Genomic DNA, 1,011,811 nt, shown 5'->3' on the forward strand with positions numbered 1-1,011,811 from the left:
ATAATAGCAAAGAAAAACAACCAAATTTTCTAGCTGCTTTAGTGTATCTGAACAGTTAAAATGCTAGAATCTATTTAAAAGCATTACTTTAGAAATATGCTAATATGGAAAATGTTTGTAATACGATATGTGATTGAGTGATTATAATGGATTACAAAACAGCACATACAGCATGTTAGTATTTTGTAAATATATCCATACCTATACTTAGGAAAAGTCTTCTAAACACATATGTACGATAACATCTGGAGGTTTATACTCCAAAATGCTATGCATTATTCTTGGTGGTAGAATTATAAATCTTTTTTTTTTTTGCTTCTTGGCCTCTTAATTTCAAAATGTTAATGAATAATGATACAAAAATGCAGTAATAATATTATTTTAAGTGAAATAGACTACTTCTAGTCTAACTACACTGAATAACAATAAATAGTATTAATATCAACTTTATTTGAAATAAAATAAACAACCTCCAATCTTTCCTAGAAACACAAGGAAGAAGGGAAGGATTCTTCCTTCCCACCCTTCTCCCATGATGCGTCTATTTAGATGGTAAATAGCTGTGGCCTAGTAGGCGTGCTTGATCAATCTGGTCAACACCTTTTACCGTAGTCTTTGGAGTACTTAGAATTATTTACACTGTTAAAAGGAAATCAGAAAGATTGAAAAATTTTCTCTTGGAGTTTATTCTGAGGGATCTAAAACTTTAGCTGCTGAGGTTATATAGACATCAACTCTCAGAACTTCACAGTGCCACATAGACACATGACAAAAACATAATATGCTATTTAGGCAGAAACCTACAGCTTCTTGTATAATGTGGAAACAGCTTTAAGTCATTGAAGGTTGAGTGACAAGACAAAGATCCTACATCAGACACATAGAATATTGTACCCTGCTGATTCTCAAATTAAAGCTGAACAAAGGAATTTAACAAGCTCAAAAAGACCTATCAAAAGAGTCCCTTCCGCGAGTTGAAAAATAAACTGTAATTGCTGTTTACTTTAAACTTGCATTGAAGGGTACATGGGAAGTCTTTCCAGGGAGGAGAAAGAATGTAAATTTTCTCTCTCATTCAATTTCTTTGGTTGCTACTGTATAATTTGAAAGTATTCTTCACAAATTTTATGCACCATTTAATAACATTTTGGTATTACAGCTTTTATTTAACCCCCAACTGTTTTGTTGCAAAGCTTATAAGTTATTGTAATTTAAAAACATAAGTGATAACATGCCTCATATAAGTGAGGGGAAAAGACATTTTTCTAATATTGGCCACTTGGCAAACTATTCCCACCAGCGTCTATACAGCAAAAAAAGACAATTCATTCATTTTATATATTGACTCTGATGTGACAATTTCTCCAAGCAATTGCTAAGATTTTATTGATAAGTTTAATATCTTCCAAAGCATTATTCTTTACCTTCTTCACCATGCTTCTACTTCCCTATAGACACTGCCACACTTAACGCACACAATACGTCATTCTCTACTAGCTTCATTATTCCTGTGGTAGATACTATTATTTGTCCACAATTCTTCCTTTCCTCCTGCCATGCTTTTCCTGGATGTCATATATATCCCTACCCCATTGACTGAGAAGAGCATTCCTCCAACAGCAGCTGCCCCTTGCTGGTATCCCAGAAAGAAAGGCAAGTACAGGAGAACTGAACCAACCAGTAGCTTGGAACCTAGAGTTAAGTCCGGGCAAGATAAAGGAGCCCCACGGACCCCTGAGCATGAAATAAACATTTGTGGCTATAACTACCAAGTTATGAAGTGATTTGCTATGCTGCAAATCTAATTTCTAACAATGATATAGCCTTAGAAATCTATAAGCAGGTTACTCCTAGCCGAAAGAATTCTGAGTAGATTAAGAAAATCACATTGCATCATCAGTTCCCAGAGTATTTTCCTAACATAAACAGTACTTTTTGTGTGGCTTCGTCATAGCTCTTATATGAAATAAGAATCTAGACTCTAACATCTAAAGAGTTATAACGATATACAAAAAAAAGAAAAAAAATAACAAGCAAGAAGGAATGGACATATGAAAGGAAGAGCAAAATTCAAACATTTTGACTGGGAAACCATTGGTTTTACGTAAACCATCTGGGTGCACTTTTATTTCTACATAAAGATCCAATACATTGATGGGTAATAAGACAACTGGCCAAGAAGAGTTTATTTTCATGGCCATTATAACACTGTTATTCCAAAATCTTGGTCCCTGGTCAGATGACCCAACTCTGTCTTCCACAGCAACCTGTGTTACCCTTGTCTCTGTCCTTTTATGCTGTGTTACAATTGCTTTTGTGTTTCTTGTCTCTCTCACTAGACCGTGGACTCAGGGAAAGTCAGGTTTCTCTCTTTCGATGCTATAACTGTAACACAATTCCTGGCACATTGTACTTGCTACTACTTCTTTTTCAGTGAGCTTTTGAAGGTCATTTGAACTGTGATACTAAGTACATAGTATTGTAACTAAAGAAATTTCATCTTCCTTTATCCTCTGATGAAAGTTGTTCCCGCTTATATCAACCAGTCAGAGAAAGGTAGCATAGAAGAACAAAGGCAGGACTAACCTAAGAGGATATAAATTGTAAAGTAAAAAACAGTTACAGATTATAATGTTTTCTCTTCTTAATTCTTCCTAGTCTTCAATTCAGTGTTCTTTTCTTCCTTTATCCAACTCCAGATTACATTAAAGCATTGAGCAAAAGTTGTACACCTGGAAGAGGAAAAAATAGATAAAATATTGGAAATTGATGGAAAAAGTAGATAAAATATTGGAAATTGATGCTATGAGTGAAAAACTAAAAGTGCAGAACTTATTCGATTACAAGAGAAAAGAAGAATCATGACATCTTCTAATAATGACAGAATAAATGTGATGAGCTTGTTGCATAGGTTTGATGAGGCGGGTAAAATCAAATATGAGCTACTTTCAGAGGAAGTACGTGAAACCAATAATTGTGATTAGCAATCCTGAAAAGATGTCAGATGACATATTGTGCAATACTCAGAGGGAGAGATGAGTCAATGGAAGAGAGATTGTCTTTGTCACAATTTGCAGTCAATTCTTACATCAAGTTCGGATGAAAGGGAGGTAACAGACCTCAGATAGAACTCTTCCTTTTAGACTTCTTGTGTATAATGATATATATGATAGCATTGGTAACTATTTTAACTGTTTTCAATAAGTTCAGCATCGATTATAGCACCAATTGTGGGTTGAATATGCTGTCAAAGGAAAATAGATATGTTTATCCTTATTCATATATATGATAAAACCCCAAATTTATAACATTTTGTATACAAGTACGTGTTTGCATGTAAAAATCTTTCAATCTATTATCTAAAGGCTCACATATTTGGCAAAATAGTGAACATTTTAATAAGCCACAAGAGGTGTTTTATATGATTCCTTTAAGGATGAGAGTGGCTGTGATTTTCCGTTAGTAATAATTTTCCAGAAACCTTTAAGCAAAGGGGCAGTTTCAGCTCAATTTGAAGAAAAGACAACTGCTTAAGAGAAATCTTATGCTCATAAAGAGAACTTGCGTGGCAAGCAAGATCACAGCAGCAAATGGCTTTTTCTTCCGCCTCTCTGAAGGAATTGTTCTCCTTCCCTACTTTGGTGTCAGAGTCTGAAGGAAGTCCGTGACCCACAAAAGTTCGAGAACCACCGGCATATGACTTCAAAATATAGTAGATATAATTAGAAGCTAGCTAATTAAATATGCAATCTATGAGGAGAAAAGTAAGGAAATAAAAGGAGCAAAATGCTTCAGGATATGTAGAGGAAACTACCTAGGCTACAAACATTTGGTAGCCCAGGACTGGGGCTGCTCTCCTTCTCACTTGAGCAACTAGGGAACCCTAGCCAGGCTATAAATCCCAGTTATCTTTTAAGGTCTCCTGCCACTTCTCTCCTCTGTACATGCTGTCACTGTTTCCGCTAAGGTCAATGTGTCTAGTGTCCATAATTCTTCACAATAATCATCAATCAATGGTACCTAGCCTCATTACCTGCTCTAGATGAGCTTTAAACTGCAATGAGAGGATCTGAGGCAGTGACCTCACAAATAAGCGTAATGAACACCTTCTGAGGTGACTTCTGACAGCTACTCTGCAGACTTGGCATAGGGAGCGCTGAAGCCTCCCAAGGACCCACAGAGTCCCAGATGGCTACCAGCTTGCCGATTGTCCTAGAAACAGAAAATCACAGTACAGTCATAGAAGACAAGATGAATGTCCAGCTTCATCAGTGTGCTCATCTGCGGGACAAAGAAAATCTGAACATCAAAATTTTTCATTTGTAAACGATGATACGCCCATTGTTAGAGGTGGGGAGGAACTCCACCAATGACTTATCCTTGAGGCAGGATTCAAACATTGTTGGATTACTGTTATAAATGGGTTACTTATTTGTTATTCTCATGGATTTAAGATGTGTATCTGAAGAGATGGCTTGACAATGTTCCCAAAACCAAATTTAAGTGACAATTCTGAGGGTAAAGGTTTTTGGCAGTCTGCCCATGATTGAACACCTCTCCCCTCCCATCATTCTTTTCAGAAATGAGTGCTAGAGAGGGGACACCACAAAGACTGAGGGCATGAGGTCTGGACCAGCCAGGAGAAAGTCCTAGAGCTTCTTTCACTGAAGGGATACCATCGCACAAAATACCTGACTTTTGTTCGTCTCGTTTCCTCATTTGTAAAATGAGGCTAAATGTAATAAATACCTCATAAAGTTATTGTGAGAATTATATGAGATAATGTAAGTAAAGTGCTCAGCATAAGCAATAACTATTCACTATAATTGTTCACGTTCTTGGCATAGTATTTCTATTACTACCATTACTACTATTATTACCACTACTACTTTAACGCCCCCTGCTACCACTAATACTGAATCTGAGCTTGGACTGAGCCAACTCAGACAGGTGCCCTGCTCTGTGGAGCACATCATCTATTACAGACGGGCAGACAGGTAAATGAATGAGTGTCATAGAGCAGATGCTGTAATAACATATTTGCACAGGGTTCCGGAGTGTTCTTGCCCTCTGGCAGCGGTGTGGAGAATGGCTTGGAGGGTTGTATACTTATAAGAACAGCCAACTACAGTCAAATCATTTCCCCTCAAAGAAGGAAGAGAATTCCAGGAGTTTTCCTCCCCATCCCCCTCTTAGTTTGGGGATCATTTAGGGTTTTCTGAGCACACAGGCTCCTTCAGGTACTGTGGGTCTCAGTCCTGCCCACACAGTGGCTCCAATCACTCCTCCACTAAATCTCTTTTCTCTGTTCCACAAAGCTTGGCTCACCGAGATCTGAGCACAGCTGCATGCTCCTACCATTCTAGATAATGCTGGATTTCTGTGTGAAATTCTTTAAGGCAAACCAAAGGTTAAAAATTCCTGCCAGGGGGAAATCTCAAACAGCAAGTCCTTATGTTCATAGCTTGGACCAAAGGTCTCTATCCATCACCCATCGCCCATTTTATACCTGAGAAGAGAAGGGAAGCAAATCGCAGTTATGTGGGAGTTTGTCCACGGCACTGGCGTTCTGGGTAAAAAGCAAAATAGCCAGCCTTAGACCTTGCTTCCTTGCCACAGCGGGAAAGAGAGCTCACAGGAGAGTTTACCTGGGATTAGCAAGACATTGTTACAGCTGTTGATGAGATTTAGCTTACAAAATTGCAAGAGACTAATTTTTCTCACTGCACAAATCTACACTCTGCCACATTCTTCCTTCTCTCTCTCTCAATTGTCATGTAAATAAAGATTTCTTTTTTGTCAGTACAGGCTGTCCTCAATTTATAAACTAGCTGTGTTTCCAAGTTTATTTGTGAGACAATTGCTGGGAACTCAGAATACATTGTCTCAAACTAGCAATTAAGGTAAATGTTGTGTAGGTGCCAGGCCAGCCCGCAAGATTTAACCCAGAGTGTGAATAAATCTAGTACCTCCTAACGTTTCAGTCCCACAAAACCACCCTTTGTTCATATTCCCAGTTCCTTAAGGAAATGCATCCTTAGTTCCCTGGAACAGATTCCTCTTTCTGGCATTAGAAAGAAAGAATTAGAAAATCCTGAACAGTTGTCACTTGCTATTTTCCACTTTGGTGAAGAAATAAGTCTTTTTCTATGTCTGTTTCAGAAAAAGTGCCTCTCCATTTCTGTATACATTTACTTAGGAGAAAGTCCTGCTTTCTGTCAAATGCCTTTGGTACTGATTTTCAGAGGTTAATATTCATTCAAATTATTCCTGAAGATTCTAATTTAGTCTATCTGGAGTAGGGCCTAAGAATCTGCATTATAAACAAACTCTCCAATGAAATTTTCTATAATTGAGATATAATTTACATAGAAGAATAAAATGCACAGATCCTAAGTGTTCAGTTTGATGAGTTTTGGCAGTGAAGTGACCACCACTTCAAACAAGATATAGAACATTTCATCCTCTCAGAAAATTCTTGATACTCTTCTCCATTCAATTTTCCCCACATTATGTGTAATGGGAAACACTTTCTTTCCTTTTTTTTTTGTACAAAAACCTTTATTAAACTTTCTTTAAATTTTTTATTTATTTATTTTTTTATTGCAGTAACATTGGATTATAATGTTATATAGCTTTCAGATGTACATCGAAATATATTTCAAATTCTGTGTAGATTACATCATGTTCACTACCCGAAAGCTAATGATAGTCCATCCCCTCACATGTGAGCCTAATCACCCCTTTTCCCACCCACCTCCCCCCTTCCCCTCTGGTAACCACCAATCCACTCTCCGTTGCTATGTGTGTGTTTGTCGTTGTTTTTATCTTCTACTTACGAGTGAGATCATATAGTATTTGACTTTCTCCCTCTGACTTATTTCACTTAGCATGATACCCTCAAGTTCCATACATGTTGTCACAAATGACCGGATTTCATCATTTCTTATGGCTGAGTAGTATTCCATTGTGTATATACACCACATCTTCTTTATCCATTCATGCCTTGATGGGCATCTAGGTTGCTTCCAAGTCTTGCCTATTGTGAATAATGCTGCAGTGAACATAGGGGTGCATGAATCTTTATGCATTTGTGTTTTCAAGTTCTTTGGATAAATACCCAGCAGTGGGATAATTTTCTGAGGATATTCCATACTGCTTTCCATAGTGGCTGCACCAGTTCGCACTCCCATCAGCAGTGTACGAAGGTTCCCTTCTCTTCATATCCTCTCCAACACTTGTTGTTTCCTGTCTTGTTAATTATAGCAATTCTGACTGGAGTGAGGTGGTATCTCACTGTAGTTTTGATTTGCATTTCCCTGATAACTAGTGATGTTGAGCATCTTTTCATATGCCTGTTGGCCATCCATATATCTTCTTTGGAGAAATCTCTGTTCAGATCTTTTGCCCATTTTTTGATTGGGTTGTTGGTTTTCTTGTTGTTGAGATGTATGCATTCTTTGTATATTTTGGATATCAATCCCTTATCTGATATATGGTTTGCAAATATCTTCTCCCAGTTGTTAGGTTGTCTTTTCATTTTGTTGATGGTTTTCTTTGCTGTGCAGAAGATTTTTAGTTTGATGTAGTCCCAATTGTTCATTTTTTCTTTTGTTTCCCTTGCCTGATCACTTATGGTACTTGAAAATATGCTACTAAGACCAACGTCAAAGGGTGCACTGCCTATGTTTTCTTCTAGAATTTTCATGGTTTCAGGTCTTATATTCAAGTCTTTAATCCATTTTGAGTTGATTTTTGTGCATGGTGTAGGGTAATGGTCTAATTTCATTGTTTTGCACGTGGCTGTCCAGTTTCCCCATCACCATTTATTGAAGAGACTCTCCCTTCTCCATTGTATGCTCTTGTCTCCCTTGTTGAATATTAGCTGTCCATAAATGTGTGGGTTTATTTCTGGGCTCTTGATTCTGTTCCATTGATCTATGTGTCTGTTTTTGTGCCAGTACTATGCTGTTTTGGTTACTATGTCTTTGTAGTATATTTTGAAATCATCAGGGAGTGTGATACCTCCAGCTTTGTTCTTTTTTCTTGGGAATCCTTTGGCTATTCGGGGTCTTTTGTTGTTCCATATAAATCTTAGGATTCTTTGTTCTATTTCTGTGAAAAGTGTTGTTGCAACTTTGATAGGGATTGCGTTGAATCTATAGATTGCTTTAGGCAGTATGGACATTTTAACTATGTTAATTCTTCCAATCCAAGAGCATGGAATATCTTTCCATTTCTTTGTGCCTTCTTAAATTTCTTTCAACAATGTTTTATAGTTTTCAGTATACAGAACTTTCACCCCTTTGGTTAAGTTTAATCCTAGGTATTTTATTCTTTTTGTTGAAAGTGTGAATGGGATTGTATTCTTAATTTCTCTTTCTGCTACTTCATTGTTAGTGTATAGAAATGCAACCAATTTTTGTATGTTGATTTTGTATCCTGTGACTTGGTTGTATTCGTTTCTTATTTCTGAAAGTTCTTAGTGGATAGATAAAATCATGTTGTCTGCAAAGAGTGACAGGTTCACTTCTTCTTTTCCAATATGGATCCCTTTTATTTCTTTTTCTTGCCTGATTGCTCTGGCTAGCACTTTCTGATTTCCATCACCCTTCACATAAATGGAATCATACAATATAGTCATCCTTGTGTGTCTCACAATGTTTTTGGGTTACATTCATGTTGTAGCATCTATCATTGCTATGCTTCTTTTTATAGCTGAGTAGCATTTCATTGCATGAATATACTACCAAATAGTTTATCAGTCTTAAGTTCATGGACATGTCCAACTTGAAGCTATTATGAATACAGCTACTATGAACATTTGTGCATAAGTCTTTTTGTGGACAGATGTTTTCGTTTATCTTGGTTTAAACACCTAGGAGTGAATAGCCAAGTCATAAGTAGATGTATTATTTTTTTTACTTTATACTTTCAAAAAGTTCTCCCAGGTAATTGTACCATTTTACACTGAGACCAGTAATATATGAGATTGTTCTACATCTTCCCCAATTAGTAGTCTTTTTAATTTGCGTATTGTAATATGTGTAAAATAGTACTTTATTGTGGTTTAATTTGCATTGTCTGATAACTATGATTAGAGCACCTTTTTCATGTGCTTATTGGACATTCTATTGTCTTCTTTTGGAAAATGTCTGTTCAAGACTTTGCCCATCTTTTATTGGCTTTTTTGTCTTCTATGTGCAGGAGTTCTATATATGTTCTAGTTTTGGTTCTTATGTCATGTACACAGATTGTGATTATTTCTTCTCAATCTGAGACTTGACTATTGATTTTCTAAATGGAGCCCTTAAAAATGAGCAGAAACTTGATTTTGATGATATCTAGTTCACATTGTTTTCTTTTATGATTTGTGTTTTTTGTGTCCTCTGTAATAAATCTTTTCCTACTACAAGGTCTCAAAAACATACTTCCATGTTTCCTCAAGAATCTTTAGGTTATAATTTTTACATTTATGTCTGTGATCTAACTGGAATCACTTTTCATGTATTGAGTGAATTAGAATTTTAGATTCATTTTTTATGTGTACATCCTGTTGTTCTAGCGCCATTAATTAACAATATATTTCTTTCCTTATTGAGTTGACTTAATAGCTTGATTGACAATCAATTGACAATATAGGTACATGTCTACATCTGGACCCTCTATTCTGTTCCATTAATCTATTTGTCTATCTTTATACGAATTTCATACCATGTTGATTACTATAGCATATATTATGGGTAATTTTAATTCTTAAACCGTTTTTTCTTTTTCAAGATACGTTGGCTACTTAAGATTCTTTGCATTTCCTTATACTGTTTAGAATTAGCTTGTCAATTTTCTAAAAGGTTTTTGCTGAGAATTTGATTGAGATTGCATTGAATCTATATCTTAATAATATTGAGTATTACAACTCGGGAATATAATGTATCTTTCTATTTATTTAGGTCACCTTTTATTATTCTCAATAATATTTTGAAGTTTTATGTGTAAAGGCCTTGAATATATTATGTTAACCTTATTACTAGTTATTGGATTGTTTTTATATTACTGAAATTATTTTTATTTCATTTTGAAGTTATTTATTGCTATTATTTAGAAATGTAATTGATTTTGTATTTTGATCTTGTATCCCACAACCTTGCTCAATGGCATTACTTCTAGTAGGTGTTTCTATAGAATCCTGGTGTAGTAGGCTGAGTAATATCCCCAAAGATATCAAATCATAATCCTTGGAACCTGTAAATGTTACTTTATATAGCATAGGGGAGAAAAGGACATTATAGATGTGATTAAGCTTATTATAATGGATTATCCAGTTGGGGACTATACACAATCACCTCCATCCTTATAAGAGGGAGGTAGCAGAAAATTACACAGACACAGAGAAGGCAATACAAAGAGGGAGCAGAGAGAGATTTGAAAACATTGGCATTGAAGATTAGAGTGATGCAGGCTTTAGCCAAGGAATGCTGGCAGCCACCAGAAGCTGAAAGAAGCAAGGAATGCATTCTCCCCTACAGCTTATAAACAGAGCATGGCCCTGCTGACACTCTGATTTCAGCCCAGTTACACTGATTTCAGACTTCTGGCCTCCAGACCTGTGAGACAACAAATTTCTGTTGTTTTGAGCCACTAAATTATGGTAATTTTTTACCGCAGCCACAGGATAGATCTCAAATATATTTTGTTAGCCTTATTCCTAGGTATTGGGTTTTTTATGCTACTGTAAATGGCATTTTTAATTTCATTTTCAAATTTATTATTGCTAGTTCTTAGAAATATAATTGTTATTCTGACCTTGTATTCCATGACCTTGCTAAATACTCATTACTCCAGTAGTTTGTGTGTATGTGTGTGCATTTAAAGGTTCCATAGAGTTTTATAGGCACACACCATATAATCTGCAAATAAGAGTTTTATTTTTTCCTTTCAAAACTCTATGTTATTTATTTCCTTTTCTTGCCTACTGTCTGGGACTTCCAGAATAACATTTAATAGAAGTGGGTGACAGCAGATGTCTTTGTCTTGTTTCTGATATTAGGAGAAAAGAGTTTAATGTTTCATCATCCAGTATAAAGTTGGCTATTTTTTTGGTCAGTGTTCTTTATTAGACTGGAGGAGATCTTGCCAACATCTATTTTCCTAATAGGTCATTTTTTCTTTTATGAATGGACTTTGCCAAATGCTTCTTCTTGCATCTATTGAGAGAATCATGCATATTTTTCTCCTTTATTGTGTTAATATGGTGAGTTTCACTGTTTGACTTTTGAATGTTAAATCAATCTTGCACTGTGGGGATAAATCCCACTTGATCAAATGTATTATAAATTGCTAGTGTTGATTTACTAAGAATTTATTAAGGATTTTTGCATCTGTGTTCAAGAGGGATATTGGTCTATAATTTTCTTTTCTTTTAATGTCTTTTTCACATTTTAGCATCAGGGTCATAATGGGCTCATATAACCAGTTGAGAATTATTTCATCTTCCTCTATTTTCTGAAAGAGTTTATGAAATATTGGTAATATTTATTCATAAGCTCTTTGCTAGAATTCACCAGTGAAGCCATTTAGGCCAGAAGTTTGAGGAAAGCTTTTATTATGATTACAATGTCTTAAATGGATATATAGTACTATTTAATAGATTTTCTTTTGACTTATGCAGTTTCTTATGCTGTGTTTCTCAGTTTTTTCCTTATTTATTTTTTGTGTCTCTGCTCTGCTTTTTAGTTTAGTGGCTACCCTGAAGTTTGTATTCAGAATCTTGTGCATAACAGAGTCCATTTTCTGATGGCCTCTTATTTCCTTAGTCTAAACTGATTCAGTCCCTTTCCTCCTCCCCTCCTAAGTTATTGTTCTCATATCTTATTCCAACTTGTGTTGTGAGTTTGTGGTTAAAGTGAAAAGATTGTCTTTGTTTTTGGTGTTTTCCTTCCCTTTATCCTAATGCTATAGTTGAATGTTTGCTATCCTATTCTCATTCTATCTATTTGTCTCCTTACTCTGTGTTTTGTGACCTCTTTCTCCCTTTTTTTTCTTTTTTCAGGCGTGAGGGCCTTCTTGAAGATTTCTTGGGTGGGGGTGTCTTGTGGCTACCAAGTCCCTTAGCTCTTTTTTGTCTGGGAAAGATTTAATTTCTTCCTCATATCTGAAGGATATTTTTGCTGGATAGAGTATTCTTGGCTGGTGATTTTTATCTTTTAGTTTTGAATATGTCATTCCAATCTCTCCTAGCTTATAAGGTTTCTGCAGAGAAATCAGCTGAAAGTTTGATAGAGGTTCCTTTGTAGGTTATTTTCTTCTGCCTTGCTGCCCTGAGTATTCTTTCTTTGTCATTCATTTTTGCCATTTTTACTACTATATGCCTTGCAGTAGGTCTTTTTACATTGACAAATCTAGGAGATCTGAAAGCTTCCTCCACACGTTTCCCTCTCATTCCCTAGATTTGGGAAGTTCTCTACTATTATTTCTTTGAGAACGCTTTCTGCTCCATTCTACTTCTCTTCACCTTCCTGAATACCTATAATTCTTATGTTGCATTTCCTCATTGAGTTGGATATTTCTCAGAGACTTTCTTCATTTCTTTTTAGTCTCAGTTCTTTCTCCTCTTCTGTCTAGAGCAATTCACTGTGTCTATCTTCAATTATGCTGATTCACTCCTCTACGGTGTCCACATTAGCATTCAGGGAATCTGTATTTTGTTTATCTCTTCCATTGTGTCTTTCATCTCTAGTATTTCTGATTGATTCTTCTTTATAGTTTCAATTTCTTTTGTGAGGTAGCTGCCAAACTCATTGAATTGTTTCTCTATATTCTCTTTTACCTCATTGAGTTTTTTGATGATAGCTATTCTGAATTCATTGTCATTTAGTTTACTCATTTCTGAGTCCTCAGGACAGAATTCTGGGTATTTGGTTTCTCTCTGGTCTGGAGTTTTAATGAACTGATTGATGCTGGAAGTATGGGTTTTTCCCATTGTGATATTATTTGGTTGCAGTTATAGCCTATTGCCACTGGATGGGTGTCAAAAGCCATGTATTCTGAGCCCTCTGCCTTCAGCCAAGATGGTGTGACACAGCGCGGGTGGGGGGTTGCTTTCTCTTGCACGCAGTCCCTGGTTTCCCAATCAGCTCTCACTATCTGGTCTCCTGGGGTCTTGGCTTGATGAGGTCACCCCAAGCAAAAGTTTTCACCCTGTTAGAGGGCTTCCCTCTAGGCTACAAGGGTGCTAGGAGTTCTGGGTGATCTCGTGAATGCATGACCCCTCCCTCACTCCTTCCCTCATGGAACTTCCTGCAGCAGTGATCCCAGTCTTTAGGGGAGGGAGTGAAGTTCTGTCTTACCCCATTCCAGCTCCTCCAAGGGGGGCTCCAGCCTCTCCACCCTCCATCATTTGGCTGCTGTGAGTCTCTGAGGATTCCTGTGCTATTAGGATGTTTTCTGTTGGAATATGCTTGTTCCTTCTTGTTGTGTGTTAGAGGGGAGAGAGTCCCAGGTAAGCTCCCTCTGCCATGACGCTGATGTCCAGATATATTGTGTCTTTTGAGAGACTTGGTCAATTTCATCTACCTTGTTCAATTTATTGTATAAAATTATTCATAACATTCTCTTATCATCCTTTCAGTCTCCCTGGTGATAGCCCCAAAGGCTCTTGGGATATCTTATCTCAGTATTTCAGCCTGCTCCAGCATTTGGCATCCATGTCCACTCACTGAGGGACAGTGGAGAGAAAGAATGGGTGTGTGCAGGCTCATTTTGTGGCTCATTTTCTTCAGTATTGTAATTTATCTTATCAACTCAAACATAGTCATTAAAAATTTATTAAAATTTCCACAGCTTTCTCCTTGCTGCCATCTGTGTGGAATCCTCCCATTTCCACCACTCTGCCAGGCATGAAAGGAAGAATGTATCTCTTAGCTCCTATAAAGGACTTTTGACTTCCTATATCTTAGTTTATTTAGATCTATTTATGTCCTCAGTTCTGTGATGGATTTTTTAAAATTATGATTGCATAGCTTGTAACTTATCTGGCTTCTTATTATTAGGATAGAAGTAATAGTGCCTTGTGACTTTCTACATCCCAACCAAAAAGGAGGTGTCCCAAGCTGACTCTGATGCAACTGCTCTGTCAACCACACTTGGAAAAGCCTTCACCAGGTGTTCTGAACAGGTACACAAAGAATAGCTGGTTCCATTAGGGTGCAGGTTAAGACTCCAGTTGTAAAATTCTCTGTCCCCATGGATATTCATATATCTTGTCAGGGAGTGTTCGTTGCTTAGAAAATTGCCACAAATACATGTACTACTTTTATTATAAAGTAAAATGGAACGTTAGGAAGTTTACACTGAGGACTTTAACTATCAGACTTGAAAATAGCTGCTTTATCATGAAAATCTTAAACTTCATTTTTTCTTTTTTCTTAAGAATGGAACTCTAGAGTTAGCAATCTTCAATCTAACTCCTCAATAATAAAAAGTCTTCCTTTTATTCCACACCAGAACAAACTTTATTCCAGATGGTAATACCTAAGCTAAGGAAACAGGACTTTTAATGAATTTTAAAATTAAACCAGAGAGATGTGCTTTGACAGTTGGAACAGGAGAATATAATTCCAGATATGTACTTTTCCACTAGAAGTTTTTATTACTTATTTATAACTAGTATTTACAGTGTCAAACTTTTCTATTTTCCAAGGAGAAAGGAAACTTTTTCTCTGTCATTTTGTGCCTGCATTGTCTGAACTCTGACAATCTCTGAAAAGATTCATATGCTTACACACTTCTGAAAGATCTTTAATGAAACAGTCAATATTATCTATCATATCCACCATAGTTTAAGTTAAGGGTTCATCCTGTGAGGTCATAATTCATGCTTTCTGTTTGAAGCACACAAATATACATTTTTACTCTTCTCTCAAAAGCATACCTGACTTCTAAACAGAGTCACAAAAGGTAGAGTCAAGGTAGCACTTCAGGAGGGCAGACAGGTTATCATTGCCTGTACTTCTCCGGGGGTCCCATAGCTCAAGATCTGGTCCAGAACCTTTCAGTTCACACCAGATTTTCTTAATGTAGCTTCAGGCACTTGATAACTAAAAAGTGCTCATATGAACTAAATATACCCCAAAATGTTACATAAACAAAACCTCTAATTAATAGTGGAACTTACACTTTTTCAGGACCAGAATGTTTCAGTTCCTACTTAGCACTCTCTATCCTCACCTAACCAAGGCACCTAAAACCTGCATTGTTCACAATATCTGTGATCTTGTCATTCTAACAACAGAAGTAAAAAGGTTTCAAAGGTGTGTTTCACCTGAGCTCTGGGAAAGTACATCCAAATATTGATTCCACAAGAGGGAATATATGCTGCTTACTTTGCACAGATGTACTAGCTCTTAGAAAATATGTTCGCTTTTTCTTCCAACTCTAAACCATGGATATATTAATCACATTCCTTGTGACTATGATTTTTCTTTATTTTTTTAATGTGTTATTATCACTAGTGAAACTGCTGTTGAGGATCATTTTCTTGAGCCTAGGAAACATTTTATCTATATCATTTAGGACTCTTTATGGTTCAAATAAAAGAAAATCCAATTCCAATAGACTTAAACAGTAGTTTAAATAGAAAAACATTTCAGCGCTTAACCCAGAGCTTGAATCTGGCCAGGATCCAGTCTCCCACTGTCCATTTTTGGGGTCAATGTCATTGCTTTTGGATCTCATCTTATATGGAATCTCCCCTCATGGTCCCAAAGTGGCTGCCCATTATACTCAGGGCCAGCTCTACTCATTCCTATAGACTAGGAAAAGGGAAGTCTCTTTTCACCAATTCCACAGGCAAAAAAGAGGTGCCCCAGGAAATGTGTCTTCAAATCTCATTAGTTCTGACAGGGTGATGTGCCTATCCCTGAACCAGCCACTGTGGTCTAGGGGTTGGGATACTCCCAATTTGCTGAAGTCAATCAAGACCACACAGCCAAAATGGGAGTGAGTGAATTCCTCAGGAGAAAATCAGACAGATAATGGGGAAACAACAAACGATATCCGCTATAGTCTCCTTGAATAATGAGTTCATTAAATCAATAAAATCTCCCCATCTGTGGGAGCACCATTATAGTAAGCCACAGCAATAATCAAGAATTTCCCAAGGGAGGTCTAGGAAACATAATAGTGGACACAAAAGCAGCACCCCTGTTCAAAGATCTGTGCTAAGAAGAGGATGGGAAATCCTTACTTTCAAATCACCTAAACTTGTGCTTGATGATTGTTAAGATTTCTTCTAATATTTCATCAAAACAGGATGAAAGCATGGAATAAGAACTTACAAATTTTTGTACATTATACTCCTAAGTCACACATCAATCACTTTCCCAGTATCATGACTACGGTGACTAGACTGACTCAGGAGGATTCCAACATGAGGCCACACAGCAACAAGAGCCAGTGCTCACGTATGACAGCCTAGGCTCTGGGTCAAAGGCGTGCTACAAATACAGTTATCCCTTCCTCTCCCCCACCTCAATCTAAAGAGGAGTTTTTGTGCCAAAGTCTTTTTTGTCCTTTCCCCACAACCAGTTTTGGACAGAGCCATTTAACTTTATTCAACACGTTGCAATAACTTTTAAACTCAAACTGTCCAATACTACCATTCTTGGAAAAGCCCCAGGCTCCTCCTGCTATTTGCCCAGCCTTTTCCCAGCAACTGCCAGGTTCCACATGTCAATAGAAATGAGAATCGAAGTAACATGGTCCCATTCAGGCTCAGAGTTGATGCCAAGGCTCTGGGTCAATACAAATGTACAATGTGGGACCGAAAATAAGTAGTATTTGCCCCCAAATGAAATGTGTATGCTCAAAGATGATGTAGCAGTCCAGCTACTCAAAATTGAAATTGTCAGCACTTTTAACTGGAAATTATCATGGGAAGGAAGAAGACAAGAAAGGAGGAAAGAAAGAAGGGAGAAAAAAGTTCTACCTCATGAGATATCTCATTTTCACTTGTTCTGGTTATAGAAATGAAATAAAAATCATCAGCATTTATCTGGCTTACTATCCATATCTAAATACTATGTGGCATAGGAATCAACTCATTCATGAAAAATGGTCCAAATGCACATTGTTGTTATTTCCTTTGATTAGGATATTCAGTCATGGTCATTCCTGTCCAGTTATCCTAGCTGGTTTAGTGAGTAGTATATTTAGTCACTGAAAACTTGGACTAACTCAGCAGGCTCATTGTCCCCCATCATGCGCATGGCACTGCAGTTTGAGGGTGAGTTGAAGGGAAGTGCGAGGCACAAAAAAATAGACATGATCTTAATTTCAGGTTACCAAGAGGCTGAAATTTCAGATCTACATTAAAATACAAATAAAATAAAATTTGAGAAGTAAAAAATATTTGTACAACTATAACACTTACGTGTACATGTGTGAATGCACACACACACACACACATTTTGTGGACATGTTAAAACCAAGATAAAAGTCTTTGGTTTTATATACCTTAAGGAGATCTATAAACAAAGTAAATTAGACATAATACAAATTATCATTGTATACAGTCTCAACACCATGGATGTGTCAAGTCTTCACACTTTGAGATACTTTCATTTTCAGAATTCACTATATTTCATCTGCAAGAATTGTTTATGCCAGCCAGTTTAAAAAACTGACAGGTTGCAGTGGACTTCTAAGGAGTAAAACAAACGTCAAGAGTTTGATCGTGTGTCTTTGACTATTTGGATACAGGTGGGAATCCTCGAGTGAACAGATAAAGAGGGCGGGGATGATACACAGGGTATAATTAGGAAATGCCAAATAAGCAGAGAAGGATAATGTGAAAATGCAGTAATTGGGAATGTGTCTGTATTTGATATGTGGAAGTTTCCCTAATTTCTAATATGTGATAAAAGTATTCTAATTTTGAAGTTGTATAAATTTGTAGTTGAAGCTTACATTTTAAATTTGTATTCTCTTTGTTGCTCTGCCCTAGAAAATACACAAAGAGTGGCAGTGCTCCGGCAGTGACAGGAGAGCTGGAGGGAAAACAGCAAGAGTCAATGCAGCGATGTCTCGTCTTGTCCTTACCACTGATTCTTCAGCTCCACTTGGTTTATTCATGTCAATAGCTCCAATAATCAGCAACTCTGTAATTTCTCTATTTTTATTTATTTATTTATTTTTGGTGAGGAAGATTTGCCCAGAGCTAACACCTGTGCCAATCTTCCTCTATTTTGTATGTGGGATGCCTCCACAGCACAGCTGATGAGTGGCATAGGTCCACACCCAGGGGTCTGAACCCATGAACCCAGGCACTGTATTGGAGGATATGGAACTTTAACCACTTGGCCATGGGGCTAGCCCCAGTAACTTTGTAAATTAGAAAAAAATTTCTAAACTACTGAAAAGTGGAAAAGAATAGTACAAAAAACTCTCCTATATCCATCACCTAAATTCAACTATTTTTACCATTTACAGTAGTGACTCTCACTCACTTGCTCTCTCTATAGAGAACATACACTTTTTTAAAAATCAGCATATATTAATCTATTAATTCCTTTTTTATTTCACTGAATTAATAACAGTAAAAAAAAAAAAAAAAGGAACTCATACTTAATTTTTACTCTTCTCTTTTCTTACCATTCACCCATCTTTAGTAAGCTTGGCTCTTCCACTCCTGAATGGTTATAAATCCGTGTCTTCCTGTCTGTTTGCACACCACTACCCTGGTTCAAGCCCCCATTGTTTCAAACTGTGTCAGCGCAACAGTCTCCTGTATAATGGGTCTTCCTGCCTCTAATGTTTCCTTCCTCTGATCCATCTTCTGTTTGCATAGTTGTGCTTCTGAAATGAATAATTGCTTCACTGCCCCAACATCTATAGAATAAAGTCCAGAGTCTGTTAGGCATCTTGTAAATAGCCTTCCTTTCCATTTCCACTCTCTGCTTCTGGCCTCCAAGTCCCCCTTTCTTCAGCCACAGCAACCCTATTGCCATTTCGCAAGGAATTTTCTAAGTCCTCTGTCTCAAATGACCTTCCTCTTTGTTTTTATTGGGTAAAATCTCACTCAGCGTTCAAAATCCCACTCCTGCGTAGTCTTCTTTGATTCTGCCAAGCTGCTGGATTCCTTCCCTATGCTCCTGAAACATTTTAACACTGCATTGTAATCATTTATTTTCAAATCTGTTCCCTTCGATAGACTTTCCTCCACTCTGCCCTACACATGGGACACTGGACAGTTTCCTGTTGTTGTTTCTACCTACAAAATGCGACACTTAATATTTTCTAATCATCTGAATTTTAGCAATTTATCAGAAGTAGAGAGAAACATACCTTTAACACTTGAAAGAAAAGACATCAGACCTTGTTTTTCATTAGTTCTCCCAGTTTCTACATGTGCTTTTGTACTATTAGCTGTTGCTTCTGAGAATCTCAAAGCCATTTTCTCAAGTGTTTTGGCATCTATATGGATGGAATTTGACCAGCGATCAAAAACCAGTGACTGTGGTTTGTGTTGCTAACAAGGAAGATCCCAAAACAAGTAAGATCCCCAAATTAAGTAACATATAATGTCCAATAATTAAATTTCAGCCCGAAGTGAGAAAAGCGAAGTTCAAGGAACGGAAAGCATAAAGCTTACAAGAAGCAGATTTTTCATAAGCTGCTAATGTGGGAGCCAGCACCCAAGTTTATGTGTCTAAAATTATATTATCTCATCTTAATTAGCTCTCCATTAGATAATATGATTTTTCTTTTATCTGTGCTCCTGACCTTGGCTTCACATTCAGGCCTTCGATTTCCTCCCAGGAAAGGCTTAAAATCTAGGGCCACCCACAGAAACTGAATGCAGATGTATAGTAGAATACTGGTATTATTAGAAAACTGCTAAGAATAGCTTCTTTGTAAGGTTTTGTCGCCAATTTTTTTCTTCCTATTTTTTTCCTGCACATCTACAGGAAACATTCCTCCTCTCCTCATTCGCCAGTTCATGGCTTTACCTTCCATCCTTAACTATTATTTCCAACGGCTTCTGAACTGTGTGTGTAGAGGGCCACTCTAGCCCATGAAACATCCAGAAAATAACCATGTTGGTTTTGCCAAGCCGTAACAGTGTGACTCAGACAATTTCCTGTAAGTAAAAACTTTTGGGAGGAGTATTCTTTGGCCTAGATATAGCCTTCTCTCCCTCTCGCCATCCCTCTAGCAATAGCCAATTACTAAACTCTTATCACCTACCCCAAATACACACGCACCCTAATTCAATACAAGGTTCAAGGAAATCCTGGCACATTGCTCTTCACTACTCACTAAATCCACCTTACGATATCAACCTGGACTCTAGCCTTAAGGGGAGCCACTGTGAATTATAACTCTCAGCCACTCGGATTATGGAAAATTCTGTCTCCCACAGTCTAGAGCTGACATGTGAGCACCATTATAAACCTTCTACTTGCCTAGCCAGTGTCTGTCTCTCCCTGGTACATTGCAACCGAATTGTGTTACTTAGAGATTCTGCACTGTTTTGGGAGACATCACGATGGAAGGGTCTCTTGTCCCAGGGCCTGAGTTTGCAGGGTGTAGAGGCCCAGAGCACCTTTTAGAGAGGTGGATTGCCAGAGAGAAGCTACATGTCTCACTGCAGAAGAGCAGGGTCACCGGCCTAGTCTCCCAAACTCTGAGAGGGAAAGCAGCTGGGCCAGTGCCAGGACTCAAAGAAGACCAAAGGCTGAGAGAACCCTGTGTTTCTTGTAGTAAACAAGTTACCATGCCTTCCCCACTGAGTTCCAGTAAGAATCCAGAGTGGGCTTGCACCTTCTGCCCAACAATATCATAAAAATGCCCCCATAATTATACTAGAGAAAAAACCAACAACAACTGACTATCCCAGTGGCCCATCCCACCTCATCCCACACCCTGGAAATTGCTTGCTCAACAAATATCATCAGCACCAAGATCACATCGCAACTTGTACACTTTTGTGTTTGTTTGTGTTTGCTCTATATACGTATAAAAATGAAATTTGACATTTGCATGGAGAATAAGAGCTGTTAAAAACTGTCATGCCACTTGATTATCACGCCAAAAAGGAATAAATTCAGCTCAGAATCCCTGAGCTATTCCCTGTATATAGTTTACGCCTTTTTCAAAAACTCAAATTTATTGCCTTATTTCCCTTTTATCACTGCAAACCATTTGCATTCAAGATGCTGAATCAACGCATCAGCATTGGAAAACAGTATTTCAGTTTAACTCAATTAGATTATTTCACTGGAAGGAAACTGTATCTTGTCTATCCAGTTGAGAGAGGTTTGGGTTTAACGATTATTGCCTCTTTAAATTCTATTTTTTTATTGAAAATTCTTTGAAACAAATTATCAAGTAGCTTATTGACTATCTTCAACATTTAGAAAATCATGTCTAGGTGAGGAAAGTAGCTTCTTCTTTATCATAAACAACCCACCTTTTAATCATAACTGTCCAATAGTCACCAACAGTGATAATATATGGTGGCTGTCTAACATCTTGTCTTATTAGACAGTCGGTGAAATGTGGGCTTTTCCCTAATGTCTGCATCGCTTCATTCCTGACCTCTGCACTATCAAAATTTAGTGTACTGCACCCACAGAAAAGACATTCTCATTGATTTTGGCGTTAAAGGAAAATAAAATGAGTCCTATGAGGAAAGTAACTTAAAAGATAAAGTTTGGATTTTTGAGAATTACAGTGAGGAAAAGATAAAACCCCACCGGTAGCTAGCTAGCAGAGTGCTGGGAAATAGGAAAAGGGTTATGTAGCTCTCAAAACACAAAAGTTCGTAACCTCAGTCTAATCATGAGGGAAACATCAGACACATCCAGCTTTGAGGTACTCTTCAAGCTGTCAGGGTCAGGAGAGATAAAAGAAGATCGAGGAATTGTCACAGATTGGAGGAGGCTAAAGAGATACAATAACTAAGTGCAGTGTGGTGTCCTAAATTGGATTCTAGAACAGAAACAGGGCATAGGTGGGAAAAAAAGAGGGAGGGGAACACGAATAAAGTCTGAGGTTTATTTGATAACATTGTACCACTATTAATTTCTCAGTTTTGGTAGGTGTACCATGGTTATGTATGATGTTACATTAAAGGAAGCGGGGCAGAGGATATCTGAGAACACTCTGTCCTAACTTTGCAATTCTTCTGTAAATCTAACTTTATTTCAAAATACAGAGTTTAAGAAATAACATAAGTATTAGGACATGCCAACATTTCTCCCAGCAGCTGCATTGTTCATCTAAGGCCATTTAAGTTGAGACTAAAACACCTGATCTATATTTATGAAGTTCCACCGCCACCGCCATCCCCCACACCCTGCCAAGTTAATCTGTGCACCTACCATACCCAAGGCAGCGATTTTAATTGCATTATATGCTTTTCATATTCTTTGCAGATTCTGTAATTAAAATTGCTTGTCCCCTTCAGTTTATCTAATCCACTTAGCTAATAAGATACCAATTCCTAGCCAAATCTCTATGTCTATTTTGTTGGCAAAGAGCATTTCCTTCTCCCTAATGTCTCCTTTAAAAGTTGATGGTTATCCCAATGAGAGTTATTTGGACCTAAATCTTACCTAGATGTCTTGCAACTTCTGAGCATAAACAACACCCAGATGAACTTGTAAAAGGGACGTAGCCTGTGCAGCCTCTTCAGTAACCCATCATTGCTCAACTGTTCTAGCTCACTAGGAAAAAGCATTACTAAGAAGATATCCTTCAAAAGCCATCCCAAGTCTTTTTCTCTTCTCTATAAGGGTGCGCTGTGTACATGACACAAAAGAAAACAAAGTTCCGTATTCAATAAGTCTGGCCTGTTTTGTTTTTATTAGGCATATTTCAACTTCATCAAGAATCTGCACAAAGGGAAAGCAAATGCAAGAGTAGAAAGAAAGTAAAACATGGAGCTACTGCAACCCTGTCAATTATGTGAGCCTTCAATTAATTGACCAGATAGATTTAGCATAGGTTTGTTATACTTATTATATGATCTCAGGATCTTGAATTTCAACTAGGATCACAAACAGGAGAAATTGAGCAGAGCATCTTGTCATCGGTAATCTCTAAAATCTCACCTCCCACAATACCCTTTCAAATATAAAACAACCAACCCCCAGCCTTACGGGGTGGACCCTAGACTTTCCCACCATTGCCGACGCTGGATGTTCTCTTGGGTGGCACTGCCTGTTATCCTATTCTCCTCTTCAGTCCAACCATTTCCTTCATTAGTCTGCACAAATTACCCCAGCCAAAACTATTCTTATTGTGCTTCAAGTTGCTATGGCCTATCTCCTTCTAAATATGTTGTAAGAAAAGAAAGGTAAAATTGGTCAATTTTTACTCAAAAGTGTCACTTGATTGTGCTATGATTTCTTTCCTGAAAGTTCCATTTTGCCATCTACTTTTTATTCCCCCTATAAAATATCTGAATAATTTTGGTAATAATCCTTTAGCACTGTGGTTAAGTTTCTTAACCTTCAAGAGCCTCAACTCCTCATCTGGATCTAAACTGGGAATAATAAAACCTACCTAATAAGGTTTGTATGGTATGTGCTTAGCAGAGTACCCAGCACACAGCCAAAACTAAATACGGATTAGTGGTGGTCATTGTCATTGGTACTAATGTTTTAATTGAATTTCAGACTCTTGACTAAAAGAACTCAAACCTTACTTTCATCTTTCAATAAAATAGATGTCAACCTCCATTTGAGAGTATTTAGAATGCATGACCTACTTTCCTTCTCATCACAAATCTCATGAAATGATAGTAAATTTATTTTTTAAAAGAATAAATGACGGAAAACAAAAAATCCTTTCAGCAAAGAAAGAAATTTGGAGAAATTCTTACAACACGGAAAAGAGATGAAATCTGACTGATAAATATAATTGAAGAAACCACAGCCCAAAATTGACACAAGAGAACGTAACCCAGCAAGCACAATTCCAGAGACGCTTTAGTTCATATACGCAGTCACAGAAACCAAGGTGGGGCCTGAGACAACATAAGACCCATCACTTAGGGGCTGGCCCAGTGGCGCAGGGGTTAAGTGTGCACTTTCCGCTTCTTGGCGGCCCGGGGTTCACTGGTTCAGATCCCGGGTGTGGACATGGCACTGCTTGGCAAGCCATGCTGTGGTAGGCATCCCACATATAAAATAGAGGAAGATGGGCATGACTGTTAGCTCAGGGCCAGGCTTCCTCAGCAAAAAGAGGAGGACTTGCAGTAGTTAGCTCAGGGCTAATCTTCCTAGAAAGAAAAAAAAGACCCATCACTTAAAGAACTACATTTGGAGAAGGCAACCAGCCTCACTCTACCCTTCCATGTTCTGAAGGGCAGGCGGCAGTAGCATCGCCTCCCACCCTGAGATTAAACCCCCAGAGCCATTTGTGAAAAAGATTCAACCCACCTGGAGAAGCAAGTGGCCTCAGTGTTGGGACTAGAGAGAGAGAAGCAGGGACGGGCCTGCCTGAACCAACTAGGACTCTCTGAAGCAGTTGTCCTGTCGCAGGAGATTCACCTGGTATGTCCTGGGGCCACAGACGAGAGGGCTGGGGAGCGCCCAAATCTAGAGGTTAAGCCTCCTGGACCCCTGCCTCGGACTTCACATTCCAAGCCTCCCCCACAATTAATTACAAGAGGGAAACTCCTGTCGCCAGAACCTACATTCAGTGACAAGCAAACAAGGATTGCCGATAAGAAACAGGAACAATATGCCCAAATACTTGAGGAAAATCAACACCTGCAAGAGAGGCCCCAAAGCCAACAAAAAGGAGAACTAGAACTTAAAGAGTCAGAGTTCAGAAACAAAAGAATACAAAGATAAATTCATTTTGTATCCTCAGAGAGAGTCAACACAAATCTCATTCAAAATCAGAGGAAGCAGCTATAAAGAAAAATAATTAATATTTTTGAAAATTAAAAATATGGTTGAAATTTAAAAAAATGCAACAGACAAGCTGAAAAGCAGAGCTGAACTAGACAAAGCTTAAATAGTGAGCTGGAAGACTGAGCAGAAAGATTCTTCCAGAAGGCACGCAAAAGATGGAAAGTATGCTTGAGTAGTCATATAAATTGCTAAAGAGATCTCTGTCTTACGTATCTATAGAGAATAGAGATGCTGCAAGGGAAAAAAAAAGCAAAGGAAAATCACAGAATTTAGTTTTCACAGTCGAACAGGGGAAAACCTGGAGATTGTAAAATACATAACTTTTGGCCAAAGGAAAAATTGGATTTGTTTTCAGAAAATATGCTTTTAAGTAGCTTGAGGAAAGCAGGCTGTTAAATAGAATCTCATCCAGGTTACAAGCTGTCTTTATGTCGAATAGAGTAAAACATACACACATCCAATTCTAGCAGCCACTGAAGTAAAATACAAACAGAATTAAATAAGGAAAGGAGACATATGTGAGGTGCGTGTGCCTAGTTGGAGCTAAAGATCTGAGTTTCATTCCAAATCCGTATATTATATTGTAACAGAAGGTAAACAGATGTATCTTCAGAAATCAAAACCTTAAGATTTTTTTTCAGTGGATGCCAATTATGAGCCACTATGTGATGGATTCACTCCTCCAATGACAATATTTTTCCTTCTCCTGACACCTGTGAACAACCTTACCTGCATCTTCTTCCACTCCATGTCTCCTCCTCTCTCAAGACAAGGTGAATCCCTCTTGCCGAAAGCTAATCTTCCGCTTTGACATTCTTGACTACTCTCTCATCTCAGGCTTCCGAGATACCAGCTCCTGGTTTTCCTCCCACTGTGATGACCACGCTCAGTCTTTTCACAGGCTCCTCTTCTTCTACCTTTCCTCAGTATTAGGCATTGCCCAGAGTTCAATGCTCAGTTCTCATCTCTCCCATCTAAATACCCCAGAACATCAACTAACACTTGTAGACATGTGACTACTAAAGCTGTGGAAACACAAGTGTCCAGCCACCATAGACATCAGATAGAAAACATTGTCCTATGGGGAAAGAGAATTCTATGTTTTCCTTACTAATATTTATTTGCAGCCACAGATGTGACTTACAAAAGGGCAATGGAGTAGCCCTTTGGCATAATTAAGAGTTTGATAGTCTCTTATCATCACAGTCCAAATAATAGTTGGCAGAGAAGTTAACAAAAACCTTGCTATTGCTGCTTTACAAAATCTCAATTTAGTCTATTAACACATTGTTTTCTGATACCTTATTGAAGTATATGATTCTATTTTGTATTCTACTTGATAATCTGTATTTTATTCTTATTTTAGAAAGACATCAAAGGTAGATTTTGGATATCAATATAGACTAGAATTTTTATTAGGAAAAAATCAAATGATTGTAACTTTAACCATTTTGTTATATAGAATATGTCCATCATGGATTTTATAAACAAAAAATAATATTTAAAAATGAAATTAAATCGTAACTCAAAAACAAAGACTGAGTAATATGACTATTGAATGTTCTAACACTCAGTTCTTTAGAGCATCATTCCTAGGATCTGTGATTACCTCTGAGTATATACCTAACTGTTTTGAAGTTCTGTGTCATTTCCTAGTTTGTTGTTGTTGTTGTTGTTTTTAAAGATTTTATTTTTTTCCTTTTTCTCCCCAAAGGCCCCTGGTACATAGTTGTATATTCTATGTTTTGGGTCCTTCTAGTTGTGGCATGTGGGATGCTGCCTCAGCGTGGTTTGATGAGCAGTGCCATGTCCGCACCCAGGATTCGAACCAACGAAACACTGGGCCGCCTGCAGTGGAGCGCGCAAACTTAACCACTCGGCCATTGGACCAGCCCCTCATTTCTTAGTTTTTGACAGTAATGACTGTTTCTAATAAATCTTTATCCCCCAGCACCTAGCACTGACATACGGTAAATGACCCCTCACATGTCATAGAAACTTAAGTGTTTGTGGAACAACACTGAAATGGGAAGGTGCCCCGCACTTCAAAAAGCAAGGCAACACAGTCTATGAATTCAGATATATATGGATTCCATTCTGGTTTTGCCTCTTATGGGAATTAGGGCAACTCCCTGTTTTTCTCAACTAAAATAAAAATCACAATGGCAACGTGTATATTCTAAAGTAATTATGAAGATTAAATAACACGTGATTTGGTAGCAAAAGACCAAATGAAGTAGCATTATCATAAACCCAATATTATGTGATTTTTTGTTGTTGTTGAGGTTATGATAGTTTACAACATTGTGAAATTTCAGTTGTACATTATTATTTGTCAATCATCTTATAGGTGCACCCTTTCACCCTTTGTGCTCACCCCTTTGTGCCCCCCTGGTAACTACTAAATAGTTCTCTTTGTCCATGTGACGGTTTATCTTCCACATATAAGTGAAATCATACAGTGTTTTTCTTGTGCCCACCCCCCACTTTCCCCTGGTAGCCACTAATCTGTTCTCTTTGTCTGCATGTTTAACTTCTACATATGAGTGGAGTCCTAAGAGATTGTCTTTCTCTATCTGGCTTATTTCACTGAACATAATACCCTCAAGGTCCATCCATGTTGCTGTGAATGGGACTATTTTGTCATTTTTTATGGCTGAGTAGTATTCCATTGTATATATATACCATATCTTCTTTATCCAGTCATCAGTCGATGGGCATTTAGGTTGCTTCCACATCTTGGCTATTGTGAATAATTCTGCAATGAACATAGGGGTGCATAAGTCTCTGAATTGCTGACTTCAAGTTCTTCGGATAGATACAGTAGTGGGATGGCTGGATCATTTGGTATTCTATTTTTAGTTTTTTGAGAAATCTCCATACTGTTTTTCATAGTGGCTGAACCAATTTGCATTCCCTTCAGCAGAGTATGAGGGTTCCCTTTTCTCCACGACCTCTCCAACATTTGTTATTTTTTGTCTTGATTATTATAGACATTCTAAGGTATAAGGTGATATCTTAGTGTAGTTTTGATCTGCAATTCCTTGATTATAAATGATGTTGAGCACCTTTTCATGTGCCTATTGGCCATCTGTATATCTTCTTTGGAGAAATGTCTCTTCATATTCTCTGCCCATTTTTTGATCGGGTTGTTTGATTTTTTTGTTGTTGTTGAGTTGTGTGAGTTCTTTATGTATTATGGAGATTAACCCTTTGTGGGATATATGATTTACAAATATTTTTCACCAGTTGGGGGGTTGTCTTTTTGTTACAATCCTGGTTTCCCTTGCCATGTAGAAGCTCTTTAGTCTGATGAAGCCCCACTTGTTTGTTTTTTCTTTTGTTTTCCTTGTCCGAGAAAACATGGTGTCCGAAAAGATTCTTTTAAGACCAGTGTCAAAGAGTGTACTGCCTATATTTTCTTCAAGAAGTTTTATGGTTTCAGGTCTTACCTTCAAGTCTTTGATCCATTTTGAGTTTATTTTTCTGAATGGTGTAAGAGAATGGTCCACTTTCCTTCTTTTACATGTGGCTGTCCAGTTTTCCCAACACCATTTATTGAAGAGAATTTCCTTTCTCCATTGTATGTTGTCAGCTCCTTTGTTGATTACCTGTTCGTAGATGTGTGGTTTTATTTCTGGGCTTTCAATTCTATTCCATCAATATCTGTGCCTGTTTTTGTACCAGTACCATGCTGTTTTGATTACTATAGCTTTCCAGTCTATTTTGAAGTCAGGGATTGTGATGTCTCCAGCTATGTTCTTTTTTCTCACGATTGCTTTAGCAATTTAAGGCCTTTTTTGCCCCATATGAATTTTAGGATCCTTTGTTCTATTTTTTCATGAAGAATGTCATTGGGATTCTGATGAGGATTGCTTTGAATCTGTAGATTGCTTTAGGTAATATGGACATTTTAACTGTGTTTATTCTTGCAATCCATGAGCATGGAATATCTTTCCATTCCTTTATGTTGTCATCAGTATCTTTCAGAAAAGTCTTGTAGTTTTCATTGTATAGGTCTTTTCACTTCCTTGGTTAAATTTATTCCAAAATATTTTATTCTTTTGTTGCAATTGTGAATGGGATTGTGTTCTAGAGTTCTCTTTCTGGTGGTTCATTATTAGAGTATAGAAATACAGCAGATTTCTGCTTGTGTAAGTTGATTTTGTACCCTGCAACTTTGCTGTAATTGTTGATTATATCTAGTACCTTTCTGATGGATTTTTTTAGGGTTTTCTATATATAAAATCATGTCATCTGCAAACAGCAAGAATTTCACATCTTCATTGCCTATTTGGATTCCTTTTATTTCTTTTTCTTACATAATTGCTCTGGCCCAAACCTCCAGTACTATGGTAAATAAAAGTGGTGACAGTGGGTACCCTTGTCTTGTTCCTGTTCTCAGAGGGATGGCTTTCAGTTTTTCCCCATTGAGTATGATGTTGGCTGTGGGTTTGTCATACATGGCCTTTATTATGTTGAGGTACTTTCTTTGTATACCCATTTTATTCAGTGTTTTTATCATAAATGGATGTTGGATCTTGTTGGTGGCTTTCTCTGCATCTATTGAGATGATCATGTGGTTTTTGTTAATGTGGTGTATCACATTGATTGACTTGTGGGTGTTGAACCATCCCTGTGTCCCTGGTATAAATCCCACTTGATCATGGTGTATGATGTTTTTAATGTATTTCTGTATTCCGTTTGCCAGTATTTTGTTGAGGATTCTTGCATCTACATTCATCAGCAATATTGGCCTGTAATTTTCCTTCTTTGTATTGTCCTTGTCTGGCTTTGGTATCAGGGTGATGTTGGCCTCATAGAATGTGTTAGGAAGTGTTCCACCTTCCTCAATTTTCTGGAATAGTTTGAGAAGGATAGGTATTAAATCTCCTTTGAATGTTTGGTAGAATTCTCCAGAGAAGCTGTCTCTCCTGAGCTTTTATTTTTGGGGAGGGTTTTGATTACTATTTCAATCTCTTTACTTGTGGCTAGTCTATTCAGATTCTCTATTTCTTCTGGATTCAGTTTTGAGAGGTTGTAGGAGTCCAAGAATTTATCCATTTCTTCTAGGTTGTCCAATTTGTTGGCATATAGTTTTTCATAGTAATCTCTTACAATCTTTCATACTTCTGTGGTATCTGTTGTAATTACTCCTCTTTCATTTCTAATTTTATTTATTTGAGTCTTCTCTCTTTTTTTCTTAGTGAGCCTGTCTAAGGGTTTGTCAATTTTGTTTATTTTCTCAAAGAACCAGCTCTTTGTTTCATTGACCCTTTCTACTGTCTTTTTTGTTTCAATTTCACTTATTTCTGGTCTAGTTTTTATTATTTCCCTCCTTCTACTGACTTTTGGCTTTGTTTGTTGTTCTTTTTCTAATTTGGTTAGGTGTAGTTTGAGATTACTTATTCGACATTTTTCTTGTTTGTTGAGGTGAGCCTGTATTGCAATGAATTTCCCTCTTAGGACCACTTTTGCTGAGTCCCAAATAAGTTTGTATGGTGTGTTTTCATTTTATTTGTCTCCAGATAATATTTGATTTCTCCAATGACCCATTGGTCATTTAGTTGCATGTTGTTTAATCTCCACATCTTTGCCCCTTTCCCAGGTTTTTCTTGTAATTGATTTCTAGTTTCATAGCATTATGGTTGGAAAAGATGCTTGATATTATTTCAATCCTCTTAAATTTATTGAGGCTTCCTTTGTTTCCCAACATACAGTCTATCCTTGAGAATGTTCCATGCACACTTGAGAAGAATGTGTAATGTGCTGGTTTTGTATGGAGTGTTCTATATGTATCTAGTAAGTCCATCTGCTCTGGTTTTTCACTTAATTCTACAATTTCCATGTTGACTTTCTCTCTAGTTGATCTATCCATTGGCGTAAGTGGGGTGTTGAGGTCCCCTACTATTGTATTGTTGTTAATGTCTCCTTTTAGGTTTGTTAATAATTGCTTTATGTACTTTGGTGCTACCATGTTGGGTGCATATATAAGTGTTATGTCTTCTTGGTGGAGTGTCCCTTTTATCATTATATACTACCCCTCTTTGTCTCTCTTTACCTGTTTTGTTTCATCATACTACTTTTTCTGATATAAGTATGGTGACACTTGCTTCCTTTTGTTCACCATTAGCCTGGAGTATCTTCTTCCATCTCTTCACTCTGAGTCTGTGTTTGTCTTTGGGACTGAGTTGTGTTTCCTGGAGGCAGCATATTCTTGGGTCTTGTTTTTTAATCCATCCTGCCACTCTGTGTCTTTTGATTGGAGAATTCAATCCATTTACAGTTAGAGTGATTATCGATATGTGAGGACTAATGCAGCCATTTTATCACTCATTTTCTGGTTCTCCTGTATCTCTTTTGTTTTTCATCCTATGTATTTCAGGCTACCAATTCAGTTAGGTAGTTTTCTATCCTGGTTTTCTTAGTTTTCTCCTTATTTATAATTTGTGTCTCTGTTGTAATTATTTGTTTAGTGGTTACCAGGTGGTTTGCATAAAAAATCTCATAGATGAGATAATCCATTTTCTGATAGACTCTTATTTCCTTAGACTAAGCTGGTTCCACCCCCTTCCTCTTCTCCTTCTAAGTTGTTATTGTCACTTCTTATTTCATCTTGTGTTGTGAGTTTGTGGTTAAAATGACAAGATTATATTTATTCTTGGTGTTTTTCTTCCATTTATCTTTAATGTTATAATTAAGCTAAGCGCTTCTGATGGAGAGGTGCAATTTTATGATTTTGTCTATCAACTTATATCCTTGCTCAGGGTTTGCAACCCCTTTCCTTCCCCCCCACCCAGGTCTTCTTGAGGATTTCTTGTGGTGGGGGGGGGGGCGTCTTGTGGCAATGAACTCCCTTAACTTTTGTTTATCTGGGAAAGTTTTTATGTCTCCATCATATTTGAAGGATATTTTCGCTGGATGGAGTATTCTTGGCTGAAATTTTCTGTCTTTCAGAATCTTGAATATATCATTCCCCTCTCTCCTAGCACGTAAGGTTTCTGCTGAGAAATCTGCTTAAAGCCTGTTAGGGGTTCCTTTGTAAGTTATTCTCTTCTGCCTTGCTGACCTTAATATTTTTCCTTTGTCATTGACTTTTCCCGCTTTACTACTATATGCCTTGGAGTGGGTCTTTTTACATTGACAAAGTTTGAAGATCTATTGGCTTATGTCACATGGATTTCCACCTCCCTCCCCAGGTTTGGGAAGTTCTCAGCTATTATTTCTTTGAACAAGCTTTTTACTCCATTCTCCTTCTCTTTTCCCTCTGGGATACTTATAATCCTTATGTTGCATTTCCTAATTGAGTTGGATATTTCTTGGAGAGTTTCTTCATTTCTTTTTAGTCTTCATTCTCTCTCCTCCTCTATCTGAAGCATTTCTATATTCCTGTCCTCCAGACTGATAATTCTGTCCTCCGTATTATCAGCACTACTGTTTGGAGAGTCCAGATTTTTCTTTATCTCATCCATTGTTTTTCATCCCCAACATTTCTCATTGGTTCTTCTGTATAGTTTCAAGCTCTTTTTTGATGCAGTTCCTGAACTCGTTGAGTTGTCTATCTGTATTCTCTTTTAACTCATTGAGTTTTTTAATGATAGCTATTTTGAATTCTTTGTCATTTAGGTTATAGACTTCTGTGTCTTCAGGGTTGATTTTTGGGAACTTCTTATTTTCTTTCTGTTCTGGAGATTTAATATATTTTTTCATAATGCATGATGGTGTATATTTGTGCCTATGCATAGAGATAGAATTTGGTTACAGCTTCCACTTGCTGCCTCTTGGGGCAGGGATCAGAAGCTGAGTAATCTGCATCCACCAGGATCCCTGTCAACTGTTCCTGACTGAGCCTGGTCCACTCCTCGGGATTGCAGTGGCCCCGTGGGGTCTCCAGTCAACTGTGGGAACAATCACATGGGACTCCAGGTCACTGCTGTCTGTTCCCACAGACCCACCTAGACACACTACCCTCTTAGGAACTGCAACAGTGTTATGAGCTTTCAAGGCAGCCGGGAGCTTGTTCACCCAGACCTAGGAGCGATTGTGCTAGGGCTCAGGGTTATCCCCACCCGCTCCCACAGTCCCGCTGGATCTCACTTGCACCTTCAGGTCCACAGCAAAGCTAAGGGCATTTAAAGCAGCTGGAAGTTTGTTTGCCTGGACTCGCAGCGACACTTTGTCTGCTCCCAGGTCACACCAGTCTTTGTGCTTGGTGAGCAGGGCCTCCCCACTGGGTCTGAGCCCGAGTTACTCCCTGGGGTGGTGGTGGGACTGTGGGTTTTCCCACTGGACCAAAAAGCAATCACAGGGGGCTCAGGGCTGCAGTCACTTGTTTCCACAGTCATGTCGAGGTGCACACCCACCTTTGGGGCTGCAGCAGTGTTATGAGTGCTTCAGCCAGGAAAGCAGTTGCTCACAGGTACTGGGCTGAGTGAGGGCCAGAGAGTTCACACCTATCTCCACCTCCTCCCTGGGGGTAGTCTATCCACATTCCAATGTATAGCAGCACAGGTCTCTCAGGCATCCTGAGCTACTGTGTGAGTATCCTCCATTGACAATAAATATCCATTTAGTTGTGGTTCAAATGGGGAGAGACAAAGGGAACGACTCACTCCACCAAGTTGGTGATGTCACATCCTATGTGATTTTTCATCCTGCTTAAATGATGGTTAAAGCCATAAGCAATCATTTTCAATAATAAATGATGAGAAACAAAAGTACTCATAAGTACTTTTGGCAATGCAAAACTCTGAGTTAACCCTTTTTTTAGGAGAATAAGGATCTTCCATTTCTGGAATTATGTTAGAATAGATACCTTGATAATCCTTCCTGCTACAAAACATCTAGATGACAGATACACTTCAATAATTATCCTTTTAAGTGCATAGTTGAGCTTCCAAGAACATAAGTAGATAAAACTCAGGGGCCAAAAATGAAAAGGGAGCTGAAAAGAGAGTGGTGGATTAGCACTGAAACTGTAGCTGTCCTGGGACATTTGACATTACCTGAAGCCTAATGTTCAGGTTTTTACCAACACACAAACACTTAGAGAATAGAAGACAAAATCTTGGGCACACGAATGTTCAGAGTTGGAAATTAGATCTCCATATAAAGCTTGGGCTCTCAGCTACTACACCTACAATGAAACAGTGAATAAGGGGAAAAAATGTGTCCTATCTGCAAAATGACAAGAAACCGCTCTCAACATAAGCTCTGGATGGAAGAAAAATATCAAAAACCATCTCCACTGAGATTTTTAACAGCGTTGTTGATACCGACCCTGATATCAGTTTCCCCACATTAAAGCCAGCATACATGAGGTTAAAACCAAAACACTCTCATTCCCTGCTTACTCTCTGGCTTCCTGGCTCCAGAATCCACTATCCTCCATGGAGACAGACACCGTCAAGGACAAGCACCTGGACCATCTCCTCCCCACAAAGAGATACGGGCTGGTGGGAAAGCTCCGACCAGCAAGGCCATATGCTCCCCCTCCCCTACCTAAAGCCCCAAATAAAAACCCTTCCTTTTAGCTTTTCAGAGAGTTTGGGATTTCAGTGTTAGCTGCCCTTTCTCCTTGCTCAGCGCTGTGCACAAATAAAGTTCCTACTTTCTTCCACCACCCCCGGTGTCAGAGATTGGCTTGCTGTGCAACGGGTGAGCAAACTCACTTCAGATTCGGTAACAATTTGGCGACCCAGATGGGACAATGTCCCAGGTAGACGTCTCGCCTGTGGCACACCGGCCTCTGGCTGAAGGCCTCTCTTGGAAGCTGTCCTGCAGCTGCCTGAGCCCCTTGTCTTAGGGACAGCCCCAAGTGGCTGGCTGCTAGCCAGATGTCGTTGGCCCGCGGCGCTTTAGCTTTGGTGGTGGAAGAAACTAGGTTTAGGACATAGGAAGACGTCTTTTGTAAGTAGCTGGTAGTTTTTGTTTTTGTCTTTGTGTTAACCTTTTCCAACAGGCCCGGCCGGAAATAATGGGTACCCTGGCAGCCCTCTGGGCTCCGTTTGTTTTGAAGTCGCCGCGATGCCCCGGCCAGATTTTGGTAAGTCCCCCGGGTGTGCACAACCGAGGTCCCTTGTCCTTGCTCATTTGGGAAGATCTGCGTAGCAGATCTTCATTTGTTGGGCGCCCACCGAGTGTAGGACACGGACTAAGCAGGGACTGGAAGCACTTTGGTTTTTGGTTTTGGTCTTTGTTTTGGCTTCCGTTTGTGGCCGAGGGTTTTTGGGAATGCGCGCTTGTTTGGTATTTGTTGTTGTTGTCTGTTTGTCCTTTTAAAAGTGTTAACATGGGAGATTCTGCATTTATTCCGCCTGAGAGCCCCTTGGGAAAAACTTTAGCTGGTGGTCGACCTAGAGCTATAAGCCAATGTCTAAAGAGGGATGATTTTCTTTTGTAACACCACGTGGCCACAATACTCTTTAGACTCCAGAGAGAAAAAAAAAATGGCCAAACGATGGATTCTCAAGTTGGGAAACTTTTTAGAGAGCTCTTATGATCAACAGCTGTTTTATTGGTACCTATGAAAAGACCAAATTAAGAGGAAACTATAATGACTAGTCTTAAGAACTTAATCAAACTTGGGATCTCAGCTTCTTGTAGTCTTACAGATGCTAATAAAAATGTTAAGTTAACAAAGAGAAATTAGAAAGAGAAGAGTCATAGGACTCATCTCAATGGGATAAATGGAACAGATATGAATGAAGTTAAAACAAAGGTTTTAATAAAACACTGCCTAAGGTTGGATGGGCTAAAGGGACCCCCCTATTGGCTCCCCAACATTAAAGGACATCAGACAAACCTGTTCTATTTACCCTAGTTTGAAAAATGTAAAAGGTCAGGACGCAAAAATCAGAGTGAGAAACCTGACCAACAATTGTTTGGGGCAACATTTAGGCTACTAAGATTCATAAGACTATAAAGATTAAAGTGTTTAAGCTAATATTATATGAAAAGGTTATGTCAACTTTGCCTGGATGTTTTCTTTGGGAATAAATATTGTGTCTAACTGGGAATGCTTCCGCTGAACAATGTTGTAATACCAAAACTTGTTAAGAGAATTCTAATGTAAGTTATAATTAAAAGTATAAGCGTTAGTAAAACTAAGATAAAGTTTTGTAAAAATTGATATACTTAAACAGGCCAATTTCAGTTCACACAAACTGATGTATGCAATTGGAAAAGCCACCTGCAACAATGGGGAGCCTGTTTTAATCTTTTGAGGCTTCTAAATAAAATTAGAAATACTTTACTGCCTTCTTAAGAGAAAATAATTAAATAATTAAACATGCCAGCAGCCGAACCCAAATCTGCTGCTTTTGTCTACTCTCTTGCTGAGCTTCCCAGCAAGCTGAGCTTCGCTTCAACTCCCCCAAAATTTATGATCTAAAATTGAACAAGTAAAAATAAGTAAACTTTTGAGATAATTTGGAATTGCAACGACCATTATGAAAACCTGTTTCAGAAGAGGATTCAAAATCTCTCATAGTGGAATGCAGTCTTTAATGAATATGCAAAAACTTCTAAGAGACAAAGTTATTTAACATGATATAAAATGATCTTTGATGAATGAAAGCCTGTTTAAGTTTGCTGGTTTCATTTAAAAGGAACATGTCCTCAAAGTTATCAGCATTGGCTACAATGCAGACATACAGCCTGGGTTTACTGGTCAAATGAACTCATGTCATCTATGCTAGAAAATTTATCAGCAAAACTCATGACTCAGTATAATAGCTAATTTTGTTTAATGTCTCACGGAGTTTTTGTAGACGATCTAAATATAATTGTTAAGAACAGGTAAACTAAATAAATGTAAAAAAAAAAAGTTTTTGGAAAAACTTTTTAACAATAATTATATGTATAATTATATATAATAATTATATTATGATATACGTACTTAAAACAACTGAAGATAATACTTCACTGCTGTAATGTCACATGAAGTTTTGAAGAGTAGTTGTTAAAACTGGGTAAAAGTTTTAAGTACAATAATTATGTTTTATAGTCTGCATACTTAAAAACAGCTTCCAAAATCTTTTTGGAAACTTAAATTTTATAGTTTTACTAAGTTAAGTTAAATAATAACAGTTTATTAGGTATCTAGGTCATTTCCACATAAGATAAAATATTAAAGGTTAACTACTAAGCATGTATTTGTCTGCCTTTGGTTTCTTATATCAAAGAGACTGAAAAGTGCTTAGGTTATTGATCAACATGTTATATGTATGTTGAGAAACTTTCTATGAGAAAACATATATTTCTAAAAGGTCTGTATACAAAAAAAGTAAAATATACGTTTTCAGTAAAAAGATGTAAAGAATGGAAATATTTTTGTTTCTTGAGTTGAGAAAGATAAATTTGTCCTAAAATGCTGGGACAAATTCTGAATGTAAAAAAGTAACCAAAGGTTTGTAAAAGTAAAGCCCTAAAGAGTTTTATGTATGGTCAAGTTGTCCAGGATTAAAGTAAATCCAATTAAGTAAATAAACCTATATGTCAGAAGTAAACTGGTACAAAATTAAAACTTTATTTCCTCTTTCTTAAAAGGATAATTTTCCTAAATTTTTAATCTGCTCTTTATAAAAAGATTATAAAAAGGCTTTTTTTTTTTTTGACTATTTTAACTCTGTTTCCCCTTGACTGTTTCTGTTGTCACATTGAATAGATACCTGAGCATGGTTTCACAGTGAGCTTTGTTTCCTGTCTGAACAAATGTTTTAAAGCGTTTAATATTTTTGACAAGCTTCCCCCATGACACAAATATTCAAGTATTGAATAAAAGCTTTCTTTTGACCTGGAAGAGGAGAGAAGGTTTCTCTGGGGATTTTCAGAGGGCTCCTGGGACTTCTTGGAGAAATTTGCTCTCTTCCTATAAGAAAAGAATGCTAAACTAATAAGGCTTATTTTGTATGTTAAATTACATGAGAATCGTTGTCAAGTAAGTAATGATAAACTTTCTTAAATGGTATTATGTAAATGAATGTTATTGATACAAATATTTTAAAAATTATCTGATCTATTCTGATTGTCAGCTATAATCCTGGTTATTATCTCAAAATGTTGTATATCACAGAGATGGTTAAATGCCTTTGTCAATTACCATTTTTGAATGTTTTGTTGTTTATGAACAGTGGCTGTTTTACTTTGATGTTTTGAAAAATATGCTTCATCTTCAGAGAAATTCATGGAAAGGACTCTGACACTGTAGAATACAGGTTTCCAGTAAATGTTCAGATTATAAAACTAAACTGGGTAAAAATTACAGAACTCCAACAGAGAAACTGATGACCTCACAAACTGTTGACAGATTAAGATCAAGAACCAATTACAGAGGACAGAATAAACTGATAGGGATGATTATAATTTTTATGACTTTTTGATTGAGATATTGCTGATTTTTTGATGTTTTGCTTTTTTCAGAGTTAAGAAAACCTTTTTCTCTCTTCTCTTAAAGAACTATGACTTACAACAATTTATAAACAAAATTGAAGCATTTGTTTTTTCCTCCCTATCTGAGCCCCCCAAAACACAAAAACTTCTGATAAGTAAGTATTCTTATTCTTATGGCAATATAGTTGTTTGCATAAGTACAATAAGAATCTGTTCTTCTTTTAACAGGACACAATTGGAAACACTGGTTATATTACCAAGACTTTGACTGGAATATCATATTTTAAAAAAACATACAGGCTTGGATATAACACGACAGCTTTTGAGGAATGAAGGTTGACATTCTGGAATAAAGCCACTTGGAAATATTGGCCTGGTACTGTGCTTATGGGTTCTGTAACCTGGTAAGGTTGAGCAAAGAATGTCGCTCCCTCTGGCAGGTACCAGGAGCCTCAATGTTTTGGGGAACCTCATGAAGAGAGAGATTTACCCAAATCTGCAGGTACTGCAGTCAGAATGTGATACAGGTCCTTTGCTTGGCTTTCCTTGAGAGACCTTTAAAGATAAACCTGAGATTCCTTATAAGGTTCCAGCAAAGCAGATTTAAAAGAGACTATATGATCAATTACTATTCTTGCTGTATTTATGTAAATAATTATGCCAAATTTATTAAAACTAGACATTTTGCAAACCAGTTAGTCTTAATTTTGCTATGTCTAATAAAATTGAGGGTGACTTTAGGGAGGAAGATTATGTTTCAATAGAAACTATAATACATGTTTATAGATATTGAATTTTAATTTTTTTCAATTCTCTTTGAAATTTTTGTTTTACTTCTGTTAACTGGACTGAATCTTGAATTCTTCTAGTCTTCTGAAATATCTGGCTGAAAACCTCCAAACTGACATTTTCAGGGTTTTTTTTGGCCCCATTATTTTCATTTAGAGTCATTGAAAACTAAATCTGCCCTTTTTCCTAAAGCCTTACAAACTGAAGCTGGAAGACCCAATATAAACTTAAGAGAGATTCATGTCTACTGCTGTGTAAGCCACTCAAAAACCTACCTGAATGCCCAATGATACCATCAGAGACATTTCAAACTGCAAAAGATTCTTCGACCCTGACTTCTAGAAATCTTGAGTGGCTGCCCCCGGGCTCAGAAACTGGTTTATAATTTGCTCCAATCATTAACTGTGTTTTCCTCTTTTTGTTTCTCTAGAAAAACCTCTTATTAAATACCTGGTTACTTACTTACATGATACAGGCCTAACTTCAGGAGCCCATCAGCATCACTGCCTTATTAAAAGACTGGTTCAATGAGATGAAATGACCTATGCCCCATTTCAGCAGGAAGTAGCTAGATCGGTCGCTGCCCCAAATCCCTCAAGATTGAGGGATGGACATAAAATAGGGGGGAAGTTGATACCGACCCTGATATCAGTTTCCCCACATTAAACACAGCATATATGGGGTTAAAACCAAAACACTCATTCCCTGCTTACTCTCTGGCTTCCTGGCTCCAGAATCCACTATCCTCCATGGAGACAGACACCGTCAAGGACAAGCACCTGGACCATCTCCTCCCCACAAAGAGATACGGGCTGGTGGGAAAGCTGCTGACCAGCAAGGTCATGAGCTCCCTCCTCTCTGCAAGTGTCTCAAGGCCAAAGACAGGCTGGTGGGAAAGCTCCGACCAGCAAGGCCATATGCTCCCCCTCCCCTACCTAAAGCCCCAAATAAAAACCCTTCCTTTTAGCTTTTCAGAGAGTTTAGGATTTCAGCGTTAACTGCCCTCTCTCCTTGCTCAGCGCTGTGCAAAAATTAAGTTCCTACTTTCTTCCACCACCCCCGGTGTCAGAGACTGGCTTGCTGCGCAACTGGTGAGCGAACTCACTTCAAGTTCGGTCACATTTTAGGATATAAAACAAATCTTGACAAATTTCAAAGAATTAGTATCTAACAGTCTGTTTTATCTGGCCAAATAAAGTTAAATTCAAAATCAACAACATAAAGATAAAAACAGCAAAAGATCTTAAAAATCAAAAATATTCATCTAAATAATTTGAGTTGAAGAAGAAATTAGAATGGCAATCAAAATCCACCTTTTGTCAAAAAAAGTTGAATTTGCTTATCTACATCTTGAAAATTAACCTGCTAATTGTGGCCTCTTTGATCTTATTATAATATATTGTAATATAAGATCTTAGAATGACCTTATAATAATATATTGTAGTATATGAACTTGGTTATTTTTCTTTTTAAGTTAGAATATTATTTGTAAGTATGACATTTATGGAAGTAAAAATAAGTGAATCTAAGGGATTATCTTTAAAACAAGACAAATTTTATTTTTCTACATTTATAAAGTCCCTGGTACGTAGTAGGTATCCAATAATTGTTAGGTACTTTAATAAGAGGTGATGCAATATCATAGTAATAAGTTAACTTTACCTTCATTCGTCTTTAATCTTTTTATCAAGAATACTACCTTGAAACTAGCATTTTTGACAGTAACCTATAAACCACTTTTAATTTTCATTGGAAAAGTAGTAGAGTTCTTCAGAGTGGGGGAAAAAAAGAGAAAGTGTGATCATGCACTCCAGGCAAAACCAATGGGAACATCACCAGTGATACCAAGCAGTCATGGACCAATTCATGTCTCCGTCCAAGAATGAAGCAAGAAACTTATGTTAGCGTTCTTTTTGTGATGACCTATTTATTTAACTTATCTATATTTATTTAATTTCCACTCTGAAGTGTATTGTTACAAGTGCACTTCATTAAAGCACATAATATTTGTTTTGGACAACATCCCTGACCATTTCAAAACTGGAAGAGGACAAGTTGTACTGTATCCTTCCATGGGATGGGTAGCTTATGGTAGTTTTGGCATTAAAGGGTGAATAACTTGGTTGGTGTAAAAATGTTAATATTTAAATGATGTTTTAAAAGAAATCTATACCATTGTGTTTTCTCTGTGGATACTTAATTGGTTAATGGTATGTGTTACTTGTGTGACACAGTCCTCTTTGTGGAATCTAGAATCCTCTTTTTAACTTTGTATTTTATAAACCACCAGATTGTCCAACTTTTATCCGTATTTTCAAGGCTTGATGATGTGAGGGTAATTATCTATGTTAAATGGCCTAATTTGGGACCTCCTGTGCAGTTTTATAATTCCGCTGATTGATGATGGCATATCATGTTGCACCAACCACCAATAAAGGTAGTTTTAGATTTGGAAAAATATGTATATGAAAAGGAGAAACTTTTAGTGGTTCTTTAATTCTTTTTGAGCTTCTCTGAAGCCCCAAAATGGTTCTTCCTGCCACTTTGGAAAACTGTCCTTTAAAAAATTAAAAATAGAACTGCCATACGAGCCAGCAATTCCACATCAGGGTAGTCACAAGGACTTGAATAAATATGTGTACACCCAAATTCATAGCAGTATTATTCACACTGGCCAAGGGGTTGAAGCAACCCATGTGTCCATTGACAGATGAATCGATAAATAAAATGTGATATATACATACAATGGAATATCATTCAGCCTTAAAAAGGAAGGACATTCTGACACACGCTACAACGTGAGTGAACCTTGAGGACATTAAGCTAAGTGAAATAAACCAGTCACAAAAGGACAAATACTGTATGATTCCACAAATATGAGGTGCCTAGAGGAGTCAAATTCATAAACAGAAAGTAGAATGGTGGTTCGCAGAGACTGTAGGGGAGAAGGGAATGGGGAGTTGTTTAACAGGCACAGAGTTTCAGTTTTGCAAGATGAAGAGTTCTGGAGACGCGTGGTGGTGATGGCTGCACAACAATGTGAATGTACTTCGTGCCACTGAAATGTACACTTAAAATTGCTGAAGATGATAAATTTTACATTACGTATATTTTACTCTAATTTTTTAAAATGGCTCTTCCCACTTTAAACCCTACAGTCTGTGCAGCCTCTGCTGATGCCAACAAATTTTTGCTCCAAGCTGATGGGAAGACAAGGCTCCACTTAATTTTATGATAACTATTTCTCTGTCCCCCACATTGGGTTTCCCTCTATTATTTAAAGCAACTATATCTTTTATGAATGATAGAATTAATGAAATCTGGCAGGAATACTGACAAGAAACCCCATAAGAACAAAACACATGTATTCTTTTCTAAATACAGGCTACTCTCCAGCAGTAATAATAGTTAGCACTCAAATGTTAAGAGTGCCTACTTCTACTAAACCAGGTACTCATTATTCCACTGTTATTTGTTAGGCTTCATTATAACTGAAGTATTTCTAATGTATAGTACACGCTCACTGCATAGATTGCCATTTGCAATAGCAAAGTGTGATTGCTGAATTTTATAAGTGAGGTCATGATTTTTTATGAGAAGAGAAATTATTTTACCCAATATAAATACCTACAGGGCAATACCATTCTCCACGGGAAGGGAAGGAAATTTTTGTTATTGGTATGATTTCTTTTCTAATATTTATTCTTTTTTTTTTTTTTTAAGATTGGCACCTCGGCTAACAACTGTTGCCAATCATCCTTTTTTTTTTCTTTTTCTGCTTTATTTCCCAACCCCCTCGCCCCCCCCCCCCCCCCCGGTACACAGTTGTATATCTTAGCTGCAGGTCCTTCTAAGTGTGGGATGTGGGATGCCACCTCAAGGTGGCCTGACGAGCGGTGCCATGTTCGTGCCCAGGATCCGAACCCTGGGCCGCTGCAGCGGAGCACGTGAACTTAACCACTCAGCCACGGAGCTGGCCCCTCTAATATTTATTCTTATTTTTGAATTTAACAAGATGGAAATATGCAGGACCTATTTGAGCATCTCCAACTAATGTTTCTGGACTCTAATCTCATTTTCAGTGGTGCCACTTTAAGCAAGGATAGATGCCATTGGGCTGTAGAATGACAGAAGGAGAAAGCCAAGGACACATTAAAACTTCAGTGACTACATTCAAATCCTGAGCATACTTTTCAAAACGAATCCACCCTTCGATCGCTCCCACTCCCTAAAACTAAGAGCAATAAGTAAGCTTCATGGAGATAAGAACTATAGGTCACTGACCTCTTTTTCCCTCCATAGCACATAGCTCAGTGTTCACCAATGAATTCAAGTGCTCAGATATTTATTGAGCAATTAGTATATTCTAGGCACTGGGGATTCAAGTGTGAATAAAGCAAGTTCTGTTTTTCTGGCAATTGCAGCCTAATCTTAAACATGCCCTGTGTTCAATAAACTGGGAAAGATTTGTGAAAACGAGAAAACTTAATGGTTCTTTATATCTTTCAGCAAGCCAGGACTCAAATAAGTAGAGGAACTCCAATTGTGAGATATTTCCTTATCTAAACAGCACGTCCTTACATAAGCTACAGAACTCTGGTTTTTCACTCTAAGATCTCTTTAAAAAGAATGCTATGAAAAGAAATGCAGTCTCTGAGTTCCTGTAAACACACATGCTCCCTGACACCACACCCAGGAAGATGGCCCTTTAATGCGCTGCCCTAGGCTGCCCTTTAAAGAATCTATTTGCTTCCACGCAGGCCCTTTTTCACCTGGAAGAGAACTCAGTGCCCATTCTTTTGGTGTGGTGTTAAATATCTGTCTGTTGCCCAAATTTCCCCAATTTAGGGAATCTTTTCCTCATAAGCCCTAATCAGCTCTTTTTCACTGAATCCCCACTGACAGTATTATTTGTACTTAATATTTTGCACGCTAAGTTTCCTTCAAGGGTTTCTTGCGAGAAAGATAATTAAGAAAAAGAAAAATATTTTCTGTGACTTCTAAATTCATAAAATAAAGAAGAAATTATGAATTGTCAAAGTCATTTCCAGAATTATAGTGCATCATTTTACCATTAAAATGCCTCTGTGCTGGTTTCAGAAACAGAGTGTCGACGAAAATAACCCATAACCAACCTATAAATGAAAATTTGGGTGAGTTTATTCTGAGCTTAAATTTTAGGATTATAACCCGGGAAAGTCTTTCCACAAAGGAACAGAGCACTCCAAAGAAGTGGGGGTACACAGGGTGGTTATATACCCTCAAAGAGGGTGTTTCACATATGATTGAAATGTCCCTCCCACAATAGTCACAAGATTGCCCTGTCGACACAGCGCTTGATGGACACAGCAGGTAGTGGGTTTGGTATCTTGGTGGGCGTAGCAGGAGGCAAGTCTATTGTCTCAAGCTGGGCGGTCACAGGTGAGCACAGCAATCAGTTTCTAGCCTAAGGAAAGATACTTAATCCTTAAGGAGACGCCAACGTTGGGAGGGGGAGGGAAGTTGCACCTTTATCTCAAGGGCCTTTGCTCTTGTCATTGGGAATCTCTAAAGCAGATATACATTGCATGCTCAACGGCCTCGGTCAGGCCCTTTTGGAAAGACAAGTTCAGGCCGAATTAGGTTTACACCAAATGGCTTCCTCATATACTCCAATATATCCTATTACTTGCCATTTTTATTTGTCAAGAGTAAAATATCTCTATTTGTACAGGCTCTTTATTAAAAATGCATTTCTATGAAAGATGGCTTTCATTGCTCAAGGTACAAGATGACCTCTCTTCCCTGTAGATTGAAAAGACAATTTTTGAGATTAAAATTATGACGAGATCTTCAGGAATAAGTGTGCTTGGCAAATTCCATTTAGCATAATTTTCCCCGATGGTGAGATCGTTTTTCAGTTCACCTAACTTCACAGCTAGAGGCTGGCAGTTCTTTAGAGTAACGCACTTGGAGTAAAGCAAGTAGAACTGTGCCTCTCACAATCTTTAACATCTCAGCTGCCTTTTTACAACCAATGTCAAGCTCACTTCATCTCCTGCTCTTAACAAAGTTTCTTTATGCTTTTTTCTATGAGCTAGAGATTAAACCACGACCACAGATGTAACGAACCCCGTTGGACTGGTGAATGGATGGTAAGATGTTGAAAGGTGCTATTTACTCTAAGGATTCCATTTCCTTTCAATTTTAAGAATGAAATTTACGAATTTTGGAAGTGAGATCCACAGCATCCAGCTGAAATGGTCTCTTGGGTTTGAGGATCCACTCAGGAGTTTTTTCAGAAGAAATAAGAAACCAATGGAACAGTTTCCAGAAAGGATGGATTGTGGACTGACCTCATCCGAATTCCCTGAAACATTTTTAAAAATTTAAATTCTAGGACCTTACTTCCAAAGTAAGAATAAGAACACCCAAGGAACTGCCCAAGGCTTTGCATTTTTTATATGCACTTTGGGTGATTTTTATGCACACTAAATTTGAGAACCAAATATACTAGAGGTGAGAGGTAAGAAAGACAAGAGCTACACCCTGGAACATTTATTTTCTTCTTCCATATTCCACCCAATAGAAAGTGATTGCTTCTTCAATATGTTGATTCTTCTGATCTGTTAGGTGATTGCAGTAATTGTTACTAAGAACAGGAAGGATGGAAGAAAGAAATCCTCAAGAAAATGGTTCACACACACGCACATGCTAAGACAGACTTTAGATGCGCTATTCTTGTTTATTTGGAGTTTTTTTTTTAACATAATTAAGTCACATCAAATCACTGGAAAGGAAATGTTTACAATTTGACATTCAAATCAATAACATTGGACTCTCCAATTAATACATGTTTAACACCTGATTCTTTAAGATGCTACCACCCACATCTCAACCCACCAATGAGCCAATCAGTACATTTACTGACCACAGCAGAAGAACGTCTTAACATAAACACATAAACATTTTGAGTTAGTGAGAGTATTAAAAATTAGCAACGAAAGGAAGTTCTGATAGAAGCAGAACTGCCAGAGTCACTGTGGGCTGCTGGTAGCAACCTAAGGAAGACCTGAAACTTGACTAAGGCTTTTCAGCACAAGTGGGATTTTCACAGGTAGAAAAGAGTAGAGAGGGCATGCCTGAGTGAGGCGGTCAGTTGCTTAAATATTTCACAGATCTGTCTGTTGTTTATTGAAGGCAGAATGCAAAGGTGTCAGCTTAGTTCAAAAGTGCAAACACACCAAGTTTCTTACTTCACCCAAGATAACAATTCTGACAGATCTCTTGCCAGGAGGAAAATTATTTATTTTCTCCTTCTTTTACCTTCTTTCTACTGTTCTTAGTTACAGATTTTTTTTAAAGAAAGCACTTTTTAAAGAAATATCCAAATAGATTTTGCAATTTGAGATATTAAGGGGGAAAATGAGTCACTGCCTGACACAGAATGCTGCCTTCTCAACAGATTCATTCATCAGAAGGGTTTGGCCCTGTTCACACATCTAGACACACCTCTTTCTCCCCAAAGGATGTTTTAAACTTTTAATTCCCAGTTCAAACTTTACCTCCTCTGCAAACTATTTTGTCATCCACGATCAGAACAAGTTGCTCCACCCCTGTGCTTCCATAGCACTTTCTACCCTTTTTACAGCAATTATCACACAGCTTTGTGATTGTTTTCCTGTCCACTTTTCCATTAAAGTCTAAGTTATGAACTTCCATGGAGTTGGGGTCTTGACTTTTTAAAAAAAATGTATGCCTAAAATGGCATAAGACAGGTACTTAGTAAATGTTTGATGAATAAATGAATGAATGACATATGATATGATATGACACAATATGATATGATATGATATATGATATGATATAAAAGAGGCTGTCGCAGACCCAGCTGAGCAGGGAGAGCAGGGTTTCCGACGTCGTCCTCGGCGATCTCTTCCCACCCTACCCCCTTTAACGTCTCATCTCTCTAATTTCAGTTCTAGTTCTCTTCTGGTTCTCTGTCTTCTGCCTATAAATCCTTTCAAGTCTCTCTGAAGCTTCAAAACTTAGAAGTAACAAATGTTCCTACTGTCTACACTCCCTGTATCTACTTCCTGAGCTCCCATTCACTGTTCAGCTGGCAGCAATTTGGCTTCATCCGCATGCTGCCTTTCCATTGAAACCGCTTAGGCAAAGACCACCAGTGACATCCTACAGGGCAAATAGTCACATAAATCCTTACTGGTTTTTTTTTTTTTAATCCTCTGTTTTAAATGAATTAGTTGAAACTTCTCCTTAAAATTCTCTCCTCCCTGGACATCTATGACACTGCTCTTTACTTTGGGCCTGACTGAGGACATTCCTTAGTCTCCATGGCCTCCCCTTCATTCACTCATTATTTAAAACTCACATCACTTGGGACTTCCTATTTTAGCTCAATGCACTTCTTATTCTCGGCTTCCCTGAGTGATAGCATCCACTCTCATTGTGGGCACTGGTGACCCCCAAAATGATCATTTGACCCTCTTCAGTTTTAGATGCTTTATTTCTACGAATGTCCATCTGTGCCGTAAATTGGATTCCCTAGAAGTAGAAGTTGAGATGGAGATTCTTGTATGAGGTCTTTATTGAGGGTACAATTAAAATAAGCTTTCGGGGCTGTCTCCCAGGTGCCTAAGAACCCCAGGTTGAGAATAAGCAGTGGCATAACCTCAAGTCAATATTCAATTTGAAAATACTGAAATGTCCAAATCTAAAAGTTCTATAACCTCATTTTTAGTGTAGACTATTTTTTCAGTTGAGAGTCTGAACTTATCACAATAAAATGTCTTTGCTAATACCTCGGTGGTGATATAGCATTTTGGAAATACTATCAAAGATGTCTGTTCTTGGTATTTCCTTTCACCCCAGCTTTCTCCTAATGCGTCAGAGCAATGCATGCTCACCACCTCAGAGGAGGAATGACAAGACAGACAGGAAGCCATTCAATTTTCAAATGTCTAAACTCTGGTAAGGGATTCAGGGCATAAAAGGTAAATTTAAGAGAATATTTGATGAGTCAGGGCAAGGCTTGCATGTCCCAAAACTAGACAAAAAGTCCACAAGTTGGGGTAGAGTAAGGGAGAAGAAGGGTAGAGAGGAAGTAAGGAGAGCTTAGACTTTGGGCTTTGAGAAGGGGCCAGACACCTGCTTCCAGAATGTAAGGGCTGACAGGAACCCAGAAAGTTTTAAGGAAAATATGAGCTTATTCCCAAGTGAAATGCCCTAGAAGAGAAATGATAATGTGAAGAATATAGGCATCTGGTCTGAAGACAGTCACACCAAATTTCCTATGCCCAGGGTGGAGGGAAGAAGCCTGAGGACAGCCACGTGCCCTGAGAGGTGCCCTGAAGTAGCAAAGAGAGTCCTGACTGAAGAGGCCTTGTGGTCAGGAATGGTGGGTGACACGGCTGTGACCCAGGAGGATGGAGGACCTGAAAGAATGGTGCATGTCTCAGAGGATGCTTGGATAGATAAGGATAGAGAAACAGACGCCTCACAATGCCCAGGAATGAGAGGACACCAGGGGAAAGTCTTCCCCGAACTGACTGATTAATGTTCTACCATCCACTGACAGGGGAGATCAGAACAAAATTTAACTGATTTTTAAAAATCAAGAAATCTCTATTTCTTACATAGATGAGGTTGTAGAGAGAGACAGGCAACTAACAATTCATCTTATCTGAAAATATAGTTTGGGCCAAGAAGAAAGTATTTGGCTGCATTATATTTTTCTCAAGTATGAGCAAGAGCATCGCACTGAGAAAGAAGCACCAAAATTAGTTTGGCTGTGTGTGTGTGAGGGGTGTGTGTGAGTGTGCATGTCTGCGTGTGTGAGTGCGAGTATGTGGGCACTGTTTGGAGCATGTGCTTTTGGGGCAACTTATTCAGGGGGCAGAGGAGGTTCCAAGCCTTACCAAAAATTACCACTTTGTGACAAATCTTTTTTCTTTGTGCTCAAAACTTGAGTATTAGTATTCGTATTAAATATAAAACTTGCTCCAGCAACTATTATAATTCAGCAGTTTAAACTGAAACACAAATAGTGGTTGAAATATGAGAAGCATTTAGCAGGGTATTTAGAAATTGTGGGTTAATTCATTTTCCCAGGGAAGCCTGACCATGAATCAGGCCACGTTCAGAAAGACTCAAGATGGTTCTCAAACGAACCCATAAATAGAGCCCAATCACCTTCTCTCCAAGGACAAAATATGGTGTTAAGCCTGGCCCAACCTGGGCAGTTGCTGTCCCTTTGATGAAACTGAAAGGCCTGGGTTCCCTCAGGGCCCACAATCGCTTGGACACTTTCTGTGATATTGGAGTAGGCTGCACCCTGCCCAGGGTGGTGACGACTGTGGCATTTTATTCTCTTCGTGAGCTCAGAATCCTCCCCTTTCTTCCCGTACAGATTTGCAGAAGCACAGGAGGCAGTATTCCAGCTAGTTGGAGTCGACTCTGTAAGTTCTGAGTGTGCCTTTCTATGTAAAGATCCAGTCATTTAGAGGGAGAAGAACCTGCTCAGAAATACAAAGTTAGGCTTCATCGAAGTCACCCTCACATCACGTGGGCTGAGACATATCCGTGTAAATTTCAATGGCTTAGTTTCCACATCTGGAAAACACATAAGTGATATTAGATGACCCCTTAGGTCCCTCCTAGCTTCAATATTCTACAGTCAAGGTTAAGCAACAGCCTTGGTGTGAGGGAACTTGGGGTGAAGACCATATACATCTTCCCAGCCAATCTGCTGCCTGAACATTTCATTCTGTCGAGACAGCACTCTCCCAGTTTATTCAAATCCCATAGCTGTACCACACTGGAGAGGAATATTCACTTCCCAAGGCATCAGAGAGCTAGTCTTAAGATAGTCTTGCACTTCTTCCCACTTTTTGAGAACTTAGGAAAAAGCCAGATTCTTTTAAAATCGAAATATCGTGCTGAGGTCCCAGACTCATCTTGTGTGTCGTACACATTTGAAACAGAATGCTATCGATGGCATTCAACAATTTTGTATTATCATTTGGTTTCAAGCCTCTGAGAAAAAGAAATGAATCAAAGAATCCTCCATGTAGCTCTGTGCCTCTGCCTGTCCAGACAGATGGCTGTCTTTCTTTTTCTGACGAGTCTCTGAAGATTTTACAGTTTCTCTTCTTAATCCTTGTCATTCTGTTCAACATCCTTTATAAAAGAATGGAGTGCTGTCTATGCAGGCTTCAGTGACAACCAAAGCCTGTTACACTCTTCACTCTTGGCCTGCAGTCTACCAAATGGGGTCCCTGGGAATGCATTTCCTGTGTGTTCCTTGTCATGCCATATTCATAGATCTAAAGCCTGTCAGACGACGAATAACAATCTGATGCCTCCCCCTCATCGCCCTGCTCTTATAAGGCTCCTTCTTCCAATTCACAATCTGTATATACAGACATCCCATTTTTAATTCTAGACAATATTATACGGAAAACATTGTTGAACTTGGTACTATTTATCAGAAAACAGATGGCACCCTGACATTGGATAATTTGATGTTAGTTTTCTACAGGGACTATTCACAAAGGAGGAGTCAGATTTTAGGGAAAGCAGCAAGGTGTGTTACAGTACTATGGAGCTCAGAACAACGGGAGCCATCACCAGCCCTAGGCCTAAAGGGACAAAGAGTCAGGGGTGGTTACCCAACCCAAAGACGGAGCTGTTTAGAAAGACTCACCTGAGAGAGACAGTGATCTTCAGCAAGGTTCACAGCTAACCTGCTAAGACCTGGCAGGGAGAGAATCAGAGAAACAAACCGTTCCCTCTCCTCCCACCCAATAGGTCTTTTGCTGGTGTTTCCATTGCGTAAATGGAACTGGAAGGCAGAAGGCAATCTCTGCGGGGCAGCCCTCTGGTCATAAGGCAGGGTGCAGAAGTGTGGAGAGTAGACATGGAGAGTCAAATGGAAAGTGACAGATGTCTACGTTACAAACAGCAGAAAAGGCATAGGAAAACTGGCTTTTCTGGGAGGGCTCTGATTCTAAAATTTTCTGTATCCAAATTATATAGCTCTTCTGCCTTTTAAACCAGGAGCTGCGTGTATTTGTTACCTATTGCTCCATAACAAATTACCACTAATTAGCAGCTATTATATTACAGTCCTGGTGGGTCAGCAGTCCAGGAACAGCTTAGCTGGGTTCTCTGCAAGGCCGCCATCAGGGCGGGGCTCTCATCTGGTGGCTCAGCTGGGGAAGGAACCATCTACTCCTCACTCAAGTTGTTGGTGGATTTCATTTCCTTGAAGCTGTATGACCAAGGGCCATGGCTTATTGCTGGAGTACTGGAGGTCCTGGAAGCGGCCCACAGTTCCTCACCACCTGGGACCCCCAACATGGCCAATTGCTTCATCAAAGCTGGCAAGGCAGAGAGAGTCTGTAAAGTGATACTGCTTTTCTATAAAATAATGTAAAACAGAAGGATACCCCTTCACCTGTGCCATATTCCATTGGCTAGAAGGAAGCCCCACCCACATTCAAGGGGAGCGAATTATACAAGAGTGTGAACATCAGGAGGTGGGGATCACTGGGAGTCACCTGAGAGTCTGTCCATTACACTGTACACAATCAATTTATTTGACCATGATATTATTTTTTGCATATATAATCAATATAGTGCACCTGATTTGGTTTTTATACTGACGTTTTACAGATTTGCCTGTCTATATCTCTTGTAATGTAGACAGCCCACCATAACTCCAAAGACCCCATCATGTTTGTGCTGTGACTCAGCTCTTCTTTGGGCAGGGTTGGTTAATCAGGTACAGCACCTGACCCAAGCATAGCCAAATCACAGGATGGCCCATGAACCTACCAGCTGCGGGGCCAGTCTTTAAAAGGTGATTTTCACCCTTCATATTCCTCTGCCAGAAGAGATTAAGGTGGTTGGTAGTGGAATCAAGTGTAAAAGGATGCCAAAGGGCAAGTTGAACCCCGAGTAAGCCAAATACCTTCTCTAGTGGAAGTTATAAGGAAGTTGAAAAGATATGGATAGTAGCCAAGGTAATAATCAATTGGGAGATGAGAATGGAACAGGTACACAAAGGGAAACAGAAGGACCATGAGGGAGAAGCTGATTCCTAGAGCTGCCTTAGATCCTACGTTTTCCAGTTTCAGGCTACATGCATTTTTACCAGAAGCACTAATTCTCTCCAGTTAATTTGAGGGAGGCTCTGTTCTTTCACAAGAAAATTTCCAACATCTCTTCTCTCCCTGGGTTTGATTTTCTTTGTTCTCCCATTTATCAAAACAAACCTACCTACCTGTTTGATTTGCTTATATTTAACAACAGAGTTGCTATATTTTGCTTTGTACAAAGTTAGCTAAAAAGACCTGGTTCCACATTTAAAGTTGTTTTTAGCCAAAGCAGAAAATCACGTAACGTGAATTTGAACCAATGCATGGCTAAGCAATAGACAGGTAGATGCTAATCTCATCACTTAGTGAAATGCTTTACTGAAAATCTACATCCCTGAATGTTGATTCTGTCATGTTCTTGAACATGTCCTTCAATTTCCCAAAGTCAGATTAGATATTTAGAAATTCAGTGCATTGACAACAGTAGAATTAAACATACATAGGTTCATCAATTTCTTTTCTATCTCTCCCATCTATTTTTTAAGCATTTTATCATAAAATCAAATTCAGGAGATTATGAATGTTAATCCTGTTTACCTATGTCATATAGTATTAAACAGTTTATTATATATGATACAACCAACATGTCTTTGACATTAAAAGATAAGACATTGCAAAAGCCATTTAATATTGCTTCAGACACTGCTCAAAACCACTTTGTATGTCTTGGGCCTTTGGTTCTGTTCTGTTATGACCTCACTTTCTCTCTAATTTTCAAGGCACATAATTTTTTTATTGTTATTAATTGTTTTTGTTTACCCATATTATACACCAGAGACAATTTGTCACCCATATTTCTTCTGAGCTTAGCCTCTGCTTTTCAAGTTAACATTTTTCATCAAAGGGCTAATTATATAGAGATAGGATAGCAACTACAAGAAACTCCACTCAAAATTCACATGGAATAAACATGAGGAAAGGTTTCTGGTGTGATACTAAATAAAAAGTACAAAAGCTCAAATTATACATGTATGATCTTAACTATGTAAAAAAACTAGATTCAAATATAACAAAATATTAGCAGAGTTGTTTCTAAGAATACAACTAAAGAGATTCTTTCTCCTTCTCTCTCTCTTCATTTCCCAATTATTGTTTTTATTTCTCGTATGTGTGAGGCAGGAGAAAGAAATAAAGCACATCATGGCGATTTTGCAATAACATTACTACCTTCCTTTTGTGTAATATGTAAAATGATAAAGATTTGTATTGACCAGTAAAAATGTAAAAGAAAATTGATCAATCAAATAAAAATGCCTGCTATACCCTGGGCAATCAATCAATATTTGCCTAAAAGTGAAAGAAGAATGAATAAATTTTCAAGAAGAATATTTCTGTGAGCAAAACTATGTGGGTATTGCAGATATTATGTTCAAAGAAGTTCAAATTAAATCATAAAATTAAAAGTTTTAAAGTCCAAATACATTCTACCTCCACCAGTTCTTCTTGTGCCTCTCTTCCCACCATGCTTTGTTCCTTACCCCTCCTCCACATTCTTTCTTGTAATGATTGTATGTGCATTCATGTACAATATTTATGTATTTATTTATTGTCTGGTTCCTCAGTAAGCCATGGATATTGTATGTCTTTTTCATTGCTATATTCCCAGCACCTAGAACAGATCATAAGTACCCAATAAATACTTGTTCTGTCTTTTTCCCCCTTATAAATATACAAGTGACTGAGATTCCAAGATGCCTGAACCCACTTGGGTTATAATATTACGTGACTCACAGTTTCTCACTGAGGTTTGACTATTTTTTTTTTAATTTTTAATTTTTTTTTAAGATTGGCACCTAGGCTAACAAGTGTTGCCAATCTTTTTTTTTTTTTTTCTGCTTTATTTCCCAACCCCCCCAGTACATAGTTGTATATCTTAGTTGCAGGTCCTTCTAGTTGTGGGATGTGGGACGCCACCTCAACGTGGCCTGACGAGGGGTGCCATGTCTGCGCCCAGGATCCGAACCCTGGGCCGCCGCAGTGGAGCGCACGAACTTAACCACTCAGCCACAGAGCCGGCCCCTGACTATTTCTTAAAATGTACTTCATTCATGTGGCACAATGTACCTTGGAGAGTCTCTTTACTCTCTTTTTGCCCGGCAATAAGCCTCTTATCATCTATTTTGGACAAGTTGTAAGATATATGATTGTATAATTAGGTAGATACAAGGTAAATTATCTTATTTGAAGATTGTGTCTGGAAAAGGCTGAATAATCATTAAGTTTCAAGTTGAAGAAGGAACTCTAGAATGATGGATTCCAAACCTGCCTGCGCATCAGAATTAACTTAAGGAGGCTTACTTAAAACAAAAAACAGTGGGGATGAGGTAGGAAGAAGAATAAGTTATACAAGTAGCATGTTATGTGTTATATGATCTGATAAATAGACATAGAGCAACTAAAAAAAGGAGAGAGAAGTAGGAAAGAGGAAAGTTGAACAGCTCATTGCTTGTTGTATAGGCAAGGGGTGGGAATTAAAATATACTATTAAAGACTTACAAACCACAAAGCAGAAGGTTAGATTAAAAAACATGGGACTAGTGCCAGCCTGGTTGCATAGCGGTTAGGTTCACATGTTCTGCTTTGTCAGCCTGGGGTTCATGGGTTCAGATCCTGGGCACCGACATACATACTGCTCATCAAGCCATGCTGTGATGGCATCCTACATACAAAATAGAGGAAGAGTGACAGAGATGTTAGCTTGGCAACAATCTTCCTCAAGCAAAAAGAGGAAGATTAGCAGCAGATGTTAGCTCAGGGCCAATCTTCCTCACCAAAAAAAAAAAAAATGGGGGGGGAGGATCAAGGGCATTCAAAAGGAGATAGGCACAAAGATAACCATTAAAAAAATACAAATCCTTTTAAATACTCAAAGAAATTTTTTTACATAAAATGTCAAAGAAACATAGTAAATATACCATAATAGCTATAGCTTAAAATATATGACAGAACCGAGACAGGGTATCAGTCATATCAATAAATATCAATGGGCATAACTTAGTTGTTAACAGAAAAATATTTTCTCTTTGGCTCTCAAATAAGACTTAATTATATATGATGTAAAAGGAACACACCCAAAACGAAGCGATTCAGAAAAACTAAAACTAAAGGAAGAGTGCTAAAAAGAAGAATAGAAATATATCAAAAGGAAACAAATGTCAGCTTGAAGGAGCTCCCACTAACCAAATGTGGGACAATTTGAGCATCAAAATAAGTAATGGTGATAACACAGTATAACATATCAAATAAAGTAAGAATTCATGAATAAATAAATAAATGGAGAAGAAGAAAAAGCTCTTCCTTAGAGTAGAATGTCAACTAATAAACGTAGAAAGAATGGTGGAATAATAAAATCACTATTAGGCAACCAAAATAAATAATTATTTTAGGCAAAAATCATTTGTACTTGCTAAACTAATGTAAAAAAGTGATGATAAATAGGATATTTATACAGTCTCAAAGCATCTCTTCACAATATAAACAAAGAGAAAAAACAGTTAAGTTACAGTAGAGAAACCCAGCAGACTTAGCCCTTACCAGTGACTAAGTGAGCATCACCTGTGATGGGACAAACGCCACCACGTTCCTCAGGACACAATGCACAGGAAGGACACGACAGCGCTTGTACAGTTCTCTTGGCTTGTTTCTTTGAGAAAAATACATATCATAGATCAAATCATGAGAAAACAGAAGACAAACCCAAATTAAGGATTGTTCTATAAAATAAATGGCCCGTTCTCTTCTAAAATGTGAAGATCACTAAAGTAAGAAAAGACTGAGGAATTGTCCGAGGTTACAGGAGACCACAAGGAATGACAATGAAATGCAACCTGCGATCCACGATTGAACACTGCACCAGAATACAAATGTCCTTATTCTCAGGACACCAACACGGAAATATTTAGTGGTAAAGGGGCATTACATCAGCAATTTACTCTCATATGGACCAGGAAAAAAATGCTTAAATATGCATAAAGACATAAAGAAAGAGAAGAAAATAATAAAGCAAGTATGACAAATTCTTAATATTTGAGGAATTGGAGTGAAGGATATATGGGATTTCTTTGTACTATTTTTAATTTTTTCTGTAAATCTGAAATTATTTCAAAATAAAAGTCAACAAAAAGTTACCTTTAAAAAATACCTAAAAATTGAAAACAACACATAACAAATGAATCTAACCATATATCTAATTGTTAACATAACTAATAGAAAAAAATGTGTTGTACTTTATACATATTCACTGGGATGTTGTGTAGGATTGAAAAGAACTATAAAGACGTTTCACACTTCACTAGCTCTCTCACTACAGTAAACGTTGTAGAGTTATTGTTAATAATAATATCTTGTTATTTTGATACTATTCTTTCACTTTGCAGGAGAAAACAAAATAAGTAATTCTGTTAAAGTCAAAAATGAGATTTTCAGTTTAGGAAAAAAGATGTAATTGTGAAATCAAAGAAAAATTAAAATACTGTAATGTTAAAATGAAATGGAAAATTATAAATATGACCTCACGATTTCTAAAATCTCTCTTTTCTAACTCTGTCCCAAGAAATGGTAGAAAATGGTATCTAAGCAATGTCACCCCAGCAGCAATGACCTTCCCTCGCACAGATTTTGTCTCTAAAACACTCACACTAAATAGGACAAGCTTTCTTAAATAAATGGCTGATTTCACACCTAGAACACAGAAGGCAAAAGGTAGGCTTAAAATTATGAATGTATGTAATACCCCTGAACTATACAAATGGTTAAACTGATAAATTTTATGTTGTATATATTTATCTACAGTTAAAAAAATTTTTAAAAAAAGAACATCTTAATAGTTTAGATGACAAAGAAGTTTTTAATGCTGCTGTCAAAATGACGTAATGGCCAGCTCGAAGTGGCTCCCAGTGGCTGAAATAATGACAATTTGAACATGAAAAAGACAGTAGGAGAGTGTAACACATTGAATCTATAGACATGCGTGAGTCCATAATGACACTCACAAAAGTCAGAAAAATCTCATCTTTTCACCATTCAAGAGGCTATTAAACCAACTCCTCAATCAGAAAATTGGTAATTAAAGGGAAAGAAATAAGCAATTAATTATAAGAAATGAATTTCAGGATAACCAAGTGCCCCTGTAGACAAGGAAATCTCTTTAGAACAATTCTAGCTAATAAATGTATAAGAAATGATACCGCCTTTTCACATTCTAATGAAATTATTGATTAAGGCAAAAATTGATGTTAAAACCATTAGGTGAATGGTTGATGGAAAAGAAGCACAGAGTTGATTCTAAGAGGAGAAAAAGATTAAAAGAGAAAGTGACTTAAGTTACTAATTTGAAAAGTTAACCCTAATGATAAGCCAGTAAAGATAATTCCATTAACATTGCTTGAAATGAGAAACTGCTAGCTCTTCGATTTTCATAAGTAGTGTTTGCTGTACCTCCTTTTGTAAATTAAATTAGCATGATGTTTTCACCTCTGATCAAGATCCAAGTAAAATCCTCCACATACTGTCTTCTTTTGGGGCCACAATTTATCCTCTCCCTGTGAAAGCCCAAAAGTAAAACTTCGTTTTTAATCTTCTTCACCTTGACAATTGGTAGAAACTCAGCACCAGGGTACCTTAGAAAATCTCTACAATTTTTGCAGCCAACGTAAGTTGATGATGTTTATTGTTCCCCACGTGTAGCAAAGCCCTGTAACTAATTAACAACTACTATGTTTTGTTGTTGAATAGTGATTGCACAGCAACAACTTTGCAAGAATAAATTACATCCACTGTTGTGGTACAAAGTGTAGTGGGATAAAAAATTAACTCTGTGTGCAACTTTTTGGAGGACCCTCCTTCAGGCTTGGATGGTGAGATGCTGATGTAGCGATAAAGGAATTTGGAAAATTAGTTCTCTCTCAGGAGTGCTGACCCCTCAATCTTATTTTCTTGTTGCAGATCCTATTTATAAAGCCAGAAGATGAATGTCACTTCTTTAAAGGGTCTTGCACTACCAATATAGATGGGGGGAAAAAAGCAAATTCATGTATTTCAAAATATTACCACCACTACAAAAATGTTGCATTAGATGATTTCCAGAGAATTAGAAGCATTTCATGTTAGGAAATGCCTTAAAATACCTGTAAAATCACCATGTACAGAGTTATATCACTGTCATAATGAATATATTACCAATTTAACATTTACATTTCACTCTTTTTGCCTAACTACAATTAATTCCATGCTGTCACATTATCATTAGTGACATTATCTTATCATGTTGGAGTTTTCAGAAAATTTCCCCAATGGTAATATCAATGAATAGCTTAGCATTAAGATTTTCTTATCAATATTCTTTAGTTAAGCTAATTTGAATTAGTTGATTAGATTTATCCTCAGGATAAAGGTAGCGTTATTTTGTGTAATGCTATTTTAATGAATTGTATATTTTTCACAAATGCTGATTAGTGACTGTATTATTGAAAAAAATAAAGTCTCAAGTTTTAGTAGAAGACTTCACACGAATTCACTGCATTCTCCTGAGAAATCCACAGATTTGCGTGCCAGCCACTCTGAGTTATAAATAGGCAGATAATATTCTAGATCTAGCAACCAGTTGTGTTTCCCTAAAGAGGATACTAGGCACTCTTTGCTCATGATTGAAAGAGCAGCCAAGACCTTGGGCCCGGTTCAAAGAGCAAATAATGAACCATAAGCTAGCAGAAAGCCAACCTTCCAGTAACAGAAAGAGGGCCACACCCAGAAGGCAAATCACAGGATGCCTGGTCCAAGTAGAAGAATCTTCCAAATGGCAATTATTTTCTTTCTTTGTTTTTTGTTTTTACTTTTCTGTCTTTTTCCTCTATTTACCTCTCCTCAGTTTTGTCTAAGGAGAACAATCCTGTCCCCTCACTCCGTTCTAGGTCCTTATTCTCCTGATTTTTATCAAAGGTATATAATCACAGAGTTTTAAAAAAGCAGGGGCCAGCCCAGTGGCACAGTGGTTAAGTTTGCACATTCCGCTTCAGCAGCCCAGGGTTCGCCGGTTCAGATCCCAGGTGCAGACCTACACACCGTTTGGCAAACCATGCTGTGGCAGGAGTCCCACATATAAAGTAGAGGAATATGGGCATGGATGTTAGCTCAGGGCCAGTCTTCCTCAGCAAAAAGAGGAGGATTGGTGGCCGATGTTAGCTCAGGGCTAATCTTCCTCAAAAAGAAGAAAAGAAAAAAAAACCTAAAAAAGAACAGAAAAGTTTATAATGTAAAACTACTGTCCCCTGTCCACAGAGGCAACCTCTTCTAACCATTTTTGTCTTTAGACATGATAATCACTTTTCTAACTCTAAATCAGGGTTGTAAGCACCTATACCTACAGAGACATAGCAGGAAATATAAATTTTGGAGTGAGCTATGCATAAGGCACTACCTCCCATAAGTAGTGTAAATTATAACAAATGGAGAGTACATACTTTGTGTCATGTAAAATTTAAAAAATACTTTGTCCACTAAAAATCTCATTTGTCCACCAGATCTAGCCCATGGGCAGCCAGTTGATAACCCTTGACCTAAATAATATACTCATACCACTATTATAAAACTGTACTGTAAGACATTGACTCTCCACTATGAAAAATCAGGATTTTCTCATTCACACTAACACCCTGCTCTCCCCATCCTTCTTTCCAAATTTAGGTTATATATTAATTTTTTATACTATTTTATTAAGTTTCTATTTCTTGGTCCTTCAACTTTATACAGTACCCTGTTACTCCTCGTTAGGTTACAATTCCAACCACTTCTCCTTTACTTGTCCACCTTCCATTTTCTGTCACCTAGATTTTAGCTTTTATGTTGTTGAGGTTAACATTTACTCCTCATCTTGAATCATATCTAAATCTTTCATGTTTGTTCTATAGGTTTGTGGTAGTCTACTTTACGTGTCAATTCAGCAAGGCTGTAATGAGCAGATGTTTGGTCAAATGCCAAGTTGGATGTCACTATGAAGATATTTTTCAAATGAGACTAACATTTAAATTAGTAGTCTTTGAGTAAAGCAGATTACCCTTCATAACGTGGGTGGGCCTCATCCAATCGGATGAAGAGAAAAGACTGAGGTCCCCCAAAGAAAAGGAATTCTGCCTCCAGACTACCTTTGGACTCACTGCAATCTCGACTCTTGCCTGAGTCTTCAGTCTGCCACTTGCCACACAGATTTCAGACTTACCAGCCCTCACAATCATGTGAGCCAATTCCTTCAATTCTCTCCCTCTCTCTATATATATAAAACAATAAACAGCATTTCCATTGTAAGGATTATGAAAATAGCATTCGTTGCTAGACCAAGTAGTGCACTAGGATCACAACCCTTTCTCCACAAACCCAAAAAAATAATTCCCATATTACTTGAAGGAAATGAGGTCTAGCGTCCAGGACAAAAGGATTATATATTCTCACTGTTCATCTATGACTTAAAATAATGCCATATTTTAATTTACTTCATATTAGGACAATGATTTTTCCTATGTACATTTTTTTCCTAGAGGTTCTAATGGCATTGCCTTTTGCTTTTTAGCAGAAGAAACATAGGTTACCTCTCCATGTCATTGATGTCATTAAGCCCCTTGGTCACTTTGTCTAATGCTTAGAATGAACCCTTCTTAAGATATTCTCTTTGGAATCGAATGACCTCCTCTTGGATTTTAGGCCATTTTTCTTTCTAGGCCTGAAGTACATTTGTCATTCTGAATTTCTCTGAAATATACTCCTAGATTCATTTGCTTATTTTTAGTATTTCATGTCTGCCTCTCTCTCTCGGTTTTCACTTTTATCAGAGTATGTATTCAGGTGATTCCTTCAGAAAGGCATTGAAAGGTAAATTGTCTAATTCTTTGTAATTTTTATTTTTTGCTCACATGTGATTGATAATTTGTCTGCTATAAAATTCTAGGTTCCAAAGAATTTTGATGGCATTTCTTTATTGTCTTCTAACAGCTATTGTTGCTGAAGATAAACCTAACACAATTCTAATTCTCATTCCTTTCTCAGCAACCATCTTACTCAGGGGAGAATCTGAAAGGAACTATTTGTGCTTACTATTCTGAAATTTTATTTGTACTTTTAACATGAAGATTTTTATCTCTCCGTTCTGGGAAAATTTATTCTATTCTTTCTTTGATAATTATTCCCATTTCTCTGTGTTGATTTTCCAGAGTTATTGTCATATATTCAATCTCTAAATCTATCCTTTTGTCTTTTTTCTCTCAAGCACTCCTCCAATTTTTCTCTTGTTTTTATTTCAGCAATTGTATGTTAAATTTCCAAAAGATCTCTTCTTATTCTCTGATGTTTTATGTATATCTTTTTGAAATTTTTCTGAAGATAGTAATTATAATTTTTTAAAGAGCTATTTGTTTATTAAATTTCTGTTTCTGTTTGAGTTGATTAGTTCTTTGTATCTTGGTCTTTCTCTTTCATATTGGTGATTTTCTTCATACGTCCAGTATTCTTTAGTTGTCTGTACATAATCGAGAATTGGGAGCTGGGTGTATTTGTCCTGGCAATTGTGTGCCTAGTTGTCTTCTATTATCTTCTGTGGAAGTCTGCTTTCCTGCTGAGATCTCTCCCTGAACAAGAAGCTAGCTTGGAGTTCCGCATGCATGGGTAGAGAGCGTATCTTTATGCCGTGGACTCCAGGTGTCAGAATGGGGAGAGCTTTATTTGAGGCTTCTATACTGACTTCAGCAGCCCTAATTTTCCAAAAGCAAACCATGAAATTTAGTAAGATAATGGAGTTTTCCAGTTCTCTATTTGCAGAGCAACATGGTGGCCAAAGGAGTGCAACCACTCCCTGTCACTCTCACACTTGCCCTTTCTTTACCTCCACCCCGAGCCTGAGCCTTTCACAGTTCCACTGAGCAGCTTTCTCTTTTTCCTATTCTCCATCCTGCATGTGCTTGGCTGCTGTTTCTTTGCTTTGTTTTAGCCAACACCAAGCTTCCATCTCCCTCTGCTTTCCAGAAGTTTTTAATCTACCACTTATTCTTTTCGCTACATGGAGTTGATTCATTTTTAAAATCATTTTATGTGTTGTTTAAGAAGGAAAAAGAGACACAGTTGTTCTCAGCCTGCCATTTTTTTAATGTTAAAAGAAGTTTTTCAGCACTTTTAGGATTACAACAACATTAAGAGGAAGGTACAGAGATTTCTCGTGTACCCTCTACCCTGACACACAAGTAGCCTCCTCCATTATCAACATCACTCCCCAGAGCGGTACATTTTTTACCAAGGATGAACCTACATTGACATCATAATCACCCAAAGTCCATAGTTTACATTAGGGTTCATTCTTGGTGTTGTACAGTCTATGGGTTTGGACAAAAGTATAGTGACATATATTCATCATTGTAATATCATATTGAGCATTTTAACTGCCCTAAAATTCCTCCGTGCTCTGACTATTCATGTCTCCCCACCACACACCAACCTGGCCAACACTGATCTTTTTATTGTCTCTGTAATGCTATATAGTTGGAATCATACAATATGTACTATCCTTTCAGATTGGCTTCTTTCACTTAGTAATATGCGTTAAAGTTTCCTCCATGTCTTTTCATGGCTTGATAGCTCATGTCTTTTTAGCACTGAATAATATTCCATTATCTGGATGTACTACAGTTTATTTACCCATTCCTCTACTGAAGGACAACTTCCAAGATTTAACAACGATAAATAAAGCTGCTATAATCACCTATATGCAGGTTTTTGTGAGGTCATAAGTTTTCATCTGCTTTGGATAAATACTAAGCACAGTAATTGCTGCATCATATGGTAAGAGTATGTTTAGTTTTGTAAGAAACCACCAAACTGTATTCCACAGTGGCTGTATATTTTCCATTCACTCCAGCAATGAATGAGAGTTTCTGTTGCTCCACATTCTCACAGGCATATGGTGTTGTCAGTAATCTGAATTCCGGCCATTCTAATAGGTGTGTGGTAGTATTTCCTTGTTGTTTTAATTTGCCTTTCCCTGATGACATATGATGTGGATTACATGCTTATTTGCCATCTCTATATCTTCTCTGGTGAGTCATCTGTTAAGATCTTTTGACCATTTTTTAATCAGGTTGTTTGTTTTCTTGTTGAGCTTTAAGAGTTCTTTGCATATTTTGGATAGCAGTCCTATAACAGACGTGTCTTTTGCAAATATTTTTTTCCAGCCTATGACTTTTCTTCTAGTTCTCTTGATATCCTCTTTTGCAGAGCAGAAGTTTTTCATTTTAAAAGAAGTCCAGTTTATCAATTATTCTTTTCACAGATCATGTGTTTGATGTTGTATCTAAAAAGGCATCACCATACACAAGGTCATTTAGGTTTTCACCTATGGCATCTTCTAGGAGTTTTATAGTTTTGTGTTTTCCTTTAAGTTTATGATCCATTTTGAGTTAATTTTGGCTACGAGTGTCAAGTCTGTGTCTAGGTGCACGATTTTGCATGTGGATGTCCGGTTTTCCCAGCACCGTATGTTGCAGAGACAATCTTTTCTCCATTGTGCTACCTTTGCTTCTTTCTCAAAGATCAGTTGACTATATTTATGTGGTTTTATTTCTGGGTTCTCTATTCTGTTCCATTGATCTCTTTGTCTATTTTTCACCAATACCACACTGTCTTGATTACTGTAGCTTTATAATAAGTCTTGAAGTCCTCCATTTTGTTCTGTTCCTTCAATATTGTGTTGGCTATTCTGGGTCTTTTGCCTCTCCATATAAGCTTTAGAATCAGTTTATCAATATCCATAAAGTAATTTTCTAGGATTTTGATTGTGATTGCATTGAATCTACAGATTAAGTTGGAAAAAACTGACATGTTGACAGTATTGGGTCTTCTTATCCATGAACATGGAATATACTTCCATTTATTTTGTTCTGCTTTGATTTCTTGCATCAGAGGTTTTTAGTTTTCCTTATATAGATTTGGTCTATGTTTTGTTAGATTTATCCGCAGTATTTCATTTTTAGGGTTACTAATGTAAATGGTATTGTGTTTTTAATCTCAATTCCACTTGTTCATTGTTGGTATATAGGAAAACAATTGACTTTTGTATATTAATCCTATATCCTACAACCTTGCTATAATTGCTTATTAGATCCAGGAGTTTTCCAGCCTGCCATCTTGAATCAAAAGAACTTTGTCCTCTTTTTTTCTACCTTTGTAGTCTTTTTTTTCCTCTCCTAGTTTCAATCTTTTCTTCTCGGTTTCATCTGTTCCTGTAATTACCAGAATAAAACCAAAATATTTTATTTTTGCTTTACCTAAAACCCTTTCAGTATTTCTGCTTAACAATCTTCAAAAAAAAAGGGATCAAAATGAAGAAAACACAAATAAAATTAATCAAGCTTTAGAATAGGCTCAGTATATTTGTATTAACCAAATTACTTTTTAGCAAGAAATATGCTACTTGTGAAAATAAGTGACAGGCAGAGGGAATGGATGGAGAAAGGAAAAGAGAATATGATTTGATTTTTTTCAAAAATGCCTCCAAATTTATTTACTTTTGCTGCTGCAAAAAGATACATGTAGCATCCTATGCAGTTTTTTCCATAAGAAAGTAATGTTGACCTTGTGTATTCTATTTTATAGTGTCCTCTTAATAAACCCCTTCAGAGGAAGTTTATTGATTTGAAAGACATGATGATCAATTTCATAACCTTCTGGAGAAGGGAACAGCACTTGCAACATTCAAGAGAATTTTGTACGTATTAGTGCTAAGGGAATTAATGTGTTCCTAGACATTTAGCCACTGGGACTTTCTTATATCTTTTACATGGTAAAAGACCATGTTTTCACAGTCAAGCTATGCATCCAAGGAGTTTCAAACACATTCTAATGCTGGACACAGAGAACCACATCTTCATTATTATAATGTTAAGAGGGTTTCCATTCTCACCTGTAATCTATACTGTTACCTCAAGAACCATATAAATAGAGTCAAATTTCTCTCTTTCTCTCTCTCTCTCTCTCTTTCGCTTCCCTCTATCTCTGATATTTTACTCAAGTTTAATATAACTGTCCAGTAAACATGGCAACTCTTTTGATAGATGGTCTAAGGACGAAGCACATTAAATCTACCAGAACATCATTTATCTCTAATATCAGGCCCATTTAAGTCATAATTTTTGGTAAAATATAATCCAAACTAGCTATAAAGATAAAGCTTCTAAGAAAATCTTAGGAGTCTGTAAACCAGATCTCTACTGTCCAGGTAAAATATAACTGATATTCTTCATCACCTGTTATGATTCAAGGTTATCATAACTCCTTAAACTGTGACAATGAAATGGCTCACTTCACATCATCATCATAATATTCCTCTGTAATCTTGGTTTAATTCCCTCCCCCAACTAACGCTTTTAATAAGTACAATAACCGCTGTTTGGTCTTTCTTCAGTAGTTGCTACTATCTGCATCTCATGAAGAGAAAACCAGAAAATCTAATTAGGCCTCTTGTAGACCTCGTTCTCTTCCACTGTTCCTGCTGTTGCTAGTATGTGATCTAGTCAAAAACAGAGGATCTTTTATTTTTTAGTATAGTGCAATGCAGTTTAGAATATTTTTAAAACTTTACACACACTACCTTTCCTTCAAGATTGTTTGCTTTGTCATTGTTTATAATATTAAAATAAATAACATCTTTGAAAAGCAAAACCATCCCAATGTTAATCAAAAGAGAAAATGTGAAAAGAACTGGAGTATAATTATACTGTGGAATATTATGTTGCAGATTAAAAGAAATACATATACAGAGAGAAATAAACAGATACATTACCATGTACTTATACGAAATGTGTGCGTGTGTGTAAAGATTACCATGAAAGATTGGAAATGGAATCCAAAGTTTCTATTATTTGGATTGCAATAATCCAAAGAGGCAAAAAATGGATCCAAAGATGCCAATCTTTCCAAAGATTACCAAAACTATGTCTAAGTAATAGAAGAAATTTGTAGAATTAGACATGCAGAGTGTGACTATTTACGTCAAAATGAAAGGGGGGCAGAAAAACTATAAATCTTTTGGTGGGTGGAAGTAGCTTATGACAGCCCAGCCTCCCTCTGAGAATAATTAGAAAAGCCAGAGTTAAAATACAGAGTAAAAAGTACACACATGGGGCTGGCCCCATGGCCGAGTGGTTAGGTTGGCACACTCCACTTCAGTGGCCCAGGGTTTCTCTGGTTCAGATCCTGGGCACAGACATAGCACTGCTCATCAGGCCATGCTGAGGCAGTGTCCCACATACCACAACTAGAAGGACACAGAACTAAAATATACACCTATGTACTGGGGGAATTTGGGGAGAAAAAGCAGAAAGAAAATAAAGATTGGCAACAGTTGTTAGCAAAATGTGGAGCTTATGTGTTTGAAGGCCGCAGAACGCTGCTGGGACAACAGTAAGTAGAGAGAATTAACGGGAAACATGAATGCTGGGCAGAGTTGACTCTGCAGCTGCCTTCACCACAAAGCAATTGCCAATTTGGGGCACAGACATGAGGGTAGGAATCAGGGCTTCACTGCCTTAAAGGGCTACCATCAGGGAATGAGAAATCAGTAGAGGTTCTGGCAAAGACTCAAGTGCCCTCAAACTTCTCCAGGTCATTTGCCATATCTGTGCACTGAGTTGGGTGGCACACTAAAATCCTAAGCAAAAACACTCTGAAAAGCAGCATGGAGTTTTCAATGGTTGCATGAGACAAAATGCAATTTAGTGGCCCACAGTAGGGAGGGGCTCCAGAAAATTCCCCAGGCTTTCAGATGCAAATCCTGGAGGACCAGGGTCAATCAAGAGGTGAACAGAGCCTTATCAAAGCTGTGTTCCAGCCCCCAATTAGCACAGAGAGGTCACAGCAAGTCACTCCCAAACAGATCTTTGTTCTGCAGGTGATTACATGAATGGCAAGGCCAGCAGACACCTGTGATTCTGGGGCAGGGTGCAACAGGACATTTTTCTGGTTTGATTTAGTCAGTAGGTAGAACAGGTAGCTTCTCTTGCCTCATTAGGCAGCACTAGGAGGAAGTAACAGCCACCCCTACAGCCTGAAAGCAAATGACCAGATTATCCTCTTTCCCAAACATGCACAGTGCATCTCAGGATACCGACCTCACTCTAAAAATTCTGTGAATGTATCCTGCCTGTAGCTTGCTGCAAGGGATGGAATTTTAGGACAAGACGTAACAGAGCCCCTTTGATGCAGTGTATGAGTTTAGTGTCTGCTCACATTGACAGTCAGAGATAGCACTAATTGTGGATAAAGACATTGTTCACATGGAAAGAGGCTGTGCTTTCCAAAATAATGTGCCCAGTCCTTATAGCTTTAGATATTCTTATCCTTATTTCTTCAGATGACGAAATTAAGTTTTAGAGAGATTAAGAAACATGCACAAGGTAATAAAGCTACTGGCAGGTCTGGGAGTCAAACTCTGGTCTGCCTAATTTCAAAATCATGGTTTTTCTGTTACAAAACAGTGTCTCAAAAAGCCACCAACATCAAGTCACCATTGTTTAAAGTGTTGGAAATTACAGGAATTTTAGTCATGCCCACGTTCAAAACCTCGCACAAGACCTATATAAAGCAGCGTGAATAAACAAGCTTGTGCCTTGGATCTAAAGCATTAAGAAAGAAGTGAATCTTAACACTGCGGATGGGGAAGGGCGTCTGCATGGAGGAGGCTGGGAGGAAGGGTTTGACCTAACGTGTATCACTCAGAACAGGCTGAATTATGCTGAGTAACATATAATCCCCCAAAACTCAAAGGCTTAAAATCACAAAGATTGATTTCTTTCCCACATTTCAGCTCACCATGGGTCAGCTTGGGTCCAATTGTCTTTCTGGGAAGCAGAATAATTCAGCAGCCACTATCTTGAAATATTCTGTTCACCAAAACAAGGGTTAAAAGAGCTTGGGAAAGTACACATTGGTTCTCAAAGTCCCCTTGCAGGATGAACTCATGTATCTTTCAAGCACTTTGAATTGGCTAAAAACAATCGGGTCCTGCAGACCCCATAACTTTAGGTGTGGGTCAGGGAATGTAGTCCCACCATGTGCCTGCACAGAGAGAGAGCCTGATTCTCTAGATTATCTGTCAACAGCCCTAATGGCCGCCACATAATGAAAGCTCATTTGAGTGTTGCTTATATTATCACCAAAGTGACCAAAACCACCAACTATATCACATAAATAATAAGGAAAGATGTCATTTATTGAGCTCCTTATATGCAGAAAGCACACTTCTGAGGCCTTTTTAAAGTTCAATATGATTGTCCTCACATCTCAGAAAAGAATCTGGAGCTCTGAAAGCTTAAGTAAAGGCTTCAGGGTCAAGATTGTGTACTAAGAACATGCATTTAGCTTCTATCCCTTCTAAAGCCCTTGAAATGAAGGCAAAGAACAAAAGAGAATAAATTTGTAACAGGCAATGAAAAGGGAAGAGATACTGCAGAAGAGAGATTCATTGAATTTCTCAGAGAAAAGTACAGACAGATACAGGAGAGTAGAAGGGAGGGTCCTGCAGCATTAGCTTCTAATTCTGAATACTCTGGCTTGGAAGTAGGAAGGGAAAGAATGACAAGAAGCAGTGTGATGGATTGAAGATAAGTCTATTGAACAAATTTGCCAGTCAGAGCACCCAGAAATCTCATCCACTCCCACATGTGCAAACCACCTGGCAAAGGTGGCATTTGTCACAGGCAACTCCTGGGAATCTGCTTTCAGAAGCAATTAACTGATTTTCTAGGGGAGGGCTAGTGTCCCTGTTGTGGGTGTCAGTGCCCCTCTTCTGTCATGTGGCGGGGCTGGTGGGGCTGGTCCAGCTGCCTCCTCCTCACCCACACACTCTCAAGTGCAGTGTGCATGTGGCACAGAGCACAGAGTTCTCAATCAGCCCAGCAGTCCTTAGGAAGGGGGTGGTGGGCTGAAGGGCTGAAGGCCTTCCTCATCATCATCACTATCAAAAAATAATAGCTAAAATCTTTTGTGTGTGGAAGCTAAACAAGTGATACCCCTGTTTCTGCCTGGTTGTGGGACCATTTGGGAGACAGTGGGCTAAGTCTGACAGAAGACAAAATATCAACTTTATTAATTAAAAAAGCAACTGGAAAACCTGAATTAGGTCTGCAGCAGCAATGGGCTTATAGTACTGCACCCCAGAATTAGGAAGGTTTACCAACCCAGTTACAGCAGGACTACCTGAGTCCTCATCCCCAGGCTGGCCCCTTTTACCAGAGGGCAGAGCAAGATGCAAGCTCTCCGCAGGCTGGCCAGTCGCAAAGAACAAAGAGAAAGGAAGGAGATGAACTACATATAGCTTATAACCATTCATCCCACCAAACTCACCAAACAGATTAGTCAACACCCCCTCCTTGGGAGGAATGAATGATGGGGCTGAGAGGCTAGAAAGGCCACTCTAATGAAAGCCCCTTCAAACAGAAACAAAAAACCAGGGGAAAAAAAGTTTCTACCCTCAACACCTTATCAGTCAGCATCCAACCAGAGAAACAAAACCATTCTGAGTTTTATTAATACAGTTTTACTTAATACAGGGAATTGGTTTCACAGGAGATGGAAGAGGCGAAACAGCCAACCAAGAAATAATGAGGCAATGAACAAATGAGCAATCACAGGAAGCCACTACCACCTATAAAAAGATGAGGCAGGGTGGGGCTGCCATGTGGCGTAGCAGTTAAGTTCATGCGCTCCACTTCGGCAGCCCGTGGTCCACTGGCCCAGGTCTGGGGCAGACCTACACACTGCTCATCAAGCCATGCTGTGGCGGCATCCCACATACAAAATAGAGGAAGATTGGTGGCAGATGTTAGCACAGGGCTAATCTTCCTCAGAAAAAAAAGAGATGAGGCAGTGTTGTTGGATCCTAGAGTATCTCATTGCCTGGAAGAATCTGGAACCACATAACCTTTGGGGCTGAAGCTATGGAAAGAAAAAGGAAACTGTCAGAAATACCATCTGAGGCAGAAAGGGAGGAGGAGAAATACCCTGGCTTCTCACTTGCTTCTCTCTTCAGCCGGAAACCAGCAGACATGCAGCCTTAGGGGTTGGCAGAGCCACAAAGGAGAGAGCAAGAATGGATCTAAGGACAAACAGGCCCTGAGCTGGCATACACACTAGTGTTTACTTGCACATTCCCTCTGTACCAGACACTCTGCCAAATGTTATATACAGCTTATCTCACTTAATCCTACAACTGTACTGTAGATATTTACTGTTGTTGTTCCACTGGATAGTCAAGAAGGCAATTTAAAGTTGACCGGTAGAACTAAAATAATAAAATAACTAGCCACAATTAGGGGAGAGTAGTTAGTTTTGCAAGGGAGTCAAGGGGCAATATTTAAAATTGATAAATGGATACCTAAATGTATAATAACACTGTTCAGAGTTCTAGAGGAAACTAGGAGAACTAAATCAAGAAATAGTTGAGGATCATCTCTGTGCAATAAGACTAGATGGAGGCAGGAGTCTTTGCTTTTTTATTTTATAGTTTGCTATAATATTTGGATTTTTGGCCAAATTCCTAATCGCTTTTCTAATAAGAATGGGGTAAAAGAAAGTTAATTGGCAAAACCAATTTCATATAACCTAACGTTCTTGTGTTTACATTACACGCTCCTGTCTCCATACCAGGATTAACCCATAAACGATTTCTCTGCTGCAAAAACCAGCCCCACCTGTGGCCATGTAACACACTCGCTGGACAGTCAGAGCACAGGGCAGAAAACCCTGGGTTTAGGGAAAGTTGCCTGGGACCTCAAGGGCAAAATAGTGTGCTTCTTGGTGATTCAACATATGAGCAGGCATCAGGCCTTTAAGCACTTCTTAATCTACCGAAATAAGTATCTTAAGGATGCTGATTGCTACATAAGCAACAGCTACAGTGAGACACTATTAGCATAGATTTTGATAGTCAATTAGTTATTTTGAGACATTGCCAGCAAAATTTCTGTATGATGGGCTTACATAATCGAACTTTTCATGTGTGAAGTGTGTACAGGATAGATAATGTAATCAGGTGATGTGATTGGTGTTATGGAATATCTCTAATCAGTGATAAAGCAATTAACATAAATTATTTTGTAAACCTGAAAGGTACTCTTTCTTCACCTCAGTGAGTGTCTGCTGTGATCTAAATAAAATCTCATTGTAATAGCCAAACACTTCTTCATCAAAGTGAACTTGAGGGGTTGGCCCAGTGGTGCAGTGGTTAAGTGCGCACGTTCTGCTTCGGTAGCCCAGGGTTTGCCAGTTCAGATCCTGGGGGGCAGACATGGCACCACTTGACAAGCCATGCTGTGGTAGGTGTCTCACATATAAAGTAGAGGACGATGGGCATGGATGTTAGCTCAGGGCCAGTCTTCCTCAGCAAAAAGGGGAAGATTGGCAGCAAATGTTAGCTCAGGGCTAATCTTCCTCAAAAAAAAAGAAGTGAACTTGACTAACCCTCCAATAGCTCAGTAAATTACCCCTATTTTTTTCTATTAAAGGGAAGGAAAAGGAGAATGTGAATCCTGACTCCACCTGACTACTTCTTATCTTCCTCCCACACCCCTGGAGGGGAGGTGATCTTTTTGTATGGAGAGGTTGTTAGCATAATAATGCAAGCAAGTTATACTAGGAGAGGGGGCCCATATTAGGACGTGGAAGATTGGTCTCCTACCTGGGATGGTCTCAGAGACCTAAAGCTTCCCACTCAGATCCTACTGGTTCACCACAAGGATGGAGTAGGAAAATGGCTCAGAAACTGAAAGCAGGTCTGGCGTCATGGGCGTGCAACCTGTGTAGTCACACTGGGCCCCATACTCAGAAGGATCCTGCACTAGGTTTAACGCTCTGCTAAGGCCAACTTGAAATTCTTAATAATTTCTTAATTAGGGGCCCTGCATTTTTGTCTTCACTGGGCCCCACAAATTATGTAGTCAGTCTTCCATTGAGGACTAAGCCAAGACTCAGGGGGTAGAATTGAGGGGAATATGGGTAAAGATGAATAAAAGGAAGACCAGAAAAGGACAAGACCCCAGGGCACACAAGTCCAGGTGAACCTTTGGATTGAAGGTGACACAATGGAAAAAAAAAAGAAATGGTTCTGCATTATCTTCTGGGATGGTAAAATACTATATTCACAGGCTTGTTTGTCCTGATACTGGATCCCTAATAGAGGGGTATTGGTTTCCTTTAGCTCATATTCACTGTCTAATCAATTCTTCTTTCAAATGAAGAATTCACATTTAGACTTATTTACCTGACTTTATTGTTTTCATCTTACTTTATATTTATTATTTATTTTATTTTTTCCATTTTTGGTATTTTGTTACCTGAGCTTATTTGTCAATTTATTATTTGGCATATTTGCTAAAATGTTATTTGACATTTTGGGACAATAATCCACAGATAACTTGGAATTTCTATCATATTTTTTTATTCCATTAGTAATTACTTTCTCTAGCACTTAAAATCAGACATATTTCAGTCCTGTTCAAGATGGCAACACAGGAAGATCTGAACTCACCTTCTCCCATGGACACATTGAATCTGCAGTTACTTACCGAAATTTTCCCCTGCAAGAAACCCAAAAACTAGCTGAGCAGTTCCTACACATTGGGCAAATGAGAAAAAAGCCCACATTGAAATGGATAAGAGAGACTGAGACAATCTTGCCATAAACCCCACACCCAGCATGGTGTTTCACAATTGGAAGGGAACACACAACTCTGAGATTCTCCCTGAGCAGCAAAGGGTTTGAGCTCCACATCTGGAACCTCAACTTTTAAGAGTTGTATCTGAGAGATGAGCCCCAAAACATTCAGGTTTGAAAGCCAACAGGCTTGCAGCCATGAGACCCACAAGGTTATAGCGACCTGAGAAACAGTTCTTAAAGGGCTCACACAGACTTACCTACCCCAGGGCCCAGTGCAGAGCCAGTCAACTGAAATGCAGCCCCAGGCCTTTTTGACAGAAAGCTTATCTTCATAGCTGTGACCTGAGGGGCAGTTATCAACTTGAAAGTTAACATCTTAAAATAGACTGTTATATATGAAAGTTGTTTCATGTAAGCCTCATGGTAACCACAAAACAAAAACCTATAGTAGATAGACCAGAGATAAAGAGAAAGGAATCTAAGCATACCACCACAGAAAATCACCAAATCACAAAGAAAGAGAGCAAGAGAAGAAGAACAAAGGAATTATAAAACATCCAGAAAAAAATTAACAGAATAGCAGTAAGTATACAAAGTTATCAATAATTACTTTAAGTGTAAATGGACTAAATTCTCCAATCAAAGGACATACAGTGGCTAAATGGATTAAAAAGAACAAGACCCATCTATGTGTTGCCTGCAAGAGACTCACTTCAGTTGTAAGGACACACACAGACAGAAAGTGAAAGGATGGAAAAAGATATTCCATGCAAATGGAAACCAAAAGAAAGCTGAGGTACCTTATAATTATATCAGACAAAATATATTTAAGACAAGGAGTGTAATAAGAGAAGAAGATAGTCATTATATAATGATAAAGGGGTCAATCCAACAAAAAGATACCACATTTGTAAATATTTATGCACCCAACAGAAGAGCACCTAAATGTATAAAGCCAATATTAACAGACCTAAAGGGAGAAACAGGCAGCAATACAGTAATAGCAGAGGACTTTAATACCTCACTTTCATCAACAGATAGATCATCTAGACAGTAACTCGATAAGGAAACATTGGCTTTAAACAGCATGGTAGACCAGATGGACTTAACATACATATACAGAACATCCCAACCAAAAGCAGCAGAATACACATTCTTCTCAAGTGCACCTGAAACATTCTCCAGGATAGATCATATGTTAGGCCACAAAACAAGTCTTAATAAATTTAAGAAGATTGAAATCATATCAAGCATCTTTTCTGACCACCATGGTATAAAGCTAGAAATCAACTACAAGAAGAAAACTGGAAAATTCACAAATACATGGAGATTAAATAACATGCTACCAAAGAACCAATGGGTCAAAGAAGAAATCAAAAAGAGAAATAAAAAAAATACCTCAAGACAAATAAAAATGGAAATACAGCATACCAAAACATGAGATGCAGCAAAAGCAGTTCTAAGAGGGAAGTTCATAGTAATAAATGTCAAAAAGACAAGAAATAACAAGTGTTGATGAAGATGTGGAGAAAAGAGAAGATTTGTGCCTTGTTGGTAGGAATACAAATTGGTACAGCCACTAGGTAAAACAGTATGGAGCTTCCTCAAAAAATTAAAAATAGAACTACCATAAAATCCAGCAATTCTACTTCTGGGTATTCACCTGAAGGAAACAAAAACACTAACTTGAAAAGATACATGCACCCCCATGTTCACTACAGAATCATTTACAATAGCCAAGACATGGAAGAAACCAAGGTGTCCAATGATGGATAAATGGATAAATAAAATGTGGCATATATATAAAATGGACTGTTATTCAGCCATAAAAAAGAAGAAAATTTTGTCATTTGCAACAACATGGATAGACCTTGAGGACATTAAGCTACGTGAAATCATTCAGACAGAGGAGGACAAATACCATGTGATCTCACTTATATATGGATTCTAAAAAAAAAAAAAAATCAAACTTTTACACACAGAGAACAGATTGATGGGTGCCAGAGGTGGGGGTTGGGGGTGGGACAAATGAGTGAAGGCAGTCAAGAGATACAAATTTCCAGTTACAACATAGATAAGTCCTGGGGATGTAAGTACAGTATGATGACTATAGTGAATAATACCGGATTGTATATGTGAAAGTTGCTAAGAGAATAGATCTTAAAATTTCTTATCACAAGAAAAAAAATTTGTAACTATGTGTGGGGATGGCTACTAACTAGATTTATTGTGTTGATCCTTTTGCAATATATACAAACATGGAATCATTTTGTTGTACACCTGAAACTAACATAATGTTGTATGTCAATTATATCTCAATAAAAAATCAAACACATTTTTCTCCTATTATTTGACATTAACAAATTAATTTTTTCCACTAAGAAACACTATTTTTATCATCAAAGTGTACTATTTCTTACCCTTATTCACCTATACCACACACCTAATAAGATGAGACTTAAAATTTCAGGCCTTCTCCTCCTTTCTTCCCCAACTCTAGATGAAACAACCTTAGAAAGTTTTTCTTTCCCCTGCTCACATCCTGTGCCTAGATCATAGATTTTTTTAATATAAAAATTCCTCTTACAATATTTCTCTTCCTTTTTTTCCAAAATTTTTATTTTGAAAAATGTCAAACCTACAAGAAGGGTTGAAAGAATAGTATAATGAACATCCATACATCCTTCACTCAGATTCACTGCTCACTAGCATTTTGCCATATGTGCTTTCTATTTTTCTCTCTTTCTTGTTCTCTCTCTCTCCTTGAGATGCACATATACTACGTATTTATCTATACTGAATTATTTGAAAGTAACTGGCATATGTGATGTTAACCTCTAAATACTTGAGCTTGCCTCTTTTAAGAATAAAAACATTCTCTTATACAACCAGAAGACAACATCACTCTTAAGAAATTTAGCATTGATAAAATAATGGTGTTTAATATCCAGCCCTCTTAATATTTCCTTAATTGTCTCAAGGATGTCCTTATAGTTGTGGGATTTTTAATCCAGGAGCAATCAATTGACCACACATTGCATTTAGTTGTCACATCTCTTTAGAACAGTTTCCTTACCTTGTTTTTCAATCTCCCATGAGTTAGCGTTGTTTTGTTTGTAAAAATGTTCCACAATGTAGATTTGTCTGATCAGTTCCTCGTGAATAGATTCAGGTTAAACATTTTGACAAGAATATTGTATAGGTGATACCGTGTCATTCTTTGTACATCATATCAGGAGGCACATAATTTTGGTTTGTACCGTTATTGGTGAAACTAAGTTTGATTATTCAGTGAAAGTGACATTTGCTGTATTTCTCCATTGTAAAGGTAGCATTTGTCCTTTCTGTTGAGGATAACTTATGTAGCACTTACCTTCCCAGGTAGGTGGATAGATAGAAAGACAGGTAAATTCATCTACACATACTATTACCATTCCTAGTCATCTTTTCTTGTCTTGAGGTCTCCATTCTGGTTTATTTGAGGCTTAAAAGTTCTTCTCTACTATTTTTGTCATAGGGGTATGCAGATAAGTTTCTGATTGAGTGCTTACCTATCTATAAACATCTCTTTTTCCCCAGAGAAGTGAATATATTTTGACTGGATAAGGTTATTATGATATGATCCTTTCTTTCAGTGTTTTTTCCACTACTTACAGCTCTCAGGTTAAAGAAAGGCCTGATGGCACATACACTTGTCCTTTCTGTCTGTAAACCAGAACTTCTCTATATCCTTTGAGTTTCAAAACCTTACCAGAATATGTATCTCTGTCTTTTCTCACCAATCCGGCTTGGAAAATTGGATAAGCTCATTAAATCTCCAGAATCATGTTTTTCTTCAGCTCAAGAAAGTTTGTTTTTCTCATTATGTTCCTTTCTCTTCTTACAAAAGCCATGCTTTTCATTTTTTCCCCAAAAGATTAGATGGAGAATTTCTTGATCATTTTACTTCCACAAAGCATTCCAGCTTCATTCACACTATTTAAGCGAAACAATGCTACAGAAATCTGGATTAAGAGGCTAGGGAAAATCTTACAACAGGTCAGTATATCTTCAAAAAAATACAATCTTTTCCTATGGAGTGAAATTTAAAAAAAACTGTTCATGAGCCTATACCAATAGAATGCACAGGGCATGAAATTTTATGAGTAAAGTCAAAGAAATCGTGCTGTACCTCGCCCTCCACTTCCATATGACCCATATCTCTCAACTATTTCTAATATCAAGGGACCTTGAGGAGTATTTATGAAATTGTCTCCCAGCACGTCCTTTCTTCTTATGGGAGCTCTCCTCTATGTCAACTTTTATGTCCATCAGAGTTTCCAGGTTCTTGCCAATTCTGACCGCCTGGCTACATTCATTGGTTCAAGGGCAAACTCATGACCCAAATTGGGGCCCTCTAGCATCGCACTTTCTTAGGCATTGTTGATTGGTCTAGAGTTAGACACCTTGCCCAGGTGGACTAATGAAATCCCTCCCCTGGGACTTACAAAACTTAGGACCACCCTCTCTAGTGGTGAGAACTACGAGATGTGAACATCAGAAGTGATTATTGCCACATTCCTCACCATATGTAGGAAACTTGTTCAGTAGATGAGAGTTAAGCAAATATAGGTGACAGAATATTCTAGAGTTTAAACCTCTGATTTCAGACACTCTGAAAGTCCAGCTGAATCAGGACTTCTTGTGACTTCGTTGTTCAACTCCTCATTCAAATATATGAATTACTCACACACGCTTGCAGTAAATTCATCTCTTTTTCAAAGCTTATTTGAGTTGATATTTATCATTTGTAAGCAAAATGATCATAACTGTTCAAAGACTAAAATGTTAACACTGCACTGGCCTCAGAATACACAGTGATTTGTATGTTTGCGATAAACATTTAATTCACAGCAGACTTTTCCAACAGATCAGGTATATCGTAGCAAAATGTATGATGACCAAGAAAGAACTCCTTTATAGAAAAGTGACCTATGTAATCTTTCTCCCTATGTAAGTCCTGCACAATGTAAAAGTAATATTCTCACAAATGATAGTGATGTGTGCCCCTAAGAAAGCTGGAAATGGTGAACTGTTTGAAAACTAAATTTGCAAGTCATGCTTTATTTTTTGTACCCAAGGTTTTTCCTTATCCCCTAAATTGTCTATAAATATGCACTCAGATTGCTTGAGGAACCCCAAAATATATACACAAACACACAAAAGTTCTAGTCACTTCAAAATTATTTCAAGAAAGCAATAAAGTTTGGAACTTACTTAGCTGTGTCAAACTTAGCCAGGCCTTGTTTGATAGCTGACAAATCTTGTGGGAGGGCTTAATTTCAAAGGCGAAAAGGACACTGGTCCCTGTGAACCAGAGGTTACTTAATACTTTCCTCTGTGTGTGTCCATCAGGAAAGAGAAGGCAAGACGGTTGGGGCTTCCTGATAACAGCCGCTCATGTGACAGGCCCAGAGGGACTTTCACAGCTGCCAACACAGAGGCTTATGGATTCTGTCAAGGAATTAATGCTGTCATGAAAAAATATGCTTTACAATTTTTATAGCTTGGCATCCATGTCCTTTGACAGACCATCTGTCCTATCCCATTCTCTCCCCTCGTCTCCCCCACCACACTCTCCAGGAGACCAGCTGCCTTTAACAACAAACTGAAGAGGGAAACGTGGATAACCGGGTTCCTTTCTTTGTTTTGCATGGCAAAGTTACTGAGGTGAATAAGATCTCAGTGATTTTAATGCAGATGAAAGGAACTGGAATGATTTTGCCTGAATGGTGAAAGCGATTCTCAGCAGTATAAATCTCCCTCACCAAAAACTCTCACGAGACCACCAAAGGGAATGCCTGGTAAGCGAGGAGAACAGCCCAGCTCAGCCCTCACGTGCCCATCTCCCGCTTCAGGTGAGAACACCAGTTGGTCTGAACTGAAAGTGGCAGATATATCCCCTAGGAACTGACTCAAAGCCATTTTATTTGATACAGACCAATGCATTTTTCTAACCTGACAAAAGTTTTTTCACGGGAGAATAGCCAAGTTAAATTAGGCACTGATGTTAAGATGAATTTCCTCAAAAGCAACTTCTCCATGTAGGGTGACTACAGTCCTTAGCCTTCTGGCTGGTGACTGGTACAGCTTGCGGTGGAAGTGGAAGGTTAGGAACTTGAGTTTTATCTAATTTAGCTAATAAGGTTTACATAATGATTTTAAGCACAAATGAAAACGTATGCTTACATATCCCTCAGTAGTATGGACATATAGGGAACAGAAACAAAAGAATCCAATGCACATTTATACACACACATACAAACCCACACCCACAATAGAAACTTACTGACGGTTTACAGCTCTGAAAAAATATCGTATTGCTCAGGGCCTCCTTACCAATCTGCTCACACTGAACATTGATCACAAGTTCTTTATATGTCCTGACGCAGACAAGAGTTTGTAAATTGATACAGTTTATTTGGAATCCCCAGTGTAATGAATCAAGCATCTCTCATAACCAACTGGCTCAAATAGTGATTTGGGGAAAGAAAGCCATGTTTCAAAAAAATGTATGCAGTCTTCCTTCTGTGTATCACGCCTACTAGAGGCATAATCAGCATTTAAACAGAGTGTGGGGTTCTTTCAGAGTTTTGAATCCATTTCTCTCTTCTCCCTAAAAAATCTTGATCTTATTCTTAGCCCTCCTCCCTCCCCAACCCAGTAGCACCCTAAACTTTCCCTCTCCAGTAGCTTCTTTCATTTTCCCTTCTAGATGAGATCTTCAGCTTACAAAAACTTTCACCTATCTTCCATCCATTTCTCCTCGTCCCTTATTTTCAAATGTCTTACATTGTGCATTAACTCATGGGTTCCTTATCCTTTGATTTATCCTCTTCTCACCTTCTGTTTTCTGTCTACAATAATACTCTTTTCTCTCCTCCCGCACCAAACATACACACATTTTTTAAGGGTGTGAGAAAAAGATTCAGATAAATGGACTTCAAGGTTTAAAAACATAATACTACAAGGAGAAACTATATCTAATTTGACTCTCCAGCACCTAAAACCACCTCTTGATTAAAACAAGTGATTTTATATAGTGACTTTATCAAGTGTCTTGTTCAGAGAATGACCATATGAAGAATTTGGCTCAGGACAGGCCTGTTTACATCTGTTGTCCCAAAGTGAATGTGAATAATTTCCCCTCTAATTCTGAAAAATGAATAGTGCCCATTTCGCTACAGGTTTGAACAATAAGTTATGTGATCACCCTACCCTACTTACGAGTATATCAGATATAGTCCTAAATAGGACTTTGAATTTCTGTAGTAACTATTAAAAGTATAATAAAAGTGTGCATAATTATAAAGCAAATGAAGGGGAAAATGGAATGAATAATTAAAAACAATTTGATTAATCTACAAAAAGTCAATAAGGGGAAGAAAGGACAGATGGGACAAATATAAAAGAAATAGTAATATAATCAATATAAACACAAGTGCATCAGTATTATATTACATGTAAATGCTTCCAATTAAAAAGACTCTCGGACTGGATTTTTTTTTAAACCCACTATATGTTACCTACAAGAGAGACACAGAAAGTTTGAAAGTAAAAACAAACTAACAAAACAGAAAATATGTGATGTAAACACTAACCAAAAGAAAGCTGATGTGGATCTACTAACATTTGACAGGTGGGCTTTCAAGGGAAGAAGTCTTACTAGTTACAATAAGGACATTTCCTAAAGATAAAGGGTCAATTCTAAAGAAAGATGTAATAATCTGAAAATTTTATTCACCCAATAACATAGCCTAAAAATATATAAAATCAAACATAACAAAACTGCAAGGAGAAGTAAAAAAAAGCCATATTTATAGTTATTAGAGATTTTAACATATCTTTCTTGATAACTGATTGAAAAACAGACAATAAAGCCCAAAATATTCAGAAAAGCTGAACAACACAACTAACAAACTTGACATGACTGACACATATAGAACAGAACACCCAGTAGGTATAAAATACACGTTCTTTTAACCTGCATATGGAACATTTGCTGAAATTGGCCATAATCCAAGTCTGAAGCAAGTCTCAAAAAATTATAGAGTATTGAAATCTCATAGATTATATTTTCCAACCATGGTAGAATAAGCTAGAAATCAATAACAAAAAGATAGCTAGAAAATCTCCAAATGTTTAGAAATTAGTCATCTTAACCAATGGGTCAAAGGAAAAATCACAATAGCAATTGGAAAATATTTTAAACTAGATGTTAATGTAAATAAATCAGACCAAAACTGTGGGTTGCAGCTAAATCCATGCTGATGGAAAAGTTGGAACCTTGAATAAATATATTAGCAAGGAAGAAAGACTAAAAAACCCAGTGCACTAATAATCCAACTCAAAAAGCTACAAAATAAGTAGCAAATCAAAAGTAAAGAATGTAGAATTAAGAAAAAAAGATAAGTAGAAATAGAAGAAAAACATACAACAGAAAAAATCTAAAAGTAGTTTCCTTTAAATTAAAAGTAGTTCCTTTGAAAATATTTACGAAATGTATAGACCCAAACAAGACTAATCAAGAAAAAGAAAAAGCACAAATAATTAATATCAGGAATAAAAAGGAGAACATTACTAACACCCCAGAGGCATTGAAAAAGTAAGAAGAAAAGGGGATAACTCTTCCTTATAGAAGGATTTCATGTAATGTATGCAGCTACTGCTCCATAAAAAGTGGAGCTTAGGGGCTGGCCCTGTGGCCGAGTGGTTAAGTTCGTGCGCTCCACTGCAGGCGGCCCAGTGTTTCATCACTTCAAATCCCGGGCGCGGACATGGCACCGCTCATCACACGCTGAGGCAGCGTCCCACATGCCACAACTAGAAGGACCCACAACAAAGAATATACAACTATGTACTGGGGGGCTTTGGGGGAAAAGGAAAAAATAAAATCTTAAAAAAAAAAAAGGAGGAGCTTAACTCCCCTCCTCTTGAGTGTGAGCAGGACTTAGTGACTCAATTCCAAAAGAATAGAGTATGGAAAGGGAAAAAGTAATCCTACAGTGGAAAAGCCTGGCAGACACCAGGAAATTAGTCCGAAATTACAGAAATAGCTAACAGATTAACACAAATCTGTTACCTAGCAAAGTGGAGCTTACAAAGCCATGCCTGTCTCTCTATGGGAAACATATCTTTTCAGATTATTAATTTGTCTCCTACAAAAAGATTCTTTTCTTGGCCTTCATATCTCCACTTCTTTGCTCTTCTTTCTCTGTCATTCCCTATAAACCTGTAGAACTGAAACATAAACAAAATCTAGAAAATTATTGTGGTAGATTGTAAACAGTAGTTCCATATGTTTCCCATTCCCATATGGTTGTGTCTTTGCAATGTAATTTTTGCAGTTTCTCCCATTAAGAGTTAGAATCCATTTCTCTTCCCCTTGAGCCTGGTTGTAGCCAATATCTTGTCTTGGCCAATGGGACAATAGCAAATGCAAGCAGAGACTTGGAACTTTGAGATTACCATGTGAAAAGTCCAAGTTAGTTTGCTGAAAGGTGAGAGACCACATGGAACAGAGATAAGCTGTCTCAGCTGACACTCAATCTCCCAGATCAGCCAGTCAGCCAAAGGTCACATCTGTGGGTGAGGCCATTGTAGACCATCCAGCTCCAGCTGTGCCAGCTTAGACCAGAAGAACCACTGAGCAAATCTACAGAATCACCGAAAAATAATAAGTGTTTGTTCTTTTAAGCCACTAAGTTTGGAGATGGGTGCACCAAAAGTTAACTGATAGAATCATTTTTTCTGCTTTTTATTCCCTCTGAGACAGTCACTCCAAAAAACAAAAATCATTATAATTAATGGTCATACACCCACTGCCATTGCTTTTCAAACTCCACAGTAAGAGGTTCTTCAGGAGTATGGAAGGTGGCAGCACAGGAGGATCCTGACCTTTCCCCTTCCTACAGACACAAGAAACCCACAGCTACCTGTGGAACAATTTCCTCTGAGAGAGATCTGGCAACTGGATGAAAACAACCTCCACAACAAGGGACATCACAGAGGAGTGGAAGAGGCAGAGATACAGCCATGCTGAGGAGAAAACCACACCCCATCCACAGCACTTCACAGCTGGAGTGTTCTCAAAAGTACAGGACTTTTTCCAGAGGGGCCGGGGATTGGAGCTCCACATTAGGCACCCAGACCTTAGATCCAGCATGTAAGAGAAGAGATCCCAAAACACCTGGCTTTGAAAACCAACAGGGAATGTGCCCAGGAAAACTATAGAACATCAGGGAAAGGAAAACAAGCGCTTAAAGAGCTCATGCACAGACTCACTCAACCTGAAAACCAGCACAAAAACACCAATAGAAAAGTACAGTCCACTGGAAAAAGAGACTCACTTACTAAGCTTGGAGCACACCCCAGAGAGGCAAGAGGGGGCTAGGCCTACACCCCAGGGACTGAGACACTGACAGCATGCCATTATTGTGACCTAGTTTAGCTATGCTGACAGCGACATTGGCAGGTGCCATTGCAATCCTTCCTCTAGCCTGTTTGCTGTTTGTGCAGGGGCCTGCCCTGCCCTCTAGAGCACCTGCGGCAGTCAAGCACAGCCAGGCCACTCAAGTAGCCTGCCCCAGGAACCAATCCCACCCACCAGCAAGCTAGTAGCAGACCTGCACCTCTAAGCCTCACAAACAGCCACACAGGGGATTTGTCCTACCTACCAAACTTTGCACTGCCATGCTGAAGAGGTGCCCTGCCTATAAGTGCTCCTTAGGCAGGTGTGCACTGCCAGGCCACATAGCCAGTCCACACTGGAGGCCTGCCCCACCCAAGAGAAAGCTAGCTACAGCTGCTGCACAACATGCAGCTAACAGCTAGCCTCACCGGAAGCCAGCTCTACCCAGCAGTGCTGCCAGGCCACAAACCAGCCATACTGGGGGCCTCCAGCAGTTGTGCCCATGAGGCCTAGCAACCAGCCACACTGGAGGCCTGACTTGCTCAAAAGGAAACTGCAGTAGTTGTGTGCTACCAGACCTTGCAGCCAGCCATGCCAGAGATGTGCCCACACAATAATGTACCCATAGCACCCACATGCAGCTGGGCTTTGCAACCAGCTAGTCCAGGGGCCAACACAGCCTGAAGCAATAGCAGAACTTCCACAACAGAAAGGCACACACAACTCACACAGGGGACATCCCTGGAGCATTTGGCACTGTTGATGAGAAGGAAGCATGCTGTTGGGCCCCATAAGACATCACCTACATAAGCCCACATTTCCAAGATCAGGAAACATAGTTGATCTACCTAATACACAGAAATAAACACAGAGAAGTAGGAAAAATGAGGAGACAAAGGAATATGTTCCAAATAAAAGAACAGGACAAATTCTCAGGAAAAGAACTAAATAAAAACAGAGATAATCAATCTATCTGATAAAGAGTATAAACTAATGGTCATATTGATGTTCATTGAACTGGGGAGAAGAATAGATGAAAACAGTGAGAACTTCAACAAAGAATTAGAAAACATAAGAAAGAACTAATCACAGCTGAGGAATACAATAATGGAAATGAAAATTTCACTACAGGGAATCAATAGCAGAGTGGATGACACAGAAGAAGGGATCAGTGATTCAGATGAAAGAATGGAGAAAATCACATAAGCTGAACAGAAAAAAGAAAAAAGAATTTAAAAGAATGAGGACAGTCTAAGGAACCTCTGGGACAACATCAAGCATACAAATACTCACATTATAGGTGTCCTAGAAGGAGAAGAGAGAGATAAATGGGCAGAGAACTTATTTGAAGAAATGATAGCTGAAAACTTACTTCATCTGGAGAAGGAAATAGATATCCAGGTATAGCAAGCACAGAGAGCACCAAACAAGATGAAGCCAAAGAGGCCTACACCAAGACACATTATAATTAAAATGTCAAGAATTAAAGATAAAGAGAGAATCCTAAAAGCTGCAAGAGAAAAAGCAATGTAAAAAGGAAACTTTATAAGGTTATGAGCTGACTTCTCAACAGAAACCTCACAGGCCTGAAGGGAGTGGCACGATACATTCAAAGAGCTGAAGGAAAAAGACCTACAACCAAGAATATGCTACCCAGCAAGATTATCATTCAGAATGGAAGGAGAGAGAAAGAGTTTTCCAGGCAAGCAAAAACTAAAGGAGTTCCTCACCACTAAACCAGCCTTACAACAAATGTTAAAGGGACTTATTTAAGTGGAAAAGAAAAGGCCACAAATAGGAAGAAGAAAATTATCAAAGAAAAAACATGACTGGCAATGGTAAATATATAGTAAAGGTAACGGATCAACCACCTCTAAATCTAATATGAAGGTCAAAAGACAACAGCACTGGAAGATCTCATCAAGATGGCAGCGTAAGCAGACTCTGCACTCATCTCCTCCCATGAACACAACCAGGTTACAACTAGTTTTGGAAAAATTACCCTGGATGGAAAACTGAAAACTGGATAAAAAGAACACCCACAACAAGGGACAGTCCTGACTAAGGTAGAAGAGGCAGAAATTCCTTCTGGAGAGAAAAAAAGTGACCTTCAGGAGCAGCAGAGTTTCTCAGCTAGCCAGGCAGGAGCCACCCTAAGGTACACAGCCCTCCCTGGAGGAGTGAGTTCTGGATAGGGGACCAATACTGCTATAAGCATCCTTCAGACTCAGCATAACTGAGACGAGGGTCTTACTATCTGGCTTCGCTGGCTATTAACTGCAGTGGTGATACCCCCAGAAAAGCTATCGGACGAAAGCTGAAAAGACCCAGGTTTTAAAGGGCCCAAGCACAAACTCACCTATCTCAGCAACCTAAAATCACCAAAGAGAAGGCTGACAGTCTTTTGGTGAAAAGAGACTCACCTAGTGGGCTCTGGGTGCATCTCAGTGAGAGGAGAGACCTCTCCAGAGACTGAGACATTGATGTTGGCCATTGTTGTGACCTAGTCCAGGCATGCTGACACAGATCCTGGCAGAAGCCATTGAAATCCTTCCCCTGACCTCTTAGCCAAGGGGTCTGCAACACCCACTAGAGTGCAAATATAATCTGGTTCAGAAAGGGCAGGAGGCTGGCCCTAGGGACTGGCCCCACCTAACAGCAAGCCCTCAGTTTACTTGTCAGCCTGCATTGACTGGATGCCTTGATCCTGTACAGCCAGGTGAGTCTGCCTGCCTCTGTGGGGCAGGGCCTATGTGAGGACCAGGTGACCTGTGGGGGGCATTGGTGGAGAGATGGGGGCCTCTGCAGTGGGGCATCGGAGTACCCTCTGGGGGTTGGGAAGTGTGCCCACAACAGGACTGTGTTGATTGTGTGTGTGGTCCTGTGGGGAGTGAGGCTTATCAGCGGCAGAAGACCTGTGCTTCACAAATAGCCATAAAAAGGATCAGCCCCATCTTCCAAAACCTGAAACAATTGAGTGTTCCCATGCCTAGGGCCAGCCACACTCAGCTGCACTCCTAGGAGAACTGACAAAAGGCTTATAGGGCTGAGGCCTATAGCAACTGTAAGCCCCTGAGCCTAGCAACCAGATACACTGGGAACCTACCCAATTACCAGGAAAACTGCAACAGAAGTGTACTGTTAGACCTTGTAGTCAACAGTGTTGAGGCTCCCCAAATCAGATTTACAAACAGCTGGCCAGGGAAGGAAAGACTAGACTCCCTGAGTAACTGCAGTGGGAGCAACCCTGCCACAGCAGAAGGACACAAGTAGCCCATAAAGGGGTCATTCCTGGATCATTTGAACTAGTGATGAGAGGGAAGCACACTGCTGGGCCTCAAAAAGCATCTCTAACATAAGCCCACTTCTCCAAGATCAGGAGACATAGCCAATTCACCTAATACACAAATATAAGCACAGAGAAAGAGGCATAATGAGGAGACAAAGGAATACATTCCAAGCAAGGGAACAGAACAAAACCCCAGAAAAAGGGCTAAATGAAACAGAAATAAGCAACCTACCCAACAAAGTTCAAACAAAAACTCACAAGGATGCTCACAGATATTTTGAGAAGACTGGATGAACACAGTAAGCTCATCAACAAAGAACTAGAAAATGTAAAAAAGAACCTAGCAAAAATGAAGAATACAATACTGGAAATGCAAAATTAACTAGAGGGACTCAATAGCAGAGTAGATGATACAGAAGAATGGATCAGTGAGCTAGATGAAAGACTAGAGGAAATCACCCAAGCTGAACAGAAAAAAGAAAAAAGAATTACACAGAATGAGAACAGTCTAAGGGAACTCTGGGGCAATAAGCACACTAACATTCATATTATAGATGTCCCAGAAGGAGAAGAGAGAGTCAAAGGCGCAGAAAATTTATTTGAAGAAATAATAGCTGAAAATTTTCCTAACCTAAGGAAGGAAACAGACATCAAAGTACAGGAAGGACAGAGAACTCCAAACAAGATAAGTCCAAATAGGCCCACACCAAGATGCATTATAATTAAAATGTCCAAAATTAAAGATAAAGAGAGAATCCTAAAAGCAGCAAGAGAAACGCAACAAGTGACATACAAAGGAAAGCCCATGAGGCTATCAGCGGACTTCTCAGCTGAAACTCTACAAGCAAGAAGAGAATGGCATAACATATTTAAAGTACTAAAAGGAAAAAACCTAAAGCCAAGAATACTATATCCATCAAGGTTGTCATTCAGAATGGAAGGAGAGAGAAAGAGCTTCCCAGACAAGCAAAAATTAAAGGAGTTTATCACCAAGAAACTAGTTCTACAAGAAATTCTAAAGGGACTTATTTAAGTGGGAAAAGAATCACCACAAATAGGAATAAAGAAAATTATAAATAAAAAAAAAATACCCCCCCCCCAAAAATGAGGCAATATAATCATGTAAAGGTAAAAATATAGTAAAGGTAGCAGATTGACCACCTGTGATGATAAGATGAAGATTAAAAGACAAAAGTACTAAAATTACCTATTTCAATGATAAGAGGGTAATGGATAGACACACACAAAAGAAGAGCTTACACATGATTTCAAAAACATAAAATGTGGGAGGATGGGAGTCAAAAAGTAGAGCTTTTAGAAAGAGGTCAAGCTAAAGAGTCTATCAACTCCATATAGACTGTCATATACATAGAATATTATACAGGATCCTCATGGTAATCACAAATCAGAAACCTATAATAAGTAAGCAAATAAGTAAAACAAAAGAAATCAAACATATTACTAAAGAAAGCCACCAAACCACAAGGGAAGAGAGCAAGAGAAAAAGAAAGGAACAGAGAACAACTACTAAAACACCCAGAAAAAAAAGTAATAAAATGGCAATAAGTACATATTTATCAATAGCTACTTTAAATGTCAATGGACTAAATGCTCCAATCAAAAGGCATAGGGTGGCCAATTGGATTAAAAAAAACAAACAAGACCCATATATCTGCTGCATACAACAGACACACTTCAGACCTAAAGACACTCACAAACTGAAAGTGAAACAATAGAAAAAGATATTCCATGCAAATGGCAAAGAAAAGGAAGCAGGGGTAGCAATACTTATATCAGACAAAATAGACTTTGAAACAAAAACTGTAACAAGAAACAAAGAAGGGCACTACATAATGATAAATTGAACAATCCAACAAGAAGATATAACACTTGTAAATATCTATACACCCAACATAGGATCACCTAAATATATAAAGCAAATATTAACAGACATAAAAGGAGAAATAGATAGTAACACAATATTAGTAGGGGATTTTAACACTCCACTTACACCAATGGATAGATCATCCAAACAGAAGATCAATAAGGAAACACTGGTCTTAAAGGACACATTAGACCAGATGGACTTAGTAGATATATACAGAACATTCCATCCAAAAACCACAGAATACACGTTCTTTTCAAATGCCCATGGAACATTCTCCAGGTTTGATCACATATTAGGCCACAAAACAAGTCTCAATAAATTTAATAAGATCGAAATAATACCATGCATCTTTTCTGACTACAAAGGTATGAAATTAGAAATCAACTACAGAAAGAAAACCAGAAAAGCCACAAAAATGTGGAGATTGAACAAAATGCTGCTGAACAATTATTGGGTCAATGAAGAAATCAAAGGAGAAATCAAAAAATTCCTGGAGACAAATGAAAATGAAAATACAGCATGCCAAAATCTATGGGATACAGCAAAAGCGGATCTAAGATGGAAGTTTATAGCAATTCAGGGCTGCCTCAACAAAGAAGAAAAATAACAAATAAACACTCTAACAGCACATCTAAAGGTACTAGAAAAAGAAGAACAAACAAATCCCAAAATCAGCAGAAGGAAGAAAATAATAAAAATCAGAGCAGAAATAAATGAAATAGAGACTAAAAAAACAAAGAAAAACGTAAGAAACCAAGAGCTGGTTCTTGGAAAAGATAAACAAAATTGACAAACCCTTTGCTAGACTCACCAAGAAAAAAAGAGGGAAGGCTCAAATAAATAAAATCAGAAATGAAAGAGGAGAAATTACAATGGACACCACAGAAGTACAAAAGAGAATAAGAGAATACTATGCGAAGCTATATGCCAACAAATTGGATAATCTAGAAAAAAATGCATAAATTCTTAGAAATATACAACCTTCCAAAACTAGACCAAGAAGTAGAGAATTTGAATAGACTGATCACCAATAAAGAGATCAAAAGAGTAACCAAAAAAACCCCAAAAAATAAAAGTCCAGGACCAGATGGCTTCCCTGGTGAATTCTACCAAACATTCAAAGAAGACTTAATACCTATCCTTCTCAAACTCTTCCAAAAAATTGAATAGTAGGGGAGGCTTCCTAACTCATTCTACAAAGTTAACATTATCCTGATACTAAGCCAGAGAAGGACAACACAAAGAAAGAAAATTACAGGTCAATATCACTGATGAACATTGATGCAAAAATCCTCAACAAAATATTAGCAAATCATATACAACAATACGTTAAAAAGTTCATACATCATGATCAAGTGGGTTTCATTCCAGGGATGCAAGGATGGTTCAACATCTGCAAATCTAACAACGTGATACACCACATTAACAAAATGAAGAGTAAAAATCACATGATCATCTCAATAGATGCAGAGAAAGCATTTGACAAGATACAGCACCCATTTATGATAATAACTCAAAATAAAATGGGTATAGAAGGAAAATACCTCAACATAATAAAGGCTATCTATTACAAACCCACAGCAAACATTATTCTCAATGGAGAAAAACTGAAAACTATCCCTCTAAGAACAGGAACCAGACAAGGATGCCCACTGTCACCATTCTTATTTAACATAGTATTAGAAGTCCCGGCCAGAGCAATTAGGCAAGAAAAAGAAATAAAAGGGATCGGGATCCATATTGGAAAAGAAGTGAAACTGTCACTCTTTGCAGACAACATGATTTTATATATAGGAAACCCTAAAGAATCCACTAAAAAACTTCTAGAAATAATAAATGAATACAGTCAAGTCACAGGATACAAAATCAACATACAAAAATTGGTTGCATTTCGGGGCTGGCCCCGTGGCCGAGTGGTTAAGTTCGCGCACTCCACTGCAGGCGGCCCAGTGTTTCATTAGTTCGAATCCTGGGCGTGGACATGGCACTGCTCATCAGACCACGCTGAGGCAGCGTCCCAGATGCCACAACTAGAAGAACCCACAACGAAGAATACACAACTATGTACCGGGGGGCTTTGGGGAGAAAAAGGAAAAAATAAAAAAATCTAAAAAAAAAAAAGAAAAAAATTGGTTGCATTTCTATACACTAACAATGAAGTAGCAGAAAGAGAAATTAAGAATACAATCCCATTCACAATTGCAACAAAAAGAATAAAATACCTAGGAAGAAACTTAACCAAAGAGGTGAAAGATCTGTACACCAAAAACTATAAAACGTTGTTGAAAGAAATCGAAGAAGACACAAAGAAATGGAAAGATATTCCGTGCTCTTGGATTGGAAGAATTTACATAGTTAAAATGTCCATACTTCCTAAAGCAATCTATACATTCAATGCAATCCCTATCAAAGTTCCAACAACATTTTTCACAGAAATAGAACAAAGAATCCAAAAATTTATTTGGAACAACAAAAGACCCCAAATAGCCAAAGGATTCCTCAGAAAAAAACAATGCTGAAAGTATCACACTCACTGATTTCAAAATATACTACAAAGCCATAGTAACCAAAATAGCATGGTACTGGCAGAAAAACAGACACACAGATCAATGGAACAGAATCAAGAGCCCAGAAATAAACCCACACATCTATGGACAGCTAATATTCAACAAGGGAGCCAAGAGTATACAATGGAGAAAGGGGAGTCTCTTCAATAAATGGTGTTGGGAAAACTGGACAGCCACATGCGAAAGAATGGAAGTAGACATTACCTTACACCATGTACAAAAATCAACTCAAAATGGATTAAAGACTTGGATGTAAGACCCGAAACCATGAAACTTCTAGAAGAAAACATAGGCAGTACACTCTTTGACATAGGTCTTAGCAGCATATTTTCAAGTACTATGTCTGACCAGGCAAGGGAAACAAAAGAAAAAGTGAACAAATAGGACTACATCAAACTAAAAATCTTCTGCACAGCAAAGGAAACTGTCAACAAAACGAAAAGACAATCTAACAATTGGGAGAAGATATTTACAAACCCTATATCAGATAATGGGTTAACATCCATAATATACAAAGAACTCATACATCTCAACAACAAAAAATGGACAACCCAATTAAAACATGAGCACAAGATCGGAACAGAGATTTCTCCAAAGAAGATATATTGATGGCCAACAGGCACATGAAAAGATGTTCAACATCATTAGCTATCAGGGAAATGCAAATCAAAGCTACAAGGAGATATCACCTCACTCTGGTCAGAATGACTATAATTAACAAGACAGGAAACAACAAGTGTTGGAGAAGATGTGGAGAGAAGGGAACCTTTGTACACTGCTGGTGAGAAAATAAACTGATGCAACCACTATGGAAAGCAGCATGGAGTATCCTCATAAAATTAAGAATAGATCTACTATATGATCCAGCTATTCCACAGCTGGGTATCTATCCAAAGAAATTGAAAGCATAAATGCATAAAGATACATGCACCCTTATGTTCATTGCAGCATTATTCACAATAGCCAAGACTTGGAAGCAACCTAGGTGCTCATCAAGGGATGAATGGATAAAGAAGATGTGGTATATATACACAAAATTGAATACTACTCAGCCATAAGAAATTATGAAATCTGGCCATTTGTGACAACATGGATGGACCTTGAGGGTATTATGCTAAATGAAATAAGTCAGAGGGAGAAAGTCAAATACTGTATGATCTCATTCATAAGTGGAAGATAAAAGCAACAACAAACAAACACATAGCAATGGAGATTGGATTGGTGGTTACCATGAGGGAAAGGGGTTGGGGGGAGGCAAAAGCGGTGATTAGGCTCACATGTAAGGGGATGGACTATAATTAGTTTTTGGGTGGTGAACATGATATAATCTAGACAGAATTTGAAATATATTATGATCTACATCTGAAAGCTATATAATGTTATAATCCAATGTTACTGCAATATAAAATAAATAAATAAATAAAATTTAAAAAATAAAACATTGAGAAGCAGAGATTAAAAGTGTAGGACTTTTAGTATGAGGTCAAACTTGAGACCTGCAACTTAATGTAGATTGCTATTTATGTAGATTATTATACATGAACCTCATGGTAACCATAAACCAAAAACCTATAATAAGTACACAAAAAATCAAGAGAAAGGAACCCAAACATAACACCAAAGGAAGCCATCAAATCACACGGGAAAAGAGCAAGAGAAAAAAGGAACAGAGAACTACAAAAACATCCAGAAAAAAGGTAACAAAATGACAATAAGTACATAATTATCCATAGTTACTTTAAATGTCAGTGGATCAAATTCTCCAAAGAAAAGTCATAGAGTGGCTGAAAGGATTAAAAAAACTAGACCCATATATATGCTGCATACAAGAGAAACACTTCAGACCTAAAGACCCTTACAAACTGAAAGTGAAAAAATAGAAAAAGATATCCCATGCAAATGGAAACGAAAAGAAAGCTGGGGTAGCAATACTTACATCAGACAAAATAGACTTTAAAACAAAAGCTGTAACAAGAGACAAAGAAGGGTACTACATAATGATAAAGTGAACAATCCAATAAGAAGACATAACACCTATAAATATCTATGTGTCCAAAATAGGAGCACATAAAGCATTTATTAACAGACATAAAATTAGAAATAGACAGTAATACAGTAGCAGTAGGGGACTTTAACACTCCACTTACATCAATGGATAGATCATCCAGACAGATGATCAATGAGGAAACATTGGCCTTAAATGACATTAGACCAGATGGACTTAGAAAATACGTACAGAACATTCTATCCAAAAACTGCAGAATATACATTCTTTTCGAGTGCACATGGAACATTTTCCAGGATAGGTCACATATTAGGCCACAAAACAAGTCTCAATTAGTTTAAGAACATTGAAATAATACCAAGTATCTTTTCTGACAACAATGATATGAAACTAGAAATCAACTACAAGAAGAAAATTGGAAAAGTCACAAATATGTGGAGATTAAACAAAATACTACTGAAAAACTATTGGGTCAGTGAAGAAAAAAAAAAATACCTGGAGAAAAATGAAAATACAGCATAGTAAAATCTGTGGAATACAGGAAAAGCAGTACTAAGAGGTAAGTTTATAGCAATACAAGCCTACCTCAAGAAACAAGAAAAATCTCAAAATAAATAATCTAACAGCACACCTAAAGGAACTAGAAAAAGAAGAACAAATGAAGCCCCAAATCAGTAGAAGGAAGGAAATAAAAATCAGAGCAGAAATAAATGAAATAGAAACTAAAAAGACAATAGGAAAGATCAACAAACCTAAGAGCTGGCTCTTTGAGAAAATAAAAAAGATTGACACACCTTTAGTTAGACTCACTGAGGAAAAAAGAGAGAAGCATCAAATAAATAAAATCAGAAAGAAAAGAGAAGAAATTACAACAGATACCACAGAAATACAAAGGATCATAAAAGAATATTATGAAAAGCTATATGCCAACAAATTGGATAATCTAGAAGAAATGGATACATTCTGGGGCCAGCCCGGTGGTGTAGTGGTTAAGTCCGTGCTCTCCACTTCAGGGTTCTCAGGTTTGGGTCACAGGCACTGACCTACACACTGCTCATCAAGCCATGCTGTGGTGGCATCCCACATACAAAATAGAGGAAGACTAGCACAGACGTTACCTCAGGGACAATCTTCCTTACCAAAAAAAAAAAAAAAAAAAGAAATGGATAAATTCTAAGAATTATACAACCTTCCAAAACTGAATCAGGAATTCACCAGGTAACAGGGGGTTAGAGTAAAAGGGGTAAAAGGACACATGTGTAGAGATGGCAACTAGACTTTTGGTGGTGAACATGATATAGTCTATACAAAAGATAAAATATAAGGATGTACACCTGAAATTTATAATTGAGAAGGTGCAGTGTGCAGGGGAGACGATAAACCAAGAGGCAAAACTGAGAAAGTGTTGCCTAGAAGAAGGCTGTATCTAACTGGTACCTCAGTCCTTCACGAACATGCACTTGCCTGGTTGCCTGAGGCTGCCTGGCATCTCAGTAAACCAGGCTGTTGTTTCCGCGAAACAGCAGTTGTGCTTTCTCAAGCTGCTGATCTGTCTGCCTGAGCATCCACCAGTTGCTTGCTCTTCGAATCTTTAGAGTCACAATCCTCCCTCCGTCCCTGCCTGGATAGAAGCCTGAGGTCTGAGTTTGGTTTGGTCCCTTGGCGAAGGTAATTAGCCCTGCCACTCCCCTCCTCAAGATGTGATCCGTTTATCTCAGATCTACCCCTTGATTCACCTCCCAGTCAACCCATCCCGTGATACTGTCCCTGTCCCTGCTGTGTTATGACCCCAACTAATGTTCACCTAGCGCCCTATGTCTGCCTGGATATCTGATTCCATCTTTCACTCACAACTCTGTTCCTGTCCCATCAGGTCTCCTCTTGGTGCTACTTGTAAACATAGGTACTGGACTTTCCACCACCACCCTGCTCGGGGCTCTCACTAATTATTCCTCTTCTTATTATTTTCAGTGCTGCATTCCACTGCTTTCCTCTGTTCTAAATATCACTACCTATCTCATAACTCATTTGATTATTGTGAATGTCCAAAGTAGAAAATACAAACCCAACATGAATCAGGACAGAATAACTGAATCAGTCTATATTGATCAAACTCATTCCTTAGAATGTATTTATAAGAGAATAAATAATTTTAATTACCAGGAGAACGTTTTTAAGTTTTCTAAATAACAAGGTGCGGGAGAGTCATCAACATCTCAATGACAAGTTCCTTTGGGAAAATTTGAAGGATAACTAGCAGGCGGGGAAGACCTGGACTCTGGTCCCATGTTACTGCTGGCTTTTGCCTTAGGAGTAGAACTCCAGAGCAAGAGTTGTTAGCTCCCTGCCTCGGAAGCTCCTGTCTTATCCTTTCCCTCATCTGGGCAGCCTCATTAAAACAAAGGCAGGAAACAGAGCTGGACAACAAGCAGAATCACTCCTACCAGAGCAAGCAAACAGCAATAAAAAGATCCAACAACTGATGAAAACCAGAGTCGCTATTTAGTCTACAAACAACCTTGAGGGGACATGGAAGCCCTGTGCCAAACTCTGATTATTCTGCTGGGGCTCCTGTGCCCTAGAAACTCCGTCATCAATCACCCCTCTTCTGCACAACCTCATTCTTCTCACTGTAACCTGTGTAAATAAAACAAAACCTTCCCAGAAGGCAAAACTAACGGCTATTAAAATGAGACTGTCCCAAACAGTGCACGGAATATCTATAATGCTGCATGAAATGATAACGTATTTTTAAAACAGCTGGGGTGCTACTAAGATCATTATTGGGCTGTATTTAATAACTCTAAACGCTAAATGTAGTTGACACTCCCCTGAAACCAATTTAAATTGTAAGGAAAAAAACGTCAGGGTTAGAAATGAATGATTTGTGCATATTATCTCAAACTTCTCATGGTAGTTGAATAAAAAATTTGCCAGGGCTGATTAGTCATTGTCTAGATATTAGGCAAGAGAAGGAAAAAAATGAAATATTGTAATGCGACTGGCAGCCTAAGAGCCAGTATTGGTAGGAAGATGGCGAGTTCGGTTTGTGGTGTAGGCCAGGTTTTAGCTGCCCTTAAGAAAACTGCTGAGAGTTGACCTGAATTCAATTCCAAGGCCAGTGACTACTCACAGACCCTCACCATTTCCACCAGGTCCTCTGGCTTAGTTGCACATGCTTCTCTCTGTCTCGTCCCTCTTGTGCCACACACTTTTGGTGTTTGTACTCACCTTCACCAGCTCCTCAAGAAATATTTCGGATGTTCTGATGATGTGGGATACACAGGAAGGAACGAAAGCAACCTTCTTTCTGGCTCCATACCCACCAACTTTCCCTTTCTCTCTCATCACCTATCCTTTTTCCTGAAGCATTTGAAGAGCTGCCTCCCATCACCATGTGCTGATTAACTCTACACACGTTCAGTTGTCCCCTCTTGTACCCCAAGTAGTCATCAGGGAGATTTTACAAACATATATAGTTCCTTCCCTAAAATGAATACTCGTGAGAATTTTTTCCTTAAGCCATTGAATTATATATACTTTCATCTTTAGAGAATGTTGAAATTCCCTTTCTATTCTAGATTTTCCTCTCTTTACTAGTACTACTGCTGCTGTTAGTGGTGGTACTATTACTTCTTCTACTCAAGTAACATTTTCAGCAGCTCTATTGAGGTACGAGTGATATATAAAGAACTGCAAGTATTTAATGTATACAATTTGATGAGTTTGGACATATGCAATCAAGGTAATAGATCCATCACTTTCCAAAGTTTCCTTGTATCCTTTTGTTTTTGTTTGTTTGTATGATCTCAATATGAGATCTACCCTCAACAAAATTTTAAGTGCAAAATACTGTATTGTTAACTATAGATACCATATTGCACAGCAGATCTCTGGAAGTCATTGTAGGGGAGGAAGACATTTCCTCTACCCACTCTGGGTCCTTCTGGCCAGACCAGAAATTAAATTGACATGAGACAGAATAACAGGAGAAAATCAAACAAAGCTTTATAACACATATACATGGGAGAGACTCAGGCGAACTGAGTAATTCGCCAAAATGGCGGAGGTTCTCATCTTAAATACCCTCCTCAGCTATATACAAAGGAGGATGTTGGGGGTGGGGGAAGTCAGTTGTGGGAGGTTACCAGAAATGCACAGTAACAAGAGTAAGGTTATTATGCAGATTTAAGTCCTTGCCTTCTGCATTGATAAGAGTTTCTAGAGATAAGGTCATCCCCCCTTCTTCCTGGTACAGTGAGGTAGACACCTTTAAAGATGGAGATTTCCTTTACAAATGTAAATATCTCTTAACAAAGGGTAGCTTCTACTTTTCAGAGTTTCTCTCATGTCTGCAGTTTTTAAAAGTAACCAGCCCAAATAACCCTCATGCAAAAGAGATATATCTTGGGATGGCCAATTCCAACCCCCACTTTACACTGATTGAATAACAACTCCCCTTTCCTCAACTTCCAAGCTCCTGGCAACCACTATTGTATTCTCTGCTTCTAATAGTTTGGCTATTTCATATACCTCACATAAGTGGAATCATACAGGGTTTGTTCTTCTGTGGCTGGCTTATTTCACTTAGAATAACATCCTCCAGTTTCATCCTTGTCACAAATGGCAGGATTACCAGGGAAATGGAAATCAGAGCTACAATGAGATATAAGCTCACACCTGTTAGCACAACCATTATCACAAAAAGATCAGTATTGGGGGGATGAGGAGAAAATAAAACTCTTGTACACTATTGGTGGGAATGTAAATTGGTGAAACCACTATGGAAAACAGTATGAAGGTTCCTCAAAAAATTAAAAATAGACCCACCATATGATCTAGAAATCCTACTTATGGGTATGTATCCAAAAGAATTGAAATTAGGATCTCAAAGAATTATATGTACTCCCATATTTATTGCAGTATTATTCACAACAGCCATGATATTGAAACAACCTAAGTGTCATCATGGAAGAACAGATAAAGAAATGCGATATATACATACAATGGAATGTTATTCAGCCTTAAACGAGAAGGAAATCCATTAGCATTTGAGTAAACTTTTTGGTTTTCAAAGTACTTTATAGGTTACAAAACACTTTCCACAAACATCTTGTTTGCTTCTCACAAGATCCTGTGAAGGGAGTTGTAATTATTGTCTCCAAGTTATGGAGGAGGAGCCCGAGGTTCGGGCAGGCTAAGTGACCTGCCCAAGGTTCCAGGGCTGGTTCATGTCGGACCTGGGCAGGATGGAATGCAGGACTTTTGATTCTTAAGTCCAGAGTCTTTCCTCTGGATGAAATTATGCTGTATCAGTAAGAACATTCTATAATGGGTTTATCAATTTATTAACAGATGTGAGTTGTAAGATCTGGCACTTCCAGATGAAGCAAGGGCAATGAGCTTTAATTTGCAAAGAGAAAGTGTCAGCAAGTGAAGAGAGCATAGGAACGAGGACAGTAGATAATAGAGAAGGTAGTTGTAATTCATTAGGGGGATAGGTGAGCTGGTGGGAGAAACCAAAAACGAGACATTTCTCAGTGGTTTCCACAAACATTCAGCAGTGATCATTTGGGGACCATCAGTTCATTGACTTGGGTGCTAAACTGATAGCACCTGAACATGCCAGTAAAGAAAACGCCAAGAGCTCTAGATCAGAGCAGAGATAGAGATGGTGAAATATCACACACACACACACACATGTTTATATATATATCATATATATTTAATTTGGAGAACGTTAATTGAAGTATTAGGGACTGTTTTTTGATTATTCTGTTATATAAATTAAAAATGTTCCAGTGCAATAAGTTTGAAAGTCATCATTTCTGTCACCAAACTTTTGCATACTTATTTCATGTATCTTCTTCTAACAGCACATGTAGCTTGAGTCTAGTGGACCACATCTACCCTAGATCTTTTTTTTTTTTCATTTTGTGAGGAAGATTGGCCCTGAGCTAACATCTGTTGCCAGCATCTTCCTCTTTATGCTTGAGGAAGATTGTTGCTAAGCTAACATCTGTGCCAACATTCCTCTGTTTTATGTGGGATGCCACCACAATGTGGCTTGATGAGCAATGCTAGGTCTGTGCCCGGGATCTGAACCCACGAACCCCAGGCCACTGAAGCGGAGCACACGAATTTAACCGCTACACCACCGGACCAGCCCCTACCCTAGATCATTTTTAATGTTCCACCCCAGGTATTAGTAAACTATAGCCAAAATTCTATACCTGGTCCATTTTATTAAATGCAAGGGGCATGTTTTGAATAGGTATGTTCAAGACACTCTGCTAGGTGCCATAAAGGAATTTAAAAGAATAGGCAGAACACCATCCCTGCCCACAGAAATCTTATAGTCTTGTAGAAAAAATAAGACAATTTCGCAAACAATAGTAAAACAGAGGGGAGAAGGTTATAAAAGTTACGTGCAAAATATTAGCCACTAAGATGACTCTGCTCCCAGAGTCCTGGGTCTTTCTGTCAAGTTCTAGTACCTCATTCAAAGAATCTGATTGGCTCCATTTGTGATCAGTATTCACCTCAGAGCACTCAGCCATGGTCAAAGAGAAGAGTCTCATAGCACGAAGATAGCCAGTGATCTTCATCCCCTTCTAGAAAAGAGAAAAGTGTATTAAATCTAGAGTCATCCCAATTGTTTCTATTACAACATAGCATATGAGTTAGATCTTAAAGAACTGACAAAATATTGGCACTAGATGATACGAGCTGATAAAACATGAGGAGAGGCACAGAACCAGAAAAATCTCGCATCATTTTTTCTGGAGTGCTCCCATTTGGATGGAGCAGAGGGAATATAAAGATCAGTGGAATGTGCTCAAGCTGGAAAGGTAGTTTGAAAGTATATTGTGATGGCTTCTGGTGATAAATAGAGAAGGACAATTTTTATTCAATTGGTTAAAAAGAGCCACATGCCTTACTGCCTTAGGTATTTGTGTTTGAATACTACATATATTTATAAAAATCTTTTAACCTCATAGGAGCACTTTAAGTTGGAGTTACTATGAATCACTCAGCCTCCACATGGGGCCAAAATTACTTAGAATAAAATTACTTTCTCTAGCCAGACACTTCAAATCTTACTACATAGGTATTGGATCTTTTTTGCTAAACAGGGAAGATGGATAGTGACCAGAATAGCTTTTGTTCAAACAGCAGCAGCAGCAATAACAGGAGGAGAGATATATCATGTTCACTGGCAATGTCAACTGTTTGAGTTTAGTATAAATGCCCTCCCTTCAAATTGGCCACTTCGGGAAAATCTTAGAATTTTAAATTGCCCTCTCTTGCCAAGTATAGAAGTTCTGTCCTTTTCTCAACAAAAACGATGTGTTTTCCTAGATTACAAAGCATTCTATTATCTGAGGGGGGAAAAAGTCTTAGAGAGGAGCGTAGTAGACACTCGATTGAGCACTGGTGAGAAAAGAATTCCCATAACCGAGATTTGAGACTTCGTCCCAAAGGATGGCCATTGAAGAAAGAGAAACAGTATATTCTAGTGGAGAAAAGGACTACACTAGAAATTAGGAACTGGTGAACATTATTTTTCTAGAGTTCAAAAATGGCTACAAATTTTGGGACAACTAATTTTCTCCCTCACTGCCTCCTTAGAAAAAGCTGATGGTATATTATAGCCATATTATGGTTCAACATGCATCGATTGCTTTGAAATCAGATGCTACCTGTTTATAAACAGAATATTTCAGAAAAATAATGTTGATTGCTGTGTTCTATTTCAGAAAGTTTCAATAAAATTAGTAAAGCTGTTTTCAACATTCACAATTTTTCTGAGAGCGTCTGAACTCAAGAATCTAGAGGACTTTTTCTTTCTTTTTAATTATTTTGAGGTACCAGATGTTTTTACTTTACCACAATTAAAAAATCAAATCATCTCTGTTAATTTCCACTGGATTGCTTTTTATCCTATTTATTTTTTCATTTTTTTGAGGAAGATTAGCCCTAAGCTAACATCTGCCATCCTCCTCTTTTTTTGCTGAGGAAGACTGGCCCTGAGCTAACATCTGTGCCCATCTTCCTCTACTTTATATGTGGGATGCCTACCATAGCATGGCTTGCCAAGTGGTGCTGTGTCTGCACCCAGGATCTGAACCAGAGAACCCCGGGCTGCCAAGGTGGAACATGCGCACTTAACTGCTGCGCCAAAGGGCCGGCCCCTCCACTGCAAATTAAACTTCATGTTCTCTGGGGAAACTCTTGAGGGTTTTTATAATTTTCTCAGTTCAAATGCAAATAATGTGAATTGAGATTATTAACATTTGAAAATAGAAAAATGTTACTCATGAGTCTTTTTTAAGAAGAAAATATATATATAGTGGCAACTGAAGTCTGAAAATAATGTACTCTATTTTCCCTGGAACATATACAATTTCTTTGAAGTGAAACACCTAAAAAAACTAACATAGACTAAAGGGAGACCCTAAGGTCTAAATTATTATTCTTCCTTTTGTATCTAAATGCTTATCAGGAAGCGATTTGAACAAAAGGCATTTATTTTTAAACAGAAAGAATTTTTGACAACCAAAGTCACTAATGGTTACTATTTTCATATTTCTCGCTATAGGTTTGCATTTTAGGATATTAAGTAGTCTTTAAGATGAAATGATGCAAACTCCACTTAGCCGTTATTTAGATCCATAACTGATTAAGCTAAAGAAATAATTTGACTTTTTTAGTGATTAGCTGATTGTTTCAGTCACTGCTAAGATTACTTGGCATGACACAGCCATCTTCTCGCCTCAAGCCTTCTAATCTGGTCACTGTGGACTTGTCAATGCCTTTTCTCATTCCACATGATAGGACTGAGATACAATTTGAAAGTCCCTGTTCCTTTTGTTTTAAATCCTAGCTCTAAAAATGTACTAAGGAGCTTTCAAAAGGGAAAGGGCTTAGTTAGCAGATCCAACTCTGGGAACTTAGGGAAGTGTCACACCCTAACTAGCTAGGTGTGTTAGTTATTTGTAAATACGTCCCCAAGCTATAATTCCTCTGAGACCAGATACCATAACTTATTCACTTCTTTTTAGCCCTAACGCATGTAAGTATTCAAAGATTGTTCACAGAAATGAAAGAACAAATGAAGGGATAAACAGATGAACAAATGAATTAATCAGTTCTTTTCCTTTGACATTGATGAATTGCCCTAAGCCTGCAAAGGGGAAGGGATAAGAAAGAATGGCAAGGCTGGGAAGCTATTGTATATTGGACACTAACTATAAGCTCATTCACGTATATTATTTCATAAGGTTCAGAGATGTTCCATGACATTGAACAAGGTCACACAGCTAGAACATGGTGAGGCTGGGTGTTAAAACTAATTATCTGGCATTAAAGCCCATGATCTTTGCACCAGCCCAATTCCTCTTACTCTACACCCTGCTTTACAATATGTAGGGATGAGGAGAGAATAGGAATTGAAAGTTTCACTTTCCTCCACTTAACAAAGGCTTTTCTCTCATCCTAAACCTGGGAGATTGCATTTTGGAGGATATGAAATTAAAACATCTTTAAGATGACATAGGGAAATCAGTAATCATGGAGCAAGACAAGCCTGGCTCTGCTGTGTATTAAGGGACAGGGTGAAGAAAGGCTACACTATCCTGTAAGTATTCAGTTCTGTAGGGGAGGAAGAAACTTTCCTCTACCCTCCCAGATTCTTCTGGCCAGTCTCAGAATTAAATTGACATGAGACAGAATAACAGAAGAAAACAAACAAAGTTTAATAACTTGTATACATGGGAGAACCCCAGAAAAACTGAGTAACTCACCAAAATGGCTGAAGCCACCACCATAAATACCATCCTTAGCTAGAGACAAAAGAAGATGTTGGGAGTGGTGGCTTGGGACTTCAAAGGGGTAGAAGGCAAGTCATATTGAGATGAAAAAGCAAATTTTTGGTAAACAAATGTTTGTGATGCCTTGCAGAGACAAAGGGACAGGAGGACACTGATCTCTAGGCCCTGAGGGTCTCCTTCATCACAGCTAGCCCATATTCTTTGCAGATATCTCTGGTAACAGCTCTGTTCCTGTTACAGGCCACTTAGTTAAATTCTTTTATGCAGGTAAGGGGGAGGTAAAAGGAAAACTTCCTGAGTCTTCTGCTTTTTAAAAATAATCAGCCCCAAATAATCAAGCCAAAGACACACATTTTGGAATGGCAAATTCTTCTCCCTACACTTCTTTATAGCCATTCATCACCCCTATTGTGGTTCACTGGTGAAGCACCACTGCTTCAATTCAGCAAACAAATCACCAGGGCCAACAGTTAAGATAATTGCACCAAATTCAGGATATAACATGTATTCACCTTGGATCTGGGTCTGAGTCACTGCCTAAGATCTTTAGCTGGCAAGTTCAGTCCTTTTTAGCACCAGTAACCTCAAGTCCTAAGGAATGTTCCTGTAGGACATATATTCTCCGTGACAAGTTCCCTCCTTATCTCAACTAATATCCTGCAACTAAAGCAAGTCTTAGGCAAGGGTCTTAAAGTGACTCCAGTGCACCTCTGTTGGTCCATGCATGGACTTCAGAGAATCCAAAAAGACCTGAAATTGTAGGCAACAATTGCTGTGTATGTGCTTTTTTGGGGGGTCTGGGGACAAGAACTTCTCTAGCTATTAAAAGACTCTAAAGTGGTTCAAAACTGAAAAGGTTAGAGATTCCTAGGAGAGAAAGTACTCCTCATGGTTTTAAATTCCTACTTTATCTTATATTTCTCTGATAATATAATTTATATTCTCATTTATGTTTTATGATTGGATAAAGTGTATTTTTGCTATAATTTCCCAAAAGTGAGAATTTAAACAAATAAATCCATATGTGTTTAAGCCAAAGCAGTAAGGACACTGTGAGTAACTGAAGTGGAGCCTGCCAGTGGGCGCCGGCCAGAGGACCAGACTCCGAGCTCAGACTTCCTCTCCAGAGAAGGGCCTCACACAGAGGACAAGGAGAAATGCCAACAGCTTCTTAAAGGACGTTCAAGTCTATGGAAGGCATGCTACCAGACACTGCCATAAAGACGCCAAGGTCATTGCTATTGAGGAAGCAGTTGCCATCTTAGGACAAACACAAGAGCAATGACATGCAATAGCATTACATGGAGTTGCGCGGCACTGCAGGAACACAGGGCTGAGGGACGCAGCCACCCCTGTTTTCATAAGGCAGCTGAGGAAAAGGTGTATTCGTTTCAGTTCCACACACTGCCACTTTCTGAAAGGGCGTCCTATTCAAGCATTGGCTACTTGCACTCGGCAAAGTCCCTGGGAATCATTAGTTCTTGTTATTACTCTGCCCACCTGGACCAGTAGGTTGCGTGATTCCTATATACAAATTGGCACAATAAACCCTAACGACACCCATGGAACCAACATGGTGCGTTACATCAAGAGTGTAGTGTAAAAGATTTCCTGGATAGATACTGTTAAGTCACAGTCTAATAGTTTCAACAGAGGCTTTAACTTGTATCGTATCAAACAGCTGTGTGTTAAAGACTCCCTAAATAGATAGTGACATGACAAGAATATATTAGCAGCTGCTTGCCATGCCAGTCATCTGAAGCTAATGTTATACGATATTGCATACAAAAACTGGAGGGAAAATAGGTTGGGTTTGCCAAAATTCAACTAAGCCTAGTTTGTGGATTATAATAACCTCGTCAAACCCCTTGCTATTTTGAACTGAGTGATCCACTGCACAACCTTCCCAGATTCTAACATGAAAGGAAGCAAGAATGAAGACCAGTGATCTGTGCTGCTTTGTACACAGAGCTGTGACTACTAACTCAGAAATCACAAGTGAGCTATTAAACCCATTGTACTACAAGATGCTACTGAAGCAAGAGTCAAGACTTGACCCCACATGTGCCACTTAGTTTTACCTAAGTCTGTGACTAAAGACAAAATGCCCAGGCCCAGACAGCCTTTCTACTGGTGAGCACCAGGGGCCTGCATAGGAAAGGGCCAATCTCTCACCACCCTAAGTGAGGCTGGGGATGGGCTGAGGCCTGTATTTTACACAATTCACAACCAGTCACATTTAGAAGCAGGACCACAACTTACTTCTTCTTTTCCCTGTGCCGTGCTGCGTTTTCTGTGGAAGGCAGAGCAGTAGCACCATCTAGACAACTTAGGCCTCTCTAGTATTCCCTACAGAACGTCACACGGCACTAAGAGCTTTAGACTAGCTTGTGGAGTTAAAGTAATATGTAAATATCTGTATTTTCAATAATAATAGTTTTTCTTATTAAAAATAAGGCAATAATAAAATCTATATCCCACCAACCTCAAATATATGCATATATATATACACATATATTTACACATACACATATACATAAAAAGCAAATATTTTTACGTGCATATATGTTTATTTTCCACAAAACAGGATCACACTACATATTCTATTTTGTTACATGATTTTTTCCTTTAGTGATATGTTATAAAAATCAAGTAATTTAAGAAATATAATTTTCAAATATGCTTAAGAATATGTTGCATGAAATGATCTGAAACAGATATCTTCAGTGGAAATTCTTCTTGACCTTTGAAAAACTAAAATCTGTAGCACTGCCAAAGGTTTAAGACTTTGGACCAAGCAAACTTGTTCACCCCCTCTCTGCCCTGTCCAAACCGCTAGCTTTAACGGTGGGAAGCTATGATACTCCTTTGCTGCCAAATAGTTTCAATTTTTGACCTAGGTTTCTCCTGTCTAAGTACAATGACCACATATCCTTCAAAAACCATTAAGCCTAGACAGGACCCTAAGGGTTTGTCTAGAGCAACATCTTCAGGTTGCACGCCACAACCCTTTAGTATATTGTGAAATCAATTTTGTTTTTTAAGTCAACCTATTAGAAGAAAAAGGCATAGAAAAATATCAAGTCCATCACACGAAGTCAATGCAGATGTTGGATTATGAAACTCTTTTAGTTGTGTGTGTATGCGATTGCTTGGGTTGCAAGGTAAAATAGACACAAATTTTAAAAATTGAAAGTTCCCCTAGAATCCTCTGTACTTTAAAAAAAAAAAAAAGGAAAGAAAGTTTAATGCATAAATCCATTAAGTCTGGAATTCCTCTAACAGCTTCAGGGCTCGAAGTAACTGGCCTCTGTATTTGTTAAAAGAAGCTAATCTTTCACAGATTCTTTACTGCCTGCTGCTGGGTTCTTACAGGAAAAACGAAATGTGTGCAGCCCGACTTATTTCAATCATAAAACCAGGCATGTTTCTGGAATAATGAATCTTCTGATTAAAGACTGCGAAGTTCAAAGAGTCGTTTTGCCTGCTGGAAGTAAAATGATTTGGAATTAAAGGAGGAATTGAAGCAGGTGAAATGTGAAATGGTTTAAATTGCTGCTTGAGTAGGAGCAGGAATCTCAGCCAGAGGAGACAATCAGAGGAGACAATCTGTATCAGACCCATTACTCAGCCCTTCCACAGCATCCATAAATTTAGGACAATAAAACATCTCTGTTTTGACTTTTGATGGTTAACAACTTTATTAAACAAGATTCAATGATACCCAGAGCCTGTTGTAAGATATATATTAATTCCAATAACTCATTAACATAACCCACAACTCAGAAATGGGGCCAGCAATTGGTAGGGTTTGAATTGATAGGCTTAAGAGTTCCCGTTGGGGATTATTTTGAGAGTTCTAGGTCTATGTCCTTTAAAATGGTCTATTTCTTGTGAATATCATGAATAATTATGTATCTGTTGAATTCAAGATCTATATCCCTCACAAAGCCTTCCCTGACTTTCCTTTTCTTTCCCATTTAACAGTAATCACACATATTCTGAACCATAATAAGACATATAAATATATGTATTACACTGGACTATTCACTGTTTAAGCTGTAATTTTTTTTTTTTAAAGATTTTATTTTTTCCTTTTTCTCCCCAAAGCCCCCCGGTACATAGGTGTACATTCTTCGTTGTGGGTCCTTCTAGTTGTGGCATGTGGGACGCTGCCCCAGCGTGGTCTGATGAGCAGTGTCATGTCTGCGCCCAGGATTCGAACCAACGAAACACCGGGCCGCCTGCAGCGGAGCGCGCGAACTTAACCGCTCAGCCACGGGGCCAGCCCTGTAATATTTTTTTTAACCTGGCTCCCTACAATAAGAACTGTGTTATGTACATCATAATCCCCAGATTACACAGGACAATACTGAGCACAAAATAGTCCCTCAGCAAATATTGATCAAATAGTAAAACAGAAAATGAGAAGAAAATCAGCATTTATTGAATGATAACTACGTGCCAGGCCCCTGACATGCACTGTATCTTTTGAGGCCCACAGGTATTCTGAAGAGCATGGACAACTATTCCTACTTGACAAATGAAGAAACTGAGTTCAGTAACGTCCAACAGTTCACAAAGCATCCCCCTATGTCTCCAGAACCTGGAGATCTTTTTACTACATCAGGGATGGCAACTATGTGCCACATCCCTGGCAGACAATCATAGTGCTCTTTCCTACTGTGCCAAGACATAACCTCAGAATCCTACTCAACACAGTGATCTGGGCAGCTTCAACCAACTGATCACAGTTGGTTCAGGAGTGGAAAACAAATTGCAATCCTTGCAATTCAGCATATATTCTCCAAGAAACTTTCCAACTCAGATATTCTATACTTCCCACCTATATCCTTTAAAGAGTTTTATTATAATTATAAATTTTTAGAATAAAAATTTGAAATAAAGAGTTTTTATTATAATTTAATTCTAATAAGTTAGAAAAGGTGGAGTCCCAGTGAGAGAATGAAGCTTCAAGCTGTCACTTCATCAAGAGTCCCACTGCAGTCAAGGGTGTCTGGGCCTCCAGTGTCCAGGCTCCCTCTCTGATCTCCTTTCCCCAACCATCTCTGCTTCACTGCCTCTTTCCTGGCATCATCTTAGAGCCACCCTGTCTGACATGGTATCACTATCCACATGTGGCTATTGTACACATACAATGTGCCGTAAGTATAACATACTCTCTAGATTTTGAAGATGTGGTATGAAAAAGAGAAGGTAAAGTATCTCAACAATTTTTTATGTTGATCACGTTAACATTATAGCATTTTTTAATATAATCAAGGTAAATAAAATACATCATTAAAATTAGTTTTATCTGTTTCTTTTTACTTTTTTGTAATGTGGCTACTAGAAAATTTAAACACAGCTGGGGCTCATATATGTGGCTTGCTTTATATCTCTATTGGATAGCACTGTCTTAAAGACTTCCATCTACCATCTTTGATTCTTCTGTTTTCCTTGCCTCTGAAAGGCTTTCTATTCCATTTTCAAGGCTGGATGGTCCGCCATCTTCCTTAGTTGCCGTGTTCTGGCTGCAGCCCTAGGTCTGGCCTCCACATGATGGGGCAGCTATTCCATCTTCTCTCGGAGCACCATAACCTCCCTCCGAAACCACGCTCTGCTGCGCATTCTCGTTGCCAGGAAACCTCTGAAGCTCTCAGCCAGATTTCAGTTCCTCTAGCCACACGCCATCACATTCCAGCAACCTTAATTTCTTATGAGTTCTTTTAGAGAGAAAAAGCAAGAGAGCAAATTTCGAACGGGGAAATAGGAAGATAATCAAAGGTCTTCCTCCTTTGATTTGGTGTACACCTTCTTTTGCAGAGCATTCAGTCAACTCAAAGAATTCCACCAGCGGCTGATTGATAAAGCGTCAGAAGTAGGTGACCCATGCTGTTGATAGCTTACCAACTGTCACAGCCGGGGCTCCGGGAGCAGAAGAGGAACAGTTGAGACCACAAGAGGAAAGAGCGAGAGCAAGTCACATGGTTATGAGGGGTCCAAAGATGAGATTCAGAGCAGGAACAGATTCTCTGGGGGACAGAGGGGCATCACAGGAAGATTCAAACCAAGAAATTCACCGATAGAGTGTAGAAAAAGAGCAAGCCAGTTACAAATCCCAGTAATCAAAGATTCAACCACCAGGGGGCAGTAGGAAAAAAATTGTCAAAAGATCTGGGCTCATGTCTCAGTTCTACCACCTTATTATCCTTTCAGTTGGGTCTTTCAACTTTTGAATCTGAAAACTGCAGACAATAATATTCATCTTACCCTGGCCTTGAGTCAGTGACATGACGCATATGGGGGAGGGGAGGAGATTGCAGGAGGGGAGGGTAATAGGAGGCGCAGCAATCCCTCCCCCAGTTTCCCAGATTGGGGAAAATGTGTAGTTATAGGGAATATGATATTGACTGCAAAAACACATAAAAGTACCTATGTATATTGCGAAACATAAATCAGAGTTTAGTTGCTTCAAAACAACATAAAAATACAATGTTTTAATCATGAATGAAAATTTTAAAAAAGGAAAGAAAAAGTGACTCCCAGTGAAACTTTGATAACACTGCCTTTGGAAGGCACCCTCATGACCATACCTACTTCTACAAGAGTTTAGTCATGAATAAAATCATGGATATCAAAATTCTCTGGAATTTTTGCCTGGGTTAGACCAGCCTTCTGGCTTTTCTGCAATAACGTTAAACTTGTTCCTGCTTCAAGGCCTTGGTACTTGCTGTTCCCCCTGCCTGAAATGCTTTTCCCCTGGCTCACTCCCTCATTTCTTTGCTGCTCATCAGGACCGTTCCTTCTGCTGCATCCACCAGGAGACCTTCTGAGGTTAAACTAAATCTGCAGTCTCAGAAGACAACCACGGGCCACGCATGGCACCAGATTCCTGAGCAGGCTATCCTAGAGGAACAAACTTGAGCCTGCCAAACCATAGCCTCAGGTGTTCCCCTTCTGCAGGGCGTGACCATGCAGTAACTCAGGTACCTCAGTCTACACCAGGGCAAGGAAAAGAGATCCATGTCAAGTGGTGCGGGAGCTGCCCAGGCTTCAGAGTTTCATACCCCACTAGAGCTAATAATTCTTGCAATAAATTCATGGGCATATCTTACAGAGTCCCCAAAACCAACATGCCAGTTGTAAGACTCACAGACTCAGAGAAGCCCAAAGCATGGCCCCTCCATCAGACGCTAAGAGTTTATTTGTAGTACTTCCTAGTTCAAATGCAACTTACCAGTATGGCGTCATTTTTATCATAAGCAAGTTTGCTTAGTAACATAGTTGGCATTTTTACCTATATGAGATCACCAGATAAACAGACCTAGACAGCTGGACTGAAGCTCAGATTCCCATGAAGCAGAAGATTTGGTTAACCCACACCATCTGAAATAGCCACGTGTTCTGTCACTCTAGATTTTCAACCCTCTTGTTTTTTGTTGGGTTTTTTTTATAGGTTTTTTTTCTCTTAAGTATGCTTTTTGGTGAGGAAGATCGGCCCTGAGCTAACGTCTGTTGCCAATCTTCCTCTTTTTTTTTTTTCTTTTCTCCCCAAAGCCCCCATACATAGTTGTGTATCCTAGTTGTAGGTAATTCTAGTTCTTCTACGTGGGATGCCGCCACAGCATGGCTTGATAAGTGGTGTATAGATCCACACCCAGGATCTGAATCAGTGAACCCCAGGCCTCTGAAATGGAGCGTATGAACTTAATGACTGGGCCATGGGGCTGGCCCCTCGACCCTGTTTTATTTCTATGCACAGTATGCATCATTGTTTACTTATTTATATGTTTATTTGTTGCCTGGTGCCCCCAATATCAGCTCCATTAAAGCAAGAAGTTATCTGATATGTTCCCTGCCATACCCAGAATCTAGAAGAATGTCTACCATAGAGTAGGCACTTAATAAACGTTTGTCAAATGAGTAAATAACATCCAATATCCAGGATTTTGTGCAAAGAGGAGGAAGCCAGGCTATTATTGGTGGTCTAGTTGGCAAGCAATGAGCAGAAATGCAAGTGGGCAGGCAATCTGTTAGCATGCCCAGCAGCGCACCTTAGAGACTTGATCCCAAGGGCATGAGGGTTCAGAGAAAAGAATCATATTCCTAAGAGGAACAGGATTGCAGTCACGCCTTTTGTTACAGAGCAGGAATAGTGACCTTGTTTCCGGGACTTAAAATACTGGGAGACAACAACAAACAGAAAATAACCTAAGGCAGGAATCTAGCTGCTGGGATATTAGAATACTAAGGTCAGAACAGGCTCATCACCAAGACAGCTTCTCCACACGTTTGTCTACAAGAGCCCTCAGCACAACAGAGCCAATTACTGCATTTTCCACCATTAATTCCCTAAGAATTCTATGAGATGTTAATAGATACTATCCAGAAAAGGGTTCTAGCGTGGGAAGTCCCAGGTTAAATGCCTATGTCTATTAAAAGACTTGTCTGAGAATCCGCCTTGTAAATCCCAAAGAGAGAATACAAAAGACAGCATTTTCCAAGCTTTAGCTCTAGAACCATTCCTCTGTGCAGCACCGCGCTCTGCTTCGGAACGATGTCCATAAGCTTATTTTATACTCTTTGGCAGAAAATCATACACTGCATATGCTTCATAGCAAAACCGAACTCCCCAAATGAGGAAACAGGAACTAAGAGCTGAGAGCAGAATTAATATATTCAATATGATTTTGAGTGCATAATTTAACTACAAAAATACACGATTTTTAACTTGTTATTTTTTTAGATAGATATATAGAAAATTCAGAATTTTAAAAATCTGTCCCTGAATACCTAATGGTTCCTCTAGTTCCCCCATCTCAGTTCTGTTCCAGGCTCCACAGAAGGAACTTTTTTATGTCTTCTATTTCTAAGACCCGTGAATATTCACAAAACTATACTGCTTATACAAGTTGAATAATTTCAAACATTTAACAGCTAGCTTAATACCTACCTTTGATAATAGGCAATCTAAGAAAATAGCAATTTTATGTTTAAACAGCTACTGAATGGAACATTCGTTTCCCCAAATGTACCAAAAACAAAGAGAGAAGAAAAACAAATTTGCAAAGCAGTCTGCCAGCTCCCTTTATGGCTTAGACTTGCGCTAGCTGTTTGCAGTGAGCATGTGGGTCTCTAAAGGCCTTTCTCTCCTACATGTCCCCAGTCTGTGAGGCGGCTGTCCCTCCCCATGCCCTGTCTCCTGGTCTCAGTCAGACACGCCAGGGGAGAAAATGAGGTATTTGCTTTGACCTTTCTGCCACATGGGAAATTTGCAAAATCTTTCTAAGGCAGAATAATGTGCTCCCACACAGAAAGGGAGCAGCCTGCAAAGAAGTCTAAATCAACCGAAAATAATGCTCTTTAATCATTGTGGCTCTTGGATGCCTCCATCCAACAGGCAAATAGAGCCAAAGATCATTTTTTTAAATAAAGAGAAATAACCATTCATCACTTCCCACATAAGTGAAGCTAATAGCAAGTCAAGAATCTCACATTTTGACTAAACGTGTGAACAAAGGTTGTGTCCAGCATTAATATTCGTCACTGTGAAATACTGACAGGTTTACACTTCCTGTAGTTCTTTACATTTCACAACGAGCAATTTATTATACACGGAAGGATTTTAAACATGTACTTCTGGCAGAATAATCACCAATTTTTTATAATGAATGACCAAGGAAACATCTTAATCCTATTCTCCTTTCAATATACTTCACTGCGGACTCCTGGCTACAGAACTTCACGTACCCAGCACAACGTTTGAGCAATCTCCTCCGTTGTCCCTTGCCCCTAGGGGAGTAAAATGAGGAGGGGCCACTGAAAGCCTTGACTTGCCCTGCAGCGTTGTGACAGCCAGCTTACGTTTGAAGTACAGCATGAATCATAAAACATTTTAAATCCTATCTGTCTCAAAGGTTGTTTTTCTTAAAGTCATTATTGGTTTATAGAAAGCTGAGAACAAAGTTGAAGTCATTCTAAAAACAGAAACGGTTTGCTTCCCTGTTCATATGCCGATTATCTCATTGCCAAATTTGCAAAAGTAAAGCCTTCCATATCCAGAAGTATCATTTTCAATGCATATGAGAACACAGCCTTACAGACGGTAATAGGAGAAACAGAAAAGTCTGGGATTCGATCGCTGCTAAATCGGTGAGCACCAGAAGGCGGCGCTGCACTCCCCTGGGAATCCTCCATAGTTCCGTTGTCGCCTGGTTACCCTGCTCCTGGGGAGTGTGCTCTCCCCTTTCCAATTTGGTCATTTGTCACAAGAAAATTATCAGGTCATTATATCAAAACTTACCCACACTTAGCAGTCGGTCACATCAGAGTAGATGAAGCCCTGAGAAATACTTTCACTGGTTCTGTGCTCTTCCTGAGGCCTCGGCAGAAAGCTGACATGACATGGGAGGAGGACGTGTGCACCCTGTGACCTGGCCTTGTGACCTGGAAACAAATACCACAGGCTGCTTCAGACTTCAGGTTGCAGCTGGGGTGCTTTGTGACTCCGTGCCAGGTGCTTAGACTGCTGTACTCCAAAAGAACGCTAATAGTATGTGTGTTCTTTGTAAAGAACATTTGGTGGTAAATTAAGTGAAACTAATTCGAGCTCGCTTAAGCAGTAAAAGTTTTATTACCAGAAAAGAGGGATATTTCATGAAACCAGAGAAAAGCTGCTGAGCCTCAGGAAGGTGCTGGAACCACAACCAGCAAAGCTCTCAGAGGTTTGTATCCACATTCTCTGTCTTTTTGCTTCTGTGTCCACTCCTGGAACGTGGGGCGTTTTCCCCTTTGCTCCAGTCCCTAGGGTGGACTCTGGCCACCCCAGATCTTTAAAGAAACTGACTTGATGGCTTTCAGTCCCATTCCAAATTCCTTAGAAAGAATTTAAGTGACCCAGCCTAGGTTGAGTGTCCACCCCAGGCTTGAACTGTGTTAGAGAAGTTGGGTCAGGAGATGCAGAAACAGATGCCAATAGCCTGCCCTGTGGGGATCAGTGGTGAAGGGAGGCATTCGCCCCCCAAAAAGGCGGTCAGCAACTCATGGACAAGCCAGGCACCCGAAAGTTCCCTGCTCCAATGGGCAATTATGAAATGCAGCAGGTGGGGTTACTGCTTCAGAAAAGTTCTCCCCTTAAGTATAATTTTTGTTTTAACTTTATTAATGCAATGAATATTCAATTATCTTGATAAAAGTGTCCACTGTAAAATATCATCATTTAATTTACACTGACTATATACAATGAAACTCATACAAAGACTTTACTATTTGTGATACATTTTAAAAGAATTTGGTAGCAGCAGTTTGGTGTGAAAAATTTGTTTCGTTTTATAACTATGTTTTTGTATGTACACACATGCATACACAAGCATACACAAGCATATCATATTTCCCACTTTGTTATGAAGTCCACATGGATTTTTTTAAGCCCCTCAGATTAGTTCTTGTGATGGAAAGTCACAGACTGATCTCAGAGAGGCCTTGCTCTGAATCTTTCCTCTGTACTTAATAGCTCTGTAATCATAGTCTGCATTAAGCTTCAGCTTTTCTTTGTAAAATGGAGTTAATAGCTCCCTCAACAGGCTTTTCTGACATTTTTTAAAAGATAAAATATGTAAAATCTGTAGCACAGTTTGGCACATAGTAATTGCTCAGTTAATGTCAATTCCCTTCCTCTAGAATAAGCAGAATGTAAAATGAATAAAATTTTTACACTGGGAAAGTCTCCAAACACTTAAGACTAGAACAAGCTTTACCTTACTAATAAAAATAGATTGACTACACAAGCTATCTGAGAGAAAGAGCATCCAGGTATACGCTCTGCAACTCTGGGCAGTTGGAGGGAACCAGTTTGAATCCTTGCTTCATCCTTACACGAGTTCCTGTATCCCAATTAGTGAAACTTGTGTCAGGGATCATTTGGCAGAGGAAAAGGTTTGAGCTTTGTCATCTAAGGTATCGGTGATTGAATTAACTAGAAACAGGGGAGAGCACACAGTACAGAATATCAACCCGGATCACCACCAAAAATGAAAGGGAGAGATGGGATCAGGGTCAAGCTGCCAGGCAGGAAAAGCCCTGAGATCAGATTTTGGAGGTGAGAAGACACCACCGAAAAGGAAACAGTAACATAAGAGAGGCAAAATGAGTCTTCACTTCAGAGGGAGTCTATTGCTCTTTGTGAAGCTGATTTTCAGTGGAGGTCCAATTTGGGAGGGATAGAGAAAGCAACACAGGCTGGGACAGAAGGGCTTAGAGTCAAAGTTACATGCTGAAAGGAGACCCCTATAGGCTAAAAATGCCTGGCTGCGCCTGGCAGGATCTTTGCTCCCTCCCCAACCCCCAACTTTGATTCATCTCATTTGATTACCCCCAGGATTCTAACACTATTTGGGGCAGTATTGCAGGATGAATTCACCCAGAATGAAAAGTACAGAACTGCCCAAAAAGTCAGTACAGACCAAAACTTGACTTCACTGCAAACTCTAATGTGTTGGGTTTTTGTTTTTTTTTTTTAACATTCCTGCAATAACCGCCAATCCTATAGTATGAGTCCATGAGTACAAGTAAAGGGGACCACCCAGTAAAAGACCACCCCACCTGTGCTGCTCCACTCATTTTCTAAGTTCTTGCTGCCTCGGTTATCCTTGTCTCCAGCATCTCCAGTATGAACTTTTCCACCGGTTCCTCTCTCTCCATCTGTTGGGGGAAAAGTCAGCACCCATCTCCATCACCCCAGTTCCAATCTTCCAGACCACCCCTCTTCTTTCTACAGCCAAATCTCTCACACTGCTGACTTGTCCTCATTGCTCCTTTCTATACCACCCACTCCTTTGTAACTTCCTGAAACTGAGGAATTTCCTGAAATTTCTGAAGCAGCTCTAATGAACTGTAGACTCATAAATCCCAATGATTTTCATATTACCAAGTTTTGCTCAGTCTTTGTCATTTCTTGACATTCTACTTGCCTTGATTTCTGCAGCACCATTTTCTCATGACCCTTTTCGTACACACACCGGAGGGTCAGGCTTCTTTGGTTTATCTCTTGGCTGGACTACTTACTAGCTTTGTGAGCTCAGACAAGTAGCTTATCCTCCCTGTGCCTCACTTTCCTCCTCTGCAGAGAGGAGATAATAATTGTGGTGGGTGCTGTCATGAGAAACCCAGATCCCTTCTCAGGAAAGGAGGACTTTTTTCTCTCAGCTGTTGGGAGGGCTGCGGGAAGGTGGCCCTCAGCTGTCAGCCCCCTTGGGGATTGCCTGGCTGAAGAAAACATGGTTATGCCTCCTCCAGGGGTAGCCCACATCCAGGGACTAATTAACATGGAAGAATAAAGAAGTTAGCATATCTGTAAGTGGTGGTAAGACATGTGCATCAGAGGGGATAAATAAAAACTCCGATGATTCTGAAGCCCGACATAGCAATAAAATTTTTAGGTGTCCAGTGGCCTGGGGCATGCCAGGATCTCTTCTTCCAGAGTAGAAGACAAATTATTGCAAATTATCTTTTGTGCAAAAAGGAGTAAGCATAATGCCTGGAAAGATGTTTGGGCTTCTAGCTGAAGCATATTCCACATCTGGGAATATTGCCCCAGCCCATATACCAAGTAGCATGAAAGGCTGCCCCATTTGAGTGGAGCCCAGAGCAGGAAAGGACTCTGAAGTCAGTCAGACTGCAGTGCAAGCAGCCCGGCCACTTGAGCCATAGGATGCAGAAGACCCTATGGCCTTAAAGGTGTTGATGGTGGGGAAAGCTTCTGCATGGAGTTGATTGAAAGGCACATGAAAAAATTATAACACAAACATCTAGGGCAAGGCCATGCCATGTACAGCAAAGAAGTAAACATCATTCACAACAGGCTCTGCTCTGGTAGAGATGGGGTGCCTGGCAATGGCAAAATATGGGATAACAAGCAACCGTGTAGCCAGAACTGCCCCATCATGATCTGGGTCTATCAGACCCACCAAGTCATAAAGTTGGGACAACTCAACAACAATCTGTCATAAGATGGAAGTGTAATATATGGGATCAAGCACTAATAGGATCGGAGGGCATGAACAAGCTATATAAGCAGGCAGGCCATACCCCCCTGTCATCCACCCTGCTGAATGCAGTGCACATGGGAGAGTTGGTGCTCCTTAGGACAAGCTGAGAGAGGAAGACAATGTTGGATTTTGGTTCACAGATGGGTTAACTTAGCTTGTGGGTGCATGATGAAAATGGAGAGCAGCTGCAATAGAGCTCTGCTCAGGGATGGCTTTGAAAGACCATTGTAAGGGAAGATAGATCTTCCCAATAGGCATTTGGTGATCCACTTTGTGTGAAAAAAGAAATGGTTTGAAATTAGAATATATATATGGACTCATGGGCAGTGGTGAATACCTTGACCAACTAGATAGCAGCTTACAAGGAGAAATATTGGGCAAACTAGGACAAGGAGCTCTGGGATAGAGCCATGGGAATGGGCATATGGAAGAGAACCAAAAACATAAAGAGCTTTCCATTGCATATTAACACCTACCAGAGAGTATTCACCGCGGATGTGTCAGTGAACCACCAAGTACAAAATTACTTGGCCAGTTAATCTCAACAAGTCTTTTTTCTTGGTCACTTCAGTGCAGGAACAATGGACACATGAGTGAAGCAGACAGTGGCAGGAATAGAGGCAATGCAGGTGCCCAATAGCATGGGATCCCACTTAGAGGCTGATGTAGCTTCTGCCATTGCTGGATATCCAACCTTCCAGTAATAGACACAAATGCCACTTCCTCAATATGGCACCATGCCTGGAAGAGACAAGCTGACCACTTGGTGACAAGTTGACTACATTGGACCCCTTTCCCTTTGGAAAGTGCCACAATTCTTTGATAGATACCTGTTCTAGATTTGGATTTGCCTTTCCTACCTGCAGGATCTCACTGCTAGCTAAGTGTTGGCAGAGTGTTTTATCCATCAGCATACAAGCCTATGTAACATTGCGTCAGTCCAAGGAAACCACTATACACCAAAGGAAGTTCAGGAGTGAACGCATGACCATGGGATCCACTGGTCCTCTGTCTAGAAACTGCTGGCCTGACAGAGTGTGAGATAAGCCTATTGATGGTACAGCTGAAGAACCAACTGTGTGGCTATATTTACCAGGATGGGGTGCCATCCTCCTGAATGGAGTATATACCCCAATAGGTAGAATACATGGGTCCAGGAACAAGGGGAAGAAGTGTCCCTGCTTATTCATAACATTGTTCCCAGTGACCTTCCTGGGAAATTTGCACCTCCTATCCCTGCAACTCTGGGCTCTGCAGATTTAGAAATCCTGCTTCCCAAAGGGGAACACTTCTACCAAGGGACCTAGTAAGTTTTCCAGTAAACTATAATCTATGGCTGTCGCCTAAGTACTTCAGGCCCCTTGTGCCAAGGGAGAGAACAGCAGGCAATGAGATGAGTCAACACCTTGGCAGGTGTAAGGTACGACTGCTGTTACACAATGAGGCAGAGAAGAGTAGGTTGATACCCAGGTTATACACCTGTGCTCCTCTTGAAATGCCCTTGCCCTATTTGGGGGGTAAATAGGCAAGTTTAACAAACCCAGCCTGAGAAAAGAATAGTGACCAGGGGCACAGACACCTCAAGAATGAGTGTCTGAATCATACCACCAGGTGTGTAAATCCACTGAGACCAGTAGGGAAGCTAACTTAGGGTGAGGGAAATCTAGAATGTACGGTGGGGAAGTAAGATGATGAGTGTCAATTGCAGCCCCAAGACCAACCACAGCAGAGGGCTGAGGTATGTCCCACTCACTTTCTTCTTCTGGATTTTCCCCTGGAAGTGAGGCCCACCAGAGGACTGGAAGAGCTGCTTCCAGAATTTATAGAAAGACATCATTCTGAGCAGCATAAGAAATGGACTGTGGTGGATGCCGGGATGTAATTCTATCCTTCCCATTGCTCAGGCCAAACTTTTGGCTTTATCCTTTGCTATTTTTATTCTATCACATCACATATCGCATCTGTCAGCAATTTCTGGCAGCATCACTTCGCAATATTTCTAAAATCTAGTCACTTATAACCTCTTCTGCTAAGACCCTGTTTCTCGCCTCCATTTTTGCAATAGCTTCCTAATTGTTCCTCCTCTTTAAGCCCTTGCCTCCTGTGATGGATGCTCAGATGCCCTGCCCAGATCTCTCTTCAGGAACAAGGATCTTATTCCCCAGCTGCCGGGCATGTTTCTGGAAAACGACCCTCAACTACTGTCTCCCATTGAGGATCACCTCAGCTGAAGAAAACTGCCTCCAAGGTCACGTGTCCTCCTAAGGCAGCTCTCATCCAATGACTGAGGGTGTAAAGACCCAGCCCCTCACCCCAGCTCAGAACAGCTGAGAGGCCATTGTATTTCTGGTGTGCCCTGTAGGGTTGGCCGAGGCCTTTGTTTGGACTGTAGGTCAACTTAGCTTCTCCTTCTACCTAATTGTCCCTCTCTCCCCTTCCTTCCAGTGGTGTTGACCCCAAGAACTCTCCCAAACAAATGCTCTACCCACTAATATCTCTCAGAGTCTGCTTTCCCAGGAACACCAGCCTACAATAAGTGTACCTGCCTCTGTGGCTAGAAGAGAGGATTAATCATCTATTATTTGTGCTTAGGAAAGTGCTTAGCATATCCTAGGTGCTACATAACTCTGTGTCAAGATGTCAGGGGTTCAGATGCATCTAGAAATCTAATATACGAGAAGAACACAAAAATTTTGGACAGCCTGTCCAAAATGAAACAGTAAAAGCCCCCCCTTTTGTCTCTCATGATAATGCCACCTCTGTTATCATAACGTGAGAGTTACCGTATCAGAGGAAGTGTCTGGATGGAGAGGAGATGAAAAGAATACCATGATGTGGGAAAGGGGCCTCATACATCCAACGTGAGGAAAATTAACTCCTCACTTGAGCATAAGTACTTACAAGTGCCCACTCTCAGGATACAGATGAGCGGCGTAAGATTAATAAGGCTTTTTAAGAAGATGTGAGCACAGTGGTCTTCTCTCCAATGCCCTGAAATCTCAAGCACTTCAATGTAAGAAAAAAGAGGATGTGATTGTTAATAACCTGCCCCTCCTCAAACTAACACTAATGATTAATTTTTGCATCTACCACTTCTTTTCCTTCTGTTACCTACCATTTTCTTAGTTGGGGTTGTTTGGTTTCTTAAAACAGAAAACCCCAACTAAGAGTGGCCTAAACAAGATAATAGTTTATTCCTCGCTCCCATAAGAAAAGTCCTGAATTAGTCATCCAGGATGGTGTGGCAGCCCCATGAGATGATTGGGGACTGTGTACCTATCTTCCTTTCTGCTCCATCATCCTCGCCCATGTCTGCCATCTTCAGGAGCACCTTGTGGTCCAGGATGGTAGGTGGCGTTCCTGCCATCATGAGGCTCTTCTAAGCCAACAGGAGGGAGGTAATAAAAAGAGTGAGCCCTTCCCCTCTTGGAAGTCCACGACTACTTCTGCTTACACCTCACGGGACAGAACTCAGACATATGCCACATCTAACTGCGAGGAGCCTGACAAATAGAATGCCTCAGCTGGCTGGACCTATGCCCAGTGGAAAGCCAGTTTCTTATCCCATGCAGGAAGGGGATAATGGATGTTGGGGTACACAATTAGCAATCACCACCACACCAACCTTGTCCAGAACATTTTCTCTTCTCATCTGGACTCTAGCCACAGACTCACAATTGGCTCTCTCTGCCGCTACTTCTAATCTATCATGCAAAAACGTTAATACTCAAACAGCTCTCCTACTTACAGAGAACAAGCTTAGACCAGGCAATTCAGATCCACATTTCCTAATGACCTAAATTTACTTCACTGCTGAGAAGTTATATGCAAAACTGCCCTCTGCAAAACCTCTCAAAGGTGAGTTCTTCGAGGCCCTTGATCACCCAGTCACAGACATTCCTCCAGGGTCACACCTGGGGTCAAGTCAACTCCGGGCTAAGCCCTTCACTCTACGCCCTCTGGATGCAACTGGCGTTTTCCTACCTCTGAAAGCTTTCTTTCATTCTTTGCCACCTCCCTAGAATTCATTCATTCTCATTCTCATTTTCATTCCTTCCTTCTCTCTCTCTGCTTTTCTAATCAAAATGTTTACTTCCTTAAAAAGCCAAATAAGCTTCATCTTCTCAGTGATACACAGCTTGAAATTCATCTCCCCAACTAGATGTAATTTATCTGAATTTTGTGCCTTTCTCGTCGCTCATATATTTAATGCTTATTATTAATCTATTCAGTTCTTCTCTCTCCTCTAAAGCTGTCACGTTGTGTTTGTTACTTAGCCTTTCTGTTCCTTAGCCTACCACAGTACCTTCCACCTTCCTACATTCCTTCAGAATGTTTCCCCGTTCCCTTCCAGGGCGGGGGCCCTGTCTTATTTGTGCTCACCACAGCTCCCAGACTACACATAGTAAACATGCAATGGAACTTTCTGGCTGGGTTGCCTCTACCTGAGTCTAATCATATGACCTTAAACTTTATTTAAGATGTTATTCTCCAAAAAAAAATGCTGTGAGGCATGAAAAGCTGCTGTCATCCTTTTCTGGGTTACCTTTAGTATTTTAACTTCCATCCCCACACTATTTTAGTATTTCTTATAGCAAAGCAAAAAATGAAATTTCCCATGAAGCACGCAATTTTTTTAGTTAGAAACATCATCAGAGTGCTTTCCTGAAACTTCTGTTCCATATATATCTCCAATGCAATGCTTTATCCAGAAACGACTCTTTGGGCAAGGAAAGCAGATATTACATTCTACGCCAACAGCTGTACAAGCTACTTCTATGGAAGAGAGATTTTAAACCAATGATTTTGGAAACACCACACAGATGAACCAAAGAAAGGAGAACTACAGAGGTTTCCTTTGGATCCACCTATGGTTAAACGTTCATTTGGGGGATAATGATGCTTTCCTAGGTTGTTGCATTTCCAGCTTAGAGGCTTCAAGATTAGACTAGGCAATTCAGATCCACACTTCCTAATCTCCTAAACTCACTTCATTCAGCTCCTAAGAAGTAATATGCAAAATGGATCTTTCTGGCACTTTTTGCAGGAGTACAGATTATTTGTTTTGACCACAATTCCTTTGGAGGAATCACATTCCCTTAGCTTAAATTACCTGCCTAGAAACAACTGAGCTTGGCACATTCCTTCCTGAGCGAGTGTAGAAAAATTTATCAAGTGTTTCAGAGGTATGGTCTTGGTTTTCAAAAAGCCCAATATTGAGTGTCTTTTTTCTCTTATACTGGGGAACTCTGAAAATATCAGACTCTGTGCTCCTAACCATGCTGCTCTGTAATGACATACGGAAGTGTCTCCAGATGTCAACAGAAAACACAGTCTGCCATCAGGTGTCAAGTATCAACTTAAGATACAGTAGGACTCTCAGGTACACACCTGGCCTGGCATCTTGTTTCATCTCAGGAAAATAAAAGAAAGGAATTTGGAAGACAAGTAATTATGCTTTCCTAGTTTTCACAAATACAAGCAAAGAGTGTAACAGTTATGTTATATAACACTTTATAAATTGGAAATCTCTAGAAACCAATACTTTCGGTCTCACCAGGATAATATTAGGTCTAGGAACTGGTACTGACATACATAAAAGTTAATCAGGCTGTAGGGTTTTCAGAAAGTTGTTACCCGTATTTCACTGGGTATTCATTAACAACGCTGATGATTTGGCAATAAAACACCTTTTATTTCTTTATTCATCTTATAAAGGACAACAATAGATGCCACAAAGAAGTGGTCTTCTGAGGCAATATTAATTATTTCTTTGCAAACCTAAAGAGAAAAAACTTAAAATGCTCATAATATTACTTAAAACCATGGGTCTAAGTCAATGCGAAAGCACATGGAATTATAAATATATAGTGACAAAGTATGGATTTGGGTAATGGGATATGAAGAATAAATTTAATTTTGAAAGTAATCACTGAATTTTCATATTTAAAGAATACCAGTTGATAACACTGCAACTCTGTTTACTTCTTTAAGAAAACTCTCTTTGCTTTTTTAAAGAACAAAGATTTAGCAAGATACAAAGGTAAGCTAGCTGCTTTTATTAATATTAAAATCACTTAGCAAGCATTGATCTTAACCGGAGGCTAGACATCAACGGTATCATCTTCCAAAGGGCGGAAATACCACATGGACTCCCCCAAAATTGTACAAGTCTCACTTTGATGGCTGATAAAAGAAGCTGTTCTAACAGCTTGAATTCTCTAGATGATTTGGAAAATGTCACAGAAAATAACATGGAACTTTGGAATGATGTAACAAACTGATGATCCCTGTCAGATGAGAGCACATATTTTTATCAATTTCAAAGGATTTGCTGAGAGTACTCCCAGGGCTCTAATCATTCTAAATAATAGATCTAATCGATTCATATCTTATTAGACAAAATTAAAGCTTCTTGAAAAGTTCAAAGTATTTTCTGTTTGGAAAATCTTATTTTAGAGTTTCTAATTTATAAGGAAAAATTGAAGAGGCTTTCTCAGGAAAACATCATTCTGTTATTGAACCATCCCATGTGAACATCTGAATAACTGATGTGAACACCCACACTTTCAGGGTCAGGGCTCTGAAGTAAGACTTGCTTAAAATTTTGAATTTTCCAATTAATGACTATGAGACTTAGTGCATTACTTGTCTTCTCTAAATTTAATTTTGTCATGTGTTCCATGGGCTTAATACTGCCTACTTCTCAAGGTTGTCCTACATTTGAAATTAGATGTTCAAAAAGTTTTTAGGATAACATGTGACACACGATCAAGATCTCAATTATGCTGGACTTTATTTTTTTTATATATAGGTACCTCTTACTGGCTCTCTCTCCTAATAGAATGAAGGTGGCTCGGTGAGTACAGGAACATCAGTTCATTCATGCTGTGCCTAAAGCAGTGTCTGGTACATTGTGAGTGCTCAATAAATATTTATTGATTGGAGGACTGATACTTTATAGTTATCTTTTCTTCTATAAAATAGGAAAAGAGCCATCACTACTGATCCCATGGACATTAAAAGGTCAATAAAGGAACATTATGAATAACTCTATGCCCATAAGTTTGATAACTAAGATGAAATGGAGTGATTCCTTGAAAGATACAATCTACCAAAACTCAAAACTCACACAAGGAGAAATAGATGATGTCAATTCACCTTCAGCTTTCAAAGAAATTGAATCAATGATTAACAGTCTTCCAAAACAGAAAGCACCAGGCCCAGATGGCTTCTCTGATGAATGCTACCAAATATTTTAGGAAGAAATAATAACATTTCTCTACAATCTCTTCCAAAAGACAGAAGCAGAAGAAACACTTCTTTATTCACTCTATGATGACAACATTACCCTAATACCAAAATAAGATAAAGATATTACAAGAAAGGAAAACCACAGACCAATATCTCTCATGAACATGGATGCAAAACTCCCCAACAAAATATTAGCAAATTGAATTCAACAATGTATGAAAAGAATTATATGCTGTGACCAAATGGTATTTATTCCTGGTATGCAAGACTGGCTCAACATTTGAAAATCAATTAACCCATCACATCAACAGGCTAAAGGAGAAAATTTACATTTTCATATTAATAGAAGCAGAAAAAAACATTTAACAAATTCAACGCTAATCTGTGATAAAAACTGCCAGAAAACTAGGAATAGAGGTGAACTTCCTCAACTTGATAAAGCATATCTACAAAAAACATACAGCCAACATTATACTTCAGGGAAAGAAGCTAGATGTTTTTCCTCTAAGATCAGGAATAAGGGAAGGATTTTCCTTCTCACTACTCCTATTCAACATTGCATTGGAAGTCCTAGCTGATGCAATAAGAAAAGAAATAAGAGGTACACAGACTGGGAAGAAAGAAATAAAACTGTCTTTGATCTCAGATGATATGATTATCTATGTAGAAAGACCCAAAGAGTCAACAATAAAAACAACAAAAAACTCCTGGAACTAATAAATGATTAAATCAAGGTTGCAGGATACAACAGTAATATACAAAAGTCAATCACTTTTTTATATACCAGCAATGAACAATAGGAATTTGAAATTATAAATTAAAATGCCATTAACATTAGCACCAAAGAAATGAAATACTTAGGGAATAATTCTAGAAAAATATGTATAAGATCTATATGAACATAAGGTAACTCAAATAGGGGAGGGACCTTTGAAGAACTTTACTGAACTTACCAGGGGTGTTACATTTACTTGTTTTCCTCACAATCCACTTTTTAGAGTCTATTCCTACAGAAGTCAGTATTTTTAAGGACATCACTATCACATAATAATGACACTATGAATGTGTGTTTAAGGATAGATCCATGAACGCTGATAAGACAGTCTTACATTTCTTATGGAAAACCCTAGATTTTCCAAGTGTGGAAGACTCTTCTTAGGTGATGTCATTGTTCTCTCTGAAAAAAAAACCCTCATCCATCAATTTGTCCATTCATGAAGCCACAATCTCCAAGCCATCTGACTTGAGACAAACTGGTCGACCTCTCTGAACTCAGTTTATTTTTTATTAAATGGGGATATTAATCATACCTACTTCATTGATTTATATTGAGACTTAAATAAGGTTATCTATCTAAAGCTCTTAGCTTAGTGCCTTGCACATAGTGAACATTAGCTTTTCTTTATTTGTTTTTTTTGTTTGTTTGTTTTTTCGTTTTTTTTGCCTAATCTTCAAAGTGGAAAGGAAGAAGAGGAAAGAAACCAAATTGCCATTCCATTTGTCCCAGTCTTGTGCTGCATGGAAATCTCTGGCAGAGCTACTCTTCTGCAGCTAGACTAATACATATCTTTGTCACCTGAAGGGCCATCAGCCAAGATAAAGTCTAGAAAAACAAAACATTGAAGACAAAAGTAAACAGATGTTACCAGAGATGAAGTACATGGATCTTGTCAAAATTAGATTTAATTGATTTGCCAGGGCAATTAGACAAAACAAGAAAGAAAGAAAGGACATTCAGTTTGGAAAGGAAGAAGTAAATGACAGATGACATGATCTTGAATGCAGATAATTCAAAGCCATCCATTAAAAAAAATTATTGGAACTAATAAACAAGCTCAGCAAGATTGCAGAATATCGGATCACTATACAAAAATCAATCCTATTTATATATAACAGCATTAGAAGATCCAAAAATATGAAATTAAGGAAGCAATTCCAGTTATAATAGCACTCAAAAAAATAAAATATTTAGGAATAAATTTAAGAAAAGACATTCAAGACTTGTATACTGAAAACTATAAAAAAAATCACTGATAGAATTTAAATAAGTGGAAAGACCTCTTATATTCATAGATTGGAACATTTGATATTGTAAAGATGGCAATACTCTCCAAGTTGTTCTATGGACTCAGTATAATCCCTGTCAAAATTTCAGCTTGTTTTGCATAAACTGACAAGCTGATCCTAAAACTCATATGGAAATGCAAGGGTCTCAAGTAGCCAAAACAATCTTGAAAAAGAACAAAGTGTGGTACCGGCAAAAGGGTAGATACGTAGATTTATGGAACAGAGTAGAGAAACCAGAAAAAAAACCCTCACATTTATGGTCAATTGACTTTTGACAAGGGTACCAAGACAAGCCAATGGGGAAAAAAATTAGTCTTTTCAACAAATACTCAGTTGCTGAGACAACTGAATATTCACATGTAAAAGAATGATGTTGGACTACCACCTCATGTCACATACAAAAATTAACTCAAAATGTGTAGACATAAATGTAAGAGCTAGAAGTAAAAACCCCTCAGAAAAAAGCACGGGCATAAATCTTCCTGACTGTGGATGAGGCAATGATTTCCTAGATGTGACACCAAAAGCACAAGCGACAAAAAACAAAAAACAGGTAAACTGGACATCATCAAAATTAAAACTTTTTTGCTTCAAATGACAACAACATCAAGAAAGTGAAAAGACAACCCACAGAATGGGAGAAAATATTTTCAAATCATATAAGGGCCGTATATCCACAATATATTAAAAAAATAAAAGAAAAAGAAATTTTACAACTCAACCACAAAAAGGCACATGACCCAATTTTAAAATGAGCAAAGGACTTGAATAGATATTTCCCCAGAGAAGATGTACAAATGACTAAGAAGCACATGAAAAGATTCTCAACATCATTGGCCATTAGGGAAATGCAAATCAAAACCACAATGAGACAGCACTTCACTACCACAAGGATAGCTATAATCAAAAAGACAGACAATAACTAATGTTGGTGAGGATGTGGAGAAATTGGAATCCTCATACATTGCTGGTAGGTTTGTAAAATGGTGCAGATAGTTTAGGAAACAATTAGGTAATTACAGTCGTGCATTGCTTAACAATGGGGTTATGTTCTGAGAAATGTGTGGTTGGGAGTTTTGTGGTTGCACAGATATCATAGAGTGTACTTATACAAACCTAGATGGTATAGCCTACTGCATACCAAGGCTACATGGTACCAATCTTATGGGACCACCATCGTATATGGGATCCATTGACAACCAAAACATTGTTTATGGCATATGATTGTACCAGAAACATAGAATTATTATATGACCCAGCAATTCCACCCTGCAGTGGCTGCTTTGAAGCAAATGATTCGAGATCTCATCTTTGACGATATACCTCATATTAAAAGAATGAATATGAATTCTGTCATTAAAATATCACAGGCCACTTTTTTTTTTGAGGAAGATTAGCCCTGAGCTAACTACTGCCAGTCCTCCTCTTTTTGCTGAGGAAGCCTGGCCCTGAGCTAACATCCATGCCCATCTTCCTCTACTTTTTTATATGTGGGACGCCTACCACAGCATGGCATGCCAAGTGATGCCATGTCCGCACCCGGGATCCGAACCAGCGAACCCCAGGCCACCAAGAAGCGGAACGTGCGAACTTAACCACTGCGCCACCAGGCCGGCCCCAGGCCACTTTTATACACATGCACATCATACCTGACAAAGTCCTAAATTCTACAGAGGCAAACTCTCATGAAATCTTTATCAATATTAGCACTAGCATTAGTTCTATTTGTTGTTGTTTTGCCTTTTGAGTACATCATAATATTTTATGTCCTCTTACGTAGCCAGTGTACATTTGTACCCATGTTACAAGACTTGATATGGTATTTTGGCACTTTAAGTAATCATAGGTCTATAGTTAGGTTATCTCTCCTTTGTCCAGCACAAAGCTCTCCTTTATTGAAGGTGAACGCTTGGACAGAAAGCAACCTTACTGTGTACATTGAAGGAGGCCTTTGTACTCCGACCCAAACTACCCTGCTGCCCATCTCCTCTCCATCCCAGCTTCCAACATATTTTCTGTTCCCTCAGTAGGCAGGACACCTCCATCCTGGGCAGTTCCTGCTGCCTGTGATCCCTTCTCATCCTCTCCTCTTTTCTCTCTCTCTTGCTCTCACTCTCTCTCTAACCATCTCTCTTTTGGTCCCTCTTCCTCCACTAATGGAAATCCTCCCACATCCAACTTAAACAACACAACAAAATCTAAAGAGCCTTCCTTAGTCTCTCCATCATAATGTATTGCTATTTTCCCTGTGCTCCAACCGAATAAAAGTGGTAAATCTAACATGTTGAGGGTTTGCTATGTGGCAGACCCCAATGCTAAACCCTACAGAGATAACCGCCTTTAATCTATCCAATATCCCACCTAATAAAGGTTTTATGATCCCAATTTTACAGAGGAAAATAAGATACGGAAATGCCAGGAAGATGCATGTCATAAGAGATAGAGCTGGGCTTCAAACCCAGGCCAACTGACTCCAGAACCAGCCTCAGGCTCTTGCACCCACTCACCAGAATCCTACTTGCATTAATTTTACCAGTTTGTGGGCCTGCTCTTCTCATTTGACTGTGAATCTGGGAACCGTAGGTGTGGGGATGGGGGTGGAAAAGCACCATCTTATTCTTCCCTGTACCTTACCATCCCCTGGCACAATGCTTGGGACAGAATGGTGCTCGATTCACATTTGTGGTATTAAATTATAATGCTGTTCCCATGGGAAATTACAAGCAGCTTTAGGATAATGCTTCATGATCTTCCTCCAGAAATGTCTCGTGGCAAGAAAACTAGATTGCAATGATGTGCTATTCACCCACTTCACATTATCTGGAATGCCCTGCCATATTAATATTACCCACTCTTGTTCCTTAGTACTCACATGGAAAGAGGCTATAGCTCTGTCCATTCATCAGATGAAAAGATAAAATAATCATTATAATAATTAGTATCATCATCATTATAAATATTTGTATTCTAAGTGTTTTCTACATACATCGTTTCATTGGTACAACAAACCTATTAAGTATGTACTATTATTATTTTAAAGATGAGGAACCTGGGACTCAGAAAGGTTAAGTAAGCTGTCCGAAGTCACAGAGTTCCTAAGAGGATCCCATCCCAGCTGTCTCGCTGCAGAACTCAAGCACATGAACAGCTCACCACATCGCTCACCAATCCTGCTATTGGAATGGGATTCACTGCCTGTATCAGGATAGAGGTTGTGCGAGCAGCTCCCAGCAAATGCCCTCTCTCTGCTCCCTGAAATGTCCTCCAGGCCTGAGAAGAAGTCCCACAACACTCCTTAGACCCAGCCAACAACTTCTTATGTAAACAACCATTACTTATTGGTAAACACAAAACAATATTTTATTTGTGTGGGGTTTTTTTCCTTTTCTGTTGCTAGCCCCGATATCGCCAGAAAATTGCTAGTAGCATAATGGTCAGATCAATTCTATTTCAAAGAACTGACTCACAAGTGCTTTTCTGGATATGGTTAACCCAGCATGCAGTCCCCCGCCCTCTCAAGTGGGCTAACGGATTCAGCAGTCTGCATCGTAGGCTGAAGTATGCTCTCTACAAGTGAAGAAGTAGTACAAGCTCATTGTGTACTGTTGTGTCGTGCTGTGTTGTCTTGTCTCATCTCGTCTTGCGTTACTGGCATGGTAAAAAATCTAATGGTGGTGAAAACTTCTCCTGGGTCATTTCAAAGTTATTGGAAATTCCTCTTCCAACAGTGAGAGAATTGTAAGATGTTGATGTCAATAAAAACATAACACCTTAGTGCCATTTCTGGGCATGCAAAGTACCTCACTTCTTTTTTCTCTCTTTCTTTCTCCTTTTAATCCAACTTTTCTTCCTTGTCTGCCTGTTCAGAATGGCTTGGACTCGTCCCACGTTAACAAGATCACTTGCCAACATTCCCCAACTCAAGCTGGAAAGTAAGAAGCTGGGCAGTTTCTCAGTAAGTCTTGCTTTCTGGGACCTGCCCACCAGACATGAAACAACAGGTTCCACTGATATGAAAGGAAAGCATTTTTGCAAAGGAAAACATCATATGGATGTTTGTGCAAAATAAATCCCAAGAATGAGTTCTTAGAAGGGAGATATTCAAATGTATTAAATTTGCAACATAAATCCCCTGACCTTTCCATTAATTTGTTGAATAATTAGTCTGGCATTTTTGCTGCTTAATTAAATGGAAAAATAAATCCTCATCCATTCCAAAGCTTGCCTAATCAATTTTAACTAATGTTTATATAAATTTGAAAACCTTATTTAAGCAATTAACATTGCAGCAAGGATGATTCTTAAATTAATCCATGTTTACCTGGGAAAAAGGAGCCCATGAGAGTGGCTTGTCCATTGTTGCCAGTTTCTCTGTTTCCTTTAGGATTCTGCAAAGGGGCATCGTTTATATTTTTGGCCCAGTTTCCATTTTCTTAGTAACAAGGATCCTGCAAATTGAGGATTCTGACTTCATTAAGGTTCAAGGACCACAAGGCGCGCTTGCTCAGGTCTCTGAGAGTCCACATCACTGGTAAGGAAACAAGCAGTAAGTGGCCAAGAAAATTGTGTTTGCTATGTATATCCTGTCCCTTCGAATTTTCAATGTTCCACTTTACTTTCTATTCCAAATATTTTAGAGTCATCTCTAACTAAAAGCCAATGAAATTAAATAAACAGGCAAGTGTGGAATGAAACAGAAGCATGGTAACCAGAAAGAGTTGCTACTCCATTTGTTTTTAAACTGTGAATTCAGGTAAGGGTTGGCCTGCTTCCAGGGCCGAGCTAAGGCAAGGTGGGGAAGCAGGTGCTTGTGTCCGACTCTCTTAGAGTCCACAGCTAGGTGCTCAGTGCCCTCTGGCTCCCTACTCTCAAGATCCAGAACCACTTTCCTCCACCCCTCCTTCGAATACCCATTGGGCCTGGTGCCCTCTGAGAGAACACTGAGAGGCTAACTCTCAGCAAATGTATTTCGCCAAGGCTTTAACAGGTTAACATTTGGAAGTTAGTCTTTAACCCTGGAACCCAAAGGAATCAATAATGTGGGACGTCAAAGACGGAATTTCCCTTAGTGAATTAGTAAAAACAACTAACATCTATTTTTTCAAAACCACTTATATAGATATCATCTCATTTGCTCTGCAAAATGAAATAACCCTTGAGGTATTTAGTAGTGATAGTAATAGTAGTAGCTGCATTCCCTTTTTAACAGGGAAGGATACTGAGGCTTTCTTGGGAATGGTGCAATGTCTTTCTCAAAGCCATGGGACTAATACATCAGCAATTCAGGTCCAATTCAAAGACATCAAATCAGTGCTGTCTCCCCTCCCCCACCAATGAGGCCACCCCCTGTGCTCAGTGCCTCTTGGATCTCACTGTATTTGTGGTGGCCCCTGCTGTACACTTTACCCACAACTTTCAGTCTTGGCAGCTCTGTAGAGCCAACTCATGATGCGATTGGCTCCTCTGATCTAAAAAGCTGAGCCTTCCTCCTCCTCCTCATTCTCCCCTCTCCTACACTGTGTTCAGACCCTTTCCAGAGTCCAACCCAGCAGGAAGAGCAATTTCTCTGCTGTTTAATTGACAGTCCTCAAATCGCCTACTATCTGCATTTTCACTGAATTTCCTAAGGAGATAGATGCTTAAGGTTTTAAAATGTTTCATTCTAAACTTCTCATTTTAACTCATATTATTCTTTAACATCACAGTGTGAAGAGTAGTATAGAAAATAAGGCAATTACTTACAATCTCTCCCAAACAGTGCAGAAAACTGCAGGGCAAGGAGCTAAGATCTCGAGGAAACCATCCCCAATTTAAGCCCTTGTGATACCCACAAACAAGGATCAACTAAATAAGAACTCTTACTCAAGATCACCAAACCCGCAGGGAAACAAATCTGATGGTGAGAAACAACTGGTAATAAATGCAGAGCTCCTAAAACCACAGTGAACAGAATTGTTGGATACAGAAGAGAAAATGACAATGTATAAAATATTAAAAAGCAAAGAAATTAAAATAAAAATGGAAAAATGAGCAAGAAAGAAGAGGCTATCAAAAATGAATAGGCAGAGGTAAAAAAGAACTAAATCAAATTATTAGAAATGAAAAATAGAGTCTTTGAAATGAAAGACTCAGTGGATGGGCTAAAAATTATGTTAGCCACAGCCAGAGAAAGAATGGGAAGATACGTCTGAAATAATTACTTAAATTGAAGATTAGAGAGGCAGAAAATGAAAAATATGAAAGAGGAATTAGAAGATACAAAATGACATAACTATTACGTAATACAGAATTTGGTTGGCATTTCTTCCCAGTTCCAGGGAGGAAGTCTCTAAAGCTTTGGATTTCCAGAGTGATAGGAGTGTCTTTTTTTTTTTTTTTTTGAGTGGGCCCTGATACCTTATGCTATCATGGTGACTTATGGTGGGTTCCTAGATAGTTTGTGCTAATTTGATGACTCTGAAGGGGCTAGCCACACTAGAAAGGCCAACTGTATAATTAGAGGATTGGGGCTTTGAGATGTGTGATATCAGCCCAATATCCAGAGAAGGGAAGGCGACTGGAGATTGAGTTCAATCCCACGGCCAGCAATTCAATCAATCATGCTTATGGGATGAAAGCCCAACAACAACTCTGGAAACTAAGCTCAGGTGAGTTTCCTTCATTCACAATATTCTGTACATATTCTTATACAATGACATGCTGGGAAAGTGATGCAACCTGACTTCACAAGGAAAGGACACAGAAGTTTCACATTTGGGACCCTCCCAGACCTTGTCCTATGTAGCTCTTCTTTTGGCTGGTGCTGATTTGTAGCCTTTTTGCTAGAACAAAACTGTAATAGTAAGTATATCTCTTTTCTGAGTTCTACGAGTCATTCTAGTGAATTATTGAACTCGAGGGGGTAGTGGGAATCCCCAAAGATCTAGCCAGTTGGTTAGAAGCGTGGGTGGCCTGGAGACCCCTGAACTTGTGGTTCGTGCCTGAAGCTAGGGCAGTCTTATGGAGGACTGTGACCTTCACCTATACATTTGGCTTAACTCTGGGTAGTTGGTGCCAGAAGTCATTGCAATAACATACTATTAAGCAGAGTCCCAGCAGGAAAAAATTGGAGATTGGAATGATCCATTTGTGTTTCAGACACAATGCTCTGGAAGGATCCAGTATGTTTGTGAGTGAGCCTATCACAAGCATTAGGTAACCACAGATCACAAGGCACAAAATCAAGATCAAGCTCTGTTACCCCAGGTCAAAAGTTTGACTGTACAGATATTCGATAAATTAATGAAATGCACTAATCCAGCTCCAAGGTCAGTAAGGCCTCTGGAAGGCCTGCAATGTCAGATAGGGATTCACAAAGTATGTTTTTCCTAAAAGTAACCTCAGATTGATCTATTCCAGGGCCTCAGTCTCTGTATGGGCTTCAGCTTCCTCTGTTGTGGCTCCACCTGCACTGTGGCTTGTCCTGTCTCATCCTCCTCTCCAGCTCAAGGATTTTGCTTAGATGTAGCTTCTCCAGACTCATGTATGCCTTCTCTGTTTGAATGCCTCTCTCTGAAGTGTCTGCATTCAAATTCCTAATAAGAGAAGATGTGATAGGCTGTCACTCCACATGAAGGCCATGTCTGTCAAGAAGTCCTTACAGTAGGACCTCTCAGAGGCTGCCAGTCTCCCTGAAGCCCAGCTTATAAAATGCTGACTTCCTCCCTGTCCACAACTACTCCTCAATCCATTCAGTTACGCCAATGACTGCCAATTTACATGGCATCAAGAGGTGTGCCAGGAACCTCTTCTGCCTACTCTGCACAGAACGGAGCTGGGGATTAGGATAAGCAGCTCAAATATTTCAGATTCTTCTCTATGGCTTGTACGTGTGTGACTCTTAAAGTGTTCTTGTGTTTCTTTATTTCTTTGCTTCAATAAAATACCGCTATCCCAAAGACTTCCATCATAGTCTACACAGAGGACCCAGCCCTCTCATTTCATTCAACCCACTCATCCCTTTGATACTTTCATCAAACATTATTAATAACCTATTTTCCCCCATTGTTATATGTATCCTGTGATTTCAGACCATGCTGGTAAAAACATTATAGATCTAATCTATCTTCTTCTGTTTCCACTACTCTCGTGTCAGAAAGGCTAAGTAACAGTAACGATAGCAATGATGTTATAGCTGACCTTTATTGCACTTACTACATGCTAGACAATATTTTATATATTTACATATATGAACTCACATATCTCTTACAAAAACTTCTATGCAACAAGTTTCTGCAGATGAGGGAACTGAGTTTAAGTGGCTCAGGTCACAGAGTTGCTGTAGAGGCAGAATTAGGATTCAACCCCAGATGGCCTGACCCAAGGTCTGTTCTCTTTGCCACTAGGCTATATAACCTCATATATTTAGTGGCTATGCATTCATGAGCAGAATCAGACAAACTGGGATTCAAATCCAAGCTATTCCACTTTTAGTTGTATGGCCTCTCTAAGCCTTGTTATCATCTGTAAACTGAAGATAATTCCCTCATAGAACTGTCAGAATAATTAAATGAGATCATATATAAATAGCACTTAGCCCAGTGTCTAAAAAGCAGTGACTACAAATGGTAGCTCGTTATTACTATTCTGAGCCCTATTCAGAATGTTAGCATCATATCAATCATAAATATCAGCTATTACTTGTATATCTCATAAAGCATACTGAACCCCAGGCAAACAAAAAAGCGCAGGCAGAGTGATCACACTCAGGAGTCCTGGAGTCTGAAACTACTAATACTGCTCTAAAGTTCAAAAAACAAAGCACAGACAACTAACCACTGATGAAATGTTTGAATTAAACAAAGGCTTGGACAAATCAATCAATCCGAAAAAGAAATGTGGTCATTGAGGAGGGACAGTAAAGGTGATGTGTTGGGCTTGGGTGGAGCGCGTATATGGAGCTGGCAACTCATCCAACCAGCCAAGGAAGACTTCATGAAAAGGTAAGAACTAAGAAAAACTCTAAAGGTGAGGAAGAGGACTGGGCAACTTTGGGTGAGAGAGAAACAGAAGGAACTCTCCATATCTCCTTGTGAAGGGACAAAGGACTGAATTTCCTGAGTTCCTCTCGCTAGATGACTTGCTTAACCCTTTCTTGAACTAACATCATTTTCGCTTTGTGACTTCTCAAGTGATCAGGATTTGATGAGCTGTCTGTTCCTATGAGCCATCTGTTGGTTATTCTAGCTTTTTAAGGGCAAAATATGTGTTCATATTTTGTCTCCCTAGGTCCCAGTACAGTGCCCAGACTTTAGCATGCCTTCAATAAATACTTGATGAATCTTAGTGACAATATGCAGCTAAAACTCCTACACTCTGACAGGGTCCTGCGTGCTTTAAATATATAACACAGTGTTACTCATCTTCAGCATCTTGCTACCACCATCGTCCTATTTGGTGTGGTTCAAACTGCAAAGCTGTATACTTGTTCCTCCTTAGTAAAAAGAGCCTCTCATGGCATAATTAACACAAGTTCACATCCACATGTGACTGACAGCCCCTAATGAAAGCCTCTAAAATAGGATGGCTGAAGGCTGCAGAAAAGAACTGGTTCACAGATCTCAGCCAACTAGCTAAGAAGTCTTTATGAAATTATTTTATTGGCCAAAAAGTAATTCCGTATTGACATGAGTTTGGACAAGTTTAACAAAAGATTTCCCAGTCCCTAATTTAACCTTAGGGCATTTGCATTAAGATAAATGAGCAACAGTAGCTTTCAAGTTTTAATATATATATATATATTCTGCATGAACAGCAAATTGTTAAATGAGGAGGAAAAAACCATTCTGATATAATTCCTGCTTCTTTTAATTCAGAGTGCAAGAAAAACTAAACTGTCTGAGATAACTTATCCTCACTCAATGGAACAGCTCAACTTTTATTTTTCCCTCAAACATTGGTATTTATCATTACTTTTCCTTGCACTTTTAAAAGAAAGACATAGTTTTAAGAAAAAACTTTAAAGGGTTCTATTTTGTTAACATTGATCATTCATATTCTTAACATCACATACGCCATTGTAAATTAATTCCAATCCAGTGGCTTCGGAAAAGAGGTTTTGTTGTTCATAATAACTGCTAATCATCTTTAAGCATAAAAATTAAACATGTGCAGGCATTTCTTAGACCGTGATAACATTGCATAATGGAAATAACTTTCCAAATCTAATTTTTGAGCTTTGTGATCATAAAATTAATTACACTTGAGGAGAATTCTAGATTTTTCTGCACTAGACAGATATATTGCTTACAGCAATAGATTATTACAGGCTAAAAAATGCTGGGAACAATAAAATACTAATAGTATCCACGTCAGAAAGTTTTTCAAAAGAAACATTTTACGCTGCCTCTGTTCTCATCACCCAATCATCTAACAGAAGAACTCTAGTTCAGTGTGAGTTCCGGTTTACCTTTCTGATTGGATACACATGGTAAAAGCCTAGTGGAATTCACTTAGGCACCAGCATGGCCCAATCAATTCACTTAGGAACCAGTACTACCCAATTTCCTCCACTCTCAGTAGATGAACGGTCTCACCTCCTACTTCACAAGAACAGACTCCAGCAGGAGATCTCCACTTTCTAACGTCAAACCTACACACTTTTTGGAGGTGAAATGTGTCTGTTTCTTTCTGTCACTCCAGAGGAAATATCCCTTCTCATAGCTAAGGTCAGTACCCCAATTTATGTTGTGGCTCATTTTCTCCTGATTTTGCAGGACTCTTAGACTATCAATGATCCCTTCTTTTCCTGTGTTTTTTCTTCTCTCTCTAGTTAATGATTTCACTCCATCAGTCTGAAGTCTTGCTCATCCTAAAGTAAATTTTCTTCTACCCTCACCACTTACTTCTCTAGGTCCTGCCCTAGCTCCCCTCCTTGAGACAAAATTGTCAAAATAATTGTCGTGTTGTTTCATTTCTCTATCCTCACTTCCTCACTTCTCCAAAGTCAACTCTTCCATCTGACTTTCATCCCTTTCTCCATCAAAACAACTCTATAGCGGTTGTCACTGACTGCTATGACAATCAATCCAATGGGAATTTTTCAGTCTTCATCTCACTTAAGCTTTCAAGAGACTCTGTTGACCTTCCTTCATAAAATGTTCTTTTGTTGGTTCTGATGCCACTACACACCATTGGTTTCCTCCGGCCACTCTCCACTCTCCTTGGTTAATTCATCCCTCTCTACATACCCTTTTAAATATGGGGGCTCCTCAGGAACTAGCCGTAGGTCCCCGCTTCTGTTTTCACCCTATACTCTTTGGTTAGGCAATCTCATGGCTTCAAACACCATCTGGGTGTCAATAAGTTCCAATTTAAATACGTAAACATGTAATCCAGACCCTTTCTTCAAGTTTCAGTACCAATACATCCAATTGCCTACTCAACATCACCACGTGAAACTCTGAAGGCACATTAAATTCAGCACGGCCGAAACCAAGCTTAAGATCTCTTCCAACCCCAAACCTGGTCTTCTTCTAGCCTTCCATATCTCAGTGAATGGCACAAACAGCACCAGGCTCTGCACACCAGAAACCAAAGAACCAATTCTTTTTTTTTCTTCTTCTTCTTCAAAGATTGGCACCTGGGCTAACAACTGTTGCCAATCTTTTTTTTTCTGCTGTATCTCCCCAAACCCTCCCTGTACACAGTTGTGTATCTTAGTTGCACATCCTTCTAGTTGTGGGATGCAGGACGCCACCTCAACCTGGCCTGACGAGCGGTGCCATGTCCGCGTCCAGGATCCGAACCCTGGGCCGCCACAGCAGAGCACGTGAACTTAACCACTCGGCCACGGAGCCGGCCCGAGAACCAATTCTCATACCACCACCACTCCCTCCTTCACCAGCTCATGTAACATATCACACCAAGCTCTGCCATTTACTTTTTTACCTAATTTCCATATCCTTCACTTCTCTCTGTCTCTACCACTACCACCCTAGACCAAATTACCTTCTTATCTTACCTGGACTATTGGTAAAGCTTTCTAACTGACCCTGCTCATATCCAATATTGGCCTTAAATCTGTTTGTCACACCACAGCCAAGGTAAGCTTTTCAAAATGTAAATCCGTTTATTTCATTCTCTAACTTAAAACCTTGTAACGGTCTTCCATTGCTGTCATGATAAGCAGCAAAATACTTTATGTGTTCTACAAGATTTCATGTGATCTGGCCCGGACCTGTCTCTTCCCTCTCTCCACTCCAGCCACACTATCCTTCTTTTAGTTATTGTCAACCAGTCTCATAGCACTTTCTGTTTTTCCTTCATTGCATTTTTCACGATTTTTATATAGCTATTTTTTTAGTATTTGATTATCTGTCTCTCTCAAAAGACTGTTTTCAAAATCACGTATATTTTGTTCAATATTTTATCCCCAAGCATTTTGCTCCCACACAGTAGAATGAATCTAGTGGATGAATGTCTAAACTGAAGATATTACATTTGTGATTAATCAGTTAAAACTATGGGAGAAGATGAGTTCAGCTAGAATGAGAAGAGAAGTAGGTCAAAGAAAGAACCCTGGAGAGTTGACATTCACAGGCACCCAAGGAGGAATGTGTAGGGTAGATAAGGTTGTAGGAAATTAAACCAATATGGAGTATTTTAAGTAGCTCTGGAAAGACATTTTCCTTAGCATTCATTATTTTTTCCCCAGTGTTACTTGTTTCTCCTGATATATTAACAGAACTGAACACAAAATTTCTCATAGAAATACTGTTATCCTTTCCTTATAGAGACTTGCTTCATAGCCTAAAGTTAAAAAAGTACCAACTTTACTTGTTTTCATTGACGAGCGATTGTCATTGAACTCTTTCTTTGGGTCCCCAAGGCATGGTTCCCTTGGGGATTGGCAGCACAGATATGTCATCCACATATCTACCAGGTGCAAAGTCTTCACTCTCTGAAAGGCTGGTAGGAGGGGAGGCAAAGGACCCACTTGGGTGAAGAGGCTATGAAAAACCTCCACTACTTTCTGAAAGTCAGTCATCCTCCTCTCTTCTCCTGAGAAGGACAGCTTAAATATCCCAATAACAAGAAAGGAGGAAAGACAGTAGATAAAACATAGGACACCCACTTAAATTCAAATTTCAGATAAACACATAGTTTTAATATAAGTATGAGCATGCAATGTTTAGACATTTTTATACTAAAAAATTATTCACTGTTTATTAAAAATTCAAACTTACTGGGCATATTTGTTTGCTAAATCTGATAATCCTAACCAAAGTCCACTCACTGATTCATTCATTCATTCATGTATTCATCAAACATATTTCAAGTGGGCCAACTGTGGGCCAGTCTCTGTTCTAGCTGCCAGGGATCAGCTGTGAACAAAATAAAATCCCTCACTGAGATTTTGGTCCACAATGAAAACCAAACCTAGGTGCCTGTGGAATCTGACAGACTGCGGCACCTGAGAAGTGGCCCCCCCACCACTCCATACAAGATGTCACCCGTCAAACCGCATACAGTCAGCTGCCTCTCAAACACTAGCCGTCTCCTTGTTAAACTATTGTTTTTTTAGGAGAATAGTCACACCAAAATGTTAACGGTGATTGTCATTTGGTTTGGCAGTTTGAATGATTATGTCTTTTCTCTGCATGTTCTACATTTTCTAAATGAGTACATATTATTTATAAAAACAGTAAGAATTGTTCCATAAATCCAAGTTGCCATACAGTCACTTTTTTAAGTTAATTTTCAATTAATGATCCAAGCCCTGATCTGTACCATTAGCAGGAAGTCCATTATCTACTTCTGAGATACCCCTTATCTCCAGAATTGTCTGGGCATGTTACCTGTCCCAAGGTGAGGGGGTGGGGAAGGGCCAAGATCTCATCACAAAAGCAGGGCAAGTGCCAGAGTCAGCTCACAGCCTCACGAAGCCTCCATCCCTGTGGCAGATGCATCCTACACCCACTCCAACTAGGCGAATCTGAGCCTCTACTGAATGGCCAACTGGCCAGACTGGGGGCTCTACAGTCCACCCACTCCTTTAATGTTAAAATAATCCAACATGCCCCCAAGTCTGCAGAATTTAGGGGTTGGATCTTTCCATTGCCACACCCAACCACATCTCAGGGGACCAGCTGGCTTTCTCATGTGGAGTCAAGGCTAGCTCTGATGTGCCACCCACCTTGCCCCTCACTGGTCTAGAACCACCGTGGTCTCCTCCCCATCTTCTGCCATTCCCCTCCACTACCCCTACTTCATCCCCAAAATCCATGCTTCAGAGGTCCCTAGACTTTTCTTTTAAATACAGAAAACACAAAGAATCTGCATATGCTCAATTTTTCTACAGGAGCAGGGTTATTGCTCAGCCCCACTCATCTAAAAGAAACTTCTTCAATGATCCCAAGTGTTTTCATCCTTCCTTGGGGAGCCAGGTAATGGATTCCAGAGAGACCAACACCCATGCTTGAGGAATTGGCAGTTCCCTTCCCAGGTTCCAAAGCACTTTTCTGGCTCTTCTGTCAATGGAGAAAAAAGTATAAATGCAATCTCTAGAAGGGCATCACTGCATCTGTAGAGGATTCCTAAAAAATATGAAATAAATCATACTGAGACCGCATCTCACAGTTCACCAAGAGACTTGATATGGATTTCTTAAGCCCTTAAGGCAGCCCAAGCTTTTCTTTCCTTACTTTATCGTATTAGGTAACTAATAATGACAAAATCACCCATTTGGGCTAATTCTTAAAATTAGAAATAAAGCTGAATGGACCAAGGCAATGTGTCCTGATTCATACATTTAACTGAAAACTGTTCATTTTTTAAATAATATTTTCTTTCATTGGTATTGATATGGTCTTTTATGCCTAAACAATTCTAACTATCTCTATATGATGTTCTTTAAAAAGACAAAGGTTGCCTGAATCAGAATTTTCATCATGAGCAAAATCAGTAGGAAGACTTTTCAACTCAAACATCACAGCTAACATTTTTATCAGAGTGAGTCAAAATGATAATTAAATAAAAAGCTCAAATCTCACAAGGGCTAAGACATGAGATTTCAGTGCAGTAAAGATGATCAACAAGGATGCTTTTATTTTCCAGTGGGGGAAACTGAGACCCAGAGAGGCAAGTGTACAAAGTCCTACAACTAGCTTGTCATCCATTCAGCAACACGTTAGTATGTGCCAGCCCTGGGGGGGAAGTGCAAGGATGAACGCACTGTACGTGGAATAGTCTACTGGAGCTAGGATCTAGGTCTCCTCACTCCTAGGCCAAAGGTCTGTCCTTCCCTGGAAGACAGACTGTGGGAATGGCCTCTGCTACCTTTGGGACGTTGAAGTGGAATGCCATTTAATGCCTGATTGCATTAGCAAACACCCACGCAACGTCCCACACCCCGAGAGTTTCATTTAACACCAAGGGGTCACTTACACACCAGTAGACTAATAACCTCTGTTTGCAAATACAGAAGATTTGAGAAATTATTTCTGAATTCACACAAGTAACTTTGAATCCAATGGCATTATCAAGTCCCCACACCACTTGGAATGTTTTCTCCTTCATTGCAAGCCACAGCTAAATTTTCTATTCCCCGGAGCATGAAAATGCAATGCATAAATCAAAAACAAGTGAGTTTTTTTTCCTGTGCTTTTGCAGCAATGTCAATTTGCCACATCATTTAGCAGCAGAGAAGAAAGCTGTAGATGGGACAGGGGAAGCATGAGCTATGAGCCTGATCACTTGGGAAAAACTTGAACTTTCTGACCAAAGGGAATTCCCCCTGGTTTCAGAGAAAGGTATTAGCATGGAGGTAAAATGTGAGGCCTGAAGAACTGCCTCCCCCTCCCAGAGAGTCTCAGGTTTTTTTGAAGATTAGCACTTGAGCTAATATCTGTTGTCAATCTTCTTTTTTTTTCTTCTTCTTCTCCCCAAAGGCCCCCAGTACATAGTTGTATATTCTAGTTGTAGGTCCTTCTGGTTGTGCTACATGGGACGCCACCTCAGCGTGGCCTGATGAGCAGTGCCACGTCCAAGTCGGGGATCTGAACCAGCAAAACCCTGGGCCCCCAAAGCAGAACAAGTGAACTTAACCACTCGGCCACAGGGACGGCCCTGGTCTCAGTTTTTATTTCAATTGTATTTACTTCTAATTCTCTACCCACCACTGACCCCTTTGGGCTATCCAGAACATCATCATCACTGTCATTTTGGTGTTTCCTTTTTAAATTATTTTTCTTTAAACGGGATTGATGGTTTCCCATGCTGAGACAAAACTCCAGATTCCTTATCTATTTTGACAAGCATGAATCTGTTTTTAAACAACACAGAAGAAAATCCATATGCACACACCACCAGAGGAAACAGCTGCAAAAGCTATTTGTTGCTGTGGAAGAGTCCTTAGGCAAGGATTTAGGAGAGCTGCGTTTGGTTCCGGGTCTCACATTTGAATGTAAACGTCTCCAGATCTAAATCACTCACCCTTGTGCTTCTGCTCCCAGTGCCTGGCAAGCTACATCACCTCTCAAATTCTTCTCCCTACAGAGACCCCCTTCTCCACTAGGCATGATATTTACTGTCTCCCACGTATATCCTATTGATTCCTTAGTCGAAGTGTTTATTCATGTCCTTAGTCATTTTATTTTCATTAGTCGTTCATTCATCAACTCTAGACTAGCCTGCTTCCTTACCATCTGTTATCCCATCAACCGTGCTTAACTGAAACTCAAATCCCACCTCTGGATACCTTCAATTCCAATGTCATTGGCCTCGCCTGCTCTGAAGTCCTAGCCCTTTCTACTTATATAATGTCCCATGTTATTGTTTTGGAATTTTTTGCATTGTTTATTAATTGCTTCACTGTGTTTACCTTGGCTCCCTTCTAAGTCTCCAACCCCTTCTCTAATTAATCAAAAGTACTAGTTTCTTGTCCCAATTCTCAATCACTCCCCACTACTCTGAGCAAAACCAATGATCTTCCATTTTCTTCTATAAAAAATGAAAGATCCTTAAAATTGCTTCCAGCTCTAATAGTCTATAAGTCTATTTTGTTTACTGTTTAAAAATTCAGATTTATTCATTTGAGTTTTATTATTATTATTACTCTGTTCAATTCTTAGCAAAATTATAGCACATGATAGAGGCTTAATCAAGGAGGAAGTTACCAGGCCAGTGAGATCATCTCCGTGGCTGCTCTGCGGAAGTGACCAGAATTCCAAGGATTAAAGTGAAGTGCCTTTGGAAGTGTCCCTCAGCAACTAAGGTCTTTGCTATTAAGCTATGAGCAACATAAGTCTTTGTTTCCCCTTCAAAGCGTGGGAGAGGGTGATATAAACACAGCTCAGTATTTATTGGAAGCAAAAGGCTTCCTAAAAATCCATCCTCAAAGCTTATAATTTTCAACCAATGAGAAACAATTCCTTTACCTCTGAAGGGCAGGAGTCTCCTGTCTTTTTAAATAAAAGGAAAAGCGCAACCTTCACACAACAAGCCGACAACCTGACACAATTTAAGAAGAAAGAAATGAAATGATCAACAGTTTCAGTTTGCAATTTGGAAAGAGAGGGTTGAGATCTGATAATCCTGGCATGTTCCTCATTTTCTGCTTGAGGAAAAAATAAAGGGTATTTATGAGAACTGTCCTCTGTTATTAAAGTGAGATGATTGCTTCAGCCCTTCTAAAACGTTTTGTAATATTAATTTTTTACTAATGACATTTTTAATATACTCTGTGATAAATCCCTGCCAAAGTCTCACTCTCGCTGCTATCAGAATGTGGGGCTGTAATAAGCATGACCCTAGTCTCTTACACAGATTGCAGTCATTCATTACCCAATGCCGTGGCCAATTTGCATCTCCCATCCACAAGCAATCTTTCTCCAGCTGTTACCTCAATTTGTCCTTGCAACCATTTCCATCAGTTCTGGAGAATTTTGTGTAATAGTCTAACTTTGCAAGTATCACTGGGAGTGGAGGTAAGGGAGTGTGGAGAGATTACGTGCTCTCCATCCGAGACAATCCAGTGAGGCCATGGTCAGCTTCCAGGGGAGATCTTGGGGCAGCCCCACTTGGCCATTTGAACCTGTGGCTCCCCAGTCACAGACACCAGCCTGAAAGCTGGTTGTTAGCAGGCTCCTGCTGAATTTGGAGGAATCCTACTCCAAATTTAGTCAACATCAAGTAATTCAGGTGGCTCTCTGTGAAGTAGGACTTTGGAGTTTGGGGAAAAAAAGGGAAACCCCGAATAGGTTCTCCACCTCTGATTTTGCCCTGTCACTTATCTACCACACTAAGGAAGAAAGGGAAAGGAGGAGAGTGAAAAGTGAATGCAGAAGGAGAATATCAGAGGGATTCTCTGGAATACAGCACCCACTCAGAAATGACAGCCCCAAATCACATGCACTAATAAAACATGAGCTGCAAGTTGTCCTTAAGTGAAATGTATAGAAACATTTGAAATAGCTTATTCATGATTTTATAATTTCATTCATGAACAAGCATCTATTGCCAGATATTGGGCTAAGCATAGGGAATACATGTGTGATTAATTATTGCTCAGAGAATATCTTATCTGTAAGCTCTATGAGACCAAGCACCTCTCCATTTATTGCTAGAGCCTAGCGTAATATGTGGCAGAGAGTGTGTCCAATGAAACAGAGATTGGTATGGAGAGGGAGAACCAGGAAATGAGGGCAGGAGAGAGCTGAGTTCTATCCCCAGCATCTAGGAAAATATCTGATCCAGAGCAGAGGCCCAGTGAATGTTAGTTGTTGTTTATACATATAGTGGAATTAACATGACATTCCCAAAGCATCAACCACACTGGATGTCTTGAGTTATTTGTGTTCAGGCTAGATGAAAAGATCTTAACACAAAAATTTTATGCTTCCATTAATATTTGCTTAGAGGGAAGTGAAGGCAGTCAGCAGCTACTCTTCTTCATGATATGTTTTTGAATACTCACAAATGCGCTTTGGCAAGATTAGTTAGCTCGTCCCACTTCCAGGGAAGTTTGTAAAGAAGGCAAAGAAAACTCTGAATGCAAAGGACAGCTAGTCATGAGTGTGGAATCCAGGGCAGAAAGAGGCAAGGGGGAAGACGGGCTTTCAATAGCATTTTTAAATTTTGTTTAAACTGAATTCCCAGAACATCATCCACCCATTCCATAAATGTTTATCGAGGCCTTGCTATGTTGAAGGCCTTAAGCTAGAAGGGACAGACCCTGTACTCAAAGATCCTGTGGCTGAAAAGGACCCAGAAAGAAGAAGTAACTGATGCACTGAGAGGAGCTGTGAGAACAAAAGGCACTAAAATGCTCAAGACACACAGCCCCTAGCCCAGCCCGGGAGCCAGTGGCCAGAGAAGGATTTCCAGAGGAGGTGATGCCTTGGCCAGATTTTGTAAAGAATAAGATGCAAAGAAATAAGTAAAAAGAAGCCAAGCAGGAGCAAACAAGCAGACAAAGCAGAAGAGGGTGTTCCAGAAGAGAAAAGAGCACAGACCACAGCACAGGGCGGGGGGAGGTCAGAACGGGTTTGAGAAACCTCAGAAGACTTCCATAGGACCGGCCACTGGGAGGAAAGAGGCCAGGCTGGACACACGGGCGGGGACACTTGGGGAGGACTTGAGGGCCCATGCTAAGGAGACTGGCCCTTATCCTGAAGATAACAGGAGGTTTTGCTCACATGCTGAGGTAAGCACAAAAACACAGGCTGGTAACAAATACAAAGTAGGCCCTGCAAAACCAGCTCCCCTCGGAAGCACGGATGCAGACCATTAAAATAATCAGAGTTCACTCATCTCAAAAATACTGTCAGAGCATATGGGTGAGCAATGTGGAGAATACAAAGGCGAATAGGACACGCCTGCAAGGACCTTACAATCCAGGAGGGGAAAGTGGAGTACTGCATCATAACCATCCAAGAGGAATACAGACAGAGAGCCCTGGAAAGCCAAATTAAGAAAGAACTACCTCCAGCTGGAGGATAAGGAAATGCTTCCTGGAGAAGAGGCCCTGGAAAGTTCCACTCTAAGGCAGTGGTTCTCAACCTGAGTGTGTGTCAAAATCATCTGGAAGACTGCTAACCGTAGACTACTGGTCTCCATACCAGAGTTTCTGATTCAGTAGCTTGGGAATGAGGCCTCAAAATTTACACTTCTAATAAGTCCCCAGGCGATGCTGATGATGCTCGTCCAGGGAGGAGAATTTGGAGAAGATCTGCCCTAAGTGAAAGTTAAGAACTGGTGTATTCAGGAGGGGATCGGCCAACGACTGGACCACAGGGCTCGGGGAGTTGAAAAAAGACGCGCAGCAACGATGGCAGTGTAGACCTGCTTTATTCTCTTTGGCAGACAGAGGGAGGGAGCCCTGGTGGCTTCCCCTGCAGCCACACTTATACGACTTCCACACAAAAGTGGCACACAGCCAGTATGCACATTACATAAGATACGTTTATATACACGGTTTGGCGCATGCGCTGCCTGCAGAGGACATGCTGAGTCATGTCTGCCCGGAAACTGCTCTGGTCTAATTGTCCGTAGTGCCTCCATTTTCACGTCAACTGGTCAAATAGAGAAGAGGCTGTAGGCATCCTGTGAAGAGGAAAGCATGTACGTAAAGGCTCGTGGTCAGAAAAGCAAGATTATCTCCTGATTATAATTGAGTCGGGGTAGAATGTAAGACACGTGAGTAGATAAGATAGCATCAGGCACAACCTTGGTAAAATAATTACCCGTCAACTCCCGGTGGCTGAGGGCAGTTGTGCTAGAACCCTCATCAAGTGCAAGGCAATGGCTTCCACGTGCCTGTACCTTGCCTCTAAATTTTCTAGCCTTCAAATGTCCCAGTTCCTCAGATCTGCCCTGCTCTCTAAATGGAAACAGCCATTAGTACCAACCAACTCAGCCACTGCGTGCGTTACTGATCCCTTCCCTCTAAACAAAAGTCCCTTTAGTTTAGCTAAAGCAAGGTTGGGAATTTTTAAAAAAGGAATTTTAACAAGAAAATAAAAATGATAACAGTAAAGAAACAGAAACATTTGCACGCACACAGTTCTCATCATCTAAAAAAAAAAAATAAGACCCAAAGATGAGCTTGGTTGCTGCCATTTAACAATGGCTTGCAAGGTGTTTTCAGATGAATGGTGCCGAACAAAGACATGTTGAAGTCCTTGACTCCACTCCCTCAGAATGTGAACTTAAGTGAACTTACTTGGAAATAGGTTCTTTATAGAGGTACTAACATTAAAATGAGGTCATTAGGGTGGGTCCTAATCCAAAATGACTGGTGTCCTCTGCTTAAGCAGATGAGCATAATTAAGGAGGGGGGCAGGCATTCCAATAGATACCCCGTATGGGCCAGAACACTGACCTCAACTTTATCTCTAAATCCCCACCCCAAAGACCTTAATTTTAGCTTTTTCTTTTTCTTCTTTAACAACTTACCCTTGTAGGGGAGGAAGACATTTCCTCTTCCCAAATGCGGGTTTGTCTGGCTGGAGAACGAATTAAATTCACACAAGACAGAATAGCAAGAGAAAATTAAACAAAGCTTTATGAGGAACCATGGCCAGGGGCCTTTCTTCCCGAAGGAAGAAAGGGCACCAAAGAAGTGGGGTGCACACAGTTGTTATATACCCCCACACGGGGTGTTTCACATGTGATTGAAATGTCCCTTTTACAATAGTCACGAGGCTGCTCTGTCAGCACAGCGCTTGATGGAAACGGCAGATAGGTCTGCTGTCTCAGTGAGCGCCACAGGGTGGCAGGTGTGTTGTCTCGGGCTGGGGGGGGGGGGGAGGGCGGGTCACAGATGAGCGCCGCAATCGGTTCCCAGCCTAAAGAAAGATGCTTAATCTTTAAGGAGATGCCAACGTTGGGAGGGGGAGGGAAGTCAGTTACAGGAGGTTACCAGACTAGCACAATGAAATGCAGATTTTAAGTCCTTGCCTTTGGTATTGATTAAGAGTTTTTGGAGAATAGGTCATCGCCTTTCTTCTTCCTGGTACAGAGAGGGAGGAACCTTTTACAGATAGAGATTTACCTTACAAATGTAAACATGTCCTAACAAAGGGCAAGTTCCATTCCTCAGAGCCTCCTTGCCTGTCCCAGTTTATCAAAAGCAATGAGCCTCAAATAATCCTGATGCCAAAGAGACATATCTTGGGGTGGCCAATTTCAGGTCCCCACACCCTCCTACCTCTTTCTGAATCTCTGCTTCCACTTCGAGGAACATAGTATACTGACATTCCTGTCAAAGTCCAGAAAGCTGTTCTGCTGCCTCTCCTCCTGACTATGGAAACAGAAGGACAATTCCTCCTCCTGGTGGTGGTCTTGGTGACAAAGGAAGGGGCGGAGCAGGAGAGACAAGACAAAATCAGAGCAGAGTGCTGGGCAGACAGGGCTGTGGGCCATGGGGAGGCATTTGCATGGGCACATGATGGAGAGAGGAAGTTGAAAGAAGAGACCTAGTGATGGGACTTGTCACCTCACAACTGACTTGGGCTCATGTTTCATTCTTGTTTGTTGAAAAGGAAAACGATGTAAGCACTTACAGTAAATTGTCTGACATCTTCCTTCAGAAGAGAAGCGTCCTACTTTCCACCACATGCCGAGGACAGCTGGGTGTGCCCTCACTACTCCCTAATTACTGATTAGCACACACAGTGGGCTAACGGGTCCTCCTTGTTTGGAGGGTAATTTTGATTATTGTCTTTTCAGTTTTGAAGAGGGTTCCTTGGGGCTTTGTTTACATGCCACCTCACCCTTCTGTCTGGAGGACCCACTCCAGGCACAGCAAGGGAACCACTACAAGTGTCTGATCCCAAGGAACATGTGGCCAACAGCCAGGAAGCACTATGACAACTCTGGTACTCTCAAAACCAACTGATCTCTAGAGAAATCACTGAGTGTACCCAAATTCCAATAAAGGGCACACTAGTAAGCTTGGCATAGCTATACCCTTGTTCTCTAGTTTAAATAGAAACATTCAAATGTGACTCAAGAAGAATATGCCCAGATGGAAAAAGGTTTTTGGAAATCATAGTTTGCTTTTCACCAGTGGCACAGGCTACTCTTGTCCTGCCCTCTCATAGGGACAGTCAGTGGCCATCAGTGAATGAGGAACGGGCAATGTGTTAGGGTTCTCCAGAGAAACAGAACCAGACAGACATATTTATTATGAGGAATTGGCTCACTCATTGTTGGAGGCAGAGATGTCTTGAGACCGAGGGAGCCAGTGGTGTAAATCCTAGTCCAAGAGCGGAAGATGGATGTCCCAGCTCAAGCAGGCAGGCAGGAATGACAAACGGGTGAATTCCTCCTTCCTGGTCTCTTGTTCTACTTAGGCCCTCAACTATTTGGATAATGCCCACCCACACTGGGCATGGCAATCTACTTTACTGAATCCACTGATTCAAATGCTGATGTCATCCAGAAACACCCAGAAATAATGTTTAATCCAGGCACTCCTTGTCACAGTCAAGTTGACACAGCAAATTAACCATCACAGGCAGTTTAGCCTTCTGTGTGGGATGCCCCAGCACTTTGGTAGGTGGATTCTTAAGACTATAAAATGTGGATCAAATGAACACTACAGTGATTACAGGGTTTTTGGTAAGTCATGATGATTTGTATTCTGTCTGTAATCCCACTAAAATTATTTTAAATGATTGAGCGATTCTAACATAAGAGAATACTAAGAACAGCATTTGCCCTGCCAAATTCAAAGGGCAGAGCACTGCTTTTGAGAGATTGGTGGGGGAGGGGGCGAGGCCAGTGGTGGATGTTTTATCAGCTAAACCTGGGGCTCCTCGAGGTGGATCACACGTTATCAGTACATTTTCTCTCCCCAAATTGAGTAGTACAGTTGAATGAAGATGTCCTCGGAGCATCTGGCACAGGAGTGAGCCTGAAATCATCTAATCCCAGCCCTGCTGGTGTTATCTTGGGATTCATCCTTGACCCTCCTTGGCATCAGGGTGACTGGTGTGAGCCTGGGTGGACTTCCAGATATCTCCACACAGTTCCAGACTTTTATGTTTGTTTCTTAACAGTGTAAACACATACCCTGACTAGGGAATACAATCCCACAAGTACAAGCTGTTCCTCAGACTCCCCACCGATCAAAGGAGTCCACTGCTTGGTACCTGCCTCCAGCCTCACCTTTATCTCCCAAGCATGTAGACTGGTCTTGTTGACATCAGTAACAACTTAACAAGTAACGATTATGCAACAAGCTTTGTAATAAGCACTGTACATACATTATCGTATTTCATCTAACAACCGCCTCTTAGTAATAATAACACCTCCCATGTGAGGAACGTGTTGTTATTCCCACTTTACAGATGTAAAAATTGTAACTCATTGACAGAGGTCACAGAGCTAAGAAGTAATGACTGAGAATTTGTACCCAGATTCACTCATTGCCAAAATTCATATAACCACTACACTATGCTGCCTCCAAGCATTAGCAAAATGAGTAACTCTTCTGGATTTTTCACTACTTTAGAGAGCAGCATTAGTAAGTCGAGTGGAGAGACTGGCCTTTTAACTCCTGAGGCATCTCACACAGTCTAATCCTCATCTTCTTTCTTATACTTGCAATCACACGTATTGTTATTCCAAGGGAAAATACCCAAGGGTTCTGAGTTTGAGCTCATCATAAAGGAAATGAATCTGTACCAAGGAGGTTTGGAAACCACATTTTCAAGGGGATTAGCCTTAGGACATGGCCACTAGATTCATTCTTTACTCAGTGAACCTGGAGTACACACTATCTAAGGCATTCAGGTCCAATGAAAAATAAAACACAGTCCCTGCTCCCAAGCGCTTCTAGTAGGGAGACTGAATCCATAGATGGCCATTAAAATCCAATGCGGTAAGTCCTGTGAGCAAGTAAATGAGATATGATGGGCCAGTGGCCAAATCCAATCCAGACAGAGGATGACAGGAAGCGACGTCACATCTGGAAGGGCAGAGTCCAGCATTCCCTCAATGTTTGTCACCACATGGTTAAATGTGTAACCCAATTTCCCCAGGAAGATGCATGCTTATTTTTATTCTCTTTTATTGGTTGAAGAGCATTAGAGATACCTGGTTATACATTCTCAGTGCTTTGGCTAAGATTTTTAGTCAACTTAGGAAATTTTGTCATATGATAAATATAATCAGAAGACCATGTGGGGACACTGGTGGAAGACCACGAAAGCTTGTTTCCATGCTCTCACCTCACCAGTGAGGAGTGTATCCATTCATCCCTAAATCTCTGAAGATGCCTCTGTAGCCTGGTCTGACACTGTGACCTAAACTTAACAGTGGCCAGAACGTGGACATTGTGGCTCATAAGAAAGAGAACGAAAATGTGGAAAGCAAGCACATAAGAAACCCCAAAGTATTTGTGAAAATATGACTGAAACACAGGTAATTGGTAAGAGATGTTAAGATATCTATAAGAGGCAGAATTAGGTTGGGGAATTCATGTCATAATCCACATTTTCACCCAGATCCTGTAAGGGAGCCCAATAGGACAACTATGGCAAACGAAAGCTTTGGAATTTGTCAAGAAAAGACCCCTGTGGTGAAATTCTCTCTTACAACCAGGGAAAGGTTCTAAGTCAGCTTTTCTCAAAAATCAAATTTAAATTTTTCTGGGATTTCAAGTGTAGGGGAGGAAGACATTTCCTCTATCCAAAGTGGGTTCGTCTGGCTGGAGAACGACTTAAACTCACATGAGACAGAATAGCAAGAGAAAATTAAACAAAGCTTTATGAGGACCATGGCTTGGGGCCTTTCTTCCCGAAGGAAGAAAGGGCACCGAAGAAGTGGGGTATACAGAGTGGTTATATACCCCCAAACAGGATGTTTCACATACGATTGAAATGTCCCTCCCACAATAGTCACAAGATTGCCCTGTCGGCACAGTGCTTGATGGACACAGCAGATAGAGGTCTGCTATCTTGGAGGGCATAGCAGGAGGCAAGTCTATTGTCTTGAACCGGGTGGTCACAGGTGAGTGCAGCAATCAGTTCCTAGCCTAAGGAAAGATACTTAATCCTGAAGGAAATGCCCGTTGGGAGGCGGAGGGAAGTCAGTTACAGGAGGTTACCAGACAAGCACAATAAACAAATGCAGATTTAAGTCCTTGCCTTCCCCACTGATTAAGAGTTTCTAGAGATATCTTTACAGATGGAGAGTTCCTTTACAATGTAAATGTCTCTTACAAAGGGTAAGTTAATTCTACTTTTCAGTTGCTTTCCTGTCTGCAAAGAAACCAGCCTCAAATAATCCTCATGCCAAAGAGACATATCTTGGGGTGGCCATTTCCAGGTCCCCACACAAGCCAGGCTGCAATTGTGCAGTGACTTCTTCTGAAAGTTTAGAACCAGTGGAGAAAATGACAAGGCTCCTTGAAGTCCCCGACAATGTTGACAGAGCACTCTCTGTTTGGCAAAGCACTGTGCCAGAGAGTTGACGTAGAACATCTCACTGAATCCCCCAGAACACTCCTGCCAGGAGATAATATGCCCAACTTACAGATGAGAAAACAGATTCTGCGATCACTTACCCAGATCACATAACTCATAAGTGGCAGAGCTGAGATTCACACCCAATTATGCAAGATTCTGGAGGAAGCTCTTCTGAGGTCACAAAGCTAGTAAAATAAGTGCTACCCTGAGCAATCTTGAGGAAGCCTCTTTTAGCTGAAAGGCACCACATTTTTCCTGGACTCTGAAGGCCACCTGGATTGCAACGTTTAAAGAGACGCAGCTGCAGACTGTGGCCTAAAGTGAATGAAGCTGGAGGAATCGCCCTTTCCAAAGGAGTCCCACCTGCGTGTTACACAGATGTGCACCTGACACCAGCTTTCCTTCCATATATAAGGAAACCTCCTGGAGCACAGGGAGTGCTGGCTCTTGAGAAGGGAAGCGTAGGACTCTGCCAGCAGAGGCTTCTACTGGCACCATGTGGCTACTGCAGTCCGTCTTGCTCTGTTTTTCCTTATCTCTTGCTCTGGGCGGTCAGCGTGAACTGGAGGCACCAGCTTATCCCGGTGTACTCCACTGTGGGCTACGGAGCTTTCAGTTCACTGTGAACCTCAGCCAGGAGACAGCGACTCCTCCCGCACTAATCGCTTGGGGTAAGTTTGACGACTCACCTGGTTTAGCCAGGCAGTGGTATGTTTCCTCCACTGCCTAAAGCTGCCCTCTGGCTGCTGGTCCTGACATTTTCCCCCTTTGGTAAACTCCGCAGCTTCTCTCTCCAGAGGAATCATCTAAAATATAACTTCATTTCTGCAGCTGCTTCCCCTCTTACTCCTCTCTCTTCGCAGCCGTCCCTTGGGTCTAATGGCAAAGTGAGCTGTCCTTTCCCAGCCCTGCTGACCTTGGTGACTGACCACTTGTGCTTTTGCCTCTCCCCACTCCCGCCCAGACAACCGTGGGATGCCCCGCAGGCTGCAGAATGACTCGGACTGTGGCACCTGGGTGAGGGAGGACCCAGGCAGCTCCGTGGTGTTAGAAGCATCCTACAGTAGCTGCTATGTCACCCAGTGGGTGAGTATAACGCAATCACGAGGAACACTGAGACACCTCAGGCTACATCCAGGTTGACTCCTCAGGGCCTGTCTCTCCAGGACTCCCACTACATCATGCCGGTAGGAGTTGAAAGAACAGATGCAGCTGGACACAGGACAGTTACAAAGATGAAGCTGCTCGAGTGTCCTATGGATTTTCTAGGTAAGGGCTGAAAACGTTCAGGTTCTGAATGGTGTAGAGTTGCCTGGAAAGTGCCCTTGGGCCTCCCCTACCGGCTCTGTGTAGTGACAGCTGATACTCATGAAGGATTATCTTCCAACTCTCACCTCCACAGGCCAACCTTAAAGATTACTCTTACGCCTGAGAGATTACTCAGTGCAAAGGCACAGTGGGGAGTGCTTCCTCTCTAGTGTTAACCCAGTGCTGTAAGAATTATTGCTGCTCCCCAGCAGTGAGCTTGACCAAGGACCCCTCACTGGTGGGTGGCAGAGCTGGGATTCAAACAAGAATTAGCCGGGGACCAGGAATTCCTCGGTCTTGAGAAGGGTAGAGAAGGAAGCTGAAGCTATCAAGGAGACTTGGCAAATGCCTCCAAGAAGCAGACCATGCACTTAGAGCTCAGCCCTTTCAGTTGGGGGCTACTTGATCACCTAACTGGGGAATTAGTAGGAAGTAGGAGGCCTACTCAACCTTAGCAAATCTTGTCTTGTGAGCGAGAGCCCTGCCTCAAAGTCATAGCAGACTCAAACTTGTAAATCACTCTTCTCATCTGCCTTGCTGCTCAAAAGATAACCCAGAGGGATACCACTGACAAATACAGAATCACAGGCCCCACCCCAGACCTACTGAACCAGAATCTCCATTTCAAAAAGATCTCCAGGGAACTTGTAGCTCAGAAGACTGAGGAGCGCCTCTAGAGAACAGAAGGAAGGACTCTACTGGAAGGAAAGAGGAAAGGGCCCCACTGCTTCCGCTGATCTTGCTGATAGTCTCTTCTTTCAAAAAGTACTGACTTCAGGGGACTCTTCAGAGTGATTTAATGGTTACTTCCTGAGACTTAATCTCTAGTATACAATATGGATATATCTAATCTCTAGATCTATATGGGAATTTTGATGCTTTCTAACAAAACGGTCCTTTTTAAGGCCAAAGATTTTTACCTAGCTTGATTACTCTCCTCTAAAATCTAGCCCTGAATGCTCCAAGTGCTGACCTGTGTGACTCTGTCCCAGTGTGGGACAGACTGACATGTGCTCCTTCACCTGTCACTCAAGGAGACTGCAAGGAGCGAGGCTGCTGCTACAACTCGGAGGTGAATTCCTGTTACTATGGAAACACGGGTGAGTTAAGGCATCTTTGAAACCAGAAAAGTTCCAATTACTTGCCACTAAACCTGGAGGGAGGGGGATCTCCCCACCCGCCCCACCTCAGGCAAATACTAAAGATGACCAAAGGAGCTTTCTAGAGACTTCTATTGCCTATTGTCCTAGAAACCAAACACAAAGCAAATAACATTCAATGAATTCAAGAAGCTAAATCTACGTGCAAGATACTAGCTAACTGACAGAAAATTAACCTATTCCCAAGGAAAAGCCACATTGGTGACTGATAGTCTGATCAAGTATCTAGAGAGCCTTATTTCACAAACGTTACTTTCTATATGTCCTAAATCATGCTCTAAGTTTTCTAATGCAAAAGACACTCACTGAGTTTGTATATGCCATATCCTATGCTAAGCTCTGAACTCTAACTGATAAGTTAAAACAAAGCAGGTACTGCCATCCCCATTTTACAGACGGTAAAGCTGAAGCAAGGAGATTAAGCTTTGCTTGAGGTCTCACAATAAGTGGCGGAGGTAAGATTCAAGCCCAGGTGCTCATCCCGAGCCTTGATGAAGCTCTGGACAGCTGAACTTGCACTGAGGTCATTAGCTGGGGATGCCAACTTATCAGAGGGAGGGATCGAAAGTAGCCAAATCATTAGACTTTTGTCTAGCTGGCTCAATAACAGAGGAGATGACCTGCCTTCAGCACAACCACTCTGGTGTTTCAGTGACCTCGCGTTGTACCCAAGATGGCCACTTCTCCATCGCCGTGTCTCGGAATGTGACCTCACCCCCGTTGCTCTTGAGTTCTGTACACTTGGCCTTCAGGAATGACAGTGAATGTAACCCTGTGATGGCCACACATGCCTTTGCCCTCTTCCGGTTTCCATTTACTTCCTGTGGTACCACAAGACGGGTGAGAACAATCGACTGTAGGCTCTGTTCCTGACTTTAGAAGTTGGGCAGGAATGTCCTAGCGACCAGTGGGAGAGCTGGAATATCTTAAGCCGTGCAGGATACACTGCTTGGCGTGTAGGATAGTCTCTAGGACTAAAAAGTGCTTCATCACTGAGAAAGCTGAAAGCTCCCCTGGGCGTTTGGCTAAGACTCTCACAGCTGTGCTCCAGCAAGGGGCTAGCACTTGCACCAAGCCTGGAAGAGAAGAACAAGCAACAGGTTCCTCCTACCACACTGCCCTGGGAAACAAGCAGGGAGGCCAGCTAAGATTGGTGCTCCTGGCTGTGTCAGATGAGTACTCAAAGCCCTTTCCTGTTCCTTTGTCCCAAAGTAAGGTGAAGTGATAACTTCCCGGGTTAGTCAATGTAGTGTCTTTGCCTCTGCTCATAGAGCAGAAAATGCAAGCTGTGATAGGGTAGCATTGCTGAGTTCTAGGTCAAAGCCAGTTGTGAGTGAAGCAGCATCTGGCTAGCAGGATTGACCAGACTTTTTTTACCCACTCATAGGTCACTGGAGACCAAGCAGTGTATGAAAATGAGCTGGTTGCCACTAGGGATGTGAGAACTTGGAGCCATGGTTCCATCACCCGGGACAGTATCTTCAGGTAAAGTTCTTAGTTAACCTGATCCTGCTTAACCAGAATGACTTCCCTTCCTCCATAAAGCAAGAGCTCTAGGGTAAGCCCTGAGTCCATAAAAGAACATTTCCTCATGATGAAAGAACCTGTCTACCACCTTGGTTGTCCAACTTGCTGACCAGTATTTGGCCAAGTCTCTCTGAATTGCTGCCACCAACTTGACCTAAGCCTCAAACTTACCTAGACTTCTATTTGATTTAACTGAGTTTCCTCTTTCTCATTTTGGCCTTCTTCCGTCCACCTCCATAGTCCATCCTGTAGCAAAAAGAATCCCTTTAAAGCCTTGATCAGATAGCATTTTTAAAGCTTTCTCACTGTCTTTCCATCACTTAACATCATGAGCGTAACCTACAGGACCCTGAGTGAAACAGCTCCTACTTGCTTTTCAGTCTGATCTCACCTGACATTGTCAAGTCCTCACTCGCTATTTCCCCAACCCTAGATTGTCCTTCTGTAGGCTCTTCAAAGAACCTCAAATTCTGCATGCCTCTCTTTGTTCTTTGTCAACTGTTCCTCTTCCTCCTCTACTTCTCAGTTACTGCTTTTCATCTTCCTTCACGTCAATCCCTGCAATGTCTTCCCTGACGACCCTCTCTACAGAAGGCACTTGTTTTTCACGGTGCCATGTCTATTTTGTGTATGATTCTTATATCTCCACCTCACAAACATCTATCTTGTTTACATATTGGTCGCTCCAACTAAAATATAGCTCCCACAAGACCAGGAATCATGCCCATCATGTTTACAGACTTGCCAACACCTAGCACTCAATGGTTCCTCAACCTTTAAAAATTGAAAGGTGACATGGCTCACTCACCCAAGTTCGCCAGCTAAAATCTTATTTTTCTGCAGGTTCCAAGTCAGCTGCAGCTACTCTGTAAGTAGCAATGCCTTCCCGGTTAATGTCCAGGTTTTTACTCTCCCACCACCCCTTCCTGAGACCCAGCCTGGACCCCTCACTCTGGAACTTCAGATTGCCAAAGGTAGGACACTCTTGGCTGGAGCATCTGGCCTCCCATCTAAGTCCTGTCCCTCTTCTGGGTGTGAAGACCCTACCTTGGTAACAAGACACTTGTTAGAGGTGTTTGTGGGTGATAGTCTTTCTCAAGCAACCTAGAGCTTCCCAGCTCTGTCTTTACTGCTTCAACTCATTTTGGCCTCTTACAGATAAACACTACATCTCCTACTACAACGTTAGTGACTACCCAGTGGTGAAGTTACTTCAGGATCCCATTTACGTGGAGGTCTCCATCCTTCACAGAACAGACCCCTACCTGGGGCTGATGCTACATCAGTGTTGGGCCACACCCAGCACAAACCCCCTGCATCAGCCTCAGTGGCCCTTGCTGGTAAAGGGGTAAGTGGCTTTTTCATGCAGCTGTGCTAGAGTCCCTCAAAGAGGCCCATCTTGACTGCTGGATACCTTTGCTTAGATGCCCCTACACTGGAGACAGTTATCAGACCCAACTGATCCCTGTTCAGAAAGCCTTGGATCTGCCATTTCCTTCTCACTACCAGCGCTTCAGCATCTTCACCTTCAGCTTTGTGGATTCGGTGGCAAAGCGAGCATTCAAGGGACTGGTATGATGCCTCCTTCCATGCTCTTCAGAAGGGCTCTGAACACTCCACCCCCAATTCAGAATTGCTTTCACATTGTACCACTCCTCATCCAAGGTTGCCCTTTAATTTTGGCTGTTGGTACTACCTTAGAGCAATCCTTGATACCAATGGCGTGAGTGACATGTGTCAACTAAACTGAGTTCTTTAGTGCTGTTGTGATACCAGCTTGGTTTATCAAGACTTTCTGATAACTTTCACCCTCTTCCTGGGGAGGTAAAGTGGGTTTGAAGACTTCCCATATGATGTGGGGCTACACCATGATCCCAATTCTATTGGCTTCCAGGTGTATCTGCACTGCAGTGCATCCATCTGCCAGCCTGCTGGGACACCACCCTGTATGATAACCTGTCCTGTGACTAGGCGTGAGTATCCAAGTAGTCTGTACTGGAAGACGGATTTGAATGGACCTTGAGTCCAGTGCTAACCTTTTGTAGCCTGTGGGCCAATGACTCAAACTGAAGATTCATCTTATTAATGAGGCTTCTTAAAGTAGTTTTATGATGGAGTGAACAGAAATACAGCTAGCTTCTTAGAATCCCAGGGCTTCTAAATATAAGCTATAAATCCTCAAGTAACTCTCAACCTTAGCTTTTTACATATAAATTTTGATTAAGCGAGGCATCAAACTGGGTCATGGCCTACATATGGCTCGATATAACTTTATATCTGGATAGTTCACAAATGTAGACTTCTGTACCTGCTTGAAGGCAGGTCTGGCAACACAGCCTGAAGATCCGCAGGTGGAATATGATTGCGGACTTTGAGTATATGCTCTAGTTGGTCAGGCTCAATGTTCCTAAAGTGTGTGTGTGTGCACACATGTGCATGTGCTTCCCCCTGGTCCACTAACGTTTACCTGTCTACCTCTGAATTAAGTGGAATTCATGACCCCTGAAGCTTTAAGTCCTTTCTGGCAAAGAAACTCATAGTATTTCTCATAACTGTATTAAACATAACACCTAACTCAAGTGGTATATAATTTCAAAGAACAATAACTTTTAGACTTTCCAAGGTCCCATAACTGGCAATAGAAATAGGGTTCAAACAGAGCTCTGTCGTTACTGTCTTACCAGTTACCTTTGTATCGTAGGAAAGGGTCTTGGTATTGTATAAGCTATCATTCACGTACCTCTATTTAGGGAAGGATGGCTGTTTGGAGATAGTCTAACATCATCTTCATTCCCAAATTCTGGTAAAACTGAGGTAAGTGTTAGATACAAAGTCTCGGGCTTGCTCATTTGTATTAACACAATGAGGTTTTCTTAAGGCAGCCAGCAGAGTTGCACATACCATGGGGCCTGGCCTTCGTATTAGACTCTTTTCCTAACTACCCCTACAACATGTGCAAACACGTTCTAACAAATCTCTGGTTCTCATCTCTCCAACAGGAAGACGAAGCTCTGACATCCGCTTTCAGAACAGCACTGCCAGCATTTCTAGCAAGGGTCCCATGATTCTACTCCAGGCCACAAAGGACTCTTCAGAAAAGCTCCATAAATACTCAAGTGAGTTGGAGGAGGCCTAACCAGCTACCCAAAGCCCTGCACCTGAACCACTAGTCAAACCAAAGCTACTTCCTTACCCCTACTTTTTAAGCCCTTAGTGATGTAATCAATGTGAACCTCAAAAGAAACCGACTAGCTTGTTTTTTTTCCCTATAGTTAGCGATTGCCAGTCTTTATCAGGACATAGAATCACTTGGTTTCAGCGTGCACTAACCTACTTCTCCATCCTACAGCTTCTCCTGTAGACTCCCAATCTCTCTGGGTGGCAGGCCTTTCTGGGACCTTTATTGTCGGAGCCTCATTAGTGTCCTACTTGGCTATCAGGAAACAGATGAGTTCCTCAGACTAAATGCATTAATAAAACCAGATTGCACTACCAGCCTGTGCCCAGTTTCTCATTTAAAGGGTTCGTCTGCTGTTGGCATCTCATCTTTCCAGTTCAGGATGGTATCAAAACATAACCCTCTTTCTACTCCAGCCTTTCTGTCTTCTGAACAACATTTCAGTAGAATTTCGTAGTTGGCTGACAATTTGAGCAGTGTATACAAGAACTAAATAGCTTAGACTTAGCAGATTTTTACAAGCTTGAGGAATATAGAACAAAACTTTTCCCCAAGATCAATCAAACTAAAGTAGAACTAGTCTAGAGCTAGTCATGAGTCCCCTAGATGACTGATTCTCAAACTGTAGTGTACGTTGGGATCAAAGGAGGGCTGATAAAAACAGATTCCTGGCCCCACCGCCAGAGTTCGATTAAGTAGGTCTGGGCTGAGGCTTAAGAACCTGCATTTCTAACCACTTCTCAGGTGACACTGGTCTTCCCATTCCAAGCATCACACTTTGAACAATGTGTCTAGAACAATGACTGAGAGGAGGTGTCTGATCACAGATTGGTCAACTGGAAATGCCTTGCTCCCAAGAGGCTTACTTTTGAACCAGAACCGACAAGTAATTTCCTAGTTTAGTAGTTCTTAAGACTAGTAGAAGAACAGGGGAAGAATGAATCATGGTGACTTCACAAGGTAAACGTCCTGTGCGAAGAACCCTCTAGTAACTAACACTGTTGGTTATACTCCGGGAGTAGTCTCTACCATGTTGGGGCTTTGAAAGTAATTCTGGTTAAGTAAGGTTTCCTCACTCATCTTCAGGGAGTAATTTCTAGGTCCTTTGACACTTTAGCAAGGTAAATAGTGTTAATCTTGGTTCTTAAACAGGTGCTTTGTAGTGAGGCCAACCCTGCTTCAAACTGCTTTTAAATAGGAAACATATTTTCTTACTCAATTGACAGATATTACATGCTTTTCATGTGACAAACCATCCTAGATGCTTGATTAACACTCTTGAGCCTGAAAACCTGATAAGGTGGCCATTCATCCCCAATATCCCCAAGAATTTGGGAGAGAGGTCAAATAACTTATCCAGTGTCACTTGGTCAAGTAATAGGAGAGCTTGAACAAGAACTCAAGTCTGATTCCAGAACTTGTGTTCTTAGCTCCATGTTGTGCTGAGTTCTTCAGTGGGACCAATTTCCAGTGGTATGCAGATTTAGCTTGACAAAAGTTTATCTGAGGCTTGTCTGATGATGGGGAGATGTGGCTAAGCTAGATGCCTGAAGCAAAGCTCGGACACTACTGACTACCTTCTGATGTGCTAAAGACCAACCCTTTTAAAGGGAAAAGCAATAGCCTTGGATTGCAGTGGTGATAGTGGTTAACCTGGTCATTAAACAACTTAAATGTAACTGTACTTCACCGGAGCAATTGTAAATGAAATTCATTTTAATTGTATTTAACAATGCATCTAAAATCTCACTTATAACAAAGATTTGAGATTTATTTTTTCACACAGTGTATATTTATAGCAAATCTCAATTTTCAGGTTGAACATTAGCTAGAAATACTAAATTTTTAGGTCTTATGAGATTTATATTGTAAAACTAGATTTACATACCCAAATTGTTCCGAACATACTTGTTTTCCAGCAGCTGAACAGAGTAGCTGTTCTTAACTAAACTAGAATTCTTATACTAAACACATTTCAACTGTCTATAGCCACATCTGGCTAGGAGCTTCTCAAGCTGGGAGCTACAGCATGACTAAAGTCCCCTAAATTCAAACATGTATTGGACCTGCTACACGATGGGTATGCATTGAGAGTAAAGCAACAAAAACCAGGAAAGCTGCTCCAGAAACTAGGCAAGATGAAGGTCAGATGATAAATAAGGAAAAAGTCAGTAAAGAACAATTTAGAAAAGGGAGTTGCCAAGTCATATCTCACCCTTCCTGTGAGAAAACTAGATGAATATGGTAATGAGTTCTTGGCCTACCTTTCCAAAATGAAGCAAGTGTGTGAGTCCTCTAAACAAAACTAACTTGATAAGCCAGGTGTCCGGGGTTAGAGCAGAGAAAGGAAGCCTCGTCTCCTGGAGTGCCTGCATGTAGGTGATTGACTCACTGTCAGCTTGCCTTTTTTGGGATGGGGAGTGGTAATACCTATACTAATACTGGATCCAACCGAAGAAAAACCCTGGTGCTTAAGCCTTGACCTAGAACCTCCCAGGTTCTCTCTAGCCGGGCTTCTCAGGCTGATTATAACCACATTCTGTGAACCTCCAAAGGGAGCTAAAAACCTATTTCCCACACTTATTTGACCATGAGGCCTCTTTTCAGAGAATCATACAGTAGTGCTCTACCTAACATCTGTAGATCTAGAGTGTTTCTGCTTTCCTAACCATGCAGTCCTTAATGGAACCTGGCCTGCTCAACAAGGAGAGAGGAATATTGCAGGGAGAAAATATTACAATGTACCTCTGAACTGAAAAGCCCCTGGCCAAAATTACCTAGTTTGAAGTTGAATCACTGCTCTAAAGTGAAATATCGGTTGGGACCATTAACTTGAATGGCTTATTAATATATATAGTCTCTTAGCTAAATTAGAAACTTTATTATCCCCAGAGGCCCATTCTTAAAGTTATACAATTTCTTGGCATTTGTCTAATTTTAAGTAATCTTTTTCTAGTACTTTCTTATAAAAGACTTACATCACCACCCAAAACTCTTCCCTACCTTCACCATGTCCTCCAAATTTAGCAAAACTGACTTCTAGTTACCTCTTTATCCTTTGACTAAAGGATTGTTCAAATACAACCAGAATGATATTCATTCTTGTATATTTTTGATTTTTCCTAGATAAAATCACTGTGATTTTATTTCTTTGTGTGCTGTCACTGATTTGTAGAGTATCCATGTGATAACATAGCTTCCTATTCTAATATGGAGTGGGAGTGCTCTAGGCCTGCTGCACTGCTGATAGCCTAAGATTTCCCTTCAATGTCTTCCCTCTCTCATGGAAGGGATCCCCGGTCATGTCTCTTCATTCATTACCTGGCTCTAGTGGCACATACCATTTTGTATCAATTTGAGAAAGAAGGATGCACCAGGCAAACTTTGAGGACTTGTATATCTGAGATGATCTTTCTCCCCTGCCGCCCCACTGGCTCTTGACAGTTTAGCTAGGCACCAAATTACAGGTGTGGAGTTGCCTAGTCTCTAATTTGAAGATATTGCTCTATTGACTTCCAGCTTTCAGTGTTGCAGCCTGTCATTCTGATTTCTGATCCTGCATATAGTGTCCTGTCCTTGGATGTTTCATCTGCTTTGGAACTTAGAATATTCTCTATCATTGTTCTAAGCGTTCTTGGGTCTTTTATTTGTGCTTTACTGATGGAAAAGAATTTCAGTCCAGGAGGTACCTGGCTTTCAACTTGGGGAAAAGTTCTTATTTCTGATTTATTCCCTTCTGCCTTGTTTTCCTGGAATTCTTATTTGGCTATTAAACTACCTAGTTAATATTGTTTTTTACCATTTGCATATCTTTGGGTTTATAGTTCTTCAAAGTCTTATTTTTTAAAAATATATTTTCCATAGTACTTTCTTATTCTGTCCTCCTTGCAGTTTCCTATCACTTAGATGCACTCTCAGGAGGATAAGAATAACTAAAGTTTTTACTCCCCTATGGGGTTTATTTATGAATGTCAAGATGATATATGTAAGAAAAAACACAAGGAAAGGAACATATGGGCCTACCCCCAAGCTAAGCATGAGTGCATCACCAAAATAAGCTCTCAGGAAGCTTTCTGATGATTCCATTCCCCTGACTCATTTCCAGATGAAATGCTCTTAAATTCTCTTCTCACTTCCTTGATTTTTCTTTAGTTTTAACTTACGACTTCTTGAGATTTACAGAAATATTGTATATTATGACTCTTCATTCAAATACAAATCTTGCTTCCCCTGCTTTGTCTTCTCAGAACTTTTTTCTTTATTATTATGTCTTCAAATATCAATCTTGTCCATTCACATGAGAAGGTACCAAAGCCAATTGGAAGCTCTGTATGGTTGTGAAGACTCAAAAGCTCCAACATTGGACCAAAAATTACCGGTTCTCATATTTCATCCCCATTTTGATGGATCTACTTGTTCAAAGTAACACTGGAAGAGAGTTTAACACTAAACTGTCTTTCAGAGTGCCTAACATCCCTAAATTCCAGGAATCACTGGTCCCAGGTCAACCCATCCACTGCCAGGATGGAAGAGGGTAAATCGGCTGGTCATATGACAAAGGGATCAGATGTTCAACAGCTTCAGATAATTCTTTCACTTTCTCATTGAGTCATTATACACATACAATGAAGTGTATAAGTTTTACTAATGTTATATGTACTTGCTGAACTTTTATATATGTATATACCTGTCTAACCACCACCCTGGTCAAGGATAGAATATATGAAGCATCCCCAGAATGTTTCTTCACTCTTATTCCCAGTCAACACCTCCTAGAGGTGATAACTGTTCTGAGTTCTATCATCACAGATTAGTTGTACTTGTTCTTGCACTTCGGATAAATGGAACTATATATACAGATTAGTTGTTCTTGCACTTCGGATAAATGGAATCATATATACTCTTCTGTGTTTGGCCTTTTTGATCTAGTGTCTGCGATCTGTCTATATTGCATGTGTCAAAAGTTTGTTCTTTTATGTACAATATTAAATTAATGTCTCATCAGTTCTCATAGTAATGGACATCTGAGTTTCCAGTTTGGGGTTATTGGTAACAAAGTTGCTATGAACACTGGTAGCCAGCCTCCTTCCTAGTATATAACAACCTACGTAATCTTCTCCTACTTTGAAGTGAACTGGCCCTGGGACAATAGAACACAGGAAAAGTGATGATGTGACTGGGCCTACGTTGTATAAGATTGCACAGCTTCTGCTTTGGCCCTTGGATCACTTGCTCTGGAGAAACCAGCTGTTATGTCAGGGTGAGAATGCTGAAGCAGTCCTGGAGAGAGCGACTGAGGCCCCTGAGCCAGCAGCTGAGTGAGCGAGCCTCCTTGGAAGGGGATCTGCCAATCCATATTTGACTGCAACCATATAAAAGACTCTACACTAGAACCACCCAGCTGAGCCCCTTCTGAATACCTGCCCTACCACTGCCATGAGAAAAATTGTTGTTGTTGTAAGACACTACAGAACTTCCAGACTAAGGTCATTAGGAGTCAGTCGACTTGATGGCACTAATAGTAACAAAGCCACTGCATTTGGGGGTGATTTTTTTAAAGCCACGATAGATAAGTAATACCAGCATTAAGTATTTTTGTGGAGGTGCCATATCTTGGCTATCAAGGGGTAGAATTATTCAGTTAAAGGGCAAGCGTATGTTTAACTTCATAAGCAACTGCCAAGCTATTTTCCAAAGTATTTCCACCATTTTTACATTCATTCCGGCTACGTAAAAGAGGTCTAGTTGTTCGAAATCCCTTAAGGATAGGCGCCTATCGCCAGAGGTAAGACCTGCTGTAATCCAGTGTCAACTCCTCCTCCTTAGGTTAGACCTGGTCCAAACTACAGCGGCCCATGGCTGTCTTCTGTCCCCTTTGTGTCATTGCGCTCGTTTCTGATGCTCTGTGAGTTTGTGACTGTAGGTCCTGTTAGACTGCTTCCTCCTCAGTGTTAGCAAGCTGGGGGGTGGGGGACGGTTGCTGCCCATGTCTAATCAACCCACAAGCAAGGGAATTTTAAAATAAGACAAATATCTTAGAATTCATAAAAACTATAAGACTGAGAGATAAAATTCACACTTTCAGAGCCAATAAGGATGATGATCTGCTGGTCACTGACCACTTAGGGATCTAAGAAGCGCTAAGATTCCTTCATTCTGTCACTTTCCAGGGCAACAGAATTTCATCTTGGGGCAAATCTAAGGAAAACCCAAAGCAGCTGGAAGACGACCGGAAACAGCATCTTGACTTCAGCCTCATGTATTGAAACATTATCTTATTGAATCTTCAAGTTCAGCAAAATGAACTCCCTTTCATGTTAGGAATTGAAATTAGAGTACTCTATTTCACCAACCAGCAGGAAACTTATTTACATGGTCTGGGAACAGGAGAAACAATAGGAAACCAGAAGTTGAACCTGAGAATCACAGTGGCAGTTCAGGAGGAAGCCTGCACTTTCTAAGAGAACGTTAGTGTCTTCCACCCTCTCCTTCACTCAGAATATTCAGACCAGGATATTAGCTGTTGGCAAAACATTTAATCTCTAGGGAACTCAACTTTCTCACTTCTGAAGCAAGGACTAAATTATTTCTACCTTTCTGGCTTTAAATTTTGGCTCTTGGAATATTCTCAATCTCCTTCAGTCATTTTCCATCGGTCCTGATTCCTGGTTCTCCCTTGGAAATTCTACTTGCTCAGAGTTTTGTGCTGTGAGCAGGCAGTGTGCTTTTGTGTCTTACACCACACCACGCTTCTACCTCCTGAGAGCTGAAGGCTAGCTTTTATTTAATAAAAGTCTGAGCAAACCTTAGCGCGACAGCCACAGGCCGGGGGAGCAGAAATTAGGTAGTTTTGACACTTACCAACCTCTTCTCTTCCCACTTTTTCCAATAAGTATTGCTTTTCCACCCTTGCTGATGTGAAAGGGACGGAAGACATTGCACAGAGACATAAGCCACCTTCCCCAACACTCCCGAGTAGCCCAGTCAGGTTGACAAGAAATGGCCAAGTCAAGTGAAGTCTCTCATTTCAAGCAAAGTGGTTGGAAAGGGATGGAGCAGAGAGCTGATGCAAAGGGCTGATTGTAAAGAGACTTATGGTGGTAGCATAAAGAATGGGCTTCAGTGATATTTGATAAAACGAACTGGACCTGTGAAATCTTGTCTTTTAATCTCAATATTGGAATAAGGGTTTGGATTATAATAGCCACTGCTTCCTGTTTACCAAGTGTTCTTAGTAAGTGCCCAGTCAGTTAATTTATCCCCTCAGCAGCACATAAGCACAGCCCTCTCAGAACATGGAGCTTATTTCACATGGGCCAAAAACACCTGTGAGGTTAGTTTTCTAAAGCATCTGCTCTCTTACCCTCATAATTACTTGGTCATATTGTCCTCTGTGGGGTAAACATTAGGGACGTGGATGTGAGTGTGTGTATGGAGGGTAGGGGGAGGGGAGGAGACCGACCCAGTGTCCACCAGCCACTATTTCCTCACAATGGCAAAGGGCACACCCAGGAAGTGGCCCTGAGGTGACAGGGTGATTATTGGGAGAGCTGTTTCCTGTTACCAGTCACCTTAATGGGTGGTTGTCCTACCTAGACCTTATCAAAGTCAGACTTTTATCCAAAAAATTCCCTTGTCCTTGTCCAGGACAAAGGGCCTGGCACAGATCAGGAGCTCAGGGAACATTTGCTGTGTGAGTCACACCAGACTATGACATAATTTAACCAGATTTAAAGGAGCCTAGAAAATTCCCAGAGAATGGCTGGATTTTAACCAGAACACATTCGTCCCCTAGTGTAGGAATTCCTGACCAAGCAGGCCTTTGAGGGCGAGCAGACTCGGCCTCTGTCAGCAACTCTTTCTTTCCTCCCTGACTCCTCATGGTTCACAGGGATGAGAAAAGCTTCACAATAACTAAGGATAGTCGCTTTGCATTGACTTTACCTTTCGATCATTAGGAAACCCACAGACTTCAGATTTCCTGTTAAAACACCCATACCTCATTTCTCCTCTTGAGGAAAGGTACTTGACCAAGGAATAAAAATGCCACAAAGAAAAATCACAAATCCAGTGGCAGCTATAACACTACTTTATTCAGAAACGTAGCTTTTGGTTGTCATAATTTAACAGCTTTATTGAGATATGACTCACATTTCACACAATCACCCATTCAAAGTGTACAATTCAGTGGTTTTCAGTATATTCAGAGTTGTGCAACCATCACTATACTCAATTTTAAAACATTTTCATCAGCACAAAACAAACTCCATTAGAAGTGACACCCCATTTCCTCCTATCCCCAGCCCCTGACATCCATTAATCTACTGTCTGTCTCTATAGATTTGCCTGTTCTGGTATATCTCATATGAATGAAATCATACAATATGTGACCTTTTGTGACTGAGTTCTTTTGTTAGCATGTTTTCACGGTTCATTCATGTTGTTGTAGCATGTATGAGCACTTCATTCTTTTTTTTTTTTTTTTTGGTGAGGAAGATTCGCCCTGAGCTAACATCCATTGCCAATCTTCCTCTTTTTTCGCTTGAGGAAGATTGTCCCTGAGCTAACATCTGTGCCAATCTTCCTCAACTTTGTATGTGGGATGCCTGCCACAGCATGGTTGATCAGTGGAGTAGGTCTGTGCCCGGGATCTGAACCCGTGAACCCAGGGCACTGAAGCAGAGGGCATGGAACTTTAACTACTCAGCCACGGGGTGGCCCCCTATTTCATTCCTTTTTATGACCTGATAATATTCCAGGTTCCATTTTGTGTATCCATTTATCAGTTGATGAGTACTTGCATTGTTTCCCCCTTTAGCTACTGGGAGAAATGTTGCTATGAACATTCAGGAATCATTTCTTGTGTGGACATGTGTTTTTATTTCCCTTGGGCATATCCTGGGAGTAGAATTTTGGATTCATATGGTAACTCTATATTTAACATTTTAGAAATTTTTAAACTGTCTTCCAAAGTGTCTCCATCATTTTACATTCCCATCAGCATTGTATGAGGGTCCTAATTTCTCCACATCCTCATCAATATTTATTATCTTTTTGTCTCATATTGCAAAATAACATTTTTAACTATTTTTAAATATAAAAAGTATGAAGACAATAAAAGACCCCATAATCCCACCAATAAAAATACTCAAGGGTACGACCAAATTAGAAAAAAAATATTCCAACCATATAGGAAAGTGCAAATAAAAAGAAAAGAACTCCCATCCCCTATCCCCAGTCACTTTTCTTGAAAGTAACTGTCCTCAACAGCGTCTTTCATGTCATTCCAGAAACAAGTCTTGTGTGTGTCCTTTAGTTTACACAAAAGTGACAACCCTCCTCAAGTTCGCCTGTACGTGCTGTCACTGTGGTTTTTCTCTGTGTGTGTGTCATTCATCTCTTGTTCAGAAGGCCTATAGCCGCCAAAGAATAAGGACAAGTTGGCTCAGGAGGACCGGATTGCCCATCTGGAGTCCCGGGGGCAGAGCAGTATCTGTTCCCTTTGCGTCTTCCCATGGGCCCAGTAAAGTGCTCTGTATACAGGAAAAACCATCATTACAAGATGACTTTTATTTGACCACAGTGGGAAGAAGTAGTTTGTGGGTTGGCATTTTTGCTGAGCTCCCTAAAGTAATCCTGGGGAGGCAGAGAAGGCTGAGCCGGGCTCAGCAGTGCTTTTATGTACCTGCATCTAATTCTGCATTAGGCCGCTGGATCAGGCTCCATGCTCTTGGGAATGCTCTGCACACTATCTTCCTTGTCTCCTTCAAATGGTTCGTCCCTGCAAGCATGCTGTTCTGCATTCGCTGTTGCCCAGGAAGCTACAGCCAGGTGATGGGAAAACGCTCATAAATAAGTCCGTTCGTAATGAAGGCCAGGGAAGAAGCCCTCTGTCAAAGTCACATTTAAATTCGATGAGTCAACCCTTCTTGCAATTACCACGCAGACAAGCTTAATACAATCTACCAGAGTGGCCTCGGCAAAATGACAGCAAAGCCCTGAGACACCTCCGGGATGACTCGGTGCCCTTGATTTGGGGCCAATCGACTCAATGTTCTGTGTTTCCTATGAATGAGTCCTTCCCCTCATTTCACCCTACTGTCTACATTATAAGATTGTCATTTTAGCCTTCTTTTATTTTTTTAAATCTCTGGTACCTCAGAAACCATCTTCTTTGGGGCACAAAAGAAAAATAAAATACGGAACCTCTGATAATTGAAATATGGTAGCACAGTGAATGTACTTCTCCAGCTGAGGTCTGATGAAAAAGTATACCAGAATAGATTCATGGAAAAGTGGACAGAGCACAAAAGCAGTGCTATTTAAATATTTTGATTGTAATAAATATTTATTTCATGTTAACAATGCGCTGGGTAAAATCAAAACAAAATGAGATGCAGAATTAATCATGAGTGTACCCTGGTGAACTTATCTAAGTGGAAGGTTATTCTACGAAACAGATGGCTGTGAAAGGAAAAGATTAATTTCTGCATTTAACCCCTGAAAAAGTGTTTAGAAAGCGTAAAATAATAATTACCATTTTTTAGCACACACAACAGGCAAGACACTGTGTAAGCAATTTCCATGGATTTATTTAATGCTCACAATAACCTATGAAGTGGGTAATATTATTATCAGCGCCTTAAAAAAAGATTTCTGAGTTTTATAAAGTTGATGCTACAAAGAAAACCATGGTTTATCTAGGAGAACTTCAATAAATATTTTGTGAATGAATGGTGAATAAACGGACATTGTCCACGGCCCACATCACACCACCAGGCAGGCTGACCTCTGCACCTCTCTTCCAGTGCTAAGAGTCTGGGATGTAGGGGAGAAGCAGTTCAAATCCCTACTTTTCCAGGACGTGCCCATATATCCCACTCCAGATCTCAACCGCTCTTTGAATCTTTCTTTATGACTTTCCAGACTGTATGGAGCCCAGGAAACTGAGAATCAGAGCATTTGTGGATTTACTTGGTAATCCAAATTTAAATTTGAATTTTTCTCCTTCCAAAAACCATGCTCCTCCCACTGTAGCACTCCCCTCCATTCTTCCCCATTCTGGAATTTCTCTTTATTTTCTCCACTTTAATTTGGAAATGCCAGAATACTATGTTCCTTCCATTCCACAACTGCTTTGGCTTCACGTCTCTTTGCAGGTGCTTGCACAGGATGTGTAAAGGGGAAGAAGCTGGGGGCCACTCTATGTGAGCATCCCTCGAAGCTGGGTGGGAGAGCTTCTCCCCTCAGGCCCCTGTCGGTCAGCATGTGGATAACTGCCTCTGCGTTCTCATCTGTGTAAATGGGAATGTCCAAACAACCTGTGGCTTAAGTCACTAATATGAGATAATATTTTGACTTCTAATCTATCAGAGATCAGCTCCTACGAAGACTTTGGGGATCTGAGCAATTTGGCTCAAAAATAGTTCTTCTATCACGTATCAGTCCCCAGCAGGACCTACAAGACCCTCCACCAGCTACCCCATAACCCACTTCACCTAACCATGCTCCTTGTCCTTCCTGGCCCCTTGGCCTTCAGCTGCTCCCTTAGGTCACTTGCTGGGAACTTCACCCAAGACCCCTGCTTCAACTGGAGCATACGCTTCCTTTCTGCCTTTAAACCCCTTTTCAAATTCACTGTCCCCATAGAGCTTCAGAGTATATTTTGAGAAGATGGAAGAAGCAAATGACATTCATATGTAGGAAAGAGTTGTAAGAATTAAATATGATATATGTAATAAGCTTAGCACAGTGTACATAAAATGCACACAAAAAATGGTAGAGATTCTCAATCTTCACATCATTACTGTTATTACCACTGTTATCACCACTTATTAAGTACATACTTATTTACAGTGCAGAACTTAAAGCTGTACCCCCTAAAAATGAGCAAAATTAATGAGCTATCCAGGACCCATTGCTATCCCTCCTTCCAGACAGAACTGCCATTTTAATCAGTATCTACCCCACCCCCACACATCTGGGTTCTTGAGGGAAGCTCACCCCACCCCAGCTTTAGGAGGAGCCTCTGTGGTCTAAGAGGAATCCCACGCCCCTGACTAGGAGCTGGTTCTGGAGTGAACTTGTGAACGCGCCATGGCTCTGAGACTGGAGAATTCCTGCCGAGGGAATTCAGAAAAATCTTCTCACTTCTAAGAGAGAGCGCTGAAAGAATCTCTCTTCTTCCTCCAGGTATTTTTGTGTGCAGCTGAGGCATCTAGCAAATCTAGCACTGCTCACATGTGCCTTTGTGCCTACACATAAAAGCAGTACCAAAGATGGCAGAGTGACATCTTTGAGCCACCCAATCGACCTGTCTCTGGACTTCCAGTTATATGTGGTAATAAAAGTCCTTATTATTTAAGCCAAGTATCTCTAAAAGATACCACAGTTGCTAAATTTATAAACACAGACACAAAAATAGCAAAACCTACTGGATATTTATAGTATACTGCATCCTCCTACTGTGAGTGAGCATTCCTTATTTTATAGAGAAGATAATTGTAGAAAAGCAAACTCTTACTTATCTACCCAATGTCTCTTTTGAGTTTATCATGGGAGGTTAACTAAGACTGTTTGGGTTTCCCACCCATCTGGTACTTTCCTTGGCAAGAATGAAGGACACACTCTCATGGAAGCAAAAGTGAAACTCGTTGTTCAAAGATGTTTTCTTAACACTTTCTCTATATAAGGCACTGTGAGAGGGAGGTACTAATGATCAAAACTCACAGCCTGGAGAATCAAAACTTATTGAGGTAATTGTAATACAAAGATAGAGACAAGGAAGGGTATTGATTAGGGGCACTCGTAGGGACCCAAAGCGTGAGGTAAAGGCTTAGGAATTTGGGAGTTAGACTGGTGAACGGTTTGGGGTGGGAAGGGCAGAGGTAGAGTGAGGGGCTTGGAAGGAGAGAAAGGAGGACATTCCAAACACAAAAAGAGCATAAACAAGATCAGAGAGAGGTGACAAGCAGCCTCATGTGTCCACCAGATGCCAAAGGATATCCTAAAACTACTAATCTGTCAAAACTGTGAAAATGGTTCTGGAATGGACAAGCATATGAATAGGACAAAGCAGAGAGCTGAAAGAAAACCATTTACATCAGTGAATTTCGTATATCAAAAAGGCAGCATTTCTAATCACTGTAGACATGATGAGGGGTTTCACGTTTCACTCTCTATACCACTACATTGTTTGAATTTTCACAACACATTCATGTATTATTTATACTGTTTAATGAAAATAGAAATCATTTACTGCCTTTCACGACTATAAACGTAGACACATTCATTACGGATTTTAGAAAATACATAACATAAAAAGACAAACATTATCCTTGGGTGCATACTCTTCCAAACTTCTTATATATGTATTTTTCTTTTTACCAAAATGGGATTATACTTTATGACCTTGTGTTTCTGTGTCTCTTTTAATTTTTTTTGTCAACTGTGGTGATTTTAAAATATTTCTGCAAATTGTTTGACACTCTTCCCTCTAAGAAGTAGACCCCTGTTCCCTCCCCTGAATATAAGCCAGGCTTAGTGACTGGTTTCTAACCAACAGAAACCAGTTGGAAGCGACAAGGTGTGAGTTCCGAGGCTAGGTCATAAAAGGATACTGCTTCTGTCTGAACTCCGTCCCCCCAACCCAGGACATCTGCCCTTGGACCCCAGCACGTGTTGTGTGGTTGCTTCTGCCATGGGGAGAGGCCACCAAGGGTTATGTGGCCAGCAGTCTCAGTTAGTCCCCCAGCGGGCAGCTGACATTACCCACCAGAATGTGAGAGACTGTGCCTCAGATGACTCCAGCCTCCAGCCTTCAAGTCTGCTAGGGGAGACCCTAGACAACTGCGGAGCAGACGTCAGCCGTCTCTGCTGTGCTCTGTCTGAACTCTCGAGTGATGGAAACTGTGACAGATAATACATAAAAATTGCTGTTTTAATCCACTAAGTTTTGGGGTAGTTTGTTGTACAGTAATAGATAAGAAATACACTGGTATCATGGACATCTTAACATACACAAATCTGCGTTATCGTTAAATGTTGTGGCAAACGGACCTTAGCCAATCTGGCCACATATAAATCTGAAGTTGTTTTTGGTAAATAACGGTAGCCACAGAAAAGTTTGAGATAACTGAGAGTTAGCTACTCCCCCGGACAGATGAAAGCAAGGCTCAAACCAAATTCACACACACAGACACACACACAAGAAGCAAGCACAAAAACAGTAATGCCAACTGTTCTGCAAGCTAGACGAAAGCCCAGCTCTGTGTCCTTTACCATCTTGCATAAAAGCTTCAGTCAGACAATGCAGAATATCCTAGAATTCACTCACCATGGGCAACCAGGCAACCAGAATCCAAGGTTAATGGGAGCACTGTCTAAAGACCAGCCTGAATCAAAGCCGGCCACTGGATGTCAAGCCTCACGTGTCATGCCTAAGAGTGTGGGCCACGGGCCTTGCTAAATTCTTACACTCTTTTTAGGCAAAGGTAGAGAGTATTTCAAATAATTAATTCAATCCACGGTCTTAAATACCACTGATTTCACCAATGGGGCCCATCTCTAACAATCACTACAATAATTAGCAGTCTTACGGGCCCGGTGGCACAGCAGTTAAGTGCACACGTTCCGCTTCGGCGGCCCGGGGTTAGCCAGTTCGGATCCGGGGTGTGGACATGGCACCGCTTGTCAAGCCATGCCGTGGTAGGCATCCCACATATAAAGTAGAGGAAGATGGGCATGGATGCTAGCTCAGGGCCAGTCTTCCTCAGCAAAAAGAGGAGGATTGGCAGCAGATGTTAGCTCAGGACTAATCTTCCTCAAAATAAATAAATAAATAAATAGCAGTCTCTGGGGTTGAGGAGAGATGCATGAGGGGCCCACTGGCAGTGGCCATACTGAATGGGGGTTTCCTGATTAGAATGTTAGCTGACCACCCCTGCAGGGTTTAAATTCCTGAGGGAGTAAATAGCTACATCCAGGGTCTAACTTAAATTAACACACCATCTATGGTGAAATACTTTAAGGCAAATAACAGACATCATTGCAAACAGCTGTAAGGTATTCCAATTTAAGACTAAATCAGACTTTTTTGAACCATATCCATTTAATAAACATTTATGTCATAGCCAGTTTTTACAGTATTATAAACAATGTAGAGACGAATACCTTCATACATGCACTTTTGCGTCCTTTTCTAATTTATCTCTTGGGACAAATTCCTACAAGTGGAATTGCTGGGTCAAATGACATGCATATTGCCCATTTCACCAACCTGATGAAAGAAAGTTGAGTGAAGATTTCAAAAGAAAATACATTCTTTTTTAGTTCAAACTTGAATTAAAAAATAAAATAAAATCAGTAGCTTGTGAGTTGAGGCGACCCAGCACTTCCCATGTAAGGGCCACATCTCTCCAGCGGCAATTCTCACACACACAAAAAAGACACTGTACTTTAAAATTAAAGGCAAGTAAAAACAAAACAAAGCCCCACACAGGAAAAGCGAAAGGAATGAAAGTGTTTTCAGACCACCAGTTCTAAAACAAAAGTTTGGGCCCAGATTGCTTCCTCCCCAGTCTCACTAGAGCCCAGGCTTCCCTCCTGGGAGTCCCTCGCTCACCTGGAGGGAGCAAGCGCACAGCCCCAGGGCTCATTGGTGGAATTGCTCAGACTTGTGGTTTTCCCTTTCAGGTTGCTCTCCTATTATTTCTTTCTCTTTTGCCCTCAAGGGGAGGAATAGGACTGAAATCTTAGTCCTTTCCCCATTATCAAGTAAAGAGGCCAACACAATTCCCCGAGGATGGGCAAACACAGCAGGAGACGCAGACACAGGCTCCCTGGAGTTTTAGGAAAAAAGAGATTAGCCTCCTGTCGCTCAGGACTCCTGGGAAGAGACAGGGTAGGTCCAGAAAAGAACAATCCAGTCCCAATTTTTGAATTGAGGGAAAAGATGACACTCCTAAGTGACCATTAAATCTTTACATGACTGAGGCCAACTTACATAACTATTTCCCCACTTTAAAACAAAGGAATGACAAGCAAACTTCAAGCTACTGTAGAACCACAGGATTTGAAAAGCAGGTGATCTCAGGTTCTCTCAGGCGGGATCTGGTCCTAGGAGATAAGAGGTCAATCCTTCAGCCCCAACTGAGCTCCCACAGGGTAAGTGGTTGTTTATTCATTGTCATCTTTTCAACTGCTAGTAAGCTTCTCCGCGGGGTGATTTCGTTTCCAGTCTCTACAGCCTCAGTTTCTGGCATCAGTCTGACCAGTACTAGGTAATCAACAGACATTGAATGACTGACTGGATAAATGCATGATAAGCCTCCATCACGTCCCTTATCGCACAGCAGGTATTTGTCCCAAGTCTTTCTCCCTGCTGGACTATGAGCTACCTGATAGAAATGGGTACTGTCATTCTGTTTGTGTCTCCTGGAACAGCTAAGACAGCAGCTTCATTCATACAGGTGCTCATTGATGAATGAGTGGACGCCCCAAGGAGAATGCTCATCCTTAGTGGTCCAGTTCCCAATGGATCCTAGGCAGCCTTTAATTAAAATTATACATAAATCATGTGTTTCAGTGTTCATACAAACTGTAAGCATCCTCTCTCCCCTCAGCAAACAGGAAGGAAAGCAGCCTCTTTCAGCCCACGTTGGCCTCAAAACCAGGAGTGGCCTCAAGAAGCCGGCTGACTTATTTGACAAATCAAGGCATAACTAGGTAGGTAGGTAGGAGGGTAGGTGGCGAGATAGATAGACAGATGATGGATGGATAAGTTTTATATCAATCATGGGGCGGGGAGTAATTTTACCCTAAAGGATATTTAATGTTTGTTTGGGAACTCCCTTTGGGGCTGACTCATGAAGGTAATCCATTCCAATTCAGTCCTGTTTAAAATTAGACTTGATACTGGTTGATACAGGTGGGAAATGGTTAACTCCAAATTGTAAAATCTTTTAGGCCAAGGTCATAAATTTTATAGTTGGTTTCATAAAATGCTGGTGCTTTAATAAAGCAAAGCGCTTGTCTTCCCCTGGTGACCTGCAATTGTCTGCAAGCTAATGCCTATCAGAGGTCAAATAATTTATTTATGTATTCATGTCTTAGAAAAGAGAAGTAGGAAATAAATACTTTTATTAAACATTTACTAAATGTTGACAAGAGATTGTCACATATTGAGGTATATGAGGTAACTATTTGGGTTCAAAACTGATTCAGCTTGAAACAACAAGCCTGACTTATGGCCTATCATACATTGTACATCTGCTTAACCACTAAAGGGAAGAATGCACTCTCTTAAGACTAGAATGCACACTTCCCCTCCTATGCCCTATTGGTAACACCCAGATTAGGCCCTTTCCTCACTTCAGGGTCATGTTGACCTGCTAATCTGCAACTGAATACCTCTTTGAAATTTTGAGGGAAATGTATCCTGGCGGTGTTTAATGTATGCCCTTTGTTCTGAAAAGATATAAGACTGTACTGAATCCTATGCTTCCCCGGAACACCTTCTAAGGCCTTCGTGGGTTATAATCCTCTCTCTGGCCCAGAATAAACTCACCCCAATTTTGATTTATAGGTTAATTATGGATTATTTGCATTGACAATGTCAAGCTTTGCATTTGGCGCCTCATGTATAATATTTATTTAATGCTCAAAACAACCTTTGAAATAGGAATTATTTCTGCCTATTTTATAGAGCCGAAAACAGAGACTCAGAGACTGAGGAACTTGGTTACCAGCAGCAAGGCTAGATTTAGAACCATTTATTTCTGATTTCAAATGCTTTTTCCTTTATGTCTTTTGTAGCAGCAAAAAGTGGCAGGAACTGAAACGCTGAACTATCTAAACATAGGGAAATGGTTAAACTAGAATATGTTTGCTTAATGGAATATCTTACAGCCGTTATCATGTATGTTTATGAAGAGTATGCTACACCATGAAAATATCCTCATGTTATAGACTGAAGTGGCAAACTCTGGGGAGAAAATGAAAAAATGATCATAACTGAGTTTAAATCAAAAGGCCATCAAACAAAGACACATCAGCCTGCACAGAGAGGAAAGAAGACTGGAAGGGAAGCTTATATAACACAACGGGGTGACATCATGGGTGTGGGTTTTCCTCCTTTGATTGAAAAATGTTTTATCGGTGTATAGATTTTTACATCTGGAAGTCCCAACACTCTGTGTGACAAAACACAAATGATCAGTGATGAGGATTATTTTAGGCTGGTTACTTTGAAAACTGCAGATGAGAAGGGGGCTGGTTACCTTTAATAAAAGCAACTCTGAGGAGCGGAGTTGCTTGCCCTTTGTTGGGAAACATTTACATTTGTAAGGGAAACCTCCATCTGTGGGGGATGTTTCCCTCTCTGCACCAGGAGGAAGGTGGGATGGGCTTATCTCTGGAAACTCTTAATGGCAAAAGCAAGGACTTAAGTTGTTTACTGTCTGGCAACTTCATGTAACTGAACCCCCGCCCCCAACATCCTCCTTTGTCTTTAGCTGAAGATAATATTTATGCGGTGGCTTCTGCCATTTACTCAATCTGGTTTGATTCTTATCTAAAAGTTATAGGACCACCCAATAACCAGAACCTACCTGCACTGATACCATTTTAACAATTTTTTTTACATATTCTTTCCTTTGTCTTGTAAAGAGATAACTCACATACCTATGCCTTAAATTTAGGCTTGCTCTCCACCCATGTTTGCAGCAGCAGCAGCTCTGACTGCCCATGGGTCCTGTCCCCATGCTATTCCACACTATTCTCCAGATAAAAGAGCACTACTGCCAGATCTTGAGAGTCCAAGAAATCTTTCTTTCGACTCCTCGGCTCACCCATCCCGCATGAATGAGTACATGTTATTCTATCATTACAACAATCTTTATTGGGAAAAAAAGACACTGTGGTATAAAATCACAAGCTTAGACAAACAAGTGTCCATTAATACAAATAAAAACAAGAAAATGCAAATGCCACAAGCATTTAGACCAAGGTTGCCATGTTGTGACCTCTTCTCTGGCAGTTTCCAGTCTTGCCTGGTGGCACCAATGTGCATCCTTCCCAGGCCAGGACCCCAGGACTCTGAGAATTCCCCCTCCACATCCCATTAGTCTTCCTGTCCCAGTGATGTGGATTAAGGCTGCCCCAGCTAGAGAAGCCCAAGGTGACCTGGACTACATGCCAAACTATATGACCCAGTGGACTTTTTTTATGGTATGAATTAGGACTGCCCCAGGGAGAGAAGCCTGGAGCATCCTCACCTGCATGCCGATCTATATGGCCAGATTCGTATCTAAAGTTATATGACCGCACAATAACCAGACCCCATCTGCACTGAAATCATTTAATGACTTTTTACATCATCTTTTTCTTTTTTTCCAGTAAAAATAAGTCACGTACCCATGCCTTATAAAATTAGCCCTAACCCTCAACTCAGGGCAGCAGCAGGAGCTCTGCCTGCCCATGGGTCCTGTCCCCATGCCAGCGGGGGCAGCAGCAGGAGCTCTGACTGCCCATGGGTCCTGTCCCCATGCTATTCCACACTATTCTCCAAATAAAAGAGCACTACTGCCAGATCTTGAGAGTCTAAGAAATCTTTCTTTCGACTCCTCGGCTCACCGACCCCGCATCACCAGTGCTCCTTCCCCAGTTCACAGTCCCTCCTACCTGCCTGAGTAACCATCCTCTGAGGCCAGAGTGGCATTTCTGAAACACGGATTTGACCCTTTCACTCTCCTCTTCAAAACCTTCATTGTTTCCTCACTACCTGTAGAATGGCTCCACTAAAGACGCAACATATGCTCCTATCTTCATGAACACACACACCTTTGCATACACGTGCCCACCCTCCATGCAAACCCACTCTCACACACACATACTCCCGCCCTCATACACACACACATCCACCCTCACACACACACACACACTCCCACCCTCACACACACATGCTCCCCTGGTCTGGTCCCTGCCTCGCTCTCTCCTGCCTTACTTCTTCCTGTCCCTCACTTCCCTCCTGCTCCCTACACACCAGCCCTCTGAAGATTCTGAAAGGTTTTCTCAGCATTCTCTGAACACGGTGCATAGTAGGTGACTTCCAGCTTAAGGAGGCTCAGTAAATAACCCCTCTCACACCCTTTCCTGTTTGGAACCAAATGGGAGATTAGATGCAGGACTCAGACATGTGGAGATCAAAATATCACTATATCACATACTAGCTGATGCAAGACAATAGCATTAGGCGACCTTATTAGTCCTTCATCCCAAAATTACACATACCCACCCTATCCTAGGTAGAGATGGAAAACTGTAGGCTTCCCCCACATAGGCCTACCCAGCTCAGTGAAAACATGCTGGAGGGCTGGACAGAGAGGGGAAGCAGTGAGGCCAGGCACGTTCTGTTCCTTCTCTCAGACTCACCAATCTCTCAACCCTCTCCCTGCCCCAGCATGGGGTGGGAAGAGAGGCCAAGAGTATGACCCCCAAATAAGTACTTCATATGGAAACAGGAGGCCAGGGAACTGATGCCCCATCCCCCACAACAACAGTCTAAATGAATGAATGAATGAATGGAGTGAATGAACAAATGACACTTTTCACCTGAAGTAGCACTTGCTAACAAACAAAAACAGCTGTCTTGTGTCTAACCGATGTACTGGAGAACACAGAGAGATTGGGAGGAAGGGAAGCAGTGTGAACTCAGTCAGGGATTCAGACGTGCTGGGCCGGGCTTGTGTGTTGGCAGGCAGCCCTCTCCAGGAGCTGTCTGTGTGACACATTTATTTCCCACGCAGGCCCTGGGTTCATGGTTCATGTCTGAACTTTGTGGATCAGGGGCTGGAGGCAGAAGCCAAAGGAACTGCTTTCACAAGGAATTCCATGAAGGCATTGCCCAGCCCTGCCCTGTCTCTGGGATGCCCTGATGACACGTTCATCTCCCAGGAGGCTTTGGTTAATCCGGAACTACCGAAGGCCAGCACTGCTTTGGGAACAGGAGAGAAATAATGGCCCTGGCTCAGAGGTGAACATCCTCTTGGCACATATGCAGACAGGGCAGTGAAGAGGCAGCGCCCCCAAGTGGCTGGGAAGAAGAAGACAGCATTTAGGGGAAGACCGTGGGAACATTCTTCTGTAGACACTCCACAGCCCCCCATAAATACCTGGGTGGGAGGATGCTATTTTACAGAAAACAGAGGCCCCGCATTATTTGTGTAAGGTCAAATGCCAACAAAATATGGGTTATAACTATTGTCGTACCCCATTAAGCTAGCCAGGCCTGGAAAAATTTAGATTAGACTTAAAACTGATTTCTCCATTTACTATTTTATTTTTGCTCTCACTAAAAGTCAACAATGATAGAGGTTTGGTTTGGTTTGGTTGTCTTTTGTAAACTTCTAGAAAGAAAATTAACTCATGAAATTTTCTCTGAAACCAGCTGTGTGACCTCAGACAGTAGCATTCCGTGGCTTTGTTTTCCTCATCTTTAAAATGACAAGATTGAACTTCATGATTCCTAAATTTTCCTCCAGCTCAGGAATACCATATTGCCTTCTAGGGTGCATACGATGTCGATCTCGATGTTTTATAATTTGTATTAGAATTGTCATGCTTCTGTTAAAAGTGGCTTAGATAAAGGGAACGGTCACACTCATACTGCCTCACATTAAGGAGGTTTATTGTCAGGAAAGAAGGAGTGAGGAAGAGAATCTTATGAGGAGCCAGGAACACAAGCTGAAATACAGCCAGGCCTCAAGGAAAGAAACAGGACCAGGAAGCTGTCGGGAGCTAACCCAGACTAACTAGAGTCAGAGACGCTCCCATCTCTCTCTCTCTCTCATGGGCCATGATGCTCCTCATGGTGTCTGCTCTTCTGAGCATGCTCTTCTGACCCATTTTCCCCTCTTTCCAGCAGCCTGCTTTCCCAGCTAACCCACGCCAGGATTCCGGTTCCCCCACAGCTTCCGTTTGCACGTGGCTCATAGTGGCCACCTGAACCCTGAGTTGGCTTCATGGATTTTATGCTCAGTTCCCATAAATTTCCCCTTTATATTTCTCAGTTCCAAACTCCAGGGAGTGAAATATGTTTGGAACAGTTCATCTTTGGAGTCAGGCTTCATAAATTATTGGTCACTAGCAGCTCGTGATTGGCTGTCCTTGGGACACGAACCACCCGGGTCCAATCAGCTGTGGGTGAATGGGTAAGGTCATGGGACACAAACCATGCCCACTTAACTGTGGGTGGGGTACATTCCCTTAGCATGGGTTACAGTTAGGTTGTGTAAAGCTGTGCTGTCTAATATGGTAGCCACCAGAGACACGTAGAATTTAAATTCAAAGTAACTGAGATGAAATAAAATAAAAATCCAGCTTGTCATTTGCACGAGCCACATTTCCGGTGCTCAGTAGCCACATGAGACCAGTGGCTCCTACGTTGGATTGCACAGATACAGGCTATTTCCATCATTGCAGGAAGTTCTATTGGACAACACTGGCTTCTAGACTATAGATATCCCTAAAAGAGTAATTTAATGTAAAAGATGATGGGAACAGAGAATTCTTTTACCGTCTTGTTGTCTATTTTGACGTTATAACTTAGATTCTTAGAGAGAGGATTTGGAGAGATATAATAAGCAAAGGACATCCAATTTTCCTCACGTACTTTCTGAGGATAATAAGGCAGCCAAAGGGACACACCATCAGCTGGCACTTTCTCAAAGAGGCAGAAGATATTTCCTGGATTGTGGCCTGGCCAGTGATTTAGGATCAGCGAGAATATCTACAGATACGCAAGGGGAAAAATTAGAAGATGGGTTTTCTGGATTAGTTTGTCCCCATCATAAAAGCCATAGAGTTCAAGCTGTGAGATTTGGTACCAGTGCAAATAGAGGTTCCATTATCTGCTCTATCAAGGTGACCTTCAAACAGTGGTCCTGAAGCATGATACGCTCATCTGAAGAACAGTATTCAGTCCTACCAAAATCGAAAAACAGTGAAATAGGTCAGGGCTCTATTACCTCTCCTGTCTTTATTCTTATTTTCTGTCCAAAAAGTAACCAAAGGTGCCGTTTACTAAGCTCCTGGCAGGTGATATTCCTCACAAGGCAACAGTGGCCTGGGAATAAACTAGTGGGTTCTGGCAGTGTGACCTTTGGTCTGTTACCTGCTTCTTCATCCTTGGGTCTTCCTTGGCTCCTGCCTATTTACCAGCTCTATTCTCCAGCCTTCTGTCTCCCCCAGGAACCCCCGAGATCCTGCTAATAAATTGAGTTGCTTAAGATGGACGCACTGATATAATCTCTGTGGTTTGCTAATCAGAGCCACGGCTAAAAGACGCCTCCATTTCCATTCTTCAAGCTGTTTTGGTTTGGGTTTGGTTTGGTTTAGTTTGGGCCTGTTAGCCACCCTTCCCCCTTCTTCTGCCAGAGGAAACTTTCAATTGCTTCTCCTTTTCCTTTCAATTACTTCCACTGCCACCCAAAGCCGTAACCCACACCCCACCACTGGGTCGGGCATGTAACCTAAGGTAAAAGAAATGATCCGATTCCTCTCGGCACAGATTGATTTGGGGTCACCATTTGACTCCAGAAGCGCTAGTGTCCCTTTTCTGTGACTGGTACAGCTATACACAGAGAAGATATTTTGCCTTCAGAGAGCGGAAGCATCAAGAGTCATATTAGCCTAGACCAGCTAGAGGCCGTCACTACAGCCAAGTAGAGGGAAACTGACAGAGAATTGCATCAACTCAGAGGACAGCAGGGAGACAGAGAGAGGGAGGGAGAGGGAGATAAAGAGGGAAAGGGGAGGGAGAGAGAGGGCGAAAAGGAGACAGCAAGAAAGAGGAAGAGGAGGAGAGAAGGAAGAGGTGAGAGGAGAAGCAGTAAAGTGACTTCATCTGTACTTCTGGGCTCACCTGTGCCGGAAGCGCCACCCCTGTAAATGGCCAATACATTTCCTTTTGCTTGAAGGAGTCTAATTTAGGTTTATTTCACTTGCGGCCAAAGGAATCGCCATTTTCTCCGCATCCTAAAGCCAATTAATGACAGGGAAGAAAATAAGCTGATAATTTAATTCATATTAAGTTGTAAGTTACTCGTGGCTTAATGTTTCATCTGTTCACTGCAGGGTTAATTCAGGTGTTTGAAAGGACACTGAAGATTTGATGCCCGCTCCTGTAATACTTTGTATTATTTCCTTTGTTTCCTTTTCCTCACTCTCTGTCATTTTTGTTAACAGAGTTTGTTTTTTAGAGCCATTTTAGGCTTATAGAAAAATTGAGCAGAAAGTAAAGAGAGTTCCTCTATCTTCTCCTCCCTCTCTCCAACGATTTCCCCTGTTATTAACATCTTGCATTAGTGTGGTACATTTATTATAATTGATGAACCAATATCAATATATTATTATTAACCAAAGTCCACAGTGTACATTATAGCTTGCACTTTATGTTGTACCTTCTATAGGTTTTGTCTTCTGCATAATATTGTGTATCCACCATCACACAGAATTCTGTTCTGTCTCACACAGGATAATTTCACTGCCCTAAAAATCCCCTATCCTCCGTGTATTCATCCCTCTCTTCCTCCAAACCCCTGGCAACCACTGATCTTTTTACTGTCTTCATAGTTTTGCCTTTTCCAGAATGTCATACAGTTGAAATCATACACTGTACAACCTTTTCAGATTGGCTTCTTTCACTTAGTAATATGCATTAATATTACTGTTATTTTTAATAATTTAAATAATTTAGTAATTCAATAATTACTAATAATTAATAATAGCTTCCTCCATGTCTTCTCATGGCTTGATAGCTCATTTCTTTTTATCTCTGAATAATATTCCATTGTCTGGATGAATCACAGTTTATTGATCCATTCACCTACTGAAGGACATCGTGGTGGCTTCCAATTATGAATAAAACTGCTATAGATCGTATGACCTGTCTTTGTTATGGCCTGCCTGTCCTATTTTGGAAGCTGCTTTTTGTTTTCCAAGAGCCACTCAGATGTCACCTGCCTGATGAAGGCTTCCCAGCTCCCCCCAACGGTACGAATCACACCGTGCTCTCTTCCTACCACACGCCTTACATGCTCCTGTAATAGCATTGTAACATCATTGGGTAGTTTTCGTCTTTTCACAACAGTGAGCTCTTTCAGGATGATTGACTCTCTACAAAGTTATTTAACCTCGTTTTGCTTTCTTTTCCTTGTCTTTAAAGTGAAAATGATAAAGTTATTGTGAGAATTAAATGTATATATATACCTGGCACACAGTATACACTATATACATTTTAGCTATTCTCCTTTATGGTTAACACTAGTCTCTATATCCATAGCAACCAGCATGTAGATGCCACTGAATAAATAATTTTTGAATCAATAATTTCCTCATGGTGTTGGTTGATATGGACTGAATGTGACATAATTTAAAATAAGAATAATTATGTCAGAGTCTTAACATCTGTTATCATAGGGGTTTTCCCACATTATTGCTCAGCTATTTTAGTGAAACTTGGGGACTCTAGATTAAGCTACTTCTGAGATGAGGGCGTGCTGGGGGGTAGCCAGCTGACCGGGCCTGGACGAGCTGAAAGATCTGGGGGCATTCGCCCCTTTCGGGTCCAGAAACTATAGAGCCAGAAACTTCATTTCCAGCTCTCCTGTCTTGATTCATCTCTCAGGAATTGACACAAACTCAAATAAAACAAACTCAGAGGGCTCCGGCGAGTAAACTAGAACGGTAACTCTTTAATTTTCCATGAAATCTATAATTGCCAGTGGGTGGAAGATGGTTGAATAACCCTGACCAGTGCATTTATTTTCTCCCTGTAGGAAAACTCAATACCATAATCATACCTTGGTCTGCGAGTTTAAAGACATTTCACCAAATTTATATACAACCTGTGCCATCTGTATAAGGAATATAGAAAACATGGACTCTTATTTTATAACCTCCTTCCCTTTCAGCAAAGAATAATTAAAGGTGAGCTGTTGTCCATTGTCCTGGGCACCATTGGAAGCCCAAGTCCCAGAGTGAAACGTGTCTGAATTCAAATAATTCGGCTGCCCTCGATCTTTTGTTTGTGCAATGAGGAGAGGACTACCTCCTTCTAAGGTTATTGCGGGGTAAAATGAGAAGGCATTTAAAGCACTCAACAGAGAGCCTGCAAGTTCATTTATCTTCCTTGTCCACCTAATTTACCAGGCAGGAAGGGCCTGAGGATGCAGACACAGCTCTTGCTGCTAAGTGGCCACTCCAAGCCCAGCGGGATGTCCAAATGCACCAGGTGTCACCCACCGCTAACTTGCCTTAAGGCTTAGACACAATCAGCTTTTCAAAAGTTGAGTCAAAGATTAAAATTTTTTAAAAAGTTAAATTCCTTTAGGCCACAACAGCATTTGAGACTTAATTAGTTTATAAATGCGCTTCTATCTCTCAGCTGTGACTGTCTTTCCACCCCCTCACCCCCACCCGTGGTTCAGTAGCTTATGCCTAATTATCTTATCTTGTTAAGTCATTAAATAAGCATTTGCTAAAGTCATTTCCCTTCAGCCCCACCCACCTTGGAGATTTTATCCTAATTGCTGAATTGCTTTCCTTCCTTGGAATATGATTAGTTTGTGAATCTTTTGTTTTGCTAACATGTCTCTGTAGCTGGGTGGCCCTGTGAATTCCTCTGTGTCTAGATACCAGCTGTGTCCTTCTTCCTTTTTCCCTCTACAGGAGAGAATTTGTAATAACAGAGGTCCAAGCTACACAGTTGGTCTAAATGAGCAATTTTTGAACTGATTGAACAACTGGTGTCTTAGGCTGGGTTCTCCTGAAAGCAAAGACTGAGACAAAGTCTTCTGGGCAGGTAGTTTGCATGTTGGTAGGGTGTGTAAAACCAGGGACGGGACGAGGGACCAAGAGGAGAGAGACAGGGAAGGAAAGGGGCGATGCCAGGGTGAGTTGCCAAGTTAGCCACTATTCCAATAGACTGGTGCTCCAGCCTGTGGCATTTTCTGAAAAGCTTTCTGACTCTGTCTGTGACTCTGACCTGTCTTCCCTGGGGGACCTCCTAGGAATGAATGCCTCAGTTGCTCTTTTGGGTAGCAGAGATATGAGTAACCTCAAAGGAGATGGGAAACCTCAGGCATCTCATGCTGTAGCCCCAGAGAAGCCCTTGCTTCCTGGCAGGAAGCAAGGAGTACTGGTATAGACCAGGCAAGACGCTGCTGGGGGCAGCAGCCGGGAGCTGGCAGAAGACAGCGTGAAAGTACAAGGATCAGAGTAGTACACTAGATAGAAAATTGGCATATATAGCATTAGTCCTTTTAATTTTCTACTTCCAATCTAATTTCACAAATGGCACAACCCTTTCTCAAGTCCTGTATCTGATGCTACTCATTTCCAAGCACAGCTTAGAAGGAAAATGAAAAGTGATTCCCAGTACTATTTAATGACACTCTGGGTGCTGTCAATTATTTCAAAGAACACTGTAGAACTCTCCAAAATAACTCGAACCTGCATTTAAAAATACCTAGGACACATTTAAGAGGAGTACTGAGTGGGAGAGGGGTGCACGTTGTTAAGTCAGGCAGCCAAGAGATGTCCCCACATTAGGAGAGTGTGGGTAATGTGCAATACCCATCACATGTCCCATGGAAGAGAGTGACTGCCTGGAAAGCTTCTGCCACTGACTCTGAATACCCTGTAGAGTAGGCAGCTGGATGACTTCAAACCCTCAGTGATGGAGGTGGCGGAGGGAGTGTGTGTTGCCTTACAAAACAGAATGTATTTGGGAAAATAATTTCCCTCTGGCCACGTGGGAAACCGGTGTCTGCTTCTGAGATGGCTTGAATGTGATTCAAATGGAGCATTTTTATGTCTTTTCAGTGTAACAAAAGCAATTTAATGTCTAAATTTAAATGTGCAAAGTCCTAGACGGCAGGGAGTTGATTTATATACTTATCACATTGTGGCTAATCGTGTATTTGAAGAGCAGGAGGAAATTACACTAAGTAAGACAGGCGAGTATGTAAAGGCCAGAGTGTCTTCAGAAATCAATTACTTGACTCTTGTTAAAAATCACATCCATGGTAACTGACAGGAGGAGGTTTATGTTGAGATCTGTAGAGCAAACAGGACCCTCAGCATCTAGGTTAATGACAGAACACTGAGCATTGCCCTGAGGAGATCCTTCAAACAACCCTTTAGCCCACAGAAATGTGTGCTTCTGACTGTACACACTATAGGCACGTGCTTGTAGTTTTCATCAATGGTGATTTCTTATTCCAAGGATGTTTTCAGGAAGACAGCATGGCATTGGGACAATATGGCAGGATATTTTCCCAAAAAGAGTCAATCTGAAGGCTTGAAAAAACCCTTCCAAGAGTGTTATCATTTCTAGAGGAGAAGAGGCCTTATGGTATTTGTCTACACTGTTTCTAATCCAAGATGATGGTGTGGGGACCTGGAATTGGCCACCCCAAGATATGTCTCTTTGGCATCAGGATTATTTGAGGCTGATTGCTTTTGATAAACTGGGACAGGGAAGGAGGCTCTGAGGAATGGAACTTGCCCTTTGTTAGGACATGTTTACATTTGTAAGGTAAATCTCTATCTGTAAAAGGTGCCTCCCTCTCTGTACCAGGAAGAAGAAAGGCGATGATCTTCTCTCTAGAAACTCTTAGTCAATACCAAAGGCAAGGACTTAAATCTGCATTTTATTGTGCTTGTCTGGTAACCTCCAGTAACTGACTTCCCTCCCCCTCCCAACGCTGGCATTTCTTTAAGGATTAAGCATCTTTCCTTAGGCTAGGAACTGATTGCTGTGCTTACCTGTGACCGCCCAGCTCCAGACATAGACTTGCCTCCTGCTATGCCCACTGAGTTAGCCCACCCAGACTTACCACTACCTGCTGTGTCCATCAAGCCCTGTGCTGACGGGGCAATCTTGTGACTATTGTGGGAGGGACATTTCAATCACATGTGAAACACCCTGTTTGGGGGTATATAACCACTGTGTGCACCCCACTTCTTCAGTGCCCTTTCTTCCTTTGGGAAGAGAGGCCCCGGGCCATGGTTCCTCATAAATCTCTGTTTAATTTTCTCTTGCTAATCTGTCTCATGTGAATTTAATTCGTTCTCCAGCCAGACGAACCCACATTTGGGAAGAGGAAATGTCTTCCTCCCCTAGAATGGAAATTGGGGCAAAGTTGATATCCTAGATGACAAGGTAGCGTATCAATCAGGACCTGAGAAAGAGAAAGGCAGAGGCGTTCTCTACAGAGTGAGTATTTCAGTGAAGCTGGTGGATGTAGGTGGAAGACACAATATTGGAGGTAGGACAGAAACTAGAAAGGAACATTTGTCAGACTAGACATCTTGGGACAATATGGGAAGCAAAGACAGAGATAAAGTACTGAGGGAGGGATAGACAGGGTCAAGGCGTTAAGAGACAAAGGCAATTTAGGAAGTTTATTTTAGAGGCTGCAAGCAATACATGGACAAGAAGGTTATGCTAAAGGCACATTTATGTGAATGAGGGATTTAGCTGCAAGCTATGGATATATTTGGCTGCAACTCAATAAAAATGATTAAGGATAAGAAAAGGAGGCCATGATTTACTCTCCTTCTCCAAGGATGACTGAGAATTTTAACCTTCGCAGTTCTGAAATTGAAGCCACAGCAGAACGTTCAGGCTGAGCTTGACAATAAAAAGAAAAGACCAGAGAGAGAGAGATGCTCTGGAAGGCAATCACCTAAAACCTGCCTGCCGACATGTTTCTAAATGTGATCAACCTCCTTCTTTAAAGCCTCATCAAGGGTATTTTAAAAATATATTCAATAATATAAAATGCTTTATCATTGACTCGGGAACCTTACGTGGAAGGCAAATGCAAATCACGCGCCAAGACAAATTCCAGTTAAGGAACACAAGAGAAAATTGAGAGGTTACCAGCTTCCAGTAAGCCAATAAAATGATAAATGAATGGGAAAGACCGTAAACTTTCTCTTAAGTGCCGAAGGAAAGTGTCATCTCGAGGCATACTCAATTTATTACAGTCCCATTGTGAAGATTGCTTTAATGTAATCAGAAACCCTAATCACAACTGGATTTTGCAGTATTTTAAACTGCTGAAACAATTTAACTAAAAACACCAAGGGGGATTCAATGCATTTGATTTACTGCATGCTTGAAGCATGGATACAGACTATTAATAAATATGATAAAGATTAACAGTTACTGAGCATTGTTCAGACACATAGTAACATTGGATGCTTTATCTCATTTAATTCTCATGACAGTGTAACAAGGTGAGACATTGTTTTCCTCATTCTACAAAGGAGACAACTGAGACTTCAAAGGGTGAGGAAATGTGCCATATTCGGTTTTGTTCACCCCTGTGTTCCTCATATCATGGACTACTTACCCCAAAGAACTCAAGGATGGGTTTGAATATTTTAAACTGTTTTTCCAAATTGCTCTTTTTCCTTTTGTTACATTAAGGAGATGCAATCACCAACCTCCCTGAACCAGACCAAGCCTCACCAAAGAGCTCCGCCTCTGACCTTTGCCTTATTTTCAATGCTAAGATCTCTCCAGGAGGAGCTTAGGCCTTATTACCGTAACCTGCAGTGTAAGTCGAAGCGTGTTTTCCTCCTGAGCCTGCGCAAGTGAATACTCACCTCTACCTTTTGAATATTCATTTCCCATCTGAAATAAAGGTCCCTGCTTCCCTTTGTTTGGGGATGCCATGACTCTGGAAATGATTCCTCATGGACTCATACTTACGGCAAATGCATTTGTGAGACAACTACTTCTGGTGGAGAGTGTCTGATTTAACTTGCCGGAAGGGAACCCACTTTGCTTCGGTAACAGAAGTACCTAGCCAGGCGTCTGGCAAATAAAGGTGTTTAGTAATAATTGGCTGAATGAATGATGGATGAATCAATGAACAAATGAAGGAACACAGTGGTGATGCCTAGGCTCACATCTGGGACTGCCTATTAAGGGCTCTGCTCTATTGCTTGTTACTAATAGGATTGTGAAATACAGTTTGAAATGAGAGTTTCACAGTATTAACAACCTTCAGCAGCCATCAAGAGAAGTAAGCCACATCCTATCTTTGGTACTTTGATGGCTAATGTGATAAATAACTACCGAAACAATCCAAACACTGGAGAGAATAGATAGAACTTGCAATTTAGCCCTTCTCTCATTTTCCAAAACAAAAATTAGTCCCTAAATTCAAGATAGGCTAAAAAAAAAATGATTAGAGGAAAATGTACATTTATGAAGTAGCTGCAAAAACCCATATTTACAAATAAATGAAACTCTAAAGTATTCAGCAATCAGGCAGTCATCACAGTGTTTTTTTAATGGCAAAAAAAAAAAAAAAAAAAAAAAATCCAAAAACAAAAAGAAGAAGAAGGAAAAGAGAAAGAAACTGCTTATAGGAGATAAAAGTGAAGCCACATTAGAAAAGTTTCAAAATATGAGCTGAAAAAGAAAGTATTGGAATTGTGCAACATAGGTGATGTGTGCCATATTCACAGCAAGGAAAAACCCTGTCCCACATTCATTTATGTGTCTCCCTCAGTTAAGTAGTCAAGTTATCTCAACTTGGTGCAACACGGCCGGAGGATAATTACATTAGGAGCAGAACATGCTGTGCTGATACAAACTAGAGGCGCATCGAACCCGCCTCGCGCGAGTGCTTCACCTCGCTTGTCTCTGTTAGTGATCCCCAGGGAGACATCCGGCCTGAAACTCGGTGCTAATAGAAGCTGCATATCTCTAGCTCAGTTCAGTTGCCTTTTCCTGCCTCTGATTATGCCTTGCCTTCTCCAGTGGTGTTAATTAGGTTGCAAAGTTTCGCTACCACGGCTGAAACAATTTCAGTATGAAGGAGGGCTCCACCAGAGTCTTGACGCAGTTGTGTCTTACAATGAGAAGCCCCCAGATCCACAGCCTAAGTCAGATTAAACTGAGGCCCCTCCGACTGAGTGCCGTTCAAGAAAGCCAGAAGACCAAAGTCAACCAAAAAGCATTTTTGTAAGGAGGAGCCTGAAATTCCATTCACAGCACGAACTCAAACAGCAAAAGTCGTTTGTTCTTTCATTTAACAAACATTTGTAAACAACTATAACAATGAAAATTGTTTTAGCCACTGCTGAATAAAAGCAGAATAAGGCAGCAAGGCTGCCCTTCAGGAAATCATCATCTAATAAAAAAGAAACAAATAGCTTTATTTTTTTAAAAATGTTTCAGTGAAGTGATTATTTAAAAATCCATACAAAATACAATGAGGAGGGACTTCATCTCTGGTGGCATGGTAGGCTAGCTATCCTGATCATCTTTCCTAGGGAAAACAAATAAATATACCAAATAAAACATAAAAACCAACTGTGGCTTAAATCAACACTTTTATAAATGTGCAATGTGCATAGAGAAAAATGTGCCACTACTTGTACAGTTGAATTTGCACAAAGCGAACGCATATGTATAACAACCACCGAGATCAACAAACATAACCCTACTTGCATTTCAAAAGCCAGCTTGTGCCCTTTCTCAGCCACAAGCCCCTTCCTCTTCCCTCAACTTGTCTTTAAAACCATAGGTTAATTTTGCCTTTGAAATCACACAATATTTATTGTTTTGGGATCTCACTTTTTTCATTCTACTGTGAGATTCATCCATATTGTTGCACATGCATATTGATACACCAATCATTTTCATTGGTGCATAGTATTCCATTGTATGAATATGGCACATAAATATAGAATTTGTTTGTTTACTGAATTGTTGAAGGACATTTTCCTGCAGGGTTTAGCTATTATGGATAATGCTTCTATGAAAACTATTGTATGTATAATTTTGGTGCACATTTGTACAGTTGAGTATATAGCTTGTAGCGGAATTTCTGATTCACAGGGTATGCATATGATCACCTTTAGTAGATAGCTCACACAGAAAAATCAGCTAATTAAACATCCTTGATGAATTGGCCAGAAAATAATGAATAGTTGGTGGACAAAGAGTCCTTCTTTCATGCCTGCCTGCCTTCCTTCTTTCCTTCCTTCCTACTTCTTTCCATCCATCCTTCCTTAATAATAATTCAGCCTGAAAACCATTAGACGGGGCATCTAAGTGAGGAGGAAGCAATAGTAACAGCCCAGTGCGGGATGTAGGAATCCCAGAGGACTGAAGAGGGCAACTTCATGGGAGAGTGAGGGTGAACATGGTGGGGCAGCCCAGAGAGGGCTGCTGAGGGAATAGGAAGGTGTCCAGCTTGGAGGAAAGTGACCAGGCTGGTGGAAACAGTGACCGGACATGAGGTGGCTGCATAGGCAAGGGCAGCCTGGTGGGGATATCAGAGCCTGAGTGAGGGGAGGAGAATGACCAAGTGGAGGATGATGTGGCCACGAGAGACAGATTATACAGAGGGAGTGTTGATCCAATAAGTAAATCTATTCAGGATAAAGAGATCCAGGTTTCTAACTGTTGGAGAAAGGGGATACAAACAGGGAAGGGAAGAAACTAGAATGAATTCTGTGATGTTAGATTGGAGTTGGAGATATCAGTGCAAATTCATGGTTTTTAATATATAGAGATAGATATATAAATAAATATAATATAGATGTAAGTGTGTGTGTGTATGAAAATATATACATATGTTCCCTAGATTTATCCACTGTGAATAGAGATAGTTTTACTACTTCCTTCAATCTAGTTGCCTTTTATTTCTTTTTCTTGCCCCGTTTCCCTGGCTAGGACCTCTAGAACAGAGTTGAGTAGAAATGGAGAGAACAGAGATTTTGTTTTGTTCCTGATGTAGGGGGAACGCAGCCTGCCTTTCATCATTAATTGTGATGCTAGTTGTGTGGGGGGTGGTTTGTAGATGTTGTTATCAGGTTGAGGAAATTCCTCTCTATTTCCGTCTATTGAGTTTTTTAAACGTGAAAGGGTATTGGATTTTGTTTAATGCTTTTTCTGCAACTATTGAGATGATCATGTATTTTTGGTGCTTTATTCATTTTTTTAAATTAAGTCCCTGTTTTCAGTCATTTTTCTCTCTGTGTTTGATTTTGAGTGGTTTTTGTTGCTATTTCTTCAAGTTCACTCATCTTTTCTTATGCAGTCTAAACTTCTGTTAATTCCGTGTCATGGACTTGTCATCTCAGACACTGTGTTGTTATATTAGTGTGTCTCTACTGGTATTGGCTTTCTATTGCTATCCTAGCAAATTACCACAAATTTGGCATCTTAAAACAAAACTTCCATATCTTGCAGTTCTGGAGGTCAGAGGTCTGGGCCCTGTGTGACTCAGCTGACTATGCTTTGTGTTTTCCAAGGTTGGGCTCAAGGTGTTGGCAGGGCTGCATTCCTCCTGGAGGCTCTGGGCATGAATACACTTCCAAGCTCATTCATGTCCTTGGCAGAATGTAGTACTGTGCACTTGTAAGTCAGAAGTTCCTGATTCCTTGCTGGCTACTGGCCAGGGTCATTCTCAGCTTCTAGAGGCTACCAGTGTTCCCTTTTCTCCATCTTTAAAGCCAGCAACAGTGGTATGAGTTCTTGTCACACTGTCAATCTCTCTAACATCCTCTTCTGATTCATCTCTTTTCTGCCTTCAGCCTGAGAAAATTCTTTCAGGCGTTTCTTTTTGTGGCCTCAGGTAGTTTCCTCACATGTTTTTGTTGATCATTACTCAGCTGAAGACTGGAAGGGAACTCACGCACCTCTGCAGAGCCCCCACCCCACTCCCTGCAGCTTTCTTCTCTCCGGTTCGGTTCTCTTTTTACAGAACACTAACCACTTTTGACCTCCCCAGACTCCTAGCGACATCTCATTAACTTAGGGTAGCATTGTTGTTTCAGGAGAAATTAGCCAGCATTATCTTAAACAATTGATTTTGAAATGAATTCTTAAAAATTTAAATTTTTATAGAGAATTCACTGACACCAAAGATTATATCCTTGAACATCACTTTGAGAAATATTGATCTATATGAAGAAATCAAAAATCATTACTTTAGGACTGGTATGGGTTGAATTGTGTTCCTCCAACAAAAGATAGGTTGGTGTCCTACCCGCCCCCGTGACCTAGAATGTGGCCTTATTTGGAGATAAGGTCTTTACAGAGGTAATCAAGTTAAAATGAGGTAATTAGGGTGGGCCCTAATCCAATGTGACTGGTGTCCTAACAAAAAGGGGAAATATGGATGGAGACACAAACACAGGGAGAATGCCATGTGAAGGTAAGAGTTGCACTTGGCACAGCAAAGGAATGCCAAAGGTCACAGGCAAACCACTAGGAGCTGGGAAAGAGGTGTGGGACAGATTCTCCCTCGTCGCTTCAAGGAGAGCTGTGATTTCAGACTTCTAATCTCTAGAACTGAGACAATAAATTTCTGTTGAAGCTACTCAGTTTGTGGTACTTTGTCACAGAAAATAATGTGAATAGACTGGGAATTCAACATGTTTCTAAATCCTCAAACTATAAAACTGTCAATTTCCTACAAATTAATTGATAGTTAAAAAAATTATAACCAAAACCCAATGGAATTTACTTAAACTTGAGAAAATGATTTAAAGTGTTATCTGAAAAGAATTAAAGCATTGGGAAATTGAGAGTTTGGGGAAGAATAATAAATGATGATGGACGCTTGCTCTATAATATATTAAAACACATTTTAAAGTTTTAGTGACTAAAATACGGTCCTAATGTAGGACTTTTTCAAACACTTCCTATTGCAAGTAACAGAAAACTAGTTCAAACTAACAAACAGTAATGAAAATGCTATTGTTTTAATTTATATAAATGAAAAGATGTGTGGCAGGCTTCCAGGGATGGTTTAATTGAGAAGTTCATGATGACATCAGGATTGCAGCTCTTTCTCTGTGGTTCTCTCTTCTGCCCTACTCCTTCTGTCAGCGTCATCCTCAAACTGTGTTCTCTCATGGTAGCAAAATGACTGTCTGCACTGCCAAAGGTTAATGCTTGTCACTCAGATCCAACAGGATAGATGGATTCATCTCCATGGGGATATATCACATCATGTCCCATGCCATCAAAGGGAAGTCCCAAGCTGACTTCTCATGGACCGTCTTAAGTCAACTACCCACCTCTATAACAATGACAAGGTCAAGGATATGGTACGTCATTGCTGATCCTCTTTGAACTATACAAAAGTCTCTTTTCACACAAGGATAATTGGAACCAGAACAAAAGGACACTTGAAATAGTAGGGAGGAAACAAAGTTTGATAGAATTCACCAATAAAACCACCTTTGAAGGAGTTTTTGATAACAAATTCAATTACTTCAATAGATATTTAATTCATCTTGTCAGTGTGGTATAGTGTTTTTAGGAATCTGTCCATTTCACTTTAGAAAAACTCTGTCGAATTTATTGCCATATAATTGTTCATAATACTTATTATCCTTTTAAGACCTATAGCATCTGTAATGCTCTCCTCCCTTCTATTCCTGATAATAGTTAAGTTGTGCTTTCAATTTCTTTTTTCCATGTTCAAACAGTATTGCCATGGATTTATCAACCTTTTTATTCCTTTCAAAGAACCAATTTTGGCTTTGTTAATCTTCCCTATTTTGTATTTGTTTGTTTTTATTTTATTGATTTCAACTCATATCTTTCCTATTTCCTTATACTTACTTTGGGTTTAATTTCCTTTTTTTTTAAATTCTAACTTCCAAATATAGAAACCTATACAGGGGCTGGCCTGGTGGTGCAGCAGTTAAGTGTGCATGTTCTGCTTCGGCAGCCTGGGGTTCGCTGGTTCGGATCCCAGGTGCGGACATGGCACTGCTTGGCGAGTCATGCTGTAGAAGGTGTCCCACATATAAAGAAGAGGAAGATGGGCACTGATGTTAGCTCAGGGCCAGTCTTCCTCAGCAAAACGAGGAGGATTGGCAGATGTTAGCTCAGGGCTAGTCTTCCTCAAAAAAAAAGAAAAAAGCATAAAAAAATAAAAGAAAGAAACCTATACCATTGATTTAAAATTTTTCCTTTTTACTAATATAAGCATTTTAAGCTATACATTTGCCTCTACATACTGCCTTAGCTACATCTCATAAATTTTATGTTCAATTTTAATTATCATTCTTTCTGAAATATTTTCTAATGTATTTTTCCCTTTTAAGAGTTATTATTTCAACTGGCCAAAAAAGGGGGCAGGGCTAACAATAATAAAAAATATGAGAAAGTGGCAAAGCCCTTATAATCGTGGTCCCTGGTCTCTAGTTCCTAACTGGTTTTGGCCTTTGATTTTTATATTAGGGTTGAGAAGAAAGGGGGTCATCAATCCTGTCTCCTCACCTCCCTTCCAAATTTGACCTTTAACCAAGGGCTTGCTGATTCCTTTTTCCATAATGGTCCCTTTATCCAGTATTATAGCCAAAGATGAAATTCAAAGTGAGTGGTCAATTGATTTCTTTTTGAACCTGGAACCCTGACGGACTCAGTTGCCCTGAGAAGCTGAAACCCTTTACCCATTTTGGTACTCTCTCAGAGGAGTAATAGAAACCCTATAATAACCAAGCATGAAACACATGGAAAAATAAACACAAAATCTAAATATTCTCTTTTACAACCACAGAGGATAAACTAGAAGCAAATTAAATTATCAGAATTACAGAGAAAATGCACCATTTTAGATTTGCTTAATGAAGAAATTATTCAGAATTAAGGCATTGAATTTTACAATTATGAATATACTAAACTGATAAAAATTTTCTCCTTAGTCTTAGAAAATCTTTAGCTTTAGGCAAGCTGATTATCTCCAGTAGAAGCTCATTTTGTAATTTGGGAAAGTTAATAATATAAAGTCCCTTGCTTTGAATTGTTTTTTCAATTCTTAACATTTGCATAAACTTGGATTGTCAGAATTCTGCCATTAAATATCAAATAAAGTAACACAATCTTAGCCAGGTTAAATGAATTCATCACTGCAGGTTAAATATATTTTTATCAAGCATATGTCAATACTAAGTATTAGAGCTGGGGCTGGATCTGAGTCCCCTGACTCCCAGGCTAGTGCTCTTGAAGGCTAATGCATCCTGTCATCACCACATACTCACAGAATCTTAGGGGCCTCAAGATCTTTAATGTGTCCTTAAACTGTAGTCTGTGAACGAATTGTATCAAAATATTGTGCATTGGTGGAGAATGGGCACCATTCTGAATTAAAATGCAGGTTTCCTGGCCTTGTCAGACCTTCCAAATCAGAATATTTTGGGGTATGGCTGAGAAATCTGGATTACCTATAAATTCCCAGATGATTATTATGCTCCTATGCTGAGAATATCTTTTCTAGGAATACTGAAAAATTACCATACAGTCTCTACTTAACTAGTTCTCACAGGGAGCACGTTACCTCCTAGACTTGCCTAGCCCACTGTTCAGCAGAAGTATTAAAAGGTTGTTAGAAAGTTGAGCAAAATCTTTCATTACTTCTAAAAAAGAGTTCTAACTTCTTGGAGCTAAACGGAACACGTTTGTTTCTTTTTTTTCCCCCAATGACATCTTCAGGAATTTGCATTTTTCAAATTCGATGAGCAGACCATTTATGCTTTCATTGAAGTAATCGATTGTACTGTTATCCCTCCTGGAGAAACTGGAAGTAAAGTAAATGTTAAGAAAATTTTGTTCTCTTTCTGTGACCTGTTAGCATTCGGCCACGCTTCCCCAAGATTTGAAGCTAGATTTTCCTTATCATTCATCTTTGATTAGTTAATATTTCAAACGTTTACAAAGCAAACAAAAAATCATAGGATGGACGATCGTATCAGATCCAGACCTCACTCGCTTCCTCAGATTTCCTCCAAGCCACCTGCTTCCTGGGCCTCTAGCGACACTGGCTCTACCTCAGCCTTCTGCACCAGACAACTTTTTCCAGGCCCTCATGGTTCTGCTGCCTGGGCGTGGCCAGTCTCTTGCCCTTGGCATCCTGGGCCCTCCCATTGGCTCCCCGTTGTGCACGCAGGCTGGGGGTTTGGCTCCTTTTCCTACTTGCAGACAGACCTGCCCACTACAGGGTATAGATCTTACATCAGGAGTGGACTCCCCAAGGCAAGATGATTCAATCCAGCAAGTTGAGGGGGACTTGATATGCCTTGGGGTGAACTTTGACCAAAGGGAAATAGGAGACGGGAGAGAAGTGACAGAATCATTCCCTGTCCTCCCTCTCTCCCATGGACTGTTCCAAGGCACAATTTCTCTTTACAGAATGTCTCGTGAAGTCCCAGCATGCCACCTGGACACACTGCCAAGCAGCTCCTTCCCTTCCTGACTCCTGGCGCAGTGGCCCCAGTGCATGCTTGCACGCGTTTGCATTACTGCACAGCCTTCCTTGACTCACTTTTGCCGCTTGGCTGCCCCAATAAAGCTGCACCACTTCAATCCTGCCCAGGGCATCTTCTAGAGCACCCAGGCTCAGACAATACCATGTAGGCACCGCCCAGGATAAACAAGAGCTAGTTCCTTTCTTGCTATTATGCCAAGTGTGGAATATAAATTATTTTCATGTGGGCAGCATTTTGCCTCAGCTCATTCTAAGCTTAGCCCTCATGACATTTTTATATGCAGGCAGTCATTTCATGATTTATACTCTTTAAACAAAATGACGTTTCTACCAGTTTACCTCACTGCTGAAAAAACTGCTTAGTTATTCTTCTTCTGTACATATATAAATAAAAGACGAATAAACTGGCAATCATTATCTGGCTATGAAATTTTATTAATTTATAATATAATATCTTGCCAAGGCTTCTGCTCCATTCATCTTTATTTTATGTAGGAGGGAGGTCCTTAGCTTGGTCATAATATTAAAACCTTAAATAGCTATCTCCAATTTCTCATTCTGCCAGTAAAGAGTGTAATCATCTTAAGCCCATGTATTGCTTTTACTCTTGACATTACATCTCCATATACCTCTATTTCTGAAGTCACATATAAAATATTAGCCTACCTAATTCTAATACATTTTTGAACATTAGGTTCAAAACTGCAGGTAATTCAAGTTACAATGTGCAATAACTTTCAGGTTTGGTGGCCTTTTAAAAAATTATTAACTCTAGAGTTTCTGCTTATATGTTTGTATAGTATTGTTCATGTTAGGGGTATTACACTTCATAATACTTAGTGGCATTAACCAGGTCTACAAAAAGTAAATTCTTTTCTCTACAAAAAAAATTTAAAGGCCCATGTAGCAATGCTTAATGCTAATGGAGTGCACATATATCCAGTTCCCAGATTTCTTGGAAGAAAATAAATATACTTTTATGATGTGTGGAAGGAATTGGAACACGTTCTGGGTGTGTGGGAGTTGGTGGGCAAGAAAGGCAAATTAGATGCTCCTTTGCCATTAAAACACCATTGACGATGTGCTAACATGTAGGGTTCTTTGATCCCTAAAACCTCTCTTCGACTGATGATATCCAAAATGTTCAAGAAGAAAATATGAACCCAAATTATTTTAATCATGATGGATGTTACAACTGGAACTGGCTATTTTAGCCAAAATAAAGTAACTTACGAACAATTATGAAAACCAATGAACCATTCTACACAACTCCATAAAGAAATAAAGCAGATACTGAAACAAAATATCAGGATGAAACTTTCTCTACTGTCTCGGACTAAAATTGATGCTTGATTTCTTTACTTGAAAATAGCTGAGTTCAATGGTGCATTTTGAAGCCAGTCATTCCGCACTCACTGCCAGAATTCCCCTTATCACAGAAACAGAGTATTGGTGAACTATGACGATATTTCATCAAAGCTTTTGTAACTAGTTGCTTTCCTGTTTCGTTTTTGCTAGGTCATTAAAAAACCTGTTATTTTTCAAGCTATTCTGGCCATAATAAGAAAAAGATTAAAAAGAAACCTGACTTCTTAGGAAAAGCTCCAGCTCTCCCACTAACCAGCCTGAGGCTTCAGCCAAGACATTTAAACTGCCTAGATTGTCCCATCCAAAACACGATTGCTTAAATCTCTTCCAACTCTAACGTTCTAGAAGTCCTTGAATGTTATCTATGTGAGGAAATTAGTGTTACTGCTGCTTACTGTTTTTGTATTGAGTTGTGACATTATAAATACTATGCAATTTTGGGACCATGGACCTTCGAGGATGTATTTAGCTACTTGTTTAATACTCACATTAGCCACAAAATTAAATATTAATTAGTTGTAGATGTATGATAGGTTCAGACTTTGTCGCATCAAGAAATGTGTGCTATTAATATTTATGGCTATTAAAAAACCCAGCTGCTGGGGCTGGCCCTGTGGCCAAGTGGTTAAGTTCGCGCGCTCCACTGCAGGCGGCCCAGCGTTTCGTCAGTTCAAGTCCTGGGTGCTGACATGGCACTGCTTGTCAAACCACGCTGAGGCGGCGTCCCACATGCCGCAACTGGAAGGACCCACAACTAAGAATATACAACTATGTACAGGGGGGCTTTGGGGAGAAAAAGGAAAAAAATAAAATCTTTAAAAAAAACCAACAAAAACCCAGCTGCCATCCACGCACTTGTATCAAGATGGAGATGCTCCTTTTCCAGCTTCTGTCACAGATATTTCAGAGTGTTGGCAGAAATGTCATCAGTAGCTCATCCTCTTCACAATCCAATAGATATTTATGAAATAATTTGGGGAATGTCTAACTGTCCAAACTTTTTTCAAGTCAAGTTTACATGAATCCCATGCATGCTTGGGTAAATGTAACAAATGCATTTTTTAAAAGTTCTCTTTTACTGTGTCCATAGTAAATAAGGCACTCACCACAGTGATGGCCACCCAAAGACCTTTCCAGCAATGGGGGCACACATTGGTATATTCACCCAGAAAATTGGAGCTTAAGAAATAGGAACACTTCCCTAGCAAAGCAAGATAGTGAAAAAATGTACAATTTTCATATCTACGCTTTTACAACCAGGCAGAAAGTATTCTCATTACAATATGACTTCTAAATGAGTTTTTGTGGAGCTAAGAACAAACTGCCTCCCGACCAAGAAAAATAATGGCCATCAGTCCAAGGAGTGAGTATCATTTAATGCATTTGGAAAACTTCAACTTTAGCTATGATCCTAAGTTTATTTTACAGAGTGAGATCAAGAGATGTTTCCAAGGGAATGAAAAAAAATGATGAAATAAGAATGGCAGAGGGGCTGGCCCTGTGGCTGAGTGGTTGGGTTTGCGTGCTCCATTTTGGAGGCCCAGGCTTTTGCTGGTTCAGATCCTGGGTGCGGACATGGCACTGCTCCTCAGGCCATCTTGAGGCGGCGTCCCACATGCCACAACTAGAAGGACCCACAACTAAAATATGTAATATGTATGTAGTGAGGGGGTTTGGGGAGAAAAAGCAGGAAAAAAAAAAAGAGTGGCAGAAAAATATCTGTAAGTGTTGAAGTGGAGATATTAAGACATTATATTACAACACTCTTTGTGAATGTTTGAATATTTGTACAATACAAAATGTCTAAAGGATTACATTTCTGGAGTTTGAGTCAGGCAGCCCTGAGTTTCATCAGAGAAGCGGAGAGCCGCATTGTGTTTGAGATTCATTTCCTGGGAGAATTAATAATACTGATAAAGAAAAGCCTCCTCTTCCTTTGCAGCCTTGAGAAGGGAACAAAGAGGTGTCCCCCTCCAACGGTCCTCCAGTGACGAGGTCAGGCAGTGGGTGGCTTTGCAAAGCGACCAGCTCAGCTTCTTTACTTTTCTTCCAACACTGGTGCTCCAAGCCCACGGGTGGAGGGAAGCTTCCTTCCTTCAATTCAGCCTCTTTCTCTCTCTCTCTCCCTGAGCACTCTGTCTGCCACCTCCCAGGGCTCTAAAGCCAGGAGCAAACAAGAGACCAGAGGAATCTGCAAACTCCAGTCTACAACTGGGAATTTGTTCGCTCACCTCTCACCTGGACTATCGTTACACATCAACTCTGACTTTGGCACTAAAAATAGAAAACTTGAATCTATCTGTAGATTTTATCCTGGAAAATATTTATTCCTCTCCACTGTACATTTCCTCTGCAGTGTTTCATGGCAAAGAGGAATGTGCTCTTTGATATTTAATGGAGCTGACCTGATTTATTTTATTCAAACTCCTCAGAACATAAGATTACCTCCCTGAGCAGGCTTGGAAATGCCCAGGGTGCAGCCAAATTGGTTCCTTCTCCCAAATAAAAATGATAACAAAAGACAAATGGAAAATCTAGGTACCATAGCTCTGATGTTGTGCCAATAAGCTGAAAATTGACAGATGATACCCAGCACGGTGGTGGCAGACAGCAGATGATCAATTAGCGCTTGAGGGTTTAATACACCACTTAGTAGCGCACCAATTGTCTTTCACATTAAGACAGAAAATGGATCCCTATTATCATGGGGAAATGAATTTGCCCTGAGCAGGGAAAAGCTTCCTAAAATGAGAGCTGTACAAAAATTAAACGACTTGGGAGATGGTGATTTTTCTGTCTTTGGTGGTTTTCAAGAAACCTGGATGGCGAAATTCAAGATGGCGAAATGACAGGGGTGGGGCGAGGTGATTCAAATGCCTGCTAACTCTGAGGTTCCGTAATCATAAATGCAGCCAACTTGCTTAGCAACAAGGAAGTCTGACAGTGTGAAAGGCCAGAGGGCCCTGTTTGGATGGCCCTCAACTCCTCGAGTTAAAAGCTCAAGGTTTTATAACAGGTCCTGGTTATAAGTGAAATGGAGAAAGAAGAGGGTGAGAAAGTTAGTTAAATAGTTTAATCAGAGCAGTTTTACAATTCTAAAATTAACAAGCAGACTGTAATAAAAGAGCTCCAATGTTTGCAAAATGACCTTGCTTCCATTCTGAATCTGCCTTTTTATTTGTAAAGATTAGCATTACATTTAAAAGGACTCAAAATGGAGTGATTGATATTATCATCCGTGTTTTTTGATGCAACTGATGAAATCCCTGAATGGATATTGCTTCAGCTTTGAGATTAAAAAATGGCCTGACAAGAAGTCCTTAATCAACAACTGATGACAGGTGGCCTAAAGAAAGAGAAAAACCCAAAACTACTGTCAAGTTCATAACGTATCACATTGTTGGTGGATGACACTGGCTCCAAAGATACAATTAAGCCCACGACACTTTATTACTATGAGTATAATTACCGTGAAAATTCTCTCACGTTGATCAACTTGCTTCTGAAGGTTTTCTTTGTTTGTTTAAACTTGCATAATAAACATGCAATGAACTATTTCTTTTGAAAGTGTATTTTTTGCAGTCTTTTTGTTTTCATACAAAGATTTCATAAAGTTGCAATGTTGCATCAGAGCATTACCAAAATAACAGCAGGAGCGCAGGGGGAGGGCGGATGTGAACTTAACTGAATGAGAAGAGCCTCATCGACTGAGACAGGCCACCCGTCTTTTTTAAAAGGTGCACACAAACTGCTTTTCTTACCCTCCCCTACCAAAGAAAAGAGGAAAGGAAAAAAAAATCTCACAAAATCAATCTAACTAAGAAAAACAAAAGGTCGACAAAAAGAAAATAAAGATGTTTTTTCATGCACATATCTTCTGCATAGCTCAACCCACATAGAGTAAGGCACTATTTCCCTTCGTAACTGGTGTCCACGGCAATCTGTTAAGTGCTACAGTGCTCTGTGACCATCAGAGAGTTCCTTTCAGGATGGTGAACTAAAGAGGCCGGATGAGTGTGGCTGCCACGCTTGTCTGTGAATGTCCCGTAGCTCAGGGAGACTTCCAGGAGTCTCCAAAGGAAATCTGTCTGTCTGTGTTATGACTGAGAGTGTCCAGAATGGTTTTCTTTCCAGAGTTCCTATTTTGTCTGTGTATGACTTTAGATTATTCCTCAGTTTTTATTCTCAAAGAAAATACACAAGGTGGGGGGGAAGCACAGCCAGGTCTTCAGAAAGAGCTTCACTGCTCCCAGAAAGCATACGATGCTGGCAATTCACAAACTCAGCAGGATGTTTCCAAGAGAGCAGAGACAAAGAGACAAAGAGAGTCAGAGAGTCAGAGACAGAGAGAGAGAGAAAGTGTGTATGTTTGGTTTTCAGAGGTGATCTGGGTTGCAGTTTAATTCAGCTGGTCTTCATATTGTTTCCGGAAGCAATCTCCTGCTGGGAAAAATTCCCAGCACCTTTCTTGGTACATCTTCCAGACATAAGATTCCTGTAAATGTAAAGGAAATGTTTAAACCTCATGTCTATCCCCCACATCTCTGTGTTTCCACAAAATATAAGAAAGAAACTCAAATTTGTTGTTATATACATCACATACACAGAATTATGTAATTGGAGAAGCCCAAGTCATTTAGATAGTTCCTAACTCTACCAGACCTTATTTACTTCTAGTAATAAACAAATAATCAATCTTCATCCTAACCGTAATAAAATAATGATAAAAAACCGATTTGTGGTATATGTTTCTGGAAGTTCTTTTAAAATATTATTAATTGCATCCTTCAAATTCAAACTATTAACAACTGGAGGTGAATATTTGTGGAGGGAGAATTTCAAATAGCTTAAGGAGAACCTCAGACATTTAATATGCAATTCTTTTTAACTGACCATAATACCATGGCTTGAAGTTCATTTGAAATCATCTGCTATCTGGTTAAGCAATCAAGAACTTTCTAATTATCAAAACCCAAACTCAGCATTTTCAGCTAACAAAAGCTCATTTTCTTAAGTGAAATTAAAATTTGACTTTTTCTACAAAGACAATCTTTGCACACTCATCCAGGATAACAGGAACTTTGCATTAAGATGCCATGACTAATATCTGAAAGTAATTCTACCTCTTCATGTTTAATGCACACATTTTGTTTGAACGTGTAGGCATCCTCTTTCCATCATTTCTCTCAGAAGATGGTGTACAGTCGCTGTTTACCTACCTGTCCTGTGTGTTCTGTTTCATCTTTGTTTATGAGATACATCAGAAAAAACCTACAGATACAGAGAGACGAATCAGAAATGGATTACATGGAAATAGCAGCATAAACAGATATTTTGGATCCCCCTATGGCCTAACTATTCACACTGCTGGCAGAGCAATGAACTGGGTTAAAACTATAAGGCAAAAAATACCATGGGGATCAAAAGCTTAACCTTCTTTTAAAATATTTTTTCAGAGGAGCTAAAGTGTGTGCACAGATCAAGTTATACCTCCTGGGAACTCCTATATGTCAGCCTTAGTGCCAGACCCCACCTCCAGCAACTCTATCCACATTTATTCACTCATGGGCAGGAAGTGCAATCCCCATTTGGAAAACCGAGGATTAAAAAGGTGAAATAACTTGTCTAATGTCACACAGCTGTGAATTCCAAAGCCCACATTTTTTTTTTTTTTTTTTTGCTACAATGCTACTCTGCATCTCTTCTGTTTGATATTAAAATTGGGTTAGAAACTGACCAAGAATGATATTTTACCAAACTGCCATTTTGGCTAGTCCCAAGTAATAGTCAGATTTCTATGTATTGAAAAAAAATACAACATTGTGTTTCCAATAGTGCCTAAGGGGATCTGTAGGCCCCCAGAAAAGAAAAATGGAGATTCGCATATCTCTAGGAAGCAGCAGAGGATTCTTAATCGAAGTGGGAAATGAAATGCTGCCGAGGCGCTCTGAGAGGCTCCACATGTATTCCGCTCTTCCTTTTCCATCTTTTCACTTCACGTTCTAGAAAAATCATTCATGTGAAGGGCTGCAACTTCACATCTTAAGTCAACCTACTTCTGACAAAAAGAGAACCACTAACTGTGGGTCTTTCTCTCAAGGATGTGTATGAAGCCTGAGCTCAGTCGTAAAGAAAAAGAAGCGGATCCCTCTCCTGTTTCTCAAGCTTGTGGAGGTGGGGGCCTGGTGGGTCTTGAGAGACACTGGAGTCTGAGACACTCACAGGTAATTGGCCAAGTTGTGCTCCTGTAAAGTGTGCGTTTCAAAGCCATGTGGCACTGTGTCGAAGTAATCATTGCCTATCCCACAGATGAAGCATTTGGTCTAGAAGACAAAGGGAAATATTAAAATGTCAGAGTTCAGAAAGGAAAACATAACTTATCACTTAGGGGCAGCTATTTCTATTTCATTAACTCAATATATGTAAAAGATCATCATAGAAGCCTGTGCCACTCCCATGAATATCAATTTAACTGTTGCTATAACTCTATCTTGCTGTAGGTTTAAATAACCTAGGTACCAGTAGCAAGAAGTAATGGATGCAGAAAGAAGACGACAGGATAAGAATGGCTGAAAAGCAATGTCTTCCTTATTTTCTCCAGCTTAAGTGAGAATGCCCAGGCTTAGTGATCACTCTTGTTCATGACACTGACTAAAGTTATCAAGGCAGGACTGACTGTGTCCTCAACTGAAACCTCAAACTTGGTACCTACCTGGACAAAGTCTGATGACCAAAGGGGGAAGGCACAGGTTATTTCCATCTGGGGAGGGCCAAACCAAATACCAAGCTGTGAGGCATTCAATCAACGATTCAGAGACGGTCCTGCCATGAGCCAGGCACTGTGCTGGGTACACAATTGACCAAGGGACACATACTGGAATAACCTCTACTCTAGGAATCGGGTGCTTCCTCTTTCTGCCTCCCCCTCATCTCCACCGTCTCTCTCTTCACACAGCCTGTGGAGCAGCACTGCCTAGGTCTGCCACCTGCAGGCTTAGCACACCGAACCCAAGGGGAAGCAGGCCTTCCATTTTATTATTGGAATTTCATATGCATCAACTCAAATGAATTCAATAATCGTTGTCCTCGTGTGGCTCCAGATGCTCATCTTCCCTTTGAATTAGTAGCTGTTTAATATCATTGGAGGCATGTTTATAATGCCCTTGATTTGAGGGCCTTAAATGATTAAGATAATTGGTAAAATTCTCCCTGCCTTATTGATCACAGATGCTGACAGCAGATAGGCAACATGCACCTATCACATCTTTACACTACTCAGTGCCTCTTAACTAAACAGGTTCACACTTAGCTTTACCCAGGAACCTGCTCTTCCTCTGTGTCACCTCTCTCAGTTACTCTGAGTGTAACTGAACCACCATCCTTCTGGTGGCTCATGCTGGAAACCTGGGTGTCATCTCTGGTTGCTCCAAACTCTTCATTCTCTGCATTTGGCCAATCACCAACTTCTTTTCATGCCAACTCCAAAGGACTGCTTGAGTCCATTTGGCTCCCGCATCCTGAGTGGCACTTCTTTAGCAAAATCCTCTTAATCTCCTACCTAGAAAATGCTGACAGCCTGCTTCCTCGCCCCTGGTCTTGCCAGTCTCTAGTTCATTCCCCATATTTTAAATCATAGCTATCTTTTTAAAATGTAAATCTGATCACCTCATTGCTCTGCTTAAAACCCTTTTATTTCCCTCAGCCTGTAAGTTACACTATAAATCTCACCAATGAATGATTAGGCTCTTAATTAGCAGGGCTTCCTCTCCAGCCCCATCACTAGAATGTAATGCTTCATCTTGAACCATTTGAGCTTCCAAGAAAAAAAGTGCATACCAAATTCCCTAAAATCAGAATCTTGGTATCTATAACCTTGGTTGGTGACATTTTCACAGAATGGTACCCTGGAGACGTGTATGGTGGCAGAGTGGGGTGGGGGGAGGTTGCCTAAACTGTCCTGCTCTCTCTCAAATCCATATCTCTGCAATCTTTAGGACTCAGGTTCCTTCTTTTAGGAACTTCCCTAATCAACCAAGAGGAAATGAGACACCAGCCCTGGAGACCTGACTATTCAGGGTTTCCTCCTATAAAGGACTCAACCTACAGCTCTGCAATCTCCTGTTTACTTCTTTGTCAGTGAATTCACCGTTTTGAATGGATTGTCTCCCGCTCCTTGACGGGTGGACGGTACCATATTACTGTCTGTCTGCTCCCAGAGCCCACCACACTTCCAGCCTAGCACACTGCTCAATTATATGTATTGCCTGAATCGAAAACAGGCCAAGGAAGCCATGTGTTGCTGAAGTCCTTTACTCCCTTCTCTCACATTCGTGATTCCTTGATAAAGGGAGAGAGGAAAGTGAGTGCCCACCACAACGAAAGAGCTGAGTCAGAAATGGAGAAACTTACTTCCATGTCTTCTTTGACTTGTTCCTGTTGGTCTCTTAGTTCTCCAAAAGCATCAATAATTAAACCTAGTGTTAGATAAAGACACAATTTAACCTGTATCAACCAAAGAAGAATAATTAAATCTATAGCCCCTTGGCTAATCCTTCCAAGAAAGAGAAAACGTACAACCATGTTGGGAAGTGCTCAGAACATGGTAAAAAGTGTGAGTACACACACAACTCCTACGAGGGCAGCAGCGTTTCCCCTTTGGGGGCAGAAATACATTCAGTTACTGGGGCATACACTCCCTGAAAAGGGGTTTAAAAATAAAATGATAGAACAGGAAAAACCTTTAGTTAACTTGGCACGTAGAGATGGTCTGCTCCTACCTGCTTCATGCCGAGAAAGAACTTTGAGATTCATAGTGGTAAAGTACAGAAAACTCCACTCATAAGATTTTCAAGAACTCACTTGGAAATCAAATATGACCATATTAACTGTGAGCAATTTGCCTCGAATCATTTTTTTCACATGTTCCTCATAAATAAACTTTCCGTAACATTGTTAATTGTGACAGTCAGACACTAACTGCATCGTGCTGTTTTGTTTCAGCTCCTTTTGTCTCCTGGGACTTGCTGGAAGCACATTTTCTTTCAACTGTTCTATGACTTTGCCCTCTTATAAAAAACATTATTGTTACACTCAGTAAAGACATAAACGATGGATTATGAATTCTTTAAATTTGCTCAAGTACTTTACTGAAAAAAAGGGTACCATTTTATGCCTGTCGAAGTTAGAGGATAATATGACATTTATAGACACTTAATTCAGTCTAGGATAAATGTGTAAGCAGAAAAAAGATAGCATGAGTGATTTCCTCCTGAGGGAGAAAAACACCACACTCCAAGTTACCTTGGAGTAAAAGGAAGAACTCGTGGGTCAATATGGCACTGTGGTTGTAAGCGAGGGGCTACGGGTCTAGACTCTGTGGGTTTGGATTCCAGGCATAGCACTTTTTAGCTTTTTCGCCAAGTTACTTAGACTTATTATGGCTCAGTTTTTTTAAATGTGAATAACAACACCATTCTCACAGAACTCATTGAATGTACATCATTTTTTAAAACAACTTTTCAACAACCCATGGCTTAGAGATTTATATAATTTCCGTTTGATAGACCCAAAGAGGCTAAATGACTCACGCACCCCAAGTTTTAAAGCTAGTAAGCAGCAGAGATGGGAATCAAATCCAGGTCAGCGCTCTATCTATTACGTTATTTGAAAGGAGGCCAAAGAAACCTGTAGCCATCATCCCCTACGCCAGGGTCTCATGTTTCTTTGTTTTTCCCTCTACATATTTCAAATGAAGAAATACTGAAAGAATAAATTCTATTTGGCTTTTCCAAAAAACACTTGCCATTCTTACCAACTTTCAGGTTAGCTTCAACAATATGTACTTGAGCTTCACTGAGGATGATGCTTACCTTGTATTATGGCCAAGAGAATGACAATTACGAAGAAAAAGAAGGTGATGTCAAAGATGATTCGATAGATCTCATATTCGTCGCCTGCTGGGTCTTCGATTTCATCACCGATACCCCCGCCAGCACGCACCCCGACATACATGTGGAACATGTAACACTGGAAAAGAGAAAAAGGCTGTCACTTCCTGGAGAACACTACCCGTTTTTATACTCAACACACCGAAGGTTCTCCCTCTAGTTCTTAATCCTCACCCCGAAAATGATGAGAATCTTTGCATTCTCCACTTTTTGTTTCGACATTTGTAATGTGATGCAAACACTTGCCTCTTACACTCTGCTGTCTTTCCAGCATAACTCTATACTGCACACTCTGCGTAGCACCTTCTGTCACGCTTTGCAGAAAATGAAAAATACCTCACTAGCATCTGGCACAAGGTAATCCCATTAAGATAACATTAACGTCCACAAAACAATATTTAATTGCATTGTTCCATTTTTTTTTAAGCATAACAGACATAAGAAAGGGGAAGTAAAAGCTCAATGCATAACAAGATGGAATCTTAGAAATTAAGCTAGGAAAAAAAGCAACTTAATAATGCTCACCCTACCCTCATCTATCATATATGTAATATGATGCTGACACTTTTTTCTACTTTACTCTCTAGAATAAAGCAGGAAGACAGTGGGAAGAGGCAGGGAGGAAATAGCAGTTCATTGTTTAAACCTTGAAACATTAAAGCACCAGCAATAAGTACAGCTCAAGTGCCCACTGCAGAAAAACGAGAGGCTCACTCAGAGCTTTGGGTCAGCGTTTCTCAGCCTCAGCATCACTGACATTTGGGGCTGAATAGTTCTCTATTGCAAGGTCTACCCTGTGCATTGTAGAATATTTTAGAAGGCTCCCTGGCCTCTACCCTCTAGATGCCAATAGCATCCCACCCCGCAGACAATCAAAAATGTCTGCAGACATTGCCAAGTGGCCCCTGGGGGACAAAATCATGACAGTGGTTGAGAGTCACTGGCTTAAAGCATCCAGTGTTTTCTCTTCATTCAGGAGAAGTCTACACTCAGGGCCTCACATTTAGTCTCACTTCACCTCTCTAAGTTGATCTTTCACTGCTCCCAGGCACCTCTCGCTTTTCCCACACTTCCTCCAAATTCACCATTCTTGATTCTAGGTCTCTGCTTGCACATTCTCCTTGTCTTGCAATATCCTTTCCCATTCTTATCCTATTCCTTCTCATCCTTTAGACCCTAAGTTAATAATCCTTCCTCCATGAGGCCTCCTTAGACTGTTCCAGACACTCTGATTTCCCCAAACGATGTCACTCATTGATGCAAAACAAAAAACTTGCTGTCTGCCGTCACGAAGGGGGCAAAGGTTTTGAAACAGTATCTTCACGTGGTGAGACACCACACTCCCCTGGTTTTCTTCTCCATTTCTGGCCATTTCTTCTCAGCCTCCTTGGCCAGTTTTTCCTCATCTCCCTATCTTTTCATGAACTAATGCTCCAGCATTGGGTTTTTGACCTTTCTTCTTTTAAGATACTCCCTTGGGGAATGTCCTCAGTTTCATATCTAAATATCATCTTTGTGTCAATTACTTCAAAAAATTTCTACTTATACCTTGGATCTCTGTCCTGAATTCCAGACTTGTATCTCCATCTTACTTATTTTTTATTTGATGTTTTAGGATCTATCTCACTCCACCAGAATTGGCTCCATTACAAGAAGAATTACTTTGGTTACTGTTCTATCATCAGTGCCCAAAATAATGTCCAGAGCACGATAGGTACTTAAAAATCCCTTGTGAGACGAATGAGGAGTGAAAAGTTATGACTGGCCAGCTGTTCTCATGGAGACTTCACTGCCTCAACCCACAGACCTCAAATTCTCAGATCACTTTAAAAAGCACAAAGGGCGGGCAGAGAACAGACATCAAGGTGACACCAAAATGCTCATAGTTCAACAGCTAATGTATTGATAGATGCAGAATACAAAAGTTTCCTGGGTTGGTTGCCTGAAATTTAATGAACAGATTTAAGAAAAGATTGTGTTACTCGGGCAAGAGATTTGTCAGACTGGCACACAATGATCAAAAGCATCATAAGGCAGCTCTGCCACTACCCATCTGAGAACCGTCTAGAGCCCAGGTAAGGGGTCTGTCTTGCAGAGGGGCCAGGAAAGTCCTTCTTCAGAGGCAACTTGATGAGCCTGATGGTGCCTAAATCTAACTATGCATCTGGATCTCCTGGAGGCTTCAAAACTCCAGATTCCTGGTACCACATACTGAACCAATCTCTGGAAGTAAAAGTTTGAAGACAATCACTTTAAAAATCCCTCAGACTGGGCACACACGTGTGGTGATGGATGGTAATTAGTCTTTGGGTGGTGAATCTGATGTAATCTAAACAGAAATCGAAATATAATGAAATATAATGAAGTACACCTGAAATGTATATATACAAATGTATATATATATATATATATATATACAATATAATGTTATGAACCAATGTTATACCTCAATTAAAAAAAAACCCTCAGGATATTGCATTAATTTCTTACAACTGTGTGTCTAAAACACTGCTTGAAGTTGTTAGCAGTGGATCTGTGAGAAGAGGAAATTTTCTTTTCCCTGTATATTCTTGCATACTGTTGGGATTACTTTTATCATATTCATTTCTTGTTTTTATTAAGAAAAAACAGGGATTGTATGTTTTTCTCCAAATCTGTCTCCATATGTGCTTATTTGTGGCCACTGGGAATGGACAGAGGTCTTATTGCAGCTGCCCACTCTTTGCCTAACACACTAACGGTGGCCATCTTCCTGGATTTACCATAGTTAGCTTTGTTTGCAATGCCCCTCTTTGGGCTGGGGAGTCAATCTGGAGTCAACCTGGCAGTGGTGTGGCACTTCTCCATGTCAAACTCTGGCCCTTTGGCTCTGCACACCAATTCCCATAGTGGGCCAACCGTGTACCACTCCAGTTCCCAGTGCAGGTCCTGGAATGTCCCAGCTCTCCAAGCCCTCCTTGTTTGGCATGTATATGACTAAGATCATCCAGCTAATTCCTCTTTCTAATTCCTGCTGACCAAGACTGTTGGATTACAATTTGGCTTCCCACATAGAGTTTTTCCATAGGGAAGAGAATGTGTCGACTTCTTGCATGAACTCTTAATAAATAGGATGTTGGTATTCTGACATTCCTCTGACTCTTATGAGCCTGGTTAATGTGAGTCTGTCCTCAAGAAATGATTCACTTTTAGTTTCCAGACATGTAAAGTTGAAGACAAGACCATGGAATGAGGCTAAATTATCAGAGTAAGTGTCTCCTTCTTTTCAGATCTAGTCAGCCATTTAGCCTCTCCAGGCAATATCCCTGTCTCACTGCTCACCTTCATCTATGGCAGCCCTAAGAATTCTCAGGAAGGGATTCCACCACATTTCAATAACAGACTTAAGGAAAGATTGGTGGAGTCTTGTGTATTTGACTATTTAGGCTTAAATAACATACCAAATTTAAAAAGAATAAAATGCAGAGTTCGTCAGTGGGGTTTTGACACTGATTTTCCCAACGTTATCCTTCGCTAGCTGGTTTTCCCCAGAAACAGCAGATAGATGGCCGCTGTGGTGGAATATGAGGCGGTGTGCTGAACACCCCCCACACGGGGCTGTCAGGCTTTTAGCTATCAAATTATCATTCTGTTCCTGAAAATGGAAATCCTTTCACCCACCTTCCTTTTCATAGAATCAGCTTAAACCTGATAATAAGAGCCAGAGAAGTAACTGTGAGGGACAAAAAGATACGGTTTGTCCAGAGAATCTGAGTAATGGGGAAGGAAGGTGCCTGGCACTATAGAAGTTGGGACTAGGCAGTTGTTAATTGTCAAGATTTACCATTCTATGGCTTTCCCTGATCCATCTCCTAAATGACACACTCTGAGGAGGACTAGTTCCTAGTGGATTAGTGAAGATTCTTACATGATCTTTATTTAGGCAAAAAAGAGGAGAGACAGAGACAAAGAAAGAGAAAACAAACTAGAGAAAAACAGCTTATTTGTTGGGAATGGAAGGTGGGATAAAACAGTGATTTAGAGCAATTACCTAAGGAGGTTACTTCCCTGGGCGTGTACTTTTTATCTCAATCACCTGGGAAGCTTTTTCCAAAATGCACAGGTCTGCATACCTTCCCTGCAGCTTCTGCTTCAGGGATTCTGAGCTGTGGATTTATAAAGAGCTGTCCTGGTGATTCCTCTGTGCCTCTGAGGCTGAGAAGCACTCCTTTTCCCATGCATGTCCTTGTCTACGCCAAGCCAGTCTCCGTGGCTACCTAGCTACAATCGTCTTTTTGCCCAGGACTTTACAACTTTAGATCAGTTTTCCCTTTCTCCTCCTACATTCTTGGAGCCGAGGTTCTATCAGGACACTGCTAGTTTAACTAGATTCTCAGGCTCAAAACACCATGATCCTAAATAAATAAATAAGTAATAAGTAAGGAAGGAACGAAAGAAAGAAATCCAAGCGTGGCTCATCATCGAGTCAGCAAAGCTGCAGCTACAGCGCCACCTGCTGTAAGTTATGAAACACTGGCGGGTGAATTACGTCCCTGTGAAAACCTAAAACATTCCTTTAGACCAGAAGAGACAAGAAAGGCAATGGAAACTCAGGAGGATGCCGATAAAATATGAAATGAGTGAGGAAAACCTATCTCAAATGAGAATACTGAATTTCACCCTGTGGAGAGGAAATGCGAAAGAGACTGGCATCGAGAACTCAATTAAAGAAATTAAATCTGACCACTTTCTACTTCACACTTCTCTGTATTGCTGGCTGCTTGCTTTTACTAAGCCTCTACCCTAATGAGCACCAGTGTAGGTGATCAGTTACATTTCAACTGTCCTTGGCTTTTTCAAAACCTCACTGCACAAGCATTAGTAAGGTCAATCTACATAATGTGGCCTCTGATAGCTTTTAAAGACAATCAGCTGGATATGGGCATGTGCAAAGCTACACAGACTCCTGTCTGGTTCGCCTAATTGGCAGCAGTACATAGTTTGCAAGAGCTTGGAGCTGAGATGTAGTTTGTGTCTTGGAAGTGAGTTTTCTCCTGCAAGACACATGTAAGATGCAGAGTTAAGATGCCTTCAAGTGACCCCAGCCAAACTAAGACAGTACGTTTATTATTATGAGCAGACGTATAAACACCTACAACAGAGCTGGTGAGAAGTAGTCTTGATGAGGATCAAGGCTGCCCCAGGGAGAGAAGCCCAAGGCATCCGGCCTACGTACCGATCTATAGCATCCTCCGGGAAGTATAGGACATCCTGACCTGATTCAACCTGATTCGTATCCAAAGTTATACGACCACCCGATAACCAGACACCACCTGCACTGATACCATTTTAACGACTTTTTTACATGATCTTTCCTTTGTCTAGTAAAAAGCAACTCACATACCTATGCCTTATAAATTTAGCTCTACCCTCAACCCATTGCAGCTCTTCACTGCCCATGGGTCCTGTCCCCATGCTATTCTCTGAACGAAGGAGCACTACGACCAGACCTTGAGAGTCCGAGAAATCTTTCTTTTGACTCCTTGGCTCGCTGAGCCCACATCAGTCTCACTCATAAGGACAGAAATCTCTCAAACTGAACAAAATCCAAGCTCTCGCTCTATCCTGAGCCCATAGTTGAAAACATCAACAGGCCTTATTTCCTTAACCTAAAGTGAGGCCAACTTCTCTACCTCTCTTTACATATTCTGTGTAATTGGGTAATGTCAACCAGATGACAGCAGTTGTCTTCTCAACCCACCTCTTGTTCAAATAACGTATGGATTTTTCTCACAATAAGGACATCGGCAAAATTAACAAAGCAGTGGAAACTCATACTGACAGTGAGGTTCAAAATGTAGTCATCTAAGGATACTATTAGGACCACTTGAATGGGCTCAAATATGACTCATGGTGTTAGAAGGGGAGACCAGGATATTGCAGAGGTCTTGTTGTGGGAGGAGAGGGCGATCTAAGGTCTCATATCATTCTAACGACCTAACATAGGCCACTGATCGCTCTAACGACCTAACACAGGCCACTGATCACTCTAACGACCTAACACAGGCCACTGATCGCTCTAACGACCTAACACAGGCCACTGATCGCTCTAACGACCTAACACAGGCCACTGATCGCTCTAACGACCTAACATAGGCCACTGATCGCTCTAACGACCTAACACAGGCCACTGATCGCTCTAACGACCTAACACAGGCCACTGATCGCTCTAACGACCTAACATAGGCCACTGATCGTTCTAACGACCTAACATAGGCCACTGAATATCATTGGCTGAACTCATCCCTACTCTCCACCAGTCTTGAACAATTCACTGAGCATCATGTCCTCTGGGAGTCAATGCCCTCAGTAAAACTTTCTGACAAGAGGCTGGTGGATTTGGGGATTTTGAGATTTAGAACCACTGGGCTATTTCTTCTGGAATATAAATGAACTTCCCCAGAGTGAGTGTAGGCACAACTGCCTGCTATTAGTACTTATTGACCCTCTTTTGTACCTTGTTGACTCCTCCAGCCCTCTGCTCCCCTCCCTGCCTCTGGCCAGCGCTACCCCAAGTCTTCAGGGTCATGGGGTAGAGAAACAAAGTGGATACTAAAGGCAGCGCACAGAAGAGGAGCTGAAGGATCCCTAAAGTACCTTCCTCCCTGGGCCTGGAATGGGGAGGGTGGGGGATGCAGGGAAGCAGGGAGGGGTGGCAAAGTGTCCTGTGTTAGTGACTCTGGTGGGGGTGACTGTTAGTGACCAGTCAGTTCTTACTGCCTAAGTTTTCTGTCTCCCTGATCTGTGGTCCTGCTCCCTGTAGGAAGCCTTGTTAGCAGTTTCTTATGTATCCTTCCAGAAAAATGGTATGCATATCCTAGCATATCTAATCTATACATTCAATCGTGTATGTATGTGTGTGCCATCTTACAAAATCAGTATCCTATCATAACACTGTTTAGGATCTTGCTTCTTTTATTCCCCACTTACATGTAATTTGTATGTCTTTTCATATCAGCATATACAGATTTGTCTGGTGTTTAAATAGCTACACACTTTTCCATTACATGGATTTACCATAATCAATTTAAGGAAAATTTTGTTGATGATAATTTTGATTATTTCCAATTTGCAGGACCAGCTAATATCCTTGACCCTACAGAGGCATATTTGTCAATAAACATGTAGGCCAATTACTAGTAGTGGAACTAACAAGTAAAAGGGTAAGTAGACTTAAAAATTTGATAGATATTGCAAAATTTCTCTAAAATTGTGTTAATTTAAATACCTCAACAAGTATTCATGAAAGTGCCAGTTTTTACATCAATTTAACAACTCTGGGTATTAACTTTAATATTTTGCAAATCTGATAGGTAAAAAGTGGCAATTGATTGTTTTGATTTGCACTTCTATAATTATAATAGAGGCTGAGCATCTTTCCATGTTTATAAGCGGATTGAATTTATTTTACTGTGAATTGTCTAGTCATATAACTTGCTCATTTTTCTACTGGCATATTCATTTCTTCTTATGATGCAATAAGGACTTTTAAATTAAGTAAATTAAGGAAACTGGCCCTTTGTTACAGTGTTGAATCTATTTTTCCTAGTTCATCATTTGTCTTTAAGACTTGCCTTATTGTTGTTCCTTTTTAATGTAATTTTTAGGCTTTCATGGATCCTGCATTTTATGTCATACTCAGAAACTTTTTTTTTTTTGGTGAGGAAGACTGGCCTTGAGCCAACATCTGTTGCCAATCTTCCTCTTTTTGCTTGAGGAAGATTGTCACTGAGCTGGCATCTGTGCCAATCTTCCTCTATTTTATATGGGATGCTGCCAGTGTGGCTTGATAAGCAGTGCTAGGTCCATGCCCAGGATCTGAACCGATAAACCCTGGGCTGCCAAAGTGGAGCATGTGAACTAGACCACCATGCCACTGGGCTGGCCCCTTGAAACATTTAAAAATTGTTATTATTAGGGGCTGGCCCCGTGGCTGAGCGGTTAAGTTCGCGCACTCCGCTGCAGGCGGCCCAGTGTTTCGTTGGTTCGAATCCTGGGCGCGGACATGACACTGCTCATCAAACCACGCTGAGGCAGCGTCCCACATGCCACAACTAGAAGGACCCACAACAAAGAATATACAACTATGTACCGGGGGGCTTTGGGGAGAAAAAGGAAAAAATAAAATCTTTAAAAAAAAAAAAAAAAAAAAAAATTTATTATTATTTCAAAAGTCAAAATCTGTTCTAACTTTTATTGTTTCTTTCTTTTTTCACATTTAAATATTTGTTCCATTCAGAATTTATTTTGATTTAAAGAACTAGGTTGGTATCCATTTTTATCAATTTCCCCCAAACAGCGTGTCCATGGTACTAATACCGTTTATTGGATTATGTTTCATTTTATGAGTTCAAAAGCCACTTTTATCATATTTTTAATTTCCATGTGTATCTGAATCTATTTCTAGACTTCCTATTCTGTTCCATTGATTTGTCATTCTCTAGTACAAAAATTATCTTAATTATTTAGCCTTTTTAACAGTAGTAGCTCTCTCTCATTACTCTTTTGGAATGTCTGTTTTTTCTAGAGCAATTTTAATATCACTGCGTCAGTCTCTTTTACGTACACCACCAACCCCAATTACATAAGTATCTTGATTTGAACTCACTGAAGGATGCACCTCTTTCCAGCTAGAGGTACATTTTTTGTCTAATTTTCCCCTTCCCAATCTAAGATTGCATGGATGGTAATTTCTGATTTGCCAATATCACAGAGGCAGGTTATAGAACAGGGATAAAGAAATATGAAAGCTTTAACATCTGTTGATTTTAAAATGAAGGCTAAAAAGGTAATTTAAGCCAGGCTGCTCAATGTAAAAGCAAAAACTAACAGTTCTATTAAGAGATATATTTTTGGACTTTAGTAACTTCAGTTAAAGTCATTAAAGGGAACAAATAACTAAGGCTTCAAATGTTCTCCAAGGAAAGAATTTTACCTGCTGTCCCGGAATATATGAATAGAATAAAGTGTTTAGATTAATCCTTCCAGTTCAATCACTTTTCTCAGGAATTCTACTAATTATCAGGTTGGCGCAGTAGTTTTTGCAAAATTGGCAGAGATGGTCCTTTATGTTTCACAAAAAACAAAAACTGTTGATTCTTTAAAGAACGATGCAGCTTTTTACTGTGTACACCATTTTCTATTCTGCACTGTTAAAGAGTAACTACACAATTACTTAGATTGAAGAAGCAGGAGAATTTTTTTCATTCATATGAAATCAAAGTGTATGAACTTACCGTTAGCATGTCATCACATTTCATATCTGGTGTATCACCATCTTCACTTTTATTGTAGAATTTTCGGAAAAAGTTGAATGCCACAACAGTATATAGGTATACGACAACAGCTAATAAGCCAACAGTTAATACAAGCTGGAAAGCAATGTGACATTGAACATGTATTAAAAATACAAGACATATATGACTGGCATATTGACTTCTGTGTGGGAAGGGAGCATTCAATGAGTACATAGCTGGATTTACTGACTGGAAGCTAATGGGATCCACACGTCATAACATACTTTCTTATCCCCTAGTGGGGAAATTTATTTTCATATTCTCTTTCTTTATCAAGTTGTCAGACTATTTTACGCAAAACTTGACTACTTAATTGGCTAATAATATTATAGCTACAATAGGTATAAACTCTGATTTAGTTTCACATCCAAAACAATTATTAATCAGCAACTTAAATTGTTCATTTCTCTATTATCTAAATATTTGGTAGCAGATACTACATTAAGTACTTTCTCTCATTTTATAAGGTCTATTCTCTTTCAGTAATTTACATTCCTAATAAAAACTATCTTATCTTGGTTATGATAGTAAGAGGGGTTGTAAACCATTTTTCCTTCTAGGACATCCTAAAACTAAACAGGAATTTATATTTCTTCTGACATCTAGAAATGCACAACTATTAATAAGGTGTAATATAAACATTCAAAAGAATAAAACTGAGAAGTCTTGCTTTATTAACATAAAGCAATCATCAAAGTGAAAGACACTTTAATAGCTAATAACCAATGCTATTTTGAAGGCTAATTTTCTCAATGTACAATTAAATGTCATAGTTTCAGCTCTATGTAATCTTTCTTTAATTCCAAACTATACTTTATATATATATATGTATATATTTTGTAGAATACGTATACGTTAAAAATGTGACTTTGACCAAGTTGGTGAAAATATATTTCTGGTTATATCGCAGAAATTCTAAATACACTAAAATGTATTAATTTTTATGTCTGCTTCCTCTGATTATAACACATCCCTATGTTCTTGACTGTGGTGGCATATATTAAGTCTTTCAAAAGTCATTTTAGAACTATCTGGAGAAAACATTTTATCTTAATAGAGGGTTTAATTCACTACTATAACTTAAGTACAATGCCACTGTAAATTTATGCACATTTTACCTATAAAAACTACAAGTTCTATGTATTTCGGCAAATGAAAAATTGATGCCTCAAATAGAAAAGGAATAATCACAATAAAAGTTTAGGAATTGACTGAAAGTAGTGCTAGAACTTTTGTGTGAAAATACACAATAGATTCAGCATCTCCACTCCCTTAAGTATATTGGGAACTCAAAACCTATTTACTAGGTGACTGATAAGTAAGCAGAGCACACATTTTGTCACTGGACCCATGATGTGCCTGCATGTCATACTCATATTCAGAAACGAAGGTGACATCTATAAGAACAGTGTGCTGAAATTTAGAAAACTGAAGATCATGATAATGTGAATTGAACTGTGGACACAGCTCTAGTTTTTTGGAGGGGCACTAATTCAGAAATATGCTGGAATTTAAGATTCTGGAAAAGAAGGACTCTGTTAATCTAAATAACTAACATAGAATGTGTTACCTCCCTGTGGACACTTGATAGAGAATGAATTAATAAATGCATGCTTCTTTAATAAGTTTATTAATAATGAACATTTAACATTACAATTGGGTTCCCTTAGAACCTAAGTTGATTATCTGGAACTAAGCCAGTTTTCCTCCAAGTAAGTAGGACCTTGTCAAGTATGAAACATTATTATTCCTTTTGTCCAATTTAAAAGTGGAGAACAGAGCACATGAATATCCAGTTTTAAGATATTACATTAAATTAAGAATGCAGCATCTCATGTTTTCTTACTAACGCAACTAGTGCATCAGGAGGCTACAACACATTTTGGTTTCCCAGATTATCAAATGGAGTGAATATGATATTAGGAACAAAATAATAACTATTTTCTCGAGTGCTTAATATGTGCCAGGGCCTGAGCTAAGGCCTCCACATTCATGTTTTTATTTAATTTTCACAAAAATCTTATAAGGTAGGTGCTTTTATTTTATTCATTTTACAAAATAAGGGAGTTGAGATTTTAAAATGTTAAATAGTTTATCCAAGGTCACAGCTAAATCAGTCAAGACAAGACATGAATATGGGTGTAGGGGACTCTCAAATTACTCTTCCTCGTGGTTTATAAGAGAAAAAGTACAGATCCTCCATTCACAAAAATCTTTAAAACTATACATTGTCATTTGAAGTTTGGTTTTATTTTTATTGGTATATTTGATGCATTTTTAGTTCTTATGGGGGAAAAAAGAAACTTTTACCTGTTTGCCATTGTGAGTTACTGATGACAAGATGGTTCTTAACGTCTTGAATCCCATAGCAATATCAAGAAGATGAGCAGCAAAAAAAAAGTTGTTATAGTGTCCAAGAACAGACATAGTCATATACCAGGCAAGGTAGAGGAAGGACTGTCAAGACGAAATGGGGAAAAGGCGTATCAGAAGATGCAATGCATGACTACTGTCAAAAGCTACGCTGATTTCATCCTATTATAATCACTGATTTACTTTATCTTCTTAGACTATAAATTTATATAATTCAAATTAGCTATATCAGTTTGTTTTTACATTTTATTTGTTTGCTCTGAAAAGCTCAATGTCATTCTCTCCCTTCTCCATATCAGAGTGTCTGTTCTTACTTATCCCCCACAGAGAAAAATGTCTTGACTTACTACTTGACAGTGAGGGTTCTCAACCTCAGCACTACTGACACTCCTTGGTTGTGGGGCTGTCTTGTGCACTGCAGGATGGTCAGCAGCATCCCTGGTCTCTAGTAACTAGATGCCAGTAACACTCCCTCCCCAAGTCATGACAACCAAAAATGTCTCCAGGCATTGCCAAATGTCACCTGGGGGACAAAACTGCCCCAGTTGGGACGCACTGCTTTACAGTCAACCAAAGAACCAACCAACTCTCTCTCCCTCCCTTCTTTCCCTCTTTCATTTATTCACTCGCTAACTCAGTGTTTGTTGCAACCTACTAGTCACAAGAGATTATATGAGGTCTTTTATTATCTAGGCATCTCAATTTACATGAGCCAAGATAAGTCTAGGAGAAAACTCTAATAGTATCTGATGTCACTGAAGGTTGTAACAAACCTAATAATAAAATTGGTACTCTGTAGAAATCTTCTTGAGTATAATCAGTGTAAGGGATTAACTTTACATAGGCTAAAAAAGGTATATTTTTTTTGGAGGGGACAATAAATAAAATAGAATAAAATATTCTGTGATTGCTCTTACTTTGTGGATTAGAGTCTCTTCTGCATAAAGTATGTTTTGCCAGTGGAGATACGAGCTACCTATTTGGGGAGGGGGTGGAAACCTTCTTTTTGACTTTAATATATCTAACCTTTAACAGAGACCAATAAGAAGATACAGGGGGCTGAGGTGGCACAAGAGATTTCATGGACAATGTGGGACTGAAGTTAGAGATCAAGTAGAAGAAAACAGCATTAAAAGACAGCCACTGAGTTAAGACTACACAGAGTGCTTGAGGATGATGGTTTGGTTTGGTGGTGAGTTTCTGTTTCAGAAGATGAGGCTGCAAAGTACAGTGGGGTTGGAAGGCCTTGAGGCCAAGTTAAGGGATATGGGCATGTCCCATAGGAAGATGGGAGCCACTGGAACATTTTGAACAGAATAATGGCATACGAAAGGTGGCATTTTATGAAAATTTCTTGAGTACCTGCTAAATGCTGTTCAGTGTCCCATATATTTGCACATACAGTCTCTCATTTTATTCTAACAAGACCCCTGATAAATAGGCAATTTTAGCTTTAATTTAGAAATGAGGAAAGTGAGCTCCCTAAGGTTAAGCTACTTTCTGAAAAATGTTGTAAGTGGCAGAGCCATTAAATTGAATGTCTACTGGACAAGCCCAGTGGCGAGGTTATGAGAACCACAACTAGCCTCAAAATCAGTAAGGGCAGACGGGAGAATTACAAAGGACAGAAACAGGATCAAGATTAGGCAAATAACTAAATGTATACATTGGAAGAAGGAAAAGGAGTCCAAACTGATCTTTGGAGCTTGGGGAGCAAAAAGAGCAAAAACACTAAGAGAAAGAGAAAGTTGTAGACAGGAGACTGAATTTGGTGGGGAGGTGTGGAGGAGAGAGAAGATGATAAATTTGTCAAGGGACATTCAGATGGAAAGCTCTAGCAGGCTAGGAAGAAATGCAAAGGCTGAGGAAAAAGGACAAGTTTGTGGGCCTAAGATGAGTAAGGAGATGTACATAAGTGACAAGCAGAGTCAGGGATACATGTGTGGACTGTACATTGGTGCTGTGCTTGGATAGCCAGACTCAGCAAAGAAAAATACAGACTGCCCAGTTAAAGTGAAACATCACATAAAGAATAAATACATTTTTAGATAAGTATGTCCCATGCAATATTTGGGATATACTTATGCTACAAATTATATATATGTTTAGTTGTCTGAAATTTAAATTTAATTGAGAATCCTTTATTTCGTCTGGTAATTCTAGCTTTGTTTCAGAGAGAAACTGCAATTTGAAGAATGAAGACACATTGAGAGGTGATTGGCCAAACAGAAGCCAGGAAACGGCAGGTGGATGAATGTCTCATAACATATCAGAAAGATGTCTGAAGAAGGTTCTTCAGACTTCCTCCAGGATCTGTCTGTGCCCAAATTCTTGACAAGGAAACTACATAGCAAAGTGAATATTACAGACAGGCTGCATCTGGCAAAAGTGGGCTATGCAATCCTGTGGCACTGAGGATTGACATTGGCAGACAGAAGCCACGATGGCCTGGCTACTTGAATGGAAAACACCAACACTGGAGTTGAGGTGGCCTCCTTTTTATTCAGGGAGTTGCTTCCAGTATTAGATGAGAAAGTAGCTGCAAGACACCTTATTAACAGTTGACAATTCTACAGAATATTTGCAAGATTTGATTTTGAGCTCTTAGAAGGGTTCTCTAAGAGACCAAGAGTTCTGGGCCCATGGCTGGGTGAGGCAGGGGTGGGGACAGAGGTAGGAGAATTTTGGGGGTGTCATAGGTCTTTAGGAGAATGGAACTAACATTCACTATAAAAGTCAGTACTAAAATCAGAGTGAGATTTTGAGACCAAACGAGACGTCTGAGAGAAAGCACAGGAGCAAGAGCAGCAGCAGGTTTAGGGCTAAGCCTTCAGGTCTGTTCATGTGACCCTATCTGCAGGGCGCGTGAGGACGGTGAGAGGATTATGAAGCAGCAATGAGGAGATGGGCTGAGATCCTACAGAAAAAATGTGTAGTTGACCTTTTCAACGAGTTTCATGATTCTCCCAGCACCTTCCCACAGCCTCGATGGGAGCATCAAAATAAGTGATAGTAACAATTATTCAAACTGAAAATTCCAAGAATCACAAATGTTAAGCTATTGAGTAAGTCAGGGTAGTAAAATGTGATTATCTGCTCTGAGAGCTGTAGCTTTTAGTAATGGGTGATTTTTTTCACTAAATTGGAGCATATACTTGGGCCTCATTTTTAGTTCATAAGCTCTTAGGCTCTTTGAAAAAAGAAGAATCAATCAAGAAAAAGAACACAACAATTTAACGTACTTAATTTGGGGGAAACTTAAATTGAACACAATTAATGTTTAAAAAAATTTTTTTAAACATATTTAAAACTTTCTTTTTAACATCTATAATACTTTGAAGTATGCCATTGCTCATCTAAAATCTGAGTGATAATACACATGAATTCGCGTCTCAGTTTCTTTTTCTGGTGTAAATTTATTTTCATTTTAGTCTTTCAGCAATTGAAAGAAATGGAATGAGAGATGAGCTGATTAATCATATATTTCCATGGATCTTTCCCAGACATAGTCTGTATTAACTGAATTGATATTTGAATAACTTTCTTCAATAACCATCTTTCCATCTGCAGAAGCCCAACAGACTCCTGTAATCAGAGTGCATTTTACTTTGTGGTAATGAAGCGGGCTTACGTTGTCAGTGAAAACGACTCCTAGTTTCCACATCTGATACTTCACATCAATAGAGTTCAGTCTGGAAAGACAAAAGGAAAAGTTTATAGATATGAATATTAAGCATAAACTCATAGGCTTGCAAGAGCCTGCTGGCATTCACTTTCGTTTTTTCCCCCAGTTTTTTAAAGATATAACTAGCATACTGCACTGTATAAGTTGAAAGGTTACAGCATAACAGCTTGACTTGCATATATATATTGCATTACATATATTGGGAAATGATTACCATAATGAGTTTAGTTAACATCCATCATACAGTTTCAAAAACTTTTTTTCCCTTGTGATGCGAACATTTAGGGTTTACATGGGACGAGACTGGTAGCATCTCTGGAGATTAGTTCTAGCCCAGGTGCCAAGGGAAGTGCTGAGAGCCCCCTTGGACAATGTATTCCAGAGTTTTATCACGCTTTTTGAGAGGGATCTTGGAAAACAAAATAAAACAGAACTTCACCACCTTCCTTTTCTATTATTTAAGAATCGTCCTTTCTTTTTCACCTTTTCTTTTCCTACATTAAATATAAACTCACTTTTTTGTGACAATTATTCCTGGAAACTGTATGAAATCAACCAACAGGTCTGTACCATAAGTTTCCTCACTAACTTTCATTATACGTTTGTAATTGCATTCCAACAGAACAATTTTTAGTTCAACTAATGAAAACCTGCCTAATGTCTACAGCTATTTTACAACTTACTGATTTTGCCAATGAAAGGGGCTTTTCATTTTGTTTTTGTTTCCTTTTATTTTCAGAAACCTCCCCTTCTCAATGCAAGACAGAATTTAACCCTCCCCCTCAGTTCCTATAGCACTCCGTAGACACCTTCCTTTATGACGGCTTCCGCATTGTTTTGTGCTTGTAGGTGTGTGTGTTTATGCCTTGCTCACTCTTCTGTGAACTCCCCAGCACCAAGCACATTATCTCACACAGTGAATATCTTTCAATAAATATAGGTCCAATAAATGAATCTTAGCATGAATATTCATGATCTTTGCAGATTAAAATACCCACAGTAAAATATACTTTTTAATTTTCATTTTTTCGGAACATGCCACTGATTTATGGGTTAGAAATTATGATGACTTTCTTAGCCTTTCCAATATTCCAATTAATTGATATGACAGGATATGATACAATACAATATAATATAAAATTATTATTATTTTCAAAAGGGCTTCTCTAGACTTACTGTTTTAGTCTTTAATTACTTCTTTAATCATTTCTTTTAATCAGGCCAATCTTAAATTATAAGTGCTAGGATAGGTAGTTGCTGATCCAAGCTTACTTCTCAGAAGACTTTCCCCCCAGGAGTTAAGGTTTAATTCACCCTAGCCTAGGATTTTTTTATTTTAAGGAAACAACATTGTCTTTGAGCTATAATTAATTTTATTATTAAAGAGCATTTTTTTAAAGTTCCATGAATATTGGGGCTGGCCCCGTGGCCGAGTGGTTGAGTTCGCGCGCTCCGCTGCAGGCGGCCCAGTGTTTCGTTGGTTCGAATCCTGGGCGCGGACATGACACTGCTCATCAAACCACGCTGAGGCAGCGTCCCACATACCACAACTAGAAGGACCCACAACGAAGAATATACAACTATGTACCGGGGGGGCTTTGGGGAAAAAAAAGGAAAAAATAAAATCTTTAAAAAAAATAAATAAATAAATAAAGTTCCATGAATATTTACAATGGGTTTCAATAGAAAAAGAATTTTTTTTTTTTTTAAAGATTGGCACCTGAGCTAACAACTGTTGTCAATCTTTTTTTGTGTGTGTGCTTTTTTTCCCTGAATCTCCCAGTACATAGTTGTATATTTTAGTTGTGGGTCCTTCTAGTTGTGGCATGTGGGATGCCACCCCAAAGTGGCCTGATGAAGAGTGCCATGTCCGTGCCCAGGATGCAAACTGGTGAAACCCTGGGCCACCGAAGCAGAGTGCGCGAACTTAACCACTCTGTCACGGGGCCGGCCCCCAAATTTTTCTTAAATAAAAAAGGAAGGGAGGGAAAAAAAAAACACAAGGGGGTAATTTAAATGAGAGCATGATTATTTTCCATGAAAGCAATCTAAAATAAAATAAAGGTTTATATCAGGATGTCTGAATTTCCCATGGTAATTTCTTACTTGATTTAGAAAATTATTCTTATGATTATTTTCCATCCCTACCATACATCACTGATACCAACATCACTAAGCAGCATAGCCTTTCTGTAGTGTACAATATTTTTTCTCACCAACAGTGGCAGCGATGCTGTTTGGATGGGGCTGACCCCACCTCCAGGGATGGGCCACAGCTGATCTAGGCCAATCAGGGCACAGCACTCCCCTGGCCACAGGGCTTGGTTCACTGGTAGACTAAAAGCCAGAAGCTGAGGAGCTTTGCTAGATGGTTTTGAGATATGAGCTCCCCTTCTTACTCCATGAAGACACAAATGAAGATGCATGTGGGCTTTCTGGATGCTGGCAGCCATTCTATCCCCAAGAGACAAGCTGGCCATCTATTTAAATGTGCACATACCAAATCCTATATGTTTGATTGATAGATAAATGCATGCACACATAGACACATATATTTTCCTTATATTCAAGTGTTCACATTAAGATGATAGTCATATAGAAACCAGATATCTTTTAAAATTTGATCTTTCTAAACACTTTAATAAAGGAACACTACATGTAAATATTTATACAAGTACTGTATGTCATCTACTGGATCTTTACGCTTCTAATTTTATTATCTATATTTAAAGGTATTAATAAATGCCACATTGATTTCTTGGTGCTTTCTTGGGGGGTCAAACTTGCAAACATTTACTATGTAAAACAGTGGAATATTCCACTAATTTAAAACTATTTGTTCATAGTAAGAAAACAGTCTAAACTTTTCTTTGATTTTTTCAAAATTACTTTTTAGACTCACAAATATGACCATTGAAAATGTATAATTCAGTAAAATTATTTAATTCTACATTGCTTATCAGGAACTTGAAAATGTTACTAGGAAACTCAGTACCGTTCACAGCACAGTCCTTGTTTTATATGATATTCTAACATAAGGGCCTTCGTTCCTAAGGACTGTCAATGGTACTTCATCTTATATACAGTGACATAGGCTTTATGTACCACACTTGTTTTCTCAAAATATCCAACAAATATTTTGGATCTAAATTCACAATTTCTGTCATATATTTGCTTATCTAACTACTTTTCAACTGGGTTCGCATTATTTTTATAGACCCTAGTAACTCTAGCAAGTTTTCAGACAGATAAAAAATATATGACCAATGAGATGGGTAAGCCAAAATATCTTTTTTTTTCTTGCTGAGGAAGATTTGCCCTGAGTTAACATATGTCGCCAATCTTCCTCTTTTTGCTTGAGGAAGATTCTCCCTGAGCTAACATCTGTGCCAATCTTCCTCTACATTCCATGTGGGTCACTGCCACAGCATGGTGGCCAATGGGAGGTCTGTGCTCTGAACCCATGAACCCGGGCAGCCGAAGTGGAGCATGATGAACTTAACCACTACGACACAGGGCTGGCCCCTCAAAAGACTTTTTGTAATGCTAAGTAAAATATTTATCTAAGGTAAAATAACGCTGCTCTACAGAATCTTAAATATTTATGTTTTCAAAGTAATCATCACATCCCTAATGGACTGAGACCATAAATACACAGATAAGAAAGGCTGACATGTTTTTAATGGAAGGTAACTATTATGTTTCTGCTAAAATTTTTTAAGTGGTTATGACAAGAAATTATATTTTTAAAGCATGTATGCTTTACATTTATTCCAGAATTACAGTTAATTAAATTTTCAAAATAGATACATATGTATGTACACATACTCACACTATACATATACGGGTGTGTGTAAAATTCAGTCTCAGGTGAATTCAGTTCAACTGGTTTACACCCTCCTAGTTATATCATAATGCATTCTCCCATGCAAGCACTATATTAAAAAGTACCCCATTTTAAAGTAAACTTTCCATGTAATAGTATGCCTGCATAGTATTTCTGACATATGAAGTCTTTGCTATTTAAAGAAAATACAATAATTGTAATAAAAGGATATGACCTTTGAATATTTTTAATAAAAGGGATACATACTTCCTTTTTCCAAAACATACGAAAATAAACTTCTTTTCAACAGGAAGCATCAGAAAACATAGTCATGTACTGCACTTTTGCATATGTTTTATTTTGACTTAAATGGCATTTAAGGATAGGAAAGGCAAATTAAATTGAGAACATAAGTCTTCTTTATTTTTTATTGCTTAATGCAAATAAGGAAAAAGCCACCTTCAAAAATTAATAGAAAAAAACCTAATCATGCCAGAGCACAAAATACTGAGAAATTTAAAAGTAGACTTTATATGCATCCTCTGTTTCTCTCATCTCTCTCTTCCTCTGACACTGAAGCAAAGGAAACCAATGCACGAGCAAGTTCAGGAATGTATTAATTTTCTCTTCTTTCAACCTGGACCTATAGGAGAGAGCAAAAGGAACACTCACACGGCCGACAGGGAGCTGTCTTTCTTTGGTTTCTTCTTTTCCCTGGCGTCGCTAAAGTCCAGAGCAGCTTTGTCCATGCCAAGTAACTCACTGATTCTATCTCGGCCATAGAACTCTCCATATTTATCCATAACCTGGAGGCAGGAAACAAAAACATTTTGCTGACCTCAACCACTAAGTAGCCTTATCTATACACGTGCACACAAACCTCTAACTATTACTATTATTTTTTTTTTTTTGGTGAGGAAGATTGGCCCTGAGCTAACATCATTGCCAATCTTCCTCCTTTTGCTTGAGGAAGATTGTCCATGAGCTAACATCTGTGCCAGTCTTCCTCTATTTTGTATGTGGGATGCCACGACAGCATGGCTTGACGGGGGCGTGCAGGTCTGCACTGGGGATCTGAACCCGTGAACCCTGGGCCGCTGATGTGGAGAACGCGAACTTAACTACCATGCCACCGAGCTGGCCTCAAATATCTAATTATTTTCGTACTTAGCATGTGTTTGTCTTATTTTCGAGTTCACTTAAAATTCTAGTTCATGGCTCATTTTCTGTGATTTATACCACTTAAGGTCTAAGCAAACTTACAGCATTTCAAGTAATGCCTATCTGAGGAACAAGATTTCTTATTGAAGAGAGGGAGGCACGTGATAGAAGGAGGATGGGCTGAACTCAACGGGTAAAGAAGTGGGAGAAAATGGAATGAAAGTAACTTCCACCAAATTCATACTTTGTGCCAAGAATTACGCTAAGAACCCTGACTTGTTTTCCCTCATGTGACTATTACAACATGTAAGGTTTGTGTTATTAGCGTCCTATTCTGCAGATAAAGAAACTGTGTCTTAGCAAATGTAACATGCCAAGGTTGCCAAGCTAGGCAAGTGAGATTGGGTGAGGAAGCATGTAGGCAGCTCCTGACTCCCAGCAAAGATCTTCTGCACAGACCATTGCAGGCCACTGGGCTGGCCACCACCGTGACGGCATCCCCTTGTCGTCTCCACTCAACCATTCAACTCTCCCCGTAGTATCCTGACTCCAGCAATTCTTCAATAACACCTGGACCTGGAATCCTCTCACCATCCTCAGGTCCTCAGCGTAATTCTTATCAGTGTAGCTTCCTTGTCCACCACTGGAGTCACTTCTTAGCAACCCCCTTTGGCTTCCTTGCCCCTCTCCTTCTGCCACATTGGCCTGGCTTTGCCCGTGTGTCATGTTTTTACATCAGTGCTTAGACGGAGGCTCCCAGCTCACCCTTGAGCTCAGTACGTTGGACTCTGATAGGGCGACCCTCAGCCCACAGTCTATATACCATGAGAGTCCACAGAACGATGGAAATGGAGTGAACAGGAAAAGTAATGAAGCAAAAGCACAAGGAGAAAGGTGAAAAGAGGGGAGGTAAGCAAAGAACAGGAATACAGAAGAAACAAAGGAAATGAGAGTGAGAGAAAAGGAGAAGTGGGATGTTAAAGTAAAAGATTAGAATGGATGAAGGAAAGACACATAAATAGAAAGAAAGAAAGGATTGGCAGAAATAAAAATTGGCCTTTTCTGAATATATAATCTGAATCAGGTAAATGAAAAGAAAACATAAAAGAGCAACGGTACTTAAAAAGCCTGTAAATATACATTATTTTGGTTAAGTAAGACAATTTGTTTTGCCTTACTCCTCACTGCGCTACAAATGGGCTGGGCTGATCTGAGCGGGAGTTCCCTATGGATTGTATCCTCACCCCCATTCCCTGGGGAACAAATTGGGCACGAGAGTAGGAATGCTGTCAAGAGTCTTGGCTGCAATTACAATTTATCTATTTCTTTGACTCTAAATACAGAGTTTCCTTCATAGAAATTCTCGCTTTGATAATTTAGAAGCTTCTTTATTGTGTTAAATAGTAAGAATAAAATAGTCACATTAGCTATTTAAAAACTGTTCTTTCAAAGCTTTTGCCTAATTTGGATGCCCTCACATGCAGCAGTACAATGCGACTCAGAAGGCCAAGTCAGGAGACAAAACACTTACACAAAACAAAAATCAACAAACACACTGCTCCCTTCAACTAGAAAGTCTTGTTACTTCAAAAAAAAGGCCATGCGCTTCATGATGTACTTGATTTAAATTCTCGGTGCAAGCTCCATGTGTCCCCTCAGATTGGGAACAAACAGTGTATGGCTGCTAGTCGCCAAGCACTCAGAGTAGTGCTGAGCTGGCGGAAGCAAAGGGAAAAGAGCACCTTGTTGGGCAGGAATGTCAGCCATTTGCTCCGCACTGTCTGCACACGGAACAGGGGTGAGTTGAGTCAGTTTGGCACTTAGGGGGCTCAAGGAATAAGTAGCAGCTAGAAAATAAGGATTATAGCATTTTACAGTTTACAAGTACTGTTCCATACATTATTTCTGAAGAGATTTTTACATATTGAGGTATTTGGGTTCAAAACTGGTTGGCTTGAACTAAAGAGGCCTGATTTATGGCCAAACACACACTGTCCATCGCCTTTAACCATTAAAGTAAAGAATGCTCTCTCTTAAGATAAGAATGTGTACTTCTGCTCCTACGCCCTATGGGTAACAGCCTATTAGTCCCTTTCCCGACATCTGGGTCACACTGACCTGCTAACGTGCAACTAAATACCTCTTTGAAACTTTGAAGAAAATGTATCCTGAGTGTATGTTCTCTGAATGTATGTTCTTTGTTCCAAAAAGATATAAGACTGTACTGAAAACCATGCTTCTCCAAACGCTTTCTTCCTTTCTAGAAAAGGCCTTCCCAGGTCATAATCCTGACTCTGGCTCAAGTAAAACTCATCTTATTTCTCCTATCTATAGAGTGGTTATTGGTTATTTGTGTTGAGATTTCATTTAAAAAAAACCTGATCTACATGGAAATCCTGTGTGGAAGGCAGGGCAGAGATGACCCTCAGCTCTCACACGCCGAGCTTTCGTAAGCCTCACGGCCCATAGCTGAATCCATTTCAGTGTTCTTTCTACCACCCTCTGATGCAGTCTGCATCAGGACGAGACTTTATGAAAAGATCTTTCAAGTTATAGAAAGTAAACAAAATTCAGTCCTTTGTTGTCGTGCAACAACTTTACTTCTTAAGTGTAAAGGAGGATGCCCCTGGTGACTTATCAGCTGTCTTACCAGAAAATGGCCGCTCGCTAATTTAGGTTACCCAAACGACCTCAGAGAAAATTCTTACCAATTCTTGTTAATGTACAGACTGAGCGCTGTTTATTCACCTGAGTCAGAGAAAGGGTGGATGAAGGAATGCCTGTTTATTTCGTGGTTGCAGAATATGGATTTCTTACGAGCAATTTTTGAAATTCATATTCAATTCTATTCCATTTTGAAATGGCAGATAGAGCATATATCAGTATCTCATTCTACATATGAGCCACATCAAATTCAAAACCGAATTGTACTTTAGGAAAAAAATAGAGACTTTATTCCTTCTAAGAAGTATTACCTTTCTTTTAACAAATTTGTCCCAGTAGTTGTTGGGGAATGACCTAAAAGATATGAAAGCACAGAAGTAAAACAGTATCATTTTTAAAAATGAAAAATAACAATATATTGTTTGGAATATACAAAATACTTAAAATAGTAAGTAAACATGTATTCTTCCATTCACAAAAATTACAATGAATTTGTTTCCCATCATATCTCATAATTTTTCTACATCATGAGTATATTAAATATTATTTTAAATCTCAATATATAAATATATAAATCACAAAAAGACTATGAACTAATATTTTTATGGAGAAGAAAATGAGAATATTTATTAATAAGTAGTCCTTATATTTTTTGTTTACTTAAAATGTGTCAATACATACATTTCTTTGTCAATTATCTTTAAAAATTAAAGTATCTAAAAAAAATCTGTCATTGTTTTCCCTATGAAGTAAAAAAATCTCATTCCCACTAGTTATCCTCAGGGACACTTTGAGCACAGTACCAAAAACAGGACTCTGCCACTCTGACTAATGGAGGATTCACTGAAAGGGAAAGACTTGATTAGATTTAGTACCAATAGCTAGAGTTGCTAAACAAAACATCGAGCATTTAGAGGAAAGATTTACAATTCACAAATAAAACATTCCCAGTTGAAAACTCAGAACCTACCAGAAATAATAACTTTTTAAGAAGAAGCAGAACTAATCACAATTAAGAAGATATTACACTCTTGAGAAGCACAAACTACTCAAAAAATATTGTATCACCAATACTTTCTATGGTAGAAATTATACTTTTGTGATGGATTTATACCTGAAACAGCAGCTAGAGGTTTGGATCTTGATGCCACAAGGCAAAATGATTAGTGTCTAGAAAAAGTATTTGTTTTCCTGTGTCATATTTCACATGCCATAATGCGTAGCTAGTTGTATGCTAGGCTGCTTGATGATATCAACTAAAAGTTAACAACTTAGAAATATTAAAAGCGTGAAATTCAATATTTTTGCCTTTAATGCTACAACTCTTTCCTTAATGAATAATCTTCGCTTCGTCTGCGCTTTCGGATGAGATAACCCTGCCCTGTAGGTTATGTAGCTCCAGCTACACACTTCCCTGAGCACTGAGTAATGGATGTGAAGTTCCATCAGTGCTGTGGAAATGGACTCAAAGCCATTTTTGATGAAGGAATTCGAAACACAGAGCGCAAAAATTGATGGCATCCATTAAGAAGCTGATGGTGCTTAGTCTTTTGATTTTCTTGGCGGAATATATAACTATTATTCACCTCTCTTAAACTTTTGACAAATCTGCAGAAACTCCAGTAAAGTATTTTATGTCTTTAAGTTTTTGAGCACAGAAACGTCCCATATAATTCTTTACTCACTGTGTGTTGATTACCAGTCTATCCCACTGGCCTTTAATATCATCTTCAGAAGGCTGTTCTGTAATATAAAGCCCATCGAATTCCAATTTTCGAGCCACTTCCTTTTCTCGCTTAAAAATAACCAATGGGACCTACATGGGAAAAATAAACATGTTAAAATTAGTTTAGATTTACTGGCATCTCCTGTGGTCGCTATCTTTACAAAACAGCTTTTGGAAAGAAATATTTCCCATGTTACTTCCAGGAAGGTAAAAATTGAGTGAAAATAAATCGGCTATATTTAGGCAGAAAGAAGATCTAGAGGTTTTGGAAAAACAGAAGCCAGAATAGATATTATATATATATATACGCATACGTTTTTAAACACATAGAAGTTCATAGATAATTGTACTAATAAAATCACTTTTAAGTATTAAAAAGATTATGCAAAATTTTTTCTTTTGCATATTTTATACATATATACATATATATAGCAACACTAATGTAGGCAATAAAATATAGCAATGTTACTAATGTTCCAAAATGCATGCTTCTAAAAAAGATGCAGTTTTATTTGAGAAATCTCTTTAATAATTCCATGCTCAGCATGCCCACATGCTATTTTGAAATAAATTTTAATTTCAACATCAGCAAAAATCTTTGTTAGTTTGCCAGAATATCTCCAGAACGTATTAATTCTCTTTTCATATGAACAAAGTTTATACAAGGCACAGATACAAGAAAGAAGCAGATATTCTGGAAGCACCCGAGAATATCCCCCCTCATAAAACAAGGGAAGAAAAGGTTGGGAGAGGAGTTTCTGAAGAAAACTTTACAATCTAGTCTGGTACCCTGGGCCCTGGTTTTTCAAAAGTCTTCTGGAAGTTTCACAATCAGAGGCAGGGGACAGTGAAATAGGGCATTACAGTGAACAGTGTCTTTCTAGGTAAAGATAAAGACATTTGCAAAGGTAACGGGGAGCTCTGAGCACTCAGAGAGACTATCTTACGTTCTATGCACCAGATTATATTAATCCCTTGGTAGGGCTCTAAGGATAGAGCTGTACTACTTTCTGGGTGAAGTGTGACAAACTGTGAAGCATTTCTGCCAAGGATGGCAACATATGTACCTAATAACAGAACAATCAAAATGATTCATAGGTTTGATACGATGTATTTCTATAATTCCTAATCCATTGGAGCATTGCTAGGAGACATAGGGGTTGGTCACCTTTGTGGGGTCAAGTTATAGAGGAAATTGGCCATTATGTGTATAACTACCAATATGTGAAAGAAAGCCACCTAAGACAGCCCAAGGCCACATTCCCTTCCCAGGGCAGCCTGCAGCCAATGGCTGGTCAACACGGAGCTCTAAGGTCAGGTTCCAATGCCCCAGCCCAGGACCACCCTGAGGGGGCAGCCCCACTTCAGAGACTGAGGCCTGTGACTGTGCCGTATTGCATCTGCACTGTAGCCCCACTCTTCCCTCTGTTCCACCTCCTTCTTCCCGTTGCCCTACTGGTGTTGATTCATAGAACATTCCCTAATAAACTTTGTGCCTGTAATTTTCATCTCAGAATCTGCTTCCCCAGAAGTGCAACCTGCAGCAGACATGCACACGCACAGACACACACAGGTACCTTGGTGCCTTACTATCTTACTTTCAAGCAGTAGTATCCTATGATGCAGAAGAAAGAAATGACCGTGTGGAGAATGGCTAAGATACGCAGCGTGGGCTCCATGTAGCCACTGCTCTCCTCCAGAACATAGTGAACTGCAATGATTCGAGGCGAGCTGCTCTCCAGGCTGCTAACTTTGGCATTTTCACTTGAACTGCGAATGGGGAGCTCCTTTCCTTCAACCACAGAAGAAGTGGAGACCTGATTCAAACCATTGAAAGTATGGTCAGTTCATTTCCTCTAAGATATCAGTGTAAACAAGAAACAACAGAAGGAAACTCAGCCTTATCAGCAAATAGCTTGATGTGAAACCACTGTACAATGAAAGGACTAAAAGCAAAGGCTAAAAAGATAGCTTTTCAAAGCCAACGGCAAATAATGAACCCATTTTTTAAATTCCTTCTAATCTAACCAAGAGTTATGAGGGTTCCAATGCATGCAGGAAAAAATGAGATGGCTAAGCTGCCTTCTCAATTATCAAAAGAATTTAATGTCATACAGGGATGCCATGCCCACATATAGTAACAGGTGAGACATTCAGCCAAATTAGGGGAGGAATACTGTGGGTGACTCTTCTGCAGAATCAAACACTCTTCAGCTGAGGCACTTCTGCTTGGTTCAGAGGAACAGATCTATGCCTGCCCCACTCGACGCTCAGTGATGCGCCCAAGCCTGAGGTTTTCTCTTTCATCAAAATAGACTTTAGAAGAAATTTACATGTGCTCACTAGTGGATCTGTGAAGCCTCTTCATTCAATTCAGTCTATTTGTGGCTTCACAATGGTTATTAAAAGACTAAGACGTACGTACCTTATAAAACAGCAAGATGAAATTGATTGCAAATGCGACAAATAAGGCCAACATTCTCATGTTGTAGAAGTTGCGAGCAAAATAGTTCTGAAGACGAAAAAGATTATTAGAAGGTCACTGAATCGAGACTTGAAATTTGCAGGCAATTTAAATAAAGCATTCCTTTATTTACCCAAAACTATTTCTTGGTGAGGAAGATTGGTCCTGAGCTAACATCTGTTGCCAATCTTCCTCCATTTTTATTGTTTCCTCCCCAGAGTCCCAGTACATAGTGGCACAAACTAGCTGTAAGTCATTCTGGTTCTTCCATGTGGGATGCCACCACAGCATGGCTTGATGAGCAGTGTGTAGGTCCGCATTCAGGATCTGAACCAGAGAACCCTGGGCTGCCAAAGTGGAAAGCACAAACTTAACCAGTGGGCCATGGGGCCGGCCCCTACCCAAATCTATTTCTTGAGAGCCTACCACATATCAAGTACCATTCTTGGTGCTGTAGACGTTATAGTGAATGAGAAAATTTGGGCCACCATGGAGGAGACAGATAATAAAGAAGCACACTCACAGATCAAAAACATAATTTCAGGGAAAGCTAAATGCTGTGAAGAAAAAGCCATGAGGTTAAGGGCTTAGGCAATGGGGGTGTTATTTTAGACAGGTGGTCAGGGAAGGCCTATTCTAGGAGATGACATTTGAGCAGAGGCCTGAATGCCATAGAGGAGCAAGTCCAGCAAACGACTGTGGGAGGGTATGTGAGAGAGAGAGAGCATGGCAGGCGAAGATCCTGAGTTCAGAGTGATGTTGGTGTGTTTGAGGAGTAGTGAGAAGGAAGCACAGTGAGAAGAGGGGAAAGAGGAGGGAATGAGGTCAGAGAGGTGATCTGGGGACAGAGTTTTGTAGGCCTCTGATAAGTCTGCATTGTCCCTTAGGATGCAGAGGTTCAGTTTATGATCTCTGGGGCTACTTCCTCGCCGACGGATGTGGACAAGCAACTCAATCACTCTTGTAGCATCATTTTTCTCATGTGTAAAATGGGGATATGACAGAACCTAAGTTTGCTGTGAAGATTGGATAAGTTAATACAGGGAAAGTTAGTTATTAATCTTGTTATTATAATTTGAATTATTATTTTATTCTGGGTAGGATGGCAAGCTATTGGAGGATCTGAAGAGGGCTTGACGCAATCAGATGATTTGGAAAGATTATTCCAGCTATCGTGTGGAAATAGACAGGAGGCAAGAGAGGAAGCCAAGGGACCAGTTAGAAAGTTATTCCAGGAGGGCGGGAAGAGATAGTATTGATGGTGGTGGCTTGGACCACGGGGTAGCTGTGGAGATGGTAAGAAATGGGCAGACTGTGGATATATTTGGAAGACAGAGCTGTGGAGAATTATTGTTGGATTGTATTTGAGGTGGGAAAGAAAGAGAGGATTCAGAGAGGATCCATTCTGGATTTGTGGGTGTGAGCAACTAAGTAAATGGTTGGTGCCATTTATTGAACTGAGAAAAAACCCCACAAAACCTAGAGGAGAGGTGGGTTTAAGGAAAACGGCTCCAGGAGATACCAAGTGTTTGTTTTCATATTAAGTGGGAGACGTCTATAAGGTATCCAACTTGATATGCCAGGGGCTTTAGCATCATAAGGCCATCTCAAAATAACAACACATCTCATTCTCTCTCTCTGTATACACATCCCATTTCATTTCCCCACACGTGACCCTGCCTTCACTGCCACAGCTTACTGGACCAAGGCTGGCCACCATACCAAACTGGGTCAATCACATTGGTTCTTCTTGGAAGGTGGAACTAAGTCATAGAGGCTGAGTTAGTTACCCTGGTTATCTGAGCTGGGAGGTCACAAAGACTTGGGGGACAAAGGGCCTGTGGTGGTCTGATGTGGCCATGATTAGTCTTGTGCATGCAAACTGGTGAGCAGAGTAAGTCATACTGCAAAGAGAAGCAGAAAAATAGGAACTGTACAGACATAAGAGAACACTGACCCTTGAGACAGGGAGATGGAAGAAAACCTCAATTACTTGCTTTTACAACTGTACTTAAACCTATTCTACATAAACTGTAGTTAAATGTAATTCACTGGGGCTACTGCAAGTTACTGTGGAGCACATTCAACCTCACGCCCTATACCATCTATACTACATCTGCAGCCATGGCAACTATGACAACACATCAAATGAGTGATTATCCAGAGCTCTCTAGAAAACGTTTATGCTCAGTGTACTTCGTATTAAACAATATAGGGAAAATACAAGATGGGTTAAGAAAACAGTTAAAACTATTAATTAAAATATATATGTGCATAAATTACATAAAAATATGTAATATATATATTTATGCATAAGCAGTTAGAATATATAATTACTGAGATCAATCCACTTCCCTTATAGGTGAAATCCTACAGTACACTGGGTTTCTTAATGGGCTATTTTTGATTTCACAAAGGCTGTAAAACACTAAATATGCCTCTGCCTTTCAAATGGCTTTATTATGAGGAGTGTTGTTCTTAATTTCTAGGTCTGATGCTATTGGTCAGTATCTCTTGTAGGTTTATTCTACACATTTATCTCCCAATCTTTTCCTGCTTTAAAAATTATTATAATATTTAGACACATATATAAAAGGTTTTTCAAACAAAATTTTTAAGAATTCTGTCCTGTATGAATATGAATAGAGATAGAGAACTACACCTTCTTTCTCTGTTTTCCAAATATTAATATGTATTCTACTAATCCGGGGAGCATTTCTGGAAAATGTATAGGACACTACATAAAGAACTACCTTCTCTCTCTTCATTCTCTCTCTTTTTTTTTTAACTTGTTTCTACTTAAAGAACAATTTTGAACAGACCTTCTTATTATCAATGGAAAATTGGCTCATTGCATTAATATTTTTATGGCTGGATTTTTACTAAAAGGGTAATGTTCTACAAATACTGACTGACTCAATTTTGGAACATCTATTTGAATTACTTACACCCTAGAAAGCACGTTTTGGTTTAACCTATTGCAGAGCCTCACACAGGGTCCTGCAAAGAGTGGAGTGTCAGAATATATTTTTGACTTGCTCTAAAGTCTTTGTGGGAAGACACTGGTTGCAGTGCGCCATTGGTCACTAAATCAAACAGTTTCTGGTAATGTGAACGTATGCAGATATTATGGGTTTAAGGATAGGGAGCGGTGGACCAAAGGCATTTATAGGAAACATAAACACACTAAGACAGGCAAATAAAACATACTTGCAGGACTAACTTCGTTCCCTGACTGCCACCCGAGGGAAGGTCAATGAATATTTACTGAGCCTGAATTCTTATGGTCTCACAATACATCAGTAACAATATTCATTGTAAGTCATCTTACTAGAAGTTTCTGTTGATACGCTATGATTTTCTTCCAGAATGCTGACTCAGGAACTTCCGGCTCTCCATATCGATGTGTGTGGAGCTGCCTCAGCTTTTGTTTACCCTTGTCTTCTTTGGCTTTTTCTTCTTTTTCTCCATCTTCTCCCCTATGAACACGAATGAAATATAAGCCATCCAGAAACTAAAGAACTGAACAGGCTTTGTGCCAAAATATACAAATGAACAAATATTTAAATCATAGTATCATTTTTGAAAACCAGTTTCTCTCCCAATAAAGTATAATATTTAGAATTTTAGAATTAGGGGTAGGATTTCTTGCTTATCAGAGCACCTGTAGATGGTAATTCTGTGAAATTCAAATCTAAAGGGCATTTTACAGGCTTGAAGTGTCTATATATCTATACATAGCACATTCCCTTCCAATTGCACAATCAAACATTTAACTAAAAAGAGAAAAAAATGAAGACAGTTTATTCTTTTATGTTTTGCTGAGAAAGATTTGCCCTGAGCTAACACCTGTTGCCAATCTTCCTCTCTTTTTCTCCCCTCCCCAAAGCCCCAGTACATAGTTGTAGATTTTAGTTGTGAGTCCTTCTAGTTCTTCTTTGTGAGCCGTTGCCACGGCATGGCAACTGACAGATGAGTGGTGTGGTTCCATACCCGGGAACCGACCCCAGGCCACCGAAGCGGCGTGTGTCAAACTGAACTGCTAGGCCAGCAGGGCTGGCTCTGAAGATATTTTTTTGCTGTGACTTTCCAACATACTTTATTTCAAATTATGATTTTAATGTTCAATCTTTAACACTGACTAGCCATTAGGACTCAAAATCAGAGGCATATGCATTGGTTGTTCACACGTTTAAAGGCTGTCAATATATTAATTTTGCAGACAATAATTGAATCACAAGCACTGAAATTTAACACCAAAAACCCCTTTAGGTGCAAAATGCCAATCCTTCATGAAAGTGTATTTATTTCTATGTGTAGTTGAATATATATAACCCACATATACAAAACCAATACTTAACCTTAACCTATATGAAGTATATCTACTCATATTTTTAACAATAAAGAATTGCCAATGAAATGACTACCGTGTCCTGTTGCACATGTCTACATTTCACCATAATAGTTATTTACGTGGCCATTTTTACAACTAATCCAACACTGTAAGATCTGTGACAATAAATAGTGCTGACTGTAAAGAACAGACAATGAAAACAGGCCAAAGAAAACAATAGAACAGAGGAGGAAAATATAATGCTATGTGAGAATAGTGGCACTACAGACACTTAAAAATTTGATTTCCTGAATTTTTTTTTTTTTTAAAGATTTTATTTTTTCCTTTTTCTCCCCAAAGCCCCCCGGTACATAGTTGTGTATTCTTCGTTGTGGGTTCTTCTAGTTATGGCATGTGGGACGCTGCCTCAGCGTGGTCTGATGAGCAGTGCCATGCCCGCGCCCAGGATTCGAACTAACGAAACACTGGGCTGCCTGCTGCGGAGCGCGCGAACTTAACCACTCGGCCACGGGGCCAGCCCCTGATTTCCTGAATTTTTAAAAATATGTATATAAAACTATTTAAACTTGGGGAAAGGTGTAGGTTTCGATTAATAACAGAAAGCCAGGGTTATGGAGGAAATTATAGGTTTTCATTGCTTCATATCCAGCTTTTTATTTCTTATTCTGCATTTATAACTGTGCTCCATAACACCAGGAGTGTTAGTAAGAATGAAGATTCCTGGGCCCCACACCAGACCTGCTGAAGCAGAATCTTGGGGTGGGGGATAGGGGGCAAGGAATCTGTGTTTTTAACAAACTCTCCAGGCAGTTTTTATGAATGTGGCCCTGGGACTACACTTTGAGGAACACCAGGCCTCAAGGATTCTATGCAATGGCGTTCAAAATGGCATTTGTCTTTCCCTTCTCTGCAAGGACAAAAATACATGCATGATTTTAAACACAGGACTGCAGCTGCAGTCACCCCATGGAGAGCATCATCTGGAATCACTGGAGTCTGTTCTGCTGAGAGAAACACACACACACAGAATCCTCAGGGAACAAGGAGAAAGAGACTGGAAGGGCAGCCCCCGGAGGCATCTACACTTCTCCCCGCCCGGGGACTGAGGTCCTTGCACCTGAGTCTCTCCACTGAGATGACAGATGTCATCACATAGCACGCGACTCTCCATTCTATCTCCTGAAGAGGGAGTACAAGTCAAAGAGACTTACAGAAACAAAGGAAAGTACACAGAAATGACACATACTCAGCTTTTTCAGGTTCGGATTTGTTTTCCTCTTTTTCTTCCTTTTCTTCTTCTTTTGCCTTCTGTTCCTTGAATGAGTCAATGGGGAAAAGAAAAGCAGGGTTACACATCACCTCTGAATGAGTGTAGAGACCATGTGCCAAATTGTAACCTATAAATGATAGTCTCTTGCCCATATCGAGATAAAAGTGCCACGTGTACCTTTCATTCTGCTGGTCCAGACATTTTCCCCTTCTTCTCCACACTTACCCACCAACGCTAGCGTAGGTACGAACTTTCTGAGCTCTTCCCACTTTCTTTTCTTATTTCAGAATCAGCCTTCCTTACCTCACCCTCCTACTCAAATCTCACTTATCCTTCAAGGCCAACTTAAATCCCAATTCTTAAGTCTCATCTAATTACTCCAAACCATACTGATGTTTCCATTTTTTCAACATACGTAACTTCTACTGTCTACTGCCTATTCTATTTAACACTGAATAATTTTCTAGTATTTTCATGAGTGCTGTTTGTCTTTCTAATCAACTCTTTAAGGCAACTTGAAAGTAGTGACCACATCTTATATTTCTTTTAATTCCCTATGATACTGAGTAGTGTCAGACACACGGTAAATACTCATAAAATATGGTCATGTGGATGGAATGATTGTTCAGTTGACTAATGTCATTAGGGTGGTACTTGAGCTTACCCTATAATAGTTTAAGATAATTCAGTAATGTGCAAAGAATCTTCAAAAGGCTAGCTTTGCCTACCAAAAAGCCATTTCTCTTTGGAAATCTGAGTCACATATTGAACACCATTCTGGCACTAGAATGAAAGCTGACGTCAAGTTCACTCACTGTGCCCACTTGAAAGCCAGAGAGCTGCTGCGACTTAGGGATAAATTACCTGAAATTTGTCCTGCACTTCAGGGATGGGGACTGGGTTGCTCATGAGGTCACTGAGGCCTGCGTTTGGATTATGAGGAATGAGTTTGTACTGTCCTCCTTCTCTCTTCAGATCCAAGCCAAATATGTCCGAAAGAAGGTCACTTTCTTCTGTCAGCTCCTTTAAATCTGTTAGATCTTCCGAGGCCAGGGCAGTTTCCACGGGTTTCCTCTCCCCCTCCTCTCCCTCTCCTCTCACCTCATCCTGAGTGGGGTCTGGCATGTTAGCTAAGAGCTCTGCCACTTTGATCTTTTTCGCCCCTTCTACCAGGCTTCCTCCCAGCAGCAGGCTACAGATGATGCGGGAAAAGCCCCTGAAAACACTGGCCACAAAGTGCAAGAGGCTCATAAGAACACTCCAATAGGATGAAAAGAAGGCTGTGACCATGTCCTTCACCGTCATCTTCTTCACTTTCTTCATCTGTTTCTTCAGGCTCTTTAGGCTGAGCATTCGCATCAGGGTCAAGATGTTATACCTGAGAGCAAACAGGGCCGACTTGACTGTCAGAATGGAAAAGAAACCCATTTTTGGACCCTGCTCTTCGGGCTTCTCCTTCTCACTTTCTTCTTTATTCGCTGATCTCTCGTTCAAATCCGACTCTGAGATTTGAGCGGCCAGCTGCATTTCAAATATGGTGTCCTCACAGAAGTTGACAAAGAGTTCCATCTTCTCTTTTTCCCCCCCTTCGTTCACCACATCAAATATGAATTGCCTTTTGGACTCCTTGACCTGGGGCTTCTCCCACTGGGTTCGGCTGGACTCACTGATTTCAAAATAAACCCTCTCAATGCGTTTGGCACTGCCCATGATCTCAATGCGGCCCAGAAAGGGCTGGAAGTAATTCAGCACACTCTCTGCTAATTCCAGGAAAGTCTGCAGTCTAGTATCATTGGGCATGTGTTCGGAAAGATTTGTCAGAAGAACAGCAACATTGAAACCGATGTCCTTTGCAGGTTCATGGAACCGTTTGACAAATTCTTCATAGTCAAGGGTTTCATTTTCATCTGTCTCTGCACAGGACAGAAGAAATTCAGTCTCTGATTGCGTGTAGTGCTTATGGCTCTCCATTGCTTTATGGAAGTCCCTCTTGGAAATGACTCCCTTGCCATCAGGGTCATATTCTTTAAATGTATCAGAAGATGTTAAATCCTTTAGTTTTAAGAACATGTCAAAAAATTTCAGAATCATCTCCACGTTGTTGGAGGACTCCACAAGCATATCAACCATCTGCTTGCCGATGGTTCCATTAACAACATTACCTGGTGGTAAAGAATTGCACTTGTTCAAAATGAACGTTCCTGATAAAACCAGTGTCTATAGAGAAAATAACAATACAAATCTTATAGAACATCTGAATCAAGGATATCTCCTTGTTTATCTTCCAATATATGAAGTCTCAGGAAAAGATGGATAATTATTTCTAAACTCTAGTTTTAAAGAGTGATTATATGAACACACGCAAAACCATACTTACAAAGTAATTGATCTAAGAAGCAACGTGTTTTAGGATAAAGAAACCTGGGCAAACATTTATATCCTAAAGCTAGAAACTGAAATCCGGTTTCATATTATTAATAAAATAATTATTATTATTAATAAAATGAGCATTTGCACAGCCCTTTAGGGTTGAAAAATCGCTATTCATAGACAATACCTGATTTAATGTTCCTATGCCTGTAAGGCAGGTACTTTTTATTAATTCTGCATTTATTATTGAAGAAACTGAGGTTTAGCAAGGCTAAATGAATAGGCCCATTGTGACATGATTATTGAGGGTTAGTGCCAGGACGTTAGTGCCAGATCCTCTGAGAGCAAATTATATGCTCTTTCTGATGTAAAATGCAAAGCATCTCCCTCCATATCTTCATGGTACCAGAATGTTTATAGTTAGAAAATGGCAGATTACCGATAAGCTTGAGAAAATTAGATATTATCCTAAATGACAGAGTCAGAGAATGCTTTTATTCCTTGAACAGAGCATGCTATGTAACACAAGGACAGACAACAGAAGAAAGATGCATGGCGAGAGGTCTGCTGAGTCCATTTGTGAGGCAGTAAGCATCGTGGTTAAGAGCGTGGGTTTGGGGGCCAGTTTTCAGGTTTGAATGCAGACTCCACCATCTATTAGCTAAGTACCTGGGCAGATTTCTTAGCCTCTCTGCCCTCAGTTTCCTCATTTGCAAAATAGTCATAATGATACTATGAAAGTCATAACTGGCATCAGTATTAAACAAATACGGAAACCAGCAGCTGGCACATTGTAAGAGGCAAATTTTAAGTTGTCTTGGCTGTGGCTGCCCCCAATGCTGCAGTGACTATAGTTGTTCTTGTTATTATTATTTTGACTAAAATTTGAATTGAGGTCATAGGAAAAGGATCCTGTGCTCAGAGAGTATAAAGTGGCTGCCAACTAAGGGTTTTAAGCAAATGTTGCATCTCTGAAGCCCTAGCACGAGGCCTGACCACCACCTTAGTTAACCAAAGTGCAGTTACGCAATGCATGGCAGACATAGAAACAGAGGGAAAAAAATTCGGAAGGATTTAGAAAGAAGGGTAGGTAACATAATTGCAAATATTTTTTAGTTGATTTGGTCCTGCTCACGTGATTTCATGGAATTCTCACATCAGTCTATCATTATCTCCATTTCATAGAGGAGGATACTGAAAAATGGAGATGAAACTTGTCCAAAGGTCCCACTGCTTGGAAGTGGGAAAGCAGGGCCTCGAAGGCTGGTGGCAGATCTTGGAACCCAAGCTCTTAACCACTATGTTTACTGCCTGATACAGAAAAGAAATGCAATAGCAAAGAAAGGCATGTTGGACAGAGAAAAGAGGTTGAATAAAACTCGAGAGAGGCACATGGTGGGAAGCACTACACAGCCACCAGCAGCGGCCTCAGCAGGCTGAGGTGCTCTGGGCAGTGACCTGCAGGACTTTGAGGACCCACCCATAGGAGCTACAATGCAGTCAGCTGAAAGCAGCAATTTACACAGTTGGAGTCCATCCAAATGTCTGTAATCCCCACTGGTTATAAACAAGCTAACAAACAAATAAAATCTCCTTTATATACTATCTGTCCAGAGAGCATACTCTTTAAGGTGTTAGTACAAAGTACACTGGTTTCACTCTGTAGATATGTAAACTGACATACGCAGGACTTCTCCTTTTTGAGAACTAACTTGAGAAAAGAGTGCTAGAGCCAGCCATAAGTCCAAGGTATCTGTCACATCTCAGTGCTGATATTTTATTCTTTGTAGCAATGCTGACTCCATAAGCAAGCACCTATTGATCCTTAAATAAAAGAATAAGGGGAATTAAAAAATATAAATCAAAACTACCTTCCAACATGGACAGCAACATGACCACCATATCCTTCTGAAGATCCATTAATTCTTTTAACAGCTCAATTTGACTGGAATCCTGAAAATATTAACACATTGCATTTGAGATAATATGAGAAAACCATGCAGTAAGAGCATCATACTTATTCTCACAAAAGGAGAACTGCTCTACCAACAGTCAACACTTACCAGCATTGCAGAACTGAAGGAAGGCCAAATAGAAGTATACAGCTTATTAGAAATATACCCTTCAGAAATAAAGAGCATTTACTATTGACTCCAACTTACGTTTATTAAAGTCCAGTCTGGCGTCGCTTATCGACAGTGATACATTCTGAGAAATGTGTCGTTAGGCAGGCCGTCACTGTGTGAACAGCATAGAGTATACCAACACAAACCTAGATAATACAGCCTACTATGCCCCTGGACTATAGGTACTAATCTTATGGAACCGCCATCACATACATGGTCTGTCATAGACCAAAATGTCGTTATGCAGCACATGACTGTATTTGTAAGGACAAAGAACAAGTCCAACAAGAGTATGAAAGAACTAAGGCAGTGGTGGATTCTCAGGGCCAGGCAGGCAAGACTCAGTGGCTTTTGCACTTTGGGCATCTTTCTTTCACTTGGAAAGACTGTACTTGTTTTTTCTTCTTTATAATGTGTTACACAAAGATGTTATATATTTTGTAAAAATTACTTATTCTGGAAAAAACAGGCATAACAGTGAGAAGAAATAAACTTTTCTTACATAAAGCTAACCAAAAATGTACACAGGTGTTACCTACACTAATAGTGCACAGTGTATCTTATTTATCGATTTTATTATTGGTATCAGAAATCAAATATCAGAGATCAAACAGCTCTGATATTTCTCTGATTAAAATTTTCTGTCTTTGTTTTTGCTTTTGATTTTTCACCACGAAAAAATTTCTTTTACATAGATATGTTGTGTCCAAACATCACTGTGCTTAGATTCAGTGCCTGGAAATATGGAATGTCTGACATCTACATTACAACGTTATAAATCATCAGGTTTTCTTTTTATTTTAAACTATTCCTTTTAAATAAATTATACAAGGTATCATTTTACTCATTTGGATTTTGCTACATATAAAGCTAAAGTTCTACAAGCTGGAAGGGTGAGACTTTTTCTTTCTAAATAAGTTGTTACCTTGACTAGGTCTACAAACTGAACAACTGCCAGGTAACACCAGATGTTAATAAAATGATGGAAATATATCAGAATGAGAATTCTCTCATATATAAGTGAGTGTATAAATTTATTTCACATTGATTTCCTTTATTTACTAAAATGTCATTAGTGATTAGATGAAAGAATCATGATATTTCCTTATTTGGTTGAAGTCACCCTAACTAGATATTGACAAAGATTCTCTCCTTGACCAAACTCAAGCCAGGCTCCTCTGAGCCCTCTTCTCAACTAGGCTTCAATCTTGGCCTATAAAGACCTGAACAAACACTACCACAGTTTCTAACAGGTCAAGGCTGCATCCCTAGGATGAACCTAGCCCCCCTTACAGAGTGCCTGCCTGAGAAAACTCAAGGCTGCCAAAAAATTTACCATTTCTTCCAGCCAATACCTAAGGATAGGGCCTGTCTCCCAGTCTCTAAGGGAGCACGGAATCCTGGCTTCAATAAGTAACAGCTAATGGACAGAGCTGGCTAATCAGCATTTACACTGACCAATCCTTGGTAATTTTTCACTTCCCTGACTCTACTGAGCCCCTTCTAGGTACTCTACTGAACCCCCTTTTTATTCCCTCCTTTTCCCTTTAAAACACCCAATCACCTCTGTACAAATCAAAGTGGAGCTCAGTTCATGCTGGATTCTTTTCGATACTGTAATAGTTATTACTGATTACAATCTGTCCTTACCATTTTAATTAGCTTTGTTTATCTTTGACTATATTGTCCTGCCTGTAGGCCAGGGGACAGGTGTGAATATCCTCACTATCCTGGAGGAAAGGAGACTTAGGGAAGAGAGGCAGCTGGCCCATACTCATGGGATACGTGAAGGAAAATGGAGAGGCTGGACCGGTGGTCTTCCTGTCACCGACTAATTGGTCCAAGGAACACAAGGGTGGGTTTGGAAGCATTGAGCTATTTATTCCAAATTTTTTTTCCCTTTTGTTGTGTTAAGGAGATGCAATTACCAACCACCCTGAACCAGACTAAGCCTCACCAAAGAGCTCCACCTCTGACCTTTGCCTTATTGCTTAATGCTAAGATCTCTCCAGGAGATGCTTAGGCCTTACTACTGTAACCTGCAGTGTATGTGGAAGTATGTTTTCCAACTGAGCCTGCGCAAGCGAATACCCTCCTTTGCCTTTTGAATATTCATCCCCCATCTGAAATGAAAGGTCCCTGCTTCAGGGACACCATGACTCTGGAAATGATTCCTCATGGTTTCCTATTTGCTGCAAATATACCTTACCTTGTGAGACAACTACTTCTGGTGGAGAGTCTGATTTAACTCACCAGGAGGGAACCCACTTTGGTATCAGTAACATTCTGAATTTAAATCTAGCATTCTTTCCTCTACCTGATACCTGACAGAAATCCAAGCCCTGAAAGATACATCAGATCTCAGCACATACCATCAAAACTCACTGCTTCAAAGGGATAACTTTACTCAAGATTTATATTAAGAATTTTTCTACTTGTGCATTTCTTAGCTTCAAAAGGAAAAAGATACAGTAGTGAGAAAATAACATGCTGATGTTTTCAATATGTGCTCCCAAATGAACATTAAAACATGGAAATCTGTTTATTCTTTATTTGCTTATCCTTATAGCTATCTTCTTCTCTTCGACTTTCACAAAGTTAAATTTTCCTGTTAATGGGTGAATTGTCATCTATTGAGAACAACTGCTCATTTATGACCCTCTAAGAAAATTGTCTCCCTTTAATAAGGGATTTGTAATAGATTACAAATCCTTCTTCAATTATTTCTATGGAGCAGGAAAATTCCAGTGAGTAATCATTGAGAAGAGTGTCTATGAAGGACTGTAAAATGCACAACGTTTGGGGACCACAAGGTTTTATTTTTCCATTATATTCAATTCCTTAATATCTTTTGTTCTCAAATTTGAATAATGGCTCCTATCTATTCTCAGCTTGCATAAAACTCTTTTATTTAAAAAAATGTTTTTTAATGTAGAGTAAAAGATGTATAAAGAACTAATCTAAGAAAGATAATATTCCAACAAAGGAAAGCAGGAAAGCATGTGTAATTGGCCAATGATTGCAGACTCTGGTTTGTCATTCAGGATAGTGGAAGAGAGTTAATTTACCTGAGACAGCTTCATCTGCATGTGGGCAAATACATGAAGAAAACCCACCACCGCATCCCATAGCCTGCTGTGGGCCAAACTCTGCTGATTTCCAGTGCAAGGACCCTGGGGCAGAAACAGACAAACAGCAATCATTCCTGATATGCCAAAATAAACTGGACAATAGTAGGGACAAAGTTAACTTAGTGTTGACATATCTTATCACCAACATGTTGTCTGAAAAGGCAGGAACCCAAAAGGAAAGATATACAGTGATGATACTGGTACAGTGCCCTGAGGAGAGAAGGATACTCTTCTGTGAAATGTTTAATATAATACAGCCCAAAAACCATTTCTCGAGGATTTTCATATTCTGTTTCTGTATGAATAATAAAACACTGCCAAAGAGAATGGTGAGTTATTTCATTTTTGTCTGGCTTTGGTTTTGTCCATTTAGAAGAAAAGGGTCAAGTCCAGTTGTTTTTGTTTTTAAGTCAATCAGTAGTTACCACCTTGTGTGAAAAGAATCTGAGATTACACTTAAGATGAGAGGCAATTACTTCTTATTGCTAAATAGTAACCTGGACAAAGCCTTCATATGAGGAAAAAAATCCTCTTCGAAGCTTTCTTAATTATGCACCTGCTTTGCCAGTCATACAACCATTGCCACTTTGAAAGATTAATGTTAGTCATTCATTTGATAAACTCAGAATCCAAGGTAATTGGAACCTAATGTGCTGTCTTAGCTTACACATCAGAAGGGATCTTTCTGTGATACTGGAGACTACGTTGTAATGGGCAGAGCATTTGGATGGAGACAACGTCTGTTTTACTTCCCAAGGAAAAATTCTACAATCACTAAGTTTTGCAAACACATTCAAATCAACCAGAAAAATAAATAATAGGGATTTCACTTCAAAAGAAAAAATATATACAACACAGTTCTTAACTTTCAATTCATTCATTCTTTTAGACAAACGACTCATAAAAAAATTTAAAGTGGAGAGAGCATTAAAACATTTCAGATTTTACTCTAGAAACAAGTGACTGGAAGACATGACCGCACTGAAGACAATGACAATGTTGAAACGGAACTTTGTCCTGTCTCAACTTCTCTTGAGGCCCTACAACTGAGAATAAAAGACAGTAAACGCCAAGTACCTCCATATTCCAAAAGCAAAGTGCTAGACTCAGTACCTGCGAAAGGGGAGACTAAAGAGATCTTCCCAGCCTAAGACTATAAGCAGGTTGAAGTTGAAAAGAGAGCGTTTAGAGAGAGCTCGCCACATGCTGGGCATCTCTGCCTTCCACCCCTGCTGCAATGGGAAAAGAGAGGGGCTGCTTTTGCACCCCTACACCAAGTGAGAGAAGAGGCTTTAAGAGACCCATCCGGACTGCTTGGCTTCTGTCTCCTGAAATTGGGTAGCATAAGGTTTGGTTTTAGAAAGTGTGACAGACAGAGGGTGATAAAATAAGATATGTGTTTCTTATATGGGCTACCCAGGCAGGAGCTACCTTGCCCAACAAGACTCTGAAATCTTGCCTGACAAGACTGTCTGAAAGGGTAAGGTGATTCCAAGGTGGAGGGGGCCACCAGATGCACAGAGTCTGTGGAATAATTTGAAACTGGGTGGAATAAGAGGCATTTCCACGCACTGGAGGCAGTAAGAGAGCCACGCCCCCTTATTGAAGAAAGAATACAATAGGCCACCCCAGAGGGCCAGCTCCACAGGGCAGTCCTGAATTACATGTGCCGTGGAGGAAGACCTTTCCTCCCTCCCACAGTTCCACCCTTGAGGAAGCCTGAGGCTGACAAGGAAAGGAAGGAAGAAGAGAAGAACCCTGTGGTGAGACAGCAGAGAAGCCCAGGTCAAACTCCTGGCCCTCCACTCTCACCCTGAGGCCTTTCCAGCATAAAATCAGGCCCAAGGGTGAGGGGAGATTTTAAATGGCGTGAGAGTTAAGTGACTGTGCCACCATACTATTATTATTCTTGTGACAAAGTGGCTGAAGGAGTTTTATTTATCTGAGAGTGGCCTGAGCACAAGAGCCATTCAAAGAGTGGTAAAGAAATGGTCCACAGAGCAAGTCTGAAAGGACAGTGGCAAGAAGGATCAGGTTATTTTAATTTACAGGTTAATAAATTCAGCCCATTCAATATACCAGGCTATAGTAATTTTACAGTGTACTTTAGTCCTGTCTGGCTGGTACAATAACTCTGGTTTCAAAGCAATGGATCCTCAGGATTTCACTGTGGGTCAAGTCCAGCGTCGGCATTGTGCCCCGCCCGTGGTGCAAACACCAGGGAGGGTGAAAGCACAAGAGGCCATTAGGTGAACACTACATGGACATTTTTTTTTTAAAAGATTTTATTTTTTTCCTTTTTCTCCCCAAAGCCCCCCAATACATAGTTATGTATTCTTCGTTGTGGGTCCTTTAGGTTGTGGCATGTGGGACGCTGCCTCAGTGTGGTTTGACGAGCAGTGCCATGTCCGCGCCCAGGATTCGAACCAACGAAACACTGGGCCGCCTGCAGCGGAGCGCGCGAACTTAACCACTTGGCCACAGAGCCAGCCCCTCTACATGGACATTTTGAAGAAAATAAACTTGATTTTTCTTCCTCAGGAAAAATTTTCTTCATGTGATAATTAAGATTTGAATTAAAAGTTAATACATTATATCATAAAAGACAAAGATCCTCTGCAGCCCCTAGGTGACCGAGAGTTGTTTTGTAACCCTTATGTGACAGTGTTGCAAACCCAAAGCCAAAGTACAGTAGCCCCCCACCTTATCTGTGGTGTCATTTCCCATGGTTCCTGTTATCCACAGTCAACTGCAAATATCCTCTGCCCCCCACAGGCAGCCATCGACACCACCTTGGCTCCAGGATCCTCCTTCTGACGTACGGTGAGGAGGTCAATAGCAACCTAACGCTACGTGACAGTGCCTACGTCATTCACCTCACGTCATCTCAGCACGGAGGCACTGTACCATCTCACCTCATCACAAGAACGGCAAGTACAGTACCGTAAGACACTTTGAGAGAGACAGAGAGACTACATTCACATAATTTTTGGTAAAGTATAGTGTTATAATTGTCTATTTTATTATTACTGTTGTTAATCTCTTACTGTGAGTAATTTATAAATTAAACTTTATCATAGGTATATATGAAAAGGGAAAACAGTAAATATAATGTTTGGTACTATCGTCATTTCAGGCATCCACTGGGGGTCTTGGAATGTATCCCCAGTGGACAAGGGGGCATTACTGTACCCATTTTTCCTTCTAAACCTCAAACACACAGAATGTCCTTTCCAAGACTTGCTCAACCTTAGGCCATGCACTTCTGAGAACCGGTACCCAATCTGAATGGAACATCTGCCTTGCCTCCCGCCTCACACTCCTATTTCTCATGATCTAGTCAGTGCCTGCAAGACACAAAAGCTTTGCTAACTGCCAGAAGGCAAGACGGTCTTACTTCCCGTTTGACCTTCTTGTGGCAACAACAAACAAAACTTTCTCTTTTCTTACCAATTACCTTGTGGTCTTACTCTGGGAACTTTGACAATACAGTGACTTCTTACTCAAGCAATTCTTCTTCTCTCATTATTAAAACTGGAATTAGAATCTTATAGATGACTACCTTTATTTTGATGGTTTTAGATTGCCCCCTTATATAACTCTCTATAGTTAGCAAGAATTTGAATCAAAAAGCAAGATGCAACGCTGTAATCTAAACGGTAGTCCAAAACCAGCATGGCTAACGACGAGCTGCTATTCATAGTATCACTAATCATCAGCAAATATGATGCTAAGGCAAGCTTCTTCAAAATATATTTCACTAATGCAATGTGGTAACCTGAATTGGCTCCTGGAACAGAAAAAGGACATTAATGAAAAAACTGGAAAAACCAGGATCAAGTCTGTAATTTAGTTTATAGGTTATGCTGATGTTAATTTCTTAGTTTTGACAAATGTATCGTGGTTATATAAAATGTCAATGTTAGGGAAAGCAGGGTGAATCATACATGGAAATTCTTTATACTATCTTTGCAACTTTTCTGTGTATCTAAAATTATTCCAAAATAAATTTTTACTAAAATAAGTATTGCAGAAACGATTAATTTATATAAAAATATGTCATAGAAACAAGGGTTAAGGAGAAGTTAAAAAAATGAACAAGCCATAATAAGCCGTGCTACTTTACCTGTTGTCCCTTGAATGTTCATCTAGAATGCTCTGTCTTATATAAATAGGTTAAAATAAAGAATTTTGCACATAGTGAGAGGTTAATGGATGCTTCTAGTTTTATGTAAATTCAGGAATCTCACTTATTTTAGGAGCCAAGAAATGCCCACTCTTGGCTGAAAAAGGCATTTAAGTTTCATTTGTTATATAGGAACCATTTTACTAACAGTTCGTATAAAATCCACTGGCTTGCTAATGTCATAGTTAATCTTATTTAATCAGGACAATTCACATTGAATGTGAATAATATGTTTCTAGACATGGATGAGAATATTAAGGCAATAATGGAAGCCAGGGAAGATAAGAAAATAGGAACATGAGTGGACTAAAACTGATTTAAAATTTGCTTTTATTTGATTTAAAGCAAAGTTATTAAATTATCAAGTGTGGCTTTTCCATTTTGAAATGCTAAGTACGGATCCTCTTCCCTGCCCAGGCAGAGAACAGAAAAAATGAGATCCTTCCAAAGTATGAACAGAGAGGAAAGAATGAGCCTGGAAGAGGTGAGGAACAAGCCATTATATGTCTACAACACTTACGTTTGGTCGGCTTTGCTTGGCCATGAATCCTTCATTCACTCAAACAGTCATTCTACAAACACCTGCAGCTACACTAGGCTCCGGGATACAATCTATTATTTTTATGTAACTTCTTCCCCCGCCACAGGATTATGTTTAATCTAATGAAGTAAACTATAAATTTCTTCTTCCTGATTTATCCTTAGCATATGGCACTTCAAACACAGTGACTCATTCAGAGTAATACTGGCCACGCAGACAGAAGAAAGAAAGGAAAGAGGATGGACTGGTTTCTAGGATGTAGCAAAGTTTAGTTGGTTGAAAAAAACCAGAATTTCATAAAATCTTTTAAAAATCTGCAGTTAAGACTAGAAGCTTAGCCTAAGGGGAATATAAAACAAACCAATGTAAAAGAAAAAGGCATATTCTTCGAGGTATTTGGAATCTTACCTATAACATATTGTACATTAGATAATTATATATATAAATATATATATATATATATATATATATAAATATATATATAGCAGACACACACACACATACTAAAATGAGGTTTGTAAACACCATTCTCTTTTTTATGAAGTTTCTCTGAAGCCTCTTCCTCACTTGTACTGGAATACTATAAAGAGTGGTTTAATGCTCTGCCTTCTCTCCCTCCTCCCTCTCTCTCGTGCTTCCTTCCTTAATACTTATTGAGTACTCAATATATATACCAGGCCCTGGAGATACCAGAGAATCACCATCATGATATGTGCCTCGAAGGTGTTAGTAACCCCATCTGCCAAATGGTAAAGCAGGTTCATTCCACATAAATTCACACTTAACCTAATATTTTCATTGTAGTTGTTGGCTAAGAATCTATGGAGGGGGTCACCAGAAATGTGAATGATGTCAGGAAAATACTTTAGGCATGTTGTATTTTTCCACAGAATTCAATGCTAACTAGTTGACTTTTTTCTTTCTTTCTTCAAACGGCAGAAACTCTTAAATGTTTACCTGAATATACTCTGTGAGAGTGTTGAAGACTTGTTTTGCTACTTGAATTGCCTTGGAGAAATTCCGTTGTCCTTGCTCATCAATAACATCTTTCCCAGAGTAATACCAATAAAAATCACTAATCGATTCCTGGAAAACAGAGACAATAGGATTAAAGCACATTCTGAAGCTATTATTGACCTGTCCAGTTTTGGACTCTATAAAAGGAAATCATTTTAAATAACAGATTTGGAAGCAAATATAAATATCTGTGAATTAAATACTGTTCTCAATGATTTTCCTATATATACAATATAGCAACGTGCTCCTTAGATATAAATAACAACTGGAGAGAAGATAAGAAGCAGAAAACTTAGCTTTAAAACTGACTTTCTGTCTCTGATGACCCTGAACTTCAAAAACATAAGGGTCTATAAGATTAATGCGTATTTATTCATCGAACCAAGTTAGATGTTTACTACGTGAGCACAGAAGTTAGAGAAATTATGGAACAATATTGTTTTGATTATGGACATCCAGCCTCTTGTGTCTCCAGCAAAGCCAATAACACGTCCTCGGTGAGAAATCCAGGATGGTCCCTGCTTTGGTAACTGACTCTGAAGAAACTGACTGGACTACTTACAAATACTGATGACAACTGTAAACAAACATCTAACTAAGATGAATCTTTCCAACAGCATGTTTTCAACAATAACTTACATTGTGAAGGAATTTTAGTTAGCTAAATGAATAATACAAATTAGCACAGCATGTAAAGTACACTTGAGTTCTGAGACGTGAAAGGACTACTACTCAGCCATAAGAAATGACGAAATCCAGCCATTTGTGACAACATGGATGGACCTTGAGGGTATTACGCTGAGTGAAACAAGTCAGAGGGAGAAAGTCAAATACCATATGATCCCACTCATGAGTAGAAGATAAAAACAACGAAAAAAAACAAAAAACACATAGCATTGGAGATTGGACTGGTGGTTACCATTGGGGAAGGGGGGAGGGGGGAGGGCAAAAGGGGTGATTAGGGTCACATGTGAGGGGATGCACTATAATTAGTGTTCGGGTGGTGAACATGATGTAATGTATCCAGAATTTGAAATATGATGTACATCCGAAAAAAATAAAAATTAAAAAAAAAACAAAAGTCACAAATACGGTTTCAGCAACACTTCTTGATGTACTTACTTCAAAAATGGACTTTTCTCCCATTAAGCTTTAAGTAAAATAGTGGTGTGCTTTTAAGTTCTTGAAGATTAAGGGAAAAAGTGAAAGTCTGAATGTGCAGCTTTTACAAGTACTATACTCATAAATAAAACAAGGGACATAAAGGTCATTGAGGGTTCTCATTATTTAGGTGGCCTACACCCTCAGATTCAGTTTTATTAAAATGTAAAAGATTAGTACAATATCAGGGAGATTTTAAGCAATGGAGTATTAAGCTGAATTTTAAAATTAATTCAAATATTAGGACAGCTGAAAAGAACTAACCTTAGGCTATTAAATTTAAGTATATGGTAGGTAGTTTGAAAGCGCTTTCTCATGCCTAAGAATGTTTCAAATATCCTTCCCCTGCTTATCTATCAACTGTAGAAGAAGGATCAGAGCATGTAAGTGCTTTACAACACGAAAATGAATTTAAAATGCCATCAAGCTAAAAATGGTAGGAAAAAAAATCCCCACTTACAGGAAGAAAATAATGAGCAAAGTAGGAGCCAGGATCAGAGGCAAAGACAACAGTGGCAGTTTCACCCTAAGACTTGGTGATAGCTTGTGATCAAAGACAAAATATCTAAAAAATTCTGTCTAGTCATAAATCAAAACACATTAAAACATGGCAGATCAACAACTCTGCCATATTATCTCAACTAACCGACCCCTTCAATTTGTTACTAACACATAAGGCAACGTACCTGCACCCTCAGTAGGTAGTCTACAGTCGAGATGATTATGTTGACAGTTGTATTATTGCCAGTCTGAGTTCTCAGATAATTTTGAAAATCTATATAAGATCAAAAGACATTATTAAAGCTCATTCAAAAGTTTAAAATTGAGTTTGAATTATTCGAGGAAATCCAAAAGCAAATGATGTCTCCAGTAAAATAATTGTGGTTTAGAGTAGTGTTTTAATCTGAAATAATTTATATTTTCCATAAAAAGTGAGAGAGGACCCACAGATATATCTAGGTGCTTCACAGACTATCAATTTTGTCAAAGATGTTGCTAATACCCATTTCCTGATTCGTAGCTCTAGAGCTCTGGGCTTGTGAATGACTGAAAGGATGCCCATCCTTTAGAATACAGTAATTAAATTATCTATTCAGTAATCATTTGTTCCTCAGTACTGTGCTCAGTGCTGGGGAAACTGAAATAAAATTAAGATGTAGTTCCTGCCTTCATGGATGCACAGTCTGGTAGAGAAGTAGATATTCAGACAACGAATAGAAATTCATCATGCTAAGTAAGACAATGAAGTAGATGCCCCAGTTAAAGAGAAAGGGTAGAAAAGAAATAAAGCTATATATTCCTCTATAGGTATCTATCTAATCTAGATCTTTCTTTACCTATCACCTGTCTTCTGTAACATAAGAACAACTGATAAGAATTAAGTGAAACAGATAGCACAGGACTTTGACAACAGCACAGCAATATATAAAATGTCACAGTGCCAATGCCTACAGCGTAATGCTCATGAACTGCTTGTTGACTCAAGGGATGGAGCCTAATTGGAACTATCAGGCTCCTGTTATTGCAGGCTTCAAGCTACTTCTTCCACAAGATGGTCTGGGGCCTCACAAACCTGAGTTGTGTCCCTCACAAAGCAGCTGCAGGAAGCGGAAGAGGTCACAGGTGAACTCGTCATCCTGCAGAACCTTTTCTCCTGCAGAAAGTTCAGAGAGATCAGACATTATCAACCACCCGCGTCTGTCCCTCCCTTTCTATCCCCACCTCCATGAAACTTGCATGTTGATCTAGCATCGTTCTGAACCAAAAACAGTCACAAGTCATAGCCACTTTTCTATCTGAAGCTCAGAAGATCATGCGCTTGGCAGATAGATGCATTTTTCTTTGTCAGAAAAGAACATTTGAATCTTAAAACTCAGATTTCTCTCTGTTAAAAGTAGCAGCATGGGTTTGGCAACATTTTAGAAGCAACCTAAGATTTAAACTTTTCTTTTCTTTCTTCTTTTTTTTTTTTTTTTCAGTAAGGTGTATATAGAAATGATCTCTGCACCTCTTATGAATGTTAAGGTTAAATCTGCTTTGTTCCCAGAGCATGACCACATGATTCAATGCAAAGGATCCACTGCATATATAAAATGGGGCCAAGACTTTCCTTTATTAAAGACTAATTAAAGGATTTTTGTGAAAATTGTAAATGACAAGAAAAATGTTTATTTCAGTTAACTCTCTCATAAGCTTGTCTATGGATCTAAAAAAAGAAAAGACTTCTGAAATCTAAAATAGTGATGTCATTGGTTAGAGCATTACTTCCAGAGGAGAGAGAACTGGCAAAGAGACCTAATTCAAAATATTAAACCAAAAGAAAGACTTTGGTGGCTCATGCCATGAGAACTAAACCTAATAAAGAAAGGTGAAAAGAAGGACATCTCATAGGCATCGAAGCTACTCTGCATCATTAAAAACTAAATATATTGTGGGGCAAGGATGAAGCCTCAAAAAAGGGCTTAGATAATTTACCTATATTTCAATTTAAATGTATCTTGATCACAAGTTACTTTGAAAGCAAAAACACAAAGAAGGAAACAAACAGAAAAACAGCACCACACACATGAAAGTCGATTTTTAAAGCACAGAGTGTTGGTGAAAAAAATTTTCAACATTATGAGTGTATGCTCTGGGATCTAAATTTGTTTAGAAAGCAAAATGACAAAAAAATGTTGTTTGGAAAGTGAATGGATGTACTTATGTATTGGAAAAAATAATAATAACTTTTCAGACTAGAAATACTTTGGGCTAATAAAGGAAACTATGCAATGATCATGTGTTTACTTCAACTAAAATTATGAATGATCATAATGACAGAGAGCTGATGGACTTACCAGTCTGCAGTCTGTGACTTTCAAAGTGAGAGGCTTCATATAATGGGAGGGTTAGGAAGCAAAACCATTTTGAAAACTAATATAAACATTAAAAAAAGTACATAAAATCACTGTACTGGTTTCCCTGTTAGCCTGAAAGATATGATATTCGGTGACCAAACTAAAATCACCACGTATACAAAGTATACAAATCAGTCGTGTGAAGTTTAAGTGTTAATTGCACACTGTTTTGAATCTCAATACACGGCTGATAAGCCCATTCCTCAGTGTTTACGTTCATGACAGGATAGGAAAGAAAGGGAGTACATTCTAGGCCAATAAACTAAATTCACTGATGACACTTAGTATCATTTCATGAGCTATTTTAATTGGAAGAGTCTTTAAAATGATATTTAAACCAAAATATTATGAGTTAGTTACATAGACTTATTGGTTCTTTCCCTGTAGGCCCATCTAAAATTTAGTTTGTTTTCAGAAAGTCGAATCAATAAACCATGTACATCCTTTTAATGTTCATATATTCAATGTGGAATAAGTAACCCTTGATAGAAAGTATTCAGAAAAGTTAACACTGAAATAAATATCATATAGTCTACCTGTGTACCTAAAAATGTCCTGCACAATGTACACTGATTTATAACACAAGGTTTTATTTATTGTTGGCATGCATAGTATTTTCTTGACTGTATACCGAAACACATACAAGTAATTTCGCTTACATAAGGACACACTGCACACAGCAGAACAAGAGGGAGAGAAGAGAGGGAGGGGGCAAGCCTTCATTTACCATCACGTGATACCAGGGTGCTATTGCTTAACGAACACATTACTATCCGATTAAAATGCTGCCATTGCCCATGCTGCATGTAGGTGGTGCAGTAACAGAGCTGGATGATGGCTTTATGTCTGCAGAAGGTACAGGATCAACAGTCTATTTGGTGATGTATGCAAAAGAAATTCCACTGTAGGATGGAAACTAAGATTAATAACAAATAACAAAATGGAGTAAATGTAGTTGAAAGTGCTCTTACTTTCTTAAGATACTATTTGTAATAGCTGCTCGATGGCCAAATGTAGATATTGTGAAGGGTATTCCTTTAGTTTCATTTTTAATTATAAGGGGCTTATGATTTCTAATACTGTAATAAAGGGAGAGTTATTTCAATATTGTTGCTGACGATGAGTTCATTCTTTGCGCCTTAGGTTACTTATCTGTAAAACGAGAATAACGTGCACTCTCTACCTCACTGGCGCTTCATAATCTATGTGACCATTTTTATCAGTTGTGGAAAGGTTAATATTATTACTAGCAGTGGCAATAACACTAAATAAAGATGGGAACAACATGCCCAGATGATGAATATGGTTATTAGAACATATTCATTAAACGTGTTTATATTTTCAAAAAGCCATATTAATTTTAATGGACAAAAATATTTTCAAAAACATAAATTTTCAGTTGGAAGTAAAAATTGTTCTAGTCACAACTGGTTTGTCCAATTAATAGAAAAGTACACAAATGTCTGCTCAAGTTCAATACAAACAATTTTGTTCTTATTGGTTACTTAGAATATCTGTGAACATAGCCCAAAGTTCTCAGCCTTATCTCTAGACAAAGCTTAGTTTAATTGTTAATAATTATCAATAATTTTTAATAAAATTAATGAACTAAGTAAAAATACTATCTTTTTTATATATATACACACATAAGTGTGTGTGTATATATGTATATAAACAATTGAATTAGAATAAATAGACTGCAGGAGACTAAGATTCCTTTTGTTGTAGGGTCTTGTCATGTCAATATCTCTAATAATGCAAAGATAAAGGGGTGAGCAGCACGAGGCATAAGAGCGGCCACATCAAATAATTCTCTATAATCTACTGTCAAATGGAACCCAAGAGCCTCCCACTGCCATGGAGGAAATAATTCTGATTACTGATCTTTAGAGGACTTAAATATCTCTTTTGTATATGGCAAAACTGAAGGATTAAGGCTACAAATATTTTTTTAAATAGTGAAAAATCAGGTATTTGATTTCACGTCGGTAGTTTTAATGTTGTTGCTTAAATGACAGAAATATGGCTGCTTAAATTTAATTCAATTCAACTAACAAAGAATAAAAATTTTTAAATGGATTTACAATTAACATTTAGTTTGTGACTACAGCGTGCTGGGTATTGTGCTAGATGTATTTCTCATCATTTCATTTCAAGTTTATAATAATCTCATAAATTAGGTGATATGAATCCCATTTTGTGGTTCAGGAAACAACTGACAAATTCAGTAACTTGACTAATGTCCTATAGCTATTAACTGGTAAAAAATTTGAATCCAGTAAACTTCAATAAACATTCATTAAGTGTCTCCTATAAGCTAGGCACCTTGTGAGGCGCTGGGGAGAAAAAGACTAATGGGTATAATCCCTAACCTCTAGAAGCTCATAGTCTAATGGGAGAGACAGATGATTTCAATATTATGTGGTCTTTCTGAATCCAGTATGCCACAGTTCCTAAACTTCATAAGGTTCATATCAGTAATCAATAAGATCTTTGACCGACAATCATTACATGCACTATACGTAATTTAAGTTGTGAACTCCAACTTTTTTCACCAATTTTAGAACCTGAGGAAAATCATTTTCTAGATATTTGGCTTTGGGAAAGTCAATTCACCTCTCGAGACTTTGTTCCATCATTTTGATATGCGGATTAACAATCTCCCGACCTCCTTACTTCCTAGGGCTGTTGGGATAATCAAATTGGTTCAAACAAGTATAATTGCTTTTAAATATGCAAAGCACAGTAGGAATAAATGTGAAGTTTCAATGATCTGAAGTCGTAAGTTCAAAAGACCTAGATGTCTAAAATAAAGAATTTCAGTGGGTTGCGGCTATGATAAATAATCCATAAATTCCACTAAGTGCATGTATTTAAATTAAGGTAACAACTTGGCACCAGTGCATAAAATGCATTCCTATTTCAGATGCCAAGACAATAAAAATGACCACTGTGTGAAATAAATTAGGTATGTGCCATGGATAACAGGACTCAAGTACACGTTGTCTGTGGAGGAAAAAATCTCTCTGCTTTCAAATGTGATTTGTAGATTGTTTCTCTTATACCCCTCTCTTCATGCCTTTCAGCTCTCGCTACTCTAATTGAAATCCTTACTGTCTTTCATCCATCCCATCCACCAACATCGTGACCGCTCTCCCTGCCTTCAGACTGTGATGCCCATGTTACACACTGTTGCCTAAAACAACAATGGTAAGCAATCCAGTTATAACACCCTACTGATAAACAGATTGATTTCTTTAACAGTAATTATGAAAAATAAACTCTCAAAAACTTCCTACAATCTATCGTTAAACATAACCTCAGAGCTGCCCAGCTGCCATGAGGGAAATGATGCTGGTCTGTCTCTGGAGGACTCAATGTCTATTTAGGACACTAGCATTCCTGAGAAATGAGAACTCTGTACACTTTAATGTCAGTGGATTCTAACATTTTTTGAACATTTTGAACATTCCTGTGGGTAAACTTCCTCTTCAAGGAAAGCCTGTGATGTTGGCTCATGGCTGTAAATAGGTTTTCTCAACATCCTTGCACAGTTTTTCAACTCGGAAGCACTCATTTAAATTCTTGAAGCATTTTTTTTTGAACAATGGATGATAGGAATTTAATTCCAAGTGGATCATCACATAATATATAATATCACATAAGTGTTTCCTATTGAATGGCTCTCCACGGCCTCAGAAAGAAAGTACAAATTCCTTGGCGGGGCACAGAAGGCCTTTTACGGCCTCTCATATACTATCTTTCCATCCTCTAGTCATTCTTTTCTCTTTAACCACACGAAGTTAGTAACTGTTCTCTGACATGTTTTGTATCTTAAACTTTGCATATGCTGTTCCCTTCCATTGGAATGTCTTTATTTGCCTTCCATATCTATCAGATAAACTTCCACTTCAGGCCATATGTGACTTCTTTTGTTATCCTTCCCCATGCCCCTGGCAGCTATGTACTTCAACTCAGTTTGCTCATACACATTGAGCATTGTTTTGAAGTTATTTGTCTACAAGTCTGTGTACATAATACTGACGCTTAGGACAGTGGCTAGCACAAAGAGCTGCTCAGATTTAAATGAGTACTTCAAAGTTTAAAAACTGTGCAATGTTGTTAAGAGAACCTATTTATGGTCATGAACCAACATCACAGGTTTTCTCTGAAGAGAAAGTTTACCCACAGGAATGGCAGTGTAGTTAGAACTCAGGCTTAGCACCAGCCCACTTGTGAAAGGACTTTGAAAATCTGGGGTGAGAGACAGCCAATAAATAATCAAGCCCTAAAAATACCAACAAAAAATTAGGGTAACCAGTATCTAAAAATTGCTTTCATGATCTTTTTGATTAATTAATTAAAAATTAATACTTTTTGCTTCAATTTCACATAAACTTGAGGAGGTCACTATAAACACATTAATAAGAACCTCAGTTAAACACATTATCAGATACAGATAGAAATTTAGGAAGGTTAATGGGTAGTTAATGGTTTATATAAAATTTTAAAAAATCAATTTCTGAGGAATCGGGTAAGCTTCAAAACTTTATCTCGCTTATGAAGTCTAGGACCACTGCAAAACAGCCAAAAAGTAAAATGGAATATCTCCAACTACATTCCAAGAAGTTTGAAAGAAGGAAAATTGCACTTTCAAGCTCAAAATGATTTAGTAATGAGGCTAAATGGTTCTGAGGAAAACAAAAATTAAAAATCCAAGAATGGAATGAAGTTTTAAATACTCATGTAGGTTTTTGGTTTTGAACTTCATTATGTGTTAAAAGAAAACACATATGACTAAAAAATATACAGAGGACAACACTGAGCACATCACAAATCTACCAAACACACTTGCTGAAGAACCTTTTCTTTTTAAACAAGTGGGAGGTCCGGGCTTTGATAAAATGGAGGAAATCTGGTAAAGGAGGAATGGGGACACAACAAACTCACGTGACAATAATAGCAGTAGAAAAAGGAATATAAATGATTAGTCTGAAATCTGTATATACAAACCTTAAAGAAACACATATTTCCTAATGGCATCTCAGTAACAGATTAGGAATATCATTTGTAACTATAAAAAGTTCAAAAGTGATTTTAAAACTTCAACAATAAATGCAAAAATTGGCAATAGATCAGTGTCTTCGAAGGGAGTGAAGTGAAGGGGCAAAAATAACACCTGTGTGAAAATGTCGGACAAAAAATAAGCCCCAAAGAACACTAATAGATGGGGGGAAAGGGACTTGGTTCATGGCACTGGTACATTAAACGGTGGGAGGCCGAATGCCTGCGATTCAGTCTTGTCCCAGCCATTTTGCTATGTGACCCTGGACAAGTCATGTAACCTTTCTGTTCCTCAGTCTCCTTATCTTTAAAATGGAGACAATACCTCATTGGAGGGCTGTGGGTATCTAAAGTTCAGGCATTTAAGTTATACATTTTCCATACCTATACAACTTATGGCTATTTTACCTTCATTAGGAAAGATTTAGCCTAATCAAGACCGTTGGTTAGGATGCAGAAGACTTCGATCTATCAGATTATTTTCTCCGTGTGGAGCCTATACTGTCCAAGCCTCAAGCTCTGAAACACTGATATCACTAACAGATTTAGATTTTTCAGCCTTTTCTAGATATTCCAAGAGGGATGACAGATTTTCCTTCTCCTATGAGGGTACAAACTTTTCTTAACTTTTGTAGAATCTGGAACAAAAGAATGGCCATGTAACAGAAATGTTTAAAACATGCCAAAAGATCGAGTCAGAATAGGGATCCTTAATCTAGGAAATAGTGTAATATTAATAGAGCTAATGAGTTGCCCTTGCATGTTCTCCTAATAGGTCTCTTGAGTAAGGCAACAGTGTGTATTCAGAAAGCACAATTTAATCTCTAAAGCCTTGTTGACATACTATGTACTATTCAAAAATCTCATCTCTTCTTTATTACTGTTGTATATAATGTCTTTCAGAAACTACTTTGAAATAAAAAAGCCATCTTTGTAGTTCTATTAGTTTGAGGAGTAAATATTTGCTACTGGTTTTTTTTTAGTTCAGTTTCAAGAATGAAAATTAGTTTTTATGTTAAGAAGGTTTTTAATGGGGGATATTTTCAAAGGAGTAGAGAAAAACTCTGTAGATCTCTCAATACTTGGAAGGGAATTGGCAGAGCCCAGTGGCCAAGAGGAGACTCAGCTGGTCACAGCCCCCGTGGGTCACCACAGATTTCCCATGCACCAGTTGGTGCAGCCATAAAGCCACAGGATGTCCAAGACAGAAACGCCACAGGGAAACTACCGCACACATTCTACGATTCATTCATTTACACAATTGCAAACACTGAATCCACCAGAAATTTTTTTAAATGAAAGAAACAGAACAAAACAAATCCAAAAACAATTTAAATGCTCGTTGCCCCTTCATTTCTAATATTTTAATAACTGCACATTCTCATAGGAAGAAGAAAAAAAAGGAAAGCTTGATATATAAATTTTTAAAATAATAGGATGCATAATGATGGTAATTAAATAATCTACTTGTTAAAATGGTCTATAAAAGGAAAAAATGCACAAAAAACTATCACTACCAAGACTGTACACAAAGCTAACAAGAAATAAAAGAGCAAATAAATAAAAGACGGTTCATTTTTAATAATTACCACGCTCATGAGTGATGACTGAGGAAGAGAGGATAGTACATTTAGAGTAGTCGAAAGAAAAGGAAATGGGGAAAAAGAAAGAAGTTGAGATTTTGTTTTTGTTTTGCTGTTTGTAAGGAAATAAAAAAAAACGTGTTAATCGGTTTGGGCAATTATATTTATGTGTGTGTTGAAAAAGAATAAACAAACCAATCTCATATTGAGAGATGAAATAAATTCTCATGTCAGAATGGTCACTCCAGGAAGCTATTTCTGATTTGGGACTCACAAATATTACTCCAATCCATATCCGGCTGACAGAAGAGGAGACCCAGTCAAATAAACCTGTGTGGCCACTATCCTTTGTGGGAACTGCTATGAAGGGTGACTAAGAACGATCAACAGAATTGTGTTCAGAGCCTCTGGAACTTTAGGTAATAACTGTGGGGAAAAATGAAATTGATTTCTAATTCCAAGACAAGGAAGTCAGACTGTGGATGAGAATTCATTCGCTTTCAGGTCCTTTACATTTGGAAAATGCCCAGGACTTCCGTGAGATGCTAGGGACAGGCAAATACTGGGCCCTGAAATTTGTAGTGGCTCTGAGTTTCCCATATGGGGCCTTCAGGTCGGCTGCTGCAATTGCTGACACAAACATTAGTAACAAAGAGATTTGGCTTCATATTTATTTTCAGAAAACCTAAGTAAGCTTACAGTGCTGCTGGTGATTTTTCTGGAAGGTAGCTAACACAATTAAGTAACTGGATGACTAATATTTAATCCTTGAACCTATACCTTCAAGTACCAAGCTGAAAATAAAATCACACAGAAGCCATATAGGACTAGCCCTGTTAGAATAGGCATAAATGACATCTTTAAAATACAGTAAGAGAAATGCAGCTAATTTTTTTCCCTATTGTGAGAGCAAAAATATCCAGAGGTAATTAGCAAGAATAGTTAATCCTAAAATATTTCAGAAAGGCCAGCAGACTACAAATGTCAGACGGGAGAAACTCTAGTTTTTGCAACATGATTAGGTTTATAGAAGAGTCAATGTTCCAAAACTAATACACTGATAAGATGACAACTGCAAACCAGACCAAACAAACAAAAACAGATAAACACAGAGGGCCTTGCTAAAACTAAATTAACTTTAAAATCAAACACAAAAGAATAAAAATAAATCAAAACAAAAATATTGCAGATAATTATTTTCTTAACAAATACTAAAAGGAATGCGCAGCAATAGTTGTTTCTTCCTTAAATACACTGTGTGCTAAGTTTTCTAGTTTATACACACATCTATTTACAGAGAGAAAAATTCTAAGATTATGTGAGTCATTATTTTTGTGCACATGTAAATTAAGTGATCAGAGTTATTTAAACACAAAAATGACTTTAATTTCTTTCATCAAACAACTTGGACTTGCAAAGACATACGGATATGTGAGAGAGAAGGATGACTGTGCTAAAAGGGAGGAGATGGTAGGAACAGTGATAGAGTGGAGCATCTGAAAGGATTACTATCCTAAGGAGAGAGAAGAATCAGACAGCCTGACAGTTTGCTAAAGTGGCCAAAGAAAGTCACACATTCTCTAATTAGATTCATCCATGTGCTTTATAATTTTATAGATAACTCTCTAATAAGGGATCTTTTTCTACTACCCAACTAGGGGAAAGGCCACCGAGGGCAGGTCTGGGACAGAGGGGGGGTTAACGACTGACGTGGGAGGGCTGGATTTATGGTGTGATCTGTGTGCGTGTGCAATTATGAACTTTAAATGAGTCACGTAAGCATTATGTCCATCTAAAAATAACTTTGCATCTCTCTGTATTGAAAAGGTCATCGATAACTGACTCATTTCAGGGAAGAAAGGGAAACAGGTGATCTTTTTAATTTAAGTGATTAATACCTGATCCTTCCTCTGTCACCATTCCAAGTCCCTCAGCCTTGTTTTGTCGCTCAAATGCATTTAGGTCAAGGACACTAAAATAACAGGGAGAAAACATTTAGAGGGCTAACAGAAAATTTTGTTTCTTCAAGAGAGCAAATGTCTAAAAACCATATATCTTGAAATGTGAACCAAATGTTACCACATACTGAAAACATGGCCCAATTCAATGTCTACCAACCATAATTTTCCAAGCAGCAGACTAGTCTCTCCCCAGGGCCTACACTGAAATGATCCACGTGAAGCTCAGACAGCAGGCAGTAATGGGTTTCAACTTTGGGAGTGCATTACAAAATTAGCAGACACACTGAAATATAATTATAATAATCATGTTTTTCCAGTTGGAATAGCTTATTACATTAAGTGTGTGTCAGTTTCCGTGATCAAATGCTGTCTGAATGATTTTAAATATTGTAAAAAATAGAAAATGATTATCACAGTTAGTTGGTTAAGGATCATTTATTTGGGGAAAATGAGAAATGCTCTATAAGCTCCCAAATAAAACAAAATAATTTCTTTTTTCTCTTTTAAAAATCAGACTCTACTCATTTTCAAGTATGCCGAACCCACATTAATTCTCAAAGGTCCCCATTTAAGCACAGGGAAGACTATTTTAAGACATTCTTAACGTTGAGTAATTTAGTAATTAAGATATTACTAACACCTAACAAGGTAGAAAATAAGACACTACCTATTGTCCCACTTTAAAGTGTGTTTAATCATTAAAAATTCTTCTATGCATAATTATTGTCAGTAATGTAAAACAAACACTTTGAAAGGCACATTGAGTAGACCCAAAACAGGTAGAGTGTGTGCTTACCTACATGACTGCATCAGGCCAGCAAGGCTCTGGAAGAAGCCCACATCCTTTTTCTCCTTGAGGTAGTCAAGCATTTTCTATAGTAAATACATAAACCATATGGCCACTGAACACAAATTTTGCCTTTCGTTAAATAAACAAAGAAACAACAAAAACATGCTTTCTATTCTGAAATAAAGATAAAAAATATTCAGTGCATACAAATATTACTATTGTCATCTTTACCATGAAACAATGACAACTGTGTCAAAGCAAGACAGTTGTACGTTTTCAATTGCAGCAGTACATAAACACGGCTTGGCACAGGGGAGTGGCTCTACATAACCACCATAAGCATTATAAATACACTCAATTCTCTTCTAGTCACTCTTTAAGCATTTGGAGATTTAGATACTTAGTTCAAATTTACTGGGAAGAAGATCCATCTGGAGGTTATTCACAGATTTCCATACAAAAGTGAGTTCCTTAAACAGCATTATAATCCCAGAGTTTTGACTACCGTATGCTAATGACAGAGACAGAAATTCAGTTTCCATTACCACACAAGGAATGATAGGAATCATTTGACTATTAAATTTTTCTCCTCTGTCCTCAGAATGACATCCAGACTCTGGTCAAAATTTTGGTTAAACGTAAATATAAAAAGTGCTAAAGCCACGCATGGCTCTGTCTTGTTAGCTGATTGGCACACACCATAAAGAAACAGTTATTTTGAATGTGGATAAAATGTGTTGGAGGTTTCAAACAAGAAGTACATACAAGATGATAAGATGATAGAAGGCATACCAAAGGTTATAAGAAAATAAAGATACTGCTCTTTACAAATATTGAATAGATGAGAATAATTCCTACCATCAATGCTGTCTAAACAGGGCTCAGCTTAGCAGTCAAAATTTTGGTAGTAATCTTTTTTTAGTAATCAGAATCAAAGGTAATATAAAACTAAATATGTAAATGTTGCATACACACACAGATAGTATATGTATATATATATGCACATATGCATACAACTTCACATGCATATATACACACATACACGCACATATGTACACACAGATACACAAAAACATATAACCATTTTGGGGGCATGATAACATTGGTCTAATAAAACATGAAACATTTATTAATCATTGGTCTTTTAAAACAAAAAGCAGCTTACAGGGTCAAAGAGAGGCGGTGGAATATATATCTGAAGGTTTAGAGAGAAAAGAAAAATTTCTGTATAAACAAGTACATATATTACATGACCTCTCAAGGTTCCTTTCAGCTCCAAGGATTTCTGAATATATATATACTATACAATTAAGGTCTTGAAGTAAAACATAAGGCAAGGGAAATTATTTTCTGATAAATATTGTAGAGAGATTAGGTAGGTTCTTTAGGTATTCTTTCTTTTCCTTTCTCTTTTTTTTTTAATGCCATGTAGTCATTTACTATGGAAATCCAAAAGGACATTTCTAAATTGGATGGGAAAAGACATCTTTATTTCCACTAACTTCTAACTCAAACTTAGCATTCTTTTCAACTATTAATCTAGGCAACAAACACAAGTAAGATTAGCAGTGACTATGACTTTGTCACCAATAGAAATTCCAGATATTTTCATATCACATTACAGTTGTTACAGCTATTTTAAAATATTTAGACTAATCATTCTTTCTCAATAATTATTAGAACAAGCACTAGATTTCTTATTTAATGAGTTCACAAAGAAACACATATTACTTTACCAGAAACCTGTTTTATAATATTTTGGTAACCACATTTCAATATACTTGGTTTCTTTTGTAAACCTGTGCAATTTTACTTTGTGTGTTTATAAACATTACACCAAGAGGAGTCCAGAGGCTTCAGCGAACTATAAGAGGCACTAAAAAGAAACCCTGGCTTAGATTATGTCTATGTTCTCTTCCAGTCCTAAAATGTAATGATGATATTTACAGACAAAAATATACAATTTAAGAAAAATGTAAAGATGAACTTTTCAGCCATTCTGGGTTGCTACATAATCTAGTCTAAAACTTTACCAATCTAAAAGCCACCTTCCAATTTTCTCTGCTTTTCTTTTCTCAGACTCAAAGGTTTTTAGCAGCGCATTTGTGGCTCTGACCCACTGTCGTGATTCTGAGGTTCGTAGCGGCTTGCAGTCAGACATTCTTAGGTTTTCCTTAGCCTCTCTTTCCTTCTGTCAGGGGAGCCCTTTACCTGCCTCACTAACACTTACGCAAGAAAGAATGGTTATTAGTTCCATGTTCACGCACCATGCTTTCTCATTCAGAAGCCAGGATATAAAAATAAGAGATAGATTTTAGTCCTGGAAAAACATAATCTGCTGCTTAAATTATGTTTTGTTTTGCTGCTTTTCAATTAGCATAAGATATTCTTCTGAGCTCAGGGCCACACTGAAGGCCATGCAAATGGTGTCCCCGAGGTGTGCAACGCACAACCTGTGCCAGTCTGTTTCTGCAGTTTTTTTCAGTTACTCAGATACTCTTATTCTAATAAACCCACAAACCGTGGCCTTCATTTGGATATAGAGATGGCATCCTTTGTCAGAACTGGTTGAAGTTACTAAAATCCCAGCCCAGATCATGTCTAAATTTTAAACAGAGCATAGCTACAAATCTTGATTGGGAAGTGATTTTCTTGTCTTAAGAGACTAGAAAGAACTACAGCTAAGAGAATTAGCAGTGCATTTTTCTGACATGTTAACCTAGGAGCAGGCTTCATACTATATATACAACAAAATCCTGAGAATCAATTTATAGAAGGTATAACACCATAAAACATGTTACCAAACTAGGCTCTGTAGGTAAGAATATTTATTTTTCACTATTAAAACAAACCAGCTGGTTGCATTGCAAATGACATGACCATACAACATGACTTCAGACTTCTAAAGAGAGCTAGTGCCCCACATGGGGTGTTCAGCATACTCCTTAGAAGATATTTGGATACTGGGACAAGATGACCATAAAATAAAGACAGATTTTAGATAGAAAATGAAAAATTTTACAACTAATAACTCTTTTAGGATGACTAAAATAGTTCAATAGGATGACCATATATTTGATGTCCATTTATTTGAAAGTACACTATGTGAATGGCGTAACGACATTACCTGCTGTACTGTAGAGTTCCCACCATTTAAGATAGCAATTCCAAGTTTCAAAGTAGCAGCTACCATTGGTCCAGTTTCACCTTAAAAATACAAAAAGTAGTGTTCCTTAAGTTATTTTACCTGCTGCATTAATCTATTCTTTCTCAAAATGTACACTTTTAAAAATATTATTACACCCCTACAAATCGGTAAAATGGTAGAGTGGGACAGACTGACTTATATACCCCCCAAAATTAGAAGAGTACTAACGCATATTTTGCCATCAACAGTTTTACTAAATTCTCTATGTTATATTCAAGAATTGACTATATGAGGACATAGAAAAAAAGAATAGGAAGAAACAATTGATTTTGAAATACTGAGACCTAAAATTATTGAGATTCAAAACTAATCATGTGTGTTAAAATAATATTGAAATGAATATAAGCCACTTAAAATTGCCTTTAAGGAAAATTTCTCTCCATCCTCACTTAACAATATTATGTTTGAACAATTTTCATTTCATCACTTTTCTCTTAATATGTTTATAGTCTTGCTTTATTAGGATGAGGGCCTGAGGGCCAAGTCCAGCTTGTCACCTGTTTTTGTAAATAAAGTTTTATTGGAAAACAGCCACACTGTTTCTGTATTGTCTCTAGCTGCTTTCATGCTAGTTGTGACACACTGCACGGCCTGCAAAGCTGAGAATATTTACTATCTGGCCTTTCACAGCGAACATTTGCCCACCTCTGATTTATACGATCGGTTTGCTAGAATTGAGTCACAATTTAATTTCTAAAACTTAATGAACAGAAATCAACCTTTTAGTAAGACTCTGAAAAGAAAAAGCAATATTGGACTTGGTAAATAGGAGCTCACATTTTGTGAAGTCACTTGACCTAGTCATGAACAAGAAATTCAGGGATTAAATAAATCAGCAGAATTTAAATAAGGGAGGTCCTAGAGAGTAAAGTGGAAATCTGAAATATAAAGCCTTCCAGGGAGAGTAATGAATCTCACCTTTGCTGGCACTGATGGTCTGCAGCACCATCTCGGCAGCCCCGCGGTCGTGGAGCCTGGCTTGTTGGTATAGAAGCTTTTGCTTTTCCATTTCTTTTTCCTGAACACAAATCCCAACCATTTATGTTGTGGCTATCAGTAAGCACAGCAGCTTTCTATAAACCATATTTTTAGTCATCTCTTCATGTTTGGGCTCTATGACAACATTATGGACCATTTCAACACCAACAATGTTATTATACAGATAGTAACATATTCAACTCTTGATTTTCCCCTTTATATTTTTCTTGATAGACTTTTGGTACTGGTTTATCAGGATAGATTTTCTCAATTTTAATTATTTGATTAGTCCAAAGCCTGTACCATAGTTTTGAAGTACTGTACTTCAGCAGTGAAACTTGCACTTTCTGAATTATACATTTGTGCATCAGTTTGTCACGTTTTTAATAATCTCCCATGTCATGGCCATAACTTGATACTGCTCAGCAAATGGCTTGAGTTGCAAGGTATCACTGAATGACAGAAAAACGTTAACTGAGACGTGTTGGAGTTTAAGCAAAATTGAAAGCTGACATGGATCAAAAGGTAGGCTTCAACTAAGTGGTGGACTTAGGATAGAGATCTCCCCAGTCACCCCCCAAGAATAAAAGAAGCAATGTGCCTTTATATTTTGTATTCTCTGGTGGTAACAAACAATACTGCATGGTGCTGCTAGAGCAATGGCTTGAGTTCTTTTCCACTTAAGCTACCACTGAAAACATAAAGAAGAAAATAAAAATAAAATATAAAGGCACAGCAAGTTCAAGACTGGTAGGATCATTCACTTGAGCTATCCAGTTCGCTGGAGAATTGAGACGGAACTAAGCAGTATAAGTTGCAGAATGAAAGTTGCATAGAGCCCTATGACAGCGAGTCCATCAAATGGCGTGGTAGAGAAGCTTAGTCAATGGGACATGAAACGGTCAATTAGTATCATGTCCATAAACACAACGGCCAAAACATATATGACCTAAGAGCAGGAAGAGCTGCAGCAGAAGTAGCCAGAGTGACAGCTTTGCTGCCATAAACTTTCCATCCAAAGTACGGAAAATAGACACTGGAAGATGGAAGAGGTTTAAAAAATGAAGGCTTGCTAGTTACAGAGTATGAAAAATAAAGTAAACTAAAAGGAGGGGAAAAAGAAATGGGCTCAAACAAATGAAAAAAGAAACCTTTAAATCAAAAGCAACCAACACAGACATTTATGCTGTTACCAGAGAGTTCTCGCCGAGGCTGGCAAATTTGTTTCTTAAATCTTTGATAATATCGTGCTGCGAAAACAAAATTGATCAGGGTTTTTTTTCACACTATAGTTAGAGCTCCTGTGGTTAAATTTTTATTTTTTCTTAAATTATGTGATAGGCCTAAATGGAAGCAGAGAAAAGAAAAAAAAGGCAGCTTTGCTTTATATGTAGCCATGCTAACATCTAAAAGGTTTGCCTTCATGTTTAAACCTCTTCCTGTGAAGTCAAAAACAAAACGAAAACAAAACCACACAGACACACAAAACCATATTGTCATTACAACACAGTTTCAGAAAAACCGAAAGAAGATCCTTTCGTCTGCTCTTTAGGTGTTGTTTAAAATTGGTGAGCAACATTTGATTCTTCCTTTTAGACCCAACAATCTTTCACTTTCCTCCCATTGCCGGAACTATAGATGGAACTTTCGCTTCCCAGCTTAACCAACTCCTTTTGTAAGAGTTTTCCAGTGAGACAATGATACGAAATTATTGGCTTAACCAACTGCCCTATTGTTCTCAACAACTAAGAAGCCAAGGAAGTTACAAAGAGCAATTCTTTTATTGACCCAATAGAACATATAAAGATAGTCAACAGGAAATCCAAAGAAGACAGAAGATGGGAAAATGCCATACATTCTTGAGGAAAACAAAATGAAACTCTCTGCCATTTGTGCTCCAAAAGTAGGTAGACCAGCTCAAAGATTTGCCAGAACAACTTGAATAAAAGATTTTCAGTTCCCAGTATCCTCTTCAGTAACTGAAATTATGTATGACGGATGGGCATCAGGAGGATAAAGAAATAGGAGATCAAACTGCCTTCTTTAAAAAATAAACTGCTTGGCAAAGATCACTCTCATTGCTCTTATATAGCATCTAAATTTCAATAATAACGAATATTTCAGGGGAGATGATGAGACTCACTTGGAAAAAATATTGAGCTGAAAAAGATATACTGATCTAAAGCAGAACTTATACGTCACAAAGAGTGGTCAGGTCAACCTCTCTCTTGAATTTCCTCTTTGTTAGATTGAGTTGGAAGCTTGCTCTTCAGATGCCCTTTTATATTATTTCTTTTGGGGACTTTGTCCATTGAGAACTACCTCTGGGTATGTAATTTAATCTCATCATTGGAAATTTTATTACAACATAAGAAAACAAAACCTTGAAAGTTAAACCAGAAAGTTTTCAGACAATAAAATGATGGATTATGTGGAAAGAAAAGAACTTATTTTATTTTAAATTTACGGCACATTAGCTTTTCTAAGCAAATTGAAGACAGATCTTTTAAAAGTACCTTACTCAGGGAACCAGCACTTTGAAAGTACCTTTTTAAAGCACCTTTTTAAAAGGAGGGTTTCCTGCCCCACCCCAGATTCTGCTTAAACTGCAAAAGGGTCTTAAACATTATGCCTTCAACCTGCAACAAAGAATTATCAGCTGTTATCCTAATGAGAAATTTATGACTATTTTCAAGGTCAAAGATGATCATAAATCAGAACCATGATCAAATCACAGGCGTTGAAGGGAAGTATTCAACATCATGATTTGCTTTTAGTATAACTGAAGTTTATAATAAAATTGTTAATATTCTTCCATTTTTTCCAAGAGTATCTCAAGTTTTTAGCACTTGATCAGGGGGAAAGTAGAAAGGCCTAAAGAAAAAAAATCCATTTCAACAATTTGCCTTATATGAGAAAAAATATTGGAATAAGAAGAATAAGAATACACTGTCCCTTGCTTCTTGATGGAGAAAGTAGTTTATTCCCACAACAAAGTTGAAAAATGTATTTTAAACCAGGGCAACCTGATGACAGCAAAGAAATTCACATTGTTCCTGAAGGACCTTCCTCAGTTACATGGACATGGAGGCAGCATTGTGCATCACAGGCTGAGGCTACTAATTCTACAGTCTGTGCGTTATGCCAAATGAGCCCCGTTGGCTTGATTTTTTTTCTTTGCTCTTCCAAGTTTTCAGCAAGTGCTGAAAAGGTTTTCACAATGTTTTCCTTTTAAGCTGCATGTGGCGATAGTTATAAGTGAATAGAAATTTCCAGAAGCTGAAATCTTTCTAAAAATATTTCCCACAATTTAGTAATGTTATAAGTCAATATTAAATATTCTTATTTGGCATCTTAAATGTAGTCATAATCTACAAGGTGATGTTGAATCTCAATATTATAAGAAAAAAGATTGAAATATGGAAGATTCAGTTGGATAACTATGAGACAAAGATGAAAGGCAGTGAAATGCTACTAATAATTTCGTTTATAACACAAACAGGCCAACTCAGACTAAGGAAAAACAAAAGTATAGATAACAGTCTTATTCTCCACTTCAATTAATTCTGTTCTATATTCCAACTTCCGAAACTATAGATTAGCCACATTCATATAGAGATGACTCACAGTGCTAGGAAAACACTTATAAGATTATAACTTTAGTTAATAATGGATGCTTCCTCAAACTTTCGGATTTTAAATTTAATTTTTTTAAAAATAAAGAAATGTATATGGAGTTCCCTAGAAGTAAAGCTCCATGACAAAAGGGGCCATAGCTGGTTTATTTGTCTGATCCACCCTCACCAGTACGCATATACTGTATATCCAATACAGTTCCTTGCACATAAAAGATGTTGAAGAAAATGTGACTGAATAACAGAACTAAATAATGTGATATCACTCAGTGTGTATGATCAACCTGAAATTTTATAAATGTTTTCATTTGAAGAGCTACAAAGCTAGTCCAATGTGAAACTTTATTCAGTTCACTTTCAGTACATGGTCTAAGAAGTCTAGGAGTATACATCCACGAACCAAGAATAATTCTCCAATTGTAGTTTTCAGCTCATTTAATTTTTTGTCTGTACCCCTCATTATTACCCATTCTCTATGCTGCTGAACTATCAAATCTTTTAATAATCTTCCAGAGTTCTGCTTCTCAATAGGATGAACATAGTTTCTAATGTTCTCTCTTTATCAAAAAAGAGAAAAATGTTTTCACCCAAAGCAAACTTTATTTAAATGCTGATCGAAGTTTTACTGATAAATGATCGAAGACGACAAGAACACTAAACCAGAGCAACGTAGTTCAATTAATGTTTGGGAGGCTCTGAAGTTTCGATGTGCTGTGTAGTGTGACTTTATGGCTTACTTCTTCCTGTACCATATATACTTGCATTTCGGTTGGAAGGTTGTTTCCCCTGGATTCAGCATGTTTAGAACTAATTAATACTATGCTAAAGCAATAAAACCCAGGTGAGCTGAAATAATTCTATATTATAGGGTCCTGATGACAAAATTTATACTACTCTACAAAAAGCTCCACTAACAAAGTACAAAATGAGAGGAAAGAATGGCTTACTCTAAAAATCAAAGGTTATCAAATTAGCAAAGGTAGGTTGACATCATTAGGAATGTGGTTTATCCTGAGCACAAAATGGATTTAACAAGCCTTCCTTTGCCTACTTGTTTGTTTGTTTAAGCCTTAAAAGCACTGGATACTGCCTTGAATACAGGAAATAAACGCTGTGCAGTTCTAATAGTAGCCCTCACAAAAGGGAGGAAAGAACAATAAGGTGACTGATGACATCTAATCAAATAAAGGTGTGGTGAGATCACGAAGGTGCCAGAATATTGGGCTAATTAGTGAGAAAAAGAAGTTTAAGATAAATTTTATCCTAGAACGGATCATAACAACTCATTATTGGGATTTTGAGATCTCCCAATTCTAGTAGTTCCAGTGTTTGTAATTCTAAGTTTTCACAAATTCGAAGTTTTCACAAATTACTAATCCAACCCCAGATCCACTCTTGAGGAACAGCTATACTCTAAGTACTTGATACAGTCTCGAAATTCCCTGCCAAGAGTTGCCTGTTTAGCTGAGAGAAGGATTTTTCTGGAGAGTGTCTAAAGGATACATAGGCCTTCCATTCTTGCAGACACTTGATACTCATCCTACAATAAGCCATCCTCAAACAGCCCCTGTACACCTGAACTTTATTGGATAAATTCTCAAATAATCACTTTTACTGAATTACTGAGGACCTTTTTCATTATATCACACACTGTCGTCTTCACAAAGACCCTCAGGGAAAAAAAAAATGCTTCAGGAATTTTTGTTTCCCCTAAACAAGAAGACTGGCTTTATTTTGCTGATATAGTAAACCGTCACATTTATGTGATTTTTATGCTGGCTCCTAGAAAGCTTGGAATCAGCAGTGCTAACAACCTGCAGCAAATGAGCAAGACTCTGTGGCTGGGTTTCTGGATTAATCTCATCCTTAGAAGGCTGTACTTTGTGTCTCTAAGTGCTTTTCATCCTTCAACACTTTTTTTCTTTCTCTAACTGTATTATGTATAATTGTGTGATATTTTAAATACCAAAATAGGAAAAGGTAGAGATATATGTACAGAAGCTAGACATTATTTTCTGTAAAACATTTTTATTGCAACATTCCTATTCTAAAAAACATGGGGTGCTTTTTCGCTCCCCCCACAAAAGATCAGAAGAAAAGTAAGGAAAACGTATATGTTTCTATCAATATTTACATGTGTAGAATAATTATGAAATATCCCTGAAAATTAAAAGAATTCACTTATGAACAGCAAATCAGACAATTTTAAAAGTGGATATGACGCCTGAGAACATCTAGTTCAAAGCCTTAAGTTCAAGTAAGAAAAAGCTGAGGCACAGAAGAATGAATTGTGACCTGCTGAAGACCATCCAGTCAGCATCTGCATGAGAATCCAGGTCTCCTGTCTGATGCACTTCTGTGCTCACCAGATGGTAAAAGTTTCTCTATGGGCTTCCCTGACTTGATTTTAGCAAGGAAGTGAAATTGATTAAATGTAATAATAATAACAAATATTTATAGAGCTTGTTATGTGATAGCCAATGTTCGGAGTGCCTTTTTGTATTAACTAATTTAATCCTCATCAGTATCCTGTGAAATAGATACTATAATTAACCCCATTTTATAGAAAGGAAAATTGAGGGTTAAGATCACACAGCTAGGTGGTGGAGCTGGGATTCAAAGACAGGTGATTCAGTCAAGTATCTGTGCTCTTAATGATTCTGCTGTATCCCATTTGCTGTAGATGATGAAGTCAAGCATAAAGTTCAACTTGGATTATTTAAAAAATGACAGCATATGAAGTCAAATTACTGTGCATGTCAAAAATGCACCATTAGAGCCAACCCTGATGGCCTAGTGGTTAAAAGTTCAGCACATTCCACTTTGGTGGCCAGGGTTCAGTTCCTGGTTGCAGAACCACACAACTTGTCTCTCCATAGCCATGCTGTGGCAGTGGCTCCCTGAGAACTAGAAGGACCTACAACTAGAATATACAGCTATGTACTGGGGCTTTGGGGAAAAAAAAGAGAGGAAGATGGGCAACAGATGTTAGCTCAGGGCAAATCTTTCCCAGGGAAAAAAAAAAAGCACAATTATATGTTTAAACATATGTTCTATACAGTTTGCTCTTTAGGTCCACACACTCATATGCATGAATTACCATATATAAAATATAGAGGATACAGAAGACTATGCTTTCTGGGAATTTTTCTCATACCAAGACCTCTCATACTCTACCCCATCCTAGGCCCTTTCTCTCCAAGCCTTGCTAAGTAGCCTTGCTTCTGAGCCAGGGTGGCCCTAGAAATGGCTCACACCATTACTGTGGTTATGAAAGCTGGCGTTGCTACCTCCACTACCAGTCACTAAGGAGATCCATGCCGATGGGACAGAGAAGCTGCAGTGCCTGGGCACTTGGCAGGCTGGACCCAAGCTGGCTGTGGCTTCCCCAGGGGCTGTGTGGAAGAGCTGGTTAAGAAATTATGAAGAAATCAACTCCCTACGACAAATAAGAGAAAAGAGGTGGGACCGAACCAGCAGATAAAGTGTTCATCCTTCCCCAGCAGGCACTGTTCCATGATGTATATGGCCTCTCAAGGGGCATCTGAGATGACTGAGCAGGTAGCTGTGCTACTGAATAGCCGTGGTCAGCTCAAGAATGTACAACCTTGTATTTGCTCTCCCTCCTTCCCTGTATCAGTTCTCTTCTTCCCTCACTTTTACTTCCCAGGGATTGTAACACCTCCAACCCTCAAAAATTGTTAGCACATAATCTCTTTGCTCTGTTTTTAAGGAACCTGGTCTAAGACATGAGGGCATTCCTTGAGATCAACAAGTTAGTAAATAAAAGTGCAGTTGGCAGATTGCACAGTAGGCATGAGTATTGGAGAATGCTGGCCATCAAAATTTCTTCCCCTCTCCGCTCTATGATTCACTGGTACATCAAGCAACTCAACACTTTCGTCCATATTTTGGACACGAAATAGAGATTCTACAGTAGGAACTAAAGAATGCTACATTTTCTTGATAAAAGCAATAATTATTTCAATGTTTTATATCCATAGCTAGATCTTCAATTTTTTATTTATTTTAATTTTTTTCCTAAGGAAGATTCACCCTGAGCTAACATCTATTGCCAATCTTCCTCTTTTTTTGCTTGAGGAAGGTTACCACTGAGCCAACATCTGGGCCAATCTTCCTCCATTTTGTATGTGGGTTGCCACCATAGCATGGCTGATGAGTGGTGTAGGTCTGTGCCTGGGATCTGAACCCACAAACCCAGGCCACTGAAGTGCAGTACGCCCAACCCAACCACTATGCCATGGGGCCAGCCCCTCAATGTTTTGTTTTTAAGGGTTCTCTTCGTTAAAATTCAGGAAGCCCTTCTAATTTAAATTGTGTGTTCCTATGGATAGAATTGTATAAACCCATTCAAAGATCAAATCAAATTATCCAGCTATTTGAGAGGGTACATCTTATAGCTAATTCATTCTTGCAGAACTACCAAAAAACGCCCCCTGGAATTCTATTCAAAATTAGACCATTGGAGGGGCCAGGCAAAAGTGCTTTTATCACTGTGTAGACAATTTGGACCTAAATTTATTCTTCCATACTGAATGGTGCATACTTCGGAACATGAGCTGGGTATTGGTCTGAGTACTTTAGCAGGTATGATGTCATTTTAGTTATGTCTGAGGCCCATTTGGGAGAGAAAATAAGTTATTCTGCTAAGTTTTTTATTACAGAATGTCAACTCTGCCACTGGCATATTTCATATTTAAGACATAAGAAATCCTCTTTAATCAATAGTACAGAATAATGAGACCTCAGAGACTCATCAGAGAATTCATCTGTGAATTAGAAATTGGGCATTTGCCAGAGGATGATGCAACTTGCCTAATATTTGAGAAAGGTGGCCTAGAAGGTAAGTTAACGCTCCATTCCTCTAGCTCACTTAAGCTCCATTTCATTAATTTAGATTTTTCAGTAGGTAGTAAATCTGCATTATAGTACCTTAGTATTCCACATTGAATTATCATTTAATGCCATACCCTCAGATTTCAGAGAATGGTAACAGAGAAGAAACCATTTGAAGATGTTTCTGTTTATTTTGCAAAATCACAGTTTTAAAGTATGGTCTATTCTGGTACCAAAGCTGTTTGTTGATCAACGTGAGAAAAATCCCTCATGCTCAGAAAAATGAAGTTATTTGAATTGAAATGCTATTATTTATTTGTTCCTATTATTATTTGCTTTGGCTTAGGAAAACTTCAAAGCTAAATAAAGCACTCAACTGCAGTAATTAACATTTCAGGTAATTGCTAAAACATTTCTTCCTTTTCAGTTAACATTGACCTCTTTATAAGACTCAACTGTCCTTTTTCATAGTTTTAATATTGAAGTAGCCTCAAATCTAAAAAAGGTTATATGTAATAATTAACTAAATATGCAATAAAATTATTAAATAGTAGTTGTAGAAAAAGCATATTTACATTTATCATAGACGAAGCAGGGAATTAAATTATCAAGTTAAATCAGGTAAGTTTTAACAGGATTGTATCAGTAAAACATACAGGTGATGGAAAAAGAAAAGAGCTGGCAAATACTTGGCATTTTAGTCCCCACTCCTTGTTTTCCATGTTTCTTGAGTGTTATTTTATTCCTCACGGAAATCTTCCTTAAAATGCCACTTTTTTATATCTATTTTTTCTTCTCAATATCTTTGCTCAATACCTTACAGATAGAGAATTTAAGTAGAAAGTATGGCAAATATCAATAATCAGCCAGTTATACGGATAAAATTAAATTATAACACACTTCACATTATTCCCAAATGTACTTATAATTCGTTTTAAGAATTATTGAAACTGCATTCAGATTCCTTATAAGTTAAATGAAAAATTCCACTATTAGACTTTATCTAAATGATATTAAACAACTAGACATCTCAATGGAAAAAGTCTGGCACACTATTAAATTTATAAAGAGAAAGTAATAATCCAGTGGTCTGGTCAAATTTTTCTGTGTTTTTTTTGGTATCAGAGAGTCGACCTCAGAGAAAGTATTTTCCTAGGTGATCGACTGAACACCACTCTGCTTTTCAACTTGGAAAGAGTTCATGTTGCTTACTCACAGAATTTATATTTTGCAAATAGTAGATTGTTACACAAATTAGACATAGATAATAAATTATAGTCCCAAGTCACATGGAGATTCAGTAAAACATCTGGTTAAGAAGTGAAAATTCCCAAATCTTGTCTATTGTGTTATGCTTATGAATATGTGGCAATCACCGGCAATTTTAAAATCCTGTCTCATGCTGGGACTGTCATACATGCTGATTTATATCCTCTTTCTTGGGATTAATTGCCAGGTTTCACCATTATATGAACTTCTTGCCCATCATTGTAAATCCAAGGCATGTAGCCCATTCTCTCAGGTCAGGCTTCACACCTCACCTGATTTCTTGTCTTCAGTCCAACCTGAATCCTAGACTCAAAAAGCTAAGATTCCACTTCTAGCCATTCCCAGACTTCTTTTCTGAATAGGGAACATTTCTAATGTCATCAAATTTGACCTTATTTACCAAATTGGATTTGCTTTTGTATCTCCCTGAAACTCCATTCCTCTTTCAAAGTAAAATGATTTTCTTAACCAGCAACACCTTCTCATCCTGGCCTGCCTTCCCTACCCACACCCACAGATATCAACACGCTCTTGGGGCATGAACTTCTGTGCTATCTAGAAAATCAAATCTTTGGTTGATGTTAGGAGGTCCTTTCATGTTTTTGACCCTCAACAATTCACAAGAATTCTACCTGAGATAATTAGTGATAAAAGTATAAAAATCTACCAAATTAGTATCACGCTCATTATTACTTATTATTTAAGCCCATAATATATTATTAAGTGTTATGTCCATTATTGTCATTAACCACTACATCCACCCAATTGGAGCTATATCTGATAGCATCTGCATGAACTCAAATTTTTAAATTTACAAGGATCATGATGTAAGAACAATATATTCCTCCAAATATAAAACTGAGTTAAAATATTATAATTTGTTTCTTCTAAATAGATTGTTTATTATGACATTCTAAATTCATCTTAACAACAAATCTTTCACTGTTTTTTTACAGAAGGCTAGAAGAATACATTTAAAATGAAAAGCTTTGTTTTTTAACTGAAGTTACGATGAAGATTTTCTTCCTAGGATGTTTATGACTGATTTTCCTACTAAACAGTCTCATGAAAATAAAATGTAAGCTTAACAGAGTTCATATCAGAGAGAAATTTTTGTAATTCTAGATCAAATTGTTTTCTCTTAGCAAATTTTCCAAGAACTTCGCTATTCAAAATATTGACACACAAACAATCGTCAAGTTCTTCCCTATAGTGAAATGCTGAAATCAACACTGAAATAGTGGAACATAATCTCTAATTACTAAATGAAGGTACTACTAACACAATGGAAAGCAGATTTCTTTCCAATCTCGCCAGCAATGACATTTATCACATCTCCTTTCAACTACTGAGACTGGTCTTAAAAAACAAACATCAAGAGGGATGAGGCCAGAATGCCATGCTGAAAGGTCTCTAGCTAAAAGTTAATCACCTAAAGGGATGGACTCTTTTATCCCAGCACAGTATGCAGCTCAAAATTAACATGTAGGGTAAAATTTCAAATTACAAGTCATTTAAATTGCAAGAAGAATAAACCTGTGTCAAGGAAAGGATACTGAAGAGACCAATTGCATTGGAGCTACAAACTTGTAGAAAGATCGCAAGACCTTTTATTACAAAAGAATCCAAGATGTTGGGTCTAATAAAGGTAAATGTCACAAGAAACCGAAACTGAGACCCAGACAAATACACACATATATATAGTTTTACCTTGCTGCGTTGGGATCCTGTGACCTTAGGAAGGATGAGGACAAGAAGCAAAATAGCAATAAACAACTGCTCTGAAGACAACTGATAGACCACAAACGGCGTGCACTTCAGAAAAACAATAGTATTTGCTGCTCACAGCTCATTCTAATTTACCTCAGTTTCTAATCAATAAAGAGGGATTTGAGAATAGAATACACATACATCAGAACAGCTTATAGTGACACGTAGGAAATTAATCTTACGGCATTTTTCTCAGCGAGCAATAGTCCTGGCTTATTCTCCTGTTTTTGTATTTTTACACATTGACTTCAATGCTGGGATGCTCAGATCAAACTGTTTCTGGGAGGGGCACTACTGACATCCACTCCTCACCTATGCCTTTTTTGGGTCCACTGTAATCAGAGACTTACTGCTGGTTACTAATATATTTCCAGACTCTTCGACCTCAAAGTCTAGTCACGTAAATTAATAGAAAAAAAAAAAAAGAACCTAATCTGTTTCCTTCCACTTAATTTCTTTTTGAAAATTCTAAAAAAAAAAAAAAAAAAGAACCCATAAATAAGGAGAGTGGTAGTTAGCAAAAAGCTAGTTTTTCTCATAAAAAGCAAAAATGCGTCTAAGCAAAGGAGGAAAATAACATATATTTACTTTCCTTCTGGCTAATGAATATTGAGCAGTATTTCAAATTATACGGATATTTAAAAGCTGAGAACGTTTGAGAAAATAATTATAAAAAATAGAACATAGTCCTAGGAATATACGCACCCCTACCTCATGCAAGCAAACTGCATCATGTGCCACCATTTACATATGTACAGGGAATGAGTGACCTTAACGGACAAAAGTCGAAAGAGGCCAAATCTTTAAGACTTCTTCAATTCAGAAAAAAATAGCAAACCGAAGGTTTAATTAAAAATCCGATGCTGTGTCGCTCTTCAATAAATATTTTCCTCACATGTCTGTTGGAAATTTCAGATCACAACATTCAATGAGATGAGAACAATTTGAAGCAATCTCATCTCTGAGAGTTCTCAGGAACACTCATTCTGAACATATGGGTTTTGTTTGGTTATTTAACTATTCTATGTTCCTTGGTCTTAACTTCAGCAAATGTTAGGACTCAGATATGTCCATCCAGCTTCTGACATGCAGTTCCTTGACACAATAAGCTGCAATAAGCCATGAAGCAAGAAACATAAATGTCAGTTATAAGCTATGAAACAATGTTTCAAAGTAGGAAAAAAGAGAAATCTAGAAAGATTCATCTTACTTCAAAACTCTTCACTTCCTCTTCACCATCATCATCTTCCTCGTCATGACAACTCTGATACATGTAAAAAATTAAAAAGATCAACAGGATTAGAATATGTTGAGACACAAATTACAAAAGAATTTAGCATAGAATATCAAATCATTTGTATTAGTTTAACATCAACAATGTTTAAATATATTAGATATAATATAAATATGTTAGATATGATAAGCTTAGACGATATAATCAATAAATTCATGACCTAAAAGAAAATTATATTGTGTACTTACAAAATTAAAATATGAAATTACCAATTTTATACATATCATGGAGATATTTACAAGGTCCACATCATACTATACATAATACTTATTCATGCATTTGCCTTGTTCAAACCAAACTGCAAGCCTTAAAGACAAGCATCATTGTTTGCTCTTATTGTACGCTGCCATTACAACACACTAATACAGATACATGCAATAACTAGGAATTAAAATTAATAGAGAGCAATGTGCATTAATTAAAGTCATTCTTGTAATCTCTTTTTAAAAGTTCATTTTTTATTGTATTTGGTCCAAAGGAGGAAAGTGAAATTCTAACTGCTACTACTATTATCCTTTTATAGAAAAATGATAAAACTGATTCCATGATTTTGAGTTAGACTCCCAGAAATGATAAAGGAGTTGTGCTAATCCATGAATATAGTTCTATCCAATTCCCACAGCTGAAATTTTTGCTTGATAAGGAGGCAGAGCAGTGTGATGGTTAGGTACATGGCCTGAGAACACAGAATGCCTGGTTCAAATCCTGATGCTGCCAATTGTTATCTGTTTAGCCTATGGCAAGTTCCTTTACCTCTCTGGGTCTCCATTTCCTTATATTTATGTGGGAATAAGAAAAATAGTACCCAGGTTCCTGAGGGATCACATGAATTAATATATGTAAATTGGCTGCCACTTAGGAACAAGTGCTTGAAAAATAATAAGCTCTTAATAAATCTCAACTGCTATTATTATTATGGTTTGGAATTAGGAGTATCATGTCGACCAAAGGAAGCTGGTCATTAACCAAGACCTGTGGTAGGAAGAGACCTATAGCTCTTCAGAGTTAGACGGTTCCCAATCTTCTAAGGACTTTTTATGGTTGGTAAGCACTCAGTGTATCATTGAAGTGCATGGAAGCACGTGGTTAAATATAAGTTACAAGTCAGAAGAATACTTCTAATTCAATGATTCACAGCACTCTGAGTATGGAGAGGAAGTGGGGATGGGAGGGAGGGTACAAACTGTGATCCTTCCATCCACTCAATGATAAATGATAGAAGGCTTATCACATTCTTTCGTTCATTCAACAAATGTATACTGAGTATCATGCTTTCCATTTAGAATAATAAGAATGTGAACATGGTTTGCAAAAGAGAAAATAAGGGACCACAGACCTGTGACAATTTCACTACATGGAAAAGGTGTTAAAACAGCATGTTTCACCACAAAAACAAAGAGGTTACTTATTCATTCAGAGTGCAGGAAATTTTCCACTCTGTGCTAATTTTCTACTATGTGCTAATGTCACCTTGATGCCCATGTTATCAGTTAACCAGGAATGTGGAAAGTAAGAACCCATGAGAACTTTAGCAAAACATATCTGGAAGGCAAATCTGTAGTCCTCCATAAATACTGTACATCTAACGAGGAATACAGAGGAATTTTGGCTTATCTGCTCCTTAGGATGACTGATGTCACGTTTCCCTCCATCTGCATTAGCAATTAGGAGTGAAGCATGGGAATTTTATCAGGTGACAAGCATGCTTCCTATTTAAGCAAATTAGAATACTAGTATCAAATGTCTCTTAAAGATATGATGTTTTAAATTTCCTCAAACACATTATCTCCTTTATAAATTTCATTATCTTCAGAAAAAGTTTGAGATGAAGAATGTATTCAGAAAAATTGTCACTTTGAATTATAATAATATGCTTTGAAGCTATAAAATTCACATAATATGTTTGCTTTTGTGTAAAGGAATTTAGAGCTCTAGCTGACAAATATTTTTTACAAAGAATTATTTTGAAATGAAATATTTTAAACTTTTAAAAAACTCTTCCTAAGACAATTTAGTGAGATTTGTTTCTAATAAGGTTTAAATTTGTGATTTTTTTATACCTATTAAGCCTGAATCTATTTGGAGTATATATCTGACAAAATTCATCAAACCCATAAACTACTTTAAACTTGCACTGATTGGCATGAGGTATGCTGGGACCACAAGAAAACTCTAGCAGATCTCTAGCACTTTGTAATGTACTGGACAGAAAGAAAAAGATTTACAGGCACAGGAGATACGGTTTTCAATAGCAAACTGCATCCATGCAATACATATGATAATGCCCAAGTAAACAGCAACTTCCATTAGATGGTCTTGAAGCACAGGATTTAGGTTTCTGGATCAAAATGATAAATTCTAGGCAAGGAATCGTGATACTATATGCCAGGGAAGAAAAGTGAATAAAATCTGTACTTAAAGAGGCAGAAGCATGGAATAGAGAATTTAAAAGAAAAAATTAGAGAAAACTAAAATAGAGGAGACTTCAGACCATTCAGGCATCTGCACCAAAATTCAAGACTGGCACTGAGAATAAGTAAAGCAGTAAGCAGGGCACTTCATCTGGCCAGTAACTGCTGGAAATTTCATTCTGCAAAGCAAGCATATTTCATACAGTCTTAAGTTGCCTTTTTGATTGTGTAACTCCTCAGAAGATGGAGAAAGCAAAAATAGAAACTTCTGGTATGGATTTAAATCTAACAGCTAATGGGTGAGAGAGAAGAGAGAAATCTCGTAAGAAAGTCACTCTGGTATTTTGTCATTTTAACCAATGAAGAATGAACTACTGGGCATAAATTAATGTATATCTTAAATATTTCAATAAGTTAGTAAGAGAAGGAGGAGGAAAAGGCTTCCTTAGCTAGAAACTCAAAAGAGTGGAAACATTATTGAGTGTTTAATTTATGATGGTGCCATTCTAGATACTTCCAATACTCGTTTAAATGGGTAAAACCATTCCATTACGATGAAACAGCTTCAGACAGCTCAGGAGGGATGATGGAAAGTAAAGAGAGAGTTTGAGAATCAAGCATGACTGGTCATGTTGAGGACAAAGGGGGTGATGAGCAAACTAAAGTGGATGCACTGGAAATTCTCTGATAAGATTTTTAAAAGAAGAAGTATTCATGATGGAAGTAGGGTGGTGGAAAGATAGGCAAGAAAAGAAAATATTAACCTAAGGTTTAGAACAAAGTGTGGCTTGATGAATACAAAGATTTAAAATGACTTTTCAAGATATAGCCAAGGCAAGGAGAACAGGAACAGTAAGTACATGATTTAGAGCAGATGCTGTAATAATAATAGCAGAGAGGAAGTACAGAACAATGCATCAGCTGTTTGCTTCAGACTTAGCCACCAAAGAGAAGTGATTTTTTTGGGGGGTGGGGGCAGGATTCGCTCTGAGCCAACATTTATTGCCAATCTTCCTCTTTTTCTGCTTGAGGAAGATCATCCCAGAACTAACACCTGTGCCAGTCTTTCTTCATTTTGTATGTGGGTCGCCGCCACAGCATGGCTTGATGAGTGGTGCGGGTCTGTATTTGGGATCCGAACCCATGAAGCTGGGCCACCAAAGCGGAGCCCCTGGACTTAACCACTACGCCACAGGGCTGGCCCGAAAGAGAATTGATTTTAATTAGAAAAATTACTGAGCCAAGGGAAATGAAAATTGAGACCCCAAGGAAATACCACTTTACACTCATATATTGACAAAAATTAATAAATCATATAATATCAAATATTGGAGAAGATATGGATCATCAGAATCTCTCTTAAACATTGTGGGTAGGAATGCAATTTGATGCAATAACTTTGGAAAACAGTTGGGCGTTTTCTCCTCAAGTTGAGTGTTCACACATCCCATGGCCCCTGAGTCATTTACAATAGAAAAGATAAATAAGAACGGGCATTTCAAGCCCGTTCCACACCAGCAAAAACATGGATGCAACTCGAAAGGCTATCAACAAAAAAGCAAATGGAGACGCTGCAGTGTAATTGCACAATGGAATATAATATGAGTCAAATCAAATAAACTCCAGCAACACACAAATGTATGGATGAATCTTAGAAAACAATAAGAAGTGAAATAAGTAAGTACCAAAAGATTGCATACAGCATATTTCCCTTATAAAAGTTAAAAACAACTAATTAAAATATACATAATTAAATGTGTAATGTATATGTATTAATAAATACATATAATAAGTGAAAATTATATAAAAGGAAAGCAAGGCTGTCTTGAACATAAGATTCAGGATGATGGCTTCCTTGTGTGGGGAGGCAGGGTATGGGTTAATGGGGATGATCGTGTGACTACACATAAGATATTATCAAGGTTTTAGCTTTTCTTGTGAGTAGCAGTTTTACGGCTAGTTACCACATTACTAGAAATGACTAAGTAACTAACTTAATAAAAGTAGGCCACTAATGGACCAATGATGAGAGTGTGTCATGAATCCAGTGCTATGATTAACCTAATTCTGTGCTCCTATTGTTAAAAAAAAATCAAAACTGAAAGTAAAAACCTAATTAAGACATAAATGATGGCTTCAAAAGGCCCTGCAAGGAAGGAAGGGCCTGGTGAAAGAAGACATGAAGACATGAATGTCTTGCACTGAGTTCAAGTTTCAAGACTCAAGGCAAAAATAATCATAGGTGAATGCAAAACGACTGTTGGTAAACTCCAAGAAACCATGAAGGGCAAGAGGAAATTTCAGACTATCAAGATGCTGATTTTCAAAATTAGAAACTACTTATTAAGAAGTTTGACATCAATCATCAAAATTAGCAACTTAGATAAACACAGGGAAGCACACTTACCAAGTTTGTGGTTAACATGAACGGAAAGAGATATTTAACACTGAATGATAGAAATGAACTTTAAAAATATTTTGGACTTGGACAATCGTCTGACTCTAATTAGAGAAATGATGACATTTACTTAATTAAAAAGTATATCAATTGTCAAAACAGAGGTATGTGAGATAAAACTCAACATAAATTCATAAATGACCTGGAATTTAGATTGACAGGCAAGCTCAAAAGGAGACAAAAATGCAAGCTGGCTGCCAAAAAAATTAATGAATTCTTATACTTTATCATAAACGTATAGGATCCGAAGTCTGAATAAGCAAGTAAACAGTCCCAATGTGTCCTACCCAGGAGAACTCGTTCCTAGCATACTGTGTTCAATTCATTTCTAGGTAGCACACATTGATAAAAGAGAGCACACACAGAGTAGAATGAACTGAGTGATGAAAGTTTGGCATTCCTGGGCTATGTTTAACAATAAAAGGAATAAGATTACTTAATTATGAAGGGGAAAATCCTGAGAGAAAGTGAGCATCATCAAATATTTGACCATCTATCAGAAGATTAGATTTAACCTTAGGATACAACTAGAACAAATGTGGAGGCAGGATCTGGTCCAGTCACAAGGAAGAACTTTAACCATCAAGAATATCCTACTCTCAAACCAGGAACTTCTACTTTTTCAGCCCACCCGCTCATTGCTTCTTCAAACTCAGAGGATGACAGTCCACGGACTCCTTTACAATCTCCTTATTTATCAGCTCCCTCTTTCCTCACTTCCTTATTTATCCTAGTTAGAATCCAAGATCCAATGACTCAGCCACTCTCATAGCAATATACAAAGCCCCTTTAATCCACTGTCCTTCAACAATGATCTGGCAAAAATATTTATCCTTAATGAATCTAACTTCTAATGCCTTCTCTGAATTTGCATTTAGTTCTGGGAACTGCTACAGAAAAGTCACACAAGCAGGAAGACGGGTACCACTATAAATTCACAGAAAACAACATAAATCAGGTTTGCTACACTGCTTGAGAATTCTATTTTAGTTTCTAGTCAATATTCCATGCCAATTTCTACAGAAGGAATATCCTTCCTCTTTTATCTTTTAACCCAGCGTTTTTTAAACTATGAGTTTCAACCAATTAATTGGACATGATATCTATTTAGTGAGTCATGCTCTAAAACAATTTTTTAAAATTTAAATAGAACAGAAAATATCAGACTATCCTGCTCATAGGAAGGGTATAATTTCATAATTTTCTTTCAAGGTATCTATTTTTATGTTTTTGTAAACATTCTGGGTAGATGTATTTCTTACTGTGGGTTATGGTTTGAAATAAAGTTGGAAAGCCATGACTTTTCCCTCGTGCTCTGTAACCTGTCTCTCCCTTGGCTCCCATTGACTTAAGGCCTCACTCCACAAATTATTCCCTTGCCCATTCTATTGAGTCCTTCCCATCAGGAGAAAGGCACGTTCAAATCTCTCTCTTCAAAAAAAATAAACAAATGGCAAACAGACAAAAACAATCCCCCTTCAACCTTGCAATTCCCTGTAGAGATTTAGGACCATATATCTTTCTCCTCCCTCTCAGTCTTCTCAGTAAAGAAATGTTTATGTCACATCGCCTTATTTGTGAATCTCTACTTACTTCCCCACAACACAGCATTTGCACCACCAATGGCCCCTCTCCACAATCCTCTAGAACTATTCTCACCACGGTCACGTGATATACATGTAATACATCCTGGAGAACTTTTAATCCTTATCTTGTTCACCCCCTCACCAGAATACCAAACACTTATTCCTATACCTACTATATATGTTCACACTTAAGCTTCTCTCCTATTTTCTTTTTAAGGGTTCCTTTTCTTCTAACCATCTTTTAAACTTCCTTGTCCTTAGAAGCTCAGTCCTAGGCCTTCTTCTCTTCTCATGCTGCCTTCTCTGCTTGGGCAAGACCATCCACTCCTACGGCTTCAATTAGTTGCTGATGCTGATGAATCTCAAATCTGTATTAATAAGCCTTACCTGTGTTATTGAATGTCAGACATGAATGTCTGGACAGTCAATGGTCAAGTACTTCCTTAAACCACAGACTAAGTGGCCCTCACTACTATGCTCTGTTACCTGTTCCCAAAAGTCCTAATAGTTTCTCTACCATTAAACTTATCAGAGTTTTTTCTAATCATTTGTTTAAATTTCGTTTTCTCCATCAGTCGAGAAATTCCAAGAAGGCAAGCTGTGTTTGTTTCTTTCTTATTCACCATGTTATCTCCAATACCCTGATGCCCAGTGAGTATTTGTTGAATGAATGAACATCTGGAAAATCAGTGAGCTCCTCACAAATAAAATGTTAAAGGAGGCAACAATGATTACCTGTCAAGGAAGTTAGAACAGAGATTCACACAACAAGTGGAAAATTGAGATTAATGCCTCTTAGGTTTCTAAGATTTAACAATATTTTATTTTAATCCAGAAATACATAGATTCTTATCCTTTATCACATGAAAATGATTTCCCTTTATTAAAATAAACATTAAAATCAAGACTTTTTTTTACCTTTGCCATAATATCTGCATAAGCCATATATAAAAAATCTTCCTCCAGTTTGCTATGAAAAACAAGACAAAAACAGCAGTTGTTAAGTAGAAGGCTAGTCATACGTAGAATTACCATCACTGTATAAAGTAACCTTTATTTTTCACCAAGTATGCCTTTTTAAAATGAAATAAACATAAAACTTAGGCAAAGTAATAATTCAAAAACATAGAATCAGAAAGCAAAGATCTCAGAGCTCCTAAATAGCTGTGCCACCTTACCTTTCAGAACAGGCCTGCAAGTCTCACAAAATAAATGCTCTATTGATTTACACATAAATATAATAACTTTAATTTTCTTGAAACTACAAAAGTTGAAATAAGCAAATTTAAATGAGGTAGGGGCTTTTGACAGCGGAACTGATATTTGACATTTGATGGAAAGATTCCCCAAATTATTATGCTACTATATAATTAAAAAATACGATGAGCATAATAATGACCATTATGAAATTAAGAAAGTTTAAATAGGTTTATTGTCCTCTTTCAAGAAGTACGGAAACCATTAATTCAGGAAGAAAGGTTTCTATCAAAAAATACCTAATATTTGCAAAGTTATTTTAGCAGTTTTAAACTTCAGCCATCAGAAAAATTCACTTATGAGAAATACCTCATTACCTGACAATGCCAGACAGAGAGTTGCTCTATGCTTAGGGATGAGATGATTTGGTTAGTTAGGAAATAATAAGAGAGAGAGAAATAGTGAGAGAAGGATGGATCACAGTGGCTAAGAGAGAGAAATGTACATTATTATGGCATGCATAGAGGTCAAATGAACTCTTCAAGACTCTGAGAAGACTCATGCGGATATGGATTGATAATTAAATTTATCTTCCAGCTTCTGCACAGAATGAGAGTGAGGCCTGGGGCAAGGTAGGCTTTCTTTCACATGGCAGGGAAGCAGATAATGGTTTTATAACCTGTGAAATGTCTCATCTACAGAGCCAATCTATGCAGTGCCCACTGTAATGAGCAGGTAGATGCTGGGCACATTTTGATTTTCAGGCCTATGAGTGCATTTCTTATTTAACTCCATAGAGGTTTGCCCTTTGTAGCTTTGGTGAATTCATCTGAACAAGACTGTAGAAGCCAACAAAAATGGGGAATGCCCTTAAAATAGATCTTAAAAAAACATTTCATTGAGACAATGGCTTACCCATCTTCTAAAGGTTTCCTAAGACCCACTGCACAATGGAGACACAATCTAGCCGGAAAATTTTGGGTCACCATTGGTCTCCCAACACTTTTGGTACTGAAATTTGCTTTGGGCTCTTTTGCTTTATTAATAAAGGCTTCTTGTGATAAAGAGAAAAATCATTTTATAAAAAGATTCAGAACCAACTAAATCAGCTAATTATAAAATTGTTAAGAAAAACTAGAGCCCATACATAGATGTTAAAGCCTGAAATTGAATGAATGTTGGTCCATAGGTGTACGCCAGACTGGTCATATCTTTGAATAACTCTCTCTCCTAACCAGAACAAGATGAAATTGAACATCAATACATGACACATAGAATACTCAGACATGGGTTTCTTTATTCTTCCTATGACTCGTATGAACCCTCCCAACCATACCATTTCTCTGTTAAAGCTGTTCGACTAAACAGAAGGATCAGCTGATGCAGAGGATCAACTCTCTTAGTGCCTTCATCTTCTTCTGGAGGTTCTGCTCCAGGTTTCTATAAAAAAGTCAAATTTATAAAATTTCACTTCTAAATGAAACATTCACTCAAATCCAGGAGCAATATGAGGGCTAGGAACAACAAATAAAAGGAAAGCCTTTCTCTTCCTGCTGTGGGGGAGTGTGTGTGTGTGTGTGTATTGTATAAGCATTATATATGCACATATGTGTGTATGTGAGTGTGTTACATTGTCAATGCAAAACTATGTAGCTTTAAAAAAAAGATATTTAATAGTTGTATCAAAAAACACTATGGGAAAGAATGACTTACATCCTTTAAAAATTCTGAATGCCATTCTTATAAGCAGATTCATAACTACCCAAAAGTGTATTTGCTACATAGATTTCAACTTTAAGATGGGCTCAATTTATAAAGAATTGCAATAAAATGCTAAGTCATTCCAAGTATAAAAATTTAGTTCATATAGCAATGCAAACTGATTATCAAATGAAACATTTTATTTGCCTACACAAACAATGAGAGGTAAAAAATGCTAAATGAGTTAATGCTTGAATCACTTACATGTTACTTTTTTTCATTTTCAGTTACTTTTAAAACTTAAAAAAATAATTTCATACTATTGGATAGAACTTTTACAATGAAGAAAACTATTAAGCATGTTTATTGACTGTTAATTAATTAATCCTGACTTCTTGTTGAATGGTTTAATGAATTTTATATCTCTCTTGACTTACTCATCCATTCAGACTGATTTCTTCTCTATATAAACGAGGTTGTTCTCTGGATTCAAGGTTTAATGTTGTGGGTACTAGGTAAATTTCTATAAGATAGCCAATATTCTATGGGTTGTTTTGATGCTAAAGGCAAATTGAATTCATTTAAAATATATGGGGGTAATCAGTTAAGCTTTTGTAAATTAGAGTAGTTTTTCCATTATATTCCCTGATAATTTGAGTTAAAAAAATAGATTTTAGATAAGAGGTCTTTAACTTGGGAATCATGAAGCCTCTAACTAGCCTGCAAAATTCTGCAGGACTGTATGCTTGTAAATTTTCCCGAAGAGATGGCTTCTGTCAGATTTTTAAACAGATCACAACTTATAAAAGATTATGACAATGGCTCCCCAGAGCACCGCACTCTCAGGAAGACAAGCCTTCTTATCAGCACGGCTCAGCGGAAATTCTGCGTGCCACCTACTCTGTTTGCCATGACTTCCCGCTCTTGTGTCCAGTCTTTCATTCTCTGCTCTGAGTATCCTTAAAACCCAGTTACTTTTCACCGGCTTTTGTTAACCTTCAACTTATTTTTGGTGAATAATTTCTTTACAGTTCAGCTTTTATAGTTCTGTCCTGGATCTGAGGGGTTTAAAGGTGCTTTGAGGCAGAATTTACAGAATAACGGAGTCAAAATTTAGTTAATAATAAACTTGTACTATTCATCTTAAATTCTGAATTGCTTGATGTTGATGAGATCTCTTTGAAATAAAAAGAGCGAATTTCCTCCTACACATTGAATGCAGTATAAAAAGAGAATAGAATGCAGAATAAAAAGTTGCCCAAGACCAATAAACTGCAATGACATTTTCTCTTCAATGTTATATGGTAACTAGTCACACCAATGTTATTCCAGCCAAACCCAAATCCTCTTTCAGCATATATCCCCATTAAAAACATACTGCTAAATCTTCTATCAGTTTGTCTTCAAAGTAATGTTCTTCTGTTTCAATCCAAGACTTTTCATATCCTTGAAGAAAGAGATTGACAGCTCGATGCCTAAAAGATAAGCACAATTTCAAACAAAGACTTTTTTTTTCTTTCATAAATTGAAAAGGTACTCAGTAGTGCTTTATCACTGGATTATCTGTGCACCAGAAGAATAAACTAAAAATAAACTTCCTACTCTTGATTGAAGAGGCAATACATTGTAGGAGATAGAACAAGGTTTCTCAGATCATACACTGACTTGGACTGAAATCCTGGCTCAGCCATTTCTAAGCTTTGTAACATTGGTCAAGTTATCCAACTTTGCCAATGCTCATTTTTCTCATTATAGAACTATCATAACCCCCATCTACACTTGAGTTTTGTGAGACTTAAAATGAGATAAAAAATGTAAAGCACATTGGATGGATGTTCATTAAATGCTATCTATTATGTGACATCAAGTGGGTCTGGATAAACAACAAAAGAAGTGTCAATAGAGGGATCATTCAGTGTTGGAGTTAACATTAGATATAGGGTCTGAGGATTATAAAACAAAATCTATTAAGTGAACTTGATGGGAGTATATATATTTAGACTAAATCCTGGAATACTGATGATAAGTGGAAATAGAAGAAGACCAGTGAAGACTAGAAGAATCAGTAAATGCATTCATGAAGTTGATGAGAGATGTGGATAAGATTCAAACATAAGAAAGGATAAAAAAGAAAAGTCATGACTTTATTTTAATAATAAGGGAATATCATAAGAAAATATCAGAAGTACTAAAATGAGATGGTGCCATTGCAGGATGGGAAGCTGAGCTTAACAATACCAAAGGCAGGCTGAGGAGTCATGAGACATATAGTTAGACAGGTTTATGAAGGACCTTGAAAACTGAGGAGAGGAAACAACAACGCAGCTGGAACTGCTAGAAATCACCATAAATTCTTGTACATGAGAGAGGCATGACAAAGCATGGGCTCGACCTTACTGGTATATCAGAATCACCTGTGTAGCTTTTAAACAATGCACATGCTAAGCCCTCACAGAAATTCTGATTCAGTAGGTTGAAACTTGGATATTTCTTAAATTAATTTGAGTGTATTTTCTAAAAAACCAGGTTTGAGAAGCACTGGAATAAGGGACACAATTTTGAAAATGTTATATCAGAGAGAGTGGAACAGTAGACTCTATGACATCATAGAAACTAACTCAGCATCTGCTGCTGTCAACCTAATATGAAGCAATAGACAGGTTAGTTGAAGAGGTGGCCATGAAGGGAAGGCTGGCAATGAAAATACTTCAAAGAAAAATTTGATGGAACTTGGAGAACGACTGTATAGGAATAACCAGTAAAGGAATAAGAATATAAATTCAGAATTAATGTTTTATTTGACTAAATGGTAACAACACAATTGAGTTGGAGAAATTAGAAGTAGCACATGGTTTGAGGAGGAAATTAATATATTTTAGACTCAGTAAGTGTGATGAGATGGCAAGGAATCCAACTATCTTAGAGAAAGGGAAACGTGTGAGGTTTTGTTTGTTTTGTTTTATTTGGGGGTGGATTTGTTTTGTTCTTTCACTCCTGCCTTATATTATTTATTCATTCAAACACTTAATGAAAGTCAGTGTTCTAGGTTCTCAGGATATAAAATTGGACAGACCTCTAAAGGATCTCAAAGTTTGAATCAGAGAGACAGTAGCCCCAGTACTCTAGTAAAGTGCTACAACTAGAGGTATGTAAATGTGTCCTAGAGACAAGCGAGAGGAAGCATTCCACTAGCAAGTAGTAGATGGGCAGGGCTTGGTCAGAGACGTTCCAAAGAAGAGATGTAGCTGAGCTGAGTCCTGTTTACCAGACATGGGAGTGATGCCACTTGCATAAAGCTCAGAGTGGGAAAGAGCACAGTTTCTTAGGGAAACCAAAAGAAGGCTGAAATGGTAACCTAGGCCACCAGGCCAGACTTGAATGTACCAGGTTACTTCTCTATTAACAAGTATTCCTGCTATATCTCTAAGAGAAGGTTGATGGGTCTGTCAAGCGTATTTACGTTATTTCCATAAGTTAGTCCAATATTAGTTTTATGTTATCCCCATAAGTTAGTTCCATATTAGTTCTCTTCCCTAAAGGCTAATAATCACAAAAATCAAAAACAAAGAACATTTATTTTGTCAGCTTCAGTTCTAAGCACTCTGTATACCTCAGCTCATTAAAGAGTCTGAACAACTCTATGAGGCAAACCTTACCATGATGCAAATGAGAAAACTATAGCAAAGTCAGGTAAGAAACTTCACCAATGTCAGACAGCCAAAAGCTGAGATGTCAGGATTCCAATCAAAGCAGTCTGACTCCAAAGAATGAGTTCTTAATCGCTCTATCCTATCTCACATTGGTGAGCAGATCTTTCTCGGTGTTTAAAAGTAATTTAACAATTACATTACAGAGCACAGTTCTCTGAGAATATCCAAAAAGAAAAAGTCAAGTACTACACAGAAGAGCCAATAAATCTCTTCTAACTTTTTCTGGACTATCGTACTCATGTTAAGGTAAATGCTAGACTCCTACTACTTATTAGGGAAAAAATAACTTTAATCTATTATGAACATTAAAAGAATTCTGACCTTGGCAGATTATATAAAGGAGCCATTCGGAAGCAGGCTACCACTGCCCTTTTCCTCTGCTTAGAGAGCAGCTTGTGCCATACAGCCTTTTTAGATCTCTGAGGATGTTCCACCTGAGTAAAATGACACAAAGAAATAAATATTTAAACCCAAACTACTCTCAAAAATACACTATTAAACAGTTGTACCTTTTCAGTACCTTTTTGGAATTCAGGAATTCCAAAAGTTTTAAAAATTATTATGGAAAAGCCCACATCCTAAAAGTTACCCAATGCTAAATTTGAAATAATTTCAAATGTTACACATTTTCCTTAGTAAAAATATGACACTTTCCCAGTAGTGTGAACTTTAGAAGCTATGTCATCTCTAAAATCAAAGAAATATAAAATCATTCTATATAACATCGTTTTGCATCCTTCTCAGAATTTGGTTCTTTATGGTTCCAAAACATATCTTCCACCTACACAAAAAATGACTGTATTCTTTCTGTATCCACTTTAAGTAATTTTATCATAAGAGTTATAGCAGTAAACATGAAGAAGCAGTTAATGAAAATTCTACTGTTCCTTAACATAACAGGTTGGAGAGAAGATGACAAGGCTTCATGACCACATTACTAGGATTGAGTAAAAGAGTTTAATTTTGCAAAAATGTTAAAATATATAACTATTTTGTTAGACAGGGACGGATGAGAATTCAAAAGTTGCAGTAAATGATGCAAGCAAGCTCTTTATTTAGCTAATGGTGTTTGGAACTCCAAGAGGAAAAAGAGATTAATTATAAGTATCAGAGAGAAAAAAATCCCAAGATGTAACTCTAAATTAATTAGTAATCTCTAGGCAATTGAACACTGTACTTCCCGGATTGTAATATCTCCGGCGCATACATGTAGATTTCTGAAAGAAATAAAAATGTTATGTTAGCTAAAAAAGTAAAACTAAGTTTATTATCCTTTGCAGTAAATGGTCAAAATATGAATGTATTAATGCCTGAAGAAAACATTAAAAATGTTTGGACTGCAGTGGTTTAGAAATTTTCACAAAATAACTTAGCTAATTGGAAAGCACTTCTCTCTGTGACCGTTTTCCCTGTGACCGTCTTCCCTCGATAAGGATCAATAAACACTTAATTGTCCACTTCAGTTTTCTTCTTGGTGATTGTGTTAAGTGAAATAAAACATTGTTGAGACTTAACATTGTACGTGAAAACAGAATCAAGGGTACTCTTATTTAACTAAACCAAACACATTTCAATCTAAAGTTCCATTTTGAGATCCAACACTGTAAATGGTAGCTTTTATGGGACTATGGCATTCTGATCAGCATGGGTGACAGTCTACAAACACGATAATGTACCAAAGCACTGGAGATACAGTAGTGAACATGGTAGAAAAAGTCTCTGCCATCGTGAAGCTTACCATTTGGCAGAGCATTTTATTAGAAAAGGAAAGATCTTAAATAGTGGGTTCTCCTATAAATCAAATAAATAGATATCGGTAAGATCTGTGATCCAAAGGTGAACACCAAGATGTATCTGTAACTGAATGCCTGGATGTGCTGATGTGTTAGCTTGGCTAGTGTTTGAGTGTAAGGAAATTCAAAAGAGACAGGTCATTCTCATGAGAAAATTACCAGATGTACAACACAAAACATAAATTTCCAAAGGTCGCTGATACTTGAGATAAATCAAATCAAGCATTTCTTGTGCACCCACTGTTTTTGCACAGAGTTTAGCAAGCAAAAATATTCTCTGCAAACTAGTCCAACACTCAACCTAAAGGTACATTAGAATAGACGTATTAAAGGCAGGAGTTGTACACACAGATATCTTCCGCTTTTTTCTATTCTTTGATAATTGATGATTTCTTTTTGCTCAAAAATCCTCATTTCATAATAAACCAGCCCTGTTATATCCTTAACATTCTGAAGAATATTTGGCCTGAACTAAAATCTAACCCCCTTACCCATTCCTAGATAATTCCTACTTCTCCTTTAAGATTTACACAGGGATAACCTACTTCACAACTAGATTAACTTTGGGCTCCTTTTATATTCTCTTCAGCACATTTTATCTTAGCACATCTACGCCACTACATATTAATCTATATATATATCCACATCCTCTGCTAGACCATGAGGTACTTGAGTAGAGGGACAGTATTCAATCCCCAGCATCTGCAGAGTATAATGCCACCATATGGTAGTTCGTCCAAGAAACGTTCATGGAATGAACAGCTGCTTAGTAAAATGAATCTCACTACTTTACAAATGACATCATCATGATGGTATATTTATGAATATATAATATATGTATATAATAAAACATAATCAGATTTCAATAAGCTCCATTTAATGTAGCTAAAATTCATTCACACCAATCCAGATATGTGTATGAAAATCAGGAAGAATAAAACTTATGGTAGAGTAATGGGGCCAGAAATGGTCCTTCAGCAACCATTTAATGAGCATTTAATAATCTTCTTAAATATGTATATAATTGTGAAAACACAACTTTACAACTTTACATAAATCACTTAAAATTTCATTACCTCAAATCTTGTCATTTGCTAATTGACGATAATTTGTATTTATTTAATATTTCATGAAAATATTTAGGGAAAATATTAAGTTCCCTAAATTGTATTATATTATATTATATTATTATATTATTGATATGTTACATAATATAAATATATGTTGATAGTCATATGGTTTAAGAGTATCTTAGTTTAATCTCATCAGGTGTAGTGATAAATTGCATGTCACTGGAGAAGTTATTAGAATTTGGGGGGCATTTGAGTCAGCAAGAAGGAGATTTAAAAAATACTACATTAGATGATATCTTTATGTTATTTACCGACCAGGGCAGGGATGGGAGATCATCAGAAAACATGAAACAGGAGTCAAAGAAAAATGTTTATTATTGCTATGCTAATATGTTCTGCAAAACATTTAGGTGACAAAGTTCCTGAGAAGACATAAGGCATTTTATTATTTTCTGTTCAGTATAAAATGACCAATATGCCATGTCAGGCAAGGACTGTCATAAAGACCCACTGACAGATCACACTGTTGGGTTCACACTGCTCTCTCTCTCTCTGGTGTTTTGTTGAATGGCCCTCCTGAGAAGTAGAGACTATTCTCTGTGTTACATATACTTTACCTAAGCCAGAAGATTCCTTATACAGAACTATAACCCAACGACTGATAATGTTTCAAACATTATTGGTTTTGGAATTCTTGAGCAAAGGTAATGAATAAAAAAGTCAAACATGCAGTGAGCTTTGTAGTTTAAAATAGGATACAACTGAAAAATTATATAAAAACACTATTCTCGGGCTGGTCTGGTGGGGCAGCAGTTAAGTTAGCACATTCTGCTTTGGCGGCCCGGGGTTGACCGGTTTGGATCCTGGGCGCTGACCTACGCACCGCTTATCAAGCCATGCTGTGACAGGTGTCCCACATATAAAATAGAGGAAGATGGGCATGGATGTTGGCTCAGGGCCAGTCTTTCTAAGCAAAAAGAGGAGGATTGGTGGCAGATGTTAGCTCAGGGCTAATCTTCCTCAAAAAAACCAAAACAACCTAAAAAACCCCACTATTCTCACATGGTTTTAATATCAATCAATTGCTCTTCTCTAAATGTAATTTATTGCTGATGTTGGAGAAAATTAGCTAAAAAAATCTCTAATAAAAGGAAAGATTAAGTGACAAAAAATTCAAATATGAAGACAGTGAAAGACAGTATCTCAAACATCTTGTTATGAACAGTAACAAAAACTGATACAAGCATAAAACATTTGAAATCAGGCATAACTCCCAAAATTTTTGTTAGAACGATTTAAAATTAAGAATATAACTCTAATTATCTGTATGCTTTTAGAAAAGTTTTGAAAAAGACAATAAAACAAAGGCCTTTTTCTCCCCAAATACATTATCTATATATTGTGGTAAAAATTTGAAGTTTGGAAATTGTGTTTATCAGATACTAATATCTCCTGAGTCATATATTCTTTATAACGAAAGTGCTGAACACAGATACTTTTGGGCCCATAGTTAACAAATTAACACACATCCTCTTTTTAAAATGTTTTTAGATGGTCAAGGCAAATCTAACTGAATCAACACAAAATCTAACCTGTTCAAGATGAAAAAGCACATTTGCTATATCCAATACTCTTTCTACTGTCTTCTCAGGATCTGAAGTATCTTCAGTCCTGTTTGGTAAGTCTTTGTAAAGGGCCATTTGCCATCTAATAGCAGGATCCTCCAACTGCAGAAAAAGAAAAAGTTCAAAAAATACAAGGTCACAATGTGAACAGGGGAAGACCTACCTTTGAAGAGTTAATGCACAATTATTGAGCATAGCACGGGTCAAAATAATACGCAGAGATCAAGACAGAGAAGGGCCTTATACTCAAGAAATTTATCATCTAGCGGGGAAGATGGACATTAAACAAATATTTACAGTTATGATGAGGGCTACTAAAAAGAAATATAAGCTACCATGAGATTTAACCTAATCTGTTGGTGGTTGTGAAGATTTCCCTAAACAAGTGAAGTTTCAACTAGGATTTAAGGATGAGTGGGAGACAGGGAAAGGAAACAGGCAATCTTTCTCTTTCTCTTCTCCTTTCACAAACTCTGAAAGACATACGTATTTACTCTTATAGGCAATTATATAGGACCACATTTATCTACAAATATAGGGAGTACGACAGAGCTTAATCTCACTGAAACAAAAAAATCAATTAATATAAATCGACGGAGGGCTAAAAAATCATATTCTTATAATAAAAGAATCTACAAATTCTTTTTAATACTGTCAAATTTCCTGAAAGACAGAACTGAATTCTCTATGTTTTTAAAAAGCATTTTTATAATTCATAGAAACTGACAAATACGAGCATCTTTACAGAGATAGCACACTACTTCAAACAAATAATATAAAATGGCTATTCATTAAAAAACAGGGAAAGCAATCCCCTTATCTTTCTCCTCCCCTTTAAAATCTCCATTAAAAATGAGAGACGGGCTGTAATGAAGCAGAAGTAAATGGAGACCATCCACATCTTCACAACTCCTAGCCTGAGAAAGCACAGTTTGAAATGTCAAAAATAACTTTCTTCTAGAGGCAAACAGAAACAGAGCTTCATACACTGAATGACCTATAAACACCATTTGTCCTTTGATGAAACAAAGTGCTTCTTCTCTGTATACTTTTTTCATCTGAGGACTGTTTCTGGTACTTCTAGATTTTGATATGCAGTCTTACTTATATTTGGCAAAATAAGTACCATCTTTATTCTCTCTAATGTAAAACTACTTTCCATGTCCCCAGGATTACCATTTTTACAATTTCAAGACAATGCATTCAAGGAGGAGCTAGGAACAAAACACTTCACTTTTTACAAGTTTTATATCTCCATAATACGTGTTCCCAACTCCTAGCATAAAAAAGTATAAAATGTGGGCCAGCCCCGTGGTCTAGTGGTTAAGTCAGCCACGCTCCACTTTGGTGGCCCAGGTTTTGTTCCTGGGTGCGGACCTACACCATTCGTTGGTGGCCATGCTGTGGCAGTGACCCATATACAAAATGGAGGAAGACTGGCACAGATGTTAGCTCAGGGCAAATCTTCCTCAAGCAAAAAGAAGATTGGCAATAGATGTTAGCTCAGGGAGAATCTTTCTCAGCAAAAAAAAAAAAAAAAAAAAAGGATAGAATGAAATGTCGAAAAGAATATGTATTCATTATCTCTTTATTTTCAGGTCTCATTCAATTGGAAGTGAAATATTGATTATAAAGGTATTTCCTTTTCTGCTCTCCTCTTTCTTCCCAACGCCCTAACATACAGTATAAATTGTCCAAAATATTCCTACAAGAAACCTCTAAAATATAATGGAAGAATTTCTTTTTGCTTATCCAAGACATAATCTTTTTTATTTGACCATTTCCTGAGAGTGGCATAAACACCTTCTTAGGAGGTACTGAACGTTTCCTGTCTTTACTCAGTAGTGGTTGTCCTAGACATGGTTCCCAAAGTGGGGTTTGGAATACCCTGGGGATCCGAGACGCTTTCAGGGGACACAGGTCTCCTCAAACACTCACGTATGTAGCATCAACTTTCATTTGAGGTTCAGCTGGAGGCTTTATGAATATTTTTTAAAAATGATCAAAACCTTTTTGCTATCTGAAAGAGATCATGCACTAATAGGAATTAATCTTCTACTCCAGAAAAGTTATTACTAAATGTATGATCGAGCACATATCAAAGTGCACAGGAAATTTGCTCTAAATAAATATTAGTGCCTTGCGAATACTGCAAAGGTATGTCTTGCCTTTAACATATTATATCCCAGAGTGTTAAAAGAAAAAGAATATGGTTTGGAAAGAAACATTTTAATACCCAGAAAGGCATACATTATACTGTAGTCATTACTTTTTGACATGTGGACATTTTCATATTAAAAAAATTCCTCAGAAGGGACACCAAAATAGAAGCGAATATGCTGAGTCAAAATAATAAATTGTTAGACTTCTCACATTATGTGACACATTCTGTAAACAAATGAATAATTATCCACTAGTATGTAAAAATTTCCAAGTAATAGCAAATGCTTACTGAACTACAAAAATTACTTCTAGCAATTCTTTCACCTACCATTAAAAAGTAGATGTTATCTTGGTTTCCATTCACGTTTTTCTTCTAAATGTACAATTGCCTTCCTAGGTAAATTCATTTATTCCCATTGCAGCAATTCTCAATATTTCCTATGTATTAATGACTCTTAAATACACAAATTTAATTACTTAGCACTAGAAGCAAAATTTCAAATTCTTATAGACACCTGTCTCTATGTCCCAAAGGTCCTCAAACTCAGCTATATGAAGGTAATTTCCAACCTCTGTTTCAAGCGGTGACATGTTTTTTTCAAAGTTTGACAATCTCTGATGATCTTTAAAAATACATCATTTATTATCTTGAGAGTATTTACTAAAAAAGATTTGCAAGTAAAATAGTGGCTGATTAAAATAACATATTTTCACTATCTTAATTGCTAAAGTAACATTATGTGTAGTACTATTCCAAAGAGAAATTAACTAATTTATACATACTAAATGTGCTTTAGAATAAAGTTTGGCTTACCTTGCCTTGTAAATGAATATTATTGCGGATTATATCTCGTACTTCATCCTCAGTGTCTTTCTGTCAAGAAATAAATGTTACCTGAAAGAAGTCCTATAATGCATCAACTGTCACAAGTCAATGGAAATAACTCCAGCTTCTTTGGAAATGGCATATCTGAACAAATATCTTTATAGGATTTAAATACAAGCCACAAATTTTGGGAGTTCCCTTTCAGATAATTTCAGATAATTTCTTGATACTGCTGTGATTTGAAACACGACAATAACCTACTTTAGCTCCACAGTAAGTACAATAAGACTCAATGGAACTGAATTTCCAGTTCTCAAGAAGTGGGGCAGAAGCCTGTTCCTTTGGGTTCAAACAGAAATATGTTTCCAGCATTCTCCAAAATCTCCACAAAGTAATTTTAGCATTTAATAACATCACCAATGATCCAGTAGCAACGAGGACAATCAATTAGACAACCACTGAAAGAACTGCATCTACGCAGCCCACTCTGCCACAAGCCCCCTCCGTGTGCTCATTAGAGTATCAAACTGGGGATATACAGAGGGGTGCTGCAGTGTGGGAGCAGATGGAGGAAGAAGACGTCCTCCAATTTACATAAATCTGAATTAATAACTCAAATGTCTATTTTTGAAAAACTGCATCCTCATCTGTGTAGCCATGAAGAGGAAAAACAGAGGCCACAAAGCAATCTGGAGAACTAAAATCTTGATGCTTGCAAAGGTGAAGAGCTGCTGATTTAAAAGTCAACACCTTAGCTAAGCACAATCAGCACAATACGTCATGCTTCTAACATTGAGCAATCGCCCTTCATAAACTTGAATATATTTCTTATCACAAATTTTATACGGGAGTTCATATGAAATCCATGTTTTTTCCCACTACGAGCAACTTGTTTGTATCTTTTCCATTAGGTTCCTGAATATGCCCTGGAGGTGATTAACATAATTTAGAAATCAAAAACAGCCTCCCAAAAAAATAGTCTTTGTATCTGAGTCTTAGAGTCTTGCCAAAAAAACTGTTTAATAAAACATTTAATGCAAATGAAATCTTGACATAGAGCAGTGAGACAAAAGAGTCCAAACACTTGACAGTCTGGAGGTCAAATGGTCGTTACCACTGGTATGAAAAGGAAACTTACCATACTAAATCGATTTTTGGCCAGAGCAATGAGTTCCTGGTCTCCAGGGGCACAAATGTTCAACCCAATGGGCAGTAATCGCTTCAGAGCTGCCACAATAAGAGAGGTCTGCATGGAATATCGATCTCCTTTGCGCTTCATCTTCTTCCTTTCCTGATCGGAAACAGCTGCCTGTGCAACAAAGATAAGTGTTGGAATCTGTCACTGCTTTTCTCACATTCAGAACTACAAACTTTTTCTAACTTGTGGCTGTGTCTTTCTTACTTTCTGTTGGACCTTATTTTTGAAAATTCTACTGAGAGTAAGTCTTCTCTTTCCTTCTTAGCATCGCTTGCTAATTTTAAGTCCTACTCTCAGATTCCCAAGTCATTACACTGGTACATATTTCCATATGATTTTAGAAGGAAAAAGCACACTGAAATTTTACAGAAGTAGAAGGATATATGAAAAATTCATGATAATTTAAGATATTGTATGTTTCATAATTTTCAATGCTTAAGAGGAAAAGGAATTGAGAACAAATGGTTTATTTTTCTTTTAGCAAATGCTTGCTTTGCAATACACATACACAAACATATATGGTATATATAAAACTATTATAAAACACATTTTTCTTTTATATGGTCTGCAGACTTGTCCCCCAAGGGCCTTAATCCCTATCTGGTGGAAACAGGTGTAATACACTAATTGGCGTTATGTAAATATTTAGGATTATCTCTGGATGACCTATTTACAACTAAGTACAGCCATGCTACTTAGGGTTTCTCTTGTGACTTTGCTGAACATTATGCTCTTGCCACAGAGTCACCTCAAGTGACAGAGGCTAATGTTCACTGGGTAGTGAGTGTTCTTTCTATTAAGAGGGCATGTTCTGATGCCAAAATTAAAATAATTGTCCCATATCCACTTCTTTGTGCATATTAAATTTCTTTGTAGCAATAAATTAAAAATTGAAGATATTTTCACGATAATGACATATTGTAAGAGTTTTGGGCTACTGAGAAAAAACAGAAGAGAATTTCAAATACAAATGATTTGCTTTCTCTAAAAGAAGGCAAAATATATCACAAGATGATGTTGACAGAAGTTTCTGCATCGTGAAAGTAGTGAAACAATTGAGTCATCAAATAGTAATGGTAGCTTATATATTATATTATATTATATTAATAATATAATACATATTATACAATGTATTATAATATTCCATTACATATAGTATATATTGATATAGTATATCAAAACTATAATATCTGAACCACAGCAATAAGAATCATATTCACTTTCCAAAGAAATGTACTTATTGCATGGATCCCACTTTTATCTGTACCAATTTGTAAGAGATTATGCTCCATAAGTTTAGTAGAAAAAGTACAGTGAATAATTATTTTACTATTAAATATAAACCCATATATTCAACAACCCATAAAAATAATGGATCAGTGGTTTTAAATGACCTCTTTGCTAAAAGGAAACATAACCACAGTGATAAAATAATTACCCAAATGAGGAAGTACTATTCTAAAAATTAAACAAATTGATACAAATTATGCAAACATATTTCTATCCAATACTGGTAATTTAGTTTCAGCAAAACAATATTACCCAATATATTAAAGTCTAAATTTTTATTGATGTTAGAGTTTTCTTTGATTTTAACTCATAAATTTCCTTTGGTTTTATGGTTGTTTAAGCAGAAAGAGCTTATACCTGGTTTGATATTTATAAATATTTAAGCAACTTCATAATGAAAATAATTTAAATCAACATTAAAGCCAACTATAAATTGCTCAATTTTGAGAAACAAAAATTTAATTGAGGACCAGGAAAAAGGGAAGAATTTTTGAATAATCCTATACTGAAATAGCCTAGCAAAAACATAGATATTTAGGAATTAAAAAAAATTAGATATATTAATTATAAAAGTGAGCCTAATCATTAAAAAGACAAGAGATGAGTTTTGGCAAGGATGTGGAGGAAAGGGAACCCTTGTGTACACTTGGTGGGAATGTAAACTGTCTCAGCTATTATGGAAAACAGTGTGGAGATTCCTCAAAAAATTAAAAATAGAACTACCATATGATCCAGTAATCCCACTTCTGGGTATTTATCCAAAGGCAATGAAATCAAATTCTTGAAGAGATATTTGCACTCCCATGTTCATTGCAGCATTATTCACAATAGCCAAGATACAGAAGCAACTTATATGTCCACCAAAGGATGAATGGATAAGGAAGATGTGGTGTGCATACACACACACACACACATATATAAATATATACACACACACCACAGAGTATTATGCATCCATTAGAAAGATGGAAATCCTGCCATTTGCAACAACATGGATGAATCATGAGGGCATTATGCTAAGTGAATAAGTCAGACAGAAAAAGACTAATAATGTATGATCTCACTTATATGTGAGATCTAAAAGAGCCAAACTCGCAGAAACAGAGAGTAGGCTGGTGGTTACCAGAGGCTGAGGGGTGGAGGAAATGGAGAGATGTTGGTCAAAGCGTACAAAGGTGAGTAAGCTCTGGGGATCTAATGTACAATATAGCGATTATAGCTAATAATACTGTATTATATACTTGAAAGTTGCTAAGAGCACAGATCTTAACTGTTTTCACCAAAACAACTAATGCTAATTAATGGTAAGATTATGGTGACATAATGCAGGGGTTAGCTAAGGCTATGGCATTAACCATGTTGCAGCATATAAGGGCATCAAATCAACACGTTGTAGACCTTAAACTTACACAATGTTAAATGTCCATTATATCTTAATAAAGCTGGAAAAAAATAGTGAGTGTAGCTTTAGATAACTAATACCAGCTGCTACATTTCAGTAGGAACTGAAATCTTAAGAAAAAATAGAATACCATTCTATAATGCAACAGGCAAAACCTACAATTTTTTTCTCACATCAACAAACTAACATAGAGAATCTATAACAGATACTGTCTGTATATGTTTTTAAAATAAGTTATGAAATTAAAAACTTCAGCAATGCTAGCCATCTAATGATGCAATATTATATATTTTGTACCACTCTAACAGCAAGTCAGGAAAAACAGTAAAATATAACATATAAAAATGCCTAGATTAACAATCAAATTTTAAACTCTTTAAAGTCAAATTTTAATTTAATTTATCCATATTAATTAAGTAACTACTATGTGCCAAGTACTGCACTGAGCTTTAGAGTTACCAAGTGACTAAAATAACGTTCCCCGACTCAAAGAATGTACAGTCTAAAAGAAGTCACAGAAGACTGCAGAGCGAAGGGCCCAGGCCCTGCTGAGAGTAACAAGCCCTAAGTGAACGCACAGGAGGGAGCAGGAGGAGGCAGGCTTCACGGAGGGAGAGCACACACCAGGCTTCATATTAATGATTGGTACACTCATAGCCACCTGCTGTAGTCACTATCACCATGTGGCATGTCCCAGGCAAGGGCATAGCAGCCATTCCATACCACACACGTGGTCACACTCCTTCTAAGAGCATTATGACCAATATGCACTGGCTTCTCTCTGCCTCATGGGCTACACACATTTTGCTTTAAATCAAAATGAGGTTCCCTACCCCAGATTACCTCTTTCCAAATGGGTCTGCTGTTCTATATTCTCTTCTAATTTGGGAAATGGCACTCTATGAACAGTGATGATCTCTGCTTGGGTGACTGACTGAAGACTGATACATGACAATTTGTCCTTTGGTTTGTGTTTCTATTGCCTAATCCCTGTTCAAAAGGTCCTTTTCCCCTCAGGATTCTGGGGGTGGGGTAGATTTAACTGCTGCTGTGATGCCTCAGGCAGACGGTTTGAGGTCGTCTCACAGGAAGCCCTGAAGCTCTCAGCATCTCTGTTCTCAGCATTGCATGGGGAACATCTCCGTCCATTTCAGCTTCAGCTGTAAGTTCAATGGTCACCTCCTCTTATCCATTCTTGGCACTAGACCTAAACAGTACAGCTCTTTGGGAGAGATGTTACTCATCCCCTGACTACATCCCACTTTTGGGTCCTTCATGCCATCCGTGGTGAGCAGAGCACCTCAATGATACTGATAAAACTGTGTGACAATGCTGCTACGGCCAACACAGTGATGCTCAAACCCGTCCAAATGCTGAAACACAGGGACATCACGATTCCTTTAGTAGAACAATATACCATGTTAGTGTTTTTGACTCCATTGTTTGAACTAGAAACACTATTTCTAGGAAAAAAGTTCATTATATTTATGTGATATAAAATTTCAAGCACATATGGCAGGCAAAAACAAAAAAAAATGTAAAAACAAGAAAACACAGCATAATCAGTAATTTCTCAATTTTTCATCAATATTACTATTTTTTGTTACCTATCTTGTCTCAGAGTATTAGCAGTCATGTGGTAAAAAGACTAAAAGTTTTGCAAAAATTTGGCGGGGGGGAGAAACACTAAAATTGCGATGTTCCCACTCATTACTTTCCATTTCTTTCCTGCAAATAGGAGTAAATGTCACTATCTGTTTGTAGTTGTCTCAGTCTGGTTTACAGGATGTGCAGCGCTGCTTTGAGAATCACTGGACTAGAATGATGGAAAAGAAGGAAGAGAATGTCTGTATAGGGACACGCAGACCTCTGTTCTAAAGACCTTTAATTTATCTTGAGTTCGATTATACATTGGAATCACTGTCATCCTCCAAATGAAACAGTGACCTCTTTTGTCTTCTCTCTATGCCTTTAACAACACTGACCTAAATTGACAACATACTGCCTAAGCAGAGAAATTCACTAACAGATTTTGGTTCAAAACACTGGTGAAATGTGTAATCTTAGTATAGCATCTTCTGAAGGAGCATCTCCTCACTCTTCAGGCTTACTGTCAGCCCGGAGGAGAGAAAAATCATCATCTTATGCGTGTGTCTCAAGACCATGGTCACATGAAGTAACAGCCTACTCAAGTTGGACAAATGTTCTATGTATACAAAGCTTCAGATGGCATGAGCTTCTAGTTCATGTGCAATTGTGTCAAAAACATGGCATTTAAACTCTAAATAAGACTAGGTGCATTGAGTGATACTATATTCCTGTCCTGGTGCTCACCAACAAAGCAGGTCAGATGGACTAGTCACTCTTGGGGTTCAGTGGAGTAGGTGTACCTCCTACAGCTACTCTTGTCCCATAATTTATTGCGTTGGTAGAGACTGATTTCCATGGCAAGACAACCACACTATTTTGCATTTTTGGCCATTTGGCAGCACACTTTGTGTGTGTTATTCCACGTAGTATGTTCATTTTCTTATTTCATGGTAATTCAAAAGATAAAGGCATGAATTTGTGTGTGTGTGTGAGGAAGATTGGCCCTGAGCTAACATCTCTGCCAATCTTCCTCTATTTTGTATGTGGGACGCTGCCACAGCATGGCTTGATGAGCAGTGTATACGTCCACACCCGGGATCCAAACCTGTGAACCCTGGGCCACTAAAATGGAGTGCGCGAACTTAACCACTATGCCACCGGGCTGGCCCCAAGGCATGAATTTTAATGTTTTGAAAGGAACACAAGTGATTAAAAAAACCCAGAAAATCTGGAGGTGCACTTCCTACATCATATGTGGAACCTGGAATTCATCGATGTGGTTCTTAAACAATGCAGCTAATTATTTTGAAGTCTATATATTTGGCACACATAGTATGTATATACTTATTCTTGATGGATATATAATATTGACTACTTGTATGTATATTATACTGACTGATAATTTTGTGACTGTGTGTGTGTGTGTTAAGCATGTCTTTTTATTCTGATGCTTTGACATTCTGGGGCCCTGCTGATCCTTGGCTGCTCCTCCCAGGGCTTCTCAGTTCCTAGAGATGGGAAATTACTAGCCTGTAAGCATGCCTTTCATATACAAACTAGCCAATCCAGAGTCCATATTCCCCAATCTCCTCCTTTATCTAAGCTCAATCCACCTGCCCTAATCACCCCAGGTCCAGGTACCAGACAACTAGGAGCAGCCCCTACACCCCAGGGCCCACTGCAACTATTCAAACTAGCCAGTCCTTGTAAGGTAAGTCTGCTGACCCGGCCTTGCCTGTTCCTTCCCACAGAAACCACAATAAAGGTTCCTGCCCACGTTTTTCCTTCACTCTCTCTGCCTCCTGAGTGACCTGGCGCTTCTCCTCATGTCCTCACTATATGCTGTGCCTTCTGTTTCTGGGAAACGGTTAGTAAAAACTTCTTCCTTCACCATTTGTGTCTGTGTGTGTTACCATACCTGATTAAAACAAATTCTGGTACCCTTAAAACTCTGTGTGTGTGTGCTTAATCAGTAAACAACATTACCAAATCTATCAAATTCCAGTTATAAACTTTCAAAAAATCTAAAACCAAATCAACCAATGAAAGCTACATTCAGAAATTTTCTAGAACAGTGAAATAGATTATTGGAATACCTTTGACATCTTTGACTTGGTGTCAGTAATAAGGAAAGACATATTGTTGATTTCATTCTGTACCACGAAGTTCTGTTCTTCTCTTTTGAAATTCTGAGAAATTGCAAAGGAAATCTCAGTTAAAATCACATAGATAAGAAGCCCATGAAATTGGAGGTTACACAGGACCCAAAAGTTTCTACAAAGATAAGAAGTAATTTGATATATATGACTTATCAAGAAAAGGAACAAATATTTCTTGAATATCCAGTGACAGCTCTTGACTAAGGGCAACAATTCTGGGAACTAGATAAAAATATGTATGTTTCAAAAATGGGAAAACTAAGGTTCAGAAAATTTAAGTAACAAAGTCACACACCTACCAAGGGGTAGGATGAATACTCAAACTCCAATTTAGCTGGTGAAAAGCATATACTACTTCTTGGGATAAACACAGACTTTCCAAGAGCATGTGCAAATATGATGTACATTTCCACTTTGTCAGACATTTTATGATATTTTTTCCAAATACCATAACATTATTTTATTCACTTTTATTTAGGAACATAAAAACACTGGCAAAGTCAAGCGTTTGAGTGATGGTAGTAGAGAAAGCAAACACAAAATGAAAGCAGAAATAATTACAGAGTTTTAAAAGAGAACTTCTGATTGCATGCCTTCCTTTTTTAGATGAGCAAACCCTAAATAAAACAATTTCTAGTAAGTGTGTAAATATGTAATAATCGATGACTAATAAAAGATTTTGTGTGGACAGCAAAAAGACTAAGCCTCCACTTTCATTCAGCTCACGTTAACATTCTAATTTTACTATTAATAATAATATGGTTGCTCATATAGTTTCATCTTTAAATATTTGAGGAAGAATATATATGACACATATAACAGATTTGTGTTTTAAATGCACCCATGAGCTTCAAAAGCACATATCCAGACTTTTTCTTATTCTTTAAACTAGCATCAGACATTCATCTAAAAACCTACTGATTCTGGTAGATACTCTTGTTCCAAAATTTCGTCTTGTATATAAATTTAAAGAAGCTTCTTTGGTAATTTAGTGATTGATGAATTGAAGACTCCCAGTTCTTCCGGGAAAAATATGCAGTTTTTAGTTTTCTTAAGTGATTCACTCCTGGGCTTTGGATTTCAAAATTTCCTTCACAGTACCCTGAATGATCTAACGCCCCCCCCTTATAACATGAGTTACACAGGACAAGAAATCATTTGCTTTTATCTAGAGGAACATAAAGAATCTAAAAGAATTTCCTATGACATCACAGAAAACGAATGTCAATGTGAAGATACAAATTCACATGTCAAAAAACATTATTTCATAGATTATTTCTGTGTGATTCTAACTTTTTAATGTATGTTTTTATATACATTTGGTATTATGTTTGACAGACTCCTCAGAGGTAGGCAACAAATAATATTTATTATCTTAAACATTAAATAGGAAAATTTTCTTTTTAAAAAATAGTACATTACAAAGTAATAGGATTTGTATAACAATCTGATGAAATAAACAGGAAAGATTCCTCAAATAATGAAACTGAGATTGAGGTTTTTATTTTTACTTTCTCAGTCTCCGATTTACAAAGCACCAGAGAATTATAATTGATCCAAAAATTCTAAGCTTTCGAAATAATTTGGGGCAATTATAAGTGCTCACTTACCCATATTATGCTAGTTAATTGGAAATAATTATAGAATACTATAAAATTCTTATGATTAAAATCTTTTCCAGATTTGAAAATAGATAGTTCTGCTTGTAACATACAAAATAATGAAAATTCACTAAAGATGTACTTTATAAATTCTATCAACAGGACTCCTCAGAGGAGCTTTATTTTATTCTAACATGTGACCGAAACTAAATTCCTATGGAAACAAATGTGTGAGGTGATAGAACAAATCTAAAGTATACAAGTAAAACAGGTGTGTCCTATGATTGAAAAACACGTCTATCTCAGCACTTCTCAAACTGAGGCATGAGTACTCCCGGGGGTTAGATAGCAAAACACTAAGAGAAGGATAAAAATGCCATGTCTCTATATTATTTTAGCCTAAGATTTAGGGGCAGACATAAGAAATGTTTATGCAGTGCAATTAAAAACTCCTGTAATTTTCTGAAGATAAATTACAAAACTCTACATAAGATTTATATTGCCTCCAACTCTCCAGGGGAACCTGTTCTCTCTCCTCACCAGTTAAGTGACACTTAGGAGACAAGCTAGAGAAACACCATGACAGGTATTCACTAAGGGGATTGGAAAATTGGTTAAAATTATGAAAGCCCTTAACATAAACCAAACAGCAAACACTGCCAAGATTTTCTTCCTTACGTGGGATTTTGACCAGTAGATAAACACTTCGGCCACCATGCGAAAAAGATCCTCTGCTTCTGGGTTAGGCTCTTTTAGCCACTTCGCCCTGGATCACATAATGAATAATACAGTTTCTCAGTCACTCACAGTTAATTCAAAAAAATTACCCTCCCAAATTTAAATTTGAAACCAAGTAAACTAAGGAGGAGCATGCTGCCCAACGAGTTCATAAAGGGCTTCAAGGAACAGTTGAAACAATTAAAACATCGTAATTGTCAAAACTCCTAACTTTTACATGCAAAAGGTGGACTGCTCCAGAATGCGATTTCTGACTATAATTCTAAGATGCTCAGTGAAAATTAACTTATCTATAAACTTTTGGTTATGTCATAATCAGAACAAGCTCATCACCAAGTAGGGGATACATGAACCCAGTAAGGTTATGATGGAATTAGAGAATTAATCACTTTTGAACATTATACCTGTTATAGTCCACAAATCTAATCAAGAGTGGGTAGAAGGCATAGAGATCTCTGGCCAGAGTGGTGAACTCATCTAGAATGAGTAGTTCAGCCTCGGACATATCCCCCCTGGCCTCCGCTTTCAGATGGTCTTCCTCAGACACCACCATTGCTGCCTTTTTCTTGAGTTTCTCCATTAATGGCAAGAAATGAGTTTTCAAGAGCTGAGGTTTCACTTTATTTATAATAGGCTGGGAAAATACTGTTTGAAGACAGAGATTAATATTCTGCTCTGCGAAAACATTCATTAAAATGAGGATAGATTGTAATTACAATTGTAGCACAATTCAAGCGTCCCTCTCTGCCAGCACAGGCCTGCCTTTAGGATTCAGCCCACGCCTCAGTCATCTCTCTAGTCCAAAACCTAATCGCATAGTTGCAGTTCAAAAATGATTACATATTGAATTGAATTTGATGTGCTTCCTTGTTTTGAAAAAAGGATTGATGGCCAGTTTAGAATAGAAAAAAAAAAAGACATTCATTAAGTTTGGAAATCAATTATTTTACACAAAGAAAAAAGTCCCCAAATGGAAAAGGTCCCCCGGCCCTTTCCTTAGAAGAGATGTGAATCGCTGAATAACATACAGCCATCTCTTTTGACTGTCCCCATCCTTGTCCCAGTGAAGAGTTAGATTACATACAACACTGCTTCTTTTATTTAATAATAGCTGTAGTTGTTAGCAATAGTTCCAAATTTGATTAGGCCATTCTTAAAAGGAAATTTTTCCCGAAAAGTAACATATATACATTGGAGAAATGTATAAAAGAAAAATGTTAAAATCAATCATAATCATCCTTCCAAATTAGTAAGACTTTGCTGTATTTCCTTAGGGTTTTATCAGTAAGTAATTTCATATACTTATATACATATTTCTGAATTAAACTTTTTTAAAACTCTCCTTTCATTCTCCACGATACTATGAGCATTTTCTAAGTCAAAAAACATTGTTGAAACCTTAATGTTTAAAAATGGCACAGTATTCTGGCATATGGTGTACACAACCTATTTATCCATACTCCAGTGGTTGGGCGTTTAAATTGCTTCAGGTTACTTAATGTAAATACTGCAATGATTGATAAACTTAAATGTAAATATCTGACTGCATCTTCTGATTATTCTCCCCCCACTCCTATCAAGACAGATTGCTAAAAGTGGGTTGTTTCAAAATCCAGTTTTATTTATGTTCATCAGTTTTTACCACTGTGTTTACTAATTAGTCTTATAGAGATTGTCAAATCACGAAAACGGTTTACTTACTTAAAAGTAGTAACTATACGAAAAGTTACCTGATGTCTGATTATAGCTGCATTTTTTAAAGAACAACACGACAGAAATAATTAATAATATTTTTTGAGCACAGAAGAAAATATTAATAAAGACTAAGACAGGAAAATTCTAGTCTTCTATATCGCAAATCTTTTTGTTTTAAGTAATTTTATTGGGATTATAATGGTTTATAACATTGTGTAATTTCGGGTTTACATTATTGTTTATCAATTCCTGAATACACTTCATTGTGCTCACCCCTAGTAGTCTAATTTTTATCCATCACCATACATCTGTGCCCTTTTGTCTCTTTCACCCACCCCCTAACCCCCTTCCCCTCTGGTAACCACTAATCTGTTCGCTTTATCCACGTATTTGTTATCTTCCACATATGAGTGAAATCATGCAGTATTTGTCTTTCTGTCTCTGGCTTATTTCACTTAACATCACACCCTCCAGCTCCATCCATTTTGTTGCAAAGGGGACAATCTTGGAAATAAAACAAATTTAAGTGGTACATTCTTTTCCAATTCTTACCTGCTAATCTCTTCATCCAGGCTCCCTCATCAATTCCCAAGTTATTATATATGATTTTCAATATATTCCCCAGAAGTGTGTTCATGTGTTCTGAGTTCAGAGCCGTACAGCACATTTCAGTCCTTTCCGGATTGTTCTCAGGTCCGTGCTCCCACCAACGAGACATGTAGCTACAAAGCATAGGCAGTATGACTTCCATTACATGTGGCATTTGTGTGTAGCGAATACCAGACTCAGCTAATTCCACGATTTCTTCCATGAGTTTCTCCAAAGATGGTATATTTGGACAAACATCTTCCACATTAGTTGGCAAATTGAGAGCTAGAGAAGCACACATAGAAAGGAATTGTGTTCAATGAAAAAACTGACATGACAGCCAGATTGCCACTGTTTATAACAGACACAAGCAACCATTTCTTATTGGGCTTCAAAACACAGCAACACCTGGCATGCCTTCGCCTCACTCCTTCTCCCTTTTCCCATGGCAGCTATTTCGAACTTTGTCTCTTTTTCCCAAGTTCCTACCCTACTACCACTCCCTGGATCTTTCCTTCTACCGAACCTTTCCTTTCTTTCTTTCCTTCTATCTACAACTGACCTTTCCTTCTACTTCAGAGCAAGTAAGAACATTGAATGTCACTGCCTACCATCCTTCTTCTGGTTCCACATTAAGGTCTGCTCCCCACTTTCAGAGGAAGGAGTTTTGAGGTTCCTAGTCGTGGTTGCACCCGTGTTGCTGTGGCCCAGCCTAGCCCACAGCAGGGGCCTTGATCAGGCATGTATTCAGTACCCCTCCCTCTCAAATACCTCCTCCCCCTACCCCGCAGCCTATACACACACTCAGATCTTTCCTAGATTGTTAGCTTTCCAGGCATTTTTCTGTCCACAGAAATGAAAACCTCAGCTTTCCACCACTTACCGAATTTACTCGTTTACAATCCTTATCTTACTGACTGTTACAGTGGAATTTCACATCATTGACGAAATTCCCTTTTCCTAAAATTCCCCTCTTTCTTAACTTCAATGCATTCAGTCTTTCCCGGCTCTCTTCTGAATTCTGTCAGTCTCCTTTACTGACCCTTTTCTCCTTCTGAACTTTTAAATGTTGGTTTTCTTTAGGGATCTACCTAACTCTCTTCTCTTTTTTGGCTTATATATTCACGTAGGCAATTTTTGCCATTCCTACGGGTTTCTGCTATAGGCTAATAACTCTCAAAGCCATATTTCTTAAAATTTTTTGTGTCTAATACGGAATGTCTCAAAAGCAACTAAAACACAATGGGTCTAAAGTTAAATCTGACCTTTCCTCTCCAACCTACCTCTTGAGCATGTACTACCTTGGTGGGGACAACGTTCTCCAGTCAGTCACCCAGGCTAGAAACCTGGGGAAATTCCAGGCTGCGATGCTCCCTCATCTGCCACACAATGATTCTACCTCTAGGATCTCTCATAACCACTTTACTATATGCGTCATCCAAGGGGCCCTGCTCAATCATATCGCTTCTGAATTCCCACAATCATTTTCTATTTAGTGTCTCACACCCAGTCATCTTCCTTATTTCTGTCATGATGGATTTCTAAAGTGCAAATGTGCTCATGTCTCTCCCCTTTTTAAAGCCAATAAAAGGATCTTCTTTGCCACTGGTACAGTCCCTACTCCTTACCTGACATAGAAAGCCTACCTTGCTTCTTCTGGCTTTCCATTTGTGTCTCATCTTTTACTCTTTTCTCTCCTGACTTCTATCTCCACCTCAAAGTGCTTCAAGTTTCCCCTAGTATACCAGACTTTCAGTGTTCCTAATTTCAAGATTCATCTTGTACCAACTCTGTGAAGTCTTTCCAGGTGTTCTCAGCTAAAACTGCTCTTTTGTGTCTCCAGTGTTCTTTATTCTCAATTGTGTCACATATATTTATCAGTCTCTCTGCCTCCACTGCAACTGAAAACTCCCTGAGGAAAAGAATCAAATCTCATCCCCTTTATATCCTATGTGCTCCATCTACTGCAGTGTACACCACAAATAATTATTTGCTGAATAACTGACTGGAAAATGAACGAAACAGAACCATTCAATTCAATTCTTTTACTTTGTGATGCAAATGTCGTATCATAGGAGCATAAGTAGGTAAATTACTGCTCTGTGTATTTCCTCATCAGTGATGAAATAACAAATCTGCTTCATTTTTGATTCACAGCAAAAACGTTAACTGATCAAAAATCCTTAATGAGACAACTTAATAAGACATGTTTACATGATAATTACTTCAAACTCAACCATGTTTTATTATTTACAAATATATTGTGGCACTTACGTAGAAAAATATTGCTAAGTCACATTCAACATATTTTTCTTTAACTCTGTTATATAAAATTAAAATAATAAAATAAACAAATTAAATGATGATTATTCAACTTTTTAAAAGATTCTTTCCTTGATAAAATTCATTATAAAATCAATGTAACCAGCAGCTCCCATAAAAACATGAGTTATACAGAGAAATGATCCTGTTAACAGAAAAGCATGCATTTGTGAATTATTTGGGCAAATAATTCTTGCCGAAGTTTGCAGAACTGTTTAGGGCTACTGGAAAACAACTAAAGTACAATATACGTTATCAGATGTAGAGGAAATCAAACAGAAAAAAAACAATAAGAGAGGGCCCTTGTGTGACGTTCAGGCTTTCAGAACTCTGCTTTGATTGCTTTAAATGGCTGAATCGAGGAATAACTAGTTTCTGCTTTATTAACTATTTGTTATTCAAGTCAATTAAATTCCTAGTAAATAATTTTAATAGGTTCTAAAGTCCAGTCAGTGGAATCATCAGCAATGGTCTAAAAGTTTTTCAACTGGGACAGCGAAAAAAATGGATCTATCGATCCAGAAAATAATCAGATTTTCCCACAAGGAAATGTACATATAGCCATAAAAATCTTAAAATATGCATGCTAGGATCAGGTACAAATTAAAGTTTTTGATTAACTCTCTCTTAGAACTATGTTTTTAAGTTTTTTAAATAATAAAAATTGGATCTAACTATTAGAAAAAAGTCACAGTGAATAAAATTGTCCCAATAAGGTAGACATATGAGGTGAACAAAGAAAAATGACAAGTATAAATCCACAGACATAATGAACAAGAATGCCATAGACTTGCCGACTCTAAGAGGGAACTGAATCCGAAATCAGACTGACCTGTTTTTTCCATATCCTCTGATCTATCTTACTCTTAAGAGTGTTAATTTGTCTGTGGCTCATTATCTTAGATGAAATTAATTTTCTTTCAGAAACACTATGAGAATAGTATACAGCATTCCAAAAAAATCCCAGTATAACACTTAGAAACAAATAGCATTGGAGATAGCAAAATGAAATGGCCCATTAACAAATCACAGTAGGAAAATACAATAAATGTCATTAAGCTTTAGCTTCATATCTCAAATACTGCACGTGTTTCCACGTTACCTGCTCTCTCTCGTGAAGACTTAGTGTTGTAGATAGAGTAAATATTATGTTTGTCGAGATGAGTTTCCAAAAATGCTACAGGAAAGGCACCAGCAAAGGCGGCCAGACATTCTCCTAACGCAGAACGTTGCCTGTAAGTGGAAAATGCCTATATTTTTTAAGTCTTCCAAGCAAGTAACTGAAGAAGTTATACTAAAATTGGCAAGTTTAACCTAAAAGAGGGACAGTCATAGTGCTACTAATAAAATTAACCCCCAAATCCAATTTCCATATTGCAAAATATCATATACTTTCAAAGGCCTCCGCCCTTTAAAAGAAGATAAATTGTCAGCTAAAAGAAGCTAACAATAGTACAGACCAAAATAACAAGAAAAATCTTGTCAACTCTCCCATAAGTTTAGAAATTTCTTTTGCTTTTCTTTTCTTAATTCTTTTTTTCTTTTTCTTTTCTTTTAACATAATGATCTATTGAGGAAAAATTGTTGCTGTGTGACTAAATGGTTTAATAAAAATTAAAAAATAAAGTACTACTAGTAATACACAAACAATTTTCTCAAAATTTACCATATGTAAGTAATTTCAGGGTAGCTATGAAATACTAAGACATACTACATGCTAAAAAGTACTGATAACACTTAAAATTGATTTATCATTTTCAAGAGAAGGAAGGTGTTTAAGGAATCAGATTGTGATCAACTGATTCAGGTGGGTTATGACCCAGGGCTCCCCCTGCCATGGATACAAATTCTTTCCCTTAGTAATCTATAGACAAGGCTTTACTGGAACATTAAGTGTTTATTAACTACTATAGAATAATATGAGAGTTATTTCAGCAAGTTATAAATTCCTTAAATGATTTTATATTCAAATTTTATTTAAAAGTCAATAAAATGGATCTAATTAAGAAAAGATTACATAATTCTCTTAGGCCGTTTTACATTTCTCACTGGAAAAATATAATACTTAAAATTAACAATTTCTGAGTATCTATTTTACTTAAAAATGACTACATATCCAGTCAGCAAGGAGAAAATATCCCTTTGTAGAATGACATTGAATAAGATGAAGTTCAATTCAAACATTCAATAATAGTTCATTACTGAAAATAATGTGGGACACCAAGGAATTACAGAGTACAGACTTTGATTCAGACAGACTCGAATCCCAAACTTACACCCAACACTTGCGGCACTGTAGGAAAATTATTCACTCTTTCCAAGTTTCTCTTTCCTTACCTAAAAATGGGAATGAAGAACTGCAAAATTTCTAGCACATAGTATAAGTTCAACCAATGTTTTAAAATAATAAGAAATAATTTATTTAAGAATTTAATAGCCTAAAATGCTTTGTGTATGACCCCAAAGTAGGTAATTTATTCCCTTATATCTGATTGGACTACTTCTTTTATTTCATTAGTAATTTACTTTAAAATTTGGATGCAATTAGTAAGTATCAGACCAACTCTGATCATTTGTGTGTTGGTATTCTGAAAATAGCAATTTTTCTTTTACTTGACTTGTATTAAAATATCTACATTTTTTAGTACAGTGTCACTTTTCCATCTTTTTTTCAAAATACCTCTGACTCATTTTCAAATTTTTACTTTTATATTCCCCTCAACTCACTTTATAATTGCAAAGTTAATTGCAAAAAAAATGTATATATTTAGAATCTAACAAAATGATCCCAAATTTTAGCAAGAAAAATATCTAGGTGAGAAGAGCAACAACAACAGCCACTGCTGAGGTGTGAGAGTGTGGATTACCAGATATTCAAATATACTACAAAACGCCACCAATTCAGGCTAGAGGGCACTGACCTAATCCCGAAAAAGTCAAATAGAACAGAATAGAAATTCTAGAAATATAACCTAGGAAATATATTACTTTAGTATAGTATATTACAAAGGTTTTATTTTAAATCAGTAGGTGAAAGAAATATTTAATAAATCATTAATTTACAGGTGGTTGAAAATTGAAAACCTCGAATTTGAATTCTACATAACACCAAAGAGAAACATGAAATTCAGACGTATTTCTAGTAAATCCCCTTCTTACCCTAGAGATGACCATTTCAGACATTCTCTACTGTCCTCAAGCTTCTCAGGCTTTTTTCAACCAGCATCTGGCTGAGTACTCAAGTCATGCTTCACTGAGAAAACGGAAGCTATTAGACAAACCTATTTACATTGATGCATCTTCCACCTGTTTTCTGTTGAATGGAGGAGAGTTCTGAGCTTCAAAGATCACGTTCTAGCAGATACAGTCCTGATGACCCTGTGTGGCTCTCTACATTGTGTTCTGATTCACACATAGTAACTCGCCACTGTTTTCTTCCTCACTTTGCTTGTTTGGCTTCCTCCACTTGATATGAGCTCTATGGGAGCTGAGATCTACTTTGTTCCCTTTTGTATCCCAGAACCCGGCATGTAATGAATATCTACTAAATGAACAAAAGGATTAAAAACTAAGTCTAAACAAGTGAAAGCATGAAAAAGCTAGGAGAATAAATATTTGAATTTCTAGCTGTTAAGAGTGTAGTATAAACTTTTTTAAATCAAGAAACCAAGGGGAAGAAACATATATGAAATAATTGGTAGGTCTGATTATACAAAAATTCAAAATTCTTTGGTCATAAAACACTATAAGTAGTGTTTTGTATATAAGCACTATAAAGGTATAAAAATGTTAAAAGTCATAAAAATGGGAGAAATAACAGGCAAGAGGTTAATAGTTTTAATAAATATAATGGTTATTACAAATCAATAGGACAACATATTAATAGAAAAATGTACAAAAGATGAAAAAAAGGCAATTTATAAAATAAAGAAATACAAATGGCAAAGTAAACACCAAAAAATAGCCAATAACTGGTAATAAGGGAAATGCATTTGAAAACAAAAATGAGTTTCCATTTTTAACTATTACATGTAAAATAGTAAAAAAGAATAACAATCAGAGATGAGAAAAATGTGAGAAAATGAGGATTCCCTTGTAAAACCTGAGAGTGAAAATTACATCAATTTTCTGAAAAGATAGTGAAATGTATACCATAATTCTTTAACATATGCATACTCTTTAACTTAGATTTCCAAATTCTGAGAATATAGCTAAGGGAAATAAAAATAAATATACACAGAAAACTATAAACATAGATTTAGCATTAAGTTAGCGAAAAAGAGAAAACAGCCTACGTGACAAAAATAAAGTAACCTTTCAATAAACTGTAATATTTTGCAGGTAAAACTTTAAAAATATTCAGAGTGAATTCAATTATCCTTTTCCATTGATCTACTTTCCTATCTCTATTGAAATGTCACCCTATTTTAATTACTATTGCTTTATAAATTTTAGTATTTGGTAGGCCAAATGAGAACCCTTTCATTATTCTTTTTTTCTCTCTCAAAACATTATTGGCCTGTTTCATGGGTTTATTTTTTTCAAATGAACCTTTGAATTATTTTGTCAAGTTCAATAAAAAGTAAATATCTATTTGAAATTGTTTTGTAATTAATTATAGATCAACTCTGGGAGAATTTACATCTATTCAATATTTTTCCATCAGAATATTCTTTCATTTATTTATTTCATTTATCAGTCTTCTATCAGAATGTCTTTTTATTTAGTCAAGCCTTTTTAAAACTTCCCACTTTTTCTTTTCTCTTACATGGAAATTTTTTACTGAAGTAGCCAGTGATCTCTTATTTTAAGTTCAATGGGGACACCTTATCTTACTTGACCCATCTACATTGTCTGACCCTGCTACTTTCTCTCTCTTGAACTTGAGAACATGTTTTAAAAACTGCTGATACTTGCGCTTGCTTTGTATTTCTGATATATAATGAGAAATTGTACTAGCGGATTCCTTCAATAAAGACTCACGAACTAAGTTTCAAGTTTTTATTAAATACGATCTTTACCATTATTGCTTTACCTTTCGTTTCATAATTTGATTATCTTTTGTTGTATCAATTCCAATTCAGTTTAAAGAGTGTCTAATTATTCCCAAGGAATTCAGTATATCAATCTGGTTGTTTAGTTTATAACTAAGAAAAAGTTATCAGGTGGAGACTCTTGAAACAAATTGTCATAACACTTGAAAAAGCTATTAACACAAAGTTAAACTTTTAAAACCTTACCTTTCCACATAAATACTCTTGCTGGTTCCCAAAGCATACAAGCTAGTCAGAATTCTATAACATGACACCTGCACATCTTCCACTAAGGAAAAAGAGAATCTCACTTGAAAAAAAACACTTGTTATTTATTCATTGCCTTGAGAAAGTCTATGCTAAAAACAAAATTCCACATTAAAGGCACACTAATATTTTAACATTTGAAAAAAGCAATATAAGAACAAACAGATATATAAAATGAAATATAAAAATTTTTCTCAAACAAAATTCTTCTCTTTAAGGAGTTGAAAGTGTTCTAAGGAATCACGCTGTAATTATTTAGAACATTATCAAGAACCAGTTTTTAATAATTTTTCTCTAGGTACAAGAATAAAAGATTTCTTCAAGAATAAAATTAAGAACACGACTATCTTGGAGGAAAGATAGATTTTGACTCCTTTTCCAAAGGTATATAAAGACTGTATCTTTTATTTTAACTCTTAAATGAATGAGAATGAGCATATTGGAGGATGTAGTGTGTTAGTTATTTCTGAAATGACCTGACATTCAAGGCATAAGTAAGTCACTCTGATAGTTTTTCAAGCTAGAAAATTAAATAAAGCCTTATAGATGATCTATTCTCCAATAAGTCATGTTTAAGAGGCAAGAAAATCTAAGAACCTGGACTTCTAATTCCAACTCTGCTACTATTTCCTGGAGGATACACCATGACGTGAATGGAGAAATCATCCTTGTTCTCCAGACCTGTTTCCACGTAGCATCCACTGAGCAACACAGTGGCTTTTACACAGAGCTGCACTTCACCTGTTGACAGCCCGAGTGGGTGGGTCTGCAGTCAAGACCCACCTGACTGCTTGACAAGGACTCACATCTCTCATGTTCATATCAGCAGGAGAGCAGGAAATTAAGACAAGTTGTGTGTTCTTTCTTCCCACATAACCGTGGGCATTCTGTGGATATTTTTAATAACTACAGAATTTCAGGTTCAAACAGCTAATTAAATCCTCCATGAAAACAGACTGAAACCTATAAATGGAAGATACTTGAGCCATTCTAGTAGACCAATTATTTAGACACACACTTCGTCTCAGTGGTCTCCATATTTGTTGGTAACAAGCCTTGTGGAAACAATGTGCATTGACTCAGAAATAATCTGAAAACATTTGATGTTGCATGTCTTATGGTCAAACTGCATTAGAAAATTTCCATGGAAAGAGACAACTTAGAAAAATGCAAAATTTGGAACTTGTACTTCAACAATGTGCAAGTGATTGTCCACGTCACCCTATGATGTTCTTCAAAAAAGGCATTTTAATGTATAAGCAGCATGTGAGTAACCCAGATGTGGCTTTTACAATTTCTGATTGTACTGTTTAGATAATGGAACTCTAAGTAATAGATTTACATACATATTAGATCTTCTCCGAACTGATGCTGGCCAATATGCTCAAATAATGATGACAGCATTGGTAACAGTGCCACCGTGGTATAATTGATAATCTGAGTAACACCTTTGGGTTGGTTTCGGGTGTGGGTAAACTGGCCCTGCTTAAGATTCTCCATCGTCTTCTCCAGATCTTCTGCAGCATTGTCCAGAAAAGCTCTGAGGGCACTTTTAACACTCTCCAGGCCAGTCTTCATCACAGTTCTAGGAAGTAAATAAGGGAGAACTCATACCTTGTGAGAGGAGCAAGTGAAATACAAATAAAATAAGCTTCTACTTTATGTTCATTTGTCCATTACAACATTCACTCAGCCCTCTAAATTTTTTAAATCCACTCTCAAAAACATTTTTTCAATATACCAGAGGTTAGAGCAATATTGCTTTGCAAATGCATAACCTTTCCTAAACGCCTTCATAGTCAACCTAATTAGAACCTCAGGGCAAAAGGCAGTGCTAATCTTTGTGTTTTCCACTAGCGTCCTCAAATTTTGAGAATATTTATTTTATGACTAACAAATCACCGCTTCTGAGCCAGTTTAGTTAATCCCAAATCCAACACAACTAGAATGTTTCCTGAGGCAATGGGGTAAAAGAAACATTTAATGACAGCTAAACCAAGTCACTGAATGATACAGATATTTTGTGCGTAGGGTTAACAATCAAGTCTTTTCTAAATAAGCCTCTGAAGGCTCAACTTTGTACAGAAGAGACTATCTAATGCCACTGTTACTGCTAGGAAATGGAAGTGGATGATGGCATCTCCTTTCTTCATTTACTACACAAAACATCTCCATTAACATTTTAAACAAAAAATGGATAATCGAAGAGTATCATAGAATATTTTTGGTGGGAGACATTTAAGAATTTTTATTTAGACTTATCCTGGAGAACAAATAAATTAAATAAATGTATGGCTTAAAGGCTGAATCAATCGTGTTAAATAAACTGATTTTATTTAGTCAACATGTTGGATTTCTGGTCATGTTGATAGTAGGGCAGAGCAGAAAGTGCACAGGCTTGGGAACTGGTCTACTTCCACACTTACTATGCAATCTTAAGCTTTACTTTAGTCATCTGTAAAATGAGAATAAAATCCTCATGTCTCCTATAAAGCTAAACGTTATTATAAATGTGGAGCACAAGTACCATGCCTAGAAGCTAATAAGACCTCTAGAGTTGTAGCTTACCATTTTTGTTTCACAGGATACATTCTCAATTCAGTTCTCAATTATACACCTAACTGCTACAGAAAGTACTTGAAATTTAAATAACAATCTATGTAGGATCATAAAAATAATACAATGCTATTGTGTTAGTAATTTACAAGAGTTTCTTTTCATCTACATTGAAGTCTTTATTACAATTCCAAAGAATAAAATCAAAACACTAGGTCCATCTTAATACTTTTATATATCATTATTATACTCATCGATTTCAATAAAGATGTATCCATTTACCTTGCATCCAAAGTCTGACCCAAAATATGAAGACAGTTGACAATTGATGTCGCATCATTTCCTAAAGAGGAAACAAAATGCTGTATAAACTGCCCTGAGAATTTCTCAGTGTTGTTCTTTTCTAGCAATGTTTGTGTTCCAAAAATTAGTCAATGGCACAACTCAATAATAACTCAATTAAAAAGATGTTTTGATAATCAAGTTCAAAATCATGCAGTTTTTCTGCTGAAAAGTGGTTATGCGAATGTAAGTAGAAAAGCAACAAAGCATGTCTCAGCAAATAGCTGACATACTCAGAAGCATTCAAAGCACTGCACCAGGCTGGAGTTTTAACTGAATTCTTCAGATATAGTCCCTTCCCACACTAGTTCATCTTATTTTTAAATCATATTGTCCGCCAACTGTTTAAGTCAGCTCATATCCTTTATGAAATGAGGTGGGCTAAAAGTCTAATACATCTAATTCCATTTTAATCACCCCAAATGTCTGCTTTCTGATTGCACTCAACTGCATTAAGATGAATTAATTTTCCTGATTTCAATGGCCTTAAGATGAATTACTTTGCCTGAATGTTATTGGTCTTTGGTGAAAAAGAAGCACCTAACTATCATGTAAAAAAACATCAGAGGTTGAAGAAGTTAAATCTTACTCTTATGAGATATTTGAAGTGGGAGTTACTCTTTTTCAAAGTAAGATGATGAAATTCACTTATTTTGATTGGCATATTTTATCAGAAAGTACAGAAATATGAGTTATACAATTTCTACATATATTTTACTTTGTGATAAGGATACAGAAAAGCAAATAAATAAAACAGTGAATCCAAAGTCACAAGGAAATTTACCACTCACAATATAGTTTGACATTATCACATTCTCATTTTATACTCTCCAATATATAATATTTATAGTCATTTCCTAGGTCCCGAGGTTAACAACTCTTATTTGAATGTAAGTTTTTATAACATTTGAGTATGTTATATTCTTTATACAAAACAGTATTCTAAAATTAATGAATTAAATATACATGGAAATTAATAATTGCCTTAGAATGTGGGCAAGCCAATTAAGTGATATGATACAAATAAGAAATAAAAATAAAGTATTCATTGCTGAGCCTGTGAATTCTTTAAGAAAATGTTCCATTTATCTAGTACTTCAAATCTCATAATTTCTGGTGATCATGAAGACAAAATCAGCAGAAAGCAAAGTTTATGTCCCTGTCTATTGACTGTAGCAGTCCAAGGGCTTCTACTGTAGCCCCTAGAAGTGTTACTCATTTAATTATTCATTCACTCAATAAATGCACGGTAAATACCAAGCACTCTTAAACTTCCATTAACAAGTAAAATAGAGAGCTTGTGGTACTTGCATTTTAATAGGGACTATAGATAATGAACTATTAAGCAAAAAAAATCAATATGGAACATAATATCAGGCCACAGTAAAAAATATATATATATAGCAGGGAATAGGGATTAGAGTAAACGGACACAGTAATAGGGTGAGTGGTCATGAGGTCCTCCCCAAGAATGTGACAGTTGAGCAGATTTAAATGAAATGAAGGAACAAACCATGCAAATATCTGCGGGAAAGGCCCAGGCACAGGAAACAACATGTGCAAAGGCTCTGAGGTGGAAAATGAACCTGGTGTTCCAGGTAAGGCAGTGAAGGTGGCTGATGTGTGCAGATTCAGGGAAAAGGAGGAGGATATGAGGTGGAGGGGAGGGGAGCCAGGTTCCAGAGCCTTGCAAGCAAAGCAAACCCTTGGGGTTTTTTTAAAGTGCAATAGAAAGACATTCTTAGGTTTTGAACAGAATGAAATCTGATTCATGTATTCAAAGGATTAATTCACAATGTGCAAAACTCTGGAAGGTCAAGAGTGGAAGCTGATTAGGAAGCTACTGCAGTAGTCTAGAATCAGAGGACTGATGATGGTGAATTTGGATTAGTATATTAGCAAGGAAGAAATTAAGAATCTATTTTAAGGATTTGCTTATGGATTGAATGTGAGGTGAGAGGAAAAGGAGTCAAGGATAAATCCAAGACTGTGTGGGTCAACAATTTTATGAGCAATTGGGTGAAGGGTGGGATGAATTAATGATGTGGAGAGTGTACAAGGGAAGAGCAGAATGTGAGAGGAGGGGAAGGGTGGGAGTCGTGTCCTCTGCTTTCAACAGGTTAAATGTGATGGGCCTATTAATCTCAGGCAGTGATGTGGAATAGGCCATTGATACAAAAATATGGAGCACAGAGAAGAGATCTGAGCTGGAGCTATAAATTTGGGCGTCATAGGCATATAGATAATTTTTTAAATCATAGACTTGAACGAAATTAGCCAGTGTGGGCATAAATGCAGAAGTAAAAATGTCCCAGGGCCTCTAATGTTTGGATTTTATGCTTGGAGGTATACAAGATAAAGGAGGATGCAGCACAGAAAATGAGAAAGAGAAGGCCCAGGAGGAAGAAGGGACACAGGCAATCCGTATGAGTGTCATGCAACTGTTATCTAGCACCAAATCAGAGAGGCTGGTCCCTCACGCTCTTCCTGAAACTCACAGTTCTCTTTCTCTTTCACTTCCGATGGACAGTCTCTCCGTATAGATTATCAGCCTTTGTACTGAGCCTACACCTTGCCCTATTTCAAAAGGATGGCCAGGGGTATTTTAAACCTCTATTTGTATAAGCTTGTGGGTGAGATTTTTGTTTGCTCTGTCCCTCAATGTAACCCAGCACCTAGAACAGCGTTCGACACACAGCAGGCACTCTGTTACATCTTTGTGGGATGACTGTGGGATGTGAAGGGCAGGAAATAGCACCAGTGGCCAGACAAGTTCTGTGGACCAAACGAAAATGTGCGTGGTGAATATGAGATTTCTGTGACTGTTAAAATAACTGTAAGCTCCACGGATCTACACATCTCAGGACATTCCAGATCATACACACTACAACTTTCAATGGAAACATTTCTATGTAAAAAGTGGTGGGAAAAGGACGCTAAGGAACGCGGAAAGGTATTAGTTGAAACTTTGTGTAGAGACCAAGCACAAGCATCAAGTCCATTAGCTTGTGTAAAAGACTAAACTAATGGTTAGTCTTGAAGAGATAAAGCATGTAGTGAGTAAGGCTTTTAAGTAAAATAAAAATCTGAGTATTGTCCTTCTTAAGACTATCCAGATCACCGTAATCAGAAATGTCAATCATGCTATTAGCAAGCACAGGAAGGGCTAGTGAAAGTGTAGTTAAGATGGTAAAATTTTAAAGTGATGATTATATTCCTATGTACTTAACTATATATAATTGCTTTACTGCTCTGAGTAGTATAAACATCAAAAGTTTGATACTTTTCAACTCATGCTTTTTCCATGTCTAAGCTAATTTCCTTCTCTTCAAACATACCTCTCATCACCTCTAAACACTTAGGGAAACGCTTATGGGTTCCTATTTTGTCTTTAAGATTGTGTGTTTGCATGAGAGTGTGTGTGGACGTGTGTACGTGTGTGTGTGTGAGCATAAAAGGTACACAATTAAAATCAAAGCTCATACTTGAATCTGATAACCACAGACGGCCAGCATTGGGTTTTTAAAAAAAATAATACAACTCTCTAAATAATAAAAATAACAAAGTTAAAGCTGATAGAGTCAAAATATTCTTTTGTAGTTTAATCCCAAATTGTTTCATGGTTTTTAATATAAGGATTCTATAACTCAGGAGTTTTCAATGTTATACAAAATTTGACATATCATGTACCCCTTCTTTCTCGTAATCTGATTGTTGAGGATTCTCAGAATGTTGACTTTTTCTCCTCTGGGAATAGCAGTAACATTCTAATTTTTTTTTCTTCTCCACTTTTCTAACATGACTCTTGACACAATATCTTATTTAATTCTCTTCTTTGAAGAGATGATGAATTTTGGCAGAATCCTTATGAATAATGTGAAATAAAATTACACTGGAAGATAAAAATTTCTCTCAAAATTATGAGGAGTTAGAGAGAAAGTGAAGAGTGCCAATGACTTTCTTACTTCTGAAGTCTGTGATACCAAAAGAATAAAATTATTGATTCCCTAACTTGGGAAGAAGTGTCAGTTAAACTGAGAACACATTTTAGATAACTACACATTCTATTCATTTGTCCCAAAGTCAGCAAATTCTCTCATAGTGAAATGTGCAAATGAAAGAAATAGCTCTATCACTCTAATACTATCTTCTGATATCATTTTCATGACAGGTGTCTGATTCTGATATTTCTGACCTCACCAATCTCTCTATAAGAAGTAGGTTATTTTTAATAAAGCATACATAACAAGTTAAATGCAGGAAATTCTTGTGTTTGCCATGTATACTGTCACAAAACTACAGAATCGTTAAGTTAGAGAAAGACCTTAGATCCTCTAGTGATCATAACAATGATCAGCAAAAGTAGCAGACTGTGCGTGACCGAACCATACAATTCTCAGCATAATGACACATTCAACTCTCAGATATGCACTATCCTCAGAGATTCTTAGTATTTTAAAGGCTTTCCCTCACATTATATGTATACTATTAAACAAACACAAGCACAATCCAAACCTTTTTAGGGATAATACAAACATATACAAATTTTTAATCAGGAGTGATACATGATAGTAGTCCTCATATAAATACAAGAATGGGTTTTTTTGTGGGGATAACAGAAATAACATCAACTTAATTCACTAATTTTTTAATCAGGGAGAGATACCAATTGATATAATTCGGCATATTACTTCATACTCTTCCAAACATAACATTAAGATTTATGTACTGGTTTAAATCAGCCATACTCACCTGGGGAAAAAAACGAATATTTTAATAAGAACTACTGCTTCATTTAAACACATCACAATACTTATCTTGTTCAAGATTCCTGAGCTAATATTGGAATTGTATTGATAACGTTACATGTTGAGTTCTAGGGTCATCTGAGGTCAAACCAGAAGACACTTTGGAGTACTGTGTTCATTAGGTAACAAAATGTTTGCTTTATTTTAGGGATTTCTAGTCTCTCTGTCATCACAGCTGGAAATTCTCCAGTAACTCTGGGGAGTCTCTGGACAATTTACCATCTTGCTAATATGTTAAAAATTCACCAGAAAATGGGAGAGTAGGAAAGGTCTATGATAACTATCTTGTGCCAGCCTTCTCAAAAAGTTCCTCAAATGCAAGGATCACTGTTGGTAGAATTTAATGATCTTGTTGTTTGAAGAGTCATTAATTATGCATTACTTTTCAGGGTAAGTACCCGAAGTGTTTTCACGGACCACTTAAAGAATAAAAAAAGTGATTCTCGTAAATTGTAGAATAATTGCATACTACATTTTTCTCACTAATGTCTTAGCAAACAAAAAGTAAAGTTTGGGTCATTCGTGAATCTAAGAAAATTCCAAATTGATAGCACTTTTCTCATTGTTCTAAGGGTCTCCTTACTTATCTTCTTTATTAGACTGTAGACTTCCTGAAGGCAGGACCTTGTTGATTCATTCATTGATTCAGTCATCAGATATCTATAAAATACCTACTATGTGCCAGACTTCCTGGTAGGCACTGAGGATACAATAAGAAGCCCTCAGTGAGCTGAGAGTTTTGTCCCAGAGAGAGATGTTCATCTAGTAACATCACCAGTGAGACTAAGGAAAGGTACACGGAGCTGTGAGAATGTTACAACAGCAGGAGGAGGGAGCAAAATCTAAGAGGTGAGGGAAGGTTTTCCTGAGAGGGTAATATTTGTGTTGAAATCTGAAAGATGAGCAGTTTACTTCATTATGGGTGTGAGGGATTGGAGAGGTGAATGTTAAGTATGGGGATCCCATTCCGGTCAGCAATTATACCATGTGCAAGGACCCTGGACAGAAAGGAATATGACACTTTCATAAAGCAGAGAAGGCCATGTAAGCTGAAGCACAGTGAGCAAGCAAGAACTTGCTGCGACATGAGGATGGAGTGGTAAGTGGGGGATAAACCATGAAACAAATGTGGCCAGATTAAGAATTTGATCTTTATTTTAAAGAAATAGGACGCCACTGAATATGCAGGAGAATATGAATACGCAGGAATATGTGGAAATAGGAAAGACTAGTTTTTTTTGGAAGATGTGATTGTTATGGAGTACAGTTTAGAAGCGCAAGAAGGTATTCGGAGAGAATGGTTAGTATGTTCCTGGAGGAGTCCAGGTGAAAGTCAACTGCAGATTGCCTTTGGTGGTAGTAATGGAGAGGTAAGGAAATTTTCATTTTTCTATCCTCACAGCCTGAGAGAATGCCCACACATAGCAGGACACAATAAATGGTTATTGACTGAATGTATGAAATGAATGTCATTAAGCCGTTAGACTTATTTTCACATGTTAAAATGAAGTCCTGCTGTGCATACACCTACTATTTCTGTTGGAAGGTTAATTACTAGAATCTGCTTCCTCTGAAAATGACTGAAAGGCTTAAAGAGGCTGTAATAGGAGGGCTTATGTATTCTCTAACTGCCTTAACATTAGTAATCAGAATTTCCACTTAGCAAATGTGGTGGAAAATGATGGGATTAAAAGCAATATTTCATTAGTTGACAATGGGTCCTTAAAAATGGCAATTGGGATCCTTATCACTTGTCAACCTGCCTGGGTCCTATCCATGTCCTAACTCATTTTCCAAAATACAAGAGTGCACCAACTTACAACCATTAGCAAGCATTTCAGAATTCAAGCAAGAAGCCTAAATACAAACAAGATGCTATTTTCTTTATTATTTTTTTCCATAAAATATTTTAATAGAGACACCAGAACTACTGTTCTGTGAGGAAGATGGCTAGTCCTCCTTTTTAAAAACCTTACATTTTTCTAAGATAAAGTGAAATAGTTTAAATGTCTCAAAAAGAATATATGAGGCATGAAAACACTATTAATCTCTTTAACTCTTAGACAGTGTGCTTCAATGTATAGGAAATATTTTAAAGTAGATAAAAGATATACACAAATATAGAAGTCCAAGTTTTGGGGATCCTCACTTTATATATCAGAAATATCTTTCAACTATAGATGAAGTTTTGAGATATAACTATAATTTGGCAGCCAACTTGGAATAAACAGTCCATTACTCACCAAACCCAGCTCACTACAATTACCACCGCCAGGACGAGTATTTCGTCTCTTGGTTTATTTAAGTGCTCCCCTCTTGTCTTCAGTCCCACCTTCCTGACCTGGTCAAGGTTAATGTGTATCTTTCTACCTTTACCTTTGCTCATTGACAAAAAGCCCAAGTATTTCTTTGTTAACTTCAACTTTCAATTCTGTCTTAGTTTATTCTTGGTTTAGGTTATAAACAATTTTTGCAACTAAATCAGTACAGGAAAAACATTTTGATCATGAGTTTATTGTCTGCCAGAATACAGAAAAATGATATCACGTAAAGGGTGAATGGAAAAAACAAGAGATTAATATGATTATGTACAAAGGACCACTGAGTATATGCTATTAGGTCTCTCTCTTTAGGAAAACCCATAATGGCGTAAGTGATACATCAAAATGTACATCTTTGGATTATAACACTTCTACTTTGTCTGGAAATGAGTAGATTGTAAAGGCTTCGTTGTGCATGTACTTTAAATAGCCAAGTCCCCTAGTTTAGTTTGTAGGTAATTTGATTTATCTAAATAAAAGCTATACAAATAAGACTAGGAATACCTTTGATTTAAAAGCTGTAAGGTTACAGTTTACATAGGACTTTAACAATCATTACCTCACATTAGATTTCACGCATGCAATAGATTAGTAGTTATTTTAACCTAGTTCAAAAATGAAAAAACAGAAGTTCAAATCATTTAGCTAGTTTAGTTACAAATATAGGACTTACACCTAGGTTTTCCAATTCATAAGCCTACTACTCTCTCCAGGACACCATATTAGTGTCAAAAGCCAGGTTATAACTGTAGCATGTAAGGTTGACACGTCTAAGACTTAAAGATTCTAACAACTTGACAAGTCTGTATTAGACTATGTTTGATTAATAAAGGACTCTTGAAATTTGTATTATTTACAGGCAAATGTCAAAGAAAGTTTGAAACAATAATAACAATAGACACTAGAATAAAATAAAGAAGGCACACAAATATACTTTGGAGGTAAAGACACAGAGTAGCTCTCCAATAAATTCCTGTTAAAAAAAAAAACAGTCTTTAAAGGCTTAGGGATTTAAAATGCCTAAATGGAATATTAGAATCACATAGAGACGGAATGAATATTAAAGTCCAGTTCTTCTCCCCTGATAGGTATGATGAGTTATATTATGCATTCATCTTCAGTTACAACCCTTAATGTAGTCAAAAGAAAAAAAGGTTAAAGAAGAGACACAATTAATCCATGGTAATGGAAGTCTACATATAGCTGCTTACAGAGGCTTATAAATTGGGAAATGGCACCAAGAGGCTTCTGGTATCCTGGAAATGTTCTATGTCTTGACCTGAGCAAATAGGTATATACATATAAAATTTCAACAGGCTATCGCATCAAGCTCTTCTTCAGATCTGTGTGCTTTGCTGTATGTATGGAATACCTCAAAATTTTTTATTTTTTATACTTTGGTTGAGCTAACATCTTGCCAATCTTCCTCTATTTTGTATGTGGGTCACTGCCTCAGCATGGCTGATGAGTGGTATAAGTCTGTGCCCTGGAACTGAACCTGCTAATTTGGGCTACCAAAGTGCAGTGTGCAGAACTTAACCACTATGCCACAGAGCCAGCCCACCTCAAAATCTTTTTTAAAAGGAAATTAAAATCATAGTGAGACATAACATAGGAAACCAAGAATTTATGATATGTAATAAGTTAGAAATAGCACCATAGAAAGTATTATTACGCTCATTATTAAGAATGCAAAAACTGCAAGAGAAATGGGGTTCACATCAGAGCTCTATATAATTAGATAGTATTCTCTGAAGACAGAGGGAGAATATTTGAAGCCACTGTTATGAGAAGGTTAAGGAGTCCATGAAAATTCTGTCTGAACAACTTTCACAGAAATTTTTCTATTTTAAAGGAAGTCAAACAAAAGTCAGTCAACTGGAAATTATTCTGAAGATAATTTCCCCACTAATTTTGGATAACTGAAGCATTAATGCAAAAACATAGGCAATTTATATTAAATACAACTTTTAATAACTACATTTAAGAGCAGCAACTATTGGGTATAAACAATATTGGAAGCCAAATATAGCATTAAGTAATTATACCCATAAACTATCATTTCTCAAAAAAATTTAATGCTTTAAAGAACTTAAAAGTTACTTGTGTGTGTGTATACACACATACACACATATCTATTCCTCAGTGTATTCACTGTAGCTTTTATAGAAATGACTTAAGCCTTAGTTTTTCCTGGAAATTGAATTGAACTTATAATATCTCTATCAACATACTAAATGTTTTATTAAGGAAATTACCCCAACAGTATCTCAAAATCTATAGAGCATGGGGCTAAAATTTGCCTTGGCAGTTTACAAAAGCAGATATGGGAAATGTACAACACAAATTCTGCCAGCTGCTATAGAGTCCTAAAACCCCACAGCCAGGACAATCTGTGGAAAGTGAGTGACTGCCCTGCATGGCCGTCTGAAAGCCAGTGAATTCAGCTACGTGAATTCTCAGAAACCAAAGAAAACTAACTATGGGCTGAGAGGTGCTAGAAAAGTCACTTTTGCCAAGTCAAGTCCTTGGCATCACTGTCTCTACAGTGAAGCTCCAACGTCTGCAATGTATTCGACATGCAAATCTGTAGTCAAGAGCATTAAAAATATAAGTACAGTTAAAAATTTTTGATTTATAGCAGCTCATTATTTAATCTATAAGAGATAACCAAACACAAATTCAAGGGCACAGTTTTGCTTTACCTCTCTGAAATAAAATATGGCAGAATGGCCATTTCCATTCAGTTGCTGTTTAATAATATAACCTTTTGATTTTAAAATGTGCTTTGGGCGAGTATGAAAAAGTTACAGCCTTCAATTTCACCATAGATAATGCTACTTACAAATAACCTTGAAGACCTTACCTTGGGCTACGACGACCATGCATGCAGCCATGCAAACATGCATTCATGCAACATAGCAGCACACAACACGGTGCAAAAATGGCAAAGAAAACCAAGTGATGGCCATGCTAGTATTTTTTCAAGGGTCTCCTTACCAAATAGTGAAATCCTATGCCTGACAAGAACTCCAAGTTTGCAGAATAGGCTGAAGACAAAAGAAAAACAAAAGAGAAAAGGGAGAGGGGGAGGGAAGGTAGAAAAGACAGGGGGAAAATAAAACAAAACAAAAAAAGAAGAAGAAAAAAGAAAAATAAACAGCTGATATATGAGCCGGAAAAAGCAACATGATGTCACGCAGAAAGAATCAATTCTCTGAGCAGAATGTGGAGTAAAGGTATTAAAGAAAGAGTCTTTGAGTGCATATCTTTAACAAACATGGTTAAAAAAGCACATATTATAAGTAAAGAAACTAAAAAAAAAAAATTTGAAAGCAAAGCTAATTAATATAAAAGCAATCTATATGAACCCCACAAGAATATAGCTACTGAAAAACCACAAGGAAAAAATTTAATTTTATCTGCCCAAAAGTACCACAGAAATTCCAGAATTTTTTTGTTATGGACATTATTTAATGGAAGTATGGTACTTTGGGCATAAAATTTAATTTTATATTTTAGTATGTTTTATCATTTAAACTTTCCTTCTTCCCAACCTTGACCACACCCTTTACACATATACCAAAGCATCCAGTGAATTCGAAAACAGTGAAGTAGACACAGAATTTGAACTGATAATCACTCAGTGAAAAACGTTACAGATGTGATACTTAAAGGGCTCTGAACGCTAATGCATGGACTGAGCATATTATCTCCTCTGGAGCAAGTGCCAGGGTTTTTGTGCCCTTCCTATAGCTCAGCAATGGGAGATTCCAACTAAGTGGTCTGCATTCAGCATTCAGCATGACAGCATTGGTATGCACTAACTCTTGATCAGACTCCAGAACCTGGGCAATACCTGCTATTGTCCTGTCTTGTTGCCAGGCCTCAGTTCGCTGGATTCCTTGTAGGTCCCTCTTTTCAGGAGTATTCTCCACTCACTTGCATGCTATACTCTCTTTTACCCATCCCTCAGGCTCAGGACATGAAGCCATTTCTAACACCCACCTTTCACCCCTCCCAACCCAAGCTGTAAGTAGTCCCCTCCAAGGGGCCATTTGCAAATCTCTACCATGACACTTAACTTCCCATATTACAACTGACAGTATTTTCACATCTACTGACACTGTTCTGAGCTCTCAAAGAGCAGAGGCTCTGCTTAGCCAGAACTTACCAAAGCTCTAAACTTGAAGATCCATTTGCATAGCACCATCCACACTAAGCTTGATTTTCCCATTACGGTCATGCACTGCATAACGATGTTTTGGTCAATGACGAACCACATATACAATGGTGGTCCTGTAAGGTTAGTACCAGACAGCCTAGGTGGTAGTAGGCTATACTATCTAGGTTTCTATAAGTATACTCTATGATGTTTGCACAATGATGAAATCGCCTAATGACGTATTTCTCAGAACATATCCCGGCCATTAAGCAAAGCACGACTGTAATGATAACAGCTACATCTAGATTGCCCCATCCTCTCTTACAAAGCTCTCCCACTTGCAGCAGTGTACAGACGTACACTCACCAGGATTGGGGACACAGACTATGCCATGGAATAAAACGAAGGCAAAAGCTCATGGCAGAATGAGAGAAAGGAGACAGAGAGAATCAAACTTGTGATGTTGATCTCTTTTATAGTAAGTTTCACCCATCATATCTCACTTCAGTAACAACAGGGAATAATTTATTGATGAAAATTCATTATGTTGGGCATTGCGTAGCTTTTCCAAGAAACCATTCATCCACAAATGTCTAAGTGAATCTGAGGTCTTGGGAAATCTCTTATTAGTGCTAAAAGTTTTTAAAACAACGATCTATTTAAGTAGATATTAGACATAAGACTAGACATTAGCCCCCTGAGCTGCATTATTTATATCTGTGCTATAATTTAAACAAAAAAAGACAAAACAAGAGCAACTTTCTCCAGGTACCCTCATCCACCAAGCTTTATGTATGTCAACTCAACCAGGATCTGTCTCCATCTAAAGAGAGTGGTACATTGGACACATTTTAGATCCCCGTATTCCAATCAATTTTTAGTGATATCTTCGCCTCTTACCAACTGATACTCTCTAGGAACCAGGGTGAAACATTATGAGCTGTTGCTCAATTTATAATGCCAAGATTATGTTTTAACCCAATTAATCCAGATCTAGGATGTTTTGCTACAATCGATAACAATTACTCTGTGTCCCATTACATTGGATTACATTTAATGTCTGAGAATCTGTCAGAGAAAAATGGCTTCTTACAATATTAGCTGCTTCCTAACCTTAGCTGTTCCTAATTAGTAACAGACGTGTCACCAGAGAGAAATATAGATATATAGAATGGTAGATCCTCCAAAAACACATATTATATCTCTTTCTCCTCCTGTGCCATTCTCTTTCAGTGTATAGTTTCTGTATAGCCTATGAGGTTTGACTAATACAGGCTTCGTAGTCTCTCTAAAAGTAGTTTCCACGATAATGTTATCCCCTTTCTCTATAGCCCTTCATTACTAACACTCTTAAGAATATATAATGTATCTACACTGCCTGGGCATTCACTCAGTGCCCTGTACTTTTGCTTTCCATCTACTGCTCGACGGAAACACTCCCTTGAAGTTCTCAATACCTGTTCATCCTGGAGAGCTCTCCATGGTACCTGGCATCACTGACTACTTAAATCTGTGACACTCTGGATTCTGTTTTACAGCGATATTTCCCCTCTTCCTCTTTAATTAATCATTCTCTATGTTCTTCAAAAACCCACTTCTGAAAACCCTCCAAACATAATAATTCTCCAAATTTTGGTATTCAGACCTTTTTGCTTCTCTCTCCACTCTCCTTAGTTTCATCTACTTTCAGAGCTTCAAGAATTACACGGATAGAGATAATCCCCAAATATGTCGTTTCTTGCCCTATCTCTCCACGACACCAAACACTTATTTCCAACTTTCTCCTGGACATCTCCAGCTGGATGGCCTGCTAGTACTTATACTTCAATAAATACCTAACTAAATTTAACCTCTTCTTCTCAAAACTAGTCCTTCTGAAATTTCTTGCTTTTGCTAGTGACACAATGTTGTTCCAACCACTCAGTACTGAGTCTTCAGTACTGTGTTGGCCTCCTTCTTTCCACTTGCCATACTACTCATTGCCAAGGCATGGTGATTTTCTCTCTTCCATGTTTCTGCCTTCCAGCCCCTCTCCACATTTACATCTCCTCAATCTTCCCACCTAGCACTTTACACGTCTCCATTTACACTCACCACAGCTTATCATATGGTTAACTCTCTACGTATGTGTCTACTCAGATGTACTTCTAAGTTCGTTAAGTTAGGAACTGTGTTTTGAACGTCTGTGTTTAGCCTCAGATCTAGGACAGCATCTTGTACACGGCAGGCATTCAGAAATATCTGCTGAACAAACTCCTGGGTAGCACCAGCTATTTGAGGCAGCACTTGTGTCAGGACAGCCTGCATTGCTGCCATAGCCTCCTAATGCCTCCCATAGTCTATAACAATCCTACTCTTATCACGCCCAGTTTTGCTGCCAGAGTGTCCTTAAAGGACAGTCTGATCATTCTCCTATTTAAAAGTTTCAACGGGTTCTTACAGCTAATTAAGTAAAAAATAATAATAATTAATAAAATTAAAAAGTAGAAAGAAAGAAGATACCTTATTCTGGAAGTTAATATAAACTACAATATTCCATAACAAATCTACATAACCTACATTTCCCCTAAATTACCAGCTTCTATACTTTCTGCTATCTACATCTAGAAAATATTCGCCTTTGTTAGTCTCTCAACTACATATTCTTTAAGACCAATTTGGAATGTCATGACTTCCATAAATCTCTAGCTCATCCATACCCATCCAATGTGGTCTTACTTTACTTTGAATCCCACAGCACTGCTTGCTTTTCTTCTGTCAGAACTATATTTATACTCTCATACTTAGCTACTGCCAGGTACACTTGGAGTGCAGAGATCACGTCTTACTCTTCTTTGTAGACATGATAGTACTGACTTTAGACACAGTAAATGCTCAATGCATAATTTCTAGTGCCAGGAAGTATCTAAAGAGCTAATGGAAACAACCTGTTTTTAATTGTGGAGAAGTTAACTTCCACCCACACAACTACTGCTACACACAACTGTTAAAAACAAATTAACACTAGCATTGCAGTGTCCATCATGTGTATGAAGGTATGCTTGTTTATTCATAGTAGCAGGGCCAGTTTTTATTTATTTTATTCACTGAAGTTATATTTAACTGAAATGGTAAGAAATCAGACATTTATAAATTTCAGTGATTCCATCTCAACATGTCAAACAAATTATTTAGTTGGTTTTTGATAGTGTAATGATTATGTTGGTTGTTTTAAAGCACATTTTTATGATTATAAAATATGATTTTTTTCATTTTAAAAACTTGGAAAATACATAAAAATAATAAGAAAAAATCCGCAATTCACTACTCAAAGGAAACAACCATTAAAATTAAGTTTATTCCCTCTCAGCATTTTTCTATACAAACAAATTTAGGTTTTCTAAAAACCTGGATCAATACTATTAGGCCATATATTTTATTTTTTTAAAGGATCATTTTCCTAAGTTATATATTTGTATCCATGATAATTTTAATGACTGACAAGCATTTTGTATGTACATAATTTATTTATCATTATATGATTCATTTTTTGATCCCTGAATTTTTCTCTTTGAGGTTAAATTCTACCTATGTTTGGCACTAAAGTATTGTGATGAAATAAATTACTTCTACTATAATGCGTCTCATTCCTATGTGTTGGAATTTTAAGTGACAGATTTTTTTATTTTTTGCAATGCTAATGGGAGAAGTAAAATTTACCAACCCTCTTTCCAGGTGAAGAAAAATTGAAGACGAAATCATTAAAAATATGCTTGTGCAGTGTTTGTAGAGGGAGTAAGTCTAAGCCCCCAAAACTCCATCAACTGAGGCTAGCACAGGTCAGTGATGTTCTTCTCATTTAGTCTATGAGGGACACAGTCAGTGAAGGAAAATGAGTCACTTTTGTGGTCAGTGAATAGTTCTTAGAGTAAGACTCAAAATTGAATGGAGATAACAAAGTACAATACAGGAGAGGGGGAAAAGAAGAATTTCCATGAATTTCTTCATATTTTTTCCTACATTCTCTGAGTGCATTTTCTCTTGGTTTATGTAATTAGTAACATCAAAATTAACACCACCCTCTGGGAACAAAGTGTCTGTCACAAAAGGCTCATTGGACCCAGGCAGGACTAGGAGACTCTGCAGTAGCCTTGGTTCCACGATGTTTAATGATAACTTGGTGGCTTGATGTTTTCTAGCTGTGTGTACTCAGTTCACAGGGGCCCGCTGGGCCACTGAAGCAGAGGAGTGCCCTTGTGAAATGAGGAGGGATGGGCTGCTCTCTCTCCCAGAGAAGGCGGAGGAAGGCCATGCCAAAGGAAGAGACTCCTATCTTGGAAGGCGGTCCTTCATTATCTTCTTCAGGTAAAACACTTTGCAGAAACAAAGCATGTCACTGGGCCGGAATCTCTGTTATTTTAACTACATCCGTTTTATCAACTTCCCAGGAAGATTATTATTTGAAGAAGTTTGGGGACATTTTAAAGCTATTGCAATCCTACATTGCATGACTGGCTGACTAGCTGGTAAAACAGACAATAAATCTGAGTAAAGAGATGAGCTTAAAATTCCATGCAAGTCCCCATTCTCAATGAAGGAATCTTATTTCTTCTTTACCCTCTGGAAACAGTCTGTATTCAATCTCATCTCACTCTATCCAACAGGTTGATACTGCATTGACATTCAGCATATCATTAAAGTCAAGGAAAGCCTGTATCCTATTTTATACATGTTATTCACTTTTATGGAAATTTTTTTCAGATACAATTTAAAAGCTTGGTGTGAACTCTTGAACAATGTAATAATACAGAAGTAAGACTGCTCAGTAATCGATTCTCATTTATACTAAGTTCTGGCAGAATTTTAAGGAAGGAGACTTGAGATTGCCAGAATAATCACAGATAAATCTATGAAGAATACTTGGGTTCAAACAGACATGAGAAAGCATCGTTAAGATGCCGGCTCGAGGGGTGTAAGGGGAAATCTTCAGAAACTATATATTTTTATTTTATTTTCTCTCAAGATTGGTCATTATTATTTTTTTAATTTAAGTTATAATTTCTGTAAGTGGGATTTTACCCTCCTGAAAATAAAGGCTGGCAAAAAATTAGACTTGAAATTTTAAAGAAACTACTGTTAAAAGCACCATTTATCAAAAACCTTAATGCAATGATGCATCTCCAGCCTCTCCTTGTGGGTTCTGTATTGGATATTGTATTCCTTCCACTCAGCATTATATTTAGCAGCAAAATATAAGAAAACTCAACATCTAGTACACGTGTATTAACTTGCAGAATCCATCCTCCTCATGGTGTTTGATTCCCAGAGGACGGGGCCAGGGAAGATGGGGGGGCCCTCTGTGCATGCTCCCCCTTCTGGGTCCTGAGATGCTCTTTCTCAAATGCAAATATACTTCAATCACAGTCGTTATTTGTTTATAGCTGTTTACCTAGTCACCATCTCTTTCTCTTTGTTTGATGCGTGTCCTCCAGAACAGAGAGGTCTGCTTGCTGCAGATAAGAAGTATAAACGATGGTTTTTGAAATATTGATCAATTAAAGGAAGAACGACCTGAAAGAAAGGAAAAGAAAACAGATCTACACAGTGGAATCTTTTAGGGGATGAATGAGTCCTGAGGCTTCGGAGCAGCCAGAGTTCTGTCTACATGCAACAGGTCCCCCGACATCCACAGCCACGTCAGTCAGCATTTCCGAGTATGCCTCTCTGAAATCTCACTCTGCCATCTCCAGTCCCTCTGTGCGTGTGTGTGTGTGGATGTAATTACGGGGAAACACCAAATTTTCAACAGTGTGAAATTACTTTCAACATTTTACCAAAAAAATATTCTTAATATTTTCATATAATGTAGTTCAGTGCCCAATAGGTTCAAAAATAATCAATGACTACCTCTGATGGACTCTCTACTGTGTGTGAGGATCGCAACTGACATCCCATCATCTCACTCATCCTGGTAACTACTCTGTATGGTAGGTGCCATCACCCCTGCTTTATAGGTATGCAATTGAGATGTAGAAAGTGAGTGACTTACTCACTTTGCCACTTAGCTACCTCCACAATGTTCTTATCTGGCCCCTCTTAAAGGCCACCTTCCATTTCTGTATGCTAATCCTGCTGGCCTTCAGCCAATTCCTCCTCCTCACCCTGTCCACTCACTCCACAAGGCTTTGCACATGCCATTCCTTCTGTCTGAAATGTTCTTCCTACACCCCATAACCTATTCACTCCACTTCTCCTGTAGACCTCAGCTCAGTGGCACTTCATCAGATAAGCCTTTGCTGACCTCCTCAACTCAAAAAAAACCCCATATTCTCTGCTCTTAGAACATCATTTGCAATTTTACATTTTATATGTGTAATTTTTGATTAGTCTCTCTCCCTAAGAGCCTATGAGGTACACAAAAGTGAGAAACATTTCTGGTTTTGTTTCCTGTTAGAGCCCTCTCCTGGCCTCTATGAAAACTACTTGCTCTATTCTGTCTACCATGGACTCACAGGTGCTTAGGACTTTGTCGGGTCTATAGCAAGCACTAGATAAATACTTGTTGAATAAATCAATGAAAAAAGTAATAATAATTGGCATTACCAATATTTAGTCTCAAGTCAGCCTAACTACATCTTTTTCCTACAATGTGGTCTTACATATTTATATATAATAGGAATATGCAAGTTCTTAGTGATTTTCCTAGAAAGTTGTAACATTGCCTGAACTTAGCGATTGACACACAATAGGTAGTCAATAAATAAGTAAATGAATGAATCACAGACTTAGTAGCTAAGTTAAGCCTCATTAAGCATCTGCAAACAAGATCACTAGGAGTGTTGAGTACGTAGGCAATGTAATGCAAGAATGTATTTTAAATGAATGATTAGAGGCCATAATTACAGCATTTTTGATAATTGGCTATCAAGGGGGATTATATCCTAGCAGAACAGATAACTAGCAACGTGAAGCCCAAGACAAACTTCAGATAATTGATACAGATTTTGAATGCTATATTGAATAGAAAGACAAGAGAAATCTCCCCTTGTAGTAATAGGCACAATTCCGAAAACTTGTAATACAAGCCAAATATTAATCAATCAAAGTAACATGCCATTTTGCAAATGATCTATAGTAACCACCAAATGCAAGTATTTGAAAGTAAATTGACAGAAATCATTAGGCCTTCAGGTCAACTGCAACATACTGTAAACAGGAAAGTTTCCCAAGGGCATACTGCCTTTGTGCCAGGGAACCCCCATGCCTGACACAGACAAGGCACAGAGTCCAAACCGAGTGAGTGAATGAGCCCACGATGGCGACTTTGCAACTCCTCGTCTCCTTCCCTTATTGGCTGAAAGGAAGTCATGAATGTTCCAGGCATATATAAAGTTCTTGATAAATTCTTATTAAATGAAATGAATAATAATAATGGGATATACTCTATAGATGAAGTATTTATCCTCTCTCAGCCTCAGCTTCCTCATCTGTAAAACAAGTAGGACTGAGGTCCCACAATAAAGATTCTATAGTAAAGTTTCTTATAATGCGCCCATTTATAAAGTAACTGATATTTTCCTCTTCAAAAAAGAAATGTCCATTTAAAAATTTTAAGTCATAACAACACTCAAATGTTAAGAAATAGATATTTTTCTCCTACATCATATGATAAAGCCAAAAAAAAGAGAACTTTGACTCAGACTTCAAATAGAATGAAGTCACTTGAGAAATATGGTAGGGAGAGCAGAGCGAGTTAAAACACGACCACATATGCTGGGAGCAAGTTTACCCCATATGATTCATGCATTTATTTTCACGCCACAGAATATTTACTTGTAGTAGAACTCACATTTGTAGACAAGTGCATTCTGAAAAGAGGCAAAGATCTAAAGAATATATTTCGTAAACAGACATATTGAAGCAAAAACAAGATGGATTGTATACTGTACTTTAGCAAAGAACTTGATTTCTTGTTCATAAGGGAAATGTTCTCCTTTGCTTCTGCTGCCACCATCTGTAGACAGGAAGAGTTTTTAGGTACATGTTGCATTTCAAACATTACAAGATATTCACCCAAAACGGAAAGTTTAGAACATATTGCTAAACGTGTCATACCACTAAATTGAACATAAAAAGCCAACCAAAAACATAAAGGCTAACTTTGGCAGTATAGTAAAAAAAAAAAAAAAAAAGGATTTTAAAAAATACCCAAGTCCAAATAAAAAGCTATTGAGGAGAGTCCATACACGTGGTAATGAGCACAAACACACTAGGGTAGCTTTGAGATCTTATTGGCATGTGGGAGGAAAACTGGGCATAGAAGAAAGTAAAAATCCCACATCTCCTTTCACTGAGAAAGAAGCTCACTGGGGTGAGGAAAGTGAGTGAAAGCTGAGTACACATAATTGGTTACGTTTTAACCCGGGCTCCTAATAAAGATAGTCATTTCTTGGAGTGACTAAAAATTAAAGATTCCAATATCAACAAACCAATGAAAAAAATTGCAGGAAGCCAGCGCCTATGATGAGGCGGAAGATCACAACTGTAACATTAGTTGGAAAATTGACATTCTGCTGAAGAATAAAGAAGTTCACTGTTGTCAAAAGTTAATTTCCACAGCAAAGCAAAAAGGCCCAAGTTTTCCCCACGGTTTAGAAAATGATTTCAAGGTTAAGAACTGATTGACCTAATGCATTTACCTTAGAAGGTGGCGTTTCTTGCCTCCTTCATGAATATGGGAGGAGGTTTCTGGCATGTAAAAGAGGTAATAATGAACTATAATAACCAAGAAGATGTGTAGAACACACTGGATAGCCAAAAATTTCAGAATTGATATAAAGTTTTAGTAAAATTTGTAAGCAAGAGTTTCCATATTTTATAAGAATCAAACTCACTTTTGCTTGAAAAAGTTCTTTTGCAAATAGAAATGAAAACAATTTGAGATATATATTATCAACTCTTAGATATAATTTCAGAGAAATTTTTAGAGAATTTAGGGTAATATTTTGTAATATCAGAAGAATGCTCTTCCCATGAATAAGTAAAAGAAAATGATGGTTTTTTAACACTTTCAAATTTCATTTTTTGTATCACTTTTGCACTAAATCTCTCTCAAGCATATTATACAAAATGGCAGAATCCATATAAAGGGCTTTCTCATATAAATTAAGTCAAGACAGAATTTTGTACATAGCTAAATCTGCTAATATTTTGGGGAATTAAAATAGGAAATATCTTTCCTTTCATTATACATTTTGATAAAAACGCTTAAGTGCAAAATATGAAAAAGATTTGGAGAGAATATGATCTATGATATAATACAAAACTTAGAAAAAAGGCAAACGCATCTTCTTACTATCACCATTAGCCTATGTCTAAGAATGAACATATTAGAGACATATCGTGAAAGCAATACAGTGAAGGATAAAAGGAGAAGGCATTATAGAAGTTCTATTTGTAGTAACAATGAAAGATGAAAACCAAAATAAATGATGTGCGCAAGCTCAGCTCTACCTGCTGCTTTAACAGAGTTCTTGCACAAAATTTGCCACAGCCATCTGAAAAAGCTACTTGTAACACCAGCAGCTGTAAAAAACCTCATTTTGTTGGGCTGTGCATTAATCTAGCCTTACTTTCTCCCCGGCATTCTGTCTATAAGACCCTCTACCCTATAAATTTGCCCTGCAGCAAGATTCCCACCATGCCCCGTACACAAACACTGCCATAGGTGGTTTATTCAGAAACTTGAATATAATGTGAATAAAGCCTAAACACATTTGACCCTCCAAAATGCTTTTTCTGCTATCCATGCAAAGGCAAAAACAAGCAAAACACAATTTTCTTGTTCCCTTCTCCAAATGATTACTCTTTCCTTCCCTCTTCTCCTCTCACTTGCCGAAAAGAAGACTGGTCCCACAGTTGTGACTCATATCGGATACTTTCCAATGTGGATCAGAAATTCTAATATTTAACTTTGTGCATAAAAGCTTCAAAAATACTCCATGGCCTCATTTTTGTTCTTTGGTCAAATTTCACTAATTCAGACTAATTTGGATGACTCATAAATCATATTTCTAAAAAATTTTGTTGTATGAGTTACAAAGAGATTACATATTATAAATTAGCTTGCATAATTGGCCTTTGAAAAACATGGTTAGGAAGAGAGCAAAAATAGAGCATTTGAACTGTAGATAAAGAGGCAGGTTGAAAGAGAGGGAGTTTCTTAAGAGAACCGACGCTCAGCTGGTTGGGACACAGGAAGCTAGGAACAAGAAAATATAAGAACTTGAATGTCTATGAATTTTAATCTGATACTGTACCCCAAACTGAGTATAAGTCCTAAAAAAACAGCAGCAAAAGGAGCCATTGGCTGATGAGGAGGGGTCTGTGGATGATGTATTGCTAAGGGATCTAGGACTGTGGGCCCTGAGGACGGGTGTTGAAAATAGAGAGAATGAGGATTAAAAAACAAAAACACAACGAGAAACAAAATCTGAAGAGTGGAAAAGAAAATAAAAGTGATAATCACCAGAAAAGCACACTGTTTTTCAAAAGGAACCAAACTCTACTTCCGTCTATCTTAATACCAACCAATGGCTGAAGGTGATCTGACATAAAGGTGACTATTAACAATTTCAGTTTTAATTCACCAGTGCTGAGGATGATCACAAAATAATAGAAGTGAGAGGACGCCGTCTTGATGATCTGTTCTGAATCTACGATTTAAAATAAGTTCTTTTTGTACTTAGGTGGCACTGGGCTAGATAGGGAGGAAGTCTTTGATTTTACTCGAAGAAGATAATAAAGTATTCTGCATTGCAGATACTCTAGTATAAACATGTGTCCCTACAAAGGCTAAACTCAAGGCCTTTACATTGTCTAGAAATTCTGAGAATCCACTGAGTTTTAGCTTTTTTAATATCAGAGCAATTAATTTCATAAGGAAAGATTTAACTGTACCTTAAATTTTGATGTCCATCCAATGTATCTCTCAAAATGAAAAATCAATGCCAATAAACATTATAAGGAGAAAAGAATTATATGTTAGATGTTTTTTTACGATCTCAAAATTTACCCATCCCTGAGAACTATGTTTGCCTATTGACTGTCACACTCTAGCTAGTACTAGGATGGATAGCAAGTGTTTATACCATCAGGTACAAACCATAAAGAGCCCAGTAGTCTATGCTGTTCTATACCTTGATGTTGTAAATGTTAAGAATAACAAAAACTGGGCTGTAGTATTAGGACGATGCTACCTACCAAACTCCAGGATATACTGATGGGCTTCATCCACATAACGAATGAGTTGCTGAAGGAAACTATAGGCAAATCGTTTCTCAATAGAAGGGGTGTCCAATTCCAGGTCCTTGAATCCTCTAGAACAGCAAAAATAAACTATGGAAACCAATATCTAGAAAGATTATTAGAAGGTAAAATTTTGTTAACAAAACTTTATATATATTATGTATATATAAATTTGGAAGGTTATCTAATATTCTTGTAGCTAAAGGCAAAATTGAGATTTAATTGATAAGGAATACTTTGCATCTGATATAAAACTATAGTAAATAACTCCATTACTATGCAACAAAATGTTGCCCTTAAAAGAAAAGATGTCAGTTTTGCTTAGAGATTTTGCCTAAATGACGGATGGGGATTTAATGTAAGTAGCAAAAGGAACTCAGTTATGTGCAAATAGCTAAGGGCATTAATACTTCTGATGTGTGTATTCTGAACATGCTAAATAGCAGCTCTCAGGTTGAAACAGATCGTTGAATTCATTTTCAGCATTAAGTCTGATAGGGATATTTAAAGATTCAATCTTGTAATAAGAATGTGTAATTGAAGTAGATATTTTTACCTGGATACAACATATCCATTGATCTGCAAGAACTTGAGGATGTCCTGTGCTTTTTCCCTATCCTTGGCTTTCTCTTTGGCTGTCAGTGTATCATAGGGTACCAGCAGGGGATGGTTTCCACCTCCTAAGAGAATGTCAAGACGAGAACACAGCACAGTAATTAGAAAATAATCTAAAATGAGATACAGTGGCATGTACAAGAGGACCACACTACAGAACTTCTGGTATCCTCTAATTATAGATAGAGTATTTAGGACTCATATAAGACTCTTCCTTATCTAGTGCCTTTAATGTTCCAGTTAATTTAGGAAAGCTGTTCAAAGAAAGACTGTGCATATGCCTTCTAAGAGGCAATTAACACATGAACATACAGGCATTTGTAATATGAAGTGTCGATAACACGTGCTAGTGATGACACAAGGAGGGAGAAGAAGCTGTGTTCTCCTCTGCAAATTCACAGGAACTCAGAATGTAGAGAGTGTAAATATGCACTAAAACGTGCACAGTTGGATCTAGTAAAATTATAAAGTATATTTCAAGAGCTATACTTCATTTTCTACTCCACAGAGAGAAGAAAAAAAATGCCTTAAATCTGGAATTTTTATTATGCCTCTTAGATCAGAAAGTACTTTATAGTTACATATTTCTAAATACACAAAACCCATGCTTAGATTGCTAACTTATAAGTTGATGTCTCCTAAATATCTAATAAGAGTAAATACATACTTGATATGATTAATAATTTTCACGAGTCTAGGTTTCTAGTATACCTATTCTGGTAAGAAATACTAAAAGCATTCCTTTAGATTTAAAAATTCTAGGAACTATTCAAATTAAAAAAATAATAATGAGAAAAACATTCATAAAATTATAAATTTTGTAAAAATTTTTGTAAAACATAAAAATTTCAAAAAATGCACTGGTAATTCCAGATGTAAAAGATTGGGCACAAAATATGCTATTAAAGCAGCAGGCAAAATGAACAGCATGGTCTGCCCCAAATCTAAAGTTTATAAAACACATATGGGAATGGGAATATAGTTTGTGAAACATAACTGTTAAGGGAATTCCAGAATAAAATAATTGAAAATAAACATTTTCTTTGAATTATGGTGACAACATAGAGCCTATTAAATCAGTGTCCAGTGTAGTTTAGCCAGGAGCTACTAAAACAAGCATAACTGTCGAATTTGCCCTACATAGAAACAAAGGAAAGGAGAAAATGCCGTGCGTGCTTTCCGTAAGCTGGCTTTACTGAGAGTGCCATCGACAGAAATGCAGTTACACACGGAATCTCATGACCATTAGGTGACACTCTACATTCATAAATGCAAAGGGAGAGTCAAGAGCTACCAAGCTAATAAATACTAAACCTATTAAGGTGCCATCAGTTATTTTATAGTATGATGCTAATAGTACCAAGGATAACACAATTGTCAGAAGACAATTTTGTGAAAAGCAAGGACACTGAATACGTTACTAAGTGCACTGGGAATAAATTTGACTTCTTGCATAATCAAAGATGTAACTTAGGATATTTTATGAAAAAAATTGTAAATCAAACACCTAATTTAATCGTCCTGCGATCATTACATATTTTGAACTCCACTATTGCATTAGTCCTTTATTCCTAGATAGTTATACTAATTTGGCAACTTAATTTGAAATCCACAATGATTTTGGAGTCAGATACTAATAGGTTACTCATTTCTCTGGGGAAAGTGGGTAGAGAGAGAGAATAACGTTTATACTTTAAAAATCCTAAGAACATAAACTACTCTCTTACTCTAAAACTGTTCTGAACTAGATAAGGCAGGTATTTCAAAGTCAGCCAGCAGACTAGAAGTTATGTCCTTGCTGCGCCGCTTAACAGCAGTGTGGCTACCTTGTTCTTCCAACCTGCATCCTGCCCATTTATAATATGAACGTGTGGAAGGGAGGGAAAGAAAGTGTGGAAGGATGTGAGAAGCAAAAGAAAATGCAGTAATTCCTAGGACACTGCTTCAAACATTGAGCACTGGCTCATGAGCTCATTCACGCTGAAGTGTCAAAACTGCTTGACACCAGAGCTGTCCTTGGCTTGGTGATGGATCATCACAGCCTCAAATACTTGAAGTGGTAGTGGGGAAAGGAAACTAAAACAGAATGCTAGTTCTTTATGTTTTTCACTAATTTGGGAGCACTAATAATATTTTTTGGACTTTCACTCTTTTATTTCTATTAATGATATACTCCTTACGCTGCCTGATTTCCCCCCAAACTCTCCTAGATTCTTAAAGCAGATTGAGAGGGCACTGAGGAACAGACAACCTGGGCGAGCAAAAGAGGAAATTTTCCTCAGATTTTTCTAAAGCAGATTAATCTTCCGCACACAGAAGCAGCAATGATAAAAGATGGGGTGGTAACTAAAGTGTGCAGCTTCCGCACTGGCTCTTTTTAGGTGTCTAGGTGTCTGATTGACTAAACAGCTATTTCAAGTTCTCTTCTTATTCCTGACTTCCTATGCTTCTCTCCAGCTTTTTCTCTCTCATTCGCTCTCTCTCTCTCTTACACACACACACGCACGCACATGCACACCCGACAGGCACCAAGACATAGGGTGGGTGAAAGGCACCTCCCGCATTCCCACCCAGATCTTCTCAGCAGTGGAAACAGAGTTGTCAGGACACAAGTTGGCTGTTGAAGTCTCCGGGAGAGAGAACAAATTTAAGAAAACACACATGTATTTTCCTTCCTAAAATTGTTCACAGTCTCTAGTCTATCTTCTCTCCAAAACTCATTCCTGCTTCATTAGTCTCAATAACATAAAAGCTAAGATCTAGTGCTGTATATTTCAATACCTTTCCTATTGGTTTGCTGTTTTGGTCCTTAATAACGACTTTCTCCTTTAAAAAGAGAAGCCTGTGTGGAATGAGAAGAACGATTGAAGAGTTGGTGGGCTAATTTTTCTATCTCGTCATTTAGACCACTGCATCTATGCTTGTCTTCCAACCACACAACATGAATTTGGACCAATACAAGCTGGATGCAGAGGTATGGATGTCTCATTTATGAGCAGCGTGCTTTAAAGAAAGCACGCTCTATAGAGATGTGTAATGGCTGGCCCAGAAATTAAAGAACAATGATGATTTTGTAGCATACTTATTTAGAAGAGCAGTAATAAGATAGCAACTTATTACTATTAATTTTAACCAAACCGTAGTGAGTGAAACATACTTTGAAAAAGAGGAACAGGTTTTTTTCATGTAATCTGCTTGTGTAACAAATAGTGATTTTATTTACTGGTCATATGGACAACGTCCCTTTAAGAATTTCACTAAGCAAAACTCGGGGTTCTGTGACTCAGCCAGCCAGCCATCCATTCCTAAGTCAGCCAAGCAACTAATCATTCCTTTAACGAAGATTTATGGAATGTTTCTAGAAAAACAGGCCTAGCTCTGAGCCAAATTTTGGAATAAGCAATTTTGGCATATGGACTCCTCTCCGCTCGTTTCTACGACCATTTCTAATTTGTGTTACTGTGTTTCTTAGTGTTTGGTACCTGGTGCCATCCTTCAATATCACAACTATTCTTATCACCATGAAATAGCCCCACCCTTCAAAATTATCTCTCTCTATATTCTTGCCTATAACAACAAACAAAAAGTAGTTTCTTGGTGCCCAAAACTGGATTAGAAAAGTAACAGAACCTGTGGCCCTAAACTTGAAACAATTATATTCTCATTGGGGGAAAGAAACTCACATAGGAAGTAATTAAAACGAGCATACACACACATTATAAACAATATGCGTATAGTGTAATGCTGAATAAATAACAGTGAAAGAGATCATCAGTGTGCGATGCATTCAAGTGTTCAGAAAATATTTATGCAAATAAGTTAAGAAAAGATTTGAGAAATGACTAAGAATATTAGGTCATTTTAGTATTTTAAAAAGACAGCAAAGAGCAAGCAAAAGCAAGTAAGAGACATTAACATAACTGGACTAAACAAAACAGAGAGCCTGGGAAGGGAAACAGAATGGGATGAGACAGACATATTTAAGTTGGGGATGGAAGTCAGTGAGGGAGGGCCAAGTAATTAACAGAACACCTCAGGTATTAGGATGAGGAGTATAGATATCTACATGATTAAATGGGCGAAAGAGAGCCACAGAAACTTTGAGACACGAAGACATATACACTCGTGGTGGGGAAATTACAGAATTTCCACTTAAAACATTACAGGCATATTTGAACCATTCCAATAAAATAAATATATAATGAGGTCTTGTGCTAAAAGATCACATATTCATGCAATCAACCGCCGATTTCTTTTTTCATGAGGAATTTTAGAAAATGTTACCTTTGGACTCCAGTTCCAGTTTCTTTTTCTTTGCCCATATATTATGGTAGTTTTCAGCCATCATTTCTGCCATAGCCTTAAATGAAAGAAATATTTAGTAACTGAGTTATAACATGAGTAGAAAAGGATGACTTTGCTTTCTAATATGTAATATCAAAACATACTTTCAATTAATAAATCATAGCGTGTTGGTGCTAAAATACATCTAAAAGATAAGCAAACGTAACTATCTCATTCGGAATCTGAATCCCAGAGAATTCCAATGATCTGCGAAATGATGCAGTAGGAAACAGCAGTGGTGATTTGATGGGAATGGCCACTGTTACTTATAATGTTTAAAGACATGTTTCATTAATGCAATAATGAAACTTCAAATTAGTTACGAACTTTAACCAAAAAAAAAAGATGTATTTACAAGTTCTTATTTTAATTTCCAAAGCTTTAAAAGGAGATCTAAACTTTATTGAACACTGAAAGAACATTAGATGGACAGCCTAGATCAACGTCTGCCCATACCAGGTGAGAGGCCTTGGACGGGAGGCCTTGGACGAGCCAAATCAACCTTTCTGTGGCCTTTTGGATTTTGGCATGATTGTCTCTAAGATTCTTCTCACTTTTGATTTTCAAGTTTACTATGTCATTTTAATACATTCATACAGGAGCAAGGACAAAGGGCAAGCCAAACAATTTAACAATACATAGATTTTATCTTTATATACTTATTTCTGTTGGACTAGTACTAACAATGCCAATATCATTGTTTGATCATTATATCGACCTGTTAACTTATGTTCCATGGCAACAAATTTTATCTTTCACTCAAATCAGCCATTTCAAAGTACATTCCTTACTGACAAAGGAGAATAGAAAAAGCTGTGGATGGAGCAAGCAAACTGTCATCAGTTTCCCTGGAGAAACAACTTAAAATACATATTCTTTAATAAGTAATTAAGGTGATCCTTGAGCAGAGCATTACTAATTACAGATTTACTCTCTTCTCACACATAGCTATTTAATTATTATATTAGGATTTTTTTAATGGATATTATCTTTAAAGAAAATGTGTTATCTGGAGGAAACAGTCTAGAAAAAGTTATATCAAGTTTCATAGCATTAAAAAGTTGGGGTATAGTATCTATAAATTTCCACGGACCCTTTATATGATCACCAAATTCAAGAAATTCATGCTGCAAATACATGCAGGAAAGGGTTACAGTATGCTTTTTAAAAATGAAATTTGCAGAATATTTTAAAAAGTTAATAGTACTTACATGCAGATCTCTGGATAGTGTGACATTGCTCATGTCAATGGCTCGGGGGCTATAACCATGGGCAGCATCTACAGAAACCTAGATAATTTATGAGAAAAAATAGTGTCTCATTAAAAACCCCTAATGCAGAGAGACTTATGAGATACTTTAGAAATATAAGGCTAACAAACTTCCAAACGTAACGTTTCCTCAGGTAAAACCGGCAAGTATCTAAAGAAACTGATTTTGCAAATGTGTCTAGCAAGTAAAATTATATTGGAAGTCTGACAATTATTCATGATTGAATAATACATCCCAGTATCTTAGGAATTGCCAAGGGCTATCAGAATGCAACAAATTGTGCAATGAATCCAAGATTCTGAAATATTACCTTAGTCAAAGGATCATTGTATCCTTGAGCTTCTTACAAATTCTAATTGGCTGAAATGAAATTTACTCTTCCTCATGCAAACAGTAATCAAAAAGGGCAATGCTTACAAATGTCTTTTTTTTTTTTTGAGGAAGATTAGCCCTGAGCTAACTGCTGCCAATCATCCTCTTTTCGCTGAGGAACACTGGCCCTGCACTAACATCTGTGCCCACCTTCCTCTACTTTATACGTGGGATGCCTACCACAGCATGGCACACCAAGCAGTGCCATGTCTGCACCCGGGATCTGAACTGGTGAACCCCGGGTCACCGAGAAGCGGAACGTGGGTACTTAACCGCTGCGCCACCGTGCCGGCCCCTACAAATGTCTTTATGGGCCAAATGTTAAGATAAAATAAAACAAATTTTTTAATTTTGAAAGTCCATCACATTCGATGATTTACAAAGATATCCTCAATAACCAGAAGACTTTCTTAATTTTTAAATGATGGCATTTTTAAAATGAAACATATTTTCTCATCAACTGTAAGAAGGTTTCACTTACTGTCCTGAGCTCTTACCTCCTTCCACCCAATGATGTATTATGTGAACGTGTATCATAGAAATGAGCTCTGGTTCATGATTATAAATCTAAAATTACATCTAAACATATTTCATAATTGCATATATTCTCTTGTTAGGCATGAATAAACAAAAGACTAAAATACAACATACAATATAGCTTATATCCATGCTTGTAAAACAAAAGGGAGGCGATCATATGCTCTCATTAGTAACAGGTCATGGGCTACACTGAATTGACTGGTCAGTTTTTACTGAACCCTGGCTTCTGTACCTTCTCCACTGCCCAGTACCATTTAATAGTGGAATGGGTAATAAAATCACATTTTTTTTTCTCCTTTAACTATTCCTGAAAGGAAATTGAGACTTAAAGAGCTTAAGTGACTCACTCAAGGTCACAGAGCTAAAAATCTGAGCAGGCAGGATTCCAACTCAGGCTGTCTGACTATAGACTTACTTCTCTCTCACTGTCACTTCTTAGGTCCTCAACATATTACAATATATTTCTTTCCTCACTAATCTACTATAATTGTCTTCTCAAACGTTATCAGTTTCCAAGTTGCTAAATTCAGTCCTGTTTCCAGCCACCACTGGCCCTTCTAGATTTGATGCTGCTAACCACCAGTCACCATTCCGCTCATTTTATGAATGCCATGAAACCACTCTCCACCCCGGCTCTCTGCTCAAACACTCTGACCTCTTTTCCTCAGATTCTTTCTTTGGCTCCTCTTCCATAAATTACCTTTAAATATTTGTGGTTTTCTGGGTCCACTCTTCAGTAGTTTCTTTCTTTATTCTAAATGCTTTCTCTAGGTGTCCATATCTATTTTAAATATCTAACTTATTGACCATTTTTTAATAAACCACAAATCAATCTGTCTAGCCTAACGTTGCTCCTGTGCTCTAGGCTTACGTTTTCAACTATTCATTACCATCTCCCTTTGGGATTCCACATCTGTATTAATTTTCTATTGCTATAAGAGGTCACCACAAATTTAGTGGCTTAAAATATCACAAGGCTGTGAGAAGTCTGACACAGGTCTCAGTGGGCTAAAATCAAGGTCAGGAGGGCTGTGTTCCTTTCTAGAAGTTTTATGGAAGGGTCTTTTCCCTGTCTTTCCCAGCTTGTAAAGGTCACCCACATTTCTGGGCTCATGGCTCCTTTCTTCCGTCTTCAAAGCCGGCAACATTGCAGCCCTCTAACCATTCTTCTGTAGTCACGTCTCCCTTGTCTGCAGCCAGAAAAGTTATTCCACTTTGAAAGATCCCTGTGATTACATTGGGCACACCAATAATTCAGTGTAATCTCCCTCATCTCAAGGTCTTTACCCTTGATCACACTGGCAAACTTAATCACACTGGCAAAGCCCAAGTAAAGCAACATTCTCACAGATTTCAGTGATTGAGGAATCATTTTTGGGAGCCATAAATCTACCTAACATCACAACTAAAATCAAATTCATTATTCTCTTCTTGCCTTACCCCAGAACTGCTGTGTTTGCTACCTCATCCAACATAACCACCCCCCTGGTAGCCCAGTCCAGACGCAGGGCAATCATCTTTGATTACTCCTCTTCATGCACTATCACATACCGGTTAATCACAGAATTCTTTCCCTTCTACTTCAAAAATATCTATGGGATACATTCACTTCCTTCCAGTTCCATTCTTTTCTCTAATTCAGATATTTAATGTTTAAGTTTTGCTTTGTGGGATGTCTACCATACCCTTCTAAGGAATTTGTCCTTCCCCCTTCAAACTCCCCACTCTCTGATGCATTCTCTATTGTGTTGTCAGAATTATATTTCTAAGATATTTCTTTTACTATTTCCTGAGTGATAAGCCTTTCCACTGTATAGTAAAAATCTGCAGGCATAGGCTGAGCCTATTCATCTTAGTATTCCCAGGGTGTGGCACAAGCCATCTTTCATCAACTTTAGGATTATGAAATCATTCATCTCACAGATACTGAAATATGGCAAACATGCATCTTAAAACTGATAAAAAAAAAGTATTTGACTTTCCGTTTTTGTTGAGTAAATGAAAAAAATACAGCTGATATCAATAACTTTATTTGTTTCTAAAATAAAATTCCCAATATTTAATATCCTCTTAGACCATGTTCCTTATAAAACTGTAATTTACATCCTTTTAGCTTTAGATTAAATTATTGAGGCTGATTTAAAGAAGTATAAGTAGATATTTATTTATTCACAGTGTCTTTTTACATTTTTCATGACTTATTTTTCTCCTTTACACACACAGAAGTCAGAAGACTTGCCAGGTCTTCTATAATCTCAAGTTACCTGGAATATATACCATCTCTGAACTAGGAGCTTTAATGTTAACTTAATTAATTCTAGTCATATTAGCAATAATAATAACAATAACAACCACCATGTGAATAGTTATGAGCAAGGCACAAAGATTATCTCATTTAATCTTTAGAACAACTCTGAAAAGTAGATATTACATTTTACCAATTTAAAATGAGAAAAAAAGAAGTTGAAGAGAATTAAATAACTTTAAAAGTCCTTATATCATGTAAATAGTAAACAGCAGAATCAAGTTTTCAAAGTAATTTTGTCTGACTCCAAAGCACTTATCAAATTTCTTAAAATGGCCCCCAGTGTCCTCATGACTTGGCTCCTGAGTCCCCCCCCCGCCCCCCCAACCCCCGGTCTCCTTGTTACTCACTCAGCTGCAACCTCACTGGCTTCCTGGATCCTCACATATATCAAGCCACACTCCCCACTTATCACATGTGTGCTGCTTGGAACATTCTTCCCCCAATCTGTATAATTTCTTCACCTCTTTCAAGTCCCTATTTAATTTATCTTCTCTGAAGGTCAAATCCACTCTGACAACCCTATATAAAACTGCAACTCGTCCCCGACGACTATCCAACCCCCTCCCCTCTGCATTCCCAATCTGTCTTTGCATATTGATTTTCTTTTTTCTATAATATTTATCATATTTTGACACAGTGTACAATTTACTTCTATCTATTGTTTACTCTCCCCATTAGAATCTACACCCCATGAGAGCAGAGATGTTTGTCTATTTTGTTCACTGATCTATATCCATTGGAACAGTTTAGAATAGTGCATGGAACATGGTAGCTGCTCAATATATATCTGTTGAAGGAATGAATGAATCATTCTTCTCTCTTAGCCTGAGTTTTAGTTCTAGATGGGCAACACGTTCCAAAGTTTATTCCCATCTCCCTCTCCCTCCCAGGTTACAAGCTTGTTTAGTTATTTCTTTTTCTTTGAGATACTCTGAAACTTTGTCTCAAAAAAAATTTTGATCTCTTTAAAAACTTTAAACCATACTCCAAATACAGAAGTAACTTGATTAGTAATTCTCTTATGCTTAATAATTGCATCATTCAGCACAGATATTGAGGTTACAATCTTATTTTAAATTTTTTAAAATAGTTTATACTCTACAGTTGTAATATTGAAAACCAGATACAGGTTAAGAAATTGGAATTCAGGGGTAAATAAGTGATTTTGGATAACCTATGGAGCATGCCTAAGATTGTCAGAAATGTCTCCTTTTGTGCTGACTTTGAATGACCGAGACCAATAAGTCAAAATCTACCCATTTAGCTCCTCTCTAATTGGCCAGTGTCTCCCCGCTTCTAATTCTATCAGCATTTATATACTCTAACCTATACCCTATCAAGTTGTTATTGGCTTTTGTCCATGCCCTTATGTTGCCTTAATAAGCAAATTACAAGCCTCTAACTGAGTAGTAAATTTCCTTCAATCATGATTCATGTCTTCCTGTGGTGTTCATGGTAAACAAAAGACATTAATAACTTTATCGATCCACATAAAAATAATGATAATTATTAGGTCTAACATTTATTGAAATATAGCCACTCTTTTAAGTGATTTATAAGCATTATAACATTTAATCCTCACAATAATCTTTTAAAGTAGATGCCCTTATCTGCTTCATTTTAAAGATGAGAACACTGTAGCACAGAGAGGCTAACCAGTGTCCTTGAGCAAACATAGCCAGCTACTCAGTGATGAGGCCAAGATTTCAACCCAGGCAGGTTGTGCCAGATCCTGCTGAGTTAAACACAGACCACTTCTGCCTTTCAGAGGGAGTACTGAGCCCCAGTGGTAGGAAGCTGAGAATACCAGGCTCCAGAATCATGTCAACAAGTGATCTCAATTCATCCATTTATATTTCTTACTATAAACTGATGCCATAAAAGTGTTCCTTAATTTATTCAAAAGAGTTTATCTATTACATAATTGAAAATACCTTTACAATCCCATGGGAAATCAGTAATGGAGAGAAGTAATGGAGAAAAGGAAAGAAGCTTGGTAAGATGATAGTTGAAAAAGAGGCTAATACTGTCAGGTTGGTAATTAAGAAATGACCATCTATTACAACATTTCAAATAATGTTGGTTTATGCTTAAAGGACATTTGAGTGAAAATCATGACAAGGATTATAAATACATTTGTGGCATTGGTTGGATTTTGCTCTCCATTTCTGATACGGACAGAAATATTCTTTCTTTACTACTAATAGGTCAAAGTACTACAAATGCAAACATGCTATTTTACTTAGCATTAATGAAATGCTCTCTGGAATTAAGAATATTTAAATAATAATAGTAATAATAATAGATATCATTTACTGAGGCAAATAGATTAAGGAACATGCCTGGTGGCACATTTCTAGAAAGTGGGGGTCCCAGGATTGTGGTCTACCCCCAGAGCCTTCCTTCTTAATCTACACACAACAGCTTTGGCACACTGAAATCACATAGGAGATTTAACAATATATACCATACATCACACATGTCCCTCTGAAAGTCAGTGAGACTTAAGAGATGGTTATATAAATATCAGTTGATAGAATCTATTGAGGGCTTAAGGTGCACTGAAAACTATACTAGGAGCTAGGGCGGGAGAAAGGAAAAGAGGAAATAAATACGACATTTACAATTTTAAATTAGAGCTCATAATTTTTGCTATTGAGGCCAGAGGGGGAATATACCATATTTTTTCCAGAAAAGCTTAAAGTCACCTGCATTCTTTAGTAATTTCCTTTTTTCCTATCAAACTTACAGGGAAAATAAAGAGACCATTCCATTCTCTGCACTCTGTAGCACCTGTACACACCACCAGTCTAATCCTTACTCTACTATACTGCAGTAGGTTTAACTTGACAATCTAAAGCCAAAGTGTGAGTCTTAAGATGAGAACTGGATCTTCTTATCTTTGCATTTCTTTTGCCTAGTACACAGTTTGTGCTCAGTATTTGTTGAAACAGATTAAAACAAAATGTAATCTAGGTAGAAACGTGTGCATACATGATAAAAAGGTAAAATACGCCTTTACAGCCTCCACCCACATAATACTTATTTAAGAGAATTTAATGTAAAATATGCACAAATCAGAACTTAATCTATTTAAAAGTATATTTCAAATATGAAGTATGTGAAGTATATACTTCGAGTACCCTCATTTTCTTTCTTCAAAAGCGTAATCTGTATAAATGGCAATAATAAACACAATATTTTGTATAAACCAAACATAGTGGCCTGAGCAGTCCGGAAAAGGAAAATGACAGGTTTAGCTCCCAGGAGAAATGAAAGGGCCAGAGGCAAGCAGCTCAGTGACCTTGTGACTAGATTTTAATAGTTGATATTTGGTCCCCACCTTGAACCACAGGTTCTCCAGGTCAAGGCTGTGCCTTAGTCTGCCATCTTGAGGACTGGAGCCCCACAGCTAGCGCCTTGCTAAGTTGACCAGCCTTCCTTGACACGGCCCACTAGCAACACACTCTCTGAATTCTTGCTCTGCCTGTCTGGTTGCATATCTCCCCTGTGCAAATGGACAGGTGCTCAAGTTCACTTACGTGGAACATCCACGGAGGTTCTAGATCTGGAGCACTACTGTCTGACCACCCCACTGCTCCCTAAGAACCAACCTCCAGTTCTTACTGGAAAGGAGACAAAAGCTCTAAAGATCACGTAATTGTAGGCAATGAACACTTTCTACAGCCTTCACTAGCAAAACTTCAACACACTACCATTGGGTACTCCTTTACATACCAGCCAGGAAAAGTATGACCTGATATATAAACTCCAGCACTTTAACCAAGACTTAGCCTCTTAAAACGAAAGAAAAAGGAACATGGTTTTTCCCCTTCTAAACTTTACATTAGTCTTCAGAATTTTCAAATTATTTGTTGTGGAAAACCCAATAATTAAATAAAGGATTAAAATTATTTTAAAATAACATAAACAGTGGATTCATCACTGCGATTCTTACCTGGCTTGTCTGAGAAATACGACGAGTCCGGTTATAAAGGGCCATGCTGTCTCCCTCCCGTGTTCTCTCAATTCTCCAACCCCAAGCCAGCATAGTTTTCAAAGATTCTTTGATTGGCCAGCGATAAATTTCTTTTTCCTAGAGACAAAAAGAAAGAGGAAGAAAACAAACAAATGGGATATTACGAACCTAAATGAAAATAAAAATATTTAACGCGTTGTTCTGAAATAGACTGTCTCCATTTAAAAAAAATTTGATTGGCATGGTTACTTTAAAAATTAAAAAAATTAAAATTCTGAAAAGCAGAGTGTGAACTGAGATCTAGTTTCACTAATGCTGCTAAAAGAGATTCTAGCTTATTATGGCATGGAGGTTCATTGCCTTTAGCTTCTCAGCTCCTGAGACTTTAGATAGAACCTAGAAAGGAGAAACACAATTAGGAAAAAGTGCCAGATTACATGATACATGCGTGAAGGCTTTTCTACCATCTGAATAAATAGAGAAGTAACTCTTCCTCCATCAACACCAAGCTAGAAAATCTTTCTCATTTCATTTGTCAAGATATTGACTTCCTCCCAAAGAAGTAAAACATATGAAAACTTGTAAATAATAAGCATATTGAAATATTATTTCATCATCCCTCATCAAGAAACTCTTAAGAATGGTAAGAATATTTTCTAAAGTCCTTAGAAATATAGGAGATGAATAAAAATCAAAAAGGAATAGAACAATATTAAGTGGAGAAGAGAACAATCAATTAAATCCTGACAGGAAATGGGAATAGAGAGAAAAAGATAAAAGGTAAAAAAAAAAAATGAGACCTTTGAATAAAGGTAAAAATAGTATATATAAAATACACATTTTAATAAGAAATTACATAACAAAGAAAAAATTTTGAAAAGATATTAGAACTTATATAACCTAAAAAATCCCTCACCTTTTCAGATAATAGTTTATATGGCTTCATTAATGGTTGAACTTTAGATGAGTCTGAATATATTTCTCCATAAATCCATCCATTTGCCAACTAAAATAAACAAACATCAAACTGTTTTACGTGGTTTTTTTTTAAGATTTTATTATTTTTTCCTTTTTCTCCCCAAAGCCCCCCAGTACATAGTTGTATATTCTTCGGTGTACATCCTTCTAGTTGTGGCATATGGGACGCTGCCTCAGTGTGGTTTGATGAGCAGTGCCATGTCCGCGCCCAGGACTAGAACAAACGAAACACTGGGCCGCCTGCAGCAGAGCACACGAACTTAACCACTCGGCCAAGGGGCCAGCCCCTTATGTGTGTTTTTAACTTTAGAGAGTATACATGTGCATGTGTCTAAGTGTGTATTTGGTAAAATAAATCTAAAATGAACCAAAATAATGATTAAGGTTTGAATTTTATCCAGCATAAGTCAATATAAAGATTTCTAACCTAATCAATACTATTTTGAGTAACCACCTGGGACAAATCTGTTCATCCAGAGATTAAAAACACCCAGTGGTCCTTGAACAGACCCAGGTCTGTGCTTGTGTCAATCAGCTCTCCCCCCGGAAGGAGGCTGCAGGTCACAGGGCCCCTGTGATATTTATTCTAGTACCTCTTGGGACCCTCACCTGTTACACGTGTATTTGAAACACTCCTTTTAAACAGGAAAACTAGAGTATGCCATTTTATTTGGAAGCTTCCCTAAATAATGCTGCTTGTTTTGCCCACTCCTATATCCAATTATCTTTCAACACATTTGTTCCAATTATTTTGCCTGTATAATTTCATACATATCACCGTTTCCCATATCACATCTGCCTAGGGAATCTGGGTAACTAGACAGGAACAGATCAGTACTGCTGTCTTCTCCATCACCATGCCCACCAGCTCAGTACTTAACAGTCTTCACATAAAACCAACACTTAACTCTTACTGATTCACCTAGTAAGTCAATTAAATTACTGAAGAAAGAGCCACACGTTTATCAAAACAAAAAGATGGTTTCTCAGAGGGAGCAGGGACTGGGTTGGTCAGGACACGGATTGAAGCCTCATGTGAAGTCTAGCAGAATGATACTGAGTTGGTGCATAACAGAAGTGTCTGTTGGAACCTTTGCTGTTGGATTTTTGCTTCACCAAATCACTCTCTGCTTATTTTGGATCCCTGCATCATCTCAAGTCAGTGTCTCCGACAAACTTATTTTAACCACCCCTTTCTCAAGTTTAAATGAGACAGCATAAATGTGACTACTCAGGCATAACGTTTCCTCTAGAAAATCTCATAATATGTAGGACTCCTGTCACAGGTTGCCACTGGTTTACTCATCTCATTCGGGTTGGGTTTTTTTGTCAATACAAATAAAACATGTCATCTGTCCAGGTAATCTACGTTTATTGAACTGCAGACCCACTTAGCAACAAGAAACACAACAGACGATTAGAAAGTGTGACTGATCACTAAATGCTCATTAATAATTTTAAAGATTTTATCTAATCTATACATAAAGCTAAAGTTTCCTTAAAGGATTTCTGAACCCTGAGTCACCATTTCTTCCTCAAGCCCCTGATGATTATTACTTTTTACTCCCACAAACAAGGTGTGTTTAGAAACTATACTTATGGCTTAATTAATTGATTCTTTGAATTCTTAAACTGTATTTTTTACCAACACAAATACTCTTATTCATATGTGTATCAGTGGCAGAACCAGCTAAATATTATATTAGCAAATCGTAATTAAGTGCTCTTTGTGAATCTAGAGAAAGCTCTCCCTTTAAAGTAATCAGTCGTCATAGTCAGGAATCTCTGAGTGACTAGTCATTAGGTACATTCAGTACTGAATTAGAATGTGACACCCTGACTTTTACCTTGTCCATTGACCATTTGTCATGGGAGTGTTCTGCATATTTGTTAATGAAGTATTCCAACTTCTCAGGAATTGTAATACTATGAGAAAAATAAAGAAAAAAAGCTTCATTTTCACAGGATTTACAGGGAATCATATTAATCATTTACTCACAACTTATGACTGCTTAAATCTCATTTGATGCACAACTGTTACAAAATCATTTTAACAAGGTATTGCTTTCCCATATTGTAGAACAATATAAGAAAAGTCAAGCAGATAATGTTCTTTCTGCTCATCTTACACTGATTCATACTTTACTGTATCTTAATATAAGTTATAGATAAAAATTACACATAGTATAAACAAAAATAATTAAAATACATTCAAAGATGAGGTCAAAAGATTATACCAGAAAAAAGTTTAAAAACCTGACTCAAGATCTGGTTAGAGTGAGCAAGCTTAAAGACATGTTTCTCTCCCATGTTTGTTCTTTGAAGTTAGTCTCCCTTTGACTTAACTCTTCTGCAACAAGTATAAATTGGTAAAAGACTGCTGAAATCTGACGTGTTAAATTTTAAAAATGAACGAAAATTTTAAATTAATTTCATACAGCTAGTGCTGTGTTAATGATTTGAAATATTAATGGTCCATATATAATATTCTAAATGTTACTAATACGGACTATAGGGAAAAGTTATTAACAAACTCATGCTTTATGATTTTGATAACATTTAGTTTTGATTCCTTTCATGTTTAAATAAATATTTAATCTCTTGAGCAGATGTTGAGTGCATGCAGTTGATGACCAACTCTGATGGTAAATGTAAGACTTGGGAATATCAAATTTATCTATGAATGGAAAATTTATATATATATAATTCCATTCATTAATGAATATAACTTAACACAATTAACTTTGAGAATAGAATTCTATTTAAACCGAGTATAATGAGATACATCACTGTTGTTTTCCAGCAATGTTATCAGTCAGTAATTGAACCATATGAAATACACATACTTAAGTACCAAAATATAAAAATCACAAAGACAGAAATTTTTGATATCACTATGCAAACCTAATCTGTTAAGAAGTCCCCAAAGGGGCAAGCTTAGGTAAATGAATACACATGCCCAACATTGTTAATTAATTAGATTTAATTAATCAACACCAAAACCATGACCTTGTTCTGATGTTATTTTAAAATTCTGGATTATATTGTACGTTAGCAAGCCACAAACTTACCCACGTAGGAATGTGAACATGTGATATTTTGGTTTACTTACTTTGGAAGAGATACAAAGGATCAATCACATAAGCCAAATACTGGGGGTAGAGTCTTTTCTCACAGGACTGTCATCAAATACCAAACATGCAAATTTAAGGCATTATCAAACTAATGGCATACCACTGGGGTTGTAATTGTGATGTGGTTACGGAAGCTAAATCAGCTGGGGGACCGCCCAGAAGCCTGAAAGTTACTCCCAAGCAAACTGAGATGCCACGGATAGGAGCCATCAGTGACTACCTTGCTAACATTGATCTTGCCCAGTCACCATGAAACTGACAATATAATGTGGCATAAACAGGCAGCTTTCCCAGCCAATGGGAAACCATGGTGCTACTTAAAGACAGCAACAACAACAACAATGTTGAGACTCCAGACACCTGAACTACCCAAGATCTTATTTGTAGAACAATTTATGCAACTAAGTACATGTAAGAAGTTTTATGTTAAGTAATGTTTTGTCTGTAGTTAAGGTTGTCACAGTGTATTCTAACTGCATGCTAAAGTTTCCACAAATATTCTCATTTGATATTCCCTTTAATCTCATGCTGTGCTTTATGATGCTGAACATCAGCTGGTAACCCTCCGCCTTGCTGAGATGTAGTGATGGTGAAATGATTCCCCTCAGCTCACAGAAACAGTTTGCACTGCATGCTGGGATCATCCTGAGTCAAAGATGCTACACAGAGGTTGGTTGCAATTATTAATAAACATTGAGGGTAAGTTTTCTACTAAAAATGTAACTGATATACTTTCTTGATTCTCACTATTATAGAATTACCATGTGGTTACCTAGAGAGAATCCTGATTGTGTTAAGAGTATCCTAGAAAGTACATCTTATCTACTTCTGATATTTGTATAATCATTATTATCACTACTATCATTTTGTCAAGTAAAGGGACCCCTATTAAAAGGATACCAATTCAAAGGGGGCATGGATTAGAGAAAGTTCACTTTAGTACCTTATTCAATTTCAGACTTCACACATCATTTACAATAAAAATCTGCTGCAATAGAAAGAGTCCATACTTTGAGGTATCAACAGGTTGTGGGTTAAAGTTCCCTTCAGAATCCATTGATGACTGTTTTTCCATCATACTGACATAATTTGACTCCATGTAGTCTGGAGGCAAAGCTCCCGCAACTGCACTCAGGCATGGCAGTGCCAGTTTGAAAAGTTCTTGTTCGTATTTCTGGGAAGAAATGGAGGACCAAGAAAAAAAACGGATATCATTTTACTATTTGGCAAAAGCTGTCAACATAATCACAGTGGCTGATATGACACTGTAGGAGAAACTCTCAATTACCCTGGGCTAACTTAACTCCCTAGCATGTTCTTGCTCTAAAAAATGGAATACACAGCCTTAAATACCATCAGACACAAGAGAAGCTGAAGCTAGATTTGCTGTAGTTGCAGCATAAGAAGGGTAAAATCTTTTCTTCTCTAAAAGTTTATTCTCCAATATTTGAAATGAAGCAAACTTGAATCTTCCAAATGTATAATGTCTTTACACTATAAACATAATTTTAATCAATGATTATATTCCTTACAGTTAGTTATAGATTATTGTTGCACCACATTATAAAGACTATACATGAAAAATACATAAAGAAACATTCCAGGGGGCTGGCCCCACGGCCGAGTGGTTAAGTTCACGTGCTCTGCTTCAGCGGCACAGGGTTTGCCAGTTCATATCCTGGGTGCAGACCTACACACCACTCATCAAGCCATGCTGTGGCAGCATCCCACATAAAAGAACTTGAATGACTTACAACTAGGATATACAACTACGTACTCAGGCTTCAGGGAGAGGAAAAAAAAAAAGAGGAAGACTGGCAACAGATGTTAGCTCAGGGCCAATCTTCCCGACCAAGAAGCATGAAAAAAGAAACATTCCAGAGAGTAAAACATTTTAACCTTATGTAGTTATACATATAGATTATACAAAATCAAAATTTCTGGGAAAGAGTATTTGTATATTAATTACATAATTAGTTAAATTTATATTCATAGATTTTTTTTAAAAAATCAAAAAAAATAATTATTTGGAAGTTATCTCACTTTAAATATTCAATTTTAAATTAATGTCGTAAATTCTTCTAAAAATACATTCTAGATATTATTTTAAAAGGACTCTCAGTTTACCAAAGGCAATTCAGCAAGAAAAAGCATCCAGCCAGAGCGATCAAATGTACTCACAAACCAATTTTCCCCTATTATGGAGCACACTTCTGGTTATATGACTCCAGTCATCTAATAATGTCTAGCTGGGAATTCAAACTGGTTTTGATTAGTAATTTAAGCATAAGCATACAAAGTATGTTGTTCTGACTTTCCATGAAATACTACCGTCCAGTCTTCTGAAAGGATATGAACCATTCATTATAAACATGGCAACTATAAGGGAATGTCACGTATATAAAGCAACTCTGAGTGGAGGTACTTAAATCCCATAGCAGCAAAGTGGGAAAAGTCAGTGAGGGCCACTGGAATATTATAATTTTACCAGCTTCAATATTTTTATTTTTTGATAAGATTTCTTCAGGCTTTAGAAGATTGGGGGGGAGGTGACTGGGGAGGGTTTAACTTCAAATAAGTCAAAATGCACAGAAAGTGATCAAACCATGGGCATAATTTCCTGAAATGCTCAGCCATTTTTAACCCAGAATGTGTTATTATCACAAGGAACATGCTACCTTAACGATTATGAAAAGTCGACATAAATTGCACTCTCAACATTTGTTGTAAGTTGAGAAAAGAGAAAAAATAAAACACTTGGCTTTTTATTATTTTATCACACAGACAAAATATTTCACCACACAAATAAACCCACAAAATAGTAAATTACCTTTTGAGACAGGGCGTCAAAAATGCCCCAGAACAACTTTCTTGATAAATGAAGTTCTTCTTCCGAGGCAGCTCCGAAGTTCCCCCACCCTCCAGGCAGGCAGTAATATTTCCAGCATCTTTCATAATGATTTGTCAGCAGCTACATGGGAAAACAATGATAAAAACAATGAGCTAAAGACAAATTTTATATTTTCTCCATTTCCTCCCATATGGAATTCTAGTGCCATATAACTGAAAGGAAACTGCTCAGTCCACATCAATTCTTTCAGAGAATATTATTACCTTCAATACTATGTCTCTTTCAAATTTATCACATGTTGATCAAAGTATGAGGACCAAACACCCAATTTTACAAATCACTCTATCTTGAACAGCATTCTTTATGAGATTCTTTGCTTATCATTTACTCACAATTTTATGCATTATTATCCCCTGGAATCCGTGCATATAACAAAGGAATTGATTTCAGGCGACCCAGAGGCACAAGTAAGTACCTAAAATGTGCATTCTAAGGGAACTATACTGCTGAATATTTTTGCTTCCTGTCTGCCTATCCGTAATGATCACACCTTATGTTTTGCTTCAGAACTTCCATCTCTAAGTAAATTTCAAAACTGCCCTACTTCAATAATTTCTTTATCTATATTTCTTTGGTGGCTATGGATGCAATTTATTATCTTACTGAATGTCTATGTTGGTTCTTAGGTTTCACCTATGTATATTTTGTTTGCTCAGGACTAAATCAGAAGTTCAAAGACAAGAGCAGAATTTTTCATTTATTTGGCAGCTCTTACGATAATTCATTCTTGATCTATAAAGTAACAAGTATTCACTATTTGCCAAATTAATAAAATGAACTTTGCGAGTCAACAGTAAAATTTTGGACTCTCTCTTCTACATCTAAGGAGGGAAATAAATTGATAGGGATTATTGTTATTAAAACTAACTACATCTCTCACTGTAGAAATATTTCTAGCTTAGTCTCCCTTTCAGTTACAAAACATACACACACACACAATTTAGGAATCTTAAATGATGAAATATTGAGATCTAATTTGCTTGGATTAACATGGAAATATCTATAATGCAAAAGAGTGTTATCACATAAAGTGATACTGTGGGGCCAGCCCGGTGGTGCAGCAGTTAAGTTCACACGTTTCGCTTCTCCACAGCCCGGGGTTTGCTGGTTCGGATCCCAGGTGCGGACATGGCACCACTTGGCACGCCACGCTGTGGTAGGTGTCCCACATAGAAAGTAGAGGAAGATGGGCATGGATGTTAAGGCCAGTCTTCCTCAGCAAAAAGAGGAGGATTGGGAGCAGTTAGCTCAGGGCTAATCTTCCCCAAATAAATAAATAAATAAATAAATAAATAAAAAATAAATAAACTGATACTCTTTTTCGGATATCTTTCAGCTTACTTGTATCAAGAAAATTTGCATGACAAGGGCTATCACTGATGATAAAACCCGGAAAAATGAGACTATCAGCAAGGATATAACTTACTTTATATAATTCATTAATTTCTCTAAATTTCTTAAACCAAAATCAATTTTCATAGAGAAAGACTGGTTTTGCTAAACACCTAGGGATGCTTAGTGCAACAGCAGCTCAAAAGCAGCAGCTCGTTCATATCTCAAACGTCTCTTTTACAGCACGATTATTCTTTGGCCATGAGGAAAAATGACGCTTCCTCGATGGCAGTGCAGAGTGGTCACCTGTAACAGTCCATCGCATGGCCATGACCCCCATGCACAGACCATGCTAGTAGATGTATTAGGATACGTCTAACATCATAATCCTGAGTCTGGATTGCAATATTAGATGACAGGAAAATATTCTCAGGTCAAAAAACAGTTGAAACTTGATCATTCGTGAACAGAATAATAGAGTTGGACAGAGAAAATGTCAATGACTTTTCTACATTCTGTGACAAACTAACTACATATACAGAAAGGTTATCCTTGAAACCTATGAAATGCTATTTGGAAACTGTCATTTGATTACTAACTTAGAAATTGTTGTTTTTAAAGTCTGCTCTTTATCCTTTCAGGTTGTTAATATTTTAGGCCAAACCCATTACCATGTTTTTCAGCCTAAGAATATCTTGGCTCATCTTCTCCTTGTAGCCCATTTTTTCCCATTGATTTGCATGTCCATCGACTTACAGGATACATCTTAGGATTTCCATGGTCTTTTATTACTTGTTTATTTTAGGCTAATATACACATATCTATAACTTGTATGCCCATTTCAATAAGTGGGAGAAATTTTCCAATGTTAAAGGTCAAACATGATGTATCTAAGAGATGTACATGTTGTAATGGGAAACAAAGTCAGAGGACCCAGTAATCAAATAACCACAAATACTTCCTATACTTACCTTAAGAGGCATCTTTGCATGTTCATTTAATAATGGGACATCAAATACTAATCTTCTGAGTAAGTGCTGCATCATAGAAGGTCTCAATTGGCTGGTGGAACAAAGCTAATTTTAATAATGACGGGAAATGTGTCTAAACTAAGTCATTAGATTAAATGATGTACCCAAGAACCTGGACCTATACCTCTCTTCAGATGATGTTAATTTCATGTGTTTCCAATACAAAGACAAACCAATAGTTACATAATTTTATAAAAGGTTACATTTCCAACTCATCTCCATCCCTCAGATCTGAAGACCAATCCCTATTTGTTATGGGAGATGCGCCTCTTCTGCTCCTTCCCTTCCCAATCTCACGCAACTGCAGACCCCACTGTTCCCATTAATTTAGTAAATGCTTCTCCCCTCATTCTAGTGGGTGGGAAGGATCTTCAGTGACCAGATTAGACGCAGAAAGAAGAGGGAGTGTAGGAGCAGGAGGGAGAAAAAAGGCTGAGGCAAATTTTGCCAGAGGAGGAAAGGAAAGACAAGTAATGCACAGTGAACATCTACCGTGTCGGGCAATCCTGACTGCTTCACCTCATTTAATATTTAGAAAATTGATTCCATTTTATGGAATTTGAGGGTCAGGGAGGAGCTAGTCTAATTTTCACTTCCCTCAGCCCATCTGTCTTCTACCCCACATACCACAGAATGAGTGAAAACCTTTCCTTCACCAATGTACAGTCAGGCTTCAAGCCTTCACCTCCAAAAGCTCCCGTCCAATTAGAAAGAAGCCATCACTCCAGCTAGAGGCCTGAGAAATGGCCACTTTCACCGATAGAACTTCAAAAGGAGGGGATATGTTTCTGGGTTTCATGGTAAGACATTTGAACACTTCCGGTTTTCCAGACTGAAGGAAATAGCCTTCATCACTGCCACACGTAAGTAATGCTTTAATATTATACTGTATCACTTTTTATATTTAATGTCTCTTTTTTCTTTTCTCTTCTGGAAGAGGAGTTAAAACCATCACACACAGTGAAAAAAGAATCTACTAATCTTACACTAAAGTGGCCATGGATTCCTCACGCAATCATCCTGCCCACCAACATCCAGAATAGCATAATCGGTCTAACACTTTACCCAACAGCTAGATATCCTAAAGGGGCTTGGAGGAATACTCCTGAACTTGACCAGGAGCAAGGGTGCTCTGCTAAGACTCATACATCAGTACATGGGACTATCTCAAATGAATTAATTTTTTGGCACAGAAATTGTTTCCAAAATTCATAATTTTTCAAGGGCCACACAGTAAATTCTCTTTCTTGAAGAAGAAGAAATTTGGTATTTTTGAGTTACTTGCCCACTTACCCACAAATAGAGAGTAAACAAACTTCTATGGAATCACGTTGAGCTTTGGTAAGTGAGCAGCCTTTAGAAAGTCTATACACAGTATGAAGTAAGGAGTCAATGAGGGAAGCATGGTGCTCTGTGCCAGCAAAAAGAGGAGCACATCTTGTTAACAAAGGCAACACGGCTGTGCAAAGGTACCGATTGAGGGCCAAGGCCATGTCTGTAGCACTCAAAGCAGCCTAAAAAGGAATTGGAGAATAGAAAATCATTTATGTTTGGCAGCAGACAATCTTCAAAGGAATCAACATGTTGACGTACAATTTCACTATCTAGAAAATGGCAAAAAAGATGAAAAATGTAATTGTATTCCTCAGTTATATCTTTAATGTGGTTCATATGATTTTTTTACCACAAAAAACAATCAACTTTCGGGGCTGGCCCCGTGGCCGAGCGGTTAAGTTCGCGCACTCCGCTGCACGCGGCCCAGTGTTTCGTTGGTTCGAATCCTGGGCGCGGACATGACACTGCTCATCAAACCCCGCTGAGGCAGCGTCCCACATGCCACAACTAGAAGGACCCACAACAAGGAATATACAACTATGTACTGGGGGGCTTTGGGGAGAAAAAGGAAAAAATAAAATCTTTAAAAAAAAAAAAAATCAACTTTCAATTGCTCATAAATAAATAAAAATGAGATGATACCTATTTCTTCAAAAAGCCCAAGAGGTTCATGGTCTATAATAAAATGTCAATAGTAGGAAGATGAAGACACTAATGATATCAATGAATATCAGCACTTTACGAGAGGAGGAAAGAGAAAGGAACTTATTCGTCTAACAGATCTCATATTCATAAATTCTTTCTGAATTCTATTTATTAATTTTATTTATATTTCTGCTTATGTCCACTGGCATCAACAATCAAAGGTAGATTGCCTTACTATGTTATCAACTACATTCTTTAGGTTCAGAATTTCATGTGAACACACTCAAGAAAGAAAAAACAAATTTCAGTTTCATTTTTATGATTCTCCTCTCATGGCTTTCAAGAAAGAGCTACTGTCAACTCAAGATCTGATTTCCTCTGAAATAAAGAGGACTTATTTAATTGAGAATAAAAGGAGGTATTATTAACTCCTAGAATAACATTTAGAACTTCAGCTTATTCTACAACATTTCAAACAGCAGAACAGTTGCACCGACAATGGCAGATTCTCCATGTGGACCGCTGGATATACAGGACAGGACCACTGGATATGCGTACAGAGATATCTGTACATTAAAGAATGAAGGCACCAGGATGATATTGTAATTGGCATGACTCAACAATGTCCATTAAGCTTTCTTAAGACTTTAATTGCTTTAATTGAGAAGCATAATTGTTTAGGCCAACTTAGAGGTTAACAGAAGCCACTGTGACCTCTAAAATTAGTGTTATATGAACTTCTTATTGTCTTCCATTGCACCTGATCAGAATTCTTATCTTACTCTTGAGATTGTCAGTTTTCTCCACTATTCAGTGAAATCCTTGAGTACACAGTCTATTTTATTTTCTGCTTGCCCACTGCTTGCCTAAAAATATAATAGATACTCAATAAATATTTGGTGACAATAAATGAATCTATCTATTAAAGAATATCATAAGCCAAAGAACGAAGAGTCAAAAGTCGAGGGAATCAATTGTTTAAATCATTACCGTGTCTAAAGAAGCAGCAGCCCGGAGATCTGGCAGAAAGCCAACCTCTAGAAGATGGAGGAGGAAGTCTTGAACTTCAATTCCATAGACCCTGTCAAGGAACAAAACCATGGCTGCCTTGTGATCTGGGCAAAACCCCGCAGACATGTCAGGCTCCACCACATTCCCATCTAAAAGAGAGAAGGTGACACGTTGTTGTTAATGGCCATGCCATTCATGAGAGAGACTACAAATGGCTACTTTTGTAAAACATGGCATTCTCATGTTTTAAATAAAGTTATCTGTTGACTGGTTTTCTGTTCTTCTACTACCCACAAGCAAGTGCAGGGAACTGACTGAGGAAATATGACAGTACAATTTGAATCCAAGGTCATTTAAATATTACTTTCACATCCATTTGTTAACTGTGTCTATGACAAGAACATAGCATTAAGCTAGATACTAACAAGGAAACAACAAAACATCCAAAATTCACATTGTAAAACTAGGAGTAAATGCCATGAAAAGTTAAAATGTAAAAGTAAGGTTTTCACTCTTTTCAAGAGTAAGAGCTGCTTTTAAACATTAATGAAATCATGTACCCCTATGTGATAATCACGGTACACTTATTTATAGCTTAGGCAATTACAAAATGATGAAACAACTCTATGAGCCAGTTTGACTTTCAAATGAAACATGCTTCATTAATCATAATAGCATTTAACAACATTTAAAACATACTTGAGAGTCATTCTATTTTCTCTATAAACAGTCAGTGCTTGATGCCTATATAGATGAATGAGTCTGATTATAATTCCATAGAGTCATAGGTTGGGGATCATTGATATGAGGAATTAGGGGATTACACGCAAATTTAAAATATCAGAGAACCGGTGCATTCTTGCTTGACCACGTGACAATTATAGCAAACTGTTGCTGATAACACACCATAAGAGTCTACAAATAATATCACAGAATGTTTAAGAATGATGCAATGTTGAAGAAAGAAGGACCCAGGAAAAAATGATTCATGACCATAATGATCCTGAAAGAATAAAGTCAAAACTTTTTTTGTTTTGATTCAACGTCAATGAATGAACTTGATATTTAAATCATGAAATGAACAAATAACAATGTTTTAAGGCAAATTAGATTAAAGGCTAATACCAAATAGCTTCCATAGCTTCTAATAACACCTAATATAACTAATGCTTTCCTTCCTATAATTACAATAATAAGAATAATAGCTCTTGTAGTTTGTGCTGATGTCAGGCACTCTGCTAGGAATGTTACAGACATGATCTCATACAGTTTTCACAAGAACACCATGAAGTTAGTATTATTATCTTCATTTAACAGAAGATGAAAACCGATCTTTAGGGAAGTTAAATAATTTGTCCAAGTTCAAGGCTGTACACCTAGTAATTGGAAAAGTTAGATTTAAGCTAAGAAAAATTGGATTTAAAATCCAACCAAAGTTAATTTAGTTGTGAGGTTAAATCAGCATGCTATAATTTTCAATTAAAAATCTATATGAAATTCCAGTTCAATTTTCCTAAAAATCACATTATAGGTAATTTATATATATAAGATTCTATTATTTTAACATATAGCTGTGCCTAAGGAAATGATTGATCAACTCGTTGATCCTAAAATTAGGATTTGTTATTTATTTATTTATTTATTTATTTATTTATTTTTAGGTGAGGAAGAGTAGCCATGAGCTAACATCTGTTGCCAATCCTCCTCTTTTTGCTGAGGAAGATTGGCTCTGTCCTAACAACTGTGCCCATCTTCCTCTATTTTATATGTGGGACACCTGCCACAGCATGGCTTGACAAGTGGTGCAAAGGTCTACACCTGGGATCTGAACCTGTGAACCTTGGGCCACCCAAGCGGAGTGCATGAACTTAACCACTACACCACCAGGCCAGTCCCTAGGGTTTGTTTTTCAAACACTTATTCAAGTAGACATTCATTTTAAGGAATTCTACAACTATATCAGCCTGGGAATCAAGATTCATCCATTTGCTACAGTTACTGTTTTATTTGTCATCATCTCCTCAAACAAGCTGAAGACAATAAAGCTGACGAACCGCCTCCTCCCAGACTTCTAGCCTTTGAACTGGAATGAGGAGGGCCTCTTGCACAGCTGTACCCTGTGGTACCTGCATTATCCATTTGCCTGAAATTATCGCTCAGACAGTCTGTTCACACCTGCCTGGGCCAAGGGCTGCAGGGACAGAACATCTACTTTCAGGATTATCTGCTTGTCCCTCAAGTTTTCTGAACCCCTCCTTCTTTATTAGTCTGGGCCACACTCAAGTTCTAGAATAAGTATGATAAAAACGTTTGAGAAAGGCTTTAGCTAATACTGAGGTGGGGGGACGACTAACATTTAGAGGTAAACTTCTCATTCTAAATATAGAACATATAGTAATTATTACTGATAATTTGTGATGCTTAAACAACAACAACCATGACAATGACTTGTCATTGAAACATATGAAGAAATATTGATGGCTTAAGTTTTAAAGTTGATTTAAATGCATAACACGGCGAAATAAAAACACATAGGTTTCTGTCTATATTCTCTGTAAAAGGAAAGAGGTGAAAGAAAAATGTAGAAATTTAACAATGACCAATGGATTACATTTTAAAAACTAACTTTCAGTGCGATTGTGATAGTTCACAAAGAAATCCTTTAAATCCCAAAGTAGACAATATACTGCATATTTATAAAGAAAAACATCACAAAAATAATATTACTGTAGCATAACTAAGTAGAACAGGAAAGAATCAACTTGAAAAATCTTGAAGGCTGGTGAAGACACATCAACTGGAGGAAAACGGGGTATACTGGAGGAAATTGGGGAAATTCTGGAAGGGACATTCGGACGCTCTTAGAGTTCCTGTTCTTGGTTCTTTGTTATCACAAATTCTAACCTTAAAAATTTAGCCCTTCTCTGTTTCCTAATCTGTGTGTCACTGGTATTTTCTGATCTTTTTCCTAAAAGTGTCCCTTTTGTGGCTCAAAATGTAGGGGAATGAAAAGATGTCTTACTCAAGTAAACGAACACGAGTTAAAGGAGAGGTAAAAAGAAGGTAAACGAGAAAATCTGTATAGACACAAGAAAAAGAAACTGCCTGAAGTGGGGAAGACAAAAAGGTATGGGACAATTTGTAAGTTTAACCTTCCCTAAAATTATGAGTGTCCAATTATTATGGCTGTTTGTGTCACTGGGAGGTTTGGGTCTGTAAGGTTAGCACACACGAAACCTGACTTTCTCATAATCACATGGCTGGCAAGTAGGGTGAGCCTCCTTCAGTTACAGAGAGATCCCTTCATTCTAGGCTTGAGGTATTAATAGCCAATCTTCTCTGGGGCACAATTAATGAAAGAAAAGGATAACAACATGCACTTTCTATCTGATTCTGTTGTTGTTCTAAAATTAGAAGTTTATACAAAAATGAAATATGTAACAATATCCAACAAAGTATTGAAAACTGAACAAAATTGAAACTGGAAAAAGGAAAACTAAAGTATAATTTGGGATCTAAGACATCTTTTAGGTGCCTTCAATAATGGCTTAAATCTTTTTTATGGGAGGCAGACAGTGAACTGCCAACAGGGAACCGGGCCTCGGCCTCCACCATTTGCCGTTTCTGTCGTAGACTAGGCAGTGCAATGTATTAGTGTTGGGGTGAACTCAGGCCCTACCGCCACCCCCACAGTAAAGCATCTGCATTCACCCAATGCTGTCTGGGCCCTCCCTTCTCCCTACGCAACCTGGGCAGGAGGGCGAGGGGGCATAGGTACTGGGCACTTATAGAGAGAGTGGATTGATTTTATTTTACACGCTTTTGAGTTAATATTGGAAAACTAATCACAAGCAGTTTCGAAACCCAAAATGACATGTTGTATAAGGACAATAAACACTCAGGCAAAATGGAAAGAAAAATCTTTTTAAAACTTTCTCCTTAGTCTGGAAAAGAACACTTCTTTCGATGCATTGGCAATTTTTAAATCTCTAAGTCAAAAGCTATGATCATTGTTTGGAAAAAAGCATTATAAGAAAGTGACAACGAAAAGTGATGTGGATCAAGGCTGCTCCAGGGGGACAAGCCCAAGGCGTCCTGGCCTACATGCCGATCTATACGACCCGAATCACGTCTAACGTTATATGACTACACAATAACCAGACCCCACCTGCACTGATACCATTTTAATGACTTTTTACATGATCTTTCCTTTGTCTAGTAAAAATAAGTCACATACCCATGCCTTATAAACTTAGCCCTAACCCTCAACACATTGCAGCTCTTCACTGCCCGTGGGTCCTGTCCCCATGCTATTCTGAGAATAAAAGAACACTACCACCAGACCTTTAGAGTCCAAGAAATCTTTCTTTCGACTCCTCAGCTTGGCAAGCCCACATCAAACAGTATTACAAAGAGTGAATTAAAGGATGTTGATCAAGAAAGACAGAGAAGAACAGGGACCAAAGAACACTAGGAGATGTGTATTTCCTCTCTGGAAATTCTGAGATGTCACATAAAAATGAATTAAAATCTCATTGGAAACATAGCTGTTTAAAAACAATAAGAATAGAAAATGTTTTCCAAAATAATGTACTTTCTAATTCTTTCTTTTAAAGAAATTTAAGTATCCTAACTATGTTGCAGGGAGAGAAACGTTGACTACTGACAACAATATTAAAACATCCAACGACCTACTGAATGACAAGGAATGGAAGGTGGCCTTACCTTTGGCTATTGTTGGCATCTGAAAACCAATGCTGATTACTCCCACCAAATCCCCGAGTGGAATTAGGGATCTCAAAATAGACCTGATTCTGATAGCTTCTCCTTTACCAGCGTGAATCAACTACAGGAAGAAAAATAAGGAACATGAGAAAAACTTTGTGAACTCAATGTTAAAATTCTATCCAGAAAATCTGAAGTATGCAAATCCAAATCTAAATTAATTTTCTGTTAAGTATACATATAAAGTTAGACCTCTCTCAAAAATTATTTCAGGCTTACATACAGGTATTTACCTGCCCACATAGTTTTCACTGACTTCAGTATACACTGAATTATATATACAACCTAGGCCAGCTGGTTTACCCATTAGAACAATAGTTTTTATCCTCTTTAGGGTATTAAAATATATTAAGAATCTGATGTCTATAATTGCTTACCCCCAAAATTACATATAAATGCCTATCCATTACATGAGCAATAATACAAGGAAAAATTATCTTTAGGCCCTGGATATATACTAATATTTACGACTGATTTAGCCTCTTTCTTGCCTTGTGATGAAAATGTAACTGTACGTCCCTCTATGGTCCACCCTGATTTCTCCAGTGATGCGTTTATAATGTAGGGAAAATGGTGAACATGGATTTTACCAAGTCTGTTAGACCGTCACTGGCTAAGTAAGTTCCCATGAAGCCCGTGGATCTGACACAGTGAGGACCCTCAGCCGGTCTCTGGAACAGGCGGCAGGCTTCCAGAGCCAGGCCAGGTGTCTGCTTCCTCCACCACTGGGTGTGAAACACAAGCCCAATTTCTGACACATAGGATATTCTCAACTAACGGTTGCTGAAAATGAATAAATTTCGGAAGTGCCAAGGGTAGTCCCTTATTAAGTCACTTCGTCTTGTTTTCCCCTAATGTAATAGAACGAAAAACTATTTATTAGCGTAACATCGCTCCTGGTTCCTTTAATCATTCACTTTAATAGGAAAAAGAACAAATATTGAGAGCAGAAAGCTTTTTGTTTGTAATCACCTCCAGCATACAAATTTTTTATAATCTATTCCCATTTACTATGCTGAAAATCTCATTAGCTACAAGTTAAGCTGTTAGGAAAATCAGACTCTTGGTTTTCTAACATTCCAACATTTCTCCATCCTGGGATTCCCTCTCTGTTCACAACAAAAGGTTATATCAAGAAAGATTTAACCTGTGGGTGTAAGAGAAAGAGACAAAACAAAAACAAACAGAACCCCAAAAACCATAGCTTCTAAGGGTAGGGAGAAAGAGGTGATCTGTTAGCAACAGTCCCTCTGGCTTCCTGCTCACACCAGTTTAGAAGTGTATTTGCCTCCCACCCCAGCACTGATCAGTGTGTTTCAGACTCTGTCGTATCCCACTAACAGGTCATGAAGCTAATCTTATGGGACCTGGCTAGCATCTGTCAAATGAATAGAATAGAATGGAATAGAACGGAAGAGAAGAGAAGAGTAGAATAGAATAGGAGTAGAAAACATCAGAATGTATTACAATGTAAAAGTAAGTATTGTTAACTAATCAATAGGGACTGAATAGCTCTCTTCTTCCCCCTAACCTGCCTCCCACTTTCCCCTCAACCAGAGCCCAGCCTGTAGCAGCTCCCTCACAAAGACGAAATATTGTACAAGAAGAAAAGAACGCTTCATAGGAACGGTTGCTTTCTGCATGCACTAAAGTAGAAGAGAAAACTGTATAGAGAAAATGCGTTCTTTTCTTCTTAATGTATGGGGATGCTTATATGAGTTTTAGAGATATATGAGCAACTGACTACTCTATTCATGACTTGTTCTGAAATCTCATTACTAATTTTTACAACCAATAAGACATTTCAAACTGAACAAACACTTGTTCAGCAATTAGGCTGCAGATATTATTTTTAATGGAGCATGAAGTTTATTGGTTTTGTATGCTGCTGTGATCTTTGCCAGCTAAGAATGACTCAGAGAGAAGTAAGCCAGGATTGTTGCTCTTGGGCCCCAGAGCACTTACATGCATTTCAGGAGCACAGCGTCCTAATAGGTCAATTAAAGCTGCATAAAAGGTCATGATGGCATTCCCCATGTGGATAGTGTCATCTTCCTCCTCCTCCGTATCACTTTTGTGGATTTTTCAAAAAGAACAGAAAGCAAAGCAAAAAGGATAATAAAGTGACATTTCAGGTTTATTACATACTTTGCAGAGGAAATGGACCACTAGGTAATTAATTCTGTCTCTTCTGATACTTTTCATAAATGTGTTTAATTTATAGCTTGACATTTTTAAAAGAAAATAACAATGGGTTAAAGACCAGATGTGAGACTCTATCATCAAGAATACATTTGTGGGAACTTTAATGTTAAGATCCCTTTGAAAAGGAAAAAGAGGAATTGCTAATTTGGTGGATTCTGCTCATTTCTACTAGCAGACAGGATATTAACAAAGAAAATAATTGATGGAAGGACTTGGTAAGTTTAGACTACTTTTGCAAATAGCATACATTTCAAGCACAGGTAACAAAGATCTGTCCTATAAGACAACATATGTAAGGCTCCCAGTACAGTGCTTTGCCCAGAGTAAGTACTTCACAGAGTTGATGACATGTACTCACCTGTCTCTTTACCATCTACTCCACCCCACCCACCCACTCCCAAGTAATCGAACATGTCTCTCTCCCCATCTCTGTGAGAAAAATAGAAATATTTCATTATCTCATTAATGAGAGACACCTCTGGAAGGCCCTGGAAGATCACATCATTCCTCCTTTAGGAGCTCGGTAAATAGCTGCCTCAGCTGGACTCAGCAGTGTGCAGAGTGGCATCAAGGCCTGTTGACAACATTGTTCCTGGCAGGCAAGACTGTCCCCAGCACCCTCAGGTGTACACCTGCTCATGTGGTCTGAGACCACAGATCTCTTGATATACTTTCTACTGCTGAAAGAAACTAAGGAATCCCTGGTCCCTCTATAGCTAACTGATAAATACATAACATACACTTGGAGAGGTCCCAGTCTGGAACCCTTGCCTTGGTGAGGACAGAACATTTATGCCCAGTCTATATGTGGAAGAACAAGGGTTTGCAGGACTACTTCTTTGCTTGGAAATTTGCCTCCAATTAGCCCTATGTTACATCTTTACCAGTGGTGACAGTAGTGTGGGTGCATGATCCCCTAGCAGGGAATTCACCTCCAAGATTAAAAAAATAGGAAGCAACACACCTGGATTAATTTATGCCCATTTCTGGAATCAAGTATTAATAACATAAACTGTGGAGAAATGTAACGTAGTTATTGCCTCCCTTAGCTGTCACAATATCAGCCCTGATATCAGTTCTCCTACATTAAACCTAGCACATATGGGGTTAAAACCAGAGCACTCATTCCCTGCTTACTCCCTGGCTTCCTGGCTCCAGAATCCACTATCTGCCATGGAGACAAATGGCCAAGGACACCCACTCTCAAATTCTCTTATCATCCTCCTCCCTGTAAGCAGCTTCCCAAGGCCTAATGCAGGCTGGTGGGAAAGCTCTAACCAGCAAAGCCACTGGCTTCCCCCCCAAAATGCCCCCAACTCCTACAAGCAGACGCATTCCTTGCAACTTTAAAAAACCCCTGGCCTCTCCTCTTTTGGGGAGACGAAATGAAACGAATTTGAGGACTCACTCTTGTCTCTCTCAGCTGATGTCACCCGAAATAAACACCCTTTCCTTGCCATAATCCTGGCATTCCAGTTTTTATTTGGCCCCTCTTCTGTGATGGGTAAGGCATAGATGTTTTTAGCCAGTAACAACAATACCTTGGTCAAGAATTTCACTCCTCAGAATGAGAACATCTCCTTTTTTGAACTTTACCACCATACCAGTTTAGTTAAGTCCCCCATCCTCTTCTTAAAGATCTCTTTCTCTCTCCCTATTACCATGAAAACTCGTTCTAGCTAGCTTCCCACTAAACTCTACTCTAATTTCAAAGGCTCACCTGCCATCATTTGTCATAACTCACTTTACCATAGCCCCCTGGGAAAATTCACAAAATGCATCTCCTCCTACAACCTAAATTTCTCTCTACTAAATCCACATAATCTTCCTCAGGTCTCTTTGTTCATTCGACCTATTCCAGCAGAAAATTCCATCCATTCTTCCAAGGCTAACACACTTGATTTTTCAAGGGGAGAAATCATGAGTACCAGAGAGTTATATTGCAATTAACAGAACACATATCATATTTTGTAAAATTTCAAGTCAGGTAGCATAATTTTCTCTTACGAGTGTGTATATTAGACCTACGGGGTTTTACTGGATCCACTAGTTGGTGAGGGACCATCTCGGGAAGGATCCTCAGCTATTTTTATGGCTTCTTCCATGACTGCAAGAAGACCATTCCCACCTTCCCCTCTCAAAGCAGGACCAAAACACTCAGGCCTCCGGATGAGCAATCTCACCACAACATTTGCATTTTCTTCCACACTCTCCCCTAAAATCAAATGGGGAACAGAAGTAAACAAACATTGATTATATGGGCGTTCTAAGCAAATAAATACTATACTAATTCATTTATATTCAAAGACAAATAACTAAAACCAAAGAACATAGTAGTAAAGCCAAAACTGAATCCAAATTACTAGTTTTACATATACAAAACACAGTAAATTTCTTTTCTTCAATTTACTTGAAATTTTCAAAGTAAAGAAAAGGATTATGGAGGCATAAACTCTTCATTTTGGTTAATTCATTACAGGAAATAAAGTCATAATCCTGGCTATTATTATAGCTTATAAAAACTGTAACTATATTATAGTTTGCATTATAGATTTATATTATAGCTTATAAAAACTATATATTGTAAAAACTGTAAGTGCCTAAAAATTTTAATTTAATAATGAAAGCATAGCATCACTATCAAAATATATATTATAAAATAAATTACTACTATGTAAAAAACTACTGAATATAAAATATTAAATTTATTTACTAATAGTTAATTCCTTCATGAAAATGTTGGGATACATTGTTGTTTTATACATCTATTTTTATGTGTTTTAATAATGACCAAAAAAGACCCCAAGCATTCAATCCTACCATTACAGAAGACGGCAAATCTGAGAAAGTCAAGATATCTCTCTCCTTCAACTGGATTCCACCCAATGTCTGGATAACCTTTAGACACCAGCATCTGGCAACTCTGCAGTCCACAACCAGCCAAATATCGAACTACCTACAAACAAGACAATAAACAAAAGCGTTACTCCTCGGGCGAGAAGTCATTCGATGCTTACATTACCCGTGCTAAATGATATCCTCAAAGGATGGTTTAAAACAAATACATTTCTGCAAATTCTTCTTAATTTCATGACAATCCTCATGAACTCTCTGTAGCAAAACCTTAAAATTAAGAAATATTTATAAATCATAAGGAAATGCTAACATAATAAAAATACGTATAAACTAACTCTATGAAAAAAATTCCTAAATTGCATATCATTTGAGACTTTTATCTACCAAAGTCATAACACTTGACAAACTTCAAAAATGTCTAATGACCTTTGGCTCAATGTCAAACCTGAATCCATCAGAGATACTGAAAGATCCATCTGACACACAACCTTATTTTAAAGAAGTAAATTACTTCCAAAATGATTTCAATTAAAAGGGAAGGGAGGGTGTGAGAAGACAGAGAAGTAGAGACAACTAAGCTTAGAGTCAAATATCCTTGGGTTGAAATCTGACCTGTGTCAAGACTTACTGGATCATTTTGAGCCATGGTTTCACCGTCTATAAAATTTGGGATAACGCCACCTACCTTTCAGAATTGTTGAATTTAACACATTAAAATTTTTGCATAGCTTTGCCTTTAAAATATTCTATTGTATATGAATGTTGGTCCTCTACAATATTTCCTAACTGATCCAGTTTTAAAAGAAATCCCTAAACAAGTCATTATCAATGGTGGTAGATTGTTAGAGGAGCAACTTATCAAACAAATTAAGTTACACCCAGCTCAATCACAAGCTAAATCAAGATTAAAAAGAAATAAGTAATACAGCTAAAAAGATTTCATATCAAATTTATTGAGGTATAATTTGTGTGCAATAAAATCATCTATTTAAAGTATAAATTCAATGAGCTTTGAGAAATTTATACATCTGTAAAAACACCCACAATCAAGATGCAGAACATTTCCACCACCCCTCAGGTCCCATGCCTTTTGCACTCCATCCCTCCCTACACGCTTAGCCTTGACAATCTGCTGTCACTACAAATTAGCTTGCATATTCTAGAACATTTGCACATGTAATCATCCAGTATGTGTCTTCTGTGCCTGGCTTCTTTCACTCAGATTAATGATTCTGAGATTCATTAACATTGTAGCACATGTCAGTGCTTCAATCCTTTTTATAGTCTAATAATGGCATTCCACTGTATAAGGAAATATCCCAGTTTTGTTTATCCATTCATTAGTTGATGGACATTTGAGTTGTCTCTAGTTTTTGGCTAAATGAATAAAGCCATTGTCAACATTCATGGCCATGTCTTTGTGTGGACATATATGTTACTTCTATTGAGAAAATACCTAGGAGTGGAAAGGCTAGGGGTATGTTTAGGAAAGATGTATTTTAACTTGTTAAAAAAATGACCAAACTGCTTTCCATCTAACTTCACCATTTTTCATCTCAACAACAGTAGATGAGTGTTCTTGCTGCTCCATATCCTCCTCAAAATCTGACATTACCAACCTTTTTAATAGTAACCATTTTAATCATAGATAAAAATATTTTAAACTATGTATATGAGGTTAGTCAGAGATGTAAAACTTCACGATCCTTGACTAGCGTGCCAGACGGATGTGGGCAAGAGTTCACTGTTTCATGCCTTCAACAGCTATGCGTCAAGGTTCCACCCAATGCCAATGCTGTTCTCTACGACTGACACAAAACAGTGAACAGCAGAGAAAAAAATGCCCTGAACTCACGGGTCTTACATTCTGGTATGGAATAGATTTTTTAAAATATGTATAGATTTTAGTAAAATATACTTATTTTAAAATATAAATATTTTTAAACTATAAATATTTAAACTATACTTATATAAATATAAATATAATCAAAGTGTATATTTACATATATAATATACAAATATGTATTTTCATGACTAAAAAAGAGCCATGAGGACGTTGGCAAAAGAATATTGCAGATGGCCAGCACAGCAAGTGCAGAGGCCCTGAGGCAGGAGCACACCCGGCAAGTTCCAGCGACAGCAAGGGGTCCAGTGTGGCTGGTGTGAAAAAAGAGATCAGAAGAGTTGTAGGAAGTGAAGCAAAACTAATAAGTGAAGTCAGATGCAGTAAGAGCCATTGCAATGCCTTTAGTTTTTGCTTGAAGTGACACAGGAAGTCTTTGGAGAGTTCTGGGCAGAGGATCAATATGATGCTTTTAAAAGGCTCACTTTGGCTGCTAAGTAGGGGAGCAAAGGAAGGATCAGAAAGAATACTTAGAATGTATTTGCAATTAAAATATGGGGGAAATTTATCTATATCCTGGCAAACATATGTGTCACTTAATATGCTTAAGGGTGCACGGACCTAGTGTACCACTGATGCCTTGCACTGTAAGATATAAACTTCTGTGTGATATAAAATCTGTGCAGGAGATGTTAAAATCTTTTAAGAAACTGTGATTAAAGGAAAAGGGAAAACAGAAAGGACAAGAACATGCAAGAATACAGATAGAGTAAGCTGATGCCCTTTTCAGAGAAAAATGCATGTGGTCAGAGGAAACACCTTATCTCAAATTTGTTGTTCTTTATAATGATAATATTATATATAATATATGTAACATTTATAGTACAGAATATATATTTTAATTATAGTGATATAACTATATTATAGTTATATTTAAATAATCTTGAGAAACAGCTATGAACAAACATAACTCACCCAAAAACATGAGGCAGGAATGTTACTTACCTTTTCCAGATCTGGCTCACGCAAAGCTAAGGCTAGTTCATTATTATCCATCACCGAGGCTGCCGCCACATCCAATGGTGTGGAACCTCTCATAGCTGGTGAGGCTGTTCATTCAAATGAAGATGAAACAAAATTTGAATTGTGCTGCAACTATGAATTCCATATAAAAACCAACTTTCACTTAAAAGTTAATTTCTAAGTGCAATACATACTGCACTAATCTAAGTTAATTTACTTTGAAGTTTAATTTTTAAATGTACTATGTATATTCTATCTTAAAGATGAAATTAAAGCCAGACATTTACTTACCGAGACCAACGCTGCTGTTTTCCAATAAATAACTGAGATGATCAAACATAGCTTTTTGATTCTGCCTACTTATACGACAGAAGTAACAGAGAAAACGGCAACAGTTGGCCACCATCTTGGGAAAAGTGATTTCCTACAAAAAGAGCATTTAGTTAGCTGTGAAAGCAAATGATCTTTACAATATTAAATTTAGAAGTTGAGGTCTCAATCACATTGTCAACGCACTTGTGCCCATGTCTGCTGAGCCTCAGATACTAAAGACCTTCAAACATGCAGACTTTGACTCACCTAGTCCTTGAGCCAGTGAAAATCAAGCTGGCACTAATTTAGAGAACCCATTACCATCACTGGGTTGACCTGGAATTAACCTACAGCCCTAAACCTAAAGGTGGCATGAGTCTGGTTTAGGAATCAGGTGGACTCAGTTATGATTCCTGACCCCACTAACAGCAGTGCTTCCTTGGGAAATTATTCAGTTTCAGATTCTGTTCTATAAAATTGGAATAAGATGGATAATAATAGTTTAGGTAAAGGAAAGGGAGTTCAATGAGACAGTTTGTGAAAAGTACCCAGTTTAATACTTGGAATCGTATGACAGGGTGTTCTTATCATCAGTGTTGTTGTTATAATTATTATTATTAAGATTTCAGGAACTCACAGCATCCCCACCTTGCACATGACTTGTCTGCTCTGATGAGCATCCTGACCAGAAGGCCTGCCTGCTAGGCCCCATCAAACACATCTCCCTTGAGAGCCAAATTTAGTTCTAGTATACCCAAGATGATCCCGGAGTCCTTCTTTAACAGAATACTTTATAAATATCTGTCTAACTGGTACACTGAACATGAGAAAGATGGACTCATTTCCATATTTTGAAAAATACACCTTAAAATTTTAAAAAACATTGAAACATATTTTGCCCATCAGAGGTCATAATATTATACTGATTTATATGAAGTTATTTGTTATATTACTCTAGACATTTGGTTTTAAAGAATTTTATTTTAAATTTTAGTCACTTAAGAATTCACTTTAGAGTCTTAAATAAATACAGTACACTCCAGAGCATCATCCTCATGTGTTGTTCTGGATCAGGAATTTAGTGGAACCAACTGTCATCTGAATCAAGGGTCTGAAGAGTGTGGTTGTGTTATGGACTTCTAAAGTGATGGAAGCTGATTAATTCAAAGTTTTTAAAATTAGTATAATATTAATTTTTAAAGTTTCCAAATATCCCCTAAAAGAGAGTAATATAGGAGACAGCAAATTATACAGCATAAGATAGAAATTGTTATCAATATCCAAAAAAGAAAACTAGTAGCATATTCAACGCTCAGTCTGCAAGGTTTCGTTTGTTTTTTTCAAAAGTGTTCTTTAAAAAACAGTCATCCTAAGAGGATTTAAGAAATTCTCATTAAGGATATGCAATGCATCTACTCCAGGAGGTTGTAATAGATGGCATCCCAAGAATCAATTTTCTTTTACCTTGGACTCCCCGCCTCCAAGGACATTCACCATGACCTCCATCACGGTCTCATGCATCCCGAGTGCCCTCATGAGATTAGGGTGCTGGTAGAACACTTTATTATTCATGATATCCCTAGAAAGGACGACACAGACGTGGGAGGAAGCACAGAGGTCAGAGCAAAAGTTAAATAAAAACTGATCTGAGATCACGATAAATCTTTTGGAAATAATTACTGGCATGCATGAAAAAGTAAGGGCAATCATAGATAAGCTACAAAAGTTAACGAGCACAATTAATTGAGTTTTCCCCCCAAAATACTAATAGCCTACCAAAAATAGTATACAAGTTGTCCGTCATTTTCAATTACAAGATGTGTACTAAATATGTAAACAGTTTACATGAAATATAGTTTTGGACACTTATCATTCCTAAATTTATGGATATCCAAATGTGTTCAGCCTTCTATTAGAAAGAAATATGAATTAGTGTTGTACTATGTTAATATGAGAATTCCTATATAAATTCTTGACATATAAGTATCTCTGCCTTTCATATGTATGCTATTTTTAGTACTATATTCAATATTTATATGTGTAATTACAGCAGTGCTGTTTCCTGTTACATTTACATTATCATTTTGGTGAAATGCTTTAAAGGATACATATTCTCCAAGAGAAACTGAATACATGTGAAGTGCAGGTACAAGTGGTCCAACTCATTAAAATGGACACTCAATTTAAAGAAACAGCAACAGGTGATACCTAAAATGTTTCAGATTGTTGATATTGCATTACACACTATTACAATATGTATGAAAGGATCTTAATATTTAGTAGTCATTGTAAATAAAGAGTTCTCTTGATTTTTACTTTAACATAAGTCAGATCAATTGCAAGTCTTTTCTACAAAACACTTTCCTGTCAGAGCTATAGCAAGAAAATATAGCCTCCATGAAAACAGACTTTCCCTTTGAATCTAATTTCCTTGAGTCATTCACCTGATCATTTAGTCATATGCTAACTTTTAGTTTTCTGGCTATCTCAAGAAAGAGGAATAATGTGATTCTTGTATGATTCTTTTCCTTGTTTTAGTTTTTCACTTTTAATTTAGTTTTGTTTTAATAAAGAGAGCTTGCAGATAGCACAACTCAGAAAAATGACTTTGGGGCCCAGGACTGATAGAGGTCTGATCTATTTCACACAAGAACAACTCCAGTAAAGAAAGACATCCTTTTCCTTCACATTAGACAGCAGCCTGTTTGTCAAGAGAAACGTCAACTCTCAAACCACAGTTGCAATTACAGGAATTCTCTCTCGTTAATTCAAATCCTTTTGCATGGCCTAACTTTGGAAAGTATTTAATTGAAAAATCTTGTTTGCCTTTAGTTTTAGGTACATTAAATGGATTTCTAATTCTACTACCCAGTAGGTGAGTTGTCACTTATTAAATGTGTCCTTTTGTGGAATATTTCTAGGACCACAAAAAAGTAACCTTTTATTTTGTTTAGTAGTCATTTTGAGTTTTATCACTACTGAGTGATTTATGTTAACAGCAAATAATACTGTTACATGTTCATTTGAGAAAGACAGTGCCCTCCATTTCCTGGAAGGCTTCCTTTTTCATTTGGTTAATGAAGATCACTTCTTATGAGAGGCCTCTCCAGGTTAAATTTAAGTATTAGTATTCCAAAAAGGACTCATTAATGCTCAGACAATTATAAAGACCATAAAATTTGCTTTTGTTGTTTAGGATTTTTTTGTTCTCCCTCTTTCTCCCATTAGTATACTTATTTTTGGTGTGCACCCATGATAACAATTTTGGAATATAACCTTCCAGTTTATTTTTATGATTTCAAATAGGCCCACAGCCAATATATAGTGCTGTGTTCTGAACTTAAAATGTATATAAATGATATCCATTCTTTGTTTTTTTCCCTCAGGATTATTTTTTAGGTCATTCAAAGAAAACACTGGTTATTTTATTTGATTAGTTTTTTTCAAAGAACCAACTCCAGGTTTCTTTAATCCTGTTTATTGTTTCTTTGCATTCTATTTTATCCATGTTAGCAGTTATCTTCATTACTTCCTCTTTTAGCTGATATTTATATAACTAGATTAGCTTTTTCTATCTTTTTTTGGCTAAATATTTCTTCTACATCACATTTCAACATTCTATATTCCAGATTTCTATATTTTTATGTTTAGGTATTTTTCTTGCAAACATTATCTAGCTTAATGTAAGTTTTAATTTTTCTCTGATGCATTAATTTCCTTATTCTCATATCCTCAAATTATGCAAACTTATTAATGATTGCTTAGATTTATGCATATATGCATCAGTAATATACTTACTAAAATGTATTGCTTCCAGTTCTTTTTCTCTGAATTCCGTTTTCTTTTCTCTAACGCATACCTTTAGAGGGTCTTTCAGTGAGGGCCTATAAGTAAATATTCCAAAATATGTTTGTTTTGCCCTCACTTTTGAATACTCAATATAAACTCTAATCTCCAAATCCACATGAAGCATGAGCTCATTGTGTCGAATTCTCAGTTGGGTAACACATTCTAATTGGTTATTTTGATGGTTATTTCCTGTCAGAACTTTCAGTGTAGTATTCCACTGAGTTATGATCTCTAGTTTTGCTACTGAGAATTCTAAATATTATTGCTTTGCAAGTATTCTGGCTTTTCTCTTCACTTGCTTTTAAAATAGTCTGTATTTTTTTTTCATGCGGTTTCACCACAGGATATCCAGCTGTGGATGTGCAACTATTTGTGCTTTATGAATCTGTGAATTAATGTTATTCATCAATTCCGAAAACTCAAGCCAACAGCTCTTCAAATATCCCCTTTCTGTAGTTCATCTACAGTCATGCGTCTCTTAACAATGGGGATACATTCTGAGGAATGTGTCATTAAGAGATTTCATCATTGCGCAGACATCACAGAGTGTACTGAAGGGGAACAAAATTTGCCACCCCAAAATGTGTCTTTAACGTGAAGGTTATTTTAGGCTAATTATTTTTAAGAAACAAAAGACTCAGAAAGTTTTTCTTGTTACCTCCCTCTTAACTGCCTAAAAGAACTCAGATAAAAAAACCTGTCTCAGGAAGTGACCTCTCACCTTAGCGTAACATGAACTAGATGATAGACAGGGAGAAACTGAGAAAAACATGTTTGTTGTCCTCCCCTGTTCTTCTGTTTCTGTGGCCAAATATTTGTTTTCCAAATGTTTGCTCCTTTTCACCTGCCTGTGAATTGCCTTCCTTCCCTTTGAACCCTGACTCTCCCCTTTCCCAGCATCTTCTTTTGTCTTTAGCTGAGGATGGTATTTAAGGTGAGGGCTTCAGTTATTTTGGCAAGTTACTCCTTTTTCCTCTGTTTCTTCCATGTTATTAAACTTTTGTTTCTTTTTCTCCTGTTAATGTCTCATGACAATTTAATTCTTAGACCAACCAGAAAAACCTAGAAGGGAAGATGAAATTCCCTCCTCCTCTACAGTACTTACACAAACCTAGATAGTACAGCTTTACTATACACCTAGGCTATATGGTACTAATTTTACGAGACTACCATCATATATGCGGTCTGTCGTTGACCAAAACATCACTATGCGGCACATGACTGTATTGTGTCTTTTCTAGAAATTCTATTCAGCATATGTTGGACCTTCTTATACTATCACCTAGGTCTCTGAACTTCTCTTTTATATTTCATTATCTTTATCTCTCAGAACTGCATTACTGAGTGACCTCCTCAGATCTATGATCCAATTTACTTTCTCTTCAGCTATATCTTATCTGTAATTTCATTAACTCACTGTTTTTAATGTCAATTATTATATTTTTTCATTTATAGAAGTTCTATTTGGATATTTTTCAAATCATCAGACTTTTTACATGTCTTATTTTGGGAGATTTTACTTATCCCCTTATATTTTTAACCATTTTAAATACAGTAATTTTATGTTCTCTTTCTCATATTATCTAAAGTTCTTGGAGGAGGTGTTCTAACTTCCACTATTTATTGTATCTGCAGATGCTATGTATGGTGGATTGTTTCCTTATATGCTTTGCACTTTTTGATTGTAGGCTAATCTTTGATAGTATTTGGGTTTTTCCTGCGAGATTTCAGTGACTTAAGTTGAAAAAGCATACCTCCAGGCCAATTTTTATGTTAATTTCTCAGGTTGGGGATCCTGAGACTATGCATGAGGTATAAACATAAACCCCCAAATCCACATGAAGCACAACATATGATGCTGAACTCTCAGAAGAGTTGCTTTTTTTCCCCTGTTCTTTTTTCAAGGCCCAGCATAGACAGACTTCCTTATTATTTCCTGCTGGTGAGTGTTTGTGCCCCCATGGATTTTAACGTGTTTTTATTAACTCATATTTTTATATATGATTATACATTACTGAGAAACTAATTAAAAAAAAACAAACACTAAGATATTTTCTGTTTATCACAGCCACCTTCATATCTAGCTGTAAAATTGGTCACATTTTGTCATTGAGCAACTTTCTATTTAGCTTTAAAACATAATCTCTAGAAAAACAGCAATTTAATTTAATGATCATATAATCTAGACAGTATATTTGTGTTAATGCACCTACTAATTGGAATAAACAATTAGAAAAAATAAATTTATAAAATAAAAGTTTGTAATAGTTAAATAATTTACCCTAATCCACGAATCATAAGCTTCTCTTCTTCTTTGCCCATTCTCACACTCAGCAGAGAACGGATCTGACCGAGAGACGCCAGCAGGTTGATGGTATCCTCCACAGAAACACCATTTATAGTATAGGTCTTTGGCAGAGCCCGAACCAGACCTCCAATGCCATCATATTGTCGATGGAGCAACACAAACATGGCCCTCACCAACTCAGGGTCTTCAATGACAGACTCTTGAGCCCATCGGACCATGGTCTCAGAAATCAACTGCTGAAGAGTGGCTGCAAAGTCATTATGGATATTTTTAAAAAAGGAAGAGAAGAGAAGACAAATTAAATTGGGCATTTCAACTGCATATCTCGTAGCCCCAAACTGGTATCTATATTTATACAAAAACTGAAAAAGACTAGGAATATTCTTAATATTTATATTATATATAATATATATAAAATCATAAAATGTTTAAATGAAGTTTAAATATAATATATATTAAATGAATGTTCAATGACAAATGAAGTTTAATGATAATGAATGTTTAATAAGAAATGAAATTTAAATATAACATACATAACATTATATATATGTCAATAAAGATGAATTATAGACATGCAAGGATAAAAACATACAAACTTTCCTTTAAAAAACATTCTTATAATTAAAGAATTTAAGCTGTTTCAAAATTGCAACCACTTTGCAAAACTACTGTTGGCAATCCACAGGGCAATCAATACATGTTGTCCTGTTACTTTTACTTTTATTTTCTTTGCTCCAATATTTTCCTCCCAGAAGATATGATATCATACATCCCTATAAAGGTCAGTCATGGGCCTTCAAGGAGCTATCTATCAAATTGTCTCCTCATTTGAGTCATTTGCAATAGTGACCTCATGTAATTGTATTTTTACTTAAATTTGGATCCCCAATTGTCACTTAAGATGTCCTCAAAAGGATTTGATTGTGAAGCTGTATTAAAGGAAAAAGTTATACCATACATAAAAGATTACTTGCAATGTAATGTGTAATGTAGTACACTTAACAGTAATAGAACGTCCAAAGCTCTTACAATAAATACTAAAATCATCAAAGCTAAGTAGGGTTGATGTGACCAGTTCATCCAAAGTGAGGTACTTAATTCCTATCATCAATACACCAGCTGATTTTCAAAAGAAGCTGTTTAACCTGTTTTAACCTATACGTTATTTAAGGAAAAACAAAAACTACCAATTTTAACCAAATACAAAATGCAGAGAAAATACCAATACACTTCCACATATCTCAAAACCATGCTGTCACTTTTTTCCTTTTGCTGAGGAAGATTCCCCCTGAGCTAGCATACATGCCAATCTTCCTCTATTTTTCAGTATGTGGGCTGCCAGCACAGCATGGCTGCTAACAAAGCAGTGTAGGTTCGTGCCTGGCAACCAAACGTGGGCCACCGTAGCAAAGCATGCTGAACTTAACCACTAGGACACCAGGGCTGGCCCCTATGCTGTCATTTTTAAACGGTCAAAATCATAAACTTGATAATTACAAAAAGTAATTCATAAGAAATTTTGAATTCTGATTTTTAAGATCTGCCTCAAATTTGACTGTGATACTGAAGAATAAAGTTAGAAGTAATTGTATGGATTAAGGGTTTCCCTTGTAAGTTAGCAAAGAAAGAAAAAAATCTGGTGTGTTTATTTTTCTTCTTTCAGTAAAAGCTGTTAATAAACCAGTGCTGCATCTTAAAATGAATGGAGCCTTAGAAGTGAGACAGTAAGCAGGCTGGATCTCACAGACCTACTTCTTGAACCCCTTAAGGATGAGTGTGCTGTGTCTGAGAGACTCATTGCCCCAGGGTGCTTATAGTCATGCATCGCTTAACAATGGGGATACCTTCTGAGAAATGTGTCATTAGGCGATTTTGGCATTGTACAAACACCATAGAGTGTACTTAGACAAATCTACATGGTATAGCCTTCTATACATCTAGGCTGTATGGTACTAAACTTACAGGACCACCAATGCATATGCAGTCCATCGTTGAGTGAAATGCCATTATGTGGTGCATGACTGTATTTGGTTTCACAGAGTATTAGCGATTACCATCTAGTTAAATAGGGTATGGACAAACTGGAAATGCATAACACTTAAGAAAATATTTCAGAACCAAAATATAGTTACGGACTATGTATTTAAACTTTAAGAAAAGTTTTAACTTGATGCAAGAATATTTGAAAATCAATAGCATAATATTTAGATAGGAAGGCTAAATTACTCATTTATACTTTCTCTTGATAGTCTCTGATCAAATACCTAAATTTTTAGTTCTTTAGGGAACCCACCCACCGTTACAATGCTGCTCTCTCAGTCTCTTCCTACAAATATAGTTTGACATGCTGTCTACTTCTGATGGCTGCAGGCATTTACTTAAGAATCTGACTCTTAGAAGTTGCAAACTCAGTTCTCTCCCTGGCTCATCGAGTATGATATTGGTACAAAGGATGAATAAATGTCAGCACTTGAGTCATTTTGCCAGCACCCTTTCACACCACTTACAGGACTTCTTGGAGTCACTCTCAACTGGTTTTTCAGCTTGTTTCTTCTTCAGGTATGTCACCTTTTCTACCAGGGACAGCAGACGTCCTCTAATTGTTAAATCACTGTTTCCATCCAGAGACCCATCTTCATCCAGCTCAATTCCTAGTAGGAAAAAAGCAAAGAGAAAGAAGAAAAGAAAAAATCTATTAAAAACAATATATTTAGGGGGCCAGCCCCGTGGCCGAGCAGTCAAGTTGCAGCGCTCCGCTTCGGCGGCCCAGGGTATCGCCAGTTCAGATCCTGGGCGTGTACATGGCGCCGCTCATCAAGCCATGCTGAGGCGGCATCCCGCATAGCACAACCAGAAGGACCCACAACTAGAATATACAACCATGTACTAGGGGGCTTTGGGAAGAAGAAGAAGAAAAAAATAATACATTTAGGAGAAATCATTATCAGGCTTTGCAACTTTTTCCATCCATAGCTTAAAGTAATGCTGCCATGTCTCAAACATTTGACAACACTGACTTAAGCACTCCTGCCCACTAGCACTGAGAGATGAGATTCGCTCGTTGGCCCTTTTTCCTCCTTTCTCTTTTTCCTCTGTTCCTTTGGGCTCAGAGCTGTCAGCAGCCAGCAGTAAACATAAAACTGAGCAGAGAGCAGAAAGACTCTTTTTGGAGTCAACATCAATTCTGCTACTTGGGCTGACCCATACGCATCTCAGACTTTGGGCACTGTCTTCCTAGACCTAGTTCTGCCCTGTCTAAAAACTTCCCTGGGCTTTTATCCTTCTCACTTGCCTCCAAAAATGTCAGTGGTATTTTAATAAATTGAGAGACAAAGAGAACAGGCATAATTAGGTATCCTATACCAAGGAATGCTTCCCAACTGAAGCAACAATGCTACCATTTTACACATCCCTTTATTCATAGTGTAACTTTCATAGTATAACTTTCTGGCAGTCATTTAGTAGTTCTTCATTATAAGCTGAATTCGTATGCAAGGAAATTCTTTTATTCTTTTCATTAAAATAAAATAAAAATAATACACCTGGTGCTTATGTATCACTTAAGAAATGACTAATTCATTTTCCTTCACTGGAACACATATCTTATCCACATCACTGCATAAAGAGAGAAAGAACCATACATCCAATCAATTCCATTTTAAAAGTTCCAAGAATGAAAGAAGGAGAGAATTCCCTTAATAGATCTTGGCTACTGACATATAACTTAATGCAAGATTTCCTTAGACGTTAGTTTCAAAGATGTATGCTGGATTTCTTAGGCCAGTCCTAAAAAGTGGTCCCTCAACCAGTTTAAATACAACTGTTTAGGATCAAATTTCTTTAGAATAAATCAACTTAACACTCACTGCTCTGCCAAAAGCACCTGGTTACATAGTCCCATTCCCCTTCCATTCCCTGCCAGTGAGGGAAAGAGGGAAAAAAGAGAAAAAATTTCCGTCGTCTTCTGCTCAGTCTTACTGCCTTTCTGATCTCTCTACCCCTCATGACTTCCCACATGGGGTCAGTTAAACAATTCGCCATAATGAATATTCTTCTATGAACTCTTCATAGGCATCTTGTATATTTGTGAATCTATTTACACACATACTTACTTTTGTACCAGTATATGTATATGAAAAATACACATTTAATAAGCATTGGAAGTCAAGAGGACCTTACCACAGTGTGTCATCAAATCTTCATGAAAATCCAAGAGTTGGTCTCGGATTTCTTCAGGACATGGACATTCACTTTTGTCATCCTTAAAATTGAGAAGCATATTGATCTAAAAGTACAGAAAATCAAGAAAGAGGAAGAATATGAATAATAGAACAGTGAATTTGGGAATGACACACACAGCAAAGGAGAACATAAAAACCAAAGATGTTCAAAATCTGTTTTCGAGTTGCCCAACAGACGAAAAATCATTATCTATCACTCAGTCCAACAAATACCACAAAATAAATCAAACAATTCAAAGCTGAGAATGCTGAAAAATACTCATCTAATTTGCTTCCTCTTTCTCAATTCCACAATATATTAGACCCTTGTATACTTAGAGTTCTTAAATCAACTAAGATCTAAACGCTATTTTTAAAAAATATTTTTTTATGCTTCTCCTGGATTACCATTTTTTTCTATCTAATTTCTACACTTCATTGAATATTTTGTAGAATTCTTTTTGAGAAGGACACAGCAGCAAAGAAGGAGGAAAATCTAAATATAATTGAAAAGTAATATAATTGATAACTATGCTTTTGCTAACATTAATGATCCAACTAAATGAACTGCAAGAAACTTTCTTCCATTTGTTTTAGTTTTAGACACAATAGCATTCAATTTAATGAATGATGAAAAGAAAGGTCTGTTGCTGTTCTATAACTTTCCTTTAGGAAACAATTGTAAGTTTTCTTTTTAGAGTTTTTTATGTGAGTTTCTTGTTAAACTATTATTTTGAGATAACTGTATATTCATACACTATTGTAAGAAATAATACAGAGATCCTATGTACGCTTTACCCACTTTCCCCCACTGGTAACATCTCACAAAACAACAGTACAGTATCACAACCAGGATATTCACACTGATATAGTCATAATAGAAAACAATTCCATCACCTCAAGAATCCTTCCTGCTACCCTTTTATAACCATACCCACTTCCCTCCTACCTGCTCCTCATCCCTAATTCCTGTCAACCACTAATCTGTTCTGCATTTCTCTATTACTGTCATTTCAAGAATGTCATATAAATGGAATCATACAGCAGGCATGTATGTATTCCCATATGATCCTTTTGACATCTGCAGGGTCTGTAGTGATATCTCATTTCATTCCTGATATTGGTAATTTGTGTCTTCTCTCTGTTTTCCTTTGTCATTCTTTTTAGAGGTTTGTCAATTTTATTAATATTTTTAAATAACAAGTTTTGGGATTCATTGAGATTTTTCAATTGTTGTTCTGTTTTCAGTTTCATTGTCTCGGCTCTTTTATTATTAACGTCCTTCTGCTTGCTTTAGGTTTATTTTGCTCTTTTTCCAAATTCTTGTGATGGCAGCTTGGCAGCTTAGATTATTGATTTGTGTGCATTTCTCTTTTTAAATGTAAGTATTCAGTGTCATAAATTTCCCTCCCAGCACTGTGTTAGTTGTTTCCACAAATTTTGATATGTGATATTTTTATTTTCTTTCACTTCCCTGTATTTCTAAATTTCCCTTGAGACTTCCTTCTCATGGATTATTTAGAAGTGTGTTATTTAGTTTACTAGTGCTTGGAGATTTTCCTGTTATCTTTCTGTTATTTATTTCTAATTTGACTCCATTATGGTCAGAAAAAACATTCTGTATGAAAAAAATTCAATTCTTTTAAATTTGTTAAGGCTGTTTTATGGCCCAGAATATAGTCCATCTTTGCAAGTGTCCCATGGGTATTTTTAAAAAATGTGTATTCTTTTTTTGGGCGGAGTGTCCTACAAACATCCAAACATCCTGTTAGTTGGTGATAGTGCTGCATTCTCCGATATTTTTGCTGATTTTCTGTCTAGCTTTTCTATCAATTATTGAGAGAGGTGTGTTGAAGTCTCCGACTATAATTGTTTGTCTATTTCTCCTTTCAGTTCTGTCTATGTTGACTTCACATATTTTGTAGCTCTTTTGTTTACTGCATACACATTTGTCTTCTTGACGGACTGATCTTTTATCATAATGTAATGTTCCTGTCTCTGGTAATTTTCTTTGCTCTAATATAGTTACTCAATTTCATTTAATTAACTTTTTGTGATGTGTATCATTAATGTTCTTGTCTCTGGTAATTTTCCTTTCTCTGATATGTTACTCAATTTCTTTTAATTAACTTTTTGTGATGTATATTTTTTCATCCTTTTACTTTCAACCAATCTACATCATTATATTTGAAGAGAGTTTCTCATAGATAGCATATAATTAGGCCAAGTTTTTAAAATCCACTCTGCCAATCTGTCTTATAATTGGTATATTTAAATTATTTATATTCATTAATTTATTGATATTGTTATGACATCTGTCATTTTCCTTGTTTTCTGTTTGTTCTTTCTGACTTATTTTTTCCAACTTCTTGTGGGTTCCCTGAACTATTTTTAAGATCCCATTTTGAATTACTCACGGTATTTTTTAGTGTATCTTTTTGGATAGCTTTTATAGTATTTGCTCTGGATATTACATTATATATACATAATTTATCACAATCTACTGGTATCAGCATTTTATCAGTTTGAGTGAAGTGTCAAAACTTTGTTTCCTTTTATGTCCCTTATTCTCTTCCCTTTAATATACATTGCCTTAAATATTTCCTATACTTACATTGAAAACACATCAGATGGTTTTATCATGTTTGCTTTGACCATCGGACATAATTTAGAACTCTCAAGAGGAGAAGGAAAATGCATTGTATTTACCCATATTTTAACATTTTGTCATTCTTTCTTCCTTCCTTAATTTCCGAATTTTCTTCTTTTGTCATTTTCTTTCTGTTTAAAGAACTTCCTTTAGGCATTCTTTCAGGGTAGGTCTGCTGCAGTCAAATTCTCATAGTTTTCCTTCATCTGAGAACATCTTGATTTCTCCGTCATTCCTGAAGGATACTTTCACTGCATATAGAATTCTCGGTTGACAGTTCTTTTCTTTGAGCACTTGAAAAATGTGTGCCAGTTCCTCATGGCCTCCATGTTTTCTTATGCAAAATCCACTGTCACTCAACTTGTTTTTCTCCTACAGGTGTCATTTCTTTCTCACTGCTTTCGAGACTTTTTTCTTTGCCTTTAGTTTTCAGAAGTTTGAATATGATAATGACTTGATTCAGATTTCTTTGGGTATCCTCTTTGGGTTATTACTCAGCTTCCTGAATTTCTTTCTTTATATCTTTTGCCAAATTTGAAAAGTTTTCAACCATTATTTTTTCAAGTATTTTTTCAGTTCACCCTCTTTCTTTTATCCATCTGGAAGTATGATGTCACAAATGTTAGATCTTTTTTTGTATTTGCACTGGTCTCTGAGGCTCTTTTTTTCTCCTAGTCTATTTTCTCTCTGTTTTTCATGCTGGGTAATTTCTATTATTCTCTCTTCAGTTCAATGGTTCTTTTCTCTGTCCCCTGAATTCTGCTGTTAAGTCCATCCATTGAGGGTTTTTCAACTTCGATTACTGTATTTTTCAGTTCTAAAATTTCCATTTGGTTCTTCTTTATATCTTCTATTTCTTTCTGAGACTTCCTTTTTCTTTTTTTTTCCATTTTGAAGCAGTTTTATGATGGCTGCTTTAAAGGCTCTGTCAGATAATTTAACATCTTTGTCATCTCAGAGTTGGTATCTATTGATTGTCTTTTTTCATTCAAGTTTTTCATGATTCTTGGTATGACCAGTGATTTTTAATTGAAACCTGGACATTTTGGGTATTATGTTATGAGACTTAGGATCTTATTTAAACTTCTGACTTCTTCTGACACTATCTAGCAGGAGAAAGGCTTGGGGTACTTCGTTACTGCCAGGTGGGAGTAGAAGTCCACTTCCCTACCTGGCCTCCATGGACACTTGGAGGAGGAAGGAACCTTGTTCCTGCTGGACAGGGCTGGAAGATCCAGCTCCCTACTCGAGCTGGACTGAACAACCCTGGATGGAAAGGGTAAGAGCGCTTTGGTACTTCCCCTTCTTTGGCCTCTACTGACACTTTGGAAGGAGTAGGCCTTGCTTCTCTTCAGTGGGGATAAAGTCCCAACTCCCTCAGTCCCAGCTGAGGCACTTCAGTATAACCTGGTGAGAGTGGAAGACTAGGCTCCCCACTCAGCATTCACTGGTTGGGTTGGGGCACAGTTTTGACTGTGGTGTTTGGCTGGAGTAGGGCAGTTATTACCTAAAAGTTTTCTGTCTTGCTAGAGAGACAGACAGTTTTCCTGGTCCTTTGGCTAGATATAGAAGGCTTTTGTTGGGGCTTTTCTTGTCTATGCCCATTGGTGTTTCTGGGTTGCCGGCTTCTTTAGCTCCAAGTCTGGGATAGATGAGGCAAAAAGAAAACCCAGGGAACTCACCACTACATCGTTCCTGAGGTCCCAAGTTCTGTGGCCAGTCTCCTTTCTTCTCTCTATCTTTCAGTCTTCTTATGTTGTCTTTTATGTACTGTCCAGGGTTATAGTTGTACTTAGAAGGAAGAATAGGGAAAGGCACATGTACTCCATCTTTCCAGAAGCAGAAGTCTCCCAATAGTAGTTTAACAAATGGAGTTAATCTAGGAGAGCTTGGACTTGTTCTCTGCTCAATAAATGCTGTTTACGGCAATATACATAAATCCCTGTCCTTTCTCTCAAAGAAATTAAAATCTGATGATAAAAAATAAATTCTGAAATTAGTTCCTAAACACTTTCACTCAGAGGTATCTTGGATACAGAGGGAAAGGATAAGATATTGAAGATGAGATCTGTCAGCTATACCTTTTGACAACCATAGCTACATCTTGGTAATTTCCCACATCATGAGTCCCATCCTGAAGTAGATTCCAGAAAACTCACATCCCAAGACAAGCTCATTCTTTGGTTCAGGCATGTGCCTTTGGTTCTGCTCCACCCTAAAGAGACCTGAGTTTTGAGGTGAGCAACAAAGAGGAAAAATCAAAAACAGGTGATCAATCTTCCAGCAAGACTGGTGGCAGTGACATTTGGTTCTTCTAGGGAGGGACCAAATAGACAGTGTCTAGCATTGAGTCCTAGGAGTCAAGGGTTCCCATTAGCTGGGGTGGTGCCGTGTCAGCTAAAGAACACCCACCAGTGGTTGGATGTTGTTCCTATTTGCAGACCTCAGAATCCGGCACACTGGTCTCCGCAAAGAGTCTATGATACACCTGATACCTTTTAATAAGTCTCTTGTTTGTTCAAACTAAGCAAACAGATTCTTTTGGTGAAACTAAGCATTCTGACTAAATCAACTTGGCTAGTTTAAAGAGAACAGGAAAAAAATACACTTGTAACTTGTGATATAATCTTGTAATGCATGGATTTGAATGAACTCACACCCAAAGCAAAAAGGAAGAATTTTCATTTCGTTCTTGTACCTGTTCTTGAGGTGGTGATCTAAACTCCTTTGTTTTCCTGGCTGTGAGTGCTGCCGACATGTTTAAGGCTTGCATAACTTCATTATATCGGAAGCGTTGATTGTCTTGGAGCTTAGCTACAAAGTCATCTGAAAAGGCCACAATGGCTTCTATCCGGTGTCGGACCTGGCAGTCACAAAGGTACTGAAGCAGCAGGCACATCTAATAAGACAATAAAAAGGTATCAAATTTAATTTCCTAGTCTTTAAATAGTTAATGTATAGCACATCAAAATCTGTGACAGACAGGCTTGGTTGCCAACTCCTCTCCCGTATGAACAGAATCCTGATTTTGTGTAGGCAGCAATGTGCTTGGCCGCAGGGGACGAAACCTAATTAGTCTAAGCCAAAATGGCAAATACATGTCCCTTAGCTGGTCACACTGTCCAGCCTCCTTTGCAGCTACAGGTGCCATGGCCAATGGGATATATACGGAGAAGTTTGCCAGGGGTCTTGTGGGAAAGATTTTCCATCACTAGCAACAGACTAGAACACCCTCTTTACAACATGAGCGTAACTGGTAATGACACGATCATTGGCGGAAGAGTGAGGTAACACACCTTAGGATGAAAATCAAAGACTGAAGATCACAGAAGAATATTAAGATCTGAGTTCCTGATGACCTCATTGAGCTACCATATCAATTCTAGATCTGTCTACCTCCAGATATTGCATGTAAGTTCATTATAAGTGGTTTTACTCCTTATTCATTTAGTGGTTAGCAGGGTATTCTCTTACTGGAAGTCAAAAGGATTTTTAACTGATACAATATGTCGATAGAAACATGCCTACAAGAGAACGCTCTGCCCAAGTTTAGGAAAACATTTCAATACACATAATACCAATTGTGATATAAATGGGCAGCAATGTTAAAGAGAACTTTAAAACCCTGTATGCCACCATCTACAAGATAGCCATTTCTGTCAATGCCAGCTCTGAAGGAGCCCAGGATCCATCGGCCCTCTTCATCTCCTCCACCCTACCCCGATATAAGCACAGTCCCCTTGGGTCTGGACCAGCGTGACAGTCTCCTGACTAAGTGGGTTCTGGACCCCTCTCCCTTTCCTCCCTTATCTGTTGTCCTCTCAGGAGGAAAAAGATCTACATTAAGATTTTTAGAATAAAATTCTCCTGCTAAAATTCTTCAATGGTTTTAACTGAACTTAGAATAAAATTAAAAGTCCATCATATAGCTGGTTCTAGAAAACAGCTAGGTTCTGTATGAACTGCCTTCTGTCTATCTTGCCCTCTCTCTCTAGCCCATTAAGCTACAGCCACAGTGGTCTTTTCCTGCCTCAAAGTCTCTGCCGTGCTACATGCTCTGTGTGAAAAGCTCCTAGAACACTCTTCCTACTCCTTCTTCGTGCTTACTGAACTCCAGCTCATCAGTCTGGCCGCAGCTTGAAAGTCACCCTCTCAGAGAGGCCTTCCCTCACATTTCTCACAGTAATCCAGTGAAATTTCTTTCTTCTAGTAATCCATCCTTTTCCTTTAGATCATTTAATGCAATTAGCAACAAAATATTTTAAAATAAATGCATAAATAAGTGGATATTTCTCCCAGAGACTACAAGCTTCTGGAAGGCAGGGCCCACACCTGTTTCTTTCACCTGGTACCAAGTGCCTGGCTCAGAGGAAGACCTCAGTCAATACTGACTGAGGAATGAAGGGCAAAAAAGCATGTCAATGATGCAAACATCAAATTGATTCTAATGAACCAAAGAAGTGTTAAGAAAGGATCCTTGAGACACCTTCATGAGCACAAAGACAGGCAATATCTTTGATTCCTTAGAAACATACAATCAGGAAGTAAACTCAGACCTACTGGTGAACAGGTGTTCTAAGGCTGGCAAGAATGGAGGTAGGAATAGAAAAGGCATACGGAATGTCATGTATTTCAGGCATTCCAACAAAATGTCAGTGAAATACATCTGCAGAAACAAGAGGAGAGATCCAAGGAAATGGCTAATAAATAGGAGGGAGAAGACGAGTTGGCAGGACAAAAGCCCATCTCCTCTGCTCCTTTCAGATAGACACACACACATACACACACACAAACAGCGACATGCCACACTTACAGATGTGTGTGACAGACAGATGTGTTTGACCAAGGAAACCACCTTGACAAAGATACTAAATTTATCTTTTATTAATTCTTTTCGATTAACTCAATTGGAAAATTCATTAATTCCATTTCAAATGCAAGAAAATTAGACTGGCACATCCCAAAACACAACAGGAAATTAGTTAGTTTTAGGAAGAATACCATTATACAGGAACACTAACAAATACACACACAAACATACACGCACACAGAAAAAGAGACAAAGGCAAATTTCAATACCTTAATACTTAGCGACTCTGAAATTCACTACAATCTTTTTTCTGATTACCTGCAACTTAACTGGCTCGGGCAGCTTCATTTGGAGGAGACCTTCCTTAGGCCTCTCACCCCCTTTGGCTTCTTCATCACCAGCTCCTTCCAGCTTTGAGTCTTCTGCACAGGGCTCTTTCTCGAGCGCCTCACTCTCCTCCTCTGGAGAGGCAGCTTCCTTGAACACACTGGGCTCAATCAACTGTAAAATGTGTTTCAAGTCCTCATTGTGGAAGATCCCCATGATGAGCAGGGTATAGAAAAGCTTGATGAGAGGTACGAAGAGGAATTCAGTGGTCCCCCCAACTGGGTCCCGGGCATGAAGACTGCCCTGTTTAACAGCTTCTGTCAGCATCTGTATGGTTTTGGCCTTTAGGATGTCCAGCGGGAACTCTGGACTGTACTGGTAACAGTCATTATTAATGCTTACAAAACTTGGGGAGGAAAATTGCATCCGTGGCCTGAGGGAGGTGCTGAGGCCAATCCCGGGGAGGCCATGCTTTTTGTTCTCATCAGGGAAAAGGGTGATGCTCTTAGTCTCCTCTGTCATGGGCACGATGAACTCACTGTTCATCATGAGCCTGGCAGTGGCATAGGAGCTAAGGTGGATGTCAATCAGCAGGTCATAGTAGCCGGCACGCAGCAAACCGGGCATGTACTTGTTCTCGATGGCGTAGAGGAGCTGAGGTTCATCCACGTGGCTGCACAGGGCGTGGGCCACCCGGTGGTTCCCAAGAGCACAGACAGCAGAGTAGAGCCGGAGGGTGTGATAGTGGAATTTCAGCAGCTCTTCCTGCTCCGTCAATTCTAATATGTCAACAGATCTGTGGGAGAGAGCAGGACAGCGGTAGCAAGGTTAAGCACGGAACTGTTAAAACAATTCAGAATTAGAGAAGAAATCCATGTAACTCATAGATTTCAAAAAGTTATAGAAACAGACAGTGTCTTTTTTTTTAAGTTTTCTATGACATGTTTAATGGTAGCATAGGTTTTGTTTTTTTTTTTAACCAGTTCTAGATGTTTTACAAGTTTTCTTCCACATAGAATTTTGTGTTGAGAATTTCCAACCACTAGCGCTTGGACTTCCTTCATCTTCCATCATTCGGAGATTCTGGGCACCTCTTTTAGATATTTGAGTCTCAACCTGAACATGGGGGCTCCCCTCCTTTCAACATTTGAGTACCCTGGAGAATCGTGAATCTCCTTTCCCAACTCAGCTAACTAGGTTCAAGAAGCCAGAAAACTTTGCCTTAGGCTATACTGCCCTTGTCTCTGACCTGGGATTAGCTATTAGCTTAACCCATCAGAGGTGGGTGACCAGAACTAATTCCTCTGACATAATTTACCTTCTGATACATCCCTCACAGACCAAATACATGCCAGTGCCGCTCTGGTTTCCACCAGGTACGTGCAGCTCATAAAACAAACACTATCAGAGACAATTTCACTTAAGAAAGTTTCTACTGAGAATCTGAATTTACACCGGGCTCTTAATTCAGGTCATTTTGCTTCTACCACATATCATGCCCTTTCAAAGAATAAAACCTTAAAAATGTGGCCTACTATGCCTAACGTATAGTCATTCCTTGTAGAAGAGTCAATTTTAAGAACACATAATTCCTGTAGATGTGCTAATTTTTCTAAAACTATTTAAATTATATGGATTGTTCATGGGTGATAGTGTAGCATTAAAAGTAGAAATGTGATATATCCATAATCAAGGGAATCACTCACTCATCTAGAAAGTTGTCCTTGGTGAGACTATAATATAAGCTCATCAGAACGGAGGTTATTATGTTTTGTTTATTGATATTCATCTAGCACCTAGCATAATACACAACAGGTGCTAAATAATTGTTTGTGATCATTTGTGGCTCAGCTTTGTCAGTATCCTTAGGTAGAGCATCCTCCTGTCCATGTCTATCCACTATATCTAAGCTTTCTAACGCACAGGCATTCTATCAAAAGCTACTGTAGCTTGACGGTGCAGAATTATTCCAGATTCTACCTCCCGACACAAAATCAGAAGCTTCATACATTACAAACTAAAAGCAAATGATTATCCACCCCATGTACCACCTAGACTTCCGGGAAACTGCAAAACTGCTGGGCCCAGTTGCTAGCACCAATTCACGGAAAGGTAGAATTAAGAAATGCCCCTCTCTCCAAGTGTAGTGGACAATGATTCCTGGTCCCAGCTGGGCTCTTCAATCTCCCAAGAAGACTATTACCTCACCCCTCTGCCCGGCTGATGGTCAAAATATGCAAACCTGTTCATTTTAGCAACACAGACTATCTGTACTCTAGGTTCTTACTGAAGAACACAACTTAGCCTACAGTCTAATCATTCTCAAACTGTCAGTTTCTAGAAACAACATATAAAGACTCTACAGTCTGCATTGTTGCTGCCACTGCTGTAGATTATATTGTTGTCAGTAAATATTCTCCTTCCTTCTTCCCTGCAGCTGGAGTAATCTTATCTGCTCTCCTTACTTTGGGCTTGACTATATAACTTGCTTTGGCCAATAAGATGCAGGTGGACACAACGTCTGCCACAAGCAAAAAGAAACTCTTAGAGGCCTGAAAGTGTGTGTTAGCCCTCCTGTACATCCATTGTTGGCCATGGAAATTATATGTCCCAGATCAGGGCTGCCCCATTAGGCTGGGTCTGAGGGTAAGAAGGCACATGGGCCACACCCACAGTCCCTCCCCAGACTGGAGCAGAGCTGCAGTGGACCCACTACCTCATGTAACATGAGCAAGAAATACATGTTTGTCTGTAAGCCACTGAGATTTTTGGGTTGTTATTGCAATAATAGCTAAAACAACTCCTTAGACTCTAACAGTCGTCGGTGGAGAAATTTCTTTCATAATTCCATATAATTCTTTTATTCATCAAACATTATGAAGTATCTATTATGTATTAAGCACTGCGCACTGGTGTTATGATGGTGAACAATACAGACACGATTCCAGCCCTATGGGAGCTTACTGTCTAGTTGAGGCAGGAAATCCTCCTCCAAAATAAGTAAATTAAATTAGGAACTGTGATATGTGTCATGAAGAAAACAGGGGATTGACGTATATCTACTACCACCCCTAATTTTAAAGTATTAATTATTTGACATGTTATTGGGGCACGAGAAAAAGATTCTACTCAACCACTAGTTGGTACTTCCCTTTTGAAATCTGAATTTTGAAACTCTTCAGATTTTTGGCTTCTAGGAGGCATGAAACCAATGTAGAACTTGTCTTTACCAACCACACAGAATGGTGTGGTATGAATGACTGTGTACCAGTCTTACATGTAAATTTATCACAGGTAATTAATATAAATTACAAATTACTAGGCAGGAAAGTATGGTGAATTTCTGATTTATGGCATGCCAACATAATAAATTACAATCTTAAAATTCTTTGCTTAGTAGAGAGACAATATTTTCTCTCACAAAAATTCCTTACCAAATGTTATGCTTCTTCTGGTTGTTGAGCAATTTTTTTCTTCTTCTTTTTTGGTGAGGAAGATTAGCCCTGAGCTAACATCTGTTGCCAATCTTCCTCTTTTTGCTTGAGGAAGATTGTTGCTGAGCTAACATTGTGGCAATCCTCCTCTATTTTGAAAATGGGATGCTGCCACAGCCTGGCTTGACGAGTGGTGCACAGGTCCATGCGTAAGATCCGAACCTGGGAACCCTGGGCCACTGAAGCAGAGCATGCAGATTCAACAACTACGCCACTGGGCTGGCCCATGAACAATTTTTTTTTTAAACATCATCAGATGTAAAATTCAAAATAAACCTTTTCTCATGTAAAATAAGAAGTATAAAATTAAAACAAAATCTAATTACCTAAGAGTACATTATGAATATCTTTCAAATGATTTCACTTAAAAATATGTAAATAAATATTTAATGCATGAAAAAGTTCACCTGGCCAGATTAATTTTTCTTTGGATTTCTTTTGTTTTAAAATCTCTTTCTTGAGACATAATTTACATACTAAACAATTTACCTATTTAAAACATATAATTCATTGGTTTTAGTATATTAATGGAGTTGTGCAACCAGAACTAAAACCTAAGATTAGAACATTTTCATCACTCTAAAAGTTTAGGACATTTTCATCACCCCCTCAACCGAAAGTAACCACTAATCTACACTTTTTCTTTTAACGATGTGGCTATTACGGACTTTTCATGTAAATGGAATCCTACAATATTAACTACTTAAAAACTTAGTATAATGTTTTTAGGTTCATCCACTTTGTAAGATGTATCAGTACTTCATTCCTTTTTATTGCCAAATAATACACTATGGATACACCACATTTTATTTGTCCATGAATCAGTTGGTGGGCATCTGGGTTGTTCCCACTTGTTGGCTACGATGAGTAATGCCGCTATGAACATTCGTGTACAAGTTTTTGTGTGGTCATGCTTTCATTTCTCTTGGGTACATTCCTAGGAGTGGAATTGATGAGCTGGATGGTAACTCTGTATTTAACTTTCTGAGGAACTGAAAAACTGTTTTACAAAGCACACAGTAAATCACAAAGGTATTAACATAAAAGAAAAATACCAAGCATGTCTAATATATAAAAAGGGACATAGCTCCTACAACCATTTTAGGATTAACGACTTAAAATACAAGAAGGACAACAAACGTGTTTGTCTTTGCATTGTTTCTGTGAAATGTCTTCACTCAGTTTGTCACTTAACTTTTTAATGATATTTGGAGAGAAAGTCTTGGTTACAAACCTAGAAACTTAGCTTCTTATTGATAATGAGCCTGCTAAAATGAATTCCCTGCAATTGACTATAATACGGAAAAACTGAAAATCATAAAATAAGGGACCTTTGAATATTTATTGCCCTTTATATTATTAGTAATACTGCCTAGAATGCATATAAATTTGTTTTCAAAGCCCTCAGCATATCTTCACTATAATTTTCTTTCATTAATGTCTCTTAGTCTTCAGTTTCTCACATCTGTCAGATGAAGGGTTGAACTAAGGGATTTCTATGATTCTGTCTCTATCTTACAATTCTTTGACACTGTATTACTCTGCTAAGTTGTAAGTCAGATTGCAGTTGTACTTGTTGGAATTTTTACTTGCTGTTGGCATCACAAGAAAAACAAGATCAAGAAAAGAAACTATACACCAACATATCTCCTCTTCAAATGCAGTATAATAAGTTTGTTTCAGTAACAAAGTAGTTGAGAAACAGATTTAAACTTGGACTATGCAAAATCATGTCTCCATGGCCACAAGAAATTAGATATTCTTTAAACCTCATTTGGTTTCCCCAGCACCACCCCTGAACCCCTGTGCAGCAGTCTAACTTGAAGAGCCCCAATGTGACAGTGAGGGACATGTAGGGCTGACCTGTTCTCCTCCGGGATATGAAGAGACATGAACTGCAGAGGATCCATGCACTGCACCAGCCAGCCTTGGCGTTCACTGATTCGAGAGACATCTACCTTCAGAAACTGGTTGGGCATTCTGCTCCACAGGACGTGTGACAGAAACTGCACATGGAGCCGCGGCGGGCACTGCGGCACGGGGTTCTTGTGTTCACTCTTGAATAGTCCCGCAGAGAGAGGCATCACATTCTAGGGGATGGGAAAGCAGAAAATGACTTCATTTATAACACTCCTTAGGGTTAATAATGACTAGAATTCTGCATAGGAAAGAGAAAATGGAAGTAAGATAGACTACAAGTCGAGCAAAGGCAATACAAGAAATAACCGAGATTAAGCTGAAGCGCTCCTGAAAGGAAGAGCAGAGAAAATATTCTGAGGGAAAACAACTAAAACTTCAGGGCAGGCAAACAGGTTTGGGGATGTTTCTTTCCCATACACTCTGTGGCACACTCAGAATGCAAGGGTAACTAAGCATAACCCTAGAGTCTTCCTATTTCTTTACCAAAGTGGCCCTCAGGGAAACCTGGCAAGTCTTCAGCTGCCTCCAGTGTCAAACTTCCTGAAGGAGAAGTCATACCCCTTGCCGCTCTCTCTCTCTCTCTCTCCCATGGTCCATCCTTTGTCACCCACCTCACCCCTAAACCACTCTCTCACTCATCATCAGGTTTATTAGGTTTTAGTAACCAGCAGTATACCAGAGACAGCTCAACAGATAAACTTGACTATCAAACAAGAAAATGGAATTAATCAGGCATTAACTAACACAATTCATTTCTCTTCCACCTTCCCCCACCTCCAATATGTACCTTCGGCCATCCTAATTCCTTCCTAATTCAATTCCAATAACAGGGAAAGAGAAGTTTCCACTTCGCCAAAGCTTATTCATCCCCTTATGGTCAGGATACCACCTTTGCCTGCCTCTTCTGGACCACATAAAAATGACTATCTCATCTTTCTCATTACCTTCAGTCTCTCCCCCTCCACTAGAACCTTCTCTACTGCATTCTTTAAACTGCCTCATCCTCAAGCTACTATCTGATTCTCTTCTGCTAAAGGAGGGGTGGGGGGAAGCCAGGCACTGAGACTATATCAGTGAACAAAACAGACAAAATACCTGCCCTCATACAGCTTCCATTTTTTTATTAGAGACATAAAATAAAATCAGTGAGTAAATTACATAGCATATTAGAAAACAGATCATAGGAAAAAAATAAACCAGGACGGGAGAACGGGAATGCAGGACAGCAATAATAAATAATAAGTAGGGTGGTCAGACTGGGTGTGGCTGAGAAGATGACAAGGAGAAGAACTGTGGATGTGCAGGAGAAGAAATTTCCATGCAGAGGGGATGTCAATGTAAAGAACGTGAGGAGGAAGTTTGCCTGGCAAGTTTGAGGAAGAGCTGGAGGCCAGTGTGGCTGGAGTAGAGGGAGAGAGGGAGGGGAGAGCAGCAGGAGATGAAATCAGAGAGGTAATGGGACATCAGATCATTTAGGACTTCAGAACCATTATGAGACCTCTGATTTTTACTCTCAGCAAAACAGAGTTTCGAGCAGCGGAAGGGCATGACCTGATTTATATTTTAAAGTAATGACAGTCTCTCAGATTGTTGTACAACAAACAGATGGGCAAGGATAAACGAAGGCAAACTGCATTAGGAGGGTCCTGGAGTAACCCAGAGGGGAAATGATGGCGATGGAGCCCAGTGCGGTGATCAGCAGGAGTGAGGGCGAGAGAAGGCAGAAGGTGGAGGACGTGCTGGGGGATGACACTGGGATGTGCGGCGTAAGGAAGGGAAGTCAAGGGTGACTCCAAGGTTTTGGGCCTGAGCAACTGGATTTCTTATTAAGTGACATGTGGCAAGCTGTAGATAAGGCAGGTTAGGAGAAGGGGTTAGTGATGGTCAGCAGTCCAGTTTTGGACATATTCAACTTGTGATATCTATAAAACATCCAAATGGAAACGTCAAATAGACCAATATATGAGTCAGGATTCTGAGAAACCACCACTTTTTTGTCAAGTTTTATTTTTTAAAAAATCATTTAAACTTGCTGTCTCCTTTCTCTCACTTTCAATCTTGAATTCACTGTAATATGGCTTTTTCCATCATTTTGCTGAAACTCTTCTGGCAAGGTCACTAAAGTCCTCCTAATTAACAAAAGACATGGATTCTTTTAGTCCATATTGTATTGGCCTTTCTGTGGCAGCTGAGAATATCATTTTATAAAGGCAGAAACTGAGCTCACATGGTTTAAGGAACTCATCCAAGATCACAGAATGAGTGCAATAAAACCGTCTACCATATTCACCCTGATGTTCGCCTGGCATCTCAATTTTTACAACTTCAAAATTCAATTCAATTCCTTTTCCTGAATTTCATAAGTTCATCTGCTTGTTGTTGTTAGCATTCCCCAGTTGTCCAAACTAAAAGATTTAAATTAATCCTTGATTCTCCATTCTCCTTGAGTACCTGAAGCCACTTCATCAACAAATCCTATTAATTCAAATCACTGTCAAATTCTATTGGTTTCTGTTCTAAAAGATCTTATCATTTACCACTCTCTCTCCATGACAACTTTCATAGCCCTCCTCCTCCTCTCCCATGAAGACAGTATAAAATCATTGATACCTAATTGTTACAGCCTACACTCATTCTTGTGAGAACAGACATTTCTCCACATTACCACCTCCACATTAATATCAATGTATTTTTCCAAAAAAGTTTTGGTTATGCTCAGTCCTCTGTTTCACATTTCCAATGGATTGTCACTGTCTCTGTAATAGGTGCCAACTTCTTAGCATGGCGTTCAAGGTCTTTTCAACTTGGACTTGAGCTACCTTCTATCCATATTAATCTCCAGCCACATGCTGGAAGGCATCCTTTGTTACAATCATACTGAATTCCCAAAGCTTCAGCACTTTTCCTCTTATGTATTTTTGCTTTCTCTCACCCTCTGTCTAGAATGCCCTCTCCTAGTAAATGTACTCTGAGATCTCCTATTCAACAGTTAAGAATCAACCTAAATGTCACCTCTTCTTTTAGCTTTACCTGATCCACCCCATCCAACTTAGTCCTTCTTCCATTTGTGTTTCCAGAGTACTCCACACATGCCACTTTTCTAGCACTTATCATAAAGTAGCATAATTTCAGATCCTTAATCTCATTCATTAGCTCTCCTGTGAGTTCAATGATTACTAAGCTGCATGAAATTTGGCATTTTTGTTCTGTGTGTGCCTAATTTTACTGAATAATATGTTTATGATAACCAAAGAGAAACTCTTTCTAATTAATTATGTCAACCTAGCAACCTGAAAGAGATACAGAACTTTCAAACATGGCTACCTTTATTTTAAAGAAGAAAGCTATGATTAATATCAGTACTAATAAAATACTGAATTCATTTAAGAATAAGTAAATAGTATTCCCTAACAGAAAATAACCCAAATATAATACCAGGAATGAATCTTTCTTACCTTTATTCTTCCCAACTCAAACTGAAAAACATTGGGACTTGTAGCTTGTGCAAAAACTGCAGGAAATAATTTTGTACTCGGCTCCACCTTAAACAAACAAATGAATTTAACAATATTAATAAAGGAAGGAACACAAAGGAAAACTATTTTCTTCATAACAACTAAGGAACACTTTCACGGGAGGAAAATGGAGACTTTTCCTTTGTCTCATACAGATATCCTCTTTCAATAATTATTTGGGGTATCTCATTTCATTACTACATGAACAATTTTGGACAAATGCACTGTTTACTCTGAAGGATGTATGGCACTGTTATTATTCAAACAGGAGTAAAAATATATAATTAACATTTCTGTTTTCAGTTTCTTCTAATTTCTCATTTATTTTTTGATCTTAGAAAATGTGTTTTCCTCTAAAGAAGGAAAAAAGGTTTTCCTCCCTAGAATCACGACACCATCACTGACCACGCACCTGATAGTATGTGCTCAGTTCCTTGCCATTGGCCGTGAATGTGAGCAGCCCGCTGGCGGCGTCCACCACGCAGCCGATCTCCAGTCCATTATTATTGCGTCCTTGCCCGGGGCTCATGCTCTCGCCCGCACACACCATGTAGCAGTTGCTGCGCTTGATGCTGAATGTCAAAACAACATTTTTATCTATGTACAACCACAGATCTAATAGAAAGCACGTAAATCTTGCAAACTAAACCTAAATTATGCTGCGCAAGCAACAAGCTCATGCTGTAATGGGAGAGGTGCACAATGGGCCCGATTCTGTGATTCTGAGCAAAAACTCCATTGACTTTGGTGGACATTCTGAATCAGGTCTTACATGTCTCTAAATTTCACACCTAATGGAGACAGGTCAGCAAATTGGAACTCAGTAAGAACTGACCTCACCTTCCCTCCAAAAACTCAAACCAAACTGGACCTTTCTCTGAGGTTCAAAAAAGTTTAACTATTTACTAATCATCTAAATTTGTAATTTTCATTCTCATAGGTTTTTTTTTAACCCCTTGTCCTGAGATAAGAACCATTTATTTCCAAACACTATCAAAGTCCTTAGGCAAATTCTACATGAACCATCAGTTATTCAATGTATTTTAAATTTGACTAAAATGATACCCCTTTACGGATAATTCCAGGTGATCTGTTATGAGAGACAGACGTAGTAGAATATGCACAAAATTAGCGATGCTAACAACAAACACCGCCTGAGTTTCACCCTTACCAAAACCTTTACCAGAGATGGTAATAAACTAAGAGATTTGAGCTTCACCTCCTTCCCCTTCTCTACCACTATATAGCCAACATGTTAATGAGACAAGGAAAAAAGGCCAAAGGCAGGCAAGTAGAAAGAAAAGAACAAGACGGCGGAGATGAAGTCAGTTTCTGAATAATTCAAAGTTGCTGTGTTTCTTTGCACGGCTTACATAAGATTCAACAATCTTTCCCTGGCTTCTATTTCCTATACCAAAATCATCTATCAGCTACCTCATCCTTATACTGAGTTATTTCCTTATATTGTTGCCATCTCTGAAAATCAAATTGTCCCCCAAGAACACTCTTGGGGACATGTAGTTTGGGGCCACCCTACTGATGTCAAGTGCTCTTCACTGGAGATTTCTACTAGCCCACTGTCTCAAGTGCTAAGTTCATTGCGTTTCAAGTGCTAAAACCTGAAGGCAGGAGAGTGAGCTTCCAGTCACCAAAAATGATGGTGCAGGTATAAAAGAAAAGCAACCTAATGGAAGACCCTTTCTATGAGACCTGTCACAGCAGATCAGAGAGGATGCATGGGCACAAAAGGTGGATGGAAATGGTCAGATCTTCTCTTGTCTTATTCTGCAAGGAAGATAGCCTTCTTCACTTTTTTGAAGGTTTGGTTTGAGTTTGGTTTGTTTTACAAATGGAAAAGAGGATGGCACAGAAAGTATAACTGACTTACCAAAAGCCACACAGCAAGTCAATGGCAAAGCTGAGGAAAGAACCCACTACTCCTCAGTCTGAGTTCAAATGTGTCCCCCTGGTCTAAACTACTAGCCCACGTTGTCTTCACATTGTTCTCCCCACCAGATAACCAGTTCCCAAGATACACATCACACCGTATGCTAAATGCCTCACATTCACCCATCTCCAAACCCTAAAACAACGGTTAAGGTTTGGTAACCCAAGTTGTTCATCAGATACAATGTCAACTGAAGGAATATGTGATTATCAGCCCAAAACGATGCACTACTCTTTATAACGTTTTTCATTTTTAATATATTCAGATTCTTTACTGGATTGTATGAGTAACCAAAAGGACACTGACATTAATGGTTTGATTATATTGTTCTTACAAGTAAAATATAATCATGTGCATGAAATCCAAGAAAAAAATGCCTAGGTTTACCAAAATTTTTATCAGATGTTTTTTACATAAAAAACTGAGGAAAACCCACCTCTCATGCACTTTTCCTTTTTCATCTCCTAGCGTAACGGTCACTGTCCGAACTCTGTCCAAGTCAAAGCCTGTATCATATTGATGGAAATCGGACGTAATCCAGCCCACCCAGACGTTAGCAGGTTCTTGTCCAGGAAAGATTCTCACTGAGTAATAGTACTGTCAAGATAGCAACACCAGGTATTGGCAAAGTAAAAAGAAACAAAACTTTGATTTGCAATGCCTTTGAATTGCCTAGGAATATATGTCCTTGCTTAAAACCATTTGGCCTAATTAAAATGTTGTAGGCTCAAAGAACTGACCCTGCAAAATAAGAAAAGTCTTAAAACAGAGATCCTGAATTAAATCAGAAATAATGGGAAAAAGAGAAAAGACTAGGTGAGAAAACATGCTAAGTGATTTGAGGCTTTTATACTCCCAAGTATGTATGTAGTATGTATACATGTAACATACATACGATATGCATGGGTCCATATACAGCATCAATCCATTAGGCAGGTAAGCTTCAAGCTTACACAAGTACAGTAATCCATGCTAGAGCTTTTCGCTTGTCACCGACCCTTCGACTATGCTTTGACTTTCCTATCGCTAACATCATATTTTGACACCTTAAAGTCACTTTGAAATAGTTTAGATCTAATACATGAAAATCAAGTTTAAACACGGGGGCACACTACAAGGGACACAACTATGCATTTTTTTCCATTTGGTGTTTTAGGAACAGTTGTTTTGAAAACTTTAAATGGCAGACAGCAAAACTTGACCTCTAACAAAGTATGATAAATGGTCTTTCTCTTAGACATATCACTAAGATGAAGAAAATTATACGTACTTGGAAAAATCAACTGGCAAAATAAAATTTTACCAAAAAACAGGATAATAAAATCAGGGTTAAGGGTGCTGTAAGGATGTTTTCCCTAAAATAGCTCTCTTATTGCATAATATACATCAGAATATACATATATTTTTCAACTGTTCGGTCTCCAAAATATAAGTGAGTAATTACTTTAAAAACAAGCTTGCTAAATCTGCTGAATCAATGTGAACTATTTGAAATGTAAAGTATAATAACTGACAAATAGAAATAAATGCCACAGCCATAACAGCATACCGTGGATGTTTGCATCAAGTAATCGTAATCATCCCGATCATCCGCGAGGACATCTTCAGTGAGTCTAGCAGAATGGCTTGTGCTGTAATCTGGCTTTGTTCTTCTAAGCAAAAATCTGAAATATATTAGATGAGTAGGAATAAGCAACATGAAAATGTTCTGCCTATCTCAAACAGGAGCATGTAGTCACTTTAGTAGAGTGGTTCTCAACCAGGGTGATTTTGCTCCCCAGAGGATATCCGGCAATATCTGCAGATATTTTTGGTTGTCACAACTGGAGTGGAGGGGAGTGCCACTGGCATCTCTAGTGGGTGGAGCCTAGCAATGTTGCTAATCATCCTGCAATGCACAAGGCAGAGTCTCATGACAAATAATTATCTGACCAAGAGTGTCAATAGAGCTGAGGTTGAGAAGTTCTGATTTAGTGCAAGAAAGGATGCTAAAAAGAACTTGCCTTCTTATCCATAAAAAATACTATTTAGAGAGAATACTCTAAGTTTCAACTAAGAATGTAAATATAGATTTCTAAAAAACTCAATCTTGGGAGAAAATACTTATCAAGCATATATTTAATAAGGGGTTAATATCCACAATATATAAAGAACTTCTAAAACTCAGCACCGAAAAAGCAAATAACTCAATTGAAAAATGGGCAAAGAGCATGAATAAACATTTATTTCTCCAAAGATGATACACAAATGACCAATGAGCTTATGAAAAGATACTCAACTTCATTAATCATCAGGGAAATGCAAATTAAAAGCACAATGAGATATAATTTCACACCCATTAGGATGACTGTTATCAAAAAAATAGAAAGTAACGGGTTGACCAGGATGTGGAAAAACTGGAACACTTGCACAGTGTTGGTGGGCTTGTAAAATGGTGCAACTGCTATGGAAAACAATATGAAGTTCCCTCAAAAATTTAAATATAGAACTATCAGCAATCCCACTTCTGGGTATATATCCAAAACAATTGAAAGTAGGGCCTTTAAAAAGATATTTGTACACGTATGTTCATAGCAGCACTACTCACAATAGCCAAGAGGTGAAATCAACCCAAATGTCCATCAATGGATAAATGGGTAAATAAAATGTAGTGTATATACACACAATGGAATATTATTCAGCCTTAAAAAGGAAGGGAATCTGACACATGCTACAACATGTATGAACCTTGAGTATATTATGCTAAGTGAAGTAAGTCAGTCACAAAAAGACAAATACTGTATGATTCCACTTATAGCAGGTATCTAAAGTAGTCAAATTCATAGAAACAAAAAGCAGAATAGTGATTACCAGGGGCTCTGCGGAGGTAGAAAAGGAGGGTTGTTTAATGGGTATAGAGTTTCAGTTTTGCAAGACGAAAAAGTTCTGGAGACCTGTTTCACAACCATGTAAATATACTTAGCACTACTGAACTGTACACCTAAAAATGGTTAAGATGGTAAATTTTACATTAGGTGTTTTTTACCACAATTAAAAAATGCATTAAAAAAAGTAACTCTCAGGATAGATTACACCGGTGCTAACAAATTAGGTGACAAATAGGTTGCTTTATGGTCTCTTGTAGAATCCTTTGTATATAAACGAGAAGGATGAAGAACAAATTGACACTGGGAAATCTGTTACCCTCTATCGCCCTCTAGTGAAACCCTCCCCAAACAATAACTACATATTTAAAATGATTTTGCATATGTCAATGACCTTTGTTTCAGACGAGAGGGCTTTTCCTGAGCATAATCTTTGTGGTTATTAAACTCTGGTTTTGTAGCTTCTTTGTCTTTGTCAACTCGATCAGGCACCAGGTGGCCATGAGCTGTCTTCATTAGAACCTCAAAGTCAGAATCTGCATCATAATCCTCCAAATCATTCTTGGGCCCGAAGAGGCCGGCACCTGGGATCCCGCTCCCCGCAGTCTTGGAGAAGACTTCTGCGCACTCGATCGGCATGCTCAGGCGATAAAACATGATATCAGTGCTGCTGTTCTGAGAACCAAAGGACTTCTGAGTGACCTTTAAACACGGGCAGCTGTCTATGGTGCCGTCTATCCTGGTCACCTAGCAAATGAAGAAGCAATAGTTCAAATTCTAATCATCATTTTTGATTTCTCAGTACTAAAGATCACTAATGTGCATCAAATCTTTAAAACCCCAAACACAGCCCACACTTGGCATAATTTTGTAAATGAGATGACTAAACATAGAGAGTACTGTGCTATACATATACTCATAGCTCTGCTTCTAACTTAAAAGATGGTTTGGGAAATTCATGTTACAATTATATATATTCAGATTGAGCCTGACATTGCCTACATAAAAAGAGAATTAATTATTGTTCATCAGTCCAAGCAGCTACTCATAAAGCACCTAAAATCAGAGGGTAATCCTATGCTTAGATTCCACTATTATGTAACACATCAGGGCCATCATTTTAAGTAAGTGACAATAATTGGCCAAGTAGGAACTCCCACGTGTAAACACATGCCACTCCTGGTTTGATGGATGAATCAGACCTGGCAATGCTCTGATTTTTAAAGAAAAAGCAAACCTCAATATGTTCATGGTTTGATGGAACTTGGAGAAATTGAGGAAGCCTCTTGCTTAGCCACATGGTAATATCCCTGTTTGTATTAACAGCAAATGGTTCATAGCCCTCTTGTAAGCCACAGATGGTGAAATATTTCAAGGTGCTGACATCCTTTCCAAAGTTCATCCTGCCCACTTGAGCCACTCCAAGGCTACATACAGGTATGAATCCTGCAAAGAAAAAATATCAAAATCTTCAGTATCATTAGCATAAGACCTTGTTAGTATGGAATTACCAAAAGTATTGCTCCAGAACTCTCATCTTTGTGACAGACTCCACCTCAAGGTGAACACAAGAGTAGAATAAAGAGATCACTGACATGAAGCATGAAATGGAAGGGTCGGAGGATGAGGATTTAACCATAGCATCATAATTTACTAAAAGCACCCCCTATTTCACCCTGGACATCTTCTGTAAAGTGAGATAACTGCTAAGCAGTCCCCTAGTCCTCCAGAGATTTTTGGGTGTCCAATCACAGAAAGTGATCCCCGTCCCACAGCCTCCTAGCTCAAGAGTGCACAGGACTCTCTTCTAGAGAGAAAGTGAGAAAGAAGCAGGTGCCAAAGTGCATTGCTCTTCCATCTCACGAAAGAGCTTGAAATGTACAAACACCAACACAGTCTGAACTATAGACGTCTTATCACGTTACTCAGAGTAAAAAGGAGGGCACATTTTTAAAGGTTTTCATTCACTGATAGCTGCTTTTGATCCCTGAAGAGAATTGTGCCTCTTTTTCCTGGGGTATGCTAGATGTGAGCATCAAAAAAATATACAAATAAATAAATATTTGGAAGTAGTTACCGAAATCCTACTGAAATTCCTCCATCTATCCCTTTCCCTTTGATGTCACTATTATTGTAGAATAAGCAGGGCAATGCAAATCTCACCTAAATAATTAAGATATAAAATCAAAGAATAAGTTAAAGTAAACAAGAAACTGCAACAAAAGCAATAGTAATGAGCAATAGAGGAAAAAACCAAAATACTGCATAAGCTGGTCTAATGTGTGGCAAGATTAGTCAATCCTTACGCTCTTGAATAAAAAGGGGAAACCAGATTAATTCCATTAATTTTTTTTTAATTTTAGTTCTCTGGAATCAATTGTCTGGCAAAAAGAAGACAGCATTTTGCGGCGGGAGAAGGGAATGTTTATGTGTTCTTCATTTTTTTTATATAATATTTTACACAAAAGTTCAAATAGTCAGCACAGTAAACAAGGTCAGTATTGGAATGCAGGCTACAAATCAGTGGATTTAACTTGTAAATCAAAAAAGCAATAGATCCTAAGAATAAGCTAACAATTTTCTACCATTATGACTTACACTTTTTCCTTCTGAAATGAGTGGCAGTAAAAGCAATATAAAACTCTCAAAACAGCACGAGGTGATAAAAATTACATCCAATAATTCACAGTGATTTCACCCAGTTTGTATTCATCAATATATATTCAAATAAATGGTTGCATAACAGCGTTACCAACAAGAAAGCAAGAACACATCCAGCTGTGTTCAAGGAAGTGTGAATGATGAGTTTCTAGTTAAAACTAAAAATCGCAGCTGTGCCTGCAGCTGTGCCAGCTCCTGAAGCAGGAGTCAAGGAAAGTGGTTTTAAATGTCTTCCCAAAGGAATCAAAGAAAGGGAGTGGATAAATACAATAGACTCGAGACAGCTTGAACGAATTGGCAAATCTAAGGGATTGGGACATAAACTAGAGGATACCAAGATAGAAATATCTTCTCAGATGGTAAACATTTATTCCTTTCTCGCCACTTTATATGAAAAAGGAGTTCCTACACTATAAATGAAGTTATTGGATACCTATAAATATCTGCATAGTAGATCGTTGGGTGTTTTGTTACATTAACATCTGAACTTTTCTGTATGTTGGAAACACTTTCATTTAAAAAATCAAGTAACTAGTGTTGTGCACAAAGATGAATGTCCTAAACTGTTCACTATGGCTATGTTTACACTCAAAGAATATTGTTTTGACAAGAAATGCACGTGGCTTTTTCATGAGATGGACTACTACTTAGCCTTTGAAATGTTATTTTCAAAGGTTCATTAATATATAGAAAAATATTCACAGTAAATATTATTTCAAGAAAGATATAACGTATGGTTTATTTTTAAAGATGGGAAAACATGAGAAGGTTTTTATCAAAAAAGTTTCAGAGTAGTGGGATTTTTAACCCTTTTTGTTCTCTCTTTTTGTATCTCTCAATTTAACAATTTTTTCCAGTGAATACGTATTTTATTATGAAAACAAGTGATAGCTTTTGTAAAAATGAAATATCCATTTAATAAGATGAGATATACCTACATTGTTCTCATATAGAATGCGTGAGTGATATGGATATAAAATGGTCCAAACAGCATGTTCTTCAAGTTGCTGAAGTTCAAGTTGTCAATGCCGGGGAGTGTCTGGTGAGTTCAACACCAGAAATCTTGCTAATTTGACTTTTGGCAAGTCACTTAAATTCTCTAAACTTTAATCTGTCTTTCTGTAACCTCTACCATAAAGGGTTATGATTTTAAAACTGAGATTCTATATGTAGTGTGCTTAACATGGACGCTCACTCAACTAAATTTAAAGTGGAAAAAAAAGGTAAAACAAACGAAATATCCATAATAAAAGAATGGTTAATTGTGATACTACACACAAGATTAAATATACGCAGTCACTAAAAAGCATGTTTAAGGCTCATCAAAATAAAACTGTAGAGAGGGAGAAAATGAATATGGCAAAATAAAAATAATTGGTGATTCCCGTAAAGGGTACAAAAGTGTTCACTGCGCCATTCTTGCACTAAAGGGCTGACATTTCTCAAAATATAAAGTAAGTAAAAAAGAAAAAATCAAAAGTTATGTTTAAAATGTTTTTATGCCTTGGGACAACATTTATAACATTAAGTTTAAAAAGTGGCAATAGAAAATTATTTTTACATCTCAGCTCTTTAAATGGGAGAAAAATATATTAGAAGTCAAATTTCCCTCTGGGTAGTAGGGACATATATAATTTTTAACCATTTTCACTATACTCCTTTGTATTTTCCAAATGTTCAACGAGATTTTATTACTTTAATGATAAATAAATAGATGTAATTTTTTTATTAGTTGTTATATACACTTTTAAATGGTATTCTTACTGCTTTATTGTTTTGGTCCCATTAAAGGATGGTGTAGTTGTTAAGATTCAGTGCTCTCACCACCCCAGCCCGGGTTCGTTTCCCAGTCAGGTGAACCACACTACCTGTCTGTCTGTTGTCATACTGTGGTGGCTGCAAGTTGCTGTGATGCTGAAAGCTATGCCACCAGTATTTCAAATACCAGCAGGGTCACCCATGGTGGACAGGTTTCAGTGGAGCTAAGAGTAAGACTAAGACTAAGACAAAGTAGGAAGACGGACCTTGCCACCCACTTCCAAAAATTGTCCATGAAACTCCTATGAAAAGCAGTGGAGCATCGTCTGATACAGTGCTGGGAGGTGAGAGGACGGCGCAAAAAGACCTGGCAGGGTTCTGGTCTGCTGTAAACAGGATCACTAGGAGGCGGAATTGACTCAACAGTGCTAACAACAACAGAGGAATGTATTTATGAAAGTACATCCATAAGTAGAAACTGGCCTATGTTTTTTTCTCTTCCCAATTTAAATTAAGTAGAATTTACTAAAATTAAATCATATTCTGACTTCTGAAGTTACAGTTTTAATAACTGCTATGCTAATAAAACAACCAATATTTCTAAAAGCTATATTTATTAAATTAGCATATACACAGCAGGCACAACTAGATGGCAATGGCATCAGAGAAGACAGAGTGGAGAAAAACTACAGGGACTATTCAGTCACCACATGGCAAAAGGGCCAGGCCTTGGTTCTTCCATTTTGCCAGTACTTGGCAAAGTGCCCTGCAAAGAAAGGCGCTGCGACAGATGAAATGCCCACCACAGAAAGCTCCCTTATAGTATGTTCCCTGAGTGTTTATCTGATGCTTCAGCCCCGTGAACATCACCCACCATTCAGTGAGACAGGAAGCATCATTATCATTTTCCAGAGGAGGCAACCGAAATCTTTGCTTAAATCACTTGTTCTCACAGCTAAATGACCAGAAAAGAAACCCGTCTGCCAGGTCCCAAGGCCCACACTTTAAATCAGAGCTGTAAACGACCAGATAGTAGAGATTCAACAAAAGAGACCACAGACAATATGTAGACAAATGAGCATGGCTGTGTTCCAATAAAACTTTATTTACAAAAACAGGTGGCAAGCTGGATTTGGCCCTCAGGCCTCAGTTTGCCAACTCCTGCTCTAAGTTACTATTCAGTGTCATCTCCATATGGTATCAGGTCCCTCCATGCAGCAAATTTTAATGAACACCTACCATGTGCCAAGCACTGTTCTAGGCGCTGAGGACATAGCTGTGAACAGAATCAAACAGAGTCCCTGACTTGCTGGAAGTCACCTTCGCGTAGGGAAGACAGATAATAAGTAAAAAAATAAATAGTTACCATATGCAAAATAAAATGTCAGAAAATGAGAAATGCTATCAAGACTGCCTGAATGTTTGCCATAAATTAAACAAGACGGGTTGATAGAATGACATCACTCTTAATAACTACTCTATAGCCAAACATGATCATTGAGGTCCAATGCTTTATTAGTATGAGGTAGGTTGAACACACAAATACTACAACACAAAACAGATTCCCAGGAATTCATGCATACACCCCTGCAGACATAAAATTTCAGTCCTACCTTCCTGTCCTTTATGGTCTCGATCTTCTATTCCAGTTACCTTAACTGACACCCTGCAAGTAACAAAGCCTCACGATATCTAAGGGAAGTTTTCTTCCTGGCAGTGGATCTTAAATTAGTACACATGAGTCCAATTGGTTATTTGGGCCTGAGCCAGACCCACCCTAACTCTTTGTAAATCTGTTAAAACAGTAGCTACAACTTATGGCTCAATTGCTTCCTCCAACAAAAGACAGATGGCTTCAGCAAATTTTAACTTTCTCCGTTGATGAGCATCCCTGCTCCAGAGCAGAGGGGTGTGTGATCAGCATGCGGGTCCAGCAAAGGAACTGGCAGTCACAAGGATGTGGGGGCGAGACGCAGATGTGAAATCTGCAGTGGGGGCTAAAATGAAAAGAAGATAAAGCAGATCACAAGCCTACTAGCTTTTCCTAAGAACATACGGTTTCAGACTTTGAAAGTTCTGAAACCCAGATGGGAATCCACATTTATGATCCAAAGCAATCAGCCAAAGGCAGATAAAAATGGCCAATATTATACTAAAATGTATATTCAAATTATTTGATCAGAAGAAAAGGAAGGATAACACATTAGAGGCCTACTACGTGCCAGATAATATATAAGCATTTTCCCACTTACTAGTAAATATTAACCCCATCTTTCCAGATAAAGAAATAACTATGATGTTAAATCATTTGTCTAGCATCCTATAGAGGTAGTTAAATGGGCTGTGAGAATTTGAATCCAGAATGCAGAGAGGGAGGGAAGAACAAAAACAAAAACATGCGCCTCAGGTTTCTGGGATCTTTGGAACTGGAAGAAGCATGAGGAGATAATCGCCAATTAGTGCTTTTATTTTAAGGAAATGAAAACAGAGAGGCTATTCGCCCAAGGTCATACAAGAAGAATTATTTTCAAAATTAGGTCTAGAACCCAGGGCTTCAGACGTGAAATTTGTTGCTTCCATTCCATTTGGCTTAGCAAATGAATTAACAAATACGCTAAGTGAGGTCTTAGGGAATTTCCTACGATGCAAGAGCTTCTTTAGTGCATGGACTTTGTAATACTAACTTTGGCACAATAGGGACATTCTCATACTTTCTTCCTGGTTCTTGGTTCATCTCAGATAATTGATATCGATAGGACTTTTATTTTTGACCCTGAATACCATTTTAAAGCCATCATATTCTTTCCATTAATTTAAATCCAAAAAAAAAAGTTTCATATACACAAAGTTCTTACATCCTTTATTCTAACTGATTCCTTGATCTTTTCAGTGTAATACAGATCATCCAACATTAAATCCTCCCAGGCAGTATCTTGCTGTTTAGCTCTACAGTATTCTTAGAGACAACGAGCTGGTGGGGTTTTATGTTCAAATCGTTCTTTTAGTACCTCAAACTTACATTCACTCTATGAACAACTCCAATTTGCAGATAAGCTAGTATATATACAAATTATCTCATTAATCACCTGCCAGCTTTACTCATTCTCAAAATGGTCTTAAGATAGTAATTTCCCCTGTTCACCAACATGTAAAATTTAACTGTCAATTAACTAGTCAGTTTAAGCTAAGCAGAGTTTGATTTTCACTGATTTCACAGTGAATTTCCCCAACTGATATGTTGGTTAGATAACCCACAGCCTACTTTGTAAAATGCAGATAACCTTCAGCAAAATGACTATTCTTTCACCATATGGCAAGGTTTTAAATGACTCTCTTACTCTCTTACATGAGTAAGAGATACTCTCTTATATGATTAGCTCGTCAAACTATTGGTAACATGAGGCTCTACCCATAAGAGTAAATTGAGAGTGGTATGAGATCAGTAGGAGATATAAGTTCAGAGCGGATAGTGCATTAGCCTGTTGGGCTGCTGTAACAAAGCACCATGGACTAGGTGGCTTAAACAACAAAAATTTCTTCTTATTCTCTGGAGACTGGTGGTCCAAGATCAAGGTATCAGCAGGTTCAGTTTCTCTTGAGGCCTCTTTCCTTGCCTTGTAGATGGCTGCCTTCCCCCTGTGTCCACCTGTGACCTTTCCTCTGCATATGGCATCCCTTGTCTCTTCCTCTTATAAGGACATGAGTCATATTAGACTAGGGTCCCACCCACATGACCTCATTTAACCTTAATTACCTCTTTAAAAACTCAAATACAGTCACATTATGGGGTTTGGGCTTCAACATCTAAACTTAGGGAGGACACAATTCAGTTCATAACACGGGGTATGAAGACATGGTTTGTATTCAGAATGCTGTATTCAGCAGCAGACACATCTCCTCTGAAGCCACGCCTGCCGAGCCCCAATGAACCTAAAGGAACCTCTGGATTAGAAGAATCCAAACTCTACTTTATAAGGAATTTCATCTAATACTCCTACAAGGAATTTCTTCTTACTTTTTTAAAATAAGAATAGTTGAGATTTCACACCCTTCAGGAGGTGTCAAGCCCCAGCAGAAGTAAGACACGCAGTCATCTTCACAACAGTAAGAACTGGCTCTAGTGCATAGGTTCTTCTTTCAGAGTAAGGGTGGAGTACAAGGTATGCATCAGAGAAAATTCTGGTCATCATTTTCCCTACAATGTTAATGTGTCAGGTAAATGTCATATCATCTCTATGTTTTCACCAGTGTTCCTTTGTCTTTACTGTTTTCTTTTTAGCTTTATTGTTGCTGTTTTGATTTGCTTTTCCTACATTGAAGATTGACTTACATAAATATTCAGCATAATATTTATGTTTTGTGGTAGAATCTGAAGGCTATACCATGTGACAGTTAAGAAAGAGACTGAGTGGAGCAGGTAAACAATCAAATTAACAGATAAAAAAGAAATGCCTTAAGTTAAGGTATAACTAAGTTAACTACTGACCTAATTTTAAGGGGATATGGTATTGTTTTAGTATAACTGAGGTTCAATTTGTGGGCTCAGGAATGCATACATATTTTCCTACTGACATTAGTGATAATTAGTTTTTGACCTATGGAAATCTGCCCTATGAGTGTGCTTTAAGGAATAAATTATTCTCAAAAGGCAGGGAAGAGGCTACAGGGCAAATAAAAACTATAATTTGTCATTAGCTGGTATTTGGGATTCAAATTCTGATTTTTTTTTTTTAATTGGTGAGCTGGGCTAGATCATGTATGAACCTAATGATTTCCTTCTGTTTCTCCAGAGACCTAGAGAAAAAGCTGCTGGTTGGGCTTCCTGGCTTCTGTTCTCTAGGCTGATATCCAAATTTCAGCCCTTGAGATTTTACCATTCTGATGATGCAAAAGAGAAAGGAGAAATAAACCCAACCCAAAAGCTCACCAAGGCAAAGGTCCTTTCTCCTGTGGCCTGGAGCAGGTTAAGCCATTTGATGAATGATTCTTCCCTTCCCTGAGGTGGTCTCGGACTGACCCTATGGAGGAAGGGCAGTGGGAGATGCTGTGGGAGAGAATATGCCCCCGACTCCTACCCCCTTATCAAAACTGCAGAAGGGGAGAAGAGATTTCAACTGAGATAAATCACCCTGAAAAGGGCTGTTGCATCAATGAGAATTCCTGTTGGGAAATCTTACGAAAAGAATTCCCTTGTGTAGTGTATGTTGGAACATGGAGGGGAGACCTCCCATCTGAGATAGGATTCCAGAGAAGGAGGCAGTGGGAGGCACCAAGGTAACACGCAGGATATAAGGCAACCAAATATTAGGGAGTTGATGAAGATGGAGAAATACAAAGAAAAGAAATTTAGGACTATGGGAAACAAAAAGCTATTCATTTTGCCTGGAGGGCTCTCCCATAACCACAAGGCACCTTGCTCATCCAACAAAGGTTATTACTCTTACTTGTATCCATGCCCATTTTTTCTCTGCTGTAAAATGAAAAAGTCTTCTGATTTCACCACTTTTGCTCGAGATCACACGCCCCTTTCACCCTATCAGGATCTCCACCCTAGTAACTGTGGTCTCTCAGACCTTTATCATCAATTTTTCCCTCCCTACTAGATTATTCCCAAAAGTGTCACAGATCTGCTCATGAATCTTTTATTTCTTCTTTAAGACTCTCAAGCCCATAGAAGTGGGTGGCGGATTAATTATAACCTTTCGTTCATGACACACTCTCATCATGACCTGCTTTTACTTAGTTAGCTGGTCCTTTTTTAATACTGTAATAAGCATCTGTTAACCCACCACCCAAAGGAAAAACTAGACCTTTAACAATAGCCTACATCTAACCATATTATGCTGACCTTCCCATCCCCCCCCCTCCACCTGAGGAAATCATCCCTCTAAATCCTAAACTCAGCATTCTCTTACCTTCCTTTAAACATATTTTTAAAATATATGTTTAAATTTTTGGTTGTTTATAACTTTTATAAAAATGGTAAAATAATATATCATTCTTATATTCATTTTCTATTGCTGTTGTCACAAATTTGGTGGCTTAAAACAAATTTATTCTCTTACACTTCTGAAGGCCAGAAGTCCGAAATGGATTTTACTGGGCTACAATCAAAATATCCACAGGGCTGTGTTTCTTCTGGATGCTCTGGACTCTGGGGAGAGAATCTGTTTCCTGCCGTTTCCAGCTTCTAGAATTTTCCTACCTTCCCTGACTCCTGGCCCTTTATTCTATTTTCAGAGCCAGCATCTTCAAATCTCACTCTCAATCCCTCTCTCTCTCTGCTCCCCCAACCCAACTCTTGCCTCCCTCTTGAAAGGACCCTTGTGATTACATTGGGCTCACCCAGACAATCCAGGATAATCTTCCCATCTCAAGATCTTTATCTTAGTCACACCTGCAAAATCCATTTTGCCATGTAAGGTAATCTATTCACAGGTTTTGGAGAGTAAGACATGGACATCTTTTGGGGGCAATATTTTTTGCCCAGCATAGCTATCTTTTGGCACTTTCTTCTTTCCTTTAAATATCCATATTGTCAGCTACCACTGTAGTTCCTAGTTTATTCAGCCACTCTCCTGGGAGTGTGCATTTGATGGTTGCCTGGCTTTGGCTACTGTGAGCAGTGCTCCTATGAACATTGTTGTACATGTCTCCTGCTTAGAGGTACACAAATGTCATTGAGAAACTGGAATCGAATTTCTGGGCCATGGGTATGTGAATATTCAGCTTTCAGAGATACTGTCAAATTGTTGTTTAAAGTGAGGGCACCGATTTGCACTCCTAAGAGCAATGTAAAAGAGGTCTATTGGAGAACCAAGACTTAGTACTGTCAGACCTTTTTAGAATTTTGCCAATAGAAAGGATGTAAAATAGCATCCAATTATGGATTTGCATTTCCCTGATCATTAATAATAAAAAATATTTCCTCAAATGTTTATTGTCTATCTGAATTTCTTCTGAGATGACTATTCGCGCTTTTCATCTGTTTTCTTATTGATTTAAGAAGTTCTGTATATTTTCCTAACAGTGACATTTAAGACATTTGAGACCGCATTAGACATTGAAGACCTCAGTCCATTTGGGTTTGGCTATCGTAGATGGTGTGAGGAAGTGATCCAATCTCAACTTTTCCATACAGATCACCATTTTTTACAGTCCTCGCTTCCCTAGCACTCTGACATGCCACCTCATCATATTCTAAAGTGCCATACATGTGCTGGTGTTTTTCTGGCATCTCTACTTTATCCTATTAGTCAATTTGTCTATCCTTACACTAATACTACTCTGTCTTAATGTTTACAGCTTCAAAATAAATCCTGATTTATTTATCCTTCAAAATAAATCTAGTAGAACATATACCCCATCCTTGCCCTTCTTCAGCAGAAGTAACCTAGATATTTTAGCCTTTTACTCTTCCTTATACATTTTAGAATCATCATTTCAAGCCCCATGAAAAACTTGTTGGGACTTTGATGGGCAAAGCATGATCTGTAGAATGAATCTATAGATTAATTTTGGAAGAATTAATATCTTAAGGCTGCTGTCTTCTCCACGAACATAATACGCCTCTCATTTATTTAGTAATAAATCTCTTTCTTAAAACCACTTTATTAAGATATGATGGACATAGAAAAGGCTCTACATACTTAATGTATACAACTTGATGAGTTTAGAGATAAGTATACACCCATGAAATCACTGCCACATCTATGCCATAAACGTTACCAACTATCTCCAAAAGTTTCTTCTTGCCCTCTTATTCTTTATTATTATTTTTATTTTTTTTGGTGATAAGAACCCAACATAAGATCTACCCTCTTAGAAAATGTTTAGGCATATAATACAGGCCTATAGTTAACTAAAGGCAGAAAATCTCTGACTTACTCATCCTGCATAACTGAAAGTTTGTACCATGTGACTAATACCTCCCTATTTCTCCCTCTCCCTAGGCCCTAGTAGCCAACATTCCAATCTCTGCTTCTATGGGTTTGACTATTTTAGATCCACTATATAAGTGATATAATGTAGTATTTGTCCTTCTGTGTCTGCCTTATTTCACCTAGCATGATGTCCAAGCTCATACTTGTCGTATATGGCAGAATTTGTTTTTCTGAAGGCTGAGTAATATTCCATTGAATGTATGTTTCACATTTTCTTTACATCATTCATCTGTTCCCATACACTTGGGTTGTTTCCATATCTTGGCTATTGTAAATAATGCCTCAATGAACATGAAAATGCAGAGATCTCTTTGAGATCCTAATTTCAATTCCTTTGGATATATACTCAGAAGTGGAATTGCTAGATCATATGGTAGTTCTTTTTTTAACTTTGGGGGGAACCCTCATACTGTTTTTCATAGTGGCTATATCAATTTATGTTGTCACTGACAGTGTACAAGGGTCTCTTTTTCTCCACACCCTAGTCAACATTTGTCATCTTTAATTTTTTTGATCATAGCCACCCTAACAGGTATGAGGTGATATCTCATTGTGGTTTTGATTTGCATTTCCCTGGTGATAAGTGGTGTTAAGCACCTTTTCATATAATTATTGACCATTTGTATGCCTTCTTTAGAGAAATGTCTATTCAATTCTTTTGACTATTTTTTAAATGGATTATTTGGGGTTTTTTGCTATTGAGCTGCAGGAGTTCCTTATATATTTTGAATTTTATCCTTATTAGATATATGGTTTGCAAATATTTTCTTCCATTCTGTAGGTTACCTTTTTGTTGTGTTGATTATCTCCTTTGCTGTGCAGAAGCTTTTTAATTTGATGTAGTCCCACTTGTCCATTTTTGCTTTTGCTGACTACGTTTTTGCTGTCATGTCCAAAAAAATCATTGCCAAGGCCAACGTCAAGAAGCTTTTCTCATTTTCTTCTTAAAGCTTTATGGTTTCAGGTCTTACAGTTAAGTCTTTAATCCATTTTGAGTTGATTTTTGTGTATGGCATAAAATCATTTTGTGTTTGATCATTAAAACATTTTGTTTATGGTCCAAATTTGGATAAGTGTGTTTCATTCTTTGCATGTGAATATCCAGTTTTCCCAGCACCAGTTATTGAAGAGACTATCCTTTCCCTATTATATATTCTTAGTATCTTTGTCAAAGATCAGTTGACGATATTTGATAAATCTCTTAATAAAGTTAATAATCTCTCAGTAAAGTTTAATGATTTTCTCTGTAAAGGTATTGTATACCTTCTGTTAGAGTGATAACTAATTACTGAAAGTACCTGATGTTTCTGTATACGATATCTTCTCTTTAGTTCAGTTTTGTAGGTTTACTGCTAGTATACAAATGCTACCTTCATAACTACTGCAATTATTCCTAGATTCCTGTAGATTCTTTAGGGTTTTCTCTGCAAATAATTATATTATCTGCAAATAATAATAGATTTGTTTCCTTTATTTCAATTCTTATCATTTCCAATTTCTTTTTCTTGTCATATTACAACTTTGAATAATAATTTAGGACAACAGAATTTTTAGTACAAGAATGGTTGCTAAAGTACTAAAAGATTTTATAAATGCTCTATATTTAAATTCTTCTTACATCTGGCCTGTCTTTATATCTGTGCCATGGTTGATTTGGAGTGTTTTACCATCTTCATAATTTCTTTTTATTGCTATAGAAACAGTCAACTCAGACATATATACATTAGCTATTAAAGCAGTTAAAAGAACCATGTGGTAACGTGGGTGGAAAAAATATATATATAAAACCTTAGTCCCAAACTTGACATAGAATAACCTCTGGCTTTGGTAAGATGGACTAGACTATGGGCAAGTCAGGAGAGCTCTTTTCAGGTTCTTGTTATAGGGCAGGTATCACAGATTGATTGGCTATCAGACCTCTGCAGGTAAAAGTTAGAATGTCAACTATGTAATAGGCAACATGGCTTGTGATAAAAATGATTCCTAACTAATTAACTGCATATGGACTGGGAGAATTATATATACATCTAAAAAGATTCCTAATGAAGAAGAATGCCTGAGGCTGCCCTGCTGGCAAGCCCAAGTTCCTGTTCTCTAGTCCTAGGAGTGGACTGGCACCAAGGATAGCCTTTGACAGTCTTGAGTTTGAAGGTTCAGTTGAACCTAAAAAGCCCCCTTGGTCAGAGTATTTGTTTTCTGTTGCTGTGGAACAAATAATGAAAACCCTAGCAGTTTAAAATAATACCTATTTATTGTCTTACAGTTCTACAGGTCAGAAGTCTGGGTACGGCATGACTGGGTTCTCTGCTGACAGTGTCATGAGGATGAAATCAAGATATTGCCAGCTATCAACCAGGGGCAGTTCTCAGGTCCTAGAAATGGCCTGCAGATCCCTGACACGTGGCTCTCTCCACACCACAGCAGTTTTCTCCTTCAAGCCCAGTAGAAGAGTTTGTCTCACACTTTGGATCTCTCTGACTTCAGGATGGGCCCAATCCCTTTTAAAGCCTCAACTGATTAAGTCAGGCCCATGTGGATAATATCCATTTGATTAACTCAGAGTCACCTGGTTAGTAACCTAATCATGAGGTGTAACCTAATCATGAACCACCATATTTCCAGGTTCTGCCCACACTCTAGAGGAGAGGGTTATACGAGGCATGTACAACAGGGCATGGGACTCCTAGAGGCCATCTTAGAATTGTGCCTACAAGAGTGGGCATTACAACCTCATTTCCTGGGCTCTCCCCAATCCTGATTCTGAATGTTTATCAGTCTAATGGTGAGAAGAAATAAGGAAGAATTCACAGAAAAGCTTACCAGGGACTGCTTTTGTGCTTGCCCAGCATAATTCCTTTGTTTACATTACAACCAGAGGGATCTTATAAAGATGAAGATTCAATTAATCTGTTTGTTTTACCTAGAGATACCCTGAGGAGATAAAAAGCCAAATAGAAGGGAGAACCCTAAAAGAGGATCTGCCACATAGACAAAATAACTTCTAAATTCTGAACACTCCACATCTGTACTATGGATCAATAATGCTCTTGATCTTGACCATGTAAGTCCTGGTTCTTCGGTGAGAGTTGCGTGGATAAAGGAGTCATCCTCTTCTACCAGAGGACAGTGTATCTCAGCAATTTATTCTTTGTCCAGTTAACATCCAGGCTTAAAGGTCAGGCCTGTGGTCAACGGGCATACTGCAGTCCCTATTTGGGGAAGAGATCTGTAGCTTTTTAGAAAAGTGATGCCTGCATCTCTATGGAATAACCCTGTCCTCACCTGGAAGTAACCGGATGGCCATATTGCCAATGGATTTAACTGGATGACCTCATCAGTCTTTCAAAGACTTTTATGATTTTCTTTTTTGATATTATTTGGAAACAACTTATATTGGTCAAGATATTGTTTCATTTGTGTAAACTGTACAAAAGGCAAAGACATCAAAATATGCCTAGCCATGTTGTCTACCAAGTTAACCAAATAGGGAACTACGTTGTGTGTGTATGTGTGCATATATATGTATATCTTTCATATATAGAAATTTTTCCATCCAACTTACCACACAGTTCTTTTGATTGCTTTAATAGCCAGTATACGTATGAGTGAGCTGACTATCAGTCTGTAGTAATATGGCTGTCTCTGTAGCAATACGAAGGAATTATGAAGATGGTAAAAAATACCAAATCAAACGTGGTACAGACATAAAGACAAGTTAGGTGTAAGAATAATTTGAAAATAGAACAATTATGAAACCTTTTTAGTACTTTAGCAACCACAGTATATTCCAGTGCCAAAGGAATATTGGTTCCCAAATAATGGTTTTTCAAACTTGCTCCTTTGAGCCCCAGATATCTCAAGGGCTCTCTCTCCATGGTGATGGGTAAGTTAAGGAGCTCATCCCCGGCCTCCCATTACAATTATACGCAGAGCAGTTCCATTGAGTTTCCTATTTTTTAGGAAGCTACATAAAGTTAACTTGGAGCAAAAGGGAAATTTCATTCCCAAAAAGAACTTAAAAGTCACAGATACGATTACACTCTGAAGCCTTTCTATGTCAGCCTAATTATGACTGACCCCTACAAAGCTCATAGTTAACAATCACGGCTACATAAAGCTTATACCCTGTCTTAGAGACGAAAAGGATACTTTCCCAACACCTCCAACAAAAACCCACTATGGACCACAAAATTTTCGGACAATTCATCAGACTACAGTATTATCTCTACAAGAGAGACATCACTATAAGCATAAAGTCATTTTCTAACTTTAAAAATTAGGTGAACTATAAAGTCTAAAAACAAAGATGTTTCTATGACTGTGCCACTCAGACTCACCTCGGAACCTCTCACCGCAGTGGCGACTGCTCTGCGCGGCAGCACTATATCATTAGCATTGTTATGTGCTTAAACAGCACGAGGACATTCCAAACTGTTTATCATCTAACATCATTTTGTGAGTCCATGTGGTATAAATTGAACAAACATAACTCATATATTTCAAGATTTTTAACTTCCAAAGAAGGAAAGCATAGTATGCAAGCACTTTTAAAGAACAACCAATGAAAAAAATAAATCTCAGGTCGTATCCATAGTATTGGCCAGCAGAGACAGATAACACAGAAAAAGTCCCTCTCCCACCTTCCCCCTGATAAGCTGAGGCTTCTAAAGACAATATCAGAGAAAGAAAGAGAGGTGATGGAGGGTTAGACTGCCAGTTTCACCACCCAGAGATACAGGTGTGCAAAATAGATATTAAGTTATTAAAATGCAAAATTCCTACTATTTCTGCAAATCTGTATTTGGGAAATGATGGTAACACATTCAAAAGCTTGTTGAATGAATGAATATAGAACTTAATGTAAATAATGAGCTGACTAACTGTTTGAAGATCGGTGACAAGTTTATAGAATATTAAAAGTATTGACTGAGGTGTATCTTAGAATCCAAGACTATATATTTTCAAATAGTAGGATGTATTCAAAAGCCTTTCTGAAAAAAATGTGTTAGCTCATTTTGAAATCAGATATTTCTATAATATTTTATTAAACACTGCCTTGTTTACATGCTCTAGAGAAACACTATCCAACAGAACTTTCTGTGCTGATGTGAACATTCTATCCTGGGCTGTCCAACAGGGGCACCGCCAGCCATAGATGGGTATGGAGCACTTGAAATGTAGCAAATGCCACTAAGAAACAGAATTTTTAACTTCACTTAATTTAAACTACCGTAAATTCAAATAAACTCATGTGACCTGTGGCCACCTTACTGGGAGTACAGCTCTGAGGAATAAATGCCTTCTTATTTGCTTCAAAAAGGGCTTTCCTCTTTCTTTTACAACCCTGCTCAAGGTCATCTCAAAGCCCCACAGGCAGAGGTATTTGCTCTTTGCATGTGCTTCCATAGAACTTTCTGAATTTCTTTATTTTAGAATTATTCACTGAACAGAAATTATGCAAGTGTTGACTTCCCTGGTATATGTAATCTAGTAAAGATGGGACAATGTTTCATGCATCTTTGTTGTCTTAGCATCCAGCAGAGGGCCTGATACATGGTAGGTTCTTATTACATTGCTATGAAACAAATGAACAGAAAGAAGCTATAAGCAGCTGATGAAACAAGGAAGTTCTAAATGAAAATTTAACATTTGTGGAAAACTATCCTTCTGCCTGCCATTTATTCTCTTATTCACACTGATAAAAGCCATTCCTTGCCTTATCAAAATCCTAGTTAAGTAGTATAGATAGAGTTTCTGCTAAAGTAATTTCAAGGGTGTCTGATCAAATAAGCCATATGGCACTCTTGCGATTTACAGCTGCCACTCACCGGCTCCCTTTCAGACAAAGATGGCTGGTTATGAAGCAGTGGAGCAAATAGCGTCATCGTGCCGCAAATCTGAAAACAACACAAAATGCAGTACACTTACCATCACCAACATCGAAGTCCTTGAAAGCAAGCTCTGAACCCGAATCATCAAGAAGAATTTCGCCATTCAGTGTGAACATCATGGTATGTTCCGTCATGTCAACCATACACCCCACAACATCGCCTGCTTGCCAAGAGCGCCCATAGTGCTCATTGCCCTGGTGCCACCGTTGAGCCTAGGAACAGAAGAATCGTTTGTCACAGAGAAAGCCAAGACAACAGCACCCACCCTCCACTACTGGCATGGCTCACAGCAGCCCCTTCCATTAACGCAGCAGGAGGAAGAACTCTGGCCAGCACATCAGTCTACTGCAATACCCTAAGCAAGACAGAGGTGTCTGGGAATTCTCAATCCCTAATATTAACACTGTATGCTACTGAATCTTGAGAAAAACCCAAATGCTATGTAATGATTTGGAATCTGTTATTTTAAAAATCTAAGCCCACATACTTTCTATTAAAAGAAAAACTATATGTCTTTAGAAATTTATTTTTCTCACTATAATGAATGCTCCCCAGGATATGGCTTGTTTTCCTCTCCTCCTCAAAATATAAAGAATTTGGAGCAGAGAATCAAGCTGGGAATTTATCTTTGAAAATGACATTCTAATTTTCATTTATTTCAAAATATAATTCCATACCTTGGAACCAATGGCACTGATACCTTAACAAAGTAGAAACCTAGAAACACTTCACTATATCCTAAAACCTAAAAAGCTTCAAATCAAACTTAAAAATATTCTTAAGATATTTGCTGAAATAATAAGCCAAAAATTAAATATAGATGCCAAAACTGTTTGATATACATAGGTGAAATCTCATATTATAAATACATTTCAAACATAGTTTTTGTATATGTGATTTCAAATCCATAAGTATATTCCACTTATTTATAGGTACAAAATTAATTACATTAATTATTGTGTCAGATAAATCTTTTAACTTTCTCTTCATTGTGGACAAATATAACAGAATATAGTCAGAATGCAAAACAATTGATATGAAATAATAAGACTTTTCTCAAGTATAAAACATTGTACTTTTTAAAAAGTTCTTTAACTACATTAGGTATGAAAAAGCGTTAAATTTTTTCATCTGAAGTAAAAAACAGGATTCAGGAAATAGGATATTTCAAAATAAAGTACATCAGTTGTCCTAGTAGACACAATACTAATTTCTAGCCTAGAAATGCTTTCCCATACATGCATACTTGAGTACCCAAATGTCAAATCTGCTCATGATTGCTTAATTATTCTAATTTTCTTTTTTTTAATTAAAAACTAACTTTTCCCAGGGCTGGCCTGGTGGCATAGTGGTTAAGTTTGTGTGCTCCACTTCAGCAGCCCAGGTTTTGTAGGTTCAGATCCCGGGTGTGGACCTGTGCACCACTCCTCAAGCCACACTGTGGTGGCATCCCACACAGAAAATAGAGGAAGATTGGTGCAGATGTTAGCTCAGAGCCAATCTTCCTTACCAAAACAAAAACAGAAACCTTTTTCCCTTATATGAAAAGGAACACAAATTCACTGAAGAAAATCAGAGAATAAAAGTAAGATAAAAGAATAAAATATCTATAATTTTATCAGCTCCAAATAACTATTATTGTTCTATTGTGGCTATTGCATATACACGTATTTTTTTATTTTTAATTTTCAAACATTTTATACAGATAAAATAATCTTTAAAGATTTATATTGCGCATAAATAAATAATAAAATAAGCACCTGACCAGCTTCCACCCAGCTTAAGAAATAAAAATTATTAATGATGTTGAAAATGAAAACTTTTTTGTGATTATAAACAACAATGCCTTAAGCATTCTTGTGGCTATTAATTATTACTTTTTGTGTACCTGTCAATAATTATTGTATACCTATCATTAATTATTGCTTGAGGATAAATTCCTTCTACAAAATTGTGGTGTCCAACTGTATGCATTTTTAATTAGTGTTATGTATTTTTAACACTTTCGATAGACAAGGATGATGTATTTTTTTGATAACGATCGAGAAGCAATGTTTTATATCTCGAATCTCACTGTATTCAAGGGGTAGGAGAAAATATTTTGAAACTACAAGGATGAAAATTTTCCTAAGAAACTATTTTCCCAAGTCTGTGCTCTAGAAAGTACCAATATTACTGTACTACCAAAAGGAAGACCTGGGAGATCCAGCCATGGCTGTGTGGGAGCAGACAGCATGTAGATGCCCGGTACACAGCAGCCTACAAAACCAGAAGCCTACAGACTTCAGTGTCTGGTGCACAGCAAAGTCCACTCACCTTGAAGCCATCAAAAGCAAAGGCACACTCATCTGAGCCAAGCTCCTGATCGGGCTGACAGCCTGGCCTGCTCCAGCCAACTCTCATGTCTCCAGCAGTGACAGCCTCGAACTCGAAATACCACCTTCCCGCCTTCACAGCATAGGTTTTCTCAGCGCGGAAGATGCGGAACCTTTCTCCTGTGCCGCTACACACTTCAGCTCTGGCAGCTGTGGATTTAAAGAGATTCTGGTGACCATTGGAGGGGAAATTGAAAGAAGAGGGAGGAGAGCACATCATTTTAATAATTAAACCTACAGTGATAATGATAATGAAACATTCTATTCTTATCTTGGATCGCACTTCACAAACTGTTTTCATATATGTATGTGATCAGCCACTGTCAGATGAAACCAGCATGGTGAAGTGGAAAGCACAAGGGCTTTCAGGGGAGAGGCTGGTTGTAACCCTCATTAACTCTTAAGGGTAGAGGATGCTTCCTCCACTAGTCCCTTTTCAGGAGGAACTCTCTTTCTATAGAAAAAACCTACCAGCCAGTGGAAGTGGAAGTGAGATGAACTTGAGGGCATGATTGGAAAAAACACAATAGAAGAGAGTTAAACTGCTCTGTATAAGAAATGAATAGACATTTATGGGTGAGAGAGAAGGAAGAAGCAGCCAGGAAGAAGGGGGGTGAGAGAGAGAGAGAGAGCTCGCGAGGGAGAGAGAGAGAGAGCAAGAGCGCAACAAGAGAAAGCTATAAATAGCAGAGAACAGCAACCATTGACAAATTTCCCAGACCAGATGGCCAAGGGCAAAACTCTTCCACTATCCCACATCTTCATTGTTAACATGCCACACACACAAATGTTGCGTTTAAGAGGTCTGGGGAAAAAATAAAAGGATAAGTCTAACATCAGGATCAGTGTGGTGCAAAGAGAAAAAATAATCTGTAAGAAATGAGATGCACATGAGATTATGAGTGCCAGGAATTCAAAACCTCAGACAAGGGAACCTGGAGTGGAGGACCATGAGAATGTAGGCCCCTAAGAAACCACAGGCCACAAGGACAGGGTCAACTGAATTGACATCTTAAAGGATACGGTCAGTTCAGCTAAGATCTAAGTTAGCTACAGAGGAGGAAATTTAAGTGACTTGACCACAGTCACAGAACTAACAAATGGCAGAATTTGGGATCTGCCTAATTCTACAGCCTGTGTTCTTTCCTCTCTGCCTCTAGTAGCCGGCACAGAGTTAGCAGGTACCGGTTAAATGCTTAGTTCTCATCTGTTCTCCTTTTAAGAGTTGGGAAAGATCTTGTAAACAATAAAAGTTTAATAACAGTTTAACCACGGATTTGATAGGACCAAATAAGAACTATAAAAATAATCTAGATAAGCTCTAACGGTGCCAATAAACACATAGCTGGGTCATCTATATCAATTTAAGATTAGATTGAAGTAAGAAAAATGGACTAAGACGTTTCTGGTGATCACAGGGCATACAGCTGAACCGCATCTGCTGATGAATCTCTCAAAAGCTGGGGTAAGTTTCTGGATAAGCAACACTCTGTTTTTCCACCTTTTCCTCACATCCGCACACACGTGCACACCTAACAGTCTAGTCTGCTCGGAGCAACTCTCACATTTCTAGCAGTGACAGCTGCAAATTCAAAATGCCACTTCCGTGTGTGCTCACGTGTGCACACACACATGCACACTCACATCATCAATACATTCAAACATCTTACTGCAAAATAAATGCATAATACGGTTTAAAGTAAGACTTTTATTATACTGTGTGGAGCACAGAGCATGGACAGAATTTCCTGAGAGAAGTTTGCTTTTGATACATCCAAGCTAGGGGTGAAAAGGGGCCTGAACGAGAGAGGAAAACATCTCTAGGGAGAAGGGTAAAAAAGCCTCATGTCTTTAGTTAGGACTGAATGATTTTTGAAAGACAGGATAATAAAACACTTTTTGAGAAGAAAAATCAGATTTTATGACACAGGCATTACCGCTATTAAGAAAATAGTTCTAAATGCTGCAATACTGAAAAAATAAGAAAAGTCAAATTTTCAGAGTTAGCATTTCCTCAAGAAACAGCATAAGTGATCCATTCCTTGCTTAAATCATGGTTGTAATCTTCCCCAAACTAATCTAAAAGATACAGAATAGGAGCTACAACAACACAAATATTTGGAGATTACTTTCCAGGAAAGGAAAAAGCTCTCATGTAGTTATCCTTATTTTTATTTACATCAACCTTTACAAATAAAATCCTGCATTATATTCTAGTCTGCACTAATACATTCAACTCCCAATTTTCTAAGTATTGAACAGGTTTTTAGAATACTAAACTACTGAAAACCTCACAGGTTCATTTTCCCTTTTTATGTTTCCAGGACATCAGACACCACTTATATGCACAGTGCGCTCAGGGATTGCAAACAAATTTTAATATTAGCTTAAATCAAATATGCTGGGAGGCAAATTTGGTACAAAAATATAACAGATAATTTCCTTAAAAGTCCGTTACAAATTTCTCTTGGCATTAAGATTTACCACTAATCCTCTCCAATCATATAGGTGATAAAAATAGGGAGGGACTATATAAAACACGTGTGGCAATAAAAGGTAATGATGCAGGGGCCGGCCTAGTAGCGCAGCGGTTAAGTGCGCAGGGCCCACTTTGGCGGCCTGGGGTTCGCTGGTTCAGAACCCAGGTGCAGACCTACACACCACTGGTCAAGCCGCACTGTGGCAGGAATCCCACATATAAAGTAGAGGAAGATGGACACAGATATTAGCTCAGGGCCACTCTTCCTCAGCAAAAAAGAGGAGGACTGGTGGCAGATGTTAGCTCAGGGCTAATCTTCCCAAGAAAAGAAAAGAAAGGGAAGAAATGGAAGGAAGCAGGGAGGGAGGGAAGGAAGGGTAGGCAGGAGGGAGGGAGGGAGGGAAGGAAGGGTAGGCGGGAGGGAGGGAGGGAAGGAAGGAAGGAAAGAAGGGAAAAGAAAGGTAATGATGCAGAATGTCTTAGTCCTGTTTTTTTTTCCTGACCTTAAGTTGCTGCATTATTCTTAGACTTATTGATAAGACTCCATCTGAACTTGAAATGAACATTCTATTCACAGTCACCATCGTGCAAGGGATTTGTAATCTCTGTGGATCTTCCTCCAAATGTCTGTGCAGTTCACAGCTCACCTTCTTTATATCTTATATTAGTTTTGGGAGTTTGCAGCCATGGTTTAAAGAAGCAACAGTTCAGTATTCTGTTCCTTGATAAAATACCAACAGTAAATGAAAATCTGGATCCATAAAGTTTAAAAAAAGACGCAGGCAGTCTGTAACCAATTTCTGTTGAATACCCGGTGGCATCTGGCAGCTGAACACTAAGTAGGCACTCTATAAATACTGGCTGGACTGAATCCAGGAACAAAGACTCCCGAGTCCAGGAGCAGGAGGCCAGGCAGACAGCTCATGGGCAGCACCACTGTCAACAGCACAGAGCTCTCCCCAAACACGCAATTCTTATGCTTTCTTGATTTTAAACACTCGGCATTCATATATATTTGGTAGGCAATTCTAGCTCATGTACTATGCTATATAAGTGATTTGTACATTGTTATAATGGCTATATTAATAATTGATGTTAAAAAGTGAACAGAAGACATACTCCTAAGAAACTTTATCAAGGCTGCTGGTATTCAAAGTACAAATTCAGGAATTATGACTTTAACAAACAACCTCAACATTAAGGGCAATGTCTGATAAAATACTGTGTTCCCACTACCTCGTAGATCCTGGCACAGAGAGGGCACACACCAGTGACCACTCAGATAGGGCCTAAAATATCTATACACGCTTGCGCTCCAAACCGTGCATTGAAAAGACGCTTACCACTAGAGGGCGGTCAAGATCTAATTATGTATCAAAGCTATGTTCTACAGAAGCAGCTATAAAGGAAGATAAGCTAGTCTCTAAAATTTTACACATATCTAGAATCTCTCAGGTGTAGTTATGTAACAACTTTTAAAAATTATTGCCATTAACCAGTTATCCTTTTAATCTCCTGGTATTATTTCTAATTAAGCAATTCAAACTTTGATCAAACCTTATAATGAATAAATTACTTGTTCAAATGTTTTAAATATTATTTAGAACAATACTCCAAAGATAGTACAATTCAAACACTGAGTTCGTATTCAATCTGGAATATGTAAGCATTCCGCTAATAGAAAATAAATTGTAACCCTCATTAATTACAATGGGTTAGATTCAATTTTATCAAATTTTATGCCCTTACCTTTTTTTTAACGTCAGCAAGAGCAGTATGGACTATTATAAATTAACGTTTTTAATCTTATGTTAGTGATCACCAGATGTACTTTCCTTTATTCCATAAAATCTCTCACAATTATCTTTTAATTTCTGTTTTCATCATCCTTGTTTTGAAAAATCACAATTTTTTCCAGAGCCTCCCAATCGGTCTTTCCATCTCCAGGCACTCTCACCTCCAATCTGTTCCTTCCGAATGTCGCTACAGCTATATCACTGCTGTAAACTGTGGTCACACAGAGAGCTCTGGATTTAAAAATTCCTGGTGCTGGAACTCTTGGCACAAATTAATCCACATTTCTTAGGTGGGTTTGCAAGATATTCTATAGTTTGTCCTAATTCTTCTATTTTCATCCATTACTGTTCTCTCCCCACTTGTAGCCTGTAATTTAGCCTAACTAGACTATCAATCTTCCCTCAGCTCTTTCTATACTTAACTATATCAGATACACCTTCCTTTTGGCAGGAATGTCTTTTCTCACACTAATTTCTCCTTGCTGACATTTTGATCCCTTCGACGTCTACCTCAGATGCCTTTTTCTCCCCTTAGTGATTCCTCCAATTGGAAAATTAATCTTCCAATTTATGGAAAATTGATTTTCCATAAAAATCAATTGAATCCCCACCAGAGGTAGGCAGGCTGTTGCATTTTAGGATACACTGGTGAACAAGAACAGGATCTTAGCCTCCCTTGTGGAATACACTGCACTAGCCTCACTGTTTACCGCTCACATAACTTCAGTAAGATCCAACCTTGTCAACCAACTATCAATGATTCTATTGCTAAATTCTTAAAATTCAGAAACCATGACATCCTCTGATCACCACTTTTTCCTCCCAATTTTCTCATTTCCTTATACAAACACAGTCACTCTTCAAACACACTAACTTCCTCCCTGGCTTCCCTTCCTTATATACACAGCTTTTCATCCCTTCTTGCCTATTACTCTTCTCCTTACTTGCTCTGTTAACCTCAATCTTCGCCTAATTTCACCATCTTCATTCTCAACAACTACACTTGCTGTGCTGAGCTTGCTGGAAAACACACGCACACAACAGACTGACACCACAACTAGCTCAGTCTCCAACCCCAATAGGACCATTAATGTTTCTCTGCAATCTTTTCATCTGTTTGCAGCCCACTCTCTGTTCCATCCCACAAAACAGCTATTTCTAATCTTTATTGCTGAGTGACATCAGCAGGAATGGCAGAGTAAGGACGTCCAAAACTCCTCCTCTCCATCAAAGCAATGAGAACACTGAAAAAAATTGTCAAAGTCAACTTTTTCAAGCTCTGTAAATTAACCAAATGCTGGCAATAATATGGAGAGTGTTTATTTAATAAAAACAGCTGAATGTCTGTAAAGACGGCAAGATCATTGCTGTTTTAACTCGCCTTAGTCCCATCCCCTTCTCCCTAGCTACATGGTACACTAAAAGCCAAGAGCCCCTCAATTATAGCGAAAATCAGCAACCCAGAAGCCTCCGGGAGCGGAAAGAACAGAGCTGGAGCTCCCCCAAAGCCCAATTCAGATAACTGTCATTATTTTACCTTTCTGGTAGTTCCTTGGAAAATCCCATTTGCAAGGCTTATCTTTACTTGACCTGACTTAAAGCTTGCCTAATGCAAACAATCTTTGCCTTAGGGGTGTGGCAGATCAGAACTGGCCACCTGAAAATGTGTCTCTTTGGCTTGATTATTTTTAAGAACGAAAGACTCTGACAGCAACTTTGACCTTCCTCCAAGTGCCTAAAAGAATTTAAGATAGAAGGCCTATTCCAGGAAGGAGCTAATACCAGAAGATAACTATAATAAAATGTAAAATAGGTGTGATAGACCAGAAGGCATCAGCAAGCCCATTTTTATCGAAGTTCTGTCTCTCAGGTCACATTGTCTATAGGGGGCCCAGCAAACACTTGTTTAACAAACACTAGCATTTCCATCTCCATGTAAATTGCCTTCCTCCCCTCTGGAATCCCAAACCACTATTCCCAACATTCTTCTTTGTCTTTAGCTGAAAGTGGTATTTAAGGTGGCAGCTTCAGCCATTCTGGTGAGTTACTCAGTTTTTCTGGGTTTCTCCCATGTATACGTGTTATTAAACTTTGCTGGGTTTTCTCCCATTATTCTGTCTCATGTCAATTTAATTGTTAGACCAACCAGAAGGACCTCGAGGGTAGAGGAATTGTCTTCCTCCTCTATGGGGCATTTGTTAAAAATAATCAGAGGAAATTTTTTAACATTGCAGCTGCTTGAGGTAGCAATAACAGTTGAGGCAAACAACAAGCTGACCAAAAGATTTAAAAAGAAAAGCTGGGAATGAGATGTCCATAGCACACTGTGAAAAGTTCCAGTGTAATTGTGACAATCTAGAAAGCCATGCTTATGCCCAGGGCTGTGCATGTGTTCTAGAAACACCTAAGAAGGCTCTAAGGTCTCACCCCTGCACAAGAGGCTCTGCACAGCAGTAAAGGAAGGCTAAGGTGAAGACTCCTGGCTGTGTGTCAAAGGCAAGTCCCAACATGTATACACAGTCCCTCCCTTGACAAAGACCAGGGATTTACAAGTCCCAGACATTTAAGGAAGTCTCTGTCCATTGCTAGCTGACCACTAAGTGGCTAAAACAGACACTTCAGTGGCCTCACTTGACAGACAAAAAAAACTCTAAAAAAACTAGCTAAACAAAAAGTCATTAGACAAACAACAATTACAACAAGTGCAATAACAAACCCTGGGTGAGGGAAGAATCCAGAGTTGCCATTTTATAGTATTTTAAATGTCCAGTTTTCAACAAAAATAGTGAAACATGCAAAGAGACAAGAAATTATGTCTCAACGGGGGGAAAAAGCAGTCAATAGAAATTCTTCCTGATATTGGACGTACACAAAAATTTCAAATTAGCTATTTTAAATACATTCAAAGAACTAAAAGGAACTAGGCGTAAAGAATTAAGGGAAAGTATGAGAATGATGCCTCATCAAATACAGAATATCAGTAAAGAGATTGAAATTATTAAAAAAAGAACCAAACAGAAATTCTGGAGTTGAAAAGTAAAATAACTGAAATTAAAAATTCACCAGAGGGGCTCAACAGCAGGTTTGAGCTGGCAGAAGAAGGAATCAATGAATTTTAAGATAGATGTATTGAGATTATCAAGCATGAAAAACAAAGAACAAAGGGAATGAAGAAAAATAAACAGAACCTCAGAGGCCCGTGGGATACAATCAAGTGTGCAAACATACACATAAATGGATGTCTCTGAAGGAGAGGAGAGAAAACGGCAGACAGAATATTTAAAGAAATAATGACCACTTTCCAAATTTGATGAAAAGCATTAATGTACATATCCAAGAAGCTCAACAAAATCCAAGTAGGACAAACTCAAAGAAATTCACGAGACACATCATAATCAAACCATTCAAGGAGAAAGACAGAATCTTGCAAGAACCAGGACAGAAGCAACACATCACATATGGGGATTCTGAATAAGAGTAACAGCCAACGTCTCAGCAGAAAACATTGAGGGCAGAAGGCAGTGGGATGACAGGTACAAAGTGCTGAAGGAAAAAAGGTCAATCTACAATTCTACATTCAGCAAATCTTTATTGCTCTCTCCAAGGCTTCTAACACAGTCTAGCCCTCTCCCAGTCTTCCTCCTTAGCAAAAGGCTCATTTTAAATATCAACAGAAAGTAGTAACTGCAGAACAAGAATTCCCTCAGTTTCCTCCTGATTCTCCATGAAGAGAGGTTTCTACATTCTCTTCAATCCTTATTTCTTTCCCACCAAACTTAGGGGAGCAGGTGTTCTTCTTATATAAGGCTAATCCCTTTACCCACACTCTCAATTCCTTCCCCCCATCACCTCCTCAGAGACCACACTTCATCAAGCTCCTCTCCTTTATTTTCAACCTCTCTCTTTCTACCGGTTCTTTCCCTTAGCATAGAAAAATGTCCAAATTTCTCCCACTATTAAAGAAATCTACTTCATAATCAAATACCTTTCTTAAAGTATAAAACTCTAGGCCCAGATGGTTTTAATGATAAATTCTATGAAACACTGGAGGAAGAAATAAAACTAATACAAATTCAGAAAATAGAGGAGGAGGGAACATTTCCTAATTTATAGTATGAGGCCAGTATTGGCTTGATATCAAAATATGATAAAGATTGCAAGAAAAGAAAATTGTATCACAGTATTCCTTATAAACACAGATGCAAAATAAACACCAAAAAACTTTTTCTTTTAAAATTGGGAATAAGGTAGGATAACCTCTCTAACCACTTCTATTCAACACTGTAATTCTTTTTTTTTCTTTTTCGAGGAAGATTAGCCCTGAGCTAAGATCCACCACCAATTCTGCCCTTTTTTGCTGAGAAAGATTGGCCCTGAGCTGACATTCATGGCCATCTTCCTCTACTTTATATGTGGGATGCCTGTCACATCATGGCTTGACAAGCGGTGCGTAGGTCCACGCTCGGGATCCGAACTGCCAGACCCCAGGCTGCCAGAGCAGTGCATGCAAACTCAACCGCTACACCACCAGGCTGGCCCCCAACATTGTAATTCTTCATTATTAAAAAGAAACTGATAGATAAATTTAGTCAGATCACAGGATATAAGGTCAATATATAAATATAAATTATGTTTCCCATATTCACAATGAACTACTGGAAGATGAAATGAAATTAAAACTAATTTCATTTACAATACTATCAAAAATATCAGATAAACCTAATAATGGACAAGACCTCTACTCTGAAAACTACGAAACAATGCTGTGATAAACTAATGAGGACCAAAACAAATGGAAGGATGTGCCATGTGCATGAATTGGCAAACTAAATATTGTTAAAATATCAATTCTCCCCAAACTGATCTATAAATTCAACTGCAATCCCATCAAAATCAAATTGACATGTTGAATCTAAAATGTACACAGAAATCCAAAGGAAAAAAGAGAGCGAAAAAACTCTTAAAAAAGAAGAAAGAAGTTGGAAGACCTGATTCTACAATTTGTTATAAGGTGATAATAATAAAGATAGTGTGATAGTTGCTTAAGATAGACACATAGATCAATGGAACAGAATGGTCAATACACATTTGATGAAAGTGCCAAGGTAATTTAATGGGCAAGGGTAATAATTCCAACAAATGGAGCTACGATGGCGGGATACATAGCTGGACAAAAAACGAACCTTGACTTAACCTTACATCACACACACAAATTAACTCAAACTAGACTGCAGACGTAAAGAAAAAAGCTAAAATGATAAAAGTTCTGGAAGAAACCATAAGAGAGAAACTTTGGTTTCACAAGGGCAAAGATTTCTTAGGACACAAAACATACAACCATAAAGGGCAAAAATCATAAACGGACCTCATTAAAATTAAGAATGTCTGTTCTTTGAAAGATTTCATTAAGAAAATGAAAAAGCAACACACAAACTGGGAGAAAATATTCCCAATATCTAACATAGTCCTTATATCCAGAATACTTACAGAAAACTTACAATTCAATAAAAAGAAGACAAAACAATCCAATTTTTTAAACGGATAAAAGATTGAACAGACACTTCAGAAAAGAAGATATACCAAAGGTTAACGAGTATAAGGTGTCAGGATTACTGTTCATGAGGAAAATGCAAATTAAAACTACAATAAGATACCATTTCGCATCTACCAGAATGGCTAAAATCAGGAAGATGCACTCCCAATTCTTGGCCAGGATGTGGGAGCAACTGGCACCCTCATACACTGGTCGTGGGGATAAATCTGCAGAACCATTTGGAAGTTTCCTGTCAAGTGAAGCACGTATCTGTCCTCTGATCCAGCAGTTTTACCCCTAGGCATTTACCCTAAGAGAAATGAAAGTATAAATCTACACCAAGACTTGTCTATAAATATTCATAGCAGCCTTACTCATAATAGACAGAAACTGGAGTCAACCCACATCTTCATCAACAGGAGAATCGATAAGTAAATTGTGGTTTATTAGTACATGGAATACTCAGCAAATAATTCTGTGATACATACACAAAAAAGTATGATCACAAAAACATGTTGAACAAAAGAAGCCAGATAGAAAAATAAAATATATTGTAGTGATTACATTAATGAAAACTACAAGAGGCAAAATTAATCTGTGCTGACAGAATTTAGAAAGGTGTTACTTTGTTGGGGGCAGGGGGAAATTCTCCGTGATGAAGAAAATGTTCCACGTGTTGTTTTGGGTGGTGGTTCCTTTTGTGCATACAATTATCAAAATTCACCAAACTGAACACTGAGGATGTGTGCATGTTATTATATGTAAATTATACCTCAATTTAAAAATATAATTAAAAAGAACCAGTTAGCTTTGAGGGCTTATCCTATACCAGACAGTTGTAGAACTTTTTCTAATTGCTATGTCTTGGTTAGAAACCTTTTATTGTTTACTTCTATCCCCGTGGTCGTGTGGACGACATACTGTTTAAGACAGAGCTCGGTTCAGTATTTTGCATACCTAGTAGCATCTGCATCATAATGAGTCTGCCAAATATTTGTTGCTACAAAGTTGACCTCAAGATAAACAAGAAGTTGTATTATGATTATGAATATTACTGTTAGCAAGTAGATACCGCATTTTATTTGTAGCAAATATAAGGATTCAGTACTAAGAGCTGTCGAGATGCTAACTACACACTGACTCAACTTCAAGGACTGAAATCTGGAGTCAGAATGTCTGTGCTTGGGATCCTGCATCTACCACTTAGGAAACAGAAGACAGAAGGTTCTGAATCTCAGTTTCCTCGTCTGTAAAAAGAGCACAATACACGGACCCTCCTCATAGAGTTACTGTGAGGATTAAATGATAATTGTAAAGGTCTGATACACACTGGCTGCACATGGTAAGCTCCAGATAAACATTAGCTATTATTACTATTTAAGGTCCAGATTCCTATGCACAGTTACTACACTGAAAATATTGGCCATTAGAGGAAATTTGGGATAGATTTTTAAAAACTTCCTGTCAAAAGAATAGGTACGATAATGAAACACACAGACCTCATTTCATTTTTGCAAACTTTAAAATATGGATATTAATATCAACTGAAAATGCAGGAGCAAAGGATTAAGGAGTTAATCATTTTAAATCATATTCTTAAAAGGTATTATTTAAGGGAAATGTGTTCTTTACAGTACTTTTAAAAATCCATTTAATCAATACATATTTATCAGATACCTATTTTAATGTGTTTTCCTTAAAGCAAGATATTGCATTTATTAATATTGCCTATATGTATGAGGATAAATAATGAAGGCTTAGAAAACACTAGCCCCCACTCTAGGTTTACTCCCATAAACAACTCAAACCAACTCTTCTGAAAGAGAGTTCCAGACAGTATCAGAATCAGAGTTAAATGTTCACTTCAGACTCTTCAGGAAGGTAAACCCATTTCCTCTCCCTGCAGAATCACTGCAGAGCTGAGCCACTCTACTCAGAGATGGGTGTAATCCTTTAAGTGTCCTTCAGGAAAAAAAACCTCTACTGGCCTAAATTACAAACTTAGACTAAAGCACTGTCTTGTACTTCCCCTTTACTCGCTTATTTGGCTTTAAAGAACTACTACAGGATTTTGCGACCAGAGGAGAACAAAGAAAAACCAAAATACCATGATCTTGGTCTGGCGCCTCCAGGTTGTAGCCATACCCCAGCAGCGTGCGCACGGCCTCACGGAGGCTGTCCTTATTTGATTTCTTGGTTCGGTCATCTAGAAGGGCGTAGGGAACAAGGCGGGGGTTTCTTCTGTTCTTTACATCCTACAGGAAGAAAAAAGGTGCTTGGTCATCAAAGCAAGATAAACAGCTTTTGGAAATGAGACAGCTACCAAATACATCAAAACATAGAGCCTATGACGGTAAACACTGCCCCTTCCACACTCCTCTTGTCTTCTCAGACCATATTAGTTACTGAACCATTATTAACATAAAAGATTTAATCAAATGAGTAACTGCATCAATTTAAAGCAGGCTGTCTCCAGGAGAAGAAAAAGTGAAAATAACACCAGCAATAATGAAAGCCAAGTTGAAGGATCTCTAACCATCTTCCATCTGCCATGGTCACAAGGCAATGGGCTAGCTCAGAGAACATATCATTTCCTTGCACAGTTGACTGATAAGTCTGTTACAAAAGGAGTCAAATTAATACTGGTCACCTCTCAGGGATTTTGTGTCAATGGCCAACATAAGGCTGCTGTACCTTCTTAAGAAAAAAACCAGTATGTTACAGAAGGCCATTCTATGACCTCAGATAGCTTGAAAAATATGCATTAAGTTGACTTCATCAACTAGTGAAACCAGGGAATAGCAGGAGGACTGACATAACTAGAAAACTCACAATGTGTCTCTTGTAAAAGACACTCCAAGTTTAAAGTGTGGTTAAAATGGTGTTGACAAAGCAAGAAAACAGGCTATCTCACTAATTTTAGAGTAGAGTATAAAACTTACTCTCATGGGAGGTGGGGATGCACCAAAGACAGCAACTCTTTAGGGCACTCCTACTTAAGACATTACTTCTTTTCATTCACTCACTGAGACTCTGCTGAGTTTTTGTCAAACTTTTCATATTTCAGGCCCATACTCAATTCTCAATTTATCTTAGCATGAAGCAGAATTAGGAGGCTGTGGCTATTCTTAAAGCTTCTCAAAGAAATAAGCTATGTGGTAGATAGGGTTTGTTCTGGTTGGATAGGAGCAAGGAAAAAATGGTTTCCTCCTTTCTTCTTCCCTCTCTCTAACAAATTTGTACTAAATAGCTAATTCTGAATACGTGAACACCTACTGACACAAAGTCAAAGTCATCTGGCTTGCTTTCAGGCAACACCACTCCAAAGACACCCCAAAATAAACACACGGTGTCAAGAGAGTGCTTGCAACGCCAGGGCAGCTTCAAGTCACATCACCCTGCAACTGTCCCTTTCAACATGGTCGTTGTCCCCAGACTTTTCCCACACAGAAATGCAGAAGCCTCTAATGAATCGTACTCTCTGGAAATAGTGTCCTGGGAATCTGACTGTTCAAGGAGCTCCCAGGGGTTTCCATGCACACTAATGTTTGAAATCAAGTGCGCCAGAGGGACAGACAAGACGTAACTCAAGGAAACCCCTGCTCTCACGCAGTTTACAATCTAGTTCTAAGCTAGATTATGTTAACAAGAGGGTGATGAAAAATTAAAGACAACACTCACTCACACAATGGAGCAAACATGTGCTATGTCAGTGGGGAACATGGGGAAGGGGTGGGTGGGAGCTGGGACAAAGAATGGAGAAACGGTTCAAATGGGAGCTTCGGTCGGTTCATACAGAGCCATGTGTTTTCACAAGGAGAAGGCAGGAGCACCCTCCAGGAAAACCTGGTTTGTCCAACAGAACCACATGGTCTTCAAGGCAAGAAAGCCCTCCTTTGGCAGAGAGCCAGTGTGGATCCTATTCCCTCTGTGGTACAAGGTTCAGATTGACACACACACACAAATGTTTAAGTAGATTTAGTGCTGACATTCTCATCAGTTACAACCAGTTTAATTCAATATAAAAATATCATCTTATGAGGCAATCAAGGCTATTCAAGTTTTCCTTAGCCTTCCAAGTGACAAAAGTCATTGGTTTAGAAGGATTTTGGAAATACATTTTTCAAACCAAAGTTTTGGCTTTATACTGAACCATAGTCTTAAGTCTATAAGTAACAATTCCATTTTATTACTGAAACTCTTTAAGAAAAGGCAACCCCCCACGAGCTGGCAAGAGGCACTGAATTGTAACAAGAAAGTGAAGAATCTTGGCTCTGGAGTAAGAAGGTTTGATCTCAGCCTGGTTCAGCCACCTGTGTTGCACTGGGCAAATTGCTCTCTCTAAGGCTCCCTGTTCGCCATACATGCCTTAGGAATAAAAATTGTTCATCCTTTACGGAATTGTTATGAGAGTTAAAGAAGAAAATACATGTAAAACTCTAAGCATAGTGACTGGCATTTAATAATAATAACAAACTGTTGTATGGTATTTGTTAGATGCCATGCACTGTCGTAAGCCTTTCTCATACATAAATTATATAATAAAGTTAAATAATTTACTGATGAGGGAAACAGTGGCACACAGAATTTAAGTAGCCTGCCCAAGGCCACACGGTCACTAAGAGACAAGGCTAAAATTTGCTCTTAATACCTCTGCTGTGCTGCCTCAGTAGGCACTCAATGACTGTTAGCTCTTCCCATGAGGGTGCCATTAATAGAGATCCATGATTTTGAAATCTAGAAAACTCATTTTTTACTAAGTTTAACAAAATCTCAGTTGGTGGCAAAACATGATCTGAACTGACGCAAGGCTGTTTATAGTCTTTATTTATCCCTCTTGGTATTATCATGCCCACCTTGTGCTGAACAAATAGTAATCCATGGTCTGCGGCCCTGCTGAGGGTGCTATGGCACATGTAATATATCATCACATCAGTATTCTGAAAACCAGAAAATATCTGGGTTCTGAAATTCATCTGGCCCCAGGGGTTTTAAATAAGAGATTGTGGGCTTCTTTTATTGTTATTTTATCTCAATCTTCTCATATTTCAAAATTTCTCCTAAAATACAATCTCAGAGAGAGAAACGCTACAAAATCACATTACAAATCACCGTTCTGGTAATATTCACTGTGTACCTCCTGATAACATCCAGAGTTGGGGTCATCTGACTTCTTGGGTCCAGGACGAAAAAGGTGTTTTAGTGCATATATACATTAAGATAACTATGTGGGTTTTAAAACAGTCATTATTTAATCTCTCCTGTTACAAACCATACTAATCCTCCCTTAAGTACATCTCAGCCTTCACACTGAAGACCCAAGTTCCCACGTACCTGCTGGATGCCGTAGGTCCAGCCCTGCCGGACTCGATCCCGGGCCCACACGTTATGAGCATTTTCCGCCAACTTGTCCACCATCGCTTCCTGAGACGGGGTGAGTTTGATAAAGCTCAGGTCCATTGGGGCAGGCTTGTATCCACTCGTCAGCTGGTAACTACAAAGCAAAGTAAAAGAAATACATAAGCGACCTTTTCATAAAAGTCATGGTTTAAAAATCCCCATAATAGTCTTTTTGTGGCTCCACCTAATTTCAACTGTTCCATAAAGCACAGTGGTAACCACTGGTAATGCACCAGTCAGCAAGCCTAGGCCCCTTTCACTTAAGCTAATAACTCGGTGGGTGGAAAGGCCACATGATCTTTATGTTTTCATTCTTACACCAATAAAACACAAATGAGACAACTTACCTATCTCTCAAATTTGAGGACTTATCATTGATTGTGTTCCTAATAATGGAGGCTTTGTATAGTATAAATCAAAATATCGGTAATTTGATTAAAACATTTGATGAATTTCTGTGCCTAAGCGCACATTTTTCTTCAACTTTTAAATGTTATATTAATATATCTCATAAATCTGTGTATCCTTTCAGATACTAGCTGTTCATTATTCTATAGGGAAATTTTAATGCATTTATCAATTATTTCCCTATTGCCATTCCTAGTTACATAATTTAGGAAGCCTCTAGATAAGAAAGAGACTAGGAAATCTCAGGTATATAATCATCTAAAATATTAAGGCATGGATTTTAGGGAACTCTTACCAGGGACTATTTCCACACTCTGAGCTAGAGCGAGAAGATACCAAAACAAGTATAAGTTTTAATCTTTTGGAAGAAATATAAAACTGAAAATACAAAATTTTCAACACACACATATTAGGGGAATGATATCACCCTGCTAAAGACACACACACACACACACACACACACACACACACTGTTGTCTCATTCTCTTAACTACAGAGACTGGCACAAAGCCTATTTTCCAGCTGTTTCTCTCATTCTTCAGTGATTGGTGTACTCCCTATAATCAACTATGCCTTGGGGTCAGGATCTGTTTCTGATCCATTTTTCTAACTGCAATTATATTTAAAACAGTGCCTGGCAGACAGTAGCCTTTCACTCTACACTTGTTGAAATAATTAACTTTATTTACCAAATTATATAAAGAAACATGCATCTTCATCTCAAAGATTCTCCTTTTGTACAAATGAAGGAAAGAAAATTCAGCAGATAATTGTGCTGTTAAAAAAATAAATTTATGAGAACGTGAGAAACTGGTCTTTACGATAAAACTATAAGTAATCTTTCTTCTTCGAATCGTTCTGGGCTATGGCTAACACGATTACAGGTGAGCTCCTTGACAGCAGGGGGTGTGCCTGCTTTGTTCCTGGCTGTCCCTAGGACATAGACTACTGCCGGAAATGTGGTAGGCATTCAATAAACATTTGCTAAATGAATCGATGTATAACAGCAACAAATAATTACTTAAGGTTGAACACCGTTGACTTTACCTTAATTACTCCTATTTCATTATAAGACATCTTGCATTTTATAAATGATTTATCTACAGACAGAATTTTCAGAAATGTTTTGTTTACGTAGATTAGGCTGGTCTGGTAATTTCAATAATTATAGCTAATTGCTGCCTTCTGTCATTCAATTTACATTCACAAGCTAAACTTACAGACATGAAATTTTGTTCTGTTTTAAATCAGAACTCTGCAAGTTTGGGTAATTAAAAATATATTTTTCTTTTTTTTTAAATAAAGAAGCCACATAGGATTTTTCAGCCGCTCATACAAATCACTGTATTTTATAGAATTCTGATGTTTAAACAAGCGAATCTGTAAACTGTAAGCACAGCTCATACGCAAGTTCTCATTTGGAAAATATTTTCCTACAGAAAACGCTCCCAATACATGCAAACGCACCAATAGGTGATCAAGCTAGCACAGTCTAATTCCCAAGTTTAACATTATTTGCTGGAAGCAGAGTTAGGAGCAACGATAAAGAACTGTCTTTTGTACTTTCCCACCTTCTCATCTCTATGTCTCACTCGCCTCCTGACTTTCCCACAATCATCCAGCAAACGGTAGCACAAGAGCACACAACTCTCCTTCTCTCATTTTCCGGGGGCCCTGATCCATCCCGGTTGTCATAGATGAGACACATATGACAAAGTTTTGAAATTAATCGATGAATAACTGATTAGAGCCTATGCTAACTTAATGAGGGATGTGTGCATTATAAAAGAAGAAAGGGCCTTCCTCTGGCAACCAATTCTAATGGTAGACTTTCCAGAAATACTTCATATGGAATGAGGGGGTATTTTTGAAAGGTGGAGCGTGGGAAGGAGGTCCTTCCACATAAAAAATTTTAGATAAGTTCTACCAATGTGTAAAACAGGTAATATTGGCATAAGCATTTCTTGTTATTTTCTAAATTTTCCTCTTCCTATACAGAACATCTACTAGAGTTGCTTTAATTTGTGTTTGGAATGAAAACCCACACACAGAGATGCATTTGCATCTGCTTATTTGAAAGAGCACAATAATTAGTTCGTGCTCATTTTCAGGTATAAACTACAATTTATTTTACTTGCTTTTCTTCATAATCCTGTACAAGAAAGGATTTGAAGCTTAAAGTGGTTTTTTAAATGGCTACTAATCCCATCCAAATTAAAGTTACCAACTCCCATTTCACCTGAACCTTATTTCCACACTGTTATACTTCAAATTATCTTCTACAGTAAAAATAAATATAAATATCTTTGAAATTCATAGACTTCAACATACTGTATTTGATAAAAATGCAAACATTATGAATGCTTTAACCAATATGAATTAGTGGTATCAACAATGATTTATAAAATCATTTTTCTGTTTGTAGGACATGTTGACCAAGTAAAAAATCAAATCATTACATCAAAATAAGATTTTTTAAAAAATATAAATGTACTTTGGCAAATGATATCCATTTCATCTTTTTGATGCAATTTAATTAGGTACATACAAATCAATCAATTGCTAATATGAACTATTATCTTTTTGTATTTGAAAAAAACAAAGAACAAAGCTTTAAAATACAATGTGATTGATATGAATCTTGCAAGCTAAATGGTTTCAAGTAAAGTTTCAGATTGATATGCAGAAATTTAGAAGAAATAAAGGAAAGATTGCTATAACAATTTTCGGGAAGTAGAATTTCATAACACAAATAAGAGAAAAAAGTCATATTGTAACCATGGGTCCTCTAGGACCAGTTCAAGTGACCCCATCTCATCAACAGAGTAATTAAGAGTGATTTTTCAGGAACTGAGACCCTTTGTCCAGTTCTGCCCAGCTGAGCCCACCAACCCTTCAATTGGGCCTGTGCAAATATCTGATAAGTGAACTTTTTGATGCCAAAAGGTTGAAAACTCCACCCTCAGATCATGCTAACACCACCATTTTGTGAACATGCGTCCTATGAAGAGCCGTGAAGCCTGACCACACTTGGGCGATCATCAATTACCTCACTTCTCCTTACCTCCAATCATCTATCTCCACACTTGAGACCACCCTGCCCTTCATCCTATAAAGTTTCCCCCAAGCTCTAGATCAGGGAGACAGATCTGAGAGCATATGCCTCCTGTCTCCTTGAAGAGGGATCTTGAAAATAAAGCTACTTTTCCCTTCCCAAAGGCTGTTGCCATAATAATTGGCTCTTTATACATAATGGGGGGCAAGCCCTTGCTTGGCAACAGTCATTAGTAATTATATTAATAAAAACTATGCATAGCTTGTATTAGAGACATCTATGTATGACATTCTACCTTCTCATGCTTTCTGGGAAAATCCTGCCGGAATCAGTCAATATATCCCTTTCTCTCCCAATCTATTTTTTTAGTAGGTATAGTTTTTACCTCTCTTACTTTAATAAGCAAAGTCTGTGTGCCATCAATCATCTTGGAAATTTAGCTTATGAGGAATATATATGGAATTAAACAAATACATTCAATACGTTCACTTTCCAAAGTATCAAAATTCTTTTGTAGTTATTAGGCCTTAGTTTTATTTTCACGTAATATACAATCCAATAAATTGTTTCTAAATAGCGAGATTAATACATTACATAAACTGTCTGGGCTTCAGTTTCCTTACAGTAAAATTTCTTTTCTAAATACCTCTTTGCCTGGGGAAAACAAAACTGGCAAACTGCCAATCTCATTTGCATCAAATTACCAAAGACGTAAACAAAAAATTGATAGTACTTGTTCCCATTGATGAATTGTCACATTAAGGAGCAATTCAGTTTTGTACTTCGTTCCCCCCTACCCACATTCTTCCTAAGCAGGTATTCTAAATGAGCCTTTGAGAAAAGTGCTCAGTATAATACGACTAAAGGGCCTATTAAAGTGGTGCAACAAAAATATGGCAGGATACCAAAAACACTAAGCAGCAAGTCTTTTCATTTTTTCCAGCCTCTCTCACCTCTCAAGCTTACTTGTTTAATATGAACCAGGTTAAATGAAGCTTGGAAGGCATTCTGATGTGAAAGATGTGCAGTAAACATGAAAAGATTATGTCCAAGTTCAGTGGATGTTAGTTGTAAATTTCAAAACCAAATCAGTCCTTCAGTACCTTGGAACAAACAGGAAAATCTCAGATGACTGCACACCAGAGATATTAAGACCAAGTTTGACTGGAAGCACATCTACTAAAAATCACTACTAGCCTGACATTTTCACAGAAAGGATATAGAGAATATTCAAAACCCTTCTCCAGAAAACAAATACGGAAGAATTAACTTCCGTGTAGAAATTAGAAAAGAAAACAACAGCGACACATTTCGTCTACTACTTCACATCTTTGTTTTGTTTTTAAATAAAAGCGTAATATGATGATGTGCTGTGCCACCCCTGCCCCCAATTCCTTGTTACTTCAAGGCCTTCCTCCAGCCCACAGTCCCTTTGAAACAAAACCTGGAGGTATCCACTGCCCCAAGAAAGGGTCATTTCAAGAGAGAGAGACCCAAAAAAAGCCATTCTTGGCTTCTGGATTTCTAAAATTGGCTTTGAAAGTTCATTGCAGAGACAAGAATCTTTAGAAACAGGCCTCCTGATATTAAAAGCTTTACTTTTGAATACCAAAAAAGCAAGGTCCTCATGCCTTGGGACTTAAAGGAAGATCAAGTAGAGAGCCCCATCTCTCCAGCCCCAGTCAGGCTGAAAGTTCCAGAGCCTAAAGAAGAGGAGAGGTAGAAGGAAGCCAGCACGCTCCACCCCTCGCCCAGGTGGAGAGCAGATAGATCCCAGAGCAGAGCTGAACTTCTGTCTTGCTTCCCAGATTGTACCAGGAAAGAGCCAGGTCCCAGAATCTCCCACACCCAACCCTGTGCATCACAGCTTCAGGAGAACAGATATGGCAACAAACCAAGTCTAGACTGACAGGCAAGCCGCCCTCCCCCCTCCAACAGACTTCATTCCCCAAGTTGTCAAAGAGAGCATCTTAGGTTTCCAGAACTTCCTAAAGAGTCCTGAATGAAGCAAAAAGAGCAGTGATCTGGAAGACTCACAGAGATGAGGAGGAGAGACCCACTGTGTGGACCCATAACCAAAGATCAGTCAGGAAAACATGCAGCCCATAACACGCCAGCAGAGAAGAATAAAGACAAGTGACAGAGACTCTCTTTGACCAAACTTGGGTCAGGCTCCTCTGTGTCCCCTTTCTGACTGGGCCTCTGATCTTGGGCTCCATCCTTTTTCCCTTTAGCCCAGTTTTAGCAAGAATCTTGATGGATCAGTTTAGTGAAAATGCCCCACCCATGAAATCAGATCATGTTCTTCATCCCATACCCTTGATATCCTATCACCCTGGTCCGCCTTCAGCAAAAATCCAATCAAGTCAGTTTTCTCAGAATCCCCCTTATTCTTGATGTTTCCTCTTAGTAATTTCCATCCACAGACCCCCATCCTGCCCCTTGGCTATAAACCCCGCTTGTCCTTGTATTCAGAATGGAGCCCAGTTCAATAGTGAGGTCTCTCTTCCCCTATTACACCAGTTCCTGAGTAAAATTTGCCTTTACAACTTTAACTTCTGTCCAGCTCTGGTTTTCTTTGGCATATAATTCAGTCCATGACAGCAAACTCAAATGAGAATGACCAAGGATCCAATGCCCCCTCTCCATCAGGTGAGTGTCCCAAATGTATGTAGCCCTGGGAGTAAGAGGGGGTAAACCCTGAATTCAAACTCAACAGCAAATATTCATTCGGTGGTAGCATGTTTCAGGCCCTGTTCTAGGAACCAATGATACATCATTGAGTAACATGGACAAACAATCCTTATTTTTACGGAAATTATGTTCTGATGGGGACTCAGGCAGCAAACAAAATAAATGTAAAGTAACAGTATATTAGAAGATGCAAGTACTGTCGGGAAAATAAAGTAGAAAAGGGGGCATGGGAGGAAGCATAATTTTAAATTCTAAAGAAGTTGAGGAAGACGACTGAGAAGATGACATTTGAATCGAAACTTAAAGGTGAGAAGAAACACAGAAACCATTGATTTTAATTGAGTTTGCACTGAACACATTAGTATTAGGTTTCTGCTACCAAGCTGCATTCTGGCTGCAAGGCCCATTGGGTTTAAATACGAAATTAAGCCCAATCAGAGAAAATGAAGAACATTACATATTAGCACGTTTTTAAATTTGCAGTCTTTGAAATTTATTCACGATACATAAAAAGAGTGGATAAATTTTTTTTTCTTTCACAATCACAGTGCCCAGCCATTACAGAAAAAATCCAACTGTATGTGTAACACCATTTTCCAGGTAGGTAAATATTTACATAAACTGAATTGTGTACATGTGCTCGCATCTATATACACAGTATACACACGGGCCTGCACATTCAGCATCCATCTAAGCATTCATTTCAGAAAGGCATTTTAAATTTATATATACATACATGTATTCAGAATATCATTCTTAACCTTTTATCTGCCCCTGTATGCCCCAAGATGCCCAGCTGCCACTTACCTCTCCACTTCCCATCACTACCAGTGGCTTCACGGCATTAGGGGTAAGAAGGTGGTGGAAGGAGGAGGGAATTTAGCAGTAATTTGAAAAGCCTCTCAGACGATTCTAATATGCTTTTTCAAAACTCAACGCTACCTCTTACTTCCCAGGAATATATACAGGCAACCAGTTTCTGACCAACTAGGTTTAGTGTTGATTTAATAACAGATAAGTGATAAAGAAAAGTTTAAATAAACGGCATTGATATTCACACAAGGATTTTATTTTCATTTAAATCTATAGATTTCTTTTAAAACCTCAATTACTCAGGCACATTAGATATTGGGGATCACGAGCTCTGGGAATGGATTCCTCTTCTGTTGCATTTTTCTTTATTCCTATAGCAACTGGACTCTATGCTCATCAACTCATGCACTGGATCAAGAGTCTAATTTTACAATAAATGTAGGAAGATTTCTGAATTTAAGAATAGACGATACTGTGTTGTACCTTTCAGTTTCATGCTTGTTTTGAGAGAAGGAAGAGGAGGTGGAACAGGCAGAAAAGGAGAACAGAACTACGACAAATCACACATTCTACTAACGTCCTCAAGGATTTTGTGGGTTTTGTTACAGATACTCTCCATTGCATTCTTCATCTCATTTATTGAATTCTTCAGCTCCAGTATTTCTGTTTGGTTCTTTTATATAATTTCAATCTCTGGTAAAGAAATCCTTCTGTTCATTAATTTCATTCCTGATTTCATTGAATTGTCTTTCCGAGTTTTCTGGTAGCTCATTGAGTTTCTTACTAAGAGCTATTTTGAATTCTTTATCAGTTAGATAGTAATATTCTGTGCCTTTGAGCTCAGCTGCTGGTTTGATATTACTTGTATGTTTCATATTACTTGTAACTATGCATTTCTGCTGCCACATTTGAAGTAGCAGACATCTCCTTAGCTAAGCTTCTCTGTCTTCACTGCTTCTTATAATTCACCAGCCTGCCTATTAGAAACCTCTCTTTTGTTTTCCAGAAGATGACACTATATCTCCCTTGTGGTTTCTTCCTAGCCAACTGACCTTGGTCTGTTTTCTGAGCCTGCTACTCCCTGTTTACCAAAGCTTGCTCTCTCAGATGCACTCCAAATCATGAATAAGGAGCTGGCAGAGAGTGGCGGGGGAGATGTGGGTTTAGCACTTGGTGAGTTGGGGGTGCCCATGGACCAGCAGGGAGATCCCTGGGGGTGGCTCTCACAGAGGCTCATTCATGCACTTTCTGCTGAATGCAATCACTTCAAGGCCTTTGAAATTCTTATCTGCCTCTTTCCCAATATTCTCCCTCCCTCCAGTTGCAGAGCTCCCACCTTAGAAGTGCTGGTGGAGAGTAATGGGTTTCTCCAGCTGCATCCCACCCAGCTGGAGTAGCTGGGCCCTCTATCACTGTCCTCCAAGTTCCCTGCGGGAGAGGCAGCCTCCGCCAGATCCTTCAGCACGATTAGCATCTTCTTGGGGGTGGGATGGCGCTCAGAAAGTTTCTCTCACAGCCTCCGCTGCAACCAAACTCATATTTTTCGTTTCCCTTTTTTTTTTTTCCTTTGGGAGGGCTGGACTTTGCAAGTTCTCTCTCGTGGGTGAATGCCTGCCCAATTCAGCACTCCCCAGATTCTTTCCCAACAGCCACAAGAGGGGTTCAGGACATCTTGCTGGCTCTGCTGGGTCCACAGCCCTTATGGGGTGTGTCTACCTCCTACCCACTGCACTGGTGGGCGAGATCCCTCTTGGGTCCCTTGGAGGAAAGTGAAAAGTCTGGAAAACCCCGCAAAGGTGCTCTTGTTCATATATGGGCATCTAATTTGTTGACTGAAAGGGTGATACAAAAGAGAAATGTATGCAGCCACATCGCTGATGTCACTCCTGAACCAGGTTTGTTAGAAACTGGGGGCATTGCTGTAAACAAAGCCCTGGCCCCTTGTTGAGTACATATTTCAGTTTAGGAGACAGAGAGCTGAACATCAGGTATAGAAGTGCAACTTTAAAAAAAAGCAGGGTAAAGAAATGACCAGTGCATTATAGATAGGATGCTTAGGGAAGACCTCTAGAGGAGTTTATATTTTGGCAAAGACTTAAATGAAATGAGGGTTCTTTTGTGGTTTGTGTTTTTTCTGATTAAAAAAAACAATCCTTCCCCACGTCATGGTCATGAAGATATTCCAGTCGCTTGTCTTCAGAAAGTTTTTTGTTTTGTGTAATTAGCTCTTGAATTAACCTGCAAATCTTCATATATAGTGCAAGGTAAAGACCTAACTTTTTTTTTCTATTTTGCTAATCAGTTATTTAAATACCATTGATTGAAGATTTCATCTTCCCACTTATGGAATAACCTTTCACATATGTCAAATTTCGGTATACTTGGAGGCTTTCTCTGTCTCAATTTGTCTATCCCAATACCATTATAACACTGCCTTAATTACCACAGCTTTATTCTAAGTCTTGATATCTGAAAAACCTTGTTGATCTTCATTTGCAAAAAACTTCTGGCTATTCTTGGGCCTTTGCAATTCCATATACATTTTAGAATAAGTTTATCAAACTGCTGAAAACCTCTGCTGGTGGAATGACTAGAATAATGTTGATTTTAAGATTGAGGAGGGGCCAGCCCCTTGGCCAAGTGGTTAAGTTTGTACGCTCAGCTTCAGTGGCCTGGGGTTCACTGGTTTGGATCCTGGGCAGGGACATACACACGGCTCATCAAGCCATGCTGTGGCAGCATCCTACATAGAACTAGAGTGACCTACAACTAGGATATACAACTACTTACTGGGGCTTTGGGGAGAAAGAAAAAAACAAAAGAAGAGAAAGATTGGCAACAGATGTTAGCTCAGGGCCAATCTTCCTCCCCAAAAAGCATACTTAAAAAAAAAAGATTGGGGAGAAATGATATATTTGTCTTATCATCCATGAACATGATCTATCTCTATTTATTTAGATATTCTTTGAATCAAAGTTAAACATTTTGTCCACAGAAGTCTCTTGCCTCTTTTGTTAGATTTATTCCTAAGTTTCTTAACTGTCTTAGGAATTAGGGATTTCTTTTTTCTTTTCCTTTTTTTTAATTTGCATTTATAAATGCTACCTAAATGGTATTTTCAGAGATGCTGACCTAGCAATATTGCTGAACTTATTGTTAATAAATAACTCTGTAAATTCTACTGAGTTTTCTATATAACAATATTACCTGTTCTTGATGACTTTCTTCCTTTCCAATACTCATACTTTTTTTCATGTCTCATTGCATTGGCTATGTTGAATACATCAGGTAATAGTGGCTTACATTGCCTCATTCCTGAATCTTAACAGGAAAACTTTTGTGTTTTAGTTATAGATTATTGGCTGCTGTTGGCATTTTGACAGGTTAAAAAGGTTCTATCAGATTATTGCTTGCTGAGAGTTCATGTGCTTATCAGTAAAACATTTTCTGAAATATTTTATTTTGAAATGCATTAGGATGATCATATGAATTTTCTCCTTTACTTTATTAGGGGGTAACGTAACAAATACTTTTTCTAATGTTAACCCATCCCTTCATTACTGGAATAAACTCAGCTTGGTCATAATATACTTTCTTTATAAACTGCTAAGTTTGCTAATATTTTGCTTAGCATTTTCACATCTGTGCCCAGAAGTGAAACTGGATTATAATTTCCCTTTCTCATACTGCCCTGATCTGGGCTTTGGTTTCAAGGTTATTTTATTATCAGAAAATAAGCTGTAAAGTACTGCTTCTTTTTCATTTGAGACAATCTGTTCTTAAATATTTGGTAGAAATCAATGGAAAAGTTGTTTGGGATGTGTGTGGGGGGGGGTGTGTGTGTTAAATTATTAATTTAATTCCTTTAGAAGTTATAGTTCTACTAACATTTTCTTTCCTCTTGGGTCAGTTTTGATATTATTCTACACAATTGTCCATATTATTTAACTATTGAAAATTTTGGCAGAAATTTATTAGATTTTGCTATCTCTTCTGAAAATATCTAAAATTGCTAAAAGAAATATTTCTTTTTTCCTTTATCAATCTTTTCAGGGTTTTCTTTCCTGCTTATTTAGCTTTTAAAACATGCTTTCTCCAAGTATTTCTTTATACATGCAAACCATATGTTTTGATATGAAGTCTTTTCCTTTTCCATTCTTGTGTTTTTAAATTTCCACGTTGATATGTTTGATCCATAAGCTATTTAGAACCATGTTTTAAAATTTCTAAATATGTCATGGCTTTACAGGATTTTTTTGCTACTACTATTACTCCTGGTGATTCAGTGAATATGATCTTTATGATATCAATGTCTTCAGGTAGTAAAGGATGTTACATTTTATAAATGTTCCACGTGTGCAGGTTCTATATATATCAACGTTTCAATTTGCATGTAATTAAATTTTTATTAATCTTTGTTAACATTTGTCTGTTATACATAGTTTCTGAGAGTTGTATTATTACTATGATTGTACATTTGTCTACTTATTTTTGAAAATCTATTAATATTTTGCTGTTGGAAGCTGTTTTATTTGGTGCATAAATGAGTATTTACAGCAAAATGCTTGTTTTCTTGATCCTTCTACAGTGACTTTCTTTTCTTAATTTTGTTCTCTGAGTTATTTTGTCTTACACAGGACAACTGATAAAAAGGAAACTGCATCAGTTTCCTTTTTTTTTTTTTTTTTAAAGATTTTATTTTTTCCTTTTTCTCCCCAAAGCCCCCCGGTACATAGTTGTGTATTCTTTGTTGTGGGTTCTTCTAGTTGTGGCATGTGGGATGCTGTTTCAGCATGGTCTGATGAGCAGTGCCATGTCCGCGCCCAGGATTCGAACCAACGAAACACTGGGCCGCCTGCAGCGGAGCGCGCGAACTTAACCACTCGGCCACGGGGCCAGCCCCTGCATCAGTTTCCTTTTGAGTAATATTTCTTATTGCATTGTGTTCTAATTTTTTTCAACGTTTCTGTTCTGGATTTCTTGATGTGTCTTCAATAGCTGGGTTTTATTTTTCTGAGGTGTGTACAACATGAGCTATCTTTTTTAATCCAATCTGACAATCTCTGTACCTTACCTGGAGAATTTAATCCATTTACTTTTACTGTGATTAATGATATATTTGGATTCACATCTATCATGATATTTTTTATTTTAAAAAATAACTATTTTTGATTCAAAGGAATATCCTTTAAAGCATTATAATAAAATGAACTCCATTAATCCACCACCACATTAAGAATTAGAACATTACCAGCACCATTATATCTATTTGGATGCTCCTCCCCATCCCACACCCTTTCCTATACTCCATCCCAAAGACAGTTACTATCTAGAATTATTATTCTACTGCTTAAAAAATAGGCTTATCAAATAAGCATACAGTCCTAAAGATATGTGCGCGTGTGTGTATATTATTTTTTTTAGTTTTAATTGTCTTTGATCCTCAAAAAAGAGTGCTATACTTTATATAACTTGTGGGATATGTTTTTATCCATCCTTGACATTATTTTCTAGGTTCATCTATGTTGTCATTTATAACTATACTTCATTAATTTTAGTATGTGACTATATCCAACTTAATCCATCTTCATACTGAATAATATTCCTCCCACTCTTTCTGATCTCTCCCTTATTTTACATAATTACAAATAATATTGCTATGAACTCTAGCTTTCATGTTTGTTGGTGTGAACTTTCTACGGCATATCTCTAGAAGTGAAACTGCTGGGTAACAAGGTGTGCAAATGTTTAATTTTACACAATGATGCCAAATTGCTTTAAAAATGGTTGTAAAAACATTCCAACCATTTAGACTTGGGCTGATCTGCAACCACATCAATACTTGTTATTATCAAATTCCCTAATTTTTGCCAATAGAGTAAGAATAAAATAGTATCTCATGGCAAATTTAGATATAATATAGACTGTCAGCAGTCTATACTGTTTTCATTTAATGAGTACAGTTTTCATTTAATGACCTCACCTTTTTCATTTCTCCACTTATTCTCCAATAATGCATAGTAACTGAGAGCAACACAAACAAAAAGCATCAGTAAAAAGACTAAGGAAGGCAGAAGACCTTAATTCCTCCATGAGAATAACTTATTGTAAACCCTGTGTCCTATCTATCTATCTATCTATCTATCTATCTATCTTAGATTTACAGAACAGAATTGAGATAGTTATCATAAAAACATATATTAACCCATTTGTTTCAACAGAAATAAGAAGCCAGATTTTTTCTGACAAGAGATAATGCTGTTTAAACTGATTCTTTTGACAAGTGAAAACTCGCTTTACCAAGAAGGTTTCATAGCAGATGAATTCCACAGATTGAATAAGCTAAATTCTGACTAAAGTTGTTTTTTTTTAAGACTTTAATTTTTTAGAGCAAAATCAAGAAGAAGGTACAGGGAAATTTCACATACCCTGTGGCCCGCCCCCCTAGACTCCCCCATTATCAACATTCCCCACCACAGTAGCTCCTTTGTTACAATTGATGAACCTATATCGACACATCATTATCATCCAAAGCCCATAGTTTACATTAGGGGTCACTCTTGGTGTTATACATTCTATGGGTTTGGAAAAACGTGTAACGACATGTATCCACCATTATAGTGTCATACAGAGTATTTTCACTGCTCTAAAAATCCTCTGTTCTCCACGCATTCATCCCTCTCTTTGCCCCCCAAACCCTGGCAACCACTGGCCTTTCTACTGTCTCCATAGTGTTGCCTTTTCCAGAATGTCATATACGTGGAATCATCCAGGATGTAGCCTTTTCAGATTGACTACTTTGCTCTAAGGTTTTGATGAGATACACACTTACATAGCACACGACAAAAATAATTTACTAAATATATTATGCTGGCAAAGGTAACTTGCAATTACATTTCCACCTCCTTATCCCTGTGTACACCAGGTTAAATAAGGTATCTCTAAGTGAAAGAGTAACAGATGTAACTAGTTTTGTTGTTGTTGTTTTTAGTCTTAATAATGCCTTTATGATAGACTTTCCAAAAAACTGAGTGACTTAAATGAGAGGATAATAAATTCTTTGACAAACAAGGTAGTTTCCAATCTTTTGCCTTTAAGAAACTGAACAAGGACATGATTGAATTGTCACACGATAGATCATTAAACATGTTTTTTAATGATGAATGACTATGAAGTTTGGTTCACTGAACTGAGTGATTTTTTTAATAATAAAATTATTTACTTATGTGAACAAAATATGTAACGGACCCTGCAACTTGTCTCTACGACAATAAATAATATTTATACATGGCTATACCATATGATCCTAAAAAGAATAGCTGAATCTATTTCATTATGAGCTATTTTCAGTAAAATCTTACATTTTATATTGAACTTTATCAAAAATTAATTTATGTTGTTTTGAACACGTGTAAACTAAAAATAATTATAACTCAGAAGACAAATTTTAATACTTAGTGATTATGATCGCAGAAAATGCAAAAAATTAAAAATTCAATTTAGATACATATTTGTTTATAAAGAAGTATGATTGAACAATAAAAATATATTTTAATTGGGTAATAGTGCATATGGGAAATGGATTAGAAACACAATTCAAAAGGAAAAACAAAATGATTTGAAATTCCCTATTATCAACATCCTTTACATGCAGCTTTTAAATAGATGATGGTACATATATAATCATTGTGAATCTTTTATTAGATACACAAAAAATTGGCATAAAAGTGTCATTTCAAAATGTAAATATGGGAAATATGACATAAATGGCATTCTTTGGAACTATTTAGACTTAAAAAGAAATTTAGAACCTAAAAATGTGTAAGGTAGCTTTTTATAAATTTTTTAATTTAAATTAATGGGGCAACTGAGTAAAACTGTGTTGAACTGGAGGACTTGCTTGAACCCGCATTTGCACAGCAAGCGTACGATTTCTATTTTGATTTTACGTTTCTCTGGGGAACCCGAGGCCTGGGGTGACTGATGAAGATGACGAGGTGGCTACTTTGTTTTTATTTCCATGACATTACTTAACATATTTCCAGGCCTACTATTTATCATGCATGGGCCTCAGCAAAGTGGCTTGAATACTTAAATTAAAAAATGAAGAAAAAATAACAACATGAAACAGTTATCATTTGTTGAGCGCTTACTCATTTAATACCTAAAACTTCCTTATGAAGGGACTATCAATACCTGTGAACACATGAGAAGGCGGAGGTTTTAAGAAATTAAACAGGACCACAGACAGAGGTGGCAGCACAGCATGCAAACTCGCCAACATTGCATTAAGTGCCTCAGTTTTCTCCCCTTAAAATGGGGATAATAATACCAACTTCATAACCATTCCTAAAATATTTTCTTTTAAAAGCAAATAAAATTATATTTTTTTGGTGGAAAGCCATACATATCAGTTAGGAATATGAGCACACGTGTTCACATACACACGCACACACACACACACACAGAGGGAAAATAACACACTTTTTATAGCATACTCCCAAAGATTTTCTGAGCTTTGTTTCCTCTCTGGACAAAGTGATAGAGACTCTTGTTGCACCACAGACTTGATGTAGCCCCTCGTGTAACACAGAAAGTTTCCATTTGGAGTCTGCATTTTATAGCGTAAGTGTAAGCCAGGCATCTAGGTCTCCATCAAGAGTAATTTGGGTGCACTAACCAGTGCATAGATTATTTAATATTGCTAAGACGTTCAACTTACTTCTTGGGTAGCTTCATTTTCTTCACCTTTTCTTCAGCATGTTCATCTGATATACCCACATGACATCCTAATGCCAACAATGTCCTGGAAAACAAAACCAGAGATCAGCGGGAACCATTCCTTCCCTGTGTCCAGAATAACCCAACAGAATAGCAGTTGGGAATAAGGTCTAACAGGCCAGCTTGAAAGCAGAGTAGAAGCCTTTTGTTTTTAAAGCAAAAGGAAAGCATTTATTTATAAGTTACTTACTTTTGAGTAATGAGCAAGACATTGAAAATTGAAATGGCACAAAAAAGGAATACATTGAAAAGGAAGTCTCCTTCTAGCCCTTTCTTCCCCTAAAGGCACTGATTGCTACCAATTCTTGAATGTCCTGCTGGAGTCTATACATGTTCTAAAGCAGCTATGTGTGTGCGTGTGTGTGTGCGTGGTTTTGTTTCCCTTCTATGCAATGGGTATATACAAGAGACAGTTCTCTGCAATTTGCTATCTTGACTTGACAATATAACCTTGATATACTGCCCTTCATATAAAACTGGGTTATTTTCAACAACTCTGAAGTGTTCATTAGTTGGATGTGTCACAGTGTTTTACCCAATTTTCTGTTTCTAGTCTTTTGTTATTACAAACAATGCCACAATGAATAACCTCATAAATTTAACACATGTACTATATCCTTCATCTGTAGGATAAATTCCTACAGGTGATATTACTGGGTCACAGGGTCTGTACATTTTAGAGTTTGAGAAATATTGTCAAATGTCTCTAGAGCTGATAATAATTCACATTCCCACCAGCAACGCATGACACTGCCTGTTTCCCGTACCTTTTCCAGCACAGTTATCAAACTGCTTGACCTTTGTTGATTAATAGTTTAAAAGGTATCTCATTATAATTTTAATTTGAATTTTTCTTAATACAAGAGCATTTAAGTGCCTTTTCACATGCTGAAGAGATATGTGTACTTCCTTTATTCTGTGAAAATACTGTGTTCACTTTTCTATTAGATTCGGTTTTTGTTGATGTATTTAGAAGCTCTTCAAATGTCTGAGATATGAGCTGCAAATATTTTTCTCTAGTTTTGTCTCTTCTCTAGTTGTTTGTCTTTTTACTTTCTTTGTGGTGTTCTGTCTATGCAGAGTTTTAAATTTGTTTTATAACGCTGAACTTTTCCATCTTTTTTTACGGCTTATGGGCTTTACGTGGTACTTAGAAAGAGATTCCTTGCTCGTAAAGTCACTTGAAGGACAATGTCCCTGCTTTTGTAGGGGGCGGGGGAGACTGTATGATTTAAGTAGGGATTTCAATTTGTGTTTCAAGATGTATACCCAGTTCTCCACAAAATCTTTACTGAATAATCCATCTTTTACCACTGATTTGAAATGCTCCCTTTATCATATATTAAATTTCCTAAATGTTTTTTTGAAATCCTCTTCTGGACTTTCTTGTCTAGAAAAGTCTCATTTTCACATGACATATCGGGGTCCCAATTTGCCAGGAACTGTTTACCCATTTCTTAGATATCCTGGATTTCTTCCTCCACTGAATGACCTTTTGTTGATTTTCCCGAGAAAGATCCTTACCATTCACATTTAGAATTTAACCTTGAAAGTCCTCCAGGCTTATATAGAACTGGCCTTTAGTACCCATGACAATGAGTGCTTTCTCCTATCTTGATAGAATAAGATATAATAGCATATCTTTTTTGGACTGCAGAATTTCTAAAGTCTGGTCAGTTCCAGGTGGGATGTAGCAAGGATTTAAAATCAATCTATGCTTATCCTCCACAACATTTTAAAAATGAAAATCTGGAGAGATATATAGATATATCATAGATATACACACACACAAGTATGTATATACATACAATAAGTATGTACATACACACACACACACACACACACACTGATGAAAAGTGAAATTTTAGATTATATACAGCAAAATTAAGATGACTCCATAAAATTACCCTTTGAGTGTTAAACTGCAAAACTGGATAGAGCAAGAACTGACTGAAATTATAAAATTATCTAAACAAAGAATGTGCCAATTAAAATGAGATTGGTCAGCAATCGAAGAATAGAAAATTGACAGAACAAATACAGGTTATACTTATTCAAACACTGGCCAGGGGACAGGAAGCTTTTTGCCATCCTTCTCCATCCATTCATTTCTCCATTCAGTAAATATCTGTTGAATGCCACTGTGTGCCAGGCCTGCGCTAAGTTCTGGGAATAAGCCCACAGACTAGTGAGGACCACAGACAATAGTTAATTATGATATAGTGTCTTGCGTGCAATGAGATATGTATAGGGTTATGCAAGTATCAAGGAGGCTACCAAACCCAGCTCTGACAGTACTCAAAGGGTGACAATAATATTAGGATTTGTCTTAACTTCAGGCAATTAAATTTTTGAGTACCTGCCCACCAAGAAATCCCCTGATTATCATGCATAGAGAACCCTGAATAATACACTGAGTGATGACCTTGCAGGTCGTACTGAGGGAGTCACACTTATGTGGATGGATTAGGAGTCACTGAAGGTTGTGCTCAGAATGGCATAAGGTAAGAAGTCATCAGGTGGGAAATGTACTTTTTAAAGGTTTATTTCTTATTATTTTAGTAAATTGATAGAATTGTATGACCATCACTACAATCCAGTTTTAGAATATTTCTGTCAACCCACCAGGTCCCTCATGCCTATTTGCAGTCATTCCTCACTCCTACCCCCAAGCAACCACTGATCTGCTTTCTGTCTCTATAGACTTGCCTTTTCTGGACATTTCATATAAAGAGAATCAAACAATATGGAGTCTTTTGTGTCAGGCTTCTTTGACTTAGCATAATGTGTTTTAGGTTTATCCATGTTGTAGTGGGTATCAGCAGTTTATTTCCTTTTATTGATGTATAGTATCCTGTTGTATGGCTATATCACATTTTGTTTATCCAGTCATTAGTTGATGAACATTTTCGCAGTTTCCAGTTTTTGGCCTTTATGTATCATGCTTCTATGAGCATGCTTCTGTGAACATTCATGTACAAGTATTTGCATGGACATCTGCTTTCATTTCTTTAGGTAGATATGTAGGAGCAGAATTGCTAGGTTGTATGGTAAATTTATGCCTAACCTTTTAAGAAACTGCCAAACTGTTTTCTAACATGGCAGGACCATTTTACATTCCCACCAGTAATACATGTAGGTTTCAGTTTTTCTACAGCTGCACCAATACTGAGTATGTCATCTTTTAGATTACAGCCATTCTAGTGTGTGTAGTGGTATCTCTGTGTGGTTTAATTCGCATTTTCCTAACGATTATGATGTTGAGCATCTTTTAATGCATTTATTAGCCATTCATATATCTACTTTGGCAAAATATATGCTCAAGTGTTTTGTCCATTTTTTAATTGGGCTATATCTATTCTTATTATTGGGTTGTAAGAGTTTTTCATACATTCCAATTTACTACAAATCCTACTAACACAAGCTTAGATCACTCATAAATATCTTCTCCCAGTCTGTGACTTGTCTCTTCAGTTTCTTCACAGGGTTTTCTTGTAGTGCAAAAGGCCTAATTTTTGATGAGGTCCAATTTATTGATTTTGTTTTCTTTTACGGCTAATGATTTTGGTATTATATCTAAGAACTCTATGCCTAACCCAAGGAGGTTTTAAATGAGAGCAACAGATCATTTTAAAAATCTGTTTAGTAATGCTGTCAACAACACCAGGTTTTTGGAATAAAACCTCTTTCGTCTCTATATTATCTTTATTAAAACCATTTTATTTGATTTACCACTGTTTAACTCACTTGTTTAAAGTTTTAAAAAGTCTGCTGAAGGATGGGGAAAGAGGAGCGCACTACAAAATCTGAACTGAGACGCCTGTGCAGAGGCTAGATGTTCTGAGCTGTGGTAGAAAAGAACAGAATAGGGAAGTACAAAAGGATCAGCTGAGGGTGGGTTCTCTGTCCTTTTATTCTTGTTTTTTCCACACTAACTGGCACATGCATTCGGTAAAGATTTACTCCTAGATTAAGCAGCAGGAATTGCTTAAGGTGGCATTTTAGTACTTAAAGTTTATAGCCACAGAAAAGAAGAGTAAACAGACTGGGACAAAGCCCAAGAGACAACATGAGGCACCCTGTAGATGACAAGCATTGGTGTGTGAACACCCGGTTAGAGACTGAGCTTTATCATTTATTCATTCATTCATTTGACGCATGTGTACTGAGCTCTATGTAAAGTTTGAAAAGTGGCGAATAAGATCAAGTGAGAGGCCTGCCCTCAAGAAACCTAGGGTCTGGTGGAGTAGACTGGGCATCATGTGATTACACGGAAGTTTCTATGCTGAGAGATACAGAAGGGATGAGTGCCTACAGAAGGAGGCCTTCTTGAGTGAAGGAGCTCAGCAAGCGCTTCCCTAAGAAGAAGTGACCTGAGATGTAAACGATGAGAACAGGGCACCGACGGGAGCATTCCAGGAAGAGGACATATAGAAGGCTCTGTGGTGGAAAGGAACGTGCAAACAGGAGGGCAAAACAAAGACTAGAGTGACAGCAGGCAAGAAAACAAGAGCAGCCTCCATACAATGAGGCTGGTCAGAGTGGAAGCTGGATCTTGTCAGACCTTTAGGCAAATAAAGACACTGTCTTTATCTTAAGAGCACTGAAAAGCCATTAAAAGAATTTAAGTAGGAAGAATGGCATGGTCACCTAATTGTTTGAAAAAGATCAGCTGGCTATGAAGTATGGAATGGCTAAGGGAGGAGCTAGGGTGTATTTCACTGGATCTGTTGGAGATATTACAGCCAGGTGGGAATAAAGGTAGTTTAGCTAGGGTGGTAAAGGGTGCTGGTAGTGTTGGAGGTGATGGTGTGGTAATAACATCTCTGCAATGGAAGAAAGGAAAGGAGTAGATGGGTTAAAAGATGATTAGAAAGGCTTGGGTGAGGGAAAAAGAAGTGTCAAGGATGACTGAGCTATCTGGTTTGTGTTTTAGGGGGCACTTGACAATCTAAGAGAAAGAACACTGAAAAATGCCTGAGATCGGAGGGGATAAAAAAATCACAAGGTTTTGAGGCACATTGCAACATCCATGAAACTTGGAATCCGAGTAAATATGTGCTGGATACCATGCTAGAACTCAGTATATGATGGTGAATTAAAAAAAAAAATCATAGCGCCTGCCTTCATGGAGCTGAACGTCTAACAAGAAAGGCAAATATTAACCTCAGAAAGTAACATTAAAAATTGTAGTGAGAGCTATAAAAATATTATAAGGTGCTATGAGAGGAAGTGATGGGGAAGGTCTCTTCAAGAAAGTAACATTTAAGCAGAAAACTAAGGGTGAGTAGGGAGGAGCCTGTCTAAGAGTAAGGCAAAGAACTCTCCAGGCAAAGGGAACAGCATATGTGAGGCAGTAAACAGTTTAACTCATGGAAGGGAAGAGCCCATGGGGCTGGAACACTGTGAACAAGGGCAGGAGTGATGCAAAATATTCTGAGAAATGGGAGGTGTCAGATCATCTTGGACTTGCACAGACTCTTGAGGATATCAGATTTTTTTAGGTGCAATGGGAAGCCACAGCAGTTTTAAGCAACATGTGTATGAATGCATATGTGTATGTGCATAAACTCTGGCTGCTGTGTACAGAATGAATCAGAAGAAGGCAAGTGGGGAGGACCAGTTACGAGAATACTGTGGTAGTCAAGGTGACACAAGATGGTGGCTTGGATCAGGATGACTACTGTGGAAATGGGGGAAGGGGACAGATCAGAGATATACTTGGGAGGACTTGGTGATGGGCTGGATGTAGGGATAAAACAAAAGGAAGAGTCAAGGATAATTCCTAGATTTCTGGCCTGAGCAGAAAGATGAATGAGGGTACCATTCACAGGGGATGTAAGGCTGCAGGTCAAGGAGCCTCAGATGCATCCAGGGGAAATATCAGCTGAGGAATGGGACACACACTTCTGTTGCTCAGAGCATATGTCTGGGGGAGAGATGATGTACATTTGGGGAGCTCTCAGCACCTGTGTGCTATTTAAGTTATGAGTGTGATAAGAATACCTCCCAAGAGTTTGCATGGCGAAAAGAAAGGGCCCAGGATCAAACATAAAGCATCACAACATTTAGAGATTGGGAAAATCGTTGCCAGCAAGAGACCGAAAAAAAGAAGGTACAGAGACAGGAGGAGAACCTGCTCTTTTAGACAAAAATCATGCCTCTCCCCTGAACAGTCATTTTTCTCCCTTCTGTATTGCCCTCTTCACTGTCCCTGTGTCCTTATCCCTCACCCTACTCCCCCACATATGTATATAAACACATCACATTTCCTAAAAATAATTTTAAGGTAAAAAAACTACTTGACCAGAAGAAAAATATTGTTGTGGTCTCACTACATTTTGTTAACTTTCAAAGAAAAATTGTATGAAAGTACATTATACGTTGATTAAAAATCACTGTAACATTCATTTCCTAAACTTGAGCCATTTATTCAGAAATTAAGATCTGGAACTGGGAAAATATTGTATGGACTGAAAACTAACTCAGAAACTAAAACTTTCGTAACACCGTTTAAAGTGGGAGGACAGCTGACAGGCATGCTGTCACAAGCTGTGCTGTTCTGAAAGGCGGCGTCAGAATTTCGCAGTCTGTAAATACACAGATGACCGTTCAAATCTGAAGTTGTCTTTGCAAACAATTTACATAATGGAAGAAAATCATAGAGAAAGTATTGAAAATTCACATTCACATTCATCACTCCTCTACCCAAAATAAGGGATATTCTGAAACAATCTTGTGCTTATTTGTTATTTGGCACTCCTCAGGACTTACATGACTAAAGCTGTTAATCCCTTCCATGAGATATGTATATCCAAATTCCAAAATATATATATATTTAACTTAACTTTTCTACAGTGATTCCTCTATCAGACATGTAGTGCTAATGGCTTCCTCAGTATTATATCATTTAGTCCCCACAACAATTCCATGAAGTAGATACATCATGATCCCCATTTTACTGATGGAAGAAAATCTACGATTCCTTTTGGAGGAGGAAACAAGTCCTTGAATCAGACCATCCATCTCCGGACCCTGTGTGCGCACCTACCCTGCTCTGGAGCCTGCCAACTAAATAAGAGAATAAAAGAAACACAGAAAGAAAGGACTGTGATTTCTCTAAACTACTGGAAATGAGTATAGTGCAAATTTTGGAGAAGCAGGGGCTCTTTTTGCCCTAATTTAAATTTTAAAAAATAGGTGAAATCAGTTCATTGCAAAACCATAAAAAAAATAAATAAATAAGAATTAGCACATGAAAAGGGTTGTTAGCATTTACCATCCACAACAGCACCATGGGACAGCCAGCCTGATGATGACCCAAACCAGCCACCAGCCGCTGTTAGAATGAGATGCCGGGAATGAGCCGAGATGACACGCAGCAGTCAAAGGCCCAGGACACTGAATGCAAATACGGAGATTTGTACACTTCAGTGCTTCCCAAGATTTGCTCTTTGCAATAGCTGGCTTAGCTGTCAGTGCCTAAAATTATGGGGAATGTACTGCAAATTTAACTAAGTTATCTTAGACCATGACCTTTCAATAAACATTTTGTTGTAAAAGACGGGCAAATGATGAGCTGCTCTGAATTGCTAAGCTAAATGTGCAAGCCTCACATCAGGACCACAAAGGAAGAGGAGATTCTGGATCCAAGGTACACAGGTCACGGCAACACAGTATGCATTCCCTACTCCAGGCAAGCTTTGGCATTTTTTATCTTTAGGAGTTTCTCAATTGACTTGATTCATAAACACTCTTTTTCTTTTTAAGTTACTAGCAGAACCTAAACTCATTCTATGCCCAATTTGTTTATTTCCATAGTGAAAATTACTACCACATCGTTCAAGAAATAGACCTGAACTCAAATCCTAGAATTTGAAACAGTGTTTAAGTTTATATTCTGGGTCCTGGGTAAAATAGCTTCAGTGGAAATAATTCCCTATTCTTAACAAAACTGAAACAAACAAAAAGGGCAAAAGTATTGTTTCATACTTAATATATGTATTAGGATAAGTGACCTATTTGAACAAATCCAGTTCTATACGCCATCAAGGATGGAAAAAGACCAAAAGAAAAGTTATAATCTTGGGCTGGCTCGGTGGTGCAGCAATTAAGTTCACAAGCTCTGCTTCCATGTCCCGGGGTTCACCAGTTCGGATCCTGGGTGTGGACCTATGCACCGCTCATCAAGCCATGCTGTGGTAGGCGTCCCACATATAAAGAAGAGGAAGATGGGCATGGATATTAGCTCAGGGCCAGGCTTCCTCAGCAAAAAGAGGAGGATTGGCAGCAGATGCTAGCTCAGGACTAATCTTCCTCAAAAAAAAAAGAAAAAGACCAAACAAAAAGTTATAGTCTTTTCAAAAATATTTTCTGAACTTTTTTATATTAAAACTTGAAATTATTTCCCTTCCTTTATTTTATACCACCTCATTCTTTCATCTGCAATGGTTAGTGGCAAATTTCAGGAGAATAGTTGGCAGAGCCACTGAAAAGCAAATCTGCCTTTACAAGATGACATACAAATACTCTACAGTGGCTTTTCTCAAAGTGTGGTCCTCAGACAAACTGTCCCGAGGTACTCTCTGAAACAAGGATGCCATGGTTAAATCAGTTTGGAAACTCTCATAAATGGATTTCCCATCCCACTTCAGAGATTCACAGTACTAAAAATTTCATCAACAACAACAAAAACTTAATTATTTTAACTCAGCATCTCTTAAATATATTATATCAATGCTTCTCAAACTCTGTGGTAAAGGACCAGTTTTCTTTACTTTCCAGTCCATCATGGTTTGATTCTCTGATAAAATACAATAAAAATTATTAGAGGAAATTAAATTTTCAAAATAAAAGACATATAACATACAAGCCTACATTTTATAAATTTAGATTCAACAGACATGAAATTGCTCCCTTAAAGTGGCATAAAAGTTTCTAAACACTTGTTCCTAATATCATTACTTATCTTGTCACAAATCAGTAGCAATTTGTGCCTGACCCGGTCCACGGCCCACGGTCCAAACTCTGAGCAGCACTGAATGGGATCACAGAACCCTTGTATTCCATATTACCCATGAACATCCGGGAACACTCTTTGGAAAACAGTTATATAGACACAAAGACAGAAAATAACACCGTCAAAGTCTAATTCCCCAGAAGTACTGATTCAATCTGCCTGTGCATCCTGAAAAATTCTAACTGGAATTAAAATCAGAGCTGAATTCGAGTACATCAGAACTTTGTTTCTTTCAGGTAAGGAAGATTGGAAAATAAGAAAAGTCAGGAAACTCACTTCAGGGTCTCAAGCGACATCTGTAAATTGTAGTTGCGTTCCTGCTCAGGCAGCTTGGAAAACTCCACCAGACACGGGTGTTGTCTCTTATTGTCATCTCTAACCTGAAACAGGACAGGAAATCGGCATATGATAGTCTCCAGTGTCCGACACCAGCAATGGGAATCCAGTTTTTTGGTGCAAAGGGAAAGGGAAAAGCAAGAAGGAAAACTCAGCTCCCCACCCCAGCAAAGCTGCCTCTGTGATCCCTAGGCATGGTTCATGTTGAAGTCAGGAGGAAAAGCTGGCTTATCCGGGCTCCCTGTTCCCATCTATTTGGCACATTCCTGGCCCCAGCCTCCACGCCTGCTCTACCCTATAGTCACATGCTCACTCCCTTCGTAACTTGCAGCATTGGCTTAAATCTTACTTTCTCAATAACGTTTATCCTGCCCACCTTCCCAATACGGCAATCTGCCCATCCATTCTTTTCTTTCCCTTTTTTTCCTGTGACAATTACCACCTGCCAACAGATTAGATCTTTATTTATTTGGTCATTATCTGTCTCTCTGAACTAGAACATAAAACCACGGAAACAGAGACTTAGTCTCTCTTGTTCTTTGATGTCTTCCCAGCACCTAGAACGTGCCCAGCATGTGGCAGGAACTCCGCACATGTTTTGTAAACTGAAATGAATTCTATGTAAGAAGGGTGTAGTGACGACTTAGTTTCAATGTGCAGTAATTTTTACTGCTGAGCCAAATGGATTAGAGACATCAATTAACAACATGACTGACTGACGGAAACTCTGTGAGGTGGTTCCAGCTGTTCATTTCACCCCCTGTAAGTTACTTCCTGCTCTCACAAAGCACTCCAATATCTTAACAAAATCAGTTAGCATAATATAAGCGTTTTTCATATTAATCCTTGAAAGTGTGTATTAGCAATCAGACGAAACTAAGTTCAAGATTTTAGGGATGAATTAACGAGAAAGATGTTCTATATCCTTGCATAAGTAATTAGGTTTTTTATCTTCTTAGAGACCTAAATTACATAGGCATTACTGCCGAGGTGGCACCCAGACGACAGCCATATGCTGTCAGGGAACAAATTACTCCATGGGAATAATTACCATGTTCTACAAATGCCACATAAAAAGTATGCAAACACGGGCAAGAATTTTCTTTAAGACTTCAGAAGTCAAGTTAAAAGTAAGACATTTATTCTTTTCTTTCTGGTGATCATTACAAATGGATGGGGCTTATACAAAAGTATATATTATATATGCTTAATGCAATGTATAACCCTGGAAATGAAATCTAGCGTTACAAAATTTAACTCTGAATTCTAAACATAAAAGTAAAAGTGAATGTCTAAGTCCTAAATTAATCTATTCTCCATTTATGTAATTTCCTTCTCTTCCCTAAGCCAGAGAATAACTGACACCCCCACCCTCTTGGGTATCCAAGCTAAAGCCAGAAATCTGCCCAGATTTCCTTCCCTCTCTTACCCAGATGTCATACTTGAATTCCAAAACATCTCCTGCAGTCATGCCTCTCCATCCCACTGCCAGGTCTCCAGTGTGAAACTCACCCGGCTCACCTGGCTCACCTGCGCCCTCTCCTTGACCTCCTTCCTGCCTCCAGGCTCACTGCTCTTCCACACTAACAGCAGAGCTTCTTTCCAAGGCACAGACTTAAGCACGCCATCTCCCTCCTAAACATTCTTCGATGCTCTTTACCCCCCTACAGAATAAAATCGTATTCTGCCAAAAGCCCTTTGTGAAGGCTTCCTGTCTACCTGCCCAGACTTCCCACCTCTACTCCTCTGCATCACTAGCTCCTTGCTCTTTATCCTCTGACAACGCTGAGCGACTGAAAGGTCATTGCCAATGTCCCGCTCCTTCCACCTCCATGCATTTACACACACCATGTCCCCAGCCTAGAATACCCTCCTGTTCCCTGGTTGCTAGTCAACTTGTAACTTGTCCTTCAGACTTCAGATTGAATATTTTCCTCCTCCTGGAAGCATTCCCTGATTTCCCAGGAGAGACCTAATTATTCCTCCTCCTTCACTCTGTTAGCACCTCTGTTATAGTACTTAGCTTGAAATTGTTTGCATGTCTATCAGTCACCTAAACTGGAAGCTCCTGAAAGACAAAGTGACTAAAAGCCAAGGTCCTTTCAACTTTGGAACCCGAGTACGAAGCAAAGGCCAGGTAAATACTAGCTACCTAATAAATGTTAAAGGACAGATGAATGCCTGAATGGATCTGCCTGATGTTATTCCATAAAACAGAGCTCTTACATGATGCTTCTGTGAAATATATCCCAAAGACATTTAAAGAAACTCTTATACGTTCTTTGCAAAAACCAAAAATAAACAATAACAAAAAACCAACTTATTCAACATACTGGTCAGTTTACTCCAAAGTAAAACACGTTTGAATACTTCATTGAAAAAGTTAAAGAATTTATGGAATTCGTCTAACAACAGAGACGTACTTAAGTCTACAACAATAGAGATCGCATGGTTGCGATCATCACTATACTTATGTGAAAGGAGTTTTAGGGAAGCCCTCATCAAAGAGGCAGGGCGCAAAGTCGATTGTTAGATGAAAGAGCAACGTGAAATCTCTTTACGTGTCAATCTGAGACTCTCCCAAATTGCTGGCCTTCTGATATGATACTCGGAGCTGTGCTTGCCCAGAACGGATCCTGAGAACACAACTGTATCTTTCCATCAGCAAATATTTGTATGTTTCCTGCACCAGGAAAGGGGCCAGGAGCTAGAGCTACAGCCGCAGACCAAGTGCTTAATCTCTGCCCTTGAGGTGCATAAGGCCCAATGGCGCCTTCATCAGCCTCAGACTAGGTAAAGGATAACTGGCTACAACCGTGAGAAAGATGGCACTGAGGAGCTGTATTCCCTTTTGGTATCTGGAAACCAAAACGGTGCTTTGAACAGAGCAGTAAGATGAGGTATGGTATTGAACCAAACTGAATTTAACTGGAAGAACAGATAATAATGAGACCTTATAGTTTCCTCACTTTTTAAAGTAGAAATATAACTAAGAGTTCACTGGAGAACATCATCATTTAGGCGATCTTAGGAGTTGCAATAGAGCTCATCTTCCTTGAACATAAGCCCACCACACAGTTCCTGTTACCATATGCATTTTTTGAGGAGGTGTTTTGGTTTGTTTGTATGAAAATCTTCTTTAATCTTCCTAGCTTGCAATCATCTTTTCCCTCATCTTGAAGCATACAGTGAATTTCGTCTATAATTCCTCCGGCAATTGACTGTGTACTCATTTATAATCTCTCTCCTCCTACTGACTTTAGTTGATGGTTAAATCTTTACTGAGCATTTGTACATTTCCTCAAGTTTTAAAAGTCAATGAATGTAGCACAAAACTAGGTACTTACTAAGTGTTTGAAGATTTGAAATTGTTTAACCATGATTGAGTTAATGAAAGGATCCCCTTTTCTGATCATGCTTCTAGATCTGATGCTAGAGACCCTGGACCCTAATCCCAGCACAGCTACTTCTACTCTGAGACTTCTCAGCTGTGTCGTCACCGGAAAACTGAAATTCTAACACATAGCCCAGTGCGCTGTTATGAAAATTTAACCTAATAACCTGTGAGAAGGTAGTATGAAAAGGTAAAGCTCTAAATAAAAATATAAACATTACAAAGTAGGATGGAGTATCATATGGTATTACTACTGACAGTAGTCATAGATGTTCTTTATTCAAAGCTCAGTGCAAGAAACTATGACCGGAGTGATTACATTCATGTCTATAGTTAGTCAAATATAAGAAAGTGTTACAATCTTTGGGATATTTAGACTAACAATATTATAAAAATGAAAGTATTGCCACAGTCCCCCTAAAAACAGGTACACACTGGGATTACATAATTGTTTTGTTTTGTTTTTAATCTAAATGTTATTGACAAACTGTAAACTAAGATCTTTTAAAAATAATCCTTTGGAAACATAGCCAATTGCTATTCTTCAGCCTGTCTTCCACTTGTGAGGTCAACTGTGAACCTCTGCCCACAGGACTTATGCTGCTACATACAGCTGGGGCTCAGAGAAGTGAAACCCAGTGGCGGAAGAAGGAAACTGACTTCTTTTCTTTTCCACTTTCAGTTTTCACTTTCAATTTCAATGAGATTTTTTTCTAGGTGGCTTAGAAATCAATGCCTATTGTCTGTACATGTTAACATTGATTTAAAAATATAACCTTCAGCCTAAAGATTGATAACTTTTCAATTGTCCAGGCATCTGAGCCATCCTTCAATGAACCCACCAATATTGTCATTCCCTCTAGCAAAGAAATACTGCACGAACACTAATGTGTAGGGGAAAAAAATCAATCCAGTTGATTCATGTCATCACATAACAGGATGAGTGAGAAAAAGTTATGTTTTCAGAAACATCTATTAACAGAATCTGAAAATAAATTTCAAAGTTATGTACCGGACCATACTGCCAGCCAAGTTCAATTTTATTCATAACCCAGAGTTCATGGATATTCTCTGCCAGTTTTTCTCTTATCCGCTCTAGATGAGGAGGCAACACAATCTAAAATTAAAAAAAAGAAAAAGCACACATTACAAACAAATGCAATAAAACGCAGTGCTAATTTTCTTCACTGTGAACTAAACTAAATAAAATTCTCTCAGAAGTCATTAAAATGTATAATATAACCAGATTCTAAACCTCCTAGTACGACTTAGTTATAAAAACATGACTAGGTATCTAAATATTCTTTAGGTAAGTTTGAGGGACTTCTTTTCTTTTTGTATAGCTTAGGTTTCTAATTGAATTTATGAACAAAAGTATAGGAAGAAAGAAAAGAGTGTTGGTGGGAAGGACCACCATTAAGAAAGATGTCGTAATGGATGTGGGATAGCCACCAGAGTAGGGATTATTTAAAAAGAGAAATCACCCCAAAGTTCTTAAACCAACCTGGCCAGCATCTGCAGGCCAGGATGAAGGCAATCGGTGCCCAAAGGATAGTCCATTGGCTCTTTGAGCCTATAAATACCTGACTGCAGTGACTTATGTTTTCCCTTAACTCTGCCCTGTTACTTCTAGCGGTTTCCAAATGTAAGCCTCAAGGGAAAAGATCTTTACACGTTCCCACTAAAAAAGGGAAGTTTAGTGACCTCTTCATAAAGAACAGAAAATAGTTTTCAAGCTGAGGGTTTGGCCGTTCACGCCTGGTGATGCGTTTATGTGTCACCCCACATCTAGTCCCTCCACAGACAGAGCAGGCAACCGCCTCCGAGGGGATAAGGCAGAGCTTCCACATGGAAAAGCTATCACTGCTTCCTTCCAGAAACAGCAGAGGTTATCGAGGTCTCAGGAAATCCTAAACGTGATATCATTGCATAATCCCATTGCCCATTTCAGTCCATTTCTATCCTTCCAACCCCGTTTACTACTAAACTTTGGTAGCACTATGTTATATAGATATATCCTGTCACATTCCAGAAATGGACAACATAAAACTGAATTTTAGCCATGAACAAAGCTTGTTTGTTCATTTTACTACAGAATATAAAAAGTCAGCAAGGAAAGACAAGAAATGTGATTCAAAGAGCTAAACAAGTGGTTACTGAACGACCAAAGCTTCCGAGGCCTGGTATTAATTCGACTTCACACTTTAGAAGCAATGCCTTTGATCTTCAAAAACTAATAAACTTTGAATATCTAACCAACTTTACTGAAGCTACTGCACCATCAAAATAAGCAATATTTAATTCATTGTCAATGTTGGGACACTTTCACATCTATAAACAGAAAAGTAAGAACAATGGCTGACACTACTTGGGGGCCTATCTGCAAACTATTGTGCTACCGTGTTATATATCACCTACATCAAAAGGACTCTTAGCATCCCAAGTGACAGGATGAGTAACTTCCTCCAGGTCCCAGAGTAATGCATTTGATGTCAGGCATTTTGACTCTAGAGCCCACATCTCAATTTCTACCAAAGATAAAGGTCAGTTAAATGGCTTCAAAATAATGTGTATCTAGATGGGAGAAGAAATTAAAAATTCTACCTCTACCCTACGTAAAAAGTACACACTAAAATTAGTATGCATTACCTCAGGTTGTGACCTATTAGTGCATTACAAAATCAATTTAGAGGCTTGGGACCATCCTTAAAAACATAGGTGAATGGGCATGCGTAAAGGTGGGCATTATTTTATAAAACTTGTTTGAATTATACATATACACATTGTATTACTGTAAGACATTCCTGTGGGTTGTAATCAAAAGAGTTTGAAAGCCACTGCATATCAGCTTGACTCCAACACAAAGGGCTGCCCCCAGAGCTGATCTGGGTACCTGGCTGGTATCCACAGGGATCGGCGTGAAGGCGGCTTGCGTCAGGGAAACTGTGGGGCCCAGGAGGTCCCGTGTATAAGTTCTTTCTTGCTTGTACTCTCGGCTGTGTTCCACCTTTAACTTTTCTTTTGGCAGAACAGCTTCATAACAAGGAGCATAGCCCGGTGGAGGGAGAAATTTAAATTCTCCGTGTCTCCCCCCGAGCAGAAAGCGTACCCTGAAAAGGACGCACGTCAAGGTCAGTTATGTCTCTGGACGTACATAAAAGTTTCCTAATCGACAAAACACAAGGAACGAATTATTAGTAAACAATTTACTTTAGCAGAAGCCATATTGTTTTCCCTAAGTACCATCATAATGTTGGCACCTTAGAGTCTAAGAGCTCCCAATCATAAAAGGTAAAACCTGATTCAATTATGTGAATGGATCAGCAAAGACTTATCATTCACGGGAGAAATAACAACAGCACAGGCGCTACGTTCCTGTGTGAGCGAAATATCTCTCCGTAGTAACTGGTCATTTAATGTTTCAAGAGGCCCCGATAATGGGCAGAGAAAGAGCAGACGTGGTCTAAATACCTCTATACTTAAAATGACAGGGCTGGACAAGGCACGATAAAAAGAAAAACCAGTCACTTTCCAGTGTCCAATTTCCCAGTGAAACTCCCTAAAGGAGAATCAAATGCTATGTCCATTTGTTGAAGAGAAAAGGTAACCTTATTTCTTATTCTTATTCAACAAAAACAAAAAAACTTACTAAACTCTTTTATACATCATACTCATTTAATTAAAAATAATTTAATCTGAGTTCCATTGAACAACCCTCTTAGAAACATAGCTAAATGATACCAATTTCTTGGGGCTCTCAGCTTACAAAAATAAATTCAAATTTTCATTTTTGTTGTAATTCTTTTTCCAATTTGTGTTTTCATTCCAGTCCAAAAAATATAAATGAAATAAAAAGCAAAGAACAAAAAGTGAGGAAAAGCAAAAAGTTTAACACATTCCAGAAGCTTACAGACAGAAATATAATTTGTATAAATATACCAGAAAAGGTCCCTAGTACTAATATCTCATGATTCCTCTGTCCCTTCTTCAATATGGTGCTTTTGTAACTATGAATTATTCATGTGAGTAGCATTATAATGAAAAGAACAACCACAATAAATGGATGGTCAATGGTAATCAGGGAGCCACTCTTGCTAAGTAGGTACATACGTATATTAATAGATGACAGCATGGCCCCTTATCACAAGACTATTGTTTATTAAAGTTCTCTTTGTAGAACTCCAAAGAACTAGCATTTTAATTTCTTTTTCCATCTGGTAGTAGCAAAAAAGCAAAGGGTTAGAGGAAACCATCTTGACCCAGCTGACCACGGCAGATAATTTACAGGTCTAAGAGTAGAGGGTAACATGGAGAGGAGCCATCTTGACCTGACAAACAAAAAAAAAATTTAGTTTCTGTAGAAATGAGAGGGTTTGGAGTGGGGTGGGAGAATATGATGAAAAGAAAAGGAAAAGGAATACAAATAAGATAAGAAAATAAGTGGTATTTTTTACATAATGTTCATTTCCCTTATTAAAATAAAAAAAGTGAACTTAAATGGACTTGAAATATTTCCGGACACTGATTTGAGGATCAGTTAGTAGACTGTGCACATCTAAATAGAAGAAGATGTGACAAAGCATCCAGCCTCCCAAGAGTCCCTTCTTGATAAACCTTACCTCTTCCTACAAGGGACAAGAAAATGTCCTGTGGACAGATGCCCATGAGTGAGAGAAAACGTTAGTGAAGCAGGAGTGACGGCAGTGCAGAGTCTTCTGTGAACGTATGAGAAGTGAGAAGGGAAATAAACCAAAAAAACCCACAGAAATACTAACTTTATTCCTGCAGAGAAACTAACAACTGGAAAGAAGAGGCCATCAATGTTGAAATTCTCAAACATTCCTTGCACGGGTTGTCCATTAATTCGGAATGAGATGCTTGGGGCACTCAGATCTAAACAGCAACTGATGACATCATCAGTTCTCAACAGATGTTGGTTTGGTGAGCTCACAGTACGAGCAATACAACCTATGGGAGAAAAACATTAAGGAAGGTAATTCTATCTCAGAGAATCATCTTCAGATCCAAAGGCAAAGATTTGAATAGGTAGTGACAAATTAATGCAAATGCTAGAATAAAATAAATCTTGTATGCATATTAATGTTGTATGTTAAATCCTTTGCCAAAAATACGTTGCTTTTTTCAGGAGCCATGCTGCTATCTTTGATGTAAAATGGACCTTCTGACATACAGAAATTTCTGCATGTAGATGGCTGGCATTTGATGCAGGAATCATCTGAGAGCTGATAATATACCGATGTCAGAGGAAAATCTCCAGGGAACATTTGAGTTCAAATAGCTACTTTACCACCTACGACTTGTATGACCATCAGCAAATTACTTAACTTCTCTAAACCTTGATTTCTTGTAAACCAAATGCCATCACCTTGTAGAGTTGTTGTGATGATTAAATTAATGGTTTATAAAAACAGAGTCTCAGACACAGCAGGTGTTTCATGTCAGTCCTTTTTTCAAATATTAAGGCTCCTTTGTTTCATAATATAAAAATGCATAAGGATAATGAAAACAGAAAGTGTGATCATTCATTCATGCACTGTTTATTGACAGACAAATACATGCCAATTGGTTTGTTGTTGTTTTACAATGTATTTCATACAAGATCTTGGTTGGTTAGCTTCTTAAGTACAGCAGGATACAATTTGAGGCATGAAAATGATATTTGATAAACGTCATTTCTTGTCCTGGTCAAACTATGGCCTAAGCCCATTCTTTTTTTCTTTTATTTCTTTTTTTTTCTTTTTGCTGAGGAATATTCACCCTAAGCTAACATCTGTGCCAATCCTCTTCTATTTTGTATGTGGGTTGCCACCACAGCATGGCTGCCAACAAGTGATGTGGGTCCACACCTGGGAATCAAAACCAGGTCACCAAAGCAAAGCGTGCTGAACTTAACCACTAGGCCATGAGGCTGGCCCTGGCCTAAGCCCATTCTTGACTATATCAGAATCCCCACGGCATACTGGAAGACAAGAAAGTAAGATTCTCCCAAACACACATGCTCACAAGCACAAACACACAAAATTCCTCAATTTAAGCAAAGACAAAAATAGATTTCATGATACAAGCTTTGCTTTTTTCATAACACCTTTTTTTCCTAACATGCCACGATTTTTACCAACAGCATATTTGAAATGCCAGTAGTAGAATATATCTACTGTTTTTTAAATGCATACATTTTTTATTTTATCAATATTCAAACCTGCAAAACATTTACTATCAAGTGGTTCTTCTAGAGTTCCCTGAGTATAATAAAGGCAGTTTTAAAAAAATCATATAAAAACAATGGGGCTTACAGAAATAGGTCTATATCCTTGTTTGTATCAAGATCTGTAGCTAATAATAATGTTATTACATAAATATTTACTATAATCCAAATGTATTGCTCAGTCTGAAGGATATTATTATGCTGATGCTAATGACTATCTAAAAGTCACCATGGAACACTGTTTTGCAGTGCCTGAAACAAACAGGTAAGATACAAAAGATCACTAGTGAACAACCTAAGGCCTACCGTTTCAATGGCACTCACGTTGTTGAATCCACTTAGAAGCATTTTCAGGTTGCATTTATATGAACTCACAGCAAATCCATAGGAGAACTACATTCCTGTTCTCTGCATTAGCCAGAAAAGAAGACAGCAGCAGTCCGACTTAAGGCCCTGGATTACAAGCCTGTACCTATCATTCCGGCACTGTTCTACAACATTCCTCCATACTTCTATAGCTAAATTCTCCAAAGCCCCAAGGCTTTTCACACTTTTGGCGCTTACAACTTGGATTACAAACATACTTGGATATTTGAATGCCCCAAATCCAATTCTGCATTCACAGAGGCGGAATGTAGCAAGCACACTGTGCAAAGTTTAAATTGGAAAGAATAAATGAAGACATAGCTCAAAACTTTTGCCAATGGCCAAATTCTGATTCTAAAGAACATCTCTACTCTCCAATCACAAAAAGTTAAGTGGTAAAGAATGTGCTGTGGCCCAGAAATCACAGATATTCGATACTTTAAATTCTACCTCAACTATTCAAAAGAAAAAGAATAGGAGAGTGACTCCAAGAAGATGATCTGAATTACCATGCATTTAACTTTGTAAGTCAGTCAGAAGCCAATTAACTTAGATTTGTCTTTGTTGACTGTGAATCTAAGATTAGTAAAGCATTTAATAAATTCTAGTGGCTTAAGAGAACACAGTTTTCAATTACAGGCTGATATGCTGCATATTTTCTTACCATTTAAAAAAACAGCTGAATATTTTCTCGACATAAAGTTTCAAGAGGACTTTCTCCTGAAATTCCACAACCTACTGTCCTGCACTATAATATGTTCACAGATTCACTCAATTTTTTGTTGTTGTTCTTAGTGTTCTATTTTGCAATGAAAGGCAAACTGCACACAGTTCAATTCCATAAGCACTGGGTTCTTTCTATGTATTGAGGAAAAAGCTTCAAATTAAATGCAAAATTAAAAATGGTGAAGGGGTGTTATATGACTAAAATAATTAGAAGCAATTCAGCATCGTCTTATCAGAGTAATGCTTTTCCTCCCTAATCGCGGTGTAATGGGAAAACAAGTTAACACATTTCATTCATTTACCAGAATACCCATTTTGTGTGGAGTGATACTAGCGGGTAAGGAGAGAGGATGACATCTGGAGGGTAAGAGTTAAAATGTATTCTATAATAGACACTACCACTATTTTATGTTTGTTAGGTCTTCTGAAGTTAATGCTCTTTGCCTCTGTTTGGTCAGTAGGAAAATTTAATTACGGGAACAGACATTGTTATTGTAGCCTGAACCAGCACAGTACTCCTGTGCATAAGACATGCCAACGCCATACTACAACCTGGGTCCCAAGGACATGCCCCAGTGGTTAGATGAAATATCCAAAATACAGCTTTATCTCTTCCAGACTACTGACCTATTGGCACTGAATAAAAGAAAGTTCAGTAAGTATTACTGTTAGATACAACTACATGGAGTGCTTTCATTTATAAACTCATTACCATAAACTCTTGGGTTTAATTCAATTTAAATTTAAAATTTCGTTTCATAAGCTATAAGGCCTATCAAACGAATATCACTTGAACCCCATAAAAGGCAACACTTAGCTTTTAACAACGTAAGGTACTTTTTTGTATTTTCTATATGCTAAATGCATTAAAAAATATGTCAAGGTCATATGAGAACTATATTCTACATGGAGGTTTATGAACACAAGCATATGTCTGCAGATTCCAGATGAATTCCAACATCTACATACTCAAAAGCTCAACTTTTAAGTAGAGCCAACCAAACATTCCCTTTCATAAATCAGAAAAAAGAATATTATTTATTTATTTATTTATTTATTTATTTTTTTTTGGTGAGGAAAGTTGGCCCTGAGCTAACATCTGTTGCCAATCTTCCTCTTTTTTTGCTTGAGGAAGACTGTCCCTGAGCTGACATCCGTGCCAATCTTCCTCTATTTTGTATGTAAGAAGATGCCACAGCATGGCTTGATGAGCAGTGTGTAGGTCCAGACCCAGAATATGAACCTGCAAACCACAGGCTGCAGAAAAGGAGTGCACGAACATAACCACTATGCCACCAGGCTAGCCTCAAGGGTATTATTTTTTAATATTATTCATTTTTAATATATACTCAACCATCAAAGCTGAGAGTTTGTAGCTTGTGAAATGAACTATTCATATATTTCTAAACAGTTCCATATTTCCGAAACAAAGTGTCATTTGATTATGAACAGATACCTCACGATACACTTTACAAATTCCAGATCCCTGACATTACGTTATTACCAGGAGGTGGAACTTAGTTTATTTGTTTCAATTATTTTCTAGGGGTTGTTTCAGTTCTTTTTTGTATTGGAGGTAAAAGCTTTGCACATACCAACTAAAATTAAGTAGGAATAAACAAGTTTTTTGCCATTGATTCATGCATCGGAATGCTACTTTTAAAATGTATTGTTAATAAACAATACAGTCCTTTAGAAATGTATATAATTGTAAAAGTTTTCTTTTTGCCCTAGTGCAATTTTGGTTCTTACTTAATACTCTCACTCATCATTTCAACACTAAATTTCTGAACAATATATCTATCCAATATAAACAGCATCAATAGCTTTTAGGAAATGTACAGGAAGGGCAAAAGATTTCCCTGAAGAATGTTGTGAAAGAAAACGGATAGTACTTACCTGACCAGAGATGAAGGCCATCAAATCCATAGGAAAACAGGTCATCTCCAACACCATTTCCACCCCACTCTTCGCCCCCTCCAGGGTAAGGAGAATACCCTTCCGTGGAAGCCCAGCCCACTCGCAGGTGAGTCGCTTCAGCTGTCACAAAAGGCTCCGTGTGGTCCACCATCAATTCATAGTACCATTTCTTATACTGAGCAGACCCTTCACTGACGCCCAGGAAAATATTGGGTCTCATGCTTTAAAGAGATAGGAATAGCACATAAAAAAATCTGAACAAACGTTTCATTGTTCAATTTTCAGCTCACATTTTTGAACGTTAGTCCTGCCTCTCTAAGATGCAACATATTAAATGTATGTTTCCTTAAGTTCTACGAAATTATTGAAACCACCACTGAGGTAGTACGCAGTGACGGTCAGTCTTACAGTTAACATTCAGTAAATGGGGTTTGTGTTTTGGATTACTTGGCAATGTCACTCAAGGGTCTAATATTCATTCTTACTTGCTCTTCAGCATATTTTATATCATTAATCATGTTTAAGGTGAGTCATTCAATATAGTAGACCCTTAGAATTAATAGAGTTATTATTAATCCAGCAGATGCAGACATTTTCCTAAGCTAAGCTTTGTGTCACATAGGGTATGAAGCTGAAGCAGGTCGTTAGTGAAGGAACCCAGGTGAACAGTCAGTTTTGTTGTTCTCTATGCCGTGCTGTGAATAGAATTTCTAGTTAGTCGTATTTAATTGCATTTTACAAGGAGACTTATCCTCTATGTTAATACTAGAGATTAGAGAAGGCCTCAGGAAACACCACTCATTAACAGCAGGTCTATTACACAGGATAAAGAACCATGAAGGAAGTCTTCAATCAATCCTGTTTGAAAAACACGATATAGAAATACACACTAAACCCTACATTTTTATTTAAAACAGGGTGAGGTAGCAAGTATTTTCTGGATAGCTGCCAGATACAGTGTATCAAAGTTATTACAAGCACAGATAATATTTACTTAATTGTAAGCTGTATTTATTATTATTATTACTATTATTTTGTATAAGGAAGGAAACATGTCATGATGGTTAAGAGTGCAGTCCCTGGAGTCAGACCTGAGTTCCATTTCCAGTCCCAATATTTTACTCTGTCAAACGTGAATGACAGTAGCACCTCATACAAACACAGTGCAGAAAAAACATAAAGCACTTAGCACAGTGGCTGGCTCACAGCACTCAATAAATGTTGGAGATCTTGGAAGGTAGGTCTAACTGAAAATGTATTTTTATTGGTTGTTTGTGGAATTTTTTTATATTTTTGACATTTTAATTCAATTTTTTTATTATACATAGTGGGCACTTCAAAGTTGGTATTGAAGGGTAGGGTTTTTCCTTATGTTCTAAAAAGGTATAAAACATAATTATATACAACTGTACTCCTGTATAATTGTCAGCCTGCTCCTGAAGATGTCAATGACGATCCAGCTACACAGGAATGTGAATGAAAGCTCTTAGACATTTGTTTGATAAATGAGTATTTTGCTTGGTTCATCTATTGTTATTATCGCATCTAATTGGTAGAAAAATTCTTATACGCTTCAGTGAGGAAATACATGAAAGATCCTAATAAAACAAACAGACCGTGTCTTAGCTGCAGAGCTAGAACATGAATTCCTTTGGTTCGCTATCTATTGGGTGACATTGTCTATCCGAATCTACCTGCTGACATGGTTCACAAGACGTGTCTGCAATAACAGATCTCTTCCGGGTAGGAGATTGTCACAGATGAGATGCTGGTTAGAACGGACTGCTACTCCATGGCAAACACAGAGAGAGCATAAGACGTCCAGAACCTGAAAGGAGAAATCACTTTCAGCTGACTCTAATTCCCTTTTCATAGTCAAGTATCGGCAGCATGTTCCACAGACACAAGCACGTTCCCTCCAGTCACCTCTGACCCAGTCATTTAAACATGACAGCAATGTGTCCACTTATTTTACAACTTTCCTTCATATGCAAATTGAGAACTGTTCCTTCTCCCATTGATGCTACAAATAAACACTAAACAATATTACCTGGTTGTAATTAAGACGTGAAAAACATTCACAAAATATTTGACACACATCTTTTAAAAGTTATCTTATTTTAAAAGCATATTAAAATGATTCCAGAATTCACTCATGGCAATAAAGTGGTTCACTAACCTTGTGATTTCTTCCATGCTTGTCTAAAAGTGAGATAATGGATTTAATATGTCCTTCTTTAATAATATTTAGAGCTTCTGGACTTTCTACTAACACACAGTGTAAAACTTCAAGAATACCTAAAGATAAACAAAGAAAGGGGGAAAATATGATTAACCAGTCTACAATGACAGAGTCTTCCCTTTTCTCTATGGATTCATTCAGTTCAACATATAATTACAGTCATGCATCACTGAACAACGGGGCTATGTTCTGAGAAATGAGTCCTTAGGCAATTTCGTCGTGTGAACCGCATAGCATATACTTACACAAACTTAGATAGTATAGCCTACTACACACCTAGGCTATATGGTACTAATCTCATGGGACCACTGTCATATATGTGGTCTGTCATTGACCAAAACATTGGTATGCAGTGTGTGACTGTACTATGTGCTCCATGTATTTGTCACAGGGCACTGTGAAAGAGGACAGGTGGTGTTTGGGAGAGAGGACGGGAAGTGTTAAAGAAAGCAACATTTAAGTGGGACCTCAGAAAACACATTCATGACCATTCTCCAGATGGGAAAGTTAGGGCAGTACAGGCCTGAGTCCAGCCCCAAATGGAGGGCATACCTGGTGTGCCTGGAGTACAGAGAGAGTGGGGGACGAATGGGACAGGTAGTTCCGGGCCTCCTTGTGAAGATTCTTGGCACTAAAACTATAACCCTGCAACAAGGCATCCTAACCCACGGAGATCATTACATTCTTCTGGAGGTTTATAGTTGAAAATGTTTCTTAGTTTGCAAAACAAGAGAAATATATAAAATAAAATAATACAAAATACATAGAAATATACCAAGCCTGATTAGGAATAGTGATACTTTTAGGTATTAACCATCAGAGAAGATAAAAATGGAATATATCCTTTCTTATCTTAAAGTTTAAAAAAGAGAATAGAAAGTAAAAAAATTCATGCAGAATTTTTAGCGTGAATTTGAAAAGCTAAAGTGTACGTGTGTATTCATGTTTTCAGAGCAAGCTTGCCATGTCAATCATGAGAATGCAGGTGCTTTACAGCAACTAGATACCACATTCAGAAAACGTGACCTCTCTCTGAGAGCTACACAGCATTGGGTGAGACCCCAGAGAGACCCTGCAGAAAGGATTTTACATTTCAAATAGAGCCACTTTCTTGGAGAAGGAATGTAAAGTGCCCAGGTTTACACATGGTAAAATATGGAAGTAATTCACTATGGCTATCACAATCTATACTTGATCCAAATCCCAATCCATTCCAAGACAAGGGCTGTCGATGCTAATTTCTTCACTAATAACTTAATGCATTGAAATATGAATGTGTATTCAGTTTAAAAAAATACTCAAAAAGATGAGTTAATTTTTGGTGTGGTCCAAAACCAGTTGCTGCCTTCTAACAATGCGTGCCAGTTAAAAATCAAAGATAGCAGAAAATAATAATACAACAGGCTGATGGCTAAGTTAAAGAAGATGTTTATATAAGGGTACTGAAATTGTATGCTTCTGCTATTATTAAAAATGTAGCAATAAAATGAACATTCATTCTGAGATAAAGTAAATTAAAATAATAGGAAAAAGCATTTTTAATAGATTAGTCATATGTTATCCTGGTGGTGTTTTTTTTCATCCCCCATTACTTATTACTATAGAACACGTGGCTGCCTATATTTGTAAATAAAGTTGTACTGTGCATCCACACCCATTCATTCACATACAGCCTATATGAATAATTTTGAATTAAAAAGGTAGAGCTGAGTTGTTGCTACAATAGAGCTCTGTGGTCCACAGAGCCTAAAATATTCACTATCTGGCCTTTCACAGAAAAAGTTTGCCAATCTCTGCTATTGAGTGCAACCATTAAGAAAAAAGACCAAGAAGTAGAAGACTAAGAAAAGTAAATTCTCTTTGTAAATAAATACTCATGAAAGCCCACAGCATTCATAAACCTGAATACATATCAGAAAAGATTTAAGACTAGATTTTGGAAATGAACAGCTCATATCCTAAAACACAATATGAAAATAAATTTTTGATTTTTCTCATATTCATTCAGAGGTTTAGGTTTCACTTCAAAACATTTTTTTTCAGTGCTGCCAGGTCAAATCCAGCAAATAAACCAACAGTTGAAAAGGACTGACTGCCTCTAATCTGACAACTAAAAGTCAGAGAAAACTATTTTTATTTTCAACTATTGGAATAAACCACAAATAAAGTGCTTTATTTTTTGCAGTAAGAAATTCTTAAAGGAAAACAAATTGGAAACACCAAAAGACTCATTTGCAAAAAAATAAAGACTAGCTAGACTGACTGTATCGTGTATAGATAAAGATTATGCTGATAGATGCCTCAAATCCTTGGGTAAAATATGAGACAGAAAAACAGCACTTATTATAATGGCAATACTCTGCTAAAGATGATTTGACAATTAAATTCTAAATACACTGAATAAGACCCAGAAATGGCAATAGTGTCTAACGCTTATTGCGAGATTCTCAAGGAAAAAATTTTAAAGCTTGCAAGATCATAACTGTATTACCGAATAAAATAATTCTGAATGTGCTACAAATTGTCAAAAAAAAAAAAAAAACCCACACAAACTAGTAAGCCAAAGCAATTTGATTTCACAAGTTTTAATAAATTTATAGAAATGATTTCAGTGAATTTTTTAAGAAAATGCATAATGTATAATGTCAACTTTCAAGAATAGATATAAAATTGGATCTGCATTATGATTGTAACTGTGTAAAATATATTTATTTGTATAAAATATAAATTTCAAAAAACACCAGAAATTAATTCATCAGAATGTTAACGCTGGTTATTGCTGGTTTAGTACACTTCAAATATTTCATAAATTCTATGAAGTGAGCATGCATAACTTTTATAGCAAGAATCATTTTTAGAAAGGCCCATACTATAATAGAAGACAATGTCTATTTCCATTTTATTTCTACCACTAAATCTCAATACTTAATTCACAAAAACTAGTCAATCCTGTTTTCCTGACAGCAAATGGGCAAGAACATTCCCTGCCTGTCCTCTATATAGTACATAATCACAATTAAGTTTTAATCTATGCAACAATTCTATATAAGCCTAATCTTATGCTTTACCTAAATTACGTGAACTTATTTTCCTTCCATAAATTTAGAATAAGCATAAACAAACCTACCACTTCCCACGCACAGAGCACACAAATTATTAGTACTAAGAGTTTATATCAGGGCTGAGTAGTACATAGCAGTAAACCAGAGTTGTTCTTCAGGTACTGGCCTTTTTTTTTTTTCTTTGAGGAAGATTAGCCCTGAGCTAACTGCCACCAATCCTCCTCTTTTTGCTGAGGAAGACTGGCCCTGAACTAACATCCATGCCCATCTTCCTCTACTTTATATGTGGGATGCCTACCACAGCATGGCGTGCCACGTGGTGCCATGTCTGCACCCGGGATCTGAACCAGCAAGCGAACCCCAGGCTGCCGAGAAGCGGAACGTGAGCACTTAACAGCTGCGCCACCGGGCCGGCCCCAGGTACTGGCCTTTTAATATGACTGCTATGCCTTAGTAAGGAGGAGTAACAAGAACTTAGGCAGACTATTTCAGGTTGATTTTAAACACCATTTCCAAATTGCCTTCTGGACATTTCATCCAGAATGTCTCTAAGCGCCTCCAACTCAACTTTTCCAAAACTGAACATACTACCTTTTTTTGTACATATACACGTAAAATTGCTTCTCTGGTCCACTGTTCATCCATATCCTCAAGCTAAAAGCCTCAGGTCACTTTTGAATTCCCTTTTCACTTTCCCATTTTCCCAAATCTAGTCATTAAACTTCATTAATTCTGTCCTGATTTATCTGTTAAACTCATCCTCTCCTTTCCCTGAATAGCCTCCTATTACTTCCTTGCCTCTAGTCTCTCCTCCCTCCCTAATCCATCCTCCACACTCTGAGCAGGTATTATTCTAAAATACACATTTAACTGATGTCAGCTCCCTGCTGAAAATCTTCAGTGGCTTCCCAGACCTTCCAAGGTACAAGTCCCTTTCCTGTAGAGTCGTATATCATCCCTTCACGGGATGGCTCAACCTTCCTTTACAGCCTCCGTTCCCAGCACTTCCTCCTACAAAGAATGATTAATATATACTTTTACCTAACTATTAATCATAAATACTTATTAGACACCTCCCAGACACTGTTCTGAGCAAGCAGGTGGACATGGCCTGCAAGGCAGAGTCTTTCTCATCTTTAGTCCTTTGTGCCTGTTAGTCTCAGACTTAAATACACTCCCCTCTTCTGAGACTGCAGAATCTCAATCATCTGTTGAGTTTTTACCAACATCCTGGGATGAATTATTCCTTCTCTGTAGTATTGATCATGCTTTATTCAAATTATTTACTTTCAATTCAATCTCCCATTAGGGAATGAGCCCTTGAGAGCAGGGTCTGGTTCCATTTTGCCTCCTTGTCTCCCAGCACACTCTGGCCTGAAGAAGCTCATCTCAAATTTGCCAAATGAGTACGTGAATGAATATAAGTGGACCACCAGTACCCACCTTCAGTTTAAAGAAAACAAACCTGCAATTATTCACTCATAACAAGATTCATTATTGTGAAGTGTATATAGAGTACCTACTCTGATATATTTTATATCTGGAGACATTAATATTAAAATTTTTGATCTTCCTTTTAAAGGTACATAAGATATATGATACAACAGAGATGAGAATTTATATTTCTTAGCTCTAGGATCTCCTTATCTATATTTTAATTTCATTGAGGAAAAATTTTACTTGGTGAATTAGGCAAACTTTTATGGGCTTTATTCCATTTCTGTTGGGGTTATGCACAGAATGCAAAGTTGAGAGTAAAAACATTAAATGTATAATACACGCAATATTTAACTATTTTTGTCTTAAAACTTTTATGCCTGTAACCTTCTGAATTATTTATATTTATTAATTATAAATTATAATTCATTTTATTATAATATATCTTATTATAATATAATTATTAATTATATTGTATTATTTATATTGAGAAAGAAAAATCTCTGAGGATGCAACAAAATGTCTAGAAATAACCTATTGGTATTGGGAGCATCCAAGTGCCACGACGGTAGAGAAGTTTCCTTGTCATGTTTTCTGTAATCAAAGTTCAGTGGCCCAGTTTGCTTCTTACTGATAACTTATACGTTTGCTACTTGGCTTCCAAAATTGTGGCAGCTTCATCTGGGGTCCAAGTTGACTGTGCTATTTTCTTTTCATGGATCATGCCCAGGGTGGTCCAAGGTTGAAAGAAATTTGCGGAGAGTCTGTACAGAGAAACTGGAAACAAGCCACAGAAGAGGTACTATATTTGGTCTGACTTTACCTGCTATGAAGAATCTAGCCTGAGGATTTCACCCCAAACCAAGTTGGCACAAGCTTATTGGTGAATCTTGCACATTTGAGAGAAGGAGTGACTAGAATCAGACTGGTAGCCACTCAGGCATAGGAGGCCAATGTGGAGACAGAGAAAGTCATGATACTTGTGCCCCCATCATCATCACAGGAGAACAACAAAAAGCAATTGACTTGGAAAGCATAATGCCAACCCCCCAGGATATTGTTTTCTCATCTATGGTTACAAGTGTTTTGCAAACATAAAAGAAAATTAAAATAACCTCAGACACTGAGGTGTGTGTGGGTTCAGATGGAACCTAGTGCTCAATGCATGAGGGATATGCGGGTGTGACTGAGCTTGGAGAGAAGGGAAGTCTCTCTTACATCTCCACTGTGAGTGGGAGTAACGATCCCAAACAACTCCAGAAGGAGCACACGGCCTCAGCTGAAAATTTCAACACGGAAACTATTTAGTGTAAGCTAGAGGTGAGCGAACAGGAAGGCTTCGACCTGTGTGTTGGGTAGCATGAATCAGACTGCCCCCTACTCAAGGAAACTCTGGGGACCCGGCACATGCAAGCACACGGACAGGTGGTGTCCACAGCAGGATCGTGGACAGTTAGAATTAGACAAAGCAGGAATTCCAAAGTATTCAAACCACAGATTGCTTCTCCCCCTCCCCCCACCAGGAGTTACAATTCTCTGTAACATTTTGGTCAGACCTTACTATGAATATCCGCATCATTCACTGAAGGCGAATGGAAATAAGGAAATTTTTATTTTAGCCATGGGTAATTAAATTTAAACGAAGTGATATAACAAGCAAAAAGAGTGGGGTAAATACATTGGGACATGACTGGGAAAGAAGATGAAAATATGAAATAGAAAGAACACAGAAAGCCAAGCCATCCACAGCAGGTACGGGAGATTGCTCCTGGATGCAGTAATGAGGTATGCGAAGAACAGTCATCCTTTGAAAAGAAGAACAGGTCAACTCAATATTTACAAGGCTTAATGAGAAATATAATAATAAAAGGTATTGTTATTATTCTATTGTATTATGTAGCGGTTACAAGCATGGACTCGAGTCAATGTGCCCAGATCTGAATCCTGGCAGATTTCAGGCAAGTTACTTAACCTCTCCGTGCTCAAGTGTCCCCACTTCCGAAACGGAGACAATAAGGGTAGCAACCGGGGGGATGATACATACACAGCATTTAGAACAGGGCCTGGATCTGAGCAGTGCTATATAAGCATCTGTTAGTATTTTATGCTTGTAACAAAATAATACAGAAGACAAGTGAAACGAAATAAAAAGGATCAACAGGAAAACATTATAAACATGTTTCTTTTTAAACAGAAATTAAAAATTAGAAAAAGGTAGGAAAATGCTGAATGGACAACAGTGATCAGAATAAAATCCAGGGAAAATATTTACTGATCAACACGAAGAAATGACATCGAGGTTAGTTATCAAAATAAAATTAGTTAAGGTAGTAAATCCAGGAGAAACTTAATGGGTCTGTTAGACCTTGGTGAGAGAGAGACAGAGACACCGACAAAACGAGAAGGAGAAGGAGACTGAACTGTAAAAATAACTTTGCATTCTTCAGACAAGATTGTTGAGCCAAAAAGACAGTGAAAGATTAAGCAAGTAGACTAAATAAATAATAAATGCTAAAATAAGGCATAAGGCACTCCTAGTTGACAGGAACTCCTTCTCATGGCATTAACACTATGAGAAAAGAAAACCTTGCAAATCAAGTGAGCAGCGGGGAAAGACAACAGAAGACAAGTCCAGCTAGCTCTGTGCTGAGGAGACACCTAAGAAGTTTGGGGGGGATTTTGCTACACGCCAAAGGTGAGGCCGTGAGAGATTCTGAGTTATGTGAGAATGCCTTAGTGTGTGCCTGGGCCTATGCATCTGGGAGGCTTCCATAAAGGCACATGATCTGTTGTTTTATTCCACTGATTTTAATTGAACTGCCAGTGATTGGTAAACCGTGCACTGCATCCAAGTTGTCCTTCTTCTATGGGTAGGCATGAATGTGGAACTAGAAATGGCAGGAACTTTTCTTTGTTTTTGTTTTTGTTTGTGGTGAGGAAGATTAGCCCTGAGCTACCATCTGTGTCAATCTTTCCCTATTTTACATGTGGGATGCTGCCACAGCATGGCTTGTTGAGCAATGTGTAGGTCCCTGCCCACAATCCAAACTCACAAAGCCCGGGCAGCCAAAGCATAGCATGTGAACTTAACCGCTACGTCACTGGGCCAGCCCAGAAACTTGTAGTTTGAGTTGATTGGGAGCTTTCTTTGCTCTCCCTAACCAAGGAGGGCGGGGCCCACCTGGAATAAACACCAGGAGTTGAATAGCGAATCAACATCTAGCATAATTACAACACAACTTTTTCAATGTTTACAGTGAGTTTTGCATGTCACAGATTGAAGCCCTGAGAGAGAAAGGAACAATTTTTTGTTTGTTCATTTAAAATGGGTATAAATTTGAAGTCAAGGAACAATGTGAGTTTCAGTTTGAGATAAACTGCTAGATTTACTTAACTTTTTTTTTTTAAGATTTTATTTTTCCTTTTTCTCCCCAAAGCCCCCCAGTACGTAGCTGTATGTTTTTTTTCAGTTGTGGGTCCTTCTAGTTGTGGCATATGGGATGCTGCCTCAGCATGGCTCAACGAGCGGTGCCATGTACACGCCCAGGGTCCGAACCAGCAAAACCCTGGGCCGCCAAAGCAGAGTACAGGAACTTAATTACTCAGCCATGGGGCTGGCCCCATAGTTAACATTTTTAAAGGAGTTGAGAGGGAGAAAAGAAAAAAGAAGCAATATACATTTTGCTTTCTTTCTGAAAGCAAAGGGCTACTTTGTGAAATAAATAAAAGTTACTCCAAATAGAGTTTCCATACCTCACTCAAATAGAGAAAGAAAATAGACTAAATTTACATCAATATTAAAATATATAAAGGCTTAAAAATAATAATCTCCAAAAGACATGGTATCAAGCCAAATTGGCAAAATATATAATTGCAGATATCCATAATTTTTTATGATGGTTTTAAAGTTAGAGAAGAAAATAATCTCATTAAATCTCAAGCTAATACAAAACTGAGGAGAGAAAAAGTGACAGACGTAAGGTTAAAATATAATACAATTTGAAAAAAATAGGAAAGTGAGAGAAAAATTAACAGAAATGGAAGTAAGTGAAGAAAAAGGTAAACTACATTGTTATACGTATCAGGAAGGTGGATATCACGGATGCATTAGCAAGATAAGCAAAAAAGATGGACCCAGGGTATTTTATTGGAAGGCAAGATGAATATGAGTCAAAAGTTTCCTGGGGTAAATTAGCTGAAGTAAAACACATAAAATGAGCAATGTAATTATCATGTACTATTCAGCCTCAATTAGGCCTCTGAAGGTTTGCTGCCTTCAATTTAGGGAGTGATTCTTTACAAAAGATAGACAAACTAGAGAAGTTAAAGGACAGCTAAAACAAGAAAAGTAAATGTCAATTAAAAGGAGTTCATGATACAACAGTTATACAGTAATGTCAGAAATTTTATGTTACACAAATATTTATTTGTATAAATTGCCGTGTCTCAAAGCGCACAGAGTGCTGAGTGCCAGACAAGAAATCGTAAATACTTTTAGACACTCTTATCTTGCTATTTACTCATGAGTGTTATTTTTTCCCCAGTTATTCGTTCATTTATCACAGAGTACATAAAATGGGCCATTCCTGTATTATGTCCCGGGTATGAGCAAAAGGAGGAACAAAATTTGATAGAATTCCTGCTCTGGTGGAGTTTACAGACCACACAATTTTAATCCTAGCTCCATTACTTTCATTTGACCTTGAAAAAGTTACCTCTGAGCTTCTTAGCTCCAGATTCTTCATTTGTAAAATGGAAATTATAATGGAACCTACCTTATTGATTATTGTGGGAATCCAGTGAAGTGATACATATGACATTCTCAGCACAGTGCCCTACATTCACTAAAGATTTCCTTGGCCAAACAATGCAATCATTAAAATGTTTTAAAAAAAATCCAAAAATGGTGTGTCTCTCTGTGAAATATTAGTATCTACAGAAATGCTGGCAGATGTAATTGCTCTAAAGCTCTTTAAATAAATTTTTCAAAAATATATACATTTGAGCATCTTTAAGATAGATCCTCTAGGGCCAGAGCAATACAGATTAATCACTTCTTCAAAAAGATACTTACTTCAAAGCAGCAAATATTTATTGAGAACTATTATTTGGGTCAGAAATGTAAAATGATTATAGCATCTGCCAGAGCTTTGTGTTAATTTCAAAAGTTCTCTTGGAAAAGACAGTCTCTTCAATAAACAGTGCTGGGGAAATTGGATATTCACAGGCAAAGGAATGAAACTAGATCCTTATATTACACCACTCACAAAAATTAACTTGCAATGTATTAAAGACTTAAAGGTAAGATCTGAAACCATGAAACTCCTAGAAGAAAACGGGAAAAAAGCTCCTTGACATGGTCCTGGCAACGATTTTTTGGATATAACACCTGAAGGACAAGCAACAAAATAAAAAAAAACCAAGTGGGACTACATTAAACTAAAAAGCTTCTGCACAGTGAAAGAAACAATCGATAAAGTGAAAACACCACCTATGGAACGAGAAAAAAATATTTGTAACCATTTGTCTGACAAGGGATTAATATCCAAAATATATAAAGAACTCATTCAACTCAATAGCAAAAAAAGCAAATAACCCAATCAAAAGATGGGCAAAAGACCTGAACAGACATTTCTCCAAAGAAGATATATATATGAAAGGCCAACAGGTACATGAAAAGATGCTCAACGTCACTGGTCATTAGGGAAATGAAAATCAAAACCACAATGAGATATCACCTCACACCTATTAGAAAGGCTATCATCAACAGACAGGAGATAACGAGTGTTGGTAAGGGTGTGGAGAAAGGGGAGCCCTTGTGATAGGAATACAAATTGGTGCAACGGCTATGGAAAGCAGTATGAAGGATCCTCAAAAAATTAAACATAGAACTAACATATGATCCAGCAATTCCATTTCTGGAAACACATCCAAAGGAAACAAAACACTAACTCGAAAAGATATCTGCATCTCCATGTTGACTGCAGCATTATGTGCAACAGTCAAGACATGGAAGCAACCTAAGTGTCCATCAACATATGAGTGGAGAAAGAAGTTGTTTTATACACACACACACACATATTTACACACACAATGGAATATTATTTGGCCATAAAAAATGAAGAAACCCTGCCATTTGAGACAACATGGATGGACCTTGAGAGCATTATGCTAAGTGAAATAACTCAGAGAGAGAAAGACAAATACTGTACCTCTCATTTATATGTAGAATCTTAAAAAAAAAAAAGCCTTATAGAATAAGTGATCAGATTTGTGGCTACCAGAAGCAGGGGTGAGGGGAGGGAGAATTGGAGAAAGGCAGTCAAAAGGTACAATCTTCCAGTTATTAGATGGATATGTGCTAAGGGATGAAATGTACAACATGATGACTATAGCCAACACTGCTATATGATATAGAGGAGAGTTAAAGGAGGAGATCCTAAGAGTTCTCATCACAAGGAAAATTTTTTTTCTTTCTTTTTATTGTATCTACATGAGATGATGGATGCTAACTAAACTTAGTGTAGTAATCATTTCACAAGATATGTAAGTCGAACCATTATGCTGTACACTTTAAACTTCTACAGTGATGCATGTCAATTACATTTCAAAAAAACTGAGGGGAAAAAAGTTCTTTTGTAGTATGAGGACAAGCCAGAGGCATCATTTACAATGACCACAAATGGAAAAAATAAAAGTGCACAGGATGATCTAATTCTGATACTTGGCAAGTGTGGACTAAGAGGAGGGAGAAAAGTTATGCAATAAATTGTTTACCAAAACCCAGAATTTTAGATAGGGTACTATGTGCAGAAAGGTATGTGGTCCTGAGAATTATCAATATGTGTAGAGCAAAGTATAACTTAAAAACACATTTAAAAGGGGATATATTTTTAGGAAACTTGCTTCAGATCTGAGAATATCAGAAAATACTACCAGAAGACATTAAAATACTTGGCCATGTGGTGAAGAGCAGTATTTTAAATCATTCACCTCTAAACCTGCATTGTGTAATGCGGTTCAAGATAGCAAATGAGAGAGAGGGGACACCGGGCAGTAATGCCCAAGAGAGGCTAGTTGGGTTAGAATACCTTAAAAAAATCACTTGCAACTCAGAAATTCTATGAATCTATGTCAGTCGAACTTGCCTATTTACATGGAAGTTATTGCTCTCCCTCATGACATTAGAAGAACACAACAGCACACAGTCAGTCCTTTGCGTCCCTGAATCTGAGCAGCATCTATCATGATGAGAAAAAGCATGAAATTTAGAGCCAGAATGCCAGGGTTCAAGTTCTGCCTTGGCTGCTTACATCCTGTGTGCCCTTGGAAAAGTAACTTCACCGTGCCCCACTTTCCCTTCTATGAAATGGGGATACTAATAGTTATTGTGAAGATTAAGCGAGTTAATGTATTTAAAGGGTTCAGAAGAGTGTCTGGCACATGGAAAGCTTGTGTAAGTGTTTGCTATTATTATTTTTTTCCATCTGAAATTCTCCATACTGAGTCATAGCAGTGTCAACATGGAAAAACCTTGCTTCCATAGGCCGCATTACCCAGTTCTACCAGTGAGCTTTGTTTTATTAGCTTTCTTCCAACCCCTCTTCTTATTCCGCATCTTTAGTTTAATATCTGTCTGGTCTAGGTTAGGCTGGGTGCACAAACACCAGTAGCCTCATGAGCAGATCATCTGCTGGAGTCATTTCAGCAGGCGTGGACACTCGGGCTCACACTGGCCCTGCCACACCTCAGCAGACACTGCCTTTAGTCCAAGCAGTCAGGCTTGGATTTTGCACAAGCTTCTTCCAGTTTTAGATCTTTGTTGATCCAAAGAATCCAGCATAGAATCCAGCACATCTTTTATAATTTTGTACCTGTAGATTTCATTGCGTTTTGCACAAGTTTTTATATTAAGTCCTTGGCCCAGGGTCTTTGTACGGTGTGTATAGTGCAAATTTGCACCTCCACATCCATGCGCAGATTTGGCATTCCAATTTTTAATTGCTTTTCCCAACATCCCCACCCTTGTGCCAAAGGCACACTTTTCATCTGAGTTCTTGGCAGTTTTCATTATTTTGACTTGAGTAGACAGAATACATGTCAAGTTTATTTCTATACTGCAAATGCTGTTTTAAGAAAATCAAGATAATCTTGTAGTTATCAACAACTGCTAATTACAAAAGAAAAAGGTGCTAGATTCTTTTTTTATTTTTGAGGAAGACTGGTCCTGAGCTAACATCCATGCCCATCTTCCTCTATTTTATATGTGGGAAGCCTGCCACAGCATGGCTTGGTAAGTGGTGAGTAGGTCTGGGCCCGGGATTCGAACTGGCAAATCCCAGGCTACCAAAGCCAAGCATGTGAACTTAACCACTGTGCAACCGGGTCCAGGTGCAAGGTTCTTACCGTGACATTTTTATTCATTTAATTTAATGAACACAACTTTAGTGTTTACTAACAACCCTCTGAGGTAGGTACTACTATAATCTCCATTTTATAGGCAATAATCAGAGTCACAAAAGGGTTAAGGCATGCAGATATAAAGGATGAGCTTGAAATTGGAATTCAGCCAGTCCATACCAACTCAGAATCCACACCTGTAACCTGTAAGCTATGCTTCTCCTTAACATAGTACAAAAATAAGTAGAAATAGGAAAACGATTAAAGAAAGAGCTGTCATTTCTGACGAGGCAGTCTTGGCAGAGGTGAACCCTATTTTTGATGATGAAACGGTAGGAAACCCTTTTAGGGGAGCAGGGATAAGGGAGAGGGGCAACTGTCAGTCATTGAGAGATCATTTCTTACTGCATTGACTACACCCTGAGACCTAATCCTATTTACTTTTCTCCAGAGCAGCCATATCTGGTGGGTACCAACGCAGCCAAGCTAATGTCCGTCAGATTACATTTACTGCATAGCATTGACCTTAAGGGAGGATGCCAGGACAGTGGGGCATCCTGCCTTGGTAATGAAGATGGAAGATTCAGATGGGTAGTGATTGATTTCCTTCTTTTGACTACTGCACCCAAGTAAATAGAACACACTTTAAAAGCCTTGGCACAGAAAAGGCTTAATTCAATCAAGAGGCAAGTTGACTTGAGAAGACTGGAATAAGTTACACTGCAAGGAAACTTATGAACTCAGTTCCAGATGGAGGCCTTAAGCCATGTACCTAAGGTAGATCACAGACACTTAACCCTAAGCCTGACTGAAAGCAAGGGACACAGTGTAATTATTTCACCAAAGATGATGCTAAAAATATTTCATAACCAGAATGTCACGAGCAAAACTCCATCAGTCAGACACTGGCATTACACAGCCCTCTCCCAGCAGCGCAGAATTGCTGAAACTTCATTTCTGCCCACAACAAGGAAACCAAGCTCAGTGTCCAGAGAAGACTAGAAATGGCCCAGGTCGAATGTAGAAATCACTGTCTGTAATTTTTTTTTAATAAGCTGTTTTTCTCAAGTGAGCCCTTCCTGGATAATGTAGTTTTTCTGAGACAAGACTTCCTTTTTCATTCTTATAGCTAACCAGGATTTTGTGGAATGCCAACCAAAAGGGCTGCGTGTGGCAAGGAATAAAGTCAGCAAAAGGAGTGAATCTAAGGAAGTAAGATGAAAAGCTGGATTTCAGAAACTGCCCAAGAAAACCCCTGAGAGATAAAGGCCCTCCTGAACTGGTGGGAGGTGGGAGGTGGGGGGCTGCAGCCTAGATGGAGAGCAGAGCAGGCACACACGACAGGCGGGGGCAAGGTGAAGTTGTAAATTTCTCTCCCCACTGCTTTAAGACAATTGCTTGTCCTTTGCTGCAAAACTGACAGCAACAGCCCGGCCACTGGGGCCAATGTGGAGTAATGTCAGGAGAGTAGCAGAGCCCCCCAAGGGAAGGGAAGTGACGAAAACAGGTGCCAACTGACCACCTCTTGGGCTCAATCTTTCATTCCCGCCTCATCCAAATCTTTAGGTGGCTGGTTAACGAGGGCCTAAGGAGCCTGCCTCTGTCAAATCGCACTCCTCTCTGAGGGTGAAAGCCCTGGCCAGCATCCCCTCCTATGCTGGCAGAAATGGAGTGGTCAGTGTTCTGGCACTTGTAGCTCTCAGACCTGGGGCTTGCCTTCTCCCTGCTCCTTAAACAGACTGGGGTGACAAAGACTGAGCCTGGCATGGGTCCTGCCCCAGCAGCACGTATCAGAGAAACGGATGCTCCAGGACAACACAAGCTCACTGACCAGTATGCACAGACACTTGTGAACACAACTACCTTAAAGGAATCACAACATATACCACTGAAGAAGAACTGTCAAACAGATAGACCAAGAATGTAAAATAAGCACAAGAAATGGACAGCGGAATTAGGAACCTATGTGTGAATTTGAATTCCTATTTAGTGACAAAGCACATTAAAAGAACCAAAGGCCTTGCCAATTCATCACACAATCAGAGAGCTACACCGGGGCCAAGGCCAGCCAGACCCCCTCTGTGTCTCTGAAAGCCAGGATGCTCTTGCCCAGCACTTCCGGTTTCCTTCAAACTTTAACACCTACTGCTAGAAACGAGTGATACGGTTAAATGAGTAACTACGGAAAATGATTATAAAATCAATCAACTATATTTCGTAAATACTATATTTTTTCCTCAAATATGAGACAGTTGAAGATTTTTTTCATTTCAAGAATCATTATCTAGAAATGTACTTTGCCACGTATCCCACACAAAGGCTTTTAGAAACGCATTCTGAAAAGGAGAAAGATTTCAGATAACCCAGTGACTTTAACCATTTTTTTAATTCAGAAATGAATGTTGTTTCATTTGGACTTTACTTTGGGGGACTTCTTTTTCTGCTTTTCACATTGCCAGTAAAATATATCAAAATACAGGAAGCTCTCCAAATCCAGATTCTCCATTTTCTCTCCTCTTTTTCTTTACAGTTACAACTTGATGCTTTGCTGAGAAAGGCAGGAGGAGGATGGATGAATGCTGACTTCTCTAGCATCATTCAAAAATGAGTAATCTTTGACAACGGTCTTAGCTACCCAAAGGTTACTACTAAACTAAAACCTTTAATTGTTAATACATTATTTCAAACATTTAAAGTGAATATCCTTGAAAAATGTATTCTATATTTCCCTGTCTTCTTAAGTGATCCATCAGCATTGCACATAATTTATACAACTTGATGACCCAGGATCATTACTAAAAACATCAATCACTGTAATGTGCTATATAGATGAAGCTCAGGAGGCAGATGGATAATTCTGGTATGGGGCAATAGGGTCAAACAGGTACTGATCCCGGCAGCTATCACAAAAGATTTTCTTTAAAAAGTGTTCAAATGTCATCATCATTCTGACTTAGTGTTTCTCCTAAGGTTCAGGTGCATAACCTCCCGGGCCTACGGTAGCTGACTTTCTGCAAACTCAAAAGCTTTGAACCAAAAGCTAAAGTTGCCTTCTCTAAGGCTATCCCCTGGAAAATTGTCCCTCTCTGTTATAACTAGTGTTGCTTGAATTGCTGGTACCACTCAGAAAGGTTAGCTATGGTTTCTGCATCACTAACAGTGGAGCTCATATAATATCCTGTGAGTTCATACTCTTTCTAACTCAACTGCTCACACCTTAAGTAGATATTAAGGAGGAAGAACTTCCTGCACACAAGATTCTGGGACAGATTACAAAATCTTCCCTTTGAAAAATGATGAGCTTATGCCTTGCAAGCAATAGTGTGACATCTTTGGAAGCTTTAAACCATCATTCCATCATGTGTGAACGCAAAAAGCTTTGGCAGTTCAAGACCACTCAAAGACTCCTTATTCTGCTTAAACCCAGAGGGAACTTCATTCATGGCACTTACCAGGAGTGGGTTGGAATTGGCAGGAATCCCGAAGAAGGGCACTTTACTCACTGCAAAACTCTCTGGGGAATAGACTGCACAAAAAATAAGACTCAGAAAAAGTATGCGGCCTCCTAACCAGCTGACTCTTTTTAGTTGGCTATCGCTTGAAATGCTGTTTGGGCACGTCCTAAGGAAAAACCCAGCCTTCATAAACACATCAACGCAATCAACTGTACTTGCCCAAACACATCTTTTGTATTCTCAGTTAAATTTGGTCCAGAGACAGTCACACATGAAGCCTAGGACAACGTCTAACTTATCTTTTTTCCCCTCAAGAAATTCACAGTGGCTGTTCTTATAAACTGATCAGATACTCTGCTAAAGCTTTATGCACTAGTGATCCTGGGCAACTTTAGATGATGCAGAATGTGGGGCAAAAAAAATCTGTCCAGCTGCCCTTTCTGAGCCTCTCTATCATATAATGAGAGAAACAGAAGTGGCTGAGGAACTGACCCCGCCAGGCCCGGCCGAAACCTCATCCTCTCCATACAGTGAACACTGCCTGACTTCCAACTGTCGGCTCCTGCATTTCTTTGCTTTGAGATTTGCTCTGACCACAGTGGCAGCTGGAGAAGCCCCAGAATTAATGCCTGCTGGGAGCAGTATGACCCAATGACGGAGAGAAGTTGCTTATAAACACCCCAACTCCTTCACCCCTCAGGTGGTATGACTCTAAGGAACATGTTCTGGTTTCCCAGAACTCCCCAGTGAAGAAAGCTCTAGGTACCCATGGTGGTAACTTGCTTGTCAACACACCCTCTCTGGCCCCTTCTCTGCGTTTTCTCATGTCCACTGATGTCCCAATTAAACTTGCCCTTCAATCCTTGTCTCAAAGTCTACTTCTGGTAGAACCCAAACTAAGGTAAGCAGTTTCGTTAACACATCCTTTTGCTGACACTTTTCAAGTCTCATTCAGATTTCTATTTAATTTTGCACAAATTTATTTTAACTTTTGTCCATTGCCCTTTACTCAAGGAAATTTAGAGCTCATGGCCCTGCTCTGCCGCTCACATACAGATACACAGAGACTAATGATGCAGCTGGGAGACGGATAAGCTGAGCGGAGTGTGTGTTCAGCAGTCTCAGAGAGAAAATAAGATGATGTATATGCAAACACTCAGTAAACAATAAAGCATGATTGAAATAAATTTATATATTTATACATATATATGCATATCATTATTGTCATCATATAACAACTAAGCAACATTCTACTTCCTCTAGGAAAAAAGGAGATCATTAAAAGCATAAATGTAACCAGAGTAGAGAAAACTGTTTAGTGAAAAATATCTTAGATATCTAAAAACTAGGAGGCTACAAGGTATAGTGAACATATTTCAAGTCTGACGTATGGCAGCTGGATTTTCATCTTAGCAATAACGATTAATTCTAGCATCTCGAATCAGTCATTTAAATATTCTATGCCTCAATTTTCTTCCCTCTCAAGTGAGAATGTTAGGTTAAGCATTCTCTAAGTGTCCTCTCGACTTGCACTATGGTTTCTCTGAGCACAGGGCTTCTACTTTAAGTAGCACAGCTTTAATCCAACAGCTGGATTGGGAAAAGATAATAGCAAATAGTAATTCATATCCAATGGAATCGTGCCTATAATTGACTAAACCGAAGACTCTGTAAACACTGGACTCTTCTTGGCTAAGCTTAAACGATGCTCAGCTCTATTCTTTCCTTTTCGCTCTCCTCTTTTCCTTTGAGCATTTTTGCTGTATTGTATTATAACATTGTTTTATAACATTATATAAGTTTCAGGGGTACATCATTATATTTCGATTTCTAGCTTTTTTTTAAGTTAAGCAGCTGATTGGTCCAGCGTTAACACTCTGTCCTGAGGTTGCTCTGCTCCTCTCCTTTCCAGACACTGTCTGGAAATGATACCAGCTCAACATAAGGTTGACATAAGGGAAGTCATACTGTAGAAAAGAAATCATATTGTAACTTTGAATGACCTCTGATTAACTAACCCAGACATGCTCTGCAGATTTTACGGCGCCTCCCAGCTGCTATAAGTTGGTAACTTTGTTCTTTTGAGGTCCTTAGGAATGTGCTGACCCCCAGGCAGAGAGCCTATGCTGACAGCCACCATCAATGACAATTGCAAGATCAGGGTATAGGGCGTTTCTCCAGTCTCTGATGCACATGCAGTAAAACAAAGGACTATCAGGAACTAAGACCAGATGACTGCCCCGACCTGGCGACCAGCTGCCTCCCCAACCTGGAGACCAGTCCCCTACATAACTGGCCTGTCATCTTTGTTCTGTAAGATGGTTCTTTCGGACATTAGTTGGCCATCTTCCCCCTTGCTAGCAAGCTGTAATAAAAAATCCTTTCTCTCCTACCATCTTGCCTCTTGCGGTGGGCAGACGAATGCCATTTGGATGGTAACAGAAACAGTATTATTTACTTTTTTGTTTCTACTGGAGCTTGCCAATAATTCTAGACACTTTGACCCAAGAGTCTACCCATTTTTGCAATGTCTGCCATCATCTTGTTACCGTGAATTTGATCACTTCCTCTCAGTAGTTATTCATTTTTCTCCTTATTCAATATATCCTGTATCAATTCAGTCATCTCATTCATGTTGTGAAACCCTGAAAGCCCGCATTCTATAATTCTTGTATCTTTTTTTATCTCAACCATATCTTTCTCTGCTCTATTTCTGCCACCCAACAATTCAGCAATATCTTAGAACTCATTGTGACTCAAATTTCTCCTGCTCCTAAATCTTTTTTTTTATGGCAGTAACATTGGTTTATAACATTATATAAATTTCAGGTGTACAGCATTATATTTTAATTCCTGTGTACATTACATCATGTTCACCACCCAAAGACTAATTGCAGTCCATCACTGCACATGCGCCTAGTCACCCTTTTTGCTCTCCTCCCTCCCCTCTTCCCCTTTGGTAACCACCAATCCAATCTCTTCTCTATGTGATTATTTGTTGTTGTTTTTATCTTCTACTTATGAGTGAGAGCATACGGTATTTGACTTTCTCCCTTCTAAATCTTAAACTCTGAAATTACACTCTGTGACTTAAAATTACCCTCTTTGACCACAACCATCTGTTCCTCTCTCTATGCATTCAGTTCCAACAAACCTGTCCCTGGATGGGTCCTTCTCATGCAAAAGTCATGGAATTATTGCTGTATAGGCAGGCATTTTTTAAAGTGAATTCAAATGTTCATTCATTCACTCATTTAACAAATACTACTAACCACCTACTAGGTGCCAGATGGTGTGGTAGATCCAGAGAATACAATAAAACGCCCCTGCCTTCAAGAAGGTCCTTACTAGTATACCAGATAAAGGAGAAACAAATACCACAAAAGGGGCATTAGTGCTGCAGAAGGGCAACTAATGAAACACTACACAAACAGATGGAGGAGCAATAGATTCAGTTTAGGGTGTTCCGCTGAGGCAATCCATGGTGCTGGAGAGTTCAGGCAGGCCTGGTAATCACTTGTAAGTCTCCACAACATAAATAAAAATGGCATACGTGTTAGAAATGGACACTTCAGGCTTATTGTGTATAACTATTTTACTGTGATACAGACTGTTTATTAGTTTTTACTAAATCCCTTTAAAATAAAATATTGTGCTACATGATTTGGAAAACTAATTTTTTTTCCCAAATCTTTCCAAATAATCATTTGACAGCAAGTGAAAACTGAGAATGTCAAACCTATCCTTTTGTTTGTATAGTGCATTAGGAGTAATTGAAAAAGAATGGGAATTCTGGCTCTCTAATGGCTTTTAGGACTTCTTTCTTTTTTAAATGTAAATGAAGATGATACTGTTAGATTGCTTTTCAGAAACAACTAATGAAAATACCAACGGTTTTATCAATATGCAAAATTTTTAACCTATTAAAAGGAAAACATTTATATTACACTGAACCTCAAGAGCCTCTTTTTATGTCTTAAAAGACGTAAAATAGAAGAAAAGAATAATATAACAAGGAGATAATTGGAAAACATACCAGAAGAAGCTTCCAGTCTTTCCAGTCGGCTGATCAACCAGTCAAGGGAGCCAGAAAACTGAGCACAGTTTTTACGATTTCCTCTAATTAGAGCCGCTGCAAAAGAAAAAGCAGATTTTACAGTGATGTGATTTTGCAGTGCAAAATGCAATGGAAACTCATAGTAGCCCAGAAATGTTGGATCAAGAACAAAATACCTTTACTTTATGTCTAAAACATATACAAATACATATATACATACACATATCCAAAATTCAGACATTAAAAAAAGAATTGATATTTATTAATGGGGACTGAAAAAAACAGTGCTCATTAGATAAAATATATTTTGAGAAAGTAACATTTCATACTAGGAGGTAATAACAAGGGAATAATAATGGGAAAATCAGTGTCCTGGGAGTTTCCTCACTTGAGTCCTAATACTCAGTGCTTTTAATTAGCCTTGAGACTAAATTACTTAACTTCTCTAGTGCCCAATTTTCTCACCAATATAATGCAGAAGTTAAGAGCACATCAGTTTTCCTGAAAATGTAGCACAAAATACAAGGAGATCTAACTAGTGACTATAACAGGCATGCAGAGCCAGAATTAAATGCTACCTGGAAAAAGAGTGGGAGGGCCATTGGCTACTAAGTTTCAAACCCTTTTTTCTCCCCCTGTATCCCTTCTTCCCATTTAGAGATTTCACAATGTATTAAAGACTCAGGACTCCTGAAGTAAAGTCACCTATTCTAACTTTGGATAACCTACTGTTTTCTACACTTCTTTGACCAAAGATGGAATTCTTATGAGAACTTTATGAACTCTTTCCATCTAACTTATATACTCAATTTAAAACTTTTTTTTTTAAGATTTTATCTTTTCCTTTTTCTCCCCAAAGCCCCCCAGTACATAGTTGTATATTCTTTGTTGTGGGTCCTTCTAGTTGTGGCATGTGGGACGCTGCCTCAGCGTGGTTTGATGAGCAGTGCCATGTCCGCACCCAGGATTCGAACCAACGAAACACTGGGCCACCTGCAGCGGAGTGCGCGAACTTAACCACTCGGCCACGGGGCCAGCCCCCTCAATTTAAAACTTTTAACGCTTCAGGGGCCGGCCCTGTGGCCCAGTGGTTAAGTCCGCGCACTCTGCTGCGGGGGCCCAGGGTTTCACTGGTTCGGATCCTGGGCGTGGACATGGCACTGCTCATCACGCCATGTTGAGGTGGTGTCCCACATGCCACAACTAGAAGGACGTGCAGCTAGGATACACAACAATGTACCAGGGGGATTTAGGAAGATATAACAGAAAAAAAAAAAAAAATTGGCAACAGTTGTTAGCTCAGGTGCTGATCTTTAAAAAAAATAAACTTTTAATACTTCAAAATTATACAATTCTTTCAAAGCAAATCTGGTAAATATTTTACATAAATTCCACTCTTATACCCATGGGATTGTTCAGAAACAGTGTAACTGTTTACAACGGGTTGGTGAAATTTTTACATAAAACAATATTTAATGGGAAAAGATACTGCCATAAGAAACACCACTATTTAGAATCTAGTGGTGCTAGGAAGCAGCATACAGAACTGAAGTTTGAGGAATACTGCCTGTTTATCTCCTTGTTAGGAGCAAGATGGAGAAGACCCTACAGTGACAGAGCACAATTAATCTTAAAGACTTTCTTCATATTTCCTCTTTCCACAAAATAAAAAAAAAAGTCATTACCTGACCTAAGAGTAAGAAAAGAAAAAATGACAGACACAACAGGAAGGCTTCTATTCTTACAACTGTCTGAGAAGAGCACTTTTGTGTACAGAGCCCCCATAACATTTTTACAAAGATTAAAAGATGATGCACTCAATTACTTAGACTCTTCTCTAGCTCTGGGAACAGCAGCTCCCAACAAGAGCCAGCAACCAGCTACACACACATGAGTGCCGAGTGTCAGGGACAAGTGTCAGGATGAGGTGTAGCAGAGGAATGAGGAGCCCTATATGCTCGGCAGGACTTCTAACTTTAATTGTACTAATATCTGTTCCTCACTTAGAACAACAGCCATTGGGGGAGAGGATATGGAGAAATTTTTTAATCTTTATAGTCTCATTTGTTTAAAATTTAACTCTTTTCATTTTACCTCTGGTTTTTAAAATTAAAGATATTAAACATTTTCTAGAGGTCAAATGTTAGAGAGAAAGTGATTTTTGAAGAAACTAATACTGCAAGAAGAATAAACAATGGGAGATTTAAGAAAATCATATGGTAGGGGCTGGCCCCGTGGCCGAGTGGTTAAGTTCGCGCACTCCGCTGCAGGCGGCCCAGTGTTTTCGTTGGTTTGAATCCTGGGTGCGGACATGGCACTGCTCATCAAACCACGCTGAGGCAGCGTCCCACATGCCGCAACTAGAAGGACCCACAACGAAGAATATACAGCTACGTACTGGGGGGCTTTGGGGAGAAAAAGGAAAAAAATAAAATCTTAAAAAAAAAAAAATCATATGGTAAGCCACAAAGAAAACTTCATTAAATTTACTGCAAACAGAAATGGTATGGACCATGTTCTCTGACAACAAGGTAATGAAACTAAAAACTAGTAAGAAAAGCAGAAATAAAAATAAAACCCAAGCACTTAAAAATTTAAATTCTCTCCTAAATAATCTTGGAGTCAACAGAGAATCAATACCACAATTACAGGATATCTACTAAATATCAAAATAGGATGCCTCCTAACACAGCCAACGGTAGATGGTCAAAACTGTACTCAGAAAAGTCTACTTTAATTGCAAAGCAACAGGGTGAAATATATTAACTAAACATTCTTTTCAAAATATAGAAAAGAATATCAAATATAAGTAAAATAGTAAAAAGAAATAAATAGCAATAAAGGAGAAAGTAATAAATTAGAAATAGTATAAGTAATCTAGGTAATAAATTAATATACTAGACTTGATTAATAGAATCAAGAACTTTTTTTTTAATATAAGATTAATACCAACGACTTTCATCAAGAAGAAAATCTAGGAAAAAGAATAGCCTCCAAATATATATATATATTCACCAAAACTAACCCAAAGAGAAAAATCCAAAAGAGAAAATCTAAATAGAATAATAAACCATGAATAACATTGAAAACTATGTCAAGACCAAAAGCTTTTTTCTATATTCAAGAAATAAGTAATTCTATACTAAACTATTCCAAAACAAAAAAACTAAGGAAACCTCTCTACTTATTTGACAAGGACAGTATAACTTTGATATCAACGCCTAACAGAGTATGTATACAAGAAAACCAGAGAGAACTCTGACCAATGAATATAACTCTATAAATCTTATACAAGGATGGTATTTACAAATCACATTCAGCAGTATATTAGCAATGTTAATCCAAGTGGGGGTTCATTCCTCCAATGAGACAGAAATGTACAGCAAACTGTTAATAAGTGAAAGATATGATGATCTCGACAGACGGAAAATGTATACGTTTCTAACAAAAAAATTTTAGACTCAGTAAAATAGAATGCCTCCTGAACATTACCAATGTATGTGTGTGCACACGTGTGCACCTGCACAGAATGTTTCACAGATAAATGAAGTGTGTGAAAGAATAGAATTCAGCAAGTTAGTTAAGAAGAAAGCAGTTAAGTTTCTGAAGGAATGGAAAACTATACAGAAAATTACAAGGAAGCTCATCACAGCACTGTTTATAACAGTAAAATATTGGAAACAGCATGAGTGTGGGCTAACTAAATGCTGACACATCCCTTCAGTAGGGTAGTATACGCCCACCACAACCTGACAAAGGTTTATAGTTACTGCCAAAAAAAGATGCCCACAACACAGAAGTCAGTGGAAACAAGTGCTATAAAAGAGTATTCATAGTACGACCCCATTTTTGTGAAGTGCACGCGTATACTCAATAAAAGTGTATGCCTACCATGGAGAAACTGGGTTTTTTAGAATATTTCTTAGAGAATGAGAGCAACTTTTTGAGAAATACATCCTGATAAGTGCCTGGGATGGGACACTGACAAGTGGGAGACTGCTCTCCCTGGGTCAAAAGGGGACATTTTCTTATTTCAAAACAGGAAGGAAGATGAATGGAGCAAGGAGGAAAAAGGGTCATGCTCTGCGATATGATCCTTCACAGGGACTCTGAAGCCACAATAAATTCTGTAAAAAAAAATCACAAATGCACAATAAGAATAGCAGTTTGTGTGAACCTGTGAGGAGGGGATGTTCCACAGCCAAGATATTTTGTAACCTTTGAGAAACAAAATAATGAAAAAGCATGAAAGTGGGAATAGTAACCAAATAACCCCCCAAATGTACAGACATCAAAGCGAAGCTTAAGTCTGTCTCAGTTCATGAAATTGGAGTCTGGACAAAATTAACTAAACCTTTGGGGGTGGAGGGCCACAGCTGATGTCTTAGTGGTCCAGGGATTTGCACATGCATGCACACACATGTGTGCATGTGGCTGGGTGAACGTGTTATATGTGTATAATGTTATGTAGAGAGTCAAAGACATGTTTTTTGTTTTTTTTTTTAAAGATCAGCACCTGAGCTAACAACTGTTGCCAATCTTTTTTTTTTTTCTGTTTTATCTCCCCAAATCCCCCCTGGTACATAGTTGTATATCTTAGTTGCAGGTCCTTCTAGTTGTGGCATGAGGGACGCTGCCTCAGCGTGGCCTGATGAGCGGTGCCATGTCCGCCCCCAGGATCCGAACCAGCAAAACCCTGGGCCACCACAGCGGAGCGCTGGAACTTAATTAACCACTCAGCCACGGAGCCGGCCCCCAAAGACATGTTTTTTAAAAGGTTACATACTAAAATGGGTTGTCAAGTTTAAAAGCAGTTTCCACCTTCTTTTTCTTTTATCTAAATTTTTTATAATGAAGTTGTATTAATGTCAAAATCAAACAGTACAATAACATTACTTTCCTTTCAAAAAGAAAAGGGAAAACAGCAACATCAGTATCTATAGTGACAACTGCTATCAGATGTCTCAGAATGCCACTCTCAAGTCCAAAAAACAGCAACCTTTAATCTATATGGTGCTTCAAGTACAGAAACAAACTCAAGACAAATGTCCTTTCCTCAATGCAGGACAAGTACATTAAACCTTAAAATTATCTTAATTGCTGGCTAATTGGCCTTAAAGACAGTTAAGACCTTGCATCCTCCATATATCACTATTTTTCCTCATTTATTTAAGAAATACTAATGTAAATGCATCAGGCATTATGGTTGGGAATGTGAATATGAGCTTGAATAAAAAGTCACTATAATACAAGGTTTGCAGTTCTTCTGCTAGCATATTTTAAGCTCTTGTAGATCTGACACTCTGTCTTATTCCATCTTTGCCCATTGCCTGAAACTTAGAAGATATTCTGTAACATAGTGAATGAATGAGTAGCATTCAGTCTCTTTGGATAAGAATGTCAGGGGTTAAGCGTAGTACCACTTACAATACTATAAAAACACTCTGAACTCAGCTCTTATGAAAGAAGTGCTAGTTCACTGAACCAATTTTTTTAATGTTGAATAACTAATTAAATCTCTAAACTTTATCCAATCAGAATATGAAATGCAAGCAATATTGGCAATGCAAAATTAATACTGTAAAAAATACTCTATTCTGCATTTCTCATTAGTATCATAACATCCCTTTGTCCTCATGCTTTAGTGTGTTAAAGACTCCAAATTTCTCAAAATATTCATAGAATCAGAAAATTACAGATGGACTGAGATGTAAAGAAATTCCAAGAAAACTCTCACTTCTAAAATTTATTCAGCAGATACGGATTACTTGCTTTGCATCAGGCACTGTTCCAGGTGCTGGAGATTCAGCAGGAAATCAAAGTTCCCTCTTGGGGCTACATTCAAAGTCGGGAAATACTAAATGAAAGGCCGTAAACAGCACAGACAAATGAGGGGCTGATAGAACCAGAATCCAGAAAAATTTTAAAATTTTCAGGTTAACAAGTGGATGCTCCTAAGTCTTAAAAACCCTAAAAAAACAAAAATGTAAACAAACGAAAAAACTGTCCAGAGTGGTGTTGAAGACTTGAAGTGCCTAGTGCCGTGGAAACTTCTTGGAGAGCTGGAGGAGCTGTCCCTGCAGTTGGGGGACCTTGTGAGCTCAGGTCTGATGACTCCTGCCCAGACAGGGTGAGAGGAAGAGTGACTGGTTTGGGTGGATTGGCTACATGACCACGTTGGGCGTGTTTCCCATGGATCCTGGGTAGACGGCGCCTCTGCGGCGTCATCCCAAGTCTATTCAATAGGGCCATCTGAGAAGTAGGAAGACTTCAGGAAAAAGAGGCTGGAGGTGGACTACTAGCTGCACATGAGCCAAGCAAGCAGCTGCAGGCAGCCACCCAGAACAGAAACGCAGGTGCCCTGTCACAGGAACAGGGACTCAGCTAAGCACTTCCAACATGCCCACCAGAGAAAGTCGGCTCTCAGCCACTGCTGGGCCTCCCACGGATGCCAGTTTTAACCTTGTGGCAGAGGAAGAGGGTGCACAACCACACAGCCAAGTAAGAACTGTGCTAGCTTCTCTCCTGCCTCTTTACCCTGATCAGGAGGCAAACAGCAGCTTCCTGTGGAGGAGAAGGTGAGTAGAGACAACAGCATGTTCACACTCACACAGCTCGCAGTGGAGCCAAGACTGAAAGCCAGGCAGTTTTGATCCACTCTGTGCTCCGGGCCTAGGCTATGCTGCCCCCCACCACAATCTCGTCCTGCATAAATCCTCTATCTGGAAGAGGTAAGAAGGGTGGGGTCCTGGTAGTGTATAAGCAGATTAAGAAAATAGGTATCTCACAAAATTGGTTACAAAAAGGAATTTCCATTAAAAATATATTAGTGACTGTCATTGTCAATTCATAGACATGAGATTATCACCAAGTCAAAAAATAATAATGTGTTGTGTTTATAAAGTATCTTTCCAGGATTTCCTGGAGAACAAGATAAGAAATATCTGTACGCACAAACGCCAGAATAACACCTGCCATGGGTGCATTTGAAGCCAATGCCCTCCTTTTTCATCTCTTGACTGCTTTTGCCAGTGTTTTAGGACATTTAGGAAGAACTGTCTTCCCTAGACCCTGAGAAAATGCTCTGGATGGGCAAAAATCCTTAACTGCTGTGTCCTGTCTTAGTCTTTAAGGATTCAGAAACTGGTAACTTCTGCCTTCCTAAAAGAGCAGCAGTCTAGCCTATTTGTTTTATACTTTGAATCTTCATAAAATGAGTATTCATAGAGAGAGACTGCCAAAGAGACATTTCTCAGACATCTTTAGACAATTATCCTGGCTTGCAAGCCTCCTATAGATTAATTGTGCGGATGTCAGAAAAGATGTATGAAAGCATGCCACAGCCATGCTTTGCAAACTAGGAATATCGGTGTCTCTAGGATCCTTAGGTCTTCCAAATGGCAGGCTCATAAATCTACTTTGATCATTCTCTGCCTAAAACACATATTACATATATCCATGTCAGATTGTAAAATTGTTATAGATTATCATTCCCATCTTCTCCCTTTTCTCTCCATGCTAAATAAACTGCTGAAGAAAAAGAAGAAGGAGGAGGTTTATTTCACACATAACCCCAAGAGAGAATCTACCATCTACGTATTTGGAACAAAGGAGAGGAAGCATAACAAATGTGGAGTTACTGATACTGAAACTAAACTTTCTGATAGCTGGGTAAAGATGGACAGTGAGATATAAATATCTTATTGAACTCCAATTATCGCTGTAGATCTGAGACTTTTCCAGCCAAACTGAAGTATACATTTCCATATACATGGCTACCTATTTTATGATTATACTGACTTCAGTAAAAACTATTGGCAGCAGATGGTTCTCACCTCAACATAAGATTTTATTCATTATTTTTTTCTGATCATGAAATCACTAAGACAATAAAAACAGAAAATCAAGAGTAGTCAGAGGAATATTTAAGCCACAAAATCTTTCATAATTCTATTCACCTGAAACAACCACCATTAAAACTACCATGTATGTATTGAGAGAGATTCTCTTTACATGTACCAATATATAAATATTCTATTTTATCTCTCAACTGGAGTTAATATATTAGCTTTTCCTTTCATCATCAATTAACTAGCATTAAACATTTAGGCTAACTACTTTTTTCAATTATAAAAGTAATATGTGCAAACAGATTAAGAATAAATATGTAAGAGAACACACAGAAAAGTAAAATATTTCTCTCCCAAGAAGCAGCCACCTAATAGTTTTCTGAGCATTCTTTCATAAACGTCCAATGTATACTCAAGAATGTATCTCTACATATTTTTAGTTTTATGTAATTGAAATCTTACTATGCATACAGTAAACATCTTGCTTCTTTTTTTCACTTAATACCATATCCTAGATTGCCATACTAAAAAGAAAAGGAATCTAGCCTGTTTCCTACAATTTTCCAAGTGACCTATTTATCTCAATTTTCACTGATAACATAGTATTACACCATCTAGGCAATCTATTACTTATGTAACCAATCTCCTGTTGAGAGAAAAATTCTTTTCAATTGTATGCTATTTATAAACAATTTTGCAGTGGACATCCCCTCCACAATTGTACAAACATATTTCTAGAATACATTTTCTGAGAGCAAAAAGATATATACATTTAAAGTTTTATGTATACTGTCAACTGAAATTTGTTTCATTTTTTAACTTTCATCAATTTATACTCCCACTAAGAAGATATGACCCAATATTTTCCCTACTGACGGGTATTATCACATTTTTTTATCTGTGCCAATCTAATAAGTGAAATATGATTCTTATTTATTATTTTAATTTGCTTTTCTTTATTTGTCATGTTGAGAATCTTTTATTTATTGTTCTGTGAACTACCTGTCTCTATCCACTGCCTGGTTTTCTATTAGATGATATTTCTTTTCCCATGGATTTACGAAAACTCTATGTATTATAGAAACTGGGCCTTTGTCTTTCACATAGATTGCATATTTTACAAAATTCCCTTCTGCTTTTTTTGTTTTGTAATGATATTATTATAAAAGTTTAAATTTTTATGTAGTCATACAATTTTTGTGTAGTCAAATTTATCAGTCTTTTATTAATTACCTATTAACATTATTTAACAATAACTTGTGTTGAGACGGTCATGTCAGTAAAGTCAGTAACTGCATAGCACTATGGCTAGCTTGGTGATTTACGTCTGTCTCTCTTACTCAAACATAAACTCCATGAAAGCAGGGACTATGTCCTGGTCACAATGTCCCTCATTGCCCAGATTAGGGCATCCCTCATAGCAGGCATTCAATTAATCTTTGATGAATAGATAAAGCTTCTATTCAAATCCAGATCCACTGGACTCCAACTCCATGTTCCCCTACCATGACAGAGTCTCTGTTACAAAGGACGCCCCCTCAGGAAACTGTACCAGGAATTAAGGGCAAGACACTTGGGAAAAACAGACAAAAAGGAAAAGGAAACTTTCCTGAAGAGAGGCATTAAAAAGAAAAAACTTAGGTGTGGGGGACTAACAAAAACGCTCTCAGGAGTAACAGTGTGAAAATACAGAAGTTAAAGTTAAGGATGTGTGTGTTTCTATGGAAGCTATGTTCAGAATTTATGTCTCTTGTTGCATGAAAAAATTAGTTTAAAAGCCACAAAATATGCATGTGCCTGAAGTCAATGTGTGTTATTTTAGTAGCATTTATAGTTACTGTTATCCTCCTTTAAGATGTGAGTTTTAGGGGATTCTAATTACTTCAATTCTAAGCAATGGCTCCCTTAAATCCTTTCTTAATCAAATGAGATGTAAATAATTAAGAAAATATAGACTTTATATATATATACACACACATATATTTTATATATACATATATATTTAAACATCAATATATATTTACTGTATATAAAATCTTTGATATAAAATCATTCCTGATATTCTGGAAGGATAGAACTGGATTGGAGGAAAGGCCTGGAAGAACACAATGCTGAGTGACTTGAGACAAAGCAAGTGAGGCCATAGGTGAGAAGGAACAGACCAAACATTGGCCTGAGTACTCCAAAGACTAGAACAAGAAGTGTAGACCAAGTAACGGAGGCAATGAAAGTTCATGAGGAAGTGTGTGAGGGCTCCCCGGAGTCTGAAACAAAGATTGATGGAGAGAAGGGATGGAGGGAGAGATATGCAGCAGAAATCTTACAGCATCCAACTATCAATGCAATCTCAAGAATTTATATCTCAGGTATTTACTGAACACCAGCTATGCACCAGATGTGGAGGATACAGATGTAGAAGAGGCGTGATATTTGTTCAGAGAATGGGTGGAATAATAGAATACAAAATTTTCAGCCGGGAGGGAACTATGAAGAAAACTATTTCGTCCATTTTCTGATAAGGAAACCAAGAGCTAGCTGTATGTGCAATAATCACGATGCTATGCCTTCTCTCAGCTCAGCCAGGACTTCCCTTGTTATAGCCAATAGTTTCAAGTGAAGTTTCTTTTCTGAGACACGTTTAAAAGGCAAACAACTACAAGAACAAAAACAGAAGTTGGAGAAGAAACTTTTACTATGTTAGTGAGCAAAAGGATGATAAGCATCCAAAAGAAATGGGAACAATGATAAGAAGAACATGCTATGCTAAGCATCTGACATACAGTACCACATTTAAGCTGCCCAACAAACTTATGAGGGGAATTATTATTGCATTTTACAGATAATATTTATAATAATAACAGGTGTCACTCTCTATGTCATGGCATCTTTTTAAGTGCCTTACTTTAACTCGGAATTGCACAATAACCCTAAGAGTAGACACTACTATTTCCTCCACTTTGCAGATGAGGAAACTCAGCTCAAATTTAGCAATTTGTCTAAAGTCACGTAAGTGCAGAGCTGGGATTCTGAGACCCTGACTGGCAAAGAGAAGGGTCATTTTCTCAGAGGCCAATGTCTATGGATTAAATATTAAGTTTTTGTTTCTCAAGAAAAGGACATAACGGTAGAGGAGTAACAGGTGCACTGGTGTGTAATAGAGTGACTCAATGTCCACATCCACCCTGCTAGAGAAAATCTAACCTCACTGGGAATCTGTAAGGTATTTATTACATAATCCAACCAAGAATTTACTGAGTGCCTACTCTGTTTAAACATGGTGCTCAGTAGTAGATAAACGCATTCTGACTACAATGCAGTCCATTACACCTTTTGGACATGTACATGAGTTAACATTTGTAGCGGACACTTGAGCTTCTTCTCCAACACTCTCTGTAACGTTCACCTCTGAACGGCACTAGGCAGTCCAGGGGCTTGGCCTCAGTTTCAGGAGTGGGCCTCTGATCAGTCAAAGCCAGTGTGGGTGAAAGTCCCAGCCCCCTTGCCAGAATGACTGGCACAGACACAGTTTGGGCTAATGAGATGCAAAGAGTAGTTTGTTAAGCTTGCTAGGGAGTTTTAGAAAATAGTATGTTCTTTTTTTTTTTTTTTTTTTGCTAAGGAAGAGTCACCCTGAGCCAACATCTGCACCAATCCTCCTCTTTTGTTTCTGCATGTGTGACACGTCCACAGCATGGCTGGTGAGTGGAGTAGGTCCGCACCTGGGATCCCAACCCACAAACCCAGGCTGCTGAAGCAGTGCACGTGGAGCTTTAACCACCTGGCCACAGGGCCAGGCCTAGAATACTCTTTCTTGAGAGATAGTTTTCATGAGCAGCTTTCTTTCAATTCTCCCATGCCAGAGCAAGATCTGCAGTACACTGGGAACTGATGGCAGCCAACTGAGGCCATCCAGGGAAGCCAGCATTGGAGGAAGCTGACCCCACAGAAGGCAGAACAGATATAAATAAACTGGTTCTGGATGCTCTGATTAAGTCACTGAGTCAAACCCACTGGCAGACTTCCAGTTATACAAGCCAGTAAGTGCCCTCTGTTTGAGCCAGTTTGTGCTGAGGTTGTCATTTGCAACTGAACACATCCTAACAGATACATCATTCCACCTACAATAACTGCTTCTTCCCTCGCTATCTGACTAGGAAAATCATTTTAAAATCACATCTCTAGCCATGTTCCCATTAAAAATCAAATCAGAAAACCAATTCTGACGAGGAGCTATGCTCACACTCACCAATGCTCCAGCGTTGTGTAAACTTTATTTTTGCTACTTCAGCAGCTTCTAAAATAGTCAGATTTAATCCCCAAAGAACTCTGGGAAGTTAAAGTGGGTACAGGCTTGAGGGAGAAGTAGCCCAGAAGGATAAAACTGAATAAATATTGACTTTGCTGGAGTAGACTTTTTCTATGATTACAGAAAAATCATTATAATTCTCTCTGTACATTATTATTACTTACGAATAGATAAGCACATGGACCTGTTGAAGGGAATGACTAACAGACTATGGGAAGAGTTGATATGAAAATGTACGTAAGATGCACATTATCTAGACTTATCTACAACAAGAATGTTCTGTCTAAATATAATCCTTTCTCTCCTCAACACACACCAATGATATACCTCTTTACTTAAAACATCTAGTTTGTCAAAAGACTGAAGCCAATCATACCAAGTGAAGATGTTAAACTGTGGTGTTAAAAGCACTACCGTATTCAGTCTCCACTCTATTCCAAAATTCAGTGTTATAACTTTGACACTGGCAAAGACACGCAATCTTTAGAATTTTGGCGTCATAAAATCCTTATCCTGATAATCGATGTGGGTTAAATAATGAATTGAGATTCCTGAAAAGCCTCAATGTCCTGGGACCTGCTCAGAGAAATGATGGCCAATAGTACCACTTAGTCTGAAAGCACCAAGCTGCATGTGTTTAATTTTAATGGTGCATCAAATAGCCCACCGAAAGGAAGCACATGGAAAATTCTAGCAGGCACAAGAGTCTTCTTTACTAAAGAGTATTATGGCTATAAATTTTAATGAAGTTCAATTAAATTATGGCAAATTTTCAAATATTTTAACTGCCTTTCATTCTTAACATAAAAATGCATCGAGATCTCTTTTCTCTACTTCCACATATACTTTCCTATTCTATCAGAACTCAGTCATTTAATCAGTAAACATTTATTTAATTAGCAAATATTTATTGAGTACCTACCATGTGCCAGACATTAAGTTCAATGACAGAGATACGAAAATCAGGAAGGTGCTATTCTTGCCCTGGAGATCATAGTCACACATATAACTAAAGAAGAAATGTGGTCAGTGCTGTATACAAGCAAACGCGAAGTGCCAAGAAAGCAGGCGGGGTAGGGGTGGGGGGGGGGAAGTGTTCGATCATGTCTAAGAGTTAGGAGAAATATCAAGAGTAACTTCAAAAGAAAGTGACATGTGAACTGGGCCTTAAAGGATAGATAGGAATTTTGGAAAAGGTGAAATAAGAAAATGACACAGAAGTGTGCACAGGTACAAGATACTCAGAAAATCAGTATGACCAGAGTACAGGGTAGGAGAAGGAGAGAGGAAAAGACTAGTCTGGAAGAGTTGGCTGGGGCCTCACATACCAGGTGAAGCAAGTTGAATTGTACCTTCTGGAAACGGGAAAAAATGAAAAATTCCTTAACAGGCAAGTGATGTGCAATTGCAGTGTACCAGATAAACCTGGGATTTTGGAGGGAAGGGTGAGAGAGAAGAAAGAGACCATTCTCCAGAAGCCTCGTGTTTTTGCAAGTCTTGCAAATGAGTCACTGAAAGCCTTTGTCTCAGACCTTCCTTTCAAGAATGTTTGCAGCAAGCAAAGCAAAGAGAGATGGTTTCTCCACCTGCAGCAAAGAGCAGGCAGGCCTATTTCCAGTGTAACTATCTGGGCTCCCTACGCTCAAGATTCCTTTCCTGTCACTCAGCCCACTGCAGGTGCAGCTGTCAATTGTCCCCTTCATATTGTCCTGTGAGAACTGAGGCTCAAGGAATTGGCACCAAAAATGCTGATATTCTGGCTAAAGCCATTGCTTTGAGAGATAAACTGTCCCTCATTCTCCTAATTTCTGGCCAACTCACTAGCTTGCAAGTAGGGTGAAACCTCAGATCCTCCACAGTTCTTGACAAGAGACAAGTAGAAGCTACTGGAATAGTTCAGGACAAAAATAATGAGGTCATACGCTTGCAAGAGCCAACAGGAATGCAGCATCAACCAGGAAGGTGTTGCTTGACGTGTGTCAAGTGTACCTAGAAAAAGCACAAATGCAGATCTCAAAAAGACTAGAGAAGGAGATTGAGGAGAATGAAGGAGATCCCTGACAAGACAAGACTGTGAGGGAGTAAGAGGGGCTCTTGTGGGACTAACTTCAGAATCAAAAAGGAAATACATAACACATATCCATACAGAGGCCCCTCAGCTACAAAACTGCACTCTAGATGACCCTGCTCTTTTCATTCAAGACAAATGCCCTGCTCTGGCCACAATCGGCACTAGAGACAGAGTTAAATACTAAACATCACTGGATTTAGTGCAGCTAAAGCAAACACAGCCTCAATTAGGAAACACGTTATGAAACTGCTGTAACTGTTAAGTGATCATTTCAAACAGACATAAACCATTCCTTGAGAACCCAGTCAGACTTCTTACCCAGCAACTCATACAGAGAATTCAGAATCGATTTCCACGACTCCCCAGCTTCTCTCCCAGCGACGTCTGCAAAGTGCGCCGCGCTGCTGTAGACGTGCAGCCTGTCGATGCACTCAAGCACGAGGTTGATCATCCCCTGGAAGATTAAAAACATCACCACTAGAATCTGTGCCTCCGCTCACAGACAAAACACGCTAAATTGATTAAAAAAAAAAAAGTCTGGTAATCAGAAAGACAATTGAGATCGTTTATTCAAAGGACAGGAAGAAACACACATGCGTGTGAAACAAAAGGCTCTTGAAATCATTCAAGTAGATTTTAAATCCTGAGTACTATTCTCAAACAGAGGCAGAAGAACAGTATCTAATTACAAACTTCATACTTCTATTTGTAAGGTTTAATACTAGATTAATGAATCAGTTATAACAGTATTCTATTGTAAGTAAGTGACGGGGTTCAGAGTGTGCCACCCCAAAATCTGCCACTTGGGCATAAGGATTATTTTGAGCTGAGAGCAAAAGAGTAAAATCAGACACAAGAGGAATTATCTGCCCACCCCCTCTCTATCAAAGGGCAGGAAGATTCCTACTCAAAGGAGGCAATGTTGACTCTTAGCAGCCCAGAGACTGCACCAGAGAAATCTATATAATAAACTTTACCAACTAGCCCTTCTCTTCTATTAGTTTCCCCCATAATCTTCCTTACCACAATTTGCTGACCCTAGAAGCTCAAATCCCTTCCCTTTATTTTGTCACTTCTCTACAAATTTATTGTTCTTTCATTAAAATGCTATAGGAGCCCAAGTTCTAACTACTCCTTTGAATTACTCATCACTGAGTACTCCTGTGTATACACTACGTACGCATTAGCAAATTTCTATTTATTTTTTTCTTGTAAATCTGTCTTCTGCTGGTCTAATTTGCAGAGCCCCAGCCAATGAACCTAAGATGAATAGAGAAAATACAATTTTTTTCCTCCACTAAAAAAATATAAGAGCAGATTCTTATCCTTAGAATAGGCATCACCACGACCGTCATCGTTATTATTTTTATTATCAAACTGAAGATCTAATAAATTAAATTTAAAAAGCTCATGAAAAGATGCCTTTAAAGTAAATCAAAAATTCACTACAGAACTTTGTAGGATGCTGTCTAAATTTGAAATTCTGCTTTTATGATTATTGCTAGATCAAGATTGTCAAAACGAGGCAAAGCACATGAAAGGAACAGATATAAAAAGTTGAACTAATCAAATTATCTTATTTCACACAGGGAATTTAAGAGGCACTATGGACCTAAGAACATTTCTAGGTCCCCATCCAGATTGTTTTACATAAGAAAGTGAAAAAAAATTAATCTAAATCAATATTTTCAATTTCCCCAGCCCAATATTTCACTTCACTCTTTCTTGATATTAGATAAATACAGCACAGTCTAATGATTTGGCATACACAAAAAGAAAAGGTCCCAACAAATACTCCATGTTGTTATTAGTGGTTTATGCTGACATTTCCGTGCTTTCACGCCATTAGGGTCTCCAGATAGGTCTTTCCTTTGTATACACAGTGAAAAAGTCCACAAAAATTAATGTCAGTTTCAAAGGCTTTGGGTGGAAAATTAGGAAACAGTTTGAAAACTAAAAGAACATAGATTTAGGGATTTTGGGGACTCAGCGATGTCCTCTAACCTTTTTTCTTAGACATTTTTACTCAGAAAAATTCATTATTCTACATACAGGGAGCATTGAGAAGAGTGGGATCACTTGCTGGGCTGACTTCACTTGCCAGTTCAACTCTGATATCCTCCCACTGAAACTCCTGAATACACGGTACTAGTTCTGACACGACCACAGGAACATCAGACATCTCACTTGGTCCTTCTGTTATTCTGTCTACAAAACATGGCACCTGAGCCATTCTTAGCAGTGGAATTTTCGCAAAATAAAGTCATACGTAGAAAATTAATATACACAAAGGGAAAAAGTGGGGCTGCTCTGTCCAAGGAGGGAGCCTAGAGCTCTGCCACCTCGAGGGGCCTTCTCCTGGCAGCTTCCATCTCCAACACAAGGCTCCCTGTGGAGCCTCAGGCACTTCCAAGGAGTCCTAAAGAACCCACTCAACAGTATGAATACCCCCCCTGCTTTCCAAAGCCTGTATTCATTTATTTAGACGCTTAACGATTCTGTTTTTGTGTAACTAAGATGAAGCAAACTATAGTCCAATGAAAGATTAGTATGGAGGCTGAGCAGACAGTAAAATAAATTGTCCTTTGCCAGGGGAGTGAAGAGTTTCATCTTTTAAAATTAGTACTCACTGATGGAGAAATAAAAGTAATTGCAGGCTTCCTCTGAGGCCTGGTTCCATGTACAGTAGTCTACCTGCTCAGCTATATCTCAAAATGCAAAGATGTCAAAGGGAAAATTTTCCCCACCAGGAAGTTCTCTTCCCAAGACAAGAGCAAAGAAGAAATGAGTGTGGGCAGAAACTCACCTCTTCCTGGAAGAGATTCTGCCGATTCTTCAGAGCTCGCAATCGGTTCTGCTTGTCTTCGTGCTCTAGATGTTCATCCGGCGGGTGGAAGTAGCCAATCAGGTCCTGGAGACTCAGACTTACAGACTCTATGGGTAAGTCCACCGTGGAAGCCTTCGCTTTTTTGCTGAGAGCATCAAGGCCCCTAAAACAAACAAGCAAACATTTCTCTACATCAATGATTTACAATTTTATTATTTTTTAGTTTCTAGATGATTTAAAGCTTTATTCTCTCTCCCTATATAGGAACATATAACAAAAGTCTTCATTTTCCTTAAACGGCAATAATTAATATATTTAAATGAGAAATTTTACATTTTGTCATGTATATACAAAGCTGTATTAGAAACACCAGTCTGGAAAGAAACTCATCTAGAGAAAAACCTGAAGGACAGAGAGGACCCATGTCTATAAAACCAAACCAATGGTCTAAATATTTAGAAACCAACTGAATTTCAATTTATTTATTTTTTATTTATTTATTTATTTTGTTTGAGGAAGATTAGCCCTGAGCTAACAACTGCTGCCAATCCTCCTCTTTTTCCTGAGGAAGACTGGCCCTGAGCTAAGATCCATGCCTATCTTCCTCTACTTTATATGTGGGATGCCTACCACAACATGGCTTGCTGAGTGCTGCCATGTCCACACCCAGGATCCAAACCCACGAACCCCGGGCCACCAAAGCAGAACGTGCGACCTTAACCGCTGCGCCACCAGGCCGGCCCCTGATTTCCATTTTAAAGCACTAAATACTTTAAAGTTAAAGATGTAACTTCCCAGAATCAAAATTCTAACACGTATGTGTTCTGTTTTGTTTAGTTTTTGGAGAAGGAACCGTTAACTGCTACACTACCATTGACACTCACTGCCATTTTGTTTAATTCCTGCCAGTTTAAAAATATATTCTAATGATATTAATTTAGAATATTTGCTTATTAATCAGGAAACAATATATTAAACTTTTTTCTATTTCCTGAAATAAGTGTATTTTAAAATTAGATTAAAAAACACTATCACGTTGCATTTTCTAGCCTTTGAAGAGAAACATTACTGGCATGTAAACGTGTTAATTTGTTAAACTTTCAGAGATTCTGAGTTTTGAAACTCATAGCTTTGAATGGATCTGGAAAGAACCTTAACACGTGGTGTTTATAAATCACAATTACTCTAAAACAAAAAGCTTATCAAAAAAATATACAACAGGGGCCCAGACTGGTGGCACAGCAGTTAAGTTCACGTGCTCCGCTTGGGCGGCCCCGGGTTTGCTGGTTCGAATCCGGGGTGCAGACCTGTGCATTGCTTACCAAGCCATGCTGTGGCAGGCGTCCCACATATAAAATAGAGGAAGATGGGAACAGATGATAGCTCAGGGCCAGTCTTCCTCAGCAAAAGAGGAGGAGTGGCAGCAGATGTTCGCTCAGGGCTAATCTTCATCAAAATAAAAAACACACACACACAACAGGCACCATAAAAGAACAGGAGAATGCCTATACTATAGTTGATATAGTAATATTCATATTATTCATAACAAAATTTAATGCATAGAAATATCATATTTCCTTTCCCGCTCTCTGCATCAGCACAATTGTACAGCAATATTTTATTCCAAGGAAATGTTTCCAAAAGCTAATCATCTGACTGTACTGGAATTTGTATTTTAAAAAACAATAAAAACCTTATAAGAGAGAATTAGCTTATCTTTGAACTTTACGATGCTCAAAAACATTACTCAAAATATATTATCATTTCCACAGATTATGAATAATTTTGGAATATTTGACTTCAGACTTATAAACAGTAGAAATAGTAAAACTGCATGACTATTCTAAAATTTTTGCCTGAAATTCCAAATCAATATATCGATGGAATTCATCTATTACCTAGTTTATCATCTCTATAAGTTTTTCTATGCCTAAGAGGCAACAGAAATGACATTGTAAAAGAAAATTATTTCTTCCCTTTTCGACTAAAAATTCATATGCAATGAAATATTTCTGTTCTAACATTTTATTCCCTTAACTCTATTTGAAACGTAAATATATTTAAAACAAAGTCAAACTCAACTCTCATCATACTAAAGGTGAAAGAAATTCAAAAGTCACTCAAGTATAATATCTACATTTTCAAACCTAAGGAGAAACAACAGTAAATGTCAGTTTTTAGGTTACTGAGTTGAACATATCTGCTATCAGAATCATAACCAGGTGGACGGAGAGGGAACTGGAGGAAGGTGGGCAAAAGGTACAAGCTTCCACTTACAAGATAAACAAGTCTAAGGACATAACGTACAACATGCTGACTGTAGTCAACTCTGCTGTATGGTATATAGGAAAGCTGTTAAGAGGGTAAATCCTAAGAGCTCTCAGCACAAGGAGAAAAAACATTTTTATTTTTCTCTTTTTATTGTATCTATACAAGATGATAGATGTTAACTAAACTTATTGTGGTAATCATTTCATAACATATGCAAATCAAACCATTATGCTGTATACCTTAAACTTATACAGTGATGTATGTCAATTATATCTAAATAAAACTGGGAAAAAATAGAAATGTAACCATTCAGTAACTTTCTAGGAAAAGCTTCTTGTCAAACAACTGCTAACCAAGACTCTAAAATTATTAATTATGCTAAGTTTTAGAAGTATCTAATATAGACATATTTACCACATTAATTTATCAAGGACAAAAATAAATGAAGAAAAAACTAATTGGGAAAAACCAAAAGTGGTAGAATCACACTATGTCAGAGCAAAACTTAAAGCCATGAATTCCATCTCTACATTTTGTAATTTGAAGATTAACCACATTACTACCTAACAAACACAGATTCCTCCCTTCTCTCATTTACTTCATGAATGCATTTATTAATATACTAGAGACAAAAAGGTTTTATATGTACATATTTACAGTCCATAAGAATAGAATCCCTTCCCCTATACACAACACAAACACAAACACAAACACACACACACACACACCACCACCACCACCACCACTACCCTGACCTGGGAGAGAGACCAGAAGGATCACAGAAAACAAACTATATCAGAAAATCACAAATGAACAAAAACTAAATGGTCTTGACTTTTACTCTAAGAAGTAAAAAGGGAGGTCTGAGTATACATTTTTAAAATATTTTATACACTTTAAATATATTTTTATTTTAAGTATATAAATATATTTCTTCTTTTAAATAGATAAAATAAATATTTTAAAACATTTTATACATTTATAAAATTTATACATTTTAAAAATTAATAGTAAATTATCTATATTAATAAAATGAACAATTAAAAAATAATTTACCTTGAAAAATACATGGATGCAAATATTGTAAAGTTATTGAGATTTTAAGGACTTTTGGTGTGTTCATGAATATGACAGAAGGATCAAAGCATTCTACTTAAAATAATATACCCTTTATAATGCTCTGTAATTACATAAAACTTTTCAAAGTTTCTGAGATATATTAAAGAATTGCATAAATTCAGGAATTCTAATAGCTCAGTAATACTAATGAGCATATAAGTAAAATCTGTATATATAGAAATATATATAAATGTAATGGATGGAATTCAATAATACAACTAACAGGTAAATACTCTAGAAAGAAAAAAAGAGAAAAAACTAAAGCCTAATTGAATTTAATTTTTGAAAAATTAAAGCACCATTAAGGTCAGTTAAGTGTGAGAGAAGGAAACAGACATTATATTCATCCATGGCACTTGTTACGTGGTCACAGGGGAGAGAGACACTGTTAAAAGGATATACTAGATAACTCAGGAAAAGATGGCATTAGGCGATGGGTTTGTAATAAGGAGGAAATCTAAAGGAGAAAAGAAAACATGTCAATACAGAATTAGCAAAAATATCCTAGACTACGTTTGCCAGGGGAAACATGGAATCTCATCTTGAAATAAGAACTGCATATGTCATTTGCAATTTGAGTTGTTTTTAGCCAAGATAAAGCAATAGGGACAAGATTTACTCTCTCTTCTGAAACAACCCCTTCTTCTCGCAAAAAACAGAAAAAACTATCTGGGGAAAAAACCATTTCAAGACATTGGCTATAAAGGAAAAAACAGAAATGCCTGAGAGTCAGGCAACAAACAAGGTGAGTCCTACAACTGCCCTAGTTTATGCTTTGTAGGAATTTCTAGGCTATAGAGTAGAAAGGGGACCAGGTGAGGCATGGAAAGACTCCCTGAGTTGAGGAGACATTGCTGGGGATACCTGGGGATACCGAGGTTGCCAGAGTTCACAGGACACAGTACCAGAGAGGAGACTGCTGTACAAGAGTGGACTATGGAGAACTACAGAGCATCCCCTCAAATACTCAGCAAAGCACTGATCGGCACATGCATGTGAGAAAACGACCCAAGGCAGAGAACAGAACCCCCTGAAATGAATGGAAGGAACAGTAGCCGACCCTCACATGGGATCTGAAATAGCGCCTCTTCCCATTAGCCAGATTAGAAAACCTCACAATTCATGGGGCATCAGGTAGAGTAGACAGATGGTCTTGCCTCAATCATGGGAAATAATTAGCCCTAGATCAAACACTACTCTGCTCCTGCCCAAAAAATCCTAAAAGCAGGGTCCAAAAGAATCAAACTGTTTCCAAGTAACTGCATCCCCCAAAAAAGCTCAAGAATATTTACAGAAAACAAAAATATCTAGCATGCAACAGATTCACATCGTCTGGCAACTAAACAAAAATGACTAGGCACAGAGCCAGAGCCATGGCATAGTGGTTAAGTTTGCATGTTCTGCTTCAGTGGCCTGGGGTTCGCAGGTTTGGATCCTGGGTGTGGAGCTATCATTGCTTATCAGACCATGCTGGGGTGGCATCCAACATAAAATAGAGGAAAACTGGCACAGATGTTAGTGCAGCAACAATCTTTCCCAAGCAAAAAAAAAAAAAAAAGATCAGGCATGTAAAGAAGTGTAAAATATAATCAGCAATAAGGAGAAAAATCAACTAACCAAAAGAAAAAAATATCAACCTAGAATGATATACCTGGCAAAAATATCACTTAAAATAAGGGAAAATAAAGACATTTTTAGATGTACAATAGACAAAAGAGTCCATCCCCAGCAGAGCTGCACTAAAAGAAATGTTAAAAGAAGTCCTTTAGGCAAAAGAATATGATACTCAAAGGAAATATAGATCCTCAAAAAGGAACAAAGAGCATGAGAAATGATAACTATATACACAGATATATAATGTACTTTTGCTATTATTTAAATCTCTTTAAAATCTAATTGACCTTAAATAAAAATGATAAAAATGTAGTGTGGGGTTTGTACTATCTGTAAAAGCAAAATGTATGACAAAAATAGCACAAGACTGAGAGAGAAGTATACTACTGAGATGTTCTTATAGTATTCATGGTGATAAAATGACCTGAAGGAAGACTGTGATAAGTTAAAGACGTATGTTATAAATCTTAAGAAAGCACTAAAATAACTTTAAGAATTATAGCTAATAAGTCAACAAAGGAGATAAGATGGAATAAAATACTCAACTAACCCCCAAAAAGGCAGAAAATGAAGGAAAAGGGACAAAGTCTAGATGGGAGATTTAAAATTACTATATCAAAAATCACATGAATGTAATGGACTAAACCTCACAATTAAAAGGCAGTGACTGTCAAATTGGAAAAAAAGCAAGACTCAACTACATACTGCCTAAAAAAAAGGGCACGTTAAATATAAAGACACAAATAGGTTAAAAGTAAAAGATTTTTAAAAGGTATACAATGCTAACACCAAGGAAAAAAGAGAGCTGGAGCACTATATTAACATCATACAAAACAGACGTCATAGCAAGTAATATCACCAGGAATTAAAAAAGAGTAACTTCCTAATGATGATAAAGGCATCAATTCACCAAAAAGACGTATCCTTAATTTGTATGCACTTAATAACAGAGCTTCAAAATACATAAAGAAAAAATGATAGAATTGCAAGGACCAAAAAGAAAAATCCAATTATAGTCAGGGATTTCAATACCCTTCTTTCAATAATTAATAGAACAATTAGACTGAAGATCAGTAAGGAAACAGAAGATCTAAGCAACACTATCAATCAACTAGATCAAATGGACATTTTTTAGCACTCCATCCAATAAGAGGAGAATGGATATTCTTTTCAAGTGCACACAGAACATTCACCAAGATATAATATATTCTGGGCCATAAAACAAGTCTCAATAATTTAAAAGCATTCAATCTTACAAAGAATGTTCTCTGACCACAATGGCATTAACTTAGAAATCAGTAACAAAAATCTCTAGAAAATCCCCAAATAATTGGAAACTAAATAATCTATTGGTCAAAAAAGCAATCAAAAGAGAAAATGAAAGACAGCACATCAAGTGTTCAGTGCCACTAAAGACAGAAATTTATAGCACTAAATGACTATAATACAAAAGAAAGGTCCCAAATCAATGATGTCAGCCTTCATCTTATGAAACTAGAAAAAGAAGAAAAAATTAAACCCAAGGGAAGAAATATTAAAGATTAGAGTGGGAATCAGATAACATTTTTATAGTTAAACCTGGGTTATACAGCCATCCTATTTTATCAGTATAGGTACAAGGAAGGAATTTCATTGAAATAACCCAGCTGAAAGTTGAATTTCAATATGAAGCTGCAAACACATAATTCAGTAAGTACTTTTGCTACAGAATCTAAATTTCTCATGTTTGGACCTCTAACTATCTAATCAATTAAGCAATTGTTAAATTCTAAAATTAATCTTCCAAATCACAGACACTACTCTTCAAAAATAAATGAGTGTAGTCTTGAGCAAAGAACAAATTTGCTAAAGCAAATCACATCCAAGATGAAGGATAGTATCTCAGTCAACATACACAATGTAACTTACGCCATACCATCACTGCATTAAGTCTAAACACTGATACGGTATATTTCCAACAAAATGCATTTCAAAACAAATAATCATTTTTTTCTCTGGCATTAAGTAAGTTATTGCTTACCAAACAGAATCTCAGTAGTGCCATTAAAAACACCACAGAAGTCACACTGTAATAAAAAAATGTCCGTTGTATTTGACGAAGTCAGTAATGATGGATATAACTGAATAAAAAATTGACTATTTTAAAGATTTATGATTATTTTCCTCAATCCTTATAGAACTAATTGGACTGCAGTAAAGAAGAACCAGTGGAAAGAACAAGATGGAAGAAAGCTATGCTGAATTGATTCTAAAGTAAGTTATAACTTGCAAGTAGTACTTCCTGATATCATTAATTTTATACTACACTAACATAAGAAATTTTATTTATTACAAGAAATACTATGAAAATGATTCAACAATAAATACAAATAATACTTAAAAGTAATACAAGTAATAAGTGCAATATAAAAACCTGATGTTTACCCCATCTCTATGCCTTACTCCATCCTATAAGGACTAGAGTTTAAATGAGATAAATACTAAGGATATGATGAAGCTGAATGCTGTACACATTCTTTGGTTACATAAAAGCATGCACACAAATGTACACACACAGTGGGGTGGTTTATAAAAGACGCAGAGAATAATTAGGCTAACATTTACGTAATTTGGGTGGTGAAAATTATAAAAACCAAAACATGATTTATTGAGTAAACTACTATGAAAAAAACACTTTAAAATTCTTTTCCAAACCACTAATTAGGAAAATATTTGAAATTTATGTATGATGACAGGAAATTAATGTCTCTAACATAACATAAACTCATAACAGCCTAATAGAAATATCAACAAATAGGGTAAACCAGAAAAAAATAAATAAATGAAGAAATCTGGTTAATAAACATGAAATATACCCATTCTCACAATTCTCAAATAAATACAAACCTAAAATTAATTATAGTTATAAATATACACTCACACACACACACACACACACAGACATATTATAATTTTTTTCCCATCAAATTGGTGAAGTTTAAAGAGATATATGATATCCATCACAAGTCAGAGAGTAGGTTGGTAAAATATTGCCAGAAAACACTTTGGCCACAAGCTTGATTTAGTTTGTAGATACACAACTATTTCCATTATTAGGTAGGAAAACTTAGTTACTGTAAGAATCATTTTATTTTCTTAATACACTTCCAAACCCACAAAGTATCTAGGCTTTCCTATCCTCAGTATAAATTAGAATTAAATAGGTCCAGCACAGGGTATGTTATAGAACAATCCTGACCCTACAGCTAGCAATTACAAGTCACACATACAATTTCTAAAAGCACAACCATTTTTTTAAAAAGGCCATTTAAAAGAAAGACAAAACCACCTAACTAGCACTTCCTAATGTGTTCTGCTGACCTACCAAATTGTATGAGATTATCACCATCATACATTTTCGAACTGTTTATATGTAAATCCAGTAAGAAAACGGAAATAAAATGTCAAACAACCGCAACAACAAAAGAAAATGTACCTTATAAATCTATTGAAGAGAAAGACGGTGCTGCGGATGACTCGTGCTGTCCGGGATTCTTCGTGCTGAGACCTAGATAAGTTTAAGCCATCGTCCATGTGTCCTTCATGATGCATAATAGCCTATAAGGAAGCAGAAATAATGCTGTGATTCCCAACATCTATTTTCCAAAACGGAGTTTCTGCTGATTAAAAATCCTTGGTGACAGATACATCTCATAATTCAGAGTTTTTGGATTTGTGTGTGTGTGTGTGTGTGTGTGTGTGTGTGTGGAGGAAGGTTGGCCCCGAGCTAATCTGTGCCAGTCTTCCTCTATTTTATGTGGGACACCACCACAGCACGGCTTGACAAGCGGTGCTAGGTCTGCACCTGGGATCCGAACCTGTGAACCCTGGGCCACCAATGCAGAGTGCATGAACTTAATCACTACACCACCAGGCAGGCCCCAGTGCTTGGATTTTTTTTTAAAAAAGGTAATATAGTGTACAAACTATATATTTGTAACACTTCAGTGTGGTCTGTGCATCACTCCACAATCATAAGTTTATATTTCTGAAGCAAAACATGAATATTCACACTAAGCGGCATATATAAAAGCCAGGAAGAGTGATTCAGACATTTTTTAACTAACCAAGTTCTTATTCATATGAAACAACAACAGAAAGACAGTTTCAAATATGTAAAGATTTGGCGAATATATCATTAACACGCTTTTCTTGAAATAAAAAATGATTTGAAGACACTAGTTAACTGGGAAGTATATAAAAATTGGGAGATCTAGATTGGGGAAGTCCTGGTATATCACGACCACACTGAAATCTCCCCATAAGAATTAATAGAGTAGGAGTGGCCTGGTGGCGCAGCAGTTAAGTTCGTGTGCTCCACTTCAGCAGGCCAGGGTTCACTGGTTCAGATCCTGGGCACGGACCTACACACGCACCGCTCATCTAGCCATGCTGTAGCAGGAAGTATGGGCACACATGTTAGCTCAGGGACAATCTTTCTCAGCAAAAAGAGGAGGATTGGCAGCACATGTTAGCTCAGGGCTAATCTTCCTCAAAAAAAAAAAAAGATTAATACATAATTCTAGAAGTAGTAATAAGTTTATAATGGAGGTTTTAATTAGATTATCTCTTCTATGGCCTATAAAGTCTGTTTCACATGTTACTTACTAACTTAAGAAGTTTAGCCTTTTAACACCCTTGTCAAACTATTCTAGAAAGGCAAGCATTATGTTAGCCCATGATGGAGAATATAAATCCTATTCTGACTTTAATCCATGGTTAGGGAAAGAGACAGTGGAGTAATGACTAAGAACCCTGTCATTACTGCAGTGGACTGAAGACAGGGAGTGGCCGGAGGTGAGATACCGGATAGGGTTTGTCATGGTAAGGAGGCTGGAATGACCACAGGAAGGTAGGCTCAGCCAGGAGCTGTCTAAACAGGGCAGTCGCAAAGTCAGGGCGGACTGGAAAGAGGTGAGACTGAAGGCAGAGACACTGGGTAAGAGGCCATGGGAAGAGTGCACAGGAGGCACGAAAAAGGCTGAACTAGATTTGTGGGGATGGAGCAGAGGAAACTGATATGAGGTAAAAAAAGATAAAATTGTCAGGGATTGGTGTTTTACTGAACTCAGCAGAATGAGGCAACAAAATTGTGGAAACTCTTGATATTTAGTTTCCATGTGAAATTTGAAAGACACATGTAGAGTTTGCTTTAAAATGTTCATATTTTTAGTAGACCATAAATCCTTTTACTTGCAACTGTTTAAATTTATAAAGAAAAGTATGTCATGAGGTATGTGGTTTTAAAAATTCTTTCAAGGGGTATATGTATGAAAAAAAGATTGAAGACAACTGGTTAAATTGGTTAATTGGAAAAATGAAAGACGTTTTTTTTTTTTTGCATTTACCACTTACGTATATTGAATGGTAAATCATACCTGAAGAGTTTCTGATGATTTTCTGGTAGAAATTTACTTCTATCTTTACAAAAATGCAGGTGTACATGTTACCATTTCTACCTATATTTCTCACATAACAATATATCATACTCAACTTTTAATAAAAGCTATATGGAAAATGTGACATTAGGCAGAGTTCTTAGAAAGTAATATGTGAGTTAAGAATTTTCCTTTGTTTATTCTTTCAGTTCTTTACTATTTGTGAAATCTATTTTGAACTTTTACCTTTCTGGTAAATTTTGAGGCTTAACAACATTGACTGCAGTATGGCGGATCCAACAAAATCATGATTAATAAAATGAAAAGCCCAACAAAACTCATGTCCAGTATCACAAGCAATGATAGTGTTTATCCTTGAGTGTGATAGTGACTAGAAGGGATCACGGAGGTGGGGGGCCGAAGGTGTTTCTAACATACGTAGCTTTGAATTTTCTAGAACCCATATTCAAAAAAGTTTTTTAAAAAAATTAAAATTAATTTTAGTAATATATTGGATTTAATGCAATATATCCAAAATATTATTATCGCAACATGTAATAAATATACAAACTTGTTAATGGGATATTTTACATTATTTTTTTCAATCCTTATCTTCAAAATCCAGTGCATATTTTATAATTACAGAGTATGTCGATTTGACAACAAATTATTATTTAAAGTACTTGACTTGTTTTAGAATTCATGACATTTATAGTTGGAAAAGTACATTCAGATACTTAAGTTGTTCCAAACATGGATAAAAGTTTTCTAATAACTTATTCAAGCATAACTTTTTAAATTTAAATTAATTAAAATTTAACAAAACTAAAAACCCACTTCCTATAGTACTAGCCACACGTGGCTAGCGGCTACTGATTTAGCCAGCACAGCCCTAAAGTTAATTTCAAGTTTATGGGAATTATAAGAAACATGAGCAACGGGAAAAAATGGTTAGACACATCCAGAACATGGGACATTCTATAACTGGCCTGGGTTCTTAAAAAAGTCAGTGGCATGGGACAAAAATAAGATAAGGAATTATTCTAGATTAAAAGAGACTAAAGAAGCATAAAAAAATAAACAAATGCATGAACCTTGATTGGATTCTGATTTAAAATGAGCTATAAAAGACATTCTTAGGACAATGGAGGAAATATGAATATGAACAGAATATTAGATAATATAATGAATCATTATCTATTAGGTATAAGAATGGTAGTGTGGATGTGTCCATACACATACACATATACAGAGAGAGAGAAATAAGGAAGAAGGAAGGGATGGAGAGAAGGAAAGTAAATATTGCAAACTATTAATGATTGTTGAATCTAATATGAGGGTATACGGATATTCATTAAATTAGTCTTCTAACATTTCGTATGTTTGAAATTTTTCAAAATAAAGTATTTAGAAAAAAAATCTGGTAAATATTATGGAAGAGCCATGGCCAAATATCTTTATCAAAATACAAATTTGTTTTGAAGCCCAATCAAACTCTTTTGCTCCAGTTTGCACGTTAGCTGGTGACCTTCCAAACGCTAAGATGGCACTCTGTACACTCAAAATTCTGCGATGCTAATGCAGTTGGAGACCAAGCGAATAAGTGTATGTGGGATCTCCTTTACTCAACTGTAACTTCACACCCTTGAAAATATATGTTTTCATTCAAGAACCATTGATTGAACATCTACTGTGCTAGATACTGAGAATACAGAAATAAAAGATGTGGTTCCAGTGCCCAGAGTCTAGTGATGGAGACAGATCATAAATCAGGATTATACACCTTTGTCGTGTCTTTTCCTTTCTGCCCCTCCTCCTTAGACTGTGAACTGAACATAGTCTAACCTCTAGGCTCTTTGGCTTCTGTAGACCTCAAAAGGCTGCTGCAATTCTTTGGATCCAAACATGCAACAACAAGGATAAAAGTTACATACATTTTGCTGAGTGAAAAAAGCTATATCCAAAAGCATGTGTGCTGCATGATTTCATTTATATAAAGTTCTACATCAGGTAAAACCAACCTCTGGGGGGTAAAGACCACAAGAGAAGTTGTTCCTGGGAAGAAGGGGCAGGGAGAATCTGGAAAAGAATTTTGGGCAATTTTCTGGGGAAACGGAAATGTTCCATATTGCAATGTGTTTGGGTCGTACAAATGTATCCAGTTGTCAAAACTCTACAGTTAATTTTTTGCATTCCAGTGAATATAAGTTTTACCTCCAAAAATTAAAAATAAGTAACAGTAATAATCCAGTGGAACATGGCATGGGGGTGGAGGTATAAATGAAACAAGAACAGGAGAGCACTGAAAATGCTGAAGGTTAACAATGGATATGTAAGGCTTCAATGCATATTTTGTTTTCTTTGTATATATTTGAATTTTCCAAAATAAAAAGTTTAAAACAGCCAGGCTCAGTAACAGGAAATAAGGAATGCTTTACAATACTGAATACAAATATATGAATTTAAATTTATGAACCTAGATCAAAGACTTCAAAGACAAGTGATCATCTCATTATAAAGATTACACAGGTCTGCAGAATTGTCTCAGGATCTCCATCCAAAGCTCAGAGTTAGGTAGTGTAAGGACGCATTTAAGCCCAACCTCATCTAAGCAAAATCAGCCTTCAAATTCACCAAAGTCAGCACTGGTCCCTCTAAACAGATCACAATAACGATGAACAATCTATACTGGAATGTATATATGTTACATTTAATAAATCTATTGAAAATAAAAATTTCTGCCCCCTACAGTCTTCTTTTCCAAGGTCTCCCATTTGGAGAAATAACCTGTGTCTGGTTATTTGGTTCTATGCACTGTATTACATGTTGGTGTAAAAATATGAAATACGAACAATCTAGTACTATGTACTTGCCCTAAAGGAGTTCATAAATTAGCGGAGAGAGAGAGACATGTAGCCTAGTAAATAAAACAGCACAGGGAGTGTATATAAAATTTAAAAACTTATATATGAATATTATGAGGACATAAGGAAGGTTGCAGGGGATAAGCTGAGATAGTCAGGAAGAACTTCTGAAGATCATCTTTAAACTTCACCTCTGGTGGATGGCTAGGAATTGGGCAGAGGAAAAAGAACTTGTAAAGCGTATTCCAAAGAGAGAAAATGGTATATACAAATGCACAGATGTGTACAAACCAGGGCTTTTTTTTTTTGAGGGGTTGCAAGGAATGTGCTGTAAGTAGCATGCTGGGGAAACTGAAGAGGATGCTTAGAGATTGACCAAAGAACAGGAGACTGGGGCACAGCTGAGGTGGAAGGCAGGTCAAGAAGGGGATCACATTACTATGGAAAACTGTAGTCATTGTCTTGCAAGCAATGGGGTGTCAGTGAAGGAGGCAGAGATGAGAGTACACTACATGAGCACTTCGGCATTTTAGAAAAATCATTACAGCAGCAGCATGCAGTGAATCAGGTAGACTAAGCTAGACTTCAGAAAAGAGTATATTTCTTCATTTAATATTTAAATCAGTGATGTAACATCCAGCAATGTTCATCTTACAAAAAACCAGAGTTTATTATGGTGGGATTTGATGTTTAGCATGTAAATAATGAACTTTAGCAGATGGCTGAAAGTGTTAGCTACCTCTTTTTGTCTTGCGTTTGTGTTTTTTGTCATGAAAAATGACTGCTATCAGGAGTGGTTTTTTTTTTTTTTTAAAGATTTTATTTTTTCCTTTTTCTCCCCAAAGCCCCCCAGCACATAGTTGTATATTCTTCGTTGTGGGTCCTTCTAGTTGTGGCATGTGAGACGCTGCCTCAGCGTGGTCTGATGAGCAGTGCCATGTCCGCGCCCAGGATTCGAACCAACGAAACACTGGGCCGCCTGCAGCGGAGCGCGCGAACTTAACCACTCGGCCACGGGGCCAGCCCCCTATCAGGAGTGTTTTTATATAATCTTACCTTGCGTTGTATGGATCCCATTCTCACAGATTTCACATCCACAGACTGGTAGGTCAGCCACAGGCCAGTATTTACATGTTGAATGTAACATACTGAGTCTCCATATTTTATTTCAGATGTTCCCATGCCATCGACTTCTTTTCTCACTCCTACATCCAATTTTTCCTAACGAGAGAGGAAAAAAATAGATAATGAAAAGTTTAAAAAATACCAGTTTATATTGAAAGAATTTTGCCTTGTTGATAATATGTCCCTTGAAAAATTCAGCCCTTTGAAATCCGCGGAAACAATAATGGTCAAAATATTTTACTCTAGCAGTTCAACCTCTACTGAAAATCAAAGAAGGAAATTGCAAAAATAACTAAAATATTCTTGAATTATTCACACTGGTAGAAAATTATTTTGGCCTTAACACAAAACTTTATATTGCTTAATGGCAAACTCCAAAACAGAGATCTTAAAACTAGTAGTTGAGGCTTCATATTCTTTCCAGATTATTCTTTTCATTATTGGTAGTTAAGACCACAGGTTTGGGAGACACAAAATCCAGTTTTGAGTCCAGTCTCTGCCACTCATTACCTCTGTGTCCTTAGGACAAGTTAATTAAAGCTTTTCAGCCTCAATTTTCTCATCTGTAAATCAAGGTAACAAAAGCATCTCCCCCAGAGTATCAAAAAAAATGAGTGAGATAATGCATGTAAAGTTTTCAGGACAGTGCCTGGGATAAAATAAACACTCGAGTACATTTTCGGGATGTTGACCATGAAAATGGTGTCGATAATGATGATGATGCTAACAAGGATGTTAATGATAACGATGACTTCTTTTGAGCTAATCAAAGCTACACTTCAGTTTCTGCTCCTGCAATTTCCAACTTACACTACAAACTTGTACACTCCTAAAGGGCTCCTCTGCTAAGCTCCCTAGGCTACGAAGAAGCAATCCATCCTCTGATACCAAGTAAACGTTTCCTTCAAATCCTTGTTTATTTTAATGCTTCCTCCTTCAACACGCCCCATGTCAATTTTCCCTCTCATGCTTAATTCTGATCTTCAAGAACTCACTGTCTTGGCTTTCCATAATCTTGGGTTCTGCATCTGTGGATCCAACCAACCATGTACCAAAAGGCCTGTGATGGTTGCATCTGTACTGAACACGTACAGACTTTTTTTGTTTGTCATTATTTCCTAAACAATCAGTATAACAACTATTTACATAGCATGTACATTGTATTAGGTATTGTAAGTAATCTAGAGATGATTTAAAGTATACAGGAGGATTGCGTAGGTTATATGCAAATACCATGCTTTTTTATATAAGGGAGTTGAGCATCTGCTCAATTTTGGGTATGCCTGGGGATTTTGGAATCCCTGGGGAGTCCTGGAACCAATTACCCACAGATACCAAGGGACAACTCTAGTCCTTAAAATAACAGTAAAAAACTAATGTTCTTTTAGTTGCAGTATTTCCTTTTGTGGTTTCTTATTCCCCTCCTTGGTCTAACTTTCCTTGTTAAGTTTACTTTAAGTTTCTTCTAGGTCTCTGGTTATTTGACTGTTGTTTGAAATTAGTAATAGTTACATAAATATTTTTGAAGATTAACTTGGAGTAAAAATTTATATCTTTTATACCAAAAGGAACAATTTAACAAAAACAAAATTTTGATAGATTTTTCATATCATTTTCACACTATACTAATGAAAAACTCTAAAATGTTTATGAACCTCTATCAACAATTGAAAATTAAAATGAGTTGAAATTCTTAATACAAAAAGGTCAAGATCATCTAAGAAAATGAATATAATTATAAATTAAGTTGACTTAACCATTATGCAAATAACTTGAAACACTATTCTACGAATCTGCAATAAAACAGATAATTAACCATTCCAATTCCATTCTATCAAACAAGATAAACTACTAATCTACTTATACCAACTCTATCAATGAGAAAATTAAGTTCTAAGGGAAAATATAACAATGCAATTATCCCCTCAGACTAAAACAATGAGCCTCTAACATTCTAACTTTTTGTTTTTCTTTTATCCAAGGACATTAGTTTGTAGTCTATTTATAGGCTCATGGATTGTGTTTTGAGAAGTCAAAACTGCCAATTGTAAAGACACGCTCTGTTTGCTTTTTATTTAAGCGGTTCACATTGCTCGCTGGGTTAGAAGTTTTAATTGTGCAAATTCATGATGAAATGTTTTAGTAATTACTCGGATCCTCGAGTCAGGTCAGAACTATTAAAGTGACATTAGGAAAAAAAAAAGCGTGATTATTTTCTGTATGAAAAAACAAAGGCCAGTCATATTCTTTCCTTCTTTTATTTCCTGTCATTTTCTGTAGCTCAGGCTTAGGAGAAATTCAGGTGAAAATAATCTAGATGTTTAGAAGAATCATAAGCACAAGCACAACATGAGTCAAGAAGGTGACAGTTGGTAAAAGCATCGAACAGAAAATTAGCCTGTATTCCTAGAAATAAAATGCCCAGATTAGGTAAGTAATAATCTCACTAAAACTCTGTATTAGCTACACTATACCTAAATTAGTGGCCTCTAGTTTCAGCATCACCTTTTTTATTTTATTTCTCTTTTGGGTTATTCTGGCTGTGAGAAATGATGGAGTACTTTAGTTGGACTAATCTTCCCATAAATAACAATAAAATTTAGAAAAAATACCTTTCAGAATCTATTTGAAGGAAGCTGAGAGGGACAAAGAGCAGAGAGAAATTGGAAAGTAGACTTTTCTTTAAAGACAAACAGCACCCAAGTGCTTTATAAAAAGCTGCTTTTTGCCTCGGGGCATAGCCTACCCAATCGGCCCACAGCCCAGTGCTGCCTTACTGGCTTGCGGTAACAGAGGACACATTTTAGGGCTCACAAGTAGCCAGAAAATTGCATGAGCTAAGTCCTGGATCAGAGCTATATCCACAAAATCTGCTTATAAAATTCACTCAAATTCTTGCTGACCACTAAACTCAGGAGAGGCTCAGCATAATGGCAGCTGAAACTGAGCAGACATATAAGCAAGCATCCACTGCAAAAGAAAGAGAGAGAAACTGGAGTTTTAGTCCAGCAAGGTTAACTGCCTGCCAAAATCAAAATCATCCCTTAGAAAAAAATTTAACAAAATTCAGAGTTTTCAGTCATTTCTAATATGCAATATACTGTTAAAAGTAAGTAGATGTTAAGAAACAAGAAAATGTGATCTATACTACATTGAAACAAAACAAAATATAACCTATACTAAAGAAAAAAAAATAGGCTATAAACACTGATGCAAAGATAGCCCTTACAATTAGCAGGCAAGAATTTTAAAGCAACTATTATAAATATAAAATATGTTAAAGGACATTAACGAAAATATACATATAATGAATAAACAGATGGGAATGTCAGTTAAGAAATATGAAATGTAATAACAAAATGAAAATAATAATTGAAATACAAAATTTATTGGAACAGATTAACATCAGTTTGGAATTGTAGACTAAGGAATCAATGAAGTTCAAAGCAGATCAATAGACATTTTCAATCTCAAGATCAGATTGCCAATAAACATACTCCAACATAAGTACTTTGTAATTAAATAAAAATTTCCCTCAAAAGACTATGTAAAATTTAATTCCTACATCTCCTGCATTTAATCAAAGAAATGTTGAGATCCTAACTATTATCTTAACATTCATTAACATCCACAGAATTTTAAATTTAATAGTCTAATTGTCCATTCTGTAATAATAATCTTGAGAACTATAAAAACACTCAAAGAGAAAAACTCCTTCTGACAGTCTAGAGGTATTGAAAGACCTATTTTTACTGTAAAAAGATTTGTTTAGGTCGTTATTTTCTCTTTTGATTCATGTAAACTCATCGCATGCCGTACTTCAACTACCAGAGAAATGATGGCTCTTCCTTGAAATTGCTCCTCAACTGCCTTCTTTCCCACTTGACTATCTATTGTTTTTTCAAGGACAGGAATCATATGTCTGGTTCCTTCAACCCAATGGCCCATATTCCCAGGATCAGAACTGTGCCTGCAGATATTAGATTCTCAAAAAAGATTTGTTAAATGAAAGAATGAATTTTTGGAGAGAAATCACATACTCCTTCAGATTTCTTATAGAAAATATACTTACAAGCTATTCCCAATCCTAACATTCAAATAATTCCACTCACCAATGCCTGGAAAATCTAATTTTTAAATGAACATCAAATTGGTTCTAGAACCAAAAAGGAACCACCTGAAAAATATTAAGTGATATTTTGGCATTGGGTGTTCCAAACTGGTGCATGATAAAGCAAAAACTATTTCTAAACGTTTGTGGTCTTATTAAGTGATATAAAGGCATTAGATATACCAAACTAAACGCATTAAGAAACTTGAACTAGTCCTGTAGGATTATGTTCTTATTATAAGAACTAGGTAGTTCAGAGAGATTCTTCTAGCATTAATTGAAATCATCCTTAAATCTATCCAAGTTATTCTTTCAAGTAGCTGATAGGAAGAAAAAAAGGCCTTTATCCTTAGATGATGGAGTGCTTGTTTTTGTAATGGACAGTTCTACTTAAGATACATAATGGTTAAAGTCCGGAAAGGTAAAAGGTCAAAAGAGTTTTATTTTTTTATTTGCTTCTTTATGGCACCACATTGCAGTACAAACTAGTTGGTCACCATGAAATACGAATCTAAAAATACTACAGGGTCAGAGAAATTACTGGGGCTGACAGGCCAGCCAACCTGAGACCATCCAGGGCAGGGCTGCAAAAAAATATACAGCTCTCTTTATCCCTGGTGTTCAGAAATCTCGTGAGGAAACACTGGTGAATGGGTTTGTGGAGAAAAGGGATTTAAAACATTTTTTTGTGCTGGGAGAGTCTTTGAGGGGATTTCATAGCAGCAGTGAAACAAGGTCACAGAGCCTTGTATAATCCCTTCCCCTGGAGTGTGTGCTGGGACAATGAACAAGATGGCATTTCACTCCTGTGATTAGGTTACACTTTTGCAAAGGTGAGGAGATCTTGTGGATGTAATGAAGATTTCTAATCAATTGCCTTTGAGAAAATCAAATGGGAGATTGTCCTGGGTGACTGACACTTAATCGGGTGAGCCCTTTAAAGAGAGTTTAGGCTTTCCCCGAGCCCAGAGACTACAAATAGCTAGGGCCCATGGGGTTCCATCCTCTTCATGATCTTCCTTTCCAGACCACCTGCACCACGGACTCTCAGCTTGCTCAATCAGCCCTCCCAATCTCATAAAGCAATCCACATAATAAATCCCTTAATATATACATCTCTCATACTGGTTCTGCTTCTCTGGCTGAACTCTGACTGATAAACTTCATCCACAGAAGGATTCAGTGAGCTCATTCTCATGCTTACTGTCATTAAAAAGGATCAGCATAAAAACTATAACTGAATTTCTATATTTTCTGTAAAATCATAGTTGGCATTCTTTTCTAGTATGCTATCAACATCTCTTGAGAAAGGGTTACTGCAAAAAAATTGTTTTGAATTTAATCCTGATTAAATGCAAAATTCATTTCCATTGATAACTTTGTATAACTATTTTGATAAGAAAAAACACTACAAATTCTCCATTTTGCTTTTATTTTTAGATATTTAATCAATTACTGAACAATTGTAATAGATGATCACAGGTGAACAACATATCTTTTCTATCTGCTATTATTATTAAATCTTTAATTTTCTTATTTAAAAAGGCTTTAGTCTTACTACTTAAGTCCAAGGTCTGGATCTGCCACACAACTTATCTAAGGTTCAGTTTCCTCATCTGCACAAGGAAGATTAAAAATAGTATCTGAGCTTCATATGGTTGAACTAGGATTAAATGAGGTAATGCATGTTAAGTTCTTAGCATACTATTTCACACATAACAAATTGTTAACCACTACTCTTATTTTCCTTCTATGAGAGCATGTGTTTTAAAACATCTTAAACATTTTTTGAACCAAGAGTAAAAATCCCAAATAAAAATAACATACTAAAAACAAAAACCATGTCCTAAAAATGTTTTGTTCTTTCTATTTTTGCCATGTGCTCCATAATCCTTGTAATCTCATTGGCGTTCTTATTTGAGGCTGGTCTTCCATCATTTCAATAGCAAAAGGTTTCTATTCCTGGTGCATGGGAGAGGGAAACCTGGAGGAAATCACCCACAGAGGAGTATTTTAGTGGCATCTTAACCTCAAATAATTACATCTTGGGGAAAGTATAATATATGTGTGATTGGCAAGACCTACCTTATGATTAAAACTGACATTTCAACACACTTGAAAGAGACGCTTAAAAGTTCTAGGAGTTGAGTAAGTGAAGAATAGCTCTAAGAAAACCTACACAAATCCAATTGAATTCTTCACTATGTAAAATTTTTTTTTTTTTTTTTTTTAAAGATTGGCACCTGGGCTAACAACTGTTGCCAATCTTTTTTTTTTTTTTCTGCTTCATCTCCCCAAATCCCCCCTGTACATAGTTGTATATCTTAGTTGCAAGTCCTTCTAGTTGTGGGATGTGGGACGCCACCTCAACGTGGCCTGACGAGCGGTGCCATGTCCGCACCCAGGGTCCGAACCCTGGGCCACTGCAGCGGAGCACGTGAACTTAACCACTCAGCCACGGAGCCGGCCCTGTCAAATATTTTCTTTAAGAGAGGACTGACATAATCATTTTCGCAATACATACGTGTATCAAACCATCATATTGTACACCTTAACTTACACAATGTTATATGTCAATTATATCTCAATAAAGCTGGGGAGAAAAAAGGACAAACATAGGTTATATTATAAACTATTATCTACTTTATTCTGTTTATTCTGAATATACATAGTTATCAACAATTGTTGATTCTTCTGTCAAATCCTGAATTTGAGATAAATTATTGACTGTTCACATTAGTGTCAAAGACATCACAATGACAATCAAGGGAAATATTCCTTATATCAACTAGTAAAATAGGTTGGGTTTTTTTGAGGAAGATGAGCCCTGAGCTAACATCTGCAATCAATCCTCCTCTTTTTGCTGAGGAAGACTGGTCCTGAGCTAACATTTGTGCCCATCTTCCTCTATTTTATATGTGGGACGCCTGCCACAGCATGGCTTGATAAGCAGTGCTTAGATCTGCACCCAGGATCTGGACCAGCGAACCCCAGGCCACCGAAGTGGAGCACATGTAAAGATATGGCAAGCATTTTCAACCTTACAGTGGCCAGGCCCTACAATCACTACTATTAATAACTCTTTAAGTTTTCACAACATATCTGTATATGTGAGCGTATTTCTGTGCCATTTATTTTTTCCTGGGATACCAGTTGCTATTCTGTAATTTATTTTCAATAAAACTATGTCATCAAATTGTGGTATGTTAATTCCAGTGCTTTTCCCAAGACCATGTAGTTAGATTTTAACTATTTTTCTAGTATTATAAGCAGCTTCTATTTTTAAAGATATCTTTTACCAAGACAAAATTAGTTAAAATATTATGCAAGAATCATGCACTATTGTGTAAGATATTACACACACACACACACACACACAGAGTTTTAATTTCAGTTACGGTTTTACTTCCCTTACAGAGTCAATGGTTATCCACATACTTCTGAAAATCAGGACTTAAAAACTGAAACACTCAAAATACAGTAGAGAGAGTATAATGCATTCTAAAGAGACTAAGTTAGCCAGAGGCATTAATTTGATTTGATAAAGATTACTATTATTATTACAGAAAAAAATTTTTTAAAGTCACTGTTCTACTTTTTACTAACAAAATGGGAATCTGAGTGACCAGTTGTAGACATTGGAAACCAGGCATTGTTGTGAACATGTCACTTTTAAAATTCTTAATTCATTATATCCAGCCCTAGGCCTAACTAGAAGATGCTAACATGATTAGAGAAAGCTCAAGAGATGACATAGGGGAGTTTCAAAGAACGTGGGAGAAGGCATAGAAAAAGCCCCTTCCTCCCCTTCTTCTGAGAGAAGAGCGAGGCAGGAGAATCAAGTCTCTCTACCCAACTTCAACGCACTGCAAAATAAGGAATTTCTTTCCATTCCCAACTGAATACACCCACACTCCATTTTATCATAAATTTTACTGGCAAATCCAAAACTCTACAATCTGAGACATGTTATTGCCGTTCTTCCTATTTGGGTCCATATTAGTTAGGATGAGGAGCTCATTTGAAATATATACATATTTCATGAGGAATATATATATAAGATACATATATATTTAAGATACTTCAAATACCTTAAATAATCTGAAATACATGCTAGACTAAACTGCAAATGTCACATACCAGAAGGGAAGTCTAAAGACATCGCTCTAGAGACAGAGTATAAAGTGTAGGAACGTTTTGTTCAGATTCATTTGCTTGTAAAAGCCACATGAGTTCAGGGGAATGAAAAGAAGCAATTTCTAAAACTGCTTACTGCAGGGAATATGTTTCATGCATCAGCATATTACAAACATTATAATATGGCTTTAAAATTATGTGTTTCACAGTAAGAGAGATTAACTTAAAATCCATAGAATATAAAATAAGATACAATTGATCTTTACCTATCAAAATTAGCAAAGATTTTTAAGAATTATCTGTGATGAGGCGGCACAGAAATCTAAACTTTCATAGATTGCTGCTTGGAATGGATACTGGCACAAATTTTGGAAGAACACTTTGCCTCCAAGCGTCCGTTCACTGGAGCGTTACCAGGACCCACGGAGTGGCCGGCGCCATAGCATGGCATCTAACATAGTCACAGTCCTCCAGCCTCTAAGAGCTTCCAAACCCAAAAACCTTATTTAAATTTTCATATAATTTAATCAAACAGTTCAACTTCCTAAAAGGAATATACAGAAATATTTAGAGACAAAAATGCTCAATTTATGAGAACAAAATTGAAAATTAAATATTCAAATATAAGGAAGTGGCTGAATAAATCATGATAAATCTATAATAGAATGTTGAGTTATTGTCAAAATTCTATTAAATAAGGAATATAGTAGTATATTAAATAAAAACTAAATACAACATAGTATATAATTAGCCCTATTAAGTATCAAAATATGTACCTATTTGCTAAAAACTGAACTGCAGGGGCCAGCTTGGTGATGTAGTAATTAAGTTTGCACATTCAGCTTCAGCGGCCCTGGGTTCGCTGGTTCTGTTCCCAGGTGCGGACCTACACACCACTTGTCAAGCCATGATGTGGCAGGCGTCCCACATATAAAGTAGAGGAAGATGGGCACGGATGTTAGCTCAGGGCCTGTCTTCCTCAGCAAAAAGAGGAAGATTGGTGGCAGACGTTAGCTCAGGACTAATCTTCTTCTTCAAAAAAAAACCTGAACTACACACACACACACACAGACACACACACACGAGTTGTTTCCGAGTGATGAATTGTACATGATTTAAGTTTCCCCCTTACCACATTTTCATACTCCCTTTTAAGATTTTCTACATGACTATGCACTAAATAAATAGTAAAAACATTAATTTTAGAAATAAATAATGGAAAGAATTACTGTCTCTATCTCATGGAACATAACTTTATTACCTAATCTGCCAATGATTTTAAAATTAAAATTCGACTGTGATTTTAAAAATAAAACGTTTTCTTCAATTGCACCTCCACCTTCACTACCCTCAACCTTGTTATCATGTGCAATTATCATTGTGAATTAAATGAGTGGAGTGTATGCCAGCAAGTTATTAACAACCTGAAGAAGTACCAGGCAGGAGACCAGCTTTAGAGAAACTGAACAGCATGTTAAAACGTACTATTGGGATCCTTGGTCTCTGTGCCTTCAGTGGAAGCTATGACATCACGCAACTGCTAAACCCCAGAGCAGAAGCCCTGAGCAAAGACCAGAGAAGGCTCTGGCCAGTAAAAATTCTCTAAATGCAAGTTATACTCTAACAGTGACAGAATATTAGCACAGATATTTGGAGAAAAATGTTTCAAGGGCTATTGCTTTGGGCAAGAATTTTTATCAAGAGCTTTTGAAAATATTCATAGCTTTTGAGTCAACATTTCCATTTCCAGGAATGCATCCTAAAAAAATAAATCAAAAATGTGCACAAAACACATAAAATGTACACATTCTTGTGTTCAAGGATGTCAGCACATTGGCCGTTTCATTCTTTAACTGATTTTTTTGTTACAAAAGAAACAGGCTTTTATAACAGCAAAAAATCCAAAGATTTGTTTTTCCAAAGTTAAACTAAAAATTCCCCCGCATTGATATTCTTATAAACACTCCATTTGATCTTTCTAAAGTATTCAAAGTTAAAAGATTAGTGTAGATCCTTCCATATTTATCATATAATCACATATAAACATACACACAAGGATTTCATTTTTAATTAAAAAAATAAGATTTTTAAAATTATGACTTGCTTTTTTTCACTCAACAATATTATCATTGCTATCTTTCCTGATCAATATATTCTGATAGCTAATAGCATTTAGCTATCAAATATATTTGGTGAATATTTGAGTCGTCTTCAGTTTTTTGCCACGACAAAGAATAATATTAACTCGCACAGGTTTTATTTTATTTCTGTAAGACAACGCCACTCATTGAAAAAAAAAATAGATTGCTAGATCAATGGCTATATGTATGCAAGAAAGTTTTGAGATATGTTAATATACTTTTCTCATTTGCATTTGCATTTCCATTTGAATAAACTAGCCCCTGTTTTGACAGAGGCATCCATTTACCTCCTGGAGAATTAAGATTGTTATAGAAAGAATGAAAAGAGAAAGACTGTCAGTATTCAGCCTTCTACAGCAACAGTAGGATTTCTGGAGACCATAGGAATAGGATTGTTATAGAAACAGTGAAAAGAGAAAGATGAACTCAGGATTCAGATTTCCACATGCAAGAGTAGGATTTTTGGAGACCACAGTTAGACAACAGAGTCAGGCTGCTGCCTGGGAGCTGACGGAGGGGTCGAGTGATGCTTCATCTGTGTGAGGCCCTGCGAGGTCAAGGGTGCACCTCCAGGCCTCTGCGCCAGCCGTGACAACCCGGGGGTGAATGAGTGAACCAGCCAGCCCAGGATTCCAGGCCTGGGGCTAACTCCTGGTTATTTAAACCCACACTAGTTAGGTGGTTTAGACAGAGATGACCTGGCTTGCACTGGCTCTTCTGCACTCCCAGCACAGTTACTCGGACCAGCAGGTTTTGTTTTATGAATATTAATACTACGTTACTTCAGTTGATACACAGATTTTGTAACTGTTATATCTTCAGTGAATTGCATTCTTTAATACTACAAATATCCTTCTTTGTCTCACTCAGTGCTTTCTTTTGTCTGAATTCCTCCTGAATTTGTTTCTTTTTGGACTGAAATGCTAACAGTGGATAAACTAGCAAATTTCCACTCCTCTGCTTAGTTAGGCTTTAGGAAGAAGCCCACTGGCACCGTGTTTGTTCACAATGAGATCAACTGTGCTTTCTAACTACAGAGATAAGGAGCACCTGCCCACCCGAGGTCTACCAAAGCAGCCCCTTCAGAGTCCCTGGATGGGTCCACACAAGAAGTATAATAGATGAAGACCCTGTCTAAGATTGTCCATTGGAGTTGACCAGCTTTGTCTATTTTCACCACAGGGAATAGCAACTACACTGGCTGTCTTTCTGGGAGACAGAGAACTCTGGGGTTCAATCTCGCGATGAATCAGAGCATCTTCCACCATTCTGTTTACTCCAAAGCAGGAGTCCTGAGAGAAGGGCATTAGGGACATAGACTCAGTCTACAGCGATACTCCTGGTCTCGCCCAAACTTACCTTTATCTATAACAGGGGCAAAGTTTTGCATTTCTGAGACAAAAGCTAATGGTAATTCAACCCCATTCCTATCATTATTCTCACATTTCACATTCTTTATTAAATGAAGGACAGGAATACAGACAATTATCATAAACATGAATACAACAGATGCTTGGCATTTGTCAGTTGAACATGTGCTACTTTCAACTATTCCTGAGACACTTCACTGCTCAGGACATTTGTTCTCTTGCTGAGGCATGGTCAGGAATCCGCTGCATCGCAGGGTTGGTGAGTTAGGAACCACTCATGAGGCACCAGCATTCCCACTTGACTTGGATGTGCATTTATTTTTTCCTATTCTACTCAACATCTGTTTCAGAGAGAGTCTCATTAAAGATCTTAAGTGTTCCCTTAGAGGTTTTATCCTTACAAATGATTCAACATAGTAAGAAGAAAAGTCTCTATATAAGTCTCTCTATATAAGTCTCTCTATATAAGTCTATACATATAAGAGTGGATGTGCAAATGTGCCTTTGAGAAAAACGTTCTGGCATGCTTTAACATCATATGGTCATACAACAGTAGCACAGGAGGAATGGAAGGAAGAGAAACTGGGAATTCAGAAATACACGTAAAACATGCTCACATCATTGCTTTTTGTATTTCTAACAGCAAAGGAAATTCGGTGGAATATATTTACAGGAAATCCAAAATTCTATTTCCTGTCTTACCTTGGAAGATCGGAAGGTAAATGCTGTCGATTTTACATCAGCTTTTTCTTTGTCCATGAGTAGCAGGTTTTTGTCTTCCATGAGACTCAAGTACTTTCCTGTCGTGACATGGCGCAGTCGGAAGGGCTGGCCCCATCTTATGTGGCTTCCACTCCACCTAACAAGAACAGTTAAGACTCGATCCAATGGTATCCACAATCACAGGAGAAATAACAGTTAAAATGTACATGTCAAACAACAAACAAAGGTGCTTTGCATATATTGTCTTATTGAATGTTCTCAAAAACCTTATGATGTTGGTAGTATTAATTTCATTTCACAAATAACAAAACGGTGATTTGGAACGATTAGATAATTTTTAATGTTACGCAGCTATTAGTAAGTAGAAGTGAAATTTAACTCAATGCCTTCCAAGTTTAAATGTGATCCATCCACACTGTGCACTATTCCAGGCAAAGATGACTAGGAACTGTGTTCAAAGGTAATCTCTAATCACTAGTAACAGATATAAAAATTATAAGTTTAATGATACTTTAAAATTTACTAGTTAAAAACTTTTGTTGGATTTGCACAGATTTGAAAAATAGCAGTCTTATACTCAATGCCTAATTATGACTAATTGGAACTCATATTTAAAAACTGAAGTATAAGGACTGGCCCAGTGGTGTAGCAGTTAAGTTCACACGTTCCACTTTCACAGCCCAGGGTTCGCCGGTTCAGATCCCAGGTGCAGACCTATGCCGACTCATCAAGCCATGCTGTCGAAGGCATCCCACACAGAAAGGAGAGGAAGATGGGCATGGATGTTAGTTCAGGGCCAGCCTTCCTCAGCAAAAAAATAAAAGAGGAGGATTGGCAGCAGATGTTAGCTCAGAGCTAATCTTCCTCCAAAAAAAAGTAAATAAATAAAAACTGAAGTACATATTTACCTAAAAAAAGTTTATTCCTATGCTTCAAATTTTAATAATGTGGAACAATGATATCATGAAAAACCGATGAGCAAAAAAGACAAACCAAGAAAATGAGAATTCTAAAAAGGTCAAGGGAAAGAAGGAAAGAAAAAGTGCAATTAACAGGAAATATACACCAAGGTTGCAGAAAACAAGATAAAAAGCAAAGTTATGATCATTAAAATCTGCTTTTAAAAATAATGACTTTCAGATTGGGTAGAAAAGGAGAAACAAGATACAGACTATCCTCACCTTGCACAGTACTGTGTTACCTGAAAGTCCTGCACATCGAAACCATCCACTTGCCACTTGCAGAGTGAAAACAAGGTTCCGAGTTGCATGAATTTCAGTTAACGTGGTAACGTACAAAGTGAGGACCACCTCTTATCGCTGATAAGAAACATGCTAAAAATCAAGTAATTCAAAAAAAGCTAGAAATAAATGATTGGAAAAGACTCACCATGCATATAAAATCAAAAGGAAATAGTGATGGTAAAGTTGATAACAGATAAATTAGAATCCAAGGCAAAAAGCATAAAGGGGATGCTGTCAGGTATTTTAGAAAGGGAAAAGATATACTCTACAAAGAACGCATGTCATGAAGCTTCACATGTCAATGACAAAGAGAAAATGAAACAAAAGAAACACAAGGATGGTTGTTTAAAAAGACAATTACAGTAGAAGCTTTTGTCACTATGTAATGAGTCAAATAGATACAAGTAAAGATATGGAAGATTTCAATATGATTTTGTTAATGAATAAACTTGTTTTAATATAGATTTATTAAAAACTTTTGTAGTCTACAAATTGAGAATACTTTTTTCAAATTCAGCAATCTTAGGAAACCATAAGTCTGTTTTCTGTAACTATACTGCTGTTTTCCTAACCCTGGTTTTTGACTTCAGATATTAGCATGGAGAATTAACAGTAGAATGATAAAATAATAAATTCATTTTACATGGATTTGTTTATAAAGACAACTAATTTGGACAAGTTCCCCAACTAAGTTAATAACCATGTACCAATAAACACTGATAATAACAAAGTATTATCTTAAAAATGAAATTAAAGTTTGTTTAGCAAAAACAGGATATTAAAGCATTTCTAGTCTGCTAATAAACAAGCTGTATTTATTTCCTCCTTATAAACTTAGGTTTATTCTTTGCAGATGTTATGAAAAACACAATTATTTTTAATATTCATTTCCATTATTTGAAGATTTTGAATATTTTTTCCAAATAATGACTCATCTTAATCATCATAGAAAACAACTTCATTTTCAAAATAGTCCAACATTTTGACCAAATACATACTTTTTACCAGAATTTCTAGAGGGTATTCTGGATACCATGTTCAAATCTATTTAACAGAGCTCATACATACAAGCGCTCATTTCAAATCACTAAGGAGATTCTGTTAGAAATGGAATGAATTTGGCCAGTTATTGGCAAAGCATCGTGAAGTCTAGACACTCTTTCTTTAACTTACAGGCACTCGAATTAGCTGGTCTCATATGCTTATAGCCCAGAGGAGGACAAGCCCAGGAGAATCAAGGGGCAAGATAATAATATTTAGTAAAAGCTGGAAGTAGTAATAGTAATGGAGTTACATAAAGCAATTTCCTACAGTAACATATCAGAAAACTGTTCCCTATTTATTATCTATATTTACTTCAAATTACCTTAAAGAGAACGGGGAGTATTTGCTCACTCTTCATGATATGTCAACCTTTGATTTTGTTTATTTGTAACATAAAAGAAAGTGGAATTTGAAATATTCATAATGCTTATTTTTAATTGCAATGATCATTCCCACTACAGAAACTGACATATATCCTACTCACAATGTTCTAACAACTTCGCATCGGGGTAAAACACAGGAATGTGTTTCCTACTATATTTCACTCCCTAAATTAAAACTTGCTTTATTAAAGTGGTCATGATACTGAAAAACTTTTGACAATGTTAATTTTATTTCTTTAAGTATGCAATATAAAATATATAATTATTTGGCTACATAAATTATAACAAATATATAGTTTGGGGCCTCATTGGTGGGAAAAAACAGAGTATCCAAAATATTATAATATAAATATTGACCTTTGGAAATAAAGTTCTGTTATAAACATAGCAGGATCTTGGACTATCATTTCCTAAGCATACAGAAAAATTAGTAAATATGTGGCCACTGCATATAGTAAAATATGTAAATTAAATGCAGTCTAATTTGTACAATTACAATGCAGCCAAAGTAGTTAAAAGATTCAGCAGAATCTGGAATAAAAAAAGAACTTTAAAATAATTGTATTCATTATACATGAACCTCCTGATTTCCTACTGTAGACAGGAAGGTAGAAATGGTATAAATCAAGGGCCACAGAGTAGACTAAAAACACCTCTCTTTACTCTTTTAAACGGTTGAAAAACCACCTGCCCTGTCTTTTGCTGTCAAGTTCCCTTTGGTGTCATCTGGATTCTGGGAGGCAAACATCATAACCACAAATCATAGTACTCTTAGTAACATGCCCCTTTCAACTCTGGTGACGGTGAGACCAGGCCCTTTCTATATACCAGTCATCCAAATTCAAAGTCAAAACAAACTCCACACTTTCTATTTCAAACTTCAAACATCAGGCAACAGTAGAGAAACAGAATCAAGATAACACAGTCTTAGGTGTGCACAGAAAGGTGTGGAGAACAATCCGGATTTATCAATTACAGTTCATCTACAATATTGCTGACAATAGAAACGAAGCCCTGTCAGGTTTTCTGAAGCTCTCATCCCTCCTCTTTTTTTTTTTTTTAATCTATAAATTGAGACAGATTTAGGGCCTCATTTGCTAAAAAAAAAAAAATCTATTTCTTTAAGCACACAATCCTGAAGGGTAGGCATGCCTATAAATCTGAAGACACATCTGGAATCTGTTTTATAAAGGTAACAATACTTCCCTAAATTTCACTTTTATTCACTACTTCTTTTCTCTAATTAAGCTGTCTTTTTATAACACACAAGGTAAAGGAAATATATGTACATATTTAAAGCCCTTTTCCCTAAATTCTCTGCCTAAATAACGAAGCACATAAAAGCTGTTTTCCTTCTTTTGCTTTAAAAGCTTGCCACTTCTTTCTCCATTTCATTAAGAGATGCATTTCTCATAAAATTTTACTTTCAAGTTCAATATTTATCAAGAGTTTTAGTATTTAGGTGAATTTAATCAACTATGTACTTATATGGAAGAAGTTTAATATTTTCAATTAACTAATGTTTAACAAGGTTAGCATAGAAGAACTTTATAAAATTACAGATTTACTATCATAGGAAATATAAAAAATCACTTTAATTTACATACTTTTTTTTTAAAAGATTGGCACCTGGGCTAACAACGGTTGCCAATCTTTTTTTTTTTTTTCTGCTTTATCTCCCCAAACCCCCCCTGTACACAGTTGTACATCTTAGCTGCAGGTCCTTCTAGCTGTGGGATGTGGGATGCCACCTCAACGTGGCCTGACGAGCAGTGCCATGTCCACGGCCAGGATTCGAACCCTGGGCCGCCGCAGTGGAGGGTGCGAACTTAACTACTCGGCCACAGAGCCAGCCCCTACATACATATTTTTGTTGCATAGGAGTATGATAGAGTGAGCAGTAAAAGTCCTTTGATCCTAAAAAATATGATTGGGATAAAATTCTGTCATGGGAGACTAACAGAATACGATTTAAACAAGAAAACGGAATATGCAACTTTTGCTGTTAAAGAAGACCACATTCAAGTACTTTTAAATAAACAAAGATGGTTAGTAAATCAGTGCCATACTTAGGGTCAATGGGATACTTTTAAAAGAGTGGCATAACCACTTTACTTTAAAATATCACTACTTATAATACGCTAAGTCACATTCTATGCATCTCTTTAAACTGATAATGAAAAAATTGCTATGTCAAACCTTAAAATGTTCAAGGATATACAAAGTTTTTCAAAATTATTATATAAGATACATAGGCAAAAACAACTGAAGATCGCTAAACTATTTTAATCATCATTAGATAAGCATTAATCTCAAAATATTAGATCTACAAAGATAACCATTTTATACTAAGATAGTTCCTTATTCCGATCCATGGAGTCTATAATCCTACATCAATAATTTCTTTAAAGCACAATATAATAGGGAACAAATACATGGAAAACTTATTGCTTCTTAGGTAAAGGATTAAACCTTCCAATAATTTCTTTTTAAAAATCTGATATTTTCATTCTATTTAAAATAGTTCAAAATGATAACTTTATCATCAATCCTGCATTTATTTAAAGAACTAAAAGTCAATCTCTAGACAGCTTTCTGAATCATCAAAACATATATACATATAAATATATATATATTCTTATTTCTATAATGAATACCCATGACTCTGTATTGCAATCCAGATTTCTTACTGGGTTTTTAAAGTTTTTGTAAGTACAGATAGTGACTGCCAATGACAACCCTTATACTCTCGTTCATGTTCAAGTTTCCTGTGTACAAGTGCCTTTAGAAGATTAAATCCAGAGTCTGTGTAGGGGCATTAGCCAGCGTGTCCCTTTAAAAACTATGTGTCCTTGAGGCTCCTTGTCTGGGCTAAGAGCCAGCACTCACCATGATAACAGTCCTGGGCTGGGCCAACCCAGCTGGTTTCTCATGGGAGAGTTAGCGCAAAGACCCTCATGTTCTAAGGGAACAAGGAGGCCCTCCCGGGGAAGGGAAGGGGGTTCTGCTCCTTGAAATGCAGGTCCTACAGGGACAGTCCCCCTTGGCAAGCACGCAGCCTTTGTTCCTTTGCCTACGTAAGCAAGCTTCTCTTGGGGTGGTAGCTGGTGCACATTGCCTGTCATCCAGTCGGCCACCACTGGCCCTTCCCTGTATGTAACTCCCAATAAACCCTTATGACTCATTCGCTGTCTCTGGGTCTTTTATTTGGTCTGTTGACAACCTAGCCCACACTGCTCACGTAGATGGGCCTGTGGCAGAACGGTCTGTTAGACCTGAAATGTGTGACAGGCTTGCAAACAATCTGTCCTGTGTCCAAACCTTACATCACTCTGTCCCAGTACACCTTCTGCCAGGAGATGCACAGACTGGGATGAGACGATGCCACAAAAACAAACGAGGTCAAAGACAAAAGCAGATTATATAAAATTATCGCTTACCACCTGGTGAATTTAGGCTAATGAAAGATAAATGAAACAAATAGAAAGGAAAAGATGAGAGAATCTCTCCACCACTTCCTCAGTGTTTCATTTGCTTGTTCACTGTAGTCGTTAGCAAGTCAAGAGCACTAGAAGCATTTTGTACACTTGGCGCATTAGTCTGTATTTAGAAATTCTACTTACGCAACTCTTAGCGTCTCTAGTCTCCACAGGGAACGTGCATGAACAGATACAGCACCACCTTCATAATGAACAGTTCTGTTAAAACAACAAAAAAAACCAATTTTAACGTGTTTCATTCTTGGACTCAATTTTTCAAGCCAATTAAAAGAGAAAAGCAATTGAAAGCCTCTGGATAAACTTGTTAAAGTCATACTTTTTGGAAGGAGACAATATAGCTGGAAATAAAAATAATCAAAATAACAATAATGGTGATCAACATAAGTTTGCCCTGAATAAACATCTGACTTTTAAACATATTCTCCCATTATTTTCTCCCTCTAATCCCATTCGTTCCTTCTCCTTCTCCCTCTCCCCCACCCATCTCTTAACTTAGGTCCATAAAAGTACTCAGCTAAGACTTTAGATGTAGTTTAATATATTATTATTTCAACATACGCATATAATTACTTGCAGTTCTAAATTCTATTCTAGATATTTAAAACATTTTAAAGAAATGTGAGAACACATTAATTTTAATGTTTTAATATAACAATCTGCAAAATGATAAAAGATAGAAAAGTATGAATATCACCAAGAATATAAATATCAACAAAAAAGTCACACACTCACACAAAAAGAAATTTCTTTGGGTGTACATCATACATACCCAAATTCAAAAGCTCTCATAACAATTTGTCAATATGCCCAGACATGAGGTGAAGGAATTTATATACATTGTCCAAATTCGTCTCTGCATCCACTCCTCGAGATTGCTTTAAGGAAACCAAAGCTTATGCACACACCATTTCTTTCCCAAGTACTCACCATCTCTCCACTCTGTGGGATCTCTTTCATCATTCAAACACATATAACCCTGTCCTGTCTTAAATATAATAACATGTCTGACCTGTTTTCCTCTCCTGCCCTCCACTTCTCTGCTTCATTATCACCTCCTCTCAGTTCTCAGTGACTCCAATCTTACTCAGACCCACTTCTCCACTGAAACAGATGTTACAAAGGCCGTGAAATGACCTTCATGTTCCCAAATCCAATGGAAATTTTTTTTTTTTAACACTGTGGAAACTCCTACTGTCTTGACAGTTTTTCTAACACTGTTCTCACCTGCTTTTCCTCTTCCCTTCTTAGATATTCCTTCTCAGTCTATTTTTATTGTGGAACTTTTCAAATACACATAAAAGTAGATATTATAATAAACCCCCATACACCCAGCACACAGCTTCAAAAATGACCAACACACGGCCAATCTTGTTTTACCTATAATCTCAAGTTACCCTTCCACATACAACCCTAAAACCCTAGAGTATATACGTATAATTAGTTTTTATGACATATCCAGTCAGTGTTCTAATTTTCCCAATTGTCCCCAAAATGTCTTTTTTTTGGATGTCTTTTCACATCAAGATCCAAGCAAGACACACAAACTGGTTAGGTGTCATGAATTTCTCTTATTCTAGAACAGATCCCCCTTCCTCTCTTCTTTGTCCTTGCCATTTACTTGTTGAAAAAAACCCGTATCATTTGTCCTGGAGTACATTCTACATTCTGGACTTTGCTGATGACATCCTCCCCGGGCTTTTTGAAACATGTACCTCTAAACTGGTAGTTAGATCTAGAAACCTACAAGCTTGTTTAGGCAGGTTCAAGTTTGATTCATGATCATTTCAGAATTTGTTGCTTTGTACTTCCTATTACATCACATCAGGAGGTAATGATGACTACTGTCTACCTTTTTATGTTTAAATCGATCAGTAGGTTCAAGATCATCCTGATCCATTCACTACAACCTAAGGGTTTTAGGTGCATCAACGACCACTGTCCACAGCAGTGATCTTCCATTGTGGCTGTGGATATAATCATGCCATAAGCTTTTAAAAATCTTGATGCTATGTCTTCACCAATGACCAATTAAACCAAATCTGGAGTCAGGATTTTTAAAAGCTCTTGAGCTGGTTGCAATGGGCAGCCAAGGTTTGTAAACCATGGTCCAGATCAGTTTCTACACAGCAGCAGTGCTGACATTTTGGGCTGGACAATTCTTTGCTGTGGGTGGCTGTGCTGTGCATTGCAGGATGTTCACTGCATCCCTGGCCTCTACCAAGTAAATGCCAGCAGTAGCTGTCCCCCTCCCCCTGCCCTAGTTGTGACAATCAAATATGTTTCTGGGTATTACCAAATGTCTTCTGGGGGGCAAAATCACCCCTAATGTTAAGCCGCCGATATAGATCAGTGGCTGTCAATCTTTAGTGAGTATTAGAGTCACCTTGCAGGCTTGTTAAAATACAGATTGCTGGGCCTCACCCCCAGAGTTTCCAATTTCGTAGATCTGGGGTGGGACCCAAGAATTTGTATTTCTAACAAGGTCTAGGGTGATGTTGACACAGCTGGTCCACATTCTGAGAACCACAGACTAGAACCATTATCTCATTAGGTCAGTAACTCTTGGCCTTGGTTTGTATATTAGAATCACCTGGAAAGCTTTAAAAACTTCAAGGCACAGACAATTCTCAGACCAGTTAAATCAGAATCTCTGGGTATATACTTGAAAAATAATGAATGACAAAATACAGATGTAATGTGTGTGTGTATGTATGTGCATGTGTATATACATACATATATATACACACATACATATATATATAGATACACACAAATACAGATTTTTTAAATCAATCAAACCTTTAACAAAGATCTTGTACTTGGCCATAAAGAAAATTTTATCAGATTTTTTGTAAAAGTAAAGCTATTTACTCATAACATTTTCTGATCATAACCAATAAAATGTGGAAATACTAAAAAGATGAAAAAAATTAACAACTTGGAAAATTTTAAAACTCTCCTAAATAATTCATCACAGGTCAAAAAGGAAACAGAAATTATATACTATTAGAATGTAACGAAGAGAACACTTCATAACAAATCTACAATTTACAGGTAAACTTCGAAAAGTTTTAGCCTGCAATTCCTTAATTATTAAAGAAGAAATAATGAAAACGAAGGAACTAAAGAGTTGTCTAAAGAAATTAAACAGAGAACACAATAAGCCAAGAGAAAATAAAAAGAGGAAGCGATTCCATGACGTGTTGTTAAGTCAGATAATAAGATGCAGGAATGTAAATAATATACATTTTCTGTACAACAATAAATCATTATAAATCTATTATATATGTAGGTACGTAGGGATGTATACACGCAGAAATATCTGTATGAGCATGAAGAAAGTGGCTGAATAATGAACTTCAAGCTATTAACATTAATCGTATAAGAAAAGGCATTTAGGAATTAATCTTGAAAATAAAATAAAATGGATTCTAAGATACAAATAGTATGTTTATGCAAAATTATATATACTATACATAATGAACGATATGAAGAATTACCATTCAAATATTTCACTCTCTTTCAGAACGTTTCCATTATTGATTGAATTCAACAATGAGCTTTTATTATTTATATAAGTAGAACTCTAATGATCTTTTTAATTTAGGGGGAAACTAATATTTAAAAACACAAATATAAACTCAAAAGGAAAGCTGGATCCTCCTTCCTACCTGAAATACTTTTAGCTTTATCTGGGTGACTTTCTTGAATATTTGTCTCCTGAAGGGACTTTGGCTTTTAATTATTTCTCTTTATTTTTTTTAAATGCTTCACTGGCAGCTGTAGAGAATCTGATGACTGCTTACAATGCTTTGTTGCCAACTGCGGAATCTTTGCTGTTATACGGAATTTCCCCATATAAGTACAAGGCCTGTGCAGAACATCAGTGGTTGTCTAATCAAGTCTTCACGGGCTATTTCAGTCTGAAAATTGGCATCACAATAACAAGATGCTAAATAGAATAAGGATCTCAGTCCGTTGCAAACGACACTACGGGCAATCAAACTTATTTAGAAGTTGGTCCACCTGGAGAAGCACACCTGTTCTAAGAAGGGATGGTCCCTTTTCCCTGCCTTGTTTCTCAAGTATCAAATCAGAGTCCAGGAAAACAATTGTTTTAAAGACCAACAATTTATCAAATGGTATTAGCGACCATATTGAAACTCTTACAACTAAATGATGATCTTCATAGCAAGCGCCCTTACCAACAGCAAGACCGAGAAGGTAGAAAGATTCTCTGAGAAGTTAAGCAGACCCATAGCAATAGCACCTTTTGAGCTAATCATCACAGGAGATTTCAGGGCGAATGGCAGCAGTGATGTCAAATTCAAATGGATATGAAAACACAAAAGCACTTGTGTAGCTCTCTGCGCAATGAAGACTGTTTTTGCAATGAACCAAAACAACGTCACAGCTAATGAGAAAAAGGAAAGGGGTTAAAATAACGGGACACTGATATTATTCGTAACAGATTTTTTTTAGACTCTTTCACCTCATAAAGCAGAAAAACTCAGTCCCTATAATTTCACTGAGCAGGAATTTGTTAAATATGTACATCTAAGAACCAACAGCATGTGCCTTATTCAACAGTACTGGGGAAAATCCCAGGCTTTACACTGTAAGCTATGTCTACACAACACATTATCCCCCAATATAACACACTTCATTAAGAACTCATATTTCAGGCTGATCACACAAAATTGCCTGAAGAGGCCCTTTAAGGTTATTCTTTTAATAAATACAAATTCTTCCTATTATGTCATCAATTCCACTTATATAAAGTATTATAATACTGTCCACTGAAATAAAAGTAGTGAGCTATTTTGTATTTTGGGTTATAAAATACCAAGTCTTATCTCAATTGTCAAACTACTTATTTCTCAGTAAAAAGTAGGCAGTTTGACAGACAGGATAGTTCATCTTCAGAATCTGAGACCCAGAGAAAACTGGTCTTCACATACTAATAAAAGCACAAGTCCTTACAAGCTCTTCACAGCCTGACAGTCTGGCATATATTTATAAGAAAATTTAACGGATACACAATTCCAATTAGAAGACTTATGCGCAGAATCATAAAACAAATTATTAATAAAAGATTCAACATTGTAAAGAGAATGCTCCCCCCTGTAATGAAACTACTTTCTTTCATCGTGAGCACTGCCATAGAGCTCCGTCACTCGATGGCACCACAGCTCACATTTTTGCCCCAGGAAGTTAATAAATAACTCCCACATTTGACTGTTATTAACTTTCTGAAGATGTCACTTCTGTGTATGAATTCGCGCAAAGTTGCTTAACTCCTTTGTGCCTCATTTCTTCCTATGTCAAATGAAGCTAATTGTCACTTGGTTACTGTGAAGAAGAAAAGGATGATAGAGCCCGTGCAAAAAACGTGGAAGAGTCCTTGCACAGCAAATAGTAGCTCTGGGGACATGGAGGAGGAGGCGCAGGAGGTGTTATGATCAATGTTTCCATAGAGGGAGTTAAGGACTCCATATTGTTTGTTGAATTGAACTGACAATAGTATCACATGCCTGTTTATATTCAAAGGTATATTAAGCCCTAATTATAAAATTGCTTGCACAACATAAGTAGGAAAGCCATACCTCAAACCACCTCCTTGCTAGCCTCTCCCTACAATACAATGGCCGGATTCTGGAATTCCTTTTCAGCCATGATCTACATACTTCTCTTGCTTCCAGCAGTTCTATGTATCAAATAACGTGATTCACATACAAACCCATATGACTTTTTTTGGCATCTGCTGTAATACATTTTGCAAGTAAAAGGACACTATAGAAAATGTGAGCTCTGAAAACAATGTATACATTATACGAATTAAAAAGATATTTCTTTTCCTAACCACCTGCTCCCTCTTGCAAAAAGTCTACTTCTGAAGTCACCTTTGTCACACTACCTTTGGCTCTCAGCACAGGATTGCTGCATGTCTCCAGGACAGTGGGGACTGACAGCCCATACAAGACTTTCAGTGCCACCACGAAAGGGGGTCTGCAGCAGAGCCTGGCAAGCTTTTCTGTAAAGGGCTGGAGAGTAAAAACTTTAGGTTGCATGGGCCTTACAGTTTCTGTTACACTATTCAATTCTTTTTAAAAAAAGTGCATGTCTATGTTCCAATAAAACTTTTTATATATATATATATATATATAATTATATAGAAAGAGTTTACTATAAGGAGCTGGCTCATGCAATTAAGGAGACTGACAAGTCCCAAGATCTGTAGTTGGCAAGCTGGAGACCCAGGAGATCTGATGGTGTAAGTTCCATGCAAGTCCAAAGGCCTGAGAACCAGGAGAGCCAATGGTGTAGTTCTAGTCCGAAACGTGACAGGTTCAAGACCCAAGAGGAGCTCATGTTTCAGTTTCAGTCCAAAAGCAAGAAATAACTGACATCTCAGCTCAAAACCAGTCAGGCAGGAGGAGTTCCCTCTGATTCATGGAGGAGTCAGCCTTTTTGTTCTATTCAGGCCTTTAACTGATTAGATGAGGCCCACCCTCATTAGGGAAAGCAATCTGCTTTACTCAGTCTATTGATTTAAAGGTTAAACTCATCCTAAAACGTCCTCACAGAAACACCAAGAATAATGTCTGATCAAATATCTGGGCACGCTGTGGCCCAGAGAAGTTGACACAGAAAATTAAATATCACAATAAATAACTGAGAGAAAATTTAACTTATTTATCTTGAATGATGTTTCTAAATCTGGAATCAATATCCACATTGTGAGTAATTCCTTGTTTTTCTTCCCAGGGTAATTACAGATAAATTCACAGTGTTTCAGAGCTCCTGGCTCAGCTCAAAACTCTTCAGTTTGATCAGTGAAGTATGAACAACAGAACTGTCATATATGTGAATTACAAAAAGAACAATTACAGCATTTTCAATCTACTTTTGTTTTTTCAACATAAGGAAACCCTAAAGAACTTAGCATATTATTTTAACACTAAATTGCTTATGGAGTCAATTATTACTGCAGTCCCACAGACACCATTTTTTTCCTCCAAATGAACTTACTTGCTTTTTCTATTTTTTTTTTGTTTTGACACTTACCAAACGACTTTAAAGGAATGAGGATAAAAGATGCTGCTCTTAGAGTTCTCTTTTTTGAACACATTCTGGTTTCATTTTTGTCCAGAGAGAGACTAGAGTGTGTGACAAGTGCTCAACAACAGAAGTGGGAACAACAATAATAAGAGGAAATTTAATCAGTCACGTCAAATTTTGATAATGAATCAATTATACAAGTTAAAAATAGAGAAGAGTGGTTTACCAGCCTCTGAAGATTGCCTTGCCAATTAAAATGCTTATGACATGTTTATGCAGAATTCAGTAGGGCCAAAAAAAAAAAAAAGGAAAAAGCCACAGCAATGAATTTTAGTTACTGCAAAGATACAAAAAATAGTATCAGAATTCTTCATTTTTCCAAATTTAATGTTCAATGAATAAATTATGGGCCACAGAATTAAATTCTCTTTTGAAAAATGTTTTTTTAATCTTAATGAAATAGATTATAAAAGTTATAATTGGTATCCATATGAACTACCACTATTTTTTTTATCAAAAGAAATGTACTGTTTGAGTATAAATATATAGCAGAAGTTATTACTTTTATCCTTTTGTATATATAAATTCATTAATTTAAAATATCATTCAACATTCATAAAATCCATCACAGCAACAGACTAAGGAAGAAAAACCACAGGATCATATCAATAAACACAAAATGCATTTGACAAAATCTGGCATCCATTCATGATAAAAACTCAGTAAACTAGGAATAGTGGGGAACTTCCTCAATTTGTTAAAGATTATCTACAGTTAACATCATATACCATGGCAAGAAATTAGACACCTTCCCCCTAAGATCAGGAAAAAGGCAAGGATGACCCCTTTCAACATTGTAATAGAAGTCCTAGCTAATGCAATAACACAAGAAAAGGAAATACAAGGTATGCAGGTTGAGAAGGAAGAAATAAAACTGTCTTTGTTCACAAATAACATGATTGACTATGTAGAAAGTCCCAAAGAATCAAACACCACCACAACAAAAACTCCTGAAATTAAGAAGCAATTATAAGAAGGTTACAAGGTACAAGACTAATACACAAAGTCAATTGCTTACTTATATACCAGTGACGAACAGGAATTTGAAATTAAAAACACATTTATAGTACCACCAAAAAGAAAGAAAAGAAATTCTCAGGCATATATCTAAGAAAATATGTACAAGATCTACATGAGGAAAAACCACAAAAGTCTGATGAAAGAAATCAAAGAATATCTAAATAAATGAAGAGATATTCCACAAACATGGACAGGAAGACAATACTGTCAATATGTCAGTTCTTCCCAACTTGATCCATATATTCAACTCAATCCCAATCAATATCCCAGGAAGTTAATCCGTTATTGACAAAGTGATTCTAAACTTTATACAGAAAGGCAAAAGGTCAAGAATAGCCAACACAATATTATAGGAGAACAAAGTTGGAGGACTGACACTACTCGACTACGGGACTTACTACAAAGCTACAGTAGTGAAGACATTGTGGTGCTGGTGAAAGAACAAATAGATCAATGGAAGAGAACAGAGAGCCCAGAAATAGACTCATACAAATACAGTCAATCGACCGTGGACAGAGGAGCAAAGGTAATTCACTGGAAAAAGGATAGTCTTGAATAGGTGGAGTACAGGGGATTTTTAGGGCAGCAAAACTACTCTTTATGATACTATGAGGGTGGATATACATCATTATACATTTATCAAAACCATATAATATACAACACTCAAAGTGAACCTAAAAAAAACTATGGTCTTCAATTAATACTAATGTGTCCATATTGGCTCATCAATTGTCACAGAAGTATCACACTATCATACTAACTCAAGGCGTTAATAATCGGGAAATTGTAGGGGAAGGAGGGTGAAGGCTATGTGGGAAGTATCTGCATTTTCTGCTCAATTTTTTCAAAGTAAACCTAAAACTTCTCCAAAAATGAAGTCTACTAACTTCTTTTTTCCTGAGGAAGATTCACCCTGAGCCAACCTCTGTTGCTAATCTTCCTCTATTTTGTACGTGAGCTGCTGCCACAGCATGGCCACTGACACACAAGTGGTGTAGGTCCACACCCAGGAATCAAACACAGGTCGCCGAACCAGAGCACACTGAACTTAACCATTAGGCCACTGGGCCTAGTCCTATTAATTTCTTTAAAAATCATTAAATAGCCCCAAGCTCAACAAATATTAATCTATTAGGCATAAATATATTAGGAAAATATTAGGAGGAAAAAGAAGAGAATGGTTGTAAAATTTAGCCCTTTTATGCTTTTCTTTCTCCAGAATGACAAAATAATACCAAGCTATCTCAAATAACTTTTGGGGCTTCTCTTTACAAAAGAAGGATGAAAGGATGAAAATTTGTATGTGTACATATTATAAAATTAAATAATATTAAGAACTATTATCTTTCTATTCTTTTATACAAATAAAAGCAAATTAGAAGCACAATTATATTTAGTGGAAAAAAAACACTAATTACTTATCCTTCATACTCAAGGCACTTGGTTATAGATTTTAGAAGAAAGAAGAGATCAAGTTTCTAGCATTCACGAATGTACAGTTTGATGTGGTAAGACACAAAGCGAAACCAAAAAATAGGCTATGTGGTAGTGTGGTAAAACTACTATAAAAGGGAAAGAAGGAAGGGAGGGAGGGAGGAAGGAAGGCAGAAAAGAAGGAAGGAAGGGAGGAAGGGAGGGAGGGAGGGGCAGAGTAAAGAGAATAATTATTGGGAAAAGCTCTGGAAAGGTTTCATGAGGGAGACGATACTTGGGCTCACTCTGGATGCCAAGTAGGAATTCAACAGGCAAGGAAAGGAGCAAGGGTATTTCAGATAACGTGGCAGAGAGAGTGAGAAAGCACGTACAATTTTGAAATCGTACTCCCTGTTTAAAGTGCAAGAATAGCCCTGAACGGCTGACAAAGGGGGTGAAGAGATCAAGGAAAAGAGAAAGTGAAGGAAGATTCCTCACCTGCTTTCCTGAACGAGAATCACACAAAGCCTTCAACCCCGTGGTAAGGCATCTGGATAGGAACCGAGAGCAACGAAGGCATCAAACCACAGTAAACAGGAAAACTGCACACTTAAAAGTGAAGGAAGTCCAACAGGAAAGAAGTCTCAGCTATAAAATCAATAGGACTTAAAGGCCAAGGCTTTAGTTTATTGATTAAAAAGGAAGGCAAAAGCAAAGTTTTAAGCACAGTAGACTGGTATGCACAACCAAGTTATGGACTCTAAGAGGGAAAACATCTCTGAAGAATTACACAAGGTTGAAACATTCGAATTGCAGCCCCAAACGAAATTCAGGCAGCGATATCCAGTAAGGACCTGAACATTTATGACAGAGGTTCAGGAGAATGAGTACGTGGCAAAAACATTGGACTTGACAGTAATTCTCATGAAGGTCACGGTCAAAGCCATAAGAGAGAGAGAAAAGAAAAGAATGAAGACACTGAGTTTTAAAGGCACGTGCATCTATGGATGAATTGAGGCGAGCACTGCATTTGACGCAGCTAATCACTCCCTCCCCTGAAAATCTTCTCTCGCTGAGATTCTAGACTACTCTTTCCACGTGCTCCTCTGACATCACTGGCTGTTGCTTCTCAGTACTCTTTGCTGATCTCTCCAACACAGGATCAGTCTTTTTCTTTCCCATATATCCTCATTCCTGAGGTGATATCATCCAGGATTTCTCAGTTTCCTGTTACTGTCCACCTCCCACCCATTTATTACCCCCACAGGCTGTAGGCTGGAAGTCTGGGCACAGCATAGCTGTGTTCTCTGCTCAGGGTCCCACAGGCTGAAACCAAAATGTTAGTTGGGCCTGTGTTCTTGCCTGGAGCTCAAGGTCTTCAGCTAAGCTCATTGGTGACCGGTAGAGTTCAGTTCCTTACAGTTGTATGACCAATGTCCCCATTTTCTTGCCAGCTGCCTGATGGGGACTGCTTTTAGCAACTAGAGGCTGCCCTCAGATTGCCACATGGCCCCCTCCACAGACCCTCTCACAACACAGCAGGTTACTTCTTCAAGGCTGGCAGGAGAATCTCTTTCACACTTTGAATCTCTGACCTCAGGAAGGGCTCAGTCTCTTTTATGAAAGGCTCACCTGATTAGGTCAGGCCCACCCAGGAAAATCTCCATTTTGATTAAATCAAAGTCAACTGATTGGGAACCTTAGTTACATTTTCAATCTTTTCAGCTTTGTCATATAATGTAACCTAATCATGGGAGTGAAGTCCACCCTATTCACAGTCCCACACCACAAAAAGGGAGGTGATTATACACAGCATGTACAGCAGGGGGCGGGGATCTTGTGGGCCACCTCAGAATTCATTCTTCTGCTATTTGTCCTACTCCTTCTAAACTTTCCTGCTTTCTTTTGGATTAAGTATTTTATTATTATCATTATTAGTAGTAGTATTCTGGTTTCTCCTTAAAGTTTACATGTTTTTACTACATTTTCAGTGATTACTCAAAAGATTACAACGTGTTCTTAACTTATGAAAATACAATCTAATTAGTCATTTTACCACTTCCAAGACAATACAAGAACCACCATTCAGTTCTATTTACTCTCCTCCAGACTCATGTGCTACTCTGCTCCCTCTCAGTCTCTGAGAATGCCTGAAAAAAATTTGAGGTGACTATAGACTCACACACATAGTAGGTAATAATACAGAAAGATCCCTTGAACATTCTGTCTAGTTTCCCTTGATACTATGAAAACTACAGTATAATAATTTTTCAATGAAGATACTGACTTTGACACAACTTCTTGATCTTAGATTTCTCTGGTTCTGCTTATTTTCGTGTGTGTGTGTGTGTGTGTGTGTATTAAATTCTGTACTATTTTACCATCTGTGTAACTTCCTGGATCTCTACCATTGGGAAGGTCCTGTACCACAAAGATCCCTCACGTTGCCCTTTTACAACCACACCTACCTCCCTCTCACACCCCTCTCCTGCTTCCCTAACCCTGGACAAGCACTAATCTGTCCCCTATCTCTAAAACTTTATCATTTCAAAAATGTTATAAAAATACAATCATACAGTATGTAACCTTCTAGGATTTACATTTTTCACACAACATAACTTCTTGGAGATTGATCCAAGTTGTTGTATGTATCAACAGGCCATTCCTTTTTAGTGCTGAGTAATATTCCATGCTATGGCTGTCCTACAGGTTGTTTAACATTCACTTGTTGAAGGACACCTGCACTGATTCCTGTCTTTGGCTATTACAAATAAAGCTGCTTTACACTAAATATCTGTGTATAGGTGTTTGTGTGAGCACAGTTTTCATTTCTTTGATTTCATTTATACACCAGGAGTGCAATGGATAGGTCATACAGTAGTGCATGTTTAGTCTTTAAGGCAACTGCCAAAATGTTTTCCAGAGTGGCTGTACCATTTTACAAGCAGTTTATGAGTGATCTAGCTTCTCTGCATCCTCACCAGCACTTGGTTATCCACATTGCTTTTGTTTTAGCCATTCTGATAAGAGTGTAGTGACAGTTCCCCACGGTCTTAATTTACATTTCCATAATGGCTAATGATGCTGAACATCCTTACATGTGCTCACCTGCAATCTGCAGGTCCTCCTGGTGAAACAGCTGCTCGTGCCTTTTGTCCATTTTCTAATTAGATTGTTTGTTTTTTACTGTTGAGCTTTGAGAGTTCTTGACATATTTTTAGATACTATTCCTTTGTTGGACATGTGGTTTGCAAATACTTTCTGCCAGTCTGTATCTTGTCTTTTCATCCTCTGTACATGGACTTTTACAGAACAAAAGCTTCTCATTTTAATGAGGTCCAGCTTATCAATGTTTTCTTTTTATGGACATGCTTTTGAAGTCAAGTTTTAAAACTTCATGATCTCAAAGATTTTTTTCAAAAGGTTTTCTAGCCTCGTGCTTTACATTTATGTCCATGATCAATTATTTGAATTAGTTTTTGTATAAAGTGTAAGGGTTAGGTGGAGGTTCATTTCTTTTTCCTATGGGTGTCCATTTGCTCCATGCGAAAGTCTTTTTTTTTTTTTTTAAAGATTTTATCTTTTTCCTTTTTCTCCCCAAAGTCCCCCGGTACATAGTCGTATATTCTTAGTTGTGGGTCCTTCTAGTTGTGGCATGTGGGACGCTGCCCCAGTGTGGCTCAATGAGTGGTGCCATATCCATGCCCAGGATTCGAACCAACAAAACACTGGGCTGCCTACAGCGGAGCACGCAAACTTAACCACTCGGCCGTGGGGCCAGCCCCATGAAAGTCTTTTAAGTCTGAAGAAAATTCCTTTTCTTCTTTTCTGTCAGAGGCACTCTCTCTCTCCCGTCTGTCCAAGACAAAAAGCATAACAACCTCCTTGGACCTAGTCTTTCAGGAATAAAAGTCAGGATGGGCAGTGCCTTGTAGAAACCCTGAGTTTTCTGCCAAGTCTCAGACCTCCCCTGAGGTGAGAAAGCACAGGGACTGATAACCGCTTGAAGGTGGAATAACACGGAAAATACTGGGCGAAAACATAAATTAAGGTCACAAAAATTACCCCACAGGCAGAATTTTGCATGTTGCCAAGCATGGGAATTGTCTAAGAAAAATCAATAACATACATCAGATTGTCAAAAATATCCACATCCCCACCCCCAATTTCAAAGAAAATCACTATGTTCAAGGTTCAGATTCCTGCTATGGGAATAGGAACGCTTCCCTGTCGAGTGACTTGAAGTCAGGCGCCTCCAACAGACAATGCTCTTAGCCAACTGTTTTGGGACTCATGGGCCTCAAAACAGTTTTCTGCTCCCTCAGGTTGGTATGCTGACTTAGTAAGACGGCTTTCTTCCTATCCTTGAATTGCAAGCAGATAACAATCATTCAGGAGTCACCAAACTAATACAAATGGGGGACCTCAAACCCTTCGGAGTTAGCCAGAGTGGTTCTCAATGCAGGCATCCCATTGTTCTCCTGAAACAACCTAGAACGAAATGTGTGACTTTTATTTTCTCCATTTATTTCCTTCACGAATACAAAATAACGAACATTTGTGTGCAGATTCCAATATACACATCACTATGTAAAAGATACACAAGAATAAATGACACAGCCCCGGCTGAAAACTGAACAGAAGACGTAAACACGCTCACCAATGAAGATAACACATGGTGGGATGTGGGAAGTGCCATTTGTGCGGGGCAGTTAAAGACAGTCCTTCCACCAACATGGCCTCAACCAGATTACATTCAGCTGTGTTAATGTAGCACCAGACTCCAGACGGCGAAGGGGGGAATGGTAAGATGTGTTTTCTACAATCCAATTCTTAAAAAGATTGTGACTGGCCTCTCCCAGATCAACATTCACTTCCTCCTGATCATAACGTTGCTGAGGTTTTAACAGAGTGTGAGTTCCTTCAAGACAGGGGCTGGCTCGCATTCATTTTTCAAACCCAGCACACACCAAAATGCCTAGAATACACAAGTTCCTCCATAAGCATTAAAGCAATTGAGTGGAAGCAACTGAAAAGCAGACCCACCAGGATTAAAAGGTTATTGCAGAGTGAAATTCAAAGTGTTTTAGTTTACACACTTTCACAGTAGAATTTCTGCTTCTCCAACAGTCTTCTCTGTAAGCGCCTATGGGAGTGTTGGGCTGAGCAGCTGGGCCGTCAGGTGGGTGCTAGAGCAAGCTGTCGGGAGCTCTTCACAGGAACAGAGAGGTCAAGCACACGCCTAAACAGCATTTAAAGAGGCATCACCTATTTACTGAGGGGTGGGTCTGCGACAAAATTACCATTCAAGTTGCTGCAAAAGGGGAAACAGGTATGTTTTGAGCTGACACATCTGTATAAAATGTAAATGAATCATCATGGATCAAAAACAATAATATCTTTACACTCCAAATCAATATTCAAAGAATCGTAAATAGGACGAGAGCAGAAAACAACAAAATACATGTTACTTTCACTTTTCTCTTCATGCAGAATATGATACAACCACAAAGGCATTTGGAAATTAAAAAGAAGAGGAAGCTTTTCTTTCTTTTTTTTCTGAAAGATATTGCAAGCATCCAGATTAATAAAGAAAACGTGGACAAGTAAGAATGGTCTTAAATTTTCACTGAGAAAATAACTAGAGGTCTCTTTTTTTGTTAACGTTGATTTTTAATCTATCATCTCTTTTTCAATTCACTCACTTTAAGTGACTCACACACCTCCATTGTTTTTTCATTTTTACTGAAATCCAATGGCTCCGATTCCTGTAAATATTTTTAATCCTCTCCCTTCAATGGCTGTATTTTTGAAAACAGTGCATCCTAGCCCAGTCATACCTTGAGAGTGTGGCCTAGGTCAAGGCAGGTTGCTAAATGACGCAGGCTGAAGCAAGGCCACTGTGTTCTCTGCAATCAGCAGCGAGTTTAAGTTTGGGCGAAAGAGTAAAGCCCTCTCAAGGGAGAAGAGGCAAAGCAGAGAAAATAGTTCTCCTGTATGTACTTGTTCCTCGATCCAAACTGTTTAGCAAATCCATCCTATTCCCGACTCATGCTGCAAAGGTATACAAAGGACATAGAGGGGAAGAGAAGGAAGAAAAGCCAGCATGGGACAACTTCATCCTTGACCATTTGGAGCACAACAGAGCAGCTTCATAGGCTTCCTCCTAGAGGGTGACTGAGGGCATACAAACCCTGCAAGGATATGAGTCACCCAATCGTGTACACAGACACAAACCATGCATCTCCTTCTAAGCCAGAATGAGGGACGTTTAATTCATTAGTTGAAACTCATGTCATGTCTGATCAGTTATTTACAACTAAAGCTCATTAAATCGTCATCATATTAAAAGGGGCATGGAGGCAAATATATTGTCCCGCATATATACGGCATGGCTTCTGCCTGCTGAGTCGCATTCTGGAAGGCAAATGTAACATTTATTTCCAGATATTGTCAGAAACAATGACTTAATTGTCCTGCCTTTCAAAGTAACAAGACAGAGCAGGTACACGCCAAGAGTAATGCCTGATAAGATGGAAGCAGAACAAGCCCTCTCTTCCGGTCTCTCTCTCTAACACACACAAACATGAACACTCTCCATTCCCTTCTTCGCTTTATTTTTCTCCATACTCCTGATCACCATCTAGTGTTATTTTATCTATGCGCGCATAGGTATGTGTGCACATTTATAAATAAGCACATTTATGTTTCTATTGTCAAATATCCCCACTAGAATGTAAACTCCTTAAGAAAAGAGACTTTCTATCTTTGTATAAACCACTATAAACCCCGCACCCAGAACATGATAGCCATTCCACAAATTTTTATTGAATGAATACAACTACTTATGAGCTATGTGGCAAAATCTGTTCTACTACAAAAGTAACGCTTTTCAAAAAATGTTCCCCTAATACTGGTTTCTAAATCAGCGATCCTAAAAAATAATTCCAAATAATAGTCCCCTAATTTATCCATTTTAAAATTTGTTAACTTAAACGTATGGCATACTTAATGCAGATAGTGCACATTTAATCCAGAAGTGTGTGTACATATAAAGGAAATGCCTTTGTTGATATTTTATTTACATTCACATAAAAATGGACAGAAATAAGAAGAAGCAACCCAGAGACAGAATTTAGAACAGAAAATACTCCCCACATAAAATATTTCATGCTTGAATTAAAAATTGGTAGTCAAATTTCCAGCCTCGAGATGAAAGCTTAATTTTTTAAAGCAATAATTAAAACACTGTGTTGCATCTGACAAATCCCTTGCCAAGTACCAGAACCTGTTTCTCCTTAATTTATTCTATCACACTATTCCGAGAGTTTGAGTCAGAACTAAGACAGAACAATTCTACAGTTAATGCTCAATAATGCATCTCTCCCTTTCACCCAAGTGCTTACAACTTCTATATATTATATTTTTACTACTTTTATTGTTGTTTAGACCAGCTGTATACCAGTAATTTTAGAGCCATATGTCTTCCTTAAAAAATCTCAAGAAATTTAGAATAAAACAATATTGATGCTGTCTTTCACGAGCATGTCAGAAATCAATCCATAAAAGCAACAGGAGCAGGAAGTATGGGGGGAAATAGATATTTAGTTTAATTTTGGTAGACCTCACTCTCCATTCTCCAATTCAATTCTACTTAAATGAAAGGGACACGATATGCTCTTCATTCTAAGAGTTTTATTAATACTCTCATGAGAATGTACAGATAACCACATACACCTACAAATCTAAATATGAAGAGGGAGTTAAAGATAACTCCATCGGTATCTAGAGTTATAGAATCTATCGTTGAACTGCAATTTCAATCACTAAAATTACAGTTATATATATATTCAATAACTTTCAGTGAAAGGCGGTACAGGCAGATGGACAAACCCATTTAGGAACACAGCGCTTATGACCAACATGTTCCTGAATTACTTAGAAGTAAATGTCACTTCCAGCCATCTCCTCAATCATTCCCACTTCTTCTTATAAGAAACCTGATTTGACTTTAAGTATTTAACTTCAGTGACAGGATACCATTGAGGAGTGTAGCCAGATCATAATTACAGCAAAGAGCTATGAGGTACAAGAAATTTTTACCTATTTCCCTGGAACTTCTCCAGCTTTCAAATCACTGTCCAAAGGTCAAATTATTTCTACTTGTTTTTTTAAATTAAATCAAAATCTATTTTTTAGGTTATCCTTATGTGTTCCTCCCCCAATACAGATTCATATCAATTAAAGAAACGCTGCCTGTGCCTTTCCCCAGTCGCCTAAGGCACTTACATGACTTAGGAGGAGAACAGAGGGAGATAAAGAAATTTCTCCACACTGATATTAGCAAGATTTGAAATAATAAAGTGCTCTATGTATGTGAAATGTAAGGAATTATTTTTATCATTATATGCAAATAATTGCTCAATCTCACTGTGTAATCAAGACAAATATAACTCTTCTTTCTCAAGCAACGTCCTTTAGGCTCCTGCTGCCTATTTCTGATTCATTTTTCTCCCTCAAGTCATGATCTGACATCCATTTTAATCTAATTTCACTCATGTAAACACGACGTACAAAGGGCACAAACGGCTGTTTTCTTACTGACATCACTACCTAGAAAGAGCTGATATGTTGATCTGAATACATATTGAAATTAATTTGACACAGAGGTTATCAACATTAAATCAAGAACAATATTGGAGGTGGGCGGACTTCAACATGCATGCAATGGGAGAGTGGGTCCAGAACAATATTAAAACATCTTTGAAATTTCCCCTAGTTTTCCCTGCAATAATAACCAGCTATCTAAAGAATTAGCAGGAAATCCTCTCCATAAGTGCCGCATTCAATAAACACCTCTTTACCTTACAGATTCTCTAACGCCCTGCAGAAATGGAAAACTACAGTCACTGACAGTGAGCTTACCTAGGAAATCTAGGATCGTCTGACACCAAATATTCTCATTTGAAAATGAAAATGTCCAACTATTAAAACAAAAACTCTGGTCATCCATTTCTGGCTTTTAAACCTTAGCAAAACTGGGGAGTCCTTCCTCACCACACACCACTCCATTCAACTCAAAAGAACAGAGGATTTTCTTTCATGGAGTTTAGCCTCTCCTCCTCCATAGTCTACTCTACCACACTTCATCCACACGCCTAGGGTCCCCAACTTTCCCCATAGCTGACTAAATGCTGCTCTTCTGCCTAAACAATAATGATTATAACAACAACAATAGCAATAGTAAAAAATTGGTTGATCTCTTGATATGCATCAAGTATGTTACACTCACTTTCTTATTGAATCTTCACAACAATCCCGTGAAGCAGCAGCTAATATTTAAGCTGCATTGTAAAGTGGAGAAAAACACCATTTAAAGAAATTGAGTCACCTACACAAGTCACACAACCAGTAAGCGGCAGAGCCGAGGCCCAGCCCCAGGTCTGCGTAGCTCTGGAGCCCATTCCCTTAACTACAAATCTCTACAGCATCTGTAGAAAAGAGTAGAAGGGCTCTAAGAATCACTTGGTCTAAGCGTTCCATTGGACAAGTCAGAGACTGAAGACCCAAAAGACTACGACATGGCCTCTATTTACTCCTAAGTCTATGTGAGTACATCACAGCACGGAACACATCTACACCCCAAACTTCCTTTGGCTTCCAGGACTAACTTCCCTGGTTCTCCACGTGCCTATCATTCTGACTCTCGAGCTAACTTCTTCACCTGTCCATATCCTAAATATCGGCGTTCTCTAGGATTCCATCCGCAGCATCCTCTCTGGTTAGTCCATCCCAAGGCTTTGCAGCCTTTTTAAAGCAATGCCCAAATTGATAAACACATCCGCCTAATCACAATGCCTCCCTCTCTATCTAGGATTCCCATTCCTTCAACTATCCCCTGGACACTTGTGATTCATATCCCACCCAAGCTTTGTCTAAGTTAGAGACTAAAAAACTCTAATTTCCTGCTTGACATCTCATAGACCCTCTGTACCCACCAGTGTCCAAAATTTAACTCAGTCCTTTGTACCAAATATAACCATCTCCTACAATCCTTAGCACCAACACTCTTTGCTCAAGTCAGAAACAAGAAATTAAACTTGATTTCACACATTCTCTCACAGTCCACATCTAGGTTATCCCTAAACTAGACAATCTGACCTAAAATGTCCCTGGTCCAGATGGTCCTCTCCATTCTGATGGCCACTCTCCAGGTTAGGTTGCTCATTTTCTCCCACATGAATGACTACAACAGCCTTCTCCTAGTTGGTTTCCCTGATTCAGACTCTCTCCACCTCCGATCTAAGCTCCTCTTGCCCAGCAGAGCTATTCTTTTAAAAGAGATCTGACCATTTCACCCCCACTCCTTCTAACTACCTCAGCGTGAAAGCCAGCCTACAGGAATGGCACTAAGGACCCTCTGAAAGCTGACCAAACTACCCTCTCTGGTCTAGTTTCCACCTTTTCTCCCCTCCTGCCCCTCATCATTCCAGAATAATTGCTTTTCCCAGAATGCACTGCCATCCTTTGCAGTCTTATGTTTATTCTTCTGTTTAAAGTTAATTCCTCAAATCAACGGCGTTTTGAATTCCCCCTCATCTTTAACACAAACTCTATCAACACCATCAACGTCTTCTTCCTAACCTACTAAAAGCAGTTTAGGAAATTTTTCCAGGCTCTGCATTTCACTCTTCCTCACAAGCCACATCTAGCCTGGTGAGAGAGGTAAGACTAGTACCAAGGTCTCAGAGCGACTTTTCCCAAGGTTAAACAGCTAGTTTAATGGTTATGAACTTTCTAAATGTTTCCTATATCTTTCTTTAAATAACAAAAATAAATATTTATTAAATAGTAGCTACCTAAGTGTATATGTTAGTATTAAGAGAAATGTCCACTAAAAGACTTAAAACATATAATAAATCATCCAGACAATGCCTTCTGTTTTTTCTTCTTCTTTTTTTTCTTTTGCTGAGAAAGATTAGCCCTGAGCTAACACCTGTGCCAATCTTCCTCCCCTTTATATGTGGGTTGCTGCCAAAGCATAGCTGATGAGTGGAGTAGGTCCAAGCCTGGGATCTGAACCTGCGAACCCGGGCCACTGAAGTGGAGCATACCAAACTCAACCACTGCACCAAGGGCTGGCCTCCTAGACAATGCCTTCTCTCACAGTAGTCTCTTATTTATGGATTCAATTTACTATATTCATACACTAATTCATGAGGCAAAGCAGAGCATTCAGATCCTAAATATTTTTATGCTTTTGTATTATTTGTGCATTTTCCTTAGTAATCCAGACTACTTCAATCTTGGCCCAATGCCAAGTGATATTAACATGAGAGAGGTATTATAATCACACAAACTATTAGGGAAAGTGGCCAATTTTATTATCTATGTCAGTAATTGAAAGGTAATAGAAAAAGGTGCTAAACTTTTGTGCAATTTCAGAACTCTGACTTTGAAACTAAATTTGAGAATAAACATTCCAGAAAGAGAATTATCAAAACTAACGAACATCTAATGAAGTTTTAAGTAGTTTAGTTTAATGTGTTCACTCCTTCCACTCAGTTTATTCAATGCTTCTTACCATGTTTTAATTACACAAATTTTTCAGCACTTCTATTGACAGGTAATAAAAACATGAGAAAAACTCCTACAGAAGCTAACGAATGGATCACGTCAGTGGACAGGTGACTATCAGGCGCCTGCTTTCTATATGCTAACGGTTTGAAAGACATATCCTTTTTTTCTTTTTTTTGTGAAAGCCAATAAATTCAGTTTATTGAAAGACATATCCTTCATTTAGAAAATTCTAACAAGGCAAGACAATGCAAGGCTCTGGGCCCTGGGCTCTAGTACCAACCTCCGCTGCTCTTCACCGTGTTCTCCGGAAGGGACAGTGAGGCATTCGTCCATGTGTCCATGCAGCAGCCTGAGGACGTCACCGCCAATCAGATACCCTGTAGGAATTGAAACCAGTCACATTTGAACTGCCACGGTCAGACCATCTGGTCCAATCTTCTATTTTCTTAGAGAAACAGAACTCTAGCAAGGCTTAAGGACCTGACCAAAATCACAGCGATGCACGGTGCCAGCTGCCTGTTACCTCTGAGCCCTGGGTTCCTGAGTCCCACAGTTAGCAGAATTCCCACTAGAAAACACAACCTCAACCCCATAAGATCCTCCATTAAACATACAAGCATGGATAGGCTCAGATTTGAAGCTACATAAGTGAGATTAATCAGAACAAATGCAGATATTTCTAGGGAAACCCTGATGCATGAACACTATTGTGATCCAGCTCTAAGTCATTCACCCAAGAAGATGAGGAATCTTGACATCAGCCTAATTGAGCAAGACCCTGAGGCCAAAACATTGGAGAAAATAACCCTAGAAAGCCAGCACATAAAACACGCAAATAAACTAAAACTGACCATAGCGTAAAAATAAGGAAAGGTAAATCTTAACACAAACTTCACTTTTACATAGCAATTTAACTGAGATTCTTAAATACCATATATCCGCATCATAGAATAGTTTGACACAAAAAACTCTAATTAACCATCAGCTTGTTATCACAATCCCAAAGATGACTGTCAACTCTGCATCAAGGATGGCCCCTCTAATCCAAGTGGAGTTTTTACCTTGGGCTGCTTCGCTTCCCGAGCTGATTGGGGCCACACTCCAGAGAGTCTGCTGGAAGGCGGCGTCCACGTGTAGGCTGCCGTTGCCATAGGACAAGTGCTGCATTGGAGGCAAAAGGAGGCTTCGCTTCAGGCTCTCGGTAAGTCTTAATACAGAAGCGCTTCTGGCAATGAAAACTTAACACTGCAGATTTGCAAATGTCCATAGAGAACATCTATTTTAATCCTGTCACTGAAAAATGAAGGGACTAGCAGAAACAAAATTAGAGTTTCTGTTTGACTTGAGGTATTTTTCAGCTTCATTCTAAGAGTTACTAACAAGCTACTAATCAGAAAACACACAAAGGAATATACTAAAATAAATTTATTTGTTAAAATAGACTATTTCGTTTTAAGCCTTATTGATGGGCAAAATTGTACAGACAGTGGGCACTTACCATTAAAATTATAATTAAGCTTTCTACATATCACACTGTGACAGTTTTTGGACAATGAAGTAGGTGAGATCTACTGGGTCCTTTAGGAACTTTTATCTGCAATTTGATATAATAGCCATTAGATGGCGGTATTTCCTAATAGCTATCTAAGACCAGGCCAATAAACTGTATTAAAATATTTCATATCTTTGAGAGCCATAATATAGAGCTCTCAAATGATAAGAAAAACAAAATGATGAGTACAGCCCAAATTCCTTGGTTATTTTACTAGTCACTACTTGGCTGCCTCCAGAATTTCAAACACAACCTAGAACGACCACCTGTTTTCTTGGAGTCATCGCAGTAAACATCACCAATGTTCCTGTAATGTTTCTGCAACACTTTTTCCAAAGCTGATGACAGTCCAAGCCTTTAAAGACTTTCATTGTACTAGAACTCTCCCAGAAATCCAACCTCCTGGTTAAACAAAGAACAATCACAGCACGAAGCAGTCACCCTGGTGTACTCCCTGGACAGGCCTTTAGACACCTTAAAAGTCTCTTTTACCTAAATATATGATTCTCAAGGCACCAGCAAAAGATAAGTATTTCACTATCTGTCTCTTAAAAACAAAACCAAACAAATTTTTGACCTTGACATATATGTAGTTATCTTATCAATAATTTTTCCAGTCAATAAGACTAAAAGTTTACCAGTTGCTGCATCAGATTTAGCAATAACTTGCTTGTACCCCTCTCCTCATCTCAACCAGCTGTCTGCCTTTTCATAACCACTGCTTCACCTCAGGCTGGCGGTCTCACAAACTCTCATCTGAGATTCCTTTATCGATTAATTTCTTCCCCAATATGTTAAAAGTATTTATTTACAAATAAATCATATGCTATCTGCTTCCACAAATGAAAAAATACATTTACTTCATAGCAATCCTCACACAACGTAATTGTTCAGCGTATTTTTCTTTCTCCCTCTTGTAAGCTATCTGACACAGGTTCACAACCGTGTCCCTCGCATCTAGCGGTGTTTTCAATAAATACATGCAGAAGCCAAGCGAACCTTGAAAATCGAAGTGGCATAAACCTAAAGAGAATTTGCATTATTTCATAAATATTCCTACTTCAATGACCTGAGCCAAAATAACAGCACACACACACAGAAAACTCCATAAAACCATACAGATTTTACCAAACCATGAGAAAATGATTCGAAATGCCAATGCTTATATTTTTACTTTTGAATTCAAGTGAAAGTTCATGCTATATTATAATAAATCGATTATCATCATTTGTTAACTCATTATGGTTCATTAAATATACTATGTATAAAGCAACTGTGTTAAATATTAACAGAGTATTAATTCCCTACCTCTTATAATCCATTAGAGAAGGTAAAATATATACACAAAATGCTACAAATCACTATTTAACAAATGTAGGTGAATTTCAATCAAACTGCAATAGGGATTGAAAAAGAGAACATATTAGCCAGCCTAACTGGAACCAAGTTCATTGTACTGGGCCCTAAGGACAGGGGGCATCTCCACAGGAGACACGGGATTTCACGTGGGATGAGGGCTTTGAGGAGCCAGTAGGGTCATCTGGCCTGGGCCTCACATTTATATACTTAGAGATGCTCTCGGCAAATAAGTTTGTATACACTTTGGATTGGGTATGCATATTAATAAAGTTAACAGGCTAAATGTAAATATTTAAAACATACAGACATTTGTGTAAACCAGTCTGGAGATTTTCATTTTTAGTACACCAGAAACCTTGTGGGAAGTGAGTGGGACCCATGGCCTTGAAGAGCCTCTGATAAGGGGAATGGTATGGAAAAGAGAAGAATGTACCCAAAGCGGCAGAGATACAGGAGCATAAAGACAGCAGAGAGGTCTGTCTTTGGGGCTTAGAGCACATACTTAGAAATAGAGTGAGAGGCCTACAGATGAGGCGAGCACCAGGTCAAGGACCTTAATACTCCAGACAACAGGGAACAAACGCAGCGAAAACATAATGGGGGGAGGAGGCTTCAAATGCAATTTTCAAATCATATCTAAGCCTAAAGATAAATAACAAATTTGAGAAAACCAAAACACATGAGAATCAGTGTGTTGGAGAAAGTCCCAAAAATGTCCTTAAGATCTTATCATACCATATAAAGTTATCTAAAAAATGTCCTCTCTTCTAAAGAAAATATTTTCTAGGCATAACTATTTTGGATGCCTCTATTTAATTTTGCTGCTTAAACAGCAAAGGGAAATCTGAGTAGGAACAACATCAAGTCAGGCCTGAGGTGTTAAATACTCAGAATGCAGTAACAGTTGCAATTACTCAAACTAAGAGGAATTATCTTTAAAGGAAAAACAGATGTTGTCAGAGGTTGAAAGCAAAATTGGCCTTAGGCACAAATCTGTAACACTAGAATTTTCACAAGCATGCGGTGGCACCAACCCACCAGCAGTGCAGCGGCTTTGGGCATCTAGCTGCTCCCTCGCATCACCGTCAGCCTTACATTAGGGACTCTCAACTTCTTTTACACGCACAAATCATCCGAGGATCTTGTCAAAAAAAGCAGATTTGAATTCAGGAGGTGGGGTGGAGGCAACCAAGGCTGCTGGCCCAAGAACCATGTTTTGAGTAACACGACATTATAGGATAGACGCACAACATCTCAGAAATAGAGAGGATATCATGCAATCCCTCCACTTTGAAACTTTTAGCTTCCCTTGTAATCTTGTGTGTGTATTTCCTTCATTTTAAAACATTATGATGACAAGAAGTCAATAAGCTTTATCAGACTGCCAAAAGGGTCCATGGCATAAAAATTTTGAAGAATGTCTGAATTCAACCCTTACCTGATGTATTTATTCACTCATTTGTTTCTCTCGTATTAAGTGTCAGGCACTTGGGCCCTAGTCATGCAACACTCTGGATAAATTATTATCCAGATAATTTGTGACAGGGAACACAAGTAAACAAGACCTATCACCCCTCAGGCTTCTTTCTTGTTCTTCAGGGAAAAAAAGAAGGGCACAGAATAGATGCTCGTTCCACATGTAATATTCTACGATTCCATCAGCTGAGCCACAGGGAGAAACAAAGGCTCAAGATAAATCAAAAATACATTGGTTGATACAGTAAATAGCTTGAAAATATTTATGATTGCTGCCTTTTTAGTCATCAATATTTTATGCAAATCGAGGTAGTTTGAGCAACTTAAGCAATTAAAACACCTTGCACTTCTTATCAGAAATTCACAGATGGGTAGGAGAGAGGTAGAGTCAATATTTATGAACCCTAGAACAGCTTTCTTTTAAACATTTTTCATCACTCTCTAGATTGTGGGGTTCTGCTTTTCCTAAACTACTTTCAGCAGGTTGTTTGGCAATGTTTTCACGAATCTTAAAAAACCAGCCATTTCTGTAGGTGAGCTAATTAAGAAAAAATGGTCAAAAATCAATGTTTCTGGTCCATGGATTGAAAACTTCTGTGCACGATGGGGTGATTTTATATCTTTTTAACACAAGTAAAAATTGTTTTGTATTCTTTATTTTGTTTAGTTTGAAATCGATTGATAGTAATACCTCTTTGACTATGTTTTCTCTATTTTAAGTTATATATTTCTCTTATATTTAAGCTGCTTTGCTAAAGCCTTCTTTAAAAGAAAAAAATAAGTAGTTCCAATAGGGGCAAAGGAATTTTTTCCTCTTCGATATTCCTGAAAAAAGGATTAAGACGTCATTTCATATTAGAACATGAAACAGCAAGATGAGAAAAGACATTATGAAGGAGTGGTTTACAACCATTTCGAGAACTAAGATCCTTTATTCCTATGAAATCAGGTGCAGAGGTTCAACAGACAAAACAGAGGAGGGCGGGGCAATCCTAGGTGGAGCTTGGGCTCCATCCAGGTATCTGGCACAGCGCCCTCTTCTGTCCATGAGGCACCTCTGCAGAGGACGGGGAAAATGTGTCCCTTAAATCAGCTTCAATCGATCTACCCCTCAATAGTTGTAAAGCTCATTAGAGTAGCAAATGCACAATTAGATAGTTTAACCTTAGCTTAACCATCACTGTTAGTGAAGGAAAAACAGGTCCAAGGTCAAAGACACTAATGACTGAAAAGATACAAAATCAATGACTGGAAATGTTTATTTTTAGTAGCTAGTTTTAACTAATGTGTTTCCAGCTAAATTTCTTAACTTATTTATTTTTAACCTCATCAACATCTTCTCAGAATATGAACCTTGTTTTCACATGATGGACCTTTATTTAAATCGGTTATAATATTCACTTTACTCCTCCCTTCCCAACTTTCTCTTCTTCTGGTTAACTATCTGCAGTTTCCTGAATCATTTTTAATAGGCACAAATCTCCTACCAAAATAATGATAGCAACTTACTAAGCAATTTTATATGTGCTATTCATACAGCTAAGAGTATTGTTTGGATTAAAGCATTTAATCCTCTTAACATCCCTGTGAGCCAGGCTCTTTATTATCCCATACTGCAGACGAAGAAACTACGGGTTTTAAGAGGTTATGTGACTGGCCCTGGCTCATACTTACCAGGCTCTATACTCATAAACAAATATATATACAGCCCATTTTTATTGATTCAGGGTTCAGTATGCAGATTATTCCAGGTCCCACTGTCTATTCCAAAGTGCTTTTACTACCTGACTTCCTGCCATTTCACTTTCTCTAGAGAAGATACTTCTCACTAAGCACCACATAGATCCTTGAATCCATCAACATAATACTCTTTATACTCACTACTCATCAAGTACAGTACAAATGTGAGATAATTAACCATCCTTGCACCCATAGGAACTTTCCTTATCATCTCTAACCTAAACTACCACACTTACTTACTTCTTTACTGTCTTATAATACTCTCATACAGTTCTATTTGTGTTTGGTTTGTTTTTTTCCCCTAATGCTTTGAGGGCAGAAGCAATGTGCAATGTGCCCTTGGTCTTTCTTGTTGTTTCTACTATAGCTGGGTCCAAAGACATGAACACTGAATGCACTGAGTTCATTGCTATATGAAAGTTAAATTTTACCAATCTGGTTGGCCACTGTTTGTAGCTCTATATAAAATGTTACCGGATAAGGAACATAAATAAATTAGCTAAAATGCAGCTTGAAAATTACTTGTGAATTTCATTAATTATGAGGTTTATTTATTTCCAAAGGCATTAGAAGGTGATCCTCATGCATTATGATTATTGCTATTATTCGTATGGTGCTTTTTAATTCAGAGCACATTCAAATTCATTATCTCATTGCTTCATCACCTTGGTGCTGAGTATAATTATCACCATTTTGCAAGTGAGGAAGCCAGAATTCAGGGAATTAAATGACAGAATTGATGCCAGAAGCACTGGCCTCTGTAAGATTCCGATTTTCTACTCCTTCAGTGCATAATGATGCCATCCTGTCAAATAAACTCTGCAATGCAGTGGAAAGTACAAGTTGTACAACAAAAACATGCATAGTTATGCCAAAATCAAAAACATGCATAGTTATGCCAAAATCAAAATAAGATATGTGTAGAATTTATATATTGAAAAGCATGCCTGAATTATTTTTACTGCTGCTGTTGGTTTCCAAGTAAAACTACAATTCAAAATGTTTATCTCCTGATCAAAAAACAGTTCTTTAACATATACAGCATATGCACACAGCAAGGGCTTAATAAATGCTTACAAGCTGACACTTGTCCTAGAAATGTACATGGTGCCTACTTTGGTTAAGAGACCAAAAAGGAGAGAAATGCTCCAGGCCTCCCTACAGCTATGCAACGTGAGATGCTCCATTTAATTTAATAGCTCCTGTCAGTTACATGAGGCACGGATTCACCATCTCTCTGTCTCCATCACTGCCTCTTTCCACAAAGCAAGTAAAACAAAACTGTTCTTCCTAGAAATGTTTCACAATTGGAACACGTTGCCAAGCAAAAACTGACTTGCAACATTCCCAAATCCATCCTATTTCCATGTTCATAGAGCAAATGGGTACCAACTACTTACTTAATCCTAAATCAATTACACACAAATAATATTTTATTTATGGCAGCGCAAACATACTTTCTATAAACCAGTGTGTGCTTAACTGCAACAGTGCCCTATTTCTGATTTTTGTTTCCATCATGATGTCTGGGATTTTTTTATGTGGATATTCATGTAAAGTTTATAATACCCCATTTTATATTTGTTTAATTACTTTTTCAACCTGAAAATAAAACTAATATTTTGCACTGGCATCCTTCACTTCCATTGATTCCAATCTTCTGTGACCTTGTGTATATGATTATTCTTTAGCACAAATACAATCTACTAAATAAGTTAAAAATATATTGGCCTCATCACAAAAATAAGAAATACCTTCAATGATTAAATCCAAACTTTCTTCATTCTTTCATTTCCAACCCCTACCCTTCAAAACAATGCAATGTCAACGAGAGACTTAAACCGGTTTTTATTTTGTCTATTTCTCCTTTCTTAACATGGCAAGTGTTTCTCATATAATAATTTGCTTTCATAAATATCAAAATGGGTCATCACAACCTCATTAATACAGCCTCCTCACTGGGTACAAATTAAGTCCATGGAATTTTGAATGCCTGATTACACTGCATTTACACGCTGTTAATAATCCAAGAACAGGCACTGTCAATATCATGAACGTACACATCAAGGGCACTAGGTGCCTGTCTAAATGAACCTGGTAAGCCACGCTTCCACACATGTCACATGATTCCCCTACTTACGGTTATTTATAACTCATCAAGTAGAGACATGGGCTTGTTTCTTAGCAATTTTCCCAGATAATTTGCAATCTACACTTTAAAGAGAGAGTTTTATTGACCTGTCATTTATCCTATCACCAAGTACACGATGCTCCTTTCCGAACTTACCAAGTACCTTTCAGAGGACACACTAACTAAGATGAGGTCATCTCCAACTCGCACTTTTTCTCCTTCTGATCGCTGCTTGGAGGCAGGATGTATAGTCCACCAACAAGCCTCACCTGCAGGATGATTGAAAAGGGAAACATCAGATGTGCCTCAGTTTAAAACTGATTTTCTTTGCCAGCCACTCCAAAATCAAAGAGAGAAGTGAAAAAAGTCTTCAAAATCAATCTCCTTAAAATGAAACCGTCCTACTGATACAACTTTCAGAAATTTGAAATTTAATGCAAATTGATCTCTTAGACCATGAAAATCAAAAGAATTCGGCCAACGAGTGGTTAAGTTCGCGCGCTCTGCTGCAGGCGGCCCAGTGTTTCGTTGGTTCGAATCCTGGGCGCGGACATGGCACTGCTCATCAAACCACGTTGAGGCAGCGTCCCACATGCCACAACTAGAAGGACCCACAACGAAGAATATACAACTATGTACCAGGGGGCTTTGGGGAGAAAAAGGAAAAAATAAAATCTTTAAAAAAAAAAAAAAAAGAATTCGGCCAAATATTAGCTTAGGAGAAGACATACTGAAATACAAAGATTCTTCTCATAGAAACTGGTTGTGACAATATGGGAAGGTTGGTGTCTTTCTTTCCCACTAAGAACTGCTTAAAAAGGATATTTATTTATGCTAACATAAGGCCAATTCACCAGTCTTGCTGATCTGACCTCATTCTCTACACAATCACAGGTTATTACACTGTTCACATTGCTCTCTGTAATAACATCTTGTCTTCTGCCACTTGATTTGCAAAAGGATTTGGAGTTTGGTGATGTGACAGTTGCATCAACTCTGTACCTTTTTTGGGATGCTCATTCAAAACAGATGCAAGTGTTGTCACTTAAAATTCTACGATCCTATGCCTTGTTTAGTTACTTTAAGATGTAATAGTTTCTGTTAATCTACTATAGGAGGATAAATTATAAAAATTTCTGAGTATACATTAAATCAAATAATTTCTTCTAGAATAATTCAAGGATAAACCTCATGAACCACATAGCCATTCTTCATTCTTGAGTCCCATTACCTAAGATATAAACGTAAGCATACAATTCTTCAATCTCCTCATAGTTCCTGTTAAAATCTAAATGTAAGTTCTATCCAAAAATGAGAATAGTTTTAGTGATATCTGTTATTTAATAATTATCATTCTCCTCTTTGCCCAGCTTTATTCTTTATCTATAACATTTATTTTTTTCTTCTTTACTAATTTCCCAATGCCAGAATGTAAGTTCCATAATGGCAGGGATTTTGTACATTTCGTTCACTGGAGTTTCCCCATCTCCTACTAGAACTTTGTAGGCACTCGATAAAAATTCATTTTCCATAAAGAGTAAATGAATCAGCAAAAAATATTTCCTAAGCATGTTGATAGCCAATATGTAATCTGTGCCCTAAAGCTGCTTTCTTACACAAACCACGGTTTTACTTGAATGTCACCTTGCAGAAGTCCTTATCTTTATTCACTCAATTCACATTTTTAGAGTTGTAGTGAGTTTTTCATTCATTTGCTCAAACATTTATAATGCACCCACTGTTTGTCTCTCATTGCTTTAGTAGCTGGGGATACGGCAATAAACAAAGAAGAAAAAATTATCTGCCTTGTGAGTTTAATTCTGATCAAAGCAGGCATACAACAAATGATAAATATAATAAAGAAGTCGGCAATTCAGAAGAAGTAGAAAGCTACCGGGAAAACAGGGCAGCATGCGGGCTCAGCGGGTAGGGAGGGGGGCTGTCCTGTTTGCTTGTTTTGACCGTTACATAATCACCTCAATGTAGGAAAACAAGTTAAAGATCATGCAAGTCTTTGATTTCTTTGAGAGAGAGAACTGAAGACTTTCTTTTTCATGTCATTGTATGCTGAAATAAGTTAATTACAATGAGAAAACTAAAAAAAACGAGCAAAAATACCGAGGAATGACTGAGCCTATATACAATGAAATAAAAATCAGAAGTCCTGGAATTTATTGTACAAGGTGATATCCTGGTCTATTAAAAAGTTAATTAGCTTGGTAAATACAGCTTTATTTTTATCCATTTATTGTCTGCGAATTTAGAACATGAGAAGGTATTTTAGAAAGGAGAGGGAGTGTGAGGGGATAGCTCGATCCCACCCCTGAAAGGATAACTTAACAAGAGCTGGTCTGTTTCCTTCCATTCTTTTTTTCTACTTGGTCTTTTATTTATTTTAATCTCCACAGTCATGCGTGCTCATTGTAAAAGATAAAACAACTAGTACAGAGGTATTTAAAGTGTGAAGTCCTCAGAGCCCTGAGAACAATACCACAAAGAAGCCTGTATTCTCCTATTTTGATTCTCCAAAACGATAAATGTGTTATATATATATTTTTTTTGTTTCAAAAATAGGTAAATACACGTCTATTTGGATGGATATGTAGCACAATGCCCTGTGGACAGAGAAATGAAGGAGACTTTCAGTTTCTACCTTTCTGTCTGAATGTTGACAGTGAGTATATTACACTTTTAGACTTAAAAAAAAAATTTTTTTGTTGAAGACTAGCCCTGAGCTAACATCTGCTGCCAATCCTCCTCTTTTTGCTGAGGAAGACTGGCTCTGAGCTAACATCCATGCCCATCTTTCTCTACTGTATATGTGGGAAACCTGCCACAGCATGGCTTGATAAGTGGTGTGTAGGTCTGAGCCCAGGATCTGAACCAGCGAACCCCGGGTTGCTGAAGCGGAATGTGTGAACTTAACTGCTGCACCACGAGGCTGGCCCCAGACTTGAAAATATTTTTAAGATGAAAGATAAAGGATAAAAGAGATACACAGTAATACTTCAGAAACTAATCAGTGTACATTAATATTGTTAACAGCCAGTAAAGCACATAGTAAGTATTGTTTTTCTATCCAAATCCCTCAGAAGAATAAGGTTTGAAGTTTAGTTTGAACATTCAGCTAATCATGTGGGAATGACCAAGCTATAGAAGCAATGTACACTTCCTCCTTCTACTAAAAACTTTCCTTAGAAAGCCATTTGTTTTTTCCTGACTGCATCTGTGAGAACATTCATCTAACGTATGTTGGAGTACGTCTCAGGTCTTCTCCCAATCCAGTCCCAGCCATGCTCTCTCTGAACACAGCTTCAGCGCACAGCAAGGAGCTCACCTGTTGTGTCCTCTTGCAAGCCAACATCGAAGGCCAGTTTATCAGTTGAAGACCGGGAAGTGGACAGGCAGCACAGATACTAAAAGACACAGAAGCAGGAGCTGTCACTAAACATTTACAGTCCTATCAGAGTCTAATGCGGACACACAGTTTGGTATCAGTCTATTTCTGCTATATCAGTCCTTTCCTTCAAATCTGGATGCTTCTGTGCAAAGCCCAGGTTTTCCACTGTGAGGGGGAACAGCACTCGCACAGCATTCATTAGGAGCAATGTTCTAAAAGAAATGCGGTCCTTTTTCCTTCATAAAAAACTAGGGAAATGTGTTCTGTCAGTAAAAGAAGATGAGGAACCAGGGATGTGTTTATACATCTCTCACTTCATGTGATATTCATGATCATAAGCAAAAGTACAACCTGATCTGACAGTTAGAAATCTTTCTCCCAAACAGAAATTTGAAAACTATTCAATTTTGTCTTTTTTTGTTTTCATTTAAAGAATTTTAACTCTTTCCAATTCACCCAGAATTGATTGTGGTGTCCAGCATGCCACCTCAGTGAAGTGAGGTTTTATCATGTGTATACACATAGGCATGTTTCCCCAAGAGTAATCAAACTCTTGCAACATCATCATCTCCTTACTTCTTTTCCCCGTTCTTAAGTTCTCCTAACCGTATATTCTTGGACATACAGTTTAGGATAATTTGGGGGGCCAATTCCCTTACCCCCACCCCATCCTCAAAAGTCTTGTTAAGTGTTATAAGAATGAGGACACAAAGATGAATGTGGATGAGCTCAGGATACACTACCATCTACACCAATCGTGTTGCAATCAAGGGGCACTCAGAGACAATTCTGGGGATCAGGCAAGCCCAGACCTCCCAGAATCACTGGACCACTAATGCAAAGCTTAGAAAGTTCCTACTATGGAATAAGGTCCATCCAGCTCAGTGGGTGTCTGCGAGTGTGAGGAGGCAGGAGACGAACCAACAGGGACAGATGTGCTGGCACATTCGGTGGAAGTCACTGCCATGGTCAGACTGACACAGAGACTGATTCTCTCTGGACTATAAAGCACTGGCTCCCTTAAGGTTATAAAAAAAGATGCTTCCAGTGTCCCCAAACGTATTCTTAGCCAGTACGAGAGTATGAGTCTGATCTTGAGACAGGCAGCCCACAGTGGTCCCTTAGGTTTATAGACTTTAGATCTAAACTATGTTAAATATTTCTATTTGAGAAAAAGTAACAATTTTACAATACTGACTTTCCAGACAAAAGCATAAAGTAATCCCTATTAAAGTTTTCTCTAATATTTCTCCAGAATATTACAGTTCTAGCACTGTAACTATTAACACACATTCTCTCTTCCTCTAATGTTCATAGCATCTATGAAGTAGATACTATAATTATTCCACTAAATGTCAATTAAGTTTCATGAAGGCAAGGACTTGGTCTTACTTACTACTATATCCAGCACTTAGAACTGTGCCTAGCACACAGTAAATGCTAAATAATATTTATTGAATGAATGGATGAAATGTTTAGATGCAATTACACGCTTAAAGAGGTTCAGCAAGGTATCCAAGACTGTACAGCATGCCAGAAAGTGAGCCTGAACCCATATCTACCAACCATGGTCAGGCTCTTAACCCATCTATTATGTACAGAGAGTTTTCTTAAAACAGAATCACGTTTATTATTCTATGCTGATTTGGGGGGTTTTCTTTGTTTGTTTGTTTGTTTGCTGAAGACGATTCACCCTGAGCTAACATCTGTGCCAGTCTTTGTCTATTTTGTATGTGGGTCACTGCCACAGCATGGCCACCGACAAGTGATGTATGTCCGTGCCTGGGAACTGAACCCAGGCTGCCAAAGCAGAGCGCACCAAACTTAACCACTAGGCCACAGGGCTGGCCCCCAGATTTTGTGTTTTGATTGCTACTGACAAAGGATTTCTTTCCATGAAGTTTTAATGTATGATTGCTATATACACTCAAGTTGTTTTTATATATTTGTCTTGTATCCACTTTATTAAAGTGTTTTCTTTTATGTTATTTCATATCTTGCTATGTCAGCCAAGATTTCCAGAATAATGCCAGACAGCATATTCTGGTTTCTGTTTAATTGTTTGAGCTAGTTTTGTCAAGAATGGCTTTGTGTTTGACAATTAAGTATGATGTTGGCTATTGATTTGACCTTGATATTTTCTTTATCATTGAGGAAATGATCGATGATAAGTTTCGATTAGGAGTGGGTGCTGAGTTTTATTAAAAACTTTTATCAGCACCTGTTAAGATGATCACAATTTTTTCTTATTTGACCCATTTATGTGAGGTAGCACACGAATAGTAACGATATTTTTAAGTCATCATTAAAATCATATCTATACTTTTCCTATACTTCTCTTCCTACACTTTTAAATTCCATTGACCAGACTTCTGAGCCAGATTTTCACATCAATATTCATGATGGAGACTGAAATTGTTTGTGTTTTGGGGGGCACTAGTTTTGAGGCTGTGGTTATGCTTAATTTCCTGCTCTGGAACAATTTACATATCCTGGGAATTATCTCCTTCTTAAAAAGAATAATCAAATACATTATACTTCCAGATATTGGACTATCACGTAGTCACTAAAATTAGGTTTATGAAGAAATTTGAATAACAGGGATAATGCTAATGCTGTGATGATACATTTAAAAAAATCAGGATATAAAGGTGGTTATGTAGTAAGAAGTCAATTATGTAAAAAAGAATTTTAAGACCAGAAAAGATTGAAATGTTTTATAAATTATAGTCATCAAAAGTTTTCTCTCATTAGTGTAATCATTAAGAATTTTTTCTTCTGTAATTTCCAAATCTTATAGAATGAATACATAGTTTTATAATTTAGTAAAGCCTTTAAAAGAATGAAATGAAACTTTTATAAATTTCACATATTTTATACATACAAGATATAAAAATATATATATATAAGCATATATAAAATACACATGGTAGAGAATGAGAAAACTGGCTGAGAGGAGCCCAATGGGTAATATGGATAATTGGGTGAAAAAAGCAGCACATATGGAAAAAGAAAGAGAACATCTAGTTAAGAAGGAAAGGAAGTCAGTGGAGAATTAACAGTAGAACTCAGAGGCAGTTTATTTTTACATTATCTTTCAGTTAAGATACTTTAATTCTCTAATAAATAAACTGTTTAAAACAAAATCACAAATGAGAAACATGTGACTCTTCACCACTCTCCTCCTAAGACGAGTCTCTGAAAAGTAAGATACTGAAAGTGGGAGTCATATAACGATAGAACTGAAGGGCCATAAAGGTTGTCTAAGCTAACCCTCATCTTATAAATGAGAAAACTAAACAGGGTACAAAGATATTAAAGAGCACATATATCCAAGTTCATTAATGCCATTGCTGAAATTCTGTTACCAACATTTCCTGACCATGTATGCCCAAATGGATCGCATGACCATATGAGGTTTGAAATCACAACATCTACTCACCATGCCACTGTAGGAATGGCGGAGCAATATGGCATGTCCATAGAGGAGTGTTCGATGACTACCACCCTGAGCAGTCTGCATAGAGAAGAGAAAGTGTCGACAAAAAAATGAATAAGAGAGTAAACTTAACTAAGGCAAGAAGATGCTCTCTTGTTCTCAAGGAAAAGTTTAACAGGAAAGAATAAAGAGCTATCGCAAACAAGCAAAGTGCGGTGGGAAGAATGCTTCATTTGGAACACAGCTATCAATAAAACCTCTCTGTGGGGCTAGCAGCTGATTTAGTTCTCGAAGAATGGACTTAATTTCAGTAAATCTTTACCATAATTTGTAATTATTTTTCATAGCTTTTTATTGTCTTTATTTCCCATTACATTGTGGTCTGCATTGGGCTGGAACTCTGATACTTTGGTCACCATTGTATTCCATGTGCCCAGCAAAATGCCTGGCACCCAGCAAGGACTAATAAATATTTGTTCAATGAATGAGTCTTCCTAAAACACAAAATTGACCAAATCATCTCCAGGCTTTATAGGAAAGAGTCCAAAGTCCTTCATATGAAATAGAGAGATGCTTCTCAAATTTTAGCATGCTTACGAGTTACCTGGAGAGCTTGTTAAAACACAGATTCCTGGGCCCTATCCCTGAGATCCTGATTCAGTAGGTTTGGGGTAGATACAGAGAAGTTTCGTTTCAAAAATTTCCCAGGTGATGCAAGGGCAGTTGTTGTGGGGACCACACTTTGAGTAGTTTAAGCATAGGGGACATTTAGTCTCCACCCTTTCTCGCTTCCTCCCCCAAACCCCCTATATTCCAAACACACACACTTTCCCTGCCCTGAATATACAATGCTGCTTTCATGCCACTCTTAGAACGCAATGTTCCCTCCCTCTGTGGTCTTTCTGCCTTATAAACGGTGCTTTTAAACTCAATTTAAAGGCTACCTCCTCTATGAAGCCTCATCTGGTTTCCTCAAAGTTAGTGCTCCCTCAGCATCTCTGCAGGCCTTGGTCTACATGGGTATAATGGCCTTATCACTCTCCACTGCAAGCACCTTCTCTCCTGGACCAGACTGTGAACTCCTCAAGGTCAGGGACTTAGCTACTAGCACAATGGCAAGACACAGTAAGCACTCAATAAACATTTGTTGAATGAAAAACTGGGATGTGGAGGAGCCCCATCCAGGCTGAGTGAGGATATGAGTAAAGGCGTCATGCATGGTGTACAACTGCAAGGTATTTATGAAAGAGGAAGGGCCACGGGAGAGTAGCGCTGGGTTGCAGAGAGAAATTCAACAGGAACTGTAACATTCAATGAGGGTAAGATCATGGAAGGTGCAAAATGTTATGCCAAGGACTCTGTACTTTTTTCTGTAGGAAAAGGAGGTCTTTAAGGATTTTAAGGATGAGAGTGATGACATTGATCTCTATAAACTTTAACAAGTACAGAAAGTACTTTAATACCCAATACTATTATACCTTTTTTACTAGAAATATATCGCCTCCCTATTCCACATAATTTCTTAAAATAACTTTATTTACATTAAGCTTGAAAGACCTCAGAACCATTCTTAAAATGGATATTAAAAGTTAAAATTATAAGAAAAAACTGCTTTTAAATAAAGGGAAAATCACTTTTTCACATACTGAGAGAAAAAGGGAAAAACCTACTTTGCAAAATTGTATTCCTCCTCAGAAGGAGGCTGTCGTTAGAGAATACTTTCATTTTCTATAATATATTTGATTGATTGCAGCCAAGAATAATTTTATTTACCTTGTCTGCTTTGGATTACCTTGGTAGGAGCTTACCTTTTCATACCAGATATAGGTTCCAAAGCTATAAAAGCCAGCTGAACTTTAATAAAACTTGACAGTCATACCAATAAAAATAAGATTTTTTTTAACGAAGGATAGGCCTTAACTGTAGCCAAAAAGTATTAAGTTCTCCTTTTACTGTAAAGCTTTGCCTACGCATTTCATATATCCATATGAACATATATATAAATATTCAATTTGGTTAACATAACGAGATATTTCAGTGTCTGAATTTTCTTTCAACTATAGATTTTACACAGTCAGTTATAAATTTCACACTATGGATTTCCTTATTACTGAAATGCTAATTTGTGCCACAGATTTAGTTTCAAGAGAACTCTTATAAAAGTATATAAATAACCCATACTAACTTAATTTTGTTACTTATAGAAACACTGTTAACACAAAGTGAATGCAATTTGTCTGTGACAGTACTTTTCCTAAACTTGTCATTTTAAATGACACTACTCTGGCTCTGATTCAGGAAAAATAAAATGACTCTTGGGCAGGTTGGATAACATGTTCTTTTAACATTTTTCAGAAGAATTGTGTGTGTGGGATGCACCAAAAAGGTACTTTGGTTCTTTCCTGGGTTTTTTTTTTTTTTTTTTGAGTTCATAATAGTTTACATCAATGTCAGATTTCGGCTGTACACTATTTCTTATCTGTCACCACATAGCTGCCCCCCTTCACCCCTGTGCCCAGCCCCTACCCCGTTCCCCTGGTAACCACTGAACTGTTTTCTTTCTCCATGGGCTTGTTTACATTTTACATGAGTGAAATCATCTGGGGTTTGTCTTTCTCAGTCTGGCTTATTCTGCTTAGCATAATTCCTTCCAGGTTCATCCATGTTGTTGCAAATGCAATGATTTTGTCTTTTTTTCTGGCTGAGTAGTAGTCCATTGTGTGTATATATATATATATATATATATATATATATATATATATACACACCACATCTTCTTTATCCAATCATTAGTTGATGGGCACTTGGATTGTTTCCATGTCTTGGCTATTGTGAATAGTGCTGCAATGAACATAGGAGTACATATGCTACTTTAGATTGTTGATTTCAAGTTGTTTTGGTAGATACCCGGTAGTGGGATAGCTGGGTCATATGGCAGTTCTGTTTTTAGTTTTTTGAGGAATATCCATACTGTTTTCCATACTGGCTGCACCAGTTTGCATTCCCACCTGCAGTGTATGAGGGTTCCCTTCTCTCCAACATTTGTTATTTTTAGTCAGTGGTTATAGCCATTTTAACAGGTGTAAGGTGGTATCTTAGCGTAGTTTTGATTTGCATTTCCCTGATGATTAGTGATGTTGAGCATGTTGTCATGCATTTATTGGCCATCTGTATATCTTCTTTGCAAAAGTGTCTGTTCATCTCCTCTGCCCATTTTTTGATGAGGCTCTTTGTTTTTTTGTTCTTCAGTTGGGTAAAATCCTAATATATTATGGAGATTAACCCCTTATCAGATATATGATTTGCAAAAATTTTCTCCCAGTTGGTGGGTTGTCTTTTGGTTTTGATACTTGTTTCTTTTGCCTTGCAAAGACTCTTTATCTGATGAACTCCCACTTGTGTATTTTCTCTTTTATTTCCCTTGTCTGAGAAGATATGGTATTCAAAAAGATCCTTTAAGTTTGATGTCAAAGAGTGTACTACCTATATTATCTTCCAGGAGTTTTATGGTTTCAGGATTTATTTTCAAGTCTTTGATCCATTTTGAGTTTATTTTTGTGTATGGCATGAGATAACGGTCTACTTTCATTTTTTTGCATGTGGCTGTCCAGTTTTCCCAACACCACCGACTGAAGAGACTATCTTTTCTCCATTGTATGTTCTTGACACCTTGCTCAAAGATTACCTGTCCATATATGTGTAGTTTTATTTATGGGTTTTCAGTTCTATTCCATTGATCTGTGTGCCTGTTTTTGTACCAGTACCATGCTGTTTTGATTACTGTAGCTTTGTAGTACATTTTGAAGTCAGGGATTGTGACGCCTCCAGCTTTGTTCTTTTTTCTCAGTATTGCTTTAGGAATTCAGGGTCTTTTTTTTTGCCCCATATGAATTTTAGGATTCTTTATTCTATTTCCATGAAGAATGTCATTGGGATTCTCATTGGGATTGCAATGAATCTGTAGATTGCTTTGGATAGTATGGACATTTTAACTATATTTATTCTTCCAGTCCATGTGCATGGAATCTCTTTCCATCTCTTTATGTCATTATCTATTTCTTTCAATAATGTCTTCTATTTTTCATTGTATAATTCCTTCACCTCCTTAGTCAAATTTATTCCTAGGTACTTTATTCTTTCTGTTGTGATTGTAAATGGAATGGTATTCTTGAGTTCTCTTTCTGTAAGTTTGTTATTAGAGTACACAAATGCAACTGATTTTTGTAAGTTGATTCTGTACCCTGTAGCATTACTGTACTTGTTAATTATTTCTAATAGTTTTCCAATGGATTCTTTAGGGTTTTCCATATATAAGATCATATCATCTGCGAAGAGTGAGAGTTTCACTTCTTCATTCCCTATTTGGATTCCTTGTATTCCTTTCTGTTGCCTAATTGCTCTGGCCAAAACCTCCAGTACTATGTTAAATAAGAGGGGTGATAGTGGGCATCCTTGTCTTGTTCCTGTTCCCAGAGGGATGGCATTTAGTTTTTCCCCATTGAATATGATGTTGGCTGTGAGTATGTCATATATGGCCTTTATTATGCTGAGCTAGTTTCTCTCTATCCCCATTTTGTTAAGAGTTTTTATCATAAATGGCTGCTGGATCTTGTCAAATGCTTTCCCTGCATCTATTGAGATGATCATGTGGTTATTATTCCTCATTTTATTAATGTGGTGTATGACATTGATTGATTCGCGGATGTTGAATCATCGCTGCTGTCCCTGGTATAAATCCCACTTGACCATGATGTATGATCTTTTTGATGTATTGCTGTATTCAGGTTGCCAATATTTTGTTGAGGATTTTTGCATCTATGTTCATCACTGATATCGGCCTGTAGTTTTCCTTTTTTGTGTTGTCCTTGTCAGGCTTTGGTATCAAAGTGATGTTGGCCTCGTAGAATGTGTTAGGAAGCATTCCATTTTCCCTAATTTTTTGGAATAGCTTGAGAAGGATAGGTATTAAATTCTCTCTGAAAGTTTGGTAGAATTCCCCAGGTAAGCCATCTGGTCCTGGGCTTTTATTCTTTGGGATGCTTTTGATTATTGTTTCAATCTCTTTCCTTGTGATTGGTCTATTCAAATTCTCTACTTCTTGACTCAGCTTTGGGAGGTTGTAAGAGTCTAAGAATTTATCCATTTCCTCTAGATTGTCCATTTTGTTGGCACATAGTTTTTTGTAGTATTGTCTTATAATCCGTTGTATTTCTGTGGTATCCATTATTTCCCCTCTTTCATTTCTAATTTTATTTATCTGAGTTTTCTCTCTTTTTTTCTTCGTTAAGTCTGGCTAGGGGTTTGTCAATTTTATTTGTCTTCTCAAAGAACCAGCTCTTTGTTTCATTGATGCTTTCTACTGCCTTTTTTGTTTCGATAGCATTTATTTCTGCTCTGATTTTTATTGTTTCTCTCCTTCTGCTGACTTTGGGCTTTGTCTGTTCTTTTTCTAATTCAATTAGGTGAAGTTTGAGCTTGCTTACTTGGGCTTTTTCTTCTTTGTTAAGGTGAACCTGTATTGAGATGAATTTCCCTCTTAATACATACAGCTTTTGCTGCATCCCATAAGAATTGGTATGGTATGTTTTCATTTTCATTTGTCTCCAGATATTTTTTTATTTCTCCTTTAATTTCTTCAATGATCCATTGCTTGTTCAATAGCATGTTGTTTAGCCTCCACATCTTTATCCTTTTCGCAGCTTTTTTCTTGTAATTAATTTCTAGCTTTATAGCATTGTGATCAGAAAAGATGCTTGTTATTATTTCAATCTACTTAAATTTATTCAGGCTTGCCTTGTTTCCCAAGATATGGTCTATTCTTCAGAATATTCCATGAGCTCTTGAGAAGAATGTGTATTCTGCTGTTTTGGGATGGAGTGTTCAATATATGTCTATAAAGTCCAACTGGTCCAGCTTTTCATTTAATTCCACTGTTTCCTTGTTGATTTTCTGTCTAGATGATCTGTCCATTGATGTGAGTGGAGTGCTGAGGTCCTCTACTACTGCTGTGTTATTATTAATGTCTTCTTTTAGGTTTGTTAATAGTTGCTTTATGAAGTTTGGTGTTCCTGTGTCGGGTGCATAGATTTTTATAAGTGTTATTTCTTCTTGATGGAGTGTCCCTTTGATCATTACATACTGCCCCTCTTTGTCTCTCTTTGCCTATCTTATCTTGAAGTCTACTTTGTCTGATATAAATATTGTGACACCTGCTTTCTTTTGTTTGCCATTAGCTTGGAACATCATCTTCCATCCCTTCACTTTGAGCCTGTGTTTGTCATTGGAGCTGAGATGTGTTTCCTGGAGGCAGCACATCGATGGGTCTTGTTCTTTAATCCATATCTCTACTCTGTGTCTTTTTATTGGAAAATTCAATCCATTTACATTTAGGGTGATTATCAACATATGAGAGCTTAATGCTGCCATTTTATCACTCATTTTCCCATTCTCCTACGTTTCCTTTGTTTCTTGTCCTGTGTATTTTGGTCTACCAATCGAGTTATGTAGTTTTTTATGGTGTGTTTCTTTGTTTTCTCCTCATTTATTATTTTTGTCTCTGTTGTGCTTTTTTGTTTAGTGGTTACCCTGAAGTTTGTATTCAAAATCTCATGGATAAGATAGTTTCCTCTCTGATGTCGTCTAATTTCCTTAGAGTAAATCGATTCACTCCTTTCCTCTTCCCCTCCTAAGTTGTTTTTCTCACATCTTATTCCATCTTGTGTTATGAGTTTGTGGTTAAAATGACAAGATTACCTTTGTTTTTAGTGTTTTCCTTCCCTTTGTCTTTAATGCTATACCTGAGTATTTGCTAACCTGCTCTCATTCTATCTACCTATTTATCTCCCTACTCCATGCTTTGTAACCCCTTTCTCCCTTTGTTTTTTCAAGTATGAGGGCCTTGTTGGGATTTCTTTTGGGGGGGGGGGGTGTCTCATGGCTACGAACTCCCTTAGATTATGTTTGACTGGAAAAGTTTTTATTTCTCCATCATATACAAAGGATATTTTTGCTGGATAGAGTATTCTTGGCTGAAAGTTTTTGTCCTTCAAAGATTTGAATATGTTATTCCAGTCTCTCCAAGCCTGTAATGTTTCTGCAGATAAATGCACTGAAAGCCTAATGGGGTTTCCTTTGTAGGTTATTTTCTTCTGCCTTGCTGCCCTTAGTATTCTTTCTTTGTCATTCAGTTGTGCCAGTTTCACTACTATATGCCTTGCAGTAGGTCTTTTTACATTGACATACTTAGGATATCTGGCAGCCTCTTCCATACGGATTTCCTTCCCTAGGTTTGGGAAGTTCTCTGCTATTATTTCTTTGAACAAGCGCTCTACTCCATTCACCTTCTCTCCTCCTTCTTGTATACCTATAAGTCTTATGTTGCATTGTATAATTGAGTCGGATATTTCTCAGACACTTTCTTCATTTCCTTTTAGTCTTAGTTCTCTCTCCTCCTCTATCTGGAGCACTTCAACTTGTTTATCTTTGATTATGATGATACACTCCTCTCTGTGATGTCCACTCGAGCATTCAGGGAATCCATAAGTTGTTTTATTTCTTCCATTGTGTCTTTCATCTCTAATATTTCTTATTGATTCTTCTTTATAATTTCAATCTCTTTTGTAAAGTAGCTCCTGAAGTCGTTGAATTGTTTCTCTATATTCTCTTTTACCTCATTGAGTTTTTTGATGATAGCTATTTTGAATTCTTTGTCATTTAGATTACATATTTCTGCATCCTCAGGACTGATTGCTGGGTACTTGTCATTTTCTGTCTGGTCTGGAGATCTAATATAATGTTAGATATTGCTGGAGGGAATGGCTCTGGTTTTTGGCATCCTGGTGTTATTTGGTCACCATTACCACCTATTGCCACTAGGTGGGTGTCAAGAGCCATGTATTCTGAGCCCTGTGCCTTCAGCTGAAATCCCAGGAGCTGCGGCGATCCCGAGCAGGTTGGGGGAGGGGTGCTTTCTCCTCTGTGCTCTCAGGGTTTTCTCACTCTGCTCTCACTATCTGTTCTCCTGGGGTATTGGCTTGATAAGGTCACCCCCAATGAATGCTGTCACCCTGGTAGAGGGCTTGCCCCTATGCTGCAAGGACCCTCAGGAGTCCTTGATGTTTCCATGAACGAATGTCCTCTCACCTGTTCCTCCGCTGTCAGAGGCCGCCCATGGTCCCAGATCACAGTCTTCAGGAGAGAGAGTGAAGTTTTCTCTTACCCCATTCCACCTCCTCCAAGTGGGGCTCCAGCCTCTCTGCCCTCTGTCGTATGGCTGTGTGGGTCTCTCCAATGTTTTTGTGTTGTGGTTGGATGTCCTCTGTTGGAGTATGAATGTCCTTTTCGTTGTATATTAGAGGGGAAAGATTGCTGGAAAAACTCACTCTGCCACGATGGTGACATCATTGCACTTTTCTGTTTTTTGATTTAGTCAATTTTCTTATTAAATTTGGCCTGGTCCTTGCTTTAAGTGAACAAATAATTATGGCCTTCCTCTGTAGGGAGCTACTGGTACTTTATGAAGATGGTTATTACAAATACTGGCTAGCCACTTCTAGGGTTAGTCCTTCAAGATTCTACAATCTCCTGTCTTAGATGGACTGTGGGACTCCTCCAGAGCAATTTCAATGAAAAAAGATCACTACCACTGAGTAGTATGTCACAAGCAGTAGTCATTCAGTACTCTAGAACAGGGTCCATTTTCTGTCTAGCCATCCAAACCTAAACCCATAGGCACACAGTGACATAACCTCTGTAAACTATGGGAATCTAGCCAGGACCAACTAGATAAGAGAATCAAGCTAACAGGGTCGCAAGCTCGGAGGTGACCTGCCTTTCAAGATCACACTTCAGAAAAAATCATCTTAGCATTTTTTGAAGTTAACATGTTAACTTGCTTGGAATCTAAAACACAAGCAATGTGGGCAGTGTTTTCAACTGCACCAATGAAAAGGAGAATCAGGAAACTAAATTTTAAGTAACAAACCTCCAGTTCACATTAACGCCATCTATATTTTAGTCTTGCTAATTCTCCAGCAAACGTTACACAAGAGAAACATTCTTTCCTATTCATTTCAAAAATCCTTATTGGGTGTCTACCATCTGAGAAGAACAGTACCTGATGCCAAGGCGATTATGCATAATCAGCTCACAGTCTGTTTCCCCCTGCCTTGAGAATGAGAGTTTTCTCTGAAAACTCTAATTATTCATTCATTCAACAATTATATACTGAATCCCATGTAATTTCCTTCAAAATATTTATACACTAATAGCAAAGAAAATGGAAGTTTAAGAACTAATTCTTTGAGTATTCTTAATACCCCCAACTAGATGACAGATTATCAGCTCCTTGTAGTAAAAGTACTGCTGGAACTTGCATGTCCTTAAAGTATATTTCCAACTGCGACTTAGGCCCTATCCGTCCCTGTGCACTGTCAGTCCACTGCAGCCCAGCCCCTCACTGGGACTGGCTGAGCCTGGGGTTTAGTTAGTGAGCTGTCACCAGCCCTTCATGGACTCTCTGCAGACCAGGATCCTGAAGTCAGCTTCTGCTGGACTAACACAGTTACATTAAGGGGCTGTTGCTCTGAGGGAGGAAAAAATAAATAAATAAATAAATAAATCTACCATTTTCAAACTACTCCCTCTAAATATTCCTGCTGTTGGAGAGCCAAGCATCACTTAATAAAGGGTAAACTTTGACTTTTTGAAAATATCAACTAAAAACATTTTTCAGTTCTGTGTGTGGGTTTGGTCCCATGACCCCTGAGACAACTGACAGGGCTAATGTTACACAATAGGGTAAAAACATGAACTCACGAACTGTAAGTGGATACAAAAGCCCAGGGTACATTCAAACAAAATCTAAACAAACTGCTGTATGATTTCTAAATCAACCTCACCTCACGCTTTCCACAAATTACTTTAATATCAATTTAGTATCATTAGGCATTCTTACGCTTTCAGCTTTCACGATCTTGCCCAAAAGGTCCAATTACGGGACTCATATTGTAAGCAAAAGCTTTGATGTAAATGCATCCACATTTACAATTATTCAGAATATTACAGAGTTCTGTTATCCTTCTCTGTGTGGAGGGGGACAAGTTGGATCATGGCAGCTACAGTTGAGGTATTACTGTCATAAACTTAAAGTAAAACAGCAGAAAAGCATAACACATAAAACCAGAACAGGAATGACTAAGATCAACTAAAGAGGTTTACAGACACATAAAAATTACTAACTCTGTGTTTCTATTCATTTGGGATTTTTCCTTTGTCTCTGTTTTTTTAAAATATATGTTTGTACTATATATTGGCTTATTAACATGTTTCTAGTATTATTGCTGTGTAAAACCATGCAATTTACTAACTATATATTATCTAAATATTTTAGGGTTTTCTGTTTTCTAGGGTTCTCTGTTTTCAAGGGTTTTCTAATCATTTTTTCTGAACAAAAATGCTATATTAATCAATGTAGGACATCTTTCAGAATTCCAGGCCCTTATTATCCAAGAGTTTTTTTTTTTTTTAAATAAATCGGACTCTACAGGAGAAATTTTCTGTATTCCCTTAACTGCTATAACATAACATGTCATTTTAGAAGTAAAACAATGAAATCATAAAAGGAGTTTATTACTGCAGGTAATAGTAAACTATACCGCCAAAACTAAAAACAATACACAACAAAAAGAAATGTGCACGAGAGAACTTCTTTCATAGTGTCAGACATTTAAGTAGAGAAGCTTTTAAGTTTACCTTCAAATACTAATAGCAATACTTGGGAAATGAGTAGTTTCAGGGACAAAATTAGAAAACCATCTCTCTGCGTAAGCCTTCACATCATCTGGAAATGACTTAAAAACACAAATGCGAACAGCACAAGATGGACAGGAGCAGCAGAGAGCTGCTAAGCCTGATGTTTTGGTCCTGTGGTTTGGACCTGTGGGCCCCGGGCAGCACGAGATATTCAAACAGTCCTGCCATCTTCAACAGTGAATCATATAAGAGGTTCACAGGATGATTATAATAATTAGTGAGAAATCTAGCTTCACTGCAACATACATGTGTTTGATAAAGCCAGTTGAACATTGTCAAGACAGCCCCTTGGCACTGGGTGGCTTACTTGTGATGGTGTCTTAACCAAAAGTCTCCTGAGGGAACAGATCAGGCCTGTGACAGTACTACTAAAGATTGTTTAGCGCCAACAAGCATAAATGGGCTCCTGGGACAAAGAAGCATCTGTCTGGTCCTGGGAGGTTAAACACTGCCTGTCCAGGTATGAAATCCAAAGCTAATCATGATTGAAAGGTGAAAGCTGAACAAAATTCGGCATCCTTTTCCTTTAAAGTAGCTTAAATTACGATAATTTCATGCATATGCCCTCTGTTTAGTCACACTCTAACCTTCCCAGATCATCTAATGCAGTGATGAAAATAAGCCATCGGGGTTCTGGCCTTGCAGTTAAAAGAAATCAGAGCCTACTCAAATTATTTTAGGTATACCACCTGGTTGAAAGTGATTCTACATCATCTTTCTACCTGTACTAATTTTAATATGAATTTGCTCATGAAAGAGCTTAAGATAAGTGTTTTAGGCATCAATTCCATTCACCCTTCTCCAGGGGGAAGTAGATATGACATTGGATAAGGGATTGGAATGGGGTGAGACAATAAAATGAGTAAGTAAATGCAGATTTAGCAAGAAACACTGAATTTTTTTCAAACTCAATTTTATTAGTTATTTTCAAGGAGAGGATACATTCCTGTTTTGCTGTTGTTTATAACATTTTCCCAACTAAAACTCTTGTTTCAGGATATGTCTAATTTAGCAGTTAATGTCCTCTCTTCCCAATGTAATAATAATATTTTCTACTTAAAGATAATAGCTGCAGTTATTTGAAATGTTGGAAAATGTTTTTGTTGATAGATGGCTTCAGAGACGTGTTCTTCTCTGTCATCCTATCCAAACTGTCAAATTCTTAATGTTAATGAGTAGATCCACGGTCAGTAACCGACAATGCTCCTGGTTCAGAGTTTTGTACAGTATGAATGATAGACTTAGCTAAGTAACTCAATTGAGATGAATACTTTGCTTTCTTTTCTTCTAAGCAAGCTTTTAAATCTACATCCAGAATTTTGATTTAACACTTTTCAGAGTTTACGTATTTTGAAATGATATTCTTTTCAAATTTTAAATTACATTAAGCCTTTATTAACTGAATACAACAAATTTCTCTATACATTGTTTATCGACTTTTATGATAAAAATTAAATTTCATGACATTAAAAAGATTATACACCATGATCAAGTGGGATTTATACCAGGGACACAGGGATGGTTCAACATCAGCAAGTCAATCAATATGATACGCTACATTAACAAAATGAGAAACAAAAACCACAGGATCATCTACAGATGCAGAGAAAGCATTCGACAAGATCCAACATCCATTTATGATAAAAACTCTCAATAAAATGGGTATAGAAGGAAAGTACCTCAACATAATAAAGGCCATATATGACAAACCCACAGCCAACATCATACTCAATGGGCAAAAACTGAAAGCCATCCCTCTGAGAACAGGAACAAGACAAGGGTGGCCACTCTCACCACTCTTATTCAACATAGTACTGGAGGTTTTGGCCAGAGAAAGTCGGCAGGAAAAATAAATAAAAGGAATCCAAATAGGCAATGAAGAAGTGAAACTCTCACTGTTCGCAGACGACATGATCTTATATATAGAAAACCCCAAAGAATCCATAGGAAAACTATTAGAAATAATCAACAACTACAGCAAAGTTGCAGGGTATAAAATCAACATACATAAATCAGTAGCATTTCTATACTCTAACAACGAACTAACAGAAAAAGATCTCAAGAACACAATCCCATTCACAATTGCAACAAAAAGAATAAAATACCTTGGGGTAAATTTAACCAAGAAAGTGAAAGACCTATACAACAAAAACTTCAAGACTTTCCTGAAAGAAATTGATGATGACATAAAGAGATGGAAAGACATTCCATGCACATGAATTGGAAGAATAAATGTAGTTAAAATATCCAGACTACCTAAAGCAACCTACAGATTCAACGCTATCCCAATGAGAATCCCAATGACATTCTTTACAGAAATAGAATAAAGAATCCTAAAATTCATATGGGGCAACAAAAGACCCCAAATTGCTAAAGCAATCCTGAGAAAAAAGAACAAAGCTGTAGGCAACACAATCCCTGACTTCAAAACATACTACAAAGCTACAGTAATCAAAACAGCATGGTACCTGTACAAAAACAGGTGCACAGACCAATGGAACAGAATTGAAAGCCCAGAAATAAAACCATACATCTATGGACAGCTAATCTTCGACAAAGGAGCTGAGGGCATACAATGGAGAAAAGAAAGCCTCTTCAGCAAATGGTGCTGGGAAAACTGGACAGCCACATGCAAAAGAATGAAAATTGACCATTCTTTTTCACCATTCACAAAAATAAACTCAAAATGGATCAAAGACCTGAAGATTAGACCTGAAACAATAAGTCTTATAGAAGAAAATATAAGCAGTACACTCTTTGACATGAGTATCAAAAGGATCTTTTTGGACACCACGTCTCCTCAGACAAGGGAAACAATAGAAAGAATAAACAAACGGGACTTCATCAGACTAAAGAGCTTCTTCAAGGCAAGGGAAAACAGGATTGAAACGAAACAACAACCCACTAGTTGGGAAAAAATATTTACAAGTTATATATCTGACAAAGGGTTAATCTCCATAATATATAAAGAACTCACACAGCTCAACAACAAAAAATCAAAGAACCCAATCAAAAAATGGGCAGGAGACATGAACAGACATTTCTCCAAAGAAGATATATGGATGGCCAATAGACACATGAAAAGATGTTCATCATCACTAATCATCAGGGAAATGCAAATCAAAACTACACTAAAATATCACCTTATACCTGTTAGAATGGCAAAAACAACCAAAACAAAAAGTGACAAATGTTGGAGAAGTTGTGGAGAAAAAGGAACTGTCATACACTGTTGGTGGGAATGCAAACTGGTGCAGCCACTATGGAAAACAGTATGGAGATTTCTCAAAAAATTAAAAATAGAAATACCATATGACTCAGCCATCCCACTACTGGGTATCTATCCAAAGAACTTGAAATCAGCAATTCCAAAAGTCCCATGCACCCCTATGTTCATTGCAGCATTATTCACAATAGCCAAGATGTGGAAGCAACCTAAATGCCCATTAACTAATGATTGGATAAAGATGTGGTATATATATACAATGGAATACTACTCAGCCATAAAAAAGGATAAAACCATCCCATTCACAACAACATGGATGAAACTTGAGGGTATGTTAAGTGAAATAAGCCAGATAGAGAAAGACGAACTCTGTATGATTCCACTCATAGGTGGAAGTTAAACATATAGACAAAGAGAACTGATTGGTGGTTACCAGAGGTAAGGGGGAGTGGGGGGAGGGCACAAAGGGTAAAGTGGTGCACCTACAACATGACTGACAATAATGTACAACTGAAATTCCACAAGGTAATCTTAATAAAAAGTTAAAAAAAATAAATGTACTATATTTAAAAATAAAAATTAAATTTCATGAATATGATATGAGCAATGTGGTAGGTATATAAAAAGGAAACAAAAACATTCTACTGTACGTCTCAAAATAATGACATTCTGTTCTTCCTCTCCTTCCCTTACATATTTCCTTCAATGATATGACCATATACTTTACTCATCTCTTTCAGTTTGCCTCCTTTTAAAACCTTTCCATTTTTCTGATTTGGTTGAGAAAGAAAAAGGGTCTGAATTATTTTCCCTTCTCCTGGACTAAGCAATTCAATAGTAGCTTCTTGGTGCCTCTTCTAATTTCCCAGTGTATGAATTTCCTATTGTATTCATGCAAGAGTGCTTAAACACAAACCAGCCAATATAATTCCCGCAGTGAAAATTCTAAGCGGAGAGCTATAAAAAATTCTGTTTTAATGAGAGAAATTCCTAACATCGGCTAAATAAAACTTAATATGTTACAATATGACCCAAAGATGTCAAACATTGTTAAGTTGTCAAATCTAAACATGTGATTTATTTACTTAAATTTAAAGTTCTACGATTTGACGTAATTTTTAAAAAATTTAAAATGTGAAGAAAAGTGCCCCGAATCCAAAAATTAAACAAATACATGTAACCAAACTTAAAATGTACATAGTATTACATATATAGCAGATGATCCAATGTCTTACCTTCATCATGAATTTCTGTCGGAGCATAAGGAAAAGAGAGAAAATATTAAATATATATTATTTCAATATCTTTTATTTATAAAGACTCTATTTTTCTAAATGGAGTTAAGTGAAAAATAAACATAAAACAACATTCACTGTGTTGTCACAAGAAAACTAAATATCAGCTACATGCTAGAGAAAAGCTGTAGCAAGCAAAACTTTTCTAAAATGTTTTTATATTAGTACTTTCTTTTTCCGTGAAAACATGCCACTCTATTTTAACGCGTGATTCAAGTTACAACACACCTAAGAAAAAACAAAGTTATAGGCTTAAAATTACACTCTGAAAATGGTTAAAAATTTTTTCATTTCATCTTTTCGATAAAAATGCAGTGATATAAACAGCAACACAACTAATTTTAGTAAAAATAGTGGATTAGAAACAGGTAAGATAGATCATAAGCTGCGATGAGCTGCTCAAATTTCATGCAAAATAACGGTAAGCAATTCTCTAAACACTACATATTGTGAGATGTGAATTTCAAAGAAAAATCACAAAAACTTTTTTCTCTTAAAATGACACAGCCTCTTCTCATGATTTATAATAGCTTCTTTTTTCTGCTAACAAAACATAATATGTGTGTATATTCCTTCATTTTTCTTTAGACCCATAAAGTTTCTTTGACTTCTTATTCCTAGGAGAGGTATACAGATGAAAAAGAGCTAAAAAGGAAAAATGATACTACATTTCTCAACTTAGGGCTAAATTTAGCTGTCGCAAGCAGTAACTCCTACATAGAAAAGATATACATAGCTACATTAGTTGTAAAGAAAATAGCAAGGGAAAGTGTTATAAAATAAATATTTGTAAATATCACAGAAATTTCCCTAAAACATACATCCAGAGTAATACATATATTACTAAATAGCAATTCTACTGTGACTGATTTGCTTCATTTTTAATATAATTTTAAGGAAAAGTTGCAAAGAACCATCTCATTCTTGGCCTAGAAAAATAAATGTTGTTTAGTTACATTTTTGTAACTGATAGCAATGGTAAACGATACCAAGAAATTTATTTCCCCTGTTGAAACTGATCAATCACAGGTCTACATGTGATCACTAGTGATGTAGATATCACTAAATTAAAAATTAGGAAAAATCACTTTAAGCCTTAATTCAAAGAAAAACAAAAATTCAAAATTTTGCTACACAACATGGTTTATAATAGATACCTTTTTGATTAGCTTTTTAAAACTTGATCTAGGTTTTGGAGAATTTTTCTTTCAGAAATGTTCTCAGCCTGATTTTTGTCAGCTATCTAGGTTAACTCCTTTAAAATTGTAGTAAATAGAAAAAAGAATGTTCAGTAGAGTTTCTGAAGTCTGCTATTGAAAATTTCTAAGTTGAATATGACTGCAGGAAGTCATAGAGGAGAGTAATCTGTATAAATGATAAAATCGAATGAATATTGCAAATTAGCAAAGCCTAAAATATCCATCGGTAGAATGAGAAATAATAGCAGATGTAACGGACACACATTATTTTCAAAAGATAATCAAGAACATAAAAGATTATTTGTGGCATTACTGACATTAACTTTTTATACAAATCATCTATTGGTCAATTTGGTTTAAGTGCTAGAAATTACCAAAGTTATAACATGCTGAGATATTCAAAAGGAATGATTCAAAGGCAAGGAAGAAAGCAAAATACATTAAAACAAAAAGAATAAATATATCATTTTAACCTCAATGTAAACACAGCTTAAGTATGATAAAAAGCAACAGAAAAAGAATACCAACAAAAACCCTTTAAAAGTTGATGACATGATAGAAGGGAGAAAAAAAAGAAACCCATGCATAAAGATAAATATTGAAGAAAATAGGCTCAATTTAGGTGTAGAGAATGTCACTTTTATCTTTGCAACACATTTAATAAAGGAATTAATTATTTGATTTACTTCCTTCATGAAAATTTCAGTAGAGAAAAGTGAAAATTTCATTAGACAAGATACAGAAATGGATGACTTCGAAGACAGAATCCAGCCACCAGCATGGATTCTAACACTGCTTTCTGTCTTAGAAGAAATTTTAGGATGATCATCAATTTCTACAGAAACGTAAAGGGGGAAATTTTTGTTCTTTAGGGTAAAACTGCCAATGACAGCAACTCAGTGTCCCAGGTTTAGTTCTATCATTTTAGAATTGACAGGTCGGATGAAGTTCAAATGTGAGCAAGAGTTGTGGATGTAACCCCCTGTTATGCTGCATTAACACGAAAACCAGGAAGAGAAATAGCAATCCTCATGTTTTAATTCAAATATAGACGGCCCTGGGAGTCTAACGGATGACAAACAGAAGCAGAACAGTCTCTGGTCTTTAAGCATATGTCATTTGATCTATTTGATCTAAAAGACCTAAGAGATTTTGCTTAGCATATGCAAATGAATATGAGCAGAAAAACAAGTCAAATAGCAATACTTTATTGTGAAAACTCTAATCAAACAGTGGACATCAAGAGAATGCATAATCATGTCCAATCTGTTACTGGCACAAAGAAACAGTAACGCAGGTGATGTAAAAAAGTTCCTCGACCATAACTGTGCCTTTCAGTTCAACCTTGAACTTTTTTTTAACTTATTTCAGTTTCTTGAAATGACAAGTGATTAAAAAAGTCAATAATTCTATATATGGACCTGTCTTAGAACTTTTAAAAGAACCTTTACCAAAACGTCTACTTAAAAATTATATAGATAAGGAATTAGCAATAAAGCAACAAAATAAACATTTGGGGGCTTGTCATTAAAAAGAATTATCAAACAGGACAATCTGAGAGGCTAAGGCAAAATTTTGGCTCAAGAGTCCTTCTAATATGAAGTTTCCATTAAGGAGGTGAAATGTCCTACTCTGCACACAAAACATCCATCAAATTTAAGCCTCTCTTGTCATCTTTTCTCACCACGTATCAAGATGCTAGGATTCTTCATCATCTTCCAACTGGTAACCTTTCCTTTGTGAATGAAGATATATCCGGTAAACTTCATTATATTGAGAAAAGGAAAAGTTATTTCACCACCAAAGAGCTGGATTTGATGGTGGCTATTTTAAATTAATGTTACTCCCAAAAACTTTTAGGGGACAAGAGAAATTCAAGATCAACAATTTCAACTTCCAAACATATATCAATGTATACTATCTAATAGCATATGTAGACACATATTTGTGAAAAACCACACTAATTCTCTTATGATGAAAATATCTTATGTAAATGCTTAACTTTCTGGGTTTCCCCACTGAAAATATCCAAGACTGCACTGATTGACAGACACGCTGATTGTAGGCCCAGAAAACATCTAAAAAGGGCTTGACTTTCAGCCTGTGAAAGAGCAATTATATATAGGATGACATAACCCATGGCAAAGCTCTTGCATGGCTCATATAAATGACCATCACTGGCATCTGGTTATGTGTGCATGCTGGTAGTTTTTAAAAGAATTCACTATATTTTGGGGAAAGTATATTTATAGCAACAGTTGTCTTCTCAACCTATCAAAAACTCTGAGCAGACAGTGTTTAAACAGATTCTTTTCTTTTGAGCGTAATGCACTTGACATATATATGTATATATACTTATCTAGTTCTTCTTTAGAAGGGTAAAGGAAAATAAATGATTCTGATAAACTACTATAAATCCTCACATTTTATCTCTGTGACACATGTTTATAAGTCACTGAGCTACATGAATGCCTAAAGGATGAAGCAGAAGAACTATTTGGGGCTTTCTTCTTTTCCCAGCTTATCTCAAGAGAGCATTTCTCTAAATCAAAACCAACAAATTGATCATTACAAAGGATATATGGATAATAGTGACCTAGGGGCATCTAAAGCCTGCCATATTCTCCGATCACCACCTACATATAAAAAGTCATCAATATCAGGATATAGAAGGTCCTATATATCATTCTCAAACCATTTCAAACATGAATGAACCTGAGTAACATGAAAGCATTTCACAGACCCTTATATAACAGCAGGAACACATGAAAATACATTGTTTTTTAAAACTACTATTGAATTAGGAACATTTGAAAGGATTTTATATTTTAACAATTACAGCAGCATCAACATGTTTTTTTAAAAAGTAAGTACAGGAACAAGACATGATTCGGTCTGTAGACAAAGCTTCATACACAACAATATCACAGTCTTTTCCCATCCCTTTATTGCCCCCAACTCCACCTGAGACCCCAAATCCCAAGTCTGCATATTAGAAATCAATGCTACAGGTGAGGAGTGCTAAAGGGCTGGGGGCAGATGGAAATAACAGCTAATCACTTTTTAGTCCCAGACTCACAAATGCTGTTCTCTCTTGAAGTATGAAGAGCAGCATTTGATTACTCAACAAGTGCACAACTAAACACTAATGCTCAAAGCTGCTAGAGGAGACGCTGGGAAGGAGGTGGAGGGTGGGAAGTAAGGATGGGGAGAGAGAGATTTATTGAGATTGATTGATGGACCTTTGATGAAGCTATCCAGAATTACACTACGAGAAAATTCATCAAGAAGCCATTTTAATTTCCATGTGTATTTAAGTTTTATACAGCTCCTAAAAGTCTTAATCTGGGGGCTTAGTGGTTAGGTTCATTGTGTTGCACTTTGGTGGCGCAGGTTCGCAGGTTGGGATTCCAGACACAGACCTACACACTTGTTAGCCGTGCTGTGGAGGCATCCCACATATAAAGCAGAGGAAGTTGGCACAGATGTTAGCTCAAGGTTAATCTTCCTCAAGCCAAAAAAAAAAAAAAAAACAGAGGAAGACTGACAACAGATCTTAGCTCAGGGCTAATCTTCCTCAGGAAAATTAAAAAAAAGCAAAAGTCTTCACCTGGAGCTGTTCAATGCACTCTGTAGACAAGCAAATACAACAGGGTGTTAAAACAGGACACCTATCTCACAACAAATTGATGGCAAATACTACCATATTCCAACCACATTGTAAAACCACTCAAACAGGGACACCCAAGGGGTTGGCTAATAATCCGCTTGCTGCCCTTAGCTGACCCCCAGCTCCAGCTGTTAGAAGAGGCTGGAGAGCAGAGATGGTGTCTTAGAGAGAGGCGTAGGTAGGCTTGGCATCCTGCTCCCCGCCCATCCCAAGCCTTCCCTCACCTCAAGCCTAGCAAGGGCAGCTTCAGGGATCCCTGAGACCCGGGGAGATGGGGCACAACAGTCTGGCATCTGACTGCACCTAGGATGGAGAGGCAAGAGACTGGCTCAAGTGGACAGTGACAGGAGAGTGCAAGACTGCAACTGGGCAGAGATTGCAATGCCAACAAGCACAGGGGGGCCACACTAGAGAGAGCCAGCCTGGGACTGTCTTCACTACCGCCAAGAGCCCAGGATGAGGGAGCAATCACCTCTGAGCAGCCAGAGGAGGTGCATTTGGATGCAGCAAGAGGACCTCAGGTCAGAGATTGCTGGTGACAGAAGCTCCCCCTGAATAAACCTCCCAAGTGCCCACGGAGAAAGTGGGCTTTAAACATCTGCCAAGCTCAATGATCGACACTATCATTGAAGAAGACTTTTCCTGCTAAGTTTCCTCTTCTCCCTCATTCGCCCTGCACCTCGCGAGGGGCGGAAGCTCCAGGAAATGTGCAGGGGGAAATGAGAAGCAGCTTCCCACACCCCTGCCCTTCCAGGCCTCCTGCCTGGAGATGCCTGAGCTGTCGGAGACAAGTTAACTTGAATTAACTTCACCATCCTCATTATTACACAGGATTGGCCATTTTAAGGAGACTTGTGTGACTTGAAATGACTGGCAGGAGTTTCACTGTCTGAATATGAGCAAATCATGGGCCTCATCCTAATTTAACCCAAGGGCAGAGGAGAACAAACCCACAGAGCAGACAGGTAAGCAGGGGGTTCAATTGTTTTCTGTTACCCTTCAAGGTTCCTGTTACAATAGAATTTCAAACTTCCTATGACAAATGCACAAGACTGGACCTACATGGGTCTTCAAAGAAACAGCTCAAATCTAAAATTTACTGAGACATATGCATATACAAATATCAGTTTTCTAAAACAAATCCAGCAGGATATTTTCATTTTAGAGTATCTAAATGAACATATATTTCAGCATCAATATGTCTTATCATTAATATAATAGCAATATTTTAGAGCAAGAAAGAACTAGTCTAGATTCTAATCCCATAGACAAGGAGATCAGTGCCTACAAACAGCCTACATAAGGTGATAAAGCTAGTCAACTGCAAAGCTAAACCGCATGACTTTCAGCTCAACGTTATTTCTATCACTCTCTCAGAACGAGAAGCAATCTCTACTGCAAAGATTTGCAAATAAACTTAACAAGAACAAATTTTGAGATGAGAAATTACTATGAAAATGAGAGAGAAAAACCACATCGTGAGGGAGATCAAAAGTAACCAAATGCACAGAAGCACAAATGGGAATACTCACAGGCAATGGTGAAAGGGAATTTATTCGTTTCCATATTCTCTCTATTTCTAAAAGAATTAAAGTGCCTTGAGCAGTTGATTCAAGAAATACTGATCTGGATACGGCACAGAAATACTGGAATGGAAGTGAAGGGATACAAAGATGAGAAAAGAGAGAGGGACTTATTTTAGGATGGCTGAGACGGGGGTGAGAAGGTGACACAAAAAGGTGACATACATGTTTTTAGAAAGAAATAGTCTTACATGTCCAAGATAACAGCAATTGAAGCCTGGATCAGATTGTTAATTACAGGCACAGAAGAAGATATAAAGTTTCAAAAGAAAACAGTTGAGCAAAATTAGTAATAGCTAGTTATGAAGAAACAGATGATGAATTGAAATTATTCCCAGAAATATAACATAGAAGTAGCAGTTCTCAAAAATCAGTATATGAGTGTCATCACCATGGAAATGGTAGATTTAAAAAATGAAACTTTCCTTGAATTTAAAGGGCTGAAAGAAGTGAAAAAGAGCCAAAAATCCAGGTTGACATGCAGCTGTTTGGGAAACACTACAGAAAGACTACTGAAAAGACAGCAAAATTCTCAAAATACGGCAGCAAGAGAATAGCATCCTAGAACCAGGAAAAATAATGAAGGTAAAATGAAGCCATCGGGTAAGCCAAACTTAAATGACTCATCATATTAACTCACAGAGCAAATAAAAACAAATCAAAACAACAGTGAAAACCCTCATTGTTTTGCACGCTTGGGAAAAAATGGATCGTGGACATCAGTGTTGATGAGAATCTAATTTCCACTCAGAATTACGGGGTTTTCATAATTAGAATAATCTTCTCTCTCTCTCTCTCTCTCTCTCTCTCTCTCTCTCTCTGTTTCTCTCTCTCAATCTCTTTCTTTCTTAACAAATGAGGAAACTGAGACCAACAGCAGTAACATAACTTAGCCACACTGCACAATTTGTCCCCAGACTTAGCCTCCAGAATCCTTCAACTATATCTTTCCTCATGATATTGTCATTTGTCTTCACTTTTTAGGATTGAATGAATACTTAAAACAGCCTTTTTCTATAGTACATGGACAAATATTAAGAGATGGCACTAGAATTTTAAGGTTAAACAGTCAAGATTTGGGGGTAAATGATATACGATATTAATAAATAAAAGCTTCCTGTTGACCAGAAGCATATCATAATTACAAAGCCAGTTATACAGAAGCTATATGATTCTAAGGATGGAGAGTATTTTAATATACCCCATTTCAGATGAAGCAAACCCAGAAACTTATAAGGTTCTAACTAGAAACTGATAAAATATTCATTCATTACAACATAGCAGTTATTTTGAACATTACTAACACTACAAGCCACACTAGGAAGCAAAACAAAAAGATTAGAGGCAACAGCAAACATGCACTCATTTAGATCACAATTTCTTTGTAAATACATAGAAACACATACCCATTTTTCCACATCAACTTGCTGTGGAAAGAAAAAGCCAAAATAAATAACAAGCAAACAAATGAACAGCCAGCAACGTTTCAATTACTGTCATTTAAACAAATTGAAATGTGGTCCCTGCACCAACATCTATTTCCAATTCTAAAGGATAAGAAACAGTATTCAAACTTTTAATTAATAACATTTTATCTCCTCAAACAAACAAAAAAATCTCAATTAATTTAGTAATCAGAACTTCAAAAGGCATTAGGCTGGAAAAGCACCAGGTACATAAAATAATAATAATCCAATATATTCAAAAGCAAATATGAACATTTACCCAATTCTCAAACCTAAAAGGCCTCCTGATTTGGGAACAACTATTCTCCTTGAACTATAAGAACCTGTTTAATGAAAACAGTCAATTTAGAAATACAGCCTCTAATTATAAATCTCTCATGAAACAAAAGTAAAATTTCTCTTATACTAATCCTTCCAGCATTACATAAAATTTCACAATATAACAAAAGGTATGCCTTGCCAAATAATTCCGAAATTGTATCAGAATCAAATTATTTTTAAAATTGTACTTATTAATCAATGTTAGCCTTATAATCATTATATAACTCTTTAAAAAATAACTGAATATAATTGTATCCAAAGTGTAAAATAGAACAATAAAAAAGCCATATGTCAACAAAGACTGCCTTCTACAACGCCCTAGGATTCCTAGCAAATCAATCAGAATGAAAAATGTCAACACGGAAGCTGTTTCCACAGCCCACCTTCCTTCTATAGCACATGTGATTGGTTTCCTGTGAGAACTGAGGTTTGCTTCAGAGTCCTGAAGCAGTTAAGTTTTCTTGGTAATTTTTTCCTTAGACAATTCACTAATCAGGTAAGAAGCTAATGCTTTTTAGGTGGAAATCTTGGGCAATAGCTAAGAATCTCCATCCCTTAGTAAGCAAGCCTCAAGGACGAAATGTGCCTAAGATGCAACATACAGAGCGATTACTTTTAAATGTTGTAAAGGGAGATAACAATACCAACCTAAATATACAGGTGGAATTGTTTTGAAGCCCTGGTGGAAATTCACTAGGTTCAAGAGGTTACTCATGACAGAGCATTTCGGCCCTTCAGTAATTTATTTAGTCCTCAGAAAAAGCTCTTCTAAGCCTACTCTCAACCTTTGAATTTAAAAACACAATTGTTATTGAAGGAAAAACACTTTACTGAATGGAAAAGCTTGGTTTTCACTATAAATTTTTAATATATTTGGCTGTTGTACAAAGTTCAAGTCATCAGTTTAAACATTAACCTATTTGAGTGATGAATGTATTTCTTTAGATCCTGGGGCAAAAGGAAGCAATTTAGTCAAGTCCAGGATAGGGTAGTTATCATTCACTTTGCTACCTCCAAAAAGACAAATTCTTATATTTATTCAAGAAAAACAATTCAAGGAAACATGAAATGATTTCCTTTTCATATTTATCAGGAAAACAGGATATACCATACGTTTAGTGATTTCAGTTATTAGCAAAGACATATTATCCCATCATTTTTACTTCTAAATGTTAAGCATTCACACACACACACGCATCAGCGCAAAGACAAAGGATTGTGGGACTTTCCTAGAAGAAAGTGAACTTGTAATCAAGAGTCATAGTTACTAGTATTAGCAATAGCAGCTCTTTAATGATCCATATTACAAAAGAGAGACAGTTTCTCAAATAGCAAGAATTAGTAGCAATAATATAACAGACTCAATATCCAAACACTCAAAGAAAGCTTAGCAACAGCATGTGCTGGGGGTGAATTATCAGCTAAACACACAAGACAAGACAAATGGTCCACAGAATTAAAAGACTGACTAAAGTGCAATAAAGTTGTAATTACGCATAAGCAATGCAGAGCGATTTCATGACACGTCTCTTATTCATGTTAAAAAGAATCATTTAATTAAATGCCTACGGTGAAGAGGAGAATGATTTATATGGAGCTAATCAAGAAAGGGAAATATAAAGATCACAATAACCTGACCAATTTTATAGTTTAAACAATTACCAAATCCATAAAGCATGTAAGACAAATGAATATTTATTCCAGTAATTTATTAGCCAAGTATGTGGTATTTTTTTAAAATATATTGATTCCATTAATTTAGAAAAAATAAATATTTTCACATCTGTAGGAAACTACATTAAATATTTTATCATATTAAGACCAAAAGAAGAGAAACCTCATTTTCCAAATAAAAACAAAATTCCCATTAAGGAAAACCAAATAGTCATTTAAATATCAACTTGATTTAGCAGAGAGGACATAAGAATACAATACAAAAGTAATTAATTCTAAATTATATCATATCATATGAGAGGTGAAACATTCATATAACATCTCTACTTTTGTATTCCTATGTTAATTAATAAATTTAGGGCACACATGAACTATTCCATAACCTTAAGAAAAAAAAGTTTAGCTGTTTCTTCCAAATTGCTTAACTTCATTTTACTGTTTAAGACGGTGAATTTTGTTATTATTAAATCTATAGGACACATACTAAGAAGTTACGATGTGCCAGGCTTTGAGTTAAACACTTTACATATAATCTTATTGTCTGCATTTTACATATGAGAAAACAAATGGCATATAAAAGTGTTAAGAACCTTTCACAAGAAAAATGTGTCCCATAAGCACTAAAAGATGGAGCTTGATCTTCAAACTGGGTCTTTGATTTCGAAGCCGCACTCTCCTAAGCCACCTCTATGTACGTCCAACATACATCATCCCCTTTTTCTTTTGTTTCAAATTTTTTTTTAAAGATTTTATTTTTCCTTTTTCTCCCCAAAGCCCGCCAGTACATAGTTGTATATTATTTTTAGTTGTGGGTCCTTCTAGTTGTGGCATGTGGGATGCCGCCGCAGCATGGCCTGACAAGCAGTACTATGTCCGCGCCCAGGATCTGAACCGGCGAAACCCTGGGCTGCCAAAGCGGAGGGCGCAAACTTAACCACTCAGCCACAGGGCCAGACCTGTTTCAAATTTTTAATGGAATTGTTCAACAGCCTATTTCCTATGGTAAGTGCCAACTAATACAATGTGTTAACATCAAGATTACAGAATATAAAATGCACCTAGAGATCCTTTAACATCAAAGATGTGATTTAGTTACCATTGTTCAAAGGGCAGCATGTCTCGGTTTCTGCATAGACAGATTTCTAGAGAATTACATCACAACAATAAAAAATCCATCATGAATATAAAGTTTTTAATATCGAGGAGGCATACACAAGAAAAGTAATTAAAATATGTAATAGATGCCTACAATCTATTATCCTGCTACTAATGTTTTTAAATAATAAATTAGAGAAAAATGAAAAACAAAAAACTACTCTACCCTGTAAATAATTCTCCACCACACATACTGTTTATTATTAAGATTAGGAGGAAAAAACTTGAAAAATTTGCATACTGTGTTCCAGAATTCAAAATACACTGAAGTCATTTAGATTTTTTTTAAATAAAATTATGACTTGGAGGGGCCGTGTTTTTAATGAATATAACAAATTCAGAAAAATATATAAATCATGAGTATATAGCTTGCTAAAATTTTACTAGGTAAACAAATCCACGTAATCAGCACCCAGATCTAAAAAGAGGACAGTGTCTACAACCCAGAGGCTATCTTCATGTCCTCCCCAAAGGCGCCCGTTATTCTATCACCATTAATTAGCTTTGCCCTTTTTTGATTTCGGAAATACAGACTACAGACTATGTTCTCTTTTTATCTAGCTTCTCTAGGTGACATTAGGTTTCTAAGATTCATCATGTAGTAGTAATTAATTCATTTTCCCTGCTTTTATTATTCCATTGTATGAATATATCACAATTTATTCATCTATTCAACAGTTGAACATTTGGGTTGTTTCCCGTTTGGGGTTATTCCAAATAAGTCTGTGGTGAACGTTCTTGTACATACCTTTTGGTGAATACATGAATATATTTCCATTGGATATTAACCAAGAGTGGAATTACTCAGTCATGGATTTATAAATATTCAGCTACAGTAGATACTGCCAAAGAGGTTTCCAGAATGGTGGTGTAAATGTATACTCTCATCAACAGGGTATGAGTTCCACTTGCTTCCCATCTTACCAGTACTGGGGATTACTAGCCTTTTTAATTTTAGCTCTCCGGGTGGGTGTGTAGTGGTACCTTGTAGCAGTTTTAATCTGCATTTCTCTGATACCTACTGAGATGAAGCACCTTTTCATATGCTTTTGGATATTTGAATATCCACTGCTGTGAACTATTTCTTCAAGTCTTTTACCCATTTTTTTCTATTAGGTCATCTATCTTTTTTCTTCCTGCTTAGTCAGAATTGTTTATATTTTTCCAAGGATTCTACTCCCCAGTCTGGGTCTTATCTTTTCAGTCTCTTAATGGTAACTCTGATGACCAGTCTTCTGACTTGTAGTACAATTTATCAATCTTTTCCTTCATGGCTGGTGTTTTTTGTCATGAAAAGGTGCCCCTACAATACTACAAAGCTACAGTGATCAAAACAGCATGGTACTGGTACAAAAACAGGTCCACAGATCAATGGAACAGAATTGAAAGCCCAGAGATAAAACCACACATCTATGGACAGCTAATCTTCGACAAAGGAGCAGAGGGCCTACAATGGAGAAAAGAAAGTCTCTTCAACAAATGGTGCTGGGAAAACTGGACAGCCACATGCAAAAGATTGAAAATTGACCATTCTTTTTCACCACACACCAAAATAAACTCAAAATGGATCAAAGACCTAAAGATTAGGCCTGAGACAATAAGTCTTTTGGAAGAGAATATAGGCAGTACACTCTTTGACATCAGTTTCAAAAGAATCTTTTCGGACACTGTAACTCCTCAGTTGAGGGAAACAATAGAAAGAATAAACAAATGGGACTTCATCAGACTAAAGAGCTTCTTCAAGGCAAGGGAAAACAGGATTGAAACAAAAAAACAGCTCACTAATTGGGAAAAAATATTTACAAGCCACTTATCCGACAAAGGGTTAATCTCCATAATATACAAAGAACTCACACTGCTTAACAACAAAAAAACAAACAACCCGATCAAAAAATGGGCAGAGGACATGAACAGACATTTCTCAAAAGAAGATATGAATATGGCCAATAGACACATGAAAAGATGTTCATCATCGCTAATCATCAGGGAAATGCAAATCAAAACTACACTAAGATATCACCTTACCCCCGTTAGATTGGCAAAAACATCCAAAACCAAGAACGACAAATGTTGGAGAGGTTGTGGAGAAAGAGGAACCCTCATACACTGTTGGTGGGAATGCAAACTGGTACAGCCACTATGGAAAACAGTATGGAGATTTCTCAAAAAGTTAAAAATAGAAATACCCTATGACCCAGCCATCCCATTACTGGGTATCTATCCTAAGAACCTGATATCAGATATCTCAAGAGACCGTTGCACCCCTATGTTCATTGCAGCATTATTTACAATAGCCAAGACGTGGAACCAGCCTACATGCCCAGAAACTAATGATTGGATAAAGAAGATGTGGTATATATACACAATGGAATACTACTCAGCCATAAAAAAAGACGAAATTGGCCCATTCACAACAATGTGGATGGACCTCGAGGGTATTATGTTAAGCGAAATAAGTCAGTCAGAGAAAGACGAACTCTATATGACTCCACTCATAGGTGGAAATTAGTATATTGAGAAGGAGATCTGATTGGTGGTTACCAGGGAAAAGGGGGGGTGGGGGGAGGGTACGGAGGGGGAAGTGGTGTACCCACAACATGACTAACAAAAATGTACAACTGAAATCTCACAAGGTTGTAATCTATCATAACATTAATAAAAAAAAAAAAAAAAAAAAAAAAAAGGTGCCCCTACATTATTTTCTAGAAAATTTGTATTTTACCTTTCACCTGAGAGCTACAACCTGTTTGGTACTGATTTTTTGGTGTATGATATTAGGGAGGGGAACAAGATTCATTTTCCCCCTCATACACCTGTCCAATTCACCTAGCACTATTTACTACGAGAAAACACGTTCCCCACCACAGCACATCGCCACCTGCGTCATAACTCAAGTTACTGCTAACGTGTGGATCTATCTATGAACTGTTCTCCATTCTAGCCTATTTTTCTATCTTTGTGCTAATACCATACTATCTTCTTAATCATATATAACATCAAAATAAGTTTTAATATCTGGAAGCCAAAGGCCCCGATTTGCGTTTTTTCTTCAATATTGTATTTGCTAATACTGACCCTCTTCATTTCCCATACCGTTTGGAATCACCTTATAAATTTTCATGCACACGAAAAGAAAACCTACTGGGATTTCTATTGAGATTGCCTTGATCTACAGATCACTGGAAAGAACGTCCATCTTCATAATATTCAGTCTCCCAATATGTGAACATTGTATATTCCTCCATTTTTCCTTTTAGGTCATCTTTAATTTCTTTCAAAATGGTTTTCAATTTTCTATGTAAAGACTTGCACATCCTTCATTAGAATTATTCCTAGCTATATGATGTATTATACTAACCTAAGTGGACTCATTAGAAATTTTTATTCTGTAATTGCTTTTTGCCAGTATATAAAATGTAACTAAAAATTTATATTAAGCAGCAACTTTACTAAATTTACTTTTTAATTCTAAAAGTGCCCATTTTCACCACTTTTATTGAACATTACACTGAAAGAATTCAAAATGTGACTGGTTTTCCATTTTGTAGATAGTTTCTACCACATTAAAGAAGTTTCCTTGCATTACAAAATTACTGTTTTATAATGAATGTTTTATTTTTAAAAGTTTTTAAAGTGTCTATTAAAATATATAATTTTTTTTGTTTTTCCCCTCTTAATATGATGAAAGACATTAGTTGGCTTTGTGAATACATTAACTGGTTTTGAATCCTAACTTGCTTGTAATATGTTATCGCTTTTATATATCCACAGATTTGATTTGCTAATATTTTGTTGAGGATTTCTACATCTACGTCCATGATGAACAGCAGTCCATAACTTCTTTTTCTTCCAAGGTCTTTGTCATGGTTTAGGATCAAGTTATGTTGGCCTCATAAAATTAGTTGAGAAGCGTTCTGAAAGACTTTAAGATTGGTATTATTGCTTCCTTAAATGTTTGGTAGAACTGGTGAGCGTGCCCTCTGGGCCAAGAAGTCTTTGTGGTAATGCTTTTACTTAGCAATTCGATGTCTTTAAGAGATGTGACAGTTCATGTTTCCCACTTGTTGTGTGAGGTTGGTAAACTGTATTTTTCTAAAACTGTATTTTTCTAGGAAATTTCAAGTTCATTGGAATAAAGTTATTCACAATAGTCTTAATTATCTTTTAATTATCTGGAGGTTCTGCAGTGATTTCCTCTTTTTCATTTCTAATACTGTTAATTTTATATTCTTTTTTGTCTTGTTCAGTTTTATTAAGGCTTCATCAATTTTTATTACTCTTTTCAAAGAACCAACTATTGGCTTTGATGATTTATGTTTCTATTTCATTAATTTCTGCTTTTTATTATTTCTTCTCCCTATATTTTTGAGGTTTAATATGTTCTTTTTGTTGTCTTATTGAGATACATAGGTGATTATTTGGTCCTTTTTCTTATGTAGAGCTAAAAATTTCCCTCTCACCAGTTTTAACTGTATCCACAATTTTAGAAATGTTTCTCTTTGCTCATTATTATCCTATTTCAAACATTTTATTTTCCATTGTGATTAACTCTTTCAGTCTTTCACAGACATTGATTTTCTATTTACCTTTTTGTACTGATTCTACCTCAATTCCATTATTGTCAAAGAATATACTCTTAAATGATTACAAACCTTTGAAATTTGGTTATATTTGCTCCACAACCAATTTTGATAAATGCTCCATCTGCTCTTGAAACAAATATGTACTTTGTCAGCACTGAGTACAGTATTCCATGTATGTCACCATGTACATTTATTAATCATGCTATTTAGGTTCTCTATATCATCACTGATTTATCTGCCTGTTTATTCTAATAGTTATACTGGGAGAGGTCTGGTCTCATGCATTGTTGATTGGTTAATTTCCCTTTATAATTTCATTAATTTTTGTTTTTATAAATTTGAAAACTATATCATTAAAGAAATTCAGAATTATCTTTTTCTTATAAACTTACCCTTTCATGATAAAAATTGTCTCTTTATTTTTAGCAATACTTCTTACCTTAATTCTTCTTTTTCTGCTATTAATACAGCTACATCAGCCTTTTTTGGATTCATGTTTGTGTGTACAACTTTGCCATTTTATTACTTTACTCTTTGTGTAATACTGCTTTAAAGTACATCTCTGGTAAACAGCATATAATTGTTGTCATTTAATCAAGTCTGACAGTCCATAAATTTTAATTGGAGTATTTAGTCCATTTACATTTAGCTTTATTATTAAAATATGAATTTATATTTACCATCTTATTATTTGTATTCTATTTGTCTCGTGCTCTTTCTAATAGTTTTATTAAAATATAATCTACAGATCATAAAGTTCACCTGTTTAAAGTTCATAATTCAGTGCTTTCTAGTACATCTACAGAGTTATGAACCATCACCATAATCTAATATTCGAACAGATTCAGTCCCACGTTATTTCTTTTTTCTCCTTCCTTCATTCCAGTTTTTACATTAATCAAATATTTTGATTATTCCATTTTCCCTCTAGAAAAATATTGGTTATACTTTATTCTTCTTTTAGTCAATGCCCTAAAGACTACATATGCATCCATGACACTTAATAATCTAATACAAATGAGTAACTCCACCACGTCCCAGGAAAACCTAGAAACTGGTAATATATTTAACAATCTTGTGCCCTCCCATCTTTTGCATTATTATTGTGATGCATTTTAATTGCATATATTTTTTAAACCCCATGGCATTAATTAATTAATGGCATTAATATGATTGTTTTGTTTAGTCGGTATTAATTTTACATTTGGCAACATATTGATCCTTGGTCTTCTTTTCTTCCTGCATTTACTTTTTTCCAAGTGGTAAAATTTCCTTTCTGCCTAAAGAATTCTTCCTCCTATCTCCAAATTATGTCAATTTCTGTTTGTCTGGAGTGCCTTTACCTCACCTTCACTTTTGAAGGATATTTCAGCTGGCAGAGAATTCTAAGTTAGTGATTATTTCTTTTCCCCACAATATACCTATCATGCCTTTGTCTTCTGGCTTACATTTTTCTGTCGTGTACTCAGTTAATACTCTTATTGTTGCCTTTTTGTTTTTTCCCCTCTTACAGCTGCTTTTAAGATTTTTTTCTTTTCCTGGTGTTCAGCAGTTTTACTATAATACACTAAAGTGTCGTTTTCTATGTATTAATCTTACTGAGGATTTGTAGTGCTTCTTGAATCTGTGAATTAATGTATTCTATTAATTTTGAAAAATTATGCACTATTAAATCTTCAAATATTGTGTCTGTTACAGTCTAGGAATCCAGTCACTTACATGTTAGATTTATTTTCATATCTAATATGTCTCATAATTTTTTTCTTTATTCCCCCTGTTCTTTTCTTTGTATATGTCAGTCTATACATTTTTGACTGACCTATTTTCTAGTTCATGAATTCTTTCTTCAACTATGTCCCAGCTGCTGTTGAACTCATCTGTTGAATTCTTATTTTACTTACTGTGTTTTTCAGTATTAGAATTTCCATTTGATTTCCCTTTGTAGATTCCACAATTGCTTTAAGATATATGATTGATAATTCCAATATCTGGATCATTCATGGGTCTATTTCTATTATCAGGTCTTTTTTCTCTTGGTCCTAACTCTTTGTATGTCTAACAATATTTTTCATTGTGTGTCAGATATTGTGTGTTAAATTTAAATATAAGCTTGATGATGCTTTTCCCTCCAAAGACGATTACCTCAGACTAGCAGCCAGACAATGAGGAGGTCACTTCAATCCAATCTGGAGTTGAGTAGACTGATGGCTGGGTTTCAGACTCAGTAAAACTCAGACTACTGCTGGTTCACCTCTACTCATAGTATAAAATTTCCAGGGGTCCCACATGAGGGCCTGGAGTGATTACCAGGGTCCCTACTCCTTAACAACTTCTGAAATACAATTTCTTGTCTTCCCAGCACAAGAATTAAACCCCATAAGACATTATTAGTAGTGATTTGCATAATTCGTATTTAGTCACATATTAATGTAATGTTGAACTTTTCAGCTCCTTTCTGCTAATCTTTTTAGCTTGTGTCCAACAGTGAGAAATAATAAAATGTCTTGAGGAGGAAAACCTTTGCAGAAAGTAAGCCTTATTTCTCTCTGTCTCCTTTTCCCTCAAGATCTTGTATCCTCAAGTCTGGACTACCTTGGCAGGCCCAGCTCTAACTTTTGTCTCTCCAGGACCCTGAGATTATATAAGCTTTGCAGGTTCCCTTTCTCTGTCTCTGCCCAGTTTAACATTCAGTAAGTGCCCAAAGGGAAAAGTGGCATACAGAACATCAGGCCCACCTCAATGCACTTCTCCTGTCTCTAGGAGTTGGGCCCTCTCATGTCCCGGCTACCTCAGAAGTTTCCAATACCTTCAAACAGATATCTTTTGTCATTTAATCTTTTTTTATTTAAATCCATATAATCAAATCCTTTAAAAACTTTCCTAGTTTGTTGTTATTGCTTTTCCTCAGTGAGAGTATTGGTCTACTGTAACTTGGAAGTGGAATTAATGAAATTTTTCTCTAATTTTTCCAAAGTGTGACCCAAACAATAAAATATTTAAAATAAATTAAAACTACTGTGTTTTGGCCTAGATTTTTCCGTCCCCTCCTCCTCCCAAAAAAGTATGATCTATAGACTCCTTGGTGCCTAGTTATTTGTTGAATAAGAGGCCAAAGTACCATTTAACAAAGATTTAAAAGAAATCCACATTAGACACTTTTATTAAAACGTTGGCATTTAGACAGGTCAATTACATTTTAACAAGCAATAACTTTATCCCTTGACAATGGAAGGAGAAAGAAACTAACATTTATTGAGAATCTGCTATCGTAGGTACTATCCTTGGTACCTCTATACTTGCTTTCTCTCCTATAACTATTAGTCTCATTCGTTACCAAGGATGTTTTTACTTTTTCCTTATCTCTATTTTCTTTTTCTTTTTTATATATATTCCTAAATAATAGAATTAAAGATTCACTGGACCTCAACTGAGGTACCTACCTAGATACTCCCAAAAACAAACCAAGTGATTTTAAAATGGAAAATACAAAGTATTAAATTAGGACAAATAGTTGTGGTGTCAATATTGGGGAAATTAGAAATAAGAAAAAAAGCATCTCTCCACACTGCAATATTGAATGGGATTTGTGTTTTAAATACATGACACCACAAGTCCTTCGTGCCATTAGTGTGAGAAAAAAACTCATTGTAAATTTAATTAAGCAAAAAAAGTCACAAAAAGTCAGTCCAGTAACTCACTGAATAACACTTTAGCCCAATTTTCTGGCTTTATTCTGATTTTTGTATTAATCAGGCAAAATGCTCACATTTTTTTGGATTTGTCAAATAATGAAACAGACTTACACAGCACAGTAAACTGGACAATCTCCCCCACTAACACATTCGACTTAATTCAAGGAAAGGGTTTAGAATTTTCATTTGGAAGTTAAAAATTTATATTTTAAAATTTAAACTAGGGAAGAAAAGACTAAGATCGACTGCTTTCCTAAATTATTCCTACTTTAGAATGGGAACAGTTCCTGTAATACTATTTAAATTGTTTTCTGAATTTGTCCAAATCCTCAGGAACATATACACACTTTCTAAATCAGAATTACCAATACCTCCTTTCTCTAAGCACAGAATATGTTAAAAAGGCTCTTGTATAAACTTTAATGTTATACAATGTAGTTTAAAGCTATAGTTATTAAGACAAATTCAAATGGATGGGTGCAAAGCAAGTAATACAGTAGATCTCTTCCAATGTGGACTCTTATCAGAATTACTACGTTCAGTTAAATGCCACAAGTAAATTCACTTGGGGAAATAAATAGTCAAGAAGATTATAAGCATTTTGTGAGGGGAAAAAACCAATAAAGTGGAACTAGCCCAATTAAATATTAAAACATTTCTAAAGTACAGTGATTAAATTAGTGCTGTTTAGGCACAATAATAAACAGACGTGTGACAGAATATTTAGCTTAGAGTAACACATCTGACTCTATAACATATGACTAAACGTATGACTATATAACGTATGACTAAAAAGGCATCTTAATAAATAAAGGGAATCATCAGTCATGAACAATGATGAAACCATCGGGAAAAAAATCAACTTAAATACTAATCTTAAACTGTAGATGGATCTACTGTGAAAAATAATAAACTCCATATAATAAACTCAATAAATTCCAGATCTATTTACTAGTGAAAAATGATACATGCAAAAAGGGATACAGTGATTTTAACAAAACAATTCAATTTAATCCCAATCAAAATCCCAGCAAGTGATTTTGTGGACATTGACAAACTGATTCTAAAGTTTATATGGGAAGGCAAAAGACCCAGAATAGCCAACATGACAATGAAGGAGAAGAATAAAGTTGGAGGAATGACACTACCCAAAAATCAAGACATATTATAAAGCTACAGTTATCAAGACAGTGTGGTATTGGCAAAAGAACAGAGAAATACATCAACGGAACAGAATAGAGAACCCAGAAATAGACCCACACAAATATGGTCAATCGACCTTTGACATAGGCACAGAGGTAATTCAATGGAAAAAGGATAGTCTTTTCACCAAATGGTGCTGGAATAACTGGACACCCGTGTGCAAAAAACTGAATCTAAACACAGATCTTAAACCCTTCACAAAAATTAAGTCAAAATGGACCACAGGCTTGAATGTAACACACAAAACTATAAAACTCCTAGAAGATGACACAGGAGAAAATCTGGGTGACCCTGAGTTTGGCAATGACTTTTTAGAAAAAAATGCCCAAAGCATGAGCCATGAAAGAAAAACTGGTAAGTTGGCCTTCATTAAAATTAAATCTTTTGCTCTGTGAAAGATACTGTTAGCTAAATGAAAAGACAAGCCACAACTGGGAGGAAATCTTTACAAAACACATATATGATAATGGACTGGTATCTAGAATATACAAAGAATTCTTAAAACTCAACAGTACAAAAATAAACAATCCAATTAAAAACTTGGCAAAAGATCTCAATAAACACCTCACCAGAGAAGATATCACATGGCAAATAAGCATATGAAAAGATGTTCAACATCATGTCATCAGGGAATTGCAAATTAAAATAACAATGAGATACCACTACACATCTATTTGAATGCCTAAAATCCAAAGATGGACAACACTGAATACTATGAGGATGTGGAACAACAGGAACTCTCATCCATTGTTAGTTGGAATGCAACATGGTATAGCCACTTTGGAAGACAGTTTGTCAGTCTCTTACAAAAATAAACACCCTCTTAACATATGATCCAGCAATCTCATTCCTTGGTATTTGCCCAAGAGTTGAAAGCTTGTGTCTACATGAAAACTTGCACATGAGTTTATAGCAGATTTATTCACAATTGCCCAAAGCTACAAGCAACCAAGATGTTCTTCAATAGGTGAATGGATAAACAAACTACTACTGTACATCCACACAATGGCACATTACTTAGCGATAAGAAATGAGCTACCAAGCTAGGAAAAGATACAGAGGAAGCTTAAATGCATATTGCTATATGAAAGAAGCCAGTATGAAAAGTCTACATATTGTAGAAGGGAAAACAATAGAGACAGTAAAAAGACCAGTGGTTGGATGTGAGGGAGGCATGAATATGTGAAGCATGGCGGACTTTTAGGGCAGTGAAACTATTCTGCATGACACAGCAATGGTGGACACATGACATTATACATTTGTCAAAGCTCAGATTGTACAGCACAGAGTGAACCCTAATGTAAACTATGGATTTTGAGTGATGATATGCAACAATGGCTCATCAATTATAACACATCTACCAACACAAATGCAAGATATTAATAATGGGGAAAGTGGTGGTGGGGTATGTGTGTGGAAACTTTCCAAACAATTTTCTGTAAACCTAAAACTGCTCTAAAAAGTGAAATAAAAACATTTTAAGACATTTTTAAAAGTGTTCTAATGTAAAGAAATGGTATACAATACATATGAAATAATTATTACATAATATAAAATCAGACAAATATAGGAAAACTTAAAAACTCAGTGATATGGGACTCCATAAATAGCAATACTACTTCTGGCTAGGAGGATTATGAAAGGACTCAAGGAAGGTACTTCCTTGGACAAGTGCATAGAAGGATGGGGTAAACTTTCAAAAGGTCCAGAATTCTAAGTTGAGGAAGTAGTGTGATAAGAATACGAGAATATGTATCTGAGGAAAATGAGAGCATATTCAAGGAGTGAGTCCAGTTCAGATAGAGAATGGACAGTAGAAAGAACTAACCAAAGCTAGACATAAAGAAAAACTAAAGCCTTAAATTCCTTCATAAAAACTTGAGGTCACATGGCAACAATTAAATTAGGAACAGTCTGCTCAGGGAACAGCTGTGCAGCAGTTACAGGCAAGGTAAAGGCCTAGAAAGAAGACATAATCAAAGCCAAAACACCACAAGAGTGATCTAATTATTGGCTGAACCCACCCAGGGCACAGATTTCTTCCTAAGACAGGCTGGAATTGCTTTGGTTTAGAGGAACCAAAAACTCCTGATGGGAAAACTAACTAGAAATCTACTAGATTTAAATATCTATGTAGCATCCACCTCAAGTCCACTCTAGAAGTATAGAGACTATTCCTCATGAACAAATAAATAATATAATTCATTTCCCTGCTCATAATTGTTATACACACTAATACTTCTATTCTGTAAACCACAGAAACAAAATGAAACAAAATCTCCAGGCCATGGGTGTGTAAAGAAAATCCCAGTTTTTATCTTTGACTCAGGAATCTTGTTTTCATTCCTTTACCCCAAGAAAACATTTATTGAGTCTTTGTATTCGCAGTGCATACGTTCCACTTAGGCCCTGTCCTGGAAGAAACATGCCTAGCTCCTCAGGCTGTCTCTCACCATTTACTCCACACACAGCCTGGAACACAGTCAATCATGATATATCTGGAGAGTGAACAAATGCAACGAATGTGAGCTTAAGAAGTATTCAGTTTTGCTGGTTTGCTGTTGCTTCTTCTATTGTCTCTGCTGTTATTTACCTATAATTTATCTTTCTCTTTGCAGTGTCTAACCTCATCAGGACACGTGTCTCTCACGTCAGATAAAGCAATGCTTTCAATATATTCCTCTTGTCTCATACCAGGCTCGCCTTCTCCAGAACTGTGGAAATCAGTGCACTGCCAGTATGAAGCCCATCCTGTGGGCCCTTGGTGTGCTGCTCTTTGCACTCCATCAATGGTCTAAGGACAGTTCTACGGCTTCCTGTTCCAGTAAAAACTGCATCACAGCTCCATGTGGTCTTAGAACTAACGGCCTCACCACTATCTCAGAAGCCACATGAACACAATCTGGTCGTACTGCCAGTACTGGCCACATGCTAGCTGTCAGAATGTTCCATTTGGTCTCTCGAATCCTCAAAATTATGTAAATCCCACTCGTTTTGTCCTTCTCTGATAGCTCTGAGATTAGCTACAAAAAAGTGTAGCTTCTAAGGACATGTGGCTGTGAGTCAAAGGAGCCGCTTGAACTCCTCTTAATTCTTCAAATCTGAAACTAAATGAAAGATTCTGTACGTGTGCATATTATCTGTATTTTCTTCCTGTGGAAAGGTTCTATAACTTTTATCTGATTCACAAAGGTACCCTGACTGGGGACGGCCATATAACTTCTCACCTAGACTGGTACATTTTGGACAGTGAAAGGGGGAACTAATAGGTTAAGCCATGACAACAGGTGTTAACCTGGACTGTGCCAGGCAAACAAAGATATATGGTTACCTAACCCCAAAAGGTTATTTTCTCATTTTCTCTTCTGAAAATATTCCTTTTCTCCCACCACAGAGAGGCAAGGTGAAAAACAGCTATACTTAGGCAAAAATTCTACTTTATGTTCAAAACTGTTACTATAGTAACAGAAACAGAATTTTTGGTCCTTTTCAGTCCCTCAATCTTTGGTTTAGAAATTCTATCTTGCAGTCTCTTAAGTCAGCAAATATTAACTGAATATCTGGTTCATAACATGCATTGTCCTAGGTCTCAGTGGTCTAGGAAGTGACCACAACAGACCAAAAGCCCTGCCCTCGTGGGGTTTACACTCTAATGGGGATAGCAGGCTATTAAAAAAATAAAAATAGAAATACATAGTATGTAAGTGCTTTGGAGAAATTCAAACAAGGTAAGAAAGAGTTAGTTAGGGGGTGGGGCAGTAATGGGCAGGGCCGTTTGCTAAAGAATGGTGACAGAAGGAAGTATTCTATCAAATTAGACCAGAATGCTTTAAGGAAATAAAGATAGAACTTTAAGAGAATAAAAATTAGAGGATGGTTGGCTCAATAGCTTATGAATTTCTTTAAATCACTGGTAAATTCAGGAATCGTTTTATCACATAAATTTACCATCCGATTCATTTACCATCCAATATTTACACATGAAAAATATTTTTTTTATTTTGAACACAAAAAAATATGAGGAAGATGTGCAAATTGAATGACACTAATCAAATCATCTATACATTCAAAATTCATAATTTAAAACAGTGCGTAACTGTGCCACAGTGATTAAATTACACGTTGATTAAATTGGCCTCCTTATTGAGTTTGATGCTGGAGTCTCTGGAAACCATGCCAGTCAAATATACAGAAATATGTGGTATTCTTAGCCTCAGAGTAGAAAGTAGTCTTTCTAGAGACAGAAAGACAGTAAAACAGAAAATGTCCACAAATAGAAGATGCCTATTTCAACCACAGACAAATGTCCACATTCACATAAGTGGTAGATAAATAGCTTTTGCTCAGGGAATATTTTTAGCTATAAGCCCTGTAGGAGATTACAATCACATTCACCTTTTAAATCACTGCACCAATTTCACAGACACATAGTTATGCACAGAGGCGTTAGACGAGATGCTGGCTAATGACCACATCAAGTTACTAAATGCATTCATTAACTTGCTAGCATTATAGCTCCATTCCCAAAGCAGTATTTATGCCTTACCAGGGATGTTCCTGAACAGCAAGGTAAATAGAACCCAGCCTCTTGAAATAAAATGTTAAGCCATAGTAGATATGTGGGAATTGCTGTTTCAGTATAAATAGCTAGTAACATCATAGTGTCTACGATATAGTCAGATTAACCCATGAAGCTTTTCAAAGTCTTTACCTGTTGAGGACATCAGCCCTATCCAGTGGGATGGATGCCTTTGTATACGGGGAGTAGTGTTGGCTAAGAAATTAGGACCTCCCTCCTCCGCTCTCTCACCGAACTATTTACCACCAAAGCTTGTTTCACTCACATTACAATGATTTATTGACCTTTTCTCTTCACTATTAGATTGCTAAGTTCTTCAAGCACAAGGATGCATTCTTATTTACCTCTGGATCTCCAGCCCAGAATTCCCAATGGCAAAACAATATACTTTTGTGGAATGAACGCTGCCTGAATCAGTTGGGTGGAGAAGGGACTATTCCATTTCTCAGTTATGGGGACAACTGAGCACAGACTTTGATTTCTTTTTCTAGATAAAGATTAAACTTGCTAGACCTAGTTTGGACCAAGAACCTGGAGGATCCTAAACATAAATAACTATTTCCAATTAAGGCAGAAGGATGCTAACTCTGTGCCTGCTATGTATTATAGAAAACAATGTTAGAAATTATCCAACATTCATTTACACATATAATTGTCTTCCTTCTTCCAAAAAAAAAAGGAACCTAGGGGCTGGCCCCATGGACTAGTGGTTAAGTTCAGCATACTCCATTTTGGCAGCCCAAGTTGGATTTCCAGGTGTGGACCTACAACATTCATGGGTGATCATGTTGTGGTGGCAACACACATACAAAATAGAGGAACACTGGCACAGATGTTAGCTCAGGACGAATCTTCCTCAAGCAAAAAGAGGAAGATTGGCAACAGATGTTAGCTAAGGGCCAATCTTCCCCAGCAAAAATAAAAATAAAAAATAAAAATCTAATTTTGTAGAGGTATCCTTTCCTGTCTCACTCACCATGCTCTAAGCCAGCTGTATTTGCCACATTTTCCCTTGCCAATAAACCATTTAGGCCTGAGTACGTGACAGTGGGCACAAGGGGAAGTCTAACAGGAGGTTGCTGAGAAAAGTTCCTTATTCTCATAAAGAAAAATAAAGTCAGCTCCTTTTTGTGCTTATGGATGATGTTGAATTTGGATATCATTCCTGAAATTGTTGTACTGTAACCATAAGGGAAATTAGCCTAAGAACCAAGCAAACAGAGAGGACAGAGTAAAGAGAACTATAGAAAATCTGAGTCAGACGCTTGATAAATTAAACCTAGATTCTCTTCCTTTGGACTTTTGTGTCTTTTCTTTTTCAAACCAATATATGATTAAGCTGTAAAAGGTGATACAACAGTCTATAATATGATCCTGTTTATGTACAAATATTTTTATACATGATGTTCTAGGTGGATACAAACTAATCTTTTAGCTGTGGTTATCTTCAGGGGAAAGGAGGATTATGAAGGAGGTACTTTCATTTTATACTCTTCTGTATTACTGTTATGAGAACAAAACATTGAAATGGTTCTGGAATTCAAATTTAAACGAAAATTTAAGTATATTTTTATATTGCATGCATCACAGGCGCTAATCACTTTTCCCAGTTTTATTGAGATATAATTGACATACAACACTGCAGAAGTTTAAGGGGTACAGCATAATGGTTTGACACAATATATTGTGAAATGATTACCACAATAAGTTTAGTTAACATGCATGATCTCATATAGATACAATAAAAAGAGAAGCCAAAAAAAGAAGAAAAAATTTTTTCCTTGTGATGAGAACTCAGGATTTACTCTCTTAACGACTTTCACATATGTCGTGGAGCAGCATTAACTATAGTAACTATACTGTACATTACATCCCTAGTAGTACTTATTTATCTTATAAATGGAAGTTTGTACCTTTTAACCAATTTCCTCCAATATCCCCTTCACCCACCTCTGGTAACCACAAATCTGATCTCTTTTTCTATTAATTTGGGTTGTTATGTTTTGTTTTGTTTTTTGATTCTACATATAAGTGAAATCATACGTAGTTTTCTTTCTCTGTCTGATTTATTACACTTAGCATAATGCCCTCAAGGTCCATCCATGTTGTCACAAATGACACAGTCTCCTCCTTTTTATGGCTGAATAATATTTTCATTGCGCATATTTATACCACAACTTCTTTATCCATTCACTCATCGATGGACACTTAAGTTGTTTCCCTATCTTGGCTAGTGTAAATAATGCTGCTATGTGCATGGGGATGCAGATATCTTTGCAAATTAGTGTTTTTGTTTCCTTTAGATACATTCCCAGAAATGGGATCCCTGGATCATATGGTATTTCTATTTTCAATTCTTTGAGAACTCTCCATACTGTTTTCCTAGTGTCTGTACCAGTTTACATTCAGACCAACAGTGCACACGGGTTCCCTATTCCCCACATCCTTGCCAGCATTTGTTCTCTCTTGTCTTTTTGATAAGAGCCATCTGACAGGCATGAGGTGGTATCTCATCGTGGTTCTGACTTGTATTTCTCTAATGACTGCTGATGTTGAACATTTGTTCATGTACCTGTTGGTCTTTGGTATATCTTCTTTAGAAAAATGTCTATTCAGGTCTTTTGCCCACTTTTTAGTTAAATTATTTGTTTTTTGCCATCGAGTTACATGGGTTCTTTACATATTTTGGATATTAATCCCTTATCAGATTATGGTTTGCAAATGTTTTTTCCCATTCCATAGTTTATCTTTTCACTTCGTTGATGGTTTCTTTTGCTGTGCAGAACCTTTTTAGTTTACTGTCCACTTATATTTTTTTATTTTCTTGCTCATGCTTTAGGTGTCACTAATTACTTTAAACAATACCACTAATCAAGCAAATAAACAAATGAAGATAGACAGATAGATAGACAGACGGGTAGACATATAATTTATTGATTCCCTACCATATTCCAGGCAGGCATCTTGCTGAAGCAAAAATAACAACTGTGAGTGTGGTATTATTTTTCTTTATTTAAAGGTAGCCTTGCCTTGTTCAGTCTTTGACTCTAGTCTCTTCAAAGATAGACTGCCCTGACAGTACTTAAAAGTGTAATCACAGCGTTACATCCTAATTGCTTGATTCTCTATTTTAATGCAGACTTAGGATGTACCGAGTAGTAACATACTTGAAAATGGATAAACAATATCAAGGTTTAAGTAAACTTCACTTTTTTCCAGTGAGTCATTAGCCCAGCCATCTGAGAAACTTATTTTTAATAATATAAAGAACACAAGCTATACTACATGAACCACATGCAAGGTTTGTCATCCCTTTCTCTTTCCTCTACACTACCCCAATTCACTTACACGAAGAGAAAGCAAAGGGAAAAAATCAATATGGAAATAAAGCTCAATCAGGGTGAACACAACATTAATCGTTTCGATTTTTGGTCCTTGGCCTGTCTGCCTAACAGCTTGAACAAAAGCCTTTTAGATGTAGTACCACTGAACATATACCAAAATACCAGAAGAAGAAGGATATAAAAGAAATATTAAGATCCACTTTGGGGGCGATCAATAAATACTGAAAACTCAGCAAACTCTTCAGAGAATAAGTCTCTTAAATGTAAAATGTGTGTGAATCTATGAATTGATATGTATATATAACATAGACTGAAATTAACATTGATTGGGTTTCAGGAAAACCAGACTCCTGTCAAACCAAAGAACGCTTTTCAGACCTTATTCAACTGGATTTCTCTGATTTTCACCTGATCTTGTCAACAACACGTTTCTGAAACTCTGTACGTCTGTGATGTAGTGGGTCAAATAATGGCACCCCAAAGATGTCCACAACCTAGTCCCAAGAACCTGTGAATACGTCACATGATAGTATGTTGCTGGCTTTGAAGACGGAGGATGGCCACAGCCAACGATGTAAGCTAGAAAAGGCAAGGAAATGGATTCTTCCTAGAGCCCTCAGGAGGAATGCAGTCCTGCCGACTCCTTGATTTTAGCCCACGGAGACTGATTTTAGACTTCTGATCTCAAGAAGTGTCAGATAATAAATTTACGGTGTTTCCAGGCATCAGGTATGTGACAGTTTGTTACAGCAGCCGTAGAAACTAACACACACAGCTTCTGTGGCTATTTTCTCCTCATTCTCTTCTTAACTCTGTTTCTTCCCAGAGGCTTCCATGGAGTCCTCCTCCTCTTCTTCCCAGTGCTTTAATAGGGCTTGAGCTCTTCCACTGCTCTTCTCTCCTTACACAGATACTCCATAATAAAGAGCTTAAAAGCATAGGCTTCAGAGCCCAATGGACGTGGAGTCATACCCCAGTTCTACCACTTGCTAGCTATGTGATCTCTTCAGCTACTGTAGTTTTCAGCCTAGAAATTCTATTTTTTCTTTGAATAATTTTTCTTTGTTGCATATTTCTATCTTTTTCTTCACTATAAAGATGTTTTTCTTCATCTCATTGGACATAGTTATAATAGCTGCTTTAAATCCTTGTCTGGTAAAATCAAACCTGCATTATCCTTGGTTGTCTTTTCTCTTGAGATTGGGTAACACTTGCATGTTTCTTTATATGTCAAGCAATTGTGGACTGTATCCTGTCCCTTTATACTGTCCAGATTCTGGATTCTGCTATATTCCTCTGAAGAACACTGATGTATTTGTTTTAACAGAAAATTAACTTGGTGGGACTCAAACTGCAAAGTACTTGGTGGTATTGCAAATCTCAGTTCAGTATTGTCCTTAGCCATGGCGAGTGAATTGACCTCTGGCCCCCGACACATGGTTTAAGCAGCAGCCAGAACTTGGGCAGATTTTAGGCACAGAATTTGGGGCGCCCCGTCTCTGTATTTCTCTTTTCCAGTATTATTTCTTGACTTTCCAAAGGCCCTGAATTCTGTCTTCAGAGAAACCATGTGTTTTCTTTGGGAGTTTTAGCTACCACTGAGCACTGACCTCAGTCCACCTTCAGGCTAAGCCTTAAAAATGGGAACCTCATCTACACCAAACCCATTTTCCAAGTCTGACTCCTCTCCAGAATCTGCCTGCTTTTGTTCAACTCTCTAGAGCCTTCAGGTAATTGGGGGGTTTGTTGTTGTTTGTTTGTTTTGTTTTTAATTTTTGCTCCAAAGTTTACAGTTGTATTCTCCAGAAGGCCAAGTCTGGTAGGAGCTTGTTCAGGCATACCCAAAGCAAAAATCATAATAATATTGATAATGGCATAGCTACAGTGCTTCCTATATGCCAGGACTGTTCTACACACTTTAGTTACATTAACTTAGTAGATTCTCACAACAACACTACGAAGGAGATACTATTATTTCCCCCACTTTGTAAATGAGAAACTGAGGCACAGAAAGCAGCTTTCCTGAGATTACCAGGATGTGAACTCAAGGAGTTTGCTCTAGAATCTGTGCGCTTAAAGATCACTATGCAATACAGCACAGATCTTCTCGAACTTCATCTTCTGCTCTTGCATTTATAGAAAATGATCTTGAATGCAATTACTTGCCTGAAACTGGTGCATCAATGTTTGATAAATGTATTTTTTAAAAACTCATTTATGGTGCTTCCATGTTTCAAAAATGTATTTTTAAAAAACTCATTTACCAGCAAATTTAGCTAGTTGCTTCTTGATGTCTTCTTAAATACTCTTTGAGCACATGCTTGAAAAAGGCAGAGGGTGTATTAGAAGAATGGTGCAACTGTATCACTAATACTCCACACTCTATAACTTCATTTTTCATATAAAACCTAGACATGTCTGATTCTTATCTCTGTTAATAATTAAGTCACTGGAGTATTTTTGTACGTTTAATTACAAGACAGTCTATAATTTAGTAATATGAAACATTCTTAGGACTTCATATAAAATAATAAACCATTTTAGTAAATTGACACATAAAAATCATTTTAAGAATATCTTTGGACATGTTATGCATTGTCCTCCTGGCAAGCACTACTTTCTATTAGAATTCTGAGGAATAGCCTAATGAGATCAAATTGCTCCTTGGAGAAAAATTGTAAATGATTTTTATATTAACAGTTTTAATATTATTTCTGCTTGTCTTAGAAATGATTACAGAAGGCCAAGGAAAATTCAAAGGAACGACACATTCCGCATACCCAATTCCTTCCTCCTGCTAACACTATAATTACATGTATTTCTATGATAATGCACATCAAATTGTATTATAATTGTTTTTCTATACCTGCACGAGACTGTGAACTCACTGATGACAAAAATCACTTATCATTCAACTTTCTATCCACAGAGCCTTGTAAAGTATATCTTATAAATGTTCAAAAAGTTTGCATTAAGTAAATGAAAGATTAGAACTGAATGATGTTATTCATAAGTAATATTTATAATATTACATTCTGAATGTTATAGATATTTAAAGCATCAACTGTAATTTAGATTATAGTAAACTACCAATAACCTATAATATTGAGGAAAATATATGACATAAATTGAATGAATGATCCCAATCACAATCACCTAAATTATAAATTTCAACCTACTTCCTCACCAAAGAGCAGAATATAAGGGGAAAATGTTGGTTTAATTTTTGTTTTTTTCTTGTGTCAATCTACAATACCCTAACAACAAGAGACCAATAGCCAAGTGGCCATAAGCCAAAGATAAAAAAGGCAGGGTCCCAAGTCCTCTCAGAAACAAGTGAACCAATAGACAGAAAGGACAGTCACTGTTATAATTTTAAAATATACTCTCCTAAATAGAATATACAAGTAAGCCACTTAACATACCCACAGCATTAAATAAAAGCAATGCCTTTTCAACAAATGCTAATTATTAAAAATATTATTTGGAAAAGTAACAATTTTCAATAAACTTCATGGACTCCAAAACCAAAGCTCTTTCCACTGTACCGTGTCACTCTCAGGTTGTATCCGGGCTCCTGTGAAATGGAGTCCTTAAATTAAACTAGACATTTAAATATAAAATTGTATGGAGAAAGTATTCATCAGAAATGTTTGTGAATTAAATAAGGTATAATAAAATAAATAGCCAAAAGCATAGGATCATCTAAATTATTAAACTTTACTAACTAGAACACACACGGAAATACAAAAATGCTGTCATTGACTGTATTTTGACATAATTGTGTCATAATTAAACTGGCAGAACTACATGCCAGAAACAGTTGGGATACTGGAGGAGAGGGGAAGCGGGGACTGGACCCGCCAAGACGGCAGAGAAGGAAGCTGCCAAGGCCGTCAAGGAAAGGGTGGCTAGGGACTAGTGACAATCCGACCAAGGGAGTATATAGGTATGAGATAAAGAATAAGTGAAACAATAATAACAGCCACCGTTACGTGTATGCTAAATAGTCTATACCCACCATCATTCATTTATTAATCACTAAGCCTGATGATAAAGACTCACCTCCGCTAAAGCCACAGGGCGAGCACATGTTAGAGCTGGTATGCTGGAGCAGCTCTCTAAGACCACCCAGCCCTGCTTCTAGCCCTACGCTGTCTCGCCCTCTGCTATCTCACCAACAGGCAGAATAAATCTGAAGAGTGAGAAGAGACAGACAGAGGTGGATTCACTAGCAGACAAGTTATCCAGAACCACACAAAACTCAGGGGCAAGCAGAAGGAAGAACAGAAGCAGGATGTGCAAACACTGGAGCCCAGACAAAATTCAGCCAGAGGATGGACACTGCAAACAGTCATTGTCTCCTCATTGTATGCCTATTGTCTCCACCCGCAGAATTCTAAAGGCTCCATAAGGAGCTACTCACACAAAGATAAACAGATCTTGGCCTATTCAATATTGATACACTTTGAAGAAGAAGAAAAGTTAAATGATATTCAATGGAACCAGAAACACCACATCTAGGTCTCTGTCTTAGCACATTTTTTTATTAAACAGACATTTTAGAAAATCTCTTCAGATGAAGCCCTTCAGAATGCTTTTTGTGCCACAAAAATATTTGTTATTTTACTAACAGTCACAATAAGCAATTCTATGGGATCAAAACTTCATAAATTAGGTAATATTTTTTCCTGTTTAATGTTACACATCTCCTTTTGTTATCAATAATTTTTATGATTTGTTTTGGCACAAACAATGTTGGGAATTTCCTGCTAGATTTCCTGCAGCTTTATGAAAACCATGCATTTAACCAGTGGGACCCAAGAATACAAACAAAATGGTATTTAGCGACCAAAAAAAAGGGCATGATTCTAGATGGAAATTTTTTCCTTATCATGTCAAGTATGTTGTATTGCCATGTGGATATCACAGCATTCTGGACACTAAATAGTATCAGTATTATTCAATTTATTGAATTACATAAAGAATTCAGGAAGAATTATTTTTAAAAAATCAAGGCTTCATAAAGAAAGTTAATTATGAAAGTGTGGGGGAATCAGGGAATCCACAACTTTCTTTTTGATAAACTGTTAATTTGTAAGGAAGGAAATGATTTCGTAAAAATGAGCATTACCCTGCTGACACACTTCATCCTACTAAAAGTAGATCTTCCTTTAAGCAAATTACTGCATGTAATTTATTAAGTTGGAGATGACAATTTGCTCGACAAAAGGATTTAAGAGTCCCATAATGAAACCAAGAAGACAGAAGGAGGCACTAGGAAAGAGGATATGGATCCCTGTGGAGTCCCAAAGACTTGATTACTACAAGTGCCGGCAGCATCCATTGATCGTGAATAATCAGACATGCTATTTAGCCAGTCTGCACTATTACGATTAAGACAGTTGTTAAATTGGAAAACTTCTATCCCTATTGGTAAACAGTCGTGGCCCCAAGTCCTGAGTGCTCTCTGACCGTGACTGCCTCAGGGCTCCTCCAGAACACCCCCAAATTGCTCAGACCATCCCAAATCTCTCTAGGACCTTGCCTCTAGCATTATCGCAGAGGTCCACACTGCTTAATTGATGCCTGTCCCAAACTAGTTGTTAAATATTTTGAATATCACCCCTGGTATAATCAAAACTTCTCTGCAGTCTAAGAGAGAATCTTTCTTTCCCCAAAATTTAATATCCCTTTGAGCTATGTGACAATGGTTTCTTCCTAAAAGTTACTTGTCTAAAACTGAGATTCAGCTCAATAAAACATGTTCTTTTCCTGTAGGAGATTTTTCTCAATTCATATTTTTTAATTAATGTCTTATAGCAGCTAAGCTGGGCTTTATAAAATGGTGTTCCACACATCACATAAATTATGACTTGATCTTTAATAGAAACTCTACATGAAGAACAACTCAAAATAAAACTCAGTGAAATAAAAATACTTGGAAGGTCAGAAATTCTAACTCTGAATAAATATCTTAAAAACATAAATCCTAAAATAGTATTACCAACAATTCTTATATACACAGAAAATTTAGAGCTTGCCTAGTCCAACCCCATGATTTTTGGGAGACAAAACATCTTTTTCAAAAGTGTTAAATTTAGAAAAAGCAGCTTAACATTATAAAAATTACATTTATGGCCATTTAGCCATAAGTTGGTATCTATAAAGATAAGCAAAATGACAATACACATTTTCCTAGATGCTAATGCAAAATAAAAGTGATTTTTCCTTGTAAAGAGAGACTTGAATTTCAAAGTCGATATGTCTCAGTGATGCTTAAAAATCAGGAGGGGTTATTCCAGGTAGAAAGGAAACTAGATGCATTGGAAAATGTTTTGCTCCTCTTACATTTAAGCCCACTCTAAAACTTTGCATTAAAGAACAAAAATTTTAAAAGAAACTTTATACAGTTTGATAAAGTAATTTCAAACTTTGTTGTAACCAAAAATGAACTTGAAAGATTAAAACACACATATTCAGATCTTTCGTAAAATGAGTTTTTAGTCTATATCAAATAAAAATCACTAAAGTTTCTCCTCCGTATTTAGTAGTAAACTACTAAAATTTTAAATGAATTTAGAAGTAATGCAGAAATCAGTTAAAGTCCTAAGCTGTGTGACACTAAAATTTTTAAAACTACAAGGCTAATGAAAATATGTTACATCATAATTGATCACTCGTTTTCTGTTGAACTGTGCATTATCATTTTTTCATCTCTTTGCTTATCCAGACCACAACAACAACTGACAACAGTAACAGCAACACATAGACCAATAACAGAAAAGAAGATTTTCAGCTTCCTTCCTGGAAATAGTATAGTTTATGAAACCATATACTGCGGTAATTATAGTACCAAAAAATAAAACCAGGAATCAAAAATTTGACGATTCATTCTCCTGCTTAATTCTAAACTTTAATGAATTGGCTAAGAATGAGTAGTAGCCCAATAATCAGTCATACCAAGGAACAGCCTGGAAAATAATTTAAATTACCAAATAAGCTTTCAAAGAAAAATGTCTGCATTAGGAGACAGATTAAGAATTTCAATTTTCAGAAGAAAATGATCAGCTGTTTGCAAAATTGCAATCGACTAAAGCTGTATCACCATAATTTTGTTACTTAAAATATATGAGTGCCATGAAATTTTACATGCCATAAAGAAGCTTAGAACATAGTCACATGGTTAGAGGTATTTGAAAATGAAATACAGATTAATGACAAATAGCCATGCATAAAGCAATTAATCAAACAAACAACAACAGCTCTGAAAATGGAAGAAAACACACAAATGCTCAAAGAAAGATTCTGTTTTAAACCATAGACATAAGCATAAGGTTCAATGACACAGATCACCTTAAGGTTGGATTTTGTTTTTTAAGTTCTCTAAGACATCACAGGTCTGGGAGATAAAGCAAAAAGTCAAACTTAAGGAAATCACAAGGAAAAGGCATTGACTTCTTTCAGCAAGAAGAAAGTCTCCAATACTTGTGAATTAAATCGTTCAGACAGTAGCTGAGATCATTAAAATACTGCAAGTCTAGATAAATTAAGTACTTGCCCCTTCTGACTTCTCCACCGTGTTAGCCAGCATCTCCTGCAGGGCCCGGACGGAGAGGGACTGTTCCAGCACAAAGGTGCAGATGGAGAGGTCTGGGGGGACATTCTGTGAGGAAAGAGGGAAAGCCATCATTGTCATCATCATCATCATCAAGTGTCCAGACCCAATTTACCTTATTACATTTCAGTTCCTTTCATAGAAAAAGTAAGCGTACTTGTGAATTATCTAATATGAGTTCCAAAATCATCAAAATACATTGTCTATACTGCTCACACTTAATCTATTTTTTAATTTACGGATAACAGTGGCTACCCATTTATTGAGTGCCTACTCTGATAGGCATCGCACTCAGAGCTTTATCATGAACTCCTGTGGTTGTCTATGGGAAGGATTATTACTATCACTGTGTGGACAAGAAAATAGAAAAGTTAGGTTACTTCTCCAAAGTCACTAAGTTACCAAAAATTTTAAGCCAGGATTAAAAAGCCAGATTTCTCCGACTCTCAAGCATTCATTTATAACCTACCAAGCAGTCAGTTGATTAAAAAAATAAAAAGGAGAGAAAAATACTTGCCTCAAAGTAATACCAAAGTTAATCAAATAAAAAATTGAATTGGTACAAAATATTCATTTACACGAGCTTCTCCTTAACCACAAAGATAACAATGCCTTTGTTTCACTCAAGTTAGCATCATATTTGGCCCCTAACTTGAGATATGGTCATTTTACTTCTGTTCTGTGTGTGTGTGTTGCTTTATTTTCCCAGTCATCCTTTTTCCCTTCTCTTTCCTTCCCTCAAACTTTCACTTCAATCAATAAAATCATAAATTCTGAAAATCCAAGAAGGTATCTACCAAGGAGGTGAAAGACGCAAGATAAGAAATGATTGGCGAGTCAGCAAGAACTCTCCTGATCAGGAACAAATATATTACCATTTCTATATGCTTTTGCTTTTGAAAAGCATGATCCAGCAGGCCATCCAGCTGGGTATGGGAAGACACTTAAAAGAGGATTTTCATAATAGAAGAACATTATAAATATATTAAGCACAAAATGCAAGCAAGAGCATGTCTTCTTCATAAAAAGAACATTAGGAAGATAAATTTGATCACCTGATGCAATGCATCAAAATTACAATTTATAATGTTTAAGTATTTATTAAGTTGAACCACTACCATTAGAATGATTCTTATCAGCAGAGAATAATGTTTTAAGGTTTCAAGGAAAGATTAAGTACCAGGGATCCAGAATTAAAGTTAAAATTCCTTTATGGACGAAAGAAGCACAGAATCAGGCAACTAAGCTGATTATACTCCCATGATCCTTTCTGGCACTCATGTTTTGTTTTGTTTTGCTTTGTTTTTTCATGAACTTTTCTTCTCTGGATTGCTCTATCCTATCACTGTCTTCTGTACCCCCAGCCCAATTTCTTTCCATTTCTCCTGATACCATCTCAGGCAGCAGTCAAAGGAAGCTCTCAAATCTGGGTACAGCTACTGTTTTTATACTCTGTAGTCAGCCAGACAAAGAACTTCTTTCCAAAATTCTCAGATAAAAGACTAGCAAAAGAGATTCACTTCTACTGTGAAATTTGGGAATAAATGCTTTTAAATTTAATTTTTCTCAGTTCTAACTATACTAACTACAATTGCTCAGATCAAGATAAATGCTACTAAAAGAAATCTGCTAATGGAAGTGTTTATTTCATTCATATCCATTTAAAACGTGAAGGTTTGGGAGATACACTCTGACACACAGTGCTGGCAGAGTAGTATGTTATTAAATGATGTGCAAGTGAACCAATTCTCAAAAAGAAAAGCCTTCATTTGTAGCGTTTACCCATTTCTGTGGTGTAAATATGCCCATGATTGCTAATTTCAAAGTATCAAAGTTTACAAATCAGCTCATGAAATTCCTACATATCTAACAATTGGCTCTCATTAGTCTATAAGAGCCATTTCCAGCACACCGCTGGACTGAATTCAGATCACTATTCATTAACTGCTTTAGAATCAGTATATTATAACAGTTAAGACCTTGGATTCTGTAAACAGATCACCTAAGCAAGAATCCTGGCCTCACTACCTAGTAGCTGTTAACTTTTCTAATCTTTCGTTTCCTTCCCTGAAAAACGGGATAAAAGTTGTACCATCCTCAAAGGTTTGGGGTGAAAAATAAAGGAGATAATATAAGTAAAGAGCTTATCGCAGTGTCAAGAACACAACAAGAATTCAGAATAAGTGAGCCGCTGTCATTAGTTAGTTTTGCATATTGTCATTTCTCTCCATTTGTGGCAATGATGAAGCACCGCTCACTTCGCAAAATTGGTTCTTAAATGGATTCTATTTTGGAGAAATAGTGTTTGAAAACAGAAATCAATAATTATCCACCTGTTTGTAACATCCAAAATATTACAGAATTTTCAAGAAAAAGCACTTTCTGGTAACATTTAAACATTTACATACTGGGTGTACGTAAATTTTTTCATGCTTCACTTTGATCAAAATTTTAGAGTACGGATTGCTAAAATACCTAACATTTATTTTCAAGATCCTTGAAAACCACATGGTTTTGAAATGAATTAATCCTGCCAAATAATTTCATTTTGCCACAGAGTAACATGCCTGGTACAGATCTTTCTCCAGATCTTTCTCCAGATAGCGGGAGTTAGCAGGAACAAATGAACAGCCAATCCACAAAGGCAATTCTCTGTCTCTTAACAAAACAAGCTGTCTCTCAACCCATTTTCTTTTGACCCATCTTTATCCTCTCTCTCTTTGCCCCCTTCCCACCTCAAAAAACACATAAATGTAATAGAAGAGCTGAGACCGTAAAAAAAATGGTGTTTACTGCTTTCAGGAAAACTTAACACAAATCAGAGCTTTGTAACAGCATCTGTTTATTTTGCTCTAAAAACAAGGGTCTGGCTATTTTAGGCAACATAATCATTACCACAACTTGTTACCTTTTAAAGTAAACTACTAAAAGTATTCTTTAATTTACAAAGATATTTCTTCAAATAACTTTAAAATGTTTATAGCTATACCCTACTATAGCAATAGTATTTATGTTAAGCCTTTGTTCCCACTTCCCAAAAATTCAGTTGAGTCAATGGAAAATAAAGGGTCTCATTCATTGATCAAAGCCCCAAAATGGAGACCAAAATGACCCCTAACACCAGGCACAAGAGAGAAAGTATAAGAGTCTACATAAACATCTGTAGTGGGAGCTCCGATCCGTAAACATTTGCAAGTTATCATCTTTTCCTTAGTCTTAATTTCTTTTTACGTCAAGTCTTAACTACTGAGAAACTTAATTTTTAGAACTTCAATTTGAAAGAAATTTGTTTGCCCTTAAAATGAGGGCGCTCTCAAATCATACAAGAAACTCTCGGGTAGTATAGTGCTTCAAAATGGAACTCAGCCAAACACAAAACTAACATCCACAGCACAGCGTGGACACCTATCTGCCTCTTAAACATTACACAGAACGTTTACTTTTTATGCAAAACAGAACCAGAGAAAGTGCTTCAGTCTGTCTAAATGTCCACGTAGGCTGCCCAGAAAAGTCCCTGAAGCAGGCAGGCAGGAGGTTAATAATTCTTTTTATAGGGAGACAACACCAGTTTTATCAGGATATGTGTACTTTGGCCAAGGTATCAAACCTTAAGCCAGCAGCATGGCTGTGTGCCTTTTCTTCTTTTTAAAATACAAGCTGGTCACCATTCTCTTCTGCCTGACGCACATTATCTAATCGTAGGAGAAAAAAATTCTCAAGAATAACCACGAGGCAGCATCTGGCTTTGTTGGCACTGGAGAGTCTATGTGAAATCAATTAGATTTCCAACTGAGGTATTCATCAAACCATTTGGCTTCCACAGATCTATCTGCCTAACTCACTCAAAAACCTACTGAAACATGTCATTACCTTAACTGAACTGCACTCAATAATTGGGGACTACATAAGCCACAGGGGATCATCTCTCTCCTTATCATTGTGTAAAAATTGCATACTAACAAACTCCTCCATTTCGACATCCTGATGCCTTTGCTCATATTTTTTTCTCCCTCAGCCTGAAAAATCCATATCCAGATCTCTAGCTATGGAAAATATTTCATATTTTTAAATCACATATAAATAAAATCACACATAAAAGCATGTTCCTTGTTGAAAATTCAAACAATACTGAAAAGTTGAAAATTCTCTCTTCCGAATGTAATTCTACTCACTCTCCCTCCCGGGTGTAACCACATGGAAGTTTCACGAGCTACTGGCTGTGCATCTTTCCAGGCCTTTTTCTATGCATTTACATGCATACGTATGCTCATACAGAAGTATCTAGATTGGCTTTCCCCATTAATGGGCTCACTTTGTACAAATTACATTTTTTAATTTACTAATATATCCTGGAGATCTTTGTCTCATAGCAGATAGATATCTACTTCATTCTTCACAACTGTTAGGGAAGCAAAACCTGCCATATTCCTCCTGAAGGCTGGGTCACATTTCCTGCCCTGCAGCATTGTTACTCAGCTTGGATCCTCACCCTCCCACCCCACTACAACCAGCCTAATACAGTCAACAAAAGAAAGTGCTCGATGTTTGAGGAATTGACCTCAGACTATGATTTCATCTATTTCTGGAAAATTAAACAAATGTGTTCATAGGGACATAGGTAGTTAGTCCTAATGATTACTTTTGTTTCTGTTTTGTAATCCTAGTTGTCTAACAGGAAGACAAGTTAATTTATGTTTTTACATCGCCTTTCAATTGTGCTCCAAATAACCTTGCCGGTAACACAGATATCTCTAAATGTATTGTGCAAATTAATGAGGTATTAAATCTTGATCATTTGAGAACATAAGGAAATGGGCAGGTCACTGTTCCAAAGAACAGAGGATTCAGGTTCAGTGCATAACTAGCCAAGGGATCCCAGGTAATCAGTCTGAGCTTCCCACCTATTAAGTGGCAAAATACTCATCGTACTTCAAAGACTTGTTCTGAGGTTCAAATAAGAAAATCAACGCATTATAAATTGGAAAATGCCAATAAAATGTCATTTTAACTGCCTAATTGAAGGAAAAACCTAAATCAGATTGAAAGCTCAGAATCACAGAGATATAAATTAAGAGAAGAGCTGCTCTTCTAGCAAGAACTGTGAAGACGGTGTACTTTAGAATGGAACAGATGGGCTGAAGTGGAGGCAGATTTGTTTTCACTCAGCCACCCATCTGCTGAGCGGCCTTTGGCAAGGCACTATCATCACTGAGGGTCAACTTCTCCACAACTATGGAGATAGCAAACTGTATCTTCTCCAAAAGAAAAGTTGTTGTTGTTTTGTAAGTTGCCAACTGGAGACATGAACCAGGCAAAATTTCACCTACCAGATGGGAAATAATAACCTTGAAAATGTTTATATATTCTCCTATTCGAAAAAAATTATGGTGCTTTATCTCATTGACTTATCTGAAATACTGTGGAAAAGCTATATCAAGCAGGATATAAGGAAAAGCTCAGTTCAGTTTTTCCTCTTTATATTTCTTCAAAACCCCAATCATAACATTTCGCCATATTCCAGCCTAGAAATATGGTTATTACTAGACCTTCACACTTCTCCAGGGGAGATCACAGTTCTGAGTAGTTTTTCTTGTCATATTCTTTTTCCCTTCATCCCACTTTGCACCAAAGGTTAACATGAGATTGTCTTAGAGAAGGAAATATTTATCCTGTGTCAATTAATTCTTTCAAACGAGCTTTTTGAAAGACAAGGCTGAATGTGATTGTCACAGATGAAACTGATATGTCTGATTTCCCCAGGTCTAAAACCTTTGAATCTCTTCAGAAAAACTCAAATCATTCTACTTGGCATTCTTGCCAACATTGGTCCAGGTAGGGGAGGACTTATTAGCAGGTTTAAATGAGATGTAATTAGCAGTATATCACCACTACAAAGAGCCACAGCTCTGCCAATTGAGCAGTTAATTATGAAAATCCCTAGTGAATAGGTAGGGTTTCATATGATTTGTCAGTGTTCATTTTGCTCCTTGGCATACATCTTTTGTAATACAGTGTCCTTTAAACATAATATTAAGTAGATATGTCAATCTATCTTATTTTTACAATTTTTTTAACATTCAGATGACTCAGATCTATCAATGCAAACCTAGAAGTACATACACTAGTTTGACATTGCATCCCACATTATCTCTCTCATTCTAAGATGACAACAGGAATACTGTCTTGGGTCAAATCTGTTCACACACATCTTGAGTGGAAGCCACTGTTGCTGAGAACACAAGTACATGATATTTTGAAAGCAAAACAAAGGGAAAGCAGAGGAGGGACTTCTACTATGAATTAAGCCTCAAGAGAATATGCAGGTATCCTTACAATCACATAAAACCATCCAGTGGTTCATTGGATGTAGCCTCCTTTGACTGTGAAGCCAAACCCCCCATCCGTCACAATCTTGATAAAAGAACAAACCAACTCTCCAGACTCTAGATAACGGCCCATTTACCTAGTTTGCACTTAAAACACAATTTCTAGTCAGAGAAGTATATCACAATGATACAAGTTGGGCTTCAAGTTGAGAAATGTACTATTTAAAAAAGCTATGGAGTCTCACCACTAAAGTCAAAGAGTTTAGAGCTATTTGAGTAAATATTCGAGTAAATGGATGAAAAATAAAACCACAAAACAAATAAATTGGTGGAAATAGTGGAATCACTGCTATAGTTCAAGTAGCCACAAATTACTCTGGAACAGAGTTTTACTCAAAAGGGAATTTTTTAAGAATTAGCAAAATACATACATGTTCATTACGGATGCAGTAAGCAACTGGCATTGTCATGACAGCAACTAAGCAATGATAACTAAGACAAAAATAATGTATGGCCCAAGTATCTGTTGAGAATCAGATCAGTGACATCTCAGCCTTGCTCCTGTAAGACCCCAGTGAGCCACAGATAGTGATCAAACTTGGTAGATCTTCCAGTGAAAATTCCTGCTGAGCAACAGTGTTCTCTCTAGGGAGTTTAGCGAAAACGAGATTTAAGAAGAATCTAATCATAGGTTCTTTCCCTAAAAGTATTTGGGGCAAAAAATAATTTTCACTATGACCAGGTCAACCTAATCATCTGCCAGCCAGATGACCTTTGCCACAATAGCCATAGTCCCTTGTCTCAAAATCTGCTTCAAAAAGGGGGATCACTTCACACAAACTTGTAGATGAGGGCAGCCAACCGACTCTGACTTACCTAGAGCTCCAGAGAAAGTCGAAAGGAGAAGAAAATAGCGAAAACAAGAAAGTATGGCTTCCAAATCAAGTTATGCAGGCAATAAGATGATGTCTTCAAATTTAATTAACTATGTAATACAGTGCAGATTTATTCAGGCATAACCATACAAAATACCATCCATCTCACTCTTTGCACATATCTCATTCTCTGAAAATGAGCTGGATAATTTCATCTAAATTAATTTAAAATGGCAAGAGCTAAATTAATTACTCAGTATCAGTCTGAACAAATCAAGCTGGAATCAACTCAGCGACATCACTTGGAAGCTCAAAACTGGAACTCCAAGTAGGCTCAGATGCAAACGGTCAACACCATGGAATTCTTACTAAAAGTTTTGCTAGCCTGGAATTTCTACACAGTTTTAAGCATGTAAAAAATAACCATGTAGACATAATTATGTAAATAACAAAGGCTATATCACCTTTTAATTGTCCTCTGTGTTCTAGGTCCTAATCCTCATCACAACCCTAAAAGAGAAGTATTATTATCCCTACTTTCAAAATGAGTAAATGGTGAGTGGAAAATTAAATGGCTTGATCGAAGCCAGAATTATTAAGAGGCATATCTGCTTAACCTAAAACCCACACTGCATTGTCTCCTTGAGGGTAATATCAGCCTGGTTCTCTCTCTTTTCTTTTTCTTTTGTTTTTCCTGTCCATTTGTGGTAGTAGTTATGATTGACAAATTAAACCTCAATGTGACAGTGTGCATGCTCTGAAAGAGCTCATACACAGAACCAGAGTCATGAACACCCCAACCTCTTGGCCTGTGACTTGAGGGACATTTTAGAAGCCCATGACCTGGTATAAGCCCCCCTGGGAATGTACTAGCAGGAGCAAATTGTAGTGAGGCATTAAAATAGTGACCCTGTCGGGATGGATGCCTTGTGGGTGTATTTGGACACAGGCATCTTTCCCTTGTTGCCTGACCACGAGAGTTACCACTTCAATGGAAGATTCGATATTTTCTGGTTGAAGAATCTTGATGAGAGAGGTATATAATGGAATTAGAAAACTAAGTCAGGGTAGATACTTCAGGAATGTTATAGAGAACTGAAACTGAAGCTGTATTTGTGAGACTTAACCCTGACATAAGGTTAGGTGACCTGGACATACTCTAGAGGCCTATTCACCCATATAAACTATAAAGATATAGCTGAAGATAACAGAATACAAATACCATTTGGGTAAACAAAAATTCCATCTCACCTAACATATAATTTGGCTCAAAAGGGGGCAATAGGTAACACAAAGAAATCAAAGGATAGTTTTAGGAAGATAACTCTAGCAACTGGGTACATGATGAATCAGAGACACAGTGCAACACTTTTTTACATTTAAGGATCAATTCAGGAAAGATAAAAAGGTCTATGAGCTACATTTTTTAAAGAAATTATGGGGACTCTCCCTTATGGCAAAGTGATAAGGTTGGCAAATTCTCTCCCAAAAAGCAAGCTGGATAAAATTGACAAAAATAGCCCTTCAGAGCAATGGAGCTTAACCAAACGCAAAAAAAAACTGACAAAATTTTATGCTTGAAAACTTCTGAACTTTAGGAAAGAACAGTAAGAGTCTGTAGTGTTAATTCCCAAGGCTGCACCTATCTCCCCTCAGCTCAGCGGACATGGAGGTTGTGCCAGAGTGTGGCGTGGGATAGGCTGTGAGGACCCAAAGCTGTGCCACCACATGAAAGAGGGTTCATTCAATTTGGAGCAGATGCCACGCACACCGCATTACCTGTGAAAGTGACACTTTCTAGGGAGACCCAACAGCTCTTCTGGGCTGACTCAGTATATTCCTGACTGAAGCTGCAAGCACACAGAGTAGTCCCAAGCTATTCACACACTTCTGGTTAAGCCTGAAGTAGCATGCGCACAAGAGAGACACAAAGGACCCAGTAGAAAGTAAATCTGGGGCAGGTTTCAAATGACCTGAACTTCTCATGCACTTCTCTACCCACACACAGGTTCATTTAGAGAGGACAGAGCCTTGTTGCTCAAACCATCTGAGTGCAACCGCTGTACCATCATTCCCTTAACTCTAAGCTACACAGAAACAGGGCGACTTCTAGGAAGCCAGGCCAAAATAAAAACAAGAATTAAAAAAAACTACAACACTGCTCTCAGTGGCAACACATCACAGGGGAAACATATTTCACAGATTTAGCTGAGGTAAGTTACTAAACGGAGACAACAAACAAAAACAGCAACAATAACCTTCAGGCGGAATACCAGAATTTAGAGTTACTGCAACACATTATCTGAAAAGTCTAGTTTTAGGAAAAACTACGACACAGGCAAAAAACAAAACCTAAAAACACCCAGGAAAATCTAACCAATTCTGAGGGGAAAAAAATAGTCAAGAGAAACTGTCCCTGAATGTCCCCAGATATAAGAGTTAGCAGACAAAGGTTTCAAAGCAACCTTTAAACATACAAATGTATTTAAAGAACTAAAGAAAATCATTTTTAAACAAATAAAGGAAAATATGATAATAATGAATCAATAAATAGAAATTCTCAGTAAGGATATAGGAATTACAAAAAAGAGAACCAAATGGAAATTCTAGATATGAGTATAATAACTGAAATGATAAATATACTAGACGGGCTCAACAGCAGATTTGAGATGAAAGGAGAAAGAATCAGTGAACTTAAAGATCAATCAATAGAAATTATTCAATCAGAAGTACACAGAGTAAAAAAACATAGAAAAAGATTAACTGAGCCTCAGAAACCTGTGGAATAATATCAAATGTATCAATATACATGTATGGGGAGTTCCAGAAGAATAGGAGAGAAAGAAAAGACCAAAAAATATATTTGTAGAAATAATGACCAAAAACTTCCAAAATTTGATGAAAAACATTAGTTTACACATCCAACAAGCAAAACAATTCCGAAGTAGAATAAATACAAAGAAATTCACACCTAGACACACCACAGACAAACTGTTGAGAGTTAAAGACAAAAAAGAAAATATTTAAAGCAGCAAGAGAAAAAAATTACTCATTACATACAATGGAGCATCAATATGATTGATTGCTGACTTCTAATTTGAAGCAAGGGAGGACAGAAGGCAGTTAGACGACATATTCAAAGAGCTTAAAGAAAAATTTGTGAACCAAGAATTCGATATACAACTGAACTATTTTTCAAACATGAAGTAAAAGTCAAGACATTCCAAGATCAACAAGGAAGGAGAATTTATTGCTACTACAGCTGCCTTCCAAGAAATGGTAAAGGAAGTCCTTCAGGAGCTTTCTTAAAATGAAAAGCACCAGAAATGGAAAATATGTGAATTAATATAAAAGATCCTAGAAATATGTTTTTATTTCATCTCAACTTCTTTAAAGATATAGGACTGCAGGAACTAGAAAAAGAAGAAAAAATGAAACCCAAAATTAGCAGAAAGAAGGAAATAACAACCAGCAGAGCATAAATAAATGAAATAGAGACTAAAAAGACATAGAAATGATCAACGAAACTAACGTATGAAAGAATAAATGAAATGGAAAAATCTTCAGCTAGACTAAGAAAAAAGAGAAAGGACTCAATTAAATAAAATCATAAATGAAAGAGGCGATATTACAACTGATACCACACAGATGCAAAGGGTAATAGGCTACTATTAAGAATTATACTGCAACAAATTGGACAACCAAGAAGAAATGGATAAATTCCTAGAAACATAAAACCTATCAAGACTGAATCATGAAGAAATTAAAAATCAGAACGCACCAACTACTAGTAAGGAGATTGAATCAGTAATCAAACACCTGCCAACAAAGAAAATTCCAGGACCAGATGACTTAACAGGTAAATTCTACCAAACATTTAAGGAAGAACTAATATCAATCCTCTCAAACTCTTCCATAGAAGGATCACTTCCGTACACATTTATTGAGGTCAGCATTACCCTGATACCAAAGCCAGACAAGGAGACCATAAAAAAATAAAATTACAGGCCAATATCCCTAATGAACATAGATGCAAAAATCCTCAACAAAATATTAGCAAACCAGATTCAATAATATATTAAAAGATCATACACCATGATCAAGTGGGATGTATTACAGAGATGTAAGGATGGGCTTAACATCCACAAATCAATCACGGTGATACACCATATTAACATAATGTAGGATAAAAACACATGATCATCTCAATAGATGCAGAAAGAGCATTTGACACAATTCAACATCCTTTCATGATAAAAAGTCTTAATAAGCTAGATGTCAAGGAAAGGTACCGCAACATAATAAAAGCCATGTATGACAAGCCCACAGCTAAAGTCCTGCTCAATGGTGAAACACTGAGAGCTCTTCCCATAAGATCAGAAACAAGACAAGGATGCTCAATCTCACGCCTTTTATTCAACATGGTCCTGGAATTCCCAGCCAGAGCAATTAGGAAAGAAAAACAAATAAATAAAAGGCATCCAAATTGGAAAACAAAAGAAGTAAAATTGTCTTCATTTGCAGATTACATGGTATTATATTTAGAAAACCCTAAAGACGTCACCAAAAATCTGTTCAAATTAATAAACAAATTTGGTAAAGTTGCAGGATACAATTTCAATACACATAAATCAGTTGTGCTTCTGTACACTAACAACAAACTATCAAAAAGAGAAATTAAGAAAATAATCCCATTGCAACTGCATCAAAAAGAACAAAATACTTAAGAATAAATTTAACCAGGAAGGTAAAAGATCTGTACATAGAAAACTATAAGACATTGATGAAAGAAATTGAAGAAAACATAAATAAATGGAAAGATATTCTGTGCTCATAGATTAGGAAAAATACATTGTTACAATGTCTACAGCACCTAAAGTGATCTACAGATTCAATGAAATCCCTGTGAAAATCCCAAGGTCATTTTTCATAGAAATAGAACAATTCTAAAATTTCCATGGAACCACAAAAGACCTCAACTACCCAAAGCAATCCTGAGAATGAACAAAGCTGGAGGAATCAAGCTTCCTGATTTCAAACTATATATACAAAGCTTAGTAATCAAGAGACCCAAAAAATAAACCCATGCATATATAGTCAATTAATTTATAGCAATGGAGCCAAGAATATACAATGGAGAGAGAACAGTCTCTTCAATAAATAGTGTTGGGAAAACTGGACGGCCACATGCAAAAGAATCAAACTGGACCACTATCTTACACCATGCACAAAAATCAACTCAAAATTGATTAAAGATTTGAAGGTAAGACCTGAAACTGTAAAACTCCAAGAAGAAAACATAGGGGGTAAGCTCCCTGACATAAGTCTTAGCAATGATTTTTTGGATTTGACACCAAAAGCAAAGGCAACAAAAGTAAAAATAAACAAGTGGGACTACATCAAACTAAAAAGCTTCTGCACAGCAGAAGAAACCATCAACAAAATGAAAAAGCAAATCATGTATCTGACAATGGATTAACATTCAAAATGTATAAAGAACACATAAAATTCAGCAACAAACAAACAATTAACAAATGGCAGAGGAACTGAATAGACATTTTTCCAAAGAAAATATACAAATGGCTAACAGGTATATGAAAAGGTGCTCTACATCACTAATCATCAAGAAAATGCAAATCAAAACCAAATGAGAGGACCGGCCCAGTGGTGTAGTGGTTAAGTTCACACTCTCCGCTTCAGCGGCCCAGGGTTTGCAGGTTTGGATCCCGGGTGTGGAAGCGTGCACTGCCCATCACGCCATGCTGTGGTGGCACCCCACATACAAAATAGAGGAAGACTGGCACAGATGTTAGCTCAGGGCCAATCCTCCTCACTAAAAAAAAAAGATGAGATATCACCTCACACTTGTTTATTATCAAAAAGACAAGAAGTAACAAACACTGGCAAGGATGTGGAGAAAAGAAAACCCTTTTACACCATCGGTGGGAATGTAAATTGGTACAGCTCCTATGGAAAACAATATGGAGGTTCCTCAAAAAATTAAAAACGGAACTGCCATATGATCCAGCAGTCCCACTGCTGGGTATATATCCAAAGGAAGTGAAAACAGGATCTCGAGAGATAATCTGCACTCTCATGTTCATTGCAGCATTTTTCAAAATAGCCAAGCAATGGGAACAACCTAAGTGTCTGTCAACGAACAAATGGATAAAGATATGGCACATATATGTGTGTGTGTGTGTATATATATATATATATATACACACACACAATGGAGTATTATTCAGCTCTAAGAAAGGGAAATCTTGCCATTTGTGACAACATAGATGGAACTTGAAGGCCTTGTGCTAGACGAGATAAGTCAGACAGAGAACGACAAAAACTGTATATCACTTGTATGTGGAACCTAAAGACCACCAAACTCAGAACAGAGACTAGAAAGGTGGTTACCATGAGCCGTGAGGTGAGGAAGAAGGGAGATGTTGGTCAAGGAGTACAAACTTCCAATTTGAGCTGAATAAATTCTGAGGAGCTAATATACAGCACAGTGATTATACTTAATAATACTGTATTATATACTTCACAGTTTGCTAAGAGAGTAGATCTTAAATGTTCTCCCCACAAAAAAGGAAAGGTGATTATGTGACGTGAGGCAGGTGTCAGGTAGTGCCACGGGGGGCATCTTTACGTATTATGTAAGTGCATCAAATCAACATGCTGTACACTTTACACTTATACAATGTTACATGTCAACTATATCTCAAGAAAGCTGGGGAAAAAAGATGTAAGATTGTATAAAGTAATAGTTATAACAATATTATTGGGTTTACAACATATACAGGTGTAATATATATACACAAATATACACATGATGTACATATATATACACACCATGTACATCATATCACATGTATTGAATAAAAAGAGGTACAAAGAGAATAAAGCTATGTGGAGTAAAGTTTCTGTATTTTACTGGAACTAAACTGGTATTAATCTGAAGTAGATTGTGCAGTTACAATGATGAGTTAAAATAAATTAAAATAATACATATTGCAATCCCTAGAATAACTATTAAGAACACACCTCAAAAAAAATATGGTAAAAAAACACCAACAGAGGTTTCAAAATGGCACCTGAACCATTTTACACAAAAGAAGGACATAACCAAGGAACAGAGGGACAGCAACCAAAAAGGCACATAAAAAACAATTAAAATGGCAAATGTAAATCCAACAATTTTCTGCTTATTTTAAAAAGAATATTTGATACATATGTATATATATGTGGTGTATATATACGTGTATATAAACATCTGTATATATATGTGTGTATATATATATGTGTGTGTGTGTGTGTGTTTATATAATGCAATATTATTCAGCCTTTAAAAAGAAGGAAATCCTGACATTTGCGACAACATTGATGAAAGCTGGCATTATGCTAAGTGAAGTAAGTTGGACTCAGAAAGACAAATACTGCATGAGCTCACTTATACGTGCAATCTAAAATAGTCAAACCCATAGAAGCAGAAAGTAGAATGGTTGTTGCTAGAGGCCGGGGGGAAGGAGAAATGGGGAGATGCCGGTCAAGTGATACAAATTTCACTTTTCAGTTATGCAAACTGAATTATTCTTCAGGTCTAATATACAGCATAGTAACTATAGTTAATAATACTGTATTTTATGCTTGCAATTTGCTAAGAATTTGATCTTAAATGTTCCCAACAAATAAAAAAGCAATCATAACTATGTGAGGTGATGCATATGTTCATTAGCTTGATTGCAGTAATCATTTCACAATGTATATGTATATTGAAACATAGCGTTTTACACCTTAAATGTATATAATTTTTATTTGCCAATTGTAACGTTAATAAAACTTGAGGGGAAATCCCATTGCCTAATAAATTAAGTCTAAGCTCCCCATGTGCTATCCATATTCTGGATCCAGCCTACTTTTCCAGTCTATACTTAATGCTTATTACAATTAGGCTAAATTAGATAACTCTCTACTTTTCACAAACATATTTCCTTTTCCCATCTTTGTTGTTTGTCCAATTTCTACTCAACCTCCAACTCCAAGTCAAATATATTTACCTCATCCATGAAGCATCTCCTGATGACTCAAACTGCCATGTATTATACATATTTGTATGCAACATTATCTTTCACACTCTTTATAAGCTAAGAGACACTGGTACTCTCCATAACTCCTTAACTGTTACGCAGTTTGCTGACTATTCTTAATAGTGCTGCCTATACTTCATGTTCAAAGTCCATTAAAGAAAAACAATTTTTGTGACATCTCATTGCAAATGGATAACTGAAAAAATATTTGTAAATAAGCCCTAGAAATGTTTTAAATTATTTTTAAAATATTAACTGATAATTTTTAAATAATGCAGATAGGATTTTTCAAAGGCAAACATGTTAAAATAATGTAACAACTAACTATAATATTTTGATGATGGTCTGAAAATTCTAACTGATGCTCATTTTGAAAAAAGTACTATCTCCATGGCTCAAACATTAAAAAAATCAAATTCATCTGCACAGAATTTAATTGCATTATTTCAGACCCTCTGTTGGAGGAAATTAAATAGATTCATACACATCTAATCCATTCACATGTGAGTCACTAATCTGAAAGAGTGACTGGATCTTTACAGGAGTAAATTCTTTGGCGATGAAATTACATACTTCTAAATCTTTTCTCTGGCAAATACTATAATGGAATTGAATGTTTGATGCCAGGTTTAATCCTAGTAAAGAGATTTAATGATAAAATCACCTATTAAAATAACCATCCATCTATTTCCTACAAGCTAATCCCAGTTTACATTAATTTCATCCACATTAACTGCAGTTTATGTCTAGACCCATAAGTGGTGAAAGAATGAATGATCTCGTTAAGTTTTTGGTGCCTGCTGAAATGCATCTTTGGTAGATTGATCTCATTTCCTGTAGAAACCAATTTCATTCCCCTTATGACAGAGTACCAGGCCACAAGGACAAGTGAAAAGCAAGCAACATAATGTATCAGGGACATCAGGAAAGCCTCCATCTCTGTTCAAAGGAACATTCTCATCATCAAGCATTAAACTGCTCACGATTTTTCAGTTCATGATACACCTGTAACTCTAACAACTGAAACAGCTCACATGGAATAGATATATGCTCAATAAAACTAACAATTTATTTGTTATAGTATACTCAAATACAGATTAGAAATCTGAGCACCGGGAAAGCTAGTACCACTTTTTACCTATATACCTTTAAGCCTTTAGCTATAAACACATTTTAAAGGATAGCATAAAAACTCAACCTCTTAGGTAAAGCTTTATGTTCAAGGATGCCTGATTGAGGTGTGTGAACGTATTTTTGCCTTTGAAAATTCATGTTGAAATATAGAATACTTTTTCGTGGCCTGAATTTGATTTCTAAATTTGATTTTTCTATTAAGTTATTCATGTAATCTTTCAAAATACCTTCAGAAAATTTAGTGTGGAATATAAGGATCTAGTCCAGAAACTCATGGAAATCAGCAATATGATGGTAGAGAGCTACTGAAAGAAGAAAAATGAAATAAAACATGATGCTATAAAACACCTAAGGTTAATTTCAGTAACCTCAAGCAGGAGCATTTCACTAAGTCGGAAACTGGAGTAGAGATTAATGGTCCCCAAACTTCTTTCACTTTACACCCTGTATTACTTTCCTAAGGCCACTGTAACAAATTACCATGAATGCAGTGGCAACACTAATTTATTCTCTTCTAGTTCTAGAGGTCAGAAGTCTGAAATCAGTTTCACTGGGCTCAAATCAAGATACGAAGAAGGCTGGTTCCTCCTTGAGGCTCTGAAGGGAGAATCTGGCTCCTTGCCTTTTCAAGGTGTAGGGGCCACCCGGATTTCTTCACTTGTGGCCCCTTCCTCCGTCTTCAAAGCTCACCGCTCTAATCTCCGCTTTTGTCATCACATACCCTTCTCCTCTTCTGGAGTCAAATCTCTCTGTGCCTCCCTCTTATAAGGAGACTTGTGATTACAGTTAGAATTTACCCAGATAACACAGGACCATCTCCTCATGCCAAGATCCTTAACTTAGGCACACCTGCAAAGTCCCTTTTGCCATGTAACACATTCACTGGTTACAGGGCTTAGGACGTGGACATCTGTGGCAGCCATTCAGCAGACCACATCCTCCATAAGCAAATATTTTGAGCACGCCTTTGCAAAAAAGAGCATATTCTAAAGTTATTTGAATCATATATCTCTACTCCAATACTAATATATATAGATTATAAAATATTAAAATGAAAATTAAAAGATAAAACAATATTTTCTATAAATTTTGTTGTATTATATTTTTAAAAGGAGAAATAATCTTTTACTCGGGTTATGAATGTAACGTGACTAAATATGCTTCATTATTTTTAAAATCTTAGACTGAAACTTTGTGATACAATATGAAAGGCTGGTTTCAAGTCCAGTTTATCTCAATAATTTGTTTTAATGGCTTTCAAATCTGAAAAAGAAATGTCACAAACATGCATAGCTCCAAATAAAAAAAATTCATATTTTTCATTCTAATTCATCAATTATAAAAGGATTTTGTTGAAATTCAGCTAGTAACTTTCCACTTTCACTAAATTTTAATCAGTTCTTACAAACTAATCACACATTTCATTTTTATATTTTGAATAAATGGATTCAAATTTCACTTTACCTCTTTATTTGGACAATTGTAAAATTTTGCATTCAAGTTTTAAAGTCTCCTTATGTCAGAGTTTTTACACATGACAGAGTTCTTATACATTTTTATAAATGATCATTTTCAGCAACATATTGATGTAACGAGAAAACATACCCAAACATTCATTTTCAAAATGTTCTCTCCATTGTAAGATTACCTGGAAAACAGATACTTTCTCATAGTAAAAATGTCATCTTCACCTCAGAAATATCTCTGAGGAGGATACTATGAAAAGCTCCCAATTATCACTGCAGGTCAGAACACTTATATTTTTGTAAAATTAAACACTTTAACTATTTTCTCACAAGATAACAAGAAGCCTGCCCATGGTATAGTCATTCCATATATCACTATAAAGTACTATTAAGATTTTATATTCTCGTTTCAACTTATTTGCTGCAATAAGCTTGCCTATGAAAAAAGGTATGAATTCCACGTGAGGAGCTAATTCTGTGAACTTCCCCAGGATTTGCATTTTATTTCCAGTCAAGCAGCCACTCCCTTAGTAGTTATTATTGTCTATTTCTCTTCATGAACACCATCTTCACCCCTAAAATATCCTTACTTTTACAAGAGAGTTGTTCAATAGTGAGAATATATCTTCTTCTTAATGTTTCAAAACGTTTTTTCAAAAGTAACTCTTCATGATTTTCATTGTTGAAACAGAATCAATGTAATTCTAGGGTTGACCCTCTATGCTGAGCAATGTTCCTAATACTGTCACTTATTCAGCAATGTTTCCCATTCTTTCGACAATATTTCCCAGCACAGGAGTGCATCTTAGTGTGTGAAAATATGGTTTCCTAGTATTGTTTCAGCTAGTTTTATGATGCTAAGAACAAGTGTTTTTCCCAAAGGAATGTGACTTTTTGTATTTCACTATTAAAGAAGATACACAAAGAAGCTTCTAAATATTTTTCAGGGAGGTTGCAAGTCATGTGATAAACTATATTCTAAATGTTTAGTTCTTAAATGTCATACTGACTGTGCTGAGCTCATACCCTCATTAGTTTATATCTCAAAAATCAACTGACCCATAGGATAAGATTTGTAATTAACAAGAAGGTAAAGCCATATATACCTTCCTGAGAAATCTGAATGCTTTTGGCCATTTTCTTATCAGCTCTAATTACTCTCATTGTTTTGAAATAAAAATATTAGCTCTTTTCTTTTCTTCTTTTTTTTTTCTGCTGAGGAAGATTTGCCCTGAGCTAACATCTGTTGTCAATCTTCCTCTTTTTGCTTGAGAAAGATTCACCCTGAGCTAACATCTGTGCAAATCTTCCTCTATTTTGTACGTGGGTCACTGGCACAGCATGGCCACTGACAAGCAGTGCAGGTCTGTGTCTGGAAACCACACCCACGCCGCCAAAGCAGAGCACACAGAACTTAACCACCAGGCCATGTTTCTGGCTCCCTATTTTCTTCTTTTTTTTATTATTTGTGCTTACATTATTACCATACTTTTCAATTTGTGTGTCTCTGCATAATTTCTTAATGCCAGTTGTCCACTTTAGAGCTAATTTAGATAAATCTAGAATATGTGATGATGATAATAATAATAATAATGAATAATCATATTGGGTAACTTTCAACTAGTGCCCACTCTGTGCCTGTTACTGCTCTAAGCATTTGGCATTTATTAACTCAATTCATCTAGAAACTTACATAAGATAAATCTCTACTAAATTAATATTTTGTTATGATATACTAAAATCAAACAAATCCTAACTGCAGAACCTCCACTCATCCACAGAACACCTTGCATATGTTAGCCAACAAATGATGGTGATGTATAACCAAACGTCATTCAGACCAAACGAGAGAGAGACAGTCAAACTGTGTCATAACTGTTCATGAAATTGTTTCTTTCTTACCTGTTTTTGAATAAAAATAACGTAAAGAGATAATATTATCTCCTCACACCCCAGTGAATTGCCTTGTACAACCCCTAGAGGCAACACTTTAGATTGGAGACTACTACTAGAGATATTAGAAGTCTATTATTCTACAGACTACTACAGAATAATAATATTGGGCAGACAGCACAGTTAACTGAAGGATCATACTTACAGGTAATGAGTAACAGCCCAAACATGACTTAGAAACATGTATATAACGTGGTAGCAAACTGTATCTAGCACCGGGAGTAACAGTTCTCAGGATCTATATAAATATCAGAAGGAGTGGAGTAGACTCTGGGGTTATGGCACGGAACGTTTCAGGGGCCATGAAGTATGACAGAATGCTGACAAACATGGAAAACAGGAACAAAGTTCACATGAGCTTAATAAAGAAGATAAATGACAAAGTTCAATAAGAAAAGAAATCAACAAATACGGAGGAAAAACTCACACTAAACATACTCCTAATAGCAATTTCAGAATTATTGTAGAAGTTCTACGTCTGTTCCATGTGACTTTCTCACCATCGTACTATGAAAATCTAGACCAACATTCCCAGCTGCTTTTCAGTTTCAGAACATCTATAAATTCACTACTGAGTCAAACGCTTAGTCCATGCGGAAGACAGTTTGTCATGTTGTAGTTAGAAAGAATTGGGTAGAACCCTGGCTCTGCCACTCAGCTGCTGTATGACCTAAACTCTCTGAACTTCAGATGCTTCCTCACGATGTAAAGAATAAGCGAGAGAATGCATGTGTAATACCGAGCAGAATATTAGAGACACCATGTGAATGTAAAAAGCGGTAATAAGGCTATTGTTCTAAAGCTTTTAAGGTGTAAAAAAAAAAAATACCAGCTGGATTAAAGTACAGTAGACAACTGGTATCTTAGATAGAGAACACATAATAGAGAAAATAAGCTGAGGATGACGCCCCGAAGTGTCACTATTTTCTAATGAGTCATCAGATTATGGCAGAATAGATACAGAAGAAATGATGTACTAGAACTCAGAAGGCCCAAATTTTAGTCTTGATTTTATCATTATAGGACCAACTTTGGGTAAGTTACTTAACCGAAACGCTCCAATTTCCTCAAGAGGAAACAAGCAGAAAGGGTAAAATAATTTCTAAAATGGCTTCAAGTTCATTTTCTAAACAGCATCCATAGTGACCACCTTGCTTGGTTTGGTCACATCCTTAACAGGCGTATTTCTGCAGTTTCTAACGAAACAAAGCCAATCTAAATCATGAAAACAAAAACCCACACAGAAAAGTCAAGGCATTAGGAGAAAGATGTTTATCACACAAAAGAAAAGGCCAAATAATTATTTTTAACATCATATAATCATATAAAGTGTAACCAAGAGAACAATGTTGAATAGTTAGTCTCCATTTTCACTAATTTCAAAAGAAATCTATTTAAATGTCTTCAAAATGCTTGGATGCACCTAAGTGAAATTTGGTATTATAAAAAGATTAAACAATGGAACAGTTCATAGACCCTTCATACACCAATATTTTAAAATAACACTAGATTCCTATCAATTGTTGAGTCACTGACCAATCTAAGGATTAAAAAAACATGAAATTATGTAACTGTATGTTTAACAGGCACATAGATTACCTTTAGTTCAAGAATAGTAAAATTTAAATTTTGTGGTAAGATACAAGACTTCACTGCATTAATTTTTAGCATGGTAAATAGATGATCAGATAATTATTAAAATGGCATTTAATCCTAACAGCTTTGTTGTTAGTGCCCTACAGTCGATTGCCACTCCTAGTGACCCTGCATATAGCAAAGCAGAACCCTGCCTGGTCTTTTTCTGCCATCCTCTCCCCTCTGGCACCATATCAGACAGTGCTCTGCTGCTATTCATAGGGTTTTCTTGGCCAGTTTTTTGTGGAAGTGGGTGGCCAGGTCCTTCTTCCTAGTCTGTCTTAGTCTGGAAGCTCTGCTGAAATCTGTCCACCATGGGTGACCCTGCTGGTATTTGAAACAGCAGTGGCATAGCTTTCAGCATCATAACAACACACAGCCACCACACTGTGACAAATGACAGACAAGTGGTGTGGTTCCCTAACCAGGAAAGGAACCCCAGACCGCGGAAGGGAGAGCGCCGAATCTTAACCACCAGACCACCAGGGCTCGCTAGCCTGTCAGCTACTGTATGATTATTCAATAGTCCAGTCTTGGTAAATATTTTACAGTTCTCATCTCGGTTTAATTGTGAGTCATTAGTTTCCTTATCCACATACTTGTTCTTCTGATTATTAGTGCAGTATTAGTAAAACAGTAGTTAAGAAAAAAGTTTTCATTTATTGTTAACATTTTCTCTAGTTTATGGCCAACGTTCCAGACTGGGTCCCCACCAACATCTTCTTGGCCCTCACAGTTTTATTGAAAAGGTATGACATACTCAAAAGAATGTACATAAACAAATGCATGTTTTAAATAAAATGAACACTCATGAATCCATCAAGCAGGTTAAGAAATATATTAATTCTGAAGGTCCCTGTGTGCCTCTACTCAACACTATTCTCTTGCTTTTCTTTATAATATTATCCCAAATTTATGTATACCTACACAATATATTGTTCAAATTTGCTGGGGTTTGCCCTTTATCTAATTAGAAACAGAAAGTATATATTCTTCTGTAACTTTTTAGGCAGTGTAATACTACATTTTTGAGATTCATCTATGTTGATGTGAATACCTGAGTTCACTCATTTTCACTGCTATAGAGTAATCCACTTATAACTATACTCAATTTATTTAGACAGTCTGATGCTATTTCCAATTTTTTTCTTATCAACAATACTTCAACAAATATTCTTATATATGATTCTTTGCGCATATGTGCAAAAATCTCAGTAGGATATGTAACTAAGAGTGAACATCCTAAATTATAGTACATGCATATCTTCAACTTTACTAAATAATTGCAGTTTTCCAGTATACATTCCTACCAGAAGCAGTTGAAATTCCTATTGCTCCACATTCTCATCAACAATAATATTGCCAATTTGTGAAATGATACTTCATTGTGCTTTTAATTTTCATTTCCGCAATTAACAATGAGACTGTTAAAGTTTCCATATTATAACGGTCCATTTGTATTTTCTCTTCTGTAATATGCCTATTCACGTGTACCTCTCATTTTTCTGCGTGGTTATTTGTCATTCTTGTATTGAGTGACAGGAATACTCTATGTATTATGAATACTTCCATATCTTAAATTTTATGTTTTTGAACGCAACAAATCAAATAATAAAATTGAGTTTTCCTCTGACAGTCTACACTTTTGGCTTTGTTGTTAAAATATATTTTCATAAAGTGTATGGCTCTTTAATGGTTGATATTCTTCCCCTTTTTTGTTATATCTATATATAACAATAATATGCATCCAAATAAATACCAAGAGAAAATCTTCATTGCATTTATTTTGAAAACTCGATCCCAAGTTCCCCATACCTGGAAATGGAAGATGGTATTATAACAGCCAAGTGATCACAAGGATGCATAAAAACATCTATTAATAAGTAGCCTTTGAAACAGACAGCCCACGTGACAGAGCACACGTGCATCTTTGGAGCACTGAGCTTATGCACCGAGATCCAGAATAATCACAGTGGAGATTTTTATCTTTCCTTAACAGTAACTCACATTTGTGTAGCGCGTTATGTATTTTCAGTACTTTGCATACTTTATATGATGCTCAAAACAATTATAATGGACGGGGGAAAGGAATTATTATTGCCCCTTCAGAACTAAGAAAGTAAAGAAGATGAAGGGACTTGCCCAAAATGGGAAGAGCTCGGAGGCAAGTCCAAGTCTCCTGACCTCTAGTCTGGTATGCCTTCCTCAACATCGCACTGCCTTCCAAGGTAAGGAACAAACGCTGCAAAGCAGGGGGTGGCACTTGTTTAAAGTCTGACTCATCCATGTAGGCAACTTGTACCTACTGCTTATAACAGGATTATATTGTACCCAGAAAGAATTCTATTGTAAAGCGAGTTCCAGCACAGGTGCTGAGACAGAATTACAGTATAATCATCTGTATCCCTCCCACACCACTCACACTCGACCAAGTCAAGATTTTCCCTCAACACAGTCTCGCACCCCTCACAGAAGATTTACACAAACAGTCAAACACGGCTATGGTGGTGGGAATTACTGAATTATCCAGTAACTAGGAATATCCAGTTGGATAAAAGATTCTTGGATTTGGCCTCATGAGCGTATTTCCTCAAGCAATGTGATAACCACACAAAGAAGAGCACGCTCCAAATGTATCTGAATCATCACCGAGGCAGTTTTAAAAACTGAAGAAGACCTCCATATTCGATATGACTGCAAAGACTATCATAATGTATATGATTGGCAGGAAAATGGAAGGAGTAGGTACATATGTACAGTTAATATCATAAATGCATAAAGTTTTTAGTTAATGTAAACACAGCTTTTTCTTAAAAATGAAATTTAAAAGGACAACCACAGAATCATTTCCATATGACTACATATAAGAAAATTTTAAATTATTAATGAATTAAACTCTTTGGAACTTTAATATAGTGATACAGTAATATTTCCATATGCTTCAAGGATAGGAGGGAGAGTCCCATTGTACCTTTTGAATTTTGCACCTATTCAAGAAAATGCAATGCACAACTCCTATATCTTATATCAAAATTAATTCCATAAAGATTAAGAACATAAGAAAACTATGAAAGTGTCAGAAGAAAACATCAATAGACATTTTTATAACAGGAAAAAATTTCTAAAGGCAGAAATATAACAAAATGGACAGATTTTACCAAATACATTTTTTAAACTTCTATATAACAAAAACACTAAAACCAAAGCAATATTTTAACAAGAAAACTAGAAAATTTTATATACACATGATAGAGTGTGTGTATGTGCATGTGTATGTAAGTGACAGCTATATACCGAAAAAGTCAAATACTCCACTAGAAAAACTGGCAAAGGATATGAACAGGGAATTCACATAAACACAGTAAAACATGAGAAATGGTCAGACTTATCAGTAATCAAAGAAGCACAATTTTTCTAAAACAGAGACCTTTTCCCTTTGAGATTATCAGGCTTCTTCTTATTTTAAATGAAAATACCTGGAATGGATGAAGGAATGGGAAATGGATGCTCAGAAACACAGCTCACAGGACTGTGAACTATTCCAGAGGGTAACATGGCAATAAATACCAAAACCCTAAAAAGTATATGCCTTTAACTTAGAAGTTCCATTTCTAGGAATTTATTCCAAGGAAATAATTAAACAATGCCAGACATATTTGTATGTGTATGTTCACAACACTGTTGTTTAGAATAGCAAAAAAAAAAAAAAATTAAAGACAAAAAATACAGAAATGATAGAGCTGGGATTTTAACTGAAGGCCTTCTGTCTTCAGTGTTTGTGCCCCTGATGAATTTAGATTCAATTCTCTTAGCCTAACAGTCTTCCTAACCCTATAGTAACCAACATACGGTGCAGAGAGATTCTGAAGGAGACATTTAGCTGACCCCTCTGGAATAAGGGGGACAACCTGCACAGCCAGGGACACTTGTTGACTAATATAATTAACCCACCCTGGGAACCCTCAACCTAGGAAGTGGGAGTGGATTCTAAGCCTCTCCTAACAGAATCTGTTAGCATAAGGAATGTGCGTTGGTCCGAATTCCTGAAGCTCTTAGTTAAAAGAGTATACTCTTTTTCTATTTCTTACAATAACTGTGAGTCATGCTGATACATTTTCTATCATAAAATAAGTATGTTAAGCTATTAAGTTGGTTGTAAAGAGAAGTCACATATATAAAATTTTCTGATTTTTAACTCGGTGTTTACTAATTTGAAAGCAGACAAATTTATGAATCAGCAAAATAACAGAAAAGCTTTTGAGCAGAAGCTTGAGGCTTGGTATTTTTAAAGATATATCATCAATTATCACTAAAGATTTCATGAATTAAGTAAAAACGTATTGTAATAATATATTCACCACATTCATATTTCAATTAAACTATGCCTTTGTTAGAAGGGTATGAGTCAGTTTGCTGTTCCAAGAGAACAATTTCAAAGGATTTGATGCCAATATGAGCAACAACTAGAAAAGGACACTCTAGCTAAGATACCTTTAGATGGATGGACCTTAATTGGTGAGGCTCCTGATTTTATCACAAGCATTTTATCTTTTGACAAACTGTCTGAAGTAACAATCAGATTCTTTTGTCTTTTCTCATTGGGAGGACACAAAAGTCATCAGACTGGCCTATGTTTTATCAACTTCATCACTATGAAATTGCTGGCTATTTAACTAGGGAAAAAATCCTCAATAAGAAAATTTCTAGTTGTAACAGCAAGCTCTGTTTTCAGTAAAGAAGGCTTAACTTTTCAAACTCACATAAACTACTTGGAAAGCTCTAGAATTATCAAGCTCACCAATTCTTTCATACAGTGAACAGTAAATCTCTTTCTACCACTCATATTAAATGGAGTTCTTGCAAGATGCTCATCACAACGTTTCTGTCTTCAATTCTTTAACAGTATGCTATAAACAATATTTATAACCCTCATGAAAACACAAGAAATCACACATTTAAATATTAAGAGTTAGAACTTTGAGTTTTACAGGGATGAGAGATGTGTATTCAACTGAGGAAGATCTCAAGTGAGTATAAATGTGGAATAGCATAGGCGTTTTTTTCACTCTCCAAGTAGAATTTCAATTATGAGACTATAATTTTTTAAATCTGTTAATTAACTACTCAATTCAATTTATCAGCATTTAAAGAGTATATGGAAGCTGGACACTACAAAGTTATCATATATTTAAATCAAAGCCATGTGTCACAAACAATATTGACATTTCCTGTAACATTTACGGCACACCCACTTCCTCCTCCTTGGGGGAAAAAAAAAAGTCCTTATCAATTCAATTCCAGAAACATTTAGTGAATCCTTATTGGGTGCCAGGAATTCCACTTTTCCATGAAATTCACTTCAATTATTATAAGACAATTACAAAGACTCAGTTACATTGGACTGATTGGCAGAAAACCCAACAGATTTCACTGATGCCATGAAGTCCTTCGCTTTGAGAGAGTAAAGCTGGGACTCCCCAGCAAGCTTGTAGTATTTATTTTATCAAAAATGTGGAAAGTTACCCCTGCTGGCACCAACTAATTCTCTACCATCATTAGAACTATCTCATGACAGACTGTAGGAGCATTATCAGGAAAATTACAAGTGTTTTGCCTAATTTAGCATTGAAGATCTTATTTTGTTTTGTGAATTGCCAGCAACTCATGACAGCCTGCAAACATACATGACCACTGAAAAGTTCACAGTGGAGCAGGGCTTGACCCAATACTGTAGCAACGAGGGTACTGTTTGGGCCTCTTTCATTTTTAGAACTAATAGAGTCAGGCAAATATCAAGATTAACACATACCTACATGTCAACTGGGATGCAAAAGGAGGTATAGTTTACCCCGCCACACACAGACAGCCACGCTTAATAGGCTGAGGAAATGCAGAAAATTAGATGACTCTAACAGTAATCAGAGGGGGAAAATATCAACAAAAGTAACCAGATTCCCAACCAGGCAGAGACCTCTTAACGGCTCTGTTAGTTATGACTTAAACCCCCTTACCCAAAACAGCAGGGAAGAGATCTCTGAAATTTTCACTGTCCATATATCACGTTACTGCACTCTCTCAATAATCCTCAGTGAGCCACCCTTATGTCATAGCTGTTGCCTACGTTACAGACAAGGTAAATGAAGTGCTTACTGTCAGGTGACTGTTCAAATCCAAACTAAGTGAAAACCCTGGCCTAAAATTCACGTCTCCCAAAGTCAAGAGCAACACTTCCTCTCCTCTACCATGCGGGTATGGATGCCACGAGTCAACCATATTCTCCAACTTGAGGAATAAAAATGACAGGTGGCATCTCAGGAAGGCAAATTATTTTCCACACATTATTCCAGGTTAAACCTTTGGTTTGGGCTTTCCATCCTAGCAATTTAAAACACATTACGAATGTGTCAGCAGCCCCAGGATCCCCAGCCCTTGGCATAATTAAAACCCATTAGTTCAGATCACAGTATAATGGCACCCCATGTGCCGTGAAAACATATTCTCCTAAAAGCCCCTAGGAGGACATTAAACATCCACAGCCCACAATAAAAACTTACCAGAACATGTCAAAGTATAAAACTTTTTATTAGCAGATGGTGTAACTTACCACTCGGGGATACTATACTTAGATCCAGCCAGTTCTGTTTTATGACCTTGAACTAATGGAGGTGGAAAAGATTCTCGGGTGCCTCAGAAAACCTCTCCCAGCCAAGAAGTCCACCACACCCAAAGTGTCATTACCATGCTGAGAAGTTTCTGCTGCAGAATTCTGAGAGAAGTTGGATGTTCAAAGACCTCAATCCAATAATCTTCTTTTGTATCATCCCTGCTCCTTATTATTAACCCTCTGTGACTCAAATCTTATACTTTTCTTCTTCTTCACTCAGTTAGGGCAAGTTTCAACCTTGGCTCCTGTCTCTAATAGAAGGTCACCTTCTGGGAGCCACTTTAGAATAAAGACACTCAGATCAAAGATAACTCTTAAACCCACCAGCAGAATAAAGAGGAGGAAACAGAAAAGTCCACAGCATTTTAAGAATTTAAGCTAAGACTAACTGAGTTTAGAGCAAAACCTGTGTAGATCTATACAATAAAAAGCAAAACTGTCAGAATTGTATTTTAAATGTTTAGAATTTTGACCAAGAAAAAGACCTCTGAGCACATTTATATAAATGTTGAACAGTTTAACAATCAGAGGCACACATATGACACAAAAACAAGGTAACAGTGAATCTTACAAAACTATTTTTTTCCTCTATATAGAAAAATTAGCGTCACCTACCCTGTTATGTTGCCTCAGTGGCATTAGTTACATGGGACTCATGGAAACCCGCAAAGAAAGCAGAATGAAGCTAACGAAACCAAGGTTAAGGATTTTGATTCCTTAAGAAGATTAGGAGAATCTGAAAACAAGAACAAAACCAATACTGTGTCCTCTGGTCAGACATTATACTTGCAGAACCTATACCAATGGCTCTCAGTCCCTTTTTTGTTTAGTCACAAACCTCATTCATGTATTCACAACCGTGGATACAACTTCAAAGGACTGTGAGTCCTCACAAGCCGTCCTTGGATGATCAGAGTCCCTGTAAGGCAACCATGTGCTCCTGAGGTCAGGAACCTCAGCACTAAGCACTAGCACTGTGCCTGCATCCAGATGGCGGCAGAGGTGACGAATGATCATGTGTGTCTGTGGTCAAATGATGAATGAATGATTAGCAGAAAGAATCATTTGATTGGTTAAGGGAATGGTGTGACTTGCTCCTGAAGGAACGAATGATTGAAATGCATCAGTAGCATCATCATAAGATATAAAGAAAGAGCTTAGCCTTTTAAAAGACGGCAATTGCTGAACTTATACTTGAATGCTCCCAATATATTACGAATACTCTTTCACAGTGAAATTCTCCATATGAGTTCCAGAATACTTTTCTAAACTAAGAAACTTCAAAATCGAACTTATTGTTGATATTTAAGGGTGGCTACGTTGCTTCAAACTTCTTCTGAATCAAGCCATCACTTTATGTTCACGACTGATGTGATTCTACTAAAAATGGTTTACACTGTTTGAAACAGTTATTCTTCCTGGGGTTAGAAGTGCACTGAAGTCTTTAAGTCTAACACCCACCTTTACCTTACTTTTTTGTAGGCGGGCTCTTACAAAAATGGCAGGCGGTGATTTTCACTTTTATGGAAGTCCTTACTCTGTGCTGAAACAGAGAGTAAGGGTATGCTCTTAGGGTAGAGCATAGAGACTGGCTCCAGCCTCTCTTTCTCTCATTATTTAAACCTATGGGTCAGCCTCATGGCTTTGTCTTTTTGTATTCTTTTCTCTCACTTTCTTTACATATCAATCTTCCCCCTCTCAACTATTTCCACTTCTGGGACAGAGTTTTCTATTAGTTTCATTTCTCTTTCAGAAGAAAGAGAATTTCCCACACAGGAAATATGACTGTAATTATATCTTGGCTTTTATCATTTGTATTTTTGACAACTGTTTTGTTCCTTTTACATTCCTTACTTTTTTCAAATACATTCATCTGTTAAATAATTTCCAAAGTGTGATTTCATTTTTGTGTTCATCATGCACTTTTCAACTTTTGCAGAAACAAAATACAGTCATCACTAAAATTCAACTATATACCATATTTACATTTTAGTCCCCTTTAGCTTTGTGCAACATTAAACTCATAGTCCATTCCTCTAGTTTATTTAGACAATAAGGGTTTCGAGAAAGATTTTTATATTCTTAGAGGACAAAAAAAACTGTATCCTTTGCTGAGTTACTCTCCTCTGATCTACTTCTAAATGTCTGAAGCACTTGACCTGAGCCCCCTTCTTTTCTGTAACTACAAATTAAGCCAGGTGCTTCTCACCCAAACCCATGGTTTTAAATACCATAATATAACCCAATGACTCTCAAATTTATGTCACTAGACCTGACCTCTCCTTAGTACTCCGAGCTAACTTTAGGCTGCTTATTTGACATCTCTCCTCAGATGTCACAAACCTAGCATAGTCAAAATAGAACTCTTAATATTAATGTCTTCCTTTCTCTATGCCTTCCACCAATTTTCCTCATCTCAACAATATACTCAAACCCAAAATCTCTGATTCTTCTTTTTCCCTTACCTCTCAAATCCAATCCAAGACAGATTCTGAATTCAACTACTTCTATTGCCTCTACCACCAGCCCATTTCAAGCTACTGTCATTTCTTGTCTTCCCCAATCCCTTCTTCGTGCAGCAGTACAATCATTTAGAAATATAAATCATATAACACCCTTGCTTATAACTATCCAATAGCTTTCCACTGAACTTAGAATAAGAACCAAATCTTTTACCCCAGCTTGCAAAGCCCTTAATTATTCGGCCCTGCCTATCTCTCTGACCTCATCTCATATCACCTACCCACCTCACCTGCTAGACCCCAAACACATTAGCCTCTTTCTGTCCTCAGAACAGTCCACACTCATTCTCCCCTTAGAGTCTTTGCATGGTCTCTGCTATTTGCCTACAATGCTCCTTCCTCTACACACCCAATGGCTGGTCCTTCTGGTTATTCAGCAATCAGAGAGACTTTCCATGAACAAACCAATCTAACAAAGCTATTCTGTCATTAACTACTACCCTACTTATTTTAATGTTCTCCCCATCACATATCTTTATCTAATTATTTATTTTCAGTCTTGTCAACTAGAATAATAGATCCATGAGATGATGAACTCTGTCTCAACCACTGCTCTCTTCTCATGACTTTGGACACTGCATAACACATAGTAGGCATTCAATAAAGTGTTCACTGAATGAATGAAATTGAAGAATTTATTTTAAACACAACCAAACTCTATAAATTTCATGGCATAGATATTTTTTCTTTTTATAGAAAGTTATCACATATGCTAAAAAATTTCAATTAAACTTATTCATTTTACACAATTTTCACGGAAATTTTAGCCAGTAAAGAATATTAAAATATATTACAATGTTTAATATATTTCAGAAGTTATGGTACCTCCAAATCCTCCATGATATTAATTATACATTCTAAATTATTGTATTTTTCAATAATTATTAGAAATACAGCTAGCCCACACCTCGATGTCTCTTTATCTAAAACATCATATTTTATGTTTTTCCAGGCTTAAGAAATTTAATCTCAACGTTATGTGAATTTTACTGGCAATGTGAAATATGTCACCAAGACCTGCTATGGCTTTCTCTCCAAAATTTCAGCACCCTTTTCTCTTCCACCAATACAGATCAAATTTTTCATTACATTATACTTAAGATGACTGCAAGAAGTAACCCTCCCTCCCTTCTTCTGGCTTTCCTCATTCCATTTTTGTTCCAACATTGTAAGTACAATTTTGGGAAAAAATCATTCTATTTGGGACACTCCTCTGTCCAAAAAAGGAAAAGAAGAGAAGAGAAAAAACCCACACTCATTAATACTATTTTGCTAACTTTCTCACAAAGACTGTGCTCTAGGTTAAAAAACTCTTCTTGAAATCTCCAACACATAATTCAGTGGTTGACAATCTGTGGACCAGGAATTAGGGGCTATAGGAAGGAAACAGCAGAACCACCATACATTCCAGAAGCATTGTCTGTAGGCTGATAATTTATTTTTCTTGAAAACGTATATATATGTATACATACGTGTGTATGTATGACACACACATATATTTGCAATTGTATATACTATTTTAAAATCTATTTGATTAGCAAATAAAACATTTTATTTAAATATACAGTAGCGTTTCTAAATTCATAGTAGTTTTAGTCACGTTCCATTTTCTCAACAAGTAGATGCCAAATATACAACTACTATGATGTTAAAGTCCTAAAAGACATTTTTTTTTCCTTTTTCTCCCCAAAGACCCCTGGTACATAGTTGTATATTCTTCGTTGTGGGTCCTTCTAGTTGTGGCATGTGGGACGTTGCCTCAGCATGGTTTGATGAGCAGTGCCATGTCCACACCCAGGATTCGAACAACGAAACACTGGACCGCCTGCAGCAGAGCGCGCGAACTTAACCACTTGGCCACGGGGCCAGCCCCTCCTAAAAGACTTTTTAACATTAAAAGGGGGCTCCATATTTTAAGAAGTTCTATTATGTTCTATTTCATTAATTGAACTCATAATACAAATACTATGATGTCAACCCAAGTGCCGGCCACTCTAAAGATATCAACCTAAGAAGTCTCCCTTAATAAGGTAAACTTTTCTGATCATCAGTCCATTACACACTTTAAACATTAATGGGCTGCTTTGATCCAATGAAGGTAAATAATTTTCATGCTTTAATTCAACTCACTTTTTACTTGTCAAATGTTAAGAAAGTAAAAAAATAGTATTAAAGATATTCCTAAAAGCCTCTATTACTTTACTGTGAAAGGTCTAGAAATTGCTAATACTACTCTCATTAGCACTGATGGAAAATTACTTGAGACTATCTCTAAACCAAAAATGAACACAGAAATTTTAAACATGAATTGAAAGACATTTTTTAGAACACAGGGCTCATGATTTTTTATGTTTATACATGTAAGGAGAGTCATCATCACACCATGGTAGTAAATTTATTAAATTATTGATTTTAAACCATTTAACTTATTGCTTATTAACTTATTACCAATTTCACATTATTCATCAGAAATAAAAATGGGAGATAGTCAATGCAAGCAGCCAACTCTTTGAGTAAATAATAATGAAATGTAATATATTCAATGGATATAAAAACTTAATGTTTTTAAAACATATCTTAAAAGTTAATTCCATTCAAAAATACTTGAAAACGTGTTCAATTATCCTTCAAAAATTGACTTACACCTTAACAGTCCATCTCACATAGTAGGTAGGCTCTGTAATTAAGAGATGTGAGACTGTTACCATATTTCTGTGTTTGTCCAAAGAGGATACCCAAAGATAACTCAAACATACGGAAGTTTTCTTCCTGTCTGAAGGACTGATCTACTCTCTGTGTAGCTATAAGAAATACGCTTTTGTATCACCATGGTCTTCTAACCTGCCAGTTCTTCCCCAAAATAACCTCACTTATTCTTCAGGGCTTGACCTAGGCACCAATTTACCCATAACCCCAAGATTGAGCAAGGTGACCTTCCTGTAGGTTCCATTAGCATCTTGTACTGGACCCTAGATAACACTCATGACATGTAAAGAAATATTTACTTCCTGCCTCCATATCAGGCAGAAAATTTCAACAACAGAGGGATCATGTGTCACTCACCGCTTGATTGAGAGAGTCTAAAACTTACTACATGCTTGATAAATATTTGTTGAATCAATTAATCAACAAGCTGCTCATAATTCACACAATACATATTTTAAAGAGAGGGAGAGAGAGAGAAAGGAGAAAGTCCCTCTTTCTAACTGAAAACCAATAAATCTCCAAACTATCCGAGACAAACTGTTACCTCTGAAGATATAAAATCTACAACATCCTTTGTAGGTTACTTTGACTCTTAATTAACTTTAAGAGAAAGGAATTCTTCTGCAAATCTATCCAAACTCATTTTTAGAATCTATTCACATTTAATTTTCTGTAAAACAACTGGAAAACAACTGATCAGCATCCTAATTAGTAATAATAGAAACAATAATAATAAATAGTTAAAACTACTGGTTACATTTACCGTGCACTTAACAAAGGACACTGTTCAAAACACTTTTTATTTATCTCGTATAATCATTATAATGATAGCATAAGGTAAGTTCAACTATATCACACATTCTACAGTTGAAGACGCTGAGAAGCAGGCATTATGCTAACAGTGGTTCCTGGCCACACACCTTGTAAGTGTCATATGGGTATAAACACCATTTTGGTATTTTTAATGCTATTAAATTGACTCTCTTTGCCAAACAAGGCAAATTCAAAACTTTAATCTATTTTAATAGGACTTATTAACAGAATATTTTCTATTCTTTTTGTTATTTTAACATCCTCTGCTATTTTCTGTGAGATATAAATGCTAGCAAATAGAGACTATATACAAAGGATTACATGGTTCTAAAATATTATATTCAGGTTGACATATCCTTAAACGTTGTTTCCCTTTTCAATATATTAGCCTCACATTGACATTACACATTCAATGATGAGGCTATTGTTCTCGACAAATCTCCAACATCTTTGCATATGCCCATGTATAACCAATTTTGTTTCCATTTCTATTATTATATATGTGTTTATCCAAAGAATACACTCTTTTATTCCATTCTTCCCTCATGTCTGTCAAACAAGACTGACACTTTCATCAGATCTCACACATTCTTTTTACATTTGCTTCCATATGTCTTACCATTTCTAGTGTTATTGTGAATAACTTTTTTATATTAAATTTTCTAGTTGTTTATTGCTAGAACATAGGAACATTATTGTATATTAATCCTATAACCAGCAACTTTGCTGAATGATCTTATTAGTTCTAATAATTAATCTACAGACTTTCTTGGATTTTCCCTGTAGACAATCATAGTGTCTATAGATATGTTGACAGTTTGGTTTCTTTTTCAGTCTAGACCCAACACTGCCACTAACTATCTGTATGACTTTGAGCAAGTCACTAGGATTCGCTTTATTCATTTATAAAACTAAATGATTGAGGCAGGTGATTTTTAAAAACCTTCACTATTCTAAATGCCCTAAATTATATTATATGTACAGAAAACACCATGTTATCTTCTGTCCTGCCCTTTACCCACTGCAGTTCCTTTGGATTGTGCCCTTCTAGTCTATAGTGTCAGTCCAAGTGGAGGAAGCACATACTATATACTGAACAGACACATGATCCCTAAAATTTCCCAGCTCCCTTGCGGTTAAATCAGACCATTAGCTCTGAGCAATTAGCTGGAAGCAGAGATGACATGTGTCTCCTTGGGACCAAAGCACCAGAAAAAGGGAGTTAGTTCTCCATCCTCTCTTCTTCCCGTCATGGTAATTGAAGGCTTTCTAGCCATGCAGTGCTAATTATCTGGGGCTCCTGAGCGACCTTCTGGAGCAGAGTCCCCAGCCAGTGTTGGACATGTAGGATGTACATGAGTTAAACCTTTACTGTATAAAAAGCTATTGAGATCTGGGGCTTCATTTTTTTGTTTTGGGTTTTCTTTTCTTATAAAAACATAACTTAGCCTATCCTGATTAACCCAGGATGGCAAGTCAGTTTCATTCCAGGGTCAATTGATTGGTAGTAGCTACCTGGAACAACATATTTTCAAAATATGGAGAGGCTATATCTGGAAAAATGAGAAAGGAATGCTACATACAGTCAATGTCTTCGTAAGCATGGGAGACTGGATGATGCCTGGAACCCTGACTCAAGTCATACGCTTTATGCAAATTAAGGCTTATGAGTTAAAAGACTGGTGGTAGACTTTGGTTACTAGTGGCCTGAACAATAAGTCCAAACCACAGCCCAGTAGCATTCATAGGTGCAGTGCGGATCTCTAGCGCAAGTATCGTTAGCTCTTCTATATTCATATATTCCTAGTCACCAAGCTGACTATCTTAGCCCAATACTTAAACCCTGAATTACCATAAATTTCCAGGAGAGCAATTTCTGCAGCAGGCTTTTAAGGCATAACCTTGAAAATGTAAATCTAACAAGGAAAAAAATTATTATTCACAACATCAAAATTTCCCAGATTAATTACTGGAACGTTTACTGCTTATTTAAAAAATGTTCTGGCTACCAATCGAGCATCTTATTTTCCAGAAGCTATTTTCTAGTGGAGAACTTCAGAAATACAAAATAGTACAAAAGTACTATAATAAACATCCATGTTTCAACAACTAGCTAAAAAATAAACTATTACTTACACAGTTGAAACCAACTAGGTACCAGTCGTGATTTCATTCTTCTTGTTCCCCTGAAGAAGTGGTAACCACTCTGCTGATTTAGTGTTTATCATTCACGGGCATTTTTTCAGAATTTTACTACATATGTCTATATTCTAATATTAATCACAGAATTGTTCATATTGTAACATGATATAAACGGTATCATACTGTATATGTCCATCTGCAATCTGATTTTTTATTTTTGCTCAACATTATGTTCTTAGGATTTATTCTTATTGATATGTATGATTATAGTTTCACTGTGTGCAGTATAAACGTTGTTTGAATATGCTTCAATTTAATTATCAATTTCCCTCAATAAAATGTAGAGATTTTTTGTGTTTGTATGTTTCCTAAATAGACTTTATTTTTTAGAGAAGTTTTAGGTTCAAAGCAAAATGGGGCAGAAAAGTACAGAGTTCCCTTATAGCCCTCCCATCCCCACCCCTGCCCCCCGACACACAGCCTCCCTACACCAGAGTAGTACATTTGTTACAACTGGTGAAGTTACACTGACACCTCACTATCACCCAAATGTTTACATTAGAGTTCACTTTTGGTGTTACACATTCTATGGGTTTTGACAAACGTATAATGACATGTATCCACCATTATAGTATCATACACAATAGTTTCACTGCCCTAAAAACCCTCTGTACTCTGGCTATTCATCCCTCTCTCTCCCTAACGGCTGGTAACCACTGATCTTTTCACTGTCTGTAGTTTCGCCTTTTCCAGAATGTCTAATAGTTGGAGTCGGACAGTACTAGCCTTTTCAGATTGGCTTCTTTCACTCAGTAATATGTATGTAAGGCAGTAACATCCACATCTTTTCATGGCTTGATGGCTCATTTCTTTTTAGCACTAAATGATATTCCATTGTCTGGATGTACCACAGTTTATTGACCCACTCACCTGCTGAAGGACATCTTGGTCACTTTCAAGCTTTGGTAATGATCAATAAAGCAGCTATAAACGTAAGTGCGCATATTTTTGTGTAGATATAAATTTTCAATTCATTTGGTTAAATACCACAGAGCAAAATTGCTGGATCACATGCTAAGAGAATGTTTAGTTTTGCAAGAAACTGCCAAACTGTTCTCCAAAGTGGCTGTACCATTTTGCATTCCCACAGCAATGAACGAGTGTTCCTGTTGCTCCATATCCTTGCCAACACTTGGTGTTGTCATGGTTTTGAATTTTGCTAGTCTAACAGGTGTATAGAGATCTTTTGTTTGTTTTGGCTTTTACAAAACACATTGAGGGGCTGGCCTGGTGGTGTAGTGGTTAAGTTCCCATGCTCCACTTTGGTGGCACAGGGTTCACAGGTTCAGATCCTGAGCATGGATCTATGCACCGCTCATTAAGCCATGCTGTGGCGGCAACCCACATACAAAATAGAGGAAGACTGGCACAGATGTTAGCTCAGGGACAATCTTCCTCAAGCAAAAAGAGGAAGATTGGTAACAGATGTTAGCTCAGGGCCAATCTTTCTCAGAAAAAACTAAAACAAACACAAATGTTGAAATGTACATGAATATACATATTTTCATGAGCCCACATACAAGAGTTGGTCTAGGCCAGGTATATTTCTTGGAGTGAATTTGCTAGGCCCCAGAGATTACCATTTAAACATTGTTAGGTATATCATATTGCTCTCCAAAGTGGTGTATGAATTTACACTCCTAACAGGAATGTATGAAAATTTCCACTGGTCCATATCTTTGCCACCATTTGACATTGCCAAACTTATCAACTTTTTCCAATTCCCTGCACAAGAATTAGAACATCTCTTTAATTTGCACATCCCTTATTACTAACAATCTTGAGCATCTTTTTAAATATTTGTAAGCCACTTGAGTTTTCTTTTCTATGGACTAACTCTTCAAAGCTTTTGAACATTTTTGTATTTTCTTTCTTCCTTATTAATTGGTAGGAGTTTTTTTAATATATTCTGGATAGTAACATTTTTTTCAGCTTATATGCACATCTTAAAAATATCTTCTCCCAACCAAAGTACTTGTTTTTTTATGGTATTTGTTGATATCCAGAAGTCTTTAATTTTAATGTAGTCAAATATTTATTACATAGCAAATTTTATTTTTCTCTGTGGTTTGTATTGTTTTAGATTTTTTAAAAATTAGATTTATATAGGGGCTGGCCCGGTGGCACAGCAGTTAAGTGCACACGTTCCGCTTCTCAGCGGCCCGGGGTTCGCCGGTTCAGATCCCGGGTGCTGACATGGCACTGCTTGGCACGCCATGCTGTGGTAGGCATCCCACATATAAAGTAGAGGAAGATGGGCACAGATGTTAGCTCAGGGCCAGGCTTCCTCAGAAAAAAGAGGAGGACTGGCAGTACTTAGCTCAGGTCTAATCTTCCTCAAGAAAAAGAAAAAAAACACAAAAACAAAAAAAATTAATTTATATATAATTTAGTGCAATAAAATTCACGATTTATATAAGTATACAACTTAATGCATTTTAATACTTGTCTGCAATCATATAACCATCACCACAATCACAAAATAGAAAACTTCCTTCTATTTTATGGAATAAAAATGTTTGCATGTCTCTTCAGTAAATTCCCACCTCCGTTCCCCAGCCCTTGCCAACTGCTGATCTGCCTTTTGTCACTGTGGCTTTGTCTTTCTACAATATCACATGAATGGAATCATTCAGTACATAGTCTTCAGTGTCTTGCCTCTATCACTTAATGTTTTTGAGTTGCACCTACATTGTTGCACAGATGAATAGTTCATTCTTTTCATTTTTAAATAGTATCTCTTTATTAATTGATGGAAATTTGGGTTGTTTTTAGTTTCAGTCTATTATGAATAAATCTGCTCCAAACATATGAGTACAAGACATTGGGCAGAAACATGGGTAAATAACTCTTGGATAAATAACTAAGGGTAGATTGGTGTATTGTATCATAAGTTCATGCTTAATTTTGCAAGAAATTGCCAAAATACTTTCCAAAGTGACTGTAACATTTTGCATTGCCATCAGCATTGCAGGAGTTGCTCCTGCTTTTGATATTGTCAACACTTAGTATTATGAATCTTCCAGCCATTTGAGTGGGTGTGCAGTGGTATTTCACTGTGGTTTTAATATGCATTGCCCTAATAACTAATGATGTTGGTCATCTTTTCATGTGCTTATCCACCTACTTGACTAACATATTTTTCAATCACAGCACAACACTGAAACAATTCTAAGTTCTCCAAAGCAATTCTGAACACAACCAATTGAGTTCCCACTCCTCACCCCCTCAGACTCCCAGCTGCAAGTGATACTGTTTATCACTTGATTCCCAACAAAAATGTTCTCCTCTCTTGGCCTTTTTGACTCTAACCTAGACTGTCTTCTTCTTGGTGCTCTGCTTGGGCTCATCTTTAGCCCCTTCTTGGCCATCTTTAAGTTCAGATCATAGCCCACTATTTTTCCCTTTTTGCACAGGACATGAACACATGGCTCACCAGTCCAACCTCCACAACTACTTTAGAACCCACCTCTAGTACATCTCAGCTCTGAAAGCCTTCTTGACTACCCAACTCATAGTGGCCTTTTCCTTCTTGATACACTACGGAATCTACCATGATTACCATGATTAGTGAATCAGTCGATCCACTGGTACATTTGATTAAATAAACGTCCCTTTTCTCTCCAGTGTGAGCTTGATTTTAAGTTTTTCAAGAAAGAGGATATTTTAATAGCAAAACGCATGTTAAACATTTTATAAATAATCCTGCCTGACCTATCATTTAATTTAAACAAAATAAATAGAAATATAATTTAAAGTTCTTTATTACTTACTGTAAAACAATGAGCAAAATTAAAATATTTCTATGCCAAGATAGAGTTATGCTGGCAAGAAAGTCTTAGCATCTCATTCTGTATCAAGCTTGTCAATAATTATATTTTTAAATTATTTTTCAGTAAAGCATATAAATCTTTAAATTATGTATGAGCGTGCTAACGAAGATTCATCCTTTACATGAAGTAGTAAATTATTACTGAAAATGCACTGTACCAAGTCCATTATCAATCTATATAGGATTAAGCATTATTATAGTCACAAACATGAATATTTATTCTGGTAACATTAAAGACATTAAATTAATTTCTTGAAGCAAGACGACAACGTATGTGCATTCTTTGGAAGTTACAGTCGGATAAAAAAAGTTTAATGAACTGGTGAACAGTCAAAATAGATATATCAATATTAATTTATTGGTTCAAAGAAGGAAAATCAGTTAAAATGAACCAACATTTATTGCTCATCTACTTCCTTCTAAACTGTATTATGTACCTGAGATACAAGATGAGTGAGACGCTGTCTCTGTCTGCAGGTGCTTTCATGATTATTATTTCATAATCATTTCAAAAGGTAAATGTAAAATAAAGGGACATGTGATTTAGGAGCAAGAGGTAATTGGAAGAAGGAATTCATTTTGCCTGACAGAGAGAGGGAGAGAAGGAGGGAGGGAGAAAGAATGAGTGTGAGCAAAAGAGAGAGAGAGTTACTTCTGCAGAAAGGAGGGGCACGCAGGAGGCCCTGACAAAGGCAAGCATATTTGACAGCTGCCTAAAGGATGAGCAGGCGTCGTCCAGGTGAAGAATTGTGCAAGGGTTTTCCAGGAGAGAGAACAGAGCACATTCAAAGGCATGTCGTCTTTCAGAAAACCCAATCAGGCTGGACTGTTTATAGCTCAGGGAGGTTTATTTGTGTCTAAATATACAAATCAGAAGGTAGTGACAAGGATTCACTCCTGACCAAACTCTAGCCAGGCGCCTCTGAACCCTCGTCTTGACTAGGTCTCAATCTTTGTCTATAAAAACTACAGATGCTCAACACAAATGATTTTGGCCATCCCCCTCCCCCCAACATCAAAAGACTTCAGCCCTAACATAGTTTTGGTTTTGCTTTTTTTTTGTTTTTTGAGGAAGATTAGCCATGAGCTAACATCTGCCGCCAATCCTCCTCTTTTTGCTGAGGAAGACTGGTCTTGAGCTAACATTGTGCCCATCTTCCTCTGCTTTATATGTGGGATGCCTACCACAGCATGGCTTGCCAAGTGGTGCCATGTGTGCACCCCAGATCCGAACCAGCGAACCCCAGGCCAGCGAAGCAGAACCTGTGAACTTCACTGCTGCGCCACTGGGCCAGCCCCCACTAACATAGTTTCGAACAGTTCAAGGCCACATCCCTAGGATGACTCCAGCCTTCCTTAAAGAGCCTGCCTGAGAAAGCTCAAGGCTGCCAGGAGAATTTACAGTTTGTTGTAGCCAACACCAGACAACAGGCCCCAACCACCTTTTCTTAGAGCATTTACTAAAAAAGCCTTAGAACTGTGAATCCTTCTTCTGTCCCTTTGAGAGATACACATATCTCCTACAATTTGAGTATCTTTCTTAAGCACCTGAAGCCATTGCTTTGGAATGTAATCATCAGGAAGGATACGGCCTCTGTCTCTGAGAATCCTGACTTGAATAACTGTCAGCTTGCAGACCCAGCTGGCCTCGTCAGCATTTATCTGATCAACCCTTGGTAAGTTTCACTTCCCTGACACTACTTAAGCCCCCGCTTGCCCCCCCCCCTTCCTATCCTCTTATTCTCCCTTTGAAACATCCAATCATCTCTGTACAAATTGGAGTTGAGTTCAGTTTAGGCTGGACTCTCTTCCCTAAGGCAGCAGTGTATTACTGATTAAAATCTGTCCTTACCACTTTAACTAGTGTCTGGCTTTGTTTATTTTTGATATTGGTAGAACATGAAATAATGCAATGTTCTAAAGCTTTTAGTAGCTCTCTTTATCTTTCAAATAAAGTTGTGCTGGTTACATGGCATTTGAAGCCCTGTCCCATCCCCAAGAGAATACTTGGAGATTCCCAGAGACAAATGCTTCTCCTCTATTCCTTTTGTTCTCCTTATTCCTTGTCCTCCTTATGAAATGCTTCCTTCCACATTATACTCCATTTATCTATATTCATATTTTACTCATTTGTTCTCTCATTCATTCAAATACTCAACACATTCATTAACTTATTGATAACCATCTGTCAAGGAGTCTTGCTCAGATGCCACGCCTCTACCTCCATGAGACTTCACCAAGGCCTCCAGCCAGCAGTATTCTCTTTCCCAACTTCAGGATGGGGGGAGCACATTTAACCCACAGGTAGAACACTTTCTTCTATCATATCTTTGATTATTGCTCCTATTGTATTTGTTCTAGCTTCTCCTTTAGGAATACAATATTTTCCATGTTATCACGGATAAACATACAACCCCCCATGAGCCAAATCCGGCCCACTGCCTGTCTCTATACACTCCGTGTGCTCAGAGTAGCTTTTACATGTTTTAATGGTTGACAAAAATCACCTGAAGAATAAATAATATATTATGACACATAAAAACCATATGAAATTCAAATTTTCAAGTTCACAAAAACAGTTTTTTTGGAATACAACTACACTGGTTCGTTTACATACTGCCTATGGCTGTTTTCACACTACGGTGTCAGAGGTGAGTACTTATAACAACAAAAGTATGACCTACAAAGCCTAAAGAATTTACTAGTCTCTGCAGAAAAAGTGTGCCCACTCCTGTGTTAGATCACCATTTGCTGCAGTGTGTGCACTCCAGGGATGGTTAAATCATACTCTCTGATCTAATGAAAGATGCAAGCCCCCACTGCAGTTTTCAGTTTTTTACCTGCATTCACGTAATTCAGCTCTGATCGTCTACATTGGCAGCTGCTCCTTCCCCTACTCTTGGTTCCGTTCTCTATTATTTCAGTAAAATCAAACTCACAATTCCTAGCCTATACTTCCCCCAATGCTGTTCCTATCACTGCATATGCCCTTAGTTCTTTATTTGTGAGGACTAAATCTTCCAGAATGCCGGGGGTCATCACCAGCTTCCTGCCTACCAATGCCCACGCCATTTGCTGAGAATCCAATTGATGTGATAGAATGGTGGGATGGGACAAAAGACTGCTGTTCACTTTGTTTGTTAGCACAGCCCTTTGGTCAGAGGCAGATGGCTTAGGCAGATTAAAGGGTCTGCCAATCTTTCTGCAGTGTTTGAGGTGAAACTGTGTGTGTCAGAGGTGAACCGGTAGGTTTTTCTCCAATTGGTTCCATTTGCCTTCTAATTAGTAGATATCTCTCCCAGATCTTATATTAGTTTTTGTCTTAGATTTCAGTGTTTTCTTAAGTTTTCATTTCATTTCAAGAAACTTAATGGGAAATCAGAAGCTCATATTTCATTACAAAGAGAATAATTTTAATTCTTTAAAATATTCCAAGAATGACGGGGCCGGCCCTGTGGCCAGGTGGTTAAGTTCACAAGCTCTGCTTCGGTGGCCCAGGGTTTCACCGCTTTGGATCCTGGGTGCGGACATGGCATCGCTCATCAAGCCATGCTGAGGCGGCATCCCACATGCCACAACTAGAAGGAACCACAACTAAAAATATACAATTATGTACCGGGGGGAGGAGGGGGCTTTGGGGAGAAAAAGGAAAAATAAAATCTTTAAAAAATATATACATATTCCAAGAATGAGTCTTTAGCTAGTAAGACAATGTATCAACACCATATTATTCAAGCAGTCCACAAAATGCTTTCTACTTTATGTATTTCAATGATGTCATCTTTGTCTCATTATCCTTTCCCAACTGGGTAGCAGCATCAATGTATGTTTAAAACACTAAGAAGAATTACTTCCACACAACTTAAATAAATTATAATTTAACAAACAGTTCCATTCTGGCCAATATAACAATCTGCCAAAGATTGGTGGACTTTTTTTTATAACTCTTCTGTTCTACCAGAACTTAAAGTACACAATCATTTATTCTTTATATACTGGATATTCATACATCATTAGGATATTTCCTTTCTGCCACACCTACTGTCTACTTTGTTTTCCTTTTAACCTATTGGCAGAGAAATAATTATGTAACCAAGACACAAGGATTTTGAGAAACAAATATGGCTACTGATAATTTATGTTCTTTTCCAGCCACCTTGGTCTTTCTTTTTCCTCCCTTTTGCACAAACAATATTCTGTGAAGGTCCAATGAAAAAAGTAAACAGGACAGCAAAACAATTATAATGTTAATATTTATTTTCCTATAACTGTTTTATTACTTCAATTAATTTTTAGAGGAAACATTTAAAAAAGGATCTCGTTTAAAATGTTTCATAAACTTTATTTTTAAAGCGAATCTTTCTTATATCATCCAGCATTTATCTTATACTGACATTTTTATTATTCAAAAATTCTCACTCAAATAAGAAGAGCGGTTCATCTGAAATATCACAACTATCATGCATCATTAATATCCTAATGCATTATTTATGGTGGTGAATAATATCCTGAAATGAGAAGCCACTGAAGATAAAGTATTGCTCTATCATGTTCCATTATGGGAAGAAATACGTTTTTTTCCTCTTTTTTTGTAAGGAAGATTGGCTGTGAGCTAACATCTGTTGCCAATCTTCCTCTTTTGGCTTGAGGAAGATTGTCGCTGAGCTAACATTTGTGCCAGTCTTCCTTTATTTTATGTGGGATGCTGCCACAGTGTGGCTTGACCAGCGGTGCTAGGTCCACACTTGGGATCCAAACCTGTGAACCCTGAGCCGCTGAAGCAGAGCATGTGAAGTTAACCACCATGCCACTAGGCTAGCCCCAGGGAGAAATACTTTTAATTAAAGTGATGCCATAGAAATTGGAAGAAACAGAAAGAGCTCTTGATATTCTTCTATCTACCAGGCCCAACTTCATTTTTGGAAGCGTGATAGAAATCAACAGTGTTGCTTCATACATACAGCGGGTGTAGATGAGGCTTAGAAATAGAGAATCACTGCAGTGCTGGGCTGAAACAGATCTTAAAGATCCTCTTACTATCTCTGTCCTGAGTCTACATAGAATAACACCAGAAAACTATGCTTGTAGCAATAAAATCATTAAACAGAATTCTTTTTTTTTTAATGAATTTTCTTTTTTTGAGAGACCATTTCACAACTATTGACAAATGAATACCCTAACACTGTCACTGGACCCCTTTCTAACTCAATGTAAACGTGAGTCTGTATTTATCTATGTACATGTGTGTTTGCGTATATGCCCTGTATCATTCCATATACGTGTATGTTTCCATATACCTTCTACCTGGTCTATCCATATGAAGGCTATTGATACACTGATTTTATAACCAGCTATTTCATGGATTCTCTCCTAAATCCATTTTTGGAAGTAGTTTTTCCATTGAGTCTTTTGGAATTCTTAGATATACAATCAAATCGTCTGCAATTAGAGATAGTACTACGCCTTCATTTCCAAACTTAAGACACTATGTCTAACACACTGGCTTGTACCTCCACACACGCACAGCAGAGAGACAGGGAATCCCCTTCCTTAACATGTACCTGATTCTGACCACTCGTGGGCCCCACAAACAAGGTGCTGATTTTGAACCAAAGTGTGTGAGTATGAATGTGTGTCTATCCGTAAAATAACGTTAAGGAGCTATCCATCAATTCCTATTTTATCATTTTTTTGAAACATAAATAGATTCTGAACTTCATCAAGTAACTTCTTCCTACTTTTAGAGATGTTCAAAGCATTTTCCCCTTTAGCTCTACTAATACGCAGAAATATATTAATGGATTTTTTTGGTGTTGAGACACTCTTGGATCTGTGGAATAAACCTGACTTGGTTATGATGTATGTTTTACTGCAACATTGGTCTCTTTTTAAAAAATATTTTATTTCAGACTTTGGTTTCAATATTCATAAGTGAAATTGATCTGTGCTTTCCAAAATAATTTTTTATGATTTTGGAAGCTATGTTATACTTACTTGAAGAAATAAATTTGGGAGTTTTCCTTCTTTTGCTATGCTTTGGAATAATTTAAGTACCATAATTAAGTAGAAGTTATCCAACTCTAATGTATTTCTTGTCAGGAAATTCTTTTACTACTTAATTTATTTTATGATAATTAATCTGTTTGGACTTTCTGTGGTATGCTTAATTTTTCTAGAAAATGATTCATTTCGTGAAGATTTGCAAATCCACTTGCATATAATTGAGCAAATGGTCCCTTATGATTTAATTTCCTGTTTTGATCATTATCCCCCTCCTACCCTTATGTAACTTCTAATATTAGACTATTTGTGCTTTCTCCCTTTTCCTTGATTAACTACTGGTCTGCCTGTTGATTTTTTTTTTCAAAGAACCAATTTTTAAATTAACTCATCAATTTCCTTTTCATCTTTATTAATTCCATCCTGTCACTTTCCCTGTGTTTACTTTGTTGTTCTTTTTATAGCTTTTTATCTGTTGTTTAATTCATTTATTTTCTTTTTTCATTTTTATTAATATATGCATTGAATGCTAAAAATTATACTATGGTAACTTCCTTTAGCTGTATCCCACATATTCTAAAACATCATGTATTCGTTATCACTGTGTTCAAGAAATTCTTCAATTTTTATTTATTTCTCCTTTGACCCAAGATTTATTTAATAGTGTGCTTTTAATATCCAAGTAGAAGGGACTTTTGTGGTTTTTCTGGCTTCCGTTTTTGAAAATTAGCTCCTAATTCCATTTCTTTATAGCCATGTTTGTATTAGTGCGATTCTTGGGAATTAACTGAGGTTTTCTTTACGGCCTAAAATATGGTCTATATTCTTTAACGTTGTATGTGACCTTTATAAAAATGCATACGCTCTATTTCTGAAGTTCAGATTTTGACACAGCTCTGCAAGGTCCACCTTCACTGATCTTTTCTCCTTAGCATTTTACTTATTTTCTTCCAGTTGAAGTGTTACGTCTCCCAGCATTAATGCTTTTCTCCTCGCACCTCCTACGGTTTCCAGTTTGTGAAAGTTCTTTTGTTATAGGGTACATTCAACTACTTTATCTTCATTGTCAAGTATACTCTTTAACATTATTAAATATCCTTCTTTGTCTCTCTTAAAGTTTTGTGGTCTGAGTGACCTTGTCAAATAATGAGACTGAGAGACTCGCATTCCTTTTATTTGTACTTCTTCGTATACCATTGTCCATCCTTTAATTTTTCCTTTCTGAATCTCTGTTTTTGGTATACACAGTTACTAAAACTATTGGCTTTGTTAGTCAACCTTAAAATTTTAAGTTCTTATTTTAATAGGTAAGTCAAGTCCACTTGTAATTATTTATATGATTAATGTATTTCGGCCTCAATTCTCTTATATTGTTAAAAATGTACTTTTGTTTAAAAGGAATATAAATTTCACTTTTTATAATGCATTTTTTCTTTTATTTAAAACATTATGTGTGTGTTATCACCCATGGATTATATATATCTATCTCTTCACCATGCAGTCTACTTTATTTGCATAATATTGTAATCTCATTTTCATATTTATATAATATCTACATAAAAGATAAAGATATAGATCTATTTTGTTTAGGAAGTATTGGCTACCCTTACACTAATAGCTTTAAATAATACCCTGAAGTCTCTTTTTTTTTTGGTTACAATCTATTTGTTCTATAAGCAGTATTAAAAATAGCTAATAACTTCTTTCACTCTTCTTTCCCAGCATCCAACTTGAAGTTATAAGCTTTTACTTTCAGACAATACCTATAAGGCTATCAGAAAGTTTAACATAATTTTTAAAAACTTTCCCCATTCTTAGAGGGGTTGTTGATTTTTTCAGTTTGTTCAACTTTTTACCTGCTAGGTTGGACAGGCAACTTCCAAGCTTGTTACAAGCTGGATTGAAATCTAGAAGTCTCTCATGTCCTTTCACCTCTTACATCGTCTCCTTTGGATTTCTTTCTTTCGTTTGTCTTTTGTACAGGTTTCGCTTCTCCATCTGCTATTATTCTGAAGGCACTACCTATGGGTTGATATGCTCTGGTGTTCTTTCTCGTTCAGTCTCCATTTCTAAAATTAGTCTTTCTTTTATTTACAATTCTCTCCTGTTATCTTTCTTCTCAAATCTTTCTCTTCTCTACTCATCTTATTTCTGAGTTTATAATTACGGCATTCTTTCATAGTACCTCTCATTTCCCGAACTTCTTTTAGTTCATTTTGAAACACTAGGTAACAGATATAAGTCTCGTAGACCTGTATTACCTATAAATATTATTCTGTTTCTTATTCTCTCCCTTTGACGTATAAAATTACATATATATAAATTATACATATAAAGGACAATTATAAATGATTATATGAATTAGATTATTTCACTTATATATTATATATAAATTATACATGTTTATATATAAATTATACCTGATTATATATAATTGTTATATAGTATATAGTAAAGAGAGAGAGAGAGAAATAAGGAGCAGAATTATGTCTACAGGCAATAAAGGCACACCAGATCAACAGATAAAAATGGAGATGAGGTTTCTTGCACCCTTGGGGAAGGAGGGTGGCTCAATGTAGCTTTTGTAGCTTCATGGCTCTAAAGCAACTCGTTCTGCTGTTTTCACCCAGTGTTCAACACACAGCCTTTTATTTTATGAGATCCATTGGCTCTGTTTCCCTCCTCCACTTTGCCTGGTTCTTCCCTGTCCTTGGCCCCTATCACCCCTGCTCATCTGAACTTCATTCCCAACAATTTCCCCTCAGAGCAAGGCTTTGTCTAGAAGGAAGCTTTACCTGGTTAGTTTCCAAAGTCCACAGGCCAAGGTAGCTCCAGAAATATCCATCCTGACCATGGTTCCTTTGCTCCCTCCTAGTTTTGGCTGCTGTTTTCACATTGGCCCACCATGCTTTCCAACGAGTATTTGCTACTGATTTTCAGAGAAAACAGAAATCATGTTGCCTTTCCTCCACTTCCTCCTGTACATTTACTGATACCACACGTGGGGATAACTTGTCATCTGGTTTGTTTTAGATATAATATTGTCTATGGGTTTGAGGTTTTTCATCTTCATAGCTCTATCTGTTTTTATGTGGAGATTCAAAGAGATCAAAGACTATGCCTCCCTGATAATTCTCATTTCTCCTTAAACTTTTAATCATAACAAGGTGGGTCTATCTGAAAGTGACTAGTTCCTAAGAGCAAAAACCCAACTTATCAATTCTAAAATATGGAAACAAAAGTGAAAAGTCACTCATATAAAGAGTGCAGAGTAAATATCCACAATTACAAATAACTAATTGAAACATATCATCAGATTTAATGTTTATATTTTCCGCCAGAAAATCTATGCTAAAATTGTGAACCATTCTCTTTAAGGTAGACATCAGCCTGAATTGATAGCCTAGGAGCGTGAAACAGACCTCTGAAAAAGTAAGTCCTGCCTTTGATTAAAAGACTTCTGGAGCTTAATATACTTCTGGGATCACTCCCAAGAACACATATATAATTTATAGAGTGACTACTCACTGCCAACAATAATTTTGTTCTCCCTACCTTTATAATAAATTCAGGAAACACCAATTTGAGGGGGAAAAAAGGCCATCTCCCATTTTCTGCCAGTGAAATTCAAATCCAGATATATCTGCATGAAACACATCTGTACCCAGGCTTACATAATTTAAACATGAACTGAGATTTAGAGTTCTGACTCTTTGTTATTATAGAAAATTAAAAGTCTATCTCATAAAAAATATAATTGGCCTAAGACTAGTAGTTCCCTTTCAAACTTAATAATCCACTAAATTTTATGAATCACTTACTATTTCAAGGCACTGTGCTTGGTAGGATGAAGTAAGAAAATAAATGAGAGCTGCTCTGGTCCTTAGGGAATTCAGAAGCTGGTGTATGTATCTGAGAGCACACATACATATGTATTTAGGAAGAGAAGGCGGCACAGATATTATGCAGAATTAAGCCCAACTGGCAATATAATAGAAGTATAAACAAAGCACTTGAGAAGCACAAAGAGGAGAATTCAGAACATTTGGAAAAAAGCAGCCCAGAAGAGGGACTATTTGTGACAGGCTCTGAAGGACAAGCAGCATTTCAGCAGGCAGAAAAGTACAGGTGGGATAAGCAGTCACATGTCACTTAACAATGGGGATAAGTTCTGAGAAATGTGTTGTTAGATGATTTTGTCCTTGTGTGAACGCCATAGAGTGCACTTACACAAACCTGGATAACACAGTCTTACTACACTCCTAGGCTAGGTGGTACTAAGCTTATGGGACCACCGTCATATGTGCAGCCCGTTGTCGACTGAAACATTGTTATGTGGTGCATGAGTGTACAAGTCAGGGAGGACAAAGGCAAATGGAGATCTGAAAAAAAAACTGACATAGTGCAGGGTCTTCAAGTAATCTAAGTGAGGGAAAGAAAAGACAGCATTTACATTGTAAGAACTTAAAAACATAAACAGTTCAGATTGATTTATTAGACTTCAATTGCTATTTTATTATGTTTGAAAAACAATCTCAATATCTCATCCTACAAGCAAATTTTCAGATAAACCAGAAAAGAATAAGATAGCATGACAGCAACAAAAATGGTTAAAATGCTCAGATCAGTAGGTCATCAGTAACAACCACATAGTCTAGTATATCTGCTAGGTATTAACCAGTTTAAATGGATGCCTAGCCCTATCTCAGTGCCTCCATGGCTACCTGACATACCTACTACAGAATTGGGAGAACTCGTTTGTAGTACTGGAAACCAGCTCTTACATGAAGAGATCAAGAGGACCACAGCTAGTACAGTGCTCAGTATAATGTGGAAAATCAAAACCCAGCTCACTAAATAGCCTGCCTGCTTCTAGCCACTACAGAATATCAGAAACCACCGGGAAAGTGCCAAATACTAAAATGATTAATATTTTCTTTTTAAGAAGAATATTTTTCACAACTGACCCCTATCACAGTAACTTGTACAAAGAGAATGCTTCATAAACACTTGTCAAATTAAAAATAAATTTAAACAGGGCTATAAAATGCATAATGTTTTGCCACGCACTATTACAATATTAATTATGTTACTTGGCATTATACTATAATAAATCAATCATATGCATACAGTGTTCAATATTATTTCACAGGATAAGCAAAGAGGTACTGTGGTATAAAGGAAAGAATCAGGGATTTGAAGCCAAAAGACCAAGGTCTAAGTGAAAAGCCACGGCTAACACGGTTGCTTCAAATCACATGACTCATTTCAGGTCTGGTACCTGACTTCTCCATTCTTCATCTGCATTTAGCTCTCCATGTCTTCATCTGCACGATGAATATGACAGCAATAACTATTCATAGTCTTACGGTGACAATTAAATGAGATCATGCATGTCAAGGGACTCTGTAAACTAAAAAGTGCTACACAAAAGATTATTACATTGACTGTTTTCTAGGTGATTTCCTAACCCCAAAGACATCTTCATTTCCTCTCTTTCCTTTATCCTACACAGTTTGATCTATCAGCACATCCTGCAAGTGCTCAAAGCGTATTCCCAATCCTACCACGTTTTCCCACCACCATTCCTTCTAGTCTGAAGAACCATCAGTTCCCACCCAGACTTCTGCAGGTACCTTCCAACCAGCCTCCCTGCTTCTCCTATGGCTCTCTCAACATCCTCTAATCCATACGAGAGCCAAAACAATCTTTCAAATATCTAAATCAAATCGCTAAAGTCACTTGCTCCAATGGCTTCCCTTCATGCTAAGAAGAAACCTCAATTCCCAAACATGGTCTGGAAGGTCCTCCATGACCTGGTCCCTTTGAAACCTCATCTCCCACCATTAGTCCCTTCATTCATGGTCCCACAGCTGGAGTGGCCTCCTGGCTGTTCCTTAAACACTCTGCAAGCACACTGCTAGCTAGCGGCCGTTACATTACCTGGTTCCTCTTTCTGGAATGTTAAAGAACTTAGTACTGCTCACTTTCTCAATTCATTCTAGTCTGCTCAAATGTCACCACCTCAAAAAAGGCCTTCCCTCTACACATTCTTTGTGAAAGGATGAGTCCTTGCCTCATCACTCTCTATCTTATTGCTGTGCTTTTCTTCATAGCCCTTATCAGCTCTGAAATTATCTCACTCATTTACTGTTGACTTTTCCACTAGAATACAAATACCACAGGGGCAAGGACTTTGTCTATTCTTGTCAACAATCGTATCTGAGTTATTTGCAGAGTAGGGGCTCAATTAAAAATCTGCTTAATGAATAGTGAAAACATTTTTCATATCCCCTTTAGTATACGTGTTCCACAGAAAACAGTAGGGTGCCCATAAATAACTCCCAGGCCTCTAGTAAACCCGAATATTCGAATAGCCTCAAAAGGCTTTATCCCACCTTGGAATTTGAAGTGGACTCCAAGAAACAAAGTCTGTTGCCAAACCCTTCTGCTGCCAAACATAGCTTCTGCTGCTCTTTGTGGACGGTGGCAGTACACTGCAGGACCACTTCATCATCCTGCAAAGGCAGAGGGAAAGAGGGGAAAGTGAGGTTTCACATGACTACACAGTCTAAATCAGACTTAGAAGAATATTGTTTTAGCGCATTTTAAAAATTAGAGAAAAATGTAAGAATGGCTGTCCAGGAAAAGCCACAGAATCAATTCCTAGAGCAGTTTTACTTGCAAAAAAGGTAACTGGGTGGGGGGACGAGGGGGCGGTTATCGCCATTCAAGGCAATCGACAGTCTTCTCACTATCAATACTGATCCCAGAGGCAAGCCGTATGGAGAACCGTAAAACATAGGCTTTCCATGTTAGCACTCTTACACACTGTTTGAAACATCAAAATTAACAAGAAATTTTCTGACATCTTCCTAGGACATCAAATATCGCCAAGAACAGAACAGATGCTAATAGCAGGTGTACATGTCCCAAACTAACACAGAAGAACAGGTCAATAACAGAACTTCTGGGTTCAAATCAACCAGAAAAATCATCTTAGTTCAACCTCACATTGTCCACTTGATCGCATTTGAAATGATCCTGGATTGCTTAAAAATGTACAGAGAGATCATTTGTTAGTTCAGTCATCTGAAATTCAATTTCAATCAATTAATTAAGCAGGATTACAGGAAAAAACATACAAGGGAAAAGATCATAAATGGGGTGACTCAATATAGGCAGCAGGAGTACTGCAAGAAGCTTGGACTCTAGAAGGAGCAATAGCTGAGATTCCCACCCCAGCTCTGCGACGCAGAGGGTCGGTGATCTTAGGCAAAGTGTTGAACCTCTAAAATGATGAGATAAGTGAGATAAAGAATCTTACTCAGTGACTGACATGCAAAAGGCACTACTAAATAGACAATAAACTGCAGATATTATCATTTTTTTTAACAAAGTATCTGACTTTTAAGAGGTTCTAAGTGGCAAATTCCCAAAGAATCTAACCATTTATATTTTGACATTTCAATCTCAAAAAACAGGACACTTAACAGAGTAGCAAAAGAACAAATATGTTCATTGACTCTGTTAATCAGGAACATACAAGTGTATCCTGGGAGACCTTCACCACAGCAGAACAGCAGAGTGGAGCTGAAGAGACGGAATAAATATTCAGAAGCCAAAAACAAGCCTTTTTGGTTAGCCTGAAGAATAAGCTATATAAATTGGAAAAGTGCAACGCTAATTTGCATTTAAAACTCTATAATGCTATGTATTTGCTTATTTCTTACATGGTAGCAGCAATACTTAATAGCTGGCTTATAGCATCAGTCACAGGCCAAGTCCAATCTCTTAATAATCACCTCCCAGCTATCCCCCCAGGTGCTCATTAATTTCCAGTGAACATTCAATTGTTACATTTAAAAAGTCATTTGCTAAAAAAATAGTATTATTTTCATATAATGAGTGTATCTGAATATTAATTTATGCTTAGCGTGGCTATAATAAAAAATAAGGGAGCATTTTTGTTGCTTATATAATCTGTAAGATCAAAGATGTATTCCGTTTTCCAAATGTGTAGTGTAATAACAAAGAACAGAATTGTGCTGATGTGCTCAGTACCTTACAATGCCCACAACCCTTTCCTGTCTTGTCTCACTTACCCTATGAAACTCGGTCTAGCACGTAAACTTCACTCCTGGGTAAGACAGGCTCCTTTGGATGCTGGAGGCTATCTAAATACCATTTAATAAATAATTGCTTTAATGTACTAATTAAAGACAGCTTGGGAAAGAGAGTAAGAGAATACAGCAGGGTATGGGCCAGGTGAGAATAACAGTGCTACCAATAAGCCCCAAAAGAAGAGAAGGCACACTATATTTACCAAAAGTATAGTGTGTGCCAGTCCTGGCCTTACTTATTTAATGCTCACACGATCTCTGTAATATCAAGATTACCCACACATATATAGATGACGAGGATGAGGCTCAAGATAACTTTTTACTCACAGAGGGCTGAACATACATATTTCCAAGAACAGACCATTTAACCTAATTTGCCTGAATGGAAAAGTCCCCGGCCCCATACTGCTTCTGGAGGTTTAACTGAGTTTCACCACGTTTATCCAGAGAAGTCCTTCTCGGTCTTCAACACACGTCCTAGAACCCGGAGGTCTTGCTAAAATGCAGATTCTGATTCTGCGGGTCTTGGATGGGATTGATTCTGCATCTTTAACAAGTGCTCAAGTATGAGGGCCACGCTCTCAGGAGCTAGGATCCTGAATAGGTCCCAAAAAGGATATGGATTCCAAGAAAGATGTGAGCAGTCTTTTATAAGAATTTGGAGCAATGAATAGCAGCAGAATATTACAAGAAGTCTGTGTACTCTGGACAGAGCCAGAAATGAGAGCACATATGGACCTGCTCATTAATATGTGGTACACACCAACCATATAACAGAAAGGAACAAACAAATAATATATTGAACTACTCTATTAAATTTATAAAACCAACTCATTTGTACAAAGTTTCCCTTCAGCATTGCGTGACAGAGTGCCTGGCCAAGAAGCAACATTAAGTTCAAGTAGAGCTCTGCTACACCTCCAAGGAGAGAGGCTACAGCTACAACTTTCAATCACGATTCAACTTTGAATGATAGAACCCAGCCTGACATACTTACAGGCTTTTTTCAGTTTATCTCGGAGCTGGTTTTATTTTACATTCCAGCAAGCAAAGGGTTCCTTTGTGACAGAAAATAAAATATACTGAGCATTGACAGACCAAACACCAGTTCACAAACACCTGTCAGTTCCCTTTAATTAACTCATTATTCATCTGAAAGTACAATTTGTCCCCAGAACCACTGTGGTTTGAGAGCCTACTGACTATGGATTTGATAAGTTTTGATAAATAGCTTTATTTTTTATTTATTATAACCCATGTGGAGTAAATCTGGTTATACTCTACATATGTGTGCATAAGGATACAGGTTCTCACACACACACACACACACACACACACGGAATCTATTTCCTATTCCAAGAAGAAAAACTAAACACTGCCTAGTACTGATGGCATCCAGAGAGTTAACACTGCTCAGGTTACAGAACAGTAAGGATTCGTTAAAGTATGTCTTCTTGGGCCAAAAAGCCTCTTCTGAGTTAGTCTTTGCTACCCTGGCCCTGAGGCCCACACTCCCACCTCTCATTTCTTGCCTTCACATTTTGGTCACATATGCCACTGGTGTACCTCTGCACTTGAGTGCACACAAGGACCACCATTCTTCCTGCCTTAGCCCATAAAAAATCACCCTTAAATATTCACCTTTTGGTATATTTTGCTTTTCGGTTCCTATGTCTTATATTCTAGTACCTAGCACCTAATACCTAGGGCAACAAATTTTGATTCACCTCACAAAAAATCATATTCCATAACCAAAATGCTACAAAGGTGAATTCTGCTTATGTTCTATTATTTTTTAAAATTTCAAAGTCTGTTAATTAACCATGAATGACTACTATGATCCTAAGATACTAGGATTTTGCTGTTCCAGGAAGCACTTGAATCTACACCATTCCCTGTTTTATTTTTTTAAAGATTCTATTTTTTCCTTTTTCTCCCCAAAGCCCCCCCGTACATGGTTGTATATTCTTCGTTGTGGGTCCTTCTAGTTGTGGCATGTGGGACGCTGCCTCAGCGTGGTTTGATGAGCAGTGCCATGTCTGCTCCCAGGATTAGAACCAATGAAACACTGGGCCGCCTGCAGCGAAGTGCGCAAACTTAACCACTCGGCCACGGGACCAGCCCCTACACCATTCCCTATTTTATAACACAAACTTGAAGAAACAAAATTACCTAATCTTTCTTTATACAAATCCTAAACAAAATAATAAATTATAAAGAAAGAATCTTTTAGAAGAAATCTCATGAACAATTAGACAAATGGCAGTGCTTAAGTAAGAGTGATACCTAGTTTACAGTCACCAAGTCCTACGGCTTCTACTCCAATACCTTTCAAATCCATCAGTTTCTCACCCCCCTGGCTATCATCGTCTCTCGTTCAGACATCTTCAAAGCCCACTGAATAGTTTTCCACACTGCAAAACCCCCTTCCATTGGTGCTTCACCTTGAGGTCACACCATCAATCTGACTATACCGTTTCCTGGTTTCAAATCGCTCAATGGCTTCCCTTTGTTCTGAGGAACAAGACCAAAAAAATGGTCTGGTGCCAGCCCAACATTTCCTCCAACCAAACTTCATTCCTATGTTCCTACAGGACTTCTGCACATGCTATTAAACTCTTTCTCCCTCCTCTAGTTAAGCCTTATTCAAGTCTCAACCAAAGCATCCTTTCCAATAACAAGCCTTCCCTGACCCACCAGGCTAGGTCAGTTCCTTCGTTTTATGCTCCTAAAGCACTATAATCCCCCCTTCTGTTTCCTCAGTTGTCATTACGCATTCATTTATGTAACTATTACAGTGTCTAACACTGTGCCTGGCAAATGTAACAGTCTCAATAAAATGATGACTTATCATAACCCACTTTATGATTGCTCATAAATATGTGCTGCCATGCTGACAAATGGAGTTGCTTTTTAGAACTGCCAAGGTAAGATCCTTTTTAACTTCCAATTAAAGCTAGTATTGCACGATCCCACTAAGTAATTTCATGGTTACATGAAGCCAGGAAATAGGACAATATTGGAGGAAATTATCGACCCTGTCTGTTATATCTATGACAAATTTTAATGTATCATAAGTATCTGTAGCATCAATATAAAATTCAATCAGATCACTGGAAAAAAAGCAACCCAGTCCCTAGTTTTCCCTCTATTTCCACATAAACATAATAAAACTTAGATTACAACTCTTTCCATATACAATCTAAGCAAATCAAACAAATTGTACTCTTGAAAAGTCAAGAAATGCTCCTAATAATCCCAGTCATTAAAAAATCCCTCACATCGCTCCAGGTACTTTCCTTAGATTCTTACTACCCTTGTCTTTCAAGATGTTTATCCAGGTTCAGACTTTCTGTAACTGGTCCTCCTCTCAGTTATGTCCTGACAATTTCTCCATGGTTAGCTCCAACTCAAAAAGTTCACCATAGGCATTACAGCCTCCGACTATCTGTCAAGCAGGTCAGATTAAACTCCACGGAAACCAGGTGTCCAGTGAAAATAAACACTTTAGTTAAAACCTGAGGCAATAATATCACCATCCAATTTAGTCCACTGCACATAGTAACTGCTCCATAAATACATGTTGGACTGAATTCCTTTTGTTAAACATTTTTTTTTTTTTTTTTTCAGTTGTACATTTTTGTTAGTCATGTTGTGGGTACACCACTTCCCCCTCCGTACCCTCCCCCCACCCCCCCTTTTCCCTGGTAACCACCGATCAGATCTCCTTATCAATATGCTAATTTCCACCTATGAGTGGAGTCACATAGAGTTCGTCTTTCTCTGACTGACTTATTTCGCTTAACATAATGCCCTCGAGGTCCATCCACATTGTTGTGAATGGGCCAATTTCGTCTTTTTTTATGGCTGAGTAGTATTCCATTGTGTATATATACCACATCTTCTTTATCCAATCATCAGTTTCTGGGCATGTAGGCTGGTTCCACGTCTTGGCTATTGTAAATAATGCTGCGATGAACATAGGGGTGCAACGGACTCTTGAGATATCTGATATCAGGTTCTTAGGATAGATACCCAGTAATGGGATGGCTGGGTCATAGGGTATTTCTATTTTTAACTTTTTGAGAAATCTCCATACTGTTTTCCATAGTGGCTGTACCAGTTTGCATTCCCACCAACAGTGTATGAGGGTTCCTCTTTCTCCACAACCTCTCCAACATTTGTCGCTCTTGGTTTTGGATGTTTTTGCCAATCTAACGGGGGTAAGGTGATATCTTAGTGTAGTTTTGATTTGCATTTCCCTGATGATTAGCGATGATGAACATCTTTTCATGTGTCTATTGGCCATATTCATATCTTCTTTTGAGAAATGTCTGTTCATGTCCTCTGCCCATTTTTTGATCGGGTTGTTTGTTTTTTTGTTGTTAAGCAGTGTGAGTTCTTTGTATATTATGGAGATTAACCCTTTGTCGGATAAGTGGCTTGTAAATATTTTTTCCCAATTAGTGAGCTGTTTTTTTGTTTCAATCCTGTTTTCCCTTGCCTTGAAGAAGCTCTTTAGTCTGATGAAGTCCCATTTGTTTATTCTTTCTATTGTTTCCCTCAACTGAGGAGTTACAGTGTCCGAAAAGATTCTTTTGAAACTGATGTCAAAGAGTGTACTGCCTATATTCTCTTCCAAAAGACTTATTGTCTCAGGCCTAATCTTTAGGTCTTTGATCCATTTTGAGTTTATTTTGGTGTGTGGTGAAAAAGAATGGTCAATTTTCAATCTTTTGCATGTGGCTGTCCAGTTTTCCCAGCACCATTTGTTGAAGAGACTTTCTTTTCTCCATTGTAGGCCCTCTGCTCCTTTGTCGAAGATTAGCTGTCCATAGATGTGTGGTTTTATCTCTGGGCTTTCAATTCTGTTCCATTGATCTGTGGACCTGTTTTTGTACCAGTACCATGCTGTTTTGATCACTGTAGCTTTGTAGTATGTTTTGAAATCGGGGATTGTGATTCCGCCGGCTTTGTTTTTCTTGCTCAGGATTGCTTTAGCAATTCGCGGTCTTTTGTTGCCCCATATGAATTTTAGGATTGTTTGTTCAATTTCTGTGAAGAATGTTCTTGGGATTCTGATTGGGATAGCATTGAATCTGTATATTGCTTTAGGTAGTATGGACATTTTAACTATGTTTATTCTTCCAATCCATGTGCAAGGGATGTCTTTCCATCTCTTTATGTCATCGCCTATTTCTTTCAAGAGAGTCTTGTAGTTTTCATTGTATAGATCCTTCACTTCCTTGGTTAAGTTTATCCCAAGGTATTTTATTCTTTTCGTTGCGATTGTGAATGGGATAGAGTGCTTGAGTTCTTTTTCTGTTAGTTTATTGTTAGTGTATAGAAATGCTACTGATTTATGCACGTTAATTTTATACCCTGCTACTTTGCTGTAGTTGTTGATTATTTCTAATAGTTTTTCTGTGGATTCTTTGGGGTTTTCTATGTATAAGATCATGTCGTCTGCAAACAACGAGAGTTCTACTTCTTCGTTACCTATTTGGATTCCTTTTATTTCTTTTTCCTGCCGAATTGCTCTGGCCAGCACCTCCAGAACTATGTTGAATAGGAGTGGTGAAAGTGGGCACCCTTGTCTTGTTCCTGTCCTCAGAGGGATGGCTTTCAGCTTTTGTCCATTGAGTATGATGTTGGCTGTGGGTCTATCATATATGGCCTTTATTATGTTGAGGTACTTTCCATCTATACCCATTTTACTGAGGGTTTTTATCATAAATGGGTGTTGGATCTTGTCGAATGCTTTCTCTGCATCTATTGAGATGATCATGTGGTTTTTGGTTTTCATTTTGTTAATGTAGTGTATCACGTTGATTGACTTGCGGATGTTGAACCATCCCTGTGTCCCTGGTATAAATCCCACTTGATCATGGTGTATAATCTTTTTGATGTATTGCTGTAATCGGTTTGCCAAAATTTTGTTGAGGATTTTTGCATCTATGTTCATCAGTGATATCGGCCTGTAGTTCTCCTTCTTTGTGTTGTCCTTGTCAGGTTTGGGGATCAGAGTGATGTTGGCTTCATAGAATGTGTTAGGGAGTTCTCCATCTTTCTCAATTTTCTGGAACAGTTTGAGGAGAATAGGTATTAAGTCTTCTTTGAATGTTTGGTAGAATTCTCCAGAGAAGCCGTCTGGTCCTGGACTCTTGTTTTTGGGGAGGTTTTTGATTACCGTTTCTATTTCCTTACTTGTGATTGGTCTATTCAGATTCTCCATTTCTTCCTGATTCAGTTTGGGGAGATTGTAGGAGTCTAGGAATTTGTCCATTTCTTCCAGGTTGTTCAATTTGTTGGCATATAGTTTTTCATAGTATTCTCTTATGATCTCTTGTATTTCATTGGTATCTGTTGTGATTTCTCCTCTGTCATTCCTGATTTTATTAATTTGCGATTTCTCTCTTCTTTTCTTGGTGAGTCTGGCTAGGGGTTTGTCAATTTTGTTAATTCTTTCGAAGAACCAACTCTTTGTTTCATTGATCCTTTCTATTGTCTTTTTTGTTTCAATATCGTTTATTTCTGCTCTTATTTTTATTATTTCCCTCCTTCTACTGACTCTGGGCCTTGTTTGTTCTTCTTTTTCTAGTTCTGTTAGGTGTCGTTTGAGGTTGCTTACGTGAGCTTTTTCTTGTTTAGTGAGGTGAGCCTGTATTGCGATGAATTTCCCTCTTAGGACTGCTTTTGCTGCATCCCAAATGATTTGGTATGTCGTGTTCTCATTTTCATTTGTCTCCAGATAATATTTGATTTCTTCTTTAATTTCTTCAATGATCCATTGTTTGTTGAGAAGCGTGTTGTTTAGTCTCCACATTTTTGCACCTTTCTCTGCTTTTTTCTTGTAGTTGATTTCTAGTTTAATAGCGTTATGATCAGAAAAGATGCTTGATATTATTTCAACTCTCTTGTATTTATTGATGTTTGCTTTGGTTCCCAAAATATGGTCAATCCTTGAGAATGTTCCATGTGCACTTGAGAAGAATGTGTAACCTGCTGTTTTTGGATGAAGTGTTCTATATATATCTATTAAGTCCATCTGGTCTAATTTTTCATTTAATTCTATTATTTCCTTGTTGATTTTCTGTCTGGATGTTCTGTCCATTGGTGTTAATGGTGTGTTGAGGTCCCCTACTATTATTGTATTGTTGTTGATGTCTTCTTTTAGTTCTATTAAGAGTTGCTTTACAAATTTTGGTGCTCCTGTGTTGGGTGCGTATATATTTATAAGTGTTATGTCTTCTTGGTGGAGAGTCCCTTTTATCATTATATACTGTCCCTCTTTGTCTTTCTTTATCTGTTTTGCTTTGAAATCTACCTTGTCTGATATTAGTATAGCGACACCTGCTTTCTTTTGTTCATTATTAGCTTGGAGTATTGTTCTCCATCCCTTCACTCTGAGTCTGTGTTTGTCTTTGGGGCTGAGGTGTGTTTCCTGGAGGCAGCGTATTGTTGGATCTTGTTCTTTGATCCATCCTGCCACTCTGTGTCTTTTGATTGGGGAGTTCAATCCATTTACATTTAGAGTGATTATTGAGACGTGGGGGCCTACCACTACCATTTTGTGTCTTGTTTTCCGGTTTTCTTCAGTTTCCTTTGTTTCTCGTCCCATGGTTTAATCTGTTCTGATGTAGAGCTGCTACTCTCTGTTGTTGTCCTTCTACTTATCTCCTCTGCTCTTGGTTTTGTAGCCCCTTTCCTTTTTTGGATTTTTCAGGAATGAGGGTTTTCCTGAGGATTTCCTGAAGAGGAGGTTTTGTGGCAATGAACTCCCTTAATTTTTGTTTATCTGGGAAAGTTTTTATTTCTCCATCGTATTTGAAGGATATTTTCGCTGGGTAGAGAATTCTCGGCTGTAGGTTTTTGTCCTTCAGATTTTTGAATATATCATTCCACTCTCTTCTAGCCTGTAAAGTTTCTGCTGAGAAATCTGCTGATAGCCTGATGGGGGTTCCTTTGTAGGTTAGTTTCTTTTGCCTGGCTGTCCTTAATATTTTCTCCTTGTCGTTGACTTTTGCTAGCTTCACTACTATATGCCGTGGAGTTGGTCTTCTTGCATTGATAAAGTTTGGAGATCTATTGGCTTCTGTCACCTGAAGATCCATCTCCCTCACCAGATTTGGGAAGTTCTCAGCCATTATTTCTTTGAATAGGTTTTCTGCCCCTTTCTCCTTCTCTTCTCCCTCTGGTATACCTATAATCCTTACGTTGCATCTCCTAATTGTGTCTGATAATTCTCGGAGAGTTTCTTCATTTCTTTTAAGTCTTGCTTCTCTCTCCTCCTCTGCCTGCAACAATTCTATATTGCCATCTTCCAAATTGCTAATTCTTTCCTCCATATTATCGGCCCTACTGTTCAGAGCATCTAGATTTTTCTTAATCTCCTCTATTGTGTTCTTCATTTCCAATATTTCTGTTTGGTTCTTCTTTATCGTATCAAACTCTTTTGTGACATAGCTCCTGAACTCGTTGAGTTGTCGGTCAGAATTCTCTCTTAACTCAGTGAGTATTTTAATGATGGCTGTTTTGAAGTCATCATCATTTAGGTTATATATCTCATTTTCTTTGGGATTGTTTTCTGTGTATTTGTTACTTTCTTTCTGTTCTGGAGATTTAATGTATATTTTCATATTGCTTGATGATGTTGATTTGTGCCTCCGCATGGAGATAGAGTTTAGTTGCTCCTTTCACTTGTTTCAGCTGCTGCGGTGGGGGGAGCAGCTGTTTATACTTCACCAACCAGGAACCCTGTCCGTAGTTGTTAACTGGGCCTGGGCCCCTCTTCGTAGCCACAGTGGCCCTTTGGATTCCCTCCTCTGCCGTGGGGGCCGTCACGGGGGGCTTCAGGCTGCAGGGGCCTACTGTTGTTGCCCACCTAGATGCGCTCTCTCCTTGGGGTCTGCAACGGTGTTATGGGCTTTTCCAGCGGCCAGGGGTGGGATCACTTATATTTGTCGCTCCGTTGCTGTCGGCACCCACCAAATCTCACTTGTCCTCTATGGGTCGCAGGAGAGCTATTGGCATCTTCTACAGTCTGTGGTTAGTACACCTAGCTATGCTGCTTTTGCCCTGGGGTCTTCCAGCCTTGTGGCTGGCGGCTGGGTGCCTTCTACTGGTGCTGTGCAGAGGCTTTCCCTAAGGCTTCTGTGAGCCTGTAGGGTTTCCCCCTAGGCTACTAAGCTGGGTCTCTGGAACTCTCTCCAGCCCCAGTCCTCTCCGAGATCTCCGGCAATCCCTAGCCTCACCGGGTGGGCAACGGCAGCTGGGGGTCGCCCCGTCCTCTGGGCTTCTCTCCGGGCCTCTGCCGGGAGCTCTGAATGCTCAGCGTGGCCCCTCTGCTACCGGCAGACAGAGAGTTTTGTCTGCTGCCTGGCGGAGCTCCGGCGCTTCCCCACCGGGTCGCCAGACCCGCCTTTGAAAGTTCCCCCGCCCCGGTCCTCTCCGAGATCTCCGGCAATCCCTAGTCCCACGGGGCGGGCAACGGCAGCTGGGAGACCTCTGTGCCCTCCGTGTCTCTCTCTGGGACCCTCCGGGCGCCCCGAGCACCAGGCCGGGTCTCCCCGCCAATGGTGGGGAGAGACTCTCCCCGCGGGTTCAGGTGTGCAACTCCAAAGTTTCCCTCTGCGTTTAGGAGCAATTGCGGGGGGTTTAAGTAGGGTTCTGGTCACCTGTTTCCACCGTCGCTCCTCTGTTGTGTTCTCGCTCCTGCCCTAGATGTGTGTGGATCCTCTGGGGGCGTCCGTTGGAAGAAAGCCGCTTGCGGGTACTAGGCTGCCCGTCGGGGTCGGAGAGTTTTCACCTATTTCCACATCCTCCCGGAGGAAAGTCCGTCCGCCTTCCGATGTATAGTCGCGTGGGTGTCTCAGACGTCCTGAGATGCTGTCTGGATATCCTTTGTCAAGCGATAAGTGTCCAAATAATTGTAGACTCGAAGGGCGAGAGACAAAGAGGACTACTCACGGCGCCATCTTGGAATTCCTCCCCCTAAACATTCTTATATTCTTCCTGTGACCTTACAACTCTTCAGAACAGAGATCTATTCTTCAGGAGGGGAGAAGCCGGCAATGTAATACTGTATTCCAGGTAATTTTGTAATAAGACATGATTTCTATAACAAATGCTGCCAAAACTACTAGAATAGTATAACATGGAAAATAATTATCAAGCAACAACATCAACAGCCTCTTTCAAACATTCATTTATCACTTAAATATTTACTGAGGACATATTATGAGCTAGGAAACGTTCGAAGCACTTGAGATAAATCACTGAATAATTCAAAGATCCCTGAACTCATTAGGCTTATATTCTGGCAGAGGAAGAGAGACAATAAATAAATACACACTAAATTTATAAATTATGTTAGAGGTTTAAAGTTCTATGAAAAAAAATGAAACAGTATAAGGGGGATTAGGAATGCTGCTGCGGGGGGAAGGCTGAAATTAGGATTAGACCTGTCAGGCCTCATTGAGGGGATGACTTCGGAGCAAAGACTTGAAACAGGGAAGGGGAACTAGCCAGACGAGGATCTGCAGGAGGAGCTTTCCAGGCAGAGGGAAGGCGAGCGGAAGTCCCTAAGGCAGAAGAACACTTAGCACATTCCAGAAGAGGGAAAATGTCATTGAAGCTGGAGTGGAGTAGGCCAGGGGGAAGGTGATGGGAGACGAGGCTGGAGATAATGGGGCCAGATCATGAAAGGCCTTGAGCCCAGGGTAAGATCTTCGGTTTTTACTGAGGGAATGGGCAGCCACTGTGTCATGTACCAAGTGCAGGCTGCAGGGAGGCATGGAAGAGGCAGGGTGACCTAAAGGGGGTTACTCAACCATTCAGGGGATGTCACAGTGACTCATACAAGGGTGGCAGCAGTGGAGGTGAGAGAAGTGATCAGATTCTGCATAGATTTTGCATTTATCGAGTGCCTACTATGATCCAGGAACTGCGACAGGAGGTCACAAATTTATCTCATTTATTCCATCATTGCATCTGACTTTCCTGGCCTGTGGCCAAATAAAACATATAGAGAAATATTATTTATTTTTCTTACAGTGAATATGTAGTTATCAGAGCAAAGGAGTTGAGACAATTCAAAGAAAAGAAGCCCATATTTTTGGTCCTGCACTGAGTCTATATTTATTCACTGAAAAAACACAGGCAGCGCTCGGTTTGCACGTTACTACAGGACCATAAAAATGACCACACAAAGCAATCTTTGGGAAAATTGTTTATGATCGTTCTGTGACCTTTAAAACATTCTGTCCAAACATTAAAATCTTTCCTTGTATCAGTTATAAAAGTATAGAGAAATGAAAAATAGTAAAATTAATATTTGTTTATTATGCTATAATTTAAAACATTAGAAACACCGAGAATTAAAGTATTTTATTTCTTCGTAAAACATTTATCAAGAGCCACTTCAACAGCACTTGCCTGCTTTCAGCTTCTCATTACATAACTTTCCACGTGGAATGCGCATTTCTTCCATGCCTTGGCGAATTGTCATACTACCTCTACATTTGGATCATTTTCCAGCATTTTCAATGTTATGAAATGTCTCTCAGAGTTCCTTTAATGTGAATTTTTTTGCCAGTGTCACTTCCCGTGGGACGTCTTCATCCTTTGTGTCACAACCATTTTCCTCATTTACGTCAATAAGCTCATCTTCACTCTGGGAAGCCAGTTCCTCGGGCTGCATATCGACAGTTTCTCAAGCGGCAGCCGTGTCCACACTCCCACACTCAGATATTGCTTCTCCAACTCCATTTATGTTCAATGGGAATTTCATTTCCAGGATCACCACTTTTGGTTTCTTTACTGCACTTTCATCTCTGTTAGCCAATGCCCATTTATCCATTTTTGTAAAATGTCCCGTGCCTTGATCACAGGGAGACAAGGAGGCAACGCAACTATACACTTGCTGTCTGGCTGCGAAATAAAGAAGAGAGGTGCAGGGACCAACCAGCACAGACTCTGAAAGAAGTGATGTGATTGGTCACTGATCACAATGTGCAGCTGGTACATGACAGCGATTCACAGACTGAAGAGCCAACAGCGAAGTTTGGACTTTATGCAATTGTTCAGTTAATATACCATCGTAAACGAAATCTGAACATTATGTTGGGGTGCTGACGTCATCTAACTAAACTACGCTAACTGAAATTGTGCATATCAGAACCACGCAAAGCACAGCCCGCCTATGTTTATTAAGAACCTACTAAAGACACAGCAATTTAAACACATTTTGAAGGTAGAAGTTGACAGGATTTGCTGACAAATTATACGAAAAAAACCCAGAAAAATATCGTTTAATAAATTGCACTTGTGCAACTGGAAAAAAAATTGTCACACTAGAGAGAAACCCTATAAATGGAATGAATGCAGAAGAGCCTTCAAGCACGGCTTTAACCTTTATGCGCACACTGAAAACCAACATGGGGGAGACACTCTGTGACTGTGCTCTCTGTAGAGGAGCCTTCAGTCATCATTCATCCCTTAAGGTACATGAGCAAATTCACCCCAGTAAAATAACATAAGCATGTCATTTCCATGGAAAAGCTTTGAATGCATACTCTGTCCTTGGACAACATCAGACACTTTGCACTGGAGAGAAACCCTATTAATGCAATGAATATGGAAGAGCCTTCAGCCAGAGCACACACCTACGTTGACACCAGAGAATCCACACAGGGTTCAGAAAAACTATATGAATTATACGATTACGGGAAAGATTTCAGCCAGCAGGCTACCCTTTACACACTAAAGAATTCATATGGTTGAGAAACTTTCTGTCTGTAATCAGTGTGTAAAGGCCCTCACTGATAAATCAAAAACATGAACAAATTTGCATCAGAGGGCAGGCCTCGCTCTGTAATCACCCATGGTGGACCTTCAGCAAGCTCTGGCCTCGGTGTGCACAAGAAAACTCTGAATGGTTATAATCTTTAAGGCAAGAAAGCCTTTACCAGGAGGTAGAACCCTCTGGGAGAGTACCAGATAATTCCTGCTAGACAAGCACTTCAATGAAGTAAACATCTGAAACCCATTTCTCAGAGAACAATACTTATAAGACACGTGGATTGACACTGTATAAAACAATCTCAGTGTTAGGAATGAAGGATATCTTCAACGATCACTCATTCCTTAGTCAACATTCAAGAGCTCATCTGAGGAGACACCGATCCTAACACCAAGGTGGAGAAGCTACAGCTGGAGCTCACATCAGAAAACTACCAGGAAGACACTCTGCAAAGAACCCTTCAGCACCCAGTTCTGCAAATAATTCAGACTTTTGCTGAATGATGAATTATTGAAAAGATGTGGAATAGAGATACAGTATTCCGATAAATGTTGAGTGTGGAATTTGGTAACAAGTAATAATTAATTAAGATACACGCTCCTCAATAAATTTGTACTTGTGAATATGTATGCCGTAAAAGTTGTTGAAAACCGTAATATGTTGCTATTTGTCTTGACAGAACCATGAACATTATGCTGAGTGAAAATGGGCCTTTTTTCCTTTAATAATCTCTCTTTGTTCGTCAGTTAGACAGCTTCTGTCATCTATGCAGCACTAAACATACTGACAAATACTTAGGTCAATCAGAAAACAACTTTGAATGCAACTAAAAATGTAGAATACAAAATAATGCATCTTAACTATTATGTAAGTGTTAAAATACAAAAGCACATGACAAGAATGAATGAAAACACAGATAAACAAATACATAATTTATTAATAAATGAATAAAATTAGATTCCTATACCATATGTACAAAAAATCGACCCTAAGATTTAAGTTAAATTGTGAAAGGCAAATTCTAAGACTTTCAGAAGAAAATATGGGTGAATATCAGTATGAGCTTATAATAAGAAAGGATTTCTCAAGCAAGACACAAAGAATACAAAAGAAAAGATTGATAACTTCAACATCATAAAATTAAGAAGCTCTGTTCAATAAGAGCCACTGTAAAGTAAAATGACAAACCAAAAACTATGAGAAGATATTTGAAATTCATATAATAGACAAATGAAGACATAAAGAATTTATAAAAATCATTGAAAAAGCAGAAAAATAGGCAAAAGATATAAATAGCATTTCACAGTACAAGAAATACAAATGGTGAATTATCATATGAAAAGAGGTTATTAGTAATTAGAGTATCAGTAATTAGAGAAATATAGGTATTAGTAATTAGAGAAATACAGACTAAAAGCAAAATAAAATTTATTTTATACTCTCCAGACTGGCAAAAAAGAAAAAAACCCCGACAATACCAAGTGTTGGCAAGAATGGGAAAAAATGGAAACTGTTATACACTGCCGATGGTGAGTAAATTGTTAAAAAACACTTTAGAAAACAATTTGACGTTGAAGTTGAAAATGCGCATGCCCTGCAACTGGCAGTTCCATTTCTACATAAATTCACTAAAGAAAATCTCATTTATTTGTACAAGAAAGCATGTGTAAGAATGCTCATAATGGCACCAAAATCATGAATGAGAAAATGGTGCTAACCATCAAATTCAGCGGAAGAGGCAAGAAGAATAACAGAAACAGCAATCGGATTGCTCACCAAGGCATTCAACTGCAAGGCATGGGTTGCGGTGAGTACTTCAGAACTGAGGCTAAAGTCAACGTGTGCTGGAAGAGCCTTCTTCTGTGGGGCCTAGTATGTGATACAGGCGCAGATGTGGCAACCTCAAGGATCCAAGCAGACTTGGACATCAGCAAAAATGGTCACAAGTCTTGGAAAAAGAGATGAACCATGACATCAGATTCTATTGAAGTATACCAGATTCCATAAGTGACTAGTTAGGGACTCCTGCCCCAAAAACATACGCTTTGCAGTAAAACTAAAGGCGCTGAAGCAAACAGTAAAGACTCATAATCTCTCACGCATGCAGTACGAGAGGGCATGTAAAAGCCCGCCGAGGCATGGGAGGGACCAGTGAATGGACACCACAGCAGCTTTGGGAAAAATCTGTTCTTCTTAGTAAGATTTTTCTTCGCAATGACATGATCCCATTTGGACTACAGTATGACTGTCCAGTCCTCAGTTCCTCACCAGCAAATGAACCCAATATCCTTCGAGGGCTCTGCTGGCACTCACGTTTTATGGTTCTGTGGAAAAACGCAAAAGGAGAGAAGAGAATCCCTCTCCTGCACAAATCCAAAGAGAAAAATCAAGTGTACCTTTCACACTTTTACTGTATAAGCCGATCTCCAGCCCTGTTTTTTTGTTTTTGTTTTTTTGGTAGAGGGAATTAGAGGACATTTCATTAGTATCGTTAACTAATCATGCTGTGTATGTGGTTTTACGCAAGATCACAGTAATACCTTTTTTATCTCATAAAATAATACAGCTACGAAAGTAATCTGCTGTTCTCTGCTGATGACTATTAAGCAAAAGTATATACACAAAACGACAGGAAAGAGCTTACGGGCTACAAGCACAGCATTAGCAGTGTGTCTGGGTAATGTCAGCTGAAAGAGAGCTGGACAGAAACACCCAAATATCAGAGATGATCAAGACATCAGACCTCTCACTTAATTTCCAGCAGTCACAGTGGCAGCTATCCAAATGTAAGGCAGGAGGCAGAATGTTTCCTCTGAATATATAAACATTTCATCAATGCCTTTCTATTCCCAGATTAGTAAAAACAAACACTTCTATCAGAAAGGAACTTTACCTTTTTCATCTTTAATACACTAAATCAGGAAATCCATCAGCACAGAGTAAATTCACTGTGCCAATAAGCTCTGAGTAAACCCTCTGGTATTCTCAAACAGTTTCACTGTCATCAACCAACCCATCGAGAGTCCTACTCTACTCATCCCCTCACAGGCCAGTGGCAATCTTCAGTGACTTGAATTTCTAGCTTCCTGCCAACTAAGACTTAGCAAAAATACAAGCTGGAAACTACAGAAGTCTTGAATGCCTTTCTTAAATGTCACAGAAACAAAATGAAACACAAAACAGGAAACAGACAAGCTTTTATCTTATGAATAGCCACAAATAATGATCCCATTTTAGTAGGTTTACGTTCTTGGAATTTAACACGTCCAAAATGTAAATCTTTCTTTAATTCTCCCAAATGTTGCCATCCCCTTTGTTCCTTAGCTCCATAGTAGCACTGCCAATCAAAGTAATTAAAACCAGACACCTGGGCGCCATCTCTATTATTTCCTTCTACTAACTGCTATATTTCTTCCACCTGCCCTTCCATTGCCCCAGGCCTCATGTAAGTCAACTCCTTCCCGTGGGCTATGAGGCCTTGCACCATCTATTTGCTCCTACCTCTAGAATAGTCTCTCACATCTTTCTCCACTTTGTTCGTGACAATCCAACTATCCAGGTCTTCTTTTTATTGCTCAAATGTGGAAAGTCCTTTTCTGTCTTAAGGCCTTTGCTCGTTTTTCCCTTTGCCAGAAATGCACTTCCTCCTTTGTAAAGCCCGCTCCTTCCCATTCTTGAGGCGTACCTTACAGTCCTCTCCTTACCGCCCTGCCCAGCCTTATCTGTCTCATTCCTTTATAACATGGATCACTTTTGTAATTGTTTTATTGAGCTCTTTTCTTGGTCATTGTCTTCTCCCCCAAGTATGTACACTCCATGAAGAAAGGGACTCTGCCTACCCTGTTTATACTGCATCCCTGGTACACAAGAAACATTCATAAAGGATATCTGAAGAATAAAAGAAGGAATGAATTCTTTCTATGCCTTTCAAGGGGAAAGGAGCTGCCATTTATTCTACACTTGAACCACCTCCCACTTAGTAGTAGCTAACAACCACTAAGCACCTATGTCTCAGGAACTGTGCATTTTCTCAATGACACACCAAGGGAAGTGCCATGTCAGTTCCATTTATTGACTTCTACCCATCATAGAGCACAGCATCTGGCACCAAATAGATAGTCAGTGGATAAACAATTAAACAGCTCTATGAGTTAAGTACTTACAAGTATGAGTAAATGCTATTATTATGGTTACTTTACAGATAAGAGAGAAAAAGAGACATTGTGAGAGTAAATCATTTGCCCATGGTTACCCAGCTCCTCCCAGAAACTGACCCTAGGACAATCCTCTGATTTCCTTGTATCAAATGTGTTTTGATGATGTGGCTACAGGTAAAGTGAATAAAGTTACTATAGGCAGGTTGAATTCTGTTAAAAACAAAACCACTTGAAAAATAATTTACAGAAAATAAGCAAATTTGTTAGAATGGAGGAGTGGCAGGCAGTAGTGAGATGAGAAAGAGAAGGTTGCCTGTATCACTAGTAGGTAATTAAAATTTAGTCAATAATTAAAATTTAGCCTGAGAAAGGGCAGTCTCAAGTAGTGCCACTTAATGGATTTTTTGGAAAGGACACAGAAAACCAAAGTAGAAGACAGAGATCAACATAGAAAGAAGAGGAGAAAGGGACCTTTTTAACATTCATTTAGAGATGGAATACTAGTTTAAACCTATTTTTCTGGGCTACTGTAGAAGGAATGAATGTATCAATATCTGCCATATCCTTTTGGAACTCATTAAAATACTTGATAAAATAAAGTTGTTGGCTTAGAAGTCAGCAGAGCACCTTCCTCTTCAATTACTGCTTTCCCAAGTTTCAATGTTACACTAAAACCCAGGAAACAGGAGCAGCAATGAACCAAGGCGGAGCAGGGTCATGGGCACAGTCTGCCCCAGGGGCAGGCAAGAAGGTGGTACTCTCTGCAGGGAGCTTCAAAACTGGAGGGAAACCCACAAAAAGTTGGCCTGCTTTTGATTCTCACCCTTCACTGGGAATTCTAAACACTGTCAGGGAATACACTCCTACCAACCTGGCTGACTGCTCCCGCCACCACACCCCCTCCTCCTGCACGGTAGGTCACAGAGCATTGTGTGTGTTATCTGCCATGTCGCCAAATCTCTCACTCCTGGCGACCCTATGAATGAGTGATGTCCACAGTGTCCTGTCCTCAACAGCCCTCCTCAGCTCCTGGTGACTCATGCCTCTGGCTTCCTTTATGGAGTCAATCCATCTCCTATTTGGTCTTCCTCTTTTCCTGTGGCCTTCTACTTTTCCCAGCAGTATTGTCTTTTCCAAAGAATCCTGCCTTCTCATGATGTGCCCAAAGTAGGACAGCCTCAGTTTTATCATTTTTGCCTCCAGCAATAGTTCAGGCTTAATTTGCTGTAGGACCTACTTGTTCTTCCTTCTAGCAGTCCAGGTATCCTTAGAGCTCTCCTCCAGCACTACATTTCAAATGAATCAATTTTTTTCCTGTCAGCTTTCTTCACTGTCCAGCTTTCACACCCATACATCGTAACTGGGAATACAAGCATGTGGATAATCTTGGCCTTGGTCTCTAATGACACTTCCTTATGCTTAATAATCTTTCCTAATTCTTTCCTTGCTGCCCCTTTGAGTCTCAGTCTTCTCTTGATTTTTTGGCTCCATTTAAATTGATGCCTGAACCAAGGAAAACAAAATCTTTAACAATTTCAATGTCTTCATTGTCTATGTTAAGCTGTGTAGTTCTTCCGTAGTCATGATTTTTTCTTCATGTTCAAAAAAAGTCCCGCTTTGGCACTTTCTTCTTTCACGTTCATCAACTCATTTCAAGTCATTGCTGCTTTCTGACAGTAAGATGGTGTCATCTGCAAATCTTAGATGGTTGGTATTTTTTCCACCAATTTTCACTCCTGCTTCCTCTGAGTCTAGTCCAATCTTTCGTATTAATCTGTGTACAGATTAAATGGATAGGGAGGTAAAATGCACCCTTGTCTGACACCTTTGCCTATAGGAAACCATTCTGTCCCTCCATATCCTGTCCTGACAGTGGCTTCTTGTCCACAATATAGGTTATGCATCAGGACAGTCAAGTGACTGAGGCACGCCCATTTCTTTGAGAGCAGCCCACAGCTTTTCACGATCCACACAGTCAAAGGCTTTACCGCAGTCTATAAAACAGAGACTAACCTTCCTTTGAAACTCTCTGGAGCACTCAAGTAGCCATTGAGTAATTGCAATTAGATCTCATGTGACTCTCCCTTTTCGAAATCCAGCTTGGACATCAGGCATTTCTTGCTCCATATATGCATATCCAATACCAGAGTAAAGCTGAAGAACACTAAAAGAATCGCAGCACCAGAATATAACATAAACCACATTCCTACGAATTTAAAGGCCTCACAAAAAACAGATTTGCATTGTTAAACTTAATTGACAGAGAACTGCAAGAGCTATAGACTGAAACCGGAAGTTTTATTAAGGAAGAATGCGAAAAGACGAAGCCTGAAGTAAAAAGAAAAGAAAAAACTGAGATGGATAACAGAAGAAACACTAAAAATGGTTAAGAACAGGCAAAAAGCAAAAGTAGATGACAAAAGCAGGGTTAGAATCTGAACGCAGTTTTTCAACGACTGTCACGTAGAGATAAAGAGAACCACTCTAACGGCCAGTGCAGAGAGAGAGAAGAGAACCACAGAAAAGGAAGAACAAGAGGTCTCTTTAGAAAATTCCAGAAGTCAAAGGGAAATTTAAACCTAGATTAGGAATGCTGAATGACCAACAGGGAAGCATACTACCTGATCAGGAGAAAATATAGGGAAAGTGGGAACGGTACACTGAAGATCTACACACAAGAGAGAAAAGGAAGACAGATTCCTGTGAGGAAGAACCCAGAACTCACTGACTATTAGAGCTGCTACATTACTAAAGGAAGGCTACACAAACACACAAGAACGCACATACACACACAGAGGCTGGCATATTCAACAGCACAACTAGAAGAACACACAAATAATTGATGGATGCAGATACGATCCTATAATCTATCCGATCCCAACTACAGAACTGGTCAGGTCTGTTGCACCATAAGACTATGTGAAAAATCCATTTCAGTATCATAATGATGTATCCCATCTATTCTCTAGTGAAATTTTATTTCAAACGTGTGAAAAAACATTGAAACTTCCCTCATGAACACCACCGAAGATTTAGTGCCTAAAAACTATATTTCTCGATAGACAGCAAGCGAAGAAGAAAAAAGTTTCCCAGAAACCATGAGGTAAAGGAAATTTCTTTGTTCCTATGTTATAAATCCTTGCAAGTAAGTTTCTGAAATATTTTCACAGCTGTGATAAAACAAAAATTAGAATTAAAAAAAGATAAATGGAATTAAAGAGCCTAAAATGGCCTGGATAATATATGAGATCATAGATGTAGAATTATAACAATGGAAGCAGCTTACTAAAATTAAGCACTTAATTTGACCCTTATCATAAGAGGATTGACATGCCAGTGAAAAACCAGATCCAGAAGTCTGAGTATATTTCAGACATTCTAACTCAGGGTCTGTTTCTTGTGAGACAGAGATTAAGGTTGACAGATACATTCACCAACAGTAATGTCAACAGAAATGTATCTTTTCTTCTTTTCCATTTAGAAAATAGCATACATAAAATCTGTGCCTGTATTCCCAGCTCTGAAATCATCTGAATTTCCAACTTGGCATTGAAGATTGCCTCAACGCATACAGATTCTTGTTAAAATTCATCTTAATATATGTGCTGAGTATAAGAATGTTATTTCAACTCTCTCATTCCCATATGTGGAATATGACCAAAGAAACAGCTATTAAAGAAAATGAGTGTCCCTATTTGCACATAATGCATGAAAATCAAGCACAGAGACAAGCAGAGTAATTTAGCACTCATTAATGTCTCCCTGTCACCTAGATGATGCTCAAGCATTAAGTATTAAGAGACCAAAGAGAGGGCCAGACGGGCTGACCCCTTAGAATTCATTCTGCAATTACACCAGAGCATTACCTATTGTACAAACTGTTTTTGAGATATGATACCTCTATGAAAAATTAAATATATTTATTCATACCACTTTGAAATATTTACTATCTATGAAGAGCAGATGAGACTCACATATAAGTATAAATCTATAACCAATATACATAATATATTGGTTGAGATTGCATGCCTATTTCAGAATGTTGAAAGTCCTCCTCCTCTTCTCTGAAGAATGGCAGAGACCACAGTGAGCGAGTGGCATCTCAAAGATCCCGACCAGACTCAGACTGTATAAACTATGTTAAAATCCTGAGGAGAAAACAACTGTGTACTAATTATCCAACATTTTAAGGAAGGATACCAAAAAGACTATATTTTAAGGAAAAATACTGAAAAGACAAGCAAAACTGGAGAAGTAATTTTAGAGGCAATTTTCAAGATCTGAATCTATATATTCAAAACTCTATTTCAAGATAAGGCAATTTTAGACTTGAGAACACTATGCTTTCTTGTATTACATACACACACACACACACACACACACTCTCTCTCTCTCTCTCTCTCTCTCTCTTTTAGGTGCTACATATACTACTCTATGACCTCCACTAAGCATATTTTTCCTGTATTGCACAACACAAGGATAAATTTTCAAGACTAATCAAAAAAAATAACAGCAGTCTGGACTGCTATATATAGTACACCACCCATAGAATAAACACCAAAGAGTTCTCAGCAAAAACGTGGAGCGTGGAATAACATTACTCATAGAAACTTTTTTTTTTTTTTTTGAGGAAGATTAGCCCTGAGCTAACTGCTCTCAATCCTCCTCTTTTTGCTGAGGAAGGCTGGCCCTGAGCTAACATCCGAGCCCATCTCCCTCTACTTTATATGTGGGACGCCTACCACTGCATGGCTTGCCAAGCAGCGCCATGTCCGCACCCGGGATTCGAACCAGTGAACCCCGGGGCCACCGAAGTGGAACATGTGAACTTAACTGCTGCACCACCGGGCCAGCCTCCATAGAAACTATTTTTAATTTTGTTTCTGGGATATGTTTTGATATGTATCTCCCCACATGCATATTTATACAAGGGTTTCATAACTCAAAACATATGGACATAACATTTATCTATGCATTCACAGATTTGCTTTTGAAAAACACAGTGAAATATTAGTTTGCAATTTCAGGCTCCAATTTATTTCTACAAGCAGCAACCCTATTAAATTCTGTTCTTGCTAATTATAAACGTAATTCTTTAATTAAAATGGAGATTGCCACCCAGTGTACCAGGCACCAAAACCTCCATATTTTTATAGGGTTTCAGTAAATTACATCACTTTTCTTGCAATCAGTAAATATTTCAGCTGAGGGCTTTTCTCTGACCTGGGAATGAATCGATGAACCAGCAAATTATGCCTGAGCATTAAACCATTCCTGAGAAGAGTCAGATACCCTTGTGCTACAGAAAGTAAGTACAAACAAAATAGCAAATTTTAGCTCTTGTGTTGCTTTCACTCAGCTTACACAAGTATTAAAAATATCAGCAAAAGGTTAATTTGCACATGAAGCAAAATCATGATACAAGTTTTAGGACTAGTTTTTGAAAAGCTTACTGTTGAACTCATAAAGGCCAGTTTACAAGGGGTCAAACATAATGGATGGAAAACATAAAAGTTACCCAGATAAAGAGAGAGACACAAAACGGTCATTACAGAAATCTTGTGGTTTTGCAAAAAGAGCCCACTGGAGCCCAGAAGGAAACCCCGGATCTGAAGGCCTTCTTCAACACGTCCTAGCTGCACGATCATGGGCAGGATTCACTCATTACTTTATCCTCAGTGTTTTTATCTATTAGTTGAAAATAATAATGTTACGTGATAATAACCTATAATAACTTGTCCAATATCCACAATAATTATTTAATAATTTGTAATAATAAATCATATGAATTAAGTGGAAAAAGCATTATTCTTGGACTAGATTCACTCAGACTTTGAATCCCTGCTCCCCAGCTCTCCTTTTATTAGTCACTGTGATTGTCAGTATTTTCATCTATGAAATGAAGATAACACCCTACCTTAGAGGGTGGTTGAGAAGGACTGAATTAATCAAAAATATAATACTTACAAAGTGCCCAGGACAAGGTGCCCATAATATAAAAGATTCTTAAAAATTGTTACTTCATCATTTTTATTTTTGTAAGGATTAAATTCACTCAGTTCAAGACATAACAAGTTCTTGCACCCATGGAGCTCACACTTGGGGACAAGATGAATAAGGAGCCGATGAATAGTTACAAAATTTGCCATCAGATAGTGACAAGAGCCAAGAATACAAAAGGACAGGGTGCAGAGTATCAAGAGTAATGAATGGGGTTATATTACAGGCTGGTCTGAATGGGCCTCTCTGATGAGGGGACACTGAACAAAGATCTGAATAAAGGTGGGAGTGAGCACGTGGAATATTCTAGGCAGAGAAGGGCAGCAAACACAAATACTTTGAATGAGAAAGGATTTGGTGAGCTCCCGGAGGAGAGAGGGGGCTGGTGGGACGAGAGGAAGAAACGAGACTTAGCAGGGCTGGATCCAGAGGGCCTAGCAGGCCTTGGAAGGACTTTGTACTTTAGCCCAAGTATGATGGCAGCCGTGGAGGTCTGTGAGCAGAGCAGTGACATGACTCATTTCCACTTTAAAAGAATCACTCTGGTTGCCATGTTGGGAGCAGGAATACTAGTTGAGAGGTTATTACTGTAGCCGAAGCAAAAGATGATGGTGGCTTCTATTAGGGTGTTGCCTGGGGAAATGTTAGGAAATAGCCAGAATCTGGAAATAATTTAAAAGCAGAGCTGGGCAAATGGTGCTGCCATGTATGGAAATAGGGAACACTGGGAGAAGGCAGTTTGCAGCAGGGGAGGGGGATGTGAAGTCAAGTTGGAACATATTAGGTTTGTGATTACTTTCATCCAAATGAGATGTCACGTAGGCAGGTGGAGATACAAGTCTGGCATTCAGGAAAAACATCATAGCTAAAGATAAATACTTAGGAGTCACCAGTGTGAGAATGTATTTAAAGGCCATGATACCAGTTGAGCTAACTGAGGGGAGGAATGGGCAAATAAAGACAAAAGAATCTAAAAGTGACCCCTGAACCCTGGTGCACACCAACATTAGGAGGATGGGAAGAGAACATTAGGAGGTTGAGAAGAGAAAATTCAGTAAAGGAGAACTATAGTGAATTATAGTGAATGGGCTGAGAGGCAGGAGGGAAATCAGGAGCCAAGTGAGATAAACAAGGTACAAAGGAAAATGGTCAACCGTATGGAACACTAGGCAGATGCTGAGTGAGAAGAAGGCTTAGAATTACCACTACATTTGACAATGTGGTGTTCACGACCCTCATCAAATATCATTTCACTCGAGGGATGGAAATGAGATCCAGAATGGAGGGGATTTAAGATAGAACGGGAACAGAGGAAGTGGAGTGGCAGGTAGAGACCTCTCTCGAATTGTGCTGTAAAGGGAAGCAGAGAAATCGTACAGTAGCTGGAGGGGGATGTGGGGTGAAGGAAGGAACTATTTGGGAGTTTCTGTAATATTTCAGGCATTCTTCTGTGCACTATGAAGAGAGATGACCAAAACAGACAAAACTCCTGCTCTCACGGGGAGGCCTAATGGGAGAGACAGACTATAAGCAAATATATATTTATAATAATAATAATATTGGGGAAATGATATAAACAAAATAAAGCAGCCTAGGACAAAGAAATGATGTGAGTTGATATTTTAAATGACTATACAGGGAAGGCCTCTCTGATAAGATCACATTTGTCTAAACCAAGTGAGAGAGCAAGCCATGAAGACACCTAGGAAAAGGTTCCAGGAAAGGAATTCTTGATATGTTCGAGAAACATACTATCACATCTTTACATGCTGATGGGAATGAACATCTATAAACTTTAAAATGCTATGGAAATATGTGGTATTATCACGAAAGATAATGGCTGAGTAGAGAAGATAAAACACACTACTAGCACGGACATAGGCTGGACGAGTTAAGTATTCTGAAAATGTTTGCAACAAGCACCCTCAAAGCACTTAGAGTCCCCTGGGGAGTGAGAAGCAGTAGACAATTGATTTTAATAGAGTGTATATGTGATACACTACTATGACAGAAAAAAGAACAGGATGCTAGAGGAGCATACAGAGTGCCAATGAGCCCCACGGGAAGTGTCGCCATGGCCCACTGCTGTGCCCTTGTCTCTCTAACTTTTATATATAAAAGACTTCTGTAGAGTTCTTCCCCACCTGCTGCCCAGTTTAATCCATCCCAGCACTACTTGGGGCATATTAGGAAAGGCTGTTACAGTCACCTAACACAATGTACTTTCACAGAGTCAAAGTGTAAATTACTCTAAATCTTGATGTATATTGATGGGATTCCTTATCGGGACCATGATTCACAATAGTCATCACACTCCTCCTTATGCCTCTTTTCCTAGACTGCACTCTTCAAGGACAAGGACTAGGTCTCATTCTTGCTGCACTTTCTGTCTGGCATCAGACCTGTAACATAATAGATGTTCAACAAACATTTGATGGATGAATAATGAATGAATGAATGAATGAATGAAAAGGTACAAACAAAAAAACTCTAGCCAACACGAGTTAAAATATCCAGTCTCTCACTTTCTAGCTGGTTAACCTTAGAATAATCCACTTTAGTGAGACTCAGTTATGTCATTATTATAAAAAAACCTACCCTTACTTACATCACCTGATTATTATAAAGATATAATAAAACTAAGCACATGAAGCCCTTTGTAAACTGTGATACACCATGCAATAGTTGGTTGTTATAAACATCCACATAACTGATAACTTGGACTAGCAACAGAGGTCATGAACAAGGTCATAGGCAGTTTCAGTAGCATGAGAAACCAACTAAAGGCAAGACCTGATCATCCATGTGCATCTTGCGTTGGGTCAATATTATCCATGAAAGACACACAGCGATGTTGAACAAAACAAAGCTTAAAGGAGAATGTAAGAAGGCAGACACTATAAGTAAAAGAAAATCATATTGAGTTTGCCCAAATAAACTACTAACCTTCCAAAAGTACTCATCAAAAATTTCATCTGGCATTTTAAACTCCACTGGTTTCTGGTATCTTATCAAGGATGCTCAATTTAACAACTTTTTTAATCTTTAGATGAAAAAATTGTCTAAGAGCACATTCAATGTCTAGTCATCTTTGTGTGTCTTTTAAAAACTCAAATTAGATTTTTTAGAAATTTCTCAGTGTTAAGGTAGTGTCACAACTCTATTTTCTTAAGTTTCTTTATCATGAAAATTGGATTCATTCCTTCCTTGCTTTATGTGCCTCTTAGAGCAAATACACAGCTATATTAAAACATCCTTTTCTACCAATCAAAAGCTGTAAAGTCTATATTACAAGCAAAAACTAAATTTCATACAAATAAAGAAAGAAGGAATTTCCCACCTGGGATTCTCTACATGATTACCAACGAGGGGAAATAAAAACCAAGAAAATATCCCCCCAGCTTATGCTGAAGACGCCTTGGCAAAAGATGATTTAGTCAAATAGTGACTGAAACATAACCCAAAGCAGTATTTCTCTTTTGAGATAAATGGATTTTTCTAAATTATGTATCATCTTTATATTATTCTAATCAGATTCTGCAAAAACCCATAAGCACCATGATTTACAGTTGAGTTTTCAACGTTATAGAAACCACCGAATGCTTTGCTCAGTCTCTCCCTATGTCAATTACAGTATCACTTTTTAACTTTTAAGACCCACGTAAGATATCCTGGACTCTGCATTTTCTTTCTTTCAGCGCAACCAGCAGCAGGCTCCCCTCTCAAAACAATCAGTTCTCTGCTCCATTGCCACAAGGTTCTATCCACCTTTCTCCTGTTACCTAAATACCCGTGAGGTGGTCTTTGTTCTACAAAATGTTTCTCTTTTGTGTGTTCTTCCATGATGCAGCACGCTCCTGATTTATCTACAATGGCCGGCCAGGGGCAGCTAATTAAGCTGTCACTGAGCCCTATTTTCTAATCAACTCTAGAAAGAGGAAATCTCTTGTGCAGTTGAACATAATGAAGCTTCCAGCCCACCCGCAGCTCGCAGGTCCATGACATCTGTGTGGGCTCCTTTGCTCATGTTTCCTCCACCCTGTAGTTACTGTAACCATCTCTTTTATTAAGATTACCCCTGACAGGAGCCCTTCTGCAGTGAATGCACAGGAGAGGGAGAGTGGGCACTCTGAACATGAAAGTCTGTGTAATTTAAAACTCTACAGCCAAAGGAAGTGACAAGAAAAGTGGAGCTGTAGCTAAAAGGCTGATTTTAAAGAAACAAATTTTTTTCAGGAGCTCAACTGCTTACCCTTCCGGGCCTATTTAATAGTTTTGAGGGCTTTTTCTTTTCCCTTCTTCTCAAGCAATCTCATACAAAAATTAGGAAAGGAAATTGTTGCAGAACTGTTTATGATAAACTGTGAATCATTTAGAGATCTCTTCTTTCAAATTAAAATAAAAAGTAGATAAAAGCAACATTTATATGAGTGCCAGTCCCAGACAAAATAAATTTCAAAAAGACATCTTTCAGTTGGTACTGTGGGGAATCAGAATTGGCCACCTCAAAATATGTCTCTTTGGCTTGATTACTTTTAAGAAGAAAAAACTCTGAAAGAAACTTTGAACTTCCCTCTCACGAGGTAAAAGAATTTAAGACAAAAGGCATGTCTCCAGGACAGGCTGTCACCATAGATAACTCCGGGTGTTGGTAGATTGTGAGGGTCCTTGCTAAGCCCATTCTTATCTACCAAACATTTGCTTTCCCATTTCCCTGTGAGTTGCCTTCCTAGTCTTTGAAGCCCCAAGCCACTACCCACACCACCTTCCTTTAACTGAAGACAGCATTTAAGGGAACAGCCTCCGCCATTTTGGCAAGTTGCTCAGTTTTCCTGAGTTTCTCCCATATATACAAGTCATAAAGCTTCATTTGATTTTCTCCTGTTATTCTGTTTCTTGTCAATTTAATTTGTAGCCCAGCCAGAAGGACCCAGAGGGCAGAGGATTTGTCTTCCTCTCCTACAGTACCAATTGATGAAGATTTTTAGGCTGGTTGGTTTTAAAACTACAGATGAAATTCAGGCTCCAAGGAAGGGGGGATGGTCTTATCTCTAGAAGCTCTTAATCAACGCCAGAGGCAAGAACTTAAGTTGGTTACTGTCTGGCAACCTCATGTAACTGACCCCCCCCCCCCCCCAAAAAATCCTCCTTTGTCTTTAGCTGAGGATAAAATTCAAGTGGTGACTTCTGCCATTTACTCAATCCGGTTTGATTCTTATCTAAAAGTTGTGGGACCACCAAATAAGGGCACTGATACCCCTTTAACTTTTTTACATATTCTTTGTCTTGTAAAGAGATAACTCACATACCTATGCCTTAAATTTAGCTCTAACCCTCAACTTGGGGCAGCAGAAACTCCGACTGCCATGGGTCCTGTCCCCATGCTATTCTACTCTCTAAATAAAAGAGCACTACTGCCAGATCTTAAGAGTCTAAGAAATCTTTCTTTCGACTCCTCGGCTCACCGACCCCGCATCACCAATAATCACTTACAAAATAATATACAGGACAAAACTTTCCATTCATCTTCCATTAAAATTGACATTGTTTTAAATTCTCCATCACGTGGCTGAAGTTATAAATTAAGCTACTGGTGATTAAATCATGCAATCAAACCATCAAAAACAAACTATTTAAAAAGTAAAAATCATCATGTGTACTTCTGCATAAAAATCAAATCAAATATAATAAGAAAACAAAAGCCACAAATAACCAAGCCAAAAAAATATGAAAGTAGAGGGAGGTTCAATTACTTTCAAAATGAGTAAGAACTTATCAACACTACTTGAGGATTCAAACGTTTCATAAACAACACTGGTGTCCAAAAATCAAATATATCTGCCTAAAAATGAATAGCACTGACAGACTCTAGATAATTCAATAAAGCTGCTGGCACAGACGGGGCTCAACTAGATTGATAAAATAGGAAAAAGAAAGAAACAGATTAAAACACTTGGGGCATAATATAACTTCCAATTAAAGTTGCTTCTACAATTGAAGCAAATGTTCAAGAACTGTTGAATGACAAACCTGATCAGATTCTATGAAAATAGAGGACAAAGACTTCCCAAATCAAAATTAGCATATAATCGTCTCTAATTAGCACTGCTCATTCACAATACTATCTTTGTTGAGTTTTTCCTCCCACTTCAATACATTATTTAAAACTCTTCAATTTACATTAAACCTGAGTCTAAATTTGTAGCAGGCTTGTTTTTGACAGTTCTTTGAACTGCAACTATTTGTGTGTTTGAACAGAAATGAACTTTTCCCTACATGTGCTAGCCCTACATCCCTACTTTTCCAGGACACTGAGAAACATGGAAATAGAGCGGAATTGTATTTCCACATTAACAGGTCTCATCCAGTTGCTCAGTGTGTGGTGAGCTATGTCCTGCCCAAGCTCCAAAGTTCAAAGAGAGGCATTCCAATAAAAGCAAAGGGGTGTCTTAAGAGGCCAATCATAAGACTATTGTAGTTATCTTTAACAAGCACTGATAAAAGATACAAACTACGAATGATTAAAAATTATTTTTAAAATAAAACAATGAATCCTTTGATTTTTATGAGACAAATAGACTTTAAAAGCTTTGCTATAAATGGCTTTGAAAAAGGAGCCTCCACTTGGACTAATCAGGCTGGAAGCACTAAATGTGGAAAGAAGATTTTTTCTAAATTTCTAAATACCACCTTGTGCATGAATGCAAATGGATAGTAACATTTAAGCAGAAGGGAGTGGCAATCTGTTGTTTCCATAGTCCCGTAGTCGCCACCCTTTCTGGTGGGATGCCTTAATATTCCTCTTTGGAGGGAACTCCTCCCAGACTCTCAGTCTAGGTGATTTGGGTAGAGCTGATTATGCCCTCCCACCTCTCTGGGGGTCAGGGGACACACAAGTGACCAGTACCTTCCATCTTCTTATTGACATGACTCAAGTTGGTGCAATGAGACTCGATCCCAGGAATGGAACTATGAGGAAGGAGAGGCTCTCTCTGCCAGTCTCAAAGCTGGCAGAATATGGGCCTGGAGTTGCTGTGACCATCTTGCCACCTCATGGGGAAAACCTGTCTGCATATGAAGCCAACACTGAAGAAAGCATAGCCAAGAAACAAGAGGACCAGCCATAATGGCATCATTGGGAAATGGCCATGCTTGAATCCAGACCTACCTAGGACCTTTCAATTACACATCCCTCCTTTATTTTGGCTTAAAACAGTTTGAGTTGGATTTCTGCACATAGATCCAAAAGAGTTCCACCAGTAACTTGAGGAAATCAATAGAGCATTGGCAACATTTGAACTTCAAATTCACAAAGCTTCAAATCTCAAACCTTTCCAATGAAAGGACGTAATTTTCTCTAGGGAATTTCCATGGGCCCTCGAGCTGAAGTGATTTGCATGAGGTTACTGTTCATCTGCAAGAATTCCTGTTACACATTTTCTCAATCCTTTACTTCATAGCAACATGACAATGGTGACCTCACAGGAGCAGAACTCCTAAACTTCTGAAAAAAATCTAGGATTTAAATTCCTTTGTGATACCAGGATCAAACAACAGGTGAAAACAACAGACTCCACATGGCAGAAGCCTGTGATTTTCTTTTGTGCTTAAGCACTAACAGCAGTCTTCATGAGCAAGCCAAATGATCTTTTCACATGATAAAATCCTAAGAGAGAAAGAGAGAGAAATTCTTTTATCCAAACTCCCTCCCCTCCCTGCTGGGAATATTTAAATCTCAATTATTTCTCAGAATCCTTGCAATCTTGCAGAATAAATTGTTGATAAAAAGAAAGATGCGCTCTTGATATAGATACTACATAATGCAGGAACTGCTAAGAAAGAAAAATTAAAAGCCTTGTTCAAGTGAAGTGCTACAGGATCATCAAAGGGTGGGTATGCCCAACTGCAAAGGTTCAGAATCATTTTCCAAAGGAATAACAATAACAAGCATACGTATATTTCCATGTATGGATAAAAGCTCACACATCTTTTGCACTATAATGTTTGTAAGTTTATAAATGTCTACTTGAAAGAGGAGGCAAGAAGACAGCCTCATTGAGAAAAGTATATTATGCTGATGTTGATCCACGTAGAATGATCATTTGCCTGGATGCCCCCAAATCATCCTGATTGGTTTAGTATCCTCTATTACTGTTTATCACCATCAATTTACAAATGCTAGTAAATATGCTCGATAATATTTCATTATCCAATCTGAAACAAAGGCAGACCATTAACTGCAAAGGTCAATAGCGAATCTGTTACAGATCTGAGGTGAATCACAGGTATATTATTAACCTGGATATACTGGGCAGCTACAGATCAAAAGAAGAGAATTCTAGCGTAGATGGTCTGGATGGCAGTTCCACAGTCCTCACCATGGCTCCTCACAAGTGGAGAAGGAGGTCAAGACCAAGGGAGAGGTTAGGATTATCAATATTTGATTATCAATATTTTCCTTTTCTGACCCACAAGATCTTCATAGAACACCTTAGTAAATAATCAAAGGGTACTCCAACTATTCCCCTCCCACTTGTCAGAAAAGGACCATGCCAAAAACATCTTACATTTGTGGATCTCCTCAAAATAATATCTCAAAGCACCTCATTCCATTATTGAGAGCTTCTGCCATCAAAAACTCTAGCTTAAATTACTTAAACTCAATCTAAGCTGCCTCTTTTGTTGACTGCTCAAAGGATAAGGAGTTTGCTGCCTGATCTCTTCAGGATTTTTTGTTACTTATTTTTAATACTGAAAAGAAACTCAGACTTCCTTTCTCTACCAAGAGTTATCTGTGCAACCTTGGATAAATCATTTAATTATCCTAGACATAAATTTCCTCACCTACAAAATAAAATATCAGGCCAAATTTGTGGATTCCTAAGACTTTTACTAAGTCAGTGTTCATCCTGTAACTCTAGGTCACTTCCTGTTCCTTAAACTCTGTTCTCACTATCTAAATATATGTCCCATCTTTATTTGTCCTTCCTAATCCTTTCCTGCCACTTCCCAAGAAAAAAAAACTGATAAAGCTGCAAATAAAAAGAATGCAAAACAAGAAAACTTCAATGCTATTCACTGATCTGCTATCTCATAATAACCACGGCAGGTGAACAGGAGGTGAGCTAATAGAGAAACTAGCAAGTGCCTGAAACACGGCAGGTGCATCCTTCCTGTTCCTGCTTGTATCAGGGGTAATGATAGCTATCAATTTGCTATCAGAAATAAACCTCTCCAATTTGTAAAGGAGGTTTTTGGTGTTTTACTTTTGTTGCTATTTTGAAAAATGGAAGAATGATAGGACACTGTGAAGGGGAAAGATGATGTTTATGCACATGGACTCACCTTATTCCCTCAGAATTATGCTGGAATGAGTGGAGGTTTAAGAAAATTTCCAGTCATATAATTCAAAACAACATTGGGATAAAGAGAAGCAGGTGATGAACACAGAAACTTGTTTCAAATGCTTCCTTGAAACATACATACACATGGCACACTGAAAGTTAGCATTTGTCCGTTTAAATGATGGCACATCTATAGCCTACCCTTTGCCCTAAAAATTATTTTAATAACCATGGTGTCTAGCCTAAAAGGATGATGGGAAAACATCTCAATGGTCTATCATTCTCTTAGACCCTTTGTTACTTAAATGATATGAATGATCATAACTTTGTCATCTTCACATCTGCTTGGGGAGCCAACTGATGTCACAACTACAGTAGCCATATCCAAACTTTCCAACTCTTTGAAAAACCAAACAATAAATAGTTCACTCCACAATCTTCACTTTGCTTGCTAGTAACTAGAGAAGGAACTGTGCCACAAATTCAGATTAATTGGTGTTAGTATCTGGGAACCATTTTGAGAAGCAGCCCTACAGTTTATAGAAACCGTAAAACTAACCAAGGTAAAGAATCTGACTGGTAAGAGCAAAATCAGAAGCTGTATGGATCCCCATTGACCTTATCAGCTGAACACCGACTCCCGATTTCACTTTCTGGGCTGCTCTCAGGAGACTGGACGTCAGATCAAGAACAACTGCGCATCGATGACCAGAAGGTGAGTCAGGAAGGCACAGACAGTACAAGGAGCTCCCCACACTTAAAAGGTCTTTGGTTAAAAGTAGGAAAGCTCTTTTTATTTAAGTAACAGCTCTCTAGAATTGTTTATTCTGTTTTCTGTAAAACCATACGAAGAGGAAAAGTCAACACACATGGACTGGAATGGAGAGAAGAGATCAAATAGTAAAACCTAACCCATCAAAAATCAGTCAGAATTCTGGAGAGGATGCCTGGGCTTCTGAATCAAGACCCTTCAAAGAAGACACCAAGTTCAGCCAAAATCCCAAAAAAGGCTACATTAGTGCTTTTAAGCATCTATGTCATTAAGAGTAGAGGTGCTATTTCCCACAGCATCCATAAACTACTCTAAAAATTAACTAGATTCTTGAGCACTAAAAAATCCCACAAAACTGTGAGCTTCTTGATGATGGGGGCCACAGACATTAACTTTGAGTCCCCTACATTTATTGAAATGTCTAGAAATTAGTAGCTACCTCTAAATGTTACTGAATGAGAAAATGATTGAATATTCTTACTTTCCATGTATCTAAACAGGATTTGCAGACTACCTAGAAATGTTTTCCAATCTCTAGAATATTATCTTTCATCGACCACCTGTTTAATATTCATAGCAAAAAGAAAATTAATTTACAACTATGAGCATGTTTCCATTTAACTTACATATTTCAATTCATTCCCTCAGTCAAATTTGAGATCATTCCAAAATAGAGTATGTAAAAAAAGTATTTTAACACCTGAGATTCAATGACAAGCCAATTCCCACAAAACGGATATTTCAGATGTAAACTTCCGAATATTTCATAGGCTCTGTATGGAAAGGAATTTATGAAGGAATTAAATACCATAATTAACTAATAGTCAAAACTACTTTCTGGGAAGTATTGTGAATTCCATTTAGACATAGCCAAAGGGCTGAGAGAGGGGTGGGGAGTGACAGAGAAAGATTCAAAGGCTCCTTTAGAAGGCTCCATCAGCTCCTATGACTCTATGACCTTATTATCTAAGAGCATGTGTCTATATGAGAAAAGGCACAGAATCAGGCAGGAGACTTAATTCTTGCTGAAAAATAAAGAGTTTGACTCTAAGGTTAAGGTTACTTCAGGACATTCTAGAAACAAAATGTTGGTGGCTCTAATCATCAAGGGAAATGCATACTCAGTGCATTCTCTGTGAGTTCAGGTCAGTTACAGAGTATTTCATGGGTGTCTGCCCAGCGGTGACCAGCAGGCCCAGTATCTTGTGTGTCCTCAGTAGACACTCACTGACTAAATTCAAGACACTATCATTCTCAACGAATGTCATGATTTATAAAGTAATTTAAACCCAGAATTAACACCAAATCTTTTGCATACAAAATGACAAAATAGGCAAAGACAGAGAGTTGAATGGTAACCCATCACAATTAATTAAGAAAAAATGGGCACTACTTATTTTTTCAATTTAAAGTATTTGTTTTCTTTGCTCTAACTTGTAGGGCTTGAGCTATCTTATGTCTTGACAAAAGCAAAGATTTAAGACATGATACGACCAGCTTCCATCTGAGGGCAGGTGGCAGATCTTCTTGAAAGAAGGCAGAGTAAAATTGAGTAGATGAGAGCACCTTCCTCCTAGAAGCTGAAAGGACTCTGGGGACCTTAAGGGTGGGAGCAGAAGGTTATTATTCCTACAAATGTCAGACAGCTTACCTAGAACTTCCTCTAAAAGAAACTTCAAAAAAGTTTCTCACTTTTTGGTACTTTGCTGATAACTACGTGGGAGAACATCACACGGAACTGTCCAGTAGGACCTACGACCCAAGTATCTAGCTAGCGGGTTAAAGCAAAGGTCTAGTGGACCTTAGGGTATTACTAACACCTCTGACAGAGTTGAATATCCAACTGTCTTTGAGTGGTGGATAACATGGTTATCAACATACCTTCCTACAGTTGGTACTATTAATGGTTGAGAGAGGTACATTTAAATTGAAGTTTAGGTTTGCAGAATTTCTAAACAAGTTACGTTGAAAAGGGCATATCACTCCTAAAGAACACTCCAAGGAACATATAAATAAAAAAATAAGTTTAAGACTACCAAGCTGGGAATGACAAGACTAATAGCCATTACACTCAATTGATGCAGACATATGTTAACTTCTCGCTATGCAACAAACGACAAACAAATACAGTAAACATTAATGAGAAATTCACCCAAAGGAAATAGAGTATAGAAAGTCACCTAAAAAGGGTCCATCAATAATACTACAAAATTACTGGATAAGACCAACAGAAAAAGAAAAAACTACCTAAATACCTAAAATTATCATTTATGTCATAATCTTCTCTCTCCCAAACAACAAAAAATTCTGTTCAACTGATGGAGTTAAGCTTGAGCAAGGCGGAGTTTCAAGATGGATAAGTGATTTATGAACCTCTAAATAAGGCCTAAGTTCCAATTTAGTAATGCGTTCTCACAGTATAATTAAACATCTTTAGGGCATTAAAATGAACTGGAGGACAGATGCTTACCAAACAGCAATTTTATAATGTTCATGGGAATATAGGAATTCTCTCAGGATATCTCCTCTTAAGGAACGTGCCCTGCCTAACTGCAAGGTGGGGTTCCTCAGTGTTCACACTTCTCCTGTAGGCTTCCCTGCTTTCTCTGTCAATATCCTATCCTCCTGTGCAAAGCTGATGTAAAGATCAATTATGCACGGCTTTTCCCAAACATCCTACGATGTTGCAGTAAACAAAAATGTCTTCAGTGTTGAAGTATTCAAGCACAATTTCCTATCTTTCTAGAATTCCAAATTCTCTCCCCTCTATTCATTTTCTAATGTGTTATGGTCTGAATGTTTATGACTCCCCCAAATTCTTGTGTTGGAATCCTAATGCCCAATGCGACAGTATTAGGAAATGGGGCATTTTGGAAGGTGATTAGGTCAGGAGGGCGGAGCCCTTGTGAATGGGATTGGTGTCCTTATAAAAGAGACCCCATAGAGCTCAGAGCTAGGCCCTTCCACCACATGAGGACACAACAAGAAGTCTGTGAGCCAGAAGAGGGCCCTCACTCAACTATGCTGGCACCCTGATCTCGGACTTCCAGCCTTCAGAACTGTGAGAAATAAATTTCTGTTGCTTATAAGCCACCCAGTCGGTGGTTTGTTATAGCATCATGTAGAATACAGAAGTGGCTACATAAAATTAATTAGTTAGAAACAAGCTACAGAAGACTGAATGAGTAGTGAAAAGACCTCGTCTCATTTGGCACCTACTGGAGAAAACAGGCCACCTCACCTTACAGCGATAGCCCACATGAGGCCCAGAGATGCCAAGTGATTTGTCCATAACCACCCTGATCCACAGCAAAGGAAACTGGTATTCATTGTGTCTCTTTTGAAAGATGAAAGCGGAATAAGATTGGGTGGGAGGGCATGGGGACAGGGAAAAGGCTTGATAACACATACTTACTTAGGCCATGACTACGGCGTTATGGACCTAAGCATCGTACAGGCCAGTTAGGTCCACACTCCCTGGCTACTGAGTCCTCTAATGCCACATCTATCTCCCTTCATCCAGGATCATGAAAAAGCATTTTCTGCATTCATAACCACGTCCTATGTTAGGGAGAGACTAACAAAGTTTCATCCTCAAGGGGTTTTTATGAGGGTAAAAAAAATACAGGAAAGGTAAATACAGGGAAGGTATGATATTGATTTTAATAAACCATGTCCACCATTAATGCCAATGCTGGACTCTCCATCGTGGATTCACACACATGTAATAAACATAAACTAAATTTGTTGAGGAAGTTTTAAAGAGCACTAATTCGCTTTACCCACTGCTGTTTAGCAAGGCATTTCACTGGCTTAAAAAATAAACAGGGAAAAACAGATACAAAAATGACAAAAATATATGGTTGTTTGATTTTTTTGATATAAAGCTACTTAGAGACAAAACAATTCCATCAGCTACATAGACAAATCTCATAATCCTCACTCATCATGCTAAAATCACACTCTTCCTAAAATTACCACAGATTTAATTTGTATACAAGGAAAAGCAAGTGTACTCCAAATTACAAGTAGTCATAATTTTAGGAGTACCGTTTTAAAAATAAAAACATTTCCGTCTACAATTGACTTCTATTAAGCCATCTACCAGGGGCAGGACTGAACTACATTTGGTAAAAAGATTGTTTTTTTGTTTTAAAGATTTTATTTTTTCCTTTTTCTCCCCAAAGCCCCCCGGTACATAGTTGTGTATTCTTCGTTGTGGGTTCCTCTAGTTGTGGCATGTGGGACGCTGCCTCAGCGTGGTCTGACGAGCAGTGCCATGTCCGTGCCCAGGATTCGAACCGACGAAACACTGGGCCGCCTGCAGCGGAGCGCGCGAACTTAACCACTCTGCCACGGGGCCAGCCCCAAGATTAACTTGTTTTTTAAAAATTGAATAGGTCTCAACTTCCAATGACAATTCCCTAAAATACGTCCATTCGGGAAAAAAGTTGGTATAATTTTGAGAGACCTGATTGTGTTTTTCAAGTGATTTTTGGGTGTATTTTTGTATTATTGTATTTTGTCTAAAATTATTTGCCATTTAATGATTCGATAGCAAGTCTAAAACTACTATAAGTGTGGTACATAGAGGAGAGATGTAATTCAACATCTTCTTTTAAATACACCAAATATTATTAGGAATAATATTGGAAATATTCATTTTAAAAGGTATTGAAGGGGCCGGCCCCATGGCCTAGTGGTTAAGTTCGCGTGCTCCGCTTCGGTGGCCCAGGGTTTCACAGGTTCGGATCCTGGGCACGGACATGGCACTGCTTGTCAAGCCATGCTGAGGCGGCATCCCACATACCACAACTAGAAGGACCTACAACTAAAATATGCAGAGAAAAAAAAAAAAGGAGAGAAGATTGGCAACAGTTGTTAGCTCAGGTGCCAATCTTTAAAAAAAATAAAAATAAATCTTAAAAACATGAATAAAAATAAAAGGTATTGAAACTATCACTAAGGTTACATTTTTCCCTCTCTCTGTTTATGTTAGCCACAATTTAAGTTTTTTTTTTTTCAATTCAGTGTTTCTTCCAGTATAAATGAAAGATAGTTGCTTTTTATGACTAATGTTAGTTATTTTTCTTTGGGTAATGTAATATTTCAACATTTTATTCACCTTTAAAACTAACAACATATATTACGACACTAAAGAAAGCATCCAGATTGCATTGTGGAGGCAGATGGCAAACCTCGGTAAAAAGACAACTATCTTCCCAGGTTGCTGTTCTTTTATATGAGCGAAGAGAGATGGTGCTGGGGGCAAATGTGCTGTGAGACCCGACGAGTTCATCACCTGCTCTGGTCCCGGTGGATGCGGGGACAGTGAGAGATCGCATTACATTTAGGATCCACTGAGGCACACCAAGCCACTTCAGTTTACATAGGTCCAAAGGCCTCTGGTTTTTATTTCATTGTGTTTTGAGGATCAAGACAGAATAAAAACCTGTGAGCATATGAATCCTAAGAAGTACTCTAACGCATAAAATGCCACCTCCCTGCCCGCAGGCAGCCATTTTAAGTCCACTCTGCTGGAGCACCAGGATAGAAGCTGATTCAATACCCTGACCAAGGTCTAGGATGCTTACTCCCGGCAGCCCTTGCCCCACAGGGCTTCAGGTGATATTAAAAGAGAAATCTCACTGCAGCAAGCAGAATGAAACTCAAAAGGAACCTAAGCACTAACATTGCCATAAAGCACTACATTTCTCATGTAGAGCATTACATTATTTTTCACTTATTAATATATGGGTATTTAAGGATTCTCCAGCTTTATCCTCCCAACCAGGTTAAAATCAGCTAAACAAAGCATCACCCATCAACTCTCCCTTACCAGGAAAGATGCCACCACGTGTCAACCCAGCTGAGTTTACAGCTTTATCAACAATTAGCTGCATGACCGTGGGAAAGCAACTTCACCACGGAAAGCCTGAGATTCCCACGTCTGGAGAACGGTAAACACCTCATGGAATTAAATGAAGCAATGATTGAAGTGGTTGGTACAGCTCTTGGTACACTGTTAAATAAACGTTAGCTATCGCCATTCTTTTTTCCTATTTCCTTCATGGCACAAAAGGCTTCTAGTTCAAGCCATGCACCAGTAGCATTTGAAAACCACGAAAAGGAAAAGAATTTGGCAATGTGTTGTAGACAACATTTTATGTAAATTTTGGACCGTACAAGTCCTTACCATTTACATATAACTGTTATTAAACATTATATGACCTATGTGTCTCCCCCACTCCCTTCCAGATGGCAGATGTCTTGAAATTAAAATCTGGCCTCCTACACTGTCTGGTCACTTTTAAGAACCATAAATTTCACCACTAATCACTTCTTGTCTATACTGCAAAATAGCAATCCAGTTTTAAACACTCTTAAATGGTTATTACAACAGGGAAGAAGTTGGAGGCCTATGATCTACTAAGTTCTCCCTTAAAACTGTCTATTCAGATACTGCTTTCTGAGCTCTCTAAATTACTTTGACATCTGAGGTATTTTTCTAAATAAACAGAATTACTACGCCTATCATATAACATTCATTAAGACAATAACACCTTCGAAAGCACAATAATTGGTCACACTGTCCATAATAAAAAGTATATAAGCAACACCATTGAAAACATGATAGAAAAGACAAAGCACTTCAAGGACATGAAAGAAACAGAAGGACCCACGTCCAGAGGGACACACTTTTAAATTCCAGAAATGGGTGAGAGGTGAGATATGCAGCAATTTAACACAAACTCAGGAGGATTCCAAGTATGTTTATACCAATGTGCAATTTTCCCACCGAACCACAAAACTATTACTGACCATCACAGCAACCGCTCCCATTTCCTGATGCTAATGGTAACATTAACTTTTTGCTGGATTCCAGACTTGATCAATTCATAACTCTAATGTTAGAAGGGAGCCTTTTCACCATTCCTGGTTTCCATTACGAAGGAAGGAGTCTCCCTAACCACACATTCTGGGCTCTTTCTGTCCCTTCATCCCCTCCACCCCCAGGAGATGGCTTGACCTCGCCGACCAGTAAACTCGGGAAAAAGTGGCATGCTTCGCTCAGCTCTGCCCTTTCTTCCTCTTGAGAACAAACTGCCCACAAGAACAGGTCACCCAATCAGTAATAAACGTGATGTCATCATCTCTCAGCTGCTTTACTCTTTTCTTTCCCAAATTCTTCAGAATCCAAGCAAGAAAATGGATGCTATTGTTTTGCCCTACTCAGAGAGACCAAAACACGAATGTCACCCAAGAAGACGTAGACAAAATCTAAGCTCTGCTGGTTATACAACAGAGAACAAACAAATGTTCTGAAATAATTAGGACCTTTGGAAACACAGCATAGTGGTTAAGAGTGGAAAATCTGAAACTAGAATGCAATGGTTGAGTCCCTCGTTGCCACCTATAATACAGTGGGCAAATTTCTTAATTTCCCTGGGCCTCACTTTACTCACCTCTAAAATGGGGATAATAGTGCTAACTCTTATGATTATAAATATATGTAAAGACCTTAGAACACTGCCTGGACATAATAAGTCAAGTACATTTTAGCTACTATTAATATTACATTTTTCCTATTATTATTATTATTTTGCCTCAAAAGATAAGATCTGAAAAAAAAGTGCTTGTCCATGATAGGTTAGATTCCATTGTATAAGTTTATGTCTATAGTAAGACACTAAGAATGATGAACTAACCATAATGGAAAATATGTAGGAAAATGAATCAGCTTGGTCCACTATGAGCCCTGTCACCTGGAAAATAGTTTTACTTTACAAGAAGAGGGAAATCCCTAACTGCACACTACTTGGCGCACACACAAAAGATCTGTGTATTTCTGTTTTGATTTTCCACATCAGTAATTGCTCCTCACCTGCTCCCTAAATTTTTAATGTGTGTGAATGTGCCTGATAGACCGGTGGAGGGAAACCTGTGGTGTGGCCAAACTTTTTCTGGACAACAGAAGAAAAGTCATGCACCCTTTGCTCAGGGTTTTCTATGACCCAGTGTGGTAATTTCTCTCTCTTGATGATGTAACTTAAAAACATATAGGAATAGAAGAGAAAATTTTATTTGACTCACCAGCGTACATTTGAACTGACCAAATACGCCTACAGCTAAAATACCCCCTCTAGGAATAAAGTTAAGCTATCAGAACTTTCATCTCATTAGCGACTAAAATTGATTTTACGCCTTAACTTAGCATCACTCGGGAACACGAGCGTCTCTTTTCCTGTGACAGGGCCATACGGAGCAGTGGGAACAGGCTCAGAAGAATCACAAGCTCTAGTTTTTAGGGCACATGCTATCTTCAGGAGTCAACTTGCTCTGGCAGCAAGCGCCAGAACCATTGCTCAGATGGAAGCTGGGAGGTGAGCAGCATAGAGACACCTCATTGTCAGAAAAACGCAGTATGCCCACAGTAACTCAGGACAAGCCTGACTTATCATAAAAGATTTCTTTGAAAGAAAAACTTATCCTTGAAACAATAATATGAAGAAGAAACATAAGTTTGGTGTTGGAAAGTGCTGTTGCTACTGGACTACTGGGAAAATTTCCGCAAATCTAAAAGCACAGCTTTGGTCTACCTACATTGCAGATATTGTCAAAACCTTAAATATAGACTGAAAAGCTCAAGGAAGAAGAAAAACATTTCTTTCCAGTGTACTACCAAAAATCTGAGGAAAGAGCAGCAACAGCAAAAATGTAGGACTCTGGGGGCCAGCCCAGTGACATAGTGGTTAGGTTTGTACACTCCGCTTTGGCAGCCCAGAGTTTGTGGGTTTGGATCCTGGGCACAGACCTACACACCACTCATCAAGTCATGCTGTGGCAGCATCCCACATACAAAAAAATAGAGGAAGACTGGCACAGATGTTAGCTCAGGGCCACTCTTCCTCAATCAAAAAGAGGAAGATTGGCTACAGATGTTAACTCAGGGCCAATCTTCCTCACCAAAAAAAAAAGCAGGATTCTGGCTGGCCAAACAGAAGAATGTTAGAGTATATTTGAAGAGCCACAACATTTAGAGCTTCTCTCTGGCCTATTTATTATGCACCAATATATCCACTGGCCCCAAGCCTCCATTTTGATACATTCTGAAAGAAGATCCAAAATGTCACACAAATGCAGTATTCCCAGTATAAAACAGATGCACAGGTCCTCCCACAGCCTGCTAGCAACTCCTTGCCATAGTATCTGCCAATGGTTATTTGCAAACTCTCGGCCCGTCTGCTCTGGGAGAAGCCGTTCCTCACATTACAAATATTTGTCTTACCTCCCAAAAAAGAGCAGGGTCACTAACCATTCTATTGAAAGACCATGAAGTAATTTACGAAATGGGAAAATGCCAACGCAACGTTACCCTGGGGGCCAGGTTGAAAGGGCCAGTACTAACCCTCTGACACGGAAAAGAAATCCATGTCTGTGGTGACAACTACCCGAAAATGTCACTTCAATGAGCCACTTGATAAAGAGATAAAAGCATCTCCTTTCTTGTTAAATCACATGGATTTTACAGTGCATTAAATCAAGAAATAGGTAAGAAACCAGCTATTAATTCTACTTCTGAATATATATGTAAAAAAGCAAATACTGAAAGAGTTTTCTTCTTGGAAAATTGGTAGTATGCGTGACTAAATCAAACATAGGTGCTATGAGCAAAGTGTCTGAGAAGGTCTGAAATTTGCCAGGATTTTCATGCCCTTTTCTTTTTAAATCAAATCTTCCCCTATGATCATAATACCTATAAAATATACTGTGTTAGAAATGTCATGATTGTGACCAAAGTTAGTCAAATTGTTCTTTCTAATATCGACTGCTTTCTTCAGAAAAATCACTCCTTTGCTTGTACATTTCATACACTAAAGTTAATGTCTTAAATAAGCAGAAGTGAGGTTTAGCTGTTTTGGTGTTTTGTCAAATCAATGTTTTCATTCAAGTCTTCTTACTAATCGAAATAATAATAAATTAATATTTTCCAGAAAAGTAATGGATTTTAAAGAATATAAATGTGTGAGATACTTTAGCTACCAACTTCCAAGGTAGGCAGATCTATCTCCAATGTTCACCAATCAGAGGGGCACAGACTTTGACTTGCTGGTCTCCTTCGAAACACTGCCAACAGTTCTGACCTCTGAGGTGGTTTCCCCAACCACCACTTCTTGCTAATATTCACTTGACATTCCTATATGCCTTTCCTCAGCTGTAAAATACCTGCTCTGAGAAGCTGTTGTGAGGGTCAGAGAGAATGCACACAGAGTGTAAAATAGACGGTGGGACACTCTGTTCTAAGTCCTGCCTCTGCTTCCTAGCACAATGCCTAACATGTGGCAGGCTCTCAAAAGATAGCCAATAAATGAAAAAAGGTGATTCCCAGAGTGCTTAAAATGGCACAGCTTTAAGTAATTAAGCTTAAGTAGAGGCTATAACTTGTGGCCCTGGTCTCTCACTCCTTCAAATTCACAGTAATCCCTTGTTCTGATGCTGATCTTTGGTGCGTGTCCCATTTGATAACCCCGTGAGCTAAGTGTTACACTTGCCTGTTCATACATGAGGAAATTAAGGCTTAGAGAGGAGATCAACATCCTTTCCCTCCTTCTTCCTTTCCAACAGGAGCTCAGTTTTGTGCAGGTATCCATTCCTCCTCCAAGTGCTTCAAGGAGCCCCCCTACTCCACACTGCAGAGGCTATCTTTACTTCCTTAGTAATTATTTCAGGAAGTGCCATTCGACCAAACTCTGGTTAATGAGACATAAGAGAAACCTCTTGGGGAAAAGGGTTCTAGGAAAATGTTCCCCTCTACTAGGAAAAGGCCACAAGAAGAAATGGGCTCTGTTCTTCCTCTGGACATTGTCACCTCTGGATATGATGCCTGAAGTACCACCGCCATCTTGCTATGAATTAATAGATGGACTAAGATCAAGTGTAGCAGAGCAGATGGACCACCTGGATCAGCCAGCTCTGGAGGGGCTCTGCCTCTAGAGTTAAGCTAATAAATTCCCGCTGGTATAAGGCATTTGGAAATAAGTCTCTTACTTGCAGCCAAAAGCATCCCAAGTGGTCTACTGCCCAAAGTGAGAGAGGGCCATGTTCAGACTCAGGTCTGTTTGATGCCCCAACTTCTTCCCTGGACTGCTGAGTGCCACTGGACCTCAAAAGGTACAGTGGGAGCCCCACCCAAAGCCAGAGGCTGGGCTAAAGAGAAAGCAGTGACTGTGTGACAGATCCCTTCAAGATACTCCATAAACATTTAACTTCATCCCCAAAACCCAGCATTTGACTCTGGGACTCAAATGACAAATTCACCACAGTGAATAGGAATTCGCTTCTCCTCCAGAAGGCTACATTTTGCTAAAGTTGAAAACATTTTTTTTTTTTTTAAAAAGTCAATTGTGGGGCTGGCCCCGTGGCCGACTGGTTAAGTTCACGTGCTCCACTGCAGGCGGCCCAGTGTTTCGTTGGTTCGAATCCTGGGCACGGACATGGCACTGCTCATCAAACCACGCTGAGGCAGCGTCCCACATGCCACAACTAGAAGGACCCACAACGAAGAATATACAACTATGTACTGGGGGGCTTTAGGGAGAAAAAGGAAAAAAAATAAAATCTTTAAAAAAAAAAGTCAATTGTATCAAAAGCCTTGATTTGCAAAGCATGGTAGAAAGAAAACAGGCTTAGGAATTGAAACCTATAACACCTTGGGTCAGTTGTTGTCTCCCCCAGACTACATTTATTCAACTGCAAAATACCTACTCTGAGAAGCTCATGTGAGATAGTAGGTGTTCAATAATCAATAAACAGAGTTAATAGTATTCCTGCATCTATCTACAGTAGCACTAGAAAAGAATCTATGCGATTGAAACATTTGAGTGGTTTCATATTAATCCTGTAATCATAATCAATAAGTCACAGTTTTCATTCAGCAAGAATTCCTCTTAATGTTTATCCACCATCAAAATGAAAAATTACCCTTAATAATCTATAATCTTATTTATCTTTCCAGAAGTGACAGGGAATTATTAAACTCTATTGATGTTTCCTGAATGGAAAAGCAAAGATGAAAAATGAATGTGCAACGAAAAGCATCCAACCGACTTTTAAATAGCTTAGAAATGTTAATAGGGTAGCCATCCTGCATATCAAGATACAGATTTCATAGGCCACTAAGTTATTAGTCACTAAGTGATTTTAAATTTTACCATTAATCCCCTTGTCCCCAGTAACTATTATTTCACATTCTGAATGCCAAAGCAATAAGCGCTTTGAGTAAAAGAAATACAGCAAAGCCTCTGTTTGCCGACCACAATCCTAAGTACAGATCTCTGCTCTGTCTCAAGTGGTACTTAGGGAGCATCAGACAGAATCAGAGGGTCCCTCTGGTGGGCACAGGGGAAAGGGAGTCAGCAGTCATTGCTCCCATTTAATCACAGAAGACAACTACTTCGTACTGTGCCTGCATGGTATCTAGGAATTTGCACACATTTTCTCATCATCACCACCACTAATATTCACTGAGCTAGCTCTTACGACATCCCAGACCCCACTTAAGGACTTTGCAATTGCGTGAACCAGGTGTTATTATTATCCCATTTGACAGAGGGGAAAACAGAGGCACAGAGAAGTAACAAGCCCAGGGTCATATGCCCAGTATGCAGTGTGCAGCCAGGATTCAAAGCCAGGCCAACCGACTCGAAAACCTCTACTTTCAACCACTACCTAAAGCCCTTGGTAACAACTGGTTGATATCCAAAACTAAATCTTCCCAAATATTCCTATGGTCACTTTAGGTACATCTCACTTACCAGCCACATTCTTTAAAAAAAAAAAGTCTTTTAGACTCTAATGTCAAGAAGACAAGCAGATCAACAAGTCATCTGAAGCCTGAGGCACCAAAAGGGAAAAGGTTTTATTATAATAATGTCACCAGGAAGTAGCATTACACATAGCAGAGAATGAGAGCAAAAGATCATAAAAGATTTCTTTGAAAGAAAAACCAAGTAAATCACACATGTCAGATGAGCCAACCTCACTTCCCTTTTGGAGGCCACTTCTCCACCCAGGATGCTCAGTGACATGGTAGTCAAGGTCCCCACTGGGGAAGCCTCCCCCAGAGAAGGCAGCCTCCTTGGATGGAGGCCCAAAAGATCTTATCCCGTCAGCCTGACCCATTATGTGAGGACCCCACTTCTTATTAGAGACTAAATATTACAATGTCCAATAGCTGGAATTTCAGGTACCCTGGAGGAGCAGGAGAGATTTTGGGAATAGTCCTTCTCATTCACAAACATTAATTGAATACCTACTATGCGCAAGGCACTGCGCCACCATTTATTGAATATGTGCTCTGTTGGGCCCTATATTAAATGCTTCAAGTCGCGATATCTATATAATGTATTGAATACATTATGGTTTTTGAAAGATACAATTGAACACCCAACAAAGGCTTAGAATCTTCATTTTTCTAGGTTTTATCTTAGGTTCCAGATATATTTTCTTATTTTATTGAGTTTTGGAAAAAAGCAGAGAAATTTTTTGTTTTAAAAAATAAGAGAATGTTTTGTTTTAAAACTCAGTATTCAACGCCGAGTGTTGAATTCAAGTACCTACTGAAACAGGTATATAACTGGAAAAGACTGAATTCATAGAGATTCAGATGTCATATGGAATCTAAACTTCATCTATGAACCAGAAAAGTCTTTAAAAATCAGAATTAAAGTTAGGTTGAAAGTAAGAAGTCCTAATATATGATCTTATTGGACCAATTTTCATTCTATATGTTGTTACAGGATTTATATCAAGAATGATATACCCTGTTCTTTCCTTAAATATTTTTAATTTATACTGATCTAAACTTGCAAATATTGGCTTATTAACTTGCACAAACTGAAGTGCCAATAATACTGGAATGAAGTGACATTGTGACAGTTCCATATTTTTAATTCCTTAAGCTTTGTTTCTTAACACAATCTTAATAATACAAAATACTAGAATATAATAAAAAATGTTTGGAGAACTTGCAACAAACAATCTGTAAAGTTCAGTCCACACTTCTACTAAAATGCTAATCCATGAAGACATGAAACTTTGGCACCTGGGACGGCCGTAAACAGTATTAATCCTGCAAACTATTTGCTGTCATGAATGAATAGAGAAGCTCTTTAGTTATCATGGAAACTACCTGTGGCGTCACAAGAACTGAGCTAAACACTTTCCCTAGATATCATCCTGTATAATCCCCATGTTAAAGAGGAGGATGTCAACTTAAAAGCAAATTTGCCTGTTATTTTACCTTCAAAATGAGTTTATTTGGGAATAGCCAAAAGAATTGCAATACTGGATGTGCGTGCTATGGCAGACCATGGGCAAACCAGAAAACAAAGAGGGGAGCTGCTTTTACAGAGAAAAAGGGGGAGCAGGGAGGAGCTGTTCTAAAGGAAAGCCCATTGGGGGAAAGTAACAGTTCAGGGCAGCGTCTGTCAGATGGGGAGAGAATCCTCCCTTCAGTAGCAGTTTTACTTCCTCTAGAAGATTCAAGAGTCCATCTCCCTGTTTGGTGTAATTGGCGATGTGTGATAGGGTGTGAGAGCTCCCCCTACAGGCCTTCCCGATTCCAATTTAGGTAAGGTTTCTTTTATTAATTTCCACAAGAACATAGCAATTTTCCAAGGTTACAAGACTAGTAAACCTATATCTACCAATCTTGAAAACCTACTCTGTTTCCCTCTTCACTTGCGTATGAACATAATAAAAGTATTTTAATGTATTTACAATGATTACTACAGAGCCAAAATACCCAGTTAGGAGAATATAAGGAAAGAAATATAAAATAATAAAGGGAAATATGAAGACATAACTACATAAAGAAAAATACTCTATTTATGATTCCAGGAGTACCAGGGAACAAGAATCCCCATTTATATCACCTTAACTTGTTTTAGAAAAGAAGAATAAGAGGCTGGCTCAGTGGCCTAGTAGCTAAGTTTATGTGCTCTACTTCAGCAGCCTGGGGTTCACAAGTTTGGATCCCAGGCACCGACCTGATGCTACTTGCCAAGCCACACTGTGGTGGCATCCCACATAAAATAGAGGAAGACCGGCACAGATGTTAGCTCAGGGCTAATCTTCCCCAACAAAAAAAAAAAGAAAGAAAGAAAGTAAGGGTGTGAAGACGTGGCGAGATGGTAACACAATAGAGCTGTCAGTTTAATTTTAATTAGTTTGTATACCATACTTTGAGAGTCATGTTCTTTTTAAAGCAGAGTTATAGGTGCCTAGGAAACCAAGCAGATCTCAGACACTGATGATGGTTGAGAAATGAGAGACACTACCTTTTTATGTGCACTTTTACAAGGAAAAAGCAGTCTTTCATTCAGAGCCAAAGCTAAGACTTTCCTCCTGGAAAGTTTTTCAAGTGATTCTGAAAAAAAAAAATTTTCAAGGTTGCTTTACCCTGGCATTGCTGGCTCAATTTCGGGGCCAAATGAAGGTACAGTGGGTGCCAAAATTAAGTTGCCAGTTCTTGTTTACAGAACAAAATGAACTTAAACCACATATATCCTCACCTTCACTAAACTGACTTCATCTGACGTGAAGAACACATTTTTTTCCTCCTGCTCAAGAATTGGAGAGCCTTACAAAATGTCTGTCAATTTCAAACTCCTAGATATGTATGTGCTCCACGATGCCTTTGCTGTGAGAAGACAATCTAATTCCAAGTATATTTCTCACATTGATTTTGCAAATGGATTTAATGAACATTTTTATTCTTAAATTTCATCTGAAAGAATAAATTAATGAGAAAGCAAAGAAAATACTGGAAAAAATATATTAAGTGAAGCTAGCTCTACTATATATTAAAATGGAATATAAAGTTATAGTAATTAAAGAAACATGAAATTTTATAATTTTGTGCATATACATTAAAGCAGTTAAAATCACTGAGATAATAAATTTTGGGGACAACTGGCTAACAATTTGGAAAAAGATAAAGCTCTACCTCATGCTTTACCAGGACAAATTTCAGATTGATTAAGTTCTAAAAATAGGGAAAAATATAAAACATTTTCATAAAACATAGACAAGAAGAGATAAACATATGACTACATGCACCATAAACCCAGTCAAAGGTAAATTTCAAACTACGAAAAGCAATCATACATAATTCACTAAGGGTAAATATTCTTATTTTATAAACAGCCCTTATACATTGAGAAGATAAAGACGAGCTCCCCAATAGAAAAATGAGCAAAGAATATTAAGTAGAAAACACACAAAAAAAGCAATACACCCAACCACGTGGAAAGTTCAACCTCACAATTAAAATACAAAACTACAAAAATAAGCCAATAAATTCTTTTTTAACCTATCAGGCTGTCAAGTGAAAAAGATTAATAGTAACCAATGGTGGTTAACACATGGGGAAATCAGCACTATTTTACATGGCTAGGAGTACATATTGATATTACTATTTTTGGCAAAATGTTTCAAAAGACTTTAAAATATGCATACCTTGACCAAGCAATGCTATTTTTAGGAATTTTTCTTAAGAATTTAATGTTTGCAAAAGTACATGTAAAAGGATATTCCCTGTAACATTATTTATAATGGTAAAAATTTAGGGACAACCTAGATGTTCATTAATAGGAGGATGAATAGAAGCCATTAAAAATGTTGGCAAATAACTGATTTTATTAATGTCCAGGAAGCATGTCCACAACATAGTTTTAAATGAGAAAAGACAATTAATATATATAGCATCAAAAAAGAAATTTGGAGGTACCTATCTCTAGATTATAGGATTAAGTGTGAACTTGATTTACTTATTTCTGTATCGTTTTTAGTATTTTTTGAACTTTTTCCAAAGAACATTCCTTGTAAACAGCAACAAGCAAACAGAAAACATTGCAAGAATCAGTCAACAAGACAGATATCTGCAATTTTTTTAATGCTTAGTTACCTGCCAAATAGATTTAAAATAACGCTATCATAAAATTTACAAATCTTCATCGCTCTGTGCAAATCTGACTTCAAATATCCTATTTATCTATTTAATATCCCTCATCTAATTAACTTCATTTGTTTGAGTCATCAATTTTATCCTAAGTGCGTCCCACATAAAAGGTGACACTTCTCTCAAGTGGGTCTCCTACTTATCAACCACCGTCAGGAGCAATAAATCATGCCCGTTGGAGTGAATTTCAGGAGGGTGAGTCACTGAGAAGCATCCTTAAACACACACTGCAATTATTCAACACACACGGAAAGCACCTTGGCATGCAAGTAAATCAAGCATGGCATTGTTGATATTTCTTAAAAGTGGGGCAATCATGGTTCAGAGGTCTGTCAAATGGATAAATGGTAAAGCAAAGGATAAATCCATTGCAATGAAATTGCCTTCTAGAAAGTAAAGGATTCAGTAGTTCGGTTTAAGAGTTGGTACAATGGTGGGAAAATTCTAGACCTGGTATAGGGAAAGCCAGGGTTTCATCCCAGTTGTACCACTTCCTAGCTATGAGAACTCAAGCAGCCCGTCTACAGGCTTCATTTTCACACCTGAAAGAATATTACCTCTGAAAAATATCAGAGGATTGTTCGTGGTACAAATGCAAAATTATGCTAAAAAGGATGACTCAAAAAGCATAACCAATTCCTACAAATCTTAGCCTCTCTACCATGTTGCAGAGTAAACTGACGAGCTGTACACATATAGTCAAACATGAGTGCTGGCACAGCCCAAACTCTCTGAGGCCATGCCATGGGTGGTATTGCACTTGCAATGGGCGTGGTGAGCCTAGAACTGTGCAATCTATGGAAGAGATAAAGTTTAAAGTTTCTATGTAAACAGGGAAGAAATGCACAAACTCATCGGCATCTGTGTCTTCATCAGGAACGCCATCCGGTAGTCTCAGCTGAATCCAGGGCCAAGGCTGACACTGAACATCACACTGCACTTGCCCTCAGCAGCGTGTAGACGGCTCTGCTGCGCTGAGAGCTAACTCACTAAGCTCCATTTGCGCTCCCACAAGTTCCAACAGAAAGACGCGTGACCACACAGAAACGCTGCAAAGGTTTAACAGCACAGACATCAAGAAAATCAATTAAGTAGTTATCAATCTCTGAGGAATTATCCCCAGCTTTGGCCGGTGGTCCTAGTCCTGCCTCCCTCAGGGACCGGGGCTGGACTGCTGATCCTAGAGCCTGCTTTCGGTGGTGGTGGGACAGTTTGCTCCACCACACAGGGCGCAGCCAGTCTCCGAGCCTCTGCAGACTCGCACAGGATTAGTGCACTCAGGAACGCGAACTGTCGCGGGGAGCAGGGACTGGGGACATCACTTTGCCTCAGGACACAGAGCCAGCAGAATATAATGGTGAAGACAGGAAAAAAACAGGGAGCATACCTTCACAGGCGGAGCAAGGGAAAATGCTGACTCAGTCCAAGATCAACCCCTGCGCCACGCAAGGGAAACACCAGAAAGGAGACATCCAAAATCAACCAGGGCTAGACCTATCAGTTTGGCCTCCGGATCTGAAGGAGGTTTTAGGAGCACTCAAGAACAGAAAGACCATGTAAGATGGGCTCTTGTTATTCAAGGATGGGTGCACGGGGAAAAATGGTACCTAACAGGGCCCAGTGGTATAGTGGTTAAATTTGTACAATCCACTTCTGCACCCAAGTTCATAGTTATGATCCTGAGTGCCAACCTACACACCACTCATCAAGCCATGCTGTGGTGGCATCCCACATACAAAAAATAGAGCAAAATTAGCACAGATGTTAGCTCAGCAACAATCTTCCTCAAGCAAAAAGAGGAGGCTTGGCAACAGATGTTAGCTCAGGGCCAATCTTCCTCACCAAAAAAAAAAAAAAAAAAGCATGAGTAGAGACAACTATAAGGGCTCACAGTGATTTATTTTTTAAAAAAGTGCCTAAGAAAAGACTCAGCAAAATGAAACAGAGAATCCCTAACATTTCAGGAGGAAAATGTACTTTAACTGCAATATCATGCAGCCATGTTAAAGCCATTTTTATAAAGAGTTTATTGGTAGACAAATACTAATAATATAAAAAGTGAAAAAAAAAGACAAGCATTATATGAATAAGATGATTCCAAATTTATTTTCAAAAATAAAAGTAAGAAGAATATACTCATAGACATATAGAAAAAAGAACGAAATAAAATATATTAAATATTACCAGCAGTTTCTATCTGGGTAGCAAGATTACAAGTAGTTTTTATTTTCTTCTGCACATATTTTTGTATTTTCCAAATTTTCTGCATGTTACATTTCTAATAAAAAATACCATTATGAATTAAGAGAGAGAAAAAGAAGTGCAATCTTTCCAAAATCCTAAGGCTGTTTCAGATGTATCACATTCCCTTCTCTGGCATTTTTAATTCACTTGGACTCATACTTCCCAAAGGAAAAAAATATATCAGCTGAATTTACACTATAGCAAATCTAGAGTTCAGAACAAAGCTTTAATATATGTAAACACACATACACATATATGTAATTTCCAGAGACTGGTATCATTTATTATATAAAATAAAAATTTAAGATGATGACATTTCCAAAAATCATGTCCATCCAACAAAATGCTATATACTTATATATGTATATATATCATCTCAAGAGGCAAGGACTGCTCAGCACTTCTAGTTCAACCCACTGTATTATTCAAGAATTTTTCAAAAGAAATCACATTACATATGCATCTCAATGTCTTATTTTATGTCACAGAGTACAGAGTGCATCAGTTGAGGAAAACACACACGTACACCCACACAGAAGGAAATCACAGCTCTTCGTGTTAGCATCGTCTTGGACATTCAAAATTGTCACCCTTGTAAACAAAGTGTGGAGTCAGCAAACTCCTTAATGGTGTCACTGGTTTTGTCAGTGGCTCAACGGTTGCCAGAGATAACTGAAATGATTAGTTACTCTACACATATCTTAGTCCAACAAGAAAAAATCATTCGCCAAATGCACGCATATGGTGCAGTGGTGCTGGCTGCAACAGAGCAAATGGGCCCCGATGTGTGAGCTCTTCCCCATCACTCTAACTGGTCAACCCAACATCAGCCCAGCCCAGCGGCACAGTTGGCTAGAGCCACATGGGCCTCGCTTAGAGCAAATCTAAATCTTCAAATCTAAATCCTTACACCTTCCTAGAACCTTCCACTCCTCAACTATTTTCAAAGATCCCATCTAAGGTAAAAAAAAAAAATGAATACGCTACTATAGTTTTGTAATTATGTGCAAAGGCAAAAAGAGTGGAAATCTTTTAAAGTATTGAGATCCTACCAGTGGAAGAATGGACATTTTTATTCTAAAATTGAGAAAGGATTGTCATCATATGGAGCTGGGCAAACATAAAATATTTCACAAAAACTACTTTTCCTGTAACAGCTAGTCCCACAGAATTCATCACCACTGGTCTTTCAAATGTTTGGCCTCTTCCAGAACAACACAATACCCAGGAAAGCACCCAGCAGTGGACTGACAGGTGTTCGAATGAGGGTTTTCTGAATAAACTAATGTGCATTATTGGTAAAAGCTAAAGAACAGACATGACCTAAATAGCTCACAATAGGGGAATAATTTAAATTATGGGATAAATGTAATAGTAGGATACAATGTTAACTGTAAAAGTCAACATATAAAAATGTCTATATTTTTATATCTATACAGACTATAATTAAACACACATGCAAAAAGTAGTTGATCTATTAGAGTGAAAGGATTGTGAAGAACTTTATGTTTTAAGATAATTTTCACTATACTGCTTTATAAAGTTGTTCCTATAGTAACTATTTTCATTTAGAAGGATTTCACACTCACAATATTGCCTTCCTCGCTTACTTGCCATCCTCCTCCCTTCTCCACATTCCACCATCATAGAGCTAAGAGATCAGAGTAGAGAGAAAACTTTGAATAGAAGCAACACTCAAAAGATGTAGACAGCCATTCTCGAAATTTCTCAATGAATACTGTTCAGAACAAGTTTTCAGTTAAGCTTTTTTTTAAAGGAAATTTCGTGTATAAATTGTAAAGGAAATGGAATAGGGGAAAATTTAGATTATGGCAAGAGATCATCAAATCTATTCCCAATGTTGACGTGCTCATAATCAAAACCAGGTGGGAGAAAGTCTTGCAATTAGAAATGAGTGACAAAGAAATGACAGCAGAGTATCATCAGTCACAAAAATATATCCATCAGATCACACACATGTCTATCTTGAGGAAAACTTTAAGGCAAGGTTTATAAGTAAATATAGGATGTTGATGATGTTAAAATGACAGTCTTTTCTTATGCCTAATAAAACTCATAATAGTCAAGGTTTTTGTTTACTCCAGCCTTATTTCTCCAACTTCTCTATGAACAATATTTTTTGTCTTGCACTCACATTCACCCCGAGCTGCCTTCTCTGAGAAAATCCAGCCAAATTCTGATAGCCTATCTTTTAGTCATCTGGCAGGTAATGCAACAAACCAGGAGATATGATGAAATACCTCAGATAAAACTAAATGGTGCTTATCACACTAATTCCAAATAGACTCTATCTTTCAGTCCATCCCTGACAGATAACATTAGCACACAATAAGCCTGCCATAAACCTTCCCTACAGTCTAACGCCAGAGTCATCATGCAGCCAAGGGAGGAGCGAGACAGCAGCTGCCTCCAGAGCCCATCATCCAATGATAATTCCACAGGTAAAGTTGGACCTTCTTTTAAACCTCAGCGATAATGATGATGGGGAGGGATCGGGGGTGAGAAGGATGTTGATGCCAGTTTGTCAAAACAGGCTTTCCTAAATTATTCCAGACACTGAACCTGTAGACTAATAATTAATTTCCTTTCTAGTGCATCAAGCTTTTAGGAAAAAGACATCCTACCCATGTCTGTTTGCAATTTCCCTGTAACAGCCGGAAACGATGAGATTTCACAGCAAGAATCACAAAGCTATTTCTCTCCAAACTGGCAAGTGTGCATCTCATCTGATGCTACAAATCAACATATCTGTCCAGAACTATCAGGGGAAAAAAGAGACAGCTGTCAAGACCAAGTTCTGCCAGTAAAACAAGACCTTGAATAATAGCAAGGGCAGTGTCAGGACCTCAAAGTGACACTAATAGACTGCAGAAGTAAACTAGCATCGAGTCGGGTTGATTTCTCTCATTCAGTTACTAGCGAGCAAGGCAATGACAGACACAGGCCAAATATGTCTTGGTCCAGTCATTTTCAATTCTTGCCTCAAAGAGGCTTATTTTAAAAACATAACTCAAGAAAATGATACTCCGATGTTTCATATCATCAAAATTCCCATCTTTCTACAACTGTTATTCTGTATCATGAAAATCCACATGAGAAGGCCTGGCAGGAGGAACAGAAATATTCAGATTTGGGAACCCTACATTGATTACTCGTCTATGATTGACACACTGATGAGCCAGATTCCTGAATGATTGATAGTCCAGCCCCATCACCATATTCCATACTGGATGGAACCCCTCAGTAATCAGTTCAGGGAGTAAAAACTAAAAGAGAGAGTCATAGAATGGATAACTTTAGCAGTTGATGGGAAAATTGAGGTTCCTTTGAACCAAATTCAGAGAAAATCACATCATCAGTATATAACAAAATACACTTTCCGTTTTCTATGGTTTCTTCCCTTCTGTGGTTTTTGGGGGGAAGGAAGGGATTATACCTCCCAAAGTATCAACATACAAAAAACTATTAAAGATATGCTCCGGAATGGCTAAAGCAATCCTCCCCAAATTTGCAGACTTTCCATTTATGTTCTGATGAGTATCTCTTTCTACTTCATTCACTAAAGGATAACATTGAGAATAGGTGGTAAAGAATAAAACACAAGAAACTAAAAATAAAGAGGCACAGTGGAGCTAAACTGCCAGGATTCAAATCCTAGTTCCACTGTGTATTAGCTGTGTGACTTTGAGCAAATTACTTTATCTCTCTGCCTTCCTCATCTTTAAAAGAGAGATCAAAACTGACCTATTTCATAGGATTCCTATGACCAGTCACATGAGTTCTCAGTTGTAAAACACAGTACAGATACAGAGCAAGTGCTATAGAAATATTTATTACAATAAAAGTCAGTGCATTAACAAATGTTTCTGAAATAACTTCATATTAGCATAATTTTGAATTAATATAAATGTAAATATTGATATATCACTTAATTTTTAGTCGGAAACTATTTTAATATTCAGTTTTTCCCATGTATCAGAGATGTGTGCAGACATGAAATTATTTTCCACAGACCCACAGAGTGGAGAGAATCCGAAGAATTGATGCAACCCTAAGCTGCTCTGTATCGTTAGTTTTCAATCCAAGAATGTCTTGCCTCCTATCGTGAAAGTAAAATTTCCTTGAAGACAAAGGCACATCAGACTTTCATTTTATACACTCTGCAGGACCCTGCAAACTACTGGGCATGACGTTGGCCCTTGTCAAATCAACTGAATTAACCTGACAATTTTTATGGCATTTACCTGGAATTTAATTAAGTTTGTTAAATTCTTAGTGTAAATATAGAAAGCCTGGCCAACTTGGTTAGACTATAATCCTTCAAGTTATTGAAAACCTTTCTTAGGTCATACATGGACTACCATTTCTTAAAAAGAAAAAAAAAAGAAAAAGCAAACATATTTCAAAAGAACATTCTTCCATAGCAATTTTCTGAATCCTTTTCCAGTTTTTCAAGGTCCTAAAAATTGTGGATTAGAAAATAAATTCTGGACACTGGTCTATTCCAAAACACCAGGAACAAATCAATCCTCCACGTTGAAAACCTATTCTTTTCACATTTGTCAATACTTCTCACAGTGGAAGGCTATTTGAGAAAACAAAAGATTTGCTCCTTCTTATTTATAAATGCTAAAGGGATACAAATCAGCAGAAAATAAAGAATTAAGAAAAAGATCCCAGTCTCAAAAAAAAGTCAACACTGTATTCAAACATACTTAATAAAGATCATTAGATATCCAATTCCTTTAAAATGCAAGGATTAAACAGCATATACCACATTTCATGAAAATGCGGCACAGTTCAGACGGTAATCCATTTGTATAATGACAGGAAAAACAGCCCGATACTTGTGTAGACTTAACACACAAACTAAACAGTCCTACAGTAAGAAAAGGGTATTTATGAGAGACGGGAACAAGTGGGTCATTTCACTTGCAGACAATCTGACCAGAACGGACTCATCGACAGTGTTTTCTGAAAACCATTCTATCAAAAAGTCTGAAATACATAGCCATAACCTAGAATTTGTCATTACCTCAAAACAATCCTCTTTTGAAATCACATACTCTAATTTCCCCATTAGTAAACTTCTTCCTTCTATCTTTCCCACTGCCTCATTACCAAAAATTTGTCCAGGTGTATAAGACCTGTTTCTGACTTGTTTTCTTTCTTCAAGCAGCAACCTCACCCACCCATGATTGATCAAATCTACTACTTTTTTACACCAATTTCCTCAGTAATTCCCCACTCCCCTAGCCATTATGCTACAACCACCTTCCATATTCACATCGTTGGATCAATCGGGCTCCCTCGATTCTCGTGTTCTGCCCTCAAACTCCAGCTATGCCTAAAAATCACAAGACTCTGCTAAGTAGTGCTATTAAAAACGTAATTTTAATCTTAGCTGTGTGCTCACGACACTATTCATTTCACTTCCTATTCCCCCAGCTACAACTCCAAAAGCTCACCACTTCTTCCAGCCCTCTATTCAAGCCCTACCACTCTCATTTCTACAAGATGACATCACCTCCCACGCCCTCATCCACTCCACGATACGTCCACATCTCCACACCTACACAAATGCATCTTTCAGAAATTTGCTAGATTTATAATGTTTGTTCATTTTCCTCACTGGGATAAAAATGGTCAAGTCCTTTTCATCTGGAAAGTCTTTGCCTTAATACTGTTAGGTGATTATATAATTAAGGAATATATAATTAAGAGATTAAGAGACATAAAAGTATGATTGATTTATAAAAGCAGAAAAGAATTTAATAAAATTCAACACCAATGAAAAAAAACCTCTCAGTGAAATCAGGATGACGAGGGACTTTCTTAAGAAAGTGTATCAAAATCCTATAGCAAACATCACAGTTAATGCCCACTTTATCCCACTTCTACTGAACCCTGTTCTAAAGAACTGAGCTACTGCAATGTAACAAGAAAAAGAAATAAAAGATATGAGAATTGAAAGACACTATTCACAGACAATACGATTGGCTATAGAATCTTCAGGCAAATTATTCAAATGAGAGTTTAGCAAAGTGGCAAATATAAGAGCAGTATAACAAAAAATCAATTTACTTCATATACACTAGGAACAAACAGAACATAATTTTTAAAAGATTCCAGAGCAAGAAAAAGAAAGTACCTAACAATAAATGTAACAAAAGATACATTAGACTTTATGAATTATAAAACTTCATACATATACTTAAAGGGACCAAAATAGAGAGCGATACCATATTCATGGATAAGAATACTCAATGTTTTACAGATATAAACTGTTCCCAAATTGATTCACAAACTCAGCGCCATTTTAATTAAAATACCAACAGCGTATTTCACAGAGCTTGATGAGCTGATTCTTAAATCTATATCAAAATGCAAGATGCCCAGAATGGCTAAAAGCATGTTAAAAATGAAGAGCAAGATAGAGGACTTATTATCAAGACTTATAAAACCATAGTTAAGACAGTGCGATAATGGCACAGAACCGGAAAAGACTCAGAAGGATCAAATGAGATCTGTAAGTATACAGAAAATTGAAATATATCAGAGCTGACATATAAATAATTAGGGTAAAGATGAACAACAATATATTATTAATACGGAAAAAATAAACTTCCAAAGGAAATTCCAGGTGAATTCAATAAGTAATTGTGAAAAGCAAAACCTAGAAACCTTTAAAAGAACAAAGAGGAGAAAAATTTCATCACCTCAGGATAAAAAGGATTTCTTAAATAAGCAAAAAAGAACACAAACCATAAAAAGAAAAGCCTGAAAATTCTGACTTCAGCAAAATTTTAAAATTCTACATATCAAAAGACATCATAATGTTAAAAGGCAAACCAAAGACTGGGAGAAAGTATTTACCATCCAGAAGAAAAAATATATATTTCTATCTGTAGTATAAGATGAACCAAGGAAAACAACCCAATGGTAAATGGACAAAGAACATAAATAGGAAATTCACACAAGAGGGAACCCAAATGCCCAATAAATATACCAAAAGTATTCAATCTCACTATTAGTGAGGAAAATGTAAATTTGAAACTTTGAATTAATTTTGTTACATCCCTCAGATTAGCAAAAAAAAAATTAGAAGTCTGACAATGCCGATTGTGGCAAAGAGTAGATGGTCAGAAATTCTTGTCTGATTCACGTAGATGGAAGAAGAACGGGCACAACCATTTGGGACAACATTTATCACGAGCTAGAAAAGCTGAAAACGCACACGCCCTTAGCAATTCCGCACTAGAGGAATCTCCGAATATGTGCCCAAGGAGATATGAACAAGAATGTTCACTGGAACAGTGTCTCAAATAGGAAAAAAAAATACACTTGAAAACAATATAAATACTCAAAGAAAGGAGAATGGATAAATAAATCGTGGCATACGGAATATGCTTACAATGGAATACTGTACAATGACAAAATCAGTGAACTGGATTACACAGATCAATTTGGAGAGATCTCCAAACAATGTTGAAGAAATAAAGCAAGTTACAGAAGAATACAAGAAACATTATATCACTTTATCATGTTTGAAAGCATGCAAAAGAACAGCACATACTGCTTATGTATGGATGCATATGGAAAACACGCACATGAATGATAAACATCAAATTTAGGAGAACGATTCCCTCTGGGAAAGCAGGGAGGGAATGAGACCGGGGAGGAGACATGGGAGGTTTCAATAATATCTGTAAATGTTTTTCTTAATCTGAGTAATGGGTACATGAGTGTTTGTTATAATATGCTTCATACTTTTTTGAAGGCCTAAAATATTTCAATATTCTTAAAAAGCTTTTAAAAGTAGAGAAATCTGAAGATAGAAGGAAGACACGAGTGTGGACTATAGTAACCAGTGAAGATTTCACTAGGAAAAATAAATCTTCACCTGGACCTTAAAAATAAATAGATAAAATCTGCCCAAACTGAGAGGAAGGGAAACAGGCTCCAGATTAGACCACAGGCTAACCATTTATCTTGTATGACACAAAATGGAGTCAGATTCAGACCCGTGAAAGCATCGCCATGAGAGCAGAATCAGGTGAAAAGGATGTTTAATTATCCCTCACTGAATTTTAACCAGCATGGTTCATGAGTTTCCTTTAGACTGAATGTGCTATAAAAAAAGAAGGCGTTCTTAAACAGTAAAGTGATCATAAAGAGGATTAATATTATCCTGTGGGACATTATCAATGTGACTTTGTCAGGCAATCAGAAATTAAGCTCTTCAAAATGTAATTATCCAGTTTTCCCTTTTTTTTTCCGTATAGATTTCTCCATAGTATTTGCCATTGCCACAGTTTTAGCTTTGTTACATCGCCTATGATCCAATCTAGAATGTTCTAACATCTTTGTAGAGACCGCAACAATTTAAATATGTTTCTTGAATGGATGAATTAAATGAATAAATTCAGTCTTTAGTGACCACAAGCAATATTTTTAAAAACATGTGATATACATTGAGGATCCCATTCCTCAATCCATTTCTATATAAAGTTTTTAAGAAATACAATTAAACATTAGTAAAATAAGATCTCTTTCTTCATTATCCTTTAGCTGAAGGCTAAAGGATCTTTTTCCAATAAGATGTAGGAGTGAAATTACAGAGACTTACCGTAAACTTACTGCTTAAGTTTAGATGTTTGAGCCACAGTTTCAAACTATGGGAGCTTAGACAAAATAACTACTGAATTCCCTTATTACACTAAAATTCTGATTCTATAAAATATCACTATCCTTTTCCTAGTAGAAAGTAGTATAAAGAGTTGTGAAGAGCACAGACTCTGAGGCTCTACCACTTATCAACCAGGTGGTGACCTTGGTCATCCCTTAACCTCTGCATGGCTCCATTTCCACATCTGTCAAACCACGATAATAATAGTACATTGGGTGTTATTCCTGTGGTTACTATAGCTATTGAACCTATATAGTTTTCATAAACCGTTACACAATACACAAATGAGGCACAACTTTCATTAAAATCTTTGCAATCACGGAAATTTTTCCCACAAAATATTCATTTGTTTTAGCACTCTCCAAATGCAAAAGGTTTAAAAATTTGTTTCTAATAAATAATATCTTTAATTTATTTAATACTACATAAAAACTTGGGTTAGGCTAGTCCTACAAACTTTTTAAGTTCTGCTGGATGCTCCCTCTGTGTTCCATAGGGGTATCTAACCCAGTGACTCTCAACCAAGTGGTTTTGCCCCATCCCCAATCCCCAGGGCCGTCTGGTATTGTCTGAGACATTTCTGATTGTCACAACAGTGGAAGGGAATGGGGGAAGGGCTACTGGCATCTACTGGGGAGAAGTCAGGGATGCTGCTAAGCATCCTACTATGCACAGGACATACACCCCCACAGCAAAGAATTATCTGGTCCAAAATGTCAATAGCACCAAAGTTGATAAGACTTGATATAGCTCAATTATGGTTTTCCCCTCCTTACTATTAGTATTTTATTAAAGCTAAAAGTTTTTACAACTTTTCAAGGGGCACAAGACAACCCTGTGGGAGTAATGTAAATATTCTATAAACTAATTGTGGTGGTAGTTACCCTGGTGTACATATTTGACAAAACTTATAGAACTGTTCACTTAAAAATGGATGCATTTAATTGTATATAAATTATACCTCAATAAAGTTTAAGAAAAAAATTTAGAACACGTGTTTAAGGACTCATTGTACATATATAACATGGTCTAAATATTATCAGTCCAGTTCCAATCTGTGTTCCTAAAGACAGAGCCTGAGCAAGATATGGGTAAAATCTTTTAAAATAGTAAAAACACTGCATAATTTTTTAAAGTAAGCAGTAGTTCACTTAAAAGTAGAATTAATTTTAATAAATTAAACCTGGAACATTTATTTTTATTAAATTACTAATTATTAGAATATCAAAAAATATTAATTTCTTTGTTTTTAAAACCAAAAGATTTTTCCCCGTGTAGTTAAATCCTAGCCAAATCACAAACATGCTATCACGGATGACCACATATAATGGTTTTGCTAAAAGACTATTAAATTAGAGAGAAGACTTCGGGTTTTGTAGATTAGAATTTCGCAGAAAATATAATAAGATAATGCAGACGAAAACATTTTAAAAGGCACAAACCGTATCACAAAAATGTAAAGAGGCAATATTATTAGTATTATAAAGCCAGATAAGTCTGTTTTCATGTCTTATTATTCTACCCAGGTCATCCAGCTCAAAAATTTTTTTTTGTTATTTTCTTTGTCTCAATGTATTTATTTAACACAGTTAAAATGCAAGTAAAAATAATTTGCTATTAGAACATTAAAAGTATACCCAAAGTACATTTCACTAAGGATTCTTAGACCATAATATATTCAGTTGTTTCTTTTTTTTTTTTTTTTTGGAGGAAGATTAGCCCTGAGCTAACATCTGCTGCCAATCCTCCTCTTTTTGCTGAGGAAGACTGGCCCTGAGCTAACATCCGTGCCCATCTTCCTCTACTTTATATGTGGGACACCTGCCACAGCATGGCTTGCCAAGTGGTGCCATGTGCACACCCAGGATCCAAACCGGCGAGCCCCAGGCCATCGAAACGGAATGTGTGCACTTTACTGCTGCACCACCGGGTCGGCTCCATATTCAGTTGTTTCTTAAGCTACCATTTATTTGACACTCATAATTAATGATTTCCTAGCTTATCCTGACCTTTGCATTATGAAAAAGGAAAGCACTAGTATTGTGTCCTTTAGTCTTGACACTGGAAAAGAAATGAACAGATTCCTCCTTTCAGTACCCAATGATTCAAACAACCTGCCAGACAAGAAGCACTATTAGATAATTAGGTATTTGAAGACTAAAATTATAAAGGACTTTTCCCACAGAATTGTTTTTTTTCCTCATTAATAGTCACAATTCAATAATAAGAAGGATGGTCCCATTTATTGAGTGATCACTATTTCCTGAGTGTTAGGCTAAGCCCTTCACAGTTATTATCCCACATACTCCTCATATCTACACAATGAAGTGGGCAATATCATCTCCTTTCACAGGCGAGGAAACAGGCGTAAAGAGGGTAAACAGCTAACCAAAGATTATGTAATTACTAATAGCAGACTGCGGGCCAGAACATAGGTCCGGTCTGGTGCCAAATCGGATATTTCTAACCACCATTCCACACTGCCTCAATATATAAATGCGTGTGTGTAAAAGGCAGAATAGAGTACACTCCCCAATTAATGCAGAGAAAAGACTGAAGGAAACTGACCAAATTCTAATACTGTTCTTCTTAACTGCCAGAATGTTGGGTGATTCAATTCTTAATTAAATTAATTTTAATAATTGAAGTTTTTAATTCATCTTTCTATATCTTCCAAAATTTATCCAGTAATCCTATCCAACTTCTTTGGTAAAAGTAAAGATATTGGAAAAATAACCAAAAAAATATGTTTACATGCATGAACCTAACAGTTTGAGTAATAGCTTAAAAGAGTTTAAAGTGTTTGGAGAAATCTTAAAATCCCTATTCACAGATCAGATGCAGTAAACATTGCAGATCACCTGATCGGTGCCGGCACTGCATGAGGTACAGGTGCAAACGGCATCTCATGTGCTTGCCCAGCAGACCCCCACTCTACCTGTGAAGGAACTGGGGTTCAGAGAATTCTCCGGGGAGTGGGAGTCCAGCCCAGTGCTCCTCTCACAATTCTTCAGCTGCCTCTCTATTAAATCAAAGAAAGCTTTGATGGGGGACAACACGACATTTGGAAACTAGCAGCTAAAACCACTTCAAACTCCTGGCTCTCCTTGTCAGACTCAAGGAGAAACAAAGATGCTTTGTCATCCTTCTCTCCAACAACTTAGTTCTGTGGGCCCTGTTCACTCTCCCTAACTTGGTACAGAAGATGAGTGCGGGCCTGCCTCTGAGGCAGAATCGGGGTCCACATCAGAGCTCAGTGTTGGTTTCCTTAACTCTATGACCTCAGCAACGGTCTGCCTCTGGGGCAGAGTCGGGGTCCACACCAGTGCTCAGTGTTGGTTTCCTTAACTCTATGACCTCTGCAACGGCCTGCCTCTGGGGCAGAGTCGGGGTCCACATCAGTGCTCAGTGTTGGTTTCCTTAACTCTATGACCTCAGCAATGGCCTGCCTAATGCCATGGACCCCGCTGGTACCTTTCTACCTCAGCCAACCACCCCTTATTCTCCCGGACTTGGCATCAGCATTCAATGCTCCAGACTCACCTCTCCTGCACAGTAATCTCAGAGACTGGACTATTAGTACTTTGAGGGCTGTGTCTCATTCATGTATTGTACACAGGGGGTGCAAGGGGGTGCAATACAGGGCTTAAGAATAATTAATTCATTAATGATCTTGACTTTGCACCTGACAGAACTGTCATAGCCACAAAACCTCTTTTCTTCTCTAGATTTCTCATCCAGGTCCCTCCTAGCCAGCCCTGCCAGTATCCTAAGATAAGAGAGGGAAATAAGTGGATACCAAGGACCTATAAAACCCTATCTGTAATGCTGCCAGCAACTACATGGAGGTCAAGAAACGAAGAAATTATATGCATTTATGCAACGGAAATATTTAAGAATGCAGAAGAAAGGCACTTCCAAGCAAAATTTCTTTTGAAGTGCTCCAATCAATGGCAAGTAGTCAAAGACATCAAAAGGATTCTGCTTCCTCAAAGTTCTCAAGAAAAAAGAGAAGTTAAAGATGGAATGGCAGTTATGAGACAATGTTTGACTTAAGAGAAAGACAATCTTCTCTTCATTAGAGTTTTTCATTAAACTACTAGAAATGCAGTGAGAAAAAAGTGACAGGGATGTAACAAATACATTCTTCTTGAATTTGGTCAAAGTCCTGATGTCTATGATTTTTCTGTATAGTGTTTTGTAATATATTTATGCCTCTTCATAAGGACTTGTCAGTTTTGACATTACTAGAAAATGTGCATCTCATTTCCACAAAATTCTCAAGAGTTTTTGGAAAATAAGAAATGTGAGTTACATAAAAACGAGATCCAAATACATCTGCAATTTACAACAGCTTCTTCTCCGAAAAGCAATACTCAGTATCTAGTGCTGGAGGGAGTAGGGATACTGATCTGTGGAGGGCAATGAAGTCCCCCTGGATTAATCATTTTAATCAGTTCACATCATCATTGTGACAAGTTAGAAGAAGTCTGCCAAAAATACTCAAGATATTTTCGAAAGGCAGAGAAAGGTAATTTTCGGAGAAACTCCACACAGGTGTCATTTTACCCATGGATTTTGGATTTGGGAGAATACCGAATAATATGTCTGTTTTATCTGTCATTATGTTTGGGTTCTAAATAACATCAAATAATTTAACTACATATAATATCTAGAGTACTATTGCAGATAACAGATATTGATGACTATTTATTCAGTTATTCTTAACTTGAAAAAACACCTTTAAGTGGAGTAAAATAAAAATTAAGAAAATTGGCTTTTAGTAAGTTATATTTAACAGCTACATGTCTCTGTTCTAGCTGAAAAGAAATGCGCTCTGCCTTCCTCCCTTTCTTGAATTTTAAGAAGATTAACGTCTCCCATGATCTTGTGACTCCCACGTAAAGGCACTGCCCAAAGGCTAATTCATTGGTCTAGTAGTTGAATGTGTGGTTTCTGTCACATAAGTGAGTTCACAGAATTTGGAATTACTAATAAATGTATTAAATGCCACCTGAAATGATTTTATTCAGGAGAAAGCATAGGCCGCAGTGTCACAGAGCATAAAGTCAAATCTTGGTTCTGCCCCTGAGAGCCACCAGGCCTTGGACAAGTCGCCCCACTCCTCCAGGTTTAGTGTCCACACTAAACATTTTCCAGAAGCTTCTATTCTGCCCATTTCACTGCGGTGTTCAGATAAGGCTGTGGAAGAAATTCAAAAAGGTAAGGCTGTGGTTAATCAAGGACTTACATACACAAAACCCACTTATTCTCACTAAAGGGACCTGACCCAAAAACGCAGCAAATATTACTCAGCAAGTAACAATATCAACAGCAACAACAGAAAACTCCTATCACCTACTTCTCCCTCTGTAAAAAATTTCCATTAGTCATCTGATATTTAAAACTGCTAGTTGTGAGAGTTTTTCACATAAAACTGTTATTTGTCAGCAAGAATAATAAATGTTCACTGTTTCTATCATTAAATCAAATCAAAAGTTGTTAAAATAGCCTTTTCATCATTTAGAGCTAGAGATCATTGTCTACAGACTGCATTGCATGGTTTGATCACGCTGCTCTTTTATCTTACCTCAATCAGAACACAACTTTGGCAACACGGCCCACCCTGCAGCAAAAGAATGCTGTTTTATAGCCAACAGCTCATTTTTCTTGTTAAGACTGGTTAACAGTTTTATCTGATAAATCTATGGCAGTCAAGATTCAGTGCAATCCTTATCCAAATCCCAATGGTATTCTTTGCAGAAAGAGAAAAAAAAATCCTAAAACTCACACAGAATCTCAAGGGACCCCCAAATAGCCAAGGCAATCTTGAAAAAAAGAAGAAAAAAGTTGGAGGCCTTACACTTCCTGATTTCAAAACATACTACAATGCAACAGTAATCAAGATGGTGTGGTACGGGCATAAAGACAGATATATAGAGCAAGGGAACAGAACAGAGTTCACAAAAAAACCTTTGTGTATATGATCAAATTATTTTCAAGAAGAGTGCCAAAACTACACAATGGGAAAGAGACAGTCTCTTCAACAAACGGTGTTAGGAAAACTGGATATCCACATGCAAAAGAACAAAGTTGGACCCTTACCTTACACCATATACAAAATTAACTAAAAAATGGATTAAAGATCTAACCTTAAGACCTAAAACTCAAAAACTCCTAGAAGAAAGCACGGAAGGAAAGCTTCAGGATATTGGGTTTGGCAATGGTTTCTTGGATATGACACCAAAAGCACAAACAACAAAAGAAAAAAGAAGATAAATTGGACCATATCAAACTTAAAAACTCCTGAACATCAAATGAAACAATCAACAGAGTGAAAAGGCAGCCTACATAATGGGACAAAATATTTGCAAATCATATATCTGTTAAGCGGTTAATATCCAGAATATAATATATAAGGAACTTCTACAACTCAATAAATAAAAAAAAAATTTTAAATGGGCAAAGGACTTGAATAGACAGTTCTCTAAAGAAGATATGCAAATGGCCAACAAGCATATGAAAAGATGCTCAACATCACTAATCCTAATAGAAATGCAAATCAAAACCACAATGAGATACCCTCTCACACCCATTGAGACGGCCGCTATCAAAAGAACAGAAAATAACAAGTGTTGTTGAGGATGCAGAGAAGTTGGAACCCTTGTGCGCCATCAGTGGGAATATAAAATGGTGCAGTCATTATGGAAGAACAGTATGTAAGTTCCTCAGGAAATTAAATATAGAATTACCATATGATCTAACAATCCCACTTCTAGGTATTTATACAAAAGAATTCAAAGCAAGATCTTGAAGAGTTATTTGCACACCTATGTTTTTTGCAGCATTATTCACAATACAAGAGTTGGAAGCAACCCAAACATCCACCAACAGATAAATGTACAAAGAAAATGTGGTATATACATACAATGGAATATTATGCAGCCTTAAAATAGAACTCTTGTCACTTGCTACAACATAGGTCAACCTAGAGGACATTATGCTAAAGGACAAATACTATGTGATTCCATCCATATGAAGTATCTAATGTCAGCAAAATCATACAAACAGAAAATAGAAAGGTGGTTACCAAAGGCTGAAGGGAGGGAGAAGGGAGAATTAATTTTTAATGGGTATTGAGTTTCAGTTTTGCAAGATGAAAAAGTTCTGGAGATCTCTCACACAACAACGTGAATATACTGCACACTACTGAATTAACTGTACATTTAAAAATGATGAAGATGGAAATTTTAATGTTATGTGTTTATTATCACAACTTAAAAAAAATCAAAGGCAGTCAATATTAAACTACAAAATAATGCCGCCACGCTAGACTCCCCAGATAAAGTCACCTAAGAATCCATTTTAAAAGACATAATGATAAATGCTACCATTTAGTGAACATATATGCCAGACACTGTGCTGGAGCTTTAGATGTACTTTCTCATGTAATAATCCCAATAGTTAGATCAGAATTATTATCACCATTTTAATGAAAATATTGGGGCTTAGAGAGGTCGCACTCTGATGAGAACTGCATGACTCTTAGCCATGCTGCTGAGTGCTGTGCTGCATGTTGCAAGACCTACTACCTTCTCTGATGAAACACTTTCTGAGACTAGAGATAAAAGCCCCAACAGATGCCATCTTTTCCTAATTGAACAGAAATGAATAGCCAAAAAAGCAATGCTGAGCTTTAGAAAACAACCGACTAGCGGTGCCCCATGTCTATTGCCCATTTTCACTATAGAGAACCTGGGATACCTACCCCACACGAGGAGGCCCTCACCCTTCTCCTTCATTTTTGACCTAAATTTATAAATCAATGCTAGAAAACCACCTTTGGGGAAATATATTTACAGCTGCAGCATGTTCATTTACCGACCTTGCCCAGCAAACTTACAGCAGGCATATATTATTACAATCCTTCACCAAGAACAGCAGTCAGTGAGACCAGACGGATCTCAGTTTTCTCATCTCAAACAAGCTGCTCAAGGCCTGGGGACCGTGAGACAGGCTAGAGCTGCTGGCTGAGCCGCATGACTTCAGTGGTCTGGGCAAAGGGAAGAATAAGTTAAATCAAAGGATGAAAAGAGGAGGTCATTTAGAAGTATGCATCATGTGGCAGACAGCAAAGAGCTCGAATGTTTGTCATGGACATAACAACAAAAAGCAAATGGCAACTAAAAAATCAAATACAAGAAATCCCTGCCCTAATAGAGGTGGTTTGGAGAGGACTTCGGTTCTTACAATAATCCCCAAAGCCTCTCAGTCCACAGAAGACGGTGCAGCTCTGCCATCTGCCTTTTGCCAAGACAGCGATTTCACAATTAAAGTCTATATGACATTCTTACCATCACATTTCTATCACAACTCTAACCTAAATTTGGGACGTAGGGCTGCGAAGGATTCCATTGCTTTACTTTGTGAACTTAGCAAAGAGCCAGGCTTCAGCAAGGCTGCAGTGAATGAACTCTGCCTCTCTGGCTTTTGGAAGGGGCAGAAACCTGCTTTCTCCTCCACGGGTTCCCTTCCCCTTGGCCGGCACAGGCCACAGAGCTCCTCCTCAAAACGCTGCAGTGGGAAGAGGCGCGTCTCTCAGAGCAAGGCTCTCTGGAGGCCCCACCACGCGGGCTGCATCCTCCGCAGCTTATTAGCTCTGCAGCCATTTGACACAAATACGTCTTGATGCTGAAAACTTACTGCAGGCTTTGGTGATGCTCACAACCACAGGGAAAAGCGAATAATTATTTTTTTAAGGCTTTCTCTCTGTTTCTAACAGTAAATCAAGACGATGGGATTTCTGGGGACATAAGGGAAAGGACAGCCTGTACTTTTAGGCACAGTGATGTGGCCTGTTATGCAAGTAGGTCTTACTCTGTTTCTGTTGCTCCCTGAGAAGGAACAACCCAGAACAATCATGCAGAATACATCTTGGCCATCAAAGTTGACAAGAGACAAATGTAAATCAAAGCATCTAACCAAGAATTGGGGATCTCTGACACCTTAAAAGTCAAAACATCACAGCAACTTCAATATTCAGATCCACATGTTTGATCTGGTCCAGTTAAACTGAAACTAGATGCCACTCCAACAGTGTGAGGGTGGAATCCAGATTTCTCACCATTATTCTAAGGATCTCATAGGACCACATATTTGTTTTTACATATGCAATTATATGTTAGAAAAGAGCCAAGCACAACCATAACGCTCGCAATAAAACAGCTCTAAATGCACTTACCTGTACTAATGGGGGGACTTTGCCACAGGTAGTAACTACATCTGGAAACAGGATACAGAGAGAGAAAAATGTTTTCCTAATTCACAACTATAAAGTCCTGCAAGACAAGATCTCGTCTCTCATGAATCAGGGTGCATCATTTACCTACAAGAGGGCATGGATTTCAAGGGGCGAGCAGCCCCCAGGGTGCCGACCCATGAGGTCCTGGAGCTGCAGCCCTCAGACCCCTGAAACCTCAGAAATCAAGGGCCTGAGACCCAGAGACAGATTTGTGTCAATATAATCCAGGCAATAAAACCCTTTCACCAGGCACCTAACAGAGCAGGCACTACTGTTTCCCAAGTTGTACGAACTCCAGGTAAACTGAAGATCGCACAGCAGGGCTGCCAGAAGCTGTGCTGCATTCCAATTGTGGTGCACAGAGCAGCAAAAGGGGCAAGATGCTTATGCTTCCTCGGCCTTCAGTAGCCTTGGAGTCACACACATGCTGTCCATACATGTCGAATGGCCCCAGAGAGAAGAAACCTGACAACCGCCTGGGCACTTCCACTCACCTTACCCTGGGCACACACAGCCACGCAGCATCACTTACCTTCCCCACTGGACCAGGAGGTTACGGAGGAAGGGAATCTTGTCTTCTACATAGTTGTAGCCCTACTGCACATAGTAAGCACTCAGAGGTTTACTGTTTGCTATTGGTATTGGACTGACAGCAGGAGGACTGAGAGTCTGAGACACTTGAATTCACGGGGTGCCAACCTAAGGCCAAGGGTGAAGGGGCTGGTGATGTGCAACTATGAAGTAACGGAGTGTTCTGAGGAAAGATAAAGAGCTCTGTTTTAGATATATGGAGCACGCCTCAGTCAGTTCAGGCGGCTACAACAAAGTACCATAGACTGGGTAGCTTATCAACTACAGACCTTTATTCTCACAGATCTAAAGGCTGGAAGTTTCCAGACAGCAAAACTGGGCTCCAGTGAGAGCCTTCTTCCAGGTCGCAGACTGCAGAGAGCAGAAGGTTCCCTTTGATAAGGGCACTAATTCCACTGAGGAAGGCTCCACACTCCCGACCTCATCACCTCCCAAAGGCCCCACCTCACAACACCATCACCTTAGGAATACAGGTTCGACATATGAATTTTGAGGGGGACACATTCAGTCCATAACAGAGCACAAAATCTAATCTAAATTTGGAAAAAGAGGCCAAAATCTAAATATGTTACGCTAACTATACCTAAAATCTAACACCTAATAAACTCTATACCTAAAATCTAACTATGTTATGCTAATTATATACAATAGTCATGCTCAGGACTTTTTGGTATAAAGACTTCTTCAGATGGAACTAGGATCCCTCAACTCAACCAAAGAAGGAATGGCACTGCTTTCAGTGAGACTGAAGCAGGTTCGATACACTTTAAACAAAATAAATAAATAAATTTATCATACTAGAAAAGCAGAAGCATTATCACATCGGAAACATTAATGTACAACAGACTGTGAACGTCCAGGATCTTATGGCCTACCATCACACCCCAAATAGAACTTCAGTAATAGCTAGAGTCGATCATTATCTAATGTTTAAATAAAAGCAGACCATGTCAGTATTATTTTTGTCAGACTATCTATTCTGCCAAGAACTTACAAGTCATGCAACTATGCCTATTATTTAACAGAAAATAAATTATGTAAGCCTCCGAAAAACATGTTCTTGATTCAACTAATGGTTCCTGAAAAGTAGTCCTTTTCTGACAAATTTGATTCCATCACTTGAGAAAACTCGCAACATCTAGAGCAGATAAAGCTGAGCCAGCATCTTCACATCTCATAATCGAGAGAAAGGGCACGAGCCACACATCCTCCCTCGTGACTGCGGCCAGATGATTCACTCTTGCGGGGCTTCCTCACTGCAGTCCCCATCTCCTCCTTTGCACCCAACATCCTTGTGCACAGCCACCGTGAGTCTGGGCACACAGGCTTTTCTGAGGGAGGCAGGGTGCCCCCAGAGGCCCCATGCACTGTGCCCGGCCAGTTCACCACAGCAACCCCAGTGCTCTGCCACCCCGACTCCCAGCACACCCCATTCAAGGGTTACACATCGACACTAGGACAAGTACTCGCAGGAGGAGATAGAGACACAGGCAGCTTCCTAAAGCAACAAATTATGTGGCAGTATCATGGCAAAAATCCTGATCAATTTAACTGCAAGATCTTACAGTGCTTGGAACCTCCTCCCCTCAAGTAGCTGGGGTTTCAGAGTCCTAATCACTGACTCACCCAAAAATTGATATGCAATATGAAGCTCCTTCTTTAGTCGTTAAATAAACTCAAAGGGATTAAGGAAAATCTGACTAGTATCAGGTGCCCTTGTTTACAGAGGAAAGTCCTCCCTTCTCTTCCACCCTTGACCCATGTTCACTGGTATTTTAGCAAAGGTAAGTCTCTAAATGGAACAAAGGATGAGACACGATATTGGGTACATTCAGGAAGGGCACTGAAAGGTCACCTAGTCTATCCTCCTGTTTGTCCATTAGCCTAAATCTCAACAGCAACATTTTACTTTCTTGGTAAGCTTTCCTTAATAGAGTCCCCACAAGTCATTTCTATGTATATTCCTTATCTTTACCATCTGGAAATTCTCTTTCTCCTAACCTGAAGATGTCAGAGCAACATTTAAATACACCTTCCTTCATTAGGTAATCAGCTGCTTCCACCCTCTCATCTTTCCTAAAACTGCTATCAAAAGGTCACTGATGGCCTCCCAACTGGTGACCCAACTGGTGAATCGCACAGACTATTCGTGGTTCTCAACCCAAGAGGCTTCATTTGATCCTGCTGCTCACTGCCTTCTTCATACACTGAGCATACGCCCTCCCCTCAACTCCTCTTTCCTGGTTCTAGTCCTTTTTCTCTTCCCCTGTCCCTTTTCACAGGTTCTTATTACTCCATCAAACTCTTAACTAGGGCTTGCTCTAGGATTCCACTAACAAATACAGCAAACGAATGCATGCCTGCAAAGGATTAAGAAACTGGGATGATATACATTTTTGAAAAAGAGAAGGATTAGTGGTGACTTGCAACTTTTTTCAAATCTGCAATTCCTGTCACAGCCAACTTGTGATGTGGTGGATGATCTAGAAGGACCAGAGTCTGGATTTTGCCAGCAAAGAACAGCTACGTGCTGTCCTTTCCCTAGGACACTGAGGCTGGTGAGTTGGGCTGGTTTTGCCTCCTTCGTGCCACCTTATTTCTAGTTGAGGCATACCAGAGCCAACTGTGTGAACATGAGTCCTGGCAGTCCCCAGCTCTGACTCATCTCTAAACCAAATCATCTGACACATCCCGGGTGCTTCTGACATCTGCTCATCTGTCTCTGAGGGATGCTTGGATGTTAAAGAGCTCTCTGGAGCTCCCAGCCTGAGTTCAAATCTTGGCTCTACCACTCACCAACAAGCTTTACCTTGAGTCAAGGACTTAACATGGGAATAATCATTGGAACCTCTCTCTTGGGCTACTGTGAGGATTACAAGAAATAAGGCATGAAAGCCCCTAGAGCAGTGGCTGAATTTGCTCAGTGAGGCTTAGCAATAATAATAACTATTATTGCAGTTTTGTTATTATTGTTATTTTTATCTGAGCTGACCAGAAAAACAAAGCAGAAAAAGACGAGTTGTACTAAAAGATCAAAAGTTGGGAGAATAAGTCTCAGAGGGTCATAAAGCCACTTGTGCATTAGAAATGAAGGACCGGAGGGTCAGTTACCAAAGAGCAATCAAGAGAGAAACCAAGGTCCAAAAAGAGAAAAATGTGAAACGCAGGCCACACAGAGCAGTGCAGGATCTACCATTGAGAGGAAAGGAGACCAGATAAGGGCTGAGAGCCTGGGGGTGGGCAGCCGGGAATCCTCCCCTGTCATTCATCAGCTAGGCTGTGCTCACTCTCTTCCCTCCTCCGCCCAGCTCTACAGGAGCCTCGCTTTCCACTTTCCAGACCTGGGGACTGAAATGCAGCATTCACCCATCAGGCAATTGTCCCAGGCTCTACCTCCCAAACAGCCTTCACCACTAGGGATCTTGAACTGTCCTTAATGCTTAACTGTGGCCCACTGTGGATGACAAGGATACAGCGGGATCTCTCATCAACAACAACACCCAGAGTCAAAGCGTTATCACTTGTGCCGTCACAGACCTGAAATCTGGTCAGAAAGCCAGTGCCACTTTGGCACCTTGCTCTATCCTCCAGGCTCCCCAAGGGCATGCCGGCCCTCTTGACTCTCTTTGCAGCCTCTTGGTTAATCAAGCAGAAGGCAGTCCCAGTGCGGAGCTCTGCAAGGATAACGGGAATCACGAGACTCAGACTGATTCTGAAGGGCCACCCCCACCTCTCTGTACCTCCCGCTGCGTCTAGTCCCAGAGCCCAGTCAGCAACACGCAGTTGTTGCTGGGGCAGCTGGTGTGAGTGGGAAGCATGTGGGTTCTGGATATAGACAGACGGATATGGAGCCCTAGGCAGACACCTGTGACTGACGACCTGCCCTCCAAGTCAGTTTTCTCAGCTATAGGACAAGCAGAGCAACCCCATCACAGAGATGTTGGGAAGTTAAATGAAACAATGCAGATGAAGGGTTTAACAGAGTAGCTGGAGCCTGTAGGTTCCAATAAATGTCAGCTCTTCCCCTCTGCTTCCTCCTCCTCCCCGCTCCTGGAGGACTGTCACAAGGACTTCTGAAGGTATTCCTTGTCTCCTAAATTTAAAGAATTTCCAGGGGGTCACAAGCAGAATCTAATCCCAGCTTCTAAATTTCTTGCTAAATCTTCAAGCTTGCCTCTAAAAATTATAATGAGAAAGACATAACATAACATGATTAACCTTATCAGCAGATAGTCGTTTTAGTCATTCTTTGTCCAACAAGCTCCACAGGTATGTCTCTTAACTATTTGAGATATTTCTGAAGATGAGCGAAAGTGAGGCAGAAGTCCTAGTACTATTTCTGTTTCTCTGTGAACTGTCATATGGCCCAGATAAAACTTGCTCATCAGAACACTCTTGAAGAAGAGCAAAGACTGCCCTAAAAGATATCAAACTTATTACAATAGCTATTGGAATTCAGACAGGATAGTGTTGTCAGAGGGATAGACAAATTTAACAAAATAGAAAGCTCAGAAACACACATATGACAAAGGCGGCAATGGGCAAGATGCCTTTTCAATAAATAGTGCTAGGACAATAGCTTACATATATTTTGAAAAATAATATTGGATATCTTCCTCACACCGTACAGTATGTATTAATAAAAACTGATGGTTATTAAGAACTTAAAGGCTGAAAATAAAACTTTGGGATTTTTAGAAGGAAATTTTTTTTAAATCTCTATGACTCTGAAAGAGAGAAGGATTTCTTAAACCAAATGCAGAAAAGTCCTAACTATAAAGAAAAATAATAGATAAATTCTCCTATATAAGAATTAAGAATGCCTCTTCACCAGAGAACTCCAGAGGGTGGAAATGCAAGCCAATAATTGGAGGAAGATAACTGTTCATGGCACACGTCACTGACAGAGAATTGGCATCTTGATTATACAAAGAAAATAAGAAAAATGACAACTGAATAGACAAATTATAAGTTTTTCCAGAAGAAGAAAGATAAACAGCTAAAACCATATGAAAAGATATTAGGGCACATTAGGAATCAGAGAAATGCTAATTAAAACCACAGCGAGATTTTATTTTATATCCCTCATACTGGCAAAAATTAATGTCTGACAATATCAAATACGGAAAGATGTGCAGCAAGCAGAATTCTTACTGACACTGGTCAGAGCATACATTGGAAGACTCTGGAAATCAATTTGGCAATGTCTTGAATATAGTGTATATATTTTTTTGCCCTGGAAAACATAGTTTTCCCATATATAAACATTTTATATACATTTCGTTGAAAATTCTGGAAAACAATTTGGTATTATCTTGTGAATATGAACATGCCTATACCCTACAACCCAGCAATTTTCCTTCTAGGTATAAATCCTAAAGAAATCCTTGCACATGTACATCAGAAAACAGACACATGATTGTTCATAGCAGCTACTGGTTTTTTTTTTAAAGAAACAATCTAATGACTATCAGCAGTAGTTGTATAAGTAAATTGCTCTGTATTTACAAAATGGAATACTATACACTTGTGAAAATAAATGATCTGCAGCTAGGAGCATGAGTGTGGATCGATCAGAAACAATATTAAGTGAAAACAGCAAGTCGCAATAGAACACATTTATAGCATGTGAAATCATTTTCAAAGTTCAGAAACAAGTAACACACTCATACACGACTTTAAAAAATAGAGAAGCAAGAGAATGAGAAAAAATTCAGGATAGGAATTTCAGCTGGGAAATAGGAATTTCAATCAGGAAAACGCTCACAGGGAGCTAAAGAAGTTGATAATGCTCCTTAAATTGGGGCCTGTGCTCATACATTTTCAACATTTTCAATAACTTTTATAATTTACATATCTGTAATATTATTTTAAATATCTAAGTATAGTAATTTTGAAAACAATTAAGATAAAATTTGCTATGTCACATCATGTCCTAAAATAGAGCGATTCCAAAGCAGACAGCTGACTTTACCGTGTAGGAGCCAATTCAGAATGATTTGGGCAGAGACTGCCAGCAAGAGAGCAGAGAAAAACCCTAAGAGTTGCCAAAGCCAGGCTCCATGCTGTAGGAGGCTGATAAGGAGGTAGTATTTTGAAGGACAACATAACATAGACGAACGACTACCTTTTTCTTTACAAAAAGATCTAGTTATTCTATCTGCAAAAGCGCTGGTAATCTCAGTAAATATCAAGGTATTATTTCCTCCTCCATAATTCAACATCTGACACATCTGTTCCCAGTATCAACTTGTTTCAGATACACAAGGTTTCTTGAAATACTGTGTTCTTGAACCTTCCACTGTGCTTTCATACACACTTAAAGACATCTTCACCAGACACACAGCAGTAAAATGCAAATGAAGGATTTGCCACCACCTGTATCAAATAAAATGTCAACATTTTCAGTGCGATCCCAAGCAAAAAGTTAACACCTGCAGTGTTAAAAAATTTTTGCTTTTTTAAAAAACACGTACTCCCCAAGGTACAGAAAGTACTGACAGTTTGCTCACAAACTCAGGAAGGCAATAATAAAGTTCCTGTATTACTATAACAAAACCTGTACTATTAAAGTTTGTCTTTTTTTTTTTAAATAGCAAGATTTCCAAGTCAAAACCTAGGGTTTACTTATTTCAAACAACAGTTAGTGCAACTAAGTGACAGAACTCAATAAAATCATCTTTTGGCCATTTTTGAGATTTTCATAAGAAGATTACCATAAATGTTTATATATGATAGCGTATTTTAAAGTAAAGTAGGAACCGTTGTCAATTCTAATTCGAGAAAATTAACTGTGAAAACTTTAAACGTGAATGTGAGTGAAATAACATATGCCACTTGTCCAAGTCAGTGGGAAATTATCATAAGTTTAAAATTAACTTTCCGACCTATTACACCTGCAACATGCCCAACACCGACAGTGTGGAACAAAAGTAGAAGGCCTGCTCTGGGCTCTTCAAATTCCAGCTGCACGTGGGAAAGGGCCCTAGTCCAGGTCCTTCTGTCTATAAATGAGGAAGGCAGGAACAAGACCAGAGCGAACCCGGAACCCCACAGAGGTTGTCCTGGCTGGGACAGTCTGAGATAGCAGGGTACTCTGCTGGAACCAGAGATATCTTTAGCTTCAAAGTCATTCAAAATTATATATATGATACGCCGCAGGCATTAAGAATGGTGCTTTATATTCCAAAAGAATGCACATCAATAGTTCAATTTTTTCTACTAAACAAGTACAATACAACCAATTTTCTAATATTATTACAGATAATATGTAATATGCACATGCAAGCACAGGTATTTAAGTATGTAGGTATATACAGACAGACACACACTGAAAGAAGAAATCGTCCACAGGGTTACGGGCGTGACTCTAAGGTAATACCAGATGTACTGAAGGCCACAAAAGAAAAGAAACCTGGAAACTTCCAGCAGACTGGCATCTGTAACAGCAAATTCCAGAGAAACCATTTTTGCTATTTTAAGGTCCACCATCAGGAAAATAAAGAGAAGAAATTATTTCTGAAAAATACAAAAAGAATTCAAGAACTACAGTGTATAATTAAGGTACCCTAAGGGCACACTATCCAGATTGAATGCAATGTGAAGAGATTACGTAGTACATAATGTATCTATAAAATGTAATGCAAATGAGACATAACATTTTTTAAATAAACAGAAAAATATGAGTCTTCAGATTATGAGTATTATAAAATTTGCATATTCAAGTGCAATACATAAGCGCATGATTCATTTGGAAGTTATACATTATTAACGAGACTAAGGCTTTGCAATCATAAAGGTTGACTCATGATAACACACTGAAAATCTGGAGAAAAATATTTGTTAAGGAATGATGCAAACAGAAAACCTTAATTAACATAGTGTTTTTTAACCTTCCTTGATCAACTTACATAAATCAATGACTTGGTTTTTTTAAATGCGGAGACTATCTTATAGATCAGCTTTTCCTCACTAGTAATCGAAATACTTTACAAATACTACTTAATCCTGACCCTGGGTCATTGTTGGAATATTTCTAACAGCAGAGTCCAAAGAAGTTCCATTATGAAATTACTCCTAAATATTTAGCATAAATTGAATTAAATGGTGCTGGCTGCTATTTGAAACAGCAGTAGGTCTATTAGAAAGAACATGAGATTGCTAAATTTCAGATTAGGTCTAAGGGGGAAAAAAAGAACTAAATAGGTAACTGCAACTCACTCTCTTGGGGTGCTGCCACAGGAAGGCGAGGTAGCACATGGGAGAGAGGTGGACCTCAAACAGGGCAGTGAGGTCAGCGAAGACCCAGGTTAGGGCCGGGGGGCAGTGGGTGGGGAAGGGAAAGTTCCCAAGTAGGAAAGATCAACATCAAGAGTGAGTAGGTGCATTTGAAATCAAAGATCAGTTCAAAGGGCGCCTAGTTTAGGAGGAAGGGACCAAAGATGACATCTTAGAGCTAGGTAAGAAACCAGATCACGAAACGTGTTACAAGCCAGATGGATATTAACAAGAACATACTGGTTGTTCACAATATGTTAATATTTCCACTAATCTGAGGACAGATTAAAACTCAAAATACTTGAGGAAAATTGAGAGCCACGCTGATTTATTATAAATGTACCACTCTCTAACCTAACTAAATATCTTCTGTTTAAATATTAAACTAGATTGAAGCAAAGTGAAACATTTTTGTTTAATTCTCATAGTGCTGAATACCATAATCAAGAATCCTTGGAACTATCTCTTTTAAATTAAATAAAATTAACCATGCTAATCTTTTATGAAGGTCAAACTGTCTTTTAATGTGTCTGTCCAATTTTCTAATGCCTACGCAGCAATTAAGAATCATGCATAAAAAAAGCCTGCACACACATATAGACGAATATGTACAGCATGTGGATAGGCATGTCCCAGCCCACCTCTGGAAAATCTGACATGCAGAGGAAGAGACCAGTCACTCCTGAGGTGAAAGACTGTCACTCGACCCAGCTACCTTCTCCTGCAACTCTTCTCAGCTCGCAGTCACTGCGTTTTCTCAAAGAAGTAAGCATCATAATATTATTAGCTGACAACCAGGGAGCCTGACTGCTTGCAGGCACTCATCTCTCCCGTTCTCCTGGAACTCTCGCCACAACTCAGTGAGATGGGTTCTATTCTACTACTGTCCTTGTTTTACAAATGAGGAAATTAGGATTTGAAGAGATTAAGTAATTTGCCCAAGGCACAAGGCTAATAAGCAGCAGTGGCAGGCCTCAAACCAATTGTCTTCAGTCCCAAACCCCAGTAGGAGGAGCTGGCCATGAAACAAAACACACACACAAATTGCACTCGTGCTTCCTTATTTTCTTCTCAGAGCCGAATCTAACACTGTCAGGATGCACTGAGCCACTGTGTGAGTCAGGAGTCGAATCTACAGCATCACACCTGGTTTCAGGTGAATCTTACTGAACATCTTTTTCCTCATCTGAAAAGTCAGGTCAATAATACTTTAGCAGTAATAATACAATGTTAACAGAGTTTTTAAGAGGATTAAGTGGGTGATATGATTACTCTGGTGCACAAGAACCAGCCAACAGCTCAGACTAGCAGGTTTCTGGCATTTGATACCCCAAGTACTTGAACACAAAGAATTTTACCTTGGATATAAACCCAGGCATCCTTCTGGGTATACAGCTACAGTGTGCTGTAACGCAAATGGCTCTCCGAGAAAGGGGAAAGTCTGTGTTCTGGAACCTCCCTGGGGCTCTCCAGTCACAGTCCCACCTAGATGAGGTGGGCAGTTCCTCCCGCTCCAGCATTCCATGCACAGTGAGTACTTAAAGAACAGAAGTCAATAAAACTGGTTTCGCTAGAAGCATCCCAGAGCAAAAGAAAATTTGGTAAATTTCTGAAAATATTTGGTTGCTCTTCACATGTCTTTTTACCCCTCCTAATAAAAGTACGGCATTTCGTCTCTGGCTTTATGAGGATGTTGGAGCACTGGCTTTCCTCTTTAGAAAAAAAAATAGGTATTTAAGATGAAAGATAACAGTTTTTAAATTATCATCCCTTCTGTTTCCTCTGCACACTGGGCTATGAACTAGGTGACATCAATTTTCTAGATTTCACCTCTGATCTCTTAAATAATGCTTCTCACAGGTGGTAACTAGCTTGCACACTGTCCCTTTAATGAAAACAAGGTTAATGATAGAAAGCTGTCTGGATCCTTTGCTGGGAAGCGTAATGAGCTTTACCTACCCAACAGGAAACAAAATTCAAAGGCTAGTGAAAGAATCCGATTAAATTCATCTTTTATGACCATACATTAAGAACTTAAAGAGGAATAAGATCACCCTAATAGAAAGAATTAAATAGTTATTTCAATATGCCCAAATAGTAGTGGTGAGAATGGAGACCATTTAGGCCAGACTCTGATGAACTTCCTACTTTCTTCTCAAAGGTCTGTATGCTTTTAAGGGCACAGCCAAGCCAACTTGCTGCTAAGCAGGCAGTGATGTAAGGGCAAAAAGAGCCAGGTCCAGGAAACACCACGTTGACAGGAATGAAAAGTGCTATTAACCTCTTGGGAGCAAAGCAGAGAAACCCATGAATAAAAGCATTGATATTCCAGCTAAGAAACTACTTATGTTTGCATAGAGCTCTGTGATCTTCAAACCGCTCAGGAAGCAAAAGCACATTACTCATTGTGCAACACAAAAATCTGAGGAAATGAGGCAAGTGCAGACGAATCTATCGCAGCCTTTTTCTAAACCACTGCACTGCATAATTAGAGCAACTCTGATGAAAGCAGGTTTTGAATAATAAGTTCCAGAGGAGTCTCAGGGATTTTTGCTTGTCCCTAGATAATACTTGACAATATTGTGATAGTGCAAGTGGCTAATAGCCAATATATCAACAGGCAGGTTACCTATGACACTGAGCTACGAAGCTTTCTAATACCTAGTAAGGAAATGAGTATACAGAAGCAAGATAATATAAATCGTAGGCATATTATAATATTAATACCACTCCCGTATTTTCTCTGCAGGTGGTCATCAACAGCACAGGCTGAGTGACTTGTAAATGTGTGGCCAAAAGGGTGAAAATGAGAAAATCCTCTGCCTCCATAAACATTAGTATCTACTTCACTCATTTGGCAATTTTCATGCCAAAGTTCACATTGTAATTTACAGTTTAAAGCAGAGTATTTTAAAACTTTTTTTTAAGCAAAGTCCACCCATTTGGCCTCATGCTCCTCTTTACCATAACCATATCCCTTTGGAAACCTCCAAGAATCCTAGAACAACTTAGAACGCAGATTAAAATCACTGGTATCATGCACACACACTCCTACACCTGCTCCTTCCTCCACCTGCTCCTACATCTATTCCTATACCTAAACCTACATGATACCTATACCTGTTCTGTTTTCCAGAATCACTTTAAGTTCAAGCAAGTTTTGAGTTTTACATCAGCTGTATCTTCATCGAGCTCCACAACACAGAACTCAGTCTCTCAACATAAGTCATATGTTCCTTCTCATTGCGTTTTTGAGAGATTTTCTATACCCATAGGATAATAATCTCTTTGTTTCCTAATTTCCTTTTTGTTTTTTGCTGGGAAAGATTTGCTCTGAGCTAACATTTGTTGCCAATCTTCCTCTCTTTTTTTTCTCCCCAAAGCTTCAGTACATAGTTGTATATTCTAGTTGTAGGTCCTTCTAGTTCTTCTATGTGAGCCCCTGCCACAGCATGGCTACTGACAGACAAGTGGCGTGGTTCCACACCCAGGAACCGAACCCGAACTGCCAAAGCAGAGCCTGCTGAACTTTAACCCCTAGGCCATCAGGGCTGGCTCTCCTAACTTCCTTCTTGTATCCTTACAAAGAAAGCATTTTAACAAATATTTATTGTAAAGATTTAAAAATACATAGGCTTGTTAAGAGGGTAAAATGAAATAAAATACATACTTTTATTAACTACAAAGTTGTTTCTATTTATATCAATTTTATAATTAGTCCACCAGTCTCCTGTTAGCCATTGGCATCTCCCAGACCACCTGGATGGGACTGACGGGAGTCACTGCTCTAAAGGTTATGACAGTTCACATCCTCACTGGAACCCTGCCTCCTCCCTCCCTCCACCTTACACACTGGATATACTTCTGCCACAACACCCTCCAACCTGCCAAGCCTCTTCATGCCTAAGAGCGTGGCACTGGCTGCTTCCCTGCATGGAAGGCTCTTCCTCTAGATCTTTCTAGGCCTGGCTCCTTTTCATCACTCATGACTCAACCCAAATGGCACAACCATGGAAAAGAATAATTGGATCAATCTGCCTAAAATACACTCCCTCTCACTCCCAAACTCCATGTTGCTCTCTTTCCCAGTACTGTGCTGCTGTTTGTTTCTTCAAAACGATATTCCTGTCTGCAATTTTCCTTCTTACTTATGTTGTTTATTGTCAGAATCCCTCCACCTTCTACAGCAAGCTTCACTTGAGAAGGGCATTTGTCATTTTGTTCACCATTGAATCTCCAGCACCTAGAAGAATGACTCTACACAGTAAGCATTCAACAAATGACCAAAGGAAAAAGATATCCAAACTACACCTAAATCAATATTACATGGCAAATTTCAGAAGAATTTTGAGATATTAAGTTTTATTTGGTATCTAACCAAATAAGGTAGGAGTTTAAGTGGTACTCATTTTCAGAATTTTCACTAAATAGCATATCATGCCTATAGTATATGAATTATCCATACAGCAAGAACCTACTTAGATGCAAATGGTATAATTACTTCCAGGGCTCAAGCAGATCTGCTTAAAATATTTCAATTAGGTTATGCATTTAGAAATGTGAAAGTAAAATTCCAGTCATATTTATTTTAAAAACCCAGTAAGAAATTAGAAGTATATTTCATCTAGTAAAAAGCAATCACCCACAGCTGCCCATTTATATCATAAGCCAAGACAAAAAGAAAATGATCTTTTGGTGTTTTAAGGGAAAGTAAATCAGAATCTGATTAGATGACATTTAGAAAATGATGGACGCATGTTCACACCACCTACAATTTAATAACAATTTCATGTTTTATGTAATCACAGACATCTCATTCTGTCACTATCAAAAGAAACCACCATGGCATATCAAAGGTATTCAATGATTCCTATTCTTATTGTGGAAAAACCAAAGATGAAAGAAAAAATGTTAAAGAATAGAAATATCTCCAATGAAACACTTCATCAGCTCTGTTCTTTTTGGTTGACTATGAAGAATTAAAAAAAAAAAAAACAGAAAAATCAATCACCGAATTGTTTCCAAAGGCACGAACCCCATGGGGAGGAAAGAATTAGACAGTCTTAAACATTCCTAGTACATTGAAATCAACATCCTAAAATATCAAAAGGTAAAATTACTTTTGACCATCAAATTAAATCTATAGCCAGTGGAGAGCATTTATCTGAAAACAGCGCATATCTAATGGCAGTCTGCTTTGCTGTTATTCACACTGACATACAAAATTAGCAAAAACAGATAATTGAAATCTAAAGATTTTAAATTCCCCACCCTTAAATTTTCCCCAAAACCGTAATTCCAATATTATGCAGTACATATTATTTCACCTCCATCCTCAGAAGGCACTGAAGATCCTCTCAGAGAAAGGCTGGAGAAGAGATGACATAGAGGAACAGAGGCTCGGAAATCTATCAACCTGCTAATCAGTCTCTTAAGAAATAACAGACTCTACCTTTAACGGGCGGGGGACGAGAAGACAGATAACACCAAAGTTCGTAACCCTCAAAAAACTGACCCAAAGGAAAAATAGGACGTCAAAAATGCTGATATGAAGTTCCCAAACCAGTCTCTCTCTCTGCACACAGATCAAAGCCATTTTTATTAAAGCTTCGTCCCTAACAAAACATTTAATGAGTAACGCCAAGGAATCTGAGCAGGACATCACTGGCACAGAGTGGGGCTAACATTCACCCTGTACTCAGCAGCTGGCCAGACCCACCAATCCCGTCTGGGATCCGCAGAAAGCAGAGATAAGTGAATTGAGTGAAGTCCCAGGCCTTTCTGAAGACACACTGTGACAGCCATAGGTTCCTGCCTGCCCCAATTCCCAGGACTCCTGTTCTCAGAAGATCAGTATCACAATAAATCCGTTTCGCTTTGGCTGGGTGGGTATCCAGGAAAAGAAGAAACTGTTGTTATTGTTTGGTTTTTTGTTTTAAGAGAAAGAAAGTTAGCCTATATCTTGAATCACAGCTTTCAACTATGGGCTCCTTACATGCAAACTGACATCACAGAACTACACGGATTCCTTAATTTAGAGAAACTACTGACAGACTGCATGGCTTAGTCTCTGCCTTTAGGGAAGAATGCTCACACTATCATATTAAGTTGAAAATTTATCACAAACAAAAGGATATCCTCCCCCATCATTTCCAGAGACGTTACTTAGCAAAACTGCCCTCGCTGGAGACAAACTGTTGAACAGTCTTTGTTCCTCTAAGAAAAGCTGGACCACGACTCCATCTGATGTGAGGACCGCTACTCTAACCTCACATGGAACTTTTATTGGAAGGTAGGAAGTTCTGAGTGTTCACGTACCATTCTGATGCCTACGCATTTGACTGTAATCATCACACTCCTCTCCACTATCCTCCAGATTGAGAAGCAACCCCTGGAAATCTCCAAAGGGACAGCCTCCTGAAGCTGCCAGCAGGGATTCACCAAAAACGCCACTGCAGATATCTGCAGTCTGTTTCATCAAATATTCAACAAAGCACGGCTTTTCAAATCAAGTAAAAAACCTTTGGTTATAGCTTTTAGACAATCTTAGAACGCTAAGTGTTAACAGCCAAAGTGCAATGAAGAAGTTGGTTTTGCTCATTAGTTTATTTGTTGCTTCATTATTTCTCAGCATATTTTTGTCCAAACCCAAACAAAAACATTTAGCTTCACCTCATATAATTTAAAGTCAAGCATACTCTCTGGTGACTACTAATTTTCTTGTTAAGTCCTGCTGTACAGAGATCGAACTTGAAACCCTAGAACCTAACACGTACACCCTGATGTTTTTATTTTCTCATCTCCAAACAGATACGTGAGGCAGCAAGAGCTCTAAGCTTAAGGAGACCTCTGCACTGCAGCACAATTTGTAACCAGAATTGCAAATACTCTATTATGCCCAACTGTCAATATGAAATTTAGCTGTTCCAGAGAATTGTTTTGTTTTCTTATTTATTACATGACTTGATGATGTAGCATGTCTAAGGAATAAAATATATGATTAGATTAGGTTAGATTAGGTTAGATTCTACCTACTTTTTAACAGTTAACTCTGTTATGTTCATTTGTTTTAAATACATGGCTAATTTTACTTATTTAGAGTTTCACACTAAAAAAATTTTGCAAAGAATCTTAAAATCTAGGTTCCAGCCCTAAGAGACTTCAGTCTAAATGTCACTGTAAACAGTAGCAAATCACAAATTTCAAAAAGACCATCCACGTGTACAAATGTTTCATATGCATCAGGAAACAAAATGTTTAATTTGGCTCATCTTTCTGCCTCCAAAAACATTCATGCAGAAAGTATTTGTTTTATTGCTGATGTTGTCTAGTATTATTTTCAAAAGACTGCTCACAAATAATATCAGAGACGCAGGAGGAAGTTGGCAAAACACCCAGCAATCTACGTCAGATGACTGGAACCTGTCCTTAAGAAGCTAAGTTCCCAGGCTCCAAGACCAGCCCAATAGAAACACATGCTGACAGAGGACCACCTGCGGCCCACAGAAGACACTCACCCTGCTGTGGTGGGTGGGGCATTAAGACCATATTCATACAGTTTCTCATTTTGAAGTTTTAATAATAAATGAAAAAATACTATTTAAAATATATTAAACAGGGGCTGGCCCAGCGGCATAGTGGTTAAGTTCATGTGCTCCACTTTGGGGGCCCGAGCTACACAGGTTCAGATCCTGGGGGTGGACCTGCACACGGCTCATCAAGCCATGCTGTGGCAGCATCCCACATACAAAATAGAGGAGGATTGGTGTACATGTTAGCTCAGTAACAATCTTCCTCAAGCAAAAAGAGGAAGGTTGGCACAGATGTTCATTCAGGACCAATCTTCCTCACCAAAAAAAAAAAATACATATATATATACACACACACACACACAGATGTGTGTGTGTGTGTGTATAAAACAACATTGTGTAATCTGATGATAGGCAGTTCATAATTTACCCCCACCTTAAAAAAGTCAGGGCCCAATTTCTGACAGTTTCAAAAATTTGTAATTCATAAATCTGTTTCTACAGTGCTTTCAAATGAAGTCAAAAGCAAAGAGATTTTGATCCATTTTAAGAATTTCTATCTCTAGTAGTTCAGCAAGAATTGGTACATGAATTTGTTAATAACACTTAAGATTATCTCCTGAAAGTAAGTTTCATTTCTATAATGTTACTGATTTTCAACCATCCACCACTTTACCTCACTGTTCTATCTTCCCCATCAGTACTCTACTCTCATTCCAAGAATAAAAAGCAAAATGAATAATAAATAACATGAGACCTAAAAGCACTAATATCGCCAATAATTATCAGAAATACATTCCTACACAGGGAAGATTATTTCTTGATTTTAAATACATCCTAAGAGGCATATGTGGAATGGAGAGGAGCTAGATAGAGCCCCAGTGGTTCTGGGAAAAAAAGATGGTAGACGATCGCCTTTTAAGAGTTAGCATAGAAAGGAGCAGAAACAAAAATAAGCAAAATCAACTTGGAGAGCTTTGTCGTGAACTACACCGTATTTACAAACACAACTACAGAAAGCCTATGTCTGCTAAAAAAGGTAGAGGGTTGCAGAGGTCCTTGATTCCAAGGTCACCAAGCACCCTTCGGCTAAAGTCTCAGAAAGGTTGGCTGGCCAGCCCATGTCAGCCAGCAATCCAGCCACTCGCTGTCACAGCTTCTTACCGTCACCTTCTGCACAGCACTCATCATTACCTGATAGTTTTCCTGTTCTTGTATTTATTTGTTGCCTATCTCTGCTCCTTCTCCCTGCCTCCCTCCCAGCATACCCTAGAACGTGTGTCTTGTTCACACTATACCGCAAAGCCTAGAATTATTGTTTATGAACAAATGAATAACGTGGCTCACCAAGTCTACAGCTGGGCAACTTCAAAAATCTAGCCCAGCTGATGGTAACATTTCTCAGTGTCAGTTAGCAAATCGGCGCTCTAATGTTATTCCTCAGTTTTATGAGCTTTCTGTATTTGAGGCAGCAGATCTGATTCACAGCAGGACACGAAGGAAATTACTTTTCAGATCCTGCAAGAAGCAGAGGCAGACTTCCACCTCCACCTCCCTCGTCAGTGACATGGGCGGGCAGGCGACTTGCCCAGACAGCCCCTCTGCCCCTCAGCTCGCCTCCTCCATGCCTGTCTGCGCGCACATAGATAGGTTCAAACAGTTACGCTTTACGTCCAGTGGCTCAAGCGTATGCCAAAGTCTAGATCTCTCACACGTGAATTAAATCTTTGTGGTAAGCTAACACACCTGGGAGTTAACAAAAAAGTAGTGTGTATTCCAGCTCCTTCTAGTTTTCAAAAGGAAAGACCAACTCACCAACCACCATTAACTAACATGACTTTGAGATCTGAGTTTCCTTAAATAAACAGTGCTTTATACGAAGAGGTAAAGGAAGTAATCTTCAAGGGAATTACTTACTTAAACCTAAAGCGATGTAGGCACCAACGTGTGCATGGACATAATAAAGCACAGTCAGAAAACCTGCAGAGTTTGCATCAGTCATTCCCAAGGAAGACCCAAGAGGCCCGAAGCATACCTATGCACACCTCGTGCATTCTAGAGAGCATCTGTGGGCTTTATGCAAACTGCAACCTCTCTTTTGCAACCTGAGGGGAAACACTATTGATACGCATGTGCTGTGGCATATTCCTTAGGTGGATAAAAAGAAGGAACCCCTGGTTAACTCTGAGTGTTAAAGGTATTTTAGAGGTCACTGTGGATTCCCAAAATGGGCAATCGATGGAGAGCTTTAATATGGGTGCTTGTATATTTCAATTTGATATTAAAATCTAAAAGAGGAACTTAACTGAGGCCAGAGTCAGCTGTTGTTAGATCTCCGGCCCTATCAAGTAACGAGTAAATAGTAACCCTAATATCAAATACCACTGGACTTACCACTGAATAAAGGAGATGGAGCATTTCTGACTGACTCCTATTTCTACTTAAGGAGTAGTTGCAGAAGTAAGTACCATTTATGCCAAAGAGGCCTCTTTCCCTTGGATATTCTGCTTAGTAGCCACACTCCTGTAACTGCAAGATTGGTCTCCTGGAGAAAACTGTAACTCAACCTACAGACAGTGCTTAGACAATGAGAGATTCGTTACACTTTCTCTTTCCAACCGGCATAAGCATCCTACTGAAATACTGTTCCTCTATATAGCAGGGTAAGTACTCTTCTCCTTTACAATATCCCTGTTTCTCTAATTTAAAAGACCCCGAGAGTTAAACTTAGTACACAACTCCCTTTTCATTAGATAAGTGAATAAAAAGAGTATTCTGGAATTCTAGCTATACTAACAGCATACTTACTAAATATTAAGTGGGTTCAATTCATGATATACTACTCAGTATATCAATTCAGTATATACATGATATACTAACCCTGGAGCCTTTAGGGGTGGCAACTTTTTGTCAAATTAAATACCTTAGAGTTTGAAAACACAACAAGTTATAGGCTAGAACCTTGGTTCTCAATATGTGGTCTGAGGATGCCTGGGGGCCCCAGGGGTCCACATATCATCTCTTTTCCAACCACATATTTATGAGACGCTATATTTTCTCCATATATATTTCAACCAGATAAGTACCTCAAGCAACATACCACAACAGATAGAATACAAAAGCAGATAGGAGAATCCAGTTGTCTTCTACGAAGCCAAACATTAGAAATTTGCAAAAATATAAAATAAGACCCTTCTCTATATTTTTTATTTTTCATTAAAAAATGTTACTTATGTTAATATGTTTCTTATTGCTGTTTTAAATGAAATAATAAATGTTAAACAGTTCTCAGTTTTCATTTCTAATACAATAAAAATTCATAAATATAATTCACATAAACAAAAGCTCTTCGGAACTCTCAATGATTTTTTAGCATAAAAGTTTGAGAACCGTTGACTTGGAACAACTGTTCAGTGAACTAAGCAAAGCCTGCTCAACGGCATCTCTGCTCCAGAAAGTTAGCCTACAGCATTAACACACCTTCAAGACCAAGTGTGCTGGTTCGCTTCCTTCCTTTTTTCCTTCTTTTGAAAATAAAGAAAACTTTAAGGATTCTGAAGAATTATATCTTTCTTTGTGAAGGTATATGTTTTTCAAATGGGAAAGTGACTTTTATACCATACTTATGTAATACCAAATAGCTAAAAATAGCTAAAAAAATCTAAGGCCGGGCCAATTACATTTAAGACCTTTTATTTTGCAATAAAGGCAACTGATGATACCACTGATTTAAGTGTGATCGTGCATCATGGGACTTGAACATTTCAAACATTTAGGAATGCTTATTTTGGCATTTTCCTATAACTTGTGATTTCATTTCCTATCAAAATTGTACTACTCAACCAAAGTTTTTTTCATGTAATCCAAACATTTTATTAAAGGAAAACAATAGCAACCTATAATCAGAAACTGCTGGTTAATGTTCATTAAGTTTAAACATGCTTTGTGGTCATCAGATATTTGTTAAGTTTAAATTATTTATGTTTGTTCAACTTAAAACGGTTTTTGGTCATCACAGCCCTCATTATCTCTATTTAGCCTTTTGAAGCTCCTTGATGATAGAAGTTAAGGTTATTCATGGGGGGGGCAAGTTACTTGACACACAGAAGTCCAATAAAGATTTGTTGGAATGGATTATGTAATTATATGATGGCATGATTAGTCTATATTAACATACGATAAAAAGTTACAAATGCCTGACTCATAAACGATTCACCAAAAGAGTAAGCTGGGTAACCTGCTTCCAAACCTCCTCTGCCCAGAGGAAGCTGCGCACCAGCTTAGAATACCAGCCTAAACACAGCAGACACTGAGGATTAACAAAACATCCAAAGCTCCTCCACGCCCTCAGAAGACGCCCTGGTAGCCACCAGGGCCTCAGGAAGCAAGGGAGGCAAATACAACAATATTCTCCCCCGTTTCCACCTGAAGAAACTCTCACCCTTCAGCTGCCCTTGGAGGACGCATGATGTACTTCAGGGATGGCAAACAGCTTGGCAGAGGGGCCCCCACTCCTCCCTCCATGCAAACATCCCTATTGGATCTTGGAGTCTTTTCTCCAAAGCCTTCTCTAGAAGAATGTTCCAGGAGTTCCTATGAATTGATAGGAGTCGGCACATTAGATAGGAGCCAGCTCCTCAGAGAGGGCCTAGCAGCCTTGTCAGTTCCTGGCAAGACATTCCACCCCCTTCACCAAACTCACAGCCTCACTGCCACTACATGAGGCTATCAGCACTAATCTCATTAGGCCCTTTATTTTTTTTAATAGAAAGTTTCTAACGTATAGAGAGAACCATATAATGTATGTATCCACCAACCAACTTTAACAACTATCAGCCCATAGCCAATCTTGTTTTCTTTATATCTCTACCCTGCCCTTCCCCCAAGATCCTTTTAAAGGAAATCCAGGATTTACCAATTAATCTCTAAAACTTAATCTCTAAATATTTTAGCATGCATCCCTAAAAGATAAGGACTCCCTTTATAAATATAACCACAATACCATCATCACTCCCTCCCCAAATTAAGAATAATTTCTCATATCCCTATTTACATCAGTCACCAGAAGGAGCCCAGAACTTCCAGGTCCCATCCCACATCCCCCAGACTCTCATCCCCATAGGGTTCAGATGGTGCCCCCTCCCTGAGACTTTTCTCATCACTCTCTATTTAAATTTAATTTCTTCAACTTTATTGAGGTATAATTGACAAGTAAAATTGTAAGACATTTAAAGTACACAACATGATGATTTGGTGTGTGTATACACATCTGATCACTCTTTAAAACCGCATCCCCCTCGGGGCTGGCCCCGTGGCTGAGTGGTTAAGTTCGCGCGCTCCGCTGCAGGCGGCCCAGTGTTTCGTTGGTTCGAATCCTGGGCGCGGACATGGCACTGCTCATCAAGCCACGCTGAGGCAGCGTCCCACATGCCACAACTAGAAGGACCCACAATGAAGAATATACAACTATGTACTGGGGGGGGGCTTTGGGGAGAAAAAGGAAAAAATAAAAGAAATCTTTAAAAAAAAAAAAAAAAAACCCATCCCCCTCCCTGCCAGTACTCCCTATGCCCCTTCCCTGAATAGCTAGCTGTTGCTAGCCCGATCACCATCTAACATGCTGAATATGTTTGTCTGAGTTTTCCTCCTGCAAATAAGCTCCACGAGGCAAGAATTTCTGTCTGTTCAGTGTTGTGACTCCAACATCTAGAATAGAGGTGCTCAATGGAACTCTGATAATGGGGATGCTCTGTGTCTGCTGTCCAATAGGGAGCTAGGAGCCACGAGTGGCTATTGAGCACCTGAAATGGGGCTAGCGGCACTGAGGAACTGATTTTAAATTTTTTTTTCGTTCTAATTCACTTAAATTTAAATGCCTATATGTGGCTAGGGGCTACCATATGGAGGGCACAGAAAAACAAATCCTGGCACCTACTAGATGCTCAAGAAATGTTTGTTACACAAACGAACAAACCCATTTGTTATCTTTGTTACACCAGCAAGAACGTGGGTTTTGGAACCAACTGACTTTCTCTTGAGACCTGGTATCACTGTGTCACCAGCACCTAGTGTCTATGTTTAAATTAGAAAAAGAATCTCATTAACAAGTATATTTGGATGTATCTATGAATGAGTAAAGGAATAGACATGAAAGACATTTAAACTCATCCACAACAACCACTCCTTTAGTATGCAAAAGAAGAGATCTATTTGTAATCTCTCAATTTGAAATATTCTTGTGGATACTTACATGGAAAAGATATCTAACAAATTGTATATTTTTGCTTCAAATTCAAGTGGACAGCATTCTTGGAGTCAAGATTTTTTATTAAAACTATTGTATTGATCAATAAGCTGAAAAAACTTCCAGTTGATATAATTATAAAGCACTTCCTTTGCTTGTATTTAAACTCATTATCAACTGTGTACACAATGTTTCTCTTTTTTTTCCAAAAATTTTAACTGACAGTGAAGACAGGTATGGCTTATATAGTGTGAAAGGTACAAAAATCTAAAAAAGTAATTGAAATCATTTGGGATTATGATTAGAAAAGAATGCTTCAAATTCATCTTGTTTGTAACAAGAAGTCAAGTCCTAATCAAATACACATTAGAAACACAACTTCACCAGGTCACACATGATTTTCAGATGCTTAAATGGTTCTTTTTATCCACAATATTTGCACGCGTAGTCCACACTTCAAACAAATAATTCCTAACCTACAAATATCAGAATCTCCTAACACAGCACTCCATTCAATGCATAACTCAGCAAGTTTAAGTTCTATGCTTTCCTAAAAGCACAGAAAGAAAACAACTACAGTGGACAATAAAACTCTAACTTAACAAAATGCCATCATGGGTCTAACATCCAGGGATGTAAATAAGCCCTGTGGAACCTAACTATGTTTCTGCGTGTACAAATAATTAATACTAAAATACAAATTATAATGGTTTAGAATTAAGTTACAAAGAACAATTCTTTTATCAATTTTCAGAATCAATTCTAAGTTTCTTGTTTTGCGTTCTCTATCATCTACTGGGGGCGGGGGGCGGGGCGGGGGGGAATCCAAGTTTAAGCCAATCATCTTGAGCTTCTAAAATCTCACCTTTCCAGAAAAGAACTATAAAGATCAATGAGAGGCTGTCCACAAACATTAGTGAAACGGATAACTCCATTCACAACTGGATGAATATATACATTCAGACACTCAGGGCTACATTCTCAAACATCCCTTCCGTTAAAAAAAACCCCACAGACATTTGTTCCAAGTCAAAACAAGGACTCAGAGATGAGGAAAAAAACAAAACTAAATTTCGTTGTCTTTCAAGATGGCAAAATCTGGATAATCTAGGAGAGAAGAGCATCACTTGGTATTATTGACCAGTAGAATTTAACAATTTAGAAACAACATTAAACAAATAAGGGGAAAAATGTGATTGAAGACCACAATAAAATTGTTGAACTATACTGACAGCTTTGAAAAATGTTTGGTCTAAAAACTGACAATCTTTTGTTTCCAAAATACATTATTAACGTGTACACTCCAGATCCTAATGAAGTTAACATGAATAATACATATAAACTTGTTCTATAAATTAAACTGCTTTATACAAGTATTAAGGTACTCTTCTTCAGTGTTAAAACAATTACTCCAAAGATTCCACGCTTCTACAGTATGTTTGTCAAGTACCAATTGTTAGAGACTTCAGGAATCGTAGATTATTCTATTAACACGTTATGGTCATCATTCCATCAGTAAGGAATGGTCCCTGACCTCAAATATTCAATCTGGAGGGGAGAATAAAACTAATAGCCACAGAGGAAGCAACTGTAAACAATATAAGAGGACACAAAATTAAGTTTCCAACTTCACATTCCTAATTTCATAGGATTCTCTTTTCACTGGAGATGATTCCATGGAGGAGATGGTGATTGATACGGGCCTTAAAAGATAGCTTGGATTTGTATGCTTTGTTTCTCTATAAGACTGAAAATTTCCCAAAGGATCAATCTACCATAAGCTCTTTGTATTCCTCTGATTCCCAGCCCCTTGCTGAGTACACATTTAAATAAGTACTTAATGAACTGAATCACAAGTGTCATGACAATATAAGTGTATTTCTCATCAAAGCAATGACATGGAGCCTCTATCTTCACACATTTAACAGAACCCTCCCGTCTACTCGATCACCTCTTCCTCCCCAGGTGCACTCCCCATAGGCTACACTTTGTCCTGAACCAAACGAGACTATCTATGAATTAGTTCCCACTTCTCTTCTTTTTCTCAGACCTTCTAACACCAATGGCTAACCTGGACTACTATATTGTCTATTATGAGCATGCTGCTCTCTGCCAGATCACATCAAGCCTGAAGGAAAGGACTTATTTTCTAACATTGCCTACCACCTGGCACTTCACATAACCTCATTAGAGACCCTTAGCCTCAGTCTTAGGTACACGGAACTAGATCCATTCTCTCTTCATTCATTCATTTGGTCAGTCATCAGTTGGTAATCATTTAGTCCACAACTTCTCAGTGTTGAACATGATGTTAAAATGAGGGGATGAACATGAATGTGATTCTTGCCCTAAAAGAGCTTATAGCCTGTTAGTTCAAGTGTTAACCAAAATAGGATAAGAATCCTTTGGACAAAAGACACAGCATATCAACATGCTAAAAGCTGAAGGTGAGAAAGCTAAAGTCGAGGCATTTTTAGGAATGGGAGAAGAAAATGGGAGAGAGAGGGAAATAAGGCAAAACTGTCTGATCCTGATAGATATATCCCTAAAGAGAATAAAACATTACCATTTCTTCCTCAAAATCAAGGAGAAAGAGCATATGAAAAGAATAAAACGTGGAAGTGAACACAATATTTTTCTTAAGAGTACATGTACTCTACTCTCTTGCCTCCAGATGTTTATTCATCATGTTCTCGCTCTTTAACGTCCTTTCCCTTTATCTCCTCGTGTCCAAATTCTGTCAATCCCCCAACTCATACGACTACAAAAATGTCCCTGATCCCCATAGCTGGAAGAACTCTCATCGCAAACCCCCAGATCACTTCACCTATAAATATTTTATAATAATTTAACTTTCTATGGGAAGAGAAAGGAACTACCATTTATTTGTTACCTTTTATGCTAGACACTTTTAACATATTAACTCTTTTAATCCTCACAAGATGTTTTTTATTTCCATCTAATAGATAAAGAAATCAAGTAGTCACCAAAAGTCACAATAGCTAAATGTGATAAGTGCTAGGATTTAAATCTTGGTCTCCATGTCTCTACGTTCCTCTCACAATACACCACGGCATTCCACATGTTATTATACTGATTTAAGTATTTCATTCAACATGTATTTACTGAAGGCTGATTCTGATCTCGATTCCAGGACTACAAAAGTAGTCCTGCTCACGTCCTCAGGAAGATCATCACTTAGTGTGGGGAAAGGCACAATTAGCAGGCAATTGCAATTTATTGTCCCAGAGAATATTGATTAGCTGGACAGTATTGGTAATTGTGTATTTTTTTTAAGTCTCAGCATTGGGAACATTGAGTCAAGCAAAGTTAAACAGGTTTTTAAGACTTCTCAGATTCTTTATTGTAAAATCTCCAGGAGGAGATTGTAATATAAGTGTTTCCCAGACTTCCTGTTTTTGTTTATCATGGTAAAATGCACGTAACATAAAATTTGCCATTTTTCAGTGTACAATTCAGTGGCCTTAAGTACATTCACAATGCTGTGCAACCATCACCATCATCCATTCCAGAACTTTCTGACCATGGCTTTTGTGGAGAATACCACCAGCGTGGGGTCCCAGAGAACATTTTGAGAAATATGTGACGCGATGGTCAGCGCTATGGCAGGGGGAGCATAGGATGCTGTGAGAACACAGAGCCCAAGCCACTACTGAAGGCCCAGGGCAGGTCCTTCCAACAGAGAGGCCTAAATGTCTAATCAGACACCTGGGGGCCAAGCGTTAGCCAAAAAAAGATAGAGGTGAGGTTGAACAGGATGAACAGGAGGGTAAAGACCCAGCATGGAGAGAGAGTGCGTCATCGGGGCTATGAAAATTACTCACAGGCCCTCAGAGACAGAGTAGCACCATATACGCAAATGCTTGGTTAAATGGTGAGGAGATTGGCCAACGAGAAGATTACTCTATTCCTGCGTTGCTTTCCTCGTGCCATAGTGATGGTAAACTTTAATAACTTTCGGAAACTTCAAATTCACTTTCTGTTCTCAGGGAGCAGGAAAAGCAACAGGACTAGCCATCACCCCAATCAGATCTGTAACAGCATGAGAAATCGTTCAGGAGCCGGCCATGCATACATTACTGAATCACTTAGACACAAACTACAGGAACATTAGGTGACCATTTACATTATTTAATGAAAATTTAATAAGGGGTCTTCCAATACAAAACTAGACATATCTACCTTCAATTTAAAATCAAGCCATCTACTCTTTTACCTAAATAAGACTCCAAAATTGAACCAAATCTCCCTTTCTCTAGCTTAATACATCACTGTCTGATAATAGTTGTCAGTTTTATGTATTAATTTATTTCACTTCCCCTCTTTTATGAGGGAGTTTAATCTGAGGAAACAAAGAGACAACTGTCACCAAAGTAAGTCCCAAAAGACCTAAACACCCCTGTGACTTAGAATGCAAGTGTCCCCCAGTGGGATCTGAGACTTAGTAACAGAGGCAGAAAAGTGTGAACGGCGATGAAGCGCTCTTCTTTTCATTCTCAGTAAGAAAGCCATATACTATATTTCTCAGTTGCAGATTGATGCTGTGCATTTTAAATGCTCTGAAAATTTCTGCAATAAAGAAACTTGTCTATCTTTGTCTATAAAAAAAACAAACCTGAAAATAAGCTGCAACTAGCTTTCCTTAGCCAACAGATCTTCAGCCTTGCGCAGGAGGTAACCTCATCAGAGAACAGCTGACAACATCATTGCATCGCTGCAGGTCGCAATAGATCTCAGACTGCCCCACCAGCAATGTTGTTCCAGAGTCTTCAGAAAAGCAATGAATCCCTCACTTACCATCGGGGGAACCTTGTTTGCGTCATAGGGAAGTAACAGTGAAGTAACAAACAAGCCCCACTAGGAGTGTTCAGAAATATACAGCTAAGCTGCAGAGAAGCGCAGAATCATATTTGCATGGAAAACTGCACAATTCATAATTCACAACTCCTGTGATGGGTCCCTTTGGCTATAACTGGCGGTTGGCAATGTTATCTCGTCAAAGCAGTGCAGCCCTGTGCCCCTCTCCCGGGCTGCAGTTTGCATTCCTCCTCATCTTCCTCTCAAGTCGTATTTATCAATTTATGACAAAGCTGCTCCCCAAGGTCACCCACTCTTCAAATCTACTGTCCTTTAGAACGGAAACTTTTGAAAGGAACAAGTACCAACCCAGAAAATTTTTAAACATATATCATTATTTTAATCCATTTCTTTCAGAATCAAAAAGCACTCTTTGCCCAGTGGTAAAACAGTACTTCTACAATAGAAGATGACTTCTTTCTTTCCAATAGAAACATAGCCTTTGGGTGATTTAAATGGAAAATACATAATGACCCACAGAAGCATCATCTAATGTACGATGTTCATTTTCTACCCACGGCCTAAAAAATGGTTTTGCAGGTTGTCTGCAAACTTACTGGAAAAACTAAAAGATACTTATTGAGTTGTGGTTTATAACCTTCAAGAACTGCCAAAAAAAAAAAGGCTCTGCATACACATCCCTCATACTATCTATAACTGTTCCCTGCCAGCTGAATCAACATTTAATTCATTATTCCAAAGGCACTGCATCGGTGCACCAGAATTACTTCATCAAAATGTTAGCACCTAATTTCAACTCTCAGAATAATGATGGGCAATGAAGGCCCGTCACTATTAAAACAAAAAAGACACAGAACAACTTAGGTATCAATTAAGTAATTCCTAGGAAAGACACCATTTCCTTTCTCACCCCCTATCAACTTGCTCCTTTTCTCTTACATGTCCCACCTCCATTAATAAAGTCATCACTTACCCAATTGCCAAGGCGAGAGACCTTTAGCTCATTCACAATTCACTCCTTTCCCTGCAGTGACGTTTCCCCAACCCAATTCTTCCCCACCTGCCTTCTGCCCATTCCTGCCGCAAACAGCCCCTCACGGCCGTCCACTCTTTGGGCAGACCTTCAGTATCTCTCACCCACACAAGAGCACCCTAATTCTTCTCCCTGTTTCTCGTCCCTCTACATACACCTTGAACCCCCTTTTTAAAATGCACATGTGATCCGGCACCTGGCACAGTATCTGCTATTAGGATCCTTAGTAAATATCTGCTGGATTAACGCCCATATCATGTCCCATTGCTTAAAAACCTTTGATTCCACACTTAGCCCACCTCCATTTCCTAAAGGGCACCAATTATAAGAGTACTGCCCCGCTCCCTTAGCAGTCATCTTGACATTTTCATCATTACATTCAACAATAACAACAGCAATAACAATAACAGTTGCATATTAAGCTAAATATCATACACCTCAAAATTTTTTAAAGTACAGCCTCACTTAGTAGATGAGAAAATTGGCAGTTTATGAGGAAATACAGAAAGACTGTAAGTAGAAAAATTTGAACTTAGGTCTTTCTGACTGAACTTTACATCGTCTCACTATCCTGCCTACAGCTCGGTTGTAACAGGAAACACCATTTCATTCGCTATTTCTAAATAACATTCAGAAGTAACCATTCAAAGAGCATTTTGAGGGGTGCCTTACGCATTACTGCAAGTCATTTTCTCTAGAGTCAAAACACCAAAAGTTTGGGTGGCTGTCTCTGGTAGGATACTTATTCCACTCTGACACGTCCATCTCTGCTGCAGGCAGATGCCCAGTTTTTGTTTTAAGTAATAACGTCTTTCAGAAGAAGCGTGCTTTGGTCTCTGGACAGTTCTGGAATTGCAGCATTGCATCTGAATACTAATTTCTTGATGCTAAGATTAAAATTAAAAATCAGGCACAGTACAATCCTAATGCAAAATTAAACAGCCCCTAAACCTATTTTCCTGAGAGCACCACTATTCTTCCTAGATCTAAGATTAATCAGAAGAGAAACCAAGATGAAAATTAATCAATGACTTTATTTTCTCCTGTGATTCATGTTTATCTGTTAAGTTTCATCTTCAAAAATCATAACCCTGAGATCTAAAAGAAGAGAAGTTATCAAAGTAAAAGTAAAACCAAGTTAAACCCGTGACCCTCATCTTAGCAAATTAGAATTCACTTCTTCCAGCAGCACGTGGAGTTAAGTAGACCCCTGACAATCAAAAGCAAAATTAAAGCCTTTGAAGCAAAATCTGTGGGATTTTCTCTAATTCCTCCAGACATGAAATCCAGGAGGATTTCCAGAATCCTCCAGTTAAAATATTCAAGAACTTCATCCCTGCGTTTTCAAACACCCCAAATCTATTCCTGAAAATCTGAAAAATGTACCATAGGTTCAATATTTCCATTAGTCTATTTTTATCTTTAGTGTTTTCTTTCAGAGAATAAAGGAGATGGCTGTACAGACTATGTTGTTTAAAAAAAGAAACTTTGCAACCGCTAATCTGAGAAAAGTACCTGTCTTACCTACATTCAGGGGCTTTCCACATGCTAGTATTGTTAAGCACCAAGGATACAAAAATGAAAGACTTGGTCCCACTCTATTCAGAAACTTGCTTTCCAAGAACCTTCCAGCCTTTGCCCTTGCTCCATCAATAACATTGCTAGTTTGAGGGCCACTCTATGGCCCAAGATGAAACTAAATGCTCTCTTTCTCTACATGCTTTTCAATTTCAACATCTCAAGAAGCAGCTATTACAGAAGTAGAGACACCGCAATGATCAGGGGTATGGGCTTTGGAGTCACACAGATCTTGTTCAAGTTCCAACTCTGCTACTTACACATTTATGTCCTTGGAAAAGTAATGTCTCTAAGCCTTAGGAAAGGAAAGAAACAAAGGAGGTAATGAAAGAATTTAACCTCCAAGATTGTCATGAGGGAGAATGCACACAGAATACCTAGCATTGTGCCTAACACACCTAAGTTCTCAGTAGGCATTGCTTGTTGATGTGGTGGTACTGGAATAACAGTCGTAGCTATTTGGTAAGCCAAGCCTTCAAAATTTTTACATAACACCAAACCCCACTAATGAGCTTTCTTGAGTGGAAACAGGCCAGCGTGTGAACCATAACAGCCATGTCTCAGATTTGAAACTATGGGTATCTATCTTCCTTACCTAAAAATTCCCAGAGGGGAACCATTTCAAAATATCACTGAAGTAGCCTGGGCTCTGTGAAGGAAAGTGGGCCCCTCTCCCTAGTCTAACAGGTCAATCTAGCAAGCAAGCTGCATAGGCTTAAAGACAGTACATTAAAAATCCATGCTGTTCTGTGAAGCAGCCGTGCAGGCCAGCTTAAGCCTGTGTTAGAATGACCTTGCAACCCCTCGCCTCATGACTGAAGAGGCCAGCTGGACAGATGCACAACAGGAAAGATAAAGCATACTCACTCTCACATTTCCCAGGCCCACATCTTAGAGATTGAGGGACAAAATAATGACCCTGGTCCTTGCCTCCCCCAACACATAGAGAACACCAGCACTCCAAGCCTTGTTTGATGTATAACCAAAAAGCTCTTGCTCATGACATCCTTGAAGCAGATGACTATTAGACATGTAAGCCCTTTCCTGTATGTACACTGCTTTGTTAAAAAGCATAAAAACTGCACTCAGACCTGGAGATCTCGGAGCAGTTCCTCAGAAAACTCTGCTGAACCATTTCCCAGGATTCAAATTCCTCCCTTTGATTATCAAATAAACTCCTTTAATTAACCTTTATCCAGACTCTTTATTTCAGTTGACAGCTTCATTTCACACAAAAAAAGGTGATACGCTAACCAAAGGCCAGTTATGACATATCTTCATGTTCCAATTAAATTAAAGGAGAAGTCAAATTACAAGTTACATTAACACAATATTTCGGGGTGGTCTATAATAGATGGGGGAGGGGACCTTCATTACAGTTCACAGGAGAATAAAAAAAATCCCTCACCTCACTCTTCATGAGATCTCACAATACTCTTCTGCTACTGTCTTGCACTCTTCCCCTCACAGACAGAACGCTGCCTGTTCTTAATCTTATCAAATGAATCTGTTATTTTATTTTGTTTATGACACTTCATTTGCAAGTATGTTTTGGGGTCCTAACTGCTGAATCTCACCAAAACATCCTTGTAAACTAACTAGCCATATCAATTACTTCTCACATCCCCTATTTTAGCTCCTTTAAAATTTTCTTTTAATTTTCAAATATTTCAAGGATACAAACAGGCATAGAAAATAATGTAAGTGGTACCTTTCGAACAAGCTATCCAGATCTAAAAATGCTTCCTCTTTCACATTTGGTATCAATTATTGCCTTAGTTTTGGAGGCACTGTCTCCCAGGACATTTGACCATCGGAACACTCCATCAATGCTTTGAATGACTTGCTCACTCTAAAGGAAAAGCCAATCCAGAAGAAGCTAGAGCTTGGGGCCAGAAGTGAATGCAAAAATATAAAAGCCTGAAGAATTCACAGCAGTTTAGAATTGACTGGATTTTCCACTCTGAAAAATAAGGGTCAAGGGCAACGTTATCTAAATCTTAAAGGGAATGGCAATTCCAATGACAGTAGAAATAACAAGTACTACTGTTTAATACCTACTGTGTACCTCACACTTTATATTCTTTCATCTCTCATCTTTGTAACAATCCTACAAAGTAGGTATAATTATCACCATTTTTATATCAGGAAATGGAGGCTCAGAGTGGCTTGTCCGAGACCACACAGCCAGAACCTGGATTCAAACACAAGCACAGGTGGCTTCAAAAGTCATATTCTTTCCACTATTCCACACTGCCTTTTCCAACAAACTTCTGCTTATCATAAGCAGACCAACAGTCATCCACATATACAGATTTCAATGAGAACCAATTTCCCAGAAAAAGGAAATCAGAAAGGAGAAGCTGTTTTTTTATTAACTATCTATTTATCCCATTGTCTGATTTTTTTATTAGACCTTGACACTTCAGCCAAAGCCCATTTACACACCCATGTCACCTCCACTACAAGACATGTGTGATATGACTTGTGGTGGAGCATAGTTCAGAAGAGAACCATCACGTCATATCACATTTTCAGATGACTCAAGCATAGGCTTGCTAACTATAATTAAGCTGGCCTGAATAAAACCAGACAGGGTTGCCATAAGAATGTCAAGGTCAAGGCAAGCAGTGGAAGTCCTTTTAAGAAAACACCATTGAAATTGGCCAACGTGACCTGCTTGGCTATTATCCCCAAATAAGAAGTCCTTGCAATAACTGATGTTTGGTCTTTGTTATATTCAGTTAAATTCTCTGACAGACACAGTGCTCCAGGATTCCAAAACATTCAATTTAACAAATATTCAGGGCACAAGGACTCAGCGCCAGATATTCCATGAGGAGAATGTACAAGTAGTTGAGAAATGGTTCCTCTTACCAAGCAGCTTATTTTACATTATGTATTATATAAGAGGTAGCAACCTCTTAGTGAAAAGTGACTCACAATGCAATTTAAAAATGTGATCACCACTGAGATCTCAAAATTGCATGATTGCCCCCAGACAAATCAAATTGTTGAAGATGTAAGACGGTTATCATCTGAGCAGGAGGAAGATGTATTAGTGGAGAGCTAAAGTTTAAGCGAAAAGATGGAAGAAAGAATACCCCAAGCAACACATCATTTTTGTGCGTAACCCACCCCCGCCCCCATATCCTGGTAGTGTCGGATTTTGTTAATGTTACAGCTGAAGACGGCTTCCCTCTTAGAGTAACAGAAATAGGGAAGTTTATCAAAATTAGCAAGACTAACAAGGCGCTCACCTGCTTAACTATTAAACTAAACTAAAAATGCTCTAAAAGTCCTTCTACCTTTCAATCAAAGGAAAGATTTCCTAGTCCCTCTTATGTAAATACTTAATTCAGCATGATATCCTTGATCTTTTCTGGCACTTAATATTTTTAGGTAAAAAGAGTTTCCTGGGATTTCAAATCTATTTTCAAGTCATCTGGTTGACCCCAAAGACTTCTTACGAAGAGTTTTGTTTAGGCATTAATCATCCCCTACTCCAAAATAAAGGGCACTCACAGCCCCCTAAACTTGAAAGCTGCTATAAAATGAAGGGCAAATTGAAGTTCAAAAGGTATTATGTTCGATGCTAAACTAATTATACATGGGTGATTATTCTAGATTTTAAGTGGAAAAAAACTCCAAGAGAAGATATCTCTCTAAACTATAGGCTCTTTTTTCAAAGGTTCAACAGGATGGTGAATCTGTAGCTTAAAATTTAGAAATTAAACTACTAGAATAGATGAGGGTAATACTTAAAATGCATTCTGGAAATAGATTAACATATTCTGGAAGTGAAAGGAAAAATTGGCAAAATGACAATTCAAAAAAGCCCAACTCCCAGTGCGGTTTAGAAGGATTTTTACTTGCGGACAGAAACTGGTAAAAAATGAATTTTAAAACGATTGTCACAAGCGAACTAGTCAGGGAAAATAGCTGGCCATAGAGCAAAGTGCTAGAAGAAGAAGTGTATCCTATAAAAAGTGGGAATTACTTACTCCAAGAAGGCTGACTGCTACATTATCTACATATTTGAAGTGGGTTCCCGGGAGAGCCATCTCAGTCATTCTTGGGTCTGCTTTCCCACGCATTCCTCTCCACGTCAACTGAACAACTTTCTTGAGAACACAAACCACACACTAAATTCAGCAGCACCCCTTTCCAATACTGGTATATTCTTAAGATAGCTTACTTATAGACATCGCGTGCTAAATTAAAATGTGAGATTAAAAATAGTGGAATCAATGAAGTAAGATTTTAAATCATACTTGGACATCTCCCTAAATTTCCAAACCCTGCCCTCTGATAAACTTTTTCCACTCTATCTAAAAAAGATGGCTTTTTAAGAGAAATTCAACAACTAATTGTGTCTTCATTATACCAAAGACAACACCACATATCAAATTTGTTACCTAAATGGATGTTAATCTTAAATCCCTCATCAGTCATTATCTATTATCAGCATACCTATCTCTCGGCAAATTTTACTCAAACACTCTTACTAATATTGACATTACCCTGTTTACTGAGACTTCGAAGCCTTAAACATGATTTTTGTTTACTCAAACAGTGGCAGCTGGAAAAGAAAATCCTTTCAACTTTAACTAATAATAGATCTTGACAGTCAGAAACCCCTACATTTAAAATTACAACTAAGGCATATAATTTCTCCCTTAAAACTTCTATTTTCAGGCTCGCAACCATCAGTTTCCTAGTGTTCCTCATTTTTTTCTTCACTGCCTTCACCAGAATGGAAAGCTGGTGTTTATCTGGAGGGTCTATTTAGGAAAACCAGTCATCAGGATTTGGTTCATTGGTATTTACGTGTATAGCAGGTCTCGAGCAAACCTGTACACAAAGGAGACTGAGACAAAGACCCACTCGACCAGAGTTCACACTGTGCAGGAGGGGAAGAGACAGACAAAAAACAAAGAAACAAACAGATGAACAAGATATTTTCAGAGGCAGAAGTGCTATAAGGAAAATAAAACAGGGCGCCTAGCAATTCCACTTCTGGTACACAACCAGAGAAACTCCTGCATATGGCGCCAGGAGACACAACAAAGATGTTCATAGGTTATCACAAACTAGTAAAAAACCCAGGTGTCCACAGACAGGAAAATGGATAAACACTTATATATACAAGAAATAGAATATTAGATATCAGCAAAAATGAATACGCTTATCTGCATGCCACAACGGGTGAGTGTTGGAAACATAATGCTAATTGAAGGAGACCCAAAAGGATACCTACAGTGTACCTTTACAAACATGGCCTTCTCGTCCCTGAGTTTGAACTTGCATGCCTCTTTGTATACACATTTTGAGCTATCTCATCACCGAGCACTGCCTGCCAGCCAGCAATTCCATTTTGTCAAAGCCCCCATCCTTACAAAACAAAGCATCACAGTATTTGTGAAATTATTTGAAGCTGTTACTGAATTTTGCTCTTATTTAAAAAATGAATATAAATAGAAATATTTTGAAAATGCAACTGCTAGTGATAATTGAGACAAAGAAAATCATTAGGCACTAGGCATGCTAGACAAGATGACCTTGATCACGGTCAGGGCGGACAGCAGGGAACCTGCTGGATACATGTCAAATACTGCTCACGGGGATTTCATTATGCTATTTTTCTCTCAGGAACGGAGTTCCGCCTTTCTACCACGAGCTTTGGATCATGCAAGATCATCTCACTTGTGCACATTCAACTTTTTTATACTGGCTTTATTAAGATAGAATGCATTTACCGTACAATTCACCTATTTAAAGTGTACAATGAGTGGTTTTTAGCATATATTCACAGAGTTGTGCAACCATCACCACAATCCATTTTACAATATTTTCAAAGAACCCCTGTACCCCTTAGCTGCCACTCCCAAGATTCTCATCACCCTCTCAGCCCCTGGCAACCATTAATCTACTTTCTGTCTCTGTAGATGTGCCTATTCCGGAAATTTCACATAAAGGGAATCATACAACACGGTCTTCTGTGTCTGGCTTCTTCCACTCAGTATAATGTTTTCAAGCTTCAACCACATGGTAACCTATATCAGTAATTCATTCCTTTTTACGACCAAATAATATTCCATTGTGTGATATACCACATTTTCTTTATCCATCCATTAGTTGATGGATATTTGGGTTGGTCCTACGTTTGCCTATTATGAATAATGCTGCTATTAACACTTGTGAATAAGTTTTTGTGTGGACATTGTTTTTATTTCTCTTGGGTACATACCTAAGAGTGGAATTGCTGGGTCATTTGATAACCCTATGTTTAACCTTTTAAGGAATGCAAGACCATCTTCAGCTTTACCATCTTACATTGTCACCAGCAGTGTATGAGGGTTTCAATTTCTTCACATCCCCACCAACACTTGTCTGTCTTTTTTAGCATAGTCATCCTAGTGAGTGTGAAGTAGTATCTCATTGTGGTTTTTGATGTGCATTTCCTTAATAATTAAAGATGCTGAGTATCTTTTCATGTGCTTATTGACTATTGCACATTCAACTTTCACACATCTTTAAAGTAGGATTACATTTAAAATAAGAAACCTGCTGATTACCAATTTTAACACACTGAAGACTGCCAGTGTGCTAATGCGTTCTCATTTATTGATTTTGTAATGAGTAAATTTTATAAACCCAAACTGACAAAATAAATACTAATTTATTTTTTTTATATTCAAGTTTCATAGACTTCATGTTACCTTAAAAAACTGAAACCACTAATCTAATTAAATCTCTCATCTGTTTCTTTCCACATATAAGAAAATAAGCCAAGAGACTTTAAATGACAAAACTAAATTGGACCGGAGAAATAATAATAATGATGATGATGATGATGATGATGATGATGATGATAACAGTCTGTCTCCCAGACAGCTTTTTCTAGCAGAATTAGATGAACAAGAACAACAACAAAATTAATAAAAACACCTTAGTGATACATTTTATATAATATTCCCAGCAGAAAAGTGGTAAAACTAGAAAGTAAAGCATGTAAATGATCATCACAAAAGTCAAGATAGAGGTCACCCTGAAGGGCATAGCATTCTGAGTTTCTGTGGTGCTAACAATGTTCTATTTCAGGCAGTGATTAAGAAAGTATTCACTTCTTCATTGTTTATTATTTATTATCACTTAATTATTTAACTGTTTACAGATGTCATGTAGACTTTATATTTCACAATTAAAAACTTTAAAACTAAATCTTTGCTCATGCAAATTTATTGGTAATTAAGTGGAAGATTTTGCTTTACAAAAGAAATTGCCTAAAATTCATCCAAAGCTGGCAATTAAAAGGAGAGAATTATCTTCCTTCTATCCTTCACACTTATTCAAATAGAGACCTCATTGCACATCTTAATTTATTCTGTACAGATAAACAGAGCACTGCTTTCAAAGATAACCCATTCTTCTAAGTGACTCCCCTTTGATAAACATCATTTCCTGACAATTTACTGAAAATTACATGGATTACAAGGTCAGGAAATCCTTGACATTCTTGTCAACTCTAAACTAAGCACAACCCCAGGGTCACACCTGTTTTTCCTCACCCACCAAGAAATTATTAGGTGCAGCAGGGATATCTCACATTAGCTACTAAAAGCCTTAATATTTACAATGCTTAGGAACCCTGCGCCCGCTCTCTGGTAAATTATTTTAGAGCTGAGAACTAGAGGTCAGTCCAGCAGAACAAACACAAGCCACAAGGTTCTAGAGACAATGGCGTAGGTAATGCTCCCCACTCTCACTGACTCAGTTGCCTACCACTGGCAAAGAATTGTTCTTTAAGGGAAGTGAAATTAATGGTTACAACACGGACCATACACACACAAAATTATGTTACTTGGTGATTCTCAAAGCAAAGTAAAATTTTGCATGTTCTCCAGTATAGTTCATGAACATTAAGGTTGAGACCGCAGGCTAGAGGGATCTAGAATATTTTATTCAGCATCCTTTTTTAACCACCAACTTATAACCTTTGATGTACTAAGAACCATCACGCTGCTTTCACACTGCGGTGTATCTGAACAGGCAAAACCTCTGCCTCCCCCCCAGTACTTCTCCCTCCCACACACAGCCTGCTCTAGAAAGATCCAATGCACTGAGCACACATCCTAAATAACCATCACTGTGCAAGATGCCAAGCCTGCCCAGGACCTGCTGGAGGAAGTTGGGTGTGCTCTTTATACGCTTGTTGTTGGGAGTCTGATAACCCATATGGTGGGGAAAACAAGAGAGAGGGGGAAAGAGGGGAAGATCTGATCTGGACCTTTACCATTTGGAGCTCTCAGAAGCCCTCCAAACCAGCATGCGTGCGGTCACACAGCCCAGGTGACTACAGGAAAGAGGTGACGGGATTTTTCACAGTAAGACTAACCCAAGGTTATTCAGCCCCTTAGGCAACTCTGCCTTGCACTTGACATTTTTCCAAGAGCCTCCGTATTATAGTGCTATCACACTCCACATTACTTTCTTTACATGGCAACTGCATTCTAGGCAGGTAGCAGAGTATTGCTTCTGCTTTATTACTGCATCAAATAGCATTAATAAAATTCAGTGGGCAAAGCTAGTGTTTGGGAGAGGGTAGAAGGGTCATTTGTCATGGACACCCCAGTTATGTTGGTAAGTTAATTGTATACAGCCCTCCTTCCCAAGAACCAGTGAGGAACACAGCAGCATGAACTGAGTGGGGCTCATGCTGCCCACCCCTCAGGCCAGGGCAGCTCTGGGTGCTCCCCAGGGACCCCATGACCAAGTGGAGGAGTGGTAACAAGCTAACATGCTTGCACGCCCCATCTCCACCCTGGAGGCTCTGCTCTCTCTCTCTCTCTCTCTCTCTCTGCTTCATGTTATCAACTCAAAAGATTGCATTCAGCATAGGAAAGACCCTCCAGAGGCAGCCACATAGGTTTAATGTATGAAAGTGAAGGGTGTACAAAAGACAAACCTATCAAAATTAAGGATGCTCAGGCCAGCCCCGGTGGCCTAGTGGTTAAGTTTGGTGTGCTCTGCTTTAGTGGCCTGGATTCAGACCTAGACCACTCATCTGTCAGTGGCCATGATGTGGTAGTGGCTCACATACAAAAAGAAGAAGACTGGAAGCTAAAGTTAGTTCAGGGCGAATCTTCCTCAGGGAAAAAAAAAAAATTTACAACTGCTCGATAAGCCATAAATCAAAACTTGATATAAAACACAAGCAGTAAAAAGAACTTGAGAGAGGCTGGGGAGTGTGACTTCAGAATTTGTAAGCCAAAAGAACAATGAGAGGCCTTTGTTCCCCATGACATTCTATTACAGGAACTTTTTTTTACTTGCCTCATGGATTTATATCACAAAGAAAATTGAAAAGTGATGCTACACCATCCTTGGTTGCTGTTGCTAAGATTTCTCGAAGATACCTGAAAATAAACTAAATGTAACTGAGTAACCTTACATAAGGCATTGAAAGCATGAGTCATCTATCACCGAGAGCCTGCAGACTAAATATGTTGCAAACAGCTTACTTGTTAACTAAAAGTTAAAAGTGATCTAAGTTTTATGTTTTCTGGACTCTGCCTCCACTTTCAAGTTCCTGGCATGGTTCTCCTCCATCATTTCAATTTTTCCTGCCACAGTGAGACACAGTAAAGCATGGTGAATAGGGAAAAGAGTTTGGAACCAAACTATCTGGGTTTGAATCCCAGCTCTGCCATTTTCTTGCTCTATGACTCAGTTTCCCCATCTGTAGAACAGGGATGACAGTAACAACCATCACAGAGTGCTCTGAGGATTAGAGAAGTTAATAAACATAGAGTACTTACAACAGTCTCGAGCACTTTCGACAGCTGTTTATGATTATATCATTATTACAGAACCAAAAATTTGACAGTACCTTTGACCACTTGCTTTGAAAGGAAGTATTAAATTCTATTTTACCCTGTTCATCTTTATACATATTATAATTACAGAGAACATCAGATAAACCAGTTAAAAAAGAACAATACCAAAAATCAGTGGTTGCTCTTTCCAACGGAGGGCCAAGAGCAGGGTTGGACAGGCTCAGAGTCCGCCAAGCCAAGTGCAGCAGCGATGGCTACCAGAGGCACTCTGAGCCAGGAACTTCACAGGCTTCACCCACAATGGTGTCCCAGAAGCAGCCCAATACCCTCCATGCATCCCAAATGCCGACTGTGTCGGATCGGTGCATGAATCACGCGGAAGTCATCCTGGTGAGCTCAGTGCTTCAAATCCAAGGAAACACCTCCAACAGCTGCAAACAGAAAGGGTGGCAACCAACAGGGCATGTGCTTTCCTAACTTCCCTAACAAAGGGAGGACCACCACCTACACAGATTCCCCGCCCCCCTGACTCCCTACAAACAACTGGGGAGACGTTTACTTGCCCTTTGAGGGGCAATCCAACCCTGAACATACAGTATTAAAAGGCACAAAGCCACACTGCTCTATACGTCTTCTTGTGCCTAAATTATAATAAGGCCTTCTGAATGGGTGGGAACATCAGACTTCTCAACTTCCACAAGAAAGTTCAACCTACCTCCTGTTTCAACTGGGTGCAAGCACAATATTCAGGTCTTTATCGGACTACACAAATTATTTACTAACTCCTATCAAATCTCAAGTAAGAAAAGTAGTCTGGAAAACACATTCTAAACCAATAGCTTAAATTCACATCCAAGAAAGTGACCTATTCTTTCCTGATCTCTTCTCTTCCGATGATCTTTTCTCCACCAGATCTCCATCCCTCATACCCAGGGCCATTCCCCAGACCTTACTAAGTGTAACTCCTCCACAACCTCACTTTCAAGCATCCCACTTGCATTCCTGCTAGTACTCTGCCTGCAGACTCATCTGATCCCCTGAACGCTGATCCTGCCACCAGCCCACTCTCTCTCAACCCCATCCCTACTCCTCCAAAGTCTTCGCTCCACTCCTCACTCAGCTGAAGTCTATAAGCCATCCTATAGACTTACAAGCCACCTTACAGACATCATCACATCACTCTCTGGCATATACCCTCAGCTCCCTGTCCTCTCTTCCTTCACCCTACTTGCCTGACAAAACCACCCCTGGTAACAGCCCAACTCTACCTGGACACTAAACTAAGTGGGATTGGAAGGAATTCTCAAGTTTTTCCCTGTTCAATCTCATACAATCCTAGGTTATTTCTTTCTTACTTTCTCCTTAAAACACCAACATCTTCCCATCCTTACTCTCAATGGAAGACCGTGTGTCCTATTTCACCAAGAAAATAGAAGCAATCAGAAAAACTGCACAAGCTCCCACCCCATTCACTCACCTAAGTGCACCTGTGTCCATATTCTCTGCCTCCTCCCCTGTGTATAGGGATGACCGTCTTAGTTCCTGGCTAAGGCCAACCCTTAGCTAGAAACAACAAGGTCCTGCTCTTACCTTTCTCCTAGTGAAGAACAAGTCTCCTCTCTCTCCTGCATCATCAAATGTTCCCTCTCAACGGGATCCTTCACCTCAGCATACTAATATGCTTTTATTTCTCTTGTATTAAAATTCTCTTGACCCTGCTTCCCAATTCAGGTATCATCCCATTTTCCTCCTTTCCTTTAGAGCCAAATTTTTTAAAGAGTTGTCTACACTCAATTCTCCTTCCATTTGCTCTTGTACCACTGTAATCAGAAGTTCACCCCATGACCCTATGTCAAGGTCATCAGTGAAAAATCCACAGTGATAAGTCCAATTCTCAATCACCATCTTACTTGATCAGCAGCATTTAACCTCGCTGGAAAGTAGCACGGTAAAGTGGTTAGGAGCATAGACTCGGGAGCCAGACTTCCTGAGTTCAAATCCTGCCTCCTCCACTTCCTTCTTGGGTGACCCTGGATAAAGAGTTAATCTCTCTGTGCCTCAGTTTCCTCACCTGTAAAATGGGAGTGATAATAATAATATCTATCTCTTAGACATTGTTGTCAGGATTGAATAAGTTATTATAAGGAAAGGGCTTGGAAAATTGGCTGGAACATAACTATTATCAATCACATCCTCCTAGAAAGATTTTCTTCAGTAGGTCTTCGGAATATCATTCTCCTGCTTTTCCTCCAGTCCTCTGATGGATCCTCTTCATCTCCACAATTCTGTCCTTAATCGTCTTCTCTTTTTTCCTTCTAAAGCCCTAAGGTATAACTCCAGCCCAGATTGTTCCTCTGAACTCCTGATTCATTAATTTCATCTCTGTTTCCATTCAACAATATTTCTTAAGCATGCATTTTATGCCAGGCATACACACTGAGTGTACAGCAGAGAACAAAGCAGTAAAAAATTCTGCCCTGTGGAGCTATTGGGCTAATAAGGGAGACAGACAATAAGCAAAACAAATAAAATGTATTATGGATTAGACAAGGAAGAGGCTTAGAAGAAAGATAATCAGGGAAGGGGACCAGGGAGTGTATGTGGGGGAAGGGATGAGTTACAATAACAGATGGGGTAGCAGGCGTGGTCTCACTGGGAAGGCAATGTGTGAGTCAAGACCCCTACAAGAAGTAACAGAAGAGCCCTGTGTAAAGTGAGGGTGATGGTCCACATGGGGGCCAGCACTGGTGCGAGCCCCTGCGGCAAGCCCAGGCCTGGCCTGTTGGAGTGACACCGAGGAGTCAGTGCGGCCAGGAAGAGATGAGTATAGAGAGATAACAAGGGGGCCAGATTCTGCTGGGCCTCACAGGCCATCGCAAGGCTTTTTCTCTGGGTGGTGGAGGCCTGTGCAGGTTTCAAGCAGAGGAATAACATGAATTGACTTGTACTTTTTCAACAGGTTTTATTGTGAAATATAATAAACATACAGAAAAGTATAGACAAAAAGATATGCACATCTCAATGAAACACCCTTGAAATCACAGACCATGTCGAGAAATAAAACGTTACTCTGCAAATCCCCTCATGACCCAACTTAATGACTTTCCTTCACCTCACTTGGTAAATGTAAGCATCATTCTCACTTCCTCTTCTTGCTTCTCTTTATAGTCTTGCCATCTAAGCAGGCATCTCTAAACACTACAGTTTACTTTTGCCAATTTTTTAACTTAGAAATAGAATCATAAACTATGTCCTCTTTTTTGTTTTTAAGATTTCATTTTTTCTTTTTCTCCCCAAAGCCCCCGGTACAAAGTTGTGTATTTTCAGTTGTGGGTCCTTCTGGTTGTGCTCTGTGGCACACCGCCTCAGCATGGCTTGATGAGCAGTGCCATGTCCATGCCCAGGATCTGAACTGGCGAACCCTGGGCCACCGAAGAGGAGCATGCAAACTCAACCACTCAGCCACAGGGCCGGCCCCTATGTCCTCTCGAAATACACTTCTTTCACTCAAATATATTTTGCTCCATTTTGTTGTCTCTAGCTGCAGTTCACTCATTATCTTTGATATATAGTATTCCACTCTACAGGTAAACCACAATTTACTGACCCATAGAATGCGGCTATAAACATTTTGCACATGTCTCTGTGCACACGTGCAAGCACTTCTCTTGGGTATATAGAAAGGAGTAAAATTTCTGGGTAATAGAACCACATCTTCAACCTTAATAGATAAGGAAATTGTTTTCCAATTTACACTCCCTCCAAAACCCAGCAAGGACATTACCAGAAAGAAAAGCTAGAGATTAAGCTCACTCATGAACATACATGCAAAATCCCTCAACAGAATGTGAACAAGCCGAAATCAGTAATATATAAAAACCATAATATACTACAAATAAGTTGGGCTTATTCTAGGAACACAAGCGTGGTTTAACATTCAAAAATCAATCACTATTATTCACCACATTAAAAGAATAAAGATGAAAAATTATAACATCATTTCAGAGATAAAGAAAAAAGCTTTGGCAAAATTCAATATCTGTTCACAATAAAAACTTTTGGGAAACTGGGAATAAAAATCAACATATTCAATCTGACAAAGAGTACTGTCAAAAAAAATCTACAGGAAATCTTCTTCTTGGTACCATGGAAATGTTCTTCATGGTACCATTTGAGTCAAGTTTGCTCATCATAGTGCTCAAATCGTTATCTTTACTGACTTTTGTCTGCTTGTTTATCGGTTACTGAGAGGGACATGTAAAACTCTCCTATGATCGTGGATTTAGTAATTACGCTTCAAAATTCTGCCAATTTGTGTTTCATATATTTTAAGTCTATGTTATTAGTTGCGTACAAATTTAAAATTATTAAATGAATCTTCTATCATTATGAAATGTCTCTCTAGCTCTATTAACACTTTATGTCTTAAAGTTCACTTCACCTGTTATTAATATTCTATACCATCTTTCTTTAAAATAATGTTTACATAGTATAGCATTCTCCAGTCTTTCACTTACAACATTTCTGTATCCTTATGTTTAACTGTGTCTTGTAAACAGTATATATTTAAGTTTCATTCATTTATCCAATCCGACAATCCTTGTCTTTCTTAATTGGCAATTTTAGAAGATTTTCACTTAATGCAATTACTGATATATTTGGATTTAAATTTACCATCTTTCTATGTGCTTTTTATTTGTCCCATCTCCCTGTTCCTCTTTTGCTGCCTTCTTTTGAAATGATTTAGAAATTTTATTGTTATATTTTTATTCAGTTAAAAATATTTTTTAATTCCCCTTGTCATTTTTTCTTTAGTCTATGGGTTTAGAAGGGTGTTATTTAACTTCCAAATATTTGGATATTTTGCACATACCTTTACTATACTGATTTCTAGTTTAATTCCATTTTGAACAGAGGATATACTTTGTAATTTCAATCCTCTTAAATTTGAGATTTTTTTTATGACCCAGAATATAGTGAACCTTAATGAATATCCCTGAGTATTTGAAAAGTACTAGTGAGTGGCACTGGGTGAGGGTTCCATAGATGCTGTTGATTGATAACGCTATTGAAATCTTTACTGATCTTCTTTCTGTTTTTTTTCTATTCATTAAGATAGGAGTGTTGAAATACCCGACTATAATTGTGCATTTACCTATTTCTCTTTTCAATTCTATCAGTTTTTCATTCATGTATTCTGAAGTTCTGTTATTAGATGAATGTACATTTAAAATTATGTCTTTTTGATGAATTGATGCCTTTATCATTATGTAATATCATTCTTTATCCCTTGTAATATTTCTTTATCTGTAATCTACTTTGCTATTATGATAGCAACTTCAGTTTTTTTTTCATTAGCGGTTGAGTGGGATATTTTTTCAATACTAATCTGTATCTTTATACGTAAAGTGGGTTTCCTAATGAGAGCATATAGTTGGTTCTTGCTTTTTTATCAAATCTAACAATCTGTGCCTTTTAAGTAGCATGTTTATTTTATTTACATTAAATGTAATTATCAATATGTTCAATGTATATCTACCATCTTGCTATTTGTTTTTTACTTGTTCCATCTGTTCTTTTTTCCTTTTTTCCTCCTTTCCTGATTTTAATAAGAATTTTTATTTTATTCTACTATCCTTTTATTAACTATAGCTCTTCATTTATTTTTGTTATTGCTCCAGAATTTACAATATACATTGTTAACATCACTATCTACCTCCCAATAATATTATTCCACTTCACATAAGGTACAGTATACTTCCATTTGCAACCTCCTGCCCTTTGTGCTATTGTTGTCACATATTTTACTTCTACATATGTTATAAACTCCACAATACACTGTTGTTATTTTTCTTGAGACAGCCAATTATTGTTTAAGGAGATCAAAAATTAGAGGGAAATATCTGTTTTTATTTGTCCACATTTTTACCATTGCCAGCACTCTTCAATCTTCCGTGTAGATACAAACTTCCATCTGTTATCACTTTCCATCTGCCTCATGAACTGCATTTACAATTTCTCATGCTCTTAGTCTGTCGGTAATGAGTTTTCTCAGTTTTTATTTGTCTGAAAATTCCTTTATTTTATCTTCATTTTTGAAAGATAATTTGTCTAGATAAAACATCCAGGTTGACAGTTGTTTTTTATTTCTTTCAGTACTTTAAAGATATCATTCCATTGTCTTCTGGCTTGGATGGTTTATGAGAAGGCAGATGTCATTATTACCTTTATTGCTCTGTTTGTAATAGTTTTGTTTTCTCTACATGCTCTTAAGATTTTCTCCTTATCTTTGGTCCTCACCAGTTTGGCTACTATGTGCCTAGTTGTGTTTTTCTATGTACCTGTCCTGCTTGAGATTCTCTGAACTTCTTGGATCTGTGGTTCATCGTCTTTCATTAATTTTGGAAAGTTCTCACTCATTATTTTTAAACATATTTCTCCTGTACCTTTATCTCTCTCTGTATTTCATATTTGCACCACATATATCAGATGTGCTGTTCTCTTTTGTTTTGTTTCTCATTCCTTTCATTCTTTGTGTTCTGGCTTGGCTTTTATTGACCTATCTTCAGGTTCACTGCCTCTGTCCTCTGAAGTGCCCAGTCTGTTCCTAAGACCATACGCATTAGTTATCCACTGCAGTATAATAAATTAACCCAAACTAAGTTACTTAAAGCTCAGTTTCTGTGAATCAGGAATTTAAAAACACCTTGGCTGGCTGTCCTGGCTCAGGGTCTTTCATGAGGTGGCTATCAATATGTCATCCAGGGCTGCAATCATCTGCAGGACTGGCTGAAGCTGGAGGATACACTTCCAAGATGACTCACTCACACAGTCCAGGTTATTGGTGGGAGACCACAGTTCCTCTTCACACAGGCCCCTCTACAGATTGCTTGAGTGTCTTCATCACTTGGTGGGATGGCCTCTCAGAACTTGTGACCAAGCAGAGAATCTGTTTTTAGCCATTCTGCTAGTACATTTGTCTTCATAGTAAGTTTCAAGAGTATTAACTAACTAGATATTTTTACTAGGAGCAAATTTTGAACCTATTCCACCAACTCTGAGAGCTACTTTTCTAAGGGATAAGACCATGTAAGCATCCACTCCTCCTGGTACTCAAAGCTTTTTCCTCGAATAACTCTAGATGAACAGAACACTCACAATACATTTGTAATGTAGCTGTATTAATTAGCCCAGAACCTCGTAAGATCAAACCTGCCAAGGCACATCTAAATATCCCCTTGGTTTTTATCAAAGATCACTTTAAAAAGGGTCACATGAAAAACATTTTTGGATTTACTGAAGAACTACTGCCAAGGACATTGTTTAAATTACTCACTGTCCTTATATGAAGTCCCATGTCAGAAATTCCTTTAAGAATTTAATGCCAAGAAAAATGTTTCCCCAAAATAGATCAGTGCTTATGGCTGGCATATTTGCTTCCTGCTTTGCTTGATCCTGATTCTATATTTAAATTTTATTACTATCTTATGTAACTCCTTGATTGAGAGCTACTCTAAATCCTTTGGGAAAAAGATTGGAAGTGTCAATTAATAGATACACACGCACACGCCATATTCGGGTGGACAATTGTTCTGGTTTGCCCAGGATGGGGTTCACAGGACATGGGACGTTCAGTGCTAAAACCCAGAAAGTCTCAGGCAGACCTGGATGAGTTGGTCAACCATACCACAAGCTTTGCAAGGGAAAACTGAACAAGTTCTAAAGGGATCTTAAAATTCATTCAATGATTCTTCACACTTATACCAGTTCAGATCCTCCAAGGAACTCACACCAAGGCAGATTTAGACATGCAAGCAGTTTTCTGGGGAAACACTCATGAAGGAGGAAGTGGAAACAAAGCAGGAGTGGGCAGGGAGAAGTTTCAGACCCAGACGCAGGCCTGACATCTGTGAAAGAGAGAGGGAAGGAAGGAGGATGAGGGAGGAAGAGCCTCAGACTGAACTGCAGCTCTGAACAGGTCTTGGGAAGGCTGAGGCAGGGTAGGAGGAGGGAGACAAAAGAGCGCCCATCAGAAGCATTCTGCGTAGCACAGGAACAGCCCAGTTCTAGTCCTTCCACCAGACTCAGTCACGGGATGGGAGCAGCCCCGGGGGAGCATGGGCTCAGCATGAACTCTACAGCATATCTGAAGGTCCAACAGCTGGGCTGTCACCAACTACCCTCTCACAGCAGGTTCTCCAGAAGGGAGAGCTGAGTGGCACACCTCCACTTCTGCCACACGTTTTTGGCCAATATTTACTTTATTTTGTACATTAGAGAAAGTGACATTTTGAAAAGTGGCATTTTAATTTATAAGTAACAAAGGTCTCTCCTTGCCCATGCTAAATTAAAATCAAAATAGGCACCAAAGAACAAAGTAAAATTCCTTTTACTGTATATTTATTCTGCTTTCACGAAGGACCTTAATTTGAAAAACTGTCTCTAAATTGATTTTGCATTCAGTTTGATAATTCTCTAAATGCACTTGGGGAACTTAGTATAGGAACAGGGTGCTAATACTTTTACATCGTTCCTTAATTTATCTGTTGTCATCTCCCCAAAATGAAGGCATCCTAATACTAGTAGAATACTTCAAAGTATTAGTATTTGAACTGTTGTAATTTCAATGTTAACAGAATGGAGCAGTAAATCACAGAACCTGCAAGCTGTTTTCTTTTGAAAACAGCCTTTATTAAGTCATCACTTTGCTTAGTTATTTCCCCTCTGTGGCTGAGAGTCACAGACAGCAGGCCAAACGCACATGGCTCAGCAGCAGATTAGAATCTCTAGTATACTCAGAGCTGCCAAAAGATGCCCTATAATCACTCATAACCAACCGAACCTCCGGGCCTGGTGGCAGCCACCTTAAAAATGCCTTCCCAACATCGACCAAGTAAAACAGTGCAACTAAGGTATTCAGCAGCCCAATGTCTTACGGATTCTTCTGGGCCTTTTATTCAAGATTCACGGTTTCTCCTCTTTCTGGCAAACACCAAGTAAATCTCTCTCTCTATAAAAACACAAATGGTAACTCACAGCAGTAATGAGAGACTTGACTTCCTGTGAATCAGTTTCCACCATACTTTTCTCTGTTTCAGCATTCAACACAGCTGGTTTTCTCGAAGTTGAAAATCTTCAGGTTTCCTTATTCTACTTTTAATAACTCACCTGTTACATGAATAAAAATCACTGTCCTAAGTCCACACTTGTGTTTTCCATAATTAGGACCATGAGACAATAGAATGGGCTACCTCAGAAGACAGTGAGAATGGTAGGCACGGTAATGCCCCCTCAAGGTGCCCATGTCCTAATCCCCAAAATTTGTGAATATATTACCTTACCTGGCAAGAGGGAATTAAGGGCGCAGGTGGAATTAAGGTTGCTAATCAATTGACCTTAAAATAAAGAAATTATCCTGTATTATCTGGGTGGACTCAATGTTAACCCAGAGAACAAGGGTCCTTTAAAAAAGAAAGAGGGAAGCAGAAGATTTGAGAGTCAGAGCAACGGGATCTGAGAAAGACTCAACTCATCATTGCTGGCTATGAAGATGGAATGGGGCCAAGGAATGCAGGCAGCCCCTAGAAGCTGGAAAAGGCATGAAAACAGATTCTCTCCTAGAACCTGGAGAAAAAAAATGCAGCCCTGACAACACCTTGATTTTAGCCCAATGAGACTCATTTCAGACTTCTGAACTACAAACCTGTAGGATAATAAATTTGTGTTGCTTTAAGCCACTAAATTTGTGGTAATTTATCACAGTAGCAATAGAAAACTAATGCAGTGAGCTCACTGTTTCTGAAGGTAATCAAGGAGATGCTGAACGGTCAACCATGAGGACACTACAGAATTGACCTCTGCACTGAGTGAGAAGTTATAACAGGTGACCTTTACAACTCCTTCCAACTCTAATAGTCTGTGAGCCAATATTTTCTCCTAATTTCCAGACATGAGGCAGCTGACAGATTTTGGGCAAGTCATACCAAAATGGACCGTAAACCAATGACCAGACTCTAGCTTGTTTCCTGACTATGATTCACCACTCATGTAACTGCTCTCCATCTGTAAAAAACAAACTGCCCGCTATCTAGAAGTATTTCACTTGACCTCATTTGTAATGAGGCAATACGAGATGACAATATCAAACAGTTTCTCCCTGGAAGAAAGGGACAACTATAGCATTTGAACATGAACTGAGGCTCTGAAAGCCACTGTACTAGAAAGGACAGGAGCACACAGTTTAGTACAAAAGGCACACACACAAATTGCAATTCAGTATTTAAAAGAGCTGCATTGCACACAACTGCTATAACACAAACATTTGTTCATTAAGTAACTTTAAGGAAGATATAAATGACTTTTCATCTCAGAGTCTCTGGAAAATTTATTTTAGCCCTTAAACACATAAGGTTTTCATTTTTAAAAATTTAAAGAGGAAACGTGTTAACTTTCAATGAAAATTATTTGAGGAAGTAATAGCACTTTACAAATAGCATAAACTTGTCTGCAATCACAAAAATTAGTACTTCTGCAATACCTAACAAAAATCAGGCAGCATGCCTAAAAGAAAGTTAGCTAACTGCTTCTCCTCTCTTTTAATTAGGATCATAGAATTTGCTGAATAAGTCTTTAATCATCCTATATATGCCATCCTTTTTATGTATGCTCCCCTGGAGCTTCCATCTTTTGGAAAGGAAGGGTCATAATTCTGTTAAGTCTTTCCTTATTTAGATACGCATTTTTCATTTCAAATCAGCAAACAGTTTACGTGAAGGGACTTCACTGCTAAAATAACCCTCGCCTCTGAATTAGTTCTCTCTTGACTGAATCATTCCCACCAGCATCCTTGACCTTCAACCGCAACCCCACTTTCCTGGCGAACATTAACCCCAAATTTTGCACAAGTCTGTTAAGCCTATCATCTATGCTTCATTCAAGGCACTGAAGAAAATGTTGAACCCAAAGAGGCTAAGGCAGGCTTCCCTCTAGAGTGATCCTAACCCACCAATCAGTCCTGGGAGGAAACAGACATTGAAATAGTCTTGTCTCCACAATAATGAGCCATCATCCATTATAGTTTCTTCTATGGCTCACTCTTGTTTTTTCCCACAGGGATACCAAAAGAAACTTTATCAAGTACACTATGTCACTCTATAGATCCCATAGCTACAACATTCTGCTAACGTTTCCAGTGTAGTGAGGCTACTTACAAACCTAACGAGGTTACCCACCATGCCTGTTTGAGCGAACCCATGAGGGGCTTTGGTAATTACTGCTTCCCTTTCTCACAGAACATACGTTTGATTATCAGGCCAGAATTTCACTGAAACTAATATCAAAAACATTAATCTAAAGCATGTGGGATTCAGTTCTCCATCTTCTGCTACTTCTCTTTCTACAGCTCCTCAATAAGTAATGAGAGTAGCTCAGCAACCTCCACTACAAGTTCTGGAAAAATCCTAGGAAGTAATTTGTCCAGATTAGGAAACCAGCTCATTTGGAGTTTACTTGCTCTTTTCATTTCCTAGGCTTTAATTCTCTGACAAGTACATTTTACAGCCTCCTCCTTGACCAAGAAATCAGAAGCAAAAAAGGAGCTGAGTGTTCCTGCTTTCTATCTTCAGTTACTCTTAAACTGAATGAGAGAATTTTTGCAAAATGCCAGCCCCAGTGCTTGGTACTAAGTTGGTAATCAAAAAAGGATTTGCTTTCTTCCTTTCCCTATTTCACCAGGAGCTGAAGTAATCTTTTTGCATTTTTCTCCTTGACCTAAATACAACCTAAAAAAAGGTGCTTGTTGGTTTGTCTGCATTTTGCAAATTGCATGAACAAACCTCTCTGGGATACATATCCTTTCTGTCATCATCCTTATGAGCCAGTATCAGGCCTTCTATATTCTACCTGTGTGTGTTACAGTGGTCTCACCAACTAAACACGCACACTCACACATACACACACACGGCAGTTTAAATCTGTTGTTGTGAGTTCTAACAGAAGAAGGAAGCTCCTCCTTTTTTTGCCTGCAAAACTGCCCTCCTGTCTAGGAAGGTCATCTCTTGGACACAGCCCACAGCCTCAGGAGGGATGTGCACGGCATGAGGGGAGAGAACGCCACTCAGATCTCCAGATCTGGCAATCAGCAGGGCCACAGATGCACCACACAGATTGTTCTCACAGCCTCCCAGAACTCCGTTTTGAAAGTCCTTATCCCTCATTAGCCATTATATATTTTAGAGAGCCAGATCATGGAAAAACAACAATGACAACAAAAGCAACAACAACAATCCAGAGCTGTACAAAGCTCCGTGAAGCACATTTAGCCTCACAAACCGAAGACGGTAGGTTCTACTATTGTTTACATCTTACCAATGAGGAAACTGAAGCTTGAAGAGCTAAGAGACTTACCTAAAGCCGTGAAGCTACTTAGTGGAAGAGCTGGACCCAAACCCAGCTCAGACTCACCTTGACTCTGGAGACTTATAACCACCATTTATTGAGTACTTACAAGATTCCACGCATGTGTTAAACACTTTTCACACATCGTCTCTTTTCAGAATCCTAACAACTCTGCATTTTAAAGGTGAGTCAGCGATATCAAATCTACTATATTTCTGACACAAATTTAAGCGGAGCTAAATAGGCTAGGGTTGTTGGACTTCAAAGAGCATTTCTCAACCACTGCAATTCCTAAGGTATTTTTTGATGGGATGTTTAAATAATATAATAACAGAAGCTAACATTTATCAGGCTCTTACTATGTGTTTGGCAATGTGACATGAGCCATAAATAAACTACCTCATTAATCCTCCCAGTGCTCCTATGATGAAAAAGCTGTTAAACCATTTTACAGAAAAGGAAACTGAGGGTCAGAGAAGCTGATAAATTTGCTAAAGGATATAAAGCAGAGTAGGGAGACAGGAGTGACTCCAGAGACCAACAAAAAAATATTACACTCTACTATCTCTGCTTTTAAGAACAAGCACCTGGGTACCTGGCCTAAAGCATTTGCGTGTACTCGCAGAGAAAGGCAGCTGCTCTGTCCTTCAGGAAAACATGTTAGGATAAATAGTTAATTTATCCCTTAATAGCATATGTGTTGTGAACTAAGCCCAAAACTATGAATAAAAGTGATCACAGATGAGATCCAGTGAGGAGATGTGGCACCAACGGACAGCCCTTAGGGATCCCGGTGAACAGGGCTTCGCTCCAGGTCCCCCTGGTACTGAAAGGCAGCAGAAGGCAGGCCCTTCACTTTAGTACAGTCCATTTTTCTAGGCCTGACTTCAGCTGGTTAAACATGAATGGTAGAAGAGCATCATGCCCATTGAGGCCAAGCTAGCCTTTTCTTCCATTCATCAAATGTGTGTGGATCCCCCAAACAAAGCGACTGTCCTTAGAGAGAGGCACCTGCTAGAACCCACACGGCCCAGCTGACGCTGCCCCTGTAGGTCTGTCTCTGGACACCTGGAGTCCAGTCTGTCATGACCAGCCCCAGCGCTCAGATGCTCACTCAGGTGCATCAAGATGAGAGTGCACGCAGGCATGAGGCTAACAACTACCCCGCCGTCTCAGACTGCCAGGGCTGCCATAGCAAAGTACTACACACTGGCTGGCTTAAACAAGGGAAATGATTTAAGTTCTGGAGGCTGGAAGCCCAAGATAAAGGTGTCAGCATGGGTGGCTTCTTCTGAGGCCTCTGTCCCTAGCTTGTTGATGGCCATCTTCACCCTGTGTCTTCACATGGTCTTCCCTCTGTTTCTGCATCTTAATCTCCTCTTCTCATAAGGACACTAGTCAGACTAGAGTAGGGACCACCTTAAATGATCTCATTTTAACTTAACTGCCTCTTTAAAGAAGATCCTGTCTTCAAACACAGTCGCATTCTGAGGTATTGGAGGTTAGAATTTCAACATAGGAATTTTGGGGGTACACAATTCAGCCCGTAAGACCCACATTACAAATAAACTTCTTTACAACTAATCAGAACAGTTTCATTCTAAATTCATTTCTTACAGAAGGCTTTTTTTTTCCATGTGAATTAGGTCCAAAAAAATTTAATAAACTTAGGCTCCTTTAAAAATACTTAACCACAACTACTTGAATAATGTTGCTAAGAATAGAAAGGGAAAAGCCTTAAAAATATATAATCTCTTTGACCCAACAATTCCACTTGTATAGATTTACTCTGAACATTTATATAAAGGAACTTCATCATATCATGCTCTATATTAGCAAACTGTACATCTAAATGCCCCACATTTAAAGAACTGACTAAATATGTTATAGTGTCTCACACAGCCATTAAAAATCAGGTAGTAGAGGAATGTTCATGACTTAGAAAAAGTTCACAAAATACTACTAAGTAAAAAAATATGTGTTATGAAACAGTAGGTTCCAAATGCTGCCAATTTGTACTTTTAATTTTTAAAGTATATTCATATATAGACATAGGGATATATGCTAAACTTATCCCCAGGAGAGTGAAGGAGCATGTACTGCTTCTGTTAGCATTTAAAAAAACTTTTTTTAATCTCTTCTCCTTTGATTGGCCACATGCTCTTCATCTAGGCTCTCCAGGTCTCTGAGCCTCAGTTTCCTCACCTATGAAGTAAAGACAGTGAGTCTTTCTGAAGTACTTACGATGTATTCAAAACATACTTCCAGAAAAATTGTTTCATGTATTCATACACATAAACAGAAAGCTTTTTTTTTAACTGTGGTAAAATCCACATAATATAAAATTTACCATCTTTACCATTTCTAAGCGTACCGTTCAGTTGTGTTAAGTACATTCACATTGCCGTGCAACCAATCTCCAGAACTTTCGCATCTTGCAAAACTGAAACTCTACCCTTTAAACAACAACTGCCTGTTTTTTCCTCCCCACAGCCCCAGGCAACCACCAGTCTACTTTCTGTCCCTATTAATTTGACTACAGAGTAAGTATTTTTAACTAGCTAATGAGCCTGCCCGTTGAAGGTAGTGACCATGAATAATTTTATTCTTGTTTCCCCAGGGCCAAGCACAGCATCCAGTTGTAGTTGAGACAGATTACTGAATGAGAAAACTAGTGCTTGCTTTCTACATCTAGCAAAATGTCTGTGGCTTCCGTTTTGAGTTCAGTTATCACAGGAGATGTGGAAACACACTCTGTGTTAAGTCAGCAGGAAGCACCTCACTCTCCATGGTGCTGGTTCCCAGCCACAGTTTCAGATGCACCCGGGAAATCTAATTTTCAAAAAAAAAACCCAAAAAGTAAATAAATTCTAATCAACTCCTATTTAAAATATACCTACATATATGCATAGTCCTCTAAGTTCCTTTGAAATGAGAGAAAGAGTATTGGCAGGTATTTGTGTGTATGTTGCAAAACCATAAAAGTTGAAAACTGACTGAAACAGTAGCCAACCAATCACAGACTCCAACTCTTCCTAAAGATGGCCAACATCCCAGCCCAGGGCATGAGGTCCTCCTTAACCTCCTTGCGGGAATCCCAAATACCCAATATAGGTAGAGAAGCAAAGAGAAAAGAAATGAGTGCCTCCACCCAAATTGTCCAACCTCTACACTGCTACCATATTTATCTTCCTAGTACCACAGCCTGATGTTTCTCAACTATTTACAAACCTCCACTGACCTCTACTGCCTGGAGAAATAGGTCAGAATCCCTTAGTCAAACAGAGAAAGACTTTCATGACCTGAGTCTGACCTACCACTCTACCCTCCCCCTATCCTGCCCAAGCAGTACCTCATGTTCCACTGCACTGTACTTCTCACTGTCACCCACAATCTTCTCATAAGTTTCTCTCTCTGCTTTAACATTTGCTACTCTCTCTTCCTTCTTCATCGCTTTCTTTATTTGAGAAGCTTCTGCTCACCCTTCAAGACGTGGCCTCCCATGATCCAGGTCTTCCTTAGCTCTCGCACTGAGGGATTCCTCTACCGTCTGGGAGCTCGGACCATTTGCTCACACTTCTACTGGGTCAGAGTACCTCCCATTACGTCTGCCTCCTCCACTGGACCAGAACCTTCTGGAGCGCAGACAAGGAGTCTTGGGCAACTGTCACTCTCCAGGGCCTGGCCACAGTTTCTGACATGAAGCAAGTCCCTAATGAAGAAAGGACAGGAATACATCTCCCCCATCCCTCCTCTCCCTGAGTGACAACAGTCCGTGCAAGGTGGGTAAGTGGTTGGGCAGTCACTTAGCCTGGCTCAAAACAGAGAGAGTCATCACACCCACTGTCCTCCCCTGGCAGACTTCTGTGAGGATCAACCAAGAAGGCTTGCATAACACTCTGAAAGAATTCCAGTTCTTAAATAGAAGACATTCAGATTCTGATATCATAATTTCAGACTTTAAGATCAACTGAAATCATCTTTTGACCCTATTAAATTTTCCTCATAGTTTTCTCCTCTCTTCTTATGGGTCCACACGTTCTTCCACTTTTCAGTCATGGACAAGAAAACACAAGAAATGTGTTGTTCAAAGTAAGGAACTAAATGATCCACTAAGACCAAAAAGGGCAATTTGTTAACATCATTATCACATTTAATCTTCCTATCTAGAATAAAGTCAATTAAAAAAAAACTTTGGAGCAAAGTTCTGAAATTTATTAGGTTGGTTCTGCAGCTTCTGAAGGTAACATTTCACACCTGCGAAAGCTCCAAGGCCTACAAGTTTGTTCTCACCCAGCGGCACAGATACCTTCACACCTCTCTTAGACATCAATGCTAAGTTGTGGTGTTTGGGGCTTCATCGCATTTTCCGTGTGAAAATAAACCTTCGTCTTTGGTAGTGGTTACTACAAAATCGACTTCATTTCCAAGAAGGAGAATACTGCCTTCCTCACAAGGAAAAATTTCTATCACACTTTCTAAAAGAAAGGTTTAACAACACACTTTCCATTCTTTTCTAACCACCCAAGTATTCCTTTGTGTTGCAGTCAAGGTGAGTGGGGGGCTGTTAAGGGTTTCCAGAAATTAGCCTTGTGGCATAGGGGCTTCCATTCCCTGTGGATCTGGAGAAGGAAGAGGGGTTCCCCTCCATGTCTGTCAAAGAAGCCTGCTTCCCGCAGAACAGACAGTGCCATGCAAGAGGCCGACCAACCCCGAGAGCAGAGGGCTGCCAAGTGGCCCAGAGCCAGCGGCTGCTCCTGTGCAGCCAGCAGTGGTGCCCACCATGACAACTGGGGGGAGGGAAACGACGTCCTCACTTTACTTCCCTCCTTTCTCTTTCTCCCCTTTTGAATCTGGATCTCAAAGGCCAGGAACCCTCCCCGAGTCCTATTACTTGGTGGTGACTACCTCACTCTGTCAATTTCCCGGATCATCTTTACGACAAAAGAGTCCACAGCTAAAGGCAGATTCGGTCATCATGTTCTGTTAACAATGTACCTTTACCCACGTTGACTCAAGTAGTTCTCCCAACAACCCAAGAAGGCAAACACTGTCCTAGTCCCATTTTACAGAGTAAGAAGCCACCACGCCTCAGAGAGGTTGAGCAACTTGCCCAAGGTCACCAGGCTACTTAGAAGGCAGTGGGGCTGGGATGTGAAGCCAGGCAGTCTGGCTCCAGAGCATGGGTTTTACCCTCTAGGCTAGACTGCCCCTCACGCCAATTATTTTCCTAAATTAACATTTCTCAATGGAGTAATGCTCTGGCCACCCTTGGTCTTCTTCCCTCAAGAACATGATTTCCAAAATGATTTCCCAGAGTGATACAGATGGAAGAGGAGCAGCTTTTAAATCTAAATATTTACCATCTTCTGACAGAGCTAAAGTGTCCAAACTCAAATATTTCACTCACATTCTATAATAGGAACTTCTATGATTCAGTATCGCTTGCTAAAGGTGAAGATGTCATTTCAATTCCACCACTTTTGAAAGCTTTCATGTGGTAGAACATCTTGTTAATCAAAGACTTTTTGTGTAGACTGTTAACTGTAGTGGCTAAAATTACAAAGAGAAAAAATATTTTATACATCCAATTTAACAGAGTCGTCTAGAAATAAGAAAACGTAGGGGCCAGCCCGATGGCATACTGGTTAAGTTCACGCGCTCCACTTCAGCGGCCTAGGGTTTGCCGGTTCAGATCCTGGGTGTGGACCTACACACCTCTCATCAAGCCATGCTGTGGCAACATCTCACATACAAAAGAGAGGAAGATTTGCAACAGATGTTAGCTCAGGGCCAATCTTCCTCACCAAAAAAAAAGTAAACAAAATAAAGAAAAGATCATTGTTAGCATTGAGGCCAGTCCTAGTCATACTGACCAAGCCAGGTCTGTCTTGGGGGATCCCTGGCCCTTTGACCTTTCCCCTCTCTCCACGCTCCCATGAAAATGCCTAACCAAAAAGCATTGCTTCTATACAATTTGATGTGAATTTATATCAGTTGGATTATTATTTTTCCCAGAGACATCTATATTTTAAAAATACTCTCTATTTGTGAAATAAAAGTCTCCGCTCCCTATATAAAGAAATGCCCAGCGGACCGTGTGTTAGTTGGGCAAATAGCTGGGAGAGGAAGAGGTGAGTTTAGTGCATATCTGGAGCAAGAAGGACACTGAGCAGGAGTTGTGCCGAGGCCACCTGTTCTGCCTGAGCCGAGGGCCCTCACTGAGTTTTTCATTTCCCTCCCTTCAATAAGGAAGAGTTAACCAGCATATCAACGCTACAGTTTTAAGATGTATTTATTCTCATGTGATTTTTATAAATAATGCACTCAGAGATGCTGAAATAGATGTGATTGAAATTCATCTCCCTACCACCCAGTTGGTGTTAGCCTATGGAATTTCATCTTCTAGCTCTCTCTATCCTTTGCCTGCAAAATTTAGGTTCTCATCTCCCTTTCCTCACAGCGTGCCACATGGCTTCTCTATTCTATTTCATGGCAGTTTCAATTCCATTCCACTAGCATTTAGGAGGTGCCCTCTCCCGGCAGGAACTGTGCAAGATGCTGTCAGATGCTTTCATACAACGTGGTTCCTGACCTCCAGGGAGTGGACACATCCTTAAACGACCTTGGACAGAGTCCTAAAATGAAGGGTCGTGAGGCCTAGAGTCGGGAGGAGTGGGAAAGCTCCCTTTCCAAGCTTATAAAAACTGAACCTCAGAAACTGTTAATACCAAAAGAGCAGGGGTTTATTCTGGATTCCTACAGAGTACGGTGTCCAGGACGCAGATGGGGAAATGCATGTGAAAGGAGCACACTGCTGGGATATGTGAGTACAGTCCCTCGTAAGATTCCGCCAAGCTTATTTAATAAATATTTATATAACACTGAGGCTCTGTGAGGTGAGACACTTAGGCATAAAAAAGCAGCCAACCGAGATCCAGGATTAAGGATAAACCAGTCACACACAAGAATGACAGCAAACTACACAATGAAGCATAAACTAAACACGAGCCAGAAACTCAGTTGTTATTTTAAAAGTCAGCTACATGTCATGAGAGACTCATGGTCCCCATTCCTAAGAAGCTTACATTCTCATAGGGAGATAAATCAAATAAACGTGGATCCCCAGAAACGTAAAACTATAATTATTACTATATGTAGCCTGGAAAGACAAACCCTCATATCAGGAGAAGAAAATATTAAGTCATTTAATCCTAGAAATTTGCCCGGAAGGGGTGAACCATTAGCTAAATTTTTTTAACTTTGTAAGTTAGAAAGGACAGGTGGGCGGAGTTCCCCTCCCTGCCCAAGGCATAGGCTGGGCAAAAAACAGAATTTAATGGAGAAGGTAAACCAATGAAAAGAGGGAATCATCAAGGGTAGAGACGGGGCGGCGACTGAGTGAGAGTGGCCCGCACTCCCCTCTCTATATAGGCAGAATCTCATTTAATCCTCCTGACCATTCCCTGGGGCCACCCCACCCCCCATCCCCTGACTGAATCACCGACTGGGTGTCTGTCTGAGAGTCGCTGGGTGGGACACAGGGATGCCACAAGGGGACCAAACAAACACAACCACTGCTTCCGTGGAGCTTACCGAGGAGTGAATTACATTTCGTCATGCCAGTTTTACAGGCCCAGAGACATCCAGCACTACAACTCGAGAGCTCGAGTGGGGCAGAACCAGGGCAAAGACCAGGCAGGTTTGTCTGACCTCAAGTTCAGGAGCTTTCTGTTACCCTGACCGGTCCCTGACATGACAGGCAAAAATGAGCAAAAAATAAAGAGAATCCCAAGGACAGCAGTGTCTTCCATTTGATACTTCCCATTTCCTATCCTGAAGCACGCTTCACACTCAGCACTTCAAACTTCCACTTTTCCTCCAGACCTACCTAAAAGGCCACCTCCTCAAAGCCATGGCCACTGCCTGTCACCATCCAACTCTCCGTCACACACGGAGGCACTGTGGGAAGCTGGGAGAGGAAGCGAGTGAACTATAATCATTTCCTCTCAGAAATAAATATAATATCCTCTCCTCCATCCTCTGCTACTTTTGAGAGAGAAAAAGGAGAGAAAAATATAATGGTTGGAATAGCTAATTCCATAACTAATTCAAGGAGGATAGCCTTGTGAAGAATCTTCCATCCAAATTTTTTGCCTCTCCTGTAGCAGCCTGACACAGCACTGTCAGAAATTTCACCAAAGGCACATTCATTTCTTTAGTCTCGGCACTCCACCTACCCTCCAAGCTTCCTCACACAGGATGCAAATGCTCCTGAGAAGACCTCATAGCTGGCGGGGGGGAAAAACAGCAGGCCCAGCACCAGAGGCTGCGAGGCGGAGACCCGTCATCACAGTGGACCCTGATAAAGTCATTTAACTCTCCAGTCTTGATAAAGGGAGACTACAAAAGTTACCTCAGGAGTTTGTGGTGAAGATTAAATAACAAATAGAAGCACCTTGCAGCAGAGCCGCTGGCACAGCAAAACACACACAAATGTTAGTAACACTGAATCGACATCTTAGTTCAAAGTAATCAAAGAGAAAGGTGGATTCCACAAGAGGCGGTTCCAGAGCACGGGCACCCAGAGGGAGAAACGAAGCTGTGATGACAGAGTGACGGAGAAGCAGAGCTTACCTGGGAAGGTAGGAGGTGTGCACCTGAGACAAAATGAATTTGCCAGCTTTGCCCAGAGCAGCGGGTCTCAAAGTGTGGTGCCCAGACCAGCAGTATCAGCATCACCTGGGAACTTGTTAGAAATGCACATTCTCAGGCCCCAACTAAGCAAAAACTCTGGGGGTGGGGCCCAGCAATCTGTGTTTTAACAAGCCCTCCAAGGGATTCTGACGCCTGCATAGTTTGAGAACCACGAGTGAGGAAAGTCAGCAGCACAGAACATTTAGTTCTCTGGTTCTATAGTTCCAGAAGGAAAACTAATAGAGGATATGGCACAGTCCAACATTTCTACTGTTGGAAAGTACAGCAGGGGGATTAGACCTGCTCAGCTTAGCAAAAAGGGCACAGCTGGCCATGTGTGTATCTTGTGACCAAACTCTGGAACCTGTTCTATTGGGTAATTCTCTTAGAGCTCAGAGCCGGGTCACACAGTCCATAAGTGTCGCTGAACACCGTAAGATAACATTGACAGCAAAAAGCCTTCACGGGGGCAATTTTCCCTGGAAAAGATCAGTAGTCAGGTCAGCGATCATCTCACTTTCTCTATTTCCCCCACCTGCCGTAGCACACATTGTTAAAATTTCCCCTATCAGTGGAGTTGCACCCGTGCTGCAGGGCAGAGATGCTGCAGGCGCCACGCACTACTACCAGGCCCCTCTCCGAGGCCCTTCCGGAGAGTCGACAGTCTTGGCATGCTCGTAGTTTTAGGAATCAGATATTGCTTTTAGATTTCCCAAAACATACAACTAACACCACAGACGAAAATCAATGTGAAAAAAAATCTTCGTTTTCAAGGCAGTTTTCTCTCCAGGCTACGCCTGAATTTTACTACCTGTTCTTTGCTAGCTTAAAAAAAATTTATATTTTTAAAAATATAAATTAGACGGGCACATGGCACATCACTGTATGTTTCTTTGAAACCTCCTGTGAATCTTTATTCCAAAATAAAAGTTTACATATATGTGTGTGTGTGTGTATATATATATATACACACACGCACACACATATATACACACGAGCACAAACACGGTTAGATTTTCCCTGGACTATTCTGTTACACACAACACACGTGTGCAAGAAGTCACAAGCCCAAATTCTTTTCGTGATTTCAGAATTGAACCCACTGGCTCAGGTCTGTGTAAAACCATGTGGCCACCACAGGGATAAACTAGTGAGGCAGATCCGCGTCTAACCACCATCGGGTGCACAGCCTCGCTGCTCTTAGGAGCCAGCACCCCAAAACACAGCAGCTGACGTAGCTCAGAGACGCTGAAATTGTATTGGTGGAGCATTCACAGAAGACGGGAGAGAACATTGTAGGAACCCTAAGACCTGCTTCCAGCTTTCCCTTATCTCGCAAATCCCCCAGGGTGCTGAGGGAGAAGTCGTTTCCCACTGCTGACCTCCAGGAGGGATTTTCCCCCAAACACACTCTTGGCCTCTGTCTTTCCCCTCCCTCTGCTCCTGGGGGGAGAAGTAAGTTCTCTGACTGATAGATCTGGAAGAATCATGGCGCCCTGCTCAGCTCTGCTCAGCTCTGTCCTTCTCCCATCAGAAATGAGCTTCATGCAGGCTGCAAGGCTCTGGAGCTGCTCCAGGGCCCCGGCCCCAAGGGAGAGGTCTGGTCTGGACTCAGCGCAAATAAGCCTCATTCCAGGAATTTAATTAGCAAGCCAACGGGCCAGCCGACTTAACACAACATCCCCCAGCCAAGCCTGTATTAGGGAATAAGTGACATTTTGACCTCCCTTTTGTCCTAGTCACTGTTTTTCTTTTCAGTTTGCCCAAAAGTTGGGCAGGAAAGAGGACTAGCATACACTGGACCCCTGGGTACAGTCTAACAATGCAGGTTCCCAGGCCCTCCCTGGAGGTGCTGGTTGGGTAAGTCTAAATTAGCACCTAATGCTTATGCAAGGAGCCCAGGAGATTCTCATTATTCGGAAAACTGTCTAAAAGAATATTCTAGTATTGAGGTCCCTGTTATGCAAAATTTGGGGGTCTACATGGCCAGCTCCCACAGAGGTTTACAGCACTGCCAACAAGTTTAGCTCTAATCACTCCCACAGGGGAAAATCAGAGAAACTGTGAGCGCAAGACTAGAACCTTTTTACCAGGAGGTAAAGTAGCCCGGCAAAGAAGGAGAGGTTTTCCAGCAATGACTCCAGAAAATAAAGGAAGATGAGGGAAGGTCAAGCTCAGCCTTCGGTAGCGTGTCAGGGGCCCTGAGGAAGGAGGGAAGGGCTGGCGTGTGGGGAACGGGGCGGCCATCACCCGCTCTGGCAGGAAGTGCTTCGAGGGAGAACCAAGACCCCAGGACACTGAGTATCTGGAAGGAAACTCCCCAGAGTGCCTTCCACCTCAGGTACCCGGACTTCTCCACATCTCTGCGACCCAACCAGAGCCTGAGGGCACTCAGGGGCAAGGCCTCAGAGATGGAAGTCACCAGCTCGGAGCCAGAAACCAGAAGCACTTGGCTCCTGCTGCCCAGAACAGGGCAAGGTATGTTTATAAGCATCTCAGAAAAACTAAAATCACAGGGAAGTGAGATCCTATAATGTTTTCTAATAAGCAGGAATCATAAATGGGATTCATAGTACAGCTCCCATGACTTCTAAGTTAAGAATTATAAAGCATACACTGTCATTGACATTTTGATGTCATTATATAATGTGGTCTGTTTTATTTTCATAAACATAATAATGTCTGTAAGAGACATCATGTTTCACGCCTGCAACCCTATTTTTCCCATACAGGCTTAGATTTCTTAATCCAAATTACCCTCCGCATGTTCGGGGAGGGGATGCTGTATATACACAACACTGAGAAATCCATCTCCCCCAGGACAAGTTTCTATCTCCAGCTCAGACCCCTCCCCTGAACCCCAGATTGCCCAGCTGCCAACAGCTGCACTTGACTCTCCAGCAGATGTGGAAAACACCCATGTGTCCAAAACCAACCTCCTGAGCCCCACTCTTGCCAGCCCGCCTCCACCTGCAGCTTTCCCAGCTCAGCTGACGGCAACATCATCCATCTGCCAGAACCTGCCTTGAGCTATGACTCCTCCTCCTCTCTCACAGCTCACACCGGCACCACCAGGAAATCCAGCAGCCCCGAGGGTCCAACCATGTCCAGAGTCCTGCCACTCTGCACCATTTCCACCTGCTACCACCCCGGTACAGGCCACATGAGATCCTGTGTGAGGCACAGCAGGAGCTGCGACAAGGCTGGTCTGCTCCCCGCTTACCTGGCCACCACCTATTCTTAACACAGCGGCCAGAGTAGTCCTTTTAAAACAAAAAGGACCAAGTTACCCCTCTGCTCAAAGCCCTGCAATGACTCCTGGTAGCTACTACCAAGAAGCCAGGTCCTTTCAGCAGCCCTCAAGGCCCCGCTCCATCTGCCCCAGGCAGTCAGACGGCCCCTTTGCTACCTCCCTGCTCCTCCTGGAACTCTCCAGGCACACTCCCACTGGCTGTTCCTCCTGCCTGGAGGCCCCTGGACTAACCCCCTCACCTCCTTCAAGTCTGCTCAGATGGCATCAGCTAAAGAAGACCCATCCTGATGACCGTATTTAAAATCAGACTCGTCCACTCCTTCGACCCCCTCATCCTGTTCTGCTTCTCATTTTTCCCCATAATACCTTCTAACATACCAAGTAATTCACTTACTATGTTTATTTTTAATTACGTCTTCCCCACCAGAATCTAAGCTCCATGAGGGCAGAGTGCTTGTCCAACAACTTGTCTCAGTCACCTAGAACAGTGCCTGAAACACGGGAGGAACTCAATAAACACCGGCACCTTTCTCACACAACATGAAGAGAGCAGCTGGAACAGGTCAGTGTCCCGCTCCACCGCACCACCATGTTTGCCAGAACTGAGGATCTTATGTCAGGAGGAGGATGACTCACAAGCAGAGAGCAGCAACCCTTATTTGAGATCTTATTTGCAAGATTCCAGAAGGCCCTTCTGCACTGAAATTTCTCCCCTGAGAGTCTGCCAGAGTGCCTGAAATTCTCAGCATTACCATCAGACCTCTGGCTGGGGCCTCAAGGGAGGAGAGAATGTGGTGAGACCTTCACAGCCCTTATCATCTGGGGAAAAATGAGTCTGCTGGAATATCCATCCGCAACAGTAAACACAGATAGAGGGCCTGCCAAGCACAAGCACTGTGCTTAGAAACTCAGAACGAAGTTAAGAGGAGTCTCCATCCCTACCCTCAAGGACATCAGGGTCTCAGCAGGGAGAGAAGAGCTTACACAGACAATTGCAGAATTGTAGGGTCGAAGCTGCAATAAAGGTGTGCACAGCACCCTCAAGTATCAGAGAGGAGAGAGGCTCACAAACCACCAGAATTTGTCAGGCAAAGAAAGGAGGAAGAGGGAACAGCACCTGCAAAGCCACAAAATTGTAAAAGGCACAGCACATTTAAACAACAGTGTTGATAAACTCACTGGGCTGGAGTATCACATGGAAGGAGCAGTGGAAGACGAGGCTGGAGGGAGAGCGTGACGAGCTAAGACACTGGCTTTGTCTCCCAGCTGGTGGAAGGCAGCAGAGTATGAGAACGGGGCAGATTCCCGGGAAGATGCCCTTGCAGCAGGCAGGAGGAGGAGCTGGAGGGAAGAGGCCTCACTGGCAGGGCCCTTAATGAAAGGGCTGTGGTGGGAGTCCCAGTGAGAAACCAGGCAGGCTTGAACTAAGGCAAGAGCAACAGGGAGACGAAGCAAGATCCACGTCAAAGGTATTGACAAGGTAGAATTATCTAGCCAAAATGGGAAGAGGGAAAAGGCACAGTTTGGTGGAAGAGGAGAAAATAACCCAAAGCATGATACTAAACTCCTGAAGAGCGGAACAGCTGATGACTACTCAGGGAAGTTTCTGCGCACCAAATGCAATGCAAGAGGGACAAATCCCGACAAGTCCAAGCCACAAGCAGGCACCTTCCAGGGATGACAGATTACTGTTGTTCCCTCCAGGACCTACTACAAACAACAAGGGTAGGAGATGGACTGGAGAGAGGCAAGCCTCTTCCTAGTCCAGGGGAGAAATGATGAGGGGCTCACCTAACGCGCTTGCACTGAAGACGGAGTTACGGCCACAAGAGATTATGTACCCTTGAGGAACTTCAGTCAGGATAACGTAGACCAGGAAAGGCCTGGGTGACCACAGAGAGACAATCAGAACAAAGAGAGCCAGTCAGAGTTCTGGGTTGCAAACAACAGAAAACGGTTGAGCTGGAATGCTGATGGGAGCTCACAGAATTGACAGGGAGACTAGAGAACCCGGCTTGGAAAGTGGGCAGGAAGCTGGTGGCCAGAACAAGGCCCACAGCCCCACATGGGAACAGATAGGATACCCCAGCACCAGCGAACTTGGCTCTGTCCCAACCCCACCCAACTCTTCACATCACTTACATTGCAGGTTCAAAGTCCCCGGCCAGGCTCTGACTGGTTGTGCTAAGGTCAGGTCCCATGCCCTGGGCGGCCTGCCTCACTGATATTTAACTACTTTAAATGAGCAGCAAGAATAAACCTCCTGGACATGTTTGTATTTAGAAAGAAGACGCGTTACCTACGGAAGGATTGTTGGTGTGTTTCTATGTGTGTGCGCATGCATACAGGCTGGGAGGTGGGGACAGAAATATATGGTTTTGACCTTCCTGGGTGCTTCTCCAGGTTAAACAGTACTGCCTCTTCCCTAAACAAAGCCTCGACTCTGGGTGGGCTGACCTCGTCCCTTGTCCACTCCTTCTTACCTGTGGGCATTCTCCCCACCTGTCTGTCCTGTTCCCCATCAACCTACCTAAATCCTGTCTACCTGTAAGGGCCCATTCAGGCCCAGTCTACCACAAAGACTTCACCCACAGCGATCTCTGACTTCCCACTCCTGTAACATCACGTCGAGAGGTCCACAAGGCACTCATCCGATACCACCTTATTTCACTAACTCACCTCTTATGAATGATCATTTAAACAAGATTGAAATCTCACCTTCCTCCACCTTGGCCTAGAAGAAATACTTAGTAAATATTAAGCAGCTGATTGACAAAAAAAGTAAAAAACAGAAAAAAGTGAAAAATAGATGAAAAGTGCATTTTGTGTAATTCTTTAAGAGCTTCCTAGGGTGTGGGGCAAAAACTCCTCTATTAATGATGAGGTGCGTGCTTTTGCTTTTGTACAAATAAAGCTTTGTGTGATATTTATAAACCTGTGTGGAGGCCCATGTGGCACTTATCTGATATTGCCTTATACCTCTTCTGTGTATATGTACTTTAAACAAGATTGAAAACAGTATACAAGCAGGAATTCTCACTCTCACTGTGTGCGTGTTTGTTTTTGACCTCTATAGAACCTAATAAGTGCTCAATAAATATCACTTAATTGAATGATTAACTAAAGGAACAAAAAACAGAAATACAAATGAACTGTGTTTTGTGTATCATAAAAAAGTCTACTGGGGCCAGCCCGGTAGTGCAGCGGTTAAGTTCACACATTCTGCTTCCGCGGCCTGGGGTTCACCAGTTCGGATCCCAGGTACGGACATGGCACCGCTTGGCAAGCCAAGACGTGGCAGTATCCCACATATAAAGTAGAGGAAGATGGGCACGGATGTTGGCTCAGGGCCAGTCTTCCTCAGCAAAAAGAGGAGGATTGGTGGCAGATGTTAGCTCAGGGCTAATCTTACTCAAAAAAAAACAACTACCATTACTCTAAGGAGATAGCTTCCCTTACTAATGGTGAGATAGCATATTGTTACAACTGTACCAAAAAACAGTTTTGTTCATGAGGTTTCTTAGGGTTTTCTTTTAGCTTATAAAAAGTAGTAGCTGGAATGCGGCAGGTAATTTCCCCAGAGGCATAAAAGGGCTGAGTTAAGAGAACAGAACGGCCAGAGCCAAGCGTCTGAACTTGCTTATTCACTGAGCTGGGGACCAGTAAGTCACGCCAGCTCTACCAATGAGCTAAAATGGAGAGCTGTCCCTCAGACAGACGAGGCCTTTAGGAGGTAGGTCAGACACCAAACGGGAAGCTGCTGGACCCTGAAAGGAAGCACTGTCATGCAGCTCTGAGTTAGCAGCCCCCTGGACCCCTCTGTCAGCTTAGGAAGGGAGGGGTCACAAGCCATGGGGCAGAGAGCATCAGCCTCGGGTAAGGGGAGACTTTGGGGCCTGCAGAGACGGGATGAAGGGGTGACCAAGAGGTCAGTGCAGCAGGCAAGGAAGATGCGGGACCTTCCAGGTGAGGAAGTATCTTCTGTCTTCAGGGAGCAGGAAAACTTCAGAGGGACCCATACAAAAGTAAGAATCAGTGGCTGACTCGAAAACCCCAAGAATTCCAGCCATATAACGCCTTTCTTGCCCCAGCTTCCCATCACTCAGCAACTGCCCATTTAAATTCTAGACCAGGAACTCCCTGAAAAGCCCAGAGGCGTGCAGGTGAGGCTCGACGAACGACGTAAGCATGAAGGAAAGAAATTCATGCTCTTTAACCTCATCTATTTCTTTCCCTGCCTTCCCATTTTCTTTTTTCTAATTTCATACCATCCTCCCACCCCTTATTTTTCAGTAAGCATTCCTTGAAAAGTTCCAGATTTGTCCCAATGGGGACCCAAGAAAAATGGAAACTTACCCATTTCTAACCTAAATTGTTAGCGAGGGCAGAAGGAGGGGCCCAAAAAGGAAGGTACAGAGGTGGCAGTTACCTTAATCCAGGAACTGAGGCCAGGAAGGGACAGAACCAAGTCAGACTGTCCCACAGAGCTTCAGAGCACAGGCTCTGAGGCCCATTGCCCTGGGTTCATATTCAGTTCTGCTTCTAATGGGCTGCTTAACCTTGCGGAAAGCTACAAAATTTCTCTCTGCCTCAGTTTCAATATTTGTGAAATGAAAAACATAAGAGTGCTTATTTTATAATATTTGGGGGAAAATTAAATAAGTACTTAGAACAGTGACTGGCACTAAATACTCACCTCTTCCTTGCTTCCCCCCCCCCAAATAAATACCTAAATATTTGTTTCAAATGCAATGTTTTTTAGAGTGAAAGAAGGTTCTATTGATCCACCATAGAGTATATGGTATTAAACAATTTCCTAGTACAGAGTGGGAGTTTCAATTTGTAATTTGTCCTTATATATTTATGCCCTGTCCTTGGATTCATCTTGTAACCGATAGCAGAGAGCTATAAAAGAAGCCATTGAGGCTGGCTGGCCGTCTGTGGTTCTGGAACATGGAGAGCAGAGCAACCTCTGCTGACCAGGTAGGCTGAATTAACCTAAATATTGTCTTTATATTGCTATAGCATTCTTTTTTTTTTTTCCCCTTAATGTTCACATTATTTTCTCATTGTTAAAAGATGATTGTTACAACCATTAATCATCAGGGGGGTAATGTGACTCAGAGTCCAAGCAGACAAGGAACTTCGGTGGTTTTTAGATTCCTTCAGCATCATGTGTAATGGGGCACACGGAGCAGAGATGGCTGAGATGTGCGGGAAGAGAGCCTGTGTCAGGTCCTGGCTGAAGAATTAGCAGGGTCTGCTCCAAGTCTCCTGGATCCCCCCTTCAGTCAAGATTGAGTCACTGGCCCTTCTTCTGTGTTCAGGAATTTTACAGCACAAGTGACTTTCCCTTCCAAATTTTCTCCATTTTCAACATCTTAAATGCCATTTTCATACATGAATAATTGAATTTTTACCATTCCAATGGGAAAAGAGACCATCAGAGTTGATCTTAATTTTTATCTTGAAGTACAAAAATTTTAACACATACATTTACCTAAAGAAAATGGTAAAGGAAATTCAGTTGGAAATTCAGATCATGACCAATATATTTATCTAAAATACAAATGTGCACCCACGAAACCAGTGCAACATAAAGGCCAACAGGACTGGGGGCGTTCACTTGCCAAGAGATCACAGCACGGAAGGCTTGGTTTCTCCCTCTCCAGGACTCCAGCCGGACTGACGATTACTAACATCACTGGTAATGGACATACATGGAATATTATCATACTTGGTTTAAAAAAATAAAGTCCAAGAAGGAGTGAAATTAAGTCTTTTACTTAAGCCCATATCCTCCCTGCCTAATACAATTAAAGCTGCTTTGACTGTATTATAAAAGATAGTTTCCAGGGCCGGCCCTGTGGCCAAGTGCTTACGTTCGTGTGCTCCGCTTCGGCGGCCCAGGGTTTTGCCCGTTCGAATCCTGGGTGTGAACATGGCACCGCTCACCACGCCATGCTGAGGCAGCATCCCACATGCCACAACTAGAAGGACCCACAACTAAAAATATACAACTATGTACCGGGGGGCTTTGAGGAGAAAAAGGAAAAATAAAATCTAAAAAAAAGATAGTTTCCTTTTGTCTTATCCTTGTCGATCTCTTATACTCAAGGGTGGTGTCCTGAGGATCCCTGAGAAACAGAACTATGTATTAAGTAGAAATCTTTGTAAATATACCAGAGACCCAGAGGCCAGACTTACGAAACATAATTCTTTCTGATTTAACCTGATTTAAGCAATGGAATAGATTTCAACAGTCACCCAATAAAAGAAAATCAGTTCTGTCATCTGGGGTTCACTTCCTTATTAAACATTAATACACAAGAATGAAGACCCAAACAGATAGATTCTCCTGGATTCCTTAGGTCAACAGCTCAGTCTCTTCCCCTTTTAACTGCAGGCCTTGAATCTCTGTACCATTTTTCAGAGTTTAGTGCTGATGGAAAAGATCTGGCAGTTCTGAAGAATTCCACTCTCTATTTATTTATCTACCTAAGGGACATAGCTTGGATCCTTCACTGCACTGGAATACTTGAATCATACTAGTTGGAATATGAGCCACCCAGAAGTAGAGAGAGAAAAGAAAATATGTATTCAAGCTCATATCAACTCAATTATAAGAAGGCCATTAGTCAATCCCAATTTTAGTAAGGTTTTGAACACACAGGCTAGACTAAAATAGACTAAAATCACAAGTGCAGCTGAACAGCTCTCACTTGGGACTCTACTCCCACCACAGACTGTGGGACAGGACTTCAGCTCCAATTCCTTCAGGGCGTAAGACTTCTAATTCAACAGAGTTTAGGAGAAAGGCTTTCTGGAGCACAGCACACCCCCACAGATTTAAAGGGGGCAGGAGATGTTGCCCCCTATTGGCGAGGTCATACAAGACAAGTTCCAAACACGCTGGAGAGCTCAGTTTTTCCCCTTCTGGAACTTTCACCTGTTGTCCAAGTGGTAAAATCTTTAGTAGCCTTAATTTTTTAGTTAAGTATCTTCGGATACTTTTTTTTGTGAAGCAGGTTACAGATGGTAGAATGACTACCATGATAATCCACACTACTCCCAAATACTGGTACTGGGGTTCAAAAAATAAGATAGCAATGTATATTCCTTTCCCAAAAGGCAAAGCTGCTTGGGGAAATTGGAACTGAAAACACTGTGGTCCCGAATACTTTAAGTTTCAGATCTTGCTATCTTCCACATGGTGCTGTAAGGAAACCATTCTCATAGGAACCATACACTAGAAGTGTTCGTTTCTGGCTTAAAAAAAAAATACAGAAGAAAAGGTTCACAGTTTAGAAATGACAGGGGAAAAGTGAGAGTGTCTGAAGTACAATGACAAGACCTGGAGAAAAGAGTGCCATGTGATTTAATCCCAAAGAAAACAACTCCAGAAAGAGATTTCCCAGACTGGCAATAGGACAGCAAAGGGCACTCTTTCTTCAGTGGAAAGTATTTGAAATAGAGCATTGCTTAATGTCATAAACTAAAAGGCATGCCCCCTCTGTGGAAGGAAGAGACTGTCAAATCTGGTTTTTATTCATCCTTCCTATAAATCCAGGACTGTAAAAGTCTATGAAAACACAAAATAATTTTCAGGATCCCTGAGGTCATGACCTTCACCATTTTCCTGTGACAGTTTATAAGTTCTGTTCTTCACAATAATTCACATGAAGACTCAGACTTCTGCATGAAAAAGGAAAACTATTCTAGTAGAATGATTCAAGTGAAACCCAGTTTTCTCAGGGCTCATGCTGTCCCTCCTGCCTGCAATGCCCAGGGTTCAAGGTCAACCCCAAATCCACTTCCTTGTATATCTAGCTGACATCCTTATCTCTTGTTGCTGATTCCTCTCATCTGAGTTGCTGCCTGAGCCAGGTTGAGCCATGCAATGAGTAGCTTATTACATGCCTATTACCTGCCATCTTGTTTTCTGACTGGTATCCTTCACATATAACTTCTCCCCAGCTGGGAGCAGTGTGTGCCAATGGCTGGTTGGTAACATTTCCCAAAGCCTCACCAAAGCAAAGCGTTCCTCGCAGATTGAACACTAAAGGGAAGCTCCTTGATCTCCAGTTACCAGGCTAGAGGGATGCACTCACTGTAGCTTGCCTACTGGGCATTTCCTTTTACTGAGAAAGAGGCTTCAGCAGTCAGTCCTGCTGTCAGCTAAAATTATGATAAATAACCCTCTTATTTTGTACAGCACTTTTCGGCTACAAAAATTGACTTCAGGCACGGTGATTTCAAGTATGGACCCAGTAAAATGTTACACCTTTTTTTTTTTTTTTTAAAGATTTTATGTTTTCCTTTTTCTCCCCAAAGCCCCCCGGTACATAGTTGTATATTCTTCGTTGTGGGTCCTTCTAGTTGTGGCACATGGGACGCTGCCTCAGTGTGGTTTGACGAGCAGTGCCATGTCCGCACCCAGGATTCGAACCAACGAAACACTGGGCTGCCTGCAGCGGAGCATGCGAACTTAACCACTCGGCCACGGGGCCAGCCCCAAAATGTTACACTTTGCCTACATGCATGGGAGGATGGTCGTCCCATAACTTCTAGATTATCTTTGTTGGAAGAGCGCTGCACGGCCCCACAGAAGTTGCCACGGGAGTATGTGGTACATATTTAGAGTATTTATAGTATTCAGTTGAAGACCAAATCCTAAAAACACACAGTGCCCAACTCTGGCTTACATAATTCCAAGTTTCATAGTTGAAGCCAAGGCTTCCCTTCCTAAGAAAAAGGATTAATACACAAACTTTATCTTTGATATCCTTGACATGCCCTCTGCCCTTCATTGTCTCTAAAACTTTAAGGAAAAAATACTGACGGGAGAAAAGGCTTGCTACCTGTATGACGTTATTTTCAACACGGTAACTGCCTAGAGACATGTGGTCTAATGGCAACCCCAGCTAACTCGCCATGTTGATTTTGTGCAGACAGCCCTCTTTCTGGTCCTCTATATTTCTTCTCTCAGCCCCAGCCTCACTGTGGGGTCTCTCCTGCCCCCCCATCTTCCTTCATCTAATGCCCTCAGCTGGCCCCCATCGAGTGAGCCCCTAACCCACTCGCTGCTGCTGCTGCTCTCCAACCCAAAGAGAGATGGACCATGACGTCGCTTCCTTTCTCTACTGCCAGCCCACTAAAACTGCCATCCAGTTCACAAATCCACACGGTGAGCGGAAAAACAAGGGCTATGAAGTGAGACAGGCCCAGGGGGAACTCCAACTCACACCCTCTAGAACCTGAGGGGAAATTAGCAAAGGGAGAAACACTGATGATCCTTCCAACATTTTAATTTGCAGCTAGAGCCTGAAGAAGGTACTTAACCTCTCTGAGCCTCAGAAGTCTCACCTATAAAATTAGGATAACATTTACCTCATGAGGTTGTCTGAGGTTTACTTGACATAAGCCATGTAACATGTTTAGCAACGTGCAAGGCTCCTGGGAAGTGCTGTCCAAGACAGCAGCCACCAGCCTCATGTGGCTATTTAAATTCAAATTCAGTCAAATTTAAAATTCAGTTCCTCAGTGGCACTAGCCCCATTTCAAGGACTTGACAGCCACATGTGGCTAGTGGCTATAGTATTGGATAGTGCAAATACAGAACATGCCCATCATCACAAAGAGTTCGACAGGACAGCGCTGTTACAGAGTGCTGACATATCGTCATCTCTCAGTAGGCACTGGGGACTGGCTCCAGGACCTCCTCAGGCACCAAAATCTGAGGATGCTCAAGTCCACTACATAAAATGGCATCGTATTTGCATATAATCTATGCACATCCTCCTGTATATTTTAAATCATCTCTAAATTACTTCTAATACCTAATACAATGTAAATGCTATGTAAATAGCTGTTATGCTGTATTGTTTAGGGAATAACAACAAGAAAAAAAAGTCTGGGGGCTGGCCCCGTGGCATAGTGGTTAAGTTCAGCAAGCTCCACTTCAGCGGCCCGGGTTCACAGGTTTGGATCCTGGGCACAGAACTATACCACTCATCAACCATGCTGTGGCAGCAACCCACATATAAAGTAGAGGAAGACTGGCACAGATGTCAGCTCAGGGGTAATCTTCCTCAGCAAAAAAAAAAACAAAAACAAAAAAGGTCTGTACATGTTCAGTACAGACACACCATCATAAGCCTTCCAATCCATGGGTGGTTGAATCTGCAGATGTGGAATGTGCGGATACAGAGGGCTGACTGTATATGTACCCATATACTGCTGCTCTGGTGACAGTCAAGCAAGGTTCTGCATGTAGAGGGGAGAGGCCAATTTGACTACAGTGGGACTTATCCAAGAAATGTCATGAAGGAAGTGAGTTTTGAACAGGTTTTGAGAGCATGGTAACAGTCTTATATCTGTATAGTATTTTGCATATAAAGGAATTTTTACATATATTTTAAAGAACATGATCTCAAATAGGATAACATTTTATACGACAGAATAGCATATGAAAAGACACAGAGGAGAAAATGCAAAGCCTGAGAAGTCAGCAGATGTTCTCTCTCAAGAAAACAATTTTTTTTTTTAATTTGAGGGGCTTTTAAGGTATCAAAAGGCCATTTAGATTCTGTCTAAGGACATTTCAACCAGCTCTAATATTCCTTCATTTAACCTTAACAAGACTGTACAATGCTACCAGGTAACAGTAACCCATTATTAACCCAGACATGGACAGACTACATTCCAATATACAACACATCCTGATGGCGCATCTTTTCTAGAAAGACTGCTTTCCTCGGAAATCAGTATTATGAAGGTTCCCCAGTACATTCTGATCAGGCAATTATCATTCCAGCTGTATTCATGCCAAATCAAGACCAGAGAGGGTTAGGAAAAAACAGGACAAAATAAAAGGGGAAAAAAACATATGGATGTCAAAAACATACTGCCATTTTTAACCCATCCCCTGTTGACTCTCTGCTCCTCTCTCCATGTTCCCATCTTCTTAGCCAAGAACCCTGGCATCAAAAGCTGTGCTTTCTGCTTCCAGGGGGCCTTTCATTTAGCAATGCTCTGGCTAATGGTTACCATACTAGGCAGCACAGGTCTAGGATTTATACAACAAGGGTAAGGCTCAGAGGAAAGAAAAGTGGGACCTCAGCTTTGGCCATGGTTTAGGATTTGAAGAACAGGTCTTAGAAGAACAATCCCAGCTCTGTCCATTTTTTGAGTCCATATCACCAGAGATTTGGGAAAGGCACCCTTCTTCAGGTGAAGCATTTCCTACAGGAGCCTAAGTCCACCATCACGATACAAAAACATGTTTCCATCCCTCAATCAGAACCCAGAAACAACCTGCCCGATGATGAAGCTCATACTACAGCAGCTGCCGACTGTTTCTCTAGATGTTCACAGAGCCCCCCAGTAGTTAAGAGAGGTGGTGGATCCCACAGTTCTTTCCATTCACCAAGTTCAGGCCATTCACCAAGCCACATTTTCAATTCAGCATCTATGAATATCTTCCTCCAGAACAATAACTCCTTCACCAACCAAAGCTCTTACTCTACACAAATATTATGTGAAGATTTTTCCAAAAGTAAATGCATAAGCTCAAACACAAGTACATAATCTTTGTTTCACCAGTAACTCAAATTTAGTGATGCACATGTGGCAATGCTCTCAAGTCAATCGGCTGTAACTGTCACAGCAGGTCTTGACCCTGTGCTTCATCACCAACCTTCCTTTGTAAAACTGAACCTCCCTCTTGAAACACCTGGCCAAGTAAAATATTCTTTCTGTGATCTTCCTGCAACTGAAAACTTTTTCACTTTTAAGAGTCAAATAACGGACTACACTTCACTTGAAGATCAGAGAGGACAGTCATTTATAACCAAGGGTACCCAAAGCCTCAAACCATTCAAGCCAATTGCACTAAATGTGGCTATCATAACATCCTTCTTCTATACCCAGCTGTATTAGATTCCTATTGCTGCTGTAACAAATTACTACAAACAAAGTTGCTTAAAAATGCAAACTTATTATCGTATCGTTCTGGAGGTTGGAAGTCTAAAACGAGTTGAGAGGGCTACACTCCTTCTCAAGGCTCCAAGAGAGAGTCTGTTGGCTCGTGGCCCCTTCCTCCATCTTCAAAGCCAGTGGTGGAGCAGCTTCAAATCTTTCTCTCTGACCTTTGCTTCCATTGACACATCTTCTCTAACTCTGACCCTCCTGGATCCTTCTTATAAGGAACCTTGTAATTACACTGAATGCGCCCAAATAACTGAGGATAATCTTCCCATCTCAAGATCCTTAACTCAATCATATCTACAAAATCCCTTTGGCCTTGTAAGGTAACATTCCACAGATAATGGACATAGATATTTGGCGGAGGGGGCATTATTCTGTCTACCATACCAACTTTATAAATTCATCTCTGCACACTACCCAATTAAGAGCAATGTTTTGAAGGACTAGGGATTAATCAAAAACTCATGATATATAGTCTTACCAACTGAAGTTTTATATTTGCATTATGCAGTTCAACATCAGGTGAGATATCCTGAGAACAGTTAAGGAATGTGAATTCTTTTTCTGAACTATAGGCTATTTACCTTTTCATATTTCTTATTAAGATAATATGCAATTATCATTTACTAAAACTAGTGTGGATTTCACTGCTTCCTTTGAGGGATTTTGGTGATAAAATGCGAGGTCATACACAAAGCTGACATGATACGCTTTAGTTTAACTCACTCTTAGTAGCTTATTTCTTTAAACTCATGTGGCTTTTTGGTTACTTCTTACTGATTCACTAGCTCTTAGTGACAAATTTGAACTAGTATGAGACCGAACAAAAAAGTTATTTCCAATAATAAATGTATTCAAAAGGAATGAAACAGTATATGAAAAGAAATGGTTATTTTTTACATCACTATCTTAATTTGGAAATACTTCTAAAAATTCAACAATTAAAGGGATGGTTAGAAAAGGCTCTGCTTATTCTCAAATATGCCAACCAAGATGTTAGCTTTCTTCATTTACATCTAAGAAAAACTAGTCTGAGATCCATTCTCGAATAAAGTTCCCTCACTAGGAATGGGTTAAGTTGGAGGCAGATGAAATGGACAGAATGAGCAGAGAACTCCTAAGAGGGCTGAAATACTTAAAAGATAAGTCTCGGCAGGTGAAAAGGGCAGAAAGCAAGAGGGTGCCTCTCCACCAGCTGGGGGCTATTTTTAAACCAAGGATGAGAGGTTCAGCTTTGTGGAACCCACACAGGTTGGTTTGCATTTATGAACAAAACAGACATTTCTGTTATGGTAAAAACTCAGTCAAGAAATGGTTATTTTGGCTTTATAAATAATACAAAAACTCTTAACTGAAATTCAATAAAATGCTATCCCTCAGAATACTGTCCCATTGTTACCTCGTTCAAAAGCAAGATATTATGAGCCATATCTTGTTATCTTTCACATGACAGCTTAAGCTAAACATATTTAAGTACTATGGGAAAAATACTAGCTACCACATAAACAAGGCTGGAAAGAATTAACTTGATTGGTAGAAAACTTACTTTAGCCCTCCAATATTTTCTACAACAACATAAAACCAATGTAGGCTAATTTGTGAATCACTCATTTAATCTTTTGCCATGTCATGGAACCCAAAAACACAGATGAATGATAAATCATAGATTAACCTTAGAAAAGTCAGGTACAACACCAATGCCCTGGTTTGGGTTTTGTTTTCGTTTTGTCATGTATGGCATAGGAGTTTGGGGTGACAGGTCAAGGAAAGCATTTACTCCAGTGCCCAACATTTAACAGACATCCAATACACATTGACTCATTTGGTGAAGGAACCTACGAATAGGGTCCACTCCTGTAAGGAAAGTACAAGAAGAAAAGGACAGGACTAGTACTTGCTTCCACCTCTCCTGACCAGGCACTGAGACACAAGTGTTGGTCACAAAGGGTGTGGCGGTGGCTAGGAGGACCTCACTAACCATCTGCATTCTGCCCAAATACCAAAGGCCACCAACCCATACATGCGTACATGCCAGGCATATATGCCAGGCACGTCTCTATAGGGAGTTCATCCCAAACAATTTGAGAAGGAGTAAATTCAGTGAGTATCACGTCTTCCATCTATTTACATCAATTTCCAGCATTCTCTGAAAGACAGAAATAGCAAATGTAGCCCTCATTCCATTTCTAAATTTGAAGGTGTTATTGGGCACAGTTCTCAGCTGGTGCCAGCAGATACCAAATGGGTGGCACATACACCACTAATTTAAGCCAGCATTCACAGAGGAATAATGGCAGGGAATACTGTCTTTTTTAAGTGGTCTAAAATGTTCTCTCTATTCTAAATAATGAGAATTTCTGAGATGAAAACCACATAAAGCTAAGTGGAGATCTCAAGTTTTTATTAAAGCTTTTTTTGTTTTTTAGTAAGGAAGAGTGGCCCTGAGGTAACATCTGTGCCAATCTTCCTCTACATTATAGATGGCATGCCGCCACAGCATGGCTTAGATGAGCAGTGCGTAGGTCCGCGCCAAGGATCCGAACCCATGAATCCCAGGCCACTGAAGCAGAGCCCATGAACTTCACCACTACACCAAAGGACTGGCCCCTATTAAAGCTCATTTTAAAAACACATCCAAGTCCATTGTGGTAGAGGAATGTGAGAAGAGAAACCCAAGATGGCCGCCCAGATGCAGAGAGGGACAACAATTCTGTCAACATCTCAAATCCAAGAATGTAGTGAGATGCAGTAACTTTCACTTCTGTGCACTTGGTTTCTGACAAAAGGCGTGAACACCATTTTCTGCTTATTGACATCTCTGTGGGCTGAAAAGAAAGAATGTGTCCCGGCGCATCTGGTATTAGGAATAAATCCACATCCACAAATGGTACTTCAAGAGCGAATCATTACTCATTACGCTTCTCGCATTTTGCATCTCCATTTAAACAAAAACATTTACATTTTTTATCCTGACTTTGCCAGACTAGAAAATCAGACGATTCATCACAGGCAGGTAACCAGGTTACCAAAAAAAAAACCAGCAGCAGCAAAGGAAAGCTACAAGAGCAGTATATCTTAACCTTGAGGCTGAACCTGGAACCAGAACAGTATGTGACAGAGTTGCTGCTATAAAGACGCTCAACAAAAACCCAGCCCAGCGAATGAAGACTGGTTGGCACATCACTCTCTTGGCCCAGATGCTGGCTCAGGTGCCACTGGGAAGGAACAGCCACTAGTCAGGGAAAAAAGAAATTCAGCAATTTAAAGTTTGCCCTAAAGCAGTCCCTCCCGCAGGGGATCAAAGCTTTAAGTAACAGCAGTCCTCCTAGCTTCCACAAGTGCAAGTTGAGAAGAGTTTTTCCATGGCCGCTGGCCATGAAAATACACTATGCAGCCTGAAAAGAGAAGAACTCATACGCCACAAGACACAATACAATAATTTGAGAGTTGTGGGTATATATACACACAAATACAGGCAATTCATACTCCTCTGGGCTTAGTATTAACTTGTCCATTGTCATCCATCTAATTAAAAAGCATAACTTTTACTGCTTTTAGCCAGGTTGGTTCCACTGCAGCTGGAGAATGAAGGCTCATGCCTTTACACATTCAAACTGTAACCCTGCCTTTGACCTCTCCTCCTCTCCTCCCAAAGCCCCAACATTCCTGGCATCACAGAGGAAAGCAGTGTGGCCCTGACCAATGTGCTCCTTGCCACCCTGTACCACTCACTGCCCTGCACAGGGTACCGATGATATCGTAGGAAATAGATTTCCCCTAAGCAAGCCCTCGCCGGGATTAGTTAACCAACATGCTTAAGCTCCCTCGTGCGGTCAGCACCTCTCCTTTCTTTCCCACCAAGATACCTTAATAATTTAAAGGTAACAGATGGGGATGGAGGAAAGGATGAATCCAGAACACAGAAGAGTTAAAAAAAAAAAATCCTGGTTGCTAAGATTGGAAGCATTATGGATTGAATTATGTCCCCCCAAAATTTATTATATTGAAGCCCTAACCCCTAGTACCTTAGAATGTGCCGTCTTTGGAGACAGAATCTTTAACGAGGTAATTAAGGTAAAAGGAGGGCATTAGGGTGGGCCCTATCCAATCTGACTGGTGGCCTCACAAGAAGAGAAACTTAGAACACAGACACGTACAGAGGAAAGACCACGTGAAGAGGCAGAGAGAAGACGGCCATCTACAAGCCAAGAAGAGAGGAAGCCAAACCTTCCAACACCTTGATCTCAAACTTCCAGCCTCCAGAACCATGAGAAAATATATGTCTGTCGTTTAAGCCAGAGAGCCTGTGGTATATTGTCACAGCAGCCCTAGCACACCAATACAGGAAGGAACAGAGCATGTCTTAGATTAAAGATGTCAGAAGTTGCCTCTCCCTTTCCACATGCTGTCTCCCCCCAGAGTTCTCTCCCCTCATGTCCCCAGGACTCCATCATCTTCATACTGTCCCCTAACTGAAATCGAGTAATGGAGCATTTCACTCCAAATGCTCTCGGTTATTGATATTAGGAAAGCAATCTGATTAAACACACACACATCATTACACTATTGCAAAAATATAGCAGCTGCAGTCCCTATGGCTTCAGTCCATTACTCTTCCCATTGCTTCCATTCTCCCCCCTCCAGCTTCCAGGAACAGCAGAGAGGAAATAAACATTTATTGAGCAAGTTAAGAATTTTATCTTATAGGGTAGATTTCATTTTAGGCAAAACGGGAGGGGCTCGGAGAGGTTAAAGTAACCTCCCCAATAGTAGAACCAGGAATTGGCCCAGATATTTCTGACTCTGAAGACCTTATTTTTCCCACCAAGCCACAGTTTCTTTCCTGCAGCTGAGATGGTCTAATGTTTTATAAAATAGTTCTATTGGGGGGAAAAGCCACTGTAAACACTATCCTAATATCCCTAGAGATCAATTCTAAATTTGTATTAATTAGATGCTCTCTACTATGTAAGCCTGTAGAGAAAATAAAATTTGAATTCATGTTTTACAAATCGTGCTGAAAATGAACACAAATGACAATAACACCCTTGAATAGTTTTTGCTGAAAGATAATTCAATGAAATACCTTCTTTTAAAATACGGAATAATGACTATAAAAAGGCAACGTGAGTTCTGTGCCTTCCTAACATCATTCAGCATTTGGAGGATACGGTTTTGGTGACAAGGTTATTCCAGGCTCTCAGAGGCCACGGTCCAGGAGAGTGCCAGGCCTGCCACTGCAGGCAGCTCTTTTCACGGTTCCTGCATGGGGGCAGCGGGTGAAATCAGCAGTTAACTTCACCTTATAATGAGCCCCAAATCAGCCCTTAATTTAATTTTCTTCCCTGAGAACTGAAAAGGGACAAGAGCGCATTCGGAATGCCTGAGTGAAAGAGATGCACCAGTCCCTAAGCAGTGAAACTGGAAACAGCGAAGGGACCCAACCCAGCAAGACCAGCTCCGAGGAACAGAACCGGAGTATGGGATGATGAGAGGGGAGCATCCTAGCAGCAAGGAGGTGAAAGAGGGCCATAAGCGACTCCCTCCCCAACTTTGCCATTTGCTACCCAAAATGCTTGCTCTGCCCATGAAAAAAAGCACTAATGACCTTAATGCTCATGAATAGCTACATATACCTAGCCACCTTGCTGCTTATAAGAATTATTCACGTCACTAAATATGTTGGACTTTCTTATAAGTGCCATTCAATGTGCACAATACCCTCAGCTCCTGGTTCTTAGTATTCACAGCGTTTTGCTTACATAACCTGATTGTTCTACAGCTTTATAAAATTAGAGGGAACACTAGAAGCCAGGAAAATAAAAGAAGCATGGACGAAAGCAGAGAAGCCAGCTTTATACGGATGCATTTGATTTTGGACAAGCTGACTTTCAGAGAACAATGGGGCATCAGGTGAAAATGGAGACAAGGCACTGGGGTAGAGTCCTTGCTACAGTGAACTGGTGGCTGGCTGTGAATGAGACCTTCAGAGGGGAGATAGTGTGGGCAGATGAGGAAGAACTGAGGGCCAGACTCTCAAGGCATTCACATTTGGCCAGTGGGAGAAGTAGGGGAAGCCAAAGGAAACCAGGGTGGAGAGTGAAATCATCAGTGTTCAGAGCCACGCTCTCCAATACCACTCCTGACATGTGGCTACTGAGCTCTTGAAATGTAGCTGGTCCGCACAAGATGTGCTGTAAGGATAAAACACACACTAGATTTTGAGGCCTAAATGGACAAAAGTCCCATGTCTACCAGGAGAGTTCAAGGGGACTAATGCTGAGGGAAAGCATTTGAGACAGCCGTCTTGGAGAGTGGGGAGCTGGACTACTCCCCAGTGAGTAAACAAACCATTGCTGTCTCTAGACACTTTGGGCAGTGAAATAGAGAAGCAGAGATAGGGGACATTCCACTTTGTTTTTCATGAAAGGGAAGACCTGTGAGTGTTTGTAAACAGCATACCAGCTCCTCTTTTTTTCCCCAGCAACACACAGACATGCTCCCTCCGAAACTCACATTCTCACCCCCACGGAACCATCAGGGAACAGCTCACACCCCAACACAAGCAGAGAAGGCAGAAGGGGACAGAATGGGAGGTATTACGTGATTCATCTAAAAAGGAGCTCGGCCCTTGCTCATTGGGTTTCTGTTTTAAATCCTGGATGAGATCATGGAGAGCAAGCCTGGAAGTGCCGACGGAGGGCTGACCACTTGCTCTGAGAACAGCACGGGGTGGGCACCACCAACCACATTCTGGATCCTGGGATTCCAAGGACTTGTCACGTGGCTGTTGGCTTGCCACCTGCCACTGCTTCAACATACATTTATCGGGAAATGTCTACATGGTTGTGAGAAATTTTACTACTACCTAACTTCAAGCATGTACGTAAATGCCATAGAACCCTTAGGCTGCTTATTCTTCCAATTCTCCAGCCCACAAATAAATTAGTTATGAAAGCTGTAACTGCTGACAGCTATCTGTAACTTCTGAATCTCCATTCATGGCAAAAATGGACACTTCTGCATGCTTGATGCAGGGTCAAGCCATCATTCTGGATGGGCTACAAGTCATTATAAACTTTCACAAAAAAAGAAAATATGCAAGTAGTTATAGAAGTTAAGTCATCTGGCAAATTGCTAAAACATCCAGTCTTTGTTTCATAAACAATTAGACATTATTCAAGCTTTTGTGATTTCTCTAGTGCTTTATAAGAACAGCCAGGACACGCAAAATGTCACCTGACACCAGGTGTGGATGGAAACGGTTATTTCACATGTAAATTGCATAACTTATAAATGTTCTCTATTAAATTCCTCAAGTAATGAACTATAACAAGGGCAGCGTCCAACTGGACACTCCCGATATACAGGAGAAACTCACAGAGAAGCTAAGGAGCGCTCGGCATCTGCTCAGCCAAGCATTTGCTGGTTCACCTTACGGGGCTGAGAACTTGAAACCCAACAGGACTGCAGCAGGGGCAGCTGTAAAATGCAATTCTCTGTTTGGCATAATATAATCTTTTTTCCTAATTGAAGGAACATAAGACAAGGGTTTTAATCCCACAAGATAACGGAGCAGTGCATGAAAGCGGCACCAACAAACGAATACAAAGGTGTATTGATAGTAACAACTTTAACACTTCATTTCCAGACCAGCTCAGTTCACTGATGGCTCCTACAGAAGACCTTTCTTTTACAGAAGTATAGGGTGGTCATTAGCAGTCACCTTCTGGCATAGGTTTTGAGTCCTGGCTCAAAACGATGAGCTGTATGGTTTAACCTCCCTATGACTCAGTTAAAAACAGAGATAATAATAGTATGACTCCACATGGTCTTGGGAGGAGAAAATGAGTTAATACACAAGCCCTGCTTACAATGGACCTCACCCCTACTAAGTGCTCAATAACGCTAGCTGCTATTTTAATCAGTTAATGCTTATCAGCACCTGATCACAGCAAACCAAGATTCCAGCTGGTGACCTCACAGACACAAAGAGTGTGACCAGGACGGAGAGCTTGACCCCTAAAGAAGTCTTTGCCCCCATATCTTTCTCCACATTGAAAATTCACAGTGATCTTGACTGTTTATTTCTCCTCTCACGCAGGTCCTGATAACTCCTGCCTTCCAGGGATTATTTCCAAGTATTGCCTGGGGGAGCTCACCTTTAAAAGAAAGAAGAGCTCAATGAGGGCAGCCAGGAGAGAAAAAGCTGCACCCCGAGAAGGAAGAACAATTTTTCAGGAGTAAAGGTTTCATGTTTCTAGTCGTTAGATGGCTCTCTCCTACTGACATAAACGAGGGAAGCCTCTGGGAAGCACAAGTCTCCAGAGAAGAGCCAATTAAACCATCTTTCAATTCGGAGGGTCATTGGGGTGGGAAACCATGACTAGGCATGTGTGACACGTATGTGACACATGTGCAACATGTATGTAACACACATCTTGCATGCAAGTTTGCCAAGAATTTTCTAAACTGTGAGGAATTTTACTTACTAACTTCAAGCACATATACATGCACAGACATACGTGTGTATGTATGTATGTGCATAGGTATGTATACATATATATATATGCATAAAGGGAGGGACCTCTCACAGGTCCAGGTTGTCCCTTTATAACTTGCAGTCCCTCCCTGAAGTGTGAGCCTTGGGTGTCCACACAAGGGGACTAAGGAGCACAAATCTGGCGCATCCTGGACCAAAGCAAATGTAAATATGTCATATCTATGGCTCAGGATCTTTGCTGACATTCTTTCCCACAAACTTGCTTCCCACATTTCGCCCTCTTCTAAAGGTAGAAAATAATACAGGGGCAGAAAGGGTAGAAAACCCTGAACAGGCAGAATTATGAAACAGGATTTTCAAAATTTTGCTTAGAGCCTCAGATTTTAAAATCATAGCTTTGACACCGAAGCATGAAAGCTAAATCAGAGCGAGTTTAATTCTTGGGTCTCTATCCTCATAATAACAGGGTGACTCCCACACTCCATTCTCTCTATGAGTGCAGTTCCCAAACGTGCCATATTAGCCCTGACCCCTCCTCTTAGAGGCCCAGCCACACAACTCCAGCTGCATGTTTAATATTCTTTCTTAGACATACACCAGCTTAAAAATCAATCATTCACCATCCCAACCTGCAAATCATCTCTTCCCAGTGACGTCCCTCTCTCTATTAATAATACAACCACAGTTCCAGTCACACAAATGCAAAATCTCTTGAGCCATCTCTGACGGACTGTTTTCCCCGATCCTCAGTGGCCAGGCATGGGCCAGACTCTATACAGCGCAAAGAAGTGGCACCTTGGGTCATACTTGATGTTGCACTTAAACATCTATTATACCCATGGTAAATGACCAGTTATAAAATAACACCCTAAACATGTCTGCGCAGGGAGAAGTTATGGCATGGGCAGACCATTTGAAACAGGTGAAGTAAAAAGACAGAAGCAGGTGACTTTGGATGAATACAAATGACCTCATGGTGAATCCCACTGGAGGCCTCTACAGTCTAAAGCAGCCTCTATCTGTCTCCTATCAGTGCCATGTGTTCCTCCCAAGGGTCCATCCTTTTCTTTCTATTCCTACAGCTGTCACTTAGTTCAGGGCACTGCTGTCCAATACAATATAATGTGAGCCACTCATATAATTTTAAGTTTTCTTACAGCCACATTAAAAAAAGGTGAAATTAAATTAACCATATATTTTATGTAATCTAATATGTCCAAAGTATTATTATTTCAATATGTAATCAATATCGAAAAACTACTGATGAGATATTTTACATTCTTTTTGCCATACTGTCTTTGAAATCTGCTATGTACTTTACACTGACAGCACATCTCAATCCCACTAGCCACGTTTCAAGTGTTCAATGTGGCACGTGGCTACCATATTGGACACAGATCGCTCTGAATAACGATTATTTCAAATACAGACCATGGCACTAACTCACTACATGGTCCCCGCTTCTCTCATTGAGGTTCTTCTCTGCCCCTCGCCCACTCTCACCACCATGTTCCATGTCGCAGCTGGAGTCATCTACCTAACGTGGTCTGACTCACTTGCTCAAAGTAGGGCCCACCCCAAGCAAGAGCCATATTTATATTCTCAACACCTACCGCAAACCAGACATTCAATAAACGTTTGTTAAAGTCAATCAGTTAAATACGCTGGGATGAAATCCAAATGCCTTAAAATGACATTCAGGTTTAGCCTGTAACCTCCCTTCTTCCTCTTTATAAATCCTCTACTCTGGGCCCCAAAAGGTTTAGCGTGCAGGGGGGTGAAGGGAGAAGAAGGCCCCAAAGTGAACACGCTGCATCTTGCTGGAGCACCAGTCATACTAACTGGTGAGTGTTTTTAAATGTTTTTATATTGAAATGCTCTGACATATACTGAAAGAGAAGGCTAAAACCCCTACCAATTGTTAAGATTAATTACAAGTCTCCAAGTACATTTTGTGTTTACAGCAAACAGCTCTAAAACTGACACTGCAGAAAACCTCCAGCCACTCCCACTGGGCTTTGCTCCCCTCTTGCTGGTTGGTGCATTGATGACGACACTCTGAAAAGCCCTGGCTGCCTGGTGCCACCTGGGCATACTTCATGCCTCCTCATCTCTGTTCATTTGCTGGTAGTGTTCCCCCAACCTGTCTCTCCCTCACCTTATCTGCTCATCTAAGATGCCAGAAAGCCCATCCTGACTGGTGGGATGTAGAATTTCCTCGACTCCACCTGCCTCAAAAGCTGCACAATTCTCTCGTTCTGGCATCGATTAGACCCATTTAACATTGTTAGGTTGCCAGCTTCCTCTCTGCTCCTACATTGTAGGATCCTTGAGAGCGGGGACTATATCCCCCACTGCTTCTAATTCCCTGGAGCGATTCGCTTTGGACTGAAGGATGAACAGAATGTGCAGGCAAATCTGATTCAAGGCAGCGTGCAAAAGGAAAATAAGAAAAATGGAAAAGCAAAAAGTTAAACGCAAACGTAGGTATATCAAACCATCCCCCAATAACTTCACTGGACAAACATGTTGTTCTTAACAGTGAGTGATGAGTTTATAATAATATGATGAGCAATGGGAAATAACAAAAATTTAGGGTGAGGAGAACAAAGGAAAATGTTGAACATCGTGCCATACTCAATGCGCATTTCAATTTCAAATGTAAGTTTTTAAGAAAAACTTCCTAATAAAAGAAATGGTTAGGGAAAACCAGTATGAAAGTGAAAAATTATAAAGCAAAACACATTTCTTGAGAAATGGCATAATAAAACTAACCTAAAATAAATAACTTTGAAAATCAAGCATCATAAAAAATACCCAAACTCTTGCCTGACACTATTTAGAAGGAAAAAAAAATAGACTTTGCCAAAATATTAAAGGAAATTATTTACTCTTGATAATTCAGAAGTTCACTTAAGTTTAAAAAAATTGTGACATGCAATAGCATTGACTGATTAAAAGCATCAAGGATTTTTCTTGGAAAATATTTCTCTCTTAAGTTAAATGTTATATAAACATTCCTGATTTTTTTTTTTTTGGACTACTTTTAGCCATCTGGATGGCAGACATTAATAATTAAGTCCAGTACAAAAGTCTGCTCTATACCCATCATACAAGCTATAAATGTCCAACTTGCTGGGACTATTTTGAAATGAATGACTTATACTAGACACAAATAATTTTTAAAATTATTAAATCTCTTAAAAAGTAAACTTATGTATCAATACACATACGAAAATTACCATTTTTAAATCACTCCCTTTAAAGCCTATTGCTAAAAACCTCTAAATGGTTTTCTTTATTCTTCCCTCACTTTCTCTTACCACAAAATACAGCCAGATTATCAGTAAATGATGCAAACTGGGATAAGCTGCAATTTATCTCATGGATTTTTCTAGCACCTAAAATACATTCACCAATACTCCTCCAGAGCAACCTATAAAGAGCAGACTTTAATTCCATTTTAAAAAATTAGCAGCTTGAGATCATAATGTCCTAAAGAGTCATTTTCCCGCATCCATCATTAAACTCTTCTTACTTTAATAAGGTCTTTTCAGAAAAACATAGGTCTCCTGGAGTTGCTACAATGATGCCAAACTTTAAGAGATACAAGAGATTTTGCCCCAGAACAATGGCTCTGTTGTATGTATTTTTATCAACTGGCTCACCTAGGAGCAGGTTGGAAGAAAATGTCAGTTAAAGGCCACAGAACAGGGAGATTCTAAAAACAGGAACAGGAAGTTCATTTCATACATCAAAAGCCAGAAAAGAGTCAGTGAAACCATTTAAGCTCAAAGTAAAAATGGATTTTGGAAAACAAGAATTCACTTAAATATGTGCTTTAATCATAACAGAGTAAGGACTTTCTTAAAGAAATTTCCATCCCCAAACCCATTCTTACAAAAGTGAGGGCAAAGGCAATCATAATAGGACTATAAGGTGGATGACAATAAATTAACACGGAAGTTTTTTTTTTAATCCCTAAAAATAGAGAACATCTATCCATCCACCAGTGAAAACGAATAACTACAGACTGAAACAGAGACTCTATTGATGCAAAGAGTCACATTGGCAAGGGACAGATGGACAGCCAACCTAACCTTATCCATCATAAGAAAAGTTTCACCTGTACATATGTAACAATAGCACTTTCAACTGTTCTTAAGCTATGTCAAAGGTTTATGACCTATAAAACTAGTATTTTTGCTGAGGCACAAATTTTGCCTCTGGATAAGTGAGAACCCAGCCAGCAGCCCAGCCTCTGCATGTAAGAATCTTTCAGGCATTCAGGTAAGACTCTGGAAGAGCTATGCCCATGAGTATGGGCAATCTAGAAACAAACCTCAATGAGATTAATGTGAAGTGTCCATACTCTACCTGTAGGATATTAATATATCTGTGGAAGAATATGGAATATTCTATGGAATAAGACATGTGGAAGAAGATATCATCCAGACCTCTACAATTGTTCTTACATAATGTCCAGCTTTCAATTAAAAACTACCAGGCATGCCAGAAAAGGAGACCAAAAGTCTGAAAAACAAAAGACAACAGAAATAAATCTAGATGTGAGAAAAACATTGGAACTATCTATTACAAAACTGCTATAAAAAATATCTTTGAAAACAGGAAGAATATCACAAGAGAATCTGAATCTAGAAAATGAATCAAATGCAAATCCTATTACTAAAAAATAAAATAACTGAAAAGTTAAGAATTCAAAAGATGGGTTCACCAGCTGACTGGACAAAGCAAAAGAGATTTGTGAACTGGTAGAAAGGTCAAAAGAAAACATGCAGATTGAAGTACAAAGAGAAAAAGGAGCAAAAATACAGGAGAAAATGTAAAAAGATATAATGAAAAGGAGCAAAATACATATAATTGGAGTCCCAAAAAGAGGGAAGAGAAGGAATAAGCCAGAAGCAATGTCTGAAGAAATACTGGTCCAAAACTGTCCAAAATGGCCAAAAATAAAAAGCCAGAAATTCAAGATATTTTACAAATCCCAAACAGGATAAATAAAATGAAAATATCACCTTTAAAAAAAATAATAACTGATAGTGACTTTTCAAATAGAAACAATGGAAGTCAGAAGTGCTGAAAGAAAAACCACCAGTAACTGCAAATTCTATACTCAGACAAGGAGAAACACAGATGTTTTCAGCCAAAAACCAAGAGAAGATATTATAAGTAGATCCATGATTTTTTTTAAAAAATCCTACAGGAGTTCTTCAGACAGTGGAAAAATGATCCCAGATGTAAGCATGGCAATGCAGGAAGGAATGGAAGGTACAAGACAGTATAACATACAGGTAAATCTAAAGGAATGTTGACTGGGAAAAGAACAACAATAGCGTCTTGTGGAGTTTAAATACATATGTAGAATTCAAATATGGCCACAATAGCTCAAAAAGCAGGAGGGGGTAAATGGACTTAAAGTGTTACCAGATCCTTGCAATATTATTTTTGACCAGAAAAACATAAAAGTATTAATTTCAGATAGATACCAATAAGTTAAGGATATATGTTATAATCTCTACTGTATACATAAGAATGTAACTCACAAGTTAATGGTAATAAATACTTGATTAATCTGAAAGAAGGCAAAAAATTAAAAAATTAAAAAGTACAAAGAACAGAACAAAAATAAGATAATAGATTTCAAACCACGTATTTTTATGCTGCATGTGCACAGGGTAAAACTCCCAATACTAGGCAGAGTTCAGCTGCTTAAAACAACAAAATAAAACCTCTCAGGAAACCACAGCAACATCACACTTGAAATTCTCTAAGATTTCCCTGAAATTAAAGGAAAGGATCAAAGATCTGCTATCATGTCTTCTAGTCCACATTTACTGAGGTCCTGGCCAGTGCAATGAGACAAGAACAAAAAATAAAAGCTGGGAAGCAAAAAACAAAATGGTCATTATGCACAGATGACATGATAGAGTACATACAAAGTCCAAGAGAAGCTACAGATAAACTATTACAATTAATAAGTGAATTTAGCAGGGTTTCTAGATACAAGGTCAATATCTAAAGTCAATTATATTTTTACATTCTAGGAAACAATTTTTAAATGATACCATTTAGGGGCCAGCCCCATGGCCGAGTGGTTAAGTTCATGCTCTCCACTTCGGTGGCCTGGGGTTCACCAGTTGGGATCCTGGGCACGGACCTACACACCGCTCATCAAGCCATGCTGTGGCAGCATCCCACATGGTAAAACTAGAATGACCTATAACCAGGATATACAACTACGTACTGGGGCTTTGGGGAGAAAAAGAAAAAAGAGGAAGATGGCCAGCAGATGTTAACTCAGGGCCAGTCTTCCTCACACACACACACACACACACACACATATACATACACACACACATACACACACAAAGCAAAAATGATACAATTTACATTAAGATCAATAAACATCAAGTACCTAAGACTAAATCTGATCCAAAAAATGTGCAAAACCTCTCACAGAAAACCAAGTGTAATTACTGACGGAACTTTAAGAATACCTAAATATAAATGGAAGGGTGGCTCATGTCCACAGATTGGAAGACTAAATATTGTGAAGATGTCAGTTCTTCCCAAACTGACCTACAGATTCAATGCTATCTCATTAAAAATGCCAGCACTTTATTTTGTGGAAATTTACAAGCTAATTCCAAAATTTAATCTGAAACAAAAGGAGCCAGGAACAGCAAAGAAAATTTTGAAGAATTAGAGCAAAGTTAGAGGACTAACACCAACATAAAACAAGACCATATAAAACTAGAGCCATTTAAAAGTTATAGCATCAGAGGAAGAAAAGCCAAATAGAGCAATGAAACAGAAAAGAGAGACCAGAAACAGACAGCCACGCTTCCAGTCACCTGATTTACTGCAACGCAATGGGGAAAAGGACGTCTTTTTAATAACTGGTGCTGGATCAGCTGGACACTCATGGGGGAACCAGGCAGCAGACTGATTGCTACCTCAAACTATAAACTAAAAAATCAATTCTAGATGGGTCATAGACCTAAATGTCAAAGTTAAAATAATAAAAACTCCATAAAATAACATGGGAGAATATCTTTATGGCCTTTGGGTAGGCAAAGATTTCTTAGGCAGGATACAAAAAGCCAAACCATGAATGAAAAAATGGATAAACTGAAATTCATTAAAATGAAAAACTGCTGTTCAACAGCAACAAAAAACAAGGAAAAGGCTAAAGAAGCAACAGTGTTGGAAAATATGTTTGCAATAGACATATCTGACAAAAGGTTCGTATGTAGACTATATAAAAACTCTCAACAAATTAATAAGAAAAATACAACTTTATTTTAAAAACAGGCTAACAGTTGACTAGGTACTTCACAAGAGTATATCCAAACGGCCATTAAAGGTACAAAAAGGTGTTCGATATCATGAAACGCAAATTAAGTCACAACGAAATACATCATAATGATTAATTTTTCCAGAAACTAACATTTACTAAGTACTGCCAGTGGAAACATTAATTGGTACAAACACTTTAGAAAACTGGATAGAAAGCCGAGCATGTGTACACTCCAATCAGAAGTTCTAGTCATGGATGCACATACAACAGAAATGTACACATACCCATATTTCAGGCATGCATTTAACATTTGAGAATATCAATACCAGCTTTACGCATAATCGTAAAAATTGCAAACAACCCAATGTCTATCAACAGAATGGCTAAACAAATTGTGATATAAAGCAATGACAATAATGAGCCACCACTTGATCAACAACATGTACACATCTCACAGACATAATATTAAGCAAAAGAGCACATATTGTATTATTCCATTTATACAAAATACAAAAAATAGGCAGAATTAATCTGTTTTTCCAGAAGTCAGAATAGTGGTTATCTTTGGAGAGGCAGGTAACTCCTGGGAGGGGGTATGAGGGAGACTTCTAGGAGCTCACAACACTGATCTGAGAGGCAGTTACACAGGTGTGGTCACACTGCAAAAGTTCATCAAGCTGGACACTTAAGATTTACATACTTTGCTGCATGTATGTTCTGTATTACACTACGATTTTACATATTTTTTTAATTTACTTAAGAAAAACTTAACAGGAAAAAAAGTCTATGAGAGGCAAACAAACGTCTTAGGAATAGTTGCTTGTGGGCAAGGACTATGTCTTATACATCTTATTATGTCCAGAGAGTCAAGAAGAATGTCTAGCGTATCAGAGATAATTAGAAATGCTAAGAACATAACAATAATAATATATAAATTTACACATAATTGCGATTTCTATGGATACAAATATGAGAGCTTTCAGCCAGCATTCGATCATCCTCATTAATTTCCCTTTAGATAAAACAGAAAAATGTGGACTGGATGATTATAAAGTACTATAGAACTGATTTGACAACTAAGGGGAAATCTTAGGTTGGCCATCGGGTTCTAGCCTCAGTCCTTTCCTATTTAGGAGACTTATTAGTGCCTCTATGGAAACTATTTTAAAACACGAATGAAGAAGGAAGCTTTAGGATAAGCCCGCAGCACCCCACAAATACCTGACACACAGGAGGTAGTGAATAAATACATTTTTGTTGAATACAGGAATACACGTACACAGATAATCAGGGTCCCATCCAGGACATTCATAACATCACCAATCAGTGAAAACAGCAGCCTAAGAAATGGTCAACCCAATATTTATAGCATTCATAATGAACTGGAGCAACCACAAAGCCAACTGTATAGTTAAATAAAAACAAATGTCCAAAAACTTACTAATTCAGTACCCAATAAAAATAAAGCCTTTGTCTCCTATAATTTACGGGAGTTTTTTTTTCTCTCCGCCTCACTCATGCGAAAAACTGCTATGCTTTCAGTATTTAAGTTTATGGCATAGAAGAATCTTATCAAAAACACTACAGCAATAATTTTCCTCTGCCCATAAAAATAGGCTGAATTTATCTAACCTTAAAATTAGACTCCATTTATCCACAATATGGCCCCTTCTTGGAAGTTGTACTACTAAATTATGTTGCCTCCTGATAGTGTAAATAACGAGCAAAAGAGGGTGCCATTACTCATTTTCTCTCTTATGTAACAATTTGCAAGTCCTCCCTGATTTATTTACCAGACTGTTTTGGTCAGATTTTAGTTTGCTCCATTATTCACAGTAGAATCACAGTAGCACAATCACTGTTAATGCTGAGGTCTTAAAGTCCATTTCTGTATCCTTAGTCATCTGGGTTATCTATATAGATAACCCTTCTTAGAAAACTCTAGGCTTCAGTCTGGCCATCTGTAGAAGGAAATGGAGAAATGATCTCTCTGTTCCACCCCTACTGTGTGACTGCATGAAACTGGTGTGATTTATGGACTCAATGGTACCATTCTCTAGTGACATTCAGGTCCTTGCTTTAGGCCTTTCCAGAGCAATATTTTTGTTGTTATAACTTATGCCATGTTTCTTGTTCTGCCAATCATGTGAAATTCTCAAAATTTTTTCCATAGAAAATGTCCTTGGCAGGACTGAAACTAGAAAATGTTTTACTAACGGTAGATATGGCAGTTTATTATCATAATAATAATGAAAATGTTAATATCTAATGAACATATCGGGTAGCTATCTCCCCACCTTTTAATTTGTACTTGAGTGTTACCATCCTCCTCATTTCCTCTTCTCTGGACCAGTATCCATAAGCACTGTAACCAGGTGAAAAGATGGCAGAGTCCAGGGGTAGACAGGAAGAAGCCTCTAGATCATTTGATCCAAGCCTTCTTCCTCGCATTTGATTCCCAAATCCTCTTTCACATTCGCACAAGAGTTAATTTCATTTTCTAAGAAAGGAGTAAGAACTGGATATGCAGGGTTGGTAAGTTTGATTCTGGGCGCATTCTAAAATTAATTCTGGCACGCAGAAAGACAGAATCTTCAACTTTCAAACTGTGAGAACCTCTGCATGCCCAGCAAGTGCTAGCTGCCCTGAGCATAGCTGGGCAAGAGCGAGGAGACGGATGACATGTTGGGCAATTCACCTAGCACATTACTGGCTGAAGAAAGTTCTTAAAAAGTTACAAAAGACATAAATTTGACCAACATTTGGCCCACACATATATATGTACTACATAAACCGTTAGGTAAGATGTGTCTATTTTGATAGGGGCAGAGGTGACGTACTTTCATCTTAATTACGTATTCGACGCATGGTAAGTCTGTGGTTTAGCTAGTTTTGAGCAGATCCTATAATCATCACCCCAAAAGCTGTTTCCTTTTAAGAAAGTGTTGTGGGCAGTGATTCAGGGCACCAAAGAGATTAAGATTTTTTGTTGTTAAGTGCAACGTTTGTTGAAAGCTTTTGCTTTTAAATCACTGGTGTTAAGTATGAAACAAACTGAGATTTACACACTTAAATGCTATATATATTTCCTGCTTAGGTTTTTTAAAAACAGAGCTTCAAAAAAAAAAAATCAGAGCTTCACGGGCTATAAATTGTATATGCAGTATAGTGCCAATTACAAAAACTGTGAGAAAAAAACTCAGAAAATGTAAATTGCTGAATTTTCTGAAAAATTCCTGAAATTTGTTTAGCCATATAAGGTATTTATCACAGCAAAAGAGCCAATGGCAGTTGTTACCAGCATCATTTTGTTCCCTAAGATATTTCAACATGTTCCCCAATCTAAGATGTCGGAAAACTGTTCTAATATATTCCTAGGCTGTCAATTGGCTAAAAACTCTTTGTAAATATCTATATAAACGCTGCAGTCTTTTTGAGTCAGCAGCTATGGGAAAAAAAACAAAAAGCACTAGCAGTATGAACCTCTCCCACTTGTCCTAATGAGATATGCTTGCTTCAAGACTAGCTGGATTATTTAATCACCAAGCCACACATCTAAACTAAACACACCCAGCTTAGAACCAACGAAGCTCTAACTTTAATTGCTCATCCAAAGGTCCCCAGCAGAAAATGAAATTATGCAAAGCTACCCTAAAACCAAATGAAAACACTGTGTGCTCTCAAATTAGGGAAAGCAATAGATAATTAAGTATCTGCAAAAAGAGGGGATGCATCAGTCTCTTTGTGTGCCCAATTATGGCAGCAGGTGCAGGACGAGGTTGTCCCTATCCTGTCCTGTACCTAGGCCCTTGCTCCATCATTTATCCCTCTCCCCCATAACTTAGATTATGTTCTCTCCCATAAGAAAAGAAGAAAATCACAACTTTCTTTCAAATGTGTCTCCCCCTCAAGCCACCACCTCTTCTCCCTCTTCCTCTTCCTCAGTGTAGGAGGTACGGAGGCTGCCTCAGTTTCCTGACACCCTCTCACTTTGCAGTCTGGCACCTATTCTGACCTTCCCCCTTGGAGACCACCTCAAAGGTCTTTTTAGTCAGCTTCCCCTCAGCTACAGAGGGCTCTAATGCTCCTTATCCGAGATCAACTCATCCATTTTCGTGGCTTTGCTATCACACCAACAGCACTCAAATCTGCCTCTTTAGGCCCATTCTCTCTCCAGAACACGAAACCCACACTTCCAGCTTTGTACTTTGTGTTGGTTTCCTAGGCCTGCTGTAACAAAGTACCACAGCTGGATGGCTGAAACAACAGAAATTTATCGTCACAGCTCTGGAGGCCGGAAGCCCGAGATCGAGGTGTCAGTAGGCTTGGCTCCTTCGGAGGGCTGGGAGGGAGAATCTCTTCAGGCCTCCCTCCTGCCTTCCAGTAGCCTTAGGCATCGCTCGGCCTGCACAAGCATCGCTCCGATCTTGTCTTCACACGGTGTTCTCCCTGTTTGTCTTTACAGCATGTTCCCTCTGCGCATGTCTGAATCTAAATTCCCCTTTTTTATAAGGACATGAGTCATATTGGATTAGGGCCCACTGTAATGACCTTATTTTAACTTGATTACCTCTTTACAGACCTTATCTCCAAATAAGATCACATTCTGAGGTACGGAGGGTTAGGACTCCAACACATTATTGGGGAGGGGGTGGGGGGACTCAAAAATCAGTATTTCCAAAATAAGCGCACTGCCTTCTCCTGAAACCTTCACCTGTACCACATTTCTTCCAGTCTCCTAAGCTCATCTGTCTCTTCCTCTCTTTACATCTAATCAGTTATCGATGCTGAAACCCCTCCTCCAGAGCATCTCCTAAACCTCTCCCCTCCTCTTCCTTCCCACAACTACCACACGAATTCAGGCTGAATTATCTTGCACCAACTCCATGGTGACCGTCTGCTAATAGACTTCTTCGCTCCAGTCTCTCTCTGATCTCTCTATATCCCAATTTATCTTATAAATTGCTGCCACATTAATCTTCCTAACAGACAGCTCTGACCCATTTCCCTCCCTAGAGAGGGGAAAAGAAGAAAAAAATAATAACTTCAAAGGCTCTTCTTGCCTTATGAATTAAGCATAAATCCCTGCCCCCGGTGGTCTTAGGGCTCCCACCCTTCCAGGATTACCACAGCCCACATTCTCACGGAGCCTCTTTCCCCAACATGACCCCTGTGTTCCCCAGCTGCTTCAGTGAGGGACTTGACAAGGAAAGAGATGGCACTCTCAAAGGGTTTTCACTGAAACGCGTTTAAGGAAGGGGCCAAGGAGCGGTCGGGGAGGCTGCTGGGGTCCAACAGAGAGGGGGAGACACCTGGTGACCAGCAACAGTGGGCAGCTATTACCAGCCCTCTGTCTTACGCGACAGGGGGAGGTTGGGGGAGAATAGTGTTCCCAGTGTCCAGGAGCCCCCTGGACACAGAGCAGGGCAGAGACGAGTGAAAACGCACTAAGGCTGGGAGAGAATATCAACACACTGCCTCTACTCACCTGGGAGCCTGTCTACCCACCCTTCTCACTCCAATTCAACAAAATCCTACTCGCCTTTAAAAGGCATATTAGTAATACAAAAGATTTTTTTTATAAAAATGTAAAAACGTAACTCTTAAACAAATATAAAATGTACGTGTGACTAAGATTTTATTGAATTCATAATCAATGAAAGAACCAGTACGATGTTACAGCAGGTTCAAAGGAGAATGCACGGAACACACGAATACATAAGCCAATCAGGAAAACTGAAATGAATTTGCTTGCTGAGTGCAAAACTGCTCAATATCCACAACTGCATTCCACCAGATACGATTTGCATTTGCTATGATCAAGAATCAAAAATTCAGGAATCATGACTATCAGTTTTCTACAACTTGACAGAGTTGTAAAATTGCTCAGAGACAAACGAAAGGCAGAGATAATCCAAATGGGTGAGTAAAGTAGACAGAGCACCCACAACTCTTTTTTTATTGGCCAAATTCACAGTTTTTCACAACCTTTCCCGACCGCTGGAAGGAAAGAAGTAAGGATGGAAGGAGGGAGGGAAGGAGGGAATGAAGGAAGGAAAGAAAAGGGCTTTGGCGTCAGAAAGACCTTGGGCACCACCAACAACATCGCTTACTCATTAATTGCCCTTGAGCAACTCATTTCACCTCTCTGCAACTCAGTTTCCTGATCTGCAAAAAAGCAATTAACTGCTTTACAGACTAAATGAATTGCTCTAGGAATCAAATGAATTGTGGCTATCCTGTCCGAGCTAAATGGTAGCCAAAATACTTGAGGTTCTTTCCTTTTCCTTCACTGTAAAATCATGGCGTTAGACCTGAAGTTCCTTTTCAGTCAGAAAATTCTGTGACTGTAAATCCATGAAGCCTGGGACAATCATAATGACCAGACATGAATGCCTCCCTCCTCAGCATCCTCTCCCATAACGGTTCTGTGCCTCTTATGTCCGCTCTGCAGTAGAACATTTGCTTTTCCCTATTCCCCAGCCCACCCACCAGAGCTATAACAAACTCCTTGAAGGCAGGAAGAAGCTCAGATATATTTGAGTCCTAGCACCCGGCATGGTGCCTGGTACACAGTAGGTAGTCAACAAATATTTCAAAATGAACTAAAATAAATGACAGATCAAAACCACAATGAGATATCACCTCATACCTGTTAGAATGGCTATTAACAAAAAGACAAGAAATAACAAGTGATGGCAAGGATGTAGAGAAACAGGAACCCTTGGCACAGCTGGTGGGAATGTAAATTGGTGCAGCCACTAGGGAAAATCATATGGAGGTTCCCCAAAAAATTAAAAATAGAACTACCATAGGATCCAGCAGTCCCACTTCTGGGTATTTATCTGAATGAAACAAAAACACTCACTCGAAAAGATATCTGCTCCCCCATGTTCACTGCAGTATTATTCACAATAGTCAAGATATGGAAACAACCTAAGTGTCCACGATGGATGAAGAGATAAAGAAGTTGTGATATATATATGCAAATGGAATATTAGTCAGCCATAAAAAAGAACAAAATCTTGCCATTTGTGACAACATAGATGGACCTTAAGGCATTATGCTAAGTGAAATAAGTCAGACAAAGACAAATACTGAATGATCTCACTTGTACGTGGAATCTAAAGGCAAAAATCCCCAAAATAACTGAATTCATAGATACAGAGAACCAATTGGTGATTGCCAGACAATACTGTGTTGTATATTTGAAAGTTGCTAAGAGAATAGATCTTAAAAGTTCTCATCACAAAAAAAAAATATTTTGTAATTCTGTGTGGTGATTTATGTTAAACTAGACTTGTGATGATCATTTTACAATACATACAAATATACAAAATATATACAAATATATATAATATATACAAATTGTGTGTTGTACATACGAAACTATTATAATGCTATATGTCAATTATACCACAATAAAATAAATACATAGATATATGCATGTATACATACTAATGCAGTCCCATGGCAAAAAAAGAAAAAAGACAACACAGGGCATCGGGGCATCGGAGCAGGCAGGGGTAAAACCACAACTCTCTTCTCCTTTATCAGTTTACATATCCTCTCTTGCCTAAGCAGGACTTAAACTAGGCCAATTTTGCAGGCTTTCCTGAGCGATGCTGTTCTCTGCAGCAGCAAAAGGACTTTAGACTCAATAACGATGCCCCATCTTCAGGAGACGAAAGCCCCCTTTCCTGTCACAAAGAGGACAGCAACAGAACCACAGGTTTTAAGCTTCTTTGACAGCCATCAATCAGAAACAATTCATCTCAGCTTTTCATTTGTCTGCGACTCAAGAAGAAACGTTTCCTGACGTTTCACTGAACCTCCTGGCCAGAACTTGTAAGCTGATCATAGCTCCCAACCGTGGGCACTGTCCTTGAGGACAAATCATGTCAGATGAGTCCAGGACCAAAGGGGACAGAGGGAATATTGTGGAAGACAATAAGGAGAGAGGTAAAAGGGCACTGAGGATGAAATCCAGCGAGTATGGGTGTGTGTGAATTTCTGCTAAATGTTTCAAGTGCCCTAGTCATCCTTCTGTATGTTGTTCTTCTCAGACAAGAAGAAAAGAAATTCTGCCCAGCCCTATAGGCTCCTAACTGTACATGTCCCTGAAGCACCGTTCTTTAAAATATTCTTTTTTCAAAAAAAAGGCACTTCGAAATGTATTTTCACCACTTCGCCTGATCCCCCAAATTTCAACTGTGTCAAAAATAAAATGAATCAAAATTTTCAGAAACTACAAGCGGAATTTGAGGGATTTTCAGAGATCTATGTGGCATTTTACTGAAGTTTTAATTCCTGCCTTACATGCTGTTCCACATGCTGAGTGCTGCCTTTCGTGTTATTTTCACATCTTATATAAAATCTAATCTACTTTTACAGCCATTTACTCTACCCAATAGAGGTAAAGGCTTTGAGTCTCCTACCATAGCCACAAGCATCACCTCTTCACCTCCTGTCCCCTCTGAATTACGGAGCACAATCCTCACAGGACCATGAGCTCACCGTTCCCACACCGATGTGTATGAGGTTCCACTGTTTTGACCCCTCAACTCTACGGGAGACCCCCAAGGTATATCCTCTGTACCTGGTATTATGCTGTGAACAAACCAGGTACCCAACTTGTGTGTCTGAATTAAGATAACCTAGTAAACTTTGCATACATTTGCTCTATTCTGCATATATTATCTAAAATATTGTCTCACAGAATCAGTTCAACTCAATTCCACAAACATTTCACGAGGGCCTGTTACCGGGTACATATCCTGCAAGGCACTGGGAGTCTAAGAAATTCACACTCGAAAATATAGAGCATATTCCCTCAGAGGGAAGCATGGCATCAAGTTTCCCTCCGGTTTTAAAACACATTCCTCTCCAGCAGAAAGGGACCCCATCTGGTCTTTAAGAGTTTACATTCTAGAGCCACCTGCTTGGGTCTGAAAGTAGCTCCACAGCTGTGCCTACAGACATGGGCCCAGCGACCAGACTTATCTGGACCTTCCTCTGAGGGATCTTGCAAGGATTTCATGAGAAAAGGCATGGAAATACTTAGAGCAGACATTCTGGACCACACACAGAAATGACCTACAAGAAATAAGGCCACTAACACTAGAAGGTAGCTAACTATATAAAACAGCCCTGGCCTCCTGACCACACCCGAGAGATGGCTACCCCTCAGGACTGTCACTGTACCTCATATGAGAGGAGGAACTTCCGTCAGCCTCTGGAGCTGTTCAGATGTGCCCTAAGAATGCCCCAGACAACCTCATAAAGATGTGAGGACACCATTTTCCCTAAGCACTGAGAGGTGCTGGCTTGTGGTCAGCCCGGCCACTATCAAAATGGCGCCTCTCACAGCCAGTTCACCCATGAGCCCTGTCATGTACTCCTGTCAAAAACACAAAAACAAAAACCCAAAGTACTGCAAGCAGTAACAGAGACTAACACTTCACTGCTACCCAGGTACTAATTTAATAGAATATCACTTTAGGGTCAAAATTTGATAAAAGAAATATGGAGTACTAGCTTTCTTTTGTGTGTGTGTGTGTGTGTGTGTGTGTGTGTACCAAAATTTCCTCCTGAAAATATCCTCGAATGTGAAATAAAGATAAACTCCAGTGAAATCTGAAAGAAGTTAAATCATAATTCCTTTTATTTTAATAATCAGAAACCCGCTGTGGAAAATAAGTAAGCACAACTTTTAATGGATATAAACTCAGTGTAACATTTAGTACTTATTTTAACAGTGTCCCAATTTACTCAACAGTAAGGATTTGATTTTTCCTGTAATCTTTCTTTTTACTTTTCTCTTTTTTTTTGTCCTCTCAAAACACATCTTTGGTTATGTATTAAATATGAGTGAAATTCACAGGTTCATGTGAACATTAAGAGTCAGATTCTAAATTCAGAGGGAAATAAAACAACTAAAAATTTATTTAGAAGTGGAACAAATGTACAAAAAGCTTTTAAATCACAAAATTGTTTTAAGGGAAAAAAAAGTGCTTGCCGTAGCAGAAAAAATAAATTGACCACATCAAGTTGCTCTTCCTGCCTCGCTGATGGGCATGTGTGAGCCCGTGTCGCTCACCAATCATACATGAGGTTCCCCACACCCTAAGAAGTGTGTGTCCCTGCGAACAAGTGTGAGCTCACAGCACCCACCCGTAACTCCCGCCTCAACCCTCCTCAGACCCAGCAGGCCCCGTCACCCTCTGAGCTCCTACAGTATTTTCCGCTGTTCCACTCTGCCCTCACTCTCCAGGTAAATTTTAGGTTTTCGTCAGGTTAATTGGCAAATACTGATCATCATTTAGTGACAGTAGGTCCCCAGGCACAGCCACCTAGTGGAGGTCTCACCTGGGCACAAGTGTTGGCGGCTCTAGCTCTCTCTGTCCCTTCCTCTGGAGAGAACTCTGATTGGATAATGAGAGTGGAAGCAATTACATGCAGGTCCTCTGGACACTCCAAGTTAGTAATAGGGAAAGCTTCAGATTTCCGTTTCATTGCAGAAATGTCACTATAAGAACCTTCACTGGGCCACAGGACCCAGGGAACATACCTCCTATATGGGCTCTGAAGCCAAGTGTAACATTGTAGGAAACCCCAGAAATATGTGTCACTTCCTCACTAGGAAGTAATAATACAAGTAATAATAAGAAGTCAAAGAAGCACTTCAAAGCCAAGATAGTAGAGAGGATTAGCAAAGAAGGCTGCTGGGGTTTTGTTAATGACCCTGTGATCCACCAGAATGAGAATTTCCAGGGACCCCAGGACCATTGGAAGTATGCATTTCTAGTCCAAGGGCAAGGTTTTACTACACACATCCGTCTAAACTGTTTGAGTCTGGCCTACCCCACAACTCATAACAAGACAACATAAAACTAACTCAGAGAGCCCCTCAGAGATAACTAACGCCCCATTTTATCTTTCCTGAAAGAATTTTACAGGACCCCAGCAACCACGAAGTCACACAACCACTTATTAGCAGAGTCCCCATCCCAATGTTCTTCCCACAATTAATAAAGATGAAAGTAAGTGGAAAAACTGCTCTACCCAGATGCCCCTGCGATGCCCTGGAAGTCACCTCACCACCAAGAAGCTTCTCATTTGAAATACAAAGTCTGGCTAGAACACAGTGTCTCTCTTGGGCAGCCCCAATCACTGGGACTCACTTAATCCTTCACTCATTCTCTTTCTCTCTGTAGTCCACTTGCCTCAGTAACCGTAAGGAACTTCCCTCTGGCAAATTCCCCTCACAAGCCTGAGACCACATGTGCTCCCCTGCTGGCCCAGGAGCCAGGCAGCCCTCCCACGACCTCAAACGTCACCTGGCCTGTCTCAGCCACACGCCTCCTCTGTCCTCCTTTCAGAATTTAACCCACTGACCTCCTACTCTTCTGCCTCTGGAAGGGATCTTACTTCCACCCTCCCGCCCCCGCTCTCTTTGCCTACTTCCCTCATAACAGGTTCCCTCCCTCTCCCTCTGCGTTCGAACACATTCAGGGGATCTTTACATTTAACTGCGGGAGAAAAGAAGGAGGAAAATTTCTCTTGTCCCAGTCTTCCATTTGCCTGAAGATTTCTCTCAAGCCTGTCCTTGTAGTTAACACTGCCCTAAGCATCATGGGAAACTAACGCCCCCAACATGGTGGCAGCCCTCCCACAGAGCATTAGGGGACCAAAATTAGGATCACAAATAAGTGATAAGATGTGTAGAACTGGGAAGCTCAAGAGATGGTAGAAAAAGATAAATTCAGAATTGCGTGGAGTGATCCAAGAAAGCTCCACGAAGGATGGGGCACTTAAATAAGGTGCCAAAAAACAGTTTATAGAAGGTCATGAGCTAAGTAGAGAAGGAGACTGGATGTGACAGGAAGCTGGAACTGAGGCATGGTGGCATGGACACAAGGGTTTCAGGAAGATCAGAATGGCAGGAGAATTCAAGGTGGCCTGCAAATGGATGGGGGCGGGGGTATGACAAAGGCTAGAACCTAAGTACAGGGCTAGGACAGAAATCTCAATCTGAGCTAGACTGCCAAGGAAAACATGACAGGAGATGGTGACAAATTAGATACAGGGGGAGAAAAAAAGAACTAAACCAACGCATGGAGGGCCTACCATGCGCCACGCACTGTAACAGGGTTTTCACATAAATTCCATCATACGATCATCAAAAACCCCTCTGAGATGCCCAATATTTTTGTTATAAGGGAAATTTTAAAAATTTTCTTGAGTCCATTAGCTAGGTACTGGTGAATTCAGGCCTCAGACCCAGGTCTTCCGAAGGCTAGGATCAGACTGGTGTTTCTAAGCCAGAACCTGAAATGGCAGTGCCACTGGCCAACACAGAGACACTAGGAGGAAGAGCCTCCTGGGGACCAAATACGGGTGAGCTCAGCATGGTGTGTCCAGATTCCAGAGGTACGTCCAGACGTAGAAGGGGAGTCAAAACAGAGGCCGTGGGGAGCTGGGAATAAGGGGCTGGGGGCTGTCAGATCTATAGTGAGTTTCTTCCACAGGAAGGAACAGCTTTGGAAAAGTTCCTATAATTTTCTGGCTCTCAGAGCTAAATGAAGTCATTGTTAAGATTTTTTTAAATCTATTATTCCAAGGATCCCAGACTTTGTGGCACAGATAAGCTCATGGAGGCAGAAGAGACAGAATAGGAAATAGGACAGAATCTTTTGGGATAAACACAGACTTGGAGTAGAAGGAGTGAAAAGAACCTCAAAAAAGCATGAGCAGAAAAATATAGAAATAACTCAGAATGTGCTATATCTCCAAAGCCAAACAGAGGAGCTTCAAAAAGGAGAGCAAGGTTAGTAGAGTTTGAGGGGCCTAAGGAACAGCGATAGAGAGGAGCACTCAGATTCGGCATGGAGGAGGATGCTGGTAACATCCAGCAAAGTGGTTTTAACAGGGGAGAGAAGCTAGATGACAACTACAAGGAGAGGTGGAGATGAGCAGTGGGTGGAAACCACATTTGGAGGAATTAAGCGCTAAATCAGGCATCAGGGTCAAACAAAGACATTTTAGATGAGAGAAATCAGGATGTTTCAAGATCAACCAGAAGGAACAAGTGGAAAGGGAGGTAAAGCAAGGGTGGAATATGTGCAAGATTCCTGTCAAGGACCAGTGAGTAAGTACTGAGATCTAGGACACACACACACGAGGGACTGGAACTTTAGAAAGGAGGAAAGAAACCTCCCTTTCAGTGGCTGGAAGAACAAGCGGGCAGATTTAGACAGTGAACCCTAGAAGGAGAAGATAAGGATAAAAATGAGGCAGGCATCTATTCTACAAAGAATGGTGTGCTGATAAACTACCATTTTGGCAATTCTTCAGAGATTTTCACACGCTTTGCATTACTCTAGGCTGCTGTTATGAACTGAACATTTGTGTCCCCCTAAACTCACATGTTAAAATCCTAACTCCCAAGGGGATAGTATTAGGAAGTAGGACCTTTAGAGGAAATTAGGTCACGAGGGTGGGACCCTCATGAACGGGATTAATGCCCTTAGAAAAAGAAACACAAGAGAGATGATTTCTGTCTCAGCCACATGATGATATAATAAGAAGATGGGCATCTGCAGACCAGGAAGAGAGCCCTCGTCACACACTGGATCAACCAGCACTTGACCTTGGACTCCCAGATCTCCAGGACTGTGAGACATAAACGTTTGCTGTTTAAGCCACCCAGTATACGCTACTCTGTTACAGCAACCTGAACTAAGAGAGGCACTAACGTGGAGTGGGACACTGGGCCAAATTATTTCAGCTCCCTGAACTTAATTTCTTCATCTGCAAAATGATGCGGGAGAGGGAGGCAGGGATAGACTGGGTAACTTTTTCTAAAGGTCTCTTCATAGCCCAATATCCTAGAGTTTATACATGTAGTTTTCCTTCTAATTGCTTCATGCCATCCTCTAAATCTTTTCTTTGTGATTATAATTGCAGCCCACTTCTCTCATTTCGAACGCTTCCTTAATACCTACTATCATGCCATGCATACAGAAGGTGTTCAACAAATGTTTTCCTGAATTAATAAAATTCCCATAATGTCAGAGTTTCAGGAGACAAATGTGTGCTTCATCATCTCTCCCTCTGCCCCAAAAGCTGTCTCTAGAAGCAGTCACCAGAAGCTGTAGTCCTTTCCTGGGTAATTCAGCCTTGATAAAAACACTTATCTAAAGTCAAAGTACAAATAGGAATGAATGTCAAATAAATTAGTGCCCTAAGTGTTTTAAATCCCGCCCTTCCTGCCAATGTGTACACACAAACATCTAAGTCAAAAAATAAGCCTGGATGGGTTTTCCATCAGTTCCTTGAAAAAATACCACAGCCCACGTCTATGTAAAGCTTCTCACACCTTCATTATCCAGGGAGCCAAAGGTGCCAATTCCCACTGCTCACTCAGGGTCTGTTCATTTGCACCCTGTGACATTCCTACAGCTGAGAAATCTGATTGCATATCCTGTTTGCTGTAAATTGAAAACACACTTGAGCAGCTGATAAAGCGGCCTTTCTCTCCCACAAAGGACATTAGCCAAAGATTTCAGTTTTAGTCTTGGTTCTGCACGGCTGAGCCTCTGACTTCCTACAATTAACCTTCCTCCACCTCTACAAACTCGAGCTAAATATTTCAGCCCAATCTATTTCACAGTATTGTGCAGTGGCATCTCTACTTTATGATTATTACTATTAACTGCTGAATACTTTCTAAGATGCTTCCTGTTACTATCGAGCAAGATGTATAAGCATGGAGAAGAAATCTACAGTGAAATAGTTCATTCTGCAAAAGAAGGCCAGAGGAAAGCTAGAAGCATATTTATCAGGATAATTTTTGCAGCCAGGACTAAGTTTTGAGTCTCAGCGCATATATAAAGACAAAACTACAAGACACAGTATACCCCAGGAGTAGCTCAACTGTACTTACACAGATGAAAGAAACAAAGTACACAGAATCAACCCTTGTCCAAGGTTATTTTACATCATGGTTTTCTTAAAGTCAAGGAATTCCGTCTATAAAATTCTGCATGATTGCTTGAAAAAAAGAGTGTAACTAAAAAGATTCATGTTTTTAAGTACCAAATTATAATTCATTGCTATATTAGTAAACTTAGTAAAATTTTAAAATAAAATAAACATCACATTCCAAATCATGGGGATGTTTGGAAACAAGAGTGAAGAAACGCATCGCGGGGCCGAAGGCTTAGTGTCTGATAGGATTCTTCTAAGTGTCCAGCACATCCAGAGCCGACATGGACACATTCTCAATTTCTCTCAGAGATAAACATATTGGAGTGGGCAAGCTTCCAGATGGTGGGGGAGCCCCTGAATAGAAGATGGTCCTTCATCTGTATAACCGTTTGAAGGGAATGTTAGCAAGCTCACAACCGCATAAAGGAAAAGAGATGAGAGAGGGGCTGGCACGGGCTAAACAGTGCCAAACTCCCCTTCGCAAGAGAAGAACTAATTCACGGCAGCAGACACAACTCGTGATCACAGTCCACTACAGACTACACCTCTGCTTCCCTGAACAGTGACCTCTTCCAGAACAAGAAGAAGGAAAAAGAGCTTTCTGTGGACAGAAAGATGCCAAAGATGCTTCAACGGGCTGCAGTGCTTGAATAAAAATCCAAGATAATAGTTAAGGTGCTCTAATCAGAATAAATGAAATGTCTAGTCAACTACACAGTTATGGTCTCTTAATGACTGTTTGATTTTCTTTCTTAAGTACAACAGCTTCATCCATAATCTATAACTACTGTATCTAGGTGTACAGATTATTAATATTCCCTGGGCTATTAAAAAAAAGAAATAATTCACATGGACAAGATTACACACAACAGAGAAATAAATGCCCCAGAAAAAAAAAAAGATGAATTTACCGTAAGAACTACATTCTCTCCATTACTAACTCCGTTACCACTTGCGGACCATTAACATTCTTAGGTTAAAAGAATAAAATAGAAAGGAGCAAGGCAGGAGACAGAGGAGTTGATAAAAGATTTGAGGATTTCCATATAAAATTCCAAAATTTAGAGGAAAAGAAATATTTTCCTTTTAGATGTTAACGCTACACCAAAAACTTCCCCTGCTCCATTGTGCTACCTCCTTCAAGGTCATTTATCATCAGCACGACAACCTACGGATGTTTTATTAAAAGAAAACTCCCAGCCTAGGACTGCCAGATCTCTACCCAGGACCCACTTATCAAAGGTGTTGCTCCAGTTGACAGGCAGCTGTCGAGTGGCACAGAGTTAACATGACTTTATATGTACAGAAGCCCAGCAGCAAGCACAGGACGTCCATCTCCATTAAGCATTCTGATAACACCACCTCCATGAGCTCAGCTTAACATTTAAGCCTGCAGGCAGCCCTTGATGCACAAAGCCTGCCAAAATTTCCTAGCTAATTTTAACCCCATGGAGTCAAAAAAAAAAAAATGAATTTAAAAAATTACAAAGTAACTAAATATTCTGTTCACCTGAACAAAAGATCTGGTGGTTTTCAGAAACATCTATTCATGTGGCTTTTATTATTTTTTTTAAAACCTTACAGACACTTTTCCACACATATACACACACAAAAATAAACTATATCACCAGTAGGCTTAAAATATTCCCCGTGAACAAGGTTTTAGTGAACAGCTTCAGAGCTGATCTTGGGCCAGTAGCACCGCCAACAGCATATGCAATGGTGCAAAACACGCAGCCATTAGGTCGAATCATTCACCGTCTGATGCGTACCTTGGATTTTATCCGTTCTAAAGATTTTCCCCCTTAATGCAAAAATGAGTGCCAAAAAAAAAAAATTCGAAGAGTATAAAGGAAAAAACGGTCACTTACAATATTCTTGGACAAATTTACTGTTTTCACTTGTTTAGCACTCAAAACCTAAACCTAAAAGTTACTGTCTGGTAAATATTTCAAAATTTAACTATTTCTGTGACTTTCTGCGGTTGTGGAAGTAACTGTAACCGGGAAGTGATATCTTGTCCACTGTTGAGGGGAGAAGTGACCGCAGAAGCTGCAGTCTGGGGCGGCGGTGGGGGAATCCTGGAAGGGACCGTCCCTCGGAGAGGAGGACAGGAGTGGAGGGGAGGACCGACGGGACGGAAAGGATGCTGCAAACGCTAACCAGGCTATTCTTAAGACAAAGTTGGGGCATTTTCTTGGGTTAGAGGCTCTCCAGTCCCAGCTCTGAGGGAGCAATGCCTCAGCCTGGGAGTATCTGCAGCGTCCGAACAAATCAGGAGAGGAAGCAGCAGCGCCAAGAGGTACTTAAGGAGGAAAAATTGTATTCGCGTGGAGCCAACCTTTCCCTGCTGCCACCCAGTGTGGAAATTCCGGGCAGCCATCCTGCCCTTACACACACACACACACACACACACACACACACTTTGCTGCACTCGGCATTCAATAAGCCAGCATTTAGAGAACGACACGTTCGCGCTGTCCTCCCCCCGCCCCCGCGCGCGCGTGCACACACACACACACACACTCGCTTCCCATCCCTTCCACGTTCTACAAGCAGTCACAGCATCACCACGGCCCCAGCCCGGGGAGCCGCGGGGGCCAGGAAGGCGACTCTCCCGCCCCTTCGCAACAGCCCAACTTGGGGGACAGCTTCGGGCAGCGGCCGGCCAGCCCCGGCGCGCGCCACGCCGAGGAGGCGAATCCCTGGGCTGCGCGACAGCGCGCGGGGCCAGCCCGAAAGCCGGAGAACCCGCGCCGCGGCGGAATTCCCGGCGACAGCGCGCGGCCCCGCCGGCCACCCTGTCTGCACCCTCCCACGGCTAGCCCGGAAGGTCCCAGCCCCGCCGACCAGTCAGGCCGGACCGGCCGCCTCCTCCTCCCCCGTCCTCGGTGCCCCGGGACCGAGCCCGTGCGCCTCCCGCCAGCTCGCCGCGCTCTCGCAGCCTTGGTCCCCTGGCTTTACACACGCGCGCACAGACACGCACCTCCCCTGGCCCCAACAAGCACACCTGCACACACTGGCGGATGCCCGGCTCCTCAGACATCCCCCGTGGGCACCCCCCCCCCCCAGCCCGCGCGTCCCACTGCCCGCTGTCACTCGCCCAGACCCAGCTAGCGGATGCCCCGGCGGCCCCTGCCCCTGGGGAACACAAGACGAGCGGAGCTTACAGTTCGCAGGAACTGGATCTCATCCTCGCCCTCGCCCCCATCGGCCATGGCTCCGCGCCTTCTCGCCGGGGCCGGCTCCCTAGCCCCGCGGAGCCCGGCGGCGGCGGCGGCGGCGGCGGCCCCTCGCGCTGCCTCCTGCTGCTGCTGCTGCTGCTGCTGCTGCCCGGAGCCGGGGGCGGGCGGGGGCCGCGGCTGCTGGGTGCCGAGCGCCAGGCGGTCCCCGCCTGCAGAGCGGAGGAGGCGCGGGCAGGCGGGCGGGGGCGGCCGGGGCGGGAGCCACCCTGCGCCGCACTGTGTGGGAGGAGGGCGACCCGGGCTGGAGGACGCGGGGAGGTGGCCCCGCAGCCCCGCCGCGCCTGCTTCGCGATCCCCGCCCGCAGCAGGAGGACTGCTCTGCCCTGGCTCCTCCGGGCGAGTGCGCGGAGCCCGCCGAGCCCGGGTGAGTGCCGCGGTGGGGGCGGGGAGTGGGGGCGGGCGCGCGGGGAGGAGCTCGCCGGCTCCCCTCTACTGCAGGTAATCCGCAGCCCGCTCCTCCGGGCCGCCAAAGCCGAGGCCCAGCGCCGCTTACTGGCTGCGCTGGGTATCGGAGCCAGAGCGCGCCCGAAGAGCGCACGGCCGCCTACCTGCGCCCTTCTGGAGCGCCTGGGCTCCTCCGCCTGCCCCTTCTGCCCTTAGACCCGGCGCTGGCGTTCCTCCCTCCGGGAGGGGGCAATGGCAGTAACTTCCACAGCACTTTAGGTCGCACGCAAGGATCATCCTTCATCCGGATGCGCCGGGTGTGTAGTCTCCAACTAAAGGTTACCCAACGCAGGGTATTTTAAACTTGGATTCCCTCCATTCCCCATCAACATGAGAATTCTTCAGTAGTATCTAGTTTCGGGATACCATGCTTTTCATGGATAAACCGCACAAAATTCATGGTGCATTAGCAGAGCATTAACAGAGTCATTCAACAAATATACGGTGAGTGCCTATGCCAGACACTGGGGTACAAGACAGACCGGAGTTTGTATTTTAGAACTGCAAACCTTAATTTAACAAAAAATTGCGATGATTGATGGGATAACATCTGCAGGTGCGAATCCCTGATGAGCCGCAACCTTCCGTGCAATAGCCCATCACATGGCCGTTTGATAAACGGCTGTGACTAAGAAAATGCAGGGTCTGACACAATCTGGGCAAGAATTAGCACTTGTCTCTTATTCCTAGTCCACAGCTCTTTCATTTAGGAAACTTAAAAATAGTATATGCAAAACAAAGGTTCCAAATGACAATCCTACAAAGGTGCAGAAACTGTAAAATGGAGGCTTTTGCATCACTTTACCTACATTACACATTTTGCAACATCTTGTTAGTTATTCAACTCTGCTGGGAAGTTCTACGCAGCTTACATTTTATTTTCAGCTTTTATTAACTTTATACTTACCGAGCTGGTTTTGCCTATTTCCAGTGGAATAAATACCATGAAGAATATCTCTGTAAGTGCTCTCCCTCCCTGGTGAGACTAGTAATGCTCAGCTCTATCTCATGATACTAGTCATCTTACCCAAGTCCTTGACATACTCCTGTATATTGATCCATGACAACTAACCAATTCTTAAACCATTATAATTTACGTGAATTTTTACTTCCAGAACCTCTAAACCAGCAATCCAAGAGCTTGCAAAAGATAAAAGTCCTCCACAAGGGATGAATATTTCTGAAATTGGCTCATAATTTATGTTAAATTATTTGATCTTCCAAACTTAAGACATGTCAAATTGACATTTTCAAGTATTTCATTTGGAACTATGCATAGACAGTTTCTTAATTAAAATAAACATACATACTCTACTTTGGGGAATTACTCCATTCTACCCATATGGTAGGTAAAATATTATAAAAACTCTAACTCACCAGTTTTTCATTTGGGCACTTTAACCAGGTTGCAAACTTTTCTAACAAGAGTTACATTTAGTATTTCTTTAATTCTCTCAACATGAGTGACATAGTGCTAGATGGCCTCAGTACTCAATGATTATGATTCACCACATACAGTCTTCAACAGCAAATAGACTTAGAGCAGGGGATGTTTATAAAACATACGACTTATGTGGACTTTAAAACACAAAAATGCATTGCTATGAAGTTTACAGATCTCTGTACTGAAAGTATAAAAACATGTTTGACAATGATACATAGTATTTATTTATTTTGTTGAGGAAGATTTGTCCTAAGATAACATCTGTTACCAATCTTCCTCTTTTTTTTTTTCTTGAGAAAGATTAGCCCTGAGCTAACATCCATGCCAGTCTTCCTCTATTTTGTGTGTGGGTTACTGCCACAGCACGGCTGATGAGTGATGTAGGTCCATACCCGGGACCCAGACCTGTGAACCTGGGCCACTGAAGTGGAGCACACCATCGGGTCAGCCCCTAATTAACCACTATGCCATGGGGTCAGCCCCCGTAATATTTATCTTTAAAAGGAGAGCCTCAAATATAGCAAGTGATTTAATATTGGTGGTGAGTATATGGGTGTCATATTATGTATGGTACTCTGGTACTTTTGATATATTTCATAATTTAAAAATTGGGATAATTTTTACAAGAAAACTACTAAAGCTACTAAAGGCTATGGGAATTTTTTATTTAAAATGTTTTTTATTTGGACTGTTTGGTTTAGTTTTATGTACGATTTCCTACTTTCTTCTTCTGGTGAACAACTGTAGTGAGAAAAATTGTTTTTGACTGGAAAGATCATAAAATGGCAGGATGAGACTAATCTCAATTTTAGATATAATTTTAATTGAGAAAAAGAAATATTTGGATACAGCTTAAAGTTTATGTTCAATGTCTTTAATCCTTTTTTTTTTTTTAAAGATTGGCCTTGAGCTAACATCTGTTGCCAGTCTTTATTTTTTTTCTTCTTCTCCCCAAAGCCCCCCAGTACACAGTTGTACATTCCAGTTGTGAGCGCCTCTGGTTGTGCTATGTGGGACGCCACCTCAGCATGGCTTGATGAACAGTGCTAGGTTGGTGCCCGGGATCCAGAGCAGCAAAACTCTGGGCCGCCAAAGCAGAGGGCATGAGCTTAACCATTCAGCTAGGGGGCCGGCCCCACAATGTCTTTAGTTCTTATTGTAGACTTAAGCTATAAGAGATTAGCAAGTACACGTTTTCACAGGCACAAAACTATAGTTCATAAAACAGAAAAAAATATATTTTTTATTTAGTATTTTCATAAGCATACAATACCTGATATCTATGGAGTTTGTAATTTTTATAAAAATGTTTCTTATATTCTAAATGCGTAGTGTGTATAATAGTTTATTTTGCTTTTTGCTACTGAAATTTGTCATTTTAATATTGCTTTATTGGAATCTTTACACTCAATAGATGTTGTGTTTCCCATAATACTCCACTTTAGGACTTTATTAATCATAATGAAGAATAATTTAGAGGATGATATTTCTATATTTTTTAGTCCAAATTTGGGAAATGTTTTTCTTTATGACCAGTTTTATACACTGAAAGTGAGGGAAAAATTCATATTTCCTTTTTTCTTTGATTCAAATTTTTCTACAGTCATCTCATTCAGAATGGGCCAGGGTAGCCCTCTATTCACGTGGCAGGACTCTGGGCATTCTTAAAGAAGAAAAAATTAAGACAGATGTAAGATTTTTCATTTTGACTTCCAACTTACTAAGCTCACCAATGATGTATGTGAGCATTAGAAAATTAAGCTCTTTCTCGAGATTTCTACAGAAAGTCTGCTAAAAGACTCAGTGCTGTCATTTTAATTCAGCTTCTTTCAGTTAAGACCACACAAAGACCTTTCTGCTGAAGTGAAAGCCTCTGGAATTATCCCTAGATCCTTATTTTAGGATTGGAGCAGCCCTAACATCTCGAGGGTTAGCCCATTCCTTGTCAACTCAGATATCCAGTTTCAATATCTCTTAGAAAGGTTTCATAGCATTTCTTCGTATCCCATTTCAGAACTTAACAAACCAAAATTTTATTATTTTGTTTTGTTCTGTTTTGAGGAAGATTAGCCATGAGCTAACTGCTGCCAATACTCCTCTTTTTGCTGAGAAAGACTGGCCCTGAGCTCACATCCGTGCCCATCTTCCTCTACTTTATACATGGGACACCTACCACAGCATGGCGTGTCAAGCGGTGCCACGTCCGCACCCGGGATCGGAACCAGCGAACCCCAGGCTGCCGAAGTGGAACGTGCACACTTAACCGCTGTGCCACCGGGCTGGCCCCAACAAACCAAAATTTTAGAAAATTTCCATTTTATTTACACCTTTGTTACCTGGATTCTAGAACATGACAGTTCTAATGTGGACCTGAACTAAAAGTAAACGCCAGTAGATCCAGGAACTCACGGCAAGCTGGCCCCGGGCCGCACAGGCTGAATCTCTGGGTCTGCGTTAATGCCGGGTGGCCAGGAATGATGTCAGGAACGATGATGGTGACGATAAAGGCTCATTTACTGAGAATTTATTGTGCTCAGCCACTTTATTTTTGTTTCTTTTCGTCTTCAGAGCAACGCCATCTTAGAGAAAAGGAGCCCAAGGGTTAGAGAAGTTAAGTAACTTGACCAAGATTACACAGCTGCTGAGCAAGGAGGCAGGGGTCTGAGGCCTCCAAACCCGAGCTCTTTATGCTATTGCCCCTCCCCCATCCCAGCGTGGAAAACACTAGAAAAGTCTAGACCAGCAGGAACTAAAAAAGGGCCTCACAGCCCCAGGAGATTTATTCCTAGTTTCGAGTCAACCCTTGGGGTCCTGCTAGCTCATGGAAGGCCATGTGAGTTCTGCATAAGGAAACAGGGATTACTATGTGCTTAGAAATAAAATCCAACTTATGCCCTCCTCCAGAGTTGGGATTCTTCGGGGAAATCAGTTTTTTAAGGCTCGAAAGTTATTCATCACTATCTTATCAGTTCCCTAAATTGATCTAAACATTAGGAAGCCAGAAACTATAATTAGTATTCTGATCGGTACTGAACGGCATATGGACGATAAAAGTGAACAGGATCTGTTCCTTGGGGTCAGCAGAGCCCTTGACATCACAGAGAGGGTTGACCCTACTTGACTGAAACTTTGCTAATTAATCACCCTCTCTTCTGAAAGAGGTTTTCCTGAGGAGGTGTGGGCTCCCCCGAGACATCTGCAGCCTGAATCACCTCAGTGGCTTTACAAGTAGGTCACTATGGCTGTCACACACCCGCTAAGGCAGGTCTTCCTCCTGGCTTGCCTATTTCTATTGTACCACAACTTGGATGAAAACCTAATCATCCTCTTTGATTCCTCTCTCTTATGGACTGAATGTCTGTGTCCCCCCAAATTCATATTTGAAGCCTGACTCCCAATGTGATGGTATTTGGAGGTGGGACCTTTGGGAGGTACTTAAGTTCAGATGAGGCCATGAGGGTGGGACCCCCATGATGGGCTTAATGCCCTTATAAGAAGGGGAAGGGAGAAAAGAGAAGTCATATCAGCACACAGCGAGATGGCAGCTGCCTACAAGCCAAAAGAAGAGGCCTTAGAATGAAAGCTACCTTGCGAGCCCTTGATCTTGGGCTTCGCAGCCTCCAGAACTATGAGGATTACATTTCTGTTGTGTAAGCTTCTCAGTCTGTGGGATTTTGTTCTGGCAGCCCAAGCGCACTGAGACACTCCCTCGCCTTCACCACCCATCGGTGTCCTATTATGGTTCCTTAGTCATGGCAGCTCCTTACTGCCACTCAGAACTGGAGCCACTGAAGAATGGCTCCCAGACACCTACCATATTGCGTTCCAACCCCCTAGCCTGGCATTTGAGGCCCTCCAGGATAGAGACCTCCACATACCTTTTCCATATTTATTTCCAAATATACCTTGTTTGGGCCCCACACCAAGCTGCTGTTCCTCAGATAACATGTGTGCATTAATCAAAGTGCCTTTTCTTTTGCTGTTTCTTCTGCCGCCTAGGGCCACAAAATCCTGTCAAAATCTGCTCCATCCTCCTAGGAACAGTTCAAAGCCCACTTCTGGGCTTGCTTACTCTGGCCAGAGATAGTAAGTTCCTCCTGAAGCACAGCCCTTCATCCTGTGTTGCCAAGGATTGTCGTTATGCATCTAAGGAGAGTGTCCCCCAAATGCACTCACACCCACCTAGAGGCATCTGCTTTTCATCATGCTTGTTCTTCGTAGATAGTAATCAAGAATGTCTTCTCTCCATGGTCATAGATTGCTAGTCACTGCTACCACTTTGTATGTGATTTCCAGTTTCGTTTTCCTTTTAAGGAAATTCCATTTTGAAACACCATTCTTCTTTCTATCACTTCTTCTGCATGGAAGTCATTCATTAATGGCAAGGTACTGACCACCTGGTTGTGCTCATAACACAAAACTAACCTAAAAACCCTTATGAATAGAGAGTCTGTTCCAGAATAGGACTAATCTCTCCAATGTCTTCCAGGTTCTCACATAATAACGTAGGACATGAGCAGGTTCTTGGAATCCTTCATTCTTTCATTCGTTCATTCAGCAAATATTTATTGAGCATCTAGTATGTACCAAGCCTTGTCCTAGTGAATAAAGCACAGGCCCCATGTTCATGGGCTTTATTCTAGGGGAGGAGATAGACATAAACAAATAAATATATATGTCAAGAGCATTCCGTGCTATGAAGAAATATGAAGCAGGATAAGGGGATAGGAGTAACAGAGGGGACTATTTTATAGATAAAATGGTCAGGGGAGGCATCTCTGATGAAGTCACATGGCAGCGGTGACTTGAATCAAGTGAGAGAATGAGCCTCATGGGTTTCTGGAGGAGGAGCATTCCACGCAGAAGGGCTGGTATGTGCAAAAACTTTGAGGTGAGATGGCATTTTGAAGGGCAGTGTAATGGGCAGAGCAAGGGAGTGAAAGGATGGTGGGCAATGAGGTCAGGGGGCGGTGAACATGTACATGTCCTGCCCCATTCCGAGTGGTAACACCCATCACCTTTTCAAGAAAGAGGGTCTAGTGTGCTCAGCCTGGTTTAAACTAGGCCAGTTGCTACCCATTTTAACAATTAACCTGAATCTCCATGCTCTGTGCATCTAGGAGTCTTCCACCTGAGTATAAATTCTCTTTATCTGTCAAATTTTGCTGAGGTCCAACTTGATGGATTATATTTATTTATTGTTATACTATGGCACCCTGCATTCTACCACCCTTGCTATTGATGGTAAATGGGTAAAACAAAGGACCCATGCTCCTCTGGTCGTGTCCCAGGAAACAGGACAAGGTTGTGGTCGTAAGTCTGGGCTTTGAAGCTAAACAAACTCAGTTCCAATCTCTTCTTTGCCACTTACTATGAAGTTACTTTATTGTCTAGACATCTGTTACCCCATGGTTAAGATGTGGAGAATCATAATACCTCACAAGGCTGCTGTGAACATTAAATGAGATAAAGAATATAACTTGCAGAGCACAATGCCTGGAACATGGACACACTCGTTAAATTGTGCGTGCATGCTTGTCTGTGTAATTTAAATTTAGAACAGCTAAATTTAGAACGGAAATTATTTATATTCTCTGAAATAAAATCAGTCAGATGGCATATTCAGTGGAACAAATTCAAAAATAAGGATTTTTCTAATTGTTCCATGATTATTGTTGATACAAAGAGTTTGTTTGCTAAGTTCTTATCTAGGACACATATGCACTAACTTACTAACTGTCCCATAAACACTGAATGTGTTTGAAAGAATGAAACATTATCTTTCATTGTTTTTTTTTTGTTTACAAATAACAAAGACCTAAAAAGCAGAAGGTTAAGCAGTATAGGGGATCATTTCTCTCATGTAACATTAAGTCTAAAACTAGGCAATCCAAAATTGGTATGGTGGCTCTGTGATGTTACCAATATGCCATTCTCCTTCTATCTTTCACCTCCATCATCCTTAGTTCATAGAATCAAGCTTCACTGTTGCAAAGTGGCTGCTGCAGCACCAGCCATCAGATCCAAGTTCCAGATAAGAATGAAGGGTGTACAGTGGGACAAAAGGGCTCATGCCATATGAGTTAATCCACCATTTAAGGAGCTTTCCTGGAACTCCCACCAATAACTTCCAGAATTTAGTCACCTCTCTTTATAGGAGAGGCTATGGAATACAGTTTTTAGTTGGTTATATTGCAGCCCTCAACAAAATCAGGGCTCTGTTGGTGAGAAAGAAAATGAAGGTGAACATTGGGTAGGCAACCAGCAAATTGGCCTCAACTTCCTTACAACTGTCTTTTTGGATAATGTGTGTACATGACTTTACAATTTCATAGTTAAGAGGATGATCTCAAGAATGTTTACAATCCCTTAAGAAAAGAAATATATTTTGTGTCATCAACCAGGATACTCATTTGTTTAATCCACAAATGGAAAAACTTTAGGTATTCCTCAAAAGCCTAAAAGAATTAATTATGTAATTTACTAAAATGACCTCCTCACTGTTTTCTTTTCAGTTTAATTAGATTTCCAATACACGTACTGAACTTCTTCCACATAGAAGATATTGGAATTTTTTTTTTAACCACAAGTTCATGCCATATTCTCGCTTCACCTTGATTTGACTATAAGGGATACATTTGTCTGGGGTAGAGATGATGCTGGCAAAAGAGTGGGTCACACACACATCAACATTATGATTCTTTTGGAAGAGTATAAAATCCAGGGAAGGGGCCGGCCTGGTTGCACAGTGGTTAAGATCGCACACTCCGCCTTGGCGGCCTGGGGGTTGCCAGTTTAGATCCTGGTGCCGACCAAGCACGCCTTGTCAAGCCATACTGTGGTAGGTGTCCCACATTTAAAGAAGAGGGAGATGGGCACAGATGTTGGCTCAGGGCCAGTCTTCCTCAGCAAAAAGAGGAGGATTGGCAGCAGATGTTAGCTCAAGGCCAATCTTCCTCGAAAAAATAAAAAATAAAATATAATAAAATCCAGGGGAATTTTAACACTGACTTATACAGTGCTAAACTGGATACAAACTGAATAATAATGTTATGCTACAAACTGAATTATGTTTTTAAATTTGTCACTGGATGCCACGATCACAGTGAAATTGGTGTCCAAAGGTGATGGACTAAAGAATGTGAGTTTGAGGAAAGGAGCTATAAACCTCAAGATCAAAATGATTTATCAACTCTGTGATGTTACATGAAGACACAATTCTATACAGTCGTGTACCAAATAACGATGTTTCAGTCAGTGACAGACCATATATATACGACAGTGGTCCCATAAGATTAGTACCATTCATCTTAGATGTGTAGCAGGCTGTACCATCTAGATTTATGTAAGTACACTCTAGGATGTTCGCATAATGCTGGAGCCACCTAACAATGTGTTTCTCGACATGTATCCCCATCCTTAAGTGACGCATGACTGTGCTTAGACTACAGGTAGCAGGTTCACAAAGCCATCAATGGGAGCCTCATCCAGCCATGAAGGATGAGGTTGCCCAAACCAGCACCCTCTCCTTGACATACGTTGGGCTCTAATGAGAGATGAAGGCTGTAGGCCCAGGATAGACCCACCCCTGAAACCCAACCCAGGAGGTTTTATAACTGATACTCCAGTGCCAATCCATTCACTCATTTATTCATTCATTCATCATTACTTCCTGCCTAGCTCTGTGTCTCTTCTCGGAACACAAAATGAATGAGGCAGTGCCAGGCTTCCAGAAAGTTACAGGGGTACACAATGCGGAAGGGTGAGTGACAGGTGCTGAGGATGGGAGGTGTAGGGGACAAGCTGATGAGGGCAATAAGGAGGAAGTGACTTATAAGCTGAATGGTAAGGAGGTGTCATCCAGATTTGGGGGAGGGATAGGCATGGGAAGAGCAGTGGTTCTCGTGATTGAGGAGCATAGGAAGGAGCAAGGCAGAGGGAGAGATCTCAGGGATGAAGCTGAGAATGGTGACACCATCCCAAGAATCTCCACTTCAGCTGAGATGGGCCAAGGTGTTACCTAAGAGCCCGTCCTGATGTTCTTTCATATTGTCCTTAGGGGAACCAGGAATGGAGCAGACATTCTGAATTCCCTCAAGTCCATCTCACTTCAATTGTGAAATCTCAATTTCCAGGGAAATATTTTGCCTGAGCTAGACTAATGGGTTGTCTGGATCGGGAATCGCCAACCTCCTTTCCTGACTGTCGTTTCTTGTTAATAATTCATTTGTTCAAAAAACAGTTACTGAGTGTCTACTATATACCAGGCTGTAGACTGGGTCCTAAAAATACAGATGCAGTCATGGGTCACTTAACGACAGGGATACATACTGAGAAATGTGTCAGGCGATTTCATCATTGTGTGAACATCATAGAGTGTACTTACACACACCTAGATGGTACAGCCTACTACACACCCAGGCTATATGGGACTAATCTTATGGGACCACTGTGGTACACACGATTGGTCATTGACCGAAACGTCTTTATACGGCACATGACTGTTTAACAAAAGATAGTAGGATGGAACTCTTTCGTCTCAGCTTCAGCTAAGGCACCAAAGCCAAAACCAACAAAATAAGTGGCAAAGACTCTACATTCTAAAGAGAAATTCTAGAACACCCATGTAGGAATTTCAGAGAAGTTGCTGGAAACTGATTTTGAAGCCCTTAGTCCTAGAGGATATAAAAGGGTAGAGGTTGAAGTCACTGAGAGAGATAATTTCTTTGGATAAAGTTGGAGTGTGGTCATATTCCTGAACATATCCACCCAGCCTGGGGGAGGAGAGACAGGGAGGAGCGGAGAGTGTCCCCCTCACCTGGAGCCAGGGAGAGGGGCTGCAATGTGACTACTCAGAGAGCTGGGATGGGTCCTCTGGGGGTTCATATCTGGTTCGTGTCTGAGAAAGCAAAAAGGGAGCGGCTTTCCCTGGGGATGAGACATGGCCACACCAGGAGCCAGCTTCTTCCTACAAACCACAGGTGGACGTATCTTCCTGCAATTTAAGATCATTTTTAAGGGAGCCTACCCAAGAGGGCTTCCTGCCAGGGCGGGACAGCCTCAGCACAGAGAGGCTGGAGGTGTGCTGACGATGCAGAAGCTGGGAGAGAGGGGAGAGGCCGGGAGAGGCATTGCTGTTTGTAGGGACCTGAAGTGGGGCGGGGGGACCCCCTGAAAACCTCCCTGAAAGAATCACCTTTAAGGATTTCCCAAATGCAAGTAACCTGACATCCCTCTTCCTTCGTGTTCTTCCTCACTCTCACGGACCCCCTCAAACCCTGGAGGGTGAGCGGCTGCCTGGGGGGCAGTGGGGAGGAGAAGAGGAGCAAGGTAGGGAAATAGAGAGAAGCTCAACTCATGGTCCTCCAGCCTTAGGCCTCTCAGCCAATGCTCCCAAGCTCCAGGAGAGGAGAAACTTTGTTTTTTTCATGGTACATGTTTGTTTTCACTTTTTTTTTATTGTGGTCATAATAGTTTATAACATTGTGAAATTTCAGTTGTACATTATTATTTGTCAGAAACCATATAAATGTGCCCCTTCACCCCTTGGGCCCACCCCATAACACTCTTCCCCCTGGTAACCACTAAACTGTTCTCTTTGTGTGTTAGGTAATCTTCCACAAATGAGTGAAATCATACAGTATTTGTCTTTCTCTGTCTGGCTTATTTCACTTAACATAATATCTTCAAGTTCCGTCCATGCATTTGCGAATGGGATGATTTTATCCTTTTTATGGCTGAGTAGTATTCCATTGTATATATACACATTTCTTTATCCATTCGTCAGTCAATAGGCACTTGGGTTGTCTCCGTGTCTTGGCTATTGTGCATAATGCTGCAATGAACATAAGGGTGCATAAGTCTCTTTGTATTTTTGATTTCAAGTTCCTTGGATAAATACCCAGTAGTGGGATAGCTGAGTCATATGGTAGTTCTATTTTTAATTCTTTGAGAAATCTCCATACTGTTTTCTATAGTGGCTACACCAGTTTGCATTCCCACCAGCAGTGTATAAAGGTTCCCTTTTCTCCACACCCTCTCCAACATTTGTTATTTTTTGTCTTGGTGATTATAGCCATTCTAACAGGTGTAAGGTTGTATCTTAGTATAGTTTTGATTTGCATTTCCCTGACGATTAGTGATATTGAGGATCTTTTCATGTTCCTATTGGCCATCTGTATATCTCCTTTGGAAAAATGTCTGTTCATACCCTCTGCCCATTTTTTGATTGGGTTGTTTGATTTTTTGGAGTTCAGTTCTATGAGTTCTTTATATATTGTGAAGATTACCCCCTTGTTGAATATAGGATTTGCAGATATTTTCTCCCAGTTGGTGGGTTGTTTTTTTCATTTTGATCTTGGTTTCCTTGCCCTTGCAGAAGCTCTTTAGTCTGATGAAGTCCCACTTGTTTATTTTTTCTTTTGTTTCCCTTGTCTGAGTACACAGGGTATTCGAAAAGATCTTTTAAGGCTGATGTCAAAGAGTATACTGCCTATATTTTCTTCTAGAAGTTTCATGGTTTCAGGTTTTACCTTCAAGTCTTTGGTCCATTTTGAGTCTATTTTTGTGTATGGAGAAAGATAATGTTCTACTTTCATTCTTTTGCATGTGGCTGTCCAGTTTTCCCAGCACCATTTACTGAAGAGGGTTTCCTTTCTCCATTGTATGTTCTTGGCTAAAGGAGACACTTTTTATATGAAGTTTAAAATCAGGACTATGAAGCTGGACTAAACATTCTGGCATTGCAAGACTATTCTTATAACTAAAAGTGACAGGAGTGTCCTCTAAATTATGGGCACAAGATTTCATTCATAGAACAGAGCGAAAAACAGGCTTTAAGTGGTTTCAAAGGGCCAGTGAGAAAAAAGAATAAATTTACCTTCCTCATGTCCCTATTCAGCTCTGGACTTTGAACATCACAGCTGTACAAGGATGCATAACGCGCAGACTTGTCTTCAGGAAGTGCGCAAAGTCTAACAGGGAAGAGAAATTTAAAGCAGTTTTACCTCAATGTGCTAAAAATTAAAACTATGATTGTGAGGCATATGGGACGGAGAAAGATGGCTTCCAACTTTGGTAGATGTTGAAGTAGGGTTGCCAGACAAAATACAGAACATCCAATTAAATTTTAATTTCAGATAAACAACAAATATATGTTTTAGTATAAGTATGTCCCATGCAATATTTTTATCTGCTAAATCTGGTACAGCTATGCTCATGGAACAGAGATGGGCCCTGGAATCCTCTTATATAATCTGTCCTCCTCATTGGTCTTGTTCTTCCTGGACTGTGGGTTCTACAGACATACCTGGTCACACTTGGACCAGTACATACTCACCACTCATCTACTGTTATTTACAACTACCTCCCAGAGAAATCATGAGGATCCCAACGAGGTTACCTCAATATCATCTCTATACTGTGACTTCTAAATGGTTTTTCTCCAACACCAACCTCTCTGCCTAAGCTCCAGAATTATTTCCAACTATCTACACAAGCCCTTCGTGTAGATGGAGAGCAGGCAGGCAAATACTACATATCCCAGACAGAACTGACCTCCCAAATTTCTTCCCCAAACCCCTCCTTGATGAGTCTTCTCCCATCCCAGTTAATGGTGGACAGCTGATAAGCCCAAAGTCCCAGGCAGCATCCTTGGGTCAACTGTCTTTCCTCACTCCCCATATCTAACCCATTGTCAAGTTCTCCCTCTAAATATATTCCAGATCTGGCACTCCTAACTATGCCCGCTGCCAGCATCCTCATCCGAGCCTCCACTCTCTGGTTACTTCAGTGGCCTCCCTCTGCCTCTCCTCTCCCACTCAAGTCCTCCCTGCACAGCAGCCAGGAGACCTCTTACAAACATAAATTGGATCATGTCATTCCCCTGCTTAAAACACTCAGAACTCTTCCCATTGCCCTTGAATAAAATCCATGCCCTTTATCACACACCTTCGAGATCCTGCATTCTCCGTCCCTTCCTGCCCCTCTCATCGTCATACCCTCCTCCACCTTAGTTCACTGCGTTCACCCCACTGGCCTTCTCTCCACCCATCTCCAGACAGGCCGCGGTAACCCACTAGCTGTTCCCGCCACGGGGCACTCTCCCTAGGATTTTCACAGGATTTGATCCTTGTCGCTCTTTGGATCTCAGTTCAAATATCCTCTCCAAGAAGACTCCCCAACCACCATTTCTAAGGCACTAGCCTTCACCCATCACTTCCTTCCTCGTTATTTTGCTTCATTTCCTTCTTAACTGGTTATCACTACCTGAAATTATCTTATTTATTTGCTTCCCAAGCAGAAATCAAAATCCTCGCTGAAGTCATGGTAGCTAATATCTGTTACCTCCTCCTCAATCCAGCAAACTTGTCATTCTGTCATAGGAGGAGATGATTTTAGTCTGACAGGATTAGTTCTTTACAAAGCCATGTTGTTTACTACTATTCTTACTAAAATCTTTATAAAATAGTTTCACAATCATTTCCTTCCATCTTCATTCCTGGTATGGAGTTTATGTTTATCAGTCTGAAGACATCTAGGTTATTTTTTATAAATATATAACTTATTATTTTTGTTAGTATGCAAACTTCTCCTCTACAAATTCTCTAAAATGGAACCAACGCTTGCTCAGTACTTAAAACTATAAATAACCCAAACTTGTGGATGCCTATGAGTCTGATTTTTTTCGATTTTTTAGATTCAATCTATGCCTCCTAAGTAAAACCACACAGTGCTGTTCCACTATAGATACATAGATAGATGGATGGATAAGTAACAGTTTTTTAATGTCTCTGCCCCCTAGGTTTCATTTAAAATCACATTTCTACATCTATCTAATAAGTAGAAATACTTTTCTTTGTATATCTCATTACTAAGACATTTAGTCTTTTTCAATTTTCCTTCATAAGCTTTAGTTTTCTCATTTTACCTGCTAGCTTTCAGCATTTCTTCATGTTACTCCCGGTAAACTGCCCCACTTTCATTCCTGTAACATTCTCATTTATATTCCATGTCCTAGAAAGTATTTTGCTTAGTCAATTAGTTTTCATTTTACGTTTTTCTTTGTCCGTATATGGAAATTACTATTTTCTTCTTAATAAAGTATATGTAAAAATGTCCAGTCTTCTCGCTCTGGCTTCATTTTTTCTTTCTTTTTCAGTTTCTGCTAATTCAATTTGCATATCCTTAAAATGCATTTTAATTATCTGCTCATCAATCTTAATCTGTTCAGTAGAAGGTATCTTCACATAGAAAACAAAATCCTCCTTGTTTCCAGACACTGAAAGTCAATCAGCAACAGCAGCAGCAGCAGGGCACCACAGCCGCACAGCCGAGAGCCACCGAACCCCGTACACATGCTGCGTGCTTGCCCTGCTTCTCAGAATCTCTCGGAGCCTCTCTTAGTCTGTTTGAGCTGCTATAACAAAACACCACAGACTGGGGGCTTGAACAACAAACGTTTATTTCTCTCAGTTCTGGAGGCTGGGAAGTCCAAGATCACAGCACCGGCAGATCCGGTACCTCTGAGGACCCTCTTCCTGGTTTGCAGATGGTGTCTTCTCACCGTGTCCTCACATGGTGGAAGGAATGGGGGAGCCCTGTGGGGTCCCTTTTATAAAAGCACTAAGCCCATTCATGAGGGCTCCACCCTCATGACATAATCACCTCCCACAGGCCCCACTTCCTAACACCATCATACTGGGAGTTACGACATCAGCATATGAAATTTGAGAGGAGACAAACATTTAGTCTGTCACAGAGCCAAGGCAAGAAGCACTTGGCTGCAATGGCCTCACAATCTGGAGCAAACCTCCAGTTGCTAAGGTTCTAGGTCATTCTGGGCTCAGTCCTTGGGCCCTGATCCTGGGTTCTGTTATGACGCCTTGTCTCTTTCTAGACTGAGATTGGGCCTTGCCTTTGTCAGGCTCCACCCCAGGCATGTGAACTCTATTCCTGAGCCTTGAGTTAGTGGGATGTTGCTCATTGTCTCCCTACCTATGTTTCCAGTTGCCACCAACCCTACTCATTTCCCCCTCTACCCTCTGTTGGAGCTCCTTGCTATGTCTTAGCTCTCTCATTCTCTATCTCCTCTCTCCACGGCACCTCCCCCAACTCTTGGCGCTAACTGACCGCCACAGTCACCTTTGGCTGGACTCTAATGACCTCATAGAGCAGAGCTGCCCACCAACTGGAACCACTTACCTCTAGTTTACCCATGAGAGAGATAAACAAACTTCCATTTTATTTAGGCAATTGTAGTTTTGGGGCCTCTGTGTTACAGAAGCTTGAGCTTGACCCCTAACAGACACTATACCTTAATCTTAAATAAGAATATAAAGCTAGGGATAAGCAGATAGTTTAGGGAAACCACTACCATGGAAAAGAGAAGCCAGAATAAACAGGAAAAAGGACCCCGAGAAACAGAGAAAATATAGGGTGTAGAATAAAGCCAAATAATGAAAACAACAGCAACAATGAATATCATCATTCATGAGATGTTACGCCTGTAAGACAAGAACAGGTACCCATGTAAAAGGAATGAGAAAACTAGTAAGAGTTCTTAGAAATTCAAAGTGTTAACCAAAATAAAAGCTTCAATAGAAATGTTGTAAATTAAAATGGAGGAGATTTCCTAGAAGTAGAACAAAAAGATAGAGATGGAAAGTAGGAGAGAAAGATGAAGACCGGGGGCTCTATCTAGCTCACAGTAAAGAAAGAGAGAGAGAGTAGAAGGAAAGAAGGAAGAAAGGAAGGAAGGAATGAAGGAAGGAAGGAAGGAAAGAAAAAAGAATGGAAAAAGTAAAAGGGGCAAAATATGACACAGTAATACACAATTGAAGCCTCTAAGAGTCTGAGATGGCATGAGGAGTGTTTGCTCCACTCCATGTTTGAGGCTCTGTCTGAGCTTCTGGGAAAAGGAAGTGTCTGCTGTTTAGTAGTAATGCACTGATTAAGTAGCCCTAGGCTCCAGGGGCAAATAGTACTGGGGAAAACCAGAGATCCCAGCAGACCAAGCAGAATCAATCGGCAGTCGGACTTGAGACCTGCAAAACCGTAGAGCAGTAGCATCGTTACCATGGAGCATCATCACTATAACAAGAGGAGAGGACCTAGCCCAAACTCTCTTGCCCAATTCTCGTAATAAGAATAGGCAGAACCAAGCTAGAACATCAGTTACAACCCCTGAAAGGCAGGTAGGGTGTTGGGAGTGGTCTACTTCACTGTAGTCAAAGCACCCCAGTTCACAGTGCCTGGCACATAGGAGGGAGTCAATGGACATTGATTGAAAGTGGGAATGAGTGAGCGACTGCGTGAGCAAATAACTCTCCTGGAATGGGTAGTACAGGGGGCTGTATAGAAAGAGGAGCAGGTCATACATGTCAGGCATGTTTGTGCTCCTCCCTTCAGTGAGTGAATCGGAAGGGCTGGACAGAGAGAGAAGGACAAGGACAGATTCAGAGCGGCAGAGTGAGGAGTAATGCCATGCTCAGCAGCGCAGCCTCGAGACCGAGCAGAAAAAGCTGGCACCCCGGGGAAACGTCAAATTAGGTCAGTTAGTAACAATGGAGAACTCCAATAACCCACACACGGATTGGCGGAATGCCTCATCAAGAGCAGATGTAGACGAGGTGTTGGATAAGAACCAGTCGTTTGCGAGCCCACAAGGAAGGGAAATATATTAGGTTGTTCATCGAACTGTTAAGGGAAACGTGTGCTGAGCAGCTCTGTGTAACAGTAATCACAATTAAATCCAGTGTTCTGAAGACGAGAACAAGCCAATCCCTCCCACCAGAAAACAGAGCCCTGAGAATGAAGAAAGCAGTCTCTTAAAAAAGAGCAAATAATTCGCAGAAAACCTCTACATTTTCAAAATATCTGATTAAAAACACAAGACAAATGTAAGAGGTCCATCACAAATCCAAAAGGTCCAATTCTCTAACAAAAAATCCCTGGCAGAGTGTTTTTTCTGAGACTGCAGCAAAGCTAGGGGTGGGGAGGTGAGGGAGAAAAGAAGAAACAGAGGAAAGGAGGAAGGAAGTTTTTATTGCTAGGCACTCATTTAGGTTAATTGACTCTCTTCTGGGCATGTAAATTACACCGAGATAGAATTAACTTAATAATGAAACTAGCTACCCTTTCTTGAGAACTTCTCATGAAATGAGCATGGAACTAGATGCTGAAAACCTGTTCACTCCCCCTAGCTAGATTTAAGTTGTGGGATGTGTAGAGTTTAGATTTAATTCAAAGTGCAGCAGGAAATTATTGAAAAGTTTTAAGCAAGGACATAACATGATCTGATTTTTTTGTGTAATAAGAAACACTTTTGTTTTTCTCATTTTTAAATTTCTTTAAGTGATAATTGACTATTTAAAGCAAAACTAATAACAACATATATACATTGAGTTTATACATATATATGGTATTATGTTATGCATACGTTACATTGTATATACATTTGTTATATTACATGTTACGTGTAACAATATAACTATAATATATAATATATATTAACATAATTTTAAATAGTATTACATTGTACATGCATATACATATGTTATTATAATGTTATGTAAAATGTTTGACAGCTATCACACAGTGGGTGGGAGGGGGAAAAGGAAGTATACCGTTATAGGTTCTTACCCTATATATGAAGTGGCATGATATTATTTGAAGGTTTGAACTGCAATAAGTTAAAAAACATATCTTTTTGATCCCAGAGCAACCACAAAAAATAAATCAATCAATAAAATGGGAGTATAGCTAATAAGCAAAAAAAAAAAGAAAAAAAGACGGAAAAAAGGACAGAAAATACAATAATAAAAATCTCAATTGATCCAAAAGGAGGCAGAAAAGAGGAAAACAAAGAACAGATGGGACAAACAAAACAAATGTCAACGATGGTGATTTAAATCAAAACTTATCGCTAATTACGTTAAACGTAAATAGTCTAAACATTTCAATTAAAAGGAAGATTGGATTAAAAAATTCTCTCCCTACCCCCCCTTCTCCTTCCTCTCTTCTTCCCTCCTTCTCTCTCTTTCTCCCTTCTTCTTTCTCTCTCTCACCTCCTCCTCTCTATCTTTCTCTTTCCCACCTCCTCTGTGTCACCCCTCCCCCTTTTCCCGACTTTCTCCCTTGACATCTTTGTATGTCACCTTTTCTCTGTTTTTCCAAGATCCCCTCTCTTACTTTCTTTGGAACCAACTAGAAGAACTCCAAGTTCTTACTTTCTCACTCCAAGCAATTTAACTTTTCTTTTTAAAAAACATTTATTATCTGGACTAGGCTCCAGAGGCCTCATTTTCATGACCCAAAAGAGACTTCTCTCTAACGAGAATCCACACGTCCTCCTTAGCCCATCAGTTGTTTTTCTTCCCATTACATCTGTATCACTGAGCAGCTGTAAATTTAGGGGAAAAAAAGGTGTGCCAAAGAAGAGAAGAATTCCTCAAAATAGGCTGAAGAGAGATTATCTTTCTTTACCATCATTATTATAATAAGTTCACTTTTCCACACACCTTCTGAGTTCATGATATGCCCTTTGACTACTAAGTAAATAAGGAAACATCAATATTAATCCTAGCTATCCAACTGGATTTGTTTCTAAGGGGTCCCATAGCAAATTACCACAAACTGGGTGTTTTTGTTTTTGTGTTTTTTTTGAGGAAGATTAGCCCTGAGCTAACTACTGCCAATCCTCCTCTTTTTTGCTGAGGAAGACTGACCTTGAGCTAACATCCGTGCCCATCTTCCTCTACTTTATACATGGGATGCCTACCACAGCTTGGCTTTTGCCAAGCAGTGCCATGTCTGCACCCAGGATCTGAACTAGTGAACGCTAAGCCGCCAAGAAGTGGAACGTGTGCACTTAACTGCTGCGCCACTGTGCTCACCCCAAACTGGGTGTCTTAAACAACAGAAATTTATTCTCTCACAGTTCTGGAGGCCAGAAGTCTGAAATCAAGGTGCTGGCAAGGCCATGCTCCCTCCAAAGGCGCTGGGGGAGAATCCGTCTTTGCTTCTCCAGCTCCTAGTGGCTAATGGTGTTCCTTTGCTTGTGGCAGCATAATTCCAATCTCTGCCTCTCTTCACATTGTCTTCATCTCTGTGTCCTCTCCTCTTCTTATCTTTATAATCATCCAAATTAATTCTGGATGATCAGAATCAATCTGGATTGTTTCTATAATCATCTAGAACCATCCAGGTGATTCCACTGTGAGATTCCTGACTAGTTACATCTGCAAAGATTCTATTTCCAAATAAGGGCACATTCTGAGGTTCAGGGTAGACGTGAATTTTGGGGGGATCTTTTCAACACACTATATCCATCATCCTGAAATGTATAAGCATCCAGGAATTAAGAATTTTACTTTAAAATTCACATATACATATAGGGGCTGGCCCCGTGACCAAGTGGTTAAGTTCGCATGCTCCGCTGCAGGCGGCCCAGTGTTTCATTGGTTTGAATCCTGGGCGCAGACGTGGCACTGCTCATCAAACCACGCTGAGGCAGCCACAACTAGAAGTACCCACAACGAACAGTGTACAACTATATACTGGGGGGCTTTGGGGAGAAAAAGGAAAAAACTAAAATCTTTAAAAAAAATTCACATATACATATAAATATATATATATCTCTTCGTAAACGTTTCAGCAAAGTTTATGTCACATTTTTCATTCATTCATTCATTGAACAAGCATTATTGCACATTTACCATTGTGTTGGACATTGGAGTTTAGGCTCTTTTAATAAGCCTAAGTGTGGCTGCCATTCCTGAGTTCTTCGTACTGATTTTGTATCACCCCTTTCCAAAGGGAGTTGCCTGCCAGAAAGGGAATTTCTCCCAGGCTGGAGTTATTTTCACACTTTAGTTTTTTAAATTAAAACAATAGTAAAGTGCGCTGACATTTTGTTCCTAGAGCATGTGGAGTAATATTTTTATGGTTACTCTGGCAACCACAGAGGCAAGAGTGGGCAGGAAGCGAGGAGCAGAAGGGCTGGCATCAGTAGGAAGGAGGTGGAAGGAGCACCTCTCTGGGGCGTGCTGGCATGGGTCCCACCAGGACAGGGCCAGAAATCCAGCTACTGCCCAGAAAATGGCCTGGATCCCTGGCCTGAGTCATCTTCCCGTGACTGGAGAATGCGGACAGATTATTTTCTCAAGAAACTAGTGATAAACTAAGGGGTGTAGGAATTAAGAACTAGTTCTAAAAAAGAAATGTTTATATAGGGCTAGACGTCAGCACACGAAGCGGAGCCAGTGGTCGAACCACTGTTTGTAAACAACAGGTACACGCATTGCCGAGTCCACAGCAACTAACGGGCTGTCAAGAACCTGATTTTGTTGATGGTACCAGATTCTGGGATAAAGTCTGAGCTGAGTCCTGCTATCCCTACTATCTCTGTGTTTATGAAACATAGCTTTACCATTAATTGGCCACTCTCTATCTACTGTGGACCGACTCTGTGCACAGCACTGAGCCAGGGGCTTTGGGGGAGGAAAAAAAGACCTACCCTGCTCTGGCCAAAGATACAATGCAAATGAGACAAATAAACTCATGCTTACGTGACCTACTGGCTGAGTCTTTAAAAAAAGGTAGTTGTGGGGAGGAAAGAAAATCCAAAATCCTGTTGAAAGCCAACATGTCTTAATAGTTAAGAATATGAGCTTGGCTTCGAATTTGGATTTGAATTCCAACTTTCACTTACTCATTATAAATCCTTTCAAGTTACCTATACTTACTGACTTTGTTTTCTCAATTGCAAAAAGGAGGGGGAAATTCTTGCTTTATGAGCCTGTTGTGAGAATTAAATGAGAAAATGTATGGTAAGCACTAATACAATATCCGTGATACTCTATATGTGGTATTTGTCACTGTCACTGTCATTCATAGCAATCATTCAGCAGTATGGTGTTGGCAGGGATAACCAGGAGCTGGGAGCACCAAGAGGCTATGGAAGATAACTTCTAAGGTCCAGCCCTCCTGGCATGGCACAGCATCCAAGTGACACGGAGCCTTAGGGAGGGAGCCGGCACGCTGATCTGGCCCTCAAGGGCAGGAGCAGCTTAAACATTCGGTCATCAGCTGGGACCTATTTGATGAGGTGCATGGCTCCAAACACTTAGCCTGCAATTTATTAGGTTCCTAGTACTGTCCCAGATACCTCGTCAGAGGGTGGAGAACATGCCCTGGTGGGGTCAGCCACAACCAACTCTGTAGAATTTTCCAACATTGGGAGAAAAAGCAGTGAGTCCAGGGAAGAGCTGCTACTTGTGGAAGTGGCTGGTTTCCCCTGGGGGTCCTGGTATTACTCAGGACCCCACCTCACAGCGTTCATTCTGAATCCTGCTAGAGGAGGTGCAGAACCATTCATACCTTCCTGCTTCCGGGCTTGGTTAGTTGGGAGACAGAGCTGGGTTGGGCCTTCAGGAGAATGGTCCAGCACCCTTTGTGGGAGGCTGGGCAAAAGAAAAGCGAGATGACCAACACCAGTGTGGGGAAGAAGCTGCCCTGCTATCCTTGCCCATCGTCTCCGTAATGCAGCGAAATCAACTTGGGCAAATGAGAAGCTCTTTCACCCTTCTATTAGATTCGTCACCAGTTACAATTATTTTTAAGATAGTGAACTATTGATATACAAAAGAGCTAAGTGTGGAACTGTGTGACTCCACGAGTATCCAAAAATATCCCCCACACACTGAAATAAAAATGTGAATTATAAAGTAAAGCCAGACCAGATTACCTCACCTTTCAGATGATCATATCTTGAAAGTAGATAATATTAACATTTAAATGCTTTTTAATCACAGTCGGAACCAGAGAAAAATGTTTCCATTTGTCAATCTCTTAAAACAAATAAGCTTGAATCTCTGTAAGTATATGAAGTGATTTTGAATATAAATAACCACTATTTGGAAATGTGGTCAAATTGGTTATGAGAACAACTAAAGCCAAACTAATTTTATTTAGTTTCCAGTGAGAAGATATAATTCTGACTTTCGTTGACTAATAGAACTGCCATGTTGTTGTCAGGCTAGGCATAGAAAATATCACAGAATTAGGACATAAGTGCTATAACTTCCAGAACAATGGCTTTGCGGAGAGAGAATTGGAGACCTGGGTTCTAGTGTCCTACTTGAGTCAAGTCATTTAACTAAAATTGCTGAGCATTCGCTATAGCACAATTCCAAGTAAATGAGGGGTCTGGGAGAAGACATGTTCCATCTTTTCCCTCAAGTGATTTCACATCTAGTTGGTGTCACAAAATTAAAACCAAAGGTACAGTGGCACCCAGTAAGAAAATTTGCAGTGAGGTTCTATGCTGATACACAATTCCAAGGAATGAGTAAAGGAGCCCATGAGGCCTCAAGGTAGAAGTTAGACTGTCAGGTAAGCTGTGGACAGGGAAAGAAGAGGGCGCAGCACCTTCCAGATAAAGAGCCCAAGCGCGGCTCAGGGTGTGGGAGGCAAGACTACCTGTGCTGGCTTGTGAGGCCTTTGGAAAAGGAGGCGTATGGAGAATTGGTAAGCAGACAGGGAAGTATAGACACAGTGTGGAAGGATTCTGTTTACTGAAGGTTATTCGATCCCTACTGTGTGCCAGGCACTGCAGGGATGTCAGAAAATGACATTGACATCAGGAGGAATAAAGTGGGGTTAAAGAGAGGTGGCGTTGGAGGAACCCAATGGGAAGTGAGAGACCTCAGCTAGGGGACTCTGGACAATTAGCCAAAAATGAGGCCACAAGCACCTGCGCTGGTAAAGGAAGCAGCAAGAATGGAGAAGAGAAATGAGACACCTTGAAAGAAGGGGGAGATACTTCCCAGAAATGGAAGACACAAAATTTAAATGATTCAGAAATGAGCAGGTTCCCAACCTGGGTGAGCAGGTGATCATTGGTCCCAAAGAGACAGTTGTCAGGTAAGCTAGGCAGGCCCCTTAGCTGATCCACTGGTCAAAGGATGGTGCAAATAATTTCCTTCCTGCCTTATAGGATTGTTGTGAAATTATATGAGAAATTGTTTTTAATATAATTTAAAATCTGTACTTGACAGAGAATTACAAAATGTTTCACTTAGTATGCTGTTTGGTGGGCCACTGTCCTTTTGGTAGTGACTGCATTTCTTTATTATCATTTCAGACATACATAGTTGTTTTCTGACTCTAGATTATACCATTTGAAAAAATATTAACAATAAATGCCAACACTGAAGCCACAGCCCCACTGCTTACGTGCTAAGACTGTCCTCTGGGTGATGGCCATGGTTACTGTGTGCGAAGCCCTTTCTATTTGCAGCTTTATCTCTTTGCCTTGTGGGTTCCTAATCTCCACAAGGGCTTTTCTAGCCCTGATTGGCTAGGTCAACTTGTTCTATCTAATTCTGCTGCTTACCAGCAGACAGGGACAGCCACATGATGGATGTTGGATGTCATGCAGCCCTATGGCATTTCCACCTCCCCTGCCTCTAGTCCTCAGATGGTTAGAAACTGAGCATCCTGTTTATCTTGCATACTCATTTTGCAAAGATAAATGGACTTTCAGTAACTGTATTTTTAATGCTATATTAAAGAACCTCTGTGTTTGCACTTGCAAAAGTGGACAATGTGGGAAAATGAAATGGATCAGTAAAAAGAGCAGAGAGAGGAGAAGGAACTGAATAGTTTGAGTAAGAACCAAGTCCTCCCCTTCTGTCTCCCCTGTTTTTGTATCTCAACGCCTGGCAGCTCTCCCACCCACCTTGCTTTTCCTGTTGCTGACATGGAGCCTGTAAAGAGAGAGGTGATGGAGAGAGGGAGTAAGAAGATGCTATGAGGCTGTAGGGAAACTAGAGAGATCAGTGGCACCCCACTAACTCCTTCCTGCCCCTTCAACCCTCCCCATATCATTTCCAATTAAGTTGTATTTTTTGCTCAGTTGCTTAAACCTATAGAAGGCAATTTACCTAACCCACTGGCATTGTGGAGTTAAGGTAGGAGTTCAAAGACCAAACTCACTTTCACCTTTCCCTCTCTTCTCTTGGCATCCAGAAGTCCCAGTCCTCCGGGAGCTTAAAACCCAGTGTGGCTGCCCTGGCCTCAAAGAGGCTGAGGTCATGGCCTGAGACGAACCAAATCTAGCTCAACCTTGTCTTGAAGAAAAAGCTAAAGTCATAGAAAAGATACTGCGCAGTTGCTTGACAAAATGGACGGAGTGGAAATTCAAGTGTTTTCAGAGCAATTCATAATACTTGCACCATAATCTCCCATTTTCCTGAATTTTCAGTCCTTTTATGGCAAATCAGTTAATATCTGAGACATTTGTTACCATCAACCTACAATATTTAGCTCCCAAGAGTGTTATGAGGATTAACAACACATGGTCACATATATGCCTTAGAGGAATCACCTAAAGGGAACTAACAAAATTACTGTTGTAATGCTTAACAAATACTGGATGCTGCATACAAACTGGTGTTACTAACACCAATAATTAGTGCATTACGTATGTCTCAAATACATGCAAAAAAATCTGCGTGACTTTTTATAGTCTCCTTAAATAATAGTCGTTAAATTGCCCTGAGGATTCTAAAGCATTAAGAACTGTACAAAGAAAATTTCAGTGGTTTTCTCCTTTATATACTCAAAATACTGTCATTAAAATCCTTAAAATTCATCTTCCAATCTGCTCATGAAATTGCACACAGTATAGAAAGGGAGCATTAAATTGGACTATAAAATAGGTTTAAAATGAAGATGACCTTCCAAAGAATGAGAGGAAATGCCATTTACAGCAGTCCACAATTATGATTTGGCAAGAATAAGGAAAGCCTGTCAAAAGCTGAATGTTCTAATAGATTTGAGTTTCTCTACATGTAGCACTTCTTGCAATAAGCCAGAAGCAGCAATGGCTCTGTGTGTGTGTGTTTGTGTGTGTGTGTGTGCACACATGCGTATAAGATTTACTCATTGATTCACTTAATCAGTGTTAATTGAACACCTAATTGTTACAGGCACTGGGGATAGAATACTGAATAATGCAGACAAAAATCCCTACCTTCATAAACTTATAGACTAGGATAACACGTAAGCAAATGCACAAATCACCTACTTATTTTTATACACACTCAAAGGTAGATGTGTACATAGACATATGTATTCTATTAGAATATTTACTTCCTTCCTATCTGGAACAGATTTCAATAGTACAATAAGTACAATCTATAGTTCCTAATTGTTTTCTGCTTCCATGAAACTTTTCAATCTGTCTTCAGCGGGGACCTGAATAACTCTGATTGGTTAACCAAAACCCAGAAAAAGCAGCTCTAATATGCAGGCCCCTGAGTTAAACCAAGACAACATTCACAAGTGAATCCCTTACTTTAGGTTCAAGATGGTGAACGAATGGCATGTACAAGACTGCTGCTCTCCCCTCCCCAAAACCCATTCACCTGAGGGCAAGAGAAAGACATACAAATGGAATAAACCCAAAACAGTACAACAAATGGGAAAAGTTAGGTAGCGATGAAGCAGAGTTTTTGACAAACTCTGGAATACAGAAAATGTGTGGAATATTTTAATAGAGATAAACAGTGTAGGAAGCTACAGTTCAGACCCTGATTAGGAAAGAGTGAAGGGAATGCCAGCGAGGGAGCTCCATCTAGGCTCCCAACTCAAAAGTGATGGGGAGAGGGGTGACATCACCCAGATAGCAGAGTAGGAGACCCCAGCCTCTGTCCCCAACAAAAATCAACAGACAGCTGCCCAGAAATAAAAACAGCTCTGGGAGAGCTCTGGAGTCCATTTAAGAAACTTCAGCAACACGATGGGAGAAAAACCCCGAGAATAACCACACAAGAAGAGAAGAAGACAGCTTCCTTTTGCCTGCATCATCCCGTCCCCCAGGCCAGCATCCCTCAGTGCCCAGAGGGAACTGCCCAGCAGGAAGGAGTTCCCTTCACCAGAAAATGGGAAGTAGGGTGAGTGGTAAGCTTCCCCAGCCTTTTGGGGCACAGCACCCACTTTGATTTCACCCCACCCAGACTGGCAAAGCTGAAGTGTATAGAGACCAGCTAGGAACAAGGAAGAAAAGCAGGGGCTACCAATAGCAGCAGCACAGTGAAAGCAACCAAAGTTCCCAGTGACCCACTCAGCAGAGGACCCAGCACCTTTTGCCACTGAAGAAACCAATGGCCAGCACAGCTGCTGTGGACCCCCTGCAGATTTCCCTGGTTTTCAGTCCACCGGTACTCATGCTCACTGATGCCAGCTGCCTGAATTCCTCCCTGCTCCCTCCGTGCCCCAGCCCCCACCAGCACCTGGGACTCACACTGGCAGCCAGCTCAGGCCTCTGGAGCTGTGCAAGTGCAAGATGCCAGCCTTTATCCTTGCAAAAGACTCCACAACCATGTGTGCAGTCAGGGCTAGCTCGTCCACTTTGTACTTGCACACTGTCAGCCTGATGCCCCACAGCGGCCTCCATTGCTGGGTGTGCACAGATGGCAAGATCTTACAGCCACAGTAGTGCATGTCAATAGCCAAGGCCCAGAGAGCTTCTTGTAGGCCAGGATTTGGCCCTATCTCCTGTCACTGGCCTGTACCACCGGGCTCACCTGTAACTAGCCCCGGCATCTACACACCTGCACACCTCTGGGCCGACTCCCATCATTAGCCACCATTGACATGTGCACATCCGTGGAGAGTTCATGCAGCCACAAGAGGACACACTGACAGCCAAGGCCTCTGCAGCTGCTTGTGGGCCCAGATCCAGTCCTGTTTCCTGTCACTGGCCTATACCACTGGGCTCACTTGCAGCTAGCCCCTCCAGCTGTGCATCTGCAATGCCCTAGCCTGACTCCTGACACCAGCCTCCACTGCCAAGCACCTGTGGTGAGAACCAGCAGCCAGAGAAGTTTCAGGGCCCTTGAAGCTCCCAGGGAACCCACAGTTGGCCCCAGCCCTTTCTGCTTGCTGTGGCCACCACCACTCTGTGTATGTTTGCAACCAGCCTCTGCCACTACACGAGCACCCATAGTTGGCCCCGACAGCCAAGTGTGTTCATACCACCAGCTCCAGCCACTTCTGTTGCCTCCCCTGGTCCCTAGCTGCTAGATCTGGAGGAACCGCTTAGAACTCCAACAACCCTTGTAGCCTCTACAGACCACGCCCCAAAGTGCTCACTGAGGACCATGCAGTTATCAATGCTGTGGATTCCAGTGGCTTGGGCCAACAAGTCACTACACCCACCCACCCTGAGGCCCAGAGCTACCACACACTTACACACTTGGTGCCCTACACTAGACATGGGATCACAGCACTTTCCACTGTGCCTCCACCCACAAGTGAAGGTCTTTTCTAACTGAAGTCAGCCCATAAAGTCTGGAAGAGGTGACTGCTTCTTCAAATGCACAGACACCTACACAAGGCTACAGGGATCATAAAAAATCAAGGAAACATGACTCCACCGAAGGAATCAGTAAACTTCTGGTAACTGATCCCAATGAAATGGAAACACAGGAATTGCCCAAGAAAGAATTCAAAATAATTGTTTTAAAGATGCTCAGAGAGCTACAAAAGAATACAGACAAATAACTTAGCGAAATTGGAAAACAATATAGGAACAAAATGAGAAGTTTAACAAGGAGATAGAAAACATTAAAAAGAAGCAAACAAATTTTGTAGCTGAAGAATACAGTGATGGAACTGAAGAATTCAACAGCAGACTGAGCCAAGCAGAAGAAAGAATCACTGTATGAAGATAGATCATTTGAAAGTATCCAGTCAGAGAAGCAAAAAAAAGAATGAAAATGAAAGAAGAAAGTCTGTGGGCCGCCATTAAAAGAAACAACTTTGCATCACTGGAGTCTCAGAAGGAGAAGAAAGGGAGAAAGAGGTAGAAAGCTTATATAAAGAAATAATGGCCAAGAATTTCCCAAACCTGGTGAGGGATTTGGACTTCCGTGAATAAAGTTAATAGGTTACTCCAATATTTTAAGCTAAAATGCTCTTCTTCAAGACACATTATAGTAAATCTGTGTAAAATCAATGATTTTAAAAACAGCAAGAGAAAATAAATTTCTCTCATACAAGGGAACTCCCATAAGCCTATTAGCAGATTTATCAGTGAAAATCTTGCAGACCAAAAGAGAATAGGATGATATATTCAAAGTGCTGAAAGAAAAAAAACTGCCAACCAACAGTACTTTACCCAGCAAAGTTGCCCTTCAGAAATGAAGGCAAGATAAAGACTTTCCCTAACAAACTAAAGTGAAGGAGTTTGTTACCAGTAGACCTACCTTACAAGAAATGCTGAAAGGAGTTCTTCAAGCTGAAATGAAAGAATGTTAACTAGTAACATGAAAATATACCATACACTGGTAAAGGTAAGTACGTAAGCAGATTCAGGTTACTGCAACCCTGTAATACGGTATTGTGTCAACCACTTAACACTAATACAAAGCTTAAAGGACAAAAGTATTAAAATTAGCTATAGCTATAACTACAATAATTTTGTAATGGGTACACATATAAAAAGATGTAAATTCTGACATCAAAAGCATTAAGTGTGGGGATGGGGAGCAAAAGGATAAAGTTATATATGTGATCAAAGTTAAGTTGTTATCAGCTTAAAATAGACTATATCTATAATATCTATAATATGTTTCAAGCAAGCCACAGGGGAACCACAAAACAAAAACCCGTAGTAGATACACACAAGATAAAGAGAAAGGAATCAGAGTATACCACTATAGAAAATCATCAATTCACAAAGGAAGACAGCAAAAGAGGGAGAAAGAAACAAAGGAACTACAAAACAGCCAGAAAACAATTTACAAAATGGCAATAGTAAGTCCTTACCCATCAATAATCACTTTAAATGTAAATAGATTAAATTCTGCAATCAAAAGTCACAGAGTGGCTGAATGGATAGAAAAAAAAAGATCCAACTATATGCTGCCTACAAGAGACAAATTTCACATTCAAGGACACACACAGGCTCAAAGGGAAGGGATGGAAAGAGATACTCCAGGGCCGGCCTGGTGGTGCAGTGGTTAAGTTCTCACATTCTGCTTTCGTGGCCCAGGGTTCACCAATTTGGATCCTGGGTGCAGACATGGCACCGCTTGGCAAGCCACGCTGTGGCAGGTGTCCCACATATAAAGTATAGGAAGATGGGCACAGATGTTAGCTCAGGGCCAGTCTTCCTCAGCAAAAAGAGGAGGATTGGCAGCAGATGTTAGCTCAGGGCTAATCTTCCTCAAAAAAAAAAAAAAAAGAAAAGATACTCCATGCAAATGGAACCAAAAGAGAGCAGAGGTGGCTGGAATTCATTCAGACAAAATAGACCTTAAGCCAAAAACTGTAACAAGAGACAAACAAGGTCATATAATGATAAAGGGTCAACTCATCAAAAGGATATAACAATTGTAAATATATATGTACCCATCATCAGAGCACCTAAGTATATTAAGCAAATATTAACAGACCTGAAGAGACTAATAGACAACAATTCAATAATAGTAGGGATTCCAGTATGCCACTTTTATCAATGGATAGATCATCCAGATAGAAAATCGATAAGGAAACATTGGACTTGAACTATACTTTAGACCAAATGGACCTAACAGACATACGCAGAACATTCTACTCAACAGCAGCAGAGCACAATTTCTTCCCAAGTGCACATGGAACATTCTCTAGGGCAGATCCTATGTTAGGTCATAAAACAAGTCTCCACAAGTTTCAAAATATTGAAATTGTGCCAAGTATCTTTTCTTTTCTTTTTCTTTTTTTAGATTTTATTTTTCCTTTTTCCCTCCAAAGCCCCCTGGTACATAGTTGTATGGATTTATTTTACTTGTGAGTCCTTCTGGTTCTAACATGTGGGATGCCACCTCAGCATGGCCTGACAAGTGGTGCCATGTCCATACCCAGGATCCAAACCAGCGAAACCCTGGGCTACTGCAGTGGAGCTCGGGAACTTAACCACTCAGCCACAGGACCGGCCCCCCAAGTATCTTTTCTGACCACATGGTATGAAACTAGGAATCAGTAACAAGAGGAAAACTGGAAAATTCACAGATATGTGGAGAATAAACAACACGCTCCTGAAAAACTAATGGGTCAAAGATGAAATTTAAAAAATCTTAAACAAACAAAAACAGAAACACAACATACTAAAACTTATGGGAAGAAGCAAAAGCAGTGATAAGAAAGAAGTATGTAGTGATAAATGCATATATTAACAAAAAGAAACATCTAAAATAAACAACCTAACTTCATAACTCAAGGAACTAGAAAAACAAAAACAAACTAAGCACAAAGTTAGCAGAAGGAAGGAGATAACAAAGATCAGAGCAGAAATGACTGAAATAATTGAAATAGAAACAATTGAAATAGAGCAGAAATAATTGAAATTGAATAGAAAAAGAATTGAAAAGATCATTGAAACTAAAACTTGGCTTTTTGAAAAGATAAACAAAATTGACAAACCTTTAGCTAGACTCACCAAGAAAAAAAGAGAGAAGACTCAAATAAATACAATTCTAAATGAAATAGAAGACATTACAACTGATACCACAGAAATACAAAAGATTATAAGAGATTGATATGAAAAATTGTATGCCAATAAATTGGATCACCTAAAGCAAATAAATATCCAGAGACATACAATCTACCAAGTCTGAAGAAATAGCAAATTGAACAGATCAATAACAAGGAAGAAGATTGAGTTATTAATAAAAAATCTCCCAAGAAATGAAAGTCTAAAATCAGATGGTTTCACAGGTGCATTCTACCAAACAATTAAAGACAAATAATGCCAATTCCTCTCAAACTCTTCCAAAAGATTGAAGAATAGGGAACATTTCTAAACTCATTTTATAAGGCCAGGTAGGATACTGCAAGAAAGAAAACTACAGGCCCACATCCCTAGTGACTATAGATGCAAAAATTCTCAACAAAATACTAGCAAACATAATTCAACAGCACAGTAAAAGGATTATATATATGATCAAGTGGGATTTATCCCTGAGATGCAAGAATGGTTCAACATATGCAAATCAGTAAATATGATACATCCCTTAATAGAATGAAAGACAAAAGTCATATGATCATCTCAAATGCAGAAAAAGCATTTGACAAAATGCAACATCCTTTCATGATAAAAACTCTCAACTAATTGGGTATAGAAGGAACATATCTGAACATAATAAAGGCCATATATGCCAACCACAGCTAATATATTCAATGGTGAAAGGCTGAAAGCTTTTCCTCTAAGATCAGGAATTCCCACTCTTATCACTCCTATTCAACATAGTACTGGAAGTCCTAGCCAGAGAAATAGGCAAGAAAAATAAATAAAAACATCCAAATTGGAAAGGAGGAAGTAAAATTGTCTCTGTTTGCTGATGACATGATCTTGTATATAGAAAATCCTAAAGACTCAGTAAAAAAAAAAAAAAAAAAAACCTGTTAGAACTAATAAAATAATTCAGTGAAGTTGTAGGATACAAAATCAATAAACAAAAATCAGTTGCATTTCTAGACACTAACAATGAATTATATGAACAAGGAAATAAAGAAAACGTACTACTTACAATAACATCAAAACCCGTAAAATTAAAATACTTAAGAATAAATTAACCAAGGAAGTGAAAGATCTATACATTGAAAACTATAAGACATTGATGAAAGAAGTTGAGGAAGACAAAAATAAATGGAAAGATATCCTATGTTCATGGATCGGAAGAGCTAATATTGTTAACATGTCCATACTACTGAAAGCCATCTATAGATTCAATGCAATGCTATCAAAATTCCAATCGCATTTTTCACAGAAATAGAACAAACAATCTTAAAATTCATCTGGAACCACAAAAGACCTGAATAGCCAAAGCAATCTTGAGAAAGAACAAAGCTGGAAGCATCACACTGCCTGATTTCAAACTATATTACAAAGCTATAGTAATGAAAACAGTATGGTACTGGCATAAAAACAGACATATAGACCAATGGAACAGGATCAAGAGTCTGTAAGTAAACCCATGCACATCTGGTCAACTAATATTTGACAAGAGAGCCAAGAGTACACAATGGGGAGTGGATAGTCTCTTCAACAAATGGTGCTGGGAAAATTGGATATCCATATGTAAAAGAATGAAATTGGACCCCTGTCTTATACCACTCACAAAAATTAACTCAAAATAGACTAAGGATTTAAACATAAGACCTGAAACCATAAAACTCCTAGAAGAAAGCATAGGGAAATACTTGCTTGACATCAGTCTTGGCAGTGATTTTTCAGATGTGACAGCAAAAGCATAAGCCACAAAAGCAAGAATCAATAAACGGGACCATATCAAACAAAAAACCTTCTGCACACTAAAAGAACCATTAATAAAATAAAAAAGCAACTTACATAATGGGAGAGAAAATTTTCAAACTATATATCTGATAAGAGGTAATATCCAAAATTTTTACTATTGATAGTAAAAAAAAAAATCTTATTTAAAAATGGGCGGAGGACTTGAATAGACATTTTTCCAAAGAAGACAGACAAATAGCCAAGAAGGACATGAATAGGTGCTCAGCATCACTAGTCATGAGGGAAACGCAAATCAAAACCACACTGAGATATCACCTCACACCTGATAGAATGACTACTATCAAGAAACAACAGCAAACAAACAAACAAGAGATAAATGCTGGTGAGGAGGTGGAAAAGAGAAAACCCTTGTGTGTGTTGGTGGGAATGTAAATTGCTATATCCACTATGGAAACCTGTATGGCAGTTCCTCAAAAAATTAAAAATAGAACTACCATATGATCCAGCGATCCACTTCTGGGTGACTATTCGACACCCCAATGTTCATTTCAGTGTTATTTGCAAAGCCAAGACATGAAAACAACTTAAGTGTCCATCAAAGGACAAACGGATAAAGAAGATGTGGTATATATATATATATATATATATATATATATATATATACACACAATAGAATATTATTTAGTCATGAGAAAGAAGGAAATCCTCCTATTTGTGACAACGTGGGTGGACCTTGAGGGCCTTATGCTGAGTGAGATAAGTCAGACAGAGAAAGATAAATACTGTGGAATCCAAAAACATCAAACTCATAGAAACAGAAAGTAGAATGACGATTACCAGGGGCTGAGAGGTGGGGGAAATGAGAGATGTTGGTCAAAGGGTACAAATTTTCAGTTATAGAATGAATAAGTCCCGAGAATCTAATATTCAGCATGGTAACTATGGTTGACAACACTGTATTATTGTATATTTGAAAGTGGCTACAAGAGTAGAGCTTTAATGTTCTCACTGTAATAAGAACAACAACAAAATAGTTTTTATGTGAAGTGAAGGTGTGTTAACTAACCTTACTGTGGTAAACAATTTGCAATATATACATGTGTGAAGTCATCACATCGTACACCCTAAACTTACACAATGTTGTGTGTCAGTTACATCTCAGTAAAGCTCGGTGGGGGAAAGAGCAGATGGGAAGGGAGGGCAGGAATAGGAAGTAGGGGAGAAATTTGTTTCTATGAGGATGAGTTAGATTTTGCTGCAGTAATAAAGACAAAAATCTCAGTGTCTTACCACAAAGGCTTATTTCTTACTTACGCTACATGCCCATTGAGGGTCAGCTGGAAGCTCTACTCTGCATTGTCCTCAATCTAGGACTCAGCCTGACAGGCAGCCAAAATTGAAACATTACCAATATTTGTGACAGAAGAGAGTGTCATGTAGCACACACTGGCTCACATTTCGTTAGCCAAGGGGAGTCACATCGCTGCATCTAACTTCAAGGATTGGCAGTGCACATACATGAAGCAAACTAAAATGTGGCATACTTCTGAGTATGTTGGAGTACATAGTAGATACTGTCAACGCCCATCAAAGTCTGGTTCCCTTCTCCTTCCTGGGTGTACAGCTAAACTACATTTTCTAGCTGCAAACGCCTCCCGCACTGCATTTAGGTCAGTCCATGTGACTGAGTTCTGGCCAGTGGAGGTGATTTTACCATTTCTAGCCTTGTCCATAAAGCATCCTTCACAATCTTCCATTCTTAAACTCTTTCTTCCCTCTTTGCAGCTAGAAGTGAAGGATTCTGAAGCCTTTAGAAACTGATGGTGCTACAAGATGGACGGACCCAGAAACCCTGAGTCACCAGCTGGAGAAGAGATTTCCTGAAGAGCTGACCAACCAGGAATGTCTGTATTGGATTCTGGTGAGTAAGAAATAATATTTTTTTTGTGTGAAGCCATTGAAACCTGGGGGCTGTTTTCTATAGCAACTTGAATTAATTAGAAAATTAAGTTATAATGTTAGAAAACAAATTCCAGTTGACCTTGAGGCTCAAAACATCAGACTTTAGGAGGCACAGATTTAGTGACACAAAACACATTCCCTTCTCTATGGGTTCAATTAGACTGTCTGTTTCTTCAGTGAATAATATTTATATCATCATATTTTTAATGCTGTCATTTTTTAGAATCAATGATAAGAAAAGCACAAAACAAGATCAAAATCTTCTAGATCTTGACAATTTATTCATTCATTACCTACCATGTGCTGGTAATTTGCTGGGTTCTGGGGATACACTAGTGAACAGTGTAAAAATAACAGTGTAACTAGCAGAAGTTTGCAGTGGACCAGGAAGGCAGGCTCTTACTACACAATGAGGAGGTTAGAGATACTGTCTAAAGTTGATGGAACAACAAATAGAGGTTTGTGTGTATTGACTAATATTATAAAGATTACCAACAGAAGAATTCAAAATAATGACATAACAAATGTGTAAACAGGGTGGAGAATGGGAGGTAGGAGAGAGTTTAGGTGAGAAAATTATCCATCTTTAATAGCTAGGAATAAATAGCTACCAGCAAACATTAACAGAGTAAGAAAAATAGCTATGAGTATATTATGTAAAGTTATGGATGTAAACATTGGAAGAAATACACAAGAAACAGTGACAGTGATTGCCCCTGGGGAGTGGGTCTGCAGTGGTGATGGAGACGCTTTTTATTTTATGCCTTCCTGTAGCATTTGAATTTATTTTAAGCATGTGGGTGCATTACTCTGATTAAACAAAACAACAACAGCCAAGAGCAGTTCTGGTCCTCACTTTTTAAAAAATGATATAGTAGGAATTTTATTCCATTGATTTCCCAGTTCCGTTTATTTTATTGCTCAAGTCTCCACCAGCAAAGACACAGTCTAGAATCCATAGGCTGAGATCATCTCAAATACATGGACAATGGCAGCAGAAAAGGTAAGAGTTTCTGAATCATTCTGGAGACTGCGATGGTGCCCCCTTGGCTTTGCCAGAGGACATCTGGTCCTGCAGAGATCTTTAAAGACAGAGCAGTTTTGTAGGACAGGAGACTGACTCTCCCTAGTTGATTGACCCATGTTAGTGAAACAATAGCAGATAATCTCCAAAAGTGAAACTACTTTGAGTGGTAAAATCTGTTGTCTATTACAATATAACAAATTACCCAAAACCTAGTGGCTTTATAAAACAACCACCATTTTATTGTATCTCATAGACTTTTGGGTCAGGAATTCAGGCAGAGCTTGGTCAGGCAATTCCTCCTCTTCTACGTGGCATTGACTGAGGTCTCTAAGTGGTGCTTAGTTGGCTGACGGCCTAATCAGGGAGGTCCAAGATGACTTCCAGCACATGGCTAGTGCTTTGGTGGATGGCTGGAAAGCTGGGTTCATCTGGGACCACGGACCAAACCCCCAAAACACAGCCTCTCCTATATGACTGAGACAGGGTTGTTGGACTTCTCATATGGTGGCTCAGGACTGTCTGAGAACATGCCACTCAAACCTGAGATCGAGGGCACAGGGTGAATCTTTTAAGTAGGCTGAGATTTGTGACTGGAGATTTATCAAAAACTGGACCTCAAACCAAGGGCAAGGTAATGGTCATGAGCTGAATCACAGAGCCAAAATGTACAGAAGTGTTTTTTTTTTTGTTGTGGTAAAACATACATAACAGAAAATTTGTCATTTTAACTATTTTTAAGTGTACGGTTCTGTAGCACAACGTACATTCACATTGTTGTGCAACCATCACGACCATCCATGTCTAGAACTTTTTCATCTTCCTAAACATTTCAGTTTAGGGAAAATACCCATTAAATACTAACTCCCCATTCCCTCTTCCCCCAGGCCCAGGCAACCATCATTCTGCTTTCTGTCTGTATGAATTTGACTATTCTGGGTATCTCGTAAAAGTAGAATCATACAATATTTGTCCTTTTGTGACTGACTTATTCCACCTAGCATTATGTTTTCAAGACTCGTGTATGTCGTAGCACGTGTCGGAATTTCCCTCCTTTTTCAGGCTGAACAATACTCTGTTGCATATATGTAAACCACACTTTACCCTTTCATCCATCCATCCTCCCACCTTCTGGATCTTGTGAATAATGCTGCTGTGAACAGGGGTGTAAAGATATTTCTTCCAGTCCTGCTTTCACTAGAAGCAAAAGTTTTAAGGAATCAAAAGTGAGAAACTGTAGAGCAAACAAATTAGAGGGGATCTGGAAATTTCCTGAAAAAAAGTGCTGCTATCTGTGGCTGCCTGTCACAATTCCCAGCGAGGGCTCCTGTGGGCAGACTACATTTGCATAAAGGGGCCAGGAACAGTGAGCAATCCACCCTCGTCCTTTAACACATCTAAATATTTCTCCCAATTCCCTTTGTGACCAAAGACGTACCTTCAGGAACAATCAGGCTGAGATGAGACAGTGTAATCTGGAGCTGTGGTCTCAGACTTGTTAACTATTCAAGAAATATTTCCTGAGTGTCTTCTGTGTCCAAGGCACCATGTGAGGTGCCTGTAAATAAATCAGACAACACTTCTGGCCTCAACCTAGTGAGGGAGAACAGACAGAAAAAAATAAGTATCACAATTAAGTGACTTATCTAATGTCATATATCAGCATCGTCATATTCACTCATTCATTCATTTATTTAATCGCTCAACAAATAGTCACGGAATCCTTTTGATGAGCAGGCCGTGGCATAGAGCCATGCCCAGGACCACATTCTGCTTTTCAGAGCTGAACGAACCAGCATTCTATGCATGAAATACAGTGTGTTGTATATTTATTTTCTGGCACTAGTATTTATAATAAAGAAGACTTGAGATAAAGATTTGAACTAAAGAAAAGACTAAAAATTAAGTATGTTCAGTTACTGGAAATTCAATTGTAAGATAAATTAGAATCTCTGTGATAAGATCTATTAATAGGATTAAAAACTAGGATAAAACAAGCACAGGGCATTACTTGAGGCATTCTTGTGTAACTTCAGATCTATTCTTCTGTTATGTCACAATTAAAAACCGAGAACAGGCAAAAATTCCCAAAAGCCTGAAAAAAATTTACTGGATTCTCAAAGCGTTTATATGTATTTGGCCTTTCAGTGAGAAGCTAAATCACGAGAAGGCACCAGTGAGCAGGCCAGTCCTAGCCAATGGAGGGAGAGAATCGAGGTCTGGGGTCCACAAGACAGCAGCCACTAAACCACACACCTTACCGTGGGGGCCGGGCCTGTGCCCCAGCAAACTGCTGTGATAGGAAGGGCACAAATCAGATTTGCCAGCTGTGTGGACTTTGCCTAGTTTCCCCACATGTGAAGTGGGGTTGTTGTGAGGATTAAACAGTTAATAAGGGAAAGCATTTGGTAAGTGTCATATTTAATCCTGGCCTGAGTATTCATGGCAGAGTAAATCCCCAAACCCCTTGAGAGCTCATCTCTCAAGTTCTCGTGGATCCTAAATGCCTGAATAGAGAGGAGCTTCACAGCTCCTTTGAGGGTGCTGTCTCTAGACACAGGGCCTTGAGGAAGTTTCCACAGTCCTTCGCAGAAGGAGGAAAAGGACGGCACTTTAATGGGTATCTGTGGAAGGTAGCCCACTGTCCTTTATTGGGAAAAAGCGTCCTCTGTTCCAGGATTATTAACTTCAGGGCTGTCCTTAGTATCTGGCTGTCAGTGCACACCTCCAGAGGGCTCCATCCGTGATCACCACAATGACAGTGGCTCTCACTGGAGTCATGCGGCATGGCAGCCTGGACTGCCTGTTTGGTGACCGTGGATGGTGGTTGGTTTTCTTCTCTTTCTCCTCCTCCTCATCTTCCGTCTTCTCCTCTACCTCCTCCTCAGTGTGTTCAGTGACAATCAGAGGAAGAAGAGAAGGCCACCAAGAACGTAGCTCAAGAGCCAGTATTCTCCTGGGAACAGAGACCCAGTCTGAGCAAGAATGTCAAAAAGAGAGAGCTAGGATTGGTTTACTTTCTATGTTTCAAAATGGACATAACAAATTTAACAAAGTAAACTAACAAAAACTCACCATGATGATTTTATGTCCCAGGCAGGACAGGGCGGTATGGCGCAAGATTTCATCACACTACTGAGAACAACGCACAATTTAAAACTTGTGAATTGTTTATTTCTGTAATTTTCCATTTAATATTTTTGGACCATGGTTGACCGTGGATAACTGAAATCATGGAAAGTGAAACTGTGGGTAAGGGGAGACGACCCTCACTGCATTCTGAAGCGAGTCACTTAAACATTCTCCTTACTACCCACTTACTACACTAGTTTTTCAACTTCTAGTCTTTAAATTCTATGCAATTTCTATTCTTAAAAGAAGCAAATAAACAGGCAGTCAGGATAATATGGTAAAAGGAGTATAGGATTGCAAAGCAGGATTCTTAATAGGCAATTAGTGGGGGCACTTACTGATGGGGAACTTGATTAATTTATGTTCTCTGGGCCTCCTTGCTTGAGAAAATGAGGGAATTGTACTAGACGATCTCTAAGGAGATTGTTTTGAAATTCACTGTGGATTTTTCAAGCTGCATCAGAAAGCCTGGAAACGAAGCACAGGGCACATTGAAGGGCTATAATTCGGCAGATCCCCTTTCCCTGTGCTCATATGCCACAGTCCTGCAGAATCAACTTCCATAAACTGTAACAACTCAGTCTAAGTGCCAGAGCTCAGGACCCAGGGAAGACGCCTACAAGGGTCATATTTCTTTCCCACCCATTGGACGACTATTTAATGGGCACCTCCTGTGCCCAGCTCTGGATGGGACCTTGGGAACCGGAAAAATATGAGACTTCCTCTCTTCAGAGCATTCTCAATCCAGTGGAGGAATTCAACACAAGAAATTCCCAACAGTGTGATCTGTATTTTAACAAAGACGGTGCCACGATCACCATCGCAGGTGTCCCCAGGCCAACCAGATCTCCATAGCTCTGTGGAACAAGACCCACAGGACTTCTCGATAAGAGAAAAACAGTCTTCTGGTAGCAAATAGTGATGCACATTGCTATCTTCGGTGACAATTTGGAAAACCAAATCTTACCCTTGTGGCAGAAGGCAGCTCTGCTTCAGTGATGGAAACCAATAGGAATTGCAGTGGTGCCGTTTAACACTTGGAGGAGACTAATGGCCACCTTCCGCTTCAGCAATTCTCTGCTGGGAAATGCTCATCATCCTCTGGGCCCAGGGAGGGAGGAGGGACTTCATCTGAGGGAGGATGGTTGCAATTCAATTATTCAAGCCATTCTCCCCCTCTCTCTTTCTGTCTCTGTCTTTCTCTCTTTCTCTCTCTCCCTTCCTTCCTCCCTCTCCCCCACCAACCTCTCCTCTCTCTCTCCCCCCGACCTCAATTCCTCTTAGCCACACTATCTCTGAGAAGACAGAAAGGACAGCTGTGTCCCCTCTCCACACACCCAGTGGGACTCACTGACCAGTAGATGGAGGAGCTCTGCTCATATCTGATGCTAAAAAAGCATCAGAGAGGCCACTGCCCAGCCTCTCCTGGTTGTAGGAGGAATGGCTGCTGTGGAACATAAAAAATTAATGAGGAGAATATGAGTGCCAGGGCTTCCTTCTCCTCAGACCAAACCAAATCAATAAAAGTCTCCACTCCTGCCAATAAAGGGCAAAATAGACGTCTGTGTTACCCATGGACAGCCAGAGAGCCACTAGAGCTCCAGAGGTTTGGAGTGGTAAGGCCCCTAAAGTCCCCACAATTGTACAGAGAGGTAAAGGGATGCCCAGAGTTTCAGAGATTTAGCTGTTAACACAGTGAGGTAGTGGCAGAGTCTCGGTTCAGACCTGTCTCTCTCAACGGGTTTTGACCACACAGGGCAGAATCAGGAATCCCATTGGCCTCACGAAGTAGTGGGGAGCCAGGTCAAAGGGTGACATGTTGCAGAGAAACCCCAACTTCCTTTCTCTCGAAAAGAACCCTCAAGTGGGCATGGAGAGAGAAGCAGCTTACCAGAACTCACCCACTGCCCAGACCCTGCCTGGGCCCTTGGACCCACCGATTTCCTCTACCCCTTTGGAGAAACAACCAGAACTGGGATCCTGCACGGTGTCTGTCCGGTGGCTGGGGAGAGCCTGGGAGGAATCACAGGGGCTGTGCCTCGGGCCTGCGCTCAACCGATAGTCCCCAAGCGTTCATTCTGGGCAGCAAGACCTGCCTGGGCTAATTGGCTCACAAATGAGGTAATAATGACAAAGCTCTTTTGAGCTAGTCAGGTCTTCTAAGCATGGAGTCAGGTACCCTTATTTAGTCCTATAATTTAAACCATTTTTAAGAGTCTGCTTTGGGAATTTACGGGTTTTTTTTGTTTTTTTTTCAGACTATTTTTTAGAGCAGTTTTAGGTTCACAACAAAATTGAGCAGAAGGGACAGAGATTTCCCATATCCCCCCTGCCTCACCCGATGCCCTGCCTCCCGCAGATGCACAGCCTCCCCCGTTGTCAACACTCCCCCACCAGAGTGGTACGTTTGTTACAACCCATGAACTGACACTGACACGTCACTCTCACCCAGAGTCCATAACTTACATTAGGGTCACTCTGGTGTTGTATCTACTGTGCTTTTTGAGAATTTTTTTATTTAACTGGTAGTATGTTCTTCCTCTCTTCCCCAGCTGTGAGTTTGGGGAAAACTGTCCTTCCACAAAGTGCTCTGGTGAAATGTCAACCCCAACGTGAGAGAAAATATAGCACGGCTGACCTATTCCCCTTCTTGTGGCATGTGCAGTCACTGAGTGACATGGAATGTTAGTCATCCTCATTTTGTGGGGGAAACGAGGACACTGAAGGGTCACAGCCAAGGAGGGGACAGAAGGCCACCCTACATAGTGCTGCCTCAATGGTTGAGTGACAGAGAACTGTTCTCTCCTCGTCAGCTTTGCCAAAGCTCGTGAGCACAGTCCTGTCAGCAGGAGGGGGTGACGAAGGACATAGAGTAAGGTGACATCCACGAGAGAGGCCAAGCACTTCTCACTTCTGACGCTGACAGCTCTTTGCATCTCCATTCAAGGAAGTTGGGCACGGGGTCATCTAACTGGTGTGACTGCCTTTGTCAGGCCAGAAAGACCATCATGGAGGAGAGAGGGACATTGAAGGCTCACAGATGCTTTCTCACCTTCTGGAATGTTCGTACTATTCTAGCCCCAAACCTCTGCCTAGCAAAGACCTTATTGCCAATTGTAATGAGTAATGGGTACCTCCCCCTCTCCCCTGGGCCCCAACACACACACTTGTCAGAGCACCTTGAGGAAGCTGGTGCACCTCCATCTGCTTGCTCCAGTGACATCTCCCATCCCTGAGACCTGCACAAACTGAGGGCTCTAGCCTAGAACATCTGTGTTTCTGCTCTGGAAAGCTCGCTTCTCCTACAAGAGAGAACCATAACCAGAGACCCCATAATGGCCAAAGACACTGGGTTCTGGCCTGGACATCTGCCTCACCTTCCGCTAAAAAGGCCATCAGGACTGTCCCATCTTGAAGGGAAAAACTCCCAATAAAAAGGAAGATGGGAGAAGAGAAGTAGTTGGAAACCTGTTGGAACAGCATAACCAACTGGAAGACCTGAGAAAGCTGAATCCTAAACCAGTATTAGAGAAAGTCAAAAATCAACTCATCTTACACCAAAGAATCTCCAAATGCTCAGGAACGGGTGGCACTGATTACCTCTGCAAGACAGGGAGGCGTGGGGTGTGTGGTATGAAGGGACATCCAAACAGAATGGCACTAAAATGCTTACAAAGAAGTGCCTGAGATCCACTCCCCAGCGAAAGACTAGAGGCTTGTTCCCTGAAGAGGGTCCGTAGACTGGGGATTGCAGGCCCAGCACAGGGGCAGGCACCATACTGAAAGCAGGGGATTAAATGAACATTCATTTACAGATGCTGAGATCCCAGCCCTCTTCCCCAGCTCAGCTCCCAGAATGCTGGGAGGCAGGAGACAGGAAGATCCTTGGAAAATCTGGCCAGTTCTGTCAGAAAGACTCACTACTGACAGAGTTTGCCCAACACAACAGCTAGCTGCATCTCCTGCGGTGGATCCCATGATTCCACAAGCCCCACCACCAAACTTAGATCTTCCAACAGTCTACTTAGTACCCTGCTCTTAAATATGAGCAGACAACCAAGAATCACCAGACATTTGAGAAAAGCCCCTAAAATAGGTGCAAGAAAACAAAATTTTGAAAAAAGTAAAAGATGTGGCCGGCTCAGTGGTGCAGCCGTTAACTGTGCACATTCTGCTCCTGTGGCCTGGGGTTTGCCGGTTCGGATCCCAGATGCGGACATGGCACCACTTGGCAAGCCATGCTGTGGTAGGCGTCCCACATATAAAGTAGAGGAATATGGGCACGGGTATTAGCTCAGGGCCAGGCTGCCTCAGCAAAAGGAGGAGGATTGGCAGCAGATGTTAGCTCAGGGTTAATCTTCCTCAAAAAAAAAAAAAAAAAGTAAAAGAGAACTTAAAGGAAACAAAGACTATAGAAGAAGAAGCTTTAAAAACTTTTCTTTAATATCACCAGAGAGACAAGATTTTGCTTCCATAAAACAAATACAAGATGCTTTCAAAAAGGAACATGCAAAGAGTGAAAAAGAACTCTTGGAAATTAAAAATATGAGAGCAAAAATGAGAAATTAAGCAGAAACGATGAAAGACAAAGTTGAGGCATTCTCTCAGAAAGCAAAGTAGAAAGAAAAAGATGGATTAGAGGAGAGAAATAAGAAATTTGAAGCACCAAGTTAGGAGATCTAACACCAAATAGTAGTTCACAGAAAGAGAGAAAAAGGGAAGAAATTATCAACAAAATAGATAAATTCCTAGAAACAAAGGACGTTAGTTCGCATTTGAAAGAGCCCAGGAAATGCTCAGGATAGTGTCATAAAATTTCAGAATACCAAGGACAAACAATGGTGCAGAAATCAAAATGGCACCAGAAACTAAAGACGATGTCAAAATGTCTTAAAAAATTTTTAAGGAGTATTATTTCCAAAGTAGAACATGATATGCAGTTAAGCAATCAGTCAGATAACAGGGTAAAATAAAGACATATTTAGATGTGCAGTCTTATAAGTTTACCTGGCACGAACCCCTGGAACTTCGACTATCTGAGGAAGCTATTTGAGTATATGCTCCATCAAAACAATGAAATAAACCAAAAAAGAAAGACATCAGCAGCAGGTCCAGAACAGAGCCAACCAGTCCAGACTGAGCACATCAGGAAGAAGATGAAATTGACAGGATGCCTGTTGGGTCTAAATGTATTGAGAAAAAATTGAGACGTTGACACAGAGTTTTATGGTTGAATTAATGATTAGTTTTGGGTTAGCAATAGAAACTAAGCAAACAAGACAATTATTTAGTCAAGGAAATCAAAACATTTTTCAGGAAAGTTAAAATAATTACAGTTTACTCCATAGCTCAGCTTTGAATAGTATGTCAAAAGTCATATTAAAGTAAATTCTAAATATTGATCTTGCCAAAGTTATGACATAAGGAAATATTTTTGGAAGTTGGGGTTCGGGGGCAAAATAGGTGGATGTTTGTGATAGAGGAAAGGGTGAAAGAGAGACAATTCCTCAGTTTCCATAATGGAATATAAATTGATATTATCTAAAACTGAAAAATCAAGAGGTAGCCATCTAAAGATGATATTTAGAGATATAAAGATATATACTAAAAAATCATCTAAAAGAGTTGAAAGTGTTGCCCTCTGGGAAAGAAGATCGAAAGGGACAGCAGGAACAAGGGGGCTCTACCTTTAGTAACAAGCCTTTTAAAGTACTTGCTTTTAAACTATGTTATGGAAAAAAGTCAATAAAACAACAACGAAAATAAATGAAAGCAGAAAGACATTCTCAGCAGAAGGAATGATATGGCGTTGCCTCTGCATCACAAAATGCTCTATTTGCATAGGAGTTAGGATGCAACCGAATTTCAAAGAGTGATGAGCCCCTCCAAGGACAGATGGGACAAGTAACTCTTTCGCCATTGGAAGAGCACACAAGGGAAAAGAGGCTGTGGCAGAACTAGATAAGAAGAAATCAGCTAAAAAGTGAACAAATTCTTAAAGATCACGTGTGGCTAGCCTATCAGTTTAGAACTGGGAGCCCCATATACCCAGAAAATTTGTACTCACCCCAAGATTTTTCCATAAACCTGCACTTGGTGCTCACAAGAAAGTTTGGCTGTGGCAGGGCAGGGGGCCTGAAAGCGCGCCCCTCACTGACCCAGGAGTGTGGGAGTTGAATGCTGCCTCTAGGGGACAGACATAAACATCACCTACTTCCCTAGATGTTCTTTTCATGTGAAGCAAAAGCCTTAAGCCATGGGGGAGCAGCAGCAAACCCTTGTTTTCCCTAGGACTGCTGAAGAAGAGGAAGAAAACCTGTCTGCTTCTAGAGGTGGGGTAGAAACCCTCTAACCTGCCCCAGGAGCCAGCCAGCAATTTTGTGTGTCTGGAGGAAGGGTAGAAGCATCAGTCATCTCTCCCTGGAGGAGGGGCAAGAAAACTTCGTTGACCCAGGATCCTGCACCAATACAGAGCAGGCATGTGCTATTGTAGGAGGTGGGCAGGTCACACTCTTCGGCCCAAGCCCTACAACAGATACAAGGCAAAGTTTGTCTGTGATGAAGGTAAAGATAGGAATTCCAAGAAGGCTCACACCTGAGGCACACAGGCCCTGCCCAAAACTGAGGCTGGGCCAGGAGGACCAAGAGCCCCTCCTTATCTCTCACAATGAACCCAGCACTGAGCACTAAATAATAGCAGTATACCACTGGAGAAGTGAAAAGAGTGGGGAGAGACACCCCCATCTGCTTAGATGTGGAGAGATGGTGAAAGCTGAAGTGGAGTAGGAGCACTGAGAAAAACTGCCTGGCAGCCCAACCCTGGAGGAACAGGAAGCCCGTGGGACACAAACAACAAGAAAACTCAAATCTTGCTCAGCTGCTGATTAGACTGACTCGTTCCCACAACACACACACACATACACACACACTAACAAGTTTCTATTTCCAGGTGTTTCCAAGAGTTTCTATTTCCAGGTGTAAATACTATTTACCTAAGTCTCTACTATTCCATAAATGATGCCCATCATTCAATAACAAATTACAAGACAGATAAAAAAAGCAAAGAAAACACAACACATGGTCAAGAGAGAAAGCAATAAATAGAATCAGACTCAGAGATAACCCAGATCTTATAGCTCTTATAGATGTTAAAATAACTGTGATTAATATGTTAAAGGATCTAGAAGAAAAGATGGGCCAATGGATGAGCAGATAGAAAATTTAAGCAGAGATGAAAACTGCTTTTAAAAAGTCAAATGGAAATGCTAGAAATGGAAAATACAGTATCAAATATGAAGAATTTATTTGATGGGTTTATTAGCAAATTGGACATAACAGAGGAGAAAAAATCAGTAAACATGAGTTTATATTTTTAAATAATGACCCAAAATGAAAAACAAAGAGAAAAAAGAGTGAGGGGGATAAAAGAGCAAAGTATCCAAGAACAGTTGGACAATATCATATTGTCTAACATACTTGGAATTGGAGTCTCAGAAGAAGAAGAATAGAAAGAGGCAGAAAAGATGTTTAAAGAGGTAATGGATGAGAATTTTCTGAAACAAAGGAGAAAACAATAACCATGTGTTTAAGAACCTCAGAGAACACAGGCAGGATGAATAAAATGCACATGCACACAAACACACACCAGACACATCAGAGTCAAACTGCTGAAAGATAAAGGGGAAATCCTGTAAGTGACTAGACAAAGAAATGAGTCTGAAGAGGGACCAGATTATATGAGTTTTATACCCCATGCAAACAAGTTCAATCCGTTTTTTTTTCCTAATGACGAAGAGAAGCCATTAAAGAATTTTAAACAGAAAAGTGATTTGATCAAATTTACACTTTAGAAAGATCTCTCTGTCAGCAGTGTGGAGAGTCGTTTGGAGGAGGCCAATCAGAAGAATGGACAAATGTGTTGTGGTCTGTTCTCATAGTGAAATGACACACAGCAGTGACAATAAATGGACCAGAGCTAAATACCATACCATAGATGAATTTTATAAGCATAAGGTTAAATGAAGATACCGCCTTGCATAAGAAAATATGCAATATGATACAACTTACATAAAGTTTAAAACAATATTGAAAGGAATTAGAAATATAGAAATAAAATTCACGTGAATGTTAAACACCAAAGTAAAAATAACCCAGGGAGAGGATAGAGAAGAAGATGCAATCAACAAGAAGTGTGCAAGGGTTTTAAAGATATTAGTAATATTTTATTCTGTATTTGCAAATCATATATACAATAAGGAGTTAAAATCCAAAATATATAAAGAACTCATACAGCTCAATAGCAAAAAAACAAACAATACAATTTAAAAATGGACATGGGCTATGAATAGATGTTTATCCAGTGAAGACATGCAGATGGCCAAAAGGTATGTGAAAAAGTGTTCAACATCACTAATCATCAGGGAAATGCAAATCGAAATCACAAGGAGATATCACCTTACACTTGTTAGAATGGCTATTATCAAAAAGACAAGAAATAACAAGTGTTGGTGAGGATGTGGAGAAAAGGGAATCCTTGTGCACTATTGGTGGGAATGTAAATTGGTGCAGCCACTATGGAAGACAGTATTGGAGGTTCCTCAAAAAATTAAAAATAGAACTACTGTATGATCCAGAAATCCTGCTTCTTGGTATCTATCCAAAGGAAATGAAAACACTAACAAAAAGATACATGCACCCACATGTGTTCCTTGCAGCATTGTTTACAACAGCCAAAACATGGAGCGGGGAGCCAAATTGGGTGAAGGTGGTCAACAGGTACAAACTTCCATTTATAAAATAAACAATTCCTGGGGATACAATGTACAGCATGGTGACTATTGTTAGTAATCTTGTATTGTGTATTTGAAAGTTGCTAAGAGAGTAAATCTTGAAAGTTTTCATCACAAGAATAAAATTTGTAACTATGTGTGGTGATGGAAGTTAACAAGACTTATTGTAGTGACCATTTCATAATATATATAAATATCAAATCATTATGTTGTACACCTGAAGCTAGTATAATGTTAAAAGTCAATTATGTCTTAATTTTAAAAAAGCAACCAACAAAAAATTAAAACAAAGATTTTACTTTAAAAAGATAATGGAAAAAATGGACAAAGAATTTGAGTAGACATTTGTCCAAAGAAGATATAAAAATGGCCACTAAGCACATGAAAACATGCTCAACATCAGTAGTCATTTGGAAAATGTAAATCAAAATCCCAATAAGATACCACTTCACACCCACTAGGATGGCTAGAACTATAAAGACAATAATATGTGTTGACAAGGATGTGAAAAATTGATGGTTGGAATGTAAAATGATAGAACCAATTTGAAAAACAGTTGGAAGTTCCTCAAAAAGTTTAACATAGACCTAGCAATTCTACTGCTATCCTAGGTATATGCCAAGACAATTGAAAGCAAGTGTTTAGACAAAAACTTATATGCAAATATTTATAACAGCATTATTCATAATATCCAAAAGATGGAAACAACCCGAAAGTCCATCAACTATCAGATGAATAAACAAAATGAGGTCTATCCATACAATGGAATATTATTCACCCATAAAATAGAAATAAATTCCTGATATGCTACAACATGGATGAACGTTGACAACATTATGCTAAGTAAAAGAAGCCAGTCACAAAGAACCACATCTTGTATCACTGCATTTATACGAAATGTCCAGAACGGGAAAATCCATAGAGACAGAAAGTAGATTCGTGTTTGCCAGGAACTGGGGAAAGGAAAGAATGGAGAGTGACTACTGAAGGGTGTGGAGTTTCTTTTTGGTCTCTATTTCATTTACTTCTGCTCTGATTTTTATTATTTCCTTCCTTCTACTGATTTTGGGCTTTGTTTGTTCTTCTTTTTTTCCAGTTCCTTTAGGCTCACTGTTAGATTGTTTATTTGAGATTTTTCTTGTTTGTTTCTATAGACTTCCCTCTTAGAACTGCTTTTGGTGTATCCCATAAATTTTGGATGTCGTTTTTTTTTTTTTTTAAGATTTTATTTTTTCCTTTTTCTCCCCAAAGCCCCCTGGTACATAGTTGTATATTCTTCGTTGTGGGTCCTTCTAGTTGTGGCATGTGGGACGCTGCCTCAGTGTGGTTTGATGAGCAGTGCCATGTCCACGCCCAGGATCCGAACCAACGAAACACCGGACCGCCTGCAGCGGAGCGCGCACACTTAACCCCTCGGCCACGGGGCCAGCCCCATTGGTATGTCGTATTTTCACTTTCATTCATCTCCAGGTATTTTTTTAATTTCTCCTTTGATTTCTTCATTGACCTAATTGTTGTTCAGTAGCATTTTGTTTAATCTCCACATATTTGTGGCTTTTCTGATTTTCTTTCAGTAGTTGATTTCTAGTTTCACACTGTTGTGATCAGAAAAGATGCTTGGTATTATTTCAATCTTCCTGAATTTATCGAGACTTGTTTTGTGGCCTAATGTGTGACTTATCCTGGGTTTCTTTTCAGGGTGATGAAAATATTTTGGACTGAGATAGGGATGATGGTTGCACAGCTTATGAATGTACCAACACTGAATTGTATATTTTAAAAAGGTGAATTTTATGATATGTGAATGATATTTCAATTTAAAAGAAATTAATAGGAGGAAGATATTGATAAAGAGAAAATAGACAACTCTTTCTCCCTAGACTTGAAGGATGTTACAATACTGATAGAAAAGCAAAGTTTAAAGACAGAAGAGAGAAGGATCCAGGTGGAGGAAGTGATATAGAGAGGTCCCTGAAGAGGCTGATGGGAAAGAATCCAGAGCAGCATTAGAGAAACTAGCCATAGCAAGAATAAAGCTTCTTACCCATGGGCATGAGAAAAGAAGAATGAGAGCTGCAGGTATACAGCTGAGTAGGTGTGTAGAAGGTCCAGAAGTTGAGAGGTTTGCCAAGAGCCTGTAGAGGCCAAATTGGATAAGAGCTTGAGGGGAGGGAGGTGTCAAGGGTGGTTGATGGAAGCTTTTTGGAATTTTGACTCTCAGTGTCTGGGAAATACTCATTAGGAAAGAGAACTTCTCTAGGGATGTTGATGAGGTCTATTTTGAATATGTTAAATTCAATGCATTGGCAAGAAATTTGGGTGAAGATGTTTAGCAAGCAAGTAGAAATTTAGAATTCCAGAAAGCGGTCAGAGGTAGAGAAGGGTTCTGGGGGAGAGAGACACAAAAAGGACAGCTGAAGTTGTAAGAGTGAGTAATCTCACTCAGGAAGCCAATGGAGGAAGGAGAGAAGGCGGCCAAGGGCGGAGTTTGAGGGATGTGTACTTCTGGAGACAGGAGAACACAGGGTGACCCTTGGAGACAGAAAAGGAGTGGCCCAGAATAAGTAGGATAATAGAAAGGGAAAAAGCATCATAAAGTCACACAATGGGAGAGCTTTCTGGACAAAAAGGGGTATAATTGTATAACATGATGCCATAGAGAAGATAATTACTAAAAGGCTATTGAAAATTGTGAGATCAAGCAATTCTGAAGGAAGTTCTTCAGGAAGAGTGGGAGCTGGAGGGAAGTCCCCCTCTAAGATGAAAGTCTAAGAATGCTTAGTGCCAGGACTGCATAATACACCTCACTGCTCTTGACTTCCCATAAGGACAAAGCCAGAAAAACCCTTTTTGGCAGATAATGCTCAACACAGCCTTACAGTGACATTCCACTACAGAGTAGGGTACCACACATGGGTATTTCAGCCTGAAAGTCAGAGTCAGGACGAAAGGCTCTCTGGAGCTCCATAAACAGGCATAGAATGTCATCGTTAAAAGGAACTAGGATACCACACACTGCAACCCTCTCAGTTTTTAGGTGAGGAAAATCTAAATTTTGTACATTGGTTAATTTTGCCAAGGATCTGCAGCCCTTTGGCGGCAGAGCCAATTCTATAACTAAGGATCTCTGTCTCATGTACTATCATCATGTCATCCAAGAAAATATCACTCGCTCTGTGAAATAACCTCCAATGCACTTTGAGAAGTGATGGGGGAAGCAGTGAAGACACATAATGCCTGGAAAAATCTGCTGCTTAGCTGGCCTGTTGGGAATCTGCTCAGCCTGTTCTGTAGAGTCTTCCAGCTGTGAAAGCAGATACTTGCTCATTTGTCATTGATTTGGTGAATCTAGTAGAAGATTTCCTCTCTTTCTTTCTCACAATGATCCTTTCTGCACTGTGTCAACTGGGATGCCAATGAATGACGGCGTTTACCCAACAATATGGTCAGATCATCTTTAGATAGCCCTACCCACTGGGAGGAGTAGGTCCTCCTGTCCTTCACCTGCTTGTTTCCTGATGATCAAAGCTTTGCCTCAATTTTCAGCAGATGGGCTTTTTTATGTTTCCTTTTTAGTTCTGTAAGGTCTCTATACCGAAGTTTTCTTGCCTTTATTTTTTTTAAATAGCTTTATTGAGATAGAGTTCACATACCATACAATTCACCCATTTAAAGTGTACAATTCAATGGTATTTAGTACATCCACAGAGCTGTGCAACCATCACGACAGTCAATATTAGAACATTTCCATCACCTCCAAAATAAACCCTGTACTTCTTCGCTGTCATTCTCCTATTCCTCCTACTCCATCCGACCCCAGCCCTAATCAACCAGTAATCTACTTTCTGTCTCTATAGATTTCCCTCTTGTGGCCTTTCGTATGAACAGAGTCATATAGTATGTGGACTTTTGTGACTGGCTCATTTCACTTAGCGTAATTTTGAAGATCATCCATCCTGTAGCATGTATGAGGACTCCTTTTCCATTTTATGGCTGAACATATTCCATTGTATGCAAACATCACATTTTGTTTATCCATCTACCTCCTGATGGACATTTGGGTTGTTTTCACCTTTGGGTTGTTATGATTAATGCTACTATGAACAATTTGTGCACAAGTTTTTCTGTGGTCATGTTTTCAATTCTCTTGGGTATATGCCTAGGGGTAGAATTGCTGGATCATATGATAACTCCATGTTTAATCATTATAAGAATTGCCAGACTGCTTTCCAAAGTGGCCGGAGAACCTCTTTTTTAAAGGTATGTTTTTTAAAGTTTTTTTCTTGAAAAGTGTGCTGACAACTGGCTCTCCATCTATGGCAAAAATGAAGCTCCAAGCTGAAATAATAATAAAAATAAATTAAGGAAAAAATAAAGCTCCATACTGAAAACCCTACAAAGGATCAAATAAATTCTAAAGTGAAACTGTTAAAGAAAATATGGATGCATATTTTTATCATCTCCAAGTAGGAAAACCACTGTAATCTTGGTGAAAAAAGCAGAAAGAGGAAAAAGTCATAACTTGACAACATAAAAATTAAAGAGCAAAAACAAGTAAACAAAATTTTTAAAAATTGAGACAAACAACAAACTAGGAAAATCTCCTGTTAGATATGATAATCTGAGGGTTGATATCCATAATAAAAAAGAGAGTTCTTGCAAATTAATATGTTATTGCCTAATTCCCATATGCCTCACTCCAATAGGGGGCCCAAGGTGATGCTTTAGGTGTTCAGATATCAATGTTGTATTAGCCTGCTCAGGCTGTCATAACAAAGGACGCAGACTGGGAGGTTTAAATAGCAGAAATGTGTTTTCTCAGTTCTAGAGGCTGGAAATCCAAGATCAGGGTAGCAGCATGATTGGCTTCTGGTGAGCCTCCTTTTCCTGGCCTGCAGACCGTCACCTTCTGACTGTGTCCTCACATGGCAGAGAGAGAGCAAGCACTCTGAGGTCTCTTCTTATAAGGGCACTAATCCCATCACAAGGACCCCACCCTCATGATCTCATATAACTCTAATTCCCTCCCAAAGGCTCCAAATACCATCACATTGGGGGTTAGGGCTTCAACATACGGATTTGAGGGGGACATAAACATTTAGTCCATAACAAATGTCAGATAGGGCTCTGTATCCAATAGTCTTTTATTAAAATGTTTGGTATTCTTTCCTCAGTTCTTCTCTATGGATTGGATGTACCATGTATATTTGTCATGCTGTTATAGGGTCCTTCCTCTTAAAGACACAGATTCTCTTTCAATCAATGGGCTTCAGTTCCAAACCTGGTGAGGTCTGGGAATTGGCAAGCAGTATGACTTCTTACTGGGATGATTTCTTCTGATGGTACAGCTTGAGTGGTATCCTTGCCATTTGCCCATTTCTTTTCCCCCTGGGGACACCCAGTTCTAGTAACCATCTCCATAACTCTCTGGAGCCCACTTAAGTCAACAAATCCTTCCTTAGCCAATCTTATGTCCAGGTCTCCTTGATCAAACACTCTCCGAACACGTTATCATGTGTACTCGTCAAGCTCCTGCCAGGACGTGCTGGTGAGCTCTTGCAAGCCCCCAAGGGACCCAGTCCTTTTCCCATATTGATCTAAACTGGCTATGCCTTTATATTCCTGCCTTGACCAGTCACTGGATGTGGGCTACACAAGAAGGGTGTGACCCCAGCCAAGGCAGTTCTCTGCAGCTGAGGCTGTCTGCCAACACACTTCCAGTGGCTATAACCAAAATCCTTCCTCAAGGGGGATTCTGGTGGTGCGTCATTGGAAGGAGTCTCCAGAATGTTTTTTGAAGGAGAAACCCTCTACTTGTATTTAATCTCCTCCACATAGGAAAGAACAATATTCATTTCAGGGCTCCCTTAGGCTCAGCGCCTGCTCTGTTCTGCTCTTTGAGATGGTGTGAGGATGTGTGATTTGCATGTTAAGCCATCCCTCTCAGACCATAGCATTCCTTTTCTCCTTCAAAACATTGTTTGCTCAAGTCCCAGAACAGAAACCAATACAAAATGCCTAAATTGAGAGGCTGGTGAAGAGCAAAGGAAAGTTCAAGACTGGGTACACGGAGAGGAAGAAAATAGAAGCCCAGTCTTCATCTCATGAGGACCTGCAAGCCATTAACATCAGCCACATAGAAGAAGCTTAATAAATATTATTTGATGATGATAATGATGTGGCAACCATCAACTGCATATATTCAATCATCACTTTTTTCTTACTGCTCATAATCATAAAGAATAATCACCTACACACACACACGCACGCGCATGTGTATTTTTAGCTTCATGTCTCAAAGCATTTGGCAAGCTGAAAATTCATGCACCAGACACCTGCAAGGACCATCTTGTAGCTCAGAGAAATGCAGCCTTCTCTGAGACAGCAGCTGTTCAGCAGAGCAGGGCGATGGCACGGAGGAGCTCGGGGCAGGAGCTGAAGACAAATGACGGAGCAGGTGAAGCAGCAGGTGGAATTCTAAGTAGCCGGAATATAAGGAGCAGATGGTAGAAACTGAGCAGCCAAAAAGGGCTTCATAGTTTCACCTCTTTACCAAAAGTGCTCTGGATTCTTTCATGACCCCAAATGCCTGGATCTTGGAACAGATGACTGCTGGATCTTGAAAACAAGAAAAAAGCTGTTTTCAAGAAACACACATCACGGCAGTCCAATACCAACAGTAAAGTCTACATAGAGTCATCTGTGTCTGGGTGGCTGCGTGGCCAGACTTAGACCAGAGGCATTCATAAAGACAGGCACAGTTTCCACATTTAGAGATAGACTTGGAATTTAAAGGTTGTGACCGAATTTGGCTGCAAGTAGTCACCAAGTGTTTGCTATTTTTACAGTCGTTGGAGAACTTGCCTTCACTGGATTTCACTAGTCCATTATGGTGGTGACAATACAAAGGTTCTTATTCGCCCAGGCAAACCAGAACTTAAGTTAGAATAACATTTTTGGTCTTTCACTTCACTCTCATGGGCTTGGGGTCTAGAGAGACAAGTTTGAACAAAACGGGGTCTGATTAAGCCCAGAAATAAACACAAAAGCTGAGTCTATTCTTCTTTTTTCCTCCCTTTTTCCTTGCTTTCTTCTTTCTTTTCTCAAATATGTTTTCATTATATTTTTTTCTTCGACTTCTACAAAGTTGGATAAACACACCTCTTTTGAAACAGGAGAGTGAATGCTAAAAATATCAGATGATTTCTGTCCCCATTTAGATTTTTTAAAACAATATTACACTAAAAACATTGGAAAAACAATAAAGGAAAGAAATTATTCATAGTCCCATCGTCCCATCAGCTGTCTATTTTTCTTTGTTTCCTTCCAATTCCTGTTCATAGAATTGGAAACATTACATAAAAAGAGCCATATTGTACTTAAAATTTTTCGCTTCTGCGTTTTTCACTAATTCTGAATCATTGCCTTTTTTTTTCCATGTCGCATCAGTTCCCCTTTGCCGTATACACTAAAGAGAGTATAAACTGGGCAAAAGTAGGGACTTGATCTGTTCTGTTCATTGTTTCAGTGTCTAAAACAGCACTTGGCATATTCTAGGCAGTCAATAAATATTTTTTGAGTGAATCATAAGCTTTATAATTATACTTTTTAACAGCTGCTTTGATGCCATTGAGTAGATCATATGCTTATTTCCTCCTGTTGAATGTTTAGTTTGCTTTCAACTCTCCACTCACATATGAATAACAAAATAACAGCCATCACCACACCTAAAGCTTTGTTCCTTTGCTTTAGTTATTTACTTAATATGAAATCTCAAGAGCGGGATCCGTGGTTTAAACAGACTCCACATTTTTATACTTCTTGATATATATGTCCAAATTACTTTTCAAAAAGAATTTCCCAGCGTAGACTGTCGCCAGCATTGCCCGAGCACACTAGCGACAATTTTCCTGCTGACTCCTCGGGGAGGAGACCAGGCCTGGGGACCAGATGGGAAGTGAGGACAAGAGGATTGCAGGCTGTAAATCCTGGGAGATCTCGCTGCCTTGAGTCCTCTGCTTTAAACAGTAATCAAACGCCTTTCTTGTTTTCTGTGTGTTCCCAACTGCTTCTTTAAAGCCATCATCTTTATCTTATTTTCCTTAAATCATTAAGAGTAAGTAAGCTAGGAGCTGGATCCCATCTAGGAGCCGATTCTGACAGAAAGTTGGACGACCGAGACGCCTTTTGGAGCTCTTGGATTCCGCGTGGGCTGAGCGCAGCCTTCACACATCTGCAGCCTCCATCTGCTCCCCTGTTGTGGGATATCGTCCTCTGTTCGGGCATCGCTTGCTTTGCACAAGACGTGTCTGTGTGAAAGTTTTACTGCACCACCCACTCCTTCTCGGCAGCTGCCTATGCTCAAACAGCATCCATCACTCTGCATCTGTCAGGAGCACACAGGGCATCGGCTCGCAGAGGAAATTCACACAGAACTTACAGTCCAGCTACATCCATGAGTTGACAGTTACCCGGCAATGCGCCCATGGAAAGGAATAGTAAAAAAGATGTTGGACGTTCATGTCAGAAGCCCGACCATGGGCGAATCACCCACCACCTACAATCCTCAGCCTCCCTCTCTGTCAGGGAGGGAGAATAACAGCTAGCCCATATCTGTCCTGGTTGTGGTGAGAATCAAGTGGAACAATGTACATGAACGCTTTGCAAACTGTGAAGCTCTGTGAGATATAGAGCATTGTTATTACCACTATGACGCCAACTGTGAAGTGCACAAGAGAGCAATCGGGTGGCAGACCACGTTCTTTGCCTTCCCAACAGCCATTCCATACTCCTTCCTTGCTCCCTGACCCCCAATTGTGTTCAGGTAGCAGGTGGCTCTATGTCTGGCACCCAGGAATGGATCGTGATTCATCCACAGGGTCGTGGAAGTCCCGTCTCTTCTTTGCAGCTTTGAGGTAAGCATGTGATGCGATTCAGACTCCTAACACCTGAGGGAAAGTGCCACAGTGAATGGTGGCTGGGCTCCCAGGAAAGAGATCCCTCCCTGATGGAAGGGGAAAGCTGTGTGAGGGAAAGCCCTCGTCATAGTGGCGTCATAGTGGTAATAACAATGCTCTATATCTCACAGCGCTTCACAGTTTGCAAAGCGTTCATGTACATTGTTCCAATTTTTTTCTTTTATGGATCATGCTTTTGGAGTATCTAAAAACTCATCACCAAACCTAAGATCACTAGATTTCTTTCCTATGTTTTCTTCTTGAATTTTTTAGTTTTGCATTTTGTACTTAGGTTTAAGGTGTATTCTGAGTTAATTTGTGCGAAAGTTGTATGGTCTGTCCCTAAGTTCTCTCTCTTTTTTTTTTGCATATGGACATGCAGTCGTTCCACTACCATTTGTTGAAAAGATGATCTTTTCTCCATTGTGTCGCCTTTGCTCCTTTGTCAAAGATCAGTTGACTATATCTGTGCGGGTCTACCTCTGGGCTCTCCGTTCTGTTCCACTGATCTGTGTGTCTGTTCTTTCACTAATACCACACTGTCTTGATTACTGTAGCTTTAGGGTGAGTCTTGAAGTCAGGTAGTGTCAGCCTTCCAACTTTTTCTTTCTCAGGATTGAGTTAATTATTCTGAGTCTTTTGCCTTTTCATATAGACTTTAGAATCAATTTGTCAATATCCACAAAATAACCTGCTGGGATTTTGGTTAGGATTGCGTGGAATCTACAGACCAAGTTGGAAGAAGTGACGTCGTAACAATATTGAGTCTTCCGATCCATGAAGATGAAACATCTCTCCAGTTAATTTTTTCATATTTTATTTTTTATTTTTGTCTTAGACTAAAGGAATGTAGCATGAGGTGGGAAGAAATACTCACTAAGAGGTGACTCAGGCGAGAACATGATACAAATCCCTTCTTTTCAAATTTAGTTGAGGAAAATGTCCTCAAAAAAGGGAACAGGCAGAACTTGGGTCACCTATACAATGAATAAACAGAGAACCAGGAGCTCTTTTGATATTTAGACAAAGCATTTCCTATATAAATAGGATTACTGAAGCCTTAAAATGACAGCTCTCTGTTTAAAGAATTTGGTGCACGTAAACAGTTGTCTGTTTGAAGGACATGAAGAACTATGAGAGTAAATCCAAGGTCTCATTTTAAAAAGAGAGAAAATGGAAACTTCATTTACTTATCATCAGTTAGGCCGATGATCCATGGCTGCATTTGGCTAAAATCTAATTTATCTTAGCAAACTAGGGCGTGGCTGTCACTGACAAAATGAGGAAGGAAATTGAAGCAGTTCTTATATTTGGGTCAAAATATAGTTTGATCTCAATTTTCTAGGTCATTTAGGTAAAAGTTGTCCCTGGGACTGAAAGACGCAGTAATTACCTCATTTCTCTGTTTTCTATGGTAGGGGATAATTACACACTGGTATTTCTCTAAAGAAAACAAAAGCACAACAAGGATCCATTTTATCATTAATAATGAATATATTTAATTATTCATTCATTCATTTATTTAATCAACATGATTGTATTGAGCACTATGTGCCAGACACTGTTCTAGGCACGGAAGAGAGAAGTTTCTGAAGAAAAATAGAGCAAAGAAGGGAGACAGAGCTCGAAGGTCCTGTTTTATACGGGGTGGTCAGGGAACGCTTCTCCTGTAGGTGACATTGGAGCACATGTAAATCTAAAGGATAAAAGAGGCGGGGCCATGTGAGTATCTAGGGGAAAATGTTTCTAGGTAAAAAAAGAGTACAAAGATAGGAACACCCCTGGGATTTCTGAGGCTCCTCCACCAAGGAGGCCAGAAGTGGAGGTTGTAAGAGGGGGTGAGGAGGAGATCAAGGCAGAGTGGACACTGGGGGCAACCAGACCATGCAGGGCCTTGTAGGTCTTGGGGGGACCACTGGAGGCTTTTAAACTAGCGAGTGAAATGATCTGATTTCCATTTTTAAAGGCTTGCTTTGACTGTCTTTACATGTGTGGACAATGAGATGAGGAGGCCAAAGGAGAAGCAGACAGAGCAGTTAGGGGGCTGCTGTGAAGTCCAGGGAAGCGATGCCTAAATTACCAGAGGTGGAGAGGTGCAAAGAGATGGGGTTGGGGCTATTTTGGAATGTAGAAACAACGGGATTTGCAAATGGATTGGATGTGAGATGTGAGAGATCTTCATCTCAGTTCAGTGAGAACTGACAGAGTCATTCATGAGGTCTGTGCAACGTGAACACTCAGCGCCTAAACCCAGGAAGTGAGTTTCCCAAACCACCTCTACCTTTATTGGCCCCTTTGTCGAGGGGATCACAGCATTTGAGAAGGAACAGGAAACACCCCAGAGGAGACAGCAACTTCCTTGTTTTTTTTGTTTCTTATTGTAAATGTCCATTTGAGAAGTGTTTGGAAATTTACGTGTTTATTTTAGAAAATTTGGACAATAGAGAAAGAAGAAAGAAGAAAAATTAAAACAACCATCTTTCCACCACTGCATGAGTGTAAAGCAGAATTGATATTCAGTGTAGGCTCTTCCAGGTTTGCAAATATACTCTCACGTAAGTGACCGCATTTTAAAAAATATCGGATAGTACTATACATTCTCCTTTGTAATTACCTTTTTCTTGTCTTTAGCAACCTTACATCATCTTTATCCTGTCATCAGTCCATTGAAGTTTTGCTTCAACTTACTTGTTTCCCACTCAAAAGTATTCTTAAGATTTTTTAAACAAATGTGACCTGGCAGATTATTCCAATCTCATTGTTCTCTTTAAAATATGAAACTGATGTAACCAGTTGATACTATTCTCCGCTTTAGTCTTGAAAGGGAGGCATTCGATCCTCAGATGGGAGGACTGGACCAGGGCTCTCAAAAGTGCCTTTGGGACCTCAGATTCTTCCACTTTGTGATTTTCAGACAGGAGAACCTTGTTTTAAAATACACCCGAATTTGGCCTCTCCCATTTCTCTCTAAATCATGAAATCACATAAAAAGCATTTACCTTTAAAATGAGAAATTAAGGGAGGAGTTTTTAAAAACAGTAGTCTGATCAGTCGTAAAAGCCTAACAACCGACTTCTCCAGACTCACAGCACTCAGGCACCAGGTCCCTTGAGGTCCTCATTTCCTGCCATTACTCTGGCATAAGAGCATTTTCTAACGACTAAAACTAAATATGAGCCCAATGCTCAGCTCTGTCAGAGGATCCTTTACATGAGGAGGTCAGAGGCAGAACCAGAAACAAAACCACAAAGTTGCATTCCAGAACCTCAACCTTAGGACACCGGTGAGTAATTTCCCAGTAAATCTATTTCTTTATTAGTATCAATCTTAGCAGCATTATTTTATTCTTATATAGGAGGAGTTTCATACTCTCTCACTGATAAGGAAAAGTGATGTATGCAGAGCCAATCGTGTTTTCTAGAAGCTCTGTAGATGTGGGCTTCTCCTTTCCTCAATAATTTGGGAAATTTGATTGTTTGCCTAGAGCTTAAACTCTCAGGAGGCAAAAGCAATACGTTCAGAGTTTCACTGGAAATATTGGATGAGTTGTGTCCATGTCACATCATTAAAGGGCTTCCTAGGTTCCTGGAATCTTCCAAGACAATAAGGGAAATATTTGGATCGGTCAGCTTTATGTTCTAAACAAAACAATGGCTTTCATAGGGAAATAGTTTTCTATATTTATACTTAGCCAAGAAGTACAATCTATGGAATTGCACAAATCTTAGTCACAATCCTGTTTCTGCCTTATTAACTGCGTGACCTTGACTAAATTACTCAATCCTTCTCAGTCTTAGTTTTCTCTTTTGTAGAATGGGAAGTTTTGATGATGAACTGAGAATGTGTCTATAAAGTGCTTAGCATAGTATATATTAAAAATTAATAGTCAATATCTGGCAGCTGCTGTTATTATTACTATTATTATTATTAACTTGCTGCCATTGTTCCCATTAGTCCATCCTAAGTAATTGCTGTCAGTGCTGGCTTGTTTTCCAGGACTTTCCATGATTAACAGGCCAATGTCTTTTAGTCTTTCTATAGCCCAGCCTTCTTCTATTACTTCTTAGCTCACGTCTTTCTTGGCTGACCCCAGTAATCCTCTAGGCTGTGCCTCTGTGGCCAGATGAGAGTCAGTCTGTTTGGGAGTCCAGTTCTTTTGGAGGAGTAAACTGGGTGGAGAATGGAGACTGGGCTTGCAGTGAAGACATCTAGGCCCCACAGGAAGATCTTCTTTGAGACTGAGGAGGGGAGAGGGAGTGGACTTTTCTTGAATAGCAGAGACCTAGAATGACAGGATGCTAAACACTAAGGCTTGGGAGCCTCCTTCAAAGTTCTCTGTGCCCTGGGTTTGAACAGGGCCGTATGCTCTGGACAAGGTTGAATCTCAATAGTGCAAAAGCAGACTGAAAACCAGAAGGTTCTTGTGGTAGGCCGAAAAATGGCTCCCCAAAAGATATCCATGTAAATCCCTGGAACCCATGAATGGCATCTTAATTGAGAAAAAGGATCTTGGCAGATGTGGTTAAAGATCTTGAGATGAGGCGATAATCCTAGATTATCTTGGTGAGCCTTAAACGTCATCACAAGTATCCTAATAATAGAAAGAGAAGGCAAAAAAGAGAATTTCTTGTCTTAAGCCACTATATTTGTGTTAATTTGTTACAGCAGCCATAGGAAACAAATATAGGCTTCCTTCAAATTTTGAGGAAAGTATACATCCTAGTCCCCAAGAACTCTTGAATGATCTCAGAAAGTGGCAGCCTTTCCTCTCTCTCCCACCTCCGTCCCCCAAAATATACGTGACTGAGATTGAATTTCTCAAAATCCTGATAAGTACAACTTGGAGCTCAATCTAAGTCTAATTTTTCGAAATAAAGCTAAGTGTGTCTTCTTGCACCTAATTATTGTGGAGTCTTCTCCTCCCCTCCTGTCATTGTCCCTCTGTCCAAGGCTGCTGGAAATTCCAGAAAGAAGGGAAGTAGAAGCAACAGGAGTCCCTTCCCTGGGACCCAAAGGTAGCACCGCCCATTCCCAGAGGACCCCATTTCTTAGGAAGTCAAAAATAGCCTCTCCTCCCCACAAAAGGTAAGGCTTTTCTAGGGAACCACTGTAGGCGTACATCTCCATCTCATCATGGTTCCCAGTCCTCATAGAAAATAATCCCACTAGCACTTCCCTCTCCAATCCAATATGGTTTAGCGAGAGCTCTAGGAGTCTCAGCGCTGTGATGCAAAATCTGTGCAAAACCTTCCTGACTTCCTAATTTATCACCATCCCGCCCACACTCCTCCCCAACCATCTTTTAAGCATTATTGCATTCCACACAGAATTTACAATTAGATTACTTTTTGTGGTTTCCTCCTCTCTTGTTATTTACTGTCCAATGACCACCAAACATCCCAATCTTTCATAGCCGATCTTTGATGTCCCCAGTGTTGGGGGCCCCACTGAATCTAGTACTGCCTACATCTACCCTGCTGCTCATTCTCTTCCCAGATACTTTTCTTAAAATGTCACGTTAGCTAAACCTAAGGCCAACCTTTGCAGCAGCCTCGTGAAACTCAGCCCAAAATCCATTTCTCATTTTCATTCCTTTGAACCAACTGGCTGCCCGCACACCTCTCCTGTCTAAATGGCTTTTTCTTGACAGGAAAATCATCACTATGTCTAAGCCCTTCTCCCTCTTTGGAGCTTTCCTGTAGACCCTAGTAGGAGATCAGAAAACTTACTAATTTTGCACTCATTGAGAAAGCTTTAACTCCTTCCCTACCAAATGATATAGACAATAATGGCAACTTGTACTGACATGTTTTCCCTTCTGTAAGTGCAAAGCTCTTAAAATTAAGATGGGCAAAATTAATACAGGGGTAAGAGGATGGAGCATGATATGAATTAATGTGGCCCCCTTTTCCATCTCTTCCTCATGACCAGGAAGGTGTGTGCAGAGGGCTTTACAAAGGAAGCAGGGCACAAAAGCAGCCCCTTTCCCCTGATTTGCAACAAATACCATTTACACATGATAATTGTGCACAGTGGATTTTGCTGAGGATTCAGCGGGTTAAGGCAGGGGTTTACATTGTAATCCAGCTTAGCAGATAATTTAGAGGAGAATATTAGAGCTTGCCCCCTAATCCCACGGCTAGTGATCTCTTCCACTCAGGCTCAGCATCCTGCCGTATTTCTGGGCCCCTCCTTTCTCTTCAGACCTCCTTCTGTCTCCTTAAATACCTCCCACTGGCTCTCTGAAATTCTTCTTCAGAGACCTTCACCTGTCTCTCTATCTCTCTCTCTTGGCCTACTCAAGCCGTACTCTGAGAGCTATCATTTCAGAGGCCAAAAATGATGTTTCCTCCCCTAAAAGGAATTCCTTCCCCAGGTTGTGCGTATTTTCTCATCGTTTCATCTTGATGAGGCATTTTTTATGGTTTTATATTTGTGGAATACAGGGTTTCCTCCTGCCAGCTTTTATTGCCTCCCCGTCTTTAATACGAATGAGGGAGAAGAGAACCCTAAATGTTTGTGGTTGACAAAAGCCAGGAAAGCAAAGAACTCAACTGATCTAAGCTGTGAGACGTGGAATATTAGAAAATGAAATTCCTCCTATCATCACCATGAACTCTCCTCGCCAGTGCTCCATTGATGAGCGCTGCTTTGGCAGCGAGGTGAGGCAGCTGGACTGGCACCTGACTTGATGGGCCCTCCCAGCATCTCACCCACAATGGTAGATGGCAGAGAGACGCCCATTGAGCTTGTGAATCCTAGGATGGGAGGAAGGAAGGAAGGAAGTAGGGGAAGAAGGGAGGAAGCAAAGAATGAAAAGTGTCAAAAACCCCAGGGAGGCGTTGTGCATAGAAGAGAAAGCGTGCACAGTAGAATAACATACTTCTCCAAGGTGCCACCAGCCAGAGATCCTGACGGTTCGTGATAGAGAACTTTTTTTTTCTGAAACCTTGACATCTTGTGGCTGTAGGAAGAGAATTCTGACAACAGACTTCCTGAGCAAGGCAGGCAGGGGTGGACACTGTTAAGGGATGTGGCCCTTCCTGTTGGGAATTTGGGCAAACTAACAATCAGCAGGAGGTGGGTAGAGTTTTGAGAGCTGCCTGCAGATCCTGATATCTATTTAGTGGGGGTTCTTACACTGAACTACCTCTTAGGTCACTGTCTCCTAATCACACAGCAACTCTCAGGTGCCTCTTGGCCAAATAGGAGAGGAAAGCTGGGATTTGAGAGGAAATTGAGCAGAGTAGACAGGAATTCTCCACTATCTTTACAACTCTGCTGTACATCTAAAACTATTTCAAAATTAAAAATTTAATTAAAAAATCAGAAGTTGCCCCCCATGGCTCAACCCTCCCCCCCATTGGATCCACGTGACACCTTGGGTAAAATACAAAGTCCTTATCGTGGCCTACATGGTCCCACATCTCTTTTTAACCTTATCTCCCAATTCTCTCCCTCTTACTAACTCCCTCTACTCATACTGGCCTTCTGACTGTCTCTCAGATCTCAGAGCCTTTGTCCTGTAGGTTCCCTCCACCTGGCATAATCACACTTTCACATGGCTTGTCCCATTGCTTCCTCCAGGCTTCTGCTCAAATGTCACCCCCACAGAGAGGGAGAGGCCTTCCCTAAGTAAAACAGTACCCACTCCCATCCCTATCACTCTGAAGCCTTTGATCCTGCTTTGGTTTTTGTATGACATTACATTTTATTTTCATGTATTTTTATTTGTTCATTATCTGTCTTCTCCACTTGAATGTAAGCTCCTTCATCTTCTTTGCAGTATCCAGAGCCTAGAAAAGTGCCTGCAGAATAGATGTTCCATAGATATTTGTTGACCAACTAATGCAAGAATGGAAACTTATAGAAAAATGAAGTGCCAGGAGTGGCTGTGGTAATTTTTAAGAAGAGGAAGTTTGGGCTGGGTGGTAGGCTTGCCCTACATTATAAAACCGTGGTAATTATAATTTAATGCTATAAACTCCCCTTCAGCCTTTCTCAGGAAGAACCCCCTGGAGGATATTTCAATCAAAACAAAGCAGTAAACTAAGCGAAAGAAATACAGAGGAAAACAAGGCTGTGGTCCAAGAAAGCGGACAGAGAAAACAAAGCATGACATACAGGAAACAGGAGACCAAGGGGAGGAAGGCAGATGCAATCCTCAGAATGATGGTAAGTGGAGACCTCAGGATGACAACTGGGCAGCCCCCCAAATTGAAAGAAGTCAACAGGAGGAACTTTATCAAGAAGATCAAATGGATAAGAAAAAACTAATGTGAGTAAATGTTTTAAGAGGAGATTTAGACAACTGTTCATGGAATATGAGACTGAATTGCTGAAAAATACCTAGAAAAATAAGCAAATGAACAAAAATCCCTCAAAACAATGGTTTAGCTGCAGGGAAAGATTTTGCAGAAAAGAAAAAGTAGTCCTATTTCCTACATGACTCTATTTTAAATAGCACACATATCCATAATATTGTGATATTGAATATTGATCTAATCAAAATTGTTCTGAAAGAACAGTGATGTGAAATTTGTAAATGTGTGGTAATGACCCACATCCAGCGGTACTGTGACCCACTTTCTGGTGTTTTTCATGTCAAAAATTCTTCAAAGAATTATCTTAACGTGATGTCACCACTTCCTCACTTCACTCCTGTTTTAATACAAAATACTAGTTATTCTTCTTCTGAGTGGTCAATATTTAGTTAGTTTTCCCAACACATTTTACTGATAAAATTGTTTACTTTGCTTGTTATGCTCCATTCCTAATTCTGGGTTTACTTTTCTCCCTGGGAAAGTAGATTCATAAGCAATTCTGTCAGCAAAGATCTGTGGGTGATAAACTGCATATGTCTGAAAATGCCTTAGTTACATCCCCCATTCTTGAAAGAGAGTTTAGATGCGAATAGACTTCTAGATTGCAGTTCTTTGACCTCAGCACTTTGATGAGTTATTTTAACTCAGCACTGATTTTTGACACCTTCTATTGCTCACAGAAGTCAGCTGTCATCTCACTATTCTTTTTTTCAGTAACCTTATCTTTCTTCCCTGGTAGCCTTGTTCTCTTTATCCATGATACTCTGTATTTCTACTAAAATGTGTCTAGGGATGGATTTATTTGAAATTGTGTTGTTAGAGACCTGATGTGCATTTTCAATCTGAGGATTTGAGGATTCATATCTTTCTGCAATTTTAGGAAATTCTCTCTAACTATTGGCTCTGCCATTCTCTACTTCTCTGACTCCTACTGGGTGTATAGTGGAGCCTGTCAATCTATTGTCATAATGTTGATGTCTTTGTATCTACAGGCTGTGTTCTGGGTCATTTTCTTGATACTATCTTCCAATTCATAAATTCTCTCTTCTGCTGTATCCAGGCAAGTATTTACCCAACCTGTGTTTGAATTATTATTTCAATAACTCCAGGGGCTGGCCCAGTGGCACAGTGGTTAAGTGTGCATGTTCCACTTTGGTAGCCCAGGGTTCACCAATTTGGATCCTGGGTGCGGACATGGCACCGCTTGGCAAGACATGCCGTGGCAGGCATCCCACATATAAAGTAGAGGAAAATGGGCATGGATATTAGCTCAGGGCCAGTCTTCCTCAGCAAAAAGAGGAGGATTGGCAGCAGATGTTAGCTCAGGGCTAATCTTTCTCCAAAAAAAAACCCCTCCATTTTTCCTGTGCATAGCATATAGTTGGTTCTTTATTATTATTTTTTAAATCTCCATCTGTTTGTCATTCATTCATTCATTCATTCATTGAAGAATATTTATTAAGCATCTACAACTTGCTGGATCAAAGGTTATGGGCCTCAGTAATGGTGGAAATGTGGGAGTGTTAGAAGGGGCAGTGGGAGAGAGGGGTGGGGGTCTTGCCAGGAGCACACAGAACTCTGGGTTTCTCTCTTTACTTATGCCGATGGAGAGGCACAGGGCGACGGAAGCAAGGAATCAGGCACAAATGGGCCAGGATCTAGATGGCTCTCAGCACTAAGAATTCCAGAATGACTTCTTGACTTGTTTTTTGGTTCATAATTTCTTATCCTGGCTTTCTGGGTGTTATTATTGTTCCCTTTATCTATTTGAGGAATCAAATATACTTGATTTAAGTGGTTTCAGAAGTTTTCTCTATTATTTGAAGTGCTTCAGGAATTAATTTTCTTATTTGTTCAGTTCGTTGGCTACTTTTCATTATGTTAGTTTTTTGTGTGTGCCTTGGAATTTTAATACAGATTTATCTTCAGTAGGAGGGATGTGACAGAGACAGAAAAGAAAAGATAGCTGCAGAGAGAGAGAGAGAATGTGCGTGTTTACTCTTGCATGCTCATGTCTGGTTATTTTTAATTGTATCCACCCAATCCAACAGGCTCCCCAGTTCAAAGCAAGGCTAAGATGAATGGCTATAACTCTTGTTTTTGGAGATGTTGCTGATCCAATAAGCAGGAGGCTTGGCCCAGGAGCTTGCTCTAGGTTGTCTCAGGTCCCTCTGCTCTCCCCAGAGCACAGCTCAATGCTGGACAGGTCACTCAGGAGAAATCACAGCTTCTGGTTCTGTGAAGAATCAAACTCGAGGCTGCCTCTGCCAAGTGATGGACTCAGAACCTGGGTCCTTGAGCCCACAGCCTTAGTCCCACCTACCTCTGTGTGTAGAGACCACAAAGGTGTTTTTGATTTGTCTTATTTGTGGCCACGTATATCATTTTAATATTGCTTTTAGGCTTTGCATCTTAGTTAACTTTACCAACAAACAAATGTGAAAATATATAATGTCTTAAATACAATGGAAATGCATTTCTCACCAGAATGATAATTATCTCCTAGCGGTAATTCAAGGAAGACTTAAGAAACTTCCATCTTGAGGCTCCTCTCTTTTCAGCTCATGGTTTCCCCTATTCAAGTCCATTGGCAAGAACTAACCACATAGGTCCATCTAGAAGCAAGGCACCTGGGAAGTGCAGTCTCTGGCTGGGCAGGTGGCTCCCAGAAATAAGTACACACTATAAAGAAGGGGTAGGAATCTGTCTGCCATTTCTATCTAATTATGACTGTGAGTTGGAGCAGAGGAGAGGGGTTTAACACATGAAATCCCACCATCTTGACCAGAAAGATCTACGTTTACTCTTCAACTCATTCTTGTCACCACTGCTCCACTGAAATTGTTATTTATCAATATCTCTATAAATTTAACTTTATATTAAATTCCATTTATATGTGACACCACATGGTATTTGCATTTCTCTATCTGGCTTATTTCATTTAGCATAATGCCCTCAGGGCCCATCCATGTTGTTGTGAAAGGCAGGACTTCCTTCTTTCTCATGGCTGAATAATGTCCCATTGTATAAATATATATATTTATATACCACATCTTCTTTATCCATTCATCTGTTGACAGACACTTGGGTTATTTCTACGTCTTGGCTACTGTGAGTAATGCTGCAGTAAACATGGGAGTGCAGGTATCTTTGATATCCTGTTTTCATTTCTTTTGAATATACACTGGCAGCAGAATTGCTGGATCATATGGTAGTTCTATTTTTAATCTTTTTAGCAACCTCCATACAGCTTTCCATAGTGGCTGTACCAATTTACATTCCTGACAGCTGTGCACAGGGTCCGCCACATCCTCACCAGCACTTGTTATCTCTTGTCTTTTCGTGATAGGCATTCTAACATGTATGAGGTGATATCTCATTGTGGTTTTTACTTGCATTTCCCTGATGACAGTAATATCGAGCACCTTTTCATGTACCCATTGGTCATTTGTATGTCTTCTTTTGAAAAATGTTTATTCAGTTCCTCTGCTCATTTTTTAATTAGGTTGTTTGGGTTTTTTGCTATTGAGTTGTGTGAGTTCTGTAAATTTTCGAACTCCACCGCTTAATGGTATGTGGTTTGCAAATATTTTTTCCCATTTCATAGGTGACTTTTCAATTTGTTGATGGTTTCCTTTGCTCTACTGAAAGTTTTTAGTTTGATGTAGTCCCATTTGTTTATTTTTACATTTGTTGCCTTTGTTTTTGATGTCAAATCCAAAAAATCATCACCAAGACTGACATCAAGAAGCTTACCAAAGATCACCAACAGTGTCTTCATGCCACAGCCAATGGACACTTTTCTGTCCCCATCTTACTTAGTCTCACAGCAGCTCCAAACTCAGAGGAAGCTTTTCTCCTTCTTGAAAAACTATTCTTTCAACTTCTATGGTCTTCTGTTCTCCTGGAGTGTTTGTTTTCTTCATGTTTTGTTGGTGACAGCAAGTAGTGGGCGGCAAATAGCCTGCCAAAGATCTCCACGTCCTAATCCCCAGACTCTGTGAATATGTCACCTTATATGGCAAAAGCGACTTTGCAGATGTAATGAAGTTAAGGATCTTGAGATCAGGGAGATTATCCTGGATCATCTGAGCGGCCCCTAAATGCAATCACAACGGTCTTTGTAAGAGGTAGGTAGAGGGGGATATGACTACAGAAGAATAAGGCTAAGTCACAACTCAGCAAGATGCTCCTCTGCTGGCCTTGAAGATAGAGGGAGAGACCACGAGCCAAGGAGTGCAGCTCTAGAAGCTAGAAAAAGCAAGGAAAGAGATCCTCCCCTAGAGCCTCCATAGGGAGCACGGCCCAGACCGCAGTGTGGTTTCATCCCACTGAAGCTGATTTTGGACGTCTGCCCTCCAGTTGTAAGAGAGTAACTCTGTGTTATTTTAAACATCATGTTTATGATGATTTGATGCAGTGCAGTAGAAATGAATATACTTGCATAGTCACCCTGTGGGCTTCTCTTCCCCTGCAGCACCTTTAACCTCTCAAGTGCCGCAGGGCTCAGCTACAGTTCTAGTTACTCTTTCTCCCTTGGGGGTCTAGTTTATTCCTAGTTCCTTAAACACCATTTACAACTTGAGGACTCCCAAATGCTTATTTCCAACCCAAACCATCCCTCTAAGTGCCAGATGTACAAATCCAATGGCTTTCTTTACCTCTCCATTTGGATAGAATACACAAAACAGAACTCTTTGATTTCTTATCTTGCAAACCTGTTCCTCCCCTTTTCTTTCCCGCCTCAGCAAGACACCTCTCTCAACTCAGTTGCTGAAGCCAAGAATCTAGCCAACATCCTTGGCTCCTCCCTCTTCTCATCCTGCCCTCCCCAACATCCTACCATTTGTATGTCCTGGCAATTCACCCAAAATATAACGAGACTGCCCATTCCTGCCCCTCCACGGCCAACACCTGGTCCATGCCTCCATTGTTTCCCAACGATGCAGTAAGCTCCTGTTGCCACTCTAACCCTCAAAGTCTAAGTTTTCCACGTAATATCCAGAATGATCTTTAAAAATACAAATCAAATTGTGGCCACCCATGCTTATAAGCTTCACTAGCTTCCCTTGGTGCTCAGAGCAAAGTCAAAGTCCCTAACCTCTTTCACAGAGTCCTGCCCAGTCTGGCCACTCCCTCATCTCCAGATCATCTTGGCCACTCTGCCCCTTGCTCACCACACTCCAGGCTCTCTGATAGTGTGGTAGTTTCTAGAAGATGCCAAGCTATTCCCCTACTTCTCATTCCTGTACTCTCTCACCCAGCCTGTGCCTAGCTGACTCCAGCTCTTCCTCTCATCTCAGCATCCTGAATGTCCCCTCCTCAGAGACGCCTCCCTGACCGCTCTCCCAGACTTTTCACCTCCTCATCTTGTGTCATTCCTTCACAGCATTGATCACAGTGTTGTTTGTGTTCTTGTTTATTGTCTTCTCTCCCTCTAGAATGGAAGTTTGTGATAATGGGGACCACGTCAGCTTGTTCACAGCTGCATTCTCAGTGCCTCATATGAGAGATGCCCCTTTCCCCACAAAAATTATTGAATGAATCAATGAATCAAAATTTGGCTCCTCAGATCCCACATGCTGGCTGTCAGTAGGCTTCATATCTTGAGCGTGGGGAATAGGAAGTTAGTTCCTTTCAGAAAAAGCTGGCACTGACGTACAAAGTGATCTCAGGTAAGTCATTTTGCATCTCTCCTTGTCCTCTTCTTCCCCATGAGATGCGTCCTGCCCAGCTCTACTCGGATGGATGGGTCACATGCCAATGAAGCAGGTCGGGCACTAAACAGAGCCTCGTCCTCATGGATGGGAGGTGTTTGTTTGCAGGTGCTTCCCATGCAATTATTGTATTTATTCTAGAATCATATTTTAGAATGCTCCCAGGAGGGCCCTGCGTTCTGCAGCCATCTGTGATCCTAACCGCCTGAGTTGGCGCTATGGGGAAGGAAAATAGCACCATTTCTGGAGCCCAGAGCTGTTTGTTCTTGATTATTTCCACCACTGAATTCCCTTGTCAAAGAGCTCAACATTGACACACCTTCCTAGTACATTTGGAATGACATGCTCAGGACGCTGCTCAGCTCATCAAACATGTCACGAAACAAGTAGACGTGTCTTCTAGGAAGGGCTCTGGGGTGTGAATGAGTTAGTGCTTCAAGAAAAGATCACACACGTATCAAGGGCATATCATCAGCATGAGAGGCGAGGCAAGAAAGCCCCAGCTGAGCATAACAAGGCACGCCATACCCCCTGAGATGGAATGGATTGCATTTTCTGCACAAGATGCATTTACAGGCCCAGAAAAACTTCACCACAGGTGGGATACGCCTGAAGGACACAGTATTAGAAAACACCATTTGAGAAAATGTTACTAAAAAGAAAGATATTTCCCTTCTCCTTTTTTTCTCTTTCTTTCAGAGATATCTCTTGGTGGCAGAATCCTGCAGCTATTTATTCCTGTATTCAGATCAATCATTGTGATGTATGAGATTAAGACCCTCAAGCATGTAGAAAAGATCAGCCCCACTCAAGGTCACCTGATAAACGCCAGCAGGACCTTTAGGACAGCAGGCTGCCATGCAGCTTCTCTCTTTGATGTTTGGCCTGCCAGGTGTGGCTTCTGCTGCAATGAATATCAATATGTTCCGATGTAGGTAAGCTGCCTGGTTTATGGATAAACCAAAAACTCTGGAACCATGGATGAGGTCTGCAATCTACAAGGAGGACATTCGGATCATAGATTCCAAGTTCCTATGAAGGGAGACATGATTCCCAGTTTTGAGTCTTTTCGTACCCACCTTCCCACCCCAGAGCCTTTCCCCAGAAGCACTAGCTTCTGTTTCCTGAGCTTCTGGAGTTGCTGAGCCACTTCCAAATGGTGAGGGAGGAATTGAGATAACTTGTGAAGGTTTTGTACTGAGAACAGACATTCTATTCCCTGGAAGGTTTGTGGAGAAAAGAAAAATCATCTGAAATCCTGCTCAAAATTAGCTCTGTTACATTATGGGGGATAATAAATTCATTTGGGTAAGTACATTCTCTTCAGAGAAAACTGAGTTGAGTAGACGTTTTTGCGAATTACTTTGCTCAGACACTCAGTCACACCTTTATTCAATATGGATTTATCACCTTCCACGACAGAGATCATAAGTAAATGAGGTCAGAATGCTCAGGGAATAGGAGGCTTGTCTTGGGCTTCCTGAAAGGTCTGGACCTGGGGGACTTTGGATGGCACACTGAATGGCATGAAAGCAACAGGCAGTGAAGAGAAGGAAGGAGGAGGAAGGAGAAGGAAAAAGGAGAGTGGGAAAGCACCAGTCAATTGGCCGTTTTCCTAGAGTCCCAGCAGCTACCGTGTGCCAGTGAATGACGCTTCTCAGTTTGTCCCTATTTGCTGAAGCTGCTCTGTATATCAATATGCTCTGATGTAAGTAAGCTGTCTGGTTTATGGATAAACCAAAAACTTAGGCATTTTCGTTAGTTTTCAGATCTATAAGTAGGACCTTTGGATCATTTATTTAAGTTCCTATGAACTGAGCACAATCCATGAGCCATTCCACAATGAAAGCTCCCTGAAAGGCAGGGACCAATTCAACAAACAGATTTTGAGCACTGTGTCCACTTCCCTCTGAATCTTCTTTAAGAAAAGGCCCACATTCCCTTCCGTGGCCTCTAGCACCTCCATGATCCTGCCCCCACTACCTCACTGACCTCTTGTTATACCATTCTCCTCCTTACTCAGCTTGTCTCCACCCACAATGGCCTGTCTACTCCTCAAACATACCCACGTTTTAACTCGCTGCAAGATATTTTTCTTGATATTTCCCCTGCCTTAGACATTCTTCCCCAGATCTTGGTATTGCTAGCTTTTTCTCACTCAGGTCTCAGTCCAAACATCACTTCCAAAATTTCCACTTCTGGAAATGGTTCTCCCCGTGAGAACAGCTAGGAAGATGGGTGAAGATAAAATTATGTCTGTTTGGAGGCATCAGATGGCTACCAAAGCAATGAGGAATTGCACGTCTAAGAGAGAAAGGAGGCCCAAGATGTGCCTGGCATCTGGAACCACTTTTCCTCAGAGGCATATGTAAATTCTGAAAGTGGGAGCTGAGAGCCTGAAAAGCTCTCACACGGATCAAGTTCTCCACAAATCGAGAGACTATGGGTTCAAGAGACTGTCGAGGAGGAGGGGCCCAGGTAAATATCCTACACTATCAGTTACCTCGGAAATAAGCGTGAACCAATAGACCAGCCCTCACAGGATCTTAAGCTCAGTTTCAAATCATTTAAATCCTGGATTGAATCCAGGCAATCTGGAATTATGAAGGTTCATAGCCTAGCTGCCTGCCAGAAGCTAAAGTGCACCCTCTCTGGAAGAAGATAACAGCATTAAAAGCTTGAAATTATCTCTATAGATTTCCATATACAACCTCTGGCACTCATTAAAACATAATTAGGCATGTAGGAAGATAAAACATCACCAAAAATAAAGAAAAAAATAGACAATAGAAACAGACCCACAACAGGTCCAAATAATAAAGCACATACAAACTTTAAAATAACTGTGATAAATACCTTTAAGAATATAAAAGGCAGGGGGGCCAGCCCCATGACCGAGTGGTTAAGTTCACACGCTCCACTTCAGTGGCCCAGGGTTTCGCCAGTTTGCATCCTGGCGCAGACGTGGCACTGCTCATCAGGCCACACTGAGGCGGCGTCCCACATGCCACAACCAGAGGCACTCACAACTAGAATCTACAACTGCGTACTGGGGGGCTTTGGGGAGAAGAATAAAAAAACTAAAAAATTTTAAAAAAAAGAAGATTGGCAAAGTTGTTAGCTCAGGTGCCAATCTTTAAAAAAAAAAGCTAAATAAAAGAATATAAAAGGCAGAACTAAGAATTTTGATTAATAACTGTAAATTATGTTTAAAAACTAAAAAGATGAACCAAATGGAAATTCTAGTATGGAGAAATATTGTGACTGAAATTAAGAGCACATTGGATGGATTTAACATCATATAAGACAGGATAGAAGAGAGAATTTGTAACTGTAAACTAAGCCAGAAAAAAATCGAGATGAAAGGAAGACAAAATGATGGTATATACAGAAAATATGAGACAAAGAGGCTAGTCTAACATAGTTGAACTGGTGTCTCAGGTGGAAAAGAGAGAGAGAATGGGGCAAAGTAATACTTGAAGAGATGTTATTTAACTGATGAGAATGAATGGCTTCATGTATGTGTGTGTATAAATTTGTAAGGCAATGCAACAGCTTACACGAGCAAGGCAAGATTGACCTCAAGATTTTAGAAGTAGAAACTTGGTAACTCTACTTCCTTGCCAGATTTCTACCCCTCCAGGATATATACGCAAGTATCCCCTATCCAAAGTCCACCCCAGCTTCTCTCATATATGTGATCCTGGTCATCTCTCTCACCCGTGTCCCCCTCCCATCCTTCTCTCAATCTGTGATGTCTACTGTGGTCGTCATGAGTGCTACTCACCAAAGTGGCTGGTTCTCCTTCTAAGCGTGATAGGATTACACTTCCTCATCCTCTGGAATTTAGGTGTGAGCAAGCAGCTTACCTTGACCCATTTGGTGTGGAAGTGTTAAGACCGTGCACTCAATATAAATTTAACTTATGTTCTTGTCCCTTACCACATTGTCAAGATGGAGCCTCCAGCAGCCCAGTTCCTGGATGATCACAAGAGACAGAGCTTCTGGCTGATCTGAGGAACAATTAGCATGCCTACAAAATGAACCTGCGCTGTTTAAAGCCCCTGCAACATGGAGTTATTTGTTATCACAGTATAACGTAGCCTATCCAGACATACGGCCCTTCTACCTGCTTTTCCAGTCCCACTTTCACCAATACCTCCTATTTCAATCCAGGTACAAAGAGACTTTCACTTTCTTTGAGTCATTTGGATCCAGAGGATCTTTTCTGTATCTAGTCTTATTTCCTATTCCTCTCTGCTGGAGGTGGTGATCGCCTTTATTCCCAAGAATGCACCTTTTATCTGTTTCCTTTGTCCAGACAGCTGCAGCCTTATGCAGCAATGAAAGTTTCCCAGGCAAGGGACTAAAAATCACATCTCAGGGAAAAATCCACCTCCCTCATCTGACTTTCTGAAGCCTAGCCTTCCCTGAACGTGCACTATTCCGCCAGCACAGTTCTGATTGCCACTGCAGGCAGATGGAGAAGCTTCCCTGGGTCTCGTGTGACTGGGGAATTCAGCCGGTGAATCCTACTGGCAAAGACTGTAATTAGCTATGGATTCTGGGCCATCACCTAGCAGGCTGCTGGCATGCTGCAAATGTAAACAAACAAACAACAGGCTTTGGATCGTAGCTTAAGAGCTGTAGGAAAACCAAGAGAAAGCAATCCTTATTATAATGGCCTGGATATGTGGTGAGCAAAGATTTCTGTGAATAAGGACAGAGGTTGGAGCAAAATATTTCATCTGTTTTTCTAATGCACAAAATTAGTTGCACATATGCGTGTATAGATATGAAAGGGCATTCCTCTCCAATCAGCAAGAGATGAGGAAATCCCCTCTGATTAGCAAGGTAAAATTATTTTACATTTGTCAAGTGTTTTGTTTCTAAAAGCTCCAGCAGATTTCTGAATTCAAATGCTTGTAGTTGTTAAAATATCTGGGCACGCACGCACACACACAAACCCATTTTCTGCAAGCAAGGGGATAATGAAAGGTTTCCATCCCTTCCAGGCACAGAAGGATGAGTCACAGATATTGTTTGAGGAAGTCCAGTCTCTTTGGGGGACAAGTGGAGTTCCTGAAACCCTCCCCTGAAGGGAGCTGACACCTGCTGGGCTCAGCTTGCTGTTTTCTGCCGACAGTGTATTCCATATTCTAGCATTGAATCTCTCAATGACCCAAGGCAGGAGCCCTGTTCTTTTAACAGAAAACTGAAAATACCCTTTATCTTTTTCTTCTCCACAAAAACACAGCAAGTAATTTATCTACAACTCGCCGTGGCTGGAGCAGCCACTGGCTTCTTGACTGTGACCAGTGGCAGCCGTTCGGGGCTGTGCCCTGCTCTGGTGAAAACTTTGGAGTTCTTACTTCCTCGGAGCCACATAATGCCTCTCCCTGTAGTACTCAACATTTGGCAAGGCCACCGACTGAATTCTAAAGGGAGAGCTGAAACAGCTGCCATTCGAGGAACTATTTAAAAAATGCTGGTGTTCCTTAGAGGCAGGAAGGTGAGACCGGCTTATTTCTTTGGAATCCAGGAAGAAAATGAAATGCAGTCTGTCTACCCAGCGCCAGCCGTGATCATGGGCAGAGCAGGTGGCTGCCTATATGTTGGTCTGTGAAGGGTGCCAAGAAGATTCCCAGCCAAAAATCCCCCCACATCCAACTGGTCATGAGATGCTAAAATCTACCATCCTTCATCTAGTCATTCTTTCCTCCTTCAGTATCCTCTTTACAAATGCAAAGAATTTTAGGAGGACAGCATTTCTCATTAACTCTTAATTAAGGGCTGAATTGTGTCCCTCAAAATTCATATGTTGAATCTCCAACCCCCAGAATGTGACTGTATTTAGAGAATGGGCCTTTGAAGAGATAATGAAGGTTAAATGAGGTCAGACAGATGGGCCCTAATCCAATGGCTGGTGTCCTTGTAAGAAGAGGAAATTTCGACATACAAAGAGATGCCAGGATGCAAGAGCACAGAGAAAAGAGCACGTGAAGAAGCAGCAAGAGGGCAGCCATCTGCAAGTCACGGAGAGAGGCCTCAGAGGAAACCAACCCCGCCAACACTTTGATCTTGGACTTCCAGCCTCCAGAGGTGTAAGAAAAGACATTTCTGCTGTTTAAGCAGCCCAGTTTGTGGTGGTTTATTATGGCAGCCATAGCAAACTAATACACTCCTTAATGTAAATTAGTTTATCTGGTCCTCTGCTCTTTGCTAACCCGTTGAGCTTTGGAGTAAAATTGGGAACTAGGTTCTTCCCAAGAAAGGAAAGTTCTGGAGAAGATTTCCAAAGAATTATAAGGGAGCTGCGCACGTGGGAAGGGTGCTGTATTGAGTTGGAAGGAAGAGACAGAGAAAGGGAAGGAGGAAGGCTGTTTTATCACTAATATCTGATATTTGTAGAAGATTATATGGTTCCAAAGTGCTTTCACAGTAGCATTTCATCCTGACAGCAGTGCTTGAGGGAGATACTCTCTCTGTTTTATAGATGAGGAACAAGACTCTCAGAAAAGACATGTGAGTCGCTCAAGGTCACCCTCAGAGCCTGGACTCAAACCCAGTACTGCTGAGTCCCACTGAAGACAAACGCCTTGGCTTCACAGGTCTGCTGGGCTGGCCCCGTGCCTCACGCTTGCTCCTCGATACGCACGCAGCCTTCCCCACCTGCGCCATCTGGACTTTCCCAGGAACAAACGGTCAAACCACCGTTTAACCCGACAGTTTGATACTGCACCCTACTATCACAACTGGGACCCCCTTTGGGGCCAGAACCGTGTTTGAGTCCTCTTTCAGCCCTTGCAACACCTGATATAAAGCCTTACCCAGACAAGCAGAGGATTTGCTGACTGAACCAGGATGACTCTGCTTTATTTCTTGCAAAAGTGAAGTCTAAATTAATCCAAAGCACACACAAGAATTTATTCCAAATATCCTTCAAACTACAGCCTGAAGATTATCAATGGCCTGGCCAAACCCCCGAGGCGTTCCCTGCTACCCAGCCGGCCAGACGACTCCTGTGTTATTTGAGAATTAGGGCGGATGCTTAATGCACCCGCCCACCTACACCGGAAACGCCACCACGACTTCCGGTAAAGCCACCCAATTAGGCTCTTCACTGTAACGATACCTGAAGAGGTTCTTCATACAGCGGCAAAAGCTATTTACTGAGGATGGGACTCCCACTATAAAAAGAGTGATATATTGCTTAATAAAGTCATCATAAGTGTATAGTCACACATACAATATGCAACTATAAAGAACAGGTGACCACAGGGTGGTTTTGGAGCAAAGCTCATCCAGTCTCACGGTCCAGGATGGGGTCAGGGCCCCTTCTTAGGCCCCACCAGCCAGTTCGGAATCCGCTCCTGGCCTTGGCTGTGTCCCAACTCATTCAGCGAGGCCAGGGCTGGCTTCAGGGTGTGCAGCCTTAGAAGGGCCCCGAGCTTGATTTAATGCTCTTTTTTCTCCATCTTGAAATTTTTAATAATTTTTGAACAAGGGACCCCACGTGTTCATTTTGCACTGGGCCCCACAAATTACATCGCTGATCCTAAGAGAGACCTCATTGCTTTTCTGTATCAGCGCTAACGTGTAAATTGCACGGAATTTTCAGGCTCCCGGCCTGTAATCCAGAAGAGCAGAGGGGGATTTCTCAGGGGTGGCGGCAGATGAACCAGACAAAACTGGGTGGGGCGCTAACCTGAACACGGGGCCTTCCTCTCAAGCGTGGCTGGCAGTTGCCGTCACTGAATCCAAGGGCAGTGGCCCATCTGCAGTCACTCTCGGGCCCACTGTCAACACCAGACCTGAGCTGATGCAGGTTTGGGAAGAGGCATGGCGGGCAGCAGCTGGGAGTCTCCGTGTCACAGGAGGGTGAGGATCAGAAGCCAGGAAGTTTGTCCAAATCTGCTACAAGGACAACTGGGGAGCAGGAGATGGCAAAACTGGCCCAGGGACCCGACAAATGGGGCCCCATGGCTGAACCCCCTCCCAGCAGGGAAATGGGATGGAAACTGGCAGTGGGGAACTCAGGCCACAGAACTGTCCTAGGGACGAGGAGGCACAGAGAGGGGAGGGAAGTGGCTGCTCTCCTTCCTGTGGCCCTGAGCAAGGCCCTAGCATCCCCAGGTCTAGCTCCCTCTGGCTACCCCTGGGGAAGGGCCGGAACCTGCTGCATTGGATACATTCTAACAGCTGGCAGCAGGGAAAGCCCAGCGAATGGAGATAGAGCCCAGCTAACAGGTGAAGGTCTTCATGCTAAATCTAGAACTTTCAGCAACAGCATCTCCATAGCTCTGGTTATATCTGCTCTTATTTGCTGCTATATAGCAGCACATTTTTGCCAAAATCCTAGAATTTAAGAAGGTATGGCTCATCTTCAATGTTTGTAGGGCAAATTTCTCTCCACTGGGGGAGTAAACAGTCTCTCTCTCCCCCCTCTCCTTTTACCCTCTCCCTCCCCTGCCCTAGATCTTGTTGGTACTGGATGGCAGCCTGAATGCTGCTGGGAAGTCTCCTGTGCCCCAGGAGCCCGTGCCCCACGGAGCCTCCTGTGCCTCCCGTACCACTCACCTTGGCATGAGCAACTGGCTTGAAAACTGCCCACCTGCTGCCCCACTGGGAGTTGCTGTTTAACTGTTTCATTTCCATGTGTGTCATATGCCCACTCCTAGTGTGGAGGCTTTGCTTTACGTGAGAAATACAAATGGAAACACAGGCACCATTTTCTGAATTCTTTCTGGAGGTCAGACTAAATGACCAAGATTCCTGCCAGAATCTAGTACAAATAAATCAAAATCTGGTGGATAAAAATTGTACCTGAAAATTGTTTGAGATCTAAAACATATAACCTCTGTAGACACATGCGAACTGTGAACGTCTGATAATAAGATGGCCATGGCTAGTGTTTATTGAGCACCAGCTGTGTGCCGGGCACTGCACTCATTATACAATTTCATTTAATCCTCACAACAACCTTTGAGGAATGTTCCTTAACATCCCTGTGTTGGAGATGAAGAAATCGAGGCTCGGAGAGCTCGAAGGACTCACCGATGTCACATGGCTAGTAAGTGAGGGAGCAAGGGCTTGATGCCCGCATCACACCCATCTGCACATCTCACAGGATTTGGTTCAGATCAGTCCCAGTGAGGACCCCCTTCCTAGGCCCTGGGTGTAGCTCTCCATGACAAGCCCTTAGACCTCGTCATGATGACTAGGAGCTGCTGGGCTCATAGATTTTCTCTGCTCCCGATGTTGATTCTGACAGCTTAGCTCATTACCTTTATCTCTGCACAGCGTCACTGCTTCCTGGCTTTGGCTGTGTATTCGGATAGAATATTTCCCTCAATCCCCTGGAAATGTGGAGCTTGAGATCAACAATTCTGGAATCAGAAGCAGTGGTCCATACCTTCTACAAGGGAATGCCCGATTCACATTAACCCCTAGCTTCGTGTCTGTATGTATCTACCCACCCTTGCATGGTATCTGCTTCAAAAACAAACTCTGGAGGGTTATATTTGGCTTGATCCACTTTCCATTTTGTAAATCTGATGAACCACTACATTGTGGAATCAGATCTCATTGCCTTAAAGCATGTTTCACTTAGCCATTAAATAATTTTGAGAATAGTGTCAGACCAGGACAGAGAAGTGTGTGTGTGTGTGTGTGTGTGTGTGTGTGCATGTCCCATCTTCCCCGTCTCCCAGACTACACACTGTGGAGTCATCTTCAGCTTGCCTGTGCACACTCGCTCGCTCACACCCACAAGTCTGCATCCTTCTCTCAGTCCAGCAGACACTGTCCTCATTCAATCGGGGTCTCCTCCTTTTCTCTGACCCAGACAATTCTACCAGCCTCCTGCCCCATCTGCGCTCATCACGTTAAAGCCTGAATCATCATCCTTAAATAAGGTCAGTCACGTCACAGGTCTTCTCAGAATCCCACAGGAGTGGTGCCTTGGTCGACGCTCATTAGCCTTGCATTCCAAGTCCTGCCAAACCTGTCTCCAGATTTACCTCCAACCTCATCACCCACTGCATGAACCTTACAATTCATCCCACCAACCGTGTATAGAACCAACATACATTGAGCTCTGCTAGAGCTGGGGACTCTGAACTTGCTCAAGAAGATTGGTAATCAGGACGCGAGCCTGTGATCAGGCCTATCAGTGGTGTTCAGTCCTGTAGCCTACCACGTCTTTCCACAACTCTGCCCAATGCTGGCTCTGTTTCCTCGGCCTGGAAGGCGCTGCTCTTTCACGCCTCTTAAAATCATTCTCATCTTCCGAGTCAGATGCCAACCTTCTGCAACGTTGACCCTAGTCTTCTTGGAATCCTTTCCTGAGGACCTGAGTTTTAGTCCTGACTTGCTGCTAACTATCTGTGTGACTTAGGGAAATTTTCTTAATCTCATTGGGTCTTGGTTTCCTTATCCTGAAAAATAGCAATAATAAAAATATCTCCTTGCATAGCTGTTGAGAATATTAAATGAGATTTTGTGCTCAAAGCATGTAGAACAAGACAAGAAATTATCTAGTATCTTGACTCCCACGTGTTGCTTATATTGCTATTTACGTTCAGACCATTCTGCCTGCCTATTCTATCTGCTTCTTCTAGTGGATTTTTAGTTTCTTGAAGCTAAGGGCTGTCATTTATCTTTGCATTTCAGTGTCACCTAGCAGAGAGCTTTAATCATAGTAAATCTTTAATAAATGTCAGCTTAATTGAGTTCGATTGCTACATGATTATAGTTTTGTTGGGAAATTTTAAGGTCATTTTACCCATTCTGCTGCCTTCCAGTAGGACTTTCCTAATTCTAGGTAGATGAGAGTCTGGCCTACTGGCAACCTACTCTACTTTCTGATATTTCAAACAAACTAAAGGAGATCTTAGAGACATTTCATGCAAGGACAATAAACAGATAACCTTTTATGTGCTGACTTCAATCAATTCATATAGGCTTTCTTGAGTGCTGGCAGTGCTACGATTGATTAGTGATGTCTCCTCCTTGCACCAGTTGGGCAGCTGATAATGTGCAGGTAGTGTATTTACCATTCCCAAATTAGTCTATTGCTCTCACTTGGATGTGAGGAAACTGATGTCCAGAGAAGTTGAGTGACATCCTCAAGGCCACACAGTTAGTTGGAAGCAGGGTACAAACTGGAAATCAGATGTTCTGAAGACTAGTTCAGTGTTTGTTTAGAGAGAATGGAATTGGGAAGAGAAGAAAAAGATCCAATTGTGAGTCTACACCCCATTTACCCATGGATTTAACTGCCCATATTCATCAGTCTGTGACCTGGGGATTGTGTCTTTGAAACACAGCACCTGAAAGGCAATAACCTAGGGCAGGAGTTGTTCCTTCCAACTATGGGCACATCCTTCTCTCAGACAACCTGTCCCAACCTGAAATTGCCGGATGGAGCCTGCCCCAACCACAAGGTGGCAAGGCTGAGTCCTGAGCTACTTTAGAGGCAGAATCTCAAACGAATTCCCATGAATTTTAAACTCTTACAAAATAAGATTAGGCACACGGTATATCCCCCAGGGGGGAAAACAGCTTCTTCTTCATAATGTTGAATTTGTGACTTCAATTTCAAAATGGAAACATTGAAAGGATTTCTTACAGGGAGGGGAATTATTCTGCAAGATCCAAAAAAAAAAAAAAAAAGTTGTAGAATTCAGAACTTCCAAATAAGCTGAAATTTCTGAAGAATTCGAAATACATATCTTGTGTCAATAGAATTTAGACTCTGATTATGCACAGACTCTAAGGCGGTGGGGAAGGACTGGGGTGTCAACACACAAAAAGAGAGCACTGAGAGGCAAACTTCATTAAAACCCGGGCACCTGCTCTCAGCAACGATTAACGTTCCAGCTGCAAACTGTGCAGTCCCATCGCTGAGTCACGTCACATTACAGCTCTCACCTAAACACAGCTTGGTGCCAACTATAAAATGGCATGCCTTGTACATCTTAGTACACAAACACTGGTACATAGAATCATGGAATATTACAGCTGGGGAGGAAGTTAAAGACTGCGGCACAACCTCCTCTCTTTACAGATGTCCCCGAAAGGTGACAAGGCTTAGCCGAGGCCACACTGCCAGTTGCAGGCAAATCTCATCCATAAACCTAGGAGTGTCTGGGCAGTCTTTGATAGACACATCCCAGAGTTAAACATTTTCCACAGAAATAGGAAAAGACCGTCAGAAAGAAAGTATCCAAAAAATTTTATTCATCCCCAAAGACCTGTATTTGTATCACCTGAGTTAACAATTCCATTTGTTACATTTTCCTTTGATACAGCCAAATAATTTTCATGTACCCATTATCGGGCCCCTGAGAGCTCTCCCGGCCTTGCCTTACAGATAAGTGGTGGAACCAACACTTGTTGATTGCCTATCATGTGCCAGGGACTGCCCACGTTATCTCACTAAAACTTCACAACTTATTTTCAAGAACCTGATTCTTGGAGAAGTTTGGTTATTTACTCAAGGTTATATGATTGATAAATGGTGGAACTGAGATGTAAAGCCAGGTCTGCGTTTCTCTAAATCCTGGGGACTTTGTGCACTGCCAAACTAGCTTCTAATATCAGTGGGGTTGGAGAACATTTGCCGTGTTGTTTCAGAAAAGGCAGGGAGGGAGGAGGGAGGCAGAGTCATGCGCCACTGGTTGATGTTCACGGACGGGCCCCCAGCGGGGCTCAGAAGCCTTGAGTCTCGTCCTCCTGCTCGCTGCAGCCCTGGGGTCACGAGTGTGGAAGCTCCACTGTCGTCTTCCCTGATGAACTGACCGAACCATAAGGAGATGGTAAATTTTATTTATCGACTTGGCTAGGCCACAGTACCCAAATATTTGGTCAAACATCATTCTAGACATCGCTGTGAAGGCATTTTTTAGATGAGATTACGATTTAAATCTGTGGACTTGAAGTTAGGAGGATTCCCCTCCATAAAGTGTGTGGGTCATTCACTCAGTTGAACACCTTAAAAGACCAAGGTGCCCCGAAGATGAAGGCGTTGTGACCCCAGGCTGCCTTCAGACTTGAGATGCAACATCGACCCTTCCCTGGGTCTCTAGCTGCCGGCTACTTGCAGATTTGGGACTTGAACCTCCATAATTATGTCCTTAAAGTCAATTCTTAAAGTCAGTCTCTCTCTCTCTGTCTCTCTCCGCCAGGTTCTGTTTCTCAGGAGAGCCCTGGCTAATGCACATGGAGTGAGCCCCTTGAGCACATTCAGGTCTAGACCAGAGGCCTCCTCGGTGGATCCTCAGGCCTCTCTTTTCCGGGCCCAACTCTGACCTCCATTTGGCCTTTCTGGGTTGGGGGGCAGGGCTAGAGGGCCAGCTTCCCCCAAACCAGAGCCTGTCCCTGCCTGTTGAGAGCATTGGCTATGAGATGGAGCCACCTGAGAGCACAAGGATGGAGGCCGACAGCCCCTCATTTCCTCCCACTAGAAGCTCTACCTCTTTGGGGCAGGGGGGGCGGCGGGGGCTGCCGTAACCAGATTCCATTTTATTCCTAATGCAGATTCGAGCTTCTGCCCCTGGGAGAGCAGAAGGTAGAGGACCTGGAGGCTCGAGTGTGTGATCTGCTTCTCAGTTGCACGATTCATACATTTCTGGTTGCCAAGGGAGGAACGTGCAGCGTCCAGCGTGAACCAGTGGGGTGGGTAACTCCCAGCGAAAGTGCGAGTCCCGAAGTCATTGTGGCCGGGTGCCAACACAAAGCAACGTCTGTGTTCAACATTTTTGTTTCCTTATCTGTGAAATGCTCCATTTCTCTCTCTCTGGATTTGAAAGCTATCTGTTCTAGTTCTCTTCTTCCCGTGGTGGATTCCTTCATCGAGTAAATCAGTATTGATTCGGGTGAACCATGTGAAATTGCCAGTATTAGGTCATTTTTTATTTATAAAAAGTGGTAATTTCATGTGGTTCAAAAGGCTCCCCTAGTGTAAGCCAGCATCCTTAACGCACTTTTCATCTCCTTCAGATATACAGATTTTCCGACCCCAGCTTCCTTCATGTCTACGACTTCCATTGATATCTGCAAATTCAGGTCCGTATTTCTAATAAAAAGCTGTTTTTTTAAACAAGAATACATTTTACTTACTTTTTCTCGCTATTACACCCTGTATGACACTTCTTGCTGCTGAATTCTTCTGTCTTTTAACTGGAATACAACCTCTAGGAATTTCTCAGGGAGAATCGATGAGTGATACTCTTTCAAAGACCTTACATGGCTTAACATGTCTTTATTTCACTCCCACTCTTAAGTGATTATTTGACTAGATGTAGAATTATAGTTCAGATCTCTTCTCTTGGCACTGTAAGATATGCCTCCCTCATGTTCTGACTTCCAGCCCTGCCAATGAAGAATTTGTTGCTTTTGCAAAATTGTATTTTCTGTTTTCAAGATATCCAAATAGTCTTTTTTCAAAGCTACATGTTCTTATTTCATAATCACCAACTTTATGGATGTGACACCCTCCTTTATTTCTTCGAGAATTTTGTTGTTTTTCTTTTTAGTTTTTATTTGTAATAGCTTTATTGAAGTATAATTTAAATTCCATAAAAATACAGCCATTATAAGTGTATAGTACAATTATTTTGAAAGAATATAGAGTTGTGCAACATCACCACTATCCAGTTCTAGAACATTTCTATCACCTGAAAGAATTCTGTCACAACCATTTGTATTCGATCTTTCCATTCCAGTCTGAGGTAATCACTGACATTTTTTCTTTTTTGGAAATTTCATATAAATGGTATCACATAATGTGTTCATTTGTGTCTGACTTTTTTTTCTCTTTGTGTAATGTAGCATATATCAATAGTTCTTTTTTTTTCTTTTTTTGAGGAAGATTAGCCCTGAGCTAACATCTGCTGCCAATCCTCCTCTTTTTGCTGAGGAAGACTGGCCCTGAGCCAACATCCATGCCCATCTCCCTCTACTTTATATGTGGGATGCCTGCCACAGCATGGCTTGACAAGCAGTGCGTAGGTCCACACCTGGAACCCGAACTGGCGAACCCTGGGCTGCCAAAGTGGAATGCGCAAATTTAACTGCTGCACCACTGGGCTGGCCCCAGTAGTTCATTATTTTTATTGTTGAATAACATTCCATTGTGCCATGTTTTTATCAAGTGCTTCCTACGTGCACTGTTCTAAGCCTATTTAAACACGGTTTATACTATACACGGGGGATATACCCATCCCCATCTGGTCTGGAGCCACTTCTGGAGCAAGACACTGTTGCTTCTTTAACAGAGCCAAGCCCAGCCTCAACATCCACCACTTCAAGAGGAACAATAGTGTTCTCCTTCCACAGCTGATCAGAAAGCAGGTGTCATCCTGTGAGTCCAAGCTCCTGCCTTCATCACTCACCAGCTCCAGTGCTGGCTTCCAGGTTAAGTTAATCTTCATGGGTAAAGGCTAGGAGAGAGGGGCGCTGTCAGGGCCCAGCTTTGGGGAGGGGCCCGGAAACTGGAACTATCCCACTGCTCCTTGTGGAGCTCCATATTTTGTTCTGAAGTGTGCGGTGTAAAGTTGGCTCTTCTCTTAAAGGAAAATGGTCTGAGTTTTTTAATGCCTAAAAAAGGAAAGAGAAGGTCTGGCCCAGTGGCGTAGTGGTTGAGTTCACACTCTCCGCTATGGCAGCCCGGGCTTTGTGGGTTCAGATCCTGGGTGTGGACCTACACGCCACTCCAAGCCATGCTGTGGTGCAGTCCCACATACCAAAAATAGAGGAAGTTTGGCACAGATGTTAGCTCAGTGACAATCTTCCTCAAGCAAAAAAGAGGAAGATTGGCAACAGATGTTAGCTCAGGGCCAATCCTCCTCACAAAAAAAAGGAAAGAGAAAGAAGAAAGAAAGGAAGGAAGGAAGGCAAGGAAGAGCCATTTCTGTTCTTCTCCTCTTTCAAATTTATCTCTGGGCACATTTGTTGGCAGCTCTGCCAGCTCTCGAAAGTACTTGAGAGTTGGCAGCAGGTTCCAGTGAGAAAATCAAATCTCTGCTCCTCCAGAGAACTCCATTAGCAAGATATTTAAACTGTGGCTTCACCTGAAGGAGGAAAGACAGCCAGCGGCCCACAAGGCAACCTCCCATTTCCTTACAGAGCTCTGAGAAGCAGCTGGGTCCTGTTTCTCAGGCCTTGACAACACTTCCTACTCCTTCCGCCTACAGGAATATTCTGGAAAAAGACATTGGTACACTGGAGACACCACCTCTCCTCCCTTGCTCTACCTCCTGCAGCCAGAATCCAGCAAGATGCATTTATTAGCATTCTCAGCAGGCTGAAGAGTCCTGGGACCAGAAGGGGAACAGAACGCCTGCCCAGAACGCCTGCCCTCAGGCATAACATTGTAGCTCCCCAAAGCTAAGGATACGCTGTTCACCAGAAGACTGATCCATTTGGTGGGTCTGTACTCAGAAGGATAAATTTGTATAGTATGAATGTAACACAGAACAGCCAGTCCCAAATTTTAAAACGACACTGTGATATAATTTTATTCGTGCAGCAATTTGGAAAACTCAGAATTTATTTTCCAATTAAATAAATCATATAAATACACAGCGAAAGCCATGGAAGTGTTTATAGTCATTGACCCTGGAATCCCACTGCATGGAATGTGGCCTAAGTGACTGATTCATAGGGAAAAAAAGAACCAGGATGTTCAATGATTGTTCTTATTGTTAAACTGCAGAACTAGATACTGTCAAATTGTGCCGTAAAGAAAAACGGTTAAATAAAATAAGAGAAATCAGTGTGCTGTGACATTATGCAAATATTAAAAATGATTATGATGGCTATTATGTCACATAGGAAATATTTGTGATGTAATGTTAGGTGAAGGAGTCAGAAGATACATCTGATATGTGGCCCCAGCTTGCAATTTCACAAAAATATTTATGTACAATGGCATGCCAAAAGGGTGTTATAGAAAAATAAAATGAGTTGCATTATACTCGTAGGAATATGAGTAAAATTTTCTTTTGGGGGTGCTATATTATTTTAAAAATAAAAATGGAAACAAAGAGCAACACAAATTTTAGGTAGCTCTCTGCATGAATGCAAAGAGGCCCTTCAACTCAGATGTAGTTAATCTAAGTACTAATCATTCCATCCTCAGCCTGAAGACAGGCTCTGCAGAAGGAAAATTAGAGAGAGAGAAGGGGCAGGGACAGAAGAAGAAAGAATCGAGGAAGGAGCGGGTGGCAGAGGAGAAAATGGTGCTGAAAGACTTCCAGCCACCTCATCCCCAGTCTATATTTGCTTTAAATGTTTCGTCTTAAGCTGTGCTTACGTCTTTAGCTTTCCGAATCAATTCCTCCCTGAATTACGATTTTTTTTACCGATTCCATCTCTTTCCAATCTGAACACCAGATTCTCTCCTCAATTAATATTATTATAAACCAAGATGTGTGGGTTGCAGTAAATATTTAATTAAAAATAAGCTTGGCATATGGAAGAGCAAGAAGGTTTTCTTCCAAAAGTTACTGGCTTCACCCATCAATTTATTGTAATGGGAATACTATTTTAAAATTTAGTGATACTTGATTTTTCACCTTTGTAATTGCATGACCTTCTTCCAAGCTGGTCCAGAGCATCCATTTTCCCAGAGGCAGGCACAAATTGGGAGGAGGAAATGTTTGGGGGAAGATTAAAATTATTACAGAAAAAGTGCAAAGAGAAAGACTTAATTAATATTCTGCTTTTGGCATGTAAAGTAGGATTAAGTGCTAAGGCAACAGTCTTACAACCAGGCTACAATTTTAATAGAGGATTTTCTAAACATCTTTCTCTCCTCTGTTCGCATATTAACAATCAAGCCTGGATGATTCGGTCATAGAATCATCCATATAATGAAGAAAAGATAACCCGTTTGCCCATAACAGCCACATTGTGGGGATAACTCTATGATCTGAGTTCTTCTACAGTGGAAGCGGAATATGACTTTTATGAGTTGCATTGTGTCCCCCCAAAATCCATATGTTGATGTGCTAACCCTCAGTACCTCAGAATGTGACCTTATCTGGAGATAAAATCCTTGCAGAGGTAATTAAGTTAAAATGAAGATATTAGGATGCACCCTAATCCAATGTGACAGGTATCCTTATTGATGGGGGAAACTGGATACAGATAGCTAGACAAGGAGAATGCCTTGTGAACATGAAGATGGTCATCCACAAGCCAAGGACAGAGGCCTGGGGACAGACCCTTCCCTCACGGCCTTCAGAAGGAACCAATCCTGCCAACAGCTTGATCCCAGACTTTCAGCCTCCACAGTAAATTCCTGTTGTTTAGCCCACCGAGTTTGTGGTGCTTTGTTACGGCAGCCCTAGCAGACTAATGCAGTGACCCAAGGAAGATAAAAGGAATCCAGCCTTTCTACCCTGAGGGGCTGTGGGAAGCAGAGGAAAGGGGTGCTCTTCCCCTCCTTCTTTGGGACTCTGGAAGAAGGCCACAGGAAGAGGCCTCCCCGGACCCACCCAGGATGCCACCACATCAGATGCTGAGGTGAGCAGGCCTTGGGTATGTCTTGACTGGGCTTTCCTCAGCTCAAGTAGGGGGTAGGCAAGACCCCCAGGGACGGACAGAGTCTGCAGGGGGCTTGCTTCCTGTAGAGGAGGTAACAGGCATGAGTGGGCTCGCTAGGCCTATCATGGATGCCCAGGCCCAGACCAGTGAGACTCACAGGCAGGCTTCAAAGGAGATACAGCCCAGGCTGGGCCCCAACCAGACAGAGACAAATTTACAAGTTACACAGCTGTAGGCTTCAGCTGCAGAGGCTAGCAAGGTGAGCAGCTTCCAGATGGACAAGAGATGTCACCCTCCAAGCCCAGAGCCCTGCTAAGCATCCCGACAATTCCCCACCACACGAGATGTGTGTAAGCCTCACCCACTCCACGTACCATCCCAGACAGGGAGCCGGCGAGGAACGTCTTGGAGAGACTGAGCATTTTTAGTCAGGAGGAGCTGGGCACAACCAAACGATCGGATCAGACTAAACTTTAAACCAGGACGGATGATTAATTAAATTTCTTCCCACACTATCCAGTTGTCTTATGAGTTTAAATTCTGCAGCATATCCACAAAATGCTTCATTATCACAGGATTTTAGGGCTGTGGGGGAAGTAGAAGTGGGACCTTTCACCATCAGCGTCACTATTTCCGTAAAACAACTTCAGAAACCCCCAGGGATGGCTGCAGCGGCCCCTGTTGTGGTTTCTAGAATGACCTGGAGGGATTGAAAAGATTCTCACAAAGCTGTGGTGTCACTCGCTTCAGGTAGTGGAGTTCCATAGCCTGGAGGAGTGCTAATTAAAGTCGATTTCCACTCCAGGAAGCTGCCGCCACACCCCCAGTAAACAAAGGCACGTCCTGGTCTGTCAGCCACATTAGATGCTCAGGCTGCTGACTAAATTGTAAGTGAAAAGTTGTCAGAGCAGAAATTGAAGGGGGCAGAGCTGTGGGGGCTGGTTAAGGTGAGCCGGGAGGGAGCCGAGAGTGCGCTGGATGGGGAAGGACGCCTTTCCATCTGGGCCGTGTTCGGTAGGACTGGTACATGTTCTATTTGAGGTGAAGAAATCCCTATCAAGAGGAAAGTCCCCTAGCCCAAGGCCTCTTCAAGGTGAGGAGGTGACTCTTTGACTATGAAATTTTCATTGTAAGGGAAGAAAAAACCAGCTCTTTAGATATGAAACCAAAGTAAACAGTATGACTGAAGCTGAGTCTCCACATTAAGGAGCCCTGGGAATCACAACTTTTAATAGGGACCTTTTCCTACAGGGAACAGCAAGAACTGTGTGCCCATCACTCAGTCCCATCTCATATCCATAAAGGAGGGCGATAGATAAGGTCATCGCCCATGTTATCAAGTAACTACTAACACGGTTGACAGCACTGTTCTCAGTGACCAGCGCACAGAAGGATCACAGAAGATGATGGATGCTCTCCTTTCCAGACACTTTGGATCTGCCCAATGCTAGGCACTGTGGGGAGTGGGGCAGGGAGGAAGGAGAGTGACACACAGATATTTAGTCACAAAAGCTGAGGGAAAGCAAAGCAAACATGGACACGGTCCAGTCAGTAATTCATATATTCATTCAACAAGTATTGATCGGACCCTGATTATGGCTGGACTTTATCAGATTACCGAAGACACAGCAGTAAACAAAACAAAGTCCTTGTCCTCATGGAGCTCACTCTCTAGCAGAGGAGACAGACGATAAACCGATATAGACTATAATATCAGACCGTGATGTGTGTTATGAAGAAAGCCGATTAGGAGGCTAGACCACGACTGGGTGGAGAAGAGAGGAGCTCCCCTTTTATGAAATGGCTGGTAACGTCTCTCTAAGCAGTGACATTTGAGCAGAGACCTGAATCAAGATGGGGAGTGAGCCCCAGGCCCCTCTGTGAAGAGAATATCCAGTAGAGGGAGCAGCGCCTTCAAAAGCCCTGCGATGGAGAAAGAGAGAGCCTGAGCAGGGAGGCTGGAGATGAGAGGACGGCGGGAGATGAGGACAGACAAGCACCCAGGGGCGAGGTCACCCAAGGTTTAGACAGGATTCTGAAGGAGAGAACTCACCGAAGGGTTTCGAACCGAGAGCAATGAGATCATTTTAAAAGGCCTGTTGCGAGTGCAGTGCAGAGAGCAGGCTGGAGGGCAAGAGGGGAAGTGGCGAGTCCGTTAGGAGCCCACTCCAGGACTCAGGCAGGCAGGACCAGGGAGGCAGAGCGGGTGAGAAGGGGGTGGGTTTGGGATGTATTTGCTGAGAGGCAAGTACATTTACTGACGGATTGCACGTGGGTGGAAGAGAAGGAGACGGGGCAAGGATGGGGCCTGAGCGTGGAGGCGCGTTTGCGGACATGAGATGACTGTGGGGCTGTTGGGTCCCTGGGCAGCCAGGCGCAGAGAGAGGGAAAGAAGGATATCCACACCTCTCCCCTCCCTTCCTCTCCCCATCCTCCACAGATCTCTCTTCCTCACTCATTTGTCCTCACTAGTTTGCTTTTCTTCATTCTCTCACTCATGCACGCGTTTCTCCCTGTCTCTAGTGCAGGAGTACGCCAGGCACACACCTGCGCCCCACCTCCACCCTGGCGGTGTCTTCACGTCTCCTCTCCAGTGAAATAGGAATGCTGGAGCTTGAAAAATCCTTAGATTTAACGTTATTATTCTCTGCATACACACCCCTCCCTCAGAATCTTCCTGATTTGCTTCTAAGTTGTCTTTGGCTCATACATCCTTCCTTAACGAGGCTTTGAGGGAGACTTCGTCGTCCCCACTGTCCTGGATGAAGTTTACAAAGCTGAGAAGACAGGAAGACTACACTCCCCCACCCACAAAACACGTGTCTTCTGACTTACCCTCAGCACCTGTCGATTTCTCTCTTTATTCACCATCTCAATGTCAATATTAGACAGGAACAAAAGTGAATCATGAAGTTTCTTCCCATCTCCAAAACAAACCTTTAACTTAGGAATATAGATGAAAAAATATTTTTTTCTAAACCAATAGTGTAAACCAGCTGGACTGTTTTGTAAAAATCTTACACCCTCTCAACACTTCGCTGGCAGATTTGCATGGTGCCAGATGAGTTTCTTTTCCCTCTTTCAATCAACTCAAGTAAATAGACAACACTCGGCCAGATTACATCCTCTAATAGGAGGAGGGGTTCTGAAATGTTTTTTTGTTAATTGTTTACCTTAATCTGTTTGTTCACAATTTCTAAGACAGGAAAGATGGATCATCAGAACAAAGTTACTAGAAGAATTTTCAGGGCATGGGCTGCAGCTGGAGGTTTGTTATGTAACTTGCGTTGTATGGCTTTTTCCATTTTCAAGGTGTTCAGCAGACACTGACTAATTAGGACAGGAATTGATTTACGTGCTTGAGCACCCCAGGTAGCTGCGACAAGCATTTCTTTTTTTTTTTTTAAAAGATTGGCACCTGAACTAACAACTGTTGCTGATCTTCTCTTTTTTTTTTTCCGGCTTTTTCTCCCCAAATCCCCCCAGTACATAGTTGTATATTTTAGTTGTGGGTCCCTCTAGTTGTGGTATGTGGGACACCACCTCACCGTGGCCTGATGAGCAGTTCCATGTGACAAGTGTTTCTTGTCCTCGTTTCTTCTCTGGTAATGCTGAGCCCACGTTAGATGATGATGACGGTTCGCTGAGTGATGGAGTAAATAAATACATGATCCACAAAACCTCAGAGCTCATGTAATCCTCTCAATGGAGGAACTCTGGTCCAGTGACTTGGACACATCCTGACTCTCATTGGACGTGTCCAGTAGTGACAGCCTACTCACTCCTACCAGACAGCTGTTTGCTGCGGCTCTGCTGGGTCTGAGTCAAAGGGAGTTAGTTATTCACACAAACATTTCCCCCCTTGGGGGTCCCATTGGGAGATATCTGACTCCAAGGGGCAACTGGGAAGAAGCCCATCCAGGTCTGCTCTTGTCCAAGGTCAGAATTCTCCCATTAAAGTTCATTCCTTTGAGGTGGAGAGACTGTCACCGTTTTTCTCATTATTATTTATTATTTTTTTAAAGATTGGCACCTGAGTGTAACATCTGTTGCCAATCTTCACTTTTTTTTTTCTTCTCCCCAAAGCCTCCCAGTACATAGTTGTATATTCTAGTTGCCAGTCCTTATAGTTGTGCTATGTGGGATGCTGCCTCAGCATGGCCTGATGAGCGGTGCCATGTCTGTGCCCAGGATCCAAACTGGCGAAACCCTGGGCCATTGAAGCAGAGTGTGAGAACTTAACTACTCGGCCAGAGGGCCAGCCCCTTTCTCGTTACTATTTATTTTTTTTTATTTTATTTTATTTTTTTATTAATGTTATGATAGATTACAACCTTGTGAGATTTCAGTTGTACATTTTTGTTAGTCATGTTGTGGGTACACCACTTCCCCCTCCGTACCCTCCCCCCACCCCCCCTTTTCCCTGGTAACCACCGATCAGATCTCCTTATCAATATGCTAATTTCCACCTATGAGTGGAGTCATATAGAGTTCGTGTTTCTCTGACTGACTTATTTCGCTTAACATAATGCCCTCGAGGTCCATCCACATTGTTGTGAATGGGCCAATTTCGTCTTTTTTTATGGCTGAGTAGTATTCCATTGTGTATATATACCACATCTTCTTTATCCAATCATCAGTTTCTGGGCATGTAGGCTGGTTCCACGTCTTGGCTATTGTAAATAATACTGCGATGAACATAGGGGTGCAACGGACTCTTGAGATATCTGATATCAGGTTCTTAGGATAGATACCCAGTAATGGGATGGCTGGGTCATAGGGTATTTCTATTTTTAACTTTTTGAGAAATCTCCATACTGTTTTCCATAGTGGCTGTACCAGTTTGCATTCCCACCAACAGTGTATGAGGGTTCCTCTTTCTCCACAACCTCTCCAACATTTGTCGTTCTTGGTTTTGGATGTTTTTGCCAATCTAACGGGGGTAAGGTGATATCTTAGTGTAGTTTTGATTTGCATTTCCCTGATGATTAGCGATGATGAACATCTTTTCATGTGTCTATTGGCCATATTCATATCTTCTTTTGAGAAATGTCTGTTCATGTCCTCTGCCCATTTTTTGATCGGGTTGTTTGTTTTTTTGTTGTTAAGCAGTGTGAGTTCTTTGTATATTATGGAGATTAACCCTTTGTCGGATAAGTGGCTTGTAAATATTTTTTCCCAATTAGTGAGCTGTTTTTTTGTTTCAATCCTGTTTTCCCTTGCCTTGAAGAAGCTCTTTAGTCTGATGAAGTCCCATTTGTTTATTCTTTCTATTGTTTCCCTCAACTGAGGAGTTACAGTGTCCGAAAAGATTCTTTTGAAACTGATGTCAAAGAGTGTACTGCCTATATTCTCTTCCAAAAGACTTATTGTCTCAGGCCTAATCTTTAGGTCTTTGATCCATTTTGAGTTTATTTTGGTGTGTGGTGAAAAAGAATGGTCAACTTTCAATCTTTTGCATGTGGCTGTCCAGTTTTCCCAGCACCATTTGTTGAAGAGACTTTCTTTTCTCCATTGTAGGCCCTCTGCTCCTTTGTCGAAGATTAGCTGTCCATAGATGTGTGGTTTTATCTCTGGGCTTTCAATTCTGTTCCATTGATCTGTGGACCTGTTTTTGTACCAGTACCATGCTGTTTTGATCACTGTAGCTTTGTAGTATGTTTTGAAATCGGGGATTGTGATTCCGCCGGCTTTGTTTTTCTTGCTCAGGATTGCTTTAGCAATTCGCGGTCTTTTGTTGCCCCATATGAATTTTAGGATTGTTTGTTCAATTTCTGTGAAGAATGTTCTTGGGATTCTGATTGGGATAGCATTGAACCTGTATATTGCTTTAGGTAGTATGGACATTTTAACTATGTTTATTCTTCCAATCCATGTGCAAGGAATGTTTTTCCATCTCTTTATGTCATCGCCTATTTCTTTCAAGAAAGTCTTGTAGTTTTCATTGTATAGATCCTTCACTTCCTTGGTTAAGTTTATCCCAAGGTATTTTATTCTTTTCGTTGCGATTGTGAATGGGATAGAGTTCTTGAGTTCTTTTTCTGTTAGTTTATTGTTAGTGTATAGAAATGCTACTGATTTATGCACGTTAATTTTATACCCTGCTACTTTGCTGTAGTTGTTGATTATTTCTAATAGTTTTTCTGTGGATTCTTTGGGGTTTTCTATGTATAAGATCATGTCGTCTGCAAACAACGAGAGTTTTACTTCTTCGTGACCTATTTGGATTCCTTTTATTTCTTTTTCCTGCCGAATTGCTCTGGCCAGCACCTCCAGAACTATGTTGAATAGGAGTGGTGAAAGTGGGCACCCTTGTCTTGTTCCTGTCCTCAGAGGGATGGCTTTCAGCTTTTGTCCATTGAGTATGATGTTGGCTGTGGGTCTATCATATATGGCCTTTATTATGTTGAGGTACTTTCCTTCTATACCCATTTTACTGAGGGTTTTTATCATAAATGGGTGTTGGATCTTGTCGAATGCTTTCTCTGCATCTATTGAGATGATCATGTGGTTTTTGGTTTTCATTTTGTTGATGTAGTGTATCACGTTGATTGACTTGCGGATGTTGAACCATCCCTGTGTCCCTGGTATAAATCCCACTTGATCATGGTGTATAATCTTTTTGATGTATTGCTGTAATCGGTTAGCCAAAATTTTGTTGAGGATTTTTGCATCTATGTTCATCAGTGATATCGGCCTGTAGTTCTCCTTCTTTGTGTTGTCCTTGTCAGGTTTGGGGATCAGAGTGATGTTGGCTTCATAGAAGGTGTTAGGGAGTTCTCCATCTTTCTCAATTTTCTGGAACAGTTTGAGGAGAATAGGTATTAAGTCTTCTTTGAATGTTTGGTAGAATTCTCCAGAGAAGCCGTCTGGTCCTGGACTCTTATTTTTGGGGAGGTTTTTGATTACCGTTTCTATTTCCTTACTTGTGATTGGTCTATTCAGATTCTCCATTTCTTCCTGATTCAGTTTGGGGAGATTGTAGGAGTCTAGGAATTTGTCCATTTCTTCCAGGTTGTTCAATTTGTTGGCATATAGTTTTTCATAGTATTCTCTTATGATCTCTTGTATTTCATTGGTATCTGTTGTGATTTCTCCTCTGTCATTCCTGATTTTATTAATTTGCGATTTCTCTCTTCTTTTCTTGGTGAGTCTGGCTAGGGGTTTGTCAATTTTGTTAATTCTTTCGAAGAACCAACTCTTTGTTTCATTGATCCTTTCTATTGTCTTTTTTGTTTCAATATCGTTTATTTCTGCTCTTATTTTTATTATTTCCCTCCTTCTACTGACTCTGGGCCTTGTTTGTTCTTCTTTTTCTAGTTCTGTTAGGTGTCGTTTGAGGTTGCTTACGTGAGCTTTTTCTTGTTTAGTGAGGTGAGCCTGTATTGCGATGAATTTCCCTCTTAGGACTGCTTTTGCTGCATCCCAAATGATTTGGTATGTCGTGTTCTCATTTTCATTTGTCTCCAGATAATATTTGATTTCTTCTTTAATTTCTTCAATGATCCATTGTTTGTTGAGAAGCGTGTTGTTTAGTCTCCACATTTTTGCACCTTTCTCTGCTTTTTTCTTGTAGTTGATTTCTAGTTTAATAGCGTTATGATCAGAAAAGATGCTTGATATTATTTCAACTCTCTTGTATTTATTGATGTTTGCTTTGGTTCCCAAAATATGGTCAATCCTTGAGAATGTTCTATGTGCACTTGAGAAGAATGTGTAACCTGCTGTTTTTGGATGAAGTGTTCTATATATATCTATTAAGTCCATCTGGTCTAATTTTTCATTTAATTCTATTATTTCCTTGTTGATTTTCTGTCTGGATGTTCTGTCCATTGGTGTTAATGGTGTGTTGAGGTCCCCTACTATTATTGTATTGTTGTTGATGTCTTCTTTTAGTTCTATTAAGAGTTGCTTTACAAATTTTGGTGCTCCTGTGTTGGGTGCGTATATATTTATAAGTGTTATGTCTTCTTGGTGGAGAGTCCCTTTTATCATTATATACTGTCCCTCTTTGTCTTTCTTTATCTGTTTTGCTTTGAAATCTACCTTGTCTGATATTAGTATAGCGACACCTGCTTTCTTTTGTTCATTATTAGCTTGGAGTATTGTTCTCCATCCCTTCACTCTGAGTCTGTGTTTGTCTTTGGGGCTGAGGTGTGTTTCCTGGAGGCAGCGTATTGTTGGATCTTGTTCTTTGATCCATCCTGCCACTCTGTGTCTTTTGATTGGGGAGTTCAATCCATTTACATTTAGAGTGATTATTGAGACGTGGGGGCCTACCACTACCATTTTGTGTCTTGTTTTCCGGTTTTCTTCAGTTTCCTTTGTTTCTCGTCCCATGGTTTAATCTGTTCTGATGTAGAGCTGCTACTCTCTGTTGTTGTCCTTCTACTTATCTCCTCTGCTCTTGGTTTTGTAGCCCCTTTCCTTTTTTGGATTTTTCAGGAATGAGGGTTTTCCTGAGGATTTCCTGAAGAGGAGGTTTTGTGGCAATGAACTCCCTTAATTTTTGTTTATCTGGGAAAGTTTTTATTTCTCCATCGTATTTGAAGGATATTTTCGCTGGGTAGAGAATTCTCGGCTGTAGGTTTTTGTCCTTCAGATTTTTGAATATATCATTCCACTCTCTTCTAGCCTGTAAAGTTTCTGCTGAGAAATCTGCTGATAGCCTGATGGGGGTTCCTTTGTAGGTTAGTTTCTTTTGCCTGGCTGTCCTTAATATTTTCTCCTTGTCGTTGACTTTTGCTAGCTTCACTACTATATGCCGTGGAGTTGGTCTTCTTGCATTGATAAAGTTTGGAGATCTATTGGCTTCTGTCACCTGAAGATCCATCTCCCTCACCAGATTTGGGAAGTTCTCAGCCATTATTTCTTTGAATAGGTTTTCTGCCCCTTTCTCCTTCTCTTCTCCCTCTGGTATACCTATAATCCTTACGTTGCATCTCCTAATTGTGTCTGATAATTCTCGGAGAGTTTCTTCATTTCTTTTAAGTCTTGCTTCTCTCTCCTCCTCTGCCTGCAACAATTCTATATTGCCATCTTCCAAATTGCTAATTCTTTCCTCCATATTATCGGCCCTACTGTTCAGAGCATCTAGATTTTTCTTAATCTCCTCTATTGTGTTCTTCATTTCCAATATTTCTGTTTGGTTCTTCTTTATCGTATCAAACTCTTTTGTGACATAGCTCCTGAACTCGTTGAGTTGTCGGTCAGAATTCTCTCTTAACTCAGTGAGTATTTTAATGATGGCTGTTTTGAAGTCATCATCATTTAGGTTATATATCTCATTTTCTTTGGGATTGTTTTCTGTGTATTTGTTACTTTCTTTCTGTTCTGGAGATTTAATGTATTTTTTCATATTGCTTGATGATGTTGATTTGTGCCTCCGCATGGAGATAGAGTTTAGTTGCTCCTTTCACTTGTTTCAGCTGCTGCGGTGGGGGGAGCAGCTGTTTATACTTCACCAACCAGGAACCCTGTCCGTAGTTGTTAACTGGGCCTGGGCCCCTCTTCGTAGCCACAGTGGCCCTTTGGATTCCCTCCTCTGCCGTGGGGGCCGTCACGGGGGGCTTCAGGCTGCAGGGGCCTACTGTTGTTGCCCACCTAGATGCGCTCTCTCCTTGGGGTCTGCAACGGTGTTATGGGCTTTTCCAGCGGCCAGGGGTGGGATCACTTATATTTGTCGCTCCGTTGCTGTCGGCACCCACCAAATCTCACTTGTCCTCTATGGGTCGCAGGAGAGCTATTGGCATCTTCTACAGTCTGTGGTTAGTACACCTAGCTATGCTGCTTTTGCCCTGGGGTCTTCCAGCCTTGTGGCTGGCGGCTGGGTGCCTTCTACTGGTGCTGTGCAGAGGCTTTCCCTAAGGCTTCTGTGAGCCTGTAGGGTTTCCCCCTAGGCTACTAAGCTGGGTCTCTGGAACTCTCTCCAGCCCCAGTCCTCTCCGAGATCTCCGGCAATCCCTAGCCTCACCGGGTGGGCAACGGCAGCTGGGGGTCGCCCCGTCCTCTGGGCTTCTCTCCGGGCCTCTGCCGGGAGCTCTGAATGCTCAGCGTGGCCCCTCTGCTACCGGCAGACAGAGAGTTTTGTCTGCTGCCTGGCGGAGCTCCGGCGCTTCCCCTCCGGGTCGCCGGACCCGCCTTTGAAGTTCCCCCGCCCCGGTCCTCTCCGAGATCTCCGGCAATCCCTAGTCCCACGGGGCGGGCAACAGCAGCTGGGGGACGCCCCGCCCTCTGGGCTTCTGTCCGAGCCTCTGCCGGGAGCCCTGAATGCTGGGCGTGGCCCCTCTGCTAATGGCAGACAGAGAGTTTTGTCTGCTGCCTGGGGGAGCTCCGGCGCTTCCCCTCCGGGTCGCCGGACCCGCCTTTGAAAGTTCCCCCGCCCCGGTCCTCTCCGAGATCTCCGGCAATCCCTAGTCCCCCGGGGCGGGCGTCTCTCTGGGACCCTCCGGGCGCCCCGAGCACCAGGCTGGGTCTCCCCGCCAATGGTGGGGAGAGACTCTCCCCGCGGGCTCAGGTGTGCAACTCCAAAGTTTCCCTCTGCGTTTAGGAGTAATTGCAGGGGGTTTAAGTAGGGTTCTGGTCACCTGTTTCCACCGTCGCTCCTCTGTTGTGTTCTCGCTCCTGCCCTAGATGTGTGTGGATCCTCTGGGGGCGTCCGTTGGAAGAAAGCCGCTTGCGGGTACTAGGCTGCCCGTCGGGGTCGGAGAGTTTTCACCTATTTCCACATCCTCCCGGAGGAAAGTCCGTCCGCCTTCCGATGTATAGTCGCGTGGGTGTCTCAGACGTCCTGAGATGCTGTCTGGATATCCTTTGTCAAGCGATAAGTGTCCAAATAATTGTAGACTCGAAGGGCGAGAGACAAAGAGGACTACTCACGGCGCCATCTTGGAATCAAGTCTCGTTACTATTTATTAAGCAACAATTTTGTGCCAGACATTGTCTTATCTTCAGGACGCAACTTAAATAAGACCTACTTTTTGTCCACCAGGAGCTTACAATCTAGTTCACTAAATTTTAATTATTTTCAAGTAGGCAAAAAAGTATCAGTCATTTATGACTTTCATCCATCACACATTAGTTTAGTTATAAAAATTTATCGACTAGAAGTTAGAGTCTAGTAGGGAGAGAAACTTAATAAATCATTATAACAGGAAGTTATGTGCCGTAGTAAAGCACAGTTCATTTACTCGATCCTTCTTATGGTACCTGCTGAGGGAACGCTTTCAGAGGTGTTCTGGCAGAAAACTGCAGGGCATTGAACACCTCTAGGAGTGGGGTTTGAGAGAAGGATGCTGCCAAAAAGATCCCTTCTTTCTGATTGTGTTCAAGGGTAGCTCAGCCATGGCCAGCTGATTGACTCCGGGAGTCGTTGGCCAACACGGATAATCATTCTTGCCCACAAAGGTGGCGTGGCTAATGAGAGGTCTTGTGGTTCTGGCTTAATGAGGTGAAAGGATTAAACTGTAGTTAGCACATTTGTTATTTTAATATGAATCAATGCTTCTCAAGTCCCTGAAAAGAATTTAATCTCCAAAGTAAGTTAAGCCCTTCTTACAAGCTCCTTCACACGATTAACAGACCAGTTTTTTCCTTCTTGGTATAAATCACAATTCATCCTCCAAATAGTCCCAATCATACAAACAGCCAGGTGAAGAGTAATTACGTTTCATTGTAAATTGTCCTCTGGGCTTTTCTGAAATCCCAAGGAAAGGAAAGGAAGAGCAGACCTCCAGCTTGGATCAAATTGCAATTGATCACCATGAGGGAACTGTGCTTTTGGTAAAACCAAAGGTATGCTTTCTAGCCAGAAGTCCTGCCCAACACAGGCAAGAGTGGGCGGGCAGCCAGGTGTGTGCCTTCTGCAATCACTTGTGGCCCTTGCCCCTTCATCCATCAGGCTGAACAGAGAATCAATAACTAGTTCCCTCGCAGGATTTTTTAAGGTTATCGCTCCCAATCCTTCATTTGATGGATGCTTAATGCTGGTCATATTGATGGAGAGTTGAAAAGTTGCCTTCTGCTGCAGGTTTGATGAGTTGCCATTTTCTGCCAGATAAAGAAGTTTCTACAAAAGAAGAAAAATTACTTTTCTGGGATCTGCTCTTGCTCCACAGAAACAGAAATTTAGCTAAGAGGCTTAAAGTGGAAACACCAGACCATTCAGGCTTCACCGCGGACCTATGCCTACTTCTGACAGGAAATTTCTCTTGTTCTGTGCGTATATTTTGAAAACCGCTGTTTCTTTTTGTAGGAAAGAATTTTTAAAAGGAATTTTCTATGGAAACTCCAAATCAAAGCAAAATCTATTAGATTCCTGGGATATGGTTTTAGAATAATCCTGAGCGAGAATCAACATATATCAAAATACGTAGCTATCAGGTTTCTGATTTATTTTATAATAAATTCCCATTTATCCAAAATGTTTCCAAATTCTGAATTTTTAAAATTTTAGATTAAAAAGAGATGCCAGAGATTGCTGACTATGGCAACGGTCTTTCCTCCTTTCCACATTTAAAACTGCTTTTTCGAGCAGTGAGAAACGTAAATTTTATTAATAAAAGTAGTTTTCTATCAGTTTTATTGAGTTATAATTAACACATAAAATTGTAATATATTAAATGTGTACATGAGATGATTTGATATACATATACATTGTGAAAGGATTCCCACAATCGAGTTAATTAACACATCCATCACCTCTCATAATTTACCTTTTTGTTTTTGGTAAGAACACAAGCTCTACTCTCTCAGCAAATTTCAATTGTACAATACAGTGTTATTGACTTCAGTCACCATGTTATACAGGAGATCTTCAGATCTTATTCATCCTATAACTGAAAATTCGTTCCCTTTTATCAACCTCTCTTCAATTCCCCCACCCCCCAGCCCCTAACAACCACCATTCAACTCTGTGTTTCTATGAGTTCAAGTTTTTTTCATATTCCACATATAAGTGATACCACGCGGTATTTGTCTTTGTCTGGCTTATTTCACTTAGCACGATGCCCTCTAGGTCAGTCCATGTTGTCACAAGTGGCAGGATATTCTTCTTTTTTATGGCCAAATAATACTCCATTGTACATATGTATACCATATTTTCTTTATCCATTCATCCATCAATCGACACTTAGGCTGTTCCCATACCTTGGCTACTGGGAATAATGGTGCAATGAACATAGGGGTTCAGATACCTCTTTGAGACAATGGTTTCGTTTCCTTGGGATATACACCCAGAAGTGAGATTGCTGGGTTACATGGTAGTTCTATTTTTAATTTCTTTTTTAAAAAAATTCATTTTTTTATTGCAGTAACATTGGTTTATAGCATTATATAAATTTCAGGTGTACATCATTATATTTCAATTTCTGTGTAGATTACACCATGTTCACCAGCCAAAGGCTAATTACAATCCATCCCCACACACATGTGCCTAATCACTCCTTTTGCCTTCCTCCTTCCCCTCTTCCCCTCTGGTAACTACCAATCCAATCTCTGTCTGTATGTGTTTGTTTGTTGTCGTTTTTGTCTTCTATTTGTTAGTGAGATCATATGGTATTTGTCTTTCTCCCTCTGACTTATTTCGCTTAGCATAATACCCTCAAGGTCCATCCATGTTGTCACAAATGGCCAGATTTCATCCTTTTTTATGGCTGAGGAGTATTCCATTATGTATACATACCACATCTTCTTTATCCATTCGTCCCTTGATGGGCACCTAGGTTGCTTCCAAGTCTTAGCTATTGTGAATAATGCTGCAGTGAACATAGGGGTGCAGGTATCTTTACACATTCATGTTTTCATGTTCTTTGGATAAATACCCAGCTGTGGAATGGCAGGATCATATGGTATTTCTATTCATAATTTTTTGAGGAATCTCCATACTGTTTTCCATAGTGGTTGCACCAGTTTGCACTCCCCCTAGCAGTGTACAAGGGGTCCCTTTCCTCCACATCTTCTCCAACACTTGTTATTTCCTATCTTGTTAATTATAGCCATTCTGATGGGTGAGTGGTGATACCTTATTGTATTTTTGTTTTTCATTTTTCTGGTAATTAGTGATGTTGAAAATCTTTTCATGTGCCTGTTGGCCACCTGTATATCTTCTTTGGAGAAATGTCTGTGCAGATCTTTTGCCCATTTTTCAATTGGGTTGTTAGTTTTTTTGTTGTTGAGATTTATGAGTTCTTTATATATTTTGGATATTAACCCCTTATTAGATATGTGGTTTGCAAATATCTTCTCCCAATTGTTAGGTTGTCTTTTCATTTTGTTGATGGTTTCCTTTGCTGTGCAGAAGATTTTTAGTTTGACGTAGTCCGATTTGTTAATTTTTTTATTGTTTCCCTTGCCTGGTCAGACATGGTACTTGAAAATATGCTGCTAAGACCAATGTTGAAGAGCATCCTGCCTATGTTTTCTTCTAGGAGTTTCATAGCTTCAGGTCTTAAATTCAAGTCTTTAATCCATTTTGAGTTAATTTTTGTATTTGGTGTAAGATAATGGTCTACTTTCATTCTTTTACATGTGGCTGTCCAGTTTTACCATTTATTTAAGAGACTTTCCTTTCTCTATTGCATGTTCTTGGCTCTCTTGTCAAAAACTAGCTGTCCATAGATGTATGGGTTTATTTCTGGGCTCTCAATTTTGTTCCACTGATCTGTGTGTCTGTTGTTGTGCCAGTACCATGCTGCTTTGGTTACTATAGCTTTGTCGTGTATTTTGAAATCAGGGAGTGTGATGTCTCCAGCTTTGTTCTTTTTTCTCAGGATTGCTTTGGCTATTCGAGGTCTTTTGTTGTTCCATATAAATTTTAGGATTCTTTGTTGTATTTCTGTGAAATGTCATTGGAACTTTGATAGGGATTGCACTGAATCTGTAGATTGCTCTAGGAAGTATGGACATTTTGACTATGTTAATTCTTCCAATCCAAAAGCATGGAATATCTTTCCATTTCTTTGTATCTTCTTCAATTTCTTTCAATAACGTTTTATAGTTCTCAGTGTACAGATCTTTCACCTCTTTGGTTAAGTTTATTCCTAGGTATTTTATTCTTTTTGCTGCAATTGTAAATGGGATTGTATTCTTAATTTCTCTTTCTGCTGCTTCATTGTTAGTGTACAGAAACACAACTGACTTTTGCATGTTGATTTTGTATCCTGCAACTTTACTATATTAATTTATTCTTTCAAAAGTCTTTTGGTGTATTCTTTACGGTTTTCTACATATAAGATTTCTAACTGCAAATAGTGACAGTTTCACTTCTTCCTTTCCAATTTGGATCCTTTTCATTTCTTTTTCTTGCTTGATTGCTCTGGCAATGATTTCCAGTACTATGTTAAACAAGAGTGGTGACAGTGGGCATCCTTGTCTGGTTCCTGTTCTTAGAGGGATAGCTTTCAGTTTTTCTCCATTGAGTATGATATTAGCTGTGGGTTTGTCAGATATGACCTTCATTTATGTTGAGGTACTTTCCTTCTATACCCATTTTATTTAGAGATTTTATCATAAATGGTTGCTGTATCTTGTGAAATGCTTTCTCTGCATCTACTGAGATGATCATGTGATTTTTATTCTTCATTTTGTTAATGTGACATATCATGTTTATTGATCTTCAGATGTTGAACTGAAATGAATCCCACATAATCATGGTGTATGATCTTTTTAATGTATTGTTGCATTCGATTTGCTAGTATTTTGTTGAGGATATTTGCATTGATGTTCATCAGTCATATTGGCCTGTAACTTTCTTTCTTTCTTTTTTTTTTTTTTTAAAGATTGGCACCTGGGCTAACAACTGTTGCCAATCTTCCTTTTTTTTCTTTTTCAAAGATTGGCACCTGGGCTAACAACCGTTGCCAATCTTTTTTTTTTCTGCTTTATCTCCCCAAATCCCCCCTGTACACAGTTGTATATCTTAGTTGCACATCCTTCTAGTTGTGGGATGTGGGATGCCGCCTCAACGTGGCCTGACGAGTGGTGCCATGTCTATGCCCAGGATCCAAACCCTGGGCCACTGCAGCGGAGCATGCAAACTTAACCACTCGACCACAGAGCCGGCCCCCTGGCCTGTAATTTTCTTTCTTTGTGTTGTCCTTGTCTGGTTTTTGTATCAGGATAATGTTGGCTTCTTAGAATGGGTTAGGAAACTTTTCCTCCACTTCAATTTTTTGGACGATTTTGAGAAGGATAGATATTAAGTCCTCTTTGAATGTTTGGTAGAATTTACCAGGGAAGCTGTCTGGTCCTGGACTTTTATTTTTTGGGAGGTTTTTGATTACTGTTTTGATCTCCTTACTGGTGATTGGTCTATTCAAATTCTCTATTTCTTCTTGATTCAGTTTTGGGAGGTCCTATGATTCTAAGAATTTACCCATTTCTTCTAGATTATCCAATTTGTTGGCATATAGCTTTTCATAGTATTCTCTTATAATCTTTTGTATTTCTGAGGTGTCCATTGTAATTTCTACTCTTTCTGATTTTATTTATTTGAGGCTCCTCTCTTCTTTCTTGGTGAGTCTAGCTAAAGGTTTGTCAATTTTGTTTATCTTTCAAAGAACCAGCTCTTATTTTCATTAATTTTTTCCTATTTTTTTTTAGTCTCTATTTCATTTATTTCTGCTCTGATTTTTATTATTTCCTTCCTTCTACTGATTTTGGGCTTTGTTTCTTCTTTTTCCAGTTCCTTTAGGTGCACTATTAGATTGTTTGAGATTTTTCTTGTTTGTTGAGGTAGGCCTGTATTGCTGTAAACTTCCCTCTTAGAATCTCTTTTGCTGTATCACATAAATTCTGGCATGTCATATTTTCATTTTCATTCATCTCCAGGTATTTATTGATTTCTCGTTTGATTTCTTTGTTGACTCAATCATTGTTCAGTAGCATTTTGTTTAGTCTCCACGTATTTGTGGCTTTTCCAATTTCCTTCAGGTAGTTGATTTCTATTTTCATACTGTTGTGGTCAGAAAAGATGCTTGGCATCATTTCAATTCTTCTTAAATTTATTGAGACTTGTTTTGTGGTTTAATATGTGATCTATCCTTGAGAATGTTCCATGTGTATTCTGTGGTTTTTGGATGGAATGTTCTGTATAATCTGGTCTAATGTGGCAATGAAGGCCAATGTTTCCTTACTGATCTTCTGTTTGGATGATCTATCCATTGGAGTAAGTGGAGTGTTAAAGTCCCCTACTATTACTGTGTTACTGTCTATTTCTCCTTTTACATCTGTTAATAATTGCTTTATGTATTTAGGTGCTCCTCTGTAGGCTTCATATTTACAAGTGTTATATCCTTTTGTTGGATTGTTCCCTTTATCATTATGTAGTGCTCTTCTTTGTCTCTTGTTACAGTCTTTGTTTTAAAGTCCATTTGTCTGGTATAAGTATTTCATCCTAGCTTTCTTTTCATTGCCATTTGCATGGAGTATTTTTTTCCATCCTTTCACTTTCAGTTTGTGAGTGTCTTTAGGTATGAAGTGCGTCTCTTGTATGCAGCATATATATGAGTCTTGATTTTTTTTTACCCAATCAGCCACTCTATGCCTTTCGATTGGAGCATTTAGTCCATTGACGTTAAAAGCAGCTATTGAAGTAGGTACTTATTGCCATTTTGTTACTTTTGTTCTGGTGTTTTAGTTTTTCTTCTATGTTCCTTTCTTCTTCTCTTGCTCTCTTCCCTTGTGGTTTGATGGCTTTCTTTACTTCTATGTTTGGGTTCCTTTCTCTCTCTCTCTGTCTCTTTTTTTTTTTCAGGAAGATTAGCCCTGAGATAACGTCTACTGCCAATCATCCTCTTTTTGCTGAGGCAGACTGGCCCTGACCTAACATCCATACCCATCTTCCTCTACTTTATATGTAGGATGCCTGCCACAGCATGGCTTGATAAGCAGTGCATAGGTCCACACCCAGGATCTGAACTGGCGAACCCCGGGCCACCAAAGTGGAACATGCAAACTTAACTGCTGTGCCACTGAGCTGGCCCCATTTGGCACTTTCTTATAAAGTAAAAATACATCTATGATCCAGCAATTCCACTGCTAGGTATTTAACTAAAGAAATAAAAATGTATTCATAAAGAGACTTGTACAAGAATATTTATAGTGACTTTATTCATGCTTGGAAAAATCTATCAATGAAGCCATCTAGAATGGGAAATCCGATTCTCAAGTAGAAGTCTGCTCTTTGTTATTCATTTTCTTGAATATATGTTCAGAGATTTTAACATCCATCTCTGGTAACTCCAATAATCATCTGCATGTCTGTTTCCATTGTCTTTATTCTTTGGTCCTCTTTATTGGCATCTTTGGTGATTTTTGTTTGTTTGTGAGGTTCTAAATGATGTTCTCATCTTCCAGAGAGAGCTCATCCTATTTTCTGCTAGTCAGTTAAAGCAGTAGCTGATCAGGGACTGGTTTGTAATTATTTTCAAAATTCCATCTCTCTCTATTTTTCCCCACACCTAGTGTGTAGCCCTCCAAGATTCCCAAATGAGATTCTGGAGTTTTGACTGAAGCCCTTCTCCCTTAGTGGGTCCTAAACTCCAATTTTTGCCTCCCTAGTGCTTTGAAATTGAGGAAAACTCTGCCTGACCCAACAGTAGTTTTCTGTCTTGTTTCAAGAACAGTCTAAGAACTCATAAAATGTCTAAAGGGGAAAATAGCAGTTTTTCAGGCACAGTTGTGCTATGCCTCCCCTGTTACCAGGATCTTAGCTACCCTCGATCCCAAATTCTGGAGGCTTAATAACCTTGAACTCTACTTTTTGCCTTTCTTGTCCTGTGACATTGCCAAAACTTCAGCTGGTATTTCTACTTCTTACCAGCAGCTTTCTACCTAGGCCTTTTACGCCAAATCTCAACTTCCCTCATCCCACTATCAAGAAGTGGCAAATACTCTGAGAGTAAAAAAGACTGCATAGTGTTGGCTTACCCCTCTGAGGTTTTCTTCTCTAGAGATCATGGCTGATCATGTCCTGTTTGGCTCAGTAGTTCTGTGACACTTTCAAAGAGTTTCTTTAAAAAATATGACCTTTCCAGTTGTTTTTGATGGAAATTTTAGTCCACTATAACCTAATCCATCCTAACCAGAAGCATCAGTTATGACTTAATTTTTTTCTTGTCTTATTGCACTGGCTAGAATCATCAGTTCAATGTTTAAGTAACTTGATTTTTATTTTAATGGGAATTCTTACAAGGTTTCCCATAAGATTGATGTTTTGTGTGGGTTCTCTAATAAATAGCTTTTATCAGGTCAAGGATGTTGCTTACTATTTTTAGTTTTCTACAGTTTTTACCATTGAAAGGTGTTGAATTTTATCAAATACATTTTCTGTATCTGTTGACATAATCATATTGTTTGTATCCTTTTAGCTATTAATTGTACAAATGTGTGTGTGTGGTGGGTGTTTTCCTAATGTTATCTTTGATAACTGGAATAAATCCAGATTGATTATGATATATAATCTTTGGTTATATACATTACTGGATTCTGTTTGGTATCATTTTGTCCAGAATTTCATCTGTGTTAAAGTTGCAATTTGTCTTTTTCTTTTCTTCTGCCAGGGTTGTTTGGTTTTGTCATCAAGATTAAACTAGGCTAATAGAAGAAGTTGAGGAATAATTGATCTTTTATTCTTCTCTAGAAGAGTATCTCTAAGATTAGAATTATTTGTTCTTTGAAAGTTTGTTAGAACTTCCCTGTAAAAATCATTGGGGTTTGGAATTTTCTCTGTATGAAAATTTTAAACTACTGTTTCTTTCCCCTATAGATATTGAGCCATTCAAGCTTTCTCTTTCTGTTTTGAGAAAATTTCAGTAGGTAATATTTTTCTAAGAACATTTTTGTCTAAGTTTTCAAATTCATCAGCATAAACTTGTTTATAATACTCCTTATTTTGTTTTAATTTTGGTTGTATCTATAGTTATATCATTTTTTCCTTCCCCAATATTATGATTTTTCCCTTCATCAGTCTCACCAGAGAAGTGACTATTCTATTAGTCTCTTAAGGGCTAAATTTTGGCTTTCTTGATGATTTCTAAGGCATCGTTTTTTATTTTTAATTATTATTGATTTATGTTCTTATTTTTTATGTTTTCTCTTTCCACATTCTTTGGACTTATTCTATTGTTTTATTTTCCCTAATTTTTTCATATTGGCCCTTAGCCTTTTTTCCCTTTTAAAATAAGTATTAAAGGCTATATGTTTATCTTAAGTATCACTCATAAATATTTTACCAGTTATATCTTGCCTCATTTGAGAAAGAATTTTAAGCTTATAAAGACTCATACAGTATAAAATATAAAAATAAGATTATGACAAGATTCTTGAGAGATGACAATAGTGGTTGTGTAGGTTTTATTTGTTTTGTTTTGTTTAGCTGAGTTGTTTCTAGTGGGTTTCTTGTTAGCACCATATAGTTGGGTGTTGCTCTTTTATCTAATCTGATAATCTTTGCATTTGAATTGAATAATCCATTTACATTTAATGTGAGTATTGAAATGATTTGATTAAATATTCCATATAGCTATTTGTTTTCTATATGTTCCATCTGTTTTTTGTCCCCTTTAGTTCTTTTTTTTTGCCTTCTTTTTGATAAGTTGAGGCTTTCTTTATTATTTAATTCTATTTCCTTTGTTAGGTTATTAGCAATAACTCCTTGTCGTGCTATTTTAGTGTTTACTTTAGGGATTACAGTACACATCTTATTTTACCACAGTCTGCCTTCAAGTGATATCATATCACTTCGCAAATAACAAAAGAGTCTTACAATAGCATACTTAAATTTCTTTGGAGAAATGTTTATTCAAGTCCTTTGTCCTTTTATTTTGAAGAAGATTAGCCCTGAGCTAATATCTGCCACCAATCCTCCTCTTTTTGCTGAGGAAGACTGGCCCTGAGCTAGCATCTGTGCCCATCTTCCTCTACTTTATATGTGGGACATCTGCCACAGCATGGCTTGGCAAGCGGTGCGTAGGTCTGCACCCGGGATCCGAACCGGTGGACCCCGGGCCACCGAAGTGGAATGTGCAAACTTAACTACTGTGCCACTGGGCCGGCCTCCCTTTGCCCATTTTTAAACTAGGTGATTTGGTTTTTTGCTATTGAGTTGTAGGAGTTTCTTATATGCTTTGGAAATTAACCCTTTATCACATATATGATTTGCAAATATTTTCTCCCATTCTGTAGGTGGACTTTCCATTCTGTTGTTTGTTTCCTTTGCTGTGCAGAAGCTTTTTAGTTTGATATAGTGCCACTTGTCTATGTTTACTTTTGTTATCTGTGCCTTTGGTGTCATATCCAAGAAATTATTGCCAAACCAATGTCAGGAAGAATTTCCCCCATGTTTTCTTCTAGGAATGTTACAATCTCATTCTCATATTATCTGTCTTTTTGATGATATTCATCCTAGTAGATGTGAAGTGGCATCTCATGTGCTTTGATTTGCATTTCTCTGATGGCTAATGATGTTGAGCATCTTTTCATGTGCTTAATATCCATTTGTATATCTTCTTTGGAGAAATGTCTATTCAATTTTTTTGCCCACTTTTAAGTTGGGTTATTTTCCCCTTTATTATTGAGTTATGTGTCTTTATATATTTCACATGCATGTCTTTTATCAGATCTATGATTTGCAAAAATTTTCTCCCATTTGCTGGGTTTTCACTTTCTTGATGGTGCCTTTTCAAGCACAACAGTTTTAAATTTTGATTATGTCCAATTTATTTGGTTTTTTCCTTTCATGTTTGTCTTTTGGTGTCATATTTAAGTAACCATTGACTAATCCAAGGTCATAAAGATTTATGCCTGTTTTCTTCTAATAGAATTTTCTAGTTTTCACTTTTACATGTCTTTTTAAAACAGTCTTTGATCCATTTTAACTTGATTTTTGTGTATGTGTGAGGTCAATGTTCAACTTCCTTCCTTTGCATGGGGATATCCCATTGTCCCAGCACCGTGCTGACGAGACTATTCTTTCACCTCCTGAATTGTCTTGGCACCCTTGTTCAAAGTCAACTGACCATCAGTGTTAGGGTTTATTTCTAAAATCTCAATTCTATTCCACTAATCTATATGTTTATCTTTAGGGCAGGTCCACACTGTCTTAAAAACCATTGATTAGTAGTAAGACATAACAGTTATTAGTTTTTATGCACCAAATATCAGCAACAACTTTCATAAAGGAGATACAAGTAGAAAATGATAGAAACAGAATAATAATAGGAGAATTTAATACACTTCTGTCAGTCGAAGGCAAATCAAATGGATAAAAAATTTGTAAGGCAATAGAAGACCTAAACAACACAATCAATAATATATATATATATATTATATAAAATTCTGAGCTCCAATAAGAACGAATACACCTCCATTTCAAGTACTCATGGAATATTCAACAAAACTGACCACAGTTTAAACCACAAACAAAAAATACTATCAACTTTTGGGTCTAAGGAAAACATAAAATGAAATTGCAATTAAAAAAATAATAATGAAAACAATATATGTCAGAATTTGTAGGATAAAACTAAAATAGTTGGGGCTGGCCTGGTTGCATGGTGGTTAGGTTTGTGCACTCTGCTTTGGCAGCCCAGGGTTCACAGGTTTGGATGCTGGGTATGGACCTAGCACTGCTCATCAAGCCACGCTGTGGCCGCATCCCACATATAAAGTAGGGCAAGATTGGCACAGATGTTAGCTCAGGGCCAATCTTATGCACACACACACACAAAACCTAAAATAGTTAGCAAAGAAAAAGTTCCTGCATTAAAAGTCATAGCAATAAATATTAAAAAGTAAAATGAATTAAACCTCCAAGTAAAAAAGCTACAAAAAGGCCACAAAGGGAAACCAAAGAAAGCAGAAGGACTTAAAGCTACAAACAGAAATTAATGATTTAGAAAGAAAACCAATAGAGTAACAAATCAAGAAGCTGATTTTTAAAAAACTCAGCAAAATAGCCAAACCACTAGCTAGCCTAAGCAAGACAAAAAGTGATAGAACATAAATATACAAAATAATCTATGACAAAAGGGAATAACTAACAAACAGGAAAAAGTAGGGAAAAATCTCTAAGAGACTACTTTGCCCGACTCTCTACAAATAATTTTAAAAACTAGATAAAAAGAGCAATTCTAAAAAAGAAGTGTAACGTTAAAAAAATGAATCCTAGTAGATACAGAAAGTCTTAATAGACTACTTGTCACAGGAAATAAAAGGTTATTCACACACACATATACACACACAGAGAAAATACACAGAAAACAAAGAAACCAAGACTAGATGGTTTCTCAGAGTACTTCTACCAAACTTCAAAGTTCAGATATTCCCAAGTAGACTTAAACTATTATGAAACACAAAACCCAATTTGTTTTATGAAGCAAGAATAATAGCAATACAAAATCCTAATACAGATTGTACCAGAAAAGAAAACTGAAGAACAATTTCACTTACGAATGTTGAGGAAGTGATCTTAAATAAAACTATTAAATAAATATGAAAAGGTTCTCAACATTAATGATCATAAGGGAAATGCAAATTGAAAGCACAATGTGATACTATCATCATACAAATGGCCAAAATTTTAAAGGCCAGCAATACAGGTGTCGACGAGGATGTGGAACATCAGTATTTGAGTTCCCCCAAAATCAAATGTTGGGACAAGGTTTCAAATGCAAGTAATTTATTTGGGATATGATCCCAAGAAACAGTGGTAGAGAAGTGAGGAAGGGAGGGAAATAAGGAACAAAAGGCAGATAATAAAGTATGCGTTCCAAGCAAGTTACCACTAGGAGTAATTGAAATTTTATCCCACTGGGAACTCTGAGAGACATTGTAGAACACTTGCCCCAAAGTTATCTTACCTGAGGAGTGAGGGACCTGAAGGATTTATATACCAACTCCTGTCAATCACTGGTTGAGAGCGGCTCCTGTAGGCAGTAAGCTTATAGTATTTTTGGTCTACCATCTGCTTGGGCAGAGCTGGCTCCAGCCTTCAGAGACAGCCTTTCAGCAAAGAGAGATGCAGATACTGGTAGCTGGAAGCCAGGAGATATACACTACAATCAATAGTGACCATTAAATGGAGCAATCGGAACTCTTATACATTACTGGTGGAAGTGTAACTGGACCAACTACTTTGAAAAAAGTTTTTGGATCCATTTACTAAAGCTGAACATACCCTATAACTACTCTTAGGTATATACCCAAAGGAAATGAGTGCATATATACACCAAAAAACATGCACAAAAATGTTCATAGAAGCTTCATTCTTAACAGTAAAAACTGGAAACAACCCAAATGTCTACCAACAGTAGAAAGGATAAATTGCTGTATATTCAAACAATAGAATAGATCAATGAAAAATGAAAAACTACAATAACATACAACAACATACTGCAATCTCAGAAATAAAATGTTAGGTAAATAGTGCAAGACCTAAGAATCCATGTGATAGGATTCCATTTATGGAATGTACAAAAACCAATCTAAGTTCATGGAAGTTAGGATGTCTACATTTGGGGATGATAGTAACTGGGAAGGAACAAAAGGGAGGCTCTTCGGATATTGGTAATGTCCTATGTCTTGATTTGAATCATGGTTACACTGGTGTACACTTTTGTAAAAATCCTTTAAGCTGTTCATTTAAGATTTATGCATTTTTCTGTATCTAAGTTATATTACAATGAAAAGGTTTTTTAAAATTGTATTTCTTTGCTCTTTCCACTGACTAAAACAAGAACCAATAATAAACCCAGTAGCAATCAGCACTCCCTGAGCCAAGATTGTGGTTTCTAAAGACTATTTCCCTAAAAGGACAAGGAATTCTAGAGAAATGGCTAATTCTAACTTTGCGGCAGGAAGTGTAAAAGATAAGCCTGGATCATACCTAAAGTAAGGATGCTATTAAAGATTGCTATATTTGTATCCCAAAGACTCAGGAGCTAACCTGAGTAATACCACACTGATCAAAGGTAGGAAAATTTGAGCATCAAAATAAAACAACAAATGAAACGGAGTAAAACACTTGAAATATGTTAACATCTATGAGTTAGTTCATAATGTCATCAAACAAACACCCCTCATTCGTCATCTTTGGAGAACAGAAACATTATTTTGAAATACTATAAGTAAAGGAAACAAATCAGGTATTTATTTTTGCTGTTTCTATATTATCTGTGCTTCAGGGTAACCAAATAATTGAAGAGAGCACATTTCTATTTACGTAAGTACTCAAGCTAATAAATGAAGGACTGACAGAATGAGAATATCACCATTTTGCAGCTCCTAATGAACGAATAGATCTAGGCAATAATAATCAATGGCTGGAAACCTCACAAAAAGAAAGACTCCAGAAATTCTATCTTTCCTGATGGACACACCCAACACCACCTATTCAGGTGTTGTACAAAACGAAAACAACAAACAAACAAAAATTTTGAATCTGCTGAGGCTCTGCCAATGTACATGAAACATGAGGAAAAGAGGAACACATTACACAGCACTATGGGGCTGCAGTTAACAAAATCCAGACTGAGGAAAATCTGTGAGACAAACAATTCACTTTCTTTAAAGGCAATTGCAATAATAAAAATAAAAGATGTGGAGGGGGAATCTATAGATTTAAAGAGACTTAAGAGACCTCAGTCAATTGCAATACATGGGCTGTATTTGTAGTCCAATTCAACAAACAAACCATCAGAAAATAAAGAACAAGAGGCAATTAGGAAAATGTAAACACTGACTGGATATTAGAGTATTGTTAAATTTTAGGTGTCATAACGGTATTGTGGTCACGTTCTTTTTTTTTTTTTTTAAAGTCTTTTTAGAGGTACACATGAAAAAATTTACAGCTAAGATAATATGATGTCCAGGGTTCGCTACTAAACAATATGGAGTCAATGTGGATGTAGGTGAAGAAAGATTTGCCATGTTTTGAAAATTGTTGAAGTTGGGTATATCAGTTTGCTAAGGCTTTCATAAGAAAATAACACAGACTGAGGAGCTTAAACAACAGAAATTTATTTCCTCCAGTTCTGGAAGCTATAAGTCCAAGGACAAGGTGTCAGCAGATTGGGTTTCTTCTAAGGCCTCCCTCGTTGGCTTGCAGGGGCTGCCTTCTCTGTGGGTCCTTACATGGTCTTTCCTCTGTGTGCACACCTATCTCTGTCCTAATCTCCTCTTCTTATAAGGACACCAGTCACATTGGGTTAGGGCCCACCCATATGCCTTTATTTTACTTTCAGTACCTCTTTAAAGGCCCTCTCCCCAAATACATTCACATTCTGAGGTACCGGGGTTTAGGACTTCAAAAGATGGATTTTGGGGAAACACAATTCAGCCCACAACCCCGGGCAATGAAGATACCAGGTACATTATTCTATTCATTCTACTTGTGTGTAACCGTGAAATTTTCCATTATAGACAGTTTCAACATTTTTTTTAATGAGAAAATCAATGGAAGAGAAAAATAATGCTTAGCCACTGTGAACTACTCCACCCATTCCAGATAGAAACACAATCACGTATCTTTTATTTTTCTAATTAATGGCTTGATAATCTGTAGGCCTGCTAGCAGACCATCTTTTACATTCTTTTTTTTTTTTTTAAAGATTTTATTTTTTCCTTTTTATCCCCAAAGCCCCCCGGTACACAGTTGTGTATTCTTCGTTGTGGGTTCTTCTAGTTGTGGCATGTGGGACGCTGCCTCAGCGTGGTCTGATGAGCAGTGCCATGTCCGCGCCCAGGATTCGAACCAACGAAACACTGGGCCGCCTGCAGCGGAGCACGCGAACTTAACCACTCGGCCACGGGGCCAGCCCCCATCTTTTACATTCTTAAGGTGACTCTACCATCAATATCTAGAAAACCCAGAGTATACCCACTCCCAAGGGCAGTCAGACCTCCCCCAGTGCCAGGCATAGAGACAAGTAGAGCCTCCTTAGTTCACCACTGACTTGACTTTACTGATGAGGGATGTTGCTGTTTGTTCCTTCATGATATAGCAGACATACTTGCCCAGCATAGCAATAAAAGTGACCTTGATGGTCCATACAGTGGCACAGGCCGAAATGTTCGAGAGAAGACAATTGCACCTCTTGAAGCTAGGTTCAGCCACTGCACATAGACACCAAACCTACAGCCCTTCACTTCAGCTTTCTAAATTCATGTATGCAGTTTTCTTATTAGGATTCCAAGAGGATTGAGTCAGGACAGTTCCAACACATTATGGACTCAGAATACCCAATTCATGAGGAAAAAATGAGATAAATATCCAAATTAGCTAAATGGAAGAAAAATGGTTAATACCCATAGAATCCTAGAACTTAGCTGACTTCCATTTCTGCAATTATGGCAGATTAGATTAACTAAGAACCCTCCCACCTGGGAATAACGGACAAATATCATAAACATCCTTTTAAATGTATAACTAAACATGCAAGAAAGTAAGGGAGACCCCTAGGAGCAAAGCCAGAAACAAAACCAAAAAGCAGAAGTTCAGACTGCCCTAAGGAATTTTGCTGGACTTGACAGCCAAGGGGCATGATTTTAATAGTCATGCGAGGACAGGAAATAAGGCCTTGGACACATGGTAGGGAGATGGAGCAGAAGTTCTTATCTAGAGTCAGGACCCTCGAAGGCTGACAACCTCAGTAAAAGTGTGAATTAAGAATAACACCCACCTGGGCCAGCCCCAATGGACTGTTAGTTAAGTTCAGCTGCTCCGCTTAGGCAGCCCAGGTTCGGTTCCCAGGCGAGGACCTACAGCACTTGTCTGTTAGCAGCCATGCTATAGCGGCAGCTCATACAAAATGAAAAAAAGAGGAAGACTGGCAATGGATATTAGCTCAGGGTGAATCTTCCTCAGGAAAAAAATAAAATAAAATAGCATCCATGTATCAGCAAAGAAGTGTGACAAGATAGTTTTCTGGTCTCCTCTTGTGTTCTAATTGTCTTTAAAAATCAATACTACTCTGAGAGTTCTAACCATGGACCTTTTCTCTCTCGTGTTTGAAGTTCAAATTCGTACTACCTTTGTGGTCTAAGTATTCCCACACTGAAACACTCACATAAAAAGCCATCTTGGGCTGATAATACCCCTGCTATGCTTGAAAGAAAGAAACATCTAGAGGGACACAACTTTAACTCAAGCCTATAAGATCCCAGCAGATAAAACTCCACCAAACATGAGCTCACAATCCATAATTATATGGTACATGAGAAAATTCTAGAACTGAACCCTCTCATACATAATTGAATCATCTGAAACTCTGAGATTTTAAATAACTTGTGGAAAAGTCACATGGCTTTTTAGTGACTGAGCCAGATCAGAGCTCAGGTCTTATGGGTTGCTTACGAATTATTTTTTCCTTCCAGCCATCTACTTTTTTTCATATGGAAATCCCGTCTCTTGAAAATCTAAGGAAAAATCAGGTCTAATTGTTTTCAAAATCCACATTGAAAAATGAGACTTTTGCCCCCAAATAAGCAAGTGGATTCTGCCACTGTGGTTCTTTAAGTTCACAGGTATTCTCATCTGTATTCTAGAGATACCCTACACCTGAAAAAATATGGTTAAAAAATGTGCTACTCAGTGCTCATAGTCTGCTGACTGGACCCTCATTTTGGAAAGCAATTTGGTTAAACACACCAATAGTTTTCAGTGTAATTCTCCTTTGAGTAATTCTTTCTTAGAATATTCCCAGAGATGTGAACAAATGTTTAGTGTTCAATTATGCTCACACTTTGTAATCTACAATGGTGAAAAATTAGAAATAGCCTAGTGTTCCATAAGGAAGAATGGTTATGTAAATTATAGTACATATTTAGAATAAATTATAATATAGGCTTTAAAAAAATCTGAAAACTTTGATAGAAAAGTGAGTGGAAAAAGCAAGATAAAAATATACAGGTATAAACCACAATGAGATATCACTTCACATCCCTTAGGATTGCTATTATCAAACAAACAAACAAAACACCCAGAAAATAATAAATATTGGTGAGGATGTAGAGAAATTGGAACCCTTGTGCACTGCTGGGGGGAATGCAACATGGTGCAGCAGCTGTGGAAAACAGTATGACAATTCCTCATAACACTAAACATAGAATTCCTATATGATTCAGCAATTCCACTTCTGGGTATATACCCAAAAGAAATGAAAGCAGGACACGAATAGATATTTGTACACCCATGTTCGCAGCAGC

General features: G+C 38.6%; 2 protein-coding genes and 2 long non-coding RNA genes across 8 annotated transcripts; 2 read left to right on the forward strand and 2 right to left on the reverse strand.

Moving 5' to 3' along the window:
* Positions 1–302: 302 nt before the first annotated feature.
* LOC139082545 (uncharacterized) lies at positions 303–113,415 on the reverse strand. Its single transcript, XR_011538642.1, has 3 exons — positions 113,286–113,415; positions 99,644–99,760; positions 303–2,732 (listed from the first exon to the last, which is right to left on the reverse strand). It is a non-coding gene; the product is annotated as an uncharacterized lncRNA (long non-coding RNA).
* A 39,170-nt stretch (positions 113,416–152,585) lies between these two features.
* Positions 152,586–160,294, forward strand: ZP4 (zona pellucida glycoprotein 4). Of its 4 annotated transcripts, none has more exons than XR_011538648.1 (13): positions 152,928–153,475; positions 153,769–153,890; positions 153,971–154,073; positions 155,063–155,212; positions 155,925–156,112; positions 156,660–156,757; positions 157,643–157,773; positions 157,958–158,147; positions 158,224–158,371; positions 158,694–158,772; positions 159,550–159,613; positions 159,799–159,915; positions 160,149–160,294. XR_011538648.1 is itself a non-coding variant. In XM_008525115.2 (12 exons), the coding sequence occupies exons 1-12, from the start codon at positions 153,301–153,303 to the stop codon at positions 160,262–160,264; spliced, it is 1,617 nt and encodes a 538-aa protein (XP_008523337.2). In that variant the 5' UTR covers positions 152,586–153,300; the 3' UTR covers positions 160,265–160,294. The 4 variants fall into 4 exon arrangements, 2 of the variants coding, with proteins under 2 accessions (XP_008523337.2, XP_070470660.1); XR_011538649.1 differs by having other exon boundaries at positions 153,022–153,475; positions 155,147–155,212; XM_008525115.2 differs by lacking the exon at positions 159,550–159,613 and having other exon boundaries at positions 152,586–153,475.
* Positions 160,295–203,720: 43,426 nt separating this feature from the next.
* Positions 203,721–893,291, reverse strand: RYR2 (ryanodine receptor 2). Its single transcript, XM_070568189.1, has 106 exons — positions 892,881–893,291; positions 710,554–710,673; positions 657,884–657,988; positions 629,712–629,732; positions 621,794–621,808; positions 606,524–606,598; positions 603,019–603,097; positions 599,838–599,950; positions 592,485–592,584; positions 591,704–591,800; positions 570,412–570,486; positions 564,097–564,253; positions 551,567–551,731; positions 545,705–545,826; positions 537,205–537,388; positions 534,717–534,852; positions 520,151–520,246; positions 499,698–499,816; positions 499,213–499,346; positions 497,498–497,739; positions 493,056–493,248; positions 491,174–491,390; positions 489,293–489,397; positions 484,827–484,930; positions 475,473–475,556; positions 459,715–459,874; positions 456,488–456,635; positions 444,514–444,722; positions 442,235–442,409; positions 425,182–425,390; positions 424,339–424,691; positions 422,630–422,744; positions 421,517–421,677; positions 419,545–419,704; positions 419,073–419,159; positions 415,561–415,787; positions 410,195–410,999; positions 407,765–407,965; positions 402,376–402,481; positions 400,704–400,847; positions 398,170–398,443; positions 393,504–393,618; positions 392,019–392,151; positions 391,710–391,813; positions 388,826–388,961; positions 388,034–388,220; positions 385,766–385,871; positions 383,741–383,861; positions 378,995–379,164; positions 377,318–377,538; positions 375,965–376,055; positions 373,581–373,721; positions 371,761–371,924; positions 369,464–369,542; positions 367,555–367,644; positions 366,618–366,755; positions 359,380–359,457; positions 358,109–358,184; positions 353,766–353,889; positions 353,165–353,280; positions 349,852–349,916; positions 347,352–347,473; positions 340,759–340,808; positions 330,570–330,630; positions 329,078–329,316; positions 327,672–327,753; positions 323,534–323,664; positions 320,074–320,394; positions 318,231–318,471; positions 317,767–317,854; positions 315,425–315,517; positions 308,987–309,157; positions 307,837–307,896; positions 304,827–304,961; positions 301,549–301,585; positions 300,690–300,801; positions 298,037–298,133; positions 296,294–296,397; positions 294,679–294,730; positions 287,222–287,275; positions 285,952–285,975; positions 274,421–274,520; positions 273,422–273,501; positions 270,301–270,377; positions 269,442–269,515; positions 259,573–259,653; positions 258,686–258,774; positions 256,779–256,907; positions 251,032–251,136; positions 247,709–247,790; positions 244,332–245,629; positions 243,444–243,511; positions 241,175–241,322; positions 237,805–237,891; positions 236,978–237,196; positions 235,339–235,469; positions 233,965–234,007; positions 230,501–230,634; positions 225,949–226,009; positions 222,255–222,401; positions 219,885–220,019; positions 210,532–210,688; positions 209,072–209,136; positions 206,885–206,985; positions 205,882–205,933; positions 203,721–205,157 (listed from the first exon to the last, which is right to left on the reverse strand). The coding sequence occupies exons 1-106, from the start codon at positions 892,926–892,928 to the stop codon at positions 205,062–205,064; spliced, it is 14,928 nt and encodes a 4,975-aa protein (XP_070424290.1). The 5' UTR covers positions 892,929–893,291; the 3' UTR covers positions 203,721–205,061.
* Positions 850,555–852,192, forward strand: LOC139074887 (uncharacterized). 2 transcript variants are annotated; one of them, XR_011524789.1, is made up of 3 exons: positions 850,555–850,640; positions 851,806–851,890; positions 852,067–852,192. It is a non-coding gene; the product is annotated as an uncharacterized lncRNA (long non-coding RNA). The 2 variants fall into 2 exon arrangements; XR_011524788.1 differs by lacking the exon at positions 852,067–852,192 and adding an exon at positions 851,987–852,026.
* Positions 893,292–1,011,811: the final 118,520 nt, after the last annotated feature.

This window comes from Equus przewalskii, chromosome 1 (assembly GCF_037783145.1).
Source record: "Equus przewalskii isolate Varuska chromosome 1, EquPr2, whole genome shotgun sequence".
In the NCBI taxonomy this organism is placed as follows: domain Eukaryota; kingdom Metazoa; phylum Chordata; class Mammalia; order Perissodactyla; family Equidae; genus Equus; species Equus przewalskii.

What these genes read in the sequence shown, in the direction of transcription:
- ZP4 (XM_008525115.2), top strand. Translation starts at nt 153,301, where the DNA reads ATGTGGCTACTGCAGTCCGTCTTGCTCTGTTTTTCCTTATCTCTTGCT. An exon ending in GCTGCTATGTCACCCAGTGG is followed by an intron (nt 153,891 to 153,970) that starts GTGAGTATAACG and finishes CTGTCTCTCCAG; the next exon opens with GACTCCCACTACATCATGCC. An exon ending in TGGCCCTTGCTGGTAAAGGG is followed by an intron (nt 158,148 to 158,223) that starts GTAAGTGGCTTT and finishes ACCTTTGCTTAG; the next exon opens with ATGCCCCTACACTGGAGACA.
- RYR2 (XM_070568189.1), bottom strand. Translation starts at nt 892,928, where the DNA reads ATGGCCGATGGGGGCGAGGGCGAGGATGAGATCCAGTTCCTGCGAACT. An exon ending in AAAATGAAGCTACCCAAGAA is followed by an intron (nt 459,875 to 475,472) that starts GTAAGTTGAACG and finishes TTTGCTTTGTAG; the next exon opens with TTACCAGCTGACGAGTGGAT. An exon ending in CATATCCCGGAGGAGAACAG is followed by an intron (nt 411,000 to 415,560) that starts GTCAGCCCTACA and finishes TCTCTCCCACAG; the next exon opens with ATCTGTTGACATATTAGAAT.